This window comes from Scyliorhinus torazame, chromosome 6, assembly GCF_047496885.1.
Source record: "Scyliorhinus torazame isolate Kashiwa2021f chromosome 6, sScyTor2.1, whole genome shotgun sequence".
NCBI lineage: Eukaryota > Metazoa > Chordata > Chondrichthyes > Carcharhiniformes > Scyliorhinidae > Scyliorhinus > Scyliorhinus torazame.
The window spans coordinates 120,134,793-121,288,225 of record NC_092712.1 but is presented as its reverse complement, the minus strand read 5'-3'; the positions used below and the strand labels follow the sequence as shown (position 1 = coordinate 121,288,225).

General features: G+C 49.2%; 1 protein-coding gene and 1 long non-coding RNA gene across 2 annotated transcripts; one reads left to right on the top strand and one right to left on the bottom strand.

Annotated features, from left to right (window-relative positions):
- The first annotated feature begins 244,430 nt into the window (after nt 1-244,430).
- kcnh8 (potassium voltage-gated channel, subfamily H (eag-related), member 8) lies at nt 244,431-919,150 on the top strand. The gene is made up of 16 exons (XM_072508746.1): nt 244,431-244,651; nt 428,206-428,439; nt 535,792-535,923; nt 581,611-581,738; nt 605,516-605,759; nt 613,502-613,659; nt 680,869-681,076; nt 732,251-732,448; nt 747,779-747,978; nt 752,523-752,772; nt 828,721-828,935; nt 860,499-860,540; nt 865,324-865,661; nt 883,067-883,173; nt 884,670-884,749; nt 917,447-919,150. The coding sequence occupies exons 1-16, from the start codon at nt 244,576-244,578 to the stop codon at nt 918,152-918,154; spliced, it is 3,318 nt and encodes a 1,105-aa protein (XP_072364847.1). The 5' UTR covers nt 244,431-244,575; the 3' UTR covers nt 918,155-919,150.
- On the bottom strand, nt 274,665-314,785 carry LOC140425736 (uncharacterized). The gene is made up of 3 exons (XR_011947961.1): nt 314,716-314,785; nt 314,523-314,605; nt 274,665-274,741 (listed from the first exon to the last, which is right to left on the bottom strand). It is a non-coding gene; the product is annotated as an uncharacterized lncRNA (long non-coding RNA).
- Nucleotides 919,151-1,153,433: the final 234,283 nt, after the last annotated feature.

The window sequence follows — 1,153,433 nt, the reverse complement described above, 5'->3', positions numbered from 1 at the left end:
AGCAGTGTGTTTAGAAAGTGAGTTTAGCGTCTAAAAAGAAAACAACAATCACGCCGCTACACAGATCTTGGAGACAGCACCAAGCTACTGACTGTAAGATGGAAGGTCGGAAAAAGCCAGAACGACTGGTAAACAAAGTCTAAACTGAAAAAATTTGAAACAGCAATTTTCTTCTTTTTATAGTGTTTGGTAAAAATGAAGAGCGATTGCGAGAAAGATTACTAAGAAGACTAATTTTGCTGTTAGAAGAAGCCGTAATCTTTGCAAGGCCAGTGAGCAAGCCACAAACGAATATGCAGAGTTCAGGGCTAAAACAAAAGGTGTAAACTCGGGAAACATGGTCGATGCCATTAACTCTGTGGTGCAGTTCAAAAGACAGCGCGCCGCTGATGGTGGCCATTTCGAAAGTGACATCACCAGCATGATGACGTGCACATGCCATTCCAACTATAGAAAAAATTGTCCTGCAGCAAGTACAATCATTTTGCCTCACATTGCCGTTTTACTTCAGCGATATTGGCAAACAACCCTAAAAAAAAATCATTCCATAGATATAAAAAAGCTCAGAGTATACAAAATGAAGGACATGAAGAAAAAATGTTAACTTCAAATCTTAGATTATCCTGATGTTAGATTAGGATAAATGGTCAGCACAACATCGTAGGCCGAAGGGCCTGTACTGTGCTATACTGTTCTATGTTCTAAATAATGATTCCTCTAAGTTTACTCTGCAGGATAACTTCATGGTAGAAGTGATAACCAGAGTTAATGCACTGGACACTGATGACAGAACAATATTGAACAAGTGCCGGAAGGTGGCGACTAGGGGCTTTTCACAGTAACTTCATACTTGTGACAATAAAGGATTATTATTATTATATTTTAACTCTCCTATTTGATTAAAGATTGGACTGCAACACTTAATATTAATGGGTCTGATGTTCCATTCAAACTGGATATGGGCGCACATGCAAATTTAATCACAGAGGCAGATCTGAGACAAGTGAACAAGATTTCAAGAATTAAAAAATCAAACTGTAGATTGAAATGAAAATGAAAATGAAAATCGCTTATTGTCACAAGTAGGCTTCAAATGAAGTTACTGTGAAAAGCCCCGAGTCGCCACATTCCGGCTCCTGTTCGGGGAGGCTGTTACTGGAATATAACCATGCTGCTGGCCTGCCTTCAAAGCCAGCGATTTAGCCCTGTGCTAAACAGCCCCTAATAGTTAGCCCATAATAGACAGGAAAGGGTCCAAACAGGCGGCGGAGTTCTGGACATCAGAGTCCTCACCCCCTATGAGGAACAGGCCCTGGAGATAGCGGATTGGCCGAGGAGAGAGCAGTCAGCAATCGCAAGATTGGCCTGTGCTGCAGAGGTGAGGATAAACTGCCCCAGCGTTGTCAGATTCAACTGCTCACTCAGTGATAAGAGTGGTGAAGTCTGTATTTGCTCGACAAGGAATTCCAGTAAAAGTCATGCCGGATAATGGACTCTATTTCGGTAGTTGGGAATGGTTATCGTTTGCAGAAGGATACTTTCAACATGTCACCTCAAGTCCGTTATATCCCCAATCCAATGGGAAAGTCGAGAAAGGAGTCAGAATAGTAAAACAACTGTTCAAAAAGGCATTTGATGATAAAAAGATGTTAAGCTATAGAGTTACTCTTTTGTCGTCAGGATTGTCGCTTGCCCAAATGTTCATGTGAAGAAAGATTCGTACAACATTGCCTGCTATAATAAATCCAAACATGGATGAGCAGTTAATACATGAAAAAATAAATCAACAGCAATGCAAGCAAAATGTATACTATGACAATTACCGCCAATGAAAGAAGAAGATGTCGTCAGGATACGAAATTCAGATGGTGGTTGGTTGGACATTGCAAAGGTGTTAAATGAGGTTGCACCATAATCGTATGTGGAACAAACTGCAGCTGGACTGAAGTTTTGTAGAAATTGCCAAGCATTGTAAAAAGTAAATACTTCATTGCAGTTTAGAGAGCCAACTATAGCAAACCCAGACATAATGGTCGGGATTTTCCGACCCCCCGCCGAGTCGGAGAATCCCTGGGGGGAGGCGCGAAGCCCACCACGCCGCCCCAACGCCGCTGCCCTATTCTCCAACGCCATTTTTGGCGGCGTCGGGATTCCCGCCACGCTGGTCAGGGGGCCATTGACAGCGCCTCCCCTGGCGATTCTCCGGGCCCCGATGGGCCGAGCGGCCGTCCATTTTTGGCCAGTCCCGCCGGCGTGAAGTACTCACCACACGCACGGCAGGGCCTGGCAGGTGAGTGTGCAGGGGCGGTCCTCGGGGGTGCACAGGGGCATCGGGGGGGCTCCCCACGGTGGCCTGGCCCGTGATCGGGGCCTACCGATCTGCGGGCGGGCTTGTTCCGTGGGGGGCATTTTTTCCTCTGCGCCGGGCCCCTGTCGGGCTCTGCCATATTGCCCGGGGGCCTGTGTGGAACAGAGAACCCCCGCGCATGAGTGGAAATATGCTGGCCATTCCGCACATGCGCGAACCCACGCCAGACCTTCAGCGCCGGCTGGAGCAGCGGGGACGACTCCGGTGGCCCCCTAGAAAGGTGAGAATCCCTCACCTTGGGGGGCCGTTGACGCTGGAGTCATTGGCGCCGGTTTTCCCGCCAGCGTGGAGACATAGCCACATTTTCAGAGAATCCCGCCCAATGTTTTGTAACATTGACTCACCAACAGCGTTGTTATCGAATAGACATAAGGGATCAACAAGAGACAATTCCAATGACACTGCAAGTGCATTGAGGTCAAAAGGGACAAGAAAACCACCTAATCGTCTTAACTAGTAAAACACTAAGGACTGCAACGATCTAATTACAATTATGATAGGTTTAGCACAGGGTTAAATCACTGGCTTTGAAAGCAGACCAAGGCAGGCCAGCAGTATGGTTCAATTCCCATACCAGCCTCCCCGAACAGGCCCCGGAATGTGGCGACTAGGGGTTTCACAGTAACTTCATTTGAAGCCTATTTGTGACAATAAGCGATTTTCATTCATTCATGATATGTAAAATAACATTATGCATGAACTAAATGAACGCATTCTCGACAATGTCTGTAGAAAAAATGTTAGAAACAATTTTGAACATATTTCAAAAAGAAAGGGGGATGTGACATTCTGTGAAATGTTCAGAATACAAAGGGTTAATGTCATATCATAATTAACCACTAGATGGAGCTGGATGCAGAACTATATAAAGCACTGACTCACAGGCTGGAGAGGAGCAGTGAGAGAGTGTAGAGTACAGTTATAGATAAAGTGTGGAGATTAGTGTAAATAGAGAGTAGACTGTAGATTACTAGATTATTGTTCATTATAGGTAGAGCTTTAATAAGTAGTGTAAATAAAGGTTAGTTTTGTTAATTAACTTAGCTTCTGTTGTCTTTGTGAACACTACAACATCCATCCTGATAACTGAACCGCAAAGAACACCATAATATGGAAAGGCCATATTTGGTCAACACGATAAGATTAATGGGGTTAATTCACAATCCAAGTTGGGGATATCTGCAAATAATAAGGGTCAGTGAAATTCAATTCTTATTTACACTTGTGACAGCTTTAGACCACTGAAAACTATGAATGCTTTAAAATCTGATTGAAGAAAAGTCTATGGAGAGGACCTGCCTCAGATCAGTGAGATTTCATGATGTAAAAGTAATTTTCAACATATTTTTGTTGGACTGTTTACAAAAGCAAACAACATTTCTCAGCAAAATAAATTATAGTTGTAGGTTGTAGGTTAGGTGGATTGGCCATGCTAAGTTGTCCCTTAGTGTCCAAAGATGTGCAGGTTAGGTGGGGTTGTGGGAATAGTGTGGGGGTATGGGCCTTGTTAGGGTACTCTTTAGGAGGGACGGTGCAGACCTAATGGGCCGAAGGCCTCCTTCTGCACTGTAGGGGTTCTATGTTAAATCTATTGTATTTAACAACTTCACAAAGGAACTATGTCTGAAATGCATTTTTAATGTCAAGATTATTTTTTTAAATTGAGCCCTTTGTGTTAATCGCGTTCACTTTTTAAGTCCTTAAAATTGTTTTTAAATGTCCTGGTTGTTACAATTTTCTTTATTTTTGTGTTTTTTTTTTAACTGCAGGTGATCTACATATAACTACTTAGCATAATTTCTTTGTCTGATCATTTCTTATGACCTACATAACGCTGCTTTATTTCAGTGCCAAATAGGAGAAGCAATACTCATTTGTATGACATATGCTACAGACTATACAGTACTGTCATTATTGCTCATCTTCAAACAATACACACGTGTGAAACACCGGACCGCACGATGATATCTAGATGCTCTATGTTCCGGGACCACAATTTACATTCCCTCGGATGCAAAGGTTCAAACCGTTGCTCGTACTTCGGCAGCCCACATAAACCCACACCGTTTACCAAGCGTACAAAAACCATACAAAGTACATAGCTTGCCTTCCATAAATACATTTACCAAGATCAGCAGCAAAGCCTTGCATAGGTCTCTGAGCGTGTCGGGTAGAAGGCTACATTAGCTGCACTGATTTATTGTAGATAACCATCACGCTACCTAGACTCACACAGGTTAAAAGTAACTACTTTCCCTTTTCTAGTTAGATATCTAGAGAAATGTATAACTAGAACGATATTCAAAACTCCTGTCTACCCGATCAAACATTCAGCAGTCCCAAGCACAATTATACACTTCCTGCAAAGGCTCATAATATCTATGTACACCTACACAACCAACAAAGACCTACATTGATGCACCAGCAACAAGAGCTGCTGCAAATGACAACTCTTGCAAACATGCTTTCAAATATTTTTATAGATGCTTACTTTCAAAGTTAATCTCAATGTCTCAGAAAGTGTTCAAATAAGAATGTATAAAATTCAAATAAATAAATTATGCATTTTCATTATTTATTTCTGTAAGTGATCATTCTTCACATTCTCACATAATATTCAGTATATAATCAGGACAAGTTACATTTATATGGCAGTAAATTTGAGCAACAGCTGTGTGTGGTAGTATTCTTCTCGAAATTGATCTTCCCAAATTCCCTTGTAATAGTGCTATTGTTGCTGGACTAGTAATCCAGATGCACAGGGCGCGATTTTTAGGCCAGGAACCAAACAGCTTGCTATTCTTCCAACCCGCTCCCACTGGCTTGATCAGGATCTCACCCAGAAAGGACGAGAACCTCATTTGCATTCATTTTAATCTTATTAGAGAGATTAAAGCCAAATGCAGCGGACTGCTGAGAACCACCCGCCTGCCCCAACGAGAAGTCATGTGGGTGTTATTTAGTACGCCTCGACAAAAGCAGGGACCAAGCGCCATGGAAACTGCGAGGGAGTGAGGAGCTGAGTACTCCCTTCCATTTACCTGCGTGCAGCTCAAGGGCACCACCAGTGCTGTGGGGTTAGGGGGTGACGGGCCTTCAAGGGGTCGGGGGTGTTTGGGGTGCTGGGGGGGGGTGGGCGGGATGATTCCTCCTTGACCGGAGAGTGGGGGGAGTGGGGGGTTTGCATATTGTGGAGACCACAGCGGCAGCCTGTCTGTCCTACAAACTCTCCCAGGACAGGGCCCTGCTGCAGCTTCTCTTCGGAAAGTCCGTTTCACACCTTTGAGGTTCCAATAGGCTCTGTGGTTTGAATGTTGCAGTCTGCCTTCTTTTCTACCTTTGTACTTGGGTGTTCACATTCTATTTCACACCCCATTGACTGTGAGCGGCCTCTAGCTTACAGCTGAAGATTAGTTGTGATAGCACTTCATAGTCGCTGAATTCTGAAGTGCTCCCTCAAAAGATTATGCGTCCTGTCTGAGGGGATGATTTGTGGACTGAATGTTCTGCCATCTTTGCTGCCTGAACAGTGAGCTTGTACTCGAGGAACAGCAGCACCACAGAGGCAGCTGCCAACAATCAAACGCCAAAGAGCAGGGCTTCACCAACGGGGATCCTTGCAAAGCCAGCTGAGCAGATGACAGCTGAGCACAAACTCCCGAATGTTGCTGGCAGAGGTCTGGGGTCTCGGGGCTCCTGATGTGGCTGGGGGTGAGTGTGCGGAGAGAAGGTGGCCAGCACAACTGGCTTGCAGGATGGCACTTTGAGAGAAGGCAGGACAGTCATAATAAGGGTAGGGGAGTGTTGCACCACCAACACCCTGTGGGGCTCAAAGGCACAGTGCAAGTTCAGGCAGCCCAGGTGCTTTCAGTGAAATAGCATGACAGCAATAAGATCTCTGGGATCCAGGGCTGGGTATCGATCAGGCATGGATGTTTTTTCCGTCATTGACTCTATGAGTCTTGTGCCCCTTCACAGTCCAGTGAGCCATCCACTGCAACCACGTGACTATCATCATTATGCCTCAGCACTCTCAGCTGCATCACTGTACATGTCAGGGCCGGGGGAAGACTCCCTCAGATGCAAGGGCTGAGGGCCGTGGTCCAGGCAACATGAATGGTTGCCAAGGGCACCAGGCTCAGTGATCTGAGGGTCCCAGGATGGAAGTCCTAACTGATTGCCAGTCTCTCCTTCTCCAAATCTTTCAAGATTCAAAGGTGACTGTTGTTACAACTGAGGCAGGCAGACATCACTGAAGGCTAATGCAGGCTGCAGCTTGCACCACATCTGCACATGCGGAAGACCCAGCCACCCATCAGGTGCAGGAGAGGGCCAGAAGGAGAGACCAACAACGTGCGAGCATGTACAGGATTCAAAGGTCCTACAATGAGCTGACGGACAACATGTGCCGCAGAAGACTGCGTCTCAGCAGGGAGAGAGTCTCGCACCTGTGCCACATCCTTGTGGATATGGTGCCCCATGGAGGGGGAGGACACGCACTCACAGTCGCCACAAAGGTCATGGCACCCCTTACATTTTACGCCACTGGGTCATTCCAAGGCTTAAGTGGGGACTCGTGTAGCATCTTGCAATCATCAGCCCATGGGTGCATCCGGGAGGTGATGGATGCTCTGTATGCCCGGGCATGTGACTATATCACCTTCGACTTAGACCAGGCCCCCCGAGATGCCCAGGCTGGAGGATTCGCCACAATTGCTGGGATTCCCCAGGTCCAGGGGGCCATCGATGACACTCTTGTCACCCTGTGAGCACCAGGGCATCAGGGAGTGCACTATATTAACAGGAATGGCTTCCACTCCCTGAATGTTCAGATCATGTGCAACCACCACCTCAGGATCATGCACATGTGTGCATGCTATCATGGGACCGTGCATGACAGCTGCATCTTGGGCACTCAAAGATCCCCGGTGTCTTCGAGTACCACCCCAGGATGACAGGTTGGCTCGTGGGGGACAAGGGATATCCGCTGAAATCATAGCTGATGACGCCAGTGCAAACACCTGAGACCTAGGTGGAGACCCGTTACAATGTGGCCCATGTTGCCACCCGTTTTGTCATTAAGTGGTGCATTAGACTGCTCAAAATGTGGTTCCGCTGCCTGGACTTCTCTGGTGGTGTGTTGCAATACATCCGTCAGAGGGTCTCCCACTTTGTGGTAGGCTGTTATGCCCTCCAAAACCTGGTACAGCAGCGAGGCAACATGCTGGACGAGGAGGAGGGGGAGGAGGAACATGTGGTCTCATCTGAGGAGGATCAGGTCGGGCTGGAGGGTGGGTCCAAGGGGGACCTGGAGGATGGAAGCCAGGCGGCGGGCAGCAAGGGTCCGCATGACCAGGAGGGCCAGGGAAGCCGTCATAGTCTCCAGATTCGCATAAAATAAGGCTGTGTGTTCATCGGCTCTATACCCATCACCCCTCCATCACACTGCCTCTTCCCCAATCTCCCTGATCCCGTTCCCATATCTCCCGTCCCCCCCCCTCTCTCTCCAAGTATCTGTGGTACACGCACCAGGGTGATGGGCCTGTAGTGGCATGGTCAGCGGATCACTATTCAAGGCAGTAGAGTGAGTGAACATGTTAATGTAACAGTTATCCATTCCCTCGGCTATGAGTACTGAACTCACCAATGTGCATTCAGTGCTCCAAAATCATCTTGATCCTCCATGGTATGGTGCTTTGTCGTGGTGTGCCCCCAGGATGTAGATCAGAGGTGGAGGCAGCTTGCTGCTTTCCAAGCCCTGAGGCCTTTGGTGGACATCCTCTGGAAGGCCTGGAACCGGAGGGCCCAGGCCGACTTATCTCGTTCTACCCGCTGCCCTTGAGATGTGCTAGTGTCAGGAGGGAGTGCTTCAGGAGGGCTGGAGGCGATATATTTCCATTTCAGGGTGGTGAGTGACTTGGAGGGGAACCTCCTAGTTGTGAGGTTCCCATGTACCTGCTGCTCTTGTCCTTCTAGACGGTAATGGTCGTGCGTTTGGAAGGTCTTGTCCAAGGAACCTTGTTGAGTTTCTGCAGTGCATCTTGTAGATGATACACACGGCTGCCACTGTTTGTCAGTGATGGAGGGTTTGAATGTTTATGGAAGGGAGAGCAATCAAGCAGGCTGCATTGTCCTAGATGGTGCCGAGCTTCTTGAGTGTTGTTGGAACTGCACTCATACAGGCACGTGGAGAGTATTCCATTGCACTCCTGACTTGTAGCTGGTGAACAGGCTTTGGGGGGCCAGGAGGTGAGTTACCCACCATCGGATTCCTAGCCTTTGACCTGCCCTGGTAGCCACAGTATTAGCATGGCTTCTCCAGTTCAGTATCTGATCAATGGTAACCCCCAGGATGTTGTTAGTGGAGAATTCAGCGATGGTAATGCCACTGAATGTCAAGGAGCGGTGGTTAGGTTGTCTCTTCTGGAGATGGTCATTGCCTGGCACGTGTGTGACACAAATGTAACTTGCCGCTTGTCAGCCGAAGCCTGGATATTGTCCAGGTCTTGCTGCATTTGGACATGGACTGCTTCATTCTCTGAGGAGTCGCGAATGGTGCTGAACATTGTGCAGTCATCCGCAAACATCCCCACTGCTGTGCTTATGATGGAAGGGAGATCATTGATGAAGCAGCTGAAGATGGTTGGGCCTAGGACACCAAACAGAGGAGCTCCTGCAGTAATGTCCTGGAGCTGAGATGATTGACCTCTAACCACCACAGCCATCTCCCTTTATGCCAGGTATGACTCCAACCAGCAGAGAGTTTTTCCGCTGAATCCCATTGACTCCAGTTTAGCTAGGGCTCTTTGATGCCATATTCAGTCAAATGCTGCCTTGATAGCAAGGGCAGTCACCCTCATCTCAATTCTGGAATTCAGCTCTTTTGTCCATGTTTGAACCAAGGCTGTAATGAGGTCAGGAGTTGAGTGACCCTGGCGGAACCCAAACTGAGCATCCGTGAACAGGTTATTGCTCAGTAAGTGCCGCTTGATAGCACTGTTGATGACTCCTTGCATTACTTGTCTGATGATGGAGAGTAGACTGATAGGACGGTAATTGGCTGGGTTGATTTGTCTGTTTCTTGTCTACAGGACACACCTGGGCAATTTTCCACATTACCGGGTAGATGCCAGTGTTGTACCTACGAAACAGCTTGTCTAGGGGTGTGGTAAGTTTTGGATCACAAGTCTTCGGTACTATTGCCAGGATATTGTCAGAGCCCATTACCTTTGCAGTATCCGGTGCCTTAAGCCGTTTCTTGATATCATGTGGAGTGAATCGTATTAGCTGAAGACTGACATCTGTGATGCTGGGGACCTCTGGAGGCGATCGAGATGGATCATCCACTCGGCACTTCTGGCTGAAGAATGTTACAAATGCCTCAGCCTTGTCTTTGCACATATGTGCTGGGTTCCCCATCATTGAGGATGGGGATATTTGTGGAGCTTCCTCCTCCAGTGAGTTGTTTAATTGTCCACCACCATTCACGGCTGGATATGGTCAGACTGCATAGCTTAGATCTGATGCGTTCATTGCACAATCACTTAGCTCTGCTTATTACTTACTGCTATGCTGTTTGGCACACAAGTAGTCCTGTGTTGTAGCTTCGCTAGGCTGACGCCTCATTTTTCAATATGCCTACTGTTGCTCCTGGCATGCTCGCCTGCACTCTTCATTGAGCCAGGGTTTGTCCCTGTCTCGGTGGTAATGGTAGAGTGGGGGATATGCCGGGCCATGAGGTTGCAGGTATTAGTTGAATACAATTGTGCTGCTGCTGATGGCCCACAGCGGCTCATGGATGCCCCGTCTTGAGTTGCTGGATCTGTTCGAAGTCTATCCCATTGAGCACGGTGGTAGTGTCACACAACACGATGGAGGATATCCTCAATGTGAAGATGGACTTTGTCTCTGCAAGGACTGTGTGGTTGTCACTTCTACCGATACTGCCATGGACAGATGTACCTGCGGCAGGCAGATTGGTGAGGATGATGTCAAGTATGCTTCTCCCTCTTGTTGGATCCCTCACCACCTGCTGCAATCCCAGTCTATCAGCTATGTCCTTTAGGACCCGGCCAGCTCGGTCTGCAGTGGTACTACCAAGCCACTCTTGGTGTCAGACATTGAGGTTCCCCACCCAGAGCATATTCCGTGCCCTTGCCACCCTCAGTGCTTCCTCCAAGTGGTGTTCAACATGGAGGAGTATTGATTCGTCAGCTGATGGTGGCCGGTACGTGGAAATCAACAGGAGGCTTCCTTGCCCATGTTTAACCTGAAGCCATGAGACATCATGTGGTCCAGAATCGATGTTGAGGACTCCCAGGGCAATGTCCATCTGTGTCTGGGACCAGGGGCGTGATTCCACCGGGTCGGAGAATCGCCGGGGCCGGCATGAATCCCGCCCCCGCCGTGTACCAAATTCTCCGCCATCAGAGATTCGGCGGGGGCGGGAATCGCGCAAGCCGGTCGGCGGAATTCCCCCGGTCCGTGATGGGCCGAAGTCCCGCCGCTGTCAACCCATGCCAGCCGGCGTGGATTGAGCCACCTTTCGAACAGCGGGACAAGGCAGCGCGGGCGGGCTCCGGGGTCCTGGGGCGATATGGCCCACCGATCCGCAGGCGGGCCTGTGCCGTGGGGGCACTCTTTTCCTTCCGCCTTCGCCATGGTCTCCACTATGGCGGAGGCGGAAGAGACACCCTCCACTGCGCATGCGCGGGGATGCCGTGAGCGGCCGCTGACGCTCCCGCGCATGCGCCGCCTGGCAAAGTCATTTCCGCGCCAGCTGGCGGGGCACCAAAGGCCTTTCCTGGCGGGGCGGAAATCAGTCTAGCGTGGGCCTAGCCCCTCAGGGTGAGGGCTCGGCCCCTCAAGATGCGGAGAATTCCGCACCTTTGGGGCGGCGCGATGCCTGACTGATTCACGTCGTTTTTGGCGCCGGTCGGCGGACATCGCGCCGATTGTGGAGAATCCCGCCCATGATGTCAGACCCTCAGCTGTGGTCATCACAACTGAGTCAGACCTTGGACATCAAAACTCATGGTTTGGACTTAATGCTCCAGGTTTTCCACTGTGGTCGCCACCCTATCAGTGTTGGCCTCGGTCAAAGCAATGCCAGCACCATCTCCTGTGCTTAAAGTCTTTGGGACTATTCCAATCGGCCTTGCAGTCGCAGGAATGTCGCTGACACCCCTGACCAGAATGTCATGGCTCTGACTTATCATATCTCTCGCAGCTCAAGGGGACCCTCGTCCAGAGGTTCGGCAACAGGTTGGAGCCCAACTGAGTTCTGGGATCCAGCAGACCACCATCTGCGGTCTTCCTTTGATAGTCCTGCCTCCACCTGATGTGCATAGCAGCTGTGTGGTGCTCACCCGTTGAGGTGTGTCTCTGCGCTGGTGGAAGGTGAGGGTGCCAGCTGTGACGCCTCGTTGGTGTTTTCCTTGGAGCTCTCCTCAGAGCTGTTCTTTTGGGTGCCGGGGTCCGGGCCATTGGGGGTGGTTAGGACTCACAATTCCAGGAATTCAGGAATTCCACCCCTTATCTTCTCCTGTTCCCTCTCATTATGGGCTACCTACTCCTGTGGTGACAAAGAGGGGGCATTGTGAGCCTCACGCTTGATGGGTTAGTGGGTGGTATGTGTGGGCACCGCACCTGGACATGAAGGGGCTGTGATAGAACATAGAACATACAGTGCCGTAGGAGGTCATTCAGCCCATCATGTCTGCACCGACCCCCTTAAGCCCTCACTTCCACCCTATCCCCATAACCCAATAACCCCGCTAACCGTTTTGGTTACCAAGGGCAATTTATCATGGCCAATCCACCTAACCTGCACGTCTTTGGACTGTGGGAGGAAACCGGAGCACCCGGAGGAAACCCACGCAGACACGAGGAGAACGTGCAGACTCCACACAGTCAGTGACCCAGCAGGGAATCGAACCTTGGACCCTGGCGCAGGGAAGCCACAGTGATACCCAGTTGTGCTGATGGTGAGTGCCAGTGTGTTCTGAGGAATGAGTGTAATGCTCTGGGGACCCAGGTTCAATGACGGTGAAATTTGAATTCAATAAAAATCTGCAATTAAAAGTCTAATAATGACCACAAAACCATTGTTGCAAAAACCCATTTAGTTCACTAATATCCTTTAACAATGAAATCTATCATCCTTACCTGCTCTGATCGACAGATCGACAGATCGACAGCAATGCTGCCTGTCCATGGCATGGGCAATAAATACTGGGCCAGCCTGTGATGCCCACAAATAAAAAAACACAATCCCACTCGTGGGAAAAGAAGCAAATTATGTTCGAGCTTCCTGGGTGATTAAAGAGTAACATAAAAATAAAAAGGAACCTTATTTTTATCATAGATCACAGTGTATACATTAACCTGGAGGATAAGGCTATTTTATTGACTACAAAAATCATCGGTCGGATTCGCCATTCCTGAGACTAAGTGTTGACGCTGATGCAGGATTCGAGGAGTTCTATGACAGCAAAACTGGCGCTGCACCTGGACCGATTAAACAACTGTTAAGGGGTTAGCACCGGCACCACATGGAACACAATCGATTCCAATGGGAAACAGTGCCGGATTCGCCTGGTTCGGGATTGACACTCAGGAGGCTGACAATCAAACCACCTATTTAACGGCGTCAACCAGTCGTGACGGTTGACGCCGGCAGGCGAGCAGGTAGGACTCGGCGTTGGGCAGCTGCAGGAGAAGTCATGGCACGGCCGCAGTTGGGGGGCGGGGGGCGGGGGGGGGGGGGGGTGTCGCAGGAGCCGTTGGAGTGTGTGTGCCGGTGGGGTGTGGGCTTTGGGACCGAGTTTTGTGGGGGTGGTTGGGGAGGGTGGGGGAGTGTTGGGGGGCGTGTGCCATGGAGGGGGGGGGCCGAGTGCTTGGGAGGAGAGGGCGAGTGCCGGGGAGGAGTGGGCGAGTGCCGGGGAGGGAGGCGGGCGAGTGCCGGGGAGGAGTGGGCGAGTGCCGGGGAGGGAGGCGGGCGAGTGCCGGGGAGGGAGGCGGGCGAGTGCCGGGGAGGGTGGGGGGGGGCGAGTGCCGGGGAGGAGAAGGCGCATGCTGGAGAGGAAAGGGTGAGTGCCGGGGAGGGAGGCGGGCGAGTGCCGGGGAGGGTGGGGGGGCAAGTGCCGGGGAGGAGAAGGCGCATGCTGGAGAGGAAAGGGCGAGTGCTGGGGAGGGAGGCGGGCAAGTGCCGGGGAGAAGAGGGTGAGTGCCGGGGAGGAGAGGGCGGGTGCCGGGGAGGGAGGCGGGCGAGTGCCGGGGAGAAGAGGGTGAGTGCCGGGGAGGAGAGGGCGGGTGCCGGGGATGGAGGCGGGCGAGTGCCGGGGTGGGAGGCGGGCGAGTGCCGGGGAGGCTGGGGGGCGAGTGCCGGGGAGGGAGGCGGGCGAGTGCCGTGGAGGAGAGGGTGAGTGCCGGGGAGGAGAGGGTGAGTGCCGGGGAGGAGAGGGCGGGTGCCGGGGAGGGAGGCGGGCGAGTGCCGGGGAGGGAGGCGGGCGAGTGCCGGGGAGGGAGGCGGGCGAGTGCCGTGGAGGAGAGGGTGAGTGCCGGGGAGGAGAGGGCGGGTGCCGGGGAGGAGAGGGCGAGTGCCGGGGAGGGAGGCGGGCGAGTGCCGTGGAGGAGAGGGTGAGTGCCGGGGAGGAGAGGGCGGGTGCCGGGGAGGAGAGGGCGAGTGCCGGGGAGTGAGGCGGGCGAGTGCTGGGGAGGGAGGCGGGCGAGTGCCGGGGAGGAGAAGGCCGGGGAGGAGAGGGGAGGGCGCATGCTGGGGAGGAGAGGGCAAGTGCCAGGGAGGGGAGAGGGCGAGTGCCGGGGAGGGGAGAGGGCGAACGCCGGGGAGGGGAGAGGGCGAACGCCAGGGAGGGGAGAGGGCGAGTGCCGGGGAGGGGAGAGGGCGAATGCCGGGGAGGGGAGAGGGCGAATGCTGGGGACGGCGAATGCCGGGGAGGGCGGATGGCGAATGCCGGGGAGGAGAGGGTGAGTGCCGGGGAGGAGTGGGCGAGTGCCGGGGAGGAGAGGGTGAGTGCCGGGGAGGAGAGGGTAAGTGCCGGGGAGGAGAGGGTGAGTGCCGGGGAGGAGAGGGCGAGTGCCGGGGAGGAGAGGGTGAGTGCCGGGGAGGAGAGGGCGGGTGCCGGGGAGGGAGGCGGGCGAGTGCCGGGGAGAAGAGGGTGAGTGCCGGGGAGGAGAGGGCGGGTGCCGGGGATGGAGGCGGGCGAGTGCCGGGGAGGGAGGCGGGCGAGTGCCGGGGAGGCTGGGGGGCGAGTGCCGGGGAGGGAGGCGGGCGAGTGCCGTGGAGGAGAGGGTGAGTGCCGGGGAGGAGAGGGTGAGTGCCGGGGAGGAGAGGGCGGGTGCCGGGGAGGGAGGCGGGCGAGTGCCGGGGAGGGAGGCGGGCGAGTGCCGGGGAGGGAGGCGGGCGAGTGCCGTGGAGGAGAGGGTGAGTGCCGGGGAGGAGAGGGCGGGTGCCGGGGAGGAGAGGGCGAGTGCCGGGGAGGGAGGCGGGCGAGTGCCGTGGAGGAGAGGGTGAGTGCCGGGGAGGAGAGGGCGGGTGCCGGGGAGGAGAGGGCGAGTGCCGGGGAGTGAGGCGGGCGAGTGCTGGGGAGGGAGGCGGGCGAGTGCCGGGGAGGAGAAGGCCGGGGAGGAGAGGGGAGGGCGCATGCTGGGGAGGAGAGGGCAAGTGCCAGGGAGGGGAGAGGGCGAGTGCCGGGGAGGGGAGAGGGCGAACGCCGGGGAGGGGAGAGGGCGAACGCCAGGGAGGGGAGAGGGCGAGTGCCGGGGAGGGGAGAGGGCGAATGCCGGGGAGGGGAGAGGGCGAATGCTGGGGACGGCGAATGCCGGGGAGGGCGGATGGCGAATGCCGGGGAGGAGAGGGTGAGTGCCGGGGAGGAGTGGGCGAGTGCCGGGGAGGAGAGGGTGAGTGCCGGGGAGGAGAGGGTAAGTGCCGGGGAGGAGAGGGTGAGTGCCGGGGAGGAGAGGGCGAGTGCCGGGGAGGAGAGGGTGAGTGCCGGGGAGGAGTGGGCGAGTGCCGGGGAGGAGTGGGTAAGTGCCGGGGAGGAGAGGGTGAGTGCTGGGAGGAGAGGGCGAGTGCCGTGGACGGGGGCGGCCTGTACCGGGGAGGAGGGGGCGAGTGCCGGGGAGGAGAGGGCGAGTGCCAGGGAGGAGTGGGCGAGTGCCGGGGAGGAGAGGGTGAGTGCCGGGGAGGAGTGGGCGAGTGCCGGGGAGGAGAGGGTGAGTGCCGGGGAGGAGAGGGTGAGTGCCGGGGAGGAGAGGGCAAGTGCCGTGGACGGGGGCGGCCTGTACCGGGGAGGAGGGGGCGAGTGCCGGGGAGGGGAGAGGCCGAACGCCGGGGAGGGGAGAGGGCGAATGCCGGGGAGGGGAGAGGGCGAATGCTGGGGACGGCGAAGGCCGGGGAGGGCCGTGGCGAATGCCGGGGAGGGGGAGGGCGAGTGCCGTGGAGGAGAGGGTGAGTGCCGGGGAGGAGTGGGCGAGTGCCGGGGAGGAGAGGGTGAGTGCCGGGGAGGAGAGGGCGAGTGCCGGGGACGGGGGCGGCCTGTACCGGGGAGGAGGGGGCGAGTGCCGGGGAGGAGGGGGCGAGTGCCGGGGAGGAGAGGGGAAATGCCGGGGAGGAGAGGGCGCGTGCCAGGGAGGAGAGTGCGTGTGCCGGGGAGGGGAGAGGGCGAATGCTGGGGACGGCGAATGCCGGGGAGGAGAGGGTGAGTGCCGGGGAGGAGTGGGCGAGTGCCGGGGAGGAGGGGGCGAGTGCCGGGGAGGAGAGGGCGAGTGCCAGGGAGGAGTGGGCGAGTGCCGGGAAGGAGAGGACGAGTGCAGGGGAGGAGAGAGCGCATGCCCGGTGGGGGGGGCATGCCGGGGAGGGGAGAGGGCGAATGCCGGGGAGGGGAGAGGGCGAATGCTGGGGACGGCGAATGCCGGGGAGGGCGGATGGCGAATGCCGGGGAGGGGGGAGGGCGAATGCCGTGGAGGAGAGGGTGAGTGCCGGGGAGGAGTGGGTGAGTGCCGGGGAGGAGAGGGTGAGTGCCGGGGAGGAGAGGGCGAGTGCCGTGGACGGGGGCGGCCTGTACCGGGGAGGAGGGGGCCAGTGCCGGGGAGGAGTGGGCGAGTGCCGGGGAGGAGAGGGCGAGTGCCGGGGAGGGGAGAGGGCGAACGCCGGGGAGGGGAGAGGGCGAATGCCGGGGAGGGGAGGATGGCGAGTGCGGTGGAGGAGAGGGTGAGTGCCGGGGAGGAGTGGGCGAGTGCCGGGGAGGAGAGGGTGAGTGCCGGGGAGGAGAGGGCGAGTGCCGGGGACGGGGGCGGCCTGTACCGGGGAGGAGGGGGCGAGTGCCGGGGAGGAGGGGGCGAGTGCCGGGGAGGAGAGGGCGAGTGCCGGGGAGAAGTGGGCGAGTGCCGGGGAGGAGAGGGCGAGTGCCGGGGACGGGGGCGGCCTGTACCGGGGAGGAGGGGGCGAGTGCCGGGGAGGAGAGTGCAAGTGCCGGGGAGGAGAGGACGAGTGCAGGGGAGGAGAGAGCGCATGCCCGGTGGGGGGGGGGCGGCCATGCCGGGAGGGCGGATGGTGAATGCCGGGGAGGGGGGGAGGGCGAGTACCGTGGAGGAGAGGGTGAGTGCCGGGGAGGAGAGGGCGCGTGCCAGGGAGGAGAGTGCGAGTGCCGGGGAGGATAGGGTGAGTGCCGGGGAGGAGAGGGCGAGTGCCGTGGACGGGGGCGGCCTGTACCGTGGAGGAGGGGGCCAGTGCCGGGGAGGAGAGGGCGAGTGCCGGGGAGGAGTGGGCGAGTGCCGGGGAGGAGAGGGCGAGTGCCGGGGAGGAGAGTGCGAGTGCCATGGAGGAGAGTGCGAGTGCCGGGGAGGAGAGGGCGAGTGCCGGGGAGGGGAGAGGGCGAACGCCGGGGCGGGGAGAGGGCGAATGCCGGGGAGAGGAGAGGGCGAATGCTGGGGACGGCCAATGCCGGGGAGGGCGGATGGCGAATGCCAGGGAGGGGGGGAGGGCGAGTGCGGTGGAGGAGAGAGTGAGTGCCGGGGAGGAGTGGGCGAGTGCCGGGGAGGAGAGGGCGAGTGCCGGGAAGGAGAGGGTGAGTGCCGGGGAGGAGAGGGCGAGTGCCGGGGACGGGGGCGGCCTGTACCGGGGAAGAGGGGGCGAGTGCCGGGGAGGAGGGGGCGAGTGCCGGGGAGGAGAGGGCGAGTGCCGGGGAGAAGTGGGCGAGTGCCGGGGAGGAGAGGGCGAGTGCCGGGGAGGGGGGGCGGCCTGTACCGGGGAGGAGGGGGCGAGTGCCGGGGAGGAGAGTGCAAGTGCCGCGGAGGAGAGGACGAGTGCAGGGGAGGAGAGAGCGCATGCCCGGTGGGGGGGGGGTGGGGGGGTGGGGGGCCATGCCGGGGAGGGCGGATGGCAAATGCCGGGGAGGGGGGGAGGGCGAGTGCCGTGGAGGAGAGGGTGAATGCCGGGGAGGAATGGGCGAGTGCCGGGGAGGAGAGGGCGAGTGCCGGGGAGGAGAGGGTGAGTGCCGGGGAGGAGAGGGCGAGTGCCGGGGACGGGGGCGGCCTGTACCGGGGAAGAGGGGGCGAGTGCCGGGGAGGAGGGGGCGAGTGCCGGGGAGGAGAGGGCGAGTGCTGGGGAGGGGAGACGGCGAACGCCGGGGAGGGGAGAGGGCGAATGCCGGGGAGGGGAGAGGGCGAATGCTGGGGAGGGCGGATGGCGAATGCCGGGGAGGGGGGGAGGGCGAGTGCCGTGGAGGAGAGGGTGAGTGCCGGGGAGGAGTGGGCGAGTGCCGGGGAGGAGAGGGCGAGTGCCGGGGAGGAGAGGGTGAGTGCCGGGGAGGAGAGGGCGAGTGCCGGGGACGGGGGCGGCCTGTACCGGGGAAGAGGGGGCGAGTGCCGGGGAGGAGGGGGCGTGTGCCGGGGAGGAGAGGGCGAGTGCCGGGGAGGAGTGGGCGAGTGCCGGGGAGGAGAGGGCAAGTGCAGGGGAGGAGAGGGCGAGTCCCGGGGAGGGGAGAGGGCGAATGCCGGGGAGGGGAGAGGGCGAATGCTTGGGACGGCGAATGCCGGGGAGGGGGGGAGGGCGAGTGCCGTGGAGGAGAGGGTGAGTGCCGGGGAGGAGTGGGCGAGTGCCGGGGAGGAGAGGGCGAGTGCCGGGGACGAGAGGACGAGTGCCGGGGAGGAGAGGGCGAGTCCCGGGGAGGAGAGGGCGAATGCCGGGGAGGGGAGAGGGCGAATGCTGGGGACGGCGAATGCCGGGGAGGGGGGGAGGGCGAGTGCCGTGGAGGAGAGGGTGAGTGCCGGGGAGGAGTGGGCGAGTGCCGGGGAGGAGAGGGCGAGTGCCGGGGACGAGAGGACGAGTGCCGGGGAGGAGAGGACGAGTGCCGGGGAGGAGAGGGCGCGTGCCGGAGAGCAGAGAGCGCGTTCCGGGAAGGAGAGGGCACGTTCCGGGGAGGAGAGAGCGCGTGCCTGGGAGGAGAGAGCGAAATGCCGGGGAGGAGATGGCGTGTGCCGTGGAGGCGAGAGCGCATGCTGAGGAGGGGGGGGGGGGGGGGGGGGGGGCGCATGCCGGGAAGGGGGGCGAGTGCTGGGGAGGGGAGGGCGCCTGCCGGGGAGGAGGGTGGGGGCAAGTGCTGGGGCGGGGAGGGCACGTGCCGGGGAGGGGAGAGCGAGTGCCGGGGAGGAGAGGGCGCGTGCTGAGGAAGGGGTGGCGCATGCCGGGGAGGGGGGGGGAGTGCTGGGGCGGGGAGGGTGCCACTCACCCCACCCTACGCCCACCCCACCCACGCACCACCAACCACCCTCACCCTACCCACCCACCAACCCAGAACCCTCACCCCACCCACCCACCAGCCTACCACCCTTACCCCAGCCACCCACCACCAACCACCCTCACCCCACCCACCCACCACCCAACCACCCTTACCCCGCCCACCCACCACCCTCACCCTACCCACCCACCAGCCTACCACCCTCACCCCACTCACCCACCAGCCTACCACCCTCACCCCACCCACCCACCACCTACCACCCTCACTCTACCCACCCACCAGCCTACCACCCTCACCCCACCCACCCACCAGCCTGCCACCCTCACCCCACCCACCCACCACCCAACCACCCTTTCCCCGCCCACCCACCACCAACCACCCTCACCCCACCCACCCACCAGCCTGCCACCCTTACTCCACACACCCACCACCAACCACCCTCACCCCACCCACCCACCAACCTACCACCCTCACCCCACTCACCCACCAGCCTACCACCCTCACCCCACCCACCCACCACCTACCACCCTCATCCTACCCACCCACCAGCCTACCACCCTCACCCCACCCACCCACCAGCCTGCCACCCTCACCCCATCCACCCACCACGTACCACCCTCATCCCACCCACCCACCAGCCTACCACCCTCACCCCATCCACCCACCAGCCTACCACCCTCACCCCACCCACCCACCACCAACCACCCTCACCCCAGCCACATGCACACCACCCCTCCACTGCACATCCATCTGCGGCACAAGTGGCCGGGCTCCCACGGTCGCCGGTTGAAGCGTGTCTATTGGAGGCCATGGAGGATGATGACAACCCGCCCTGCGATGAGCTCGGGACTCTACGTCATTGGACAATATCTGACCCATGGCCACAGTACCGCCGTCCACCCGGATGTTCCCTGCATGCGGCCGTGACACTGCAGCGCACGGTCCCGTCGTCAGCCCAGAGGGATGGCAAGGGCAACCCGTGGGGAGGGTGGGCACACTCACCTGAGGCCGACGTTCTATCACCCCTCACACACACACTGGCGCTCACCTCACTCCACACCACCGCACACATCGGACAGAGCACAAAGACAGCTTCTGTAGGTGTGAAAGTGAGTTTAATAACAAACAGTTCATATATGTGCCCTAGCCCCTATAACTAATCTGTACCCTGCACCCGTGCCAACTTACTCAGAGCCTAATTTTCTGGCCTGACGGGCCATATGACTACGTTTAGGTGGTTCCCCAGACGGTACAGCAGAACTGGAAGTGGACTCCTGTGATTCCTGCCATGTGACTAGGGACCCCTTTGGCGGCCGTATCCTGGGGCGGCACGGCCTAGATGGTCCAGGCTGCGGCTTGGGCGACTGGGGTGGTGAGCTGCCAGCCTCTCCTGCCCGTTGCCCACCAGATGCACCTGGGACAGAAGGGGAGGGAGTCCGAGGTGTCAGAGTGTTCCAGGGCCTCCCCTACAGGGGGACCCGGAACGGGCCCCATAACCTCCTCCTCCCTCAGAGTGCCCGATGGCCCCCGGGCCTCTACATGGGTCGGGGATGCGAACGGACTGAGTATCCGACGCCCCCCCGACACCTGGCGCTGCCAGTCCTGGAGGCCCGCCCTGGTATCAACAAGGGTCTGCAAGTTTGCAGCCATGGAGCTCAGGGGGTTGGCCATCCTTGTCTGTGTCTGGGCGACGCCGGCCAGCACCTGGGCAATGGCGCTGATGCTTTCCGCGATGGCCTGCAGAGTCTGGGCCATTGCCTGCTGAGACTGGGCCACGGCGTTGAGCACCTCTGCGATCTGCTGCTGGGTCTGGCTCATGGCTGCCTGTGAGAGGGCAGCCATGTCCTGGGCCATGTCGCCGCCCGCTCAGAACCCCAGGCCTTACATACTGCGACCCATGTCTGACACCGTAGGTGTGTCCTGGGTAAGTGTGTCCTAGTCCTAGGTAGGTGTGTCCTGGGTCGGCTGCGACGGGGGCCTGTTCCTGTGGCTGACCCCCTCGTCGCTGAGTCTGGCCCACCGGCGTCGCCGCACTCGCACTAGATGGGGGCGTCATCTCCCTGGTGTTCTGGGTCTGTCCCTGGCCCGTGGCCGCCCTGGGTCATCCTGCGGGCGTTGTATGCCTGATGGGCCGGTCTGCCCCTGGCCCGTGGCCGCCCTGGATCGTCCTGGGGCGGTCGCCATCTGCGGGGACGGGTGGGTCGACGGTTGGTCCTGCAATACACAATATAGCATGCATGGTTAGACACGCAGACGGGGTGGGGTTAGGGGGGATATGGGGGATATGGGTGAAGGGGGATATGGGGGACGGGGGATATGGGAGGGATAAAGAGGATGTGGGGGATATGGGAGATGGGGGATATGGGGGGTATGGGGGATATGGGGGGGATAAGGGGGATGTGGGGGATATGGGGGATATGGGGGGGCGGGGGATATGGGAGGGATAAGGAGGATGTGGGGGATATGGGGGATGGGGAATATGGGGGGGATAAGGAAGATGTGGGGGATATGGGGTATGGGGGATATGGGGGGGATAAGCAGGATGTGGGGGATATGGGGGAAGGGGGATATGGGGGAAGAGGGAAAGGGGGGATATGGGGGATGGGGGAAGGGGGAAAGGGGGGCAGGCAGTGGGGGTCTCACTTGGTGGTGCGCCCCCGACCTCTGAATCCGCAACCTCCCGGTCCTCGGGTCCGGCTGCAAGTTCCAGGGCCCTCTCTTCATGAATGGTGAGTGGTCGCAGTTCGGGTGGATCCCCTCCGGTCCTCTCACGCTCCCTGTTGTTGTGAGCGCGCTTCTCCTGTGAGGGGCGGGAGGGTGGCAGGGTTTAAAGGGCAACAGTGTTAGGCGACATATACATGCGGACCAGCGGTTGTGTGTAGATTGGCAGAGGTTCACAACCCATCCTGCCAATGCAGCCTGCATGGGTGGGTGCAGCCATGTCGGATGCACCTAGGGCTGTGCCGCCCATCGGAGGTGGGCGGGGGGGATATTCACCCTGGCTGCCCTGACAAGGTCATTGACCTTCTTGTGGCACTGGACGCCTGTCCTTGCTGTTATGGCCATGGCACTGACGGCCTCTGCCATCTCCTTCCACAGGCGCTGCGCCGTGTCCGGGGTAGAGGGCCTCCCCCCTCTGCTCCACTGCGTCCAGGAGCGCCTCGATGTCCCGCTCCTGGAACTTAGGCGCTGCGCGGCGGGCGGCCATTTTGACGGTTCTCCGAAGTTTGCTGACGATACGACCATAGTGGGCCGGATCTCGAATAACGATGAGTCCGAATACAGGAGGGAGATAGAGAACCTAGTGGAGTGGTGTAGCGACAACAATCTCTCCCTCAATGCCAGCAAAACTAAAGAGCTGATAATTGACTTCCGGAAGCAAAGTACTGTCCACACACCTGTCAGCATCAACGGGGCCGAGGTGGAGATGGTTAGCAGTTTCAAATTCCTCGGGGTGCACATCTCCAAAAATCTGTCCTGGTCCACCCACGTCGACGCTACCACCAAGAAAGCACAACAGCGCCTACACTTCCTCAGGAAACTAAGGAAATTTGGCATGTCCACATTGACTCTTACCAACTTTTACAGATGCACCATAGAAAGCATCCTATCAGGCTGCACCACAGCCTGGTATGGCAACTGCTCGGCCCAGGACTGCAAGAAACTTCAGAGAGTCGTGAACACCGCCCAGTCCATCACACAAACCTGCCTCCCATCCATTGACTCCATCTACACCTCCCACTGCCTGGGGAAAGCAGGCAGTATAATCAAAGATCCCTCCCACCCGGCTTACTCACTCTTCCAACTTCTTCCATCGGGCAGGAGATACAGAAGTCTGAGAACACGCACGAACAGACTCAAAAACAGCTTCTTCCCCTCTGTCACCAGACTCCTAAATGACCCTCTTATGGACTGACCTCATTAACACTACACCCTGTATGCTTCATCCGATGCCAGTGCTTATGTAGTTACCTTGTATATGTTGTGTTGCCCTATTATGTATCTTCTTTTATTCCCTTTTCTTCTCATGTACTTAATGATCTGTTGAGCTGCTCGCAGAAAAATACTTTTCACTGTACCTCGGTACACGTGACAATAAACAAATCCAATCCAATCCAATCCAGGGGCCGTCTTTTGTGCTGAGACATGGGGGAGGGGGTCTTTTGTGCTGCGACGCGGGTGGAAGGTGTCTTTTGTGCTGCGATGCCGCACGGTGTCACTGATGGCGCGCGCGTCCATGACGGGTGACACCATCGCGAATGGCGTCACGCCGCTGCTAGCCCATTCCGAGCCGGAGAATTCGCGACGTATCGGGGGGCCATTTTTGGCGCCAGGTTCGGGCCATCGCGCCGATTCACGGAGAATCCCACCCCATGATTTTCAAAACCCACCCACACCAGGTTGAGCCCCCATGGCCACCTGAAAGTTCCAGTCATGGTTTGACCTGGCAGGAAATAGCCCGCAGCCAGAACAAGAGTGGCCTTTCCTGAGAGGAATGTTTTATACTGATTTAGCTTGGTGTGAAAGCTTTCGTTTCCCTGCTCAGGCCACAATTAGAATGTAATTGGGGTCCATTGCCATAATAGGTCCATAATTGTAATGCATGAGGCCCTACCCGCTTTAGGCAGGCACCTCATTTGCCTGCAGAATCGTGCAGGTTAAAAATGTGAAATGCCATGAAAAGGTTAGGTCCTGAGCAGGTCAGTAGCCTCTCCAATTTTAACTGTCCATCCATATTGCCGCCATGCTACAAAGCAAGCTGAAAATTCTCCTGTCAGCTGCACATAAATTGTCCTCTTTAAGAGTGCGTGTGTGCTTGCACTCAAAATTTTTTAAAGAGGCCACGCATTTTAAAAACCCGCTGCGCACGGGAATCATAGAATGGTTACAACACAGGTGGCCATTCAGCCATGATGCGTCGGAAAATAATACACAGGATACATTGTTGCACACCGGTTTAACTTCTGCAGGGCCCACCAGGTTGAAATAATCAAAAGATCCATCCATTTCTCCAGTTCTGCCTCTGCTAATCGCCAACAAGAAATTTTGCCAGATGATTTTCTTTCAGCTGTGACATGATAAATTTTTTAAAAAAGAGAAGTATTTAAACCTGTGAAGGAAATTCTGGCTCTGAATTTTAATCATGAGACACTGTAGCATTTTCTGTTGTGACATAAATCTTATTCTCTCAGCAGGCACTCAACAAATACCAAAATGTAATTTATTTTTCATTACATAAAGACTCTAACACTAACAACATTGAAGGCTGCTCTCTGGGTTAAGTGACAAAATGCACAGTTGGGCCAATTCATAATAAAAATAACAAATATGTGTGCTTAGGCAGGTGCTCAGGACCAAGCACCATATCAGAGTCATATCCTCTCTACCATTTTGAAATGCTTCAAGTGTTCGTGCCAACCTCTCTGCAGCAGGACCACCTGCGTTCTTGTGGTAAAGTCATGGAAATACTCGGTAGTGTTAGATCTGTAAACTTTGTACATCACTGCTTGCTGAGACGGATTTTTTAAAATGCTGCACTGGTGCAAAATGTCTTTTGTGACATTTGTTCCATACCGAAAAATGTTTTAAACCATGCTAGATGTCAGCAAAATAAATACCTTTAGAGTGCCTGAAGGTCTGGGGTCAGCTCTGAAGTGCAGACCCTGGAAAGTCAACTTTTTATTTGATTTCAAAACTGCCGCAGCAAGACAATATTATTTCTTGAAATCTTGTCATACAAAGCATGAATGACAATAGTTGATGAAGAAGAAACATACTCAGTAAAATAGGATATATAGTATAATATATATAATATAACAAGTAAGAAGGACCTACTTCTCTTGGCAGAGGGACCAGTAACAGGTGGGCACAGATTCAACTGAATTGGCAGAAAGATTCAACAGGGGCCGAGCAGACCTTTTTTAAAAAAGGGTGTTAGAAATCAGAAAGTATGGGCAGAAACCCTCATGGCAGTTCAAAAAGACTTAGACTTGTTTTTCCAATTAAGGGGCAGTTTAGAATGGCCAATCCACCTACCCTGCACATCTTTGACAAAGAGTCAACCAGACTCGAAACGTTAGCTCCCTTCTCTCTCCACAGATGCTGCCAGACTTGCTGAGATTGTCCAGTATTTTCTGCTTTTGTTTCAGCATCCGCAGTAATTTGCTTTTATTACCCTGCACATCTTTTGGGTGTGGGGGTGAGACACATGCAGACACGGGGAGGATGTGCAAACTCCACACGGACAGTGACCTGGATCGCACCCGATCTTCAGCGCCTTGAGGCAGCAGTGCTAACCACTGCCCCACCGTGCAGCCTCACAAAGACTTTGCTACACACTTGACATGCTGCAATCCTCAAGGCGACTGACCAAGCGTGGGAAAGTGGAATTAGTCTGGATAGTTCATGTTTGGCTGTTACAGGCATGTTGGGCAGAATTACCTCCTTCTGTGCTATAAATTTCTATGATTCTGTTGAAGTATTGGGGACAGGGATGGTAGTACAGTGGCTAGCACAGTTGCTTCACAGCTCCAGGGTCCCAGGTTTGATTCCTGGCTTGGGTCATTGTCTGTGCGGAGTCTGCACGTTCTCCCTGTGTGTGCGTGGGTTTCCTCCCACAGTCCAAAGATGTGCAGGCTAGGTGGATTAGCCATGATAAATTGTCCTTAGTGACACAAAGGTGAGGTGGGGTTACTGGGTTACGGGGATAGGGTGGAGGCATGTGCTTAAGTAGGGTGCTCTTTCCAAGAGCCGGTGCAGACTCGATGGGCCAAATGGCCCCCTTCTGCACTGTAAATTCTATGAAGGAAGAGTAGACAGTAACATGATACTCAACTGAAAAATCTTTCTGCATGGTTACTAGTTACTGGTCTCATAAATAGTTGGGTAACATATGAATCACATTGTGGATGTTTTTGTTGTCTTTTCAGTTTTTGAGAATGTCATTTAAAGGATCTTCATGCTTGTGTTTAAATGACAGTCTTTTAAAATGTGTTTCCTAGCACACAATGCAATAATGCAAAGCAAGTTCAAACGCAGAAATGAGCAAAGCATTATTGTCACACAAATACTATTCTGGTCTCGCTGAAAACAACAACAACCATTTCCAACAACTTACACTAAGCACTTATAAGGTGCTTCACAGGAACATTACAAAGTTAAATTACATACTGATCTACATAAGGCAATATTTTGGGCTGATGGATAAAGTTTCACAAAAGAGGTTTGTTTTAATGAGTATCTTAAGGAAAGAAAGAGAGGTAAAGAGTCACATAACTTCATTGCAGTGTTAATGTAAGCCTACTTGTGACACTAATGAAGATTATTATTACAGAATTGTTACGATACAGAAGGAGGCCATTTGGCCCATCCTCTCTGCACCAGATCTCCACCGAGCATCGTGACTTAGTGCCATTCTCCTGCCTTTCCCCCTGTACCCTTGCACATTGCTTCTATTCAAGTAATTATCGAATGCCCTCTTGAATGCCTCCATAGAACCTGCCTCCACCACACTTCCAGGCAGTGCATTTCAGACCCAAACCACTTATTGTGTGGAAAAGTGTTTTTCTCACATCACATTTGCTTCTTTTGCAAATCACTTTAAATTTGAGCCCTCTCGTTCTTGATTCTTTTACGAGTGAGAACAGATTCTCCCTATCTACTCTGTCCAGCCCCTGAATCATTTTGAACATCTCTATCAAGTCTCCTCTTAGCCTTTATCTCTCCAAGGTGAACAGTCCCAACCTCTCTAATCTACCCTTGTAACTGAAGTTCCTCATCCCTGGAACCATTCTTGTAAACCTCTCCTGCACTCTCTCCAATGCATTCACATCCTTCCTATAGTATGGTACCCAGAACTGTACACAATACACCTGTTGAGGTCTAACTAGTGTCTTGTATGAGTTCAGCGTAACCTCTGTGCTCTTGCTTGATGGGGAGCCAATGTGGGTCAGTGAGCTCAGGAGTTACAGGTGAACGGGGTTTGGTGCAATAAGTGCACTGGCAACAGATTAAACAGAGGTCTGAACTTTTGTGGGGGATGGAATGCAGAGAATCTCCAGCTTTGCTAAAATGATGCCTGCACCCCAATTTTGGAAGTCCAGCCTCAAAACCCACATTAAGCTCAGTGGAACTGTCAAGTTGTCAAGGCACTTAAATATCCTGCCATTTAATTTATTTTAAAGGTCTGCAGTTTTTTTTAAAAAATGAATGATTGTGATTTCACTTTGGCTGTTGACATAAGCCGGACAGTATTCATTATAGAATATTGTGACTCATTTCACAATATATCGTTATCACAGTGGGGTGCCTGCCGGTTCACAGTTTGAATGACAGCTCCAAGTGGTTCTAACGTTTTTAATATAGGACTATGACTAAAACTGATTGTTTTTATAAAAGGTTCTTCAGTTGAAGGAATGTAAATGTAGTGAATGGGTTTTTTATCAATGAGAGTGTTTTTTTAGACAGGGTAAAGAAGTAATCAATAGACAGATTGAGCACAATTTAACCAAAAGATTTCTAAGTTTGGTAGCGAGCTTTCTGACTCTCGGCGGCTGTCACGGCTATAAAATGTTAATTGATCCACTTAATGAGTCCCCACGAGCTTCACTCAGAAGATAATGGTCCCGCAGGCTGAGTTGTTGGGACCACGCATGCCAGCCCCCTGCTAACAAGGATGAGCAGCACTTAAACCACCCCTGCATAGCCAACCCCACTTAGCTTGCAGCCATGCCACCGAGGAGTCCAGCTCCACGATTCGGGGATGCAGACCTGGGCAGAGTTTTGGACGCGATAGAGGCCAGACGTGTTGCCCTGTTCTCCTGAGGGTCTCGGAGGGTCAGCCAAAGGGTAGCCCGTGCCGTCTGGGAGGAAGTGGCAGTGGCCATCAAATTGGGAGTGTGACCAGGAGAATCGGCACCCAGTGCCATAAGAAGGTCAATGATTTCCACTGGTCCGCACGGGTGGGTTGGCATTGGACCCCCCTCCCCCACCCTGAAAATGCGGCAGCACCGCCCAGCACTCTTCCGTGCCACGGCACACCCAGGTCCAGCAGGGATGCCCCACTCTGCCCCAGCCTGATACCCCCGTACTCACCATTCCTCCATCCTCCCCATCCCCCAGCACCCCATCACCCCATCCCCCATACACCTCCCCACTGCTTAAGCCGCATCTCCCCCCCCCCCACCCAAAATCGACCCCACATCACCACGCTGAACGGCGCGCGCAGCTCACAATGCACACTCTGTGTCCCTGCAGGAGAAGTTGGCCCACAACACACGGGAGAGGGCCCAGAGACCTCACCCCCGATGTGAAAGGGGCCTGGAGTTTGCGGGGGGAGCAGAGGACAGATCTTCACTGATGTTGAGGTTGGCGTATGGTGCAGAGGTGAGGATCCACCCATCTGGTCCCTACCCTGAAGACCTGTCGCACATGAGTTGTTAATGCATACAGAATGACCCAGCCCTCCTGCTTATCACCTTTCCATTCACCCTCAGGATCATCATCCAATGGTGCCGGCCTATCCTGGGTGGTCCCCCCTCCCATGAGAACACACCGGAGGGGAGCTCCGAGGATATCACCATATTCGCGGCACAGCTGATGTCCCCATCCTCCACCAGCGCAGACACACAACTCGGTGGGCGACAGCAGTGGTCAGGCTTCTGGGGCACATTCTGGTGAGCACCATACAGTTGCTGATGCACATGAGGCGGAGGCAGGAACACCCAGGCGAGACAGCAGTTGTAGGTTTGCTGGATTCCAGGACCCAGCTGGGCCCCAGTCAGATGCTGAGCCTCTAGACTGGGTTTACCCGGAGCTGATGCAGACACTAGGTTGCGGCCAAGGGATTCAGCAGAGGGTGTCAGTGACCCTCCAGCATGCCCATAGCCGATTGGAGGAGTCCCTGAGGATACGGCGCAGGAGATGGCGGCGGCAATGCGTGGCACCGAGGCAAATACTGCTGGGATGGCGAATGCAGTGGAGAGTCTGGTGCACGACGGTAGCATAGTGGTTAGCACTGTGATTTCACAGTGCCTGGGTCCCAGGTTCAATTCCCTGCTGGTTCACTGTCTGTGCGGAGTTGGCACGTTCTCCCCATGTCTGCGTGGGTTTCCAAAGCCATGAAGGTTAGGTGGATTGGCCGTGCTAAATTGCCCTCAGTGTCCAAAAACGTTAGATGGGGTTATTGGGTGAGGGGGATAGGGTGGAAGTGAGGGCTTAAGTGGGTAAGTGCAGACTCGATGGGCCGAATGGCCTCCTTCTGCACTGTTGGTTCTATTGTCTAACACAGCATTGGCGGCATAAGTGGAGGTGTCCAAGGCGTAGGTCAGTCAGTGACGGCCATTGCTGAATGCCTCGGCAGTGTGTCCTAGTCGCTGGAGAACGTGACCATGTACCAGGTGGACCTTGATGAGGCGCTGAGGGGCATGTCCCAGTTTCAGGTGGGCATCGCCGAGGCCCTCCAGAGTACATCTCGGTCACTGGGGCAGGTCTCACAGTCTCAGGTGGGCATAGCCGAGATGCTGCGGAACATATCCCAGTGTCAGATGGGCATAGCTGATGCCCTGCGGAGCTTGTCCCTGTCATAGGTGGGCATTGCCGGAGCACTTCAGAGCATGTCTCAGTCATTGAGGAGCATCGTTGAGGGCGTCGGCGTTGTGTTGCAGACACTGGGGAGCCATCAGGGCTGGCAGAGCCAGATGATGTAGGTGCCCTTCACCCCGAGGTGAACCCCAGGGGGGAAGGGGGGGAATGATGGACTTAGCCACATCCTATGTGGAGCGGGCAAGAATGAGGGCCTCCCTGGCCCTCCGGGCTTGTCAGATCCTGAGGCCTAGTGTTTCAGGGCTGTGGTGACATTGACGGCCACTGAGGGTGACACAGTGACGCAATGGTTAGCACAGGGTTTGATACAGGTCCCGGGTCACTGTCCGTGTGGAGTTTGCACATTCTCCTTATGTCTGCATGAGTCTCACCCCCACAACCCAAAGGGATGTGCAGTGTAGGTAGATTGGCCACACTAAATTGCTCCTTAATTGGGAAAAAAAAGAATTGGGTACTGTAAATTAAGAAAAAATAAAAAAAAGACCTTGATGGCTACCAGGAGTGGGTATCCTCCCATCCACGTGGTGCCAAGTCCGCAAGGACATGGCACAGGTACCGCACCATCCCCTTGTTGAGGTAGAACCTCCGAATAATAATAACCTTTTATTGTCACAAGTATGAAGTTACTGTGAAAAGCCCCTAGTCGCCACATTCCGGCGCCTGTTCGGGTAAGCTGGTCCGGGAATTGAACCAACTCTGCTGGCCTTGTTCTGCATCACAAACCAGCTGGCTAGCCCACTGATCTAAACCGTCCTGCTGCACACGCTGTCCGTCATCTGTTCGAAAGACCAGCGATGCCTGTATACCTTGGGCCATCACCGGCCCCTCACTGTGGGTCCCTCCCTGGCATGATCGCCGGCCGGGTCCTCAGGTTGTGGGCTGCCGCCTCGAGTCTCTGTCGACGCTGCTGCCGCTGCCCCTCCAACATCTGGCCACCTGGTCTACCAGCAGCACTACAACGGCAGCTTCCGCGAGGTCCAAGATCCATTGCTTGTAATATCTGTAAGGAATTGGGAGAGGATGAGAGACTAACAACCAGTGGTGTCCCCTACCCAGGGACCATCCATTCCCCCATTTCCCCACTGCATCCCCCTCCCCCCATTGCTCCCCCTATTGCTCCCCCTTCACCTCATTCCCCCATTGCTCCAAAACCTCGCAATGGCAGCCCACCCCATTGCTCCAAAACCTGCAATGGCAGCCCACCCCGACCGAGGATGTCTCCCAGGGGCTCCCCCACACCATTCCAACCACGGAAGCAGCAACCCCAGTTGCCTCCATGCTCATTGCCTGGGAGCAAAGATGGCTACTCACCTCCTTGAGTCCCCACAGCAGCCCTTCTGCCAACTTCACATTCTTAAAAAGTAGCACTAATCGGCGTCCACGTGACCACTTGCTGAGGCGGCCGTTAGATCACGGGAGGCCATTACATAGGGGGTTGCTCCTGTTAATTGTATGGAAAGTGGTGATTATTGGTTTCTTGCCACGCTACGATAGGATCCTGATTTTGCCAATGGGGGGCGGACCGGCTAGATCGCAAACAGATCGGCACACAACGCGGTTCTCGATTTTGGCCTCTCCACAATCTAACAGCCTTGCTGCACTCTCGCTTAAGCACAATGTGGCCATTAAATTGTGCCCGTTATTTTTTAATTTACTTTATTTCATCTCAACATGGATCCTGAAGTCTGCCCATGGTGAATGCCGGGTGAGTTGGTATGGAGGATTTGAGTGCAAAGGGTGATTGATGGCAGGAATGGGTTGGCATGAGTTTGCACTAATTTGAAATAGGTGTAATAAAGGGGTGAGGGGTAGCAGGCTGTCTTTTGTTTTATTATTATTCTGACAAGCCCCAGAGCACCGAGGCTGGCCTTTCACGCAGCCCACTTCTGCGCTCAGGATCCCCTGTGATTCCCTCTGCATTGTTTCTGGACGCCCGAACGCACCAACCCCAGAACAAAATTTGAACATCTGGGGCATTTTCATCTTGAGTTGAGTTTGCAGAGTCAGGAATTTCCCAGGCTGCACTCTTGAATTGGGAGCATAAATTCTGATCAGGGACAAAATTTTGGAACTTCATTTTAAGAGAATATTACTAATTTTAAAAATACCTGATGCATTTAAAACAGCTCAATCACCAGTATAACCTGCACTATGCAATTGTGTTATGGAGAAGTTCAGCTTATAAGTCCATGATTTTTGTCTCATTCCTCATCTTTCTTGGAGACTTTTTATTCCCCAGTCAAGCCAAATCCAGGAGGGATACACTATTCAAAATGTAGGGCTGTTAGAACCAATCAGTTTGAACAGTCTGACCAACCTGAGACCATTTTAATATTTATAATGAGACAAACAGGATAAAGGAGACAAAATGTCAGCAGACAATGTGGTGTGTTATGACAATATTGCAAGCTGATTTTCATCATGAACTCACCTAGTTTAGATTTAAAAAATAAAGGGCATACACTGGAGGGAACCTGGGAACAGTGCAGGTCTTATTCAATAACCAATATATCATTTGTGGCTCATCCTTCTCAGAATTTTACACCAACGCTGAACTTTATACGGGAACTCCACTGAAAATGTAATCTGTGTGGGCTGTAAGACCACAGCATTTGTCGCTGTTTGCGTTTGACTGACTAATACTCTTGATTATGCTGGCTAGTTTTGAGTGGTGACGTACGTCCTTGCGGCAGATGGAAATTCTCCTGGCCATTACCAGGTTTCGGATGTCAGGCAAGTGTCCAACAAAAGTTCTGCTCTTCAGGCCACTCATTTTTGGTGTTGGAAGTGCATTAAACCACAGAGAATGGCATAGAAAGTATAGCATAGAAACAGGATATTCAATCCATGCCGATGTTTCTGCTCCATGTCTAAAGACTAAAGACTAAAGTCTAAAGACATGCAGGTTAGGTGGATTGGCCATGATGAATTGCCCTTAGTGACCAGAAAGGTTAGGAGGGGTTATTGGGTTACAGTTAGAAGTGAGGGCTTAAGTGTGTCGGTGGAGACTTGATGGGCCGAATGGCCTCCTTCTGCACTCTATGTTCTATGTTATATGTGAGTCTGCTCTTGCCCTATATCATCAAACCTATCAGTGTATTATTTTATTCATTTTCTAGACGTGAGCAATGCTGGCTCAGCCAGCATTTATTGCCCATCACTAATTGCCCTTGAGAACCATGATGTCGAGGTGCCGGCATTGGATTGGGATGGGCACAGTAAGAACTCCTGCAACACCAGGTTAAAGTCCAACAGGTTTGTTTGGAATCACTAGCTTTCGGAGCATAGCTCCTTCCTCAGGTGACTCAACTGCTGATGAAGGAGCTCCGCTCTGAAAGCTCGTGATTCCAAATAAAGCTGTTGGACTTTAACCTGGTGTTGTAAGACTTCTTACTATGCACTTAAGATGGTGGTGGTGAAGGTGCCTTCTTGAATCTTCTAGTCCTTTCTCTCTCATGTGTTTACCTAGCTTCCCGTGAATGGATTTGTGCTGTTTGCCTCCAATAATTATTGTTTGACATTCTGAACAGCAGCCAAGAAAAAGCAAGGTGGCAATGAGTCTGGATTTAGTGGCAAATACAAGTCATAAATTGAATATCATTTTGGGGGAAATTTTAACTTTGCATTAGTTTTAAATCAGGGTTAAATGCTTTTTCTCAGCAGTCTGATTCAAGGTCTTCAATAAATTTAAGAAACTTGTGATTCAGATCATAAAACCTGAGAGCTCTGGCTACTAATGACAAAAAATGAATTGCCACATGGGTCAGTGGCCCTCAAACAACACTTGCGCAAAGATGAAATAGGAAAAGTGGCACATCTACCTGTAAAACTCTGGTCCTTGGTCTTTTGGATCTTGGAGCCATATTCCATTTCTGTATTTCACTGGAGCCCATCTACAATATCACCCATATTGAATTGAATTACAATCTATACCACAGAAACATGCCATTCGCCCCAATGGTGAGTGACAGGTTATGAACCGCACAAGACTCCTTTCACTCTTCTTCACCTAACTCTAACACACTCCATGTATTCCATCAGAAACTCAGGCATGATGGCATACGTTTGTGACCTGATATGGCCATTGAAAATTCACAGTTTGAATCACAAAGGCTGAAAAATCAAGATGTTTAAGGCCCTTGACATCTGGTGGCGGCCACCAGCTGAGCAGTCACATGAAAGGTGGCTCTCTCTTGAGAACTTCATACCAGGCCCTTTAACCCATCAAACGGAGGCAGAAAACGTAGCAAAACATCCCCAGGCTCACCCTCAACTATCAGCCAACCGATGAAAACGCCGCAGAGCTGGAAAAATAGTAAAAGCCGGGAAAGGAAGATCCCAACCTCAGAACAAGGGAACACGTGGGGCAGAACAGAGCATGGCGGACCGAGCAGGGTCGCCATCACAACAGGTCCACCCATCGATGGAGCAGTTATGGAGCTTCTCTCAATAGAAATGAAGAAACACAGGGACTCAATTAAAGAGGACCTTATGTGCGCCATGAGGTCAGCTATAGAAACCGCACTGGCTGCCTTAAAGGAGGTGATAGAAAAAAACGGAGCAGAGACGGTGCATGAGCTGGAGAAAGCGGCTACCGACCAGGTTGAGTAAATCGCCTCACTCGAGGCTGAGGTATCAAGGTTGGTAACAACCCAGAAAGAGCTCAAGGGAAAAGTTGATGATCAGGAGAAGTGGTCCTGTTTACAGAACCTGAGAATTGACGGGCTCCCAGAGGGCGCAGAAGGCAGGAACCGACAGAAAAGGTCACCAGGATGCTTGGGAAACTGATTGGAGAGGATGGCTTTGCCAAATGCCCAAACGTACTACAGACCCATAGGTCCATCTGGCCAAGCGCCGGGCGAGGTTTAACGGGACAAAGTGGCTTTATTTATAAATACGGTGCGATTTGGAATGTGCCGGAGGAAGTGAATGAGTTCATCCAAAAGAATGGACTTGGAAGGCAACAATAAGAGACAATCAGGAATGTTTAACCTTAACGTGGCGCACGAGGGGGCAAAGATAAGGAGGGGAGGAGGGGAGGCAAATGAGTCTGGGGAAAGGGGGGGCTGCAACGGTAGGTGAGTTGGGGAGGTCAGGGATAAGGTGGGGGAAGGGGGGCTAGCATGTTGGTTACAACCATTCGCACATGGAGATGGCTGGAAAGAGGAAGTTAATGGGGGTCATCTTGGATGGCCCAAGAACAAAGGGAAACCCTGGCGTGCAGGGGCACATCCACGAGGTAAGTATGGCTCACCCCACAGGAGGGGGAGGGTGCTGAAACCCCAATGTGGTAGTATGTATCGGGGGTCATGTGGGACTGGAAGCCCTAATGTCATTGGCTGACAGATCCCGGGTCCTGGTTGGCCGTTGACCTCAAGCTCTGCCTTCAAGAAGCCGGAGTCTTCCCCGCAGGCCAGTTTACTATCGAGCTGCGGGGGAACAGACACGCTTAATAAAGCCTCATCGACTTCACTCTATTCGTCTCACGGAGTCTTTGTGCGCTACACCCCCCTCAGAATAGTCAACTGGAATGTGAGGACACCTAGCAGCCTGATGAAAAATCCAGAGTCTTTGCCCATCTAAGAAGCCTGAGGACCGACATAGTCTTCCTCCAAGAGACACACCTGCAGAAGAAGGACCGACTGAGGGTAAGGGAAAGCTGGATAGGACAGACTGATCAGGTGTGCTTTGACAGATGGACGAGGGGGTGGCCATACTGTTTAGCAAGAGGACAGCATTTGCAGTGACAAGTACGGTGACAGACCCAAGGACACGGTACGTGATGGTTAACGGTATACTGGAAGGGACACTGGTGGTGCTTGTAAATATATACGCCCTAACTGGGACGATGTCGACTTCATTAAAAAAACAATGATGGTGATCCCTGACATCGACTCTCAGTAAATCATCGTGTGGGGAGACTTCAACTATGTATAGGACCCAACGACGGGCAAATCCAGCCCCAGATCAGGGAAAAAGTCAGGAAAGGCAAAGGAACTGAACACCTTTATGGGGCAGATGGTGGGGTAGACCCATGGAGGTTCAACCATCTGAGGGAGAAGGAGTAATTCTTCTTCTCCCACGTTAACAAAGTCTATTCCCGCATTGATTTCTTTGTAATTGGTAAATCGGTGTTTCCAGGGGTGGTAGGGGCGGAATACTCCACAATAGTAATCTCAAACCATGCGCCACACTACACGGACATGAGGTTAGAGGCGGGCTGGGCCCAACGTTCCCCATGGATACTGGACACAGCCCTCCTCGCCAACAAGGCATTCTGTGAGAGAATGGCGCAAGCCATTGATGGATATGTAACCTGCAACCAGAATGGGGAGGTCTCGCCCTCCACATTCTGGGAGGCACTGAAGGCGGTGATAAAAGGGGAAGTAATAGCTTACAGAGCTCTCAAAGGCAGGAAGGCAAAGGCAGCTAGGCAACAGCTGATCGACTCCCTAATGGAGGTGGATCGACGGTACTTCACAGCCCCAACCGGGGAGCTGCTGGCAGAGAGAAGAAAACGACAAACGAAATGTGACCTGCTTTCCACTGGGAAAGCAGTGAACCAGGGTCCAACAGACACGAGGAACCCTTCATGAACATGGAGACAAGGCCAGCCATCTACTGGCTCACCAGCTGAGAAAGCAGACAGCCACAAGGGAGATAGCGCAGGTGAGGGATGAGAATGGCAGGCTAGTCACAGGGACAGATAAAATCAATGAGGCCTTTGCGACCTTCAACCGGGGATTGGACACTTCTTACCCCCAGAGGGCGACTCAGAGACGAAATGGTTTTTCGACAGGCTGGACAAACCGATTGTGGGAGAGGGAAAGAAACAGGGGCTGGAAGCACAGCTGGGACTGGGGAGAAAATGGAGAGCATCAGCTCCATGCATTCGGGGAAGGCACTGACTCCAGAGGGTTTCCAGGTGGTCTTCTGCAAATATTTTGTGGCAGCACTGGCCCCATACCTGCAGGAAATGTTCAATGATTGCTGTCGTGAGGGACCCTGCCGCCCACACTGGCACAGGCCTTGATATCGCTGATCTCGAAAAAAGACAACGATCCAATGGAGCGTGGGTCATACAGACCCATCTCATTCCTGAACACTGACACTGAAGGCCTGGCGAAGGCCTGGCATAGCAACTGGAGAGTTGCGTGCCAGAGGTAGTCCCGGAAGATCAGACTGGGTTTGTCAAGGCAGATAGCTAACGGCAAACATCAGTCACCTGCTGAACGTGATCATGACCCCACCTGGGGAGGAGATACCAGAAGTGATAATCTCCCTGGACTCTGAGAAGGCCTTTGACAGAGTCGAATGCAGGTACATCATAGAGGTACTGGAACGGTTTGGGTTTGGGCCAGGGTTCGCCTCGTAGGTGAAACTACTGTGCAGCACTCCCATGGCGTCTATATGGACAAACACCACCAGCTCTGAATACTTCCTGCTGCACAGAGCATGAGGCAGGGCAGTGCATTGTCCCCACTGCTATTTGCCCTGGCAATCGAGTGATGCACGATCAATGACTACTAAAGCGAGGTTGTAGTCCAACTGAAGGGGTGAATATTATTTGTATGTCATTGGGTATTTCCATCGTGCCTCAGCAGATAGATGCAGGTACAGGTGTGACATAAAGCCATTGCTTACCAAGTAATCTCATGTATCTGGACCTGTCCTGAATTCTCAACTTAGCAAGACACCAAGGTGTGCGAAGGGCTTCAGCTTCTTAACAATTTTGCAAGGGACCTTCTCCCTCCTAATCATTACCCAGTGGGCTCTGCTTGAAGTATATGATCAATATGCATGATGATTTGATTTAGAACAAAGGACAAAGGACAAAGGAAAAAGAACAAAGAACAAAGAAAATTACTGCACAGGAACAGGCCCTTCGGCCCTCCAAGCCTGCACCAACCATGCTGCCCGTCTGAATAAAACCACCTGCCCTTCCCGGGGGCCATATCCCTCTCTTCCCTATTCATGTATTTGTCAAGACACCCCTTAACAGTCACTATTGTATCTGCTTCCACTACCTCCCCCAGCAGCGAGTTCCAGGCTCCCGTCACCCTCTGTGTAAAAAGTGCCTCGTAAATCTCCTTTAAACTTTGCCCCTCACACCTTAAACCTATGCCCCCAAGTATTGAATCTTCCACCCTGGGAAAAAGCTTCTGACTATCCACTCTGTCCATGACCCTCATAATCTTGTAGACATCTAACAGGTCGCCCCTCAACCACTGTCGTTCCAGTGAGAACAAACCAAGTTGACCCAACCTCTCCTCATAGCTAATGCCGCCCGTTCCAGGCAACATCATGGTAAATCTTTCCTGTACCCTTTCCAAAGCCTCCACATCCTTCTGGTAGTGTGGCAACCAGAATTGAACACTATATTCCAAGTGCGGCCTAACCATGTTTCTACAATGTGGAGATGCCGGCGTTGGACTGGGGTGGGCACAATAAGAAGTCTGACAACATCTGATTCACCTGAGGAAGAGCTGCGCTCCGAAAGCTAGTGATTCAAAACAAACCTGTTGGACTTTAACTTGGTGTTGTAAGACTTCTTACTATGGTTCTATAAAGCTGTGATTGGCACATTGATCAAGTAGTCCTTTGGCAATCATTGTCCAGAGTCACAGAATGATACCAGAAATTTGCTACCATACATTTTTAAAAATAAATTTAAAGTGCCCAATTCATTTTTTCCAATTAAGAGCTAATTTAGCGTGGCCAATTTAAAAATATATATTTTTAAAATTTAGCGTGGCCAATCCACCTACCCTATACATCTTTTGGGTTGTCGGGACGAAACCCACGCAAACACGGGGAGAATATGCAAACTCCACACGGGCAGAGACCCAGGGCCAGGATCAAACCTGTGACCCCGGTGCCGTGAGATAGCAGTGCTAACCACTGCGCCACTGTGCTGCCTTTTGCTACCATACATTGATATGTCTACCAGCATGCCTGATTATCTTCTAAAGAAGTGAAACGAGGAGCAAATTAGAGGAGCAATTGTAAACTATCATAATCCTTTGTAACAGATTAACATTTGCAAAGTGCTGATGATGAGATTCTGCACTTAAGCAAAAAGATGAGAGAGTAGATCTTCCGTAGAGTTCTTCCCATTTCTCTCCCTAACGTCAGTATTGGATCAATGGGAACCCTGCAGAAACATAGAAGTGACCACTTATGCTATTTGTCTGGGCATCCAGCAGATTTTCCAGAAAGGTTGTTGGAGAAATTCTACCCCAAGATAAACGTAATTCATTTTCATATTTTTTGTGTCGATCTTTTTATTTGTTGAATATGTGATTCTTGTATGTTTTTTCAGATTTATTTAATTTTTGAATAGCTGTTAAAAATGATTTGGCAGCATAATAATTACTTGCTGTAAAGTAATTCATTGTGTGAAGTGCTTCAACCCGAGAGGGTATCAGCATAACATTGTCACCAAAGAGTGTGTGAAAGGAGATTAGGAGAAATGTCTTTATGCAGAGGGTTGTTGGAGCCTGGAACACTTTACCACAGGAAGTGCTTGAGGAAAAGATTATTGTACTTTTAAGGAAAATGAGAACAAGCATGGGAAAGAGAAAAATATCAATCTTTGGGGAGTGAATCGGGCAGTGGGATTCAATTTGAATTGCTCTAGCAACACAGAAGCATAAACATAATGCGCGGAGTAATCTCTGTCAGTGCTATAATTTTTATAATACTGATATTCTGATGATGAGATGGGAGGGGACAGCAGTTGATTTTTATGGAGGCAACGGAGTGGGGGCTGGAGGGGGGGGTCTCACCTCCTGGCTGGAGAGCCAGCGAGAGACCAATGTTGCCTCCTCCCGCCAGTCAAAAGTGCTTCTCGGGTAATTTTGTGACCAGCAGCCAAGGATCAAGGACCCCAAGGGCGGAAATCCTGCCCATTAAGAGTTGCCAATCTCTTTTGCTCGGCAGCGCTACTGGGGAGGCAGTGGTTGCTGCCGTAATGACAGCCATTGGGAGTCCCAGAATCGAAGAGGGATGCAGGCAGCTGGTAAATAATGTCACAAGAGATTTCACGAGGTGGGGGTCACAGGGTAGCGGATTCAATAGTAAAGGCGGTGGAGTGGCTCTCAGTGACCCGATGTGGGGTCCCTTGCACAGGCATTGGGTGACTTTGAACAAGGAATCCCTGCCCACAGGAGACCACAAACAGCCAACATAGGGTTGCTTCTCAAGTACCTTGAGTGACGACAGGTTTATACTAGCGGTCAATAATTTTCCACTTAAAAGCTTCAATTGGTGACAGGAAGGGATGTCCCAGTCTGGACTTAATTTTGGTGGAGGTGGGGCAACAGCAGGGTGCTTACATGCCATGCTCGTGCCTGGCTATGTGGCCGCCCCACCCCAACTCCTGACAAAAACGGGCATAAAATTCAACACAACATGTACAAAATACAGATATTTTGTGCATTATATTTAATTCTTAACTATTAGAGGGTGAGCTGCTTCCTATTGTTACGATACCCTTGGCATGTGCGTGGTCAACTCTAGCCTCTCACAAGTCCTGAAAGACGTGCTTGTTAGGTAAATTGGACATGCTTGATGTGCTTGTTCGGTGAATTGGCGCCAGAGTGTGGCGACTTAGTGTCACAAGTCGGCTTATGTTAACACTGCAATGAAGTTACTGTGAAAATCCCCTAATTGCCACATTCCAGCGCCTGTTCGGGTACACAGAGGGGGAATTCAGAATGTCCAATTCAACTAATGAGCACGTCTTTTGGGACTGGTGGGAGGGTATCGGAGCACCTGGAGGAAACCCACGCAGACATGGGGAAACATGCAGACTCTGAACAGACAGTGACCCAAGCGAGAATTGAACCCGGGACCCTGCCACTGTGCTGCCATGCCACCCTGTGGATACTGCAGGCTGCTCCAAATGTAAACAAAACCTAAGGGCTACGGTCCCACAGGGATTTCCGTTCCCCACTTTAAAATTCTAGATCCCAAATTGTTCATGAACAGGAAAGTTAATCAGATTTCACATGGATCCAATGGAAATTTACTCCACCATCTCCATACAAGTCCTTACCTGATTTGCGTAAAAATGCAAGCTTAAAAAAGAATATTCTTAGTGTAACGTTTCGGAAAAACGTCTCTATTCCGAAAAATAACTGTTAGGAATGATGACCGGACGGTGATGCAGCAAATTGTTCAACATAGCCAAATGTGATAACATTATAGAAAAGGGAGTCAAGATCAGAAAGTTCATCTCCTTATGGTGCTTGTTTGTTTCATTTATTGAAAAAAATGTTTTTCTCAGTTGTCAACAAAGGCTGGGGTGAGGCATCAGGCAGGGGCGAGGTGTGAGGAGAGAATTTGTGCTCATCTAGGTAATGTGACATTTGAGAGAAATGGTATATTATCCAGAATGGCAATGATAAGCACTTCAGGAGAAAATCCATCCCATAATCTCTCACTTTAACATAAGCTTCCAAATAATGCTGTCCACTGTTTGTCCATTTGTCGCTGCATTTATTGTAATTCCGGGGGCAAAATAGACAACTATTAGAGAACTTTGGGGAATTGTTGTCTTGTAGAGTGTGCCAGAAGCACAGGATCAAGATTTCCTTTTTTGCCTTAGCTCCTTCTGCCTGGGTTGATCCATACTCTTGGTTCCTGAGCTGCAAGGGTAGTAGTGTATTGTGCTGAAAACCACTGTGCCAAGTTGTCCTGCAGGAGCATTCATGTTTCTGTACACTTGTATAAAATCTATAAGAATGTGAGGAGTCTGTCTGTGTGCACAAGCAATTATCCCTAAAGTTTACCAGAAACTGAGCTACAGAACACAGTAAAAAATGAAAATTCTGAGTACGGATTTGCAATTGCGATGGAAATGGAACATGCTTTTTGCAGCAATCGGTTGTACTTTGAAAGGACTTAGACAATTGAAACCAAAAATTAGCCTGAAAAGCCTAATTGCATTGGCAATAGATACAGGAATCAGGAACAACACCAAACAACTGTTTCCTTGCTTTGCAGAACCCAGCATTATGAGTGCTGTGACGAGTTTAATAACTCCACTTTGTCAGAACCATCTCCAATAAAACCACCAAAATGCTAAAATCCTGAATAATGCAATAATTGTATCCATCAGATACCTTACAAGAAGCATCTCAATGTTAATTTTTGTTATGATTTTTTAGATGGTATCAAAATAATTTCCCGTTGAATCCTCTCTCATGGACTGCCTAACTGGATAAAGTCCGGGAAAATATGTGGTGTGATCAGGGTAGCCATTAGTCCTGAGTTTTGGTCAATTTCAATGAGCCCTTTTAAAATGGTTAAAGTGAGGATTTGTTGACTAATTGGGAATGCCATTGTTGTCCGCACTGTGGGTATGTTGGAATAGGTATTATTGCCTGCAGCATACAACACAGATGTTCATCCCTTGTGTGAAGCTCTTACTGTCAACACATACCACTCTGAGACTTCGATATTCATCTTAGTAAACACCTTATTAGTAAACCAGTACTCCATTTGATTGGCGCAACTAGACATTTGTGTGTCTGGATTTTTGATTTAATAAAGATGACGCTTTAAAAAAGAAATCAAAGTAGAATATGCTATTTAACCATCCCCTTGGCTATCGCCTGCCTTTGGCTTGTTTCTTATCTCCACATATATATGCACTGACAACACTGCTTCCATCTATTTTCTATTACCAACAAAGAGAATCCTCAATTTGAATTCATCAGTAAACAATAAACATAATGAAATATGCGAGGATTTTTTTGTCGAGAATACAACCCACGTTTAGAAGTACATATGAGTAACCGTAATTACACGTGACACCAATTACTCTGTTACATTGTATTAAATTTTAATGGAAAATTCCACAAGAGAATTGATGCCTAATTGCATCTTAATTTGCATAATTTTGCATATTAATTACCTCTCAGTTGAATAATAAATTTCAGCACTTTTTTTAATTTATGCACAGACACAAAGGAAGTTAAAAATTTAGTAAATTCAGGAAAGAATCAGGGCCATATGGAAGCATATTTTACTAATAAAGGTATCATGCCACGGGTAGAACCATAGTGTTTATTTATATCTAAGGTACAACTTTGCATATTAACAATAACTGCACCGCAATGAGGTGATTTTGCAGTCTGAATATTTCTAGGTTGCACCAAAAGAAGCACACACTTAGCATGAGTATTTTGATTTTGACAAGGCACTGCAAAATTAGCGAAAGCTTGTAATATTTTCCATTTCATTCCTGGAAAAGGTGATCTTGTTTCAATGAAGCATCATGCACCTCTCCAGTACACCGCTTACAAGTAATCTGGGCCACAGCTTATTTCACTTACATATGACGTAACAATTTATATTAATGCTACTCATGATAATAGCTTTGATTGTTTATTCAAAAGGGGTTACTTTTCTGGGCTCTTGTATTTCATAAAGGCCATCGCCACCTGCAAGTTCCCCTTCAAGCCACACGGCATCCTGAAACGGAAATACATCGCCATTCGTTCACTGTTGCAGGGTCAAATTCCTGGAACTCCCTTCCTAACAGCACTGTGGGTGTACCTACACCACAGACTACAGCAGTTCAAGAAGGTGCCTCACCACCAGCTTCTCAAATAATTAGGGATGGGCAAGAAATGCTGGCCTAGCCAGAAAATACATTCTGTGAATGAATAACAAGGAACAAAGGGGCAAGCTCCAATAATTGCCTCTCAGAAAATTCTGAAAAGGCACCCTGCTTTCCACTTCTCATCTCACTCAACGGTTTCATCATTGTGTTCCTAAGTGCTTTCCTTATCATCTCCCTCTCCAATTTCATAGCAGTCTCAATCTCTTTCCCTCCCCTGTCCAATTCTCTCACTTCACATTGCTCTCTTTATCAGGGTACCCCATTGTTTCATTGCCTCTGCTTCTTACTCTGCACGGTGAATACCTCCACACGGCCCTCAACTCCTCTTGAGCCTTCTTCACCTTATTTATTGCCAATACATCTCTAACAACCATTATTTAAATTCTCCTTCTGACCCATGTTATCATTTTGGTCCTGCTCTCCATCCTGTACCTGGTATTGGCCTACAACAAATTGATTCCACTAAACTATTCTACTTAAACCATAAAGACGCCTTGTGTCAACTTATGTCAGAAGGAGAACTTCCACTAACCAATAGCAGGGTTATTACTGGACTAAAAACGCAATGGTCTGGGCTAATAATCCAAAGGATATGAATTCAAGTCCCCCCACAGTAGCTTGAAAATTTGAATTAAGTTTTAAATAAATAATGGAATTACAAAAGCTAATGAAATATCAGTAAAAGTGACCTTTTTCCCTTCTTCTTTGGCGATCTCATCACTAACGAGTATGATTGCCCATCGAGAAAACCATCTATGGCTTCTGTGGGTTCTTGCGTGGCTGATGAGTCCGATCCTAGAGTCGCATCTTCAACCGCACACTTGGCAGGTATTTCACTGCTAAATTGTATAAACGAGCTCACTAGTGCCCTTTATGAAAGTGAATCTGCTGTACTAATGCAGTTTGGTCCATGTGCGACTCCAATCCGACACCAATGTAATAAAAACAGAAAATGCTGGAAAACCCAGCAGGTCTGGCAGCACATATGGAGAGAGAGAAACAGAGTTAACATTTCGAGTCTGTTTCACTCTTCTTCATACCAATCTGGCTGATTCTTAACTGATCTCTGAAGTGACCTGAAAAGCCACTCAGTTATAACAATCAGGGATAAGCAATAAATGGCACACCCTGAGAATAATCTAAATTGAGAATTTCTTTCCTGCCTTATGTATATCTTATAATAATAATAATCTTTATTGTCACAAGTAGGCTTACATTAACACTGCAATGAAGGTACAGTGAAAATCCCTTACTTGCCACACTCTGGAGTCTGTTCGGGTTTACTGAGGGAGAATTCAGAATGTCCAATTCACCTAACAAACACGTCGTTTGGGACTCGTGGGAGGAAACTGGAGCACCCGGAGGAAACCCATGCAGACACGGGGAGAACATTCCACAAGACAGTGACTCAAGCCGGGAATCAAACCCGGGTCCCTGGCGCTGTGAAGCAACAGTGCTAACATAGTATCAATCATTACAATATATTTCAGAAACTTTGGCTTTGTCAATTCTACAATTCAATGTCATTCATTGATTGCTCATGCAGAAAACCAACAAGCATAATTGCTTTGTCATAACTCATCGTTTTGTAGGTGGTGGTCCTGTGGTGCTGCGATAGCGTCCCTATCTCTGGCTCCAGTCCCACTTCAGGACTTGATGATCACGAAATGTGCATTCATATGTGGCCACGTGTGTTAATTATCAGACTGTAAATGCTCCCAATATTGCAGGCAGTAAGATTGGAAGAGTTTCCTGGTCAGCCATACTAGAAAATGCAACAGCAAACCACTGCAGTATTTTGTCAAGCATGATCATGGGCCAATCCAATCAGCATCCTGGCCCACCAATGGCTTCTTGGAGCATGATACCTGGAGGAGGAAGAATCATTTTGTAAATAGATGAGATTTGTAGGAGGTTTTGAAGTAAAGATTGTAATTATGAGAATCTTGTAGCACCATCAATATGACGCGAGGCAGGTTGAGGTAATGTCAATTGAAGGCTTTATTAAGCAGAACTTTATCCCCAGCAGCGTGGTTACAGAATGCAACTGCTGAGGGAAATGGAGGGAAAAACTGGGTTCTTATACCGGCATTTCTGGGTGGAGTCCAGTAGGTGGCAGATCCAGGACCTGGCATCCCTCCACCAATAGCCTGTCGACACGTGGCGTACCGTATTACCCCTAATACATACCAACACATTCACCCCTTGTTGAAAAAAAAACCCGGCGGGATGGTGGTTCGCATGGTGGTAGGGGTTTACAGAGTCGGTACGGTGCTGTAACTTTGAACAAAACACAAAATTATCGCTTCAACTGGGCCAAACAGGGTCGGCATGATGCCATAACTATAACAAGACACAATAACTGAAAACATTGAGAGTTAAAGTGATTCGATGAGCCGGATGGGCGCCTGGTCGTCCTTTCTGATCGTCTCGGGCGTGGTGGTGATGGCGCTGGCTCGAGTCCCGTCGACTCTGGGAGCGTAGCGCTGTCCCCTATGTCCTTGCTCCTGGGCGGGTCTGGGAGGAGAACCGAACCCCCCGGGAAGGGGGTGGCTGCGGGATGAACCGGCGGGAGTGAGGAGGTGGTGATTGGCGTTGGGGGGGGGTGGGTAGCTCCAGCGGGCGCCAGATCTCGCAGGGAGACCGTGTCCTGTCGCCCATCGGGGTACTCCACATAGGCGTATTGCGGGTTGGCGTGAAGGAGATGCACCCGTTCCACCAACGGATCTGACTTGTGCGCCCGCACATGTTTCCAGAGCAGAATGGGCCCCGGAGCTGCTAGCCAGGTCGGAAGTGGCGTTCCAGAGGAGGACTTCCTAGGAAAGAGGAGGAGGCGCTCGTGAGGCGTTTGATTCATGGTGGTGCACAGCAGGGACCGGATAGAGTGAAGGGCATCCGGAAGGACTTCCTGCCAGCGGGAAACTGGGAGGCTCCTAGACCGGGGGGCCAGCAGGACGGCCTTCCAGACCGTTCCATTCTCCCTTTCTACCTGCCCGTTCCCCCGGGGGTTGTAACTGGTCGTCCTGCTCGAGGCTATGCCCCTGCTGAGCAGGAATTGATGCAGTTCGTCGCTCATAAAGGAGGACCTCCTGTCGCTCTGGATATAGTCGGGGAAACCGAACAGTGTAAAAATGGTACCGAGGGCTTTAATGACCGTGGACGCTGTCATTTCGGGGCAGGGGATGGCGAAAGGGAAACGGGAGTATTCGTCAACGACAAACAAGAACAAAGAAATGTACAGCACAGGAACAGGCCCTTCGGCCCTCCAAGCCCGTGCCGACCATGCTGCCCGACTAAACTACAATCTTCTACACTTCCTGGGTCCGTATCCCTCTATTCCCATCCTATTCATGTATTTGTCAAGATGCCCCTTAAATGTCACTATCGTCCCTGCTTCCACCACCTCCTCCGGTAGCGAGTCTCAGGCACCCACTACCCTCTGCGTAAAAAACTTGCCTCGTACATCTACTCTAAACCTTGCCCCTCTCACCTTAAACCTATGCCCCCTAGTAATTGACCCCTCTACCCTGGGGAAAAGCCTCTGACTATCCACTCTGTCTATGCCCCTCATAATTTTGTAGACCTCTATCAGGTCTCCCCTCAACCTCCTTCGTTCCAGTGAGAACAAACCGAGTTTATTCAACCGCTCCTCATAGCTAATGCCCTTCATACCAGGCAACATTCTGGTAAATCTCTTCTGCACCCTCCCTAAAGCCTCCACATCCTTCTGGTAGTGTGGCGACCAGAATTGAACACTATACTCCAAGTGTGGCCTAACTAAGGTTCTATACAGCTGCAACATGACTTGCCAATTCTTATACTCAATGCCCCGGCCAATGAAGGCAAGCATGCCGTATGCCTTCTTGACTACCTTCTCCACCTGTGTTGCCCCTTTCAATGACCTGTGGACCTGTACTCCTAGATCTCTTTGACTTTCAATACTCTTGAGGGTTCTACCATTCACTGTATATTCCCTACCTGCATTAGACCTTCAGACGTTCAGGAAGTACGCGTTGCGATCGGTGGAGGGGAGGGGGCCTTTGAACTCCAAACTGAGGCGTTCAAAGGGTCGAAAGGCTTTAACCAGGTGCACTCTATCTGGCCTGAAAAAGTGCGGTTTGCACTCAGCGCAGATCTGGCAGTTTCTGGTGACTGTTCGGACGTCCTCGACGGAGTAAGGGAGGTTGCGGGCCTTAAGGAAGTGGTAGAAACGAGTGACCCCCGGGTGGCAGAGGTCCTCGTGGAGGGCTTGTAGACGGTCCACTTGTACATTGGCACATGTGCCGCGAGATAGGGCATCGGATGGTTCGTTCAGCTTTCCGGGACGATACAAGATCTCATAATTGAAGGTGGAGAGTTCGATCCTCCACCGCAAGATCTTGTTGTTCTTGATCTTGCCCCGCTGTGCATTATCGAACATGAAGGCAACCGACCGTTGGTCAGTGAGGAGAGTGAATCTCCTACCGGCCAGGTAATGCCTCCAGTGTCGCACAGCTTCCACTATTGCTTGTGCCTCCTTTTCCACTGAGGAGTGGCGGATTTCTGAAGCGTGGAGGGTTCGAGAGAAGAAGGCCACGGGTCTGCCTGCTTGGTTGAGGGTGGCCGCCAGAGCTACATCCGATGCGTCGCTCTCGACCTGGAAGGGGAGGGACTCATTGATTGCGCGCATCATGGCCTTTGCGATATCCGTTTTGATGCGGCTAAAGGCCTGGCATGCCTCTGTCGTCAGGGGAAAAGTAGTGGACTGGATTAGTGCACGGGCCTTGTCTGCGTACTGGGGGACCCACTGGGCGTAATAAGAAAAGAAGCCCAGGCAACGTTTCAGGACTTTGGCACAGTGGGGGAGAGGGAACTCCATGAGGGGGCACATGCGTTCAGGGTCGGGGCCTATCACTCCATTACGCACTACGTAGCCCAGGATGGCTAGACGATCGGTGCGGAACACGCATTTTTCTTTGTTGTAAGTGAGGTTCAGGGCGTGAGCGGTCTGGAGGTATTTTTGGAGGTAGGCGTCGTGGTCCTGCTGGTCGTGGCCGCAGATGGTGACGTTGTCGAGATACGGGAACGTGGCCCGTAAACCGTGCTGGTCAACCATTCGGTCCATCTCTCGTTGGAAGACCGAGACTCCGTTCGTGACGCCGAATGGAACCCTTAAAAAGTGGTATAACCGCCCGTCTGCTTCAAAGGCAGTATAGTTGCGGTCACCGGGACGGATGGGGAGCTGGTGGTAGGCGGACTTGAGGTCCACGGTGGAAAAGACCTTGTACTGTGAAATCCGATTGACCATGTCGGATATGCGGGGGAGTGGGTACTCATCTAGCTGAGTGTACCTGTTGATGGTCTGACTATAGTCGATGACCATCCTCTGTTTCTCCCCGGTCTTAACAACTACCACCTGGGCTCTCCAGGGACTGTTGCTAGCCTGGATGATGCCTTCCTTCAGCAGCCTCTGGACTTCGGACCGGATAAAAGCTCGGTCCTGGGCGCTTTACCGTCTGCTCCTTGTGGTGACGGGTTTGCAATCCGGTGTGAGGTTCGCAAACAAGGAAGGCGGTTCAACCTTGAGGGTCGCGATGCCGCAGACAGTCAGTGGGGGTATAGAGCCGCCAAATTTAAATGTTAAACTCTGGAGGTTGCATTGGAAGTCCAACCCTAGGAGTGTGGGCGCACAGAGATGGGGGAGGACATACAGCCGGTAATTTCGGAACTCCCTCCCCTGCACCGTTAGGTTAGCGATGCAGAACCCCGTGATCTGAACGGAGTGGGATCCCGCCGCCAGGAAAATTTTCTGGGTGCTTGGCCGAATTACGACGGAACAGCGCCTTACCGTGTCCGGATGAATGAAGCTCTCCGTGCTCCCAGAGTCGATAAGACACGGCGTCTCGTAGCCATTCACTCGGACTGTAGTGGTTGCAGTCTGGAGCGTCCGGGGTCGCGACTGGTCGAGGGTCGTCGAAGCCAGACGTGGTTTTTGAAGTTGAGCATCGTAATCAGGCAGTATGTGGCTGTCTGTGTCGGAGTCCTTCAGCCAAGATGGCGGCGTCCACGGATCGAGCGCGGTCGGGGGTGGACAAAATGGCGGCGCCCATCTCTCCCTCGTGGCGTCCGGGGTTCAAAATGGCGGCGTCCATTGGTCACACGTGGATCGCTGGGGGGGCTGGGTCTGTGGTCCCGTTTCTTCCCCGGAGATAGCGGCGACCCCGCGGGACTTGCACACCGTCGCATAGTGGCCCTTCTTCCCGCAGCTTTTGCAGGTAGCCGCGCGGGCCGTGCATCGCTGCCAAGGGTGTTTCAGCTGGCCGCAAAAATAGCAGCGGTGTCCCCCCGGTTGGTCTGGTGTTTTGGCCGCGCAGGTTTGCGGGGGTGGGGGGGGTGTCGGAGAGTCGACCGCAGCGGGGGTCCACGCAGCCCAAGGGGCTGTAGTGCGGTCGGGGGCGTAGGCGCGGGCATTACACAAGGCCACATCAAGGGATGCCGCCAGGGCCCGAGCTTCTGTAAGTCCCAATGATTCTTTCTCCAGAAGCCTCTGGCGGATCTGGGAAAAGGCCAAACCTGCCACATACGCATCGCGGACCAGGAGCTCTGTGTGTTCACTCACTGTTTGTGGTAGTATGTATTGGGGGTCATGAGGCTTTATTAAGCGTGTCTGTTCCCCCGCAGCTCGATAGTAAACTGGCCTGCGGGGGAAGACTCCGGCTTCTTATACTCCGCCTTCAGGGCGGAGCTTGAGGTCAACGGCCAACCAGGACTCGGGATCTGTCAGCCAATGACATTAGGGCTTCCAGTCCCACATGACCCCCAATACATACTACCACACTGCCCAAAAGCCCTGAAACGCTGCCTGGGGTTCTTTTCATACTACGCCCAGTGGGTCCCCCAGTACGCAGACAAGGCCCGCCCCCTAATACAGACCACGACCTTCCCTCTGTCGACAGAGGCTTGCCAGGCCTTCAGCCGCATCAAAGCAGATATCGCAAAGGCCACGATGCGCGCCATCGACGAGTCCCTCCCCTTCCAGGTCGAGAGCGACGCCTCCGACGTAGCTCTAGCGGCCACCCTTAACCAAGCGGGCAGACCCGTGGTCTTTTTCTCCCGGACCCTCCACGCCTCAGAAATCCGCCACTCTTCACTAGAAAAGGAAGCCCAAGCCATAGTGGAAGCTGTGCGACATTGGAGGCATTACCTGCCGGCAGGAGATTCACTCTCCTCACTGGCCAACGCTCGGTAGCCTTCATGTTCGATAATGCACAGTGGGGCAAAATCAAAAACGACAAGGTCTTAAGGTGGAGGATCGAGCTCTCCACCTTCAACTATGAGATTTTGTATCGTCCCAGAAAACTGAACGAGCCGTCCGATGCCCTATCCCGCGGCACATGTGCCAACGCACAAATTAACCGCCTCCAAACCCTCCACGAGGACCTCTGCCACCCGGGGGTCACTCGGTTTTACCACTTCATCAAGTCCCGCAATCTCCCAAACTCTTTAGAGGAGGTCCGTACAGTCACAAGGGACTGCCACATCTGCGCGGAATGCAAGCCGCATTTTTTCAGGCCGGATGGAGCGCACCTGATTAAGGCTTCCCGCCCCTTTGAACGCCTCAGTCTCGATTTCAAAGGGCCCCTCCCCTCCACCGACCGCAACGCATATTTTCTTAATGTGGTGGACGAATACTCCCGCTTCCCTTTTGCCATTCCCTGTTCTGACATGACCGCGGCCACAGTCATTAAAGCCCTGAACAGCATCTTCACACTGTTCGGTTACCCCGCATACGTCCACAGCGACAGGGGGTCCTCTTTCATGAGTGACGAGCTGCGCCAGTTCCTGCTCAGCAAGGGCATAGCCTCAAGCAGGACGACCAGCTACAACCCCCGGGGGAACGGGCAAGTAGAAAGGGAGAACGGCACGGTCTGGAAGGCCGTCCTACTGGCCCTACGGTCCAGGGATCTCCCAGTTTCACGGTGGCAGGAGGTCCTCCCGGACGCTCTCCATTCCATCCGGTCGTTATTATGTACAAGCACTAATCAAACGCCCCACGAGCGTCTCCTTGTTTTCCCTAGGAGGTCCTCCTCTGGAACGTCGCTGCCGACCTGGCTGGCGGCCCCAGGACCCATCCTGCTCCGAAAGCATGTGCGGGCACATAAGGCGGACCCGTTGGTTGAAAGGGTTCACCTCCTCCACGCGAACCCCCAGTACGCCTACGTGGAGTACCCCGACGGCCGACAGGACACGGTCTCCCTGCGGGATCTGGTGCCCGCCGGCAACACGCACACCCCCCCGACACCATCAACCCAACCCCCCCCCTTCCTGCCACCGCCGCACCCCGCGACCGCCCCCTTCCCAGGAGGATCGGTTCCCCTCCCCTCAGCACCGACCAAGAATAAAGCCCAAGCTGAAACCGTAAGGCTCCTGGAGGCGACAACACCGGTACAAGCACCACCACCACCGGGGCCGAGGCGATCGACACGGACGACCAGACCACCCGACCGACTCGTGGCGTCGATCTAAAACTAAATATGGACTTTTCACAAGAACATTTTGCTTTTCTTCCTATACCCTCTGTAAATAGTTGCAACAGGACAAAATTGTACAATACTGTATTGCCATGTGAATGTTTTTTTTCCTCCCAGGACCAGCCCTGTAAACCCTTACCACCATATGAAGCATCACCCCGCCGGGTTCATTTTTGACAAGGGGTGAATGTGGTAGTATGTATTGGGGGTCATGTGGGACTGGAAGCCCTAATGTCATTGGCTGACAGATCCCGGGTCTTGGTTGGCCGTTGACCTCTAGCTCCGCCCTGAAGGCGGAGTATGAGAAGCCGGAGTCTTCCCCCGCAGGCCAGTTTACTATCGAGCTGCGGAGGAACAGACACGCTTGATAAAGCCTCATCGACTTCACTCTATTCGTCTCACAGTGTCTTTGTGCGCTACACTGTTACCGCCGGGCAGTTGCAGTTTCGACCCAGGATCTGCAGGGCGTTATAAAACATGTCCAGCGATTCCCCCGGAAATTGCCGTCGTGTGGCGAACTGGTAGCGAACAAAAACTAGGTTGGCGGGCCGGATGTAGATATCCTTGAGCGCGGCGATGGCACCGGTGAAACCGTCCTCGTCCTCGATAAGGGAGTAGACGTCAGGACTCACCCTGGAATAGAGGACCTGCATCTTTTGTTCGTCAGTCGGTGTGCCGGGGGCCGTTCGGAGCTAGCCCTCAAAGCATGCCATCCTGTGTTTGAAGATAGAGGCCGAGTTAGCTGCTTGGGGTGCGATGCGCAGGCACCGGAATCCGGGGTGATTCGGAGCTCCATGTTCCCACGTCGTTTTCTTCAATTTAAATTCTGCTTAATAAATTGTAGCACCGTCAATATGATGCGAGGCAGGTTGAGGTAATGTCAATTGAAGGCTTTATTAAGCAGAACTTTATCCCCAGCAGCGTGGTTACAGAATGCAACTGCTGAGGGAAATGGAGGGAAAAACTGGGTTCTTATACCGGCATTTCTGGGTGGAGTCCAGTAGGTGGCAGATCCTATCAGGACCTGGCATCCCTCCACCAATAGCCTGTCGACACGTGGTGTACCGTATTACCCCTAATACATACCACCACAAATCTCAACTAGTGATTTGTTTGAACTGTCAGTAGATTTGGATAAGAACTAACAAAGGGAATTTGTCTTTCATGTTCTTGCTCACAATAAGGTAATAAGGTGGGATCACTGTGGTGACTCGGGAAATATGGATCTATCACTGCCCATGACAGGTGTTTCTTCACTTTTCCCCCATGGGACCTACCGCAATGTTCCCTTACATTGCCATCAAATGTGAGTGGGAGTGGGGAGAGGGTGGCGGGGGGAGATCCCCAAGCGAAACACCCCCATCTTCCCCAGTTCTGGGGCCATGTGACAGGTGACACTAGGCATGAGATTGAAGTGTAAAAGTGTTGACAGTCTGCTTGGCAGAGAAAGTGGCCGTCAGGCCCCCGGGTTCGTCTAAACGCTTGCCCGCTGATGGTAGATCATCAAACCACCTCTGTTACTTTATAGTCACTCATTTCCTCTTCTGGTTCACTTAGCAGTGTCTCTGCTGCAGTTTTTCCTGGGTATTTTTGTGCTCTTGGAGCATGCTGTACATACAAGATGACCTCTGATCCAGGAAAACTGATCAAGGCAATGTAGGTCCAGAGTGACAGGTGAAATTACTGAAACTGTTGCAACTCGTCCACAAAGAGGAAAATTCTACTAAATTTGTCAAAATGGAGAGCAGCATTTTCAATAGTATGCAGCATTAGGCGGTGTGATGAATGTGGTATAAAGAAAAATTGAGTACTAGATAGAGTATTGGTTAATGAAGTAATTGGACCAGACAGGAAAACACTTTGCGAGGAGATAAGTTACAAGAGATGTGAAAGATGCTGTGTTTTGGGAGAGGTAGGGGCTAAATGCAGATTAATTATTTGGAAAACATGGCAGATCTATCTGAGGATCAGTAGTTAGGGATATTTGAATACAAGATATGTAATATAATGCTATATATGGCATGCAGATATAGGGCTATATTTTACGGTGAGACAATGGACGTGTCCAGGGCAAGCAAACCTCTGATAGCCTTGGAAGCCATGATTGGTATTTACGGTTGTCATGCAGTTAATTGCCTAAAGTCATGGCTGACAGTCCCATATGGGGGTTGGCCCACCTCCAACCAAGAGCTGCTAGCCAATCAGATGGCCAGCATCTCTTTAGTTGCAGCAGCACCACGAGGTATGGTGTCCCTGCTAGGACTGCAGTTGCTCCCCAATGAGGAAGTCAGATTGAAAGGTAAGTGGGGGGCTTCACTGGGGCCTGGACGGTGGGGGTTCAAGCCAGGGGGTGGGGTTTCTTTGCTGGGGAAGCCTCTGTTGGGCATAGGATGCCCAAGAGGGACACCTTGCCCCCTTATGGGAGCCAGCTACTAGGTTTTACCTAGTGGCTCGTCATGTGGTGTTGTTATGAATGTAAATTTTATAAGATTGTTATGTTTTAAACTCTTTTTAATTCCAGGTAAATTAGAATAGTGAATAGCGTCAAATGATTTGTTACAAATTCTACCTAGCAATATACCAGGTGACTTGGTTACTATGGGAGCAGGGAGGCCCAGGGTGAGTGTGACTGGGAGTGTAAAATGTTCACAGCTGAAAACAAAGTCAAGAGCAGCTGTGCTGACTACGAATAGTTCAGTCTCCAAGTTCTTGTGCAGTAATGGAGAGGGAGAGAGACAGAAGACTGCAGCTGGTGTGGACAACAGAGAGAAGAAGGCTGCAAGTTCCCTGTGAGCACAAGCTCAGGCAGGGTTTTGCTAAGAGACAAACCTTCTGGCAATGTAGACTCTGGAAAATTTGCCCTTGCAAGGTTGGGGGGGAGAAGTTGTCGAGTAAAAGGTGCGTAATTAATGTTATTATTCTTTGTTTGCTACAGTAAAGGTCTGAAATATTGAATTCTTGTGTGACCATTTCAGTCAGTCACTGAGTATTCAAATCCCTTGTCTAAAGTTATTGGTTTCAATGAGGATCATAGCAATGTGGGCACCTCTGCCACTGGTAAAATACGAGTGGCTGTAGGAAAAGGCCCTTGGCCACTCAAGGGCCTCAAAGGTGGCAGCCTTCCCAACAGCTGGTGCCAGCAGAGGCAGATAGTCAAGAGGCACAGAAGCCTCTTCCATCCCAGCCAATGTTTCATGAACTCTCAGTTATGTGAGAGGTAAAATTCCAGCCAAAGAGTATTTTTTTCCTGTTCATTCATGGGATGTGGGCATCACTAGCTGGGTCAGTATTTATTTGCCCTTGAACTTAGAGCAATTCAGAGGGCATTGCTGTGAATCTGGAGTCACATGTAGGTCAGACCAGATAAGGGCGGCAGAGTTTCTTTCCCTAAAGGACATTTATGAATCAGGTGGGTTTATACAACAATTGTTTCATAGTCATCATTAGACTTTCAATTCCAGATTTTAATTGAAGTCAAATTTCACCACCTGCCATGCTGGAGTCGAACCCAGGTCCCCAGAGCATTACTCTGGGTCTCTGAATTACTCGTCTAGCGACAACACCACTGTACCACCATCTCCCCTTAGAATGCACAGGATATAATATACAGATATATAATGTACAGGTTAAATACAGTTCAATTCGGAGTGCAACCAACTGCACTTCATGCTCTGGAGCTCCCTCCAAAGATACATTTACCTTTCCAACTCCCTCTCCTCCTTTAAGATCATACTTAAAAATCCACTTCTGTGACCAAGCATTTGGTCTTCTTTAGCGACACATCCACTTTTTCCTTTCACATCTTTGTGAATCACTCTGGAACAGTTTTGTACATTAAAGGTGCTGTCTGAAAGCATATAGATATTGTTGTTGCAAAGCGAATGCAGGGGAGGAGGTTCGTGGATAAATGAATAGACAGCAGCAGGAATGAAGCAATTGGCAAAAATGGGGAGATAGGCTAATAATAATTATAAAAGGCATATAAAAGAAAGTTAAAATAGAACTTACATAGAATGTGAAGAAATGTGAAAGTATAACAGCAGACAGTAAAGGAGAAACAGCATGATAAATTGTGAAAGAAGGATGTGTCTACTTAGAGATAAAATAAACCATGTTGTGGCTTAGAGTGAGAAAATGGTGCTGAAGCTTAATAAACATTGTACTTCAGTTTTTATAGCGTCAAATTAAGGTGGAGAGTGTCTAAACAAAGTGTTGGAAGATACACTATGGAGATGAAAATTAAAAAGGAAACTATTAAAAAAGTTAATGGGTCTAAAAAAGGTAAATTCACCAGGCACAAATAAATGGTCTACTTCCCGGAATACTGAAGGAAGTTGGGGGAAACATTGTCAGAGGAATTGTGCATCAGGAATGGAAGCTGGAGGGCAGCACGGTGGCGCAGTGGATAGCACTGCTGCCTCATGGCGCCGAGGTCCCAGGTTCGATTCAGGCTCTGGGTCACTGTCCGTGTGGAGTTTGCACATTCTCCCCGTGTTTTCGTGGATTTTACCCCCACAATCTAAAGATGTGCATGGTAGGTGAATTGACCACACTAAATTGCCCCTTAATTGAAAAAAAAAAATGAATTGGGTACTCGAAAAAGAAAGGAATGGAAGCTGGATAACTGAGATCTTCCGGCTGTTCCCAGCTTTCCCAGCGCATAGTGTGGATTCAATGGGAAATCCCATTGACAGCGGTGGGACCAGAAGATCCTACTGCTGGCCAACAGCAGGCCGTCTCCTGCCACTGAGAAACACGCTGTGGGGAGGCCACAGAGCCTCACTCATTGTATTTCTGCTTGAAAGGGATGGAAAAGGATAATCCAGGTCATTTTACCTGTTATTACATCTGAGGGCCTATTTTCTATATCTGCACTACTGGGGTGGTGCTTTATGTGCTGCACATCAGGAATTCAAGTAAAGAGGTCTGGAAACCGAGAAGATTCTCCATCTTTTAATTTTAATGTTTTCACCAGGGCAGCACGGTGGCACAGTGGTTCGCACTGCTGCCTCACAGCACCAGGGTCCCGGGTTCAATTCCGCCCTCGGATGCAGTCTGTGTGGAGTTTGCACTTTTTCTGCATGGGTTTAATCCAATCCAAAGATGTGCGGGTTAGGTGGATCGAAATTGCTAAATTGCCCGAGTGTCCAAAGGTTAGAAGGGGTTATGGGGTTACAGGGATGGGTTGGGGAGTGGCCCTGGTTGGGGTGCTCTTTCGGATGGTCGGAGTAGACTCAATGGGCTGAATGGCCTCTTTCCACACTGTAAGGATTCTATTCTATTCACTTAACTCTACACCTAAACTCTTTGATTTGAATTTCCTTTGTGTGAGCACTGCATGAGCTAATTCATAAACTGTACCCTGTAGAATCAATAAGACAGGGTGAGGTTCATGACTTAGATATGGTCAAAATGGACTGATCGTGCTTGACTATATAATTTTATTGAGGAAATTAGAAGCAAATGGGATGAAGTACAGTTAGGCACAACTGGTTTCAATGATAGAACAGGTATGAGGGCTTTTAGGGCATACTCCTGTCCTGTGGAATCACATGATGTATAGTTAACAGGAATGTGGTGAAAGTTCTGCAAATGGATTTTCAGAAGGTGTTTAATAAGGTGATGTAATATCCCGCACGGGACCTACGGGGTGGGAATGCTTGTCTTCCCCGTGCTCCTTGCAGAGTATGAGCTCCTGCGCTAGGGGTGGGATATCTCAATTAACCCATGTACATCAGCTCGGCCAGTAGTGCACTAACCAGAGAGGAACCTGGCAGGGATCTATTGGGTAGTGTACCTAGCGAGGAATGCAGCTGATTCGATCGAAGTATATGTCGGGAATAGGAGTAGAGTAGAACGCTAACTAGATGTTTTTATGTTCAGTGTAATAGTTTGTGATGTGGCCCAGGAATCAATTCTGAGACCTCAATTACTTTCCCTTTATGTGAATGATTCGGAGACGGGTAAAACGGCAATGCTGATTAAAATTGGTTGAAGCCGGTGTATTAAAGGCTCTGGCAATTTGTGAGGAAATTGTGGCAGACACAGTTCAATTGAAAGAATGTGAAATTTCACATATTGGGTGACTGGAACGCCTCAAGGAAATATTCCCTATAAGACAAGAATTTGAAGAGAATGAAGGGACATAGAGAGCTAAGGATATGAAGACATATGTTTATGGTGGCAGTGCAAGTTGGAAGGATCAATTTCCATACATGAGGCACTTTGTTGAGGAAACAAATAATGTTGCTGCGAATCAGCTGCCTGGTAAACACCCCACCTGACCTTCCTTTTTATTACCTGTTATGGAAACTAGATAGGTAAGTAGATGGCTTCCAATTCATCCCTGCCCATTCTGTTCTCCTACCAAAGGGGATATTCACCCTATTTGAAATTTTATAGTGTGGAAATGCTGTTGAATTTGAACAAGATATGGGCTGGGTCACAACTGGATACCGTTTTGGACACCCTATTATAGGCAGAATGTGAGACCGCCAGAAAGTTTAAAAATGACAGCAGAAATGAATAAATTCTATGATTCTAGTCAAGAATCCAAGAAGCGGGGCTCTCCTCCTGGAAATAAAGACATTTAAGGGCGGTTCAGATAAAGTTTTTAAAATTTTGAAAGGCTTTGGGAGGGTGAACAGTGAAAGATTATTTCCATTGGTTGGTAAATTAGTAACACGGATTACCACACAAAGAATGAAGGTGAGGGTGAGGAGAATTTTCTTTTCACAAAGGCCTCAATTGTTTATTGATATATCAGCCTGAACGTGATTTAAAAGGAAATTGAATAAGTATTTGAAAAGGAGGACTGTAAAAAGGTACAGGTAACGGGCAAGGGAATAAAATTAAAATAATTAGCATCAGTTGAAAAGCTTTCACCAGCAACAGACATATAGGGTCTTTGTGAGACCATGGCCGGGATTCTCCAATCCCGCGGCCAAGTTAAACAGCTGGCTTGCAATGCAGAACAAGGCCAGCAGCGCGGTTTCAATTCCCGTACCAGCCTCCCCGAACAGGTGCCGGAATGTGGCGACCAGGGGCTTTTCACAGTAACTTCATTGAAGCCTACTTGTGACAATAAGCGATTATTATTATTAAGTTCTGACTCCGGCATCAACGGTCCCCGATAATGAGGAATGCTCCCCTTCCTAGGGGGCTAGGTCGGCGCCGGAGTGGTCCCCGCAGCTCAAGCCGGTGAGTGACGGCCGGCGCGGGTTCGCGCATGCCGCTGCGGCCGGCGTATTCCACACTCGCGCGTGAGTTCCTGTCTCCACGAAGGCCCCCAGGCAATATGGCAGAGCCCTACAGAAGCCCGTCGCGGAGGAACATAGGCCCCCACGGAACCAACCCGCCCGCTGATGGATAGGCCCCGATCGCGGGCCAGGCCACCATGGAGGTCCCCCTCCGGGGTCGGTTCCCCCTGCCCCCCCCCTCCAGGATGGCCTCCGCAGACACATCTTCCAGGTCCCGACGTGTGGGACCTGAGTAACCCACGCCGGCGGGACTCAGCCGAACCCGGCGGCCACTCGGCCCCCCGGTGCCCGGAGAATCGCCAGGGGGGGACGCTTTCAATGGTCCCCGACCGGCGCGGCGCCAATCTCTTGGGTGCCCGAGAATCAGCGCCGGAGACTAGATAAGCAGGCGTCGGGGCGGCGAGGCACGATTCTCGGATCCCCCCCGGGGATTTTCCGACCCGGCGCGGGGTCGGAGAATCCCGGCCCACATCAGCTGTATTGTTTCCAGTTTTGGTCTCCTTATTTGAGGGAGGATATGGTGGCATTGGAGGCATTTTGGAAGAGGTTCGGAAGATTGATTCCGGGAACGTATGAGGAAAGATTGAACAGTTTGGGCTTATGTTCGCTGGAGTTTCAAAGAATGAGAGGGAATCTGGTTGAGGTATATAAAATACTAAGAGGGATTGATAAAGTAAACGTAGACCAAAAGTTCCCCCTTGTGGGGCAATCTAGAACGAGAGGTCACAGATGCAATGTTAGCAGTCATGTCGAGAGGCCTAGAGTACAAGAGCAAGGATGTACTTCTGAGGCTTTATAAAGCTCTGGTCAGACCCCATTTGGAATAGTGAGTGGTTTTGCGTCCCATATGTAAGGAAGGTTGAGCTGGCCTTGGAGAGGGTCCAGAGGAGGTTCACAAGAATGATGCCGGGAATGAAGGGCTTGTCATATGAGGAATGGTTGAGGACTCTGGGTCTGTACTCAATGGAGTTTGGAAGGATGAGGGGGGATCTTATTGAAACTTACAGACTATTGAGAGGCCTGGATAGAGTGGATGTGGAGAGGATGTTTCCACTTGTAGGAAAAACTAGAACCCAAAGGCACAGCCTCAGACTGAAGGGATGATCCTTTAAAACTGAGATGAGGAGGAATTCCTTCAGCCAGAGGGTGGTGAATCGGTGGAACTCTTAGGCGCAGAAGACTGTGGAGGCCAAATCATTATTGTCATTCCGACAGAGAGGCTAGGTTCTTGATTAATAAGAGGATCAGGGGATATGGGGGGAAGGCAGGAGAATGGGGATGAGAAACATATCAGCCATGATTGAATGGTGGTGCAGGCCCAATGGGCCGAATGGCCTAATTCTGCTCCTCTATCTTTCGGTCTTACATAGGTTGAGAGGCGGTAGATTTAAAATTGAGCTAAGGAGGAACTACATCTCGCAGAGGGTGGTGAATGTGTGGAACTCACTGCCCCGTAGTGCAGTGGTGTCTGAATTATTAAATAGTGTCAAGAAGGAGTTAGATATATTTCTGATACAAAATGGGATAGGTAGGCGGATTTTACACCAGGAAGAGATCAGCCTGATCTGATTGAATGGCGGAGCAGGCTCGAATTGACTACTTCTGCTCCTAATTCCTATGTCCCAATGACATGTTAGGCTGAATGGTTTCCTCAGTGCTATAATTTCTATGATTTTATGATAAATACTCAGTTGGCAACTTGATAAAAAAAAACCATTTCACAAAATGAAGAAATAACTAATGATTATGAATTGATTATCAAGATGTACTTGGCCTGTAGTTAACTTTGGACAAGTGTATGCAAGTTTCAAATAAAATCAGCACCGCATGTATCTTAATATTTGTCACTTCACATATCGAGCGTTCTTCCTTTCACTTACCTAGTTTGAAGAGTATTTGATGTCACATGACGCAGGTAAGAAGTGAGAGACAAAAGATTTGCTGACGAGTTTTCATCTGAAATGTTAGCCCGGTTTCCCACCTTCCAGATGTTACAGCACCGCTGTATGCCTTCTTTCTCTTTCAGCTTTGTAGGTGGTGGTTTGTAACTGAGAAAAGTGGTGAAGATTTGAAGTAAATTTATACTTGTGTCACAGCAGGTCAAATATAACGCCACATAATATTAACAATAAGTTTGCAGACTTTATACTATAACATTCGCATGGCCCACTGTATAAATTTCTGTGAAAACAAATTCTTGCCTAGTCTACAGCGCTGAAGAGATCCGACTCTCAACTCAGGAGTCTTCAAGTTTCAATCCCAGCCGTCATTAGCATTTAGTCTCTCTGCAAATTCACCATTGGATGAATTGACCTATTTCCCATACAAGCCAACAGATATAGCCGAACCTGCCGGCATGGTTGCACAGTGGTTAGCACTGCTGCCTCACAGCTCCAGGGTCCCAAGTTCAATTCCGGCCTCGGGTGACTGTCTGTATGGAGGTTGCACTTTCTCCCCTTGTCTGCGTGGGTTTCCTCCGGGTGCTCTGGTTTCCTTCCACAGTCCAGAGATGTGCAGGTTACGTGGATTGGCCATGATGAATTGCCCTTAGTGTTCAAAGGTTAGGTGGGGTGACAGGGATAGGGTGGGGAATTGGGCCTAGGTAGGGTGCTCTTTTGGAGGGTCGGTGCAGACCCGATGGGCAGAATGGCCTCCTTCTGCACTGTAGGGATTCTATGACAAGAATTAACAACAAATTCTTGGTAGTGGTTGCTGGCAGGGGAGCAGTCAGACAGAGCCATACTGCATTTTTTAATCTTCTGTTCAACTTGAGGTAAACTAACAAAAACTGTGCACTGGCACTCCTGGTCGAAGGAGGAAACATGATAATTACCAATATCACAGAGGAGAACCTAAAGGTGTAGCATCTCTTTTTAATTAAAATCGTGTGTCATTGAAAGATTGTTTGAAAGGAACAGCACACCTTGTCAGCAAGGTTGTCTGGCTACTGTTGCTTTTGATGCCTAAATAAGTTGTTGATACTAAAAAATATATACAGTCGCACAGAAACAGAAGCACCACCTGTGTAAGGTGAACCACTTAGCAATCCCATTAATTTTCATTTCTCTGCTGACCTGGGTTATTTTCTGTTATTGGTAAACATAAACGATAACAGAAATAATAATTTAACAAGCACATTCAAGCTAAACTATCTAAGATGTCTGGCAAAATTTGTCTGACAAAATCCAACTCTTTGAAAAGTCTTAATTGCAGGGGTTAGAAAAGGCAGACTTAAACTGTCTGATTTTTGAGGTCCTGGAATTAAAGTTACAAGTATATACTTGTGCAGTAAAGTCTGACTCCTGGCAAATCAGACATATTACACTTCTTTTAAATATGGATGTGGAGATCCCGGCGATGGACTGGGGTGAGCACAGTAAGAAGTCTTACAACACCAGGTTAAAGTCCAACAGGTTTGTTTCGATGTCACTAGCTTTCGGAGCGCTGCTCCTTCCTCAGGTGATATGGCGACAAGGAAAGCACCACACAATAATAACTTTTATTCTGTATGAAAGATACAGAACACTAATAATTGTTCCAGTGTGTATAAAATAATTAAAGTATTTTACGAACATGAGATACAGAGAAGGACGGAGTGTTGGTTAAATAGCGCAGTGAAATAAATGTGAACAATAGCCTCATCTAGTGGTCATATCTGGACATAGCCTTCAGTGTTGTAAATGTCCATCCACAAAAATGTTTAACTTCCTTCATTATTTATTTGTTTTTTTCAAGTTATTTTATTGTTTCGGTCCTTTTATTTCTGCAGCTGAAGGAATTTATGTTGCATCGAATTTCCAGCTGGCCGTACAAATGCTGCACGGTGTTTTACCAAATGTTTGAGCTTAACTTTAAAATATTTTGTCCTCCTGTGTGCTTATCAGAAGCTAAAGGGCAAGGTCATCCCGCTGTTCACGCCTGCGGCATTGTTTGGTCCCGCTGACCCACACATCTGCCGTGGGTTTCCCAGAGGCATGCGGTGGATCCAATGGGAAATGCCACGTTCATCCAGATGACCAATCTCAAGTGAGTTCTGTGTAGTCCAAACACTTGACCAGGTCATGTATTAGAACCATGTTCCTTGCCTTGCTGTAACATCAACGTATCTACCAACAGTATATCACCACCCACCCTTGACACTACCTCGGAGGAAATCTCAGAGGACAACAAAGATTGAAGTCTCACAACTATCAAGCACACCATCCACCATCACAGAGACACACAACTCGATGGGTGTACTTAGCAGGCAGGCTTCTGGGCCACTATCTAGTGAACACCACACAGCTTCTGATGCACATCCCTTTGATGCAGGAGCGATCCAGGGATTACACAATTGGAGGTCTTCGGGATCCGAAGACTCAGCTGTGTCCCACCAGGCGCCGTGTCACTGGACACGTTCGTCCCTCAGCTGCTAGAGATCATAGAATCATCATAGAATTTACAGTGCAGAAGGAGGCCATTCGGTCCATCGCGTCTGCACTGGCCCTTGCAAAAACCAACCTACCTAAGCCCACACCTCCACCCTATCCCCGTAACCCAGTAACCCCACCCAACCTTTTTGGACACCAAGGGTCAATTTATCATGGCCAATCCACCTAACCTGCACGTCTTTGGACTGTAGGAGGAAACAGGGGCACCCGGAGGAAACCCACGCTGACACGGGGAGAACGTGCAGACTCCGCACAGGCAGTGACCCAAGCCGGGAATCGAACCTGGGACCCTGGAGCTGTGAAGCAACAGTGCTAACCACTGTGCTATCATTCCCCCCTGCAAAAGCAGAGCCAGGTATACCATTCCTGCGACAGCAAGGCCGAATGGAGAAGTCCCAATTCTGTCGTAGAAGATATCGCCAGTGATGCGTGGCACCCAGGCCAACACTGTAAGGGTGTGTGTCACGCTGGAAAGCCTGGGGCAAGGGGTCAGATCCAAGAAGCATGGCTCAGCCCTGAGGATCATGGCTGAGGGCTTTAACTACCCAGAGGGGTCACGCATTCTGGAGGAAGGTGGGGGGGGGGGGGGGGGTGTAGTGGGGGATTGCTGGTATGGGGGAGGGGGGTGGAGGCAGTGTTGCACTTTCTGACAACATGCTGGTCATTCTCCATAGAGTGGGAGGTGATGAGAGCATCCCTATTCCCCTATGTATGTGACCCTTGCCCCCCCCTGGCCTACATCATCTGGATCCTCAGCGTCCTCCTCCTCAACTTCCTCCTGAACGTCCTCCTCAACGAGGACAAGTACCACGTTTCCTGGCATTCCTCATGAAGGTGCCCCACTGCAGAGCCAGATTACCTAGGTCACAGCAAACCACCACAATGCGGAAAATGCTCTGGGGCTGTATGGCCCCACCGGACCTCTCGTGGCAGCGGAAGTACATATTCAGGAGGCCAATGCACCTCTCTATCACAGATCAGGTGGCACCGTGAGCGTTGTTGTACTGGACAACTTCTGCAATCACTGGCCTCCACATTGGAGTCATCAGCCAAAACCACAGGGGACAACCCTTGTCTCCTACAAGCCATCCCTACAGCCTGGAGTGACCCTTGAAAATGCCAGGGATTTGCGATTGCCTGAGGATGTAAGTATCATGCACGCTCTCTGGAAAACGTGCACATGCGTGCATGAATCGCATGTGGTGTACATTGAGGGAGTGAAATCCCTTCCTGTTTATGAAGTGGACTCCCTGATGCCACGGGGCGTGTAGAGCCATATGAGTGCAATGGATCGCCCCTTCCTGAATCCTGTAGCTCTCTCATCCTGCTGGAGCTGGTCCAGGTCAAAATAAAATGAAGTCCAAAGCCTTTGCATAGAGTGCATCCGTGGCCATATCGGCAGATGGTTGCAGTTTGCCGCACGGGTTACCCTTGGAGCCCTGGAATGACTCCATTATGCAAATGTTGGGGGCTGCCATGACCTTCACAGCCATGGGGACTGGGTGTCCTCCGCTGCCACGTGGCGCCAAGTCGGCAAGGATAGAGCACAGGTACTGCACAGTCTCCTTGGTGAGGCAGAGTCTCCTATGACACATGTTGTCCGACTGCTCCATGAGGGACACTTGGGTCCTGTACATACCAATCTCCTTCTGCGCCTTTGTGCCCCTGTACAGATGGTCCTGGAAGCAGCCAGTCCTACACGTTATCTGGCAATACCACTCACTCACAGCTCAGGTGCCATCGCATCTCAATTGCATAACCAGCTCCAGCCTACCTCGCCCAATCAGAGTCGGCTTTGGCCTCCCATCTGATTCTCCCCTCCCTTATTCTCCATATCACTGGGGGTTCTAACAGGAGGTTTACATGTTCGCACATTAACGGTACTATAATAGATACAATGGGATTGGAGTGTATGTAATCTTTGCCAATCATTCGCTAATGAGTATGATTGTCCACCTAAGAAACTCTGTGTTACGGGTCATGGGTTCTATGTGTCTTTGCGTGACTGATGAGCCCGATCCTATAGCCACATCTTTGACCGCACACTTGGCAGCTGTTTCCAGAAGGTGGGATTGGTCATTGGACTCCAGATCGCTGGTATTCCTTTCTCAGGCTCCTTTTCTGGGCCTCCACTTGCCATCGAGTGCCCTCGAAGAATTGTGTCCCTTCAATCAGGAGGTTCCCCCAAGTAGGTCTCTTCTGAGCAAGGGCCTCCCAAACATTGACGTCTATGTTGCATTTCTTGAGCTAAGCCTTGTGGGCAGCATGGTAGCACAGTGGTTAGCACAGTTGCTTCGCCGTTCGATTGCCGGCTTGGGTCACTGTCTGTGTGGAGTCTGCACGTTCTCCCTGTGTGTGTGTGAGTTTCCTCCGGGTGCACCGGTTTCCTCCCACAGTCCAAAGGGGTTAGGTGGGAGAATTCAGCTAAGAGGGTCATGCAGTGCTAGTCCAAGGAAACAGAAGAACTCCTCCGAAATTGCTTGGAGACAGTGGACTGGTCTATATTTAAGAACTCAGCGACCAAGATTGTTGTCTTGTGTTGCGCATTGTACAACGTTGCCATTCAGCGTGGACAGAACATTTGCCCGGAAGAAATCTTGCGACCAGAAATGGAGGAGCTGAATGGAGGTAATATGGAGCCTGATGCAGGCATACATCCTGGTGTAGGTGTGCAAGCCCAGGCTCCAGGTGACTCATTGCCTGGCTGCTGTTGTTTTCAGACGTTGATCTTGCAAAGTTAACAATTAATCTTGTTATTAATTAATGAGTATGATTGTCCACCTAAGAAACTCTGTGTTACGGATCATCATCTCACTCCCTCAATCCCCTCCCCTTGCCCCTCTTCCATCCGCCTCTCTACCCTCCCTCCCTCCCTCCTTGTAAAAGTTGAGGTAGTTATTAAACAAAATGTCATTGTTCAGCTGATAAAGTTAAACGTTAAGTTAAATGTTAACTGATTTCAAAGTTTGGCATGTATAAAATTAGTTTTGTTAATAAATGTTTTCCATTAATCTTTACAATCTTCTACAATTTTTTTATTCAAGCGTCAAAGCACATTATTTAAATATCAGAAAATTTAAATTTAGTAACATAGTTCAGGTAGACAAAGCAGAAAAGTAATAATGGTAAACACAAGTCAAGAAAAAATTCAGATGTTACAAGATGTTACAGCTAACAGCACAAAACCCAGGGGGAAACTTTTTAAATCATATGACCAGGTCAGAACCATCTTGTAACAGCATTTTATAAGGGAGCGGTACGGTGGTTAGCATTACTACCTCACGACACCGAAGACCCAGGTTCGATCCTGGCCCCGGGTCACTGTCTGTGTGGAGTTTGCACATTCTCCCCAGTGTCAGCGTGGGTTTCACCCCCACAACCCAAAGATGTGCAGGGTAGGTGGATTGGCCATGATAAATTGCCCCTTAATTGGAAAAAATGAATTGGATACTTTAAATGTATTAATTAAATAAATAAATAAAAAATAAGTAACAGCATATTATAACCATTTCTGCAGGTCTGTAAGGAGATGGTGTTACTTACATTTTGTCCGGCTTCAAGAATCTCCATTGTTTGGGGTCCGAGAATTTCTGACTTTTCTTCTTCCCAATTAAATTTTGAGTTGTCAAAATCTAAATTAAAACATATGTACACTTTTAAGCATGTCTGCCACACGTAAATAATAACATAATAGTGCATATTTAAATAGTTTCACAGATTTTTAAAAAAATAACAAAACCTATGTTCACTTACTAAATAATAATCACCTTTAAATATAAATAAAATAAAAATTACTTTAAAAAATTCAATAACAATAGCAATGCCTGTATAAAAATAAAGAGCAAAAAAGACTGTTTAAAAACTTCAACATACTTTAAAACATTTGTAAAAGCTGTTGCCTATTTTCTTCAATATAAATCTGCAGTTTAAATGCCGAACCTCAATGGGCGTTCCTGTAGATCGTCCACTGTGGCTTCCCACCGATACTCAGAATTACAGGAAACAGGGGCGACATTCTCCGACCCCCCGCCGGGTCGGAGAATCGCCGGGGGCGGGATTCGCGCCGCGCCGGTTGGCGGGCCCCCCCGCTCGATTCTCCGGCCCGGATGGGCCGAAGCCCCGCTGATAAATTGCCTGTCCCGCTGGCGTAAATTAAATCACCTACCTTACCAGCGGGACAAGGCGGCGTAGGCGGGCTCCGGGGTCCTGGGGGGGGCGGGGCGATCTGGCCTCGGGGGGAGCCCCCACGGTGGCCTGGCCCGCGATCGGGGCCCACCGATCCGCGGGCGGGCCTGTGCCGTGGGGGCACTCTTTCCCTTCCACCTCCGCCACGGTCTCCACCATGGTGGAGGTGGAAGAAACTCCCTCTACTGCGCATGCGTGGGAAACTGTCAGCGGCCGCTGACGCTTCCGCCCATGCGCCGCCTGGAGATGTCATTTCCGCGCCAGCTGGCGGGCCAACAAAGGCCGTTTCCGCCAGCTGGCGGGGCGGAAATTCCTCCGGCGTCGGCCTAGCCCCTCAATGTTGGGGCTCGGCCCCCAAATGTGCGGAGCATTCCGCACCTTTGGGGCGGCGCGATGCCCGTCTGATTGGCGCCGCTTTGGGCGCCAGTCGGCGGACATCGCAGGGCAGCACTGTAGCACAATGGGTTTGCACTGTTGCTTCACAGCGCCAGGGTCCAAGGTTCGATTCCTGGCTGGGTCACTGTCTGTGCCGAATTTGCACGTTCTCCCCGTGTCTGCATGGGTTTCCTCTGGGCGTTCCGGTTTCCTCCCACAAGTCCCGAAAGACGTGCTTGTTAGGTGAATTGGACATTCTGAATTCTCCCTCTGTGTACCCGAACATGCGCCGGAATGTGACGACTAGGGGATTTTCACAGTAACTTCATTGCAGTGTTGATGTAAACCTACTTGTGTCAATAATAAAGATTATTATTTTAGAACAGGCAGCAGCGCGGGTTCAATTCCCGTACCAGCCTCCCCGAACAGGCGCTGGAATGTGGCGAATAGGGGCTTTTCACAGTAACTTCATTGAAACCTACTTGTGACAATAAGCAATTATTATGGGGCAGCATGGTAGCATTGTGGATAGCACAATTGCTTCACAGCTCCAGAGTCCCAGGTTCGATTCCGGCTTGGGTCACTGTCTGTGCGGAGGCTGCACATCCTCCCCGTGTGTGCGTGGGTTTCCTCCGGGTGCTCCGGTTTCCTCCCACAGTCCAAAGATGTGCGGGTTAGGTGGATTGGTCATGATAAATTGCCCTTAGTGTCCAAAATTGCCCTTAGTGTTGGGTCGGGTTACTGGGTTATGGGGATAGGGTGGAGGTGCTGAACTTGGGTAGGGTGCTCTTTCCAAGAGCCGGTGCAGACTCGATGGGCCGAATGGCCTCCTTCTGCACTGTAAATTCTATGATAATCTATGATAATCGCGCCGCTTCCGGAGAATTTCACCCCAGGTTTTTTGATTAGTTACATTGGGATTCTCTGATCCTGAGGCTAAGTGTTGACGCCGTCGTAAACGCCGTCGCGTTTTACAACGGGGTCAACAGGACCCCCAGGAGCAGTGATTCTGAGCCCGACAGGAGGCCAGCAGGGTACTGGAGCGACCCATGCCGCTCCAGCTGCCGATACCGGCCTCAAATGTGTGCTGCGGGTCTGTGCGTGCACGCTGCGACCGGCGCGAATGCGCACATTCTCTGCGCTGGCCCCGACGCAACATGGTGTATGGCTACAGGGGCCGGCACGGAGCAAAAGAGGCCCCCAGCCCGAGAGGCCGGCCCGTCGATTGGTAGGCCTCGATCGCGGGCCAGGCCACAGCAGAGGTCCCTCCCCGGGGTCGGACCCCCCTCCCCCCAACAAGGCCGCTCCCGAAAGGATGCACGCCCAGGTCCTGCTGGGTAAGACCACATGTGGACGGCGCCGGCCGGACTCGGATTTTCTTTGTGGCCACTCGGCCCACCCTGGGTGGAAAATCACCGGGGAGGGCCACGCAGAGCGCCCCCCTGCCGGCGCCATTTGCGACGATTCTCCGCTCACCGGAGAATCGCCGGGCGCAAATCGCATGACGCCGCCCTGACGATTCTCTGGCCTGGCGTGGGCTGAGAGACTCCCGCCCAGTATTTACTGCCCACTGATGTTTCACAACTTCCAAGCTGTAACCATGACTTCCTCATAGGAATGTTTGGCAAATGATATATGGGCAAACCAGAGCAACTGGGAGTGAAGCAGATGTGGTTTGATATTTGGTCGGTGATTTCCCTCTCGATGCTCAGCGCTCCCAGGGATTACCCATACTTGTTTGTTCAATTCCTGGACAATTAAAGCATTGGCTTTTCGGCAAGATTTCCCAATGACCGTTTAAATCTGTGAGTTCCCATGAATTGTTCTGCTTCCTGTATCTCACTTTCCCCTGGTTCGATAATTTGTTTAACACATTCAATGTCCATTACCATCCAGTTCTGATGAAAGATCAACACCCAGAAACATTTACTCTACTCTTTTTCCATGCACAGATGATGCTTGTTCTTATGAGTATCTACAGCATTGGCTGATCTAGTTTTTAACAGAGTTATACAGGATTACGAACATTCTTTTCCTCCAATTATTTGGCAAGAATATTAATGGGTTTGTTTACTGAGACTGGTTTGGAGTTTCAGCCAACAACATTATGGGCTGGATTCTCCAATCCTGCAGCTATGTCCGCAGGATCCGTCTGGTCTAACGACCAGAAGGTTGGTGCCGCACCCGCACTGATCCTCCGTCTGAACGGCCGGGTCTGTGGCCGCGTATGCGCACAATACTCCTCCAAATGTGGTCTCACTACTGCTCAGTACAAGTGAAGCACACCTTTGAATTCAGTTCCCTTCACAATAAACTACAACATTCTATTAGCTTTCCTAATTACTTGCTGTACCTGTATACAAGTCTTTTGTGATTCATGTACTGGGACACCCAGGTCCCTCTACATCTCAGTGATCTGCAATCTCTCACCAGTTAAATATGCTTCTTTTTTATTCTTCCTGCCAAAATGGGCAATTTCACATTTTCCCACATTATACTCCATTTGCCATTTGCCCACTCACTTATCCTATCTATATCTTTTTGTAGCCTCCTTATGTCCTCTTCACAAATTACTTTCCTACTTATCTTCGTGTCGTCAGCAAGTTTTTCAACCATCACTTCATTCCGTTTGTGCACACCACTTGTACTTCTTGCCAACATTTATGCCTACTCTCTGCTTCCTGTTAGCTAGCCAATCTCCTATCCATGCCAATATGTTACCTTCTACACCATGAACATTTTGTTCTGCAACAACCTTTGCTGTGGCACTTTATCGAATGCCTTCTGGAAATCCACAGCACATGTTACTTCCTCAAAGAACTCTGATAAGTTGGATAAACACGATTTTTCAAAAAATTAATTCATGTGATGCAGGCGTCGCAGCTGTAGCAGCATTCATTGCCTATCCCTAATTGAGGGGGCAGCTAAGAGTCAAACACATTGCTGTGGGTCTGGAGTCACATGTAGGCCAGACCAGGTATGGATGGCAGATTTCCTTCCTTAAAAGACATGAGTGAACCATGCGGGTCTTTACAATAATCGACAATGGTTTCATGGTTATCTTTAGACTTTTAATTCCAGATTTTTATTGAATTCAGTGACGGGAGTTAAACCTGGGTCCACAGAGCATTATCTGGGTCTCTGGTTTACTAGTGCAGTGACAATAACACTGCGCCACCAGCTCCCCATACACAAAGCCATATTGCGCAAAACCATATTGCACAAAATCAAATTGACTCTGCCTCATTACCTTGGGTTATCCAAGTGCCCTGCTATAAATTATTTAATAATAGCTCCAAAATTTCCCCTACAACAGATGTTAAACTGACTGGCGCGTAGTTTCCTGCTTTCTGTCTTTGAATAATGGAGTTATATTTGCTACCTTCCAAATTAATGGGACCCTCCCAAAATCTAGGGAGTTTTGAAAAATTAAAACCAATACATCAACTATCTCACTAGACACTTTTTTTGAGACTCTAGGATGGAGTCCATCAGGACCTGGGCTCTTGTCAGCCACAGCTCCAACAATTTACCCAGTACTACTTCTCTGGTGATTGTAACTTTCCTGAGTCCCTCCTTCCCTTCCATTTCCTGTTTTTTATCCAACAGTCTACCATAGTCAGTGCAGTTGCTCCTGCCATTGTCTACAGGTGTGAACGTCTTGCATCTTCTGTCCAGCAAAAAAAAACGAGGACCCCCTTTAACCTTTAAAAACCAAGCCCCCAATCCTGTTGTTGTACAGGTTTCAGAGTAGGTCACATAATATAATAACAATCGCTTATTGTCACAAGTAGGCTTCAATGAAGTTACTGTGAAAAAACCCTAGTTGCCACATTCCTGCGCCTGTTCGGCTGGTATGGTTGTCCCCTTCATTCCTCATTTTATATTAAACTGAACAGATAGTTCCTAAACATAACAATTGTATAAACTTCAGTTTGTAACAACAGGTTGACAATTATGCACAGGAGTAGCTCTGGAGTTCAACCAGCTACAACAGTGCAGCTGATGAGCACAGGACACTGGTGGGCCTCGTGTTGCTGGGAGCATCCACTCCATTAAGGCACTGGCTTATAGAATGCTGAATGAAAAGTATTTTAATTGCCAGCGACAGGTATGTCCCTCCAGATCCAATTAACAATGCAGACTAGTCAATTAATCAACTATCCCTAACATAGCACACACTTGTCTGCTTGAGGTGTCAGGTTACAAAGTTCACCATAGAGTGTTCATTCAAATCTTTCATTACCAGATGGGTCACACTGGAGCCACTCTTTCCCAGAGGCCTTACATCCCCAAAAGAATTGATACTTGTTAGTTATTAATAATAATAATCTTTAGTGTCACAAGTAGGCTTACATTAACACTGTAATGAAGTTACTGTGAAAATCCCCCAGTCGCCACACTCCGGTGCCTGTTCGGGTAGACTGAGAGAGAATTCAGAATGTCCAATTCACCACACAAGCAGGTCTGAAAAGTGCAAGTTTGAGTCCTTGCAAGAAAACAAGCAGATTTTTTGTTTAAAATTCATTTTTATGGGATGCAGGCTTGGCTGGCTAGGCCAGCGTTTGTTGCCCATCCCTAATTGCCCTTGAGAGATTGGTGAGCTGCCTTCTTGAATCTCAGCAGTCCATGTGATTCAGGTACACCCACTGTGCTATTCGGATCGGTGATATATTTCCAAGTCAGGATGGCTAGTGCCTTGGAGTGGAACTTCCAGGTTGTGGGGTTCGCAGATATCTGCTGCTCTTGTCCTTCTAGATGGACAAGTGGTTGTGGGTTTGGAAGGTATTCGAAGGAACCTTGGTGAGTTACTGCAGTGCATCTTGCAGCTGGTACATGTAATGTTCTTGTTGGATGGCCTGATTTATATTACAAGAACACTTGTAGCTAAAGGTTTAAACAATTTATTAATAATAATATAATAATCTTTTTTATTGTCACAGCTAAGCTTACATTAACACTGCAATGAAGTTACTGTGAAAACATTAACTGTGGGTCAAATACATACAAAACAACAGATGAATTACAGGATGAACATGCACAAGCAATCTCTCTCCCAGCTCCCGAGTCAGTCTGAGGTCACCTGATTCCAACATTCACTTATATACTAATGAGACTCCTAGTGGTCAGTTGGTGAATTACAACACAACCATGATATCACTGCAGTACACACGGCTGCTATTGTGCACTGGTGGTGAAGGGAGTGAATATTTGTGGAAGAGGTGCCAATCAAGTGGGCTGCTTTGACTTGGATGGTATCAAACTTCTTGATTGTTGTTGGAGCTGCACTCATCCAGGCAGGTGGGGAGTCTCCTGACTTGTGCCTTGTAGGTGGTGGACAGACTTTGAGGAACCAGGAGATGAGTTACCCGCCACATGATTTCTAGCCTCTGTCCTGCTCTTGTAACCAGAGTATGTAAATAGCTAGTCCAGTTCAGTTTCTTGTCAATGGTAACCCCAGGATGTTGATAGTGGAGGATTCAGTGATGGTACTGCCATTGAATGTCAAGGAACGATCATTTGATCCTTTCTTATTGGAGATGATCATTGCCTGGCACTTGTGTATTGCGAATGTTACTTGCCACTTGTCAACCCAAACCTGGATATTGTCTAAGTCTTGCTGCATTTACATGTGGACTGCTTCAGTGTCTGAGCAGTCACAAATGATCCGGTTTCTTTCCTTTTAGACATTGTGCCAGTTGTGCCACGTGAGTGTACCTTTAAGACACGTTTTCTTTGATCACATGGCTTTTAGCACGGCTTCAGTGATGTTATTTGTTGGTGGAGCTGGGCTGTGGCTGTCAGGTGAGAGGGGTTTTAGTGTTTGGGTTTCAGTTTCAGTTGTTGCTTTGGACTGCAGAAGAGAAGCAGTGGGCGAAATTCTCCCCCAACGGCGCGATGTCCGCCGACTGGTGCCAAAAACGGCACCAATCAGACGGGCATCGTGCCGGCCCAAAGGTGCGGAATGCTCCGCATCTTTGGGGGCCGAGCCCCAACATTGAGGGGCTAGGCCAACGCCGGAGGGCTTTCCGCCTCGCCAGCTGGCGGAAATGGCGTTTGTTGCCCCGCCAGCTGGCGCGGAAATGCGGCGCATGCGCGGGAGCATCAGCGGCCACTGACAGTTTCCCGGCACATGCGCGGGAGCGTCAGCGGCCGCTGACAGTTTCCCGCACATGCGCAGTGGGGAGAGTCACTTCCGCCTCCGCCATGGTGGAGGCCATGGCGGAGGTGGAAGGGAAAGAGTACCCCCACGGCACTGGCCCGCCCGTGGATCGGTGGGCCCCGATCGCGGGCCAGGCCACCGTGGGGGCACCCCCCGGGGTCAGATCGCCCCGCGCCCCCCCCCCAGGACCCCGGAGCCCGCCCACGCCGCCCCGATGGGCTGAGCGGCTGCCCATTTCCGGCCAGTCCTGCCGGTGTGAAATGGACATGGGCCATCCCGGCGGGACCTGGCTTGTCAGCCGTCTAGCGGGATCCTGGGTGGGGCACGGGGATCCGATCCCGGGGGGGGGGGGGGGTGGGGGGGGGGTGGCCACGGTAGTCTGGTCTGCGATCAGGGCCCACCGATCTGCGGGCGGGCCTGTGACGTTGGGGCACTCTTTCCCTCTGCTCCGGCCACTGTAAGGCTCCGCCATGGCCGGCGCGGAGTAGAAAGCCCCTGCGCATTCACAGGAAACACGGTGGAGGTTCTGCGCATGTGCCAGAACACATCAGCAGTCCTGCGCATGCGCCAGCTCATGCCGGCCGGCCCTTTGGCACCGGTTGGCATGGCACAAACCCCTCCAGAGCCGGCCGAGCCCCCGAAAGTGCAGAGGATTCCACAACTTCCGGGCGGCCCGACGCCGGAGTGATTCGCGCTGCTCTTGGCGCCGGTACGGGCCGCCCCGCAATTGGGGGGGAATCCCGCCCAGAATTGCATTCCAGAAGGAGTTTTGCATCTGCTGGTTGGAGGCTGGATCTCAGGGAAAGGACCAATCCCATACAAGTGAGATTACAGTGTACTGGGCCATGCCCTTGAAAGGGGTTTTAGTTTATTGGATTGTGTATTGAATTGGAACAGTTGCTAAGGAGAATTCATTAAGAGTTATATACATAGATTACTGCAACTGTTGTGTGTTTGTTCATGCTTGTAATTGAGAACAAATTCTTGATAAGTGTTTCATATGTGTTAACTACATTCTTATAATAAACTTTGTTTTGATAAAAGTGCCTAGGAAGTCTGATGAATCACACTTGGGGCAGCATGGTTGCATAGTGGTTAGCACAATTGCTTTACAGCTTCAGGGTCCCAGGTTCGATTCCCGGTTTGGGTCACTATCTGTGCGGAGTCTGCACGATCTCCCCATGCGTGCGTGGGTTTCCTCCGGGTGCTCCGGTTTCCTCCCACAGTCCAAAGATGTGCAGGTTAGGTGGATTGGCCATGATAAATTGCCCTTAGTGTCCAAAATTGCTCTTAGTTTTGGGTGGGATTACTGGGTTATGGGGATAGGGTGGAGGTGTGGCCTTGGGGAGGATGCTCTTTCAAAGAACCGGTGCAGACTCGATGGGCCAAATGGCCTCCTTCTGCACTGTAAATTCTATGATTCTATGAAGTGAAGGCTCTTGTGCTCATCCGAGCCAAATTCAACGTAAAAGCTATAGGTCAGGTGAGCTTCATAATACATTTTGGAGTTTCTAAGCCCTGGCCCATAACAGTTGGTACAATTGAGTTGTTTGCTAGGCCATTTCGGAGGGCATTTATGAGTCTATCACATTGCTGTGGATCTGGAGTCACATGTAGACCAGACCAGGCAGGATGGCAGATTTCCTTCCCTGAAGGACATTAATGAACAAGCTGGAGTTTTTTACGGCAACCGACTATGATTTCATGGTCATCATTAGCCTTTTAATTCCAGATGTCAGCAACTCTTTTAGGAGAGAGAGCTAATTCAATGTTTCAGCCTTGAATGTGACTTCTTTGCCTGCTCCTCCTGATACACATGAGTAAACTTTACCCACACAAGTAAATTCTTTAAATACATCTGGCACCTTCTTAACAATTACTTCTTGAACAGGCTGTATAATTGTTTGCACCTCCTTCGCGTCACTTGGGCTTTCCTTTACCACTTTAACAAATCCCACTGTGTTATCCTGTTTTACCACATCAGCCTTCCCAGTGCTTTTCTTCAACCACCAACAATGTGACTTTACATGGCCTAGTTTATTACAGTGAAAACATCTGAAACTTTTCATTTCTTTTCCACCCTCCTGGATTTCTTTTTTAATCTGAGGTACACTCTCTTTATTGTCTCCCATCAGATCACCTTTACCTTTACCACTTGAGTATTTCTCATGTCCCCAGTTTCTATCCCTCACCGGCTGAAACTGATGTCGGAAATCAATCCTTGATTTATGAACTAATTCATAATCATCTGCTATTTCCGCTGCTAATCTCGCAGTTTTAACCCTCTGTTCTTCCACATGAGTTCTCACTACATCAGGAATTGAATTTTTAAACTCCTCCAGAAGTATAATTTCTCTGAGAGCTTCATACATTTGGTCTATTTTCAAAGCCCTTATCCAACTATCAAAATTACTCTGTTTGAGCCTTTCAAACTCCATGTATGTTTGACCAAATTCTTTCCTTAAATTTCTAAATCTTTGTCTGTAAGCTTCAGGCACTAGCTCATATGCACTTAAGATGGATTTCTTCACCTCCTCATACGTTCCAGATACCTCCTCCAGTAGTGATGCAACACTTCAGTAGCTCTACCTACCAGCTTTGTTTGAATCAGTAATATCCACATGTCCTGTGGCCATTTCATTTGTTTAGATACCTTCTCAAATGAAATGAAAAAAGCTTCCACATATTTAAATAGATTCCCACCAAGCCTTCGACTATGACGCTTTTTCTCACTATCCTCCTCACTATTATCCAACTGTACGTTTCCTTTTACGTCTGCCAATTTTAACTGATTGTCATGTTTCATGGCCATTTTCTGAAGTTCAAACTCCCTCTCTTTATCTTTTTCCCTGATCTGTATCTCTTTTTCTTTTTGTTCTGCTAGGGCTATTCTTTCTTTTCTCCTTTCTTTTCTCTCCTTTTCTTTTTCCTCTCTCTCTCTTTCTCTTTCTTTTTCCTCTCTCTCACTCTCATATTCCAGCCGCTTTAATTCTTTCTGATGTTCCATTTGTTTAATTTGCAACTGAATTTTTGCCATTTCCAATGAGTCAAAATCTATCTCAGGCAACTTTAAATGCTTAACCACCGCCATAATTACCTAATTTGTTCGCATTTTGTCAGGTAATGTTAACTGCAATGTTTTTGCAAAATCTAACAGTCTGCTTTTCGTTCTGTCTGTAAAATACTTTGTGTGACATTCTCCACCCCCAAAAACTTCTGAGCCTCTGAAAGAGCCATTGTTCACAACACTCTCCCCACTTAAACTAAAATACCACACCGGAAAGCAACAATCCTTCACTGTTTTTAAATTCACAAAAGCCAATCCAATAGATAGACTTTTATCCCCCTCGAGCCCCCAATTGCTATGGGCGAGGCGTTTTCAGAACCCCAAAATGTATCATAGAGTTCAAGCAACCTCACCCTTTAATGGATTTGTTGCTTTTCCGAGCACACGGCTTGTTCCCCAGGTGTGGTATATCAATTATGGACACGTGGGTTTTTAAACACAAAACATCTTAAATAAACACTGGATCTCTTAACACCCCTTACTTCAAAGATAACTCAGAAAATATTACAACAGTAAATAACTCCTTAAACTGTTCCTTCAAACTTCCAAGAGACTTAACACCTTTAAACAAAATTACATCAGGTTAAAGGATATATATATTTTCTGTAGAATAGCAGAGATATATTAGCTTGGGTGATTTCAGCTCCAGCACCTTGTAAAACCAGCCAGGCACCTTTTAGGTGCTCTCAGCAAAATCAGCCAGGCACTTTTCAAACTGCTTTTTAAACTGAAACTAAAAACCTGCAAAATGGCTGACCTAAAGCCCAGCCCCATCCACTCTCTGACATCACTGTTTTCTTAAAGGTACATTGCTTACACATCCATTTCTTAAAGGCACTCTTGCATGATAGAAGCATTACTTGTGAATGATGGAATGTTCAGAGTGTTGGCCTCAATGCCCAGTTAACAGATCTGGTGAAATGGGGAACAAAGAGGGTGAATTTCCTCAGAACCTCCCGAGCTCCAATGCCATAACTTCTCTGGAAGTAAACTGGGTTTCTACTGGAATAATAATAGTGGAAGAGGAGAATCTCTGAGGCACTTCCTTTCCAAAGAAAACAAAACAACTCTTTGACAAAGTTCCTTTTATCAGTTGCTCCAATTCACTTTCTCTCCTTGTCTGCGTGGGTTTCCTCTGGGTGCGTTTCCTCCCACAGTCCAGAGATGTGCAGGTTAGGTCGACTGGCCATGATAAATTTCTCCTTAGTGTCCAAAGATGCGCAGGCCCAATGGATTGGCCCAGTGCAACATTATAGGAATGCGGCGGGGTAGACTGCTCTTTCCGAGGGTTGGTGCAGACTCTATGCCGAATGGTCTCCTTCTGCACTGTAGGAATTCTATGTTTTCTCATGAAAGCAAGAGTGACATAATTGCAATTAATGTTTCAACAATAAGCCCCATCTTATTGTACTTCATAAATTTTTCATGTTTTCAAATATCTTGAGACACAAACTTACTCAATCTTCTGCATGGCACGAAAAATGGTCAACACACTAGGAACTGAGTTGAAACAGATCTGGGTGAAGGTGAAAAAGACATCTTAGCCAACTGAGGATCAGTGGACTGGATTCTCCCAAAATGGGACTATGTCCCCACGCTGGCGTAAAAATGCTGGAGTTTTACTCCAGAGTTTCCTGGAAAAAAGATCAGCCAATTCACTCACCCTCAGGGGGCTAGCAGGGACCCGGAGTGAATCTCGCAGCTTTAGCTGCAGATACAGACCCCCGCACTTCTAGTTTGGAGTCCGCACATGCGCATGGCGGCGGCCTCCAGCAGCCGCGCCGAGCTCCATGGCGGACTTGGACCGCAGAGGCAGTCAGAATAACTAGACCCCCCAGATCGGCCACGCGCCCGATCATCTAACCGCACGGATCTAACCCCTGGCCGCCTATAAGCCCCCCATCTCCCCTCCCCCGGTGTCGGATCCCCCCGCCCCCCACCAGGGCGGCCGCGGACTGAGTGCGCAGCCGCCACGCGAGCATCCCTGGCAATAGCAGGTTAGTTCCACGCCGTCTGAACTCGGCCGATTGGGAGTGGTGGATCGCTGGGCTGGCCTCTGTCAATAGACTCCCAGCCACGCGGCGTACTCCGCGATCACGCCGATTCTCGGGTCCCAGAGAATCGCTTGACCGGCCCCGGGCCCAATTTTGGCGAGGAAGTGGATTCACCGCCCCGCGCCGATCTCCATTTCGGCGCGGGGCTGCGGATAATCCAGCCCAATGTGTCCAGCCAATAGGGAGAAGCATTGGAACAATCAACAAAGCCAATCAAATGTTGAACTACAGATGCAAAGTCGTAGATGACAAGTCAGGGAAAGTCGAAGTTTACTGCGCACCAGTTACCTCACACATTGGAAATGATCAGTTAGACACAGGGAAAGATCCAAGCATTGGAGGGAGTGCAGAGAAGAACCTGGGGCGTCATTCTCCGCCGGCGGGAGTCTCCGTTTTGCCGGCGCCTGGGGATTTCCCGACGGCGTGGGGCTGCCCCACAATGGGAAACTCCATTGACCGGCCGGTGTTACGGAGACTCCCGCCGGCCGGTCGGGGCAGAAATGTGGCGGGGCGGGTAGGAGAATTTCGCCCTGATTCTTCTTATAAACTTTCAGGTTAGTCGATGATGGAAAGGTTGCTTTTATTCCAGATACTTTAAAACAGATTCTCAAGATGTGACTTTCAGTATTAGGAGTTCAGTGCAGAGAAATGTGAGGTGATTTTTTTCCGTACCAAGAACATGGAAAGAGAAGATAAAATCAAGGGCACAATCTTAAAGTGGTTGCAGGAGCAGAGGGATATGGGTGTATATGTGCATAAGTCATTGAAGGTGGCAGGACAGGTTGAGCAAGCAATTAATAAAGCACATCGTATCTAAGGCTTTAATTGTAAGTGTCACCATAGCCCCTGAGGATGTTCTCCCCTTTGAGAGCTGACTGGTGGTGATTTTACCTGAGGGTCACCACACATCTGGCAAGAGGCAAATTTGAGAAGATGGGACCTTCATGAACAACCTCAGCCAGCACAGAAATTGAACCAATGCTGTTGATGTTGCTCCACATCATAAATCAGCCATCCAAACAACTGAGCTAACCAACCCCTTTAATAATAGCTTTAATAATAGCGGCATAGAGTACAGAGACTAGGAGATTATGCTGAACTTGTGTAAGACACAAGCTCAGACGCAGCTGGAGTATTGCGTTCTGGGAGCCACTCTTTAGGAAGGATGTAAGGCATGAGAGAGGGGGCAGAAAAGATTCACGAGAATGGTCCCAGGGATGAGGAGCTTCAGTTGTGAAGTTAGATTGGAGGAGTTAGGACTGTTTTTCTTGGAGTAAATGAGGCTGAGAGGATATTTGATAGAAGTATTCAAAATCATGAGAGGTCAGGACAGAGCAGAGGGGGAGAAACTCTTCCTACTCCTGACAGGATTGAGGAAGAGAGGGCATAGATTTAAAGTAATTGGCAAAGGAAACAAAAGCAACAAGAAGAATATATTTTTCTCACAGACAGTGATTAAGGTTTGGAACGTACTTCCTTTTAGTGTGGCGGAGGCAGGTTCAATGCAAGTATTCAAAGGAAATTAGACAATATCCAGAAAGGAAGAACTTGCGGGGTTATGGGGAGCAGGCAGGAGATTGGTACTAAGTGAATTTCAGGAAGCAAAGTATCGTACACACCCCTGTCTCATCAATGGGGCCGAGGTGGAGATGGTTGACAGCGTCAAATTCCTCGGTGTGCACATCACCAACAATCTGTCCTGGTCCACCCACGTCGACGCTACCACCAAGAAAGCACAACTGCGCCTATACTTCCTCAGGAAACTAAGGAAATTTGGCATGTCCATATTGACTCTGACCAACTTTTACAGGTGCCCATTAAATACATCCTATCTGGCTGCATCACAGCCTGGTATGGCAACTGCTAGGCCCAAGACCGCAAGAAACTTCAGAGAGTCGTGAACACAGCCCAGTCCATCACACAAACCTGCCTCCCATCCATTGACTCTGTCTACACCTCCCGCTGCCTTGGGAATGTGGGCAGCATAATCAAAGACCCCTCCCACCCAGGTTATTCTCTCTTCCTACTTCTTCCATCGGTCAGGAGATACAAAGGTCTGGGAACACGCACCATCAGGTTCAACAGCAGCTTCTTCCCTGCTGTTACCAGATTCCTGAATCACCCTCTTAGTGACTGAACTGCTCTCTTCACATTCTCTACTGAGTAGAACTACTCTCTGTATGCTTCACCCAATGTCTGTGTCTATGTATTTACATTGTGAATTTTTGTATGTCCTATGTTTTTTCATGTATGGAACGATCTGTCTGGATCATTATATTACTGTTAAATAATAAAAGGTTAGTTGTGTGTTAAAGTTACAAACCTGGTGACTGCAGTTTATTGGGCTCAGCCAAGGTCCTCAGGTATTTTAAAATAACATCTAATTTTACTTGTGTTGCAACTCTGGGTTAAGTGGGCTGGAATTGCCCACTCACTAACCCAGAGAGGAGGGCGTGACACAACCAAATAACTGGTAAAAAAAGACCCTCTACCTCAAGCCCGCAACAAACAAAAAAATTTTGTGTAAACTGGGCTTCCAAAACGATCAGTGAGATGACAAAATACATTTATGTAAATTTGCCTTTTTGGCGACCATGCTAAACTCACTGACTCTAGCAGATGTGTTATCATTTCAGGTGGCCCCACTACCGCTCTCCTTATTCTGACTTAGAAGGGTTTAGGACCCACACAAAAGACGCAAGCACCAAACCCAAGATGACACTTAAGTGCAGTAAGAGGGAAGGCTGCATTATTGAAGGTGGCATTTTTCAGAGATGTTAAATCAAGGACCTATGTTCAATCTCAGGTGGGCCTAAAAGATCCCATGGCCACTATTTCAAAGAAGAGCAGGGGAGTTCTCTGGTGTTCTGGCTAATATTTATCCCTCAATCATTAACAGTAAAACATATTACCTGGTCATTATCACATTGCTATTTGTTGGAGCTGGTGTGCAGATCAGCTGCTATGTCTCCTGCATTGACCACACTTCAAAGTTACTTCATTAGCTGTAGGAGTGCCTGGGGACATGCTGTGGTTGTGAAAGATGCCACATAAATCCAGGCCCTTTCTTTCTACTGTATGAATCAGTTTCACTGCGTGTCGGGGTAGTAATTCCCATACAAATCTTCACATTGATGCGGATTGTCAGTTTAGTTCTGAAGGCCTTCTTCTGTTTATGGATAGTAGAATGTTTTAATGCAGCAAGCATTCTGATGCAAAAGGTGCCAGTATGGTCATGCTGCTTGAATTATTGTGACCACTGTTGCGGTCCTATCCCCTGGAAATGAGATTTATGGAAGTCGACTCTGGAGGCACTGAGCACTCTTGTTGCTTTTCGATTAGCTGAGAGATTGAGGGATTGCCGATAGGAAAAAACCTTGCCAGTGACATAAAAGATCGTCCTAAGTGGAATCTTTTCTGTATTTCACAACTTGCTGTCAAGTGCACTGTTTATAAAACACCTTTCTGTAATCAACACCGAAAATGAAATCTCAAACAAATTATGTAAAGGACACCATGGTGATTAATTTATGTTAACATGCATATGTGTGATATATTTATCACTTCATCTGTAGCTTTACACATATTGCATAATTGAAGCTAATCCAAACTGTGCCGAAGCAGCTTTTAGCAGCGAAGTGTTTAAATGTAGAATGATTGTTACAGTTATTGCTGTCCAGCACAAGCATCAGATGATTTGAAGAAACACAAGAGACTATTATTGAAACTAAGGAGGACAAAAGTATTGAGCCGTAACTTCCTGGCTGCCTGCGTCGATTTGAGGGCGCACTGGGGAATCCGTCTTGTAAGTTCACATGTAAGGGTATCCCATTGTCCACAAGGGATAACTTTCCTTGGACAATGGTACTGATTTAAGTCACTAACTTCAGATGGTTCGCTAGTTTTACGCTCAGGGTTACACTGAAAGAGTTTGAAGGAACAAAAGCACTTCTAACTCCAAAGTAACTATTTTAAAGACATTGGGCGGGATTCTCCGACCCCTCGCGGGGTCAGAGAACCGGCGGGGGGCGGCGTGAATCCCGCCCCTGCCGGCCGCCGAATTCTCCGGCTCCGTAAATTCGGCGGGGGCGGGAATCGCGCCGGTCGGCGGGCCCCCGCCAGCGATTCTCCGTCCCGCGATAGGCCGAAGCCCCGCTGCTGTCATACCAGTCCCGCCGTCGTGAATCAAACCACCTACCTTACCGGCGGGACTAGCGGCGCGGGCGGGCTCCGGGGTCCTGGATGGGGCGCGGGGCGATCTGGCCCCGGGTGGTGTTCCCACGGTGGCCTGGCCCGCGATCATGGCCCACCGATCCGCAGGCAGGCCTGTGCCGTGGGGGCATTCTTTTCCTTCCGCCTCGGCCATAGCCTCCTCGATGGCGAGGTGAAAGTGAGCACCCCCCCCCGCACATGCGCTGGGATGACGTCAGCAGCCGCAGACACTCCTGCGCATGCGCGGACTTCCGCCGACCGGCGGAGTCCCTTCGGCCCCGACTGGCGTGGCGCCAAAGGCCTTTCCCGCCGGCCAGCGGTGCGCCAACCACACAGGCGCGGACCTAGCCCCTCAAGGTGAGGGCTTGGCACCTAAAAGTGGGGAGAAAATTGGGGCGGCCCGACGCTGGAGTGGTTCACGTCACTCCCTCCACCGGGCCCCCCCGCCCCGCCGGGTAGGGGAGAATCCTGACCATAGACTGAGCTCCATATGGGACACCCCACACACCCAATCCCCCACACCATCCCAGCTCCCAGAGGATCATCCCCCCTTCCACAACAAGCAAGTAACCCCCCGGCCTGACCACGAACCACCATCCCCCCAACCTCAACCCCCCTGATCTGACCCTCAACTGCCGATCTCTGAAACCCCCACACCCATTCACCGATCTTTAAAATTTACCTTCTCCTTTTGAATGATCCCTTTAAACACAACGGGCCGAATTCTCCGACCCCCCGCCGGGTCGGAGAATCGTCGGGGGGGGGGCAGCGTGAATCCCGCCCCTGCAGGCTGCCGAATTCTCCGGCGCCAGGGATTTGGCGGGGGTGGGAATTGCGCCGGGCGGTGGCCGCTGGCAGCGCCCCCCCGGCGATTCTCCAGCCCGCGATGGGTCGAGTGGCCGCCTGTTTTCGGCCAGTCCCGCCGGTGTAAATTGGAGTAGGTACTTACCGGTGGGACCTGGCTGTGCGGGTAGCCTCCGGGGTCCTCGGGGGGGCGCGGGGGATCTGGCCCCGGGAGGTGCCCCCATGGTGACCTGGCCCGCGATCGTGGCCCACCGATCCACGGGCGGGCCTGTGCCGTGGGGGCACTCTATTCTTCCGTATCTGCTGCTTTGGTCCTCCGCCATGGCCGACGCGGAGATGAACACCCCTGCGCATGTGCTGGCGTGACGCATGGCGGGCCGGATAATCTCCGGGGGGGGAGCCCGCCAACCGGCGCGCTGCGATATCTGCCCCCGCCGAATATCCGGTGCTGGAGAATTCGGCAACCGGCGGGGGCGGGATTCACGCCAGCCCCCGGCGATTCTCCGACCCGGCAGGGGATCGGAGAATCCCGCCCCTTGTTAGTGTTGCCCTCTAGTGATCATCTGACTGTACTGACTACACATTAACCCTTCATGTATTTACATATACAGAGATCACTACAGTTTTCTCCTCTGACTGGTCATGGAGAGCTCTACATTTGTACAATTATATTGTGAATAAGTTATTATTGGCAGCCATTCTCATTGTTCTGTTCAAATCTCTTCATGTGCTTATCGTTCCATATCCTTACCTTCTTCGACACGACAACCAAAGAACAAAGAACAATACAGCACAGGAACAGGCCCTTCGGCCCTCCAAGCCTGCGCCGATCATGGTACCTACCTTCAGAGAACTCTGCGATCCTCCAATTGTGACCACTTTCTTGTCCCACCATTGCCAACCAGCTGGTTCTTTGATCAACCTGTCCTAATATCAAGGCAAAATACTGTGGATGCCACAGATCAGACATGAAAAGAGAAAATGCTGGAAAAACTTGGCAGGTCTGCAGCATCTGTGGAGAGTCAAATAAAGTTAACGTTTTGTGTCCGCATAAATCTTCTTTGAAATTCCGAAGCTCCAGAGTTCCAAAGAAGAGTCAGAATGGACTCAAAACGTTAACACTGTTTCTCTGTCCTAATATCTCCACCTTTGGCCTCGGTGCCAACTTTTGTAATTTTGCTACATTAAAGATGCTATGTAGATAAAAGTTGTTGTTATTGTTAGGATGCTGATTTCTTGAAAGATACAATGCTGGCCTCCTATTTGGTGCCACCATTTTTGAGATTTGCAGCAGGAGGTGACACAAAACATACAGTGAGCTTGCCCGTATATTCGAGGTCACTTCATAATGCGATGGGAATGTTGAAAATGCACCATCTGATGTATTTTGTGCTATATGAAACAATGGTGCACGGATGCATCCATGTCCTGGGTTGCAAAACAAAAGCTTAATGCAATCAACGAAAGAAGCTTGAGACAACACTTCTGAAAAAGCTCAAATTTGTTTGGCTACATTAGAAGGCAACAAGGAGACAACCGGCTGCACCGCACTTAGAGTGGGTGTCTCTGATGGTTATCAGAGTCGATTTCCTTCTCTCGGTATTGACTCTGTGAGCGAAGCCAGCCTGGTAAATGAGAATAGTGCTGGGACACTCAACTGGTCCAAGTTCAATTGCATATTTTTTGGCTTCAGAGGTCGTCCTTTCCGGCATTCCATTGGGATTCCTCAGGAGCAAAAAGTGCTGGTTTTCGTCTCTTACCAGCTGGGCTGTTGCAGCATGCGCAAAACACTATCCCGAAAATTGTCAGACCTCATTGGCTCATATATTCCGTTCCCTAAATTGTCAGGCACTAGACGTATCCCCACCCCCTCCCCACATCTAACTCCCCGAGATGTGCTTTGGGACCCCTATAAGGTCCTGGGATGTCCTGACTCCTTGGGGAATTGCGTGAGAAGTTTGAACTTCCGATGGTCAATTCCCCTGGAACCTCCAGATTAGAGTCCAACTCTGAGTTAGAGTCAGCGATTGTGGACAGTTCAGATTTACTTATCTGAATAGTTACCCAGGAAATGTTAGACAGGAAAATCCTAATCCAACACCTGGGCAACTATAAAAGTAACCTCTCCTTGATCACCTGACTGCCACCCACTCCCCGACTCGCCCTGCAACCCCAATTAACCCCCTGACCTAATCTGACTATTCCCAACACCCAGATACCCGCCCCGCCGGGGACGCGGGAAATTCCCGCCACGCCGCTCCAACGCTGGGACGCGATTCTCCACGACCGGAGAATCAGCGCCAATCGCGCCCATGCGGTCACCGCGGCCCCAGTCGGGGGCCGCTGAAAGAGGCCGTGCAGGGCCGCCTTTCGGTACCGGAGCAGCGCGCCGCACTCCTGCGCCGTGCTGGCCCCCTGGAGACGGCTGAATCGCTGAGCCAGGAGGCCCGTTGACGCCGGCGTACACCACTCCGGTGTTTACGCCGGTGTCAGCACTTGGCCAGGATTTCGGAGAATCCCGGCCAGGATGTCTGGTATCATCTGTGGAGAGAGGAACTGGGTTAATGTTTCAAGTCCAATATGATTCTTCTTTGGGCGCAGCTGCCACCCTACCCAGCAGTCACCCTACCCTCTTACCCACTTACTTCATCCAAACTACCCAGAGACATACCTACAACTTTACCCATTCGATCATCTAAACATTCATACACTCATTTACGAACACATTGAGGAGCTTAGGAATTTTTTAAACTCTTATGAACGAACATATGGCAGTTAGTGTCATAAAAAGGACTTCTGTGCGAATTCTCTGCTCCTCCCTTCAATGTTTTTGCACTGGGTGAGATTCGCAGGAGGATTGGCAAGAAAAATCGGAGAAAGGTAGGCTTTTTGTCTGATCAGGATGGAAACAAGGGTCCTGACCCTGATTGGAAGATTTGGCTATTGTATCCAGCATAATTTTGCCCTGCAAAAAGGCTGACATACAGAAAACCCCAGTGGTGGAAGAAAAGATACAACCAGGTTGGCACAGGAGAGAAGAGAAATAAAGAACATGCCACAGCATGACAAGGGAGGTGGTGGCATAGTGGTATTGTTACTGCAGTAGTAATCCAGGGCCCAGGGTAATGGTCTGTTGACCTGGGTTTGAATCCCACTGCAAAAAAATCATCGAATCCCACCATAAACCATCACTAATCCCCTTCAGAGAAGGAAATCTGCCATCCTTTCCTAGTCTCCAGACACATAGCAACATGATTGACTTTTAAATGCTATCTGAAATGGCCTAGCAAGACATTCAGTTCAGGGGCAATGGGGGATCGGCAGCGACATCCACATCTTACAAAAGCAGCAAGTCCTGAATCTTTTTCAGGGCTCATATGCACTCGAAACCGTAACTCTATTTTTCTCTCCACAGAAACCTCCAGGCTTGCTGAATTTTCCCAGCATTCAAATTTTATTTCAAATTTCCAGTGCCTGCGGAATTTTGCTTTTATTGTATCAAAGGTAGGAGCAGCAGTCGGCCATTTGCCACCTTGAGCCTGCTGCACCATCCACTAAGATCATGATCGATCAGATGTGGCCTTAACTCCACTTTCCCGCCTCTCCCCCATAACACTTGTAGATCAAACATCTGTTCAAATTAGCTTTAAATATATTCAATAACCCAGCTTTCACTGCTCACTGGGGGGAAAAATTCCAAACACTAAGAAATTCCTCCTCATCTCCATCTCACATGGAATATATTGCTGATGAAATGTAATGCCTTGGCCAGCACTATACCAATCAGTTGACTCTAGGCTTTTCGGTGGTCAGCATCTACACTTCCAGCCCGTGTATTCCAGATCTGAACATTGTGTGAAAATGTTTTTTCTCACATCACATTTGCTTCTTTTGCAAATCACTTTAAATCAGTGCCCTCTCATTCTTGATCCTTTCACGAGCAAGAGCAATTTCTCCCTATTTACTCATGATTTTGAACATCTCCATCAAATCTCCTCTTAGCCTCATTTCCTCCAAGGTGAACAGTCCCAACCTCTCTAATCTTTCCTCAAAACTGAAGATTCTCATCCCTGGAACCATTCTTGTAAACCTCTTCTGCACTCTCTCCAATGCGTTCACATCCTTCCTATTGTCTGGTGCCCAAACTGTACACAATACTCCTGGTGAGCTCAAATTGTATTCATGCCATTGGTTACATGCCTTGCAGATCACTCGCTATGGTATGACAGCGGTCAGTAACAGTGACATGGCTGGAGTGTGCATGGATGATAGTGATATCCAGCACATCTGGAGCCTTTCCTTGTTCCCTCCAATGGCTTCACCATATATCAACTCACTGTACCTCTGTTGCCTATATAGTTTTCCACAAAAAATCCAGTCTGTTACCATGGCCAAAATTCTACCACCCCCCCCCCCCCACCCCCCCCCCCCCCACCCCCACCCCCACCCCCAGCAACCCGCCCCTGCCTTTCCCCTGAGAGCCTGATCACCTCCCTTGCAAACCCCCAGACATTACCTACCCTCTCCACCCTAGGACCCCTGCCACATACCTGTCTTTCGGATCCCGAGCCTTAGTTCCAGGCAATTCCCTGCAGTACCTCTTCTTGCTGCTGGAGGGACTGGAGAACAGTCAACCAATCTGAATGGTCGGCAGCTCTCCACGGTGGGACTTAACTCCCGAAGGAGGGTCAGTAGTCCCACCTTATGCCGATCAGTGATGGTTAGAGCGTTATAAATTGGAGCCGGTGAGGATGTGCTCCTCGCTGACTCTCTAGATGGCCGGGGGGGCGGGGGGGGGGGCGAGGAGACTGGCCCCAGCCATCCTCCAAATTCAGGCCTATGCCTTTCCATTCTCAATCGGCACTCACACATCAAATTTTAAATCTATCATCCTCACCTGGATGACCTCGCTCTACCTTACCTCTGCAATCTTCTCCAGTTCTATGCACGAACTGTCAGCCTCTACTCTTTTAACTTTGCTTTGCAAACCATATCCTCAACTGCTCCTCTAATAGAGCCTTCAGCTCCCATGCCAATAAACTCTGGAAATTTCTTCCCAAGCTGTTTGACCTCAGTGCTGCTCTCCTCATCTTGACAAGTCCTTGGCAATGGTTTTCAGCCAGTGTTTTTCACTTCTTTGTACTTGTTCTTCAGAGACTGCCGCTCCAAAACGGAATCTCCAGAGCAAGAGCAAAATACTGACGTTGCTGGAAATCTGAAATAAAAACAGAAGCTACTGGAATACTCAGCAAGTTCTGAAGAAGTCATATTCAAACTAAAATATTTACTCAACTCTATTTCTCTCTCCACAGATGCTGTCAGACTCGCTGATCATTTACAGCACTTTCTGCTTTTATTCCACCATCTTAAAATTTGAATTGTCCAAAGGTGCTATATCAATAAAGTTGATGTTGAGAGAATAATAATAATCTTTATTAGTGTCACATGTAGGCTTCCATTAACACTGCAATGAAGTCACTGTGAAAATTCCCTAGTCGCCACACTCCGGCGCCTGTTCGGATACACTGATGGAGAATTCAGAATGTCCAATTCACCTAACAGCACGTCGGGAGGAAACCGGAGCACCCGGAGGAAACCCATGCAGACACGGGGAGAACGTGCAGACTCTGCACAGACAGTGACCCAAGCCGGGGATTGAACCTGGGTCCCTGGCACTGTGAAGCCACAGTGCAAGAGTAGGAAGGCAGTGCAGGTTTCCCCTGCAGTCATCTCCCTGCAAACCAGATATACCGCTTTGGATACTGTTGACGGAGATGGCTCACCAGGGGAAGGCAGCAGCAGCCAGGTTCATGGCACCATGGCTGGCTCTGCTGCTCAGCTGGACAGGAAGGTGAATGGCAGGGCTATAGTGATAGGGGACTCAATCGTAAGGGGAATAGACAGGCGGTTCTGTGGACGCAATTGAGACTCCAGGATGGTATGTTGCCTCCCTGGTGGGGACATTCTGGGGGGGGAGGGTGACCAGCCAGCTGTCGTGGTGCACATAGGCAGCAACGATATAGGTAAAAAACAGGACGAGGTCCTACAAGCTGAATTCAGGGAGTTAGGAGTTAAACTAAAAAGTAGGACCTCAAAGGATCTCAGGATTGCTACCAGTGCCACGAGCTAGTCAGAGTAGGAATGTCAGGATAGATAGGATGAATGCGTGGCTCGAGAGATGGTGCAAGAGGGAGGGATTCTAATTCCTGGGGCATTGGAACCGGTTCTGGGGGAGGTGGGACAGTACAAACCGGATGGTCTGCACTTGGGTAGGACTGGAACCGATGTCCTAGGGGGCTGTTTGCTAGAGCTGTTGGGGTGGGTTTAAACTAATGTGGCAGGGGGATGGGAACCGATGCAGGAAGTTGGAAGGTAGTAAAACAGGGACAGAAACAAAAGGCAGTAAGGGGGAAAGTGTAAGGCAGAGAAGCCATAGTCAAAAATCAAAAAGGGCAACAGTACAAGGTACAGTGACTGAGGGGAGCTCAGTGAATAGGACCACGAATACTAAAAGGAATAAAACGGGAAGAAAAAACATTAATGGTAAGCGACGCGGCAGGTTGTTACATGAAGATATGGGTTCAACGACAAGGAAAATTAGGAGAAAGGTTAAGAGGAAATATAACTTAGGAGAGATTACTGATCGAGGTGTTAAGATTTAAAAAACAGAGGTAAAAAAAGCCAACATAAGTGTACTTTACCTGAATGCTCGTAGTATTCGGAATAAGGTAAATGAGTTGATGTCGCAAATCATCGTGAATGACTATGATTTAGTGGCCATTACTGAAACATGGTTAAAGGATGGTCACGACTGGGAGTTAAATATCCAAGGGTATCAAACTATACAGAAGGACAGAGTGGATGGTAAGGGATGTGGTGTAGCTCTGTTATTTAAGGATGACATCCGGGCAATAGTAAGGGATGACATCGGTTCTATGCGAGGATAAGGTTGAATCGATTTGGGTGGAAATCAGGAATAGTAAGGTGAAAAGGTCACTGATAGGAGTAGTCTATAGGCCACCAAATAGTAACATTATGGCGGGGCAGGCAATAAACAAAGAAATAACGTATGCATGTAGAAATGGTACAGCAGTTATCATGGGGGATTTTAATCTACATGTCGATTGGTTTAACCAGGTCGGTCAAGGCAGCCTTGAGGAGGAGTTTATAAAATGTATCCGCGATAGTTTCCTCAAACAGTATGTATTGGAACCTACGAGGGAACAAGCGGTCCTAGATCTGGTCCTGTGTAATGAGACAGGGTTGATTCATGATCTCATACTTAGGGATCCTCTCGGAAGGAACGATCACAATATGGTGGAATTTAAAATTCAGATGGAGGGTGAGAAGGTAAAATCAAACACTATTGTTTTGTGCTTAAACAAAGCAGATTACAATCGGATGAGAGAAGAACTAGCTAAGGTAGGCTGGGAGCAAAGACTTTATGGTGAAACAGTTGAGGAACAGTGGAGAACCTTCCAAGCGATTTTTCACAGTGCTCAGCAAAGGTTTATACCAACAAAAAGGAAGGACGGTAGAAAGACGGAAAATTGACAGTGGATATCTAAGGAAATATGGGAGAGTATCAAATTGAAGGAAAAAGCATACAAAGTGGCAAATATTTGTGGGAATCGAGAGGACTGGGAAATCTTTAGGGGGCAACAGAAAGCTACTAAAAAAGCTAGAAAGAAGAGTAAGATAGATTATGAGAGTAAACTTGCTCAGAATATAAAAACAGACAGTAAAAGTTTCTACAAATATATAAAACAAAAAAGAGTGGTTAAGGTAAATATTGGTCCTTTAGAGGATGAGAAGGGAGATTTAATAATGGGAGATGAGGAAATGGCTGAGGAACTGAACAGGTTTTTTGGGTCGGTCTTCACAGTGGAAGACACAAATAACATACCAGTGACTGATGGAAATGAGGCTATGACAGGTGAGGACCTTGAGAGGATTGTTATCACTAAGGAGGTAGTGATGGGCAAGCTAATGGGGCTAAAGGTAGACAAGTCTCTTGGCCCTGATGGAATGCATCCCAGAGTGCTAAAAGAGATGGCTAGGGAAATTGCAAATGCACTAGTGACTAGTGATAATTTACCAAAATTCACTAGACTCTGGGGTGGTCCTGGCGGATTGGAAATTAACAAATGTGGCACCACTGTTTAAAAAAGGAGGTAGCAGAAAGCGGGTAATTATAGGCCAGTGAGCTTAACTTCGGTAGTAGGGAAGATGCTGGAGTCTATCATCAAGGAAGAAATAGCGAGGCATCTGGATGGAAATTGTCCCATTGGGCAGATGCAGCATGGGTTCATAAAGGGCAGGTCGTGCCTAACTAATTTAGTGGAATTTTTTGAGGACATTACCAGTGCAGTAGATAACGGGGAGCCAATGGATGTGGTATATCTGGATTTCCAGAAAGCCTTTGACAAGGTGCCACACAAAAGGTTGCTGCATAAGATAAAGATGCATGGCATTAAGGGGAAAGTAGTAGCATGGATAGAGGATTGGTTAATTAATCGAAAGCAAAGAGTGGGGATTAATGGGTGTTTCTCTGGTTTGCAATCAGTAGCTAGTGGTGTCCCTCAGGGATCAGTGTTGGGCCCACAATTGTTCACAATTTACATAGATGATTTGGAGTTGGGGACCAAGGGCAATGTGTCCAAGTTTGCAGACGACACTAAGATGAGTGGTAAAGCAAAAAGTGCAGAGGATACTGGAAGTCTGCAGAGGGATTTGGATAGGCTAAGTGAATGGGCTAGGGTCTGGCAGATAGAATACAATGTTGACAAATATGACGTTATCCATTTTGGTAGGAATAACAGCAAAAGGGATTATTATTTAAATTATAAAATATTAAAACATGCTGCTGTGCAGAGAGACCTGGGTGTGCGAGTGCATGAGTCACAAAAAGTTGGTTTGCAGGTGCAACAGATGATTAAGAAGGCAAATGGAATTTTGTCCTTCATTGCTAGAGGGATGGAGTTTAATACTAGGGAGGTTATGCTGCAATTGTATAAGGTGTTAGTGAGGCCACACTTGGAGTATTGTGTTCAGTTTTGGTCTCCTTACTTGAGAAAGGACGTACTGGCACTGGAGGGTGTGCAGAGCAGATTCACTAGGTTAATCACAGAGCTGAAGGGGTTGGATTATGAGGAGAGGTTGAGTAGACTGGGACTGTACTCATTGCAATTTAGAAGGATGAGGGGGGATCTTATAGAAACATATAATATTATGAAGGCAATAGATAGGATAGATGCGGCAGGTTGTTTCCACTGGCGGGTGAAAGCAGAACTAGGGGGCATAGCCTCAAAATAAGGGGAAGTAGATTTAGGACTGAGTTTAGGAGGAACTTCTTCAACCAAAGGGTTGTGAATCTATGGAATTCCTTGCCCAGTGAAGCAGTTGAGGCTCCTTCATTAAATGTTTTTAAGATAAAGATAGATAGTTTTTTGAAGAATAAAGTGATTAAGGGTTATGGTGTTCGGGCCGGAAAGTGGAGCTGAGTCCACAAAAGATCAGCCATGATCTCATTGAATGGCGGAGCAGGCTCGAGAGGCCAGATGGCCTACTCCTGCTCCTAGTTCTTATGTTCTTATGTTCACTGTGCTACCATGCCGCCCTACTAGATGTATGGACACATGAGCCTTGATGATCAAATACCTTTCTCATCCATGTTCTTTATTGTGTTCTGACATTGCTGTTTACTTTCTTTGGATGCCTCAGATCCCAGAATTATAGCTCCCTATAGCAGAACATGTTTGAAAAAATTTACATTGTTAAGTTATTGACTGTCAAAGACACTGGGTGGCAGTAGAGCCACAATCAAACTATACTTCATAGATTAGATTTTAAATGAACAAGTGTAAAGTGTACTTTTCCTAGACTCTGCATCACAGTCAAACCTCACAGGCAAATGCATTTCCAACTGAAGGTTGTGGCCAACAAACCTACTATTTTCTGTTGAGCAGCCACATTTTGAGAGATCCCAACATCTGTAGTGAACTTCAGCTGCGGTTGGGACAAATCTTCTGAGGGAATCTTTGCCACCACAGAACCAATCCATTGGCACAATTTTCACACTCAAAGGGCAATGGAACCAAAGCCTGCACACAGGCCACTAGCTGCCCACTCCTTGTGCTGCCCACGTCTGACTGCCTCACATTGTGCATTTTCTTCTCTCCCTCCCCCCCCCTACCCAGGAGAAGGTGATGCACAAGAGAGAGAGAGAGCAGACTGGAGGGGGCCCTCCAGATCTGCAGCCCCTCACCGCTGCGGAGCGGTGGGCCTTGAGCCTGGTCGATGGACCCGGAGAACGGCAGTCGCTGAGGCGAGGTCTGCATCAAGGAACCAAGTGAGCCCCCGCTGAGTTGCGCTGTCCCTATGGCACACTTGACACCACCCACCAATCCCACACCACCCTCCGACCCCCACCCAGCTCAGCACCCACCACCTCCACACCACCCCTCCACCTCCCCATCGCATCACCCCACCACCTCCACAACACACCTTCAGAATCCCACCCCATCACCCCAGCTCCTCCACACCACCCCTCCACCACGCCACCCCAGCGCCCCACCACCTCCAAACCACCGCTCCACCACCACGACCCCAGCACCTCCACACCACCCCTCCATTACCCCACCCCAGTACCCACCGCCTCCACAACACACCTTCAGAATCCCACTCCAGCACCCCACCACCTCATCCCAGTGCCCCACCACCTCCAAACCACCGCTCCACCACCACGACCCCAGCACCTCCACACCACCCCTCCATTACCCCACCCCAGCACCCACCACCTCCACAACACACTTTCAGAATCCCACTCCAGCGCCCTATCACCTCCACACCACCCTTCCAATAACACAACCCACCACCCCACCACCTTCACACCACCCCTCCACCACCCCACCCCACACCCACGACCTCCACCCCACCCCCCCACCGCCCCCACCCGCGATCCGACCATGCGATCACCTGCCAATGAGGCGGGCCCTTCTGATGCCCCCAACCCCAGCCATAATGCCAGGACACATCGAGAAATGTGACAGGACCGGATAGCTATGCAAATCCCGGGGATGACACCAACTCTCCGTCACAGCTGTCTCCATCACCCTTCACCATCCCAGAGACCGTCAGCTCGGTTGGGTGTTATAGTGAATAGGCTCCTGGGGCACTATCTGGGATACACCACATAGTGGTACATCAGGTAGAGATAGGAACCCCCGAGGGGTGGACGGTCGAAGGGTGGCCCAAACCCAAGGACTAGCTGCCCTCCAGATGGGTTTCGGGCTTCTGGAAAGGGCATTCCCATTAATGCTGGAGATACAGACACAGAGCCGGGACTACATGAGAGGTTGTCAGCAACCATCCAGTGGCTGCGGGGGTCAGGGGGTGATGCTGTCCATGCATGCCACCCAGGCCAACACTGGACAGGTGGTGCCCATGGTGGAGGCCTTGGAGGTGAGGGTCACAGCCATGGTTCAAGATGTCCAAGGCCTGGGGCACTCTCTGCAAGCGGTAGCTGAGGCATAGGAGAGGGCTGCCCTGTCACAGGCAACATGTACCAGGCCACCTGGACATTGTAGCGGTGCTCCAGAGCTTGGACCAGTCACAACGGGTCATGTTGCGGGCATTAAAGGCATTGCCCAGGTGCTGGCTGAACTGAGCCAGTCACAGAGGTACGTGGCACAGTCCCAGAGAGAGGTGGCACAGTCCCTGTGCTCCATGACAGCGAGCATTGAGACCATAGTCGAGATGAGAGCGGGCCTCTAGGACTGGCAGCGCCACCCAGGCCAACATTGGAGTAGCTCGGGGGCAATCAAGCGTGCAGAGGGAGGAGGAGGTGATGGGGCCTATGCCGGTGACACCCACAGGGGAGGAGCCAAAATACCGCAATGCCTCCGACTCCCCTATCCTATCCCTGGCACATCCAATCGGCAGCGGGCAGAACAGCATAGCACCACGCCACCTAGGACACCCGCCAGACTGCCAGGCCTGTCCAGGCCCGGTCGCTCCAGGGGACGGCCGCCAAATGGGACCCAGGCCAACTTCACTTCTGATGCACCGCCTGGGAAATGCCTAGATCGTTAGTGCACATTAGGCCAGAAATTTAGACACCAGTTAAGTTGGCACAAGTGCAGCACACAGGATAATATTAGGGACTAGGGCACATATCTGTAGAAATATCTTCAGCTGTTCACAATAAACACCTGTTCACAAACATTCCAACCTACCTTGGTGCTCTGTCAGAAGGGTGCGAGGGATGGGCTGGGTTGGCTGCAAAAGTGGGGGGGGCAATGGAACTGGGCATGGGCCAGGGCTCCCAGGCCAGCCACTGCACACTGCCCTGGTACCCGGCCCTGCCCCCTCCCTCGCTCCCTCCCTCCACCCCAGACCCCACATCCACCTCCACCACTAAAAGTGTTTGAATGGACCGTGTGAAGGAAGCTTGCATGCAGGTCGCATCTAGGCAGACGGTGGAAAGTGCTACTGTGGGCAGGATTCAGACTTTGAACAATGCGGAACACCGGAGCTCATCGCAGAGTGTGGTGTCATCACTTTCCATCCCTTGGACCAGACCCGATGGTACTGCCAACCCAGAGCCCACACCCCGAGTAGTGAGGCAGGTAGGATCAACGAAGGGGCGTGCAGGTGCAGGTGAGAGATGCTAATGGTGTGGGGTGGGGTGGTGGGGCACCCATACAGCAGTTGTCGCTGTGCACAACCATGGGCCATGGTGGGCAGTCAGTGAGGTGTGCAGCAAGGTGGCTGCCTTGCAGGCAGTGATGTTCCGTGCCTGGACACTCCAGCCCCAGGGTGACAACACAACCCCACGGCCCATCATCCCCGCTACCCCCCCGGCCCTGGCAGATGCCCCCCCAGAGCCAGCCCGGCCAGCGGCAGGACCGGCAGTCCAAGGTCGCGCCTCTTAGACGCTGTCCTACCTCCTCTCTCCCCCTCAGCTACGGTGCCTGTTTCCAGATTTTAAATACCACAATTGAACCTTGCCATCAGTTATTCCTCCTGGCAGAGGCATCGCGGAAGGCCAAGAGAATACCGGGGCAGGCCTCAACGATATGCCAATGTCGGTTACTGTGCAATTTGCCTGCCCAAGCCGGCATGCGGCGTAGAACGCATTCACACCGCTGTCAAGGCACCGGAGCGTGGCATTCCATTTGGTGCCCAATGGCAGCTTTGATTTTCAGCGCATGCACAATTCTCCACCCAATCACATTTTGCGATTCCGGCATCTTTGGACAGAGAATCCTGCCCTTTGTCTTTTGAGCGAGGGTTCCATTCTGGGATCTTCCCGTCCAGTTATAATACCAACTGAGATCGTAACAATCAGCAAAAGCAATTGCTGGAAAAGGGAAGATTTGGTGAAGACTAATTACAGCTATCTAGGCTCTTCATGCCTGGGAATGCCTTTTAAGTACAATCAGAATTAGATCTAGGGTGTGTTTGACAGTGATTAAGCCATCCAGGAACTTCCAAACGTTTATTAACTATTTACAACTAGGTATAGATAAGCACAAGGCTCCATCCAGAGACATCTCTCCCTGAGTTCTAGAGACATACGATCAGACACCACCAATGATGTATGTTAGCTACTACTATCATAGCTATTAACTCTTTATATCATAGATGATGCAGTAGTAATGACCTAAAATTAGCACACTGCATGAGTGTTCAATGTGTTTGTGACTTTAACTGCATCAGGTAGGCTTAACCCTGTGCTGGGTGTTGTCTGCAGCTCAATTTTCAATATATGCACAATACGGCAACTTTCGCCTTGCTCAGTTGAAGACAGCAAAAACCAACCTCATCCAGTATGTGCCAGTAATTAGTTTCTGGGTTGTACATGGCAATCCCTTGGCCACCTGTGGGTGAAAGCCTATCTGTCTCTCTTCTCTCCTCAGGGATTCCGCTGCCTCCTCCAATCCCAACACTTATTGGAATTGCAGCAGGAATGCTGCTGTGGGAGTCTAGCACCAAGTGAGTGCTGAATGGAAGGAAACCAGCAGGAAGTGGCTGAGACCTCTCACACAGATGATAATGTTCAATTACCCACAGCAGAAGTGAGAAGTATGATATAAAGAGTTAATAGCTATGATAGTAGCTTCTGCCAGATTTAGTTTCCCAAAATATGTGGGGCTTCATTGAAGGTATCTAACAGTACAAAGAACCCTGAGCCATGAATGAATGAAAGAGGATTTAATTCCATAAACAACCACAAATGAAGAACCTGCAGGGGCCTCTTTCTGTGATTCTAATATAAACTGTTCTCTGCCATGCCAAGACAGCTGCTTGCTGTGATTCCCACCAATGAAATAGCCCCAATCTTCTCCCCATAGCTTTCTTCAATGCCAAGCTGGTTGTGGCCTCCGGGCCCTATGATTTTGATCTTCCGAAAGCCAATCAAAGAAGAACATAGAACAATATAGCACAGGAAAAGGACCTACGACCCTCCAAACCCATACCAGTCATGATACCACCCTTGGCCAAAACCCTCAGCACTTCCTTGTGCCGCATCCCTCTATACCCACCCTATCCATGTATTTGTCAAGATGACTTTTGAATACCGTTAATGTATGTGCTTCACAACCTCCTCTGGCAATGCATTCCAGGTACTCTCCACCCTCTGTGTAAAATAGCTGCCTCACACATGTCCTCTAAACTTTTCCCCACGGACTTGAAACCGATGTCCAATGGTGACTGACCCCTCCACCCTGGGAAAGAGCGCCTGCCCATCCCTCTATTCATGCCATCATAATCTTGTAGACCTCTATCAGGTCACCCCTCAACCTCCGTCGTTCGAATGAAAACAGTCCGAGTCTATTCAGCCTCTCCGCATTGATAACACCCTCCAGACCAGGAAACATCCTGGTAAACCTCATCTGCACCCTCTCCAAAGCCTCCACATCCTTATGGCAGTGTGGCGACCAGAATAGAGCGGCTTTACCAAGGTTCTATACAACTGTAGCATGACTTGCCAGTTTTTATACGCGATGCCCCGTCCATTGAAGGCAAGCATTCCGTATGCTTGCTTGACTACCTTATCCACTTGCGTTGCCACTTTCAAAGATCTGGTGGACCTGTACGGCTAAATCTCTCTGACTTTCTATATTCCTAAGAGTTGTCCCTTTATGCATATTTCAGACAAGTATTTGGCTGATGGATGCAAATGAGGCCGTTGAGTAAAACCAGCCCAATTGTTGCACCTCAATGGCTGATTAGCACTCCTTTCACCTTGTATCTCTTCAAACTTTTGGCTGACAAAAATCTATCAATCTCAGTTTTAAAATTAACAATTGATCAAACATCGATTGCTGTTTGTGGAGTTTCAAACTTCTACCATTCTTTGACTGAAGAAGAGTTTCAACCCTAGTCGCCGGGTTATTTAATAATAATAATAAGCGCTTATTGTCACAAGGAGGCTTCAATGAGGTTACTGTGAAAAGCCCCTAGTCGCCACATTTTGGTGCCTATTCGGGGAGGCTGGTACGGGAATTGAACCCCCGCTGCTGGCCTTGTTCTGCATTACAAGCCAGCTCTTTAGCCCATTGTGCTAAAACAGCCCCAAACTAATTGAAATATTCTTCCCAATCTACGCTTCACGTTTGCTTTAATATCTTGATCAAATCAACCCTTAATTTTCTAACCTCCAGGGAATACAATCGTAGTGTGTTCAATCCCAGCTCATAGCTTAACGCCGGGGGTTCGGGAATTAATTCAGTAAATCCACGCATTACTCCCTCCAAGATCAATACATCCTTTTGAAGGCATGGTGCCCAAAATTGCTCACAGTAGTCTAACCAGGAATTTGGAGAACTGAAGCATGACTTTTTTAATATATATTCTAGTCGTCTAATTTTAAATTCCAGCATTCCATTAGCCTTCCTGTTACCTTCTGTACCTGCTCTGGATACTGTAATGAACTGTGTGCCTGGATCCCCCAATCTCTTCGGATATGCCCTGTTTCTAGCTCTTCACAATTTATAAAGTGGCCTGTTCTACCCTTTTTATGTCATGAGTACATGAGCTCACATTTCCTTACATTGAAATACATTGCTCATATTTTAGCCCATTCACTCAATCACTATCTGTTTGTAATGTTACACTTCCACCTGCGCTACATCAATGTGATCAGGAAATTTGAACAGTAAATGCAGGGTAGTCGATTGTTGAGGCCCCACCACAAATCCTTGTGCGACATTACTAGTCACAGCCTACCAATTAGTGTATGTGCCTGTTATCCCAACTCTGTGTCCTTGTGCTCAGCTGACATCCTAACTAGATCAATAATGTGCCTTCAATTCCATGAATTTCAACTTTAGCTTACAGTCTCTTACAAAGGACCTCTGGAAGTCCACATGAATAACATCCATATACATTACTGTTCATTATTTTAGCCATTGCTCCAAAAAGATTCAATCAGATTTATGAGTCATGGCCTATACCTTTTGCAAATTACATCTGGTGGTTTTGATGCTCACCCTACCCAATTCAGCTGTCCAAAACTGCCCTGTTAAACCTGTGGCTTTAATGAGTCTCTGACTATTTCCTGCTCCAGTGTTAAATGCTCCCTTATTCCTTTTACTGCTTCTCCTTCTCTTCCTGCTGCATTTTAATGTTCCTGCCAATGTCACTACATCCATGCTCCAACTCTGCTCAACTTTTAATCTTTCATTTCATCCTGGTGCACATTTCATATTTGCTTTTTCTTGAGCTATATGGTTTGCGCCATGTCCCTAAATGTTCCTGTTTGGTGATTTTGTGAGGAAGAGCCAAGATAAAATGTTAAATTCTTTGTTTGTGGCATTTAGATGAGGCTGCAGTGGTGCCCAACTCTTGCCTTAGCGGTGCTGTGTGCACCTGGATGATGGCCGCCATGGAAAATGTTGTCTTGGCTGAGGATCTTGGCTCTGCAGTGCAGATCGATAGAGCTCACTTTGAAGAATTGTGGGCTGCCTTTAGAAGAACGATGGAAGCACATGAGAAGATTTTTGGACTCGAAAGAGCACTGTCCCTGGTTAGGGGCCATCTTCATGTCTTTGCGATCCTGCTTGCATTGTCTATCCTGGTGAGTTCAGGAGATGGAGGCCGGGTGGGGTGTGCCCCTGAGCCTGGCTCCTGGTGTGAGGTGGGAGGCAATTTCCCAATTGAGTTTGAAAATTGGCTGTCATTCCTTGGTAATCTTGATTTAGAGACTGGGTGCATCAGATTCGATGGAGCACAACGTACCCTGTCTTCGAAGCCAGGAATCAGTTGTGCCCATCGATCACTAGTCCTATATTGTCCTGTTCTCGATGCATGTCGTGAGGGATTGGAGGTGGCTGAGTGGATCGAGTCATTCCCCGCAGCCGGGGCCTAGGCTGTGGACCACCTGGAAGTCAGAGACGGCATGGTGGAAGTGATGGTGTCTCGAGCTTTGATCGCTGGAATCCTTGAGAGACCCTGAAGAATGCTCTTTGATTCTATTTACCCTTTGCCTTCTCGTGCAACATGGAAGATGCCTTTATCCTGCAATTAACACTGTGGTTCTTCTATAATCCTGAACATTACTCCCTGTTGACCATGTTGTTGATTATTTGTTGCTGTCATTTTTCCTGCAGGGGAGTGCGAAATGTGAGCATGATGGTGGTGTTATTGATCATGCTGTTCAAGCAAAATCATATTGAGTCAATTATGGGAAATGTGTTTTGTGCACAGTTTTACTCCTTATGGTTTTTTTGTTTTATAATTCTTGTGGTTGGAGGAGGGGGGTGTTTTTTCTTATCACCCTCTAAGGTCCCGATCCTTTGTTGTCAGGTCATAGAATCACAGAATCATAGAATTTATAGTGCAGAAGGATGCCATTCGGCCCATCAAGACTGCAGCAACCCTTGGAAAGAACACCCTACTTGCCTATATCTCCATAACCCAGTAACCACACCAACCTTTTTGGACACTAAGGGCAATTTTGCATGGCCAATCCACCTATCCTGCACATCTTTGGACTGTGGGATGAACCGGAGCACCCAGAGGAAACTCACATAGACAGGGGGAGAACATGCAGACTCCACACAGACAGTCACCCAAGCTGGGAATCGAAACCCAGGTCCCTGCCATTGGGAAGCAACAATGCTAACCATGGTGCTACCATGCCACCGCAGGTGGGTTAGCCCTGAAGGTTTTACATCTAGTGGGATAGTTTGAGTAGTTTTAGCTCTTCTATTATTTGTTATTTCCCTTGGGAAGCCCTGCAGGCTTGACCATAATCCGAACACTTTGTAGTTGCTGGTCTTCTCTTCACAATTGTCTGGAATGATTTTGGTTCTGCCCTGGGCCTGGTTTGGGGTTTAGTTCGGTTGTGCGGCAAGCATCTACCTGCCCTTAGAACTGGGGTATGTGTGTGTTTTCTCTTGTTTTTGTAAGGGTGGGCATGACAAATCCGTTCTTGGCTCCTACATGGGGGCAGATGGGTCTGATATCTGGAAAGAGGAGGCTGTGACGGGCTGTTGATGCTGTTGAAGCTGCTGGGGTTGAGGGGGGTGCAGTTTGGTGCTCACCCTATCATGGAGTAAGACGTTTACCCTGATTTCTCGTGATGATTGCGGGCTTGTGCGGCATGGGATGGTGGGGATCCCGGCACCGTTTTGACATGTTTTCATGATCATATCCTGTTTCTCCCTCGGTCTCTATTGGGGCTGTCTGCATATCTAGTCTTGCCTAATGATTGCATCAAGCCGATTGTGATGTCGTTCTCCTGTTCCATCCTGTTCTTGTGCATGTTAAGCCGTTTTTTTTCCTTCCTTCTTATGGCGACGTACTTTTTTGTAACTTTGTTGCATTATTCTCATTTTAGGAAGGATGTGGAAGCTCTGGAAAAGGTGCAAAGAAGATTTACCAGGATGTTGCCTGGAATGGAGAGTAGGTCTTACGAGGAAAGGTTGAGGGTGCTAGGCCTTTTCTCATTAGAGCAGAGAAGGATGAGGGGCGACTTGATAGAGGTTTATAAGATGATCAGGGGAATAGATAGAGTAGACAGTCAGAGACTTTTTCCCCAGGTGGAACACACCATTACAAGGGGACATAAATTTAAGGTGAAAGGTGGAAGATATAGGAGGGATATCAGAGGTAGGTTCTTTACCCAGAGAGTAGTGGGGGCATGGAATGCACTGCCTGTGGAAGTAGTTGAGTCGGAAACATTAGGGACCTTCAAGCAGCTGTTGGATAGGTACATGGATTACGGGAAAATGATATAGTGTAGATTTATTTGTTCTTAAGGGCAGCACGGTAGCATTGTGGATAGCACAATTGCTTCACAGGTCCATGGTCCCAGGTTCGATTCCGGCTTGGGTCATTGTCTGTGCGGAGTCTGCACGTCCTCCCCGTGTCTGCGTGGGTTTCCTCCGGGTGCTCCGGTTTCCTCCCACAGTCCAAAGATGTGCGGGTTAGGTGAATTGGCCAATGATAAATTGCCCTTAATGTCCAAATTGCCCTTGGTGTTGGGTGGAGGTGTTGAGTTTGGGTAGGGTGCTCTTTCCAAGAGCTGGTGCAGACTCAAAGGGCCGAATGGCCTCCTTCTGCACTGTAAATTCAATGATAATCTATGATTAATCTAGGACAAAGGTTCGGCACAACATCGTGGGCTGAAGGGCCTGTTCTGTGCTGTATTTTCTATGTTCTATGTTCTATTCTCTGTAATGTAAAATCTCAATAAATAAACATTTCTTCAAAAAAAAATGCTGTGTGTCCTTCAGTTCTGTGCTACTAACCATAAACGCAGCTCACAAACTTGAGGTATAACCTGGGATAAAATTCTTACATTGTGATTTGATTCTGCAGTTTTGGGATGCAACACAAAGCTTCTTATCAATGAGTTTAACAAGGCCAGAAAAAATAAAAAGTGATTTTCTCATAACTTTTCACAAATCTGTCTTTGGAGTGTTAAGGATTTTCAGGGCTGTATTAAAAATGGATGAATTGTCCATTAGCACTCTCTATTTGTGTTGGAAACTGTCTATATTCATCTACTCTTTCCATTAAAAATTGCAAACAAATTAATTTTCTGCCCTGCTTGGGCTGAATTGATTCTCTTCAGTTTACTTCATTTTGCTTTTAGAATCCATCTATTCTGGGAAAAATAATCAGTACCCGTGGTAATTAAAATCTTTTTCACTCTATTAATTAAAAATAATTTGTATGTTGCAATTATGCTTATTTCAGCTGACTGAATTTCAGAGTTCTTAAACAATGAAATGGATCATGCCTATTTTAACTGAAAAGTAATCCTTTTTCTTGTTACCGTGGAGACTACGGGTGGAATTTAATGAGTGCGATTGGGTCTCGGCCACTGTCTGGGAAACCAATGGGATCCCCACATCGCTTCCCTATGGGAAGCCTGTGCAATTGCCAGGTAATTAGGCATAGGTAGGAAAAGGGATAGGGATGTAAGGCAGGAATTCAGGGAGCTAGGGTGGAAACTTTGATCTAGGACAAACAGAGTTATTATCTCTGGGTTGTTACCCGTGCCACGTGCTAGCGAGACGAGGAATAGGGAGCGAGAGGAGTTGAACACGTGGCTACAGGGATGGTGCAGGAGGGAGGGTTTTAGATTTCTGGATAATTGGGGCTCATTCTGGGGTCAGTGGGACCTCTACAAACGGGATGGTCTACACCTGGACCAGAGGGGTACCAATATCCTGGGGGGGGGATTTGCTAATGCTCTTCAGGAGGGTTTAAACTAGATCAGCAGGGGATTGGGAACCTGAATTGTAGCTCCAGTATACAGGAGGTTGAGAGTAGTGAGGTCATGAGTAAGGTTTTGAAGTTGCAGGAGTGTACCGGCAGGCAGGAAGGTGGTTTAAAGTGTGTCTACTTCAATGCCAGGAGCATCCAGAATAAGGTGGGTGAACTTGCGGCATGGGTTGGTACCTGGGACTTCGATGTTGTGGCCATTTCGGAGACATGGATAGAGCAGGGACAGTAATGGTTGTTGCAGGTGCTGGGGTTTAGATATTTCAGTAAGCTCAGGGAAGGTGGTAAAAGAGGTGAAGAGGTGGCATTGTTAGTCAAAGACAGTATTACGGTGGCAGAAAGGACGTTTGATGAGGACTCGTCTACTGAGGTAGTATGGGCTGAGGTTGGAAACAGGAAAGGAGAGGCCACCCTGTTAGGAGTTTTCTATAGGCCTCCAAAAAGTTCCAGAGATGTAGAGGAAAGGATTGCAAAGATGATTCTGGATAGGAGCGAAAGCAACAGGGTAGTTGTTATGGGGGACTTTAACTTTCCAAATATTGACTGGAAACGCTATAGTTCGAGTACTTTAGATGGGTCAATTTTTGTCCAATGTGTGCAGGAGGGTTTCCTGACACAGTATGTGGATAGGCCAATGAGAGGCGAGGCCATATTGGATTTGGTACTGGGTAATCATAGATTACCATAGAATTTACAATGCAGAAGGAGGCCATTCCGCCCATCGAGTCTGCACCGGCTCTTGGAAAGAGCACCCTACCCAAGGTCAACACCTCCACCCTATCCCCATAACCCAGTAACCCCACCCAACACTAAGGGCAATTTTGGACACTAAGGGCAATTTAGCATGGCCAATCCACCTAACCTGCACATCTTTGGACTGTGGGAGGGAACTGGAGCACCCGGGAGGAAACCCACGCACACACGGGGAGGATGTGCACAGACAGTGACCCAAGCCGGAATCGAACCTGGGACCCTGGAGTTGTGTAGCAATTGTGCTATCCACAATGCTACCGTGCTGCCCCAAATGAAATGAAAATCACTTATTGTCACAAGTAGGCTTCAAATGAAGTTACTGTAAAAAGCCCCTAGTCGCCACATTCCGGCGCCTGTTCGTGTAGGCTGGTACGTGAATTGAACTGTGCTGCTGGCCTACCTTGGTCTGCTTTCAAAGCCAGCGATTTAGCCCTGTGCTAAATCAGCCCCTAGAATTTAAATCCCATGGGGGTATTTGAACCCATGCCCCCAAAGCACTTGTCTGGATCTCTGGATGACGAGTCCACTAACATTACTACCATGCCACCGCCTCTCTCAACTAATGAACCAGGACAGGTGTTAGATTTGGAGGTAGGTGAGCACTTTGGTGATAGTGACCACAATTCGATTACGTTTACTTTAGTGATGGAAAGTGATAGGTATATACCGCAGGGCAAGAGTTATATCTGGGGAAAGGCAATTATGATGCGATGAGGCAAGATTTAGGATGCATCGGATGGAGAGGAAAACTGCAGGGGATGGGCACAATGGAAATGTGGAGCTTGTTCAAGGAACAGCTACTGCATGTCCTTGATAAGTATGTACCTGTCAGGCAGGGAGGAAGTGGTCGAGCGAGGGAACCGTGGTTTACTAAAGCAGTCGAAACACTTGTCAAGAGGAAGAAGGAGGCTTATGTAAAGATAAGACATGGTGGTTCAGTTAGGGCGCTCGAGGGTTACAAGTTAGCTAGGAAGAACCTAAAGAGAGAGCTAAGAAGAGCCAGGAGGGGACATGAGACGTCTTTGGCAAGTAGGATCAAGGATAACCCTAAAGCTTTCTATAGATATGTCAGGAATAAAGGAATGACTAGGGTAAGAGTAGGACCAGTTAAGGACAGTGGTGGGAAGTTGTGCATGGAGTCCGAGGAGATAGGAGAGGTGCTAAATGAATATTTTTCGTCAGTATTCACACAGGAAAAAGACAGTGTTGTCGAGGAGAATACTGAGATTCAGGCTACTAGACTTGAAGGGCTTGTGGTTCATAAGGAGGAGGTGTTAGTAATTCTGGAAAGTGTGAAAATAGATAAGTCCACTGGGCCGGATGGGATTTATCCTAAGATTCTCTGGGAAGCTAGGGAGGAGATTTCTGAGCCTTTGGTTTTGATCTTTAAGTCATCTTTGTCTGCAGGAATAGTGCCAGAAGACTGGAGGATAGCAAATGTTGTCCCCTTGTTCAAGAAGGGGAGTAGAGACAGCCCCGATAACTATAGACCAGTGAGCCTTACTTCTGTTGTGGGCAAAGTCTTGGAAAGTTTTATAAGAGAGAGGATGTATATCCATCTGGAAAGGAATAATTTGATTAGAGATAGTCAACATGGTTTTGTGAAGGGTAGGTCGTGCCTCACAAACCTTATTGAGTTCTTTGAGAAGGTGGATGAGGATAAAGTAGTTGATGTGGTGTATATGGATTCCAGTGAAGCATTTGATAAGGTTCCCCACAGTAGGCTACTGCAGAAAAGACGGAGGCATGGGATTCAGAGAGATTTAGCAGTTTGGATCAGAAATTGGCTAGCTGGAAGAAGACAAAGGGAGGTGGTTGATGGGAAATGTCCAGACTGGAGTCCAGTTACTAGTGGTGTACCACAAGGATCTGTTTTGGGGCCACTGCTGTTTGTCATGTTTATAAATGACCTGGAGGAGGGCGTAGAAGGATGGGTGAGTAAATTTGCAGATGACACTAAAGTCGGTGGAGTTGTGGACAGTGCGGAAGGATGTTACAAGTTACAGAGGGACATAGATAAGCGGCAGCACTGGGCTGAGAGGTGGCAAATGGAGTTTAATGCAGAAAAGTGTGAGGTGATTCATTTTGGAAGGAATAACAGGAAGACAGAGTACTGGGCTAATGGTAAGATTCTTGGCAGTGTGGATGAGCAGAGAGATCTCGGTGTCCATGTACATAGATCCCTGAAAGTTGCCACCCAGGTTGAGAGGGTTGTTAAGAAGGCATACGGTGTGTTAGCTTTTATTGGTAGAGGGATTGAGTTTCGGAGCGATGAGGTCATGTTACAGCTGTACAAAACTCTGGTGTGGCTGCGTTTGGAGTATTGCGTGCAATTCTGGTCACTGCATTTTAGGAAGGATGTGGGAGCATTGGAAAGGGTGCAGAGGAGATTTACCAGAATGTTGCGTGGTATGGAGGGAAGATCTTATGAGGAAAGGCCGAGGGACTTGAGGCTGTTTGCGTTAGAGAGAAGAAGGATAAGAGGTGATTTAATTGAGGCATACAAGATGATTAGAGGATTAGATAGGGTGGACAGTGAGAGCCATTTTCCTCGGATGGTGATGTCTAGCACGAGGGGACATAGCTTTAAATTGAGGGGAGATATATATAGGACAGACGTCAGAGGTAGGTTCTTTACTGAGAGAGTAGTAAGGGCATGGAATGCCCTGCCTGCAACAGTAGTGGACTCGCCAACACTAAGGGCATTCAAATGGTCATTGGATAGACATATGGATGTTAAGAGAATAGTGTAGATGGGCTTTAGAGTGGTTTCACGGGTCGGCGCAACATCGAGGGCCGAAGGGCCTGTACTGCGCTGTAGTGCTGTATGTTCTCTATGTACCTGGACAGTCCTGGGCCTCCCACTCAATTACGGTAAGTTGGAAATCCCTCTAAAATAGGTTCAAGTGACAGCAGATGACTGTGTCCGTTAACTGGAGAACTTTGCTTTCTGATGTTGTTTAAACTAAACAGGAAAAATTAATACGCATTTTTGTTCCAATTTGTCTGTACACTTTATTATTGCTCTTGTATTATTTATAATTAAGACCACTTTTGCACAAAACGCTTGTTGTTTGAATATTTAGAAGCAGTGAATAATTTGGTCAGACATCACTTTTTATTATTTCACAGGATGTATCATTGGCTAAACCATCATTTATTGCCCATACTCAAATGCCTGTAAGAAGGTGGTGGTGAGCCGCCATCTTGAACCACTGTGATCCGTCTGGTGTACATACACATAAAGCACTGTCAGTGAGGGAGGTCCAAGATTTTGACTCAGAGTCAATGAAAGAAAGATGATATAGTTCTAAGGTAGGATGGTGTGTGACTTGGAAGCGAATTTGCTGGTGTTGGTGTTCCAATGCTACCTACTCCCCTCGGTGGTAGAAGTCATTGGTGTTATATATGTGGGTTACTGTAATTGTGTGCAATGTCTCTTTAAAAACAGAGTCACATGACACATGTGACATCATTGGCTGCTTCACAGGCTTTTGGGGGAGTCCAGTGCCAAACCTTGTACAGTGAAGGCCAATTCAATAAACCTCTGTTGATCTTACATAAAACCCACATGCTCAGGCAACTCATTAATTTTGTACTGTCTAAAGATACAACAGTTAACAAAATTAAAACTGGCGTTGAAATCCAGATCAGAAGAAGAAAGAAAATCTGTTTTGAGAAAAGTCTCCGGTGTTGAGCCGCTTTGACAGATCTATTGATCTGCAGATTAACAGAAGGTCCGAAAATCATACCTAGATTAGAACCAGTAAGGGTGCAGGGCAAAAATGTCAAAGGAAGGAGCACACTGGATTTAAACCGGCAATCTGAGGAGTCAGACTGCGGGGCTTGCCACGTGCAGTATAGTAAGGCATGGAGGTAGAGTAGGGCTAGGAACAAAGATATTCATAGCTTACAAATTAAGTAAAGCTGTTTTGAGTTGGTGATCCATCTTTATCGAACCAGAGTACTGAATTAAGCAAAGTGTCAAGTTCTCTGATTTTCCGATACCATGAAAATTGGCAGGAAACTTTGATGCAATGGGCTCTTTTGATGAGGATTCAGAGAACTGTAAATCTTAGTACGAAGTCTTACAACACCAGGTTAAAGTCCAACAGGTTTGTTTCGATGTCACTAGCTTTCGGAGCGCTGCTCCTTCCTCAGGTGAATGAAGAGGTCTGATCCAGAAACACATATATAGACAAATTCAAAGATGCCAAACAATGCTAGGAATGCTCGCATTCCTAGCATTGTTTGGCATCTTTGAATTTGTCTATATATGTGTTTCTGGATCAGACCTCTTCATTCACCTGAGGAAGGAGCAGCGCTCCGAAAGCTAGTGACATCGAAACAAACCTGTTGGACTTTAACCTGGTGTTGTAAGACTTCGTACTGTGCTCACCCCAGTCCAACGCCGGCATCTCCACATCATGTAAATCTTATGCAGAGTTTCCATTATTATTTAGCTAACTGTTCAGTGTGTGGGTTAAAGAATAAAGCCATTCAAAGAAAGTTACTAACAGAGCGTGAATTAAGTCTGAAAACTGTGTTAGGTATTGCGGTTGCATTGGAGCTTGCAGCTCAAGAGGCTTCTCAGCTCGGAGTCAGCATGAGGATCTATAAACTGGCTACTGCCCAGAAGAAGTCTACCCAGCAACAGTCATTGCTGTTCAAAAAACGGGCCATTCACTGGCTGATTGCTGGGGCAAGAACAGCCCATGTAAAAATTGTGGCAGAACTGGTCACACAGTAAGAGCTTGCTGGAGTAAAGTGAATTCTTCAAAGAAGAACGCTCAAAGGAAGACACTGAATTAATTTAAAGGAAGAAACAAAACAAATTCAACAAAGAAAATGCATAATGTGGAAGAAAGGAATAACAAGCACAATGAAACTAAAACATTCTGATGAAGAATTGAAGTTGAACATGCTCTCAGTCCAGGGTGAGTGACACTGTTTTTGGGTAGTGACAAAACTAAATGGTCAACCTATTAAAATGGGGGTCAACACTGGCGGCTAGCATCTCCCTAATTCCTGAGACCATCTATGAACGGAAACTGAACCACTTGCCTTTGAAGCCAATAGATGTGATCTTGAGGATGTACACTGAAGAGATAGTGCCACTGCAAGGTTACATCACAGTCAAGGTTGAGCTAAGTGGACGAACCGCAGAGAGACCGCTCCATGTGGTGCGAGGAGGTTTTCCAGCTCTCTTTGGCTGGAAAGGATTTAACTGAACCGGAACACTGTCAACAGTTTAGTGGATTCAAAGTCCAATTTACAGACTTTAATGGAAAAATGCAGCAGTGTTTTTGAAGGGACACTGGGGTCTATGAAAGATGTACAAATGTTTCTGAAGTTTAAAGGAAAATAGCCAACCCAAATTCCTAAAGGCTAGAGCTGTGCCCTACGCACTACGCCCGAAGGTAGAAACTCAGATACTGAGGCTTGTGGAAGCAGGAGTCTTAGAACCCGTCACTACTACTGACTTGGCAACCTCAATTGTAGCTATTATGAAACATGATGGTACAATTCGTATCTGCGGCGATTTTAAAATGACAATCAATCATGTTCTTTGTGCAGATCAACACCCGCTACCATTGATTGAAGATTTTTTCGCAGGCCGAGAATGAGGACAGAAATTCAGCAAGATTGACTATCACAGACCTCCCTGCAAATTAATGTGGCTGTTGAATCCCAACACCTGCTCAATATCATCACCCACAAAAGCCAATTCCGTCACAAGAGATTGCCTTTTGGAATAACTTTGACTCTGGCTCTATTTTAATGTTCAAAGAACCAGATCCTAAGTGGTTTATCAGGGTCCTGTGTTAGTTAGCTGATATATTGAAAACGAACACAAGTGACCAAGAACATTTAAATCACTTTGAAGCTACATTGAAAATTTCAAACACATGTGTTGCACGTCAGGAAAGACAAATGTGATGTCTTGGACATGTAATTGACAGTAAGGGTCTACATAAAGCACCTCGAAAAATTGAAGGTACAATGAAGGTGCCATGACCAACGAATGTCACTCAACATAGGTCATTCCTAGGGTTAATCTATGGGAAATTCGTCCAGAACTTGGCAACCCTATTGAGACTGTTACATACTTTATTGTGCACAAAACAGTCATGGCAATGGATACCAGAATGCAAAAAACATACCAATCAGCAAAAGAAGCCCTAAAAAACTCAGATGTGTTGGTATATTTCAACCCAAAGTTACCATTACACCTTGCCTGTGGCCGCAAATGAGGCTCCAGGGTGGTATGTTGCTTCCCTGGTGCTAGGGTCAAGGATGTTTTGGAGAGGTTACAGGACATTCTGGAGACGGAGGGTGAATAGCCAGTGGCCGTGATTCACATCGGTACCAACAACATAGGTAAGAAAGGGATGAGGTCCTGAAAGCAGAATATAGGGAATTAGGAAGAAAGTTGTGAAGTCGGATCTCAAAGGTAACAATCTCAGGATTATTGCCAGTGCCACGTGCTTGTCAAAGGAGAAACAGTAGGATGTATCAGATGAATACATGGCTGCAGAGATGGTGTGAGAAGGTAGGTTTCAGATTCTTGGGGCATTGGGACCGGTTCTGAGGGTGGTGCGTCCTGTACAAACTGGATGGGTTACAGCTGGGCAGGACCAGAACTGATGTCCTTGGGGGGGAGATACTTTCTTCAGCGGTTAAGGAGGGTTTAAACTAATACGGCAGGGGGATGGGACCTATGTAAGAATTCAGAGCAGGGGGAATCAAGAACAAGAGGAAAAAGGCAAATAAGAAATTAAGGAAAGTGATAGGCAAAGAAATCAAGGGCCTGTATCAGATAATAACACTGTAAAAAATATCCGGGATGGGACAAAGTACATTAAAAGGACTAGCCTTAAGGTTTTGTACCTGAACCCGGGGAGCATTCAAAATAAAATGGATGAATTAGTTGTGCAGATAGATGTAAAGGGATATGATATAGTTGGGGTTACAGAGACATGGCTCCTTGGTGACCAAGGATGGGAACTAAACTTGAGGGCTAATCAGTTCTTAGGAAGGACAGACAGAAAGGAAAAGGTGGCGGAGTTGCACTGTTGATTAAAGAAGATATTGATAAAAGGTTGAGGATAGATATCAGTACAGATGATGTGGAACCTGTCTGGGTCGAGTTAAGAAACATCAAGGGCAAAAAACATTTGTAGGGGTGGTATTTAAACCACCAAACTGTAATGATAATGTTGGGAATAGCATTAGACAGGACATCAGAGATGATGTGATAAAGAAACATCTGTGATTCTGGGTGACTTTAATCTGCATATAGATTGGGTGAGTCAAATTAGTCACAGTACAATAGAGGAGGAATTTCTGGAGTGTGTACGGGATGGTTTTCTGGACCAGTATGTTGAGGAACCAACAAGGGAACAGGCCATGTTGGACTGGGTGTTATGCAATGAGAAAGGATTAGTTGGCAATCTAGTTGTGAGAGAATCCTTGGGATGAGTGACCATAATAGGATGGAATTCTTTATCAAGGTGAATAGTGAGGTAGTTGATTCCAAGACCAAGGTCCTGAACCTAAATAAAGGTAACTATGATGGTATGAGGCATGAGGTATGATGGACTGGGAAACATTACTGAAAGGAAGGCCAGCGGACAGGCAATGGCAGGCATTCAAGGAACAAATAGGTGAACTCCAAAAATTGCTTATTCCTATTTGGCGCAAGAGTAGAAAGGGAAGTGCGGCCAAACCATGGCTTGCAAGGGAAACTAGAGATAGTATTAGGTTCAAAGAAGAGGCATACAAATTAGGTAGAAAAAGCAATAGGCCTGAGGATTGGGAACAGTTTATAATTCAGCAAAGGCAGACCAAGGGATTGATTAAGAAGGGGGATTTGAAAGTAAGCTAGCGTAGAACATAAAAACTGACTGTAAAAGTTTATATGGTTCTGTAAAGATAAAAAGATTAATAAAAATTAATGTAGGCCCCTTACAGCCAGAAACAGGGGAGTTCATAACGGGCACCAAAGAAATGGCTGAGAAACTAGATTCGTAATTCGTTTCTGTCTTCACAAAGGAAGACATGGATAATGTACTAGAAGTTCTGAGAAGCACAAGTTTTAGTGAGGAGCTGAAGGAAATTAGTATAAGTAATGAAATGGTTTGGGGAAATTAATGGGATTGAAGGTGGACAACTCTCCAGGGCCTGATAATCTTCATTCCAGTGTACTTAAGGAAGTGGCCCTCGGAATAGTAGATCCATTGGTGGTCATTTTCTAAAATTCTTTGGACTCTGGAATGGCTCCTACAGATTGGAGGGTAGCGAATGCAACCGCACTATTCAAAAAGGGAGGTGGAGAGAAAGCAGGGAACCTAATGCATGTGAGCCTAATGTCAGTCATAGGGAAGTTGCTGGAGTCCATTATCAAGGGTTTCATAGCACAGCATTTGGAAAGCAGTGGTGTAAACAGAAAAAATCAGCATGGATTTACGAAAGGAAAATCATGCTTGACAAATCTACTAGAATTTTTTGAAGGTGTGACAAGTCGAGTTGACCAGGGAGAACTGGTGGATGTGGTTTATTTTAGAAGGCTTTCGACAAGGCCTTACAAAGCAGATTAATATGTAAAGTTAAAGCGCATGGGATTATGGGTAGTTTCTTGAGATGGATAGACAGCTGGTTAGCAGACAGGGAGCAAACAGTTGGAATAAATGAGTCTTTTACTGATTGACAGGCAGTGAGTAATGGGGTACCGCAGGGATCTGTGCTAGGACCCCAACTGTTCACATTATATATTAATGATTTGGACGAGGAAACTAAATACATTATTTCCAAATTGATACAAAGTTGGGTGGGAGGGTGAGCTGTGAGGAGGATTCAGGAATGCTTCAGCGGGATTTGGACAGGCTGAATGAGTGGGCACATGCATGGCAGATGCAATGTAATGTGGATAAATGTGAGGTTATCCATTTTGGTAGAAAAAATAGGAAAGCAGATTATTATTTGAATGGGTGTAAATTTTGAGAGCTGCATACTAAGCGAGACCATGGTGTCCTTGTGCATTAGTCACTGAAAGTACACGCACAGGTACGGGAGGCAGTAAAGAAGGCAAATGGTATGTTGGCCTTCATAGCCAGAGGATTTGTATATGGAATAGAGATGTTTTACTGCAATTGTATGGGGCATTGGTGAGGCCACACCTGGAGTATTGTGTGTAGTTTTGGTGTCCTTATCTGAAGAAGGATGTTCTTGCTACGGAGGGAGTGCAGCAAAGGTTTACCAGGCTAATTCCTGGGATGGCGGGACTGTCATATGAGGAGAGACTAAATCAGTTAGGATTATATTCATTGGAGTTTAGATGAGTGAGAGGGGATCTGATAGAAACGTACAACATTCTAACAGGATTAGACAGGGTAGATTCGGAAAGAATGTTCCCAATAGTGAGGTGTCCAGAACGAAGTATCATAGTTTAAGGAAAAGGGATAAATCTTTCAGGACTGAGGTGACAAGACATTTCTTCAGCCAGAGAGTGGTGAATCTGTGGAATTTGCTAACACAGAAAGTAGTTGAGGCCAAAACATTGTGTAATTTCAAGAAGGAATTAGATAAATTCCTTGGGGCTAAAGGGATCAAGGGATATGGGGGGAAGGCGGGATCAGGGTATTGAACTTGATGAACATCCACGATCATAATGAATGCGGATAAGGCTCCTGCTTCTATTTTCTATGTTTCTGTGTGATGCTTCACCGTATGGTGTTGGAGCAGTGGGGGTCACATATATTACCTCAGGGGAAGAAAGACCAATAGCTTTTGCATCTGGTACATTAATAAGTGCAGAATCAGGAGGTGGCACTGAATATTATATTTGGTGTATGGAAATTCCACCAGTACCTGTTTGGTCATCACTTCACATTGCTGATACCACAGACCCTTAACAGCTATTTTTGGGCCACATAAAGAAAAAGATACCCCTTTGTTGGGTGAAAGTAGACTCCACCAATGGTCATAAATCTTACCAACACTTTATTATGAGATTACGTACTATCAGTTTGAAGATCATGGAAATGAGGGTACATTATCATGCTTACCTTTACCGGTTGGCCAAAAAACACCTAGTCATGATAATATTTTCTACTGTTCACAGTTTGAGCATTTTTCAGTAACTGAAGTACAACATCATACCAGAAATGATCCTTTGATGGGGAAGGTACTGGAAATGGTATTAAAGGGGAGGATAGCAGGAAAACACCCAGATTTAAAACCATACATTTCCAGGAGACTCGAGCTAACAGCACAGGGCGGGGGGATGAGAGTAACTAATCATTCAATTTTGCATGGGTGTATTTTTTTTCATTACTCATTCATGGGATGTGGGCGTCACTGGCTGTGCCAGCATTTATTGCCCATCCCTAATTGCCCTTGAAGGGGGGAGTTCAGAGTCAACCCCATTGCTGTGGGTCTGGAGTCACCTGTAGGCCAGACCAGGTAAGGATGTCAGATTTCCTTCCCTAAAGGACATTAGTGAACCAGATCGATTTTTACGACAATAGCAATGGTTTCATGGTCATCATTAGAATTTTAATTCCAGATTTCTATTGAATTCAAATTTCACCATCTGCAGTGGCGGAATTCGAATCCGGGTCCCCAGAGCATTACCCTGGGTTTCTGGTTTACTAGTTCAGTGACAACACCAGTACGTCACTGCCTCTCCACATTGCTATTGGTCACCCAGGCATAATTCAAATGAAAGAATTCGCTCAGAGCTATTTCTGGTGGCCAGGAATGGACCCCCAAATAGAAGAAAAACCTGAACTATGCCAGTCATGTGTGCTGGTAAAGAAAAGACTACAGTTGTCCCCATTGTGTCTATGGAAGTGTCCTAAAATGCCCTAGCAACGTCTACACATTGCCTTTGCTGGTCCATTCGAAGGACATTGTAGATGCACACTCAAAGTGGCCTGAGTTGGTCTTGGTGCAGTCAACCACTGAAGAAAAAAACAGCGAGAAACTCCACAAAATCTTTGCGAGATTCAGAAAACCTGGGCAGATTGTGAGCGATAATGAGTCCGTTTACAATTCAAGATTTTGAAGATTATTTCAAGATGTGCGGAGTTCAACACATTAAGTCAACACCTTACCATCCATTCATGAATGGTTTGGCTGAAAGACTTGTCCAGTCCTTGAAACACGCACTGAAGGCTTTGAAACACCAAGGCTCACTTCATCGTCGTGTGAACACATTTCTTGCAACTTATCATAATACAATGCATGAAACTATGCAAAGTTTAACTGCTTTGTTATTGTTGAAAAGGAAACTGAAGACTACCTTTGATTTACCTTTGTCAGAGGAAACATCTGACATAGTAGAGCGGAATAAACAGTCACAAATACTGAGATGAGAAAGTAACTCCAAGAACACCACTAGTGAGACATGGGTCCCTGCATTGGCTCAGACTGGTCCAATATCCTACACGGTCCATATGACAGACGACCTTGTGTGGAGACGCCATGTAGATCAGTTATTGTCAGCACGCGCCAATGCGTCAAGAGATAACTGTCTCTGTTCCATCTGACTGTGTAACTTCTCACTCATCTACAGCAAAAAGGAATGCATAAAAAGTACCTGCTTGTCTTCCCTCAGGAAAAGAGACAGTAATGTCTTCCCACATAGAGACATCTACTGGAGAACCTGAAAGTACTTCTTTTAAAAAAAAATATTTTTATTGAAGTATTTGCAAAAGTTTTATAACTGTAAGGTTTTCGGGCAATTCGGCCCTTTTGGAGAAACTCAGAGACTGTAAACTGACTTTCCAGCCAAGGGAACAGAACCAGTTTTCCCAGCAGGCTTGGCCCGCTGAGCTGAGTGGGGACATAAGCACATAAATATTTACAAACACCCCCCTAGGAGCTACAAGGAAGAAGGAGCCAGACAACAAGATAACATCAAGACACAGACAAAGGGGCACGGGAATACACAGGAGGCTTGCATGCAAGCAGGACAATGGGATGGTCATAGCCCCATGCAAATGTAAATGACCTGGCCTCCACCAGAGCAGAATCCAATCAACACCCCATCAACATAGCAGCATCTCCGGAGCAGATGGAAGTCTTTGAAAATCTTCAAGGGAGCTCAACCTCGTTATCTCAAAAAACAGACTGGAGGCGGACCTAGGGGAGGTACTCCCATCTCGACAGCTCTGACCGGCTCAAAGGGGGCGGGACCAGCGGGAACTTTAAAACTTACCTTTTCAATGCAAAAGGGGCTGGCCGATCACAGAACAAAGCCAGGTAAAGCAATATAAAAGGGGCTGTGTTTTCAATTGGGGCGCTCTTCGTTCCTGGCTCGACCTCTGCACCCCTGACTTGACCTCTGCAGCCTGTGACCGTAAGTAACCCGCAGCAGCTTGCGAAACTCCCTTGATTTTAATAGTGGTTGAGGCTTTGGGGAAGGGAACTTGTTTTGTGCCTTGTGATTTTGCTAAAACCTGTGTAACCGTAAGAATTTTCGTTGTGTCCGCTATATTACCTTTTGAATAGACTTAGTTGTATTAGAGCATAAGATTTTATTGTGTTTCTTCTGTTGATGATTTTGACCTGGGTTTTACAATAAATCTTGATTTGATGCTAATTGGAGTCGTTTAAATTCTTCAATCCTTCACCAGCGATCTCTGACCAAGTCATTGTTAAAAATACTCCTCACCTTAATTCCGGGTTCAAGAATCGAGGGTCATCTTGAGCGATTCACTCAGGACAGACTGCTGGTTAGGAAATAAACAGCAGTGTCCTATTCTCTCTCTTGGGAAAGCTACTCTAGTGGAGTAGGAACCGGGTGGGTGTTGTACCACCGGCAAGAGAGAGAATCACCTGGGTATTGGTAGGGGTCTGGAGATCTGTGTGATATAAGTCTCAGGCTGTCGGTTAGGAATAAACGGCAGGCCTGAATCAGTGCTCTCTTCAGTGGAAGTGTCCCAGTGCGACATCCCCTGGCCTCTGAAGTTTCAGTGCCGGCTGGAGAGAGACACACACAGATATTCGAACCCCAGATATCGGCCCAGTAGTGGAGTAGCGGAGATGGCACCCTCTACAAACAATAACAAAAGCAATAATAATAACATAAACATCAACATGGTAAAATAGACCTTTCCCACCCAACCCCTTCTGTACATCCCTCATCCATATTGCACCTACTCGCCCTCCCCCACTTTGGAATGCTGCTTCTGCCGACATTTTAATTTTCCCCAAGAAAGTCGACGACGGTTGCCACCTAAGGTCGAGAATGTCAAAGTCTCGGAAGTGCGCAGACAATCAGTGAGAAATAGACGCCCACCTGATTGTCTATCTCATTGACTGTGTGACTACACTGTAATCATATGCCTGTACTTATATATAGATGCAAATGACTGTTAAATTACTAGTTCTTAGTTGTGATGGACCTAAGAAGTGAAGGGGGAGAGATTTTATATATGTAGCTTATTGTAGTTGTGTGCAACGTCATTGGCTGCTTCACGGGCTATTAGAAGAGTCTAGTGTCAATACGTGTACAGTGAAGGTTATTCAATAAACCTCTGCTGATCTTATATTAATAAACCCAAGTGCTTGGGAAACTCATTAATGTTGTACTGTTAGTCTAAAGGTACAACAGTGGGTTTGGAAGATACTGTCTATGGAGTCTTGGTGAGTTGCTGCAGTGCATCTTGTAGATGGTACATACAGCTGCAATTGTTTGTCGATGATGGTCAGGGTCAATGTTATAGGTGGTAGATAGCTTGCTAATCTAGTCTGCTGCCTTGCTCGGGATGGTGGCAAGTTCCTTGAGTGTTATTGGAGATGCACTCATCCTTTCGTATTCCATCACACTACTGATTTGTACCTTGTAGATGTTGAACAGGCTTTATGGAGTCAGGAAGTGAGTTACTCACTGCAAGATTTCTAGCCTTTAATCTGATCTTGTAGGCTCAGTATTTATGTGACTGGTCCAGTTCAGTTTCTGGTCAATGGTAAACGCTAGGATATTGATAGTGAGGATTCAGTGAAAGTGATGCTATTATGTTAAGGGGTGATGATTAGATTGTTTCTTGTTGGAGATGGTCATTGCCTGGCACTTGTGTTGCTTACCACATATCAGCCCAAGCCTGAATATTGTTCAGGGCTTGCTGCTTTTGGATATGGACTGTATCAGCATCTGAGGAGTCATGAATTATGCTGAACATTGTGCAATCATCAGTGAATATCCCCACATCTGACCTTATGTTGGAAGGAAGATTATTGATGAAGCAGCTGAATATGGACCAAGGACACCCTGAGGAACTCCTGCAGTGATGTCCTGGGATTGAGATGATTCACCTCCAACAATCTCAACCATCTTCCTTTGTGTCAGGTATGACTCCAATTCCAGTGGAGAATATTTCCCCTGATTTCCACTGACTTCAGTCTTGCTTGACGTGATATTCAGTTAAACATTGCCTTGATGTGAAGGGCAGTCACTTCTCTCCTCCCGAGCTCAACTCTTTTGACCATGTTTGATCTAAGGCTGTAATTAGATCAGGAACTTATACAGCTATGATATAATATTTTTAAAATGTTTATGGAGTGTGGATATGCTGCCCAAATGGGCATTATTGCTTATCCTAATTGCACTTGAGAAGATGATGGCAAGCCACCTTCTTGAATGGTTAGATTCTCTCTTGTGGGAAATTATCATTACCTGGCTGTCCATCTAGTGTAGGTATACCCAAAGTGCTGCTGGCGAGGGAGTTCCATGGCTTTGACCTGGCGGTAGTGAAAGAACAGTGATACAGTTCCAAGTTAGGTCAGCTTGCAGCTTGGAGAGGAACCTGCTGATATTTCCATGCGTCTGCTGCCCTGGTCATTCTTGACGACAATGCTCCCATGTCTGCGTGGGTTTCAACCCCACAACCCAAAGGTGTGCAGGTTAGGTGGATTGGCCATGCTAAATTGCCCCTTAATTGGAAAAAAAATAATAATAATTGGGTACTCTAAATTTATTAGTATTTTTAAAAAGTTCTTAATGCTAGTGGCCTTGTGTTTGGAGGATGCTATCAAAGAGGCCCTGGTGAGTTGCAGCATGCATTTTCTAGATGACACACACATTTGCCACTCTCTGTCGGCAATGGTGGGAGTGAATTTTTTAAAATTTTATATTTAGAGTACCCAATTCATTTTTTCTAATTAAGGGGCAATTTATGTCTTGCTTTATGTAGACAGGCTAAAGCTGGGAAGTTTTTCACATTTTCAGGTAGATAGCAGTGATTTAGTTGCACTGGACTAGAGATGCAGATAGTTTTGTAACAACATTATATAACACGATAACACCAAAAGAACATAAAAAATGGGAGCAAAAATAGGTCAAATGGTCCATTCCAGTCTGCTGCGCCTTTCAATAAGATCATGGAAGATCTGATCATAGCCTCAACTCCATTTTATTGCCTGTTCTCCACAAAAACCTTGACTCCCCTGTAGATCAAACAATCCGTTTAACGCAGCCTTGAATATATTCATAGACCCAGCCTCCACTGCTCTCTGCAATAGGGAATTCCAAAAGTTAAAAACCCTCGAAGGGAATAAATTCCTCCTCATGTCCATCTTAATTTATAAACTGCACCCCCTAGTTCTGGATATGTCCGTGAGGGGAAACATCATGTTCAGGCTTCAAAGTTTGATTGACGTGTGATGCAATAATTATCATGTGGAGATGCCGGCGTTGGACTGGGGTGAGCACAGTATGAAGTCTTACAACACCAGGTTAAAGTCCAACAGGTTTGTTTCGATGTCACTAGCTTTCGGAGCGCTGCTCCTTCCTCAGGTGAATGAAGAGGTCTGTTCCAGAAACACACATATAGATAAATTCAAAGATGCCAAACAATGCTTGGAATGCGAGCATTAGCAGGTGAGTAAATCTTTACAGATCCAGAGATGGGGTAACCCCAGGTTAAAGAGGTGTTGAATTGCATCAAGCCAGGACAGTTGGTAGGATTTTGCAGGCCAGATGGTGGGGGATGAATGTAATGTGACATGAATCCCAGGTCCCGGTTGAGGCCGCACTCATGTGTGCGGAACTTGGCTATAAATTTCTGCTCGGCATTTCTGCGTTGTTGCGCGTCCTGAAGGCCGCCTTGGAGAACGCTTCATTCAGCCTCTGATCTCCGGGTAAGCGTTCTCCAAGGCGGCCTTCAGGACGCGCAACAACGCAGAATCGCCGAGCAGAAACTTATAGCCAAGTTCCGCACACATGAGTGCGGCCTCAACCGGGACCTGGGATTCATGTCACATTACATTCATCCCCCACCATCTGGCCTGCGAAATCCTACCAACTGTCCTGGCTTGATGCAATTCACACCTCTTTAACCTGGGGTTACCCCATCTCTGGATCTGTAAAGATTTAATCACCTGCTAATGGTCGCATTCCAAGCATTGATTGCCATCTTTGAATTTGTCTATATGTGTGTTTCTGGAACAGACCTCTTCATTCACCTGAGGAAGGAGCAGCGCTCCGAAAGCTAGTGACATCGAAACAAACCTGTTGGACTTTAACCTGGTGTTGTAAGACTTCGTACTGTGCAATAATTATCGTCTGAGACATGGCTCTTGTGTACCCATGAGAATGCACTTGAGAATATTTTGTTTTTTAAACCGTCAACAATACCTTTACACAGAAAGATGAACACAGACTACTTAACAGTCCATATATCACACTAACCATTAACCAACAAGGAAAAGGCTCTGTGCATGGGCACACGAGTACCTTTTTGCGACGGAATATCAGTACAACACAACACTACAAAGTTCAATTATACAAAGAAAGCCAAATAAACAGTCAACAGTACAATAAAGTCATGAGAAATCTGCAAAAATGTTTCTTCAACACCTTCATCAAGTTGCTCATTCAGAGCAAGTCACCACTCTCGCCCCCTCCTCCAGCTCCCAGCAGTAGACTCTCAACAGTGGAAAGTCACACCGGAAAATCGCACCGCGCAGAGCATGCCAGAAGAGAGAAAGCACCATTTGTGAATCTTCAGACACTGAAGCAGTCCATGTCCAATGCAGCATGACTTGGATAATATCCAAGCTTGTGTTGACAAGTGACAAGTAACATTCGCGCCACACAAGTGCCAGGCAATGACCATCTCCTCCAAGAGAGGATCTAACCATCACCCCTTGACATTCAATGGCATCACCATCACGTATCCCCCACAATCAACGTCCTGGGGGTTCCCATTGATCAGAAACTGAACTGGACTAGCCACATTAATATTGTGGTGACCACGGTAGGTCAAAGACTAGGAATCCTATGGTGAGTAACTCATCTCCTGACCCCCCCCAAAGCCTGACTACCATCTACAAGGCACAAGTCAGGAGTGTAATGGAATACTCTCCACTTGCCTGGATGAGTGCCGCTCCAACAACACTCAAGAAGCTCGACACCAGCCAGGCCAAAGCAGCCCGCTTGATTGATACGCCTTCCACAAACATTCAATCCCTCCGCCAATGACAAACAGTGGCAGCCATGTCTACCCAGGCACCAGGTGAGCATTCATGCAATGAGATGTATTCAAAAACCTGCAATAGTATTGGGATCCCGAAACAAATATTTAAATACCTTGTCCCGTCAGGAGAGCCATGTCCAGCAGTGCTTAGTTGAGAGGATGTCCAGAATGCTAGTGATTTGTAGCATTCTCCACAGTCTGGCACTCATGACCAAACAGCTGTTACCACCAGCAATTGTGCCAGAGGTTTACCTTCCGGGTCCACAAGAGACGAAGCAGGAGGAAGAGGAAGAAGAAAAGAGGGACCAGGCGAGCAACAGAGGCTGCCATGTAGATGGGGTGCACCTGACGTGGATACTTGCAATCATTTACTTGAAGAGAGCCTTTTGTGGCACACCATCAGCTTCTCAAGCGCAATTCGAGATGCAAAACAAATGCTGGGCTTGCCTGCAACACTCAATTCAAGGAAATAATGAATAAAGACATTCTCCATTAGGCTCTCATGTTGGCACAGGATTTAACTAGCCACGCGACATCCATCTGAACTAAATCCCCTCAACCCTTTCTCAATGGAGATCACCAATTCCATCACCACCCAATTAGAAACATCATCATTACTGTTTGTATACTTCAAAACCAATATCAATAATGCACAGCACTTACAAATATTAAACTAATCACCCTTGTGCTTACCCTTCGTGCCTATCAATAAGTGTTGTTTTGTAATTTAGCACTTCTATTAATTGCAACCGCTCTGGCAAGCAGCAGACAAGATAAATTGTTGTTAAGAATTTGAAGAGAGAATTTCAGACACCCTTGAGAGACTATGAGCCATGATAGCTCTGCTTCAGACGGCACCATCTCAGCATGGTTTCAGCAGTCTGGCTGATAGGCAATGTCAAGGGCAATGGTAAAGTCTGCGAGAGTGAGGGTAATGCTGGCATCTGAAGACAGTAAATTCCTGCTCCATTAAATCCACACAACTGGCCTCTATTCAGCCAGCCCTGTTAGAATCATAAATCACAGCACAGAAGGAAACCAATTGTCCCATCATGTCTGTGCCAGTTCTCTGCAGATGTTCCTCAGCTGGTACCACTCCCTCACATTTTCCCCTTAAATCGGTGACCTCGGCTTCCTGACCTATTCCCCCAATGGGAACAGTTTCTCTGTATCGACTCTGTCCTGAATCCTCATGGTTTTGAATATCTACATCAATTAGCCTTGCAACCTACTCTTCTCAAAACAGAACAGTCCCAGCCTCTCCAATCTATCTATATAACTGAAGTCCCTCAACTCTGGGACCATTCTCCTGATTCTTTTCTGCATTCTCTCTAATGCCTTCACATCCATCCTAATGTGTAGCTCCTAGAATTGGATAGAATGCCCCTGTTGAGTCTGAAGCTGTCTTTTATATCGGTTCACCAAAACTTGTTTGCTTTTGCAATCTATGTGTGGAACAAAGAACAATACAGCACAGGAACAGGCCCTGCGGCCCTCCAAGCTTGCACCGACCATGGTACCTACCTAAACATCTGGGGCGAAATTCTCCCCCAACGGCGCGATGTCCGCCGACTGGAGCCAATCAGACGGGCATCGCGTCGGCCCAAAGGTGCGGAATGCTCATTCCGCACCTTTGGGGGCCGAGCCCCAACATTGAGGGGCTAGGCCGGCGCCGGAGGGATTTCCGCCCCGCCAGCTGGCGGAAATGGCGTTTGTTGCCCCGCCAGCTGGCGCGGAAATGCGGCGCATGCGCGGGAGCATCAGCGGCCGCCGACAGTTTCCCGCGCATGCGCAGTGGGGAGAGTCTCTTCCGCCTCCGCCAAGGTGGAGGCCGTGGCGGAGGCGGAAGGGAAAGAGTGCCCCCACGGCACAGGCCCGCCCGCGGATCGGTGGGCCCCGATCGCGGGCCAGGCCACCATGGGGGCACCCCCTGGGGTCAGATCGCCCCGCGCCCCCCCCCCAGGACCCCGGAGCCCGCCCACGCCACCTGGTCCCGCCGGTAAATACCAGCATTGATTTACGCCGGTGGGACAGGCAATTTCTGGGCGGGACTTCGGCCCATCCGGGCCAGAGAATTGAGTGGGGGGTCCCGCCATCCGGCGCGGCCCGATTCCCGCCCCCACCCAATCTCCGGTAGCGGAGACTTCGGCGGGGGCAGGATTCACGGCGGCCAACGGCCATTCTCCGACACGGAGACTTCTGCACCCACTCCAAAGCATCCACATCCTTCTGGTAGTGTGGGGACCAGAATTGTACACAATATTCCAAATGAAATTAATTGCTCTCTCTTGAGGTGAATTTGCTGATGGTCAGGCATTTAAGCAGGATGGTGGGTGGACCCCCGCCACCTCCCACTTCCGTGCTGATTAAGTCCACGATGGGTAGGCTCATGATTGGCCTTCCCACTCCACTACCGATTGAAATGTCCATTTAGGGGCCTCATCCCCTGCCACTGATATTCATTCAATGGAGGACAGGGGGTCATCATGCACAAAGACTAAAAAGAAAACACTCTCAGGGTTACTTTCGGGTTTCCAGGGGATCAGTCATTCAAAAACACTCATGGACCCAAGAACAGGCCCTTGCTGTTAATCCGCCTTGCCAATGACCCCCATCCCACCATCACATACCTATGACCTGAGTCTCTCGCCAATCCCGGGCCTTGGGTGGGTGCATTACTGCCACCACTCTCCTGGGTCTGCTGCTGAGCAATGCACAGCTGCCAACCTCTGATTGGCTTGCAGCACTTGGGAGTGGGATTTGTACCCGGGGTTCTTGATCTTGGGAGGCCTGCTTCTGCCCAGGCACTTATTGCAGAGGGCTTGCGAGAATAAGGAGACAAAGCATTCTGGTGTCACCTACCTCTAGGTAATATGCTGCTTGCTTTACCTTTGGCCAAGGGTTTCTCATAACCCTCTGGATAACAGCCAGCACTAATTTCCTCAAGGGATTGATGATTGCCAATAAGTATGCTGACAGGTGTACTTATGTGTGGTTGAAGAGTTGCGAGACGTGTCTGAAGAGTGAGTGGTGCCTGTGGAAGATGAAAAGTGTGTAAATATCAAATGCTATGTTAGGTGGAGAATGTTGTGATGCTGCTGGTGGTGCTGAAGCTCTTGAGGAGTGTGTTTGTGAGATGGGATCTTATCTTGAATACTCCTGTCAAGTCATTACATTTCTTGCAACATTGTAACCATGTACTGAGGTGAGGGCCTGTGACTGTTGTGGTGTTGGGTACTCTGGTGCACAGATGAGCCAACACAGTTGTATGTGGTACAACTCTATTTTATTATAACTCTTATAATACAGTTCGTTCTGGATACTCTGCACGTGCTGTCTCCCTGAGTGTGTTTGGTAACAGATGTGTCCTGGTTCTCCTCTGCAGCTAATACTGACCACCGGGGGTCGTGTCTGTGCTTTTATATCTTTCTGTCATTGGTTGTGGTGTTGTGTGTTCTGATTTGTCTGTTGGTGTGTCTATCATGATGTGTGTGTTTGAATATCATGACATCCCCCCTTTTTACAAAGATATGTGCCTACGTGGTTATAAATATAATTGTGTCGTGAGTGCATCGAAGAGTGTGTGCGTGTGTTATGTACAGCGTGTGTATATGACGTAACTATTTACATGGGGCGATGTTGGGTGCGTCACACTAACAAGGTTGTACCATAACAAAACTTGGATGCGAGAGAAAAAAAAAAAACTTGAACATTGGTCTGGTCAGACGATATCTGGAACAATAAACAACAACAGGTTATAATACAGAAGTGTTTGACTTTTTGAACGTATGAACAGCGTTATAAGTCCAGTCTAATGGGTGACCGCCTCAAGAATGGGCTGGTCCTCAAGCCGGTTCAGCTGTGGAGATTTGGGGTCACACTGGTTCACCTTGGACTGTTGGAGGTGATGCTGTTGCCGAAGTCTCTACTTTACCATTTGTTGTACTTCGTGCAGTGCTTGGTTTTTTTCATTCGTGCAAATATAACATTCAACATCTTTGTTAGTGGTGCCTTGGCTGTGGTTTGGTTCTGGTGGCGATGGAAGGGGCATGATCCGTGGCATCTCCACGAAGTCATCCTTGGGAACCAGTGGAGGATCCGGCGTGTGCGTACGGTTCAGTTGCGAGCGTGGAAGGCGGCGCAAAGCTCGCTGATTGCGCCTACGCACCAATCCATCCGCCCTGCATGCCAGGAACAAGGTGGAGTCTTTTTCTTTTTATGTTTGTGGTGGACGGCATCTTGTAGCCGATGGGTCGTTGCCATCGAAGTGGCACCATCACTAATATCATGCAAGGCGATGACTGTGCCAGATGTGGAAGTTGGCCGAGACCGTGTACGCTGGTTCCGGCCACCTGCTGTGCCGGAAGGGCGACTCCGCAGAGAAACGTCGAAGCATGTCGCCTTGGAGAGAGAATTGTTGCTCGCATCAACGTCTGGCGATGGCGCGAATTGGTGTGTCCATCTTGGACCGCCGGTGCTGGTTGCCACTGCCGACCCAGTGGGACTGCCACGCGATCCATTCCCTGTCGCCGTGGCATCCGCCGTCACCCTGAGCGTGCCATCACCGAGGCCGCGACACCGCCCGTCCGGAACAAGGTCTGGCGTGCGCGAATCAGAGTCGGCGCTTGGCTGCTCCCCATCTGGAGTCCGGTCTGCCTTCCGTCGATGCCCCCCGTCCGGAGTCCCAACAGGTTCACTGGAGGCAGCCGAGATTCCCTGAAGCTGCACTTCTGGAGTCGGAACATGCAGGAATGCACCAACCAGTGGAGAGGGTCGAGCCATCGAGGGTGGAAGCGGTGCGCTGCCACCGCAGTCGTCAGTGGTCCCACCGTGATCGTCGAGTGCCTCGGTACGCACTAGGCGAGGTCTGTCACCTTGCACCTTTTGCATGGGAAGTGGGATGCTGTCGTCACTCGTCTCACATCCCGTGGATAGATCCTCATTAGCAGCTTGCTGTTCACTAGGGTTGGGTAAATTGTCAGAGTTTTCATCTGGTGGTGCACACCATGTCGGTGGACTGTCATTGTCTTGCCGTTGTCCTTCATTTGGGCTTTTCTTCTTTGGAATTTTAAATCTTCCCCCAGACATTGCAGAACCTTGTTTATTACCCCCAAATTCTCCCATAGGTATGGTCTCGAATATAGGATCCAATGTTTCTATCGACATTGTACTATTTTCCAAAGAACATTCCGTTTCACTTTTCTTCTCAGGTGCCTCATATGTATCTTTGTCTAATGTACATGCCTTCATGGTCTCTGGGTCTGATTTTGCTGGGACTGGCATGGTCACAGTCTCTCTTTTACTGTTCTCAATTGCCCACATTATACTCCCCATACATAACTGCTTAATCACTGGGGTTAGTGTGGTACAATGGATAATCGGGTCGACCTTATCTGCATCTTCACCATTAGTGGAAAGCACACTTGGTTCACTTGAAACTGCTGTGGGTTTTAAATTCGTTATCTGGCTACTCGATGTCGGTGTCCTCAGGATTCTTGCTCCAATGTTCTGCTCAATAATCAGTGGAGCGTGTATAGGTTCAATGCAATTAATGTTCCCCTCAAGGTCTAAAGAGTCATTACTGACTAACTGCTGGTCTCCGAAGTTGGGATTTTGCGGTGTTGTGTTGAAGGGAGACATTTGTCCCTGCTGTAGATATGATTCAGGTTGTGTTATTTCCATTACCTGAGGATCAATGTCTTGTCCATTTTTTTTGATCCGTACTAAAACACTGGCAATTCTCAGTCTGCTCCTTGCAAGTTAAACATTCAATTAATTTCGTTAGCAAATCCTCAGCATCCTTCTGTGGCCGTGCAGCATTATTAATCTCTGTTCGGCTATAATGATCCTGAAGGTCAGCGCATAAACCTTTTTTCTTTGGGCTTGGACGAGGCGATTCCTTTGGCTTGTCTTCAGTTGGGCTTGAACAGTCTTCAGCGCTGTGCCCTTCATTGTAGCATGAGAGACCGTCATGTTCATGCTGCTGTGTAGTGGAGCATGGTAGGCTGTTATAGCCTTCTTGCTGTTCACGTGAGCATGGCAGACTTGCATCGTCTGCCGCTGGTTGGTCAGGAGAGGTTGCTAGACCCTCATGGTCTTGTTCCTGCAAGGACTGCGCTCTGGAGTCTTGCGTTCCTTCCATCGTGGAGTCCGTCCACGAGCTCTCTGTGGAGGCTTGTGACACTGGAGTCACTTCTTGTTCGTGCAAGGACTGCGCTCTGGAGTCTTTCGTTGCTTCTATCGTGGAGGCTGTCCACGAGCTCTCTGTGGAGGCTTGTGACACTGGAGTCACTTCTTGTTCGTGCAAGGACTGCGCTCTGGAGTCTTGCGTTGCTTCTATCGTGGAGGCTGTCCACGAGCTCTCTGTGGAGGCTTGTGACACTGGAGTCACTTCTTGTCCGTGCAAGGACTGCGCTCTGGAGTCTTGCATTTCTGCAATTGTGGAGTCTGTCCACGAGCTTGCTGTGGAAGCTTGTGACACTGGAGTCACTTCTGGTTCATGCGAGGACTGCACTCTGGAGTCTTGCATGTCTTCTTTCATAGAGTCGGGAACGTTGAGCGGGACGTGGACCACGCTCTGTGTGGCAGCAGGGCACTCTCCGTGTGCTTGCACCGCTCCCTGTCTGTTAATGTCAGGCTGCAGCATCATCCGGTACTGATAAGTTGGAACGTCATATCTGCTGGATTGAAGATCCTCAAATCCGAAAAATGAATCCGCATCTGCGTCGGATTCAATGTGGGGGCCGCCAATGTGCAACACGAAAGGTTCGTCCGAGTCATAGTCATATAGGACCACGGAGCTATCATTGGGCTCGCGAGGTCCGGAAACACTGTAAAGATCGTCATCGAAGTATTCAAGGTCGGAATCATCGGCTTGTGCGTAGGTAACTGCTTGTCGGAGGGTTCTTCGGAGGTCAAATTCATCTCCTGGGTCAATTTGCGGCACTGTGCTGTCATTCCAGGTGAGGGAAGGTTGTTTTACAGCTTTAACAGATTTTTGTTTTTTTGATTTGGGACGTTTCCCTTTTAAATTGGATTTGGGACATTTCCCTTTTAAATTGGTGCAGTCTGGGGCTTCTGACATCCTGACGCTCGGTATGTAGCACGTAGGAAGCGACTGCGCATGCTCAGATCGCTGTTCCTTTACCGATGGCCGTTTTCTTGACTGCGCATGCGCGGCATCTCGCGCATGCGCAAACGAAACTTCCGGTTCTGCGCACTGCTAGCGCAACTGTGCTAGCGTTATACCTTTAGCAAGATGGCCGCCGACCTCGACCCAGCCTTCTCTCAGGCCCGGGATTTTGGCTTCTGGGAATTCGGGCTCCGGGATCCCAGCCACGAGGTGAGTACTGCAGCTTTTCTTACCTTTATTTGCCGATTGGATTGCGTTTTCTTCACAGTACTTGGAGAATTTGTCCAGGACTGCCTGGTAATCGTACCTTTGCTGCCTCCTGAAGAACCTGAACCTTGTGAATATTTCTCTTGCCCTTGCACCGGCGATGGTGAGGAGAAATTCAATTTTTTCGCTATCATCCAGGTCTTGGAGTTCAGCTGCCACCAGGAACAATTCGAACATTTGCCGGAATCGCCGCCAGTTTTCGCGGAGATCGCCGTAGCACTGGAGCGCCTGCGGAACCGGGAGCTCTATCATTTTGCCTGGGCACTGCTGGTTGTCTGTGTACACTGAGGTATGCCGGCAGGTATCGATCCACTCCTGTACCATGTGGTGTTGGGTGCTCTGGTGCACAGATGAGCCAACACAGTTGTATGTGGTACAACTCTATTTTATTATAACTCTTATAATACAGTTCGTTCTGGATACTCTGCACGTGCTGTCTCCCTGAGTGTGTTTGGTAACAGATGTGTCCTGGTTCTCCTCTGCAGCTAATACTGACCACCGGGGGTCGTGTCTGTGCTTTTATATCTTTCTGTCATTGGTTGTGGTGTTGTGTGTTCTGATTTGTCTGTTGGTGTGTCTATCATGATGTGTGTGTTTGAATATCATGACAACTGTGACCTCCCAGGCAATCTTCTCCCACATATACCACATAAGCTGAATCTGTGACCTTCTTCATTCACTGCTGCAGATAGAAGACATCCCCATTGCTCTCTACCTCTTCCACCAGGACCTCCAGTGGTGCAATGAGGAATTTCGCTGCTTTCTCTCCAGTTCCTTGCAAGATAGTTCCACTCCCAAACAAAGCACTCTGCACCCTTCATAGAAGTGGATGATGCAGTCTACACTTACAGCTGCTGAAACATTTCATGTAATTGATGCTTAAATATTAGAACATAGAACATTACAGCGCAGTACAGGCCCTTCGGCCCTCGATGTTGCGCCGACCTGTGAAACCACTCTAAAGCCCATCTACACTATTTCCTTATCGTCCATATGTCTATCCAATGACCATTTGAATGCCCTTAGTGTTGGCAAGTCCACTACTGTTGCAGGCAGGGCATTCCACGCCCTTACTACTCTCTCAGTAAAGAACCTACCTCTGACATCTGTCCTATATCTATCTCCCCTCAATTTAAAGCTATGTCCCCTCGTGCTAGACATCACCATCCGAGGAAAAAGGCTCTCACTGTCCACCCTATCCAATCCTCTGATCATCTTGTATGCCTCAATTAAGTCACCTGTTAACCTTCTTCTCTCTAACGAAAACAGCCGCAAGTCCCTCAGCCTTTCCTCATAAGATCTTCCATCCATACCAGGCAACATTCTGGTAAATCTCCTCTGCACCCTTTCCAATGCTTCCACATCCTTCCTATAATGCGGCGACCAGAATTGCACGCAATACTCCAAATGCGGCCGCACCAGAGTTTTGAACAGCTGCAACATGACCTCATGGCTCCGAAACTCAATCCTTCTACCAATAAAAGCTAACACACCGTACGCCTTCTTAACAACCCTCTCAACCTGGGTGGCAACTTTCAGGGATCTATGTACATGGACACCGAGATCTCTCTGCTCATCCACATTGCCAAGAATCTTACCATTAGCCCAGTACTCTGTCTTCCTGTCATTCCTTCCAAAATGAATCACCTCACACTTTTCTGCATTAAACTTCATTTGCCACCTCTCAGCCCAGCGCTGAAGCTTATCTATGTCCCTCTGTAACTTGTAACATCCTTCTGCACTGTCCACAACTCCACCGACTTTAGTGTCATCTGCAAATTTACTCACCCATCCTTCTACGCCCGCCTCCAGGTCATTTATAAAAATGATAAACAGCAGTGGCCCCAAAACAGATCCTTGTGGTACACCACTAGTAACTGGACTCCAGTCTGAACACTTCCCATCAACCACCACCCTTTGTCTTCTTCCAGCTAGCCAATTTCTGATCCAAACTGCTAAATCTCTCTGAATCCTACCATGGGGAACCTTATCAAACGCTTTACTGAAATCCATATACACCACATCAACTGCTCTACCCTCATCCACCTGAATTGCCCAGGAGAATGGGGAGGAGGAACAGATCAGCCATGATCGAATGGCAGAGTAGACTCGATGGGCCAAATGGCCTAATTCTGCTCCTGTATCTTCTGGTCAGTTAAAAAAAAAGTAGTGGTCCAAGAAAGCCGAATCAGACTTGCGAGTTGAAGTCCAGAGGCATTAATTAGGTGAGTTGATTGGTTATTGGGGAGTTTTAAAGTTTTTTCTCTCTCTCACTCTCTAAACGAATACAGCAGCTTTAACTGGTATTGGGGAGATGTAAGTAGTGCATTAGATTTATAGCATCAAATTTTGTAATATGACGACAGAAAATCATTGAATAATATTTCTAAACATGAAACCTAATTAGTTAAATAAAGCAAAATAAAGTTGAAGGGCAATTGATGGGTTGCTTCTGTGACAGCATGCCACATAGTGACAAGTTTTGCTCAAATATTTGAGACACCTTACCCTTCCAGGGTAACCTGAGTGACATGAGCACTTAGGCGTGTTCATGAATTTGCATGATATACACCCAGTGATAACCTGATTAGGGTAGTCATTACCTCACAAGATGGTGTTGCTGCCCCTATTTTAACATCAAGCTTGCACGGTGAGCAGATGGAGCCAGCCCTATTTACAAGGTTGCTGATAAAGCCAACCTTATGGCACCTTTGGAACTACAGCAATCCCAACACGTGAAGGTAGGCTTCCGATAGATAGTATTAGAAATTCCATTGGCAGATTTATCAATCGGTACCTCAAAGAAAGGGATCTTGGTTGACTGCTCCATGTCAAAGGTGTATTTGAGTGCAGGTTGAGCCCCATTAAGGTGTACAATAAAATTCTTATATGCAGATGCAGATTCAAAGATGGCAAATATATCACCTCCATATTAGAACTATATAAGGAGTAGGAAGTTATTTGTCATTCCATTGGAAATACATTTCTCGTGGAAACCAATGAAGGTCTTTACAAGATCTGGCCCAAAAGAGGATCCCTTGGCAACACTATCCATCCGAGCATACATGCAGTCATTAAATTTGAACCAATTTTAATAAGTTTCTGGATTGCTGGCTGCTGGATACTGCTACCATGCAGTAGCAATACAAATACTGGGTGGGATTCTCTGATCCTGAGGGTAAGTTGACATGTCGGAAAGGCCATCGCATTTCCTGACGGCGTCAACACGGCCCCAGGATCAGCAATTCTGGCCCCTACAGGGGACCAGCACGGCACTGGAGCGGTTCACGAAGCTCCAGCTGCTGATCTGGCTGTGGAATGGGTGCCGGGAGGTGCGCGCATGCGTTGTGGGTCCGGCACGAACCCGCGCATGTGCAGTCCCACCGGCGGGATTTCCGCGCATGCGCGGTGTCTCCCTTGTCCGCACAGGCCCCGACCCAACATGGCACAGTAGTACAGGCGCCGGCGCAGAAGACAGGACGCCGGGAGACAGTGAGGCCGGCCCTCCGATCAGTGGGTCCCGATCGCGGGCCAGGTCAGATCGGAGGCCTTCCACCGGGGTCGGACCTCCCCTCGCCCCCCCACAGGCCACCCCCGGACCCTCCAACGCCAAGGTCCAGCCGGCTCAGAGTAGGTTAGAACGGTCCTGGCGGGTCTCGTTTTTTAAAAATGGCTGCTCAGCCCATTCGGGCTGGGGAATCACATGGGGGGGGGGCCGCATAGAGCAGCCCCCGACCGGTACTGCGTAACCACGCCGGCCCCAATGACGCCGACGTCCCGGCGGCGTTGCGTGATTCGCGCGGCCCGCTGGCGATTCTCCGACCCGGCGCAGGATCGGAGAATCCCGTCCAGTATTCTTCACTAATAGGGGCGTCATTCTCCGCCGGCGGGAGTCTCCGTTTTGCCGGCGCCGGGGGGGTTTCCCGACGGCGTGGGGCTGCCCCACAATGGGAAACCCCATTGAGCGGCCGGTGTTACGGAGACTCCCGCCGGCCGGTCGGGGCAGAAATGTGGCGGGGCGGGTAGGAGAATTTCGCCCAGGATGTTGCCATCAAGCAGAAAAGACTTTCTGCCTTTCATCTAAATTAATTTCAGTACCGGTATGAAGCCAGGTATGTAGGCCGTATGTACCAATTATTGGTGGGTTGTATTAAGCAGCACATCGCATCAACGGTTCGCAAAAGGCAAAATACTGACATGACCCAACCAACCCATGCTTGAAAATCTCCAACATAGTGTCCAACATTAGATGTAATTCCACAACTGGCACCAATTGTGAAACAATCCTGACTGTACTAAGAATTACACTGAAAACCAATTAAAGATTATCAGTGGGCTTGACGTATGACTGACTTACGTATGCTGAAATTCACATATATTCACACACATAGCTATGTTCTTTGTAGACAAAAGAAACATGTCCTTTTGTCCCTTTTTCAACTAAACAGAAGCTTAGGGAATAATCATTACCTGGTTCATTCCCCAGGGCAATGCCTTGACCAATCACAGTCAACCTGTGCAGTTTGAATTTCAACAAAGCTAGGAAGCTAACTGATTCATGCTGCATTCTCCATGGCAATGCCTTCACCAACCAGAGTCAACATGCCAAATAATCAGCGCTCTCTTCTCATGCAGTATAAATTGTTGCTGCCCAGTTACGGTTGGGGAATTCTTGAGTGCTGTCCTGATGAGTGCAAAACAAAAAGCTTTGAAAGCATGTCTCTTTTTTCAGAAATACTTGAGAATCAGAGTGTGAGAAGTAGGGACAGAGTAAACAAATATAAGAATGCACCAGCAACTAAGGTCGGTGTAGGAAAAAGTGGCAAAAATGCACGCAACATTTGTAAGAAGATGAATGAATTGTTAGTACAAATATAAATAAATAAGTATAATATAATAGCCATTAATGAGACGTTGGGCAGAATTCTCCCATGCCCGCATCCGTGGGTTCAATGGTGGGTGGGGGAGGAGAAGTCGGTGGGGTAGGCTCAAATACTGGTTTTACGCGGGTGTAAATTTCACATGGAGTCTTCCCCTGGTGTCCTCAATGGTGCCGAGGGGGAATGGTAAAGCTGGGAGTGGGTGGGTGATGAACGTGTCGGGGGTGAAATTAGGAGTGGGGGCTGAAGGTGTCTGGGGTGAATCTGGGAGTGGGGAGGGATGAATATGTCAGTGGGTGAAGTTGCGAGTGGATATGAAAGTATTGGAGGGGAACTAGGGAATAGTGGATGAAAGTGTCGAGGACGGGTGAAGTTGGAAGTGGGGGATGAAGGTGTTGGCGGGTTAATCTGGGGGATAAAAGTGTTGGGGTGTGAAGGTATCTGGGGTGGTGGGTGAAGGTGTTGGGGCGAAGAAGAGATAGCAAGGGAAAAGGATGCAACTGTGGGGGTTGGTGTTCGGGGGACAGAAGGAGAAAGGGAGGATGTTTGGAAAGATGAAGGAGTCAGGGTCGAGATAGGTCATGGGAAGAAGAAGTTGGAGAGGGAGCTCAGAGGAGTGAAGGTGTCCTTGGGGAGTAAGGAGTAAGGGAAGGATTAAGCAGCTGTGAATATTTAAGGGCGTGGAAGGAGTAAGGGGGCAAGAAGGATTAATGGGGGTGGAAGGAATATGGGAGGGATGGTGGAATGTCCAGATGAATGTGCACAGCAGGGGTTTGTGGAGTCAGTGACTGCTTGCTGGGGTGTAAATAAGAATGGGCATGGAACGAAGGAACGGTGAGTGGGAGAGGGGGCAAGAAGGGCCCTGTAGGGTGTGAGGGTGAGGATGCTTTGGTATCAGTAGAAGAGGTGGTGATGGTGGTTGGTGGGGACACAAAGGCAGATACTGATTTTCGGGGCAGGAAGGAGGAGGCCGTGGAGGTCAATGTGGATGTGGGTGAGGTGTTCAGGAAAGTACGAAGCATGCACGTTCATTTGGACATTGCTGAAAGAGAAGGGTTGGGGCTGAAGGGTTATGAACGGGAGGTTGGAGGTGATGCCAGGAGTTCTGGTGATGGAATGAGTTTATGGACATGGGTGATGGGGGTAAGGGGAAAGACAAGGGAGCTGATGAAGAACATTATGATGCTCATCTTTCCAAACACAAAAGTAATATGTCAGTGGGTGAACAGTGCCCTTGTTCAAAAAAGGGAATAGGGATAACCTGGGAATTACAGACCAGTTAGTCTTACTTCGGTGGTAGGCAAAGTCATGGAAAGGGTACTGAAGGATAGGATTTCTGAGCATCTGGAAAGACATTGCTTGATTAGCGATAGTCAGCACGGATTTTTGAGGGTTAGGTCTTGCCTTACAAGTCTTATTGAATTCTTTGAGGAGGTGACCAAGCATGTGGATGAAGGTAAAGCAGTGGATGTAGTGTACATGGATTTTAGTAAGGCATTTGATATGGTAGGCTTCTGCAGAAAGTAAGGAGGCATGGGATAGTGGGAAATTTGGCCAGTTGGATAACAAACTGGCTAACCGATAGAAGTCAGAGAGTGGTGGTGGATGGCAAATATTCAGCCTGGATCCCAGTTACCAGTGGCGTACCGCAAGGATCAGTTCTAGGTCCTCTGCTGTTTGTGATTTTCATTAATGACTTGGATGAGGGAGTTGAAGGGTGGGTCAGTAAATTTGCAGATGATACGAAGATTGGTGGAGTTGTGGATAGTGAGGAGGGCTGTTGTCGGCTGCAAAGAGACATAGATAGGATGCAGAGTTGGGCTGAGAAGTGGCAGATGGAGTTTAACCCTGAAAAGTGTGAGGTTGTCCATTTTGGAAGGACAAATATGAATGCGGAATACAGGGTTAACGGTAGAGTTCTTGGCAATGTGGAGGAGCAGAAAGATCTTGGGGTCTATGTTCATACATCTTTGAAAGTTGCCACTCAAGTGGATAGAGCTGTGAAGAAGGCCTATGGTGTGCTAGCGTTCATTAACAGAGGGATTGAATTTAAGAGCCGTGAGGTGATGATGCAGCTGTACAAAACTTTGGTAAGGCCACATTTGGAGTACTGTGTACAGTTCTGGCCGCCTCATTTTAGGAAGGACGTGGAAGCTTTGGAAAAGGTGCAAAGGAGATTTACCAGGATGTTGCCTGGAATGGAGAGTAGGTCTTACGAGGAAAGGTTGAGGGTGCTAGGCTTTTTCTCATTAGAACGGAGAAGGATGAGGGGCGACTTGATAGAGGTTTATAAGATGATCAGGGGAATAGATAGAGTAGACAGACAGAGACTTTTTCCCCGGGTAGAACAAACCATTACAAGGGGACATAAATTTAAGGTGAATGGTGGAAGATATAGGGGGGGGATGTCAGAGGTTGGTTCTTTACCCAGAGAGTAGTGGGGCATGGAATGCACTGCCTGTGGAAGTAGTTGAGTCGGAAACATTAGGGACCTTCAAGCAGCTATTGGATAGGTACATGGATTACGGTAAAATGATATAGTGTAGATTTATTTGTTCTTCAGGACAGCACGGTAGCATTGTGGATGGCACAATTTCTTCACAGCTCCAGGGTCCCAGCTTGGGTCACTGTCTGTGCGGAGTCTGCACATCCTCCCCGTGTCTGCGTGCGTTTCCTCCGGGTGCTCCGGTTTCCTCCCACAGTCCAAAGATGTGCAGGTTAGGTGGATTGGCCATGATAAATTGCCCTTAGTGTCCAAAATTGCCCTTAGTGTTGGGTGGAGGTGTTGACTTTGGGTAGGGTGCTCTTTCCACGAGCCGGTGCAGACTCAATGGGCCGAATGGCCTCCTTCTGCACTGTAAATTCTATGATAATCTATGATTAATCTAGGACAAAGGTTCGGCACAACATCGTGGACCGAAGGGCCTGTTCTGTGCTGTATTTTTCTATGTTCTAATGGCAGTCACATGCTGGGCGTACACAGTTGCTGCCTGTGAGTGGGTGGTGAAGACGCTGGTCAGCTCAGGTGGACACCTGAAAGAGAGCCTCAGCAGGCAGCATTGTAAAAACCCGGGACAGTTGGATGAGTGTGATCGTTGGTGTATCCACGTGCACGGTGGTGTGCTTACACGAGGCTGTGAAAGGCTGTGACACAGACACCTCTCCCTCCAGAATCACTCTTGGTGCAGCTGCGAGCAGCTGAACTGTGGGTTTGTGGGGGGGAATAGTTTGTGTCGGAGAGAGGCCTCACAATGTCTCTATAATGACGTGAAAGACAACAGTAGACATATTATTGAGTGACAAGTGCAAATATATTTACATATAATACACTGACAGTGTCCATCCAGATAACCACTTGTGATCAAAATCGCATCATAATTCTCAGCCTACTACATCTTCTCAATGCTGCCCTGACACCCGCAGCAGGGGTGGAAGCGGCCTGTGGAGTTGTTCACCCTGTTGCCTTTGATGACTTTGGCAGCCTTCCTCTGGAGAGCTGAGGCCTGGAGGACCCCAGCTGCCTTTAGCTTCCGACCGATGGACCAGCTGCTCCCTCTGCTGTGACAGAGAACGAGGCTGAATGAGTCACAGGTCGAGAGGATTTGGGGAAGGGGCGGAAGCAGACAATATCTGAGAGTCCTGAGTGGATGATCCCGGGTGTCCAGCTGCTGCTTCTCCTCTCTTTGGGTGTCCGAGGGTCCCGTCCGGACTCTTTGAGGGGAAGGGGCACCGGGCGGCACCATCAAAGTGTCTCATTCACCTCTCACTTTGCCACTGTGTGAACTCACCAATGCCGACGTTGATGGAGTGCAGGTCTGTGCACATCTCCGGAAGAAAATGAGTGTTCTGCTGGACCAGGGCCTCCATGGTGTCTGTCACCATGGAGACTTTGAGGTGCATACATGTGGGCACCACTTCATCTGTCAAGCACTGCCAGATTGGCATTGGCAGGGAGCGGAGCCTCTCGGAAATCCCATGGTGGTTTGGGGGGTGGGGATGTGAGAGAGAGTTTGCACTATGTGGGGATATTGTTGGGGGGAGGGGGGGGGGGGCGTGCACTGAGGTCCCGATGCTGCCAATATTGGATACTGTGGGGGGGGGGTGCACTGATGTCACAAAGCCGGCGATATTGGTGAGGGGAGGAAGGCTTTATTTTCACTTTGAGATCAAGAGGGCTCCCTGATCTCTGCAGAGCCTGGCTTGCTGGCTCTATGAGGACCTGTCCTGCCAGAGTGATGGCAAGGAACATACCCACCTGCTCTACGGTGAGAACCTGACACTTTACCATTTTGGGGGGAAATTCCACCCATGATTTTAGAACAAATTAACTGTCATCAGTCTTCTACTCAGATTTTATCCAGTCCTTAACTAAAATCCAACAATAGCTTTCTGTTCTGTTGCCCAAACTGATCCACAATTTTATTACCAAATTGCTCGTATAATTGGCTGCATTTCTTATTTTCTTTTGACATTAACTATTCCATAAGTCCTTGAGCCTGGTGACTAACAAATTAACTTTTCTGGATCCAAAATCTTTAAGATTTGATTCAAATACAGCTGGAAATTCTCCCAAAGAGTCTTTCCTCAATGCAGATCTCTTTCAAACATCAAAAATAGAGCATGAGTAAACCATACCACACCTCAAGCCCACTGCGCCATTCAATACAATTGTGGCTGATCCTCAGATTCAATCCACTTTCCTAACCCTGCCCATGTGCCTTGATTCCTTCATAGATCAAAAATCCGTGGATTTCAGCTTTAGTACATTCAACGATGGAGCATCCTTAACACTCTGCGGTAGAGAAATGAAAATGAAAATGAAAATCACTTATTTTCACAAGTCGGCTTCAATGAAGTTACTGTGAAAAGCCCCTAGTCGCCACATTCCGGCGCCTGGTACGGGAATTGAACCGTGCTGCTGGCCTGCATGGTCTGCTTTAAAAGCCAGCAATTTAGCCCAGTGTGCTAAACCAGCAATTCCAAAGATTCACAACCTTTTGAGTGAAGAAAGTTCCCCTAATCCTAAAAGATTAGCCCCTTATCCTGAGACTGTGTCTCTGTGTTTTCTATTCCCCGACCAATGGAATCAATCTCTCAGAGTCCACCCCATCAAGCCCCACCTTTTGAGTCGAAGAATTTCTTCTTGTCTCAGTCCTAAATGATTCGACAGGATTGGATTTAGATTTGATTTATTGTCACGTATACTGAGGTACAGTGAAACGTATTGTTCTGTGTACAGTCAAGACAGATCGTTCCATACATGAAAAAACATAGGACACACACAAATACACAAAGTAAATACATAGACGCGGGAATTGGATGAAGCATACGAAGTGTAGTACTACTCAGTCACGAAGATGTGTGAAGAGATCAGTTCAGTCCACAAGAGGGTCATTTAGGAGTCTGGTAACAGCGGGGAAGAAGTTTTTTTTTTTAACTTGTTAGTGCGTGTTCTCAGACTTTTGTATCTCCTGCCTGATGGAAGAAGTTGGAAGAGAGAATAACCTGGGTGGAAGGACTGTGGCCCTGTGTTTCAGATGCCTCCACCCGGGAAACAAACTTTCAGAAACCAAAATTTTTCAATGACATCACCTTTCATTCTTCTAAACTTCAGAGAGAGCCCAATTTACTCAGGCTCTCATCACAGAACAACCCTGTCATCACGTGAACCAATTAAATGAGCCTTCACTATACCGCCTCCAATACAAGTATTTCCTTCCGTAACTGTGGAGACCAAAACTATACACAGTATTCCAGGAGTGCTCTCAACAAAGCCCTGTACAATTGCAGCAAGACATACTTATTCTTGTGCTCCAATCTTGCAAGAAAGGCCAATGTGCCATTTTCTTTCTTAACTGCTTGCGGTACCTGCACGCTGACTTTCTGTGTTCCTTGTACAAGTAAACTTAATTCTCTCTCAACATCAACATTTACAAATTTCATGCCTTTTCAAAAAATATTCTGCTTTTCTATTCTTACAACCAAAGTGAAAAACATCACACTTTCCCACATTATGCTCCATTTTCCTAAAGAGATGTGGGGGCAGAGGGACCTGGCTCTATTTGTGCATAGATCATTAAAAGTGGCAGGACAGGTGGAGAGAGAAGTTAGTAAAGCATATAGAATCCTGGGCTTTATTAATAGTGGCATAGAGTACATCAGCAAGGAGGTTATGCTGAACTTATATAAGATACTATTCAGAACTCAGCTGGAATATTGTACAGTTCTGGGCACCACACTATGGGAAGGATGTGAACACATTGGAGAGAGTTCAGAAGCGGTTTACAAGAATAGGTCCAGGGATGAGTAACCTTAGTTATGAGGATAGATTGGAGAGGCTGGGATTTTTCTCCTTTGAAAAAAGACGACTAAGAGGAGATTTGATAGAGATGTTCAAAATCACGAGGGGGCTGGACAGAATAGATAGGGGAAAACTGTTCTCACTGGTAAAAAGACCAAGAACAAGAGGGTACAAATTTAAGGGGATTTATAAGACAAGCAACTGATGTGCGAAACGCGAGTGGTTAGGGTCTGAAATGCACAGCCTTGAAGTGTGATGGAGGCAGGTTCAATCGAGGCATTCAAGAAGGCATTCGATGATTACTTGAATATAAACAATGTGCAGGGGTACGGTGAAAAGGCAGAGGAAGGGAATTAAGTCATGATGCCCATTTGAAGAGCTGGTGCAGACACGATGGGCCAAAAGGTTTCCTTCTGCGCTGTAACAATTCTCTGTTACTGTGATTCATTGCACACTTATTTAATCTATTTATATCTCTATGTAGCCTCTTTTTATATCTTTCACAGCTTAAATTCCTACCTAACTTTGTATCATCTGCAACCATAAATACATTACTCTAGATCTCTTCATCAAATTCATGAATATAGATTGTAAAAAGCTGAGGCCCCGGCACTACACTCCATTAGTCACAGCCTGTCAACTTGACAATGCCCCATTTATCCCCGCTCTTTGCTTCCTGACTGTTAACCAATCCATGCTTCTACGTAACTTCCAACTTCATGAGTCCTTATCTTTCCTGTGTAAGGAAACTCCAATGGATTTTGAATGCCTTAGTTCAGGATGGCACGTTGGCACAGTGCCTCACATCACCAGGAACCCGAGTTCGATTCTGAACTTGGGTGACTGTCTATGTGGAGTTTGCACATTCTCCCTGTGTTTGCATGGGCTTCCCCAGGGTGCTCCGCTTTCCTCACACAGTTCAAAAGATGTACAGGTTAGGTGGATTGGCCATGCTAAATTGCCTCTGAGTGTCCAAAGGTTAGGTGGGGTTACAGGGATGCGGCGGTGGCGTGGGCTTCAGTATGGCGCTCTTTCAGAGTCTTGGTGGAGCCTTGATGGGCTGACTGGCTCATTCTGCCCTGTATGGATTCTATGGTTCAGGGATCAACCTTGTAATCCTCCTTTTCAGTCCCTCCAATAATTTTACATCTTTCTGCAAGTTCAATGCCACTTTCTGATATGCAAAAGCCAGACTTTAAATTATACACCTTGACATATTATTTGTTTTCTTCACTGCCTGTGACTACTGAACCAGCTGAATTCTAGATGCTCCTTGGGTTGAACAGGAAAAATTCACTTTGAGTGCGCAGCTCCTGACTAGGCCAAGTTGACGCGGTGGTAGGGAAGCAGGGAAATCTGCTCGTATATGATTCTTGTATGACATCAGACAGGATCATCTGGCCATAGTAACCTTAAATATCATCTGAACCTTTAATTTGTATGCATCCATCTCGCTCCAGGTTAGTACCAGGGATAGCTGAGGTTTTGGCCAGTTTGCCATTCTCAGACAGAGCAAAGGGGTCACAGATACATTCTTCACGAGGAACAGTGGCCTCATTACTTTTTCCCTCACCAACAAAAGGAATGTGAGAGGTGAGCACAAATCAAAACATGAAGAAAAAACACGAAAAATTGCAAAAACAATATAATCACACAATGTTATACTCTATGAACCAGAAGGGATTTTATTCTCTCAATATCAAATTTGCTTGCAACCATGAGCAGAGGAATACAGAGGAATACATACACCCTGGAAGCTCTTATAATGCCATCAAATTAAAGGTAATCATTCTTGGGAACGGAGTGGATAAAGTTATTTGGAAAGATTTTCTCACATAGACTTGTCGGGCTGAGTGGACTGTTTCCACAAATTAACTTCCTTGTATTTCTAGGCCACCTTTATCTGAAGAAGAAAGAAAAGTTAAAGGGTGGTCTTGGGAGACCAAAACCACTCTGTGCCAATACAGCTCACAGAATCACAGGTTTGTTCGGGTGCAAAAGGAGGCCATTCGGCCCATCATCTCTGCATCATCATTCTCCAAATGAGCATTTTGACTTAGTGCCGTTCCCCTGCCTTTTCCTCATACCTCTGCACATTGTTTCTATTCACATATTAATCTAATGCCCTCTTGAATGCTTCGATTGAACCTGCCTCCACCACACTTCCAGGAGTGCATTCCAGACCTGAATCACTTGTTATGTGAAAAAGCTTTTCTCACATCACATTTGCTTCTTTTTCAGTTCACTTTAAATCTGTGCCTACTAGTTCTTCATCCTTTTATGAGTGGGAGCAGTTTTCCCCATCTACTCTGTCCAGCCTCCTCATGATTTTGAATATCTCTATCAAATCTCTTAGCCTTCTCTCCAAGGTGAGCAGTCCCAAACTCTCCGATCTAACCTTATAACTGAATCATCTCTGGCTCTGGGATTATTATTGTAAATCTCTTCTACACTCTCTCCAATGCGATCACATCCTTCCTATATTGTGGTGCCCAGAAATGTACACAATATTCCAGCTGAGTTCGAACTAGTGTCTTGTATAAGTTTAGCATGACCTCCTTGCTCATGTACTCTATGCCTCTATGCTCGCCTTAAAGGAAGAGCTTTAGGGAGAGATTTCCAAAGCAGGAGACCAAGGTGACTTAAAACATATTGACAATGATGAAGGAATCCAAAGTAATGGAGAGTTCAGTAGGTACTTCAGCAGTGAAAAAGGTTACAGAGATGAGGAAGGGAGAGGCCATGAGGGAATTAAATTATGGATAAGAATTTTGAACTTGAGGCATTGGAGGATGAGAACTCCAGCTTTGATAGGAATGATGGCCAGTGGTATTTGGTGGAGTATAGGATACATGTTGTGGAGGATTAGCCTTAATTTGTGGAAGGCTAAGGATATGAGGACGGCCAAGCAAGAATTGGAGTCCGCCGGTGATATAGGCATGAATGAGGTGTTAGATGGGCTGAGGTAGAAGTGGAGGGGCGGGTTAATGTCATGGAGGCCAGGTTAAATGTATTTTTTGGATAGAGCGGATATTGGATTGTAGATCCACTTAGGTTCACAAAGGACCCTTAAAGTATTCTCATTCAACGTGGTGAGTGTTGTGGGTTATTGTGATAATGCCAGTATTATCATGGAGTTAATGATGGATACCGAAGACAATGGGCTGGATTCTCCGTCCAGCGCCGCCGGAATCACAAATAACGATCGGGTGGAGTACGTGCAGCAACCGAAAATCGAGGTCAGCGCCAGGTTCCCAATGGAATGCCATGCTCCGGCGCCTTGATAACAGCATGAATGGAGTGACGCTGAGCTCCGATGTGGGCATGAATATTGTGCTGTACCGGCCATTAGCATATCATAACGGTCCCGATCTGGTATTAGACCATAAGACCATAAGACATAGGAGCGGAAGTAAGGCCATTCGGCCCATCGAGTCCACTCCACCATTCAATCATGGTTGATTTCAACTCCATTTACCCGCTCTCTCTCCATAGCCCTTAATTCCTCGAGAAATCAAGAAATCAAGAAATATTCTCCAGCCTCCGGTGATTCTCCGCCTTGTGGTATTTAAAATCGGGAAACAGGCATCATTCCCAATGAGGGAGAGAGAGGAGGTAAGCCAAGTCACCAAAGGCGCAACGTTGGCTTCCAGCTGTGCCACTGGGCTGGTGGCGTCTGCCAGGGCGGGGGGTGTGGCGGCGAGCAGCCAGGAAATGGGCCATGGGGTCGGGGTGTCCCCCTGGGACCGGGGTGTCCAGGCACGCACCACCATCTGGCTGCGCATGCTACTAACTTCAAACTGTGGCCCGCAGATGTGCAGAGCACATATGGTTGAGTGTGCCCCATGGCTCCCCAGCTGCTCCTGCTGTGGGCAGCACCTAGGGTGGGTACGCAGAGGTGTGCCAATACCTGGTGGGCACCCAACCAGCGGCCTCATGTACTGTGGCCGTCGGCACCCATCCTGGCACACTGCCCCTCAGAGGGCAGATGTTCTGCCAATGACAACCTCTGCTAGCCCACCCCGCATGACCACCGGCTGCCACCAAGTGCTGCCTGCCCACTGCGCCACCATCCCCATCCTTCCTGCCCCCAGACAAGTAGGCACAACCGGTATACTGCACAAGGGACCCATAGCACACTGCGGGTATTTTCCCAATTGGTAGTCAAACCCCGGCTGAGCCCCACCTATGGGCCCAGCCCGCATGCATACCACCAAGCATGGCGCCAATGGTGGCGCACAATCTGGCACCATCTTGCTGGTGGGGTATCACACGGACCATACAAGGAGGACCCCCACAGTAGACACCATGGGAGGGCGCAGGACAGGGGCATACCGCTGGCATGGGTATCACCAGCCACTGGTACCCATGCCGAGAGGAACGGGTGGCAGGGTTAGAGGCCCCCAGTACCAAGCACCGGGGGCCAGGGTTGCAATGCGGAGGGCAAAGTGTCAGGAAGAATGGCCGGGTCTGGGAATACGAGACGGGAGGGGGGGCGGGGGGGGGGGGGGGGGGGGGGGGGGGGCGGGGGGTGTTGAACATGGTGGTGGCAGGGGCTGTAGTATAGCCCATCGGACCTGGAATACTCACCATGCTAACATATCTGATCTTTACCCCCTGCAGAGAATAGATATTGGTCTCACACCAGGAGTGGTTGGCATCTGCATGGCAGCGGCAGCCCTGGCGGATGGACTGAGGCTGCATGAGCAGGAGCTGCTCGGGGAGGACACTGCAGACCAGGAACCTGCCCCAGAGGAGCAGGGGGCAGCTGGTGACAATGGAGAATCAGCTACCTAACAGGCCGAAGAGGAGGTGGGATGGAAGTGCCACATCAGGTCCTGTGTGTATCGACAGCACCTGAAGTACAAGGAACCAGCCTGACCGAGTGTGCCGCCAATGACTGCAGTTGAGTAGGGAGGGCACGAGACATCTGTGCTGGGTCATCGCACATCTGGAGTCATGGGGGACTGTGGGGGGGGACCCGCTCCTCGTGGTCGTCAAGGTTACGGTCGCTTTGAACTATTTTGCAATGGGGTCCTTACAGGCGCCAAGTGGGGACCTGTTTGGGATCTACAAGACCTCTGTGCACAGGTTACATCCACGCCGTTACAGAAGCCCTAAATGCCCAGGTGGAGCAATACCTCCATCTGGACATGGGCTGAACCCACCAGGTTGACCGGGCAGCAGGATTCGCCGCCATTGCTGGGATGCCCCAGGTCCAGGGGGTTATCAACGGGATGCTTATCCCCCTACGAGCACTGCCGCTTGAGGAAGTGCCCTTCACAAACTGAAATGTGCAGTTGGTGTGTGACCACCAGCTGCTCATCATGCATGTCTGCGCCCGATAGCTGGGCAGCGTGCACGACGCCTTCATCCTGGCACACGCAACGTGCCCTACACTTTCAAGGCGCTCCTTCAGGTGAGCAGTTGGCTCCTGGGTGACAGGAATTATCTACTACGGTCGTGAAGACGCCTATCCAGAGGCCACAGACCAATCTGGAGGACCACTATAATGAAGCCTTTGCTGCGATGATCAACTGTGTCCCGCCATGTCCAGGCCAATGCCCTTGACACCTGCAGCCATGCTCCGCTGTGACTGGGACAAGTTCTGGAGCGCCACTGCAATGTCCATGTTGCTCTGGTACAAGACTGCCTGCGACATGGCCGCCCTGTCCTGTGCCTTGGCCACCGCCCACACAGAGTGCCCAGGCCTTGGACATCTTGTCCCATGGCCGATACCTTCGCACTCAAGGCCTTCACCGTGGACACCGACTGTGGGGTGTTGGCCTGCATACCACGCATGACCGCACCGTCCCCTGCCGCTGCAGGCCGTTGAACTTCTCCAACTTCATCTACAGGTGCTGAAGGGTTTGCTGACACCCCCTCAAATAGTTTCTGGCTCTGTGCCTGCATCTCCAGCATTGATGGTGAAGGTGGGTGTCCTGAGATGAGACCCCTTAAAACTGGATAGATAAGATAACAGTAGAATAGTTTTACATAAGTTAGTTTATTGAGGGTTGAGACAAATCATATAAAGTATATCCAGTAATCATTATAGAATTTACATTGCAGAAGGAGGCCATTCGGCCCATCAAGTCTGCACCAGCCCTTTGGAAAGGGAACCCTACGTAAGCCCACACCTCCACCTTATCCCTGTAACCCAGTAACCCCACCTACCCTTTTTTGACACTAAGGGCAATTTATCATGGCCAATCCACCTAACCTGCACATCTTTGGACTGTGGGAGGAAACTGGAGCACCCGGAGGAAACCCACGCACACACGGGGAGAACGTGCAGACTCCGCACAGACAGTGACGCAAGCCAGGAATCAAACTTGGGGACCTGGCACTGTAAAGCAACAGTGCTAATCACTGTGCTACTGTGCCGCCTAACGATTAATCATTAAACATGTATTTTTAGAATATAGCAGTAACACGCATTTAAACTCTTGCTAATAGCAGTGGCTGCAATGCTTGATGGGATTTAAGCTAGCTAACTTGCCCATGTTCTTAAGAAAAAAAGAATCAGACAGAAATAACATGGTCAGCAATAACACAGTCAGCTCAGTAAGCAGTTCTTATCAGTGGCCCCAACATCCTGGCCGGGATTCTCCGAGCCACCGCGCCACAATCGCGCTAGACCTGCCGAGGTCCCGCCGGCGTGGTTCACGTATGGTTCCACCCGGCGGCAGCTCCGCATCGCAGTTGCGGTGGCTGTCCTGGTGGAGGGTGGGGAGATCAGTTTCTGGGGGCGGGCCTCCACAATGGCCAGGCCTGCGATCGGGGGCGCGCGATCTGGGGGGGGGGGGGGGGGGGCTACCTCCTTCCGCGCCAGCTTGCTGTGTGGATCTGACATGTTGTGCGGGGCCGCCACCAAAGGCGGCTGCCGCGCGCATGCGCGGACCCGCGGCCGGAAGCTCAGGACCCCGTATCGGCAGCAGGAACTGCACGGTGCATTCCGGGACCCTGCAAGCCCCCTTAATAAAGGAGAATCACCCCGGACTTGGTAGAAAAAAGTCCGGAATGATTCGCGCTCGTTTTCTGGCGGGCGTGTGGACATAGCCCCATTATTGGAGAATCCCAGCCCCTGTCTCAGACAATCCATGGTACAAAAAAGAATCAGCTTCAACATCCTGCACCCAGACAAACAATGAGATAGGCAGGAACTGGCTGAGATAAAAAAAAACATGGGAATAGGACAAAAACAAGACATAACAGATACAAGAGTCCTGTAAAAACGACAGGTGGCAGGATGGGGTCAAATCATGAGCTGATCACAGCCATCATGCTGCCTAAAGTAAACTTCATTGGTCAAGATGAAATTGACAGCTCCAAGGATTGGATCAAATCCAACTGTGGTGGGCTTTTGATTTTTGGAAAATTGTATAACAGTTACACCTGAACCCGTGCAAAGTAAAGTGGTTTTGGCATTTATCCAAATCACTCTACATGTACATTGACCAAGCTGAGAAATAAAGCCGTCTTAACCAGAGTTGATGTGCCCACAGGTCTTTGTGCTCACCTGAGCTGTAACTAAGAGGGAGAAACCCCACGTAAAGGACAGCTCAAGACTCAGTCCTTGAAACCGCTCTGACAGATGGGACCGCCCTTTCCAGAAGCCCGAGACCCATTTGGACGGCAGCTAGTCCCTGGGAATGGGCTGCCCTCCGACCATCCACCCCCTCGGGGATTCCTACCTCTACCTGATGTACCACAGCATTTGTGTGGTTTGCAACAGATAGTGCCCCAGGAGCCTCTTAAAGTGCTCAACTGAGGCGAGTGTCTCTGAGATGGTGAACAGTGCCGGTGACAGCTGTGACAAAAAGTGGGTGTTATCCACAGCCAATGTGCTCTGGGGTGTTACAGAGTTGCACGTTATCAGCAAGCCTGGCCTCGTCACCAGGTGATCCTGCAAGACTAAAGACAAGACACAGGGTAAGATCATGGGTGGACTTGGTGTGGGGGGAATGGTGCCACATGTGCCAGAGGGATATCGCAATTGTGCGGGGCTCCTTGCATCTCTTATGCCACTCTCTGCCTTAAGGATTGCCCGCTCTCCAACCCCATCGACCAGGTCCAATGCCCTGTGCTCTATGACAGTAAGGGGCCGCAGATCAAGCAGGCTCGCTCCGGTCTTTTCTCTCTCACTGCGGTTGTTGCCAAGATAGATAATGCACAGTGTGAGAAGGAATTGCATGAAATATCTCCAAATTTGCAGACTACACTAAGCTATGTGGCAGTGTGTGCTGTGAGGAGGATGCAAAGAGGCTGCAGGGTGACTTGGGCAGATTGGCTGATTGGGCAAATACTTGGCAAATGCAATATAATGTGAGGTTATCCACTTTGGTGGCGAAAACAGAACAGTGATGCACGATCAATTGCACAAAGACTTGAGTTGGTTACAACTGAGGCTTTATTGCTCTAAGATGTGTGGCCTCCCACAGCAGCTGGCAAAATGGCTGCAGCATGGAGGACACACATATTTATACTCCGCCTACTGGGCAGAGCCAGCAGTCAGGGGCTACCAATGTACATCCGCCAACTTAACAGACTGATCAAGAGCTTGGATCCAGATCTTCAGAGCACCCTACGTGCTCTCATCCCACGTACTCCCCGCATTGGAGATCTCCACTGCCTCCCGAAAATACATAAGGCCAACACACCAGGCCGCCCTATCGTTTCAGGCAATGGGACCCTGTGTGAGAACCTCTCTGGCTACATCGAGGGCATCTTGAAACCCATCGTACAAGGTACACCCAGCTTCTGTCGCGACATGACGGACTTCCTACAGAAACTCAGCACCCATGGACCAGTTGAACCAGGAACATTCTTCGTCACAATGGACGTCTCGGCACTCTACACCAGCATCCCCCATGACGACGGCATTGCTGCAACAGCCTCAGTACTCAACACCGACAACTGCCAATCTCCAGACGCAATTCTGCAACTCATCCGCTTCATTCTGGATCACACGTCTTCACCTTCGACAACAAGTTCTTCATCCAGACGCACGGAACAGCCATGGGGACCAAATTCACATCCCAATACGCCAACATCTTCATGCACAAGTTTGAACAGGACCTACTCACCGCACAGGACCTTCAACCGATGTTATACACCAGATACATCGATGACATTTTTTTCCTTTGGACCCACGGCGAAGAATCACTGAAACGACTGCACGATGACATTAATAAGTTCCATCCAACCATCAGACTCACCATGGATTACTCTCTAAAATCAGTTGCATTCTTGGACACACTCGTCTCCATCAAGGACGGTCACCTCAGCACTTCGCTTTACCGCAAACCTACGGATAACCACATGATGCTCCACTTCTCCAGCTTCCACCCTAAACACATTAAAGAAGCCATCCCCTATGGACAAGCGCTCCGTATACACAGGATCTGCTCAGATGAGGAGGAGCGTAACAGACATCTACAGACATTGAAAGATGCCCTCGTACGAACGGGATATGGCACTCGACTCATCGATCGACAGTTCCAACGCGCCACAGCGAAAAACCGGACCAACCTCCTCAGAAGGCAAACATGGGACACAACCGACAGAATACCCTTCGTCGTCCAGTACTTCACCGGAGCGGAGAAACTACGTCATCTTCTTCACAGCCTTCAACACGTCATTGATGACGATGAACATCTTGCCAAGGTCATCCCCACACCCCCACTACTTGCCTTCAAACAACCGCGCAACCTCAAACGAACCATTGTTTGCAGCAAACTACCCAGTCTTCAGAACAGTGACCACGACACCACACAACCCTGTCATGGCAATCTCTGCAAGACGTGCCAGATCATCGACATGGATACCACTATTACACGTGAGAACACCACCCACCAGGTACGCGGTACATATTCGTGCGACTCGGCCAACGTTGTCTACCTCATACGCTGCAGGAAAGGATGTCCCGAAGCGTGGTACATTGGCGAGACCATGCAGACGCTGCAACAACGAATGAACGGACATCGCGCAACAATCACCAGGCAGGAATGTTCCCTTCCAGTCGGGGAACACTTCAGCAGTCAAGGGCATTCAGCCTCTGATCTCCGGGTAAGCGTTCTCCAAGGCGGCCTTCAGGACCCGCGACAACGCAGAATCGCCGAGCAGAAACTTATAGCCAAGTTCCGCACACATGAGTGCGGCCTCAACCGGGACCTGGGATTCATGTCGCATTACATTCATCCCCCACCATCTGGCCTGCAAAATCCTACCAACTGTCCTGGCTTGGTACAATTCACACCTCTTTAACCTGGGGTTACCCCATCTCTGGATCTGTAAAGATTTAATCACCTGCTAATGCTCGCATTCCAAGCATTGTTTGGCATCTTTGAATTTGTCTATATATGTGTTTCTGGAACAGACCTCTTCATTCACCTGAGGAAGGAGCAGCGCTCCGAAAGCTAGTGACATCGAAACAAACCTGTTGGACTTTAACCTGGTGTTGTAAGACTTCGTACAATGTACATGTAGTACAGGTCCTACCATACATCGCCTAATAGAGGTGCAACAGTGATTTACCACATTCACCCCCAGTTAAAATTGAGTCCGGCGGGTTGGTGGAGAACTATATACAACAAATGGTTTCCTTTTTACATTTACATTTACATTGACATTTGATAGAGAGAAAAAAAATGTCTTTTGAAGTCCAGTGGACCAGTTAGAGGTTTAACCGGTCTGGGGCCTTGATGTGCCGCTGGGAGCGACGTAGTGGTGGCGGCGATGCCGATGCTGGTCTGATGTCCGGAGCCTCCGGGAGCGTGCCAAAATCCTCTTCATCCTCAGGCGTGGACAGGGGGAGGACGGATGGTCCTGGGGGGGTTGCTGCTGGGAGTGCCGGGGGAGGAGAGGGTGGTGCCGGGCCGGGTGTGCGTGTGTGTGTGTGACCTGCTGGTGCCAGGTCCCTGAGGGAGACAGTATCCTCATGGCCGTCGGGTACACCATGTAGGCATACTGGGGGTTTGCATGGAGCAATTGCACCCTTTCCACCAACGAGTCCGCCTTGTGGAGGCGGACATGCCTACGGAGCAGGATGGGTCCTGGAGCTGCGAGCCAGGTCAGGAGCGACACCCCGGATGTGGACTTCCTGGGGAAGGCAAAAAGGCGTTCATGGGGTGTGTTGTTAGTGGCGGTGCACAGTAGTGACCGAATGGAGTGTAGTGCATCAGGGAGTACCTCCTGCCAGCGGGAGGCCGGGAGGTTCCTGGACCGTAGGGCCAGTTGGAAGGCCCTCCATACCGTCCCATTCTCCCTCTCTACTTGTCCGTTTCCCCGGGGGTTGTAGCTTGTCATTCTGCTGGAGGCGATGCCCTTGTTGAGCAGGAACTGACGCAGCTCATCACTCATGAAAGAGGATCCCTGATCGTTGTGGATGTAGGTGGGGAAACCGTAAAGAGTGAAGATGCTGTGCAGGGCTTTAATTACCGTGGCAAAAATCATATCGGGGCATGGGATGGCGAAGGGGAATCTGGAGTACTCATCAACCACACTGAGAAAATACGTGTTACGGTCGGTGGAGGGGGGGTGCCCTTTGAAATCCAAGCTGAGGCATTCAAAGGGGTGGGAGGCCTTCACCAGGTGCGCACGGTCTGGCCGGTAGAAGTGCAGCTTGCACTCCGCACAGAGCTGGCAGTCCCTGGTGATTGTCCGTACTTCCTCGACGGAGTAGGGCAGATTGCGGGACTTTATGAAATGGTACAACCGTGTGACTCCCGGGTGACAAAGACTGTCGTGCAGGGTCCGGAGTCGGTCTACCTGTGCACTGCCCATGTACCTCGGGATAGGACGTCTGGGGGCCCGTTGAGCTTACCGGGGCGATACAAAATCTCGTAATTGTAGGTGGAGAGCTCCAACCTCCACCTCAAGATCTTATCATTCTTGATCTTGGCCCGCTGTGTGTTATTGAACATGAAGGCTACCGACCGTTGGTCAGTGAGGAGAGTGAATCTCCTGCTGGCCATGTAATGCCTCCAATGCCGCACAGCTTCATCGATAGCTTGGGTTTCTTTTTCGACGGGTGAGTGCCAAATATCTGAGGCATGAAGGGTGCGGGAAAAGAATGCCACGGGTCTGCCTGCCTGATTGAGGGTGGCAGTGTCTCGTCTACTGCGTGCATCCCGGCCTTGGCGATATCGGCTCTGATACGGGCGAAGGCCTGTTGTGCCTCGGCCGTCAGGGGAAAATGGGGTGACTGCATGAGTTGGCGGACCTTGTCCGCATAGTTTGGGACCCACTGGGCGTAGTACGAAAAGAACCCCAGGCAGCGTTCGAGGGCCTTGTGGCAGTGGGGGAGGGGGAGCTACATGAGGGGGCGCATGCAGTCGGGATTGGGCCCCAGAACTCCGTTCTGAACCACATAGCGACGGTGGCTAAGCGGGTCGTGCTGAACACGCACTTCTCCTTGTTGTAGGTGAGGTTTAGGAGAGTGGCGGTGTGGAGAAATTTGGCAAGGTTGGCATCGTGGTCCTGTTGGTCATGGCCGCAGATGGTGACATTGCTGGCAAAATGGCTGCAGCATGGAGGACACACATATTTATACTCCGCCTACTGGGCGGAGCCAGCAGGCAGGGACTACCAACGTACCTGTAGTACAGGTCCTACCATACATCACCTAATAGCGGTGCAACAGTGGTTTATCACAAACAGGAAAGCAGATTATAATCTGAATGGTGGCAGTTTGCGAAAAGGGGAAGTGCAACGAGACCTGGTTGTCATGGTAGAACAGTCGATGATGGTTGGGATGTAGGTACAGCAGGTAGTGAGGAAAGCTAATGGTACGCTGGCTTTCATAGCAAGAGGATTTGAGTGTAGGAATAGGGATGCCTTTTTGCAGTTATACAGGGCCTTGGTGAGGCCACACCTTGTGGAACTTGTGGAATTCTCTCCCACAGAAAGCTGTTGGGGCCAGTTTGTTGGATATATTCAAGAGGGAGCTGGATGTGGCACTTGCGGCTAAAGGGATCAAGGGGTATGGAGACACTGGCCAGGCTGGCTTGTTTGGGAGGGGGTGACGGGGAGAACAGGCCGAGCGGCCGGGGTGATGCCCCACAGGACTGAGGCGGGATACAGGCACTGGCCGTTATTATCGTGGCCATCATGCTGCGCACCCACTGACCACCCATCTTGGCCGCTGGTTCAGCAGAATGGCAACGGCCGTATGGGTGCCCCCATCCCTCCACCCCTGCACCCATCCTTCGCCACACAGACCCCCTCACCCGACCGCCACCCACCGCCGGCCCACGCAGGACAATACCCACAGTAGCCCATTTGGGGGATGCGGTGCATACCCCTGGCGGGGCGTAGTGCCAGCCGATTGTACCCCTGGCATCAGGGATGGGCGCCAGACGGGGACAGGGGTGTGGGGATGGGGAGGCAGGGGGAGGGACTTACGGGTGCAGAGCCCGCAGTGGCAACCGGGGCCACCATGTAGCCGTTGGACCTGGTTGGGCACAGGGTACGCACCATGTTAACATTTTGGCCTTTCACACCCTGCAGACAATGGATATTGGAATTCAACCAGCAATGGTGACCTCCCTGCTCGTCGCCGCAGCCCTGGGGGATGCCCTGTGGCTGTACGAGCTGGAGCTGCTCGAAGAGGAGGAGGAAGCTGCAGCAGCGGAGTGTGCTGAAGAGGGACAGGTGGCAGCTGTTCAGGATGGAAAGCAAGCTACCCAACAGGCCAAGGAGGAGGAGGCGCCGCATGAGGCCTCGTGTGTACCGGCACCATCTGACATTCGAGGACCTGCCAGACTGGGCATGCCGTCGAAGACTCCGGCTGAGCAGGGGGACAGTGTGCCATAACTGCCAAATCATGGCACACCTGGCACCGTGGGGGTATGGGGGAGAACACCCACTCCTGGTGGCCCTGAACATTTACGCCACGGGATCCTTCCAGGTGCCGAGTAGGGACCTGTCTGGGATCTCACAGACCTTGGGGCACAGGTGCATCCAGGCCGTCACAGAAGCCCTAGATGCCCAAGTGCCACAATATATCCACTTTAACAGACATCTTTAGTGCATTCAAAGGATCTACACAAGGTCACTTGTTTTGTCCCAACTTGCCTTGATGTTTTAGATATAAGAATCCAGTGCTGTGGAACAGACTTATTCACTATTGGTTAATCTGGGTCTTCAGAAGATTCAAGGCCTCCTATGCTGGATTATTCAATGGTTCTATAATTCAACAGAAAGTGAAAACTCCCGCCAGGAAACTTAATGACATGTGCTGCAGTCAGTATTTACAATTCTTCTAGTTCCCATCTGAGATCTTGGGCAAAATTCTCCATAATCGGCGCGATGTCCGCCGACCGGCGCCAAAAACGGCGCAAATCAGTCCGGCATCGCGCCGCCCCAAAGGTGCGGAATCCTCCGCATCTTGAGCGGCCGAGCCCTAACCTTGAGGGGCTAGGCCCGCGCTGGACTGATTTCCGCCCCGCCAGCTGGCGGGAAAGGACTTTGGTACCCCGTCAGCTGGCGCGGAAATGACATTGCCGGGCGGCGCATGCGCGGGAGCGTTAGCGGCCGCTCACGGCATCCCCGCGCATGCGCAGTGGAGGGGGTCTCTTCCGCCTCCTCCATGGTGGAGACCATGGCGAAAGTGGAAGGAAAAGAGTGCCCCCACGGCACAGGCCCGCCCGCGGATCGGTGTGCCCTGATCGCGGGCCAGGCCACCGTGGGGGCACCCCCCGGCGCCCACCGCGCAGGACCCCGGAGCCCGCCCGCGCCGCCTTGTCCCGCCGGTAAGAGAGGTGGTTTAATCCACGCCAGTGGGACAGGCATTCTAGCAGCGGGACTTCGGCCCATCCGTGCCGGAGAATCGCCGGGGGGGGGGGGGCCCGCCAACCGGCACGGCGCGATTCACGCCCCCGCCGAATCTCCGGTGCCAGGGAATTCGGCAACCGGCGGGGGCGAGATTCACGCCAGCCCCCGGCGATTCTCCGACCCGGCGGGGGGTTGGAGAATCTCGCCCCTAATCTCCTTTTTTGTTTTGACTTGGAAGATCCTGGGCGCAATTCTCCCATCGGGAGACTAAGTCCCGACGCCGGAGTGAAAGCCGGAGTGTTTCACTCCGGCGTCGGAGGCCGTTCCCAGACCCCTAGGGCGCGATTCTCCACTCCCGCGCCGGTTGGGAGAATCGCTTGGGTCGCCAGATTTTCCAGCGACGCTGGTCCAACACCCTCCCCTCTCCCAAACGGCGAGAACAGCCCCGTCGAGTTCCGCACGGCGCAGGCCGGACAATCGCCCGAGACACCCAAAATGGCGATTCTCCGGCACCCCTGCTATTCTCAGGCCCGGATGCGCCGAAGTACCGATGGCGTGACCCCAGTTCACGCCGTCGCCGTTCACACCTGCTATTTAAAGTCGTCAGCCAGTCGTGCTGGCTGACGCTGACCAGTGAGGAGGTGAGCGGACTGTTCCGCAGCTCCTGGAGACCAGGCCGGCTTCCCCGAGAAGGCTGTGGCCAGCGGGGGGATGAGAGAGAATGTGCAGGTGGGAGGGGGGATGAGGGAGAGTGTGCAGGTGGGAGGGGGGATGAGGGAGAGTGTGCAGGTGGGAGGGGGATGAGGGAGAGTGTGCAGGTGGGAGGGAGGGTGAGGGAGAGTGTGCAGGTGGGAGGGGGGATGAGGGAGAGTGTGCAGGTGGGAGGGGGGGTGAGGGAGAGTGTGCAGGTGGGAGGGGGGGTGAGGGAGAGTGTGCAGGTGGGAGGGGGGATGAGGGAGAGTGTGCAGGTGGGAGGGGGGGTGAGGGAGAGTGTGCAGGTGGGAGGGGGGGTGAGGGAGAGTGCGCAGGTGGGAGGGGGGGTGAGGGAGAGTGTGCAGGTGGGAGGGGGGGTGAGGGAGAGTGTGCAGGTGGGAGCAGGGGTGAGGGAGAGTGTGCAGGTGGGAGGGGGTGTGTGAGAGAGGGTGCAGGTGGGAGGGGGGATGAGGGACAGTGCAGGTGGGAGGGGAGATGAGGGAGAGTGTGCAGGTAGGAGGGGGGATGAGGGAGAGTGTGCAGGTGGGAGGGTTCTGAGGGAGAGTGCGCAGGTGGGAGGGGGGATGAGGGAGAGTGTGCAGGTGGGAGGGGGGATGAGGGAGAGTGTGCAGGTGGGAGGGGGGATGAGGGACAGTGTGCAGGTGGGAGGGGGGATGAGGGACAGTGTGCAGGTGGGAGGGGGAATGAGGGACAGTGTGCAGGTGGGAGGGGAGATGAGGGAGAATGTGCAGGTAGGAGGGGGGATGAGGGAGAGTGTGCAGGTGGGAGGGGGAATGAGGGAGAGTGTGCAGGTGGGAGGGGGATGAGGGAGAGTGTGGATGGTGTCATCCATCCGCGGATGCAACATGTCTGCCGCCCCTATATGGCAGGACGGTGACGAGGACACGGCCGCAGGTTGTCGTGTGGCTGATGGGCACAGGCGACTAGCACACTGGGAGGAGTATGGTGTGAACTGACCGTTGGACGCTGACAGTGACCAGGTGTTAGGCTGGCTGCATATCTGCAGCGTGACCATCCCACCGGGGCACGCAGGCATCCCATGCAACCCGGCTGGCGAGGTGCGGAAGAACCTCCGTGTAACATGTCATTTCTCTACCCCCCACCACCCTCCTGCAGGTCACCATTGTAGCACCGTCAATATGACGCGAGGCAGGTTGCGGTTATGTCAATTGAAGGCTTTATTAAGCAGAACTTTATCCCCAGCAGCGTGGTTACAGAATGCAGCTGCTGAGGGAAATGGAGGGAAAAACTGGGTTCTTAGACCGGCATTTCTGGGTGGAGTCCAGTAGGTGGCAGATCCTATCAGGACCTGGCATCTCTCCACCAATAGCCTGTCGACACGTGGTGTTCCGTATTACCCCTAATACATACCACCACATTCACCCCTTGTTGAAAAGAAACCCGGCGGGATGGTGGTTCGCATGGTGGTAGGGGTTTACAGAGTCGGTGCTGTGCCGTAACTTTGAACAAAACACAAAATTATCGCTTCAACTGGGCCAACGGGCCAAACAGGGTCGGCATGATGCCATAACTATAACAAGACACAATAACTGAAAACGTTGAGAGTTAAAGTGATTCGATGAGCCGGATGGGCGCCCTGGTCGTCCTTTCCGATCGTCTCGGGCGTGGTGATGATGGCGCTGGCTCGAGTCCCGTCGACTCTGGGAGCGGAGCGCTGTCCCCTGTGTCCTTACTCCTGGACGGGTCTGGGAGGAGAACCGAACCCCCCGGGAAGGGGGTGGCTGCAGGATGAACCGGCGGGAGTGAGGAGGTGGTGATTGGTGTTGGGGGGGTGTGGGTAGCTCCGGCGGGCGCCAGATCTCGCAGGGAGACCGTGCCCTGTCGGCCATCGGGGTACTCCACATAGGCGTATTGCGGGTTGGCGTGAAGGAGATGCACCAGTTCCACCAACGGATCTGACTTGTGCGCCCACACATGTTTCCAGAGCAGAATGGGTCCCGGAGCTGCTAGCCAGGTCGGAAGTGGCTTTCCAGAGGAGGACTTCCTAGGAAAGAGGAGGAGGCTCTCGTGAGGCGTTTGATTCGTGGTGGTGCACAGCAGGGACCGGATAGAGTGAAGGGCATCCGGGAGGACTTCCTGCCAGCGGGAAACTGGGAGGCTCCTAGACCGGACGGCCAGCAGGACGGCCTTCCAGACCGTTCCATTCTCCCTTTCTACCTGCCCGTTCCCCCGGGGTTGTAACTGGTCGTCCTGCTCGAGGCTATGCCCCTGGAAAGCAGGAATTGACGCAGTTCGTCACTCATAAAGGAGGACCCCCTGTCGCTGTGGATATAGTCGGGGAAACCGAACAGTGTAAAAATGGTACCGAGGGCTTTAATGACCGTGGATGCTGTCAGGTCAGGGCAGGGGATGGCGAAAGGGAAACGGGAGTATTCATCAACGACGTTCAGGAAGTACGCGTTGCGATCGGTGGAGGGGAGGGGGCCTTTGAAATCCAAACTGAGGCGTTCAAAGGGTCGAGAGGCCTTAACCAGGTGCGCTCTATCTGGCCTGAAAAAGTGCGGTTTGCAGTCTCTGGTGACTGTTCGGACGTCCTCGACGGGGTAAGGGAGGTTGCGGGCCTTAAGGAAGTGGTAGAAACGAGTGACCCCCGGGTGGCAGAGGTCCTCGTGGAGGGTTTGTAGACGGTCCACTTGTACATTGGCACATGTGCCGCGAGATAGGGCATCAGATGGCTCGTTCAGCTTTCCGGGACGATACAAGATCTCATAATTGAAGGTGGAGAGTTCGATCCTCCACCGCAAGATCTTGTCGTTCTTGATCTTGCCCCGCTGTGCATTATCGAACATGAAGGCAACCGACCGTTGGTCAGTGAGGAGAGTGAATCTCCTACCGGCCAGGTAATGCCTCCAGTATCGCACAGCTTCCACTATTGCTTGTGCCTCCTTTTCCACTGAGGAGTGGCGGATTTCTGAAGTGTGGAGGGTTCGGGAGAAGAAGGCCACGGGCCTGCCTGCTTGGTTGAGGGTGGCCACCAGAGCTACATCCGATGCGTCGCTCTCGACCTGGAAGAGGAGGGACTCGTCGATGGCGCGCATCGTGGCCTTTGCGATATCCGTTTTGATGCGGCTAAAGGCCGGGCATGCCTCTGTCGTCAGGGGAAAAATAGTGGACTGGATTAGTGCACGGGCCTTGTCTGCGTACTGGGGGACCCACTGGGCGTAATAAGAAAAGAAGCCCAGGCAACGTTTCAGGGCTTTGGCACAGTGGGGGAGAGGGAACTCCATGAGGGGCGCATGCGTTCGGGGTCGGGGCCTATCACTCCATTACGCAATACGTAGCCCAGGATGGCTAGACGATCGGTGTGGAACACGCATCTTTCTTTGTTGTAAGTGAGGTTCAGGGCGTGAGCGGTCTGGAGGAATTTTTGGAGATTGGCGTCATGGTCCTGCTGGTCGTGGCCGCAGATGGTGACATTGTCGAGATATGGGAACGTGGCCCGTAAACCGTGCTGGTCAACCATTCGGTCCATCTCTCGTTGGAAGACCGAGACTCCGTTTGTGATGCCGAATGGAACCCTTAAAAAGTGGTATAACCGCCCGTCTGCTTCGAAGGCAGTATAGTTGCGGTCACCGGGACGGATGGGGAGCTGGTGGTAGGCGGACTTGAGGTCCACGGTGGAAAAGACCTTGTACTGTGCAATCCGATTGACCATGTCGGATATGCGGGGGAGAGGGTACGCATCTAGCTGCGTGTACCTGTTGATGGTCTGACTATAGTCGATGACCATCCTCTGTTTCTCCCCGGTCTTAACAACTACCACCTGGGCTCTCCAGGGACTGTTGCTAGCCTGGATGATGCCTTCCTTCAGCAGCCTCTGGACTTCGGACCGGTTAAATGCTCGGTCCTGGGCGCTGTACCGTCTGCTGCTTGTGGCGACGGGTTTGCAATCCGGGCTGAGGTTCACAAACAAGGAAGGCGGTTCAGCCTTGAGGGTCGCGAGGCCGCAGACAGTCAGTGGGGGTATAGGGCCGCCAAATTTAAATGTTAAATTCTGGAGGTTGCATTGGAAGTCCAACCCTAGGAGTGTGGGTGCACAGAGATGGGGGAGGACATACAGCCGGTAATTTCGGAACTCCCTCCCCTGCACCGTTAGGTTAGCGAGGCAGAACCCCGTGATCTGAACGGAGTGGGATCCCGCCGCCAGGAAAATTTTCTGGGTGCTTGGCCAAATTACGAGGGAACAGCGCCTTACCGTGTCCGGATGAATGAAGCTCTCCGTGCTCCCAGAGTCGATAAGACACGGCGTCTCATAGCCATTCACTAGGATTCTAGTGGTTGCAGTCTGGAGCAGTCGGGGGTCGCGACTGGTCGAGGGTCGTCGAAGCCAGACGTGGTTGTTGAAGTTGAGCATCGTAATCAGGCAGTATGTGGCCATCTGTTTAAATTCTGCTTAATAAATTGTAGCACCATCAATATGACGCGAGGCAGGTTGAGGTAATGTCAATTGAAGGCTTTATTAAGCAGAACTTTATCCCCAGCAGCGTGGTTACAGAATGCAGCCGCTGAGGGAAATGGAGGGAAAAACTGGGTTCTTATACCGGCATTTCTGGGTGGAGTCCAGTAGGTGGCAGATCCTATCAGGACCTGGCATCCCTCCACCAATAGTCTGTCGACACGTGGTGTACCGTATTACCCCTAATACATACCACCACAACCATGTATGCCAAACAGACAGCGATGTTTACTGCCGTGGTTGGAGCAGCAGCTCTGGAGTTTGCCATCCGGCAGCATAGAGTCAGCCAGCCCACAGTGGCTGCACATGCAGCGGTTACCGGTGCAGCAGAGGGGATGGCCGCGGAGTGGCCCGTTGTCGCCGTGCAGGGCGCAGGCGCTCAGGACCCGAATGTACAGGGGGATGCCGAGGGGAACATTGACCCCCTGGCGGCGAGGAATGCAGAGGAATTGCTTGGGGCGGAGCAGGAGGAGGAGGAGGAGGATCAGGAGGATCCACTGATGGTGGTGCCAGGGCGCCACAGGCGTCCAGCAAGGCCGAGGGTGCACCATGACAGAATGTCGTTCAAGGCCGTACCGGTCATCACATGCAGGAGGAGACTACGGTTCAGCAGGGAGACGGTCGTACATATATACCACCTCGTGGCGCACCTCGCACCACTGGTGGAGGACACGCTATACCAATCTCTGTCAAGGTGACGGTGGCCCTAAACCTTTATGCGACCGGTTCCTTCCAGGCGCCGAGCGGGGACCTCTCCAGGATATCACAGGCATCGGTCCACAGGTGCATCAGGGCCGACGGCTTGTACGCCATCGCGGACAGGTACATAAAATTCCCCGAGGACCGAGCACAGCAGGAAGCACGGGCACATGGATTCGCCAAGGTGGCCAGGGTACCGATGGTCCGGGGTGTCATCGATGGTGTGCACGTCCCCATGTGCCCACCTGCAGACAACAGGGAAGTGTTCATAAACAAAAAGGGCGCATACACCATGAACATTCAGGTGGTGTGTGACCCCCACATGAAGATCGTGCACGTGTGTGCAAAGTACCCCGGGAGTGTGCATGACGCCTATATTCTGGCACAGTCATTCATCCCCGCAATGTTCGATGGATGCCCCCCCCGGCTGAGGGGCTGGTTGCTGGGCAACAAGGGCTATCCGTTAAGGTCATGGCTGATGACGCCAATACGGAGGCCTCACACCAACGCGGAGAGCCTATACAACGAGGCCCACGCAGCAACCAGGGGTGTGGTGGAGCGTTGCTTCGGCCTGCTGAAGATACGCTTCAGATGCCTGGACCACTCCGGAGGGGCCCTGCAGTACCGGCCCGGCAGGGTTGGTTGCATAGTTGTGGTCTGCTGTGCGATGCACAACATAGCCATGCAGAGGGGAGATGACCTGGTGGAGGAGTCGGAGGGAGGACCCGACGGCAATGGAGCTAACGCAAACGAAGAGGAGGAAGAGGAGGAGGATGGCGTGCATCAGGGTGGGGGGAGGGGCGCAGGACACAGACACTGCCGGGTGCTAGTAACATCCAGGAGGCTGCATGACGGCACCGCCGCGGACAGCGGGCACGCGACGCGTTGGTGGCCGCACGGTTCACGCACGGTGGGGGTGGGATTCGCTGAACACTGCCACTTGCACCGTCACTCCTGCACACGGGCACCACACAGCGCCCACCACCCCCCCCTCCCCCCCTGCCCCCCCGCACCACGTTCACGGCACCAATTCCACATCACCTTACCATTGCGGCACTACGGGATTGCACAACAGTGATGATTGGGTAAGCGGGTGTGTTCAGTGCCATGTTGAATGATGCCAGCTCGCTCTGCGATGAGCTGTGTGCTCAGATTCGCCAGCCGAGGTCTGACTCATGGCTATAGCTGAACTATGCACTCAGGTGGTCAGAGCCTTCGTGACGGATATTTCACCACATGCCCGTGTGGGGTGGCTGGCGTCGGTGTGCCGGTGTCCGATTATGGGAGGCAGGGGGGAAACGGTCAGCACATCCAGAACAGACCTTGAACCGCTCGTTTACCACTACGCCACTCGGTCACCCTCACGAGCCCCCTGGCACCGGACATTGCACAGAGTCGTACAAGTCAAATTCAACAGTGAGTTTATTTGTGTGATTAACATAGGTGCCCTACCCCCTATAACTAAACTGTGCCCTGCAGCCGTGCCAACTTCTTACGTGCCTAACTTCTTTGCCTTACGGGCCCTACCACTACGTCTAGGTGTGTTCCCAGATGGTACAGCAGGAGTGAAGGCGGACTGCTGAGAATCACGTCCTTCGACATGGCTCCCCTTCGGCACGCGTTTCCTGGGGCGGCCCGGCTTCGATGGGCCAGGCTGCTCAGCGAGCGTGCTGGATGGCGTTGTGCCACCCTGACCTGCCCGCTGCCCACCAGATGCGCCAGGGACGGAACGGGGGGAGGCCGAGTGTCCCGGGACATCCCTTGATGGAGCTACCGGGACGGGCCCCAGAACCTCCTCCACCCTCGGGGAGCCCGGTGGCCCCCGGGCCTCACTGTGGGACAGAGATGCGATCGGAGACATGCCCCGTCGCAACACCGACACCTGGTTCTGCCAGTCCTGGAGGCCTGCAGCGGGATCGACCACGGTCCGAATGTTCTCCGAGATGGAGCCCAGGGAGTGCAACATTCCTGCCAAGGACTGTGCGATCTCAACCTGTGAGTGCGCCATGTCGTGCTGACCTCCAGGTGATTCCACCGAGTGTGTGGCCGTGATGTCTGCCCTGTGCCCCTCACTATTGTCTCTCTCAGTGGTGTGAGCGTCCCGGTCCTGCGTCCCATACTGAAAGGTTTGCCATCCTGTCCGACCGACTGCCAAGCTCTGGCGTGCGACCCTGGGTGCACTTGTGGTTGGCGATGTTCCGCTGTCTCTTGGCCAAGACGTCCCTGGACGTTCGGCGGCTGGCCCTGGGGAACATAAAGATTCGGGGTTCGTTAGACACTGTGGCCCGGGTGCATGGTGGTGGTAGGTGCACAGTGTGAGGGGGGGAGGGGATCGAGGCTGCAGTGAGCAATGTGTGAGGGAGACGATGACGGGTTGGGGGGGGGGGGGGGTGGTGAGGACATGCAGGGTTGTCTCACTTGCTTCTGCGCCTCCGAGCTGGCATGTCGCAACCTCCTGGGTGGCGGATCCCCCAGTGAGGTCCAGGGCCCTCTGCTCGTAAATGTTCAGGGGGTGCAGCATAGGAGAACCCCCTCCGGTTCTCATACACTCACGCTGGTTGTGAGCTGTTTTGTCCTGGGGGTGGGGGGGGGGAGAAAGCATCACAATTAGGCGGGTATCATCAGGGCGTGCAGATATAAACTACATTTTTGCTGGTTCACGAGACAGCACGCCATGGCATCGCTCCGGGCGGGGTCCCGGGGCTCATGTGGGTCGAGTAAATCGTTGGGCACCCTGACCCCCCCAAACCCCCCCTGATGCCCCAATGCCCCCCTGACCCCCCAAACCCCCCCTGATGCCCCAATGTCCCCCTCACCCCCCCAACCCCCCTTGATCCCCCACCACCCCGCTTCCCCCCCTCGTGCCGGGGGGTGGGGTGGGGGGGGGGTGGGGGAGGCTGGGGGCACCCTCATGGCACTTACCCTCGCAGCCCGAGTGAGGTCGTGCAGCTTCTTACGACACTGCTCCCCCTTCCGGGGGGTCAGCCCCACAGCACTGACAGCGGTGCCAACCTCACGCCAACCGCGCCTCACCGCGCTGGATGGCTGGCGATGCCCACGTCTTGGGCAGAGGGTGTCCCTTCTCTGCTCGACCTCATCCAGCAGGGTGTCCAGGTCCGTGTCCCTGAACCTCGGTGCGGCTCGTCGGGGCTCAGCCATCTCTTTCTCTTTCTTCTCCTCCGGGTCCTCTGTGCGCGGATCGCGCTATTTATGATGCACCGCCGCGTCATTCGGGCATCACGTGGTGGCGACGCGGCTTCCGCGACACCCCCCACCCCCGAGGTTCTCGCGGCCCCGATCCTAGCCCATTTTCGGGCCCTGAATCGGTCGGGGTCGGGGCCGTTTCGCGCCGTCGTGAACCTCGACGGCGTTCACGGCGGCGTGGCCACTTCGGAGCGGGAGCGGAGAATCGCGCCCCATGTCTCCCGTCCCCGGGGGGCCAGGAGCGGCACCGCATCATTTACGCACGCCGGGCCTTGGCTCTGCATAAACGTGGTGCTGCGTAAATGACGCGACCGGCGCCGCATAAATGACGTCACCCGCGCATGCGCGGTTGCCGTCCTCCCCGCGGCCGCCCCGCAAGAAGATGGCGGATCGATCTTGAAGGGCAGCGGACGAAAGGAGGTCCTCCTTCAGAGAGGCCAGCCCGCCGATCGGTGGGCACCGATCGCAGGCCAGACCCATTTTGAGCCCCCCCCCCTTCCTGCTGCAGGAATCCCCCTCACCCCCCCCCCCCAGCGTTCCCGCGCTGTTCCCACCGGCAGCGACCAGGTGTGGATGGCGCCGGCGGGAACCTGACATGTTGGGCAGGCCGCTCGGCCCATCTGGGCAGGAGAATCGGCGCTCGCCCATTACCAACAGCAAGGGGCGATTCTCCCAGCGGCCAGCCGTAATTCGCGCCGCGCCGGTTTGGGGGGGGGGGGGGGGGAGAATCGCGTGCGGGCGTCGGGGCGGCGTGGCGGGACCCGAGTGCTGCGCCCGGGCGATTCTCCCACCCTGCGTGGGCGGGGAGAATTCCGCCCCCTATTGTTACAGGACTCCACTAAGGCTCCTTTAAGAACATAAGAACATAAGAACTAGGAGCAGGAGTAGGCCATCTGGCCCCTCGAGACTGCTCCACCATTCAATGAGATCATGGCTGATCTTTTGTGGACTCAGCTCCACTTTCCGGCCCGAACACCGTAACCCTTAATCCCTTTATTCTTCAAAAAACTATCTATCTTTATCTTAAAAACATTTAATGAAGGAGCCTCTACTGCTTCACTGGGCAATGAATTCCATAGATTCACAGCCCTTTGGGTGAAGAAGTTCCTCCTAAACTCAGTCCTAAATCTACTTCCCCTTATTTTGAGGCTATGCCCCCTAGTTCTGCTTTCACCCACCAGTGGAAACAACCTGCCCTCATCTATCCTGTCTATTCCCTTCATAATCTTATATGTTTCTATAAGATCCCCCCTCATCCTTCTAAATTCCAACGAGTACAGTCCCAGTCGACTCAACCTTTTCTCGTAATCCAACCCCTTCAGCTCTGGGATTAACCTAGTGAATCTCCTCTGCACACCCTCCAGTGCCAGTACGTCCTTTCTCAAGTAAGGAGACCAAAACTGAACACAATACTCCAGGTGAGGCCTCACTAACACCTTATACAATTGCAGCATAACCTCCCTAGTCTTAAACTCCATCCCTCTAGCAATGAAGGACAAAAGTCCATTTGTCTTCTTAATCACCTGTTGCACCTGTAAACCAACTTTTTGTGACTCATGCACTATCACACCCAGGTCTCTCTGCACAGCAGCATGTTTTAATATTTTATCATTTAAATATTAATCCCTTTTGCTGTTATTCCTACCAAAATGGATAACCTCACATTTGTCAACATTGTATTCCATCTGCCAGACCCTAGCCCATTCACTTAGCCTATCCAAATCCCTCTGCAGACTTCCAGTATCCTCTGCACTTTTTGCTTTACCACTTATCTTAGTGTCGTCTGCAAACTTGGACACATTGCCCAATGGTCCCCAACTCCAAATCATCTATGTAAATTGTGAACAGTTGTGGGCCCAACATTGATGCCTGAGGGACACCACTAGCTACTGATTGCCAACCAGAGAAACACCCATTAATCCACACTCTTTGCTTTTGATTAATTAACCAATCCTCTATCCATGCTACTACTTTCCCCTTAATGTCATGCATCTTTATCTGATGCAGCAACCTTTTGTGTGGCGCCTTGTCAAAGGGCTTTCTGGAAATCCAGATATACCACATCCATTGGCTCCCCGTTATCTACCGCACTGGTAATGTCCTCAAACAATTCCACTAAATTACTGAGGCATGACCTGCCCTTTATGAACCCATGCTGCGTCTGCTCAATGGGGCAATTTCCATCCAGATACCTCGCTATTTCTTAATTGATGATAAATTCCAGCATCTTCCCTACTACCGAAGTTAAGTTCACTGGCCTATAATCACCCGCTTTCTGCCTACCACCTTTTTTAAACAGTGGTGTCACGTTTGCTAATTTCCAATCCGCCGGGACCACCCCAGAGTCTAGTGAATTTTGGTAAATTATCACTGGTGCATTTGCAATTTCCCTAGCCATCTCTTTTAGCACTCTGGGATGCATTCCATCAGGGCCAGGAGACTTGTCTACCTTTAGTCCCATTAGCTTGCCCATCATTACCTCCTTGGTGATAACAATCCTCTCAAGGTCCTCAGCTGTCATAGCCTCATTTCCATCAGTCACTGGCATGTTATTTGTGTCTTCCACTGCGAAGACCGACCCAAAAAACCTGTTCAGTTCCTCAGCCATTTCCTCATCTCCCATTATTAAATCTCCCTTCTCATCCTCTAAAGGACCAATATTTACCTTAGCCACTCTTTTTTGTTTTATATATTTGTAGAAACTTTTACTGTCTGTTTTTATAGTCTGAGCGAGTTTACTCTCATAATCGATCTTACTCTTCTTTAAGCTTATTTAGTAGCTTTCTGTTGCCCCCTAAAGTTTTCCCAGTCCTCTAGTCTCCCAGTAATCTTTGCTACTTTGTATGCTTTTTCCTTCAATCTGATACTCTCCCTTATCTCCTTAGATATCCACGGTCGATTTTCCCTCTTTCTACCGTCCTTCCTTTTTGTTGGTATAAACCTTTGCTGAGCACTGTGAAAAATCGCTTGGAAGGTTCTCCACTGTTCCTCAACTGTTTCACCATAAAGTCTTTGCTCCCAGTCTACCTTAGCTAGTTCTTCTCTCATCCCATTGTAATCCCCTTTGTTTAAGCACAAAACATAGTGCTTGATTTTACCTTCTCACCCTCCATCTGTATTTTAAATTCCACCATATTGTGATCGCACCTTCCGAGAGGATCCCTAACTATGAGATCCTGAATCAATCCTGACTCATTACACAGGACCAGATCTAGGACCGCTTGTTCCCTCGTAGGTTCCATTACATACTGTTCTAGGAAACTATCGCGAATACATTCTATAAACTCCTCCTCAAGGCTGCCTTGACCGTCCTGGTTAAACCAATCGACATGTAGATTAAAATCCCCCATGATAACTGCTGTACCATTTCTACATGCATCAGTTATTTCTTTGTTTATTGCCTGCCCCACCATAATGTTACTATTTGGTGGCCAATAGACTACTCCTATCAGTGACTTTTTCGCCTTACTATTCCTGATTTCCACCCAAATGGATTCAACCTTATCCTCCATAGCACCGATGTCATCCCTTACTGTTGCCCGGATATCATCCTTAAATAACAGAGCTACACCACATCCCTTACCATCCACTCTGTCCTTCCGAATAGTTTGATACCCTTGGATATTTATCTCCCAGTCATGACCATCCTTTAACCATGTTTCAGTAATGGCCACTAAATCATAGTCATTCACGATGATTTGCGCCATCAACTCATTTACCTTATTCCGAATACTACGAGCATTCAGGTAAAGTACACTTATGTTGGCTTTTTTACCTCTGTTCTGGGGCGAAATTCTCCCCCAACGGCGGGATGCCCGCCGACTGGCGCCAAAGCCGGCGCAAATCAGACGGGCATCGCGCCGGCAAAAAGGTGCGGAAGTCTCCGCATCTTTGGCGGCCTAGCCCCAACATTGAGGGGCTAGGCCGACGCCGGAGGGATTTCCGCCCCGCCAGCTGGCGGAAATGGCGTTTGTTGCCCCGCCAGCTGGCGCGGAAATGCGGCGCATGCGCGGGAGCGTCAGCGGCCGCTGTCAGTTTCCCCGCGCATGCGCGGGAGCGTCAGCGGCCGCCGAAAGTTTCCCGCGCATGCGCAGTGGGGAGAGTCTCTTCCGCCTCCGCCATGGTGGAGACCGTGGCGGAGGCGGAAGGGAAAGAGTGCCCCCACGGCACAGGCCCGCCCGCGGATCGGTGGGCCCCGATCGCGGGCCAGGCCACCGTGGGGGCACCCCCCGGGGTCAGATCGCCCCGCGCCCCCCCCCAGGACCCCGGAGCCCGCCCACGCTGCCTGGTCCCGCCGGTAAATACCAGGTTTGATTTACGCCGGCGGGACAGGCAGTTTCTGGGCGGGACTTCGGCCCATCCGGGCCGGAGAATCCAGCGGGGGGTCCCGCCAACCGGCGCGGCTGGATTCCCGCCCCCGCCCAATCTCCGGGAGCGGAGACTTCGGCGGGGGCGGGGGCGGGATTCACGGCGGCCAACGGCCATTCTCCGACCCGGCGGGGGGTCGGAGAATGACGCCCCTGAATCTTAACATCTCGATCAGTAACCTCTCCTAAGTTATATTTCCTCTTAACTTTTCTCCTAATTTTCCTTGTCGTTGAACCCATATCTTCATGTAACAACCTGCCGCGTCGCTTACCATTAATGTTTTCACTTCCCGTTTTATTCCTTTTAGTATTCCTGGTCCTATTCACTGATCTCCCCTCAGTCACTGTACCTTGTACTGTCGCCCTTTTTGATTTTTGACTATGGCTTCTCTGCCTTACACTTTCCCCCTTACTGCCTTTTGTTTCTGTCCCTGTTTTACTACCTTCCAACTTCCTGCATCGGTTCCCATCCCCCTGCCACATTAGTTTAAACTCTCCCCAACAGCTCTAGCAAACACCCCCTTTGTGTGCACTAAATTTCTAAACGTAGTTTACAAGAATGGGCACACTGCTTTTGATGGATTTCAGTTCAAGGTAGCTGGAATGTTGTGTCCAAAAATAAATCTTGGCATTTAACAAGCAATCTCACACGTCCTTTGAATGAGACAATAGAAAGCTTCAGCTTCTGCTGCATGTTGGTGCTTATCCATTTCCTGCTTGTGTAGGTCAGAGAGCAAAAAAAAACTCGGCTTTTCTCGTCAGTTGGTCGACTGCTTCAACTTATTCCAGGTGAGTATCAATTGGTTGCTTTATTTTGCTGGAACTGAAATCATTGATATGATGGGATTTGTGTGCGTGATAAAGTAGAGAATGTTTCATCTTCCTAAAATAGTTAGAGTCCACCCACACAACTTACCCATCACCACTTTGAAGAGCTTGATCAAGTTCGACAGTTTTTATTTTAATATTGTTAAATACAAATGAAAGAGTGACCTATAATAACCTGAAGTGTTCAATTTTTTTCTCATGTCATCTCACATTATTAAAATTTTCAAAATACATTCAGGAAATAGAGGCCAGTATTTAATGGGATCTGTAAGGGCAGGAAATCGGTAGATCAGCAGTACTTAATTAGGCAGAAGCCAAAATCTTGGCTTCCTGTTGGCAGGTTGAAATGCAGAGATGTTGCACCAGTGCATCAGGTCTCACATTGTCATGTTATTACAATTCTTGAGCTTATTTGCTGTATAAGACACAAGGTATTAATTGCTCATAAGGGATTGGGTAAGGACATTGTGGATTCATTTATTAAAATTGGTGTATGAGAACAGTTTTACATTGGTATAAAGCTTGAAAATGTCAGAGCTGTCTGTATATGTGCTCTGCTCAAAGCTAAAGTGAAACTAAGAGTGGATAACATGACACATTTCTCTTCTAGTGATGGCATGCTGATATCCCTTAAGGGCATATTATAACATTCCCATTCCTTTTTAAAGGTGCTATCATCCTACAATGAAGTACAACTATTTCCAATAAATGTTCACTTTTCGGTACCATTACATAAGTGCATATAACTCTCCACAATTTTCCACTTAGATGGGTGAGGCCTAGCTCAACCCATCCGCTCTTTCCCAAATGAAGGCCTTAGGTGGTCATTCATTGACAATTACCAGCTTCGAGACTTCACCTACCCCCATTAAATGACTGTGGTGCTGGCAGTATCAGCAAGGGGTGTTCTCCACCAACTCCATCAACTCTGCAGATGGCGAGAAGGGAAACACTGACATCCTCAACATCTTGGCTCATGAGTCTCTAAAGCGCCCTGGTCCATGAGTCTCTTCTTGTACACCTAGACAGACCTTGTAATGGTAACCTTGTCTGGAGGGTTTCTTTCTTTTCCATTCTTACATGGGATGTGACCATCGCTGGCTGGGCCATTATTTATTGAACATCCCTAACTGCTTCCTTGGCCACTTAGAGGCTATTGTAAGAGTCACCAACATTACTGTGGATCTGGAGTCACATGTCGGCCAGACCAGGTAAGGATGGCAGATGCTTCCTTAAAGGACATTAATGAACCAGATGTTTTTTTTATGACAATTGACAATAGTTTCATTAGACTATTAATTCCAGATTTATATTGAATTTGAATTTCATCATCTGCCATGGGAGGATTTGAACCCAGGTCCCCAGAGTATTGGTTCTGAACAAATCACGGCAACTCAGCTGGTTACCGTGTAGCTTCTGTGGGATCTTGGGTGTGAACTTGTTATCCCAATTGTAAACCTGGCAAATGGGTACTTGCATTTTTATCATGCACGTTGGTCATCTACTCTTGTGGTTTTAAAAGTTTCTTTCTAGTTTCTGAGAGAGTCTTATGGGGAAGAGTCAGTAAATTGGTACACACTGGTCTGCCAAACATGAGTTCTGCCAGTGATGGAATATTTGCACTTTAAGGCAGTGCTCTCAGATGTAACATTGCAATGTGGAGATCTTGCTTGTTCTGTCTATCTTTGAGAATTATGGATTTCCCCATGCGAATCATTAGCTCAGCTAGGTTGTTAGATCTAGGGTAATGAGCAGAAGTGATTGATGTTCCAATTCTCATACATATCCTGAAATGACTTACCATTAAATTGCAGGGCATTATCCGTAATGATCTCTCCAGACGTACCAAATAAACTGAAAATAGAACTTAGAGTGTTTGCGGTTGTTGTGCTTGGTGTATTGTGCAATTGTTGAATAATGGGGTACTTGGTAAAGTAGTCGACGATGAAGTCAGTAGGTCAGATACAATTTGGGAACTAAGGATAGGATTGGATTGGATTTGTTTATTGTCACGTGTACCGAGGTACAGTGAAAAGTATTTTTCTGCGAGCAGCTCAACAGATTATTAAGTACATGAGAAGAAAAGGGAATAAAAGAAAATACATAATAGGGCAACACAACATATACAATGTAACTACATAAGCACTGGCATCGGATGAAGCATACAGGGTGTAGTGTTAATGAAATCAGTCCATAAGAGGGTCATTTAGGAGTCTGGTGACAGTGGGGAAGAAGCTGTTTTTGAGTCTGTTCATGCATGTTCTCAGACTTCTGTATCTCCTGCCCGATGGAAGAAGTTGGAAGAGTGAGTCAGCCGGGTGGGAGGGATCTTTGATTATACTGCCCGCTTTCCCCAGGCAGCGGGAGGTGTAGATGGAGTCAATGGATGGGAGGCAGGTTTGTGTGATGGACTGGGCGGTGTTCATGACTCTCTGAAGTTTCTTGCGGTCCTGGGCCGAGCAGTTGCCATATCAGGCTGTGATGCAGCCTGATAGGATGCTTTCTATGGTGCATCTGTAAAAGTTGGTAAGAGTCAATGTGGACATGCCGAATTTCCTTAGTTTCCTGAGGAAGTACAGGCGCTGTTGTTCTTCCTTGGTGGTAGCTTCGACGTGGGTGGACCAGGATAGATTTTTGGAGATGTGCACCCCTAGGAATTTGACACTGCTAACCATCTCCACCTCGGCCCCGTTGATGCTGACAGGGGTGTGTACAGTACTTTGCTTCCTGAAGTCAATTACCAGCTCTTTAGTTTTGCTGGCATTGAGGGAGAGATTGTTGTCGCTACAACACTCCACTAGGTTCTCTATCTCCCTCCTGTATTCGGACTCATCGTTATTCGAGATCCGGCCCACTATGGTCGTATCGTCAGCAAACCTGTAGATGGAGTTGGAACCAAGTTTTGCCACGCAGTCGTGTGTGTACAGGGAGTAGAGTAGGGGGCTAAGTACGCAGCCTTGCGGGGTGCCGGTGTTGAGGACTATTGTGGAGGAGGTGTTGTTGTTCATTCTTACTGATTGTGGTCTGTTGGTCAGAAAATCGAGGATCCAGCTGCAGAGTGCGGAGCCAAGTCCTAGGTTTTGGAGCTTTGATATGAGCTTGGCTGGGATTATGATGTTGAAGGCGGAGCAGTAGTCCTTGTTTTCGAGATGCTCTAGGGATGAGTGCAGGGCCAGGGAAATGGTGTCTGTTGTGGACCGGTTGCAGCGGTATGCGAATTGCAGTGGATCAAGGCGTTCTGGGAGTATGGAGGTGATGCGCTTCATGATCAACCTCTCAAACACTTCATTACGACTGAAGTCAGGGCCATTGGTCGGTATTCATTGAGGCACGTAACCTGGTTCTTCTTTGGTACCGGTATGATGGTGGTCTTCTTGAAGCAGGTGGGGACCTCGGAGTGGAGTAGGGACAGGTTAAAGATGTCCGTGGATACCTCTGCCAGCTGGTCCGCGCAGGCTCTGAGTGCACGACCAGGGATCCCATCTGGGCCCGTCGCCTTCCGAGGGTTCACTTTCAGGAAGGCCAATCTGACTTCGGAAGCTGTGATGAAATGAAATGAATTGAAATGAAATGAAATGAAAATCGCTTATTGTCACAAGTAGGCTTCAATGAAGTTACTGTGAAAAGCCACATTCCGGCGCCTGTTCGGGGAGGCTGGTACGGGAATTGAACCGTGCTGCTGGCCTGCCTTGGTCTGCTTTAAAAGCCAGCTATTTAGCCCAGTGAGCTAAACCAGCCCCTGATAGTGGGTATGGGTGAATTATGGGCTGCTGGGGCACTCGCCAGCGGATTGTTGGTTACCTGCTCGAACCGAGCATAGAATGCATTCAGTTCATCGGGGATGGATGCGCTGCTGCTGGAGATACTGCTCGGCTTCGCTTTGTAGCCAGTTATGTTGTTTAGTCCTTGCCACAACCGCCGAGAGTCTGTCTGTGACTCTAGCTTGGTTTGATATTCTCTCTTGGCATTCCGGATGGCTTTGCGGAGGTCGTACCTGGATTTCTTGTATAGGTCAGGGTCGTCTGCCTTGAACGCCTCAGATCTGTCCTTCAGTAGGGAGTCAATCTCGCGATTGAGCCATGGTTTCCGGTTGGGGAACGCACGTACTGCTTTCTTTGGCACGCAGTCGTCCACACATTTGCTGACGAAGTCTGTGATGGTGGTGGCATACTCATTTAAGTTGGTCGCTGAGTTCTTAAATATAGACCAGTCCACTGTCTCTAAGCAGTCACGTAAGAGCTCTTCTGTCTCCTCGGACCAGCACTGCACAACCTTCTTAGCTGGATTCTCCCGCTTGAGTTTCTGCTTGTATGCCAGGAGAAGGAGCACCGTCTTATGGTCTGATTTCCCAAAGTGCGGTCGGGGGATGGAACGGTAGGCGCCCTTGATTTTTGAGTAGCAGTGGTCAAGAGTGTTGTCGCCCCTGGTCGGACAGGAGATGTGCTGGTGGAATTTTGGCAGTACACTCTTGATGTTGGCCTTGTTGAAGTCTCCGGCCACGATGAACAAGGCCTCCGGGTGAAGGTAGGAACTTCATATGGATTCAATGGTTCTATATGCTGACTTGGCATATATGCTCTTAACATTTGCACCTTTTGACAATGACTTTAATGTTGTTGTTCATCACAGGCCAAATAGACTTTGTCTCTTGCAGGGCATCTCACTCGATCTATGCCTGTGTGTGAGCGATGAGGTTGCTGAGGAGCATGTGTGGAATCAACAACATGGCCACACAAAGGAAGCTGTGGCGGAGCCCACGTTGGATTTGAAAAGTGCCATTGAGTTAGTACTGTCCTGTGAAAACGCAGAGAAAGGTGTTCAGAAACTCCAAGGTTCCACGGACTATGGTGTCGTCCATACTGGACTTCAGCGGCATCCTAGGACAGTGTCTGTATGGTCAGGCCACCTCCAAAGTGACAACCAAAGATTCATCACTGGAGTCAGGCTCAATATTCGGGAGCAAGGGCAGCACGGTGGCGCAGTGGTTAGCACTGTTGCCCCACGGCGCTGAGGTCCCAGGTTCGATCCGGGCTCTGGGTCACTGTCCGTGTGGAGTTTGCACATTCGCCCCGTGTTTGCGTGGGTTTTGCCCCCACAACCCAAAGATGTGCAGACCAGGTGGATTGGCCACGCTAAATTACCCCTTAATTGGAAAAAATTAATTGGGTACTCTTAAAAAAAAAAAATTTTAATGAAAAAAAAAATATTCGGGAGCTGCTGCAGACCTGCGGGACACCTCCCCTGAGGGCGCGGGGACATTTTGACAGCATTGCCAGGCATGTGGGCACAGAACACATGGTAATCAGGGCCTCCAGAATTTGGCTCAGTACGTTCTTCCCTGGACATACAATGAGGTCGCCCTGAGCCAGGGCTTTGCATGTGGTCCCACCTGAGGAGGACAACATGGACGCAGGGGCTGCCATTTCCAACGTTGGCCAGAAGACCTTCTGCCGACTCCTCACAGGAATGAAGTCCTCAATAGATATCCAGAAGTATTGCAGGAGGCCCTGGACAAGATAAAGAGAGTCAAAGCATGCATCTATATGGGGCCAGGTACTTCAGGGCACAACCTGTTCCTTACGCCTTGCTCGCCAAGGTAGACGTTGAATTGCTGCATCTGGAAAGCTTGGGCAACATATGCCCATTCGATTTGCAGAGTGGGCTGTGTGGTGAACCATTATATTATGGGATGTAAGGTAGGACCTGCACTACAGGTTCGCCGGTAGCCCCTGCCGGCTGGCTCCGCCCACCCACTAAGATCTGTATAAATATGCGTGACCTCCATTGCTCTGCCATTTCGCCAGCTGCAGCAGGAGGCCACGCATCTGACTGTAATAAAGCCACAGTTGTACCCAACTTTAGTCTTTGTGCAATTGATCGTGCATCAATTTATTACAGTCAGATTTTCCACAGAATGGATGTCAGAATCAAACCAGATCGCCTGCAGCTGGATCCGCACTCGCCCGACGCCAGGAAAGACTTTACTCACTGGCTAGCCTGTTTTGGGGCCTACATCAACTCTGCGAACCCCGCGCCAACGGAGGCTCAGAAGATAAACGTCCTGTACTCCAGACTGAGCTCCAGCGTGTTCCCGTTGATCCAAGACACTTTGAATTACGCAAAAGCAATGGCATTCCTTAAAGAACACTATGCTCAAAAGACGAACATGCTCTTCACCAGGCATGTACTCGCCACCCGCTCGCAACTACCTGGTGAGTCCATCGAAGACTTCTGGCGCGCCCTAATTCCACTCCTCCGGGACTGTGACTGTCAGGCCGTTGCGGCCGCTGAACACGCTATTCTCCTCATGCGTGATGCTTTCGTGATGGGGATTGTGTTGGTCCGCATCCGAGAATGATTACTGGAATGGGCCACGCTCGAACTAGCGGAGACGAAAACCTTGGCGCTCTCCATGACAGTCGCATCCCGTAATGTACAGTCTTACCGCTCCCGCCGCGCTGCCCACCCTTCTATCCCTTCCTACCCCTCCTAGACCCCGCTGACGACCTCCTCAGCTGGGGCCCTGCCTTCCCAATACACCTGCGTCGCACGCCGATCCGCGCACCCCGGATGTCCCCGCTGCTACATCTGCAGTCAGCAGAAGCACCCCCGCCAACACTGCCTGGCCCGCACTGCCATTTGTAAATCCTGCAGTAAGAAGGGCCACTTCGCGGCTGTGTGCCAGGCCCACGCAGTCGCTGCGAGCATGCCCGATATCGACCCCTCCCCATGCCAAACGCACAATGGAAGCCGCCATCTTCTCCTCCCGGGGCCATGTGCGACCAATGGGCACCGCCATCTTGGCCCTCTTCGGCCACGTGCGCCCCATGGGCGCCGATATCTTGTCCCAACCCCGGAAGGTGCGCACCATGGGTGCCGCCATTTTGTTCCCCACAGGGTCTCCGGACATCCCGTGATCGAAACCGCACACGCTCGCCATCCGAAGCATCCGACGACTACATGCAGCTCGCTTCGATGACGCTGGATGAATTTCGCCCGCACAAACTGCCCACAGCGTCGATGACGGTGAAAATCAATGGCCACGTGACCTCGTGCCTGCTGGACTCCAGGAGCACCGAAAGCTTCATACACCCAGATACGGTAAGGCGCTGCTCCTTCGCGGTGCATCCTGCCGATGAAAGGATCTCCCTAGTCTCCGGATCCCACTCCGTCCCGATCCAAGCCTTCTGTACAGTCACCTTCACTGTCCAGGGCGTAGAATTTAGTAACTTCCGCCTCTATGTCCTTCCTAATCTCTGTGCTACACACTTGTTGGGCCTGGACCTCCAGTGCAATCTCCAGAGCCTCACCCTCAAATTCGGCGGGCCCCTACCCCCCCCGCCCCCCCCCCCTTAGCGTTTGCGGCTTCGCGACCCCCAAGGTCGACCCCCCCCCCCTCCATCTTTGCCAATCTAACTGCGGATTGCAAGCCCATCGCCACCAGGAGCAGACGGTACAGCACCCAGGACAAGACCTTCATCAGGTCCGAAGTCCAACGGCTGTTTAAGGAGGGTATTATCGAGGCCAGCAACAGCCCCTGGAGAGCGCAAGTGGTAGTGGTTAAAACTGGGAAGAAACACAGGATGGTCGTGGACTACAGCCAGACCATCAATCAGTACACGCAGCTCGACGCGTACCCACTCCCTCGCATATCTGATATGGGCAATCAGATTGCGCAGTACCGGGTCTTCTCAACAATTAACCTACAATCCGCCTACCACCAGCTCCCCATCCAGAGGTCGGACCGTCCATACACTGCCCTCAAGGTGGTCGGTCGGCTCTATCACTTCCTCAGGGTCCCTTCCGGCGTCACAAACAGGGTCTTGGTCTTCCAAAGGGAAATGGACCGAATGGTCGACCAGTACGGTTTGCGATAATTAGATAATGGCACCATCTGCGGTCATGACCAGCAGGACCACGATGCCAACCTCGATAAATTCCTCCGCACTTCCACTCTTCTCAACCTGACCTTTAACAAAGAGAAGTGTGTGTTCAGCACGACCCTGTTAGCCATTCTCGGCTATATAGTCCAAAACAGACTTTGCGGGCCCGACCCCGACCGCATGTGCCCCCTCATGGATCTCCCCCTCCCCCACTGCCCCAAGGCCCTCAAACGCTGCCTGGGGTTCTTTTCCTACTACGCCCAGTGGGTCCCAAACTATGCGGACAAGGCCGGCCCACTCATTCAGTCCACCCAATTCCCTCTCGCGGCCGAGGCACAACACGCTTTCGCCCGCATCAGAGCAGACATCTCCAAGGCCGGAATGCACGCAGTGGACGAGTCACTGCCTTTTCAAGTAGAAAGCGACGCTTCAGATGTCGCCTTTGCCGCCACGCTAACCAGGCAGGCAGACCCATGGCATTCTTTTCCCGCACCCTTCATGCCTCTGAAACTCGACACTCATCCGTCGAAAAGGAGGCCCAAGCTATTGTTGAAGCTGGGCAGCATTGGAGGCATTACCTGGCTGGTAAGAGAGTTACTCTCCTCACTGACCAACAATCGGTAGCCTTCATGTTCAATAACACGCAGCGGGGCAAGATAAAAAATGATAAAATCTTGCAGTGGAGAATCGAGCTCTCCACCTATAATTACGAGATTTTGTATCGTCCCGGTAAACTCAACGAGCCCCCAGACGCCCTCTCCCGAGGTACATGTGCCAGCGCACAAGTGGACCAACTCCGGGCCCTACACGACAGCCTTTGTCACCCGGGGGTCACTCGATTGTACCATCTGGTCAAAGCTCGCAATCTGCCCTACTCCGTCGAGGAAGTCAGGACAGTCACCAGGGACTGCCAGGTCTGTGCGGAGTGCAAACCGCACTTCTACCGGCCAGACCGTGCGCGCCTGGTGAAGGCTTCCCGCCCCTTTGAACGCCTCAGTGTGGATTTCAAAGGGCCCCTCCCCTCCACCGACCATAACATGTACATTCTCAGTGTGGTCGATGAGTACTCCAGATTCCCCTTCGCCATCCCATGCCCCGATATGACATCTGCCACCGTCATCAACCCCTCCCCTGATTTTTTAAAATTAGTGTTTGTAGAACCACTGCAGTGCAGAAGGAGGCTATTCAGCCATAATGTCTCCACTGACACTCCAAAAGAGTACCATACCCAAGCCCCTGCCCTATCCCCATAACCCACCAAACCGTTGGACACTAAGGGGCAATTTAGCAAGGCTATTCCACCTCACCTGCACATCTTTGGCCTGTAGGAGGAACGGGTACACCCGGCACAGTGGCACAATGGTTAGCATGGCTGTCTCACAGCACCAAAGACCAGGGTTCAATTCCAGCTTTGGGTGACTGTCTGTGTGGAGTTTGCACTTTCTCCCCGTGTCTGCGTGGGTTTCTTCCTGGCGCTCTGGTTTCCTCTCACAGCCCAAAGATGCACAGGTTAGGTGGCTATGTTAAATTGCCCTTCGTGTCCAGGGATGTATATGTCAGGTTTTGGTGATCGGGCGAACAACTGGAACCAGGTAGGGTACTCCTTTAGAGGGTCAGTGCAGACTTGATGGGCTGAATGGCCTCCTTTTGCACTGCAGGAATCTATGATTCTAGGAAACCGCAGACATGGGGAGAATGTACAAACACCAAACAGTCACCCAAGGTCTGAATTGAACACGGATCCATGGTGTTGTGAGGCAGCAGTGCTAATCAGTGTGCCATCGTATTAAATATATTTTTGCCTTGTTTACTTCAATTATCTTATAAAATCATAGAATGTACAATGTAGAAGGAGGCCATTCAGCCCATCAAGTCTGCACCGGCCCTTGGAAAGAGCACTCTACCCAAGCCCATGCCTCCACCCTATTCCCGTAACACCATCTAACCGTTTTGGACACTAAGGGCAATTTGTCATGGCCAATCCAACTAACCTGCACATCTTTGGACTGTGGGAGGAAACTGGAGCATCCGGCGAAAACCCATGCAGGCACGTGCAGACTCCGCATAGACAGTGGCCCAAGCCGGGAATCAAACCTGGAACCCTGGAGCTGTGAAGCAACTGTGCTAACCACTGTGCTATCATGCTGCCAGAGCACATTCATTTATAATTATTTCAATCGACTGTTGTGTTCTGATGTTTCAGTAAGACATTTGTAGAAGCTTGTAAAGTTTAATGTAAAACATTTATTAACAAAAATAATTTTAGAAATACAAAATATTAAAACCAGTTAACATTTAACTAAAAGTTTAACTTTATCAGCTGAACAATGACATAAAACTGCCTCAATTTTTACAAATTTCTTAAACAATGGTCCTTTCTATTTGTAAAGGGAGGGAGGGAAGGAGGGGAAGGGAATGGGGTTGACAAGCTCAATATCGGAAAGCAGCAGCTGCTGAAGTGCAGTGTCCTGGCACACATCTCCTCTGACATCATATCGGGATGTCCTTTGACCGTACACTCCTAAGGGTGGGTGATTGATTCGCTGCAATCCCTGTTAGACAGATATTTCACATTAGTTCGCAGGAGGCTTGCATATATCAACTAAGGCATTAAACTTTGTTAAAGCATTTGAAGAAATCACTAAGGCTTCTAAGGCTAAGACTTGTAAACAACTCAGCTTAAGATACATTGCAAAATCCAAATGTCCTTTAGCTCTGAATCAGCCGGGGGGACAGACATGCTAACATTTATGTCTGACAAAGAGTCAATGGCTCCAGTATCGAGGCCATGATCATCCAAAACCAACTCCGCTGGGCCGTCCACATGCTTACGATGTCCCAACTACCAAAGCAAATCTTCTTCACCGAGCTCAAAAAAAGATCCCGAACAAGAGGAGGACAAAGGAAGCTCTCCGAAGATATCTCGTAGGCTTACCTCAAGAAATGGAGCATAGATGTCAATGCCTGGGAGACCTTTGCTCAGAAGAAACCGACTTGGAGAAACCTCCTGATTGAAGGGTCACAATTCTTCGAGAACACCCGTTGGAAAGAGGAGGTCAGGAAAAGTAGCCTGAGAAAGGAATGCTGTGACTTAGTGTCCAAGGACCGCCACCTTTTGAAAACTCCTGCCAAATGAGTGTTTGAAGATTCAGTTCTAGGATCGGGCTCATCAGCTTCGCAAGGACCCACAGAACCCATGATCAGGAACGCAGAGTATCTGAGGTAGACAATTATACCTAATGGCAAGTGATGACTGCATTCTATCCATTATAGTTCCTTTAATGGAATTAACATCCTCGTCAAATCAAAGTTTTCCTTCTGAGAATTCAAACTCACTTTCCAGTAAAGTACCCCATTAATGGAATTAACAACCTCATGACAAATCAAAGATCAAAAAACATATATCTTCCTTTCATTTTATTTGCATTTTAAACATATTTATAAACGCTAAGCACTAATAATATAAAACTTTAACCTACCAAAACAATTTCTCCCGATGTCTCCTATCTCTGCTAAACTGAACGTTTTCCGTGTGAATAAAAAGGTGTAAAAACTCACCAAATATCTGGGTAAGTGGCCCAAGTAAGCGCAGCAGCTGAACGCTTCCTTCAGCAGTGCAGAGTTCCAAGCTGTCAGAACAAAATCGGCTGAGAGTTTAAACGTCGCATGCTTTTAGCGTGCATTCCTGGACGCCCGCACTTCCAAGTCGCGAACCCGCCAGGAAGTTAGAATCATAGAATTTATAGTGCAGAAGGAGTTCATTCGGCCCATCGAGTCTGCACTGGCCCTTGGAAAGAGCACCCTACCTAAGCCCACACTTCCACCCTATCCCCATAACCCAGTAACCCCACCCAACCTTTTTGAAAACGAAGAGCAATTTAGCATGGTCAACCCACCTAACCTGCACATCTTTGGACTGTGGGAGGAAACCGGAGAACTCGAAGGAAACCCACGCAGACACGAGGAGAAAGTGCAAATTCCACACAGGCAGTGACCCAAGCCGGGAATTGAACCTGGGACCTTGGAGCTGTGAAACAACTGTGCTATCCACTGTGCTACTGTGCTGCCTGGTCATTAAAGTTTTCAACACTTGTTCTGTCACTGGCCATTGTTCAAAACTTACAATGAAGCTGGCAAGAGCCTGAGTCCAAGTAGGTGTAGGCCATTAGAGGGTTGGGAGAAGTTTTTGCTGTGGTCCAGGAGAGGATTTTCAAATCTCATTGGTCAGAAAGTGTAAGGACAAAGGCCATGAGCACAGAAGTGCTTATATCATCACCTGCCTTCTTCACATAGTTAACAAGGTGGATTCTCTATGAGGCTGATATGTCCAATATTCTTGCAAACTTTAGATCAGGAGGAAAGGATGTGGCAAAAGAGGTTTTCACCAGACAATAACAAAGGACCAGCAGCAAGCAGCAAAGGAAGGAGAGTATGGTCAGGAGGCCAGGATCCAGGAAGGTATTGTTGAAGATGACCACTGGCACATCACCATTCCTTCATGAAGAGAACAAAATACATTCAAATGTAGGGGAGCAATGCCAAAGGTGACTGAAACTGTCCTGGGAAGTGGTAACAGAGATATGTGAGATGCTACAGGAATGCCTGCAGCCACGTTCATTTGGTAGGAACCCCATGTCAGTGGCCCCCAAGGTGACTGCAGCGAGCGTCATGGTAGCACAGTGGTTAGCACCACAGCACCAAGGACCCGGCTTGGGTCACTGTAAGTGCAGAGTCTGCACATTCTACATGTCTGCATGGGTTTCCTCCGGGTGCTCCAGTTTCCTCCCACAAGTCCTGAAAGACATGCTGTTAGATAAATTGGACATTCTGAATTCTCGCTCTGTGTACCCGAACAGGCGCCAGAGCGTGGCGACTGGGGGATTTTCACAGTAACTGCAGTGTTGATGTAAGTCTACTTGTGACACTAAGAAAGAATATAATTACTATTAATATTTTCACGAGCCACCGCAAAACACCCTGTTAAACATGTGCCAAAACCGGACATAGATTTTTTTCCAGTTGAATCGCACCCATGGACTTTGCTCTCCGGTTTAAAGAATACGGGCTAATATAAAATGAAAGAATTTGGGGTATTCCCAGAAAGTGAGCATCAACTTGCGTGATGAAGTAGGTAATTGGATATTCAATAGCCAATCCTTTCTTATTGATCGGCACAATGACATTGATCAAATTAGCATCTTTGGCCATATGGGTCCAATGTGACTCCTCGGACATGGGACAATTATGTTCGCCTGTAAAATTGCAATTTTGTGTCATGTTGCCAAGTAACGTCCAGGATAAGTGAACAAAATGGCTTAATCCAACGCAATAGTTCTGAATTTTACTTTATGCATCTGTACACAGCGGATTGGTTATAATGGATGATGCCATTAATGGTAACCTGAAATTATCATGTATCAAAGAGGTTTAGAGTAGCTGTTGTCTTCACAGCCACTGCTCGTGCACTGCCAATGGCGGAGGTTGGTGTACATGTCGAACCGCAGTAGTTGACATAGCTCATTGCTGGTTTTCTATTAAAGTTCAGATGACAAAGAAACACCATCACTCCATCTTACATGTGCAGCCACCAATTCAGAAATGGATATTGCTGTGTATACCAGAGCAGGGTTTTACAAAATGCAGGTTGTGACCTGCTGGCAGGCATCAGAAGGGTCGCGGTGTTGCCATCAGCCACTAATACAGAGTTTCCCACCAGCAGCATGGTGAAGCCTGCAAGGAACCCCCCGCCTAAAATGTCAATTCATCTGACACTGGGGATGCACTGCGTGTAAATAAGAAGAGCTGAGAGATGCAGACCCGTCTGCTCTTCCACGCGTAGTTAAGGCGAGTGTGCAGCAACCTCCCTGGTGTTTCCAGTGTGATCTCCTGCTGTCTGGGATCTCGGAAGCTGCAGACCCGCAGTGTTGTGCAAGTGGACAGCTTTTCGACAGAGCTGTTGTGGAGGAGAAGGAAAAAGCGAGTCAGGAGCATAAACTCTTCATTGAAACCTTAATTAGGAGGAAATAAAAAGGCGTTGGAAATTGGAAAGAAATGGTTGGTAAATAATAAGCTGATTCTCCAAGTATCTGCAACGCAAAAGGGACGTCCTGGTGAGTGTGTGTGTGTGTGTGGAGAAACAAGAAGTTGAGTGAGGCAGTGTCTGTTATTATTTCACATTGTCCACCCATATCAAGCAAATCTAAAGTCCCGGGTTGGTAATTGAATTGAGATTTTAAAGTGTAATGTTAGTTCTTTTGTGCTTTCAGACAAGTAAAACTTCAAGCAGACTTTTCAAGCTGATGTATAAATGCAAGTTGCTGATGTATTATGGAACAAGAGAAGCTCCTGCAAACACTGACCCACTCTCTCTCTCTCTCTCTCCTCCCACCATGTCGCATCTCGGCATCTGTGAGACAATGGGGGAGTTGTAACTGAAAAGAATGCAGTGCAGAGTAACCAACCTAACTGGCTAGGGAATTACCAGATACAAAAATGAAATGCGCTTTTAAATATCCACGAGATCTCCACTGAATCTGTCCCCCATCTTGTAATTTACAGACCGTGGCTGGGATAAGGGCAGACAGGGGGGGTGGGTACGATTGTCAGATATGGGGTTGGGGACTGATTAAGGGTAGATACTGAGACTAAATCAGGCAGGATTTGAAGAGCGGCTGTTCAGAAATTGTCGTTTGGCCTGAAGCACTTCAGCTCTTGGCTGGAAATCAGTCTCCATGAAGTGAAAGCAATGGCATGTCTTCTAGTTGGGGAGATATGAGCACATCGCAATGCCACAATTGAATGTCTGAGAAAATAATTAATATCTGAGAAAACTTTGTTCAATGTCCATTTTTTTCTGATTAATGACAACCAGAACAGTTAGTTTGTCAGTTGTCAATGACACAGTTTTAGTGTTGTCAGCATTCATCAAATTGCTGAACTTGAGCTGGATTTTTCACCATACCGGGAACTCCATTGCCTTCAAATTATTAGACTGCTCATCTGGCATTCAGTAATGGATGAGTAGGAATTTCTTGAATAAAACGTTGGGAAGACGTTGGGCAGGATTCTCCGTTGGCCGACGCCAGAATCGAGAAACGCGATTTTGGGTGGAGAATTGGTTTTGACGCAATAATTGTGGTGGGCGCCGGGTTCACGCCAAATCGCAATTCCCCAGTTCCTCGACAGTGGCATCAATGCATTCCACTCCGCACGTACAGTAAACGCGGTTGACATACCATTCACGGCCTGAACCAGTATTCTCTGGCGCTTCCGCAATTCATCGCCTCCACTGGGGGAATTCCCGGTGGCGCGGTTCACTTATGCTTTTCAAAATTGAGAAATAGGCTCTGTGGCTGATGAGGGAGAGAGACGAGGTGGGACACGGAGAGGTGCAATCGTGGGCTGCCGGGCTGGACACCGGCCGGGCTGGGAGGTTGAGGAGGGGGGGCCTGCCAGGGCTGGAGAGGGGTGACCAGGGGATGGGCCGTGGGGCTGGGGTGACCCTCCACAGGACTGGGGCAGTGTCCAGGCACAGATCCCCATTACCGCGGCCAGCAAAGCAGCCATGTTGCTGCGCACCCTACTGATCAGCCACCGTGGACACTGGTTCTGCAGAGTGGCACCAGCTGTTTGGGTACTCCCACTCCTGCACCCCAGCCCCCACTCTCCCACACTACCATCCCATCCTCCACCATACTAGCCGCCACCTGTCGGCGAGGGATCACGCGGCCCATCCAAGGGCTTGTCCACATTAGCCCCTACAGGGGGTGCCGGACAGGGACCATGGAGCATACCGCTGGCATGGGCAGCGCCAGATGACTGTACCCCTGGCAGCAGAGATGGACGCTAGGGCCAGAGGCCCCAAAGGTGCTGGGCACCAACAGGGCCAGGCGTACAGGGATGGGGACGGGGTGGAATATGCAAGACATGCATCTCCAGTTCTCCACCCCATTTCCTCTTTTAAGACACTCCGTAAAAATTATATCCTTGCCCAAGCTTTTGGTCATCCGCTCTTGATGGCACGGTAGCGCAGTGGTTAGCACTGTTGCTTCACAGTGCCCGGCACCCAGGTTCAATTCCCGGCTTGGGCTACTGTCAGCAGAGTGGCCCCATGCCTTTGTGGGTTTCCTCCAGGTGCTCCAGTTTCCTCCTGCAAGTCACGAAAGACGACCTTGTTAGGTGATTTGGAAGCCTCATTATGAATGCTTGGCTGACCTTCAAAACTCACTAATGGATTAGCTCAGCAGATTATCTGTTCACACAGGCTTGTGGAGTGTTATCTTTCATTTTTCATATTTATGAGGTTATAACAATTTATTCTTTCTTTGATTTTTTTTCAATATCCTCATGTTTATTCAGACAAGATTAAGAGGTGTGGTTGAGGTAAAGCTTCTAATATTGAAACTGTTAATATATCTGTGCAATTACGATTTCGTAAGATTGTAAGAGTAGCATTTTATAGAAGATTTTTGAATGGATGTTTCAAGTGCAATTCAAGACTTGCCACTGTTATGTAGTTAATTGGTTTTATAAATGAACACTGGGTAAGTGGGCATGGCGGATGTGGGACCATGGAAGAGGTAGGGGAAACATGGAGGTGGCAGGGGCATGGAGGTTGCATGGAGAGTGGGTGGTGTGTGAGAGGGTGAGGGTGAGTGGGTCTAGCAACCTTTAATATAATTGGGTGAAGACCCAGAGAACTGAGACAGGCCTTCTAACCCTTCGCCTTGGCATGCACCCACCTCCATGACCGCATCCCAACTGCTTCTGTGAACAGTTACCCTTTGCACAGTTACATATTTGCTCCAGTCCGTGACTCCAATTTACCCAGGCAAGATCACTCCTCAATTCGCTGAAATGAATTTCCCTCTTGCCTTGTACTTTATTATTTGAAATTACTCCAGTTTTTCCGGTATTAATCTGACAAGAGTCGCTCAACATCTTCGACTCGGATATTCTTCTGTTCTCCACTTTTGGATCAGTTGGGCAATTTTAAAGCAGTTTGTTTGCATCAAGCCAATCATCAGTCTAAGCAATTGGCTGTATGGGCGAAGTTCTCCGGTATCGGCGCGATGTCCGCCGACTGGCGCCCAAAATGGCGCAAATCAGTCGGGCATCGCGCCGCCCCAAAGGTGCGGAATGCTCCGCATCTTTGGGGGCCGAGCCCCAACCTTAAGGGGCTAGGCCCGCGCCGGACGAATTTCCGCCCCGCCAGCTGGCGGAAAAGGCCTTTGGTGCCCCGCCAGCTGGCGGGGAAATGACACCTCCGGGCGGCGCATGCGCGGGAGCGTTAGCGGCCGCTGACAGCATTCCCGAGCATGCGCAGTGGAGGGAGTCTCTTCCGCCTCCGCCATGGTGGAGACCGTGGCGAAGGCGGAAGGGAAAGAGTGCCCCCACGGCACAGGCCCGCCCGCGGATCGGTGGACCCCGATCGCGGGCCAGGCCACCGTGGGGGCACCCCCTGGGGCCAGATCACCCTGCGCCCCCCCCCAGGACCCTGGAGCCTGCTCGCGCCGCCTTGTCCCGCCGGTAAGGTAGGTGGTTTAATCTACGCCGGCGGGACAGGCATTTTAGCGGCGGGACATCGGCCCATCCGGGCCGGAGAATCGCGGGTGGGGGGCCCGCCAACCGTCGGGGCGCGATTCCCGCCCCCGCCGAATCTCCGGTGCCGGAGAATTCGGCAACCGGCGGGGGCGAGATTCACGCCAGCCCCCGGCGATTCTCCGACCCGGCGGGGGGGGTCGGAGAATCTCGCCCCAGGTTGTTAAATGGCAATTTTCACATCTTCCTTTCGTGTTGTACGAGTACAATACCTATTTGCTACTTAAATATGAGGTCACAATTTATGACCTATAAAATAAGCCATTATTTTCCCTCCAGAGGTTCTGAACATAGTCATCACTGCTTACCATTTGGTCAAATGTACACATTTTCTGGATTAATAAAGAAGGATTTGCCCTTAGTAAATGGTAATGTCTACAATAACGCAGTGAATGATTCCAACACTTTAACACTGGAAATCACATTGCGCTACACAGTTAGAAGCAGACTCAAAGTGATTCGCCAATGCTGCATGTGTTCTGCTTCTCGCTGCCTCTGTACACGCTTTCCAGTAGTCAGAGCAAGCAGCAAGTTTAGGTAACAGGGATGACTGTCGGTGTAACAATGGGATGGCCATCTCCTCAGAGTGGAATCCACCAAATATAACAGAACACAACAATCATGTTGCTCTCTCCTTCCTGGATCTGGCCAAGTGTTTGTCTTGTTCGTGCCAATCCTGAGCTGGACTTTGCGATGACATGTGTTTTTCAAGCTTCCGCTCCTCTCCCTCTGATTCAGCTGCGCGTGACATCCCCACTCCCCCTCCTTTTCATCTTAGAACATAGAACATTACAGCGCAGTACAGGCCCTTCGGCCCGCGATGTTGCGCCGACCTGTGAAACCACTCTAAAGCCCATCTACACTATTCCCTTATCGTCCATATGTCTATCCAATGACCATTTGAATGCCCTTAGTGTTGGCGAGTCCACTACTGTTGCAGGCAGGGCATTCCACGCCCTCACTACTCTCTGAGTAAAGAACCTACCTCTGACATCTGTCTTATATCTATCTCCCTTCAATTTAAAGCTATGTACCCTCGTGCTAGACATCACCATCTGAGGAAGAAGGCTCTCACTGTCCACCCTATCCAATCCTCTGATCATCTTGTCTGCCTCAATTAAGTCACCTCTTAACCTTCTTCTCTCCAACGAAAACAGCCTCAAGTCCCTCAGCCTTTCCTCACAAGATCTTCCCTCCTTACCAGGCAACATTCTGGTAAATCTCCTCTGCACCCTTTCCAATGCTTCCACATCCTTCTGTAGCCACCTAAATTGGCCAGCTCCCGATTCTCCTCACAAAGCAAAGCCTGACTCCCTGGCGCCAGCAGGAGCCAACACAAAGGAGGTGAACGAGCACCTCAAGACCGCGCATCGATCAGGGAACCGCTCCAGTATTGGAGAAATCGAACCAAGCGATTGGGACAAAGTCCAATCACTTGGGATCAGGTACAGGGTCCGCCCCGAAAGGCGGGAAGCCCCTGGGGACTATAAGAGTTAAGCCCCAAGTTCAACTCGCTCTCTTCACCTCTTCGTCCTGCCCGGGTCACCCAGCAACACAAACCAACATTGACCGTGACCGGTGCAGTGACCGCCGACAGAAGTAAGTCTTAATTCAACGCTTGCTACGAGATAGGCGCTCCTAGCTACCAATCCGTACCAACTTCGAATCCCGCAGACTCAGAACCCGAACGAAAGGCCATTTGTTCCCCTGACCTGGTGGGCCAGTCCGAAGCTAAGTATAGGCCTGTTAGTTGTAGAAGTAGCTAAGACGTAGAATTTGTGAATGAGTAGCGATTACTGTGTATAATAAATGTGCTTTGATTTGAATCTCACTAATCGGTGTATTGGGTTATTGATCATTACTTGGACTTGAACCTCGTAGCGGTATCATAAAGATACCTGGCGACTCGAGAGCAAAGGTAATAAAACAGAGCAATTGAACCAACGGAAAGTTAGCAACATTATTTGACGAGTCCGCCGGGACCCGATCTAGAAGTGGCATAACAACTCCGGCAGAACCCAAAAAAAAATTTGAATTAGAGATCCAATTGGGAACAGAAAACCACAAGTGTTCAAGCAGTTCTGATCAATACTCATAATTCGGAAGTGTATGTATGCATGCGTAACTAACAGGGCGATAAGGTGAAACTGATAGCTTTTATGTTGCGACAAAATTGTCGGGAGTTTGTATTTTGGAAAGTAGCGCAAGCCGTACCCGTATTTACAGCACCGCCTTAATACCCCTGTCCCAAATTTGAAGAGCAGCATTCGGATAGGAAAGATGGCAATGCAGGCAATGCAACGCCTCGTGAACCCAGAGGAATTTGCGGTCGCAGCGACCAGCAGCAGTAGAGTGGGACAATGTCCCATTTGGGAGGAAGAAATCAGGAAATATCGCAAAGGGAAAGGATGGCCCCTTTGGAGTGAATTCTGTAACAACGAGGAAACAGGTCCCGGGAGTATAGGGCATACTTGGTGGGAGAACCTGAGCGAGATCCACAAGAAGAGCTTAGGGAAAGTGCTCAAGCCGATGGCAATTGTGTCCTGCTTGGCACAGTTGCGAGGCACAGAGGAGGTCGCTAGAACGCTCCGGAAAGAAGTAGAAGGCATACATCGAATGAGTAAGGTCGATGTAAGCGAGGTAGAAAGAGAGAACTTAGAATTGAGAAGGAAGTTGGCAGCAAAAGACGGAGAGGTGGAGGATGCCAAAAGGGCACACCAGTCTTGTCTGGCGCACTTAAGCCGCTTCCAGTCCCAGTACGAAAAGGCCTATCACGACATGCAACGTGCAGTCCTGGTACGTGAAGAAACAGAGAAGCAGGTAGAAGCATTGCAGAGACAGTGTGGTGACCTGAAGGCAGTGTTAAGAGCACTCCATGCTGTCACCATGGAGCAAAGACAAAGCTCACTAGACCACGCAAAGTGCCGGAAGCAGATTGCAGATCTGAAATCTCTGCTTTCAGTTCAAAAAGGATTCAAGGACATCTTTGGAGCAAAATTAGATGAGGAAGTCGGCCTTGATTGGGAAGAGTTAAATGAGACAGCGCAGAGATATGTTCAGGGAACATGTGCGCAGGGAAAGCCACAAAAGAGAAAAGCGCCCCAACCCCCCACAGAGCAGATAGTTCAGGCTCCAATGAACAATGAACAGCCATATTGGACGATACGGAATTTCTATACTACACCCCCTTAACAGTGACCCAATTACGGGACACATGCGAGAAGATCACACCATTCCTCCCCACCTCAGACCCCCACCATTTCTTTGCCAGAGTAAAGCAGCAGGCGACCATGTATGGCCTGGATGAGCGAGAGCATGTAAAGCTCACAGTTTTAAGTTTAGATCCTTCAGTAGCAGCAGCCCTTCCCGATGCACAGAATGTAGGAGGAGGCACCCTTGCAGAAATGCATACCGCGGTCCTGGATGCGATCAGGTATAACCGGGGTGACCCCGTAGGTGGCCTCAACAAATGCAGGCAAAAGAAAGCCGAGCACCCCACAGCGCTTGCTGGACGCCTGTGGATCCACTTTGCAGCAGTCTTTGGAGACGTAGACCGTGCCCATTTGTCCCCAGACAACATGGCCAAATGGACCCGCACCCTTATCTCCCATGCCACAGAAACAGGACAGAAAGCGTGCGCCAATTATGATCCCTCAGAGGAGGCTCATAACGAGAAGTGGGTAGTAAAAAGATTGTCCCGCGCCTGGGCGCAGTCTATACAAAGTAAACCCGCAGTTAAGTATCCCGAGGAAAAGCAGGCTGACGCAGATATACAGGCAGTTACAACACACCAGAACCCCGCATGGGTGAATGAAGGAAAGAACAGCCCCCCACCCAAGTCACAGGAGTGTTACAACTGTGGACAGTTGGGACACTTCGCAAGAGAATGCAATGCCCCTAGAAAACCACAGAGAGCCCAGGAGACGGGTACTCTGAGTAAGAAGAAGACAGAGCCGATTCATAGCGTTAGCACCCGTTCATATCAGACGGACCTGACCGGAACGGACTGACGGTGTTCGGGCTCCCCCAGTTGGGTCTGTGACACCCTTTGGGATAGGTCCGGACGACCATTAGTTGCAGCGAAAATTCGGGGACAGCCCATCGAATTTCTCTGGGACACAGGAGGGTCCCGCACCACAATAAATTCCTCCACCATCTTCCAAAAGGACACGTGGCCCACTACAGTCACCATCACCCTCAGCGGTTTCACAGGCCACTCACAGCAGGTACACATCACAGGCCCTGTACCCATTCAAATCGGTACCATCACCACCAAGCACCCCGTAGTTTTAGTCGATTTGCCCCACACAGCAGAACACATTCTGGGAATCGATTTTATGAATTCCCACAACTTATCATTTGATCCAGTCAACCAGTGTGTCTGGAAAATGGCAAAATCCGCAAGAGCCTCCGCAACGCTCAACATAGGAGAATACGCGAACAAAATTAGCGCAGTAGACGAATTTTGGTTCAGCCCGACCACACTTAGCACGGACAAGCAGGTTAGGGCAGTTTTGTAAAAGAACAGGACAGCATTCGCGACCCACAAACATGACTGTGGCCGGATGACTGGCTCCGTACAGATCACAGGGCCTGACCCTAGACCCCAAAAACAGTATGGATTTCCCCAAGAGGCAGAGGGAGAAATCGCAAAGGTAATAGATAGCTTATTAGAGCAGGGCGTACTTAGATCAGTAGCCTCCACTAATAATGCCCCGATTTGGCCAGTGAGAAAGTCCGATGGATCATGGCGACTGACCATCGATTACCGGGAACTCAATAAAATCACCCCCTCAGCAGCCCCCACAGTAGCAACAAGTCCGGAGGCCATGCTCACGCAGGGACTCAATTCCCGATTCTTTACGGTTTTGGACATCAGTAATGGATTCTGGTCCATTCCATTGGCAGAGGCGTGCCAATACAAATTTGCCTTCACTTTTAAAAATCAGCAATACACATGGACATGCCTTCCACAAGGATTCCACAACTCCCCTCCATTTTCCACGGACAACTGGCAAATGGTTTAGCCAAATTCTCTCGCCCCGAATGTCTGGTCCAGTACGTAGACAACCTACTACTGCAGACAGACACCAAGGAAGAGCACATCGAGCTTCTGTCCGAACTCCTGGAACTTTTACATTCAATTGGGTGTAAAGTTAACCCCTAAAAGGCCCAGATTTTGGAAGACAAGGTGATATATTTGGGAACAATTATCACACATGGTAAACGCGAGATCGAAAGGATTGACTCGATTGCTAAATTGCCCCTTCCCCAGAACGTTTCAGCCCTCCGGTCGTTTTTAGGACTGGTTGGCTACTGCCGAAACCACATTGACGGTTTCGCCAGCAAGGCAGCACCCCTCTCAGACCTCCTAAAGAAAGGAGCCCCCTGGGAATGGCTTCCGCAGCATATGGATGCTGTGGATGTGTTGAAGCAATCACTCATAGCAGCCCCCGCACTACAAGTTCCAGACCCACTTTCCCCTTACCCATAGAGGTAGCAAGCACAGACCGCACCCTTTCGGCCGTGCTCCTCCAGGAACGGCACGAACAGTTAAGGCCCGTAGCTTATGCCTCCAGAATTTTAGATGCTGTGGAGCAGGGATTTTCAGCCTGTGAGAGGCACCTGCTCGCGGTATTTTGGGCAGTCCAGTATTTTTCGTACATTACCGGACTGAACCCCATCACAATCCTCACAGAACACACCCCCACCCAACTTTTACTGGACGGACGACTCAAGGACGGTACAGTCAGTCAAATAAGAGCAGCTAGATGGACCCTTCTCTTGCAGGGACGGGACATCACTGTGAAACGGACAACAGACACTTTTTTAACCGACAACCTACAGTACCCCGGAACCCCCCATGAATGTGAAATTATCTCTCCAGACCACAACACAGGCCCCTTTATTGCTAAAACACCCCCCAGAAAGATAGGTAGTTCAACCCAGAGCCCCCAGCACACAGACACGTGTGAGCCCATAAGGATAAATGTGGATGGATCCTCCACAGTATTGGATGGGAAGCGCATAACAGATTGCGGTATTTATGCCGTGGACGCGCAGGGACGCGTCCTAGAAGAAATAGCAATAAAACTTCCAGGATACTTAGGCACGCAGGCAGCAGAGCTTGCGGCCATCGCATATATAGTGGAACACCCAGATTCCTTCCCCAGCCCAGCAGACATATACTCAGACAGCCTCTATGTCTGCAATAGCCTTACGGAATTCCTGCCCCTGTGGAAAGCAAGAGGATTTGTTTCCGCAGACGGAAAACCCCTCCCCTCAGCCCCATTGCTCCGTCACATTTTAGAGAGAGCACAGAACAGGACTTTTGGTATAGTCAAAGTTCGAAGTCACCATTGTTCCTCCCCCCCTGGAAATGTAAAATCCGACGCACTGGCTAAGGCAGGTTCCAGGCATGGATATTTTTGGACACCCCCCGAAAGCGCACCAGTGAATGCAGTTCAGGTCTCACAGACTGGGATCGAGGATCTAGTGGAGGCCCAGAAGCAGGATAGCAATCTCAGGGAGATTTTAAAAGGAAACTATCCAGCACCCGATGAGAGATTTAAAAATGCTCTGACCACACATGACGGTGTGGTGTTAAAAGACACCCTTTTTGTGGTTCGTGAACAGGACAGGAATCAACTGATTTGTTTATTCCATGACGGTCATGGACATCAGGGAATCGATCCCACTACAGCCCACCTCAAGCAGCTTTGTTGGTGGCCGAATTTAAAGGATTATGTAAATCACTACATCGAGAATTGTCTTATCTGTGCCCAGAATAATCCGGACAGATATGCCATAAAGGCTGAGCTTAGTCACACCCGACCCGTTAATGGCCCCTGGACTAACTTCCAGATTGATTTTATGGGACCATTGCCCCCTTGCAGGAATGGTTACAAATATGTACTCGTGGTGATAGACACGTTTACAAAATGGGTGGAAGCATTCTCATCCAGAACTAACACGGCAAAGACTACAGCCAAGATTTTGACCCACCACATCTTTACAAGATGGGGATTCCCCCGCAGCATTGAATCCGACCAAGGTTCCCGTTTTACGGGACGTGTCATGAAGAACGTCCTCACGATATTTGGCATCACCCAAAAATTCCACATTGCATACCACCCACAGTCGAGTGGTATCGTGGAGCGCATGAATCGGACCCTAAAATCCACCCTCAGAAAAATAGTCCAGCAAAACACCACCACTTGGGACTCAGTCCTCCCTTTTGCGCTGACGTTTTTGCGAAATACAGTTTCAACTTCCACAGGTGACACCCCACACACCCTCATGACCGGACGCCCCATGAAAGGCACAGAATTTTTATTAGGTTTAGACTTGACCAGCCCCGAGGTGACGGCCCTCACACACGAGAAAGCAATTAGTGAATAATGTTAAAACGGTTCAGCTAGCAGCCGCAGTAAAATTGGGCACAAGAAAGAAACAGAACAGGGCTTGTTTTGACAAGACAGTGCATGCGACTGAGTACAGTATACGACAGCAAGTCATGCTCTCCGTATACAACCCCAGCACATTCCTGTCACCAAAGTACTCGGGTCCGTACTCCATTGCGGACAAAGTCAGCCCTTCCGTCTACAAGATAAAGTATCCCAACGGTAAGACTGCGTGGTTCCATTTCAACCAGCTGAAGGCATATGGAACACAGTCTAACAACTCACACCACATCATCTCGATGCAGCACACAACACCCCGCCCACAGCCAACGTAAACCTACCCTCCCCCATCACGTCTAGCCCAGCCACGGACTCGACCTCGACTCCACCCCCGAAATATACACTCCGCCCCGGAACGCCCACAGACTGCAGCAGCAGAGACAGCGACTGTGACTCGGACGATAGCCACAGCACGTCACCCTACTATCCCCATGCAACAGGACCCATACCCAGCGAATCTGACCACGATTCGAGTGATCCCTTCATGATCACTTTCCTAAACAACCCCCACCACCGACCACCGACCCACAATGACGACCCCGATTCCGTCCCCACACAACGAGACACCACCTATTGGCACAGAGACAACTCGTTCAGACTCGTCCGGAATGACGAGAGGGATCCAAAATCATACCATGCAGCCCTATCAGCCCTGATACACTCGAGAGTTTGGCATACGGGAGAAGATGACGACCTTGAGTCTGACTCCCAAAACAAGAACCCCATTGCGACCCTGTTCGCAACCGATAACTGAGGTGTCCAGATGATGTTTTAAAGGAACCGCTTGGGAGAAACGGTGTCCTTTCTGATGGAACCTGCAGCATGTTTTATGTTGTTTGTAAGTTTTGTTAAATATTGTTTGTCAGACCAGAAATGTTTTTCACGGCCCCTTTCGGCCGAAACCTCTGAGGACTTGCCCACAGAGACTTGCAATTGGCCAGACGCTAGTTCAGAGGAACTAGTTTGTCTGCAGAGACTTGTTAAGGTCCCAGATGCCAGTTCAGCGGAACTCGTCTGTCGACAGATACCACACACCTGTTCATAACTGCCCTTCTAGTTCGAAGGAAGAACCACTACGGCAGCCCCACCACGATGACTACATTTCTTGCCCATTCTTGTCGGTTGCTCAGGCAGTGGAGAAACGGTTTGGGACCCGCCCTGCCTGGCAACGCCCCCCTCTGGTCAACTACGCTCGTATAGGGGAGACACGGCATTGGTCGCCGTCCTACCCGGGGCTCCATCCAACTCTTACACATCGCGGCCCATACGCACCTCATTTTGGAAAGTTTTAGTTCAAAAAGTTTTGTTTTGTTTCGGGTAACCCTTAGGTTGCCAACCACATGCTATTTACATCCTGAAACATTTGGATGGTAAACCGCACAGTCTGCGAGACGGCTCGCACTGGTTCATTATTTGAAAGTGTGTCTTGTCCTAAAATTCGGATTTTGAAAAAAAAATGAGGGAGTCACACATAGTGACCAATTATAAAGGGAGTAATTGGCACTAAAGGACAGACAGGCTATCATACGAGATGTTAAACCAAGATAGTTACAGACACTATGCTTGTTTCCACAGAACTCCAGGAGCTCCAGGACCGGAGAAGAGAAGAGAAGAGACGAGAAGCGAAGAGAAGAGAAGTGAAAGAAGAAGAACCATGAGGACATCCTCCGCGTGGTTCACCATTACAATGGACATTTGGTTGCGCGCGAACGCGAACCCCATGACCTCAAGCCCCCCAGCCGTTAATGATTCACTTCCCCACAGTACCCAGAGCCCAGTCACAAGTGACACCACACCACCTTGGTGTGCCAGGTTTATAACCTGGTACTCTCTGTCCTACTTGATAGAATCCCGATTGGTATTGGCGATACTCTGCTGCATCGTGCAGACTATGCGTCTGAGAAAATGGAGAAGGAGAGCCTACCGCGCTCGCACCCCGGTATATAGGATCAGATCCCCTATTTTCGGATACGTCCAGACCCCCAACTCCATGATCTATAATAAAGAGCATTCATTTGCGTTTTTGTTGTAAATAAAGATATGTTCATGAGCAATTGTACGATCCTGATCTTGACTGCCAAGCCAGGAAAAATGTGTATAAGCTGCTATGATTTTGTTTGTATGGTTGAGGAAGTTACAGTGATGAAATGTTTAAGTGAGGGTAGTGTATTAAGGATAGTTAGAGGTTCCCATTTTCTTGTTTTGTAATGCATGTCCCTGTTTGACATAGCGCCCCTTAGAATTGTCAGTAAAAAAAATGTTTGCATAGTTATGGTCAGTGTAGAGGCCATGAAAGAAGTGCTCACCAGGTCAGGAAATGAAAGCAACGTAGTTATGTGATGCTTCACGCTTCGCGTTAGGATCACAAGGAGGAAATGTAGCCACCTAAATTGGCCAGCTCCCGATTTAAAATGGCGAACGGCAAAGGCTAATGGGAAAGTCAGCCTACATAGACAGAAACCAGCAGGTGCAGTTTTGCTGTGTATTTAACTCTGCAAAAGGCCAGACAACATCGATACCAGCGACCATCAGCACAACAATGTAGCAGCCATCTACATACTGATGAGCAATCCCCGGGAACAATAATTAACATTTTGAACACACAAAGCAAAGCCAGACTCCCCAGCGCCAGCAGGAGCCAACACAAAGGAGGTGAATGAGCACCTCAAGACCGCCCATCGATCAGGGATCCGCTCCAGTATTGGAGAAATCGAACCAAGCGATTGGGACAAAGTCCAATCACTGGGGACCAGGTACAGAGTCCGCAGCGAAAGGCGGGAAGCCCCTGGGGACTATAAGAGTTAAGCCACAAGTTCAACTCGCTCTCTTCACCTCTTCATCCTGCCCGGGTCACCGAGCAACACAAACCAACATTGACTGTGACCGGTGCAGTGACCACCGACTGAAGTAAGTCTTAATTCAACGCTCGCTACGAGATAAGTGCTCCTAGCTACCAGTCCGTACCAACTTTGAATCCCGCAGACTCAGAACCCGAACGAAAGGTCATTTGTTCCCCTGACCTGGTGGGCCAATCCGAAGTTAAGTATAGGCCTGTTAGTTGTAGAAGTAGCTTAGATGTAGAATTTGTGCATGAGTAGCGATTACTGTGTATAATAAATGTGCTTTGATTTGAATCTTACTAATTGGTGTATTGGGTCATTGATCATTACTTGGACTTGAACCTCGTGGCGGTATCATAAAGATACCTGGCAATTCGAGAGCAAAGGTAATAAAACAGAGCAATTGAACCAATGGAAAGTTAGCAACACTTCCTATACTGCGGCGACCAGAATTGTACCCATTACTCCAAATGCGGCCGCACCAGTGTTTTGTACAGCTGCAACATGACCTCATGGCTCCGAAACTCAATCCCTCTACCAATAAAAGCTGACACACCATACGCCTTCTTAACAACCCTCTCAACCTGAGTGGCAACTTTAAGGGATCTATGTACATGGACACCGAGATCTCTCTGCTCATCCACACTGCCAAGAATCTTACCATTAGCCCAGTACTCTGTCTTCCTGTTATTCCTTCCAAAATGAATCACCTCACACTTTTCTGCATTAAACTCCATTTTCCATCTCTCAGCCCAGCGCTGTAGCTTATCTATGTCCCTCTGTAACTTGTAACATCCTACTGCACTGTCCACAACTCCACCGACTTTAGTGTCATCTGCAAATTTACTCACCCATCCTTCTATGGCCTCCTCCAGGTCATTAATAAAAATGACAAACAGCAGTGGCCCCAAAACATATCCTTGTGGTACACCACTAGTAACTGGACTCCAGTCTGAACATTTCCCATCAACCACCACCCTTTGTCTTCTTCCTGCTAGCCAATTTCTGATCCAAACTGCTAAATCACCTTGAATCCCATGCCTCCGTATTTTCTGCAGTAGCCTACCGTGGGGAACCTTATCAATGCTTTACTGAAATCCATATACACCACATCAACTGCTTTACCCTCATCCACCTGTTTGGTCACCTTCTCAAAGAACTCAATCAGGTTTGTGAGGCATGACCTACCCTTCAAACAACCGTGTTGACTATCTCTAATCAAATTATTCCTTTCCAGATGATTATACATCCTATCTCTTATAAACCTTTCCAAGATTTTGCCCACAACAGAAGTAAGGCTCACTGGTCTATAGTTACCTGGGTTGTCTCTACTCCCCTTCTTGAACAAGGGGACAACATTTGCTATCCTCCAGTCTTCTGGCACTATTCCTGCAGACAAAGATGACTTAAAGATCAAAGCCAAAGGCTCAGCAATCTCCTCCCTAGCTTCCCAGAGAATCCTAGGATAAATCCCATCTGGCCCAGGGGACTTATCTATTTTCACACTTTCCAGAATTGCTAACACCTCCTCCTTATGAACCTCAAGCCCTTCTAGTCGAGTAGCCTGAATCTCAGTATTCCCCTCGACAACATTGTCTTTTTCCTGTGTGAATACTGACGAAAAATATTCATTTAGCACCTCTCCTATCTTCCCTCTATCTTTCCCTTTCTCCACACCTCAGTCGCTCTCTCTGATGGGTGTTGGCCTCTCTCCGCTCTTCTCCATTTCCAGATCTTCCAATTTGGAGTGGAAGGTGCTGCCAGTCTTCACTATCCTGTCTTCAACTGTGTGAATGAGTGTGAGTGAGTGTGTGTGTGACTGAGTGTGAGTGAGTGTGTGTGAATGAGTGTGAGTGAGTGTGTGTGTGAATGAGTGTGAGTGAGTGATTGTGTGGGTGAGTGAGCGTGTGTGAATGAGTGTGCCAGTGAGGGAGAGTGTGGGTGAGTGAGTGTGTGTGAGTGAGTGTGTGTGTGAGAGTATGTGTGTGAGTGTCTGTGTGTGTGTGAGTGTGTGTGTGTGAGTGTGTGTGTGAGAGTATGTGTGTGAGTGTGTGTGTGTGAGTGTGAGTGAGTGTCTGTGTGTGTGTGAGTGTGTGTGTGAGAGAGGGGTGGAAAGTGCTGCAAGTCCTCTCCATCCTGTCTTCAATTGTGTGTGTAAGTGCTTGTGTGTGTGAATGAGTGTGTGAATGAGTGAGTGTGTGGGTGAGTTAGTGTGAGTGAAAGAGTGTGCGAGTGAGGGAGAATGTGGGTGAGTGAGTGTGAGTGAGTGTGTGTGAGTATGAGTGAGTGTCTGTGTGAGTGTGTGTCTGAGTGTGTGTGTGAGAGAGGGAGTGGAAATTGTTGCGAGTCCTCTCCATCCTGCCTCCAATTGTGTGTGTAAGTGCGTGTGTGTGTGAATGAGTGTGTGAGTGAGTGAGTGTCTGGGTGAGTTAGTGTGAGTGAGTGTGTGGGTGAGTGTGTGTGAGTGTGAGTGAGTGACTGTGTGTGTTTTTGAGTGTGTGTGTGAATGAGTGTGAGTGAGTGAGTGTGTGGGTGAGTTAGTGTGAGTGAGTGTGTGAATGTGTGTGGGTGAGTGAGTGTGAGTGGAAGGTGCTGCAAGTCCTCTACATCGTGTCTCCATCTGTGTGTGTGTGAGTGTGTGTGAGTCTGAGTGTGTGTGTGAGTGTATGTGTGTGAGTGTGTGTGTGTGAGTGTGTGACTGCATGAGTGTGTGTGTGAATGAATGTGTGAGTGAATGAGTGTGTGGGGGAGTTAGTGTGAGTGAGTGTCTGTGAGAGTGAGTGTGTGTGAGAGTGTGTGTGAATGAGTGTGTGTGTGAGTGAGTGTGTGGGTGATTTGTGTGAGTGAGTGTCTGTGAGAGTGAGTGTGTGTGAGTGTGTGAGTGTGTGTGGGGACTGAGTGTGAGTGAGTGGAAGGTGCTGCAAGTCCTCTCCATTGTGTCTCCATCTGTGCATGTGAGTGTGTGAGTGTGGATGTGTGTGTGAGAGTGAGTGAGTATGTGTGAGTGAGAGAGTGTTTGGGTGAGTGAGTGCGAGTGAGTGTGTGTGAATGAGTGTGTGAGTGAGTGAGTGTGTGTGAGTGAGTATGTGGGTGAGAGAGGGAGTGGAAGTGCTGCTAGTCCTCTCCATCCTATCTTCAACTGTGTGTGTGAGTGAGTGAGTGTGTGGGTGAGTGAGTGTGTGTGAAAGAGTGTGCAAGTGAGGGAGAATGTGGGTGAGTGAGTGTGTGTGTGTGTATGAGTGAGTATCTGTGTGAGTGTGTGTCTGAGTGTGTGTGTGAGAGAGGGAGTGGAAATTGTTGCTAGTCCTCTCCATCCTGCCTCCAATTGTGTGTGTGAGTGAGTGTGTGGGTGAGTGAGTGTGAGTGTGTGAGTGAGGGAGAATGTGGGTGAATGAGTGTGAGTGAGTGTGTGTGAGTATGAGTGAGTGTCTGTATGAGTGTGTGTGAGAGAGGGAGTGGAAATTGTTGCTAGTCCTCTCCATCCTGCCTCAAATTGTGTGTGTAAGTGCGTGTGTGTGTGAATGAGTGTGTGAGTGAGTGAGTGTCTGGGTGAGTTAGTGTGAGTGAGTGTGTGGGTGAGTGTGTGTGAGTGAGTGACTGTGTGTGTTTCTGAGTGTGTGTGTGAATGAGTGTGTGAGTGAGTGAGTGTGTGGGGGAGTTAGTGTGAGTGACTGTGTGTGTTTCTGAGTGTGTGTGTGAATGAGTGTGTGAGTGAGTGAGTGTGTGGGGGAGTTAGTGTGAGTGAGTGTCTGTGAGAGTGAGTGTGTGTGAGAGTGTGTGTGAATGAGTGTGTGTGTGAGTGAGTGTGTGGGTGATTTGTGTGAGCGAGTGTCTGTGAGAGTGAGTGTGTGTGAGTGTGTGAGTGTGTGTGGGGACTGAGTGTGAGTGAGTGGACGGTGCTGCAAGTCCTCTCCATTGTGTCTCCATCTGTGCATGTGAGTGTGTGAGTGTGGATGTGTGTGTGAGAGTGAGTGAGTATGTGTGAGTGAGAGAGTGTTTGGGTGAGTGAGTGCGAGTGTGTGTGAGTGAGTGTGTGTCTGAGTGAGTGTGTGGGTGAGTGTGTGTGAATGAGTGTGTGAGAGTGTGTGTATGTGAGTGAGTGTCTGTGTGTGTGAGTGTGTGTGTGAGAGAGAGAGTGGAAAGTGCTGCTAGTCCTCTCCATCCTGTCTTCAACTGTGTGTGTGTGTGTGTGAGAATGAGTGCGAGTGAGTGAGTGTGTGGGTGAGTGTGTGTGAATGAGTGTGTGTGAGTGAGTATGTGGGTGAGTGAGTGTGAGTGAGTGTGAGTGTGTGTATATGAGTGAGTGAGTGTCTGTGTGTGTGTGAGTGTGTGTGTGAGAGAGGGAGTGGAAAGTGCTGCTAGTCCTCTCCATCCTGTCTTCAACTGTGTGTGTGAGTGAGTGAGTGTGTGGGTGAGTGAGTGTGTGTGAAAGAGTGTGCAAGTGAGGGAGAATGTGGGTGAGTGAGTGTGTGTGTGTGTATGAGTGAGTATCTGTGTGAGTGTGTGTCTGAGTGTGTGTGTGAGAGAGGGAGTGGAAATTGTTGCTAGTCCTCTCCATCCTGCCTCCAATTGTGTGTGTGAGTGAGTGTGTGTGTGTGAATGAGTGTGTGAGTGAGGGAGAATGTGGGTGAATGAGTGTGAGTGTGTGTGTGTGAGTGTGAGTGAGTGACTGTGTGCGTATGTGAGTGTGTGTGTGAATGGGTGTGTCAGTGAGTGAGTGTGTGGGTGAGTTAGTGTGAGTGAGTGTCTGTGAGAGTGAGTGTGTGTGAGTGTGTGTGGGGACTGAGTGTGAGTGAGTGGAAGGTGCTGCAAGTCCTCTCCATTGTGTCTCCATCTGTGCATGTGAGTGTGTGTGAGTGTGCATGTGTGTGTGAGAGTGAGTGAGTGTGTTTGAGTGAGAGAGTGAGTGGAAGGTGCTGATAGTCCTCCCTCTCCTGCCTCCAGTGTAAGTGTGTTTGTGTGAGTGAGTGAGTGTGTGGGTGAGTGAGTGTGAGTGAGTGTGTGTGAATGAGTGTGTGAGTGAGTGAGTGTGTGTCTGAGTGAGTGTGTGGGCGAGTGTGTGTGAATGAGTATGTGTGAGTGAGTATGTGGGTGAGTGAGTGTGAGTCAGTGTGTGTGAGCGTGTGAATGAGTGTGAGTGAGTGAGTGTGCGGGTGAGTGAGTGTGTGTGAAAGAGTGTGCGAGTGTGGGAGAATGAGGGTGAGTGAGTGTGCATGTGTGTGAGTATGAGTTAGTGTCTGTGTGAGTGTGTGTCTGAGTGTGTGTGTGAGAGAGGGAGTGGAAATTGTTGCTAGTCCTCTCCATCCTGCCTCCAATTGTGTGTGTGAGTGAGTGCGTGTGTGGGTGAGTTAGTGTGAGTGAGTGAGAGAGTGAGTGGAAGGTGCTGCTCGTCCTCCCTCTCCTGCCTCCAGTGTACGTGTGTTTGTGTGAGTGAGTGAGTGTGTGGGTGAGTGAGAGTGAGTGAGAGTGAGTGAGTGTGTGTGAATGAGTGTGTGAGTGAGTGAGTGTGTGTCTGAGTGAGTGTGTGGGTGAGTGTGTGTGAATGAGTGTGTGTGAGTGAGTATGTGGGTGAGTGAGTGTGTGTGAGGGTGTGTATATGAGTGTGAGTGAGTGTCTGTGTGTGTGTGAGTGTGTGTGTGAGAGAGTGAGTGGAAAGTGCTGCTAGTCGTCTCCATCCTGTCTTCAACTCTGTGTGTGTGTGTGAATGAGTGTGAATGAGTGAGTGTGCGGGTGAGTGAGTGTGTGTGAAAGAGTGTGTGAGTGTGGGAGAATGTGGGTGAGTGAGTGTGAGTGAGTGTGAGTATGAGTGAGTGTCTGTGTGAGTGTGTCTGAGTATGTGTGTGAAAGAGGGAGTGCAAATTGTTGCTAGTCCTCTCCATCCTGCCTCCAATTGTGTGTGTGAGTGAGTGTGTGTGTGGGTGAGTTAGTGTGAGTGAGTGTGTGTGAGTGCTAGTGTGTGTGAGTGTGTGAATGTGTGTGGGTGAGTTAGTGTGTGTGTGAGTGTGTGTGTGAATGAGTGTGTGAGTGAGTGAGTGTGTGGGTGAGTTAGTGTGAGTGAGTGTGTGTGAGAGTGAGTGTGTGTGAGTGTGTGAATGAGTGTGGGTGAGTGAGTGTGAGTGGAAGGTGCTGCAAGTCCTCTACATCGTGTCTCCATCTGTGTGTGTGTGAGTGTGTGTCTGTGTGTGTGTGTGAGTGTGTGTGGGTGAGTGAGTGTGAGTGAGTGTGTGTGAATGAGTGAGTGAGTGTGTGGGGGAGTTAGTGTGAGTGAGTGTCTGTGAGAGTGAGTGTGTGTGAGAGTGTGTGTGAATGAGTGTGTGAGTGAGTGAGTGTGGGTGTGAGTTAGTGTGAGTGAGTGGAAGGTGCTGCAAGTCCTCTTCATGTGTCTCCATCTGTGCATGTGTGTGTGAGTGTGGATGTGTGTGTGAGAGTGAGTGAGTGTGTGTGAGTGAGAGAGTGGGTGGAAGGTGCTGCTAGTCCTCCCTCTCCTGCCTCCAGTGTAATTGTGTTTGTGTGAGTGAGTGAGTGTGTGGGTGAGTGAGTGTGAGTGAGTGTGTGTGAATGAGGGTGTGAGTGAGTGAGTGTGTGTCTGAGTGAGTGTGGGTGAGTTTGTGTGAATGAGTGTGTGTGAGTGAGTATGTGGGTGAGTGAGTGTGAGTGAGTGTGTGTGAGTGAGCGTATGTCTGTGAGTGTGTGCGAGTGTGTGTTGGTGAGTGAGTGTGAGTGGAAGGTGCTGAAAGTCCTCTCCATCGTGTCTCCATCTGTGTGTGTGTGAGTGTGTGCGAGTGTGAGTCTGTGTGAGTGTGTGTGTGTGAGCATATGTCTGTGAGTGTGTGTGAGTGTGTGTGGGTGAGTGAGTGTGAGTGAGTGAGTGTGAATGAGTGTGTGAGTGAGGGAGAATGTGGGTGAGTTAGTGTGAGTGAGTGGCTGTGAGAGTGAGTGTGTGTGAGTGTGAGTGTGTGTGTGAATGAGGGTGTGAGTGAGTGTGTGGGTGAGTTAGTGTGAGTGAGTGTCTGTGAGAGTGAGTGTGTGTGGGGAGTGAGTGTGAGTGAGTGGTAGGTGCTGCAAGTCCTGTACATCATGTCTCCATCTGTGCATGTGAGTGTGTGTGAGTGTGCATGTGTGTGTGAGACTGAGTGAGTGTGTGTGAGTGAGAGAGTGGGTGGAAGGTGCTGCTAGTCCTCCCTCTCCTGCCTCCAGTGTAAGTGTGTTTGTGTGAGTGAGTGAGTGTGTTGGTGAGTGAGTGTGAGTGTGTGTGAGTGAGTGTGTGTGAATGAGTGTGTGAGTGAGTGAGTGGGTGTCTGAGTGAGTGTGTGGGTAAGTGTGTGTGAATGAGTGTGCGTGAGTGAGTATGTGGGTGAGTGTGAGTGTGAGTGAGAGTGTGAGAGTGAGTGGACGATGCTGCTTGTCCTCTCCACCCTGTCTCCAACTGTGTGAGTGTGTGTGTGTGTGTGTGTGAGTGTCTGTGAGTGTGTGTGCGTGAGTGTGTGTGTGAGTGTGTGTGTGAGTGTGTAAGTTTGTGTGAGTGTGTGTGTGAGTGTGTTTGTGAGTGAGTGTGTGTGTGCGTGAGAGTGAGTGTGTGATTGTGTGTGTGTGAGAGATTGAGTGTGTGAGAGTGAGGATGTGAGAGTGAGGGTGTGAGAGTGAGGGTGTGAGAGTGAGTGTGTGTGAGTGTGAGTATGTGAGCGTGAGTGTGTGAGATTGAGTGTGTGTGTGAGGGTAAGGGTGTGAGATTGAGTGTGTGAGTGTGAGAGAGAGGGTGTGAGCGTGAGGGTGTGTGTGTGTGTGGGTGTGAGTGTGAGTATGTGTGTGTGAGTGTGTGTGAGAGTCAGTATGTGTGTGTGTGTGCGAGAGTGAGTATGTGTGTGTGTGTGAGAGTGAGTATGTGTGTGTGTGTGTGTGTGAGAGAGTGAGTGTGTGTGTGTGGGTGTGAGTGAGTGAGTGTGTGTGAGTGTGTGAGTGTGTGTGGGGAGTGAGTGTGAGTGAGTGGAAGGTGCTGCAAGTCCTCTTCCTGTGTCTCCATCTGTGCATGTGTGTGTGTGAGTGTGGATGTGTGTGTGAGAGTGAGTGAGTGTGTGTGAGTGAGAGAGTGAGAGGAAGGTGCTGCTAGTCCTCCCTCTCCTGCCTCCAGTGTAAGTGTGTTTGTGGGAGTGTGTGGGTGAGTGAGTGTGAGTGAGTGTGTGTGAGTGAGCGTATGTCTGTGAGTGTGTGTGAGTGTGTGTGGGTGAGTGAGTGTGAGTGAGTGTGTGTGAATGAGTGTGTGAGTGAGGGAGAATGTGGGTGAGTTAGTGTGAGTGAGTGGCTGTGAGAGTGAGTGTGTGTGTGAATGAGTGTGTGAGTGAGTGTGTGGGTGAGTTAGTGTGAGTGAGTGTCTGTGAGAGTGAGTGTGTGTGGGGAGCGAGTGTGAGTGAGTGGAAGGTGCTGCAAGTCCTGTCCATCGTGTCTCCATCTGTGTGCGTGTGAGTGTGTGCGAGTGTGAGTCTGTGTGTGTGTGAGTGTGTGTGTGTGAGTGAGTGTGAGTGAGTGTGTGTGAATGAGTGTGTGAGTGAGGGAGAATGTGGGTGAGTTAGTGTGAGTGAGTGGCTGTGAGAGTGAGTGTGTGTGTGTGAGTATGTGTGTGAGTGAGTGTGTGGGTGAGTTAGTGTGAGTGAGTGTCTGTGAGACTGAGTGTGTGTGAGTGTGTGTGGGGAGTGAGTGTGTGAGTGGAAGGTGCTGCAAGTCCTGTCCATCGTGTCTCCATCTGTGTGTGTGAGTGTGTGTGTGTGCATGTGTGTGTGAGACTGAATGAGTGTGTGTGAGTGAGAGAGAAGTTGGAAGGTGCTGCTAGTCCTCCCTCTCCTGCCTCCAGTGTAAGTGTGTTTGTGTGAGTGAGTGAGTGTGTGGGTGAGTGAGTGTGAGTGAGTGTGTGTGAATGAGTGTGTGAGTGAGTGAGTGTGTCTCTCAGTGAGTGTGTGGGTGAGTGTGTGTGAATGAGTGTGCATGAGTGAGTATGTGGGTGAGTGTGAGAGTGAGAGTGTGAGAGTGAGTGGGCGATGCTGCTTGTCCTCTCCATCCTGTCTCCAACTGTGTGAGTGTGTGTGTGTGAGTGTGTGTGAGTGTGTGTGTGTGTGTGAGTGTGTGTGTGTGAGTGTGTAAGTTTGTGTGAGTGTGAGTATGTGTGAGAGTGTGTGTGAGTGTGTTTGTGAGTGAGTGTGTGTGTGTGAGAGAGTGAGTGTGTGATTGTGTGTGTGTGAGAGAATGAGAGTGAGGGTGTGAGAGTGAGGGTGTGAGAGTGAGTGTGTGTGTGTGAGTGTGTGTATGTGAGAGTGAGGGTGTGAGATTGAGTGTGTGTGTGAGAGTTAGGGTGTGAGATTGTGTGTGTGTGAGTGTGTGTGTGAGAATGTGAGTGTGTGTGTGTGTGTGAGATTGAGTGTGTGAGTGTGAGAGTGAGGGTGTGAGAGTGAGGGTGTGTGTGTGGGTGTGAGTGTGAGTATGTGTGTGTGAGTGTGGGTGTGAGAGTGAGTATGTGTGTGTGTGCAAGAGTGAGTATGCGTGTGTGAGAGTATGTGTGTGTGTGTGAGAGAGAGTGAGTATGCGTGTGTGTGGGTGTGAGTGAGTGTGTGTGTGAGTGTGTGTGTGAGAGTGAGTGTGTGTGAGTGTTTGTGTGAGAGTGAGTGTGTGTGTGTGAGATTGAGTGTGTGAGATTGAGTGTGTTGAGTGTCTGTGTGAGAGTGAGTGTGAGTATGTGTGTGTGAGATTGAGTGTGTGTGAGATCGTGTGTGTGTGAGATTGAGTGTGTGTGAGAGAGAGTGTGAGTGTGTGTATGTGTGAGATTGAGTGTGTGCGAGATTGAGTGTGTGTGAGTGTGTTTGTGTGAGAGCGAGTGTGAGTGTGAGTATGTGAGAGTGAGGTTGTGAGATTGAGTGTGTGAGTGTGAGAGTGAGGGTGTGAGAGTGAGGGTGTGAGAGTGAGTGTGTGTGTGAGTGTGAGTATATGAGAGTGAGTGTGTGAGATTGAGTGTGAGAGTGAGGGTGTGAGAGTGAGGGTGTGAGAGTGAGCGTGTGTGTGTGAGTGTGTGAGAGTGAGGTTGTGAGATTGAGTGTGTGAGTGTGTGTGTGTGAGATTGAGTGTGTGTGTGTGAGAGTGAGTGTGAGTGTGTGTGTGTGAGAGTTAGAGTGAGGGTGTGTGTGTGTGTGAGTGTGAGTATGTGAGAGTGAGGGTGTGAGATTGAGTGTGTGAGTGTGAGAGTGAGGGTGTGAGAGTGAGGGTGTGAGAGTGAGTGTGTGTGTGTGAGTGTGAGTATGTGAGAGTGAGGGTGTGAGATTGAGTGTGTGAGAGTTAGGGTGTGAGAGTGAGTGTGTGTGAGTGTGAGTATGTGAGAGAGGGTGTGAGATTGAGTGTGTGAGTGTGTATGTGTGAGATTGTGTGTGTGTGTGTGAGTGTGTGAGTGAGTGAGTGTGCATGAGTGAGTGTGAGTGTGAGAGTGAGAGTGTGAGTGTGAGTGGACGGTGCTGCTTGTCCTCTCCATCCTGTCTCCAACTGTGTGAGTGTGTGTGTGTGTGAGTGTGTGTGAGTGTGTGTGTGTGAGTGTGTGTGTGTGTGTGTAAGTTTGTGTGAGTGTGAGTATGTGTGAGAGTGTGTGTGTGTGTGTGAGTGTGTTTGTGAGTGAGTGTGTGTGTGTGAGAGAGTGAGTGTGTGATTGTGTGTGTGTGAGAGAATGAGAGTGAGGGTGTGAGAGTGAGGGTGTGAGAGTGAGTGTGAGTGTGTGTATGTGAGAGTGAGGGTGTGAGATTGAGTGTGCGTGTGAGAGTTAGGGTGTGAGATTGTGTGTGTGTGAGTGTGTGTGTGAGAATGTGAGTGTGTGTGTGTGTGAGATTGAGTGTGTGAGTGTGAGAGTGAGGGTGTGAGAGTGAGGGTGTGTGTGTGGGTGTGAGTGTGAGTATGTGTGCGTGAGTTTGTGTGTGAGAGTGAGTATGTGTGTGTGTGCAAGAGTGAGTATGCGTGTGTGAGAGTATGTGTGTGTGTGAGAGAGAGTGAGTATGCGTGTGTGTGGGTGTGAGTGAGTGTGTGTGTGAGTGTGGGTGTGAGAGTGAGTGTGTGTGAGTGTGTGTGTGAGAGTGAGTGTGAGTGTGTGAGATTGAGTGTGTGTGAGTGTCTGTGTGAGAGTGAGTGTGAGTATGTGTGTGTGTGTGAGAGTTAGAGTGAGGGTGTGTGTGTGTGTGAGTGTGAGTATGTGAGAGTGAGGGTGTGAGATTGAGTGTGTGAGTGTGAGCGTGTGTGTGTGAGATTGAGTGTGTGTGTGTGAGAGTGAGTGTGAGTGTGTGTGTGTGTGTGAGAGTTAGAGTGAGGGTGTGTGTGTGTGAGTGTGAGTATGTGAGAGTGAGGGTGTGAGATTGAGTGTGTGAGTGTGAGAGTGAGGGTGTGAGAGTGAGGGTGTGAGAGTGAGTGTGTGTGTGTGAGTGTGAGTATGTGAGAGTGAGGGTGTGAGATTGAGTGTGTGAGAGTTAGGGTGTGAGAGTGAGTGTGTGTGAGTGTGAGTATGTGAGAGAGGGCGTGAGATTGAGTGTGTGAGTGTGTATGTGTGAGATTGTGTGTGTGTGTGTGAGTGTGTGTGTGAGAGTGAGTGTGAGTGTGCGTGTGTGTGAGATTGAGTGTGTGAGTGTGAGCGTGAGGGTGTGAGAGTGAGGGTGTGTGGGTGTGGGTGGGTGTTAGAGTGAGTATATGTGTGTGAGGGTGTGTGTGAGAGTGAGTGTGAGTGTGGGTGTGTGTGAGATTGAGTGTGTGTGAGATTGAGTGTGTGTGAGTGTGTATAAGCGGAAGGTGCTGCTGGTCCTCTCCATCCTGCCTCCCGCTCTGTGTGAGTGTGAGGGTGTGAGTGAGGGTGTGTGTGTGAATGAGTGTGTGAGTGAGTGAGTGTGTGGGTGAGTTAGTGTGAGTGAGTGACTGTGAGAGTGAGTGTGTGTGAGTGTGAGTGTGTGTGTGAATGCGTGTGTGAGTGAGTGTGTCGGTGAGTTAGTGTGAGTGAGTGTCTGTGAGAGGGAGTGTGTGTGAATGTGTGTGGGGAGTGAGTGTGAGTGAGTGGAAGGTGCTGCAAGTCCTGTCCATCATGTCTCCATCTGTGCGTGTGAGTGTGTGTGAGTGTGCATGTGTGTGTGGGACTGAGTGAGTGTGTGTGAGTGAGAGAGTGGGTGGAAGGTGCTGCTAGTCCTCCCTCTCCTGCCTCCAGTGTAAGTGTGTTGTGTGAGTGAGTGAGTGTGTGGGTGAGTGAGTGTGAGTGCGTGAGTGTGTGTGAATGAGTGCGTGAGTGAGTGAGTGTGTGTCTGAGTGAATGTGTAGGTGAGTGTGTGTGAATGAGTGTGCGTGAGTGAGTAAGTGGGTGAGTGTGAGAGTGAGAGTGAGAGTGTGAGAGTGGACGATGCTGCTTGTCCTCTCCATCCTGTCTCCAACTGTGTGAGTGTGTGTGTGTGTGAGTGTGTGTGTGTGAGTGTGTGAGATTGAGTGTGTGTGAGATTGTGTGTGTGTGAGATTGAGTGTGTGTGTGAGAGAGAGTGTGAGTGTGTGTATGTGTGAGATTGAGTGTGTGTGAGTGTGTGTGTGAGAGTGAATGTGAGTGTGTGTGTGTGTGAGAGTGAGGGTGTGTGTGTGTGAGTGTGAGTATGTGAGAGTGAGGGTGTGAGATTGAGTGCGTGAGTGAGATTGAGTGTGTGTGAGTGTGTGTGTGAGAGTGAGTGTGAGTGTCTGTGTGTGAGAGTGAGTGTGAGTATGTGAGAGTGAGGGTGTGAGATTGAGTGTGTGAGTCTGAGAGTGAGGGTGTGAGAGTGAGGGTGTGAGAGTGAGCGTGTGTGTGTGAGTGTGAGTATGTGAGAGTGAGGGTGTGAGATTGAGTGTGTGAGTGTGTATGTGTGGGATTGAGTGTGTGTGAGTGTGTGTGTGAGAGTGAGTGTGTGTGTGAGAGTTAGAGTGAGGGTGTGTGTGTGTGAGTGTGAGTATGTGAGAGTGAGGGTGTGAGATTGAGTGTGTGAGTGAGGGTGTGAGAGTGAGTGTGTGTGAGTGTGAGTATGTGAGAGAGAGGGTGTGAGATTGAGTGTGTGAGCGTGTGTGTGTGAGATTGTGTGTGTGTGAGTGAATGTGTGTGTGTGAGAGTGAGTATGTGTGTGTGAGAGTGAGTTTGTGAGTGTGTGAGAGTGGGTGTGAGTGTGTGTGTGAGAGTAAGGGTGTGAGTGTGTGAGAGTGAGGGTGTGAGTGTGTGAGATTGAGTGTGTGTGAGAGAGTGAGGGTGTGAGTGTGTGAGAGTGACGGTGTCAGGGTGAGTGTGTGTGAGTGTGTGTGAGTGTCTGTGTGAGAGTGAGTGTGAGTATGTGTGTGTGAGATTGAGTGTGTGTGAGATCGTGTGTGGGTGTGAGATTGAGTGTGTGTGAGAGAGTGTGAGTGTGTGTATGTGTGAGATTGAGTGTGTGTGAGATTGAGTTTGTGTGTGAGAGTGAGTGTGAGTGTGTGTGTGAGATTGAGTGTGTGTGAGATTGAGTGTGTGTGAGTGTGTTTGTGTGAGAGCGAGTGTGAGTGTGAGTATGTGAGAGTGAGGTTTTCAGATTTAGTGTGTGAGGGTGTGAGAGTGAGGGTGTGAGAGTGAGCGTGTGTGTGTGTGAGTGTGAGTATGTGAGAGTGAGTGTGTGAGATTGAGTGTGTGAGTGTGAGAGTGAGGGTGTGAGAGTGAGGGTGTGAGAGTGAGCGTGTGTGTGTGAGTGTGTGAGAGTGAGGTTGTGAGATTGAGTGTGTGAGTGTGTGTGTGTGAGATTGAGTGTGTGTGTGTGAGAGTGAGTGTGAGTGTGTGTGTGTGTGTGAGAGTTAGAGTGAGGGTGTGTGTGTGTGTGAGTGTGAGTATGTGAGAGTGAGGGTGTGAGATTGAGTGTGTGAGTGTGAGAGTGAGGGTGTGAGAGTGAGAGTGTGAGAGTGAGTGTGTGTGTGTCAGTGTGAGTATGTGAGAGTGAGGGTGTGAGATTGAGTGTGTGAGAGTTAGGGTGTGAGAGTGAGTGTGTGTGAGTGTGAGTATGTGAGAAATGGTGTGAGATTGAGTGTGTGTGTGTGTGAGAGTGAGTGTGTGTGAGTGTGTGTGAGTGTGTATGTGTGAGATTGTGTGTGTGTGTGTGAGTGTGTGTGTGAGAGTGAGTGTGAGTGTGTGTGTGTGTGAGATTGAGTGTGTGAGTGTGAGCGTGAGGGTGTGAGAGTGAGGGTGTGTGGGTGTGGGTGGGTGTTAGAGTGAGTATGTGTGTGTGAGGGTGTGTGTGAGAGTGAGTGTGAGTGTGGGTGTGTGTGAGATTGAGTGTGTGTGAGATTGAGTGTGTGTGAGTGTGTGTGTGAGAGAGAGTGTGTGTGTGTGAGTGTGTATAAGCGGAAGGTGCTGCTGGTCCTCTCCATCCTGCCTCCCGCTCTGTGTGAGTGTGAGGGTGTGAGTGAGGGTGTGTGAGTGTGTGTGTGTGAATGAGTGTGTGAGTGAGTGAGTGTGTGGGTGAGTTAGTGTGAGTGAGTGACTGTGAGAGTGAGTGTGTGTGAGTGTGAGTGTGTGTGTGAATGAGTGTGTGAGTGAGTGTGTCAGTGAGTTAGTGTGAGTGAGTGTCTGTGAGAGGGAGTGTGTGTGAATGTGTGTGGGGAGTGAGTGTGAGTGAGTGGAAGGTGCTGCAAGTCCTGTCCATCATGTCTCCATCTGTGCGTGTGAGTGTGTGTGAGTGTGCATGTGTGTGTGGGACTGAGTGAGTGTGTGGGAGTGAGAGAGTGGGTGGAATTGCTGCTAGTCCTCCCTCTCCTGCCTCCAGTGTAAGTGTGTTGTGTGAGTGAGTGAGTGTGTGGGTGAGTGTGTGTGAATGAGTGTGTGAGTGAGTGAGTGTGTGTCTGAGTGAATGTGTAGGTGAGTGTGTGTGAATGAGTGTGCGTGAGTGAGTAAGTGGGTGAGTGTGAGTGTGAGAGTGAGAGTGTGAGAGTGGACGATGCTGCTTGTCCTCTCCATCCTGTCTCCAACTGTGTGAGTGTGTGTGTGTGTGAGTGTGTGTGTGTGAGTGTGTGAGATTGAGTGTGTGTGAGATTGTGTGTGTGTGAGTGTGTGAGTGAGTGAGTGTGTCTCTCAGTGAGTGTGTGGGTGAGTGTGTGTGAATGTGTGTGCATGAGTGAGTATGTGGGTGAGTGTGAGTGTGAGAGTGAGAGTGTGAGAGTGAGTGGACGATGCTGCTTGTCCTCTCCATCCTGTCTCCAACTGTGTGAGTGTGTGTGTGTGTGAGTGTGTGTGAGTGTGTGTGTGTGAGTGTGTGTGTGTGTAAGTTTGTGTGAGTGTGAGTATGTGTGAGAGTGTGTGTGTGTGAGTGTGTTTGTGAGTGAGTGAGTGTGTGTGTGAGAGAGTGAGTGTGTGATTGTGTGTGTGTGAGAGAATGAGAGTGAGGGTGTGAGAGTGAGGGTGTGAGAGTGAGTGTGTGTGTGTGAGTGTGTGTATGTGAGAGTGAGGGTGTGAGATTGAGTGTGTGTGTGAGAGTTAGGGTGTGAGATTGTGTGTGTGTTAGTGTGTGTGTGAGAATGTGAGTGTGTGTGTGTGTGAGATTGAGTGTGTGAGTGTGAGAGTGAGGGTGTGAGAGTGAGGGTGTGTGTGTGGGTGTGAGTGTGAGTATGTGTGCGTGAGTTTGTGTGTGAGAGTGAGTATGTGTGTGTGTGCAAGAGTGAGTATGCGTGTGTGAGAGTATGTGTGTGTGTGTGAGAGAGAGTGAGTATGCGTGTGTGTGGGTGTGAGTGAGTGTGTGTGTGAGTGTGTGTGTGAGAGTGAGTGTGTGTGAGTGTGTGTGTGAGAGTGAGTGTGTGTGTGTGAGATTGAGTGTGTGAGATTGAGTGTGTGTGAGTGTCTGTGTGAGAGTGAGTGTGAGTATGTGTGTGTGAGATTGAGTGTGTGTGAGATCGTGTGTGGGTGTGAGATTGAGTGTGTGTGAGCGAGTGTGAGTGTGTGTATGTGTGAGATTGAGTGTGTGTGAGATTGAGTGTGTGTGTGAGAGCGAGTGTGAGTGTGTGTGTGTGAGATTGAGTGTGTGTGAGATTGAGTGTGTGTGAGTGTGTTTGTGTGAGAGCGAGTGTGAGTGTGAGTATGTGAGAGTGAGGTTGTGAGATTGAGTGTGTGAGTGTGAGAGTGAGGGTGTGAGAGTGAGGGTGTGAGAGTGAGTGTGTGTGTGTGTGAGTGTGAGTATGTGAGAGTGAGTGTGTGAGAGTGAGGGTGTGAGAGTGAGGGTGTGAGAGTGAGCGTGTGTGTGTGAGTGTGTGAGAGTGAGGTTGTGAGATTGAGTGTGTGAGTGTGTGTGTGTGAGATTGAGTGTGTGTGTGTGAGAGTGAGTGTGAGTGTGTGTGTGTGTGTGAGAGTTAGAGTGAGGGTGTGTGTGTGTGTGAGTGTGAGTATGTGAGAGTGAGGGTGTGAGATTGAGTGTGTGAGTGTGAGAGTGAGGGTGTGAGAGTGAGGGTGTGAGAGTGAGTGTGTGTGTGTGAGTGTGATTATGTGAGAGTGAGGGTGTGAGATTGAGTGTGTGAGAGTTAGGGTGTGAGAGTGAGTGTGTGTGAGTGTGAGTATGTGAGAGAGGGCGTGAGATTGAGTGTGTGAGTGTGTATGTGTGAGATTGTGTGTGTGTGTGTGTGAGTGTGTGTGTGAGAGTGAGTGTGAGTGTGCGTGTGTGTGAGATTGAGTGTGTGAGTGTGAGCGTGAGGGTGTGAGAGTGAGGGTGTGTGGGTGTGGGTGGGTGTTAGAGTGAGTATATGTGTGTGAGGGTGTGTGTGAGAGTGAGTGTGAGTGTGGGTGTGTGTGAGATTGAGTGTGTGTGAGATTGAGTGTGTGTGAGTGTGTATAAGCGGAAGGTGCTGCTGGTCCTCTCCATCCTGCCTCCCGCTCTGTGTGAGTGTGAGGGTGTGAGTGAGGGTGTGAGTGTGTGTGTGTGAATGAGTGTGTGAGTGAGTGAGTGTGTGGGTGAGTTAGTGTGAGTGAGTGACTGTGAGAGTGAGTGTGTGTGAGTGTGAGTGTGTGTGTGAATGCGTGTGTGAGTGAGTGTGTCGGTGAGTTAGTGTGAGTGAGTGTCTGTGAGAGGGAGTGTGTGTGAATGTGTGTGGGGAGTGAGTGTTAGTGAGTGGAAGGTGCTGCAAGTCCTGTCCATCATGTCTCCATCTGTGCGTGTGAGTGTGTGTGAGTGTGCATGTGTGTGTGGGACTGAGTGAGTGTGTGTGAGTGAGAGAGTGGGTGGAAGGTGCTGCTAGTCCTCCCTCTCCTGCCTCCAGTGTAAGTGTGTTGTGTGAGTGAGTGAGTGTGTGGGTGAGTGAGTGTGAGTGCGTGAGTGTGTGTGAATGAGTGTGTGAGTGAGTGAGTGTGTGTCTGAGTGAATGTGTAGGTGAGTGTGTGTGAATGAGTGTGCGTGAGTGAGTAAGTGGGTGAGTGTGAGAGTGAGAGTGAGAGTGTGAGAGTGGACGATGCTGCTTGTCCTCTCCATCCTGTCTCCAACTGTGTGAGTGTGTGTGTGTGTGAGTGTGTGTGTGTGAGTGTGTGAGATTGAGTGTGTGTGAGATTGTGTGTGTGTGAGATTGAGTGTGTGTGTGAGAGAGAGTGTGAGTGTGTGTATGTGTGAGATTGAGTGTGTGTGAGTGTGTGTGTGAGAGTGAATGTGAGTGTGTGTGTGTGTGAGAGTGAGGGTGTGTGTGTGTGAGTGTGAGTATGTGAGAGTGAGGGTGTGAGATTGAGTGCGTGAGTGAGATTGAGTGTGTGTGAGTGTGTGTGTGAGAGTGAGTGTGAGTGTCTGTGTGTGAGAGTGAGTGTGAGTATGTGAGAGTGAGGGTGTGAGATTGAGTGTGTGAGTCTGAGAGTGAGGGTGTGAGAGTGAGGGTGTGAGAGTGAGCGTGTGTGTGTGAGTGTGAGTATGTGAGAGTGAGGGTGTGAGATTGAGTGTGTGAGTGTGTATGTGTGGGATTGAGTGTGTGTGAGTGTGTGTGTGAGAGTGAGTGTGTGTGTGAGAGTTAGAGTGAGGGTGTGTGTGTGTGAGTGTGAGTATGTGAGAGTGAGGGTGTGAGATTGAGTGTGTGAGTGAGGGTGTGAGAGTGAGTGTGTGTGAGTGTGAGTATGTGAGAGAGAGGGTGTGAGATTGAGTGTGTGAGCGTGTGTGTGTGAGATTGAGTGTGTGTGTGTGAGAGTGAGTGTGAGTGTGTGTGTGTGTGTGAGAGTTAGAGTGAGGGTGTGTGTGTGTGTGAGTGTGAGTATGTGAGAGTGAGGGTGTGAGATTGAGTGTGTGAGTGTGAGAGTGAGGGTGTGAGAGTGAGGGTGTGAGAGTGAGTGTGTGTGTGTGAGTGTGAGTATGTGAGAGTGAGGGTGTGAGATTGAGTGTGTGAGAGTTAGGGTGTGAGAGTGAGTGTGTGTGAGTGTGAGTATGTGAGAGAGGGCGTGAGATTGAGTGTGTGAGTGTGTATGTGTGAGATTGTGTGTGTGTGTGTGAGTGTGTGTGTGAGAGTGAGTGTGAGTGTGCGTGTGTGTGAGATTGAGTGTGTGAGTGTGAGCGTGAGGGTGTGAGAGTGAGGGTGTGTGGGTGTGGGTGGGTGTTAGAGTGAGTATATGTGTGTGAGGGTGTGTGTGAGAGTGAGTGTGAGTGTGGGTGTGTGTGAGATTGAGTGTGTGTGAGATTGAGTGTGTTAGTGTGTATAAGCGGAAGGTGCTGCTGGTCCTCTCCATCCTGCCTCCCGCTCTGTGTGAGTGTGAGGGTGTGAGTGAGGGTGTGAGTGTGTGTGTGTGAATGAGTGTGTGAGTGAGTGAGTGTGTGGGTGAGTTAGTGTGAGTGAGTGACTGTGAGAGTGAGTGTGTGTGAGTGTGAGTGTGTGTGTGAATGCGTGTGTGAGTGAGTGTGTCGGTGAGTTAGTGTGAGTGAGTGTCTGTGAGAGGGAGTGTGTGTGAATGTGTGTGGGGAGTGAGTGTTAGTGAGTGGAAGGTGCTGCAAGTCCTGTCCATCATGTCTCCATCTGTGCGTGTGAGTGTGTGTGAGTGTGCATGTGTGTGTGGGACTGAGTGAGTGTGTGTGAGTGAGAGAGTGGGTGGAAGGTGCTGCTAGTCCTCCCTCTCCTGCCTCCAGTGTAAGTGTGTTGTGTGAGTGAGTGAGTGTGTGGGTGAGTGAGTGTGAGTGCGTGAGTGTGTGTGAATGAGTGTGTGAGTGAGTGAGTGTGTGTCTGAGTGAATGTGTAGGTGAGTGTGTGTGAATGAGTGTGCGTGAGTGAGTAAGTGGGTGAGTGTGAGCGTGAGAGTGAGAGTGTGAGAGTGGACGATGCTGCTTGTCCTCTCCATCCTGTCTCCAACTGTGTGAGTGTGTGTGTGTGTGAGTGTGTGTGTGTGAGTGTGTGAGATTGAGTGTGTGTGAGATTGTGTGTGTGTGAGATTGAGTGTGTGTGTGAGAGAGAGTGTGAGTGTGTGTATGTGTGAGATTGAGTGTGTGTGAGTGTGTGTGTGAGAGTGAATGTGAGTGTGTGTGTGTGTGAGAGTGAGGGTGTGTGTGTGTGAGTGTGAGTATGTGAGAGTGAGGGTGTGAGATTGAGTGCGTGAGTGAGATTGAGTGTGTGTGAGTGTGTGTGTGAGAGTGAGTGTGAGTGTCTGTGTGTGAGAGTGAGTGTGAGTATGTGAGAGTGAGGGTGTGAGATTGAGTGTGTGAGTCTGAGAGTGAGGGTGTGAGAGTGAGGGTGTGAGAGTGAGCGTGTGTGTGTGAGTGTGAGTATGTGAGAGTGAGGGTGTGAGATTGAGTGTGTGAGTGTGTATGTGTGGGATTGAGTGTGTGTGAGTGTGTGTGTGAGAGTGAGTGTGTGTGTGAGAGTTAGAGTGAGGGTGTGTGTGTGTGAGTGTGAGTATGTGAGAGTGAGGGTGTGAGATTGAGTGTGTGAGTGAGGGTGTGAGAGTGAGTGTGTGTGAGTGTGAGTATGTGAGAGAGAGGGTGTGAGATTGAGTGTGTGAGCGTGTGTGTGTGAGATTGAGTGTGTGTGTGTGAGAGTGAGTGTGAGTGTGTGTGTGTGTGTGAGAGTTAGAGTGAGGGTGTGTGTGTGTGTGAGTGTGAGTATGTGAGAGTGAGGGTGTGAGATTGAGTGTGTGAGTGTGAGAGTGAGGGTGTGAGAGTGAGGGTGTGAGAGTGAGTGTGTGTGTGTGAGTGTGAGTATGTGAGAGTGAGGGTGTGAGATTGAGTGTGTGAGAGTTAGGGTGTGAGAGTGAGTGTGTGTGAGTGTGAGTATGTGAGAGAGGGCGTGAGATTGAGTGTGTGAGTGTGTATGTGTGAGATTGTGTGTGTGTGTGTGAGTGTGTGTGTGAGAGTGAGTGTGAGTGTGCGTGTGTGTGAGATTGAGTGTGTGAGTGTGAGCGTGAGGGTGTGAGAGTGAGGGTGTGTGGGTGTGGGTGGGTGTTAGAGTGAGTATATGTGTGTGAGGGTGTGTGTGAGAGTGAGTGTGAGTGTGGGTGTGTGTGAGATTGAGTGTGTGTGAGATTGAGTGTGTGTGAGTGTGTATAAGCGGAAGGTGCTGCTGGTCCTCTCCATCCTGCCTCCCGCTCTGTGTGAGTGTGAGGGTGTGAGTGAGGGTGTGTGTGTGAATGAGTGTGTGAGTGAGTGAGTGTGTGGGTGAGTTAGTGTGAGTGAGTGACTGTGAGAGTGAGTGTGTGTGAGTGTGAGTGTGTGTGTCAATGCGTGTGTGAGTGAGTGTGTCGGTGAGTTAGTGTGAGTGAGTGTCTGTGAGAGGGAGTGTGTGTGAATGTGTGTGGGGAGTGAGTGTGAGTGAGTGGAAGGTGCTGCAAGTCCTGTCCATCATGTCTCCATCTGTGCGTGTGAGTGTGTGTGAGTGTGCATGTGTGTGTGGGACTGAGTGAGTGTGTGTGAGTGAGAGAGTGGGTGGAAGGTGCTGCTAGTCCTCCCTCTCCTGCCTCCAGTGTAAGTGTGTTGTGTGAGTGAGTGAGTGTGTGGGTGAGTGAGTGTGAGTGCGTGAGTGTGTGTGAATGAGTGCGTGAGTGAGTGAGTGTGTGTCTGAGTGAATGTGTAGGTGAGTGTGTGTGAATGAGTGTGCGTGAGTGAGTAAGTGGGTGAGTGTGAGAGTGAGAGTGAGAGTGTGAGAGTGGACGATGCTGCTTGTCCTCTCCATCCTGTCTCCAACTGTGTGAGTGTGTGTGTGTGTGAGTGTGTGTGTGTGAGTGTGTGAGATTGAGTGTGTGTGAGATTGTGTGTGTGTGAGATTGAGTGTGTGTGTGAGAGAGAGTGTGAGTGTGTGTATGTGTGAGATTGAGTGTGTGTGAGTGTGTGTGTGAGAGTGAATGTGAGTGTGTGTGTGTGTGAGAGTGAGGGTGTGTGTGTGTGAGTGTGAGTATGTGAGAGTGAGGGTGTGAGATTGAGTGCGTGAGTGAGATTGAGTGTGTGTGAGTGTGTGTGTGAGAGTGAGTGTGAGTGTCTGTGTGTGAGAGTGAGTGTGAGTATGTGAGAGTGAGGGTGTGAGATTGAGTGTGTGAGTCTGAGAGTGAGGGTGTGAGAGTGAGGGTGTGAGAGTGAGCGTGTGTGTGTGAGTGTGAGTATGTGAGAGTGAGGGTGTGAGATTGAGTGTGTGAGTGTGTATGTGTGGGATTGAGTGTGTGTGAGTGTGTGTGTGAGAGTGAGTGTGTGTGTGAGAGTTAGAGTGAGGGTGTGTGTGTGTGAGTGTGAGTATGTGAGAGTGAGGGTGTGAGATTGAGTGTGTGAGTGAGGGTGTGAGAGTGAGTGTGTGTGAGTGTGAGTATGTGAGAGAGAGGGTGTGAGATTGAGTGTGTGAGCGTGTGTGTGTGAGATTGTGTGTGTGTGAGTGAATGTGTGTGTGTGAGAGTGAGTATGTGTGTGTGAGAGTGAGTTTGTGAGTGTGTGAGAGTGGGTGTGAGTGTGTGTGTGAGAGTAAGGGTGTGAGTGTGTGAGAGTGAGGGTGTGAGTGTGTTAGATTGAGTGTGTGTGAGAGAGTGAGGGTGTGAGTGTGTGAGAGTGACGGTGTCAGGGTGAGTGTGTGTGAGTGAGTGTGTGTGTGTGTGAGAGAGTGAGTGTGTGTGTGTGAGAGTGAGGGTGCGAGTGTGTGAGAGTGAGGGTGTGAGTGAGTGTGTGTGAGTGTGTGTGAGAGTGAGAGTGTGAGTGTGTGAGAGTGAGGGAGTGAGTGAGTGTGTGTGTGTAAGTGGAAGGTGCTGCTGGTCCTCTCCATCCTGTCTCCTGCTCTGTGTGAGAGTGAGGGTGTGAGTGTGTGAGAGTGAGCGTGTGAGTGTGTGAGATTGAATGTGATTCAGTGTGTGTGTGAGAATGAGAGTGCGTGTGTGTGTGTGAGAGTGAGGGTGTGAGTGTGTGAGATTGAGTGTGTGTGTGAGTGTGGGTGTGAGATTGTGTGTGTGTGAGTGTGTGTGTGTGAGTGTGTGTGTGAGAGTGAGTATGTGTGTGTGTGTTAGAGTGAGTATGTGAGGATGTGAGATTGAGTGTGTGAGTGTGAGAGTGATGGTGTGAGAGTGAGGGTGTGTGAGTGAGTGTGTGAGATTGAGTGTGTGAGTGTGAGAGTGAGGGTGTGAGAGTGAGGGTGTGAGAGTGAGATGGTGTGTGAGTGTGAGTATGTGAGAGTGAGTGTGTGAGATTGAGTGTGTGAGTGTGAGAGTGAGGGTGTGAGAGTGAGCGTGTGAGAGTGAGTGTGTGAGTGTGAGTATGTGAGACTGAGGGTGTGCGATTGAGTGTGTGTGTGTGAGATTGAGTGTGTGTGAGTGTGTGTGAGAGAGTGAGTGTGAGTGTGTGTGTGTGAGAGAGTGAGGGTGCGTCTGTGTGTGTGTGTGAGTACGTGAAAGTGAGGGTGTGGGATTGAATGTGTGAGTGTGAGAGTGAGGGTGTGAGAGTGTGGGTGTGAGAGTGAGTGTGTGTGAGTGTGAGTATGTGAGAGTGAGTGTGTGTGTGAGTGTGAGTATGTGTGTGTGTGAGAGTGAGTATGCGTGTGTGTGTGTGGGTGTGAGTGAGTGTGTGAGTGTGTGTGTGAGAGTGAGGGTGTGTGAGTGTGTGTGTGTGAGATTGAGTGTGTGTGAGATTGAGTGTGTGTGAGTGTGTGTGTGAGAGTGAGTGTCTGTGTGTGTGAGATTGAGTGTGTGTGAGATTGTGTGTGTGTGAGAGTGAGTGTGAGTGTGTGTATGTGTGAGATTGAGTGTGTGTGAGATTGAGTGTGAGTGTGAGAGTGAGTGTGTGAGTGAGATTGAGTGTGTGTGAGATTAAGTGTGTGTGAGTGTGTGTGTGAGTGAGTGTGAGTATGTGGGAGTGAGGGTGTGAGATTGAGTGTGTGAGTGAGATTGAGTGTGTGTGTGAGAGTGAGTGCGAGTTTGTGTGTGTGAGAGTGAGTGTGTGAGGTTGAGTGTGTGAGTGTGAGAGTGAGGGTGTGAGAGTCAGCGTGTGAGAGTGAGTGTGTGTGTGAGTGTGAGTATGTGAGAGTGAGGGTGTGAGATTGAGTGTGTGAGTGTGTGTGTGAGATTGAGTGTGTGAGTGTGAGAGTGAGGGTGTGAGAGTGACGGTGTGTGTATGAGTGTGAGTATATGTGTGTGAGTGTGTGTGTGAGTGTGAGTATGTGTGTGAGTGAGAGTGAGTACGTGTGTGTGTGTGAGAGTGAGTATGCGTGTGTGTGTGTGGGTGTGAGTGAGTGTGTGTGTGTGAGATTGAGTGTGTGTGAGATTGAGTGTTTGTGAGTGTGTGTGTGAGAGTGAGTTTCTGTGTGTGTGAGATTGAGTGTGTGTGAGATTGTGTGTGTGTGAGATTGAGTGTGTGTGTGAGAGTGGGTGTGAGTGTGTGTATGCATGAGATTGAGTGTGTTTGAGATTGAGTGTGTGTGTGAGTGAGTGTGTGTGAGTGTGTGTGTGAGAGTGAGTGCGAGTGTGTGTGTGTGAGAGTGAGTGTGAGCGTGCGTATATGAGAGTGAGGGTGTGAGATTGAGTGTGTGAGTGTGAGAGTGAGGGTGCGAGAGTGAGGGTGTGAGAGTGAGATGGTGTGTGAGTGTGAGTATGTGAGAGTGAGTGTGTGAGATTGAGTGTGTGAGTGTGAGAGTGAGGGTGTGAGAGTGAGCGTGTGAGAGTGAGTGTGTGTGTGTGAGTGTGAGTATGTGAGAGTGAGGGTATGAGATTGAGCGTGTGTGTGTGTGTGAGAGTGAGTATGCGTGTGTGTGTGTGGGTGTGAGTGAGTGTGTGTGTGTGAGAGTGAGTGTGTGTGTGTGAGATTGAGTGTGTGTAAGATTGAGTGTGTGTGAGTGTGTGTGAGAGTGAGTGTCTGTGTGTGTGAGATTGAGTGTGTGTGAGATTGTGTGTGTGTGAGATTGAGTGTGTGTGTGAGAGTGGGTGTGAGTGTGTGTATGCATGAGATTGAGTGTGTGTGAGATTGAGTGTGTGTGTGAGAGTGAGTGTGTGTGAGTGTGTGTGTGAGAGTGAGTGCGAGTGTGTGTGTTTGAGAGTGAGTGTGAGCGTGCGTATATGAGAGTGAGGGTGTGAGATTGAGTGTGCGAGTGTGAGAGTGAGGGTGTGAGAGTGAGGGTGTGAGAGTGAGATGGTGTGTGAGTGTGAGTATGTGAGAGTGAGTGTGTGAGATTGAGTGCGTGGGTGTGAGAGTGAGGGTGTGAGAGTGAGTGTGTGTGTGTGAGTGTGAGTATGTGAGAGTGAGGGTGTGAGATTGAGTGTGTGTGTGAGATTGAGTGTGTGTGAGTGTGGTGTGAGAGTGAGTGTGTGTGTGTGTGAGAGTGAGGGTGTGTGTGTGTGAGTGTGAGTATGTGAGAGTGACGGTGGGAGATTGAGTGTGTGAGTGTGAGAGTGAGGGTGTGAGAGTGAGGGTGTGAGAGTGAGTGTGTGTGTGTGAGTGTGAGTATGTGAGAGTGAGGGTGTGAGATTGAGTGTGTGAGAGTTAGGGTGTGAGAGTGAGTGTGTGTGAGTGTGAGTATGTGAGAGAGGGCGTGAGATTGAGTGTGTGAGTGTGTATGTGTGAGATTGTGTGTGTGTGTGTGAGTGTGTGTGTGAGAGTGAGTGTGAGTGTGCGTGTGTGTGAGATTGAGTGTGTGAGTGTGAGCGTGAGGGTGTGAGAGTGAGGGGGTGTGGGTGTGGGTGGGTGTTAGAGTGAGTATATGTGTGTGAGGGTGTGTGTGAGAGTGAGTGTGAGTGTGGGTGTGTGTGAGATTGAGTGTGTGTGAGATTGAGTGTGTGTGAGTGTGTATAAGCGGAAGGTGCTGCTGGTCCTCTCCATCCTGCCTCCCGCTCTGTGTGAGTGTGAGGGTGTGAGTGAGGGTGTGAGTGTGTGTGTGTGAATGAGTGTGTGAGTGAGTGAGTGTGTGGGTGAGTTAGTGTGAGTGAGTGACTGTGAGAGTGAGTGTGTGTGAGTGTGAGTGTGTGTGTGAATGCGTGTGTGAGTGAGTGTGTCGGTGAGTTAGTGTGAGTGAGTGTCTGTGAGAGGGAGTGTGTGTGAATGTGTGTGGGGAGTGAGTGTGAGTGAGTGGAAGGTGCTGCAAGTCCTGTCCATCATGTCTCCATCTGTGCGTGTGAGTGTGTGTGAGTGTGCATGTGTGTGTGGGACTGAGTGAGTGTGTGTGAGTGAGAGAGTGGGTGGAAGGTGCTGCTAGTCCTCCCTCTCCTGCCTCCAGTGTAAGTGTGTTGTGTGAGTGAGTGAGTGTGTGGGTGAGTGAGTGTGAGTGCGTGAGTGTGTGTGAATGAGTGCGTGAGTGAGTGAGTGTGTGTCTGAGTGAATGTGTAGGTGAGTGTGTGTGAATGAGTGTGCGTGAGTGAGTAAGTGGGTGAGTGTGAGAGTGAGAGTGAGAGTGTGAGAGTGGACGATGCTGCTTGTCCTCTCCATCCTGTCTCCAACTGTGTGAGTGTGTGTGTGTGTGAGTGTGTGTGTGTGAGTGTGTGAGATTGAGTGTGTGTGAGATTGTGTGTGTGTGAGATTGAGTGCGTGTGTGAGAGAGAGTGTGAGTGTGTGTATGTGTGAGATTGAGTGTGTGTGAGTGTGTGTGTGAGAGTGAATGTGAGTGTGTGTGTGTGTGAGAGTGAGGGTGTGTGTGTGTGAGTGTGAGTATGTGAGAGTGAGGGTGTGAGATTGAGTGCGTGAGTGAGATTGAGTGTGTGTGAGTGTGTGTGTGAGAGTGAGTGTGAGTGTCTGTGTGTGAGAGTGAGTGTGAGTATGTGAGAGTGAGGGTGTGAGATTGAGTGTGTGAGTCTGAGAGTGAGGGTGTGAGAGTGAGGGTGTGAGAGTGAGCGTGTGTGTGTGAGTGTGAGTATGTGAGAGTGAGGGTGTGAGATTGAGTGTGTGAGTGTGTATGTGTGGGATTGAGTGTGTGTGAGTGTGTGTGTGAGAGTGAGTGTGTGTGTGAGAGTTAGAGTGAGGGTGTGTGTGTGTGAGTGTGAGTATGTGAGAGTGAGGGTGTGAGATTGAGTGTGTGAGTGAGGGTGTGAGAGTGAGTGTGTGTGAGTGTGAGTATGTGAGAGAGAGGGTGTGAGATTGAGTGTGTGAGCGTGTGTGTGTGAGATTGTGTGTGTGTGAGTGAATGTGTGTGTGTGAGAGTGAGTATGTGTGTGTGAGAGTGAGTTTGTGAGTGTGTGAGAGTGGGTGTGAGTGTGTGTGTGAGAGTAAGGGTGTGAGTGTGTGAGAGTGAGGGTGTGAGTGTGTTAGATTGAGTGTGTGTGAGAGAGTGAGGGTGTGAGTGTGTGAGAGTGACGGTGTCAGGGTGAGTGTGTGTGAGTGAGTGTGTGTGTGTGTGAGAGAGTGAGTGTGTGTGTGTGAGAGTGAGGGTGCGAGTGTGTGAGAGTGAGGGTGTGAGTGAGTGTGTGTGAGTGTGTGTGTGAGTGAGAGTGTGAGTGTGTGAGAGTGAGGGAGTGAGTGAGTGTGTGTGTGTAAGTGGAAGGTGCTGCTGGTCCTCTCCATCCTGTCTCCTGCTCTGTGTGAGAGTGAGGGTGTGAGTGTGTGAGAGTGAGCGTGTGAGTGTGTGAGATTGAATGTGATTCAGTGTGTGTGTGAGAATGAGAGTGCGTGTGTGTGTGTGAGAGTGAGGGTGTGAGTGTGTGAGATTGAGTGTGTGTGTGAGTGTGGGTGTGAGATTGTGTGTGTGTGAGTGTGTGTGTGTGAGTGTGTGTGTGAGAGTGAGTATGTGTGTGTGTGTTAGAGTGAGTATGTGAGGATGTGAGATTGAGTGTGTGAGTGTGAGAGTGATGGTGTGAGAGTGAGGGTGTGTGAGTGAGTGTGTGAGATTGAGTGTGTGAGTGTGAGAGTGAGGGTGTGAGAGTGAGGGTGTGAGAGTGAGATGGTGTGTGAGTGTGAGTATGTGAGAGTGAGTGTGTGAGATTGAGTGTGTGAGCGTGAGAGTGAGGGTGTGAGAGTGAGCGTGTGAGAGTGAGTGTGTGAGTGTGAGTATGTGAGACTGAGGGTGTGCGATTGAGTGTGTGTGTGTGAGATTGAGTGTGTGTGAGTGTGTGTGAGAGAGTGAGTGTGAGTGTGTGTGTGTGAGAGAGTGAGGGTGCGTCTGTGTGTGTGTGTGAGTACGTGAAAGTGAGGGTGTGGGATTGAATGTGTGAGTGTGAGAGTGAGGGTGTGAGAGTGTGGGTGTGAGAGTGAGTGTGTGTGAGTGTGAGTATGTGAGAGTGAGTGTGTGTGTGAGTGTGAGTATGTGTGTGTGTGAGAGTGAGTATGCGTGTGTGTGTGTGGGTGTGAGTGAGTGTGTGAGTGTGTGTGTGAGAGTGAGGGTGTGTGAGTGTGTGTGTGTGAGATTGAGTGTGTGTGAGATTGAGTGTGTGTGAGTGTGTGTGTGAGAGTGAGTGTCTGTGTGTGTGAGATTGAGTGTGTGTGAGATTGTGTGTGTGTGAGAGTGAGTGTGAGTGTGTGTATGTGTGAGATTGAGTGTGTGTGAGATTGAGTGTGAGTGTGAGAGTGAGTGTGTGAGTGAGATTGAGTGTGTGTGAGATTAAGTGTGTGTGAGTGTGTGTGTGAGTGAGTGTGAGTATGTGGGAGTGAGGGTGTGAGATTGAGTGTGTGAGTGAGATTGAGTGTGTGTGTGAGAGTGAGTGCGAGTTTGTGTGTGTGAGAGTGAGTGTGTGAGGTTGAGTGTGTGAGTGTGAGAGTGAGGGTGTGAGAGTCAGCGTGTGAGAGTGAGTGTGTGTGTGAGTGTGAGTATGTGAGAGTGAGGGTGTGAGATTGAGTGTGTGAGTGTGTGTGTGAGATTGAGTGTGTGAGTGTGAGAGTGAGGGTGTGAGAGTGACGGTGTGTGTATGAGTGTGAGTATATGTGTGTGAGTGTGTGTGTGAGTGTGAGTATGTGTGTGAGTGAGAGTGAGTACGTGTGTGTGTGTGAGAGTGAGTATGCGTGTGTGTGTGTGGGTGTGAGTGAGTGTGTGTGTGTGAGATTGAGTGTGTGTGAGATTGAGTGTTTGTGAGTGTGTGTGTGAGAGTGAGTTTCTGTGTGTGTGAGATTGAGTGTGTGTGAGATTGTGTGTGTGTGAGATTGAGTGTGTGTGTGAGAGTGGGTGTGAGTGTGTGTATGCATGAGATTGAGTGTGTTTGAGATTGAGTGTGTGTGTGAGTGAGTGTGTGTGAGTGTGTGTGTGAGAGTGAGTGCGAGTGTGTGTGTGTGAGAGTGAGTGTGAGCGTGCGTATATGAGAGTGAGGGTGTGAGATTGAGTGTGTGAGTGTGAGAGTGAGGGTGCGAGAGTGAGGGTGTGAGAGTGAGATGGTGTGTGAGTGTGAGTATGTGAGAGTGAGTGTGTGAGATTGAGTGTGTGAGTGTGAGAGTGAGGGTGTGAGAGTGAGCGTGTGAGAGTGAGTGTGTGTGTGTGAGTGTGAGTATGTGAGAGTGAGGGTATGAGATTGAGCGTGTGTGTGTGTGTGAGAGTGAGTATGCGTGTGTGTGTGTGGGTGTGAGTGAGTGTGTGTGTGTGAGAGTGAGTGTGTGTGTGTGAGATTGAGTGTGTGTAAGATTGAGTGTGTGTGAGTGTGTGTGAGAGTGAGTGTCTGTGTGTGTGAGATTGAGTGTGTGTGAGATTGTGTGTGTGTGAGATTGAGTGTGTGTGTGAGAGTGGGTGTGAGTGTGTGTATGCATGAGATTGAGTGTGTGTGAGATTGAGTGTGTGTGTGAGAGTGAGTGTGTGTGAGTGTGTGTGTGAGAGTGAGTGCGAGTGTGTGTGTTTGAGAGTGAGTGTGAGCGTGCGTATATGAGAGTGAGGGTGTGAGATTGAGTGTGCGAGTGTGAGAGTGAGGGTGTGAGAGTGAGGGTGTGAGAGTGAGATGGTGTGTGAGTGTGAGTATGTGAGAGTGAGTGTGTGAGATTGAGTGCGTGGGTGTGAGAGTGAGGGTGTGAGAGTGAGTGTGTGTGTGTGAGTGTGAGTATGTGAGAGTGAGGGTGTGAGATTGAGTGTGTGTGTGAGATTGAGTGTGTGTGAGTGTGGTGTGAGAGTGAGTGTGTGTGTGTGTGAGAGTGAGGGTGTGTGTGTGTGAGTGTGAGTATGTGAGAGTGACGGTGGGAGATTGAGTGTGTGAGTGTGAGAGTGAAGGTGTGAGAGTGAGTGTGTGAGAGAGTGTGTGTGTGTGAGTGTGAGTATGTGAAAGTGAGGGTGTGAGTTTGAGTGTGTGAGTGTGAGAGTGAGGGTGTGAGAGTGAGGGTGTGTGAGTGAGTGTGTGTGAGTGTGAGTATGTGAGAGTGAGGGTGTGAGATTGAGTGTGTGTGTGAGAGTGAGTGTGTGTGAGTGAGAGTGAGTGTGAGTGTGAGTGTGTGAGAGTGGAAGGTGCTGCTGGTCCTCTCCATCCTGCCTCCCGCTCTGTGTGAGTGTGAGGGTGTGTATGAGTGAGTGTGTGTGAGTGAGGGTGGGTGTGTGTGTGTGTGAGTGTGAGTATGTGTGTGTGTGAGAGTGAGTGTGTGTGTTAGAGTGAGTATGTGTGTGTGAGTATGAGTATGTGAGAGTGAGGGTGTGAGATTGAGTGTGTGAGTGTGAGAGTGCGGGTGTGAGAGTGAGGGTGTGAGAGTGAGTGTGTGTGAGTGAGAGTGAGTATGTGAGAGTGAGGGTGTGAGATTGAGTGTGTGAGTGTGTGTGTGAGAGTGAGTGTGAGTGTGTGTGTGTGAGAGTGAGGGTGTGTGTATGTGTGAGTGTGAGTATGTGAGAGTGAGGGTGTGAGATTGAGTGTGTGAGTGTGAGAGTCAGGGTGTGAGAGTGAGGGTGTGAGAGTGAGTGTGTGTGTGAGTGTGAGTATGTGAGAGTGTGAGATTGAGTGTGTGTGTGAGAGTGAGGGTGTGAGATTGTGTGTGTGTAAGTATGTATGTGAGAATGTGAGTGTGTGTGTGTGTGAGATTGAGTGTGTGAGTCTGAGAGTGAGGGTGTGAGAGTGAGGGTGTGTGTGTGTGGGTGTGGGTGTGTGAGTGTGAGTATGTGTGTGTGAGTGTGTGTGTGAGAGTGAGTATGTGTGTGTGAGAGTGAGTATGTGTGTGTGAGAGAGTGAGTATGTGTGTGTGTGAGAGTGAGTGTGCGTGTGTGTGGGGGGGTGTGAGTGAGTGTGTGTGAGAGTGAGTGTGTGTGTGAGTGTGTGTGTGTGAGATTGAGTGTGTGTGAGATTGAGTGTGTGTGAGAGAATGAGTGTGAGTGCGTGTGTGTGAGATTGAGTGTGTGTGAGATTGAGTGCGTGTGTGAGTGTGAGTGTGTGTATGTGTGAGATTGAGTGTGTATGAGATTGAGTGTGTGTGTGAGAGTGAGTGTGTGTGTGTGTGTGTGAGAGAGATTGAGTGTGTGTGAGATTGAGTGTGTGTGAGTGTGTGTGTGAGAGTGAGTGTGAGAGTGTGTGTGAGAGTGAGGGTGTGTGAGTGTGAGTATTTGAGAGTGAGGGTGTGAGATTGAGTGTGTGTGAGTGTGTGTGTGAGTGAATGTGAGTGTGTGTGAGTGAGTGTGAGTATTTGAGAGTGAGGGTGTGAGATTGAGTGTGTGAGTGTGAGAGTGAGGGTGTGAGAGTGTGTGTGTGGGTGAGTGTGAGTGAGTGTGTGAGATTGAGTGTGTGAGTGTGAGAGTGAGGGTGTGAGGGTGTGAGAGTGAGTGTGTGTGTGTGAGTGTGAGTATGTGAGAGTGAGGGTGTGATTGAGTGTGTGTGTGTGAGATTGAGTGTGCGTGAGAGTGAGAGTGAGTGTGAGTGTGTGAGAGTGAGGGTGTGAGATTGAGTGTGTGAGAGTGAGGGTGTGAGAGTGAGGGTGTGAGAGTGATTGTGTGTGAGTGTGAGTATGTGAGAGTGAGGGTGTGAGATTGAGTGTGTGTGTAAGTGAGGGTGTGAGATTGTGTGTGTGTGAGTGTGTGTGAGAGTGAGTGTGAGTGTGCGTGTGTGTGAGATTGAGTGTGTGAGTGTGAGAGTGAGGGTGTGAGAGTGAGGGTGTGTGTGTGGGTGTGTGTGAGAGTGAGAATGTGTGTGCGAGTGTGTGTGTGAGAATGAGTATGTGTGTGTGAGAGAGAGTGAGTATGTGTGTGTGTGAGTGGGTGTGAGTGTGTGTGAGAGTGAGTGTGTGTGAGTGTGTGTGTGAGAGTGAGTGTGTGTGTGTGATTGAGTCTGTGTGAGATTAAGTGTGTGTGTGAGAGTGAGTGTGTGTGTGTGTGAGATTGATTGTGTGTGTGATTGAGTGTGTGTGAGTGTGTGTGTGAGTGTGTGTGTGAGAGTGAGTGTGTGAGAGTGAGTGTGTATAAGCGGAAGGTGCTGCTGGTCCTCTCCAACCTGCCTCCCGCTCTGTGTGAGTGTGTGTGTGAGTGTGAGTATGTGAGAGTGAGGGTGTGAGATTGAGTGTGTGAGTGTGTGAGAGTGAGTGTGTGTGAGTGTGTGTGTGTGAGGGTGTGTGAGAGTGAGTGTGAGTTTGTGTGTGTGTGAGTGAGGGTGTGTGTGTGAGTATGTGAGAGTGTGAGATTGAGGGTGTGTGTGTGAGAGTGAGTGTGTGTGTGAGTGAGTGTGTGAGAGTGAGTGAGTGTGTGAGTGTGAGTTTGTGAGAGTGAGGGTGTGAGATTGAGGGTATGTGTGTGAGAGTGAGTGGTGTGTGTGAGAGTGAGTGTGTGAGAGTGAGTGTGTGTGTGAGTGTGAGTATGTGAGTGTGAGGGTGTGAGATTGAGGGTGTCTGTGTGAGAGTGAGTGTGTGAGAGTGAGGGTGTGAGTGTTTGTGTGAGATTGAGTGTGTGTGAGTGTGTGTGAGAGTCAGTGTGAGTATGTGAGCGTGAGGGTGTGAGATTGAGGGTGTGTGTGTGAGTGAGTGTGTGAGAGTGAGTGTGTGTGTGAGTGTGAGTATGTGAGAGTGAGGGTGTGAGATTGAGTGCGTGTGTGTGAGATTGAGTGTGTGTGAGTGTGTGAGAGTGAGTGTGTGAGAGTGAGGGTGTGAGATTGAGTGTGTGAGAGTGAGGGTGTGAGAGTGAGGGTGTGAGAGTGATTGTGTGTGAGTGTGAGTATGTGAGAGTGAGGGTGTGACATTGAGTGTGTGTGTGAGTGAGGGTGTGAGATTGTGTGTGTGTGAGTGTGTGTGAGAGTGAGCGTGTGTGTGTGTGAGATTGAGTGTGTGAGTGTGAGAGTGAGGGTGTGAGAGTGAGGGTGTGTGTGGGTGTGTGTGAGAGTGAGTATGTGTGTGTGAGTGTGTGTGTGAGAGTGAGTATGTGTGTGTGAGAGAGAGTGAGTATGTGTGTGTGTGAGTGGGTGTGAGTGTGTGTGAGAGTGAGTGTGTGTGAGTGTGTGTGTGAGAGTGAGTGTGTGTGTGTGTGATTGAGTCTGTTTGAGATTAAGTGTGTGTATGAGAGTGAGTGTGGGTGTGTGTGAGATTGATTGTGTGTGTGATTGAGTGTGTGTGAGTGTGTGTGTGTGAGTGTGTGTGTGAGAGTGAGTGTGTGAGAGTGAGTGTGTATAAGCGGAAGGTGCTGCTGGTCCTCTCCATCCTGCCTCCCGCTCTGTGTGAGTGTGTGTGTGAGTGTGAGTATGTGAGAGTGAGGGTGTGAGATTGAGTGTGTGTGTGTGAGAGTGAGTGTGTGTGAGTGTGTGTGTGTGTGAGTGTGTGTGAGAGTGAGTGTGAGTTTGTGTGTGTGTGAGTGAGGGTGTGTGTATGAGTATGTGAGAGAGTGAGTGTGAGTTTGTGTGTGTGAGAGTGAGTGTGTGTGTGTGAGTGAGTATGTGAGAGTGAGCGAGTGTATGAGTGTGAGTTTGTGAGAGTGAGGGTGTGAGATTGAGGGTATGTGTGTGAGAGTGAGTGTGTGTGTGAGAGTGAGCGTGTGAGAGTGAGTGTGTGTGTGTGAGTGTGAGTATGTGAGTGTGAGGGTGTGAGATTGAGGGTGTGTTTGTGAGAGTGAGTGTGTGAGAGTGAGGGTGTGAGTGTTTGTGTGAAATTGAGTGTGTGTGAGTGTGTGTGAGAGTGAGTGTGAGTATGTGAGCGTGAGGGTGTGAGATTGAGGGTGTGTGTGTGTGAGTGAGTGTGTGAGAGTGAGTGTGTGTGTGAATGTGAGTATGTGAGAGTGAGGGTGTGAGATAGAGGGTGTGTGTGTTGGAGTGAGTGTGTGAGGGTGAGGGTGTGTGTGTGAGAGTGAGTGTGAGAGTGAGTGTGTATAAGCGGAAGGTGCTGCTGGTCCTCTCCATCCTGTCTCCCGCTCTGTGTGAGAGTGAGGGTGTGAGTGAGTGTGCGTGTGTGAGGGTGTGAGAGTGAGGGTGTGAGGGTGTGAGAGTGAGTGTGTGTGTGTGAGTGTGAGTATGTGAGAGTGAGGGTGTGAGATTGAGTGTGTGTGTGTGAGATTGAGTGTGTGTGAATGTGTGAGAGTGAGTGTGAGTGTGTGAGAGTGAGGGTGTGAGATTGAGTGTGTGAGAGTGAGGGTGTGAGAGTGAGGGTGTGAGAGTGATTGTGTGTGAGTGTGAGTATGTGAGAGTGAGGGTGTGAGATTGAGTGTGTGTGTGAGTGAGGGTGTGAGATTGTGTGTGTGTGGGTGTGTGTGAGAGTGAGTATGTGTGTGTGAGTGTGTGTGTGAGAGTGAGTATGTGTGTGTGTGAGTGGGTGTGTGTGAGTGTGTGTGAGAGTGAGTGTGTGTGAGTGTGTGTGTGAGAGTGAGTGTGTGTGCGTGTGATTGAGTCTGTGTGGGATTAAGTGTGTGTGTGTGAGAGTGAGTGTGTATAAGCGGAAAGTGCTGCTGGTCCTCTCCATCCTGCCTCCCGCTCTGTGTGAGTGTGTGTGTGAGTGTGAGTATGTGAGAGTGAGAGTGTGAGATTGAGTGTGTGAGTGTGTGAGAGTGAGTGTGTGTGGGTGTGTGTGTGTGAGTGTGTGTAAGAGTGAGTGTGAGTTTGTGTGTGTGTGAGTGAGGGTGTGTGTGTGAGTGTGAGTATTTGAGAGTGTGAGATTGAGGGTGTGTGTGTGAGAGTGAGGGTGTGTGTGTGAGAGTGAGTGTGTGAGAGTGAGTGAGTGTGTGAGTGTGAGTTTGTGAGAGTGAGGGTGTGAGATTGAGGGTATGTGTGTGAGAGTGAGTGTGTGTGTGAGAGTGAGTGTGTGAGAGTGAGTGTGTGTGTGAGTGTGAGTATGTGAGTGTGAGGGTGTGAGATTGAGGGTGTGTGTGTGAGAGTGAGTGTGTGAGAGTGAGGGTGTGAGTGTTTGTGTGAGATTGAGTGTGTGTGAGTGTGTGTGTGAGAGTGAGTGTGAGTATGTGAGCGTGAGGGTGTGAGATTGAGGGTGTGTGCGTGAGAGTGAGTGTGTGAGAGTGAGTGTGTGTGTGAGTATGAGTATGTTAGAGTGAGGGTGTGAGATTGAGGGTGTGTGTGTGAGAGTGAGTGTGTGAGAGTGAGGGTGTGTGTGTGAGAGTGAGTGTGTGAGAGTGAGTGTGTATCAGCGGAAGGTGCTGCTGGTCCTCTCCATCCTGTCTCCCGCTCTGTGTGAGTGTGTGTGTGAGTGTGAGTATGTGAGAGTGAGGGTGTGAGATTGAGTGTGTGAGAGTGAGTGTGTGTATGTGAGAGTGAGTGTGTGTGTGAGTGAGTGTGTGTGTGTGTGATTGAGTCTGTGTGAGATTAAGTGTGTGTGTGAGAGTGAGTGTGAGTGTGGGTGTGTGTGAGATTGATTGTGTGTGTTATTGAGTGTTTGTGAGTGTGTGTGTGAGTGTGTGTGTGAGAGTGAGTGTGTGAGAGTGAGTGTGTATAAGCGGAAGGTGCTGCTGGTCCTCTCCATCCTGCCTCCTGCTCTGTGTGAGTGTGTGTGTGAGTGTGAGTATGTGAGAGTGAGGGTGTGATATTGAGTGTGTGAGAGTGAGTGTGTGTGAGTGTGTGTAAGAGTGAGTGTGAGTTTGTGTCTGTGTGAGTGAGGGTGTGTGTGTGAGTGTGAGTATGTGAGAGTGTGAGATTGAGGGTGTGTGTGTGAGAGTGAGGGTGTGTGTGTGAGTGAGTGTGTGAGAGTGAGTGAGTGAGAGTTTGTGAGAGTGAGGGTGTGAGATTGAGGGTATGTGTGTGAGTGTGTGTGTGTGTGTGTGAGAGTGAGAGTGTGAGAGTGAGTGTGTGTGTGAGTGTGAGTATGTGAGTGTGAGGGTGTGAGATTGAGGGTGTGTGTGTGAGAGTGAGTGTGTGAGAGTGTGAGTGTTTGTGTGAGATTGAGTGTGTGTGAGTGGTGTGTGAGAGTGAGTGTGTGAGCGTGTGAGATTGAGGGTATGTGTGTGAGAGTGAGTGTGTGAGAGTGAGTGTGTGTGTGAGTGTGAGTATGTGATAGTGAGGGTGTGAGATTGAGGGTGTGTGTGTGAGAGTGAGTGTGTGAGAGTGAGGGTGTGAGTGTATGTGTGAGATTGAGTGTGTGTGAGTGTGTGTGAGAGTGAGCATGTGTGTGTGTGTGTGTGTGAGAGTGAGTATGTGTGTGTGTGAGTGGGTGTGTGTGAGTGTGTGTGAGAGTGAGTGTGTGTAAGCGGAAGGTGCTGCTGGTCCTCTCCATACTGTCTCCCGCTCTGTGTGAGTGTGTGTGTGAGTGTGAGTATGTGAGAGTGAGGGTGTGAGATTGAGTGTGTGAGTGTGTGAGAGTGAGTGTGTGTATGTGAGAGTGAGTGTGTGTGTGAGATTGAGTGTGTGTGTGTGTGATTGAGTCTGTGTGAGATTAAGTGTGTGTGTGAGAGTGAGTGTGAGTGTGGGTGTGTGTGAGATTGATTGTGTGTGTGATTGAGTGTGTGTGAGTGTGTGTGTGTGTGAGTGTGTGTGTGAGAGTGAGTGTGCGAGAGTGAGTGTGTATAAGCGGAAGGTGCTGCTGGTCCTCTCCATCCTGCCTCCCGCTCTGTGTGAGTGTGAGTATGTGAGAGTGAGGGTGTGAGATTGAGTGTGTGAGTGTGTGAGAGTGAGTGTGTGTGAGTGTGTGTGAGTGTGTGTAAGAGTGAGTGTGAGTTTGTGTGTGTGTGAGTGAGGGTGTGTGTGTGAGTATGTGAGAGTGTGAGATTGAGGGTGTGTGTGTGAGAGTGAGGGTGTGTGTGTGAGTGAGTGTGTGAGAGTGAGTGAGTGAGATTGAGGGTATGTGTGTGAGTGTGTGTGTGTGTGTGTGAGAGTGAGTGTGTGAGAGTGAGTGTGTGTGTGAGTGTGAGTATGTGAGTGTGAGGGTGTGAGATTGAGGGTGTGTGAGTGAGAGTGAGTGTGTGAGAGTGTGAGTGTTTGTGTGAGATTGAGTGTGTGTGTGAGAGTGAATGTGTGAGCGTGTGAGATTGAGGGTGTGTGTGTGAGAGTGAGTGTGTGAGAGTGAGGGCGTGAGTGTTTGTGTGAGATTGAGCGTGTGAGTGTGTGTGTGAGAGTGAGCATGTGTGTGTGAGTGTGTGTGTGAGAGTGAGTATGTGTGTGTGTGAGTGAGTGTGTGTGAGTGTGTGTGAGAGTGAGTGTGTGTGAGTGTGTGTGTGAGAGTGAGTGTGTGTGCGTGTGATTGAGTCTGTGTGAGATTAAGTGTGTGTGTGTGAGAGTGAGTGTGTGTAAGCGGAAGGTGCTTCTGGTCCTCTCCATCCTGTCTCCCGCTCTGTGTGAGTGTGTGTGTGAGTGTGAGTATGTGAGAGTGAGGGTGTGAGATTGAGTGTGTGAGAGTGAGTGTGTGTGATTGAGTCTGTGTGAGATTAAGTGTGTGTGTGAGAGTGAGTGTGAGTGTGGGTGTGTGTGAGATTGATTGTGTGTGAGATTAAGTGTGTGTGTGAGAGAGTGAGTGTGTATAAGCGGAAGGTGCTGCTGGTCCTCTCCATCCTGTCTCCCGCTCTGTGTGAGTGTGTGTGTGAGTGTGAGTGTGTGAGAGTGAGGGTGTGAGATTGAGTGTGTGAGTGTGTGAGAGTGAGTGTGTGTATGTGAGAGTGAGTGTGTGTGTGAGAGTGAGTGTGTGTGTGTGTGATTGAGTCTGTGTGAGATTAAGTGTGTGTGTGAGAGTGAGTGTGAGTGTGGGTGTGTGTGATTGAGTGTGTGTGAGTGTGTGTGTGTGAGTGTGTGTGTGAGAGTGAGTGTGTGAGAGTGAGCGTGTATAAGCGGAAGGTGCTGCTGGTCCTCTCCATCCTGCCTCCCGCACTGTGTGAGTGTGTGTGTGAGTGTGAGTATGTGAGAGTGAGGGTGTGAGATTGAGTGTGTGAGTGTGTGAGAGTGAGTGTGTGTGAGTGTGTGTAAGAGTGAGTGTGAGTTTGTGTGTGTGTGAGTGAGGGTGTGTGTGTGAGTGTGAGTATGTGAGATTGAGGGTGTGTGTGTGAGTGAGGGTGTGTGTGTGAGTGAGTGTGTGAGAGTGAGTGAGTGAGTGAGTGTGAGTTTGTGAGAGTGAGGGTGTGAGATTGAGGGTATGTGTGTGAGTGTGTGTGTGTGTGTGAGAGTGAGTGTGTGAGAGCGAGTGTGTGTGTGAGTGTGAGTATGTGAGTGTGAGGGTGTGAGATTGAGGGTGTGTGTGTGAGAGTGAGTGTGTGAGAGTGTGAGTGTTTGTGTGAGATTGAGTGTGTGTGAGTGTGTGTGAGAGTGAGTGTGTGAGCGTGTGAGATTGAGGGTGTGTGTGTGAGAGTGAGTATGCGTGTGTGTGTGTGGGTGTGAGTGAGTGTGTGAGTGTGTGTGTGAGAGTGAGGGTGTGTGAGTGTGTGTGTGTGAGATTGAGTGTGTGTGAGATTGAGTGTGTGTGAGTGTGTGTGTGAGAGTGAGTGTCTGTGTGTGTGAGATTGAGTGTGTGTGAGATTGTGTGTGTGTGAGAGTGAGTGTGAGTGTGTGTATGTGTGAGATTGAGTGTGTGTGAGATTGAGTGTGAGTGTGAGAGTGAGTGTGTGAGTGAGATTGAGTGTGTGTGAGATTAAGTGTGTGTGAGTGTGTGTGTGAGTGAGTGTGAGTATGTGGGAGTGAGGGTGTGAGATTGAGTGTGTGAGTGAGATTGAGTGTGTGTGTGAGAGTGAGTGCGAGTTTGTGTGTGTGAGAGTGAGTGTGTGAGGTTGAGTGTGTGAGTGTGAGAGTGAGGGTGTGAGAGTCAGCGTGTGAGAGTGAGTGTGTGTGTGAGTGTGAGTATGTGAGAGTGAGGGTGTGAGATTGAGTGTGTGAGTGTGTGTGTGAGATTGAGTGTGTGAGTGTGAGAGTGAGGGTGTGAGAGTGACGGTGTGTGTATGAGTGTGAGTATATGTGTGTGAGTGTGTGTGTGAGTGTGAGTATGTGTGTGAGTGAGAGTGAGTACGTGTGTGTGTGTGAGAGTGAGTATGCGTGTGTGTGTGTGGGTGTGAGTGAGTGTGTGTGTGTGAGATTGAGTGTGTGTGAGATTGAGTGTTTGTGAGTGTGTGTGTGAGAGTGAGTTTCTGTGTGTGTGAGATTGAGTGTGTGTGAGATTGTGTGTGTGTGAGATTGAGTGTGTGTGTGAGAGTGGGTGTGAGTGTGTGTATGCATGAGATTGAGTGTGTTTGAGATTGAGTGTGTGTGTGAGTGAGTGTGTGTGAGTGTGTGTGTGAGAGTGAGTGCGAGTGTGTGTGTGTGAGAGTGAGTGTGAGCGTGCGTATATGAGAGTGAGGGTGTGAGATTGAGTGTGTGAGTGTGAGAGTGAGGGTGCGAGAGTGAGGGTGTGAGAGTGAGATGGTGTGTGAGTGTGAGTATGTGAGAGTGAGTGTGTGAGATTGAGTGTGTGAGTGTGAGAGTGAGGGTGTGAGAGTGAGCGTGTGAGAGTGAGTGTGTGTGTGTGAGTGTGAGTATGTGAGAGTGAGGGTATGAGATTGAGCGTGTGTGTGTGTGTGAGAGTGAGTATGCGTGTGTGTGTGTGGGTGTGAGTGAGTGTGTGTGTGTGAGAGTGAGTGTGTGTGTGTGAGATTGAGTGTGTGTAAGATTGAGTGTGTGTGAGTGTGTGTGAGAGTGAGTGTCTGTGTGTGTGAGATTGAGTGTGTGTGAGATTGTGTGTGTGTGAGATTGAGTGTGTGTGTGAGAGTGGGTGTGAGTGTGTGTATGCATGAGATTGAGTGTGTGTGAGATTGAGTGTGTGTGTGAGAGTGAGTGTGTGTGAGTGTGTGTGTGAGAGTGAGTGCGAGTGTGTGTGTTTGAGAGTGAGTGTGAGCGTGCGTATATGAGAGTGAGGGTGTGAGATTGAGTGTGCGAGTGTGAGAGTGAGGGTGTGAGAGTGAGGGTGTGAGAGTGAGATGGTGTGTGAGTGTGAGTATGTGAGAGTGAGTGTGTGAGATTGAGTGCGTGGGTGTGAGAGTGAGGGTGTGAGAGTGAGTGTGTGTGTGTGAGTGTGAGTATGTGAGAGTGAGGGTGTGAGATTGAGTGTGTGTGTGAGATTGAGTGTGTGTGAGTGTGGTGTGAGAGTGAGTGTGTGTGTGTGTGAGAGTGAGGGTGTGTGTGTGTGAGTGTGAGTATGTGAGAGTGACGGTGGGAGATTGAGTGTGTGAGTGTGAGAGTGAAGGTGTGAGAGTGAGTGTGTGAGAGAGTGTGTGTGTGTGAGTGTGAGTATGTGAAAGTGAGGGTGTGAGTTTGAGTGTGTGAGTGTGAGAGTGAGGGTGTGAGAGTGAGGGTGTGTGAGTGAGTGTGTGTGAGTGTGAGTATGTGAGAGTGAGGGTGTGAGATTGAGTGTGTGTGTGAGAGTGAGTGTGTGTGAGTGAGAGTGAGTGTGAGTGTGAGTGTGTGAGAGTGGAAGGTGCGGCTGGTCCTCTCCATCCTGCCTCCCGCTCTGTGTGAGTGTGAGGGTGTGTATGAGTGAGTGTGTGTGAGTGAGGGTGGGTGTGTGTGTGTGTGAGTGTGAGTATGTGTGTGTGTGAGAGTGAGTGTGTGTGTTAGAGTGAGTATGTGTGTGTGAGTATGAGTATGTGAGAGTGAGGGTGTGAGATTGAGTGTGTGAGTGTGAGAGTGCGGGTGTGAGAGTGAGGGTGTGAGAGTGAGTGTGTGTGAGTGAGAGTGAGTATGTGAGAGTGAGGGTGTGAGATTGAGTGTGTGAGTGTGTGTGTGAGAGTGAGTGTGAGTGTGTGTGTGTGAGAGTGAGGGTGTGTGTATGTGTGAGTGTGAGTATGTGAGAGTGAGGGTGTGAGATTGAGTGTGTGAGTGTGAGAGTCAGGGTGTGAGAGTGAGGGTGTGAGAGTGAGTGTGTGTGTGAGTGTGAGTATGTGAGAGTGTGAGATTGAGTGTGTGTGTGAGAGTGAGGGTGTGAGATTGTGTGTGTGTAAGTATGTATGTGAGAATGTGAGTGTGTGTGTGTGTGAGATTGAGTGTGTGAGTCTGAGAGTGAGGGTGTGAGAGTGAGGGTGTGTGTGTGTGGGTGTGGGTGTGTGAGTGTGAGTATGTGTGTGTGAGTGTGTGTGTGAGAGTGAGTATGTGTGTGTGAGAGTGAGTATGTGTGTGTGAGAGAGTGAGTATGTGTGTGTGTGAGAGTGAGTGTGCGTGTGTGTGGGGGGGTGTGAGTGAGTGTGTGTGAGAGTGAGTGTGTGTGTGAGTGTGTGTGTGTGAGATTGAGTGTGTGTGAGATTGAGTGTGTGTGAGAGAATGAGTGTGAGTGCGTGTGTGTGAGATTGAGTGTGTGTGAGATTGAGTGCGTGTGTGAGTGTGAGTGTGTGTATGTGTGAGATTGAGTGTGTATGAGATTGAGTGTGTGTGTGAGAGTGAGTGTGTGTGTGTGTGTGTGAGAGAGATTGAGTGTGTGTGAGATTGAGTGTGTGTGAGTGTGTGTGTGAGAGTGAGTGTGAGAGTGTGTGTGAGAGTGAGGGTGTGTGAGTGTGAGTATTTGAGAGTGAGGGTGTGAGATTGAGTGTGTGTGAGTGTGTGTGTGAGTGAATGTGAGTGTGTGTGAGTGAGTGTGAGTATTTGAGAGTGAGGGTGTGAGATTGAGTGTGTGAGTGTGAGAGTGAGGGTGTGAGAGTGTGTGTGTGGGTGAGTGTGAGTGAGTGTGTGAGATTGAGTGTGTGAGTGTGAGAGTGAGGGTGTGAGGGTGTGAGAGTGAGTGTGTGTGTGTGAGTGTGAGTATGTGAGAGTGAGGGTGTGATTGAGTGTGTGTGTGTGAGATTGAGTGTGCGTGAGAGTGAGAGTGAGTGTGAGTGTGTGAGAGTGAGGGTGTGAGATTGAGTGTGTGAGAGTGAGGGTGTGAGAGTGAGGGTGTGAGAGTGATTGTGTGTGAGTGTGAGTATGTGAGAGTGAGGGTGTGAGATTGAGTGTGTGTGTAAGTGAGGGTGTGAGATTGTGTGTGTGTGAGTGTGTGTGAGAGTGAGTGTGAGTGTGCGTGTGTGTGAGATTGAGTGTGTGAGTGTGAGAGTGAGGGTGTGAGAGTGAGGGTGTGTGTGTGGGTGTGTGTGAGAGTGAGAATGTGTGTGCGAGTGTGTGTGTGAGAATGAGTATGTGTGTGTGAGAGAGAGTGAGTATGTGTGTGTGTGAGTGGGTGTGAGTGTGTGTGAGAGTGAGTGTGTGTGAGTGTGTGTGTGAGAGTGAGTGTGTGTGTGTGATTGAGTCTGTGTGAGATTAAGTGTGTGTGTGAGAGTGAGTGTGTGTGTGTGTGAGATTGATTGTGTGTGTGATTGAGTGTGTGTGAGTGTGTGTGTGAGTGTGTGTGTGAGAGTGAGTGTGTGAGAGTGAGTGTGTATAAGCGGAAGGTGCTGCTGGTCCTCTCCAACCTGCCTCCCGCTCTGTGTGAGTGTGTGTGTGAGTGTGAGTATGTGAGAGTGAGGGTGTGAGATTGAGTGTGTGAGTGTGTGAGAGTGAGTGTGTGTGAGTGTGTGTGTGTGAGGGTGTGTGAGAGTGAGTGTGAGTTTGTGTGTGTGTGAGTGAGGGTGTGTGTGTGAGTATGTGAGAGTGTGAGATTGAGGGTGTGTGTGTGAGAGTGAGTGTGTGTGTGAGTGAGTGTGTGAGAGTGAGTGAGTGTGTGAGTGTGAGTTTGTGAGAGTGAGGGTGTGAGATTGAGGGTATGTGTGTGAGAGTGAGTGGTGTGTGTGAGAGTGAGTGTGTGAGAGTGAGTGTGTGTGTGAGTGTGAGTATGTGAGTGTGAGGGTGTGAGATTGAGGGTGTCTGTGTGAGAGTGAGTGTGTGAGAGTGAGGGTGTGAGTGTTTGTGTGAGATTGAGTGTGTGTGAGTGTGTGTGAGAGTCAGTGTGAGTATGTGAGCGTGAGGGTGTGAGATTGAGGGTGTGTGTGTGAGTGAGTGTGTGAGAGTGAGTGTGTGTGTGAGTGTGAGTATGTGAGAGTGAGGGTGTGAGATTGAGTGCGTGTGTGTGAGATTGAGTGTGTGTGAGTGTGTGAGAGTGAGTGTGTGAGAGTGAGGGTGTGAGATTGAGTGTGTGAGAGTGAGGGTGTGAGAGTGAGGGTGTGAGAGTGATTGTGTGTGAGTGTGAGTATGTGAGAGTGAGGGTGTGACATTGAGTGTGTGTGTGAGTGAGGGTGTGAGATTGTGTGTGTGTGAGTGTGTGTGAGAGTGAGCGTGTGTGTGTGTGAGATTGAGTGTGTGAGTGTGAGAGTGAGGGTGTGAGAGTGAGGGTGTGTGTGGGTGTGTGTGAGAGTGAGTATGTGTGTGTGAGTGTGTGTGTGAGAGTGAGTATGTGTGTGTGAGAGAGAGTGAGTATGTGTGTGTGTGAGTGGGTGTGAGTGTGTGTGAGAGTGAGTGTGTGTGAGTGTGTGTGTGAGAGTGAGTGTGTGTGTGTGTGATTGAGTCTGTTTGAGATTAAGTGTGTGTATGAGAGTGAGTGTGGGTGTGTGTGAGATTGATTGTGTGTGTGATTGAGTGTGTGTGAGTGTGTGTGTGTGAGTGTGTGTGTGAGAGTGAGTGTGTGAGAGTGAGTGTGTATAAGCGGAAGGTGCTGCTGGTCCTCTCCATCCTGCCTCCCGCTCTGTGTGAGTGTGTGTGTGAGTGTGAGTATGTGAGAGTGAGGGTGTGAGATTGAGTGTGTGTGTGTGAGAGTGAGTGTGTGTGAGTGTGTGTGTGTGTGAGTGTGTGTGAGAGTGAGTGTGAGTTTGTGTGTGTGTGAGTGAGGGTGTGTGTATGAGTATGTGAGAGAGTGAGTGTGAGTTTGTGTGTGTGAGAGTGAGTGTGTGTGTGTGAGTGAGTATGTGAGAGTGAGCGAGTGTATGAGTGTGAGTTTGTGAGAGTGAGGGTGTGAGATTGAGGGTATGTGTGTGAGAGTGAGTGTGTGTGTGAGAGTGAGCGTGTGAGAGTGAGTGTGTGTGTGTGAGTGTGAGTATGTGAGTGTGAGGGTGTGAGATTGAGGGTGTGTTTGTGAGAGTGAGTGTGTGAGAGTGAGGGTGTGAGTGTTTGTGTGAAATTGAGTGTGTGTGAGTGTGTGTGAGAGTGAGTGTGAGTATGTGAGCGTGAGGGTGTGAGATTGAGGGTGTGTGTGTGTGAGTGAGTGTGTGAGAGTGAGTGTGTGTGTGAATGTGAGTATGTGAGAGTGAGGGTGTGAGATAGAGGGTGTGTGTGTTGGAGTGAGTGTGTGAGGGTGAGGGTGTGTGTGTGAGAGTGAGTGTGAGAGTGAGTGTGTATAAGCGGAAGGTGCTGCTGGTCCTCTCCATCCTGTCTCCCGCTCTGTGTGAGAGTGAGGGTGTGAGTGAGTGTGCGTGTGTGAGGGTGTGAGAGTGAGGGTGTGAGGGTGTGAGAGTGAGTGTGTGTGTGTGAGTGTGAGTATGTGAGAGTGAGGGTGTGAGATTGAGTGTGTGTGTGTGAGATTGAGTGTGTGTGAATGTGTGAGAGTGAGTGTGAGTGTGTGAGAGTGAGGGTGTGAGATTGAGTGTGTGAGAGTGAGGGTGTGAGAGTGAGGGTGTGAGAGTGATTGTGTGTGAGTGTGAGTATGTGAGAGTGAGGGTGTGAGATTGAGTGTGTGTGTGAGTGAGGGTGTGAGATTGTGTGTGTGTGGGTGTGTGTGAGAGTGAGTATGTGTGTGTGAGTGTGTGTGTGAGAGTGAGTATGTGTGTGTGTGAGTGGGTGTGTGTGAGTGTGTGTGAGAGTGAGTGTGTGTGAGTGTGTGTGTGAGAGTGAGTGTGTGTGCGTGTGATTGAGTCTGTGTGGGATTAAGTGTGTGTGTGTGAGAGTGAGTGTGTATAAGCGGAAAGTGCTGCTGGTCCTCTCCATCCTGCCTCCCGCTCTGTGTGAGTGTGTGTGTGAGTGTGAGTATGTGAGAGTGAGAGTGTGAGATTGAGTGTGTGAGTGTGTGAGAGTGAGTGTGTGTGGGTGTGTGTGTGTGAGTGTGTGTAAGAGTGAGTGTGAGTTTGTGTGTGTGTGAGTGAGGGTGTGTGTGTGAGTGTGAGTATTTGAGAGTGTGAGATTGAGGGTGTGTGTGTGAGAGTGAGGGTGTGTGTGTGAGAGTGAGTGTGTGAGAGTGAGTGAGTGTGTGAGTGTGAGTTTGTGAGAGTGAGGGTGTGAGATTGAGGGTATGTGTGTGAGAGTGAGTGTGTGTGTGAGAGTGAGTGTGTGAGAGTGAGTGTGTGTGTGAGTGTGAGTATGTGAGTGTGAGGGTGTGAGATTGAGGGTGTGTGTGTGAGAGTGAGTGTGTGAGAGTGAGGGTGTGAGTGTTTGTGTGAGATTGAGTGTGTGTGAGTGTGTGTGTGAGAGTGAGTGTGAGTATGTGAGCGTGAGGGTGTGAGATTGAGGGTGTGTGCGTGAGAGTGAGTGTGTGAGAGTGAGTGTGTGTGTGAGTATGAGTATGTTAGAGTGAGGGTGTGAGATTGAGGGTGTGTGTGTGAGAGTGAGTGTGTGAGAGTGAGGGTGTGTGTGTGAGAGTGAGTGTGTGAGAGTGAGTGTGTATCAGCGGAAGGTGCTGCTGGTCCTCTCCATCCTGTCTCCCGCTCTGTGTGAGTGTGTGTGTGAGTGTGAGTATGTGAGAGTGAGGGTGTGAGATTGAGTGTGTGAGAGTGAGTGTGTGTATGTGAGAGTGAGTGTGTGTGTGAGTGAGTGTGTGTGTGTGTGATTGAGTCTGTGTGAGATTAAGTGTGTGTGTGAGAGTGAGTGTGAGTGTGGGTGTGTGTGAGATTGATTGTGTGTGTTATTGAGTGTTTGTGAGTGTGTGTGTGTGTGTGTGAGAGTGAGTGTGTGTGTGAGTGGAAGGTGCTGCTGGTCCTCTCCATCCTTTCTCCCGCTCTGTGTGAGTGTGTGAGAGTGAGTGTGTGTGTGTGAGTGTGTATATGTGTGTGAGAGTGAGTGTGAGAGTGAGTGGAAGGCGCTGCTCTCTCCCCTCCTCCCCTTTAGCTCCAGCTCTCCGTGTGGCTGGCTGTGAGGGGAAGGCGCTGTGAATGAGCTGGGAGGGGAAGGCGCTGTGAATGAGCTGGAAGCACACTGCCCCTGCCTCCCTCCCTCCCTCCCTTTCTCGCTCACTCGCTCAGTCCACTCCACACAGCCGCGCAAGTTTGATGGGGAATTTCACACCGCTCGGGAAAAATGCCTGTTATGAAAGGATTATTAGCGCCACAAAACACTTTCTTGGATACCATAGCAACGCGCTTCGATGGGACACGTAAGTTTGTTTTAAATAAAACATTTTCTGGCTTGCGGGTGTGAAGAGTTTGGAAGGCGAAGCGCTGGAGTTGGGATACCCAAACACGGTGCTGAGGGGTTTGCAGAGAAGTTAGTCAGTCTGGAGACTCAGCCAGATCAGAATGGCTCTCATCTGCATCTGAAGATGCCTTTCAATAGCTCGCACCTTCATCCCTGTGCGACTGGCAAAGCTTCTCACCCGCGGTGCCAGTAGATTTTCTTTCAATTAACCTGCAAGCGTTTCATTGACTAAAACCAAACGGGTTCCGCGACGCCACTGTGTGAAGTTTGTTGGTTGAAATTAAACGTGCAGCGTATTTTTCGCTGGGGCTGTGGTCAGTTCACCGTCCTGGGTCCAGGAGTTGCTCTTTTCGGCACAAGTATTGACCAAGGTTTTAGTGTCACAAGCGCTGACTCGGTTTGTGCATTGCTGCTGCTTGACTGGAGAGGAGCGAGAGAGCCTTTGATCAGACAGGAGGGGGTTGACAATGTTACCAATGAGCTGAACTGCAGTTTGGGGTTGCTTTGGAGAATTGGAAGAGCTGGTTGTGCCCCATCGCACTTATCAGAATCTTCTGGATTCTTTTTGTTATTATTGTCGGACTTATTAATTGTCCTTTCTAAATATATTCTTTTTTTTTTACATGATGCAACATTCTGCCGCAGTTTTGTTCAATGTATAAGTTCTGTTTAGGGATGAACTCTATCGCCGGCTGGCTTCTAAAATTAGCCTCGAATACTCAAGAGATGGTCCATTGGCTACTCTGCTGAATTTCAGCCAGCTGATCGATGGTCTTTGTCGCTGAAAGGTCCAGGAGAAGTTGTTTAGTTTGATATCGCGTTGTGTGTGTGTGTGCTCGCCCCCTCAGCTCTGCTAAAGATGGGAGAGAAGTTTCAGCTCCAAGTAAATCGGTACAAATCGGGATTCAGCAAATTGTCCATTAAAGTGAAATCGTCCATTGGAAACCTCGTGTTCTTTTCATGCAGTTCAATGTTCTTTTAAAAATGAAATACACAATCAGCTCTTTCTCACATCGAATTTCCTTTATCATAATCGCTTAGATTGGATTGTCATAGTTGGGTTTAAATTTATATATAAAAAAGCACGACCATGGACGAGATTAACCCAATCAATAGTTCTGTGCGTTCAGTTAATTTAAATCTTTGATAACTGATGAACTTTGCAAACCCCATTCAGATTTTGATCAATGCATTTGTCATGAGGTTGTTTTAAAGATAACCTATACTCAGGGTTGCAAAGCAGTCGATTCGAAAGTTCAGGTGTTTTGTGAGAAAAGGAATGAATTTAACATGATCTATTTATACAAAAAGTCTCGCATCGAGTACTCATCCACCGCACCTCAGAGATCACACTTCAATGTCTAAAAGCAGAAGAAACAATAACTTCACGATGGACTCTTTTAACCAGGGACTGGGAATTCATAAGGACATTTAATCCGCAAATCTCCCTCACAAATAACAATGAACCTCTAACTTGCCGCAGGATGCACCAGTTTACTGCAAATACATGAGGTAATCTTAAATAAACTGACCAAATTAAACATTACTACATCTTTCCCAACAAAATGAGACACGATGCACCAAGTGATTTAACACACCCAGGTGCATAAAATACTGCACATTCCAATGTGCCGCACGAAATATGTAAGTAACATTTAAAAAGCAGCATAAGAGTAAAACAAATCAGGAAATATCAAAGGACGTAACAATATTACAAAAGAAACTCAAAGTTCACCAACTTTAAAATCCCTTTACATCCGAACTTTTGCTTCACTGATATGGAAATTATTTATCAATGTATTAATACAAGATATTAAACCTTTTGTTTCATACTGCAGGAGTGATCTATTTGGTTAGAAGAAATTAATTAAGTCTGTCACCGCTGGAAAATGCTGGCATGAAAACCTAAAGCTTTCTTTAACCAGTTGGCAGAGGGAGGGTTAGGACAGAGGGCTGATTTTCCGAATATGCGCCTTCCGACACAAGCTTACTTGCTGGGAGCACATATCAAAAAATCAGAGTTAAAAAGTTCCACAATACTTAGTCATTTCATTTTAAAGTCATGAGTGAATATTTCATATTTCTTGATCTACTGTCTGGTAGGAAAGAGTCTGTGATGGTGGCATTTATTTGGATAATAATCCCTTTCACAGATGAGTCAAACAATAGTCTGGCAGAATCATACTCATACAAAGCACTGGAGGTGGGAGGGGAATACTTTTGGAGTTGTGAATATTGACTCTAGACCCCATGAAGCCTCTCTCCTTCGGGTCAAATACAGGGGAGGAAAGTTCCTGCTGGTTACCACTTACCACCCAACTTCAGCTTAGGTTTAATAAGTTGAACACCAATTGAAGGAAGCTGATGGAAGCAAGGACACAGAATGCACTTGACCTTATTCCCATCAATCTGTCACAGATGCGTCTGGCTATGGTAGAGTTGGTTGTCATTGAATAGCGTTTTCACAACGATCATTCCCATTATATCATGTGGCGTGAGCACCATCCTGAGTGGGATAGATTAAGAACAACTCTATCAGCTCAAAACTAGTATCCAGGACCTGCTGTGGGCCATTGACAGCAGTGCAGTCTATAATGACATATTATATCAACATGATTGACATATTTCTCAGAACTCCCCCTCAAGCTATTCTAGTTCATTAAATGTAGGAAATTGTGCCTGAAGCTTGACCAGGTGTATTTGAAAATTAGTCCCCAACCTGGTGAAGTGACAGCACAGGACAGCATGCATGCTAAACAGTGAAAGCAGCATTCGATAGACTGAACTAAGTGGTCACACAACCAGAGTTCCCTGCCATCACAGATGCCACTCATCAGCCAATTCAATTCACATCAGGCGACATCAAGAGCTGGCTATGGAAAGGCTACAGGCCCCAACAACATCCCAGCTGTGGTGCTGAATAACTGTGCTCCAGAACTAGTTGCATCCCAGCCAAGCTGTCCCAGTGTAGCTACAACGCTGGCATCTATCCAACAATGTGGAAAGAGAATGCTAAAATGGCTATAGTACAGAGGAAAGCTCTATGGCCCATCATGTTCATGCCGTCTCTCTGCTATAACTACTCAAGCTAATACCACTCACCTGCCTTTACCCATTGCCCTGCAAATATTTTTCTCTTCCAAATGCTTATTGAATTCAGTTTTGAAAGTCCCGAATTAATCAACCTTCACCAAAACATCAGGCACAGCATTCCACATCATGACCACTTACCACATAAAATAGTTCAAAACAAATTCCCAAACACAAGATAAATGATATCCTGCCAATTGTTGTCCTTTTGTCCTACTCCCTATCATCAGCAGAACGCTCAACTAAATTTGCAACAGTGCTATCAAGGCAACACTTACTCACCACTAACCTGCTCAGTTTGGGATCTGTCAAAAGTGGTTTGAATATAGACCAAATTAAAGCCTTGGTTCAAAAATGGACACCGAGCTGGTGTGACAGTGACTGCCCTGAGATTAAAGCAACATTCAAAAGACTGGAGAAAACTGGCAGAAGTTACACCTGGCAGAAAGGAAGATGTGGTTGTTTGAGACCAAACACATCAAGTTGTGAATAGCATCCTAGGCCCAACTATCTTCTTCTGCTTTGTCAATGACCTACCTTCATTAACTAGCCTCAAAGTGTGAGGCTAATTGCTGATGATTGCACAATGTTCAGTTCAATTTGCAATTTCTCAGATAATGAAATAATACATGCACAGGAAGCAAGCTTGGATAATATCAAGGATTGGTCACCCAAGAGTCATGCAATGATTGCTTCCAACTTGAGACAGCTTAACCAGGTCACCTTGACAGTCAATGAGGTTACCATCTTGATTCATCGAAGCTCTCCATCATCCAGAAAATACAAGTGTGTTGAAATAGTCCGTAAGAATTTTAGGCTTTTGTAGGGCTTTGTGAAAGGCTTTGAAAGTCCAAATAAAGAGTTTCACCATATATATTTATCTGTAAAATCATCAAAGAAGTCAGCAAAGTTTGTCAGATTGGGGTTTTATTATCTCAATCCATGTAAGCTGTTTTTAGTCTTCTCAGAAAATAGTTTCTATTAATTTATCTCTCAATTAATGTTGAAGCAATTCGGACGGCATGGTGGCAAAGTGGTTAGCACTGCTGCTTCACAGTGCCAGGGACCCAGGTTCGATTCGGACACCTTGGGTGACTGTTTGTGTGGAGTTTGTACATTCTCCCTGTGTCTCCCTGGGTTTATTTTCGGTGCTCTGGTTTCCTCCCACATTCCAAAGATGTGCAGGTTAGGTGGATTTTAGGTAAATTGACCCTTAGTTTTCAAAGGTGTGATGGGGTTACAGGGATAGGGTGGGGAATGGGCCTAGATGAGGTGCTCTTTCAGAGGGTTGGTGCAAACTTGATGGGCCAAATGGCCTCTTTCTGCACTGTAGGAATTATATAACCTGTAATTGGCTCGGGCACAATGATATCCATTTTTTAATGCAGTACGATATTGGTTTTGTTCCAGTCCTACGCAAACTCAACAATGCCCAAGGATCCCTTCAGAGTTATAATACGTGATCCACAAATTTCCATTGCGTCTCCTTCAACATCCTGAGATGTATGTTTGGCTAAGGGGGTTGATAGTTTTAGTAACATTAATTTATGAAGTAATTTTTCACATTGATTTCAATAACCCTTAGGATATAGCTTTTTAAATTTTCAGCATATCTGCGCGCAACTGGCAAGACCAGTTCTTCTTACCCTTCCTAATTGCCATGAGATGGTAGCAATGTCTCCTCTCTTTGAACCGCCACAGTGTATATGGTAAAGATGATCCCACAATGCTCTTGGATAGGGTGCTTCAGAATTTTGACTCAACAGTGTTGAAGGACTAGTGAGAGATGTCCTAGTCAGGATCATGTGTGTCTTGGAGCAGGATATGGAGGTGACAGTGTTTTCCACCATCTGCTATTCAGGTGGCGGAGGTAGGAGATTTGGGAGGATCAGCCAAAGATGACTTGGCATGTTTCTCCAGCACACCGTACACAGAAATGTGTAAACATTAGTTAAGAATAGGAAAAATGAAAATACTCATGTGAGGTGAAGTGAATTCCAAAGGTGTCCCTCTTGATTCTAATCTCCATTAATACTCTAGATGCTAAAATCAAATGAAAACCGGTAAACATTTCTGACAAAAGAAAGAGACCATACAATTAAAATTGTAGGAGAGTTTTAGATCAATTGAAATGAAAATCGCTTATTGTCACAAGTAGGCTTCAATGAAGTTACTGTGAAAAGCCCCTAGTCGCCACATTCCAGCGCCTGTTCGGGGAGGCTGGTATGGGAATTGAACCGTGCTACTGGCCTGCCTTGGTCTGCTTTAAAAGCCAGCGATTTAGCCCTGTGCTAAACCAGCCTCATCTTGGGCAGACAAACTATAAGGTAAATTCAACACTGATAAAGGTAACGGCTTGCTTACTGGCGGAAAGATTGTGAATCACAAGTCATCTTGCATGGAATAATATAAAACTAAATCAACACAGCGAGATTAAGAAATGAATTGAGAATGATAAGAAATTAATCACTTTTAATGCATGAAAAATATAATACAGTAATTATTAAAGGGTGGTCAAACACTGGAATATATAAGTAGAACAGTAGAGTACAAATCTGCAGAAATTCTATGAAGGCTTTACGAAGAATGTATTGGGCTACACTTGGAACACAGACAGTAAAAACATGTCTTGGGCAGAATTGCGTTAGCTGCCTGCTGGAACATAGATACAGGAATAGACCATTCAACTTCTCAACTTGTTTCGTCATTCAAATTTGGTCATGCTGATCTGTATCTCAAATCCCTCCATCTGCCTTGATTCTGTTACACCTCACCCATTGACTTCAATAGAACTGAATACTGGACAGAGTATTTTGTAAGCTACCAAGAGATGGTATATGTTTTGCAATACTGCCCAAGATGAATTTCTATCCCATTATGCTCAATGCTTGTCACAGGATCACAAACAGGATATTAAATTTAACCTCTTTTAAGTAAAATGTTGGAAGACACAGGTATGTTAATTGAATGGGAGTTTGGATAAATTAACTTCATCACACAACAATCATGTGAAACACTCAGAAAGAACTCTTTTGCCACAGTTATAGCTTTCACCATACAAAGATGCAAAACCAATAGGATATTGGGCAGAATCTTACCTCTGAATGGTCTGACAGAATTAGGAGCTTGCCCAAATATCCTTAAGTGGATGGTGGTTCTGCAGGCAGCCAATTTTGGGGTCACCTATGCTAAAATGCTTCCAGCAGATATGGACTCACTTGGGACCCACTTTTTGCCCTTTGTTAGGCCCACGGTAAATTTCAGCCCAATGAGTCAAGATAGTGCATACAGGCACTTTGAAATGGATTGGCTATTGTAGCACATGAACTAAAGTTGGGAGCTGAAGTCCAGAGTTTGGATTTTGTGAAGTTGGGACATGTCACCACTTCTTCTTCCTTATGTAGATCAATGGCTAGCCTTGTGTAGTTTTCTGATCTGATAGTGTGTGGTACTTGAGTCACAGTGTAGCTGAAATCAGAGCTATCATCTGTGAAATTGACAAGAATGGTAACTATAAAAGAGGCACTGTGTAGGTTGTTAAACTGAATCTTTTAATTACCTGTTGATGGGCAGCAACAGGGGGTCAGTGGAGGATCTATCAACCCCCCTGTAGGTAACCATCAACAGGTAATTAAAGAGCTGGCATTTAGCAATCTACACAACCACCACTGGACAGATTCCATTTTTGTCAATTTCACAGATGGTAGCTCTGAATTTTGTTACACAGAGTCAACTACTGTACTTTCCCTCATTATAGCAGAAAACTATTTAGAGGTTTTGTTTTACGACAAGTTACTGATCGGCAGGGTCTAAAATGGATAAACAGGATTTGGTGACTGAGATATTAACTGGGAAAATGGGGATTCCTTCATTGCGTTATGATCGCAGTTGATGTTATAACTGTAAGGGAAAATTCCAGGATGGAACCCTGGCTCAAAAGATCGTAAATTTTACTTTTCTTTTAGAAAACATGGAGAAACAAGTCACAGGGTGGCTAATTAGTTTTAACAACAGGAGAAAAAAAGACTAAACATGACAAAATTGGATTATGGTACAATACACCTTTACTCCTCCTTTAGTTTAACAGTTACACAGAGGTTTTAAGATTAACATGGATTATGATATCCACGGTAGCATTGTGGATAGCACAATTGCTTCACAGCTCCAGGGTCCCAGGTTAGATTCCGGCTTGGGTCACTGTCTGTGCGGAGTCTGCACATCCTCCCCGTGTGTGCGTGGGTTTCCTCCGGGTGCTCCGGTTTCTTCCCACAGTCCAAAGATGTGCAGGTTAGGTGGATTGGCCATGATAAATTGCCCTTCGTGTCCAAAATTGCCCTTAGTGTTGGGTGGGGTTACTGGGGTATGGGGATAGGGTGGAGGTGTTGACCTTTGGTAGGGTGCTCTTTCCAAGAGCCAGTACAGACCCGATGGGCCGAATGGCCTCCTTCTGCACTGTAAATTCTATGATCTATGATCTTAATCTACAATGGTCTCATTAACACAAAGTCCTTTTTGAACACACAAAATGCCTGTGTTCAAATACCCACACTCTGAACCTAAGTTAGTGTCTGTGGTTTTCTTCTCAGAATCTCCCCAGATGATTGTCATGTGGGAATTTCCAAACTCCATTCCCAAAAACACACTTTAAAATCTTCTTATAATAATGCTTTCCCTTAGCGGTTGGGATTCTGAAATCCTGTCCAGGTTTTCGAAATGAGTCTTTTAAACAAAGCTCCTGCTCCACCTTTAACAGATAATTCAGTGCAGGATTTACACCAACTCCTTTAGGATTTCTTTGTCTTGACAACTGTAAAGAATGTTCACAATTGCTTTAATCTTAATTCCCAAACTGCATTAAAATGGCATCAGTCGTTTGATTTCCGTTTGAAGTCTGCGGTCCCACTTTAAATCTGGTTACTGCAATTGTCTCTTTAACTCAGAACCGTTGTGTACTCTTCCTTGAATTCTTCTGAAAAATACCTTGACCTCTGTTTTCTTAACTCTAACCATCTTAGACATTCTTTCTGTCCCAATTCCCTGGTTATCGGGACTGTAACTTGTTCATTTGGAAGTTTGCATCATTGCAACTCCCTTGTCCTTCTCATCTTCTCCTGACAGGGTTGAGAGATGTTCACACCCCAGTGTCCTGCCTCCAATTGCAATGTATCAAGTTAAAACTAAACTTATAACTTGATGGGAATATTCCAGGATGGAACCCTGGCTCAAAAGACTGGGATTCTCCATCCCGCCAATAGCGGGATCCTCCGTCCCGGCAGTCGGCCAATGGGGTTTCCCATTGTGGGTACCCCAACACCGTCGGGAAATCCATGAGTGTGAGTGCGCTGCCCGCGAAGTGGAGGATTCCGCCGACGGGGAATCCGGCCCCATAACTTTTATTTTTTTTTAGAAAACATGGAGAAACAGAGTGAACTTTAACAAAATAATTTTCCCTTAAAAAGGCCTCCAGTTGCTAAGTAGCGACTGCTACTTCTGTTTACGCTTCGAGCCATACCCCTCTCTAAGTATAATAGAAACACAGTTTGAGCCTGACCAACCCCAGACGTACATACACATTTGTCTAGCATGAATCTAACTATAGGTTTCACCTTTCCAGGCACAGAAACTTTAAACTGAATTGACTTAAAATTATACCTTATTCTTAATGTTTACCAATACAAAATGAATCCCTTAAAACTGCCTTTGTTTTCCTAATAACTGAGAGTTTCATTTCTTCTGTAATTATGGTGAATTATTTTTTATTCTGCATACGAAGCAAAATATTGCAGAACAAAAACAGAATATGTTGGAAATACTCAGCATTTCTGGAGAGAGAAACAGAGTTCATGTTTCAGGCCAGTGAACTTTCATCAGAATTGAGCAAGCGAAAGGACGGGAGAGGGAAGAAGAACTAAAAGGAAAGTCTATGATACGGTGAAGGTAGTGATTAAATAACAAAAGATTCCATGAAATGTTGCTTTTGCAAAACATTGTGCACACTGGAAATCTGAAGTACAAACAGCAACCAATCAGCATTTCTGGTAAAACTATAGAGAGAAACAATCTTTTGGTCAGGACAGGAAGATGCTTTACTCTGCGTACGTTGGAAAGAGAGCAACGAATAGTAATAAACCTCATCCCTCATGACTCTTTCCAAGTTTAAGGGAGAGTGAATTACAAATACAGTTGGGGCATGTTTTGTAGTCTACAAAGAAAGTGGTTGAGGTCTGGGGAGCCCCTAGAGTTATATTAAATATTAAATGGTACTAGCTGCCTCGAGTGGTGTTACTCTGGAAAAGCAAAAGAAAAAAACACGTTAACGCTTTGTGTAATTGCCTCTCTGCTTGTCCCCCACTCTGTCATTCTTCTTACCTCCCTCTTGTTGTTTGTCTTTCTCTCTATGATTCTCATGTGATTTCTCTTTCCGTAATGTCTTTATCGCTTCATCTCTACTTCCCAGATCAGTGTTGTTATGGCAACAGATGTGAGCATTGTTGTAAAAGCATATCGACCAATATGCACACAGAACCACAAATGTTACATTTCTAATAATAACATTGAAACAGTTTCAGGCAGGCGAAGACCTTCAGTCCAACTAGTCCAACTGTCACAGTATTCCCTTGGTACATTTCTAATAGCAGTGAATCCCATATGTTGTCAAGATATTGCCTAGTTGTTTCTTGAACTCCATTAAGGCTTATTTTTCCATGATCCATGTCAGGAATTTGTTCCATTAATGACCCACCCTTTTGGTAAAAAGTTCTTCCTGCATTTGCTGATAGCAACATTACAAGGGTTCGATTGAAGATCTGTTCACCTTGATTTAAGTCCTGAAAGTTTTCCTATCAGTATTTGGGATGCTCACGACCAACTGAGCCTTCAGAGAGTTTGAAAACACCTTTTATTTATTTCCTTTTCCATGGGAAATTAATGTGTTCAGCCATGGTCTAAAGGCCAAGATTTGCTTGTGCAATTTAGTGAGATAAAGAGGTTGATTTTCACTGTTTTACCTCGCGTTAACAGAACACTCGCCACGATATTGGAATGGTCATTGCACAATGGCTACATTTTGCAAGAGGCTTACCACAGGGTGTTCAAAGCACCCATCTGGCTTCGATAATAGGTTGCTCATTTAGCACCCAGAGTTTGCCCGTCAAATTTTCATGAGCCAAAAACCCTTTGCTGCCAGAAATGGTGATCGATAAGTACATTCCACTGATCAGTCGCTCAAAAGTCAGAATCGACTCCTAAACTTTCAGACCAGCATTTATCCCATGCCTCATTACCTGTCAGAAATACCATCAACACTCTCAAGCAAATAACACATTTTTTTTCTTACTCTATTTTTATGATTTTATCAATTTTATACCAAAATATTTAAACAATTTAAAATATTTCAAATGGTCTCTATCACTATCACATCGTTCCTTTTCAACCACTGAACTCTCTTTTTGTAATATATCCAGGATGTCACGTGACTGACAGAGCATGTTGCTGTGATTTCATAGTCTCTTATTATTGAATCTGTGCTACTACATGTGGTAGGCTATATTAGGGGTATCGCGGTACCTAGGTGGGATGTACCTTATACTGTAGTATGAGTGGTAGAACCTGCCTGCTGGTTCATCCCAGCAGGCGGAGCATAAGAGTTTGTGTTTCACCCACAGCAGTCATTCTGTACCGGAGCTGCTGGGGTAATTACTTGTTCATTAAAGCCTTCAACTGGACTACAATCTCGCTTCAGTAGTGATTGATCGTGCATCAATACATTAGTAAAGTAATGCACTGTCATGGTGTCACAGAGAAGTGGGAGATTGGACAATAATCCCTTGGCAACATCCAAAAGCACAACTAAAAAAAACTGATTGAAATCATTGATTTTCAAGAACATTTAACTATAGTATTGCACCTAGCTTAGCTTTAGACATATATCTTTGCAAAATGACTGTTAGTTGAAAACATCCTTAAACCAGCCCTGAGTACTGTGTATCACATACATATTTGTTTTGTGTCATTTAAGACACTAATTTTTAAAAGTAACAGGGAGATGCAAACCTTGTGCATTGCTTTAGAGTAAGTCAGTGTTATTCCATTCATTCTTGTATGCTGAAGGTTGTGGTGCATTGTGTAATTGAAGACATTTGATACCTAGGCTGAGTTAACCAGCAGAAATATGTATTTTAGAATTGGAAACTATCAGAATATCTCAAATTGGTCCTAAATGTTAATCCCTGAGATTATACAACCTTATACACTATGCTCGGAATAATTCATTTATTACCAACCTCGAGATTAAATGCTTTAATTTGCACATAGTGTCTGTTGTGTGGTATTAAGACAACTTTAATCCCTAACTACACCCTCAACTCTGTGTTACGAAACTTTCACTGTGCAATCCTACCTCAGTTCCTTGCCACAGGACAGTTAGGAAAGTTGGAAGAAAATTTTATGCAATTATTAAGTTTAAAATAATAGCTGAAGGAAAGCACTGTCATCTGATTTTTGGGTGGAGACCTAGTGCAGAATTCTCCCAAGCCCCTGCCAGTGTGTTCGATCGTGGGCACATACGGAGAACATGACGGGAGGGCCAGAAATCATTTTACAGTGGGATCTTCCGCTGGTGCATGCCATGCTGGGCCAGGAAATCCGCAGCGGGTAAACATCATTTGCATCCCATTAATGGAATGTAGATGAAGGCCCAAACCCCCATACCAGATTCTCTGTGATGCCCGGCAGGAAGATACGGCAATGTGAACACATTCGTACAACGTGGCATTCAGGTGTCGGGACTCATCTGATAAAAGCCTGAGGCTGTCTCCTGAGTTCAGGATGGCGGCTGTCTATAACCCTGGATCATGGAACACTACAACAGTGGGTCGGGAGAGCATCTGCAAGTGGAATTTCCAGATTAGGTGTCCTGGTTGGCTCAATCTTTCAGCCTCCGAATGTTCCTGGAGATCCATCTGAGGATGTCCATCTTTCAGTTTCAGAGTGCTCCCAGATATCTATCTCCATTTTCAGGAGGTCCACCCTCATTTTTCAACAGTGGGTGAGTGACGTTGGGTACCTTTTCAATGCAGCACCCTGACACAATGGCAGATTACGCCTCATCCAGGCTTACCCCGCCACTCTATATGACATGAAACACCTGGCTATATCATTAATGATTCGGGGCCAGAGGATTTGGCTTGTTTTCTTGCCAGCCTCCGCAGCAGGAAACATTCACACCCCCGCCATGGCACTTGGTCTCAACATTGGGAGAATTCCATCCCTATTTTCAGAGTTTCTAGTCACAACTTCTCCAAGGAGGTTTAAAACTGCAATTCAACTTTAAGGTCCTATTAATGCTCATATGTGAACTGAATTACAACTCTCAAACTCAATCTCAATCACTGTATATAATATCCTCTTCATGTGCCTATTCCATGAATTTAATCAGAGTGTGACGAGTATTTTGTATATACATTGTTGGAAGAGTGTAGTGATTTGCTTGTCTTGGCTCGACTGTTTACTGGTACATGTGTTGAATGAATGAAATATCATTGAGAGTACTAACAAACTACAACACAATATCCTCTGTGGTGGAATCATATTGCACAGTTTTTCTTGTTATGTATCACTGTGATCTCATTAACATTCATTAGTGGTGCAATAGACAATTCTGAACTGATAACATAAAAGGACAAGGAATTCTAAGAAAGAAAAAAAATCTCGTTATTTTTTTTAAAATCTGAGCTCTCCGATATGCACATACAATTATTTCACACTTGTGGAAAGGGTGCTTGTCAGAATGGTGAAATGCTAAGTTTTAGATTTTTGTCCTTTGACTACTTTTGCTCTTAATTTTCTTTTTTTAACAATTCTGCAACAAGTAATAAATAGTACATTTAAATAATTTTTGGAATTTAATCTTCCGAGAGACAAAAGCCGCAAGTGGAAATTCCAAGAAGAATAATCTGAACATACTCCTGACGGTAACTAAATTTGGCTGAGTTTAGGAGCAGACCCCTGGAAGCTGGGAGCATGAGTTGAAGATTCAGGATGTAATCCTGCCGCTATGTTATATTTTTGCCCCTGATTCATATTTTGGGAGCATAACATCACTGAATTTGCCATAATATTTCAAGGTGCCATCAAAGCAAAATCTATTTTGTTTGACTATGCATTGCTGCAAATTTCAAGTGCAACAAAGAACAAAGAACAAAGAAATGTACAGCACAGGAACAGGCCCTTCGGCCCTCCAAGCCCGTGCCGACCATACTGCCCGACTAAACTACAATCTTCTACACTTCCTGGGTCCGTATCCTTCTATTCCCATCCTATTCATATATTTGTCAAGATGCCCCTTAAATGTCCCTATTGGCCCTGCTTCCACTACCTCCTCCGGTAGTGAGTTCCAGGCACCCACTACCCTCTGCGTAAAAAACTTGCCTCGTACATCTACTCTAAACCTTGCCCCTCTCACCTTAAACCTATGCCCCCTAGTAATTGACCCCTCTACCCTGGGGAAAAGCCTCTGACTATCCACTCTGTCTATGCCCCTCATAATTTTGTATACCTCTATCCGGTCTCCCCTCAACCTCCTTCGTTCCAGTGAGAACAAACCGAGTTTATTCAATCGCTCCTCATAGCTTATGCCCTCCATACCAGGCAACATTCTGGTAAATCTCTTCTGCACCCTCTCTAAAGCCTCCACATCCTTCTGGTAGTGTGGCGACCAGAATTGAACACTATACTCCAAGTGTGGCCTAACTAAGGTTCTATACAGCTGCAACATGACTTGCCAATTCTTATACTCAATGCCCCGGCCAATGAAGGCAAGCATGCCGTATGCCTTCTTGACTACCTTCTCCACCTGTGTTGCCCCTTTCAATGACCTGTGGACCTGTACTCCTAGATCTCTTTGACTTTCAATACTCTTGAGGGTTCTACCATTCACTGTATATTCCCTACCTGCATTAGCCCTTCCAAAATGCATTACCTCACATTTGTCCGGATTAAACTCCATCTGCCACCTCTCCGCCCAAGTCTCCAGACAATCTAAATCCTGCTGTATCCTCAGACAGTCCTCATCGCTATCCGGAATTCCACCAACCTTTGTGTCGTCTGCAAACTTACTAATCAGACCAGTTACATTTTCCTCCAAATCATTTATATATACTACAAAGAGCAAAGGTCCCAGCACTGATCCCTGTGGAACACCACTGGTCACAGCCCTCCAATTAGAAAAGCATCCCTCCATTGCTACCCTCTGCCTTCTATGGCCTAGCCAGTTCTGTATCCACCTTGCCAGTTCACCCCTGATCCCGTGTGACTTCACCTTTTGTACTAGTCTACCATGAGGGACCTTGTCAAAGGCCTTACTGAAGTCCATATAGACAACATCTACTGCCCTACCTGCATCAATCATCTTCGTGACCTCCTCGAAAAACTCTATCAAGTTAGTGAGACACGACCTCCCCTTCACAAAACCGTGCTGCCTCTCACTAATACGTCCATTTGCTTCCAAATGGGAGTAGATCCTGTCTCGAAGAATTCTCTCCAGTAATTTCCCTACCACTGAAGTAAGGCTCACCGGCCTGTAGTTCCCGGGATTATCCTTGCTACCCTTCTTAAACAGAGGAACAACATTGGCTATTCTCCAGTCCTCCGGGACATCCCCTGAAGACAGCGAGGATCCAAAGATTTCTGTCAAGGCCTCAGCAATTTCCTCTCCAGCCTCCTTCAGTATTCTGGGGTAGATCCCATCAGGCCCTGGGGACCTATCTACCTTAATATTTTTTAAGACACCCAACACCTCGTCTTTTTGGATCACAATGTGACCCAGGCTATCTACACCCCCTTCTCCAGACTCAACATCTACCAATTCCTTCTCTTTGGTGAATACTGATGCAAAGTATTCATTTAATACCTCGCCCATTTCCTCTGGCTCCACACATAGATTCCCTTGCCTATCTTTCAGTGGGCCAACCCTTTCCCTGGCTACCCTCTTGCTTTTTATGTACGTGTAAAAAGCCTTGGGATTTTCCTTAACCCTATTTGCCAATGACTTTTCATGATCCCTTCTAGCCCTCCTGACTCCTTGCTTAAGTTCCTTCCTACTTTCCTTATATGCCACACAGGCTTCGTCTGTTCCCAGCCTTTTAGCCCTGACAAATGCCTCCTTTTTCTTTTTGACGAGGCCTACAATATCACTCGTCATCCAAGGTTCCCGAAAATTGCCGTATTTATCTTTCTTCCTCACAGGAACATGCCTGTCCTGTATTCCTTTCAACTGACACTTGAAAGCCTCCCACATGTCAGATGTTGATTTGCCCTCAAACATCCGCCCCCAATCTATGTTCTTCAGTTCCCGCCTAATATTGTTAGAATTAGCCTTCCCCCAATTTAGCACATTCATCCTCGGACCACTCTTATCCTTGTCCACCAGTACTTTAAAACTTACTGAATTGTGGTCACTGTTACCGAAATGCTCCCCGACTGAAACATCTACCACCTGGCCGGGCTCATTCCCCAATACCAGGTCCAGTACTGCCCCTTCCCTAGTTGGACTGTTTACATATTGTTTTAAGAAGCCCTCCTGGATGCTCCTTACAAACTCCGCCCCGTCTAAGCCCCTGGCACTAAGTGAGTCCCAGTCAATATTGGGGAAGTTGAAGTCTCCCATCACCACAACCCTGTTGTTTTTACTCTTTTCCAAAATCTGTCTACCTATCTGCTCCTCTATCTCCCGCTGGCTGTTGGGAGGCCTGTAGTATACCCCCAACATTGTGACTGCACCCTTCTTATTCCTGATCTCTACCCATATAGCCTCACTGCCCTCTGAGGTGTCCTCTCGCAGTATAGCTGTGATATTCTCCCGAACAAGTAGCGCAACTCCGCCTCCCCTTTTACATCCCCCTCTATCCCGCCTGAAACATCTAAATCCTGGAACGTTTAGCTGCCAATCCTGCCCTTCCCTCAACCAGGTCTCTGTAATGGCAACAACATCATAGTTCCAAGTAGTAATCCAAGCTCTAAGTTCATCTGCCTTACCCGTAATGCTCCTTGCATTAAAACATATGCACTTCAGGCCACCAGACCCGCTGTGTTCAGCAACTTTTCCCCGTCTGCTCTGCCTCAGAGCCACACTGTCCCTATTCCCTAGTTCTCCCTCAATGCTCTCACCTTCTGACCTATTGCTCCCGTGCCCACCCCCCTGCCATACTAGTTTAAACCCTCCCGTGTGACACTAGCAAACCTCGCGGCCAGGATATTTATGCCTCTCCGGTTTAGATGCAACCCGTCCATCTTATACAGGTCACACCTGCCCCGGAAGAGCTCCCAGTGGTCCAGAAAACGGAAACCCTCCCTCCTACACCAGCTGTTTAGCCACGTGTTTGTCTGCTCTATCTTCCTATTTCTAGCCTCACTGGCACGTGGCACAGGGAGTAATCCCGAGATTACAACCCTCGAGGTCCTGTCTTTTAACTTTCTGCCTCGCTCCCTGAACTCCTGCTGCAGGACCTCATGCCCCTTCCTGCCTATGTCGTTAGTACCAATATGTACAACGACCTCTGCCTGTTTGCCATCCCCCTTCAGGATTCCCTCTACCCGTTCGGAGACATCCTGGACCCTGGCACCAGGGAGGCAACATACCATCCTGGAGTCTCTTTCACGTCCACAGAAGCGCCTATCTGTGCCCCTGACTATAGAGTCCCCTATTACTATTACAAAGTTTAGTTTCATTGTGGCAATAACAACAGCAACTTGCATTTATATAGCCTTACTAATATTGTAAAACATCTCCGGTGCTTATCAGGACAAAATCAGATAAAACCTGATGCCGAGTCAAATAGGAATTGGGACAGATGAACAAAAGCTTAGTTTTTAAAATATGTTTTATAAATTTAGAGTACCCAATTCATTTTTTCCAATTAAGGGGCAATTCAGCATGGCCAATCCACCTACACTGCATATCTTTAGGTTGTGGGGGCGAAACTCACACAAATACGGGGACAATGTGCAAACTCCACACGGACAGTGACCCAGAGCTGTGATTGAACCTGGGACCTCAGCGGCGTGAGGCAGCAATGCTAACCACTGCGCCACCGTGAAGCCCTTCCAATAGCTTAGGTGATGAAGTAGATTTTAAATAGGGTCTTAAAGGAGGTGAGGGAGGTTGAGAAGCAAAGAGGTTTGGGGAAAGATTTCCAGAGCTTCCAGCTGAGATAGCTGAAGGTATAGATGCTATTTTGGAACTGTAGAATGCTTGATAATTTACACATTGTCCACATTCCAAAGGCCTATTTTAGAACCTCAGATATTTATCTAGTTGCTTTTTAAAGAGTTTGGTATGCATTATTTCTTACTGGGTAGAAAATAACCTTTAAATTTCTGGTCTTGCTTGAATTTTATTGATTTTGGTCTCGTCTTCCGATGGTTAAAGTTAAAATTTATGTCTCAGTACTTTAAATGGCTGCATTATTTTTTATTGATTTTTTTTCCCCCAAACAGGGAGCCAAGTTCTATGAATCAATATATAGAATAGTGTTTAGAATATGAGAATCATTCTCACTATTCTCTTCCAAACTTTACCAAACGGCACTATATTGGCCGTTATTCTCCGGTTGTTGGGATTCACTTTTCCCGCTGGAAGCACACCCCCGCCAGTGCGTTTTGTGGCAGCATGGAGTCGTTTCATTGGGAAATCCCATTGACAAGCGGTGGGAGGATAGAATTCCGCCACCAGCGAATGGCGCACGACCGAGAAACAAGCGGCTGGGGGATGGGAGAATCCTGCCCATTGTAAAGGTAAATTTATTGCTGAGTTATATGAGATTGAAATGATATTTATACCGACAAGAAGATATTCTCAGAATGCATTCCAGTACTTGGTTCACTGGGACAGGTGTGAATTGCATTTCAAATTTTAACCAGAGGTATCTATTACAGCATAAAGAATGCTGAAATATATTTATGCGCCTATAAATATTGTTTGAAGAAGTTGGTTTTTGACTAAGCATTAAAACTGCCAAAACAGCCAATCAGCTAATTTGTTGCCTTTGATCTGTCTAATAATAGGCTAATGCATGTTTAATATTAGACTAATTCAGGCCCTATAAACACTCTGAAACACATGAGTATCTTGAGATCCACTTTTAACATCAATTACATTGCCTGTTACCATTTTTTTTTGTCATAACCAAGATTCTATCTGAAATATTTAAACACATTAATGCACATTGTATATTAATGCCAGTCAATTTAACACTCCAGTTTTAATTTCACATTTAAACTTGCAATTTAATATTCAAATAGCCTGAACACAAAGCAATTAGCATGGCTCCGGTAATTAAAGAGCTGGACGGGGGTTGTAGTATTAATCACAACTCATATTTTATTCTTGATATGAAATTGTTCGTGTATCTTTCAATCAGGTTTCTAATTCTCTTTCCTGATTTTATTCATCGTATTGAGGTCACCAGAACTTGTAACAAATCACATGCAATGTAGAAAAGAAATCAATAGCTTTGACGTTAAGTAAGTATGAATGTGAACTTTCACTGCATTTTCTACTTGAATAAAATACAAAATTGTACAAATAGCTTACTGTAACATGAAGATAATGCACACGTGCACACTCGTCCCAGGGAGTATGCACGACAGCTACATCCTGGAGCAGTCAAACATCCCCTGCCTCTTTGAGGATCACCCCAGGATGGGCAGCTGGCTCTTGGGGGATAAGGAGTACCTGCAGAGGACTTGGCTAATGACGCCACACGGAGGACGTAGAACGAAATGGAGACCCGGTACAACGAGGCCCATGTAGCCACACAGTCTGCCATTGAGCAGTGCATCGGACTGCTCAAAATATGGTTCCGAGGCCTCGACCGCTCAGGTGGTGCCCTCCAGTACACCAACCAGAGCGTCACCTGCGTTGCGGTGGTCTGTTGTGTCCTCCACAACCTGGCATAGCAGTGGGACAATGTGCTGGAGGTTGGTGATGAGGAACATGTGCCCACCACCGAGGAGGAGGACGAGGATGATGAGGAGGTGCTGGACCATCAGGGGCTGGAGGACCATCCTGGGGAGGAACCAAAGGATCAGCCAGAGGCTGCAAGTTAGGCAGCAGCTGCGAGGATCCGGCAAGTCTGGAGAACCAGGGGGGCCCTCATACTCGGCCGCTTCACATAGGACGTGGCTGGTCCATCATCGATACCTTACCCACTCTCCACCTTCATTTCCCCCCCTCCCAGGGTGTGTGTCACATCACTCCAAGGTGCTGGGACTGTGTCGGTACTGTCAGCAGGTACTGTTGAGGGCAGGGGGTGATGATAACCCGCAGAGAGCTGGGCGCTGGTGCTCCTGGATCAATGCCAGTCTGACCCCTGCCTGCCTGCTGAGTGCTCGCTCACACCCATCACCTGCATGTGGTGTGCATCGGGAGGGCGAGATGCATGGAGAGATGGGCCAAAGGTTCGGAGGTCAGGCCGCATTGCGCAAGAAAGTGGCAGAGACGTCATACTGTTTCTGGTCAAGGACCTTTACTGTGTCACAGATGTCCAACAATTCTCCACTCCCCTGATGGTGCCACCCCACTCTCCCCACAACCCCCTAACCCCCCTCACCTCCTACCTACTGCCCCGCCCTTCCCCCCCCCTTCCCCGGTGCCCTCAGTGATCCTCAACGTGCTTAACCTTCCTCGCTCTACCGCTATGTCTTGGTGTGTATCCAGGATGTACATCTGAGGAGGCAGCCAGCTGCTTACCTCATCCTGTGACCTTCAGTGCCCCTGACCGGCATCCTCTGGGGGCTCTGGGGGCCGGAGGGTCTCGGCTCACTTGTCGGCCACACATGCACAACCATACCGCCCTGTCCCGTGTGCTGACTGTGAGACGCAGCCTCATCAGAGGGGTGGAACTCAGGAGAGCTGGTGGCCACCATTGCCACTCCATGGGATGGATCCGGGTTGGCACCTGGCACTCTCTCCTCCCGTTCGGAGTCCATATGGCCTCAGGGTTCACTTTGGGATGGAAGGGCAGCTGGTATGAGCCCCACCTGCCCCTGCGTCATCTGGCTCTGTAGCCCTGGCAGATCCCCAATGTCTGCACCATCGTGTCGATGACCTTAGCGATGCTCCTCACTGACTGGGCCATAATCTGCAATGTCTGGGAATGCCCATCTGTGACTGGGACTGGCTCCGTAGCGCTTCGTCCATTCCTATATGAGAGCGGGACATGTCCCACAGCATGTCATCAAGATCAGCCTGGTGCTGGGTCACATAATAATAATAATAATCGCTTATTGTCACAAGTAGGCTTCAATGAAGTTACTGTGAAATACCCCTAGTCACCACATTCTGGCGCCTGTTCGGGAAGGCCGGTATGGGAATTGAACCTGCGCTGCTGGCCTTGTTCTTCATTACAAGCCAGCTGTTTAACCCACTGTGCTAAACCAGCCCCTAGTGAGTCGGACATTCTGCCGAGTCCCTCAGTCATGGCCATCACCAACTGTGCTATGCCTTGGATACCTCCACTACTCGTGCCAGCATTGTGCACAAGGATCTCCACTGCGGTCGCCACCCTAGCATTGCCGGAGACATCTCCTGCGCCCGTAGCCGCTGGGACTCCAATCGGCTATGGATCTGCTGGAGTGTTGTTGACATCTCCATCCAAATGTCCCGGCCGCTCCATCATGTCTCCATCAGCTTCTTCCCCGCTGTTACCAGACTCCTAAATTTCCTTAGTTTCCTGAGGAAGTATAGGTGCTGTTGTGCTTTCTTGGTGGTAGCATCGACGTGGGTGGACCAGGACAGATTTTTGGAGATGTGCACCCCTAGGAATTTGAAACTGCTAACCATCTCCACCTCGGCTCCATTGATGCTGACAGGGGTGTGTACAGTACTTTGCTTCCTGAAGTCAATGACCAGCTCTTTAGTTTTGCTGGCAGTGAGGGAGAGATTGTTGTCGCTACACCACTCCACTAGGTTCTCTATCTCCCTCCTGTATTCTCACTCGTCGTTATTCGAGATCCGGCCCACTATGGTCGTATCGTCAGCAAACTTGTAGATGGCGTTGGAACCAAATTTTGCCACGCAGTCGTGTGTGTACAGGGAGTGGAGTAGGGGGCTAAGTACGTAGCCTTGCGGGGCCCCGGTTTTGAGGACTATTGTGGAGGAGGTGTTGTTGTTCATTCTTACTGATGGTGGTCTGTGGGTCAGAAAGTCGAGGATCCAGTTGCAGAGTGGGGAGCCAAGTCCTAGGTTTGGAGCTTTGGTATGAACTTGGCTGGGATTATGGAGTTGAAGGAGAAACTGTAGTCAATAAATAGGCGTCTGATGTGGGAGTCCTTGTTGTCGAGATACTCTAGGGATGAGTGTAGGGCCAGGGAAGTGGCGACTGCTGTGGACCGGTTGCAGCGGTATGCGAATTGCAGTGGATCAAGGTGTTCTGGGAGTATGAAGGTGATTTGCTTCATGACCAACCTCTCGAAGCACTTCATTACGACTGAAATCAGGGCCACCGGACGGTAGTCATTGAGGCACATTGCCTGGTTCTTCTTTGGCACCGGTATGATGGTGGTCTCCTTGAAGCAGGTGGGGACCTCGGAGTGGAGTAGGGACAGGTTAAAGATGTCCGCGAACACCTTTGCCAGCTGGACCGCGCAGGCTCTGAGTGCACGACCAGGAATCCCATCCGGGCCTGTCGCCTTCCGAGGGTTCACTTTCAGGAAGGCCGATCTGACTTCGGAAGCTGTGATGGTGGGTATGGGTGAATTATGGGCTGCTGGGGCAGTCGACAGCGGATTGTTGGTTACCTGCTCGAACCGAGCATAGAATGCATTCAGTTCATCGGGGAGGGGTGCGCTGCTGCTGGAGATACTGCTCGGCTTCGCTTTGTAGCCCGTTATGTTGTTTAGTCCTTGCCACAACCGCCGAGAGTCTGCCTGTGACTCTAGCTTGGTTTGATATTCTCTCTTGGCATCTCGGGTGGCTTTGCGGAGGTCGTACCTGGATTTCTTGTATAGGTCAGGGTGGTCTGACTTGAACGCCTCAGATCTGTCCTTCAGTAGGGAGTCAATCTCGCGATTGAGCCATGGTTTCCGGTTGGGGAATGTACGTACTGCTTTCTTTGGCACGCAGTCGTCCACACATTTGCTGATGAAGTCTGTGACGGTGGTGGCATACTCATTTAAGTTGATCACTGAGTTCTTAAATATGGACCAGTCCACTGTCTCTAAGCAGTCACATAAGAGCTCTTCTGTTTCCTCGGACCAGCACTGCATGACCTTCTTAGCTGGATTCTCCCGCTTGAGTTTCTGCTTGTATGCCGGGAGAAGGAGCACCGTCTTATGGTCTGATTTCCCAAATTGTGGTCGGGGGATGGATCGTTAGGCGCCCTTGATTTTTGAGTAGCAGTGGTCAAGAGTGTTGTCGCCCCTGATGGGACAGGAGATGTGCTGGTGGAATTTTGGCAGTACACTCCCAAAAGGTCTCTGGCCATGATGAACAAGGCCTCTTCTTGGCTGAAATGAGCGTGTGTGGGGAGTGTAGTGCTTCAAAGCGGCTGCAGTCTCTCGAGTGCAAATCCCGAGCCTGGCGAATCGGCCACCGATTTGCACTGGAATTGCACTAGTTCCATGTGCCATCGATGCTTGTCTAGTAACGGATCTGAACACTCTGGGTGCGGCGCCGCTTTCGTGGCCGTAGAACACCGGGTTCAAAACAGGTTCAAAAACAGCTTCTTCCCCACTGTTACCAGACTGCTGAATGACCTTCTTATGGATTGAACTGATATCTTCTCGCATCTTCTCTACTGAGTAGTACTACACTCCGTATGCTTCACCTGATGCCTATGTATTTATGTATACCCTATGTTTTCTCATGTTTGGAACAATCTGTCTAGACTGTACGGAGAACAATACTTTTTACTGTACCTAGGTACAAGTGACAATAAATCAAATCAAATCCAGTCGCACAGTGGTCGACATTGTTGCTTCACAGCGCCAGAGACCCAGGTTCGATTCCTGGTTTGGGTCACTGTCTGTGCAGTCTGCACATTCTCCCTGTGTCTGCGTGGGTTTCCTCCCACATGTCCAGAAAGATGTACTGTTCAGTGAATTGGACATTCTGAATTCTCCCTCTGTGTATCCGAACAGGCACCGGAATGTGGCGACTGAGGGATTTTCACAGTAACTTCATTGCAGTGTTAATGTAAGCCTACTTGTGCCACGAGTAAAGATTATTATTGTTATTATTATTCTAAATCCACCAATTCAATCCTGGCATCAGCACATCGTCTCTGAGACAGACTCCTGACAGTCGCTCTGCAACGTGATTGGTTTAAGATAACATTTTGATTTATAAGTTAGAAGGATTACAGCTACCCCTGAGTGTATCAAGTGAAACAGGAATGCCATCTGAACAATATATATTCGGGTTGAAGAATGCAATGCAGTGCTAAGGTGGTTAGACACTTTAGTCCTCATATATAAATACAAAAGTCTGAAAGTTATCATGCCTAAACTTTCTATCACATTGTATTTTAGAATACAGAATGATATTTTCCATCACTGGAAATGAGCATTCGAAAAAAAATGGCTTTGTTGTTATTTGCAATTATATATAATGTACTGAGGTTTTCAGCTCCTGTTATGCCCCATAAATGTCGACAACCAGGGCATAACGGTTAAAAAAATGGCATAAATCTGTTACTTGATCTCTTCCTTTAGTGCACATGACATGTATTTCTGGCATGTCAAGTCACTAGTGCAGAAATCTCCAGATGGAGAGAGGTGGGAAATTCATTAAATATAAAATTGAAATTTCAGATGACACCATATAGATGTCTCCTTCAGCTTTTGGCTACTGCACCAGATCTGGAGTCATTCATCAATAATTTCATACAACAGCATTACTAATAGGCAATTGTAAGTGCTTGAAGGACCAGAGGAAGACAAAGTAATAATAATCTTTATTAGTGTCACAAGTAGGCTGACATTACACTGCAATGAAGTTGCTGTGAAAAGCCCCCAGTCGCCACACTCTGGCGCCTGTTCGGGTACAATGAGGGAGAATTCAGAATGTCCAATTCACCTAACAGCACGTCTTTCGGGGCTTGTGGGAGGAAACCGGAGCACCCGGAGGAAACCCATGCAGTCACGGGGAGAACGTGCAAACTCTGCACAGACAGTGACCCAAGCTGGGAATCGAACCTGGGACCCGAGCGCTACGAAGCAACAGTGCTAACCACTGTGCTACTGTGCCATACAGGTTTTGACGGTGGCTCTGTAAGTGTTTTTGCATATTTATTCTTGTATGTTAGTTATTGAAAAGGTTCCTGGACACACCGGGCGGGATTCTCTCAGGCCACGCCGGGCCAGAGAATCGCCGGGCCAGGCATAAATTGCACAATACCGCCCCGCGATTCTCTGGCGAGCAGAAAATCGGCACCATTGGCACCGGTGATTCTCCGCCTGGGATGGGATGAGAGGCCACAAAAAAAATCCGAGTCCCACCGGCGCCGTCCACGTGTGGTGTTACTCGGCGGGATCTCGCCGTGCATCCTTTCGGGGCAGCCTGGTGGCGGAGGGGGTGGGGGGGGGGAAGAGGGGGGGTCTGACCCCCCGGGGCGGGGGGGGGGGGGCCTCCGCCGTGGCCTGGCCAGTGATTGGGGCATACCGATCAGCGGGCGGGCCTCTTGGGCTGCGGGCCTCTTTTGCTCCCCGCTGGCCCGTGTTGCCCTATGCCATGATGCGTCGGGGCTGACGCGGAGAAGGAAGCCACCGCGCATGTGCGCAATCGCACTGGTTGTAGTGCGCATGTGCGCATTCGCGCCGGTCACAGCGCGCATGCGCACACCCATACCGCACATTTGAGGCCGGTATCGGCAGCTGGAGCGGCGTGGGTCGCTCCAGTGCCATGCTGCTTCCTGAAGGGCTCGGAATCGCTGCTCCTGGGGGCCCGTTGGCGCCATCGTGAAATGCGACGCCGTTTACGACAGTGTCACACTTAGCCTCAGGATCACAGAATCCTGCCCGCCATATTCTTTGGGATCCCTGTGGGAATCCAACAATTGTCATGTTTTTGAGAGGAAGGAAAAGAATATCTTAGACGTTTGCCATGTAGGTGAGGTTGCATGTCCAGAAACCTTCTCAATAACTAACATACAAGATAGATACAAAAACACTTCCCGAGCCACCATCAAAACCTATATGGTTCAGAATTGGACATTCTGAATTCTCCCTTACATGACCTTCCTTCCCACAAACACAGGCAGGTGAGCTGACCTGGATTGCTCTGAAGAATTCTGGGTTAATAATAATCTCCTCGTAAACATGGAGCCAATGACAGAATGGTGCTTAATACTTAATTACAGGTAGGTACAGCACGGCCAGTGATTGTGAAGGTAATTTCGCCCCTTTTCATTTCTGTATCAAGTTTACTGCAAGCATGTAGCGAGGATCCAAGAAGGCCAAAGAGGACAAACCTTCTCATGCTGCATAATACTTATTTCATCAAGCATAAAATTGAAGCGGTGCTGGAGGACTGCCATTTTGTCACTCACCACAGACTCCACATAATTCTTCCATATTGTTTTCCTTTCTGTGTAAAATTAACTACCTTTTTGAACCTTTCAAACCACCCCCAATTCAGCCAGTTTCCGTTAGCCTCTTTCTTTAAAATCTCCAATTTTCTCCATGAAGTTAGCTGCGATGAGAGCTGCAAAATAATTATGGAAATTAGCTGACCCAGAAAAATATGCAGTCAGCACACTATGATTCAGTTTAGATTTGCACACTGGAACTTAATCATTTTGGACGGATTTTTTTCCAGGCCTGAGAATCTACTTATCTGAGGCAATTTTCTTTCTCTCATAACGAAGAATCTATTTAAAATCAGAATTGATTTTAAATGCTTTAGTTACTTCAAAATTTAAAAATACATTTCTGAATAAGGTGGCAGAACTTTAAGGAAGAGATTCTGGGTCCCCAAAAGGGGCTTCGAATCACTAGCAAGTTTAATTGGTCAGGAATCCCCGTTAGTGGTTAGCACCGCTGCCTCACAGCGCCAAGGTCAGAATCACAGAAAAATACAGTGCAGAAAAGGCCCTTGGGTCATTGAGTCTGCACCGCAGCATGAAAGGCACCTGGGGCAAAATTCTCCTACCCGCCCCGCCACATTTCTGCCCCGACCGGCCGGCGGGAGTCTCCGTAACACCGGCCGGTCAATGGGGTTTCCCATTGTGGGGCAGCCCCATGCCGTCGGGAAACCCCCGGGCGCCGGCAAAACGGAGACTCCCGCCGGCGGAGAATGACGCCCATGATCTGCCAATCCTAATCCTATTTGCCAGCCCTTGGCCCATAGCCTCGAACGTTAAGACGTGCCAAGTGCTCATCCAGGTACTTTTTAAAGGATGTGAGTTGACCCGCCTCTATCACCCTCCCAGGCAGTGGGTTCCAGGTCGTCACCACCCACTGGGTAAAACGTTTTTGCTCAAATCCCCACTGAACCTTTCACCTGGGACCTGGGTTCGATTCCGATATCGGGTCACTCTCTGTATGGAGTTTGTACATTCACCCCGTGTCTGCGTGAGTTTCCTCCGGCTACTCCGGTTCCCCCCCACATTTCAAAGATGTGCAGGTTAGGTGGATTAGCCATGCTAAATTGCCCCTTAGTGTCTAGGCATGCGCACGTTATGTGGGGCTACTGGGATAGGATAGAGGAGTGAGCCCAGGTAGGGTGCTCTTTCAGAGAGTCGGTGCAGACTGAATGGCCTCTTTCTGTACTGTAGGAATTCTATGTTCTAATTATATGAAATGACCTGGCTGCCAAAGCTAGTCCCACTGCTGATTGGCAGCTCGCCGAATTTGGGGCTTGAGTGCAGTTCATTCTTTCTCTTGGTCTGGTTGGACTTGCTCTGCCACATAATTATTTTCAAGTCCATTGCATAAATTAATCATTTCTATTATTTTGGAATCTGTGCCCCTTTTCCTACTTGTACGTTTCTCCGATTCTCAACTTAATTCAAACTAATTTTCCAGTTACTTTTTCCATACTTCCCACAGCATTTGCTATTTTATATTGTTCGAAAAGATACTTTAAAAGTAAGTCCAAAATGATTCCTCAGAACTCATATCCTTTATCAAAAGATCAATCTTCTGCTTTTTCTCTGCATTTGAACATCTCCTTTGTTTTTGGATATAGTGAGTGAGTATAGACTGACTGGAGCACCTTACAGTTTAATCTCCTCTACCTTATATTTTACTGCTAGCCGATATAAAGTAATAAAATAACAAATAATCTTTATTGTCACAAGTAGGCTTACATTAACACTGCAAAATAAATAGGAGCAGGATTGGACCATGTGGCCTGTCAAGCTGTGTGTCCATTAAATATGATTCTGGCTGATCTTGCACATCAACTCCACTTTTTTACCTACTCCCCATACCTCTTGATTCCCTGAGAGATCGAAATTTGTGCCTATCTCAGTCTTAGATATATTCAATGATGGCACATCCACAACCCTCGTGGGGAAAATATTCCAAAGATTCACAACCCATTAAGTGGAGACATTTCTCTTCATCTGAGTCCTTTCTGATTGCCACCTTATCCTGGACTCTGTCCCGATGTTTTAGACTCCCCAGCCAGGAGAAACAACATCTCAGTATCTACCTTGCCAAGTCCCTTCCAAATCATGAACTTTTCAATGCGATCACCTCTCATTCTTCCCAGAGAACATTTCCAATGACTCAGCCTCTCATCACAGACCAACCCTCTCAGCTCAGAGGTCAATCTAGTGAACCTTCACTGTACAGTTTCAAATGCAAGTATATCCTTCCTTAAATATTGAGACCTAAATTGCACCCAGTATTCCAGATGTGGTAGCACCAAAGCACTGTACAGTCCTGGTAAGACTGCTTTATTCTTGTACTCTAATCCCCATGCAGAAAAGGCCAAAGTGCCATTTGCTTTTCTATTGCATGTTGATGTTTTGTTTTCCTTGTGTGAGTACATCCAAGTCTTTCTGAACACCAAGATTTACAGGTGTGATGCCTTTTAAAAATATTCTGCTTTTCTATTCTTGTAACCAAAGTGAATAACCTCACATGTACCCACATTATGCCCCATCTGCGTAGGTGCCCACAACGGCACCGAGACTGCAGTGGTTCAAGTAGGCAGCTCACCACCACCTACTTAAGGGCAATTAGCAATGGGCAATAAATGTTCGCCTAGCCAGCAATGCCCACCTCCCATGAAAATTCCCTTTGCTGCCTCTTTGTGCCTTCCTCACAGTTTATATTCCCACCTAGTTTTGTATCATCAGAAAATTTAGATACATTATTCTGTCTCTTCATCTGAATCATTAATATAGAATGTAAATAGCTGAGGCCCCAATACTGATCCTTGTGGTGGTCCAAGCCTACCAACTTGAAAGTCCCCATTTATCCCTACTCTCTGCTTCCGGTCTGTTCCTAATCCTCTATCCATGCTAATATATCAACTCATCTCCAACTGTCCTTATCCTGTGTATTCACCTTAGTGTGGCAACTTATCGAATGCCTTTTCAAAACCTACATATCCTACATTTACTTGTTCCCTATATCTACCCTCCTAATTACATCCTCAAAACCTTGATTAAATTTGTCAAACAGAATTTCCCTCTCATAAAATCATGTTGACTTTTTCTAATCACGCTCTGCTTTTCTAAGTGCAACGTTAAGACTTCCTTAATATTAGATTCCGGTACTTTTCTGATGATTGATGTCAAGATAAAAGGTCTATAGTTTCTCATTTACCCTCTCCCTCCTTTCCTGAAATGTGGTGTTGCGTTTGGTAACTTCTAATCTGCTGGAACCATTACAGAGTCTAGGGCATTTTGGAAAATCGTAACCAGGGCATCCACTTTCTTCACAAACATCTCTTTTAGAATCCTAGGATGTAGGCCATCATATCATGGGGTTTTTAGACCTTTGCGCTTCTCCAGTAGTTCAACATTGTGTCGGCTCTTTTGACTACTACTCTTCATTGGTTGGACAAGTAATTCATCAATTCTACTTAAATCCTTACACCTGAAATATTTGTGTGATGGGGTCTCGACCCTTGTCATCTGGAGAGTTGGTGCAGAACACATGCCCACTGACTCCAGAAGGCCTGCTGCCCTTTCATGTTTAAATGAGCATTGATTGGCAGCAGGCAGGACTTGGATTCGCACTTGGCAGGAAGTCCTGGCTTGAAGAGCTGTCGGCCAATCAGATTGGCTGACAGTCCCCCTCACCTTCCAGGCACAGTGCTACAATGGCTGGAAGAGATTGTGCCTGGGATTAAGTGTGGGGACCAGGTGTGAAGTTAAGTGACAGGGGTACTTGGGAGGAGGGTGTAGGGGATGGCCGGGGAGGATTGCAAGGGGGTGGGGGGTGAATGCATATTGGCGGATAGGCCGGGGTGGTCCGGAGGTATCCGGTCTCTGAGGGGAGGGTGTCCCCGATTAAGAGGGAGCTTCTGAAGGAGTCGCCCCCCCATTCCCACCCGAGATCAAGGTTCTCACCTTTTTCTATTTCCCATCCTGAAATAACTGGCACCCGCCAGCCTGATAATTGAGGTTGAACTCAAAAAGACCCTGAAGTGGTCATTAAGTGGCCAGAAGGGCCTTAATGGGGGCATGGGCAGGCTTCCAATCCGAGGCCCAACCCGTCCCACCTTAAAATCGCACCTGTGACGAGGTGGATGAGATACCAGAGGGAATTCCACCCATGCAATTTCACACTACCTCTCCATCTCAAAACCCACCGGGGAGATGGCAAAATTCAGGCCCTAGTTCTTTTTAACTTCATTCTTCATCAGTTCACCATATTTGTGGACCATGTGACTTTAAGGATTTACATATCTTTAATCTATTGTACATTTTTCACAATTACTTATGTTTGAATTGTATCTGCAGCTCTCAATCCAGCATCGATATTTCCATGAAAGTTGAATAATCTAGGCAGAGAGAGATTTGCAATTTAAAATCCTGCAAATAAAAATTACCCCAAATTAGAGGAATTAGATTTCAGTTCACACTGTCCACATTGCATTTAACTGTTAGATCTTAAGCAATGTATTCTATATTGTGTTTTGTGCCTTGTAAATTATTAGTTTGGGTGTAAAAATTTCTGAATCTGTGCAATACTTTAATATGGTTTATCTACAAATATATAAGTAGATCACTTTTGCAAAAAAAACATTTGACAGTCTTGTGATTCACAGTTTTGCTGCACAGTTGTGATTTAGTCTTTTTCTGAATAAGCAATGTTATTTTAACTTAATTCACAGACCATTAACTCAGCTCTAATATTATTTACAAATGTCTACTCAGTATTTAAACTGAAACACACAATAATGGCTCCTCAAGCTACTGGTGAAGTATCGTACCATAGAATTATGGAATCCCTACCGTGCAGAAGGAGACCATTCAGCCCATCGATTGTGCACCAACCCTCCAAAAGAACATCCTACCTAGGACCACTCCCCCGTCCCATCCCATAACCCTGTTACCCCACCTAACCTTTGGAAAATTAGGGTAAATTTAGTATGGCCAAGCCACCTAACCAGCACATCTTTGGACTGTTGGAGGAAACCGGAGCACCCGGAGGAAACCCACGCAGACACGGGGAGAATGAACAGACTCCACACAGACATCACCCGAGGCTGTAATTGAACCTAAGTCCCTGACGCAGTGAGGCAGCAGTGCTAACCACTGTGCCACTGTAACTTTCCATGCCCTTGTTTACAGGGAATAGATGGCACCAAGTGGCTGGTTCATGTATGCACATAATAGGCTGAATTTTGTTCGGGTGGTGGTGGCCCCAAAAAAGGCCCAGAAATAAAGAGACATTTGGGATTATTTGACTATTTGGGGGATCTCCAACCCGATTCTATGACAATCCAGTAGCTAATAAGCTGTTGTTGTGGTTCCTGTCCCTTTAAGGGATGAAAGCCCACCTCCAAGAGCTGCAGGCCAATGGGAGGACCAGCAGCACTTTAGTCCCAGCAGCACCATCAGGAGTGTTGGCCTCTGCTGGAACTGCATTCCACAACGAGGCCCAGTGATGGACGGCAGCGTCGCAGCAAGATAAATGGGGTTGAGAGTTCGCCGGGCCAGTTATGCATGCCCCAGCAGGGAGTTTGTTTGCGGAAGGAAGAAGTGGACAGGGCCTCCTCTGTGGGCCGCAGAGTGCCCGAATTTGGAGGGCTCCCTCCCCATTGTCCTCTCGGTGGGAAGTGCATTCTCCACCTTCTCTGCACTGACTGACAATCATGACAGCGGGGAGGCAATGTGCACTCCACACCCTGCAATCCATCTGCCATTTTTCAACTTCTCTGCCAACTGCCCACCTCACACCACCTCCTTTCTCACTCTTGTAGATTCCATACTGTTGATCCCAATGTTACAAAAATGGAGGGTCAGTTTCACAGAAACTCGACTACAAAATCTGTAAACTCAGGCAGTGTAGTACCCTCAATAACGACACGAGAGTGTGGAATGGTAAATGAAGGCTTTAATAAGCAGAGAACTAGCCAGTTACTGAGACGTGTGCTTACTGAGTGCCGCCTACAGGGCGCCACCCTATACACGGCTCCCTGGTGGGCGGACTCGGAGGCGGAGTCCCCCAGGGTTCCAAACCTGGTCTTAAAGTGGCATCACCTACACGGTGTTCAGGGTACAGTAACCATTCATCACTGGCAGCATATGTAATTTAGTCAATGAATAAGAATTATTACTATAAAAGCTAGACTGAATTCACTCATGAGCACAGTTGAGGTGGCAGCAGAGTGGTATACAGTCAGGAGGGGGTTGCCCTGGGGATCCTCCGCATTGACTCCAGACCAAAATCCTATGACACCAGGTCAAGAATGCGTAAGGAGACTTCCGGTGGCAGCAATGTTCTCAGCGAACGCACACCCAGGTGGCTCTCCTCCCAAACAAACCTAACAGAGGCAATTTATCGAGAATTTCAATTTAAAAAGCCCACCAAAACTCAGCCAAAGGCGAAAGGCACATGAAAGGAATATGCCTGGAAATAATAATAAATCAAGGGGACGGTGAGATGTAAGGAGCAGCAGCGAAGGCGAAGGAAAAGGGCAGGAGCTGCCGGCGCACAGGTAGGCGGTCCCATGAGGCGGGACGGAGATTCATGCGAACCAGGAAGGGGAAAAGCTGACGAACCGAACAGCGGAGCAGGAACAGGTCGCGGCGACCGCCCGCCCACCCAGCACAGGGGGAAGAATGGAGAAGCATGCTGAAAAGGGAGATAAACGCCATGAAGGAGGCGATCAGGACGGAGCTCCACATGATGATGAAGGAGGTATTGTCGGAGGTGACAAACAAAATGCAACGAACCGTCGAAGGCCTGGGATGGAAGGTGGAGGCGCAGGAGAAAACAATGCTGGAGTTGGAGAAGGCCGCCTCGGACCTGAGCGACAGGATTGTAGCCCTGGAAACCGACGTGAGAAGGTTGCTAATGACCCAGGAGAGCCTAAGAGGGAAAGTGGAAGACCAGGAAAACAGGTCCAGACGGTAGAACGTTAGAATAGTGGGTATGCCAGAGGGCATAGAGGGCAGAGATTCAACGGGCTACATCGCCCAAATGCTGGACAAGCCACTGGAGAGGGAGGGCTTTCCAAAACCCCCAGAAATGGACAGGGCGCACAGGTCGCTTCATCCCAGGCCCAAAGCTGGGGAGCAGCCCAGAGCGATTATCGTGAAGCTGCACCGGTTCCAGGACCGGGAAAGAATCCTAAGGTGGGCCCGGCATGCGGGAAGGGAAGAATATAAGGGCGTACCAAGACATTGGGGCGGACCTGCAAAAAAGTGGGCCAAGTTCAACAGAGCAAAATCAGCACTTTACAAACGTGGGGTGCGATTTGGGATGTTATTCCCGGCCAGACTCTGGGTAACATTCAAGGGAAAGGAACAGTACTTCAACATCCCAGCGGAGGCTGACAAGTTCATTAAATCAAACAAATTGTGGGAGGAACAGCAGCAACAACAATGAAAGCTGCAGGGGCGGGGAAAAAAGAATCGGAACAAAGAGCGGAGGACAGACCGCAAACAAAGACAATAATATCATGAACTGTACGCATTTGTTTTCTGCTTCACGCGGGACTGATGTGTCGTTTTCGGGCTGGTCTCTTCTCCCAAAGCGATTTGGGGGAGCAGAGCAAGGGGAGCGAGAGTGAGAAAAGCAGACAGGAGGGCGAGAGAAGGGGTGGAAGGAGGAGGGCAAAGCAGGGCCAGAGCTGGGCAAGTACTGGGAGGGGAGGCACCGAAATAGCAAGGAGGGCCAACACGGCAAGGTAGAGAGAAAGGAGGGCTGCAACACACCTCTCAGGGGAGAGTGAGCACATGGCACAAAGGTGATGGGGCAGAATGGGGGGAAGAACACGGGGGTGGTGGTGGGGGGGGGGGGGGAAGAGGGACAGGAGCTGGGGAGGGAGAGGGGTCGGGGAGAGCGCAGAACAATAAAGAAGCAAAGAGAAGGTTGAGGTAGAGAAACAGATGGACACAGGCCTCGGCAGGCATGGAACAGGGCGAGGAACCAAGATGGCGCTGCAAACAGCCACTCGGGAGGGCATCAGGGTGAAGGGAGACCCCGGATTGCAGGGGTGCATCCACGTGGCGTATACATGGTTGGCAGCCATGTTGGGTGCCCCCTGGACAAAGGGAAACCCCGGAGGGCAGGCGCACGTCCACCAGGTAAGTATGGGTGATCCCGCAGGACCGGGGGGTCAGAAACCCCTCACCAGGATTGTTACCTGGAACGTAAGGGGACCTAATGGCCCAGTGAAAAGATCCAGAGTCTTCGCCCACCTAAGAAGCCTAAAAGCAGACATAATGTACTTAGAAAAGACGCACCTGAGGGAGAAGGACCGACTGCTGGTAAGGAAGGACTGGGTGGGACAGGCATACCACTCATGTTACAGGATGAGGGCTAGGGGAGTAGCAATACTAATTAACAAGAGGACGAGGTTTACGGAAACCAAGACAGTTACGGACCCAGGGGAATGGTACATCATGGTCAGCGGTGTCTGGAAGGGGCACCGGTCGAACTGGTAAATGTGTATGCTCCCAACTGGGACGACACAGAATTTATAAAGAAGACCATGGCAGAAATCCCCGACCTTGACACACAACGACAGATTATGGGGGGTGACTTTAACCGTGTGCTGGACCAACTGACCGACCGATCAAACCCCAGAACAGGAAAAAAGTCTGGCATGGCTAGGGAGCTAGGAGCCTTTATGGAGCAGATGTGGGCGGTGGACCCATAGAGGTTCCTGCATCCGGGAGAAAAGGAATTCTCATACTTTTCACAAGTACACAAGGTGTACACCCGTATTGACTTCTTTGCAGTGGGAAATCGGTGCTTCCAGGGATCACGGGAGCGGAATACTCTGCGATCGTCATCTCCGGCCATGCTCCACACTACATGGATGGGAGGTTGGAGACAGGTCGCACCTAGCGCCCCACATGGAGGCTGGACACAGGCCTCCTGGCTGACAAGGCCTTCTGCCAAAAAACATCGCAGGCTTGAGGCGATTATGTTAGTAACAACCAAAACAGGGAGGTCTCAGCCTCCATGTTCTGGGAGGCACTGAAGGCCATGATTAGAGGAGAGATCATAGCCTACAAGGCAAGTAGAGATAGGGAAGAGAGGGTGGCCAGGCAGTGACTCGTGGACTCCATTCTGAAAGTGGACATAAAATACTCCGAGGCCCCGACCGTAGAGCTGTTGGCGGAGAGGAAGAAGCTGCAAATGGACTTTAACCTGCTATCCACTAGGAAAGCAGTGTACCAACTCCGTCAGACACAAAGCACCTTCTACAAACATGGTGTCAAGGCTGGCCGCCTATTGGCTCACCAGCTGAGAAAGCAGGCAGCCACGAGGGAAATAGCGCAGGTAAAGGATAGCAGAGGCAGACTGGTAACAGAACCAAAGGAGGTCAATCGGGCATTTGAGACCTTTTACCGGGGACTGTACACCTCCGAGCCTCCCAATGGGAAAGCGGGGATGAAACTGTTCCTAGACGGACTGGAACTACCGGTTGTGGGGGAAGACAGACAGGGGAGCTGGAAGCACCTATAAATCTGGGCAAAATCATGGAGAGCATCAGCTCCATGCAGGCGGGGAAGGCACCGGGACCCGGCGGACTTCTGCAAAAACGTTGCACCAGTCCTGGCCGCACACCTAAGAGACATGTTCGCGGACTCACTGGTAAGGGGCACCCTGCCCCCTACGCTAGCGTAGGCCACAATTTCACTGATACCCAAAAAAGATATAGACCCGACGGAATGTGGATCATACAGACCCATTTCACTGCTGGACGTGGATACGAAAATACTCGCAAAGATCCTGGCCAAAAGGCTGGAGGGCTGTGTACCAGAGGTGGTCGCAGAGGACCAAACCGGCTTTGTCAAGGGGAGGCAGCTCACAGCGAACATCAGGCGGCTGCTGAACGCAATAATGACCGCCCCTGGGGAGAGAACACCAGAGGTGATCATCTCCCTGGACGCAGAAAAGGCCTTCGACAGAGTTGAATGGAAATACCTCCTCGGGGTACTGGAACGGTTTGGTCTAGGAACGGGGTTCACCGCCTGGGTGAGGCTCCTGTACTACGCTCCCAAAGCGAGCATCCAAACTAACACCACCAGCTCTGAATACTTCCAGCTACAGAGAGGAACAAGACAGGGCTGCCCCCTGTCCCCACTCTTGTTCGCACTAGCAATCAAACCCCTGGCGATAGCCCTGCGGGACTCGAAAAGCTGGAATGGAATCCAGAGAGGAGACAGAGAGCACAGAGTCTCACACTATGCAGATGACCTGCTCCGCTATGTCTCGAAGCCACAGGAGGGACTGAAGGCAATACTGCGGATTCTGAAGGAGTTTGGAACCTTTTCAGGCTACAAACTTAACCTGGGCAAAAAGGAGGCATTCCCAGTGAACCCAAATGGGCGGGGGGGACAGAGCTGGAGGGGCTCCCGTTCAAAACGGCCTGTAGTAAACCACTGTGTTCTGATATTAGAGGTTGTACGGTAGAACCTGCACTACAGGTTCACCTGTGGCCCCTGCATGCTAGCTCCGCCTAGGAGGCGGGGTATAAATATGCGTGGCCTCCAGCTCGCAGCCATTTTGCCAGCTGCTGTGGGAGGCCACACATCTGATACTCAGTTTGGATTCAACTTCCTCTCCAGTCAAATTGATCGTGCCTCAATTTATTAGTATCAGATTCAGAAGATGGACCTCTGGATTAAACCAGATCGACTGCAGCTGGATCTACACACAAGCGACGCCAGAAAGGACTTCCAGCACTGGCTAGCTTGTTTTGAAGTGTATATCAACGCGGCGCCGACCCCTGTTCCAGAGGCTCAGAAGATTCAAATGTTGTATTTCAGACTCAGCTCCAAAGTATTCCCGCTGATCCAGGATGCGCCCAATTACACTGATGCCATGACTCGACTCAAAGAAAATTATGAACAGAAGACGAACACGCTCTTCGCCAGACACGCGCTCGCAATGCGTGCTCAACTACCTGGTGAGTCAATCGAGGATTTCTGGAGGGCCCTGATCCCACTAGTTCGGGACTGTGACTGCCAGGACGTTACAGCTAAGGAGCACCCAGATCTCCTGATGCGGGACACTTTTGTGACTGGGATTGGGTCTGATGTTATCAGGCAGCGGCTCCTAGAAGGGGCCACGCGTGACCTCGCAGAGACTAAAACACTAGCGCTCTCCATGACGGTCGCCCTGCGCAATGTCCAGTCCTACGCCCCCAACCGCGTGGGCCACTCCTCCTACGCTTCATGGGCCCCACACACAGCCGCCCCAGAGGGGGCGCTACCCACCCAATACGCCTGCGCTACGTGCCAGCCAGTGATCTCCAGGGGGCCCCGATGCTATTTTTGCGGTCAGCAAAAACACCCCCGCCAATGCTGCCCGGCCCACGCTGCCCTTTATAAGGCCTGCGGGAAGAAGGGCCACTTCCCTGCAGTGTGCCAGGCCCGTTCAGCGGCCGCGGTCGCCCCCACCCCACCCCCGGTCACGGACAATGGGCGCCGCCATCCTCCTTTCCTCCCCAGGCCATGTGCGACCAATAGGTGCCGCCATCTTCTCCCCCGCACAATACATGTGCTTCATGGGCGCCGCCATCTTGCTTCACCCCCACAACGTGCGTTCCACGGGCGCCGCATTTTGTAATCCCCAGGACCTCCGGGCACCGCCACCTTGTCCACCCCGCAGCACATGGACACCAACGGCGTTCCAGGACCTCAACTCAATGGCTGCCTCACTACCCGACGATCAACCACGGCTCACCTCCATGTCAATCGACCACATAATCTGACCAACGCATCCACCAGCGTGAAAGTCAACGGCCATGTGACCTCCTGCCTACTGGACTCCGGGAGCACCGAGAGCTTTGTACACCCAAATACGGTAAGGCACTGCTCCCTTAAGGTACACCCTACCAATCAAAGTTTCTCCCTGGCCTCCGGATCCCATCGCGTAGCGATCCGGGTGTACTGCACGGTCACGCTCACAGTCCAAGGCGTAGAGTTCAACGGCTTTCACCTCTACGTCCTCCCTAACCTCTGCACTGCACTTATCCTCGGCCTGGACTTCCAGTGCAACATCTAGAGCCTGACCCTTAAATTCAGCGGACCCTTACCACCCTTCACTGTGTGCGGCCTCGCGACCCTAAAGGTCGATCCTCCTTCCCTCTTTGCCAATCTAACTCCAGATTGCAAACCCGTTGCCACTAGGAGCAGACGGTACAGCAGACAGGATAAGGTCTTCATCAGGTCCGAGGTCCAGCGGTTGCTTCGGGAAGGCTTCATCAAGGCCAGCAACAGCCCCTGGAGTGCTCAAGTGGTAGTGGTTAAGTCTGTGGGGAAAAACCGAATGGTCGTGGACTACAGCCAGACCATCAACAGGTACATGCAGCTCAATGCGTACCTCCTCCCATGCATATCTGAAATGGTTAATCAGATTGCACAGTACTGGGTCTTCTCAACGGTGGACCTCAAATCCGCTTACCACCAGCTCCCCATCCGCAAATTGGACCGTCCATACACCGCCTTCGAGGCAGACGGCCGTCTACATCACTTCCTTAGGGTCCCCTTCGGCGTCACCAACGGGGTTCGGTCTTCCAAAGGGAGATGGACCGAATGGTCGACCGGTACGGTTTGCGGGCCATGTTTCCGTACCTAGACAATGTGACCATCTGCGGTCCTGACCTGCAGGACCATGACGCTAACCTCCCTAAATTTCTCCACACCGCCACTCTCCTCAACCTCACGTATAACAAGGAGAAGTGTGTGTTCCGCACAAACCGCTTAGCCGTCCTCGGCTACGTGGTCCAGAACGGAGTTCTGGGGCCCGATCCCGACCGCATGTGCCCCCTCATGGAGTTCCCCCTCCCCCACTGCCCCAAGGCCCTCAAAGGTTGCCTGGGGTTCTTCTCATATTACGCGCAGTGGGTCCCAAACTATGCGGACAAGGCCCACCCACTCATTTCCCCCTGATGGCCAAGGCCCAACAGGCTTTCACCCGGATCAGAGCTGATATTTCCAAAGCTGGAATGCACACTGTAGACAAAACACTTCCTTTCCAAGTAGAAACCGACACATCGGTCGTCGCCCTTGCCGCCACCCTCAACCAGGCAGGCAGGCCCGTGGCATTATTTTCCCGCTCCCTCCATGCCTCTGAAATTCGGCACTCATCCGTCGAAAAAGGGGCCCAGGCTGTCGTTGAGGCTGTGCGACATTGGAGGCGTTACCTGGCCGGCAGGAGATTCACTCTCCTCACTGACCAACGGTAGCCTTCATGTTCGACAACACACAGCGGGTCAAGATCAAAAATGATAAAATCTTGCGGTGGAGAATCGAGCTCTCCACCTATAATTACGAGATTAAGTATCGCCCTGGCAAACTCAACGAGCCTCCAGTCGCCCTATCCCGAGGTACATGTGCCAGCGCACAAGCAGACCGACTCCGGACGAACTGTCGAGGAAGTGGAAACTAGCAAAAGAGCAGGTAATGAGACACTCTCAATAAAACACTTCCTCTGCAAAGAGACAGTACGGTACCCCAGGGCCCCAGAAAACACACTACTAGAGGACCTGATAGCCACAGGCAGCAAGGAGAGGGGGCTATGTGGGAAAATATAAGGACAGCTACTGGACAGAGCTCGAACACCACTCAATGAGACCAGACAAAAATGGGAGGATGAACTGGGAACCGTGGTAGGGTGGGGATTCTGGAGTGAAGCACTGAGCAGGGCTAACTCCACCTCCTCCTACACAAGGCTCAGCCTAATGCAGCTCAAAGTGGTGCACAGAGCGCACCTGACCAGAACCCGAATGAGCAGGTTCTTCCCGGAGGTGGAGGACAAATGTGAACGGTGCCAGAGGGGCCCGGCCAACCACACCCACATGTTTTGGGCTTGCCCCAAGCTTGCTGGGTTCTGGACAGCCTTCTCCGAGGCAATGTCCAAGGTTGTGGAGGTGAGAGTGAAGCCATGCCCAATAGTAGCAATCTTCGGGGTATCGGAGCAGCCAGAGCTACACATGGGGAAGAAGGCCAACGCCCTTGCTTTCGCTCCCTAATCGCACGCCGGAGAATCCTGCTCGGCTGGCGATCGGCAGCACCACCCACAGCTGCAGTCTGGCTCGCTGACCTTTTGGAGTTTCTCCACCTGGAGAAGATTAAGTGCGCCATCCTAGGGTCAGAGGAAGGCTTCCTAGATACTTGGGGGCAGTCTGTCGGCCTGTTCCAAAACCTGTTCGAGACCAGCAACGAGGCGTTAGGAACAAAAAACCAAGATAGATGAGGAACCAAAGGACTGCGCAATCCCGGGGGACGGGGGATGGAAGAAAGGTGGAGAAACCACAAAAGAAGAGAAGGGGGGGGGATAAACCCCCCCTAAAATAAAAGCAGAGCACAGCTGAAACAAACGGGGGGAGGGGGGGAAGGGACAGGGGGAGTACCCAGGGGAGGGGGGGAGGTTTGCGAGGGGGGAGGAACCATAGACTGATCCAGACGACGGCCAAATGTATATAGGACCAATTAAAAGAAAGACAAAATAAACCTTTCTGTACAATAAAGTAAATTAACGCGGGTAAGAAAAATGTGATGCATATATACAAATGTTTATAAGTATGAGAAATGCCAAAAAAAAGATTTTTTAAAAAACAATGGGGAAGGAAAGCTGTTGATTACCATCTCTTGCTCTCCCTCGCCGAACAATCTGTACTCCTCCATGTTGAGTAGGCACTAGAAGTAGCAAGGAAAGCACTGATGGTTGGATTGGCAATTAGGAATTACTCTGGGTGGGGGACTTTGATGTCCACAACCAAGAATGTCACTACTGACTGAGTTGCCCAAGTCATGAAGGACATATCTGGCAGATCAATCTATGGTAGGTGGTGAGTGAGTCAACAAGAGAGAAAGACTATTTGGTCTCATTCTCACCAATCTACAGATGCATTTGTCCATGACATTATTTGTAGGAGTGACCACCTCACAGTCCTTGTGGAGATTAAGTTCCACCATCGCTGAGGCCACCTTCCATTGAGTTGTGTGGCATCACCACCATCATGATAGCCTCAGGAGCACAACACTGGTCATCCATGATGTAAAGGTGCACTTTCACAGACTTCATTAGTGAACACAAAAGGTATAGTACAGCAACCACGTGGGCTGTAGCTAGCTCCCAAAATGCCTTTGCCTAGGAGCCTTTCTCACCATGGGGTGATTTGACACTTTGAGTTCCGATTGATCACCCAGACCAGGTGATTGTTAATCTGCTGTGTTGCCCTTAAAGGGACAATCCCCATATCCCTCCTCTTTTAACTCCTTCATACAATCTCCAATAACTAATTCACTCAGTCCTATTAACTGAACATTGTGTACATGAATTGGACAATTATAAATTGAGTTAAAAAAAATTTTTTAAGAGTACCCAATTCATTTTTTCCATTTAAGGGGCAATTTAGCGTGTTCAATCCACCGACCCTGCACATGTTTGGGTTGTGGGGGTGAAACCCACGCAAACACGGGGAGAATATAAATTGAGTCTTTGATGGAGTTTTCCATTTCTTTTGAGCGAAGTAATTCTGTTGTCTGAGATGCTTCCACAGGAGCGACTATACAGGAACTGCAATAACTGGTATCTCTTCTGGCACAAGCAATTCATCACTATTTTCTCCAACAGATATATCAGTTATGTTGAGAACAAGTCAAGGTGCTCCAGTTTCCTCCCACAAGTCCTGAAAGACGTGCTGTTAGGTGATTTGGCCATTTTGAAATTTTCCCTCAGTGTATCCGAACAGGCGCAGTAGTGTGGTCTGAGTTCCACAATGCTCAGGAGAATTTCTTTGCATTTCACCTCCTTCCCTATTTAATTTGTTTGGAAATAATACACAAGGCAAGAACAAATAAAGAACAAAGAAATGTACAGCACAGGAACAGGCCCTTCGGCCCTCCAAGCCCGTGCCGACCATGCTGCCTGACTAAACTACAATCTTCTACACTTCCTGGGTCCGTATCCCTCTATTCCCATCCTATTCATGTATTTGTCAAGATGCCCCTTAAATGTCACTATCGTCCCTGCTTCCACCACCTCCTCCGGTAGCGAGTTCCAGGCACCCACTACCCTCTGCGTAAAAAACCTGCCTCGTACATCTACTCTAAACCTTGCCCCTCTCACCTTAAACCTATGCCCCCTAGTAATTGACCCCTCTACCCTGGGGAAAAGCCTCTGACTATCCACTCTGTCTATGCCCCTCATAATTTTGTATACCTCTATCTGGTCTCCCCTCAACCTCCTTCGTTCCAGTGAGAACAAACCGAGTTTATTCAACCGCTCCTCATAGCTAATGCCCTCCATACCAGGCAACATTCTGGTAAATCTCTTCTGCACCCTCTCTAAAGCCTCCACATTCTTCTGGTAGTGTGGCGACCAGAATTGAACACTATACTCCAAGTGTGGCCTAACTAAGGTTCTATACAGCTGCAACATGACTTGCCAATTCTTATACTCAATGCCCCGGCCAATGAAGGCAAGCATGCCGTATGCCTTCTTGACTACCTTCTCCACCTGTGTTGCCCCTTTCAATGACCTGTGGACCTGTACTCCTAGATCTCTTTGACTTTCAATACTCTTGAGGGTTCTACCATTCACTGTATATTCCCTACCTGCATTAGACCTTCCAAAATGCATTACCTCACATTTGTCCGGATTAAACTCCAGCTGCCATCTCTTCGCCCAAGTCTCCAGACAATCTAAATCCTGCTGTATCCTCCGACAGTCCTCATCGTTATCCGCAATTCCACCAACCTTTGTGTCGTCTGCAAACTTACTAATCAGACCAGTTACATTTTCCTCCATATCATTTATATATACTACAAAGAGCAAAGGTCCCAGCACTGATCCCTGTGGAACACCACTGGTCACAGCCCTCCAATTAGAAAAGCATCCTTCCATTGCTACTCTCTGCCTTCTATGGCCTAGCCAGTTCTGTATCCACCTTGCCAGCTCACCCCTGATCCCGTGTGACTTCACCTTTTGTACTAGTCTACCATGAGGGACCTTGTCATTCGATGAATTGTGTCCAGTCCTCTGTGGACAACTCAAATGGATCTGTTAGGCCAAAGAGGCATTATGGTGAGTGTTTTTTTTTTACTTCGATTAAAACAGGATTCTCAGAGATGTCAGGATAATTTATTCTTGTCACCAGATGTGAAGGTGCACTTTCGCAAACGTCATTAGTGAACTCAAACGATATTTATTAATAATAATTGTATAGCAGTGCATGGCTGTAACTTGCTCCCAAAATGTCTCTGCCAAGGAGCCTTTCTCACCTTGGGATGGTTCCACACTCTGAGTCCCAATTAGGATAGCATGCTGGCACAGTGGTTAACACTGCTGCCTCACAGCAACAGGGAGCCTGGTTCATTCCGGCCTCTGGTGACTGTCTGTGTGGAGTTTGCACTTTCTCCCAGTGTTTGCATGGGTTTCCACCGGGTGCTCCAGTTTCCTCCCACAGTCTAAAGATGTGCAGGTTTGGTGGATTGGCTGTAGTGTGGCGGCTAGGGGATTTTCACAGTAACTTATTTGCGGTGTTGTGACAAGAATAAAGATTATTATTATCATTAAAGGTCTCATAACACCGCCACTGACATTAATCCTGTGGTGGGCGGTGGGGGGTGGGTGGGGTGCTCACTATGCAGGGAGCATGATGAGCAGACCCTGTTGGGTTGCATGTGTGCTTCTAGGACAGATCCCTTGTTCAAACGTGCTCAGTGTCTGATGGAGGGATCCAGCATTCTGGAAGGAGACCCACTGAGAGCCCTTGCTGCCAAACTCTCCCCCACAATCCCCACTTTGTGACACCAGCTCTGTGTGCCAGGGTGCCCAGGTACTAGGGAGGGTGCCACCCTGCCCTGACCCCGACATCCGTTCCTGTGGACTAATACTAAAGGCACCTTGACCGAGGTCTCCCAGCCACAGCCGGTAAGCCCTGGGCGCTGGGTGAATCTGGCATCTGGGTATTTAAATGAGCCTTAAGGCAGATCTGAATCACAACCATTATGAGATTATGCTACTTTAAATATTCGTGGGTAGTTTTCCAAATTCCTGCTGTTGGAGAGCCTCAAACGTCAAAAGCATATATTGAAAACTCATATGTAGGGTGCTTACAATTTATTGACCATTACTTGAAATGATTGGACTTCATTTGCACTGGCCATGAAATCCAATCCTGACTCTTAGAAAGTGGGATATGCCATTCAGAGCATTGAGTGATCAAATTACCTCTTCAGTCTATTCTCTAACCAGTAAATATAGTTGAAAATAGGCTGATCGTGTTACGTATCGATTGCAAATCTCACCCAAATATGAAAATGAAATGAAATGAAAATCGCTTATTGTCACAAGTAAGCTTCAAATGAAGTTACTGAGAAAAGCCCCGAGAATGGATTCACTTCAGCTTATTTTGTTATTGACTGCTCATTGAATTATAAATCACTATGAATCGCTGGTTAGGTCCCAGATGGAAAGATGGACGAAACTCAAACAAAGATGTCAAGGCCTTGGTGGCTGCAGAGGAGGTTTACTAGAAAAGTACCATGAGTGCAGGAACTTCAGTTCCATGGAGAAAGTAAGGAAATTGGGATTGATCTCTTTGGAGCAGAGGAAATTAAAGGGACATTTGATCGAGATATCATCATCATTAAGGGTTTTAATAGGGTAAGTAAGGAGAATTTATTACAATGGCAGACCTGTCAGTATCGAGAGAACTCTGACTTAGTGTAATTGGCAAAAGAGCTAGAGGTGATATGAGGGAAATCTTTTGCGCAGCTAATTGTTTTGATCTGGAATACACTGCCTGAAAGGATGGTGGAAGCAGATTCTTTTCAAAAATAAATTTAGAGTACTCAATTCTTTTTTTTCCAATTAAGGGGCAATTTAGCGTGGCCAATCCACCTACCCTGCACATCTTTTTGGGTTGTGGGGGTGAGGCCCACGTGGACACGGGGAGAACGTGCAAACTCCACACGGACAGTGACCCGGGGTCAGGATCGAACCTGGGTTCTAGACACCGTGAAATGGTAGTGCTACCACTGCGCCACCCCGCAGGTTCAACAATAACTTTCAAATAGGAGATAGACAAATACTTGAAGGGGAAAAATATGCCGGGGAATGGTCAGTGGAGTGGAACTAATTTTATAGCTCTTCCAATGTATGTGTCCAACTAATGTTTAGCATTGGCTGAATGGCCTCCTTCTGTGCTGTATCAGTCTATGATTCTCTAATTAGAAAAGAAAGGAAGGCACAAGTTGCTATCTGAAAGCAGTCATGCACTTTGATAGTGATTGCTAATAAAATGCCCAGGACCAGGGTAGATGTTCTCAAACCTTTTGCTTCTTGTGTTATAAACAGTCCCTGCTCTCCCCCACCCCGTAATACAAGGCAAGAACATTTTCTGCATAAAAATGAGTTATGCTATTTCAATAACAGGAACGTTACTTGAGGTTGTATATTTCATGCCCAATATTTTAATGTATCTATAATTTTGGGGGTTTCAAAGATTCACTGGACAGTATTTGTGCACAGACCACACACTACAGTTGAGGCGTATCTCCAATTCCAGTACAAATAAAACTAAAATGGAAGTAGCTATCTTCACATTTTCTTAATTTGGCGGAGCTAATGGCAGCTTTGTGTTTTTTGCTCACACCTTCATCACCTCAGTGTTTTCAACCCTTACAGTTGAACTTGACGAAAGATGTTCTGCATCATCAAGCTGAGGTTTTTGTTATTTTGAAGCTGATGGCTGAATGAAATATGGCAGGACCGTTTCGATACATTGGCGGACCCTATGAGAACCCTTGGGCGAGAAAGGTCCTCAAAGCTGCTTTCGGTCCACTGGTAATACTTTGTCGCTGAAACCCTGACCAAGATGAAACACAGAGGTACCGGTACTAGCTGGCATGACAGGGGCAGGCCATGATTTTGTTGAATGTGGAGCAGGCTTGAGGGGGAAAATAGCCTACTTCTGCTCCTATTGCGTATGTTTTTGTGTGTTCGGAAGCAACACAATGCTATTTTACAAGCCTCAGACAGTTCAATGCCTGAGCTCGTGGTTTCTGTCCCCCCTGAGGCAGGTTGCCCTGCCTTCAAGAGCTGTCGGCCAATCAGAGGGAGTGGTGGCCACTGGTGGGACACTACCAGTCCTGGTCCGAGACAGCAATGGACATGGAGAAGCAGATGAGTGTAATGGGCTCATCCGGGCCTTGTCAGGCTATCAGTGACCAGCAGGGGTGTCATCAAGCAGAGATATCCCTCCCAAACCCGCAGACAGGCCGGCAGGGTATAACTGACATCCTCACCATGTGGCATAGTCCCAGGTTGCTGTTATTTTACCAGCAGTGGTAGGATGAGGCCATTAAGTGTCCATTAACTGGCCACTTAATTGCTTGAATTGTGGATGGGCAGATGGGCTGCCCAACACCTACCCCACAGTTGGTATAATACAGCAGAGGCAGGAGCGCAACGAGTTCAGTGCCCCTGCCATCCCATTCTCATTCTCACAATGATTATAAAATTCCGGTCCCAGTTCACACTCCCAAACAGAGCTTTCACTAGAACTTTGCCAAATTGCCAAATTTTTCATGTTCAATATCTTGTTGCTGTGAAAATGTGAGCCAAACACAATTATTCAACACTTAAAGAGCTTCACCACCATACAGTGGAAGGCACCATATAAGATGGAAAGATTGAGACAAAGAAAAGAATTGAAACACATTAACAATCAGGGTGACACGGTAACACAGTGGTTAGCACTGATGCCTCACAGCGTCAGGGACCCGGTTCAATTCCAGCAATGTGACACTCTGTGTAGAGTTTGCACTTTCTCCCTGTGTCTGCATCGGTTTCCTCCAGGTGCTCCGGTTTCCTCCTACAGTCCAAAGATGTACAGGTTAGGTGGATTGGCCGCGCTAAATTGCCCTTAGTGTCCAGGGATGTGCAGATTAGGTTATAGGCTAACGGGGATAGAACGGAGTGGACGGGGGAGTAGATATGGGTAGAGTGCTCTTTTGAAGGGTCGGTGCAGACTCGATGGGCCAAATGGCTTCCTTCTGCACTGTAGGGATTCTATGCTTCTATGAATTGCAAGCTAATGCCAAGTGATTCTACCAGGGACAAACTATACTTTCATCACTAAATAATCCCCCTTTAATCATCGTTAGTATTATTATTAATGAACACAATACACTACAGGCTTATCAGTCAAGAAACACTCATTCCGCGTTACTTTACATGATACATTGGAACATGCACAGTTGATTTTTCAGAATAAGTGATTGTAATGCTGATTGATTATCAGTGTTAGGCTGCAACCTATTTCCTTGTGACCCTAAACGCTAATTGATGTTTTTTGCCATTTCAAAATTAGGCATTCATTGTGTTTTAATCATCATATTGTCAGGATCAACAAATGGACCAGATTGAATAAGTTTTTTTTTGAACAGCCTCACATCTTCAGTTTTCAACACATTTCCTTTGGTTGCGAGCATTGTAAATGCTAGCATTATACGGGTTTTCTTTGTTCTGCCTACACAAGCTGAATAAGAGCTGTCAGGTTTCACACAGGCATGAGAAAGATGAATGCTTCATGGAGTTGCAAATCATCACCTCTATTGGATTGGGTTGGATTTGTTTATTGTCACATGTACCGAGGTACAGTGAAAAGTATTTTTCTGCAAGCAGCTCAACAGATCATTAAATACATGGGAAGAAAAGGGAAGAAAATACATAATAGGGCAACACAAGGTATACAATGTAACTACATAAGCACCGGCATTGGATGAAGCATACAGGGTGTAGTGTTAATGAGGTCAGTCCGTGTTTTTGAGTCTGTTCGTGCGTGTTCTCAGACTACTGTATCTCCTGCCTGGTGGAAGAAGTTGGAAGAGTGAGTAAGCCGGGTGGGAGGGGTCTTTGATTATGCTACCCGCTTTGCCCAGGCTTTCCCCAGGCAGCAGGAGGTGTAGATGGAGTCAATGGATGGGAGGCAGGTTTGTGTGATGGACTGGGCTGTGTTCACGACTCTCTGAAGTTTTTTGCGGTCCTGGCCGAGCAGTTGCCTTACCAGGCTGTGATGCAGCCCGATAGGATGCTTTCTATGGTGCATCTGTAAAGTTGGCAAGGGTTAATGTGGACATGCCGAATTTCCTTCGTTTCCTGAGGAAGTGTAGGCGCTGTTGTACTTTCTTGGTGGTAGCGTCGACGTGGGTGGACCAGGACAGATTTTTGGAGATGTGCACCCCTTGGAATTTGAAACTGCTAACCATCTCCACCTCGGCTCCGTTGATGCTGACGGGGTATGTACAGTACTTTGCTTCCTGAAGTCAATGACCAGCTCTTTAGTTTTGCTGGCATTGAGGGAGAGATTGTTGTCGCTGCACCACTCCATTAGATTCTCTATTTCCCTCCTGTATTCTGACTCGTCGTTATTCGAGATCCGGCCCACTATGGTCGTATCGTCATCAAACTTGTCGATGGAGTTGGAACCAAATTTTGTCACGCAATCGTGTGTGTACAGGGAGTAGAGTAGGAGGCTAAGTACGCAGCCTTGCAGGGCCCCGGTGTTGAGGACTATTGTGGAGAAGGTGTTGTTGTTCATTCTTATTGATTGTGGTCTGTTGGTCAGAAAATCGAGGATCCAGTTGCAGAGTGGGGAGCCAAGTCCTAGGTTTTGGAGCTGGGATTATGGTGTTGAAGGCAGAGCTGTAGTCAATAAATACGAGTCTGATGTAGGAGTCCTTGTTGTCGAGATTGCTCCAATTGCTTTTGGACAGCTCTTATTTTTATTTAATAAATGAGGTTGTCTGCAGTTCTTGCGATCTATTTAAATACACTTCCAAAATGTAGTTCCAGTCCTGGCTGTTGTCAATGTGCACAATCATGGACAGAGGGAATACTCTTGTATGTTTTGCCCACCGTCCTTCCACACTTGAATATTTGCATTTTAAAGTTGTAGCTTTCAACATTTCTTTTAAATCAACAAAGATGCCCTGATTTGCATTTTCGATCAGCTATGATCAATCTAAATACTGATGTGGGCAGCAAATAATTTTTGCTTCAATCACTTGATGTGATTTCTATTTAAAATATTACTGGAGAAATTCAGGGAGATTGATCTGACCTGGTAAAGCAGGAAATGAGCAATTGGATTGTTAAAAGCACATTGCTTTCCTGATTGCAGTCCACGTGCACAGGTTTTGCAGGAGGATTTGTGGATAGTCAATAGATACAGGGGCAAGAATTGGTACAGAATTCATTCATTATTCAGCCATGAAAGAGAAGCAATGTATATGAGGCTTGCACCAGTAGAAATGGTGAATGATTTTTAGCTCCCTCTTGGGGAATGGAAGTTGACTGGGACATTCATTGTTCCCTGGCTGATATCAACCGGATTAAAGCTGTTTTTTCCCCCACATCTATAAGGCATCATTCAATAGTCTGAGCTTTGCTCCAGTGAAACCACATAGCATTATAATTTCATCTTCCAAAGACAGCTGTTATCGGTCAAGAGGTTTGGCTGGTGAAAGAGTCCAAATAAATACATGGGAGGAAATTTCACTTCTCTGGGAATGGGATCATTTCACTAATTGGGAAGAAGCAGATCCCCGCACTGCAGCCGGTCAATCCTGGGTGACAAGAGGGGCATGGGAGTTGGAGTTGGCGGGCGTTGGTGGTGCAGGACCTGAATCAGGCAAAAGGTAAAAGAAAGAATCTTTGTCCATTTTTTGTTGGAGTGGTATACTGTAGAAATGATAATGGATCCTATGGGGTGGATTCCCATTTGTTGCTGGAACTTCAAGTTTCACATTTAGACCAAACTTCTGTCCTGAACTTATGTCCAATTCTGTCTATCAGGGGTGCTTAAGGCAAAATTAATGGAACTATTCCAAAATTGCCTTCAAAGGGCTGGAGCAGTATAAATGGGGTTGTGAGGCAGCGGTGGCAGAATAAATGCTAGGTCTTTCTGGAAATTTATGAATGAGATGGATCTCAATTCTGCCTGAAGTTATCGCCTCTCTGCAATTTGTTGGCTGGTGTTGCACTCCTGGGATTCCTGCAGTTTATGAGTGACAATATTTTACTCCCAGACATCTTGGTTCAGAGTATGGGGCCACTGCATTCTTTTGAGACGAGAGATGAGAAAGCAAAGCTAATTTTTGTTAAAAACACCTTTTGCAATCCCTAGAGGTCATGGGTAGTTATAAATGCAAGTTTATGCTCACATTTCTAGCCAAGGGGCAAACAAGTCCAATTTTAGGGCATTGCTGCCTCTCCCATTCCTTACTGTAACATTGTTTATGATCAAATAATGGCACAAATCATGCAAAATAATGCAAGCTTCCCATTCTGTATTGTGAGCACTGCACCAGGCTATTTAAACATTACAGGAGTAGGCAGTAGTCTTTCCTTGTGCTGCAACCACAATATGTAAGGAACCAAAATTCCAGTCAACCTACTGTGTTGGTGTAGGTGCAGCAGAGACTAGAGTTAAGATCACTGGTTTACGATAATGCACACTCACTCCCTAATTGTGTAGATGGTGTCAGCATAGTTAAGGTTGGCCACTGCCTTCTGGAAGAGAACTTCACTTTGTCCACTCTGCTGCAGCACCAATCAGCAGCCTAACCCTTTGCTGTTCTGCCATAGGTCCCCGATTATGCCTTTTGCAAAGTGACAAAGCAGCCAACCAAAAAGGTCTTTGGCTCTGAAGTGAGTTATTTGTAATTAGAGGGAAGATAATTGATGCCTTACAGAGCCTTTCCAGCAGCCTTAACCTTCCAAATATGGCAGGACTCGGAAGAGCCATTCAAACCTAACAGGCATATGGGGGTGACATTGAAAGAATATCTTTGGTAGCCTTGGAACTCCCAAATCGTAATTGTTAATCATGCAGAGGGGGATGAAAGGAAGACCCCCTGAAAAATAAATGAATGCACAAATACGTTTCTGCCATATTGTGTGATTCCTGGTCTGGAGATCGAACAGCTCGGATTACAATTTTGGGACTGTAGACTTTATTTTAAACACTCCTAATGGGCATTTTGCTATGGTCTTGCATTGGACACTAGTAGGTTCTGACTTGAAATTAATGTGTTAATACATTCAGCATGGGCAGCTTGTCAGATAAAGCAAGTGAGATACAGCCTCATCTGGTGTCCTGCACAATCTTCCAGTCAGAATGTTACAGCTAATTGCATTGTTCAATAAACATATTTAACTTTAACTGCTGGTACTGGATCAATGACCAAGTTCCAAAGCATTGTGAAGGATTTTGAGTGCAGAGGGAAGATCCGGCTCTTAAGTTCAATTTAAAACTCCAGCGCCTTTTATTCTCTTGCTGGGCTGATTTATTTATTCCAAGTTACTGTGGCAATGGGAGGAAAGACGCCCCATGGGAGCCAGAATGGATTTATTGTTTTCTGTATTTTAGGTGGACATAAAAGATCCCAAGGCAATCTTTGAAGAAGAACAAGGGTCTCTTGGCCAACATTTATTCACTCAACCAATATCATACAAACAGTCATTTATTCTGGTCATTTATTTCACTGCTGTTTGTGGGACTGTGCACAAATTAGATGCTGCTCTATTACAGCAGTGACTACACTTCAAAAGTACTTAATTGGCTGTAAAGTGCTTTGGGAAGTCTTAAGGTTGTGAAAGATGCTGTATTATTGCAAGCTCACTCTGACTTTACTTTAAACAACCCTTAACCTCAGGCAGCTCAGAAGGTTGGTGGTCGACTTCCACAGGAAAGGTCAGTCGTCATAGTAACCGGCTGGATTGGCTAGCTATGCCTCACCTGTCAAAAAGGGCAGCAGCCACCAATGGCAAGGAACTCTTGCTTCGTGCACTAAAGTCATTTCATTTTTGTTTCAGTAATTCATTTTAAGATGTCACCTGAGCATTTCTGTTGCTTGACTCACGGTTCCAGAAGCTGACAGATCAGCTTTTACATCCTCATTACGTTCAGTTGGCACAGAGGACGTTTAAAAAAAAAATCAATGTTCTTGTACACTAGAGGTCACTGTTGCAACCAAACAGCAAACAATTATTTTAACACTGTTGCATGTACAGAACTGCTTTCTTTACAATTGGTCTTGGCAGTTACTTGTCCACAGCAGTAATTCTTCATAGATCATAGATAGAATTTACAGTGCAAACGGAGGCCATTTGGCCAACCGAATCTGCACCGGCCCCAAGAAAGAGTACCTTACTTGAGCCCACACCTCCACCCCATCCCTGCAATCTATACCCCCACCTAACCTTTTGGACACATAAGGGGCAATTTAACATGGCCAATCCACCTAACCTGCACATCTTTGGACTGTAGGAGGAAACCGGAGCACCTGGAGGAAACCCACGCAGACACGGTGAGGAAGTGCGAACTCCACGCAGATAGTCACCCGAGGCCAGAATTGAATTTAGGTCCCTGGAGCTGTGAGGCAGCCCTGCTAACCACAGTGTCGCCCTAAAGTGTCTTTATGGGTTGAAATTTCCCTCTTCACTATTAACATTAAACATGTTTTCTGTTTTAACAAAAGGTCATAGAGTCATAGAGGTCTACAGCACAGAAAACCCCTTCGGCCCATCGCGTCTGTGCTGGTCAAAAACAACTACCTAAGTATTCTAATCCCATTTTCCAGCCCATTGCCTTGTATGCCATGGCATAAAAACACTCCTTAAATTTTATGAGGGCCTCTGCCTCCACCATCCTTTCAGGCAATGAGATCCAAACTCCCACCATCCTCTGGGTGAAAGTGTTTTTCCTCACATCCCCTCAAAACCTCCTGCCCCTTACCTTAAATCTATGCCCCCTGGTCACTGGTCCTTCCACCAAGGGGAAACATTTCTTCCTGCCTACTCTATCTATACCCCTCATAATTTTATACAGCTCAATCAGGTCGTCCCCCCCAACCCTCAGTCTCTTCTGTTCCAAGGAAAGCAACTCCAGTCTATTCAATCTCTCTTCATAGCTAAACCTCCCCAGCCCGAGCAACATCCTGGAAAATCTCTGCATCCTTTCCAGTGCTATCACATCCCTCGCATAATGTGGATTCCAGAACTGCACACAATGCTCGAGCCATATTTTAACCAATGTTTTATACAGTTCCAGCACAACCTCCCTGCTCTTAAACTCTATGCCTCAGCTAATAAATGCATGTATACCATATACATTCTCAACCACTGTATTCACCTGCTCTGCTACCTTAAGGGTCAGGGTACATGCAAACCAAAGTCCCCCTGATCCTGCCATTTATCATGTATTCACTTGCCTTGTTTGTCCTGCCCAAGTGCATCACCTCACACTTATCCGGATTGAATTCCATTTGCCGCTGATTAGCCCATCTGATCAGCTCGTCCAGGCAGTAAGGACCATGTGACCAGACTTGGGCTAAATTACATGAGGGACGGAGAGAGGAGAAGATAAATAAAACGTGAATGCTGACCTCACATTCTATTAATCAAATGGAGATTTCAAAATATCACCGGAATGATGAGAAAGGTAAATATTAAAGATGAGTTTTCAGCACTCTTGTCACTGATGTAGCAGACATGGTCAGGTGTCTCTTTGCACAGCAGGTGTACAGGGCAGCTTAGGAGTACAATGCAATTGGCAAGTATGATGCACAGAACAAGCTCTTTGTCACTAGTGCACCCACATACACTCTGGCTGTGATTGGCAGCAGCAAAGGCAATGAAACATCCTATAACTCTTTCAAGAATGATTGGCTAGTTCCTCAGTGATAGAGGATATGCAGCGTACCAGAGTATTGATTATATTATTGCACAATCCTTCGACTCCAGCAAGGTCACAGTATGAAGGGAGAACCAGGACTCTTGCTAAGTAGATGTTGGGCTGCCTCAGCAACACCTCAGATGTTGATCTGATCAGTGATGTCTTACAACATGCCACAGAAAACCAGTGCAAATTTCCTCAGTGGTTCTCCCAATTAACTATTGTAACTATGGTGCAAGATTGGCAGAAACCCCACTTATATCTCTAAGGTCTCTGTCAATCTTCCACTAAAATAATGGTGGACAATCAAGGGAATCCCTGAAAATATTCATAATGAATGCAAATTATAATTGCTGCAATAATATATTGTAGATAATCATAATCTTTATTAGTGTCACAAGTAGGCTAATATTAACACCGCAATGAAGCTACTGTGAAAATCCGCTCGTCGCCACATTCCAGTACACAGTGGGAGAATTCAGAGTGAAATGAAAATCGCTTATTGTCACAAGTAGGCTTCAATGAAGTTACTGTGAAAAGCCCCTGGTCGCCACATTCCGGCGCCTGTTCGGGAAGGCTGGTACGGGAATTGAACCGCGCTGCTGGCCTGCCTTGGTTGTCTTCAAAAGCCAACGATTTAGCCCAGTGTGCTAAACCAGCCTCTTAAATGAAGTGCCGTAGTGTCCAATTCACCAAACAAGCACGTCCTTCGGGACATGTGGGAGGAAACCGGAGCACCCGGAGGAAACCCACACAGACACGGGGAGAACGTGCAGACTCCACGCAGACAGTGACTCAAGCGCGGATCGAACCAAGGTCCCCGGTGCTGTGAAACAATGGTGCTAACCACCGTGCTACTGTGCCACTAGTGTTGTTGATATTATACAGTTTTCTACTGAGTTAATTTACATTTTGTTACTTCTTTCATTCTTTTTCAGCAAATGTTTCCTGCTTTTTCATTCTATTGTATTATCAGATTCTTTCATGGATTTCCTTGCAAATTCTTTTGTTGAATTTTATATTATTCTTTCAGTTTAAAAAAAAATGCGTCTGTAATGTATAATTTGTGAACTTCAAGCAGATATGAACCAGGTATGTTTTATTTTACAATTGATCCTCAGATCTAAGTATATTGTCCACGCAATGTGTGACAGTGAGTAATTATTTATTGTGTAATGCTCGTACAGTGTAGGAAATACCCTGAGCAGCATATTTGTTTACAGTTAACGAAAATACATCGAAATTCTTATTATTCAAAACAAGCCTCAAATCAGGTGACTCAGGTGAGGTAACTTGTTTTGACACATTCACCTACCGGAACTGTTATTTAATTACCTTATCGTATCATTTTGGCTTGTTTGAATCATGTAAACAATTCCCAGAAAGTTGATATGTCATTCTAATGATTCATTAAGGCTGAACTACAATAAAATACAAAATCACGTTCGGCGATCGGCCGGAGAATACCCGTTTCCGTCCAACACGGGGGTGGAAATGCTTTCACGATGCTCCGCCCCTTCCAAATTGCGTACTCTGCGAGTACGCCGCGTGCCGTACCCACGGCCTCAGGACATTGCCTGAGGCCCACCCCCGATGCTCCGCCCCCCACCGGCTGAGTTCCCGATGGCGTGGGTCTCTCATAGTCTCACTCGTTGAGAACTCGGCATGGCAGCTGCAGACTCAGTCCAGCGCCGCCACAGTCGGGGGAGGGCCGGCCCGCGGGCAGGGAGGACTTTGCCAGGGACTGAGGGCACTGTTGGGAGGTGGTCCGGAGCTCGCAAGCCAGGCCAAAGGGTGGGGACTATTTGGCAGGCCGTGTCCACGTGCGGCCGGCGCCACGTTGCATGCACGGCCACAGACCCAGCAATTCTCCGGGCCGTATCGGCACCTAGAGCTGGGTGCTCTATGCTGCTCAGCTGCTAGCCCCCAGCCAAACGGAGGATCGGTGGCCGTTCTACGCTGAATTTTCAATGTAAAACGCCACCGTTCCCATGCCAGTGCCAGGACATAGCCTCAACTCGGAGAATGCAGCCTCTTGTTATTGGATTTAAATAAGTGTTTCCAAATGATTCTCAGTTAACTAATATGATTTTCATTGAGATACTCCCAAGTACTTAAATGATAGAGGATTATTGGACCCAATGTTATATAGGGATGTTTAATAAATACACATAGAGAAAAGCATTGAAAAGGAATTATAGAATTCTTGCTTGAGTAAAATACGAGAAAATCGTGAAGCCAGTTAGAAATAAAGGGCGGGATTCTCCGTTTGCCAACGTCAAAATCGTGAAACGTGATTGGCCGGAATATTGGTTCTGATGCCCAAATCACGGCAGGTGTTGATTTGACACCAAATCGCTATTCCCCGTCACCTCGACAGCGGCGTGATTGCATACCGGAACGCACAAACAGTAAACACCGTTTGTATATCATCAGTGGGCCGACCCGGTATTCCACGAGGCCTCCGCGATTCTCCTCCTCCGATGGGCCGAGTTCCTGACGGCGCGGTTCACTTGTGCTTTTAAAAATCGTGAAACCGGCGTCGTGGTTGATGAAGGAGAGAGAGGAGATAGGACACAGAGAGGATTGGCCGGATACTGGCCAGGCTGGCTGGAGTGGGGGAGATGGGGGGGCAGGGCCGGGGAGGGGTTAGCTCCCGGGCGACGGGTTATCCATTGGGCTTGTGGCTGATGACACCTACCCGGAGATCACAGACGTACGCTGAGACCCGCTACAATGACGCCCATGCAGTGACCAGGAGTGTGATCAAGCAGTGCTTTGGCCTCCTGAAGATGCTATTCAGGTGCTTGGACTGTTCTGGAGTGGCCCTGAGTATGTTGCTGGTAGGATCGCCCGCATCGTGTGCCTGCTGCGCCTTCCACAACATCGAACCGCAGAGAGGCAATGTGCTGGAGGACGAGGAGGAATGGCAGGCCTCGTCTGACGAGGAGGATGTGGGGGAGGGGGAGGATGGACAGGACAAGGGGCCCAGGCAGGCTTACGAGGCCGCACGAAGTGTGCACCTGGGCCAACATGCATGGGTCGCTATGGTTGCCCCCAGGCCCATCGATTGGTTGGGGGGGGGGAGACGGGGGGGGGGGGAGGCTGGCAGAGAGGAGGGAGGGTATTGGCTAGGAGTACTGACACCGCATCTTCCAACCCCAACCCCCACTGGCCTGCAACCCCCTCTGTGATACATACCTGCCGCATTACAGGGTGGGGGCCCTGGGTTGGCAGTACACTGTGTCTGGTCCATGGGATGGAGGATGATGACAATCCGCTCTGCGATGAGCTCTGGTGCTCCACAACGTTTGGCAATGTCTGACTCCTGCCACGGTAGCACTTTCCACCGTCCATCTGGGTGGTCCCTGCATGTGAGCTGGCCATTCTATCACACGGTCCCATCAAATCCCTGGGGTGCCCGAGTCTCATGTGGTCGGCAGCTATTTCCTCTGGTTGACCTGCCCTCTGGATCGTATGTCCCCTCGGGAGTTCCTACCTCCACCTGCAGTACCGGGTCAGCTGTGTGGTGCACACCAGAGAGGAGCCCAGGAGCCTCTTCACTAACATGCCCAATCGAGGTGCATGTCTCTGGAATGGTGCAGGGTGTTGGAGGCAGCTGTGACAGAAAATCACTGTCGTCCTCTGACCCAAGCTCCGGGGTCTCCTGAGTCACAAGACAAGACGCATAATTAGACTGCTGGGCAGCGGGGGTGGGCATGTGGGTGGGGGTGGTGTAGGGTGAGGGCGGTGTGGGTCCCCTGTGAGGGGATTTTCACAGAAACGTCATTGCCATTCGGCCCATCGAGTCTACACCGACCCTTGAATGAGCGCCCTACACCTTGAATGAGCCCCACACATCCACCCTATTCCCGTAACCAGTAGCCCAACCTAACCTTTCGACACTAGGAGGCAATTTAGCATGGCCAATCCACCTAACCTGCACATCTTTGGACTGTGGGAGGAAACCGGAGCAACCCAACCGGAAAAAACCCACGCAGACACGAGGAGAACGTACAGACTCCGCACAAGCAAACCCAGGTCCCTGGCACTGTGAAGCGACAGTGCTAACTGTGCTACCATGGCTGCCGTGGTGTAGGGGTGAGGGTGGTGTTGCGGGGGGTGGGGGTTAACACACATGTCACGTGGATCGACAACTAAGCAGGGTCTCACTTCCTTGCCCACGGCCGAGTTCCACTCCGGCAACCTCGACATAAGTGTTGTCTAACGATGCGGAGCACCGGAGTTCATCGTCGAGCGGGTTGTCATCATTATCCACCCCATGGATTAGAGCGGGGGGGGCGAGATGGGGAGGAGGTGCAGGGATGGTTTTCATGGGAGAGGATGGTCGGCCTGTGGTGGTGGGGGTGGGGGCATGGGATGTTTGGGGGTAAGCCAGGCCCCTAGTCAGTGACCCTGGTGGTGATTAGAGCGTCCCTTGCCCGCTGGCCCTGGCACACACATTGTGTGGCCTCCTGTGCCTGCCCTGACCCCATGCCCAGCCCATTTTGGCCCTCCTCCGCATCCTCCTCGTCGGAAGAGGAATGGCATTCGTCCCCCTTCTCCAGCACCTCACCCCTCTGCTGCACAATGTTGTGGAAGACACAGCAGGCCACCATGTGGGAGACTCTCCTGGGGCTATACTGGACCACCCTTACAAAGCGGTTCAGGTAGCTGAATCACATCTTCAGGATGCCGATGCACTGCCCGATCATTCCATTGCACCCATTGTAGCGGGTCTCCGCGTTGGGCTCTGGCCTCCGATTGTGCGTCATCAGCCACCGCTGCAGCGGATAACCCCTGTTGCCTAAGAGCCAACCTCTCTCCCAGGATGTGCCTTGAAGGTGTCAGAGTGTGCCAGGATGAATGTGTTGTGCACACTGCCCAGGTATTGGGTGCAGATGTGCATGATATGCAGCTGATGTCACATCGAGTGGAACCCCTTTAGGTTTGTGAAGACCGGCCCGTCTTGGAGGCTCGTAGGTGGACATGCATCCCATCTATCTGGACATGGGGCATCCTGGCGATGGCAGTGAACCCCCACTGCCCTGGCATCCTAGGGACTCTGTCTACATTAAATTTGGTATATTGAGCCAACGGAGCATCCAGGACCTCCGTGGCGGTGGGGATGCACCTGTGCACCAAGGTCTGTGAGACCCCTGACAGGTCCCCCTCGTCGCCTGGAACAACCCCGTGGCATAAATGTTCAGGGTGACCGTCACCTTGGCAGCCATCAGAGCGGGTATCCTCCCCCATACCCCTGCGGTTCCAGGTGCGCCATGACCTGGAAGATAAGCCATACAGTCTCCCTGCTCAGCCGGAGTCTTCAGGGACATGCCCAGTCCGGCAGGTCCTCAAATGACAGGCACTGCCGGTACACACTAGGCCTTATGCGGCACCTCCTTCCCAGCTCCTCCTCACGCAATTGGGCGGCCAGCTCTTCCCCTGCCTCCTGTTCCTCTGGGGCCAGTTCTGCTGCTGCAAGGTCCTCCCTAAATAGCTCCAACTCGAACAGCCTCAGTGCAGTCCCAAGGCTGCCACGACTAGGATAAAGGCCACCATTCCTGGTTGGATTTTGAAGTCCATTGCAGGGGGTGAAAGGCAGACATTTGAGCATGGAGCGGACCTTCGTGCCCAGGTCCACTGGGTACACAGTGACCCCGGCCTGCACTGCAGCCCCTGCCCCCGCAGGACTCCTTCCCTTCCCGCCCTCCTACCCCATCCATAAACACATCCGTGGCTATTCCCCCTTCTCTCTGCCTTGAGCACCGCGCCTCTGGCCCCGTCGGTACCTGGCATAGCGGGGGGCCTCTGGCCGCAGCACCACCTTTGCCGGCAGTGGTATTGGTGACTGGGCCTATCCATGTCAGGGGTATGCTCTGCGCCCTTCCCAGCACCCTCATGTAGGGGCTACGGTGGGCGACGACCTTGGGCATTCGGTTGTGGGTTGTGGGGGGGTTGCTGCGCTGATGGGGGGTAGAGTGCAGGGGTGGTAGTGTGGGGCAGTTAGTGGGGTGTGCAGCAAGGTTGCAGAAATAGCGGCCCATGCCTGGACACCCCAGTCCCAGCTGGATCACCTGATCCCATGGCTCATCCCCTAGTTGGCCCCCGCTACTCTCCATGCCCACAACCCAACCCTGGAAGACGCCCTTCCCCAGCCAGCCCTGCTAGCGGCAGGACCGGCAGCCCATAGTCACGCCCCTGGGAACATGTCCTACCTCCTCTCTCTCCCACAGCAGCCAAGGCGCCTGTGACCCGATTTTTAAAACCACCACGTCGGTAATTCCTCCTGGTGGAGCATCACGGGAGCTTTGGAGAATACTGGGTCGGGCCTGTTAATGAAATGCCAACGGCGATTCCTGTAAGTGTAGAGTAGATTATATTCATGCCGCTGTCGAGGCATGCATGGCATTCCGCTGGGCGCCTGGCATGGCCACGATTTTCGGTGCACGTGCGATTCTCCGCCCAATCGTGTTGCGCAATTTCAGTGTCGCTGGATGGAGAAGCCTGCCCTCGACACCGACATTGAGAAGGTGGCCCAAAACTGCTCCATTTGTCAGGAGCAGCAGAAGCTTCCGCCGGCCGCGCCCCCACATCACTGGAAATGGCCAGGGCAGCCTTGGGCGCGCTTGCATGCGGATTTCGCCGGCCCTTTTCAAGGATCCATGTTCCTTTTATTAATCGACGCCCAGTCTAAATGGCTAGAGGTGCATAGGATGCGAGGCACAACGTCCTGCCAAACAATTGAGAAGATGCGTTTGTCTTTTAGTACACGTGGCCTCCCCGAGGTGCTGGTCACGGATAACGGCACTCCATTCACCAGTGAGGAGTTTGCGAGGTTCATGAAGATGAATGGCATACGCCATATCCGCACTGCCCTTTACCACCCGGCTTCAAATGGGTTGGCGGAGCGCGCAGTGCAGACATTCAAACAAGACCTAAAGAAGCAGTCTTCCGGGTCAATGGACACGAGACTGGCTCGCTTTTTATTTTCGTATAGGACCACCCCCCATGCGGTGACTGGGGTAGCTCCCGCAGAACTACTAATGGGCCGGAGACTTCGCATCCGCCTTAGTATGGTTTTCCCGGACATTGGCGCAAAAGTAAGCCGCACACAAGAACGGCAGGGACAGGGATTTTCTCGGCATCGGCCGATTCGGCAGTTTGCGCCCGGTGACCCAGTGTTCGTTCGCAATTTTGTTGGTGGTACCCAGAGGGTCCCTGGCGTAATCTTTCGCCAAACGGGCCCTATATCTTACCAGGTGCAAGCCCAGGGTCGTCTGCAGCGCAAACATGTAGACCACGTTCGGTCCCGAAGACTATCCTTTCCAAAGATTCCCCACCCCTGGAGCTCATTTCTACAGCTGCAGAGACCAGAGACAATGGAAAGTAGCCCTCACAATCTTCCTCTGGTGCCTCACTCAAGCCTGCGCAAGCCGTTACAGGACCGTGCGGAGATGGAGACGCCGAGATGACAGAGGCAGCAGACTCTGACTCCGAGATGGAGACACAGGACGCATCAGAGGGGGAATCCACGGGCCCACAGGTCGTGGATGTACAACCGTTACGCCGTTCATCACGGAAGGGCCCGTTTCCGTCTCATTACACGCCTCCCGAACCAGCGCCTCGTGCAAATGGTGTCCGGCCTGCGGCAAAACGAGTCCGACGCCCTCCTTCACCAGGGTCTTCGGTGGATTCCTTGGACTTTGCGGGGGCAGGGATGTTATAACCTGCCTGCTTACTATTGGCTGGGGACTAATGACAATCCCACAATCCTGTGGGAGTATGAGCTTCCCCAATGAGGGGGGCGGAGAAATCATTAGCAGACTCCCTGTATAAATAAAGCTGGCCAGTTTGGAACCAGCAGGAAGGAGTGAGCAGCAAGCGAAGTTGCTGCTGCTGTTGTATATATATGTTATTGTAAATAAATGTTATTTCTTTGTATCCTTGAAACTCGTGCTGGATTCTTCGTGGCTCTCACAAAATGCAGGCTTGTGGAAAATAAATTGTGATAGAAAGACTATGCAAAGCGTGTCTAGGCAGCACATTCAAAGACAAACCTCAGTCCTCAGACAACCTTTTAAATTTTGATTCAGCCCGCACAGTTCATCCCACCCTGGATCAAGGTTGCAACTAAAACGTAAAGGCCACCTGGCCAATCGGCCCTCCTGCCAACTGCAAAAGCAGATGAGCCAAATAAAATTGCATTCAATTGGCCCCTTGATGGGATAAATTGCCTGCTTGATTTTCGACAGGCATGCTTTTGACCATCGCATGTGCTGGCCGGCTGAAATATTGCGCGGGTGCAAGATGACGTGAGGCAGTGTGCCTGATAACTTCTCGCATGATTCCATGCACTTCTGGGTGGGGCGTTTCATAGTTTTATCCAAAATGCTTTATTCTGTATTATACAACAAATGTATTCAACATCTTACCTACTCAACCGTCACGTCCTATGAGCCATTTTGGAGGAGAAAAGATGGGGGGGACAATTGGAGGTTATTGACCGAAAACTGCTTGAGTTCTTTGTGGATGTAACCAGCAAGGTGAATAATGGGGAACCCGTGGATATGGTATATCTAGACTTCCAGAAGGCATTTGACAAGGTGCTGCATAAAAGACTGATCCAGAAAGTGAGATCCCAGGAGATTAGGGGTAGAGTACTAGATTGGACTGAGAATTAGCCGACTGACAGAAAGCAGAGGGTTAGGATAAATGGGTCCTTCTCTAGCTGGCTAACTGAAACTATGGGGGTGACACAGGGGTCAATAAATGATCTGCAAGCAGGAACAGAGTGTAACATAGCAAAATTTGCAGACGATACTAAAATAGGTGGGAAAGCAGGCAGTGAAGAGGAGATAATGATTTTATAGATCGGCTAGGCGATTGGGCCAAAATTTGGCAGATCGAGTTTAATGTGGATAAGGGTGAGATTATCCATCATCGGCCGAAAAAATAAGGCAAATTGTAATTAAATGGAAAGCAGATTCAAGATGCATCTGGGCAGAGGGACCTGGGTGTATTTGTTCATGTATTACAGAACGTTGGTATGCAGGTACAGCATGTAATAAAAAAAGACAAATGGAATGTTAGCGTTTATTGCAAAAGGACTGGAGTATAGAAATAGTGAAGTGTTGTGCAATTGTATAGGGTGTTGGTGAGACCACATCTGGAGTATTGTGTCCAGATTTGGTCTCCTTATTTGAGGAAGGCATTGCTTCATCACACAGGAATGCGGGTGGGATCTCACACTTGAATTGGAAAGATCCAATCAATGCACCCCTGGACAGCTCACCAGCAGTCAGACAGAGCGTTTCATGCTGAGGAGGCCGCTTCAGTGTTTAAAAAGTCAGTCCAGGAGGCTGCTGCTGAGCAGGGGGCTTCCTAAGATCACCGTGCCACGGTTGATCTTCAGGTTTCCCAGGGTTGGAAGTGGCTCTCCAGACATGGGACCCCCAACCTGGGGGAGGGTCCTGGGCCAAGTCCTCACCCATAGCCCAAGCTCACCCAACCTATGGGGCCCTTGGAGAATCCCCCCCCCCACTACGGCCTGGCAACAGCAGAGGAGCACGTTACCAATGGGATGACCCTCTTGACCCCTCCCCCTTGGGGACAATCATGACAGGTTAGGGTGTCACTGCTGGGGTGTCAGTGCCGGGGGCTGTGCACCATTGGCAATGGCAAGGGATGGGAACTGAAGGGTGTTGGCTGACGGGGTGTCTGAGACAGGGGCTGAAGAGAATTGCTGGAGTGCGGGGGGGGGGGGGGGGGGGTGCTGAAGGGAAAGGTTTAGAGGGGACTTGAGGGGGTTATTGGGTCACCTTACGTATGCGAGGTGTGGGGGAGGTTTCCTGTTATTTCCATGGTGGGTGAGGAGGATGTCCCTCCTTGATGAGGGGTTGGGGTTGCTCGCTATGTCAGCGGTGGGGGTCAACAATTGTCCTGTGGTGGGAGGGTGGGGGGAGAGCGGCTTACTGCTGGACTTTGGGATCGGGGTGCTGGTTATGAATTGTGTCCGAGCCGGAGAGTAATGGGAATCCAAAGCACTTGCCGCTCTGCATATATTTGCATACCAAAGAACTACCATAGATTATCATAGATTATCATAGAATTTACAGTGCGGAAGGAGGCCATTCGGCCCATCGAGTCTGCACCGGCTCTTGGAAAGAGCACCCTACCCAAGGTCAACACCTCCGCCCTATCCCCATAACCCAGTAACCCCACCCAACACTAAGGGCAATTTTGGACACTAAGGGCAATTTATCATGGCCAATCCACCTAACCCGCACATCTTTGGACTGTGGGAGGAAACCGGAGCACCCGGAGGAAACCCACGCACACACGGGGAGGATGTGCAGACTCCGCACAGACAGTGACCCAAGCCGGAATCGAACCTGGGTCCCTGGAGCTGTGAAGCAATTGTGCTATCCACAAGGCTACCGTGCTGGTATGACTCGCACTTGGGCGCCATTCCTGGTACCATCAGGGACCAGTCCTATTCTCCACTGGCCGGAGCACTTAGGTTCTGGAATGGAGAATCCTGCCCAATATTAGCAGACTGTGTGCTAACAGTGGGTAGTGTAGGAGTCCCCAAAGTCCCAGCAAAGTGGTGAAAATGTAGAGTTGTAAATAGTTGTGCTTTAACTCTCCATTTACTTCCAGGGTAAAAGAGAGTTGGGGTCTCAAGGATAGCTAATCAGCATTTCTGGATTCAAGGTCCTTGTGATACAGGTTGCCAGGGAGATGGACCTTGAGAGGGGAAGAGTCGAAGGTTGCCCTAAAAACTGACAGACACAGGTCATCTGCTGGGATTCAGGAAAGCAGTTACGGACTGCAAGGCACTGCTTCACCACACAGGAATGCGGGTGAGATCTGACACTTGGATTGGAAAGATCCAATTAATGAACAATTAAAAGGGGGTTGGAATGTTTTCCTCGTTTGCGCTGGAGGAAGAATTTCCATTGGAAAATCTCACTTTGTAGGACAGATCTGAGATTAAAAGTTCACAGACTGAAAGGGAAAAGAACAGAAGTGAACCCTTGGGAGTGAAGAATTACCTTGCAATGTTTCCGGGAGAATTGAATGTCTACAGAAAGGGCAGTATAAAGGATATCTGTAAAACCTGTTGTTGGCTTTGCTAAAAGGAAAAGGGGAATATTCTGTTTTGTGATTTAGGGCACAAATTGCCATTAGATATAACATTGAGTCACGAGTGCTTTTGTCACAGTAACAGTTAAGAGTTTTGGTCTGCTTATTTAAGAAAGGATATAAATGTGTTTAATAATGATAATCACTTATTGTCACAAGTAGGCTTCAATGAAGTTACTGTGAAAAGTCACCACATTCCGGCGCCTGTTCGGGGAGGCCGGTACGGGAATTGAACCACGCTCCTGGCCTTGTTCTGCATCACAAGCCAGCTGTTTAGCCCACTGTGCTAAACCAGCCCCTATTTGAGCGAGTTCAGGAGATGTTTACTTGTTGATACCTGAGTTGGGGGGTTATCTTAGGCGGAATATTTGGACAGGCTGGGTCAGTACCATTGGAGTTTAGAAGATTGAGAAGTGATCTTATTGAAACACATAAGACCCTAAGGGGACTTGACAGGGTGGATGCGGAGAGGATGTTTCCCCTTGTGGGAGAGGCTAAACTAGAGGGCACAGTTTAAAAATAAGGACCAGGGGCGAAATTCTCCAGAAACGGCGCGATGTCCGCCGACTGGCGTCCAAAACGGAGCAAATCAGACGGGCATCGCGCCGCCCCAAAGGTGCGGAATGCTCCGCATCTTTGGGGGCCGAGCCCCAACCTTAAGGGGCTAGGTCGGCGCCGAACGAATTTCCACCCCGCCAGCTGGCGGAAAAGGCCTTTGGTGCCCCGCCAGCTGGCGCGGAAATGACATCTCCGGGCGGCGCATGCGCGGGAGCGTTAGCGGCCGCTGACAGCATTCCCGCGCATGCGCAGTGGAGGGAGTCTCTTTCACCTCCGCCATGGTGGAGACCGTGGCGGAGGCGGAAGGGAAAGAGTGCCCCCACGGCACAGGCGCGCCCGCGGATCGGTGGGCCCCGATCGCGGGCCAGGCCACCGTGGGGGCACCCCCCAGGGCCAGATCGCCCCGCGCCCCCCCCAGGACCCCGGAGCCCGCCCGCGCTGCCTTGTCCCGCCGGTAAGGTAGGTGGTTTAATTTACGCCGGCGGGACAGGCATTTTAGCGGTGGGACTTTGGCCCATCCGGGCCGGAGAATCGCGCGGGGGGGCCCGCCAACCGGCGCAGCGCGATTCCCGCCCCCGCCGAATCTCCGGTGCCGGAGACTTCGGCAACTGGCGGGGGCGGGATTCACGCCAGCCCCCGGCAATTCTCCGACCCGGCGGGGAGTCGGAGAATCTCGCCCCAGAATTCTCCGTTTCAGAGATGCCGGGATTGAATCACATGAGTTCAATGGCCCCGAAAGCGGCGCCAGTCCGGACCGATTCCGGGCATCTGATTGGGCTAGCACAGGTACTACGTGGAACTAGTGTAATTCCAAGAATTCAGGCATGTGATTTGCTGGGACGGGATTGGCACTGGAGAGCCTGACGAGCAGGAGCTGCATGTCGGTACTCCACTTCACTTACATCCTAATCCCAGCCAAGACGATGGCACTGTTGTGCTGGAGCACACCCATACTATTGATGGGTCTGCTGGGGCCAGAGGGTACCAAAGGAGGTGGTCTGGGGAGGCACCCATACGACCGTGGCGCTATGTTTACAGTGGGCAGTCAGCGGCGTGAGGAGCTACATGGCTGCCTTGTTGGCTGTGGCAATGGTATTCCGTGCCCATCCAACCCGACCCCAAGGCCCGCCGCCTGGCCACCCCCCACTACTCCCCCCAGCCCTAGCAGAAGCCCCAGCCAGCGGCACACTATAGCAATGTTGTACACTAATCGTACCTCCTCTCTCTCCCTCAGGAGCCACGGCACCCGTTTCTCGATTTAAAGTACCACAAGTCAAACTCGCCATTGGTAATTCCTCCTGGCAGAGGTGGAGCATCGCGGGGGGCCTGGAAATTGCCGACTCGGGCCCGTTAATGATATGCCAACAGCATTTACTGTACAATTTGCATGCCAGCGTGGAACACATTCACGCCGCTGTTGAGGCACCGAAGCATGGCATTCCGTCTGACGCCTGGCGCCGGCTTCCATTTTCGGCCCGATCGCTTTTCCCAAATCAGCATCGCTGAATGGAGAATCCCTTCCAAGGAGTCTCCCATAAAACAGAAATGAGAATAAGTTTTTCACTCAGAGGGTCACGAATCTTTGGCATTTTCTTCTCCAGGCACTGGTGGAAGCAGACTCTGTCGGCATCTTTAAGTCAGAGGTAGAGAGATTCTTGACTGATAATGGAGTCAGGGGGTTGGCAGAATCAGGAGTTGAGGCCACAATCAGATCAGTCGCAATCTTGTTGAATGGTGGAGCAGACCGAAGGGGGTCAATGGCCTGTACCTGCAGCTAATTCACATGTTTGTAACAACCTTTTGTTACGGTAAACATCGAAACATAGAAGATAGGAGCATACATAGGTACATACATAGAAGATAGGAGCAGGAGGAGGCCTTTTGGCCCTTCAAGCCTGCTCCGCAATTCACCACGATCATGGCTGATCATCCAACTCAATAGCCCAATCCTGCTTTCTCCCCATAGCCTTTGATCCCATTCTCCCCAAGTGCTATATCTCGCTGACTCTTGAATATATTGAAAGTTTTGACATCGGAGCAGGACTAAGCCATCTGGCCCTTCGAGGCTGCTCTGCCATTCACTATGATCATGGCTGACCCTCTATCTCAACACAATACTCCCGTTCTCTCCCCATAACCCTTGACGCCTTTGGTGTTGAGAAATTTATCAAAGTCCTTAAATATATTCAGTGACTTGGCCTCCACAGCTTTCTGTGGCAGTGAATTCAACAAGTTCACCTACCTCTTGAGTGGAGAAATTTCTCCTCATCTCAAGCCTTAATGACCTACCCCACGTCTTAAGACTGTGATCCTTTGTTATAGACCCCCAGCCAGAAGAAACATCAATCCTACGACGAGTCTGTCCAGCCTTGTCAGAATGTTTCAATTAGGTCCCTTCTCATTCTTCTAATGAATTCTAGTGAATATAGGCCCAGTCGACCCAAACTTTCTGCATATGACAATCCTGCCATCATAGCAATCAGTCTGGTGACCCTTTGTTGCACTCCCGCCATGGCAATTATATCCATTGTTAGGTAAGGAGACCAAAACGGCACACAATGCTCCAGGTATGGTCTCACCAAGGCCCTGTACAGATGTAGTAAGACATCCTTGCTCCTGCACTCAAATCCTCTTGCAAGCAAGATCAAGTCTTAAAACATGAAATTTTGTTGTGTCAACCTTTCAGCTATTTTCTGGAAATGCAAATTTATTTTTAAAGGTTATTGGTCTCTATGGAGATTGTAAAAAAAATTATTCAGTCGCAGTGGTTGAACTTGACTTGAGATTTCATTTGAATTAGTTCCACAGCAGGTTTAGTGGCTTTTTCCACTCCCTCTCTGATGCTGTTGTTCACCATAACAGACAGGCGTCAGGATGTCTTAGGCCGAGAGTTTCTGGCCCCTCTCTGCTGTGGTTTTTCCCATGGTAGATCCGGTGAGCCATTGGGATCTTTCAGGCCTGCTGAAGTCTGGGCTTTTTCGTGGCTCACTCGCCCTACTGCCGGGGTACCTTCCACAAGGAGATGACTTTGGCAGAACCGTCAGATCCCATCGGCAGGAAAGGCCAGAAAATCTATTATTTTCTCATGAGTGGATAGCCCTTTTTAATTGTGCTCAAGTACTTTCCTCTTCGACCTCCTTGTGGTGACATGCATATGCAAAGCACTGTATATAGTTGGATGTACAACCTTCGACCAACTGGTGGGCATGGTGATTCACCATGTGACTCCACAGATCGGCAGTTGGTAGTAAGTCATACTAGAGGTCAGTCGCATTAGACATAGTTCCAGGAGAATTATAGTTTGTTAGTTCTCTTTCCACGTGTTCATTTTGTTGATAAACTATCTTACTAGTCAAAGAACTAGATGTTATGTGCATCTTTACCATGGCCACAACACAGAACATAACATGGTAACAAGAGTGTAGAACAATTGAAGATAACTACGGCGAAGACGGGGCGAAACAGACCGAAGAAATTAAAAAGAAAATTCTTCCACCTACCTGGTAAACTGCTGGCAACTGGAACTCAACTCACGGAAAGACTTTGAAGTTAGAGATGGAAGGTCTGAAGACACCTCACCAACTTCAAGTCACCAATAATGTAGAAGAGAATTGGCGTGTTTTTAGGCAGCAATTAAAACTCTATATTTCTTGGCCTGCAGGCACAGCCTGATGAGAGACTTATTGCATTGCTCACGGTAGCAGGTCCTCAAGCTATTGAAATTTACAATACCTTTGCGTTCAACAGCGAAGCAGAAAAAGCAAAACCTTCAATGATGTGATAAAATACTTTGATCGACATTGCTCCCCGAAAAGAAATGAAACGTTCGAGCGGTATATCTTCCTCAGTGGTTAGCACTTCTGCCTACGGCGCTGAGGACCCGGTTCAATCCCGGCCCTTGTGGAGTTTGCACATCCTCCCCGTGTCTGCGTGGGTTTCACCCCCACAACCCAATGATGTGCAGGTTAGGTGGATTGGCAATGCTAAAATTGCCCCTTAATTGGAAAAAAATAATTGGGCACACTAAATTTAAAAAAAATGTTACCATTGAAGACAGATGGACAAGTGCTGAATAGCACTTTAATTAAATGCAGGCTCGGCACGGGAGTGAGGGCCAACCTTCTCAATTTGTCAGATTTGAACAGGCTGAGAGTCAAACCGACAGTCGTCAATCAAACAAGCCTGCTGTGACTCTACAATGGGAGGGAGATTGCGGCATTAGGAGCATGTGAGCTTGAATCATGTCTACACAACAGAAGTCACATCATAACATTTTCCATTGTGGACACGGAACGGGATTCCATCATAGGAGCAGAAGCGTGTGAGGCACTGAACCTAGTTGAGCGGTTGTACATTCCAGACAGTGCTGCAGCAGAGGATCATTGCAAATGGCAATGAGATGAAGTAGAGCAGTTATCCAATGATATACAAGCAAAAGTCAAGGTGCAGGAAGATAAACCAGATGAAGAGAGGGAGGAGCCAAAAGAAATTCCAGAATTCTGGTTGACAGTCTTCAAGAATGTGGATTTGCTCAGTGACATGATACAGGAGCCTGATGAGCCCATCCTAAAGCATGTACAAGATTTATAGGTGAAATTTTCAGATCCTGGACAGCCAATGTGTTATTACTCTGGAGTTTAAGTTTGAACCAAATGAGTATTTCACAAATGAAGTAGTGACAAAAACATACCAGATGGAGTCGCAGCCTGATGAGACAGACTTTGTCTTCATTGATGAACCAGAAATTATAGAATGCACAGGATGCCAGATCGACTGGAAGAAAGGAAAAAAACATCACAATGAAGACCATTAAAATGATGCAGATGCATAAGGGTCGGCGCACTGGTAGGGCAGTTACGAAAACTGTACCAACTGACTCTTACTTCAATTTTTTTTAGCCCTCCTGTAGTTCCAGAGGATGGGGAACTGGATGAAGGTTCTGTTGACTTTGAAATTGGTCATATCTTGCATGAACACGTAATTCACAAGCAGTGTTATACTTCATAGGAGAAGTTATTGCTGACGATGATGGTGATTACAATGATGATGATTACAATGATGATTATGATGATGATGATTACGATGATGATGATGATGACGATGATGATGATTACGATGATGATGATGACGATGAGGAAAGTGAAGAACCGAATGATGAGCCAGAAGAGGAAGATATTAAAGTTTATTTAGTTTATTTGACATTAGTAAAGAGGTGATAAAAGAAGCATCCAATCTATGCAGGAGAATGATGAGCGTGAAAGCTCTAAGATGGAGTGTGCAGAGCTTGAAAATGAGCAACAGCAGACAAATTAACTGAGAGCAAATCAACTGTGAACAGCCAACTGGTAACTGAAGAAATTGGCCCCAGAGAAACACGCTGATTTATCCTGTGCCCATGGAATAGTTCCTGCAGTGGATTCTCAAGTACTCGAGGCCAGTCCATCACTTGCCGCAAGAACAGATGGATACATTTTCGTGCAGTTCCAAAACAACAGACAAAGCATGTATCGTTATATCAGATGAGGATCCTAATATTGAGGACATTGATCCAGCTAAGAGGCCGGAATGCAAGGGTTTGCAAATCATTCCTGAAGTCGCAAACTTGCCTGCAACTGCGAAGGTGTCCAAAGGTATGTCAACATTGGATGCGTCATCAGTTGATGGGCATGCAGCACAGCGTTCGAGCGCAAGCACCATAGATCAACAAAATGTCCCCACTCCAGCAAATGCTTCAGGATCAGCTATTGTGACTCAAGAGCCACAAACAGCTATTACAGCAGACGATCCAGAAACAGCTATTACAACAGCAGATCCAGAAAAAGCTATTACAGCAGAAGAGTCAGAAACAGCAATTACAACAGCAGATCCAAAAGCAGCTACTACAGCAGATGATCCAAAGGATCAACACAGTAGCACAGTGGTTAGCACTGTTGCTTCACATCACCAGGGTCCCAGGTTCGATTCCCAGCTTGGGTCACTGACTGTGTGGAGTCTGCATGTTCTCAATGAGTCTGCGTGGGTTTCCTCCGGGTGCTCCGGTTTCCTCCCAACAGTTCCGAAAGACATGCTGTTAGGTGAATTGGCCAATCTGAATTCTCCCTCTGTGTGCCAGAACAAGCGCCGGAGTGTGGCGACTAAGGAATTTTCACAGTAACTTTCTTGTGGTGTTAATGTAAGCCTACTTGTGACAATAATAAAGATTATTATTAAAAAAGCTATTGCAGCAAAAGATCCAGAGGCAGCTATTACAGCAGCAGATCCACAAACAGCTATTACAGCAGCAGATCCACACACAGCTATTACAGCAGCAGATCCACAAACAGCTATTACAACAGCAGATCCAAAGACAGCTATTACAACAGCAGATCCACACACAGCTATTACAGCAGCAGATCCACAAACAGCTATTACAACAGCAGATCCAAAGACAGCTATTACAGCAGCAGATCCACAAACAGCTATTACAGCAGCAGATCCAGAAACAGCTATTACAGCAGCAGATCCACAAACAGCTATTACAGCAGCAGATCCACAAACAGCTATTACAGCAGCAGATCCAAAGACAGCTATTACAGCAGCAGATCCACAAACAGCTATTACAGCAGCAGATCCACAAACAGCTATTACAGTAGCAGATCCAAAGACAGCTATTACAGCAGCAGATCCACACACAGCTATTACAGCAGCAGATCCAAAGACAGCTATTACAGCAGCAGATCCACAAACAGCTATGACAACAGCAGATCCAGAAACAGCTATTACAGCAGCAGATCCACAAACAGCTATTACAGCAGCAGATCCAGAAACAGCTATTACAGCAGCAGATCCAGAAACAGCTATTACAGCAGCAGATCCACAAACAGCTATTACAGCAGCAGATCCAGAAACAGCTATTACAGCAGCAGATCCACAAACAGCTATTACAGCAGCAGATCCAAAGACAGCTATTACAGCAGCAGATCCACACACAGCCATTACAGCAGCAGATCCACAAACAGCTATTACAGCAGCAGATCCAGAAACAGCTATTACAGCAGCAGATCCACACACAGCTATTACAACAGCAGATCCAGAAACAGCTATTACAGCAGCAGATCCACAAACAGCTATTACAACAGCAGATCCAGAAACAGCTATTACAGCAGCAGATCCACACACAGCTATTACAACAGCAGATCCAGAAACAGCTATTACAGCAGCAGATCCACAAACAGCTATTACAGCAGCAGATCCACAAACAGCTATTACAACAGCAGATCCACAAACAGCTATTACAGCAGCAGATCCACAAACAGCTATTACAGCAGCAGATCCACAAACAGCTATTACAGCAGCAGATCCACAAACAGCTATTACAGCAGCAGATCCACACACAGCTATTACAACAGCAGATCCAGAAACAGCTATTACAGCAGCAGATCCACAAACAGCTATTACAGCAGCAGATCCACAAACAGCTATTACAACAGCAGATCCACAAACAGCTATTACAGCAGCAGATCCACAAACAGCTATTACAGCAGCAGATCCACAAACAGCTATTACAACAGCAGATCCAGAAACAGCTATTACAGCAGCAGATCCACACACAGCTATTACAGCAGCAGATCCACAAACAGCTATTACAGCAGCAGATCCACAAACAGCTATTACAGCAGCAGATCCAAAGACAGCTATTACAGCAGCAGATCCACAAACAGCTATTACAGTAGCAGATCCAAAGACAGCTATTACAGCAGCAGATCCACAAACAGCTATTACAACAGCAGATCCAGAAACAGCTATTACAGCAGCAGATCCACAAACAGCTATTACAGCAGCAGGTCCAAAGACAGCTATTACAGCAGCAGATCCACAAACAGCTATTACAGTAGCAGATCCACACACAGCTATTACAGCAGCAGATCCACACACAGCCATTACAGCAGCAGATCCAAAGACAGCTATTACAGCAGCAGATCCATAAACAGCTATTACAACAGCAGATCCAGAAACAGCTATTACAGCAGCAGGTCCAAAGACAGCTATTACAGCAGCAGATCCACACACAGCCATTACAGCAGCAGATCCAAAGACAGCTATTACAGCAGCAGATCCACAAACAGCTATTACAGCAGCAGGTCCAAAGACAGCTATTACAGCAGCAGATCCACAAACAGCTATTACAGTAGCAGATCCACACACAGCTATTACAGCAGCAGATCCACACACAGCCATTATAGCAGCAGATCCAAAGACAGCTATTACAGCAGCAGATCCATAAACAGCTATTACAACAGCAGATCCAGAAACAGCTATTACAGCAGCAGATCCACAAACAGCTATTACAGCAGCAGGTCCAAAGACAGCTATTACAGCAGCAGATCCAAAGACAGCTATTACAGCAGCAGATCCACAAACAGCTATTACAACAGCAGATCCAGAAACAGCTATTACAGCAGCAGATCCACAAACAGCTATTACAGCAGCAGATCGACAAACAGCTATTACAGCAGCAGATCCACAAACAGCTATTACAACAGCAGATCCAGAAACAGCTATTACAGCAGCAGATCCACACACAGCTATTACAGCAGCAGATCCACAAACAGCTATTACAACAGCAGATCCAGAAACAGCTATTACAGCAGCAGATCCACAAACAGCTATTACAACAGCAGATCCAGAAACAGATATTACAGCAGCAGATCCACACGCAGCTATTACAGCAGCAGATCCACAAACAGCTATTACAACAGCAGATCCAGAAACAGCTATTACAGCAGCAGATCCACACACAGCTATTACAGCAGCAGATCCACAAACAGCTATTACAGTAGCAGATCCAAAGACAGCTATTACAGCAGCAGATCCAAAGACAGCTATTACAGCAGCAGATCCACAAACAGCTATTACAGCAGCAGATCCAGAAACAGCTATTACAGTAGCAGATCCAAAGACAGCTATTACAGCAGCAGATCCAAAGACAGCTATTACAGCAGCAGATCCACAAACAGCTATTACAGTAGCAGATCCAAAGACAGCTATTACAGCAGCAGATCCAGAAACAGCTATTACAGCAGCAGATCCACAAACAGCTATTACAGCAGCAGATCCAGAAACAGCTATTACAGTAGCAGATCCAAAGACAGCTATTACAGCAGCAGATCCACAAACAGCGACTGCAGCAAACAATCCAGAAGCAGCCATTGCAGCAATGGATCCAGAAATAGCTAACCTCTTGGCTGTGACCAGTAGTAAGAATGATGCTCTAGGCACACGGGCAGATGTGAGTGTGAACCACACCAACTTCATGGATGATGCCACTGAAGCTAAGAAGAAAAGGAGAAGAAAAAAGCTGATTATAAAAAAGAGAAGGAAGGGTAAGAGAAGAGTCGAGGACACAGTTGGTCCACCGGGTAGCAGCCACTATAGCAAAGACACAAGCATCGGCAATAAGGCCAATGTACAAGAACACACACAGAGTAGGAAGCATCACTTCAAAAGGCTGAAAGAATTGGTGACCAGCCAGAAAACGGTTTTTCAAAAGGTGAAACAAGATCACTTATTCGGTCGAGGTTCAGGGAGACCAACAATAAGTTGTCGTTAACCTGAAAGACTGAACGTGTAATGAACTGTGTACAAGGGACACATTTGAAATTGTTATGCATGTCATGTTTTGTAAAGCGCAGTTATATTTGTTAAACATTCACAATACCAATGGAAGCGAGATGTGGTGATATGCATACGCATAGCAATGTATATAGTTGGATGTACGATTCCGACCAGCAGGTGGGGATGGGAATCCACCATGTGACTCCACAGATCAGCAGTTGGTAGTATGTCATATTGGAGGACAGTCGCATTCGAACTAGCTCCAGGAGAATTCACGTATTCGTAACAGTTTGTATTATAATGTGTGTTATCTTACCATGTATTCATTTTGTTAATAAACTATCTTTATTAAAAAAAATGTTTTATTCATTTACGGGATGTGGTTGTCGCTGGTTAGGCCAGCATTTATTGCCCATCCCTAGTTGCCCTTCAGAAGGTGGTGGTGAGTTGCCTTCTTGAACCGCTGCAGTCCCTGAGGTGTATTGTTGGAAGGGAGTTCCAGGATATTGCCCCAGCGACTATGAAGGAACGGCGATATATTTCCAAGTCAGGGTGGTGAGTGACTTGGAGGGGAACCTCCAGGTGGTGGGGTTCCCTGGTATTTGCTGCTCTTGTCCTTCTAGATGGTAATGGTCGTGCATTTGGAAGGTGCTGTCTCAGGAACCTTGGTGAGTTACTGCAGTGCATCTTATAGATGGTATACATGGCTACCATTGTTCATCGGTGGTGGAGGGTTTGAATGTTTGTGGAAGAGGGAGCAATCAAGTGGGCTGCTTTGTCCTGGGTGGTGTCTTGAGTGCTGTTTGAGCATCCAGGCAAGTGGAGAGTATTCCATTACACTCCTGACTTGTGCCTTGTAGATGGTGGTTACTTACCATAGGACTCTAGTCTTTGACATGCCCTGGTAGCCACAATATTATTGTGGCTAGTCCAGTTCAGTTTCTGATCAGTGATAACCCCAGGATGTTGATAGTGGCTGATTCAGTGATGATAATGCCATTGAATGTCAAGGAGCGGTGGTTAGGAGATGGTCATTGCTTGGCACATGTGTGGTGCGAATGTAACTTGCCACTTGTCAGTCCAAGCCTGGATATTGTCCTGTTCTTGTTGCATTTGGACATGGACTGCTTCATCATCTGAGGAGTCGCGAACGGTGCTGAACATTGTACAGTCATCCGCAAACATCCCCACTTCTGACCTCATGATGGAAGGGAGGTCATTGATGAAGCAGCTGAAGATGGTTGGGCCTAGGACATTACCCTGAGGAACTCCTGCAGTGATGTCCTGGTGTTGAGGTGATTGAGCTCCAACCACCACAACCATCTTCCTTTGTGTCAGGTATGACTCCAACCAGCGGAGAGTTTCCCCCTGTTTCTTACTCGGCAAAGAACTAGATGTTCTGTGTGCATCTTTACCATGGCCACAACACAGAACATAACACTCCCCTCTCCCTTTAAACCTCAGGAGCAACCAGAGGGCCCCGATACCAGTGGCATGAAACACAGGAGCAAGTCTTTTGGGTCTGCAGCAGTGCACTGGTTCTAAGCAGTGCTAGGGTCAACCAATTGATGTCCCTGTGCTCACAGTATGACCAAGTGATGTTCATAGACTGAGATAGGAAATTTGAGTGTACTGCCCCTCTGACAGGCGCAACACACCACAAATGCATTTTGTCTATCAATGGTTCAATAAGGAGCAGCAGGAGAAAATCTGCCTTCTGTTCTCAGGCCTTGCGTGCACTTGAGACAGATCTGAACCACTATTATCTCTTGTCAGAGAGGATGCATTATCAACCTCTCGGACAGAACTTTACCAGCCCCAGGTGATGTGTGGTTGCTAAAATGGCAAGACAACATGTTGGAGGGGAAGCCTGAGATGTTCCCATCACCATTGCATCTTCCCAGAGTTAGTTAGGCTGCGGGATTAAGAGTGCGCATTGTGGTTGCTGGTGGGCAATTGGGAATGTGAACAAAACAATTCCTTGAAATTTTAAAGAAACATTTTAAATTTTATTGGGAAGCTCAAGACCTTCAGAGTCTGGTCAAGTATATGAAGTGAGAATTCAGCAGAAACTCAGTGTTGACTGGAGTTGCTGTATGTTAAATGCAGTATTGTAACTCAAGGAGGGTGAGAAGCAGCGAACCATGACACTGAAACACTGGAGGCTTTGCAAAGTGGCCACACACGTCCGAGATAGAACACTGGAAGGGGCTGTCTGATGTGCTTAGTCACTCAGAGTTAGAAGTTGTTCGGTCTTGAACTTCAATTAACAATTTCAAATCTTCCAGTGAGTAGGAGAATGGGAGACGTGGATAGGTGTAGCCAAAGGGATTGGGGCTGCAACACCCAGAGGAGCAGTAGGTTCATGAGGGTGAAATGGGATGTGGAAGGAGAGCTTAGAGGGCATGCAAGTGCACTCATAGTTGCAGAAAATGCTGCCTATCTGAAAACGTTTACTAACAAAGTCAGAGTCTCAGTGTCGCGACAATGATGTCTGTCTAAGGAGGTGGTCACAGAGCTGTGTGCTATACGCAAAGAGGATCTGAGCTTGGTATTGGTAGCCTCCCATTGCTCTTGGTGGTGAAGGTCACTGTGGTGTTTAACCTTCAGGACATACTCCGGGGTTTCCCTGATGACATCCATATCCTAGTGTGGCCAATGCTGTATCAAGTTAGTCACAAATGCTATGCAGAAGAGGACCAGACAATATATACAATTGTACACTGTCCAGCCAGGGTCAGAGAGATGTGGGATTCAGGGTCTGTGCTGGATTCCCTTCGGTACAGTGGGTAATCAACCGGACATTTGTGGTTGTCATGGCTCCCACACAGCAGCCTGACTCCTCTATCAAGAGGCAGGGTTTGATTTGATTTGATTTGATTTATTATTGTCACATGTATTAGTATACAGTGAAAAGTATTGTTTCTTGCATGCTGTACAAACAATGCATATCATACATAGACAAGGAAGGAGAGAGGAAGGTGTCCATTTACTCAATGTATAGCTATTTGTGAACAATGCAAACAGATGCTTCAATTGTGTACAGGGTTTCTGGAAAGCTGCCTTACATTCTGAGTCAGTAGCAGGTGCCTGACCCTTTCAGGCTGCCTCTGTGCCTTTATGGATTAATACATAATAATACAGGATGACAATGGTTATGTAATGAAGACATGGCTCCTTCTGACTGTGAGGAACCGCAGCACAGAGGCAGAAGACACCTACATCCACTGCCACGAGACTAAAAGGACAACCAGGTCTTAGGGCTGAAAATGTGGTTCAGATGCCTGGTCAGATCTAGGGGAACCAAACAGTAGCCTCAGCAATGGTCTCATGTATTGTGGTGGTGTCCTCTGCTCTGAGTCCTAGTGCTCCTGAGAGGTGACATTTTGGAGAGTGGGGACTGCCTTGAACATGCTGCCACCTCTGAGGAACAGGAAGGTTCAGAGGGACCTGCAGACCAGGCAGGAAATGATAATTAACCAGAAGGGCCGAGTACTGACACATATGCCAGCAAGGTACATGAATTACCCATGCAGATACATTTCTCCTGAGCCTCTCTGAAACGCCCATGGAAATGATTCCATTTTCACCCTCATTTAACCTTGTTGGTCTTTCCTTGAGTGCACTTACCAAGTCAGTCAGCTCGTCATTATGCCAGGCCAAGGCATACATTCCACATTGACTCTACACAGTCCAGACCATCGCACAACCTCCGTCTCATGGGGTCATGAGCTGGAATCAGCCAATAGAGCACAAATGAATATGGAGGCCTTTTTTGACGTAATACATCACTTTGCATCGCCAAATTCAACCAAAGCTTAAACGTAACACAGGAAACTGTCATAAGTAAAACCCAAGTGAAATCAGGTGAATTCACATAGTGTTTGTGGGTGCTCCTACATTGTGCACCGTGCTGGATGTCCTCTGGTTACCTGAAGCCTCAAGGGTTTCAGTACATGGTGGCGTTGGGTTCATGCCTTTGTAGCTTCATTTATGTCACCATCAAAGCAGTGAAGGGCCTGCCATCCATTCCAAGAAAGGTGTATGTGCATTTGTGGAAAGCTCACTGGAATAATGTGACATTGTCTCCTCAGATGGTGGCTCCTGCCCTGGGGTCTCATTTTGGCTGCCATTGATCATGCCTCATCTTTAACTCGATCCACAAAAGAGAGGATTGATGTGAGGGCATTACATTTATGAATAATCTCCTTCTGTGCTGCCAAATGCTGTGATTCTATGATCATTTGTTCATCCATCAACCATGAGAATTAGAGGACAAATTTTGCATCAACTGTCTTGAGGTGATGGTTTATAGTAGTTGCAAGCCATTGCTCCTATTTTTAGTTTATACCCAAATTGTTTTGGCTAGCTTCTCTACTGCGCTTTTGAAAATGTTGAGAGGTGGAGTAGCGGGGGGGGCGGGGGAGGGGGGTGGGGGGGGGGGGGGGGGGAGCGGGATTTTCCATGCCATGTGTTTCTGGTCCTGCCGCTGTCAATGGGATTTCTCATTGAATCCACCTTGCCGGTGCCAGAAAACCCGCAGTGGGAGTTCGCCATCAGGAAAATCCTGCTGGCAAGATGATTGGAAAATTCCCCTTGTTGTGTCTTCTTAAGAAATCATATTGTGTTACACCAACCTTTACCAGCATGTTGTAAAATATAATTTATGCTCATGATTCTCATGAAGCCAATTCTTTTACTAATTATGTATTCCTGTGATTTTAATAAGATATGACTGAAGTCTCCCATAGCAGTTCAGAACCATTTAAACTCATCTTTAATCATTGTCTTATCCTCATTTCAATCTTCGGTCATGTTTAAAATTTCATTATTGCATTATTCCCTTTTAATTTTTGGTTAATGACCAGTTTCACAGCTGTTTCAGTTGTTTCCCTCGATATTAACAGCCCATTCCGTTCTCCCAATAATGCTGGTCATGTTCTTACCTCAACCTGTACCACCTCAAGACAAATGAACTGGTCTTCTGTCTCACTACTCTTCGTGGCACAAAATGGCTGGCATTTGTTTCTACATGAGAGATAATAATAAGAATCTTTATTGTCACAAGTATGCTTACATTAACACTGCAATTAAGTTACTGTGAAATGCCCGAGTCGTCACATTCCGGCGCCTGTTCAGGTTCGCAGAGAGAGAATTCAGATTGTCCAAATTACCTAACAGCATGTCTTTCGGGTCTTGTGGGAGGAAACCGGAGCACCCGGAGGAAACTCGCGCAGACACAGGAAGAACGTGCAGACTCCGCACAGACAGTAACCCAAGCTGGGAATCGAACCTTGGACCCTGGTGCTGTGAAGCCATAGTGCTAGCCACTATGCCCCCATTAGAAAGTCCATAGACCATCTGAGAGTGCAGCAGGCATGGGATATTTATTCTGACTCAGAATAAAACTATCCTGGGAGGTGATTCACCAGAAAAAATGCTGCTTTAAAGACTGTAGGGCATAACTCAGTCACTGCACTGCAAAAGGCAATGGGCGGGATCCTCTGTCCCGGCAGCTTGCCAATGGGGTTGCCCATTGTGGCCAACCTCACACCCTGAGGAAATCCAAGTGCCTGACTGCGCTGCCAGCGCAGCGGAGGATCCTGCCGATGGAGAATCCCGCCCAATGTTCTTGCAACTTAGTTTTGTTTTATGGACATGAAAGATATGCCAAGTATTGTTATTTCCACCTGGAGCTCTGGAAGCAGTAAATGATGTGATCACTCAATGTTTGCAATGATAGGGGAATTATAGGCACCCATCAGATTTAGTTGCATGAAGGAATTTAGCTGAATCTTTTATTCAGTATACTGAACACAACTAACACAATTTCGAGAATTATTCACTTTCCCAACACTTTCTTAATAATATACATACAAACACAAAAGACAGGTCAAGACCAACTGATCCACTGAATCTGTCCCATTCTATCACCCGCATACAGTCACCCTCATTAATTGTCTTTAGTTCTGTTTGATTGCTATGTTGCTAAGAATAAAATTGTATCATAGCTTTCAAATCTAGAGGGGGAAAAAAGTACATTAGGTTACTTATGGAAAATACTTCAATCAGTACTCTTGTTTGTTACCTTCCCTCCATGTTTGTGTATAAGCCTGAGTATAAATGGATACAATTATAAGGTGATATTATTACTGCACTGTACTCTCTGGAATGGAACTATTTTAATGTTTCCTTCTTTAGAGTGTATCACATAACGAAATCCAAAAGTGCAACTGGCAATTTTTAACATTATACTAAAATATCCTTATTTATTTCTGTGTCTCACACCCTGTGAATAGATTAAATGAATGGATTAAAAATTTCCCCTCATTAATATTACCCATGGCATTTGTGGATACCCAAGTGTTTAAATATTCACACTAAATTACATTTCTCATGAATAATAGTTCAGAAATGAAATTGAAATTCTATCAGTATTCGAGCCTTATACCACAGATATCATATTTTGTTTAACATTTTATAATTATCCATTTTTGCGGATGTCTTCCAAGCAGGATACCGATTAACTGAACATTATATTTAGCCTTTAACACCTTTTTTTTTAACACATCTCAAAAATGGATTACAGCTCTGTGAAACGGAACAATTTTGCAGTTTATAACCCAGTCAGTACTGAGCACTCCCACGTCATGTACATGATGGACTATATGTAACGTAAAACTGCCTTTATTCTACCCCAGCTTCGGAGAAGCAATCCTTACTGCTGTTGTGTACATTATCTATTGCTCACACCATTTGCCTCTGTTATCATTCTAAATGAGATTGACAAACCATCTCCAGTCCCAAATGATGGAACTATGCTGTACTATGGGCTCACACATACCATTACCTGATTGCATTTATTCCAATGGTACAGATTTTCCTCCAAGAGCCCAATTTTAATTTTGCTCAAGTGGGTGGGTTTTGAATCAGTTAAAATCTCACCCCATTTCTCAGATGTGAAAGGATAATGTTGTAACCCGCCGATGCATCCAATAATTTTTACATCATAATTTCTTGTTATTGCCTGCTACCAGATGGTTAGAGAATCTGAGGTCTCAGATGTCCCACTGAAGTTTTCTTATGCAGAGATCAAGAATTAAACAAGGCAGGTTGAATCTGTGAGTGACACTGACGATTAGTGCTCAGCGCCTAGCCATCTTGACAAAGGGTTTATCAATAATCCAAGCCTGATGTTATACTGCAGTCACTAATCTCACATATATTTGTGAATTGTGGTATTCAGCCAGTGTTGGGAATATTTACTTTCTCATAAAAATAAAAATATTCCACGCAAAGCTTTCGAAGTTTCTAGCAATCTAGTAAATCATGCAAGCATCTTAATCACATATTGGGAGCAAAGAAGACAGATTATAAATTGAAAATGGTTGAATTTCCAGAGCATGCTTTGCTGGAACTCAATGGGTGGGGGTGGGTGAGAGCTTGCACTGTCTGCTCAGTTAGGATATCAGGCATGAACAGGATCCCCAAATGCAGATATTGGTGCAAAGTGTAGAGGGTTGTCATGTATAACTTAACATTAACATAACCTTTCCGGGAGCGGGAGAGAGAGAGGGAGGTGGAGCGCAGAGAGTGCAGCTTGGGATTCAGGTAGGTGTTTAAACTTGCCCTCAGGTTCCAGGGGCCTTCATTTCCGGGAGTGGGAGAGAGAGAGGGAGCCCGAGTGCAGCTTGGGATTCAGGTAGGTGTTTAAACTTGCCCCCAGTTTCCAGAGGCCTTCATTTCTGGGAGCGGGAGAGAGAGAGAGAGAGGGAGCCGGAGTGCAGCGAGTGCAGCTTGGGATTCAGGTCGGTGTTTAAACTTGCCCCCAGGTTCCAGAGGCCTTCATTTCCGGGAGCGGGGGAGAGAGAGGGAGCCGGAGTCCTGCTTTGGAATCAGGTAGGTGTTTAAGTGTTTGATTTTTACCTCTATTTAAGTTGGGCGGTTGCTAAACCTGAGACACTACACTTGTAATGTCTCCCACCCTTCCACCTCCTCTAACCTAAGGGGGTGAGTGAATATCAGGTAAGCTCTCTCTTTTCTTTTTTCTTTATCCGCAAGTATTGCTTCAGATTTTCGGCGGGCGCAGTGGCCAGGGGTCTGTCAGGAAGGTAAGTTTACCCTTTAAAAACTTACCTTGCAGGAGAAGCGGCCTTCAGATTTTCGGCGGGAGCAGTGGCCAGGGGTTTGTTGGGAAGGTAAGTAGCTGGGAGAAATGTAATTCTTCGTGGGTTGGTAAGTATTGTGATTGGTAAGTAAAATCCTTATTCCTTTCACTTATTCATTATTTGATATTATATTTGTAATCAGTTAAGGTAAAGTGTAAAAATGGCAGGCGATCCCAGACCCGTGTTATGCTCCTCGTGCTCAATGTGGGAGTTCAGGGACGCGGCCGATGCCCCTGACTCCTTCATGTGTGGGAAGTGTGTCCAGCTGCAGCTCCTGTTAGACCGCATGACGGCTCTGGAGCTGCGGATGGACTCACTTTGAAGCATCCGCGATGCTGAGGAGGTCGTGGATAGCACGTTCAGTGAGTTGGTCACACCGCAGATTAAGATTGGTGAGGGAGACAGGGAATGGGTGACAAAAGGCAGAGAAAGAGCAGGAAGGCAGTGCAGATGTCCCCTGCGGTCATCTCCCTCCAAAACAGGTGTACCATTTTGGATACTGTTGGGGGAGATGACTCACCAGGGGAAGGCAGTAGTAGCCAGGCTCATGGCACCGTGGCTGGCTCTGCTGCACAGAAGGGCGGGAAAAAATCTGGCAAGGCTATAGTCATAGGGGATTCAATCGTAAGGGGAGTAGATATGCATTTCTGTGGTCGAAAACGAGACTTCCGAATGGTATGTTGCCTCCCGGGTGCACGAGTCAGGGATGTCTCAGATCGGCTGCAGGACATACTGAAGGGGGAGGGTGAACAGCCAGTTGTCTTGGTGCATATAGGCACCAACGGCATAGGTATAAAATGGGATGAGGTCCTACAATCAGAATTTAAGGAGTTAGGAGATAAGTTAAAAAGTAGGACCTCAAAGGTAGTAATCTCAGGATTGCTACCAATGCCACGAGACAGTCAGAGTTGAAATTCAAGAATAGTCAAAATGAATGCCTGGCTTGAGAGATGGTGCAGGAGGGAGGGGGTTCAGATTATTGGGACATTGGAACTGGTTCTGGGGCGGTGGGACCATTACAAATCGGATGGTCTACACCTGGGCAGGACTGGATCCAATGTCCTAGGGAGTGCTTTTGCTAACACTGTTGGGGAGGTTTTAAACTAATGTGGCACGGGGATGGGAACCTGGGGCGAGATTCTCCGACCCCCTGCCGGGTGGGATGGGCTGAGGTCCCGCCGCTAAAACGGGACTCGTAAGGTTGGGGCTCGGCCCCCCAAGATGCGGAGCATTCCGCACCTTTGGGGCGGCACGATGCCCGACTGATTTGCGCCGTTTTGGGTGCCAGTCGGCGGACATCGTGCCGATACCGGAGAATTTCGCCCCAGATTAGGAAGTTAGAGGTCAGTAATGAGGCAGCAACTAAAGCCAGTAAGGTACTAGATAATAAACTTAATGTGACTAAGGGGAAGAGTAGACAGGGAAGAGATGATGAACGCAAAGGGACAGGTGGTCTGAGGTGCATTTGTTTTAATGCAAGAAGTGTAGCAGGTAAGGCAGATGAACTTAGGGCTTGGATTAGTACCTGGGAATATGATGTTATTGGTATTACGGAGACTTGGTTGAGGGAAGGGCAAGATTGGCAACTAAATATCCCAGGGTATAGATGCTTCAGCAGGGATAGAGAGGGAGGTAAAAGGGGTGGAGGTGTTGCATTATTGGTCAGAGATGATACCACAGCTGTGATTAAGGAGGGCACGATGGAGGATTCGAGCACTGAGGCAATATGGGTAGAGCTAAGAAATAGGAAGGGTGCAGGAACATTGTTGGGACTTTACTACAGGCTTCCCAAAAGCGAGCGTGAAGTAGAGGTACAAATATGTAGACAGATTATAGAAAAATGTAGGAGCAATAGGGTGGTCGTGATGGGAGATTTTAACTTCCCCAACATTGAATGGGACTCATGTAGTGTTGGAGGCGTAGATGGAGTAGAATTTGTAAGGAGCATCCAGGAGAGTTTTTTAGAGCAGTATGTAAATAGTCCGACTCGGGAAGGGGCCATACTGGACCTGGTATTGGGGAATGATCCCGACCAGGTGGTTAAAGTTTCAGTCGGTGATTACTTTGGGAATAGCGATCACATTTCCGTAAGTTTTAGAATACACATGAACAAGGACGAGAGTGGTCCTAAAGGAAGAGTGCTAAATTGGGGAAAGACCAAGTGTAACAAAACTCGCCAGGAGCTAGGGAATGTGGATTGGGAGCAGTTCCTTAAGGGTAAATCCACATTTGAAATGTGGGAATCTTTTAAGGAAAGGTTGATTAGCGTGCAGGACAGGCATGTCCCTGTGAAAATGAGGGATAGAAATGGCAAGATTAGGGAATCATGGATGATGGGTGGAATTGTGAGACTAGATAAGATGAAAAAGGAAGCATACGTAAGATCTAGGCGACTTAAATCTAATGAAGCTTTGGAGGAATATCGGGAAAGTAGGACAAATCTCAAACGTGCAATCACGAGGGCTAAAAGGGGTCGTGAAATATCTTTGGCTGACAGGGTTAAGGAAAATCCCAAAGCCTTTTATTCGTATATAAGGAGCAAGAGGGTAACTAGAGAAAGGATTGGCCCACTCAAAGACAAAAGAGGGAAATTATGCGTTGAGTCAGAGGAAATGGGTGAGATTCTTAATGAGTACTTTGCATTGGTATTCACCAAGGAGAGGGACATGACGGATGTTGAGGCTAAGGATGGATGTTTAAACACTCTAGGTCAAGTCGGCATAAGGAAGGGGGAAGTTTTGGGTATTCTAAAAGGCATTATGGTGGACAAGTCCCCAGATCCGGATGGGATCTATCCCAGGTTACTGAGGGAAGTGAGGAACAAAATAGCTGGGGCCTTAACAGATATCTTTGCAGCATCCTTGAGCACGGGTGAGGTCCTGGAGGACTGGAGAATTGCTAATGTTGTCCCTTTGTTTAAGAAGGATAGCAGGGATAATCCAGGGAATGATAGACCTGTGAGCTTGACGTCAGTGGTAGGCAAACTGTTGGAGAAGATACTGAGGGATAGGGTCTATTCACATTTGGAAGAAAATAGACTTATCAGTGATAGGCAGCATGGTTTTGTGCAGGGAACGTCGTGTCTTACAAACCTAATAGAATTCTTTGAGGAAGTGACAATGTTAATTGATGAGGGAAGGGCTGTAGATGTCATATACATGGACTTCAGTGAGGCGTTTGATAAAGTTTCCCATGGCAGGTTGATGGAAAAAGTGAAGTCGTATGGGGTTCAGGGTGTATTAGCTAGATGGGTAAAGAACTGGCTGCGCAACAGGAGACAGAGAGTAGTGTGGAAGGGAGTGTCTCAAAATGGAGCAAGGTGACTAGTGGTGTTCCACAGGGATCCGTGCTCGGACCACTGTTGTTTGTGATATACATAAATGATCTGGACAAAGGTATAGGTGGTCTGATTAGCAAGTTTGCAGATGATACTAAGATTGGTGGAGTTGCAGATAGCGAGGAGGACTGTCAGAGAATACAGCAAAATATAAATAGATTGGAGAGTTGGGCTGAGAAATGGCAGATGGAGTTCAATCCAGCAAATGCGAGGTGATGCATTTTGGAAGATCTAATTCAAGAGCGGACTATACGGTCAATGGAAGAGTCCTGGGGAAAATTGATGTACAGAGAGATCTGGGAGTTCAGGTCCATTGTACCCTGAAGGTGGCAAGACAGGTCGATAGAGTGGTCAAGAAGGCATACAGCATACTTGCCTTCATCGGACGGGGTATTGAGTACAAGAGTCGACAGGTCATGTTACAGTTGTATAGGACTTTGGTTAGGCCACATTTGCAATACTGCATGCAGTTCTGGTCGCCACATTACCAGAAGGATGTGGATGCTTTAGAGAGGGTGCAGAGGAGGTTCACCAGGATGTTGCCTGGTATGGAGGGTGCTAGCTATGAAGAAAGGTTGAGTAGATTAGGATTGTTTTCGTTGGAAAGACGGAGGTTGAGGGGGGACCTGATTGAGGTCTACAAAATTATGAGAGGTATGGACAGGGTGGATAGCAACAAGCTTTTTCCAAGAGTGGGGGTGTCAATTACAAGGGGTCACGATTTGAAGGTGAGAGGGGGAAAGTTTAAGGGAGATGTGCGTGGAAAGTTTTTTACGCAGAGGGTGGTGGGTGCCCAGAACACTTTGCCAGTGGAGGTGGTAGAGGTGGGCATAGTAGCATCATTTAAGATGCATCTAGACAGATATATGAACAGGCAGGGAACAGAGGGAAGTAGATCCTTGGAAAATAGGTGACAGATTTAGATAAAGGATCTGGATCGGCGCAGGCTGGGAGGGCTGAAGGGCCTGTTCCTGTGCTGTAATTTTCTTTGTTCTATATAAGAGGCAGAATCTTCTTATAATCAATCCATCAATATGGAGATTATAAAATTCATATGGGTATAATGTGTAGTACTTTTGGAGGTTGCCATTAAAGGCACATTATTGAAGTAGAACAAAGACATTTATACTGTATTTTGTGGTCTGTTCATGTAATACTACTGATTTCCTGGGATCAATGTTCTCTCCCTTGCCCAGCAAAAAAAACAGGGAATAGGGCTGTTAAAATGTCCTGATTTGGTCCTCATTAAGGATGCATATTGGGCTCCAGTCATTCGGTCGAGGCCTGATGTGTTGTGTTAACCTAAGGCCAGAATGGGGAGCAGTGATCGTTTCCCGTTCTGACCTGTCAGGAGTGCGGATGGCACCAAGTTGGGTGGGAGGGTGAGCTGCAAGAAGGATGCAGAAATCAAAATTGTGATTTGGATAAGTTAAGAGAGTGGGCAAATGAATGGCAGATTCAATATCATTTGGAGAAATGTGAGGTTACTACTGCAGATATTTTTCTGTCCTCTCACAATCCAATGCCATTTTAACACTCTGTGACTTTACTGTACAGTAATTTGTTCTGGTTCCCAGTTTCCTCTGTTCCATTTACTTCAGGCTTCTTGGAAACATCTTTTCATTTCTCTAGTTTCCTTAACTAGCTAGACTTTAGATTTCTGCCATCTGTTTTCTGAAACATTATTCCATAGTGTGGCTTTTATTTTAGCAAGGCTGAGAGAGATGTTCCCTCTTTAGCCTTCTAAATTCAACTGCTTCTAGCAGCGCTGTGAGAGTTACCTTCTACCTATCTCCAACTGCAATCAAATGAGCTAAACTTAAAGATAAAGGTTTCTCTACATTATAAGGTCCCAGTTGCTAAGCAACGACTGCTGGTTTATTTACTCTTCACATCATAGCCCCCTCTAAGCACAATAGAATCACAGTTGGAATTGAAACCAACCCCACACATACAAACACCTTTGCCAGCATGAATCTAACTATAGGTTTTACCATTCCAGGCATAGAAACATTAAATTGAACCCACTTAAAACTATAAAACTATGGTTGAATTCTCATGTCCTCCAGCTGCGTGTTTCTCATCGGTCCACCATTCACAGGCAGTGGGATTCTATACTCCCACAGCTTGTCAATGGGATTTCCCATTGAAGCCACTCCAAACCATCGGGAAACTCAGGGGCGGGGGTGCGCTACCGGTGGGAAAAGTGAATTGCGGCCCTTATTTCTAATATTTACCAATACAAATATAAATCCCTTAAAACTACCTTTGTTTTCCTCGCAATAGGTTAGTACCTTGACAAACAAGCAGACAAATGAACGCAGAACCTGATATTTCATAAAATAGATCTTTGTAAGTTTATCATAGCATCTCCACAGTACTTACTTCCACTAGATCAGTGGTGGGCAACCTGCAGCCCAGAGGTCACAAGCAGCCCATCTGGGTTCTGAGTGTGGCCTATGAGACATTTTGTTGACCACGCGCAGGGTTGATACATTCCACTGATTTCCATCCACAGAGTTTTTTTCCTACTGCTTTGACTGAAGTCAAAGGGCAGCACGGTAGCACGGTTAGGGCAGCATGGCAGCACAGTGGTTAGCACAGTTGCTTCACAGCTCCAGGTTCCCTGGTTCGAATCCCGGCTTGGGTCACTGTCTGTGCAGAGTCTGCACGTTCACCCGTGTCTGCGTGGGTTTCCATTGGGTGCTCCGGTTTCCTCCCACAGTCCAAAGACGTTGCAGGTTAGGTGGATTGACCATGATAAATTGTCCTTCGTGTCCAGAAAAGGTTAGGTGGGGTTACAGGGATGGATAGGCTTAAGTGGGATGCTCTTGCCAAGGTCCGATACAGACGCGATGGGCTAAAGAGCCTCCTTCTGCACTGTAAATTCAATGATTCTATGAAGTGATACACATGTAGATCAAGTGCACATGAAATGAAGCACACGCTAATTGCACACAACGCTGATTCTGAGAGCCATGCACACCAAAGTGCAATATTTCTTTTGTTTTTACCATTTGAAGTTGGTGATAGTTCTATTAATATATAAATAATAAAGCATTTTCTGTAACTTGTTATGAAATATTCGGCATGTATTAAATGCATTTAATCGTATTCAAGGGTTATAGTTAGTGAACAATCCTGATTTCAATCTTGTGGCCAACTGAGATGAAAGAGGGTCACTCATGCAGCCCACTTACTAATCTGGATTTCCCATCACTGCATAAGATTAAAACATTGCCACAAGATATGTTTCAATTGCATTTTAATATGTACTTAAAGCCACGAGTATATTGAAATTGGTATTGAGGTATTCTTATTAAGGCGAAACATTTTTGCATCACATAATCCTCAATTAATTTGCTGCGCAGTGACAAACAATAAAGGCGAAAGATTGAACTGAGAACCTTTATACAAAAGTGCAATGCCTCTTTGAGTATTGTTCAATGTTTTATTCATTTATGGGAAGTGGGAGTACTTGGGTAGGCCACCATTTATTGCCCATCATTAATTGTATTTGAAAAGATAGTGGTGAGCCGCCTTCTTGAACCGTTGCAGTTCATGCCATAGGTACATCCACAGTGCTGTTAGGCATGATGTGGAGATGCCGGCGTTGGACTGGGGTGAGCACAGTAAGAAGTCTTACAACACCAGGTTAAAGTCCAACAGGTTTGTTTTGATGTCACTAGCTTTCGGAGCGCTCCGAAAGCTAGTGACATCAAAACAAACCTGTTGGACTTTAACCTGGTGTTGTAAGACTTCTTACAGTGCTGTTAGGGTGAGAGTTCCAGGATTTTGACCAACAACATGGAAGGAACAGGAATATATTTCCAAGTCAGGAAGATGTACGATATTGAGGGGAATCTGCAGGTGATGTGCCGCCATGCATCTCCCGCCCTTGTTCTTCTAGCTGGTAGTGGTTAAGAGTTTGGAAGGTGCTGAGGAAGCCGAGGCGAGGTACAAGGAGGCATCTTGCAGATGGTACACTCTGTTGCTACCGTGTGCCGGAGGAAGTGAATATTTAAGATGGTGGATTGGATGCTGATAAAGCAGTCTGGTTTGATTTAGTCCAGGCAGGAAAACATGAGTACAGTTATAATGTTGAGTACGTCCAGTGCTGGGACTCTGAGAAGTACTCTATTGTTAAAAACATTTATTTAACTTTTCCATTTACGAATTACAGCAGTACATATTACTACATCAATCATTGAAATTTGGTACATAGTTATTGGACATTAATACCCTGACTTCAGCATTAGGTAAGACTACACATCTAGAAATTCTAACTGTTTGCCATAGCTACACATAAAGTTTTCTGTGCCTTTAATGGAACAGAAACAGAAATAAAATGACAAAAGCACACAGATAGTTCATTTAGCCCAAGTCTGTTCTGCCCTCACTGACATCATGGCTGAACTCTGTCCGTTTGTCTTGGAGCCACATCGTGTTATACCTTGTTTAACAAAAAAACTGTTGATTTCAAATTTAACATTGGCCTGAATATTCGGGATGGCAAACGTTCAGCGGCTATCATCCAGAGAGTCGGCGGATAACGTATCCCTGCCAACTCCAACAGGCCTGCTGCCATTTCACGCTCTAATGAGAGTTGACTGGCAGCGGGCAAGGCTTATGTCCACGCTTGGGAGGAAGATCCAGTCACAGTTCAGTAGTGGCCAGAAGAGGTAGTGCAGTTCCCTGACTAAGACTATGTCCTCGGGACTACATTGCTGGAAAGTACCTTGGGTTTTGGCGGGAGGTGGGGAGGGGGGAGGTAGGGATGCCCTGAGGGGTCACAAGGAGGGCAATCGCGCTGCCGTGGAGTACATCCGGGGGCATGGCAGGGCCAGAGGTCTCCAGACAGTGTTGGGAGGGCACTCCCAGTCTGAAGGGATCTTCTGATGGAGGCGTCCCTCTCTCCCTCTCTTCCTGTCCGAAGTCAAGATTGAGAACCTTTTCTTTTTCCCACGCTTTGTAATCAGGCACCTGCTAACCTAAAAATTGAGACTGGGTGGAAAAAGGACCTAAAGTGACCATTAGTTGGCCATTTGAGGGCATTAATTGGGGGATGGTCAGACTTTCCGTCAGAAACCCTGTCTACCCTATAGAAAAATCCCATTGGATTGAGGTGGCAGGAATCCAAAGGGAATTCCATCCATACTATTTTACGTTCCCCGCCGCCTCAGAATCTGGCGGGAAGGAGTATAAAATTCTGGTCATTATTATTTGAACTAGCATTTACTGCCTTTTGTGGGGTAAGGTTGCATATTGTATGAAGAAGCCTTTCTGAATTTTTTTCCTGAACATTTGTAATAATTCCCACAAGGCCCACAGGGATACACTAATTGGTCTTCCAGTGGGACTTGTGGAATATGAGCTTCCCCACTAGTGGGCGGAGGCCCGTCCAGCTGGAGCTCATTACCAGGCTATGTAAAAGCCAGCCGGACAGGGACCGACATTCTGGTAGTCCCAATGGGGACTTATTATGTGTATGCCACCGTGCAGGCCATTTTCTATGACTACAGCGAACTCACATTTATTCACCTACAAGGCGACGAGGTAAAAACAGCAATTGCAATTCTGGAAGTCTCAACTGCAGCGGAATATTGCCATGCAGGAACGAGATTGGGGAAGTTTTGAAAATGCTGCTCTTCGAGAAATTAGAGAAATTTGATGCAGGCCTAGAAGAATGGGCTCAATATGCCGAGTGAATGCTGTATTTCTTCCAGGTGAATGGCATTAATGGAGAGGACCGTCGGAAGGTAATTCCTCCTGACCTCCTGCAGAGCCTCAAACTTTAGCATAATCAAGAGCCTCACCCGGCAGCCCCGGACTCAAAGTCCTTTGATGACTAGTGGAGGTGGTGGCGAATCATTACAACCCAAAACCGTCCATGATAAATCAACGGTATTGATTTATCATGGCTGTGCAGACTCTGTTGGGGGGGGGGGGAGTCGGTAACGGACTTTCTGACGCGACTCTGAAGGCTGGCAGAATGTTGTGCATTTGAACCAACCCTCTCCGAGATGTTAAGGGTCTGTTTGGTGTGCGGGTTTAGCAACGTGGCAACTCAGAGGAAGTTGTTGGCAGAACCAACATTGGACCTGAGAAGAGCCACTGAAATAGCCCTGTCACGTGAGAATACCAAGAAGGGGGTTCAGGATCTCCAGGTTTCCGTTGGCTACAACGTCCATAGCGTTGGACGATCCCCGTACATCAGTGCGATGCCCTCTCAGGGCAGTAATCTTGCGACTAGATTACCACCAAAGCAGCAACTAAGTGCATAACGTCACTTCTGGACTCAATGGTTAAGGGTCACCATAGACCAACATAACACCTCCCTGGAGGATGATGGGGAGTACCAACGGCATAGCCATGCTTGCGGTTGCAGAACACACGGCAGCCAAGGCCGCCAGAATCACAAAGAACACGCCGTCCTGTGCAGACAAGATGGTTGCCTGAGCCAGGGCCTTGCATGTGGCCCAGCCTGAGAAGTATGACCTGATGCAGCTGAATTTCACCACGGCCCCTTAAGTGGCACTGATTCGGATTAGACTTCAAATCAATGGTCACCTCCTGATAATGGAGATCGACAAGGGAGTTGCTGTCTCCACCATTGGTCAACAAACCTTCTGTCAGCTTTGCAAGTGGATCCTACTCTTTGGCTTGCACGATATCAAGGCTGGCAACATATACCAGGGAGCCTTTGAACATGATAGGGACCACCGTGACCTCAGTCACCCATGGGCAGCAGAGAGTTAGGCTTCCACTAATAGTGGTACAGGGGCAGGGTTCAACCTGTTGGGCTGTGATTGGCTGAAACACTCCGCATGGACTGGCAACAAATCTTCCGGATGGGCACTGGCAGCCTGAATGAGGAACTCGGGAAATATCCACAGGTTTTCCAGGAGGGTCTAGGAAAATAAAATGGGTCAGGGCAAGAAGTTACATCAACCTGGAGGCTCAGCCCAAATACTTCAGAGCACAACAAGTCCCCTATGCCTTGCTCGCAAAGGTCGAAACTGAATTACAGTGTCCTACGCCTGGTCCAATTTGCAGAGTAGGCTGCACTGGTGGTCCCAGTGTTGAAACCAGATAATTTGGTTCGTCTCTGCAGGGTTATAAATTGACAGTGAACAGGACCTCCCTACTGGAGCAATAGCCCATGCCGCGTGCAGAGAATCTGTACGCAAAGCTAGCCAGTTGCCGCTCATTTACGAAACTAGAAATGGGCCATGCGTATCTCCAACTAGAGCTATATGCAACATCATGGAAGTACGTGAACATCAATGCCCACAGGGGTCTGTACGAGTATACTCGCCTCCCCTTCATGGTCTCATCCGCATGTGCGATATTCCAAAGGGTAATGAAAGGCATCCTCCAGGGGCTGCTCAAAGTAACGGTATACCTGGACGATGTCCTCATTTTGGGGGCCACCGAGAAGAAACACTTGGACAGCTTGGAAGAGGTCCTCAGGCGGTTGTCTCAAGCGGGTGTCTGCCTGAAGAAAGGCAAGCGTTCGTTTCAGGTGAAGGCGGTCATGTACCTGCAATATCATGTGGACAAGGATGACTTGCAGCCAGTAGAAGAAAATGCCGAGGCCATAAAGGGAGCCCCGACACCAGAAAATAAGACTGAACTGAGGTCATTTTTGAGGCTCATGAACTATTCTGGGAAATTTATCGCAAACTTGGCCACTCTGTTGGCATCCCTGCACACTGCTGAAGAAGAACCAAAGATGGGCATGTGGTGTGCCACAAGAGGGAGCGTTTACAAGCATAAAGAGGTAGCTACTATCTTTCAAGGCCGCTCATCTTGATAAGCAAGGAGGTTAAGGATTATCGGGACTAGGCAGGAATGTGGAGTTGTGACTACAGTCGGAGCAGCCATGATCTTACTGAATGGGTGGACCAGACTCGAAGTGCCAAGTGGCCTATTCCTGCTCCTAAATCGTATGTTTGTGCATATGTCCATATGAGTGGGGAGCTTTTGGATTTGGGGATTGGTGCCATTCTGTCTAAGGTGCCTGTTCTTCACAGAACTCTAGGTCTATGTCCAGTTGCCAGTGTTCTGAATAAATAAAGAGGCTAAAATCAATGCAAATTTGAAGAGGAAAATGATGTAAATAAGAGAGAATATAAGAGGTTAAGGGAGCAATAAATAAAGCAAGGAAGAAATACGCAGAGAGAATCACCAACATTATCAAGAAGGAAAGTAATGTATTCTATACCAGTGAAAAAAAAGAATTGTTCAATGTGAGATGGGACCTCTGAGAAGGTAGGTGGGATTTGTGATTGGAAATTCTTGCCTAAAGTCAATGGACTTTTGGATTGGCTTTCTATATTGTCATGTGTACCAGTGAAATGTATTGTTCTGCGTACAGTCTAGACAGATCATTCTATACATGAAAAAAATGGGACATACATAAATACATAATGTAAATACATTGGGTGAAGCATACTCAATGGAGAAGATGTGTCAAGAGATCAGATCAGTCCATAAAAGAGTTATTCAGGAGTCTGGTAACAGCGGGGAAGAAGCTGTTTTTGAATCTGTTAGTTCGTATCCTTTGTATCTCTTGCCTGATGGAAGAGATTGGAAGAGCATAAACCCAGGTGGTAGGGGTCTTTGATTATGCTGCCCGTTTTCCATAGGCAACGGGAGGTGTAGACGGAGTCAGTGGATGGGACTGGTTCACGTGATGGGCTGGGTTGTGTTCACGACTCTGTAGTTTGTTGCGGTCTTAGACCAAGCAGTTGCCATATCAGGCTGTGATGCGGCCAGATAGGATGCTTTCTGTGGTTCATCTGTAAAAATTGGTAAGAGTCAATGTGGACATGCCGAATTTCTTAGTTTCCTGAGGAACTTTAGACGCTGTTGTGTTTTCTTGATCATCGCGTCGACGTGGGTGGACTAGGACAGATTGCATCTAGGAATTTGAGACTGTCAACCATCTCCACCTCGGCCCCATTGATGCAGACGGGGTTGTGTACGATACTCCACTTTCTGAAGTGAATGACCAGCTCCTTAGTTTTGCTGACATCGAGGGAGAGATTGTTCTCATTACACAACTCCACTAGGTTCCCTATCTCCCTCTTGTACTCTGACTCATCATTGTTTGACTTCTCTTCAAATTTTTCGGTCCTACCCAAGACGATTCCCATTGCCGGAGGAACTGGAAAATCTAGGCCGATGTTACTGAGGTGATAGAGGATAACTGGAGATTGGTGGGGACACTTCACGTAGAAGTTACAACGTGCAAACAGGTCATTGGCCCAACATTCCATGCAAGAGCTCATTTTGCACATAAACAGTTCTAATCACATATAGCCACACAATTTCTATCCATTCAAAACCTTTTCCTTCATCAACCTATTTAATCCAATCATGGGGCGTCATTCTCCGCCGGCGGGAGTCTCCGTTTTGCCGGCACCCCGGGGTTTCCCGACGGCGTGGGGCTGCCCCACAATGGGAAACCCCATTGACCGGCCGGTGTTACGGAGACTCCCGCCGGCCGGTCGGGGCAGAAATGTGGCGGGACGGGTAGGAGAATTTCGCACATGAACATTGACATTATGGGTTGGATTCTCCGTTCTAAGTGCTTCCACCAGAGTAGAATTGCTTCTGGTTGCCACTGGCACTGAAAGCAGCACCCAGGAGCAATTCACTCACTTTTACCATGTAAATTTATGCATGGCGGAATCCCAGTCTCAGGTCGCCATTTTGAGCAGGCAGCCTGATATCTAGGTCTGGCAACTGTCCTCTGTCCCTCCCACAATGTAAATCCTGTGCCCCTCCCCGCTGACAGGTAGGGGCATCATCCCGCCCACCACCACCTTAGGAATAATGGGTCAGCCCCACAGTACATATGCATAAGTGTAACCCGATCCTCCCCACCCACCCCCCCATCAGACCACCTCAACAGAAACTCCATCAGACCCTCCCAACAGAGACCGCTGCCTTAAAGCTGAAGAGCTTTCAAAACACTTTCTGCTATGAAAAAGTGGAAGTCAAAGCACTTAGCTGCTTGTGATGTGGTGCGGACCTGTCAATCATTGCAAGAGTGTTTATAAACATTGTGGTTTGCATTAAAGCAGGTTAATGGAGATTTATTCAAGCATGAAGGGAAAGAGAGAGCAACAATCCAACAAGCAGCTATCTCCAAATTAATAAATCTTTCGATCATTGGCTAATGCAACGTATTGCTGTGTGAAATTGAATGGAAGATCTGCACTTCAAAGATTGTTGTTATAACCCATGAGGGCCTTAGGGGTTAGGAACAATTAACTTCCCTGTGAGCCTTGCACAATAAGAGTTCCCCCGTTAGGGGGTGGGGGATCCTTACACAATGTATAGTTGTATGGTGTATAAAGCCGGCCAGTTTGACATCGGCAAGGCCGACCCAGTTGGGATCTACCGTGAGATGCATATAATAGTTATTGTAAATAAACTTAAGTTTCTTTAAACTGCTCAGTGTGGACTCCTTCGTGGCCTTCTAAAAGTTGCGAAGGGATTTCAAGCCCTTTGAAGTGTCTTGGACTTTCCAGGAAGCCTCTGACACTTGTAACAGCTGCTGCATTGAACTCTTTTGACTGAGGCATCAGATGTTAGGAAAGGCGAAGTGAAAATGCAGTGATTTTGCACCCTACTGCCTGGACTGCTCTTCTGTTTTCAGGCAGGGGACTCTGATGGGATGCTCCGATGGGAGAATCTCTGATGACGGGTACCTGATGGGGGTCTCTGTTGAGGGTGTCTTATGGGGGGGGCCCCAATTGAGGGTCACTGTTGGGGATCAGATTGGGGTGCCTGTTGAGGGGTCTGTGGGGGGGGGTCTGTTGGAGGGAGTCTCTGTTGGGAGACTCTGTTGACAGTGTCTGATGGGGGTCTCTGATGGAGTGGGCTGAGGGTGTCAGATGGGGGGGCTGGGGGGTTTGATGGGGTTTGGGGGGCAGTCGGGTAGGTGAGGCAGGATTTGCATTGTGGGGGAGGGGGCCTTCTGATGAACTTTGGGGGGCACCTCCTTGACTGTGCCTCTTGACCCACCACAGAGTATTACAGGGGCTTGGAGAATCGGGCTTCTAGCCCATTAATCGATGCAAGTGGGTGCAAATGATCCACTTGCATCCTGCCACTGTCACGGGGCGTGTAGCTCACTGCCGCCGCTGGAAGGCGACCAGAGTATTGGAACAGGATTGGCGCCCGTCTTTAGGCCGACGTTTGATTCTCCGTCAAATTGGGAAACTCACTGCCAGTGGTGGGCAGCAGAGAACCCACCCCTATATCTGTCTCAATCGCTAACACTGGAACTGAACTCTCGATGAAAAGATGTTTCTTCTGTCCTCTGGTTTAATTTTTTAACAATTCGCATGCAGAGTGACTCACTCTTAACCGCTTAACTACTGTAAACATCAACTTCTATCTCGCCTTCACCATCCATTGTTAATTTAAATAATCCTTTCCTGTTGCCCTGTAATCTGAATTAATCTAATGCAAAACCAAGCAATTTCTCTCTATATTTTGCTTCAGTGATTAAAAATGAGAAGGATATTGGGGAAGAGGTCAATTCTGAATTTTAAAATAAAATAAAGATAGGGAAAATATAATAAATAGAATTGCGTTGGAAAAAATTAATTACAAAGATAAAAATGCCCTCCAACTAGCAGTGGTCATTAATTTTCTTTGTGAAGCCCAACAGGACAAATACTGTAATAGGATATATTTAATGAATCCTTGGGAAACCGAGAATGAAATAACATAGACCTCGGAAGTTGTACGTCAGAGTTCTGTTGAGAGTGGATCTGTGCTGGAGAAATGGAAAATGGTGTCATGCCGAGAAGGCATGAAGAGAAAAAAAATGTCTTTCTCTTCCATATTCTCATATTTAAATTCCGGGTGGGATGTTCGGGCTGGCCGAAGGCAAACCCTTGTTCTCTGGCGATGGGATGGGCGAGCCATGCAAAATGTCATAGACATTGGTGGGACTGGACAATCCCACCTTGGCCAATGGTGAAACCCCTTCACTGCTGGAAAACATGCCGTGCAGGATGGGGGTGGGGGGTGCGGGGGGGGTGGGGGGGTTTGGTGACGGAAAATCCCACCCTCTTTTTTAAAAATGGACAATATTGCTGACTGATAAGACGGCCGCAGCTGATCGTATGATGGTAGTTTTAGAAGATTTTGAATAGTTCCAATGGACAAAGGCTATCTCATCATCTTCCTGGAATGTGACACCCCTTTGCATTGTATGAACATTCCAGCCAAGCCAACACAAAGGACCAGTCGATAAGATGTCTGCACCAGGATGTCCGGTGACGGTTTGTAGGAGAAGGCCGCACATAAGGTAGCTCCCGCCAAAGTCCTTGTTTTTTGGTCTTTATTGCCCAGTTCCCGGAGGAATTTGGTCGACAAACGTGACCCATCTAATTGTATTTGACGAAAAGATGTTGAAAGCCATGAAAAAGACTGTTGGAAAGAAGGGTACAAATGATAGCCCTTTAATGGAGCCAGATGGTGGAGGCGACCTCAGTGGGCGTGGATATTCCTATCATAGAGGAAACGCTGACTGAAATAATAGCACACAAATTTGAAAAGCAATTTGCAAAGGCCCGGATTCTTCCGCCCCGCCCACCGCAAGACCGCCACAGGCAAGATGTGGACCATGTAAATGTCCATTGACCTCGGGCGGGAATTTCCAGTCGTTGGGCTGGCGCGTCCAGAGAATCCTGCCCAAACACTTCGATAGGCAAGGAAAGGAGATGATGGAGACCCTCAAAACATCTATTGAGGAGGCACTCGGCTTGATAAGGGAGAAGTTGGAATGGACTTCGGGAGGCCGTGAAACAGCATGGAGAGTTGCTGAACGAGGTAGAAGGGATTTTGTCATGACATAGCGACCAGATTGCCTCGCTGTAAGCCAAGATGATGATGGTTGAGAAGAGGAATAAGGCCCTGAGTACAAAAGACGAAGATCTGGAGAAGAGGTTGAGGAGGCAGAACCTCAGAATCGTAGGGTTGCTGGAGAGGGTGGAGGGCCCGAGGCAGACCGAGTGCTTCCCAGATGTTTGCAAAGTTGTTGGGGTGTGATGAATAGATGTTCCCTCCTGAGTTGGATAGGAACCACCAGACACTCTGGCAGAGTTCATTATCACAGCTTCCAGAAGGAGTAGGCCCTGAAATGGGACAAAGAGAACCGGGACGTGAGGTGGGAAGGAAACGACATTTGAATTTGTCTCACTAGCAGTTAGGTTTTAGATAGTGAACGGGAGTGAGATGGGAACTTGGAGTAAGGATGTGATAATTCCTCGCGGTGGAAATGGCTGACGTGAGAGGGAGTGGGAGTGGGAGACCCCCAATCAGACGAGTCACTAGGAATGCTAGGGGTCTGGGGGGGCCCAGTGAAATGATCAAGAGTTTTCTTTCTGAAGAATTTAAGGGCTGATGTGGCACGATGTGGGCCCAGGGGTTGATTTGATTTTTTGATCACATGTACCGAAGTACAATGAAAAGTATTTTTCTGCTGCCGAGGAACGTACACAGTACGTACATAGTAGACACAAGAATAATCAACAGAGAACATTGACAAATGGTGCATCGACAAAACAGTGATTGGTTACAGTGCGGAACAAGGGGCCAAACAACACAAACAAAGCAAATACATGAGCAAGAGCAGCAAGAGCAAGAGTGGCAATCTTAATTAACAAAAGAGTCAGTTTTCTGGCGGGAAGGGCTGTAGCGAATCAGGGAAGTAGGTATGTGACAGTCTCTGGGACGCTGGGAGATAGGTTGGTGGTGCTGGTGATTGGGATGATGTAACTTTCGTGAGGAGGTTGTTGGCTGCAATACCGGATTTGGACACGCATCAGTTGATTTTGGGGGGAATTTTGAATTGTGTTTTGAACCAGAAACTGGACCGGTGTCGAAGCCAACGTTGTTGGTCCCTTTGGTGGCAAAGGCATTGTTGGCATTTATGGAGGAGACAGGGTGGGGGGGTTCCATGGTGGTTTATGCACCCTGGGGGTCAGGAATTTTCATTTTTGTCCACAGCACATAAAGTGTATTCTAGGATAGAATTTTTACCTGATGGGAAGGTCTCTTCTTCCTGGGATTGGGAAAGCTAAGTACTCGGCGATTGTCATCTCAGATCATGCTCTACATTTAGTGGATTTGGTATTCGCGATAGTTTCGGCTCAATGCCCGTCATATGGAGGCTGGATGTGGAGTTATTAACGGACATGGGATTCTGTGGATGGATATCGAATGCTATGGACGTCTAAAGACTCTAGCACGGGGTTCTTGCTTGTGGCATTGATGCAGGCATGGATTTCACTTCTATTGAAAAAGGACAAGGACCCCGTGGATCATTACTTAAAGTGGAGGCCAAGATATTGGCCAGAGTGCTAGCGTGGTGATTGGAACCATGGGCGAAATTCTCCGGTATCGGCGCGATGTCCGCCGACTGGCACCCAAAACAGTCGGGCATCGCGCCGCCCCAAAGGTGCGGAATGCTCCGCACCTTGGGGGGCCGAGCCCCAACATTAAGGGGCTAGGCCCGCGCCGGACGAATTTCCGCCCCGCCAGCTGGCAGGAAAGGCCTTTGGTGCCCTGCCAGCAGGCGCGAAAATGACATCTCTGGGCGGCGCATGCGCGGGAGCGTTAGCGGCCGCTGACGGCATTCCCGCGCATGCGCAGTGGAGGGAGTCTGTTCCGCCTCCGCCATGGTGGAGACCGTGGCGAAGGCGGAAGGGAAAGAGTGCCCCCACGGCACAGGCCCGCCCGCGGGTCGGTGGGCCCCGATCGCGGGCCAGGCCACCGTGGGGGCACTCCCCAGGGCCAGATCGCCCCGCGCCCCCCCCAGGACCCCAGAGTCTGCTCGCGCCGCCTTGTCCCGCCAGTAAGGTAGGTGGTTTAACCTATGCCGATGGGACAGGCATTTTAGCGGTGGGGAATCGCGGGGTGGGCCCGCCAACGGGCGCGGCGCGATTCCCGCCCCCGCCGAATATCTGGTGCCGGAGAATTCGGCAACCGGCAGGGGCGGGATTCACGCCAGCTCCCGGCGATTCTCCGACCTGGCGGGGGGTCGGAGAATCTCGCCCCATGTCTTCTTCAGGTGATTGGGGAAGATAAGACAGGATTTGTCAAAGGTCGGCAATTGTCACCAATGTGTGGCGATTGCTGAATGTGGTGGTTTATCTGTCTGAGGTGCCCGACCCAGAGATATTCATTTCATTAGATGCTGAAAAGGTATTTGAAGGGCAGCACAGTGCTGCAGTGGGCTAGCCCTGATACCTCACGCGCCGATCCCGGCTCTGGGTCACTGTCCGTGTGGAGTTTGCACATTCTCCCCGTGTTTGCATGGGTTGAGCTCCCACAACCCAAAGATGTGCAGGGTAGGTGGATTGCCCATGTTAAATTGCCCCTTAATTGGAAAAAATGAATTGGGTACTCTAAATTTATTTAAAAAAAAGAAAAGGTATTTGATATTGTAGAATGAGGGTTTTTTTGTGGTTTTGGAAAGGTTCGGGTTGAGGCCCATGTTTCTGTCCCGGATATACCTGTTGTACAAGGTTTCCTCGGCTAGTGTCCACACCGATACCATGAGCTCGAGGTACTTTCAATTAAATATGGGAACAAGACAGGGGTGCCCTATGTCCCCTCCTGTTTGCATTGGGCGATGGAGCCTTTGGCCATGGCTTTGAGGGCTTTGGGTAAGTGGAGAGGGTTAGTAAGGGGATGGAAAATAGGGTGTCCCTGTATGCTGATGACCTTTTACTTTACGTGACGGACCCAGTCCCCACCATGGATGATATAATGGCAACATTAAAGTGCTTTGGCTCCTTTTCAGGATACAAGTTAAACTTGGAAAAGAGTGAGTGTTTTCTGGTGAACCCCCCTGAAGGGAGCCAATCTAGCGTGCTACCATTCTGCATGGCTGGTTCCAGCTTTAGATATCTGGTGGTCCAAGTGGCTCGAGATTGGGCCCAACTTTGTAAACTGAATTATACTAGTCTGGTAGGTACAGTCAAGGCCAACCTGCAAAGGTGGGATAATTTTCACCTGTCCTTGGCGGGCAGGGTCCAGTTGATTTAAGATGAACATTTTGCCACAATTTTGTTTTTGTTCTAGTGTCTGCCAGTTTGCCTTCCTAAATCTTTTTTAGGGTTGATCGAGAAGTTGATATTATCCTTTGTATTGGTTGGGAAAGACCTCGAGGACAGTAACGCAGTCGTTCAAAGGGTTAGACAGTCAGGGGGTTGCCAAACCTGATATTTTATTACTGGGCAGCTAATGCAGAGATGTGGGTCTTGTGCAGTGATCCGGGAACTATGTGGATGCAGATAGAATCGAGGTCATGTGGGAGGCCTGGGGCGGGATTCTCCGTGAATCCCGCCCCCGCTGGCTGCCGAATTCTCCGGCACGGGATTTTGGCGGGGGCGGAAATCACGGCACGCCGGTCGGCGGCTGCTGACGGCGGCCCCCCCGCCGATTCTCCGGCCCGCGATGGGCCAAGTGGCCGCCTGTTTCCGGCCGGTCCCGCCGGCGTATATCACAACAGGTCCTTACCGGTGGGACCTGGCTCCATGGGCGGCCTGCAGAGTCCTCGGGGGGGCGCGGGGAGATCTGGCCCCAGGGGGGTGCCCCCACGGTGGCCTGGCCTGTGATTGGGGCCCACCGATCCGCGGGCGGGCCTGTGCCGGGGGGCACTCTTTCCCTTCGCACCGGCCGCTGTCAACCTCCGCCATGGCCTGTGCGGAGAAGAACCCCCCTGTGCAAGCGCTGGGATGCACCAGCACACACTGGTGCTCCCGCGTATGCGCCAACCCACGCCGGCCGGCGGAGGCCCTTCGGTGCCGGTTGGCCTGGCGCCAAGCCCTTCCACGCCGACTGGCGCGGTGCCAAACACTCCAGAGCCGGTCTAGCCCCTGAAGGTGCGGAGGATTCCGCACCTTCGGGGCAGCCTGAAGTCGGAGTGGTTCACGCCACTTCTCGGTGCCTGGGGGCATTAGAGACCGCCTCACTCCCATTCCCACTGACAAAGTATTTGACAAATCCAGTGGTTGTTTCCACTTTGAAGATATGGAGACAATTTTGACAACAGTTTAAATTGGGCTCAGTGTCGAAGTTGGCTCTCATCTGTGTTCAAGCCGGCGAGATTAGTTGCCACATTCAGGGGTGGGAATGGAAGGGGCTGGAGAGAGTGGGCAATTTGCTCCTGGGCGGGTGGTTTGCCAGTCTAGAAGAATTGAAAGAAAAGTTTGGGCTCCTGGGTTTAGACTTACTCAGATACCTTCGAAAGTTCGCAACTTTGCAAAGCAAATTTTCACGACATTTCCCGTGGCGCCGCCAACATCGCTAATGGAGAGGGTTCTTTTACTCGCAGGGTCGGAGGAAGGGAGCACTTTCGATATTTATGGACTGATTTTGCCAGAAGATTGTGAAAGGTGTTAAGTCTGGGTGGGAGGGGGGTGGGGCGGCATGTGGCGCAGTGGTTAGCACTGGGACTGTGGCGCTGAGGACCCGGGTTCGAATCCCGGCCCTGGGTCACTGTCCGTGCAGAGTTTGTACATTCTCCCCATGACTGCATGGGTTTCACCCCCACAACCCAAAGACGTGCAGGTTAGGTGGATTGGCCACGCTAAATTGCCCCTTAATTGGAAAAAAATAATTGGGTCCTCTAAATTAATAAAAAAGAAAGTTTAGGTGGGAGGAAGAGTTTGGGCCCATATTAGATGACAAGGTGTGGAGTGAGGCCCTTCGTAGGGTGAACTCCATGTCTTCCTGCGTGATGCTTGGTTTGATCCAACTTAAGGTAGTTTTTAGGGCACACCCGACCAAGTCCAGAATGAGTCCTTTCTTTTCAGGAATGGAGGACAGGTGTAAGCACTGTTCGGGAGCTCCGACTAACCATGCACACATGATCTTGTCCCAAGCTTGTGGGTATTTGGGTCTCCTTCTTTAGCACCATGCCGGCGATTTTGAAGATTGGGTTTGAACCAGTGTGGATGGGGGACCTGATGGAGTTCCTATACCTTGGGAAAGCTAAGTACACTGGTTGAATCCCAAATTTCTTTCCTCTGTCAGTCTGGCCTCAATAAAAGTCGAGATGGATTTGCAAGTAAAAAGAAGTTATTTTATTCAGCTTGCAAGCTACCTAGTCCACAGTGATACAGATAACATGTTGCTGTCTGCAGCCCCGGGAACTAAGTGTAGGTCCCAGACAAAGAGATCAGTACTCATACATTCAAATGGCATCAAGTTTCACATACTCGACACCCATAGGTCATCCTATGTCCCTCCTGACTTGTTTGATCTATTCTGATTGGCTCACTTCCAATCCCTTTCTCCGGCCCCTATCAATGCAGCATCACTCTCATAGACACACCTCTTCCTGCTCTTTCCATGCGGTCTAAAATCCTTTGTCTCTACCTGCCAGAATCAAAGTGGCTTATTTCTACATTACATTAACTAATATCTCTAAAGTAACTATTTTATATCACATTCGTCACACTGTGAGGGGAGCAATCAAGAGTTTCTATTGGAGATGGCAGCCTTTTTTTATTTATTTCAAGGAATTGGTCACCGTTAGTTGTTAAGCGTGGAGAGGGAAGAAGGGAAATGGGGGTTTGGGTTTGTGTTATAACCTGCCTGCTTACCATTGGCTGGGGACTAATGACAATCCCACAATCCTGTGGGAGTATGAGCCGCCCCAATGAGGGGGGTGGAGAAATCATTAGCAGACTCCCTGTATAAATAAAGCTGGCCAGTTTGGAACCAGCAGGAAGCAGGAAGCGAAGTTGCTGCTACTGTTGTATATATATGTTATTGTAAATAAATGTTATTTCTTTGTATCCTTGAAACTCGTGCTGGATTCTTCGTGGCCCTCACAAAAGTTTGTGAGGGGTTATTTTATGTATGCAACTGTGTCTCCTCTTTTTTGTTATTTTGTATTGTATTTTATGAAGTGAAGTATGTGAATTAAAATAATTGTAAGAGTATATCTGCACCAATCAGTTCTGGACAAAAGATGAGCTATTGTGACTCCTCACTTTCTTTTTTTAAATAAATTTAGACTATCCAATTAATTTTTTCCAATTAAGGGGCAATTTAGCGTGGCCAATTCACCTACCCTGCACATGTTTGGGTTGTGGGGGCGAAAACCACACAAACACGGGGAGAATGTGCAAATTCCACACAGACAGTGACCCAGAGACGGGATCGGACCTGGGACCTCGGCGCCGTGAGACAGCAGTGCTATCACTGCGCCACCCTGCTGCCCTGACTCCCCACTTTCAATATTGCATTAATGGTCCTCCAGTTGTCTGCTCAAAATACAGTGGGCTTTAATAAGGGTCCTTAAAGCACATAATTAGCTGAAAAGCTCAACCCAAAACAGCCTCTCACCTGGCTGAGACTTGAAGTATTTGAATTGTTTTAATTTTACATCTTTAACTGTCTTCATTTTCTGCATAACCTCAGAAGAGAAAACCGGCTCCAGGCTCGCAGCCTGTCTCTGACCTCCATTTCTCTCAAAGTCGGAGTTCCAGAAAAAATCCTAGGCGGCATTCTCCGATTGCCGATGCCAAAATCGCATTCGGCGATTGGGCAGAAAATCCCTCTTGACGGCGAAATTGGGGGCGGAGCCTGTTTTTGGATGCACCACCCCCTCCAAAATGGTGTCAGCGGTGAGTACACAGCACACTGTTGGGAGGGCTTCGGACATCACCTGAAGGCCCTCCCCCGATGCTCCCCCCTCCGGGTGGCCCAACTTCCCAACAGCGTGGATCACTTGTGGTCTGAGGTTTCGTCAACCTCGCGTGGTGGCTGCAGACTATGCCCAGCGCTGCCACAGTCGGTGCGGCCGGGGGGGGGGGGGGGGGGGGGGGGCGGGAGAGCCATTCCGCTGACAAGGGGGGCTTCAGCGGGGGCTAGGGAGACTGGGCGGGAATGGTGAGAGGGGTTACAGGGGGGCACTATCTGGCAGGCCGGGTTTCTGCGCGGCCAGCACCATGTTGTATGGCACGACCGCCGACTTCTCTCCTGCCATTTCTGTCGGGAACGCCGGGGGGGGGGGTTACGTGGCACAGCTGCTAGCCCCCGCCGGGCGGAGCATGGGTGTGGGGGCGGCGCCAACTTTTTATCGCAAGGCTAGACACATGCTCCGAACATAGCCTCAAAATTGGAGTATCCAGCCCGCTGTATTTCACCTACAGAGTGAACTAATTCCCAGAATGCAAGAATATTTTGCTGCATCTTCGCAACCACCTCAACCAAGTTCCGAGGACAAAAGACCAAGAATTTTGCCAGACAAAACCAACTGAAAGAACCTTCATTGGATATCAAATTATTGGACTCTACCCAGAGAAACATAGAAATTTAGAAAATAGAAGCAGGGTTAGGCCATTTTGCCCTTTGAGCTTGCTCTGCCATTCAACATGATCATGGATGATCCTTTATCTCAATGCCATATTCTGCTTCCTCCTTAAGCCCTTGATGCCATTAAAATCTAAAAAAAGCATGATCTATTTCTTGAATATATTCAGTAACTTGGCTTCCACAGCCTTCTATGGTAGAGAATTCCACAGGTTCATTACTCTTTCAATGAAGAATGTATCACCATCTCAGTCCTAAATGGACTACCCTGTATCCTGAGACTGTGTCCCCTGGTTCTAGATTCCCCAACCAGGGAAAGCATCCTCTCTGTATCTAGTCTGTTTAGCCTTGTTAGAATTTTATACATTTTAATCAGATCCCTCTCTCATCTTTCTAAACTCCAGTGAATAAAGGCCCAATCGCACCAATCTTTCCTTGGACAGTTCTGCCAACCCTGTTACAGCCTAGTGAACCTCTGCTGTACTCACTCTATTGCAAATATATTCTTTCTCAGGAATGGAGACCAAAAATTTATGTAATACTCCAGATGTGATCTCACCAAGGCCCTGTAAAACTGCAGTATGACATCTTTACTTATAAACTCTAATCCTCTTGGAATGCAGGCCAATATACCATTTGACTTCTTAATTGCTTGTTGACCTGCCTCTCCACTTTCATTGGTGTACAAGGACACCCAGATCCCTTTGTACATCCACACTTCCCATTAGAGCACCATTTAAATAATAAGAACATAAGAACTAGGAGCAGGAATAGGCCATCTGGCCCCTCAAGCCTGCTCCACCATTTAATGAGATATTGGCTGATCTTTTATGGACTTAGCTCCACTTTCCGTCCCGAACACCATAACCCTTAATCCCTTTATTCTTCAAAAAACTATCTATCTTTATCTTAAAAACATTTAATGAAGGAGCCTCAAGTGCTTCACTGAGCAAGGAATTCCATAGATTCACAACCCTTTGGGTGAAGAAGTTCCTCCTAAACTCAGTCCTAAATCTACTTCCCCTTATTTTGAGGCTATGCCCCCTAGTTCTGCTTTCACCCACTAGTGGAAACAACCTGCCCGCATCTATCCTATCTATTCCCTTCATAATTTTATGGGCGCTATTCTCCCTCCCACGCCAGGTGGGAGAATCGCCGGGGCGCCACGCGAATTGCACCACGCCGCCCCGACCCCCGCACATGATTCTCCCACCCCCCAGAAACCAGCGGTGCGCGATTCGCACCGGGCCGCTCGGAGAACCGGCGAGCGCCGATTCTCCGGCCGGATGGGCCGAGCGGCCGCTACGATACGACAGATTCCCGCTGGTGCCGTCTACCCCTGGTCGCTGCCGGCGGGAACTCTGCGGGAACGCTGGTAGGGGCGGCCTGTGGGGGAGGGCGGGGGGCTCCTTCACCAGGGTGGCCTCCGATGGGGTATGGCCCGTGATCGGGGCCCACCGATCGGCGGGCCGGCCTCTCCCCCCCCAGTGCCTACCTCCTTCTGCACGCGGCCCCAGAACACCGGCCCCATGTTGGTGAGGGGCCGGCGTGCGGAAGACGTTCACCGCGCATGAGCAGGATGGCGCGGCCCAACTGCGCATGTGCAGGTTTGGGCTGCCCCCAACTGCGCATGCGCGGGTTGGCGCGGCGCCCATTTGGCACCCCGTAAGGATGCTGGAGTGGCGTGAACCGCTCCAGCGCCGTGCTGGCTCCCTGTGGGGACCAGAATAGGTCATGCCCGGGCCCTGTTTGTGCCGTCATGAAACGCGAAGGCGTTCACGATGGCGCGAACACTTGGCCTCAATATCGGAGAATCGCCCCCAATATGTTTCCATAAGATCCCCCCGCATCCTTCTAAATTCCAACGAGTACAGTCCCAGGCTACTCATCCTCTCCTCGTAAGCCAACCTCCTCAACTCTTAACCTAGTGAATCTCCTCTGCACACCCTCCAGCGCCAGTACGTCCTTTCTCAGGTAAGGAGACCAAAACTGAACACAATAATCCAGGTGTGGCCTCACTAACACCTTATACAATTGCAGCATAACCTCCCTAGTCTTAAACTCCATCCCTCTAGCAATGAAGGACAAAACTCCATTTGCCTTCTTAATCACCTGTTGCACCTGTAAACCAACTTTTTGCGACTCATGCACTAGCACACCCAGGTCTCTCTGCACAACAGCATGTTTTAATATTTTATCATTTAAATAATAATCCCTTTTGCTGTTATTCCTCCCAAAATGGATAACCTCACATTTGTCAACATTGTATTCCATCTGCCAGACCCGAGCCCATTCACTTAACCTATCCAAATCCCTCTGCAGACTTCCGGTATCCTCCACACTATTTGCTTTACCACTCATCTTAGTGTCTGCAAACTTGGACACATTGCACTTGGTCCCCAACTCCAAATCATCTATGTAAATTGTGAACAATTGTGGGCCCAACACTGACCCCTGAGGAATATCACTAGCTACTGATTGCCAACCAGAGAAACACCCATTAATCCCCACTCTTTGCTTTTTATTAATTAACCAATCCTCTATCCACACTACTGCTTTACTCTTAATGCCATGCATCTTTATCTTATGCTGCAACCTTTTGTGTGGCACCTTGTCAAAAGATTTCTGGAAATCCAGATATACCACATCCATTGGCTCTCCGTTATCTACCGCACTGATAATGTCCTCAAAAAATTCCACTAAATTAGTTAGGCACGGCCTGCCCTTTATGAACCCATGCTGCGCCTGCCCAATGGGACAATTTCCATCCAGATGCCTCGTTATTTCTTCCTTGATGATAGATTCCAGCATCTTCCCTACTGCCGAAGTTAAGCTAACTGGCCTATAATTACCTGCTTTCTGCCTACCTCCTTTTTTAAACAGTGGTGTCACGTTTGCTAATTTCCACCCCAGAGTCTAGTGCTAGTGAATTTTGGTAAATTATCACTAGTGCCTTTTCAATTTCAATTTCCCTACCCATCTCTTTTAGCACTCTGGGATGCATTCCATAAGGGCCAGGAGACTTGTCTACCTTCAGCCCCATCAGCTTGCCCATCACTACCTCCTTCGTGATAACAATCATCTCAAGGTCCTCATCTGTCATAGCTTCATTTCCATCAGTCACTGGCATGTTATTTGTGTCTTCCACTGTGAAGACCGACCCAAAAAACCTGTTCAGTTCCTCAGCCATTTCCTCATCTCCCATTATTAAATCTCCCTTCTCATCCTCTAAAGGACCAATATTTACCTTAGCCACTCTTTTTTGTTTTATGCATTTGTAGAAACTTTTACTATCTGTTTTTATATTCTGAGCAAGTTTACTCTCATGATGTCCCTTACTCTTCTTTATAGCTTTTTTAGTAGCTTTCTGTTGCCCCCTAAAGATTTCCCAGTCCTCTCGTCTCCCACTAATTTTTGACACTTTGTATGCTTTTTCCTTCAATTTGATACTCTCCCTTATTTCCTTAGATACCCACGGTCGATTTTCCCTCTTTCTACTGTCCTTCATTTTTGTCGGTATAAACCTTTGCTGAGCACTGTGAAAAATCGCTTGGAAGGTTCTCCACTATTCCTCAACTGTTTCACCATAAAGTCTTTGCTCCCAGTCTACCATAGCTAGCTCTTCACTCATCCCATTGTAATCTCCTTTGTTTAAGCACAAAACACTAGTGTTTGATTTTACCTTCTTACCCTCCATCTGCATTTTAAATTCCACCATATTGTGATCACTCCTTCCGAGAGGATCCCTAACTATGAGACCATTAATCAATCCTGTCTCATTACACAGGACCAGATCTGGACCGCTTGTTCCCTCATAGGTTCCATTACATACTGTTCTAGGAAATTATCGCGGGTGCATTCTATAAACTCCTCCTCAAGCCTACCTTGACTGACCTAGTTAAACCAATCGACATGTAGATTAACATCCCCCATGATAACTGCTGTACCATTTCAACATGCATCCGTTATTTCTTTCTTTATTGCCTGCCCCGCCATAATGTTACTATTTGGTGGCATCTCGACTACTCCTATCAGTGACTTTTTCGCCTTACTATTCCTGATTTCCACCCAAATCGATTCAACCTTATCCTCCTAAGCACCGATGTCATCCCTTACTATTGCCCGGATGTCATTCTTAAATAACAGAGCTACACCACCTCCCTTACCATCCACTCTGTCCTTCTGTATAGTTTGATAACCTTGGATATTTAACTCTCAGTCGTGACCATCCTTTAACCATGTTTCAGTAATGGCCATTAAATCATAGTCATTCACGATGATTAGCGCCATCAACTCATTTACCTTATTCCGAATACTACGAGCATTCAGGTAAAGTACACTTATGTTGGCTTTTATACCTCTGTTTTGAATCTTAACACCTTGATCAGTAACCTCTCGTAAGTTATTTTTCCTCTTAACTTTTCTCTTAATTTCTCCTAATTGTAGCTCCAGTATCCAGGAGGTTGAGAGTAGTGAGGTCATGAGTAAGGTTTTAAAGTTGCAGGAGTGTACCGGCAGGCAGGAAGGTGGTTTAAAGTGTGTCTTCTTCAATGCCAGGAGCATCCGGAATAAGGTGGGTGAACTTGTTGGTACCTAGGACTTCGATGTTGTGGCCATTTCGGAGACATGGATAGAGCAGGGACAGGAATGGTTGTTGCAGGTGCCGTTTATTTAGATATTACAGTAAGCTCAGGGAAGGTGGTAAAAGAGGGGGAGGGGTGGAATTGTTAGTCAAGGACAGTATTACGATGGCAGAAAGGACATTTGATGAGGACTCATCTACTGAGGTAGTATGGGCTGAGGTTAGAAACAGGAAAGGAGAGGTCACCCTGTTAGGGGTTTTCTATAGGCCTCCAAAAAGTTCCAGAGATGTAGAGGAATGGATTGCAAAGATGATTCTGGATAGGAGCAAAAGCAACAGGGTAGTTGTTGTGGGGGACTTTAACTTTCCAAATATTGACTGGAAACGCTATAGTTCGAGTACTTTAGATGGGTCCGTTTTTGTCCAATGTGTGCAGGAGGGTATCCTGACACAGTATGTAAATAGGCCAACGAGAGGCGAGGCCATATTGGATTTGGTACTGGGTAATGAACCAGGACAGGTGTTAGATTTGGAGATAGGTGAGCACTTTGGTGATAGTGATCACAATTCGATTACGTTTACTTTAGTGATGGAAAGGGATAGGTATATACCGCAGGGCAAGTGTTATATCTGGGGGAAAGGCAATTATGATGCGATAAGGCAAATCTTAGGATGCATAGGGTGGAGAGGAAAACTGCAGGGGATGGGCACAATGGAAATGTGGAGCTTGTTCAAGGAACAGCTACTGCATGTCCTTGATAAGTATGTACCTGTCAGGCAGGGAGGAAGTGGTCGAGCGAGGGAACCGTGGTTTACTAAAGCACTCAAAACACTTGTCAAGAGGAAGAAGGAGGCTTATGTAAAGATGAGACATGAAGGTTCAGTAAGGGCGCTCGAGAGTTACAAGTTAGCTAGGAAGGACCTAAAGAGAGAGCTAAGAAGAGCCAGGAGGGGACATGAGAAGTCTTTGGCAGGTAGGATCAAGGATAACCCTAAAGCTTTCTATAGATGTGTCAGGAATAAAAGAATGACTAGGGTAAGAGTAAGGCCAGTCAAGGACAGTAGTGGGAAGTTGTGCTTGGAGTCCGAGGAGATAGGAGAGGTGCTGAATGAATATTTTTTGTCAGTATTCACACAGGAAAAAGACAATGTTGTCGAGGAGAATACTGAGATTCAGGCTACTAGACTAGAAGGGCTTGAGGTTCATAAGGAGGAGGTGTTAACAATTCTGGAAAGGGTGAAAATAGATAAGCCCCCTGGGCCGAATGGGATTTATCCTAGGATTCTTTGGGAAGCTAGGGAGGAGATTGCTGAGCCTTTGGCTTTGATCTTTAAGTCATCTTTGTCAACAGGAATAGTGCCAGAAGACTGGAGGATAGCTAATGTTGTCCCCTTGTTCAAGAAGGGGAGTAGAGACAACCCCGTTAACTATAGACCAGTGAGCCTTACTTCTGTTGTGGGCAAAATCTTGGAAAGGTTTATAAGAGATAGGGTGTATAATCATCTGGAAAGGAATAATTTGATTAGACATAGTCAACACGGTTTTGTGAAGGGTAGGTTGTGCCTCACAAACCTTATTGAGGTCTTTGAGAAGGTGACCAAACAGGTGGATGAGGGTAAAGCAGTTGATGTGGTGTATATGGATTTCTGTAAAGTGTTTGATAAGGTTCCCCATGGTAGGCTACTGCAGAAAATACGGAAGCATGTGATTCAGGGAGATTTAGCAGTTTGGATCAGAAATTGGCTAGCTGGAAGAAGACAAAGGGTGGTGGTTGATGGGAAGTGTTGAGACTGGAGTCCAGTTACTAGTGGTGTACCACAAGGATCTGTTTTGGGGCCACTGCTGTTTGTCATTTTTATAAATGACCTGGAGGAGGGAGTAGAAGGATGGGTGAGTAAATTTGCAGATGACACTAAAGTCGGTGGAGTTGTGGACAGTGCGAAAGGATGTTACAAGTTACAGAGGGACATAGATAAGCTGCAGCACTGGGCTGAGAGGTGGCAAATGGAGTTTAATGCAGAAAAGTGTGAGGTGATTCATTTTGGAAGGAATAACAGGAAGACAGAGTACTGGGCTAATGGTAAGATTCTTGGCAGTGTGGATGAGCAGAGAGATCTTGGTGTCCATGTACATAGATCCCTGAAAGTTGCCACTCAGGTTGAGAGGGTTGTTAAGAGGGAGTAAGGTGTGTTAGCTTTTATTGGTAGAGGGATTGAGTTTCGGAGCCATGAGGTCATGTTGCAGCTGTTCAAAACTCTGGTGCGGCCGCATTTGGAGTATTGCGTGCAATTCTGGTCACCGCATTATAGGAAGGATGTGGAAGCATTGGAAAGGGTGCACAGGAGATTTACCAGAATGTTGCCTGGTATGGAGGGAAGATCTTATGAGGAAAGGCTGAGGGACTTGAGGCTGTTTTCGTTAGAGAGAAGAAGGTTAAGAGGTGACTTAATTGAGGCATACAAGATGACCAGAGGATTGGATAGGGTGGACAGTGAGAGCCTTTTTCCTCGGATGGTGATGTCTAGCACGAGGGGACATAGCTTTAAATTGAGGGGAGATAGATATAAGACAGACGTCAGAGGTAGGTTCTTTACTCAGAGAGTAGTAAGGGTGTGGAATGCCCTGCCTGCAACAGTAGTGGACTCGCCAACACTAAGGGTATTCAAATGGTCATTGGATAGACGTATGGACGATAAGGGAATAGTGTAATTGGGCTTTAGAGTGGTGTCACAGGTCGGCGCAACATCGAGGGCCGAAGGGCCTGTACTGCGCTGTAATGTTCTATGTTCTATGTTCTATGTTCTAATTCTCCTAGTCGTTGAACCCATATCTTCATGTAACAACCTGCTGCGTCACTTTCCATTTGTGCTTCTACTTCCCGTTTTATTCCTTTTATTATTACTGGGCCTATTCACTGAGCTCCCCTCAGTCACTGTACCTGTACTGTTGCCCTTTTCGATTTTTGACTATGGTCTCTCACTTTCCCCCTTACTGCCTTTTGTTTCTGTCCCTGTTTTACTACCTTCCGACTTCCTGCATCGGTTCCCATCCCCCTGCCACATTAATTTAAACGCTCCGCAATTGCCCTAGCAAATAGCACCCCCCCCCCGATTCATCCTATATATCCTGTCATTTCTTCTCTGACTAGCACATGGCACCGGTAGTAATCCTGAGATCACTACCTTCGAGGTCCGATTTCTTAACTTCCTTCCTAGCTCCCTGTATTCTGCTTTTAGGACCTCATCCCTGTTTTTACTTGTGTCGTTTAATAATACTCTTCCTTTATGTTATTCACATACAAGTGACATATAACTTCACATTTAGCCTGTTGTACTGCGTCTGCCTTGTGTTCGCCCACTCACTCAACTAGTCTAAATCACCTTGAAGCCTCCTTCCGTCCAGTTTTAGGTCGTCAGCAAACTAGAATGTTACATTTTGTTCCCCCATCCAGATCATTAATATATTTATATTGTTAACAGCTGGAGCCCAAACATTGATCCCTCTGGTACCCCATTCATCAGTACCTGACATTTGGAAAAAGATATGTTTATTCCCACTCTCTGTTTCCTGTCAACCAATTCTTGATCCATGCCAATACATTACCCCCATCCCATGTATTTTAATTTTGCTCACTAATCTCTTATGAGGAACCTTATCAAAAGCCTTCTGAAAGTCCAAATATACTCCATTCACTGATTTTCCCTTATCCACGAGTTATATCCTCAAAAATCTCCAGTAGATATAATTTGCCATTTGTAAATCCATGCTGGTTTTTTCCAATCCCATTAATGCTTTCTCAATGTTCTGTTATCATGTCTTTTATAATAGACTCTAGCATCTTCCCCACTACTGGTGTCAGACTAACTGGTCTGTAATTCTGCCTTTTTTCTCTCCCTCCCTATATGGGCGGCACGGTAGCACAATGGTTAGCACTGTCGCATCACAGCGCCAGGGTCCCAGGTTTGATTCCCAGCTTGGGTCACTGTCTGTGCGGAGTCTGCACGTTCTCCCTGTGTCTGCGTGGGTTTCCTCCGGGTGCTCCGTTTTCCTCCCACGAGTCCGGAAAGATGTGCTGTTAGGTAATTTGGACATTCTGAATTCTCCCTCTGTGTACCCGAACAGGTGCCGGAATGTGGTGACGAGGTTGTTTTCACAGTAACATCATTGCAGTATTAATGTAAGCCTACTTGTGGCAATAATGATATTATTATTTAAATAGTGGGGTTACATTTGCCACCCTCCAATTTATAGGAACTGCTCCAGATTCTATAGAATTTTGGAAGATGACCACCAATGCATCCAATATTTCCAGGGCCACTTCCTTTCCTCTGGGATGTAGATTTCCAATCCCTCGTAATTTGTCAGCCTTCAATCCCATTAATTTCCCCAGCATCATTTTCTTACTAATACTGATGTCCTTCAATTCCAGCCTCTCACTGGACCCTTGGTTCGCTAACATTTTGGGCAGGTTATTTGTGCCCTCTTTTGTGAAGACAGAACCAAAGTATGTGTTCTCTCATGTGAATTAATACGAATACCTTTTTTGTAACTCACAATTTGCAATTTCTTTCCCTTGCTTTCTCTGCCTTTCTGTCTTGTATGCTGGTGAGTGTGAATGTGTCACAATTCGTCCCACATGTTTTGAACGTGTTACTAAACCCTAGTTTTGTTCCACCACAAATAATTTGCTGTGGGGTTAATTTTAACATTGGACCTCATTAACTGGGGTTTGGCAAACGCACCATGGCACATTTCAACAAGGGAAGATGCTCAGGGGAACAAATTAAATTAGACCTTGAACTACAGGCAGAAGTAGGAACAGTAATAATAATCCAACTCACCTCATCTTCTTATCCATAACAGTGGTCAATTTAATATCAATTTTTAAATGAGGAAAGAGGGACGTCCATCCTTGATATGCCATCAATTAAGATGGAAAACGCAGAGTGAATTAACTATGGCCTTAATTGACTTACAACAGAGCTGGCAGCGTGCCCCAGAATGAGGCAGTGTGAGAGGTCGGCAGCTTATATACCCAGGCCCTAGGGGGAGGAGCCACGGGAAGAGCCAAAAACCGTACAACATGTAATATAGTGGCAATACTGTATAACACGTAATACTGTGGCAGCACAATACAACGCAGTGCTTTCACCACATTCACCCCCTGTTTAATAAAAAACGTCCGGGGGGGGGGGGGGGGGGGGGTGGTGGGGTGAAGTGAACAAGTTGCGTCAGAGATTGAGTCTGACGGGGGCTTTGATTGTCCGCCATGACCGCCTCAGTTCCGGCTGTGGTATGGGTATCGTAGTCGGCTGAAACGTTGAGGCCTGCATGTCTGGGAGCAAGACAGCTTCTGTGTTCTCAGGCGGGTGGGCAGCAATGGGGGAAGGGAGTAAAGGGTCGGGACGAGTAGTAGTGGAGAGGGGAGGAATAGAGTCGGGAGCGCCGGTGACAGTCGCTGGGGAACCTGCGGGTGCCAAATCCCAAAGAGAGACTGTGTCCTCCCGCCCGTCATGGTGAGCCACATAGGCGTACTGGGGATTCGCATGGAGGAGAAGCACCCTCTCTACCAGAGGATCTGACTTATGAGTCCTCACATGTTGTCGGAGGAGGACGGGCCCTGGAACCGTCAGCCAAGTCGGGAGCAAGACCCCTGGGATGGACCTTCTGGGGAAGGCAAACATCCTCTCGTGGGGGGGTCACATTAGTAGCGATGCAGAGAAGCGACCGGATGGATTGGAGCACATTGGGAAGGACCTCCTGGCCAGCGGGAGACTGGGAGACCTCTAGACCGTAGGGCAAGAAGGACGGCCTTCCAGACCTCTCCACCTGTCCGTTCCCCCGGAGATTGTAGCTGGTAGTCCTGCTTGAGGCGATGCCCTTGCTAAGCAGGAACTGACACAGCTCATTACTCATGAAGGAGAAACCCCGATCACTATGGATGTAGGTGGGGAAACCGAACAAGGTGAAGACGCTGCTCAGAGCCTTGATGACTGTGGCAGAGGTCATGTCTGGGCATGGTATGGCGAAAGGGAACCGTGAGTACTCGTCAAGAATGCTGAGGAAGTACACGTTACGGTCAGTGGAGGGGAGGGGCCCTTTGAAATCAATGCTGAGGCGTTCAAAGGGGCGTGAGGCCTTGACCAGGCGCGCTCTGTCTGGCCGATGGAAGTGTGGTTTGCACTCCGTGCAGACCTGGCGGTCCCTGGTCATGGTCCTGACCTCTTCGATGGAGTAAGGCAGATTGCAGGCCTTGATATAATGGAAAAGCCGGGTGACAGAGGTCATTGTGGAGGGCCCGCAGTCGGTCTATTTGTGCGCTGGCACAAGTGCCGCGGGAAAGAGCATCTGGGGCTCATTAAGCTTCCCAGGACGATACTGGATATCATAGTTGTAGGTGGAGAGTTCGATCCCCCACCTCAATATCTTATCGTTCTTGATCTTTCCCCGCTGTGTGTCACTGAACATGAAGGCAACCGACCGTTGGTCAATGAGGAGAGTGAATCGCCTGCCGGCCAGGTAATGCCTCCAATATCGCACAGCTTCCACAATGGGTTGGGCTTCCTTTTCGATGGAGGCGTGCCGAATTTTGAGAGCCTGGAGGGTACGGGAGAAGAAAGCCACGGGCCTTCCTGCCTGGTTGACGGTAGCGGCCAGGGCAAAGTCAGACACATCGCACTCTACCTGGAATGGGATGGATTCGTCCACAGTGTGCATGTGGCCTTGGCAATATTTGCCTTGATGCGGTCGTAGGCCAGGCGGGCCTCAGCCGTCAGGGGAAAAACGATGGATTTGATGAGTGGGCGGGCCTTGTCCGCATAATTGGGGACCCACTGGGCATAGTACGAAAAGAACTACAGGCATCTCTTCAGGGCCTTGGGGCAGTGGGAGGTGGGGGGGGGTTGGAGTTGCAGGAGGGGGCGCATGCGGTCGGGGTCGGGCCCTAGGACTCCGTTTTCCACGACGTAGCCAAGGTTGGCGAGTCGGGCTGTGCGTAAAACGCATTTCTCCTTATTATATGTTGCTGGGCAGCGTGGAGGAATTTCTTGAGATTCGCGTCGTGGTCCTGCTGATCATGGCCGCAGATGGTGACATTATCTAGATACGGGAACTGGTCAACCATTCGGTCCATCGCTCGCTGGAAGACCGAGACCCCACTGGTGATGCCGAAGGGAACCCGGGGGAAGTGGTAGAGGCGGCCAGCTGCCTCGAAGGCAGTGTACTGGCGGTCCTCCGGGCAGATAGGGAGCTGGTGGTTCGCGGACTTCAGGTCCACGTTGGAAAAGACCCGGTACTGTGCAATCTGATTGACCATGTCAGATATGCGTGGGAGGGGGTACGCATCGGGCTGCACGCATCGGTTGATGGTCTGACTGTAGTCGATGACCATCCGATGCCTCTCCCCAGTCTTGACGACCACCACTTCAGCTCTCCAGGGGCTGTTACTGGCCTCTATGATCCCTTCCCGCAGGAGCCGCTGAACCTCCGACCTGATGAAGGTCATGTCCCGAGCACTGTATCATCTGCTCTTAGTGGCGACGGGCTTACAGTTTTGGGTGAGCTTGGCGAAGAGCGAGGTAGGGGTGACCTTAAGGGTTGAGAGGCTACAGAGGCTACAGACGGTGAGTGGGGGCAGGGGTCCATCGAACTTCAGGGTGATACTCTGGAGGTTGCACTGGAAGTCGAGATCCAGAAGAACCTCCGCGCAGAGGTGTGGGAGGACGTAGAGCCTAAAAGTTTTGAAATCTACGCTCCGTATTGTGAGAGTCACGACATAGTACCCATGGATTTGCATGGTATGCGACCCAGAGGCCAGGCTGATTCTCTGGGCTGCGGGTAAAACGGGAAGGGAGTAGCGCCCTAGCGTGTCCGGGTGTATGAAGCTGTCTGTCCTCCCGGAGTCAAAAAGGCAGGCCGTCTCATGGCCGTTGATCTGGACACCCATCATAGATTTTGCGAGGTGACGAGGCCGAGACTGGTCTAGGGTGATGGAGGCGGCCATGGGACAGCGGGCTGGCTTCGGACGGTGGGAGGGCGGGCTTCGGACAGCGGGCGGGCCGGTCGAGAGTAGCAGAGGCCAGCTGACGGACGGGCGAGCCGGGTTCCGGGAGGCGGTGGTGGACTTCGAAAATGGCATCGGAGATGCAGAGGTGGACTTCAAAAATGGCGTCGGAGATCCGGCGGTGGACTTCAAAAATGGCGTCGGTGATGACATCCACGAGGATGCCGCATAGTCGGAGGCATAGGCACCCATGTTACGGCAGGCCACCTCCAGTGATTTAGCAAACTGCACCGTTTCCCGGAGGTCAAGTGTCTCCCTCTCTAGCAGGTGCTGGCGAACGCAGTGTGAGTCAATGCCGGCAACATAGGCGTCTCGGATCAGAAGTTTGGTGTGCTTAGTAGCCGACACCGCCTTGCAGTTGCAGGCCCCGATGAGCATCCGCAAAACCCGCAGAAATTCTGCCAGCGACTCTCCAGGGTGCTGACGCCGTGTGGCAAGGAGGTGTCTGGCGAACAGTCCGTTAACCCATTTCACATACCGTCTTTTCAAGAGATTAATGGCTTCATCAAACGAGGCCACGTCACGGAAGATGAGAAAAATTTGCGGGCTCACCTGAGAGATAAGGACTCACAACTTGTGCTCCTCGGTGATGGCGGCAGAATTGATGAAAGATTCTAGACAGCGTAGCCAGTGTGCTAAGGTGACATCGGTGTCGGCTGATTGGGGATCTATCTGCAGGAGGTCCGGTTTGAGGCCCAGATCCATGTTAAACAACTCTTTAATTTAATGTAAGTCAATTAAATTGATATGCCATCAATTAAGACAGAGAACGCAGAGTGAATTAACTATGGCTTTAATTGACTTACAACAGAGCTGGCAACGTGCCCCAGAATGAGGCAGTGTGAGAGGTCGGCAGCTTATATACCCAGGCCCTAGGGGGAGGAGCCACGAGCAGAACCAAAACCGCACAACATGTAATATAGTGGCAATACTGTACAACACGTAATACTATGGCAGCACAATACAACACAGTGGTTTCACGACAATCCTATTCCCTATTTTTGTCTAAAAGATCTCCAACTAGAATTGGAGTGCTCTGGCCAATATTATATTGCCTGTCACGTCAGTGACTGCCTCTCCTTTAAAAGCTGCTTTGGGTGGTAGAAAGTCTCCCTTGTATCTGTCCAAAATGACAACTGAAAATAAGCAGTGAAATTAACTCTGGCAGCTTGCTTGTTCTAGTTTAATGAGGTTTCCCATCCATGTTATCAGGCGGGCAAATGGACCACTGGTCTGCTGTTTACCTGATCTGGACGCCATGGGCGGGATTCTCTGCTTGCCGACACCGATTTCGTAATCTCCGATTGGGCGGAGAATCCCTGTTTACGACCAAACCGGGGGCGGCGCCTGTTTTTGAATGCTCCGCAGCAGGGTAGTACAGTGGTTTGCACTGTGGCTTCACAGCACCAGGGTCCCAGGTTCGATTCCTGGCTGGGTCACTGTCTGTGCGGAGTCTGCACGTTCTCCCCATGACTGCGTGGATTTCCTCTGGGTGTTCCGGTTGCCTCCCACTAATCCCGAAAGAAGTGCTGTTAGGTAATTTGGACACTCTGAATTCTCCCCCTGTGTACCCAAACAGGCACTGGAATGTGGCGACTAGGGGCTTTTCACAGTAACTTCATTGCAATGTAAGCCTACTTCGCTGGCTTTTAAAGCAGACCAAGGCAGGCCAGCAGCATGGTTCAATTCCTGTACCAGCCTCCCCGAACAGGCGCCGGAATGTGGCGACTAGGGGCTTTTCACAGCAACTTCATTTGAAGCCTACTTGTGACAATAAGCGATTTTCATTTTTCATTTCATTTCACTTGTGACAATAAAGATTATTAAATTATTAAAAACGGCATAATCGGGGAGTAGGCCGCACTCTGTTGTGACGGCCTCAGGGCGTAACCTGAAGGTAACCTCTCTCGATGCTCGGCCTGATGGGCCGAGTTCACGACGGCGCGGTTCACTTGTGCTCTCAGTTTTCGTGGACCATGCGTGTCGGCTGCGGACTGTGTCCAGCGCTGCTCCAGTTGGAGGGAGCCGTGCCGCTGGCCAGGGGGGCTTCGGCGAGGGTGGGGGGGGACTAGTGGGGGGTGGTCCGGGGGTGGTGAGGGGGGGGGGGCCAGGGGGGCACTATCTGGCAGGTCGGGTCTGTGCGTGGCCGGCGCCATGTTATATTGCGCAGCTTCTGCAGGTCGTCGCCGTGCGCATGCGCGGTCATGGACCCGGCCATTTTTGGCACGGGAGCCGGGAGTTCTACCCGACGCCGCTGCTAGCCCCTCACCGGCCCCGCAATCGGGGGTGGTTCGCCGCCGATGTTGGCATCATAAAATGCCACAGTTCCCACCCCGGCATCGGCACTTAGCCGCTGAATAGGAGAATCCAGCCCTGTATTAGCAACTCCATGGTCCATCCGCCTCTGATCTTGGATATGCTTACCTCTATGTTTTACTGCTGAGCTGAGTTGAGTGTATCATTTATTAACTTTTCTTTGTCCTACATATATTCTACGCTTTCTGGAAAGTAATTAATCCATTAGTTTCTTCACTTCCATTTACACCTAGTTCGAACTGTGCAACTGTGGTGGAAACAGATTCCCTGAAGCATTCAAAAGGGAATCAGACTGTTCTTCACAGAGGAACAATGCGCAGGGTGACAAGGAGAGGGTGGGAGAATGGCACTAAGTGAATTGCTCATTCGGAGAGACAGTGTAGACACAATGGGCCATATGGATACCTCTGCACTGTAACATTTCAGTGAATTCAAAAATTTGTACATGTCGAAAAAATAGTATTTACTCTTAAACATTTTTAGCCATTTCACACCAACTAGTCAGTTTGCTAATATACAACCACACTCTTCTCAACAGTGCCGTGGTCAGCAAGTTGTATGTTGCTGGATATCTTGAAGTGTGCCTGTCCTCTGGGAACTATTTAAGGTCTGCAGAATTTGTTCCTATAACTTAATTAGTAGTAGAAGAGGCTGAATGGAATAAAGAGAAGTGACAGAAATACACATTCAGGTAAAAAAATAACAAGACAAGCAACTCTGTTATCCAATTAGCATTATACATATGTCTCTTTATTTTTCTACTGCATGTTCCAATCACCATAGAGACCGATAACTTTAAAAAAAAGAAAGTTAAACTTTCAGGTGATAGTTGAAAGGATGTCATGACAACATTTCACGTTTTGAGACTTTTACTGTAACAACCAGACTAAAAACACTTTTGACTAAATACTATTTTTATGGGCAACTTATACTTAAAACTACAGAACTGAATGCTCCTCCTTTAACTTTAAGACAATTAAAAGCCCCACTTCACAGGTATATTTTGGATTGTCCATTAAGTAGTCATTCAATTTTCCTGTGCCTAGTTCAAAGTGATTCTGAGTTCCCTTGGGTTTACTTCCTTTTCCAGAAAATCAGTCTGTTTGATAGGATTGGTTTCTACTCAGGCAGAGGTTGCAGGAAAGGAGCCTGCAGCATTTAGTGAAAATATGGCATTGCCCTAAAGGTGCTTTGATCCTTGGTGAGGATCTTTGAATGAAGGGCATCAAAAAAAGGGACGCCAAACGCTAGGGAAGGAACTAAGTTTTGGGATGCTGGAAAGAAGCTCTGCTTCTTATAGCTCACAAACGGTACTGTAACGGCACCTTTTCCCCAAAGCTGTCCTTGCAACCCATTAGCTGGTCGGTTTTCCAAGCCTGTAAAGCATGGCTCACCAAGGCTAAACCTATAAAGTATTTCAAGTGTGGCCTCACTAATGTCTTGAACAACTCCAGCAATACGTTCCAACTCCTGTACTCAATATTCTGACGAGTGAAACCAAGCATGCCGATTGCCATCTTCACCACCCTGTCCACCTGTGACTCCCCTTTCAAGGAGCTATGAACCTGTACTCCTAGAACTCTTTGTTCTATAACTCTCCCCAACTTCCTACAATTAACTGAGTCTTGCCTTCCCCGATTTGATCTACCAAAATGCAACACCTCACATTTATCTAAATTAATCTCCATCTACCATTCATCGGCCTAATTGATCAAGATCCCATTGTAATTTCCACTGTCCACTATGCCACCAATCTTGGTGTCATCTGCAAACTTCTGCATGCCTCCTAAATTCCCATCCAAACCATTAATATAAATAACAAATAACAGTAGACCCAGCACTGATCCCTGAGGCACACCTTTTACAACCACCATTTGTCTTCTGCCGTCCAGCCAATTTTGTATCCAATTGGCTGCCTCATCCTGGATCCCATGAGATTTAACCTTATGCAACAACCTACCATGATGTATCTTGTCAAAGGCCTTGTTAAAGTCCATGTAGATAACATCGACTGCACTGCCCTCATCTACCTTCTTGGTTACCGCTTCAAAAAACGTAATCAAATTTGTGAGGCATGATTTTCCACTCACAAAGCCATGCTGACTGTCCCTAATCAGTCCTCACCTCTCAAACTGCCTGTAGATCCTATCTCTCAGAATACCTTCTAACAACTTACCCACCATAGACGTTAGGCTTACTGGTCTGTAGTTCCCAGGCTTTTCCCTTTAATAAGAGAAATAGCCATTCCTTTAAATCCCATCAAAATTGCCTGGCCAGAGGAACAGAAATCAATTAGCTTGCGGGATTGGAAAGATAATAGTTGTGTTTGATTCTTTTTGGAACATGCATTGGAGAACATAGAATTAGCAGCAAAAGTGAAGGCCCGAAGAAAGTGTTTGAGGTTATGCGCTGGATTCTCCAATTGGCGACACCGAAATCGAATTCGATGATTGGCCAGAGAATCCGTTTCTACGCCGAAATCGGGGGCGGTGCCGTTTTCCGGATGCTCCATCCCCTCAAAAACAGCATAATCGCTGTGCACGCTGTACGCTATTGGGACGGCCTCAGGACCTGAGGCCCTCCCCGATGCTCCACCCCTGCTGAGCCGACTTCCCGACTACGTCAGTCACGTGTCCTCTCAGTTTTCGGCGACCTCGCGTGGCGGCTGCGGACTGTGTCCAGCGCCGCCTCAGTCGTGGGAGGAGCCATTCCACTGGCAGGGTGGGCTTCAACGGGGGCTGGGGGGACTGGTGGGGGTTGGTCCAGGGTTGGCGAGGGGGGTTACAGGGGAACACTATCTGGCAGGCCAGGTCTGCACGCGGCCGATGCCATGTTGTACGACGGGTCCGCTACAGGTCGTCACCATGCGCATGCACGGTCACAGACCCGGCCGTTCTCCGTCCATATCTGCAGGCAAAGCCGGGGGGTTTACGTGGCGCGGCTGCTAGCCCCCACCGGGCGGAGCACCGGCGCAGGGTCAGCGGCGACTTTTTGGTCGTAAGACCAGACGCTTCCTTCCGGACATAGCCGCAAAATCGGGAGAATCCAGCCTTGTGTGTAAGTTACTGAGCTATAAATTAAGCTAGTTGCGGCTGACTGTTTTCAGAATCACTGAACTGTGGGGCAAGTGTGGCAGGAAATTGCTGAACTGTTAAGAAATTGTTTTAATCACAGAATTGTTGAATGTGTCACTGATTGAATGGCTCTTAAACCCGGAAAAAGAGTGGAAGGAAAATTGGCTTTCTATTGTTACCAATGGATACTCAGTAGTTAAAATAGTCTGTCAAAAATGAATAATTTATACTTTTATTCATGACTCCAGTTATTAGTCTTTTAAGTAAAGAATGTCCTTAACAGATTTTATGATGGTTGCCACTGCAAAATTTAGTGGGTAAATGAATACGGAATGATCAAATCTTTCATTTGCTTTTTTAGGTAATAAAGTTTGACATTTGCACCTTATGCAATTCAGTTGACTGTAATTATCAGGATATTTATTGTAATGGGGGTGCATAAAATTCTTTTGAATACTGGAAAGGCAATTTTTCAACCGATCTCATATTAATCCAAGATCGCCAGCATTTCTGTCTTCAGGGCAGCATGGTTAGCACTGCTGACTACGGCATTGAGGACCCGGGTTCGATCCCGGCCCTGGATCACTGTCTGTGTGGAGTTTGCACATTCTCCCAGTGTCTGCGTGTGTTTCACTCCCACAACCCAAAGATGTGCAGGATAGGTGGATTGGCCACGCTAAATTGCCCCTTAATTGGAAAAAAGAATTGGGTACTCTAAATTTTTTTTTTACAAACATTACTGTCTTCCCATTACAGCATCCGGTTGTTTCCGGAATAAGTCCATTGCCTTGATCACTACCACTCTTCCTAGAGATTTATTAAGCAATTATTGATCACCGTCTGTGCAGATTTATATTTCCTGTCGGCTTACATTTGTCCTTCACAATCCTGAATATGCCTTCCTTCTTGTGGTTCCTGCCTGGAGTACCTGAAAATATCCAAAATCCAAAGATGTGAGGGTTAGGTGGATTGACCACATTACATTTCCCCATAGTGTCCAAAGGTTGGGTGGGGTTACTGGGTTACGGGGATAGGATTAGTAGACTGGGGCTGCTTTAGCACAGTGGGCTAAATCGCTGGCTTTTAAAGCAGACCAAGGCAGGCCAGCAGCACGGTTCAATTCCCGTACTAGTCTTCCCGAACAGACGCTGGAATGTGGCGACTAGGGGCTTTTCACAATAACTTCATTTGAAGCCTACTTGTGACAATAAGCAATTTTCATTTCATTTTTCATTTCAGGCTGGCGGTGTGGGCTTAAGTAGGGTTATAAATATTTCCCACTATTTCCCACTTTTTCTATCTGTTAGCTTTGACAAAGAGTCATCGGACTCGAAACGTTCGCTCTTTTCACTCCCTACAGATGCTGCCAGACCTGCTGAGATTTTCCAGCATTTTCTCTTTTGATTCAGATTCCAGCATTCGCAGTAATTTGCTTTTATGGCTTAAGTCGGGTGCTCTTTCAAGGTCCGGTGTAGACTTGATGGGCCGTATGGCCTCCTTCTACACTGTAAATTCTATAATATCTATTCGGCCTCATTTTCTTTAGCACATTGATTATCTTTTTTACTTTGCTGAAGTCCCAGCTTAAAAGTCTTCCCACGGCTAAAGAGACACAGCCTCGCAGGTCATAGCTGATCTCTTTTATTTTGAGAACTAGCCTCACTTTTTTTTAGCGCAGCTTCTGGGACCTGCATAACTTGCTCATAACAATGTGCTAGTACCCCAGGGGCAATTGAACAATGTGCTATTACCCCAGGGGCAATTGAACAATGTGCTAGTGCCCCAGGTGCAATTGAATCAGCTCACTGGCCAACTCAAGGAATTTGAGTTGAGCTGATTCAGGAAAATAGCCAAACATCCCTATTCTTTTGGTCGTTGCTGCATCAAACTGCTTCAGGAGTACATTCATTGCACTCATTTCATGTCTATAAGCCGGTGTAAGAGAGAAAAAAGATAGTGCTTTAGGCAGCGCACTTCCACTGGAAATTTTTAAAACACAGCCTTATCAGTTAAGAGAATGGTTTTGAGAGTTGGTATGAGAAAGATCAAGGTATGGGAGAGGAAAGAAAGGGGAATTATAAATAAATAGAGAAGGACACTAAGATCTCGGTGGAATTGGCAGAGAGGAAAACCAAGTACACATGAAAAAAGACATTGAAAGTCAAGATTAGAAATAGAAGCCAGATTTTCCAAACATTTTCTCTTCCACTGGTTAACAAGCATAAAATGAGTGCAATGAAGTACGGTCCTACCCCTGAAGCAGTTTGATGCAGCAGCGATCAAAAGAACAGGGATGTTTGGCTATTTTCCTGAATCAGCTGATGGAGAAATAAATTGAAAGTCAAGTTTAGAAACAGAAGCCAGATTTTCCGATTAGTCTGATTGGACAATGCATTATTATTTGTGGAGAGAACGTGCATGTGGTGAACCACTGTACATCTGTCTGAGGTGATGTAAGGTAGGACCTGTACTACAGGTTCGCTGGGAGCCCCAGCCGGCTGGCTCCACCCAGTAGGAGGAGTATAAATATGCGTGTCCTGTATTCAGCTGCCATTTCGCCTGCTGCAGCAGGTGGCCACGCATCTGACTGCAATAAAGCCACAGTTGTACCCAACCTTAGTCTTTGTGCAATTGATCATGCATCAGTGCATCGAGGTACTGACACTGGACTAGTAAGCCAGAGACCCAGAGTAATGCTCTGGGGACCCAGGTTCAAATCCTGCCACTGCAGATGGTGAAATTTGAATTCAATAAAAATAATCTGGAATTAAAAGTCTAATGATGACCATGAAGCCATTGCCGATTGTCATGAAAACCCATCCGGATTCTTCAGGGAAGGAAAAGCTGCCGCCTTTATCTGCTCTGGCCTACATGTGACTACAGATCCACAGCAACATGATCATAGATCATAGATCATAGAATTTACAGTGCAGAAGGAGGCCATTCGGCCATCGAGTCTGCACCGGCTCTTGGAAAGAGCACCCTACCCAAGGTCAACACTTCCACCCTATCCCCATAACCCAGAAACCCCATCCAACACTAAGGGCAATTTTGGACACTAAGGGCAATTTATCATGGCCAATCCACCTAACCCGCACATCTTTGGACTGTGGGAGGAAACCGGAGCACCCGGAGGAAACCCACGCACACACGGGGAGGATGTGCAGACACCGCACAGACAGTGACCCAAGCCGGAATTGAACCTGGGACCCTGGAGCTCTGAAGCAATTGTGCCCTTCAAGGACGATTGGGAATGAGCAATAAATGGTGGTTCAGCCTGCGATGTCCACGAATGAATTTAAAAAAAACATCCACTTGTTTGCTAATATGTTGAATCTGCCTGGGGCTGCCTTAATTTAAATAATATAGTCAAGCTCCTGGCTTACATAGAGCCAGGTATCAACAGCTTGACAGAGAGTGTCACAGAATCAACTGCCATCAATTCTTAAATAGCTTTTTATGAGGAGTGCTGGGTAAATTAAAAAGATGCAGTCATTGTGTGATAAGTGACCATGTATGGGAGCAAAAATATTGGCAGACTTTACAAAGTAGACCATTATGCTCAATATATTTTACAGCAGTTGCAAACATAGTTTGCATGAAAATAAATGGCATGTAAAACCATTGGCTGCACAATAATTGTAAATTAGATCAAAACGGGAAATGCTGCAATGTTGCACAAGAATTTCAGTGCTGGTTTGTGTGGTACATGGAATATAGATTTTGAAATTGCTGCAAAGATTAATACCAACAGTAATTCAGAGCAATGGGACAGTAAAATTGAGAGTATGGTGTTATAAGCATTGTTTTATATCAGAAAATGTCTTTGTTTATTGAGTGGGCTAAAACAACATTTTCAAAAAAAGACTCGTGAGCCTCAAAATGGCCGAACATTTATATAACGACTCCTGGCAATTTACACAAATATGAGAATGGGGCCAAACTGTCTGGGAATTGCCAGTCAGGACAGAAAGCTTAAAGGAGTGTGAAGTGCAATCTCCTGAACTACTCCAAAGGCATTCAGACATAATCTAATTATTTAGGTGGATGATGAAAAGGCATTAAACTCAATTATTTTGGACAATGGACCCCAGCAGAGGAGGCCCTCTTTGAATGCCTTGATCTAATCACTTGAAACATTTGACCTGAAGTGAACTTGTTATGACCATGTATGGCAGCTGGATAGTTTGTGAAGGATTATCATAGAATTTACAGTGCAGAAGGAGGCCATTCGGCCCATTGAGTCTGCACCAGCTCTTGGAAAGAGCACCCTACCCAAGGTCAACACCTCCACCCTATCCCCATAACCCCAGTAACCCACACCCAACACTAAGGGCAATTTTGGACACTAAGGGCAATTTATCATGGCCAATCCACCTAACCTGCACATCTTTGGACTGTGGGAGGAAACCGGAGCACCCGGAGGAAACCCACGCACACACGGGGAGGATGTGCAGACTCCGCACAGTCAGTGACCCAAGCCGGAATTGAACCTGGGACCCTGGAGCTGTGAAGCAATTGTGCTATCCACAACATTACCATGCTGCCCATGGTCATGTAACAACAAGCTCAGCGTTTTGTGAAAAAACTTGGGGAGGAAGACCATGGGTGGAATATCTTTCACTCTGAAGTCGAAGTTTGGTAGCGGACGTGAGAGTAATTCCCACCCGGGGGGGGTGAGCTAGGGAGTGGGGGGGGGGTGGTGCAGGGGGGAGTGGGGGGGTGCAGGGGGGAGTGGGGGGGTGCGGGGGTGGAAGTGGGGGGATGTGGGGGTGGGAGTGCGGGGGTGGGAGTGCGGGGGTGCGGGGGTGGGAGTGGAGGAGTGTGGGGGGGAGTGGGAGAGTGGGGGAGGAGTGGGAGGGTGTGGGGGGGAGTGGGGGTTGCGGGGGTGGAAGTGGGGGGATGCGGGGGTGGGAGTGTGGGGGTGCGGGGGTGGGAGTGCGGGGGTGCGAGTGTGGGAGTGTGGGGGGGGAGTGGGAGAGTGAGGGGGAGTGGGGGGTGCGGGGGGAGTGGGGGGTGCGGGGGGAGCGGGGGGGTGTGGGGGAGAGTGAGGGGTGCGGGGGGGAGTTGGGGGGTGCGGGGGGAGGAAGTGGGGGGTGCGGGGAGGGAGACGGTGGTTGTGCTCAATCTTGTATTGTTCAGCTTATCACTTCCATCCATAAGGAGCACACTGAGTAGCAGGAAGTCTCCCTCCCCGCCACTACATTATTGTGTTGTATGTTTAGGCCCCTTAGCCTCCGCTCCATCCTTCCACTTTACGCTGCCCCTTCCAGCCTTTACTCAGCTTGAGGTACCGGGACATGATATAAGTGAAGTTATGAATGATGCCCAAGAAGGTGAAAGCAGCATCTAGAGACCTCAAAGTTATTAAAGAAATTAAGCTCGTCAGATACTTGTTTGCAGTTGTAAAATTGAATGCTCTAATTTCTTACTGGTGGAGAACTTAATTCAGCTGAGGAACTTAATTCCGGCAAGGTGGTCTTTTAATGAGCATGCATGACATGCAAATGCATGCAAAAGGACGTGCTGATATTGTTCATTGGGAAGGTTGGTCCACCTTTAATTTGCCCTTAAAGTCCTGAGAACAGAATTCTGACAGTTCATGCTGACATTGGGAAATTGATTTTTGACCTCATGTCAAATTACATTCCAATCAAGTGTTGGCACAACTGCAAGATTCCCTCTCATGTGTAGGTAACACAAGTAAGTTTTGCAGCCCCCTTTCTTTCTCTCACTCTCCAGCCACTGTCTTTATTGTTACGCCACCCTGGGAAAGTATGTGGTCAATTCCAGCCCCACGTGCCCTGGAATCACAACACTAGTCATTTAGCAAATAATTCCTGCAAAAATTCCTGAAGTCTTTGGCTCATGACTACCCAATAATTACAGTCAACAGGTTTGTAAGTTGAAACACAATTATTGCTTATTTATACCAAGAACTATCATGAAATATGCAGTATATATAACTGGATAATGACAAGTTAATGCCTTCTACCCCTCTTTAACCGCCCACCCTCTACCCACACACTGAAGACAGACAAACACAGAGGGGTGGAAAGGGATAAGAATAGTACAGATGAAGGTCAAAAGATGAGTCTTTGCTTCAAATGGTGGTTCCTTTTTTTATATAAATGTTTTTTATTGGGGTTTTGAACACAGTATGTTTATTTACAGTTAGGTACACAGATTGAAATATATATAAAAGAAAGAAAACTGGTAGGATATTGTACACCAGCTCAAAAACAACAACTCTGTACAGTTAACAATATTATGTTTAACAAATAAGTAAGCACATGTTTGTGGGGGTGGGGGGGATGGGGGGTGGGGGGGAACTGGGGAGGTATATATACATTTGGGTGCCAGAGAAACAATTACAGTAGTTAGGTCCAATAAGAGAATTGATCTGGTGTTGGTGTTGTTACTTGCTTCTACCGGATGGTTTTCGCTCTGTTGTTGTTGCACGTTCACCTTCGCTTCGGCCGTTCGTCCCGTCTTTCGCCTGTATTTTCCTGCTCTCTGTTACTGTACGACGGCTTCCACAGATCGTGGGAGTCATTCACCCAACTGTTCCGGGACCTGGTTGTGGCCAATGAACAAGCAGAAGAATAGTCAAGTAACCAAGAATCAGGGGAAAGTAGCCAACGCATTGTCATGATATTCAGATAAACATCATGGTGCAAACATACATACACACTGATGGACAGATCAACGGACCAATCAATACACACACAACATCACAGCCAATCACAGGCAAGAGCATACACACTATAAAATGGGAAACACGACACTTCCGGGGCATTCCAGCAGGAGACAGCTCAGGGCACAGAGCTCACAGCACGCCACTCAGACACCCACCATGTGCTGAGTACTTCTCCAAGATAGTGTTAGGGCTAGGTCCACAGGTTAGAGGGTAATGAACGAACCACAGTAGCCAGTTTACCGATGTTGTTATTGTTAGTAATAAAACTGAGTTGTACCATCTGCAACCGTGTTGGTTCGTCTGTGTAGCAGAGCACCCAACACGACGTAGTACCAGGGTTGGAATCCAGTAACTGTGAGACCTACCTGCACATCTTCAGGAATCCGCCACCCTGCGCCATGGACACCATCAGCCCGCCGCAGCTGCTCCAAATCGCTGGAAACCTCGGCGTCAACTGGAAGCTGTTTAAACAGCGCTTCCAGTTCTTCCTAGAAGCCACAGACAGGGAGAATGATTCGGACACCAAGAAAATCGCCCTCATCCTCTCCACGGCAGGGCAACACGCCATCCACATCTACAACACCCTGGTGGTCGCGGAAGGTGAGGACAAGACGAAGTACAAGATGGTCTTATCAAACTCGAGCAACACTTCAGCGTCGAGGTGAATGAGAGCTTCGAGAGGTACCTCTTCCAGCAGCGCCTGCAGGGTAAGGATGAGTCCTTTCAATCTTTCCTAACACACCTCCGTATCCTCGCGCAGTCCTGCGGTTACGAGGCCACCTCCGATTCCATGATTTGGGACCAGATTGTTTTTGGGGTCACCTCGGGAACCCTACGCCAGCAGCTCCTCAAAATTAAAAGCCTCACCCTAGCCTCCGCTATCGAAACCTGCGTCCTCCATGAAAACGCAACCAGCCGCTACTCCCAATTCCAGGCGGCTGAATCGGCACGGCAGTTTCCTACACGGCCGAATCGGCAAGGCAGGGGTCCTACGAGAGCGAGCGGGTCCAGGCGATCGAGTTCCTCCCGGCCCGCGGCCCGGACGAGGGCTGCCATTTCGCGCGCTTTCCGCGGCCTCCCGCGCTTATATGCGCCAAAAGAGACGTCGACGCAGAGGGACGGGACGCGCAGGCGCGCTCGACGCAGGACCGAACTGCGCATGCGTGATGGCGCAACGAACGCCATGATGTCACGACGTGCGGCAACTGTGGATCCGCACATTTAAAGCGGCAATGTCCGGCAAAGAACCGACAATGCCTCCGCTGTGGCAAGATGGGCCACTACGCTGCCTGCTGTCGAGCAGCTCAACCTGCCAACGCTCCCCAATTCCGACAACCTCGCAGGGATGTGAGGACCATTCAGCCTCTGTACTCCAAGTCTTACCCGGACGATATGCAGACCGGTGATACAGATGACCGGATGTCTCCAAGCAGGACCCACCAGCCGATGCCAGTGAACAGTGTCAATCCGGGTGATGAATGGTGTGCCACCCTAACGGTCAACTGATCACCAATCACATTCCGTTTGGACACTGGAGCCTCCGCCAACCTAATAGCATGGTCAGCCTTCTACGTCTTGAAGGTCAGACCACCAATTCGGCCATCCCATTGTAAGATGGTCGACTACAACGGAAACGTTATCCTGCCAGCTCCAGGTGACACACAATACATACACGGCCACACTGTCCTTTGAGATAGTTGGATCATCGAAGGACTCCCTGCTAGACGCACAGGCATGCAAGGTTCTCCACCTCGTTCAACGGGTACACGCTCTGTCTCCACAAGGCACATCAGACTTCCCGGATGCAGAATTTAGGGCACAGCTCAACTCGCTCCTTGCCCACAACCAGGAGGCATTCGAGGGCATGGGCATACTGCCATATACTTACAGAATACGGCTCAAACCGGATGCCACCCCGGTCATTCACGCACCTCGCAGAGTCCCAGCACCACTCAAAGACCACCTCAAGCAGCAGCTGCAGGATCTCCAGGACCAAGGGGTGCTATCCCGGGTCACGGAGCCCACGCCATGGGTCAGCTCCATGGTGTGTGTTAAGAAGCCCTCCGGCGAACTCCGGATCTGCATCGACCCGAAAGACCTGAACAACAACATCATGAGGGAACACTACCCCATATCCAAACGGGAAGAGATCACGAGCGAAATGGCCCAGGCTAAAATTTTCACAAAGCTTGATGCCTCGAAGGGTTTTTGGCAGATTCAACTGGATCAGTCCAGCAGGAAGCTGTGCACTTTCAACACTCCTTTCGGCAGGTTCTGCTATAACAGAATACAATTTGGCATCATTTCGGCATCCAAGGTATTTCACAGAATCATGGAGCAGATGATGGAGGGCATCGAAGGGGTGCGCGTCTATGTTGACGATGCATCATCTGGTCCACTACGCCACAGGAACACATCAGTCGTCTCCAGCATGTCTTTGCGCGGATATGGGAACACGGCCTGCGCCTTAACCGAGTCAAGTGTTCTTTTGGCCAAACTGAGCTAAAGTTTCTGGGGGACCACATATCCCGGTCAGGAGTGCGCCTGGATGCAGACAAAGTGAGCGCCATTACAGCCATGCCGCAGCCGGCAGACAAGAAAGCAGTGCTACGCTTTCTAGGCATGGTCAACTTCCTGGGGAAGTTCATTCCCAACCTTGCCTCCCACACAACGGCTCTTCGCCACCTAGTAAAGAAGTCCCCGGAGTTTCAGTGGCTGCCCGCACACCAGAAGGAATGGGAGGATCTCAAAATTAAGCTCACCACCGCCCCGGTTTTGGCATTCTTCGACACCTCTCGTGATACAAAGATCTCGACTGATGCCAGCCAGTCCGGCATTGGGGCGGTACTCCTGCAACGGGATGACACTGCATCAAGGGCCCCAGTCGCCTATGCCTCGTGGGCCATGACCCCCACAGAACTGCGCTATGCGCAGATCGAGAAGGAGTGCCTGGGTTTGTTAACCGGCATAGACAAGTTCCACAACTTCGTGTATGGTCTCCCCCAGTTCACCGTGGAAACCGACCATCGCCCCCTCGTCAGCATCATACATAAGGACCTGAACGAAATGACCCCTTGCCTCCAGCGCATCCTACTCAAACTCAGGAGATACGACTTCCAACTGGTCTACACCCCGGGAAAGGACCTTATCATTGCGGATGCCCTATCTAGAGCAGTGAGCACACCGCCCGACTTGGAGGGGTTCGTCTGTCAGGTCGAGGCGCAGGTGGCCTTCACATCGGCAAATCTGCCAGCTGACGACTCCAGTCTGGCCCGTATTCGCACGGACACTGCGGCTGACCCCCTTCTACAACGTGTGATGCGCCACATGACGGGAAAGCTGGACCGGATTGTGATTCCACACAGCATGCAGAAGCTGGTCCTCGACCAAATACATGATGGCCATCTGGGGGTTGAGAAGTGCAGATGGAGGGCCCGAGAAGCCGTATACTGGCCAGGCATCAGCGATGACATTGCCAACATGGTGCTCAACTGCCCCACCTGCCAAAGGTTTCAGCCAGCGCAACCCCCTGAGAAGCTTCAGCCCCATGAGTTGGTGACGTCCCCCTGGGCGAAGGTGGGTGTGGACCTTTTTCATGGGCTTGGCAGGGACTACGTCATCATCATAGATTACTTTTTGAATTATCCAGAGGTCATATGCCTGCACGATTTGACATCGTCCGCTGTCATCAGGGCATGCAAAGACACCTTCGCTCGCCATGGCATTCCGCTTACTGTCATGTCGGACAATGGGCCCTGTTTTGCAAGCCAAGAATGGTCTTCTTTTGCTGCTTCGTATGGCTTCACACACGTGACGTCCAACCCTCTGCATCCCCAGTCAAATGGCAAGGCGGAAAAGGGCATTCACATCGTCAAGCGGCTCCTCTGCAAGGCTGCTGATGCCGGATCGGATTTCTGCTTGCCCTGCTGGCCTATCGCTCGGCCCCACTAGCCACTGGCCTCTCACCAGCCCAGCTGTTGATGGGTCGTGCCCTCAGGACCACTGTGCCATCCATTCTGGTCCCTACACCCAACTATGCTCCAGTACTGCAAAGGATGCGACAGCAGCGCGCTCAGCAGAAGGCGGCACATGACACTCGGGCAACTGATCTTCCTGCCCTGGAGCCTGGAGACAACGTCCGCATCCACCTACCAGAGGGTGGCTGGTCGGCAACTGCCAAAGTTCTCTGACGCGTGGTTCCCCGCTCGTTCCTGGTTCGCATGCCTGATGGCTCCATTCGCAGGCGCAATCGCCGGGCTCTTCGACTGCTTCCACGCTCGCTACATGATCATACGCCGGTGCCACGCCCTCCTGTTGTTCCTGATGTCGACTTCGTGGAGCTTCCTGCCACCATGCCCATTCCTCTGTCGCCTGTGGCCAGGCCCATTTCTCCGCCGGTGGATCCTGACCCACCCTTGAGGCGGTCAACCGGAATTCATCACCCACCTACTAGGCTGGACTTATGAGCCTGTTTGAACATTGGACTCACTGAAGTATTATGCCATTATGTTAATATGTTTCTCTTTTGTCGTTACAGGAGTTTGTTTTGATGCTTGATGTTTACACTTGTTTTGTTTATGGTACAACCTCGTTGTTGCACCTGACACCTACCTATGTATATAGTTTAGCCTCATGTACATGTTATAGATATTGCACACACACATTCAGCTGCACTCAGTACATATCTATATTTATTACCACATAGGCACATATTCTTGTAAACAGGGGGGGGATGTCATGATATTCAGATAAACATCATGGTGCAAACATATATACACACTGTTGGACAGATCAATGGACCAATCAGTACACACACAACATCACAGCCAATCACATGCATACACACTATAAAACGGGGAACACGATACTTCCGGGGCATTCCAGCAGGCGACAGCTCAGGGCACAGAGCTCACAGCACGCCACTCAGACATTCACCATGTGCTGAGTGCTTCTCCAAGATAGTGTTAGGGCTAGGTCCACAGGTTAGAGGGTAATGAACGAACCACAGTAACCAGTTTACCGATGTTGTTATTGTTAGTAATAAAACTGAGTTGTACCATCCGCAACCATGTTGGTTCGTCTGTGTAGCAGAGCACCCAACACGACAGGCATGAGACGGAGGGAAAGACCCGGGGGGGTGGGGGGGAAGGGGGAGGGGACAGCTAAACCTCAGAGAAAAGAAAAATGAACCACAGGAGAAGGGGGTGAGGGGGGCAGAAGGGGCGGAAGAGGGAAAAAGGAGGAGACAGGGAACAATAGAGAAGAACCAGAGAGGGAGGGGAGGCGAGGGAATGAAAGCCAGAAGGAGAGCACGGGAGAAACGACAACAAACTCGGCTAATACAGTAAATGGTGGTTCTTTAACATGCTTTCCCCACAGTACGCTTACTGATTTAAGTCTCTGGTTTACAGCTGGTAATGGTTTTCTTTGCAGAATCATTCATTCACAGTCCCCGCAGGCTAGAAAATTCAGTACGAAGTCTTACAGCACCAGGTTAAAGTCCAACAGGTTTGTTTCGATGTCACTAGCTTTCGGAGCGCTGCTCCTTCCTCAGGTGAATGAAGAGGTATGTTCCAGAAACACATATATAGACAAATTCAAAGATGCCAAACAATGCTTGGAATGCGAGCATTAGCAGGTGATTAAATCTTTACAGATCCAGAGATGGGGTAACCCTGGGTTAAAGAGGTGTGAATTGCATCAAGCCAGGACAGTTGGCAGGATTTTGCAGGCCAGATGGTGGGGGATGAATGTAATGTGACATGAATCCCAGGTCCCGGTTGAGGCCGCACTCATGTGTGCGGAACTTGGCTATAAGTTTCTGCTCGGCGATTCCGCGTTGTCGCGCGTCCTGAAGGCCGCCTTGGAGAACGCTTACCCGGAGATAAGAGGCTGAATGCCCTTGACTGCTGAAGTGTTCTCCGACTGGAAGGGAACATTCCTGCCTGGTGATTGTTGCGCGATGTCCGTTCATTCGTTGTCGCAGCGTCTGCATGGTCTCGCTAATGTACCACGTCTGATCTGCTCAGACGAGGAGGAGCGTAACAGACATCTACAGACGTTGAAAGATGCCCTCGTACGAACGGGATATGGCACTCGACTCATCGATCGACAGTTCCAACGCGCCACAGCGAAAAACCGCACCGACCTCCTCAGAAGACAAACATGGGACACAACCGACAGAATACCCTTCGTCGTCCAGTACTTCCCCGGAGCGGAGAAACTACGTCATCTTCTTCACAGCCTTCAACACGTCATTGATGACGATGAACATCTTGCCAAGGTCATCCCCACACCCCCACTACTTGCCTTCAAACAACCGCGCAACCTCAAACGAACCATTGTTTGCAGCAAACTACACAGTCTTCAGAACAGTGACCACGACACCACACAACCCTGCCATGGCAATCTCTGCAAGACGTGCCAGATCATCGACATGGATACCACTATTACACGTGAGAACACCACCCACCAGGTACGTGGTACATACTCGTGCGACTCGGCCAACGTTGTCTACCTCATACGCTGCAGGAAAGGATGTCCCGAAGCGTGGTACATTGGCGAGACCATGCAGACGCTGCGACAACGAATGAACGGACATCGCGCAACAATCACCAGGCAGGAATGTTCCCTTCCAGTCGGAGAACACTTCAGCAGTCAAGGGCATTCAGCCTCTGATCTCCGGGTAAGCGTTCTCCAAGGCGGCCTTCAGGACGCGCGACAACGCAGAATCGCCGAGCAGAAACTTATAGCCAAGTTCCGCACACATGAGTGCGGCCTCAACCGGGACCTGGGATTCATGTCACATTACATTCATCCCCCACCATCTGGCCTGCAAAATCCTACCAACTGTCCTGGCTTGATGCAATTCACACCTCTTTAACCTGGGGTTACCCCATCTCTGGATCTGTAAAGATTTAATCACCTGCTAATGGTCGCATTCCAAGCATTGTTTGGCATCTTTGAATTTGTCTATATATATGTTTCTGGAACATACCTCTTCAGTCACCTGAGGAAGGAGCAGCGCTCCGAAAGCTAGTGACATCGAAACAAACCTGTTGGACTTTAACCTGGTGTTGTAAGACTTCGTACTGTGCTCACCCCAGTCCAACGCCGGCATCTCCACATCATAGAAAATTCAGTACTCATAGGCAGTAGGCTTTCTGGAAAGACACTTTATTTCTTATCAAACTGGACCTTCAGCTTGAGGTTCACCTTCAGACCCATATCTTTCTGTGGAGACTCTTTATTTCACATTAAACCTTGCTTTCGACTAGGAGTTTGAGAGAGAGTCAGCCCTTACAGTGGCCTTCTTTAGAGGTTTAATTAGATCTTTTTTGGAGAGAGTTAGTTAGATCACTGCATCCCAGGCTGCAGATTCAAAAGTGAAACCAAACTGGAACCTCATGGGTGGGATTCTCGGGTCTCCGTCGCCGGAATCGGGGCGGAGAATCCCTGTTGGTGCCGAAGTCGGGGGCAGGTTCGCTGTTTTGATGCTCCACCCCCTCCAAAATGCCGTACGCGCAGAGTATGCCGCATGCCATCGGGATGGCCTCAGGATGACACCTGAGGCCCTCCCCTGATACTCCGCCCCCAATGGGCCGCACTCCCGCCGCTGTGGGACACGTGTCCTATTTGTTTCCGGGAACCCGGTGTGGCGGCTGCGGACTGAGTCTAGCACACCTCAATCGGGGGGGGGAGCTGTTCCACAGCTGTGCTCCAGCCAGGTGCCATTGCTCTGGACACATCCGTCCCTCACCTTCTTGAGATGAAAAGACAGAGCCAGGAATACCAGGAGGAATTGTGAGCATCACTTCGAGACTGCAAGGACAAATGGAAGAGTCCCAAAGTGTTCTGTCACAGGAGATGTTGCCGGTGATGAGTGTCATCCAGGCCAACTCTGCAAAGATGGCAGTCATAGTGGAATGTCTGGGGCAGATCCATGACTGCTGAACTCTGAGGTATGGCTCAGTCTCTGAGGACCATGGCTGAGGAATTCAACACCATAATCCAGACAATGGTGGGCCTCCAGGACTGGCAGCGCCAGATGATGTTGAGGCTTCTAGAGCTCACTCCAGCTGCCGCTCCATTCCATGAAGTGACGCAGGCGCTCATGAGTGCCGGAGGGAGGAGAGACCATTGACGCACCTCCCAGGGCCTGCTACCCAGGAGAGCCTGGGAGTGATGAGGCCATCTGAATATCCCCTTCCTGACACTGGCATTTCTCAAGGCCAATGGACTAAACAGGGTGTTACAGGAACATTAGTGCCATCCGAGAGTAGATCGGGGTCCTCAACATCCCAACTCTTCAGAGGTCACCCGTCAAGTGATCTCAGCAAACAAGGCGTGGAAGACAGCAGGCCACCTCAACTTCTGATGCGGATCCTGGGAGTAAACCTAGACGTAGTGGGAAGGTTTGCAAGGGGTTGTAGGGGCACAAAGTGGGCACGGGTGAAGTTAGGCACAGATAACTGCAGGTCTTTACCAAATGTTACAAATGCACATGTTACCACATTAAAAACTTAAGGTCTCACTTAAGCTTCTCACTTCCACACCCGTCCAAAACCATTGAACCTCCCTCCACCCCCCACACTGGAGCTGGGCCAGCGGGCTCTGTCCCCTTGGACTCCCTGGGGCTTACCTCCTTCCTCCCTCTTGGAGATAATGGAGCCTGGTTCCCATTTTTTAAAATCCGTAGCAATTCATTCAACTTCAATGTCACTAAATATATTTTAATGCATTCAAATGAATGCAAATAAAGCTTGCTCCCTTCCTGGTCTTGACAATCAAGTAATTGGGGAAGGCTCGGAAACATCGTGGCCAGAAATCTTGCTGGTACAAATCCCATTTCTGGCCTCTTGCAATATTTTGTGGCCATGGCGGGATTTACGGCCATGGCTAATTGGCTGGCCAAATCCTACTCATCATTTCCTTTTCTTTTAAAACTTACAAGAACCTGGCCGTGGCTGCTTTGTATAGGTATAGCACTTAAACCCACTGAATTGTGAAGTAAATTCCCTTTTAAAACAACCTGTTGCAGTCAACCGAGAGGCGGAAAGAAAGGGGAGTCATTCCTTACCCAATGGCCTTGATGTTTACACAATGGCTTCAATTAGGTCATGGCTGATCTACATCCCCACCACTAAACACCCTTAGTTCCAATACCCTTGCCCAATAAAACATTGTCAATTTGACTTCTGACGTTTTAAGTTAACCCTTCAGCTCAACAAGTTTTGGTGGAGAGTATTCTAGATTTCCACTTTCCTTTGTACGAAGAAGTGTTTCCAGGCATCATCCCTGAACAGTCTAGCTTTAGTTAACATTTTGGGTCATAACAAAAAAAGAAAAACAGAAAAGACCTGAAATGTTGTCCATAGATGCTCTCTGATCTGCTGAGTGTTGTCAGCTCTTTTGTTTTTTGTTTGAGATTTCCAGCACCCACAGTATTTTGCTTTAGTCTGTGTAGGATGGGCTGAGCAACCGTGTTCTGTTTCTCAGAGTTTCCAGCCATCAATGCTCTGTATATATCATCAAATGGGGATTATCTTCAATGCTCCCCTTGCGCTCAACTTAGCTCAGGAACATCCGTGGAGCAGGAATGATTGACAGAGATATAAGTGGGTGCCAAAGCATTATTGTTTGGTCCTGTTGCTGCAGTGATCATTGTAAACACAGCTCCAGGTACAGCAACTACCTACAATTGATTGAAGAGCAGTATCTTAGGTGTCTAAGGTTCTGCAGGGAGGCCTTGACAGACTGGTGACATCTCCTATAAAAAGACATCCAGACAACACTTGCGTTATGGACATCATTGCCAGTTCTTTTCAAGGTCGTTCGCGTCTACAATATTATTATTCTTGTCCCTCCCAAGCTGTTACCTAATTTAGTGTGCAAAGATGCTTCAGCGAGATGACTGATACAGTAATCAGCAAGGCCAACACATTGAGAATATTTGTCACTTCATGAAAGGACTGTGCAATTCTATCATACTGCTGGCTCTCCCCGAGTAGAAAGGGTAATCGATTGCATTCATGTAGCTATTCGAGTTCCTGTCTGTTATTGTGTTCAATAGAAAGTGATTATTACTCTCTCTCTGTCCAGCTGGTTTGTCACCACCAGAATGGAAGCACATATGTCAATGCCCATTCTCTTGACGTTTCCATCATGTATTACTCACTGGCTCCTAATTTACTTAAAGTGGAAGCAAGAATGGAATGGTGAATCCTGGGAGACCGAGGCTAGCCTTTTCAGCCCTGGTTTGTGCTACTGCTGTGAGGGATGATTAGAACTGAACATTGATACAACTGGACCATTGTGTGCTTTTCCTTGGCCCCTTACAGTTTAGTCTCTGACCTGCAAGATTAAGTTCCCTCACTCTGCAATGTTCAGTAATATTGCTGAGCAAACACTTGACTTCGCCTTGATAGAGCTGCTTCAGCGCTTAATTGCTCTTAATTGGAGTCCAGTAACAACAACTTGCATTTGTTTCGTACTTATAACATAGCAAAACATCCTAAAGTGCTTCAAACAGAAGTATTTCAATGACTGTGCTTACCCAGTCAAAATAAATTGGTTAATGTCTTCAATCAAATAGCGGCCAGAGGAATGACAAATTGACGGATAATCGTGACCCACCTAGAGCAGGTGAAGGATTAAAAGTGGATAACTGGGCAATCTGACTCCAATTCACCTGCAACCTACCCAATTCCACTACTAAAGGGAGTGAATAAGGGGCAGACAATACTGTTCTCAACAGATGGACAGTCATTAAACTATTTGAAGCAGGCAGCATTATGCCTCTAGCTTAGCTTTCAGTTTGAAATCCCACAGCCCAGGACTTGGGAAACCAATGACAGAACCACAGAATAATACAGTGGAGAAGAGGCCCTTTGGTTCATCAAGTCTGCACCAACGCCTAAAAGACATCTGACCTGCCTACCTAATCACATTTGCCAACACTTGGCCCATAGCCTTGAAGTACTCATTCAGGTATTTTTAAAGGATGTGAGGCAACCCGCCTCTACCACCCTTTCAGGCAGTGCAATCCAGTGTCTTGAGTCACAGAAGGAGGAGGCAATGGTATTGTCACTGAACTAATAATCCCGAGACCCAGGTTCAAATCCCACCAGGGCAGATAGTGGAATTTGAATTCAATAAAAATCTGCAATTAGAAGTTCAATGACGACCATGAAACCATTCTCGATTGTCATAAAAATCCATCGGGTTCACTAATGTCCTTTCGGGAAAAAAGTCTGTCCTCCTTGTCTGGCCTACATGTGACTCCAGACCCACACCAATGTGGTTGACTCTTAAAAGCCCAGGGATGGGCAATAAATGCTGACCCAGTCAGCAACGCCCACACCCCATGAACGAATAAAGAAAATAAAAGAGAGACACAGGATGGTCAAATGGGCAGAAAGGTGGCAGATGGAATTTAACCCTGAAAAATGTGCAGTGATACACTTTGCAAGGAGTAATTTGACAAGGAAGTATTCAATGAATGCCTGACACTGGGAAGTTCTGAGGAAAAAGGGACCTTGGCGTGTTTGTCCATAGATCTCTGAAAGCAGAAGGGCAGGTTAGTAGGGTGGTGAAAAAGGCAAATGGGACACTTGCCTTTATCAATCGTGGCATAGATTACAAAAGCAGGGAGATAATATTGGAGTTGTATAGAACGTCACCATACTCTGGGTAAAAAAGCTTTTCCTCAAATCCCCTTCCTCCTGCCCCTTACCTTGAACTTGTCTCCTCGCAACTGACCCTTCAATTAAGGGGAACAGCTGCTCCCTATCCACCCTGTCCATACCCCTCATAACCTTGTACACCTTGATCATGCTGCCTCTCAGACTTCTCTGCTCCAACGAAAACAACCCAAGCCTATCCAACCTCTATTCGTAACTTAAATGTTCGATCCTAGCCAACATCCTGGTGAATCACCTCTGCACTCCCTCAAGTGCAATCACATCCTTCCTATAATGTGGTGACCAGAATTGCACACAGTACTCCAGCTGTGGCCTCACCAACATGAACTCCCCATTAAAACAGAGCAGGGTTTCCCCTTAACAAGAGGGAACCTCACAGTATAAAAACCCCAACCTGGGTGGAGGTTGAGGAGGGTGATGCTTCGGGGTGAGGAGAGTTAGCTGTTTTAGTTGTGTGTACCTAAATAAACCTGAGTTCATTTTATTCTATCGTTGGTTCCTCTGTCTCTTTGTTGGATTTTACACTGGCGACAAGGCTGAAGTGGAGCTGCCACAGGCATCGTATACTGTACAGCCGAACCACTTTGTCTAGGCCCAAGGAGTACTCTGCTCCAGACATAGAGATGGTGCACATCGAGAAACTTCAACATTTCAATGTGAGTAGTGATGACTGGAACCAGTATGTTGAGAGGGTGGAATATTTATTTCGCTCAAATGCCATAGTTGGGGATGAGTGGCAAACTGTGATATTACTGACCGCAGTGGGTGGGCTGACCTACACGCTGATAAAGAGCCTCACTCACCCGGACAGGCCAGACTCCAAGGGCTGGATTCTCTGTTCCACCAGCCGTGTTTTCCAGGGCGGTGTGTCCTCACTGGCAGTGGGGTTCTCCGTTCCTGCCACCATTGTGGCTACCCCATGCCACTGGGAAACCCGCGGGCGTGGGTACAATGCTGGCGCAACGGAGAATCCCGAAAGCAAATAATCCAACCCCAAGTCTTTTGCTGCGTTGGTAGCTTTAGTTGAGGCGCGTCTGAACCCGAAACCCCCGATTATGGGCCACAGGTTTCGATTCCACACGGCCTCGAAGGCCCAGGGAGAGTCCATTGGAGACTTCTTGGTGCGCTTGAGGATACTCACCACCACTTATCAGTTGAAAGCTACCTAACAGCCCACGTTGACCAAGTCCCTATCAGACTGTTTCGTTGTGGGCTCCACGCGATGCTGACACCCAACAAATGTTACTGAAAGAAACCCACTTGACCCTCCAGCGGGCGATTGATATCGCTGTCTCCCAGAAGAGATTCAGGGCATGGCAATCCTGAACCTCGGGCGTCAGAGAAACCGCAGGGCAGCCAGGACAGGACCCAAAAGATACGACTCCCACATGGTGGGGCCTGCCGCAAGAACAGAGGCCATCGTCATGGAGCACCGCGGATCAACCAGGACAATTTCCCCATGTCGGAATTCCAAGATGGCGGCTGCATACAGCAGGCCGGATGCCGGGCCCAGGACCCCAGGCCGCTCCCTGCCAGCCTCCAAAACATTACCGCCCCCTTAGAGGCCAGTCTTACTACGCCGAAGACCAAGAGGACTTCACCAAAAGCTTCATTGCGTGATGGCTCCCAGAGTTGCACCCATCAGGATAGCGCTGCAAGTCAATGGACACCCCATTGAAATAGAGCGCGACACTGGAGCGGCAGTCTCGGTCATCAGTCATTGGCTGTTTACCATGATCCAGTCCAGTCTCCAGACCTTGGCCCTCCACGGTGGAACCCCAGTTTGTTGGGCCATGATTGGCTGCGCCATTTGAAGTTGGACTGGCAGCAAGTCTGCCGCAGGTACCCCCATGACCCGGGAGGGGACCTGGCAAGTTCCCAGGGGTTTCCGATGACGGTCTTAGCACCATCAAAGGAGCAGTGGCAAAATCAGAGTGGACCCATATGCATAACCCCATTATTTCCGTGCCCAGCTGGTATCACATGCACTGCGTCCCAAGGTCATCGGCAAGTTGGATCTCCTGGAGCACCTGGGCATCATCCGCCCTATCCACTTCGCTGACTGGGTTGCACCAGTAGTACCGCTGTTTAACCCAATAGATCCGTGCAGTTGTGAGGGGACTATAAGATGACGGTGATTCGGGTTTGCCGTCTCGACCATTACCCGGTCCCGCTAATCGAGGACCTATACGCCAAGCTCACCTGCGGCAAGACATTTACCAAAGTTGACATGAGCCATGTGTACCTACAATTGATTCTGGATCCTGGCTTCTGGTGGTTCGTCACCATCAATCCCCACGGGGAGACGTACAAATACACCCGTTTGCCTTTCGGGGTTACCTCGGCCTGTGCAATATTCCAGTGGGCTATAGAGAACAAGCTGAGAGATTTGTCCAGAGTAACCGTATACCTGGATGCTACCCTCATCACTGGGACCTTGGACAGGACTTGAACAACCTGGCTGAAGGCCTCAGGCGGTTTGAGCAGGCCGGCATCCACATCCAGAGGGAGAAGTGCATTTCCAATGGCCCCAAAGTCACTGTTTGGGGTATCAGGTGGGCTGACATGGCCTACAACCAGTGGAAGACAAGGTGAGCGCCATCCAGTAGGCACGGTCAAACTGCTCTTTTTTAGGGCTCATCAATGGGAAATGTGTAACCAATTTGGCAACACTGCTCTGCCTGCTCCAGCAACTGTTGAATAAGGGGTGCCAGTGGGAATTAGGTCCCATATCTGAAGACATTCCAGGAGGTGAAACAATGGTTGTCCTCTGAAAAGCTGCTCACATTTTTTGACCCTGCCATAAGACCATAAGACCATAAGACATAGGAGTGGAAGTAAGGCCATTCAGCCCATCGAGTCCACTCCACCATTCAATCATGGCTGATTTCAACTCCATTTACCCGCTCTCTCTCCATAGCCCTCAATTCCTTGAGAAATCAAGAATTGATCAACTTCTGTCTTAAAGACACTCAACGTCCCGGCCTCCACCGCCCTCTGTGGCAATGAATTCCACAGACCCACCACTCTCTGGCTGAAGAAATTTCTCCTCATCTCTGTTCTAAAGTGACTCCCTTTTATTCTAAGGCTGTGCCCCCGGGTCCTAGTCTCCCCTGCTAATGGAAACAACTTCCCTACATTCACCCTATCTAAGCCATTCATTATCTTGTAAGTTTCTATTTGATCTCCCCTCAACCTCCTAAACTCCAATGAATATAATCCCAGGATCCTCAGACGTTCATCGTATGTTAGGCCTACCATTCCTGGGATCATCCGTGTGAATCTCCGCTGGACCCGCTCCAGTGCCAGTATGTCCTTCCTGAGGTGTGGGGCCCAAAATTGCTCACAGTATTCTAAATGGGGCCTAACCAATGCTTTATAAAGCTTCAGAAGTACATCCCTGCTTTTATATTCCAAGCCTCTTGAGATGAATGACAACATTGCATTTGCTTTCTTAATTACGGACTCAACCTGCAAGTTTACCTTTAGAGAATCCTGGACTAGGACTCCCAAGTCCCTTTGCACTTCAGCATTATGAATTTTGTCACCGTTTAGAAAATAGTCCATGCCTCTATTCTTTTTTCCAAAGTGCAAGACCTCGCACTTGCCCACGTTGAATTTCATCAGCCATTTCTTGGACCACTCTCCTAAACTGTCTAAATCTTTCTGCAGCCTCCCCACCTCCTCCATACTACCTGCCCCTCCACCAAGCCGCTTCTCCTCACGTGCAACGCTTCCCCTTACGGTGTGGGGCCCATTCTCACACATTGAATGCCCAACGGATCGCAAAGGCCGATCACTTTTGTATCCCGCAGAATCGCTGACGCAGAGCGTAACTACGCACAAATCGAGAAGGAGGTACTGGTTGTCGTTTTCGGAGTTTGCAAATTCCACCAATATGTCGACGGCCACATGTTTACGGCTTACTCTGACCTCAAACCCCTGCTCGGACTGTTCATCAGCTAAAGTCCAGCAATAGGATTTGCTCTTGTCCACATAGAAATATACGTTGGAACACCATCCAAGCATGCTGATCCCGCTCGCCAACGCATTGAGCTGCCTACCCCTTTCCACGAGGCCACGGAAATCATCGCGGCCTTCCATTTCATGGACTTTCTGCCTGTCATGACAGCACGCCTCAAGAGTGAACCCAGATGGATCTGCAGTTATCCCGGGTCTGACACATAGTTCAGTATGAAGCCCAGCACCGGGCCTTGCCCGACGACTTAAAGCCTCACTACGAAGCTCCCGGAGCTTAGCGCGGAGGACGGTGTCTTACTGTGGGGGATGTGGGTTGTCATCCCGTAACGTGGCTGCGCGCCACTGCTGCAGGGCCTCCACAGTGGACACATAGAGGTGTCGAAAATGAAGATGCTCACCCGGAGTTATGTCTGCTGGCCCGGAATCGATCCCGACATTGAGGTGATGGCCCATCTCAGACATGGACTCCGACATGAATGTTTGCCAGCCCGACATTGTCGCACAGCCAGCGCTTAAACCGGCACCCATACAGGCTACAGCACTCCCGCCCTGCCGCTCCGCGCACAAATGTTAGTCACCGGTGCGATACGTTCACAACGGCAAAATGCCGTCTGCTCCCCAAACAGGCAATAGGGCTCCGCCATGGCTGGTGGACATCTCTCTGGTTTTGGCGGGGTGGGGGACGCTGTTATAACTTCCTCAGAGGCAATGGACTACGCACCATTTGGTTCCCCATGACAACCACTGGCCGACCTGGTTAATTGAGATACCTCGCCCCTAACGGGGGAGCTCGTACTCCACAAGGAGCACGGGGAACATAAGCATTCCCACCTCATAGGTTCCATGCAGGAATTTTACACTGTTCTTATTAGATGTGGCCACATTAGGCAAATCCGTCAGGCATTGGACATAATTACGACAGTAAGTTGGAGTCACTAAGATGGAAACATTTGCACCTGTATCGTAGGTGTGTTTTTCTGTTTTGTAGTTAAGACACATGTCTGAGGAGATAACAATGGGAAGCTTTGCTCAGTGTCTGGCTATGCAGTACCTGAGCAGGATAAGCTCAGTACTGACACTAGGGAGAATTTCAAGGCTCCACTCCTCAGCAGCCCTCATTCACAAAAGGTGTCGCCAGGTGAAAGAATATCACAATTAAAGTGGAAACCCCAACGTGGGGAGTCCTTTTAAGGGTATTTTATTCACCTCTGTGCTGAAAATACAGCTGTGCTGCCAGGAGATGCACCTGTAAAGAATCCGTGTTGTGAGAGTGCTGGATTGCAGGGAAACATGACTGGGTGTTACAGCACAAGAGCTTCTGCATAATCAGGTGAACAGTAATGGTCCAATACCAGTTCCAGTGACTGTGCACTCCAAAATACTTGTCCCCAAATTATCCCTCTAAGAAATACACGCTGCATAGACCAAAGGACCAGAAGGCATTGGAGCAGAAGTTGGTCATTCAGCCCATCGCGTCTGCTCCGCCATTCAACGAGATTATGACTGATCGGATATGATAATCCTCAACTCCACTTTCCTGCCTTATCCCCAAAACCCTTACATCCTTCCTTTCAGCTAGTTTGAAGGGCCTGACTAACTATTCTGCTGGATGATTCTTTGGAAGTATTCCAATCACAGCATGTTATGTTTTATGCAGCAAGCCAGGCTGATCAAGATCGAGGATTTATGGTATAAATGTTTATTCTAAATCTCAGTCTGTCCAGGACAACCTGAGGCAAATTGGAGATCACAAGGCATTTGGACTGATGATGCGTGATGACGATTTGAAGTAAATTCTTTTGATTTGTAAGTTGCTTTAGAAGACGTAAGGATGAGACAAGATAATCAAATCCTGAGACCTTGTTCTGATGAAAGATCACGCTGAAAGATTAACCTGCCTTTCAACTCTTTAAATGCTGACCAACCTGTGGCACACTTCAAACATTTTCTACATTAAACCATTGAGGAAAGAAAAACTTCCATTTCTGTTGCACTTTTCATGACCTAAGGGTGTCCCTCAAGCTACTTTACAGCCATTGGAGTGTTTTTTCAGTGCACCAGCCAATTTTCACACAACAAACTCCCACCAACAGCAGTGTGATCATTTCCAGACAGTCTTTTTTTTTGTCGTGTTGGCAGGATGGATATTGGTCAGAAAACTGGTGATAACTCCCTCACTCATCTTTGAACGAGTACCATGGGACCTTTGACAGCTATCTGAGATGACGGGCAGGGCCCAGGTTTAACAGCTCATTTGAAATAATGAAGATTAGAATATCGCTGAAACGAGAGACATATGGCAGCACAATAGTGCCGTGGTTAGCACTGCTGCCTCACAGCACAGAGGACCCAGGTTCGATCCCGGGTCACTGTGTGGGGTCTTCACATTCTCCCCGTGTTGCGCGGGACTCGCAGAACACAAAAAGATGTGCAAGGTAGATGAATTAGTCAGGCTAATTTGTTCAATAATTAAAAAATTAATTGGGTACTCTAAATTTATTTCAAAAAAAGAAAAGAGAGACATGGGGCGGGATTCTCCGAACCCCCGCCGGGACGGAGAACCACCGGGGGGGATGGCGTGAATCACGCCCCCGCCGGCTGCCGAATCCTCCGGCGCCAGGGTTCTGGCAGGGGCAGGAATCCCGCCGCGCCGGTCGCCGACCGCTGGCAGCATCCCCCCGGCATCGCGGGCCGGCGGCCGCCCGTTTTAGACCGGTCCTGCCGGCGTAAATTAGACCTGGTAGTCCCACTTACCGGTGGGACCTGGCTCTGCGGGCGGCCTCGTCAAGGTCCTCGGGGGGGCGCAGGGGGTTCTGGCCCTGGGGGTGTCCCCACGGTGGCCTGGCCCGCGATCGAGGCCCACCGATCCGTGGGCGGGCCTGTGCCGTGGGGGCACTCTTTCCCTCCGCACCGGCTGCTGTTGACCTCTGCCATGGCCGGTGCGGAGAGAAACCCCCCTGCGCATGCGCTGGGATGATGCCAGCACATGCTGGCACTCCCGCGCATGCAGCAACTTGCGCCTGCCGGCGGAGGCCCTTTGGCGCCGGTTGGCATGGCACCAAGCCCCTTCCGCGCCGGTTGGCACAGTGCCAACCCCGCTGGCACCGGCCTAGCCCCTGAAGGTGCGGAGGATTCCGCACCTTCCGGGCGGCTCGATGCCGGAGTGGTTCACGCCACTCCTCGGAGCCGGGACAGCACACCCTGCCGGGTAGGGGAGAATCCCGGCCATGTTACCGAAGTCTTTCAGCTTGCACTCATCAGGACGAAAGCTAGAATGCCAAATTTCAAAGAACCACAGTAATTTATAATGCAGGAGAAAATTATACTGATTGTTGACATGTCAACTCTGATTGGCTGAGGCATTGCCATGAGTTGACTTGCCAACCAATCTGCACCGTTTTCTCCCATAGCATAAATCATTGTGGTCATTTGAAATTTGACATTCTTGCATTTGTCCTGATCATCGAATCATAGAATTTACAGTGCAGAAGGAGGCCATTCGGCCCATCGAGTCTGCACCAGTCCCTTTGGAAAGGAGCACCCTACCTAAGACCAAACCCCCCACCCTACCCCGTAACCCAGTAACCCACTCAACCATTTGGGGGACTCAGGGCAATTTAGCATGGCCAATACACCTAACCTGCTCATCTTTGGACTCAATTAAACTATCTTTGGACTTGTGGGAGGAAACCACAGCACCCAGAGGAAACCCATGCAGACACGGGGAGAACGTGCAGACTCCGCACAGACAGTGACCCAAGCCGGGAATCGAACCTGGGACCATGGAGCTGTGAAGCAACTGTGCTAACCACTGTGCTACCGTGAGAGTAAAGGTTTTGGCAACATGTCTCTCTTTTCAGCAATGTTCAAGTTCAGGACTGAAAGATAAGAATGCATGAGACTACAAGGCACATGTTGATGATAGTTTAATTGAGTCATATAAAATTCCCAAGTCCATTCTTTCGATTAAGTATCAGCATAGTAGCATATTTAAAATAAGTGAATGAACATTTCTATTAAAATAGGTTCTTTAACTGCTTAGTGTCAGCTTAAAATGCTGACAAATTTAGAACAGCCTGCCTTTTATTTTAATTGCCCTCAATTAATACCCAGTTTAGAAATTCACATCAGCAATGCTAGACCCAGTACGCATTTTATCTGTATTGGAGTCTCACCTTCACGGCTTGTCACCGCATATCTGAATTAGAATTTTCACAATCCGTGCCTTCACTTAATAAAGATTTCAAAACAAATTCACTTTATTTATAAAACATTTAAAGGTGTAACAAGTATGCTGATAAACTTGAGCGTATAATTCAGGATTTTCTAAACACAGCCAGACTCCATGAATTAAGAATGAGAAAGAAACACTTTGCATTTATATGATTCCTTTCACAACCTCAGAATACCCCAAAGGGCTTAATGCCAATGAAGCATTTTTGAAATGTAGTTATTATTGTAATTTTGGAAACACGGCAGTCAGTTTTGTGCCTAGCAAGGTCCCACAAACAGCAATTTAACTTTATAGGAGCAGTGAATGGAATGTAACACTCATAAATGAATTATGTCCAGGCCAAATGTGGATTGTCCATCATAAGTTCTTGGCTGTGGGAAGATACCAAGGGCAGCATTTAATGCCACCTGCCAGCTGGAGGTGAGTTCAGAGGTTGGGGGAGCTTGTGTGCTCAGGCAGGAGGGTTATGCCACCACCTTCCCATTCCCCTCCTATTAAATGCCAGCTGGGACAGCTGGTAGACAGCTTCCATCTTGGAAACCAATTGAGGCCCTAAGGGCCACTTAAAGTCTCATACTGCAGCCGCAGGTATTCAATCAATGGGGAGGCCACCCACCAAACCCTGGTCCCTATGTTGGGCGGTAACCCATCCCTGAGAACCTCATCCCATGCTAATTATCTGATTCGGAGCAAACTTCTGCATAGACCCCAGTGGACTACCAACAGTGGCCACTTTTAGAACATACAGTGCAGAAGGAGGCCATTCGGCACACCAAATCTGCACAGACCCACTTAAGCACTCACTCCCACCCTATCCCCATAACCCAATAACCCCTCCTAGCCTTTTGGGTCACTAAGGACAATTTATCATGGCCAATCCATCTAACCTGCATGTTTTTGGACTGTGGGAGGAAACCGGAGCACCCGGAGGAAACCCACGCAGACACGGGGAGAAAGTGCAGACTCCGCACAGAATTTTGAATTCTGAATTCTCCCTCTGTGTACCCGAAAAGGCGCCGGAATGTGGCGACCAGAGGATTTTCGCAGTAACTTCATTGCAGTGTTAATGTAAGCCTACTTGTGACAGTAAAGATTATTATTATAGTTTTCTACTTTCATTATTTCTGTAGCATCTAGCCTTATCTGCTGATTAATTGTTAGATGTGTACTCCCTGTCCCTCCCCATCGAGGTCTGCATTTCATTTCCCATATTAGTACCATTCTGTCTTGCCTTGTCCCTACTCTTTGGTTTACCACATCTGCCCAAATTTGATACCTTGACCCGACTATCCAGTTTAAAACCCTCCCTAGTGATGTGGCTCGCCAGGACATTAGCCCCAGCACAGTTCAGATATAAACCGCCCCAACGATCCCACATTTGACAATACTGGTGCCAGGGCCCCATGAATTGGAACCCACTTCTCCCACATCAGTCGCTGAGCCTCGTATTCGTTTCATGCCATAAAAAGCTCAGCAGGTCTATTCGGAGAGAAAGCAGAGTTAACATTTCTTTGAGTCTTCGATGAAGACTCTTCCAGACCCACCTATGTTAATGGACGTTTGGCTGTCTCGCTGCATATGCCGCGAAATGACTGGAATATCCCGGCCAGACCTGAGTACTTCCAGCATGTTTTATTTTTTAAATGAGTTATCCCTGGTATCCTGGCCAATATTTATCCCTGAATCAGGATGACAGAAACAGATTGCCTGGAGATTGTCACATTCTTGTTTGTGGGAGATTCCCGTGCACAAATTAATTGCTGCCTTTTCCACACTACAACTGTGAATCCACTTCAAAATTACTTCACTGACTCCAAAGTGCCTTGGGAAGTTAGTGGTCATGAAAAGCGCTATATAAATGCAAATCTTTAGACCACCATAGCATACAGTTTTGGAAGCCTTCTGATCCTTCTTCAGATTCCCTTACTCGGGCTGTTATGTCAGTATACATCTTAACTGACTGGCACTTCTACCTTGGAGAAGGGAGTTAGTAATTGAATTAGTCTGAGCAGAGAACTGGATATCAACTAAAATATTTATAGTTTAAAGAGGCTGCCAAACTCTCAATCAAGCTGGCTTCCAAGACATGAGCATCTTCAAAATGGAACAAATGGCACAACTTGAATGATTGTTGGTTCACAGTTTGATCATGGCTCCTATATCTATTTTCTTTCTTCTTATACTCGTTCATGGGATGTTGGGTGTCATTGACAAGGACAGCATTTATTGCCCAATCCTAACTTGAAAAGGTGTCGGTGACCCATTTTCTTAAACCACTGCAGTCCATATGGTTTAGGTACACCCACAGTCCTGTTAGAAAGGAACCTCTCCCAGGAATAACATTTGGTGTTAGACTTACCTGCAAACAAAAAGATTTGCTCTGTGTCCTACAGCGGAGGTGCAGAATAGGTAAGTTGGGCGGGGTGTGTGGAGGGGGGGGGGGGGGGGGGTGACGTGGTGTCATGACCAGTTAAATAACAGCTTGACACAGTCATCCACACAGAATCATGCATGACAGACAATATCTCAGACAATTCCTGGGTATGTCCTGTCCCACCAGCAGGACAGACCCAGCAGAGGTGGCGGCGCAGTGGTATACTGTCAGGAGGGAGTTGCCCTGGGAGTCCTCAACATCGATTCTGGACCCCCTGAAGTGTCATAGCTTCAGGATAAACATGGGCAGGGAAACCTCCTGCTGATTACCACGTACCAGCCACCATCAGCTGATGAATCAGTACTCCTCCATTTTAAACACCACTTGGAGGAAGCACTGAGGGTGGCAAGAGGGCAGAATGTACTCTTGGTGGAGGACTTCAATGTCCATCACCAAGAGTGGCTGGGTACTATCACCACAGACCGAGCTGGATCCTGTGCCCCAGCATCACAAATGTTAGCTCCTAAAGGACATAGCTGATAGACTGGGACTGCAGCAGGTGATGAGGGAACCAACAAGAGGGAAAAACATACTTGACCTCCTCCTCACCAATCTGCCTGCTGCAGATGCATCTGTCCATGGCAGTATCGGTAGAAGTGACGATCGCACGGTCCTAATGGAGACAAAGTCCCGTCTTCACATTGAAGATACCCTCCATTGTATTGTGGAGAACTACCACCATGCTAAATGGGATAGACTTCAAACAGATCTAACAACTCAAGACTGGACATCCATGAGGCGCTGTGCAACCATCAGAAGATGCAGAATTGTATTCAACCACAAACTGCAACCTCATGGCCCGGCATATCTTCCACTCTACCATTACCACCAAGCCAGGGGATCAACCCTGGTTCAATGTGTGCAGGAAAGCATGCCAGGAGCAACATCAGGCATACCAAAAAAATGAGCTGTCGACCTGGTGAAGCTACAACACAGCACTATTTGGGTGACAAACAGCATAAGCAGCAAGTAATAGACAGAGCTAAACGATTCCACAATGAACGCATTGGATCTAAGCTCCGCAGTCCTGCCACATCCTGCCATGAATGCTGGTGGACGATTAAACAACTCACTGGAGGAGGAGGCTCCACAAATATCCCCATCCTCAATAATGGAGGAGTCCAGCACATATGTGCAAATGATGTGGAGATGCTGCTGTTAGACTGGGGTGGGCACAGTAAGCAGTTTTACACCAGGTTAAAGTCCAACAGTTTTCTTTGGAATCGCTGGCTTTCGTAACCTGATGAACACTAACCTGATGAAGGCGCGACACTTTGAAAGCGAGTGATTCCAAAGAAACCTATTGGACTTTAACCTGGTGTTGTAAGACTCACTACATATGTGCAGAAGACAAGGATGAGGTATTCGCAACAATCTTCAGCCAGAATTGCTGAGTGGATAATCCATCTTGGTCTCCTCCAAAGGTCTCCAGTATCACAAATGTTAGTCTTCAGCCAATTCACTCCATGTGATATCAAGAAATGTCTGAAGGCACTGGAAACTACAAAGGCTATAGGTCCTGATAATATTCCGTCAATAATACTGAAAACTTGTGCTCAGAACTTGCTGCACCCCTACCCAAGCTGTTCCAGTCTGTTCCAGTACAGCTACAACACTGACATCTACCCTGCAATGTGGAAAATTGCCCAGATTTGTCCTGTACACAAGAAACAGAACAAATACAACCCAGCCAATTACCGCCCTATCAGTCTCCTCTCCACCATTAGCAAAGTGTTGGTGTTATGGGCCAGGGTTTAGAGAACCCCAAAGTGTATCATGAAGTTCACCTGACCCACACCTTTTAATAGATAGTGGTATGGGGAGCACACGGCCCACTCTACAGGTGTGGTACAGCAGAAATGGAAAAGTATTTTTTAAAGCAAAACAATGTTTATTCTGTGAACTCAAGTTAACCTTTTTGAAACATAAGAGTGAACATCTTAGCAACCATTAATTCAAATACAACCCCCAAAGAATACAACACTAAGTAATCCTTAATAACTTCCCAAACGCCATCCAGAAGATAAAATAAATACTTTTTAACAGAAGCACATCAGGTTTACATTCACTACTGAAAACATTTATAATTCTGAATTCACCAAATGATCAAGAGATAGTCTTTTCATAGCAGAGAGAACAGCAGTACATCTGCTTTGTCTGGCTTCAGCTCCAGCACTGAAAACAAAACCAAAACACACCCTGCAGCAAACAGCCTAAAACGAAAATAAAAAGCTGACAGACAGCCCAGCTCCACCCACACTCTGACATCACTAATAAACATCCATTTCTTAAAGGTACATTTATTAAACACCCATTTCTTAAAGGTACTCTCATATGACACCACCCCCCAAGAAAAAAAAGTAAACCATCAACTTCAAGATGGTTTCATTTCTCACCTTTTCACTATCCTTTAAGAAATGCACACAGTAAATATACTTTTTCGTTCCAAAAAACAACACACACACACAGGTATAATAATATAGTCCATTTTGTTTTGTTCATCTTCCTCCAACTGGAATCCTTCTCGATTGACAGTCTCTTTGAACAAGAAGGTCTCTGCACCATCCATCCATTTCTCTATGCCTTGGTATGTCTCTTTAAAGTCAGATACTTTAGTTCAATCTGATCACAGAGCCCCTTGTAATTCTCCAACACATGAGCATTGTTTATCACAGCTTTCAGGCAGTCAAATGCCTGTTGAAACTCCGCTGTCCATTGAAATTTTTGACATTTCTTCAGCAAGTCCATCAGTGGAGCAATCATGCGACAAACGTTTGCACATATGTTCAATCAAGTCCACTCATGCCAAGAAATCGCATTATTTCCCTTCGTCTTGAGGGTATCGGAAACTCCTCAAGGAAAGTGACTTGGGCTTTTCCAAATTCACTTTTGGCTAGGTTTACCACCAAACCCGCCTCCTGAAGTCGATCAAATAACTCCATCAGATGTTTTAAATGTTCTTTCCATGTCTGGCTGAAAATTACCAGATCGTCGATGTATACCGCACAATTAGGTAATCCTGAAACGACTTTGTTAGTTAACCGTTGAAATGTGGCTGGGGCGTTTTTCATGCCAAATGGCATAACTTTGAATTGGTATATACCACCTGGAGTCACAAAAGCTGAAATCTCCTTCGACATTCCAGATAAAGGTACCTGCCAGTAAACTTTAAGTAAATCCAGTTTGGAAATAAAAGCCGATTGTCCCACTTTCTCAATGCAATCCTCCAAACGTGGGATAGGATAAGAGTCCGTTCTTGTCACTGCTTTAACCTTTCTATAGTCCACACTCAACCGTTGGGTACCGTCTGGTTTAGGTACCATCACTATGGGTGAGCTCCATTGGCTGCAACCCACTCAATTATGTCATTTTTAAGCATACTCTCAATCTCTTTGTTAACCTGTGCCAATTTTAAAGGGTTAAGTCTCTATGGATGTTGTTTGATTGGGACAGCATCTCCCACATCTACATCATGTACAGCCATTTTAGTACTTCCCAATTTATCTCTACAAACTTGCCCATGTGATATCAATAACTCTTTCAGGTCAGTCCGTTTTTCCTCTGGAAGGTAACTCAACAATTTATCCCAATTTTTAAGAACATCCTCAATTTCCAATTTAATTTGAGGTATGTCAAATTCCAAGTCATCTGGATTTGATTCTTCACTTTGAGTTAGAATCGTTAAAACCTCCTGCTTTTTCTCTCCTTCCCTTTCAAAATACCTTTTAAGCATATTCACATGACACACTCGGTGAGTCTTCCTTCTATCTGGTGTTTTTACCACATAATTCACCTCACTTAATTTCCTTTCAATCTGATGCTTTTAAACGTTCACCTACTATTGGTAACAACACTAAAACTTCACCTCCACTGGCAAAACTACGAACTTTGGATTTCTTGTCCGCGACGTGTTTCATCACATTTTGTGCAGCTTTCAAATGTTGTATAGCCAATTCACCTGCTCTATTTAATCGTTCCCTAACATTTGACACGTAATCCAATAATGTAATTTCCGATTTCTTAGTCACCAATGTTTCCTTAATCAATTTAAGTGGTCCTCTGACCACATGACCAAAAATTAGTTCAAAAGGACTGAATTTGGTTGACTCATTAGGTGCATCTCTAATTGCAAACAGTACGAATGGAATTCCTTTATCCCAATCCTCTGGATAATCGTGACAATAAGCCCTCAACATTGTCTTTGATGTCTGATGCCCCTTTCTAACGCTTCCTGCGATTCTGGACGGTACGCAGTTGATTTAAATTGTTATATTCCTAAGCTATCCATAACTTCTTTGAATATCCTTGAGGTATAATTTGTTCCTTGATCCGATTGTATTTCTGTGGGTAGTCCATATCTAGTAAAGAATTTAAGTAGCTCCCCCAAAATCTTTACAGCTGTAACATTATGTACAGGAATGTCCTCTGGAAACCTAGTAGACAAATTCATTATAGTCAAAAGATATTGATTCCCACTTTTCGTTTGAGGAAGCGGTCCTATGCAATCAATGAGGACCCTTGTAAAAGGTTCCTCAAATACTGGAATGGATATTAAGGGCGCCGGTTTTATCACTGCTTGAGATTTCCCTATCACTTGACATGTGTGACATGATCGACAAAATTTAACCATATTTTTATGTAGTCCAGGCCAATAAAAATGTTTTTGGATATTAGCTTGAGTTTTTCCTTACTCCAAAATGACCTCCCACTGGTACCTCGTGTGCAACTCACAACACCTTCTTTCTATACCCTATCGGCAATACTACTTGATGAACGTCTGCCCACTTTTCATCCCCCTGCATATGTAAAGGTCTCCATTTCCTCATGAAGACATCACTTTTACGGTAATAACACTCTGGTATACACTCAGTTTCCTCTTCCCTATATGCTTTCTGATGCATCTGTTTTATTTCTATATCCTTTTGTTGTAACTCTGCCAATTTTCCTGAACTAAAAATATGCACCTCATCCTCCACCTGTTCTTGTTCTTTTTCAACCATCTGATCAAAAATTGTTTCTGATAATTGCACTTCAACTTCATCTTCACTCTTTGATTTCTCCTTTGTCTTAACCTGTGACTTTGCGACCTTGTTACGACACAGTCCGGAAAAGTCCCAGGATATTCGTCCTTCAACCCTTCAGTTGTCTGATTTTCCACTGGCTTATCAACCACAATAGGCATCACCTCCACCTGCGATCCAGCTATATCATTACCCAAGATAAACTGTATTCCTGGACAAGATAGTTTCTCTGTTACTCCTACTACCACTTCACCACTCTTCACTGGACTTTCCAATCTTACCTTCTATAATTGAACACTCCTCCTCTCATCCTGAATTCCACATATTACCACCTTTTCTGGTAACATTCTTCCCAAACTACATAACTCCTCATCTCTTACCATTAAAGATTGACTCGCTCCCGTATCTCTTAAAATTGTGACTTCTTTACCTGCTCTTCCTGATACACAAGAGTAAACTTTACCCACACAAGTAAATTTTTTTAAGAGATCTGGTACCTTCTTATCAATCACCTCTTGATCAGGCTGTACAATCTTTTGCACCTCCTTCGCTTCACTTGGGCTTTCCTTTACCACTTTAAAAAAAAACACTGTCTTATCCTGTTTTACCACATCAGCCTTCCCAGTGCTTTTCTTCAACCACCAATTCGCCTTTTATTCGCACTTTAATTCGCCTAGTTTATTACAGTGAAAACATTTGAAACTTTTCATTTCTTTTCCACCGTCCTGGATTTCGTTTTTAGTCTGAGGTACACTCTCCTTATTATCTCCCATCAGATCACTTGAGTATTTCTCATGTCCACAGTTTCTATCCCTCACAGGCTGAAACTGATGTCAGAAACCAAGCTTTGATTTATGAACTAATTCATAATCATCTGCCATTTCTGCTGCTAATCCCACAGTTTTAACCCTCTGTTCTTCGACATGAGTTCTCACTACATCAGGAATTGAATTTTTTAACTCCTCCAAAAGTATAATTTCGTGGAGAGCTTCATACGTTTGGTCTATTTTCAAAGCCCTAATCCATCTATCAAAATTACTCTGTTTGAGCCTTTCAAATTCCATGTATGTTTGACCAAATTCTTTCCTTAAATGTCTAAACCTTTGTCTGTAGGCTTCAGACACTAGTTCATATACACCTAAGATGGATTTTTTCACCTCCTTATACGTCCCAGATACCTCCTCCGGTAGTGATGCAAACACATCACAATCCTACCTACCAGCTTTGTTTGAATCTATAATACCCACATGTCCTGTGGCCATTTCATTTATTTAGCTACTTTCTCAAATGAAATGAAAAGGCTTCCACCTCCTTCTCGTCAAACCTTGGCAATGCTTGGACATATTTAAATAGATCCCCACCAAGCCTTCGACTATGGCGCTCTTTCTCACTATCCTCATCACTATCATCCAACTGTACGTTTCCCTTTACGTCTGCCAATTTTAACTGACTGTCATGTTTCAAGGTAATTTTCTGAAGTTCATACTCTCTCTCTTTATCTTTTTCCCTGATCTGTATCTCCCTTTCTCTTTCTTTTTTTTCTGCTAGCGCTGTTCTTTGTTTTCTCCTTTCTTCTCTCTCTCTTTTTCCGCTCTATCTCTTTCGTATTCATGCTGCTTTAATTCTGTCTCATTTTCCATTTGTTTAAGTTGTAACTGAATTTTTGTCATTTCTAATGAGTCAAACTGTATTTCAGGCAACTTTAAATGCTTAGCCACCGCCATAATTACCCCACCTTTTCGCATTTTGTCAGGTAATGTTAACTACAATGTGTTTGCCAAATCTAACATTCTGTTTTTAGTCTCTGTCCGTAAGGTACTGTGTGTGACCGTCTCCACCCCCAAAAACTTCAGAGCCTCTGAAAGAGCCATTGGCCACAACACACTCCCCACTTAAAGTAGAATACCACACCTGAAAAGCAACCACAATATGCTCACCCCTCACAGTCTTTAAGTTCACTAAGCCAATCCAATAGATAGACTTTTATCCCAGACGAGCCCCCAGTTTGTTATGGGCCAGGGTTTAGAGAATCCCAAAGTGTATCATGGAGTTCACCTGACCCACAACTTTTAATAGATTGTGGTATGGAGAGCACACGGCCCACTCTACAGGTGTGGTACAGCAGAAATGGAAAAGTATTTTTTAAAGCAAAACAATGTTTATTCGATGAACTCAAGTTAACCTTTTTAAAACATACAGTGAACATCTTAGCAACCATTAATTCAAATACAACCCCCAAGGAATACAATATTAAGTAATCCTTAATAACTTCCCAAACACCATCCAGAAGATAAAAGAAACACCTTTTAACAGAAGCACATCAGGTTTACATTCACTACTGAAAACATTTATAATTCTGAACTCACCAAATGATCAAGAGATAGGGCGAGATTCTCCGACCCCCCGCCGGGTCGGAGAATCGCTGGGGGGGGGGGTGTGAATCCCCCCCCCCCCCCCCCCCCCCCCCCGCCGGCTGCCGAATTTTCCGGCACCGGGGTTTTAGCGGGGGCGGGAATCGCGGCGTGCTGGTCGGCAGCTGCTGGCAGCAGTCCCCCCGGTGATTCTCCGGCCCGCAATGGGTTGAGTGGACGCCAGTTTTCGGTGGGTCCCGCCGGCGGAAATCACAACAGGTCCTTACCAGCGGGACCAGGCTCCACGGCAGCCTGCAGAGTCATCGGGGGTCGTAGGGGGATCTGGCCCGTGATCGGCGTCCACCGATCCACGGGCGGGCCTGTGCCGTGTGCGCAGTCTTTCCCTCAGCACCGGCTGCTGTCAACCTCCGCCATGACCGGTGCGGAGAGGAAACCCCCTTCGCGTGCACTGTGATGGCGTCAGCACACACTGGTACTCCCGCGCATGCGCCAACTCGTGTCGGCCGGCGGAGGCCCTTCGGAGCCGGTTGGCATGGCGCCAAGCCCTTCCCCGCCGGCTGGCATGGCGCCAAACACTCCGGCGCCAGCCTAGCCCCTGAAGGTGCGGAGGATTCCGCACCTTCGGGGAGGCCCGACGCCGGATTGGTTCATGTCACTGCGCAGCGCCAGAGTGGCCCGCCCCGCCGGTTCACGGAGAATCCCGCCCATAGTCTTTTCATGACAGTGAGAACAGCAGTACACCTGCTTTGTCTGGCTTCAGCTCCAACACTGAAAACAAAACCAAAACACACCCTGCAGCAAACAGCCTAAAACAAAAGTAAAAAGCTGACAGACAGCCCAGCTCCACCCACACTCTGACATCACTGATAAACACCCATTTCTTAAAGGTACTCTCACATGACAATGGAAAGAGTCATCAACAGTGCTATCAAGCGGCACTTGACATGTAATCGGCAATAACGAGGGGCGGCACGGTAGCACAGTGGTTAGCACTGTTGCTTCACAGCGCCAGGGTCCTGTGTTTGATTCTGGCTTTGGTCACTGCCTGTGCGGAGTCTGCACTTTCTCCCTGTGTCTGCGTGAGTTTCCTTCGGGTCCTCCGGTTTCCTCCCACAAGTCCCGAAAGACGTGCTGTTAGGTAATTTGGACATTCTGAATTCTCTCTCAGTGTACCCGAACAGGTGCCGGAATGTGGTGACTAGAGGCTTTTCACAGTAACCTCATTGCAGTGTTAATGTAAGCCTGCTTATGACAATGAAGATTATTATTATTATAATCTGCTCACTGGTACTCAGTTTGGGTTCCGCCAGGGTCACTCAGTCCATGACCTCATTACAGCCTTGGTTCAAACATGGGCAAAAGAGCTGAATGTCAGAGGTGAGGTGAGAGTGACTGCCCTTGAAATCAAGGCAGCATTTTACAAGTATGGCATCAAGGAGCCCTAGCTAAACTGGAGTCAAAGGGAATCAGGGAAAAACTCTCCTCTGGGAATCAGGGAAAAACTCTCCTCTGGTTGGAGTCATTCCTGGCACAAAGAAAAATGGGTGTGGTAGTTGGAGGTCAATCATCTCAACACCAGGACATCACTGCAGACGTTCCTTAGAGTAGTGTCCTAGCATCTTCAGCTGCTTCATCATTGAGCTCCCTTCCATCATAAGGTCAGAAGTGGGGATGTTTGTGAATGACTGCATAATGTTCATCACCATTTGCGACTCCTCAGAGAATGAAGCAGTCCATGTCCAAATGCAGCAAGACCTGGACAATCTCCAGGCTTGGGCTGACAACTGCCAAGTTGCCACACAAGAGCCAGGCAATGACCATCTCCTACAAGGGAGGATCTAACCATCACCCCTTGACATTCAATGACACTATTATATTACCATGATTGGTAATATGTTGTATTCTTTGCCCTTTCTTCCAGAATGACCCAATGTAGTGATGACAAAGAATATACCAATCAAAAGATTGAAACAAAACTCATTTATTATTACACTATTAATTAAATGAAGTTCAAACACTCAACTGAGCTACAGATAATAATTAAATGATATTGAATCTGTCTTACAGTACTCAATGTTATATTTAGTCACCAACTACACTATGATCTAACCTCGTGCTATCTCTATCTACTCCAAGCTTCTTCTTGTGCTTTCACCATGCTTCTCCTTATGCTATTCCCAGAATTCCCTGAGAGGCTGTCTTAAATACAGAGAAGTAGTAACGCCCTCTAGTGTTTGATTTACACAGGGATGTAATTATTAACCCTTCACTAACATGACTATATACATATCATTACAGGCATTACTATCGCTGAATCCCCCACAATCAACATCATGGGATTACCATTGATCAGAAACTGAACTGGACTAGCCATATTGATACTCTGGCTACCAGGCAGGTCAAAGGCTAGGAATCCTACGGCGAGTTACTCACCTCCTGACCCCTGAAAGCCTGTCCACCGTCTACAATGCACAATCAGGAGAGTAATGGAATACTCAATAACTTGATTCCTCCTCCTTCCACAAATATTCAAACCCTCCACCACTGCCGAACAGTGGCAGCCGTGTGAACCATCTATAAGATGCACTGCAGTAACTCACCAAGGTTCCTTAGACAACATCTTTCAAAACCACGACCACTGCCATCTAGAAGGACAAGAGCAGCAGATACCTGGGAACCCCATCACCTGGAGGTTCCTCTCCAATCACCCAGACAGTCTGACTTGGAAATATGTCGCCGCTCCTTCCCTGTCGCTGGGTCAAAATCCTAAAACTCCCTCACAGCACAGTGGGTGTATCTACACCTCAAAGTCTGCAGTGGTTCAAGAAGGCAACTCACCACCACCTTCTGAAGGGAAACTAGGGATGGGCAAGAAATGCTTGCTTAATCAACGATGCCCAAATCTCATAAATGAATTTTTAAAAAGATTGTATGAGAGGGAACGAGAAGTCGTGGAGATGAGGGTTTCAAGTAGAAGGCTGCACATGATGCAAGTGTGAGATGAGAGCTAAAATTCTGCATTGCTTGTCCTCTCTGCTCCTCAAAGTAAACAAGGTATCTCTTCTCATTTCAAGCCCTTGAACAAGGCTCTCCAAATCTGCACCAGAAACTATGGGCAACTGTCTGCTTTTCTTTGAGCCATGCTGCCCAATAATAAGCAACCTCCTGCTGCTGACAGCCACAATGTTGTCCTCCTCTCAAGTAGGTTCACAATCTGTATGCCCAGTCAATAATGCTGGCAGCTCACTGGTCTTTGTGCAATGAGGTGGCAGCAGGAATTTTCATGACCGCATGTTTATTCCCTTATTTCCCCTTTCTTTTATTTTACTGTTTTTATTTTGATCCATGGATGATTATTGGACATGTCACTTTAAGGCAAGCAGCCTGGACCTTTCAGGCAAGCGGAAAACTCCAGAAGTTACAGGAGTGCAGGTTTAAACTAGAGATGCAGACTTTTGAGCACGAGTGAGAGAGTTGGAGTTGGGACTCAGTTTGATTGATTGGCTGATGGTCAAATGAACTGGCCCAAGAAGCTGTGCTCTGCCCGGTAACAGGAAGTGTTTGGCTCCCATCCCACGAGATGCTTTTCAGAATTCCAAGGTTTCAGTTTTGATTCGGGCAGCAAGAATATGATCCTGATATGGTCGACCTCATGGTGGGCCAAGAGGATAACTCCTTAAGGTAGTTGTCCCAAAGTCCAATGGGGCCCACTCTCCCTGCCGCACAATGCTCCCCTGACCACCCCTCCCCTACCAGACTGCCCCCACACACTGCCCAAGAAATCCCCTAAAAGGGGAGCTCCCCAAGGACCCATTCACTCGGGAAACTCTCCTCCCGGGGTCCCCCTAGCTAAAGGGCGCCTCCACAGAGACCCCTTAACTAGAGGGACCCTCCAGAGACCATCTAAATGGGGAGACCCCACAGGGACTCTCAACTAAAGGGACCCCACAGAGACCCAGTAACTAGAGGGACTCTCTGAGACCGCCTAAATATGGAGACATCCAAGGGATCCCCTACTAAAGGGACACACCCAGAGAAACCCCCTGATCAGAGGGACACCTGCCCAGAGATCCCATAAATAGGGGGATCCCCTCCCCAAGGGACCTCTAACAGTTCGAACACTCACAGGGACCCTGTAATTAGAGGAACCCCTCAGAGACCCCCTAAATAGGGAGACCCCCTACAGGGACCATGTAACTAAAGGAACCGCTACAAGGACCCCCTAATCAGAGATCCCCCCCAGAGACCCCCACAGTAGGGAGACCCGCCACAAGGACCCCCCTAACTAAAGGAACCCCTCAGTGGGACCCCCTAATAGGAGAGACAAGCCCCCCCCCCAGAAAAGAGACCCCTGTCTGGAAGCGAACGAGCAGTCCAGACATGGCCAGTGAAAAGAATTATAGCTGGAGCACTCACCTGGAAGCATCATGGGCAGGGTTCTCCGACCCCCCCGCCGGGTCGGAGAATCGGCGGGGGCTGGCGTGAATCCCGCCCCCGCCGGTTGCCAAATTCTCCAGCACCGGATATTCGGCGGGGGTGGGAATCGCGCTGCGCTGGTTGGCGCCCCCCCCCCCTGCCGATTCTCCGGCCCGCGATGGGCCGAAGTCCCGCTGCTGGAATGCCTGTCCTGCCGGCGAGAATCAAACCACCTCTCTTACCGGTGGGACAAGGCGGCGCGGGCGGGCTCCGGGGTCCTGGGGGGGTGGGGGGCGGGGCGATCTGGCCCTGAGGGGTGTCCCCACGGTGGCCTGGCCTGCGATCGGGGCCCACCGATCCGTGGGTGGGCCTGTGCCGTGGGGGCACTCTTTTCCTTCCGCCTTCGCCATGGTCTCCATGGATGGCGGAGGCGGAAGAGACCCCCTCCACTGCACGGGGATGCCGTGAGCGGCCGCTGACGCTCCCGCGCATGCACCGCACGGCAAAGTCATTTCCGCGCCAGCTGGCGGGGCACCAAAGGCCTTTCCCGCCAGCTGGCGGGGCAGAAATCAGTCCGGCGCGGGTTAGCCCCTCAAGGTGAGGGCTCGGCCCCTCAAGATGCGGAGGATTCCGCACCTTTGGGGCGGCGCGATGCCGGACTGATTCGCGCCGTTTTTTGCGCCGGTCGGCGGACATCGCGTCGATTGCAGAGAATCCTGCCCCATGTGTCCATTCCTGTGAAGACAACAGCTGTGACCTGTGTTCAAACCCCTCAGATCCATTTGCTGCAAGCCATTCATTCATTCATTTCTGGTAGTTGGTTATGATTGACAGCTTCCACAAACCAGTTGTGAGCCTTGCTTCATTCGTCTTCTTCATGGATGAGTAAGTCGAAGTGCTGTAACCACATCAAAGAGAGTTAAGTGCATTCTAAGCGCCTCTTCAGAATGCTTGAGTGAGTTTGAAGCGCTGAGCTAGAAATTGACAGCACTAAATCTCTTTGATGTATTGATGTTGGTCAACATTGTGATTTCAACAGTAATTTTTTTCAGTGCCCCTATCTGGACTGCTCTCTAGCTTCCAGACAGGGAGCAGGATTCTCTCAGCCCGGGGCTGGGCTGAAGAAGCTCCGCGACCGGCGCGAATCGCGCCACGCCGCCCCGGCGCCGGGATGCGATTCTCCCCAGAGCGGAGAATCGGCATCATTGGTGCCGGCACGGTCGACGCCGCACCGGCCGGGGGCCGCTCTACGGGGCCCTCCGTGATTCTCAGCCCGGGATGGGCCAAACGGCCATGTCTTAAAACCTGAGTCCTGCTGGCGCCGTTCACACCTGCTGACAGCTGGCGGGAACTCAGCGTGGAAGGGTCGGGGGGGCGCCCTGTGGAGGGGGGGAGGAGGGGGGTCCGCCCCAGGGGGGGTCTCCGATGTGGCCTGGCCCACGATCGGGGCCAACCGATCAGCGGGCCGGCTTCTCAGGCTGGGGACCTCCTTTCTTCCGCGCTGGCCCCTGTAGTCCTGCATCATGTTGCGTCGGGGCTGGCGTGGAGAAGGGAGGCACCGCGCAAGCGCGCGTTAGCGCCGGTGCCACTGCGCTTGCGCGCGTTAGCGCCGGTGCCACTGCGTTTGCGCGGACCCCGCAGTACCCAATTAACGCTGGGATCAGCAGCTGGAGCGGCATGGGCCGCTCCAGTGCCATGCTGGCCCCCTGTAGGGGCCAGAATTGCTGATCCTGAGGCCGTGTTGACGGCGTCGTGAAATGCGATGGCGTTTCTGACGGCGTCAACACTTAGCCTCAGGATCAGAGAATCCCGCCCATGGTCTCTTTTCTGGGGGAGGGGTTTGTGTGCGTGTGTGGCCGGGGCATCCTTCTAGTTAAAGCCTCTGTGTGTAATGATATGTAGATTATCATTTGTGTATAATTTAACTGTAAGTAAAGGTAGGTGCGGTATGCATAGGCTGAGATTCCTTTTTTTAAAAATGTAAAATTAATTTAGAGTACCCAATTCATTTTTTTCCAATTAACGGGCAATTTAGCGTGTTCAATCCACCTACCCGGCACATCTTTGGGTTGTGGGGGCGAAACCCACTCAAACACAGGGAGAATGTGCAAACTCCACACAGACAGTGACCCAGAGCTGGGATTGAACCTGGGACCCTGAGGCAACAGGGCTAACCCACTGCGCCACCGTGCTGCCCTTAGGCTGAGATTCTAGCATCCGACCACAGGTGGCGTAGTGACAGAAGTAGGTTACTGGAAGAGAGGCCGCATGGAAATAGGAGGTAATCTCCTGGACAGCACACAGAGAAAGAATCTGGACAACAAGAACAGAGTACAGTCGCATATCGAACAGATCCTGAGTCAACAGTTTTAATAAAAGTTAACCATAGTTGTTTGTATTTGGCCTTAATATCTAACTGTAATCTTACATTATAAAAACCCTTTAATGTTTTAGTTAATTGATAAACTGTTTTGTTCATTTACAAAGCCGTATGTTCTCTGATCACTTCAACTACAAAGACCTCGCCATCCGTGCATACAGAGAACATTACACTGTGGAGGGTGCCTTTAGTTAGGGGGTCTGTGTGGGGGGTTCCTCTAGTTAGGGTGTCCCTGTGGGGTGTCTCCCTATTTAGAGGGTCCATGGGGACAGGCGGGGTCAGGGGGAAGTGGGAGCACCCTGAATATCTGGGGTTGGAGTGCTAATTTGTGGTGTAGGGGAATGGCAGGCCATGGGACATCACCATATGGCCACCCACTCAAAATGGCGGCCCCATAGTGGTATTCCCGCGGTAATTCCTCCTATTCAAAGAACAAGGAAAAAAGAACAATATAGCACAGGAACAGGCTCTTCAGCCCTCCAAGCCTGTACCGGTCATGATACTGACCTTGGCCAAAACACTCAGCACTTCCTTGTGCCGTATCCCTCTATACTCATCCAATCCGTGTGTTTGTCAAGATGCCTTTTGAACGCCGTTAGTGTATCTGCTTCCACAACCTTCCCTGGCAATGCGTTCCAGGCACTCACCACCCTCTGTGTAAAAAACCTGCCTTGCCCATCTCCTCTAAACTTTACCCAACAGACCTTAAACCTCTGCCCCCTGCTTACTGACCTCTCCCCCTGGGAAAGAGTGCCTGCCCATCCAGTCTATCCATGCTCCTCATAATCTTGTAGACCTCTATCAGGTCACCCCTCAACCTCCGTCTTTCTAATGAAAACAGTCCGAGTCTATTCAGCCTCTCCACATAGCTAACACCCTCCAGACCAGGCAGCATCCTGGTAAACCTCCTCTGCACCCTCTTCAAAGCCTCCACATCCTTCTGGTATTGTGGTGACCAGAATTGTGCGCAATATTCCAAGTGCGGCCTTACCAAAGTTCTATAAAACTGTAGCATGACTTACCAGTTTTTATACTCGATGCCCCATCCAATGAAGGCAAGCTTTCCGTATGCTTTCTTGACTACTTGTCCAATTGTGTTGCCACCTTCAAAGATCTGTGGACTTGCATGCCCAGATATCTCTGATTTTCTATATCCCTAAGAGTTTGGCCATTTACTGTATATTTCCCCTCTATGTTAGACCTACCAAAATGCATTACCTCACATTTGTCCGGATTGAACTCCATTTGCCATTTCTCTGTCCAAGTCTCCAACCTATCTATGTCCTGCTGTATCTTCTGACAATCCTCAACACTATCTGCTACTCCTCCAACCTTGGTGTCATCAGCGAACTTACTAATCAGACCGGCTACATTTTCCTCCAAATCGTTTATGTACACCACAAACAACAGAGGCCCAAGCACCGATCCCTGTGGAGCACCACTAGTCACAACTTTCCATTCAGAAAAACACCCTTCTACTGCTATGCTTTGCCTTCTGTGACCGAGCCTGTTACCATCTTACCATCTCACCTCTGATCCCTTGTGACTTCACCTTTCGTACCAGTCTGCCATGAGGCACCTTGTCAAAAGCTTTGCTGAAGTCCATGTCAACAACATCCACCTTCCTCCCCTCATCAATCATCTTTGCCACCTCCTCAAAAAACTCGATTAAATTAGTGAGGCACGACCTTCCCTTCATAAAACCATGCTTATGAGTCCATTTGTTTCCAAATGGGTATAAATCCTGTCCCTGAGAATTCTCTCCAATAATTTACTTACACCGAGGGGAGGCTCACAGGCCTATGATGTCCAGGATTGTCCCTGCTACCTTTCTTAAACAGCGGTACCACATTGGCTATTCTCCAGTCCTCTGGGATCTCACCTGTAGCCAATGAGGTTACAAATATGTCAGTCAAGGCCCCAGCCATTTCCTCCCTTGCTTCCCTCCGTATCTGGGATAAATCCCATCTGGCCCAGGAGACTTATCTACCTTAATATCTTTTAAAACACCAAATACCTCCTCCTTGACGATGTTAATTCCTCGCCATGCATAAATGCTCATAGCAAAGAATACTGAATTGGTCTGTGATTTGCATTCCCAGCAGGGTGCAATGCACATGCACGTCAGCTCTGGTGGAAGAATCTCCCAAATAGAGAATTTCGCCCCTCATTTCAGGTTTCTCCTCTCCATAGAAAACTGTCCCAACTTCTGCAATCTATCTTCATAACTAAAATTTCTCTTCCTTGGAACCATTCTTGTGAATCGTTCTGCACTCTCTCCAGTGCCTTCACATCTTTCCTGATGTGTGGTACCCAGAATTGAATGCAATACTCCAGCTGAGGCTGAACTAGTGTCTTATACAGGTTCAGAATAACCTCTAAGCTTTTGTACTCTCTGCTTCCATTAACAAAGGCCAGGATAATGTATACTTAATTTACTGTGCTCTCAGTAATTGGACCAAGTGCTGGGAAGTGGAATTAGTGTGGATTAGATTAGGTTTTTTGTCGGCACAGGCTTGACGTGCCAAAGGTCCTCTTCTGTACTGTATGGTTTGATGATTCTAATTAACCAAGATTTTCTCTTAACAAATCTGAGCTGGCTTTCTTTAAATAACCTTGCATTTTTCCATATGATTATCAATTTTGTCCTGAATTATTGTTTGTTGAAGTGTCATTGTCTTCACATTGAGGATACCCTCCATCGTGTTGTGTGACACTAGCACCCTGCTAAATAGGATAGATTTCAAACAGATCTTGCAAATCAACACTGGGCATCCATGAGGCACTGTGGTTCACCAGCAGCATCAGAATTGTATTCAACCACAGTCTGTAATCTCATGGCTCAGTATATATCCCATCCTTCCATGAGCACCAAACCAGGGGATCAACCCTGGTTCAATGGAGAATACAGGAGGGCATGCCAGGAGCAGTGCCAGCAATACCTAAACAATAAGTGTCAACCTGGTGAAGCTACAACACAGGACTACTTGCATTCCAAACAGCATAAGCAGCAAGCGAGAGACAGAGCTAAGCAATTCCACAACTAATGGATTAGATCTAGGCTCTGCAGTCCTGCCACATCCAGTTGTGAATGGTGGTGGACATTTAAACAATGCACAGGAAGAGGAGGCTTCACAAATATTCCCATCCTCAATGATGGGGGAGCCCAGCATATCAGTGTAAAAGATAAAGCATTTTCACACCCCATGAACGAATAAAAACAATCTTCATCCAGAAATGCCAATTGGACCAATCATCTCATCCTCTTCCTGAGGTCCCTAGAGACATGGATTTCAGTCTTCAACCAATTTGGATAATTCCAAATAATACCTAGAACCAGCTAAAGGCACTGAATACTGCAAAGACTCTGGGCCCTATCGATATTTCAGCAATATAGTACTGAAGACTTGTGCCTCCAGAACTAGTTGCGCCCCTAGCCAAATTGTTTCGGAACAGTTACAACACTGGAATCTACTGTTGTCTGTAAATTATCAGACACTTCGACCAGTTTATTAGGAAAACGTTTTACCCGGTGCCTTTATTTGTGAGATGAGCAAAGGACAAACACAGCTTCATGATTCAACCCAAATTTATTCACAATCAAAATAAAACAGTTATTCTCCCATATATTATCAGCCCAAGGTTCCGATACCACCCGTGCTGATGAACATAATCGAGCTGTGGGTCCAATACTCTGAGCCTCAATCGTCTCAGGGCCTTCTTCTGCGAAGGTGGGTCTCATACATTACTTCCGTCCATTCTCTGGTGTGCCGCTTGGTCTTCTCCATTATCTCCATGTCGCCATGTCGAGTCTTTGCTGAGGAGGGCCTCTGTGTGCCTCTGCGTACCCCCTCTTTGAGCCCTTCCAGAGGTTTCTCTGGCTCTCAGCCAATGAGGTCACTGGGCAAGGGTTGCAACAGCCAATTGAGTTGCCGATTGCAACTCTGCAGGACAGCAGGAACTCCCTGAGTGGTCCATCCTCAGGTTCATTGTCCGCAAATAGCCGTACCCCATATAAGGTAACGGTAGGAAATCAATTTGCCAGAAAGCCTGACTGCATCTGGGCAATTCACAATAATCGATCTGTCTGAATGGAACTGATTATCTCTGATCTCCTGTTTACAGGACAGGCCCAGACTTGCCTTGGCTCGTGTGTCTCTGTCACACTTGGCTGTTTGAGTGATTTCTGACTGTGGTTTTAATTTAAAGCGTCTAATTAAAAATATATCGGGCCTAAGTTTCAGGCTATTGGTCATTTTGTCACAATCCCCAGCAATGTAGAAAATTACCCAGGTGTGTCCTGTACACAAAAAGCAGGAGAAATCCAACCCAGCCAATTACCACCCTAACAGTCTACCCTCAATCATCAGTAAAGTGATGGAAGGGGTCATCAACAGTGCTATCAAACAGCACTTACTCAGCAATAACCTGCTCATTGATGTTCATTTGGATTCCACCAGGATCACTTAACTCCTGTAGTCATTACAGCCTTGGTTAAACTCCAGAGGAGAGGTGAGAGTGGCTGTCCTTGACATCAAGCAGCATTTGACCAAATATGGCATCAAGGAACCCTAGTAAAAATGGAGTCAATTGGAATCAGGGATAAGGCACTCATCACCTTGTTTTGGGCAACTAGGCATGTACATTAAATGCGGGCCTAACCAGCAACGCCCACATCCCGTAAATGAATAAAAACATTTTTTTTTTAAAAATCTAGCAGCGAGAAACTCACGTCCTGATGCCGAAAGCCTGTTCACCATCTACAAGCCACAATTCAGGAGTGTGATAGAATACTCTCCACTTGCCTGGATGAGTGTAACTCCTACAATACTCAAGAAGCTCAACACCACCCAGGGTAAAGCAGCCCGTGTGTTTGGCATCCCGTCCACAAACATTCACTCCCTCCACTGACGCACAATAACAGCAGTATGTACCATTTACAAGATGTGCTGCAGGAACTCTCCAAGGTTCCTTAGGCAGCACCTTCCAAACCTTTGGCTTCTACCATTTAGGAGGACAAAAGTAGCAGATACACGGGAACACCACCACCTGGAATTTCCCCTTCATGCCGCTCACCACCCTGACTTGGAAATATACCGCCGTTGCTTCACTGTTGAAGGCTGCAAAATCCTGGCAATCTCTCCCTAACAGCACTGTGCATGTACCTACACCACATGAACAGCAGCGGTTCAAGAAGACAACTTAGCACCACCTTCTCAAGAACAATTCAGATGGGCAATGAATGCTGGCCAAGTCAGCAATGCCCACATCCCATAAATGAATTTTAAACACCTTTGCCTTATCAATATTAGTTCCTTCTGCCATATTATTTACCGCCCCTTTCACCATGGTCCCGGTAGCATCTCTTCGGTGGTGAAGATATTTTAAACTGTTGTTCTAATATTTAGTAGTTTGCTTTTGCTGTTCTCATTTTGGTGGTCTCACACTAAAATGTCATTGTTGTTTTGCTGCAATGGGCTAATAAACGGGTGAGTAATGGTGGGATGTTTAAATTTTAAAATCTAAAACCAACCACCACCCATCTTCAACCTGCTCATTTCTGGTTGAACCGAAACAGAACCAATAGGTGTCACAAACCCACTCCCAAAAGGTAGGTTGTCTATTTATTCATTTTATTGAGGTTGCATACCTCATATTAAACTCATCTTCAATGTTCAACCACAGACAGCCTCAGGAAACCAGAGAGCTAAAGGGAGGTGAGGGCTACTTTGGGGTTTAGTTGTTACAGAACAGTCTGGAAAGGAGAGTGAAACAAACAGTTCATACCGAAAGTAAAGCATTTACAAGTAACAGTCCCAGTCGAGAGTACTCTGCAGCTTGGCTCCTACTTGGGCCGGCTTTTAAGGTCCTGAGTTAACTGTCCCGCTCAGGGGTCCTCAGTGGGGGAGCAGGTAATTCACAAGGCTTACTCGTGGATTCTGTTCCAGATTTTTTTATTTTGGCTCACGACATCAAATCATAGCCTGTGCCTGTTCTTCAGCTCCAGCAAGGTTAATACTTGAGTTGGGCTATTAATAAATACATTTAGTACATCCTTCAACAATAGTCTTGCCATGAAAGCAAAAGCCAGCATAGAACTATTAGTCAAGTGAAAACCACCGTACCCACTAACTAGAATCCCCACAGTGCCGAAGGAGTCCATTCAGCTCATTGAGTCTGCGCCGATGTTCTGAAAGAGCACCCTACCTAGGCCCAATCCTCATAACCTAACCTAATCTGCACATCTCTGGACACGAAGGGGCAATTTTATTAATGCCAATCCATCAAGCTTGTACATCTTTGGACTGTGGGAGAAAACCGGAGCACCTGGAGGAAATGCTCTCACAGGGAGATGGGGCAAATGTCACACAGTCACCCAAAGCTGGAATTGAACCCGGATCCCTAGCGCTGTGAGGCAACAGCGCTAACCATTCTGCCACCGTGCTGCCCCTATGCCAGCATGCCACTAGTACTAACACAACATCACATTTTGATGTATTAGACCTAACACCCAAAATAAACATAATATTTTGTTTGGGGTTTGACCTTTTCTTTAATTCTGATAGTTTTAGAAGACGTTTCTGCTAGCTTTCGAAGAAGACCGCGGCCAGCATTTTTACTCCTATATGTTCATAGGATGTGGGTGATGTTGGCAAGGCCACACATTATTACACACCCTTAGTTGCCTTGAGAAAGCTAGGCCACTTTAAAGGGAATTAAAGGTGAGTCTGGAGTCACATGTGGGTGACACTGGGTAGGAATGGCAGATTCCCTTCCAAGAATCCAAGGGGCTTCACAGTCATTTTTCTTTCTGTTATGAACCCACATGAGTGCAGCTTTTATACATTGCAATTTCCAAAATGGGATTTCAACATATGGCTTTTAAGTTTCTAGCCCATGTGTTTTCTCATTGTTTAATAATAATAACAATAATAATAAAATAATAACCTTTTATTGTCACAAGTATGAAGTTACTGTGAAAAGCCCCTAGTCGCCGCATTCCGGCACCTGTTCGGGTAACCTGGTATGGGAATCACAAACCAGCTGTCTAGCCCACTGGGCTAAACCAGCCCTGGCGCCATGGGCGGGATTCTCCGGTCGCCGATGGTGAAACCGTGTTCGGCGATCGGCCAGAGAATCCCCGTTTGTGCCAAAATCGGGTGCTCCGCCCCCTCAGGACATCACCTGAGGCCCTCCCCCGATGCTCCGCCCCCGACGAGCCAAGTTCCCAAAGGCGTGGGTCACTCATGGTATTTCTTTCGAGTCGAACGCCGCCATAATCAGGGGGGAGCCGTCCCGCGGGCAGGGGGGGCTTTGGTGGGAGCTGGGGACACTGGGGGGGGGTGGGGGGAGGGGGTGTGGGGGGGGGGCGTTTAGGGGTGGCGAGGGGGATTACTGGGGGACAGTTTTTGACAGTTAGTGTCTGCACGCGGCTGGCTCCATGTTGCACAGCGCGGCCGCCGCAGGCCACCGCCATGCGCTTGTGCGGCCACGGACCCGCCAATTCTCCTGCCGTATCCGCAGGTAAAGCTGGGGCCTTTACGCTGCATGGCTGCTATCCCCCCACCAAGCGGAGGAGTGGTGCAGCTGTTGCTCTGTTTTTTCTGGCACAAAACACCACTGTTCCCAAGCCAGCATCAGCACTTAGTCTGCAAATCGGAGAATCCAGCTCCTCATGTACACATGGTGGCGGGAACATTGTCTGTTGGCTGTGCAGATCGGACGTTCACTTGCAAGTTCCAACCAGGCAACATGTACTCAATAAAGTGCTCAACATCCCCTTCCTATGTACTATTTGTACTTTTCAAACAGCCCGTTGCCTAAAGGTATTGCAGAAGAACACAAAAGAAGATGGCTGTGGTTGTTGGAGGTCAGTTATCTCAGTCCCATAACATTACTGCAGGAATTCCTCAAGGTAGTATCCTAGGCCCAAGCATCTTCAGCTGCTTCATCAATGAATTTCCTTCCAACAGAAGGTCAGAATTGAGGATGTTCGCTGCTCATTGCACAATATTCAGCACCATTTGTGGCTGTCCATTGTTCTAGAGGGAATGCAGCAAAGGTTTCCGGACTGATTCCTGGGATGGTGGGTCTGACGTATGAGGAGAGATTGAATTGGTTAAGATTGTATTGACTGCGGTTCTGAAGAATGAGGGGGAATCTGATAGGACCTATAAAATTCTAACAGGGCTAGACAGGGTAGATGCAAAAAGGATGTTCCTGATAGTGGATGTGTCCAGAACCAGGGGTCACAGTCTGAACATAGGGTAGACCATTTAGGACAGAGATGACGAGAAATTTCTTCACCAAGAGAGTGGTTAGCCTATGGAATTTGTTACCACAGGAAGTAGTTGAGGCCAAAACATTGTATGTTTTCAAGAAGCAGTTAATTATAGAACTTAAGGCGAAGAGAATCAAAGGATTTGGGGGGAAAGCAGTATTAGGCTATTGAGTTGGATGATCAGCCATGATCATAATGAATGGTGGAGCAGGCTCGAAGGGCCAGATGGCCTCCTCCAGCTCCTATTTTCTATGTTTTCATGTCCAAATACAGCAAGACCTGAACAACATCCAGGTGTGGGGTGACATGTGGCAAATATCATCAGGGAAACACAAGTGTCAGGCATTGTCATCCCTAACAAGGGAGAATTTAACCATCACCCCATGATATTCAATGGCATTACTGTCATTGAATCCCCACAATCAACATCCTGGGGGTTACCATTGACCAGAACTGAAATGGACAAGCTATATAAATACTGTGGCCACAAGAGTATGTCAGAAGCTGGGAACCATGCAGCGATTATCTCACCGCCTGAGTTCCCATAGTACGTCCACCATCTACATGGCACAAGTCAGGAGTGTAATGGAATTCTCTCCGCTTGCCTGAATGAATACAGCACCAACACCACTCAAGAGGCTCAAACACCATCCGAAACAAAGCAAACAAACAACCACACCCATCTTCTTTTCACAAACATTCACTCCCTCCACCACTGATACATAGTGGCCGCTGTGTGTATCATCCACAAGATGCACTGCAGGAACTCACTAAGGCTCCTTAGACACATCTTCCAAACCCACGACCACTACCATCTAGAAGGACAAGGGCAGCAGATACCTGGGAACCCCACAACCTGGGAGTTCCCCTCCAAGCCGCACACCATCCTGACTTGGAAATATTTTGCCGCTCCTTCACTGGCGCTGGGGCGAAATCCTGGAATTCCCTTCCTAAATGCACTGTGGGTGTACCTACACCACATGGACTGTAGCGGTTCAAGGAAGCAGCTCACCATCACCTTCAGAAGGGCAATTAGAGATAGACAATAAATGCTGGCCTAGCTAGCTAGCGCAGACTCCACAAATGAAAAAGAACATGCATGGGTGAATTCTTTTCTTGTTAATGGCCCAGATCTTGCGGCCGTAATAACAGCAGCAAAATTGTAAACATTTGGCATTATTACTCCTCAGAAACTGACAGCAATTTTCTGAGTCCACTCATGCACGCTAGACATGTCCCCATCCTCACAGCCATGTACTCTCCTTGGTCAGCCAAAGAAAATACCAACAAAGGAAAAATGTTCCAAACAATTCCCATCTGACCCCCTCAGGTGATCGAAAACAGTCCAGAAGATCACATGGACCAAGTGTTATTGATAAAGGCACTTGCCATTTACTCTTATTAATTAATAACAGATGATGGTAACAGTTTCTTTTGACTTTGTTTTCTCTTTCCCTCTCTCACCAGCCTTCTCCATTCCCCTCCTGAAGGCACTCATGTTAGACTGAAATTACATGACTGCCAGTTTCCCTCCAGTTCCTCAGCCAATTCATGTCTTGCTAATGAGTATTGATGTAATATAATAATAATCACTTATTGTCACAAGTAGGCTTCAATGAAGTTACTGTGAAAAGCCCCTAGTCACATTCCGGCGCCTGTTCGGGGCGGCCGGTACGGGAATTGAACCCTCGATGCTGGCCTTGTTCTGCGTTACAAGCTAGCTGTTTAGCCAACTGTGCTAAACCAGCCCCTAATATAGCACAGTCAAGCCCGATGCTATCCTCGTCCAGCACTTCCAATATTGGTTTGTGCACTCAGAAGTGGGAATTGTCACTAGTAATCCCTAATTCAGCAGCCGGTGAAAGACTGAGACTAAAATGGTTGTCACCTTTCTGAGAACCAGGAATTCAGCAAAGATGAAATTTGTAACCGAGGACATTTCTAATCTGTTTGGTTCATCTTTCTCATTGGATAATCTCACTGAAACAAGTGGACATTTATTAGATATTTACAGATACTGCCTGCTGACTGACTGGACAGGATCTCATCGCTATTGGCTGGGACTTTGCACTCCGTTCGCTTCAGGCGTGAATGGCAATGGGAGCGCGAAATCTCACAAGGCCCAAATCTCATTATATTATTTGTCAGCGGGAGGTCCCGTTGTGATCGACCCCACCCACCGCCAGTAACATAACGGGATTCCAGACGATCAACGTCAGACTAGCCCTCCCACCCCCAATTATATTATCCATTCACGTCAATGTGCGGGCACGCTGGTGTGAGTCTCCCACGGTGTGCACCTGGTGGGCAGACGTGCTGGAGGAACTCAGGTGAATGCATCGCTCAGTGAGGGAGAGGGTCATGCCAGGGCACAGTGCGGGAGGAGTTGGGGAGGCGACAGTGTGTGTGTAGGGGGTGTTGCTTGCGGGGCTGGGGGGGGGGGGGTAGGGTGGGAGGGTGGTTGAGTTATATTTTTGCTTTTGTGCCTTCGGGGTGGCCATTAAAAATGGTGCCCAATGTTAAAAGGTTCTGCTGTTGGTGGGGCAGTCTCAATCGGAGCCCGTCCTGCCAATGTGATGTCAAAGGATCCGGTCCTTGGATTTTGTTTCCTAAACTGCAAGCAATATGACGTAAAAACCAGCAGCTTCAATGTCACTTTCCCACCTGCTGCGACAGTCTGCCTAAAAAAGGGAAAATTCCACCCATTGTTTTTAACTGCTGCCCAGGACTATTTCTGGCTCCCCAAGCTAAATGGTGTCTGAAGTCTTTCCACGTGTACAATCATACCAGGTTCGGCCAAGTAACAGGCTGCTTTTGTGTTTGCCATCTAACTTTTTATTTTTTTCAAATAAATTTAGTGTACCCAATTCATTTTCTTCCAATTAAGGGGCAATTTAGCATGTTCAATCCACCTACCCTGCACATCTTTGGGCTGTGGGGGCGAAACCCACTCAAGCACGGGGAGAATGTGCAAACTCCACACAGACAGTGACCCAGAGCCGGGATCGAACCTGGGATCTCGGCGCCATGAGGCAGCAGGGCGAACCCACTGCGCCACCCTGCTGCCCTTGTTTACCATCTAATTAAGGACAGTGGGCACAGGCAGGATGGCCAATGGAGTTACCCAAATCTCAGGGCAGTCAGATTGCCCACTGGCAAGCTGGACCCTGCTGATGTAGTTGGGAACCATGAGGAATCCTCAAGTTGGAGATGCTTCCTGAAGACATTTTCATCAAAAAAACATTAGGAGACCCCACCCAGGCAACTGCTGGGCTTTGGCCTCAGCAGGTTCCCATTCACCGTTTGGAAGATCCCGGAGGCTTCATCAATTTGCTGCCAAATGGGCATTTATTTGATCCTAATTGTCTAACTACAGCTGGATGTTTAGCCAGTGCCAGTCTGAATTGACCTCCCTCATGATTACTTTGGGGTGGGAAGCTTTTGGCAGACAACCGATGCGCAACTTTCAGAAATTCCCTGATTTCTGGCCTTCATGCGGCTGATAAGATTCCATCCAATATGTTTTCAATTTCGGATGGCATTAAACACTGAATCATTAAATATTGCGATTCATTGCAGGAAGGTTTTGAAATCTAATTTGCCGAGGAATTCTGTGACAGTTTCGAATTTGTTTCTTTTCTTCTCTGAGCATTGCGCAGAATGGTAACTATCCTAAGAAATGAAGAATATCCTTCATCAAATCTGTGATCACAAAATTCTCAATTCTTTCCTGAATTACTGAGGCTGAAAACTAGAACCAGGAAAATGCGCAGTCTTTGCTCAAATATTGTGTGAGGTTTCCTGCAGCTGCAGCGAATTGTTGGTCAGAGATCAAGATATATTCTTCAAAATGAAACTCAATTTATGTGGCATTACTCATCTGCTTTGGTTAAATATGTTGTATTTAATAGGAATATGACAAAGCTGGGATTAATAAAGATGTAATTGTTACTACACTGCACATTCGGGAAAGGGACTTTTTTGTAAATCAAGCATTTCCCAAGGTGTTTGCTGCAAGACACCAGGAATTTTGCTTGACTTTCCCTCTTTGAAATTGCTCCCACAGAGGCATAACCATTACCTTGACCTTGGCAGAGTACTGAAAGAATTCAGCAGAGAAGGTATTGGAGGGAAAATGAATGGTTGTGCAAGTAAGATGTTTCAGGAATGTGTCACTGAGCAGTAGGAATCCACACCAAACTCCCTCTTTGTTTTTACAGCTTCTGCTTTCAAAGTGAAAAACAAAAATTATGTAATCATTATGGTAGCAATATTTGTACTCAGAAAAATTGATAATTGCTAGTGGATTGCAGTACATTTGCACACACATGGTAAATGTGATTTAATTACGTAATACAATTTCTTTCAGAAAATAATATTTTGTGTGAGTACATTAGTAATTTGAGGCACGATGGGTGGAATCTAATACTCCCCCCACAGTGGTGGGAAGCATTTACTCTAGGAGGGGAACCAGCCACTCCCCCGTCACGGTCCTGACAAAGTCCCTGGTGGGAAGGTGCCAAAGGCATGGGGCTGGAATCTCCGATACTGCGGCTAAGTCTGGTGGGGGGGCTAGCAGCCCGACAGCGTAAAGCCCCCAGCTTTACCTGCGGATATGGCCGGAGAATGGGTGGGTCCCTGGCCACGCATGCGCACGGTAGTGGGCTGCGGCAGCCACGCCGTGCAACAGGGCGCCGGCCGCAGGCGGGCCTGGCCTGCCAAAAACTGCCCCCCTGTAACCAGCCTCTGCACCCCCAGACCAATCCCCACCAGTCCCCCCAGCTCCCGGCGAAGGCCCCCCTGTCAGCGGAAAGGCTCCCCCCCTGACTGTGGCGGCGCTGGACTCAGTCCACAGCCGCCACACGAGGTTCCCGAATGGTGTGAGCACATGCCAGCGACACCGTCGAGGACTTGGCCCATCAGGGGTGGATCATCGGGGGAGGGCCTCAGGTGACGTCCTGAGGCCGTCCATATGGCGTGTGGCGTATTCTTCGAGTACGCCGTTTTGAGGGGGCGAAGCATCGCAAAAAACAGCATCGCCCCCGATGCTGGCGTAAACGGGGATTCTATGGCCAATTGCCGAACACGATTTTGACGTCAATGATCAGAGAATCTCGCCAGGGTCTTTCTGCACCACCATCAATGAGACCCTTAAGTGTGAAGTTAATGCCCATTCAAGGGCCTCATCCCACCACCATTAGTATGCACCCAGGAGAAGGAGGGGCCTTCTATGTGGGATGCCTGAAAAGCAAACCCTGGCATATTTACCAGTGGGCAGCTATGTGGGAGAGGGAGGTGGTAGCTTGTTGTTAGACATTGTGCCTGTTTGAGAGACCAGGCATCGGGAATGTGGTGGACGGATCTGGGTTAGAGCATTGAAAACCACCTCTTTCCCTTGCTGCTGACTCTCCCCCCATTCCTCCACAACCCCCACACCACAGCAACCCTCCCACCATCAAACACCTATGCCTGAGACCCTGGTGATTCGTCACCTCCATTAAATATCACCCACATGTGGTAAGCATATCATTCTTGGGAGGAACAGTTTTGACGAGTGATTCCAAAATCTCTCCACTATTGAGGATTTCCTTGCCTTGTAATGGGTTCCATTGTAAACTAATTGGTATAGATTTATCGCTATCATTAGTCAACAATTCTATTATCATTGGCCATACAACTGCCAGCATTATAGGGTGTGATCGATGGAACATGACCCGCCGGAATAGGAACGCATCACGGCTGGCAGATCTCGGAGAGGCCTCTTTCGAGATTTACCCGGCTGGCTACACATCCCAAGATCTAATGAGATCTCGTGAGACATCGTGATCTGGATCCCACAATGGGTGGAACCTAGATCTGGCTAATCTGTATATTAAAGTGTTGCAGTCAGGAACTCTTCAATATGCACTCGCCGGAGTTACCCATGCACAGCATCTAACCCTCTCGCTTTGGAGACCCCGAGTGAGCACCAGCTTGTACGGGTCTCCATAACGGGGACAACTTGGGGGGTCTCCCAGGGCATCGGGGGCCCCTGGTGGCTGGGCTCTGAGCAGGATGGTACCCTGGCTCCCCAACTACTTGGGCACCCTGGCAGTGCCACCTGAGTGCCACCATGACACTGCCAGGATGCCCAGGTGGAACTGTTAGGCTGGCAGTGCCAAGGTGCCACACTGGCACTTTGTCCACGCCGAGGATTGGCCTGCGTGTGCCCTACCCTTATTAGTTGGGGGCTCGAAGACCCCCTTAAAGGTGAGTTGGGAGAGTCGGGAGTCTCGAGATCGGGGCGCCATTTTTAATGGCGCCCCGATCTCTTCCGGCAGTGGCGAGCGGAGCTCCTCAGTGCAGGAAATTAGACTACGTACGGCCTCGATGGGGTGTTCCCAACTGAGACCCCGAAATAAAAGAGAGTCTCGTCAGATAGCGAGGACTTTCTCGGCACTGCGAGAGCCGGGAAACACCCGGCTAAACACGTTCGACACGAGACTCTGTTTCATTTCCATTAGATCGAGCCCGTAGAAGACAAACTAGTTGGAACCTGGGGCGGGATTCTCCGCAATCGGCGCGATGTCCGCCGACCGGCGCCAAAAACAGCGCGAATCATTCCGGCATCGCGCCGCCCCAATTGTGCGGAATTCTCCGGATCTTGAGGGGCCGAGCCCTCACCTTGAGGGGCTAGGCTTGCGCCGGACTGATTTCCGCCCCGCCAGCTGGCGGGAAATGACTTTGCCGCGCGGCGAATGCGCGGGAGCGTCAGTGGCCGCTCACGGCATCCCCGCGCATGCGCAGTGGAGGGGGTCTCTTCCGCCTCCGCCATAGTGGAGACCATGGCGAAGGCGGAAGGAAAAGAGTGCCCCCACGGCATAGGCCCGCCCGCGGATCGGTGGGTCCCGATCGCGGGCCAGGCCACCGTGGGGGCACCCCCCGGGGCCAGATCGCCCGCGCACCCCCCCCCAGGACGCCGGAGCCTGCCCGCGCCGCCTTGTCCCGCCGGTAAGAGAGGTGGTTTGATTCTCGCCGGCTGGACAGGCATTCCAGCAGAGGGACTTCGGCCCATCGCGGGCCGGAGAATCGCCGGGGCGGGGCCACGCCAACCGGCGCGGCGCGATTCCCACCCCCGCCGAATATCCGGTGCCTGAGAATTCGGCAACCGGCGGGGGCGGGATTCACGCCAGCCCCCGGCGATTCTCCAACCCGGCGGGGGGTCGGAGAATCCCGCCCCTGATCTTTTTCCGTCTAACAGTGCCTGCATTTCCAATATTATGGTGCTCGTGTTTGAATTCACAAGTTGTTAAATAAGCAGAAGCTAAATCAATCAGACCTTCTAATCAATTTTCTTTTCTGTGTTCTTTTATAGACAGTAATTTTATCCTTGCAAACGCACAGGTGGCAAAGGGATTCCCGATAGTTTATTGCTCAGATGGCTTCTGTGAACTCACTGGATTTGCCCGCACTGAAGTCATGCAGAAGAGCTGTAGCTGTAAGTTTTTATACGGTGCTGAGACAAATGAACAGATAACACTACAAATCGAGAAAGGTTTGGACGAAAAGACAGAATTCAAAGGAGATATCATGTTTTACAGGAAGAACGGTAAGCAATCTGATTCTTCCATTTTTTAAATCCATAGAACCTGTACTGCTCTAGCAGTCCATGATGACTCTTCCTGTTACTGCTGAGAAAAGTTGAAAGTCAATAAAGCATAGTGCCAGCAATTCTGCTTCAAGCTACATTCTTCTCACTTCCCAAAATCAACCAAGTGAAAGATCCTGCTGATTGTGCATTTCCTACTCTGCAGAATTACAAGATAGTATTTTGATAAATTTGTAAATTTATACAGTTCTTGCCATTTATTGGCCTGTTTAGAATTTCTGCTTATCTACTAATAACCATTGCTTGACTTATTTTCGGTCCCTTTGTGCTAAAGTATGCAGTATTACACCCACTGTATAATCAGAATGTATATTGTGCAAAATAAATCACTCCTGTCATGTCACTCAAAAGTAAGTTGTGAATTGGGCATTTTATTTTGCACGAATCCAGTTTAAGATTTCAAAGCTGTATTCTAAGTGGGATTATGAATAGAACACATCTCGGCGAGTTATGGTAAACCTCTGGACACCAAACCTCTTTGCCATGAGAGGACAGAAAGGAGGTAATTAAAAACCTAATTAACCTAGGACCCTGCTTCAATTCATCTGATACTTTGGGGTAAATGTTCATGCCATGGAAAAGGCAGTGGCCATGGAGGAGGGTCATATTGTAAAAGCACAGGAAACTCCCCCAACCCGCTGCAAATCTGCCAACCTTTGGTTTAACCGGAGTGGGTCAGGGGTTGGGTGAGTAACTCACTCTCAAGAATTGGGGCTGTGGGCGGCATGTGGTGCAGTGGATAGCACTGAGACTGTGGCACCATTGCTTGTGGGCTCAGAGGAGCTGAAGTGACCACACTAGACCACCCCCACTGTGAGAGGAAGGGGATTGTGAGACACACACTGAGAGGAACGGGATTGTGAGACACACACTGTGCGAGGAAGGGGATTGTGAGACACACACTGTGAGAGGAAGGGGATTGTGAGACACACACTGTGAGAGGAAGGGGATTATGAGACACACACTTTGAGAGGAAGGGAATTGTGAGACACACACTGTGAGGGGAAGGGGATTGTGAGACACACACTGTGAGAGGAAGGGGATTGTGAGACACACACTGTGAGAGGAAGGGGATTATGAGACACACACTGTGATAGGAAGGGAATTGTGAGACACACACTGCGAGGAAGGGGATTGTGAGACTGTGGTAGTCACCACTGTTGTATTATATTGTCTATACTGCTCTGCATACGAGGGTATTACGGTAAGGCTCCTGTACTACAGGTACGGGGGTAGATCCCTGCCTGCTGGCTCCGCCCAGTGGGCGGAGTATAAATGTGTGAGCTCTCCGAACTGCAGCCATTTCGGCAGCAGCTGTAGGAAGCCACACATCTCTGTGTAATAAAGCCTCGATTACTCTCTACTCTCATCTCGTCGTAATTGATAGTGCATCAATTTATTACGCAGAGATTTTACAAAGATGGATCTCCGCATCAAGCCGGATCGCCAGCAGCTGCATCCTCAAGCAGACAACGCCAAAAAGGACTTTGCACATTGGCTAGCCTGTTTTGAAGCATACATCGGATCTGCGACAGACCCAATCCCAGAAGCACAGAAGCTCCAGATTCTGTACACGCGGCTGAGCTCCGATGTCTTTCCCCTCATCCAGGACTCGCCTACTTACGCAGAGGTCATGGCGCTACTGAAGGAGAACTACGCTCAGCAGACCAACAAGATCTATGCCAGGCACCTCCTTTCCACGCGGCACCAACTTCCTGGTGTCTGTGGAAGATTCCTGGTGTGCCCTGCTCGCCCTGGTGAGAGACTGTGATTGCCAGGCCGTTTCAGCCGCTGAACATAGGGTCGGATACATCCGCCAGCACCTCTTAGAAGGGGCTACGCTTGACCTCGCGGCGACCAGTAAACTAGCGCTCTCGCTCACAGTCGCCTCATGCAACGTACAGGTGTATGCCACCGACTGCACGGCCCACCCCTCCTGGGCATTGTGGACCCGGCCAGCGGCCACCCCATCGTGGAGCCCATCAGCGACCGCCCCCAGCCAACCCCACACCTGCGCCGTGCGGCAGCAAACCAACCCCGGGGGACCCAAGTGCTACTTCTGCGGACAGACAAAACACCCCCGGCAGTGCTGCCTGGCGCGGAGCGGCTCTGCAAGGCCTGCAGCAAGAAAGGACATTTTGCTGCAGTGTGCCAGGCCTGCTCAATCGCCGCTATTGTCCCTGCACCTCCCGCCTGCAGCCAGTGGGCGCCGCCATCTTCCTCGCCTCAGACCACTTGCGGCCCGTGGGCGCCGCCATCTTGCTCGCCTCAGACCACGTGCGGCCCGTGGATGCCGCCATCTTGCTTGCCTCACAACCAATGGGCAGAGCCATCATGCCTGCCCCAGGACACGTGCGGCCCAAGGGCGCCGCCATCTTGCCTGCCTCAGGACACGTGCGGCCCGTGGGCGCCACCATCTTCCCCGCCTCAGGACCGATGCCCGTCGGGCACCTCATCGGGCCGCTCATCGCCTGCAACTGCTGACGACCAGCCGTGTCTCGCCTCCATCACGATCGACCAGTCCCGACCGCACAACCTCGCGACTGCATCGACAAAGGTGAAGGTCGACGGGCATGAGATATCCCGCCTTCTGGACTCCGGGAGCACTGAGAGCTTCATCCACCCCGATACGGTAAGGCACTGTTCCCTCGCGGTACACCCCATTAACCAAAGAATCTCCCTGGCCTCCAGATCCCACTCTGTGGCGATCCGGGGGTACTGCATCGCCACCCTCACCATCCAGGGTGTAGAGTTCAGCGGCTTCCGGTTCTACGTCCTCCCCAACCTCTGCGCTGCCTTGCTACTCTGCCTGGACTTCCAGTGCAACCTCCAGAGCCTAACCCTGAAATTTGGCGGGCCCCTACCACCCCTTACTATATGCGGCCTCACGACCCTTAAGGTCGACCCGCCTTCTCTGTTTGTAAACCTCACCCCAGATTGCAAACCCATCGCCACCAGGAACAGACAGTACAGCGCCCAGGACAGGACCTTCATCAGATCTGAGGCCCAGCGGCTGCTGCGGGAAGGTATCATCGAGGCCAGCAACAGCCCCTGGAGAGCCAAGTGGTAGTGGTGAAAACGGGTGAGAAAAACAGGATGGACGTTGACTACAGTCAGACCACTAATCGGTACACGCAGCTCGACGCGTACCCCCTCCCACGCATATCTGATACGGTCAATCAGATTGCATGGTACCAGGTCTTCTCGACAGTGGACCTGAAATCTGCCGACCACCAGCTCCCCATCCATAAAGCGGACCGCCCATACACCGCGTTTGAAGCGAACGGCCGCCTTTACCATTTTCTTAGGGTTCCCTTCGGCATCACAAACGGGGTCTCGGTCTTACAATGGGAGATGGACCGAATGGTTGACCGGTACGGACTGCGGGCCACATTCCCATACCTGGATAACGTCACCATTAGCGGCCACGACCAGCAGAACCACGACGCTAACCTTTCCAAATTTCTCCACACCGCCAAACTCCTTAACCTAACCTACAACAAGGAGAAGTGTGTGTTCAGCACGAACCGATTAGCCATCCTCGGCTATGTGGTTCAGAACGGAGTTCTAGGGCCCGACCCCGATCGCATGCTCCCCCTCATGGATCTCTCCCTTCCCCACCGCCCCAAGGCCCTCAAACGATGCCTGGGGTTCTTTTCATACTACGCCCAGTGGGTCCCTAACTATGCGGACAAGGCCCGCCCACTCATCCACTCCACCAGTTTCCCACTGACGGCCAAGGCTCACCAGGCTTTCAACCGTAGCAAGGCCGACATCGCCAAGGCCGCGATGCACGCGGTCGATGAGACGCTCCCTTTCCAAGTCAAGAGCGATGCATCAGACGTCGCTCTGGCCGCCACCCTCAGCCAGGCAGGGAGGCAGGTCCGTGGCATTCTTTTCCCGCACCCTCCATGCCTCTGAAATTCGGCACTCCTCCGTCGAAAAGGAGGCCCAAGCTACCGTTGAAGCTGTGCGGCACTGGAGGCATTACCTGGCCGGCAGGAGATTCACTCTCCTCACAGACCAACGGTTGGTTGCCTTCATGTTTAACAACACACAGCGGGGTAAGATCAAAAATGATAAGATCTTGTGGTGGAGGATCGAGCTCTCCACCTTTAATTACGAGATTTTGTATCGCCCCGGTAAGCTCAACCAGCCCCCCGATGCCCTGTCCCGCGGTACATGTGCCAGCGCACAAGTGGACCGACTCCGGACCCTGCACGACGATCTGTCACCCAGGGGTCACCTGCTTTAATTACTTCATTGAGGCCCGCAATCTGCCCTACTCCATCGAGGAAGTCAGGGCTGTCACCAGAGACTGCCAGGTCTGCGCGGAGTGTAAACCGCACTTCTACCGGCCAGACTGTGCACGCCTGGTGAATGCCTCCCGCCCCTTTGAACGCCTCAGCGTGGACTTCAAAGGGCCCCTCCCGTCCACTGACTGCAACACATATTTTCTCAATGTAGTCGAAGAATATTCCAGATTCCCCTTCGCCATGCCATGCCCCGATATGACGTCTGCCACCGCCATCAAAGCCCTCAACACCATCTTCGCTCTGTTTGGTTTCCCCGCCTACGTCCACAGCGACCGGGGATCCGCATTTATGAGCGATGAGCTGCGCCAGTACCTGCTCAACAGGGGCATTGCCCCGAGCAGGACTACCAGCTACAACCCCTGGGGAAACGGGCAGGTGGAGCGGGAGAATGGGACGGTCTGGAAGGCCGTCCAACTGGCCCTACGTCCAGAAATCTCCTGGCCTCCCACTGGCAGGAGGTCCTCTCCGATGCACTTCACTCCATTTGGTCGCTCCTGTGCACGGCGACTAACGAAACCCCCCATGAACGTCTCTTTGCCTTCTCCAGGAAGTCCACCTCCGGTGTTTCTCTCCCAACGTGGCTGACAGCTCCAGGACCCGTTCTCCTCCGCAAGCGCGTGCGGCTCCACAAGGCGGACCCGTTGGTTGAGAGGGTACAGCTACTCCACGCAAACCCGAAGTACGCCTAGGTAGCGTACCCCGACGGCCGCCAAGACACAGTCTCCCTCTGGGACCTGGCACCAGCTGGGTCCCCACACCACCCCCCCCCTCTACCCTGGCGCCACCCTCACTTCCCCCAGCACACCCCACCACAGCCCCCGCTCCAGGACAATCCGTTCTCCCTTTGGTCCCACCCGGGGATGAAGAGGATGTCGACACGCTCCCGGAGTCACCGACGACCGAGCCGACGCCTGACTCGCCACCAGCGCTGCGGCGCTCTCAACGACGGATCAAGGCGCCCAAACGTCTAAACTGGTAAACTTCTCTGAAATTTTAATGACAACCTGTATGTAAATAGTTTCCCACCACTCCCGCTGGACTCATTTTTAACAGGGGGTGAATGTGGTAGTCACCACTGTTGTATGATATTGTATATACTGCACTGCATACGAGGGTATTACGGTAAGGCCCCTATACTACAGGTACGGGGGTAGATCCCTGCCTGCTGGCTCCGCCCAGTAGGCGGAGTATAAATGTGTGTGCTCCCCGAACTGCAGCCATTTCGGCAGCAGCTGTAGGAGGCCACACAGCTCTGTGTAATAAAGCCTCGATTACTCTCTACTCTCGTCTCGTCGTAATTGATAGTGCATCAGAGACACACACTGTGAGAGGAAGGGGATTGTGAGACACACACTGAGAGGAAGGGGATTATGAGACACACACTGTGAGAGGAAGGGGATTGTGAAACACACACTGTGAGAGGAAGGGGATTGTGAGACACACACTGTGAGAGGAAGGGGATTGTGAGACACACACTGTGAGAGGAAGGGGGTTGTGAGACACACACTGAGAGGAAGGGGATTATGAGACACACACTGTGAGAGGAAGGGGATTGTGAAACACACACTGTGAGAGGAAGGGGATTGTGAGACACACACTGTGAGAGGAAGGGGATTGTGAGACACACACTGTGAGAGGAAGGGGGTTGTGAGACACACACTGTGAGAGGAAGGGGATTGTGAGACACACACTGTGAGAGGAAGGGGATTGTGAGACACGCGCTGGCAAAATCAGGAACTCATTGTAGCATGGTGAGAAACCAATAATCACCACTTAAGGCCAATCCTGTGTTCACATTCCAGGGACAAACCCAGCCCCTGCCAAATTCCCACTGACCATGGAGGCACCTGGGTGTGTGGCTGGAAGCTATTGCTAATTGCGAATGAACTAATTGGTAGTTAAGTGAGCACTTCACGGCTCCCAAATGGATTCCCATGGGTAGGCATGTGTGCCATGTATAATGTGTGAGCTTTTGCCTAGCATCCCAATCAGACCGCGATGCCTGTACACTGTGCCTGAACACCGCGGGAGGCAATACCATAGATGCAGTGGCCACTATCCGTCTGGCAACTCTCCCGTCTATTGTGGGCCAACTTCTCCTGTGGGGACACAGAGGGGGCATCATGAGCTACAGGCATTGTTCACCGTGGGTGTGAGGGGGCTGGATGTTTTGGTCGGGGGGAGATGGGATGTATGGGGAGTAATGGGGGATGGGGAGTTTGAGGGCAATGGGGCATGTGGGGCTAGGGTGGGGAGTATGGGGGATGGGGAGTTTGCAGGGGTAATGGGGAATATTTTGGTGGCGAGGTGGCATGAGCGGTGTGGGCGGTTCTGCTGGACATGGATAGGGTGGGGCAGGAATGCTGGGCAGGGGCGGTGCCAGGCACATGCTCATGGGGCGGCATTGGTGGCGGTGGGGGCAGTGCCAGGGGGGCAGTGCCAACCTACCCACGCAGCCCTGCGGAAGCAGATGACCTTTTTAGGGCACTGGGTTCCAGTCCCACTGGTGACGCTCCCCCAGCTGATGCCACTGCCACTTCCTCCCAGGCGGCACTGACTGCCCTGTGTCCCTTTGATACCCTCGGGGGAACAGGGCATCTCGTCTGATCTCATTTCCGAGTTGTGGGGCTGGTCTCCTCGGGGGCATGGCTGCGAGCTGTGTGGCGTTGGCTGTGCAGGAGCGGTTTAAGCACTGTTGCCCCTTGCGAGCAAGGGGTTGGCAAGCGTGGTCCTGACGAATCAGCCGGCGGGACAGTCATTTGCGGCATGAAACCCATGGGGCCTCATTAAGTGGTCCAATTAACATTTTATAGCGGTGAAAGCCTCGCCAGGCTGAGCATCGGGAAGATCACGGTCATTCTGGCTCACTACCACACTTCAAAACTTTTCCATTAAATCGTACCCTTAGGGGCAATTTAGCATGGCCAGTCCACCTAACCTGCACATCTTTGGACTGTGGGAGGAAACTGGAGCACCCGGAGGAAACCCACGCACACACGGGGAGAACGTACAAACGACACACTGTCACCCAAGGTCAAAATTGGACCTGCGTCCCTGGTGCTGTGAGGCAGCAGTGCTAACCACTGTGCCACCGTGCTGATGTTAAAACCAGTCCGAGTGCCTTCTTTGTAGATTGTAAATATGATTTGCTAGTTTTCCAAAGTGACCATATTATTGTGAATCTAAGACATCATTACCCATGCAATCTTCCATCTGTCCACCATTTCCCTGCTGAATTATCCCCATCTGTTTCCTTTGATGATAATCAATTAGGAGAGGGGATAGGGATGATATCTTCAGATTTTGATGACGAAATTTGCCTGAGGAGGTCCTGCGGCACAGTGTTCAACACCCCTAACTCCGAGCCAGAAGCTTTGGGTTCGGGTTGGACTCCAGGATTTGATAGCATATGTCAGAACCCTTACGAGATCCAGGGGGACACCCAAATTGATATCACTTTGGGACATGAGGAATAAGCTAAACTGGGGCTCATAAATCTGAATTTAAAAAGCCGATCCAGACTGGAACCGTTGTGATCGATAGTCCCGGTTCGGACCTCTGCGGCTTTTACTTTGTGTTGGTTTATTACATTTTTTTAAAATTAATTCACGGGATGTGGGCATTGCTGGTTAGGCCAGCATTTATTGCCCATCCCTAGTTGCCCTTCAGAAGGTGGTGGAGTTGCCTCCTTGAACCGCTTCAACCCTTGAGGTGCAGGTACACCCACTGTGCTGTGAGGGAGGGCGGCCCAGATTTTTGCCCCAGCGATAGTGAAGGAACGGTGATATGTTTCCAGGTCAGGGTGATGAACGACTTGGAGGAAACATCCAAGTAGTGCAGTTCCCAGGTAACTGCTGCTCTTGTCCTTCTAGGTGGTAGTGGTTGTAGGTTTGGAAGGTGCTGTGTAAGAAACCTTGGTGAGTTACTGCAGTGCATCTTGGAGATGGTACACACGGCTGCCACTGTTCGTCGGTAGTGGAGGGTTTGAATGTGTGTGGAAGGAGGAGCAATCAAGCGGACTGCTTTGTCCTGGATGGTGTTGAACATCTTGAGTGTTGTTGGAGCTGCACTCAGCCAGGCAAGTGGAGAGTATTCCATTACACCCCTGACTTGTGCCTTGTAGATGGTTGCCAGGCTTTGGGGGGCAAGGAGGTGAGTTACTCGCTGTAGGATTCTTACCCTTTAACATTCCCTGGTAGCCACAGTATTAATATGGCTTGTCCAGTTGAGTTTCTGATCAATGGTAACCCGGAGGATGTCGATTGTGGGGGACTCAGCGATGGTATGCCATTGAATGTCATGGGGGGAGTGGTTAGAAATCTCTTGTAGGAGATCGTCATTGCCTGGAACTGGTGTTGCGCAAATGGAACTTGCCATTTGTCAGTCCGAGCCTGGATATTGTCCAGGTCTTGCTGCATTTGGACATGGACTGCTTCATTATCTGAGGAGTTGCGAATGGTGCTGAACATTGTGCAGTCATCCACAAACATCCCCACTTCTAACCTTATGATAGAAGGGAGGTCATTGATGAAGCAGCTGAAGATGGTTGGACCTCGGACACCACCCTGAGGATCCCTGGCAGTGATGTTCTGGAGCTAAGGTGATTGATCTTCAACCACCCCAACCATTTTCCTGTGTGCCAGGTATGACTCCAACCAGCGGAGAGTTTCCCCCCGATTCTCATTGACTCCAGTTTAGCCAGGGCTCCTTGATGCCATACTCAGTCAAGTAAGAAGTCTTACAACACCAGGTTAAAGTCCAAAAGGTTTGTTTCAAATCACTAGCTTTCGGAGCACTGCACCTTCCTCAGGTTCACCTGAGGAAGGAACTGCGCTCTGAAAGCTAGTGATTTGAAACAAACCTGTTGGACTATAACCTGATGTTGTAAGACTTCTTACTGTGCTCACCCCAGTCCAACGCCGGCATCTCCACATCATATTCAGTCAAATGCTTCCTTGATATCAAGTGCAGTCACTCTCACCTCACTGTTTAACTTATCTTCTCAGGCCTTCTGAGCTTTTATAGCGTAATATGACTAAACATGTTGATTATCAATGTATAAAGCCTTGGAATGAGCTTATGCTCAGTGGGAAGGGTGGGAGAGTCTGCTGGCCAGCCGGAAACTGTAGAAGGCAATGATAAACCACTGAAGAACCTTGCCAGGCATAACCATGAACCAACACATGTAAGTCCATGGTCCAATGCCCCCCAAGTGCCTGGCACCTAAAGGCATTTACTTGGCAATAGTTTATGAAAATATCTCAAGATAACAATTTGTTTGATAGATTAGGAAGGATTTCTTCCTTTAAATTTGTAAATTCTTCAGAGTTCACATTTAGGGAAAGAAATCTGCCATCCTTACCTGATCTGGCCTACATGTGACTCCAGACCCACAGCAATGTGGTTGACTTTTAACGGCCCCCCTCAAGGGTAATTAAGGATGGGCAATAAACGCTGGCCCAACCAGCCCTGCCCACGTCCAAAGAACAAACAAAGAACAAAGAAATGTACAGCACAGGAACAGGCCCTTCGGCCCTCCAAGCCCGTGCCGACCATACTGCCCGACTAAACTACAATCTTCTACACTTCCTGGGTCCGTATCCTTCTATTCCCATCCTATTCATATATTTGTCAAGATGCCCCTTAAATGTCCCTATCGTCCCTGCCTCCACTACCTCCTCCAGTAGTGAGTTCCAGGCACCCACTACCCTCTGCGTAAAAAACTTGCCTCGTACATCTACTCTAAACTTTGCCCCTCTCACCTTAAACCTATGCCCCCTAGTAATTGACCCCTCTACCCTGGGGAAAAGCCTCTGACTATCCACTCTGTCTATGCCCCTCATAATTTTGTATACCTCTATCAGGTCGCCCCTCAACCTCCTTCGTTCCAGTGAGAACAAACCGAGTTTATTCAATCGCTCCTCATAGCTTATGCCCTCCATACCAGGCAACATTCTGGTAAATCTCTTCTGCACCCTCTCTAAAGCCTCCACATCCTTCTGGTAGTGTGGCGACCAGAATTGAACACTATACTCCAAGTGTGGCCTAACTAAGGTTCTATACAGCTGCAACATGACTTGCCAATTCTTATACTCAATGCCCCGGCCAATGAAGGCAAGCATGCCGTATGCCTTCTTGACTACCTTCTCCACCTGTGTAGCCCCTTTCAATGACCTGTGGACCTGTACTCCTAGATCTCTTTGACTTTCAATACTCTTGAGGGTTCTACCATTCACTGTATAAATGGTATCCCATGAATGAATTTTAAAAAGATGTGTCTTTGAACCATCTCAGTTTCAGGTATTTGAATTTGAATGATGCAGATGTTACCTTATCCAGGAAAATGTCATGGGTTGAAACGGAAAATACAAAATGAACAATTGGTGAATGAATTAAGAGCCATCGCGGGGGGGGGGAGAAAGAAAAATAATTAGCGGTGGCCCTACTTCTGAAGTGCACACATGTGCATATTTGACATGAAAGGACTAGGTTCTCCTGTGATTTGTCCTGGATCAAATTGCTACTGCACTTCCTGTCAAGACTCATGTATAAAGAATAACCATGTTGGTGAGGTAAAAAGTATCAAATATAAAACTGCTTCCAAGCAAAAAAGGTAGAATTAAAAAAAGAACACAGCATGCTTCATCATAATGTTGTGGCTTTAATATCAAAATATATTTGTGAAATTATAATCCTATATTTACAAACCAGAGAGAGTACATTTGAAAGAATCTTGAAATTATTGGAATATTGTTTATCTCTGGACTGGTGCCTCTGATCCCCAGTACTGAAGGGATAATTTAATGATGTATAGTTCCCCATGGAGTTACTTATCTCCTATCTGCTTTAGTACTGAACATATTTTCCATTTCAGCAAGTACATTTCAACTCCAGCTGTCTAGCTCTACACACAACTCAAATGCTGAGGCCCAATGATTCAGTAGCGGGTGCTTGATGTGTTGAAGCACAACATAATGGGAATTTTAACAGTGGGTCATAACGTAAAGTGGGCAATATTGATTTGACTGATTATAACACATTCCGACTCATTTTCCCTTTTGTTGATGACATAGAGGACTTGTCCCAGTCGGTGCTCGCCCTCCATGTTGCCAGGAGCCCAAGGTCTACAATATGCCTGAGGTGCCCATCATATCCCTCTGCAGCTCTCCAGCCAGTGCTAATCAGAGACTCAAATTGTGTGCAGGGCTCCTCTGATGCCCCCGCACAAATATTTAAGTTCTCATAATGTAATGGGAGGGAGTGCCTGGGCAACAGCCCAGCTGCTGAATTATTTCAGTGAACTGCCATGTGTTATTATGTCTGGTTAGTTCATTTTAGTTGAAGAAAATACAGTCCGTAGTGAGCCACTCTCCTGGTAACATTCGAACGAGACTGCATGATCAGCTCCAGAAACTACTTGGAAATGAAACCAGATACATAGGCCTAAGTCTGCTCAAGTGTAACTCCATCCTGATGCACTGAGTCTAGTCAGATCATCAAACCACTGCCAATAAATCTTCTGTGGGCTTGATGTTTAAGTCCCGCTGACCCTGGCATAAGATGGGCATCACTGGCCGATGTGCCGGCTTGCTCGCTCCATCCCGCCGCCTACAGGTTATTTTTCCAGAGGCAGGGTGGGGGTGATGTGATGGGGGGGTTGTGGCAGGACTCACTCCCACTGGATAGCCAATGCAGCTTGATAAGGGCCACCTAAGGGCAATTAAAGGTGGCTGCGTGGGTTTTCCAGTCAGCCCACAGTCTGATCCCATGCAGACGATAACAATCACTTTAACTGCCTGCGGGTGATCTCTCAGTGACTTGCACTCGTTGGCCCTCCCTGCCTGACTGCTCCAGCTGAAAGTCACCCTGTATCCACCTTTATGAAGCCCCCTCTCCCTTACTTATCTGTCATTATAGCCTGCAGCTCCTTTTAAGCTGGAAGGTTTCTGATTGGCACTTCAGTTTTAAGAGTCATAATTTATAGAATCCCCATTTGGCCCATTGAGTCTGCACCGACCCCATCCTATCTCAAGAACCCCTTAACGTAAACTACACATCTTTGGACACTAAGGGGCAATTTATCATGGCCAATCCGCTTAATTTGCACATCTTTGGGCTGTGGGAGGAAACCGGAGCACCTGGAGGAAACCCACGCACACATGGAGAGAAAATGCAAACTCCACACACCCAGTGACCCAAGGCCAGAATTGAACCCCGGGTCCCTGGCGCTGTGAGGCAGCAGTGTTATGCACTGTGCCATCGTGTCACCTTCCACTGTGCCACCGTGCTGCCCTGTAACACCAACCATCTTTAATTAGACAATGAACCTGCCCTCTAGCTATTAATTGACCTCCCCAAGGGAAGTGACACATGGAACTGGTGGCCACTGCTGGGACTACAGGCCAAGGAGCCTGGACTGACAAGGAATTCTATGATCTTGTCCTGGCCAAGTTGGCAGGCTCTGGCAAAGCGGATAGAGGGGTGGAGTGGCGGATTCAAGAGGCCAGGTGGGGAGGGTTAAAGGGGGGGGATGACCTTGAAAGGTTGCCTCCATTGGGCTTGGTGGACCCACAAAGGAGGTTCCCCTCCCTTGTTCAACCAACATGTGCAGATAAAGGTGCTATGAATGGGAAACATAAGAGCCTCAGTAGATACAAGTCTAGGCAGGACCTCAATAGCTTCACAGAGTTCCACTTAACTGAGATTGGGAGCACAGTATTTTCCATGTCCCCCTGCCTTCAAACCCACCAATGGGGGAGTGCATAATCCATCCCACAGTGTGGGCTTCTGACCCCAATTTCAGCGAGACGGTAGAGTTCAGAAGCCCACAGGGAAAGTCCTACCCGATGGCAAGAATTTTATGCTCTCATGCGGCGGGTTTTCAGATGGGGGGGGGAGAGGGCTGGGGAGTGTGAAGCTGCATGGATGGGATTTTCTCTGGGGTCGCACCTTCGCCTAACTGGAATCAAGTTTACAGTGGGGCGGGCAGGGCCTCAGGAGGGAATCTTGCCCGCCCTTGCCCTGATTAAGGCCACTTTATAACCTTATCCCAACCAGCCTCAATTTTTAGGCAAACAGGTGGATGATAGATCCGGGGGAAAGGGAAGAAAAATGACCAGATCTACATCTCAGGCAGGAAGGGGTTAGGGGGTGTGTAGGGGGGGTGAGCAGTATGGAGGACTGGAAATACCCCCCTCACAGCCCCTCAGACATCCTCTAACATCCCCTCCCGGGAGCCCTACCACTTACCTTCATGCCAGCTTCCTGCACTTAGTTCCAGGCACACTGCTGCAGTGCCTCATCTGGCCACTGCCAAACAGATTAGCCGGCACCTTTCCAAGGTGGGACTTCTGCCCAAGTGGGGACGGGAGTCCCACTTTCTGCCAATCAATGCTCAGTGGGGCGTAAAATGGAAGTGGGCCTGTTGGAGTCGGTAGGGATGCCAACTCTCCGGTTCGTGGAGGCCGATCTCCTGCCAACCTAAATATTCAGGCCTAAGTCTTCTACCCACCATTCTTACCTAGAAATGCAAGCCAGCTCATTTTAAACAGCACACACATTTATCCAAAACTTTTATCCAACAGTTACTGTCACAATGGGCTGGATTCTCTGCAGCCGACGCCGAAATCGCGTTTGGCGACGGGGCGGAGAATCCAGTTTCCCGCATGAAATCGGGACCGGCGCCGGTTCTACGATTCTCCGCCCCCCGAAAAGCGGCGTACTCTCGTACTAACTGCCTGCTAGACCCCTGCAAGGCTGTGAATCTGTGGCCTTTTGACACCAGTTTTCCTGGCATAAAAAAACACAGTTTTCACGACGGCGTGGGAACATATTCCTGAAAACGGAGAATCCAGCCCAGTATCTTTCAACTGAAAGAGCAAACCGTGAATACCCACTCTTCAGCGGAACAGCAGCTACCATCAGCCAAACAAGTCAGCTTCATATTTAGATTATATGTATCTTTGGTATTAAGAGAATAACATCCACTGTCCCCTCAATACCACCCACCACACCCTTCCTCTCCCATATGCCTGCTATATCTTGACCATATTTTTGAAGAAAACAAGTTTAGCGACAGAACATGGAGCAGCAACAGTAAGGCACAGGTCAGCAAATTGGTGGAAGCACCAATTCATACTCTCGTACATGGAATTGCAGGTAGAGTCATTTCCTACCGAACACCTCTGCACCTCCAAATGTGATCTGTCTATTCTATTTTAAATCTCAGAGGCCACCACAACCGTTTGTACCATTGCACAGCTCCCTGCAAAAAGGCCAGAGTAATTATTTCTCAATCAGTGAGCACATTGCAATTACATAATTCTCTTGACAGTCGGAAGCTGAACTGGCAGGGTGATGACAGAAAGGCTTACTAAGCTATTTCTCTCACTGTTGTGGATTGAATCTACAAACTTGCAGCTTTTTCTGCTGCATCAGTTTTAATCTGTTAAAGTAAATAGGACACAGTGAAAATCTGTATTTTCTTTTTATTGGATTTTTTATTAAAGAATAACTAAGCCACAATCCCTCGTAGTTCAGAAGTTGTTTCCAATTCGATTGGTTCAACATATTATAGAGAACGGTGGTGTGTGGCAGAAAGAAATACCTCTTGATTTGATCAGAACATAGGGGTTTTCCAAATTACCATCCTATGCTGCCCAGTGGTGGCTTCAGAATCAGAAGTTTTATTTTAATAATTAACTATCTTTTTTATGACCTGAATTGCTTCCTGCTTTATTTCCCTCCCAAGTTGAAGTGGGAGTGTTATAAATGGAAAAGAAGGAAGGACTCATTATTTTATTCATCCTTTATTCGCCCTCTGGTCATTTTCACTGGTGCTAAAGTTTTCAAGAAGAAATGTATAGTGCAGGTACAACAGCAGTAGAGGAATGTTTTTCACTCTCAAGCTGATTTGACCAGTTTGAAGTATTTAAATCTTAAATTGCCTCCTTTTTAGGGTGCACTTATTCTTGTGTCGTTTTGTCTCCTCACTATTGTGGTGTTCTTTGTGATTCTTGTTATCAGGATGGATGTCGTAGTGTTCACAAAGACCACAGAAAAGTTCATTAAAAAAATCTAGCATTTATTTACACTACTTATTAAAGCTCGACCACTTACTTCTATAATAAACAATAATCTAGTCATCTACAATCTACACTAGTCTCTACACTCTATAACTGTACTGTCCTCTCTATCACTGCTCTCTCTAGCTCTCGTCCAGCTCTCTCCAGGTTTCGCTCAGAAGCCTGTGAGTCAGTGCTTTATATAGTTCTGCATCTAGTTGCATCTAGTGGTTAATTATGATATGATATTAACCCTTTGTATTCTGAACATTCCCATGTCACATCCCCATTTCTTTGAGAAAACAAAATGGTTGAAATCCTTTTTTTTACATACATATTTGAGAATGCTTTCATACGGTTCATGCTTTCGTTATTTTACATATAATAATTTCACTTTCAGAATTACAGTCCTTAGTATTTTTACAAATTCAGTCTATTAGGTGGTTTCCTTGTTCTTTTTGATCTTCTCAATGGCCTTTCAGTGTCATTGGAGTTTTCTGTTGTTTGCTCCGTTTGTGTAGTCGATAAGTCAATGCTGATAATGCTGATAAGTCAATGTCAGAAAACATGGTGTCTGGGCATGTTATATTTGGCTCCTGAAACTGCAGCAAATTCTTAACTTTGAGTAATGCTCTGCGAAACATCAGTACAGCCACAGTTTGTTCCACATACGATTGTGGTGCAACCTCATTTAACACCTTCACAACTTCTGACCAACCACCATTTGGATTTCTTATCCTGACAATGTCACCTTCTTTGAGTGGTTGCAATTGTTTTGCATGTCTATCATCGTATGATTTTTGCTTGCATTGCTTTTGCTTGAAGCATTCATGAATTAACTGTTCATCCATGTTTGTAACTGTGATGGCAGGCAATGGTGTATGAATCCTCCTTCCCATGAGCATCTGGGCAGGTGACAATCCTGACAATAAAGGTGTAGCTTAATAGCGCAAGTGATAAATCCTTTTTGTCGTCAAACGCCTTCTTAAAGAGTTGCTTTACTATCCTGACTCCTTTCTCGGCCTTTCCATTAGACTGGGGATATAATGGGCTACAGGTAACGTGTTGTAAGTTGTATCTGTTATAACCTGCCTACTTACCATTGGCTGGGGACTAATGACAATCCCACAATCCTGTGGGAGTATGAGCTTCCCCAATGAGGGGGGGCGGAGAAACCATTAGTAAACTCCAAGTATAAATAAAGCTGGCCAGTTTGGAAACAGCAGGAAGGAGTGTGCAGCAAGGGAAGTTGCTGCTGCTGTTATATATATATGTTATTGTAAATAAATGTTATTACTTTGTATCCTTAAAACTCGTGCTGGATTCTTCGTGGCCCTCACAAAACTGGCGACGAAGGTTAAAGTGAATAGCTGTCTACACTGCTGAAGCCACCTCCCTAGATTTTTGTTGGATACAGGTTGGAAGTTGTTTTCTATTATACCATGCCTCTGTACGGACATTTGGATGTTTTTGATGCTGTGCTGGAAAGCTGGAACCAGTACACACAACGGATGCGTTACTATTTCCGGGCAAACAATATCACCGAAAACAAGCGCCAGGTGGTCATATTGCTCACCGCCTGCGGCCCGCATACGTTTGGGGTGATTAGGAGCCTTACGTACCCAGCTGTGCCGGACACCAAAACGTTTGATGAACTTGTGAATATAGTGGGGCAACATTTTAACCCAACCCCATCCACGATAGTCCAGCATTACCGGTTTAATACCGCTGAGAGGACCCCTGGAGAATCCCTTGCTGATTTTCTATCCAGGCTACGCAGGATTGCAGAGTACTGTGACTATGGTGTGACCAAAATGAAAATGTTGGCCCGGAGTTATGTCTGGTGGCCAGGCCTTGACACCGACATTGAGAAGGTGGCCCAAAACTGCTCCATTTGCCAGGAGCATCAGAAGCTTCTGCTGGCTGCGCCCCTACATCATTGGGAATGGCCAGGGCGGCCTTGGGCATGATTGCATGCAGACTTCGCAGGCCCTTTTCAAGGATCCATGTTCCTTCTATTAATTGACGCCCAGTCTAAATGGCTAGAGGTGCATAAGATGCAGGGGACAACGTCCTGCGCAACAATTGAAAAGATGCATTTGTCGTTTAGTACGCATGGCCTCCCCGAGGTGCTGGTCACAGATAACGGCACTCCATTCACGAGTGAGGAGTTTGCGAGGTTCACGAAGATGAACGGCATACGCCATATCCGCACTGCCCCTTACCACCCGGCTTCAAATGGGTTGGCAGAGCGCGCAGTGCAGACATTCAAATGAGGCCTAAAGAAGCAGTCTTCCGGATCAATGGACACGAGACTGGCTCGCTTTTTGTTTACGTATAGGGCCACCCCCCCATGCGGTGACTGGGGTAGCTCCCGCAGAACTCCTAATGGGCTGGAGACTTCGCACCCGCCTTAGTATGGTTTTCCCGGACATTGGCGCAAAAGTACGCCGCACACAAGAACGGCAGGGACAGGGATTTTCTCGGCATCGGCCGATTCGGCAGTTTGCGCCCGGTGACCCAGTGTTCGTTCGGAATTTTGCTGGTGGTGCCCAGTGGGTTCCTGGTGTAATCTTTCGCCAAACGGGCCCAAGATCTTACCAGGTGCAAGCCCAGGGTCATCTCCAGCGCAAACATGCAGACCACGTTCGGTCCAGAAGACTATCCCCTCAAACGATTCCCCGCCCCCGGAGCTCATTTCTACAGCCGCAGAGACCAGAGACAAGGGAAGGTAGTCCTCACAATCTTCCACTGGTGCCTCACTCGAAGCCTGCGCAGGTCGTTACAGAACCGAATGGAGATAGAGACGCTGACATGACGGAGGCAGCAGACTCTGACTCCGAGATGGAGACACAGGATGCATCAGAGGGGGAATCCTCGGGTCCACGGACCGTCGATGTACAACCGTTGCGCCGTTCATCACGGAAGCGCCGGTCTCCATCTCGTTACACGCCACCTGATCCAGCGCCGCGTGCAAATGGTGTCCGGCCTGCGGCAAAACGGGTCCGACGCCCTCCTTCACCAGGGTCTTCGGTGGATTCCTTGGACTTTGGGGGGGAGGGATGTTATAACCTGCCTACATACCATTGGCTGGGGACTAATGACAATCCCACAATCCTGTGGGAGTATGAGCTTCCCCAATGAGGGGGGGCGGAGAAACCATTAGTAAACTCCAAGTATAAAGAAAGCTGGCCAGTTTGGAAACAGCAGGAAGGAGTGTGCAGCAAGGGAAGTTGCTGCTGCTGTTATATATATATGTTATTGTAAATAAATGTTATTACTTTGTATCCTTAAAACTCGTGCTGGATTCTTCGTGGCCCTCACAAAAGTATCCTTCTGCAAAAGACAACCATTCCCAACTACTGAAACTGGGTCCATTATCCTGCATGACTTTTACTGGAATTCCTTGTCGAGCAAATACAGACTTCACCACTCTTATCACTGAGTGAGCAGTTGAATCTGACAACGTTATGACTTCGGGATAATTGGAATAGTAATCAATAATGATTAAATAATCATTCCCTCTGAAATGGAACAGGTCCATCCTGACCTTTGACCATGGGTTTGTGATGATCTCATTTGCTTCATAGGTTTCTTTACACTGGGATGGTTGATGTATTTGACAGATACTACACTCTTGCACGTAGTTGTCAACATCTCTATTGATGCCCGGCCAGTTCACTGACCTGTCTGGCATGTCTGCGACACTTCTCTATCCCTTGATGCCCTTCATGTATCTTTTCCAGAATACTTCTTCTTAGGTAGGAGGGTATTACAATTCTGCCTCCTTTCAACAGGTATCCGTTTAACACGGTTAGGTCATCCTTGATGCTTTGAAAACTGCTAAAACTGCCATTAGGCCATCCTTCTCTGAGGTTTTTGATCACCCATTGAAGTATTGTACCTTTTTCCGTTTCATGCTGTATCAACTTTAGCTTTGCGTCAGACAAAGGTAGCATGTCTGCGACACATGCAGCATGTGCTTCCACATTGAATACTACTTCTGATGCTTTCTCATTGTTGTAGCTTGTGGCTCTTGACAATACATCTGCAACAACTAGTTCTTTGTCCTCAGCTTCAGGCTGGGATGTTTTTGTCGTCTGAATTCTTTTCACCAATTTTAATTTAATGCATGCCTCTGCCCCAATTAGTGATGACTTCGTATCATTCACAATTTCAAAGTCTACTAGCATGCAGATGTCACCATTCTGCACCGTGAGGCAGCAAGAACCTTGTGTCAGTATTGTGTTCCCATTGTAGTCTGTCAACCTACAGTTTGATTTTCTTATTATTGGAATTTTGTGCACTTGTTTCAGATCTGCTTCTGTGATTAAATTTGCATGTGCACCTGTGCCCTGGTTGAATGGAACACCCAGATCCATTTATATTTAATGTTACAGTCCAATCAAATTGGAGATTTTCAAAATTTATTTATCTTCAGTGTCCAGTGCATTAACTCTGGTTATCATTTCTGTCATGAAGTCATCCTGCGGAGTAAAGTTAGAGGACTTATTATGTGAAGTTAAAATGTCTTCTTCATGTCCTTCACTTTGTTCTTTTTATTTGTATGGAACGATTTTTTAGAGCTGTTTGCCAGTATCGCTGAAGTCAAACAGCATTGTGAGGCAAAATGATTGAACTTGTTGCATCGCGAGCATTTTGTTTCTTTCACCAGAAAAGTTTTTCTCTAGTGGGCGTGGCCACAACGTGTGCACATCATCATGCTCTTGTCGTCATGTGCAAACTTGTCTGCATGCACAGAACGGTTGACTTCCGGAGTGTGCTTTCTTCCCAAGCGCACCTGCACAAAATGGCCGCCTTCTGCAGCACGTTGTTTTTCTAGCTGCGCCACAAATTCAATGGCGTCAACGACGATGTGCACTTTTGCGCCACTTTCACGAGATATTTTTCTTTAGCCCTGAACTCTGCACATTTGTTAGTGGATTTCTCACTGGCTTTGCACAGGTTTACGGCTTCTTCTAGAGACAAAATCGGTCTTCTTAATAATCTTTCTCGCAATCGCTCATCATATATACCAAACACTATTTGATCCTGCAACATCAAACCCACAACGGAGCAAAAATTACAGTTCCGCGCTCTCAGCCTCAAATCAATAATAAACAAATCTACCAATTGTCCTTTAAGCTGCAGCCTTTTTCTGAACATGCATCATTCGTATGTTTCATTGACTTGCGCTTTGCAATGCACATCAAATTTCTCTTCTCACCATTCAAATTTATTTTTATCCCCACTGTCTATGAATTCAAATGAATTAAACATTCTAATGCCTGTGGTCCAGCCAAATGGAGCGCAATTTATTTATGATCAGGTGCTGATTCTAACGCGGAGGCAGATAAAAGAACTTCAAATTGCTGTTTGAAATTTTTCCAGTTTAGATCTAGTTTACCGGTCGTCCTGAAGTGTTCTGGCGTTTTCAGACCTTCCATCTTACGATCAGTAACTTGGTGCTGTCTTTGAGATCTGTGTAGCGGCTTGATTGTTCTTCTTTTCTTTCTAGAAGCTAAACTCACTTTCTAAACTCACTGCTAACTTTTAGGTACACCTCTTAGTACCATGTGGTGTTCTTTGTGATTCTTGTTATCAGGATGGATGTTGTAGTGTTCACAAAGACCAGAGAAGCTAAGTTCATTAACAAAGTAACATTTATTTACACTACTTATTAAAGCTCAACCACTTACTCCCATAGTAAACAATAATTTAGTAATCTACACTCTACTAACACTAGTCTCTTCACTCTATCTATAACTGTTCTGACCTCTCTATCACTGCTCTCTCTAGCTCTCCTCCAGCTCTCTCCAGCCTTCTCTCAGAAGTCTGTGGAGTCAGTGCTTTATATAGTTCTGCATCTGGCTCCATCTAATGGTTAATTATGATATGGCATTAACTCTTTGTATTCTGAATATTCCCATAATGTCACAATTATTTCTCCATTTTCCTTCCATGCCTTTATCTGAATGTTTCTCAGTTCTATTTTCCTTATATTTCCGTACATAGATATCCTTCTGTTTATATGAGTGATTAATTGGATAGAAATTGATTGACATTGTATCCATTTTTGGTGTAATACACATGCGTAAAAGATGTGATCTAGTGGCTAACCCCGATGCTTCTTGTGTGTGAGGTTACCCCAATGCATGTGGGTGGGGGATGGAGGGGGCAGGATGGAGGGGAAGTTTGTTTTTACTGCAGATTGGGGTGCCCTTTAAAGATGATGTCCCAATCTCTGTAGAGCTGGCCTTCCGGCTCTATCAGTTCCTGCCCCAGCAGCGTAATGCCGCAAACTACACCCCCGGATTTTCTGTGCACAGAATGTCAAATACAGGCCGGTTTTCAGTCGGAACCTGACACTCTGCCAGATTTTGGGAGAGTTCATTCCAAAATATCAATTTTACACTGAAATGGCTTGCACCCAATCTCTGCGGGGTTGGTCCCAATTGCTAAACCTGGGGGCCCCATTCTTTTGACATCCTGGGTACCTGTTTAAAAGAGGAATTTTCACCCTGAATACCTTAATGTAGGGCAGTAGTGCCTATTGAACGATCCCTTCACAAAATTAGTTACCACCATTCCTCATTGTTCCATGTGACCACTGACATTATAAATATTTAAAACTAAACTTTGTGTGGACCCAGGTGAAAAGACATATTCTCCTCAGTGCGAACAATTGAAGCCACTTTTTGTTGTCAGTTCCAAGCCCCGGTGAAAATGTACCTGAGGTAGGTGATCTGAAATTTAATGCTCCAGAGGGGGAGCCAGTACATTAAGGTTAAGGTTAGGGTGGAGGCACACCAGACAGCAAAAGTTCACCCTTAATATTTAGATGAGGCATAAGGCTTAATTTTCAGGCAGCCCTGTTATTGGATTGTAGGCCTGAAAACAAACACAGAATAATTTCTACCCTGTGATGTGTTGGGTGCTTGGGATCCATGGAACACATAGAGGCCACCAACACTTAAAATCGCGCAACACTATTTTATTAAGTCAGAAACTGTTGAACATACTTTCACTGTGGGTTAACACGATATTAGATTGAACTAAAGACCTATGCCTTGTCCTAACCAGTCTATGCACTCAGCACATGGTGAAGATCTGTGCTGCAGGCTGTAAGCTCTGTCCTACGAGGAGGCTTCATCTCGAATGAGCGGGAACTCTGATGCCCCCTGTCTTTATAGTGCGTGTGCTCTAACTGGTGATTGTCTGCGGTGTTGTGTGTGTTGATTGGTCCCGCTGTGTGTCCATCAGTGTGTGTGTATCTGCACCATGATATACTGGTGTATATTATGACACCCTGTAGCTTCCTAGCTCCCCGGCCATGGATTTGGGGAGTTCCCCAAATATTGTTTTTTAAATTTAGAGTACCCAATTCTTTTTTCCAATTAAGGGGCAATTTAACCTGCACATCTTTGGATTGTGGGGGTGAGACCCACGCAAACATGGGGAGAATGTGCAGACTCTACATGGACAGTGACCTAGAGCTGGGATCGGACCCGGTCCTCAGCATCGTTAGGCAGCAGTGCTAACTACTGCGCCACCGCCCCCCCCCAACCCCAAAGATGCATAAGGAATCTCTCTCAGAACTTCCCAGGTGGGCATTTCCACCGCAATTGTCCAGAAGCTCTATCTTCTCCTGGACAATTGTGTTGCTCTGGGAACCATCCGACAAAGCAATTTAAATTGCGAACTTCAGATTGTTCTGCCTGGGTTTCGATAATGGGAACATAAAAAGTTAGAAGACATAAAACCTCTTCTAACTTCTGCGTAACTAATTTAACTAACCAGACTGATCCCTGCACAGGACGCCCCCCCCCCCCCCCCACTCCCTCAACCACACACACACACACACCCTAATCACTCGAAGGGACTCTTATGCTTTAGGTTAGCTAATGCAATAAAAAAGAGGCACCATCAACTTGAACCCAACACTGCTGGACTATGCTCGACCTGTGGGAACTCTTTAAATGCAGGCCCCAAGCAGCTCTGGCTGTTGGAAGTCTCAAGCAGTTTTCAAGAGCAGGTAAGTGCATTTTCATAGAATCCCTAAGATACAGAAAGAGGCCATTCAGCCCATCCAGTCTGCACCAACCCTCCTCCGAAAGAGGACCCACTCCCCAGCCCTATCCCTGAAACCCCACCTCACCTTTTGGACACTAAGAGGCAATTTAGCATGGCCAATCCACCTAAACTGCACATCTTTGGACTGTGGGAGGAAACCGGGACACCCGGCAGAAACCCGTGCTGACACGAGGAGAATGTGCAGACTCCGCACAGACAGTAACTCAAGTTTGGAACCAAACCCCGGTTCTTGGTGCTGTGAGGCAGCAATGTTAACCGCTATGCCACCATGCCGCCCTTGTAATTCCAGCAGGCCATCGCTTTCTGATACTCGTTGGAAGTTATGGTCCAGTGTTACAGAGCCCTCCATTTGTAAACTCAGGAAATTTTCATTGTTGCTTTCTTTCAAACATCCCCAAACCTTTGTATCATTTATAATAAACTTGTGTGATTATCTCAGTTGCAGAGTGGCTTAATTAATGTCTGAAATTTATCTGATAAATACTTTGAAAGAAATATATTTATTTTGAGTGTGCTAATAGCTATACTAACAACCAAAATAAGAGAATCAGTCAAGTTTGTAACTTGGCTCATTTACATTTGCTAAAAGTGACAGACATTCATATGCAGGGACGTGTCCCCTGCAAACAAAAGGAATATGTTCAAGCTTTGTGCCTTTTTTGAATTACTCAGGAATTTGGGAGCGACAGTTCCCCAATGCTTTCTCCATGGCTAATCAGTCCCGGCAACCAATCAACATCCTTTTCTCCTTTAATATAAATTGTTGTGATTGATTCATTCAATGATGTTGTGATGCATTCTTGCATTTGGCCTGGTGACTGCAAAATGAAAAGCTCCGGCAATATGTCTCTCTTTGCAGCAATATTCAAATATATTGGGCACAATTTAACGGAAACAATACTAAGTGTCATTTTGGGCACGATTGGTGGGGTGTTCCTTGATAGCCGGGTTGGCAAGATCACAGCCCATGTTTAACAGCATTTAGTGCCGGAAATTAGCCCCGATTAACTTCTTGCCATTACTGGCTGGCTCGCCTGATTCGCCAGCCTCACTACTAACAAAGGGGGAGCTATTTTTAAATGCTCCCTCAACGCTCCCAGTCAACTCATAAGCATGCCGGCATGGAAACGTGCTCTTCGCTTTGGCGATGCTGACCTAACCAGGCTTCTTGATGTTGTTGATGTTAGATGTAAAATCCTGTTTTCCTGAGGAGGTCGGAGGACCAGCGGCAGGGTCAGCAATGCCACCTGGAAGGCAGTGGCAGCGGCTGTCAGTGCGGGCAGCATGACCAGGAGGACCGTCATCCAATGTTGGAAGAAGACCAACGACCCCCACTGAGCTTCAAGGGTAAATTACCACTTCTCTCCGGGCATCAGTTCCATCTGCCATGCTACAAGTCCCAGACCCCCCCCCCCCCCACCACCAGCAGAAATCACTGGCTGGCACCTCGCACCCTCCCCATATCCGATCTTCGTGCTTATTCCTCAGAACCCCATGGCACCCACCAGCACAATGCCTTCATATCCAGGTGCAGTGCCGACACATATCACTTGCTCAAGACCCCCCGACCCATCAAGCATGCGGCTCACAATGTCCTCTCTTTGTCCCTGCAGGAGCAGACAGCCCATAATATGCAGGAAAGGGCCAAGACAGGGGCAGAGTCCCAGACACTGGGTCCTCACCCCCTATGAGGAGCGGGCCCGGAAATCACGGGTTGACCCAGGAGAGAGCAGTCACTCCTTGAGGCTGGCCTGCACTCAAGCGGTGAGCATCCACTGCCCCTTCAGTCAGATGACCTATCTCAAGTGAGTTGCTCATGTCAGACAAAATGATCCTTTGCTCTCATAACCACATGTCCATTGTTTTGCATGTTCTCCATCTGATGGGACCAGGCCTCCCGGAGTCGCTCCCCTCTCTGCCAACCAAGAGACCACCTCGGAGAAGAGCTTTGAGGAGGCCATCATTGCGGCGTCACCGCTGCCACTCCCACCTTCTACCAGCGCAGAGACACACACCCAGCTGGGTGAAATTAATGGACTGGCTTCTGGGGCACAATCTGTTGAGCACCACAAAGTTGCTGATGCACATCAGGTGGAGGCAGGAAAATCCAGGGGAGACAGCAGTTGGAGGTCTGCTGGATCTGAGGACTCAGTTGAGTCCAGTCGAGCCTCTGGCTGATGCAGATGATGGGACACAGGAATGACATTCAGGAGGGGATGTCAGTGACATTCCAGTGAGTGCATAGCCAATTTGAGGAGTCCCAAAGGCTACGGGCACAGAACCGTTGCCGGCAATGCATGGCATCGAGGCCAACACTGCTAGGATTGCAACTGCAATGGAAAGCCTGGAGCATGATGTCCGCATCTTGAGTGGTAGTGCCCAAGGCATGGTTCAGTCTATGTAAACCATGACTGAAGGTCTCAACTTCATGCCCCAGTCACTGAGAGGCATGTCCCATATGCAGGTGCACATTGCGAGGTACTCCACAGTGTGGTCCAGTCACTGAGGAGCATCGCTGAGGACAGCAACACCATGGTACAGAAAATGAGGAGCCGCCAGAACTGGCAGCGCTAGATGACTCAGAGGTTTTTGGAGCTCACTCCAGTTGCCTCTCCATCTCATTGAGACCCCCAGGGCCTTACGGCACCATCAGAGAGGAGGAAGTGCTAGAGGCCCACCAGGGGTCGGCCACCAAGGAGTCTATGGCGGCCACCAGTTCTTCCCAATCCCTCCATTCTGATACCGGCGCATCTCAAGGGCTGCGGGCAGAATAGCGTGGCGCGGCGATGCCAGCGGCACTGCTACCTTGGCTGGTACCCTCCCACTTGAGGATCTCCAGAGGGCATACCCCAAGGGCATCAAAGGCCACAGGGCACAGAAAGCACAAGGCTGCCTCCACGGAATGAGGGAAAAGTGGGTGGGAGGGATTAGGGAGGAGGAGGGGGAAGGAGAGAAATGGGGGCGGGGGAATGGAGAGGGGGAATGATGGAAATGGGGGAGGGGGAATTTGGAGGAAGGGGGAATCGGGGGAAGGAAGGAAATGGGGGAGGGGGGAATGCAGGTTGGGTGGGGATGGGGCAACAGGATTGGAAGGGGAAGGAGGGATTGGCGGAAGCGAGAGAAATTGGGAGAGTGGTAAGCTGACAGACACAGCCTCGTCCTATCAGAACCTGGTGAAGCTGAAGGTCTCCCTGGTCCTCCGGGCATGTTGGACCATTGCCGTCGCCTATCTCCAGCCTCTGGCTCCTCCTACGGCTCCTCCCCGACCTTGTCCTCCAGTCCCTCAGAGTCCCTCTCCTTCTCCTCCTCACACGAGGCTGCATGTCTCTCCTTCCCCTCCACCACGTCACCCACTGCTGTGCCAGATTGTGGAGGGTACAGCAGACCACCACAAAGCAGGAAACCCTCTTGGGATGTACAGGAGGGACCCACGAGAGTGGTCCAGGCATCGGAACCGCATTTCCTGCAGTCTGATGCACTGCTTAAGACAGCATGGAGGCAGCGTGGACTTCATTATCCAACTTGGAATCCAGCATCCGCGCTGGTGTCGTCAACCAGGATCTCAACTGGTACCACTTGCCCCCCAAGAGCCAACCTGTCATCCTGGGGTGGTTGTCGAACTCACCATGGAACGCCAAGTGCCCCAGAATGTAGCTGTTATACATGGTCCCCGGGGAGCATGTTCCTGAGGCGGTGGTGGCACATAATCTGAACTTTAAGGGAGTGCAACCTGTTAAAGGCTAATAAAGGCCCTGAGGCCCCTGTGTGCGCAAGGTGACAAGTGGGCCGTCGATTGCGGCATCTGGTCCTGGGGCATCCCTGTGATGGCTGAGAATCCTGCAGCCAGGCATCTTAGTGGGCCTGGTCAAGCTTATTTTTTAAAAATAATCTTTATTGTCACAAGTAGGCTTACATTGACACTGCAATGAAGTTACTATGAAAGCTCCTAGTCGTCACATTCCAGCGCCTGTTCGGGTACACAGAGGGAGAATTCAGAATATTCAATTCACCTGACAGCATGTCCTTCGGGACTTGTGGGAGGAAACCGGAGCACCCGGAGTAAACCCGCGCAGACACAGGGAGAATGTGCAGATTCCACCCAAGCGGGAATCAAAACCTGGGACCCTGGAACTGTGATGCAACAGTGCTAACCACTGTGCTTGTGCTACCGTGCTGGTCAAAGGTGATGTAGTTAGATGTCCTGGCATACAGAGAATCCATGACCTCCCATATGCACCTGTGGGCTGTAGCTTGTGCAAAAGTCTCACAGGTCCTCGTTCGAGCCCTGGAATGAGCCAGTTGCGTTAAAGTTCAGGGCTGTGGTGATCTTCATGGCCATCAGGAGCAGGTGTCTTCCTGCTCCACGGGGTCCCAAGTCTGCGAGGACTTGGCACAGGTCCTGCACTGTCTCTCTGTTGTGATGGAGTCTCCTGCGGTACATGCTCTCGGCATCTCAACGGTATACCTTGGACTGTCGCTGGCGTCCCTCTCTGGGTTCCTCCTCTGCCTGATGGATGGCCATGTATTCAGGGTGTGTAGTGGCTCCCTGCACATGGGTGCCGCCTCCAGCCTGCATCATCACACTGCCACTTTCTCCGCCATCTGGCCGCCTGGGCTTCCACCAGCACCATGATAGCAGCTGCTGCGGAATCAACACTAACAACTATTTTGGTATCTGTAAGGAATTGGCAAAGATAGACCGACAATCAGTTAGGTCTTCCATCCCGGGACTGTCAAATCCCTCAAACATCACCCACCCTTATGTGTCCCTCCTTCTCTCAGAGTGCCATCCAGTGAACCATTTTTGCTGGCAAACCTTCTCCACACACTCACCCTGGGCACATCTGGAGCCTCTAGACCCCAGACCTCTGCCGGGAACATTAGGGAGGCCGTACTCAGGTGCCCTCCCTGATCCATGCACTCACCCTTTGGCCGTAAGAGGATCCACAGTGCTGAAGCTCTGCTCCTTAGTGTTTTATTGTTGGCAGCTGCCTCTATGGTGCTGACACTCCTAGAGTTCAGGCACACTGTCCAGGCTTCAATGTTTGCTTGCAATGCAATGCACTATTCATCCTCTGAGGCATGGCATGTGTGCCGTCAAGGAGGCACTTGAGAGTTGAGGAGTGTGAAGTGCTCTCACAACTAACAAGGCCAATTCCTCATTAACAATAGCATTCAGCTGTGAAGCTAGAGGCTGCTCATAGTCAAAGGGTTTAAAGTAACTTTCAGCATAGAACCAAGAGCAGGGCTCTGTCCTGGAAGTGTTTGGTAGGTCAGACAGGCTACAGCTGTGGGTGCCCCTGTTATGAGTCTCCACAATATTTATAGACGGCTTGAAGGCCTTTCAGATGCACAGCCACTCAACCGCCCCTCCCCCCCATGGCCCAGAGGCAACCCCTGACTTAGAACGTTTCAGCCCCCTGACCAAGTTCAAACCCCTTGAGGGCCCCCCTCCCCAAGCACTGTGTCAGCAGCTCTAGTGTCCTTGAGCTGCATGCCAGAAAATGGAAATGGCTACTCTCCTCACTTCCCCTCAGTTGCCATTGCGCCAGCTTCACATTTTAAAAAATGAGTAGTAAATGAGACCTGCGGGATATTTCACTGGGGAGTAGATTAATTCCCGGGAGGCCACTGCATTCGATTTCAATCTCGCAAATGAGGGTTAATGATATGTTCGTCATTTTGGGGCAGAATCTAGAACTCGCCATCAGGAGCGGGCAGGGTAAATTGCAAACTGGTTCGCGCCTTGCGCCAATCTCAATTTGGACCTTTCCCGCTATTTACCCGGCGTGCCTAGAACCGCCGCTGGGCGCAACACGGTGGTTATATCATGTCCACTGGTTGCTAAGCACAACTTAAAGATAAAAACAATTTACTGCAGATGCTGGAATCTGAAACAAAAACAGAAAATACTGGACAATCTCAGCAGGTCGGCCAGCATCTGTGGAGAGAGAAGGGAGCTATGTTTCAAGTCTGGATGATTCTTTCTCAAAGTCATAAGAACTTAAAGCTAGGTTTATTTATCACAGCTTTAGATGTGAGGGAAAAGATTTTCATTTGCTGATAGTTAAAAATCAGGTTAAATCTCACAGTCTGACTGTTACATGGCTTAGTCATTATTTATTTAGTTTGACATTTTGTGTTTTGCTTTTATTCAAGCATAATATTTTGGCTTATGATTCTGAATTATCTGATATATATATTATAGATGATTTTCCCCTAGAGTTTCTGCTACAGTGGTGCTCGATTTTATTACCAGCTGCATTAATGCTTTGGAACAAATTGAGTAGATGCAATCTATTCTGTATTATAAAGAAATCAACATTTTATCTTTATAAACCATAGGGCTAGCATACATGCCGAGCTGTAATTGTCTAAAGACGCGTTTCAAAGCTATTTTAAATCAAGTATGGTGATGTTTGCTAGTGTTGTTGGGGAGGGTTTGAACTAGAATGGCAGGGGGATGGGAATCTAAGCAGGAAGAAAGAGGAGGAAGAAATAAGGATGGAGACAAACGACGGAAGTGTAAGAAGCAAAAGTGGATGGCAGAAAAAACAAGTGCAAAAAACAAATGGGGCCGGAATACAAGATAAAGCTAAGATGGCAAATTAGGTTAAAAAGACAAGTTTACAGACACATGGCTGCAGGGTAACTGAACATCCAGGAATCCATTATTTAGGAAAGACAGACAAAAAGGGAAAGGAGGTGGGGTAGCATTGTTAGTAAAGGAAGAGATCAATACAATAGTAAGGAAGGATATCAGCTTAGAAAATCATGATGTGGAATCTGTATAGGTGGAGTTAAGAAACATTAAGGGGCAGAAAGTGTTGCTGGGGGTTGTCTGTAGGCACACAAACAGTCGTGGAGTTATGATGGAAGGTGCTAAACAGGAAACCAGAGATGCAGACAATAAAGATACAACTGTAATCATGGGTGACTTTAATTTACACATAGATTTGACAAACCAAACGAGCAATGGTATAGGATGAGGAATAGTTCCTGGAGTATGTACATGATGGTTTTTTAGACCAATACATTGAGAAACCAACCAGAAAACAAACTATTCTAGATTGGTACTGTGCAATGAGAAAGGATTAATTCATGATCTTGTGCAAAATAGCTTGGGAAAGTGCAACCATGAAAGTGCTCTGGCACCAATGCACCCCTCCCCGATGAACTCAATGCATTCTATGCTCGGTTCGAGCAGGTAACCAACAATCCGCTGTCGAGTGCCCCAGCAGCCCATAATTCACCCATACCCACCATCACAGCTTCCGAAGTCAGATCGGCCTTCCTGAAAGTGAACCCTCGGAAGGCGACGGGCCCGGACGGGATCCCTGGTCGGGCACTCAGAGCCTGCGCGGACCAGCTGGCAGAGGTATTCGTGGACATCTTTAACCTGTCCCTCTCCACTCCGAGGTCCCCACCTGCTTCAAGAAGACCACCATCATACCAGTACCAAAGAAGAACCAGGTAACGTGTCTCAATGACTACCGTCCGGTGGCCCTGACTTCAGTCGTAATGAAGTGCTGCGAGAGGTTGATCATGAAGCACATCACCTCCATACTCCCAGAACGCATTGATCCACTGCAATTCGCATACCGTTGCAACCGGTCCCTATCAGACGCCATTTCCCTTGCCCTACACTCATCCCTAGAGCATCTCGAAAACAAGGACTCCTACATCAGACTCCTATTTATTGACTACAGCTCCGCCTTCAACAGCATAATCCCAGCCAAGCTCATATCAAAGCTCCAAAACCTAGGACTTGGCTCCCCACTCTGCAACTGGATCCTCGATTTTCTGACCAACAGACCACAATCAGTAAGAATGAACAGCAACCTTCTCCACAATAGTCCTCAACACCGGGGCCCCGCAAGGCTGCGTACGTAGCCCCCTACTCTACTCCCTGTACACACACGACTGCATGGCAAAACCTGGTTCCAACTCCATCTACAAGTTTGCTGACGATACGACCATAGTGGGCCGGATCTCGAATAACGACGAGTCAGAATACAGGCGGGAGATAGAGAACTTAGTGGAGTGGTGTAGCGACAACAATCTCTCCCTCAATGCCAGCAAAACTAAAGAGCTGGTAATTGACTTCAGGAAGCAAAGTACTGTACACACCCCTGTCAGCATCAACGGGGCCGAGGTGGAGATGGTTAGCAGTTTCAAATTTCTAGGGGTGCACATCTCCAAAAATCTGTCCTGGTCCATCCACGTCGACGCTACTACCAAGAAAGCACAACAGCACCTATACTTCCTCAGGAAACTAAGGAAATTCGGCATGTCCACATTAACCCTTACCAACTTCTACAGATGCACCATAGAAAGCATCCTATCTGGCTGCATCACAGCCTGGTATGCCAACTGCTCGGCCCAGGACCGCAAGAAACTTCAGAGAGTCGTGAACACCGCCCAGTCCATCACACAAACCTGCCTCCCCATCCATTGACTCAAACTACACCTCCCGCTGCCTGGGGAAAGCGGGCAGCATAATCCCACCCGGCTTACTCACTCTTCCAACTTTTTCCATCGGGCAGGAGATACAGAAGTCTGAGAACACGCGCGAACAGACTCAAAAACAGCTTCTTCCCCACTGTCACCAGACTCCTAAATGACCCTCTTATGGGCTGACCTCATTAACACTGCACCCCTGTAAGCTTCATCCGATGCCAGTGCTTATATAGTTACGTTGTATATGTTGTGTTGCCCTATTATGTATTTTCTTTTATTCCCTTTTCTTCCCATGTACTCAATGATCTGTTGAGCTGTTCGCAGAAAAATACTTTTCACTGTACCTCGGTACACGTGACAATAAACAAAATCCAATCCAATTCAATCCAATCCATAATATGACAGAATTCTTCACGCAGGAGGAGAGTGAAGTAGTTGAATCCGAAACTAGGGTCCTGAATCTAAATAAGCGGAACAATGAGGGTATGAGACGTGTGACTGGGCAGGAATAGATTGGGGAGACTTACTAAAGAAGGTGACGGTCAAAAGGCAATGGTCATATTTAGCCAGTTTGTCCATGAATGACAACAATAATTCATTCCTGTCTGGCACAGGAATAAAAGAGAAAAGGTGGCTCACCTATGGCTTACAAAAAGAATTAGGGATATTGTTAAATACAGGGAGGAGACGCATAAAATTGCCAGAAAAAGCAGCAAACCTGAGAATTGGGAGAAATTTAGAATTCAACAGAAGAGAACACAAACTTGATCAAGAGGCGGTATGGTAGCACAGTGGGTAGCACTGTTGCTTCACAGCGCTAGGGTCCCAGGTTAGATTCCCAGCTTGGGCTACTGTCTGTGCGGAGTCTGCAGGTTATCCCTGTGTCTGTGTGGGTTTCCTCCGGGTGCTCCGGTTTCCTCCCACAAGTCCCGAAAGACGTGGTGTTAGGTAATTTGGGCATTCTGAATTCTCCCTCTGCATACCCAAACAGGTGCCGGAATGTGGCGACTAGGGGGTTTTCACAGTAACTTCATTGCAGTGTTAATGTAAGCCTACTTGTGACAATTAAGATGATAATATTATTATGAAAATAGAGTATGAGAGTAAAATATAAATGTTGCCAAAGTCCAAGAGGACTATAGCAATGTTTTTCAAACTTTTTTTCCGGGGACCCATTTTTACCAACTGGCCAACCTTCCGGACCCATGCCAGTCGACTTTCGCAACCCACGCCGCCCAAACTTCATGACCCACCATTTTGACTTACCTTTAATACGACAGGTGAGCCTGCTTGGTCCTCATGATCTCAATTGCGTTGACATTCAATGCTACATTTCTGTATGGGTTAGGCAGGATTGTCCATTCGCTGATGCCAAAATCGTAAAATTCAACTTGGCGGAGAATAGGTTCCGACGGCAAAATTGCAGTGGGCGCCGATTTGACGGCAAATCGCAATTCTCCGTCACCTCGACAGTGGTGTCAACACGGTTTGGTAAACACCGTTTGCATGTCATTAGCGGGCCCGACCTGGTATTTTCTGGGGTCTCAACAATTCTCCGCCTCCGATGGCCGAGTTCACAATGGCGCAGTTCACTTGTGCTTTTAAAAATTGGGAAACCAGTGTTGTGGCTGTTGGTGGAGAGAGAAGATATAGGACGCAGTGAGGCACGACTGTGGGCTACCAGGCCGGACACTGGCCGGGCTGGCTGGCATGGGGGGGAGGGAGCCGTGCCAGGGCCCAGTGGGGGTGATGGGGAATGGGCCGTGTGGCCAGGGAGACCCCCCCACATGACTCAGTGGTGTCCAGCCACGGATCGCCATTCCGCGGCCCCAAGGCTGCCATCTGAAAATGAAAAATGAAAATCGCTTATTGTCACAAGTTGGCTTCAAATGAAGTCACTGTGAAAAGCCCCTAGTCGCCACATTCCGGTGCCTGTTCGGGGAGGCTGGTACTGGCCTGCCTTGGTCTGCTTTAAAAGCCAGCTATTTAGCCCTGTGCTAAACCATCTCCTGTTGCTGCACACCCCACTGCCCACCCACTTTGGCCCCTGGTTCTGCAGTGACACTGGCTGTATGGGTGCCCGCACTCCTTCATGGTCGCACCCCAATCACTGCCATACCCCTGCAACCCGACCGACACCCGCTGGTGGCCCACCCAAGGGCAATGCCCACTGTAGCCCCTGCGGGGACTCCGGGCGGGGTCGTGGAGCGTACCCGTACCAAGGGCAACGCCAGCTGATGATACACCTGGCATCAGGGACGGGCGACATGGCCAAAGGCCCCCATCATGCCGGGCACCGACGGGGCCAGAGGCGCAGAGATGGAGGGGGATCATGCAGGAGCAGAGACCGCAGTGCCAATTGAGGCCAACATGTAGCACAGTGGATCTGGTTGGGCATGGGGATACGCACCATGCTACCCCGTGCAGACAATGTATTTTGGAATTTAACCTGCAATGGTGGCCTTCCTGTTAGTCACCGCAGCCCTGGGGGATGCCCTGCGGCTGTACGAGCTGGAGCTGCTCGAGGAGGAGGAAGCTGCAGCAGCGAAGCATGCAGCAGCAGAGTGGGCAGCAGCGGAGTGGGCAGCAGCGGAGTGGGCAGCAGCGGAGTGGGCAGCAGCGGAGTGGGCAGCAGCGGAGCATGCAGCAGCAGAGCATGCAGCGCACCTGGCACCGTGGGGGTATGGGGGAGGATACCCGCCCCCAGTGACCGTCAATGTGGCGGTCGCCCTGAACCTCTATGCGACGGGGTCGTCCCAGTCGCCGAGTGGGGACCTGACCAGGATCTCACAGACCTCAGTGAGCAGGTGCATCCGTGCCGTCACGGAGGCCCTATATGCCCAGGCGGCTCATTACATCCATTTCCATGTGGACCAAGCCCACCAGGATGCCTGGGCAGTGGGTCCCGCCACCATCGCCGACATGCCCCGAGTCCAGGGGGTGATCGACCGGATGCATGTCCCCTTATGAGCACCTGCAAATGACAGGCCGCTCTACACCAACTTAAAGCGGTTCCACTCCATGCACGTGCAGCTTATATGTGACCATCAGATGCGCATCATGCACGTCTGCGCCAAATACGTGGGCAGTGTGCATGACGCCTTAATCCTGGCATAGTTGCCGATTCATGACATATTCCAGATGCCCTCCCCCCTGGCTATGGGACTGGCTCCTGGGTGACAGGAGTTATCCATTGCAGTCGTGGCTGATGAGGCAACAGACCGATGGCGAGACCCGCTACAACGAAATCCATGCAGCGACCAGGGGTGTGAACGAGCAGTGCTTCGGCCTCCCGAAGATGCATTCAGGTGTCTGGACTGCTCGGGAGGGTCCTCCACCGTGATGTTGAGAGGGTCGCCCGCATTGTGGCGGGCTGCTACACCCTTCACACATCGCACAGAAGAGCGGCGATGTGCTGGAGGAGGAGGAACACCAGTCCTCGTTCATCGAGGAAGATGTGGGGATGAGGGATGATCATAGATTATCATAGAATTTAAAGTGCAGAAGGAGGCCATTCGGCCCATCGAGTCTGCACCTGCTCTTGGAAAGAGCACCCTAACCAAGGTCAACACCTCCACCCTATCCCCATAACCCAGTAACCCCACCCAACACTGAGGGCAATTTTGGACACTGAGGGCAATTTATCATGGCCAATCCACCTAACCTGCACATCTTTGGACTGTGGGAAGAAACCGGAGCACCCGGAGGAAACCCACGCACACACGGGGAGGATGTGCAGACTCCGCACAGACAGTGATCCAAGCTAGAATCGAACCTGGGACCCTGGAGCTGTGAAGCAATTGTGCTATCCACAATGCTACCGTGCTGCCCTAAATGATGGGTAGGACATGGGGCCCAGGCAGGCATGGGGGGGGGGGGGGCCACACGACATGTGCGCCAGGGCCAACGGGCATCGGACACTCTGATCGCCTCCAGATTCACCAACTGGGGGGAGGGGGGTGAGTCTGGCCAGGGGCACGGACAGCTTCGGCCTACTCCATTGGACGGGGCTGCGAGCGGAGCTATCCCCTGAGGCTCCCCCGCCACCTAGCACTGCCAGTCCTGGATGCCCGCTCTAGTCTCAACCAGCGCCTGCACACTTGCGGCCATGGAGCACAGGGAGTGGATCATCTCCATCTGGGACTGCGCCACATCACCCATTGACTACGCCATCTCCCTGTTGGACTGGGCCACCTCCAGTGTTTGGGACTTAGCAGCTGACTGAACTCCTTCTGTAAGTTTCTATGGTTTGAATTCAGTTAACTTCCCCCTTCCCGAATAACAATCCTGCCTTCTCTTTTCCAGCTTTTATTCATCTCATAGGTATATCCAGTTTCAGAGCCTCTCCTACCCTTGGAGTGCAGGTTGGCAATATTTTGTAGTTAAAATAGGCTAATCTTGAAGATGGATTGTATTTGGGTGGAGGAAATGAGTGGGGGGAGAGGAAGGGGTGTCAAGCAGGGTTTAGATGATTGACATTTGTATTGCCCTGTAATAAAATGACTTTTTTAAAGTTGAAAGTCATGAATGACTTTTTAATGAAACATTTTTTCCACATACTATTGTCACTATAATATTAATTGGTTATAGGAGTAAGATGGGTATAGAGAAATATGGGCAAAATGCAGGCAAGCGAGATGAGCTTCGGGGTAAAAACTGGACGGCATGGACAAGTTGGGCCGAAGGGCCTGTTTCCACGCTGTAAACCTCTATGACTCTGTTAGCAGTCCATCTATGTTCTGTACTTTGGAGCGGATAGCAGGGAAATTGTGTCTGCCCAAAACTGAATGGCATGGAGATGGAGATTTTGCCAACTTAAAATCTAAAATGAGTGATGCAGCGCATGTTGTACCAGCCTGAATGAACGCACAATCTAAATTATGTGCATCACACGTGGATGTCACACTGCAGCTGTCAGGGCCTTGGCTGCCAAAAATGCAAGAAGCTGCAAGGGCACAGGATTGACCTGTTAGGAACTGGGCTCAATAAGCACCTTGCAAAAGGAATTGCAACTCGTCATGCAGGTAAGCCAATGTGTGCTACAGTAAACTTCTGCCCTTTGTGAGGAGATGCCCCTGTCATATAAGTTTCCCAATTATCTCGCAGGTTTGTGACAGTAAACTGGTAGGGGCCAACCCAGTGTGTTTTCAGTGTGGGAAGCCTGGACACCTGAGGGCCAACAGGGGCAGTCAAGACAGTGTCTGGGCCATGAACGTCATAAGCCTATCTTCCAACGGAGCAGAGGGTCAATACTTCCCAGAAATTTTGATTAAAGGAAGATGGCCCCTAGTGTTTCTAAAATGACAGGAAAGGAGATGACATTCTCAGGGATGCTGCTTGGTGGAAAATATGCTCATGGCAGAAGATTTTCCACCAGAGAATAGAAAAAATGTCAATGTGCTGATTAAGGGACTAACGGGAAAATGTATGGAGGCCTCTTTAACAAAGATATACCTGCAGAGTGAGCTAATTATTGGGCTAGTCATGCTGGATTCTAAGCTTATCCATGCAGGATAATGTGATTTAGCGAGTTGTAAGGTGCTATCTGCAGAGAAGTCCATGTCAAAGTCAATATTTTCCCGCTTCTGTGGTAGAAAAATTCAACACACTCGTTAAGACAGAATAACAAGCTTTATTTTCGAAAACAACTGCTTGCAGTAATGGCTGAAACTTGAAGTCAGAGGGCAGTCAAAAAAACTGCTCAGTCTGTCATAAGTTCCGCGCTTTCGCCAAGAATTAAATCAATATTTATACATTATCTTTATCAAGATTATGTGACAACAGTATGGTCAGGAGTTTGATCGGAAATACAAACGGAAGCAAAGACCAGACCATGTTTGGTCATATCACTCATACCATTATTTAGTCCTCGGAGGGAACATGGAAAGGTCAGAATAGACTTGTTTCTTCCTGAACTTATCTTTGTTTTAAATTCCTACGGCCCTGGGTTATGACGCGTTAGTTTTATCAGGAGTTGTCGAGGTCCGGTGTTTTGGAATGGCTCGACCTTCGCTGATCTTTTCAGACATCAAGTTATGCAGAGTTGGCCTACGGCCATACTAGTCTGAAAATAGTTAGGACAGCATTCTTTACCTGGGTCTGGGGAGCTGGAATGAGTAGTTTCAGCCTGGTATTGTATCAAACCTTTTGACCAGTCTTCCCATTGACCAGTTTTCCCATCATGCCATTACTTAATTCATACCATATCACATCCATGGAGATGGGAGAAATTGAGGGGAGCAAACAAAATTCTGCTCGGGTGCAGGTGGCTGAGGGAGTCTCAAGGAACCCACAGGAGGCAATGATCCCTTTTGCTATTATTCCGACCAAAATGGTTACGTTTTGGTTAAGGAGGTTAAAGGATAGGCAATAGAACTTGCCAACTAGACTGATGGAAATGAGGCTATGACAGGTGAGCATCTTGAGATGATTGTTATCACTAAGGAGGTAGTGATGGGCAAGCTAATGGGGCTAAAGGTAAACAAGTCTCCTGGACCTGATGGAATGCATCCCAGAGTGCTAAAAGAGATGGGTAGGGAAATTGATAATGCACTAGTGGTAATTTACCAAAATTTACTAGACTCTGGGGTGGTCCCGGCAGTTTGGAAATTAGCAAACGTGACACCACTGTTTAAAAAAGGAGGTAGGAAGAAAGCGGGTAATTATAGGCCAGTTAGCTTAACTTCGGTAGTAGGGAAGATGCTGGAATCTATCATCAAGGAAGAAATAGCGAGGCATCTGGATGGAAATTATCCCATTGGGCAGATGCAGCATGGGTTCATAAAAGGCAGGTCGTGCCTAACTAATTTAGTGGAATTTTTTGAGGACATTACCGTGCGGTAGATAATGGGGAGCCAAACGATGTGGTATATCTGGATTTCCAGAAAACTTTTGACAAGGTGCCACACAAAAGGTGGCTGCATAAGATAAAGATGCATGGCATTAAGGGTAAAGTAGGAGCATGGATAGAGGATTAATAGAAAGCAAAGAATGGGGATTAATGGGTGTTTCTCTGGTTGGCAATCAGTAGTGGTGTCCCTCAGGGATCAGTGTTGGGCCCACAATTGTTCCCAATTTACAGAGATGATTTGGTGTTGGGGACCAAGTGCAATGTGTCCAAGTTTGCAGACGACACTAACATGAGTGGTAAAGCAAAAAGTGCAGAGGATACCGGAAGTCTGCAGAGGGATTTGGATAGGTTAAGTGAATGGGCTAGGGTCTGGCAGATGGAATACAATGTTGACAAATGTGAGGTTATCCATTTTGGTCGGAATAATAGCAAAAGGGATTATTATTTAAATGATAAAATATTAAAACATGCTGCTGTGCAGAGAGACCTGGGTGTGCCCGTGCATGAGTCGCAGAAAGTTGGTTTTCAGGTGCAACAGGTGATTAAGAAGGCAAATGGAATTTTGTCCTTCATTGCTAGAGGGATGGAGTTTAAGACTAGGGAGGCTATGCTGCAATTGTATAAGGTGTTAGTGAGGCCACATCTGGAGTATTGTGTTCAGTTTTGGTCTCCTTACCTGAGAAAGGACGTACTGGCACTGGAGGGTGTGCAGAGGAGATTCATTAGGTTAATCCCAGAGCTGAAGGGGTTGGATTATGAGGAGTGGTTGAGTAGAATGGGACTGTACTCATTGGAATTTAGAAGGATGAGGGGGGATCTTATAGAATCATATAAAATTATGAAGGGAATAGATAGGACAGATGCGGGCAGGTTGTTTCCACTGGCGGGTGAAAGCAGAACTAGGGGGCATAGCCTCAAAATAAGTGGAAGTAGATTTAGGACTGAGCTTAGGAGGAACTTCTTCACCCAAAAGGTTGTGAATCTATGGAATTCCTTGCCCAGTGAAGCAGTTGAGGCTCCTTCATTAAATGGTTTTAAGATAAAGATAGATAGTTTTTTGAAGAATAAAGGGATTAAGGGTTATGGTGTTCGGGCTGGAAAGTGGAGCTGAGTCCACAAAAGATCAACCATGATCTCATTGAATGGCGTAGCAGGCTCGAGGGGCCAGATGGCCTACTCCTGCTCCTAGTTCTTATGTTCTTATGTTCTAACTTAAAGGGGCCAGAATCGAGCCTATGGAATTTAGAAGTGAGAATAGAACAGAAAAGCAAAAGTGCAGGGTCAGAGACAGCAGAGGCTGAAGGAGATGCCCCACCATAGGGAATGAAATGCTACTATGTTAGAAATTCATTACACAGTTGTTCTAATGTGATGCAGAAGGACGGTTAGCAGAGACCTTCTTCCAATATTTAAAAAGGGATCAGGAAAGTTCCCAAAGGGACAAAGAGAAAGTGAGGGTTATGTTTTACCAAGTTAATGTGCCACAATGGAGTGCAGCAGAAGCTGGACAGCCACCTGCAGGCAATAGTGCCCCAAACTCTGCAATCTTGTCTTGCACTTGCCCCCTCCCTATGCAGCTGGATCCTTGACTTCCTCATCAATAGACCGCAATCTGTCAGGATAGGCAACAGCACCTCCTCCACAATAGTCCTCAACACCGGGGCCCCGCAAGGATGTGTACTCAGTTCTCTACTGCACTCCCTGTACACACACGACTGTGTGGCAAGATTTAACTCCAACTCGATCTATAAGTTGCGGATGATATGACTGTGGTGGGTTGTATCTCAAACAACGACGAATCAGACTACAGAAGAGAGATCGATCACTTGGTTGCATGGTGTACCGAAAACAACCTTTCACTAAATGTTGGAAAGACCAAGGAACTGATCATCAACTTCAGGAAGCGTAGTACAACACACACTCCCGTCTGCATCAATGGCTCTGAAGTGGAGATGCTCAATAGCTTTAAGTGCCTGGGGGTCACCACCACCAACCGTGTGACCGTGTGTCCTGGTCCACTCATGTTGGTGCAACAGTCAAGAAAGCCCAAGAGCGTCTCTACTTCCTACAGAAGCTAAAGAAATTTGGCATGTCTTCATCGACTCTCACAAACTTCTACCATATGTGCCACAGAGATCATCCTATCCGGCTGCATCACAGCTTGGTATGGCAACTGCTCGGCCCAAGATCGCAAGAAACTGCAGTGTGGTGAACTCAGCCCAACGCATCACACATGCTTGCCACCTTCCCATTGGTTCTGTCTACACCACCCCCCCCCCCCCCCGCTCCGCTGCCTCAGAAGGCAGACAGCATTGTCAGAGACCCCTCACCCCCAGGCTTTGCCCTCTTCCAGACTCTTCCATCAGGTAGAAGACACAGAAGTCTGAAAACCCGCACATCCAGACATAGGAACAGCTTCTTCCCCACAGCTACAAGACTCCTCAACGAGTCCCCCTCGGACTGGTCTGTTCCCTGTAAGAACACTATTCATGATGCCCTATGCTGCTCTTGCTCATGCATTTACTTTGTTTTGCCCTTGTTCCGCACTGTAATCAGTCACTATTTGTCGATGTACTTTGTTGATTAATCTTTTTGTCTACTGTGTACACACTGTGCATGTACCGTTGCCTGTAGAAAAATACTTTTCACTGTACTTCGGTACATGTGACAATAAATCAATCAATCAATCAATAAATCAAAAGACATGGGGCAGATTGGGGGGAAAACCATTCCTGAGCTAAAGAAAAAAGGGAACATACACCCTAAGACAAATAGCACTTGTGAAAATCGCAAGGGAAATACAAATGAAATCAATGTAAAATTACCCACTGGAGAATCAAATGGTCGGGTTCTAAATATAGATCTAATTTTATCTAGAAATTCAGCTTCAGAAACCATTAAAGTCAAAGCGCGGGAACAGAACACAGATGCCTCACACAGGCTGAAAAACAGATTATCACCAATGGTCACTCTGGAAATATCATTTTAACAGATGCACAACTATTGAACCCATGAGTTGTGGACACAGCAATTATAGCGTTAAGGAATGTACAGGCTGTGCAGCTATGCATTCACAAGGATTTACAAATAGAAACCTAGGAGCTAAAAAGATTCGCCTCACAGCAATCTCTGAAATTCGACCACCTCAAAAACTCAAGTAATGAACTTGAGCTTCTACTAAATTCATAACTCACAAAAAGCTGTATGGCTGTTCCCATTGAAATACCCAGAGCCCTACCAGTAGATATTAGTCAAAACTCAAAGATGACACTTAACAGAGATTGAGAAAGATAAAGGATAGAAGGTACTAGGTTTCAGAAACAACACCTTCCAACACCAAGATGTGCCTCATTCAAAGAGGGTAATTTGAGATTCAAACTTAAACAGAGCATAGCCCGAGCAGTGTAAGATTGATAAATGACTGTTTGGGTACAAATGTGTGTTTGTGGGGGGGTTTTATGCAATTCTAACACAGCAGCATTTCATTCCACATGGTGTGAAACCATGTTTTATGAAAAAAATAATTTTATGAATTTACTGGTTGGAAATCTCACTTTGAATTTTCATAAAAGTCGAAGGCCAAATGCCAATCATTTGAAATCACAGTCAAAGATGGCTGAACATTTGCATCACTTTAACATACTGCCAAAGCCATTGAAATTGAGACAGCCTGTCTGTAAAGCCTCATCAGGAAGCTTTACCTTGAAGGAGTATAAATAGAGGCCATCTCCTAACCCATTAGCAAAGTATTCTGACAAACACCTGGATACTCAACAGGGTGGGGACAAACCATTCACCTGAGGAAGGAGCAGTGCTCCGAAAGCTAGTGTTTGAAACAAACCTGTTGGACTTTAACCTGGTGCTGTAAGACTTCTTACTGTGCTCACCCCAGTCCAACGTGGCATCTCCACATCATGACAAGCCATTAGGCATAATCACTTGGACAATTGGACCCTGGCTATGATATAAATTATCCCATGGGGTGCAACCTACTATCTGCATCCCGCCAAAATCTGGGTGTGGGGGGTGTGGAGGAGGGGGGAAACATGCCCAATAGATCCCGGGAGATGCCCCTGCTCCGGGATTCCCGACAGCCGTCGCGATCTGACCAGATCTCGCGAGCTGTTGCGATCTGGATCATGTCCATAATAGGCGGGACCCAGCCTCACACAGCTAAGTGAGTTAAAGGATCCACTTAAAGGGACTAGATTTTAATTCAACAATATAATAACCTTATGCTTCTGGTGGGAGAGTCCTGGCAGCTCACCACCACCTTCTGAATGGCAACTCGGGATGGGCAATAAATGCTGGCCCAGCCAGCGATGCCCACATCCCATAAATGAATAAAAAGAAAAATTTGCAGCAGAAATTCAGGGTGCGCCTTGCATCATTTTCTGATTCAATTGTGTGGATGCCTTCCAGCCATTTCATTTTTAACTCATCCCCGACGCATTGTGCTGACCACAGCACAGCTGAATCAGCAAAGACAGGAAGTGTATCGCCTGCTATTTATCCACCATTAAAATACACCCGCTCAAATCTTCCAGGTATTGAACACCTGGCATCATGTCAATTGAAAATGCTAAAAGGGCGAGCGCTAGTGGGCATGGAGCAGAGCTGCACTCAAGAAATTTCTCAATACATTACACTCGATTTATGACAGCTTTCTTGATAGTTCAGGCAGAAAGCTGCAGCTTTTTAATACAAAATTAAAGGATGAGTTTATAGCAAATCTGCCTGCACAATAAATGCTTGCAAAAATAGAAATTGAGTTGATTAAGAATGCCTTCACAGAAGAATTGCTCTAGTTGACCTCAAATCTGTTCATGGATGTCTGCTCTGGTTCGTATTTCTAAGAGAATTCTGTAATCTTTCTGAGCTCACTGCATGTTCAGTCAGTATGAAATTTGCTTAGAAAGCATTCTTAAGTGAACATTTTTGAAGTAATAAAGATTCAAAAAAATCTTAATGCCACATGTTAACATGCATTAACTCACATAGAAACCTGTCTGTGTGCGCTCTTCAAAATGTCTCATACAGCAAGTTACATTTCTTTGCCATAGCCCCATGTGCAATTGTTACAAATTCAGTCTACCCATCAGCGTCCAACCATAATAGCATTGGCCAATTAGATCGCTGTGAATAAAAGGCAGTGATCCGGAAGATTTAAAAATGTCTGTCCAGAAATTGCCGACACAAATCGCAATGGCAGATTTCCTACCCCATTTGTGTATACACGGCCTGATAATGTGTTATGTAGTACCCATAATGAAGCTGCGCATTGGCTACTAGCATCAGCATTATAGAATGCTGAGGCTTGCTTAGCTCCAGGGTGCATATTGCACTGTAATGTGTTCTGGATGCACATGTAGCAGCAGCTGTTTTGCATTAGGATCATTAAGCACCGCTGCTCCCCCCACCTCACCCCCCGCGCCCCAAAGCATGCAATTTCTAGTTTGGCGCAGAAGATAAAAAGTTCAAACCCAATGCCAGTATTTGGATGAAAAGTCGAGGTTGACACTTCAATAAACTATTTATGGAGAGTGATGGATGTGGCAGATCTTTCAGCTGCCTTTATAACTGTTCAATTGACTGTAAATTATCTTATGGTATATTTTTCAGGAATTACATAAAATTCAGCAAAGAAATGCAAGGGGGGCAGCACGGTGGCGCAGTGGGTTAGCCCTGCTGCCTCACGGCGCTGAGGTCCCAGGTTCGATCCCGGCTCTGGGTCACTGTCCGTGTGGAGTTTCTCCCCGTGTCTGCGTGGGTTTCGCCCCCACAACCCAAAAGATGTGCAGGTTAGGCGGATTGGCCACTCTAAATTGCCCCTTAATTGGGAAAAATTAATTGGATACTCTAAATTTATAAAAGAAGAAAAAAAAATGCAAGGAGCTCAATGGCTTCTTTGTCACTAAGCTTGAGACTAATCAATTAGGTGTCTCTGCCATTTTTCTCCCCTTCCACTAGCCCACCCTGCTAAACTCTCTCTCAACTCCCCCTGCTGCAGCCCGGTACTTGCATCTTTCTCTAGTTTCTCTCCTATTTCCCTTCACTCCCTTTCCAAGCTGATCCTTTCCATGAAACTTGCCTCCTGCTCCCTTGACCCTGTTCTCATTAAACTGCTGACCACCCAACCTGCCTTCCTGGTCTCCATGTTAATGATTCTATTTCTCCAGGTGTTGTCCCTCTCTCCTTTAAATCTGCCATCATCTCCCTAACCTCAACAAAGCAACGCTTGGGCCCCAACATATGTGCAAATTACTGCTCCTTCATCAAACTCCCTTCTCTCTCCAAAGTTATTGAACGTGCTGTTGCCTCCTAGGTTCATCCTTATCTTCCTGGAACTCCATATCTGAAGCCCTCCAATCATGTTTCTGCCCTTCCACAAGACTGAAACGGGTCCTGTCCAAGTTACAAGTGGCGACTGTGCTAAAAGTAAACTGACCCTCCTCATCTTGTTCCAACTGTCTGCATCTTGTGATTCGGTTGACTGCATCGTCTTCCAATGACACCTCTTGACTGTCATGCCGCTGGGTGGGGCTGTTTTCTTTTGGTTCTAATCATAGCTAGAGTATCACTTGCAATAGCTTTTCTTCCTGTTCCCACATCATTATCTCCGGTCTATCCGCGGACCCTTCCTATTTCTCAACTAATTCTGTCCCTCCGTGACATTATCAGAAAGCACAGCAATGCTTTCACAAGAATGCGGATGATATTCATCTCTTTCAACTCCTCCATTACAGCTAAACTGTCAGTCTGTTTATCCAACTTCCAATACTAGATGAGTCAACATCTAGGAATATAGTTGTAGTAGGGAAGAGTCCAGTTGTGTTATAACCTGCCTGCTTACCATTGGCTGGGGACTAATGGCAATCCCACAATCCTTAAGGAGTATGAGCTTCCCCAATGAGGGGGGGTGGAGAAATCATTAGCAGAGTCCCTGCATAAATAGAGTTGGCCAGTATGGAACCAGCTAGAGAGAGGAGTGACAGCAAGAGAGTGCTGCTGCTGCTGCTGCCTCTGCACATATATATGTAATTGGAAATAAATGTTATGTCTTTCTATTCTACAACTCGTGCTGGATTCTTTGTGGCCCTCACAAAACTGGCGACGAGGGTTAAAGTGGATAGGCTGCTGAAGCCACCTCCCTGGATTTTTGTTGGATACAGGTTGGAAGATTTTTTTTCTGTTACACCATGCCTCTGTACAGACGTTTGGATGTCTTTGATGCTGCGCTGGAAAGTTGGAACCAGTACGCACAATGGATGCGTTACTATTTCCGGGCAAATAACATCGCCGAAAAAGAGCGCAAGGTGGTCATTTTGCTCACCGCCTGCAGCCCACATACGTTGGGGTGATTAGGAGCCTTACGTACCCAGCTTCGCCGCACACCAAGGCGTTTGATGAACTTGTTGATGTGTTACGCAGGTAGGTTCGATGTGGACTGCACTCGATGCAGGAAAGCTAGAAACAGATGTCTAACACTGGAGAAGATCCAACACTGTTTTATTCAACGATAGAACTGATATACATAGTCAGCTGTGGGTTGACTCTATACTGAACTGACTGGAGACCTTTTAGTAGCCTGACCAGACTTACTGCATGGTGTTTGGACTTGCTAGCTCGTGGACTCTGATTGTCTCAGTGGCTGGGTCCTGAGAGAGCGGGAAACCTAGTGCACTCTGGCTTTATAGTGGTAGTGTCCTGTCTGGTGATTGGCTGTGCTGTGTTGTATGCTTACTGGGTCATCCTGTGTGTCAATCACTGCCTGTCTGCATCTCATTATATACATGAGTGGATATTATGACATCTCCCTTTTTTTTAGATAAAAGAATACTAAGGTGTGCATGTGTATATATATATATATATATGCCTGACTATATACAAAAGGTGTCTAAATGAACGTATATACATAGGAAGGTGTCGATAGTGCAGATACATGGCAAACAAAACAATATTTACAGAGGTTAAATCGATGAAGTCACAAAATGTACAAACATTCAGTCTACAGATTCAGTCTTTGTGGTGGGCGATGAATTCTTGTCGATCGCCGCAGAGGTGGATCAGGAGCCGCCTGCACGTGGATAGGCGGGATTGCTGCCATCGCGGTGGTCGCATGGGCCGGCAGGATTGCTGGTAGATCGGTGGCCTCGTGGCAGGGTACGTCTGGAGGAAGCATCGTAGGCGGCGGGGCACTTCGGTCAGGTCGTGGGCAAGGAACTCTTCGCAGTGCCCGTCTGTTGCGCCGTAGCCGGGAGCCATCAGCCATGTGGACAAGGAACGATCTTGGAGCCACTTGTTTGACAACAACAGCTGTGGCTGACCAGCCGCCCTCAGGCAACTGGGCACGAACATGATCAGTTGGGGCCAGCTCGGGTAGATCCGTGGCATGAGCATCGTATGTGGCCTTCTGTTGGCCCCGCGACTACTGCATTTTCTGTAAGACCGTGAGATGGTCAAGGTCTGGAACATGGATGGCTGGAACTGTGGTCCTCAGAATGCGATTCATGAGCATCTGCGCTGGAGACAACCCAGTGGACAGTGGGGTTGCCCTGTATGCCAGCATCGCCAGGTTGAAGTCGGAGCCTGAGTCTGCAGCTTTGGACAGCAACCGCTTTACAATAGGGACTCCTTTCTCGGCCTTCCCGTTTGACTACAGGTAGTGAGACTGGAGGTTACGTGACGGAAGTTGTAGGACTGTACATAATCAGACCATTCCTGGCTGTAAAAGCAAGGACCGTTGTCGCTCATGACCGTGAGCGGAATCCCATGCCTGGCGAACGTTTCTTTGCAGGCTTTGATTACCGCCTTCGACGTGAGGTCGGACAGTTTCACCACTTCTGGGTAACTGGAGAAGTAGTCGACCAGGAGTACGTAGTCACGCCCCTTGGCGTGGAAAAGGTCTACACCTACATTGGATCACGGAGGTCACAATCTCGTGCTGTTGCAGTGTTTCCTTGGGTTGAGCTGGTTGAAACTTCTGACAGGTAGGGCAGTTGAGGACTGTGTCGGCAATGTCCTGGCTGATGCCCGGCCAATCGACCACCTCCCGAGCTCTGCGTCGGCATTTCTCGACCCCAAGATGACACTCATGGAGTTGGCCCAGCACCATAGCCCGCATGCTCTGAGAAATTACGATCCTGTCGAGTTTCAGAAGGATTCCCTCCACCACCGTCAGATCGTCTTTTACGTTATAGAACTGGGGACATTGTTCCTTCTGCCAGCCATTGGTAAGGTGCTGCATCACACGCTGCAGCAGAGGATCCTTGGCCATCTCCTCACGAATTTGGACCACCCGTTCGTCAGAGGCCGGAAGGTTGGTGGCACACAACTGCACTTGCGCTTCTATGTGGCAGATGAAGTCACTTTGTTCACACGGTGTGGTAATGGACCTGGATAGGGCCTCTGCAACGATCAGCTCTTTGCCTGGCATGTAGACAAGTTTGAAGTCGTAGCGGCGTAGCTTAAGAAAAATTCACTGTAACCGAGGTGTCATGTCATTTAAATCATTTTGAATTATATGGACTAGAGGCCTGTGGTCCGTTTCTACTTGAATTTTGGCAGACCGTAAACGTAGTCGTGAAACTTGACTATCCCTGTCAGGAGGCCCAGGCACTCCTTCTCAATCTGAGCGTACCGTTGCTCAGTGGGTGTCATGGCCCTGGAGGCATACGTCACTGGAGCCCAGGACGAGTAGTCATCTCGCTGGAGGAGCACCGCCCCAATGCCGTCCTGGCTTGCATCAGTCGATATCTTGGTTTCCTTGGTTGGGTCGAAGAACGCTAGAACCGGGGCTGTGGTGAGCTTTGCTTTCAGCTCACGCCATTCCTCTTCATGCGTGGGCAGCCACTGCAATTCTGTCGACTTCTTGACGAGATGGCGGAGGGCCGTGGTGTGGGATACCATATTGGGAATGAATTTCCAGAGGAAGTTGACCATCCCGAAGAAGCGGAGGACCGCCTTCTTGTCCTCCGAGGTCTTCATGGCCATGATTGCCGAGACATTGTCGGCATCTGGCCTCACGCCCTGCTGAGAGATGTGGTCACCCAGGAACTTAATATCCGATTGACCAAATGAGCACTTGGTCCTGTTGAGCTGGAGACCATGTTCATGAATTCTCTGGAATACCTTCTTGAGGCGAGTGATGTATTCCTGGGGCGTTGTGGACCAGATAATTACGTCGTCAACGTACACTCGCACCCCCTCGATGCCCTCCATCATCTGCTCCATGATGCGGTGAAATACTTCGGAGGCAGATATGATCCCAAAAGGCACCTGGTTTTAGCAGTAGCGACCGAACGGGGTGTTGAACATGCACAGCTTGCGACTGGACGTGCCCAGCTGTATTTGCCAAAAACCCTTGGAGGCGTCCAGCTTAGTAAAGAATTTGGCACGAGCCAGCTCACTGGTCAACTCTTCACGTTTTGGTATCGGGTAATGCTCCCTCATGATGTTTCGGTTTAGATCCTTCGGGCCAATGCAAATGCGAAGCTCCCCTGACGGCTTCTTTACGCAGCCATGGAGCTGACCCAGTCTGTTGGCTCTGTGACCTTCGATATGATGCCCTGGTCTTGGAGGTCCTGTAATTGCTTCTTCAGATGATCCTTGAGGGGTGCCGGCACCCAGCGTGGTGCATGAATTACAGGGGTGGCGTTCGGCTTGACCAGGATATTATATCGGTATGGGAGCGTGCCCATTCAATCGAATACGCTGTGGTGCAGCGTGATAATGTCATCTATGTTGGATTGCATGTTTCCATCAGGCGAGGCCGTCGCCGGTGATGACATGGTGTGGACTCGCTGAACCAGGTTCAGGAGCTTGCAGGCTCGAGCACCGAGCAGGGACGCTCTGTCAGGCCCGACAATTTCAAACCGCAGTGTTGCCTTGATCGCCTTGTTGGATATCCCCAGTTGACACGAGCCACTGGCAGCCATGGCATTGCCATTGTAGTCAAGGAGCTGGCAGGCCGGTGGAAGAATGCTTGGTCTGGCGCAGATGGTGTCGAGGTCGGATTTTGAGATGAAGTTCGCTGATGTGCCGGTGTCCAGTTTAAATCGGATGCGAGCCTTGTTAACTGTGAGGACAGCACACCACTCGTCGTCGGGATCCACACTGAGGATCGAGAGGCGTTTCGCCATTGTGGTGGAAGGCAGCGCATGTGTAGTTATGATGCCCACCCGGTATGGGGACTTGAGGCACTCAGCATCAGGGTCTGTTGGGCTGTCAGGATCGGAATCTGGCATGCCTTGTTGTATTGAGCGGACACTTCTGCGCCGCAGCTGGGATCGCTGGCTGCTGAGCGATGGAGCAGATTTGCAAAGGGCTGTGTAGTGGCCAAGCTTGCCACACTGTAGACACCGGCGTCCTTTTGCTGGACATTGCCGCTTTAAATGGGCGGAGCCACAATTCGGACACGTCATGACGCCGACGTCAGCGCGTTCTGTGCGCCATCGCGCATGCGCAGTGCGGTCGGTTGACGTGCGCACCTGCGCAGTCGGGTTGCCGGGCTCGTCGTCCACTCGGTCATGGCGCGCATGCGCAGGGACCCGGGAAAAGCACGCGAAACGGCCACTCTCCTCGATGCTCAGGCCCTGCATTAGTGCAATGGTCTGCACCCGTTCCGCCTCGTGGGGGGCCAGCTTTGCAGTTTCTGCCGCCCTGATGTGGGTGTAACTATTCTTAGCATGCTCATGGACAACGCATGTCTCGATAGCGACAGAGAGGGTCAACTGTTTCACTTTCAGGAGCTGCTGCCAAAGGGAGTCGGAGTGAACCCCAAAAACGATCTGATCCCGGATCATAGAATCAGCCGTTGAGTTATAGTTACATGACTGCACTAGGATGCGGAGATGGGTCAAGAAGGACTGAAAAGGTTCATCCTTACCCTGAAGCCTCTGCTGGAAAACGTACCGTTCAAAGCTCTCATTCACCTCAATGTCGCAGTGGCTGTCAAACTTCAGCAGGACTGTTTTGAATTTCGTTTTGTCTTTGCCGTCAGCGAACGTAAGGGAGTTGTAGATGTGGATGGCGTGGTCCCCCGCGGTGGAGAGAAATAGCGTGATCTTCTTGGCATCCGATGCTGCTTCGAGGTCGGAGGCCTCGATGTACAAGAGGAACTTTTGCTTGAAGATTTTTCAATTGGTGCCGAGGTTGCCGGAGATGCGGAGGAGGCTGGATGTTTTTCATTTCACCGGATGGCTGCTTGCTGGTCAATGTTGGTTCACTCGAGGTAGGTCCGTCAAGATCAGTATCACTCCGGTACCATGATGTGTTAGGTAGGTAGGTTCGATGTGGACTGCACTCGATGCAGGGAAGCTAGATACAGACGTCTAACACTGGAGAAGATCCAACACTGTTTTTGTTCAACGATAGAACTGATATACATATTCAGCTGTGGGTCGACACTACACTGAACTGACTGGCGATCTTGTAGTAGCCTGACCAGACTTACTAGCTACCGCATGGTGTTTGCACTTGCTAGCTCGTGAACTCTGATTGTCTCAGTGGCTGGATCCCGAGAGAGCGGGAAACCTAGTGCCCTCTGGCTTTATAGTGGTGGTGTCCTGTCTGGTGATTGGCTGCACTGTGCTGTGTGCTTACTGGTCATCCTGTGTGTCAATCACTGCCTGTCTGCATCTCATTATATACACGAGTGGATATTATGACACATGTGACCTTAGTGGGGCAACATTTTAACCCAACCCCATCCACGATAGTCCAGCGTTACTGATTTAATACCGCTGAGAGGACCCCAGGAGAATCCCTCGCAGAGTTTCTATCCAGGCTACGCAGGATTGCGGAGTACTGTGACTATAGTGAGACCTTGTCAGAAATGTTACGCGACCGTTTGGTTTGCGGTATTAACAACGCGAAGCTTGCAGGCGGACTCTCGTTCACGAAATTAGATATGAGTCACGCCTACCTAAAGTTGGAGCTGAACCCTGCCTCCCGGCCATATGTAACTATTATGGGGTTGGTATAGCACACTGGGCTAAAGAGCTGGCTTTTAAAGGAGACCAAGGCAGGTCAGCAGCACGGTTCAATTCCCGTACCAGCCTCCCCGAACAGACGCCGGAATGTGGCGACTAGGGGCTTTTCACAGTAACTTCATTTGAAGCCTACTTGTGACAATAAGCAATTTTCATTTTCATTTTCATTAATACACACCGGGGCCTGTATAAATATACATGGTTGCCCTTTGGGGTATCCTCTGCCTGTGCTATCTTTCAACACGTCATGGAGGGCATCTTGAGAGGTTTACTGTGTGTCGTTGTCTGCTTAGACGACATTTTGATTACAGGGACGTAGGTGCAGGAACATTTGGAAAATCTGGAGGCTGTCCTTAGATGCTTTTCAGAGGCTGGAGTCCGTTAACGTTGTACAAAATGCGTCTTTCAGGCGAAGGAAGTAGTCTACCTGGGTTATCGGGTGGACCGCGAAGGTTTGCATCCCATCACAGAGAAGGTGCGCGCAATTCAACAGGCCCCCGCCCCGACTGACACTTCGCGCCTTCGTTCTTTTCTCGGCCTCGTAAACTATTACGGGAAGTTCCTCCCCAATCTGGCAACTACGCTGGCCCAGTTGCATCTTCTGCTAAAGAAGAATCACACCTGTGTTTGGGGTCAGCCGCAAGAAACCTCTTTCCAGCGGGTAAAACAGCAATTGTCGTCGTCTGGGTTACTAACCCACTATGATCCTGGAAAGCCTTTGCTTATCACGTGTGATGCATCCCGTATGGTATTGGGGCCTCCTGTCCCACAAGATGGAGAACGGGGATGAGCGGCCGATAGCTTTCGCCTCCCGCACATTGACTGCAGCGGAAAGAGGTACGTTCAGATCCAGAAGGAGGACCTGGCGGTGAAACGCTTCCACAGTATGTGTATGGCCGCCACATCACTATCGTAACTGATCATAAGCCTCTGCTGGGACTTTTCCGCATGGATCCAGCGCTGGGCTTTGTTGCTCAGTGCCTACGAGTATTCTCTGAAGCATAAACCAGGGACCCAGCTAGCGAATGCCGAATCACTGAGCCGATTGCCTTTGTCGACCGACCCCATGTCGACCCCCACGACCGGTGAGGTGGTTGCAATCCTAAATTTTATGGACACCTTGCCTGTCCCGGCATCACAGATCCGTGAGTAGACCCAGACGGAGCCAGTCCTGTCAAAGGTTCGGCACATAGTCCTGTATGGTGGGCAGCATAGACAGCTCCCAGGCAAGTTGTGGGCATTTTCCTCCAAGCTGTCAGAATTTAGCGTGGAAGACAGTATCCTCTTGTGGGGGACGTGTGTGATTGTCCCAGAAAAAGGCCAGGAGCTGATACTAAGGGACTTGCACAATGGGCATCCAGGTGTCACCAAAATAAAAATGTTGGCCCGGAGTTATGTCTGGTGGCCAGGCCTCGACACCGACATTGAGAAGGTGGCCCAAAACTGCTCTATTTGCCAGGAGCATCAGTAGCTTCCCCCGGCCGCGCCCCTACACCACTGGGAATGGCCAGGGCGGCCTTGCATGTGGATTTCGCAGGCCCTTTTCAAGGATCCATGTTCCTTCTATTAATCGATGCCCAGTCTAAACGGTTAGGGGTGCATAAGATGGCAGGCACAACTTCCTGCGCAACAATCGAGAAGATGCGTTTGTCTTTCAGTACGCATGGCCTCCCCGAGGTGCTGGTCATGGACAACGGCACTCCGTTCACAAGTGAGGAGTTTGCAAGGTTCATGAAGATGAACGACACATGCCATATCCGCACCGCTCCATACCACCCGGCTTCCAATGGATTGGCGGAGCGCGCAGTGCAGACATTCAAACGGGGACAAAAGGAGCAGTCTTCCGGGTCTATGGATACGAGACTGGCTCGTTTTTTGTTTTCATACAGGACCACCCCACATGCGGTGACTGGGGTAGCTCCCGCAGAACTCCTAATGGGCCGGAGACTTCGCACCCGCCTTAGCATGGTTTTCCCGGACATTGGCGCAAAAGTATGCCCCACTCAAGAATGGCAGGGACGTGGCCTTTCTCGGCATTGGTCGATTCAGCAGTTTGTGCCTGGTGACCCAGTGTTCGTTCAAAATTCTGCTGGTGGTGCCCAGTGGGTCCCTGACGTTATCTTTCACCGAACGGGCCCTATATCTTACCAGGTGCAAGCCCAGGGTCGTCTCCAGCGCAAGCATGTAGACCACGTTCGGTCCAGAAGACCATTTGTTCCAAAGATTCCCCGCCCCCCAGAGCTAATTTCTACAGCCACAGAGACCAGACACAGTGGAGAGTATTCCTCACAATCTTCCTCTGGTGCTGCACTCAAAGCCTGCACAAGTCCTTGCAGAACCGCATGGAGATAGGGATGCCGGGATGACAGAGGCAGTGGACTCCGACTCCGAGATGGAGACACAGGACGCCTCAGAGGGTGAGTCCTCGGGCCCACGGGCCGTGGATGTACAACCGTTACGCCGTTCATCACGGATGCGCCGTTCTCCATCTCGTTACATGCCGCCCAATCCAGTGCCTCGTGCAAATGGTCTCCGGCCTGCGACAAAATAAGTCCGATGCCCTCCTTCGCCAGGGCCTTTGGTGGATTCTTTGGACTTTGCGGGGAGGTATGCTATAACCTGCCTGCTTACCATTGGCTGGGGACTAGTGGCAATCCCACAATCCTTAGGGAGTATGAGCTTCCCCAATTGGGGGGGGGGGGAGGAGGAGAAATCATTAGCAGAGTCCCTGTATAAATAGAGCTGCCCAGTATGGAACCAGCTAGGGAGAGGAGTGAGCAGCAAGAGAGTGCTGCTGCTGTATACATATATATATATATATATATGTAATTGTAAATAAATGTTATTTCTTTCTATTCTACAACTCGTGCTGGATTCTTCGTGGCCCTCACAAAAGGTTGGAGGATAAAGACTGTTCCCTGAAGCTGGGAGTGTGATTTTCAGAGGCTGTGTTGCCTGCACAAAGCCAAGATTAAGGACATCTGGGCTGGAATTTTCGAGGGTCTCTAGCTTAGCCAAAATGATGCTGGAGCCCTGATTTCAGATGTTCCATTCCTAAACCCAGCACCCACCATTTTTGCCAATTTTCGTCAGTGGCATGTCCAAAATATGAATCATAGGCTTTAGACATTTGAGGAAAGGGGCCTAAAGTCGCTGGAGTTATTTGGAGAGGTAGTGCACCCATTTCCATTGGTCCAAAGTATCCCTTTTGGAGAGGCAAGGTGCCTTTTGGGAGCGATTAGATGCTCCTTGGAAGGGGTCAAGTGCCCTTTGGGATTGTTCAAAGCAGACATGAATGTGCATTAAAAGTGGATAAACACTTTTGGAACTGCCAAACAGTCAAGGTACATTTAAAATAAAAATATTTGCTGTTTGAAAAAAAATCAGTGCGTGGTACTTCACTCTGTTGACATAAGACTGAGTGTTATTATTATAGATTTTGTTCTGTATGACTGACCCATCATTATCACAGTAAGATGTCTGTTCATTCATAGTTTGATTGACAGCTCCAAGTAGTTATAAAGGATGGGATTTTCCAGCCTCACCCACTGCTGAGACCATCCATCCAGTCGAAAGTCAATGGACCTTTGGCTGGGCCATTGAATCGCCTACAGCGGGTTCAACCACAACAGAACAAGCAAGGCCAACCAAAGTTGTTAATTTGGGGCTTTGAATGAAACTGTTTGATTTTCTATGGGATGAGTGAAATGTTTGCTTTTATAAGAGATAAAGTAGTTGAAGAAATTTCAATGTAATTAATGGTATTTTATGAATAAGAGTATAACGAAAAATGAAGTTTGCAATCGACACTTATTTCATCTCAGCATGGCTCCTGAGGCTCTGGGGGATACCGGTGGAGTTGGCATTGAGGGTATAAGGGTAAATATTGATCGTGGGAGACATCGGTTGGCATGAGTTAGCACTAAGTTGACATAAGGGCTATAAATGGGCCATGGTGTGAGCAAAGGGGCTTATATGGTAAGAAGGGCATGGGGGAGGGGATGGTAGGTAGCATTGGGTGGCACAAGGTTCCCCAGGCATATTAAGTTACCTCTCAGTATTTACCCTTCACAGTCTTAAAACTAAAGTAAAATGCTGCAGGCAATGGAAATCTAAAATAGATTCCCCACCTGGAATAGAATCATCATATGATCCCTGCAGTGCAGAAGGAGGCCATTCAGCCCATCGAGTCTGCACCAATTTTCCAAAAGGGCACCCCACTAAGCCCACACACCTACCCCATCCCCAACTAACCTTTTAGACTTTAAGGGGCAATTCAGCACGGGCAATCCACCTAACCTGCACATCGTTGGATTGTGGAAGGAAACCACAGCATCTGGAGAAAGCCCACACAGACACAGGGAGAATGTGCGAACCCCACACAGCCAGTTACCAAGGCTGGAATTGCACCTTGGCCCCTGGCGTTGTGAGGCTGCAGTGCTAACCACTGTGCTACCGTGCTGCCCAGTATTGTACAGTTTTGTTCCTTTGATATAAGGCAAGATATACTGGCATTGGAGGCAGTCCAGAGAAGGTTCATTATGTTGATCTCGGGTTTGGAGGGATATTCTTATGAGGAAAGGTTGAATAAACTGGGGGAGCCTAGGACCAGAGGGCATAATCTCAGAGTGAAGGTCACCCATTTAAGACAGAGCTGAGGAGGAATTTCTCTTCTCAGAGGTTAGTGATTCTGTGGAACTCTTTGCCACAGAGAGCTGAAGAGCCTTGGACATTAAAGATGCCAGATTCTAATGCACTATGCACCAGGAGTGTCAAGATTTTCTGCATATTAACAGACTTGACATTATAGGTCATCAATAGTGCCTGAAGAGAAGCAGTCCCATTGTCACTGCCACTATGCCAGTCAAAATGTAGATGTATGCAGCTGTACAAATAATTACTTATTACAGATAAGAATTGTAACCTCGGGTTATAATGGACTGTGCTTCATCAGACACAATTATGTTTGTTTGCACCAGGAATTCACTTACCTCATCTTTCCACTTAAGCTGTAGATAGTTGAATTGATGTGAACTGAATCATCAATAAAAAGGAAGAAAACTGTGCAGTTTGCAATCTTAATCACAATAAGCAATCCCATCCAGGAGAAATTTTAAACCCATCAAAGAAAATCACCACTGGATTTCACATGGCCACAGCTGCAGAATTCGATGCTACTTCAGCAGAAAGAACATATAAAATTGCAACCTGAGTCCAAATCCATTAACCCAAGGGTTCATTCTTTATTAAGCAATATCAAATTCAAATAGTTTAGAAATTCATTCAATTTTTCTGCTGCTGTAAGGAGCAAAACAGGATTGTCATTCACCAATGGTTCAATACATCTGGGGTTGAAAGTAACACTTTCTCATTTGGTGGTTCAAGTTCCCTGAACTGATCACTTCTGGTTCAAGTTTGAAAAGCAACCACTTGGGTGAGATATCGGACTGGATTCTCTGGTCCCCCAGACGTGTGTTTCTCGGCTGCATGCATTCGCTCGTGGAGGGATTCTACCTTCCCACCACTTGTCAATGGGATTTCCCATTGGGGCAGCACGGTAGCATAGCGGTTAGCGCAATTGCTTCACAGCTCCAGGGTCCCAGGTTCGATTCCCGGCTGGGTCACTGTCTGAGCGGAGTCTGCACGTTCTCCCCGTGTGTGCGTGGGTTTCCTCTGGGTGCTCCGGTTTCCTCCCACAGTCCAAAGATGTGCAGGTTAGGTGGATTGGCCATGCTAAATTGCCCTTAGTGTCCAAAATTGCCCTTAGTGTTGGTTGAGTGGGGTTACTGGGTTATGGGGATAGGGTGGTGTGGGATTGGGTGGGGTGCTCTTTCCAAGAGCCGGTGCAGACTCGATGGGCCGAATGGCCTCCTTCTGCACTGTAAATTCTATGAAATTCTATGAAATTGTAAGCACCCAACGCCACTGATAAACCTGAGGGCAGGGTGCGCTGCTAGCGGGAAAAGTGAATCGCAATGACCGGAGAATTACAGCAATTGTCTGTGTGGGTTTCCTCCGGGTGCTCCAGTTTCCTCTCACAATCCAAAGATGTGCAGGTTAGGTGGATTGGCCATGCTAAATTGTCCTTAGTATCCAAAATTGCCCTTAGTGTTGGGTGGGGTTACTGGGTTATGGGGATAGGGTGGAGGTGTGGATCTTGGGTAGGGTGCTCTTTCCAAGAGTCGGTGCAGACTCGATGGGCTGAATGGCCTCCATCTGCACTGTAAATTCTATGAAATCAGGCCCGTAACCTTGGCACGACAGGAGTGGGAAATTAAGGCTGGCCGAAAAATCATATTGTCAGCTAATCTTTTTCTTCCTTATCCCCTACCTAGTCTTTTTGCATTTGAATACACCTCAATACATTGAAATGTCACCTCATGACAAAATCTCACCTTGGAGCAAATGTGCTGTCAATGCACAGGAGAAAATGACAGTTTATTACATTTCTTGCAAGCTCTACTTTCATGGGGTAGTTGGATCCCAGGAAGAGTGGGGAATGAAAAGGTCTTTACACCTTTACATCCAACATTGCAAATTGCTGTGTTCAGTTCCCCAAACAGGCTGCCCTCAATTTGCTGACCGCAGTGATTCATTAAGGGATGTTTTCATTAATCTTGGGGAGTCAATGGTTTCTTGTCGCCAGTACATCAAGAATGTTGGCAAGACGCTGTCAAGGATTTATTTCCCTTTTCAGAGGGTGACCTCCGGAGTACGTCATAAGAATGCATCTTCCCAAAGACAAAATTCAAATAATGCAAGCAATTCATCTTTAGAAATAGTATTGAATTTAACCACCATAATTTGCCAAATGAGGACTGAAGTAGAATCCATTCAATATTATAATACATTTTTTAAGCTACATAAACATAATGCTGGGGAGGTAATCCTGTGTCATGCACTGTCACTTCCTCAAGCGATCTCACAAATGTGGTGACATATAGGTTCTGATTTGCTGTTTGTGTTTATATTGACTTACCTTATGCCAAATAAATTGTTCAGTGATAAAGCACATTGAGGTAGCACAGAATCTGTCTAGTTTATATCCTCAGTTCCCAATGTTGACCATATTATTGTAGGAAAACTTCAAATAGAAACAGAATGCTTTCCAACAGGGACGCAAAAGGATTTGGCGGGAGAATTGCTGAGTTGCTGTCAAATGCAATCTTGTACTGTTAGTGGTCCTGGGAGACCATTTTGGGAATAATACATAAGGCGAATTGAATAAGGTTGTATTACCATCACAAGTAAGTGCATCGTATGTTTGTGTCACATTTATTATTGTCTTTTGTAATCCTAGCTAGTTCAGAAAAATGTCAAATATCTTATAAAGCCTAATGCTCAATGGAATAAAATTAGTGTTAGCAAACATGAGGTGTTTTCATTTTTATCGCACCAGTAGAAATATTTGACAAGAGAAAATAAAGTTTTTCACTGGAATTGGTTACAAGTATAAACCAATCATATAAGTCTGAATACTCAACAGAAGACTGTCAGAACCAGTCAGATCAGTTAACAGGTTTAACCAAAGGCTGATCATTGACTTTGTTGACCTAGTGGTAATGTGGCAGAGCGGATTGCCACTCATGGAAGAACCCGCCAACCTTTGTTCCATCAGTTTGCACATAGGCAGCTGTGTGATCAAAAAAAATGCTTCATTCATTCTTTACAATATTCCCCCAGACTTTCTCTCTCCTCAGTTTATATGTTAATTGGTGTCATCTTCGTCCCAGTCAGTTGACTCCCATGAATCTCCATCTCAGTGCAACCCGTGCTGCCCTTACACATTCCACTATATCCGTCATCCATTTTCTCCTCTGCTTCTCTCTCTTACATTTGCCATCTATCTTCCTTTCTATTAACTGTCTGCTCTAATGATGTAACCAAGGTGTTGTGGGCGTGATTCTCCATCCAGATGACGCTGGAATCGAGAGACATGATTGGGCAGAGAATTGTGCGTGAGGCGAAAATTGTAGCTGGCGACAGGCACCTGACTGAATGCCATGCTCCGGGCCTCGGCAGCAGCGTGAATGCATTCTACTCTGCACGTAAAGAACATTCCGTTGACATATTATTATATGGGACCCAGTATTTTCCGGGGCTCCCACGATGCTCCGCCTCCGCCAGGAGGAATTACCGATGGCGAATTTTACTTGTGGTTTTAAAAATCGGAAACAGGCACTGTGGCTGCTGAGGGAGAGAGAGGAGGTAGGACATGTTCCCAGAGGCATGAACGTGGGCTGCCGGTCCTGCCACTGGCAGGGCTGGTTGGGGGGGGGGCATGAGGGGGTGGGGTGCAGGGGGCATCAGCCAGGGCCGGGGAGAGTAACGGTAGCGGGGGGGGGGAGGTGATCAGGGGATGGGCCGTGAGGTCTGGGTGTCTCTCTGGGACCAAGGTGTCCAGGCATGGATCATCATTGCAACGGCCTGCAAGGCAGCCACCTTGCTGTGCAATCCACTGACTGGCCACAGTGGCCTGTGGTTGCACGAGTGACGCCAGCTGTATCGGTGCCCCCACCTCACCCCCACCCTCAACCACTCCCTTCACCCCACCTCCACACCACCAACCCACTCCCACAAACAGACGCCACCTGCCGGCGGGGCATCCCGCAGCCCGATGGGGGCCAGGGGTGCAGTGTGGAGAGCAGAATGTCGGGGGAACAGCCAGGCGACGGTGTGGGGATGGGGGAGAAGAGAGTAGGGAGTCATGCTTTGTGGGGGGGGGGGGTAGGAAGACATGCGGGGACAGGGGCTGTAGTGCAGGCCAGGGCCATCATATAGCCCGGTTGGGCATAGGGGCACGCGCCATGCTAACATGCCTGCCTTTCACCCCTTGCAGACAATGGTCTTCAAAATCGGACCAGTAATGGTGGCCTTCAAAGTGGCCACCACAGTACGAGACAGCAATGTTCCTCAATGTTCCTCCTGCAGGATGTTTGAGGTGAGGGATGCCGTTAGTGTCCCTGCTGATTTTACCTGCAGGAAGTGCTGCCATCTCCAGCTCCTCCAAGACCGAGTTAGGGAACTGGAGCTGGAGTTGGAAGAACTTCGGATCATTTGGGAGGCAGAGGGGGTCATGGATAGCAGCTTCAGGGAATTAGTTACACCAAAGATTGGAGATAGATGGGTAACTGTAAGAGGGACTGGGAAAAAGCAGTCAGTGCAGGGATTCCCTGCGGTCGTTCCCCTGAGAAACAAGTATACCGCTTTGGATACTTGTGGGGGGGGGGACTTACCAGGTGTAAGCCATGGGGTACGGGCCTCTGGCACGGAGTCTGTCCCTGTTGCTCAGAAGGGAAGGGGGGAGAGGAGCAGAGCATTAGTAATTGGGGACTCGATAGTCAGGGGCACAGATAGGAGATTTTGTGGGAGCGTGAGAGACTCACGTTTGGTATGTTGCCTCCCAGGTGCAAGGGTACGTGATGTCTCGGATCGTGTTTTCCGGGTCCTTAAGGGGGAGGGGGAGCAGCCCCAAGTCGTGGTCCACATTGGCACTAACGACATAGGTAGGAAAGGGGATAAGGATGTCAGGCAGGCTTTCAGGGAGCTAGGATGGAAGCTCAGAACTAGAACAAACAGTTGTTATCTCTGGGTTGTTGCCCGTGCCACGTGATAGTGAGATGAGGAATAGGGAGAGAGAGCATTTAAACACGTGGCTACAGGGATGGTGCAGGCGGGAGGGATTCAGATTTCTGGATAACTGGGGCTCTTTCTGGGGAAGGTGGGACCTCTACAGACAGGATGGTCTACATCAGAACCTGAGGGGCACAAATATCCTGGGGGGGAGATTTGTTAGTGCTCTTTGGGGGGGTTTAAACTAATGCAGCAGGGGCATGGGAACCTGGATTGTAGTTTTAGGGTAAGGGAGAATGAGAGTATAGAGTCAGGAGCACAGATTTGACGTCGCAGGAGGGGGCCAGTGTTCAGGTAGGTGGTTTGAAGTGTGTCTACTTCAATGCCAGGAGTATACGAAATAAGGTAGGGGAACTGGCAGCATGGGTTGGTACCTGGGACTTCGATGTTGTGGCCATTTCGGAGACATGGATAGAGCAGGGACAGGAATGGATGTTGCAGGTTCCGGGGTTTAGGAGTTTTAGTAAGCTCAGAGAAGGAGGCAAAAGAGGGGGAGGTGTGGCGCTGCTAATCAAGAGCAGTATTACGGTGGCGGAGAGGATGCTAGATGGGGACTCATCTTCCGAGGTAGTACGGGCTGAGGTTAGAAACATGAAAGGAGAGGTCACACTGTTGGGAGTCTTCTATAGGCCTCCAAATAGTTCTAGGGATGTAGAGGAAAGGATGGCGAGGATGATCCTGGATAAGAGCGAAAGTAACAGGGTAGTTATTATGGGAGACTTTAACTTTCCAAATATTGACTGGAAAAGATATAGTTCGAGTACATTAGATGGGTCGTTTTTTGTACAGTGTGTGCAGGAGGGTTTCCTGACACAGTTTGTTGACAGGCCAACAAGAGGCGAGGCCACATTGGATTTGGTTTTGGGTAATGAACCAGACCAGGTGTTGAATTTGGAGGTAGGTGAGCACTTTGGGGACAGTGACCACAATTCGGTGACGTTTACGTGAAGGATGGAAAGGGATAAGTATACACCGCAGGGCAAGAGTTATAGCTGGGGGAAGGGAAATTATGATGCCATTAGACGTGACTTAGGGGGGATAAGGTGGAGAAGTAGGCTGCAAGTGTTGGACACACTGGATAAGTAGAGCTTGTTCAAGGATCAGCTACTGCGTGTTCTTGATAAGTATGTACCGGTCAGGCAGGGAGGAAGGTGCCGAGCGAGGGAACCGTGGTTTCCCAAAGAAGTGGAATCTCTTGTTAAGAGGAAGAAGGAGGCCTATGTGAAGATGAGGTGTGAAGTTTCAGTTGGGGCGATGGATAGTTACAAGGTAGCGAGGAAGGATCTAAAGAGAGAGCTAAGACGAGCAAGGAGGGGACATGAGAAGTATTTGGCAGGAAGGATCAAGGAAAACCCAAAAGCTTTCTATAGGTATGTCAGGAATAAGTGAATGACTAGGGAAAGAGTAGGACCAGTCAAGGACAGGGATGGGAAGTTGTGTGTAGAGTCTGAAGAGATAGGCGAGATACTAAATGAATATTTTTCGTCAGTATTCACTCAGGAAAAAGACAATGTTGTGGAGGAGAATGCTGAGCTCCAGGTAAATAGATTAGATGGCATTGAGGTACGTAGGGAAGAGGTGTTGGCAATTCTGGACAGGCTGAAAATAGATAAGTCCCCGGGACCTGATGGGATTTATCCTAGGATTCTCTGGGAGGCCAGGGAAGAGATTGCTGGACCATTGGCTTTGATTTTTATGTCATCATTGGCTACAGGAATAGTGCCAGAGGACTGGAGGATAGCAAATGTGGTCCCTTTGTTCAAAAAGGGGAGCAGAGACAACCCCGGCAACTATAGACCGGTGAGCCTCACGTCTGTAGTGGGTAAAGTCTTGGAGGGGATTATAAGAGACAAGATTTATAATCATCTAGATAGGAATAATATGATCAAGGATAGTCAGCATGGCTTTGTGAAGGGTAGGTCATGCCTCACAAACCTTATCGAGTTCTTTGAGAAGGTGACTGAACAGGTAGACGAGGGTAGAGCAGTTGATGTGGTGTATATGGATTTCAGCAAAGCGTTTGATAAGGTTCCCCACGGTAGGCTATTGCAGAAAATACGGAGGCTGGGGATTGAGGGTGATTTAGAGATGTGGATCAGAAATTGGCTAGCTGAAAGAAGACAGAGAGTGGTGGTTGATGGGAAATGTTCAGAATGGAGTTCAGTCACAAGTGGAGTACCACAAGGATCTGTTCTGGGGCCGTTGCTGTTTGTCATTTTTATCAATGACCTAGAGGAAGGCGCAGAAGGGTGGGTGAGTAAATTTGCAGACGATACTAAAGTCGGTGGTGTTGTCGATAGTGTGGAAGGATGTAGCAGGTTACAGAGGGATATAGATAAGCTGCAGAGCTGGGCTGAGAGGTGGCAAATGGAGTTTAATGTAGAGAAGTGTGAGGTGATTCACTTTGGAAGGAATAACAGGAATGTGGAACATTTGGCGAATGGTAAAGTACTTGAAAGTGTGGATGAGCAGAGGGATCTAGGTGTCCATGTACATAGATCCCTGAAAGCTGCCACCCAGGTTGATAGGGTGGTGAAGAAGGCCTATGGAGTGTTGGCCTTTATTGGTAGAGGGATTGAGTTCCGGAGTCGGGAGGTCATGTTGCAGCTGTACAGAACTCTGGTACGGCCGCATTTGGAATATTGCGTGCAGTTCTGGTCACCGCATTATAGGAAGGACGTGGAGGCTTTGGAGCGGGTGCAGAGGAGATTTACCAGGATGTTGCCTGGTATGGAGGGAAAATCTTATGAGGAAAGGCTGATGGACTTGAGGTTGTTTTCGTTGGAGAGAAGAAGGTTAAAAGGAGACTTAATAGAGACATACAAAATGATCAGGGGGTTGGAGAGGGTGGACAGTGAGAGCCTTCTCCCGCGGATGGAAATGGCTGGCACGAGGGGACATAGCTTTAAACTGAGGGGTAATAGATATAGGACAGAGGTCAGAGGTAGGTTCTTTACGCAAAGAGTAGTGAGGCCGTGGAATGCCCTACCTGCTACAGTAGTGAACTCGCCAACATTGAGGGCATTTAAAAGTTTATTGGATAAACATATGGATGATAATGGTATAGTGTAGGTTAGATGGCTTTTGTTTCGGTGCAACATCGTGGGCCGAAGGGCCTGTACTGCGCTGTATTGTTCTATGTTCTATGTTCTATAGTACGATCAGGAGCTGCTCAGGAAGGAACCTGCAGCAGTGGAGCCTGCCCCAGCGAAACAGGAGCTAACTGGTGAGGAAGGAGAGCTGAGGAGGAGGTGGGAAGGAGACGCCTCATGGGGCCTCGTGTGTGCCGGCAGCGTCTGTCACTCGATGATCTGCCGCACTGGGCATGCCATCAAAGACTCCGGCTGAGCAGGAGGACGGTGCGACATATCTGCTGGATCAGGCGCACATGGCACCACGGTGGAATAGGGGAGGACACCCGCTCCCTGTGGCCGTCAAGGTGATGGTTATCTTGAACTTTTAAGCCACGGGGTCCTTCCAGGCACTGACTGGGGACCTGTCTGGGGTCTCGCAGATCTCGGTGCACAGGTGCACTCGCACTGTAATGGATGCCCTATATACCTGGCCAGCACAATATATCAAATTCAATGTGGACCAAGCCCACCAGGATGCCCGGGAAGCGAAGCTCGCCACCATCATTGAGATGCCCCAGGTCCAAGGGGTGATTGATGGTATACATGTCCCCCAACGAGCACCAGCCTATGATATGCCTATCTTCAGAAACCAAAAGGGGTTCCACTCGATGAATGTGCCGTTGGTGTGTGACCATCAGCTGCACATCATGCGCATGTGCGCCCAATACCCAGGTAGTGTGCACGACGCCTTTATCCTGGCACACTCAACGGTTCTTCGACTCTTTGAGGGCCCCCCGGCTGGGGGGGGGTGGCTTCTGGGAGGCAGGTTATCTACTGCGGTCGTGGCTGATGATGCCTATATGGAGGCCACAGGTGGAAGCAGAGATCTGCGACAACAATGCTTATGCCGTGACCAGGGGCATGGTCATGCAGTGCTTCGGCATCCTAAAGATGTGGTTCAGGTGCCTGGACGACTCTGGAGGGGCCCTCCAGTATAGCGCTCGGAGGGTCTGCCACATCGTGGTGGCTTGTTGCATCCTCCACAACATCTAGAAGCAGAGGTGCTGGTGGAGGGGGTTGAATTCAATGTGGACCAAGCCCACCAGGCCTTATCCAATGAGGAGAATGCGGAGGAGGGCCAGAATGGCAGGGCATGGGGCTCGGGCAGCACAGCAGGCCATACAATGTGGGATGTTCTAATCTCCTCCAAGTTCATTGACGAGGGGGTGTGGACAATGGCGCGGATGTCCCATCCCACCCCCAGCTCCCCTCCTCCCCCCTTCTCATGGCCATCTAACCTATACTGCCCCCCCACCCCCTCTGCCATCACTCCCCCCCTGCACCAACCCCCCACAACATCCTCTATGATTCCCACTTGCGGGTACGGACCCTGGGTTGGCAGTAACAGCGGGCCTGGTCCATGGGATGGAAGATGATGCCAACCCACTCCGCGATGGGCTCTGGTGCCCCAGGTCATTTGACATGTCTGACTCCTGCCCACAGTAGCACTTTCCACCGACCGCCTGGGCCAATCCATCACACGGTCCCATCATACAGGGTGGCGGGGTTGGAGAGGGAGGGGGCTGGAGCGGGTACTGGGGCAATGTACGGTGCCTGACCTGGAAGCACTGGCCCATCACCACCACCAATGGCTGTCCATCCCCCCCCCCTCCCCCAGCACTCCGTCCGCAGCCATCCCCGTCCAGTCCATCCCTCACACTCTGCTGACAGAGCACCAAGGCAGGTTGGAACGTTTGTGAACAGGTCTTTATTGTGCACAGGTCAACATGTTTCTACAAGTTTGTGCCCTAGCCCCTAATGCTATCCTATCTGCTGCACCCATGCTATGCTAACTGGTGGCTACCTTTCTGGTCGAGTACAGAAGCAAGGATGTGTTGTTGCAATTATACAGGGCTTGGTGAGGCCACACCTAGAATATTGTGTGCAGTTTTGGTCTCCTTTTCTGAGGAAGGATGTTTACCAGACTGATTCCGGGGATAGCCTGGAGAATCTCGCCCTTCATTTCTGAAATGGAGAACCCCACTGTGTATTTTTCTCTCTATTTTTTATAGCCAGGTGTTTTCCAGGCTATCCCTGGAATCAGTCTGGTAAACCGTCGCTGCACTCCGTCGAGAGCAAGAACATCCTTCCTCAGAAAACGAGACCAAAACTGCACACAATATTCTAGCTGTGGCCTCACCAAGGCCTTGTATATTTGCAACAACATATCCCTGCTTCTGTACTCGACCAGAAATGTAGCCACCAGTTAGCATGGCATGGGTGCAGCAGATAGGATAGCATTAGGGGATAATATCCTCACGTAGAAGTCCCGTTGGATACATTTTGCAGCAGAAGTTTGTCTGTATCCCAATCATTCAATGTTTTTAGGCATTCTATTGGTATATCATCGATTCCAGCTGCTTTTTATTTCTTGCATCGTTTTGTTCACTGCACTGACTCATAAGATTCACTTCTGCCTCAGTTATCCCAGATCTTTCACTTCTCTGATGTGCTAATTCACTTGTTTTCATCATCATATAGCTCTCTGATGTGCACCACCAAACGTTTCTCTACACTTTTTTCAAATAAACATTCTCCTTCCTTGATCCTTATACAGCGAGTATTTGTAATCATTCCTTTCTTCCTATCTGTCAGTGCCTTAACTTTCTTCAGGATGACTCCCTTTTATTCCCAGTTTTCCTATTTTCTTGCAGCAGTCTTCATCCCGCTTTTCCTGGGCTTTTCTTTTCTGTTTTCTCTAGTTTGTTATATTTGCCTTCATTGGTCTTCTATCTTCTTTTCCCCATGATATCCAGTATTTCATCAGTCATCCGCTCTTGATGTTACCTCTTCTCTTTCTTAGGGAGCGCCTCAGTTACTGTATCTTTCATGTTCTGTTTCAACCTTTCTCAATGCCCTCTGTCATTTTCTCCTCACTAAGATTTTGATCTGTCACTTCCTGAAGAAAAGCTTCGTACTTGTTAGTAACTCCGCAGCACACTTCTTTATATCTTCCTCTCTCACTCAGCCTGGGTCTTTCATGGGATTTCTTTTCCAGATTTTCCGCTTGATCTTCCTCTTCATAACAAGCAGGCAGTGCTGTCTGTGCCTGGATGAAGGCAATTTTGATGTTGTTCTTGTACCTCTTACTGATCATCAGATAATCTGTTTGATTTCTGTGAACATCTCTTGGGCTCCTGCAGGAGTACAGTGTTCTTGGATGTTGTTTGAGGAGTGTACTTAAGATGACCACGCTGTTTTTCTCACAGAACTACATCAGGCAAAAATATTCCACAACAGCTATCTTGAAAGCAGACACAATGTGAGAGGCAAGCGTGTACAAATTTGCATTTTTCCCTTAGTAATCAGGGGGAAAATGTTACTATCAGTTCCCTACATTAACATGCACTAAATCAGCTCAATCCCCAGAAGGGAACTTAGAAGAGTGGGGGAGGGGAATGGCACTCCAATAAATTTCGACATGTTTGTGTAAAATTAACAAATATGTTAGCTCTAATGCTCAGAGGAATTTCCACGGATAATATTATAATGATAATATATTTGACATGTTTTCTAAATCAGAGAACATCTGTAGAAGAAAGAACTTGGATTTATATGGTGCCTTTCACAACCGCAGGATGTCCCAAATTGGCTTTTGGCAATACTTTGGAATTACGTCACTGTTGTAATACATAAAGCAAAATAAATACAGAGATTTTGTGAATAACACAATTTGATAAGGTTTCTCATGGCAGGTTGATGGAAAAAGTGAAGTCGTATGGGGTTCAGGGTGTACTAGCTAGATGTATAAAGAACTGGCTGAGCAACAGGAGACAGAGTAGTGGTAGAAGGGAGTGTCACAAAATGGAGAAGGTTGACTAGTGGTGTTCCACAGGGATCCGTGCTCGGACCACTGTTGTTTGTGATATACATAAATGATCTGGACGAAGGTACAGGTGGTCTGATTAGCAAGTTTGCAGATGATACTAAGATTGGTGGAGTTGCAGATAGCGAGGAGGACTGTCAGAGAATACAGCAAAATATAAATAGATTGGAGAGTTGGGCAGAGAAATGGCAGATGGAGTTCAATCCAGGCAAGTGCGAGGTGATACATTTTGGAAGATCTAATTCAAGAGCGGACTATACGGTCAATGGAAGAGTCCTGGGGAAAATTGATGTAAAGAGAGATCTGGGAGTTCAGGTCCATTGTACCCTGAACATGACAACGCAGGTCGATAGAGTGGTCAAGAAGGCAAACAGCATGCTTGCCTTCATCGGACGGGATATTGAGTACAAGAGTCGGCAGGTCATGTTACAGTTGTATAGGACTTTGGTTAGGCCACATTTGGAATACTGCGTGCAGTTCTGGTCGCTACATTACCAGAAGAATGTGGATGCTTTAGAGAGGGTGCAGAGGAGGTTCACCAGGATGTTGCCTGGTATGGAGGGTGCTAGCTATGAAGAAAGGTTGAGTAGATTAGGATTGTTTTCGTTGGAAAGACGGAGGTTGAGGGGGGACCTGATTGAGGTCTACAAAATTATGAGAGGTATGGACAGGGTGGATAGCAACAAGCTTTTTCCAAGAGTGGGGGTGTCAGTTACAAGGGGTCACGACTTCAAGGTGAGAGGGGGAAAGTTTAAGGGAGATGTGCGTGGAAAGTTTTTTACGCAGAGGGTGGTGGGTGCCTGGAACGCTTTGCCAGCGGAGGTGGTAGAGGCGGGCACGATAGCATCATTTAAGATGCATCTAGACAAATATATGAACGGCCGGGGAACAGAGGGAAGTAGATCCTTGGAAAATAGGTGACAGGTTTAGATAAAGGATCTGGATCGGCGCAGGCTGGGAGGGCCGAAGGGCCTGTTCCTGTGCTGTAATTTTCTTTGTTCTTTTGTTTAACAAGACAGTATCCTTACCTATAGCTGTGACTTGCATTGTGCACGATCAGAGTACAAAATATAGACACAAAATCACTGTTTAAGCAGTAGTTAAATGCATGATGAATTGTGGAATATATATGGGGGTGAAACTGGTCTTCGTCAGTGGCACAAAACTGGCCAATAGCACATTAGCAGAGCAAAAATCAGATGAGGTGTAAAAATTAACAATTTGCCATTAACCTATTTTGTGCGACTTCACCGATAAATGTTAACCCGATGTTAAATACCAGAAGCAGATTAATATTCAAGCATAAAAAGCAGCCAGGCTTTTCAACGATTTTGGCACCTTTGACCTTACACCAGTTTACATTTCAATTGTTGGTCCTTTAAAGGACAGTTTTGATTGCATGCTAACTTCCTTTCCCACCACTTCTCCAAGGCAACCTTTCAAATTGTAGCCCACTGTCAGATTATGTCAATGAGCTGACCTGACCTTGTACGATGACCTCTAAGTCTTTTTGTAAAGAAAAAGACCCCAGTCGGTTCAACCTTTCCCAATGGCTGTAATCTCTCAGTTCTGGTAGCATCCTTATAACTCAATTTTGCATTTTTTCAGTATTTCTATGTCCCCTTTCTACTATGGGGACCTGAATTGTGCAACAGGTGCGGTCTGTACCCTGTATGTTGTCCAGGTCCTGCTGCATTTGGGTATGGACTGATTCAAAATCTGAGGAGTTGCAGATAGTACTGAACATTGTACAGTCATTTGCAAACATCCCACTTCTGACCTTACGATGGAGGGAATAAATCTATTCAAGTGAAAACCACCAGCAAGCGGTTCGAATTAGAGGAGTGCAGATACTTTGGAGGGTTGTGGGACTACAGAAGATTACTGAGATAAAGGGGTGAGGCCATGGAGGAATGTGAAATGAGGATGAGAATTTTAAAATCATGAGATTGCTTAACCAGCAACTAATGAAGATAAGCAAGCGCAGGGGTGGGGAGTGAACACGATGTTATGAAATTTAGGACATAGCCAGTAGAGTTTTGGATGGCTTCAAGTTTAATTAAGGTTGAATGTGGCCAGGAGTATGCTGAAAGTCAGGTCAAGAAGAACCAACGGCATTAATGAGGGTCTCAGAAGTGATTGAGGCAAGTGTAGCCAAGCAATGTAGTGAAGGTGATAATAGGTGTTTTTTGTGATGGGAGATATGTGGTCAAACCTCATCTCAGGGTCAAACATGACACCAATGTTGCAAACGATCTGGTTCAGCCTGAGGCGGCGGCACAGTGGCACAGTGCTTAGTTAGCACTGCCGCCTCACAGTGCCAAGCAGCCAGGTTCAATCCAGCCTTGGGTCAGTGTGGAGTTTGCACATTCTCCCCGTGTCTGCGTGGGTTTCCTCCGGGTTCTCCGGTTTCTTCCTACAGTTCAAAGATGTGCAGGTTAGGTGGATTGGCCCTGCTAAATTGGCCCTCAGTGTCCAAAGATGTGCAGGTTAGATAGGGTTATTGGGATATGGCAGGGGAGTGAGCCTAGGTAGGATGCTCTTTCAGAGTTTTGGTGCAGACTTGATGGGCCGCATGGCCTCCAACTGCACTGTAGGATTCTATGAGGCATTTCCTTGGAAGAGAGATTGAGTTGATAACTTGGTAAAGTGGACTGAAGACAATGTTTGGGATTTAATATGGATGACGGATTGGTGGGAGCCCTGCATTGCATTGCTCTGGGAGACCTGACACTATTCCAAGTAATCAGACAAAGGGAACCAATCAAGGGTCAGGTGTCAGCCATTCTCTAGACACACATCCATGGGGATTGCCATCTATACAAACCTTCAGTCTTCCCAATGTTTATTTGGAGGAAATTTTGCTCGTCCGTTCCTGGATGTCAAACCAGGGTCGGGATTATACCGGGCCTCAGAGTGAGTGCTTGGAGCTGGGGGGGTTGTGGGGTGGGGGGGGGGGGGAGGTGGGGGTTTGGGGCGGGGGGGGCTGAGCAAATGTTCAGGCAAGTGGGCAGAGGTCACACAGGTATCGCTTTCCCACTGCTGCAGTGGTGGGAAGGAGGTGGTCAGTTAAAGACCTTTTTCCACTCCCTGTGGCTGTTATTTTAACTTTTGCCTGTTAGAGAGACCACCAGAGACACCTTGGTAGCCTCCTTGTGAGCATGCTCCCCCGGACTGGGCACCCTGTGTACTACAGACAGTCCCACCTTCTCTCCCCACCCCTCTCCCCCATCCCGCCCCTCAGCAGAAAGGGCCATGCTCCCAGGAACACTCCCCTTTCCTTCACTAATATCCACTCCCAAACCGCTCACAGGAATCTGCCTGACTAATCCCAGTAAGCCTGACCCCACTTACCTGAGTTCTGGCACCTGATCAACTCTGCTACTCCTGGCTGGTTGCAGCCCCAGTTGTGGCCACTGCTCCTAGTGGCACTGCTGAGACTGAAGAGCTGTCAGCCCTCTGATTGGCTGACAACACTTGGAGAAGGGATTTCCACTCTTAAAAGGCAAGAGCTCCAAGGCTAGTCATTTAATTGCCTGATGCATGTAAAATTGGATTGGGACAGGGTTGCCCTGACATACTGGCTGGTGGAGAGGGCCATCAACATTTGTAAAATTCTGGCTAAGCAGTCTGACAAGTTAGACAAATTAGAACAGACCTCTTCATTCACCTGAGGAAGGAGCAGCGCTCCGAAAGCTAGTGACATCGAAACAAACCTGTTGGACTTTAACCTGGTGTTGTAAGACTTCGTACTGTGACAAGTTAGAGACAGTGAAGGGATTGAGCGAGACGGTGGTGAGGTTAAATCATCAGTGTACACATGAAAATTAAATCAGTGTTTCCAGATGATGTTGCCAAGCGACAACTTATAGATGAGAATTAGGAGGAGCCAAGGATAGATCTTTGAAGGCCTATGAGAGTTAATGGTGCTGGAGTGGCAAGAAAAACCATTGTACGTGATTCTCTGGCTACAATTAGATCAGTACGAAGTCTTACAACACCAGGTTAAAGTCCAACAGGTTTGTTTCGATGTCACTAGCTTTCGGAGCGCTGCTCCTTCCTCAGGTGATTCACCTGAGGAAGGAGCAGCGCTCCGAAAGCTAGTGACATCGAAACAAACCTGTTGGACTTTAACCTGGTGTTGTAAGACTTCGCACTGTGCTCACCCCAGTCCAACGCCGGCATCTCCACATCATGGCTACAATTAGATCAGAATGGAACCAGGGGAGTGAAGTCCCGCCAAGTTGGATGGTGATGAAAAGGTGCTGGAGGTGGATGATATGGTTAACATTGTCAAAAGCTGCAGGCAGGTCATAAATATCGAGGAGGGTCCTTGTATCTTTGTCACAGTCATATAGGATGTCATTTCTGACTGCAAGACGTGCCAGATCATCGACATGGATACCACCATTACACGTGAGAACACCACCCACCAGGTACGTGGTACATACTCGTGCGACTCGGCCAACGTTGTCTACCTCATACGCTGCAGGAAAGGATGTCCCGAAGCGTGGTACATTGGTGAGACCATGCAGACACTGCGACAACGAATGAATGGACATCGCGCGACAATCACCAGGCAGGAATGTTCCCTTCCAGTCGGGGAACACTTCAGGATTCAAGGGCATTCAGCCTCTGATCTCCGGGTAAGCGTTCTCCAAGGCGGCCTTCAGGACGCGCAACAACGCAGAATCGCCAAGCAGAAGCTTATAGCCAAGTTCCGCACACATGAGTGCGGCCTCAACCGGGACCTGGGATTCATGTTGCATTACATTCACCCCCCACCAGCTGGCCTGCGAAATCCTACCAACTGTCCTGGCTTGACACAATTCACACCTCTTTAACCTGGGGTTACCCCATCTCTGGATCTGAAAAGATTTAATCACCTGCTAATGCTCGCATTCCAAGCATTGTCTGGCATCTTTGAATCTGTCTATATATATGTTTCTGGAACATACCTCTTCATTCACCTGAGGAAGGAGCAGCGCTCCGAAAGCTAGTGACAGCGAAACAAACCTGTTGGACTTTAACCAGGTGTTGTAAGACTTCTTACTGTGCTCACCCCAGTCCAACGCTGACATCTCCACATCATTTCTGACTTGGTAAGAGGTGCTTTGGTATTATGACAAGGAAGGACAGAAATATGGTGCTGGATTCTCCATTCTGGAGACTAGGTGCTCCCATTGGAGTAGATTTGTTCCTGGTCTCTGCTGGTGGTAGAAGCGGTGCCCAAGAGCAATTCATGCCCCCTCTCATGGAGGGGAGCTTATGGAATTCTATTGGAATCCTGGTATCGGGCTGCCATTTTGAACGGGCAGACCAACATCGAGGTCCAGCAGCTGGCCCCCTTCCCCCACAATGCAAATTCTGCCCCCCACCCATTGACAAGTAGGGACACTCTCCCCCTTACCACTAACATGAGAATTATGGGACCCCTCCCCACAGCATGCACGCATGAGGGTGGACCAATCTCTTCCACTGAACCCACAGCCTCCTCATCAGACTCCTCCATTAAAATCTCCAAAAGACACCTCCCCATCAGACCTCCCAACCGGAGACACCCCACCAGAGATACCCCAATGGGAAACTCTATGAAAATCCCATAAGACCCACAACAGAGAGCCACATCAAACCCCAACCGAGACCGCCATCTAACTCCCAACAGAGACCCCCATCCGATCTCACCCAGCCTTCCATCAGACCCCCCATCTGGCTCCCCCATCAGACTCCAACAGAGACCCCCCATAAGACACCCTCCAGCCCCCCATCAGACCCCTCCAATAGGGACACCCCCCATCAGACCCCCAACACAGACCCCATCAGACCCCCCCATTAGGCTTCCCAATGAGGAACCTCATCAGACCCCCAACAGAGATCCCCCAACAGAGATCCCTCAACAGCGACCCCCATCAGACCCCCAACAGAGATCCCTCAACAGAGATACCTCAGCAACGACCCCCATCAGACCCCCAACAGAGATCCCTCAACAGATATCCCTCAACAGCGACCCCCATCAGACCCCCCAACAGATCTCCCTTAGGACCCCAACAGAGACCCTCCATCAGACCCCACCCAGCCCCCCATCAGACCCCTCAAATAGGGACTCCCATCAGACCCCAACACAGACCCCATCAGACCCCCCATTAGGCTTCTCAATGAGGTACCTCATCAGACCCCCAACAGAGATCCCCCAACAGAGATCCCTCAACAGCGACCCCCATTAGACCCCCAACAGAGATCCCTCAACAGAGATCCTTCAACAGCGACCCCCATCAGACCCCCAACAGAGATCCCTCAACAGCGACCCCCATCAGACCCTCCAACTGATCTTCCTTAGGACCCCAACAGAGACCCTCCATCAGACCCCACCCAGCCCATGATCAGACCCCCCATTAGAGGCCCCCATCAGACCCTCCCATCAGACCCTCCCATTAGACCCCACCATTAGACCCTCCATCAGACACCCCAACGGAGATGGCCAACAGAGATCTTCTGTAAGACACTTCCAGACCCTCCATCAAACTCCCCCTTCGTGACCCCCATCAGAGCCCCCTGCCTGAAAGCTGAAGAGCAGTCCAATCAGTAGATTGAAAATTCGCTGCATTTTCACTTACCCTTTCCTCACACAGAGGTGTTGAAAACAGCAGCTGTTACAAATGTCAGAGGCTTCCTCAAAAGTGTGAACACCTCAAGGGGTTTGAACTCCCTTGGCAGCCTTTGAAATGCAGATCTTCCATTCAATTTCACGCAGCAATACATTGCATTAGCCAGTGATTGACAGATTTATTACTCCAGAAATGGGTGCTTTGTGGATTGTTCATTAATCTTTCCATTTGCGCTTGAATGCATCTCCATTACCCTGCTTTAATGCTAACCACAATGTTTATCAGCACTCTTGCTTTGATTAACAGGACCTGACCACATCAAAAGCAGCTAAGTGTTTTGACTTCCTCTTTTTCCGAAGTGTTCTGGGGGTAGGGGGGCCTTCTGAAGGACTTTGTGGGGCACCTACATTAAACACTTACCCCTTTGGCACACAGCAGTGTCCACTGCATCAGTGGCATGCTTGAAAATACCTCCGCCAATCCACGCCCATGTGAATCAAAGCTGAGAGATCTGGAGCATTATGGGGCCTGGAGAATCGGGCTTCCAGCCCGTTAATCGATGCAAAGGACCCATTTGCATCCTCCCGCTGGTGCAGGTGTGTAGCATACTGTCGGCGGCAGTGGGGGAACTTAGCCCGATGCTTGATTCTTCGTAACATCAGGAACCCTGGGCAGGATACTCTCAGCCCGAGGCCGGGCCGGAGAATCGCCGCCACCAGCGTGAATCGTGCCACACCGCCCCGACGCCGGGACCGGTGGGCCGGCCTCTCGGGCTGGGAGCCTCCTTTGTTCCGCGCCGGCCCCTGTAGCCCTACGCCATGTTGCGTCGGGGCCGGCGCGGAGAAGGGAGACACCGCGCATGCGCGCAAAACATGCCAGTCCCACTGCATATGCGCAGACCCGCAACGCCCATCTGACACCGGGATCGGCAGCTGGAGAGGCGTGAACCGCTCCAGTGCCATGCTGGCCCCCTGTAGGGGCCAGAATTGCTGATCCTGAGGCCACGTTGACGCCATCGGGAAACGCGGCGCCGTTTACGACGGCGTCAACGCTTAGCCTCAGGATCAGAGAATCCCGCCCCCTGCTCCCAGTGGCAGGCAGAGGAGCATCCATCCCGTGGAGCCCTACGAAACATGGGCATTGTTCTGAGAGGTGACAACTCATCCGAGGATTTTGGAGAGAAAGGGAGTTTGGAGATCGAGCTGAAGTATGCACGGGCAGAGGGGTCATAGGTTACCTTTTTCAGGAGATGTGTAGAGATGGAAGATTTGTGGGAGATGGGGACATTGTATCTGATACCAAACTGTACCAAACATTGCACACTCAAGAATGTTTACCGACAATACACCGTAAGATGCTTACTAGATGTTTTCTAGACCCTGCTTTCAGATTGTAATGGTGATCTGCAGTGATTTGACCTACTTTCATTTGTGTGCACCGTTATGAAGTTTGCATAAAGGTCTTTTGTTTGCAGTTGTGTTTTGTTGAAGAAAGGGGAAAGTTATTGATGGAATAAATAATATGGAAGGTCAGAGGCACTCAGACACAGAGAAATATCAGGATTGTGAGGGCTGTCAATTAGAAATATTAATGCAGCTCATTTAAGATTATGCTCATTGTTTCCAAGAGCTAACTAATAAAATTAAAGGTTTTCTTATTAATAAATCTCAAGACTAAACAGGACAAATGCGGTGCACGATCACAGACTTATGGAATGATACAGAAAAGACCGCTCAGTCCATCGTGCCTGTTCCAAGGGCGGGATTCTCCCCTACCCGGCGGGGCGGGGGGTCCCAGCGGGACCACTCCGGAGTCGGGCCGCCCCGAAGGTGCGGATTTCTCCGCACCTTTAGGGTTCTTGAGAGGCGAGGCCCACGCCGGAGTGGTTTCCGCTCCCCGGCTGGCGTGGAAGGCCTTTGGCGCCACGCCAGCCGGGGCCAAAAGGACTCTGCCGGCCGGCGCGAGTCCGCGCATGCGCGGGAGCATCAGCGGCTGCTGACGTCATCCCCGCGCATGCATGGGGGGGGTCTCAGCTATGGTAAATGCTGTGGCCGAGGCGGAGGGAAAAGAGTGCCCCCACGGCACAGGCCCGCCCGCGGATCGGTGGGCCCCAATCGCGGGCCACGCCACCGTGGGGGGACCCCCTGGGGCCAGATCGCCCCGCGCCCCCCCCAGGACCCCGGAGCCCGCCCGCGCCACCAGGTCCCACCGGTAAGAGAGGTGGTTTGATCCTTGCTGGCGGGACAGGCATTCCAGCAGTGGGACTTCCGCCCATCGCGGGCCGGAGAATCGCCGGGGGGGGGGGGGGCGCCGACCGGCGCGGCGCGATTCCCGCCCCTGCTGAATATCCGGTGCCGGAGCATTCGGCAACCAGCGGGGGCGGGATTCACGGCAGCCCCCGGCAATTCTCCGACCCGGCGGGGGGCCAGAGAATCCCGCCCCAGATCTTTACAGGGTAGCTGCAGGAAGGATGTTCCCGATGGTGGCTGTGCCCAGAACCAGGCGTCACAGTCCGAGTATATGGGGTAGACCATTTAGGACAGAGGTGAGGAGAAATTTTTTCACCCAGAGAGTGATGAGCCTGTGGAATTTGTTACCACAGGAAGTAGTTGAGGCCAAAACATTGCATACTTTCAAGATTGGTAAAAGAATCAGAGGCGACATGAGGAAATACAAAAACGTAGTGAGTTCTGATCCGGAATGCGCTGCGGGAAAGGGTGGTGCATGCATTTTCCATCATAATATTCAAAATGGAATTGAATAAATACTTGATCACAGGGAAAGAAGCAATTAGATATATCACTTAGGTCGAAGGGGATCAAAGGATATGGGGGAAAGCAGGATTAGGCTATTGAGTTGGATGATCAACCATGATCAGAATGAATGGTAGAGCAGGTTCAAAGGGCCGAATGGCCTCCTCCTCCTATTTTCTATGTTTCTATCTTTGGTAGAGCTCACCAATCAGTCCCACACTCCTGCTCTTTCCCTGTTATCAAGTAGTTATTCAATTCCTTTTCGAATATTACGATTGAAAATGCTTTCACCACCTTTTCAGACAGCACATTCCAGAGCAGAACTCACTATGTATTTATTTTTCCTCATGTCACCTCTCATTCTTTTACCAATCAACTTAAATGTGTGTCCACTGCTGACTTTTCTACGACTAGAAACAATTTCTCCTCATTCACTCTGTTAAAACCCTTCATGATTTTAAACACCTCTAACAATTCTCCTCTTAACCTCCTTTTCTCAAAAATGAACAATTTCAGCTTTGTGGCTCTCCACATAATTGTAGCCGCTCTTCCTTAGGTACCATGATACCATTCTATTGAATCTCTTCTGTGCTCTCTGTAAGGCGTTGACATCTTTCTTAGACTCTGGTGTCTAGAATTAACCATAGTATATCATCTGATGTTTAACCAGTGATTTATCAAAGTTTACCGTAAGTTCCTTGATTTTATGCTCTGCCTCTACTAATCAAGCCAAAGATCCCATATGTTTTTACAACAACCTTCTTAATTTATCCTGTCACCTTTAAATATATTTGTATGCACACTTCTGTTCCTGCACCCTTTTACAATTGTACCATTTAATTTATATTGCTAACTATGACTCCAACTGGAGTATCCCCTCTGATTCCCATTGACTTCAATTCCGCTTGGGTACCTTGATGCTTCAGTACTTTTGTAGGCCTGAGGTTGTCATGCCAGGTGTTGGTAAACATCTCCTGCACTAAGAACTGTATCCGCTGGCCTGGTTGAGATGCATTGCAAGTCGCTGTGAAGGACACCATGCTATCAATTCTTTTGTCTCTGGATCCTTCCAATGTGACCCCAGAGATATTTCAAGGGTCTCATTCTGCGCATCTAAGTGCCTAAGGTGACAGATGGATTGTAACCTGCCCTTACGATGACAATAGCCAGAATGAGTGATATTCAAACTCACCTCTCTGGTTAGATTCCCACAGATACAGGGAGCCATTTACTGCACACAAATGGAAACCCAAATAATCTCAAGTTAAAAAATTCCCACCCTCGTTTCCAAATTCCCCCAGAACCTCATCTTTCTGATTCTCTGCAATGTTCTTCAACCCAACAACCCTCCAAGGTATCTGCACTCCTCTAGTTCTGGCCTTTTATTAAATTATAGTACAGTCAGAAATTATTTTTTATATCTGAGTGTTTTATTTTCCTTTTTTTTTCTTTTTTTTTAAATTTAGAGTACCCAATTGATTTTTTCCAATTAAGGGGCAATTTAGCGTGGCCAATCCACCTACCCTGCACATCTTTGGGTTGTGGGGGTGAAACCCACGCAGACACGGAGAGAATGTGCATGTTTTATTTTCCTGCTTAAAGTGTGTAAACAGCTACCCAAGAGAAGCAACGTGCTCCATCTAATAGAAATGCAAGATTTAATTCACTATTACAGATTCTAGGTTTTCCAATGATAGAATATTTCTAGTTTGACAAAAGCTGAAGAAGAAATGACTTAAAAGAAATGTTGTGTGGCAAACTACTGCACATTCATGGGTGTATATGTTTACGGTGTTCTGATTACATGCCTTTACTATTTTCTGTTAATTTTATAGACACTTTAAAAAATCATTTTCGTTTCTACACTCAATGAAGGAATTCAAGCATTTTCTGAAGTACTTTTATTCCTTTTTGGAAAATGTCCAGTCAGTATCTTCTGTTGAAAGTATTTTATTTCTTGTCTGCTGTCTTATCCAGCAAATTTACTTCTCAATTAATCTGAGTCGTTTCCTTTTTATCTTATATTTAAGCTTGCTTTCTTTGAGTCAACTACCTTTGCCGTTCACTTCCCCGTATTGTTTTTGGTTTTTACTTTGAACCCAATTATGTTATGTCTTATTGTCGTCTGAGGTAATCTCTGTTATAACAAGGGAATTCAAGACTAATGGGTGGTTATCTGTTTTCTTTCACTCTGCTGAAAGCCATTAAAAAGCTCCCCTGTGATTTTCTATAGTCTTGGTTGATGAGTTAATTTGTCCTTAACGGGATTAGATGTGATGAAGACAGTTGATGCCATATGATAATTTAACTGTAAATGGCATCTATGGACTGTCAATTAATTGCATTGGTAATTAGGATTTAAACAGTTTTGCATTAATTGCATGAAATAGTGGCATACAGTTACAGAGAACCAAAATAGGTGTGGATGAGTTTGGAAAGAATAACCACAATAACTAACTATTATATAGTGCTGCTCATGTAAAGGAAGCGGATTCAACAATCAAGGCAGTGATGTACAAGTGTAAGTGGGCAATGTTTAGAGATGAAAAAAGGCAGTCTTGGCAATTGCCTGCAGAATGCTCGAAAGCTTAACTCAGTGTTGAAAAGGCTACACACGATCAGAATGAACCCGAGTGATCAGCCAGAGTTGTTTGCTGAGGAGTCCTCTGAGGTCGATAAATGTTGAGAAGAGCTGAACAAAATAGTTTCCATTTTGTAATGTTGAACAGCGGAGAATTATATTTAAATGGATTAACACTGCAGCAATAGTATTTATGTTAATGACTGTGGCTAGGATGTAGTGTGGATGTCATTGGCCACCTCAGTTACAAGTACATAACCTGGGCAACATCTTCAAATTCATACCACTATTTTACACAATTGATATAACATGTGCTCCCATCTTGACACAGAGGGTCACCTAATAACTTACACACTGAAGTGCAAGTTCACTCATGTAGCTAACAGCATCTTTATGCAATTGTGGGAACTCCTACCATATAAGAATTCCGTTTAGAAACAGGTGATGCTCAGGTAGATCCTAGGATGACCAGATCTTCACCATGCAGCCAGTGTCAATGTTCATAAGTAATGAACAAAATGAGCAATGGGGAAGGGGATTTCCCAGAAAATGGATGCAGGATCACAATGTAGGATCAACCCACATCTGTTTCTTCTGCTGCAGGCAGCACAATTTGATGCTGCCTGCTAATTTACAGAATTACAGCAAACACAAATCGCTGGTGATTCTCCCAAAAGGGGACAAAGTTCCCGGGCGAGCGTGTTTAGCCACGTGTTTCCCGTCACTCACAGTGCCAGAAAGCACATGGCTATTCAACACGACTCTCATTGTATAAGGGGCTTGAATGGGGAACGTGTGGCCGAGGCGGGGGACTCCCCAGTGTAGCGAGAGATCGGGACACCATTTAAGAATGGCGTCCCGATCTCCAAGGCCTCCGAAGCGATCCCCTACTCCCCCCCCCCCCCCCCCCCCCCCCCCCCCCCCCCCCCACCACCAGCCTGAACGCACTATGGGAGGCTGGTCCCCTCCAACACCCACGCAGGGCACTCCTGGCCTGATGGTTGCCAGTTTGGCACCTTGGCAGCGCCTATGCCAGATGGAAGTGCCACCTTGGCACCACCATGATGGCACCCAGGAGGCACTGCCAAGGTGCCAGACAGGCACTGCCAGTGGGCCCAGGTGGTACCAGCAATGCCAGGGCATCACCCTGCCCAAAGGGTATGTAACTGGGGGCCTTCGATCCCCTGGTCCCCTCCAGACAAACTCTAAGAAGGCAGTGGGCCAAGTTATCCATTGGAGTCAATACCAAGAGCCAAGCCTGTGGACAATTGATGCAGTGCTGCAAAATGTTTAATAGTGAAGGTCAGTTAATGCTTCTCCAAATACTGTATCCCACCAGTTGTACCAGTAGTCTCAGACCCTTCACAATAAACCCCACCCCAACATTCACCTAAAACATGTTTTTATTAATCAGGAACCATGCCAAACATTAATAGTGTCACCTCAATAATGAAATGTTGCAAACCTCACACCTACATCTCACAGCTTGCAAATAATACCAACTATTCAATCGTGACAGCCACATCACTCAAATAGATTGCACTGTACTCACTGTCAAATTTGCTTCTTTTTACTGGATGAGGTGGCTCACACTAGAGGTAGTGGGCGCTAACCAGTAGGTTCCAGGTGTGGTTGCATGTCCTCCTCATGGAGGAGATGATGCACACCATCATTGCTAAGACCATGGCCAGCCATGTGTTTTAAGAATGGAAGATGGTGGTAACCTCTTACCTGATCCTCCTTCACACATCCCACTTTGCCCTCATTCCACAATCTCTCCTGGTTTATAACTGCCGAAGGTGTAAGCATGCACTTCTTACTGCCTCTCCCTCTCAACCCTTAGGCCTTACTCCTTTCAGATAGATAAGAACTGCTGCCTGGTCAGGTAGCCATGGATGAGCAATGGATGGAAGAGCAGCGAGACAATGATGATAAAGAAACACCATCACTTGATCACACACCTCGTACCCTCTATCTCACATACTGACACTGCGTGCATGTTAGAGGAAAGGAAAGTGAGGGTAGTGGAGTGGTTGAAGAAGACAAGGAGAGGCAACATCGATGTTAATAATGACGTTAAACAGGGCAGTTTTGATACTTCAGATTAGACATCAGGTTTGGATGGATTGGAACAAAGAATGTGGTAGGGATTACCATGTATTTGGTTTGTAATGGTAAGTTGTGAGGAAAAGGCCTCAATTAGCATGGAATGAGTAGCAACTTGAATAATGTTTGAAAGAAAGTTCAATAATTTCAGCGAGCATGGAATCACATTGGAACAGTTAGGTGGTTAGCAGAATAAGTGATTGACTTAATGGAGAAAACTATACAGATGATGTTTGGATGGTGCAGTTGCAGAGTGTAGAAGCTGGAGTCTGGCTTGGTGAAGGAACTAGGAGGAATGGTGAACAGGAAAAGGCAGAGCAATTGGATGATCTTGATTTTAGAAAAGCAAAGTGGTGTCAGATGACTGTGTAGCAAAAGAACAGAGATATTTTGTTTCCTACAGGCCAATTATTTCTCACACGAGTATGATAGTTGCGTATCTAATCAAATGCTGCCGAAAACTACAGGTCAGAACCATAAGTGGATAACATCTCCCTGTAAACAAAGCAAAGAGAAATGACTGTAATCATTTATTTAACAGAGAAGTGGCCACTCAAAGCATGTGAAAACTGTTCATAACATTCCAGGATGATTGTCCACTTAGCAATGACCTATGGGAGAACCACTTCAGCTGTAACTGTGATGTTTTACATCACTGTACAAATTTGGATTCTGGCAGTTACTGACTTCCCAGCTGGATTTCACATTCACTGGTCAGTTCTGCTGCATCAAGGGTGGCACGTGGAGCAATGGTTAGCACTGGGACTGCGGCGCTGAGGACCCGGGTTTGAATCCTGGCCCTGGCTCACAGGGAGACAGTGCCACGCCTGTTCCATGTCCTTGTGGATATGGTATCCCATGGAGGAGGAGGACACTGGTGACAGTGAAGGTCACTGCAGCACTAAATTTCTATGCCACCGGGTCATTCCGCCGCTCGAGTGGTAACCTGTGTGATATATTATAATCTTCAGCTTACAGGTACATCCGGGAGGTGACGGACGCTCTGTAATCCTGGGCATCTGACTATATCATCTTTGACCTGGACCAGGTCCAGCAGGGTGTCCCAGGCCCAGAGGCCATCGATGGCACGCATGCCACCCTGCAAGCACCAGAGCTTATGGGAGTGCCCAATAGAAACAGGGAGGGTTCCACTCCTGAATGTTCAGATCGTTTACGACCACCACCTGAGGATCATTCACATGTATGCCTGGTACACTGGATGCATGCACGGCAGCTACATTCAGATCCTTAAGAAGGACAAGGACCCTCGGTAATGTGGACCATATCGACCTCTTTCACTTCTGAACAAGTTACTCGCAAAAATGCTGGCATTGGGGTTGGAGTCCTGCCTCTCTGAGTAGATCTCCAAAGACCGTCAGACTTCGTTAGGGCTCGGCAATTGTTGACCAATATACGTTGGTGTTAAGTTTTGTCCTCTTCCCCCCTCCTTAGTACCCGAACCGGAGTTGATTGTTTCTCTGGATGCGGAAAAGGCATTTGATAGGATGGAGTGGGGATATCTCTTGGAGATTCTTGGGAGGTTAGGATTTGGGCAAAAGTTTATATCCTGGATTTGTTTACTGTATAGGGCTCCCACTGCTAGTATTCACACAAATGCTTTGAACTTGTTCTACTTTGAATAGGGGCACAATGCAGGGATGTTCATTGTCTCCGCTCCTATTTGCTTCAGCAATAGAACTCTTTGTCATGGTGCAGAGGTCTTCCAGCAAGTGGAGGGCATAAATTAGGGAGGGGTGGAGCAAAGGGTGTCCTTGTACACATATGATCTGCTTCTTTATGTTACGGACCCAGTGTCCACTCTGGATGATGTGGAGATTCCGGCATTGGACTGGGGTGGGCACAGTAAGAAGTCTTACAACACCAGGTTAAGTCCAACAGGTTTGTTTCCAATCACTAACTTTCCGAGCGAAGATTCCTTTTTCATTTGGGTGGGTAAGACCCCAGGGATCCATAGGGTGTTCCATCCAGAGAGATAGACAGTCAGGTAGTTTAGCTTGACCTAATTTATTATTTTATTATTGGACAGCCAATTTTGAAAAAGTATTGGGGTGGTTTAGTGATCCGTCTTCTGTGTGGGTGCAAATGGAGGCATGTTCTTGTAAGAGTTCCAAGCCTCGGTGCATTAGTAAGAGCATTGTTGCTGTTCTCTCTGGCAAAAGTTGGGGCAGCACGGTAGCACAGTGGTTAGCACTGTTGCTTCACAGCGCCAGGATCCCAGGTCCCAGATTGCGGCTTAGGTCACTATCTGGTGCGGATTCTGCACGTTCTTCCCGTGTCTGCGTGGGTTTCCTCCCACAATCCCGAAAGATGTGCTGTTAGGTAAATTGGACATTCTGAATTCTCCCTCTGTGTACCCGAACAGGCGCCGGAATGTGTCGACTAGGGGCTTTTCACAGTAACTTCATTGCAGTGTTAATGTAAACCTACTTGTGACAATAAAGATTATTATTATTAAAAATTAAGATTTTCCTCAAATCCGGTAGGGATGTCCACCCTGAGAATCTGGAAACAGTTCAGACAGCATTTTAAATTTAGCTCCATGTCTTTGCTGGCCCTTATCTGCAGTAATCACCTCTTTTTGCCGGCAGGTTTAGACATAACTTTTCGGTCATGGGAGGGGAAGGGTTTGGTGTGGTTTGTGGGCTTGTTCATAGAGGGTAGGTTTGCCAGCTTTAAAGAGCTATCGGAAAAATTTCAACACCCTGGTTCCAATCTGTTCAGATATTTTCAGATTTGCAATTATTTGCATAAGCCTTTTCATTCCTTTTCCTTGGCACCACCCCCTTTCCTGGTGAAGAGGATTTGGACTTTGGGCGGGTGTGGTGGGAGGAGTGTTTTGTGTCTTTACGGCCAGATCCTATCAGCAGAGTCAGCTCCATTGGATGAGGTAGAGGTGAATTGGGAGAGTGAATTGGGCCCTATTCTGGATGATGAGGTGTGGAGCAAGGCTCTTTGCAGGGTCAACTCCACTTCCTCTTGCACTTGGCTTGGTCAGATCCAGTTTAAGGTGGTGTACAGGGCTCATTTGAGCACGGCGACGATGAGCAATTTTTTCTCTGGGGCGGAGAACAGGTATGAGCATTGTTCTCGGAGGACGGCTAACCACACTCATATGTTCTGGTCTTATCCAAATTAGTGAGCTTCTGGATCTCCTGCTTTCGCACCATGCCAGAGATACTTAGTGTGGATCTGGAGCCATGCCCGCTGGTGGCCATTTTCAGGGTATCAGATTCGCCGGTGCTGAAGGCGGGGGTGAAGGTAGATATCCTCATCTAACCCAGAAACGAGTCCTGCTTGGGTTGAGTAATATAACTGTTTTATATTATTTTGCTTGGGTGGAGATCTTCTGCTTCGCCCAGTACCTCGGCTTGTTTGGGTGACTTCATGTAATTCTTACATTTGGAGAAGGTCCAGTACACCATTAGGGGGTTGGTAGAAGTGTTCTACCTAAGATGGCAGACATTCCTTTCCTTTTTAAAAGAGTTAATCACTGTCGGTTGTTAAAGGGTTTCATTAAATGTTGGGGGGTTAAGTTAATTCGGGTTCTTGATGTGTACTAAGTTCTTTGTGCATTGGAACTTGAATGAACTGTTTTATATTATTTTGTTTACAATGAAAACATTTTTTTTAAAATGTTTTTATAAAGTTCCTGGAGATCTCTTTAAGTCAAGGCGAATGTCAAGGTTATGACCAAATTAGACAATTGGCAAAGTGTTCCTGTCTATTCGTGACCTAGGTATGATCCAGATGCACACCATCTGTTGGAAGATACCTCGTTTTCATGTTCAGATTGTTCTTTGTCATAGACAGACTCTTAGCAACCAAAGGAAGGCCTAGTGCTATTGAAAAAATAAAACACCATCAGATTTGTAAATTCAAAGGAATCTAGGCCCAGATCTTCTATGGGGTGGCAAGTAACAGTACACCAACTCAATACTTCTCCGTATTTCTTCTGGCTCCTTTCAAGCCTGGCTTTCCCAGAAGTGCAGAACATAGCATCTCTTGGAAGGCTCCATCAAAGTGGGTAGAGTCGAGAAAGACAGGACAATGCCCCATCACCGCACCCTCCCTCCCGCTGCCGCCATATTATGGCGCTAGCTGCTGTATGATAAGTTTATAGGTCCCATATGAATGTTCATGAATGGATGAATGAGCGAATAGGTAAGGTGGTAGAGTGGGTGGCTGGGTGAGGTGTAGGTGGGTGAGGTCATAGGCGGGTAAGGCCATATGTGGGTGAGGTGGCAGGTGGGTGAGGTGGGTGAAATAGGTGGATGAAGTGGCACATGTGTGTTGTGGCTGGTGGCTGAGGTGAGTGAGGTGGGTGAAATGGAAGGTATGTGAGATGGTAGTTGGGTGTAGGGGTTAGTTGAGTAGCCAGTGAATTTGTTGGGTCAGGTCAGGAGTGAAACAGTGTTTGGTTTTGTTGTGTTGTAGCCAGGTCTTTTCGGGTATGGAGAGGTAGTTGAGATGGGAGTTAGACAGGTGGTCAAGGGTTAGTCAAGTGGACAAGGCATAGTCGGGTGTTTGGGTGGTCGTCAGGTTTAGTCAGCTGGTCAAGAGTTTAGTCGGGCCGGATCAGAGGGGTAATTGGGGGTCAGTGTGAGTGATTGGGAGGGGGTCAGTTCTTTAGTTACCCAGGAGTTAGACTAAGTTTTAATCTGTCTAAGACTCAGGTAATTACTGCAGAGCTGTCGGATGTCTCCAACTCAAGCTCAGAGTTGGAGACATTTGTAGAGGGTCCTGGGGAGCAGGGGTTCAAGTTGAAACTTCCCATGCAGTTTCCACATAGAACAACACACCAAGACCCCCTTTGGGTCCCAATGCCTTGCCCAGTCATACATCCAGTCTCCAATGATCCAGAGACTGGAACATTGGGCCCTAATGTCAATTTGTATGACACAGCTGGGAAATTTCTAAATGATCAGTTAGCCTTAAATTCAGCAGACTTCTAGGTTCTAGACTGCAGCAGCTGAAAAGGAGCTAGAAAAAAGAAATTGTCCATGTGGTGATTGTCCCTTTAAGGGCAGCACAGTAGAGTAAGGGTCACATGGCCTGGGTGACCAATCAGGACTCAGAAAGTGAAGTCATCCCAAGGTGAGAAACGCTACTGGGCAGAGACATTTTGGGCGCTAGCTATAGCCATGAGACTGCTGTACAATTCTGATTAATAAACACCCCACCTTTTACGTTCACTAATGAAGTTTGTGAAAATGCATCTTTGCAGTAAACCTGGGAACATTGGAAGAAGAATAGGCTATTTGGCTCATCAAGTCAGCTCCCTCATTTTTAGCAGGTGAAACGTTTAAATTAAAACTTTGCAATTCTTCCTCTATTACGCAAACTTTCCAGGCATGTCTACCCTCGAATCAGAATTTTGTTCACTACACAAAAACAATCAAATTATTACATAATCATAGTATTTAAGAATAATTATCCATCGTTATGGCTTCTCCAATTTTGAGAAAGACTGCATTGATGCAATCAAATTAGATTCAGAGTGACTTATGATCTTCTGTATAAGTGATGACTTTATATTGTAGCTTATAACAAGGTTGCTTGTCCATGAACATCATTTATGACTAATTCATAGAACACATTCAATTACTGTTTGGCCAGTACTCCTAGTGGATTACTCAATATTTGGACTCATGTGAAGACATGTACGCTAAGATGTCAGAGAACAACTGCCAAATGAGAAAACAGGAAAGGGTGATGCTGAGAGTACTTTTTGGATGGATACTGGCTGATCTTAAAATTAATGTTGCACAGCATTAATAGAAACTTTTAAAGCTTGGGAATTCTTGGAATAGTTCCAAAACAAGGGGCGGGATTCTTTGCAGCCCGCGTTGAAATTGTGTTCAGCGATCGGGCGGAGAATGGACTCCGATGCAGAAATCAAGGCCGACGCCGGTTTGACGCCAGTCCGCCTTGCTCTGACCCTCCAAAATGGCATCATCGTGGTGGGCACCATACGCCATTTCAGCGCTGTTGGTGCATCATCGGCTGGCCAACCCGCGATGCTCCGGCCGAGTTCCCAACGGCATGGGACACGTGTGGCTGCGGACTGTGTCCAGCGTCGCCACACTTGGCCGGGGGACCATCTGCTACAGCTGGGGGGACAGGTGGAGGGTGGCCAGGATGTGTCCTGTGGGGTCACGGTTTGCAGGTTACGTTCTGCGCAAGGGCGGTGCCATGTTGTACGGTGCGACTGTTGCAGGTCGTCAGCTGTGTGCATGCACGGACCGGGAGCTAGCTATTCTCCGCCCATTTTCGGCTCGATCTGCGGGTGTTTCACACAGCGCCGGTGCGAGCCCCTCACTGATACCGGAATCGGTGAGGGGTTTGTGCCGGTTTGCCGGTCATGAAACACCACCAACAGGATTCTCCGACCCCCTGCCAGGTTGGAGAATCCCCGGGGGGGAGGCGCGAATCCCGCCCCGATGCCAGCTGCCCTATTCTCCGGCGCCATTTTTCGGGTGGCGTGGGATTCCCGCCACGCCGGTCGGGGGCCGTTGACTGCGGCCCTCCCGGCAATTCTCCGGGCCCCAATGGGATGTGTGGCTGTCCAGTTTTGGCCAGTCCGCCGATGTGTCTTACTCACCTCACGTACGGCGGGACCTGGCAGGTGAGTATGTGGGGGCAGTCCTGGGAGGGGTGCGGGGGGATCCGACCCCGGGGGGTGGGGGCACCCCCGGTGGCAGGGGGGGAAGGCCCCCACGGTGGCCTAGCCCACGATCGGGGCCTACCGTTCCTGCGGGCGGGCTGTTTCCGTGGGGGCCTTCTTTCCTCTGCGCCGGGCCCCTGTAGGGCTCCTCCATATTGCCCGGGGGCCAGCGCGGAGAAGAGAACCTCCGCACATGCGCAGAAATATGCCGGCCGTTCCGCACATGCATGAGATCACGCCGGGCGTTCCGCGCAAGCGCGAACTCGGGCCGGCACTTCGGCGCCGGCTGAGCAGCAGGGTCGACTCCGACGGCAACCTAGCCCCCTAGAAAGGTGAGAATTCCTCACCTTGGGGGGCCGTTTACGGCAGAGTCGTTGACGCCGGTTTTCCCGCCGGCGTGGGGACATAGCCACATTTTCAGAGAATCCAGCCCCACAGGTCCCATGCCGGCATTAGCACTTAGCCGCAGAAACGGAGAATTCCGCCCAAGGTTTGTGCTGTACTTCCACTGATAGATTTGAAGCAGCTTCAAGGAAATTTCCAGAATATTATCAGTGGAATTCTCCATCAGCAGGATCCTCCGGTCCGCCGGAAGCGTACTCACACCCGCGGGTTTTCTGGCGGCACGGAATGGCCGCAATGGGGAACCCCATTGCTGCCTGCGGGAACAGAGAATCCCGTTGCCGGCGTGGGCGCACCATGCCGAAAACACAGCTGGTGGACTGGAAAATCCCACCCTATATGTTTCAGATGGGACTCCAACACATTTCAAGTATGAATGTTGACTGAAGTAGAAAGCACCTTGAATTAGTTTAATGATTTTTTGAACAAAAATTCTAATTAAGGGGCAATTTAGTGTATAGAATCCACCTCCCCTGCACATCTTTGGGCTGTGGGGGTGAGACCCACGTGGACATGGGGAGAAAGTGCAAACTCCACAAGGACAGTGACCCGGGCCCAGGATCAGTTTAATGCTCAGTGGAAAGGTTTTTTCTCAACAATGTTCATGGACAAAAGCTCTGTTGGACAACTTCTTTAATAGAACACTGCTGCTCATATCCCACCCTTCCTATTATAATTGCATCATTTATCTTTCACCCATCACCCATGTGCTTGCTCACATGTACTGACCCCACAATGCCTAAGTTTTAAAATCTTCATAACTGGTTTTCAAAATCCTCCATGGCCTTGTTCCTCCCTTGCTTTGTAACTTGCTGCAACCCTACAAGTCTTTGAGATCTCTTTGTTCCTTTTATGCACCTCCAAGTTTGTCACTCTACCATTGGTGTGCTTTCAGCTGCTTTGGTCCTGAGCACTGAAATTCCCTCTCTACACTTTTCCATCTCTCTGCCTCTCTCTCTCTTGCTTTAAGATGCTCCTTAAAACCTAAATCTTTGACCAACTTTAGGTCAACTGTCTTGCGATCGCCTACCGTGGCTCAATGTCAAAACTAGTCTTATTGATATTATTCTTGTTAAGCAAGTGAGGACATTTGTTAACGTTTAATGCTTTATATAAATGTAAATTTGTTACTGATATGAGTTGCGGGGGTTGGGTGAGCAGAAGACGGGGTTTCGCTCTCAAGCCTCTCTGGTTAAAATAAGCCTGCAATGCAACTGTGCAGATTTACACATCAAGGACAAACACTTCGCAGAAGGCTCCTGTGGAGCCATGTCCTTCAGAGAACAGATTATTAGAGATAATCTGGAGAAATGTTTGAAAACAAAACAGGAGCAAATAAATCTGAGGTGATGGACATTTCTTGTAGGGCAGAAGTTCATCAAGTTATATTACTGATGAGGTTCCAAAAGAGAGGCATTTAGGAGTAAAGAAAAGTCAAGAGAAAATGCAAAAACATTTTTAATGGCCTGGACGGCATAAGGATGTACCATAGAACCCTTACAGTGCAGAAGGAGGACATACAGCGCATCGAGTTGGCACCAACTTTCTGAAAGAGCACCCTACCCAGGCCAACTTCCCCACCCTATCCCCGTAAGCCCATAAGCCAACCTAACCTGCACATTTTTGGATACTAAGGGGCAATTTCTAGCATAGACAATCCAGCTAACCTGCAAATAGGAACATAGAGATTAGGAGCAGAAGTAGGCAATGCAGCCCTTCGAGCCTGCTCCGCCATCAATCAGATCATGGCTAATCTCTTCCTGGTTTCAAATCCACCTCCCCACCTGTTGCCCATATCCCTTTAACCTGTTTTTTTTATCAGAAATATATCTATCTCCTTCTTATTCCACAAATTCACCACCCTCTGTGAGAAGTAATTCATCCTTAAATCTACCATTTCTCAATTTATATCTGTGAACTCTCATTCACATCTTTGGATGTGACTTTTGTCATGCATGCCATTCGTGTCAGGTGATAGAAAAATCTCAAGCAGTAATCCAACCAGCATATCCAGTTCAGCATTTGAGGAACATTTTATTAGGGTCCTATTTGATTGTGTGGGGCCCCTTCCTAAGCCAAAAATTAGAAATCCATATTTACTGACTACAATGAATGCATCTACTAGATGTTCAGAGGCCTTTCCATTACCAAATATTATGTCTAAGAGGATTGTAGTGTAGTTAATCAAATACGGACTCCCCAGAAAAATCCAATCACACTCACAGAGTGTGTCATATCCATATGTTCAAAACATAGGGAGGGAAAGCAGGAGGATGTGTTAGTAGTTATAACTCAGGGAGAAGAGATAAATCCAGGCATTCTAAATTGGACATTCCTCAAATTAGATTGGACAATGAGGAAGTTATAAGAAAGTGGGCTAAATTACTGAGTTACCTTCTAGAGGAAAATCAGAGTGACCTGAAAGTGATATTGCAATCACATGGAGCTATATGTGGGAACAAAGTAGGAAGTACAAGGGAAATTATATATGATGTAGATGTAGGAGACTCTATTCCAATTCAGCAACATCTATATAGACTGAATCCACTCAAGTTGGTAAGCTGTAAAAGGAGATTGAAAGTATGCTTAAGAATTATATCATTGAAGAAAGTTGCAGTGATTGGAGCTCACCTTCTGTGATAGCTCCAAAACCAGATAGAACATAACGGTTCTGTGTAGATTATTGGAAAGTGAATGCAGTAATGAAGTCGGATTTGTATCGTATTCCTTGTTTGGAAGACTCCATTGAAAAGGTGGACAAGTGTAATGAATGCAGAGATTGTTATATATTATATTTTATATTTGTGGCAGTAATGTTATTAAAAGTCTGGGTTAAGGTATACATTTGTTGCAGTAATATTATTAAAGAACCTAGGTTAAGGTATCTAAACTGTGTGACTGTTAACGTTGTAATTAAGGAGTTGTAAAAGGTGAGGTCATGATTGATTCCAACTACTTGGTCACAGATAAATGGCTAATGGGGTATTGCTATGATTGCTAGAGATTCCCTGGAGAGTAGATAATTTAGGAGGGGTTGTATTTAGTCGTAGGTAAGCAGGCCATGTGACATCTTAGTGGGATAAAGATCATGTAATTAATGTGAAGAGCCAGGTATAACTGTAGTTTTGCAGTTTGCCATTGATTTAGAATCTGACAAGACAGAAGGATTTTAAGTTGAACAGTAGTTTTGCCAAATGCTGTCAGGTTGAGCAGAAGTGCATTAAACCAGCTCTTGAAAGGAACTCTCTCCAAAGGTCTCTATACAGCTAAGCACATAAATCTGGTTTGTTAACTTAATTTATAAGTGGTATTTGAACTGTGTTGGATTGCTTACTTGGAGTCGTAGCAGGTATAGATTATAAATTTAAGTTTTTGCTTGTGTTTAAGAACTGTTTAACTGATAATTGTAAAGCTACTTCACTGATGTTAATGTGGTTAATTTTGTGTCTAAATTAGAACTTGTTTTAACTTAAAAGTTCCCTATTGGTCAGAGTCAGCATGCCTGGGATGAAGTATCCTTTCTTCACAGTTAGACAAATTTAAAAAAGGAAATTTTGCGGTTCTTAACTGGTATCCAAACAAATGTTGGGGTCTGGTCCGGTATCCTAACACAAGAAAATTTCATTACCAAAATTGACCTACTCAAGGATACTGGCAAGTAGCTTTATCGGAAATGGCAAAGGCAATTTCGGCTTTTGAAACACTAAATGGTCTGTATCCATTTAAAGTCATGCTGTTTGTGATGAAAAATGCAGCAGCAACATTCCAAAGACTAGCCAATAAGGTTATTTCTGGACAAAGGAATTAAGCAGTGCACATAGGAATTCTGGTGGTGTTCAGTCAAATATGGATTAGCATTTGGAACATTTGAACAAATTATTCAATCGCCTAAAATAATCTTTATTGTCATAAGTAGACTTACATTAACACTACACTGAAGTTACTGTGAAAAGTCCCGAGTCACCACATTCCGGCGCCTGTTCGGGTACATAGAGAGAGAATTCAGAATGTCCAAATTACCTATCAGCACGTCTTTCGGGACTTGTGGAAGGAAACTGGAGTATCTGGAGAAAGCCCATGCAGAAACGGAGAGAACGTGCAGACTCCACACAGATAGTGACCCAAGCTGGGAATCAAACCTGGGACCCTGGGGCTGTGAAGCAACAGTACTATCCACTGTGCTACCGTGCAAAGGCTGGCTTGGTGGTAAGCTTGACTAAAAGTGTTTTTGCGAAAGCCCAACTCACGTTCTCAGGCCATACTATTGGACATGGTCAGATGGCCTCATGGAACGTGAAAACAAAAGCTATTGGTGAGTTCCCCATACCGTCAATGAGAAGTGACGGTTTGAGATTTGTGGCATGAGCAATTTCTACAGAAAACTTGTGCCAAATTTTAACAGTGTGGTTGCGCCATTGGCAGAACGTTTGAAAAAGAACAGGAAATTTGAATGGATGTCAGAATGTCAGGAGGCATTTGATCATTTGAAAACTGTGTTGACCACAGCATCAGTTTTGGTGACACCAAATTATGACAAGCAATTTAAGGCAGGTTTTTTACGCAGAGGGTAGTGGGTGCCTGGAACTCGCTACCGGAGGAGGTGGTGGAAGCAGGGTCGATAGTGACATTTAAGGGGTATCTTGACAAATACATGAATAGGATGGGATTAGAGGGATACGGACCCAGGAAGTGTAGAAGATTGTAGTTTAGTCGGGCAGCATGGTCGGCACGGGCTTGGAGGGCCGAAGGGCCTGTTCCTGTGCTGTACATTTCTTTGTTCTTCTTTGTTCTTTGTGTCCATTGATGAGAGTGACATGGGCATTGGTGCTATGTTACTACAGGAGGATGAAGAAGGGATAGAAAAGCCTGTTAATTATTTTTTCAAGGGAAACTGAATTCACATCAAAAGAAGGGAAGAGCGAACCTTATTGCAAATGTTCTATCACAACTTTGAAATGGTAGAAGAATGGAATATCTAACATGGAAAATGAAGCATCTTTTGATACTACTAGTTCATTTATTTTAAGAGGAGGGTGTGGTGAATATAAGAAATTGTCACACTCATAGTTTGTATTTTTGCAGTAATATTATTAAAACCTATCTTAGAATGCTTACAGATGGCACGTCTGCTAGAGTTGCAACTAAAAGTGAGGTAATCAGTAATTTTTGCAGGGAAAGTGTTTTGATAATAGACATTAAAAGCCATTTTACCTGTTTAAAGGTAAAGAACTAATGTAATGTAACAGTTTGAGTCTGGCTAAACAAATCAAGGCACATCTTGTAACAAGAGAAAAAAGAATGCTGTGTATTTCGCACGCAGCAGTGTAGTTAACGGGAGGGGATAGGTTTGCCTGGACAAAGTAGTTGCTTCCAGGATTTTAAGATGAGCAGGAGGTTTTCAACCTTGGTCCTGAAAAATGGTTTATCTCCAAAGAATCTGCACCTAGGTAAGTAAGTAAAACCTGGTTGTCAACTTTCTGCATAAGTGACATTTGAAATAGTTGTGTTGCTTAATTGGAATGTAGAGTCAGGTTTCAGGAAGTAAATTAAGATGTTGTACCTGTTAACTTAAAACTCTTTCTTTGTTGCTAATGTGCTTAATTCTGTGTTCAAAGAAAAAATTGTTTTAATATAAAAGCTGTCTGCTGGTAGTGTTCTCACTCCTGTGGTGCGTTAACATTTCCTCACAGTTTTACCAAATGCAAATAGTTGGGTTCTAATCTGGGGTTATAACCAAAATTGGAGTTCTGGTCTGGACTCATAACACTGCAAACAGTCCAACACCACTGATTCATTATTTGAGGACAAAGGATGTGGGGGAGGGGGTAATCAGCAATAGGTTTTTTGCCTATGTTTGAACTGATGCCAGGAAACATCATGGGGTCCAGAGTTGATGTTGAGAACTCCTAGAGCAATTCCCTCCCAAATATATACCATCATGGCACCACCTCTTGTGCATCTGGACACAACCAAGAATGGTGATGGTGGTGCCCATTTCCTGCATAAGAATCATACTGCTGATGGTCTGGAGTCACATGTAGGCCAGTCCAGGTAAGGATAACAGATTTACTTCTCTGAAGGACATCAGTGAACCAGCTGGTTTTTTTTTAACAAACAATTTTATTGAGGTATTTTAGGCATATAGAAAAAAATGACATTTCACAGTACAAACAAAAAACGAAGTCAAGACACAAATTCCACATTAAACATAATGCAAACTACGGCTCTGTTCATGCATGGACCTGCCTCAATATACCCCTACTCTACTCTACTCTACCCTAGCCCCAATTCGCACCACCCCCCTCCCCTGCTGACACTTAATCCTCTGCGAAAAAGTCAATAAATGGCTGCAACCTTCAGGCGAACCCTAGTAGCGAACCTCTCAAGGCGAACTTGACTTTCTCTAGGCCAAGAAAGCTTGCCATGTCTGATAGCCATTCCTAAGCTCTCAGGGGCTTTGAGTCTCTCCATGCTAACAGTATTCGTCGCCGGGCTACCAGGGAAGCAAAGGCCAGAACATCGGCCTCCCTCTCTTCCTGGACGCCCGGATCCTCCAAAACCCCAAAGATTGCCACCTCCGGGCTCATTATCACCCCAGTTTTCAACACCCGGGACATGACATCTGTGCATCGCTGCCAATACCCCCCGAGTTTAGGGCACGACCAGAACATGTGTCCATGGTTAGCCGGCCCTCCAGCGCATCTAGCACACTTGTCCTCCAGCCCGAAGAATTTACACATCCATTGCCACCGTCATGTGGGCCCGGTGCACGACCTTAAACTGGATCAGGTTGAGCCTGGTGCATGTTGCGGTCGTGTTTACTCTGCTCAGGGCTTCTGCCCAAATACCGTCCTCCAGCTCCCTCCCGAGCTCCTCCTCCCACTTAAGCTTCAGGTTACTAGGTCTGCGTATCTTCAGCTCTCATTAGCTCCTTGTAGATGTCTGAAACTCTACCCTCTCCCACCTCTCCCCTAGAAACTACCCTGTCCTGCCTCCCCTTCGGCGGAAGACGTGGGAAGGACAGCACCAGTCTGCGTACAAAATCCCTCACCTGCAAGTATCGTCCCCTCTCGTCAGCCCAAACTTCTCCTCCAGCGCCCTCATGCTCAGAAAGCTCCCTTCCAGGAACAGATCCCCCATCCTCACAATCCCCACTCTCCTCCACAGTTGTTACGCCCTGTCCATGTTCCCCAGGGCAAATCGGTGGTTACCGCAGATTGAGGTCCACACCGATGCTCTTACCTCCCCTACATGCCTCCTCCACTGGCCCCAGATCCGAAGAGCCGCCACCACTATCGGGCTGGTGGAGTACCGTGCCGGCGAAAGTGGCAGAGGCGCCGTAACCAGGGCTGCTAAGCTAGTGGCCCTGCACGAAGCAGCCTCCATCCGCTCCCAAACCGACCCCGCACCCACCATCCATTTCCTTATCATCGCTATGTTGGCTGCCCAGTAATAGTTGCTGAAGTTCAGCAACACCAGCCCCCCTTCTCCTCTGTTCCTTTCAAGCATCACCCTCTTCACCCGAGGGGACTTCCCTGCCCATACAAATCCCAGAATAATTTTATTCAGCCTCTTAAAGAAGGACCGCGGGATAAAGATGGGGAGACACTGAAAAACAAACAAGAACCGCGGGAGAATCGTCATCTTAACAGTCTGCACCCTCCCCGCCAATGACAGCGGGAGTGCATCCCACCTCCGGACATCCTCCCTCACTCGTTCCACCAGTCGGGACAGGTTGAACTTGTGCAACCTGCCTGTAATAACCTGCACAGGACTCATCCACCTGGGGATGATTGTTTCCCGTATTCAATTGGACTGAGTTAACCCAGCACGAGCATAAAAGGCAGGCAGCTGTAGAGCCAGCTAAAAAGGAATGAGGACCAGCTGAAAGGGAACTGGGCCCTGTGTATGTATGATGCTGTTGCTGAAATAAAGGACGTTTCAGAAGCTAGTTGGACTCCTGTGGTGGTATGTATTAGGGGTCATGTGGGACTGTGAAGCCGTGATGCTATTGGCTGACAGATCCCGGGTCCTGGTTGGCTGCCGACTCCTGGCTCCGCCCTGAAGGCGGAGTATAAGAACCCGAACTTCTCCCCGCCGTTTCATTCTGTTGCTGAGCTGTTGGGGTTAAGTCTCGCTTAATAAAGCCTGAATCGACTTCATCACTTCTCGTCTCTCTCGTAAGTCATTGTGTGCTACAATTTATTAAGCGAGCTTAAAAGACTATGGAGCTCCGGATCGCCCCGGAATGCCTGCGGATCAGCCCCCACGCATCGAACTCGGCAGCAGTATTTAAACACTGGCAAGCATGTTTTGAAGGCTACCTCCGAACGGCCCCTGGTCGGATCACAGAAGACCAGAAAATGCAGGTCCTGCATTCGAGGGTAAGCCCGGAAATTTACCCTCTCATAGAAGACGCAGAGGATTTCCCGACGGCGCTCGCATTGCTGAAGGGCATCTACGTTCGGCCCGTTAACCAGGTCTACGCGTGCCACCAACTCGCGACGAGGCGGCAAAGTCCCGGAGAATCGCTAGAAGAATTCTACGCCGCGCTGCTAATTTTGGGACGGGGCTGCAGCTGCCCGCCGGTGAACGCGATCGAACACACGGACATGCTAATTCGCGATGCATTTGTGGCAGGTGTAAACTCTCCCCAAATCCGCCAAAGACTTTTAGAAAGAGAGTCGCTAGGACTCTCAGAGGCATGGGCCCTTGCAGCTTCCCTAGATGTGGCCTCGCAAAACGCCCGCGCCTACGGCCCCGACCGCGCGGAAGCCCTTTGGGCTCTGTGGACCCCCGTCGCGACAACCCCCTCCACCTCGCAAGCTTGCACGGTTAAAGCGCCAGACCATCCCGGGGGGGCCCGCTGCTATTTCTGCGGACAAGCGAAACACCCCCGGCAGCGCTGCCCGGCCCGCGCAGCTGTTTGTAAAACCTGCGGCAAGAAGGGCCATTACGCGGCAGTGTGCCGGTCCCGGGGGGTCGCCGCAATCCCCGGAGAAGAACGAGCCCAGCACATCTCAAACGCTCCCCAACCCCCCCAGCGCGACCCATGTGCGACCCGCGGGTGCCGCCATTTTGGGTCCCGGGCACCACGAGGGGAGGATGGGTGCCGCCATCTTGTGACCCCCCAGCCACGTGCGATTCATGGGGGTGGCCATTTTGTCCACCCCCGACCACGTGCGATCCATGGGGGCGGCCATTTTGTCCACCCCCGGCCGCGTGCGATTCATGGACGCCACCATCTTGGTTGACAACAAAGGACCCCAGCATCGACGGCTCCACGGGGTCCGAAGAAGACGCGGCGACACTACTACCACGACTGGCTTCGGTGACACTGGATCAATCGCGGTCCCGGACGCTCCAGACGATGACAACAACGGTGCTGGTCAACGGATACGAGACGCCATGCCTGATCGACTCCGGGAGCACTGAAAGTTTTATTCACCCAGACACGGTAAGACGCTGTTTTCTGACCATCCATCCAAGCACGCAAAAGATTTCCCTAGCTGCAGGATCCCACTCCGTAGAGATCAAAGGGTTCTGCATCGCGAACCTAACGGTGCAAGGGAGGGAGTTTAAGAACTACAGGCTCTACGTCCTTCCCCAACTCTGCGCGCCCACATTACTGGGATTAGATTTCCAGTGTAACCTGCAGAGCCTAACATTCCAATTCGGCGGCCCAATACCCCCACTCACTATCTGCGGCTTCGCAACTCTCAAGGTTGAACCACCGTCCTTGTTTGCAAACCTCACCCCGGATTGCAAACCCGTCGCCACTAGGAGCAGACGGTACAGCGCCCAGGACCGGATATTTATTCGGTCTGACGTCCAGCGGTTGCTGAAGGAAGGCATAATCCAGGCCAGCAATAGTCCCTGGAGAGCCCAGGTGGTAGTAGTAAAGACCGGGGAGAAGCAAAGGATGGTCGTAGACTATAGTCAGACCATCAACAGGTACACGCAGCTAGATGCGTACCCTCTCCCCCTCATATCCAACATGGTCAATCGGATTGCCCAGTATAAGTTCTTCTCCACCGTGGACCTCAAGTCCGCCTACCACCAGCTCCCCATCCGCCCAGGTGACCGCAAGTACACAGCCTTCGAGGCAGACGGGTGTCTATACCACTTCCTAAGGGTCCCATTTGGTGTCACAAACGTGGTCTCGGTCTTCCAATGGGAGATGGACCGAATGGTTGACCAGCACGGGTTGCAGGCCACGTTCCTGTATCTCGACAACGTAACCATCTGCGGCCACGATCAGCAGGACCACGACGCCAACCTCCAAAAGTTCCTCCAGACCGCTACCGCCCTGAACCTCACATACAACGAGGAAAAGGGCGTTTTTAGCACAAACCGGTTGGCCATCCTGGGATACGTAGTGCGCAATGGGATAATAGGCCCCGACCCTGAACGCATGCGCCTCCTTATGGAATTTCCCCTCCCCCACTGCTCCAAAGCCCTGAAACGTTGCCTGGGTTTCTTTTCATATTACGCCCAGTGGGTCCCCCAGTATGCAGACAAGGCCCGCCCGCTAATACAGTCCACTACCTTCCCCCTGTCGACAGAGGCTCGCAAGGCCTTCAGCCACATCAAAGCGGATATCGCAAAGGCCACGATGCGCGTCATCCAGGTCGAGAGCGACGCATCCGACGTAGCTCTGGCGGCCACCCTTAATCAAGCGGGCAGACCCGTGGCCTTTTTCTCCCAGACCCTCCACGCCTCAGAAATCCGCCACTCCTCAGTGGAAAAGGAAGCCCAAGCCATAGTGGAAGCTGTGCGACATTGGAGGCATTACCTGGCCGGCAGGAGATTCACTCTCCTCACCGACCAACGGTCGGTAGCCTTCATGTTCGATAATGCACAGCGGGGCAAAATGAAAAATGACAAGATCTTAAGGTGGAGGATCGAGCTCTCCACCTTCAACTATGAGATCTTGTACCGTCCCGGAAAGGTGAACGAGCCGTCCGATGCCCTATCCCGCAGCACATGTGCCAACGCACAAATAGACCGCCTCCAAGCCCTCCACGAGGACCTCTGCCACCCGGGGGTCACTCGATTCTACCATACTGTGGAGGAGATCCGTACAGTCACCAGGAACTGCCACATCTGCGCAGAGTGCAAACCGCACTTTTTCAGGCCGGATAGAGCGCACCTGATCAAGGCTTCCCGTCCCTTTGAACACCTCAGTTTGGATTTCAAAGGGCCCCTCCCCTCCACTGACCGCAACGCATACTTCCTGAACGTGGTGGACGAGTACTCTCGTTTCCCCTTCGCCATCCCCTGCCCCGACATGACAGCGGCCACAGTCATTAAAGCCCTTGGCACCATATTCACACTGTTAGGTTGCCCCGCGTATATCCATAGCGACAAGGGGTCCTCCTTCATGAGTGACGAGCTGCGCCAGTTCCTGCTCAGCAAGGGCATAGCCTCGAGCAGGACGACCAGCTACAACCCCCGGGGGAACAGGCAAGTAGAGAGGGAGAACGGCACGGTCTGGAAGACCGTCCTACTGGCCCAACGGTCCAGGGATCTCCTGGTTTCCCGGTGACAGGAGGTCCTCCCGGATGCTCTCCACTCCATCCGGTCGCTGCTGTGTACCACCACTAACCAAACGCCTCATGAGCGTCTCCTTGTCTTCCCCAGGAAGTCCTCCTCCGGAACGTCGCTGTCGACCTGGCTGGCGGCCCCAGGACCCATCTTGCTCCGGAAACATGTGCGGGCGCACAAATCGGACCCGTTGGTCTAGAGGGTTCACCTTCTCCATGCTAACCCGCAGTACGCCTACGTGGCGTACCCCGATGGCCGACAGGACACGGTCTCCCTGCGGGACCTGGCGCCCGCTGGCAACACACACACACCCCCGACACCGATCATCCACTCCCTGCCACCGGCGCACCCCGCGACCGCCCCCTTCCCGGGGGGATCGGTCCTCCTCCCATGCCCGCCCAGGAGTAAAACAGGAACAAACACCGAAACGCTCCCGGAGACGACAACGCCTGAACAAGCACCTGCACCACCACCGGGGCTGAGGCGATCGACGAGGAAGACCAGAACGCCCGCTCGACTCGTGGAATCCGCGTGACACCAAGAATGTTGTTGTAACAAAAAAAATTTTTTTGCTAATATTGTAAATAGTTTTCACAAACTTGTATATAGCCCAGTGTAGGGCTAAAACTGTAGTAACATGTCCGAAATTTTCCTTCCAGGGCTAGCCTGGTAAACCCCTACCATCATGCGAACCACCACCCCGCCAGGTTCCTTTTTAACAAGGGGTGAATGTGGTGGTATGTATTAGGGGTCATGTGGGACTGTGAAGCCGTGATGCTATTGGCTGACAGATCCCGGGTCCTGGTTGGCTGCCGACTCCTGGCTCCGCCCTGAAGGCGGAGTATAAGAACCCGAGCTTCTCCCCGCCGCTTCATTCTATTGCTGAGCTGCTGGGGACAAGTCTCGCTTAATAAAGCCTGAATCGACTTCATCACTTATCGTCTCTCTCGCAAGTCATTGTGCGCTACAACTCCCCTGGCTTTATCACATTGGCAACGATGATGAATTGGAGCTGTCGGCCTGCTGCTTGTTCGGCTGAGCTACCCCCCGGGAATTTCTTTTTAAAAAAGAGTGGACTACGGTATCGAGTTTGTTTCTGTGTTTTTTTTTTTAATAGCCTCTAATGTTCTGGAAGGCGAGAGCCGGGTCGAGTTTTTTTCTTCTGCCGGCTTGTGAAGTGTGTCCGCTGGGAGTGATCTGGAGTCTGATGTGTCCGGCAGTACCAGATGTGGTATCATTCTGGTGTGGGTCACGTAGCGTTTCGTCCATCTCTATCTGCTGTTGTTTCCTGATGCTGGCAGAGCGGTCCACAGGGAAGTCCGTTCTCGAGTTGCCGCCGCCGGTTTGGAACGCCATTCTGGTTGTGAGTGCAGCGTTGTGTTTGGAAGACTGTTCTGCGGCAGCTTGGACTGTGGGATTTGCAACAGTGATGTTTTGCCTGCGAGCTGACAGTTATTGTACGACTGCAGGTTTTGTGCCTGGAGACTCTGGTGTGGAGTTAACTGGACTTTCCATATGTGACTTCTGGTCCTGTGGAAGCTTGCACGGAACCCTGCTGTTTTTTTTAAATTTGCGCTGTGTGTTGATTTGCCTGTGTACTGTAAGAATGTCGGGGCGACAGCTCCCTGGGCATTTTGGTAGATGTTTTATTTTTTTGGGGTAGAATTTAGAGTGCCCAATATTAAAAATTATGGGGAGTTGCGGGACGTTGAGGTGGACGTTGTCTGATGTCCCCTTCCCTCTGTGGCTGGAAGGCATGACACACCGATTGGGCCATGGGCTGATGGGTCCGATGCTGTGGCGCGTGCCGTCCCCGGGTTCGGCTGTTGGCAGCTTCGCCCCGTGTGTGACTGGTGAGGGTGTTGGGCCGGACGTAATGCTTGGTGGAATACACGCCTGCCCATCCTGCTTCTCTGTTCGGTGGAGCCTTATCCAAACCAATTTTTTTTTTAGGTTTGTTGTCTGATCACTGTGGGGTTTGCACCCGTTTGGTCCTCTCCTATCCACTCCTCCTAAATGGCCATCCTTGTGAGGGGTTTCGGGCTTTGGGGGGGGAGGGGTGTAATAACCTGCACAGGACTCATCCACCTGGGGATGATTGTTCCCCGTGTTCAACTGGACTGAGTTAACCCAGCACTAGCATAAAGGGCAGGCAGCTGTAGAGCCAGCTAAAAAGGAATGAGGACCCGGTGAAAGGGAACCGGGCCCTGTGTATGTATGATGCTGTTGCTGAAATAAAGGACTTTTCAGAAGCTCGTTGGACTACCCTGGCTTTATCACACTGCCCCAGTCCCGAGCCACCTGAATCCCCAAATATCGGAAACTCTCCCCAACTAGCCTGAAAGGCAACCCCTTCAGCCTACTCTCCTGTCCCCTCGCCTGAATTACAAACAACTCGCTCTTAGCCATGTTCAGTTTGTATCCGGAGAACCGTCCAAATTCCCTCAGGATTGCCATAATACCGTCCATCCCCACCATTGGGTCCGATACATATAACAGCAGATCATCTGCGTATAACGAGACTCTATGTTCCACGCCCCTCCCGGACCAGCCCTTTCCAGCCCCTAGAAGCTCTCGGTGCAATTGCCAGTGGCTCTATGGCCAGCGCAAACAGCAGTGAGGAGCGAGGGCAGCCCTGCCTTGCCCCACAGTGCAGTCTAAAGTAGTCCGATGTCGTCCTGTTCGTCCTTACACTCGCCTCCGGGGCCTGATGCAATAGCCTAACCCAGTGGATGAACTCCGCCCCCCCGCGAACCTGAACCATCCTAGTACCTCCCACAGATAATCCCACTCGACCCGGTCAAAAGCCTTTTCAGCATCCATGGCTACCACTATCTCTACCTCCCTACTCTCCGGGGTCATCATAATCACGTTGAGCAGCCTTCTTATGTTGGCCACCAGCTGCCTCCCCTTTACAAACCCGGTTTGGTCCTCCACAATTACATCCGGTACACAGTCCTCAATTCTGATCGCCAAAATCTTGGCCAGTAACTTGACGTCTACGTTAATCAAAGAGATCGGCCTGTATGACCCACTGGCCTCTGGGTCCTTATCCCGTTTCAGAATAAGCGCGATGGTGGCCTGCGACATTGTCGGGGGTAAACTCCCTCTGTCTCTTGTCTCGTTAAAGACCCTGACCAGCACCGACCCCACTATCCCGGCAGATTTTTTGTAAAACTCCACTGGATACCCGTCCGGCCCCAGGGCTTTACCCGACTGCATGACCTTCAGGTCCCCCCAATACCTCTTTGATCCTGACCAGGGCCCCCAGTCCGTCCACCAACCCCCTCCCCACTCTTGGGAAGGTCAGTTTGTCCAAGAATCGCCTCATCTCCCCGGTCCCCCGGGTGGTTCCAAAGCGTGCAGCTTCCTATAAAAGTCCCTAAAGACCTTGTTCAGCCCTGCTGGATCACCCACTAGATTACCGTCCCCATCCACTACCCTCCCTATTTCCCTAGGCGCTTCCCTCTTCCTCAGTTGCTGCGCAAGCATTCTATTGGCCTTCTCCCCATGCTCATAAATCGTGCCTTTTTCCTTCCTAAGCTGCTCTACAGCCTTGCCTGCAGTCAGCACCCCAAATTCGGCCTGCAACCTCTGTCGTTTCCTGAGTAAATCTGGCCTCGGGGATTCCGCGTAACTCCTGTCCGTCTGTAGAATTTCCTTAATCAGCCGGTCCGTCTCTGCCCTATCTTTCCTGTCCTGTACGCCCGGATTGAAATCGGCTCCCCTCTCTCCAGTGCCTCTCAGAGCACCGCTGCCGAGACTTCTCCAGTATCGTTCACCTGCAGGTAATTCTGCATGCATTTCCTCAGCCTCTCGCACACCGCCTCGTCTGCGGGTAGTCCAACTTCCAGCTTCCATGGTGGGTGCTGAAAGCTGTCCTTACAAAACTGCAGGTCTACCCAGTGCGGAGCATGGTCCGATATGGCAATTGCCGAATATTCTGCCCCCACCATTCCGGCCAGCAGGTCCCTACTCACAACAAAGTAGTCAATTCGGGAATACACCTTGTGGACGTGGGAGTAGTATGAGAACTCCCTCACCGTCGGCCGGCTAAATCTCCAAGGATCTGGTGCCCCCATTTGCTCCATGAACCCTCTAAGTTCCTTTGCCATCGCTGGCAACCTGCCTGTTCTTGAACATGACCGGTCCAGGCTCGGGTCCAGGACCGTATTAAAGTCCCCGCCCATGACCAACTTCCGCGAGTCCAAGTCGGGGATCTTCCCTAGCATCCTCCTAATAAAATCCACATCATCCCAATTAGGGGCATACACACTGACCAGGACTACTCTCACCCCTTCGAGCTTACCCCTCACCATGACGAACCTGCCACCCCCATCCACGACGGTGCCCTCCGCCTCAAATTGTACCCTTTTATTAATCAGGATCGCAACCCCCCCTTGTCTTAGAATCAAGCCCCGAATGAAAGATCTGACTGACCCGGTCCTTCCTTAACCTAGCCTGGGGCGGGATTCTCCGACCCCCCGCCGGTTGCCGAATTCTCCGGCACCGGATATTCGGCGGGGTTGCGAATCATGCCGGTTGGCGCACCCCCCCCCCCACTCCCCCCGGTGATTCTCCAGCCCGCGATGGGCCAAAGTCCCGCTGCTGGAATGCCTGTGCCGCTGGCGAGAATCAAACCACCTCTTACCGGCGGGTCAAGGCGGCACGGGCGGGCTCCGGGGTCCTGGGGGGGTCGCGGGGCGATCTGGCCCCGGGGGGTGCCCCCACGGTGGCCTGGCCTGCAATCGGGGCCCACCGATCCGCGGGCGGGCCTGTGCCGTGGGGGCACTCTTCCTTCCGCCTTCGCCATGGTCTCCACTATGGCGGAGGCGGAAGAGACCCCCTCCACTGCCGTGCGCGGGGATGCAGTGAGCGGCCGCTGACGCTCCCGCGCATGCGCTATATGCCAAAGTCAGTTTCGCGCCAGCTGGCGGGGCACCAAAGGCCTGTCCCGCCAGCTGGCGGGGCGGAAATCAGTCCGGCGCGGGCCTAGCCCCTCAAGGTGAGGGCTCAGCCCCTCAAGATGCCTCCCCCTAACTTGGCAGTCTAACTCCGATAATGTCAATAAGGAGCAGCATATAAATGGAAATAAGGGGGTTATGCAGTTACAGATCCTTTACTGTGATTCCAAAAGGTGCCAGAGGGAAATCATTGCATTATATTCTCTGCCCCTGGCTGAATAGGTAAGAATGAAAGTAGGTGAAGGCAGTGTTATTCCGGACAACAGAGGCATTGGCGAAGAATGGTGAGGCCAACTGTGTCAAAGGGTGTCGACAGGTCACGAGGGATGAAAAGAGACAGCATGCTATAGCCGCAGTAGCAAAGAATGTTATTTGTGACTTTGATTAGGAGCATTTCAATGCTGCACAGGAGGTTTTCTTTTAATTCTATGGAATTAAAGACAGTCTGTGGGATAAAGTGATAATTGTAGAACCCGCACTCTATTTTCTTCTGCTCACATCTATCTATCTTAGGGAGTTTAACCAAATAGAACTTAAATGATGCAGTTTGACCACCGGTCCAATGCTTTTGTAGTAATTGTCCATGCCATGATTCTGAGAAGGTATTTTGGATGAGGGGAGAAATCTTTTTGAGCATTGATCATGGAACACTTTCCTTAGGTAGTAAGGATAGGTGACGGCTGCCATGTGAGGAACATATATACCTCCGTTTGTAGGGCAGCAAATAATGGGAGGCTGATTCTGAAGAGTGATAATAAGCACACTGTGAGGACTGAAATTACCTAAGTATTGATCATTCATGTGGGTGTCCTCGCTTGAGTTTATGTTATTCATTTGATTGAATTGTTTCCCTGCATCTTCAGGTAATTATAAGAAAAATATCTTCAATAAATTTGGCTAACTACAAAGTAAAGATTGGCCCTGCATTATCACCAATCTATATTGCAAATTAAGCCTCTTTGTTGTTAATATGGATTGTTTCAGATATCTCCTCATGGATGTTGGCTATCCACCCTACTGCCTTCTATCACTTAGACTCAGGAAGGTAAACGTGTCAGGGCAAAAATCAAATTCTATATTATTATATTATCAGTATAATTAATAAACATAAAACATACATTGCTTCAGCTGAAGGTTCGCTAAAATAAAATGCTATTTTCTATAATCTTTGTAAGTGTTAGTTTGCCCTCTGCAATTCTTTTGCAATTTGTGTGCAGTTGAAATTTAAAAATGCGACAGAAAGTAGCCGAAAATGATAAATGTTCTGATTAATCTTCACAGGTAATTCTTTCTGGTGCCTACTTGATGTTGTGCCAATTAAAAATGAGAAAGGCGATGTAGTTCTTTTTTTGGCATCCTTCAAAGACATCACCGTTACCAAAGTGAAGGTTGCCCAGGAGGATAAAAAGGAAGGTCAGTGTTTCATCATGAAACGTTCCCTAGTTATTGGAGGCAGTGGCACTTGGATCTTATTGCCACAGGTTCCATGTAAAATGCAATAATAAATTACTTCGCAGAAAAATAAAACTGGCAATGAATAATCTGCTCATGCTGTTTTGTTTATTTTCAGTTATAGCTATCCAAAGCATATACCACATACTGAAATTACGTCCAACCTCAGTTAATTGTCTTTAAAGCCTTCAGCCTCCTAACTCCTACACTGCGAATCAAGGCCCTGGCAACAGCCAGAATGGGGTCTGTTTGAACTCAGCACTGAGTTCAAAGGCCCTGCTGAGTTTGGATATCCCCTATCAGCAAAAGTTGAATTGTTGGAAATGTGGGTGGGACATCCTGCCATTTTTAAAGGTCCACTGAGCCTTTCCAACTCCACAAAAGTCCTGTGGCCATCTAAGAGCCCCCTGGCAGCAATTGCCACCCCTGCAGCGACACCCTATGTGCCTTCCCTGCCACGCCTTGGCCGACACTGTGACTGCTGGAAGATGTACAACTGCTCCTGAGGCATTTCAGGTTGACAGCAGGAGTTTGGATCTATCAAATGCTATGTAGTCTCACATTGCATTGGAATCTGCAATGTAACCATTTTCCATGGGCATTTCAATGTTAAAAATCAATTCCTACATGTGTGTGTTGCTAGTAATAGCACCGAGTGGCATTTTATGAGAATTCCACTGTTGCATTTGGAAGAAAATAATTTGTCAGCTACATATCATGCCAGATCCCAATCTGTGATGGGTTCACAATCTCAATGAGAATTTATGTGTGTTACGTCTTTAGATCTAGTGTGTTAAGGCATTGTGCACATAAACTTTACACAACCCAGGTAGTTTAATTGTTATATAACGAGACTTGTCTCGATCATCATTTCGAGTCCCACATTAGGTAATTTTTTTCATTTTAGTCAATTTTTAAAATTGATTTTTAGCAATAAAAATTATAATCTCCACATTGGAAGAACATTTCCTGATTATATATCTTCATCATTTATTGGATTATCAGAAACATGTTTTACAGAGGTAGAAATTGCTAACTGTTGGGTGGACCAAATACAAGAACTTGCAATTGATTAAGGACTGCACAGGCCTAATAATGATTATGTTGAACTTTATTGTTAGTCTGTGTCAAGTCAACTTATTTGTTTTAATGCTGCCAGTTGTAACGGAAAATCTAACACTGATACTGGCACTGAGACTGCAATTGTGCATTTGCAGGGAGAGCTCCCCCTATTGTTGCGGCACAATAAACACAAACAGAAAATTAGATCATCTCTTAAACTTCTAATCAATGGAATATGTACCACATCTATTCAATTTGTCTTCATCATTTAGCACTTTTTAGCCCTGGTGTCATTCTGGTGAATCTGCACGACATTCTCTCACATTCAGTACAGATGCCAAACTGAATACAGTTCTCGAAATGGGGTCTGACCAGAGCTCTGTACAACTGTGATATAATTTCTACCCTTTCATATTCCAGCCCTCTTGAGACAAAGGCTAACATTCCAATTGCCTTTTAAAATTATATTTTGCCCATGTCCACCAGCTCACCTGAGCTTCTAAACAATTGCTCATCCACAATTCATAACTTCTACCCACATAAAAAAAACTCTGATCTTAGGTCCAAAAGGTTTAAGATAACTTTACGCTTCCTACTTCAACTCCACCTTTCACAGTTTTTACCACTCATCTATCAATGTCCTTTTGTAACTTTCTGATCCCTTCTGCAGTACTTGCTGTGCCACCTAACATCGTGTTATCAGCAAACTTGGAGATAAGGCTTTCCATCCCTTTATTTTAGAATTACAAAATATAATGGAAAATGAAAATGTACAAAGAACAAAGAAAAGTACAGCACAGGAACAGGCCCTTCAGCCCTCCAAGCCCGTGCCGACCATGCTGCCCGACTAAACTACAATCTTCTATACTTCCTGGGTCCGTATCCCTCTATTCCCATCCGATTCATGTATCATGTAGTGATACAAATCCACCCCAAAGGATAACACATGTTATGTCCTGCCGATATAAGTCCAAGCACTATTTCTTACCACCTAACCAATTCCCATCCATGTCAATATGTTGTCTCCAGATCTATGTTCTCAAACCATTACGGCTAGATTTATCTTGATCAACAATTCCTTTTAGCAGCAAAAATAAATGTGTCCCTGCCAAGCTTCTTAAATTGAAATGTTTGTTTTTTAAAAAAACTTTAAATTGATCATTCATGACACGATATGGAAGTCTGTTTAAGTGACCTTTTTAAGACATTCAGTGTCATGAAATTGATTATATTCCAAAAATATATGACTTGCTCTTGGCCTTTCTTTCTGAGCAGGTGAAAATTATAGACTGTGGCTGGTGGAGAGTGCTGTGCTGCACAGTTTGAGAAAATAAATAATGCTGACAGTGATGGCAGGCTTTAGAGGATATCGAGCAAAGCTATTTCCTCTCCTGCAAAGTTAGAATGTGGAACAAAATAAATTGGCATCAATAGGACTGTGCTGCACTTCATGGAATTCCGGGATAACTGGTTAAACACTGAAAAGTGACCCTCTTGTATTGAATTTAGTTTGCCACCTACAAAATTCCCAGTGCCTTTTTTGCGCTATATAACACTTGCATGAGTAAGAAGCTTTATAGCATTGGTTTTGACAGAAACTATGACCAAGTCAGCAATTCCCATTGAAATTGAGAAATTTCAGTTGGAAACCGCACAAATCCGCAAATGCAAACAAAAATTATTTTAAATGCTTCAGGTTGGTGTTTAGTACCAGGGCGATTCTGCGCCCACACTCTCTGTCCGTGAGTAAAGTGATGTAGCCATCTCAGACCATGGGACCATGGGAAATATGGCTAACCCAGGACTCAGACACACTCAGAGCTTGTGTGTGTATTTGCAACCCAGATAGCTAGACTCAATCGAAACCCCCGCTCGTTTGCATTCTAATGGCCCATTTCCCCAGAACAAAAGGACTGTACTCGGGTAACCGATACAGATGCAGACTAACCGGCGCCACTCCCTTTGCTAAGAAAGCTCAAACAGCCAAGGCCAGTGACCACTCAGGACACGCCCAGCTATCAAGGCACCTGCCCCTTTATTGGCCAAAATCGAAGGCAGTGATCGAAGCTTGTCGAATTATTGGGTCCAAAGCTAAGGACCGCCCCAAAGAGCACAAAATCCCAGAGGGATAAAAAGAGACACAACCATGTGTTCAGTCTCTCTTGGCCCCGGCCTACGCCTAAAACTAAGTATAGCATTACGACCAGAAGACAAGTTCAAGACCAACGATCGCTACCAGACGGATGAGCCAAGCAGAAACAGAGCCACTTCTTCGACCCAGCCACGCAAGATCCGAACAAAGGCCTTGTTCATCTGCAAAGAGACGGTTGCCCTGAAGTTAAGTACAGGTTATTGTAGTTGTTAGGTGTGGTTTAACTTGTGTTTTATGTTGCATGTCAAAGTAATCCTTGTGTGGAAATAGTGGAAATAAACTATCTTTGAACTTGAACTGACTAACTGGTTGTTTGGTCCTTTGATCGATATCCGGTAAAGCCTTGTGGTGGTATCATTTGATACCTGGCGACTCTGAAAAGCAATATTATCATTAAAAACTGCCATATCTAGTTAATTTGGCAACATTTTTGGTGCCGATTGGCAACATTATTGGTGACTCCGGTGCCGAAAGAGCAACATTATTAGCGACACTAGTAGGATAGTATTCCATGCATTAAAAAGAGCAACATTATTGGCGAACTCTGACGGGACTCGGTTAGAAGTGATTTTGTCACTCCGAGAGACCCCACAAAACTTTGCATTAGAAATCCAATTGAGGAAAAGTGAAAGAAACCACAAGTGTAAGGCCCGTTTCAATCAAATCACCAAGATTCGGAAGTGTGTATTAATCTGCATGCGTACTAACAGGGATATAAGGTAAACTTATTAGATTTTGGGTAAAACTATCGGGAGTATAGAGAACCGGAAAATAGCCTAGGCCATACCCGCTGTTCAAATCACCGCCTTATTCCCCCTGTCCCAAATTGATGGTAGGAAAAGAGAAGTTAGAAGCAGAGGTTCTAACAGAGATTAACGGTAGGAAAACCGAGATAATAGTAGAAATGGCCACAAAAGCGATGGAACGCCTAATGAACCCGCAGGAACCCAAGGTCGCAGCGACCAACAGTGCCCCATATGGGAAGAAGAGTTGAGGAAATATTTGAAGGGGAAAGGATGGCTCCTTTGGTCCGAGTTTTGTCGATTGATGAGTCAGGTCCAGGAAGGATAGGACAAACCTGGTGGGACAACCTAACCGAGGTACATAAGAAGAATGCAGCGAAAGTTCCTAAGCCGAGGGCAATAATGTCCTGTTTGGCACAGTTGCGAGGCACAGAGGAGGTCGTGAGGATGCTCTGCAGACAGCTAGCTGAGAAAGAAGAGAAGAATGAGGGAAACTATAGTGAATGTGAAAAGATTAATGAGCAACTCCGGGAACAGTTGGCAGCTAAAGATAAGGAGGTGGCTGATGTCAAACGGGCACCCCAATCTTGTTTAGTTCACCTTAGCAGCTTTCAGACGCAGTACGATAAAGCCTAACAAGATACACAGCACGCAGCCTTGGTACGAGAAGAGACAGATCAGCAGGGAGCACAGTTAACAAGACAATGCGCAGATTTAAAGGCAGCTTTACGAGCGCTCCATAGCTCCACTACAGAACAAAGACCGAGCACAGTAGATCACGCGAAATGTAGATGACAAATAGAGAGGTTGCAGTCACTGCTGTCAGTGCAAAACAGATTCAGTGATACCTTTGGACAAGATTTAGATGAGGAAAATGGCCCCAATTGGCAAGAACTAACTGAAACCGCCCATAGATATGTGGAGAATACCGAAAATCACAATAGAGCCCCCCATGCCCTGAAAAGGAAAGCACCCGCACCACCGACTGCACAGGCAGCACACACATCCATGAATCCAGTCACCACACAGCGCAAGTCATCGGATCGGGATGAGCCTGATTTTGTTTACACCACCCCACTAACCATCACCCAATTGAGAGGTGTCTGCGCCAAAATTGAACCATTCGAACCCACCGCAGACCCACATAATTTCTTTGAGAGAATACGACAGCAAATGGTTATGTACAGTCTAGACGAAAGGGAGGAAGTTAAGCTTATAGTCATGAGCCTACAAGGGCAGCACGGTAGCATTGTGGATAGCACAATTGCTTCACAGCTCCAGGGTCTCAGGTTCGATTCTGGCTTGGGTCACTGTCTGTGCGGAGTCTGCACATCCTCCCCGTGTGTGCGTGGGTTTCCCCCGGGTGCTCCGGTTTCCTCCCACAGTCCAAAGATATGCAGGTTAGGTGGATTGGCCATGCTAAATTGCCCTTAGTGTCCAAAATTGCCCATAGTGTTGGTTGGGGCTGCTGGGTTATGGGGATAGGGTGGAGGTGTGGACCTTGGGTAGGTTACTCGTTCCAAAAGCCGGTGCAGGCTCGATGGGCCGAATGGCTTCCTTCTGCACTGTAAATTCTATGAAATCTATGAGCCTTGACCCATCCGTTAGCCCAGCTTTACCAGAACCCCAGAATGTAGGAGGAGGAAGCCCACAAGAAATGAAAACGGCTATTTTAGACGCAATTGGGTACAACAAGGGACACCCCGTAGAAGGTTTGAACCTTTGTAGGCAAAAGAAGGGAGAGCATCCGACTGCATTTGCAGGTCGCCTTTGGATCCATTTTAAAGCAGTATTTGGGGATTTGAACCGCGCACACTTAGATAACGATGACACAACTAAATGGGCCCGCACTATAATCTCCCACAGAAGCAGGTCAAAAGGCTTGTGTAAATTACGACCCCGCAGACGCCACATATAATGAGGTTTGGGTTTTAAAGCGACTCTCCAGAGCTTGGGAACAATCCCTACATAGGAAGGCAGATCAGGAAAAGACAAAGGCGAACATGCACCCAGTCAGGACTAATCAGGACCCAGCATGGGTAAATGAGGGCAGACATGAAGGACAGCACCTCAGAGCACAGGCACCATGAGGTTGCTATAATTGTGGACACATGGGACATTACGCCCGCGAATGCAGACAAAACCTCCCGAACCAGCAATGGCTCCAGCAATCGAACGCCCCACCTAGGAACAATGTTAGGCCCATACATAGCATTAGCGCCCAAACAGATAATGCAGTAATCAATACCACAAATTGACGGTGTTCGGACTCCCCAACTTAGGTCTGCGACACACTCTGGGACAAATCAGACAGACCAGTAGTCACAGGCACAGTCCGGGGACATCCAGTAGAGTTCCTTTGGGACTCCTCCACAATGTTTCAGCGCGACAAATGGCCCACCACAGACACCATCACCCTTAGTGGATTTACAGGACATGTACAGCAGGGATACATTACAGCCCCTGTCGATATTCAGACATGAACCATAAACACCAGGAACCCCGTTGTTTTAGTCGAATTCCCCCAAACAGCCGAGCACATTCTAGGAATCGCCTTTATGAGCTCCCATAACCTTTCCTTTGGCCCCGTGAATCGGTGTGTATGGAAAATGGCCAAAAAAGCGAGAGCCCCCGCTACGCTCACAGTAGGGGAATACAAACATAGGATTTGCTCAGCAGGAGACTATTGGTTTGATCCGCAAACAATTTGTACAGACCAGACAATTAGAGAGGTCCTCAGAAAACATAAAGCATCCTTCGCCCAACATAAACATGATTGTGGGAAGATCCCAGGCATGGTCACAATTTCAGGTCCCAATCCTAAGCCCCAGAAGCAATACGGCTTTCCCCAGCAAGCTGAGGGTGAAATCTTAAAAGTCATCAATAGCTTACTAGATCAAAGAGTAATTTGGCCCATAGCCTCAACAAACAATGCCCCAATTTGGCCCGTAAAGAAACCCAACGGTTCATGGAGATTAACCATTGACTACTGAGAGCTCAACAAGGTCACCCTATTAGCAGCCCCCACCGTTGCCACGAGTCCCAAAACCATGCTCAAGCAGGGAGTATGCACAAAGTACTTTACAGTGCTGGACATTAGCAATGGCTTCTGGTCCATTCCCTTAGATAAGGCCTGTCAATACAAGTTTGCATTCACATTTCAAGGGCAGCAGTATACGTGGACAGGCCTCCCGCAAGGTTTCCACAACTCTCCCTCCATTTTTCACCGACAATTGGCCAACGCACTTTCCAAATTTTCCCACCCCGAATGCCTTATTCAAGATGTGGACGACTTACTCCGACAGACGGACACAAAGGAAGAGCATGTTAAGCTTCTTTCAGAATTGCTAGGTCTCTTACAATCAATTGGATGCAAGGTTAACCCGAAAAAAGCCCAGATCCTAAAAGAAAAGGTTCTTTATTTAGGCACCATTATCATCCACAGGAAGAGAGAGATTGAACAGAAGCGAATTGAGTCAATAGTTAAATTGCCCCTGCCCCACAATGTCACTGCACTCCGGTCATTCTCAGGATTAGTTGGATATTGTAGGAACCATATAGATGGTTTTGCCACAAAAAGCAGCCCCAATCTCAGAGCTCCTTAAAAAGAACGCCCCATGGGAATGGCTTCTTCAGCACACAGACGCCATTGATGAATTAAAACGCGCTCTCGGCACAGCCCCCGCTTTGCAAGTTCCAGACCCACACTCTCCCTGTGCCATAGAAGTAGCAACCACCGACCGAACCCTATCAGCAGTACTCCTACAGGAAAGACATGGCCGATTAGGACCCATAGCCTATGCCTCACTTGTTCTGGATCCCGTAGAGCAAGGATTCTCAGCCTGCGAACGGCACTTGCTCGCAGTCTTTTGGACAGTGCAGTATTTTGCATATATCACAGGCCTCAACCCCGTAACGATTTTAACCGAGCACACCCCAACGCAGCTACTGCTAGATGGTAGATTAAAGGACGGTTCAGTCAGCCAGGTTAGAGCAGCTCGCTGGACACTGTTGTTACAAGGAAGGGACATTACAGTTAAACGTACAAAGACCCACACATTTTAGCAGACAACCTTCAGTATGCAGGAACTCCCCATGGGTGCCAGATCATTGCAGCCAAACACCACACAGGACACATTATTCCGAAGTCACTACACACACGAGCAGTCATCAGAACGCAGAATCCCCAGACCACGGACAACGCTTTAAAGATTTATGTAGACGGTTCCTCCACCATAGAAAATGGAAGGAGAATAACTGGTTGTGGAATTTATGTGGAAGACGCACAGGGACGCGCATTAGAGGAAATATCTTTAAAATTGCCCGGCCACCTAGGATCACAAGCAGCTGAATTAGCAGCTATAGCATATGTAGTGCAGTACCCAGATTCCTTTCAGACCCCAGCGGACATACATCCTGACAGTTTATATGTCTGCAATAGTTTGACAGAATTCCTGCCCCTGTGGGAATCTCGAGGATTCGTATCTGCTGATGGTACACCCCTACCCTCAGACCCATTGTTGAAGAATATCCTTCAGACAGCAAAAGACCGCACATATGGCATAATCAAAGTGAGAAGCCATCATCGTTCCTCCCCACCCGGTAACGTAAAGGCAGACGCCTTAGCCAAGTCAGGGTCACGCCACGGACACTTTTGGCAACCCCCGGAAAGTGAACTGATACATGCAGTCCAGGTTTCACAGACCAATATCGAAGATTTAGCCCAGGCCCAAAAGACAGACGACACTCTTCAGCAAGTTTTAGACGGTAACTTCCCAGCCCCCTACGACAAATTCAAGGACTCACTGACGGTACAGGACGGTATAGTTTTGAAAAATGGAATTTATGTGGTCCCCACCCAGGACAGGAACCAGGTAATTTATAGTTTCATGACGGACACGGACATCAGGGGATAGACAATACCATTGCCCATTTAAGACCTTTGTGCTGGTGCCCCGATTTAAAAGCAGATGTCACGCATTATGTTGAGAATTGTTTAATCTGTGCACAGAACAATCCTGAAAGGTAGCCGAAGAAAAGACAATTGAAACACATCCGACTTGTTAATGGCCCATGGACAAATTTACAGCTCGACTACATTGGTCCCCTCCCCCCTACAGAAATGGTTTTAAATATGTATTAGGAGTAATCAACACCTTTACAAAATGGGTGGAAGCATTTCCCTCCAGGATTAACACAGCAAAAGCCAAAGCTAAGATTTTGACCCAACAGATATTTATACGCTGGGGTCTTCCCCGCAGCATTGAGTCAGACAAATGTACCCATTTCACCGGCAGAGTCATGCAAAATGTCCGAACGATTTTTGGAATCAAGCAAAAATTTCACATAGCGTATCACCCCCAATCCAGCGGCATTGTTGAACAAATGAATCGCACCTTGAAAGCGACCATTAGAAAAATGGTGCAACAGCATAACACCACATGGGACACAGTCCTCCCATTTGCCCTTATGTTTATCCAGTTCCAGTTCCACAAGTTTCACCCCCCACACCCTCATGACCGGACGGCCCATGAAAGGAACTGAATATTTATTAGGTCTCAATTTGGCAAGCCCCACAGTCACCGCCCTCACCCATGAAAAAGCGGTCCAACAAGTCACGGAAAATATTAAAGCAGCACAGCTCGCTGCAGCTGCGCGACTAGGTGCTTGGAAAAAGCAGAGTAAGGCCTGCTTTGATAAAACAGACCATCCCGTAGAGTATACAGTCGGTCAGCAAGTGATGGTTTCCCTGTACAATCCCAGTTCGTTCCTCTCCCTTAAATTTGCATGACCCTACTCCATTTCGGACAAAGTGAGCCCCTCTGTGTACAAGATAACATACCCCAATGGTAAAACTGGTTGGTTCCACATCAACCAGCACAAGGTCTATGGAACCCAATGTAGCCACTCCCACCACATCTCCATGGCAATAGCAGACGATTCCGCCCTGCCCATCGACAACCTAGTCCAACTCTCCCCCAGCCATGACAGCACACCCACACCCACAGACCCGACCTTGTCTCCGCCCACAAGTATGACTTTCCACCTTGAGCTTGACTCCGACGACAGCGCCAGCCTCCCTGAATTGGCCACGATCACTGACCAATGGTACAGCCTCCCCGCCCCAGTCACTCCAGCCCCTGGAACCATGCCCAGGACATGTTTGGCCCCCAATATCCCCTTCCACAGCCAGTGCCACTGCCCGACGACAGTAATTTGCCCTTCACTGCGACCGCCCCTATGCTTCATGACAAGCGAACCCCTCTTTGGCACCGTGACAACTTTTGCAGACTGGTAAGACATGACGATTCAGATTCCACGACGGTCCACGCGGCCACGGCACAAAAACGGCAGACACAAGTCTGCAACCGGAAGATGGTGACGATTCTGAGTCTGACTCCCGTTACTGTAACCCTTTTACAATGCTTTTCAATACAGAACCCTGAGGTGTCCAGATGATGAGAAAAAGGGGCCGCATAAGAATTATGGTATCCTATTTACAGATGGAGTCTGCCTGCCTTCTTTCCTTCTTTCTTTTTTATTGCTACATGGTTTTAATTAATGTCAGCCTGACACCCAATTTCTTGATACAGTCATAGCTACTCTTCCGACGCCATTTACTGACCAATGGCCGTTAAAGGAACAATTGTTGGATCTCACATGTGTTACAAATTCTTTCCCCTCATTTCGGTCACCCAGGTAGGGAACAACGGCACTAATCCCCGCCCTACCTGAGGACCCCAAATGCATCCGGTCAGTTAAGCTCGGGTAGTGGAGCAACGGCACTGATCACCGCCCTACCCGGGAATCCCACCCATTCTTGCCCTGCCGCGGCCCACACACACCTCATGTTCCCGTCACTTTGAGTACTCCGGAATGGTTCTTTACACTTTTCACTGTCTTTGGCAGGTCTTAGTTTTTCATTCTCTGCTCTTATTGTGGTTTAAAGAATTCCCTTTGCCACAGTCTTTACACTCATCCCTTTACCTTCCGCGACCCTCTGGTCGTTCCCCATCTGCTATTTACATGTTTGACACACTTGGTTGCCACATATATGCTGCTATACGCGAACTAACTCTGGACCTTTGGACGAAGAAACTTTATAAAACCGGCCGCCCTAAAATTCGGCTGGTTAAGATAAGCCTCAACCTCCCATGGTTGTGATTTAAGAAAGACTGGTTGAATAAATTGTCCACCCACTCCAAGCATCGACCACAAGCTGCAAGCGTCTCTGTACTTTAAACATTTGCATTTCTTGTCTCTCCAAAATAGTATTTAAAAAAAAAAATGAGGGAGTTACATATGGTGATGATTCTAATGGGTAATTGAAGTTAAGGAAAGAAAGACAAACAAAACGAGATGTTAACCAACGATAATAACAGATATTATGCTTGCACCCCCAGGAATATACGAAGAACGAAGAACAGAAGACAAGATGAAGAGAGGACTGATGACCTCCATTGCGATCATCGCTGGACTCCTACAACTGTGCACTTACAAGCTATTGGACCCCACACCACGCCAGCCCTGAAAATGATCACACAACATGATACCCCTCGCCCACATACCACATATAGAGATAAACACTGATACCCCCACTTGGTGCGAAAATATGGTATTCCCTTTCATATACAGTAGAGGCCCTTCATCCAGACACTTAGGGCGGGATTTTCCCCTACCCGGCGGGACGGGGGGTCCCGGCGCCGAGGAGTGGCGTGAACCACTCCGGCGTTGGGCCGCCCCAAAGGTGCGGAATCCTCTGCACCTTCAGGGGCTAGGCCAGCCCCAGAGTGTTTTGCACTGCGCCGGCAGGCGGGGAAGGGGCCTGACGCCACGCCAACCGGCGCCGAAGGGCCTCTGCCAGACGGCGCGAGGTGCCGCATGCGCGGGAGCACCAGCGTGTTCTGGCGCCATCCCAGCGCATGCGCAGAGAGGTCGTCTCCGCACCGGCAATGGCGCACCCGTACAGGCGCCGGTGCGGAGGAATAGAGTGCGTCTACGGCACAGGCCCGCCCGCGGATCAGTGGGCCCCGATCGCGGGCCAGGCCACCGTGGGGACACCTCCCGGTGCCAGATCCCCCCGCGACCACCCGAGTACCCCGGAGGCCGCCCGCGCAGCCAGGTCCTGCCAGCAAATACCTGGTGTAACATACGCGGACGGGACTGGACGAAAACGGGCGGCCACTCATCCCATCGCAGGCCGGAGAATTACTGGTGGGCCACTGCCAGTGGCCGGCGAATGACGCGGCGCGGTTCCCGCCCCCACCAAATCCCCGGCGCCGGAGAATTCGGCAGCCGGCGGGGGGCAGGATTCACGCCGCCCCTCGGCAATTCTCCGAACCGGCGGGGGGTCGGAGAATCCCGCCCTTAGACTCCGCAACTGGCGAAAAAGAGCCTCTTGCTCCTCAACATATGCACTCCGAGCCCCCTTCTTCAGAATTCCCCCAACCCAACAAACAATGTAACCACCGATAAAAATAAGGATTGTACACCTCTGTAACGTTGATAAGTTAAGTAGAAATGTGATGCTGCCGTTGGTTTAAAAATGTTGTATTGTACATACGTTCCTTTTTATATTTGCCAGCAGCATGAGAGTAGCTTAGATAGTGATAGTTAGATAGCCCTTGTGCGAATAAGTTAAATGTGTAATAGTTGAATGTTTTGTAGTGACCCGTTAGAAATTAGTAATTTGTGATGTGTTAATAGAATTAGGTGAATGCCCCAAAATATAGGACAAAGTAGTGTAGAACCTGCCCTTGACCAAGGGTAACCAGCACACCAAGGACAGTTAAGGGATCAACAGTGTGATCCACCACGCTTCGTGATTAGGATCAAGAGGACGGGATGTAGCCATCTCAGATGGCCACCTGCAAAGGACCATGGGAATTATTGCCAGCCCAGGACTCAGACACACTCAGAGCTTGTGTGTGTATTTGCAACCCAGATAGCTAGACGCGATCGAAACCCCCGCTCGTTTGCATTCTAATGGCCCATTTCCCCAGAACAAAAGGACTGTACTCGGGTAACCGATACAGATGCAGGCTGACCGGCTCCACTCCCTTTGCTAAGAAAGCCCAAACAGCCAAGGCCAGTGACCGCTCAGGACACGCCCAGCCATCAAGACACCCGCCCCTTTATTGGGCAAAATCGAAGGCAGTGATCGAAGCCTGTCGAATTATTGGGTCCAAAGCAAAGGACCGCCCCAAAGAGCGCAAACTCCCAGAGGGATAAAAAGAGACACAGCCATGTGTTCGTTCTCTCTTGACCCCAGCCTATGCCAACCCAAGTGTAGCATTACGACCAGAAGACAAGTTCAAAACCAACGATCGCTACCAGCAGATGAGCCCAGCAGAAATGAAGCCACTTCTTCTACCCAGCCACGCAAGATCCAAACTAAGGCCTTGTTCATCTGCAAAGAGACGGTTGCCCTGACGTTAAGTATAGGTTATTGTAGTTGTTAGGTGTAGTTTAACTTGTAGTGTTTTATGTTGCATGTCAAAGTAATCCTTGTGTGTAAATAAACTACCTTTGAACTTGAACTGACTGACTGGTTGTTTGGTCCTTTGATCGATATCCGGTAAAGCCTTGTGGTGGTATCATTTGATACCTGGTGACTCTGAAAAGCAATATTATCATTAATAACTGCCATATCTAGTTAATTTGGCAACATTATTGGTGACTCAGGTGCCGAAAGAGCAACATTATTGGCGACGCTAGTGGGATAGTATTCCACTCATTAAAAAGAGCAACAGTGACGCTGACTCAAAATCCGGAGTGAATTGAAAGACACATTTCTCTCCAGCATGAAATGGGATTTGCAATTTTCATTCTCACCCCCCCCCCCCTCTGATGGAGTAGGGCGAATCGCACCAGACAAGCCTGGGAACCACATTGCGTTAAGGGTCTGGGGCTGGTATGCAAATATCATTTCCAGTGTCCTCCTTGCTGGGCTTGTGCTCAAATCACCGCTGAGGGAATGCCCGTCCTCAGTGGAAGCTGAAAAGTGAGTGGAAGGAGGTGAATACTGAGGGTCAGCACTGGTGCGACTGTGAGGTTCCGAGGTGGAGTCCCATGATAGTCCAGACTAAAAGGGCAGAGTAGTACTCTGGAATGGGTTACAACCCTGCCTCATGAGGAATAAAGAACCTCTCATGTGGGGAGGCACACTGAATTTTGAGTAGAACCCCGCACATTGAGGAGCAAGGGCAACAGGTTTATTGAATTTCTATGCCACTTGTCTGGGAAGGTTGTCTGTCAGGAATTAATGTGTAAGGCGGTGAAATTGGAGAATGAGGGTGCCCTCTAAGTTTGTACTTGTCATGCTAATTGCAGGCTTCACTCAAATCAGTTATGCCTCATCTGCTACAGGAGGCAATCATCTGCCTGATACGCTAGTTCACCCTTCATTGGCAAGTCAATTGTGCAAATGAAATCTGCAGTGTTAAAGTTTACTGTCTCTGGTTGGAGTTCCAGTCTCACCCGATGCAGAGAGGGGAGGGGAGTAAGGAGGACATCCTCGTGAACCTGCTCCTGGGATTGGCCATTCTTGCCATAAACAGGTCCAGGCAGCGGGCGACCGAGGGGATCGTCCGACCCAACTGTCTGCCCCTCTACCATGGCTACATTCGTAGGCTGTCCCTGGAGAGGGAGCGTGGTGAGGGCTCCCTCTGAGAATCTTGGAGCAGACCTTCTGGCTGACATTTCCTCAGTGGGATCTGGAACAAGTGCTGGTGAGGTGTTTATATGCAGCACCCCAGGGATTGCTATGATTAAGTTTTTCCAGGGGTAGCGAATCAGTGGGAGGCCGCCAAGAGGCCGCGGTGTGATTCACCTGGAGAAAAAACTTTTGTTGAAGAGGCAGAAACATCCGTGAAAAATCTCAACACATGACCTGACACTTTGCCAATTTTTGGTAAGATCGCCCTCGAAAGCTTGCAGACTCTTGTTGATGAAATTGATTTTGCACTGCTGCTCTCTTGGAACATCCTCCACATCTGGATTCCCAAATGTTTCAAAATTCTGGAGTAGTAAAGGGGTTTGTTAATTACTCCAGGGCAGAGGAAGATCATTCTCACAGGTGCGGAGCAATTGGCTTACATACTTTTATTATTGCTAATGAAGTCACTGCTTGGAAATTTGCAGTGTTTGGGATGCACATGCTCATTTCCGCCGGAGGACTGCTGATTTGTGCAGGTTCCTGTCATAGAGTCATAGACGTTTACAGCATGGAAACAGGCCCTTCAGCCCAGCTTGTCCATGCCGCTCAGCTTCTATCACTAAGCTAGTCCACTTGCCCACATTTGGCCCATATCCCTCTATACCTACCCTGCCCATGTAACTGTTTAACTGTTTTTTAAAGGAAAAAATTGTACCCGCCTCTACCACTGCCTCTGGCAGCCCGTTCCCATGCTCATCACCCTCTGTGTGAAATCATTTCCCCTCTGGTTCTAATTTTCCCTTCTTTGGGAATAGATGTTGACTATCTACCTTATCGATGCTCCTACTTATTTTATAGACCTCTATAAGATCACCCCTAAGTCTTCTACGCTCCTGGGAGAAAAGTCCCAGCCTATCCAGCTTCTCCTTATAAATCAGAGCATCAAGTCCTGGTAGCATCCTTGTAAATCTCTTCTGCACTCTTTCTTAACAATATCCTTCCTATAATAAGGTGACCAGAACTGAACACAGTATTCCATGTGTGTTCTTACCAATGTCTTGTACAACTTCAACAAGACGTCCCAACTCCTGTATTCAATATTCTGACCAATAAAACCTAGCATGCTGAATGCCTTCTTCACCACCCTGTCCACCTGCGACCCCACTTTCAAGGAGCTAAGAGCCTGTACCCCTAGACCTCTTTGTTCTGTAACTCTTCCCAACTCCTTAACATTAACTGAGTAGGTCCTGCCCTGATTTGATCGACCAAAATGCATCAACTCACATTTATCCAAATTAAACTCCATCTGCCATTCATCGGCCCACTTGCCCAATGGGTCAAGATCTTGTTGGAATCTTATATAACCTTCTTCACTATCCACTATGCCACCAATCTTGGTGACATCTGCAAATTTTCTAACCATGCATCCTACATTCTCATCCAACTCATTTATATATATATCACAAATAACAGTGACCCAGCACCAATCCCTGAGGCACACCGCTGGTCACAGGCCTCCAGTTTGAAAAACATCCCTCCACTACCATCCTTTGGCTTTGGTCGCCAAACCAATTTTGAATCCAATTGGCTACCTCACCCCGGATTCCGTGAGATTTAACGTTTTGCAACAACCTACCATGCGGTACCTTGTCAAAGGCCGTACTGTTGGCACCCAGGTCTGTTGCCTCATCCAATCAGCAGGTCCTTTGAATATACAAATAGGGGATCCTATTTGAGGTCCCCTTTGCAAAATAAATTTTCTGCAGTCAGTATTCTCAGGTGTATGGTAACCAAACACATCGGGCTGGATTTTCAGAGGCTGCTAGGAGGTGGGACTAATCCTGCGCTCGTGATCCCACTTCTGTTGTCAGTCTGCAGGAAACTGGATTTTCTCGGTGGAAAAGTTTGTGCAAGAGCTGGGTCTGCTGTCTCAGTCGAAAACCCAAGGTGGGAACCAAGGTGGACTGCCTCGGAGCAGGCCTGATGATATGGCCCACCCCACCTCTGAGAAAAGGCCTATCAAAATCGATGCCTGGTCAAAGTTTTGGCCTTCTTAAGGAGTTGTAAAGGTGCTTTGCAAAGTGGTAAAGATCATTAGAGAAGACAAAAGGTATTTATTATAGAGTCATAGATGTTTACAGCATGGAAATAGGACCTTTGGCCCAGCTTGTCCATGCCGCCCAGTTCCTATTACTAAGCTAGTCCCACTTGCCCGCACTTGGCCCATATCCCTTTATACCCACCCTGCCCATGTAACTGTCTAACTGTTTTTTAAAGGAAAGAATTGTACCCGCCTCTACCACTGTCTCTGGCAGCCCATTCCAGAGCCTCACTTATTAATTAATTAATTATTTAATTAATTAATTCTTATAATAAGAATTGTACAGCAATCTCATGTCTGCAGCTAGCTACAAAAATGTCTCTGGCTAGGAGCTTCTCTCACTATGAATCCTGATTGGTCACCCAGGTCATGCGATCCTTACTCTGTTGTGTTGTCCTTAAAGGAGAGGCGGTATTGCTGTGGTATTGTCACTGGACTAATAATGCAGTGACCCAGGGTGATGGTCTGGGCACCCAGCAGATGGTGGAATTTGAACAAATTCAATAGAACACCTGGGATTACAAGTCTAATGATAACCACAATACTATTGTCGAGTGTCGTCAGAACCCATCTGGTTTACTAATGTCCTTTAGGGAAGGGAACTTGTTGTCCTTACTTGGTCTGGCCTACATGTTACTCCAGACCCAGAGAAATGTGGTGGACTCTGACATGCCCTCTGAAATAACTTAGCAAGCTACTTAGCCCTAACCAATCGTTACAAAAGGAAATTAGCTGGGCAGACCAGCTGGCATCGGCCTAGGAACTAGAAATGATAACGGCAAACCCAGTCCTTTAGACCTACAAAGTCCTCCTTACTAACATCTGAGAGCTTGTGCCAAAATTGGGAGAACTGTCTCACAGAATAATGCCTTCCCAGACACCACCATCACCATTCCTGGGTATGTCCTGTCCCAGCGGCAGGACAGACCTATCAGAGAGAGGGAGTTGATCTTGGATTCCTCAACATCAACTCTGGGTTCCATGAAGTCTCATGGCACCAGGTCAAACAAGGTCAAGGAAACCTCCTGCTGATTACCATCCGTGCTCATCTGATGAACCAGTGTTCCTCCACGTTGAACACTGTAAAAGCCCTTCCTGTTGATTCCCTTATTTCATATTTATTTTACTTTGTCGTCATAGTTTCTGGTCTGTGGATCTTTAATGGATACATACCTTTAAATTGAGCAGATGAAGTGAGGAAGTCGCAAAATACTACACTGTGCTATGAAGATTTAGATTTTGAACAGAAGAATTCAGACTTTATGGCACCTGAGAGATTGGAGAGATTGCTTTGATCGGTTGGCTGGTTGCCAATGGATTGGCCAAGAACTGTATTCTGCCCGGCAACAGACAATGATTGGGTCCTGCCTGGTGGAGGTTTTCAGAAAACCTGAGAAAAAGCTATTGAATGCTGAGAGAATAGGTTGTATGTTGCTCTCGCTCCCTCTTTCTCCCAACCGTTTCCAAACGCTGGTTCTGAATCTGCAGACAAGTCTCGACACCCTGAAAAATCTACAGTGAAAATCATTACAGGCTGAAAGCAAAGACACCCAAAAAGAGGATTAGACTGAAAAAATTTCTAACTGGAAGGCATCAATCTGAAACAGAGCCTTTTATCCTTTTACTATTCTTTTTACACCCCGTTTTTCCCCTCTGTGTTTGTCTGTCTTGTGCGTGTGTAGAGGGTCAGGCGAGTTAAAGAAGGGGAGAGTTAGAAATTAGATAATAATTAACCAGTTGTATTTGTTGCCTATTTAATTACGGTTGCTGTTATTAATAAAAGTTAGGTGTGTTTAAATTTACAAACCTAGTGACTGTAGTTATTGGGAAGCCAAAGACCAAAGACTTTGGGTATTTTTATAAAATTAATTGTTTATTTCAAATGTCAATTTGCCTCAAATACCAACCTTAAACCCCTAAAAATCTGTGTCTTTAGGATAAAATGCAGGAATGAGGAGGGTCCTGTTCTGAATTCTGCTGGCAGTAAGCCTATGTGGCTTGGATATTAAAGATAAAAGTGGGGGAGGGGTGGGAGGGGCGGGAGTGCAGTTTGTTTTACTGTGTAGAAGGTGCAAGATATACATGCCTGTATACAATGACCAAAGCATCTGTGCTGATGGTGGGTAGACTGTTGGTCTCCGAAACAAGGTGTTAATGTCAGAATTTATAAAGGACTATACTTTAGACCATCTCGTTAGTTTCAAGATAGAATGAAGGATAGCTAATTAGCATTCTTATCTGGTACAGGGCCTGTGTGATTCATGTTGCCATGGAGATGGGCTTTGAGAGGGGGAAATGCAAAGGAAGCCATTGTAGGTTCAGCTTGCACTTTTCTTAAAATATTACTGTACCTCACAGACAGTGTCAGTCTGCAAGAATCATGAACATCTGTAACGATTACAAGTGATTGTTTATTCATTCAAGGGATGTGGGTGTGGCTGGCTAGCCCAAAATGTGTTGTCCACCCCTAACTGTCCTTATGGAGGTGATGGTGAGCTGCTTGCATGAACAGCTGCAGTCTGTGTGGTGTAGGTGCATCCACAGTGCTGTTAGTGGGGGAGGGAATTCCAGGATTTTGACCTAGTAACAGTGAAGGAATGGTGATATATTCCCAAGTCAGGATGGTGTGTAGCTTGGAGGGGAATGTCCAAAAGGGGGCATTCTCATGTGTCTGCTGGCCTTATCCTTCTGGATGATAGTGGTTGTGGGTTTGGAAGATGCTGCCTAAGGAGCCTTGGTGAGTTACTGCAGTGCATCTTGTAGATGATAGACACGGCTGCCAATTTGATTGGTAGTGGAGGGAGTGAATATTTGTGGATGGGATGCCAATCAAACAGGTTGGTTTCTTCTGGATGGCGTTGAGCTCCTTGAGTGCTATTGGAATTACACTCATCCAGGCAAATATGGTGTATTCCTTCACACACCTGACAAGTGCCTTGTAGATGATGGACGGGCTTTGGGATTGACTGATAAATGTCAGAAAGGGCCATGGTATTGATATCAATATTTAATTTTTCCATCAGTAATAAAATGCAGGGAGTTCTCTGGCTGGTCCATGTCGCCAAGATGCTTTGTGTAATTGACAACTACAGTTTAGGCTTAAGATGACCCCATAGAAACCAGTACATTTACTTTGAAGACTTTCTCATTTGACAACTTGAAATACTACATGATGTCAGAATTGGAAGTAACTATGACATTAGTGGACTGTGATTATGAGGCTAGTGGACTGTGATTGTGAGGCTAGTGGACTGTGATTGTGAGGCTAGTGGACTGTGATTGTGAGGCTAGTGGACTGTGATTGTGAGGCTAGTGGACTGTCAGTGTGAGACTAGTGGATTGTCAGTGTGAGGCTAGTGGATTGTCAGAGTGAGGCTAGTGAACTGTCAGTGTGAGGCTAGTGGATTGTCAGTGTGAGGCTAGTGGATTGTCAGTGTGAGGCTAGTGAACTGTCAGTGTCAGGCCCGTGGACTGTCAGTGTGAGGCTAGTGGACTGTCAGTGTGAGGCTAGTGGACTGTCAGTGTGAGGCTAGTGGACTGTGATTGTGAGGCTAGTGGACAGTCAGTGTGAGGCTAGTGGACTGTCAGTATGAGGCTAGTGGACTGTCAGTGTGAGGCTAGTGGACTGTCAGTGTGAGGCTAGTGGACTGTGATTGTGAGGCTAGTGGACAGTCAGTGTGAGGCTAGTGGACTGTCAGTGTGAGGCTAGTGGACTGTCAGTGTTAGGCTAGTGAACTGTCAGTGTGAGGCTATTATACTGCGATTGTGGGGCTAGTGGACTGTCAGTGTGAGGCTAGTGAACTGTCAGTGTCAGGCCAGTGGACTGTCAGTGTGAGGCTAGTGGACTGTCAGTATGAGGCTAGTGGACTGTCAGTGTGAGGCTAGTGGATTGTCAGTGTGAGGCTAGTGAACTGTCAGTGTCAGGCCCGTGGACTGTCAGTGTGAGGCTAGTGGACTGTCAGTGTGAGGCTAGTGGACTGTCAGTGTGAGGCTAGTGGACTGTGATTGTGAGGCTAGTGGACAGTCAGTGTGAGGCTAGTGGACTGTCAGTATGAGGCTAGTGGACTGTCAGTGTGAGGCTAGTGGACTGTCAGTGTGAGGCTAGTGGACTGTGATTGTGAGGCTAGTGGACAGTCAGTGTGAGGCTAGTGGACTGTCAGTGTGAGGCTAGTGGACTGTCAGTGTTAGGCTAGTGAACTGTCAGTGTGAGGCTATTATACTGCGATTGTGGGGCTAGTGGACTGTCAGTGTGAGGCTAGTGAACTGTCAGTGTCAGGCCAGTGGACTGTCAGTGTGAGGCTAGTGGACTGTCAGTATGAGGCTAGTGGACTGTCAGTGTGAGGCTAGTGGACTGTCAGTGTTAGGCTAGTGAACTGTCAGTGTGAGGCTATTATACTGCGATTGTGGGGCTAGTGGACTGTCAGTGTGAGGCTAGTGAACTGTCAGTGTGAGGCCAGTGGATTGTCAGTGTGAGGCTAGTGAACTGTCAGTGTCAGGCCCGTGGACTGTCAGTGTGAGGCTAGTGAACTGTCAGTGTCAGGCCAGTGGACTGTCAGTGTGAGGCCAGTGGATTGTCAGTGTGAGGCTAGTGAACTGTCAGTGTCAGGCCCGTGGACTGTCAGTGTGAGGCTAGTGAACTGTCAGTGTCAGGCCAGTGGACTGTCAGTGTGAGGCCAGTGGATTGTCAGTGTGAGGCTAGTGAACTGTCAGTGTCAGGCCCGTGGACTGTCAGTGTGAGGCTAGTGAACTGTCAGTGTGAGGTTCGTGGACTGTCAGTGTGAGGCTAGTGGACTGTCAGTGTGAGGCTAGTGGACTCTCAGTGTGAGGCTAATGGACTGTCAGTGTGTGGTTAGTGGACTCTCAGTGTGAGGCTAATGGACTGTCAGTATGAGGCTAGTGGACTGTCAGTGTGAGGCTAGTGGACTGTCAGTGTGTGGCTAGTGGACTGTCAGAGTGTGGCTAGTGGACTGTCAGTGTGTGGCTAGTGGACTGTCAGCGTATGGCTAGTGGACTGTCAGTGTGAGGCTAGTGGACTGTCAGTGTGTGGCTAGTGGACTGTCAGTTTGAGGCTAGTGGACTGTCAGTGTGAGGCTAGTGGACTGTCAGTGTGTGGCTAGTGGACTGTTAGTTTGAGGCTAGTGGACTGTCAGTGTGAGGCTAGTGGACTGTCAGTTTGAGGCTAGTGGCCTGTCAGTGTGAGGCTAGTGGACTGTCAGTGTTAGGCTAATGGACTGTCAGTGTGAGGCTAGTGGACTGTCAGTGTGAGGTTCGTGGACTGTCAGTGTGAGGCTAGTGGACTGTTAGTTTGAGGCTAGTGGACTGTCAGTGTTAGGCTAGTGAACTGTCAGTGTGAGGCAAGTGGACTGTCAGTGTGAGGCTAGTGGACTGTCAGTGTTAGGCTAGTGAACTGTCAGTGTGAGGCTATTATACTGCGATTGTGGGGCTAGTGGACTGTCAGTGTTCGGCTAGTGTATTGTCATTGTGAGGCTAGTGGACAGTCAGTGTGAGGCTAGTGGACTGTCAGTGTGAGGCTAGTGGACTGTCAGTGTTAGGCTAGTGAACTGTCAGTGTGAGGCTATTATACTGCGATTGTGGGGCGAGTGGACTGTCAGTTTTAGGCTAGTGTATTGTCATTGTGGGGCTAGTGAACTGTCAGTGTGAGGCTAGTGTACTGTCAGTGTGAGGCTAGTGGACAGTCAGTGTGAGGCTAGTGGACAGTCAGTGTGAGGCTAGTGGACTGTCAGTGTGAGGCTAGTGGACTGTCAGTGTGAGGCAAGTGGACTGTCAGTGTGAGGCTAGTGTATTGTCATTGTGAGGCGAGTGGACAGTCAGTGTGAGGCTAGTGGACTGTCAGTGTGAGGCTAGTGAACTGTCAGTGTTCGGCTAGTGTATTGTCATTGTGAGGCTAGTGGACAGTCAGTGTGAGGCTAGTGGACTGTCAGTGTGAGGCTAGTGGACTGTCAGTGTTCGGCTAGTGTATTGTCATTGTGAGGCTAGTGGACAGTCAGTGTGAGGCTAGTGGACTGTCAGTGTGAGGCTAGTGAACTGTCAGTGTTAGGCTAGTGGACTGTCAGTGTTAGGCTAGAGTATTGTCATTGTGAGGCTAGTGGACTGTCAGTGTGAGGCTAATGGACTGTCAGTGTGTGGCTAGTGGACTGTCAGTGTGAGGTTCGTGGACTGTCAGTGTGAGGCTAGTGGACTGTCAGTGTGTGGCTAGCGGACTGCCAGTGTGTGGCTAGTGGACTGTCAGTTTGAGGCTAGTGGACTGTCAGTGTGAGGCTAGTGGACTGTCAGTGTGTGGCTAGTGGACTGTCAGTGTGAGGCTAGAGGACTGTCAGTGTGAGGCAAGTGGACTGTCAGTGTGAGGCTAGTGGACTGTCAGTGTTAGGCTAGTTAACTGTCAGTGTGAGGCTATTATACTGCGATTGTGGGGCTAGTGGACTGTCAGTGTTAGGCTAGTGTATTGTCATTGTGGGGCTAGTGAACTGTCAGTGTGAGGCTAGTGTACTGTCAGTGTGAGGCTAGTGGACAGTCAGTGTGAGGCTAGTGGACAGTCAGTGTGAGGCTAGTGGACTGTCAGTGTGAGGCTAGTGGACTGTCAGTGAGTGGCTAGTGGTCTGTCAGTTTGAGGCTAGTGGACTGTCAGTGTGTGGCTAGTGGACTGTCAGTGTGAGGCTAGTGGACTGTCAGAGTGTGGCTAGTGGACTGTCAGTGTGTGGCTAGTGGACTGTCAGTATGTGGCTAGTGGACTGTCAGTGTGAGGCTAGTGGACTGTCAGTGTGTGGCTAGTGGACTGTCAGTTTGAGGCTAGTGGACTGTCAGTGTGAGGCTAGTGGACTGTCAGTGTGTGGCTAGTGGACTGTTAGTTTGAGGCTAGTGGACTGTCAGTGTGAGGCTAGTGGACTGTCAGTTTGAGGCTAGTGGACTGTCAGTGTGAGGCTAGTGGACTGTCAGTGTGAGGCTAATGGACTGTCAGTGTGAGGCTAGTGGACTGTCAGTGTGAGGCTAGTGGACTGTCAGTGTGAGGCTAGTGGACTGTCAGTGTGAGGCCAGTGGACTGTCAGTGTGAGGTTCGTGGACTGTCAGTGTGAGGCTAGTGGACTCTCAGTGTGAGGCTAGTGGACTCTCAGTGTGAGGCTAATGGACTGTCAGTGTGTGGCTAGTGGACTGTCAGTGTGAGGTTCGTGGACAGTCAGTGTGAGGCTAGTGGACTGTCAGTGTGAGGCTAGTGGACTGTCAGTGTGTGGCTAGCGGACTGTCAGTGTGTGGCTAGTGGGTGTCAGTTTGAGGCCAGTGGATTGTCAGTGTGATGCTAGTGGACTGTCAGTGTGTGGCTAGTGGACTGTCAGTGTGAGGCTAGTGGATTGTCAGTGTGAGGCAAGTGGACTGTCAGTGTGAGGCTCGTGGACTGTCAGTGTTAGGCTAGTGAACTGTCAGTGTGAGGCTATTATACTGCGATTGTGGGGCTAGTGGACTGTCAGTGTTAGGCTAGTGTATTGTCATTGTGGGGCTAGTGAACTGTCAGTGTGAGTCTAGTGTACTGTCAGTGTGAGGCTAGTGGACAGTCACTGTGAGGCTAGTGGACTGTCAGTGTGAGGCTAGTGGACTGTCAGTGTGAGGCAAGTGGACTGTCAGTGTGAGGCAAGTGGACTGTCAGTGTGAGGCTAGTGGACAGTCAGTGTGAGGCTAGTGGACAGTCAGTGTGAGGCTAGTGGACTGTTAGTATTTGGCTAGTGGACTGTCAGTGTGAGGTACGTGGACTGTCAGTGTGAGGCTAGTGGACTGTCAGTGTGAGGCTAGTGGACTGTCAGTGTGAGGCTCGTGGACTGTCAGTGTTCGGCTAGTGTATTGTCATTGTGAGGCTAGTGGACAGTCAGTGTGAGGCTAGTGGACTGTCAGTGTGTGGCTAGTGAACTGTCAGTGTGAGGCTAGTGGACTGTCAGTGTGAGGCAAGTGGACTGTCAGTGTGAGGCTCGTGGACTGTCAGTATTAGGCTAGTGAACTGTCAGTGTGAGGCTATTATACTGCGATTGTGGGGCGAGTGGACTGTCAGTGTTCGGCTGGTGTATTGTCATTGTGGGGCTAGTGGACAGTCAGTGTGAGGTTATTATACTGTGATTGTGGGGCTAGTGGACTGTCAGTGTTAGGCTAGTGTATTGTCATTGTGGGGCTAGTGAACTGTCAGTGTGAGGCTAGTGTACTGTCAGTGTGAGGCTAGTGGACAGTCACTGTGAGGCTAGTGGACTGTCAGTGTGAGGCTAGTGGACTGTCAGTGTGAGGCAAGTGGACTGTCAGTGTGAGGCAAGTGGACTGTCAGTGTGAGGCTAGTGGACAGTCAGTGTGAGGTTAGTGGACTGTCAGTGTGAGGCTAGTGGTCTGTCAGTGTGAGGCTAGTGGACTCTCAGTGTGAGGCTAATGGACTGTCAGTGTGTGGCTAGTGGACTCTCATTGTGAGGCTAATGGACTGTCAGTATGAGGCTAGTGGACTGTCAGTGTGAGGCTAGTGGACTGTCAGTGTGTGGCTAGTGGACTGTCAGTGTGAGGCTAGTGGACTGTCAGAGTGTGGCTAGTGGACTGTCAGTGTGGGGCTAGTGGACTGTCAGCGTATGGCTAGTGGACTGTCAGTGTGAGGCTAGTGGACTGTCAGTGTGTGGCTAGTGGACAGTCAGTTTGAGGCTAGTGGACTGTCAGTGTGAGGCTAGTGGACTGTCAGTGTGTGGCTAGTGGACTGTTAGTTTGAGGCTAGTGGACTGTCAGTGTGAGGCTAGTGGACTGTCAGTTTGAGGCTAGTGGACTGTCAGTGTGAGGCTAGTGGACTGTCAGTGTTAGGCTAATGGACTGTCAGTGTGAGGCTAGTGGACTGTCAGTGTGAGGTTCGTGGACTGTCAGTGTGAGGCTAGTGGACTGTTAGTTTGAGGCTAGTGGACTGTCAGTGTTAGGCTAGTGAACTGTCAGTGTGAGGCAAGTGGACTGTCAGTGTGAGGCTAGTGGACTGTCAGTGTTAGGCTAGTGAACTGTCAGTGTGAGGCTATTATACTGCGATTGTGGGGCTAGTGGACTGTCAGTGTTCGGCTAGTGTATTGTCATTGTGAGGCTAGTGGACAGTCAGTGTGAGGCTAGTGGACTGTCAGTGTGAGGCTAGTGGACTGTCAGTGTTAGGCTAGTGAACTGTCAGTGTGAGGCTATTATACTGCGATTGTGGGGCGAGTGGACTGTCAGTTTTAGGCTAGTGTATTGTCATTGTGGGGCTAGTGAACTGTCAGTGTGAGGCTAGTGTACTGTCAGTGTGAGGCTAGTGGACAGTCAGTGTGAGGCTAGTGGACAGTCAGTGTGAGGCTAGTGGACTGTCAGTGTGAGGCTAGTGGACTGTCAGTGTGAGACAAGTGGACTGTCAGTGTGAGGCTAGTGTATTGTCATTGTGAGGCGAGTGGACAGTCAGTGTGAGGCTAGTGGACTGTCAGTGTGAGGCTAGTGAACTGTCAGTGTTCGGCTAGTGTATTGTCATTGTGAGGCTAGTGGACAGTCAGTGTGAGGCTAGTGGACTGTCAGTGTGAGGCTAGTGGACTGTCAGTGTTCGGCTAGTGGACTGTCAGTGTTAGGCTAGAGTATTGTCATTGTGAGGCTAGTGGACTGTCAGTGTGAGGCTAATGGACTGTCAGTGTGTGGCTAGTGGACTGTCAGTGTGAGGTTCGTGGACTGTCAGTGTGAGGCTAATGGACTGTCAGTGTGAGGCTAATGGACTGTCACTGTGTGGCTAGTGGACTGTCAGTGTGAGGTTTGTGGACTGTCAGTGTGAGGCTAGTGGACTGTCAGTGTGTGGCTAGCGGACTGCCAGTGTGTGGCTAGTGGACTGTCAGTTTGAGGCTAGTGGACTGTCAGTGTGAGGCTAGTGGACTGTCAGTGTGTGGCTAGTGGACTGTCAGTGTGAGGTTCGTGGACTGTCAGTGTGAGGCTAGTGGACTCTCAGTGTGAGGCTAGTGGACTCTCAGTGTGAGGCTAATGGACTGTCAGTGTGTGGCTAGTGGACTGTCAGTGTGAGGTTCGTGGACAGTCAGTGTGAGGCTAGTGGACTGTCAGTGTGAGGCTAGTGGACTGTCAGTGTGTGGCTAGCGGACTGTCAGTGTGTGGCTAGTGGGTGTCAGTTTGAGGCCAGTGGATTGTCAGTGTGATGCTAGTGGACTGTCAGTGTGTGGCTAGTGGACTGTCAGTGTGAGGCTAGTGGATTGTCAGTGTGAGGCAAGTGGACTGTCAGTGTGAGGCTCGTGGACTGTCAGTGTTAGGCTAGTGAACTGTCAGTGTGAGGCTATTATACTGCGATTGTGGGGCTAGTGGACTGTCAGTGTTAGGCTAGTGTATTGTCATTGTGGGGCTAGTGAACTGTCAGTGTGAGTCTAGTGTACTGTCAGTGTGAGGCTAGTGGACAGTCACTGTGAGGCTAGTGGACTGTCAGTGTGAGGCTAGTGGACTGTCAGTGTGAGGCAAGTGGACTGTCAGTGTGAGGCAAGTGGACTGTCAGTGTGAGGCTAGTGGACAGTCAGTGTGAGGCTAGTGGACAGTCAGTGTGAGGCTAGTGGACTGTTAGTATTTGGCTAGTGGACTGTCAGTGTGAGGTACGTGGACTGTCAGTGTGAGGCTAGTGGACTGTCAGTGTGAGGCTAGTGGACTGTCAGTGTGAGGCTCGTGGACTGTCAGTGTTCGGCTAGTGTATTGTCATTGTGAGGCTAGTGGACAGTCAGTGTGAGGCTAGTGGACTGTCAGTGTGTGGCTAGTGAACTGTCAGTGTGAGGCTAGTGGACTGTCAGTGTGAGGCAAGTGGACTGTCAGTGTGAGGCTCGTGGACTGTCAGTATTAGGCTAGTGAACTGTCAGTGTGAGGCTATTATACTGCGATTGTGGGGCGAGTGGACTGTCAGTGTTCGGCTGGTGTATTGTCATTGTGGGGCTAGTGGACAGTCAGTGTGAGGTTATTATACTGTGATTGTGGGGCTAGTGGACTGTCAGTGTTAGGCTAGTGTATTGTCATTGTGGGGCTAGTGAACTGTCAGTGTGAGGCTAGTGTACTGTCAGTGTGAGGCTAGTGGACAGTCACTGTGAGGCTAGTGGACTGTCAGTGTGAGGCTAGTGGACTGTCAGTGTGAGGCAAGTGGACTGTCAGTGTGAGGCAAGTGGACTGTCAGTGTGAGGCTAGTGGACAGTCAGTGTGAGGTTAGTGGACTGTCAGTGTGAGGCTAGTGGTCTGTCAGTGTGAGGCTAGTGGACTCTCAGTGTGAGGCTAATGGACTGTCAGTGTGTGGCTAGTGGACTCTCATTGTGAGGCTAATGGACTGTCAGTATGAGGCTAGTGGACTGTCAGTGTGAGGCTAGTGGACTGTCAGTGTGTGGCTAGTGGACTGTCAGTGTGAGGCTAGTGGACTGTCAGAGTGTGGCTAGTGGACTGTCAGTGTGGGGCTAGTGGACTGTCAGCGTATGGCTAGTGGACTGTCAGTGTGAGGCTAGTGGACTGTCAGTGTGTGGCTAGTGGACAGTCAGTTTGAGGCTAGTGGACTGTCAGTGTGAGGCTAGTGGACTGTCAGTGTGTGGCTAGTGGACTGTTAGTTTGAGGCTAGTGGACTGTCAGTGTGAGGCTAGTGGACTGTCAGTTTGAGGCTAGTGGACTGTCAGTGTGAGGCTAGTGGACTGTCAGTGTTAGGCTAATGGACTGTCAGTGTGAGGCTAGTGGACTGTCAGTGTGAGGTTCGTGGACTGTCAGTGTGAGGCTAGTGGACTGTTAGTTTGAGGCTAGTGGACTGTCAGTGTTAGGCTAGTGAACTGTCAGTGTGAGGCAAGTGGACTGTCAGTGTGAGGCTAGTGGACTGTCAGTGTTAGGCTAGTGAACTGTCAGTGTGAGGCTATTATACTGCGATTGTGGGGCTAGTGGACTGTCAGTGTTCGGCTAGTGTATTGTCATTGTGAGGCTAGTGGACAGTCAGTGTGAGGCTAGTGGACTGTCAGTGTGAGGCTAGTGGACTGTCAGTGTTAGGCTAGTGAACTGTCAGTGTGAGGCTATTATACTGCGATTGTGGGGCGAGTGGACTGTCAGTTTTAGGCTAGTGTATTGTCATTGTGGGGCTAGTGAACTGTCAGTGTGAGGCTAGTGTACTGTCAGTGTGAGGCTAGTGGACAGTCAGTGTGAGGCTAGTGGACAGTCAGTGTGAGGCTAGTGGACTGTCAGTGTGAGGCTAGTGGACTGTCAGTGTGAGACAAGTGGACTGTCAGTGTGAGGCTAGTGTATTGTCATTGTGAGGCGAGTGGACAGTCAGTGTGAGGCTAGTGGACTGTCAGTGTGAGGCTAGTGAACTGTCAGTGTTCGGCTAGTGTATTGTCATTGTGAGGCTAGTGGACAGTCAGTGTGAGGCTAGTGGACTGTCAGTGTGAGGCTAGTGGACTGTCAGTGTTCGGCTAGTGGACTGTCAGTGTTAGGCTAGAGTATTGTCATTGTGAGGCTAGTGGACTGTCAGTGTGAGGCTAATGGACTGTCAGTGTGTGGCTAGTGGACTGTCAGTGTGAGGTTCGTGGACTGTCAGTGTGAGGCTAATGGACTGTCAGTGTGAGGCTAATGGACTGTCACTGTGTGGCTAGTGGACTGTCAGTGTGAGGTTTGTGGACTGTCAGTGTGAGGCTAGTGGACTGTCAGTGTGTGGCTAGCGGACTGCCAGTGTGTGGCTAGTGGACTGTCAGTTTGAGGCTAGTGGACTGTCAGTGTGAGGCTAGTGGACTGTCAGTGTGTGGCTAGTGGACTGTCAGTGTGAGGCTAGTGGACTGTCAGTGTGAGGCAAGTGGACTGTCAGTGTGAGGCTAGTGGACTGTCAGTGTTAGGCTAGTTAACTGTCAGTGTGAGGCTATTATACTGCGATTGTGGGGCTAGTGGACTGTCAGTGTTAGGCTAGTGTATTGTCATTGTGGGGCTAGTGAACTGTCAGTGTGAGGCTAGTGTACTGTCAGTGTGAGGCTAGTGGACAGTCAGTGTGAGGCTAGTGGACAGTCAGTGTGAGGCTAGTGGACTGTCAGTGTGAGGCTAGTGGACTGTCAGTGAGTGGCTAGTGGACTGTCAGTTTGAGGCTAGTGGACTGTCAGTGTGTGGCTAGTGGACTGTCAGTGTGAGGCTAGTGGACTGTCAGAGTGTGGCTAGTGGACTGTCAGTGTGTGGCTAGTGGACTGTCAGTATGTGGCTAGTGGACTGTCAGTGTGAGGCTAGTGGACTGTCAGTGTGTGGCTAGTGGACTGTCAGTTTGAGGCTAGTGGACTGTCAGTGTGAGGCTAGTGGACTGTCAGTGTGTGGCTAGTGGACTGTTAGATTGAGGCTAGTGGACTGTCAGTGTGAGGCTAGTGGACTGTCAGTTTGAGGCTAGTGGACTGTCAGTGTGAGGCTAGTGGACTGTCAGTGTGAGGCTAATGGACTGTCAGTGTGAGGCTAGTGGACTGTCAGTGTGAGGCTAGTGGACTGTCAGTGTGAGGCTAGTGGACTGTCAGTGTGAGGCCAGTGGACTGTCAGTGTGAGGTTCGTGGACTGTCAGTGTGAGGCTAGTGGACTCTCAGTGTGAGGCTAATGGACTGTCAGTGTGTGGCTAGTGGACTGTCAGTGTGAGGTTCGTGGACAGTCAGTGTGAGGCTAGTGGACTGTCAGTGTGAGGCTAGTGGACTGTCAGTGTGTGGCTCGCGGACTGTCAGTGTGTGGCTAGTGGGTGTCAGTTTGAGGCCAGTGGATTGTCAGTGTGAGGCTAGTGGACTGTCAGTGTGTGGCTAGTGGACTGTCAGTGTGAGGCTAGTGGACTGTCAGTGTGAGGCAAGTGGACTGTCAGTGTGAGGCAAGTGGACTGTCAGTGTTAGGCTAGTGAACTGTCAGTGTGAGGCTATTATACTGCGATTGTGGGGCTAGTGGACTGTCAGTGTTAGGCTAGTGTATTGTCATTGTGGGGCTAGTGAACTGTCAGTGTGAGGCTAGTGTACTGTCAGTGTGAGGCTAGTGGACAGTCACTGTGAGGCTAGTGGACTGTCAGTGTGAGGCTAGTGGACTGTCAGTGTGAGGCAAGTGGACTGTCAGTGTGAGGCAAGTGGACTGTCAGTGTGAGGCTAGTGGACAGTCAGTGTGAGGCTAGTGGACAGTCAGTGTGAGGCTAGTGGACTGTCAGTGTGAGGCTAGTGGACTGTCAGTGTGAGGCAAGTGGACTGTCAGTGTGAGGTACGTGGACTGTCAGTGTGAGGCTAGTGGACTGCCAGTGTGAGGCTAGTGGACTGTCAGTGTGAGGCTAGTGGACTGTCAGTGTTCGGCTAGTGTATTGTCATTGTGAGGCTAGTGGACAGTCAGTGTGAGGCTAGTGGACTGTCAGTGTGTGGCTAGTGAACTGTCAGTGTGAGGCTAGTGGACTGTCAGTATGAGGCAAGTGGACTGTCAGTGTGAGGCTCGTGGACTGTCAGTATTAGGCTAGTGAACTGTCAGTGTGAGGCTATTATACTGCGATTGTGGGGCTAGTGGACTGTCAGTGTTCGGCTGGTGTATTGTCATTGTGGGGCTAGTGGACAGTCAGTGTGAGGTTATTATACTGCGATTGTGGGGCTAGTGGACTGTCAGTGTTAGGCTAGTGTATTGTCATTGTGGGGCTAGTGAACTGTCAGTGTGAGGCTAGTGTACTGTCAGTGTGAGGCTAGTGGACAGTCACTGTGAGGCTAGTGGACTGTCAGTGTGAGGCTAGTGGACTGTCAGTGTGAGGCAAGTGGACTGTCAGTGTGAGGCAAGTGGACTGTCAGTGTGAGGCTAGTGGACAGTCAGTGTGAGGTTAGTGGACTGTCAGTGTGAGGCTAGTGGACTGTTAGTATTTGGCTAGTGGACTGTCAGTGTTAGGCTAGTGGACTGTCAGTGTGAGGTTCGTGGACTGTCAGTGTGAGGCTAGTGTATTGTCATTGTGAGGCTAGTGGACAGTCAGTGTGAGGCTAGTGGACTGTCAGTGTGAGGCTAGTGGACTGTCAGTGTTCGGCTAGTGTATTGTCATTGTGAGGCTAGTGGACAGTCAGTGTGAGGCTAGTGGACTGTCAGTGTGAGGCTAGTGAACTGTCAGTGTTAGGCTAGTGGACTGTCAGTGTTAGGCTAGTGTATTGTCATTGTGAGGCGAGTGGACTGTCAGTGTGAGGCTAGTGGACTGTCAGTGTTAGGCTAGTGAACTGTCAGTGTGAGGCTAGTGAACTGTCAGTGTTAGGCTAGTGGACTGTCAGTGTGAGGCTTGTGGACTGTCAGTGTGAGGCTAGTGAACTGTCAGTGTTAGGCTAGTGGACTGTCAGTGTTAGGCTAGTGTATTGTCATTGTGAGGCTAGTGGACTGTCAGTGTGAGGCTAGTGAACTGTTGGTGTGAGGCTAGTGGACTGCCAGTGTTAGGCTAGTGTACTGTCAGTGTGAGGCTAGTGGAATGTTAGTATGTGGCTAGTGGACTGTCAGTGTTAGGCTAGTGGACTGTCAGTGTGTGGCTAGTGCACTGTCAGTTTGAGGCTAGTGGACTGTCAGTGTGTGGCTAGAGGACTGTCAGTGTGAGGCTAGTGGACTGTCAGAGTGTGGCTAGTGGACTGTCAGTGTGTGGCTAGTGGACTGTCAGTGTGTGGCTAGTGGACTGTCAGTGTTAGGCTAGTGGACTGTCAGTGTGAGGCTTGTGGACTGTCAGTGTGAGGCTAGTGAACTGTCAGTGTTAGGCTAGTGGACTGTCAGTGTTAGGCTAGTGTATTGTCATTGTGAGGCTAGTGGACTGTCAGTGTGAGGCTAGTGAACTGTTGGTGTGAGGCTAGTGGACTGACAGTGTTAGGCTAGTGTACTGTCAGTGTGAGGCTAGTGGACTGTTAGTATGTGGCTAGTGGACTGTCAGTGTTAGGCTAGTGGACTGTCAGTGAGTGGCTAGTGCACTGTCAGTTTGAGGCTAGTGGACTGTCAGAGTGTGGCTAGTGGACTGTCAGTGTGTGGCTAGTGGACTGTCAGTGTGTGGCTAGTGGACTGTCAGTGTGAGGCTAGTGGACTGTCAATGTGTGGCTAGTGGACTGTCAGTTTGAGGCTAGTGGACTGTCAGTGTGAGGCTAGTAGACTGTCAGTGTGTGGCTAGTGGACTGTTAGTTTGAGGCTAATGGACTGTCAGTGTGAGGCTAGTGGACTGTCAGTTTGAGGCTAGTGGACTGTCAGTGTGAGGCTAGTGGACTGTCAGTGTGAGGCTAATGGACTGTCAGTGTGAGGCTAATGGACTGTCAGTGTGTGGCTAGTGGACTGTCAGTGTGAGGTTCGTGGACTGTCGGTGTGAGGCTAGTGGACTGTAAGTGTGAGGCTAGTGGACAGTCAGTGTGAGGCTAGTGGACTGTCAGTGTGTGGCTAGTGGACTGTCAGTGTGAGGTTAGTGGACTGTCAGTGTGAGGCTAGTGGACTGTCAGTGTGAGGCTAGTGGACTGTCAGTGTGAGGCTATTATACTGCGATTGTGGGGCGAGTGGACTGTCAGTTTTAGGCTAGTGTATTGTCATTGTGGGGCTAGTGAACTGTCAGTGTGAGGCTAGTGTACTGTCAGTGTGAGGCTAGTGGACAGTCAGTGTGAGGCTAGTGGACAGTCAGTGTGAGGCTAGTGGACTGTCAGTGTGAGGCTAGTGGACTGTCATTGTGAGGCAAGTGGACTGTCAGTGTGAGGCTAGTGTATTGTCATTGTGAGGCGAGTGGACAGTCAGCGTGAGGCTAGTGGACTGTCAGTGTGAGGCTAGTGAACTGTCAGTGTTCGGCTAGTGTATTGTCATTGTGAGGCTAGTGGACAGTCAGTGTGAGGCTAGTGGACTGTCAGTGTGAGGCTAGTGGACTGTCAGTGTTCGGCTAGTGTATTGTCATTGTGAGGCTAGTGGACAGTCAGTGTGAGGCTAGTGGACTATCAGTGTGAGGCTAGTGAACTGTCAGTGTTAGGCTAGTGGACTGTCAGTGTTAGGCTAGAGTATTGTCATTGTGAGGCTAGTGGACTGTCAGTGTGAGGCTAATGGACTGTCAGTGTGTGGCTAGTGGACTGTCAGTGTGAGGTTCGTGGACTGTCAGTGTGAGGCTAATGGACTGTCAGTGTGAGGCTAATGGACTGTCACTGTGTGGCTAGTGGACTGTCAGTGTGAGGTTCGTGGACTGTCAGTGTGAGGCTAGTGGACTGTCAGTGTGTGGCTAGCGGACTGCCAGTGTGTGGCTAGTGGACTGTCAGTTTGAGGCTAGTGGACTGTCAGTGTGAGGCTAGTGGACTGTCAGTGTGTGGCTAGTGGACTGTCAGTGTGAGGCTAGTGGACTGTCAGTGTGAGGCAAGTGGACTGTCAGTGTGAGGCTTGTGGACTGTCAGTGTTAGGCTAGTTAACTGTCAGTGTGAGACTATTATACTGCGATTGTGGGGCTAGTGGACTGTCAGTGTTAGGCTAGTGTATTGTCATTGTGGGGCTAGTGAACTGTCAGTGTGAGGCTAGTGTACTGTCAGTGTGAGGCTAGTGGACAGTCAGTGTGAGGCTAGTGGACAGTCAGTGTGAGGCTAGTGGACTGTCAGTGTGAGGCTAGTGGACTGTTAGTGAGTGGCTAGTGGACTGTCAGTTTGAGGCTAGTGGACTGTCAGTGTGTGGCTAGTGGACTGTCAGTGTGAGGCTAGTGGACTGTCAGAGTGTGGCTAGTGGACTGTCAGTGTGTGGCTGGTGGACTGTCAGTATGTGGCTAGTGGACTGTCAGTGTGAGGCTAGTGGACTGTCAGTGTGTGGCTAGTGGACTGTCAGTTTGAGGCTAGTGGACTGTCAGTGTGAGGCTAGTGGACTGTCAGTGTGTGGCTAGTGGACTGTTAGTTTGAGGCTAATGGACTGTCAGTGTGAGGCTAGTGGACTGTCAGTTTGAGGCTAGTGGACTGTCAGTGTGAGGCTAGTGGACTGTCAGTGTGAGGGTAATGGACTGTCAGTGTGAGGCTAGTGGACTGTCAGTGTGAGGCTAGTGGACTGTCAGTGTGAGGCTAGTGGACTGTCAGTGTGAGGCCAGTGGACTGTCAGTGTGAGGTTCGTGGACTGTCAGTGTGAGGCTAGTGGACTCTCAGTGTGAGGCTAATGGACTGTCAGTGTGTGGCTAGTGGACTGTCAGTGTGAGGTTCGTGGACAGTCAGTGTGAGGCTAGTGGACTGTCAGTGTGAGGCTAGTGGACTGTCAGTGTGTGGCTAGCGGACTGTCAGTGTGTGGCTAGTGGGTGTCAGTTTGAGGCCAGTGGATTGTCAGTGTGAGGCTAGTGGACTGTCAGTGTGTGGCTAGTGGACTGTCAGTGTGAGGCTAGTGGACTGTCAGTGTGAGGCAAGTGGACTGTCAGTGTGAGGCTCGTGGACTGTCAGTGTTAGGCTAGTGAACTGTCAGTGTGAGGCTATTATACTGCGATTGTGGGGCTAGTGGACTGTCAGTGTTAGGCTAGTGTATTGTCATTGTGGGGCTAGTGAACTGTCAGTGTGATGCTAGTGTACTGTCAGTGTGAGGCTAGTGGACAGTCACTGTGAGGCTAGTGGACTGTCAGTGTGAGGCTAGTGGACTGTCAGTGTGAGGCAAGTGGACTGTCAGTGTGAGGCAAGTGGACTGTCAGTGTGAGGCTAGTGGACAGTCAGTGTGAGGCTAGTGGACAGTCAGTGTGAGGCTAGTGGACTGTTAGTATTTGGCTAGTGGACTGTCAGTGTTAGGCTAGTGGACTGTCAGTGTGAGGTACGTGGACTGTCAGTGTGAGGCTAGTGGACTGTCAGTGTGAGGCTAGTGGACTGTCAGTGTGAGGCTAGTGGACTGTCAGTGTTCGGCTAGTGTATTGTCATTGTGAGGCTAGTGGACAGTCAGTGTGAGGCTAGTGGACTGTCAGTGTGTGGCTAGTGAACTGTCAGTGTGAGGCTAGTGGACTGTCAGTGTGAGGCAAGTGGACTGTCAGTGTGAGGCTCGTGAACTGTCAGTATTAGGCTAGTGAACTGTCAGTGTGAGGCTATTATACTGCGATTGTGGGGCTAGTGGACTGTCAGTGTTCGGCTGGTGTATTGTCATTGTGGGGCTAGTGAACTGTCAGTGTGAGGCTAGTGGACAGTCACTGTGAGGCTAGTGGACTGTCAGTGTGAGGCTAGTGGACTGTCAGTGTGAGGCAAGTGGACTGTCAGTGTGAGGCAAGTGGACTGTCAGTGTGAGGCTAGTGGACAGTCAGTGTGAGGTTAGTGGACTGTCAGTGTGAGGCTAGTGGACTGTTAGTATTTGGCTAGTGGACTGTCAGTGTTAGGCTAGTGGACTGTCAGTGTGAGGTTCGTGGACTGTCAGTGTGAGGCTAGTGTATTGTCATTGTGAGGCTAGTGGACAGTCAGTGTGAGGCTAGTGGACTGTCAGTGTGAGGCTAGTGGACTGTCAGTGTTCGGCTAGTGTATTGTCATTGTGAGGCTAGTGGACAGTCAGTGTGAGGCTAGTGGACTGTCAGTGTGAGGCTAGTGAACTGTCAGTGTTAGGCTAGTGGACTGTCAGTGTTAGGCTAGTGTATTGTCATTGTGAGGCGAGTGGACTGTCAGTGTGAGGCTAGTGGACTGTCAGTGTTAGTCTAGTGAACTGTCAGTGTGAGGCTAGTGAACTGTCAGTGTTAGGCTAGTGGACTGTCAGTGTGAAGCTTGTGGACTGTCAGTGTGAGGCTAGTGAACTGTCAGTGTTAGGCTAGTGGACTGTCAGTGTTAGGCTAGTGTATTGTCATTGTGAGGCTAGTGGACTGTCAGTGTTAGGCTAGTTAACTGTCAGTGTGAGACTATTATACTGCGATTGTGGGGCTAGTGGACTGTCAGTGTTAGGCTAGTGTATTGTCATTGTGGGGCTAGTGAACTGTCAGTGTGAGGCTAGTGTACTGTCAGTGTGAGGCTAGTGGACAGTCAGTGTGAGGCTAGTGGACAGTCAGTGTGAGGCTAGTGGACTGTCAGTGTGAGGCTAGTGGACTGTTAGTGAGTGGCTAGTGGACTGTCAGTTTGAGGCTAGTGGACTGTCAGTGTGTGGCTAGTGGACTGTCAGTGTGAGGCTAGTGGACTGTCAGAGTGTGGCTAGTGGACTGTCAGTGTGTGGCTGGTGGACTGTCAGTATGTGGCTAGTGGACTGTCAGTGTGAGGCTAGTGGACTGTCAGTGTGTGGCTAGTGGACTGTCAGTTTGAGGCTAGTGGACTGTCAGTGTGAGGCTAGTGGACTGTCAGTGTGTGGCTAGTGGACTGTTAGTTTGAGGCTAGTGGACTGTCAGTGTGAGGCTAGTGGACTGTCAGTTTGAGGCTAGTGGACTGTCAGTGTGAGGCTAGTGGACTGTCAGTGTGAGGGTAATGGACTGTCAGTGTGAGGCTAGTGGACTGTCAGTGTGAGGCTAGTGGACTGTCAGTGTGAGGCTAGTGGACTGTCAGTGTGAGGCCAGTGGACTGTCAGTGTGAGGTTCGTGGACTGTCAGTGTGAGGCTAGTGGACTCTCAGTGTGAGGCTAATGGACTGTCAGTGTGTGGCTAGTGGACTGTCAGTGTGAGGTTCGTGGACAGTCAGTGTGAGGCTAGTGGACTGTCAGTGTGAGGCTAGTGGACTGTCAGTGTGTGGCTAGCGGACTGTCAGTGTGTGGCTAGTGGGTGTCAGTTTGAGGCCAGTGGATTGTCAGTGTGAGGCTAGTGGATTGTCAGTGTGAGGCTAGTGGACTGTCAGTGTGTGGCTAGTGGACTGTCAGTGTGAGGCTAGTGGACTGTCAGTGTGAGGCAAGTGGACTGTCAGTGTGAGGCTCGTGGACTGTCAGTGTTAGGCTAGTGAACTGTCAGTGTGAGGCTATTATACTGCGATTGTGGGGCTAGTGGACTGTCAGTGTTAGGCTAGTGTATTGTCATTGTGGGGCTAGTGAACTGTCAGTGTGAGGCTAGTGTACTGTCAGTGTGAGGCTAGTGGACAGTCACTGTGAGGCTAGTGGACTGTCAGTGTGAGGCTAGTGGACTGTCAGTGTGAGGCAAGTGGACTGTCAGTGTGAGGCAAGTGGACTGTCAGTGTGAGGCTAGTGGACAGTCAGTGTGAGGCTAGTGGACAGTCAGTGTGAGGCTAGTGGACTGTTAGTATTTGGCTAGTGGACTGTCAGTGTTAGGCTAGTGGACTGTCAGTGTGAGGTACGTGGACTGTCAGTGTGAGGCTAGTGGACTGTCAGTGTGAGGCTAGTGGACTGTCAGTGTGAGGCTAGTGGACTGTCAGTGTTCGGCTAGTGTATTGTCATTGTGAGGCTAGTGGACAGTCAGTGTGAGGCTAGTGGACTGTCAGTGTGTGGCTAGTGAACTGTCAGTGTGAGGCTAGTGGACTGTCAGTGTGAGGCAAGTGGACTGTCAGTGTGAGGCTCGTGAACTGTCAGTATTAGGCTAGTGAACTGTCAGTGTGAGGCTATTATTCTGCGATTGTGGGGCTAGTGGACTGTCAGTGTTCGGCTGGTGTATTGTCATTGTGGGGCTAGTGAACTGTCAGTGTGAGGCTAGTGGACAGTCACTGTGAGGCTAGTGGACTGTCAGTGTGAGGCTAGTGGACTGTCAGTGTGAGGCAAGTGGACTGTCAGTGTGAGGCAAGTGGACTGTCAGTGTGAGGCTAGTGGACAGTCAGTGTGAGGTTAGTGGACTGTCAGTGTGAGGCTAGTGGACTGTTAGTATTTGGCTAGTGGACTGTCAGTGTTAGGCTAGTGGACTGTCAGTGTGAGGTTCGTGGACTGTCAGTGTGAGGCTAGTGTATTGTCATTGTGAGGCTAGTGGACAGTCAGTGTGAGGCTAGTGGACTGTCAGTGTGAGGCTAGTGGACTGTCAGTGTTCGGCTAGTGTATTGTCATTGTGAGGCTAGTGGACAGTCAGTGTGAGGCTAGTGGACTGTCAGTGTGAGGCTAGTGAACTGTCAGTGTTAGGCTAGTGGACTGTCAGTGTTAGGCTAGTGTATTGTCATTGTGAGGCGAGTGGACTGTCAGTGTGAGGCTAGTGGACTGTCAGTGTTAGTCTAGTGAACTGTCAGTGTGAGGCTAGTGAACTGTCAGTGTTAGGCTAGTGGACTGTCAGTGTGAGGCTTGTGGACTGTCAGTGTGAGGCTAGTGAACTGTCAGTGTTAGGCTAGTGGACTGTCAGTGTTAGGCTAGTGTATTGTCATTGTGAGGCTAGTGGACTGTCAGTGTGAGGCTAGTGAACTGTTGGTGTGAGGCTAGTGGACTGCCAGTGTTAGGCTAGTGTACTGTCAGTGTGAGGCTAGTGGACTGTTAGTATGTGGCTAGTGGACTGTCAGTGTTAGGCTAGTGGACTGTCAGTGTGTGGCTAGTGCACTGTCAGTTTGAGGCTAGTGGACTGTCAGTGTGTGGCTAGAGGACTGTCAGTGTGAGGCTAGTGGACTGTCAGAGTGTGGCTAGTGGACTGTCAGTGTGTGGCTAGTGGACTGTCAGTGTGTGGCTAGTGGACTGTCAGTGTTAGGCTAGTGGACTGTCAGTGTGAGGCTTGTGGACTGTCAGTGTGAGGCTAGTGAACTGTCAGTGTTAGGCTAGTGGACTGTCTATGTTAGGCTAGTGTATTGTCATTGTGAGGCTAGTGGACTGTCAGTGTGAGGCTAGTGAACTGTTGGTGTGAGGCTAGTGGACTGACAGTGTTAGGCTAGTGTACTGTCAGTGTGAGGCTAGTGGACTGTTAGTATGTGGCTAGTGGACTGTCAGTGTTAGGCTAGTGGACTGTCAATGAGTGGCTAGTGCACTGTCAGTTTGAGGCTAGTGGACTGTCAGAGTGTGGCTAGTGGACTGTCAGTGTGTGGCTAGTGGACTGTCAGTGTGTGGCTAGTGGACTGTCAGTGTGAGGCTAGTGGACTGTCAGTGTGTGGCTAGTGGACTGTCAGTTTGAGGCTAGTGGACTGTCAGTGTGAGGCTAGTAGACTGTCAGTGTGTGGCTAGTGGATTGTTAGTTTGAGGCTAATGGACTGTCAGTGTGAGGCTAGTGGACTGTCAGTTTGAGGCTAGTGGACTGTCAGTGTGAGGCTAGTGGACTGTCAGTGTGAGGCTAATGGACTGTCAGTGTGAGGCTAATGGACTGTCAGTGTGTGGCTAGTGGACTGTCAGTGTGAGGTTCGTGGACTGTCAGTGTGAGGCTAGTGGACTGTAAGTGTGAGGCTAGTGGACAGTCAGTGTGAGGCTAGTGGACTGTCAGTGTGTGGCTAGTGGACTGTCAGTGTGAGGTTAGTGGACTGTCAGTGTGAGGCTAGTGGACTGTCAGTGTGTGGCTAGCGGACTGTCAGTGTGTGGCTAGCGGACTGGTCAGTGTGAGGCTAGTGGACTGTCAGTGTGAGGCTAGTGGACTGTGATTGTATTGATGTTCATTGATGCTGGTTGAGTGCTGATGTTTACGGCCTTACAGGTTTTCATTTCTTCTGTTTTCCATTTCCAACAAAGCGAGCAGAAATGTACTGCTGAGACTGGCTGCCGTGTCCTTCTCAATGTTGCTCTGGACTAATGACTTTGTGCCTCTGGTGCCAAGTGTTGGATTCTGGCCCCTCACTTCCTTTGGGTGCCGGGATTGAACACTCTGTGTTGGTGTCAATTGGTCACTTGGGCTGCAATGTGAAGCTCTGTGGCTTTGGATATTAAATTGATTCATATTGTCTCTGCAGTGCAGACAGGAGGCCAGTGCTATACACCTTGAAAACGTCACATGGACCACTAGTTAAGAACCCCTGCTATAGTCATGCTCTTATTTAGTTAAGTTGACAGATAATATTTAGTGAGTCTCTAGCTGAGCATGATCTCACACTGGTGTGATCCGCTCTGTGAAATCAACTTTGTTTTATAAAGTCATTTGCAATTAAAAATGTCAACATTAGGTATCAAATTTACAACCACACCTTGGTCCTCTGAGCAGCTGCTTCAATTAAAGCATCGGAGGAAAAAGCTGGAAAGGATATGAAATGGATAGTTCCAGTGAAGTAATTTGTTGTGATGAAGTAAATAGCCTCTTTTTCAACTATAATTTTATTATTTATTTTATATTCACTATGCTCGGCAAAGCTAGAAATGGCAGACAATCAAGCATGAAATTACAGAAGCATTCAAATAATATGGAACAACTTTGATGTTGCGTCATATCTCAATTAGCAGTCAGAAAACAGGGCGGCATGGTGGTGCAGTGGTTAGCATTGCTGCTTCACCGCACCGAGGACCCGGATTTGATCCCGGCCCTGGGTCACTGTCCGTGTGGAGTTTGCACATTCTCCCCATGTCTGAGTGGGTCTCACCTCCACAACCCAAAGATGGGAAGTGTAGGTGAATTGGCCACGCTAAATTGTCCCTTAATTGGAAAAAGAAATTAATTGGATACTCTAAATTTTTTTTAAAAGGAGAAAAACATCTGGGGTGGGATTCTCCGTCGGCCGACGCCAAAATCGGGAAGTGGACTGGGTGAAGAATTGGTTTTGACGCCAAATCACGGCGGGCACCGGGTTCACGCCAAATCACAATTTCCTGGTGCCCCAATGCTTTCCACCCCTCGCGTACAGTAAACACCATTTACACATCATTAGCGGCCTGACCCGGTATTTTCTGGACCACCACGATTCGCTGCCTCCACTGGGGGGGAATTTCCGATGGCGAGGTTCACTTGTGCTTTTAAAAATCAAAAAACAAGCGCTGTGACTGATGAGAGAGAGAGAGGACGTAGGGCATACAGAGGCACGAATGTGGGCTCCCAGGCTGGCCGGGGTGGGGGGGGGAGGTGATGGGGGACAGGCCGTGGGGCCGGGGAGATCCCCCACAAGACTGGGGCTATGCCCAAGCACGGACCATCATGGTGGGGTACCAGAACGGTGAGCACCGTCTGAGCTGTGGAACCTGAGCCAAACCCACCCCCAAAGTCTGCCCATTCCCAACCCCAACCTGAACCTTCTCTCCAGCCCTCCCAGACCAGCCCACCCCTTACACCCTTCTGACAGGGCACCGAGGCAGGTTGTAACAGTGTGAACAGGTATTTAATGTGACAACATATATACAGATTGGTTCCCTGGCCCCTATCACTAAACTGTGCCCTGCAACCATACCAACTTAACTGGTGTCTACTTTTCTGGCCTCACGGGCCCCAACACTACATCTAGGCGGATCCCCAGACAGTTCATCAGGAGTGGAGCCGGCCTGCTGTGCTCCCTGCCCTGGGTCTCCTTTGGCGGCCGTCTTATGGGGCCACTCGACTTGGATGGGCCCGGCTGCTGCTCGGGTGTCCCAGATGGCATGGTGCTGCCCTGTTCTGCCCTCTGCCCATGTGATGCATCAGGGACAAGAGTGGTGGAGTGCTGCGGTGTTCCGGCACCTCCGCTGCGAGAGTCACCGGCACGGACCCCATCACCTCCTCCTCCCTCAGGGTGCCCATTGACCCCTGGGCTACTTTGTGGAACGGCGGTGCGAGTGGAGCTAACACCTGAGGCTCCCCGTCACCTGTCCTGGAAGCCCGCTCTGGTCTCGACCATGGTCTCAATGCTCATGACCATGGTGCACAGGAAGTGGACCATCTCCATCTGGAACTGCGCCACATCAAGTTGTGACTGTGCCACCACCTTCTGGATCTGTGCCACATCAGCCAGTGACTGCGCCAGCTCCCTATGGGACTGGGCCACCTCTCTCTGTGTCTAAGCCACATTGGCGAGCTCCTGGGCAATGCCGCTGACGCTCTCAGCCATGGCCGCTGTGACTGGGAGCGCCGCGGCAACGTCCAGGTGACAATGTGAGAGGGCAACCCTGCACTGGGCCTCGGCCAATGCCGACACAGGATGCCACAGGCCTTGGACATGCTGATCCATGGCCAAAACCCTCTCATCCAAAGCCTCCACAGTGGACGCCACACCTGCAGTGTTAGCTTGGGTGGCACACTTGATCGGCACCACCTCCTGCTCCTGCACACGGTTGGTCTCCTCCAACTGCTCCTGCAGGCACTGGATGCTCGCCGACAACCTCTCATGTAGTCCCTGGCTCTGTGACTGCATCTCCACGATTGATGGGTCTGTCCATTCCAGAAGCCCAAAACCCATCTGGACGGCAGCTAATCCCTGGGGTTGGGCCGCACTCCGACCGTCCGCCCCCTCGGGAGTTCCTACCGCCACCTGCTGTACTGGAGCATGTGTGTAGTGCACACCAGAGAGTATCCCAGGAGCCTCTTCAGTAAATTGCCCAACCAAGGTCAGTGTCTCTGGGATGGTGGAGGATGTTGGAGACAGCTGTGGTGGGAAATCTGTGTCTTGAGTTCTGGGGTGTCCTGGGATTCGGGTCAAGGGCTGCCGTACGTGTCGGTATCGTCCAGCTGCTGGTCGGCATCTGGGGTTCTGGCTGTGGCTGGGGTAGTGGGCTGGGGACAGCAGATGGGCCTGTCCCACCATCAGCAGCTCCTACAACACACAAGATAAGACGCATGATTGCATCATGGGCTGGGGTGTGTGTGTGGGGGGGGCGCGGGGCGGGGGGGGGGGGGGGGGGTGGAGCGGTGGTGTTTGGGTGGTATGAGGGTGGTGTGGGTGTAATGGTGGTGGTAGATTTGAGGGTGGTGTGGTGCCGACACACGTGTCATGGGGAACCACAGATCAGCAGGCTCTGTTGCGGTGAGGGGCCGCAGGCCCGGTGGTCCCCCTCCAGTCTTCTCCCGTTCCCGGCGGTTATAGGTAGCCTTCCCCTGGGGAGAGGGGGGATGCTTGGATACAGAACATGCACAATTTTAGTCAGTCCGATGCATGCTGCCAAGCGGTTGAGTAGCTGATGGCTTCAGTGGCCAGGGCACCTGACCATGGCGGCCGGTATGGGTGCTGGCATGTGGTGCAGGGTGGGGATCCTGCCTCCCTCTGGGTGTGGGGGTGTGGGAGGGTTTACGGATGTGTAGGACGGGGGCTGGTGCCTGGGCCACACTGCTGCCTACTCACCCAGGCCGCACTGAGGAAGCCGTGCAGTTTCTTCCTGCACTACTGGCCGATCCTAGCAATGTTGCCCACGGCGCTGACCACCTCTGCCACCTATATCCAGGCACGGTGAACAGCAGTGGCTGGCGGCCTCCTTCCTGGCCAGGGTACAGGGTCGCCCACCTCTCCTCCACGGGATCTAGCAAGGTGTCGTGCTCGGTGTCCGTGAAACAGGGTGCCGCTTTCCTCGCTGCCATCTTGTTGGCTGGGATGGTGTGTGTGGGATGGTGTATATGCGGCTACAGCTTGTCAGCCTCCTGCGTGTCATTCGCAAACCCTGCGAACCCCGCATCGTTTCCCATTGGAATCGATTATTCCACGTGGCGCTGGTTCTAGCCCCCTAAATGTCATTGAATTGGTCCAGGTGCAGCGCCAGTTATCTGTCGTGGAAGTCCATGGATCCTGCCCCGGCGTCATCACTGAGTCTCAGGAACAGTGAATTTGGCCCCAGACCTCTGCAAGGATTACCAGAATTGGCAGGAAAGGGTTGAGAATGCTGAGACAGTTGAAGATGTGACTGACGTTGATATCGCTCATACCGAGTGCAAGAATTCTGTGTACGGAAAACCAATGAAATCCATTAATGTTACATGTACAATAAGTCCCAGGTTGCATTTTATCAGCACGCACAGCTGTGTAGGGAAGAAATAGTGGCAGTGTCCAAGACTCAAAATACTCCAGAGATTTAAGAGAATATTAGTGAAAGATTATTCTGACTACTTAAAGAACCAGTTAAATAATACAGTAATGACCACTTCTCAACTTATGAATTATATGGCTTATGGACACTGATTGACTCCAACATGGCTTCGCAAGTGCTGTCAGTTAACCACGATTCACACTTAAAAGACTCCTCTCTGTTTCCAGCCAGGCCAATGGCTGCTAAATCACTGCCTAAATGTTGGGGATTGCTTCGTACTGATGGTTATCAGACGGTGTGCTCCCCCTGCTAAAACTCACCTGTGCTCTTACCCACCTACCCCATGCCCTTGCTGCTCTACTGTTTCAAAACACCAACAGATTTTGATGCTTTCGTGACACCATAGTTGAAAAAGTATTTAATCAAATGTAAAGCGTTTTGAGACATCCTGAGGTGTTAGATCAATGCGAGTTCTTTCCTTGACACACATCATCTGACAAACCTGCTTTTTGCCATGTTCCCAACTGCTTATCATGAAAACTGTCAGCTGCCTCTAGTATTAAACAATAACTTTCAATGAAAAGAATAATTTGGGAGTGAGTTAAATCCTGCTTTAAATCCTAAATTTGCATATTTCACATTTATAATGAATTGATTGTTAGGCAGCTAACAAGTATTAACAGGCCTGAAAAGTCACATAATGATGTCCAAGCACTATTTCGGGGTAAAATCAAAAGTTAAAAATCACTCCATGAGCATCAAGTCAAAAATTAACAACACCTTAAAAAACATCTAGGTCGTATACCTATTGAATCCCTTATTGTTTGTTTGACAAGAGTAGTTAAAGTTTAGCTGGTCAAAATGTCACCTCCTCAAAAGAATGGTCAACATGTCACCTGCCAAACTTAAAAGAGATTAGGTGATCTATGCCAAATGTTGGGCCCATGAAGTTTCCCGACAAACATTGCCTGATCACCGCAGGGCTTTTAAGCACAATGCAAACCGTTTAAAATCAGCAACAATTCCAAATTAGGGTTTTATGAGTTATATTTATTTTGAATGAGTTAACTTTTGTTCACACACAAGGATGACTTTTTTTTGAGATTTTGGAGATTTGGGCATTGACAGGGAGTCATCCAGACTCGAATCGTTAGCTCCCTTCTCTCTCCACAGATGCTGTCAGACCTGCTGAGATTGTCCAGCCTTTTCTGATTTTGTGTCAGATTCCAGCATCCACAGTCATTTGCTTTTATTTTGACTTTTTGTGGATTTAATTAAAAGAAGTTTTACATATAGGTCAGTCAACCAATGAAATGTTTGATTTCATAAATAGAAAAATACAAGGGAAGAGGGAAAGCAGGGACACACTTCAGCTCAGCTCGCCGGCGAAGTCGTGCCGTCCTTTATCACATCTCTGGCCACCTACAAAGACGAGAGAAGAGCAAGTTGAAGATAAATAATGTAAGTATATGAAGAATTTGAAAAAACTTGAAAGATATTTTATCACTGTTAAATCAAGCATATGTGCTATCCTTGCTATTGATACAATAATGTACCACAGTTCTAGCAACGAACCAATATATCATTGTTGCTGATCACTGCAAAGTTTAAGAACCAGAACATTTTCATGTTTATTCCGACTATACGTTTGACAGGAATGTCAAATTCTCTGCATTATTATGCTGCCTGTGGACCTAGACCTTTCTCCAAACAGTTTGCTCAGCAGCTGCTTGTATAGCTCAGCTATTAATAGCCAGATCCCAGTAGAAGCCTTTAATTCATTTTGAACATACAGACTTGGCAATTTATAAATTGAAGTGGCAGATTAGCTCTACTGATTTGAGCCGATCTAAGTATGGTTTTTTTTTTGTAGGGTCATATTTTGTCGACTACCTCAGGGGGTTTGCTGCAGCTTTGCTAACTTTGGCATTACCATGTACACCCGCAACTTGCAGAATGGTCAACAGGATATTTGTATTTTTCAGAAGATCAATAACCCATATATTCACAGGGGCAACAATTTATACAACCACCACACTGCTGTATCTCCCGAGGATCAACCTCTCCGCAGTTTCCATTGCAAGTTCAATTAACTTGTGGCAAAAATGACGACGTATTTGGGAATGATGATTTTGTAAATCCATTTTATTTGTAAAACCTGTTGCTAATGAGGGTTAAAATTAGCAAGGCATTATTTGATGACTCCACCTGCCTGGGTGGGCTGCAGAAAGTGACATTTGGCAGAGGTGCTTGGTGGTTTTAAATGAAGTACAGATTGAGACATCAGCTGGAATCTTCCATTCAGGGGCGGGATTCTCCGACCCCACGCCCGGTCGGAGAATCGCCGGGGGGTGGCGTAAATCCCGCCTCCGCTGTGTCCCAAAGTCTCCACCACCAGAGATTCGGCGGGTTCGGGAATCGCGCTGCACCGGTTGGCGGGCCCACCCCCGCCGATTCTCCGGCCCACGATGGGCCGAACTCGCGCTGCTGGAATGCCTGTCCCGCCATTAAACCACCTTTTGAACGTCAGGGCAAGGCGGCGCGGGCAGGCTCCGGGGTCCTGGGCGAGGCGATCTGGCCCCGGGAGGGTGCCCCCACGGTGGCCGGGCCCGCGATCAGGGCCCACCGATCCGTGGGCGGGCCTGTGCCGTGGGGGCACTCTTTTTCTTCCGCCTTCGCAATGGTCTTCACTATGGCAGAGGCAGAAGAGACCCCCTCCCCTGCGCATGCGCAGGGAAGACGTCAGCAGCCGCTGACGCTCCCGCGCATGCGTTGCCCGGCGAAGACCTTTCGGCCCCGGATGGCATGGCGCCAAAGGCCTTTCCCGCCTGCCGGCAGAGCGCAAACCACTCCGGCGTGGGCCTAGCCCCTCAAGGTGAGGGTTTGGCCCCTAAAGATGCAGATACTTCCGCACCTTTGGGGCGGCCCGACGCCGGAGTGGTTCCCGCCACTCCATTATGCCAGAACCCCCCGCCCCACTGGGTAGGGGAGAATCCCGCCCCTGGAGTCTAGGCTCAATGACGGGAGTAGAAGTCAGAGTGATTTCCATTGGGGGGGTGGGAGGGGGGGTTTCGGTGCAGCTGACAGCATCTGATCTTTGTGCTGCTCAGCTCATTATCTGTGCCTCTGTGTGGAGCATGGAAGGATTTGGGTTTATTGTCACGTGTACTGAGGTACAGTGAAAAGTATTGTTCTGTGTACAGTCCAGACAGATCGTTCCATACATAAAAATATAGACATACTATAGATACACAATGTAAATACATCAACATCAGTGTGGCATATCCCATGACAGGACCAGGCAAGGAGTCACCAACCCTGTCATTACCTTATAGGGTCAAATATCCGGGCGCCAATTTAAAGGGCACCCAGACAGCCTGCACTATCCCAATCACCTTTGCCTGACCACTGCTCAACCCTTCCCACTAATCCTTAAACTTTTCCTTGGTTACCATCCACACAACTTGCATTGCCACCACTTGTTCTTAAACATAGGCTGGCATTTACAGACATTCCCCAAAGAGGTCAATGTAGTGACAACTCACTGTTAATCACGGAAGAAGTCCACTCGCCAGGTGCATGCTCCTTACGCGCAGTCATAATAGTGAGCATTCTAATTTCTTGCTGGCGGAGAACTTAATTTGGAGGTGGACTTAATTTAGCTGGGGAACTTAATCCCAGTCAACTGGCCTTTTAATGGGCATGCGTGACACGTTAAGCATGCAAAAGGGCTTCCCGATATTATTTGTAGGGGGAAGCTCGACCTTCCTTTGAAGTCACAAAAACGGAATTGCAAACATTTATCCTGGCGTTGGGGAAACTGCCAAGCTTTCTGCTGTTGATGGGCCCAGAAGATTTTGTCCCTTGGGGGCAGATTTTGGCAGGCGTTAGCCGTCAAGAGAATGGCGAAGTAGGCAGAGAATCCCACAAGAATCGGAAAACACGATTCTCACTGGCGCAACCTCGTTTTCCGATTTTTCCACACCAGTGACATAACAAAGTTCATGTCCTGGGGGGGGGGCACTGATCCTAATTTTGCATGGTGTGGCATTGAAGTACATTTTATTATACTTACCGAGTACCCCCGCCACATGATCCCCCCCTCAATGAATATTCATACCAAGTATAGGCTGGCATTTACAGAAGCTGGCAGTGCCAACCTGTTCCAGGGAGCAGTGTCGGGGCAGACCCCCTGGGGAGCTCCATCGGGGGCAGAGTTCACATTATGTTTGTCGCAGGGAATGCTGAAGCTTGTGGTGGGGGTGCTGGGAGAGCCCTGATGCTGATGGTGGTTGGACAGGGGGAAAGCCCTGATGCTGCTGGTGGGGTGGAGGGCAGGGGGAAGAGAGCCCTGATGCTGATGCTTGTAGTGGGGGAGGCATGAGAACCCCGATGCTGACGGTGGTGGGCAGGATAGGAGAAAGCTCCAGTGCTGATGGGGGAGATCGTGGGGCGGGGTTATTCCAAGTGCTGATCAGGGTGCCATTTTTAAATGGCTACCTGACCTCTGCGGTGCCGGCCTTGCCTATCAGGACCCACCCCACCACAGTGACGCCTGAAAACAAGCCCGCTGCATTTTTTTTCAGAGATGCTCAAAATCTAGACTAAAAACTCGGCTGGAGAGCTACATGTCGGGTTTCAGTCAGAGCCTGACACTGAAAAAATATGGGGAAATTCTGCCCCTGATGTTACTTAGATATTGTCATGATTTGTGCATTCCTGCTTTCCCATGCTTAAAATCTAGAGTCCTGGGGTGAGCAGGGGGCACACTGATCCTAATTTTGCATGGTGTGGCATGCTGGAGATCAAATGCTATCAAGCATAATGAATTTACCAGAATGATAACTGGTACAATTTGAAGTGACTTTACCAAAGCTGTAACTTTCACGGGTGAAGGATTTTAAGTTCTGCACCTGACGCGCATCACAAGTGTCTGCCCTAAAATTCCACATGCCCAGCCTTCAGTTCTTTAAAGTAATTCAGGAGATTTTCTTTTCAAATAACTCGTTTTTGGGATGTGGGCATTGCTGGCAAGACCAACATTTTATTGTCCATTCCTATTTTTTTCAACCAGTGCTCTATGACATATCTCCCACAATGCTGCACATGATTGATACAACTTGAGTACCTCAATGGGTCACTTCACGTTGGTTTGGAACCAGAGTGATATATAGGCCGGGCATTCATGAATCAGTTGAGTTTTTATGATAAACCAACAGCTTCCTGGTTGCCTTTAATAACACGAGCATTTATTTACAAATATTTTCTAAATTGAGTTCAAACTTTCAAACGGGCAAGATGGAATTTGGGCTCTCAGCCTGTACATCATTAGTCTAGACTGCTGGAATACATGTCCAACACCATGACCACTAGACTATTATACCCTAATTGTGGCCTGGGCCAAGGAAATTTTATAGTGGATGCTCCTGATGTGTACTAGGAGTGAATGCAACAGGATTTCTCAACCCTTGTTTTTTAAATAATATATTACGTACCACTACCAAATATTGATACATATTCTCAACCCCCATCTCTCGGATGACATGGACCCAGCTCTTAGCTGGTGACTATTATTGATGAATATGGGGTGTGATTCTCCGGAAAGGTTTCTAAATGTGGTAGTGAGCAGTAACAGCCGCGAGCTTCCCAGGGCTCAACCCAGCGAGACCGGCAACACTTTTCAACATTTCTTGGTCCACTTAACAAGGCCCCACGGGCTATTCGCCGCAAATGAAGGCTCGCCAGTGATTCGCCGGGACAATGCCCGCCAGCCCCCCGATAACAAGGTCGAGCAGCACTTGCTCAGCCAATCCCAGTCAGCTCACAACAATTGCGACGAGGAGATCGGATCCAAGATTCGGCAATGCAGATCTGGGGAGGCTCCTAAATACAGTGGCGGCCAGGAGAGATGTCCTGTTCCCGCGAGGGTCCCTGAGGGTGAGCCACAGTGCAGCCAGTGCTGCCTGGCATGAGCTGACGGCGGCTGTAAGCTCTGCAAGTGTGACCAGGAAGACTGGCCTCCAGTGCCAAAAAAGTTTTAACAACCTACACTGGACAAGACGTCTGAGTAGACACCAACGCCCCCCCACCCCCAAGACCTTTCCACCCCCACACAAGCATCCACCCCCCCAACTCTCCATGTGGCCTCCAACTTCCCATTCACTGCCCCCTCTCCCTTTAATGCCCCCACCCTTCCTTCACACTCTCCTTCCCACCACTGTGAACCACGCGTGTGACTAACGATGCCCTCTCCCTGTCTCCTCGGGAAAAGCTCTCCCACAACCATTGGGAGAGGGCCCAGACTGGCGGAGGATTGCCCCTGGACAGAAGAGTCCTCAACTGCTACAAGGAGCGGGCTCTGAAGGTGACCGGGGTGGCCAAGGACAGGGCGGTCACCCACACGGAGGGTGGCAGATGCCGCAGAGGTGAGGAACCATCGGGCTCCACCTGGAGGACCTGTCAAACGTGAGTTGTTATTGCCTCACTGAGCAACCCATCCCTCCCACTGACCACTTGTCCATTCTCCCGCAGGTCCTGCAGCCGACGTCGCCAGCCCATCCCAGGTGGCCGCCTCTCCAGCTGTCACAGCTGTCATCCCCACCCTCCACCAGATACACACACCTCAGTGGGAAAAGTTAGTGGTCAGGCTTCTGGGGCACAATCTGGTGAGCACCACACTGCTGATGATGCACATCAGGTGGAGGCAGGAACCCACATGCGAGACAGCAGTCGGAGGGCTGCTAGATCCCAGGTCCCAGCTGGGTATCAGCCTGATGCTGATCGTCTGGTACAGGGTTACCCGGAGCTGATGGAGACGATACAGTGCAGTCAGGACATTCAGAAGGAGTTGTCAGTGACACTCAAGTAGGTCCATAGTTGATTGGAAGAAACCCAGAAGCCACAGGCGCTGCAGATGTTGCTGGCAATACATGGCCCTGAGGCCAACACTGCTAGTGTGGCGACCACGTGGAGACCCTGGTACACGACGTCAGCACCATGAGTAGAAGTGTCCAAGGCATTGCGCAGTTGGTGATGGCCATGGTTATTCTACTCGCTGGGGAATGCTACCCAGTACCAGGTTGACCTTGATGAGGTTCTGTGGGACATGTCTCGCTCTCAGATGGGAATGGCCGAGGCACTGCGGAGCATGTCCCAGTCGCAGTTGAGCATTGCCAAGGCGCTGCAGAGAATGGCCTCGTCACTGAGGAGCATCGCTGAGGGCGTTGACACGATTATGCAGGCATCAGCGAGCCGTAAGGGCTGGCAGAGCCAGATGATGCAGGGGCAGCCGGGGCGCGATCCAGTTGCCCCTATGTCCCGAGGTGAACCCAGGGCCCTATGGGCACCGAACGGGAGGAGGGGGCCCTGGGTGCCAACCCGGACCCATCCCATGGAGTGGGGATGATGGCCATCAGCTCCCCTGAGTTCCACCCCTCTGATGAGGCCGTGTCTCACAGTCAGCACACGGGACAGGGCGGCACGGCTGTGCATATGCTGCTGACAAGTGTGCCAGGGCCCTCTGGCCCCAGAGCCCCCAGAGGACGCACGGCAGGGGCATCAAAGGCCAAGGGATGAGGTAAGTAGCTGGCTGCCTCCACCTCAGATGTGCACCCTGGGGAGACACCTAGATGCAGCAGTAAAGCTGGAATTCCAGGCACGTTGAAGATCACTGAGGACACTGGGGGAGGGAGGAGGGGGGGTGGGTAGGGGGTGAGGGTGAGGGGGGTGCGGCAGCATCGGGAGAGTGGGGAATTGTATAATATATTAAACACCCTTGAGCACAACCAGTATGACGCCTCTGTCACTTTCTTCCGCAATGCGTGCCGACCTCCAAACCCTTGGTCCATCTCTCCAGGCATCTCCCCTTCCACCTCTGGGAACATTGCGTGCAGGTGATGGGTGTGAGCAAGCACTCAGCAGACAGGCAGTGATCAGACTATGGCATAGATTGAGGAGCACTGGTGCTCAGCTCCCTGTGGATTATCATCGCCTCCCTACCCTCGACAGTGACCCGCTGACGGTGCTGACACAGTCCCAGCACCCTGGAGTGATGTGACACACACCCTGGGTGTTCAGATGTTGGCTGCTGCGTGTGTGGTGTTGCCTCCTGCAGTTTTCAGATACAGTGGCCAGGCATCACTGTCTGACTAGGATGCTAGGCAATAAGCCCCACATGCTACATGGCCCGCCCACCCACGATAATCCACTTAGGATGTGTGAAGTGTTCACTTAACCACGATTGCCAATTCCCGATTAGCAATAGCCTTCAGCCAGAGGCCTTGGCATTCGGTGGCGGTTATGGGTGGTCTGGGAGGCAGGCGGGCAGGGAAAAGGGTTGCCCCCGGAATGGATACACTCAATCCAGGCACTGGCATGGTGGTGCCACATGCGGTTGGCATGTTGGCACCACGCGTGGTTGGCCGCCCCCCCCCCCACACTCCCAAGACGACCCACCCCTGCGGAAGGTATTCCGCCCGCAACCAAGGGTCTCCCACCCCCTACCGAGAACTGGGGTGGCAAGCCCAGTGCCCCGGACTCTTTGCCTGTGAGCAAAGATGGCTGCTCACCTCCTCAGCTCCAAAGAGAAGTCCTTCTGCCAGGTTCACGTTTTTCAAAAGGAGTATGAATCGACGCCAGAGTCAGCACTTGTTGGGGAGGCTGCTGGATATGAGGTGGCTCCCATCAATTGTATGGAAATAGGGCTTAAGTGATGATAATTGGATCCTCGCCACACTGCTGTGAGATCCCGATTTCACCGAGGGGAGTGGGCCGGTTGCATCACTAACTGTTTGGCACCTGGCGCGGTTCTCGTTTTGGGTCTCTCCTGCTATTCACCGGCCTCGGTTCGGTCGAGCGAGAGCGCAAGGAGGCCGGAGACTCGCACCCATTGTTTGTTTTGTAAAGATAGAAATGAGAACTAGAAAACTATTGTCTATCTTCTTAAGTCTTCTGCAAGCACGGTAGGGCAGCACGGTAGCATTGTGGATAGCACAATTGCTTCACAGCTCCAGGGTCCCAGGTTCAATTCCGGCTTGGGTCTCTGTCTGTGCGGAGTCTGCACATCCTCCCCGTGTGTGCGTGGGTTTCCTCCGGGTGCTCCGGTTTCCTCCCATAGTCCAAAGATGTACAAGTTAGGTGGGTTGGCCATGCTAAAATTGCCCTTAGTGTCCAAAATTGCCCTTAGTGGTGGGTGGGGTTACTGGGTTATGGGGATAGGGTGGAGGTGTTGACCTTGGGTAGGGTGCTCTTCCCAAGAGCCGGTGCAGACTCGATGGGCCGAATGGCCTCCTTCTGCACTGTAAATTCTATGTCTAAGCTGACTGACTATACTGGAGGAGTCCTATTTTCAAATTTAGTTATCGTCTGATGCCCTAACTCTTTTTTTAATGTTTCTCCCCTTTTGAAGTTATGGCATGGGAGTAATCTTTTACCGTTCAAAAGTCTTGAAAGCTTGTTTTCCATCATTTCACCTGAATTTTAATTACAATTTTTTATGTTTTACAACATTATATTGATTTGAAATGTGTTTTTTTTATTTGGGTGAATTATCCGAATGTCAGAAAGTCGCAATGTAAATTCCAATATCAGAAACATTCCCACGTTGTGATAAAGCACACATTACAATTGACCAGAAATTGAGAAGAACTTCCATGGGGGTTAAATGTAACTTTAGCAGAGGATTGGTGGAAATCGGAGAGGAATTACCATTTATATCGTTTCTTTCATTTCAGCTATCCTTAAACTGAAGTTATGGTAAATGATTGGGAGAAATCCGACCGCATTGTGTGTTAATATAAATCTCAGGGGTGAAATTCTCCGCCGATCGGCGCAAAAAACGGCGCAAATCCGACTTGCGTCACGTCGGAAAAATGGGTCGAAAGTCTCCGGCCCGAAATGGGCTAGCAGCGACGTGACGGGGTCCGCGCTTGCGCACGTGGTTCACGCCGTGCAGCGTCATACACGCCGCACGGCGTCACGGCTCATAAGGCCGCGCTGCTCTCCTCCACCCGACCGGAACACCCGACCGGATGGTAGGCCGCCGCCCAGCCCCGAGGTTCGAGTCACGGGATGTGGAGGCGCTCCAGGACGCAGTGGAGCAGAGGAGGGGCGCTCTGTATCCCGGGCACGGCCGCAGAGTTGCCCCACGCCACAGCCGGCGTCTGTGGAGCGAGGTGGCAGAGGTCGTCACCGCTGCGGCCCTGACACCACGGACAGGCACCCAGTGCCACAAGAAGGTGAACGACCTCGTCAGAGCAGGCAGGGTGAGCCTCCCCATATCCCCCCTCCCCCATATCCCCCCTCCCCATATCCCCCATATGCCCCCTTCCCCATATCCCCCCCATATCCCCCTCCCCCATATCCCCCCTCCCCATATCCCCCCTCCCCATATCCCCCCTCCCCATATCCCCCATATGCCCCCTCCCCCATATCCCCCCTCCCCATATCCCCCCTCCCCCATATCCCCCTCTCCATATCCCCCCTCCCCCATATCCCCCCTCCCCCATATCCCCTCCCCCATATCCCCCCTCCCCCATATCCCCTCCTCCCCCATATCCCCCCTCCCCCATATCCCCCATATCCCCCTCCCCCATATCCCCCTCCCCATATCCCCCCTCCCCCATATCCCCCTCCCCCATATCCCCAAGTGAATCCAGCCCTAACCTTAACCTCTGCAATGCACGCGCAACCGATGGTGTGCATTCATATACCTGCCTAACACTGTTGCCTTTTACCCCTGCCACCACCCCCACCCACCCCCCCGCCACAGGAGAAGCGCGCACACAACAATAGGGAGCATGTGAGGACTGGAGGAGGCCCCGCTGATGAGAGGCCACTGACCGTACACGAGGAAAGGGCCCTGGAACTGGCTGGCGGACCTGAGGACCGGGAGGTTGCTGATGCAGAGGTCGGGGGCGTACTAGCAAGTGAGCCACCGACAGCCTGTCCCCATATCCCCCCTCCCCCATAACCCCCCCTCCCCCATATCACCTGATCACTGCCTGCGTGTCTAACCATGCATGCTTCATTGTATATCGCAGGAGCAAACGTCGAGGCACCCATCCCCGCAGATGCAGACCGCCCGCAGGATGCCCCTCGGAGGCCATGGGAGACGGAGAGACCCGGACCCTCCGGCATGCGACGCCCGCAGGATGCCCCTCGGAGGCCACGGGAGACGGAGAGACCCGGACCCTCCGGCATGCGATGCCCGCAGGATGCCCCTCGGAGGCCACGGGAGACGGAGAGACCCGGACCCTCCAGCATGCGATGCCCGCAGGATGCCCCTCGCACACCACGGGAGACGGAGAGACCTGGAGCAACAGGGAGACGGCACCCCCGTCATGTGCGTGAGCGACGAGGCAGGCGTGTGCCACCCAGCGACGAGGGGGGCAGCCACAGGCCCCCGTCACATCCGAGCCAGGACACCACTACCCAGGACACCACTACCCAGGACAGCACTGCCCAGAACACCCCTACCCGGGACAGCACTACCCAGGAAGACGAAATACCGGACAGTGACTCAGAGTGGATGGGTGGAGACGAACCCCCACCCCAAAATGCCATGGACTCAGAGTGGGACGAAGAGCACGACACAACGCCACTGCTGTCACCAACACCCTCCACCATCGCAGAAACACTCACCTCGGTTGGGCACTTTAGTGATGAGGCGTCTGGTACACTCACTGGTGCGCATAACACAGCCGTCCCGGTACAGCAGGTGGAGGTAGGAGCAGCAGAGGGGCCGGGCGGTCGGAGGACAGCCCAGCCCAAGCGAACATCTGCTGCCCAGATGGATCCCGGGTTCCTGGAGTTTCCACACCCACACACAGATCCGATGCAACCACCGACCCGGAGACAGGCGAAGAGGGTGACGGCCGGCTTGCGGCGGCTGGAGTCGCAGGTGGAGGAGTCCACCCGCGTCCAGGAGCTGGAAGTGGTGCCGGTCATGCGTGCCACCCAGGCTGACACCGCACGGGTGGCGTCCGCGGTGGAGGCAATGGGTGCGACGGTGTCAGACATGGGGGGCGGTTTGCGAGGCCTGGGGCTTTCCGTGCAAGCGGCGTCTGTGGCCCAGGACATGGCTGCCCTCTCACAGGAGGCCATGAGCCAGTGCCAGCACCAGATGGCAGAGGCGCTCAACGCCATGGCCCTGTTTGAGCAGTCCCTAGCCCAGTCTCTGCAGGCCATGGCCCAGTCTCAGCAGGCCATGGCCGAGTCTCTGCAGGCCATCGCTGAGGGCATCGGCGCCAGTGGCCATGTGCGAGCCGGCGTCGCACTGTCACAGACAGGGTTTGCCAACCCCCTGGGCTCCATGGCTGCAAACCTGCAGACCCCTGTCAATACCAACACGGGCCCCCAGGACTGGCAGCGCCAGATGTCGGGGGGGCGTCGGATGGCCAGTCCATTCGCATCCCCCACCCATGTAGAGGCCTGGGGGCCATCGGGCACCCCGGGGGAGGAGGAGGTGGTGTGGTCCGTCCCGGCTCCCCGTGTAGGAGAGGTCCCGGAACAACGCGACACCTCGGACTCCCCCCCTTCCGTCCCAGGTGCATCGGGTGGACAACGGGCAGGACAGGCTGGCAGCTCGCCATCCCAGTCACCCGGGCCGCAGCCTGGCCCATCTAGGCCAGGACGCCCCAGGAAACGGCCGCCAAAGGAATCCAGTGTCAGAGGGCAGGAATCACAGGAGTCCACCTCCAGTTCTGCTGTACCATCTGGGGAACCACGTAGACGTAGTCAAAGGGCCCGTAAGGCCAAACAATTAGACACTGAATAAGTTGGCACGGGTGCAGGGCACAGATGAGTTTTAGGGGCTAGGGCACGTGCATGTACTCCTTTGGTCATTAAAGTCAATGTTACACCTACAGAAGCTGCCTTTGTGCTCTGTCCAAAGCGTAGGGGGTGTCATGTACATTGAGCGCAAGTGTGTGTGTGAGGGGTGGTCTTACCTCAGCCCCAGGTGAGTCTGCCCCCTTCCCCCTGGGCCGCCATCAACATCCCCCCGGGCAGAGGACGGGACCGTGTGCTGCAGTGTCACAGCCGCATGCAGGGATGGTCCGGGTGGATGGTGGTACTGTGGCCATGGGTCAGACATAGTCCAACGATGTGGAGCCAGGAGCTCACCGCAGGGCGGGTTGTCATCATCCTCCATGGCCTGCAATAGACACGCGTCCACCCGCAACTGTGTGAGCCCGGCCGTTGTGCCGCAGGTGGATCGGCAATGGCGGGGGGGTGATGTGCATGCGGGTGGGGTGGGTGGGGTTGGGGAGGGGAGTGAGAGTGCTGGGTGGGTGGATGGGTGGGGGGTGTGGGTGGTCAGCTGTTGCCATGGTGTGCGGTCTGTGGCCATACTACCCGATTCCCACGCCCATCTAGTCAGTGAAGCGGGCGGCTATCAGTCTGTCCCATGCCCGCTGGGCCAGCCGGTAACGGTGGACAGCCACCCGCCTGTGTCTAGCCCGTCTGCCCTGACCGTTGCCCCCATCCCCCTCATCTGGGGAGGACTGCGCCTCTTCCTGCTGCTCCTCCACTCCGCCCTCCTCTGCCTGCGGCACATCGCCCCTCTGTTGGGCTATGTTGTGCAGGACGCAGCACACCACAATGATGCGGCCGACCCTATCTGACCGATACTGGAGGGCGCCCCCAGAGAGGTCCAGGCACCTGAAACGCATCTTCAGCACGCCAAAGCACCTCTCTATCACTCCCCTTGTCGCTACATGGGCATCATTGTAGCGGTTCTCTGCCTTATTGCGTGGCCTCCGTACAGGCGTCATCAGCCACGATCGCAATGGGTAGCCCCTGTCGCCCAGCAACCAGCCCCTCAGCCGGGGATGGCGTCCCTCGTACATGCCGGGGATGGATGACCGCGACAACACGTATGAGTCGTGTACACTGCCTGGGTAACGGGCGCAGACGTGCAGGATCATCATGCGGTGGTCGCAGACCACCTGTATGTTCATCGAATAGGTCCCCTTCCTATTGGTGAACACGGCCCTGTTATCTGCAGGTGGCCGCACGGCGACGTGCATCCCATTGATCGCGCCCTGGACCATGGGGAACCCGGCCACGGCAGAGAACCCCACGGCCTGGGCATCTTGGCTGGCCCGGTCCACAGGGAAGCGGATGTAGCGGTGCACCATGGCATATAGGGCATCTGTCACTGCCCGGATGCACCGATGTCTGCGATATGCCGGACAGGTCCCCACTCGGTGCCTGGAATGACTCCGTTGCATAAAAGTTCAGGGCAACCGTAACCTTGACGGACACGGGGAGAGGGTGTCCCCTGCCAGTGCCACGCGGTGACAGGTGTGCCAGCAGGTGGCAGATGTGTGCCACGGTTTCCCGCCTCATCCGGAGTCTCCTCCTGCATTCCCGGTCCGTGAGGTCCTGGTATGACTGCCGGGGCCGGTACACACGGGGCGCTCTCGGGTGCCTCCGTTGCCGTGGGGCCGCGACGTCCTCCTCCCCCTCCTCGTCCTGTCGGTCAGGTGTCCCTCCAGCCTGGGCGGCTGCCGCCTGTCCCTCTGCGGCAGCCTGCGCCGCCTCTCTGGCACGCTCCTCCTCCTCCTCCTCCTCATCCAGGGCAACATGGACATTAGCGGCTGCCGCCACGGCGGCCAACATCGCTGGATGATCGGAAAACATGACGGCCTGGTGGGGGGGGGGGGAACGACGACATGTTATATGTCATTGCCCATATCTCCTCCTTCCCCCCAGCCAGGTGGCATGGACCGCATGGGTCCAACTGTTGGAGGCTGGCACCTGGCCAGGTGGACCAACTCACTTGCCCCCCCATTCTCCTCCCCGGCACAGACCCCCCATCCCTCTCCCCGGCACGGACCCCAACCTCCTCCCCGGCACGGACCCCCCATCCCCCTCCCCGGCAGGGACCCCCCATCCCCCTCCCCGGCACGGACCCCCCATCCCCCTCCCCGGCACGGACCCCCCATCCCCCTCCCCGGCACGGACCCCCCCATCCCCCTCCCCGGCACGGACCCCCCATCCCCCTCCCCGGCACGGACCCCCCATCCCCCTCCCCGGCACGGACCCACCCATCCCCCTCCCCGGCACGGACCCCAACCTCCCATCCGCCTCCCCGGCACGGACCCCCCATCCCCCTCCCCGGCAGGGACCCCCCATCCCCCTCCCCGGCACGGACCCCCCAGCCCCCTCCCCGGCACGGACCCCAACCTCCTCCCCGGCACGGACCCCCCACCCCCCTCCCCGGCACGGACCCCCCATCCCCCTCCCCGGCACGGACCCCCCATCCCCCTCCCCGGCACGGACCCCCCCATCCCCCTCCCCGGCACGGACCCCAACCTCCCATCCGCCTCCCCGGCACGGACCCCCCATCCCCCTCCCCGGCACGGACCCCCCCATCCCCCTCCCTGGCACGGACCCCAACCTCCCATCCCCCTCCCCGGCACGGACCCCAACCTCCTCCCCGGCACGGACCCCCCAACCTCCTCCCCGGCACGGACCCCCCATCCCCCTCCCCGGCACGGAGCCCCCATCCCCCTCCCCGCCACGGACCCCCCCATCCTCCTCCCCGGCACGGACCCCCCATTCCCCCTCCCCGGCACGGACCCCAACCTCCTCCCCGGCATGGACCCCCCATCCTCCTCCCCGGCACGGACCCCCCTCCCGGCACTCCCCCGGAGCCCAGCCCACTCTAACCACCCCCCCCCCTTCGCACACACACACACACAACCCGAGACACACCTCTCCCCACACATTCAGACTGCGGCCACGCCATCGCCTGCCCAGCGGCCAACCCCCCAGGCCGTCACTCACCTCCACGCTGGTCGGTGTGAACCTGGAGCACAGGTTCACGCCTATGAAAAGGAGGTTTGATTTACGTCGACGTGAACGGTCATCACGTCGACGGGACTTCGGCCCATCCGGAAGGGAGAATATCGGCAGGCCGAAAATCGGCTGCCTTGCGCAGACCCGTGCCATTCTCCGACGTCAGCGGCGCCATTAACTCCCCGCCGACTTTTCTCCCTTCGGAGACTTCGGCAACCGGCGGGGGCGGGATTCACGGCGGCCAACGGCCATTCTCCGACCCGCTGGGGGGTCGGAGAATGACGCCCCAGATCCCTCTTCTACACCAATATGATACTCAAAAGTTTTCACACCAACCATTACAAAATCCTTCTGAAGCCGCAGATTCAGTGCCAAATTACAGCTGATATGTATGCATCAGGAAGAGGAGTGCAATGGCGTAAACTTTTATATAATACAGAAACCGATGGGAAAACTCAGCAGACCTGGCAACATCTGTGAATAGAGAAATAGAGTTAATGCTTTAGTCAATATTTTTTCATCAGAACTAAACTCAAAGTCTAAACTTCAATTCAGTTTCACATGGGTTTCTTAACAGAAAGAGAAACCCATTTGTCTGGGCTATGGTGAAGACCTCAAAGTAGAGTGGTTTCCTGCTTGTGACTTCCTATTCTGAGCAGAAGGTTCTCCTACCTGGAGAACATGTCAGAAATTTGTACGGTTCCTGCTATGTATTCTTTTTGTCTTTTGGTTGTACCAGATTGTTGTTCTTGTTTCTCTTCCCACACTTAGTGGTGCACGAGGCAGGCTTTCATTCATTTTCGTAGTGAGTTTTACCTGGAACAGGTCGCTAACCTGTCACCAGAGGCTTACAGCTTGAGGGGCACAACTCCACATCAAGCATGGCCGTCCGGGAGTCTCCCTCATTCGTACTGCCTGCCATTGGCACGTTGGAAGGATTTTACAGAGTGATGCTCAACCTGTCTGGCCATGTTATGGACATACACAAAATCTTCAAATCATCCAACCATCTCATTTAAACACTCTGGGTACATTTGCACCAGATCGTCTTTGCTTCTGATTGGAGGGATCTTTTCAATGAGTGCACCTTCTTCAACCGTTGGGTCACAATTTTACTGCCGTTCCTGTTGGCAGGGTCTTCTTGTCCCGCAAATAGCAAACCCCCACCTCCCACTGTGAGTTCTCCGGAGGCACAGGGTGTGAACAACGGGAAAACTCATTGACAACAGCGGGAGGCAAAACACTCTATGGGGGGGGTGGGGAGCGGGGAGGGGCAGAAAATCCCATGTGTCGCCTCCTAGACCTGATGGTTTACTGAGATAATCTGCAGCTCTTCACATCTGCTGAGCCCCAGGATAGCAGGTCTATCTATTTCAATGAAGTAGAGCATGCAGTTAACATGTTTACTTTGTCCCTCTGATTTGAGTTGTTCTAGCTGTTGAATCTCAGTTACCCTATATGCTGTTAGTATGATATTTGCTCGGTTTCAGAACACCATTCTTTGGGTAACTATTTCCTTAAAATGTTCATCTTCCGGTATAGTCTGAGTGGGATAATGTGACTCTGCACTCCATCAGAATTCACCTACAGATTTATCCTTGTGGGATTTCCACTTCCCTCTTCCTGTTCTGATTGGTTGTGTAACTATATTTTCTCCGCAGACAGCTGCATCCAGCCATTTTGTGCAGTTGTATGGCTCCTAGGACTATTGTGTTCTCAGACTCACCATTCTCTTCCAGGGTATAGGTGTTTTGGTTTATTTTCCATTTACCTGTTTCTCTGGCTCTGGTGCCTCATCTACCACCTCTGTTCAGCACATAGTTTGCTAATGACTGGCCTTTCTACAAGCTCTGCAGTTCAATCCATATGAGGACCCTTTCTGTCTGTATGTGACTTCATTTGGTTATCGACATCTCCTGCACAATCTTCTCCCTGTTGTATATTCTTTAATTTCTGCTGCATTGCATCTACCCTGTTGTCTTTCACTTTGCTGATCTGAAAGCCAGCTGTTAGGGTAGCCAGTGTCTTCATCTGCCTGTTTGTGGCTTCATGAGTTCCGGCAGTGTAGACAGCCTGTGTTACTGTTATGCCATTCAACGGAACATAGTAATGGATCTGGGTTTTCGCTGGACCTGAGAGTGGTGGGGCCGAATCTCTCTGATAGGTCCCGGATCTCAGTATACTGTCCCTCTCTCCCCCCCCCCACCCCCCCCCCCCCCCCGCCCAACTGGATCACTGGAAAGCCAGCCACCCCCTTCAGCCCCCTTAACCACCCCTCTGTCCCCCCTGTATCACATTCAGTTCCCCCCTCAGTCACCCATTAACTTCTCCTCTGTCCCCCCTTCAGGCCCCTCGCCTTGGTAGTGCCAACCTGACACCTTGTACTCTGAGGGAGGTGGGAGAAGGGGGTAAGTTCTCTCCCTGCACTTGCCTCCAGGATGCCGAGGTAGGAAATGGGGGTTGAGAGAGGCTGGTGCTGGGCTGGAGGGGCTCATGTCGGGGGGCCTTCCTGGGATGGGGTCATTTCGTTTGTTGGTACTTGCTTGTACTTGATCTTACTGTTATTCATCTGTTATTTTGTATATAGTTTACCGACAGTTAATGTTAATAAATCGTTTATAGCTTTAGCTACAAGTGTTCTTGCAATATAAAGCAGGCCATCCGACAAGAACATTACATGATAGCAGGGCTGGATGGTATTAAACACTGAGAAAAAAAACAAGTCTACCACAAGGTCCACAGAGATTTGAAGATTTTGCAGACTGCAAGAATGAACCTTGAAGCCACCAATGAGTCTCAGATTCATGTTAATATGGACAGTAACTGGTGTGTGTTTAAACAACAATTTAATCTGTTTCTTACTGCAGTAAATTTAGAAGATCAATCAGATTTGCGTAAGGTAGCAATGCTCCAAACAGCAGCAGGGACCAAGCAATTGCTGTGTTTAACACGTTTAAATTTGCAAACAATGAAGATAGTAAAAAATGTAACAAAGTAATTCGAAGATTTGATGCACATTGCAGCCCCAGAAAAAATGAAATTTATGAACGCTATGTGTTTAGATCACTTTTACAGAAGACAGGGGAGTCCATAGATCATTTCATCACTGATTAAAAGTTAAAAGCTAATACCTGTATTTTTTCTGATTCGGGACCAGATTTCATAGACTTTCATAGAATTTACAGTGCAGAAGGAGGCCATTCGGCCCATCGAGTCTGCACCGGCTCTTAGAAAGAGCACCCTACCCAAGGTCAACACCGCCACCCTATCCCCATAACCCAGTAACCCCATAACCCAGTAACCCCACCCAACACTAAGGGCAATTTTGGACACTAAGGGCAATTTATCATTGCCAATCCACCTAACCTGCACATCTTTGGACTGTGGGAGGAAACCGGAGCACCCGGAGGAAACCCACGCACACACGGGGAGGATGTGCAGACTCCGCACAGACAGTGACCCAAGCTGGAATTGAACCTGGGACCCCGGAGCTGTGAAGCAATTGTGCTATCCACAAGGCTACCGTGCTGCCCCATAATAATAATAACCCTTTATTGTCAGAATTATGAAGTTACTGTGAAAAGCCCCTAGTCGCCACATTCCAGCGCCTGTTCGGGTAAGCTGGTACGGGAATTGAACCTGTGCTGCTGGCCTTGTTCTGCATTATAAACCACCTGTCTAGCCCACTGAGCTAAACCAGATTGTGCTTGGTGTGGATGAAAATAAGCTCAGGGAATGGTTGCTGAGGGAATCGGAGCTGTCCTTGGAACAAACAGTTAAGATTTGTCAGGCTCACAGCACAGCTTTCTAAAATGTTTCTCAGTAATGGCGGCATCTTCTTGGAGGAAAACACTCTGGTTGCCGCCCTTTTTCCAAAAAGGTGGGAAAGTTCCTGCAGCTTCTCGCACACCAACAAACACGTTAAAGGTCAGGACGAATATTTCTGTGTGAAAGATGTGGTCAAAGGCACAAATTACGGTAGCGTCCAGCGTTTGGCAAGTTTTGTTCCAGATGCAAAGGAAAAAATCACTTTGCTCAGACTTGTTACTCAACCCCAGACCAGTCAACACAGTCTCCAGTGATGAAACATCATTGTTTGTTGGAGTAATAACAGAGAAGAATATTTTTTTGGAGAAATCAAAAGATTCTCCAGCACTTAAGAAAATGCAAACTGTTACTCCATTTCAAATGAATGCGGTTGATGAGGACAAATAGCTGCTACCACTTGAAGTGAACGGTACAGTTGTCCAAATGAGGTTAGACACTGGTGCCAAAGCCAACTTAATCAGCATGACTGATATAAAAAATTAAACAGAATAGAAGAAACCACAAAATATCTCTGAGAGACTATAATGGTTCAAGCATGAAATGATATGGTGCTTGTGACCTGAGTGTGGTGGTGAAGAACACAGTTTATTCCGTTCCATTCTATATTGTATCGAGGGCTTGGATTCATCATTAGGTGATCAGTCCTGTGAAGAATTTGGTCTAATGCAGTTGATATATAGCATCCACAATGGATTGAGTCAACACTCCAATGATTCTGAGAATATTATCAGCAAATTCAGCGATGTGTTAACAGGTTTTGGTATGCTAATATTCACCTACAAGATACAACTCAAAGAGGATGCAAAAGCTGTGACACATGCACCAAGAGTACCTGCACCTCTTTGGGATCGCCTCAAAAAGGAGCTAGACAGAATGCAATATTAAATGTAATCAGAAAGATAGAAGAACATACCGACTGGTTTGTGTAAAGAAAAGAATGGCGACATTCGCATATGCATAGATCCTAAAGATCTTAACAAGAATATCAAAAGAGAATGTTACCAAATACCAAAACATGAGGAAATCACACCTGAGATGGCTGGTGCACAATTCTTTACGAAACCTGACGCATCTCAAGGTCTCTGGCAACTAACGTGTTATGAGCCAGGGTTTAGAAAACTCCAAAGTATATCATGGGGTTCACCTGACCTACAACTGTTTATAGATTTTAGTAATGAGGAGCACAAGCGCCTGCCTTTCAGATGTTATTCAACAGAGGCCTTAAACACTTTTAATCAAAAACAAAGTTTATTCTATGAATTTAGTTAACAGTTTTATAAACACACACAGTAAGCATTTTTATCAACTACAAACATAAATACCCCGCACAGCTACAGCACTCTATGTATAACCCTTAATAAATTTCCGCTTTAAGCTGTCCCAATTTAGTAACAAGATCCCATAAACCAGAAACCCTTTTTCAAAGGTGTGGCTCAGCACCCTTCTTGTTTCCTGTCCAAAACAGCAGGTTTCAATTCCTTCCAGAAAACAGGTATTACCTTTAAGTTATCACGTAATCTGGAGACAGCTTTTAAAATGCAGAGAGAGAGACTCCAAGATCTGAATACAGCAGCCAAATGTGAAAACGAAAGCAAAAATCTCAGAGCCACACAACAGCTCCCAGCTCAAAAACGAAAGTAGAACTCAGAGCCACAGTCCAGCCCCACCCACACAATGACATCACTGAAGCCATTTGATAAGACAAAACATTTCTTAAAGAGACACACCCATGACAAAAGATAGAGGAAGAAAGTACAAAATACTGCACTTTTCATACGGCATTTGGATGGTACTGCTTTCTGAGAATGCCGTTCGGCATAATTTTGGCATCAGAAATTTTTCACCGTGCCATGGAGCACATAATCGAAGGCATCGAAGATGTATGTGTGTACGTGGATGATATCATCGTTTGAGGCTCAACCATAGAAGAGCACAATACGAGGTTGCTTAAAGTTCTAATGAGCATCAGGAGAAATGGGCTGAAGTTCAGCAAGCAAATGTGGCAATTTGGAGTAACAGGTCACATTCCTAGGTGACAAGCTCTCATCATATGGCATTGAACCTGACAAATCCAAGCAATTGTCAACATGCCAAAGCCACACAACAAGAAACCCATCTGAAGAGTGATGGGTATGATCAATTTTATCGGGAAATTCATTCCAAACCTGTCAGCAAAAACAACTCATCGACGTGATCTCCTGCACAAGACGACGGATTTCACTTGGACTGAGCAACATGAACAAGAGGGGAAGAAGCTCAAGATTTCACTAACCACCACACCAGTTCTCACGTTCTTTGGCCCAACTAAGCAGATTAATGTGTCAACAGGTGGGTTGAAATATGGTCTGGGAACAGTTCTGCAAGTCGAGCATGATGATTGGAAACCAGTCGCGTATGCATCACAATCCATGACGAAAACAGAACAGAGGTACGCTCAAATCGAAAAAGAATGCCTGGGTTTAGTTGCAAGCTTGGAGAAATTCCACGACTACGTCTATGGCCTTCCAACTTTCACAGTTGAGACAGATCATCGTCCTTTGGTTAACATCATCAAAAAAAATCTCAACCAAATGTCTCCGCGCATTCAGAGATTGATGATGAAGTTACAACGCTATGACTTCAATCTCATCTACATGCCAGGCAAATATTTGTTCTTAGCAAATGCATTATCGAGAGAGCCGATACAAAGTATTAATAGTGAAATTGCTGAAGATCTGGATCTGCATGTCAATCTTATTTCCACACTACCACCAGTATCAGAAACAGAACTACATGAGATCTAAGAAGAGACCAAGAAGGATCAAACTCTTCAAGAGGTGATGAGGAACATCAACTCACACTGGTCCAGAGGTCAATGTATGGTGTTCTACAAAAATGATCTGAACTCAATATTATTAATGAAGTGGTGCTACATTTGAACACTATAGTCATACCTTAATCTCTTCGCAAAAATGTACTGAAGAGGCACGGTAGCACAGTGGGGGTGGCACGGAAGCACAGTGGTTATCATGGTTGCCTCACAGCTCCAGGGTCCCAGGTTCGATTCCTGGCTGGGTCACTGTGCGGTGTCTGCAGGTTCTCCCCGTGTCTGCGTGGGTTTCCTCCAGGTGCTCTGGTTTCCTCCTATGGTCCAAAGACGTGCAGGTTAGGTGGATTGGCCATGCTAAATTGCCCTTAGTGTCCAAAAATGTTGGGTGGGGTTACTGGGTTACGGGGATAGGGTGGAGATGTGGGCTTGAGTAGGGTGCTCTTTCCAAGGGCAATGGCCTCCTTCTGCACTGTAAATTCTATGAAATCTATGAAATCTAAAGAGGATACACGAAGGACATCTAGGGATTGAAAAATGTAAACGGAGAGCTTGTGACTCTGTTTACTGGCCAGGTATAAACCAGGATATTCACAGGATGGTCAGTTGTTGTGACATATGCCAGAAGCATCGTTGCAAACAAAGAAGAAAACCGATGCAAATATCTGATATTACCTACTGCACCATGACAGAAAGTAGCTATTGATCTCTTTCACCTACGAGGGAAAGATTATTTAATGATCATAGTTTGACAAATAGTCGAACTTGATATTGCTCTACTGTCAAGCATAACGGCAAGCAGTGTAATACTGCATACCAAGTCAATGTTTCCCAGAAACGGAATTCCGCAAGTTGTCATGAGCGACAATGGTCCTTGTTTAAGCTATAAAGAGTGGTAATACTTCGCAGTCATAGAACATAGAACATATAGTGTAGAAGGAGGCAATTCGGCCCAATGAGTCCGCACCGACCCACGTAAGCCCTCACTTCCACCCTATCCCCATAACCCAATAACCCCTCCTAACCAGATAGTTCAGCTGTTCCTGAGCATGAGAATGTCATGGGGAACATTGAATCTACAAGTTCTGAGCAGCAAGGCCAGACTTGGAGAAGATCAACCAGAGTCAGAAGAAAACCTGATCGACTCAATTTGTAGATTTGCACTATTTGTACATACTATGCTTGCTGTTCTTGTGTGTGTGTGTGCGTTTATATATGTGTTTATACATATATATATATATATATATATATAAAACCAGTTTTAAAAATTAAAAAATAATAATACTGTTAGACTCACAGGCTCATGATATCACATGTAAATATACTGATAATAATGTATTAATTTATTCCTTCAAATGAAAGGGGATGTAGTGATAGCACGGTTGTGTTGTAATTCATCGACTGACCACTAGGAGTCTCTTTAGCATATAAGTGAATGTTAGAGTCAGCTGGCCCCTCAGACTAGCTGGAGGAAGCTGATGAGAGAGGTTGCTTGTGCTTGATCTTACTGTTATTCATCTATTGTTTTATATATAGCTTACCCACAGTTAATGTTAATAAATCATTTATAGCTTTAGTTACAAGCGTTGTTGTAATATAAATCAGGCCATCCAACAAGAACATTACAACCATACTATGCATTCGTGTTGGATTTTGAATCCCAGATGTTGTAGGTAATCAAATGTTAAGCTTATTAAGATCAGAAACTCTTTAATTTTGCCATGTCCTCTGTTACAAAGAAGGACTGGATTGAACTGGTTCTCTACACATCATATCAGTCTCTAGTGCAGCTGTAAAATGTGCCCCCAGAAAACTTACACATAGCACATTAGGAATGAATTAGTCAAGGACTAGCTATTTACAGATGATATATAATAACCAACAATATATAACAGTTTCATTCCTGAAGATAATGCTTGATAAATCATGCACAGCGCATGTTAAATTTTGGATGTGTGGGTGAGATTTGCAACCAGATCTGAAGTCAGAAAATTACCTCTTCAGGGGTATCAAAATCTTTACTGTTGACTCAACAAAAATAGGCAAGGTCATCATTTAATTTGTGTATGAATTGTGTGTGCCGCAACATTAAGGACCCATCTCTGCACACGCTGGAATGTCTAGAAGATTACAGCAGTTCTGGGTGAGTTCTGCTTCCCCAACCACTCCTGGCATTTCTGTAACCAAGCCTATTTCATGCTGGAGTTATGGCAGATGTGCATGGGCCAAGATATTTTAGCCTCATAATGTCATAACTCACACTGTCACCTATTTCCTCCTACAACTGTATGTAATAACATTTGTTGATATGATAGTCATGCTTCCATCTGTCAAAGTTCAGAGAATTAGTCGGTGAACATGTGATAAATTATGATAAATTCCTTTTATGTATGTGAAGGGTCGATAATTGATGACATTGTTCTGTGGGGAGGAAGTACAAATAGTTATTTGTAGTAAATTGCAGTATGCTCAGTGCACTTTCTGAAATTTATATTTAACAAATGCTGAAATAAGAGACATGCTGTCCAAACTTTTGATCTTACACTCATCAGGACGGATCACAAGATCGCCAATGGTAAAGGCAACAACGATTTATACTGCATGGGAAGAGAGTGCTGATAGTTTATCAAGTCGGCTCAGATTGTTGAAGGCAATGTAGTATAAATTGTTGTTCCCTTTGCTTTTGGGTATTCCTGCGATCTGCCTTGATGGAAAGCTTGGGCAGTCTCTTCTTTTTCAGCTGTATTCAAGTTTCCTGTATGATCAAATGACTCAATGTAACTGTCTTATTTCTCTACAGAATGTGTTTAGGAACCAACCAGCACTACCAGAGTACAAAGTTGCAGATGCAAAAAAGTCAAAATTCATCCTTTTGCATTACAGCACTTTTAAAGCATTATGGGATTGGCTAATATTATTGGCAACGTTTTATGTTGCTGTGACTGTACCATATAATGTTTGTTTTATTGGAATTGATGAAGATTTGCCTTCAGCCAGAAGCACAACAGTTAGTGACATTTCAGTGGAAATTCTATTCATCATAGGTAAGCAGACACTTCTGTCATTGAGCTCTCATTCAGTTTGTAATCAACATTTATCTATGTATTGACTAGCTATGAATGAATGAAGAATTTATGATTAACCATAACCAAACAGGATCAATTAATAATAAGTATATCACAATATAATCGAGAACTGAATCTTTCCAATTAAACCAACAAGTATTTAATTACTGGTATTAGAATGTGAACTCCATTCATTATTTTTAACTCTTCATAATTCTAAGTGCACAGATTTTCCCGTTCTTGATTACATTAACTGTCCATTGACCTGTGGAGTTAACTTTGAAAGAACTCTGAATTTTTAGTCACAGTAAAGATTACCATGCATGTGTTTAGAGAAGAATACATCCCTGTGACTCACTGCAAGGCAGTGGTCTGATCACAAACTGAGAAACCAAAGTTCTAGTCATGCAAAACTACCCTCTGAATTGTAAACTTAAAATGTAGACTTGAAATCACATCGATTTCTGTAACATAAGCACCAAAATTGTGGTTTTCCATCTTGGATGAATTTATGTTATGCTCACGAAGGCCCTTGCCTTATTCACCTATTATAGTGCATATGAATGCTGTAGTAATTGTAGCACAATCACTGCAAAAACCACCGAAGGGATTTCATTCAAAAATAGACATGCCAGAAATCTTACAAAACTAACAAATCCCTTGTTGACTTCATGTCTTCCATCAATGCACTTAGCTAACTCGAACTGCAACCACATACACATCTTTATAATGCAATAAATGATGAGAAGTCATATTTTAGAAACCTCTGTTTAAATACTGAATTATCTCATGCACCATCACACATGACACATTTTCACCGTATTAGCCCTACGATCAGTTGTTGATACAAGAAAGTAACTAAGTTTTGACTCCAAACTAGCTTTCATCCACTTAAGCAGGCCAGAGTAACTTAGAACTGCTTGTTCAAATCAATGTCATGCTGTTGTGTGCAGCATGTTGAATGGGGTTGGCTTTAAATGTCTCTGGGTATTACCTTCTGCTGCATTGCGCTGGTTCACCCAAAATTGACCAAAACAGCAGAACAATTTGAGGAATTTCAAGCACAAGCTAGACCTAGCATCAATTGGGTTTCCACAATCTTTTGTGCTGGTGTAAGAAAATCACGCAGCCCCCAGATCGGATTTATCAGCATGACCTTCCTTCTTTTAAATGCAGGGGAAATAAAAAGCATCTTTTAAACGTTTTTCAGTAATAAGATTTAATTTACCAAGAATTTGATTAAACTAATAAACCGCAGTGTATAGTTTTATAACATCATTTTCGTTTGTTTAAAATTGGTTACTCACAATTTTTGGATCAGTCACATTTATTAACAATGCTTCTTTCCTGAGATTAATGCCATTTTCAGCTGTATTAAATACATTGCACCAGGTTACCACACTTAAGTACATCAACGAATATCTTTAATACAAGAGAAAGAGGAACAATTATGTTCTAAAACACTACTCATATGCAGTGCTTTATGGAAAATTTTATGTTTGTGGTTATGTAAATGCTTTTAAGCGAAGATTTGAAGCATAAATTCATGTCGGAAAGCTTACACAACTGGGCACAATTTGCATCCAGGTTGCATCCAACGTGGAAATTCTGTGGCAATCCATGCACGATTACAATATTACAATATCTCCCTTAATTCATGAGGAGTTGAAGCAAGTCAGAGTGGAGTCAGTGATTAATCTTGGTTTCTATTCAATTTCTACTTCTATCACCTGCAATTATCTACTAAATTGTTCTGCACCTTCATTGAAATAGGTATGTGGATTAATAGGGGTAAATTTTCCCTACCCGCACTGATGAGAGGTTACTTTACCCACTATCAATCTACATTAGAAAGCCATGAGCAATACACCCATGATTTTCTGATGCGCATTAGGGTAAGAGAAAGTAACAAGCTACCAGTGTGGGCGAGAATAATTAGGATAAAATTAGTTCCATTTGTAATTGCTAGATGAAGGGCAAGATTTTCCTGCCCCATCTGCTGGCGAGATTGTGTTGTCAAGAACAAAGAAGAAAGAACAATACAGCACAGGAACAGGCCCTTCGGCCCTCCAAGCCTGTACCGGTCATGATACCACCCTTGGCCAAAAACTCTCAGCACTTCCTTCTGCCTTATCCCTCTATACCCATCCTATCCATGGGTTTGGCAAGATGCTTTTGAATGCCGTTAATGTATCTGCTTCCACAACCTCCCCTGGCAACGCATTCCAGGCACTCACCACCATCTGCAAAAAATATCTGCCTCGCACATCTCATCTAAACTTTGCCCCACGGACCTTGAACCTATGCCCCCTGGTGACTGACCCTTCCACCCTGGGAAAGATGCCTGCCCATCCACTCTATCCATGCCCCATATAATTTTGTAGACCTCTATCAGGTCACCCCTCATCCTCTGTCTTTGTAATGAAAACAATCGAGTTTATTCAGCTTCTCCACATAGCTAACAGCCTGCAGACCAGGCAACATCCTGGTAAATCTCCTCTGCACCCTCTTCAAAGCCTCCACATCCTTCTATGAGTGTGGCAACCAGAATTGTACGCAATATTCCAAGTGCGGTCTGACCAAGGTTCTTTACAACTGTAGCATGACTTGCCAGTTTTTATACTCGCGACCCCGTCCAATGAAGGCAAGCATTCCATATGCTTTCTTGACTACCTTGTCAACTTCTGTTGCCACCATCAAAGATCTGTGGACATACACGCCCAGATCTCTCTGACTTTCTATATTCCTAAATGTTTTGCCATTTTCAGTATATTCCCCCTCTATGTTAGTTCTACCGAAATGCATTACCTCACTTTTGTCCTGCCGCCGAGATTGTGTTGTCCTGCCGTAAGCCATTAGACTTTAGGCTGGTCTGCCGAATTTCCTGCAATGGGGCCCACCACAACGGGGCTGGAAAATCTTGGCCTACGTGGTATTTATTAATTTTGTGACTCCAGTCTCAAGAATTCTGTCATTATGTACAAACGTTTGATTGTTCGCCTCACATCTTTTCATAACTCTTAATCTTTCCTCTTTCCCAAAGAGCAATTGGTCGCCTCAAATTGCAATAAGGACTTTTTTTTCTGTAAACTGGTTCTGACTGACTGACTTCTCTTTTGCTTTGAACTTTTTGAATTTTTAAAACAAAAACAGGTCAGGCAGCAACTATGTGAAAGGAAGAGAGTTAAAGTTCCAGGTCAATAGTCTTTTATCAAAACTGGAAGCTGTTAAAGATGAAGCACTTTTAAGCAAATACAGAGCCAAAACAAAAAAGAGGCCAGAGAAGGAACAAAAGGGAAAGACTCAAAGGTAGGGGTTATTAAACGATAACAGGGATGATGGTGCAAGGCAATAGCAGGTGAAAATTGAAGCAAAATAAAAACAAAAAGACTTGTGCAGAGGAGATGCGAAAGTGAATAAAAGACTAGGAGGGAAACCTGAAAAATTTCGGCAAAGTGGTGAGAGTTCCCATGTATCAGGAATGTGGTGGAAAAAAGGTAAGTAGATCACGGACAAACCTGCTGGTCATTTACCGAAAAGAAGTCCCCACTCATACCTCCTCCACTCTGAATGACTCTGGTACACCATCCTCCAATAACAACAACTTGTATTCATATACCACCATCTTTGAATGTAGTAAAAGGTCCCATAAATGCATTATAGCATAAAGTTTGAACCTGCACCACATAAGGAGATATTAGGGATGACCACAAACATGGTTAAAGAGGAAAGTTTGAAGGATCGTCTTAAAGGATTGGATTAGATTTTGTTTATTGTTTATTGTATTTTTCTGCGAGCAGCTCAACAGATCACTAAGAACATGAAAAGAAAAGGAAATAAAAGAAATTACATAATAGGGCAACACAAGATATGCAATGTAACGACATAACACCGGCATCGGGTGAAGCATACAGAAGTGTAGTGTTAATGAAGTCAGTCCATAAGAGGGTCGTTTAGGAGTCTTGTAACAGTGGGGACGAAGCTGTTTTTGAGTCTGTTTGTGCGTTTTCTCAGACTTTTGTAACTCCTGCCCAATGGAAGAAGTTGGAAGAGTGAGTAAGTCTGGTAATCAAAGGGGTCTTTGATTATGCTGCCCGCTTTCCCCAGGCACGGGAAGTGTAGATGGAGTCAATGGATGGGAGGCAGGTTTGTGTGATGACTGGGCTGTGTTCAAGACTCTCTGAAGTTTCTTGTGGTCTTGGGCCGAGCAGTTGCCATACCAGGCTGTGATTCAGCCAGATAGGATGCTTTCTGTGGTGCAACTGTAAAAGTTGGGAAGAGTTAATGTGGACATGCCAAATTTCCTTAGTTTCCTGAGGAATTATGTGCGCTGTCATGCTTTCTTGGTGGTAGCGTCGACGTGGGTGGACCAGGACAGATTTTTGGGGATGTGCAGCCCTAGGAATTTGAAAAAAAGCGAGGTGGAGAGATGTGAGGTTTCATAAGGAAAATCCGAGCTTGGGGTATTGGCAGCTGAAGGCACAGCATGCAATGATGGAGCAATTAAAATCAAAGATGCTCAAAGAGCCAGAATTGGAGGAGCGCAGAGATGCCAGAGTTTGGAGGAGATTACAGAGAAAGGGAGGATGAGACCATTAAGGAGTTTTGAAATGAGTGTGAGAAATTTAAAATTGAGGCATTGTTTAAAAGCAGAAGCCAATGATGGTCCACAAACACATGTATGAGTTAGAACATAGACAGCAAAGATTTTGGATGGCCTTGGTGTATAAAGGGTGGAATGTGGAAACCAGCCAGGACTGTGTTGGAATAGTCAAGTCTAGCGGTACCAAAGGTATGATGAAGATTTCGAGAGCAGATGAGCTAAAGCAGTGGCAGCGTTAGGAGGTGGAAACAGGCATTCATAGTGATGGCATGGGTGTGAGACAGGTTCTCAATTCAGATGAAGTATAACATCAAGATTGCAACCAGCCCTTTTCAGCATCAGACCATTACCATGGAGAGAAATGGGGTCAGTGGCTCAGGACGGGAGTTTGCAGCAGGGACCAAAGACAAAAGTTTTGGTCTTCCCAATATTTACTTGGAGGACATTTCTGTTCATCCATTACTGGATATTGGACAAGCAGTCTAATAATTCCACGCAAGGGAAGTGGTGGTGAGGTAGAGCTGGATATCATCAGCATGCATGTGAAAACTGACACTATTTTTAGATGATGTCACCTAGGCACAGCATATCAATAAGAATTAAAGGGCCATGATTGGATTCTGGATGCCCGAGGTAACATTGTGTGCTCGGGACGAGAAGCCTTTCTAAGTGATTCTCTGGATTTGATTAGACAAACATGGAACCAGGTAAGGGTTACGCAATGGTGGAGAAGCATTAGAAGAAGCTTTGTGTAAACTGGCCAAGGTGGACCATAAGGGAAAGTTTACCTTTTTCACAGCCACATAGAATGTGTTTGTGACTTTGATGAGAGATATTTAGGGACTGTGGCATGGGCAGAAACCACGGGCAGGATTCTCCGACCCCCTGCCGGGTCGGAGAATCGCCGGGGGCTGGCGTGAATCCTGCCCCCGCTGGTTGCCGGATTCTCCGGCACCGGACATTCGGCAGGGGCGGGAATCGCGCCGCACCGGTTGGCGCCCCCCCCCCCCCCCCCCCCCCCCCCGCCGATTCTCCGGCCCGGATGGGCCGACGTCCCGCTGCTGGAATGCCTGTCCCGCCGGCGAGAATCAAACCACCTATCTTACCGGCGGGACAAGACGGCACGGGCAGGCTCTGGGGTCCTGGGGGGGGCACGGGGCGATCTGGCCCTGGGGGGTGCCCCCACGGTGGCCTGGCCTGCGATCGGGGCCCACCGATCCGCAGGCGGGCCTGTGCCGTGGGGGCACTCTTTTCCTTCCGCCTTCGCCATGGTCTCCACTATGGCGGAGGCGGAAGAGACACCCTCCACTGCGCATGCGCGGGGATGCCGTGAGCGGCCGCTGATGCTCCCATGCATATGCCGCCCGGCAAAGTCAGTTTCGGGCCAGCTGGCGGGGCACCAAAGGCCTTTCCCGCCAGCTGGCGGGGCAGAAATCAGTCCGGCGCGGGCCTAGCCCCTCAAGATTAGGGCTCCGCCCCTCAAGATGCGGAGAGTTCCGCACCTTTTGGGCGGCACGATGCCGGACTGATTCGCGCCGTTTTTGGCGCCGGTGAGCGGACATCACGCCAATTGCGGAGAATCCCGCCCCACATTTCAAACATGGAATTCCAAGAAAGATAGGCATGGATTTGGGGGTGGGGGGTGGGGGGTGGGGGGGGGGGGGGGGCAGCACGGACAAAGATTCAGGAGAGGGAAGGTAGTTTTGGAGATGCAGCAGTAGTTTTCTCGAATGCAGAGGTCAAGGAGTGGGAAAAGGGACAGGGAGGTGGGTTGATAGGCAAGATGAGTTCCAAATGAGTATTGGGCGATAGGGTAGAAACTAGCCAAAGTTAAAGCTCAGAGTCAGGGCAGGGGGCTCAAGTAGAGGAAATTTCAGATGGCGGTCTGGGGCTGGGTACAGCATGTGTTGTCTGAGCAAAAATTGCATTTGTGGGTCAGATTTCTCCCCGTGTCTGCGCGGGTTTCCTCCGGGTGCTCCGGTTTCCTCCCACAAGTCCTGAAAGACAAGCTTGTTCGGTGAATTGGACATTCTGAATTCTCCCTCGGTGTACCCGAACAGGCGCTGGAGTGTGGCGACTAGGGGCTTTTCACAGTAACTTCATTGCAGTGTTAATGTAAGCCTACTTGAGACAATAATGAAGATTATTATCATTATTACGTAAAATCATTTTGTAGAGAGTTGAATTCTTTCCAGCAAAATCAATATTTTGATCTTGTTTAAGTCTTAAATCTTTAAAGTGCATCCTGAAATAAAATCCTGTTACATCCTTCAGCATTGACTACCTTGTAGATTGAACTTTGTTTCTGTGACGTGAGCAGTGATTCAAGATAATATCAAATTGAAGCCTTAAAAAATATTTCAACAATAGATTTCTAGCATACGAAACAATCTAAAGCATAATTTTTAACATCTCGTTCCAGGGAAGATTTTCCATTGACAAATTAAGGAATTTAATGATTATTGTCATGTCTGAGATGCACCATTAAAAATAACGTAACATAACCTTAGATAAAACAGTAATGAATGAAAAGTATTGGCCAAAAATTCCGAGTATTGTTTGAACATCGAGTGCTTTGCCTACTGCAGTTATTAGCAGAAGGCTACACACATTGATTGGAAGATCTCACACAACATTCTACATATTGTTATATTTGTCATTTATAGTTTCTTATCTATGACAGAGCTACTACAGAACTTAATAGGCCAAATAATGAAATACGAGAGTTGTTAGCATCTAGTTTTAGAGGTTAATTTCGAGGTTAATTTAGATGGTTAATTTATGACACTTTTTCTCAAACTATAAAACTTCCACAAAGAATCTGTTTCAAGCTTAACCATACATAGATGTAGTCAATTTGTTCATATCCGTGATAACCTTGTGAATACACTCCATAAGTAATAGCATATAAATGATGAATACATATTAATAGAGGTGGTAACCTACTTCAAATAAATATTTTTTTCTTCAGCTTTATTTATGCGGATTTTTACAGCAAATTATTTTGTTTACAAAAGGCAGTCAGAAAATCCTCCGTGCTTGTGTTGCATTTTCACATAAACCTAATTCAAATAGGTTTCAAATTCATTTACTAACTGTACTGCTTTATGTCAAACAGATATTGTTTTGAATTTTCGAACAACGTATGTCAGCAAGTCTGGTCAAGTTATTTTTGAAGCTCGATCTATTTGTATTCATTATGTAACGACATGGTTTATCATCGACTTAGTTGCTGCGCTTCCTTTTGATCTTCTCTATGCCTTTAATGTCAATGTGGTAAGTACAGCACTTGCATTTCTTTGAATATCTTTCACATCTTGGTTATTTTTCCTCTAAGTGTTCTCCCTGACACGAGATCAACCACGGCCATTGGCTATCCTTAATTCTCATATCTTTAAGATTATGTGGGGGTTATGAAATGTATTGTGACAGTGGAAATTTGTTATGTATGAACTGTATTTTGGTGTACAGGGATTTGGTGTCACTATTTGCCATCTCCTTGATGTTTAAAATATTTCAGTTGCTATTGGCAGAATTCTTTCTGCTTTATGAGACTTTATCACTGACAATATTAGTTTTCTGTAAATACACGTTGCGACAGGCGAATGTATAATTCAAACAATGCATGACCTGGCCATTGAAGTAATATACGATGAGAAATGATGATTTTGCATGATTTTTGAAATCTTGAGTTCTGCAGCAGCAGCATATTTTTGTTGGTTTTGGGACAAATGTTATACTACAAGTCCGACAATGAAAAGCGGGATTCATTGAGAAAATGAAGATGCTATATAAGGTATCAGATATGAGGTGAAATGGTTGATTACTGACATAATGAAAATAACATAGAATGTAAGAAAGTGTGAAACAAAAAATAAACAATTTTCCCATTGATCCCCTTCCCACAGCGCACCACATACAATTTATACTTCCATGAATTTTCTCGAATTTACCGAATCATACAGCTAGCTGTTCAAACTGCTTTTTAGACAAAACTTTTTCAAAGGCTGGGCAGACGGGAGTGTGGGGGTGGAACTATATTCTGGGGGGTGCTCATTGTGAACCAGGTCTCCTAAAATAGTAGCCTCTTTTCTTCCTGGTCCATTAAACACGCCCCTCGCACCCACTCCCTATATCTGCTACCCTTACCTGATCTGGCCTACATGTGACTCCAGACCCACAGCAATGTGGCTGACTCTTAACGGCCCTCTGAAATGGCCTGCAAGCAACTCAGTTGTACCAGACTTTTTAAAAAATTAATTCAAGGGGGGCTTCACTGGCTAGGCCAGAATATATTGCCCATCCCTAATTACCCTTGAAAAGGTGGTGATGGTGAGCTGCCTTCTTGAACCACTGCAGAAAGACTAGATTGGATTGGATTTGTTTATTGCCACATGTATCGAGGTACAGTGAAAAGTATTGTTCTGCACACAGTTGAGACACATCATTCCATACATGAAAAGAAAATAAGAAGTGTCTCACCTACTTGATGGTTATTAGGAATGGAACACTGACATCACTCATGGAAATTCAGTATGCGGATAACATCGCCATCTCCGCTCTCTCAAAAGCAAATCTCCAAGCCATGCTTGACACCTTCGCGGAAGCAAACTAAAGAATCCATCTCAACCTCAACCTCAAGAAGATTCAGGTCCTTTACCAACACACCCCAGGGCAAGATCCAGTCTCTCCCTCCATCAAGATCAATGGAGAAACCCTCCCAAATGTGGAACATTTCCCATACCTGGGGAGCCACCTCTCATCAAAGACTGACATCGGTGTGGAGATCCAACATCGTATCCAATCCGCGAGCGCCACCTTTGGACGGCCAACGATGAGAGGATTCGATGACAGCAACATCTGTGCTGATACCAAGATCCTTATGTATAAGGACGTCATCTTCCCAACTACGTACACGTGCCACCTCAAGGCCCTAGAGAGGTATATCGACACGGTGTGAGGCGGATTCTCTGCATCAGCTTGGAGAACAGGTATACTTAAAGTGGCATCTTTGAAAGAGCTAAGAACACCAGCATCGTGGCCGTGATCTTCCAAAACAAACTCTGCTGGGTCAGCCATGTTCTTATGATACCAGAGTCCCAACTGCCAAAGCAAATCTGCGCCAAGCTCCAGTCGGCCCCCGAACAAAAGGACAAAGGAAAAGCTTCAAAGACACCCTGAAGGTTTACCTCAAGAAGTGCAACATGGAAGTCATGCCTGGGAGACCCTTGCTCAGAAGAGACCTACTTGGAAGAACCTCTTGATTGAAGGGACACAATATTTCAGGACAGCAAGAGGAAATCTAGAAAAGGAGCCTGAAAATACCAATGATCTTGAGTCCAAAAGCCAACTCCACCTCCTGAAACACTTTCCAAGTGTGTAGTTGGAGATGCAGCTCTAGGGTCGGCCTCATCAGCCATGTAAGGACCCACCAAACCCATGACCAGTGACACAGAGTTTCTTAGGTGGACTATCATGCTCGTTAGCGAGTGATTGCTGAAATGGGCAACAAATATTGGCCCAACCAGTAATGCCCGCATCCCACAAAAGAATAAACCTTTCCTGTCTCTGAGCAGATTTGTCTTTCCATGGAGTACATTCTCCAAGAACATATCACATTCATGAGCTTGCCACAACCTTACTCACTAAGATGTAACATAGATGCATTTAGAAGGAAGATAGATAAGGTAAGAAAGGAATAGAAAGGTATGCTACCGTAGTTACAGTAGAATGGGAGGATGGTCATGTGGAACATAAAAACAGGTGTAGAGCAATTAGGCCAAATAGTCTTTATTTATGCTGTGAATTTTATGTAACTAATGTAATGTATCAAAAGGAGAAGACAAAATACATATTTTTAAAGTGCCATTAACATTGCAAATATGCTTTAAACCCTATGGCCTTGGATTCCTATTTCTCAGTCGAAGGCTGTGCTGAATTGTTCCTGCATCGGTGTAATGGGGTGATATGGAGGAGCACCTGTAATAGCTGGTTTATATTAGATGGTATAGCTCTGTAAGAATCATGTTGGTGTAGAATTTCTGGCAGTGTATTGTAGTTCAGCAACTGGAAACACCTTGACAACACAGTAGCTGTCAATGTCTGCCCACTCTCACATACTTCCTAAATCGTTTGGGGAGCCTGGCAGCAATGGGAGAATGTACAGTGTCCTTTTATAGAATGATTTAGCTCAGATGAGCTTTCTAGTGTGAAAATGGCCCACATTCTGCCTGAGCATTCTGCTGAAATATTGTCCAAATGATTTCCAAACAATCTTCCAAGTCTGTCTCATCCAACAAAAACCTCTCATGTAACTGAATATTCTCGGCCTTTTTGGTACCTGGAGTCAGAGTCTTCATGTGAGATGTATATTTGATGTATATTTCAGCACTTAGTACATTGTTAGGAGCCCCCTCAGATGGCTTTCAATAAACTAATCACTTCAGTCGCAATTTGCAATTGGGTAGATCTCTCCCATATGATTATATTTGTGTCAGAGGTGTAATGTTGCACATCCTCTAATAAATAGAAATCTTCTTCCTTGATTTATGGTGTAATGGCCTGCATTGGAAATACTTGTGTCCATAAATATTAATGAAAATAACAAAATAGTGTGTATTTGAACTGATTAAATCATTAAAGCCAAATATTAAATATCAAGGTATTCAAATATATGGCATTTCTATTAAAATCAGTTGCAATCAATAGATAGAAATCTGTACCCCCAACAATATTCCAGTGCTGCCATTTTAAACAGTAAAAGCTGCATCGACAGAAAGTGGTGCTCTGGTCTGATTCAATTTAGGTGGTCCTATGTGTGTAGAAATTCAGCAGCTCATATTGCTGCAAGAAAATGAAGTCTGGCTGCTGTCCAAGTGACAGCGCTGTCTCTTTATTACTATTTCTAAATGCATTACAGAAAGCGTCAGGTTTGCAGACTCTTTTCTGTGGTCTGGTCTGTGTTAGTCACTGCTGTAACAATGAAAAGACAGCATGAATAATAATTGTTTTTTGCAATACAATAACTTTGTTTGTGGCGTTCAAAAACTATCGTTTGTCCAGGATGGGAAAATAGCTTATTTATGGATTGGACAGCTGCGGAATACTTAGTTCTTGCATCCCAAATGATAACAATAATAAAATAAAAATGTTAAACTATAATTCATGCCACTATACCATCAATTGATAGAGAAGAATTCCACTTGATGGGGGATGTGTAACATAGTACCTCTGACACAAGTACCATCACATGGAAGAGATTTACTCAAATTGCAAATTGCGACTGGAGTGATTGGTATATTTAGTTTTTGATGACGGGAAGACTGTGCAAGGTACAGAATCTGACATTCTGAGGTGCTTTCAGATCTTAAATTCAGTTGGGAGACGGAAACATGGGGCAGAATCTGGTGAAGCTCCCAGGAGCAGGAAATTAGCGGGGAACTGTAGGGAGGCTAAAATGTCAGCTTTCCAGTTGGATGAAAGTTGGGAATTACGTTGGCAGCAGACTAAAGGTGGATCAGGGTTCCCGATGGCAAATGACAGGAACCTTTTTTAATGCAATAGCTCGTCACACATTCTTGAGTCATGCCTCATAAAGGCATAGGTACAGTCACATTCATAACTTTAAAAAACTAACTTTACTCAGTGTGGAACCTTTTGGAATGGACTTTTCTTTTAAAATGGACAATATGTGCTGAAAAAGATGGCCGCCAGAGATCAGATGATCTGATCTGTGTATCCAAGAACTGATTCCACATTTGGTTACACCCTAGAAACGGGTAGGTATTCCAAACTAAAAGGTATTAATTACACATATCCTAGGGCCCATTAGAATATGTTTCTGAATTGAATGGGTCTTTTTTAAACAAAGAAGATGATTGACTTAATCCTCTCAGGACACATATTGTTAAACGATAATCCAGTTGTGGCTAACCAACCCAAGATGACCACCATATTAGGAACAGGAACTGCAATTGTGAGGATTCACATCAAGTCAGCCATGTTCGTCCATTTTTAATCTTTAAAATGCTGACTGCAGAAAATAAGACATGGTGGTCGCAGCAGAAAAGACCTCTTCATTGAGCCCGCAGCATGTGTTTTCCAGAACAAGACAGTCGGGTTTTTTGCTTCTAACCTGTAAAAGTGCACTACCGCAACTGTACTTTCCTGGAGTGTTTTTGTGTATGTGTGAATGAGTGCCGTAGTGTTAAGATTTCAGGATGAGTAAATAAATCAACAATCCTCTTTCTTTAAAACCACTAAAACGCTGTGCTGCTGGTTATTTCAATCATCCACACATTCTGTGGTTTAAAAACAAACACTCACACTTCCCCTTAAAAGTCTACGGGCTGTGGACAGTTGGCCAAGGAATGGGATTTCAGCAGTTCCCTCTCGCCCTTTCCATTGCAGTCACCAGAATAAACGGTACCTTTGTGATTAAGTTGGCAGCAAATGAGGATCGTTTGGTATCAGATTCACAACTGGTTAAAGGTGACAGGCAGTAGGCGACATTGTCTTTCTAGTAGATTCGAATTAGGCAGGAGCTGCTGTTCTTGTATGAGCACCTTTGTTGGACTGGAGAGAGGAGGCTAAGCTTGATGGTAGCCGCCTAGGGGGATCAGGGCACAACTGTTCATGGAAGGGAGGATAGCAGCTGTCCACAAAGGTCAGGGCATGGTTGTCTGAGGAAGGGAGTTTGGGTTATGGGGGACAGGGGGAGGGAGCTGATGAGAGAGGGAGACTCAATATCTACCAAGACAGCTGAAGCATGAAACTGAAGCGATGAAGGGTTATTAAAAGCAGATCAATGGTGAGGTTAGGAGAGTCTGAGGTAACCGAGGGTAGCTCAAGTACGATAGAAGGAAGATTGAGGATGACAGTTGGCAGGTTCAGGTTGCTGGGGAGGGGGTACTTCAATGGCGAGAGAGTGCAGTTCTAGGTTGACAGTTAATCAAGGGTGATGCTGGGTGGCTCAATGGGCACAAAAGCAGGGTTCGGACATTGGAGAGAGGATTGTAGGCGATGGAAAAAAAAGTCAAAAGCCACTGTGGGACGGTGCAATTCCAATGTCAGAATGGGGGTATCCAGGAACATGGCAGTCATTGTAGTTTATGCCTGGAAGATATGCAGAGGTGATATATGTCTGCAAGAGGAGTTTTATTTACAATGCTCTAAAATATCTGCTCTCATGCTTGCATCAGCTCGCTTCAGTTCAATCTCCTTTTCCCTAAGTGGCCACATCTAGACTGAACCAAACAGTGAGGAGTTAATGGACACACAAATCAAACACTGAACTGCTGAACACTAATCCTTTTAAAACTGTAAGCCACTATTATAAATTAAACCATAATAAATAATAAATGTACACACATCGAGTCCTGTGGATATTGCTGACTGGACCAGCATTTATTTCGCATCCCTTATTGACCCTGAGGAGGTGGCAGTGACCTGCCTTCTTGAACTGCTGAAGTCCATGTGATGATAATACTGACAGTGCTATTAGGAAGGGTGTTCCAGGGGTTTGGCTCAGCGACAGTGAAGGAACGGCAGCAATATTTATAAGTCAGGTTGGGGTGTGGCATGGAGGGTAAATTCTAGATTGTAGTGTTCTCCCATGTATCCGCTGCTCTTGTCCTTCTAGAGAGTGGTGGTTGTGGGATTGGAAGGTGCTGCCTAACGAGACTTCTTGTGTTCCTGCAGTGCATCTTGTAGATGGTACACATTACTGCTACTGTGCCCTTAGCACAGGGCTAAATCGCTGGCTTTGAAAGCAGACCAAGGCAGGCCAGCAGCACGGTTCAATTCCCGTACCAGCCTCCCCGAACAGGCGCCGGAATGTGGCGACTAGGGGCTTTTCACAGTAACTTCATTTGAAGCCTACTTGTGACAGTAAGCGATTTTCATTTCATTTCAGTGGTGGAGGGAGTGAATGTTTGTGGATGGGATGCCAATCGAATGAGCTGCTTTATCCTGGATAGTGTCAAACTTTGAGTGTTGCTGGAGCTGCACTCATTCCGCTAAGTGGAGAGAATTCCGTCACACTCCTGACTTAGACACTGTTGATGGTGGATAGATTTGAGGAGTCAGAAGGTCAATTATTCGGTGCAGGATTCCTAACTTCTGACCTGTTCTTGTACACATTTATATGGCTAGTCCAGTTCTGTTTCTAGTCAATGGTAACCCCCAGGATATTGACAGTGGGGGATTTAGTGATAGTAATGCCATTGAATGTCCAAGGGACGATGGTTAGATTTTCTCCTGTTGGAAATGGTCATTGCCTGGCATTTGTGTGGTGCGAATGTTACTTTCCGCCTGTCAGCCCAAGTCAGTTTTTTTCTACATTTTGGCACGGACTGCTTCAATATCTGAGGCATTGTGAATGGTGTTCAACATTGTGCAGTCATCACCAAACATCCCGACTTCTGACGTTATGAAGAAGGCAAGATCATTGATGAAGCAGCTGAAGATTGTTGGGCCTTGGACACTAACTACCCTGAGGAACTCCTGCAGTTGTGGCCTGGAACGGAGATGATTGACCTCCAACTATCACAACCATCTTCCTTTGTGTCAGGTATGACTCCAACCAGTGGAGAGTTTTCCCCCTGATTCCCCTGGACTTCAGTTTCACTAGGGCTCCTTGATGCCATATTCGGTCAAATGCTGCCATGATGTCAAAAGCAGTCACTCTCACCTCACTTCTTGAATTCAGCTCTTGTGCCCATGGCTATAATGAGGTCAGGAGTTGAGTGACCCTGGTGGAACCCAAACTGAGCATCTGTGAGCAGGTTATTGCTGAGCAAGTGCCGCTTGATAGCACTGTTGATGATTCTGAAATTTCTTAGAGTTCAACTCATCTGTTTTCCCTCAGCACAGAAATTGTCTCTGAGAAAGGCAGGTGTTCAGGTGATGGTGCTGAGATCTACAAATTGGAGTTTGTGGTTCTGCATGATCAGCTCAATGATCAATACCTCAGACACTCATTGGAAAAGGAACTGTATCCTCATAATCACTGTCCTCAAAATATCCTGGTCTGCTCGCTATCAAACACCTCACATGCCATTCTGCATTGTCATCCAGCAGTTATGATGTGGAGATGCCGGCGTTGGACTGGGGTGAGCACAGTACGAAGTCTTACAACACCAGGTTAAAGTCCAACAGGTTTGTTTCGATGTCACTAGCTTTCGGAGCGCTGCTCCTTCCTCAGGTCATTCACCTGAGGAAGGAGCAGCGCTCCGAAAGCTAGTGACATCGAAACAAACCTGTTGGACTTTAACCTGGTGTTGTAAGACTTCGTACTATCCAGCAGTTAAGCATTGATTCTGAGCAACCATTTAATCTACTTTGGTCCTGAGTAGAGGCGATGTAAGTATGAGATCACCATTTGGTCATTTGTTGTGAACCCAATCTCCAATTTCAAATCTTGGTCCTTTTGCACCTCTTTGTTTACACTTGAGCTTTACATTGATGCTTTGTGAATTTTTCCTCTGCCTTTGCCTTTGCTCTGACATTCTCATTGGATATTGGTAATCACTTAAGATGGTCAGTGGCATGAGAAAGTTATGACCAATCATATGTTTGTCCAGTGTCTTTTCAATCAGAATGTGGGGGATGAATCAATATGTGCGAAGTAGGATATGAATGATTGTTCAAATGTTTTTTTCCCTCTGCCATACTCGCTCTCAGTCTGTTATTTATTACGTGTTGAATTGTTTGATTCCATCATTTGATTGTAGGTTGCATCATGATGTCAGATGGTGGTGAATTCCATAGCTGGCTACGAACTCCATGAACCTACTGGAAACAAATTGCGCTCCATTTTCTGTAGTGACTATCTCCAGTAAACCCCACTTTGTAAACAAGTTGTCTGAAATGTCAATGACCGAAGCGTTGGTTATAGAATTTATTGTAGCAACAAATCATGAACATCCATCAGGAAGCATTTGGTTGCATGAACCAATGAGATACTCTACCTCAAAGTTATACCAATGAAGATGATCTGACCATCTGCAGATGAATAGGGGTCAATAACCAGAGCCTGATCTACAGGCTAACACCATAGTCAACGCTTGGTGATCAATGAGCAAAGTAAACTTTCCACTCTAGAGGTACATGTGTCAACGGGGCGGCATGGTGGCACAGTGGTTAGCACTGTTCTTCACAGCACCAGGGTCCCAGGTTCAATTTCCGGTTTGGGTCATTGTCTGTGCGGAGTCTGCACATCCTCCCCGTGTCTGCGTGGGTTTCCTCGGGGTGCTCCGGTTTCCTCCCACAAGTCCCGAAAGACGTGCTGTTAGGTGATTTGGGCATTCTGAACACTCCCTCTGAACAGGCGACAGGGGATTTTCACAGCAACTTCATTGCAGTGTTAATGTAAGCCTACTTGTAACAATAATAAATATTATTATGTATAGGGGAGGTGGTGGCATAATGGTATTGTCACTGAATTCAACAAAATGAAATTTGAATTCAATGAAAGAAAATCTGGAATTATGTCCGATGACCATAAAACCATTGTCGATTGTTGTAAAAACCCATCTGGTTCACTAATGTCCTTTGGGGAAGAAAATCTGCCATCCTTACCCGTCTGGCTTACATGTGACTCTGAGATCCATAGCAATGTGGTTGACACTTAACTGCCTCCTCAAGGGCAATTAGGATGGGCAATAAATGCTTGCCCAGCCCACGATGCCCACGTCCCATGTTGATATGAGTAGATTCAGGCTGGTGCTTCTCCCTCTCCAGTGGAGTATGTGTGTTCAGTTTCCAACAATAGTTATGATGTGCAAGCAATTAGTCACTCGCTTCCTTCGACGTCCCTAGAGCTTGAATAGCATTTCTTGGCCTACCTGTTTATGGGTTGAGATGCTATCTTCACCTTTAATGGATCAAACGCTGTTTTCTGTGCAATTGTTCATTCCCATTGTGTCCTTTCCCATTATGTTTCTTTGTGCAATAGCTTTAAGAGGCTCTGCGACTTAGAACCTAATTCCTGATAAAAGTTGATAGTACCAAGGAAAGAAGCCAACTCTTTTGCATTAGACGGGATCTGAAGTCCATGAATGGCTGTGATATTATATGCACGCTTTGTTCCAGTTACTGTCTATCTATACCCTAGAAGGTCAAACTCGGATACTGCAAATGTACATTTGTTCCTGTTGAACATCAAATTGGGTTGTTCAAGTCAAGTGAGCATCACTGATAACTGATGATTGTGTTCTGCTTTATCCCTTCCATGGACAATGATATCATCAAGTAGGCTGAGTATCCCCTCAATGCCTGATAAGATTGAAGAGATGATCACTGAAATGCGCAAGGAACTTAATCAATAGGACATTCTGCAATACCGAAATACATCTTTGAGTGTAACAAAGGATACAAGGTACCGGCTTTGCTATACTAGTGGCGATAGCTCCGCCACATGTCAAGCTCTGAGAAGGCTGTTGAGTCATGAAAAGGTGGCAATAGTTTGTGGATCGTAGACAGTGCATGTTTGTTTGGGATGGTGGCTTTATTGACTGCCTTAAGGTGATCACATAGTGCCCGAAGTGTCATTTTGGGTGCAATTGGCAGGGTGTTTCTCAACGGCCACATTGGTGAGATCGTGGGTAATATTTAATGGCCATAAATGTGCCCCCATGAGCTATTCGCTATTACTGGCTGTCTCACTGTCTGATTAGTCTGACTCGTACCTCAGCGTCTCACCCCTAACAAGGGGGAGCTGCTTTAAAATGCTCCCTCACCACTCACTTCCAGTCAACACACGTGGCAGCGCAGACCTGCTCCTCACTTTGGGGATATCGACCTCACAAGGCTTCTTGACGCTGTCGACGTGAAACAGGACATCGTGTTCCTCCGATGGGATCAGTGGACTAGCAGCTGCATCACCAATACGGCCTGGGAGACAGCGGCAGAGGCAGTCAGTGAGGCCAGCATGACGAGGTGGACTGCCGTCCAATGTCGGAAGAAGACCAACGATCTCCACCGAACTGTGACGGTAAGTTACCACTTCTCTCCTGGCAACAGTTCCGCCTACCACCCCTCAAATTCACAACCTCCTCCCCCACACCTCACACACACACAAATCAGACTCAAGTCTGACACCTCACACTCTCCCCACACCCAAATTTGCATTGTAGCACAGTGGTTAGCACAGTTGCTTCACAGCACCAGAGTCCAAGGTTCAATTCCCGGCTTGGATCACTGTCTATGCGGAGTCTGCACGTTCTCCCTGTGTCTGCGTGGGTTTCCTCCGGGTGCTCCGGTTTCCTCCCACAAGTCCCGATACATGTCCCGAAAGATGTGCTGTTAGGTGAATTGGACATTCTGAATCCTCCCTCTGTGTGCCCGAACAGGCGCCGGAGTGGCGACCAGGAGATTTTCACAGTAACTTCATTACAGTTAATGTAAGCCTACTTGTGACAGTAGCAAAGATTATCCTATTAGTATTATAATAAACAGGAAATGGCCAAGACAGGGGAGCGAAGTACCAGAGATTCAGATCCTCACCTCCTGTGAGGAATGGGCACTCAAAATCATGGGGTTGTCTGAGAAGAGAGCAGTCACCGACAGTGAGTTTGGCCTACACCACAGAGATGAGGATCCACTGCCCCTTCACCCAGATGGCCTGTCGCAAGTGAATTGTTGACGTCAGGCAAAATGATCCTTCGCTTTCACTGACCACATGTCCATTGCCTTGCAGGATCACTATCTGATAGGGCCAGGCCATCCGGAATTTCCCCCCCCCCCACAACCCAAGGGACCATCTCTGCAGAGAGCTCAGAGGAGACCACCATCAAGGTGTCACAACTATCACACACACCTTCCACCAGCGCAGATACACAAACCTTGATGGACAGGCTTCTGGGGCACAATCTGGTTAGCACCACACAGTTGTTGATGCACATCAGGTGGAGGCAGGAACATCCGAGGGAGACGGCAGTCGGAGGTCTGATGGTTCCCAGGACTCGGTGGGGGCCCAGTTAGATGCCAAGCCCATGGACAAGGTTCTCCCAGAGCTGATGCAGATGCTGGGACACAGCCATGAGATTCAGGAGGGAATGTCAGCAATATTCCAGCGAGTGCATAGACAATTGGAGGAGTTCCAAAGCTGACGGGTGCAGGAGATGTTGCCGACAATGCGTGGCACCGAGGCCAACACTGCTAGGGTGGCGACTGCAGTGAAAAACCTGGAGCACGAGGTCAGCATCATGAGTGGCTGAGGGTCTCAATATCGTGAGCCAGTGCTGAGGGATAGTTTCCAGGTTGATATTGCCGAGGCACTGCAGAGCATGACCCAGTCACTGAGGACCGTCGCTGAGGGCGCCACACCATGATGAAGACAATGGGGTGCCGCTAGGACAGGCAGAACCAGATGACACAGAGGCCTCTGGAGCTCACTCCAGCTGCCCCTCCACCCCATGTTGACCCACAGGGCATGGCAACACGTGTGACACGGGTAAGTCAGCCAGGGCCTTCTGGCTCCAGGCTCTCTAGAGGGCATCCACCAAGGGTATCAAAGGCCTTAGGGCGCGGAAAGCAGCAGGCTGCCTCCAACTCTGATGTACATCCTGGGGACACACTGAGGCATAGCAGTAAACCACAAAAGATCAAGAGAGAGGATCACTGTGTGGGCACGGCGGGGTCACTATCTCGAACTAGTTCACTTTTAAAGCATGTTACATGTGATGCATGTGAAGCCTCTGTTATGTTAAGCTTCACAACGTGCATGCCTGCACCCCCACCTCCTGTTGCCCACTGCTCCCCTAACACCCCGTGCATAGTGGTCCAAGATCAAATGCACCCGATGCAGACCCCATTCAGAGGATGCATGTGAGCACACAGAAAGGCAGGAGTTGGTCTTTGGCATCAACTGAGGAGCACAAAAGCTAACTTCACAGCAACTTATCAATACTCTCCTGCCTTGTATATTGATCCGCTGGCATTGCCAACATCAGCCCGTCATCCTGGAATGATGTTACACAGACCCTTGGAGAGTGGAACAGTGTAGTTGGGGCGGAGAGGGTGGTGTGTGCAGGAGGGGCGAGGAATGTGGGAAGAGGGGAGGAATTTGGGGGGGGTGGTCAGCTGACAGACAACGCTTCATCCTATGAGGATCAGGTGATGATGAGGCCCTCCATGGTCTCCAGGCATTTTGCTGCCTGTCCTCCATCCTCCGGCTCCTTCTGGAGGTCCTCCTCAGGCTCGTCCTCCATCCTCTTCCGGTGAGCATCCCCCTTCTCCTCAGATGAGGCCAAATGTCCCTCCTCATCCTCCTCATGTCGCCCCACTGCTGTTCCAGGTTGTGGGGGGCACAGAAAACCGCCACTAAGCAGGAGACCCGCTGGGGGTATACCGCAAGGCATTACCAGAGCAGTCCAGTTATCGGAACTGCATTTTGAACAGTCCAATGAACCATTCAACGACAGTACAGGTGACAGCATGAGCCTCGTTATATTTGGTCTCACCCTCGGTCTCCGGCCTCCACAATGGCGTCATCAACCAGGACCTCAGAGGGTACTCCTTATCCCCCAAGAGCCTACCATCATCATGCGATGGTCATTGAAGATGCCAGGGATCTCCGAGTGTACCACGATGTAGCTGTAATGCAGATTCCCTGGGAAGCATGCACACAGGTGCATGATCTGGAGGTGTGGTCGCACACGAGTTGAACATTGAGGGAGTGGAACCTCTTCCTGTTCATGAAGGACACTCCCTGATACCTCGGTCTACATTAGGCGACATGCATGCCATGGATTACCCCTGGACCTGAGGCATCCTGGCAATGGCGGGGAATCCTGCCGTCCGGCCATCTTGGTCTCGTCCAGCTCAAAATTGATGAAGTCTAATGCCCGGGATACAGGGATCTGTGACCTTACAGATATACTTGTGGGTTGTAACTTGTGATATTCTCGAGCCCTGGAATGGTCCAGTTACATAGAGGTTCAGGGCTGTGAGGATGTAGCACAGATGCCACACTGTCTCTTTGCTGAGCCTGAGTCTCCTGCGGCACATGCTGCCCGTCATTTCCTCAAAAGACCAACAATGCCTGTACACCGTGGGCAGTCACTGGTGTCCCCTCTGGGTTGCTCCTCAGCCTCATGGGTGGCCAGGTCTTCTTCCTCTGCACATGGAATGCTGCCTCCAGCCTGTGTTGATGCTGCTGCCATCTCTAGTGTCTGGCCACCTGGGTTGTCACCAGTACCACGAGCCATATTGTTTTACCTGTAAGGAATTGGAGAAGGAGAGACCGACCATCAGTTAGAGCTTCCATTCCGGGACCCTCAAATCCCCCAAGCCTCCTCCACCCTTATGTGTCCCACCTTTGTTCTCTCGGAGTGCCATCCACCAAGCCAGTTGTTCTGGAGAAGCTCACTCTGCACACTCACCCCTGGCCACAGCAGGAGTCCCTGGACCGCAGACCTGCTCCGGCACCATTAGGGAGGCTATGCTCAGGTGACCGCCCCTGATCCACAAACTTACCCTTTGGTCGCGAGGATATCCCCAGTGCTGAAGCTCAGCTCTAGAATGTTTGATTGTTGGCTGCTGCCTCTGTGGTGCTGATGCTGCCAGAGTTCAGGCCAAGTGTTCAGGCTGCAAAGTTTGATTGAAATGCAACACAATAATCATCATCTGAGACACAGCACGTGCACCCACAGGAATCCACTTGAGAATATTTTGTTTATTAAACAGTCAACAGTAACAAAGATTTGAAAATCAACTACGTACCGTTCCACATATCACACTAACCATTAAACAATAAGGAAACATCACCGTTCCACATTAGTATCAATACAAAGCTATGTAATTTTCACAAAATAAATCAAACATACTGCGTCATTACTCACAGTTACCTCAACAGAAATGGGGGATAAAACAGAGAATATATTATCATGTCCAGAACTGTGTCATAGAAATGATCTGTCCATCAATGTGTGACTTGTTCCACGTATCAGAGCCTTTCTCTATCCAGGAGCCGCAGCTGTGCAGGCCCCCCCACACGGCCCAATCTCACCGCACCCAAATCCTGGCATCCACATATTCCACTGGTGCACAAGATGCAGTTAAACATCCTTGACTTCCAGTGTTTAACCCGTGGTGATGTGCCAGTTACAATCAGCACTCACCACACCAGCAACAAAAAAATTCGCAATCTACGAAAGCATTTCTTCAACGGCGTCATCTGGTGGACCATTTGGAACAATGTTAGTGCACCAGGTCCCGCAGCGTCTTCTTGCCTCAAACCGGATTGCCTTCGGGACTCATAGGTCCCCCTGAGCTTGCTGTTCCAGGACCCAAATTTGTGAGGAAAAAATTGTCCTTCTTTCATAGATTACATAGAATTTACAGTGCAGAAGGAGGCCATTCGGCCCATTGAGTCTTCTCTGGCCCTTCCACCCACACCTCCACCCTATCCCCGTAACACCACCCAACATGTTTGGACACTAAGGGCAATTTAGCATGGCCAATCCACCTAACCTGCACATCTTTGGACTGTGGGAAGAAACCGGAGCACCCGGAGGAAACCCACACCGACACAGGGAGAATGTGCGGACTTCACACAGACAATGGCCCAGCCGGGAATTGAACCTGGGACCCTGGAGCTGCGAAGCAACAGTGCTAACCACTGTGCTACCATGCCACCCAGAAAAGGAATAAAACAGCAACAGCAGCCTCCAAGCATTTGCAGCCACCAGCAGGAGCAAGCTACAAACACAACCTGCAAATATTTTAGATTATTGAAAGTATCATAAATGCAAAAGTCAATACAATGAGGACACCAATCACTTGCCGTTCCCGACCTACATCAGTGGAAAGGCAGACCAGCCCAGTTCACTGGAAAAGGCTGCTCCAACATGGAGCACGGTGAAGGAGCGAGAGAAAAACATTCCATCCCACCCAAGAGGGGCACAGTTCAGCTCAGAGCATCGCCGTACAGTGGTTAGCACAGTTGCTTCACAGCTCCAGGGTCCCAGGTTCGATTCCCGGCTTGGGTCACTGTCTGTGTGGAGTCTGCACTTTCTCCCCGTGTTTGCGTAGGTTTCCTCCGGGTGCTCAGGTTTCCTCCCACAGTCCAAAGATGTGTAGATTAGGTGGATTGGCCATGATAAATTGCCCTTAGTGTCCAAAAAGTTAGTGAAGTTACTGGGTTATGGGGTACGGGGATAGGGTAGAGGTATGGGCTTAGTACTCTTTCCAAGGGCCGGTACAGACACGATGGGCCAAAAGGCCTCCTTCTACACTGTAAATTCTATGATAACAGGTCAGGCACATTATAAACCAAACTAAATACAGAGCAACCACCCAGGCGAACACAAAGCAGGCAGGAAGAAAACAAAGTCTCCAGCCGTACACCAAGGACAAAAAACAAAGGAACAATGCCCCCAGCTGTCAACAGTAAGAAGTCTAAAAACACCAGGTTGAGGTCCAACAGGTTTGTTTCGAATCACTAGCTTTCGGAGCACTGCTCCTTCCTCAGGTGAATGAGAGGTAGGTTCCAGAAACATATATACACAAAGTCAAAAATGCAAGACGATACTTTGAATGCGAGAGGGATAATCAGAGGTTAAAGAGGTGTGAATTGTCTCAAGCCAGGACAGTTGGTAGGATTTCGCAAGCCCAGGCCAGATGGTGGGGGGGTGAATGTAATGCAACATGAATCCGAGGTCCCGGTTGAGGCTGTACTCATGTGTGTGGAACTTGGCTATAAGTTTCTGCTCGGCGATTCTGCGTTGTCACGCATCCTGAAGGCCGCCTTGGAGAACACTTACCCGAAGATCAGAGGTTGAATGCCCTTGACTGCTGAAGTGTTCCCCGACTGGAAGGGAATATTCCTGCCTGGCGATTGTTGCGTGATGTCCGTTCATCCATTCACGTAGCATCTGCATGGTCTCACCAATGTACCACGCTTCGGGACATCCTTTCTTGCAGCATATGAAGTAGCCAACGTTGACCGAGTCACACAAGTATGTACCACGTAACTGGTGGGTGGTGTTCTCACGTGTAATGGTGGTACCCATGTCGATGATCTGGCAAGTCTTGCAGAGATTGCCATGGCAGGGTTGTGTTGTGTCGTAGTTGCTGTTCTGAAGGCTGGGTAGCTTGCTGCAAACAATGGTCTGTTTGAGGTTGCACGGTTGTTTGAAGGCAAGTCGTGGGGGTGTGGGGATGACCTTGGCAAGATGTTCATCTTCATCGATAACGTGTTGAAGGCTGCGAAGAAGATGTCGTAGTTTCCCCGCTCCGGGGAAGTACTGGTTGACAAAAGGTACTCTGTCTGTTGTGAACAAAGAACAAAGAAAATTACAGCACAGGAACAGGCCCTTCGGCCCTCCCAGCCTGCGCCAATCCAGATCCTTTATCTAAACCTGTCACCTATTTTCCAAGGATCGACTTCCCTCTGTTCCCCGCCCATTCATATATCTGTCTAGATGCATCTTAAATGATGCTATTGTGCCCGCCTCTACCACCTCCGCTGGCAAAGCGTTCCAGGCACCCACCACCCTCTGTGTAAAAAACTTTCCACGCACATCTCCCTTAAACGTTCCCCCTCTCACCTTGAAATCGTGACCCCTTGTAATTGACATCCCCACTCTTGGAAAAAGCTTGTTGCTATCCACCCTGTCCATACCTCTCATAATTTTCTAGATCTCAATCAGGTCCCCCCTCAACCTCCGTCTTTCCAACAAAAACAATCCTAATCTACTCAACCTTTCTTCATAGCTAGCACCCTCCATACCAGGCAACATCCTGGTGAACCTCCTCTGCACCCTCTCTAAAGCAGCCACGTCCTTCTGGTAATGTGGCGACCAGAACTGCACGCAGTATTCCAAATGTGGCCTAACCAAAGTCCTATACAACTGTAACATGACTTGCCGACTCTTGTACTCAATACCCCGTCTGAATAAGGCAAGCATGCTCTATGCCCTCTTGACCACTCTATCGACCTGCGTTGCCACCTTCAGGGTACAATGGACCTGAACTACCAGATCTCTCTGTACATCAATTTTCCCCAGGACTCTTCCATTGACCGTATAGTCCACTCTTAAATTAGATCTTCCAAAATGCATCACCTCGCATTTGCCTGGATTGAACTCCATCTGCCATTTCTCTGCCCAACTCTCCAATCTATTTATATTTTGCTGTATTCTCTGACAGTTCTCCTCGCTATCTGCAACTCCACCAATCTTAGTATCATCTGCAAACTTGCTGATCAGACCACCTATACCTTCGTCCAGATCATTTATGTATATCACAAACAACAGTGGTCCGAGCACGGATCCCTGTGGAACACCACTAGTCACCTTTCTCCATTTGGAGACACTCCCTTCCACCACTACTCTCTGTCTCCTGTTGCCCAGCCAGTTCTTTATCCATCTAGCTAGTACACCCTGAACCCCATACGACTTCACTTTTTCCATCAACCTGCCATGGGAAAATGTATCAAACGCCTTACTGAAGTCCATGTATATGACATCTACAGCCCTTCCCTCATCAACTAACGTTGTCACTTCCTCAAAGAATTCTATTAGGTTTGTAAGACATGACCTTCCCTGCACAAAACCATGCTGCCTATCACTGATAAGTCTATTTTCTTCCAAATGTGAATAGATCCTATCCCTCAGTATCTTCTCCAACAGTTTGCCTACCACTGATGTCAAGCTCACAGGTCTATCATTCCCTGGATTATCCCTGCTACCATTCTTAAACAAAGGGACAACATTAGCAATTCTCCAGTTCTCCGGGACCTCACCTGTGCTCAAGGATGCTGCAAAGATATCTGTTAAGGCCCCAGCTATTTCTTCCCGCGCTTCCCTCAGTAACCGGGGATAGATCCCATCCGGACCTGGGGACTTGTCCACCTTAATGCCTTTTAGAATACCCAAAACTTCCCCCTTCCTTATGCTGACTTGACCTAGAGTATTTAAACATCCATCCTTAGCTTCAACATGCGTCATGTCCCTCTCCTTGGTGAATACCGATGCAAAGTACTCATTAAGAATCTCACCCATTTCCTCTGATTCCATGCATAAATTCCCTCTTTTGTCTTTGAGTGGGCCAATCCTTTCTCTAGTTACCCTCTTGCTTCTCATATACGAATCAAAGGCTTTGGGATTTTCCTTAACCCGGTCAGCCAAACATATTTCATGACCCCTTTTAGCCCTCTTTATTGCGCATTTGAGATTTGTCCTACTGTAACGATATTCCTTCAAAGCTTCATCAGATATAAGTCACCTAGATCTTATATATGCTTCCTTTTTCATCTTAGCTAGTCTCATAATTCCACCCGTCATCCACGGTTCCCTAATCTTGCCATTTCTATCCCTCATTTTCACAGGGACATGTCTGTCCTGCACTCTAATCAACCTTTCCTTAAAAGACTCCCACACTTCAAATGTGGATTTACCCTTAAAGAGCTGGTCCCAATCCACATTCCCTAGCTCCTGCCGAATTTTGTTATACTTGGCCTTTCCCCAATTTAGCACTCTTTCTTTAGGACCACTCTCGTCTTTGTCCATGAATATTCTAAAACTTACGGAATTGTGATCGCTATTCCCAAAGTAATCACCGACTGAAACTTTAACCACCTGGCCGGGATCATTCCCCAATACCAGGTCCAGTATGGCCCCTTCCCGAGTTGGACTATTTACATACTGCTCTAAAAAACTCTCCTGGATGCTTCTTACAAATTCTGCTCCATCTACACCTCCAACACTACATGAGTCCCATTCAATGTTGGGGAAGTTAAAATCTCCCATCACGACCACCCTATTGCTCCTCCATTTTTCTATAATCTGTCTACATATTTGTACCTCTACTTCACGGTCACTTTTGGGAGGCCTGTAGTAAAGTTCCAACAATGTTAGTGCACCCTTCCTATTTCTTAGCTCTACCCATATTGCCTCAGTGCTCGAATCCTCCATCGTGCCCTCCTTAATCATAGCTGTGATATCATCTCTGACCAGTAATGCAACTCCTCCACCCCTTTTACCTCCCTCTCTGTCCCTCCTGAAGCATCTATACCCTGGGATATTTAGTTGCCAGTCTTGCCCTCCCCTCAACCAAGTCTCCGTAATACCAATAACATCATATTCCCAGGTACTAATCTAAGCCCAAAGTTCATCTGCCTTATCTGCTACACTTCTCGCATTGAAACAATTGCACTTCAGACCACCTGTCCCTTTGCGTTCATCGTCTCTTCCCTGTCTACTCTTCCCCTTAGTCACATTGAGTTTATTATCTAGTACCTTACTGGCTTTAGTTGCTGCCTCTTTACTGACCTCTAACTTCCTAATCTGGTTCCCATCCCCCTGCCACATTAGTTTAAAACCTCCCCAACAGTGTTAGCAAAAGCTCCCCCTAAGACATTGGTTCCAGTCCTGCCCAGGTGTAGACCATCCGATTTGTAATGGTCCCACCGCCCTCAGAACCAGTTCCAATGTCCCAAAAATCTGAACCTCTCCCTCCTGCACCATCTCTCAAGCCACGTATTCATTCTGACTATTCTTGAATTTCTACTCTGACTGTCTCGTGGCACTGGTAGCAATCCTGAGATTACTACCTTTGAGGTCCTACTTTTTAAACTTATCTCCTAACTACCTAAATTATGATTGTAGGACCTCATCCCGTTTTTTACCTATATCGTTGGTGCCTATATGCAACACGACAACTGGCTGTTCACCCTCCCCCTGCAGCCGATCTGAGACATCCCTGACCCGTGCATCCGGGAGGCAACATACCATTCGGGAGTCTCGTTTTCGACCACAGAAATGCCTGTCTACTCCCCTTACAATTGAATCCCCTATGACTATAGCCCTGACAGACTTTTTCCCACCCTTTTGTGCAGCAGAGCCAGCCACGGTGCCATGAGCCTGGCTACTACTGCCTTCCCCTGGTGAGTCATCTCCCCCAACAGTATTCAAAACGGTCTCCCTGTTTTGGAGGAAGATGCCCTTAGGGGACACCTGCACTGCCTTCCTGCTCTTTTTCTGCCTTTTGGTCACCCATTCCCTGTCTCCTTCACCAATCCTAATCTGCGGTGTGACCAACTCACTGAACGTGCTATCCACGACCTCCTCAGCATCGCGGATGCTCCAAAGTGAGTCCACCCGCAGCTCCAGAGCCGTCATGCAGTCTCACAGGAGTTGCAGCTGGACATACTTCCCGCACATGAAGGAGTCAGGGGCATCAGCCGCGTCCCTGAACTCCCACATTGAGCACGAGGAGCTAACACAGGTCTGGGATCTCCTGCCATTTTTACACTTTACCTTAACTGATTACAAATATAATATCAAATAATGAATAAGTGAAAGGAATAAGGATTTTACGTACCAATCACAATACTTACCAACCCACGAAGAGTTAAATTTCTCCCAGCTACTTACCTTCCCGACAGACCACTGGCCACTGCTCCCGCCGAAAATCTGAAGGCCGCTTCTCCTGCAAGGTAAGTTTTTAAAGAGTAAACTTACCTTCCCGACAGACCCCTGGCCACTGCGCCCGCCAAAAATCTGAAGGTCGCTTCGCCTGCAAGGTAAGTTTTTAAAGAGTAAACTTACCTTCCCGACAGACCCCTGGCCACTGCGCCCGCCAAAAATCTGAAGCTATAACTTGCGGATAAAAGAAAAAGAAAAGAGAGAGCTTTACTGATATTCACTCACCCCCTTAGGTTAGAGGAGATGGAAGGGTGGGAGACACTACAAGTGTAGTGTCTCGGGTTTAGCAACCGCCCAACTTAAATAGAGGTAAAAAACAAACACTTAAGCACCTACCTGATTCCCAATCTGCGCTCCGGCTCCCTCTCTCCCGGAAATGAAGGCAAACACCTACCTGAATCCCAAGCCGCACTCGCTGCGCTCCGGCTCCCTCTCCCTCTCCCGAAAATGAAGGCCGCTGGAACCTGGGGGCAAATTTAAACACCTACCTGAATCCCAAGCTGCACTCGCTGCGCTCCGGCTCCCTCTCTCTCTCCCGCTCCCGGAAATGAAGGCCGCTGGAACCTGGGGGCAAGTTTAAACACCTACCTGAATCCCAAGCTGCACTCGCTGCGTTCCGGCTCCCTCGCTCTCTCCCGTCCCCGAAAATGAAGGCCGCTGGAACCTGGGGGCAAGTTTAAACACATACCTGAATCCCAAGCTGCACTCGCTGCGCTCCAGCTCCCGCTCTCTCCCCCGCTCCCAAAAATGAAGGCCGCTGGAACCTGGGGGCAAGTTTAAACACCTATCTGAATACCAAGCACAGACCACCGAAAAAGGTCAGACCAACATGGGGCACAGCAGAAAAAGGAGAGGGAACACCCGAGGGAACACACGAGGGAACCTCGCCTCCCCTCACCAGCATCGGTAGCGTGCACGGAAGGAAAACGCAAAACAGGAGGAATATATCAACGGCGCCAGCTGCACACCGAAGACAAAATTGAGACAAGGAACAAAAAGAACAATACCTCCAGCTGCCGAGTCAGTGCCAGTGCAATGGGAGCAGCAGATGGCCACTCAACATAGAAAGTCACCTGTCGTTCATTAAAGTGTCCTGACCCGACCTCTGGCTGTGCAGTTGAGCCAGGCCGCGCCACCCCTCCTCTCCTGCAGTATCGTCTGATCTTTCATCACCACCCTGTCCGAAGACCGGACCACAGGAACACAGGGGCATTCACAGGTGACCCACAAGTCCAGAACAGAATACACAGCCTATGCACAATACAGGCCTTTAAAAACATCCACAGACTTCACGAGCAATTCCTCCTACACCCTCAGCCCGGTAGTAGGCCTGCCAAAATCCTCCAGGTCTATAGCACAGGAAAGGTTCTTCGGCCCATCGTGTCTGCGCCAGTCAAAACAACCACCGAAGAATTCTAACCCCATTTTAGCACTAGGCCCATAGCTTCGTAATGCACATCTAAAGACTTTGTAAATGTTATTGGAGTCTCTGCCTCCACCACCCTTTAAGACAGCGAGTTCCACTGTGATGCTGACTGTGAAGACACCATTCCTAGACTGCTTCACTGCAATGCTGACTGCGAAGACACTGTTCCCAGACTGCTTTACTGCAATGCTGTGTGGTAGTCACCACTGTTGTATTATATTGTATATACTGCACTGCATATGAGGGTATTACGGTAAGGCCCCTGTACTACAGGTACGGGGGTAGATCCCTGCCTGCTGGCTCCGCCCAGTAAGCAGAGTATAAATGTGTGTGCTCTCCGAACGGCAGCCATTTCGGCAGCAGCTGTAGGAAGCCACACATCTCTGTGTAATAAAGCCTCGATTACTCTCTACTCTCTTCTCGTCGTAATTGATAGTGCATCATGCTGACTGTGAGGACATTGTTCCCAGGCCACTTCACTGTGATGCTGACTGTGAGGACAATGTTCCCAGACTGCTTCACTGCAACGCTGACTGCAAGGACATCATTCCCAGACCGCTTCACTGCAGCGCTGACTGTGAACCCCAAAATGTATCATGGAGTTCAACCAACCTCTCCCTTTAATGGATTTGTTGCTTTTCCGGGCACACGGCTTTTTCCCCAGGTGTGGGATTACAATTATGGACACGTGGGCTTTTAAACACAAAACACTGTTTATTCCATGAACTCTACTTAACATCTTAAATAAACATTGGATCTCTTAACACCCCTTATTCAAAGATAATTCAGAAAATATGGCAACAGTAAATAATTCCTTAAAATGTTCCTTCAAACTTCCAATAGACTTAACACCTTTGAACAGTATCACATCAGGTTAAAGGTTTTAATATTATGAGTTTAAATGACCCAAATGATCCAGAGTTGGTCTTTCAGGGCAGACATCACAGCAACTCCAGCTCACTGCAAAACACAGACAGTCCCCAAGCTCTTTTCAAACTGCAAAACAGCCAGGCACTTTTCAACTGCTCTCAGCAAAACAAGCCAGGCACTTTTTAAAACTGAAACTTCAAAATGGCTGAACTGAGCTGAGCTCCACCCACTCTCTGACATCACTGTTTTCTTAAAGGTACATTGCTTACACATACATTTCTTAAAGGGACTCTCACATGACAATTGTGATGCTGACTGTGAGCACACCATTCCCAGACTGCTTCACTGTGATGCTGACTGTGAGGATACCGTTCCCAGACTGCTTCACTGCAACGCTGACTGCGAGGACACCATTCCCAGACTGCTTCTCCACAATGCTGACTGTGAGGACACCGTTCCCAGACTGCTTCTCCGCAACGCTGACTGCGAGGACACCATTCCCAGACTGCTTCTCCGCAATGCTGACTGTGAGGACACCATTCCCAGACTGCTTCTCCGCAATGCTGACTGTGAGGACACAGTTCCCAGACCGCTTCACTGTGATGCTGACTGTGAGGATACCGTTCCCAGACTGCTTCTCCGCAATGCTGACTGTGAGGGCAGCATTCACAGACTACTTCACTGCAATGCTGACTGTGAGGACACTGTTCCCTGGCCGCTTCACTGAGATGCTGACTGCAAGGACACCATTCCCAGACTGCTTCTCTGCGATGCTGACTGTGAGGACACCATTCCCAGACTGCTTCTCTGCGATGCTGACTGTGAGGGCAGCATTCCCAGACTGCTTCATTGAAATGCTCTTCGTGAGGACACCATGGTCTGTGATCATCCACATCCTGTCCACCACAGCCACATGATTGATCGAGCCCCTCCCGCTCAGTAACTAATTGTCTGGCCGCCACATGATTATGCGGGCAGCACGGTAGCACAAGTGGATAGCACTGTGGCTTCACAGCGCCAGGGTCCTAGGTTCGATTCCCCGCTGGGTCACTCTCTGTGCAAAGTTTGCACATTCTCCCCGTATCCGCGTGGGTTTCCTCCGGGTGCTCCGGTTTCTTCCCACAGTCCAAAAATGTGCAGGTTAGGTGGATTGGCCATGCTAAATTGCCTGTAGTGTCCATAAGGGTTGGGTGGGGTTATTGGGTTGCGGGGATAGGGTGGAAGTGAGGGATTAATGTGGGTCGGTGCAGACTCAAAGAACAAAGAACAAAGAAATGTACAGCACAGGAACAGGCCCTTCGGCCCTCCAAGCCCGTGCCGACCATGCTGCCCAACTAAACTACAATCTTCTACACTTCCTGGGTCCGTATCCTTCTATTCCCATCCTATTCATATATTTGTCAAGATGCCCCTTAAATGTCCCTATCGTCCCTGCTTCCACTGCCTCCTCCGGTAGCGAGTTTCAGGCACCCACTACCCTCTGTGTAAAAAACTTGCCTCGTACATCTACTCTAAACCTTGCCCCTCTCACCTTAAACCTATGCCCCCTAGTAATTGACCCCTCTACCCTGGGGAAAAGCCTCTGACTATCCACTCTGTCTATGCCCCTCATAATTTTGTATACCTCTATCAGGTCTCCCCTCAACCTCCTTCGTTCCAGTGAGAACAAACCGAGTTTATTCAATCGCTCCTCATAGCTAATGCCCTCCATACCAGGCAACATTCTGGTAAATCTCTTCTGCACCCTCTCTAAAGCCTCCACATCCTTCTGGTAGTGTGGCGACCAGAATTGAACACTATACTCCAAGTGTGGCCTAACTAAGGTTCTTTCAGCTGCAACATGACTTGCCAATTTTTATACTCAATGCCCCGGCCAATGAAGGCAAGCATGCCGTATGCCTTCTTGACTACCTTCTCCACCTGTGTTGCCCCTTTCAATGACCTGTGGACCTGTACTCCTAGATCTCTTTGACTTTCAATACTCTTGAGGGTTCTACCATTCACTGTATATTCCCTACCTGCATTAGACCTTCCAAAATGCATTACCTCACATTTGTCCGGATTAAACTCCATCTGCCATCTCTCCGCCCAAGTCTCCAGACAATCTAAATCCTGCTGTATCCTCCGACAGTCCTCATCGCTATCCGCAATTCCACCAACCTTTGTGTCGTCTGCAAACTTACTAATCAGACCAGTTACATTTTCCTCCAAATCATTTATATATACTACAAAGAGCAAAGGTCCCAGCACTGATCCCTGTGGAACACCACTGGTCACAGCCCTCCAATTAGAAAAGCATCCCTCCATTGCTACTCTCTGCCTTCTATGGCCTAGCCAGTTCTGTATCCACCTTGCCAGCTCGATGGGCCGAATGGCCTCCTTCTGCACTGTATGTTCTATGTAATCTATGTAATCTATGTGTGGCTAGCTGTCCGGCCTCCGATCAGAAGTCTCGTTCACATCTGATCCAGCTATTGGGACAAGATTCCATGCAGCATATATTTAAGGCATTGTCATCAAGTGTTGAGCTCTAACTGCAAGTGACCGACCCTGTGTAGAAGTGGTAGCAGGGAAGCTGACTAACATGTTGTTTGTCAACCTCCCATCCTTAAAAAAAAAACAAGCTACTGGAAAACAGCTATCAAGCCACTAAAATTGGGTGGCCGAGGATGTTGCCGGGAATCGTGGAAATGGTTCACAATGAAGTATGTCAGACTGGTCTAGCAGGGGATTTAAAGTTAGCAAATGTCAGGAATGTCCAGTCAGGAGAAGCTGAGGCTTATTTCTAGAATCTGGAGGAGCAGCAACGTTCTACAAGAAACTTTTGAGATAATTTTAGGAAGTTTACCTTGCTGCACCTTTGCAGAAACGAACAGTTTGATGGCTGGTAATTCTCAGATCTCATGTAAAAATAATAATTGGGCCCTCATGATTTGGACATTTAATACAGGAACAGTGTGAATAAGTCACTTCTTCACCTCCCCAGACTCTGATGACTGGGGGAAATGAAAAGCAACCCATTCGGATTTTCTCCCCCTTGAGAATGAATGTGACCTTTTTTAAAACAAAAGTGGAGTTTGGAAATAGTGAAGTCTTGCTAAAACTATACAAGGCAATAGTTAGACAACACCTGGAATACTGAACCATTTTGGTCCCCTTATCAAATGAAAGATATACTGGAATTGGAGGCAGTCCAGGGAAGGTTCACTAGGTTGATCCCAGGTATGGAGACATTTTCTCATTGGGAGTAGGTTGGGCCTGTACTCATTGGAGTTTCGAAGAATGAGAGGCAACCAGACTGAGACATAGGGAGCTGGATTCTCCGCTCCCCGAGGCTGAAATCGTGTTCGGCGAGGGGGCGGAGAATCCCCGATGAAGACAAAATCGGCGGCGGTGCCACTTTCATGATGCTCTGCCCCCTGAAAAGCGGCGTACTCTAGAAATACATTGCGCCACATATCCACGGCCTCAGACCATTGCCCAAGGCCCACCCTGCGATGCTCCATCCACGACCGGCCAAGTACCCAACGGCGTGGGACACGTCGGGCGGGCTTCTCCGACACCCCGCCTGCCCTATTCTCCGGCGCCGGTTTTCGGGCGGGGGCGGGATTCACGCCACGCCAGTCGGGGGCCGTTGGCAGCGGCCAGCCCCGGCAATTCTCCTGGCCCTCAATCGGGGCCTACCGATCTGCGGGCGGTCCTGTGCCGTGGGGGCACTTCTTCCTTCCGCGCCGGCCCCTGTAGGGCTCCGCCATGGCCGGCGCGGAGAAGACACTCCCTGCGCATGCGCCAGAATACGCCGGCCGGTCTGTGCATGCGCGGAACCACACCAGCGGTTCTGCGCATGCGCTAACTCGCGCAGTCCCTTCGCCACCGGCTGACGCGACGCCAACCCCTCTGGCACCAGCCTAGCCCCCGGCAGTGCGGAGAATTCCGCTACTTCCGGTCGGCCCGACGCCAGAGTGGTTCGTGCTGTTTTTCCGGGCCATCGCACCGATCGCGGAGAATCCCGCCCGTGTGGTCTCACCCGTCGTTAACTCAGCGTGGCGACTGTGGACTCAGTCCGGCGCCGCCATAGTCGGGGGAGGGCCGATCCACGGGCAGTGGGCACTTCATTCGGCTGGGGTCACTGTGGTCGGGCGGTCCGAGGCGTGCAAACTGCCGAAGGGGTGTACCATTTTTGCAGCCTGCGTCCGCGGGCTGAGTCCCCATGAAGCGCGGCGGCTGCAGGCAGAAATGCTCAGGGCCGTATCGGCAGCTAGAACTGGGATCCCTACGCTGCCTCCCTGCTAGCCCACAGCAAAATGGTGAATCGGTGGCCGTTTTGCTCTAGTTTTCCTGGCGTAAAACACCACTCTATTCACACCAGCTTGGTGACTTAGTCTCCCAAAAGGAGAATCCAGCCCAGGATTCTCAGGGGGCTTGACAGGGTAGATGCTGAGACGTTATTTCCCCTTGTGGGTGAGCATAGGACCAGAGAACATAATCTCAGATTAAGGGGTCGCCCATTTAAGACAGAGATGATGAAGAATTTCTTCTCTGAGGGTAGTAAGTCTGTGGAATTCTTTACCGCAGAGAGCTGTGGAGGTTGTGGAGACAGAGTTTTAATCAGGAAGAGAATCAAGGGTTGTGGGGATGAGGCTGGAAAATGAAGTTTAGGATCATCATATCAGGTCAATCGTGATGTCATTGAATGTGGGAGGAGACTCGATGGGCAGAATGGTCTACTTCTCCTCTGATATCGTGTGGTCTTAATTCAAGATATTTCACAGGTCATCTGCTTTGTGGGATTTCTCCATTTAACAGCTTCCTTACAAATGCAAGGCTCCTTGTTATGTCTGTGATACAGTTGCAGTTGATCGTGGAACTACAGGAGATAGTCCAGCCTAAGAAAATCATGTATTTCTTCAGACTAAACCCAAGGGAAATTCTTTAAACTCTGGTCCCTATTGTGACTGATACAGTAATAGATACACCACAGAAACATCATATTAAACAACTGGAGTTTGCTGCACTCGACGACACAGAGTAAATATAGAAATGCTGACCAAGTGGAATAGTGCATAATTGAGTCATTGCAAATGGGCCAAGGTTTGTCCACGGCTGCGACCATGAAATGAAACACACTCACTACTGCAGTCTGCCAGCCTAGCTTGTACACGCTAAACTGTGATTATACCAGCCAAATGGACTGGCGGATGCAAATAGCAATGATTCATTTTAGGTTAGGCTCGATGCATACATGAGGGAGAAAGGTGTAGAGCAACATTGTGGGGTGGTGGCCAGAGGGTGTGGGTGTGCGGGGGGTGGATAACAGAGATGGGAAGAAATAACTAGAGTGGGAGGACGCTTGTGTGGAATATAAACCCGAGCAGTGCGACATTCCTTCTTCTGTCCAGATTTTGTGCTGAACGTGTTCAGGGATGCAGAAAATAATTTTATCAAATGTCTTGCTGCTAAGCGACCTCCCTATTTAATGTGTTCTACCCCATGGTGCAGTAATTAGTGTGATTGTGTGAAACAAGTCAGTGAGAGTTCTCTGAGGAATTTGCATTGGGAATCTGTCGACTGGGTTGTTGAATTCCAGGCGCTACCTTAAAATATCATTGTTAACAAGCAAGCTGAAGTAAAGTACTTCACCTCGAACCTCCTCATTATTAAGAAGGACTTTAATTTTGTTTGCCAGTCAACTTATAGTGAGGCAGAAAATAGTCAGGAATTCGGCATGACCTGGGGCGAGATTCTCTGTTTCTAGGACTAAGTGTTGACGCCAACGCAAATTCGTGGACTTTTATGACAGAAAAACTGGTGCCGCACCTGGACCAATTCTGCTACTGTTAAGGGGCTGGCATGGGTGCCACATGGAACACAATCAATTCCAATGAGAAACCGTGCCAGATTTGCCGATTCCACTCAGGAGGCTGACAAGCTGCAGCCGCATATACATCCCAGCCGACAAGATGGCAGCGAGGAGAGCAGCCCTGAGGTTTACCGATGCTGAGCTGGAAACCCTCTTGTACGCGGTGTAGGAGAGGTAACCCTGTACTCCGTGAGCCCAGGAAGGAGGCTGCCAGCCGCCGCCGCTCGCCATGTCTGGGCGCAGGTGGCAGAGGCCGTCGGCACCGTGGGTAACACCGCCCGACTGGCCAACAGTGCCATAATAAACTGCACAACCTCCTCAGGGCGGCCAGGGTGAGTAGGCAGCAGTGTGTCCATGGCACTAACCCCGTAATCCAACACCACTCCCCACCCACTACCCGAAGGTGACCGAACCCCCACCCTGCACCATATGTCAGCACTCATACCGAATGCCATGGCCGGGTACCCTGGTCACTGAGGCCACCAGCTACCCACCCCCGGGCTGTATGCGTCGGACTGTCTAATGCTGTTGTTTTCTGCTTGCCGCCCGGAGAAGGCCGCAAATAACCGCAGGGAGCGGGAGAAGACAGGAGAGGGACCGTCGGACCTGTGGCCCCTCAACGTGCCCGAGCAGAGGGCCCTGGATGTGGTCGGCAGCCCCGAGGAAAGGGAGGTAGCCGAGGTGGAGTTTGGCTGCGGGCGAGGAAGTGAGACCCCGCTTAGTTGCAGTTCCCCGTGACACGTGTTAAGCCCACCCCCCAAAGCCCACCCCCACACCACGCCCACTCCCACCACCCCCGCCCACGGTCTAATCATGCATCTTGTCCTGTGTCTGGCAGGAGCTTCTGGAGATAGATTATCATAGAATTTATAGTGCAGAAGCAGGCCATTCGGCCCATCAAGTCTGCACCGGCACTTGGAAAGAGCACCCTACCCAAGGTCAACACCTCCACCCTATCCCCATAACCCAGTAACCCCACCCAACACGAAGGGCAATTTTGGACACTGAGGGCAATTTATCATGGCCAATCCACCTAACCTGCACATCTTTGGACTGTGGGAGGAAACCGGAGCACCCGGAGGAAACCCACGCACACACGGGGAGGATGTGCAGACTCCGCACAGACAGTGACCCAAGCCGGAATTGAACCTGGGACCCTGGAGCTGTGGAGCAATTGTGCTATCCACAATGCTACCGGCGGGCCCATCCAGTCTCCCCACCTCCAGCCAGTGCCACAGCAGGAGCCCCCCTGTGAGCCGAGCAGCTCGGACATGAGCCCCCCGCCCGAGACCTGGGAGACCCCGGAACCCGAGTCGGAAGGGGACATGGATTTCCCATCACAGCTGTCTCCAACACCCTCCACCATCCCAGAGACACTCACCTCGATTGGGCAATTTAGGCTTCTCGGACACTCTCTGGTGCGCATCACACAGCTGCTCCTTGCTTCTCCCGGTGTGTGTGTACGCGAGAGACCGGTCCCGAGAATCCTCTTTACTCTCACTGCTGTATCCACTGATCTTGTCGGCGATTTTTTCTTTTGTCCAGCAATTCATTTTCTTGCCTCAATAAGCATCGGCAGTTTTCTCTTTTGTTATATCTTTTGAGTTTTCCTCAAAGAGAAAAGGTATGGCGGTGCCCACAGTCTGGATTCTTATAGATGCAATGAGAGGTTTTATCAGGGATGTTGCTCATATAATCTGAGATGGAGAACTGAAGACCGCACAAACTGCTGATGTCACTACATATCATGTGACGCTAATACATAACACCTTTGCTAATGCTCTTCGGGAGGGTTTAAACTAGTTCAGCAGGGGCTTGGGAACCTGAATTGTAGCTCCAGTATACAGGGGGTTGAGAGTAGTGAGGTCATGAATAAGGTTTCAAAGTTGCAGGAGTGTACCGGCAGGCAGGAAGGTGGTTTAAAGTGTGTCTTCTTCAATGCCAGGAGCATCCGGAATAAGTTGGGTGAACTTGCGGCATGGGTTGGTACCTGGGACTTCGATGTTGTGGCCATTTCGGAGACATGGATAGATCAGGGACAGGAATGGTTGTTGCAGGTGCCAGGGTTTACATATTTCAGTAAGCTCAGGGAAGGTGGTAAATGAGGGGGAGGGGTGGCATTGTTAGTCAAGGACAGTATTACGGTGGCAGAAAGGACGTTTGGTGAGGACTCGTCTACTGAGGTAGTATGGGCTGAGGTTAGAAACAGGAAAGGAGAGGTCACCCTGTTAGGAGTTTTCTATAGGCCTCCGAAAAGTTCCAGCGATGTAGATGAAAGGATTGCAAAGATGATTCTGGATAGGAGCGAAAGCAACAGGGTAGTTGTTATGGGGGACTTTAACTTTCCAAATATTGACTGGAAACGCTATAGTTCGAGTACTTTAGATGGGTCTGTTTTTGTCCAGTGTGTGCAGGAGGGTTTCCTGACACAGTATGTAGATAGGCCAATGAGAGGCGAGGCCATATTGGATTTGGTACTGGGTAATGAACCAGGACAGGTGTTAGATTTGGAGGTAGGTGAGCACTTTGGTGATAGTGACCACAATTCGATTACGTTTACTTTAGTGATGGAAAGGGATAGGTATATACCGCAGGGCAAGAGTTATATCTGGTGGAAAGGCAATAATGATGTGATGAGGCAAGACTTAGGATGCATCGGATGGAGAGGAAAACTGCAGGGGATGGGCACAATGGAAATGTGGAGCTTGTTCAAGGAACAGCTACTGCGTGTCCTTGATAAGTATGTACCTGTCAGGCAGGGAAGAAGTGGTCGAGTAAGGGAACTGTGGTTTACTAAAGCAGTCGAAACACTTGTCAAGAGGAAGAAGGAGGCTTATGTAAAGATGATGTGGAGATGCCGGCATTGGACTGGGGTGAGCACAGTACGAAGTCTTACAACACCGGGTTAAAGTCCAACAGGTTTGTTTCGATGTTACTAGCTTTCGGAGCACTGCTCCTTCCTCAGGTGAATGAAGAGGTATGTTCCAGAAACACATATATAGACAGATTGCAAGATGAGACATGAAGGTTCAGTTAGGGCGTTCAAGAGTTACAAGTTAGCTAGGAAGGACCTAAAGAGAGAGCTAAGAAGAGCCAGGAGGGGACATGAGAAGTCTTTGGCAGGTAGGATCAAGGATAATAGATATGTCAGGAATAAACAAATGACTAGGGTAAGAGTAGGGCCAGTCCAGGTCAGTAGTGGGAAGTTGTGCTTGGAGTCCGAGGACATTGGAGAGGTGCTAAATGAATATTTTTTGTCAGTATTCACACAGGAAAAAGACAATGTTGTCAAGGAGAATACTGAGATTCAGGCTACTAGACTAGAAGGGCTTGAGGTTCATAAGGAGGAGGTGTTAGCAATTCTGGAAAGTGTGAAAATAGCCAAGTCCCCTGGGCCGGATGGGATTTATCCTAGGATTCTCTGGGAAGCGAGGGAGGAGATTGCTGAGCCTTTGGCTTTGATCTTTAAGTCATCTTTGTCTACAGGAATAGTGCCAGAAGACTAGAGGATAGCAAATGTTGTCCCCTTGTTCAAGAAGGGGAGTAGAGACAACCCCGGTAACTATAGACCAGTGAGCCTTAGTTTTGTTGTGGGCAAAATCTTGGAAAGGTTTATAAGAGATAGGATGTATAATCATCTGGAAAGGAATAATTTGACTAGAGATAGTCAACACGGTTTTGTGAAGGGTAGGTCGTGCCTCACAAACCTTATTTAATTCTTTGAGAAGGTGACCAAACAGGTGGATGAGGGTAAAGCAGTTGATGTGGTGTATATGGATTTCAGTAAAGCGTTTGATAATGTTCCCCACGGTATGCTACTGCAGAAAATACGTAAGCATGGGATTCAGGGAGATTTAGCAGTTTGGATCAGAAATTGGCTAGCTGAAAGAAGACAAAGGGTGGTAGTTGATGGCAAATGTTCAGACTGGAGTCCAGTTGCTAGTGGTGTACCACAAGGATCCGTTTTGTGGCCACTGCTGTTTGTCATTTTTATAAATGACCTGGAGGAGGGTTTGGAAGGATAGGTGAGTAAATTTGCAGATGACACGAAAGTCGGTGGAGTTGTGGACAGTGCGGAAGGATGTTACAAGTTACAGAGGGACATAGATAAGCTGCAGCGCTGGACTGAGAGGTGGCAAATGGAGTTTATGCAGAAAAGTGTGAGGTGATTCATTTTGGAAGGAATAACAGGAAGACAGAGTACTGGGCTAATGGTAAGATTCTTGGCAGTGTGGATGAGCAGAGAGATCTCGGTGTCCATGTACATAGATCCCTGAAAGTTGCCACCCAGGTTGAGAGCATTGTTAAGAAGGCGTACGGTGTGTTAGCTTTTATTGGTAGAGGGATTGAGTTTCGGAGCCACGAGGTCATGTTGCAGCTGTACAAAACTCTGGTGCAGCCGCATTTGGAGTATTGCATGCAGTTCTGGTCGCCGCATTATAGGAAGGACGTGGAAGCATTGGAAAGGGTGCAGAGGAGATTTACCAGAATGTTGCCTGGTATCGAGGGAAGATCTTATGAGGAAAGGCTGAGGGACTTGAGGCTGTTTTTGTTAGAGAGAAGAAGGTTAAGAGGTGACTTAATTGAGGCATACAAGATGATCAGCGGATTGGATAGGGTGGATAGTGAGAGCCTTTTTCCTCGGATGGTGATGTCTAGCACGAGGGGACATAGCTTTAAATTGAGGGGAGATAGATATAAGACAGATGTCAGAGGTAGGTTCTTTACTCAGAGAGTAGTAAGGGCGTGGAATGCCCTGCCTGCAACAGTAGTGGACTCGCCAACACTAAGGGCATTCAAATGGTCATTGGATAGACATACGGACGATAAGGGAATAGTGTAGATGGCTTTAGAGTAGTTTCACAGGTCGGCGCAACATCGAGGGCCGAAGGGCCTGTACTGCACTGTAATGTTCTATGTTCTATGTTCGACAGGCTGGGGACCAGCTTAACTCACTTGGCTAGACAACTGGTTTGGTGCAGATCAAGGCCAACAGCGTGTGTTCAATTTCCAAACTGGCTGCGGTTATTCATGAAGGCCCTGCCTTCTCAGCCTTGCCACTAGCCTGAGGTGTGGTGATCCTCAGGTTAAATCACCACCAGTCAGCTCTCTCTAAGGGGAAAGCAGCCTATGGTCACATGGGACTATGGTGATTTTACTTCCCTATTTACAGGATGCAAATGAGGTATGTGACAGCCTCCAGTCGGTTTCCCAATCTGCTATGGCAGGCACTGGAGGAAGATCCCATGGGAAACTCATGCTGGCATAAAACTGGGGTTGGATTCTGCGTTAGGTGACGGCAAAATCACGAAACGGGATCGGCCGGAGAATCGGCACCGACGCCGAAATCGTGGCTGACGCAGTTTCACGCCGATTCAGCATTCTCCGGCCCCTCATAACTGATGAAACCGCGGCGCCTGCCGCGCAGCTCCAAACTACAGTAGGCATCTCATTGCTGATGCTCATGGCCGATTCTCCGGGGCCTCAGCGATTCAGGGCCTCGGATGGGCCAATTTCCCGACGGCATGTTTCTAATGTGGTATAAAAAAGCGTGAAGCTGGCGTGCTGGCTGAGGCGGCTGAGAGAGGAGATAGACGGGGGCGTGGGGGGACTGCGGGCTCCCGGCTCGGACACCGGGCATGCTTTCTGCGGGGGTAGGGGTGTCCTTCCAGGGCTGGAGGAGGCGGGGAAAGGGGCAGACAGTACGAGCAGCCAGGGAGCCCCCAACAAGACAGGGGCATTGCCCAGGCATGGACCTCCATTGCGACGGCCATCTTGCTGGCCACCCACCCCGGCCCCTGGTGTACGCCGTGACGACAGCCGTATGGGTGCCCCCCCCACCCAACACCCCACCCAAACGGCAGCACCCACTGGGGGACCACCCATGGCCACGCCAATGGCAGCCCCCAGAGAGGGCAGTGCCATCCAACGGGGCCCCTGGCAGCAGGGATGGGCGCCGGGACCGGGGGCACTGACAGGGCCGGGGTGTGGGGGGTGGAGGGCATGTGTGGCTGGGGTGCGCGATGATAACCAGGGCCAAGTAGCCCATGGCACCTGGTTGGGCACGGGTGTATGTACCATGATTTCATGTTTGTCTTTCACCCCCTGCCGAGAATTATGGCTTTGGGGCATCAACCTGCGATGTTGGCCGCTGTGGCGATGGCCTCTGCCCTGCATGCAGCCCTGTGGCAGCGTGAGCGGGGAGGCTCAGAGAGGAGGCGGAGGCTGCAGCAGAGGAGCGGGCTGTAGAGGGGAAGGTGGCAGCTGCTCAGGCTGTAGGGCTGGCCGCCCAACAGGACGAGGAGGTGCCAAGGAGGCGCCGGATGAGGCCACGCGTTTACCGCAACCTCATGTCCTTTGAGGGCCTTCCAGACTGGGCATGCAGAAGGAGCATGCAGATGAGCAGGGAGACAGTTCGACACATCTGCCAGATGATGGTACACCTGGCACCGCAGGGGTATGGGGGAGAACACCCTCTCCCCGTGGCCGTCAAGGTGACTGTCGCGCTGAACTTTTACGCGACGGGCTCGTTCCAGTCTCCGAGTGGGGACCTGTCTGGCACCTCACAGGCATCGGGGCACAGGTGCATCCATGCAGTCACCGACGCCCTGTATGTCCAGGCGGATCGGTACATACAGTATCCTGTGGACGGCGCCCACCAGGCTGCCCGGGCAGCGGACTTCGCTGCCATGGCCGGGATGCCCCGGGTGGAGGGGGTTATCGATGGGGTGCGTGTTGCCCTGCGGCCACCGGCGGATAACATGCCGTTATTCACCAACAGGAAGGGGTACCATTCGCTGAACATTCAGGTGGCCTGCGACCATCAGATGCGGATCCTGCACGTTGCGCCCGATTCCCGGGCAGTGCACATGACTCATTCATCTTGGTGCACTCGGTGATCCCTGACATGTTTGAAGGACACTTCCCCCCTCCTCCCCCGGACTGTGGGGCTGGTTGCTGGGCGACAGGGGTTACCCGTTGCAGTCATGGCTGATGAGCCTATCCGGAGGCCACTGACCGACGTGGAGAACCGCTACAATGATGCCCATGCAGCGACCAGGGGTGTGGTCAAGCGGTGCTTCGGGGTCCTGAAAATGCACTTCAGGTGCCTGGACATCTTTGGAGGGGCTCTCCAGTACGAGGCCAGGAGGGTCGCCCGCATCGTGGTGGTCTGCTGCATCCTCCACAATATAGCCCAGCAGAGGGGCGATGTGCTGGAGGAGGATGAGGAGGAAGGGCAGGCCTCGACAGACGAGGAGGATGGTGGGGAGGGGGACAGTGAGTGGGACATGGAACCTGGCCAGGCACAGGCGGCCACACAACGGCATCGCCAGGGCCAGGGAGCATGGGATATATTAGTCGACACGCGTTTCACAGACTAGGGGTTGGAGGGTCGCTGGCCAGGGGCCCAGACACCACCATACCACACCCCCTCACCACCGGACCACCCACACCACCGAACACCCTCACCTCCCACACCACCAAACCACCCGCATGCACATCCCCTCTGTTATATATATCTGCCACGCAACGAGCTGGGGGCACTGGGTTGGCAGTGATAGCAGGCCTGGTCCATGGGGTGGAGGATGATGACAACCCGCTCTGCGATGAGCTCCGTGCTCCGCATGGTATGACAATGTCTGACTCATGCCCACAGTAGCACCTTCCACCTGGGTGATCCCTGCATGCGAGCTGGCCAGTCCATCACATGGCCCTGTCGAATAGCTGGGGAGGGAGTGAAGAGGACGGTGGGGGGGTGGAGGGGGGGGCGCTCGCACCGTGCACCCACTGGGCCTCATCCGTCCCCCTCCCCCACTCCCAGTGGTCATCACTGACCGCCCCATCCCTACACCCATCGTGGCCCTGTCAAATAGCTGGGGAGGGGGTGCAGAGGACAGGGGGGGGGGGGGGGGGCGCTTGCACCGTGCGCCCACTGTGCCTCACCCGTCGCCCCCCGCCACTCCCAGTGGTCAGCACTGACTGCCCCACCCCCACCCCCATCAGCCAGAGCACAAGCAGGTTTGAATGGTGTGAACATGTTTTTATTGTGAACAAAATACAGTCTGTGCCCTAGCCTCTATAACTAAGCTGTGCCCTGCACCCATGCCAACTTAACTGGTGTCTAAATTTCTAGCCTTTTGGACCGTACCACTACGCCTTTGTGGTTCCCCAGACGGTGCAGCAGGAGTGGAGGTGGCCTGCTGTGACTCCTGCCCTGTGATGAGGGTCCCCGTTGGCGCACGTCTCCTGGGGCGGCCTGCCTTGGATGGGCCCAGCTGATCCTCGGGCGTCCGGGGTGGCGTGGTGCCGTCCTGTTCTGCCCGCTGCCCTCCAGATTCATCAGGGACAGGAGTCTGGGAGTCCGAGATGCTGCGGTGTTCCGGCACCTCCCCAGCACGGGTCCCATCACCTCCTCCTCCCTCGGGGTGTCCGATGGCCCCCGGGCTTCTCCATGGGATGGGGGTGTGAGTGGAGTCATCCCCCGAGGCCCCCCGCCACCGGCCGCTACCAGCCCTGGAGGCTCGCTCTGGTACTGACAAGGGTGTGAACATTAGCGCCCATGGAGCACAGGGAGTCCATCTGGGACTGCAACACTTCACTATGCGATTGTACCGCCACCCTGAAGGTGTGTGCCACATCAGCCAGTGAGTGGGCCACATCCCTCTGGGACTGGATCACCTCCTTCTGTGTCTGTGCAACGCTGGCCAGTGCCTGGGCAATGCCGCCGATGCTCTCAGCCAAGGCCTGCTGTGACTGGGCCACACTCAGGAGCGCTGCTCTCATCTCCAGCTGGCTCTGGCACATGGTTGCCTGTGAGTCGGCAACCCTGTTCTGGGCCATGGCCTCTGCCTGCACAGAATGCCCCAAGCCTTGCACACGCTGACCCATGTCCGACACCGTCGCCCCCATTGCCTCCACTGCGGATGCCACCCATGCGGTTTTGGCCTGGGTGGCATGCATGACCGGCACCACCCCCTGCTCCTGCACCCGGATGGACTCCTCCACCTGCCCCTGCAGGTGCCTGAAGCCGGCCGTCTTCCCTTCCTCTCGTCCCTGGTCTCTGACTGCACCTGAACTATGGGTGGGACTGGATGTTCCAGGAACTTTCAAGGTGGTTGTTGGATAGGCACATGGAGCACACCAGAATGACAGGGAGTGGGATAGCTTGATCTTGGTTTCGGACAAATCTCGGCACAACATCGAGGGCCAAAGGGCCTGTTGACCCCGGGACCCGCCTGGGCGGCAGCTGGTTCCTGGGGCGGACGATCGGAGGCTGTCCCTACCTCCACCTGCTGTACCGGACCGACTGTGTGGTACGCTGCACATAGTGTCACAGGTGCCTCTTCACTAGTTTGCCCAACGAGGTTGGGGTGGGATGAGGGAGGTAAGGGGCTGAGGGGTTTGGGGTGGGGAGGGGTTTGGGGTGGAGTGAGGGGGGTGAGGGTGGTGGGGGGGCACACATGTGTCATGAGGATCCACAACTAGGCAGGGGATCACACTCCGTCGCGCACCTCCGATTTCCGTTGGCGACTTCCCTCTCCTCCGGGCCGCCGACCACGTCCAGTGCCCTCTGGTCAGGCATGGTGAGGGGATGCAGGCCTGGCGGTCCCCCTCTGGTCTTCTCCTGCTCCCGGCGGTTGTGCACGGCCTTGTCCTGGGCGGGGGGGCAAACACAAACAACGACACTGTTAGACAGTCCGGAGCATGCAGCCCGGGGTTGGGTAGTGCTGCTCGATCAATAACTCCAGAAGCGAGATTGGAAGACAATTGAAGGCTTTATTGGTCTAGATGTTTCCTCCATCAGCGCAGGTACAGAATGCAGCTGCTAGGGTGACACAGGCTCTTATACTCCGCCTTACTGGGTGAAACCAGCAGGCAGGCTTCACCAATGATATTGCTGTCTCAGGTACCTCCCACACCAATGGTCTTCCAGCATCAACCTGGATACCGTAATACCCCTAATACCGACTACCACATTCACACCCTATTAAAAAAAAAAGTCCGGCGGGGGTGGTGGTCTCGCGTTATACAGTGGTAGAGGTTGAGGTTATGGTGGTACCCGGTATACATTAGTACAGTGTTTTGCCTCATTACATGTCGCAACTATTTACAGTATTTATTGACATTCAAAATGAAGCAATTAGTCGATGGGGGGCCCTGGTCATCCTCTGAGATCGATGCAGTTTCGGCGGTGATGCAGGCTCCGGCTCGGGCATCAATGGCTCAGGGAGCGTGGCTTCGGCTTCTTCGGCAGCTTCATCACCCCTAGACGGGACAGGTGGGAGGTTCGATCCATCCGGGAAGGGGGCGGCTGTGGGGTGCGCCGGTGGAAGGGAGGGTGGGGATTGTGGTGGGGATGTGGGTGGGGACCCAGCGGGCGGCAGGTCCCGTAGGGAGACCGTATCCTGTCGGCCGTCGGGGTACGCCACATAGGCGTGTTGAGGGTTAACGTGAAGGAGGTGGACCCTCTTGACCAATGGGTCCGACTTGTGCGCCCGCACCTGTTTGCAGAGCAGGATGGGCCCAGGAACTGCCAGCCAGGTTGGGAGCGAGGTCCCGGAGGAGGACTTCCTAGGGACGATGAGACGTTCGTGAGGTGTCTGGTTGGTCGTGGTACATAGCAGTGATCGGATGGAGTGGAGAGCATCTGGGAGGACCTCCTGCCAGCGGGAGACTGGGAGATTCCTGGACCGTAGGGCCAGTAGGACGGTCTTCCAGACCGTTCCGTTCTCCCTCTCTACCTGTCCGTTTCCCCGGGGGTTGTAACTGGTCGTCCTGCTCGAGGCAATGCCCTTGCTGAGCAGGAATTGACGCAGTTTGTCGCTCATAAAGGAGGACCCCCTATCGCTGTGTATGTAGGCGGGGAAGGTGAACAGTGTAAAGATACTGTGGAGGGCTTTTATGACGGTGGCTGCGGTCATGTCGGGGCAGGGGATGGCGAATGGGAACCGGGAGTGCTTGTCAATCACGTTCAGGAGTACGTGTTGCGGCCGGTGGAGAGGAGGGGGCCTTTTGAAGTCCATACTGAGGCGTTCAAAGGGACGGGAAGCCTTTATCAGGTGCGCTTTCTCTGGCCTGTAGAAGTGTGGCTTGCACTCCGCGCAGATTTGGCAGTTCCTGGTGGCGGTCCTGACCTCCTCGATGGAGTAGGGCAGGTTGCGGGTCTCAATGAAATGGAAAAATCGAGTGACCCTCGGGTGGCAGAGGTCCTCGTGGAGGGCCCGGAGTCAGTCCACTTGTGCGTTGGCACATGTGCCGCGGGATAGGGCATCAGGAGGCTCGTTTAGCTTCCCAGGACGATACAAGATCTCATAGTTGTAGGTGGAGAGCTCAATCCTCCACCGTAAGATCTTATCGTTCTTTATCTTGCCCCGCTGTGCATTACCGAACATGAATGCAACCAATGGTCAGTGAGGAGAGTGAATCTCCTGCCGGCCAGGTAATGCCTCCAGTGCCGCACAGTTTCTACTATGGCCTGGGCCTCCTTTTCAACTGAGGAATGGCGGATTTCTGAAGCGTGGAGGGTGCGTGAGAAGAAGGCCACGGGTCTGCCCGCTTGGTTGAGGGTGGCCGCCAGAGCTACGTCGGATGCGTCGCTCTCGACTTGGAAGGGAAGGGATTCATCGATTGCGTGCATCGTGGCCTTTGCAATGTCCGCTTTGATGCGGCTGAAGGCCTGGCGGGCCTCTGTCGACAGGGGAAAAACCGTGGATTGGATTAGTGGGCGGGCCTTGTCCGCATAGTTGGGGACCCACTGGGCATAATATGAAAAAAATCCCAGGCAGTGTTTCAGGGCGTTGGAGCAGTGGGGGAGGGGAAACTCTATGAGGGGGCGCATGCGTTCAGGATCTGGGCCTATAACTCCATCATGCACTACGTAGCCGAGGATGGCTAGACGGTCGGTGCTGAACATGCATTTGTCCTTGTTGTAGGTTAGATTAAGGATTTTTGGGGTCTGGAGGAATTTTCGGAGATTGGTGTCATGGTCCTGCTGGTCGTGGCTGCAGATGGTGACGTTATCGAGGTACGGAAACGTGGCCCGCAAACCGTACCGGTCAACCATTCGGTCCATCTCCCATTGGAAGACCGAGACTCCATTTGTGACACCGAAGGGAACCCTTAGGAAGTGGTAGAGCCGCCCATCTGCTTCGAATGCAGTGTATTTGCGGTCGCTAGCGCGGATGGGGAGCTGGTGGTAGGCGGATTTTAGATCCCCTGTGGAAAAGACCTCGTATTGTGCAATCTGATTGACCAGATCAGACATGTGGGGGAGAGGGTACGTGTCGAGCTGTGTATACCTGTTGATGGTCTGACTATAATCGATAGCCATCCTATGCTTCTCCCCGGTCTCTACAACCACTACTTGAGCTCTCCAGGGGCTGTTACTGGCCTCAATAATACCTTCCTTCAGTAACCGTTGGACCTCTGGCCTAATGAAGGTCCGGTCCTGGGCACTGTACCGTCTTCTCGGGTGGCGACGGCTTTGCAATCCGGGGTGAGGTTCGCAAAAAGAGAAGGCGGATCGACCTTAAGGGTCGCGAGGCTGCAGACAGTGAGGGGGGGTATAGGGCCGCCGAATTTAAAAGTTAAACTCTGGAGGTTACATTGGAAATCTAACCCTAGGAGCGTGGCAGCACAGAGGTGAGGGAGGACATAGAGACGGAATTTTTTTAATTCCCTTCCCTGGACCGTGAGGTTCGCTACGCAGAACCCTTTGATCTCTACAGAGTGAGACCCGGAGGCCAGGGAGATTTTTTGATTAACTGGGTGGATGGGAAGAGAACAGCACCTTACCGTGTTGGGGTGTATGAAGCTCTCTGTGCTCCCGGAGTCGATCAGGCAGGATGTTTCGTGCCCATTGATGGGCACGGTCGTCGTCGCGGTCGAGAGCGTTCGGGACCGAGACTGGTCCAGGGTCACCGAGGCAAGTCGTGGTAGAAGTTGGAGGTTTTCCTCAGATGGTGTATGGTCATCCGAACTGGGGTCCTGAAACTCCAGCCAAGTTGGCGACGCCCACTGGTCGCACATGGCTGGGGGTATGCAAGATGGCGGCGCCCATCCGTCGCATGTGGTCCCCGGGGAACAAGATGGCGGTGCCCGGGGCCCGCACATGGCTCTGGAACAGGGAGATGACGGCGCCCACTGGCCGCACGTGACTTGTGGAGAGCGTTGGGGTGGCGGTCCCGGTTTGCCCCCAGAGACCGCGGCGACCGCCCGGGCCTGGCATACTGCCATGAAATGGCCCTTTTTGCCGCACCCTTTGCAGGTGGAGGAGCAGGCCGGGCAGCACTGCCTGGGGTGCTTGGCTTGCCCGCAAAAATAGCAGCAGGGCCCCCCGGGGTTGCATGGTAGTCGCACAGCGCAAGCTTGTGGGGGGATGGGGGATGCATCGGAATCGGCCGCGGGGGGGGGTTCCACGCTGCCCAAGGGGCCGCCACGCGGTCGGGTATGTAAGCGCGGGCGTTTCGGGAGGCCACATCCAGGGAGCTAGCAAGGGCCCTTGCTACCTTGAGGCCTAGTGTCTCTTTTTCTAGCAGCCGCTGGCGGATTTGGGAGGACAGCATACCTGCAACGAAGGCGTCCCGTAACAAAAGTTCTGTGTTGTCGCTGGCTGAAACTTGCGGGCAGTCACAGTTCCTACCTAACACCAGGAGCACACTGTAGAATTCTTCCAGCGATTCCCCGGGGATTTGTCACCACATCGCTAGCAGGTGTCGAGCGTAGACTTGGTTTACTGGGCGAATATAGTGTCCTTTCAGCAGGGTCATTGCGGCCTCGAAATCGTCCGCATCCTCGATGAGGGTGTAGATCTCTGAGCTCACCCTCGAGTGGAGAACGTGCAGTTTCTGGTCCTCCGTAGGTTCAGTCGTGGCCATCCTGAGGTACCCTTTGAAGCATGCCAGACAGTGTTTGAAGGTTGCCACTGAGTTGGGGGCTGAGTTGCAGACACCAGGCTTGATTCGGAGCTCCATTCTTTAAAATCTAGTCCAATAAATTGATGCTCGATCAATAACTCCAGAAGCGAGATTGGAAGACAATTGAAGGCTTTATTGGACTAGATATTTCCCCCAGCAGCACAGGTACAGAATGCGGCTGCGAGGGAGACACAGGCTCTTATACTCCGCCTTACTGGGATGAACCAGCAGGCAGGCTTCACCAATGATATTGCTGTCTCAGGTATCTCCCACACCAATGGTCTTACAGCATCAACCTGGGTAGCGTAATACCCCTAATACCGATTACCACAGGTAGCTGATGGCATCAGTGGCCAGGGCACCCGGCAATTGCGGCTGACATGGATGCCGTCATGCGGGGCAGGGTGGGGGTCCTGCCGTCACCAGGGGGGTGGGGGGGACGGGGTCACATGTGTGTGGGGCGTTGGGGGGTAGTGAGGTTAGTGCCAGGGGCACTCACCCTGGCCGACCTGAGGAGGCCGTGCAGTTTTTTTCGACACTGGGGCCCAGTCCGGACGACTTCGCTGACGGCAGCTCCCACCTCTGCCCAGGCTCGGCAAGCGTCACCGCCTGAGGACCTTCCTCCTCGCCCGGGGCACAGCACCTGCCGCCTCTCCTCCACGGAGTCAAGGGAGGTCTCCAGTTCTGCATCCAGGAAGCGTGCCGCTGTTCTCTTTGCGGCCATGTTGGCTACAACGCTTGTGTGTGGGAGGGGGATAATCCCTTAAATGCGGCTGCAGCTGTGCGGCAATCATGGAACTGGTGAATCCACTGCCATTCCGCTTCCAAAGTGTGGCATTTCCCGTGATGCCCGTGCTAGCCCCTTTGGAGTGTCTGAAAACGTTAACCCGTGGCACCGTTTTTGCCGTCGTGAAACTCCATAGTTTTTCACGGCGGCGTCAACACATAGTCTCAGAAACGGAGAATCCAGCCCCTGACCTTTGGGCCTCCTGCCGGCGAGGGCATGGGAGAATTCCGATCTTTGTTCCTATTTTCACAAAGGAGGGAGGCAAAGCAGGAATTTAGTTATTGAGAGGAGTGTGCAATATTGTATAAGTTAAATATAATGAAGTAATAAGGAGTGTCGATGAGGGTAGCACATTTGATGCAGTCTACTTGGATTTTAGCAAGGATTTTACCAATGGAAGGCTGGACAGAAAATTAGTAGCTGGTAGAATCTAAAAGAAAGTGGCAAGTCCAAAATTGTCTCAGTGGCAGGAAGCAAATGGGACTGGTCAGCAGCTGTTTTTGAGGCCAGAAGACCATTTCTAGTGAGGTTCCAGTCCAAGACTCAGAATTGGGGCTCTTGCTGTTTGTGGTACATATTTCAATGATTTAAATTTAAATGTTGGGTACATGATGGAGTAGATTGTATAAATTGGCTGTGAGGTTGATAGTAAAAACGCTGTAGACTGCACGAAGATATCAGTGCACTGGGCGGATCGACACAATAATGGCAAATGGAATTCAGTCATGGAATCATAGAATTTACAGTGCAGAAGGAGGCCATTCGGCCCATCGAGTCTGCACCGGCTCTTGGAAAGAGCACCCTACCCAAGTCCGCACCACCCTATCTCCATAACCCAGTAACCCCATTCAACCAACACATAAGGGCAATTTTGGATATGAAGGGCAATTTTGTAGCATGGCCAATCCACCTAACCTACACATCTTTGGACTGTGGGAGGAAACCAGAGCACCTGGAGGAAACCCACGCACACACGGGGAGAACGTGCAGACTCCACACAGACAGTGACCCAGCCGGGAATCGAACCTGGGACCCTGTAGCTGTTGTGCTAACCACTATGCTACCGTGCTGCCAAAGAAGTGTGGGTAATGCCTTGGGGAGTGCAAACAAAACAAAGGAACACACAATAAATGGTAGGATTCTGAAAAGTGTAGAGAAAAAGAGGGACTGTGGAGCTCAAACCTTTTGGCAGGAATAGTAAACAAGGTGATTCAAGAGGATTCCAGGGCATTTTCCTTTATTGGCCAATGCATAGAGTGTAAGAACTGGGAGGTTACGCTAAAAATATATAGAGCGCTAAATAGATCACGTCTAAGAGTATTGCTTGCAGTCCAGCTCCCCACATTACAGGAATGATTTGATCTCTCTAGACAGGAGATTTATGAGGATGAATGGAGAACTGCAGCAATTGAGGAAAGGCCTAGGGCTGGATTCTCTGATACTGAGGCTATGTCCTCACACCGGCATGGGAACGGTGCTGTTTTACGAACGAAAATTTGGCGCAAAACGGCCACCGATCCTCCATTTGGCTGGGGCCTAGCATGCCGGCAGCATAGAGCATCGGCTCTAGCTGCCGATACGGCCCGGAGAATTGCCGGGTCCGTGGCCACGCCGTGCAACATGGTGCCAGTCGCGCGTGATCCTGGTTTGCAAAATAGTGCCTCGCCTTTGGCCGGCTTCCAAGCCCCGGATCACCCCCCAACAGTGCCCCCAGCCCCTGACGAAGTCACCCCCGCCCGCGGATCGGCCCTCCCCCGACTGTGACGGCACTGGACTGAGTCCGCAGCCGCCCCGTAGGGTTCTTGAAGGATGATAGCACACCTGACCAACGCCGTCGGGAACTCGGACGGTCGGGGGCGGAGCATTGAGGGGTGGGCCTCAGATAACGTCCTGAGGCCGTCTATATGGCGCAAGGCATACTCTGCAAGTCCGTTGCTTTGGAGCAAGCGGAGCATCGCGAAAGAGGCGCCGCCCCCAATTTGGTCAGAGATGGGTATTCTCCGGCCGATCGGCGAACGCGATTTCGGCATCGGCAACCAGAGAATCCCAACCCTAGTGTTTGTATTCAAAAGAGAAGGTTGAGAGAAATTTTAAATGAGCTGCATAAAATCCTGATCGAGTGGATAAGGACTTTTTCTATGAGCAGAAAGTTGAATAGACAGGGGCCATTGATTTGAAATAATTGGTAGAAGGATTAGACCAGGGTTGAGGAGTATTTATTTTCACCCAGAGGGTAGCATAGATCTGGAAAGGGTGGTAGAGGCAGGTACCCTCGTCACATTGAAACATTTGCATATGCACTTGTGTTACTGCAACCTATAGAGCTACCGACCAATCGGTGGGATCAGGCTGGATAGCTTTTTATTCTACCATATGCCGATTTTTGGCTGAATGCTCTCCTGGGTAGTAAAGGTTCCTGGGCGCAAGTCTCCCATCGGGAGACTAAATCCCGATGCCGGAGTGAAAACAGGAGTGCGCCGGGCCTTGGCGCCATGTAAAAGCGGCGCCACGTAAAAGAAGCGACCGGCGCCGCGTAAATGACGTCACCCGCACATGAGTGGGTTGGCCGGTGCCAACCCGCGCATGCACGGTTGCCATCCTCCCTGCGGCCGCCCCGCAAGAAGATGGCGGATCGATCTTGTGGGGCAGCGGAGGAAAGGAGGTCTCCTTCAGAGAGGCCGGCCCGCTGATCGGTGGGCACCGATCGCGGGCCAGACCCCTTTTGAGCCCCCCCCCGGTGCAGGAACCCCCTCGCCCCCCCACAGGCCACCCCCCCCCCCACCCACCCCCCCCCCCCCAGCGTTCCCACGCTGTTCACGCTGGCAGCAACCAGGTGTGGATGACGCCGGCGGGAACCTGTCGTGTTGGGCAGGCCGCTCGGCCCATCCGGGCCGGAGAATCGCCGCTCGCCAATTACCAACGGCAATCGGTGATTCTCCCAGCGGCCAGCCATGATTCGCGCCGCGCCGGTTTGGGGGGGGGGTGGGAGAATCGAGTGCGGGTGGCGGGATGGCATGGCGGGACTCGTGCGGCGCCCGGGCGATTCTCCCTCCCGGCGTGGGGGGGGGAGAATTCCGCCCCCTATGTTTCTATATTCCCAAAAACAAGTTTGCAATGTTCAACAACGAGCTTAATCTGATTGTAAATCAGCTTAATTTGTACAAACCAGAATGATTCTCAGGCTTTGGCATCTTGTCAAGGTGAAGGGCTTCTGTTTTTACACCAGTCTCCTGCAGTTAAATGTCACGTATTATGAGACTTGAGTGATTGTGATTGGTGGATGAGCTTTCCTCAACAATTCTCGACATATTCAATTTGCTTCTAATGTTCTGAATTACAAGATGTCATTGGCCTGAATTCAAAGACTTCTCTGTGGGGTTTTATCCTATTTTCAATAAGTGTAATTCTGGTAATAATAAGCAAAGCATCTTTTCCAAGTTCTCCCAGCTGTCTCTCTTTCGCAAAAGACAAACACATTGTTATTCAGTCATAGTATCCATTTTGTCATAGTTTTCCATTGGAGTCTGAAAATGGATATCAAATTGCTTTTATATACATGAAAGGCATTGTTAAGGTGATGCAGTTGTGAAAAATACCATTGGTTTAAAATAAAATGGAGAACAGTCATTTGGACAAAACACTTTGCTGAGAATTTTTGGGTTCTGATTTAAGAGGAAAGGGAAATGAGGATGATATGATTCAAGACTTTCAAACTTTAGGCACTGTGGATGAAGTAGATGGATATTGTTACTGCTCTGTTGTTCAGCTCTGTGGACATTCCCTCATTAGAGTTCCATTCCGAAAAATTTGTAACATTACAGTTCCAGCAATGGCATCTCTTCCTGCCCATCATGCTCACTTCTGTAATGCTACATAATGGAAGTAATTTTAACCGAAAAGAATGGAGAGGTTCGGGTCAGATCAGAGGTTGTAAAGTCCTAAGAAGCAATTTCCCTGACGTAAGCCGACTTACTCTCAGCTTTAACTGAGGCCAAAAAGTCAGTGCGTAGCCAACTTGCTCCAAGGAGGTAGGATTTAATACGTTAAATGGGATTATAAGGCTGAGCTTCCTTGTCATGCAGCTTTGTGACTTCAGCTCTAATCGGTTGGGCTTCACAAGTTTCCAGGATCCTGACAGCGACATCCAGGCAAGAATGGTGAATCCAGGAGGTGAATATATTTACACCTATGTCCTGAAACCAGCTATGTCCTTGAGCACTCCCATCCTCCAGGAGACCTCTATTTCGACCCCTTCTTCCCTATGCAGGGGTCTGACTTTTTTCCCCCTACCTGGCCCCTTAGCCTACCACAGCATATTCAATTCTCCTGCCCATTGACTCACTGCCAAGACTTCCAATTCAATTTCAACCCCACCTCGGTCCCAATCTTTCCTCCCAAGAGCCCATCCTTCCCCACCATGAAGCCTCTGACACCAAACGACCCAAGCCACCACCCAGACCTCCAATCCCACCCTTGATCTCCCTCACTGAGGCCTCATATTTCCCCTGTAACCATGCTACTGCCCGCCCCCTCTTCTGGGCCACCAGACTCTTCAGATCACATCTGAGTAACCCTGACTTCACCACATCACTCCACACAGCCCTCCCTTGACTGGACCCCAAACCTCTCAATTAGTCTTAACCTCTAGACAGGGAATAAATTGGCAAAGTGAAAATGTTACAGCATGTGTAGGAATAAGAACAAAGAACAAAGGAACTAAGAAAAGTACAGCACAGGAACAGGCCCTTCGGCCCTCCAAGCCCGTGCCGACCATGCTGCCTGACTAAACTACAATCCTCTACACTTCCTGGGTCCGTATCCCTCTATTCCCATCCTATTCATGTATTTGTCAAGATGCCCCTTAAATGTCACTATCGTCCCTGCTTCCACCACCTCCTCCGGTAGCGAGTTCCAGGCACCCACTACCCTCTGTGTAAAAAACTTGCCTCGTACATCTACTCTAAACCTTGCCCCTCGCACCTTAAACCTATGCCCCCTAGTAATTGACCCCTCTACCCTGGGGAAAAGCCTCTGACTATCCACTCTGTCTATGCCCCTCATAATTTTGTAGACCTCTGTCAGGTCGCCCCTCAACCACTCGCCGTTCCAGTGAGAACAAACTGAGTATATTCAACCGCTCCTCATAGCTAATGCCCTCCATACCAGGCAACATTCTGGTAAATCTCTTCTGCACCCTCTCTAAAGCCTCCACATCCTTCTGGTAGTGTGGCGACCAGAATTGAACACTATACTCCAAGTGTGGCCGAACTAAGGTTCTATACAGCTGCAACATGACTTGCCAATTCTTATACTCAATGCCCCGGTCAATGAAGGCAAGCATGCTGTATGCCTTCTTGACTACCTTCTCCACCTGTGTTGCCCCTTTCAGTGACCTGTGGACCTGTACACCGAGATCTCTCTGACTTTCAATACTCTTGAGGGTTCTACCATTCACTGTATATTCCCTACCTGCATTAGACCTTCCAAAATACATTACCTCACAATTGTCCGGATTAATCTCCATCTGCCATCTCTCCACCCAAGACTCCAAACAATCTAAATCCTACTGTATCCTCTGACAGTCCTCATCGCTATGCGTAATTCCACCAACCTGTGTGTCGTCTGCAAACTTACGAATCAGACCAGTTACATTTTCTTCCAAATCATTTATATATACTACAAACAGCAACGGTCCCAGCACTGATCCCTGCAGAACACCACTAGTCACAGCCCTCCAATTAGAAAAGCATTCCATTGCTACTCTCTGCCTTCTATGACCTAGCCAGTTCTGTATCCACCTTGCCAGCTCACCCCTGATCCCATGTGACTTCACCTTTTGTACTAGTCTACCATGAGGGACCTTGAAGTCCAGATAGACAACATCCACTGCCCTACCTGCATCAATCATCTTTGTGACCTCCTCGAAAAACTCTATCAAGTTAGTGAGACATGACCTCCCCTTCACAAAACCATGCTGCCTCTCACTAATACATCCATTTGCTTCCAAATGGGAGTAGATCCTGTCTCGAAGAATTCTCTCCAGTAATTTCCCTACCACTGACGTAAGGCTCACCGGCCTGTAGTTCCCTGGATTATCCTTGCTACCCTTCTTAAACAGAGGAACAACATTGGCTATTCTCCAGTCCTCCGGGACATCACCTGAAGACAGTGAGGATCCAAAGATTTCTGTCAAGGCCTCAGCAATTTCCTCTCTAGCCTCCTTCAGTATTCTGGGGTAGATCCCATCAGGCCCTGGGGACTTATCTACCTTAATATTTTTCAAGACGCCCAACACCTCGTCTTTTTGGATCTAAATGTGACCCAGGCTATCTACACACCCTTCTCCAGACTCAACATCTACCAATTCCTTCTCTTTGGTGAATACTGATGCAAAGTATTCATTTAGTACCTCGCCCATTTCCTCTGGCTCCACACATAGATTCCCTTGCCTATCCTTCAGTGGGCCAACCCTTTCCCTGGCTACCCTCTTGCTTTTTATGTACGTGTAGAAAGCCTTGGGATTTTCCTTAACCCTATTTGCCAATGACTTTTCGTGACCCCTTCTAGCCCTCCTGACTCCTTGCTTATCCTTATATTCCACACAGGCTTCGTCCGTTCCCAGCCTTTTAGCCCTGACAAATGCCTCCTTTTACTTTTTGACGAGGCCTACAATATCTCTCGTTATCCAAGGTTCCCGAAAATTGCTGTATTTATCTTTCTTCCTCACAGGAACGTGCCGGTCCTGAATTCCTTTCAACTGACACTTGAAAGCCTCCCACATGTCAGATGTTGATTTGCCCTCAAACATCCACCCCCAATCTAGGTTCTTCAGTTCCTGCCTAATATTGTTATAATTAGCCTTCCCCTAATTTAGCACATTCACCCTAGGACCATTCTTATCCTTGTCCACCAGCACTTTAAAACTTAGAATTGTGGTCACTGTTCCTGAAATGCTCCCCTACTGAAACTTCTACCACCTGGCTGGGCTCATTCCCCAATACCAGGTCCAGTACCGCCCCTTCCCTAGTTGGACTGTCTACATATTGTTTTAAGAAACCCTCCTGGATGCTTCTTACAAACTTTGCCCCGTCTAAGCCCCTGGCACTAAGTGAGTCCCAGTCAATATTGTTGAAGTTGAAGACTCCCATCACCACAACCCTGTTGTTTTTACTCTTTCCAAAATCTGTCTACCTATCTGCTCCTCTATCTCCCGCTGGCTGTTGGGAGGCCTGTAGTAAACCCCCAACATTGTGACTGCACCCTTCTTATTCCTGACCTCTACCCATATAGCCTCACTGCTCTCTGAGTTGTCCTCCCGTAGTACAGCTGTGATATCCTCCCTAACCAGTAGCGCAACTCCGCCACCCCTTTTACATCCCCCTCTATCCTGCCTGAAACATCTAAATCCTGGAACGTTTAGCTGCCAATCCTGCCCTTCCCTCAACCAGGTCTCTGTAATGGCAACAGCATCATAGTTCCAAGTACTAATGCAAGCTCTAAGTTCATCTACCTTACCCGTAATACTTCTTGCATTAAAACATATGCACTTCAGGCCACCAGACCCGCTGTGTTCAGCAACTTCACCCTGTCTGCTCTACCTCAGAGCCATACTGTCCCTATTCCCTAGTTCTCCCTCAATGCTCTCACCTTATGACCTATTGCTCCCGTGCCCACACCCCTGCCATACTAGTTTAAACCCTCCCATGTGACACTAGTAAATCTTGACTTCCAGGTTCCTTGGGGTGAGCCCTTCCTGACCTGCTCTCTTCAGGTGAGGTAAGTAAAGGTTCAGCCATATATTTTTGGTTTCTCACCCCTTCCCCGCTTTATCATAATTTCCTCATTCATAACTGGCCCCTTGGTATACAAGGATCAGTTTCCATACGTATGATAATGAAATCCATCTCTGCCTCTTCGCCATGTCCCTCAACGATCTCATTGTTTTCAACTACATTATAAATTCTGCCCTTTACACTGAATCCTTCTCCTTCCTTAACCACTGTCCAGCTGAAATAGGCCATGAGAAATCTGAACGCCTTTTTTGACAGAGTTGGAACCTCTCTCCCATCCCCTCACTGCATAATCCAATTTTGTTTTCAAATATTACATACTATTGTTAAGTAATGGGTTAAGAGACATTGCAATTGGTTGTCTCATTTATGTTAAGTATCCATTAATTGACACTGATATGTAAAGGAGCTTCAGGTGGCCTCTGTCAGGTGATGGATGGTTAGAGTTTTGTGCAAAGGCTGTTGGAATGAAATAAATGTGTGTTTGTGAAAAAGGAACAGAACTTTCGACTCTTCATATCACAGCAACTAAAACGTCTAACAATTGGTAGCAGAGGATGGTTGCTGTGTAAATGTGAAGGGTTGAAAGATACAACTTTTCCAGATCAAACCAAGGAGTGAGTGAGAAAAGAAAAAAAAAGGGATATATGGCTGAACCGAGGATAAAGATGGCTGGATATGACTGTCCTCCCTTATTTTCTGAAAGGGAATCGTACAACCAATGGAGAAGTGCAGTAGTTATGTGGACTAAGGTAACTGCTTTGGGAAAGAGAAAACAAGGTATGGCATTGGCTCTTTCTCTACCATATGGCAGTAAAATCCGAAACAAAGTGCTTTCTGAGCTGGAATTGGAAGAGTTAAACTCAGAAGACGGTCTGGAGACTTTATTACATTATATGGGTAAGATTTATAAGAAAGATGACTTGTTAAGTGCGTATGAAGCATGGTTGGATTTTGATAAGTTCCGGAAAATGGAGGATATCTCCATGGAAGACTATATAATGGAATTTGGCAGACTATATAAAAGGCTGCAGAAACACAAGCTGGAATTTCCACAGTCTGTGTTGGCCTTTAAATTACTTGACTGTGCTAGAGTGAGCAGCATGGATAGGCTCCTGGTTTTGACAGGAGTTCAGTTTACTGATAAGGATATTTTATTCGAACAGATGACAAAAGCTTTACAAACATTTCTGGGGAAACATTCAATTCCGATGGCTCTGATGACCCAAATAGGTCAGCCTGCAATAAGGCAGAATATGGAAGGTACACTACTAACAGGATGGTGAAATTGTATGGCTATGAACAGGGCTCAAGACTATCGAAGGAGACCGAGACTAGGAAATTATGAAGACAGAAACCTAGTTAGAACCTACAATAGGAAGATGAACCACAGAAATGCATGGGGCATGATAAATCGATGTTTTCGATGTGACTCTCAATACCATTATGCTTTCAACTGTCCAACTTGTTATGATAGAGTGTTTGAAGCGACACATGACACGGAAGAGTCAGAAGAGGAAAAAGATAGTCACCAGAAAGAAGGCATTGTCCTATTGGCAAGCAGTTTTACGCCGGTAATGAGGGTGTTTGTTGCAGAACCTTCAACTGTGCTGTATTGGACAGTGTCTGCACATCTACTGTGTGTGGAATTGACTGGTTAAAATGTTACCTGGACTCTTTGAATGCTGAAAATCGTAACAAGATTAAGGAATTTGAAAGTTCCACAAGTTTCAGGTTTGGGGATGATAATACTCTGAAGTCGCTGAAAAGAGTGGTGATTCCTTGCAATATTGCCGGAGTGAATCATTTCATTAGCACAGATGTTGTATCAAGTGAGATACCTTTGCTTCTGAGCAGACCGTCGATGAAGAAAGCACACATGAAACTGGATATGGAACAGGATAAGGCAACAGTTTTTGGAAAGAAGGTGGACTTACAATTTACACAGTCGGGACACTATTGTATTCCATTACTGACAAATAATATTTCAAGTAGAGTGGTTAAGGATGTGTTAATGGCAGTTGAAAATGAGACTTTAGCTGATAAAAAGCTTGTGGTATTAAAACTGCATAGGCAATTTGCACATCCACCTCCTCGGAGGCTGAAAAATGTATTAAAGGATGCAGGGGTAAGGGATGACGACTATACTAAACTGATAGAACAGGTTAGTGACCGCTGTGAAGTTTGTCGGAAGTGCAGAAGGTACACCAGCACGACAGATGGTAACCCTACCTTTGGCCAGGGATTTTAACGACTTTGTGGCCATGGACCTTAAGATCTGGGATAAAGCAAATAATATATTTATTTAGTATTTTATAGATTTAGCAACCAGATTTAGTCAATCAACGATTGTACGAAGTAAAGAAAAGAGAGTAATTCTGGATCAAATCGTGGAAAAATGGATAGGGACACGAATGGGGACAATGGGAGAGAATTTGCTAATCATGAGTTTAGGGATATGTGTGAAAACATGAATATCAGAGTTATGAATACAGCTGCAGAAAGCCCATTTAGTAATGGTGTCTGTGAAATAAATCATGCTGTCATCGATGACATGCTTCGGAAAATTTTGGCAGATCGACCAAATTGCAGGCTAAATTCAGCTTTAGCATGGGCAGTACATGCAAACAATTCATTGCAGATGGTTGGGGGCTATAGCCCTTATCAATTAGTGTTTGGTAGAAATCCTAAAATTCCGTCCATTTTAGATGACCAGCCTCCAGCTTGGGAGGGGACTACAATTAGCTCTGGTTTTGCTGAACATTTAAATGCATTACATAGCAGTAGAAAATCTGTTTTGGAAGCAGAAGTCTCTGAAAGAATTCACAGAGTTTTAAGACATAACGTATGGCCATAGGATTGTTGTTTTTCAGCAAGGAGGCATGGTATGCTATAAGAGAGACAATTCTAATGAATGGAAAGGCCCAGGGAAGATCATAGGCATAGATGGCAAAACAATCAAACTGTTAGGATACATTCATCAAGGATAATGGGTACAGATTACAAGTTTTCAAATTTGGACAGAGCAGACAGACATGACGAGGAACCAGAGTCATCTGGTACGCATGTGTTACAGAACTATGAGGACCAATTAACTGATAAAGACAGGGTTTCTGTGGAGGAACACAACACTGCTGATGAATTAGAACAGGCCATTTTTCCAAAAGGGCAACTGCCAAAAGTTGGTACAAAAGTGACATACTTACCTGAAGGGTCTAGTCAATTGAAGGATGCAACTGTTATTAGTAGAGCAGGGAAGGCCACTGGAAAGTATAAACATTGGTTGAATGTACAGCATTCAGGGGAAGGAGTCAAGACAATGGATTGGGAAACAAAGTTCAAAAATGGAGGGCACAGAAACGCAGTGCCAGTTCAGATAGTACATTGGATAGTGAACAGGTCCGCAGGAAAAGGTTGAGAACTATTGAAAGGACATCCCACAGCAGAAGGGAAAGATCAAGCAGTAGCAGTACAGAACGAGATACCAGGCGGGAGAGGGGACGTAGTTTGTCAAGATCTCGGAACATGAGTAAGACTACGAATACTAATAGGAGTAGAAGCCCACATGCACGTGAGATTTTGGTGGCTTCAAATAAATTAGATGAAAAAGTTATTAAAGAAGCTAATCAGCAAGAATTGCATAGTTGGAGTGAATTTGGGGTATACACAGAAGTACCGGATAGGGGACAAGTAGAAGTAGAAGTAGAAATCGCTTATTGTCACAAGTAGGCTTCAATGAAGTTACTGTGAAAAGCCCCTAGTCGTCACATTCCGGCGCCTGTTCGGGGAGGCTGGTACGGGAATTGAACCGTGCTGCTGGCCTGCCTTGGTCTGCTTTCAAAGCCTGCGATTTAGCCCTGTGCTAAACCAGCCCCAAGAGCTCTATCCCACAGATGGATTTGCACGGAAAAGGTTCTTCTGGATGGAACTTATAAGGCAAAGGCCAGGCTTGTGGTAAGAGGATTTGAAGAAAACTTAGAAGATCAGGATTTAAGGGTAGATTCACCTACAGCAGGAAAGGTTATTTTAAAGATCTTCTTGGCTCTATGAGCCACAAAGGCATGGAAATGCAAATCTATAGATATAAATGCTGCCTTTTTGCAGGGGCATCAGCTCCAGAGAGACATTTTTCTCCATCCTCCTAAAGAAGCAGCTAACACAGAAGGGGTACTCTGGAAGTTGAACAAATGTGTATATGGATTAAATGATGCATCTAGAGTCTGTTACTTTTCGATAAGGTCAGTTTTGTTGAAGTTAGGCTGTTGTCAGTTGAAAGCAGATCCTGCAATGTTTTACTGGCACTATAAAGGAAATTGTTCTGGCATTTTTATGACGCATGTCAATGATTTTTTGTGGGGTGGGACTAGTGATTTTGAAGCTATTGTAATCTCTGGTTTGAGGAAAGAATTCAGTGTTGGAAGTCAGACTTCCGGTGCATTTAAATATATTGGACTGGAAATTGGACAGACTAAGTTAGGGTCAACTTTACGTCAGCAATCTTATTTGGAAAGCATCACCCCAATAGCAATTAGTCGTGGCCGAGTTTCACAAAAAGACGCAATGGTTTCAAAGATAGAAAAAGAGCAGCTGCGAAGTTTAATTGGGCAACTGAACTGGTTAGGTAGACAGACTAGACCGGACGTGAGTTTTGATGTCTTAGAGTTGAGTACAAAAATGAATGATCCCAAAGTGGAAGACATAATAAGAGCAAATAAAGCATTGGCCAAACTAAAAATGCAGGAGTGTGTTTTGAAGTTCCTGGTTTTAGGTGACCTTAAGCACTTGAAACTCATAGTTTATAGCGATGCGTCCTACACAAATTTATTGATGGGGTTTCAAGCACAGGAGGTTTTATAATTTTCCTTTTGGGGAACAATGGTAAATGTTGCCCGCTTGTGTGGGAAACAAAGAAAATAAGGTGAGTGGTAAAAAGCACTTTGGCTGCTGAGACATTAAGCCTTGTAGAGGTGGTGGATATGTCCTTTTATATAAGTATGATATTGACAGAAATTTTGGGATTAGGGGATTTGGGTAATGTACCTATTGACTGTCACATTGACAATAAATCTCTGTGGGAAAATGTGCACTCTATAAAAAGTGTCAATGAAAAGAGGTTACGGTAGACATTGCAAGTTTGAAGCAGATGTTGGACAGAGGTGAAATAACAAAAATTAAATGGGTCGACAGGAGCTATCAACTGTCAGACTGTTTTACGAAAAGAGGGGCGAGTTCACAGAAACTTTTGGATATTGTTAATGAAGGGCGCTTGTTTCTGTGACTGTTTTTTTTTCTTTCTCGTCCAAACAAACAAAAACAAAAAAAGGGGGGGGGAAATCATGGGCGAAATTCTCCTACCCGCCCCGCCACATTTCTGCCCCGACCGGCCGGCGGGAGTCTCCGTAACACCAGCCGGTCAATGGGGTTTCCCATTGTGGGGCAGCCCCACGCCGTCGGGAAACCCCCGGGCGCCGGCAAAACGGAGACTCCCGCCGGCGGAGAATGACGCCCCTGGTGTGTGTTTTTGAGTTTCTTGAAATTTTGCTTTCACATAATTATTTTTTTCTCCAAGGAAGGGGAGACAGTTAAGTAATGGGTTAAGAGACATTGCAATTAGTTGTCTCATTTATGTTATGATGTGGAGATGCCGGCGTTGGACTGGGGTGAGCACAGTACGAAGTCTTACAACACCAGGTTAAAGTCCAACAGGTTTGTTTCGATGTCACTGGCTTTCGGAGCGCTGCTCCTTCCTCAGGTGAATGAAGAGGTCTGTTCCAGAAACACATACATAGACAAATTCAAAGATGCCAAACAATGCTTGGAATGTGAGCATTAGCAGGTGATTAAATCTTTACAGATCCAGAGATGGGGTAACCCCAGGTTAAAGAGGTGTGAATTGTGTCAAGCCAGGACAGTTGGTAGGATTTTGCAGGCCAGATGGTGGGGGATGAATGTAATGTGACATGAATCCCAGGTCCCGGTTGAGGCCGCACTCATGTGTGCGGAACTTGGCTATACGTTTCTGCTCGGCGATTCGGCAGGACCCGCGACAACGCAGAATCGCCGAGCAGAAACTTATAGCCAAGTTCCGCACACATGAGTGCGGCCTCAACCGGGACCTGGGATTCATGTCACATTACATTCATCCCCCACCATCTGGCCTGCGAAATCCTACCAACTGTCCTGGCTTGAGACAATTCACACCTCTTTAACCTGGGGTTACCCCATCTCTGGATCTGTAAAGATTTAATCACCTGCTAATGCTTGCATTCCTAGCATTGTTTGGCATCTTTGAATTTGTCTATATATGTGTTTCTGGAACAGACCTCTTCATTCACCTGCGGAAGGAGCAGCGCTCCGAAAGCCAGTGACATCGAAACAAACCTGTTGGACTTTAACCTGGTGTTGTAAGACTTCGTACTGTGCTCATTTATGTTAAGTATCCATTAATTGACACTGATATGTAAAGGGGCTTCAGGTGGCCTCTGTCAGGTGATGGATGGTTAGAGGTTTGTGCAAAGGCTGTTGGAATGAAATAAATGTGTCTTTGTGAAAAAGGAACAGAACTTTAGACGCTTCATATCACAGCAACTAAAACGTCTAACAACTATCCATCACCAAAAGTGCTTATTTCTATGTCTGCCTCAACACCCCTGAAACATTTATCACAACCTTTGTCAGCACAATCTTCAAATTATTCTTGCGTCTTTCTCATTGGCATGCTATCCTCTTCCCTCAACAAATGTTACCTGTTCAATGTCCCTGTGCCTTGTTCCACATTGGCCCCATAACTTCCAAGCTACCAGGAGTCTTAATTGGAGAGAACACCGAAGATACACTGGACAACTTACATTCCAAACCCACCTTCACTCTGGCCTCTGAAAATGGCTGAATATTCAAACTTGTCTGCTTTATGGCAGCAAGTGCTGTTTTTTAAAAAATGGACATGGCTTCCTTACCTCTGTCTTCTCCAGGCCTCAGGAGTTGCACAGTTCTGGCCTGGCCTGAATCGGAAGGTCAGGCGAAAGAAGCAGCTGGATTGCAAGTTAAGTAACTAGCATCAGAGTAGCAAGGCGACTCTGATTGCCATTCCACGGTGGTTCAGGCCCACATCCTGCTTGTGCATCATTGACCTTCTCGGTCTCCCTGTCTCCCAAAGCATTGAATTTAAAATTCAGGTATTCATATCCCTCCACAGCCCTGCTCTACCTATCACTGCAACTGACGTCCGGCATGTCACCCCCTTCAGCCCTCCACTCTAGCATTATTTACATCAGCTCCCCCCTCCCTTCACCTTATTATCAGTGGTGGCATATCTTAAGCCACCCTAGCTTTATTCTCTCAAATTTTCTCTCGAATCGAACTGCTTCCCCACCTTTGCAAAGATTTTGCTCGCTGCATCTAACTTGTGGTCCATGGCTGAATATCTGTTCCTTTGTATTTTATTTTTCCTCCCATTATAGGGAGTGGCATAAGCCTACATTTGATAGAAGGGTTTGACTCTCTGATGTGTAAAGAAAGGAGGAAGTGGGTGATACTGGACAAAAAAAGTGAATGTTCTCACCACAACTGAAAGACATGACGACATGGCAAAACCACCATTTCACAGCAAACAAAGAATTTGCACAAAAAAGAACTGCCAAGAAGAAGATCTGTGATTTTAGATGCCAGAGGAATGAAGCAATAGTGCCCAATCGTAGAACTCACATTCAAATCCGAGTCTCTCATACACATTCCCCTTTTTCTTTTTGTTGTGCAGTGCGAGTTAATTCCTGGAATTTGCAGTTAACGGTGAAGGAGCGGCACTCATCATTCACTATGCTGACATATGCCCACATAATGATGCACATGATTTTGAGCACCAACTTCCGGACTCTTCAAGTTTCCCATCTACAGCTCTTACCCGCTGCTTATGTAGCCCGCCCAGTAAATATTCAAGTGGCAGGGTCTAAACTAGCAGATATTAGAAAGTAATAATCAGGAAGTAGAAGTAGATCATGTATAGTAAGCAAAATAAAGAGGATGTAAGAAAGATGGGATTAAGAGGGGAGATAAAAGAGACAAAACAAATAATTAAATTCTAAAGTATTAACGCTTCACACTTGTAGAATAACATGTTCAGCACCAGGGAATAATTGTTTGGCAGTAATTACGATCTTTAAAAAGTCACTTGAATGAACTAACCCTAACAATTTCTACCTTGTTTAGTGGGTAAGTATAACAACTTCTATTGATAAATTGCCTATAATGTTGTTAAAACATGCAAAGGTGCTTCATAGGAGTATTATAAAACAAATTATGATACTGAGTCATATCAGGAGACATTAGGCTAGTTGACCAAAAGCTTAATCAAAGAGAAGGGTTTTAAGGAGTGCCTTAGAGGATGAAAGCAAGGCAGAGAGGCTGATATGTTTGGGGAGGATATTTCAGAGCTTGGTGCCTTGGCAACTGAAGACACAGCTGTCAATGGTGAAGCAGTTAAAACCAGGGTGCTCAAGAAGCCAGAATTAGGGAAGCAGAGATACCTCAGATCATCGTGGGGCTGGGGGAGGTCACCGAGATGGTGAGGGATGGCGAGGTCATGGAGGAACTTGAAACCCTGGATGAGAATTTTTAAATTGAGATATTGCTTTGCTGAGAGCCAATGTGAGTCAGCAAGCATAAAGGCGATAAGTGAATGGGACTTGGTCAAAGCTAAGAGAGAGCCAGCAGAGACCTCAGGTTTACAGAGGGTGGAATGCAGGAAGACCAGCCAGGAGTGCATTGAGATCGTCAGTCCGCTAGAGGTAACAAAGGAATGAAGAAAGGTTTTATCATCAGATGAACTGAGACCGGGCCGATGTTATAGAGAAGGAAATAGGCAATCCTTGTGATGGTGCAAATATGGTTCAGTAGGTTAGATAAAGAGAAATTGTCTCATCTCGTGAGACATACAGAACAAGAGGGATGATCTTAAATTAGATCCAGGCAATTCAAAAGTGAAATCCAGGAGCATGTTTTACACCAAGAAGGTTGTAGAAAGCCAGAACATTCTGTAAGATAGCTGTCGAATCTGAGCCAATTGAACCCTCGAAGACTGAGATTGATGGATTTTCATTGGTTAAGGCAATCCGGTTATATGAAGCAAAGCGATTAATAGAGTTAAGTTACAGATCACCCACAATCTAGATGAATGACTGAGCAGGCTTGCAGGGCTAATTGGCCTATTTTACTTATATTCCAATTCTGACTTAAACACAATTTGGTGTAATACTACAACAGCAGAATATTTATACTTTCTCCTTACATTCTAACATGTTTTACCAATATCTATTTCTGATTAAGATTAGCAAATAGCACAAGCATGATGAAGTTCCACTGATACAAGTTAACTGGAGGTTACATAATTCAGTAATAATTATGACTAGGCCAAGTATATCTCATACAAGTAGTTTGAACAAATAGGCTTCACACATTTATCAACACTTTAATATTCTTGTGCTAATGAATCATAATCCCAGTAGGTCAGAAATGATCTAACTTATATATTTAAAAAAACAATAATAATATCACCATCGGTATATAATTACATTTATGTATCTTGACTGTACCGCTATCGCAGATGTAATAAATGTGGTTCAACAAATGAAGTAGAATGATTTTTAAATGGCAATATACTTGTGAGAACTGAACAGCAGCTAAAAATTACTAAGATACAAAGAATTTGTTATGAATATAGTGAGTCTTCCGGTTGCGGCTATGCGGAGCTAAGCCGCACATTTGGCGGCTCTCGCTAAAACGGACTTTTGGGCTCTCCAGAGGAGCCCCAACGGCAATTTTTTCAATGACTTCCAGTGTGGGAAGGGGATAGCAAGGTCCCCCCCCCCCCATAGTATATGGAGTGGACCAGGAGTGGAGCGGTCAAAAAAGCATTTTTGGAGGAGCGAAAAGTGCGAGGGAGAAAAAACAAGATGGCGACGGGCGGAGATCAAGCCGCTTGGGTGCAGGAGCAGCAGGAGTTTCTCAAGCGCTGCTTTGAGGAGCTGAAGAAAGAGGTGCTGCCGCCAATGCTGACGGCGATCGAGGGGTTAGTGGAGACCCAGAAGGCCCAAGGGGCGGCGATCCGGGAGGTGCGGGAAAAAGCCTCGGACAACGAGGATGAGATCTTGGGCCTGACGGTGAAGATGGAGGCACACGAGGCGCTGCACAAGAGGTGGGCGGAAAGATTCGAGGACCTGGAGAACAGGTCGAGGAGGAAGAATCTTTGGATTCTGGGTCTCCCTGAAGGAGTGGAGGGGGCCGATGCCGGGGCATATGTGAGCACGATGCTCCATTCGCTGATGAGTGCGGAGGCCTCTCCGAGTCCCCTGGAACTAGATGGGGCTCATCGGGTCCTGGCGAGGAGACCCAAGGCCAACGAGCCGCCAAGGGCGGTAGTGGTGAGGTTTCACCGTTTTGTGGATAGAGAGTGTGTCTTGAGATGGGCCAAGAAAGAGCAGAGCAGCAGGTGGGAGAATACGGAGATCCGAATTTATCAGGACTGGAGTGCGGAGGTGGCCAAGAAAAGAGCTGGTTTTAATCGGGCCAAGGCGGCGCTCCATCGGAAGGTGGTGAGGTTCGGAATGCTGCAGCCAGCGCGATTGTGGGTCACGTTTCAGGATCGACACCATTACTTCGAAACGCCTGAGGAGGCTTGGACCTTTATACTAACTGAAAAGTTGGACTCAAACTGAGGGTTTGTGGTTGTGGGGTGTTGTCGGCTGTATACGGGGTTTTAACTATGCGTAGGGACTGTTCCACGGGTTGGGTGATGGATGGGGATGGGGGAAGTGACCTGATGGGGAGACTGTGAGAGAGTGTGGGCGCCGGGTCTGGGGGGAGGGGAGGCCCGGGGATGGGGGAATTGGGATAAGGCCGCAACAGGAGCGGCGCCAGAGGGGGCGGGGCTGGCTCAGGAAAGCGCGGGAGTTTTCCCGTGCTAGGGAAGGACGGAGGGGGGGGGGGGGGGCGGGGGGGGTAGAGGAGCACACACTGATTGATGGGGAGGAGGGGGAGGGGGGATTGCCACACGGGGGGGGGTCAATGGGGCGGCGGTGGAGGCCGGGGTCAGCAGGAGTCAGCTGACTTACGAGAGTGTTATGGGGGGAGCAAAAGAGCTAGATACGGATCTAGCGGGGGAAGGGGAGGGGGAGGGGGAGATAGGGTTGCTGCTGCATTGGCCGATGGGGAACTGGAAACAGAAGAGGTGGTCGGGGCGGGGGTCCCCCGTCTGGGGGACTGGAGAGTGCGGGAGGCGCGGGCACGGGACTGGCCTAGAAAAGGAGATGGCTAGTCAGCAGGGGGGTGGGGGTGGGAAGCCCCCCAATCTTGCTGGTAACTTGGAATGTGAGGGGCCTGAATGGGCCGGTTAAGAGGGCCCGAGTGTTCGCGCACTTAAAGGGACTGAAGGCAGGCGTGGTCATGCTTCAGGAGAATGTTGGGGCGGATTCCGGATCTGGAGGCAGGAAGCTTGATAATGGGGGGGGATTTCAACACGGTGTTGGACCCAGCATTAGATCGCTCCAGATCTAGGATGGGGAAGAGGCCGGCTGCGGCCAAGGTGCTCAGGGGGTTTATGGACCAGATGGGGGGAGTAGATCCGTGGAGATTTGCTAGTCCCCTGGCCAGGGAATTTTCTTTTTTTTCTCACGTACACAGAGCCTACTCCCGGATAGATTTTTTTGTTTTGAGTCGGGCGCTGATCCCGAAAGTGGAGGGAACAGAGTACTCGGCCATAGCCATCTCAGACCAAGCCCTGCACTGGGTGGAGCTGAAAGTTAGGAGAGGAGAGGGACCAGCGCCCGCTGTGGCATCTGGATGTGGGATTACTGGCGGATGAGGAGGTGTGCGGGAGGGTGCGGGGGTGCATTGAAAGGTATTTGGAGACCAACGACAATGGGGAGGTGCAGGTGGGGGTAGTATGGGAGGCGCTGAAGGCGGTGGTCAGGTGAGAGTTAATCTCCATCAGGGCTCACAGGGAGAAGAGAGAGGGTAGGGAAAGGGAGAGGTTTGTGGGGGAGATCCTAAAGGTAGACAGGAGATATGCAGAGGCTCCCGAGGAAGGACTACTTAGGGAGCGGCGGAGTCTCCAGACGGAATTCGACCTGTTGACCACAAGTAAGGCAGAGGCACAGTGGAGGAAAGCACAGGGGGCGACGTACGAGTATGGGGAGAAGGCGAGCCGGATGCTGGCACATCAGCTCCGTAAGAGAATGGCAGCGAGGGAGATAGGTGGAGTCAAGGATGGAAGGGGAACTACGGTGCGGAGTGCGGTGAAAGTAAATGATGCATTTAAGGACTTTTATGAGGAGCTGTACAGATCTCAGCCCCCAGCGGGGGAAGAGGGAATGCGACGATTTCTAGATCAACTGAGGTTCCCGAGGGTGGAGGAGCAGGAGGTGGCTGGTTTGGGGGCGCCAATTGGATTGGAGGAGCTGGTTAAAGGACTGGGGAGCATGCAGGCGGGGAAGGCCCCGGGACCAGATGGGTTCCCAGTTGAGTTTTACAGGAAGTATGTGGACCTGTTAGCCCCGTTGCTAGTGAGGACTTTCAATGAGGCAAGGGAGGGGGGGACCCTGCCCCTGACAATGTCTGGGGCGCTGATCTCTCTAATCCTGAAGCAGGACAAGGACCCACTGCAATGTGGGTCGTATAGACCGATCTCGCTCCTCAATGTGGATGCTAAGTTGCTGGCAAAAGTGCTGGCTACGAGAATTGAGGACTGTGTCCCGGGGGTGATTCATGAGGACCAGTCGGGATTTGTAAAGGGCAGGCAGCTAAACACCAATGTGCGGAGGCTCCTAAACGTGATAATGATGCCATCGGTGGAGGGAGAGGTGGAGATAGTGGCAGCTATGGACGCGGAGAAGGCCTTTGACCGGGTGGAGTGGGAGTATCTCTGGGAAGTGTTGCGGAGGTTTGGGTTTGGGGAGGGGTTTATCAGTTGGGTTAAGCTCCTATATAGAGCCCCGGTGGCGAGTGTGGCTATGAATCGGCGGAGTTCGGAGTATTTTCGGCTGTATCGAGGGACGAGGCAGGGGTGCCCCCTGTCCCCCCTGTTGTTTGCATTGGCAATTGAGCCTTTGGCCATGGCATTAAGGGAGTCCAGGAAATGGAGGGGGGTGGTCCAAGGGGGAGAGGAGCATCGGGTGTCGCTGTATGCGGACGACCTGTTGCTGTATGTGGCAGATCCAGTGGAGGGGATGGTGGAGGTCATGCGGATCCGAAGGGAGTTTGGGGACTTCTCGGGCTATAAGCTCAATGTAGGGAAAAATAAGCTCTTTGTGGTGCATCCAGGGGACCAGGGAAGGGGGATAGACGACCTACCGTTGAGGAGGGCGGAAAGGAGCTTTCGGTACTTGGGGATTGAGGTAGCCATGAGCTGGGGGGCACTGCACAAACTTAATTTGACGCAGCTGGTGGAGCAGATGGAGGAGGACTTTAAAAGATGGGATGTGTTGCCACTCTCGCTAGCGGGCAGGGTACAGTCGGTTAAAATGATGGTCCTCCCGAGGTTTCTCTTCGTGTTCCAGAGCCTTCCTATTAGGATTACCAAGGCCTTTTTTAAGCGGGTAGGTAGGAGCATCATGGGTTTTGTGTGGGCAAACAAGACCCCGAGGGTAAGGAGGGGGTTTCTGGAGCGTAGTAGGGTGGCTATTATTGGGCAGCCAACGTGCCGATGATCTGCAAGTGGGTAATAGAGGGAGAGGGGGCGGCATGGAAGAGGCTGGAGATGGCGTCCTGCAAAGGAACGAGCCTGAGGGCGCTGGTGACAGCACCGCTGCCGCTCTCGCCGACAAGGTACACCATGAGTCCGGTGGTGGCGGCAACACTAAAGATCTGGGGGCAGGGGTGAGATGGGAGCCTCGGTGTGGTCCTCGATCCGGGAGAACCATCGGTTCGTCCCAGGAAGGATGGACGGGGGGTTTCGGAGCTGGCATTGGGTAGGGATTAGAAGGATGGGGGACCTGTTTATGGATGGGACGTTTGTGAGCCTAGGGGCGCTGGAGGAGAAGTTTGGGTTACCCCCGGGAAATGCGTTCAGGTATATGCAAGTGAGGGCATTTGTGAGGCGGCAAGTGAGGGGATTCCCGTTGCTCCCGGCACAGGGGATTCAGGACAGGGTGATTTTGGGTGTATGGGTCGGAGAAGGAAAGGTTTCGGCGATATATCAGGAGATGAAAGAAGATGAGGAGACTTCGGTAGAGGAGCTGAAGAGCAAGTGGGAGGAGGAGTTGGGGGAGGAGATTGAAGAGGGTCTGTGGGCTGATGCCCTGAGTAGGGTTAATTCCTCTTCCCCATGTGCCAGGCTCAGCCTGATACAGTTTAAGGTTATTCACAGAGCGCATGTGACAGGGGCGAGGCTGAGTAGGTTCTTTGGGATGGAGGACAGATGTGGGAGGTGCTAGGGAAGCCCGGCGAATCACTCCCACATGTTCTGGTCGTGCCCGGCACTGGATGGGTTCTGGAGGGGTTTCGCGAAGACTATGTCCAAGGTGGTGAAAGTCCAGGTCAAGCCACGTTGGGGGCTGGCATTATTTGGGGTGGCGGACGAGCCGGGAGTGCAGGAGGCGAAAGAGGCCGGTATTCTGACATTTGCGTCCCTGGTAGCCTGGCGGAGGATCTTGCTCATGTGGAAGGACGTGAAGCTCCCCCCAGTGTGGAAGCCTGGATAAATGACATGGCAGGGTTCATTAAGCTGGAGAGGATAAAGTTTGCCTTACGAGGGTCTGCGCAGGGGTTCTTCAGGCGGTGGCAACCGTTCCTAGACTATCTCGCGGAGCGTTAGAAGGAGGTCGGTCAGCAGCAGCAGCAACCCAAGGATGGTGGGGGGGGGGGGGGGGGGGGGGGGGGTGGCGCGGAGGGGGGGGGGGGGTCTCTTTCGGGGGGGTGTATTTGGGCGGGCGGGGGGGGGGTGTTTCCAAGGGGATCTTGTAAAAAAAAATAAAGCATATGGGAGGGTTAATATGTGCGGGAGAAACCCATTGTATAAGTTCTGTATTATGTTTGATTGATATGTTTATGTTCTGTTCTGTTCTTTTCTCTTTTTCTTTTCTGTTATGGGGGGGGGGTTAATTGGTTGAAAATTTTTGTTGGAAAAACTTTGAATAAACATTTTTTTAAAAAATGAATATAGTGAGTCAGTGGAGGGGCCATGTATGTCAAAGAACAATATAATTTTAATGTTTTGGAGGTGGTGCACGATTTATGCAATTCGGTGTCTGTGGTTATGATAATTTTCATGGCTTAATTGAGATAAGTAAGGAAGCCTAATTTTCGCAGCATATGGATAATGTGCTTGTATTAGATCTACCTCACAGAATGTACCATTCTACACAGAATTCATCTGTACCCTCAATTATATTTGACCTTTTGCACTTTTGTCAACAGGTCTCAATTGTTCACCTTCTAAAAACAGTGCGCCTCTTACGTCTGCTGCGGCTATTACAAAAGCTGGATCGATATTCTCAGCACAGCACAATAGTCCTAACCCTGCTGATGTCCATGTTCGCATTGTTGGCTCACTGGATGGCATGCATCTGGTATGTTATTGGCAAAATTGAAATGGAGGGGAACGACCCACTTACATGGGACATTGGTAAGTCTACTCACATCTTGCAGCATTTTTATGTAATGATTTAAACCAGAATTTATTTCAAATTATTTATGCACTACATTAAGGAAATCTGTGTTTACATTTTGTTAAAGGGTAAATTAAGGAAATTGTGGCTTGAGTCACATTTGAAAGCAGCACAGGCCAGAGATAGAACGGCAAAATTGTACAACTTGTCTCCTTCCTTGCATGGCTCAATATGGGAACATGAGATCAGTTACTTTGCCCAATATTTTAACATCTGCTAGAAAAAATACAATACTATTCAACTGATGCTAACTGGGTCAATTTAAATATTTTTTATTGCTGTTAATAGTACTGTGAGCAGTGAGTATTGTAAAAAAAAACACTGATTGAATCCAGTTGTCTTTTATTTAATTTGTGTTTGGTGTTGTCATTTATTGTGCAGGCATTTTCAAGGAGAAATCATATTTTAACATGAATCTTGAAAACTGTAAAAACAGAATGATTAGTGATGTTGATGTCTTCTCAGTGGGCTTGGATAACAAATGACAATACGACCTTGAATATAAATAGCATTAACAAGCTGGTCGAGTGCTAGAAGTAAGGAAGCTTCACATGGTTGCGAAGCATGCTGATGTTTTTCTAATAAGTTCTGTTTTGAGATGCTTTACAATCAAATGACACTGAGTTGAAAGCTGCAATGAGTGGGAACAAATGCCAATGTAAAGCAGCTGCTATATTTGATGTAAATGCGTACACATATATCCAATACCTTGTAACAGATGCTCTGAAATATTAATATTTAGTTTACTCCTCAGACTGAAAGCTTATATGAGAATCAAGGTTGAATTTTATTCTAGTTAAATGCCACTATGCATTTTTTAAAGAGTATTCTTTCAAAGAACGTGGACATCATTGGCAAGGCCAGTGTTAGTTGTTCATTCCTGTGCTCTGCTTAACATCTTTGTCAATACAGTAGGCCTCGTATAAGTAAATACAACTCTTCCTTTACCCCTGAGTTACCCCATTTTTCCCTATTTCTTTAGTAAGTGTAGGATCTGCGGGTTTCAAGTTATAAAACTTTGAATAAAACTCTCTAAGTTCCTAATTCTTAATTTCTAACATTAGGGTACTCAGTTGTGCTTGACCTAATAAGGTACAAATAACTAATTAATTGAAATTATATTAAATAATCTTTATTGTCACAAGTAGACTTGCATTAACACTGCAATGAAGTTACTGTGAAAAGCCCCGAGTCGCCACATTCCGGCGCCTGTTCGGGTATACAGAGGGAGAATTCAGAATTCTCAGCTGTATGGGAATTGAACCCGCACTGCTGGCCTTGTTCTGCATCAATAGTTTTTATGAATCAAGTAGAATGTATTAAGCAAAACTTTACATATACGTAATAGAAAACCATGAAGAAAACATGGAAGGTTTACTAAGGCAGTCGAAACACTTGTCAAGAGGAAGAAGGAGGCTTATGTAAAGATGAGACATGAAGGTTCAGTAAGGGCGCTCGAGAGTTACAAGTTAGCTAGGAAGGACCTAAAGAGAGAGCTAAGAAGAGCCAGGAGGGGACATGAGAAGTCTTTGGCAGTTAGGATCAAGGATAACCCTAAAGCTTTCTATAGATATGTCAGGAATAAAAGAATGACTAGGGTAAGAGTAGGGCCAGTCAAGGACAGTAGTGGAAAGTTGTGCTTGGAGTCCGAGGAGATAGGAGAGGTGCTGAATGAATATTTTTCATCAGTACTCACACAGGAAAAAGACAATGTTGTTGAGGAGAATACTCAGATTCAGGCTAGTAGACTAGAAGGGCTTGAGGTTCAGAAAGGAGGAGGTGTTAACAATTCTGGAAAGGGTGAAAATAGATAAGTCCCCTGGGCCGGATGGGATTTATCCTAGGATTTTCTGGGAAGCTAGGGAGGAGATTACTGAGCCTTTGGCTTTGATCTTTAAGTCATCTTTGTCAACAGGAATAGTGCCAGAAGACTGGAGGATAGCAAATGTTGTCCCCTTGTTCAAGAAGGGGAGTAGAAGGGGAGTAGATACAGTAAAAACAAACGGGAGGCAAAAGTAGACATTGGGCCGCTCCAAAATGACGCTGGTAATCTAGTGATGGGAGACAAGGAAATAGCTGAGGAACTAAATAAGTACTTTGCGTCAGTCTTCACAGTAGAAGACATGAGTAATATCCCAACAATTCCGGAGAGTCAGGGGGCAGAGTTGAATATGGTAGCCATCACAAAGGAGAAAGTGCTAGAGAAACTAAGAGGGCTAAAAATTGATAAATCTCCGGGCCCAGATGGGCTACATCCTAGAGTTCTAAAGGAGATAGCTGAAGAAATAGTGGAGGTGATAGTTCTGATCTTTCAAAAGTCACTGGAGTCAGGGAAAGTCCCAGAGGATTGGAAAATCGCTGTTGTAACCCCCCTGTTCAAGAAGGGAACAAGGAAAAAGATGGAAAATTATAGGCCAATTAGCCTAACCTCGGTTGTTGGCAAGATTCTAGAATCCATTGTTAAGGATGAGATTTCTAAATTCTTGGAAGTGCAGGGTCGGATTAGGACAAGTCAGCATGGATTTAGTAACGGGAGGTCGTGCCTGATAAACCTGTTAGAGTTCTTTGAAGAGATAACAAATAGGTTAGACCAAGGAGAGCCAGTGGATGTTATCTATCTTGACTTCCAAAAGGCCTTTGATAAGGTGCCTCACGGGAGACTGCTGAGTAAAATAAGGGCCCATGGTATTCGAGGCAAGGTACTAACATGGATTGACGATTGGCTGTCAGGCAGAAGGCAGAGAGTTGGGATAAAAGGTTCTTTTTCGGAATGGCAACCGGTGACGAGTGGTGTCCCGCAGGGTTCAGTGTTGGGGCCACAGCTGTTCTCTTTATATATTAACAATCTAGATGACGGGACTGGGGGCATTCTGGCTAAGTTTGCCGATGATACAAAGATAGGTGGAGGGGCAGGTAGTATGGAGGAGGTGGGGAGGCTGCAGAAAGATTTAGACAGTTTCGGAGAGTGGTCCAAGAAATGGCTGATGAAATTCAACGTGGGCAAGTGCGAGGTCTTGCACTTTGGAAAAAAGAATAGAGGCATGGACTATTTTCTAAACGGTGACAAAATTCATAATGCTGAAGTGCAAAGGGACTTGGGAGTCCTAGTCCAGGATTCTCTAAAGGTAAACTTGCAGGTTGAGTCCGTAATTAAGAAAGCAAATGCAATGTTGTCATTTATCTCAAGAGGCTTGGAATATAAAAGCAGGGATGTACTTCTGAAGCTTTATAAAGCATTAGTTAGGCCCCATTTAGAATACTGTGAGCAATTTTGGGCCCCACACCTCAGGAAGGACATACTGGCACTGGAGTGGGTCCAGCGGAGATTCACACGGATGATCCCAGGAATGGTAGGCCTAACATACGATGAAAGTCTGAGGATCCTGGTATTATATTCATTGGAGTTTAGGAGGTTGAGGGGAGATCTAATAGAAACTTACAAGATAATGAATGGCTTAGATAGGGTGGACGTAGGGAAGTTGTTTCCATTAGCAGGGGAGACTAGGACCCGAGGGCACAGCCTTAGAATAAAAGGGAGTCACTTTAGAACAGAGATGAGGAGAAATTTCTTCAGCCAGAGAGTGGTGGGTCTGTGGAATTCATTGCCACAGAGGGCGGTGGAGGCCGGGATGTTGAGTGTCTTTAAGACAGAAGTTGATAAATTCTTGATTTCTCGAGGAATTAAGGGCTATGGAGAGAGAGTGGGTAAATGGAGTTGAAATCAGCCATGATTGAATGGTGGAGTGGACTCGATGGGCCGAATGACCTTACTTCTGCTCCTATGTCTTATGGTCTTATGGTCTTATAGAGACAAGCCCGGTAACTACAGACCAATGAGCCTTACTTTTGTTGTGGGCTAAATCTTGGAAAGGTTTATAAGAGATAGGGTGTATAATCATCTGGAAAGGAATAATTTGATTAGACATAGCCAACGTGGTTTCGTGAAGGGTAGGTCGTGCCTCACAAACCTTATTGAGTTCTTTGAAAAGGTGACCAAACAGGCGGATCAGGGTAAAGCAGTTGATGTGGTGTATATGGATTTCAGTAAAGCGTTTGAAAAGGTTCCCCACGGTAGGCTACTGCAGAAAATACGGAAGCATGGGATTCAGGGAGATTTAGCAGTTTGGATCAGAAATTGGCTAGCTGGAAGAAGACAAAGGGTGGTGGTTGATGGGAAGTGTTCAGACTTGAGTCCAGTTACTAGTGGTGTACCACAAGGATCTGTTTTGGGGCCACTGCTGTTTGTCATTTTTATAAATGACCTGGAGGAGGGCTTAGAAGGATGGGTGAGTAAATTTGCAGATGACACTAAAGTCGGTGGAGTTGTGGACAGTGCGGAAGGATGTTACAAGTTACAGAGGGACATAGATAAGCTGCAGCACTGGACTGAGAGGTGGCAAATGGAGTTTAATGGAGAAAAGTGTGAGGTGATTCATTTTGGAAGGAATAACAGGAAGACAGAGTACTGGGCTAATGGTAAGATTCTTGGCAGTGAGCAGAGAGATCTCGGTGTCCATGTACATAGATCCCTGAAAGTTGCCACTCAGGTTGAGAGGGTTGTTAAGAAGGCGTACGGTGTGTTAGCTTTTATTGGTAGAGGGATTGAGTTTCGGAGCCATGAGGTCATGTTGCAGCTGTACAAAACTCTGGTGCGGCCGCATTTGGAGTATTGCATGCAATTCTGGTCGCCGCATTATAGGAAGGATGTGGAAGCATTGGAAAGTGTACCAGGATGTTGCCTGGTATGGAGGGAAGATCTTATGAGGAAAGGCTGAGGGACTTGAGGCTGTTTTCGTTAGAGAGAAGAAGGTTAAGAGGTGACTTAATTGAGGCATACAAGATGATCAGAGGATTGGATAGGGTGGACAGTGAGAGCCTTTTTCCTCGGATGGTGATGTCTAGCATGAGGGGACATAGCTTTAAATTGAGGGGAGATAGATATAAGACAGATGTCAGAGGTAGGTTCTTTACTCAGAGAGTAGTAAGGGTGTGGAATGCCCTGCCTGCAACAGAGTGGACTCGCCAACACTAAGGGCATTCAAATGGTCATTGGATAGACATATGGACGATAAGGGAATAGTGTAGATGGGCTTTAGAGTGGTTTCACAGGTCGGCGCAACATCGAGGGCCGTAGGGCCTGTACTGCGCTGTTATGTTCTATGTTCATCCCTCAAGTTCCAAGGATTCCTTGAACATTGTCACCTTAGGCAATGGGAGTGATTCTCCCAAAAGGTAACAAAGACCCCTCGCGAGTGCATTTAGCCACATGTTTTCTTGCGCTCGCAATGCTGAGAAACACATGGCAATTCAACATAACTTGCGTCGAATAAGGGGCTGAACAGGGAACGCGCGCCTGCACATAGCCCCATTTTGTACAGTGGGCACCTCCGCTCGCTGTACTCCCCATTATAGTGAGAGATCTGGACAGCAGTTTTGGGAGTGCCAATTTAGCACCCTGGCAATGCCTATGCCAGCTGTCAGTGCCACCTGGCACTACCCAGATGCCAGGATGGCACTGCCAGGGTGCCCAGGTGACACCACCCTACCCAAAGGGCATGGAGCTGGGTCCTCCAATCTCCTGGGAGACCCCCATGAATGCCATTCCATCTGGTCCCCATTTGTTTTTCTTGTTTTAAAAAAAAATATATATACTTTATTCATAAAATCTATCATAAACATTACAGAACATTTTGAATTGTCTTGACTGTACATTTCCATCAGAGTTACACATTCCCTTGACTTTCTTCCATTCAATTTTGATAATATTACACACATATCGCTCTTTACGTTACAATTCCTTCTTAAACATTTACATTGTCATGTTTCTTTTATACATTGGAGTGTTAATGACCCAGACCGAGGGGGGTTTACACTGTTACCCGCCCCTCGGTTTACATTTGCTGGTAAGACCTTACACAGTGGTCCTTCCTCATTGCACCTTGGCCGCTGCTGCCCCAAGCTTGAGTGCGTCCCTCAGCACGTAGTCCTGGACCTTGGAATGTGCCAGTCTGCAACACTCGGTCGAGAACAGCTCTTTGCACTGGAAGATCAGCAAGTTTCTGGCAGACCAAACAGCGTCTTTCACTGAGTTGATGACCTTCCAGCAGCAGTTGATGTTTGGCTCGGTGTATGTCCCTGGTAACAGTCCGTAGAGCACAGAGTCCTGTGTCACAGAGCTGCTCGGGATGAACCTTGACAAATACCACTGCATCTCTCTCCAGACCTTCTTTGCAAAGGCACATTCCACAAGGAGGTGGGTGACCGTCTCATTTCCCCCACAGCCACTCCGAGGGCAGCATGCAATGGCGCTGAGCCTTCGGGTGTACATGAAGACTCTGACGGGGAGGGCCCTTCTCACCACCAGCCAAGCTAGGTCTTGGTGCTTGTTTGTAAGTTCTGGTGATGAGATGTTCTGCCAGATGACTCTGACAGTCTGCTCAGGGAACCGTCCAACGTCCTCCACAGTTTGCTTTTCCCTGAGGGCCTCAAGGACATTACGTGCTGACCACTGCTCCATTGCCTTGTGGTCAAAGGTGTTTTTCTTCAAAAACTTTTCCACGAGGGACAGGTGGTACGGCACGGTCCAACTACTTGGAGCGTTCCGCGGCAATGAGGCCAGGCCCATCCTTCGTAACACCGGGGACAGGTCTCTGAGATGAAGGGGTTGAATCCCAAAGTCTCAGGTACCTCAGGAATGTGCACATTAGAGTGAGGCCTACTACCTCTAATATGCAGATCTGCCAAAAAGTGATCCCTCCCATTGTGGGTGGGATTCACATTGCAACGTCTCACGAGATATGGTTGGATCTCGTGAGGCGTGGCGATCCTGGCTTTCAATGGCCGTGCTGCGCCACGGCGAGCTGTTTTTCGGCTGCAGTGTGGCCGTTTGATTGTGCCCAATGTCTTTCTCTTTGTCTCTGAAGTGATGTTGAACTGTGTCACAGAAGAATCATAGAACAGAAGCCATGGTTAAACTGTACCCCAAAAGATTCTAATTTATCAACTTTTCAACTTCGCTTTATTCCAGAGTGCTTTAAATTGGAAATAGTCCAAATTCATCTCTGCCATTGGCTGAGTATGCAAGCCAACTGGTGTCACCCCATCTCTAACTAGAATTTGGACTAAAGACAAATGTCCATCTCTTATCCCCTGGGCCCCCAGAGTTTACATTCCATTGTGAACAAATGCTGCAGCCTTTAGATATAGAGTTATTAAGAACAAATGTTACTAACCTTCCAACCAGAATGCCAAAACAGAAAGAAGGTTTTTTCCCCAATACAGATATTCTACCCTACAAAAATGGTTAATCAATTAAATCAATGCATGAGTTTTGTTTAAAAATAGTTTCATCCTCAGTTCAAGCTTCTTATTTAGCTATTTCTTCAAAATTGATTTATTAAAAACTCTAAATAGCACACAATGCAATTGAAACAAAACATGCAGCTGCTCAAACTCAGACTCTCAGGCAACTTACATACCATAAAATCATTAAGCGCAGTTTCTCACAAGAAACTGCCTCCTGTTTCCCAACGAGCAGAAATTCAAATTGAACAATTTAAAACGTGGTTAACATCCATGGATGTTTCATCAGAATAAAAATGAATCCTAAATATTAGTCGCGTTGTCAAAATCTTACATGAGGCAGCTTATATATTTCAGACAATCATGGGAATTGTCAGAGCACTGTTGCTTCACGGCGCCAGGGTCCCAGGTTCGATTCCAGGCTTGGATCACTGTCTGTGCGGAGTCTGCACGTTCTCCCCATGTCTGCGTGGGTTTCCTCCGGGTGCTCCGGTTTCCCCTCACCATTCCCGAAACACGTGCTTGTTAAGTGAATTGGACATTCCGAATTCTCCCTCCGTGTACCCGAACAGATGCCAGAGTGTGGCGACTCGGGAATTTTCACAGTAACTTCACTGCAGTGTTAATGTAAGCCTACTTGTGATAATAATAAAGATTATTATTATACATAACCCCCTTGACTGACTCAATAGCCTTCATATTAAACCCACAATGAAGCATGAGAGATGTTGGGTTAAAAATGTAAAATGGCAAACACTTTTCCCAAACAACTTGTGTAAATGCCAACCACCATTTTTTAAGGTGTTAGGCTTCTTGTTGTGCTATTTTATCAACATATTTAAATCAGGCTTAACCAGTTGCATTTTGGAATCCTGATTTAAATTTAACAATTGTCAGCTAAGGTTCCCAGGGCTTAGGAAACCCGGCAGTGAAAGAGGGATGGAAACTGTCTGCTCAGTAAGGAACACCCTTTTTATAGCTCTCCTTGCTGGCTGCTGTCTTTTCTCACCCGACCCTATTTCCCCCACACACATCAAATTGCTGGTGTAAGTTCGCAAGTTTCCTTGGCTGTGGGCTCTTGCCACGGGATTTCCCAGCTGGCAGCTAGCCAATCTGTCAATTTGGCTGGCTTCCCTTGTGAGTACAGAATAAAATAAGTGATAACAGGTCTCGGCCATTAAATTTGGCAGGGCCACTGTGTCCCCAAGGCCCAACAATGCACACTCTTTGCAATACCCTGGAAACACAAGGACCTTTGTATTAATGACATTTTTTAAAATAATGAACATTTAATATGGCTATATTACAACTCATATCAGGAAACGATGAGGGGGTAATTTTCACCAAACCCAACCATTAGGAAACTGATACAATGGAGAGGATTTTCCGGCCCTTCCCACCAGGGGGATCTTCCAGTCTCGCTAAAGTCGATCTCCTGTGGCAGGTACCCTGGCAGCTCAGCAGATGAGCCATGAAAAACCCCATAGACTTCAGCAGGACTGGCAGATCCCGTCCAATGAACACACCACTAGCTTTATTCCCCCAACCAACTTTTATATTGGCCAGCACATAAAAATGGCCTTCCAACTAATCCCACCTGGTAGATTCATAGAATCATAGAATTCCAACAGTGCAGAAAGAGGCCATTCGGCATTGAGTCTGCACCAACTCTCTGAAAGAGCACCCTACCCAGGCCCACTTCCCCACCCTATCCCGGTAACCACACATAAGCTGCACATCTTTGGACACTATGGGGCAGTTTTATCATGTCCAGTCCACCTAACCTGCACATCTTTGGACTGTGGGAGGAAACTGGAGCACCCGAGGAAACCCATGCAGACACGACACGAGGAGAATCTGCAAACGCCACACAGACAGTCACCCAAGACCGGAATTGAACCGGGGACCCTGGCAATGTTAGGGAGCAGTACTAACCACTGTGCCACCATGCCATCTTAAAATTACCTCCAATTATGTAGGAAATAATGAGTGGAAACTAATGTCCTCCAGCCTTATGGCACAGATTGTAGAGAAAACAATATAGGTACTTGATGCACGATCAATGACCACTAAAGCGAAGTTGTAGTCCAACTGAAGGCTTTAATAAGCTAGATGTTTCCCCCAGGAGCTCAGGTATAGAATGAAGGCTGCTGGGATGGCACAGGCTAAGCGGGGCTACCATACAGCTTGACCAATAGGAAACATACAATATCTACCAATACTAGGTGCCGTAATACCTCTACACAGACTACCACATTCACCCCCTGTTAAAAATGAGTCCGGCGGGGGTGGTGGCCTGATATTACAACATAGTAACGTGGTAGAAATTATAGTTATGGAGGTACCGTAATACCTCCATACAGCGTTTTGTAACTATTTATAATTCGATTTGCTATTTACAATTTATGATTAATAATTAACTATACACTTTAAAATGAAGCAATCAGTCGATCGGGGGCCCTGGTCGACCTCTGTGATCGTCGAAGCTTCGGTGGTGACTCCGGTGGAGGCTCGGGTGTCTGTGACTCCGGGAGCGTGGCCTCGATCTCTGTGGCAGCTTCGACACCCCTAGTGGGGAAAATGGTTGACCTGGGAAGGGAGCGTCTGCGGGGTGCGTCGGTGAGTGGGGGGGCCTAGACGGGGCCGGCGGAAGGACCAATCCTCCTGTAAGGTGCACTGGTGGGAGGGAGGGTGGGACTGGTGGCTGAGGTGTGCGTGGGGCTCCGGCGGGCGCCAGATCTCATAGAGAGACCGTATCTTGACGGCGGTCGGGGTATGCCACGTAGGCGTACTGGGAGTTAGCGTGGAGAAGGTGGACCCTCTCAACCAACGGGTCTGACTTGTGCGCCCGCACGTGTTTTCGGAGCAGGGTGGGTCTGGGAGCTGCCAGCCAGGTCGGGAGCGAGGTCCCAGAGGAGGACTTCCTGGGGAAGACAAGGAGACGTTCGTGAGGTGTTTGGTTGGTTGTGGTACAAAGCAGTGACCGGATGGAGTGGAGGGCAACCGGGAGGACTTCATGCCAGCCAGAGACTGGGAAATTCCTGGACCATAGGGCCAGTAGGACGGTCTTCCAGACCGTTCCGTTCTCCCTCTCTACCTGTCCGTTACCCCGGGGGTTGTAACTGGTCATCCTGCTCGAGGCGATGCCCTTGCTGAGCAGGAATTGACGCAGTTTGTTGCTCATAAAGGAGGACCCCCTATCACTATGTATGTAAGTGGGGAACCCGAACATTGCAAAGATGCTATGGAGGGCCTTGATGACAGTGGTTGCGGTCATGTCGGGGCAGGGGATGGCAAATGGGAACCGTGAGTACTCGTCAATCACGTTCAGGAAGTACGTGTTGCGGTCGGTGGAGGGGAGGGGGCCTTTGAAGTCCATGCTGAGGCGTTCAAAGGGACGGGAAGCCTTTATCAGGTGCGCATTCTCTGGCCGGTGGAAGTGTGGTTTGCACTCCGCGCAGATTTGGCAGTCCCTGGTGACTGTCCTGCCCTCCTCGATGGAGTAGGGCAGGTTGCGGGTCTTGATAAAGTGGAAAAAGCGAGTGACCCCCGGGTGGCAGAGGTCCTCGTGGAGGGCTCGGAGGCGGTCTACTTGTGCGTTGGCACATGTGTCGCGGGACAGGGCATCAAGAGGCTCGGTTAGCTTCCCGGGACGATACAAGGTCTCGTAGTTGTAGGTGGAGAGTTTGATCCTTCACCGCAAGATCTTATCGTTTTTTATCTTGCCCCGCTGTGCATTATCGAACATGAAAGCAACCGACCGTTGGTCAGTGAGGAGAGTGAATCTCCTGGTGGCCAGGTAATGCCTCCAATGTCGCACAGCTTCTACTATGGCCTTGGCCTGCTTTTCGATTTCGGAAGCATGGAGGGTACGTGAGAAGAAGGCCACGGGTCTGCCCGCTTGGTTGAAGGTGGCCGCCAGAGCTACGTCAGACGCGTCGCTCTCGACCTGGAAGGGGAGGGACTCATCAATGGCGTGCATTGTGGCCTTTGCAATGTCTGCTTTGATGCGGCTGAAGGCCTGGCGGGCCTCTATCGACAGGGGAAAAGCTGTGGATTGGATCAGGGGACGGGCCTTGTCCGCATAGTTGGGGACCCACTGGGCATAGTAAGAGAAAAACCCTAGGCAGCGCTTCAGGGCCTTGGAGCAGTGAGGGAGGGGGAACTCCATAAGGGGGCGCATGCGTTCAAGGTCGGGGCCTATAACTCCATTTCGCACTACGTAGCCGAGGATGGCTAGGCGGTCGGTGCTAAACACGCATTTATCCTTGTTATATGTAAGGTTAAGGATCTTTGCGGTCTGGAGGAATTTCCGGAGGTCGGTGTCGTGGTCCTGCTGGTCGTGGCCGCAGCTGGTGACATTATCGAGATACGGGAATGTTGCCGATAAACCGTACCGTCAACCATTCGGTCCATCTCGCGCTGGAAGACCGAGACCCCGTTGGTGACACCGAAGGGAACCCTTAAGAAGTGATAGAGCCGCCCATCTGCCTCGAAGGCAGTGTATTTGCGGTCACTAGTGCGGATGGGGAGCTGGTGGTAGGCGGATTTAAGATCCACCATGGAGAAGACCTTGTAATGCGCGATCCTGCTTACCAGGTCGGATATGCGGGGGAGAGGGTACGCGTCCAGCTGCATAAACCTGTTGATGGTCTGACTGTAGTCGATGACCATCCTATGCTTCTCCCCAGTCTTTACCACCACTACTTGAGCTCTCCAGGGACTGTTGCTAGCTTCAATGACTCCTCCCCTCAATAGCCTTTGGACCTCTGACCTAATAAAGATCCGATCCTGGGCACTGTACCGTCTGCTCCTGGTGGCGACGGGTTTGCAATCCGGGGTGAGGTTCGCAAGCAGGGAAGGCGGATCGACCTTGAGGGTCACGAGGCCGCAGACAGTGAGGGGGGTATAGGGCTGCCGAATTTGAAAGTTAGACTTTGGAAATTACACTGGAAGTCTAAACCTAGGAGGGTGGCCGCGCAGAGGTGGGGAAGGACGTAGAGCCGGTCATTTTTAAACTCCCTTCCCTGGACTGTGAGGTTTGCTACACAAAACCCCTTTATCTCTACTGAGTGGGAACTGGAGGCCAGGGAGATTTTTTGATTAACGGGGTGGACGAGGAGAGAACAGCGCCTTACCGTGTCGGGGTGTATGAAGCTCTCCGTGCTCCCAGAGTCGATTAAGCAAGACGTCTCGTGCCCATTGATTAGTACTGTTGTTGTAGCAGTTGAGAGTGTTCGAGGCCGGGACTGATCCAGGGTCACCGAGGCTAATCTCAGCAGTTGAGTGTTCTCTTCGGGCGGTGTGCGGTCAGCCGAGCTGGGGTCCTGGGAGTCCATCCAAGATGGCGGCTCCCATTGGTCGTGCATGGCTGCGGGTGCACAAAATGGTGGCACCCATCCATCGAACGTGGCGTCCGCGGGAAAAGATGGTGGAGCCCGGGGGCCGCATGTGGCCCTAGAGTAGGAAGATGGCGGTGCCCGCTGGCCGCACGGGGGCCATGGAGAGGTTTGTGGTGGCAGTCCGCATTCGCCGCCGGAGACCGCGGCGACCGCACAGGCCTGGCATACCACCACGAAGTGGCCCTTTTTACCGCATCCCTTGCACGTGGATGCGCAGGCCGGGCAGCGCTGCAGGGGGTGCTTGGCCTGCCCACAAAAGTAGCAGCGGGGCCACCCGGGGTTGCCAGGCCGCCTTACAGCACAAGCTTGTGGGGGGATGGGGGATGTCTCGGGGTCGGCTGCGGAGGGGTTCCACGCTGCTCAGGGGGCTGACACGCGGTCGGGAACGTAAGCGCGGGCGTTTCGGGAGGCCACATCCAGGGAGCCTGGAAGGGCCCGTGCCTCCTTGAGGCCTACGGTGTCTTTTTCCAGTAATCGCTGCCGGATTTGAGAGGACAGCATACCTGCCACGAAAGCGTCCCGGATCAAGAGTTCTGTGTGGTCGCTCGCCGAAACTTGCGGGCAGCTGCAGTTTCTCCCCAACACCAGGAGTGCACAGTAGAATTCTTCCAGCGATTTCCCCAGGGATTTGTCGCCTCGTTGCTAGCAGATGTCGGGCATAGACCGGTTTTCCGGGCGAATATAATGTCCTTTTAGCAGCTCTATTGCTGCATCGAAGTCTTCCGCGTCCTCGATGAGGGTGTAAATTTCCGGGCTCACTCTCTAATGCAGGACTTGCATTTTCTGTTCTCCCGTGGGTGTGATTTCGGCTGTTCCAAGATATTCTTTAAAGCACGCCAGCCAGTGCTTGAAGATTGCCGCTGGGTTCGGCGCGTGGGGGCTGAGTTGCAGACACCCCGGCTTGATTCGGAGCTCCATCCTTTTAAATCTAGCTTCTTAAATTGATGCATGATCAATGACCACTAAAGCGAGGTTGTAGTCCAACTGAAGGCTTTAATAAGCTAGATGTGTCCCCCAGCAGCTCAGGTACAGAATGAAGGCTGCTGGGGCAGCACGGGCTCTTATACCCCGCCTTTCCGGGCGGAGCTACCATACAACATGACCAATAGGAAACATACAAATATCTACCAATGGTGTTCTAGCATTACCAGGTACCGTAATACCTCTACACAGACTACCACAGTACCAAAAGGAAGAAATTGATTATGGCCCATTTTTGGGGAGCTTGAGGCATAACAGAAACCACACCCTGGACCTCATTGTAATAAAGTGTTGCTGGAGCCTATTTCAACTGTGGAGGAAGCTTGCCTGTTTTCCAGGACACGCAACTTGGGCAGGCTGCCTCACCACAGTGGTTCTTGGTTAAGTCCTGGTTGGGGAGGGAGCTGAGCATGGGACAGAGAATGTGAGGGAGCACAAATGCAGGCTTGTCGTACTGTGGGGCCAGATGAATCAAAGAAAGTATATGAGGCAAATCGCAAGGAGAGAATCTGTCTCCTCTTGGATCAGGAATAGTCAGCATGACTTTGTCAGAGGGAGGCCATGCCTAACAAATTTGATTGAATTTTTTGAGGAGGTGTCCAGGTGTGTAGATGAGGATAGTGCAGTTGATGTAGCTTACATGGATTTCAGCAAAGCCATTGACAAGTTCCCACATGGGATACTTGTAAAAAAGGCAAATGCACATGGGATACAAGGTAATTTGAGAACGTGCATTCAAAATTGGTCGAGTTGTAGGAGACAGAGGGTGATGACAGACAACTGCTTTCGTGACTGGAAGCCAGTGTCCAGTGGCATGGCACAGGGACCTGTGCTGGGTCCCCTATTGGTTGTCATTTTTTATAAACAACATAGATGACTATGTGGGGGATGGTGTTGCTAACTTTTGGTTGGCTCTTAATTCGTTGCCCATTGGGTCTTTACTGAATTTGCTCTGTTTCTATAACCTTTGCTCTAGAGTCGCCAGGTATCTTTGTGATACCGCCACGAGGTTCAAGTTCAAGTACTGATCAATAACTCAACACACCAATTAGTAAGATTCAAATCAAAACACATTTATTATACACAGTAAATCACTACTCATGCATAAACTCTACTTTCTAGACTATTCTCTATCACTAAAAGACCTATACTTAGCTTCGGAATTGGCCCACCAGGTCAGGGGAACAAAAGGCCTTTCGTTCGATCCGAGTCTGCAGGATTCAAAAGCTGGTATGGACAAGTAGCTAGGAGCGCCTATCTCGTAGCGAGCGTTGACTGGAGACTTACTTGGTTGATGCGGCAGCTTGGGCAGTTCACTCTCAAGGGTTGATTCGCTGCTGAGTGACCCTGCCAAGAAGGACGATTTGAACTTGGGGACTCTACTTTATAGTCCCCAGGGGCTTCCCGCCCTTCGGGGCGGACCCCGTACCTGGTTCCAAGTGATTGGACTGCGTTCCGATCACTTGGATCGATTTCTCCTATACTGGAGTGGTTCCCTGATCGCTGGGCGGTCCATAAGTGTCCGTTGGCCTTCCTTTGTCTTGGCTCCTGCTGGCGCCGAGGAGTCTGGCTTGGCCTTATTCACCTTAAGTGTTTCAATTGTGCCCGGGTATCGCTTATTGATATGCAGATAGCTACTGGTTTCAGTGCTGTCTGGGATTTTGCAAGTTCTAATACACAGGATTTCTGCACTTGCTAGTTTTTGCCTTGTTGGCTGAATTTCCCTGCAGCCTTTGTGGATCTCCATTTTAAGTCGGGAAGTGGCCAAACCAGGTGGCTACAATGGGATCAGTGAGTTTGCGGATGACACAAAGATTGGCCGGGTGGGTAACAGTGAGGTTGAGTCTCTTGGGTTACAGAAAGATATAGAAGAGATGGTCAAATGGGCAGAAAAGTGGCAGAATAAAGTTAACGCTGAAAAGTGTGAGGTGATACACTTTGGAAGGAGTAATTTGACAAGGAAGTATTCAATGAACGGCATGACACTAGAAAGTTCTGAGGAACAAAGGGACCTTGGCGTGTTTGTCCATAGATCTCTGAAGGCAGAAGGGCAGGTTAATAGGGTGGTGAAAAAGGCATATGAGACACTTGCCTTTATCAAGGCAAGTCAGCGTCCACCCTAAACACATTAAAGAAGCCATCCCCTTTAGACAAACCCTTCGTATGCACAGGATCTGCTCAGACGAGGAGGAGCGTAACAGACATCTACAGACGCTGAAAGATGCCCTCGCACGAACGGGATATGGCGCTCGACTCATCGATTGACAGTTCCAACGCGCCACAGCAAAAAAACGCACCAACCTCCTCAGAAGATAAACACGGGACACAACCGACAGAGTACCCTTTGTCGTCCAATACATCCCTGGAGCGGAGAAACTACAACATCTTCTGCGCAGACTTCAACACGTCATCGATGAAGATGAACATCTTGCCAAGGTCATCCCTACACCTCCACTACTTGCCTTCAAACAACCGCGCAACCTCAACCATTGTTTGCAGCAAACTACCCAGTCTTCAGAACAGCGACCACGACACCACACAATCCTGCCATGGCAATCTCTGCCAGATCAGCGACATGGGCACCACCATTACACGTGAGAACACCACCCACCAAGTATGCGGTACATACTCGTGCGACTCGGCCAACGTTGTCTACCTCATACACTGCAGGAAAGGATGTCCCGAAGCGTGGTACATTGGCGAGACCATGCAGACGCTGCGACAATGGATGAACGGACATCATGCGACAATCACCAGGCAGGAATGTTCCCTTCCAGTCGGGGAACACTTCAGCAGTCAAGGGCATTCAGACTCTGATCTCCGCGTAAGCATTCTCCAAGGCAGCCTTCAGGACGCGCGACAACGCAAAATCGCCGAGCAGAAACTTATAGCCAAGTTCCGCACACGTGAGTACGGCCTCAACCGGGACCTTGGATTCATGTTGCATTACATCCATCCTCCACCATCTGGCCTGGGCTTGCAAAATCCTACGAACTGTCCTGGCTTGAGACAATTCACACCTCTTTAACCTGGGGTTACCCCTATCTCTGGATCTGTAAAGACTAAATTACCTGCAAATGCTCACATTCTAAGCATTGTCTTGCATCTTTGACTTTGTCGACATATATGTTTCTGGAACATACCTCTTCATTCACCTGAGGAAGGAGCAGTGCTCCGAAAGCTAGTGTTTGAAACAAACCTGTTGGACTTCAACTTGGTGTTGTAAAACTTCTTACTGTGCTCACCCCAGTCCAACGCCAGCATCTCCACATCATGTTTATCAATCAAGACTTAGATTACAAAAGCAGGGAGGTCAAGATTGAGTTGTATGGAACTTTGGTGAAGCCACAGCTGGAGTACTGGGTGCAGTTCTAGTTGCCACATTATAGGAAGGATGTGATTGCACTGGAGGGGGTGCAGAGGTGATTCACCAGGATGTTGCCTGAAATGGAGCATTTAAGTTATGAAAAGAGGTTGGATAGGCTTGGGTTGTTTTTGGAGCAGAGAAGATTGACGGGCGACCTGACCCAGGTGTACAAGATTATGACGGGCATGGACCGGTTAGATAGGGAGCAGCTGTTCCCTTTAGTTGAAGGGTCAGTCACGAGGGGACAAAGTTCAAGGTGAGGGGCAGAAGATTTAGGGGGATTTGTAGGAAAATCCTTGCTACCCAGAGGATGGTGATGGTCTGAAATGCACTGCCTGCGGAGGGTGGTAGAGGCGGGTTGCCTCATGTCTTTTAAAAAGTAACTGATGAGCACTTGACACATCATAACATTCAAGGCTATGGACCAAGTGCTGGCAAATGGGATAAGGTAAGTAGTTCAGATGTTTTTCACGTGTCAGCGCAGACTCGATGAGCCGAAGGGCCTCTTCCGCACCTTGTGATTCAGTGATTTTGAATACCTTTAAGGGCCTATGGCTAGGCCGCATATAGAACAGGTAATGTTCAGCTGAGCAGGCCCAGCATTAAGTCCCATTAGACTCTATTTACATATGTAAGTTGCCTAATGTGCATTTTGATACTGATACCATGGTTGCCTGGGGAGCCACCTGCACCATTATGTGAGAGTGCAATGATTGAAAGTTTAATACAGACAGATAGTTTTTCTTTGCAAGGTCTTTCCATTTTCATCTGCTTTGTTGAAAAATGAAGTTGCCATAAATGATATTCCTGTAAGTAAGGATGGCTGCCTCTTTGCTCACTGCCATTGCTACAAATATCGGGTGGACTTTTCCAAAAAAATGGCTGTCATTTTCGGCGTGAAAGTTGGTACAATTCCTGCTGGCCCCGGTGACACAGTCAAGAGGGCAATCTTTTGGCATTTATAAAATAAACAAGTTCCCCACGTGAAGAATGCCAAGCTTGAGTCTCAAAGCATCTGATTCATCCACCCGAGGGTCAACTGAACACTTCGATTAGAGGATGCTGCATTTAATTGGTTCCACGGCACTTCATCCCATTCAAGCCAGGAGGATGGCAGCTGGAAGGCCAGCTCCAAGATTTTCGGAGGGGACCTCCACTTGAATACTGGATGCTGTGGAGGAGTTGTGGGCCACAATTTACTCAGGGGTTGGCAGCAGGCCCACCAGAATGGTCAGCAATTGAGTGACAGTGCAGCATTGATCAGTGCCAGCAGCCTGACCAAGAGGACGGGTGTTCAATGTAGGAAAAAAATGAATGGTTACTACGAACTGCAAGGGTAAGTGCCCACCGTCTCCCTTTGGCACTCCACTCTTCCTTCAACCCCGGAATGTCACCTTGATCACACATGTCGCCTCCTCGCAGGTTCCCAGAACCTGACCTCCCAGCATCATCCTCAAATGCCACCCCCCTGCACTCCTCATCAGAACCGTTCTCTGCTTAAGCGCATTGCTTAAACGTGCCAAATTTCCTCAACCTTTCTTCCCCCAGGCTTCTGGCTAACATTATTCCCTGTTGTGTCCTGTTGCTATAATAGTTTGGTTATAAATATGGTGGTCAATATGGTCACCTTTCTTAATCCTAATTATGTGTATACTTTCAGAGTCGCCAGGTATCTCTCGATACCGCCACAAGGTTCAACCCGAATACCGAACAAAGAGCCAATACACCAGTTAGTTAGTTCAAAGTCAATCCTATTTATCTACACACACAGTAAGATATACTCATGCACGATAATACTACAAACTAAACTATCTCTATCACTAACACCTATTCTTAACTTCGGGTGCGCACTTAGTCAGAGGAACAATAGTCGTTTTTCGGATCTGAGGCTGTTGGGTTCAAAGAGGTAACAGGAGTACAGCTAAGGTCGTCCATCTGGTAGCGAGCGTTGACCTTGAACTTACTTGCTCCGGATGATGCTGGTGGATGGGTCTCTCCACTTGAGAGCCGAATCCAAGAGAGCAAATCTCTCGTGGGGATTCCTTCTTATACTTGGAGGGGCTTCGCGCGCTTTTAGGCGGGCCTTAAACTTGGTCCCAATTAATTGGGCAGCTTCTCGATCATTGTTATCGATCTCATTCAATAAAGGGGTGGGTGCCCTGATGGCTGGGCGTGTCTTAGGTGGCCATTTGACTTGCTTTGTTTGTGTCTTTCGGCGCCGGGATGTCTGCGACAGTATGAACTACCTAAGTGCTAGTCCTTTGTTCCTCGGAGATGGGCCATCAATATGTTAATCGACCCAGAGTTTCGATTCCGTCTGGTAACTGCTTCCCAAATATATATTCAGGCTCTGTGCCTGCTTGTTGTCTAGTATTGTCCACATTTCCCTCCATTCTCTGTGAGCGCCCATTTTGTGTTCTGGATGTGGCCATCCCAGATGGCTACACCCCCTCCTTGTGATCCTCAACGTGAAGCGTGAATTATCATATCACTGAGTCTTCTTGAAAGGAATTCAGGACCGACATGTTCCTGTGAGGAAGAAGGATAAATACAGCAATTTTCGGGAACCTTGGATGACGAGAGATATTGTAGGCCTCGTCAAAAAGAAAAAGGAGGCATTTGTCAGGGCTAAAAGGCTGGGAACAGACGAAGCCTGCGTGGAATATAAGGAAAGTAGGAAGGAACTTAAGCAAGGAGTCAGGAGGGCTAGAAGGGGTCACGAAAAGTCATTGGCAAATAGGGTTAAGGAAAATCCCAAGGCTTTTTACACGTACATAAAAAGCAAGAGGGTAGCCAGGGAAAGGGTTGGCCCACTGAAGGATAGGCAAGGGAATCTATGTGCGGAGCCAGAGGAAATGGGCGAGGTACTAAATGAATACTTTGCATCAGTATTCACCAAAGAGAAGAAATTGGTAGATGTTGAGTCTGGAGAAGGGTGTGTAGATAGCCTGGGTCACATTGAGATCCAAAAAGACGAGGTGTTGGGTGTCTTAAAAAATATTAAGGTAGATAAGTCCCCAGGGCCTGATGGGATCTACCCCAGAATACTGAAGGAGGCTGGAGAGGAAATTGCTGAGGCTTTGATAGAAATCTTTGGATCCTCGCTGTCTTCAGGGGATGTCCCGGAGGACTGGAGAATAGCCAATGTTGTTCCTCTGTTTAAGAAGGGTAGCAAGGATAATCCCGGGAACTACAGGCCGGTGAGCCTTACTTCAGTGGTAGGGAAATTACTGGAGAGAATTCTTCGAGACAGGGTCTACTCCCATTTGGAAGCAAATGGACGTATTAGTGAGAGGCAGCACGGTTTTGTGAAGGGGAGTTCGTGTCTCACTAACTTGATAGAGTTTTTTGAGGAGGTCACTAAGATGATTGATGCAGGTAGGGCAGTGGATGTTGTCTATATGGACTTCAGTAAGGCCTTTGACAAGGTCCCTCATGGTAGACTCGTACAAAAGGTGAAGTCACACGGGATCAGGGGTGAGCTGGCAAGGTGGATACAGAACTGGCTAGGCCATAGAAGGCAGAGAGTAGCAATGGAAGGATGCTTTTCTAATTGGAGGGCTGTGACCAGTGGTGTTCCACAGGGATCAGTGCTGGGACCTTTGCTCTTTGTAGTATATATAAATGATTTGGAGGAAAATGTAACTGGTCTGATTAGTAAGTTTGCAGACGACACAAAGGTTGGTGGAATTGCGGATAGCGATGAGGACTGTCGGAGGATACAGCAGGATTTAGATTGTTTGGAGACTTGGGCGGAGAGATGGCAGATGGAGTTTAATCTGGACAAATGTGAGGTAATGCATTTTGGAAGGTCTAATGCAGGTAGGGAATATACAGTGAATGGTAGAACCCTCAAGAGTATTGAAAGTCAAAGAGATCTAGGAGTACAGGTCCACAGGTCATTGAAAGGGGCAACACAGGTGGAGAAGGTAGTCAAGAAGGCATACGGCATGCTTGCCTTCATTGGCCGGGGCATTGAGTATAAGAATTGGCAAGTCATGTTGCAGCTGTATAGAACCTTAGTTAGGCCACACTTGGAGTATAGTGTTCAATTCTGGTTGCCACACTACCAGAAGGATGTGGAGGCTTTAGAGAGGGTGCAGAAGAGATTTACCAGAATGTTGCCTGGTATGGAGGGCATTAGCTATGAGGAGCGGTTGAATAAACTCGGTTTGTTCTCACTGGAACGAAGGAGGTTGAGGGGAGACCTGATAGAGGTATACAAAATTATGAGGGGCATAGACAGAGTGGATAGTCAGAGGCTTTTCCCCAGGGTAGAGGGGTCAATTACTAGGGGGCATAGGTTTAAGGTGAGAGGGGCAAGGTTTAGAGTAGATGTACGAGGCAAGTTTTTTACGCAGAGGGTAGTGGGTGCCTGGAACTCGCTACCGGAGGAGGTGGTGGAAGCAGGGACGATAGTGACATTTAAGGGGCATCTTGACAAATACATGAATAGGATGGGAATAGAGGGATACGGTCCCAGGAAGTGTAGAAGATTGTAGTTTAGTCGGGCAGCATGGTCGGCATGGGCTTGGAGGGCCGAAGGGCCTGTTCCTGTGCTGTACATTTCTTTGTTCTTTGTTCTTTGTTCTTTGTTCTCTGCCTAAGTCGTGCACCCGCAATCAATGGCAGGCTCTACTCTTCTCTGTCCTATGGATTGGAACTTTACCTAAATTGTTTTATATACACACATTATTATAAAATCCTCTGGGGCGCTATAACATTCAGGCATGCATTACAATTAAAACACGGGAACCTCTAACTATTTTAATCTAAACTCTCCTTAGTCACTTAAAAGAATTTACAACAGTATAAACTATACAACAGCAGCAATACATGTCTCTGTATCGTGGCGGTCAAGTACAGAATTTTACAACTTTCTTTTATTAAAACAAACACAATACACATAAAGCGAGTGGGGGATTTGCTGAAGTCTGAAAATACGGGGTCTGAAGGTATATACCGGAGTGCGGAGGCTTTCCTTCGCCATTTCCTAAGTCTCCGTGTCTGGATGACACTGCAGAGTATTGCAATGACTAACAGTGCTTCTACAATGTAGGACAGGGAATACCAGGTGATAAATTTGTCACACCAGGTTGGTGTATCAGTGGGGCTGTCTCTGGGTGTGGGGTATAGCAGGGATGGGAAACATACAAGGCCTGTGGGGTAGGGGTCAGGGGGGTCGCGTCCACGTGCAACTGTAGGGATCCCGCGAAGATCCAAATGTAGACCATGATGTCTGTCTTCATGTTCTCTTCTTCCTTCTTGGTCTTCTTGTGCCTTCTGTGGTTCTGGGTTTCTGTGGACACAAGCATAATATCTGTTATTATCTTGCTTAAGATCTCGTATGTCTGCCTGTCTGTCCTTTTATTACCAATTGCCCATTAGAATTGTCACCATATGTGACTCCCTCATTTTTTTTTAAACCAAATATTTTGGGGACAAGACATCCGAGAAGAAAATATTGTCACAGCGCGAGCAGTCTCGCAGCCTGTGTGATCGATGCGGTGAGTGTACCATCCAAGTGTTTGAGGATGTAAATAGCATATGGGAGAGTGACCTAAGGGTCGCCGGAAAACAAACAAAAGAGTTTTGAACCAAAAGTTCCGAATGGGGTGGTATGGGCTGAGGCGGGGCAAGAATGGGTGGAATCCCCGGGTAGGACGGTGACCAGTGCTGTAAGTGCACTACCCGAGCGTAGCTGACCAGATGGGGGTCCTCAGGTAGGGCGGGGACCAGTGCCGTTACTCCACTGCCTGAGCGACCGGACAAGAACGGAAAGAATTTGTGTTCATCGTGGATACTGCCTCTTCTGATTACCTTCGAATCAGATGAGTAGTTATGATTGGGTGTCTGCCGACACACTAGTTCCTTTAACTACCAGTGGGCGTTAAGGGAGTGGTGGCGTGGGGCCATGAATAAACTTTAAGTGCACAAACAACATTCAACATTTAAAGTAACAAACATTTAAAGTAACAAACTAACTTAACAAAATCGGGCAGGCTCCATCAGAAGGACACCGTAAATCTCCATCGGTTCCTTTTTACCATCATCCTGACACCTCATTGCTCTATAGCAAACAGAGTCGCAAAGGGGCTCGTCTGGTGGGAGTCAGACTCTAAGTCATCGTCTCCCGGTTGCCATACTCAAGTAGTCATGCCAAAGCTGCCTGGGGCCAATTGGGGTCCATCTCATTCCGGATGAGTCTATAAGAATTGTCGCGGTGCCAACGTTTTGTGTCGAGGTTGGCGGTGGTAGGGGGCAATCCATAGTCGGCGTGCGGTGGGTCCGGATCAGGGGCTTTTATGTATGTGGTCTCAAAGGGATCGAACGAATCTTGTTCGGAGTCACTGAGAGTGGGGCCTGGTGCAGGAGTGTAATCATGAAGCGGTGCCATGGGGCTGTCGCTATCACTGTCGCTGTCGGTGCTGGATGAATGAAGGGAGAGGCGGAGCCGTGCCTCTAGGGGTGGAGTCGCAGTAGTGTCTGAGGATGGGCTGGACTGGTTGGGGGAGGGTAATAATAGGTCATCTGTGGGCGGGGCATGGTCATCTGCTGCTGCAAGTGAGATGTGGTGTGAGTGGTTGTTCTGTGTGCCATAACCTTCAGCTGCTTTATGTGAAACCATCCAGACTTGCCATTGGGATAGGTCATCTTATAAACGGACGGGCTAACTTTATCAGAAAAGGAGTAGGGTCCTGCAAATTTGGGAGAGAGGAATGAACTGGGGTTGTATAGGGATAGCATGACCTGCTGCCCGACTACAAATTCTGTGGTGTGTACTGTCTTGTCAAAGGAAACTTTACTTTGCTTCTTCCGTGTCCCAAGCCTAACAGCTGCGGCGAGCTGGGCTGCTTTTACATTATCGAGAATCTGCTGTACTGCTTTCTCATGGGTGAGGGCGGTGACTGTGGGGCTGACCAAATCAAGCCCTAACAAGTATTCTGTCCCCTTCATGGGTCATTCGGGCATGAGGGTGTGGGGGGTGTATCCTGTCGAAGCGGATGCCGTGTTCCTAATGAACATCAGTGCAAAGGGGAGAACTGTGTCCCATGTGGTATTGTGCTGTTGCACCATTTTCCTGAGGGTTGCCTTGAGAGTTCTATTAATTCTCTCTACAATTCCGCTTGATTGGGGGTGATATGCAATGTGAAATTTTTGGCGGATGCCGAAAATTGTGAGGACATTTTTCATGACGCGTCCTGTGAAATGTGTGCCTTGGTCTGACTCAATGCTATGGGGAAGTCCCCCATCTTGTGAAGATGTGCTGCGTTAGGATCTTGACTGTTGTTTTTGCCTTGTTAGTTCTGGATGGAAAATCTTCCACCCATTTCGTGAAGGTGTTGATGACCACCAACACATACTTAAAGCCATTCTTGCAGGGGGTAGGGGTCCTATGTAATCAATCTGTAAATTCGTCCAGGGGCCATTAACGGGGCGGGTGTGACTGAGCTGACCTTTTCTTGCAAATCTGTCCAGATTGTTCTGGGCGCAGATTAAACAGTTTTCAATGTAATGCGTTACATTGGGTTTAAAATCGGGCCACCGGCAGAGAGGTCTGAGGTGGGCAAGGGTTGCCTCTATGCCTTGATGTCCATAGCTGTCATGGAAACGGCAGATAATTTGGTTTCTGTCCTGGTGAGGACTACATAAATACCTTCTTTTAAAATTATACTGTCATGTGTCGTCAAAATGTTCTTGTATTTATCACAGTGGGCTGGGAAGTGACCTTTTAAATCTTCCCTGAGCTGTGCATCTTCCTTTTGGGCCTGAGCTAAATCTTGAATGTTGGTCTGTGAGACCTGGACCGCGTGTACTGGGGCACTCTCGGGGGGATTCCAAAAGTGACCATGTCTGGAACCTGCCTTTGCTAGGGCATCTGTCTTAACGTTACCAGAGGGGGAAGAACGATGATGGCTACGAAATTTAATAATACCATATTTCCGATCTTTAGCTGTCCTTAGAATATGCTGGAGTAATGGGGCTGAGGGTAGGGGTTTTCCATTTGCGGAAACAAAACCTCTAGATTCCCACAGGGGTAGGAATTCTGTTGAACTATTACAGACATATACACTGTCGGAATATATGTCGGCTGGGGTCGGGAACGAGTCGGGGTGCTGTGCAATATACGCTACGGCTGCTAGTTCTGCTGCCTGTGAGCCTAAATGTCCGGGCAATTTCAAGGATATCTCCTCTAACGCGCGCCCCTGCGCGTCCTCTACATATATGCCGCAACCGATAATCCTTTTACCGTTCAAAACTGTGGAGGAGCCATCCACTTAAATCTTTAAGGGTGCGCCTATGTCTGTGGGGTGGGGTCTCTGGGGTGTAGTGCCTGGTTTTGGGGGAGCTGACTTTGGTACAAAGGGTCCTGTGTTGTGCCTGGTGGTGATTATTTCACACTCATGTGGGGAGCCTGCGTAATGTAAATTGTCTGCGAGGAAAATGTGTGTCTTTGTCCTCTTTACTGAAATGTCCCATCCTTGTAAGAGAAGGGTCCATCGGGCAGCGTGAATTTGGCTGACTGTGCCATCCTTTAGTCTACCATCCAGGAGAAGTTGTGTTGGGGTGTGCTCTGTTAAAATGGTGATGGGGTTGAGTCCTGTTATGTAGGCGAAGTATTGAACTGCCTAAAAAACTGCGAGCAGGTGCCTTTCGCAGGCAGAAATTCCTTGCTCTACTGGATCAAGTACTCGTGAGGCGTATGCGACGGGGCCTAAACGATCGTGTCTTTCTTGGAGCAGCACGGCCGAAAGGGTTTGGTCGCTGGTTGCAACATCAATTGCGTATGGGGAGAGTGGATCTGGGACCTGTAATACGGGGGCTGTGCTGAGGGCTCATTGTAATGCACCCATGGCATCCGTGTGCTGTGGAAGCCATTCCCATGGGCTTGCTTTTTTCGGAGTTCGGAAAGAGGGGCTGCCTTTGTGGCAAAACCATCGATGTGGTCCCTGCAGTAGCCAACCAGTCCGAGAAATGAACGGAGGGCTGTAACATTATGGGGCAAGGGTAATTTGACAATGGAGTCGATGCGTTTCTGCTCGATCTCGCGTTTGCCATGGGTGATCACTGTTCCTAAGTAAATCACTTTTTCTTGTAGAGTTTGGGCCTTTTTGGGGTTCACTTTACATCCAATTTCTTAAAGAGTCCTAATAATTCAGTGAGAAGCGAAATGGGCTCTCCCTTAGTGTCAGTCTGTAGAAGTAAGTCATCTACATACTTGACAAGGCAATCGGGTCGGGAAAATTTGGCTAATCCATTCACCAGCTGTCGGTGGACAATGGAGGGGGAGTTGTGGAAGCCTTATGGTAGGCACCTGTAATGTTGACTAAACCTGCTATCTTGCCGCAGTCGTGCTTGTGCTGGGCAAAAGAAGCTTTGTGTAGCTGCAAAACGCCTCTAACGTCTTTGTCCTGACTAATGGCTCGAGGGTCGAACCAGAAGTCTCCGACTGCGCTAATTCTGTGTGCGTAGTCTCCAACTGTGAGCATGGCGGGGGCTCGTGCTGCCTTTGCCATTCTCCACACACATTTGTTTACGGGGTCGAACAAAAGATTGTGGGAGCTCATAAAGTCTATCCCCAAAATGTGTTCGGCTGTCTGGGGTAGATCGACTAGAACTACGGCGTGTTTGGTTTTAATGTTCCCTATCTGAATCGCTACAGGGGCTGTAATGTGTCCCTGCTGCAAGTGCCCTGTAAAACCACTGAGAGTAATGGTGTCTGTCGTGGGCCATGTGTCTCGTTGAAACTTTGTGGAGGAGTTGAGCGTGGTTCGGGCCCCTCCTGTGTGCCAAAGAAAATTGACGGAGTGTCTAATACAGGTCTTCCGGACTTGTCCCAAAGGATGTCGCAGACCCAAGTTGGGGAGTCCGAACACCGTCAATCGGTGCCGTTCATGTCTGCATTCTCGAAACGGGCGCAAATACTATGAATTGGCTTGGTCCTATTCTCATTCAGGGTGCCTGTCTGCTGGTTTTGCTGCTGTTTCTGGGGCAAATTGCACTCTCATGCATAGTTTCCTAATTGTGCGCAATTGTAACATTCTTGGGATTTAGGCTGCTGTGGGCTATTTCTTCCCTCATTTACTCATGTGATGTTCTGGTGCGTCCTAACTGGATGCATGTTAGCATCTGCCTGCTCTTCCTCTACTTTACCTTAGGCTGATTTTCCCTGAATGGACTGTTCCCAAGCTCGGGACAATCTCTTTAGTACCCATTTCTCATTGTGGGCCTCGTCTGAGGGGTCGTAATTTGCGCAAGCTCTCTGTCCTGCTTCAGTCACGTGAGAAACTAGGATTCAAGTCCATTTGGCCATATTGTCTGGGGTCAAATGGGCTCAAGCTAATTCCCCGAATACCGCTGTGAAATGAATCCACAGGCGTCCAGCAAACGCTGTTGGGTGCTCTGTCTTTTTCTGCCTACATTTGTTTAGGCCTTCTACGGGGTCTCCCTTATTGTAGCCGATCGCATCTAGGATCGCTGCATGCATTTCTTGGAGGGTGCCTCCTCCTACATTATGTGGGTCAGGAAGAGCTGCCACGACTGAGGGGTTGAGGCTCAAAACTGTGAGCATAACTTGCTCTTTTTCATCCAGGCCATACATGGTCGCCTGTTGTTTAACCTTTGCAAAATAATGGTGTGGGTGCGAACTGTGTTATCTTATCGCACGCGTCCCTTAATTGAGTGACGGTTAATGGGGTGGTGTACAGAAAATCTGGGTCTCCGTCTGTTGTGGCCCTGCACTGTGTGGTGACAGGGTTCATGGGGTTGTGTTCTGCCTGTGCAGTCGGGGGTGGGGGTGCTTTTCTTTTCGGAGGTTTGTCCTGAGTACATGTGCCATGTACATATCGATGGGCAGTTTCATTTAACAATTCATTTAACAATCAATTGATGATTGATGCAGGTAGGGCAGTAGATGTTGTCTATATGGACTTCAGTAAGGCCTTTGACAAGGTCCCTCATGGTAGACTAGTACAAAAGGTGAAGTCACACGGGATCAGGGGTGAACTGGCAAGGTGGATACAGAACTGGCTAGGCCATAGAAGGCAGAGGGTAGCAATGGAGGGATGCTTTTCTAATTGGAGGGCTGTGACCAGTGGTGTTCCACAGGGATCAGTGCTGGGACCTTTGCTCTTTGTAGTATATATAAATGATTTGGAGGAAAATGTAACTGGTCTGATTAGTAAGTTTGCAGACGACACAAAGGTTGGTGGAATTGCGGATAGCGATGAGGACTGTCTGAGGATACAGCAGGATTTAGATTGTCTGGAGACTTGGGCGGAGAGATGGCAGATGGAGTTTAACCTGGACAAATGTGAGGTAATGCATTTTGGAAGGGCTAATGCAGGTAGGGAATATACAGTGAATGGTAGAACCCTCAAGAGTATTGAAAGTCAAAGAGATCTAGGAGTACAGGTCCACAGATCACTGAAAGGGGCTACACAGGTGGAGAAGGTAGTCAAGAAGGCATACGGCATGCTTGCCTTCATTGGCCGGGGCATTGAGTATAAGAATTGGCAAGTCATGTTGCAGCTGTATAGAACCTTAGTTAGGCCACACTTGGAGTATAGTGTTCAATTCTGGTCGCCACACTACCAGAAGGATGTGGAGGCTTTAGAGAGGGTGCAGAAGAGATTTACCAGAATGTTGCCTGGTATGGAGGGCATAAGCTATGAGGAGCGATTGAATAAACTCGGTTTGTTCTCACTGGAACGAAGGAGGTTGAGGGGCGACCTGATAGAGGTATACAAAATTATGAGGGGCATAGACAGAGTGGATAGTCAGAGGCTTTTCCCCAGGGTAGAGGGGTCAATTACTAGGGGGCATAGGTTTAAGGTGAGAGGGGCAAAGTTTAGAGTAGATGTACGAGGCAAGTTTTTTACGCAGAGGGTAGTGGGTGCCTGGAACTCACTACCGGAGGAGGTAGTGGAGGCAGGGACGATAGGGACATTTAAGGGGCATCTTGACAAATATATGAATAGGATGGGAATAGAAGGATACGGACCCAGGAAGTGTAGAAGATTGTAGTTTAGTCGGGCAGTATGGTCGGCACGGGCTTGGAGGGCCGAAGGGCCTGTTCCTGTGCTGTACATTTCTTTGTTCTTTGTTCTTTGTTCCTGCCAATTGGGGCCATTTTCCTGATCTAACTGGGGTCCAAATGTATTCTGGAATCTATTTTGTACAGAGAGCAGGGAATGCAGGTCTGCAATTTGCTTTCGGCATTTGGCGTGGTCTACCAAACTCTGCCTTTGTTCCGTCGTGGAACTGTGGAGTGCTCGTAGGGCTGCTTTTAAATCGTTACATTGTTTCTATAATTGCTCGACTTGGTGTTCCGTTTCTTCTCGTACCAACACCGCACGTTGCGTGTCTTGGTAGGCCTTATCATATTGTGACTGAAAGCTGCTTAAGTGGGCGAGACAAGATTGGTGTGCCCGTTTGACATCAGCCATCTCCTTGTCCTTCACCGCTAACTGCTCTCTAAGTTGCCTGTTAACTTTTTCGCACTCGCTAACGTCTCCCTCACTATTCTTCTCTCTGTCCTGAATCTCTCTGCGGAGCATCTTAACGACCTCCTCTGTGCCTCGCAATTGTGCCAAGCAGGACACGATTGCCATCGGCTTACGAGCCTTCCCTAAGCTTTCCTTATGAATCTTCGTCAGGTTCTCCCACCAAGTATGCCCTATACTTCCGGGACCTGATTCGTCGTTTGCACAAAGTTCACTCCAAAGGGGCCATCCTTTCCCTTTGAGATATTTTCTAATTTCCTCTTCCCATTTGGGACACTGTCCTGCTCTACTGGTCACTGCGACCTCGAATTCCTGGGGGTTCATAAGGCGTTCCATTGCCTTCATTGCCATTTCTATCGCTATCTCTGGGTTTTTACCGAATTTGGAACGGGGGGAGTAAAATGGTGATGTAAACACGGGTACGGCTTACGCTATTTTCCGGTCTACAAAACTCCCGACAGTTTTACGCAACAAAACCTCTCAGGTTTACCTTATATCCCTTATTAGTATGTATGCAAATAATACACTTCCGAATCTTGGTGGTTTGATCGATATCGGTCTTACGCTTGTGGTTTTTACTTTTTCCAATTGGTTTTCTAATTCAAATGTGGGTTCTCTCGGAGTGACAAAGCCACTTCTAGGTCGAATCCCATCAGAGTCACCAGTAATGTTGCTATATTTATTTGGTTATAAATATGGCGGTCAATATGGTAGCCTTTCTTAATCTTAATTATGTTTATACTTTCAGAGTCGCCAGGCATCTCTCGATACCGCCACAAGGGGCTGGTTTAGCTCACTGGGCTAAATCGCTAGCTTTTAAAGCAGACCAAGGCAGGCCAGCAGCACGGTTCAATTCCCGTACCAGCCTCTCCGAACAGGCACCGGAATGTGGCGACTAGGGGCTTTTCACAGTAACTTCATTGAAGCCTACTCGTGAAAATAAGCGATTTTCATTTTCATTTTCAAGGTTCAACCCGAATACCGATCAAAGAGCCAATACACCAGTTAGTTAGTTCAAAGTCAATCCTATTTATCTACACACACAGTAAGATATACTCATGCACGATAATACTACAAACTAAACTATCTCTATCACTAACACCTATTCTTAACTTCGGGTGCGCACTTAGTCAGAGGAACAATAGTCGTTTTTCGGATCTGAGACTGTTGGGTTCGAAGAGGTAACAGGAGTACAGCTAAGGTCGTCCATCTGGTAGCGAACGTTGACCTTGAACTTACTTGCTTCTGGTGATGCAGGTGAATGGGTCTCTCCGCTTGAGAGCCGAATCCAAGAGAGCAAATCTCTCGTGGGGGCTTCGCACGCTTTTAGGTAGGCCTTAAACTTGGTCTCAATTAATTGGGCAGCTTCTTGATCATGTTATCAATCTTAACCAATAAAGGGGTGGGTGCCCTGATGGCTGGGCGTGTCTTAGGTGGCCATTGGCCTTGCTTTGTTTGTGTCTTTCGGTTGGGGTGCTGGCGCTGGAATGTCTGCGACAGTATGAACTACCTGAGTATTAGTCCTTTGTTCCTCGGAGATGGGCCATCAATATGTTAATCGAACCAGAGTTTCGATTCCGTCTGGTAACTGCTTCCCAAATATACATTCAGGCTCTGTGCCTGCTTGTTGTCTAGTATTGTCCACATTTCCCTACATTCTCTGTGAGCGTCCATTTTGAGTTCTGAAAGTGGCCATCCCAGATGGCTACAGCCCCTGTAGGTGAAAACTGCCCACAGCCACAGAAAGAATGCCCAAACTAAAGATCTTTTGCGGGATTTCCCGTGAATCGGCGCGATGGCCCCAACCTGGCGCCAAAAACGGCATGAATCATTCTCCGGCCGGGAATGGGCTAGTAGCGGCGTGACGCCATTCGCAACGGCGTCACTTGTCACGGACGCCATTGCACAAAAGACACCCACCTGCACCCCGGTGACCCGGCAGAATGGCCGCCCACCACGGAGCGCCAAGTGAGACCCCACTGCTTGCCTCTTTCCCCCTTCCCCCATCCACCCTTCCCCCATATCCCCCTTTCCCCCATATCCCCCCTTCCCCATACCCCCCTCCCCATATCCCCCTTCCCCCATATCCCCCATATCCCCTTCCCCCCTTCCCCCATAGCCTCCCTTCCCCCAGATCCCCCCATATCCCCCTTCCTCCATATCCCCCTTACCCCCCTACGCCATATCCCCCTTTCCCATATCCCCCTTCCCCCATATCCCCTTCCACCAAATTCCCCCATCCCCCATATCCCCTTCCCCCATATCCCCCACATCCTCCCTTCCCCCATATTCCCCTTCCCCCATATCCCCCTCCCCATATCCCCTTCCCCATATCCCCCATATCCCCTTCTCCCATATTCCCCTTCCCCCATATCCCCCTTCTCCATAACCCCCTTCCCCCATATCCCCCTTCCCACATATCCCCCCTTCTCCCATATCCCCCTTCCCCCATATCCCCCCTTCCCCATATCCCCCCTTCCCCCATATCCCACCTTCCCCCATATCCTCCATCTCCCATATCCTCCTTCCCCCATATGGGGGGATATGGAGGAAGGGGGATATGGGGGAAGGAGGACATGGGGGAAGGGGGAAATGGAGGCGGGGGGATATGGGGGAAGGGGGGATATGGTGGAAGGAGTCTATGGGGGAAGGGGGGATATGGGGGAAGGGGGACAGACCCGGCCCATCAGGCATACGACGTCCCAGGACTTTCCAGGGCAGCCACGAGCCAGGGACAGATCCGGAGCACCAGGCAGATGCCACCCATATTTAGTGGGTGTGCAGCTTCGCCGGCAAGCCACACCCAGCGACGAGGAGGGCAGCCACAGCAACAGGCCCCCGTCGCAGTCGACCCAGGACACTGACGCACAGGACACTGATGCACAGGACACTGACACACAGGACACCGACACACAGGACACTTACGCACAGGACACCGACACACAGGACCGTAACACACAGGACCCTAACACAGTGGACACTGACGCACAGGGCACTGATGCACAGGACACTGACGCACAGGACACTGATGCACAGGACACTGACACACAGGACACCTGTCGACACACAGGACACCGACACACAGGACACTTACGCACAGGACACCGACACACAGGACCGTAACACACAGGACCCTAACACAGTGGACACTGACACACAGGACACTGATGCACAGGACATCGATACACAGGGCCCTAACACACAGGAGCCTAACACACAGGACACCGACGCCCAGGACACTGATGCACACGACACCCACACACAGGACCCTAACACACAGGACCCTAACACACAGGACACTGACGCACACGACACCCACACACAGGGGACGGATGGACAGGAATCACCACTCCATGGGACCCCGGACTTCTGGTTGGATGAGGGACATGTCACTACGCCACTGCTATCTCCTACACCCTCCACCATCGCAGAGACACTCACCTCGGTTGGGCACTTTAACAATGAGGCATCTGGGACACTAACTAGTGCGCACAACACAGACGTCCCGGTACAACAGGTGGAGGCAGGAGCAGCCAAGAGACCGGGCGGCCGGCGCAGGCAACCAACTGCCGCCCAGACAGGTCCCGGGTTCCTGGAGTTACCACACCCACCCATAGACCCGATGCAGTCACGGACCAAGGGACGACCGAAGGAGGTGACGGCCGGCTTGCGGCAGCTGCAGATGCAGGTGGAGGAGGCCACCCGCGTCCTGGAGCAGGGAGTGATGCCGGTCTTGCGTGCAACCCAGGCCAAAACCGCACGGGTGACGTCTGCGGTGGAGGCAATGGGTGCGACGGTGTCATGCATGGGTCGCAGCATGCAAGTTGTGGGGCTTTCCGTGCAGGCGGCATCCGTGGCCCAGGACCTGGCTGCCCTCTCGCAGGAAGCCATGAGCCAGTGCGAGCAGCAGATCGCAGAGGCGCTCAATGCTGTGGCCCAGTCTCAGCATGCAATGGCCCAGTCTCTGCAGGCCATCGCTGAGGGTATCGGCGCCATTGCCCAGGTGCTGGCCAGCGTCGCCCAGACACAGACAAGGATGGCCAACTCCCTGAGCTCCATGGCTGCAAACTTGCAGACCATTGTTGATACCAGGGCGGGCCTCCAGGACTGGCAGCGGGTCGGGGGGGGGGGTGGGGGGGGCGTCGGGTGCTCGATCCGTTCACATCCCCGACCCATGTAGAGGCCCGGGGGCCATCGGGCATCCCGAGAGACGAGGAGGTGCTGGGACCCGTTCCGGGCCCCCCTGTAGGGGAGGTCCCGGAACACCGTGACACCTTGGACTCCTCCCCCCTTCCGTCCCAGGTGCATCTGGTGGGCAACGGGCAGGACAGGCTGGCAGCTCACCATCCCAGTCGCCCGATCCGCAGCCTGGCCCATCTAGGCCGTGCCGCCCCAGGAAACGGCCGCCAAAGGGGTCCCTAGTCACATGGCAGGAATCACAGGAGTCCACCTCCAGTTCTGCCGTACCATCTGGAGAACCACCTAGACGTAGTCATAGGGCCCGTAAGGCCAGAAAATTAGACACTAAGTAAGTTGGCACGGGTGCAGGGCACAGATTAGTTCTGGGGCTAGGGCACGTGAATGAACTGTTTGTTATTAAAATCACTTTCACACCTGCAGAAGCTGCCTCTGTGCTCTCTCCGATGCGTGTGGGGGTGTGGTGTGAGGTGAGTTCAAGTGTGTGTGTGAGGGGTGCTAGAACGTCGGCCTCAGGTGAGTGTGCCCCCCCTCCCCCGCTGCAGTGTCACGGCCGCATGCAGGCGCGGCCTGGGTGGAGGGTGGTACTGTGGCCATGGGTCAGACATTGTCCAACGATGTAGAGCCCAGAGCTCATCGCAGAGCGGGTTGTCATCATCCTCCATGGCCTCCAATAGACACGCTTCCACCGGCGACCGTGTGAGCCCGGCCCGTTGTGCCACAGGTGAATGTGCAATGGAGGGATGGTGTGCATAAGAACATAAGAATTAGGAACAGGAGTAGGCCATCTGGCCCCTCGAGCCTGCTCCGCCATTGAATGAGATCATGGGCACAGACCGCACACTACGGCACCAGCCTACCACCCTCACCCCACCCACCCAACACCAACCACCCTCACCTCACCCTCACCCTCACCCCACCCAACCACAACCACCCTCACCCCACCCGCCTGTACGGGCCGGAGAGTGGAGCTGAATCCACAATCTCATTCAATGATGAGGAGCACGACATTACGCCACTGCTATCTCCTACACCCTCCACCATCGCAGAGACACTCACCTCGGTTGGGCACTTTAACGATGAGGCATCTGGGACACTAACTGCCGCAAGCCGGCCGTCACCTCCTTCGGTCGTCCCTTGGTCCGTGACTGCATCGGGTCTATGGGTGGGTGTGGTAACTCCAGGAACCCGGGACCTGTCTGGGCGGCAGTTGGTTGCCTGCGCCGGCTGCCCGGTCTCTTGGCTGCTCCTGCCTCCACCTGTTGTACCGGGACGTCTGTGTTGTGCGCACCAGTTGTGTCTTCCTCATCTGGGGAGTTCTGTGCCTCGTCTTGCTGCTCCTCCCCTTCCCCCTCCTCTGCCTGCAGCACATCGCCCCTCTGCTGGGCCGTGTTGTGCAGGACGCAGCAGGCCACAACGATACGGCCGACCCTATCTGACGGGTACTGGAGGGCCTCTCCAGAGCGGTCCAGGCACCTGAAACGCATCTTCAGCAGCCCAATGCACCTCTCTATCACACCCCTGGTCGCTGCATGGGCATCCTTGTAGCGGTTCTCCACGTCAATCTGTGGCCTCCGTTTAGGCATCATCAGCCACGACCGCAACTGGTAACCCCTGTCGCCCAGCAACCAGCCGCTCAGCTGGAGGGGGGGGGGGTCTCGAACATGATGAGGATGAAAGATTGCGCCGATATGGATGAGTCACGTACACTGCCCGGGTACCGGGCGCAGATGTGCAGGATCCTCATGTGGTGGTCGCAGACCACCTGCACGTTCATGGAATAGGTCCCCTTCCTATTCATGAACACGGCCCTGTTATCCGCAGGTGGCCGCACGGCGACGTGCATCCTATCGATCGCCCCCTGGACCACGGGCATCCTGGCCACGGCAGTAAAGCCCGCTACCCGGGCATCCTGGCTGGCCTGGACCATAGGGACCTGGATGTAGCGGTCCGCAATGGCATACAGGGCGTCGGTGCACAGATGCACCGTTGCACCAACGCCTGCGAGATGCCGGACAGGTCCCCACTCGGCGCCTGGAATGACCCCTTGGCATAAAAGTTCAGGGTCACCATAACCTTGATGGCTACGGGGAGAAGGTTTCCTCCCCCAGTGCAACGCGGTGCCAGGTGTGCCATCAAGTGTCAGATGTGGGCGACGGTTTCCCAGCTCATCCGGAGTCCCCTCCTGCATGCCTGGTCCGTGAGGTCCTGGTACGACGAGCGGGGCCGGTACACATGGGGCCGCATCGGGCGTCTCCGTCGCCGTGGCACCACAAACACCTCCTCCTCATCCTGTCGTGCGACTCTCCAGCCTGGGTGGCTGCCACCTGCCTCCCTGCGGCATGCTCCTCTGCGGCAGCCTCCGCCGCCACCCTGGCACGCTCCTGCTCCAGCTCCCCCACGGCAACATGTAGAAGTGCGGCTCCCGCCACGGCGGCCAACATCACTGGGTGGTGACCAAACATAACGGCCTGCAGGGGTTGGGGGGGTGCGGGTGGGGGGGATAGACAACATGTCATCATTGCCCATACCCCCCCCCCCAGCCAGGTGCCATGGGCTGCATGGTCGCAACTGTTGCCAGCTGGCACATGGCCAGGCGAACACCCCCCACCCTCCCCGGCACGCACCGTCCCCAAACCACCCCCCTCTCCTCCCGGCACGCACCTTCCCCAAATCCCCCCTCTCCGCTCCGGCACGCACCTTCCCCATCACTCGCCCTCCGCGAACCCACCTTCCCCTCCCCGGCACGCACCCTCCCCAACCTTCCCTGCTCCTCCTCTCCCCCTCCCCCCTCCCCTCTCTCACCCCTCCCCCCCAGCTCCTCCCCCCCAGCTCCTCAACCCCCAGCTCCTCCCCCCCAGCTCCTCCCCCTCCCCCCCGGCCAGCTCATCCCCCGCCCCCCTCGGCCAGCTCATCCCCCCCCCCCCTCAGCCAGCTCCTCCCCCGCCCGGCACGCACACTGGAACGGCTCCTGCGATCCCCCCACTACCTGCGGCCGTGTCGTCACTTCTCCGGTGGCCACCCCACGCCGACTCCTACCTCCGCGCTGGCCGGCGTCACCCATCACGACTGGTTGACGCCGTTAAATAGGTGGTTTGATTTACGCCGACATTCTCCGAAGTGCACGGTGCGATTCACGTCGACGGAATTTGGGGGGGGCCGGAGAATATCGCGGGGCGGCCGGGCGGGATTTACGCCGCCCCACGGCGATTCTCCGACCCGCCAGGGGGTCGGAGAATCCCACCCCTTGACTCCTTTCGAGGAGAGGCCCATGGAGCTCACAGGGGAGGACTAGGAGTTAGCCTGCACAGACACCAAGATTGGCCTGCTACAGAAAACTGAGGAGCCATCACACCTTCCCCCAGGTGACCAGTCTCAAGTGAGTTGTTCAAACCCTTGACCAGGCCATGTACTAAAACCATGTCACTTGCCTTGAAGGAACATCAACTGAAGAGCCTCGTCATCAACCAGCTGTGCCCCCCCCCATCCACCCTTTACAGCAACTCAGAGGAGATCTCCAAGGAGGACATGGATGATGCATCACAGCTATCACCTGTACCATCCACCATCAGAGTCAAGCTCCTCGGTGGGAAACTTAGCAGACAGGCATCTTGGTCACTATCTGGTGAACAGCACACTGCTTCTGATGCATATCAGGTGGATAGAGGCGTATCCCAAGGATTGGACAGTCGGAGGTCTGCTGGATCCCCGGACTCAGCTTTGACCCAGCCTTGCTTATGGACACATTTTCCCTCAGCTGCTGGAGTTACAACGGCAGATCTGTTAATTCCAGGGGGGATTGTCAGCGACATTCCTGCAACTGCAAGGCCGAATGGAGGAGTCCCAAAGCCTTCAGTCACAGGAAATGCTGCCAACATTGCATAACACCTCGGCCAAAACTGCAAGGGTGGTGTCCATGGTTAAAGTAGAAAGCCTGGGGCAAGACATCAAAGCCATGACTGGAGAACTCCGAAGAATGGCTCAGTCCCTGAGGACCATGACTGAGGAGTTTGACACCACGGTACAGACACTGGCGGGCCTCCAAGTTAAGTGCCCCTCTAATGCGACGTGACAAAGCAATGTAGATCCGAACCTTCCTTGAACATGAGATAGCGAGTCAGCATGCAGGCAGCAGACAGACGGAGTCAGACATAAGCAAAGGTTGGCACTGCCAGGGGTTGGGCCCCGGTGGCCTTGACCATTAGAGGGGTGATGCGGGGTGGTTCCAGGTGTAGTGATATTCAGATATCAATATACATGATCAATGTGTGTAAATGTAGTACAGTCATTTCAACACTAGATGGCTCACAGTCAGATACTCTGGGCGGGATTCTCTGATCCTGAGGTGTTGACGCTGTCGTAAACGCCGTCGTGTTTTACGATAGCGTCAACAGGCCCCCAGGGTCAGCGATCCTGTGCCTCAAAGGGGGCCAACACAGCACTGGAGCGACTCATGCAGCTCCAGATGCCAATACCGGCATCAAACAGGCACGCGGTCTGCACATGCGCGCTAAGACCGGCGCGAATTCGCATATGCGCGATACGACCAGGGCGAACTCGTGCATGCGCGTTACTTTCCTTCTCCACGCTGGCCTCGACGCAACATGGTGGAGAGTTACAAGGGCCCAGCGCGGAGGAACATAGGCCCCCACCAGGAGAGTCCGGCCCGCCGATTGGTAGGCCCTGATCGCAGGCCAGGCCACGGTGGAGGTCCTCCCGGGGTCAGATCACCTCTTGCCCCCCACCAGGCCACCCCCCGCCAGATGAAAGCCGAGGTCCTGCCGGGTAGGACCACATGTGAACGTCGCCAGCGGGACTCGGCCTATCTCGGGGGTCACTCAGCCCATCGCGCGTAGAGAATCGCCGGGGGGGGGGGGCGCGTATGCTGGCCCCCTGTGGGGGACAGAGTCGGTCGTACCAGGGCCCGGTTCGGCCGTCGTGAAAAGCGACGGCGCGAACACTTGGGCTCCGTATTGGAGAATCGCCCCCCAAATCTAAACAGTCAGCTTTACAAAAATGCTTCTTACAAACCTAATTATTTCACTTAACATTCAGCAATCCTGTACATAACAAATCCTTAACTTTGTTAACCAGCCTGTGCTGTTACATAACTACAGAGATGATTTCTGATATTTGCGATGAATTAATGTTAACTCAATAGTTCTACAAAGACTTTGTGTCCTGTGAATTTGGACTGAGTCTGGCTTTATAATGTGAAGATTAGCAGGAGGCTACAAGGCAGGCTGCTGTTTATCTTAGAAAGTCAAAGCTGTCATAAGCAATTTGTGTAACTTTGATAGCATGCTTGGTTGGCTGTGTGTCAGCTCTTGTTATAGTAATTTTCCATTGAGCCACAGTGGAAGCAAAATCTGGAGTAAAAGCATAAAATTAACAAAACCATTTTCTTTTGCAGCCTTCCTTATTATTGAATACTAGGGGGAAATATAGGATACTGTGTCTGATATCAGACGGTCGGTTTTTAGGGATCATTGTGCAAGGAAGAACCAATGCTTTAAATATCGCTGCATTCTCTGCTGGGGATGTAGAGATATTTAGAAGAAGTCACTCTGAGGGAGAATTTGGAAAAGACAACAATATGTTCACAGACAACAGAAATACTGATTTAGCAATGCTGTACACTGCTGTGTGGATGGCATCTTTTTCAATCAAATTGTCAATACCTGATGAGTGAGACATTTGAAAAGACCATGTTCAGTGAGATTGCTTCTGTCAAAACTTACTAAGTATTGTTGATATGGAAGCATTTGTGACTTTTTCAGCAGTTGCTATTTATTCTGCAAAATATTAGAACTTAAGCATACTTTATTTTTATTCTTTCCTGGGAGTTGTTTGTCAATGGCAAGGTCAGCATTTGTTGTCCATTTGTTGAATTGGCTGGCTTACCAGGCCATTTCAAGAGTTTCTAATCAACCACATTGCTTTGGGTCTGATGCCACGGGCGGGATTCTCCGACCCCCCGCCGGGTTGGAGAATCTCGCCAGGGGCTGGCATGAATCCCGTCCCCGCCGTTTGCCGAATTCTCTGGCACCGGAGATTCGGCGGGGGTGGGAATCGCGCCGCGCCGGTTGGCGGGTCCCCCCCGGCGATTCTCCGGCCCGTGATGGGCCGAAGTCCCGCTGCTGGAATGCCTGTCCCACTGGCGAGAATCAAACCACCTCTCTTACCAGCGGGACAAGGCGGCGCGGGCGAGCTCCGGGGTCCTGGAGGTGGCCTCGCCCGCGATCGGGGCCCACCGATCCGCGGGCGGGCCTGTGCCGTGGGGGCACTCTTTTCCTTCTGCCTTCGCCATGGTCTCCACTATGGCAGAGGCGGAAGAGACCCCTCCACTGCGCATGCGCGGGGATGCCGTGAGCGGCCGCTGACACTCCCGCGCATGCGCTGCATGGCAAAGTCATTTCCGCGCCAGCTGGCGGGGCACCAAAGGCTTTTCCCGCCAGCTGGCGGGGCGGAAATCAGTCCGGCGTGGGCCTAGCCCCTCAAGGTGAGGGCTCGGCCCCTCAAGATACGGAGAATTCCGCACCTTCGGGGCGGCGCGATGCCGGAATTATTTGCGCCGTTTTTGGCGGCGGTCGGCGGACATCGCGCCGATTGCAGAGAATCCCGCCCCACATGTAGGACAGACTAGGTGGGAATGGCATATTTCCTTTCCTAATAGGACATCAGTGAACCAGGTGTGTGTTTAAGACAATTGTGACAATTGGTCACCGTTACTGAGACTAGTTTTTATTTTTAATTCCGAACCTATTAACTGAATTTAAATTCCAACAGCTGTCATGGAGGATTCAAACCCATGTCCTGAGCGCATTAGTCTGGGTGCTGAATTACCGGTGATTACTGATGGGTGACGGTTCTCATTCGTGCTACTCCAGGGCTATTGTTCCTGGTGCAGCTTTGCAGACAGATTATCTCCATTTCAATGGTTTTTGAAATGTAGAAAGTATAGTGATGCAAATGTACAGCCATCTTTGACTGTGATCCCAAATCACTGGAATGTTAAATATATTTGTGAAACATTTAATTAGGGGTTTCCCACCAGGAAATTCAAAAGTCATTTTTTGATATAAAACATGGTTTCGTGACAACTGGTTCCAGCGTAAAGTATTGAAGTGGGATTTTCGGTTGTGTTGCAAGTGAGAGCAGAAAGTTCTGTTTGGTAGTTTAAAATTTGTAAATGTTAACCCTAGTTTGCTTAGTACTGTAAAAGTCTTAAATGTGGAATCCTGTTATGTTATCTATTCAGTTATTAACTTGAAGATTGAATTTCTTTCTAAAGAGATTCTTTCTACAGAAACTTATAGCCAAGTTCCGCACACAAGTGCGGCCTCAACCGGGACCTGGGATTCATGTCACATTACATTCATCCCCCACCACTTGGCCTGCGAAATCCTACCAACTGTCCTGGCTTGACACAATTCACACCTCTTTAACCTGGGGTTACCCCATCTCTGGATCTGTAAAGATTTAATCACCTGCTAATGGTCGCATTCCAAGCATTGTCTGGCATCTTTGAATTTGTCTATATATATGTTTCTGGAACATACCTCTTCATTCACCTGAGGAAGGAGCAGCGCTCCGAAAGCTAACAAAGAACAAAGAACAAAGAAATGTACAGCACAGGAACAGGCCCTTCGGCCCTCCAAGCCCGTGCCGACCATGCTGCCCAACTAAACTACAATCTTCTACACTTCCTGGGACCGTATCCCTCTATTCCCATCCTATTCATGTATTTGTCAAGATGCCCCTAAAATGTCACTATCGTCCCTGCTTCCACCACCTCCTCCGGTAGCGAGTTCCAGGCACCCACTACCCTCTGCGTAAAAAACTTGCCTCGTACATCTACTCTAAACCTTGCCCCTCTCACCTTAAACCTATGCCCCCTAGTAATTGACCCCTCTACCCTGGGGAAAAGCCTCTGACTATCCACTCTGTCTATGCCCCTCATAATTTTGTATACCTCTATCAGGTCTCCCCTCAACCTCCTTCGTTCCAGTGAGAACAAACCGAGTTTATTCAACCGCTCCTCATAGCTAATGCCCTCCATACCAGGCAACATTCTGGTAAATCTCTTCTGCACCCTCTCTAAAGCCTCCACATCCTTCTGGTAGTGTGGCGACCAGAATTGAACACTATACTCCAAGTGTGGCCTAACTAAGGTTCTATACAGCTGCAACATGACTTGCCAATTCTTATACTCAATGCCCCGGCCAATGAAGGCAAGCATGCCGTATGCCTTCTTGACTACCTTCTCCACCTGTGTTGCCCCTTTCAATGACCTGTGGACCTGTACTCCTAGATCTCTTTGACTTTCTAGTGACATCGAAACAAACCTGTTGGACTTTAACCTGGTGTTGTAAGACTTCTTACCGTTCTTTCTAAAGGTTATTGGGCTCTACTGGGATTGCAAACCTAGGCAGGTTTTCATACCATGTTGAGGAGTAGAATACTCTCTTGGCCTTCTCAGATGGAGTGTCTGTGAAGGATGAATAGCTGAATACCTGTCCTGAGGGTGTGGCATTGCACTCAATTTGCGAAAATGACCACTTCCCACTCACCCCGCACCTCCGCCTTCCTGGAGGTGGAATCAAGACCTGGAGATGTCTGATTCCAACACTGGAAGGAAAAGATGTCCTTAGTTACTATTTAGTCCACAATGAAATGCTGTCATAATAAGAATGAAGGTCAGTGCAAACCTGATTTGTATCCCCACCAAAGGAAATATTTATCTTCAACACTTCCAGATAATTAAAACCAATCCAGCAGATCACATCAACCATCTTTATGTTAATTGCTAATTGACTTACCTTTTTTATATAAAAGCAAATTTCTGGGGATGCTGGAATCTGAAACCCCAATTTTGTTCACTGTACCTACATACAGTTTAACTCTTTCTTGCCCTTTGGGAGGCGACTGTTTGTTTGTTCACTGTTAACACTCAAGCCTTCTCCCACATTCTTTTCACTATTCCCCATCTTCTTTCTTTTGCCCTCACTGATACTTCTAAAACTAGGCCCATTAGTCAACCCAGCCCCCTGCCGTACAAGTTTGAATCCACTCCCACTACACTATTTTACTCTCTCCGCCAGGAGATTGGTTCCATTTCGGCTCAGATGAAGCCCATCTCATCTAAACAGCTTTCTCCTTTCCCAAAAGTGATCCCAATGTCACAAAAATCTAAACCCCTCCTTTCTACACTATCCCTCAAGACACATTTACCTCCCTGATCTGCCTTTGCCTAAATGGTGAAGCTCGTGGCACAGGTAGTATTTCTGAGATTACTAACCTGGAGGTCCTACATTTCAACCCACTCACTAACTCCTGAAACTGGCCCTGCAAGACCTCGAAACTGCCCCTCCCTATGTTGTTTGTTCCCACTGAACCATAACCTCTTGTTGTTCTCGCTCCCTTTCCAGAAGTTTGTCCAGCCGATCCGTTATGTCCCAAACCCGTAAACCCGGGAGGCAACAGACCATACGAGACTCACAATCTTAGCTGCAAACTAGACTGTCTATCCCTCAAATTATTGAGTCACTCACTCCTACCACCTTTCTTTTTTTAAAAAAATATATTTTATTCAAAATTTTGTGGCCAAACATAACAGTACATAGTTTTTCTTTTGAACAACAACAAAGCAATATAAATAACGTGGACAATTTTAAACAAATAAATAAATAATATATAAACAAAAACAAAAACAAAACTAAGTGGCAACTGCCTTGTCAAAAATAGTTACTCTCCAAAGATACAATCCAACAATCCAATATACATTACCTATAACAAGTGTCTATACATATACAATGACATCCCTGAGAGTCCGTCCGGTTCCTCCACCCCCCCCCCCCCCCCCCCCCCCCCCCCCGGGTTGCTGCTGTTGTCTTATTCTTTTCCATTCCCTCTATCTTTCTGTGAGGTAGTCGACGAACGGTTGCCACCGCCTGGTGAACCCTTGAGCCGAACCCCTTAATACGAACTTGATCCGTTCTAACTTTATAAACCCTGCCATGTCGTTTATGCAGGTCTCCACACCCGGGGGGTTGGCTTCCTTCCACATCAACAATATCCTGCGCCCGGCTACTAGGGACGCAAAGGCCAAAACATCAGCCTCTCTCGCCTCCTGCACTCCCGGCTCTTCTGCAACCCCGAATATAGCCAACCCCCAGCTTGGTTCGACCCGGACCCCCATCACCTTCGAAAGCACCTTTGCCACCCCCACCCAGAGCCCCTGTAGTGCCGGGCATGACCAGAACATGTGGGTGTGATCGCTGGGCTTCTCGAGCATCTCCCACACCTATCCTCTACCCCAAAACATTTACTGAGCCGAGCTCCAGTCATATGCGCCCTGTGTAGAACCTTGAATTGTATCAGGCTTAGCCTGGCACACGAGGACGATGAGTTTACCCTACGTAGGGTGTCAGCCCACAGCCCCTCCTCAATCTCCTCCACCAGCTCTTCTTCCCATTTCCCTTTCAGCTCATCTACCATGATCTCCCCCTCGTCCCTCATTTCCCTATATATGTCCGACACCTTACCATCCCCCACCCATGTCTCTGAGATCACTCTATCCTGCACCTCCTGCGTCGGGAGCTGCAGGAATTCCCTCAACTGTTGCCTCGCGAAAGCCCTCAGTTGCATATACCGGAATGCATTCCCTTGGGGCAACCCATATTTTTCCGTCAGCGCACCCAGACTCGCAAACGTCCCATCTACGAACAGATCTCGCAATTGTACTACCCCAGCTCTTTGCCATGCTCCAAATCCCCCATCCATTCTCCCTGGAACAAACCTATGGTTATTTCTTATCGGGGACCGCACCGAGGCTCCCGTCTTTCCCCTATGCCGTCTCCACTGCCCCCAAATTTTCAATGTAGCCACCACCACCGGGCTTGTGGTGTATTTCTTCGGTGAGAACGGGAATGGTGCCGTCACCATTGCTTGTAGGCTAGTCCCCCTGCAGGACGCCCTCTCCAATCTCTTCCACGCCGCTCCCTCCCCTTCTCCCATCCACTTACACACCATTGAAACATTGGCGGCCCAGTAATAGTCGTTTAGGCTCGATAGTGCCAACCCCCCCCCGTCCCTACTACGCTGCAAAAATCCCCTCCTCACTCTCGGGGTCTTCCCGGCCCACACAAAACTCATAATACTCTTCTCAATTCTCTTGAAAAAAGCCTTCGTGACCACCACCGGGAGGCACTGAAACACAAAAAGGAATCTCGGGAGGACCACCATTTTAACCGCCTGCACCCTACCTGCCAGTGACAGGGACACCATGTCCCATCTCTTAAAGTCCTCCTCCATCTGTTCCACCAACCGCATTAAATTAAGCCTGTGTAATGTACCCCAATTCTTGGCTATCTGGATCCCCAAGTACCGGAAGTCCCTTGTTACCTTCCTCAACGGTAAATCCTCTATTTCCCTGCTCTGCTCCCCTGGATGCACCACGAACAACTCACTTTTCCCCATGTTCAATTTATACCCTGAAAAATCCCCAAACTCCCCAAGTATCCGCATTATCTCTGGCATCCCCTCCGCCAGGTCCGCCACATACAACAACAAATCATCCGCATACAGAGATACCCGGTGTTCTTCTCCTCCCCTGAGTACTCCCCTCCACTTCCTGGAACCCCTCAATGCTATGGCCTGGGGCTCAATCGCCAGTGCAAACAATAACGGGGACAGAGGACATCCCTGCCTCGTCCCTCTATGGAGCCGAAAATAATCAGACCCCCGTCCATTCGTGACCACGCTCGCCATCGGGGCCCTATACAGCAACTGTACCCATCTGATATACCCATCTCCAAAGCCAAATCTCCTCAGCACCTCCCACAAATAATCCCACTCCACTCTATCAAATGCTTTCTCGGCATCCATCGCCACCACTATCTCCGCTTCCCCCTCTGGTGGGGGCATCATCATTACCCCTAGCAGCCTCCGTATATTTGTGTTCAGCTGTCTCCCCTTCACAAACCCAGTTTGGTCCTCATGAACCACCCCGGGACACAATCCTCTATCCTCGTTGCCATTACCTTGGCCAGAATCTTAGCATCCACATTCAGGAGGGAAATGGGCCTATAGGACCCGCATTGCAGCGGGTCTTTTTCCTTCTTTAGGAGGAGCGATATCGTTGCCTCTGACATAGTCGGGGGCAGCTGCCCCCTTTCCCTAGCCTCATTAAAGGTTCTCATCAGTAGCGGGGCCAGCAAGTCCACATATTTCCTATAGAATTCCACTGGGAATCCGTCTGGTCTCGGGGCCTTCCCCGCCTGCATGCTTCCAATCCCTTTCACTACTTCCTCCGTCTCAATCTGTGCTCCCAGTCCCGCCCTCTCCTGCTCCTCCACCTTAGGAAATTCCAGCTGATCCAGAAAGCACATCATTCTCTCCTTCCCTTCCAGGGGCTGAGCTTCATATAATCTTTCATAAAATGCCTTGAACACTCCATTCACTCTCTCCGCTCCCCGCTCCATCTCTCCCTCCTCATCTCTCACCCCCCCCTTTCTCCCTCGCTGCTCCCCTTTTCCTCAGTTGGTGGGCCAGCAACCTGCTCGCCTTCTCCCCATATTCGTACTGTACACCCTGTGCCTTCCTCCATTGTGCCTCTGCATTACCCGTAGTCAACAAGTCAAATTCTACATGTAGCCTTTGCCTTTCCCTGTACAGTCCCTCCTCCGGTGCCTCCGCATATTGTCTGTCCACCCTCAAAAGTTCTTTCAACAACCGCTCCCTTTCCCTACCCTCCTGCTTTCCTTTATGTGCCCTGATAGATATCAGCTCCCCTCTAACCACAGCCTTCAACGCCTCCCAGACCACTCCCACCTGAACCTCCCCATTGTCATTGAGTTCCAAGTACCTTTCAATACACCCCCTCACCCTTAAACACACCCCCTCATCTGCCAATAATCCCATGTCCATTCTCCAGGGTGGATGCTGTTCTTTTTCCTCCCCTATCTCCAGGTCCACCCAATGTGGAGCGTGGTCCGAAATAGCTATAGCCGTGTACTCCGTCCCCGTCACCTTCGGGATCAGTGCCCTTCCCAAAACAAAAAAGTCTATCCGTGAATAGACTTTGTGGACATAGGAGAAAAACGAAAACTCCTTACTCCTAGGTCTACTAAATCTCCAGGGGTCTACTCCTCCCACCTGCTCCATAAAGTCCTTGAGCACCCTAGCTGCAGCCGGCCTCCTTCCGGTCCTGGACCTCGATCTGTCCAGCCCTGGGTCCAGCACCGTATTAAAATCTCCACCCATTACCAACTTTCCCGCCTCTAGGTCCGGGATGCGTCCCAACATATGCCTCATAAAATTGGCATCATCCCAGTTTGGGGCATATACGTTCACTAAAACCACCGCCTCCCCTTGCAATCTGCCACTCACCATCACGTATCTGCCCCCACTATCCGCCACTACGGTCTTTGCCTCAAACATTACCCGTTTCCCCACTAATATAGCCACCCCCCTGTTTTTTGCGTCTAGCCCCGAATGAAACACCTGCCCCACCCATCCTTTGCGAAGTCTGACCTGGTCTATCAGTTTCAGATGCGTCTCCTGCAGCATAACCACATCTGCCTTAAGTTTTTTTAGGTGTGCGAGTACCCATGCCCTCTTAATCGGCCCGTTCAGCCCTCTCACATTCCACGTGATCAGCCGGGTTGGGGGGCTCTTTACCCCCCCCCCCTTGTCGACTAGCCATCTCCTTTTTCAATCCAGCTCCTCACCCGGTTCCCACGTAGCCGTATCTCCCCCCAACGGCGCCCTCCCGCCCCGACCACCCCAGCCCATACCAGCTCCCCCTTCTCCCCAGCAGCAGCAACCCAGTTAACCCCCCCCCCCTCCGCTAGATCCCTTTCTAGCGTAATTGCACCCCCCATGTTGCTCCCAGAAGTCAGCAAACTCTGGCCAACCTCGGCTTCCCCCCGTGACCTCGGCCCCCACTGTGCGAGGCCCCCTCCTTCCTGCTTCCCTGTTCCCGCCATGATTACCATAGCACGGGAACAAAGCCCGCGCTTCCCATTTGGCCCCGCCCCCAATGGCCGGCGCTCCCAGCTCCTCATCCTCCCTCCCCCCCACCCCCACGACATGGGGAAGGGAGAAAAGTTACAGGGTCGCAGGATTAACAACTTGGGAAATCATCTCTTCCCCCATTTCCCCCCCCCTTTACCCCACGTAATCACCCCACCACTTTGTCCCAAACGTTCTTTTTCTAGGCCGCTTATTCCAGTTTCTCCTCGACAATAAATGTCCACGCCTCTTCTGCCGTTTCAAAGTAGTGGTGTTTCCCTTGATGTGTGACCCACAGTCTTGCCAGCTGCAGCATTCCAAATTTAACCTTCCTTTTGTGCAGCACCGCCTTGGCCCGATTAAAGCTTGCCCTCCTTCTCGCCACCTCTGCACTCCAATCTTGATATCCGCGGATCACCGCGTTCTCCCACCTACTGCTCCGGGTTTTCTTTGCCCATCTGAGGACCATCTCTCTGTCCTTATATCGGAGAAATCTCACCACTATGGCTCGAGGAATTTCTCCAGCCCTCGGTCTTCGCGCCATAACTCGATAAGCTCCCTCCACCTCCAACGGGCCCGTCGGGGCCTCCAATCCCATTAACGAGCGAAGCATCGTGCTCACATATGCCCCGACGTCCGCCCCTTCTGCACCTTCGGGAAGACCAAGAATCCTTAAATTCTTCCTCCTCGCGTTATTCTCCAGCACCTCCAGCCTTTCCACACACCTTTTGTGTTGTGCCTCGTGCATCTCTGTCTTCACCACCAGGCCCTGTATTTCGTCCTCATTCTCAGCAGCCTTTGCCTTCACGACCCGAAGCTCCTGCTCTTGGGTCTTTTGCTCCTTTAGCCCTTCAATCGCCTGTAATATCGGGGCCAACAGCTCCTTCTTCATCTCCTTTTTAAGTTCTTCCACGCAGCGCCGCAGGAATTCTTGTTGGTCAGGGCCCCATACTAGACGGCCACCTTCCGACGCCATCTTGCTTTGAGCTTACCTTCCTGGCCGCTGCTCTAGAGGATCCACCACAATCCGGCCACTTTCCTCTCCTTTTTCCATCCGTGTCCAGGGGGGATCCCCTTCTGGATTACCGCACAGTGTTATTTGCCGTTAAAATTGCCGTTGGGGCTCCTATTAAGAGCCCAAAAGTCCGTTCCACCGGGAGCTGCCGAAACGTGCGACTTAGCTGGTCATCGCCGCACCCGGAAAACCCCCTACCACCTTTCTAATCTACCTACCAGCCTCCCTCTCTTTTCCCAGTGTGACCTCAGGCACCAGGGTACAATAGTTTTCCCTCGAGTTATCTACGCTTGGTTCAGTCATGTTGCTCACTTCATAGGCATCTAAAATTTCATATCTGTTAGACAGCTCCAAGGAGTCCTGGACCCACTGTCTCTTTTCCTTTTGACGAATGTTCACCAATGAAGAGAATCGCTGCACCAGATCAGCAAAATATTGTTCAACCCTCTGGCACTTCATGCAGGTGTGACAGTCCTGGATGTCTTGTGGATTTAAAACCTCCCAAATCTTGCATGCCACACACGACACAAGCTTTCCCAGAGACCCAGCCTTCTTTACTGATCAAGATGATGCACACTGCTGAGGCTCTGCTGTTTATAAACCACAATAATCTAACAGTCTCACTGTCTCTTTTTTTTTTGTTCATGGAGGAGAGGGAGGAGGGAAACACTACAGCAATGTAATGTTTGGGGTTTTACTGTTCATTGACACTGGGTCTTCAATGACCCCTTCTCAGTTGTACTGAGCAAGCTGACTTCTCCCAGAATCCTTCTCAGTCACTTCTCACTACTGCCTTCTGTTGGATGCTCCTTCCTGCTGTTGAGCACCGGGTCCTCCATGATCCCCTTCTCAGTGTGGTGAGTGAGTCGATTTCTCCAAGAATCCTTCTCAGTCAATTCTCACCGACTCCTGGCAATGCCAACCTGGCACCTGGGAACCCTGGCATTGCCAGCCTGGCACTCTTTGCAGTGCACCCTGGGCACCCTGGAAGTTCCAGGGTGGCATAGCCAAGCTGCCAGGCTAGTAGTGCCAGGGCATGCAGATACCAGGGGGGCATGCCAGGGCACTACCCTGCCCTGTCCCCGATCACCCAGGGATCTCCAATGGCCTGCAAGACCCCCCCCCCCCCAAGGTGCCATTATGCATGGTCCACGTTTGTGTGGACCAGTACTAAATGGTGCCCAGGCACAGCGTTGAGTCCCAGGCACCGGGTGAATCCAGAATCCAAGTATGAGCCATTAGGCGAGGGCAAGATCCAGATCGCGGCAGTCAGAGAAAGTCACGAGACCCACAATTTGGGACTCTCATGCGATTCACACATAGCGCCAGGATCTGCGTGGACACAAAGAGGTTGCTGAATCACGCACAAAGGCTCCATCATTAAGGCCCATGTCAGGGACATTCTTGGGGAAAGCCACGCAGCACAATTCTATCCATCACATGTTAGAAACATTCAGGTAAATATCATGCATGTGCGTGAATGAGGATTGCCTCAGGACCCCAAGTGCAGCAGCGGCAAACATCTCAACATTCACTGCTGTTACCATTGAAAGATCCATTCCCATCATTCCTCTGATTGCACTTTTATCCAAATCTGATCAAATTCAAGAGGCATGGACACAAAGCAGAAGCGAGTTGGTAGAAGTCAGACTTTTTTGTCACTCCTATATGTTTGTAAGAATAGTGTATTGCAGGACAATTTTGTGGAATGAAGCCCAATCAGATAAAGGGCCAGGTGATAAGTTTTAAAATAAAATCTTTACTGCGGATTCAGGAGCAGCAGAAGTGTTTCGGGACTCTACAGTTCCCAATTTGAAGCCCCCACCCTCCCTCACCCTATTGTCGGTCTATGTCACCCTGGGACTTTCCTTTGTGTGCACTGTCAACAAGGCAAGTGGCCTGATAATCATTTCTGCAATTGGATAAGCTACATATGTATCACAACATGGGTACTCGCAGCTTGTCCATTTTATACCAATGAGGCCCAAGGTTTAGTTTGTGGAAGGTTCTTCCTCCTGAGACGGGCACACATTGTGGCTACATCGCTGCCTCCATGTCTGAAACTGGGCGTCAATTAATTTATACTGAAAGAGTATAAATTAGCTCAAAGAGTTTACATCAAATGTATATTGATGTTATAAAATTTTTGTCAATTGAAATTTTCAATGCTGAGTTTGACAGATTTTCCAGTAAGGTTATCAATGAGCAAAAACAGGTGAAGTACCAAGTGATCAACAATGATGCAATTGAATGGTGCACAGGCTGAAGGGGCCAAATAGGCTACTTTTATGCATAAATCCTCGAGACATGTTCTGCTCATTTTAATTTTTACTCTTTGGTTAAAGGTTGGCTGCATGAATTGGGAAAACGTCTTGAAACTCCATATTATGGCAATAATACATTTGGAGGTCCTGGAATCAGAAGTGCCTACATTGCTGCCCTCTACTTCACCCTCAGCAGCCTGACCAGTGTCGGATTTGGAAATGTCTCAGCCAACACCGAGGCAGAGAAGATTTTTTCCATCTGCACAATGCTGATAGGGGGTATGTTCCGTTATATTTCTGTCATCAGTAGAGCTCATAGGCTGCCTGTCTGCATGAGATTTATTGGGTTGGAAGTTCATCTTGGAAATTCTACAGCACAAAGCAAGCTGTATCGCATCTGTCACCTGTTGTATTCCATCAAAGTCGATGTGAAGTGAGTATCTGGTGGGTCATATAATGGACTGTCAATGAAAAGGCAGCAAAAGCAAATTTCTACGACATTATGTGTTGAATCAATTATCATTCTTCCTGACTGGATCATGTAACATTTCATTTTCTTCATGATATCATTTTTTGTTTCCAAGTGTTAGGTTTCTCGAACAGTTTTAAAGTCAGAAAGGTTTTTGACCTTGAATCCAATCAAAGTGCTTTCTATGCACTTATGAATTTTGTAGAAATGAGTCATAATGCCGATTAGGTAATTCTCCAATCACCATTTCAGCGCTCAGTTGGTAGCTTATTTGTACGGTACTGCTCACTTAAAGTGACTTACAATTAATGATTATCTGTTGGCAAACCCAAAATGCTTCCAAAACATCTTTTAAATTCAAAATAGGATACAATTAAAAATGCACAACTCAGGGAATTTCTATTTCGAATAGAAATTTCATTAAGAAAATGTATTCCCACATTTAATGTTTGAAAGCACGTAAACCTTTCCTGGTTTAACATCAGCTCCAGTGATAAATAGTAGAAAAATGCATGTAAGAAAAATTTGTTCTTCTGCCTGCATTGTTGTGATCATCATAATTAATGGCAGTTTTCTAAAAAAATAAAATATCATACTTGACCTTAATGCTTGTGCCTCATTACCCTAATGCATCACATGGGAAATATTGGCCCAGATCTTCCAGTCTCCGATGGTCATATCCCGAAGGCAACCCGGAAAATGGGCTAGGGGGATCCCTCAAAGGTCCCAATGCAAGGAGTCCCCGGGAATCGCCTTTGACTGGAATCCTCTGCAAAAATATCCAACTCAGAGTTAGAGTTGGGGACTGCAGAGGTCAACTCACGTACCAGAATACTTACTCAGGAAATCTTAGACAGGAAAAGGCCATACCAAACTCCTGGGCAACTACATACTTATAGCCCCACATTCCCCTAACCTACGATCTTTCACCCCCCCCCCCCACCCCCCCCCCCCCCCCCGCCCCCGCAACCCTCCAACTCTCCCCTCCCCCGCAACCCTCCAACTCTCCCCCCCCCCCCCCGCCGCAACCCTCCAACTCTCCCCCTGATCCTCTAACTCTGTTGCTGGCCCTCTGATTCCTCAACTGACACCCTCCCCCAACCCACGAAGCACTCCCAGAACAGAGATGCTCCCCATACTGTAGAGGCCCAGTTCAGATGGCTGGGCCAGAAGTGCAGAGATTTCGGACTGTGTAAATAAAAAAATAGAAGTGGTATGGCAATTCCGTGGTGTTGTGGTATTGTCACTAGACTAATCATTCAGAGACCCAGGGTAATGCTCAGGGGACCCACAACAGATGGTGAAATTTGAATTCACTAAAAATATGGAGCACGATTCTCCATCGGCTGACGCTGAAATCGGGAATCGTGATTGGGTGGTGAATCGGTTCGACGCACATACAGTAAACGGCGTTTGCATATCATTAGTGGGCCCGACCCGATATTCTACGGGGCCGCCTCGATTCTCTGAATCTGACATGCTGAATTCCAGACGCGAGGTTCACTTGTGCTTTTAAAATGGTCGCTGATGAGCGAGAGAGAGGAGGTAGGACACAGAGAGGTGGGACTGTGGGCTACCGGGCCAGGCACTGGTCATGCTGAATGGGGTGGGGGGGGTCCTGCCAGGACTGGGCGGGGGGGGGGGTGAGGGGGAATGTGCCATGTGGCTGGGGCGATCCCTCATGGGACTGTGGTTGTGCCCAGGTCCTACACCCCCGCACCCCACTTTCTGCCATACCCCCCACCACCCAACTGGCCACCACCCAAACGGCCACCACCCACCGGCAGGGCATCAGGCTACCTACTCAAGGGCAATGCCCACTGTAGCCCCGACGGGGGCACCGGGTACGGGTCACACAGCGTACCACTGGCAAGGGCATCGCCAACAGGGACAGGCAGCATGGCTAGAGTCCCCATTGTGCCGGGCACTGATGGAGCCAGGGTTGCGGGGATGGGGGGGGGGGGGGGCATGTGGGGGCGGAGCCCAGAATACCAACCATGTAGCCCGGTGGACCTGGTTGGACAAAGGGTTACACACCATGCTACCATGTCAGCCTTTCACCCTCTGCAGACAATGGATATTTTAAAAATAAATTGAAATTACCCAATTCTTTTTTTTCCAATTAAGGGGGCAATTTAGCATGGCTAATCTACGTACCCTGCACATCTTTTGTTTGTGGAAGTGACACGAGGAGAATGTGCAAACTCAACACGGATAGTGACCCGGGGCCGGAATCGAATCCGGGACGCGAACGCCGTGAGGCAGCGGTGCTAACCACTGTGCCACCTTGCTGCCCAACAATGGATAATTGAATACAACCAGCAGTGGTGTAGTCGCCACAACCCTAGGGGATGCACTGCGGCTGTATGAGCTGGCGCTGCTCGAGGAGGCGGAGGCTACAGCATTGGAGCACGCAGCAGTGGAGCGTGCCCCTGAGGAACTGGAGGCAACTACCCAGGATGGCGAACCGGCTGCCCAACAGGCTGAGGAGGAGGTGCAAAGGAGGCACCGCATGAGGCCTTGTAAGTACCGGCAGCACCTGCTATTCGAGGTCGTGCCGGACCGGGCATGTCGCCGAAGACTCCAGCTGAGCAGAGAGTTAGAGCAACATATCTGCCAGATCATGGCGCACCTGGTACCGCGGGGGAATAGGGAAGGACACCATTCCCGGTGACCGTCAAATTTTACGCCATGGGATCCTTCCAGGTGCCGAGTGGGGACCTGTCCGGAGCTCGGTGTTGTGTTCTCTATTTTGCTTTACCTGGATGGCTTGGATGCGTAGTGTTAAATAAAGAACACAAAGCTTTGTTAACGAACAAAATAACACATTTATTACACTACAAACTAAGATCCGTTCACATTCCTAAAGTAGAAGGTTGCTATGTTAAACTATGCGATCTCTAACTACAGAACTTTCAAGTACAACTTCACCATCTTCTAACATCTTCTAACTCCTAACTCCCAGAATCCCTGAAGTCACAGGATATATATATGACTGTTCTGTGGTTCCCTCTAATGATAAGAAGTATTATTAGTAACTTGTTAACTCTTTACACCCTAGTCAATATACATATCATGACAGGGCAACACGGTGGCGCAGTGGTTAGCATTGCTGCCTCACGGCGCCGAGGTCCCAGGTTCGATCCCGGCTCTGGGTCGCTGTCAGTGAGGAGTTTGCACATTCTCTCCGCGTTTGCGTGGGATTGGCCACGCTAAAATTGTCCCTCAATTGAAAAAAATGAATTGGGTACTCTAAATTTATATTTAAAAAACTATACATATCATGACACTTGGTGCACAGTTGCATCCGTGCCGTCATAGAGGCCCAATATGCCCAGTTGGCATAATACACGATCTGCATGCTCGCGGCTATGGAGCACAGGGAGTGGACCATCGCCATCTGGGCCTGTGCCACAACATCACCCATTGACTGTGCCACCACCTTCTAGGTCAGTGTCACATCAGCCAGTGACTGTGCCATCTCCCTCTGTGTCTGCGCCACATTGGTCAACAGCTGGGCAATGCCGCCGACGTTCCCAGCCGTGGCCTGCCGTGACTGGGCCATGCTGAGGAGCGCCACTACAATTTCCAGGCGGCTCTCGTACATGGGCGCCTGTGAGGCAGCAATCCTGTCCTAGGCCTTGGCCAGCACCTGCACAGAATGCCACAGGCCTTGGACATGCTGATCCATCGCCAAAACCCTTGCCCCCAATGCCTCCACTGTGGATGTCACCCTTGCAGTGTTGGCCAGGGTGGCACGCATTGTTGGCACCACCTCCTGCTCCTGCATGTGGTTGGACTCCTCCAACTGTGCTGCAGGAACTGAATGCCCAACGACAACCCTTCATGTAGTCCCTGGCTCTCTGACTGCATCTCCACGATAGATGGGACCGTCTGTCCAGAAGCCCGAAACCCGTCTGGACGGCAACTCTTCTTGGGGTCGGCCCGCCCGCTACCCGTCCACCAGTAGTGTCCCAGGAGTCTCTTCACTAAAGTGCCTAACCGAAGTGTGTGTCTCTGGGATGGTGGAGGGTGTTGGAGACAGCTATGATAGGAAATCAGTATCAACATCGTACTCGAACTCCGGGGTGTCTTGGGTCACAGGAATATGGCTCCCGTCCGTGATGCTCTCCTCGTCGCTGCTCGGCACATGGTGGGGGCTCCAGCGGTGGCACTGGCTGGGGGCGGGGACACCAGATGGACCCATCATATTACCAGCAGGTCCTGCAAGACAGAAGAAAAGACGCATAAGTGGACCGCGGGCCGGGAGGGAGTGGGGGTGGTGAGGGTGAGGCTGGGGGGTGAGGATGAGGGTGATGTGAGGGTGAGGGTGGTGTGGGAGTGGTGTTGGGGGGCGTGTTGACACACGTGGAATGGGGAACCGCAACTCAGCAAGGTCTCACTTCCTTACTTGGGGCCGATCTCCACCCCGGCGACCTCCCCTTCTTCTGGGCCGCCGACAGCGTCCAGGGCCCTCTGCTCAGCCATGGTGAGGGGCCACAGGTCTGGCGGTCCCCCTCCAGTTTTCCTCCGGTCTCGACGGTTATGGGTTGGCTTCTCTTGGGGGAGGGGGAAACAGAAGGCGACAATGTTAGACAGTCCAATGCTTGCATCCCAGTGGGTGGGTAGCTGGTGACTTCGGTGGCCAGGGCATCTGGCCATGGCAGTCGGTATGGGTGCTGAAATGTGGTGCAGGGTGGGGATTTGGTCGCCCTACGGGTGGGGGGTGGGGTTACGGGTGTGTGGGACAGGATTAGTGCTAGAGGCACAGTGTTGCCTACTCACCCTGGCTGCCCTGAGAAGGTCATGCAGTTTGTTTTACGGCACTGCTGTCCGGTCCAGACGGTGTTGCTGGCGAATGGTGGCGGCTGGCAGCCTCCTTCCTGGGCCGGATTTAATCCATCTCTCCTCCACCACGTCCAGCATGGTTTCTAGCTAGGCGTCCGTGAATCTTGGTGCCGCTCTCCTCGCTACCATCTTGTTGGCTGGGATGGTGTGTGTGGAGAGTGCAGTGTGTATATGCAGCTGCAGCTTGTCAGCCTCCTGACTGTCAATCTCGGACTCGGAGAATCCCGCACCGTTTCTCATTGGAATGGATTGTGTTCCACGTGGTGCCGGGGCTAACCCCTCAACAGTAGCTGAATCGGTCCAGGTGCTGCTCCAGTTTTGCTGACGTGGAACTCCACGAATCCTGCGCCGATGTCAACATTAGGAACGGAGAAACCCGCCATTAGTCTCAGGAATGGAGAATCCTGCTCATGGAATTAAAAGTCTCATGAAAAGATTGTCGATTGTTGTAAAAGCCCAGGGGCGGGATTCTCCCGCAATCGGCAGGGCGGGTCGCACGGCGCCAAAGAGCGGCGTGAACCACTCCGGCGTCGGGCCGCCTGGAAGGTGCGGAATCCTCCGCACTTCAGGGGGCTAGGCCAGAGCTGGAGTGGTTAGCGCCGCGCCAACCGGCGCCGAAGGGCCTCCGCCGGCCAGCGCGAGTTGGCACATGCTCACGAGCACCAGCATGTTCTGGCGCATGCGCAGAACCGCTGGCGTGATTCCTGTGCATGCACAGGGGGTTTCTTCTCCGCGCCGGCCATCACAGAGCCTTACACAGGCCGGCGCGGAGGGAAAGAGTGCCCCCCATGGCACAGGCCCGCCCGCAGATCGGTGGGCCCCGATCGTGGGCCAGGTCACCGTGCCCCCCCCCCCGGGGCCGGATCGCCCCGCGCCCCCCCAAGGACTCCGCAAGCCGCCCTCAAAGCCAGGCCCCGCCAATATGAACCTTGTCTAATCCACGCCGGCAGGACTGGCCGTGAACGGGCAGCCGCTCGGCCCATCAGGGCCCGGTGAATCGCCGGGGGGCCACTGCCAATGGCCCCCGACCAGCACGGCGCGATCCCCGCCCCCGCCCAAAAACCGGCGCCGGAGAATTCGACAGCCGGCGTCGGAGCGACGGGGCAGGATTCACGCCGCCCCCCGGCGATTCTCCGACCCAGCGGGGGATCGGAGAATCCCACATCCATATGTTTCACTAATGTACTTTAGAAAAAGAAATCTGCCATCCTTACCTGGTCTGACCTACACGTGACTCCAGATCCACAGCAATGTGGCTGACTCTTAATTACCTCTGAAATGACCCAGCACACTGCTCAGTTCTAGGTCAATAAAGGCTGGCCCAGGCAGTAATGCCCACATCCCATGAATGAATATATTTTTAAAAATCCGATGTTTAGAGTCACTCCTTTGATGATTTGGCCCATTATTTTTCACATCCATGTTGTCAATTTCTGCAGCCCTTTTAAAATATGTGTTTTTCTGATGGTTTTTGCTGCAACACACAGTGGGAACAAGTAGTTAGGCCTCTCAGACCACTAATCAAACTGCAGGCAGGGTCCAATAACATAATTAGGCACCAAACCTCATACATAACTAGAGACTCTGATGACTTCAGGAAGGTGACTTGCTGTCTGCTTAGACAAGCAGGTTAAAATTGAAGACTGCGGGTAAGATAAAAATATTGGCAGGTAAGCCTGTCAACCAATTTCCAGTGGCCATCTGCCCAAGGCACACCTGCAGATAGGTTGAAAACACTTATTTGGATCCTACTGGACATTTTCCTGATGGGTCAACTGAGATTACAAATTGCATTAATGCACTGACCTTCCCCTTTTCACTTGTCCTATCTTTTGGGGTTTCATTCTACAATCGTGCAATTTTCAGTGGAGCCCAGCTCAGTTTACAGAATATTAACATCAATGAAAACAATTTAACTGAACCGAGGAAATCAATATTAATTTAGTTCACGTGTTGTTTCTTGTAATGTCTATATGCATGGATGATGTAGCGTTAAATCATCACTGGCACATGCAATTGGCCTTTTAGATGAATTGTTTATCCCTCCAATCTTCTCCCCTTTGTCCCTGAGGGTGTTGATTCAGGCAACATGGAGGTACCTTGCTCATTTGGTCATTCTTCATCTGTTGGGCCGAGACGTTAATTTACAGAGATCTCGTTCCTTCCATGAAGAAACCTGTTCCAGGAACCTCCTCAAAAGTAGCAGTGCAAGAGCAGATGAACTGTGGGATTTGAAGACACGGTTGTAGAGGGGACTTTAAGGAGACACTGGAAGAGCAGTAGCAAGGCAGGAAGCTTTAATGGGAAAATTCCATAGGGCAAGGTGTGATGACTGAATAATGAGTGCTGACGGTGCAGTGGAGAGAGAGGGATGCACAGCCGATCAAATTTGAAGAGATGTGAAATGAGGATGAAGATTTCAAAAAGCATGCAATATCTTTGTAGGTGTCAAGAGGTTCATGACGATGGGAGCATCAGAGTTAATACCCAACTTTCACACACTTCAAAGGATACTAGATAGCTGTAAAGGCAAGAACACTGGATGAATTCTTTTCCAATATACAATGGGCAAAAAGTTGACAAGGCCCATTTTCTGGTGTAGTGATCGCAACACAGGATTTTTGCCACATCCAGTCCCATTGAGAAAAAAGACATGTTAACTTCATGCCTCCCCACCGAAATGACTTCAGCCTGGAACATACTGCCGACTGGTCCAAAGCTCAACAACCAGAAATGTGCATGTTTAACATGATGCACAACTAGTCTGGATCTCTTGAAGCTGTCTCTCTTAAAGGGGAGCTACATTCACGCAAGAGGAGCAGCTATATTTGCTACTAGAGTGTTTTTTTATCTGGAAGGAAAAGCACAGAAAATGGGACAATAGGAAAGGGAGAGGGATCCCATGATTTCTGATGTGGAGGCAATAGCATTGGAAATGGGGTAAAAGGATAGATGCCATGACGCTACAGAAACTTAATGCACATTAAGAGAGGGAATTGGGTGGAGGTGACCACAGAAGTCAATTCCTGGAGTTTAGCCCCAAGGACCTAGCTGTAGCACTGGAAAAAGTTCAATGAACTCACACGAGTGGTTAAGGTAAGTGCATGCATCTTCACATGACATCTTGAATCCACTGCACCACCAACATCTCACACTGCTCAATGTACCACAGTCTCATCACTCATTAGACTCATGCTAACATTCAGATACTCCACCTCACCCTCATACACACACCAATGCTTCCAGCCTCTCGCATACCAATACTTTCAGCTTCACACCCACCTCTTGCTGCTTCCACAGACCTAAGCTATGGCTGGAACATCAGCCAAACAAATTGCAACACATGCACTATTATTCTGTCCCCTTTCTTGCAGGACAGTGCGAGACATAACCACAGGGGGCAGTATAGAGCTGGTGGGGAACAGACTGGCATCATTGATTGAGCCCTTTGGACAGCCGTTACTGAGGTCATTACATCTGTCATCGCTGAGAATATGGGGCGAAATTCTCCCGAAACGGCGCGATGTCCGCCGACTGGCGCCCAAGACGGCGCCAATCAGACGGGCATTGCGCCGCCCCAAAGGTGCGGAATGCTCCGCATCTTTGGGGGCCGACGCTGGAGGAATTTCCGCCCCGCCAGCTGGCGGAAACAGCCTTTGTTGCCCCGCCAGCTGGCGCGGAAATGACATCCCCGGGCGGCGAATGCGCGGGAGCGTCAGCGGCCGCTGACAGTTTCCCACGCATGCGCAGTGGAGGGAGTCTCTTCCGCCTCCGCCATGGTGGAGACCGTGGCGGATTGAAAGGGAAAGAGTGCCCCTACGGCACAGGCCCGCCTGCGGATCGGTGGGCCCCGATTGCGGGCCAGGCCACCGTGGGGGCACCCCCCGGGGCCAGATCGCCCCGTGCCCCCCCCCCGGGGAACCCGGAGCCCGCCCACGCCGCCTTGTCCCGCAGTTCAAAAGGTGGTTTAATCCACGCCGGCGGGACAGGCAATTTATTGGCGGGACTTCGGCCCATCCGGGCCGGAGAATTGAGCGGGGGGGCCGCCAACCGGCGCGGCACGATTCCCGCCCCCGCCAAATATCCGGTGCTGGAGACTTCGGAAACCGGTGGGGGGCGGGATTCGCGGCAGCCCCCGGCGATTCTCCAACCCGGCGGGGGATCGGAGAATGACGCCCATGATCTGTTCCTGCCCTATGCTCCTTCTCAAATCCCATTTCCAGCCAGTTCTTGGCATGAAGGGCGGGATTCTCCACCCCCATGCCGAAGTGGCCGCGCCGTCAAGGTTCACGACGGCGCGGAACGGCCCCGGTCCCGACAGATTCAGGCCCTGACAATGGGCCAGTATCGGCGCCGCGTCATCTACCCGCGCGAGGCCTTGTCGCCCGCGTAAAAGCGGCGCCGCATAGATGACGCGGCTGGCGGCGCATAACGGACGTCATCCGCGCATGCGTGGTTGCCGTCCTGTCCAAATCCGCCCCGCAAGAAGATGGGGGACGGATCTTGCGGGGCGGCGGTAGGAAGGAGGTCCTCCTTCAGAGGACCCCACATTTAAGGATCCCCCCTCGCCCCCCCACAGGCCGCCCCCCCCCAGCGTTCACGCACCGCCCATGACTGTAGCGACCAGGTGTGGACGGCGCCAGGGGGAACCCGCCGTTTTGGCCTGGCCGCTCGGGGGGGTGCCGGAGAATCGCCATTTTGGATGTCTCTGGCGATTCTCCGGCCTGTGGCCCGTGAAACTCGACCGGGCCGTTCCCGCCGCTTGGGAGAATCGCGGGAGGGCGTCGGACCGGCGTCCCCGGAAATTTCGGCGCCCCAGGCGATTCTCCCAACCGGCGTGGGAGTGGAGAATCGCGCCCGAAGTGCGGGCTGCATGTAGCTCTTGCTTTCCACCCCACCATTGTTACTCAATCCTAACCTTCCCTTCTACATTTCTGCCTTCTGCTAGCCAGGAATTGCTACAGGGCCAGCCAGTCCAAGGGTGAGTTCAACACCAAACGCATGAAGAAGTGTTCATCTGAAGTTTGTGGGGAAACCTTTCATGCTGGCACTGAGCAAATTTCAGGATCAGCACATGGTGAATCACAAGGCACAAGTGGGTCACAGCCAGATTCGGGAACAATGAGTTCTGCTGCTGAGGACTCGGATGAGGACTTTGATGGGTAGCTTATAGGAGATTGCCAATGGGCATACACAGAGATGCTGGTTGCATTGACACGCCTGTCAGAGAGCCTCTTGTCACTGTCTAGGAACATGATAGGCCAGATAATAAATGAATAAAGATAGTAGAGACTAAAGGCAGGATTCTCCACTTGCCAACGGTGAAATTTTGAAATGTGATTTGGTGGAGAAGAGCTTCTGACGCCAAAATTGGGGTAGGTGCCAGTTTGACGCCAAATCGGGATGCCCCGGCACCATGAAAATGGCGTAAATGCATTGCTCACCGCGCGGGGTTAAAGTACAGTAGGCATATCATTAAAGGGCCTGATACCCTATTCTCCAGGGCCTCCGAGATTCACCGCCCCCGATGGGCCGAGTTCCTGACGGCGTGGTTCCCACCTCCACTCCCCGCAGCCAACCCGGACCACACCCATCAGACAGAGCACCGAGGCAGGTTTTAACAGTGTTAACAGGTGTTTATTGTGCGGAAATATATACACAGTCTTTGCCCTAGCCCCTATAACTAAACTGTGCCCTGCACCCGTACCAGCTTAACTGGTGTCTAACCTTCTGGCCTTACGGGCCCTACCACTATGCCTAGGTGATTACCCAGACGGTACAGCAGGGGTGGAGGCGGCCTGCTGACTCCTGCCCTGTGACAAGGGTCCCTGTTGCCGCGCGTTTCCTGGGGTGACCCGGCCTGGATGGACCGGGCCGTTGCTCGTGTGTTCCATGTGGCGTGGTGCCGCTCAGTTCTGCCCGCTGCCAACCAGATGCACCAGGGACAGAAGCGGGTGGGGGGGGGGGGGGGGGGGAGTCCGAGGTGCTGAGGTGTTCCGGCACCTCCCCTGTGGGACTCACCGGCACGGGCTCCAGCTCCTCCTCCGCCCTCGGGGTGCCCGATGGCCCCCGGACGACTCCATTGGACGGGGGTGCGAACAATGCCATCCCCTGTGGCCCCACCCGCCACCTGACAGTGCCAGTCCTGGAGGCCCGCTCTGGTCTCGACCAAGGTCCGTGCGCTCACGGCCATGGAGCACAGGGATTGGACCATCTCCGTCTGGGACTGCACCACATCAGCCAGTGACTGGGCCACCTCCCTCTGGGACTGGGCCACCCTGCCCAGTGTCTGCGCAATGCCGGCCAGCGCCTCGGCAATGCCGCTGATGTTCCCAACCACGGCCTTCTGTGACTGGGCCATGCTGAGGAGCGCCGCTGCAATGTCCAGGTGGCTCTTGTACACGGCTGCCTGTGAGAGGGCAGCCATGTCCTGGGCCTCGGCCCCGCCTGCACAGAATGCCCCAGGCCTTGGACATGCTGATCCAAAGCCAAAACCGTCGTCCCCAATACCTCTACTGTGGACGCCACCTGTGCGGTGCAAGCCTGGGTGACAGGCTTTGGTGACCAGCACCAAACCCTGCTCCTGCACGTGAATAGACTCCTCCACCTGTACCTACAGGTGCTGGATGGCCGCCGTCATCCCCTCTTGTGGTCCCTAGGTCTCGGACTGCATCTGCACTGTAGCTGGGACTGGATGTTCCGGAAGCCCAGGACCAGTCTGAACAGCAGCTGGTTCCTGGGGCTGGCCTGCCCTCTGACCATCCGGTCCCTCGGCTGCTCCTACCTCCACCTGCTGTACTGGATGTGATGTGTGGTGCCCACCAGATAGTGTCCCAGTAGCCTCTTCACTAATGTGCCCAACCGAGGTGATAGTCTCTGGAATGGTGGAGGGTGTTGGAGACAGCTGTGACGGAAAGTCAGTGTCACCCTCCAACTCGACGCAAGCTCCGGGGTGTCCTGAGTCTCGGGCAGTGGGCTGGTGTCCGGACTGCTCCTCCCCGCCGTGCTCGGCCGCCTGGGGTGCACTGGCTCTAGCACTGGTTGGGGGCGGGGGGCTCCGGATGGACTGGCCCCATCTCCGGCAGGTCCTGTAAGACACAAGACGACATGTATGGTTAGACAGCGTGTCGGGGTGGGTGGGGGGGTGCATGGGGGGGTTGAGGGGGATGAGGGAGTGAGGGCATAGGGGGGTGAGGGTGAGGGGGGGTGGGCTGAGAGGAGTGAGGGGGTGTGGGTTCAGGGGGGGTGCAGCAATCACGGATCCGACAAATCCGGCACTGTTTTCCATGGAATTGATGGTGCTGGTGCTAGCCCATTTAATTAGATGAGTCGGTGCAGCTGTTGCTCCGTCTTTTCTGTCATAAAACGCCAGCGTCGACACTTAGTCTCAAAATGGAGAAGTCCAGCCCAAAAGATCTTATCAAGAAGTATAATCAGTTTGAGTGGAGCTAAGAAACAGCAAGAGGCAGGGAAAAAATGACAGAGTATTTACAGGCTCCCTAATGATAGTTGCAGTGTAGGGCAGAGCATAATCAGGAAAGTAGGGGTGCACCTTACAAGGATAATACAGCAGTCATAGGGTGGCATGTGGCGCAGTGGTTAGCACTGGGACTGTGGCATTGAGGACCTGGGTTCGAATCCCGGCCCTGGGTCACTGTCCATTGGAGTTTGCACATTCTCCCCAAGTCTGCGTGGGTTTCACCCCCACAACCCAAAGATGTGCTGGTTAGGTGGATTGGCCATGCTAAATTGGCCCTTAATTGGAAAATAAAAATAATTGGGTAATCTAAACTTATTTTTTAAAATACAGTAGTCATGGGGAATCTTAATCTTCTTATAAACTGGGCAAACCAAACTTGCAGTAATAGCATGAAGGAAAAGTTCATGGAATGTATACAAGATTCAAGACCAGTATGACAAGAAACCAATCCAGAAACAGGCTATTTTGGATCTACTATTATGCAATGAAAAAGGTTAATTAATAACCTGTAGTAAAGGGAAGAATGATCATAATATTATGGAATTTTATATTTAGTTGGAAATCGATTTTAATTAAGTCTAAAACTGGAGACCTAAATCTAAATAAAACAAACTATGTAGGTATGAGGAGTGAGTTGGCTAATATAGATTGGGAAATTAATTTAAAAGATATGGCAATAGACAAGGTTTACTAGAATTTTTTAAAATCTTTTTTGACTCTTTAATGGACTGACCTGATTAATACTACACGCCTGTGTGCTTCACCCGATGCCGGTGTCTATGTATTTACATTGTGTACCTTGTGTTGCCCTATTATGTATTTTATTTTTATTTTATTTTCATGTACTTAATGATCTGTTTGAGCTGCTTGCAGAAAAATACTTTTCACTGTACCTCGGTACACGTGACAATAAACAAATTCAATCCAATCTGTGCTAATACTGACCTGCCTATTCCTTGAGTCTCAATTTTGTTAACTAACCTTTTCTGTGATTCTTTGTCAAAAGCATGCATAGAATCGATATAAGCAACACCCATTGCTTTCTCTTCATCAATCCTCTCTGTTACTTCATCAAAAAATTCAATTAGATTAGTATGATCAGCCTTTTCTAAATCCATATTGGATCTCCTAAACTAACTCAAACCTCTCCACGGGCTTGTTATTTATTCCCGGTTTATTTTTTCTAAAACCTCACCCGCCACTGATGTTAAACTGGCCAGCCTGTAGTTACTTGGAATGTCGTTACACCCTTTCATAAATAAGAATGCCCCAATCAAACTCTCCAGTCTTCTGGCACATGCCTCCCCTGAATCTATTATCTAGGGAAGATTGCAAAATTATGACAAGCACTTTGGGTATCTCCACTCCAGCTTCCTTTAACAAACTGGGATGCAAATCATCCTGAGTTATCCACCCTTAAGTATAGCCAGTCTTTCTAATCCATCCTTTCTATCAATTTTCATTCCATCTATTACCGCCACCATCTCCACTTATATGATTTATTTTGTCATCTTCCTTCATGAATACCAGTACAAAATACTCATTATGTATTCTAGCCATGCCCTGCACCTCCAGTCATATAGCTATCAATGCTAAACTTTACCCATTACTATCTACTTATCTTTATCATACCATTAGAAGATTTTGGGATTTTCTTTTATGTTTATTGCCATTCTATTCTCTCATATTCTCTCTTCGTATGTTCCTCTTCACTTCCCTCCTCAACTTGTAATTGGCTTGGTTCTCGCTTGAAGATTTCACCTGACAGACATAATACACCATCTTTTGTCTTTCACCACATTCTCCATCTCCTTTGTCATCCAAGGTGTTTTGGCTTCAGTCCCCTAATTTTCACCCTTGTTGGAATGTACCTACTCTGTAGTGGAACCATTTTAAAGCCATATTTCTGTTATGGCCACTACATCATATTCCCATACGATCATTTGTGCTTGCAGCTCATCAATTTTATTCGCTGCACTTGGTCCATTTACATACCTATCTTGGTCTGTTTCTATCAAATATGGTATTAATTCCTTCTCAAATACTATCCAGCACTCTCTTCCTTTATAACCTTATTTTGCTTTTCAACTTCTATAATCTAGTACCTATTCCCCTGATATGGATTCCGGTGACACTGAAAGATTTGGATTGGAGAGACCACATTAGGAATGAAAGAAGAGGGGAGGCAGGGGATTGGCTGCAAATTGATAAGATAGTATTAGGCTCCTAGGTTATCATTTGAATGATGATACAACAGCATGTTTAGTACAGGCTGTGTGTGGGCTGAAAACAGCTTGAAGTCTTTATCTAATGATCTGATTGATCTGTGGTAATCAAATCATTAGCATCTCAAATCAATAACGTTGAAAGCTGACTACAAATTATGCAGTGCTGCGGATCCAACATTTTGATACTATTAATTATTGCGCAAAGCAATGCAATTTGTTCTAAAAGCATTTTTTGACTTTGTTGGATTGTGCCAGGTATTAGTTAGTTTATGAGCATTCGCCATGAAAAAATGGGAAACTTTCTGCTCAATTCTCTTATTAAAGGTGGCAAATTAGATTGTAATTTTTAACCCCAATTTCCTAGCCATCAACTGGATGACAACTCTGATATGCTTCTCATTTATGACTATGCTGGATTTACTTCTCCACAGGGATTGTGAACAGCAATGTGAAGAAGTTTTTAAACTGTTAGCCCATTCAGCCATGTAAATTTGTGCTTTTTAATCCCAGAAAGTAACCTATTTTACCCACATTGCTCATTGCTGTTCACAGTCTATTAACCATTTGTTTTTCTTTCCTCTCAGCATTGATGCATGCATTGGTCTTTGGGAATGTAACTGCAATCATTCAGCGCATGTACTCCAGGTGGTCTCTGTATCACCACAGAATTAAAGATCTAAAGGATTTCATTCGGGTCCATCATCTACCAAAGCAGCTAAAACAGCGAGTGCTTGAGTATTTCCAGACAACATGGTCTGTCAATAATGGAATTGATGCTAATGAGGTAATTTCCTTCTTATTTTAAATTCTCTGCAGTGAAATAATATTTTAACGTACTATTGAAAATTAATTTTAAACGATGAATATTTTAAACATAACTGCATCTTTCTCACTGCGTGATTCGTTCCTCATTTTCCCATTGTTCTGTCCCCTTTGACTGTCCGATAGTTGAGTTTTGGGCAGGAGTCGGAATGTGTTTGAATACCAATATGTCTCATTCATGGTGTCCGGCTGAGTATCATGTCAGAGGAAACAAAAAGCTGCAGAGCTGGTCAGGGTAAATTTCCACAATGGTTCTTATGCAGAAATTCAGCTCCATGTGCACTTTGTTTCACGCCATTATTGTATCTCCTGGTCCTTCGAGCAAACAGGGGCCGGTGCTGCATCTTGCTGAGGCCATCCTTCACTGATAGCTCTTTCTTTCCCACTCTTCCCAGATTGCCTGACACACTTGAAGATTATTTTCTTACCTTCCCTCCTCTCCTTTATTTAAATTAACCTGCGGTGCTGAATCAAGAGACTGTTTATTAATATGAGCCTGGACAGGACATGTCAGCAATCTATTCACCAGTGCTTACCCAAGAAGGGTAATGTGGTTGCCTTGTGTAGAACTTCACCTTCGGCAGAGAATGTAGTGGGTAACCTGGATTTGACCTCCATGTCTGAATTCCCAAAATGCATCATCTGCAGGTGAAGCGTCCTGTCATGAGTGTTAATTGGTTTTAAAAAAAGTCCCCTACGTCTCCTGAGAAGCCAAACGTCTGACCTTTTTGTCAAAAATATAAGAGTTTAGACACAAGAATTGTTGAAAATACAGGAGGAAGTATTGCTTGATATGCATGATCTTCATTCTGGGTTTGCAAACTATTTGGGAACACCAGCAGCAGTGTTGATGTAGGACAGTGCTTATGCTTGACGTGTAATATGACTGTGATCAAATCAGCTCAAAGCCACAGAGAAAGCTAAATTCTTTTGAAAAATGCTTCTTGCTCCATCTGCTGCTAGCTGCTCCATGTTGAAGTGAATTTTCGTCTCTGAATATTTAAGCATTGCTTTTTGTCATCTGTTTGGTGAATCGGTGCACAGGATGCTATCTTATTCTGGAAAATTAAGATAGTAACCTGGAACAAACCTATAATGAAGAAGTTCTAGCTTGTGATGATTTTCACAGGAATGTAATGGTGATGACAGAGCATGCCTCAAATTCTGGGATCATGAGGTTGCACATCTTTTTTGATAGCCACTTTCCTCCTTCCTCCATGTAATTATGCCCAATCTCACTCCTTGGGTTGAATTTAATGCAACCCTGAGGAGAGGTTGGGTGGTTGCGGTGAGGGGGGTGGGGTGTTTATCCTCGAACTGGAAAAGGAAAGCGGGGTCTGTAGTTCCTGTCAACTATCCAACGCAATGGAATTTTATCAGCAGTGGGGAAGGTAGGGGCGCCTTCCCACCAGAGACCAATTGAGCCCCTTAAGTGCCCAATTAAGGGTCACTTAAGGGCCTCTTCCCATCACCACTGGCATTTTGTACCAGTGGTAGGGGTCACTCTGCTGCGTTGGTATACCGTCAAGTAAAATAAAAACTTATAACCTCCCGTGGGCTGTTGGGGGTGACCTTTCCTAGTTGAGCATGTTGTGGGTCACAAAGATGCTTCCCCCACGGAAACCCCCCCACCCTCAACAACTCAAACTCCCACCTTGTCTGGGGCTGCCTGACTCCAAGGACCCTGACCTTTATACGGGTGGCATCCTTGCTGCTTCTTCTGACATGTTAGAGTCCCAACAATAGCCACTACCCCCATTGCACTGCTGGGACTTGTGAGTTGCCAGCTCTCTTATTAGGATCCCTAGTGGAAGCCCGTTAGCTGCCTGATTGGCACCCATTGGATCGGAGCGTCCTAAAACCGTCGTAGGAAGGCTTGCTCCCAATTTTCTGGCCCGCTGTGGGGACCACAATCCCTTTACTCAGATCCTTTCAGCCATAATGTTTGCACAATTTCAGTAAATCTAACAACTGCATCAAATGCATGAGTAAACCTTAATTTGTTTTTAACAAGCCACTTAACAACCTAAACACAACTCAAGCATGCAAGTTGTAGTTATGTGAAAGAGAGTAAAATTCAGTGGTGTACAGATAACATATAATTGTTATTTTAGGTTGAATGTGAAAAATTGCTCTGCATTAATGCTAAATCTGTCTCTGTGGTAACTTTAATACAATGAGCACTTTGAATTCCCACTTGTTTTCTTTACTCATGATGGACATATAACAGCAAATGCAGTTCCAACACAACAGTATATAAGAACTTGAAGATACAATATTTTAGTCCTGGTTCCTAGTTCTTTCCCCAATCCAGCACTTGTCCTGCTGTTAAGTGCAGCATAATTCAATTTCTCCTCTAATGTTATTTAAAGTAAATGGTTAAAGGGCAGTGCACCAGTGTTATAAATGAATTGAAAGCATGTCTACAACGTGATGCCAGAGTGAAGATTTAGTAACTCTTACACATTAGGATAAAATAGCAAAATTGTCCAGATTTACCAACTTAATTGTATAGTTTATTCCTATTAACAATCCCCAATTTTAACCTCCAGATCACAATTAATATAAAGAGTTTACTCTGAGAGTTTAACTCCAGCAGTCAATAGATAAGTGACCACATTTCAAAATAATTTGCACAGTCTTAGAAATAGTTGTAGGTGTACTGGATAATAAATGTTTCCGTTTTCTTTTCCAGCCCTGCTATATATATCATTTTTTCTAAGTGTTGATTCAGTTTTAGTCAATGTCACTATTTTTATCCATATCTTTTTCTTTCTGTGAGAATATATCTATGTATCATTAAAAAAAACTGTAGTTAGTTATCCGAATGCTTGGTAGACATGTAATGGTAGAGTTGTTTAAATATAGAGAGGGAAGAGTTGCAACCTAGTCAAACAAAGTGTCCAGTTTTAAAACATTGTCCATTTGTCACAGGAATGGAACATGGACGTGTTTCTTTCCTAGTGAAATCTCCTGTCTAATGTTGGAATCTCCCACTCCTCCCTGGCACAACATGGCACAGTCCAACCACAAAGCTAGCAGTACTAATTCTGGCAGCGGGGACATTGGTGTCACTTATGAAAGTTATGGATGCCATTGAAAAACTAAGAACAAAATAACATATTAAACATCGTCCATTTTTTAAAAAATGACTGCAAATCTGCGAATGTATTCAAGGATGTAACATATTATTCAGATTTGTTTGATTGAATAAACCACTTAAGCTTTTTTCTTGTGGTTTATGGCATTATTCACCAACTCTGCGTGTTATAACCTTGAAACACAATTTCAACCATCACTTATTATCTATTTTGAATAGTTTTAATTGGTGTACAGAGCACAGTTCTGCAGCATGAATGCATTGTCTGATTGTAAGAACTTCAATTGTGTTTTTGGCATTATCCCAAACTTTCTATATCACAGTGCCATGGCGCAACTTGCATTTAAAAACATATTCATAATGGTTTACGCATCTATGCTATACTATGATACGTGGTTATATTGGATCTCTGTTGTTAACACCACAGAGTTATTTTTGCCATCATAACAACAGTGACTGCACTTCAAAAGTAATTAATTAATTGTGAAATGCTTTGGAATTTCCCGAGGGCTGAGATGAGGCACAGTATAAATGTCGCTTTTTACTTCCTCTTCTCTGTCTTGCACAAATAAATGTATCTGTCACTGCTAATTTTATCAGTTGAAAGTGCCTACCTTCACAAGAAGGTGATGGTGCCCCTCAGGGCTATACATGCCAAAGGTACATTCCTCAAAATTAATTGTTTTCAGCACGGTGAGAAAATCAAAGAGAAAATTAAAAATGAAAAGGCTAACAATCACTGACAGTGGAGCAACTCTTTCTCATTCTGAGGGAACAGAGTTGCTGCTTTTAAAGGTGAAAAGATTACTGTATATTTGTGTTGTAGCTCAATAAGTACTTTTAATGCTCAGCTAATGGCTGTACTAATGGCTGATTAGATTCTCATCTATCTGGTTTATCTATTTAGTCTATGCACTCTATACATGTATGCGTTCAAAATGAATGCAATCTTCCTGAGAAGACCTTTTGATAAAGAAGCATGTGTTTGTTGATATTAAAGAAGCATTAACTGAATAGTTGTATACTGTCCTGTTAGAATTTATACCATACTGTTCATTGTTTTATCGAAGGATAAAAGTTGGATTCCATGAGGAGATTCTCTAATGCATCTCAGTTCATTTATCTTCCACCTAATTATTTCTTGCTGTCATTAATGGTTATCTTAGCCTTAAAATATTCTGAAAACTGTGAACATTGCTTCATACAATTAGCTAATTTCCATTAACTGACACTGCTGATGATAATGATTATTATAGATATCTGCTAGATTTTACTATTTGAATCATTTTAAATAATATTTGCAATTATTATTTCATGAGGAGTTTTCAGAACCTCCTTCCTGCTCTTCTCCAGTCAGCTCCATCATTAATTATTTCAACATGTATTAACTCTTATCATTTCCATAGCTTTTAAAGGATTTTCCAGATGAGCTGAGGTCAGACATCACTATGCACTTGAACAAGGAAATTCTACAACTTTCTCTGTTTGCCTCTGCCAGCCGTGGCTGCCTTAGGTCGCTCTCCCTGCACATCAAAACCTCTTTCTGTGCTCCAGGCGAGTACCTCCTTCGACAGGGAGATGCATTACAGGCCATCTATTTTGTCTGCTCAGGCTCCATGGAAGTGCTTAAAGGTACCATGGTGCTGGCAATACTTGGTAGGTTCTATAATTCTGCTTTAATTGCAAACAAAACTAAGGTTACTAAATTTAGCATTTTGTTTTCAGAGCAATGACAAGAAAGTAAATAACCCAACTATTATGACTGTTTGATTTATGAGAGCCAATCATGGTTTGTTAGCTGTGTTCCTCTAACTCTGATCTCTTGTACATCCTCCAATTTACAGCCCCACTCCCTCCCCCAGCCATTGGTAGCCAGGCCTTTAGCTGTCTAGGGTCTAAGCTCTGAAATTCCCTCCCTAAACTTTCAAACCTACCTCTCTGACCAAGCCTTTTATCACCTGCCTCAATATCTCTGATGGTTCAGTCAATTCTTTTGTCTAAGTGTTCTTGTGAAGCATTCTGCTTTAATGCACTAAGGCAACATATCAATGAGAGTTCTCGGTTTGTCACAAAATCTTTTGCAATAATCCAGTACAAAATATTACAGAAGACAAAATACAAACATGGGAGGCCAGAATGTGTCTGGATGCTCCATCTGGTGAGTTTAGAAGTGCCTGCTTGCGATTCTTTTTGATACTTGCAGGAAAATCATGAATGTTTTGTTTTAAAAATTTCAGCGAGGTTATTTATCTTTCGTTGACTTTAGGGTTATGTCACGAGTTTAACGTCCTCAAGCTTAGATGAATGTCGAACACACAGTTGTAGGGTCCAAAACCATTTATTATGTACAACATATAGTCCAACATGTAATTTTGTTCTCGGTATACATTTGTTTTACTCAGAAGTACAATCAAGGAGATCCGAAAACTCGGGGGGGGGGAACTTCCTGGCGCCTCATAGTTTCCTGGTGGCAAGGGGTGCATTCAACAGGAAACCCCATTCACCGACAGGACCAGAAGATCCTACTGCCGGCCTTTGACGAGCCACCTCTGCCGCTGTGAAACACACAATGGGTTGCGCGGAACTCCCACCCTCTGAAGTCTATAATTATTTTATGTAGAGCAATAGGAGCAGGCGCCAGTTTCAACTGAAGAATGAGGGCAGTTGCCAACCTGGCTGCGTCAATACCTACTGGACTGCATGTCATTGGGCTGACCCAGAGCTATATATAGTGAGCTGCATTGATGCCGTTTGGCACCAGCAGCCTATTGGCACCATGATAATGAAGTCTTGCACTCACAATGGACTCAATCAGCCACTAATACCATTGGGCAGTCAGCTGGTGAGCTGTACCATCACTCATTGGATACTTAAACTATCTCAATAACTTTGGAGCTTTCAAGGGACAGGAGAGGACGTTTCAAGTGAAGAGTGATCGGGATGATATTTATCAAAGTTTGTGGCAACCCGATGATGGGTATTGTACTAACAGTTTTTCTGGAGAATTACACAATATGAATTCATGTCCATGGAGAGGCAATGTAGTTCCCCACAAAGCGGGAAAGAAAATCAGGCCCTGGCTCATGGTGGCTGACCATAATGTGTCATTGCCAGAAAACTAGGGCTGGATTTAATGTTGTAATGGGAAACACCTCAAGCAGGCCTACTTAACCATGGGAGAGGACCCACATCAAGTCTCCTTGTGACAACTCAATAGGAGGGCAGAAGAGGCTGGCATGGGATTCCTTACTGCCGCAATTTCAATTAGGCTCAATTAATGAGCCAGTTGTCACCCACTTTCCTGAGAAGGCTGCAATTTAGCTATGGATTTGGGATTAAATGGAGCCAATATGGCTCTTCCATGTCCTTGGTAAGGCCGTTCAGCACACACTGTTAGATTTGCCAGTAGACTCCATGGGGAGTGGGGGGGAGGCGAGGAGCTGATTCCCCGTTGGTAGGTACTTGGTATCCAATTGAAGGGCCTGGCAGGTGGCTCCTGAAAGCTACCCTTTCCTCTTGCCTCTGACCACCAACCCCCATCCCCAGTACCCCTCCCATGACTATCACCCTGCATCCCCTATCCTGCCCTCGTTCACTTTTGGCTTGGGGATCCCTGATGATCCTTGGCGTCTGGTGAATGCATTGCCACCAGCAGCCACCACTTCTGCTGGCATTGGTGGCATGAGGAGCAACCAGCAGAGCAGCTCTCCACAGCAAGTTGTCCACTGCTGGGGACCTGAATTGCGGGGACGGCCCACCAGTGGCACTTTTTGGGCTGTCGGGCCTCCCCAGTTCTCTGCTAGATCCCTGACCGGTGGACGAGACCCTCATCAGCCTGAAAAATCACTGCCCTAGTTGTAACTTTCCAGTCCTAAAAATAGGAAGGAGAAAATTTAATAAAGCTTCTTCGCTTTATTAAACATTTGTACCTTAATATTTTACTATAATAATTACAATTTAGTTGCTGACATTTATTTGGTAGTGATGAATTTGCTATGATGAATTCTACCAACTAAACTCGATGCCAGAAAAATAAAGTTTTATACAACTGACATCGGTCTTTCGTCTGGCTTCAGATCCTTTCATAATACGAAGTGCAATCCGTCAGATTCAAGAAGCAAACCTCATTGGTGGTATCTGAATTGAAAAATCCATCAAGTCAAAAATATAATTTAATCCTTAATCTGCCTCTGATCCAGCAAACATTTCAAGTGTCTCAATGTTACAGAAGATTGTGAAATTAACGATTAAACGAACTAGCTACTGATTCACACTTCCATCAATGTTGGCTAGGATTTCTGATTTGGTGTATTGGCTACACAATGGATGGAAAGGTCTTGTGTGTTCATAATTCCAACAGTTTTCCCAGGAAGATATGTGAAATATCTTTGTTACAGTATCTAGCAGCCAAGGAAATTTGAGTAGCCTGTATATCTGACATGTTTGTTCAATTATCAAGTTATCCAATTTGTGTCCACACCTGTAACATAAAACCAGATGCTTTTAATTTAAATATGTTTTGTTGCAACAATAATTTATCTGATCAGCATCCTGCAGCATCAGTTGCCTGCTGTTCAACTCTGGGCCTAAATTAGTTGTCCATGAAGTGTTACTTTACTTTTATAAATTTATCTTCTGCCCATTGACCAAGCATGTCAGTCCAGTTGCAAATTGAACATCTTCATATCCAGTTACAAACTCTCTTTTTATCTTGCTGCTTGACATTTCATAGTTATCAAAATTAATCTTTTCAATTTGATCTTTTTCCAAATGGGACTCACTGAAATTTACTCTGTTCCATGTACACAGCCAATTTGATTCTCTTTGTAAACCTAACCCTTGTGAGAGGTGTTCATATTCACAAAGGCCTTATCCTTCCTTTGTGCTTATAATTATAATTAATTTAAGACAGTCAACTGAACTTTAACTAGTTGATGACTTTGAACTGATTTTTTAACCAAATTAAAAACCTTGGGCGAAATTCTCCAGAAGCGGCGTGATGTCCGCCAACTGGCGCCCAAAACGGCGCAAATCAGTCGGGCATCGCGCCGCCCGCATTTTTGGGGGCCAAGCCCCAACCTTAAGGGGGTAGGTCGGCGCTGGACGAATTTCCGCCCCGCCAGTTGGCGGAAAAATCCTTTGGTGCCCCGCCAGCTGGCGCGGAAATGACATCTCCGGGCGGCGCATGCGCGGGAGCGTTAGTGGCCGCTGACGGCATTCCCGCGCATGCACAGTGGAGAGAGCCTCTTCCGCCTCCGCCATGGTGGAGACCGTGGCGAAGGTGGAAGGGAAAGTGTGCCCCCACGGCACAGGCCCGCCCGCGATTCGGTGGGCCCCGATCGCGGGCCAGGCCATTGTGGGGGCACCCCCCGGGGCCAGATCGCCCCGCGCCCCCCCTAGGACCCCGGAGCCCGCCCGCGCCGCCTTGTCCCACCGGTAAGGTAGGTGGTTTAATTTACGCAGGCGGGACAGGCATTTTAGCAGCGGGACTTCGGCCCATCCGGGCCGGAGAATCGCGGGGGGTGGCCCGCCAACCGACGCGGCACGATTTCCGCCCCCGCCGAATATCCGGTGGTGGAGAATTCGGCAACCGGCGGAGGCGGGATTCATGCCAGGCCCCGGCGATTCTCCGACCCGGCAGGGGGGGTCGGAGAATCTCGCCCCATGTTAAAATAGTCAAAGAAATTCGACCTGAGAATATTAACAAATCGGCTGTTTATTGCAGAAAGGACTCTTCAGTCTAGAATCTTCTTTTACAATCATGGAAATTAATTTGTATTTTGTTGAAAAAAGAGAGGTGTCAATATAGTTTTTAATCTTACACCCATCAGAATAAATGCAAGAATGGCAAATTTCAAATGATCACAGCAATTTATATTACAGGAGAAAAGGGTGCTGATTGGCTGGAAGTTTGACTTGCATTGGCTGCAGCATTACCATGAGCAAAGCAACAGGGAATATGCTCCCCAAACGTTTTGGAAATTTAAAAGAGGAGTAGGTTTGAATAAAAGGTGTGAATCAAGTTCCTTAACCTGTTGTCCAAATTTGTGTGATATTTCGCCTTTCCAATGCAATTCACAGTAGACGAGGCACTTTCCGGGTCCAAAAGTGGCAGTTGTGATCATTTGAAATTTGAAATTCTTGCATTTGTTCTGATGCATGCAAGGCAAAAAACTTCAGCAACATGTTTCTCTTTTCAGCAGTATTCAAATTCTCTACTATCAAACAACAATTTACGTTTCGATACCCATTGGGCAATAGGATGGATTATTAAGATATTGAATTTGCGTCAATCACTATGTGAGTCACAGCACACATAGCTGACAGAACTTCCAAAGCCCAATGACACTCAATTGACTGGACACAACTCCATAGACAAGTATTATTCATTGCTTGCGTTTTAAGGATTTTGGCATGACAATTTCTTCTTTCAAAAGAGATCACTGGTGGAGGAAATAAAGTCACAGCACAGCCATGCTAGTGTGAATTTTGATTGTTTTATTTGTGTGAATTTAGAATATTTGGTACCTCTTATCATTCTGTGAACTAACATTTATACCAGTACACAAGAAATGTATAGAGATTATACATATCTTCTATTACACACAAATGCAATGCTCGCATGTATATAATATGTAGTTCATACCTTATTTGTCAATTATTGTGCCTATTGCACAATTGCTAAAATGTAGCAAGCACAGGACCTCTGTGAAAAGTTATATTGGTTTGATTTTCAAACGCCTGAAGGAATGAGGTTGGGTGTGGGTGCATTTTGAAAATGGTGTTGTCAGATGGCATGTCAATCTTCCAAAACCTCCAGAACACGCTGCTACTTTCAAAGCGATGGCGGGGTGCTGGACACCTGATCTCCTCCAAGCTCCCTTAAGAGTTTGTTAATGGGACGAAGAGAGCCAGAATGAGGTTTTTCAAGTAGAGACCAGAAAAACCAACAATCTGGTGCACATAAGTGCTCATCTATTGGAGAGCCACCGTGTGATGTGGCCATTGAATAAAAGTAATGAAAAAACAGGGGGCAGGATTCTCCATCCCACCGACCCTTTTTCTGGAGCGATGTGCCCCTGCCAGCAGCGGGATCCTCGCTCCCGGCAGCCGGCCAATGGGGATCCCCACACCGTTGGGAAATCCTCTGGAGTAAGTGCACTGCCGGATCTGAGGATCCCGCCGACGGAGAATCCCACCCAGGGTTTTTCGAACCAGGTGATCATTTAGCCACTCGCGTGCACCATGAGACTGCTGGCCTTCTGTCATTCTGCCTACTCCAATCTGAAAAACAACAGTTAGTCTGTCATTGGTGCCATCTGCCTGGCAATATTGCAATCTAGAGCCAGTTCCCACTGCCATGCGGTGCCTGGTGCCACTAATTGGGCACTGAGCTTATATCCAACCTAATTAGTAGATATGTATTTCAAAATAGCATTGTGCCAACAATGCAGACATGGCACAGGGTTGGGACTTGGACGTGACCCGTGCATCGAGTTCCTGATAAAGTATTGGAAAGAATTATTGTGAACTGCAGCAAGTTTTCTGAAATGGAAAGAAAGGAGTTGCCTCACAATGGCTGGAAATATCAATGAGACTGATAATACTGAGTGAAAAAGAAGGGGCACGATCTATCAGCCCCGTGCACCCAATTCGGGAAGGGTGCAGGCCGGTAAATCTCGCGAGAGGCTTCTCCCGAGATTAATTCCAGTCTCGGGTGACTATCTGTGTGGAGTTTGCACTATCTCCCCGTGTCTGAGTGGGTTTCTTCCGCGTGCTCTGGTTTCCTCCCATAGTCCAAAGATGTGCAGGTTAGGTGGATTGGCCATGCAAAATTGCCTCTTAGTGTCCAATGGATTAGGTGAGGTTACTGGGTTACGAGGATAAATGGAGGCATGGGCTTAAGGAGGGTGCTCTTTCCAAGAGCCAGGGGAGTCCCGATGGGCCAAATGGCCTCGTTCTGCACTGTAAATTCTATGATTCTATTAACCGGCCTCGAATCGCGACAATGCCAGGGTGCGCGAGTGGCACTGCAAGGTTGGCAGGGGCACTGCCAGTGTGCAAGGCTGGCAGTGCCAATGTGCCCAGGTGTCATCTCGCCCTTGCTGGGGATCTGGCCCGGGGATGCCCTGCCCTTATGAGGTGTGATGCAGGGGATTCGATGACTCCTTAATTGGTGAGCTGGGTGGGGGGGGAGGATGCAGAGGCTATGGTAGTGCAGAAAATGGGACTAAGTTTGGTCTTGGCAAGGCATTCCTCGCCAAGGCTGAGAACTGAAGCAGAGTCCCGTTTAATAGTGGGATCATTCTCAACACCACCAGTGCGAGGAAACACCTGGTTAAAGGTGCCCAACACGGGACTCTGTTTCATGTCTGTTAAATCGCGCCCAGAGATGCTCTAAATAATTCAGTTATGATAGTGTTCAATAGGTGCTTGTAGAGAAAGAGAAAGAAGCAATGAAATCTATTTGAAATATGTATTGAAGTTGCTGATATTTTGTGGATTTGGTGTAGAAATGTTTTAACAATACCCAAAATATTAGGCTTGATGCATCACATTTTTTCTTAGTGCAGAAGTAACTCAGGACATATGTTCTAGAAATGATAAGGTCAGCACTTTTGCTTTGCAGCATGTACAAAACTGTGCTTTCATTATTCCATTCAATTTAAAGAATAATATTAATCCATTGAGAGATATCTATGTTCTATCTGTTTTTACTCAAAATTGAGATATAGTCTGTCTCTTCGGCGATAAACCCTCTTCATTTTTCTCAATAATATTGTAAATTTGACCACCTTTTGTGCAGAAAATCTCATTCTTTTTCTTGAATTCTCTGACTCAAGGAAGGTCTTTGGCAATTATTTACCAAACCACAAAAAAGTGCCGTGATTTTCCAACTACAGGCAGGACAAGAAGGAAGGCCTTGAGTCTACCTGAGCTGAAGTGCAAGCTGAAACCCCTGCTATTGGCATTAGTATCTAGCCAACTGGGTTAACTGTTCCCCCGCCACCCCACCTCAGTCCTTGCAGAAATGTCCTCCTTCCAGAAAAAACGACAGTAGATTATATTAGATAAATTGCACCCTGTTAGAATTATAGAATTCATAAAATTTCTTCTCAATGATAATAACAGATATTACAAAACAACATAATCTGAATTTTGAATCACCATTGAAGTGCTTCACAAATCAGCCCTATGTTCACTGACCAATGGCGAGTGACCAGGACTGGAGAATACCAAGGTTAAAAATATTTTCACAGTCACAGGGACAATGAGGTTAGTATCATATACCTCGGAATTACTTCTTGACTTATGGTCTTGAGCTAACTTCACCTGTCATCGCCTCCTACCTACCTTCAACATTGAAGGCCATGGCCCTTCAACTTGGCTTCCTGATTTTAAAAATGTAATCATTCCTGATTGGTCGGAAGTGGTATTTCTGACATAGCTGACATGGTAATTGGTGTCTTGAGCGACTCCATGAAACATAAAAACAATATATTGCATTTAAAATAAATAATTAGGGGGAAATACCGAAAAAACACAAAGTTAATTACACTATGCTCATCAACCAATTAACAAGACACAGATTACAGGGCTGACATATCAGTAAACATTCAAATGTATTGCATCTAAGTATTTGACATTAATAGGTTATATTTGTGTTATCTTCAGCGCTAAAAATTCTAAGTGTTCGCCTCCAGACAAAGACATTTACAAAACAGTATGCTTTTTCTCATATACAGAGATTCTCTTTGGAGGCATAAGTAAGATGTTTCCAGAAGTCAAACAGGGAAGTCTGTTTAGGTGATTTATTGATAATTGGAGGGTTTGGAATGCATCCATATTGATGGTAAAAATAAAGGTTGTGAATTAAATTGTCATTAAATTGCTAGAATTGTAATCTAGCAATAGCCAGCTGAAATTTATGCAAAGGGACTTTCATGTTTGGTGACTTTTCAACAGTTTTTCTTGATGGATATGATTTGAGAATAAGCTATGTTTTAACGTTATGTTTTGAAACAAATTTATACAAACATTTTTTAAAAATGAACAAAAGCTGCAGGTATTGAAGGGATGATTTAAAGCCAGTCAAGAGACCCTGTGGAATATTGTGGCTCCTTATCTATTTCAAATGTAGAAAATCGGAGTAATTTTCCTTGAGATTTCTCCTGCTCCATGATGAAAGTTTGGCAGAGAGCCTGTATATGCACACCAGTGTTGGAGAAGAAGAAGCTCCCCTCCCACCCCACCAATAACGAGTTAACTCACTCCAGACTCATTGAGCCTCAATGGTCCACATTGGTTTTGACAGCAAGAGGAGGAGATGGTGACTTGAGACTGACACCCTGAGGGAAAGAGAGGTAGTTGGTTTGTTTAACAGGAATACCGGTAAGTTGCTGAAAAGTGACCGACCATATTCTGGTTAGGCTAAGCTATTAATGGAGTACAATATCCACTGCTTTTAATTGGTCCAATGGACAATTGCAGTGGAAATTTGAACAGTTTCAATTAACAACCAGAAATGAGTCACTTTGGCTCATTCAATGTGGCGCGCACAGGTGGATGATCAGAGTGATGTCGAATAAGATTGGATGCATATTGTGGTCAAGGAAGATGTGCAACTGAAAAAAGCATTTCTTAGCAACAGCAGTGATGACTGAGGTTAATTTGTTCCTTTGGGATTCTACCTGATTTGGGACACTCCAAGAACATAAAATGGAGCAGGAGAGTCCCCATCCCAAAAATCTGTCTATGCCACGGAGGGTGGACTTACCGACCATTACTTTCCCATCCCACTGCCTGTAAATGATTTAGAAGGGTATGGCTTAATTTATTATGGTCCTTTACAATCCTGGTCTGGTCACAAAATCCCTACAGTGCAGAGGAGGTCATTTGGCCCATCAAATTTGCACCAACTCTCTGAAAGAGCAACCAACCTAGGCCCCATAACTCCACCTAACCTACATATCTTTGGGCAGTAAGGGGCAATTTATCATCTTTGGACCGTGGGAGGAAACCGGAGCACCCAAGGAAACCCACGCAGACACGGGGACAAACTCCACACAGACAGTGACCCAAGGCTGGAATTGAACCCGGGACGCTGGCACTGTGAGGTAACAGTGCTAACCTCTGTGCCACCATGCCACCCAGTTGAAAATTACCGCCAATTATGTGGGGAATAATGAGTGGAAACTAATTCCCTCCAGCTTTATGGCGCAGAGTGTAGAGAAAATAACATACGTATGGAAAGGAAGAAATTAGTTATGGCCCATTTTTGCGAAGCTTGAGGCGTGTCAGAAACCGAGCCCTGGAACTTATTATAATAATGGGTTGCCTAATTTAACTCTGGTTGTGACAAATACAAACCTGGATCCAGTTCAAGCAAAAGTCCCACATCTTACCATCCCTCAGACTCGGACGATCAGAGCACTCTCTTGGTTAAATTCTTGAAATGAAACCCAACACAAAAAAATCATTGTGTATCAATTTTATCCAAAGGAAATCCAATATTCCAACAAAATTCAACTAATCACTACTTACTGCCTCTCTTACAATGTCCTTTGCCTGGTCTAGTGTCCCTACATCGCTCCAGTAGTTGCAGTATGGCTGGTGGGAGGCATGATTTTCACTTGGTAGAGACTGCAGCAAATCTTGCTGAGGAGGATCACAAACAGCTCGGGGGGCTTGAAGGCCTTGTTTTGGACAGAAAGACCTCGGCAAGCATGGCAAAATTCTGGGCTGACTAGCTAACTGACGGGCAACAGCAAGAGAAAGTGACAGTGGTGGGAAGACTAGTGATGTCACCCTTAAGAAGGGAGCGAATTTGGGCTTCATGAAGCCACTGCCATTTCCCTGAGGCAGCACCTCAGCAATCCTAGTGACGTGTTGGAGGACTGAAGACTAGACTGTGCTGTGAGACTCTGCAAAACCTCTCTGGACAACAAGTATCTGCAGCAGCCTGAACTTGCATAGCAGCACAATGTGGTATCATGAGCTCAGACTGTTGCAATGGATGCTGGGTTTTCAGACATTATTTCAGATCCACAGGTGTTCCATGAGTTGGTCACCACTCCCATACTGGAGAAGATGGACTCCAACATCTGTACAAAGCCCTGTGCCAAGTTGGAGCCAGACCACTCCGTGTTTCTTGATAATGGTAACAGGGTTTCTGTAAGCCAATATACCAAGCATCTATGTGTGTATCGTCCTTTTTCTGTCCTCATCTGAATCCACTGCAGCAGAATGCGGATGTGAGCTCACCCTCCATTGAGCTGGCATCTATGCAGACCTTTCTTGATGCCCTGGCTGCAGGTCGCTCGTGCCTGGTGTCTCACTGTGTCCAGATTCCTCCTCTATGACACTCTCTAAATTATAAACAATGCCAATGTCAGAACTAGTGGCTGTAATTGTCAGATCCAGTGACAGTGCATCTTCCTCATAAATCTCTTCTTCGTCTCGGACCTCAGCCTTTCACACCCTAGCAGGCCAGCCAGCACTTGTATATCTTAAAGCATTAAGGCACAATGGCGGGGTTGAGGAGAAGCAAGGAGGAGGAAAGCAAAAAGTGCACGGTTGCACCATCTGCAGATTGTGAATCATAACACATTGTGAGATAAGGATGATGTGAAAGTGGACGAGACAGGAACACACCATTTTCTTGGTTCCAGTCCCACCACCGGCAGTCACTCCATTGGTTTCAGGTACTTCATGGGCTGAGGACATTCAGCCTTGTCTGTCCATCACTGGTTAGCTGCCGCTGCCAATTAATGCAGGCCACCATGTCTGGCAAGGGAGAGAGAAGTGTGCCAGTGAGTGTGAATGCAATGTGTTTGGGCGATGTTGCTGCCACAGTTGAATAGCTAGTAATTAAATAAGCTGTGAGATATGTGACTGAGGCTTGCAACAGTGTAAAAGGTGTGAGGGTGAGGTGATGTTATGAATGTGAGATATATGAAGCCTGTTTAATAGAGATTCTTGATAGGTGAGTAATGAAGGTGTTTTGAATTGAGCAAGTATATGAGGTTAGTGATGCAGTTTGTAGGGTTATAACATTTCATAATGCATTCACTGGCCTTGACTGCTTGTATGAGATCATTGAATTTCTTCTTGCACTGCATTCCCTCGTGCCACCTGTTCTCATGTTTTTCCTAGATGTCCCATGAAGCCCAGAACTGCAGGAACTCTCCTCATGCTGCTCAAATGAGAAGGAACTAACATCGTCCTTGCCCATGGCAGTTGGCTCCCAGGATAATCCTGCTGGTGCCTGTGGTCTCTGGAGGCTGCTTTTGAGCAGCTGCATCACCTCACACATTCTATTGGCTGGTGCTCTGAGGGAGACGGCAGGTGGCCTGGCATGTGCTGATGTCCTAACAGTATCCTGCAGTGTAGCCACCCACATGACTTTGTCCTCCTCAGCTTCTTCCCATCATTATTTTAACTGTGTTATCCTTTGTTGTGGGGGCTTTGGAAAAAAGAAGCATTGAAGAGAGGGGTAAATGAGCATAAATCCTTTGAGATTATGGCAGCACAGAAAGGGAATGCAAGTTTGTGGGTATGTGGGTGCTGCATTGGGATACCAGGTGCTCGGTCAGTAAATGCTGCCAGCCTATCCTGTGACAAAAGCTGAATGCCGACCCACAGGTTACATAAAAACATAGAAAATAGGTGCAGGAGTAGGCCATTCAGCCCTTCGAGCCTGCACCACCATTCAATATGATCATGGCTGATCATGCAAATTCAGTATCCCACTCTCTCCCACCCCTTGATCCCTTTAGCCGCAAAGGCCATGTCCAGCTCCCTCTTGAATATATCCAACAAACTGGCCCCAACAGCTTCCTGTGGTGGAGAATTACACAAGTTCACAACTCTGTGAGAAAAGAAGTTCTTCCTCATCTCCGTCCTGAATGGCTTACCCCTTATTCTTAGGCTGTGATCCCTGGTTTTGGATGTCCCCAACATCAGGAACATTCTTCCCGCATCTAGTCCGTCCAGTTCCATCAGGATTTTATATGTTTCTATAAGATCCCCTCTCATTCTTCTGAACTCCAGTGAGTACAAGCCCAGTCGATCCAGTCTTTCTTCATTTGTCAGTCCTGTCATCCTGGGAATTAGTCTGGTGAACCTTCGCTGGACACTCCATAGCAAGAATGTCCTTCCTGAAACTCGGAGATCAAAACTGCATACAATACTCAAGCTGTGGCCTCATCAATGCCCTGTATAACTGAAGCAAGACATCCCTATTCCGATACTCAAATACCCTCGCTATGAAATCAGCATGCCATTAGCTTTCCTCACTGCCTGCTGTACCTACATGCCAACCTTCAGCGACTGTTCCATCATGACACCCAGGTCTCGTTGCACTTCCCATTTTCCTAAACTGCCACCATTCCGATAATGATCTGCCTTCCTGTTTTTGCCACCAAAGTGGATAACCTCACATTATATTGCATTTGCCAAGTATTTGCCCACTCCCCCACCCTGTCCAAATCACCCTGCAGCCTCTTTGCATCCTCCTCACTGCACACACTGCCACCCAGCTTAGTGTCGTCTGCAAATGTGGAGATATTGCATGCAATTCCTTCGTCCAAGTCATTAATGTATATTGTGAACAGCTGGGGTCCCAGCACTGAATCCTACAATACACCACTAGTCACTGCCTGCCACTCTGAAAAGGACCCATTTATTCCCACTCTCTGCTTCCTGTCTGCCAACCAGTTCTCTATCCACATCAATACATTACCCTCAATACCATGAGCTTTAATTTTGCTCACTAATTTCTTGTCAAAAGCCTTTTGAAAGTCTAGATGCACAGCATCCACTGGTTCACTTGTCCACGTTACTGGTCACATCCTCAAACATTTCCAGATTTGTCAAGCATGATTCCCCTTTAGTGAATCCATGCTGACTTGGACTGATCCTATGCTTTCCACTTTGCAAATGCTCAGTTATTTCATCCCTAATAATTGACTCCAGCAGTTTCTCCACCATCAATGTCAGGCGAACCGGTCTATAATTGCCCATTTTCTCTCTCCCTCCTTTTTTAAAGGTCCAACGGTGTCCAACGGCAGTATCTCCACATCCTTTTTAAAAATGTGGCGTTACATTAGCTACCCTCCAATTCATTGGAACTCGTCCAGAGTCTGTATAATGATGGAAAATTATCACCATTGTGTCCACTGTTTCTAGGGCCACTTCCTTAAGCACTCTGGGAGGCAGAACATCAGGCCCTGGGGACTTATCAGGTTTTAATCCTATCAATTTTCCCAGTATAATTTCCTGACTAAGAAGTATTTCCTTCAGTTCCTCCTTCATACTAGACCCTCTGTCCCCTAATATTTCCAGAAGGGCATTTGTGTCCTCCTTAGTGAAGACAGATTCAAAGTATTTGTTCAACTGGTCTGCCATCTCGTTGTTGCCCATTATGAATTCACCTGATTCTCACTGTAAGGGACCTACATTTGTCTTCACCAGTGTTTTTCTCTTCAAATATCTATAGAACATTTTGCAGTCAGTTTTTATGTTTTCTGTAAGCTTACTCTATTTTCTTTTCCCCTTCCGAATTAAATCCTTTGTTCTCCTCTGCTTCATAGAATCATAGAATTTACAGTGCAGAAGGAGACTATTCAGCCCATCGAGTCTGCACCTACTTAAGCCCACACCTCCACCCTATCCCTATAATCCAGTAACCCCACCTACCCTTTCTGGACACTAAGGGCAATTTAGCATGGCCAATCCACCTAACCTGCACAGCTTTGGACTGTGGGAGGAAACCAGAGCACCCAGAGGAAACGCACATAGACACAGGGAGAACATGCAGACTCCGCACAGACAGTGACCCAAGCCGGGAATCGAACCTGGGTCCATGGAGCTGTGAAGCAACTGTGCTAACCACTGTGCTACCGTGAGAGTAAAGGTTTTGGCAACATGTCTCTTCAGCAATGTTCAAGTTCAGGCCTGAAAGATAAGAATGCATGAGACTACAAGGCACATGTTGATGATAGTTTAATTGAGTCATATAAAATTCCCAAGTCCATTCTTTCGATTAAGTATCAGCATAGTAGCATATTTAAAATAAGTGAATGAACATTTCTATTAAAATAGGTTCTTTAACTGCTTAGTGTCAGCTTAAAATGCTGACAAATTTAGAACAGCCTGCCTTTTATTTTAATTGCCCTCAATTAATACCCAGTTTAGAAGTTCACATCAGCAATGCTAGACCCAGTACGCATTTTATCTGTATTGGAGTCTCACCTTCACGGCTTGTCACCGCATATCTGAATTAGAATTTTCACAATCCGTGCCTTCACTTAATATAGATTTCAAAACAAATTCACTTTATTTATAAAACATTTAAAGGTGTAACAAGTATGCTGATAAACTTGAGCGTATAATTCAGGATTTTCTAAACACAGCCAGACTCCATGAATTAAGAATGAGAAAGAAACACTTTGCATTTATATGATTCCTATCACAACCTCAGAATACCCCAAAGGGCTTAATGCCAATGAAGCATTTTTGAAATGTAGTTATTATTGTAATTTTGGAAACACGGCAGTCAGTTTTGTGCATAGCAAGGTCCCACAAACAGCAATTTAACTTTATAGGAGCAGTGAATGGAATGTAACACTCATAAATGAATTATGTCCAGGCCAAATGTGGATTGTCCATCATAAGTTCTTGGCTGTGGGAAGATACCAAGGGCAGCATTTAATGCCACCTGCCAGCTGGAGGTGAGTTCAGAGGTTGGGGGAGTTTGTGTGCTCAGGCAGGAGGGTGTGGGATGGAAATGCCACCACCTTCCCATTCCCCTCCTATTAAATGCCAGCTGGGACAGCTGGTAGACAGCTTCCATCTTGGAAACCAATTGAGGCCCTAAGGGCCACTTAAGGTCTCATACTGCAGCCGCAGGTATTCAATCAATGGGGAGGCCACCCACCAAACCCTGGTCCCTATGTCGGGCGGTAACCCATCCCTGAGAACCTCATCCCATGCTAATTATCTGATTCGGAGCAAACTTCTGCATAGACCCCAGAGGACTACCAACAGTGGCCACTTTTAGAACATTGAACCTAGGACCCTGGAGCTGTGAAGCAACAGTGCTAACCACTGTGCTACCGTACTGCCCATAATGTTGAATTTTAAATTTCTCCCAGTCCTCAGGCTTGCTGGCATTGCCATTGAGGGATTGAGATGTTTAATGGTGAGAAACCATTCCAGGTGATCTGCTTTTGACAGCTATTGTGTGCCAAATTCTCCTGCAAGGTGACAAGTAAATAAAAGTAAGGTTGGCAATTAAAGAATTTATGAAAATTGGCATGGGAGAAGCATGGTAACAGGTGGGGAGTGTGATTATGTTGAAGTGGAGGAAGAGGTTTCAGAGTTTTTTGAAGCGGTAGTGTTTTACTGGAGCTCTGTAACTGTGATCCAGCGTAGAGAACTGAATTACCCTGAGGCAGATATCATTCTGAAGGGTTGGTTGTGGAAGTGTAGTTTCAAGATGGTGATAAGTGTGGTGGTTTCCAAGAGGGGCAATCAAATCAAGGAACAGATGTGCCGTGTTGCCTTGCCTGCCCTGTTAAGAATGAAGAACATCTTGCAGCTCTGGAGTGAGAGAGTTGGCAGTCGCTGCCATGCTGCCTTCCTCCAGCTGGCATAAGTGACAACTCTGGGTGATTTGGTATTACTCACACTCAAGATTTGGTTTATACTTCCTTCAAAGTCCCCAAGAAGGGCTTGGAGCTCTTAATGAAGTTGCCATTTGATCTTAAGGCTTGTTGCCATTTCCTGCTGCCTTCTGAGCACAGATGGCACTTGAATATTCATAAATCTGTCCAACTATAATGTAATTATTAATAAGACATGCAGCAAGGTTGTTTGGGATGGGGTGGAAAGAGCCAAGAAATGCTGATAAATAGCAAGGACTGAACAGTGCAATTGGCAGGCTGTGTGGAATTTTCCTACTTGTTCAGCTGCTTGAACCAGATTTAAACCAGTTTTACATCAATGCTTGCACCAATGGCTGTGCAACTTATCAAAACCAGGAACATTTTGTGTTTCTCCTTCTAAAAGCCAGTGGCAGATGCGCCACTTTTTGAAGAAAGAATGCACACAGTGTAAATCACGTCAAGGAAATTCTGAGCCGATAGTGTTGCATCACTTAGTGCAATTTAGTTGGCCACAATTGGCAGATAATTAGCTCTGTCATTAATAGGCTGACATCGCTGGTAAGAAAGCAGCAACTGCTCTTCACCTCTGAGCTCCACCCAGCAAATATTCTGAAGTTCAGTTTTTAGCATTGCACCACATTCTGTGTGTGCTCTGTCACTTCCAAAGTAGGACCTCAAAACAAATCCTTCAAATAATGAAATCTGCCCAAGCCCAAGAAGTTTCTTTGTAATCTAAGGGATATATACTTTTACATTAAATGTATTAATTTCTTTCAAACTGTGCCTTTTATTGTCTGATGTTCTTGTTGTTTCATGCAGTAGTGAGCATATCCATGGTTTTACTTTTACATGTAAAGAAGCACATGTTAATTTAATTTGATTAGACCGAAAAATTAGTGCAGTGCAGCTCACTTAATTTCTTATCATTTTGAAATATACAATCTTATTTACATGTGAAATGTTATATCATTACTTTCCCAAACACTTCCTACTGAAATGTGCTTTCTTCCTGGTGTTCATATAGAATCAAAGAATGGAGACAGCTCCATGGAGGAGGCCATTCTCCGCATTGTATCTGTGCCAGCTCTCTGAGCAACTCATGAGTCTCACTCCCCTGCACTTGCCCTGCATTCCTGCAATTTTGTTCTTATTGCTAATGTGTGTGGAGTTTGCACGTTCTCCCCATGTCTGTGTGGGTTTCCTCCGGGTGCTCCGGTTTCCTCCCATAGTCCAAAGATGTGAGGGTTAGGTGGATTGGCCATGTTAAATTGTCCCTTAGTGTCCAAAGCTGTGTAGGTTAGGTGAGGTTATGGGGTTACAGGGACAGGGCGGGGAAATGGGCCTAGGTTACAGAGGGTCGGTACAGACTCAATGTGCCGAATAGCCTCCTTCTGCACTGTAGCAATTCTACGGTTCTATTCTATGACTTCCTCGTCAAACAAGGAGACGTTCCACTCTTCCAGGTCTTCATCAGTAAGGTTGTCGCCCTGCTGCTGAGCCAGGTTATGCAGGGCACAGCAGAACACCATGATACGAGAGACCCTCTGGGGACTATACTGATGGGCCTCAACAGATCTGTCAACGCAGCAGAAGAGCATCTTGAGGAGCCCAATGCACTGCTCCAGCACACACCAGGTGACACTGTGGGCCTCGTTGTAGCGGGCTTCTGCTTCAGCCTCAGGACTCTGCACTGGCGTCATCCCCAAGACATTTGTCCCCAACAACCTATTCCTGCAGCCTGGGTGTCCCTCGAAAATTCTATGAATTTGCAAAGGTGATGCTGTCATGCACGCTCCCTAGAAAACGTGCACAAATGTGCATGAACCTCATCTAGTGGTCACACACCAGCTGTGCATTAAGGGAGTGGAACCTCTTCCTGTTGAAGAACAGGACTTCTTGATGCCATGGGGCACGTAGAGTAACATGGGTCCAGTCAATCCCCGCTTGCACCAATGGCAGACCAGCTGTGGTGCTGTATCCCGCAACCCTCTCATCTTGCTGGGCCTGGTCCAGGTCAAAATGGATGAAGTCCAATGCCCTTGCATAGAGTGCACCCATAGAACCATAGAATACCTACAGTACAGAAGGAGGCCAATCAGCTCTTCGAGTCTGCACCGACCCTCTGAAACAGCACCCTACCTGGCCCACTCTGACACCCTATCACTGTAACCCCATAACCCTACCCAACCTGGAGATTCCTGGACACTAAGGAGCAATTTAGGATCACCAATCCACCTAACCTACACTTCTTTGGACTGTTGGAGGAAACCAGAGTACCCGGACGAAACCCATGCAGACACGGGGAGAAAGTGCAAACTACACACAGTCACCCAAGGCTGGAATTGAACCCGGGTCTCTGGCACCATGAGGCAGCAGTGCTAACAACTGAGCCACCGTGCTGCCCGTGAACCCACAAATGCACTTTCTGAGCACATGTCTGAAATGCCACACAGGTCACCCATGGAGCCCTGGAACAAAGCTGCCACATGGAAGTTGAGGGCTGCTATGAACTTCACGGGCAAAGGGAGCGGGTATCCTCCACTTCCACATGACACCAAGCTGGGGAGAATGTGGCACAGGTACCCCACTGTCTCCCTGGTGAGGTGGAGTCTCCTACGTCACATGCTGTTCGACAGCTCCATGAAGGACAGACGAGTCCTGTATAGCTTCGGTCTCCTTCGCCTTCAAACCCCCTGTTTGGCTGGTGAGGTCTCCGGCCCTTTAGCCTACCCTGCGGCTCCCTGGTTTTCAGCCGCTGGGTGTTACCTGGGTGCCACCGTTTGTTGATGCTGGAGTCTGTGCTGCTCCACTGCTGTAAAAAGAAGAATTGCCCGCTCCACTGGTTCCATTCTGATATCTCTCGGTAAGCTGCAAAGGATGAGACAGAGAGAGACAGGCAAGTTGGTGTCGCAGCCGCTTAACCTCAGTACCCCCCACACTCATTGGCCTCCTGGTATTGGAAGCAGCCAGTCCTACACTTTACCTGGTGGCTACCGCTCACACACATCTCAGATGTCGTTCGATCTCCATAGCATAACCGCCACACTCAATGCCCTCGCCCCCTTCAGAGTCGCTTCTGGCCGCCTGTCTGGTTGTCATCTTCCTTAGTCTCTTCGTAAATGAGGATTCTAACAGCGGGTTTCTATGGTTATCCCATCCCTCATGGGCAGGATCACCTGGAAGTTCTGCCCACCTTGGGGGCTAATGGGTCTTCTATGACAGGTGCTGGGGTCTGGCACTTATGCAGACATAGTCCCTCTCTATCCCATGCAGCCAAGAATTTATCCTTGAACCCTGTATGTTCACCCCTATCCTGGCATCTGGTGGGTGGGAAGATTCAATGAGACATAAAGATTCGACTTTAATCTCTACATTATAAGGCATTCAAATTTATACAAATCAGGTTTGCGGCCTTCCTTGGGGTGAATCGATCACATTATAAGGGAGGGCCCGGGAAGATCGCATTCTGAAATCTGGCCAACTCAAATCCTGTTTTTGCTATCTCATGATATTTTGCGGACATTATGTAATTTGCGCCATGCGGCAGAATTTTCTCATTTTGTGTTTCTGTGGTAGTCACCACTAAGTAGTATTACATGTATTATAGTACGGCCGTATAGTAGAGGGACATGGGTAAATCCCTGCCTGCTGGCTCCGCCCAGTAGGCGGCGTATAAATGTGTGTGCTCGCCGGTGCTGCAGCCATTCTGGTTCCAGCGACAGGAGGCACAACATCTTTGCTCAATAAAGCCTCGATTATTCCACTACTCTCGCCTTTGTGGTAATTGATAGTGCTTCAATTTATTGAGCAAAGGTTTTTAAAACAATGGGTCTCCGCATCAAGCCTGATCGCCTGCAGCTGAGCACTCAAGCAGCCAACGCTACGTCCGCCTTTGAGCACTGGCTAGCCTGCTTCAAAAGCTACCTCCGAACATCCGCTGAGGAACCCTCGGACTCGCACAAGCTCCAAGTCCTTTATTCACGGGTGAGCCCTGACATTTTTCCTCTCATCCGGGATGTGCCCACTTACTCCGAAGCGATGGAGCTCCTGAAGGGACATTACGTTCAACCAGTAAATCAGGCACCACCTGGCCACGAGACAGCAACTCTCCGGGGAGTCTCTGGACGATTTCTGGCGTGCCCTGCACATTCTAGGTAGGAACTGTGACTGCCAGGCAGTTTTGGCAGTCCAGCACATACAACTTTTAATTTGAGACGCTTTCAATATGGGCATAAGGTCTACGTACGTCTGCCAGCGGCTACTGGAAGGGGGTACGCTTGATCTTGCAGGAACTAGGCAGCTCGCTAACTCGATAGAAGTGGCCTCCCGTAACGTCCAGGCATACGCCCCCGACCGCGCGGCACCATCGTGGGCCCCACCAGCTGCCGACTCCAGCTCACCGCAGGCCTGCGCCGCGCGGCAGCCAGCCAACCCTGGCGGGCCCAAGTGCTATTTTTGCGGGCAGAACAAACACCCCAGGCAGCGCTGCCCGGCGCAGAGCGCGACCTGCAATGGATGCGGGAAGAAGGGGCACTTTGTTTCTGTTTGCTAGGCCCGGTCGGTCGCCGCTGTTTCCAGGCCTGGCATTCCTGCACCCCCCACGTGCGACCCAGGGGCGCCGCCATCTTCCTCATTGCCAGCCACGTGTAGCCCGTGGGCACTGCCATATTCTTCACTGCAAACCACGTGCAGCCCGTGGACGCCGCCATCTTTGATGCCTTCCGCCATGTGTGCCCCGTGGGGGCCGCCATCTTCGGCGCCATTTTGGGCGACGTCTCAGGACCCCTGCTCGTCTGGCCGTTCATCGCCTGCCGCTACCTCCACCACCGCTGACCAGCCCGGGGCCTCCCAGCATCTGCCGCAGCTCGCCTCGATCACTGGACCAGTCCCAGCTCCACAACCTCGCGACCGCAACAACAACAGTGAAGATCGATGAGCACGAGACAACATGCCTTTTTGACTCCGGGAGCACGGAGAGCCTCATCCACCCAACTACGGTAAGGCGCTGCTCCCTCCCAGTACACCCAGTCACCCAGAAAATCTCCCTGGCCTCCGGATCCCATTCCGTTGAAATCCGGGGGTACTGCATCGCGACCCTCACTGTCCAAGGCGTAGAGTTTAGCAGCTTCTGGCTCGACATCCTCCCCCACCTCTGCACTGCCCTGTTACTCGGCCTGGATTTTCAGTGCCATCTCCAAAGCTTAACCTTAAAATTCGGCGGACCCCTACCCCCCCTCACCGTATGCGGTCTCACCACCCTGAAGGCCAACCCACCTTCCCTGTTTGCAAACTTCACCCCGGATTGCAAACCCGTCGCCACCAGGAGCAGACAGTACAGTGCCCAGGACAGGACCTTCATCAGGTCAGAGATCCAACGGCTTCTGCGGGAAGGGGTCATTGAGGCCAGCAACAGCCCCTGGAGAGTTCAAATGATAGTAGTAAAGACTGGGGAGAAGCACAGGATGGTCATTGACTACAGTCAGATCTTCAATCGGTACACGCAGCTAGACGCGTACCCCCTCCCACGCATATCTGACATGGTCAATCAGATTGCGCAGTATCGGGTCTTTTCCACAGTGGACCTGAAGTCCGCCTACCACCAGCTCCCCATCCGCCCGGAGGACCGCCAATACACTGCGTTCAAAGCAGATGGCCGCCTCTATCACTTCCTTAGGGTTCCCTTTGGCGTCACTAATGGAGTCTCGGTCTTCCAGCGAGAGATTGACCGAATGGTTGACCGGTACGGACTGCGGGCCACCTTCCCGTACCTAGATAACGTCACCATCTGCAGCCACGATCAGCAGGACCACGACGCAAACCTCCAAAAATTCCTCCAGACCGCCAAACTCCTTAATCTCACGTACAATAAGGAGAAATGCGTGTTCCCCACCAACCGCTTAGCCATCCTTGGCTATGTCGTGGAAAATGGAGTTCTAGGGCCCGACCCCGACCGCATGCGCCCCCTCATGGAGCTCCCACTTTCCCACTACCCCAAGGCCCTGAGACAATGCCTGAGGTTTTTCTCCTACTATGCCCAGTGGGTCCCTAATTATGCAGACAAGGCCCGCCCACTCATTCAGTCCACAGATTTTTCCCTGACGGCTGAGGCCCGCCAGGCCTTCAACCGCATCAAGGCGGACATCGCCAAGGCCACGATGCACGCGGTCGTCGAGTCCCTCCCCTTTCAGATCGAGAGCGATGCATTGGACGTAGCTCTGGCCGCCACCCTCAACCAGGCGGGCAGGCCCGTGGCCTTCTTTTCCCGCACCCTCCATGCCTCCGAAATTCGGCACTCCTCTGTCGAAAAGGAGGCCCAAGCCACTGTGGAAGCTATGCGACATTGGAGGCATTACCTAGCCGGCAGGAGATTCACTCTCCTCACTGACCAACGATCGGTTGCCTTCATGTTCAATAACTCACAGCGGGGCAAGATCAAAAACCTTGAAGTGGAGGATCGAGCTCTCCACCTATAATTACGAGATTTTGTATCGCCCGGGGAAGCTCAACGAGCCCCCTGACGCCCTAACCCGCGGTACATGTGCCAGCGCACAAGTGGACCGACTCCGGGCTCTCCACTATGACCTCTGCCACCCGGGGGTCACCCGGTTCTTACATTTCGTCAAGGCCCGCAACCTGCCCTACTCCACTGAGGAGGTCAGGACCGTCACCAGAGACTGCCAGGTCTGCGCAGAGTGCAAGCCGCACTTCTACCGGCCAGATTGCGTGCACCTGATGAAGGACTCGCGCCCTTTTGAACGCCTCAGCGTGGACTTCAAAGGGCCCCTCCCCTCCACCGATCGCAACATGTACTTTCTGAACGTGATTGACGAGTACTCCCAGTTCCCTTTCGCCATCCCATGCCCCGATATGTCTTCTGCCACAGTAAGTAAAGCCTTCCACAGTATCTTCACTCTGTTCGGTTTCCCCACCTATATTTACAGTGATCGGGGATCCTCTTTTATGAGTGATGAGCTACGTCAGTTCCTGCTCAGCTAGGGCATCGCCTCAAGCAGGACGACCAGCTACAACCCCCGGCGAAACGGGCAGGCAGAGAGAGAGAACGGGACGGTCTGGAAGGCTGTCCTTCTGGCCCTGCGGTCTAAAAATCTCCTGGTCTCCCGCTGGCAGGAGGTCCTCCCCGACACGCTCCACTCCATCCGGTCGCTCCTCTGCACCGCAACTAACGAGACCCCTCACGAACGTGTGTTTGCCTTCCCCTGGAAGTACACCTCCGTGGTCTCGCTCCCAACAAGGCTGACAGTTCCTAGACCCGTCCTCCTTCGGAAGCACGTGCGGCCCCATAAGTCGGACCCCTTGGTTGAAAGAGTCCACCTCCTACACGCGAACCCGCAGTACGCCTACGTGGCTCACTCCGACGGGCGCCGAGACACAGTCTCCCTCCGGGACCTGGCACCCGCTGGATTCCCACCCCCCCACCCCCCCCCCCCGGCTGCCTCATTCAACCCTGCGCCACTCACTCTCCCTCCAGCAAACCTCACTGCTGCCCCTGCCCCAGTAGGATCCGTCCTCCACTGGTTCCACTCAGGGGTGACGAAGACGAGGACAACACGTTCCCGAGTCACAGGTGACCAAGTCGGCGCCCACATCACCATCAGGACTGAGGCGACCGCAGAAGAGGGTCAAGGCAACCAACAGACTGAACTTGTAAAGTTTTTCCACCACCCCCACCGGACTCTTTTTTTAACAGGGGGTGAATGTGGTAGTCACCACTAAGTAGTATTACATGTATTATGGTAAGGCCGTATAGTAGAGGTACATGGGTAAATCCCAGCCAGCTGGCTCCGCCCAGTAGGCGGCGTATAAATGTGTGCGCTCGCCGATGCTGCAGCCATTCTGGTTCCAGCTACAGGAGGCACAACATCTTTGCTCAATAAAGCCTTGATTATTCCACTACTCTGGTCTTTGTGGTAATTGATAGTGCATCAGTTTCTAAGTGTTGTCTCAGGCAGGAAAAGCAGAGATCAGCCTGACAGCAATCCTGCTGGGTTTCCCCACCATGTTTTCAAACACTTCAGAAAAAAAGAAGAAGAAACGGTCCCATGACAACACGCTGGCCCCGCCAGTATCCTCGGCTGCTGAGAGATTGGGGCGCCCTTTTAAAACAATAAAAGGACAAAGTCCTCACGGTCACAGGAACTCCCCGCATGGACATAGACCCACCCCAAATCATACCAACGGACACCTCCCACCCTGGCAGTGCCACTTCCAGGGTACTGCCTGGACATGATCACTCTGCCTGTCAGTTGTAATTACCTCTGCGCCCCCGTCAGCGACTCTTTGCCAAGTTCACATTAGTCCAGACTTTGTTGTAAACTCCAACAACGTCACGTCCTGTCAGCGGAGGGTGGGGGGGCGGGGTCAGTGAATACCTAATGTGGGGGAATAATATAGCAGAGAAGCCCGCAAGTGAAATGTAACCTTTCATGGCGGGAACCCCATTTCATTGTTGGCTGGGGAGTGGGGGGGGGGGGGGGGGGGGGTGTCTCTTGAATGGAAAATCCCAACAGCGTAAAAGCTGTTTGGGGACTCCTGTTGGATTCTCCACCTGCATCAGCTTTCCTGCCCGCCGAAATCCGAGGCGGAGAATCGCAGCCCATATTCCAGGTGTGACCTAACCAGAGTTTCATTAACATTGAACATAACATAGAACATAGAACATAGAACAATACAGCGCAGTACAGGCCCTTCGGCCCACGGTGTTGCACCAAAACAAAAGCCATCTAACCTACACTATGCCATTATCATCCATATGTTTATCCAATAAACTTTTAAATGCCCTCAATGTTGGCGAGTTCACTACTGTAGCAGGTAGGGCATTCCATGGCCTCACTACTCTTTGCGTAAAGAACCTACCTCTGACCTCTGTCCTATATCTATTACCCCTCAGTTTAAAGTTATGTCCCCTCGTGCCAGCCATTTCCATCCGCGGGAGAAGGCTCTCACTGTCCACCCTATCCAACCCCCTGATCATTTTGTATGCCTCTATTAAGTCTCCTCTTAACCTTCTTCTCTCCAACGAAAACAACCTCAAGTCCATCAGCCTTTCCTCATAAGATTTTCCCTCCATACCAGGCAACATCCTGGTAAATCTCCTCTGCACCCGCTCCAAAGCCTCCACGTCCTTCCTATAATGCGGTGACCAGAACTGTACGCAATACTCCAAATGCGGCCGTACCAGAGTTCTGTACAGCTGCAACATGACCTCCCGACTCCGGAACTCAATCCCTCTACCAATAAAGGCCAACACTCCATAGGCCTTCTTCACAACCCTATCAACCTGGGTGGCAACTTTCAGGGATCTATGTACATGGACACCTAGATCCCTCTGCTCATCCACACTTTCAAGAACTTTACCATTAGCCAAATATTCCGCATTCCTGTTATTCCTTCCAAAGTGAATCACCTCACACTTCTCTACATTAAACTCCATTTGCCACCTCTCAGCCCAGCTCTGCAGCTTATCTATATCCCTCTGTAACCTGCTACATCCTTCCACACTATCGACAACACCACCGACTTTAGTATCGTCTGCAAATTTACTCACCCACCCTTCTGCGCCTTCCTCTAGGTCATTGATAAAAATGACAAACAGCAATGGCCCCAGAACAGATCCTTGTGGTACTCCACTTGTGACTGAACTCCATTCTGAACATTTCCCATCAACCACCACCCTCTGTCTTCTTTCAGCTAGCCAATTTCTGATCCACATCTCTAAATCACCCTCAATCCCCAGCCTCCGTATTTTCTGCAATAGCCTACCGTGGGGAACCTTATCAAACGCTTTGCTGAAATCCATACACACCACATCAACTGCTCTACCCTCATCTACCTGTTCAGTCACCTTCTCAAAGAACTCAATAAAGTTTGTGAGGCATGACCTACCCTTCACAAAGCCATGCTGACTATCCCTGATCATATTATTCCTATCTAGATGATTATAAATCTTGTCTCTTATAATCCCCTCCAAGACTTTACCTACTACAGACGTGAGGCTCACCGGTCTATAGTTGCCGGGGTTGTCTCTGCTCCCCTTTTTGAACAAAGGGACCACATTTGCTGTCCTCCAGTCCTCTGGCACTATTCCTGTAGCCAATGATGACATAAAAATCAAAGCCAAAGGTCCAGCAATCTCTTCCCTGGCCTCCCAGAGAATCCTAGGATAAATCCCATCAGGTCCCGGGGACTTATCTATTTTCAGCCTGTCCAGAATTGCCAACACCTCTTCCCTACGTACCTCAATGCCATCTATTCTATTAGCCTGGGGCTCAGCATTCTCCTCCACAACATTATCTTTTTCCTGAGTGAATACTGATGAAAAATATTCATTTAGTATCTCGCCTATCTCTTCAGACTCCACACACAATTTCCCATCCCTGTCCTTGACTGGTCCTACTCTTTCCCTAGTCATTCGCTTATTCCTGACATACCTATAGAAAGCTTTTGGGTTTTCCTTGATCCTTCCTGCCAAATACTTCTCATGTCCCCTCCTTGCTCGTCTTAGCTCTCTCATTAGATCCTTCCTCGCTACCTTGTGACTATCCATCGCCCCATAACCTCCTTGCCTTTGCGCTCTCTGCCCCCATTTATAAAGCCTAGAATCCTGCGTGCCTTTTTCATCACTTTTCCAACCTGCTTTGCCATCTTCAATGACTTGTGTACATATACTCTCAGGTCTCTCTGTTCCTAAAGCCACTTCAGATTTGTGCCCTGTGTTTTATATTGTACATTTCACTTCACACTTCCTTATATTAAATTTGATCTGCCAAGTCTCCATACATTCCATCAGCCTGCCTATATCCTCTTGAATTCAATTGCTGTCCTCCTCACAGTTCACAATACTTCCAGTTTTGTGTCGTCTGCAAAGTTTAAAATGGTACCCAACTATAGGTCCTAAACTTACATCAGGAGCCCCGCTATGTACAGTTTAAAAATAGATCACTTGTTATTTTGTTCAAAATTGTTGAATAATAAAAACTACACAGGATCAAGCCAAAGCAATGCAACATGGCAGCAGGAGCATAACCACAGGAGTGGGCCTTTCAGCCTTACAAGCCTGTCCCACCATTCAGTGAGATCATGGCTGACCTGTGGCCTAACTCCATGTACTGCCTTTGGCCGCGATCCCTTAATATCTTTGCTTAACAAAAATCTATCTATCTCAGATTTAAAATGAACAACTGTTCTAGCTTCAACTGTTGCTTGTGGGAGAGAGTTGCAAACCTCTACCACCCTTTGCTTGAAGAAGTGCTTCCTAACATCTCTCCTGAAAGGTCTAGCCCTATTTTTTAGACTATGACCATAGTTTTACAATCTCCAGCCAGTGGAAATAGTTTATCTTTATCTACCCTGTCTTTCCTTGTTAATATCTTGAATACTTCGATCAGATCACCCCTTCATCTTCTAAATTCTAGTGAAAATAGGCCTAATTTGTGTAATCTCTCTTGGTAACTTAACCCCTGTAGTCCAGGTATCAATTTTATAAACCTACGATGCACTCCTTCCAAAGCTAATGTATCCTTCCTAAGGTGTGATACCCAGAACTGCTCACAGTACTTCAAGTGGGTCTAACCAGGATTTTGTATAGCTGCAGCATAACTTCCATGTCTTTATACTCCAGTCTCTAGATATAAAGGTTAGCAATCCAGTAGCCTTTTTGATTATTTTCTGCACTTGTTCGTGGCATTTTAAAGATCTATGCACCTGAACCCTAAGTTTATTTGGACATCCACTGCCATAGAATCCCTACAGTGCAGAAGGAGGCCATTTGGTCCATTGGGTCTGCACCGACTCTCTGAATGAGCACCCTACCTAGGCCCAATCCCCCACCCTATTCCCACCCAGGGACAATTTAACATAGCCAATCCACCTCACCTGCACACCTCAGGTGACTGTCTGTGTGGAGTTTGTTCGTTCTCTCTGCCTGGGTTTCCTGCGGGTTCTTCGGTTTCCTCCCACAGTCCAAAGATGTACAGGTTAGGTGGATTGGCCATGCTAAATTGCCCCTGAGTGTCCAAAGTGTTCGGTGGGGTTGCTGGGTTGCGGGGATGGGGTGCCGTGGGCTTAAGTAAGGTGTTCTTTCCAAGAGCTGGTGCAGACCCGATGGGCCGAATGGCCTCCTTCTGCACTGTAAATCCTATGACTATGATCTTTGGACTGTGGGAGGAAACCAGAGCACCCGGAGGAAATCCATGCAGACATGGGAAGAATGTGCAAACTCCACAGTCACCCGAGGTCGGAATCAAACCCAGGTCTTTGGCGCTGTGAGGCAGCAGTGCTAACTAACCACAATGGCACCATGCCGCCACATTACTTAACCACTTCCCATTCAGAAAGTATCCTGCTCTATCCTTTTTTGGTCCAAAATGGATAAGCTCACACTTGCTTACATTGAATTCCAGCTGCCACAATTTTGTCCATTCACCTAGTCTGTCAATATCTCTTTGCAATTTTATGCTATCATCCAGACTGTCTACAATGCCGTCTAACTTTGAATCATCAGCAAATTTGGATATATGACTTTCTCTGCTATCGTCCAAGTTGTTAATGAATAATGTGAATGATTGAGCTACCAACACAGATCCCTGCTAATTAGAGTACTTAACCATTATCCCTGTCACCTGCCACTCAACCAATTTCTTAACCATGTCAATAATTTGCCGTCAACTATGTGGGCTTCCACTTTAGTTAACAGTCGGCCTTTTGACTAGGATGAGCATGAGGTCAGGTGTAATGCCTGGATCTGGTATGTCTCTCTTTTGGGGACCATGAATTGGATTCAATTTGAATTGGGTTTTGGAGCAGGCGAGGAGCTGGATTAGGGGTTTGCCCCTGTCCACATTCTGAGCTCTGGTTTTGTAACTCTGATAAAGTACTAATTTTAAAAAGCAGTCTCTTATGTGGGACATTATCAATTGCCTTCTGGAACTTCATATAAATAACATCCTTAGACATTCCCCTGTCCACTACCTTAGTCACTTCGTCAAAAACTTCAGTGAGATTTGTCAGGCATAGAATCATAGAATTTACAGTGCAGAAGGAGGACATTCAGCCCATCGAGTCTGCACCAGCTATTTGAAAGAGCACCCTACCCACGCCTACACTCCCACCCTATCCCCATAACCCAGTAACCCCACCCAACCTTTTTGGACACTAAGGGCAATTTATCATGGCCAATCCACCTAACCTGCACATCTTTGGACTGTGGGAGGAAACCGGAGCACCCGGCGGAAACCCACGCACACACGGGGAGAACGTGCAGACTCCACACAGACAGTGACCCAAGCCGGGAATCGAACCTGGGACCCTGGAGCTGTGAAGCAATTGTGCTATCCACTTCCTTGCTGACCTTCCTTTCATGAATCCATGCTGGCTCTCCCTGATCGATCAAACTTTTTCAAGGTATTCAGTTACCCTATTCCTGATCATAGACTCCAGCAATCTCCCCACCACAGATGTTAGGTTAACAGATCTGTAATCCCCTGGTTTTCCCGTTTCACCCTTCTTAAAAACTGGAGTGACGTGCAATTTTCCAATCCAAAGGAACTAGTCCTAAATCTAGGGAACTCTGAAAGATTATGGTGTGGATGCTTATTCAAAGTATCGTGTTGCATCTTTGACTTTGTCTACGTATATGCTTCTGGAACCCACCTCTTCATTCACCTGAGGAAGGAGCAGTGCTCCGAAAGCTAGTGATTCAAAACAAACCTGTTGGACTTTAACCTGGTGTTGTAAGACTGCTTACTGAAAGACTATAGTTAGAGTCTAAATTCCTTTTCCTTGGAATTTTCATTACAGCAATATTTTTGAATTATTTTACAGTACTGATATTAATCTCGATATTAATGTTTAACATTGGCTTTGGCAACATTGGCCTATAATATCTGGTAGTAATAACACCAAGGCTGTCAGAGCCTGCCATGATTACAAGGTAAAACTGACAGGCACGTCTGTTTTCCCATTATATTTTTATTCATTCATGGGATGTGGGCGTCAGTGACTGCCAGCATTTATTGGCCATCATTGATTACCCTTGAATTGAGTGGCTTACAAGGACATTTCAGAGGACATTCAAATGTCAACCACATTGCTGTGGATCTAGAACCACACATATGCCAGACCAGGTAAGATGGCAGATTTCCTTTTGGGCATTAGTGAACCAGATGGGTTTTTGTGACAATCGGCAATGGTTTCATGGTCAACATTTGACATTTGATTCCAGATTTTCAGTGAATTCAAATCTCGCCATCCGCCAGAGAGCATTACCCTGGGTTTCTAGTGAAAATACGACGCGCACATGTGCACATCTTTCACTGTTCACAGTCCAGGATTTCACAAAGATAGTAATGGCCCCCAAACGGATGAAGCAGGTGCCCCAAACTTCAGTGGCAATGCACTGGACATGGTAAAGGCATCCTGGGATGTGTTTTGCCCCAGTCATGGGAAAAGGAGGTCAACTAACCTCACCACCCTGACTTGGGAAGAGACGGCCAGTTTGGTCAGCATCAACTCAGCACATAAATGGTTCACTGTCCAGTGTAGAAAAAAGATGAATTATCTCATCCGTACAGCCAGGATAAAACAACCACCTCCTCACTCTTAACTTTCAATCTCACAAGCCGATCAGGCATTTGCAGTGTCACATTCTGTCGGAGTCTTGCACACTTCCAGCACGAAGGGCATCACCAGATATCTCACACACAGTTTGATATATTTATCTCGTCTCACATCCTGTGCAGCTCGCACCCTCAACCCTTACACAAGTCCACTCAGCATACACAGAGGCAGGCATCCTTACCTGCCTTAGCATCCGCACTGCTCCCAGTCTCTCCATCTATCTTTATGCAGGAGAAGTTCACCCATAACAAAAGGAAGAGATCCCAGACTAGGGGAGGTTTGCCTGAGCTCAGGCTCCTCACTCAGTTTGAAGAGCCTGCAGCAAAGCTGGCTGGTGAGGACTGGGACCATGCCTGCACCAAGCAAGTGAGAACACATCATCAGCTCATCATTCACCTAATGATGAGTGAATGATGTGAGTGCTTTGTAATGTTGTTGACTATGCAGTAAATCACTAATTATCACTTCTCTCTTTGACAGGCAGAAAATGTGAGCCAGTACCTCAGTCCCAGCCCCCAGACCACCTGGAATGAGAATCCTGAGGACCCACTAGATGTAGGGTCATCATAGCATTACACCAGCGGAGAGACACACATCTCAGTGGGACCGAGTTCTACAGCAGGCTCGGTGTCAGAATCTGGTCAGCACAGCACAGATTCTGGTGCATAGCAGTTGGAGGCCGGGACATCAAAGGTCACTGACACTGAGAGGACTACTGGAGGCAAGGATTCTGCGGAGTCTCCCTCAGATTACAAGCCTCTGGACTTGGCGTTAACGCAGATGTTGGAGCTGCAATGACAGACACAGGTGTATCAGACAGGGTTGTCAAATGCAATCAACAGATTGCAACTGATGACGGAGGAGTCCATCTGCATTCAGTCTGAGGTCACAGCACTGACATGCCAGTGCACCGAGGCCAATAGTGGTAGAATGGTGGCTGCCATAGAGAACCTGATCCAGGATAACGGGCCTGCTGTGCTCTAGGAGTTGCACTCCATCATTGCAGACATAGGAGGGATCTATCAGTGGCTAAGCGAGTGGAGGCACCTCAGCCTCATTCCAGATGAGCATCAGCGGCTAGGCACCCCCGGGGGGCCATCCAACCAGGTGACTCAGAGAGCGACTAGCTGTAGCGGTAAGGTTAGAAAAGTTAAGAAATACTGGCAGTACAAAGGTTGCACACATGCTCACACTCTGTATGAATTTTGCACAAATGGAAATAGATTTTCACTTCTCATGTTGTGCATACCTCTTCTATCTGATAATATTTCTTATGGCTATCCAAGTGTTTACAGATTTCCTCCCCACGCCTCTTTGCTGATGTCCCATCAAGTGCCTCAGCTGTTACGGTGTGTAGAACCTTCTCATAACAGTCTTTGTCCATACTCTGCTCAGACCCAACATGAGTCAAGTGACAGCCTCAGAGAACTTTCTGCTTGGCCAAGGCATCTCTGAGATCTGCATCAGGGTTTCATCTGATGTTGATTCATAAGTGTAGAACCTGGAAGCTGCTTCAGTCCCCCAATACTTCTGGATCTTAGAGCACTCAATGTGTATCTGAGATGATCAAATGTGGATGCAAACAGAAACAGGGCCTCTTTCATCATCCTGCATGTATTTTCTGTCACCTTGAGTGTGCTTTACTTCCAATACTAAATTCTGAGCTCTTACGTGCTCTTGTTTGCCTGCAGCATTATCTCATTTCCGGGTGTACATCTGAGCAGCACCCCAACTTTAATTCCCACCTTCCCACCTCCATGTTTTGCAGCTTTAGAAACTTGATACATGTTAGTCCTTGAATTTCCTGCTAAATGGTTAAAAATGTGCGACGTAGGAATTGAGTGCAGAGACCCCATGTAGCTGATGTGGTCATGGGAGTATGAAGCACTGGTCCATAAAGTCTGGCGAGCATCTCCTGATATTAACCCTCGTCCAGAAGGTCAGTCAAAAGCGGTATGTGCAACTAGCAATGGCACTGGTGAGCCTGGTTTCCATGTGTCAGACTGTTCAGATGAATATGTGTAGTCCTGAAATGGAATCAGAGGGAGGCTGCAATGTATCTGATGTTTGATCAATATTTTTTGAGTCCTTAAGAGCTACATTGTAACCAAGGGCTGGTTTAGCACACTGGGCTAAATCGCTGGCTTTTAAAGCAGACCAAGCAGGCCAGCAGCACGGTTCAATTCCCGTACCAGCCTCCCCGAACAGGCGCCGTCATGTGGCGACTAGGGGCTTTTCACAGTAACTTCATTGAAGCCTACTTGTGACGATAAGCGATTTTCATTTCATTTTCATACATGGAGTGTGAGCATTTTGGGGAGCTCAGTTTCTGCGGCTAGGCATCAGGAAATTGGGAGATTCCAAATGGAAGCACGGTCATGAGTGGCAGGCAGATTTCAGAATATGCTGCTCATGAGGTTTTCCAATGAAAGATGAGATGGACTGTAGCCTTACATCCTTCACCGAGAGTTACAGCTGACTGTGTCCTACGGATGTATGTGAAGCTGAGGACTGAATATGATGAAGAGGCACCAATACTTGTGTTGCATGAGCAATAGGCTATGTGGAAAAACTGACATGTGGAATCAGAGTCGACCTCACAATGAAGGCGATATCCACTGAATGAAGATTTACCTCCATGAGGAGCCTTGACACAATAAAATACACTCTGCAATACAATACAATCTGTAACCTTGTGGCCGGCATATCCCCCACCAAGCCAGGGTATCACAACCTGACTCAATGAAGAGTACAGAAGGGCATGCCAGGAGCAACATGAGGCATATCGAAAAATGAGGTGTCAACCTGGTGAAGCTACAACACAGGACTAATTGGGTGCCATAAAGCATAAGTAGCAAGTAATAGACAGAGCTGAGCAATTCCACAACAAACACATCAGATTTAAGCTCTGGACTCCTGCCACATCCAGCCTGAAGGAGGAGGCTCCACAAATATCCCTATCCTCAATGATGGAGGAGCCCAGCACATGTGTGGAAAAGAAAAAGCTGAGGCATTCGCAACGATCTTCAGCCAGAAGTGCCGAGTGGATGATCCATCTCGGTCTCCTCCAGAGGTCTCCAACATCTGAAATATAAGTCTTCAGCCAATACGATTCACACCACGTGATATCAAGAAATGGCTGCAAGTACCGGATACAGCAAAAGCTATGGGCCTTGACGATATTCCAGCGATACTAGATTTCATAGATTTCATAACATTTACAGTGCAGAAGGAGGCCATTCAGCCCATCGAGTCTGCACCGGCTCTTGGAAAGAGTACTCTACTTAAGCCTACAGCTTCACCTATTCCCATAACCCAGTTACCCCACCAAACCTTTCTGGACACTAAGGGCAATTTAGCATAGCCAATCAATCTAACCTGCATATCTTTGGACTGTGGGAGGAAACCGGAGCACCCGGAGGAAACCCACACAGACACAGGGCGAACGTGCAGACTCCGCATAGGCAGTGACCCAAAACGGAAATCGAACCTGGGACCTGGAGCTGTCAAGGCTTGTCCACCATCTACAACGCACAAGTCAGGAATGTAATGGAATACTCTCCACTTGCCTGAATGAGTGCAGCTCCAACAACATTTTAGAAACTCAACATCATCCAGGGCAACGTATCCCGCTTGATTACTCCCCCTTCCACAAACATTCCACTACCGATGAACAGTGGCAGCCACGTGTTTCATCTACAAGATGCACTGCAGTAACTCACCAAGGTTCCTTTGACAGCACCTCCCAAACCCATGACTACTACCATCTAGAAGGACAAGAGCAGTAGATACATGTGGTCCCCACCACCTAGAGGTTCCCCTCCAAGTCACTCACCACCCTGATTTGTAAATAGATGGCCATTCCTTCTCTGTCGGTGGGACAACATCCTGGAATTGCCTCCAAAACAGCATAGTGGGTGTACCTACACCTCAAGGACTGCAGCGGTTCAAGATGGCAACTCACCACCACCTTCTGAAGGGCGACTAGAGATGGGCAATGAATGCTGGCCTAACCATCGATGCCCACATCCTGTAAATTAATAAAGAAAATACAGGTGTACTGCCACGAATGCCCGAGGGTAGCAGTGCTCCTCCAGTCCCTTTTCGGCTGCTGCAGGCAGTGGAATGTTGGCGGGATGCATGAAAAGACTGCACCATCTCAACTGTGTTCACAAAATGCCCTGTTGCCGTAATTATCACAATACACAAAGGCCACATGCTCCTGAGGCTGCTGTATCTTCCAAAGATGAGGACATTGTGACACTACAGAAAACCTACAAATTGAAGTGATTCAACTGAAGAAATTGAAGTGGTGCATTGTGATGAGAAGGATAGCAACAAAGGTGGTAAGGTGGACCCAGCATGGCAGGTGCTGGTGAAAGAGAATTGTCATAGCTAGTCATCATCATTCTCCTGGAACCTAGGTTATTGGTGTCTCACATGCACACCTACCTCCTCTGGCCCATACTACGGCCTCTTCCTGTGGATCCTCATCTCCCTCGCCATCATTGCTGTCCGCACTCTTTTCACCCTCTTCATCAGAGGACATGTGCAGCTTCTCCATTTCAGTATCTAGCAAGATATCCCCCTTTGAAGCGATAGGTTGTGTAGGGCACAGCAAGCTATTGTTGCTAACTTTTGGTTGGCTCTTAAATGTTGCTCATTGCGTCTTTACTTAATTTGCTCTGTTTCTATAACCTTTGCTCTAGTGTCGCCAGGTATCTTTATGATACCGTCACGAGGTTCAAGTTCAAGTACTGATCAATAACTCAATACACCAGTTAGTAAGTTTCAAATCAAAACACATTTATTATACACAGTCAATCACTACTCATGCATAAAAATCTACTTTCTAGACTATCTCTAACACTATAGGCCTATACTTAGCTTTGGACTGGCCCACCAGGTCAGGGGAACAAATGGCCTTTCGTTCTGAATCTGCAGGCTTCAAAGCTGGTACGGACTAGTAGCTAGGAGTGCCTATCTCGTAGCGTGTGTTGGCTGGAGACTTACTTGGTTGGTGCAGCAACTTAGGCAGTTCACTGTCATGGGTTGGTTTGATCTGCTGAGTGACCCTGCCAAGAAGGACGATTTGAACTTGAGGACTCTACTTTATAGTCCCCAGGGGCTTCCTGCCCCTTCGGGGCGGACCCTGTACCTGGTTCCAAGTGATTGGACTGCGTTCCGATCACTTGGATCGATTTCTCCAATACTGGAGCCGTTCCCTGATTGCTGGGCGGTCCCTGAGTGTCCGTTGACTTTCCTTTGTCTTGGCTCCTGCTGGCGCCGAGGAGTCTGGCTTGCCTTATTCACCTTAAATGTTTCAATTGTTCCCGGGGATCGCTCATTAATATGCAGATGGCTGCTGGTTTCAGTGCTGTCTGGGTTTCTGCAAAGTCTAATACACAGGAAACTTTGCACCTGCTAGTTTTTGCCTGTGTTGGCTGAATTTCCCTGCAGTCTTTGCGGGTCACCATTTTAAGTCGGGAAGTGGCGAACCCAGGTGGCTACACTATGATAATGCGAGACACTTTGGAGAGTGTACTGGAGAGTGCTACTGACCTGTCAAGAGATCAGAAACGCACCATCAAAATGTCAATGGTCTGTGTTACAATCCCAGTAGATGTTATAAATGGACTGGAAGATCCCAGAATAGAACCCTGGCTCAAAAGGCCAGTGAACTGTATTTTTTTATAAAACTGTATTTTTAAATAAAACACAGAGGAACCGCTAATTAGATTAAACAACAAAGAAAAAGCATTTATTAAACATGAAAAAATTGGATTATGATACAATATGACTTCACTCCCCCCTTAGCTGAACAATTGTACATAGGTTTTAGGATTAACACAGATTACAAAGTACACATAATTTTACAATGGTCTCATTAATACAAATTCCCTTTTAAGCACACACGATGACTGTGGGCAAATGCATTCTCCACTCTGAACCCAAAGTAAATGTTTGTCGAAGTCTCCTCAGAATCTCCCCAGATGATTATCATGTGAGAGTTTCTAAACTCCATTCTCAAAAACAATTTAAAATCTTCTCTCGTAAGTCTGATTTCCTTTCACAATTTGCATTCCAAAACCCCGACCAGATTTTCCAAATGGCACTTTTAAACAAAATGTCCACTCCACTTTTAACAGCTAATGCAGTCCAGGATTTTACACCAACTCCTTTAGGATTTGTTTGTCATAGTTGCTGTGCAAATTACTCGCAATTGGTTTAATTCTTGATTCCTAGATTATATAAAATTACATCAAACCATTCTATTTACCTCTGAGATCTGCCGTCCCACTTTAAATTTAGATACTGCAACTGGTTTTTTTAATTCAGAACACTTTTTTTTACTCTTCCATGAATTCAACTGAACAATACATTGGTCTCTTAGGACGCGTCCTTCAAGACGCGCGACAATGCAGAATCGCCGAGCAGAAATTTATAGCCAAGTTCCGCACACATGAGTGCGGCCTCAACCGGGACCTGGGATTCATGTAGCATTACATTCATCCCCCACCATCTGGCCTGCGAAATCCTACCAACTGTCCTGGCTTGACACAATTCACACCTCTTTAACCTGTGGTTACCCCATCTCTGGATCTGTAAAAATTTAATCACCTGCTAATGGTCGCATTCCAAGCATTGTCTGGCATCTTTGAATTTGTCTATATATATGTTTCTGGAACATACCTCTTCATTCACCTGAGGAAGGAGCAGCGCTCCGAAAGCTAGTGACATCGAAACAAACCTGTTGGACTTTAACCTGGTGTTGTAAGACTTCATACTGTGCTCTTAACTTCAGTCATCTTAAGTAATTATTTTTGTCCCAATTCCCTGGATTATATCTTGTTCCTTCGGAAGTCTGAATCTTTGCAACTCCTTGTCCTGTCCAGCTTTTCCTGACAAAGTTGAGAGCTCTTTACTCCCCAGTGTCCTGTCTCCAATTGCCCTCAAATTAGCTGAATTCAATTTTAAAGCTTCCCTTCCTTACAAGACCCCAGTTGCTAAACAACAACTTATCCTTCTCTGGGCTTTTATTTACACTTCACCCTGCAACTCTCTACAAGCATATTCGAATCATAGTTTGAACTTATCGAACCCCACATATTGCAAACACCATTGTCCAGCATGAATCTAACGAGAGGTTTAACCCTTCCTGCCACAGAAACATTAAATTAAACATACTTAAAATTATACCTCATTTCTAATTTTTACCAATACAAATATAAATCCCTTAAAACTGCCTTAGTTTTTCTAACATCTGCTCTACCAATGAGCGTGTTGCAGAAGAGCAGGAACATTTTCCCGGATTCCACCGAATAGGCATTATCAGCCATGTGTTGTGGGTAGCCTTTGTCACTGAGGAACCAATCCTGGATATGGCGAGGACCCTCAGATTTGGGGCACCTGCGGCTGACTTCAGATGTATGAGTCTTGGCAGTTTCCAGGTATCTGGTACATGCCTGCGTAATCTGCTTCTTGTGGTTGCAGACCAGTTCTACATTGAGAGAACAAAAGTCTTTCCTGATAATGAATTGTACTGGATACTGCCAGGGAGCTCTTAAAGCCACATGACTGCAGTCAACTTCATTGCAGTGTTGACGTAAGCCTACTTGTGACAATAAAGATGATTATTATTAATAGCACCCTGCACCTGTGGGAGTCTGGTGATAGCATAAAAACTCACAGCTCAGGCAGCCTGGCTGGCATCATCCAGGGATAACTGGACATAATTGTAAGACTTGCTAAATAGGGTGTCAGTGAACTCAAAGAACAAAGAACAAAGAACAAAGAAATGTACAGCACAGGAACAGGCCCTTCGGCCCTCCAAGCCCGTGCCGACCATACTGCCCGACTAAACTACAATCTTCTACACTTCCTGGGTCCGTATCCTTCTATTCCCATCCTATTCATATATTTGTCAAGATGCCCCTTAAATGTCCCTATCGTCCCTGCCTCCACTACCTCCTCCGGTAGTGAGTTCCAGGCACCCACTACCCTCTGCGTAAAAAACTTGCCTCGTACATCTACTCTAAACTTTGCCCCTCTCACCTTAAACCTATGCCCCCTAGTAATTGACCCCTCTACCCTGGAGAAAAGCCTCTGACTATCCACTCTGTCTATGCCCCTCATAATTTTGTATACCTCTATCAGGTCTCCCCTCAACCTCCTTCGTTCCAGTGAGAACAAACCGAGTTTATTCAATCGCTCCTCATAGCTTATGCCCTCCATACCAGGCAACATTCTGGTAAATCTCTTCTGCACCCTCTCTAAAGCCTCCACATCCTTCTGGTAGTGTGGCGACCAGAATTGAACACTATACTCCAAGTGTGGCCTAACTAAGGTTCTATACAGCTGCAACATGACTTGCCAATTCTTATACTCAATGCCCCGGCCAATGAAGGCAAGCATGCCGTATGCCTTCTTGACTACCTTCTCCACCTGTGTAGCCCCTTTCAGTGATCTGTGGACCTGTACTCCTAGATCTCTTTGACTTTCAATACTCTTGAGGGTTCTACCATTCACTGTATATTCCCTACCTGCATTAGCCCTTCCAAAATGCATTACCTCACATTTGTCCAGGTTAAACTCCATCTGCCATCTCTCCGCCCAAGTCTCCAGACAATCTAAATCCTGCTGTATCCTCAGACAGTCCTCATCGCTATCCGCAATTCCACCAACCTTTGTGTCGTCTGCAAACTTACTAATCAGACCAGTTACATTTTCCTCCAAATCATTTATATATACTACAAAGAGCAAAGGTCCCAGCACTGATCCCTGTGGAACACCACTGGTCACAGCCCTCCAATTAGAAAAGCATCCCTCCATTGCTACCCTCTGCCTTCTATGGCCTAGCCAGTTCTGTATCCACCTTGCCAGTTCACCCCTGATCCCGTGTGACTTCACCTTTTGTACTAGTCTACCATGAGGGACCTTGTCAAAGGCCTTACTGAAGTCCATATAGACAACATCTACTGCCCTACCTGCATCAATCATCTTAGTGACCTCCTCGAAAAACTCTATCAAGTTAGTGAGACACGACCTCCCCTTCACAAAACCGTGCTGCCTCTCACTAATACGTCCATTTGCTTCCAAATGGGAGTAGATCCTGTCTCGAAGAATTCTCTCCAGTAATTTCCCTACCACTGAAGTAAGGCTCACCGGCCTGTAGTTCCCGGGATTATCCCTGCCACCCTTCTTAAACAGAGGAACAACATTGGCTATTCTCCAGTCCTCCGGGACATCCCCTGAAGACAGCGAGGATCCAAAGATTTCTGTCAAGGCCTCAGCAATTTCCTCTCCAGCCTCCTTCAGTATTCTGGGGTAGATCCCATCCGGCCCTGGGGACTTATCTACCTTAATATTTTTTAAGACACCCAACACCTCGTCTTTTTGGATCACAATGTGACCCAGGCTATCTACACCCCCTTCTCCAGACTCAACATCTACCAATTCCTTCTCTTTGGTGAATACTGATGCAAAGTATTCATTTAGTACCTCGCCCATTTCCTCTGGCTCCACACATAGATTCCCTTGCCTATCCTTCAGTGGGCCAACCCTTTCCCTGGCTACCCTCTTGCTTTTTATGTAAGTGTAAAAAGCCTTGGGATTTTCCTTAACCCTATTTGCCAATGACTTTTCATGACCCCTTCTAGCCCTCCTGACTCCTTGCTTAAGTTCCTTCCTACTTTCCTTATATGCCACACAGGCTTCGTCTGTTCCCAGCCTTTTAGCCCTGACAAATGCCTCCTTTTTCTTTTTGACGAGGCCTACAATATCACTCGTCATCCAAGGTTCCCGAAAATTGCCGTATTTATCTTTCTTCCTCACAGGAACATGCCTGTCCTGTATTCCTTTCAACTGACACTTGAAAGCCTCCCACATGTCAGATGTTGATTTGCCCTCAAACATCCGCCCCCAATCTATGTTCTTCAGTTCCCGCCTAATATTGTTATAATTAGCCTTCCCCCAATTTAGCACATTCATCCTCGGACCACTCTTATCCTTGTCCACCAGTACTTTAAAACTTACTGAATTGTGGTCACTGTTACCGAAATGCTCCCCTACTGAAACATCTACCACCTGGCCGGGCTCATTCCCCAATACCAGGTCCAGTACCGCCCCTTCCCTAGTTGGACTGTTTACATATTGTTTTAAGAAGCCCTCCTGGATGCTCCTTACAAACTCTGCCCCGTCTAAGCCCCTGGCACTAAGTGAGTCCCAGTCAATATTGGGGAAGTTGAAGTCTCCCATCACCACAACCCTGTTGTTTTTACTCTTTTCCAAAATCTGTCTACCTATCTGCTCCTCTATCTCCCGCTGGCTGTTGGGAGGCCTGTAGTATACCCCCAACATTGTGACTGCACCCTTCTTATTCCTGATCTCTACCCATATAGCCTCACTGCCCTCTGAGGTGTCCTCTCGCTGTATAGCTGTGATACTCTCCTGAACAAGTAGCGCAACTCCGCCTCCCCTTTTACATCCCCCTCTATCCCGCCTGAAACATCTAAATCCTGGAACGTTTAGCTGCCAATCCTGCCCTTCCCTCAACCAGGTCTCTGTAATGGCAACAACATCATAGTTCCAAGTAGTAATCCAAGCTCTAAGTTCATCTGCCTTACCCGTAATGCTCCTTGCATTAAAACATATGCACTTCAGGCCACCAGACCCGCTGTGTTCAGCAACTTCTCCCCGTCTGCGCTGCCTCAGAGCCACACTGTCCCTATTCCCTAGTTCTCCCTCAATGCTCTCACCTTCTGACCTATTGCTCCCGTGCCCACCCCCCTGCCATACTAGTTTAAACCCTCCCGTGTGACACTAGCAAACCTCGCGGCCAGGATATTTATGCCTCTCCGGTTTAGATGCAACCCGTCCATCTTATACAGGTCACACCTGCCCCGGAAGAGCTCCCAGTGGTCCAGATAACAGAAACCCTCCCTCCTACACCAGCTGTTTAGCCACGTGTTTGTCTGCTCTATCTTCCTATTTCTAGCCTCACTGGCACGTGGCACAGGGAGTAATCCCGAGATTACAACCCTCGAGGTCCTGTCTTTTAACTTTCTGCCTAGCTCCCTGAACTCCTGCTGCAGGACCTCATGCCCCTTCCTGCCTATGTCGTTAGTACCAATATGTACAACGACCTCTGCCTGTTTGCCCTCCCCCTTCAGGATTCCCTCTACCCGTTCGGAGACATCCTGGACCCTGGCACCAGGGAGGCAACATACCATCCTGGAGTCTCTTTCACGTCCACAGAAGCGCCTATCTGTGCCCCTGACTATAGAGTCCCCTATAACTATTACTCTTCTGCGCTTTGACCCTCCCTTCTGAACATCAGAGCCAGCCGTGGTGCCACTGCTCTGGCTGCTGCTGTTTTCCCCTGATAGGCTATCCCCCCCGACAGTATCCAAAGGGGTATATCTGTTCGAGAGGGGGACAACCACAGGGGATTCCTGCACTGACTGCCTGCCCTTTCTGGTGGTCACCCATTTCTCTGCCTGCACCTTGGGTGTGACCACACTTACATAACTGCGATCTATGACGCTTTCCGCCACCTGCATGCTCCTAAGTGCATCCAATTGCTGCTCCAACCGAACCATGCGGTCTGTGAGGAGCTGCAGTTGGGTGCACTTTCTGCAGATGAAGCCATCCGGGACGCTGGAAGCCTCCCGGACCTGCCACATCTCACAGTCAGAGCACAGCACCCCTCTAACTGACATTGCGTCAATTAATTAAAATTAAAATTTGTCTTTTTTTTTTTTAATACTTTTTTTAAATTTCAAAGTTACTGTCAACTCCTGTATACATTTGGGAGTAGATGCTTGAGAAATCCCACAGAGGTACGCAGTGGAGTCCTGCAATGAGCTACTCACTCAGAGCAGCAGTGACTTTGAGAACCATTGGCAATGGGTGGCCTCCCACTCTCTGCAGCATCAACCCCTCCTGGAGAATGTGGCAGATGTGAGACACCACATCCGGAGATATGCAAATGCATTGATGGCACTATTTCTTACTCACCTGGAGTTATGAGTAGCATCCTCTGTACACTCTTGGTCTTGCCAGACACCTCTGCTCAATTGTTCTGCCAGCCTTAACTTCTGGGTGTTGAGCAGGCCCTTGTTCCTCAGGGTGAGGCTCTTCCCTTTGCCCAGTCTGGTGATGACAGGCCCTTCTCCTTTTTAGTTTCTGATTGTCAGGATGAAGGCAATATTGGCTGCTTCATTCATGTTTTCCTCTGGCGAAACATTGAACAGAGACATGGTTAAGCATAAGCCTGCAATGGTCACCTTCTTGTTCCTTAAAAGGGAGTGACTTTGCTGCAAATGGGTTAATTGCATCACCTCTAAGTCCCTTGGCAGCACTAGTGCAGACTTCGGAATCACCTGAAGCACACCGACCACCCCAACAATGAGAGCCCTCATCAACAACCGCAGTTTCCATATCAGTGCTTTGACACGGGTTTGGATCTGAAAGAATCATAAAATCATAGAGTATAGAATAGGTCCTTCGGTCCATCAAGCCTGTACTGACAGAAATCTACGCTAAATCTAATCCACAGCCCAGCATTTGGCCCATAGCCTTGAATGTTGTGACATTTCAAATGTTCATCCAAGTACCATTTAAAGATTGTGAGGTTTCCTGCCTCAACTACCCTCCCAGGCAGTACATTCCAGATTCCCAGCACCCTCTGGGTGAAATGACTACTTTACCTCAAATCCTCTATGAACCTTCTTCATTTCACTTTAAAATGATGCCCCCTTGTTCTTGACCCTTCAACTAAGGGGAACAGCTGCTTTCTATCCACCCTGTCTATGCCCCTCATAACCTTATACACCTCAATCAGGTTCCCTCTCAGCCTTCTCTCCTCCAAGGAAAACAACCCCAACCTACCCAGTCTCTTTTCATAGCTGAAATGCACCATCCCAGGCAACATCCTGGTGAATCTTCTCTGCACCATCTCTAGTGCACTCACTTCATTCTGCCAGGTCCTAAACGCCTCAGGCAGGGCACCCTGATGATGTCTCCTTTATTTTACACAGCTTGCAGTGGTGGAATGAGTTTGCTGGAGGCAGGTGGCATGTCCCCATATCTGAGTCTGCCAGCTGCAAGGTTAACCAAACTGCATTTTGTTCCACGGCCCCGTTTCCATTGGTTCCTTCTGATATTCGGGATTTTCCACATGAATGAGTCAACGGGTCTTTGCAAGGCCACAATCAGAATTATACACTGACATGAAAGCGCAGTAAGAGTAAAGGTACCAAATTCCCTATACTGGCATTTGACTGGTCCTAACATGGCTCAGCTGTGCCTTCCTCGCCACTAGGAAAATCGGAATTGATTAGGATGCCCCTTCAATTGGCCCACAAGAGCAGTGGTCAATTCTTCCCCTGAGAGCCCTCCCCTGGCAAATTTTTAATACTTTCTTTTTCAACTGCCTCATTAATTCAGCTTGGAAAATGTTGGTGCTGAGGTTCTACTACCAGACTAGCTTCAGCCCTCCCCCTGTAACTGCAGAAATCCCCCCCATTGTACTGGAGGAGAATCATGTTCAGGTTTCTGTCCCTCCAGTAGCACTCCTTCCTGATCCTCTAATCCTTGATCTCATTGTGATAGTCATGGCTATGTCTGTCTTATCCCCTGAACCCTTTAATCTTGATATCCCAATGCCCCATGTATGACCTCACCCTTCACCATCTTTAGGACCATTGCATTGTAACCCACAGAAACCTACTCCATCCCCCTCATGAAACAATCGAGTACCTGCTCTTCCTTAACCTCATTCCCATCTACAGGCTTCCCCTGGCTGACTGTGCCATCTGCAGCCCAATATGAACGCAGAAACCCTCAGGGCCGACATGTGGGAGGGACTGACCATGCCCTGCATACACTGTGCTGATAACAACTGACACAGGACTGACAGGCCCCACAATCACGTGTCTGTGTGCATCCTTCCCAGTCTCTAATGCTCCCACCACCCAGTGAAGTCATTGCCTTCCAGCCCCTTCCCTGGTCTCTATCTTGTCTCACATCACCCACAATGAAGCCTTGTCCCTCCAGCCCCTTCCACCACCACCACCACCGGACCCCACCTAATCACTGGTCTGGAATGGAGAACAATGGGCGAGATTCTCCACTCCCGCGCCGGTTGGGAGAATCGCCTGGGCCGCCAAAATTTCCCAGGACGCCGGTCCGACGCCCTCCCAAGCGGCGGGAACGGCCTGGTCGAGTTCCGCGGGCCGCAGGCCGGAGAATCGCCGGAGACACCCAAAATGGCGATTCTCCGGGACCCCCGCTATTCTCAGGCCCGGATGAGCCGAGCGGCCAGGCCAAAACGGCGGGTTCGCCCCGGCGCCGTCTGCACCTGGTCGCTGCCATCGGGAACAGCGTGCGAACGCTGGAGGGGCGGCCTGCGGGGGGGCGAGGGGGGATCCTGCACCGGGGGGTACCTCAAATGTGGGGTGGCCCGCGATCAGTGCCCACCGATCGTCGGGCCGTCCTCTCTGAAGGAGAACCTCCTTCCTTCCGCGGCCCCGCAAGATCCGTCCGCCAACTTCTTGCGGGGCAGACTTAGGGAGGACGGCAACCACGCATCACGGGTGACGGCAGTTATGCGGCCCCGGCCGCATCATCTATGCGGCGCCACCTTTAAGCAGCGACAAGGCCTGGCGCGTGTACCCCGATCCTAGCCCATTGTCGGGGCCTGAATCGTTCGGGATCGGGGCTGTTTCGCACCGTCGTGAACCTCGACGGCGTGGGCATTTCGGCACGGGAGTGGAGAATCCCGCCCCTTGACTCTGAACCGCTGAACCTCATTGAACTCCTTTTGGTCTGCTTGCGCAGCCTCGCACAGAGCTGAAGCAGCCATGAGTACAGCGCTTAGAGGAGAACCTCAAGGTAACAAGTGAAGTGCAGTTTGTCAGGTGGACATCATTTATACTGTTTGTGAATCACGTCGGACTAATGAGATGCCGACATGTGGCTTTTTGATTTGGGGTGGGGGTGTGATTATGGTAAGCTAGCTTTATAATGAGTATTAATGACATGTTAACACATGCAAACGCAGATCCCAACATGATGCAGCAGCCGACCCGACCAGCGTTGAAAATTGAGAGCGGACAATCGTGGCCTATTTTTACGTCAGCGGGAAACTGATTTTTATGTGACTGATAAATCTTGGCTTGCCGCTGGTGATACTGGATAATTCCACCCATGGGGCGAAATTCTCCCATCCTGCTCGCAGCAGGTTTTGTGCCGGACAGGAATGGAGAATCTAGCGGGAACTAAAAAGTCGGAATCCCACCAGCGTACAATTGTGATGTGCTTCTCCCAATGGTGGGTCAATGGCAGGTTGATCTTCCCGCTGAGTGGTGGGGTGAATACTATTTGCATTCATGAATGCTCATTAAGAGATTTTGAGGTGAGGGCAACAAAACCTTTCTGCCCTAGTGCTGCGCTGCTCCTGCTGTGCTGTTCAACCCTCTGCCGCGGCTAACCAGTTCCTGCCCGCCATCTCCATACTGAGCTGGTCGTTATAGAGAGCACTGTGCTGCTGAACTCATGGACTTTCCTGTGTCACCATCTTGGACCTGGGGGAGGGGTCTCTTTCCCCTGGTACCACACACCAGTGTCGATCTGAACAACAGTGTGCTGCTGGACTCAAACAGCCATCATAACAAAGGTCGGATGTTCGAAAGGGGGTGAAATGTGAGGTGAGGCTAAAGACTGGGGTAAGAGAAGGAGATATTGTGGAAGGGGAGGGGGGGGGAAGGGGCAGAGAGCCAAGGAAGTAGATGAAGAAGATGGAAAGTGGCAGAGGGAAGTCCGACAGGAGGGAAGCTGGACTCCAACGAGGCTGCATGAAAAGCTCATAAACAAGGGGTCAAAGGGTATTCACATTGTTTACTGGAAGGGGGTGCACCAAGACTCTAGGTGTGGTGGGTAGGGATCCAGGTGGTGCCTCGCAGGTGATGGGCCTGGGGAGAGGATGGTTGAATCGAGAACAGGCTTTTTCTTCAGGCTGCCAGCCCTTTTTCTCTGGTTTGCTGGCATCCTGCACAGTCTGGTAAAGACAGGTGGGCATGTGTATGCTGGACTGGTCTGGTATCTAAATATGGTGCAAGGACCTTTGAACCTACCAGGTGACGGCAGGTGGGCAAATCAGCTGCCTGTCCGCCTAGTGATTTGGAGGGGATTGCAGCTTTGCATAATTAATGAGGCTCCAAGCGCAGGAATCGGTGCGGAATCCCAACCTCTGGCCAGTGGGAAAGGTGTCACAGAATACTATAGTGCAGAAGACGCCTATGAGTCTGCACTGACGCATGAAAGGCCGTGACCTGCCCATTTAATCCCACTTGCCAGCATTTGGTCCATAGCCTTGAATATTATGGCGTGCCCAGTACTCATCCATGTATTTTTTAAAGGATGTGAGGTAACCCACCTCCACCACCCTCCCAGGCAGTGCATTCCAGGCTGTCACCACTCTCTGGGTAAAAAGGTTTTTCCTCAAATCCCCCCTAAACCTTCCACCCTTCACTTTGAACTTGTGTCCCCTTGTAACTGACCTTTTGATTTCTCCTTTCCCATGTGTTCCTATGCCTTCATAATTTTATCTGTTTTAATGAGAAAAAGCCCAGTTTTTTCTCCTTATTAGTAATTCCTCATATCCTAATGGATTTGATTTGCACCCTTTCTAATCCTCAGTATTGCCTTCTTATAGTGTGGATCTGATATCTTATAAAGATTTATTCTTGGATAAAGAATTTTGATGCGGAAATGCGACTGCAATTCTCAAAAGGCTGAAGAACAGAATTAACAAATCATTACGATATTTAGTTATCCAGGGAAGGAAAGAGCATAATTGAATAATCGTGGGATTTGACTTATTCCAAATTGTTACATTATTAATTCTCCTCTTCCGAACAGGTTACACTTTCTGTCCTCTATTAGCATACCGAGCATTAATTACACTGAGTTGAAAACTGATTGTGTTCCAGAACATTCAGAGAAAAAAAAATCTAATTTCATTGGAATTTATTCTGCGTGGAACAAAACAAACTTGATTTTAATTAATACAGAATAATCTCCTGAGCCCAACAAAAATAGAACGCGAGTTCCAAACAAGAGACCATGCTTGACTTAATCATGTAATAATAACTTAAAATTAAATTAGGATGTCTGTTTTAATTTTGTTTTAATCCAGTGACTAAAGCATGGGGTTCACCGTGCTAATTTAATTTGTCAACCACCGCTTTTACAGCAGATTTCAATGGCCTCGGATTTCTAGTTTATTATTTCATCACCCAGCTTATGTATAAGTTGGTTTTGATTAAGTAATTGTGGATATTTTACCTAGCAATCGTCCCTTTTTTGGGGGCTGACCACCATTTAGGCCTCCAATCCTGCTGACCAACCTTCACAGCAAAAGGTATATGACAGGTTGAGTAATTACTCTGTCCTGCTGCTGGAAGCGAGAGTTGGAAATAGCAAGGAGAGTGCTCCCAAGACAAATTAGTGTGCACTACCTTTGTACAGCAGAACCATTTTCTTCATCAATCTTACCGAGAAGAATAGGGAAAGAATTCATGTAAATGAGTCAGTTAATGTGATTTGCCAAAAATGGACCTCGACGGCCGAACTGATTTTGCAGTTGGCAGAGATCCTATTTCGGTGAAGGTGTCCCTTTGACCTGCATCCAATGGTGTCTGGCAGCTGGTACTGAGTTCTCCTAGATAACCTCTTCCTGCTTGCTTCCCCTGTGACCCCACCCTATCTGCCTAACACACAGGAACATCGCGAATAGAACACTATTATGAACTGCACGTCATTGCTAAAAGTCCAAAATGAACGGTAGCATTGTGGTTCGCACAGTTGCTTCACAGCTACAGGGTCCCAGGTTCGATTCCCGGCTGGGTCACTGCTTGTACGGAGTCTGCACGTTCTCCCCGTGTCTGTGTGGGTTTCCTCCGGGTGCTCCAGTTTCCTCCCACAGTCCAAAGATGTGCGGGTTAGGTGGATTGGCCACGCTAAATTGCACTTAGTGTCCAAAAATTGTTAAGTAGGGGTTACTGGGTTACGTGGGCTTCAGTAGGGTGCGGTGCAGACTCGATGGGCCGAATATAAATTCTATGATTCTAGAATTCTATGAACATCCCAGTAGCAGTGCAAAGTTACCAGCAAATAGAAAAAAACCCTAAAATAATTCTTCAGCAGCAAAGACTCGTCCAGTTCAAGCTATCCTAATAGAGTGATCTTTGATGGTTAATACCACCTAGTAACAACATCACCTTACATTTATGTACATACAAACATACGAATTAGAAGCATGAGTAGGACACTCGGCCCCTCGAGCTTGCTCAGCCAGTTAATCTCCCTTTCTGGCAGCCGGCAAGAACCCAACTTGGGGCTAGCATGCGATTCACCCGTTGCGCCCAAATCCGTGCTTGGTGCAATGAGGTCGCTGAATCGCACCCCAAGTAAACTGAAGGACACATTAAAGGGACAGTCCCTTAAAAGGAAACTGCCGACTTCTGGTGGCGGCTATGAAGGAGTAGGGCGCACATTTGGTGGCTCCCGCTCGGGTCCGACATTTGGACCTTTCCCCCCGATTATTTACCTGATTTGATTTGGAAAATTGATGGTAGAGGCAATTGTTGATTGAATTCCCACAGAGGCGGACTAGAAGTGCTCGCAAAGGAAGAAACAGACGAACAGAGAAGGCTTGGGCTGAAGCTACAGCGGGGGAAAGCATGGCGGATGACCGGAGTCCTGGCTTGTCGACCCAGCGGTCAACGGAGCAGCTGATGCAATTTATCCAGGAGGGCTTCGCCAAGCAGAAACAGGAATGCTTGGACCCGATTAAAGAATCAATTGCGTGGCTGGAGCTCAGATTGGATGCCCAAGATCGGGCGATCCAGAAAGTAGAGAAGGAGCTGGCTGAGCAGGAGGAACATCAAACTGCGGTGGAGTTCGAGGTGGGGATGCTGAGAGACCAGCAGAGGCTCCTGGAGAAGGTGGAGGACCTAGAGAATAGATCCCGCCAGCAGAACCTGAGAATGGTCGGTCTCCCGGAGGGGTTGGATCCATGGAGATTTGGGCAGCCAAGAGTGAAGGAGTTTTCCTTCTACTCACATGTGCATAAAGTGTACTCCCAGATTGATTTTTTTATTTTGAGCAGGGCTCAACTGACAGGTGTGGTGGACACGGGGTACTCGGCGATCACAATCTCAGACCGTGTCCCGCACTGGGTTGACCTAAAATTATCAATAAGAGTAGCCAGCGCCCGCACTGGACGTGGGACTTTTAGTTGACGAAGAGGTGTGCGGGCGGATGAGGAAATGTATTCAGAACTACCTGGAAGTCAATGACACGGGTGAAGTTTCAGCAGCGGTGGTCTGGGAGGCATTGAAGGCGGTGGTTAGTGGGGAGCTGATCTCGATACGGGCCCACAGGGAGAAGGTAGACAGAGCAGAGATGGACCGACTGATAAAGGAGATATCGCAGATCGACAGGAGGTATGCGGAGACCCCAGAGGCAGGGCTTTTGACGGAGGCTACAGGTGGAGTTTGGCTTGTTAACCACAGGGAGGGCGGTAGAGCAGCTGAGGAAGGCGAGGGGGCGATTTATGAGCATGGGGAGAAGGCCAGCAGAATGCTTGCACAGCAGCTTAGAAAGAGGGAGGCAGCCAGGGAGATAGGGAAAGTAAAGGATGGGGACGGGAGCCTGGTTGGAGACGCAGCAGGGGTGAATAAGGCGTTCAAGGAGTTTTACAGTAGGCTTTATGGGTCAGAACCCCCAGCGGGGCCGGAGGAGATGAGGTACTTCTTAGGGCGGCTGAATTTCCCTAAGGTGGACGGGGGGGGTTGGTAGAAGGGCTGGGGGCCCTGATCGGGTTGGAGGAAATAGCGGAGGGTCTGAAGGCCATGCAGTCGGGTAAAGCCCCAGGTCCGGACGGCTACCCAGTGGAGTTCTATAAAAAGTTCTCTGGGATATTGGGATCGCTGTTAATGAGGACATTTAATGAGGCAAGGGTGCGTGGGGTGGTTCCCCCGACGATCTCACAGGCCACGATCTCATTGATCCTGAAGCGGGACAAGGACCAGGAGCTGTGTGGGTCCTATAGGCCAATATCCCTATGGAATGTGGACGCCAAACTACTGGCCAAAATCTTGTCCTCTAGGATTGAGGATTGTATTCCAGATGTTATTGGGGAGGACCAGACGGGATTTGTTACGGGAAGGCAATTGGTGGCCAATGTAAGAAGGTTGGTAAATGTGATCATGATGACCCCGGAAGGTAGGGAGGTGGAAGTAGTGGTCGTAATGGATGCAGAGAAGGTTTTTGATTGGGTAGAATGGGAATATCTGTGGGAGGTACTGGGACGGTTCGGATTTGGGCGGGGCTTTATTGACTAGGTCAGGTTGTTGTGTCAGGCTCCTGTTGCGAGCGTACGGACGAATAGGACATCTGACTATTTTAGGCTGCATCAGGGGACGAGACGGGGATGCCCGCTCTCTCCACTGTTGTTCACGTTAGCCATAGAGCCGCTGGCAATTGCGCTGAGAGCCTTAAGGGGCTGGTCCGGGGGGGAGTGGAACACAGAGTCTCGCTTTATGCAGAGCACCTGCTCCTCTATGTATCGGACCCATTAGACGGGATGGAAGAAATTATGAGGATTCTGGAGGAATTCGGCCGGTTTTTAGAGTATAGACTAAATATGGGGAAAGTGAAATGTTTGCGGTCCAGACAAGGGGGCAGGAGAGGCGACTGGGGGAACTGCCGTTTAGAATGGTAGGGGGAAGCTTTCGGTATCTAGGCAACCAGGTGGCACGGGAATGGGAATGGCTGCACAAACTAAATCTGGCCCGACTAGTAGACCAAATGAAGGACGATTTTCGGAGATGGGACGCGCTCCCATTGTCACTAGCTGGGAGGGTGCAGACAGTGAAAATGACGATCCTCCCGAGATTCCTGTTTGTGTTTCTGTGTCTCCCCACTTTATTCCGCTGTCCTTTTTTAAACGGGTCATTAAGGTAATCACTGGCTTTGTATGGGCGGGCAAGACCCCGCGAGTTAAAAAGGGGATGTTTGAGCGGAGCCGGGGGAGGGCGGGCTGGCGCTGCTGAACTTCAGTAATTACTATTGGGCGGCGAACATAGCCATGATCAGGAAGTGGGTGGTGGGGGGAGGGACAGTATGGGAGCGTGTGGAGGCGGCTTCATGTAAGGGCACCAGCTTGGGGGCATTGATAACAGTGCCTCTGCCATTCCCGCCGGCACTCCACCAGCCCCATGGTGGTGGCGGCCCTGAGGGTCTGGGGGCAATGGAGGAGGCACGTGGGGGCGAAGGGAGCATCGGTGTGGTCTCCAATCTGTAATAATCACCGGTTTGCCCCGGGAAGGATGGATGGGGGGTTTCGGAGATGGCAGAGAGCAGGGATTGAGAGGATGGGGGATATGTTTATAGAGGGGAGCTTTCCTAGCTTGAGGGAGCTGGAGGAGAAATTTGGATTGGCGAGGGGAAATTAATTTAGGTAACTGCAGGTGCGGGACTTCCTATGTAGGCAGGTTTCAACCTTCCAGCTCCTACCACCAAGGGGGATACAGGACAGGGTAGTTTCTAGAGTGTGGGTGGGAGAAGGGAGGGTCTCTGACATTTACAAGGAGCTCATGGGGTCAGAGGAGACGCAGACCAAGGAGCAGAAACACAAATGGGAGGAGGAGTTGGGAGGAGAAATAGAGGATGGTCTGTGGGCGGACGGGTTGAGTAGAGTCAACACGTCCACAACATGTGCCAGGCTCAGCCTGGTACAATTCAAGGTTGTTCACCGGGCTCACATGACAGTGGCCCGGATGAGCAGGTTCTTTGGGGTAGAAGATAGGTGCACAAGGTGTGCGGGAGGGCCCAAAGCTGAGGGGATTCTGGCAGGGGTTTGGGGATATCTTGTCCACGGTGTTAAAAACAAGAGTGGCACCGAGTCCAGAGGTGGCGATTTTCAGAGTGTCGGAAGATCTGGGAATCCAGGAGGAGAAAGAGGCAGACGTTCTGGCCTTTGCTTCCCTGGTAGCCCTGAGACAAATATTATTAGTTTGGAGGGACCCAAAGCCCCCGAAGTCGGAGATCTGGCTACCGGACATGGCTAGCTTTCTCTGCTTGGAGAAAATCAAGTTCGCCTTGAGAGGGTCAGTGTTAGGGTTCGCCCGGCGGTGGCAACCATTCGTCAACTTCTTTGCGGAAAATTAACTGTCAGCAGAAGGGAGGGGTGGGGGGTTTGCTGGGGGTTAGCTTAGTTTAGAGTAGGGGGTTAGTAAAGGTGGGACCTGTAAGGGAGGAAGACGGCTTTTGCACTATGTTTATAAATTCATGTACATTGTTTATTTTGTTGTTGTTGTAAAACTATAAATACCTCAATAAAATGTTTATTAAAAAAAAGGAATCTGCCTTAGACAAAAAGCGAATCACAAATGAAGCTTGAAAACATCAAACGAAAATGAGATTAAAGTGGCCAATAAGGCACCCCAGCCCCTGGGGCACCCAACGGTCAGGCGAGATCCCGAGGGTGCCCGTGGATATGGTGTGTTCCCTCTCCAGGTACACCCGGCCACGAATGTAGCTGAGGTGGAGAGGTAGGCAGTTGGGTCGGAGGACCCCTTCGATTGCCCGCTGCCGGGACCTGCTGATGGTAAGTTTGGCCAGGTCCAGGAGCAGGTTCACAAGGAGGTCCTCCTCCTTCTCCGCCCCTCTCTGCGTGGGGCTGAAGTGCAAACAAAACAGCAAAAGGTTTTTTAAGTAACTGAAAAGGGGGTGCAATCTAAAGCAATTTATATAAGCATTGTCCACAGATTCCACAAAGCCGCAACTATCATGCAAGTCTGTGATCCGATGCATCCGACAGCTGTATGTGGCTGCTGCAGTCAACGCCTTGCAACCTAGGTCCCCAATGTTAAGATGGAGGATTCCTCCGCAGAGGGATCTCCACTGGGGACCTTCACCACTGGACGCCAACAAGGCATGTCCAGGCGATGGACAAGGCAAGGAAGTGAAGAGTGTGCAGCAACAGCCCATAAAGGAAATCCCTCCGCACAGTGTGAAACGGCAAAGAGGGCATTTCCGTGAGGCGGCTAGGATTGTGGGGTTCCAGCTTCCAAGGGGGGGGTGGGGGGGTTCAGTGTTTGGAGCTAATCAGAAATTCCATCTAAGCAGGGATACGATCAGACGAGAGGCCACAGCAGACCTGCGACACCACGCGACCATGAGTGTCGCCGGGTCTGGGCACAGCCGTTTTGAGGTCACAGATTGCATTGGTCGCAAGCCGGACACTCACCACTGTGCATTGTGCAACTTGTGGGGTGTCATCCAGCCCACTCCTCCGCCACCCAACAAGTCCCCGATCCTGGTCACCCAGGCAGCACAACCCGTCCCTCTGCCAACTACCGTGACCCAACACAAAGAACTAAGTAAACAAACTCAAATAAACTGAGGGACGCATTAAAGGGACAGTCCTTAAAGGAAAACTGCCTTAAACAAAATGCAAATCACAAATGAATCTTAAGACATTAAACTAAAATGTGATGAACAGAATCAACAAGACATCCCAGCCCTGTGGTGCCTGACGGGTATGGAAGGTCTCAAGGGTGCCCGTGGACACGGCATGCTCCCTCTCCAGGGACACCTGGTCGCGAACATAGCCGGGGAGGAGAGGCAGATATCCGGATCAGAAAAACCCCTCCATCGTCCGCTGCCTGGACCTGTTGACGGCAAGCTTTACTCAACCCAGGAGCAGATTCACAAGGAGGCCCTCCTCCTTACCCACTCCTCTCAGCACCGGGTGTCCTTATATCAGGAACGTGGGGCTGCAGTGCAACAAAACTACAACAAAAGATTTTTAAAATAACTGAACAGCAGCCTATAGAAACCGGTATAAACGTGATCTACTCTCTCCAGAAGACCACAAAAAGGGCAGGTATCTTGGGAGTCTGTGAACTGATGTAATCTAAGGTTGTATGACACTATTGCAGGCATCACCCTCCACTCCAGGTCCCCCATGTTAAGGGGGAGGATTCCGCCGTAGAGGGACCTCCACTGGGGACCTCCGCCGCCGGACAGGTATCAAGGCTCGCCAAGGCATGTCCGGGCGATGGATAAGGGCAAAGAAGTGAAGGGTGTGCAGCAGCAGCCCATACCGGAAACTCCTCCATGCAGTATGAAAGGGCACAGAGGAAATTTCCCTGAGGCGGCTCAGGCTGTGGATCCCGAGGAGAGGGTCAGGCCTTGGGGCCAATGTAAAATTCCCTCTGAGCAGGGGTACCCTCAGAGGGAAGTCCACCGCACACCTGTGCCTCCTCAAGACTACGAGTGCCGTCGGGTCCGAGCTCGGCCGTTTTAAGCTCGAGGATGACATTATTTGTGAGTCGGACGTTCACTGCCGCGCGTTACGCCAATTTATTGGGTGTCATCCAGCCCACTCCTCCACCATCCAGTACGTGCCCGATCCTGGTCACCCCAGCAGCCAAAGCCCATCCCTCCGCCAACCACCATAAACCAAAGGGTTAAAAATTGGGCGCCTATCAGTGGCACATTCAAGCATTGCAATGCTCGTTAAATTGGCACAATTGACTTGTAAAGGAAGGGTCAGTGAACTGATTGGTTACTGTCTTCCCCTTGTGACAAGTGAGACACACCTGATTCATGTGAAAATTGAAATTGGTATGTCAACTTTATCCTTAGAGGGCAGCATCACTCCCCCTGCTCTCATGGGCTCCAGATTAAACAAACCTTCCAACTACCCACCCATACATACTCCCTGACAGCCTGGCCTCCATAACCAGTGGCCTTGAACGTCCATACATCTCATGCCTTTTGGCTTCAGAGTGCTGTCTGAGTGTGGGAATTAATTCTCACTGCAGTCATCCTCCCCCTGTGTGAGGGTCTTCAGGCCCCATGAGGCTGGAAAATACGTCCCCCCTCTGCCCATGCAGCATGGCCCCTCATGGGACCCCATTCATGAACCTCACAGTCTCCCCCAGTGCTGACCCCATGGATTTACCTCTCCCCACCCAGTTTGCAGCTTCACTCTGGATATCACCACAGACCAAGCAAGGAGGGCACGGGAAGCAGTGCTTGTAAACTAAACACCAAACCTCTTTCTCACAGGGGAGACTGACCAATTAAGTTTATTACACAGACATCCTTACAGATTAGATCTTCCTGAAGTCACCGCGTAGGATTTTCCACCCCCCCCCCCCCCCCCCCCCCCCGCCCACCTCTCTCCCCATGTTTCCTGGCATGGAGGTGGCCCATCATTGGCCGGTGGCAAGATCTTCCAATCCTGCTGATGTCTGCAGGATTTTGCATAGCTCACACCCGCTGCCAGGGAAACCGCTGCAGGAAGTTGCCATCGGCGGGACCGGACGTTCCCGCTGGCGGGAAGGGCTGTAAAATTTCAGCCAATGTCTACATATTTACAGACTGTGCACAGTGGGCTAGATCTCTTTCAGCCATTATCCAGCAGAAATCAGGTGAGGTAACAACTGGAAATGATGTAAATTCAGCTGGCAAGTCCCACTCCAGCCTCCCCGTACTAACACAAAATGCTGCTGGTGCTGCAAATCTAAAGCAAAAACGGAGAATGCCAGATTTGTCCCTTTTTAGTGATTAGAACACACTTTGGCAATTTTCCACATAACCACCACTGTTCCAGCTGCACTGGAGCAGCTAGTCTAGAGGCATGGCTATTTTGGGATCACAGAACTTCAGTGCTACACGTTGTCAGACTTCATAACTTTTGCTGTACCCAATATGGCAGTCAGCCGTTTATTACTGTCACGTGGAATCAATCAAATTGCCTGAAGATAGGCATCTGTGATTCTGAGGGCTCCAGGCAGAAATGTTCTTCAGAGCTCGGTCAGTTTGATAAATAATGGTGTTACCAAGCTTCTCTTCTTGACAGACATTGAAATCACCCACCCATCAGCAAATGTGTGGACGACTGCGTGCCAAAGAAAGCAGTACGTGCGTTCCCCAACAGGAGACCATGGCTCAATCGTGAGATTGACTCCCTACTGAAGGACAGATCTGAGGCGTTCAAGGCAGACGACCCTGACCTATACAAGAAATCCAGGTACGACCTCCGCAAAGCCATTCGGAATGCCAAGAGAGAATATCAAACCAAGCTAGAGTCACAGACAGACTCTCGGCGGTTGTGGCAAGGACTAAACAACATAACGGGCTACAAAGCGAAGCCGAACAGTATCTCTGGCAGCAGCGCACCCCTCCCCGATGAACTCAATGCATTCTACGCTCGGTTCGAGCAGGTAACCAACAATCCGCTGGAGAGTGCCCCAGCAGCCCATAATTCACCCATACCCACCATCACAGCTTCCGAAGTCAGATTGGCCTTCCTGAAAGTGAACCCTCGGAAGGCGACGGGCCCAGACAGGATCCCTGGTCGTGCACTCAGAGCCTGCGCGGACCAGCTGGCAGAGGTATTCACGGACATCTTTAACCTGTCCCTACTCCACTCCGAGGTCTCCACCTGCTTCAAGAAGACCACCATCATACCGGTACCAAAGAAGAACCAGGCAACGTGCCTCAATGACTACCAACCAGTGGCCCTGACTTCAGTCGTAATGAAGTGCTTCGAGAGGTTGATCATGAAGCGCATCACCTCCATACTCCCAGAACGCCTTGATCCACTGCAATTCGCATACCGCTGCAACCGGTCCACATCAGACACCATTTCCCTGGCCCTACACTCATCCCGAGAGCATCTCGAAAACAAGGACTCCTACATTAGACTCCTATTTATTGACTACAGCTTCGCCTTCAACACCATAATCCCAGCCAAGCTCATATCAAAGCTCCAAAACCTAGGACTTGGCTCCCCACTCTGCAACTGGATCCTCGATTTTCTGACCAACAGACCACAATCAGCAAGAATGAACAACAACACCTCTTCCACAATAGTCCTCAACACCGGCGCCCCACAAGGCTGCATACTTAGCCCCCTACTCTACTCCCTGTACACACATGACTGCGTGGCAAAACTTGGTTCCAACTCCATCTACAAGTTTGCTGATGATACGACCATAGTGGGCCGGATCTCGAATAACGATGAGTCCGAATACAGGAGAGAGATAGAGAACCTAGTGGAGTGGTACAGCAACAAGAATCTATCCCTCAATGCCAGCAAAACTAAAGAGCTGGTAATTGACTTCAGGAAGCAAAGTACTGTACACACCCCTGTCAGCATCAACGGGGCCGAGGTGGAGATGGTTAGCAGTTTCAAATTCCTAGGGGTGCACATCTCCAAAATTCTGTCCTGGTCCACCCACGTCGACGCTACCACCAAGAAATCACAACAGCGCCTATATTTCCTCAGGAAACTAAGGAAATTCGGCATGTCTACATTGACTCTTACCAACTTTTACAGATGCACCATAGAAAGCATCCTATCGGGCTGCATCACAGCCTGGTATGGCAACTGCTCGGCCCAGGACCGCACAAAACTTCAGAGAGTCGTGAACACCGCCCAGTCCATCACACAAACCTGCCTCCCATCCATTGACTCCATCTACACCTCCCGCTGCCTGGGGAAAGCGGGCAGTATAATCAAAGATTCCCTCCCACCCGGCTTACTCACTCTTCCAACTTCTTCCATCGGGCAGGAGATACAGAAGTCTGAGAACACGCACGAACAGACTCAAAAACAGCTTCTTCACCACTGTCACTAGATTCCTAAATGACCCTCTTATGGACTGACTTCATTAACACTACACCCTGTATGCTTCATCCGATGCCAGTACTTATGTTACATTTTATATGTTGTGTTGCCCTATTATGTATTTTCTTTTATTCCCTTTTCTTCTCATGTACTTAATGATCTGTTGAGCTGCTCGCAGAAAAATACTTTTCACTGTACCTCGGTACACGTGACAATTAACAAATCCAATCCAATCCAAGTAAATTCTGTGTCTTTGCTCCCCTCAGTGCTTCTTCCCAGTGGGGTTCACCATGAAGGAGCACTAATTCATTAGCTGAGGGAGAGTGAAATCAGCAGATTTCCTTGCCTGTGTTTGACCTGATGCAGTGAGATGCCATGGGGCCAAGAGTCAGTGTTGAGGTCTCCTGGGGACACTCTATCCTGTTGTATATACTATTTGTCACCACCTTGGGTGGATCTGTCATGTCAGTGGGGCAGGACATGCCCAGGGATGATGAGGGATGTGTCTGGGACATTGCCTGATAGTATATTACTAGTCAGTGGATCAACTCTCCAGTTGTTGCACAAGTCCGCAGATGTTAGCACTGAGGACTTTGTAGGGTCTGCTGGGCTGGACATACCTTTGTTCACTTTGAATATGATGGCCAAGTTGAAGCCAAATGGTCCTTTCAGTTTTATTCTGACCTTTCTTTTGCTCGAATTAATCTTCAAATTTATTTCAAAATTATTTAGACAGCATTAGAATTTCCAGTGCCCCGATTTTAACTGGCCATCTATTCTTTTTGAGTTAATTCTACTTTTGTTTAGATTATAACTGGACTGATAAGCAATGCATTCATGTACAACATGTGAAACTGAAGGAAAAACGCAGTAGATGTTGAAAAACTGAAATGTAAAAATGCTAGAATACTCAGCTGGTTAAGCAACATCTGTTCTCACCACAGACGGTACCTGACCTGCAATTTCTCTAACCCATCACCATGGTCGGAAAATGTTTAATAGATCTGTATTTCCTGTAACCCTTGTTGAATTATTCCAGCCTGCTATTTTAGATTCTATAAGTTAACTAACTCTAAAGCAATAACTAATTCTGCAAGAGGTTGAATCTAGGATAGGTAATTTCTATTCAGTGTTACATTATATTTGATATTTTTTCCAGTTGGACTTCTTGCCATCTTACATCCCAGTCAGACAATTGAATCATTTTGGTCCTTTGAACCGACCAATGTCACTTCCACTATACTCAGATGAAAACATGTGATGTTGTAACATCAGTGATTCCACATAAATAGGCCACCTTGTATTCAGTATTAGGACACAGGCATTCTTTCAGACACCCTCATGGTGACCCAGTAACTACGTAAATGAGTATCCTCGTGTAGCAGTTATGTTATTGGGCTGAGAATCAAAAGGATGTGAAGTCAGTGCAGAACACTTGCGATGATAAAAGGAAAATGTTGACATATATCATGGTAATTAATAACAAGTTCTGTTTAAAGAAAAATCAGAAAATTCTAACAAATCTTGTATCTCAGCAAAAATGACAATGAAATTATCAGATTGCTGTAAAAACCCAAATGATTCACTAATGTATTTTTCAAAAAGAGACCTGCTGTCCTTACCTGGCGTCCTATATGTGGCATCAGTCTCCCACCAATATTGTTTATTCTTAGCTGTCCTCTGATCTGACCTACAAATCTACTCAGTTCTTTCAAAATGCTTTCAAGGTGAAGACCTACCACCGCTTCCTCAGGACAATTAAGCTTGGGCAATAAAACTCTAGAGATGTCACACCCTGAAAATGAATTTAAAAAAACACAACACAATTAGGATGATACAAGCTGGGGGGGGGCGGCACGGTGGCCCAGTGGTTAGCACTGTTGCCTCACAGCACTGAGACCCCGGATTCAATCCCGACCCCGGGTCACTGTCCGTGTGGATTTTGCGCATTCTCCCCGTGTCTGCAGGGTAGATGGATTGGCTACGCTAAATTGCCCCTTAATTGGGAAAAAAAAGGAATTGGGCACTTTAAATTTATTTTTTTAAAAAGGATGATGCAAGCTAAGTGTTGATATACATTAGTAAAGACAAAAACCCCATCAGCATTAATATTCCAATTAATACCATGTTTCACTGAGTATAGCCTTCTCTAGAATAATAACACATCTCCACCACTTAAAACATCCATGTTTAAATCAGCCAGACACGTATATCAGCTAAAAGTCGGATACCATTACCATTTACATTAACGTTAATTTCAAAGTTGTCAGTTATGGTGCCTTAAATGTTCAATTTATTTCAGACAAGCAGTTGTGCTTACTCACCTGTCACAATATGTGGATATTGTAAAGTGAAGTCTAGTCAGCAGTACTGCTCTTCCAGTTTCCTGATGACTATAGCTATAGTGAGATTGCCACGACGGAGTTCTGGAACCTTAGTCAGACCTCGTGTCAGGGCTAGGGTATGGCTGCAGGGAGGCTCATTCATCATGTGTGGCTGCACATCACAGTTGCCTTCTAACAAATATTTTATCAAGGCCAAAGCTGCAACTAAAATGGAGAAGCCAGTGGTTAGCCCTAAACAGTGAATTTCTGTGACAGTACAGCTCTTCACCAGTAAGTTCCGAAAGACGTGCTGTTAGGTAATTTAGACATTCTGAATTCTGAATTCTCCCTCCGTGTACTCGAACAGGCACCGGAATGTGGCGACTAGGGGCTTTTCACAGTAACTTCATTGCAGTGTTAATGTAAGCCAACTTGTGACAATAATAAAGATTATTATTATTGTACAATAAAGATTATTATAAAAGTTGACTGTTTCATTCAGCTGATTATGGTACATCTCCAAACGAGCAAAATTGTTGGAGTTTTGTTCCTTGGAATTTGTTAAAATAGCAAACTGGATGTTGCCAAGCAACTCATCCAGTTGTTAGGGGCAGAAAACTTGACGCAGGCAAACATCTTTAATGAAACGTCTCTCCCAGAAGGATACCTGTAGTGAGAGTAATATATTATGTCAAGATCAGCATACAGCAGATAAATAATGTCCACACAAACAAGCCTACTGTAAACAGCAGGGACTATACTTTGATAAGCTAAGGTGAGAATATGGGCACAACATCATTTGCCAATTTACTGTGCTTACATTTGCCAAAATCTATAAAAGATTTTTATTTGCTCAGCTCATTAAAGAAGGCATGTTGTCATAGTTTTTAAGGTGGGCAACTTGAGTTGTTTTGAAATGTTATCAATATGTAGTACGGTAGCAATAGAGCTGATTCTCCTGGGTTTAGTTTCCCAGGAACACTTGAACAGGAACTGCAAGCTTGGCATCTACGGATTGAGACCCATAATGGCAGATCACTGTTCCCATTGCACTACCACTAACTTCCCAGTCTCAGCTGAGAAATGTTTGCAGTGATACAACTGATGGTGCGTGGGAGGGCTGGTGGATTGTAAATTACGGACGGGATTCTCCCATTCGGCGGCAGAGTGTCCACGTCGTTGGAAACGCCATCGCGTTTCACGATGGCGTGAACGGGCCGCTGGGAATACCGATTCTGGCCCGTACAGGGGGCCGCAACGGTGCTGGAGTGGTTCACGCCACTCCAGCCTCCCATCCTGGTGTGAACTGTGTGTCGCGGGATCCGCGCATGTGCAGTGGCGCCAGCACCAACCCGCGCATGCGCGGTGGCCTCTCTCAACGCGCCGGCCCCGACGCAACATGGCGCGGGAGTTCAGGGGCCAGCGCGGAAGAAAATAGTCCAGGGGAGCGAGAGGCCGACCCGCCGATTGGTTGGCCCCGATCGCGGGCAGGCCCGATCGGAGGCCCCCCCGGGGTTGGAGCCTCCCCCCCACAGGCCACCCCCGACCCTGCGGGCAGAGTTCCCGCCGGCTGCGACCAAGTGTGGACGGCGCCGGTGGCACTCTGCCTTTTTAGAGCGGCCGCTCGGCCCATCCGGGCCTGCGAATCGGCGGCCCTGCCACGTACAGCGGCCCGCAACCGGCGCCGCGCCAAACGCGCCGGCGTCGGGGCGGCATGGCCGATTGCTGGGAATCTCCGGCCCGGCCCCGGGATGGGAGAATCCAACCCTCCATCTTTATGACGTTCAAATGACTTGCATTGGTCAAAAGACAACGATTAGATGTCTCTGTAGCAAGAGTTTTGAGTCTGGCAATTCTGAGTCAGCAAGAATTGTGAGGTACAATAACACAAAAGATAATTAGTTTGGTAGAGACAGGTGTCTTTTGGGCCGCCTCTCCAGAACCTCTCTGTAGTTGTGTTACAGGAAAAGGAGCAGGAGATTGTTTTGGATGGAAGCACAAAGGGTGAAAAAAAGGAGGAAAGCACTGACTGAGACGTGTTGCAAATCTTGATGGACATTTCTGGCCCTTATTGAGGAATACTGCCACTGCAGTTTCTGGTTTATCATAAAGGTCATCATTACCTGTAGGAAGAGATCCTAAGATCATGGTCTTGAGCCTCTTCTGCCTTGCCTGTGGCAGTGAAGATTGCTGTTACATTCAACTGTAAAGTAATTCAGGGAGCCACTAAGATGTGTATTGCAGTGTTTTTCAAACCTTTTTGCCCGGGATCCATTTTTGTCAACCGGCCATCCGTCGGGACCCTCACCGACCGACCTTCGCTACTCATGCTGGCCGACCTTCGCAAACTCATGTCGCCCAAACCTTGTAAACTACCATTTTCACTTACCTTTAATGTGACAGATGAGCCTGCTTGGTCCTCATGATCTCACTTGCTTTGTCATTGAATGTTACATTTCTGCTGAGGACTTCAGCTCATGATTTAAGATCCCACTGCATCCGTTGAAAAAAATCAAGAGGTTTGTCCTCCAACTCGCCATGCTTAGTCTTCAAATGCTTTTGAAGTTTTGATGGTTTTAATCTTTCATTTGCCAGTACTTCCCTGCATATACAACACATGGGCTTTGTATCCTGATCTGCATTGGCATAATTAATAAACCCATACTTTCAGAAAATGTCTTTATACTGCTTTGTTCCTATTTTCAGCTTCTTCAAAATGGGTTGTTCACCAAACGCCCTGGAGTTCACACCAGCACTGTTGGGCATCTACAAAATGGAGGAATCTCTCTTGCGCCTGATGCATGTGACGTCAGTGTACAGGACACGTGACCTCCTTCGTGCTACTGCTTCTGGAGAGAAGACTCCATTGATTTTCAAAAAGAATCTGATCCTGGGTCAGCGCACTGACGTCGGGATAAGACGGTCTGCCTCACTGGGTTCTGGGCCTGGGCACTGTTGCAGGAGCATGCATGTGGTCACAACCATTGGGCACTTCTTTCCGTGATCGGGAATGCTACGATCAATGGTCCCGCGAGCCTCCAGACACCAGCCTGCGACCCACCTGTCGGTCGTGACCCTGAATTTGAAAATGACTGGTGTATTGCATAGCGAGTTGGCAGTGCTTATTGCAACAAACAGGTCAAGGTTTGCCATTGGAAATTAACATATTGTGTTTTCCATGGAAGCCAGACAGCACACAGCATGTGCCCTTGGCTTGAACTAACTCACCGGCCTCTCAGGGGTACAGGGGTATAATTGAAGAGGAAAGCTTTATATTTGAATGAAAAGAACATTCTTCCATTAATGTGCTGCATATGTGCCATCACCAGAATAAAATTCAGCAAGTGTGTGCAAGTTTTCCTGGAAGCTCGCATAATTCCTTCATCTATAGGTAGCCCATTATTCCAACTTGTTTGTAGACGAGCAAGAATTGCAGGTAGTCTTGCCTGCTTTTATTGCTATAAAAATGGAGTATCTTTGTGGGCTTCATCTCTTGATGCAGGGTAGTGATATAATGAACCCCATCTTTCCAATAAAGTTGCTACAGAGAAGACCACTTGAATTGTGAAACAGATTCTGCCTGGATTGTTCTGTGAGTATCCCAGGGAAAATATCCAAGATCATAGTTACATTCTGCATTCTCTGCAATTTAGCCTTGATCGGGGCATCCACTTGCATGACGGGGCCGTACGGGAATTGACTGATACCGGTGGAATTGGAGCCTTCTGGCGATAGAGAGCATACCCACAGACTGTTTGAGCTTTCCCCCTTCTCTTGGCCTGTTTACCATTCTCCCCATAGGTCTTACAGCTACCAGCCCCATCGGAAGTTTATTGCACATTGTGGACTCCATTTCCCAATTTGTTCTGAGTTACCTCTTCGATGTGCCTATCTGTGGGGGCTGCCACAGAACAAATGTGTGACTATATTACAACAATATGGGATTCAAAAGAGAACCGCAGACTATCAAAAAAGTGTGAACTGTGAGAAGTTACTTCACAAAAGGTCCTGCAGCTGCCACAAGACTGTCTGCATGTTCCTATGCGATGTATTAGTACTTCACACATGCAGAATATGAATTCCATCACATGTTTGACCACGGCGTAGAGGAATAAATCTCCGTGAGATTTGGATCCTCAGTGTAGGAGAGCTGTGCCAGGCTGGGACCGGGTGCCACTGCCAGGGTGGCACTGATAGGGTGCCAAGCTTTCGGTGCCAAGGTGCTTGGCACGAGCAATGTCAGCGTACCACCCTGCCTGGAGGCCGACCACCCAGGAGACCCCTCTAAGTGCCGTTCCGCCTGGTCCCCGTTTGTGGGGACCAGTGCTGAACAGCGCTTGGCTGGGGTCTCCTCAATGAGGCAGTTAGATGCGGGTGGCTGTTCGGTCCGGCACAAACGTAGTTAGAAGTGCTTTTAAGCTCTTTTAACTATGCAAGTCTTCATCCCGCCCTTTGCGCATAGGATCCAGATCGCAACGTCTAACCAGATCTCATGAGGCGTAAGGACCACCGGGAATCCTGGGAGGGGCCTCTCCCAGGATCTACCTGCCGCGTCCCGATCCGATTCCAGCAGGACGTGGCCGGTAGACCACACCCATTGAACCTGTGAGCTTTGGTTATTGATCTATTTGCCAAGTGAGTAGTCTTTCTCCCTCTACTCTATCAAAACCACTCATCTTGAAAATCTCGATTACATCACCTTTTAACATTCCCTGTTCCAACAGTCTTAACTTTTCCACTGTATTCTCATTAATGAAGTTTCTCATCCCAGGTTACACTCTGGTCATACCTGGTTACACTCTAGTTACACCCAGATTACACTCTGGTTACATTCTGGTTACACCCGGGTTTCACTCAGGTTACATCCGGGTTACACTCTGGTTACACCCTGATTACACCCAGGTACATCCGGGGTACACTCTGGTTACATTCTGGTTACACCCAGGTTACGCTTTAGGCTGTATCTTTTCCATGGCCTCTGTATTTATTCTGAAACGCAGTTATATGGGCGGCAGGGTAGCACAGTGGTTAGCACTGTTGCTTCAGAGCAATAGGACCCAGGTTCGATTCCCGGCTCGGGTCACTGTCTGTGCGGAGTCTGCACGTTCTCCCTGTGTCTGCATGGGTTTCCTCCAGATGCTCTTGTTTCCTCCGTGGTTTACGAAAGCAGTTGAAACACTTGTCAAGAGGAAGAAGGAGGCTTATGTAAAGATGAGACATGAAGGTTCAGTAAGGGCGCTCGAGAGTTACAAGTTAGCTAGGAAGGACCTAAAGAGAGAGCTAAGAAGAGCCAGGAGGGGACATGAGAAGTCTTTGGCAGGTAGGATCAAGGATAACCCTAAAGCTTTCTATTGATATGTCAGGAATAAAAGAATGACTAGGGTAAGAGTAGGACCAGTCAAGGATAGTAGTGGGAAGTTGTGCGTGGAGTCCGAGGAGATAGGAGAGGTGTTAAATGAATATTTTTCGTCAGTACTCACACAGGAAAAAGACAATGTTGTCGAGGAGAATACTGAGATTCAGGCTACTAGATTAAAAGGGCTTGAGGTTCATAAGGAGGAGGTGTTAGCAATTCTGGAAAGTGTGAAAATAGATAAGTCCCCTGGGCTGGATGGGATTTATCCTAGGATTCTCTGGGAAGCTAGGGAGGAGATTGCTGAGCCTTTGGCTTTGATCTTTAAGTCATCTTTGTATAGGAATAGTGCCAGAAGACTGGAGGATGGCAAATGTTGTCCCCTTGTTCAAGAAGGGGAGTAGAGACAACACGAGTAACTATAGACCAGTGAGCCTTACTTCTGTTGTGGGCAAAGTCTTGGAAAGGTTTATAAGAGATAGGATGTATAATCATCTGGAATGGAATAATTTGATTAGAGATAGTCAACACGGTTTTGTGAAAGGTAGGTCTTGCCTCACAAACCTTATTGAGTTCTTTGAGAAGGTGACCAAACAGGTGGATGAGGGTAAAGTAGTTGATGTGGTGTATATGGATTTCAGTAAAGCGTTTGATAAGGTTCCCCACGGTAGGCTACTACAGAAAATACAGAGGCATGGGATTCTGGGTGATTTAGCAGTTTGGATCAGAAATTGGCTAGCTGGAAGAAGACAAAGGGTGGTGGTTGATGGGAAATGTTCAGACTGGAGTCCAGTTACTAGTGGTGTACCACAAGGATCTGTTTTGTGGCCACTGCTATTTGTCATTTTTATAAATGACCTGGAGGAGGGCGTAGAAGGATGGGTGAGTAAATTTGCTGATGACACTAAAGTCGGTGGAGTTGTGGACAGTGCAGAAGGATGTTACAAGTTACAAAGGGACATAGATAAGCTGCAGCGCTGGGCTGAGAGGTGGCAAATGGAGTTTAATGCAGAAAAGTGTGAGGTGATTCATTTTGGAAGGAATAACAGGAAGACGGAGTACTGGGCTAATGGTAAGATTCTTGGCAGTGTGGATGAGCAGAGAGATCTCGGTGTCCATGTACATAGATCCCTGAAAGTTGCCACCCCGGTTGAGAGGGTTGTTAAGAAGGCATACGGTGTTTTACCTTTTATTGGTAGAGGGATTGAGTTTCGGAGCCATGAGGTCATGTTGCAGCTGTACAAAACTCTGGTGCGGCCGCATTTGGAGTATTGCGTGCAATTCTGGTCGCCGCATTATAGGAAGGATGTGGAAGCATTGGAAAGGGTGCAGAGGAGATTTACCAGAATGTTGCCTGGTATGGAGGGAAGATCTTATGAGGAAAGGCTGAGGGACTTGAGGCTGTTTTCGTTAGAGAGAAGAAGGTTGAGAGGTAACTTAATTGAGGCATACAAGATGATCAGAGGATTGGATAGGGTGGACAGTGAGAGCCTTTTTCCTCGGTTGGTGATGTCCAGCACGAGGGGACATAGCTTTAAATTGAGGGGAGATAGATATAGGACAGATGTCAGAGGTAGGTTCTTTACTGAGAGAGTAGTAAGGGCGTGGAATGCCCTGCCTGCAACAGTAGTGGACTCGCCAACACTAAGGGCATTCAAATAGTCATTGGATAGACATATGGACGATAAGGGAATAGTGTAGATGGGCTTTAGAGTGGTTTCACAGGTCGGCACAACATCGAGGGCCGAAGGGCCTGTACTGCGCTGTAATGTTCTATGTTCTATGTTCTAAGTCCCGAAAGACGTGCTGTTAGATTAATTGGACATTCTGAATTCTCTGTCAGTGGACTCGAACAGGCGCTGGAGTGTGGCGACTAGGGGATTTTCACAGTAACTTCATTGCAGTGTTAATGTAAGCCTACTCATGACACTAATATAGATTATTATATACTTATAGAAGCTTTTGGTATCAGTGTTTATGTTTTCTGCTAGTTTCCTTTCATAATATAAAGAGGATGATTATAGCTGAAGTAAATGTTGGCCCTCTAGAGGACGATACTGGTGAGATAATAATGGGGAAAACAGAGATGGCGAAAACACTGAACCAATATTTTGTCTCTGCCTTCACGGTGGAGGATAATAAAAAATTTCCAAAAACTGCAGTTAATACAGAGGAACTTGATGATTTAGCCATCACCAGGGTGAAAATATTGAATAAACTAACAGGATTAAAGGCAGATTAGTCTCCAGGGCCTGATCACCTGCAACCTAGGGCATTAAAGGAGGTGGTAGTAGAGATAGTGGATACATTAGTTATGAAATTTTAAAATTCCCTGGATTCTGGAAAGGACCCGGTAGATTTGAAACACTCTAACCTGATGCCCCTACTCAAAAAGGGAGAGAGGCCAAAAAGTCGGAAACTGTCGACTAATTAGCTTGACCTCTGTGGTGGGGATGTTGCTAGAATCAATCATTAAGGAGGAGATGACTGAACATTTGGAAAGACGAAGCTCAATCCACCATTGTATGCATGGTTTTAAGAAAGCTAAATCATGCTTGATAAACTTGCTTGAGTTCTTTGAGGATGTAACCAGCTAGGTGGATAATGGAGAACTGTGGATGTGATATATCTAGACTTCCAGAAGGCATTTGACAAGACGTCGCATAACAGACTGATCCAGAAGGTGAGATCACAGTGCATTGGGGGTAGAGTACTGTAGCGCACAAAGACTCCGAGAGACGAATAGAGTGAAGTCGATGAGGCTTTATTAAGCATGACTGTTTCCACCGCAGTTCAGTAGTAGACTACCTGCGGGGGAGGGCTCCAGGTACTTATACTCCGCCTTCAGGGCGGAGCTAGAGGTCAACGTCCAACCACTACCCGGGATCTGTCAGCCAATGACATCATGGCTTCACAGTCCCACATGACCCCTAATGCATACTACCACATTCACCCCTTGTTAAAAATGAACCCGGCGGGGTGATGCTTCGCATGGTGGTAAGGGTTTACAAGGCTGGTCCTGGGAGGAAAACTTTCACATGTTATAACAGTATGTACAAGGTTTTTTTTTTTGTTTCAAACTATTTACAGTACTCGTCAGGAAAAGACAAAATGTTCTCGTTAAAAGTCCACACTGTACTGTTAGATCGACGCCACGAGTCGGTCGGGCGGTCTGGTCGTCCGTGTCGATCGTCTCGGCCCCGGTGGTGGTGGTGCTTGTTCCGGTGTTGTCTTCTCCGGGAGCCTTACGGTTTCAGCTTGGGCTTTATTCCTGGTCGGGCCTGGGAGGAGGACTGATCCTCCTGGGAAGGGGGCGGTCGCGGGGTGCGGCGGTGGCAGGAAGGGGGGGGGGGGTTGGGTGATTGATGTCGGGGGGGTGTGTGTGTTGCCGGCGGGCGCCAGATCTCGCAGAGGGACCGTGTCCTGTCGGCCGTCGGGGTACTCCACGTAGGCGTACTGCGGGTTCGCGTGAAGGAGGTGATCCCTTTCGACCAACGGGTCCGACTTGTGCGCCCGCACGTGCTTTCGGAGCAAGATGGGTCCTGGGGCCGCCAGCCAGGTCGGCAGCGACGTTCCAGAGGAGGACTTCCTGGGGAAGACAAGGAGGCGCTCATGAGGCGTTTGATTAGTGCTAGTACACAGTAGTGACCGGATGGAGTGGAGGGCGTCCGGAAGGACCTCCTGCCACCGGGAAACTGGGAGGCCCCTGGACCGTAGGGCCAGTAGGACGGTCTTCCAGACCGTGCCGTTCTCCCTCTCTACTTGCCCGTTCCCCCGGGGGTTGTAGCTGGTCATCCTGCTCGAGGCTATCCCGTTGCTGAGCAGGAACTGGCGCAGCTCGTCACTCATGAAAGAGGACCCCCTGTCGCTGTGGACGTATGCGGGGCAACCGAACAGTGTGAATATGGTGTTCAGGGCTTTAATGACTGTGGCCGCGGTCATGTCAGAACAGGGGATGGCGAATGGGAAGTGGGAGTACTCGTCCCCCACATTAAGGAAGTATATGTTGCGGTCGGTGGAGGGGAGGGGTCCTTTGAAATCCAGACTAAGGCGTTCAAAGGGGCGGGAAGCCTTAATCAGGTGCGCACCATCCGGCCTGAAAAAATGCGGTTTGCACTCTGCGCAGATGTGGCAGTTCCTTGTGACTGTACGGACCTCCTCTAAGGAGTATGGGCGGTTGCGGGACTTGATAAAGTGGAAAAACCGAGTGACCCCCGGGTGGCAGAGGTCCTCGTGGAGGGTTTGGATGCGGTTAATTTGTGCGTTGGCACATGTGCCGCGGGATAGGGCATCGGACGGCTCGTTCAGCTTTCCGGGACGATACAAGATCTCGTAGTTGAAGGTGGAGAGCTCGATCCTCCACCTTAAGATCTTGTCGTTTTTGATTTTGCCCCGCTGTGCATTATCGAACATGAAGGCTACCGACCGTTGGTCGGTGAGGAGAGTGAATCTTCTGCCGGCCAGGTAATGCCTCCAATGTCGCACAGCTTCCACTATGGCTTGGGCTTCCTTTTCCACTGAGGAGTGGCGGATTTCTGAAGCGTGGAGGGTTCGGGAGAAAAAGGCCACGGGTCTGCCCGCTTGGTTAAGGGTGGCCGCTAGAGCTACGTCGGAGGCGTCGCTCTCGACCTGGAATGGGAGGGACTCGTCGATGGCGCGCATCGTGGCCTTTGCGATATCCGCTTTGATGCGGCTGAAGGCCTGGCAAGCCTCTGTCGACAGAGGGAAGGTCGTGGTCTGTATTAGAGGGCGGGCCTTGTCTGCGTACTGGGGGACCCACTGGGCGTAGTATGAAAAGAACCCCAGGCAGCGTTTCAGGGCTTTTGAGTAGTGCGGGAGGGGAAATTCCATGAGGGCGCGCATACGTTCGGGATCGGGGCCTATTATCCCATTGCGCACTACGTAGCCCAGGATGGCTAGCCGGTTGGTGCTAAAAACGCACTTGTCCTCGTTGTACGTGAGGTTCAAGGCTTTAGCGGTCTGGAGGAATTTTTGGAGGTTGGCGTCGTGGTCCTGCTGGTCGTGGCCGCAGATGGTTACATTGTCGAGATACGGGAACGTGGCCCGCCACCCGTGTTGGTCAACCATTCGGTCCATCTCTCGTTGGAAGACCGAGACCCCGTTTGTGACGCCAAATGGGACCCTTAGGAAATGGTATTATCGCCCGTCTGCCTCGAAGGCTGTGTACTTGCGGTCACTTGGGCAGATGGGGAGCTGATGGTAGGCGGACTTGAGGTCCACGGTGGAGAAGACTTTATATTGGGCAATCCATGTCGGATATGCGGGGGAGAGGGTACGCGTCTAGTTGTGTGTACCTGTTGATGGTCTGGCTATAGTCTATGACCATCCTTTGCTTCTCCCCTGTCTTCACTACTACCACCTGCGCTCTCCAGGGACTATTGCTGGCCTGGATTATGCCTTCCTTTAGTAGCCGCTGGACTTTGGACCGAATGAAGGTCCGGTCCTGGGCGCTGTACCGTCTGCTCCTAGTGGCGACGGGTTTGCAATCCGGGGTGAGGTTCGCAAACAAGGACGGGGGTTGCACCTTGAGGGTTGCGAGGCCGCAGATAGTGAGTGGGGGTATTGGGCCGCCGAATTTGAAGGTAAGGCTCTGTAGATTGCACTGGAAGTCTAATCCCAGTAATGTGGGGGCGCAGAGTTGGGGAAGGACGTGGAGCCTGTAGTTTTTGAACTCCCTCCCCTGCACCGTTAGGGTAACTATGCAGAAACCTTTGATCTGTACGGAGTGGGATCCTGCAGCTAGGGAAATCTTTTGTGCGCTGGGATGGGTGGTCAAAGAACAGCGTCTTACCGTGTCGGGGTGGATAAAGCTCTCCGTGCTCCCGGAGTCGACTAGGCATGGTGTCTCGTGCCCGTTTATCAGCACCGTTGTCGTCGTCGTCTGGAGTGTCCGGGGTCGAGCTTGATCCAGCGTTATTGAAGCGAGACGTGGTTGTAGTAGTTGAGCGTCTTCTGCGAACCCCGTGAGCCGTCGACACTGGGGTCCGTTGTTGCCGTCCAAGATGGCGTCGGGGATGAACAAAATGGCTGCCCCATGCATCGCACATGGCTGGGGGATCACAAGATGGCGGCGGGGGTGGACAAAATGGCCGCCCCCATGCGTCGTACAGGTCTGGGGTGGTCCAAGATGGCGGCGCCCTTCCTCCCCTCGTGGTGGCCGGAACCCAAAATGGCGGCGTCTGCGGGTCGCACATAGGGCGCTGGGGGGGTTGGGGAGCGTTAGGAACGCGCGGGGCTCCCTCATCTCTGGGGACAGCGGTGGTCGGGACCCAAATTGGTAGCGCCGGCGGGTCATACGTGGGGCGCGGGGGGGGGTTTGTGGGGCGTTAGAGACGCGCAGAACTCCCTCTTCTCCGGGGAGAGCAGTGGTCGGGACCCAAAGTGGTAGCGCCGGCGGGTCATACATGGGGCGCGGGGGGGTGTTGGGGAGCGTAAGCGGCGTGCAGGGCTCCCTGTTCTCCCGGGACCACGGTGGTCGGGACCCAGAGTGGCTGCGCCTGCGGGTCGTACATGGGGCGCTGGGGGGGTTGGGGAGCGTAAGCGGCGTGCAGGGCTCCCTGTTCTCCCGGGACAGCGGCGACCTCGCGGGACCGGCACACAACCGCGAAATGGCCCTTTTTCCCGCAGCTCTTGCAGATCGCTGCGCGGGCCGGGCAGCACTGCCGGGGGTGTTTCGCCTGGCCGCAGAAATAGCAGCGGGCGCCCCCGGTGTGACTTGGCGTTTGGACCGCGCAAGCCTGTGGGGTGTCCGGGGGGGGTTGGGTTTGTCGCGATGGGTACGTACGGAGCCCAATGGGCTGCCGCGCGGTCGGGGCCGTAGGCGCGGGTATTTCGCGCGGCCACGTCTAGGGAGGCTGCTAGGGCCCGTGCCTCTGAGAGTCCTAGCGACTCTTTTTCTAGAAGTCTTTGGCGGATTTGGGAGGAGTTCATACCTGCCACAAAAGCATCGCGCATTAACATGTCCGTGTGTTCAATTGCGTTCACCGACGGGCAGCTGCAGGCTCGTCCCAAAATTAGTAGTGCAGCGTAGAATTCATCTATCGATTCTCCGGGACTTTGCTGTCTCGTTGTGAGTTGATAGCGAGCGTAGATCTGGTTTACTGGGCGGACATAGAGACTTTTCAGTGCTGCGAACGCCATCTGGAAATCCTCTGCGTCTTCGATGAAAGAGAAAATCTCCGTGCTTAACCTCGAGTGCAGGACCTGTAGTTTTTGGTCTTCTGTGACCCGGACGGTGGGCGTTCTGAGGTAGGCCTCGAAACAAGTCTGCCAATGCTTGAAAGCTGCTGCCGCGTTCACTGCGTGGGGGCTGATCCTCAGGCATTCCGGGATGATCCTGAGCTCAATAGTCCTTTTTAGGCACGCTTAATAAATTGTAGCGCACAAAGACTCCGAGAGACGAATAGAGTGAAGTCGATGAGGCTTTATTAAGCGTGACTGTTTCCCCCGCAGTTCAGTAGTAGACTACCTGCGGGGGAGGGCTCCAGGTACTTATACTCCGCCTTCAGGGCGGAGCTAGAGGTCAACGTCCAACCAGGACCCGGGATCTGTCAGCCAATGACATCATGGCTTCACAGTCCCACATGACCCCTAATGCATACTACCACAAGTACTAGATTGGATTGAGGATTAACTGACTGACAGAAAGCAGAGGGTCAGGATAAATGGGTCCTTCTCTAGCTGACAAACTGTAACTAGGGGGATGGCGCAGGGGTCAGTCCTCGGACCTCAACTGTTTACAATCTATATAAATGATCTGCAAGCAGGGACAGAGTGTAGCATAGAAAAATGGGTGGATGGTACTAAAATAGGTGGGAAAGCTGGCAGTGAAGAGGAGATAAAAAGTTTACATACAGATTTAGATAGGCCAGGAGGATTGGCCAAAATTTGGTAGATGGAGTTTAATTTCAAGAAGTATGAGGTTATCCATTTTGGCCGAAAAATATAAAGGCAAATTATTATCTAAATGGAATGCAGATTCAAAAAGCATCTGGGCAGACGGATCTGAGTGTCTGTTTAAAAATCGCAGAAAGTCGGTATGCAGGTACAGTATGTAATAAAAGAAGCAAATGGAATCTTAGCATTTATTGCAAAAGGACTGGAGTATAAAAGTTGAGAAGTGTTGTTACAATTGTATAGGGTGTTGGTAAGACCACATCTGGAGTATTGTGTCCAGTTTTGGTCTCCTTATTTGAGGAAGGATGTGGTGGCATTGAAGACAGTTCAGAGGAGGTTCACCAGATTGATTCCGGGGATGAAAGGATTGGTGTATGTGGAGAGATTGAACAGATTGGGCTTCTCCTCGCTGGAGTTCAGAATAATGAGAGGGGATCTTATGAAGGTATATAAAATACTAAGAGGGATTGATAAAGTAAACGTAGACCAAATGTTTCCCCTTATGGGGCAATCTAGAACGAGAGGTCACAGATTGTAGGTTGAGAGGCAGTAGATTTAAAACTGAGATGAGGAGGAACTACTTCTCGTAGAGGTTGGTGAATTTGTGGAACTCGCTGCACCATAGTGCGGTGGAGTCTGAATCATTAAATGGTTTCAAGAAGGAGACAGATATATTACTGATTTTAAAAATGGGTTAAAGGGGTATGGGGAGCAGAATGGTGGATTTGAGACCAGGAAGAGATCAGCCATGATCTGATTAAATGGCGGAGCAGGCTCGAAGGGCTGAATTGCCTATTTCTACCCCTAATTCCTGTGTTCCTATATTCCTATGGCACTCATTAAAATTGGAAAGAATAATAGATCCAAAACAGACCTTAAAGGAACATCACTTCCAATTACCCTTCAATCTGAAAAACATCCAAATACTCTTTGCTTCTGAGATGACAAGCTGACCTTCTCCTTTTCCTATTGCATTACATATTAGCACAGATTAAGTGTATTGTGTGTTGGATTGCTGCTATTTCCTGCATTACATCCTTACTTTGGCTGAGGGAGAACGTCTGTGGCTCATCATCAGGAAGTCTTTCCAAAGTGAGCATAAGAGTGTATCATGTTTTAGAACAAAGTAAAAAACAGTGAGTAACAGGAATCACTGGGTTGTTGCCATAGGGCAAACAATCATGTGCAAGTTTGCACTTACTTCCGTCTTCCTCATGATGTCTTTGGCACAGTTATAAATACAAGCATCGCAGCCACCTTCAGGCGCAGACGGGATTCGAACCCACTGTTTTTTTGGCTTACGAGGCCAATGCCTTCCCACTTGGCCACCATGCCTCTTCTCTTTGGCACAGTTATACACTGCTGATGGCCTTAGCCATCTCTGATCATGCCCTGTGCACCATGGCCTTTAAGATCTTTGTTCCGTGTGAAACTGTGCATACATCCCCCCCCCCCCCCCCAACTCCCACTTCCTGCAGCAGCTGCTCAAAGCAGGGTGCCTTTATACAGGCCTAGCTTGTATTCTGAATGCTTTGACGCTTGCCTTATCCAATTCTGCCATAGCATTCTCCCCCTTAGTACTGCCAATTGTAAAATGATTCACTGGCAGAAGGCAGATTACAGAAGCACTCCAAGATCTTCTTCAACATCTTTGGGCTCAAACCGTCTCAGACTTCACTGTTATCGATACATTCTTCCAAGCTCACAAGATAAACCTGGCCCTTGCTTGCAAACTCTTTGCCATCATTGCAACACCTGTTGGGCCACCTTGGCACTCACTCACATAGATCCAGGTATGTAGGTTAGGCCCAGATGTAACTCGGTAGTATTGATCAGCATCAGAGGTTATTTTTTGCGAGCTGCCCATGCATTTTACTCATTTCCACGAGACCCAAGAAGATCAGCCTTAGTTTATCATATTGATGTTTTGAACCTCAGTTCTTCAATCCTTGTAATATGTTTTGTTGATCTCTCTTGCTTGTTTTACAGGTAAAGCTGACCTGATTGGTGCAAATCTTGCAAATAAAGATCAAGTTATCAAAGCCAATTCAGATGTCAAAGCTCTAACCTACTGCGATCTGCAATGTATTAATCTGAAAGGTCTATATGAGGTGCTGGACCTCTACCCAGAATATTCCCATAAATTCAAGGAGGACATTCATCACAATCTCACTTATAACCTCAGAGAGGGTCATGAAAGTGATGTAAGTACTTATTCTATTTATCGTCACATTATGAAGAACATGAAAATTAAGAGCTGTTTAAATTACTGCCACTGTTTCAAAACATTAAACTGATTTTCAGCTTGCAGCTGTAGCTTCAGGTGATTTTCCTCATGTGAACTAAAGCTACTATTTCCACTAGTGTTACAATGCTTGACTGCCCAACAAACTCTGATCTTTCCAAACTATCACTGCTCTGACAGATTTTAAACTTGTGTTCTTATTTGTTTTCGATTTAGATTTCTTGTCACATGTACCGAGGTATATTGAAAGGTATTGTTCTGCGTACAGTCCAGGCAGATCGCTCCATACATGAAAAGAATATAGGGCATACGACAGATACACAATGTAAATACATAGACACAGACATTAGGTGCAGCATACGGAATATAGTGGTAACATGTAGAAAGATCAGTTCAGTCCATAAAAGGGCCATTCAGGAGTCTGGTATCAGCGAGGTAGAAGCTGTTTTTGAAACTGTTGGTGCGTGTTCTAAAACATTTGTATCTTCCTGATGGAAGAAGTTGGAAGAGTGAGTAAGCCAGGTGGGAGCGGCCTTTGATTACGCTACCCGCTTTCCCAAGGCAGCGGGAGGTGTAGACAGTCAATGGATGGGAGGTGGGCTTGCGTTATTGACTGGGCTGTGTTTACAACTCTGTAGTTTCTTACGATCTTGGGCTGAGCAGTTGCCATACCAGGCTGTGGTGTAGCCAGATAGGATGTTTTCTATTGTGCATTTGTAAAAAATGATAAGAGTCAATGTGAACATGCTGAATTTCCTTAATTTCCTGAGGAAGTATAGATTCTTGGGTTAAAATGTTAGGTTGGGTTACGGGGATAAAGGGGATAGGGTGGAGGCGTGGGGCTTAAGTAGGATGCTCTTTCCAAGGGTTGGTGCAGACTTGATAGGCTGAATGGCCTCCTTCTGCACTGTACATTCTATGAAATCTATGAAATCACCCACTCTACCAATCTATCTATATCGTTTTGGAGATTATAGCAATCCTCTACACTGCCCACCACGCGGCCAAACTTTGTGTCGTCTTCAAATTTCCCAATCATGCTCCCCACGTTCACGTCCATATTGTTAATATATAACACAAACAGTAACGATACCAGCACCGAGCTCTGTGGAACACCACTTGAAACAACTCTCCATTTGCAGCCAACTCAGCCATCAGCCATCACCCTTTGTTTCCTATTACTAAGCCAGTTTGCCACATTGCCCTGTATCCCAAGGTCTTTCAATTTCTTGACCAATCTGCCACGTGGCACATTGTCAAGCACCTTGCTGAAATCCATGCACACCACATCCACTGCATTACCTTTGCCAACCTTATTGTCACTTCCTCAAAGAATTCCATCAAATTTGTGAAGCAAGACCCTCCTTTAACAAATCCAGGGTAACTATCCCTGACTAGTCCATGCCTTTCGATGTGACAGTTAATCCTATCTCTCAGGATTGATTCTACTAATTTTCCCACCACTGACATAAAACTAACTGGCCTATAATTGTTTGGCATTTTCTTTGATCACTTTTTAAACAATGGAAACACATCTGCATTTCTCCAGTCACCCAATACCTCCCCTGCATCTAGTGAGGGTTGAAAAATCATCCTCGGAGCATCTGCTATCTCCTCCCTGACTTCCTTCAGTAGCCTCGGAAACAATCCATCTGGCCCTGGTGACTTATCAACTTTCAAGGATTTCAATCCTTCGAGTACTTCCTCTTTCTTTATGATTATCTCATCCAATATCTCACAATGTTTTTCCTGGACTATTATATTTGCATCATCCATTTCCTTTGCAAACATGGAGACAAAATACTTATTTAAAACCCTTTCCACAGCCTCTGCATCTATATACACGTTCCCTTCTTCATCTCCGATAGGTCCCACTTTTTCCTGAACTAACTTTTTACCATTAATATGTTGGTAAAACATCTTTGGGTTTTCTTTAACTTTACTTGCTTTTTAAAAATAAATTTAAAGTACGCAATTATTTTGTTTTCCAATTAAGGGGCAATTTAGCATGGCCATCTTTGGGATGTCGGGGTGAAACCAACGCAGACATGGGAAGAATGTGCAAACTCCACACGGGCGGTGACCCAGGGTCGGGATCGAACCCGGGTCCTCAGCGGCGTAGGCAGCAGTGCTAACCATTGCACCACCTTAATTTTACTTGCTAATTTTTTTTCATGCCCTCTTTTTGATTTCTTTATTTTCTGTTTGACTTTGTCCCTGCACTTCCTGTATTCTTCCAGGCTATCTGCAGTGAACAAAGAACAAAGAAAAGTACAGCACAGGAACAGGGCCTTCGGCCCTGCAAGCCTGTGCCGACCATGCTGCCCATCTAAACTAATATCTTCTACACTTCCGGGGCCCATTTCCCTCTATTCCCATCCTATTCATGTATTTGTCAAGGTGCCCCTTAAACGTCACTATCGTCCCTGCTTCCACCACCTCCTCCGGCAGCGAGTTCCAGGCACCCACTACTCTCTGTGTAAAAAAACTTGCCTCGTACATTTCCTCTAAACCTTGCCCCTTTTGACATAAACCTATGCCCCCAGTAATTGACCCCTCTACCCTGGGAAAAAGTCTCTGACTATCCAATGTATCTATGCCCCTCATAATTTTGTAGACCTCTATCAGGTCGCCCCTCAACCTCCTTCGTTACAGTGAGAACAAACCAAGTTTATTCAACCTCCCCTCCATACCAGGCAAAATCCTGGTAAATCTCTTCTGCACCCTCTCGAAAGCCTCCACATCCTTCTGATAGCGTGGCGACCAGAATTGAACACTATATTCCAAGTGTGGCCTAACTAAGGTTCTATACAGCTGCAACATGACTTGCCTCTTTCTATACTCAATGCCCCGGCCAATGAAAGCAAGCATGCCGTATGCCTTCTTAACTACCTTCTCCACCTGTGTTGTCCCTTTCAGTGACCTGTGGCCCTGTACACCTAGATCTCTCTGACTGTCAATACTCTTGAGGGTTCCACTATTCACTGTACTTAGTGCGTTGTGGCTGTTGTATGCTTTCTTATTCTGTTTGATTTTCCCCCTGTATCCCTAAACAACCTGAGGTGTCTAGATTTGTCTGCACCACTCTTATTTTGAGAGGGAACATATCCACTTTGTACATTTAGGATCTCTCCTTTTAGTGCTTTCCACTGGTTTTCCACTGATTTATGCTCTAGCAATGCTGACCAGTCCACCTCAGCCAAGTCCCTTCTCATTTCTACAAAATGTGCCTTCCCCCAGTTCAACTCCTGCTTTACCTCTGTCCTTTTCCATTGTAATACCAAATCTAACTAAAATGTGATCACTATTTCTGATATGGTCACCAACTGTCAGTTCATCCACCTGCCCTTCTTTGTTCCCCATGACTAGGTCTAGAATTGCATCTCCTCTCATTGGGGTTGATACTAATTGGTTGAAAATAAATTCCTGGACACAGTGCATGATTTTTCTTCTCCCTCAGTTCCCCTTATATTGTTTGATTTCCAGTTGACATTGGGATAGTTAAAGTCTCCTACTACTTTTTCCCCTCTTGAACTTACAGGCAGAGATTTGCCTACATATTTGCTCTTCTACTCCCTTTCACTATTTGGGGGTCTGTAGTTTACTCAGTCTGTCGTGTGACTGCCCCTTTTTATCTCTAAGTTCTACCCACAAAGCCTCATTTGTTGACCCATTTAGTATATCATCCCTTCTCACAACTGGAATTGATTCTTTAACCAATAGTGCTACTCCCCTCCTTTTTTTATCTCCCCCTCTATCCTGCCTGAAAACTCTGTATCCAGGGATATTGCGCTGCCAATTTTGCCTCTCCTTTAGCCAGGTTTTCATTATAGCAATGGCATCCTGCTGCCATGTGTCTACCTGTGCTCTTACCTCATCTATCTTATCTGTAATATTTCTTGTATTGAAGTACAAACAGTTCAATCCCACCATTTTCCCTTGCTGGACACATTTTAAACTTTGCTTCTCCTGTAATTCTAAGTCTATCTCTACATCTTCTGCTAATAATGATAACCTTTTATTGTTACAAATATGAAGTTACTGTGAAAAGCCCCTAGTCGCCACATTCCGGCGCCTGTTCGGGTAAGCTGGTACGGGAACTGAACCTGCGCGGCTGGCCTTGTTCTGCAGTACAAACCAGCTATCTAGCCCACTGAGCTAAACCTCAACATCATTAGCTAATGTTCTACCTCCGTTTTCCTGATCTGAATTTGACCTATCTGATCCTACTCCTGGGATACCACCCCCCGCCACACTAGTTTAAATATTCCCCAACAGAACTAGCAAAAGCCTCCGCAAGGGCATTGGTCCCTGCTTTGCCTTGGTGCAACCTGTCCAGTTTGTATAGGTCCTACCTGGCCCAGAACCGGTCCCTGTGCCTGAAGAATCTGAATCGCTCCCAACTACACCATCTCTCCAGCCATGCATTCATCTGATCTACCCTCCTATTCTTGCACTCTCTAGTGCGTGGAAATGGGAGTAACCCTGAGATTACTACATTTGAGGTCCTGGATTTTAGTTTATCTCCTAACTTCCTGTACTGGGCTTGCAAGTTCTCGTCCTTTAGTTTACCTATGTCATTGGTACCGATGTGTACCACAACCATTGACTGTTCACCTTCCCTCCCCAGAATGCCCTGCAGCTGCTCTGTGATGTCCCAGACCCTGGCACCAGGGAGGCAACATACAATCCTTGATTGATGTTTGTGACCACAGAAGCATCTGTCTGTGCCCCTAACCATTGAATCTCCTCTCACTATAGCCCTGCCATTTGTTTTTCTCCCACCAATCTGAGCAGCAGAGCCACCCGTGGTGCAGTGAATCTGGCTGTTGCTGCTTTCCCCTGAGAGGCCATTCCCAAAATAGTATCCAAAGTGGTATATCTGATTGAGAGCGAGATGACCACAGGGGACTCCTGCACTACCTTCATGAGTCTTTTATTGTTCCTGATGGTCACCCATTCCCTTTCTGCCTGTGCCAGTCTTACCTGTGATGTGACCACCTCCCTAAACGTGCTATCCATGACTTCCTCAGCATTGTACATGCACCACAGTGAGTTCACCCACACCTTCAACCCCGAAATCATGTTCGCTAGAAGCTGCATTTGGACACCTTCTGCGCACATACCTGGGAGGCTGGAAGTGTCCTTCATTTCCCACATTGTGCAGGAGTAGCATACCACAGCACCAGGCAGGGGTATGTATGATACTTCGCTTCCTGAAGTCGATGATCAACTCTTTAGTTTAAGTGCCATTAGTCGAACAGAATATTTATGTCATCCATGTACATATTTATCCTGGGAAATTCCATTGTCATTTCTATTTCCTCAATTTTCTTGCTATCCTTCCCCTCCTGAAATAAATGATATATGTATTGATAAATGAATTTGATGTTGGTAATACTCAGATGTAGATTTACAGTTGTTTGTAAACTGTGAGTCAAAACAATGGATGAAGTAAATTATGTGGTGTAGTGGTATTATTGCTGGACTAGTAATTTAGAGACCCAGGTAATGCTTATGGGGACCTAGGTTTGAATCTCACTATGGCAGGTGGTGAAATTTGAATTCAATAAAAATATGGAATTAAAATTGAAACTATTGTTAATTGTCATAAAAACCTACTGATTCACTAATATCCTTACCTGATCTGGCCTATATGTCACTCCAGATCAGCGGCAATAGGGAATGGGCATTAAGTGCAGGCCCAGCCTGAACGAATATTAAAAAACCCAACCAATTTGCCGATTGTGATTGTTCCCTTTCAGAAAACAATAATTGCAAGATCTAGGAGCAGAGAATTCTTGCAGTGCAGAAAGAGGCCATTAAGTCCATCGAGTCTGTGCTGACCCTCTGAACGAGGCCCACTCCTCTATCCCCATAGACCCATCTAACCTGGACACCAAGAGAAAATTTAGCATGCCCAATCCACCTAAGCTGCATACCTTTGGACTGAGGGAGGAAACCAGAGGGCCAGAGGAAATTCATGCAGACACTGGGAGGACATACAAACTCCACAGACAGTAACCCATGGCCAAAATTGAACCCGGGCCCCTGGCTCTGTGAGAAAGCAGTGTTAACCACTGTGCCAACCATGCCATCCTAGCTTCCTATCGACTGGAATTATCCCTAATTTTCTTGAACTATTGAAGATATTGCCATGGGGCGAACAGACTTCGGCTGCGACTTAACGGCACAGAAATGGAGTCTCATTTTGGGCGTGTTTAGCGGAGTGTTTCTCGGCGCCTGCAATGCCGGAAATGACACTGCTATTTAATGGCACTCTGCTCCTTTTTTGGCCTCAGCGAGGAGTGATTTTTTGACCCCCCCCTCAGCATCCCCGCTGTGGCCTCCGCACCCCCTCCCCCTGTGCACGCAACCTACCTTTTATGGGGTCATCAAACTACCCTCACCCCACCTCTTAAGGGCTAGGCACCCAAGGCCCGATCCCTGGAATGGGTGACCTGGCACCTGGGCACCTTGGCACTTCCATCCTGGTGTCCTGGCAGTGCCATTGCCAGCCTAGTAGTGCCAACCAGGCACCCTGACAGTGCAAGGATGGCACTACCAGGGTACCAAGGTGGCACTTCCAAGGTGCCAGGCTGGCAGTGCCAAGGTGCCCAGCTGCCAGAGGGAGAGCCAGGGTACCACCCTGCCCAAAGTCCGAACGCCCAGGGTATCTAATGACCTGGGAGGACCCCCCCAAGGTGCCGTTATACCTGGTTCACGTTTGTGGAAACCAGTGCTAAAAGGCACCCTGGCGAGATCCCTCAGGCGAGGCCGTTCGTTCCCAGGCCCTGGGAGAATCCATCATTGGATTGGATTGGATTGGATTTGTTTATTGTCACGTGTACCGAGGTACAGTGAAAAGTATTTTTCTGCAAGCAGCTCAACAGATCATTAAGTACATGAGAAGAAAAGGGAAGAAAAGAAAATACATAATAGGGCAACACAACATATACAATGTAACTACAAAAGCACTGGCATCGGATGAAGCATACAGGATGTAGTGTTAATGAAATCAGTCCATAAGAGGGTCATTTAGGAGTCTGGTGACAGTGGGGATGAAGCTGTTTTTGAGTCTGTTCGTGCGTGTTCTCAGACTTCTGTATCTCCTGCCCGATGGAAGAAGTTGGAAGAGTGAGTAAGCCGGGTGGGAGGGAATCTTTCATTATACTGCCCGCTTTCCCCAGGCAGCGGGAGGTATAGATGGAGTCAATGGATGGGAGGCAGGTTCGTGTGATGGACTGGGCGGTGTTCACGGCTCTCTGAAGTTTTGTGCGGTCCTGGGCCGAGCAGTTGCCATACCAGGCTGTGATGCAGCCCGATAGGATGCTTTCTATGGTGCATCTGTAAAAGTTGGTAAGAGTCAATGTAGACATGCCGAATTTCCTTAGTTTCCTGAGGAAGTATAGGCGCTGTTGTGCTTTCTTGGTGGTAGCGTCGACGTGGGTGGACCAGGACAGAATTTTGGAGATGTGCACCCCTAGGAATTTGAAACTGCTAACCATCTCCACCTCGGCTCCGTTGATGCTGACAGGTGTATGTACAGTACTTTGCTTCCTGAAGTCAATTACCAGCTCTTTAGTTTTGCTGGCATTGAGGGAGAGATTGTTGTCGCTACACCACTCCACTAGGTTCTCTATCTCCCTCCTGTATTCGGACTCATCGTTATTCGAGATCCGGCCCACTATGGTCGTATCGTCAGCAAACTTGTAGATGGAGTTGGAACCACGTTTTACCACGCAGTCGTGTGTGTACAGGGAGTAGAGTAGGGGGCTAAGTACGCAGCCTTGCGGGGCGCCGGTGTTGAGGACTATTGTGGAGGAGGTGTTGTTGTTCATTCTTACTGATTCTGGTCTGTTGGTCAGAAAATCGAGGATCCAGTTGCAGAGTGGGGAGCCAAGTCCTAGGTTTTGGAGCTTTGATATGAGCTTGGCTGGGACTATGGTGTTGAAGGCGAAGCTGTAGTCAATAAATAGGAGTCGAATGTAGGAGTCCTTGTTTTCGAGATGCTTTAGGGATGAGTGTAGGGCCAGGGAAATGGTGTCTGATGTGGACCGGTTGCAGCGGTATGCGAATTGCAGTGGATCAAGGCGTTCTGGGAGTATGGAGGTGATGCACTTCATGATCAACCTCTCGAAGCACTTCATTACGACTGAAGTCAGGGCCACTGGTCGTTAGTCATTGAGGCATGTTGCCTGGTTCTTCTTTGGTACCGCGGTGTATGATGGTGGTCTTCTTGAAGCAGGTGGGGACCTCGGAGTGGAGTAGGGACAGGTTAAAGATGTCCGTGAATACCTCTGCCAGCTGGTCCGCGCAGGCTCTGAGTGCACGACCAGGGATCCCGTCTGGGCCCGTCGCCTTCCGAGGGTTCACTTTCAGGAAGGCCAATCTGACTTTGGAAGCTGTGATGGTGGGTATGGGTGAATTATGGGCTGCTGGGGCACTCGCCAGCGGATTGTTGGTTACCTGCTCGAACCGAGCATAGAATGCATTGAGTTCATCGGGGAGTGGTGCGCTGCTGCCAGAGACACTGTTCGGCTTCGCTTTGTAGCCCGTTATGTTGTTTAGTCCTTGCCACAACCGCCGAGAGTCTGTCTGTGACTCTAGCTTGGTTTGATATTCTCTCTTGGCATTCCAGTTGGCTTTGCGGAGGTCGTACCTGGATTTCTTGTATAGGTCAGGGTCATCTGCCTTGAACGCCTCAGATCTGTCCTTCAGTAGGGAGTCAATCTCGCAATTGAGCCATGGTTTCCGGTTGGGGAACGCACGTACTGCTTTCTTTGGCACGCAGCCGTCCACACATTTGCTGATGGAGCATCGTCTTATGGTCTGATTTCCCAAAGTGCGGTCGGGGGATGGAACGGTAGGTGCCCTTGATTTTTGAGTAGCAGTGGTCAAGATTGTTGTCGCCCCTGGTCGGACAGGAGATGTGCTGGTGGAATTTCACTTGAATATGTTAATATGGATCTTGTGTGGTGCTTCAAATGTCAGGAATCTCATCATGAGATTCAATGGCCAAGGCGGCACGATGAGGCCATTGAATCGTACCCTACCTGTCCGATAGCTTTAATCGCACCGTACATGGATATTATCTGAGCCAGGAACCTATCGAGTTTGTGCTTGTCTAATCGATCCAAGATGTCATTACCTGTACCATCTATTTCAATATTAATAAGGCTATTCAATACTGAGTACCCCTCGTCATGAATATAAACATAATTTCCAGGAGTGTAGACTACTCTGCAATAACCTGAGAATCAGTCTGAATTTTCCCTGCAGTAACATTCTGTGGCCTATATAGTCCTTTATGGTCACATGGCATCTAACATTGTTGAAAAAACCTTTGCTATTGCTGCCACAAGCATAGAGCAGATGAGGAGAGTCAAATAGTGGAGGCAGAAAAGCAGATCCTTGATGCTCAAAAGGCTGATATTCAAGGCATACAGTGTTGTGACGTTTATGGGCAGCACGGTAGCATTGTGAATAGCACAATTGCTTCACAGCTCCAGGGTTCCAGGTTCAATTCCGGCTTGGGTCACTGTCTGTGCGGAGTCTGCATATCCTCCCCGTGTGTGCGTGGGTTTCCTCCGGGTGCTCCGGTTTCCTCCCACAGTCCAAAGATGTGCAGGTTAGGTGGATTGGCCATGATAAATTGCCCTTAGTGTCCAAAATTGCCCTTAGTGTTGGGTGGGGTTACTGGGTTATGGGGATCGGGTGGAGGTGTTGACCTTGGGTAGGGTGCTCTTTCCAAGAGCCGGTGCAGACTCGATGGGCCGAATGGCCTCCTTCTGCACTGTAAATTCTATGAATTCTATGAGTTCAACTATTATACCCTGCTCCTGGAAGGATGCGAGGCAGAGAAGTTGAAGGACAAATTTACGCATGCTGCTCTTGATAGTCTCATCTTTATGGTGCAGGCTGACTGCAGCAGATAACACAGATGACTGAGAACCTGTTGAGACCGTTTCTCGAGATCATTGCTGGGTGGGTGTGCCAGTCATGTTTGATGGCAAACTGGCATGGCCAGGCAGTCAAGCTATGGGGGCTTACTGATTTCCACGGCATGACTTATTTCAACTGAGATCATTTCAAACACAAAAAATGTAATTTGGGTTACTTTAAAACCAAATTCCATCATTAATTGCACCTTGACATTACAAAATCAAAGAGATCCTTCAGCTCCCGATTAGTTATCTCGCCATTCCAAACCTTCCATGGAAGTTTGTATTTTAAGAGTCATTTAAAATCTTTGTCCTACTAAAATCTTACAATTGCTTCAATAATGGGCATCTTTCTGATGCTTTCATTTGTAAATCTGCCATTAATCATAGAGAGAGAAATTAAATTGAAGAGCACTTTTGCCAAAGCCCAGCACTAAAACATGATTGAAAATTTAAAATAACTCTGAAGAATATAGCACCCTATTTTCTTCATGGCCACAATTTTATGTTGCCCAGGTGAACGCGTGCCAGACCCAAAAGCAAATGTAAAATCACACAAGAAGACGTTGGGCACGATTTCCAATACCACTGCATCGGTGAGGTGGCAAAGTGGCACAATGGCAAGCACTGCTGCCTTACAACGCCAGGGACCCTGGTTCAATTCCGGCCTTGGGTGACTGTGTGGAGTTTGTAGGTTCTCCTCATGTCTGCATAGATTTCCTCCGGGTGCTCCAATTTCTTCCCATAATCTAAAGATGTGCAGGTTAGGTGGATTGGCCATAATAAATTGCCCCTTCGTGTCCAAAGATGTGTAGGTTAGGAGGGGTTACAGAGATAGGGCAGGGGAATGGGCGTAGTTATGGCGCTTTTTCAGAGGGTTGGTGCAGACCCGATGGACCTCCTTCTGCACTGTTGGAATTTTATGGTTCCATGGCTCATTGCGCCCATGTGCGATATTTCGGTTCGCAAGTAAACGAGTCGTGAATGCGCCTGCCGAAAATCAAGAAGCCGATTTAAATTAATTAAACCATAATTGGCTGTGATTGGCAAGGCGGACTTTACGTTTAAGCTTGATCCAGAGTGAGATGAAAGTTAGTGCTCAAAAAAATTGATAAATGTGTCTGGGGATTGAGGTTTGTGTATGATTGTGCTGCCTCGCCATTTGTGGCATAGTTTGTCCGCTGATGTTTATCTTTTTAAGGTTCGCAGACTCCGCAATGGCTTCCCCTTTGAGGGAGCACATCAGAAGTGCCAGTCTGCAAGCTCCAGTTTCTCAGCCCCTGTCCTCCTCTCCAGCATTGCTCAGCTTTTCACAGAACCCGTTTCACACAAGCTGGTCACTAATTGCTCAGCGGCATAAAATTGCATTAATAATGCGATCTCGGGTGAGACTGGGTTTCACATCTGCTGCCGCCTACACCAGCTTTGGGCACACCTTGAAAATAAAATTCAGGCCCATGTGTGGTGGACCCCTTTCACCTGTTCCTGATTCAATTTCTCACGCCTTCTGAAATATGTGTTCTGTGTTGGTAGGGTTGGAAAATTTCACTTTTGTCACAGATACCATTCTGCAAAGCTGCCACGCATTTACTAAACTATAGAAATTCAAAAATACAAGCAGAAACAAATGCATTCAGAAACTTAATCTGACCCAGAACATCTGAAAAATACTAATTAAAAAAGGCAAAGCAAAGCTTTGAGGACAGAAACTATGGGCGGTGATTTCTGGCCCTTCCCACTGGCAGGATCTCCAGGTCGAGCCGAAGGCGATTGCCACAGTAGGTTCCCTGGTCTGGGATGGGCAAGCCACACAAAATGCCATAGACAACGGCGGGACTGTAAAATCCTGCAGTGGCCAATGATGAGCTGCCTCCGCCGCTGGAAAACATCTTGCGTGGGGGCAGATGATCTCACCCTTTATTTATCAGGGTGTTTTGTTATACTTGCAAGCTATTCACAATTTTACCTTTTTATACCTTTTTTATGCATGTAAATAGTTTGGGGCTTTCCAGACATGTTTGTTGCAGGCATGTTATAAATAGAATACAATTATGCCACCGGCGGCATAGTGGCACAGTGGCTAGCACTGCTGCACCACAGTGTCAGGGGCCTCCATTCAATTCCAACCTTGGGAAGGGCGGAGCTGTGTTAGGGTGCTCATTCAGAGGGTCGGTGTAGACTTCTGCACTGTAAGGATTCTATGATTCCATGAATTACAATTCACTGTAATTTTCCAGGAGCAGTGGTACTGGGATTTTGATGAGGAATTCAGAGTTAAGTTAATTACCCTCGGGAATTATTGGGAACAAGGGTTCTTAAACAGGATTCTGTCATAAATAACTCCCAGTCAGATTTAAAATGAAAAAATGACAGTGTCAGGAAACATGGGGCATCATTCTCCGACCCCCCGCCGGGTCGGAGAATGGCCGTTGGCCGCCGTGAATCACGCCCCCGCCCCCGCCGAAGTCTCCGGTACCGGAGATTGGGCGGGGGCGGGAATCGGGCCGCGCCGGTTGGCGGACCCCCCGCTGGATTCGGATGGGCCGAAACCCCGCCCAGAAATTGCCTGTCCCGCTGGCGTAAATCAAACCTGGTATTTACCGGCGGGACCAGGCGGCGTGGGCGGGCTCCGCGCCCCGCGGGGCGATCTGACCCCGGGGGGTGCCCCCACGGTGGCCTGGCCCGCGATCGGGGCCCACCGATCCGCGGGCGGGCCTGTGCTGTGGGGGCACTCTTTCCCTTCCGCCTCCGCCACGCCTCCACCATGGCGGAGGCGGAAGAGACTCTCCCCACTGCGCATGCGCGGGAAACTGACAGCGGCCGCTGACGCTCCCGCGCATGCGCCGGGAAACTGACAGCGGCCGCTGACGCTCCCGCGCATGCGCCGCAATTCCGCGCCAGCTGGCGGGGCAACAAACGCCATTTCCGCCAGCTGGCGGGGCGGAAATCCCTCCGGCGTCGGCCTAGCCCCTCAATGTTGGGGCTAGGCCGCCAAAGATGCGGAGCATTCCGCACCTTTGGGCCGGCGCGATGCCCGTCTGATTGGCGCCGTCTTTGGCGCCAGTCGGCGGACATCGCGCCGTTGGGCGAGAATTTTGCCCATGGAATCAGGGGCGAAATTCTCCGGTATCGGCGCGATGTCCACCGACTGGTGCCCAAAACGTCGCAAATCAGTCGGGCATCGCGCCGCCCCAACTCCGCATCTTTGGGAGCCGAGCCCCAACCTTAAGGGGCTGAGCCCTCGCCGGACGAATTTCCGCCCCGCCAGCTGGCGGAAAAGGCCTTTGGTGCCCCGCCAGCTGGCGCGGAAATGACATCTCCGGGCGGCGCATGCACGGGAGCGTTAGCGGCCGCTGACGGCATTCCCGCGCATGCGCAGTGGAGGGAATCTCTTCCACCTCCGCCATGGTGGAGACCGTGGCGAAGGCGGAAGGAAAAGAGTGCCCCCACGGCAGAGGCCCACCCACGGATCGGTGGGCCCTGATTGCGGGCCAGGCCACTGTTGGGGCACCCCCTGGGGCCAGATCGCCCTGCACCCCCCCCCCAGAACCCCGGAGCCCGCCCGCGCCGCCTTGTCCCGCTGGTAAGAGAGGTGGCTTAATCTACGCCAGCGGGACAGGCATTTTAGCGCGGCACTTCGGCCCATCCGGGCCAGAGAATCGCGGGGGGGGGGGCCGCCAACCGGCGCAGCGCATTCCCGCCCCCACTGAATCTCCGGTGCCGGAGAATTCGGCAACCGGCGAGTGCGGGATTCACGCCAGCCCCCGGCGATTCTCCGACCCGGCGGGGGGTCGGAGAATCTCGCCCCAGATCTCCGGCTATGCTGAATGTCTGCAATGACGGCAGAATCTGCAGCTGAGCCCAGGTCCTCGCTTGCTGAGTAACGAGAGAGATGGAGGATATCGAGCGCAGCTCCACTAGTCTTACACTCTCCTCTTGCCAAATCCCATTGCCTATTTCAAAACACCCCCCCCCCCCCCCCGCTCTACGTTCCCCACCACCACCCCCTCAGCCACATTTTGTCTTAATATCATGCTGTATGGATTGATATATTCCCTTCCCCGAGGCTGATTGAGACAGTTGCTCTACGACTTCCACTTTTCACTTCTAAATTCTCCCAGTGTCATCTGTCAACACCAGCAGTTGTAACCCATTCAGTTCACAAGTCCCTGGACTGTTAAAGTCAGACTGTGTGAGTTCTGCTTGGATGTGTCTTAAAGCACAAAGCTGTTAGTCTGGGTCTGCAGCAGGTTGTGAGGGAACTAACAAGAGGGGGAAACCTTTTTGACTTCATCCTCACCAATATACCTGTCAGGGGTGCACCTGTTTGTGACAGTATTGGTCCTTGTGGAGATAAAGGGCACGTTTTATCAGCCTCTTCATGTCCAACTTAGTGTCGCGACGAGGCCGTTGAATCTCAGGAGAGGCTTCTCGTGGGATCCGCAACCGTGGAGACATCGGGGAAAATTAACTGACCCTCACAAGACATCATGAGGCTATTTAAATATGAATGCACCGTATTCTCCAGGGACCAGTAAGTAACAGCCTCCCCAGCAAGGCCTCGACCAGGAGCCATTTAGTGCTGGTCCAGACAAACGTGAACCAGGCATGAAGGCACCAGGAGGCTCTCACAGGCCATTGTAGATCCCTGGTTGGTTAGGGACAGGGCAGGCTGGCACCCTGGCTCTCCCTTTCCCAGCCATCTTGGCATTGCCAGCCTCCCACCTTGGCACTGCCACCCAGGCACCCTGGCTCTCCCTTTCCTAGGCACTGCCAGCCAGGTAGTACCAAAGTGCCCAGGTGGCACTGTCAAGGTTTCAGAATGACAATGCTGGGGTGCCTTGGTGCGACAGGGGCACTGCCAAGCACCGGGACCTGAGGGCACCATGCCCATGAAAAGGGGGGTTGGTAGGCCTGAAAAGGGGTGGCCCTCAACTCCCCCACAGCAGGGTGTCCTCACTTAGGAGGGTGGGGATAATGCCCATGTGTGCAAGGAGTGACATTGTCTGTGGGTGGGAGGTGTGGGGAGACCCATAAGCTCACTTAGAGATCGGAGCCCCCTTTCAAAATAGCAGCCTGATCCCTGAGGAGCTGGTCTCACCAGCCGAGTTCAGATCCCCATTGTTGAAAAAATGTCTATGTGTTAGATTGACCGGTGAGAAACTCTCCTAGCCCCAGAAACATGGCTAAGGATTGTAGCATCGGGAAAGTTTTTTTCTTGGGCCTCAAGAGGCCCGAAGCTGCACTTAGCATCATTTCCTGCGCTGAAGAGCTTCAACGAGCGGTGCTCCAATGAGCGGAGCTCCTCAGTGCAGTAAGAGATCGGGATGGCGCCCCAATATCTTGACCCGCGAAGCGTCCCCCGGACCCCTCAATGCCCCAACTCACCTATAAGGAGGCAAAGGGGTCTCGAGCCCCCCTGCACCCCACGTCATGCAGGCAGGACACCTCCGGGCCCAATCCCCAGTGCAGCATAATGTCACCTGTGCACCTTGACACTACCAACCTGGCACCCTGGTAGTGCCCAAATCACCCTGGCAGTGCCACCTGGCCACCTTGCCCAGAGGCTGACCACTCGGGGGACTACTATCACCTGGGAGACCCTGGCCCAAAGTGCTGTCCCGCCTGGGCCCCATTTGTGGGGACCAGTGCTGAATGGCCCCCAGCTGGGTTCTCCTCGGGGAGGCCAGTAGATCCCGGGAACCGGTTCAACCTGGCGTCAGCAGAATTAATTGAGCTTTTATACTCACTTAACTCTGCAAGTCTAGGTCCTGCCCATTGTGGGCAGGATCCAGTTTGCAAGGTCTTGTGAGATCATGTTAGATCTTGCGAGGCGTAACAACCATGGGGAATTGCCTCTCCCGGGATTTACCCGATTCCAGCGGGCCGCGGCCGATTAATCGCGTTCACATTGTGGCTGAAATACCCCACCAAACATGCTCAAAATTACACTTTTGGGTGAATTTCACTCAAAATCCCGCTTTCCCATTGAGGATAACCTCCTTGGGTCTTGTGACATCTACCATTGTGCTATATGGGACAGGTTCTGAAAAGTCAGACGGACTCAGAAAATTAACTCTGCTTATCTCTCTATAGATGCTGAGTTTTTGCAGGTTTTTCTGTTTTTTTTCACATTTCCAGTGTTTGCAGTTTTCAGCTTTTATTTTATATTTTATATTTCAAATTGATCTGGCAAAAGCTGGGCATCCATTGAGAAAGAAAGACTTGAGGACATGGATGCTTCTATCATTTCCTTGTCTGCCAAATTAATTCTCCAGTCTCACCCTCTCAGGGTCAACACTCAGTTTAGTTACCTTTTGCCTTTTATATACTTGAAGAATCTCTTATTAATTTTTTTTAAATTTAAGCTAACGTATTCACATGCTCTAACTTACCTCTCCTCATTTTTTAATAATTCTTTGCTGCTTTCTAAAATCTGTCAGTTTTCTGACCTACCATTGCACTTCACAATATTGTACTCCTTTCGTTTCAACTTGATACTATCTTTAACTTTCTTCAACAGCCATGGGTGGTGCACCTATCCAAAGGTTTCCCCACCACTGAGGTTAGACTGTCTGGCCTGAAGTTTCCTGGTTTATCCCTTCCTCCCTTCTTAAATAATGGTACCACAGTGGCTATCCTCCAGTCCTCCAGCGCCTCTCCTGTGGCCTGAAAGGAACTGAAAATTATTGCCAGCGTCCCTGCTATTTCCTCCCTTGCCTCACTCAACAACCTGGGATACATTTCATCTGGCGCTGAAGATTCATCTACTTTTAAGTCTGCCAGACCACTCAGAGCTTCCTCTCTGCCTGAACATTGTGCAATCATCAACAAACATCCCTGCTTCTTACCTTTTCCGGGAGGGAAGGTCATTGATGAAGCAACTGAAAATGATTGGACCTAGAACACTATCCTGGGAGTGAGCTGATTGACCTCAAACAACATAACCATCTTCCTTTATGGTTGGCATGGCTCCAACCAGTGGAACATTTCCACCCTGATTCCCAGTGACTCCAGTTTTGCGAGGGTGCCTTGATGGCATACTCGGTAAAATGCTGCCTTGATGTCAAGGGCAGTCACTTTCGCCCCACCTCTTGAGTTCAGCTCTTTTTTCCACGTTTGAATCGAGACTGTAATGAAGTCAGGAGCTGAGTGGACGTCAGTGAACAGGTTATTGCTGAGTAACTGCTGCTGGATAGCTGCGTCGACAACACCTTTACTGAAGGGCAAATCTAACACTGAGTAACATCACAAACTGCTCATTCTACAAAGAAAGGTGGGTGATGCCCATGCCCTTACAAGAATGGCATGCTGAGGAGGTCGTTCCCGAAGGCCGGAAGGAATTCAGCCACCATCTTTGAATGTCGGTGCTTCCAATGCGTTGACATCTGCAGCACTACAGTGCTATATTTTTCAGTTACAGTCATAGGGAATGCAATTTGTGACATTGATAAGGGCAGTTTCACTGCTGTGACAGGGATCTCTCTTAGTAAATCCCAAGTGCTTTTTGAAAATTTCTATCAACTTGGACTGCTACTTTCAAAGATTTGTGTATGAGACCCTCCAAGTCTCTCCACTGTACCTCATGTGAAGTTTTGCCATTTAGCTCATGTAGTCTCTTTCTGCTGTGCAAAATGTGTCACTTTACTTTTCTGCATCAAATGTCACCTGACGCATGATTGTGCATTTCGCCAGTCCATCTAGGTCCTTCTGAATTCTGTTATTTTCTTTAAAATTAACTATGTCTCAAATTTTTATCATCCGCAAATGTTGAAATTGTGCCGCTTGAACTCAACTCATAGAATAGAATCATAGAATGACAACAGTGCAGAAGGAGGCCATTCGGCCCATCATGTCTGCACAAACCTCTGAAATAGCATCCTACCTGGGTCCATGCCCCCCCCCCCCCCTATCCCCGTGAACCAAGTAACCTTTTGGACATTAAAGGGCAATTTAAAGTGGCCAGTCCACCTAACCTGCATATCTTTGGACTGTGGGGGGAAACCGGGGCCAACACGGGGAGAACGTGCAAACTCCACACAGACAGTCACCCAAAGCTGGAATTGAACCTGCGTCCCTGGCACTGTGAGGCAGCAACGCTAACCATTGTGCCGCCCCCATATACATTAAAATAACAGAGGTCCAAATACTGATCCTTGGGACACACCACTGTATGCTTCCCCTGAATCCCTTCAGTATTGCTCTCTGCTTTCTGCCTTTGAGTCAATTTAAATTCCACATGACCAGTGCCCCTATAACCCCATGGGCTCCAATTTTTGCTTTTCTATTTAACATCTACAGCTTGTATTCATTTCCAGAATCATTTTGCCTCCCTGCAACCCATTCTGATTTGATTCTGAAGGTAATTGTATTCATCCCAATGTGCCTCTCTACCTTTGTCTCTGCAGGATTTGCTGAGCTAGTTTTTACTCCTTTTATTAGTTCACATTGTTTTGTTGATCCGATTGTGGTCAAGGTTATTTCATCTATGCTTCTTAACTCTGGGTGTGCAGTTATCTTACCTCCTTAACAATCTGCTTTTGAAGCTACAATATCCAATTTGGTGTTCATGATGTGGAGATGCCGGCGTTGGACTGGGGTGAGCACAGTACGAAGTCTTACAACACCAGGTTAAAGTCCAACAGGTTTGTTTCAATGTCACTAGCTTTCGGAGCGCTGCTCCTTCCTCAGGTGAATGAAGAGGTCTGTTCCAGAAACACATATATAGACAGATTCAAAGATGCCAAACAATGCTTGGAATGCGAGCACTTATTCTGTAAAGATTTAATCACCTGCTAATGCTCGCATTCCAAGCATTGTTTGGCATCTTTGAATCTGTCTATATATGTGTTTCTGGAACAGACCTCTTCATTCACCTGAGGAAGGAGCAGCGCTCCGAAAGCTAGTGACATCGAAACAAACCTGTTGGACTTTAACCTGGTGTTGTAAGACTTCGTAATTTGGTGTTAGATGAGATGTTATTGAAAATTAGGCCACAGTCAATTTCTCCCCTTGTTCCCTTGATTTCCTTTGATAAGCTGGCTGCAAGACTTTTCTGAGACAAGAATCATTGCAGAGAATGACTGCAACGAAGGCAGCACAGTAGCATAGTGGTTAGCACAGTTGCTTCACATGCTCCAGGGTCCCAGGTTCAATTCCCAGCTTGGGTCACTGTCTGTGCGGAGTCTGCACGTTCTCCCCACGTGTGCGTAGGTTTCCTCCGGGTGCTCCGGTTTCCTCCCACAGTCTAAAGATGTGCAGGTTAGGTGGATTGGCCATGATAAATTCCCCTTAGTGTCTCAAAAAGTTAGGTGGGGTTACTGGGTTACAGGAATAGGGTGGAAGTTTGGGCTTAAGTGGGGTGCTCTTTCCAAGGGCAGGTACAGACTCAATGGGCTGAATGGCTTCCTTCTGCACTGTAAACTTTGATTACTATGATTCTATGGATTGAATCCTCAGACAAAGAAAGTTCTGACTAACACCAACATATAGTTTTTATAGATTAACTTTTCACTTGAAAAAGAAGAGCTGTTTCAGAATTTTCCTCAACAAAACTATCCCTATTTTGTCTCCCAAAACAAAGAATAAATGAACGAGCTGCAATATCAGTTACATCTGCCACCTCAAATTGCAGGATCATTTTTTCAAAATCTGTTTCTTCAACAATTTTGGAATCTGCGCAGCATATACATTTGTTAATTGTCTTACCCTGAAGATCATGTCATTAGAATCTTACCAGTTTTGCAAGAAAACTGTTCTTAAAACAAATTATAATGTTGGATGGTGCTTGTGTTAACAGTTACATTTTTCTTATTTGAAGGTTAGTTCCTTTATTAAGTGTTGCAAACATTAACAAGTGATGAAGTGAATAAGTGCATTAAATTACAGTGCAAACTCTGCCTTCTTATTGAGCTTCCAGGCTGGAAGCTTTGTAAGTAGCTGTTAGCCTAGATATGTTTTAAGCCATGTCTTCTTTACCTGTGTATGAACAGGGAGTCACAAGTGTCAAAACATTGGCAGTTGTCCCACTATGCAATCTTTCGGAAAGGAGAAAAGACAGTGAGAAATAAAAGAAAATATATTCCTTCCCTCTGCTTTCCAAGTTCAATGAGCATTAATTTTAGCAGCAATACTCACAGTGATAGAGCTAGCACTGTCAAGAATGATGATGGGGTGGAATTTGGAGACATTGCAGACTGCACAAGATATTGTGCTGGATAATGCCCGTTAATGAACAGACCAGACGTTTCTGTAATCATTCCTGTTCTTACAGTGTTTCCATCAGCCACAGCAAATTTGGAACTTCTATAGCCCGAATTTCACACTCCCCTGTCAGCGGAATTTAGGGTGGGGGACAATTATGGACAATTATTGACCACTTAAAGGTCGTTTCCCACCTAGTCTCAATTTGTCTAGGATTTATCTAGCGTGGGGGAAGTCCAAAAATGAATCGGCTTCAGGCAGGAAGGTAGGGGATGAGGCATGTCTATCAGCAGCCCCCCCATCTGACTTTGGGTGACACCCCTTAACATCTGGTGGCCACTGGACATCCCTCCCCGCCCCATTCTAACCTTTTCTCCAACACCTCAATCGCCCTCTTTCCAAACCCAAGGCCTTTCCTTCCGATCTCCCCTGGAACCCCCAAAATTTACTTTGCCATCCAATCATGGGATGTAGGTTCTGGCACATTGACGTTCTTCCTCTTCTATCCACTGTAGCTCCTGTCACTGCAGAGACTGGAGAACTGCCAGCCAATCAGATTGGTCATCAGCTCTCTTAGGGGGGACTTCCTCCAGGGTGAGGGGCTGAAGTCCTGCCTACAGCCAATTGATACTCATTTGATCATGAAATGGCAGCGGGGCAGTCAAAGTCGGCGGGGATGTTCGAAGAGAGGAAGTGTGAAATTAGAAATTGGGGATGTTCGCTGATGATTGCAATGTTAAGCACATTTACAACTCTTCAGATACTGAAGCAAGCTATGTCCATATGTAGCATCTTGGGTTGATAAGTGGCAAATAACATTTGTGCTGCAAAAGTACCAGGCAATGACAATCTCATACAAGAGAAAATCTAGCCATCTCCACATGACAGTTAAAATGGAATTATTATTGCTGAATCCCCCAACAGGAACATCCTAGGAATTAATATTAACCAGAAATCGAATTGGGTCAGGAATATAAAAATTGTGGCTACAATTCAGAAGTTATGAATCCTGCGGCGAGTAGCTCATCCCCTGACTCCCCAAAGTCTATCCATCATCTACAAGGCACAGGTCAGGCGTGTGATGGGATACTCTCCATTTGCCTGGATGAGTGTAGGTCCAATAACACTCAAGAAACATGATACCATCCAGGACAAAGCCGCCCGCTTCATCAACAGCACGTTAAACTTCATTCACTCCCTCCACCACCGGCGCAATGTGACAGTCGTGTGTACAATGTTCAAAATGCAGTGCAGCAACTCGCCAATATACCTTTGACAGCACCCCCTAAACCACAATCTCTAACAACTAGAAGGACAAGGACACCAGGTACAAGTGAACACCACCGCCTGCAAGTCTCACTCCAAGCCCCACACTTACTTGGGACTACATTTCCATTCCTTCACTGTTGCTGGGTCAAAATTGTGGATCTCAGGGCAGCACGGTGGCACAGTGCTTAGCACTGCTGCCTCAAGGCGCTGAGGTCCCAGGTTCGATCCCTGCTCTGGGTCACTGTCTGTGTGGAGTTTGCACATTCTCCCCGTGTTTGCGTGGGTTTTGTCCCCACAGCCCAAAGATGTGTAGGGTAGGTGGATTGGCCACACTAAATTGCCCCTTAATTGGAAAAAATGAATTGGGTACTCTAAATTTATTTTTTGTTAAATTGTGGATCTCCCTTCCTAACAGGTGTACCATGTGGACTGTAACAGTTCAAGAAAGTAACTCGCCACCACCATCCCCAGGGCAAGTAGGGATGGACAATGAATACTGGCCTCACCAGCAGCACTCTCATCCCATGCAAGAGTAAATAAAAGGCTGTATTGTAGGAAATTACTATTAAGAAAGTGATCAGTAACACTGAATGGAATATTAAGCATGAATTCTAAAATAAAACAGTGATGTAGGCTCTGAAAGTAATGAAGCAGCAAAGTTGCAAATCCAATGTTGAACTTTCCTTTGTGTTCTGTAGTTGCAAAGAATTTTCTTTCTGCCATAATTCACAATATGCAGAGACTGACGCCCTGGGCAGAATTCTCCTATTCTATGGGCAAGAGTGAGGAATCTAGTGGGAGCCAAATAGTCGGAAACTCACCGGCATAAAATCGCATAGCACATTTTCCCAGTGGCATGTGAATGGCAGGTCAGTCACTAGCTGGTGACGTGAATTTCATTTGCATACATTTGCATCTCATGAATGCTAATTAGAACAGATGCCCCCCCCCCCCCCCACTCCTCCAGCATCCCTTCAGATCTTCCAATCTTGCATCACGCCAGAGTGAAATTAAGTCAGCCCAGTCTAAACCCCAACTGCTAAAGAGTGGCATGAAAAGGTGGTCCTCCATTTGCAAGAGACTTCAGGGAGAGTACAACATTGCCATACCGTTGCACTGCTCCTGATGCACTATTCATCACTCTGTGAGGGGAGGGTTCTTGCCCTCCATCTCCATGCCAAGCTGGTCTTCATGGACAGGACCGAGTTGCTGTACCCATGGACCCTCCTGTGCCACTGTCATGGATTAGCACTGCACCTGGGGTTGGGAACTGTGGGGGTCACCTTGTGTTTATCTGGAGAGGACTGTGCTGCAGGACTCATGTGTCCAAAGTCCCACTGCGGGTGAAGTGCAAGGTGAGGCCAGGGGGAGGAGGGTGATCTGACGAAGACAAGGTGGGGGCAATGTGGAAGGAAAGCTGTGTTAGGAGGTAGATGAAGAAGATGATTAATGGAAGGCAGAGAGAAGACTGAGGGGAGGGAAGCTGTACTCCGACAAGGCTGCATGAAAAGCTCACAAACAAAGGAGTCAAAATGGTACCATATCCTTTACTGGAAGGGGATTCACAAAGACTCCAGACGTATTGGATAGAGGTCCAAGTGGGGCATGGGCAGGTGATGGGTTCGGAGGGAGGATGTTTTAATCGAGGAACAGAATTCTTCATGAGGCTGCTAGCCTTTTTCCTCTGGGTTGTTGACACCCTGCACCGTCTGGTGAAGACAGGTGGGCTGGAGAGAGTAAGACAAGTGTGCTAGACTGGTATTTAAATATGGCGGCAGGAACTTCGCACCCTCCAGCTGATGGCAGGCAGACAAATCATCTGCCGTCCAGCAGGCGACGCAGAGTGGAACACGCCAGTACATAATTAATGAAGTTCTGAGCAGAGAATCTGGTGCGGGATCCCACCATTACACAACACAGTACCCGTTGAGACAACCAGCATGTCGGTCATTGCACAGGCCGGTTTTTGTGCTCGGTTTTACGACCCAAGCTGAGTGGGCCTCCACATCCGGGGAAGCTCGTACTCCATTAACCCCATGCGGAGATCGATAATGGTTTCCCGTGGGCCTCGTGGGGATTATGACAAGGAGCAAAGAGGGAGTATGCGAAGAGATTGGCAGCTAACATAAATGGGAATCCAGAAGTCTTTTACGGGAATGTAAATATAAAAAGATTGGTAGGAGTAATGAGGCTAACTATGGATCAAAAAGGGGATTTATGTATGGCAGCAAGGGGCATAGCTGAGGTATAAAATGCATACTTTGCATCTATCTTTACCAAGAAAGAAGATATTGCCCATGTCTTTGAGAAAGAGGAGGTAATTAAGACATGAGGATAGTTTAAAATTGATAAGTAGCTGCTATTGGATAGACTGTCGATACTTAAAATTGATAACGCACCAGGGCCACATGAGATGTGTCCAAGGATACTGAGGCAAGCGGGACTGGAAATTGTGGGAAAATTGGCCTTACTTTTCCCAACTTCCAGAAAATCGGGTCGTGCCAGAGGATTGGAAAATTGCGAATGTTATACACTGGTGGCTTGGTTAGCACTGTTGCTTCACAGAGCCATGGTCCCAAGTTCGATTCCAGGCTTGAGTCATTGTCTGTGCGGAATCTGCACATTCTTCCCTTGTCTGCTTGGGTTTCCTCCGGGTGCTCCGGTTTCCTCCCATAGTCAAAAGACGTGCTGGTAGGTGAATTGGACATTCTGAATTCTCCCTCAGTGTTTCTGAACAGGCGACTAGGGGATTTTCACAGTAACTTCTTTGCGGTGTTAATGTAAACCTACATGTGACAATAATAAAGATATCCTGGCCAGAAGTAAAGGCCTCACCAGAAAGCCTGCCACCACTCTTCGTCTCAAAAATGGAGCATTCTGTCCTAAAACTTGTGCCAAACCAAGAAATAACAGAAAACATCAGGGGCGAAATTCTCCGTTATCGGCGGAAAGTCCACCGATCGGCGCAAAAAACGGCGCAAATCCGACTTGCGTCACGTCAGAAAAATGGGTCGAAAGTCTCCGGCCCGAAATGGGCTAGCAGCGACATAACGGGATCCGCGCTTGCGCAGTGGTTCACGCCGTGCAGCGTCATACGCGCCGCACGGCGTGACGGCTCATAAGGCTGCGCTGCTCCCCCCCACCAGACCGGAACACCCGACTGCAACACCCGACTGGATGGCTAGCCGCCGCTCAGCCCCGAGGTTCGAGTCACGGGATGTGGAGGCGCTCCTTGACGCGGTGGAGCAGAGGAGGGATGCCCTGTATCCCGGGCACGGCCGCAGAGTTGCCCCACGCCACAGCCGGCGTCTGTGGAGGGAAGTGGCAGAGGCCGTCACCGCTGCGGGCCTGACACCGCGGACAGGCACCCAGTGCCACAAGAAGGTGAACGACCTCGTCAGCGCAGGCAGGGTGAGCCTCCCCCATATCCCCCCTCCCCCATATCCCCCATATCCCCCCTCCCCCATATCCCCCATATCCCCCCTCCCCCATATCCCCCCTCCCCCATATCCCCCATATCCCCCCTCCCCCATATCCCCCCTCCCCCATATCCCCCCTCCCCCATATCCCCCTCCCAGCGACGAAGGGGGCAGCCACAGGCCCCCGTCACATCTGAGCCAGGACACCACTACCCAGGACACCACTACCCAGGACACCACTACCCAGGACACCACTACCCGGGACACGACTACCCGGGACAGCGCTGCCCAGGAAGACGAAATACCGAACAGTGACTCAGAGTGGATGGGTGGAGACAAACCCCCACCCCAAAGTGCCATGGACTCAGAGTGGGACGAAGAGCACGACACAACGCCACTGCTGTCACCAACACCCTCCACCATCGCAGAAACACTCACCTCGGTTGGGCACTTTAGTGATGAGGCGTCTGGTACACTCACTGGTGCGCACAACACAGCCGTCCCGGTACAGCAGGTGGAGGTAGGAGCAGCAGAGGGGCCGGGCGGTCGGAGGGCAGCCCAGCCCAAGCGAACATCTGCCGCCCAGATGGATCCCGGGTTCCTGCAGTTACCACACCCACACATAGATCCGATGCAACCACCGACCCGGAGACGAGCGAAGAGGGTGACGGGCGGCTTGCGGCGGCTGCAGTCGCAGGTGGAGGAGTCCACCCGCGTCCAGGAGCTGGGAGTGGTGCCGGTCATGCGTGCCACCCAGCTGACACCGCACAGGTGGCGTCCGCGGTGGAGGCAATGGGTGCGACGGTGTCAGACATGGGGAACGGTTTGCGAGGCCTGGGGCTTTCCGTGCAGGCGGCGTCTGTGGCCCAGGAAATGGCTGCCCTCTCACAGGAGGCCATGAGTCAGTGCCAGCGCCAGATGGCAGAGGCGCTCAACGCCATAGCCCAGTCTCTGCAGGCCATGGCCCAGTCTCAGCAGGCCATGGCCCAGTCTCTGCAGGCCATCGCTGAGGGCATCGGCGCCAGTGGCCATGTACGAGCCGGCGTCGCACTGTCACAGACAGGGTTTGCCAACCCCCTGGGCTCCATGGCTGCAAACCTGCAGACCCCTGTCGATACCAGCACGGGCCTCCAGGACTGGCAGCGCCAGATGTCGGGAGGGCGTCGGATGGCCAGTCCATTCGCATCCCCCATCCATGTAGAGGCCTGGGGGCCATCGGGCACCCCGAGGTAGGAGGAGGTGGTGTGGTCCGTCCCGGCTCCCCCTGTAGGGGAGGTCCCGGTACACCGCGACACCTCGGACTCCCCCCCTTCCGTCCCAGGTGCATCGGGTGGGCATCGGGCAGGACAGGCTGGCAGTTCGCCATCCCAGTCGCCCGGGCCGCAGCCTGGCCCATCTAGGCCAGGGCGCCCCAGGAAACGGCCGCCAAAGGGATCCAGTGTCAGAGGGCAGGAATCACAGGATTCCACCTCCAGTTCTGCTGTACCGTCTGGGGAACCACGTAGACGTAGTCAAAGGGCCCGTAAGGCCAAACAATTAGACACTGAGTAAGTTGGCATGGGTGCAGGGCACAGATGAGTTTTAGGGGCTAGGGCACGTGAATGAACTTCTTTGGTTATTAAAGTCAATGTTACACCTACAGAAGTTGCCTTTGTGCTCTGTCCAAAGCATACGGGGGTGTCATGTACGTTGAGCGCAAGTGTGTGTGTGAGGGGTGGTCTTACCTCAGCCCCAGGTGAGTCTGCCCCCTTCCCCCGAGGCCGCTATCAACATCCCCCGGGCAGAGGACGGGACCGTGCGCTGCAGTGTCACAGCCGCATGCAGGGATGGTCCGGGTGGATGGTGGTACTGTGGCCATGGGTCAGACATAGTCCAACGATGTGGAGCCAGGAGCTCACCGCAGGGCGGGTTATCATCATCCTCCATGGCCTGCAATAGACACGCGTCCACCCGCAACTGTGTGAGCCCGGCCCGTTGTGCCGCAGGTGGATCGGCAATGGGGGGGGTGGTGTGCATGCGGGTGGGGTGGGTGGGGTTGGGGAGGGGGGTGAGGGTGCTGGGTGGGTGGATAGGTGGGGGGTGTGGGTGGTCAGCTGTTGCCATGGTGTGCGGTCTGTGGCCATACTACCCGATTCCCACGCCCATCTAGTCAGTGAAGCGGGCGTCTATCAGTCTGTCCCGTGCCCTCTGGGCCAGCCGGTAACGGTGGACAGCCACCCGCCTGTGTCTACCCCGTCTGCCCTGACCATTACCCCCATCCCCCTCATCTGGGGAGGACTGCGCCTCTTCCTGCTGCTCCTCCACTCCGCCCTCCTCTGCCTGCGGCACATCGCCCCTCTGCTGGGCTATGTTGTGCAGGACGCAGCACACCACAATGATGCGGCCGACCCTATCTGACCGATACTGGAGGGCGCCCCCAGAGAGGTCCAGGCACCTGAAACGCATCTTCAGCACGCAAAAGCACCTCTCTATCACACCCCTTGTCGCTACATGGGCATCATTGTAGCGGTTCTCCGCCTCATTGCGTGGCCTCCGTATAGGCGTTATCAGCCACGATCGCAATGGGTAGCCCCTGTCGCCCAGCAACCAGCCCCTAAGCCGGGGATGGCGTCCCTCGTACATGCCGGGGATGGATGACCGCGACAACACGTATGAGTTGTGTACACTGCCTGGGTAACGGGCGCAGACGTGCAGGATCATCATGCGGTGGTCACAGACCACCTGTATGTTCATCGAATAGGTCCCCTTCCTATTGGTGAACACGGCCCTGTTATCTGCAGGTGCCGCACGGCGACGTGCATCCCATCGATCGCGCCCTGGACCATGGGGAATCCGGCCACGGCAGAGAAGCCCACGGCCCGGGCATCTTGGCTGGCCCGGTCCACGGGGAAGCGGATGTAGCGGTGCGCCATGGCATATAGGGCATCTGCCACTGCCCGGATGCACCGATGCACCGATGTCTGCGATATGCCGGACAGGTCCCCACTCGGTGCCTGGAATGACCCCGTTGCATAAAGGTTCAGGGCCACCGTAACCTTGACGGACACGGGGAGAGGGTGTCCCCCGCCAGTGCCACGCGGTGACAGGTGTGCCAGCAGGTGGCAGATGTGTGCCACGGTTTCCCGCCTCATCCGGAGTCTCCTCCTGCATTCCCGGTCCGTGAGTTCCTGGTATGACTGCCGGGGCCGGTACACACGGGGCGCCCTCGGGTGCCTCCGTTGCCGTGGGGCCGCGGCGTCCTCCTCCCCCTCCTCGTCCTGTCGGTCAGGTGTCCCTCCAGCCTGGGCGGCTGCCGCCTGTTCCTCTGCGGCAGCCTGCGCCGCCTCTCTGGCACGCTCCTCCTCCTCCTCCTCCTCCTCCTCCTCATCCAGGGCAACATTGACATGAGCGGCTGCCGCCACGGCGGCCAACATCGCTGGATGATCGGAAAACATGACGGCCTGGTGGGGGGGGAGGGGAACGAACACATGTCATCATTGCCCATATCCCCTCCTCCCCCCAGCCAGGTGGCATGGACCGCATAGGTCCAACTGTTGGAGGCTGGCACCTGGCCAGGTGGACCAACTCACTTGCCCTCGGGTCCCCCTCCCCGGCACGGACCCCCCATCCCCCTCCCCGGCACGGACACCCCATCCCCCTCCCCGGCACGGACCCCCAATCCCCCTCCCCGGCACGGACCCCCCCCAACCTCCACCCCCGGCACGGACCCCCCCCCCCCAACCTCCACCCCGGCACGGACCCCCCATCCCCCTCCCCGGCACGGACCCCCCCCCCAACCTCCACCCCGGCACGGACCACCCCCAACCTCCACCCCGGCACGGACCCCCCCCATCCCCCTCCCCGGCACGGACCCCCCCCAACCTCCACCCCGGCACGGACCCCCCCCCAACCTCCACCCCGGCACGGACCCCCCCCCCAACTTCCACCCCGGCATGGACCCCCCATCCCCCTCCCCAGCACGGACCCCCCATCCCCCTTCCCGGCACGGACCCCCCCCAACCTCCACCCCGGCACGGAACCCCCCCCAACCTCCACCCCGGCACGGACCCCCCATCCCGCTCCCCGGCACGGACCCCCACCCAACCTCCACCCTGGCACGGACCCCCCCCATTCCCCTCCCTGGCACGGACCCCCCATCCCCCTCCCCGGCACGGACCCCCCATCCCCCTCCCCGGCACGGACCCCCCCCCAACCTCCACCCCGGCACGGACCCCCCATTCCCCTCCCCGGCACGGACCCCCCCCAACCTCCACCCCGGCACAGACCCCCCACAACCTCCAACCCGGCACGGACCCCCCCCATCCCCCTCCCCGGCACGGACCACCCCCCCAACCTCCACCCCGGCACGGACCCCCCCCCAACCTCCACCCCGGCACGGACCCCCCCATCCCCCTCCCCGGCACAGACCCCCCCCCAACCTCCACCCCGGCATGGAACCCCCCCAACCTCCACCCCGGCACGGACACCCCCCCCAACCTCCACCCTGGCACGGACCCCCCATCCCCCTCCCCGGCACGGACCCCCCATCCCCCTCCCCGGCACGGACCCCCCCCCCAAACTCCACCCCGGCACGGACCCCCCCCCAACCTCCACCCCGGCACGGACCCCCCCCATCTCCCTCCACGGCACGGAGCCCCCATCCTCCTCCCCGGCACGGACCCCCCATCCCCCTCCTCGGCACGGACCCCCCCTCCAACCTCCACCCCAGCACGGACCCCCCCCCAACCTCCACCCCGGCACGGACCCCCCATCCCCCTCCCCAGCACGGACCCCCCCCAACCTCCACCCCGGCATGGACCCCCCCCCCCAACCTCCACACCGGCACGGACCCCCCCCCCCATCCCCCTCCCCGCCACGGACCCCCCCCCAACCTCCACACCGGCACGGATCCCCCCCAACCTCCACCCCGGCACGGACCCCCCATCCCCCTCCCCGGCACGGACCCCCCCCCCCAAACTCCACCCCGGCACGGACCCCCCCCCAACCTCCACCCCGGCACGGACCCCCCCCATCTCCCTCCACGGCACGGACCCCCCATCCTCCTCCCCGGCACGGACCCCCCATCCCCCTCCTCGGCACGGACCCCCCCTCCAACCTCCACCCCAGCACGGACCCCCCCCCAACCTCCACCCCGGCACGGACCCCCCATCCCCCTCCCCAGCACGGACCCCCCCCAACCTCCACCCCGGCATGGGCCCCCCCCCCCAACCTCCACACCGGCACGGACCCCACCCGCATCCCCCTCCCCGGCACGGACCCCCCCCAACCTCCACACCGGCACGGATCCCCCCCAACCTCCACCCCGGCATGGACCCCCCATCCCCCTCCCCGGCACGACCCCCCCCCCCAACCTCCACCCCGGCACGGACCACCCCCAACCTCCACCCCGGCACGGACCCGCCCCCCCCCATCCCCCTCCCCAGCACAGACCCCCTCCCGGCACTCCCCCAGAGCCCAGCCTATTCTAACCCCCCCCCCCCCGCCGCACGCACACACACACAACCCGAGACACACCTCTCCTCACGCATTCAGACTGCGGCCACGCCATTGCCTGCCCAGAGCCAACCCCCCAGGCCGTCACTCACCTCCACGCTGGTCGGCGTGAGCCTGGAGCACCGGGTCACGCCGATGAAAAGGAGGTTTGATTCACGTCGACGTGAACGGTCATCACGTCGACGGGACTTCGGCCCATCCGGAAGGGAGAATATCGGCAGGCCGAAAATCGGCTGCCTTGCGCAGACCCGTGACATTCTCCGACGGCAGCGGCGACATTAACGCCCCGCCGACTTTTCTCCCTTCGGAGACTTCGGCAACCGGCGGGGGCGGGATTCACGGCGGCCAACGGCCATTCTCCGACCCTCTGGGGGGTCGGAGAATGACGCCCCAGATTTATACCACTAAGCATCTTTCATTAACTTAAATGTTTCACTTGATGTCCTTTTAATTACCAGGCTACCTTTTGCTGATTAATAATAAGATGACTAGCTTGCATTGTGCTCACCTGCTGAGCTGGACTTATTTCAAAAGAGACCAGTCAAGATGATGAAGTAGCACCAACACCCACACAATGAACAGAGGCACTGCATGTAAAAAAGGCGGAGAACATACTGTTAGTAGGCTGTGCAAATACTGGAACTGTCTTGATGTTTGTTTCCTCAGTCAGTCACCATTATTAGTCAAATGCAACCAAATTAGTACCATATCACCCTTAGAGCAACCACATTCTAGCTTTCTAAAGAAATAAGGCATTAGTTATAGTGCTGGAGGATTGGGGTAGAACACTTGCTGACAACGATAGTTGGTAGGAATATACTCTGTTCTGTTCTATTTATATATGTAATGATAGTTACGTGAGCTAACCAAAAGCATATATTGCTCACTTTCGACAAACTGTTGAGGTGAAGAAATGAATAATTGTAATATTTCTGGGCAAGATTTGTGCAGATATTTGCGTCTTTTATTTATTCAAAAATTCCCTTCTAATGTGAGAGGTGAAAATCTGTTAAAATAAACAAATCAACACACTAGTTTCTAAAAGTATCCCCACCAGTTCTGTGTTTCTCACAAGCATTTATTACTAAATTAATCGTACTTTTTCATAGAATCATTGAATCTTACATTTTAGACCTTAACAACTCTCTCTGCAAAAAAACCCTCTGTTTCACATAGATGTTTTTATTTTGACAGGGGATTTCAAGACTGTCCAACAAAACGCAGACAATTTCACAGGTATGCCGCAGCTTTTTGAATTATTCCACTCATTAAAAAGTAGCTAAATGCCGAAACAATTGTGATTTAATAGGACATTGCTTTGTGTTCTTAATCTTTTCATTTAAATAAATTCGGGTTAAAGTAAGAGTTAAAATAAATTGTTTCCAGAATGGTAGTACTTACACTGTGACATTTAACTGATATTTAACATTTTCTGAACAAATCATGAGATTGCGATCTTAAACATGGTTAGGCATTGTCTTGTATGTTCCTGAACACAAGCTGCAGTAGGCAATTCATTTTAATCAAGGCATTGTCTTATATATTCCTGAACACAAGCTGCAGTAAGCAATTCATACAGCACTCACAGTGTTGCACTATCAGAAGCACCATAGGAACATACAAGCAATGTCCGGCAGGGAAAACCTTTTCAGTCTGTCCCGTACAATTGTGGAAACTTTACAGTTCTCCGGCCATTGCAATTCACTTTTCCCACTCGCAGCGAACCTCCACCTATGGGTTTCCCGGCGAGTGGGATGGCTTCAAATGGAAATCCCGTTTGCAAACGGCAGGAAGATAGAATCCCGCTCCAGTGAACGGTGCACTGCCGAGAAACATACAGCTGGGGAACCAGAGAACCTCGCCCACAGTCTCCATCCCATCCTGAGATAGGCAAAAAAAACTAGCCAACTTGGGAGGAAAGAAATTGTTAAAATTCCGCCTCCCTTAAATGATCAAAATGAGTGCAAGAGACCATAGGCATGATTCTCCATTCCTGAGACTAAGTGTTGTCGCCAACGCAGAATTCGTGGACTTTCACGACAGCAAAACTGGTGCCACACCTGGACCGATTCCGCCACTGTTAAGGGGTTAGCACCAGTGCCGCGTGGAACACAATCGATTCAAATGAAAAACGGTGTGGGATTTGCCGGGTCCCTGATTGACACTCGGGAGGCTGACAACCTGCAGCCGCATGTACACATTACAATCCCCACACACACTCATCCCAGCCAACAACATGGCACTGGTTGTACTGGGGTGCGCCCGTACAGCTGATGGGTTGGCTGGGGCCAGAGGGCACCCAAGAGGGTGGCCTGGAGAGACACCTGTATGATCCGTGGCACTAATTTCACAGTGGGCTGTTAGGAGCATGCTGCAATGGGGTTCTGTGCCCATCCACCCTGACTCCACAGCCCACCTCCTGGCACCCCCCGCTACTCCCCGCCAACTCTGGCAGAAACCCACCGGCCAGCGGCACAAATGTCAGCAAACTATGGTGATATTGGTCACTTTCCATACTCCCTCTCTCCCACAGAGTGAACTGTGCCGTCTGGACTTCATCCCATCAGAGGCAAAGAATCGCGGAGGCCCCAGAGAATACCCCGTCGGGCCCCCTAATGATATGCAAATTGTTTTTACTGTACATGCATTTCGGAACGCATTGCTGCCGCTGTCAAAGTGATGGAGAATTCCAATTTGTCATCAAATCGGCGCCCGCCGCGATTTTGACATTGGAACCCATTTGGCCAACGGTTTCATGATAATTCCTTCAATTCCTTGCATTATGTATCTTTCAGTAGAGGTGAGCTCTCCACCCTCCCAGAAACAGGACCTGCTCTCACTTGAAGGAATTCAGTGATTTCTTGGCCAGTGCATTGCCAACAGCCTGTTCAAGTGGTGCAGTGTTCTCGATGAAAAGAGTTAACTTCTGACACCCAACACATATACTTTAAAATTGTGAGCCATGCTTCTCACTAATCTATTCAACTGGAACAAATTGCCCATTCAAGCACAATCCATTCCCTTCATTATCCTGTGAAACCCAATTTGTTCACCCTAAGTCTACACTTTCCTAAGTGTAAAGGCATGGGGAACATTTTGAGCCTGCACTTTCCGCCTGTGGAAAACTCAGCTGGGACTCAAAATCCAGAAATAATCAAAAAAAACGTGATTATCTTGGCGTGATTGGGCTTTGGAATTGTCACCAGCCCCCACCCTCCGGTGGGATAGTGCAAATTGCCTGTGGGAGCCTGGGAACCTCATTTTAATACATTAGCATGTCACTAGTGAGCACTCTCTCCAGATCCCCCCCCCCCCTCCCCCCCACCTCACAGAATATTCACCGGGCCCTGGCATGACGTCACGCCACCGTCATTTACAACAGGTTTGGTCAGGCATCTGGCAGTTGAAGGTATCCCTCCGTGGGCCAGAGGTAAGTGTAGCCCCCAGGTGATCTACCCATGGCAGTGCCCTGGCAGTGCCAACTGTGCCGAGGACAGTTCCAGGTGGGGAACCTAGTGGGAACCCCATGTGTAGTGTGTGGAGGAGAGAACGGACATGGTGGGGGGGGGATATCTTTGGAGGTGGGGGGGAGGTGGGGGGAATATCTTTGGGGGTGTGGGGGGGAATGCCAGCTAGGAATATTGGGTGGGGGAGAGGGAGCGCCCCTGAGACCTCCGTGACGTGGGCTGGGGGTCGTTAGACTGCATCGTCATGGGGTGCTCTTTAAAGATGGTGCCCCAATCTGATTGGAGCCTTTACCCGCCTCTAAGAGGCCTCGCTCCACCAGAGTGATGGCATAAACCAAGCTCACTTTTTTTTAGCAAAATTTTTTCTGTTCAAAATTCTGTGAGAAATCCCACTGACCACATGATGGAAATGGCACTGTTTTTCCCACCAGAGCTGACACTGCCGTTTTTTCATAAAATGTGCCCCATTGTTCTTTTAGTCTATCTTGATAGCCAAGTCGGGTTGAACTGAGAATTATTCTAATGACTGTTCTCTAAGTCTTTTCCAAAGCCAGTATCATCCACCATCTGAGGAACACAAAACTGAAAATAACATTCAAAGGTCAGACTGAGATCTTGAACAGAAAAACAATTAATATGCTTTACATTATGACCAGTAGTCCTACAAATGCACCTCAACTGCCTTTTTGCTTTACCTATCACTGCGTATTGTTCATGATCTTTTCGGGATCTATGCATTATAAAGGTCAGATTTCTTTCTTTCTCCAATTTTATTTATGTTTTTGCATGTTGAGCATTCATCCTGGCCACATGCGTAATACTGCACTTTTCTGATGGCACTTTTCCAAATGAAATACTGGGTGGAATCTTTCAGGTTCAATGGAAGCAGGTTAGGAGGCAGGACTTAGAGAAAACTTAGGAATTTGCGTGTCGGGTCAGTTCCCAGACACCTTTCCGTCCCTGAGCAACCTTTCCAGACGTCCAGTCAAAGTTGTCCACCAGGCAGCAGCTGGGAGCTAAATAGGCCCATTGCGGGACCAACTGGGGCATAGTTATGGTGCCATCAGGATCTCCAGAGTCTGACAGGTAAATGGAAGAGGCCTGTTGGCACCTCCGAATTGTCACCCAATACAGACCTTGTAGGATGAGAGGGCCGCAGCTGTCATCTTGTGGAGGGCTCTCTGAGTGAATTTAAACAGTTTTTAGGAAGCTGCAGAGAGTGTCTCCATATTTCCATATTGTGGAGCCCTTGTTTTCTCCTGCCTGCCTCAGCAGTGCCCACCTCCCATCGGGGGAACCAGTCAACCAGAGCTTGGCCCTCCCACGTCGGAAACCAGCCCACCATCGTTGCTTGGACAGCAGTTGGCCATCTCCTGTAAGATCTCATCACCCTGCAACCAGCCAAAAATAAGATTGTCACAACGTGCATTTGTTCCCAGGTGCATAAAACTTTCAACGGTGATTAGATTCAGTCTATCATTTGCCAGTCAAAATTCCAATCCCCCAACAACTTAGATTTGCCTGAAGCAATTGCATTTTCTACAATCCTGCCACTCAAACAGATCTTAATATCATCTGCAAATTTGCAGATCGTACCCACAATACCAACATCTAAATCGTTAATGAAGTAGTAAAGAGCAACTGTCCCAACACAGTTATCTATGTTACACCATGGTGACAAATCCTTCCATAACTACCTTTTGCCTACCTCCTCCCTGCCAATTCTCACACTAGCTCAACATGATACCGGTATATCGGAGGCTTTGAGCTTGTAGAGAAATCTCTTGCGAAGTGCTTTGGCAAAAACGTTTTGGAAGTCTCAGTAGAAAATTTCAACCAGGCTTTCCTCATCCACCATCCTTATTTATATTGAAGCCATTTTGGGTCCTAAATATCCCCCATAAATCCAAACAATCATACAGTGCATCCTTAATGATACATTCAAACATCTTTCCTAATTACTAGTGTAAAACTAATTAGCCTATATTTAGAAGGGTTCATCTTGCCTCCTTTTTTGAGATGGATCTGTATTAGTCTCTGTCCAGCCTGGGAATGGTCACAGAGCGCTATGAGCGATTAGAAATACAGGCAAGGACATCACAGCACATTTTATATTCACATCATCATTTAATTTGAGTATTGCTTCAAGAGTGCAAGGTACTCAATTAGCATTTCCACCAGACCCATCTCTCAGATGAGACATTAAAATGCTGTCTCGGGTTGACATAAAAGCTTCCCAGTGTCCTGACCAATATTTATCCCTCAGGCAATATCACTAAAACAGATTATCTGGTTATTTATTTCATTGCTTTTTGTGGTACCCTGCTGTGTGCAAATTGCCTGTTGCGTTTCCCTACATTACAACAGTAACTTCAGTGGTTGTAAAGCACTTTGGGATATCCCGAGGTTGTGAAAGACACTCAAGTGCTTTCCTACTCATCATGTCATTTTTAATCGTCATTTATCTTACTAGGTTCCTTGCCAGTTAAAAGTGAACTGTTTAGTTCCTGACACTTCTGTACTGACTGTTTTTTGTCCCCATTTGCACATAGTCAGATTCCAATGGAAATGGGAACCTAAACCAGAAACTCGATTCTATTGTAGAAGATGAAGAGGAAGTGGAGGAAGTGGACGAGACTACACCATTGTCACGTATTTCTACCAGTGATCGATCCTTGAATTTTAACAAAGCTATGAATACCAGCAGTTTCCTAGGAGCTAATCAACAGCTCCTGACAAGCTCTATCGGCTTCAGATCTCCCACCAGAGGCTGCAGTGCAATGATCAGGAGCAGACAAGATTATGAATCTGTTAATGCAAGGAGCGGAAAAGATAAGAATCTAAAACTGCACCTCTCTGCATTGAACACTCCTCCTGATCTCAGTCCAAGGTACAACGTTTTAAATTTCAGTTTTTCTTATATTCTTTCTATTTTCTTTAAGGCTACTGATTCAAGGAATCTCAATGCAGGAAATGGAACATGTTTCTACCTGGGCAACCACTACATCAAGCTGTATAAGATTCAAAATTACAGATGGTTATATTAATGTATAAACACTTAATTTATTTGCATGACCACCCCGTGTCTCCTGTTTTAGCAGAGCTTTTAACCTATTTTATTTAAATGAGTTAACCACTCCACAAAATAGTGAACAGAGGAAAGTCATGTGAACATGTTACCTATTTATGCACTGGGACAAAAGCGCGACCATGTCGCCAACAATAATTTCTAACATTTCAGATTGGATTTTGTGAGCACATTGTGTAAACTAAACGGACATAAAATGAGGGCCTGCCAATCTTTTCTTTGTGAGATGTTAATGTCACTGGCTATGCCAGCATTTGTTGCCCATCTCTAAATGCCCTTGAGAAGGTGGTGACGTGCCGCCTTCTTCAACCGCTGCAGTCTGTCTGGTAGAAGGAGAATTCTGTAGAAATCTGACATAGCTTCTGTTTCAAAATACTTTTCATCAATTGATTGTGGTTTTAATTTAGAATATTTCCAAAGGTTTACTATTGGGATCCATAAATTGATAACACAGCTATAAAATAAGATCATAAAAAATGTGAACAGGGGTAGGCCATTCTGCCCCTCGCACCTGCTCCGCCTTTCATAAGATAAGATCCTGGCTGATCAAACACTCGCTAAGTCCACTTTCCTGCCTTCTCTCCGTAACCCATAATTCCCCTTCTGAAACCGCTCGCGAGATTTGTGACACTCAAAATGTCTCGCCATATTGAACGGAGTCTCACAAGATGTCGCGATCTGGACCTCGCTCTCGCTGGGTGAGATCCAGATATGCATATTTAAATGCTCCATTAGGCTCATTTAAATATGCATCCTCCGGTTTCTCCCAGTGCTCAGGACTCACCAGCTGCACCTGGAAGACGTCACCACGGCTCCATTTAGTACTGGTGCACACAAAGGTGAAGCAATCATAACAGCACCTGGGGAAGGGAGGGAGGGGGGGGGGTCTGGCAAGCCATTGGAGACTCCCAGGCAGTCAGGAATTGGCAGGGTGGTACCTTGGCATCTGGGTACCTTGGCACTGTCACCTGGGCATTCTATGACTGCCACACTGGCACTGACAAGGTGCCCAGGTGACACTGCTGAGCTGGCAGTGGCACCGCGAGGGTGCTAGGTTGGCAGTGCCAAGGTACCATGCGTGCCTTGCCCATAAGAAGCGGGGTGAGGGGCTTGACGACCTCAGATGAGGTACGTTGGGTGCAATGGGAGGGACCGTAGTCCATGGTGGAGTCGCTGAGGAGGTCAAGAGATCCACCCCAATCCACAAATAATCTTCCTGTACATGGCAAAACTGCGCCTTCAACGGGACGCTCTTCCTGAGGCCAAAGAAACGGCAAAATGACGTTGAATAGCTGGACCTTTCCAGCGTTGCAGGTGCCAAGAAACACCCCACTAAATTGGACATAGGGCGCAATTCAATCAAAACATTTCTATGTCCACTGGTCTTACACTCTCCCATGAATGGAATCATCCTCACAACATTTACCCTAAGAATCCTATATGTTTCAATCATATCACCTCTCATTTCTTCTGAACTCCAAACCTGTTCAATCTTTCCTCATATGGCAGTCCCTCCATATCTGGGATCACCTGAGTAAACCTGTCTGTACTGCCTCCATGATATATCTTTCCTTATATAAGGGGGCCAAAACTGTACACGGTATTTTAAATGTGGCCTCACTAGTAGGATGTACAGTTGCAATAACACCTCTTTACTTTCATAATCCAGCCACCTTGAAATAAAAGCCAGCATGCCATTTGCCTTCCCTACAGTGATACGGGATTCGATTGTAAGGGTAGTAGACGGGCGTTTCTGTGGACTCAAACAAGACTCCAGGAAGATATGTTGCCTCCCGGGTGCAAGGGTCCTGGATGTCTCAGAGCAGCTGCAGGACATTCTAAAGGGGGAGGGTGAACAGCCAGCTGCTGTGGTGCATAAAGGTACAAACAATATAGGTAAAAAACAGGATGAGGTCCTACATGCTGAATTTAGGGAGTTAGGAGATAAACTAAAAACTAGGACCTCAAAGGTAGTAATCTCGGGATTGCTACCAGTGCCACGTGCTAGTCAGAGTAGGAATGACAGGATAGACAGGATGAATGCATGGCTTGAGAGATATGTGCAGGAGGGAGGGATTCAGATTTTTGGGACATTGGAACCGGTTCTGGGGAGGTGAGACCATTACAAATCGGATGGTCTGCACCTGGGCAGGACTGGAACCAATGTCCTGGGGGGGGTTGTTTGCTAGCGCTGTTGTGGAGGGTTTAAACTAATGTGACAGGGGGATGGGAACCAATGCAGGAAATTGGAGGGTAGTAAAGAGAGGATAGAAACAAAAACCAGTAAGGAGAAAAGTGGAAGGCAGAGAAGCAGATTGAACTGCATTTATTTCAATACAAGAGGCTTAACGGGCAAGGCATTTGAACTCATGGATAGGTACATGGGACTGGGATATTATAGCTATTACTGAAACCTGGCTAAAGGAGGGTCAGGACTGGTAGCTCAATGTTCTGGGGTACAGATGCTATAGGAAAGATATAACAGGAGGTAAGAGAGGAGGGGGAGTTCCGCATTTGATTAGGGACAACATCACGGCAGTACAGAGAGAGGATATATCCGAGGGTTCGCCTACTGAGTCTTTATGGGTAGAACTGAAAAATAATAAGGGTGAGATCACTTTGATAGGACTGTATTATAGGCCCCTAAATAGTCAGCGGGATAGTGAGGAGCAAATATGTAAAGAGATTACAGATAACTGCCGGAAAAATAAGGTGGTAATAGTTGGGAACTTTAACTTTCCCAACATTAACTGGGACAGCCATTTTTTATTATTTTTTAAAATATATTTATTAAAGTTTTTTAACACAACTTTTCTCCCTTAAAAACAATAACCCCTCGTAACAAAAAAAACGAGAAACCGCACAGAGCAAGATATATACATGGCAAAATGATATATTTACACAGCTTTGTACACTGGCCCTCACCCGTACGTGCCAGTTTCCCCAATCCTTCATGTTATCTCTTGCTCATCCACCCTCCCAGGCGGTCCCGTCCCCCCCCCAGGACGTGTCCCCCCCCCCCCCCCCCAAGGTTGCTGCTGCTGCTGACCGACCTTCCTCTAACGCTCCACGTGATAGTCTAGGAACGGTTGCCAACGCCTGTAGAGCCCCTGCGCAGACCCTCTCAAGGCGAACTTAATCCTCTCCAACTTTATGAACCCAGCCATATCATTTATCCAGGCCTCCAGGCTGGGGGGCTTCGCCTCCTTCCACATTAGCAAGATCCTTCGCCGGGCTACTAGGGACGCAAAGGCCAGAATGCCGGCCTCTTTCGCCTCCTGCACTCCCGGTTCGTCCACTACTCCAAATATTGCTAGCCCCCAGCTTGGCTTGACCCGGGCTTTCACCACCTGAGATATTGCTCCCGCCACTCCTCTCCAGAACCCCTCCAGTGCCTGGCATGACCAAAACATATGGACATAGTTCGCCGGGCTCCCTGAGCACCTTCCACATCTGTCCTCTACCCCAAAGAACCTACTCAACCTCGCCCCCGTCAAGTGCGCTCTGTGGGCCATCAGGTTGAGCCTGGCACACGAGGAGGAGGAATTAACCCTACCTAGGGCATCAGCCCACAGACCTTCCTCGATCTCCTCCCCCAGCTCCTCCTCCCATTTACCCTTCAACTCTTCTACCAGTGCTTCCCCCTCTTCTTTCAACTCCTGGTGTATTTCCGACACCTTGCCCTCCCCGACCCATACACCCGAGATCACCCTACCTTGAACTTCTTGTGCTGGGAGCAACAGGAATTCCCTCACCTGTCGCCTCACAAAAGCCCTGACCTGCATATATCTAACGGCATTTCCCGGGGGTAACTCGAACTCCTCCAGTGCCCCTCGGCTCGCAAACATCCCATCGATGAACAGGTCCCCTATTCTTCCAATTCCCGCCCGATGCCAGCTCTGGAACCCCCCGTCCATCTTCCCCGGGACAAACCGGTGGTTACCCCTGATCGGGGACCACACCGATGCTCCCATTGCATCCCGGTGCCGTCTCCACTGGCCCCAGATCCTTAACGTTGCCGCCACCACCGGGCTCGTCGTATACTTTGTCGGCGAGAGTGGCAGCGGTGCCGTCACCAACGCCCCCAGGCTCGTTCCTTTACAGGACGCCATCTCCATCCTCTTCCATGCCGCCCCCTCTCCCTCCATAACCCACTTGCGGATCATCGTCACATTTGCTGCCCAGTAGTAGCTCCCCAGGTTTGGCAGCGCCAACCTTCCTCGGTTCCTACTGCGTTCCAGGAACCCTCTCCTTACTCTCGGGGTCTTATTCGCCCACACAAACCCCATGATACTCCTACCTACTCTCTTAAAAATGGCCTTAGTGATCACGATGGGAAGGCACTGAAACACAAACAGAAACCTCGGAAGGACCACCATTTAACTGGGGCAGCCAAAGCACTAGGGGTTTGGATGGAGAGAAATTTGTCGAGTGTATTCGGGAAGAATTCCTCATTCAATATGTGGTTGGCCTGACCAGAGAGGGAGCAAAACCTGACCTCCTCTTGGGGAATAAGGAAGGGCAGGTGACAGAAGTGTTAGTGAGGGATCATTTTGGGACCAGTGACCATAATTCCATTAGTTTTAAGATAGCTATGGAGAATGATAGTTCTGCCCCAAAAGTTAAAATTTTAAATTGGGGCAAGGCCAATTTCCAGGGTATTAGGTGGGAACTTTCAAAAGTTGATTGGGGGTGCCTATTTGCAGACAAGGGGACTGCTGGTAAGTTGGAGTGTTAACTGGGTTCACGGTGAGCACATTCCTCTTAGAGTGAAGGGTAAGGCTGGTAGAAGGAGGAAACCCTGGATGACTCGGGATACTAAGGCCATGGTCAAAAGGAAGAAGGAGGCATATGACATGCATAGGCAGCTGGGATTAAATGGATCCCTTGAAGAGTATAGCGCTTGTCGGAGTAGAGTTAAGAGAGAAATCAGGAGGACAAAAAGGGGACATAAGATTGTCTTGGCAGATAAGGCAAAGGAAAATCCAAAGAGCTTTTACAGATACAGAAAGGGTAAAAAGGTGACTAGGGAGAGGGTAGGGCCTCTTAAGGATAAACAAGGCCATCTATGTGCGGAGCCACAAGGGATGGGTGAGATCCTAAATGAATATTTCTCGTCAGTATTTACTGTTGAGAAAGGCACAAATGTTAGGGAAATTGGGGAAATAAAAAGTGATGGCTTGAAGAGTGTACATATTACAGAGAAGGAAGTGCTGGAGGTATTGAAACGCATCAAGGTAAATAAATCCTTGGGACCTGATGAAATGTATCCCAGGACATTGTGGGAGGCTAATGAGGAAATTGCCATCCCCCTAGCTGAGATATTTGAATCTTAGACAGCCACAGGAGAGGTGCCTGAATATTGGAGGGTAGCAAATGTTGTGCCCTTGTTTAAGAAGGGCTGTAGGGATAAGCCTGGGAACTACAAACTGGTTAGCCTTACTTCTGTAGTGGGTAAATTGTGAGAAGGTATTCTGAGGGACAGGATCTACAGGCATTTAGACAGGCAAGGGCTAATTAGGGGAAGTCAGCATGGCTTTGTAAGGGAAAAATGTCTCACCAATTTGATTGAGATTTTTGAAGGGGTAACCAAGAAGGTAGATTGGGGCAGTGTGGTCGACGTTGTCTACATGGACTTTAGCAAGGCCTTTGACAAGGTACCGCATGGTAGGTTGTTGCAAAAGGTTAAATCTCATGGAATCCAGGGTGACATAGCCAATTGGTTACAGAATTGGTTTGGCGACCAAAGCCAAAGAGTGGTTGTGGAGGGTGGTTTTTCAAACTGGAGGCCTGTGACCAGCGGTGTGCCTCAGGTATCGGTACTGGGTCCACTGTTATTTGTTATATATATATTAATGTTTTGGATGAGAATGTAGGAGGCATGTTAATAGTTTTGCAGATGACACCAAGATTGGTGGCATAGTGGATAGTGAAGAAGGTTATATAAGATTGCAACAGGATCTTGACCCATTGGGCCAGTGGACCGATGAATGGCAGATGGAGTTTAATTTGGATAAATGTGAGGTGATGCATTTTGGTAGATCAAATCAGGGCAGGACCTACTTAGTTAAAGGTTCGGCATTGGGGAGAGTTACAGAACAAAGAGGTCTAGGGGTACAGGCTCTTAGCTCCTTGAAGGTGGAGTCGCAGGTGGACAGGGTGGTGAAGAAGGCATTCAGCATGCTAGGTTTTATTGGTCAGACTATTGAATACAGTAGTTGGAACGTCTTGTTGAAGTTGTACAAGACCACACATGGAATACTGTGTTCAGTTCTGGTCACCCTATTATAGGAAGGATATTGTTAAATTAGAAAGAGTGCAGAAGAGATTTACAAGGATGCTACCAGGACTTGATGGTCTGAGCTATAAGGAAAGGCTGGGTAGGCTGGGACTTCTTTCCCTGGACTGTAGGAGGCTTCGGGGTGATCTTATCGAGGTTTATAAAATAATGAGGGGCATAGATAAGGTAGACAGTCAACATCTTTTCCCAAAGGTAGAGGAGTCTAGAACTAGAGGGCATAGGTTTAAGGTGAGAGGGGAGAGATACAAAAAAGACCAGAGGGGAAATTTCTTCACACGAGGGTGGTGAGCATCTGGAATGAGCTGCCAGAGGCAGTGGTAGAGGCGGGTACAATTTTTTCCTTTAAAAATCAGTTCGACAGTTACATGGGCAGAGTGGGAATAGAGGGATATGAACCAAATGCGGTGGGCAAGTGGGACTAGCTTAGTGATAGAAACTGGGCGGCATGGACCAGCTGGGGGAAGGGCCTGTTTCCATGCTGTAAACATTAATGACTCTATGACTCTATTACCTTCTGAATCTGTATGCTAGCTTTCTGGGTTTCATAAACAAGGACCCCCAAGTCCTTTTGCGCTACAGTTTTCTGCAGTGTCCATCTATTTAAATAATAATCCGCCTTCTCATTCTTTCTTCCAAAATGAACAATCTCACATTTTCCCACATTGAATACCTTTTGCCAATTATCTGCCCATTCATTTAACCTGTCAATATCTCTCTGAAAACTATTTATATCCACCTTATAATCTGCCTTCCCGACTACCTTTACATCATCTACAAATTTGACCACAGTACACTCTGTTCCTCCATCCAGATCATTAATATATATTGTGAAGAGCTGTGGTCCCAGCACTGATCCCTGTGGCACTCCACTGGTTATTGCCCTCCAACCTGTGAAAGCCCCTTATCACTACTCACTGCTTCCTGTTAGTCAATCCTCTATCGATGCTTGAATATTACCTCCAACACCATGAGCTCCTATCTTGCATAGTAATCTTTTGTGTGGCACCTTATGAAATGCATTTTGAAAATCTAAATATGCAACATTGACTGGTTCTCCTCGACCTACTCTGGCTGATGTCTCCTCAAAGAGCTGGAGTAAAGTTGTCAGACATGATTTTCCTTTCATGAAACCATGCTGACTGTTCTTGATCAGACTATGGGCGTGATCTGATGGCCACGTCGTACCCGGCACAGGTCTGTGCGAGCCGATTCGATCGCGCGATAGGGTGAAATCAGGAGCCGGGCCAGGCACCAATCGGTTTCCAATCTAACCGGCCCGCTCCCGTTGGCGGGTTCCGGATCCCGCCTGATGTGGCAAGGTACCAATTAATACCAATTGAGGGCAATCACCATCTCATTAATGAGAGGGATGCCCGATCTAATGACCTCCCGGGATATAGCCGGTTCCCTAGCGAGAAGTCACGCTGGTGCCCTTTAGAAAACCTACTTAAAAATGGGAACCAAATGCAATGGCTGCTGTGGGATTGGAGGAAGTGAGTAGCCATTTTAACAATCGAACATACAGCCCAGGGGCACCTGAGCTGCTATCCCAGTGCTCGGGGGTGAGGGAGGGTGGTGCCCTGCCCTGCACCTGGGGAGGGGGGACAGGCCTGGTCAGGGGGCTGGACGCCTTCGGTGGGAGTTCATCCCTGGGCCGGGGAGGGTGAGGGGCTCATTGCCCGTGGGTCCTACAGGCCTTCCCTCAGATTGTGTATACCCATAACAGTAGCAACAACAGCTGCTGCCCGTGTCCCACCAAACACCTTCAGGGCAGAAGTGGAAAAGTGGTGCAGGTTACTTAAACTCCCTCTGACTGTGAGCAGCCTCTGGCTGCACAGATGAAGGTTATTGTTAACAGGGAATTGGCAATGTTCGTTATGTGAGCACTTCACAGCTGCAGGTTGTGTTTGCTGTGCTCCTGCTGGTGGCTGCAGGTGCCTGGAGGCTTCTGTTGCTGTTTCCTTCCTTTTCTGTAGCCAGAAAGAAGGACAATTTTTCCTAAGAAAGCTGGGTCCTGGAACATCTGGCTTAGGGGGACATATGAATCCAGAAAGCAATTTGATTTGAAGTAAGAAGATCCTGCGGGACCTTGTGCGCAACATTGTTCCAAATGTGCCACCTGCTAAGGCTGTTGAAGAAATGCTTTCACAGATTGCTGATGCCTTTGTTGCTGGTGTGGCGAGTGCTACTTGTAACTGGCACGTCACCGCGGGTTAAACGTTGGATGTCAGGGGTGCTCAACTGCACTTTGAGCGCCAGTGGAATATGTGAATGCTAGGATTTGGCCGTGTGGGAGGGCCTGCCCATCTGCGGCTCCTGGACTGGGAGAATGGCACTGATACGTGGAACAAGTAACTCATTGATGGGCAGATCATTTCAAGGCAAAACTCTGGACATAACACATTCTCAGGCTTGTCTCCCATTTCTGTTGAGGAACCTGGGAGGGGTGAGGGTGCGTGTTTTTTCTTGTGAAAATGAGCCACTATAACTTTGTATTGGTACCAATGTGGAACGGTGATGTTTCCTTGTTGTTTAATGGTTAGTGTGATATGTGGAATGTTACGGGAATAGGCATCCTCTTCCTCCATAGGGTGCATCTGTGAGGTCACGGATGCCCAGTTTGCCTGGGCAGCAGACTATATAAACTTTGAGCTGGATCAGGCCCATCAAGCTGCCCGGCAGTCGGGTTCTCTGCCATCGCTGGGATGCCCCAGGGGTGGAAGATGTCGGCAAGGACATGGCACAGGTACCGAGTGTCCTGCGGCACATGTCGCACTGATTTTCACATCTTTATTACTGTTGACCGTTTAATAAACAAAATATTCTCAAGTGGATTCTCATCGATAAACATGCCGTGTCTCAGATAAGTGTTATTGCCTCGCATGCCAGTCGAACTGTGAGGCCTGGACACTCTGCCTGGACCCTGGAGGCATCAGCACCACAGAGGCAGCAGCCAACAATCAAATACTCTAGAGCTGGGCTTCAGCACTGGGGATTTCCCTGCTACCCCAGGGTGAGTGTGTGGACCAGGGGAGGGTGCCCCGAATGTTCACAGCTGGGGTCTGGGGTCCCGGGGTCTAGCGGCCCCTGCAGTGGCCAGGGGTACGTGTGCAGGGCGGGGTTGCGCCATCACAACTGGCTTGGTGGATGGCACGATGAGAGACGGTGGAACACATAAGGGTGGGGGAAGCTTGGGGGCTTTGAGGGTCCAGGAGTGGAAGCCATAACTGATTGTCAGTCTCTCACCTTCTACAACTCCTTAAAGATATAACAATGTGGATGGTATTATCGACCCCGCAACGGTAACTCTCGCAATGCTGGTGGCAGCCAGGTGACCAGACGCGGGAGAAGATGGCAGCATCAACGCAGGCTTGAGGCGGCACCCCATGTAAAGGGGGCCAACGCACACCCTGCATACCTGGCCACCCATTAGGCCGGGGATAGACCCAAGAGGGAGGTCAGAAATGGCCCAAGGTGTACCAATGTTGATGGTCGTTTGAGGAGATGTCGGACAGTGGGACATGTGCCGCAGGACGCTCGGTCTCAACAAGGGGACGGTGCATACCTGTGCCATGTCCTTGCCGACAATTTCCACCCCTGGGGCATCCCGGCGAAGGCAGAGAACCCGACTGCCGGGCAGCTTGATGGGCCTGACCCAGCTCAAAGTTTATATAGTCTGCTGCCCAGGCAAACTGGGCATCCGTGACCTCAAAGATGCACCCCAAGGAGGAAGAGGATGCCTATTCCCGGTGACCGTGAAGGTCACCACAGCCCTGAACCTTTATGCCACCAGTTTATTTCATGGTTTGAGTGGATACTTGTGTGATATTTTGCAACCTATAGCTGACAAGCGCATCTGTGAGGTCACAGATGCCCTGTTTGCCTGGGCAGCAGACTATATAAACTTTGACCTGGATCAGGCCCATCCCAGGCAGCGGGATTCTCTGCCATCGTCGGGATGCCCCAGTCCCGGAGATAATTGATAGGACGCATGTCACCTTGCGCACACCAGTGCATCAGGGAGCACCTTTCCTTCACAGGAAGGGGTTCCACTCATTGAATGTTCAACTCATGTGTGACCGCCACTTCAGACCATGCATGTGTGTGCATGCTTCCAAGGGAGTGTGCACGACAGCTGCATCTTGGGACACTTGGAGATCTCCGGCATCTTTGAGGACCACCTCAGGATGATGGGTTGGCTCTTGGGGGATAAGGGGTACCTGCTGAGGTCCTGGCTGATGACGGCAGTCCGGAGGCCAGAGACGGATGCAGAGACCTGCTATAACAAGGCCCGTGTTACCACCCATGCTATTATTGAGTGGAGCATCAGACTGCTGAAAATGAGGTTCCAATGCCTGGACCACTCTAATGGTGCCCTACAGTACATCTGCCAGAGGGTCTCCCGCTTTGTGGTGGTCTGCTGTTCCCGCCACAATCTGACACAGCAGCAGGGTGATCTGCTGGAGGTGGAGGAGGAGGGACAGGTTGCCTCATCTGAGGAGGAAGACAAGGAGGGGCTGGAGGACGAGCCCGGGGAGGACCCGTGGGACCAGCCAGGGCAAAGAAGACTGGTGACGGTGACGACAAGGTGCCAGCAGGCCCAGAGAGCGAGCAGGCCCTCATCCTCGCCGACTATTCATAGGACAGGGCATCATCCATCACATCACCCCCTTCCCCCACCGCCCCCCCCCCCCCCCCCGCCCGTCCCCGTCAAGTCCCCCTGATCACCTCCCTTCCCCCATTGGTGACCCCCACACCGGCCCCTCCTTCGCCACCCGACTACCCTGTTCCACCCATATAGGGTCTGTGTAACATCACTCCTGGGTGATGGACCTGTGTTGACTGTCAGCGGCTTATTATGATAACGTGCTGTGAGGTAAGCTCCTCCATCTCTGCCATAGTCTGACTCCTGTTTTTCTGCTGATAGCACGTGCACACCCATCACCTGCACATGGTGCGCATCTGAGGCTCCTGATCTTGGACCATTGTACATGGGATTGGGAGACCAGAGAGTAACAGGTGGTGGGGGTGCAGGCCAGCGCGTTATGTGGAATAATGTGACAGAGGGTTCACATGTATCAGGTGTAGAAAGTTTTAATTGTGCCCTTCTGAAACCCTACCTGTCCCAAGCTAACAATGGTATTCCCCGGCCCCCCACACCCCCTCCCCAGTGCCCACTTAGTGATCTTCTTAAGTTTCCATGCTCCGCCACTAGGTCCAGTTGTGTCCCAGGATGCGGATTAGAGGTGGAGACAGCCTGCTGCTTCATATGCCCTGTGGCCTTTGATGCCTCTGGAGGGCCTGGGGCCAAAGATCACTGGCTGCCTTACTGGAGACACTGACATCGCCATGCCACCCTGTTCTGCAGACTGCCCTTGAGGCACGCTGGGATGAGGAGGCGGGGACTCGGGAGAGTTGGAGATTCATTGTCTCCCTGGTGGAAGGCCCCAGGTTGGCCTCCAGTGCTCCCTCCTCCCAGACGGTGCCCATGGAGCCTTGGGCGATTCCATGGGGTGGAGTGGCAGCTGAAGTGACTTCAGACTTAAACTCATTAATGGAAATAATGTTCAGCCAGGTGATTCACTCAAGATCCATTGTCCTCCGGGACACTCTAATGTTACCAGCCAAAATCCCATTCCAGAGTATGATGGCCTCTTTTGTCTGTAACTTGGAGGTTAATTGTATAAACGTAGCATGGCCCTGTTCTTTCGTGTAAATGGGAGTGGGCAATCAAAAGCCCAGATAGCGGAGTTTGTCTGCAGTCCAGGACAGAACCTGAGGGGCTCAGCAGAGCTCAGAGAGAAAAAGAATCCTGTTCAAACAGGTGGGACCAGATGGATTTGGAAAACCACCTGGAGAGGTCATGAAAAGCTGCCACAGAGACAGGCTTTCGAAAAGGAGTCTGAAGCAGCTTCAGTAACCGCAGGAAAATATTCTGTAAATGCAAGCCATCGTTTTTGCCTGCCTGCCAAGTGGAGTTGAGAGCTGTATGTTCATTTTATGTGGTGTTCAATGGGAAATAGTATGTTCGGGTTAAGAGATACATGTAAGCTGTTCATGTTAGGTTTGAAGTTTAAAAGTTTAAATATTGTTTTTCATTTGTTTTAATAAAGTTTTGTCTGTAAAAATAACCAAGCCCTGTTTCTTATGCAATCACCCCTGGAGCGAATCAATCTGTCCACACAGTCTTAAAAATAAAAATAACGTTGCGGTTCTGGTCCAGCATCTTAGCTACTGTTGGGATCTGGTCTGGCGTCGGTATCACTCGCCACACTCTTTTAAGGTAATTCAGGGACACAACTTTAATACAACCTTATAGTTTACTGTGAGAGTGAATAGCAAACAATACATTCATTCACTAACATTACCCAAGGTTTTCTTAGAAATAGATGCGAGGACCTTGGAGACCTTGGGCAAGCAAGGTCTCCAAGGGGCAGCACGGTGGCACAGTGGGTTAGCACTGCTGCCTCACGGCACTGAGGTCCCAGGTTCGATCCCGGCTCTGGGTCACTGTCTGTGTGGAGTTTGCACATTCTCTCCTTGTTTGCGTGGGTTTCACCCCACAACCCAAAGATGTGCATGGTAGGTGGATTGGCCACACTAAATTGCCCCTTAATTGGAAAAAAAAATTGGGTACTCTAAATTAAAAAAAAAAAGAAATAGGCGCAATGTGCATAAGTTCACATTTTGGGGAGCTAAGTTTTAAATATGAAAGGCTTTTATTAGTGTCACATTTTTTGATCTCTAATTATAGTTCAAGTATACATAAGCAAACAGAACAATATTTCTTAAAGCAAATCTAAAGCAGAAACTTAATATTCTGCAATCTCATGGTTCCTCAGATTCCAAGGCCCAACCATCTTCAACTGCTTAATCAATGACCTTTCTTCCATTATAAGGTCAGAAGTGGGGATGTTTGCTGATGACTGCACAATGTTCAGCACCATTCATGACTCATCAAATACTGAAGAGTCCATGTCCAAATACAACAGGACCTGGACAATATCCAGGGAAATAACATTTATGCCACACAAGTGACGAACAATGACCATCTCCAACAAGAAAGATTCTAACCATCATCCTTTGACATTCAATGGCATTACCATCACTGAAGCCCCACCATCAACGTTCTGAAGGTTACTATTGACCAGAAACTGGACCAACCATATAAATACTGTGGCTACAAGAGGAGGTCAGAGGATAGAAATTCTGTGGCAAGTAACTCATCCCCTGACTCCCTAAAGCCTGTTCGCCATCTATAAGGCACATGTCAGGAGTGTAATGGAATACTTTCCAATTTCCTGGATGAGTGCAACTCCAAAAGCACTCAAGAGGCTCAACACCATCAGAGCAAAGCAACTTGTTTTATTGGCACCCCTTCCACAAACATTCACTCCCTCCAACACTGATGCATAATGGCAGCTGTGTGGACCATCTACAAGATCCACTGCAGGAACTCACCAAGGTTCCCTCGGCAGCATCTTCCAAACTCACTGCTGCTACTATCTAGAAGGACAAGGCCAGCAGGTACATGGGAACACCACCACCTAGACGTTACCGTTGAAGTAACTCACCATCCTGGCTTGGAAACATATCACCATTCCTTCAATATTGCTGGGTGAAGATCCTGGAGCTCCCTCCCTAGCAGTACGGTGGGTGCACCTACACCACAGGGACTGCAACAATTGAAGAAGATAGCTCATAGCCACCTTCTCAAGAGCAACTGGGGATGGGCAATACTTGCTGACCTAGCCAGTGATACCCACATCCTCTAAATAAGTTTGATAAAGATCCAAAAGAAGTACTAAACCTGTGTACTTGAGGTAGTCCACACACAGTCAGTTAAATAGGGTCCCACTGAATTAACATGTATGTGTTTATATGCATGTGTGCAGCAATCTTAAAGGAAATGTGCTGTGCACCAATGGACCATGCAAAACAAAGAGAAAGTAGAAGAAAAACTGATATTGAGGCACCTATCCATCCCACTTCCTCCCTTGACCAACATCACTAAAATAGATAAATTGTTTATTCACCTCATTGCTGTTTATTTAGCACAGGGCTAAATCGCTGGCTTTGAAAGCAGCCCAAGGCAGGCCAGCAGCACGGTTTGATTCCCGTACCAGCCTCCCCGAACAGGCGCCGGAATGTGGTGACTAAGGGCTTTTCACAGTAACTTCATTTGAAGCCTACTTGTGCCAATAAGCGATTTTCATTTCATTTTTTATGGTGGGTTGGGTCACCCTCATGCGTGCACACTGTGGGGTGGGGGGAGGATGCCTTACTTGTCAGCGGGGATGGGCGGTCGGGGCAAGATTTGCATTGTAGGAGGAGAGAAACTTGCTATCAGGTCACCCGCTCAAAATGGCAGCCTGGTAGTGGGATTCATGACAGGAATCTTTCACAATCTGTGCCATGAATAAATTTGCATGACAAGGGTGAGTGAATTGCTTGTGGGCGTTGCTCCTAGTGCCATGTGAACCACAAGCAATTCAAGTCTGACGGGAAAACATAGGGCGCGATTCTCCACCCCACGCCGAAGTGGCCGCGCCGTCGTGAACGCTGTCGAGGTTCACGACGGCGCGGAACGGCCCCGGTCGCGACCGATTCAGGCCCTGACAATGGGCCAGTATCGGGACCGCGTCATCTACCCGCGCGAGGCCTTGTCGCCCGCGTAAAAGCGGCGCCGATTAGACGACGCGGCCGGCGCCGCATAACGGACATCATCCGCGCATGCGTGGTTGCCGTCCTGTCCATATCCGCCCCGCAAGAAGATGGGGGACGGATCTTGCGGGGCGGCGGAAGGAAGGAGGTCCTCCTTCAGAGAGGACGGCCCGACGATCGGTGGGCACCGATCGCGGGCCACCCCACATTTAAGGAACCCCCCGGTGCAGGATCCCCCCTCACCCCCCTACAGGCCGCCCCCCCAGCGTTCACGAACAGCCCACGACTGTAGCGACCACGTGTGGACGGCGCTGGGGGGAACCCGCCGTTTTGGCCTGGCCGCTCGGCCCATCCGGGCCTCAGAATCGCGGGGGTGCCGGAGAATCGCCACTTTGGGTATCTCCGGCGATTCTCCGGCCTGCGGCCTGCGAAACTCGACTGGCCCGTTCCCGCCGCTCGGGAGAATCGCGGGAGGGCGTCGGACCAGCGGCCCCGGAAATTTTGGCGGCCCAGGCGATTCTCCCAACCGGCGTGGGAGTGGAGAATCGCGCCCATAGTCTCCCAAACAGAGAATCAAACCCCATAAGTTCAATGAATACTAATTCACACAATTACTGTGAGTCTAAATTGCCATGATATCCTGCTGCAGTGCAATTGTCAATGATGTTATTGAGTAGTGTATTGGTGAATAGGCTGGAAATGTCAAATGAGTACATAGACTTGGCATCACTACCTTGGGTAACTCCTGCGTAAACATATCTAAGTGAGCTTAACTCTATATTTAAACATGCATTGAGCGTGGGATCCAGATCGGGGGACTTTGTGAGACCTTGTTAGATCTCGCGAGGCTGAACGAGCGTCGTCAATCTCACAAGAGGATTCGTGAGATTTACCTGCCCAATTGCGTCCCGGGTCGGGTGGTATGAGACGGTTGGATCACATCAGTTAACTCTGTTTCTCTATGGGCTGCATGGTGGCGCAGTGGTAAGCACTGCTGCCTCACAGCGCCGAGGTCCCCGATTCGACCCCGGCTCTGGGTCACTGTCCGCGTGGAGTTTGCATATTCTCCCCGTGTTTGCGTGGATTTTGCCCCCCACGACCCAAAGATGTGCAGTGTAGGTGGATTGGCTATGGTAAATTGCACCTTAATTGGAAAAATGAATTGAGTACTCTAAATTTACATTAAAAACTCTGTTTCTCTATTCACAGGTGCTGCCTGAGCTGCCGAATGTTTCCAGCATTTCCTGTTTTTTTTGTTTCTGATTTTGACCTTACACAATATTTTGCTTGTGTATGACCAGTCTTGTTGCATGGCTCATCTGTGTGACAACTCTCTCAATTTTAACACAGGTCCCCGATGTCAGTGAGAGGATTTTGTAGGATCGATTGGGCCTTTCTCCTTTCCAATGCCTAGGTCAAGGCCTCATGGTCCATCCAGTTTTATTCTTATTCAATTTTTCTATCGCTGTTTAATACAGCCTAGTGGCTTGCACGGCCACTTCAGAGAGCAGAGAGAATCAACCACATTGCTGTGGACCTGGAGTCACATGTTGGTCAAGTTAGGATTTCTTTCCTTGAAAGAAATGAATGAACCCAATGGGTTTGTGCAGCAATCCAGTAGCTTCACAATTCCATTCTCATTCACTTTTTATTCCGGATTAATTAGTTGAATTTGAATTCATGTTCAGTGAACAGGAGTGTTAGTCCAGATCTCTGGATCATTAGTCGATTAACATTATCACTATGCTACCATTCCTGGTTGGAACCTTCTTCCACTAGAAAGAGAGCACAGTTCAGAAGTTCAAGCCTAAAACATTCAACTTCACAAGAACAAAATGTATTCAATAGGCCTCCAGCACACACTCTAAAGGTGAATGAAAGTTAGAATATGGATATCATTGGATATCATTGTGCACTGTGGCCTAAATGCATTGTGAAGCTGTAGATGCTGAACACTGTTACCAGCCACTTTCACCAGAAACACTGATGACAATTTGAAGTAATTGGTTTTCTTGGCTAATTTAAGCAGATAATGTTGATGCAGTTTAGTAGTTAAATATCACTTAGTCTAAACGAACAGTAACTATGTGAATCACTGAACTTTATTGTTGATTTACAAGAATTGTAGCCAGATCTTTAAGCATTACTTTTTGCACTAGAAATGGATCATTCAAATTTGACATTTTACATTTACACAACTGTTTCATTTACACAACTGTTACACAAGTGTTTCATTTTGTAGAATTGTTGATGGCATTGAAGATGAGAAAAGTTCAACAGGGAACCAAAGATTTGAGTTCTGCACTGAAAATATGGGACAAGAATCACTCAAACTTCCAACTGCAAAAGGTAATGTATATCATGTTCATACTTGAACCAATAGAAATGTATTCCTCCATTCTATCCAAATACTATTTAAAATTGGACCTCTGGCATGTACTTCTTCCCCTTCACTCCTGAACATTTTATGCCAATCCAACATTTACAATGGAAATGGACTAAGTTAAATTAATAGCAGAGAAACCCTGCCTAACGGTGTTAAAACTTTATAATGGGAAAGCTCCATGTAAACATTTCACTGTCACAATTTATGAATGAACTTGTTGAATTACTTAATATCTTTTTTGGAGTAAAATGTTATTGGGCTTTCGTTCTCAGTAACTGAAATATCCACAATCTAAAGAAAATGGGAGATGAGAGCTAATGGACGAACAATCCGACACTGCAATGTTCTGCTTCCAGCAAATTGAAAGCTGACCCATGTACTTCCATGATTCGAACCATAGTCAGCCGAGAAATGTTGATTCTTTTTCTAATGTGTTACCTTGCTAAATTTTCTCTGCCCTTCTCTTCTGTGATGTGGTTCCACAGGCGCTGAGCACAATGGTGTGCCTTGCACAAGAGGCCATTTACTCATCCTACAGTGGGTATTCCCACGCTTTGAAAAACAGAACATCCTGATGCTGCTCTCACCTGAGATCCGCATCTGCACACTGTCATTAATTATTGGGTCATTGTTGAACTCTTGATGACAGGTAGAGTCAGGAAAGCCCCCAATTAAAGGGGAACATTTGAACCCGTGAAGCTGGTGTAGGTGGGTGTCACCAGAGACCGTCAAAAATATTCCATTAAGCTAAGCCAGGCTCAAGATGTACAATTTGACAGACTCAGAATGAATATTAGATGTCCTGCCCTCCAGCCGCATGTTTGGCAGGGCTGCTGCCAGAGGGTTAACCCGAGCCAGTGTGTCTACTGCTGCTGAAAGAAATCAACATCAGATCAGTCTGTTTAGTTACACAGTGGGTATTTTAACTGGGATCAGGATTCAGGTGAGGGAAGTTGGGGGGGGGCAAGAAAGCAAGAAACACACCAGACATCATCAGCATGGTTGCCAGCTCATTTTAATTACCGGCCATTATCTGCATTATCTGCAGTCAGCTGCCTGTCTGAAATGAGTAGAAACCAAATCAACGTCTGGCAAACGGCTTGAACTGAAGTCTAGACATCATCAGTAGTAGGCTGTCAGCCGGCCGCCAACCCGAGGACAGTTCACCAGTAAAAGGATGCGTCAAGTATGATTTATAACAGGGTCCGTGGGTGGGAGGTATGGGGGAGTGCAGGGAAGCAGGAATACAAACTTACCATTTGAGAGGTGGACGTGTACTCCTGATCTGCCTACCACCCCAGGGAAAGCAAAAAACATCCAATAAATTGTGACTCAATCTGCATATATGCTAGCATTTTCCAGTAATTCAAATTGCTGCAGTAAATGCAATTGTTAGTACATAGTGCCAATGAATTGGAGGACAGCAGAGGGTTTGTAAATTATTGCTTCATGTTTGCAGACTTTGATCAAGTTACTCCTGCCATGTTGGCTGCTAAAGCTGAAGAGACAAAGCAGCAGGTCAAAAGGCTGAATGATGAGGTACAAACAATTGTCAATTCAAACTGTAACATTTTAAAAAAGCATGATTCAGCATGCAATACCAAAAAAAATCCCTCACAGACAGGATTCCAATTGAAAATATTTTACATGTCACAGACCAAGCGATCACTCCTGAATTTACAAAAGATTATTCTGCATGCAGTTGTACATATATTGATGCTCATTCATTTTACTTTAGTCAAGGTGTTTGATATGTGTGGAAACTGTTAGTGTTTCACGAGAGCGCTGATCTATTGCCCCCCCCCCCCCCCCCCCCCCCCCCCGCCCCCACCACCACCACTCCTCCCCTGCACTGTGAAGCCCAAACAGGGACAGCTCTTAGTTGTCCAATATGGAGGGCATATTTTGTCTCCATAGGGACGTTTTACTAAGTCTGGAAAGCTAAGCATGGGTTGGCAATAGTCAAGCATTAGGAACTGCCAAAATTTACCGAATACATTCACCCATTGTTACTTTGTAGGAGAGAAATGCAACTTACATTTTGAAATAACAGGAAAAGTACAATTTTTTCTCCAAATCACATGAGGTTCCTGCTTTTCCCAGCATATCCCTGTCTACCACTTCTCTCCCCAAGCCATTCATATCAACATGTTTTCGAGCATCCTACCACTATCTTCCCATGTCCTATTCAATGTTTTGTATTCTCCTTGGATTTTTATTCAGTTTATGACCAAACAAAATGCCAAAAATTTCCAGCAACATTTGTTGCCAGTTTACAACTGAATCCAGTTGCCACTGTTACCCACTGTTACCAGACTCCTAAACAACCCTCTTTTGGACTGACCTGATTAACACTATACGACTGTATGCTTCAACTGATACCGGTGTTATGTAGTTACATTGTGTACCCTGTGTTGCACTATTATGTATTTTCTTTTATTTCCTTTTCTTTTCATGTACTTAATGATCTGTTGAGCTGCTCGCAGAAAAATACTTTTCACTGTATCTTGGTACACGTGACAATAAACAAAAAACAAACAAAAATAAACAAAATGAAACTGACATAAACTGCAACCTTTATAGATTTAAGTTAATTGATTGTACACGTAAAAACATTTAAATCAGAACTTCACAGTACACTGTGTATATTTTCATCATTTATTTGCACTATGTTATATTGAATGTGCCAAAATGATGATCTGCTCAAGGGTCAAAGATAATTGGAGGGATTTTGTGCTCGCGTTCGCTGAGAGCACAAATGGCGACATAGGCGCAAAATCCCACAAGAGTCAGGAAATGAGATACTCGGCAGTGAGATCATGGGCTCGATTCTCCGCCACCCGCTGCTGATAGCAGATTTCCCGATGTTGCGGAGAATCCAGAGTCAGGCAAAAAACTGGAATTGGCACCTTCCGATGCTTTGGTTCCCCACTTTGCATCGGCAAGAGAATGCAAATGGGCCTGGGACCTTAGTCGTCAAGCCCGTGTAAATCTCTGGTCGTCTGAGCTGGGATTCACACGGACAAGAATTGGTGCAGGTAATTACAAGCGTGACACTGACGCGGTGGACCTCATGGTGTGCCAAGGGGGTAGGTAACTCTTTAAGTAAGTTGCCCCCAAAGTCCATCAGACGCCCCCCGCCCCCCCCCCCCCCCCCCCCAATAACACAATCTGGAAGCAGTGGCATTATCACAGGACTAGTAATCCAGAGACCCAGAGTCTGGGGACCCGGGTTCCAATCCCGCCAAGGCAGAGGGTGAAATTTGAATTCAATAAAAATCTGGAATTATAAGTCTAAAAAATGTGACCATGAAACCATTGCCGATTGTTATAAAACCACATCTGGTTCACCAATGTCCTTTAGGCAAGGAAATCTGTCATCTTTACCTGGTCTGGTCTACATGTGGCTCCAGACCCACAGTAATGTGGTTGGACCTTAAAGTGCTCAGGGCTGGGCAACAAATGCTGGCCCATCCATCAAAGTCCACATCACGGGAATGAATAATAAAGACATTCCTGCCCACCACCCCACCCCCACCTGTTCCCTCCATAGGAAAGACTCCCACCAGAACCCCCATTACAGAGACCCCCACCAGAAACCCCCATAAGAGGGACCCCGGCCTGGAAGCTAGAGAGGAGCTCAGAGAGAGACAGTGAAAAAACTCACTGCTTTAAAACGCGCCTGTGCAATACACCTGCTGGCTCAAGCAGCTGAAGTTGCACCTGTAAATTCCTGGAAAGAGAAAACCAGTCAGTTGGGCTTAAAACCCTTCCGTACTTTGATCTGTAATCCTTTCATTCATATCTCTGTGAAATTAATTTTACTAGGCTGCGTTTGACAGCTTCCACACACACACAGCTGTATGCATTGTTTATTTAATCTCCCTTCACGTTTGAGAAAGACAATAAGACCATAAGACATAGGAGCAGAATTAGGCCACTCGGCCCATCGAGTTTGCTCCGCCATTCAATCATGGCTGATATTTTTCTCATCCCCATTCTCCAGCCTTCTCTCCATAGCCCCTGATTCCCTTATCAAGAACCTATCTATCTCTGTCATAAAGACACTCAGTGATTTGCCCTCCACAGCCTTCTGCGGCAAAGAGTTCCACAGATTCACCACCCTCTGGCTAAAGAAATTCCTCCTAATCCATGTTTTAAAGGATCATCCCTTTAGTCTGAGATTGTGCCCTCTGGTCCAAGCTTTTCCTCCAAATGGAAACATCCTTTCCACGTACACTCTATCCAGGACTCGCAGTATCCTGTACGTTTCAGTAAGATCCCCCCTCATCCTTCTAAACTCCAACACATAAAGACCCTGAGTCCTCGACCGTTCCTCGTATGACAAGCTCTTCATTCCAGGGATCATTCTTGTGAACCTCCTCTGGACCCTTTCCAAGGCCAACACATCCTTCCGTAGATACGGGGCCCATAATTGGGTAGATTTCAAGTCATCAGTTGTGAAACTAAACGCAATGTTTATGAACAGACAGCTATGATTGGCAGCTCCTGGAGCACATCAAAGACAGTTACGTGCTCTCACTTCTTCTGCCGAAAGTCCATCATAGCTCGATGTTTGTAAACATAGCAGCTAATTTGTAGTCTCTCTTATTGGTCTCTGGTCGGCGGGGGGGGCTGGGTCGGATCACCCGCATACTGTGCAGGGGGTGGTGACCCAAGAAATCCTGTGGGGTGGGGGGGGGAGGAACGGAATTGTTTTGCGGGGCAGGATAGGGGCTCAGCCGCCCAACTTTGCTCTCATGCCGCTCAGAATGGTAGCCCGAAAGAGGGATTCTCAAGGAAATCCTTTGCAATTCCAGCCATGCATAAATCTGCATGGCAAGGGATTATGAATCACCTCTGGGTTTGAGCTCCCAGCGCAAGTGCAAATATATGGAGATTCATCTCTGGCAGGAGAACATATTCTCCAAATGGAGAATTCTGCCCCTCATTTCCTGATTTTCCCCACCCCTCGCCAGTGATAGGTGGGAACCGCGATACTTGTGTGGTGGTGGGCGGCAGGGTCACCTGATGCTTGTGGGGGGACCTCCATGTCCGATTGGGAGGGGTTGAAAGGAGGTATAATTTAAATGCATATCAGGACGCCCTTTATAAATGGTGCCCTGATTTCTGTGAAGGCAGCCTTGTTGGCTCTATCATGCCCTGCCTCAGCAAAGTGACGATGTAAACCACACCCCCAGATTTTCTGTGCACTGAATGCCAGAAAATCTGGACTGAAAACTTATCTGTGCATCTAGAGAGAAACACGGCAGTTTTCAGTCAGAGCCTCATACTCTGACATATTTTGGGAAAATTATACCCATTAATGGCACTTGTCCCTGTTGAGTTTGAGCCCATACTGCTTGATCCGGAACATGACTTGACATAGTCGCTCATTGTGTTCTGCTAAGTTTGATGCCCAGATGATAATGTCATCGACATACACCCAAACTCTAAGTAGGTTTTCTACTATCTGCTCCGTGGCTCAGTGGAAGATGTCAGATGCTGAGATGATACCAAACGACATTCTTAGGAAACAGTACCACCCAAACATTGTGTTGAAAGTGGACAGACGTGTGCTGCCAGAATCCTTTTGATGCATACAATTTGTTGAATACTGGTGATCTCCTCACTTTTGGGGATCTGATAGCTTTCGCATTTTATATTTTCGTTTAAGTCCTTCGGATCGATGCAGATGGGCAACTCTCCGTCATGCACACCACAGAGCTCACCCAGTCAGTTGGCTCTTCTACTTTCTCAATGATGTCTAGCCTCAGCATCTTGTCCAGTTGGGTCTTGAGGCATTCTCGAAGCGGCGCACGCACTCGTCTCGGCAGGTGGATCACTGGTAGCGCATCGTGCTTCAGCTGAGTTTTGTATTGTGATGACAGCATCCCAATTCCCTGGAATACCTGCAGAAATTGACTGAGCATTTAGTCGATTGCAGTGTCAGGCAGTTGCTCCATTATGCTGTGGACACGCCACACTAGCTGTGGCTATTCGCAGGCCACTGTGCCCAGTAGCGACGTTCTTGCCGACTGCGTTATTATGAACCCGATCATGTGTTCTTTGCCTTTAACTGTTACCTTCAGGTGACACGCACCCAGAGTCACTATGCGTTGTCCGCTATAGTCACACAGGATGCAATTCATTTTTTGGGTGATTGGTTTTATGCTCAACTTTAGGAAATTGGCTTTGTTAATTAGGTTTGTTTGATCCCCTGTGTCAAGCTTTACCTGTATCATTGTGCTGTTGATATTGAGCGGTGTGGTCCACTCATCTGCAGTCTTCACTATATTAATTCTAGGTGTTCCTGTAGGTGCAGCATGTCGGCTTACTACGTCGACACACTTGAGCTGCTGGCTTGTTTCAGTGAGCATACATCGGCGCACAAAGTGACTTCTTCTGGCACATCGGTTGTAGGTTTTACCAAGTGCAGGGTATTTACTCGGATTGTGTGTTCTGCCGCACCTGGGTCACACAGTAGCGTGCTCCGATGGTCTTCTAAAATGACGGTCCCCATGCTGACCACACTGGTAGTTTTGCTGCGACACAGCAAGGATGGCATCGGTCTCGCTTTCTCGTTTCGCATCACTTCCCTGTGCTTGAATTTCAGTGGTTTATTGCAAAGTAACTTCGCTGGCCTTGCATATCCGTATTGCATCAGATAGAGTCACATCACGTTCGCACAGCAATCGTTCGCGTAACGTGTCACTTATAAGTCCATAAACACTTTGGTCCTTGATTAAAGAATCCTGCAGGCCTGCAAAATTGCAGGTTTGTGCTTTAAGATGCAAGTCTGTTCCAAAAGAGTCGAATGCTTCGCCTGATTTTTGTGACCGCATACGAAAGCCATATCGCTCAAACGTTACATTTTTCTTTGGGTGGCAGTCGACGTCAAAGCCTCCAATTATTTTATTGTAGCTTTTCCTGTCGTCCTCCGAGGCAAACTGGAATATGTTATATAAGGTAATTGCCTGAGGACCAGCTACAGTCATCAGTAGGGCTATTTTCCTCTGATCTGAGGCCTCCTAGAGACCCTGGACCTCCACGTAAAAAGTAAATTGTTGTTTAAAAGCACAAAAGTTGGCATCTACGTTACCAGTCATGAGTGGGCCGGGATTCTTGAGTGCTTCCATCTCGCTTCACCTGGTCGTCTCAGGTTTCGCAGCCAATCTCTTTCTTGTCGAGCCTCCGATTGTCCTTTTCGGATTTTTTTTTGCTGTGTCTAGTTTTTCCTAATTGCACCCATTTGACATTAACTCCGTGGTACCATGTAATGTTCTCTGTATGCACGGATGGCGAAGACTTTGTGATTGAAGTGACCAGAGAACATATGGCTTTGTAAATGAACAAAACTGTTTGTTAATTAACTAGAACACTAAACGGTTTCTATGATGTCTATTAAGATTACAGTTGGATATGACGACTAAATACAAACAACTCTGATTAACTATTATCAATTACTGTTGACTCAGGAGTTGCTTGATCTGTGTCTGAACTCTGTGCATGCTGTCCAGGTTCTGTGTCCCACATGTGGGTGTCCTCCAGTAACGTTCTCCTGTAGCCACGCCACCTGTGGTCGGATGCTAGAATTGTAATCGATGCATACACGCACTAAGGTTTATATACAGTCTGGTTATTATGTTATATACACAAATGATATTCTACATATCATTACAAAAAGTGCATTGAAATATGTTCTAATTGAGTGATTAACATATGGTAATTACCAATTTGTCTCTCCCAAATGGGTTGTGTGTCACAGCCTAAAACACTGGAGGGAAATGGTGAAGTCAGTAGGTTGAAGTTAGCTTCCCAATATAACGTCGGTTTTCCTGGTTTTAATCCCCCACCCCAAATATACCCAATCAGTAGGTTGAAGATAGCTTCCCAATATAACGTCAGTTTTCCTGGTTTTAACCCCCCACCCCAAATATACCCAAACCACGTGCTCTTGCTGGTGATAATTCGGCCCCAAAATGTCTTGAAAGATATGTTGTGACCTTGAACTGAATCGCTGCTATATTTTGAGTAACTGCAACAGATACTACTCCAGCAAAGTTCCACGAGAATCAGACCCTGCTCACTTCACAAATGTGCCTTTTCGTAAAGCTCATTGCAGCACATATTTGCTGGGCTGTGCCTAAATCTACCCTAACCCTGACTATTGCTGCTGTGAATCTCACTTTCTTAGCCATAGCTTTTGTTAATCTATCTACAATGATCAGATCAGCTGTTTGTTCCAACGGGCAACAATAGCAGAGCAATAACTTCATGGTGTCGGCGCAACATCGAGGGCCGAAGGGCCTGTACTGCGCTGTAATGTTCTACGTAATGTTCATAGATACAGTTCGCTGAGATCTGAGACAGCACTGAAAATATTCAGAGCATAGTCTTGCATTTAATTTAGTCACACTAAAAATACATTTCTGTTATTGCCAACAAGGGGAATAAAATTGCCTTATGTAATAACATAACCAGTGGACCATAAGTCTCTTCATTAAAGTCTTCAATGGCAAGTGCAGTTTCAAATGTCTCAATAGGTTCTGTTGTGAAGGTGACATCTGAAAATGAGAGTACCCTTGGAAACAAAGCAGTAATTATTGGAAACATTTGTAGGTCCGCGGTGTACAACAAATGCATTAAAAAAGAAATGTGACATCATTTGAACAAGGTTTTTTGTCAATGTTCATGAGTGGCATTTTTAATTTCTGTGGCATTCATTTAAACTTCGAGTCTAAGTTCTAAGCAGTGATGATCCCTCACTCAAAAAACAAATGACAGAGATTCATCAGTACAATGAAAAGATGTAGGGGGCGATTCTCCGATATTGAGGCCAAGTGTTCACGCCGTCGTGAACACCGTCGGAGAACCGGCGAGCGGCGATTCTACGGCCGGATGGACTGAGAGGCCGCTACGACGCAAAATGTTCCCGCCGGTGCCGCCCACCCCTGGTCGCTGCCGGCGGGAACTCTGTGGGAGTTCTGTGGAACTCCTTCACCGGGGTGGCCTCCGATGGGGTCTAGCCCACGATCGGGGCCCACCGATCGGCGGGCCAGCCTCTCCCCCCCCCCGGGCCTATCTCCTTCCGCGTGCGGCCCCAGAACACCGGCTCCATGTTGGTGACGGGCCGGCGTGCATAAGACGTTCCCCGCACATGCGCGGGTTGGCTCGGCGCCCATTTGGCGCCGCTGGTTTCCGGGGGGGTGGGAGAATCGCGTGCGGGGTGGCGTGGCGCAATTCGCGCGGCTCCCTGGCGATTCTCCCACCCGGCGTGTGGGGGGGGGGAGAACAGCTCCCAACATCCCTCCAGTCATCCAACCTAACCTGACTGACAAATGCCCAAAAGCATAGGAAACAGAAATTTGTCTTTGGGGAACTGAATATCAGTTAGGGTGTATAATCCAGGGTCCAGCCAATATCATCCATTTCGGGCAGCCAACCAACAGTAAGTTCTACCTCAGAGATGAAATATGGAAAGTTAGAAGTGCTGTAAGAAAATATCTGGAAAGATTTCTAATCAGCATTAATGGCAATAAAAAAGGAAAGAACATAAGCACATTAAAAACAAGGAGTGAGCTAAAGAAGTGATGAAAGCAAGAACTCTAGAAAGCAATCCTGTAGGTAGAGAATAAAAGAATGGAAGCAACACTCAGGAGGTATTTTCACCTCTGTACTAACAAATGGGGTTGGCACTGTAGTTTGATTCCTGGCTTGGGTCACTGTCTGTGCAGAGTCTGCATGTTCTCCCCGTGTGTGCGTGGGTTTCCTCCGGGTGCTCTGGTATCCTCCCGCAGTCCAAAGATGTGCAGATTAGGTGGATTGGCCATGCTAAATTGTCCTGAGTGTCCAAAAAAGGTTGGTGGGGTTACTGAGTTATGGTGATAGGGTGGAGGTGCGGGCTTAATTAGGGTGCCCTTTCCAAGGGCCAGTGCAGACTCAATGGGCCGAATGGCCTCCTTCTACGCTGTAAATACTGGGCGGGATTCTCCACTCCCGCGCTGAAGTGCCCATGCCATCATGAATGCCGTTGAGGTTCACGACGGCGCGAAACGGCCCCTATCCCGACCGATGCAGGGCCCGATAATGGGCTAGGAGCGGGGCCGCGTCATTTACACGCGCCAGGCCTTGTCACCACGTAAAGGCGGCGCCGCATCCATGACGCGGCCGGTGCCGCAAAACTGGTGTCACCCGCGCATGCGCGGGTTGGCCGGCGCCAACCCGCGCATGCGTGGTTGCCGTCCTCTCCGAGTCCGCCCTGCAAGAAGATGTCAGATGGATCTTGCAGGGCTGCGGAAGAAAGGAGGTCCTCCTTCAGAGAGGACGTCCCGACGATCGGTGGGCACCGATCGCGGGCCAGACCCCATTTGAGGCCCCACCCCGGTGCAGGACCCGCCCCCCCGCAGGCCCCCCCCCCCCCCCAGCGTTCCCACACTGTTCCTGCTGGCAGCGACGTGGGGCGAAATTCTCCCCCAACGGCGGGATGCCCGCCGACTGGCGCCAAAGCTGGCGCAAATCAGACGGGCATCGCGCCGGCAAAAAGGTGCGGAAGTCTCCGCATCTTTGGCGGCCTAGCCCCAACATTGAGGGGCTAGGCCGACGCCGGAGGGATTTCCGCCCCGCCAGCTGGCGGAAATGGCGTTTGTTGCCCCGCCAGCTGGCGCGGAAATGCGGCGCATGCGCGGGAGCGTCAGCGGCCGCTGTCAGTTTCTCCGCGCATGCGCGGGAGCGTCAGCGGCCGCCGAAAGTTTCCCGCGCATGCGCAGTGGGGAGAGTCTCTTCCGCCTCCGCCATGGTGGAGGCCGTAGCGGAGGCGGAAGGGAAAGAGTGCCCCCACGGCACAGGCCCGCCCGCGGATCGGTGGGCCCCGATCGCGGGCCAGGCCACCGTGGGGGCACCCCCCGGGGTCAGATCGCCCCGCGCCCCCCCCCAGGACCCCGGAGCCCGCCCACGCCGCCTGGTCCCGCCGGTAAATACCAGGTTTGATTTACGCCGGCGGGACAGGCAGTTTCTGGGCGGGACTTCGGCCCATCCGGGCCGGAGAATCCAGCGGGGGGTCCCGCCAACCGGCGCGGCTGGATTCCCGCCCCCGCCCAATCTCCGGGAGCGGAGACTTCGGCGGGGGCGGGGGCGGGATTCACGGCGGCCAACGGCCATTCTCCGACCCGGCGGGGGGTCGGAGAATGACGCCCCAGGTGTGGACGGCGCCGGGGGTAACCCGGCGTTTTGGCCTGGCCGCTCGGCCCATCCGGGCCTGAGAATAGCAGGGGTGCCGGAGAATCGCCATTTTGGGTGTCTCGGGCGATTCTCCGGCCTGCGCCGCGGGGAACTCGGTGGGGCTGTTCTCGCCGCTTGGGAGAATCGCGGGAGGGTGTCGGACCGGCGTCGCGGGACAATTCGGCGACCCAGGCGATTCTCCCAACCGGCGCGGGAGTGGAGAATCCCGCCCATTATATCTACATCCACGAGGCATGAAGAGCAATAAGGATTACCAATGTAGAATGTGGAGATATCTCAAATAAATATTTCTAAAATTTAGGAAGAAAACAGTACTGCCAAATGGGTACTTGGTTGATTTCCTTCTCTCCACCCCCAACTACATATCTGTCACCTGACGACTAGACAGGCAGATTGCTTTTGAAATAATTCTGGGTGCAAGTGCTTTACATTGTCTAGAAACACCGTAGGCCCATTCCCTGGTCCGAGTGGCCTGTAGCTGCTGTAATTGATCTCTGACTGCAAGGTCTTCTGATTGCTGTTTGAAAACAGTGGCTGGAAAGGCTTTTCTTTGTGAACCTGCTGAAGAGGGAGATTACCTTCTACATAGCTCCAACAGTAGCAGCCAGGCGAAGTAATTCCTTCAATCTGAGTTATTTTGAGCATTCCTCCAAATGGTTACCTGTCCAGCATTCTGACAGCAAACTGGGGTGGGCTGACACTTTACATTCATCTCAACTTATGTACAGGATTTCTGTGGGTGTAAGGATTCCATTAGATTTGTATCCATAAGTCATCAAGTCTGAAGCAGTTTACAGTATAGAATACTGAAGGATTTTAATGATAAAGCAGATTTGCCATCCAAAATTCTTCAACAAAGAGAGATGTGATAAAGTAGGTCATAGGAGAACATTCATGATAGTAACAGATAATTTATTTTTACAGATTATAATATAAAATAACATTAATGAACACTTAGAAAGGTATAGGTTAATCGGGAACAGTCAATCTGGGTTCACAAAAGGCAAGTCGTGCTTGATTAATTTAATCAAATCCTTCAATGAACTGATTGAACACAGCAAAAGCAAATGAAGTGAATGCAATATACTTGACTTTTAGAAAGCCTTTGAAAAGTCCCAAAGAGGAGATTTCTTTCTTAATGCCCATGGCATTCAAAATACACTGACATGTTAGTGTTTTTTCCCATCAATGTTGGTGCGAAAATATCTAATTTGAGCGACAAACTCTCCCATCTGTATTTTTCACTTCTTTCTCTCATTCCTGCGACAAACGCAATTCAAGCTTACAATGACTATTATTACAATTTTGGGGACAATTACAATTCCAGTATGCTTTCTGCCAACCTGGACAGGTTCACCTTCATTGTAGCTATGAGGGTAATACCCTTTCAATAGGCTTGGATTCAAACGTGACGACTTCTGGAGCACAGATTAATGTGATCGATGATGCAGATTATATATGCGGATATTAAGATCGTAAGATGTAGGAGCAGAAGTAGGCCACTTGGCCCATCGAGTCTGCTCTGCCATTCAAGGAATTCATGGATGATCTGATATGATAATCCTGAACTCCACTTTCCCACCTTGTATGCATAATCATTGATTCCCGAATTGATCAGAAATCTGTCTATCTCAGCCTTGAGCATACTTAATGACCCAGTCTCTACAGCACTTTGCGATAAAGAATTCCACAGATTCACTAGCCTCTGAGAGAAGCAATTCTTCATCATCTCAGTCTTAAATGGGTGGCCCCCGAGATTATGCTCTCTGGTCCTAGATTCTCCCACAATGGGAAACAACCTCTCAGCATTTATAGGCAACACGGTGGCATAGTGGTTAGTACTGCTGCCTCACAGCGCCAAGGACCTGGGTTTGATTCTGGCCTTAGGTGTCTGCGTGGGTTTCTTCATGGTTCTCTGGTTGCCACCCACAATCGAAAGATGTGCATGTTAGTTTGGGTTATGGGGATTGGGCGATAAGTGCGCCAGGGTTGAGCGTTCTTTCGGAGGGTCGATGCAGACACGATGGACCGAATGGCCTCCTTCTGCACTGTAGATATTCTATGAAATTCTGTGGATTCTACCCTGTCAAGCCCCTGAGAATCCTATGTGTCTCAGTAAGATTGACCCGCATTCTTCTAACTCCAGTAAGTACAGGCCAAACCTATTCTTCCTTATCTGTTAGATTTTGGGAGATTAAGGGGTACTTGTCATGCTCCTCATGTCAACAAATTAATTCCAGTAGGTCCAGAATATTTGAGATGGTTACTGTTTGTAACCCATGACAAAGTATCTTGCAAACTGAAATTACTATTTTGGCTCCGTATGACATGAAAATAAATCCAAAACTTTATTCTTTTGCTTCAAAAAATAATAATAATAATCTTTACCAGTGTCACAAATAGGCTTACATTAACACTGCAATGAAGTTACTGTGAAAATCCCCTAGTCGCCACATATGCATCAGGTACACAGAGGGAGAATTCAGAATGTCCAATTCACCTAACAGCATATCTTTCGGGACTTGTGGGAGGAAACTGGAGCACCCGGGGAAATACATGCAGACACAGGGAGAATATGCAGACTCCACACAGATAGTGACCCAAGCCAGGAATCAAACCCGGGTCCCTGGCGCCGTGAAGCAACAGTGCTAACCACTGTGCTGCCGTGCCGCCCTTGAACCTTCGGCTGAACCAAAATAATGGCTGCTACAAGTCATATGACCACAGGATTTTCATTTTGTTCTGGGAGCTACCAACAGGAGTTTCAGACATTCTTCTCTCCGGCTGTGGAATCTCACACCTCATTGTAAAGACTTATTGTAATTAACAAAAGCAGAGGAATTTCAGACAAACTGGCCCCCCAATCTAAACTACTACAAAAGTGAGATTGAAACCCCTTAAAGGAGCAGAGATGTTAATAGCCATCTTGTCTCTCTCAAGGAAAAACTATGGATACTGGCCAGAAGCACAGAAACTGATTGTTTAGCTGCAATTAACCCATTAATGGGCCATGCCACTTGACCCAAGGCTCTGGCTTTTTGGACATTTTTAACATTACAACCTTAGCATGTCTGCTCAGAAAATCCTACCAGTGAACACCAAGAAGCAGAACTCCACACTGAACAACAGACCCTCTGAGGAAGATTTTCTACAATTACCTGGAAAACTGACTCAGTCACTGTGTAGCTATTTTATCTCGCAGTATCTGCAGCAACAGTAAAGGAAATTCCACAAATTCGGTATTCAGCCAGATGAACTCAAGCTTCTACTTAAAATAACTCCATTGGACTCTGACTCTGGACTCTGGAAATCATATCAACTAATATGTATGTCTGTCATTCTTGTATTGTTACTATCCATAGTTGTAATACTCCTTTTTCTATTCCCTACTTACCGTGTGTGTGTAATCGAGTGGAAAGTTGCAAACATTGCTACCCCAGATTTTTTAATGTGAAATAACTGAACTTTCTGAGTTAATCATAATTCAAGTTTTCTGTGAGTTATTAGTAAACTGACTGCTGGACCGACCAATTCGCCTAATTCAGTTATAATCTCCATCAACCTGTGCCAAAAATGGCAGAAGCAGCAGAAGTGCTGCCACAGGAAGATCATGCCGATGGACTCAAGTACTCCTCAAAGAAAGACCTACTCAGACAGCGCCTCACAAGCAACCTGACAATGCTCAACAGACAGGAACCATTGAATGTCCACAGTGCCTGGTCTGCCTGTGAATCTACTGTGATCAGCATCTGCAAGGGTACTCCTAGTTTCTCCACCAGGAATCATCAAGACTGGTTTGACGTGAATGACTAGGAGATCCAGGAGCTCTAAATCGCAGGTTCAAAGTGTTCTTGAACTGGAACCTCACCAAATTCAAGGGAAAGAAAGCAGGTCTACAGACAAATGAAGACTGTAGTCCAACAAAAAAACTGTAACCCAAAGAACAGATGGTGGGGGGGAAAGAGCGCAGGAAATAAGCAACTCATTGACAACCACAACATATATGGATTCTTTGGTACGGTCAAGACTGTTGATGGTGCACGCACCTAAGGACCTACCCCACTGAGATCTAAGAACAGAGTGGCACTGCTCAAGGATAGAGAGGCAATCGGCACACATTGAAAGCAGCACTTCAAGGGTCTCCTCAACCGAGACCCAGTCCTTGACATGAACACCCTTGACCATATCCCAGCATGCTACCCAACATCACCTCAGCACAATTCAGCCCAACTTGAGGTCAAAAAGGCATTTGGACAGCTAACAACCAACAAGGCCACTGGTGCAGATGGAATCCCGATTGAAATAATAAAATATGACCGAGAAGAACTCTTGAATTGAATAAATGACCTTAACTGAAAGGAAGATAGCCTGCCAGGAGATCTCCGAGATGCCATAATTGAATTGTGACCATTTTCAAAAAAGGAGATAAGACCGATTGCGGTAACTATAGAAGGGTATCTCTGCTGTCCTCCTCAGGGAAGATCATTGCAAGAGTCCTTCTCAAATGCCTTCTCTCAATGGCTAAAGATCTCTCACCAGTTGCAATGCGGATTCATCCATCAGGAGGCACAGTGGACATGATCTTAACAGCAAGATGAGTACAACAAAGTGCAGCGAGCAGCAGCAACCTATATTCATTGCCTTTCTTGACCTCAAATAGGTCTTTGACTCTATCAATTGGGAGGGAATCAGGAGTGTCCTCCGCAAATTTGGCTGCCCACAGAAATTTGGCAACATCCTCCTACTGCTGCATGATGACATGGAAGCCATGAGCCTTACCGACAGATCTGCCACACACCCAATACGAGTGCAAACTGGGGTCAAGCAAGACTGTGTCTTTGCAGCAATGTTCCTATCCATCTTCCTCGCCGCAAACTCAATCCCATCTCCATGAAGCTCCCCACTGCAGAGGGCCTAATCTACACGATAAAAGGGAAACTACTCAACCTATGACCCCTCCATTCCTCAACCAAGATCACCCCAATGTCTATCATTGAACTATAGTATGCTGTTGATGTTTAGATATGTTCACACTCAAGAGGCCGAGCTCCAGATGAAGTGGCCTGCCCATCATAGCTGATCAACCATAACCATAACAAGTGCCTCATACTGGGTAAATTGGCCTGAGAGAGGACACTGATATTAGAGTGCCTATCCTGCCATTGAATTTGCAGGATTTTGTGGGGGCATCGTGGTGTTATTTCTCCAGGGATTTAAGGTGAATCATCTATGTTGGGGAGGCCACACCGTCTGCATGCCTGACACAAAACTCCCAAAATAAGCTCCCTACTCCAAGCTTTGTTATTACAAGTGGTTATCAGGAGGGCAGAGGAAATTAGTCAGGGTCATCCTCAAAGCCTAGCAAAATCCAGCACCCCCACCAATTTGTGGGAATCTCTTATTCAAAATCACCCAAACTGGAGAAAAAGCATCCACAAAGGTGACCATTTTGAAACCATTTTGAACATCCCCAGCAGGCCCAGTTGGATGCCAAGTGCATACAGTATTAGAGCTTCCTCCCCATCTTCTCATCAAACACTACCTGCCCCAACTGTGACAGAGTGTAGGTGCCAGTCACTTCAGGACCCACAATGCCAAAGTGGAAGAAAATCATCCGTGGTCCCGAGGGACTACCTAAGAAGAAGGAGGATCACACAAGCTGAAGGATTGGGAAAACATACCACAGCGTACTTTAAAAATAATTCAAAGCACCTTTTGATCATGGATAATTAGGGAGCGGTAAGCAGTATAATTTACATGCCTCTCTTCTGTCTATAACAACGAGAAGCAGATATGTTGAGGGAACACTTTGAACCTGCGATTTAGAGCTCCTGGATCTCCTAGTCATTCCAAAATGCATTACCTCACATTTGTCTGGATTAAACTCCATCTGCCATCTCTCCGCCCAAGTCTCCAAACGATCTAAATCTCACTGTATCCTCTGACAGTCCTCATCGTTATCCGCAATTCCACCAACCTTTGTGTCGTCTGCAAACTTACTAATCAGACCAGTTACATTTTCCTCCAAATCATTTATATATACTACGAACAGCAAAGGTCCCAGCACTGATACCTGCGGAACACCACTAGTCACAGCCCTCCAATCAGAAAAGCACCCTTCCATTGCTACTCTCTGCCTTCTATGACCTAGCCAGTTCTGTATCCACCTTGCCAGCTCACCCCTGATGCCGTGTGACTTCACCTTTTGTACCAGTCTGCCATGAGGGACCTTGTCAAAGGCCTTGCTGAAGTCCATATAGACAACATCCATGTCCTACCTGCATCAATCATCTTTGTGACCTCCTCAGAAAACTCTATCAAGTTAGTGAGACACGACCTCCCCTTCACAAAACCGTGCTGCCTCTCGCTCATACATCCATTTGCTTCCAAATGGGAGTAGATCCTGTCTCGAAGAATTATCCCCAGTAATTTCCCTACCACTGACGTAAGGCTCACCGGCCTGTAGTTCCCTGGATTATTCTTGCTACCCTTCTTAAACAAAGAAACAACAGTGGCTATTCTCCAGTCCTCCGGGACATACAACAGAAGCATGGCCAAAGCAAGATCCTTACAAGGAGCCACTAATCTGTGACTCATTCAAAATCAAGACACCAGAGTAAAAACAAAATGAGCTCTCTCACTACACGACTTAGAACCCAAGCAAATGTGCTAGCCTTCATATTTTTACAAATTGGCTAGCATTTTCGCCGTTTGGGTTATCTATCAGCGGTTGTATGATGCACTCATAAGAACAGTAACTTGCATGGTGAATTCTGTTTCACATGCTAACAGCAAAACAAAAATGTGAAGAGTGATGGCTGTGTAGTTTACATTGTTATATAAGTCGGCAACATTATCTGAAGCAGAAGTTGCTCCACAGGGCTCCTTGCTACAGCTGTACACTTAACAGATGGAAATCAAAGGGCATATTTCCAAAGTATTTGCAAAGCTGCATGACCAATTCAAGTCATTTGTCTTTTACATGTCTTTTTATAATTTTTCATCTGCCACTATTTTGTAATTGCTTTTCTGTGAAGATATAAAGGATTTAAAATATTGATGTCGAAGGTGATGGAAATGGGTTCATGTGTTTCAAACGGTTCAGTACATTGCAGGCAAAAATCAAAAAAGAACAAAAATATCAATCTTCTTAGCTTTTCACTGTAAGAATCCCTTGAGAACTTGATTCGACTTTTGCTTACACAGGCATTTCAAATTATTTGAAGGATATCAGGTCAGGAAGTTACAGCTTATGCTGGGCTGTGTTCTGTTTTATGCCTCAGTGATAGTCTGAGTTGACACACTCCAGGTTAAATGTCTGAACAGGAGTTTTGGTCAGAGATTTAAAATGTCAGCTCTCGTGCTTCCAGAAGCTGGCCGGAGTTTAGTTTCTCCTTCTTGGTCGCCATGTCCAGTCTTAACTAATCACACACAGTGAACAGTCAACAGACATGCATAATCAAACTACTGAAAAATCGAATACTACAGACTGAGAAAAAAACACTCAGATCTGTGGTGGGCACTAGTAGTGAATGAAGTGCCAGTTTACTGTGATGTTCATCATCACTATTTAGATTACAATATTATGACCCGGATATACCACGGCACCTCTCTGAACTTCCCATCATAGCTTACGTGGAGCGTTGATTTTCATCTCTGCCGTTAGTTACGTAATTTCTCCAGGGGGTAGGAAGGTGAATTTCTTCAGAGCATCATCTGCACTGCAACTATTTCAAAAAGATTCTGCGAAAATCCCATTTAAGGTGTAACCAGACTTAATGTCAAACCTCAGCTGAAGTTACAGCAGCGGAGTTAGGGAATCTCCAAGGGAGTTCACCCCTTTGTGATCGGAAAACTTGCTCCAAGACACCCCACAGAGTTAATGATATTGGGTGCTCCAACCACCCAACTGTGCTCTGCAGTGGGAACAACATATGACGCCAACGCTGCAAAGGCCTGTCAGCATGATGAGGTAGACGACACTGATGACAAGAAGAGTGACGAGGCACTGCCCAGGGCAACTGTCCAGCTTCCTCCCACAAGTCCCGAAGGACGTGCTTGTTAGATGATTTGGAAATTCTGAATTCTCCCTCAGTGTACCCGAACAGGCGCTGTAGTGTGGTGACTAGGGGATTTTCACAGTAACTTCATTGCAGTGTTAATGTAAGCCTACTTGTGACTCTAATAAAGATTACTAAAAAAAAAGACGGTTAAACAGGGGCTTAAGAAACAGACGTCTGGCTCAATGGACACCAGACTGGCAAGATTTTTATTTTCATACCAAACCATGTCACACATAGTAACTGGAGTAGACCTCACTGCGATGTTAATGGGTCACAAGCTTCGCACACGGCTGAGTTTGATTATACCATATATCGGGGCAAAGAGATGCAAGGGCGTTGCTCAGTTCGACGTCGACCTCTTCGACACTTCGCAACTGACGATGCCGTGTTCATTCATAATTTCAATGACGATGCTCGCTGGCTCTCTGGGATTGTTGTCCGTCGAACGGGACCAGTTTTGTACCAAGTTCAGGTCTGATGGCAACTAATGAGATGGCACCTGGATCACCTTCGCTCGCGGACGTTGTTCCCTCAGGAAGTGCCTCAAAAGAAGCCTGTCCTAGGTCTTGCCGAACCAGTCTGCTGTGACGTTTCCAGTCTCTCTCGCCACCGATATGTCCGACATCGTGTCTTCTACCTGGAAGCACAGACCTCTGAGAGCTTGGCTGCCGACTCCGTAGTTCAGCCGCCTCCAGACAGTCATCCGCCACGACATTCCTGCTGCAGATGATATTTGCCAGCATGGTATACGCTGACTGATCCAGCACATCAGCTCCATGAAGACTTGCCGGTGCTGAAGAGACTCCAACGTCCTCCGCCTGCCCACCTTCTCTGCCCCATCACTCATCGAAGGGGGTCTTCGGACTTTGGGGGGAAGAATGTAATATCCCACATGGGACCTATGGGGTGGGAATACTTGTCTTCCCCATGCTCCTCGCGGAGTACGAGCTCACCTGCTAGGGGTGGGGGGAGGGGGGGTGTATCTGGTCATTCACTGTACAAAGGTTGTCAAGTAAGGCACCGATCAGAGGAGAACCCGGTCGGGATCGCTCAGGTAGCGTTCATATCCTTCTTGTAAATAAACTCGGTGTAGTCTCCCCACATACTTACTAAAATTTGTATGTGCCCTGTTAAAGGGTTGCGAAAATAGATGAGGCAGTTTAATGTAGCATGCATACTGCTAGGATTAAGTAACAGAAGGAAGAAATTCTCAATGTTGAGATTGTCGGCTGGGTTATATGTTGAGGACAGGGGGCGTCATTCTCCGACCCCCCGCCGGGTCGGAGAATGGCCGTTGGCCGCCGTGAATCCCGCCCCCGCCCCCGCCGAAGTCTCCGCTCCCGGAGATTGGGCGGGGGCGGGAATCCAGCCGCGCCGGTTGGCGGGACCCCCCGCTGGATTCTCCGGCCCGGATGGGCCGAAGTCCCGCCCAGGAATTGCCTGTCCCGCCGACGTAAATCAAACCTGGTATTTACCGGCGGGACCAGGCAGCGTGGGCGGGCTCCGGGGTCCTGGGGGGGGGCGCGGGGCGATCTGACCCCGGGGGGTGCCCCCACGGTGGCCTGGCCCGCGATCGGGGCCCACCGATCCGCGGGCGGGCCTGTGCCGTGGGGGCACTCTTTCCCTTCCGCCTCCGCTACGGCCTCCACCATGGCGGAGGCGGAAGAGACTCTCCCCACTGCGCATGCGCGGGAAACTTTCAGCGGCCGCTGACGCTCCCGCGCATGCGCGGGGAAACTGACAGCGGCCGCTGACGCTCCCGCGCATGCGCCGCATTTCCGCGCCAGCTGGCGGGGCAACAAACGCCATTTCCGCCAGCTGGCGGGGCGGAAATCCCTCCGGCGTCGGCCTAGCCCCTCAATGTTGGGGCTAGGCCGCCAAAGATGCGGAGACTTCCGCACCTTTTTGCCGGCGCGATGCCCGTCTGATTTGCGCCGGCTTTGGCGCCAGTCGGCGGGCATCCCGCCGTTGGGGGAGAATTTCGCCCAGGATCTCCATGCCTCAGCATAAATCTTGGGGACGAACCCGCCTTCTCTTGGCAAGCTCGCCTTACTTAATTTTTCAGTAGCTGCCTGTTAAATAAGTGTGACACGGGACCTCTGTCCATCTAAAACCTTATGCGCTGTGGCCAGGGGGATGTCAGAGTCCCCTCCACCTGAGTCCGTGGCTGAACACAGAGCCTGGCACCCATCATCTCCAGCGTGTAGAGACTGGTCAATTCCAGTCTGAGGAGTCCAGCTGAGCTCATAGCTCCAACATGTTCATTGCTCCCTCGATGGAACAGTAAACTGTCACAATGGAATTTCAAGTACATGCCATGATGGCTTTGGCTTGTTCAGATAAAAGGCTATCTGCGATACCCGCATATCTACCCTCCCTTCTTATTACTGGGTGGGCTGAACAGGGGCCTAAGATAGCGGTGTGGGAATCACAGAACAGTAATCCACTGGCCTTTCCAGATGATGCCACTGTTTCTCTCTACCCCACCGTTCCACCAGTGTCCTTGCTTTTACCCGTGAGTGTGACCAGATTCTGGAGTCCATGGTGAGGTGATACAGTCTGAGGGGGAGCTCTCATGTCCCACAACATTTTAAGGGTGAAAGCAGCATTCAACTTACTTGCTGCCACTTAAGTTGCACTTTGGAGAAGTACTAAATTATGAAACAAAACTAACAGATAGTCATTAAGGGCAAGCACCAAAATGAATTGTTTAACGTTTGTAAGTGCTGTCTCATGTTTACGTTGTATTTGATGTAGTAAACAGTAATGATGGTAATTGGGTAATAGTGAATTGTAATCTTCAGAGGAAAGGGGTTGAAAGGATTGAGTGCAGATGATGGACTGCCTGGTGGTTTGTGAGCCATGGAAAGTACATTATATTCCAACAATGCTTCAGAGTTCAAAGGTGGAGCATTGAGACTCTGGTCAAAAAGAAGAAGGAGGCATATGACGTACATAAACAACTGGGATCAAGTGGATCCCTTAAAGAGTATAGAGATTGTCTAAATAGAGTTAAGAGGGAAATCAGGAGGGCAAAAAGGGGACATGAAATTGCTTTGGCAAATAATGCAAAGGAGAATCCAAAGAGCTTCTACAGATACATAAAGGGAAAAAGAGTAACTAGGGACAGAGTAGGGTCTATTAAGGATCAACAAGGACATCTATGTGCAGAGCCACAAGAGTTGGGTGAGATCCTGAATGAATATTTCTCATCGGTATTCACGGTGGAGAAAGGCATGGATGTTAGAAAACTAAGGGAAATAAATAGTGATGTCTTGAGAAGTGTGCATATTACAGAGGAGGAGGTGCTGGAAGTCTTAAAGCGCATCAAGGTAGATAAATCCCCGGGACCTGATGAAATGTATCCCAGGATGTTGTGGGAGGCTAGGGAGGAAATTGCGGGTCCCCTAACAGAGATATTTGAATCATCGGCAGCCACAGGTGAGGTGCCTGAAGATTGGAGAGTAGCGAATGTTGTGCCCTTGTTTAAGAAGGGCAGCAGGGAAAAGCCTGGGAATGACAGACCGGTGAGCCTAACGTCTGTAGTAGGTAAGTTGCTAGAAGGTATTCTGAGAGACAGGATCTACAAGCATTTAGAGAGGCAAGGACTGATTCGGGGCAGTCAGCATGGCTTTGTGCGTGGAAAATCGTGTCTCACAAATTTGATTGAGTTTTTTGAGGGGGTGACCAAGAAGGTAGATGAGGGCAGTGCAGTAGACGTTGTCTACATGGACTTTAGCAAAGCCTTTGACAAGGTACCGCATGGTAGGTTGTTGCAGAAGGTTAAAGCTCACGGGATCCAGGGTGAGGTTGCCAATTGGATTCAAAATTGGCTGGACGACAGAAGACAGAGGGTGGTTGTAGAGGGTTGTTTTTCAAACTGGAGGCCTGTGACCAGTGGTGTGCCTCAGGGATCGGTGCTGGGTCCACTGTTATTTGTATTTATATTAATGATTTGGATGAGAATTTAGGAGGCATGGTTAGTAAGTTTGCAGATGACACCAAGATTGGTGGCACAGTGGATAGTGAAGAAGGTTATCTAGGATTGCAACGGGATCTTGATCAATTAGGCCAGTGGGCCGACGAATGGCAGATGGAGTTTAATTTAGATAAATGTGAGGTGATGCATTTTGGCAGATCGAATCAGGCCAGGACCTACTCAGTTAATGGTATGGCGTTGGGGAGAGTTATAGAACAAAGAGATCTAGGAGTACAGGTTCATAGCTCCTTGAAGGTGGAGTCGCAGATGGACAGGGTGGTGAAGAAGGCATTCGGCATGCTTGGTTTCATTGGTCAGAACATTGAATACAGGAGTTGGGACGTCTTGTTGTAGTTGTACAAGACATTGGTACGGCCACACTTGGAATACTGTGTGCAGTTCTGGTCACCCTATTATGGAAAGGATATTATTAAACTAGAAAGAGTGCAGAAAAGATTTACTAGGATGTTACCGGGACTTGATGGTTTGAGTTATAAAGAGAGGCTGGATAGACTGGGACTTTTTTCCCTGGAGCGTAGGAGGCTTAGGGGTGACCTTATAGAGGTCTATAAAATAATGAGGGGCATAGATAAGGTAGATAGTCAACATCTTTTCCCAAAGGTAGGGGAGTCTAAAACTAGAGGGCATAGGTTTAAGGTGAGAGGGGAGAGATTCAGAAGGGCCCAGAGGGGCAATTTCTTCACTCAGAGGGTAGTGAGTGTCTGGAATGTGCTGCCAGAGGTAGTAGTAGAGGCGGGTACAATTGTGTCTTTTAAAAAGCATTTAGATAGTTACATGGGTAAGATGGGTATAGAGGGTTATGGGCCAAGTGCGGGCAACTGGGACTAGCTTAATGGTAAAAACTGGGCGGCATGGACTGGTTGGGCCGAAGGGCCTGTTTCCATGCTGTAAACTTCTATGATTCTATGTCTCTCAAATGTGTTCTTAAACTGGACAACAATGGGTAGTCCTTTCAGATGCAGATTCTCAACCTAAAGGTTTCTGATTCTCGATCTGGTGCTGCTCCTCTTTTTCCTATGCCTCCACCTCCTCCTCTTTACCTTCTTCCCTCTTCTGCTGTGCAAATCTGCTGGTGGTAATGGCTGACCCTTCACAATTGCCAGATTGTGGAGCATGGAACAAATCACCATGTAGATGGACATATTCTCAGTTTAGATTCACTGAGAATATATTACATGTGGCAGTCTAGAAGACTTCAGGAGCATACAAATTTAATATCCCTGTAACCTGAATTGCCACAATGAGGCCATGGCTATCCTGCAACATCCGAGTCTTCACTCGATAAGGTTTTGGATCTCTGATGATTTCACTGGTAAAGTTCAGCCTTTTCATGAACTGCTCTTCGGACATGTGCAAGTCAGAGTACTGGGGTGGGATTCGCACCACCCCCCGGGGATTCTCCAACCTGGCGGGGGGTCGGAGAATCCCGGCCCTGTTCTCTGAAGACCCGAGGTGGATGGAGCCTCCTACTGAGAGCCCATCCCAACACTTGTTCCTCACACACTCCTCTCCTGCAGCAGCTGTTGTTCCTCCGGCCACATCTCGTCTTCCAGCTCCTCATGCTAAATAAGGGGCGGGATTCTGCGGGAATCGGCGGGGCGGGCAACTCTGGCATGAAGGAGTGGCGTGAACCACTCCGACATCGGGCCGCCCCGAAGGTGCGAAATCCTCTGCACCTTCAAGGGCTAGGGCGGCACACAAGTGGTTTGCGCCGCGCCAGCCGGCGCGGAAGGGGCTTGGCGCCACGCCAACCGGCGGCGAAGGGCTTCCGCTGGCCGGCTCAAGTTGGCACATGCGCGGGAGCGCCAGCATGTGCTGGCGTCATCCCAGCGCATGCGCAAGGGGGGTTCATCTCCGCGTCGGCCATCGCGGAGTTCCACAGCAGCCAACGTGGAGGAATAGAGTGCGCCCGCGGCACAGGCCCGCCCACGGATCTGTGGGCCCCCGATCGCGGGCCAGGCCACCGTGGGGGCACCACCTGGGGCCAGATTCCCCCGCGCCTCCCCGAGGATCCGGGAGGCCGCCCGCGCAGTCAGGTCCCGCCGGCGGGACTGGCCTAAAACGGACGGCCACTAGGCCCATCGCGGGCTGGAGAATCGTCGGGCGGGGGGCACTGCTAGCAGCCGCCGACTGGCGCGGTGCGATTCCCGCCCCCGCCAAATCCCCGCCGCCGGAGAATTCGGCAGCCGGTGGGGGCGGGATTCACGCCGCTCCCCGGCGATTCTCCGACCCAGCGGGGGGTGGGAGAATCCCGCCCAAGGTGTTCCCCAACAAGACGCCCACGGCCAAACACTCATTTTCTGCTGGTGATTCCTATAAGCTGTCCAACATGGTAGACCAGCAGCAATCACTCATTTTAGATGAAGTCCTGAGAAAATAAAAAGAGCAATCTTAAATTATAAAAGAAAACTAACTAATTATGAAAGAAAAGTATTAAAAAAAAGGATAGCAGAAGCTTCTCTAAGTATATAAAAGGGAATATAGAACATAGAACATAGAACGATACAGTGCAGTACAGGCCCTTCGGCCCACAATGTTGCACCGACATGGGAAGTCAAAAAACAAAAGCCATCTAACCTACACTATGCCATTATCATCCATATGCTTATCCAAGAAACTTTTAAATGCCCTCAATATTGGCGAGTTCACTACTGTTGCAGGTAGGGCATTCCACGGCCTCACCACTCTTTGCGTAAAGAACCTACCTCTGACCTCTGTCCTATATCTATTACCCCTCAGTTTAAGGCTATGTCCCCTCGTGCTAGGCATTTCCATCCGCGGGAGAAGGCTCTCACTGTCCACCCTATCTAACCCCCTGATCATTTTGTATGCCTCTATTAAGTCTCCTCTTAACCTTCTTCTCTCTAACGAAAACAACCTCAAGTCCATCAGCCTTTCCTCATAAGATTTTCCCTCCATACCAGGCAACATCCTGGTAAATCTCCTCTGCACCCGCTCCAAAGCTTCCACGTCCTTCCTACAATGCGGTGACCAGAACTGTACACAATACTCCAAATGCGGCCGTACCAGAGTTTTGTACAGCTGCAACATGACCTCATGACTCCGGAACTCAATCCCTCTACCAATAAAGGCCAACACTCCATAGGCCTTCTTCACAACCCTATCAACCTGGGTGGCAACTTTCAGGGATCTATGTACATGGACACCTAGATCCCTCTGCTCATCCACACTTCCAAGAACTTTACCATTAGCCAAATATTCCGCATTCCTGTTATTCCTTCCAAAGTGAATCACCTCACACTTTTCTACATTAAACTCCATTTGGCCCCTCTCAGCCCAGCTCTGCAGCTTATCTATGTCCCTCTGTAACCTGCTACATCCTTCCACACTGTCGACAACACCACCGACTTTAGTGTCGTCTGCAAATTTACTCAACCACCCTTCTGCGCCTTTCTCTAGGTCATTGATAAAAATGACAAACAGCAATGGCCCCAGAACAGATCCTTGTGGTACGCCACTTGTAACTGAACTCCATTCTGAACATTTCCCATCAACCACCACCCTCTGTCTTCTTTCAGCTAGCCAATTTCTGATCCAAATCTCTAAATCACCCTCAATCCCCAGAGAATAGAGTAGCTACAGTGAAGGTTGGTCCCTTGGAGGATGAGACTGGGTAGTTAATAGTGGGGTACACCGAAATGGCCGAGACACTAAATTAATGGGCTGGATCCTCCGTTTTGGAGACTAAGTCCCCACACCGGCATGGAAACGGTGGTCTTTTATGCCAGAAAACTGGCATCAAAAGGCCACCGATTCACCGTTTTGCTGGGGACTAGCAGGGAGGCAGTGTAGAGCTCACAGCTCTAGCTGCCGTGACGGCCCCCATAACTTCCAGTTCTGAGGTCGCACATGCACCCGGCGGCGGCCTGCAGCAGCCGCGCCGTGCTCCATGGCAGACTCCGCCCGCGGACCTGGACCGCTAAAGTAGTGCCCCCATTCAGCCGCTCGCGTGCCCGGTCCGCCCACCCACAGTGCCCCTAGCCCGAAATGAAGCCCCCACCTGCCCACCAATCGGCCCTCCCCCGACTGTGGCGGCCCCGGACTGAGTCCGCAGCCGCCACGCGAGGCACCCGGACGGTGTGACCACGCGTAACCCATGCCGTCGGGAGCTCGGCCGGTCGGGGACAGAGCATTGCGGGGGGGACTCAGGCAATGGCCTGTGTCCGTGGATAATTGGCGAGGCGTACTCCTAGAATACGCTACTTTTCAGGGGGCGGAGAATCCGAAAACCAGCACTGCTCCCGATATGGGCGTCAAAACGGAGAATCAAGCCCAATATTTTGCCTCCGTTTTCACAGTGGAGGACAGTAGTACCATCCCAATAGCAACAGGTAGAGGTAATGCAAAGATAATAGAAAGGGAGGAACTTCGAACAATCATCAGCAATAGGGCAAAGTACAAAATAAACTGTTGGGATTGAAGGCGGACAGGTCTCCAAGGACTGATAGCCTACATCCTAGCAGAGATAGTGGATCCATTGGTTATGACATTCCAAAATTCCCTGGATGCGGGAAAGGTTCCAGTGGATTGGAAAGATGCTTATGTAACGGAATTATTCAAAAAGGGAGAGAGGCAGAAAGTAGGAAACTGTAGATGAATTAGTCTGTCATTGGGAAATTGTTAGAATCCATTATTAAGGAAGTAATAACAGGATATTTAGAAAGTTAAAACACAATCCATCAGAGTCAGCATAGTTTATGAAGGGCAAATCCATGACAAATTTGCTAGAGTTTTTCAAAGATGTAGCAAGCCAAGTGGATAATGAAGATCCTCAATATGTAGATCTTTTCATGTACAGAATGATCTGTCTGGACTGTACACAGAACAATACTTTTCACTGTACCTCAGTACACGTGACAATAAAACAAATCCAATCCGATGTAGTATATCTGATCTTCTGCAAGGCATTTGATAAGGTGCTGCGCAAACGTTTAATACACAAGGTAAGATCACATACGGTTAGGGGTAATTTATTAGCTACAACAGGGCAGAATTCTCCATTTGGGAGACTATGGTCTGGATTTTCCGCAGCCCCGCGCCGAACGCGGACAATCCACTTTGACGCCAAATTTGGGTCCGCCGATTCTCCGGGACCCGAAAATTGACATGATCGCGGAGTGCGCCGCGCGGCTGGGGCCCATTGCCAGAGGCCCGCCCAGCGATCCTCCGCTCCCGACCGGCTGAGTTCCCGACGGTGTGGAACTAACCTGCTATCGACGGTTGGGATGATCGCATGGCGGCTTCGGGCTCAGCCCGTAGCCGCCCTGGTGGGGGTTGGGGATCAGAAACTGGGGGGAGGGGGGGGCGGTCCTTATAGGCAGCGGGGAGGGGGGGGCTCGATCCACGCGATTAGATGCTCGGGTGCACGGCCAATCAGGGGTGTCTAATTTTGGGGTCTGGCTCCGCGGTCTGAGTCCGCCATGGAGCTTGGCGCAGCCGCTGGAAGCTGCCGCCGTGTGCATGCGTGGACTACAAACCGGAAGTGTGGGGGCCCACATCCGCAGCTAAAGCTGCGAGATTCACTCTGGGTCCCTGCTAGCCCCCTGCAAGGCATTGAATTAACTCCACTTTTTTACAGGAATCTCTGAAGTAAAACTACAGCGTTTTTACGCCGACGTGGGGAAATAGTCCCATTTTAGGAGAATCCTGCCCTGTTGGATTGGATTGGATTTGTTTCTTGTCACGTGTACCGAGGTACAGTGAAAAGTATTTTTCTGCGAGCAGCTCAACAGATCATTAAGTACATGGGAAGAAAAGGGAATAAAAGAAAATACATAATAGGGCAACACAAGGTACACAATGTAACTACATAATACCAGCATTGGGTGAAGCATACAGGGTTGTAGTGTTAATGAGGTCAGTCTATAAGAGGGTCATTTAGGAGTCTGGTGACAGCGGGGAAGAAGCTGTTTTTGAGTCTGTTCGTGCGTGTTCTCAGACTCCTGCCCGATGGAAGAAGTTGGAAGAGCGAGTAAGCCGGGTGGGAGGGGTCTTTGATTATGCTGCCCGCTTTCCCCAGGCAGCGGGAGGTGTAAATGGAGTCAATGGATGGGAGGCAGGTTTGTGTGATGGACTGGGCGGTGTTCACGACTCTCTGATGTTTCTTGCGGTCCTGGGCCGAGCAGTTACCATACCAGGCTGTGATGCAGCCAGATAGGATGCTTTCTATGGTGCATCTGTAAAAGTTGGTAAGGGTTAATGTGGACATGCCGAATTTCCTTAGTTTCCTGAGGAAGTATAGGCGCTGTTGTGCTTTCTTGGTGGTAGCGTCGACGTGGGTGGACCAGGACAGATTTTTGGAGAAGTGCACCCCGAGGAATTTGAACTGCTAACCATCTCCACCTTGGCCCCGTTGATGCTGACAGGGGTGTGCTCAGTACTTTGCTTCCTGAAGACAATGACCAGCTCTTTAGTTTTGCTGGCATTGAGGGAGAGATTGTTGTCGCTGCATCACTCCACTAGGTTCTCTATCTCCCTCCTGTATTCTGACTCGTCGTTATTCGAGATCCAGCCCACTATGGTCGTATCGTCAACAAACTTGTCGATGGAGTTGGAACCAAATTTTGCCACGCAGTCGTGTGAGTACAGCGAGTAGAGTAGGGGGCTAAGTACGCAGCCTTGCGGGGCCCCGGTTTTGAGGACTATTGTGGAGGAGGTGTTGTTGTTCATTCTTACTGATTGGGGTCTGTCGGTCAGAAAATCGAGGATCCAGTTGCAGAGTAGGGAGACAAGTCCTAGGTTTTGGAGCTTTGATATGAGCTTGGCTGGGATTATGGTGTTGAAGGCAGAGCTGTAGTCAATAAATAGGAGTCTGATGTAGGAGTCCTTGTTGTCGAGATGCTCTAGGGATGAGTGTAGGGCCAGGGAAATGGCGTTTGCTGTGGACCGGTTGCAACGGTATGCGAATTGCAGTGGATCAAGGTGTTCTGGGAGTATGGAGGTGATGCGCTTCATGATCAACCTCTCGAAGCACTTCATTACGACTGACGTCAGGGCCACCGGATGGTAGTCATTGAGACACGTTGCCTGGTTCTTCTTTGGCACCGGTATAATGGTGGTCTTCTTCAAGCAGGTGGGGACCTCGGAGTGGAGTAGGGACAGGTTAAAGATGTCCGGAAATACCCCTGTGCAGGCTCTGAGTGCACGACCAGGGATCCCGTCCGGGACCGTCGCCTTCCGAGGGTTCACTTTCAGGAAGGCCGATCTGACATTGGAAGCTGTGATGGTGGGTATGGGTGAATTATGAGCTGCTGAGGCACTCAACAGTGGATTGTTGGTTACCTGCTCGAACCGAGCATAGAATGCATTCAGTTCATCGGGGAGGGGTGCGCTGCTGCCGGAGATACTGCTCGACTTCGCTTTGTAGCCCGTTATGTTGTTTAGTCCTTGCCACAATCGCCGAGAGTCTGTGACTCGAGCTTGGTTTGATATTCTCTCTTGGCATCTCGGATGGCTTTGCGGAGGTCGTACCTGGATTTCTTGTACAGGTCAGGATCGGCTGACTTGAACGCCTCAGACCTGTCCTTCAGTAGGGAGTCAATCTCGTGATTGAGCCATGGTTTCCGGTTGGGGAACGCACGTACTGCTTTCTTTGGCACGCAGTCGTCCACACATTTGCTGATGAAGTCTGTGATGGTGGTGGCATATTCATTTAAGTTGGTCGCTGAGTTCTTAAATATGGACCAGTCCACTGTCTCTAAGCAGTCACATAAGCACTCTTCTGTTCCCTCAGACCAGCACTGCACAACCTTCTTAGCTGGATTCTCCCGCTTGAGTTTCTTCTTGTATGCCGGGAGAAGGAGCACCGTCTTATGGTCTGATTTCCCAAAGTGCGGTCGGGGGATGGAACGGTATGCACCCTTGATTTTTGAGTAGCAGTGGTCAAGAGTGTTGTCGCCCCTGGTCGGACAGGAGATGTGCTGGTTGAATTTTGGCAGTACACTCTTGAGGTTGGCCTTGTTGAAGTCTCCGGCCACAATGAACAAGGCCTCCGGATGTTCTGTTTCATAGTTGTTTATAACTGTGTACTGTTGTCCAGGGCCTTCCTTACTTCTGCCTAGGGTGGGATGTAGACCGCTGTGATAATGGCTGAAGTGAACTCACGTGGAAGATAGTATGGGCGGCACTTCACGGTCAGGTATTCCAGGTCCGGGGAGCAGTAGGTCGCCACATCCAAGCACCAGGAGAAGTTGATGAGGAGGCAAACCCCTCCACCCCTTGCTTTGCCTGATGACGTGGTGCAGTCCGCCCGGTGAATTGAGAAGCCTTCCGATGAATTGAGAAGTCCTATGTTCTCCTGCAAAGCTGAGTTGCACCTAATTTGAGCTCCTGCTGGGAGCACAAATCAGGAAGGGTTTTCCAATCCTTAGCCATGCAAATACAGCTGGTCCATGTTAAGGGAGGTGATTAAGTGAAGTATTACTGACCAAAACAATGTGCAGCTTGCTTCTCTAATGAGCACTAGCCTGCAACTGTCATATCAGATCCTTCATGGTCTCCCAGGCAACCATTCCTAACACATGCTTAAACTCTTTTATCAAGATGGTGCCTTGAGCTGCACATAGGCTCGACCAGAGTTTCAGCTTGAGATCCAATCTTGACCATTTTGTTACCACTTCTGCACCTAAAGGGCACGAACGTCCGGCATTGTTACATTCGTGCTCAACCGTAACGAGGGCTGTGAATAGCGGGAGAGGCTGAAGACGAGATCCACGCCGGGTGCCAAACAGTTTGTGATGAAACCGGCCCGCTCCCATAGGCAAAATCAGGATCTCGCCTACACGTGGAGAGAAACCAATTGTCACGACTTAAGCCCCATTTCCATACAATCAAAGAGAGCGACCCCATATCCAACGGCCTCCCGTCATTCATTGGCCTGCCCAGCAAGTGCTTACTCTAGCGCCAATTAGTACTCCTTTTGAAAAACGTGAACCTAGCAGAATAGGAGCCGAGGAGGGGAGTATCAATCTTTGCTCACACGCAAAGAGCCCAGGCGTGCTGGGCTTGCCACCCCAGTGCTCCGCGGGGGGTGAAGGCCCCTCTGCAGGGGTGGGCCGCCATGGGAGAGTGTGGGGGCAATCGCTTGCGGCACCACCATGCCAACGACTGGATTCCAACCACATTCCGGGAGCAACCCTTGTCCCTGCCTGTCTGCCCCACCATTCACCCAGAATCCCAACCGACTGCTGAGGACTCTGGCTGCGTGGCTGTAGGTTATCGATAACAGGGAATTGGCAATCGTGGTTAAGTGAGCACTTGACACATGCCAAGTGGATTCCTGTGGGTAGGCGGGCCATGTAGCATGTGGGAGCCATTGCTTAGCATTCCAATCAAACCTTGATGCTTGAACACTGTGGGAGGCAACACCACACACGCAGCAGCCAACATCCGAACACCCAGGGGATGGGACACAGCTCCGGGGACATGGCCACGGCTGGAGGGTGGGTGGGTGCCACGGGGAGTGGGGGTTGCCTCTCGGGATGGGCAAAGGGTCCAGGGGTCATCCTGCATGGCGGAAGAAAGTGACAGAGGCATCATAATGGATGTGCAAAAGTTGTTTAATGTGCTGTACAATACCCCATTCCTGACAGAATGCCCTCTCAACTGCCCCAGCCCTTACCCCCCCCCCTACCTACCCCCTGCTCTCCCCCCCCCTCCCCTCCCCCCACCTCTCACTCCCTCCTCCGGTGCCCTCAGTGATGCTCAACATGCTTGACCCTCCCAGCTCTACCACTACATCTAGGTATTTCCTCAAGACGCACATCTGAGGTGGAGGCTGCCAGCTGCTTACCTCGTCCTGTGGCCTTTGATGCCCCTGGCGGGCATCCTCTGGGGTTCTGGGGCTGGAGGGCTCACTTGTCAGCTGCACATGTACAGCTGTGTGTACATGTTCCATCATGCAGACTAAGTCCACTGGATCAGTTTGTAATCAGCTGCTTGAAAATAGGATACCCCTCAAAAAATTTGAGAGTCATCAATGTTTACAGCATGGAAACAGGCCCTTCAGCTTGTCCATGCCGCCCAGTTTCTATCACTAAGCTAGTCCCACCTGCCTGCATTTGGCCCATATCCCTCTATACCCACCCTGCCCATGTAACTGTTTAACTGCTTTTTAAAGGAAAAAATTGTACCCGCCTCTACATTGCCTCTGGCAGCCCTATCCAGATGTTCACCACCCTCTGTGTGAAAAAAATTCCCCTCTGGTCTCTTTTGTATGGAAAGATTTATGAAAGAAAGGAAAAGAGAAATAATGTTAAATATGCTGGGATTGGCTTTCAGGCTGCAAAGCTATTTTGTGTGAGGTGACATGTTGCAATCCATACTGTGGGATGTCCCGTGGTCATGAAAGGTGCTATATAAATACAAATTTCTCTATTTTTCAGTAAGATCATAGCTGATCTGTACGTCAACACCATTCACGTGCATTTGATTTACACTCCGTGGTACCCTTACCTAAAAAAACCTGTCAAGATAATCTATCGAGGAATGCTACACCAGCACTATCAGAACCAGAGATTACAGCTGCCCGTCCTGTTTTCAGCATTTATATGGCTTTCTCAGTCATTGCTCTAAGAGCGAGAATGGGTTAAAGTTAGTGCACGACTTACCAAAGATGCCACATAGCATATAGTTACAATGCAGATAGATGATAGGCGAGTACACGTTTTACAGTACCTTTATGTACAGAACTGTAATTAACCACAAGGGTATATGTGCTCCCAGCATTCCCAGAATGCATAGAAAGTGTGGTCAAATTTATTAAAAAGAGCACAGACAACACTTGCATTTGCATGTTCGAACACAAAAAAGGTACTGTCAGTGTGTTCATGTGAGTAAATTATTACCTATATTTCTCAGTTTGATTGGCACTATGTAAACAAAATCAGTAACAAAATACTTTTTTTTAAACAGATGGGTAATCTAACTCAAGAAGTGTCTCAATTGGGCAAAGACCTACACAATGTAATGCATCTTTTGGAAAACCTTTTGACAGCGCAGAAAAACACACCATTCTGGCCTGTTCATGGTGCTCACATGGCCCCTTCAGTGGACAACTCGAAACCAAGAATGGCTTGGCCATCACATCAGCCTTGTTTTCACATGCAGGGAGGGACAGTCTCTTGCACGACAACAAAGCCATCGCAAAACTCAACAGCGGGGGGAATGTGGCCTTTGGATCCAGCTGTTCAATATGGTAACCCTCAAGGTGTTGGAGTGATTTCACAAAGGCCAATGGATAGTGATCATTACCATGCCGTGTCCACGCCAGTCCATTCTCAGCATTCTCAGTCTCCTCGAGGCGATTGCTTGCCACTTGTTAGGTGCGTATCTTCGCATTCTGACACCACATTAACCCCTCTTCAGTCCATGTCAGTAACCCTTTCATCTTCAGCAAGTTCATCGCCAGAGCGGTCCAACCCACCGGTGTTTCCCTGCAAATCCGAGGAGAGTAGCAGCTCCAACCTGGGCCCAGTCAGCTCGTCGGACCTTGGAAATTCGCCAGATTCCTGGGAACTGGAAGGGATGTCAGGCATCTCTTTATCAAACATGGCGGCTTCATCTGTCGAGGTTGTGACAGGTACAGGGAAATTCAAGAATGACGCCGCCATTAACTTATAGTGATAATGATGAAGTAATAACAAAAGACTGAGAAGCATGGCGCGCAGCTGTCAGTCCTAAATATATTAATGTTGCGTAAGTGCAATATTCCTCTGAATTCCACTGATATTGCAGATGTAAGAGTCGTAGAAAATGACTTCAGGGGACCACTGGCAATTGAACTTTATTTGAAATAAAGTGGTAAATATAAAACAGATTAATCTTCAGTGGAGAAAGAGTCATAGAACAGTTTTCAGGAGCATGCTTATGAATCTATAACTATTTGAGCACAAAACTAGTTTGCTTGTCTGGCCTGCAAACTCCCAGGGCGGTCCCAAGACCCTTGCAGCCTCAGGACAACTGGAAATCAAGGGCAACATAATTAAAATGGCTTTTTGTCGCAGACGTCATTCTTCCCAAAAGCAAACATTTTTTGTTAAGTCTCTGCTGAAATATCCCAGATGGGTATGAATTGGGCAGTTTTCTCTGAGTGGTCGGGATGTCGTGCTGAGTCGGTTCTCTTCACTGACAAGGCACAGGGACAATTATCGCTGCATGCTGTCTCCTAGACAATCAGTCAACTACAGCTGGTAGCAGAAGGTTAGTTGCTGCACATTGTATCATGTAAATCAATTTGTTCAATTATTTATCAGAAATGACTATTTTTATACATTTGTTATGGAAACTGTATTTAAGTCACATGTTTATAATGAAACCTTTTTGTGGCAAAGCTTGAAAGAAAAACTCAAATGCATTACAAAAATCCTATTTATGATGTTAGTTCAGAAATAATTGGAAAAAAGGTTATCCAAGGCACTGTGGTTAAAAAGGTATGTAAAGAATTAGATTACTTAGAATCGGTTGCATGCTACCTATGAATGTACCTGCAGTGATCCAATTATAACAACTAAAAGTAATAGAGAATGATACTTATTTATTGCTTATATTTCAATAACACATCGTAGGGAATGTCAAAAAATCATGGGTAATCCCACAAATAGGTACAAATATAGAAAATCTCACTAACATTAAAAAGTATTTCATGTTCTTTTGGATTCTTACCATTTAATAAAAAGAACTTGATAACTTTGTATGAAGTGTTTTCTAGTTGGTTTTTGTTTTGTATAGATTGTGCTCCCAGTGCAAATTAGTTTTGATATGCTCAAAAGTAATACCTTAGTAGGTTTTTTTTAACAGCATATCGAAATCCCATTCAGAGTGATGAGGAGAAACCTTAGCCTCTTTCACTGTCACTGATTGTTACCAACAATTCCCAATGTGGGTTGTTAGACATCTCTGTGGCACAGAGTTCCTGAACAGGCAAAGTGCAAAGAAACAAGTCTCAGACCCACATCTCCAGCCAACCGAAAATAAGGCTGACAAATTTGATGATCCTTTGAAGTGGATGTGCAGGAATCAGGCTAGTGTTATATGCAAACTTGGTGCTGACTTCATATTATCAGGGGAGTAACTGGTGCTACCCACTCCGAATGTTGACTAAGTGACTGTTGAAAATGAAAATGAAATGAAATGAAAATCGCTTATTGTCACAAGTAGGCTTCAATGAAGTTACTGTGAAAAGCCCCTAGTCGCCACATTCCGGCGCCTGTTCGGGGAGGCTGTTACAGGCTGTTTTGATTGCAGAGGGCAATGATGTTAATTTAATCAAGCACCTCTGACTATACTTAAAGGGAAGATGCACTATGGTTGCAGACATCAGCATGAAAATTCATTAAGGCTGTGATGAACGGTCACTGCCTTATCATCATGTAAGGTGATGTCCTCTTTAAGACCAGGCTTGGAACCCTGGGGACTCCGCCTCTGGCTCCGCCCATCTGGGAGCCATACATAAAGGCCTGCCTCATGGTCTGTATAGCAGTCAGCTCTCGTCCAAATCTGTAGCATAGTTATTAGCCGAATAAAGCCTCCTTTACAGTTTAATCTCTAAGCATCATTATTGAGGGTACCTCAATTTATTAGGCTAAACTAGATTCAGGATGGACGCAGGCCTAAAACCAGAGAAGCTCAATCTGGAAGCACGAACGCCAGGCAAAGGAAATTTTTAAATACTGGCTGCGGTGCTTCGAGGCCTACCTGGACTCCGCAGAGACTCCCATCCTGGGGCCACGCAAGCTGCGTCTACTCCACGCCCGGGTGAGTCACAGAATCTCCGCCACGCTCGAAAAGGCGACGAGTTATGAGGAAGCGATTGCGTTGCTCCGCAAGCGGTTTGTCAAACCCGTCAATGAGGTGCACGCCCGGCATCTGCTCTCTACCTGCCGGCAGCGCTCGGGGGAATCGCTCGACGAGTTTATTGAGAAACTCACCGCGCTGGCCAGGGACTGTGACCATCAGGATGTGACAGGGGAAGTCCATATGAACCTGCACATCAGAGATTCTTTCGTGTCCGGCATCTGCTCAACCTACATCCGGCAGCGACTGCTCGAAAACGGGGCAAAAGACCTCCAGGAGACGCTAACGCTCGCCTCCTCGCTGGAGGTGGCCCGACATAACTTGGGTACGTACCCCGCGGACTCTGCCAGCCCCCGCCGGACTTCCTCAGACTCGCCCGTATTACAGGCCTGCGCCACGCGGCGACCCGCTCACCATGGGGGCACACCTTGCTACTTCTGCGTGCAGGGCCAGCACCCACGCCCACGCTGCTCAGCCCGCTCCGCGATCTGCAGAGACAGCGGGAAGAAAGGGCACTTTGCGAGGGTCTGCCTGGCCAGACCCAGGGGCCAGAAAAACAAAGAACAGCCAGCCCGAAAATCAGGCTCTCAGGCCCGCAGGCCTCGCAATGCTGCTGCGCACCGACCCGACACGTCCTCTTCTGACGCGTCATCAGCCTCGTGCGAATCATGGGAGCGGCCATCTGGTCGGCGGCCATCTTCTCGACCCGACACGTGCGACCAACGGCAGCGGCCATTTTACGACTCCAACTACCCGCGACTGGGTGCGATCACCCTCGATCAAACTCGGCCAAAACACCTGCAGAACTCCATGATGCAGGTCCAGGTCAACGGGCACGACACTGCATGCCTCTTCGACTCCGGGAGCACGGAGAGCTTTATCCACCCTGGAACGGTAAGGCGCTGCTCCCTACGCACCCATCCCCATCCCAAACCATAGCCCTCGCATCTGGGTCCCACTCGGTACAAATCACGGGGTACTGTATTGCGGATCTCTCGATCCAGGGTGCCAAATACACCCGTTTCAAATTTTATATCCTCCCTCACCTCTGTGCCCCCCTGCTGCTCGGACAGGATTTCCAGTGCAGCCACCGAAGCCTGACACTGAAGTTCGGCGGACCCTTGCCCCCCCTCACGGTGTGCTGCCTTGCGACACTGAAAGTCGCACCCCCTTCGCTATTCGCTAACCTCACTCCCGACTGTAAGCCCGTCGCCACCAGGAGCCGGCGCTACAGTGCCCAAGATATGGCTTTTATCAAGTCAGAGGTCCAGCGTTTACTGGGAGAGGGGGTCATCGAGGCTAGCAACAGCCCTTGGAGAGCGCAAGTGGTGGTAGTCCGGTCCGGGGAGAAGAAACGGATGGTCGTGGATTATAGCCAGACCATAAACCGATTCACGCAGCTTGATGCGTACCCCCTTACTTGCATCGCGGAAATGGTAAATCGGATCGCCCAATACCGAGTCTTTTCCACGGTCGACCTCAAATCTGCCTACCACCAGCTCCCCATCCGACCAAAAGACCGCCTCTATACTGCCTTCGAAGCAGCCGGCCGGCTCTTCCACTTCCTCAGGGTCCCCTTTGGTGTCACAAATGGGGTCTCCGTCTTTCAAAGGGCGATGGACCAAATGGTGGACCAGTACAGTTTGCGGGCTACATACCCATACTTGGACAATGTCACCATCTGCGGCCATGATCAGCAGGACCATGACGCTAACCTCAAAAAGTTCCTCCAGACCGCCCGAGCCCTTAACCTGACCTATAACGAGGGCAAATGCGTTTTCCACACCACCTGGCTGGCCATCCTCGGCTATGTCGTGGAAGACGGGGTCCTAGGTCCCGACCCCGACCGCATGCGCCCCCTTAAGGAACTCCCTCTCCCCCGCAGCCTCAAGGCCCTCAAACGGTGCTTGGGGCTTTTCTCCTATTACGCCCAGTGGGTCCCCAAGTATGCGGACAAAGCCCGCCCACTCCTAAAGACCACCACTTTTCCCCTCTCGGCTGAGGCTCAATTGGCCTTCAACCGCATCAAGGCCGACATCATCAAGGCCGCCATGCACGCGGTGGACGAAACCATCCCTTTCCAGGTAGAGAGCGATGCATCAGACATCGCCCTGGCTGCTACCCTCAATCAAGGAGGCAGACCAGTAGCGTTCTTCTCCCGAACCCTCACCGCCTCAGAGATTCGACACTCTGCAGTCGAAAAGGAGGCACAAGCCATTGTGGAGGCTGTGCGGTGCTGGAGGCACTACCTCGCCGGTAGGAGGTTTACCCTCGTCACCGACCAACGGTCGGTCGCCTATATGTTCGATAACACGCAACGGGGCAAAATAAAAAACGATAAGATTTTGAGGTGGAGGATCGAACTCTCCACCTACTCGTACGATATCAAGTATCGTCCAGGGGAGCTCAACGAGCCCCCAGATGCCCTGTCCCACGGCACATGCGCCAACGCGCAGGAGGACCGCCTGCAAGCCATCCACAATGACCTCTGCCACCAGGGGGTTACCCGGCTCGTCCATTTCATCAAGTCCCGCAACCTACCTTACTCAACCAAGGAGGTCAAGGCCATGGTCAGGGCCTGCCAGGTCTGTGCGGAGTGCAAACCGCACTTCTATCGGCCAGACAAGGTTCGGCTCGTGAAGGCCTCGGGCCCCTTTGAGCGACTGAGCATGGACTTCAAGGGGCCCCTCCCGTCCACCAACCGTTATGCCTATTTCCTCACCGTGATCGATGAGTTCTCCCGTTTCCCATTCGCCATTCCCTGCACCGACATGACCTCAGACACGGTGATTAAGGCACTGCACAGCATCTTCACCCTGTTCGGTTTCCCTGCTTATATCCACAGCGACCGGGGTACATCGTTCATGAGCGATGAACTGCGTCAGTATCTGCTCAGCAAAGGCATCGCCTCGAGCAGAACGACCAGCTATAACCCACGGGGAAACGGGCAGGTGGAGAGGGAGAACGCGACCGTGTGGAAGGCTGTCCTTCTGGCCCTGCGGTCGAGAAATCTCCCAACCACCCGCTGGCAGGAGGCCCTACCCAATGCCCTACACTCCATTAGGTCACTCCTCTGCACGGCCACAAATGAGACCCCTCATGAGCGATTGTTTCTCTTCCCCAGGAAGTCTACCTCCGGGGTCTCGCTTCCACCTTGGCTGACGGCTCCGGGACCTGTTCTTCTCCGGAGGCACGCAAGGAGCCATAAAACGGACCCCCTAGTTGAAAAGGTCCGACTGCTCCACGCCAACCCCAGTTACGCCTACGTGGAGTACTCCGACGGCAGGCAAGATACGGTTTCCCTCCGGGATCTGGCGCCCACTGGATCCTCCACCACAGATGCCCCTTCCCGCGCCGCTCCCCTGCAGGACCCGTCGCCCCCTACAACACACCCCGCCGGCGCCGGCTCCGCTACCCCCGGCCCTGCCTAGTTCCTCTGCCCCGACCCGGACCGAAGCTCCGACCGCTGTGCTCCCGGATGTGCCCTCAACCGGGACGTCCGTGCCCGCCGCACCACCGCCCGAACTGAGGAGATCGAGGAGGACAATCCGGCCGCCGAGACGGATGGACCTATGATGGCACTTCACCCCCGCCGGACTCCTTTTTAAACAGGGGGTGAATGTGATGAACGGTTACTGCCTTATCATCATGTAAGGTGATGTCCCCTTTAAGACCAGGCTTGGAACCCTGGGGACTCCGCCTCTGGCTCCGCCCATCTGGGAGCCATACATAAAGGCCTGCCTCATGGTCTGTATACAGTCAGCTCTCGTCCAAATCTGTAGCATAGTTATTAGCCTAATAAAGCCTTCTTTACAGTTTAATCTCTAAGCATCATTATTGAGGGTACCTCAAAGGCACCATGTTATTTGATGCAGTTTTGAAAGCCTTGGAAAGGCAGTGGACAAGAAGAAGGAGATCCTGTTTCCTCCAGCAGGCAGAAAGTCCTCCAACAACACCCAACTCGCAGTGGGAAGAGATGCAGAGGTGATTAGTACTAGGAACTTAACTTCAATGGCGTGGCTTCTGGAATCATAGAATTCCTACAGTGAGGAAGAAGGTGATTTGGTGCATCGAGTCTGCACCCTGACAGAGCACTTTACCTAGGCCCACTCCCTCCATCCTATCCCCATAACCCCACATAACCTGCACAGCTTTCATCTGTGGGATAAACAGGAGCACCTGGAGGAGTCACATGCAGACACGAGGAGAAAGTGCAAACTCCACACAGACAATGACCCAAGGCAGAATTGAACCTGGGTCCCTGGTGCTGTGAGCCAGCATTGCTAACCACTGTGACACTGTGCTACCCCAAAATTTACATGAACCAGGTAGGAATCAAATCTACAATCGCCTGATCGGTAGTTAGGCGCATTATCCGTTGCACCAATGGCCCAACACTGGCTTCAGTGCTGTAAAAATGTTTAATCCAAAAGCAAAATACCGCGGGTGCTGGAAATATGAAATAAAAAGAGGAGGTGCTGTTTGTGAAGCTTACGCTGAGCCTCACAGGAACAATGCAGTAGGGTGAGGGAAGATATGTCAACATGACAGTGGCGAGCTATACAATTAAAAAGAGAGACCACCAGGAGTTTGGGGTTGTGCTTGTGAACAGAACGGAAGTGTTCCGCAAAGCGATCATTTAATCTGCATTTGGTCTCCCCAACATGGAGGAGACCACATTGTGAGCAGTAAAGACAGTGGAGAAGATTGAAAGTAAATCTCTGCTTCACCTGTCATTGTAATTCTGCACTGTTCCCCTGAAGCCCATTGTAAGCTTTAGGGAGAACACCTCTTTCCATTCGGTACTTCACAACCTTCAGGATTCAACACTGAGTTCAACAATTTCTGATCGTGAACTCTGCCTCCATTTGGTTTTCTTTACTTTCCTTGTCTCGTCTTCCTTTCAGCCAGGAGGACACTTGCTCTTGGCACACCTTTTGTCTCTTTGTTTCTTTTCATGTCCCATCCCCACCCCCTTTGCCCCTGGACTATTTCTGTCCTTCACTGCTGATCTGTTCCAGTGGGGCTCAGTGTAAGCTGTCAGAAATAGCAGCTTGTCTTTGGCCCTAGAGGACAAGTTTTTCTGTCAGATAGCTTTCTTCTGTTTTGTGAAATTCGATGATTCTCACCTGGAAATTGAATATCATCTCAGGAATACTGCCATTGAACAAATACGTTAATTCCCAACATATTGAGTAAGGATGGAATTCTTTCCTGTACCCTCAACTAGCTTTCTCCTGCAATACTATCTATTGAATAAAGTAACACACCCTAATTTCTAACCAATTACCATCACTTCATAAAATACATTGCTCATTTTTAAGTATTGCAATTATGCTTCAAATTGGATAAATTAAGTATTGTGGAAACTTCTGGGGTTAAAGAAACCTCTATATTCTTGGTGAATTTGACTTTACGTGATCAAAGTCTTGATCTTTATAAAATATTTATTAGGTTGGGAAGCCGAAAGAGGCCACAGTCCTGGTGTTGAGATTCTATAATAGAGGCCATTGCCTTGATTCGATCCTGCTTACGAAAACACAAAGGAAGAATGGACATTAATCAAAAAGCAGAATACTTTGTTCTTTCTGAGAGAATGCAGGCATAAAGTGGACTGACTTGGCCTTGCCTCAGTACAAGGGTGAGGGACTTACCTGCAGAATGTGCTTCTCACTCCTGGTGAGCTGGTGGTGCACACCTGTGTGCCACATCCTAACGCGATGGCGGCTGCCCCTTGAACTCTTACTGTGGCCAAACCACATCACAATGCCAGGGGGCACCGCCACTGCTAGAGGCTGCTGTCAGGTTCAGCTCGATGCCTGAATATAAACGAGTCACACACACACATACATTCAGTGTTTTCCTACTGGGTTACGGGGGGTGAAGGAGGGAGGGATGGGGTGAGGGATGGGATGAGGGATGGGGTTGGGGATGAAGAACGGGGGATGGGGGTGAGGGAGAGGTTGGAGATGAAGGAGGGGGTTGTGAGTGAGGGAGAGGGTTGTGGGTGAAGAGGAGATGAGGTGAGGGAGGGGGTTGGTGGGTGAGAGGGGTATGGAGGTAAGGGATAGGCATGTGAAGGTGGGGTGGGGGTGAGGTGGGGGATGGGGTGAGGGATGAGGGAAGGGGGATGGGAGTGAGGGAGGGTCGGGGGTGAAGTATGGGGTGTGAAATAGGTGGGATGAAGGAGGGGTGGGGTAAAGGCATTCAGCAACTGCAATCCTAGTTCCTGCTGCCCAAGGCTGGGATTTCCAGGTGCACACCTCCAATTCCAGCCCCGCCTATGTAACAGCCACTTGGGCTCGTGCTTTCTCAGACTCAAACTCCTGAATGCCAACCGCCACTGCACACCACAGAACCACAACTCCCATCAGGCACCGTCAACTGAGTCTCCCCTGATTCCATACTGCTGCTTCTCACCGCGCAGGCATTGTGCCACAAGCCCTATGGGTAATGGAGTTCTGACCTGTGATTGTGTTAGGAAAGAACTAATCCTCCTCTGTGATTGACTCAACAGTGTGATTTAATGGAAACGTTTTAAGTGTGGTAGTGAGCGGGAACTGCCGGGAGCTTCCCGATGCTCGACCCGGCAAAGCCGTCAGCGGTATCAAACGTTAATTGGTCCACTAATGAGGCTTCACGGCACAAATGGCGGTCCCACTGGCTGATTCACTGGGACCGTGCCCGCCAGCTCCCCGCCAACAAGAGGAAGCAGCATTTAATCCGATCCCGCAGATCAAACCCCACACAGCCATGCCACCGAGGAGACCAGCCCCACGATTCGGGGAGGCCGACTTGGCCAGATTGTTGGAAGTGGTAGAGTCCAGACGGAGATGCCCTGTTCCCACGAGGGGCCCGGAGTGCCAGCCACAGGGCAGCTAGTGTTGCCTGGAAGGAAGTGGGCATAGTTCGGGGTTCATCACCAGGAGGATCGGCACCCAGTGCCATAAGAAGATCAAGAACCTCCACCGGGCCGCACAGATGGGTTGGCACTGGCTGCGTCCGCCACCACCCCAAATACCATGTGACTGGCACTGCCCTTGCCCTGCATCATACCGTGTCCAGGCCCACCCATGCAGTGCTGCCCCTGCCTTCCCCCCCATCCCCTCTCCCTCTGCAATGAACCAAGCATGCAGCCCACAATGCCCTCTCTGTGTCTCCGCAGAAGAAGTTGACCCACAAACAGACGGGAGAGGGCCCAAACAGGCGGCAGGGTGCCGGACATCAGAGTCCTCACCCCCTACAAGGACGGGCCCTGGAGGTGATGGGGATGGCCTAGGACAGATCGGTCATCGACATAGAGATTAGCGTCTAATGCAGATGTGATGATCCACTGGTCGCCACCCAGATGACTTGTCGCACGTGAGTTGTTAATGCCATACAGAATGATCTGTCCCTCCCATTGACACATGCCCATTCTCCTGCAGGATCTCCACCGATGGCACCGGCCCATCCGGGGTGGTTCCCCTCCCCACCACCAGATTTACCCAGAGTTGATGCAGTCAATAGGGTGCGGCTGTGTTATTCAGAGGGGGATGTCAGCGACACTCCAGCAGGTCCATAGCCAATTGGAGAAGTCCCAGAGGCTCTGGGGGCAGAAGATAGTGCTGGCAATGCGTGGCACCGAAGACAACACTGCTAGAGTGGCGGCCGTAGTGGAGAACGTCAGCAGCATGAGTGGTCGTGTCAAAGGCATGGCTCAGTTAGTGAAGACCATGGCTGAGAGTCTCAGTAGCATGACCGACTCGCTGGAGGATGTGTCCCAGTCCCAGATGGACCTTTCTAAGGTGCTGTGGAGCATGTCCCAATCACAGGTGGGCATTGTCGAGGTGCTGCGGAGCATGTCCCAGTCACTGAAGAGCATCGTTGAGGACATCAACATCATGGTGCAGACATTGGGGAACCACCATGGCTGGCAGAGCCAGATGACGCAGGGGCAGCGGGAGCTCAATCCAGCTGCACCTCCATCCCGAGGTGATCCTCAAGGCCCTACGGGCACCAACCGGGAGGAGGGAGCGTTGGGTGCCAAACCGGAGGCACCCTATAGAGTGGCGATGGAGGCCACTAGCTCTCTCTCGAGCTCCACATCTATCCCGCCTCCCACAAATAACAAAATCAGCCCCCGGAACAGGGTGGCCCTCCGGCCCTTGGGCCTCCAGAGGAGGCCCGCCAGGGGCTTTGATGGACACAGGACGTGGTAAGCAGCTGGCTGCCTCCACCTCTGATGTGCATCCTGGGGCACACCTAGATGCAGGGGTAGACTACTGAAGGCTAAGCAGGTCAAGGATCACTAAGGGGGGGAAGGGGGTGAGGGGGGAAGGGGGTAGGGTGGGCTGAGGGGCTGAAGAGGTGGGGAGAAGGGTTGGGACGGGTGGGGAATGGGGGGCGGCACCATTGGGGGTGAGGGTCAGTTGGGGATAGATATGTACAGCATTAGAAAATGTTGCACCCGAGAAATATGACGCCTCTGGCACATTCTTCCGCAATGCAGGCCTTTCTCCAATCCACCCGGGAATGGTGGATGGTGGTCCTGGATGTCCACCCCCCGCCAGCACGCCACGTGCCGGTGATGGGTGTGAGCGAGCACTCAGCGGACAGGCAGAAGTCAGACTATCAGACTATGGCATAGATTGAGGAACACCAGCGCTCAGTTCTCAACATGTTATCATCACCAATCTGCTTTCAACAATGACCCGTTAACAGCGCCGACACAGTCCCATCACCCTGGGATGTTGTCACACAGACCCTCAGAGGGTGGAACAGGTTGGTGTGGGGTGGGGGGGAGAGGAGGGGGATGAGGGGAGCGGGGAGGAGATGACGGACGAAGCCACATCCTATGTGAAGCAGGTGAGGATGTGGGCCTCCTTGGGGTATGCTGGACCCTGGCCGCTGCCGCCTGCCCTCCATCCTCCAGCTCCTCCTGTTCCACCTCCTTGTCCTCCCCTCCACCTCCAGCACATCGCCCGCTGCTGTGCCAGGTTGTGGAGGGAACAGCAGTCCACCACAAGCGGACAACCCTCTGGGGGTGTATTGAGCCTCCGCATCAGTCACCGTCCTCCGTATGGGCGTCATCAACCAGGTTCTCAGCGCATACCTCTTATTCCCCACAAGCCAACCAGGCATCCTGCGGTGGTCCTTGAAAAGGTCGGGGATGTCCGACTGCCCCAGGATGTAGGTGTTGTGCACACCCCCTGGAAACGTGTACACGTGCAATATCTTCATGTTGAGGTCACACCACGCTGGACGTTCAGGGAGTGGAACCCCTTCCTGTTGATGTAGAGAACTCCCTGCCACATATTACCCTCTCAACCTGGGGCATCCCATTGATGGTGGAGGATCCTGCTGCCCGGGCATCTTGTTGGGCTTGGTCCATGTCAAAGTTTATATAGTTAGAATTCCCGGATGCACTTCCTGGCAATGGGCCCTGTGGTTGGTTGCTGCCCCAGTGCTCGGGGTGGGGTGGGGGGGAGAGTCCCCATGCGGGGTGGCCTCGCTTGGTGGGGGAGATGGGCTGCCATCGGCGGGGGAGGGTCATCCCTGGGCTGGGTGGGTGGGTGTCTCAGCGCCTGCTGGTCCACCATGCCAGGCTCTGAATCGTGTATACCCATAACGGAGGAACCCCCGGCCCCTGCTTGCCTGTCTCACTGACCACCCACAGCATCCACTGGCCATGCGGTTAAAGGCTATTGTTAATTGGGAATTGGCAATCATTGTTAAGTGAGCACTTCACACCTCCCAAATGGATACCTGTGGGTGGGCATGCCATGCATCGTGTGGGAGATATTGCCTAGTATCCCAATTAGACCGTGATGCCTGGGCATTACCTGGGCACAGCAGGAAGCAACATCACGGATGCAGCAGCCAATATCCAAACACCCAGGGGCTTAGCCCCAGCACCGAGGAAATTTCCTCGACCAGAGTGTGGGTGTGTGCATGTGGAGGGGATCAACGTCCAGCCCAGGTAACATTACATGTGGGTGTCTGGGGTACAGGGTCTGGGGTCCAGTGGACAGGGCGTGTTGGAGGGCAGGTGTTGTGGGGGGGAGGAGGAGAAGTGGGAAGCAATGAGGGAATGGAGGGCTCTAGAGTGGAAGTCACCGCTGGTCACCAGTCTCTCAAACTCTCCAATTCCTTACAGATATTACAAGGGATAGATGATATCTTGGACCCCACGGAGGCTGCCCTCGCAGTGCTACTGGCTGGCTAAACAGCCAGACGCTGGAAAAGGTGGCAGCAGCAGCGTCGACAGAGGCTCAAGGTGGCGGACCATGTGCAGGGCACCTCCCCACACCCAGAGGACCCAGCCGCCCATCAGGCCAGTGAGAGACCCAGAGTGGGAGGTTGGCGACGGCCCTAGGTGTACAGGCATCACTGGTCTTTTGAATAGATGGCGGTCATCGTGAGCCACAGGTGGCTCCGCCTCAACAAGGAGCTGGTCTGGCATCTGTGCCATGTCCTTGCGGGCTTGGCACCACGTGGAGAAGGAGGACACCCAGTCCCAGTAGCCGTCAAGGTCACCGCAGCCCTGAACCTTACGCCTCAGGATCATTCCAGGGTTTGAGCGGGGACTTGTGTGGAATTGATTTCAAACTCCTCTCTCCCTGGTTGGCTGGGATGGAACATTTTTGCGCCCCATTTGTAGGTCCTGTGCCAAGTTACAGTGTGTTTCATTGTCAATCTGCCTTTGCTGGTGTGGACACAGTGGGCAGGATTCTCCGACCCCGCGCTGGGTTGGAGAATCGGCGGGAGGGGGGGTGCGATTCATGGTCACCGGAGAATCAGCGCCATTGGTGACGGCACGGTCGGTGCGGCGCCGGTTGGGGGCCGCTCAACGCGCCCCACCCCGGCGATTCTCCCCGCACGATTCGTGAGTTCCCGCCAAGTGCGGCCGGCGCCGTTCTCGTATGGTCCTACCCGGCGGGACCTCGGCGTTCATGTTGCAGCGAGCGGGCTAGTGGGAGAGGGATCCGACCCCGGGGGGTGCCTCCACGGTGGCCTGGCCCGCAATCGGGGCCTACCGATCGGCGGGCGGGCTTTTCCTGGTGGGGGCCTATGTTCCTCCTGTTATGGGAGACTTAACATCTTTAAACTTAAACACATCAGGTTGAAGGCTTTACTATTATGAGTTTAAATCACCCAAATGATCCAGAGATAGTCTTTCATGGCAGAGATCACAGCAGATCCAGCTCACTGCAAACACAGACACACACCAAGCCCTTTTCAAACTTAGCTTTCTTCTTTCAAGCAGCACACAGCCACTCCCAGCTTTCTCCTCAAACTGGCTTTTTCCTTTCAAGCATCTCACAGAAACCCAGCCAGGCACCTTTTAGCTGCTCTCTCCCAAAACTGAAACTAAAAAACTGAAAAATGGCTGATCTAAAGCCCAGCTCCACTCACACTCTGACATCACTGCATTTCTTAAAGGTACATTGCTTAAACATCCATTTCTTAAAGGCATTCTCACATGACACCTCCCCCCAAGAAAAAAAATAAACCATCAACTTCAAGGTGGTTTTATTTTTCAGTTTTGCACCATCCACTAAGAAATGTACACAGTAAAAATACTTTTTCATTTAAAGAAAAACAACACACGCAAACAGGTATAATAATATAGTCCATTTTTCTTTGTTCTTCCTCCAACCAAAATCCTTCTCGATTGATAGTCTCTTTGAACAAAGTCTCTGCACGATCCATCCATTCCTCTACTCCTCGGCATTTCTCTTTAGAATCAGATACTTTAGTTCAATCTGACCACAGAGTCCCTTGCAATTCTCCAATTCAGGAGCATTGGTGATCACAGCTTTCAGGCATTCAAATGCCTGTTGAAAGTCTGCTGTCCATTGAACTTTTTTACGTTTCTTCAGCAATTACATCAGTGGAGTAATCATGCCACAAAACGTTTGCACAACTGTTCGATCAAATCCACTCATGCTAAGAAATCGCATTATTTCCCTTCGTCTTGAGGGTATCGGAAACTTCGCAAGGAAAGTGATTCGGGCTTCTCCAAATTCACTTTCGGCTAGGTTCATCACCAAAACCGCCACCTGAAGTTGATCGAAGAACTCCATACGATGTTTTAAATGTACTTTCCATGTCCGGAAGTTGTAAATAAAAGCAGATTGTCCCAATTTCTCAATGCAATCCTTCAAACACGGGATAGGATAAGAGTCCGTGCTTGTAACTGCATTCACCTTTCGATAGTCCACACACAACCGTTGGGTACCGTCTGGTTTAGGTAGCATCACTATGGGTGAGCTCCATTGGCTACAACCCACTTCAATTATGCCATTCTTCAGCAAACTCTCAATCTCTCTGTTAACCTGTGCCAATGTTAAAGGATTAAGTCCACATGGATGTTGCTTGATAGGAACAGCATTTCCCACATCTACATCATGTATAGCCATTTTAGTACTTCCCAATTTATCTCTACAAACTTGCCCATGTGATATCAATAACTCTTTCAGGTCAGTTCGTTTTTCCTCTGGAAGGTTAACTTAACAATTCATCCCAATTTTTAAGAACATCCTCATTTTCCAATTTAATTTGAGGTATGTCAAATTCACAGTCATCTGGATTTAGTTCGTCACTTTGAGTTAGAATCATTAAAACCTCCTTTTTCTCTTCTTCCCTTTCAAAGTACCTTTTAAGCATATCAACATGACACACTCAATGAGTCTTCCTTCTATCTGGTGTTTTTACCACTTAATTCACCTCACTTAATTTCCTTTCAATCTGATATGGTCCACAAAACCTAGCTTTTAAAGGCTCACCTAACACTGGTAACAACTTTATCCCCACTGGCAAAACTACGAGCTTTGGATTTCTTGTCCACTACCCGTTTCATCACATTTTGTGCAACTTTCAAATGACGTCTAGCCAATTCACCTGCTCTATTTAATTGTTCCCTAAAATTTGACACGTAATCCAATAGTGTAATTTCTGATTTCTCACCCACCAATTTTTCCTTAATCAATTAAGTGGTCCTCTTACCTCATGACCAAAACTTAGTTCAAAAGGACTAAATTTGGTGGACTCATTAGGTGCATCCCTAATTGCAAACAATACGAATGGGATTCCTTTATCCCAATCTTCTGGATAATCTTGACAATACACCCCCAACATTGTCTTTAATGTCTGATGCCATCTTTCTAACGCTCCCTGCGATTCTGGATGGTACGCAGTTGATTTAAATTGTTCTATTCCTAAGCTATCCATAATTTCTTTGAATAACTTTGAAGTAAAATTTGATCCTTGATCCGATTGAATTTCTGTGGGTAGTCCATATCTAGTAAAGAATTTAAGTAACTCCTCCACAATCCTTTTAGCTGTAATATTACGTACTGGAATGGCCTCTGGAAACCTAGTAGACACATCCATTATAGTCAAAAGTTATTGATTCCCACTTTTTGTTTAAGGAAGCGGTCCTACACAATCAATTAGGACCCTTGTAACAGGTTCCTCAAATGCTGGAATGGGTATTAAGGGTGCTGGTTTTATCACTGCTTGAAGTTTCCCTATCACTTGACATGTGTGACATGATTGACAAAATTTAACTACATCTTTATGTAGTCCAGGCCAATAAAAATATTTCTGGATTTTAGTTTGAGTTTTCCTTATTCCCAAGTGACCTCCCATTGGTACCTCATGTGCAACTCGCAACACCTCCTTTCTATACCCTACCGGCAATACTACTTGATGAACTTCTGCCCACTTTTCATCCGCCTGCATATGTACAGGTCTCCTGTTCTTGTTCTTTTTCAACCATCTGATCAAAAATCGTTTCTGATAATTGCACTTCAACTTCATCTTCACTCTTTGATTTCTCCTCTTGTCTTAACTTAAAGGACTTTGCGACCTTGTTACTACACAATCTGGAAAAATCCCAAATTTGTCCTCCAACCCTTCAGTTGTCTGATTTTCCACTGGCTTATCAACCACAGTAAGCATCACTCTCACCTGCGATCCAAGATAAACTGTATTCCTGGACAAGATAGTTTCTCTATTACTCCTACTACCACTTCACCACTCTTCACTGGAATTTCCAACCTTACCTTATATAATGGAACGCTACTCCTCTCACCCTGAATTCCACATATCACCACCTTTTCTGGCAACATTCTTCCCAAACTACATAATTCCTCATCTCTTACCATTAAAGATTGACTAGCCCCTGTATCTCTTAAAATTGTGACTTCTTTACCTGCTCCTCCTGATACACATGAGTAAACTTTACCCACACAAGTAAATTCTTTAAAGACATCTGGCACCTTCTTAACAGTTACTTCTTGAACAGGCTGTACAATCATTTGCACCTCCTTCGCATCCCTTGGGCTTTCCTTTACCACTCTAACAAATCCCACTGTTTTACCACATCAGCCTTCCCAGTGCTTTTCTTCAACCACCAACAATGTGACTTTACATGGCCTAGTTTATTACAGTGAAAACATTTGAAGCTTTTCATTTCTTTTCCATCCTCCTGGATTTCTTTTTTAATCTGAAGTACAGTCTCTTTATTGTCTCCCATCAGATCACCTTTACCTTTTCCACTTGAGTATTTCTCATGTCCCCAGTTTCAATCCCTCACCGGCTGAAACTTTGATTTATGAACTAATTCATAATCATCTGCCATTTCTGCTGCTAATCTCGCAGTTTTACCCCTATGTTCTTCCACATGAGTTCTCACTACATCAGGAATTGAAGTTTTAAACTTCTCCAAAAGTATAATTTCTCTGAGAGCTTCAAACGTTTGGTCTATTTTCAAAGCCCTTATCCATCTATCAAAATTACTCTGTTTGAGCCTTTCAAACACCATGTATGTTTGACCAAATTCTTTCCTTAAATCTCTAAACCTTTGTCTGTAAGCTTCAGGCACTAGCTCATATGCACTTAAGGTGGATTTCTTCACCTCCTCATACGTTCCAGATACCTCCTCCGGTAGTGATGCAAACACTTCACTAGCTCTACCTACCAGCTTTGTTTGAATCAGTAATACCCACAAGTCCTGTGGCCATTTCATTTGTTTAGCTACCTTCTCAAATGAAATGAAAAAGACTTCCACTTCCTTCTCGTCAAACCTTGGCCATGCTTGGCACTCTCACATGACACTCTGCGCCGAGCCCCTGTAGTTCTCTGCCATGTTGCGACGGGGCCGGCGTGGAGAAGGCAACTCACGCGCATGCGCGAACTCATGCCGGCCGCATGCGTGGACCCGAGGCGCCCATGCTGACGCCCATATCGGCAGCTGAAGCAGTGTGAGGCTCTCCAGTGCCATGCTGGCCCCCTGTGCGGCGCAGGATCGCTGATCCTAGGGGCCAGATGGCGTTGTCGTAAAACGCTCCAGCATTTACGACGGCGTCAACACTTAGCCCCAGGATCAGAGAATCCCGCCCAATGTCATATTTTCTTCTCTTTTATCCACTTTTTTCCTTCTTCTACCCAGCAATCTCACATGACAAACTGCAGTTGCTTTCGCCAGCCACTTCTTCTTCTGCTCTCCCTTCCTGTTAAAAGTTGACTCTTTTTCTTTCATTTGGGGTGCTGAAGGTGTTGAGGCCCCTAGGTTACTTCATGAAGCAGAGGGCAGGTCCCAGAAAATGAAGTGTCACTGACTATAACAAACACCAGCTTAGAAACTGGTGCCTCTAATTGAGAGGGAGCATGAATGAAGGGTGATTCACATGGTGAATCACCGACCACAATTATGTTGGAGCTAGGACAATGGGATAGGATATCAAAGGTCTTCAATGGCTCAGGTTGCAAAGGAGGCGGATATACACCCACTAGGATAAAGCTAAGTGGACTGGCTAACGTTCGGGCAAACCTGTGCACAGTGGCTTCTCTAACTGTGTCAATGCTTCAGACAAAGCTTGAGGATCATTCTTTCTAACATGGAACGAGTGGTCAGCTTTATGAGTAGGGCACTGGCACCTCACTCTATCCTCGTAAACTTCCAAGTTTATTTCTCTTGGAGAGTGGCCTTTTCACCATCAGAGAGACACCTCCTGCCTCCTTCAAGATGATAGTATGCCTGCTCCTTGCCAATCACTCTTCCAGCGTCCTTGATGGTGCCAGACAGCAGCATCTGCCAGACTGTCCCAGCCCACACCGAGATGATGCAGTCTGTAGCCTCAAGATCAGAGGTATCTGTAGTCAACCACCACAGCTATAGAAACTCAGCAGCCTTCCACATTGCAAACTGAGGCATTGGGGCTCTACTCCAAAGCAGCACTAGGAAATGTAACAAGACAGCCACTAGGAATTTTCACAAGAACAATCTTTAATTATTCCTGTTTAATAATTATACATGTGTGGAATATAGGTGTTGGATGTTTTGTTTTGTTCCGGGTTGGTATTAATATTTGTAGTCAACTCAGGTCCAGAGCCATTGGGGTGGTTTTAAGCCTGCGTTGGGATCACGAGAGGGGTGCCGCGGACGGAAAATTTGCCGGGAATCGGAAAACTCGATGCTCGCCGCTGAGACAGCGTTTTCCAATTTTCCAGGCCCCTCACCCATGGCGTAAAAAAAATAGGTCACAGAAGACTGGAAACCTCACTTTAATACTTTATAATATCATTAGCGAGCCCTCCCGTGGGACTTCCTCCCTCAATGAATATTCACCGGTTGCCAGAGTGACGTCATGCCGATGTGATTTATAACAGCTGTATAAAAGCGAGAACCTGGAGATCTCACCTCGGAAGGGGTTTTCAGAGGTGGAGGCTCAGGTCGCTGTTACCATCCAGGGTGCCAGTCGCAGAGGGGGCAGTGAAGAGGCCCAGATAAGTTTAACTCAGAGCCAGGTTTCAGTATCGGCATCCTAGGGGGTGGGGTCGCTCGCAGACGCTAGCGGCCCTTCATGTCTGTCTGCCTCTCGGTTTAATGGGGTCTGAAGTCTGTTATAGAATCATAGAATCCCTACAGTGCAGAAAGAGGCCATTCAGCCCATCGAGCCTCACCAACCCTTCAAATGAGCAATCTATCCATACCCACTTCCCCCCTATTCCCTTCACCCCATAACCTAAGCTGCACATCTATGGACACTAAGGGACAATCATGGCTAATCCACCTGACCTGCACATTTTTGGACTGTGGGAGGAAGCCACACAGACACGCTAACGAACATACAAACTCCACACAGACAGTGACCCAAACCGGAATTGAAACCGGGTTCCTGGCGCTGTGAGGTAGCAATACTAACCACTGTGCCATGGTGCCGCCCAGAGAGCACTTCCAGTGTCCTGTCTGATGGGCTTGTGGCAATATAACCACTGGGGAATTGCCCTTCCAGAGTGGCAGCTGAAGTTAGGTTGGAGCAAGTAAGTCCATAGGGTCAGCACAGGGGGCAACTGTGAGGTTCTTGAGTGGGGACCCATCAGAGGCCAGGCTGCATGGGCAGAGTGGGGGGTCAGACAAAGGGGGCGCAATTCTCCCATCGGGAGACTATGTCCCGACATCGGAGTGAAAACCGGAGTGTTTCACTCCGGCATCGGAGGCCGTTCCCAGCCCCCTATTCTCCCGCCCCCAGGGGGCTAGGAGCTGCGCCGCGTCATTTACGCGCGCCGGGCCTTGCCGCCGCGTAAAAGCAGCGCCGCGTAAATGATGCGACTGGCGCCACGTAAATGACATCACCCGTGCATGCGCGGTTGCCGTCCTCCCCGTGGCCGCCCCGCAAGAAGATGGCGGATCGATCTTGCGGGGCAGTGGAGGAAAGGAGGTCCTTCTTCAGAGTGGCCGGCCCTCCGATTGGGGGCCAGACCCCTTTTGAGCCCCCCCCCCCCGCAGTGCAGGAACCCCCCTCGCCCCCCCCCCCCCACAGGCCGCCACCCCCCAGTGTTCCCGCACTGTTCCCGCCGGCAGCGACCAGGTGTGGATGGCGCCGGTGGGTACCTGTCGTGTTGGGCAGGCCGCTCGGCCCATCCGGGCCAGAGAATCACCGCTCGCCCATTACCAACGGCAAGCGGCGATTCTCCCAGCGACCAGCGGTGATTCGCGCGGCGCCGGTTTGCGGGGGTGTGGGAGAATCGCGTGCGGGCGTCGGGTCGGCATGGCGGGACTCGAGCAGCGCCCGGGCGATTCTCCCACCCGGCGTGGGGGGGGGGGGGAGAATTCCGCCCAGTGTGTTTTCCAGCTTCATAAGGCCTGGAGACCTTCACACAGGGGGAGGACGACTGATGTGAGAATGAACTCCCACACTCATAACATAAGAACTAGGAGCAGTTGTAGACCATCTGGCCCCTCGAGCCTGCTCCACCATTCAATGAGATCATGGCTAATCTTTTGTGGACTCAGCTCCACTTTCTGGCCCGAACACCATAACCCTTAATCCCTTTATTCTTCAAAAAACTATCTATCTTTATCTTAAAAACATTTAATGAAGGAGCCTCTACTGCCTCACTGGGCAAGGAATTCCATAGATTCACAACCCTTTGGGTGAAGAGGTTCCTCCTAAACTCAGTCCTAAATCTACTTCCCCTTATTTTGAGGCTATGCCCCCTAGTTCTGCTTTCACCCGCCAATGGAAACAACCTGCCCGCATCTATCCTATCTATTCCCTTCATAATCTTATATGTTTATATAAGATCCCCCCTCATCCTTCTAAATTCCAACGAGTACAGTCCCAGTCTACTTCTAAATTCCAACGAGTACAGTCCCAGTCTACTCAACCTCTCCTCATAATCCAACCCCTTCAGCTCTGGGATTAACCGAGTGAATCTCCTCTGCACACCCTCCAGTGCCAGTACGTCCTTTCTCAAGTAAGGAGAGCAAAACTGAACACAATACTCCAGGTGTGGCCTCACTAACACCTTATACAATTGCAGCAGAACCTCCCTAGTCTTAAACTCCATCCCTCTAGCAATGAAGGACAACATTCCATTTGCCTTCTTAATCACCTGTTGCACCTGTAAACCAACTTTTTGCGACTCATGCACTAGCACACCCAGGTCTCTCAGCACAGCAGCATGTTTTAATATTTTATCATTTAAATAATAATCCCTTTTGCTGTTATTCCTACCAAAATGGATAACCTCACATTTGTCAACATTGTATTCCATCTGCCAGACCCTAGCCCATTCACTTAGCCTATCCAAATCCCTCTGCAGACTTCCAGTATCCTCTGCACTTTTTGCTTTACCACTTATCTTAGTGTCGTCTGTGAACTTGGACACATTGCCCTTGGTCCCCAACTCCAAATCATCTATGTAAATTGTGAACAGTTGTGGGCCCAACACTGATCCCTGAGGGACACCACTAGCTACTGATTGCCAACCAGAGACACACCCATTAATCCCCACTCTTTACTTTCTATTAATTAACCAATCCTCTATCCATGCTACTACTTTCCACTTAATGCCATGCATCTTTATCTTATGCAACAACCTTTTGTGTGGCACCTTGTCAAAGGCTTTCTGGAAATCCAGATATACCACATCCATTGGCTCCCCGTTATCTACCGCACTGTTAATGTCCTCAATAAATTCCACTAAATTAGTTAGGCACGACCTGCCCTTTATGAACCCATGCTGCGTCTGCCCAATGGGACAATTTCCATCCAGATGCCTCGCTATTTCTTCCTTGATGATAGATTCCAGCATCTTCCCTACTACCGAAGTTAAGCTCACTGGCCTATAATTACCCGCTTTCTGCCTACCTCCTTTTTTAAACAGTGGTGTCACGTTTGCTAATTTCCAATCCGCCGGGACCACCCCAGAGTCTAGTGAATTTTGGTAAATTATCACTAGTGCATTTGCAATTTCCCTAGCCATCACTTTTAGCACTCTGGGATGCATTCCATCAGGTCCAGGAGACTTGTTTACCTTTAGCCCCATTAGCTTGCCCATCACTACCTCCTTGGTGATAACAATCCTCTCAAGGTCCTCACCTGTCATAGCCTCATTTCCATCAGTCACTGGCATGCTATTTGTGTCTTCCACTGTGAAGACCGACCCAAAAGACCTGTTCAGTTCCTCAGCCATTTCCTCATCTCCCATTATTAAATCTCCCTTCTCATCCTCTAAAGGACCAAGGCAGCACTGTGAAGCCAGAGGGCAAGAGCTGTATGGAAATTCAAGGCCACTTGTTATGGAGGCCAGGCTGTCAGGGATTCATGTCTAGGTGATAGGGTGATTTAGTAGTTTGGATCAGAAATTGGCTAGCTGGAAGAAGACAAAGGGTGGTGGTTGATGGGAAATGTTCAGACTGGAGTCCAGTTACTAGTGGTGTACCACAAGGATCTGTTTTGGGGCCACTGCTGTTTGTCATTTTTATAAATGACCTGGAGGAGGGCATAGAAGGCTGGGTGAGTAAATTTGCAGATGACACTAAAGTCGGTGGCGTTGTGGACAGTGCGGAAGGATGTTCCAAGTTACAGAGGGACATAGATAAGCTGCAGCGCTGGGCTGAGAGGTGGCAATGGAGTTTTATGCAGAAAAGTGTGAGGTGATTTATTTTGAAAGGAATAACAGGAAGACTGAGTACTGGGCTAATGGTAAGATTCTTGGTAGTGTGGATGAGCAGAGAGAGCTCGGTGTCCATGTACATAGATCCCTGAAAGTTGCCACCCAGGTTGAGAGGGTTGTTAAGAAGGCGTACGGTGTGTTAGCTTTTATTGGTAGAGGGATTGAGTTTAGGTGCCATGAGGTCATGTTGCAGCTATACAACACTCTGGTGCGGCCGCATTTGGAGTATTGTGTGCAATTCTGGTCGCCGCATTATGGGAAGGATGTGGAAGCATTGGAAAGGATGCAGAGGAGATTTACCAGAATGTTGCATGGTATGGAGGGAAGATCTTATGAGGAAAGGCTGAGGGACTTGAGGCTGTTTTCGTTAGAGAGAAGAAGGTTAAGAGGTGACTTAATTGAGGCATACAAGATGATCAGAGGATTGGATAGGGTGGACAGTGAGAGCCTTTTTCCTCGGATGGTGATGTCTAGCATGAAGGGACATACCTTTAAATTGAGGGGAGATAGATATAAGACAGATGTCAGAGGTAGGTTCCTTACTCAGAGAGTAGTAAGGGCGTGGAATGCCCTGCCTGCAACAGTAGTGGACTCGCCAACACTAAGGACATTCAAATGGTCATTGGATAGACATATGGACAATAAGGGAATAGTGTAGATGGGCTTTAGAGTGGTTTCACAGGTCAGCGCAACATTGAGGGCCGAAGGGCCTGTACCGCGCTGTAATGTTCTATTCCATTCTAGGTGCTTGGCTGTTCGCTGGGGGAACGAAGGTGCTCTCTAAGGATGAACTTGAGATGCTAATTTCAGTCTTCACATGTATCAGGTGTGCCTTGCCTTCACATGCATCAGGGGAAGCCACATGCCTAATCAGCTCCCTAATCGTTTCTTGATGAGTCAATTGTGCAAATATAGTCAGCAGAGCAATGCATGAGTGTGCCACTGATTGCACCCAATTTTTAACCCTTTGGAAGTCTTGGAAACCTCAACCCCAAGCATTAAACACCCAGGCTCATTCTCAATGGTGAGATTCTCTGGTCTCCCCATGGTGTGTTTCTCAGCAGCAGAAGGCGGCCTGCTATTGGCCGGCAGGAGGATTTCCAATTGAATCTACACTGCCAGTGGGTTAGGAAGAAACCACTGGCATGAACCGCTGGAAGATCTCATCCCACATCTACATAACAGAGAGGTGCCACAGATAATAATAATCTTTATTATTGTCACAAGTAGGCTTACATTGACACTGCAATGAAGTTACTGTGAAAATCCCCTAGTTGCCACACTCCGGCGCCTGTTCGGATGCACTGAGGGAGAATTCAGAATGTCCAATTTACCTAAAATCACATCTTTGGGGACTTGTGGGAGGAAACCCACAGGAACAACCAGCACCCGGAGGAAACCCACGCAGACACGGGGAGAACGTGCAGATTCCACACAGACAGTGACCCAAGCCAGGAATCGAACCTGGGACCCTTCGCTGTGAAGCAACAGCGCTAGCCACTGTGCTACCGTGGCACCCATAAGAAGAGGTGTTCAACGTGTTGCAAGGCACTATGGTGAAATCGCTCATCAGTCACCCATTTCAAGGGATGACAGTTGGTTGCATCCTATACCACTGTGAGGTTAGAATGCAGATCCATTGAATGCATTCAACTGCCCTCACTCCTCACCCTTGGGAAAGTTACACAGTCTGCTGAGAATCTCAAGAGTCGAATGGTTCATTCAGCTGAAGTTGAGAGGTCAACTGCGAGGAGGTGGCTATTATGAGAAAAGGGAGGGAATGAGGCTCATTGGAAAGGCACTCACATAAGAGGATGCCCATGGATGCATGTCCCAAACCCTGTAAGTGCTGTGACATTGACAGAACTCCTCATTGCTTACTTTGTTGTCTCTTCCTTTCAGTTTTTAATTCTGGTGAACCATGGAGCCAGTTGAGTTCGCAATTCTTTTGATTGTGATCAATCTGCAACAGCGACATCGACATGCTGCATGTGGCCCGGAACAGCGCCCTACAGAGGAGGGGTTGGCCTCTGGGTCACTGTCCGTGTGGAGTTTGCACATTCTCCCCCTGTTTGCATGGGTTTCACCCCCACAACCTAAAGACGTGCAGGGTAGGTGGATTGGCCACGCTAAATTGCCCCTTAATCGGAAAAAAATGAATTGGGTACTCAAAATTTATTTTTTAAAAGAAAAAAATAAATAAAACCTCCTAGCACCAGTGTCAGAGGTCCAGTGCCGGCAAAGACTGCGTCCATCCCAGGGGATGGTGGACCACCTGTGCAAGGTGATTCAAGAGTTGCCACCACATGGAGTGGGAGGTCACCCATTACTGCCGTTTTCAATTTCTATGCCAGTGGCTCATTTCATGGCTGAAAGTATGGTTTGTGCAGCATACTGCAGTCAGCAGCACACAAGTGCAGAAAGGAGGTCACATATTTGTGAGGGCCCACATGTATATCTACTTGAACCAGGACCAGGTGCGCCAGGATGCCAGGGCCATGGGCTTTGCCTGCAATGCTGGCATGTCCCAGGTACAGGGGGTCATCAAATGCAGCCATAAGATCATAAGAAATAGGAACAGGAGTGGGCCATTCTACTCCTCCATCCAATAGGATCATGGCTGATCGGACATTCCTCACATCCATTTTCCTGCCCTTTCCCTATAACCCTTAATGGTCAAGAATCTACCTATCTCAGCCTTAAGTATACTCAAGGACTCAGTCCCCACAGCTCTCTGTGACAAGGAGTTTCAAAGACTCACAATCCACTAAGAGAATGCATTTCTCCTCATCTCAGTCTTAAATTGACATCCCTTTATTCTGAGACTATGTCCTCTGGCCCTAGACTCTCCATGAGGGTGAACATCTTCTCAGCATTTACCTGTCAAGCCCCTTAAGAATCTTATATGTTTCAATGAGATCACCCCTCATTTTTCTGAATTGCAATGAGTAACGCCCCAACATGTTTAACCTTTGCTCATAAGACAATCCCTCCATACTAGGGATCATCCGAGTGAACCTTCACTGAACCGCCTCTAATGAAATAATGGCCACGATTCAGCCACCGCATTGCACCCAGCGCAGAGCTGGGCGCAATTGGTGAATCCAACGAGAGCCCCAAATTAGGCTCCGCACCGGGCGCCCATGCTAGTAGCGGCACATCTTTAACGTGTGTGTGGTGATACACCACTGTACTTCCCTAGCATTGTACATAGTTATATAATAGTTGTGTGTAACGTGGCCCTGTAATCCTGTGTATGGTACTGTGTATTGTACTGTAGCTCTGTAGAGGTTCGGTCACCTGTATGTAACCTGACCTGGCCACGGAGAGCTCCGCCTTGGCCACTCCCCCGGGAGTTAAGTATAAGACCCAGCTTCTGAGACCGGACCCATTTTGTCTGGGGTCATCTGTGTCGGGTAAGCTTCCTATGTAGTGTATTAAAGCCTTGGTTAAAGTCTCACATGTCTTTGTGGTTCTTGACGCTTAGTGCATCAGTGTGTCGATGTGGGAGGGGGGGAAAAACATAGCACTGCCATTCTCACATTCCACAGGGATGAAGCACCGATCATGTGTGAGGGTTTGTGGAGCATGACACCATGACATGACAGGGGGCAGGGTCTGCTGGTGAACAAAGTGATGTTTAATACAAGAGCTATATTACTGTGGTGACCTATTTCTACGAGTGCCTAGGTTTGCCCGTGTCCACTAGACAGCCTGCTGACTTCCACCCACTGTTGCCTGAAATTACCTTGGTGGTCGTCCCCTGGGGGTCTGGACCTTGCGGATCCGGGCCTAGTTTCGGGTTACATGCAGTGCTGCCCTCCTCTGTGCGTGGGGCTGGATGGTGTGTCGCTCACAGGGTGGGGGGTGAATGATAGGCTGGACACCCCCAGGATCTCCCGGCTGAAATACCCTGGGCTGCGCTCCTGTCAATCTTCTTCCCATTGGCAGCCTAGGGGGCCCTGGGCTCCTCCATGTAACAGATGAGCAGGTGGAGTAAGATGCAGAAGACCCACTATCGCCTGGCGCTGACACTTATGGGTTCCCACTAGTGCCCGCACCATGCAGTTGAAGCTCTACATCATTGTGCTCATGCCCTCAGCCATGGAGGTCATGAGCTAAACTAGAGAGTGAATATCCCCCACTTCCTGTCTCCACTACAGACTCCACCATCGCAGTGTTGGTGTGTTGGAGAGATTGCACCATCTCCTCGGACAGAAGGTGATGGGTCTCCTCCAGTCGGTTTGCAATCCCAGGATGGATGTCATCCCTTCCTGATGCTCATGACTCAATCTTTCTCGCTCCAGCAGCTGGGATGACCAGGCCCAGGAGCACGTCAGGGGTTCAGCAGAGCCCTGGGGTCCGGCAATCCTCTGAGTGCCGGGTCCCTGGGATGTTCCTTCCACCACCTGTTGTGGATCTTCAGTTTTGAGGTGCTCACAGTGAGTGACCCAGCAGCCCGACTACTAGTTAATCCCACTGAGGTGTGAGTATCTGTGCTGGTGGAGGGTGCAGGTGACAGTTGTGATGCCTCCTCATTGCTTGTCCCCGAGATGTGTCCCTCGGAGCTGCTCTGGCCTAAGGGCTCCAAAGGGCATGAGCATGGTCTGGCCTGGTTGACAGATTAACATGCAAGGGGTCCGAGATGGCATTAGTGCATCACAGGGGCAGACTGATGGGAGAAAGTTATCTCACTTGAGGCTTGCGTCATGGCTGGATGTATTGAGGGTTCTCAGTTTTGTCTCTTGCTCCCATCTCGCCCTCTGCACAGGTGCAGTCCTGTTCCTCACCTGCCAGCTCAAGGACTCTCTCCTCCTAGGGCATGACTTCTCAGCTTGGGCATGACTCCAGCAGGTTGTGCTTGCTCATGCTGGTTGTGCTCGCATTTATCCTGCAATGAGACAGATGGGGAGAGTGTAGGCGGGTGTATTGCCAGGTCAGACAGATGGTCATTGTGGTAGTATGCATTAGGGGTCATGTGGGACTGTGAAGCCATGATGTCATTGGCTGACAGATCCCGGGTCCTGGTTGGACGTTGACCTCTAGCTCCGCCCTGAAGGCGGAGTATAAGTACCTGGAGTCCTCCCCCGCAGGCAGTCTACTACTGAACTGCGGGGGAACAGTCACGCTTAATAAAGCCTCATCGACTTCACTCTATTCGTCTCTCGGAGTCTTTGTGCGCTACAATTTATTAAGCATGACTAAAGGACTATGGAGCTCAGGATCATCCCGGAATGCCTGAGGATCAGCCCCCACGCAGTGAACGCGGCAGCAGCTTTCAAGCACTGGCAGACTTGTTTTGAGGCCTACCTCAGAACGGCCACCGGCCGGGTCACAGAAGACCAAAAACTACAGGTCCTGCACTCGAGGTTAAGCACAGAGATTTTCTCTCTCATCGAAGACGCAGAGGATTTCCAGACGGCGTTTGCAGCACTAAAAAGTCTCTATGTCCGCCCAGTAAACCAGATCTACGCTCGCTATCAACTCGCAACGAGACGGCAACGTCCCGGAGAATCGATAGATGAATTCTACGCCGCTCTACTAATTTTGGGACATGCCTGCAGCTGCCCGTCGGTGAACGCAAATGAATACACGGACATGTTGATGCGCGATGCTTTTGTGGCAGGTATGAACTCCTCCCAAATCCGCCAAAGACTTCTAGAAAAAGAGTCGCTAGGACTCTCAGAGGCACGGGCCCTAGCAGCCTCCCTAGACGTGGCCGCGCGAAATGTCCGCGCCTACGGCCCCGACCACGCGGCAGCCCATTGGGCTCCGTACGTACCCGTCGCGACAAACCCACCCCCCCCCCCAGACACCCCACAGGCTTGCGCGGTCCAAACGCCAAGTCGCACCGGGGGCGCCCGCTGCTATTTCTGCGGCCAGGCGAAACACCCCCGGCAGCGCTGCCCGGCCCGCGCAGCGATCTGTAAGAGCTGCGGGGAAAAGGGCCATTTCGCGGCTGTGTGCCGGTCCCGCGAGGTCGCCGCTGTCCCGGGAGAACAGGGAGCCCTGTACGCCGTTTACGCTCCCCAACCCCCCCAGTGCCCCATGTACGACCCACAGGCGCAGCCACTCTGGGTCCCGACCACCGCTGTCCCGGGAGAACAGGGAGCCCTGTACGCCGCTTACGCTCCCCAACCCACCCCCCCCGCGCCCCATGTATGACCCGTCGGCGCTACCACTTTGGGTCCCGACCACCGCTCTCCCCGGAGAAGAGGGAGTTCTGCGCGTCTCTAACGCCCCCCAAACCGCCCCCCCCCCCCCGCGCCCCACGTATGACCCGCCGGCGCTACCAATTTGGGTCCCGACCACCACTGTCCCCAGAGAAGAGGGAGCCCCGCGCGTTCCTAACGCTCCCCAAACCCCCCAGCACCCCATGTGCGACCCGCAGACGCCGCCATTTTGGGTCCCGGCCACCATGTGGGGAGGAAGGGTGCCGCCATCTTGGACCATCCCAGACCTGTACGACGCATGGGGGCGGCCATTTTGTCCACCCCCGCCGCCATCTTGTGACCCCCCCAGCCATGTGCGATGCATGGGGGCAGCCATCTTGTTCACCCCCGACGCCATCTTGGACGGCAACAACGGACCCCAGTGTCGACGGCTCCACGGGGTTCGAAGAAGACGGGCAACTACTACAACCACGTCTCGCTTCAATGACGCTGGACCAAGCTCGGCCCCGGACACTCCAGACGACGACGACAACGGTGCTGATAAACGGGCACGAGACACCATGCCTAGTCGACTCCGGGAGCACGGAGAGCTTTATCCACCCCGACACGGTAAGACGCTGTTCTTTGACCACCCATCCCAGCGCACAAAAGATTTCCCTTGCTGCAGGATCCCACTCCGTACAGATCAAAGGCTTCTGCATAGTTACCCTAACGGTGCAAGGGAGGGAGTTCAAAAACTACAGGCTCTACGTCCTTCCCCAACTCTGCGCCCCCACATTACTGGGATTAGACTTCCAGTGCAATCTACAGAGCCTAACCTTCAAATTCGGCGGCCCAATACCCCCACTCACTATCTGCGGCCTCGCGTCCCTCAAGGTGCAACCCCCGTCCTTGTTTGCAAACCTCACCCCGGATTGCAAACCCGTCGCCACTAGGAGCAGACGGTACAGCGCCCAGGACCGGACCTTCATTCGGTCCGAAGTCCAGCGGCTACTAAAGGAAGGCATAATCCAGGCCAGCAATAGTCCCTGGAGAGCACAGGTGGTAGTAGTAAAGACAGGGAAGAAGCAAAGGATGGTCATAGACTATAGCCAGACCATCAACAGGTACACACAACTAGACGCGTACCCTCTCCCCCGCATATCCGACATGGTCAATCGGATTGCCCAATATAAGGTCTTCTCCACCGTGGACCTCAAGTCCGCCTACCATCAGCTCCCCATCCGCCCAAGTGACCGCAAGTACACAGCCTTTGAGGCAGACGGGCGATTATACCATTTCCTAAGGGTCCCATTTGGCGTCACAAACGGGGTCTCGGTCTTCCAACGAGAGATGGACCGAATGGTTGATCAACACGGGTTGCGGGCCACGTTCCCGTATCTCGACAATGTAACCATCTGCGGCCACGATCAGCAGGACCACGACGCCAACCTCCAAAAATTCCTCCAGACCGCTAAAGCCTTGAACCTCACGTACAACGAGGACAAGTGCGTTTTTAGCACCAACCGGCTAGCCATCCTGGGCTACGTAGTGCGCAATGGGATAATAGGCCCCGACCCCGAACGTATGCGCGCCCTCATGGAATTTCCCCTCCCGCACTGCTCAAAAGCCCTAAAACGCTGCCTGGGGTTCTTTTCATGCTACGCCCAGTGGATCCCCCAGTACACAGACAAGGCCCGCCCCCTGATACAGACCACGACCTTCCCTCTGTCGACAGAGGCTTGCCAGGCCTTCAGCCGCATCAAAGCGGATATCGCAAAGGCCACGATGCGCGCCATCGACGAGTCCCTCCCCTTCCAGGTCGAGAGCGACGCCTCCGACGTAGCTCTAGCGGCCACCCTTAACCAAGCGGGCAGACCCGTGGCCTTTTTCTCCCGAACCCTCCACGCTTCAGAAATCCGCCATTCCTCAGTGGAAAAGGAAGCCCAAGCCATAGTGGAAGCTGTGCGACATTGGAGGCATTACCTGGCCGGCAGGAGATTCACTCTCCTCACGGACCAACGGTCGGTAGCCTTCATGTTCGATAATGCACAGCGGGGCAAAATCAAAAACGACAAGATCTTAAGGTGGAGGATCGAGCTCTCCACCTTCAACTACGAGATCTTGTATCGTCCCAGAAAGCTGAACGAGCCGTCCGATGCCCTATCCCGCGGCACATGTGCCAACGCACAAATTAACCGCCTCCAAACCCTCCACGAGGACCTCTGCCACCCGGGGGTCACTCGGTTTTACCACTTTATCAAGTCCCGCAACCTCCCATACTCTTTCGAGGAGGTCCGTACAGTCACAAGGAATTGCCACATCTGCGCAGAGTGCAAACCGCATTTTTTCAGGCCGGATGGTGCGCACCTGATTAAGGCTTCCCGCCCCTTTGAACGCCTTAGTCTGGATTTCAAAGGACCCCTCCCCTCCACCGACCGCAACATATACTTCCTTAATGTGGTGGACGAGTACTCCCGCTTCCCATTCGCCATCCCCTGTTCTGACATGACCGCGGCCACAGTCATTAAAGCCCTGAACACCATATTCACACAGTTCGGTTGCCCCGCATACGTCCACAGCGACAGGGGGTCCTCCTTCATGAGTGACGAGCTGCGCCAGTTCCTGCTCAGCAACGGTATAGCCTCGAGCAGGACGACCAGCTACAACCCCCGGGGGAACGGGCAAGTAGAGAGGGAGAACGGCACGGTCTGGAAGACCGTCCTACTGGCCCTACGGTCCAGGGACCTCCCAGTTTCACGGTGGCAGGAGGTCCTCCCGGACGCCCTCCACTCCATCCGGTCGCTACTGTGTACTAGCACTAACCAAACGCCTCATGAGCGCCTCCTTGTCTTCCCCAGGAAGTCCTCCTCTGGAACGTCGCTGCCGACCTGGCTGGCGGCCCCAGGACCCATCTTGCTCCGAAAGCATGTGCGGGCGCACAAGTCGGACCCGTTGGTCGAAAGGGTTCACCTCCTCCACGCAAACCCGCAGTACGCTTACATGGAGTACCCCGACGGCCGACAGGACACGGTCTCCCTGCGAGATCTGGCGCCCGCCGGCAACACACACACCCCCCCGACACCAATCACCCAACCCCCCCCCCCTTCCTGTCACTGCCGCACCCCGCGACCGCCCCCTTCCCAGGAGGATCAGTCCTCCTCCCAGGCCCGACCAGGAATGAAGCCCAAGCTGAAACCGTAAGGCTCCCGGAGACGACAACACCGGAACAAGCACCACCACCACCACCGGGGCCGAGGCGATCGACACGGACGACCAGACCGCCCGACCGACTCGTGGCGTCGATCTAACAGTACAATATGTGGACTTTTAACGAGAACATTTTGTCTTTTCCTGACGATTACTGTAAATAGTTTGAAACAAAAAAACCTTGTACATATTGTAATCACATCCAAAAGTTTTCCTCCCAGGACCAGCCTTGTAAACCCTTACCACCATGCGAAGCATCACCCCGCCGGGTTCATTTTTAACAAGGGGTGAATGTGGTAGTATGCATTAGGGGTCATGTGGGACTGTGAAGCCATGATGTCATTGGCTGACAGATCCCGGGTCCTGGTTGGACGTTGACCTCTAGCTCCGCCCTGAAGGCGGAGTATAAGTACCTGGAGTCCTCCCCCGCAGGCAGTCTACTACTGAACTGCGGGGGAACAGTCACGCTTAATAAAGCCTCATCAACGTCACTCTATTCGTCTCTCGGAGTCTTTGTGCGCTACAGTCATGAAGGCTGGTAGCTGTGGGGTGTTATTGGGAGCGGGTATGTGAGGAGCAGGTTATCTGCTTGGGGGACGATGGGGAGTGGAAGAAGAAGGGGGGCCGGCATGACAAATCTTGGGACCCCGTGAGGTGGCTGGGAAAGAAATCACCTCGGAGATGTGATGGGTGTGTTAAAGGTGCAATGGGAGACATGGGGATGCACATCCTGGCTGCACGAAGAACGTCAATTATCTTCTTTCGGCATTGTCACGGCCACCGCCTCCCAGGCAGGGTTGTTGACCGTGACTGCTGCACACCTGCCCGATCATGGGTAGAGGATGTCACACCTCTGCTCCACACCATTCAGGAGTTCGATGAGGGCTCCCTCCATGAATTGTGTCTTCTTGGCAGCCACTGTCCCTTGGAACTTGGAACACATGCTGGGGAGGCGTTTAAAAGGAGAACACCATTGATTGCAGAAATTGTTTTCCCCGAGCGTGTTGGATTTGGATTTGTTTATTGTCACGTGTACTGAGGTACAGTGGAAAGTATTTTTCTGCGAGCAGCTCAACAGATCATTAAGTACATGGGAAGATAAGGGAATAAAAGAAAATACATAATAGGGCAACACAAGGTACATAATGTAACTACATAACACCGGCATCGGGTGAAGCACCAGGGGTATAGTGTTAATGAGGTCAGTCCATAAGAGTGTCGTTTAGGAGTCTGGTAGCAGCGGGGAAGAAGCTGTTTTTGAGTCTGTTCGTGCGTGTTCTCAGATTTTTGTATCTCCTGCCCGATGGAAGAAGTTGGAAGAGTGAGTAGGCCGGGTGGGAGGGGTCTTTGATTATGCTGCCTGCTTTCCCCAGGCAGCGGGAGGTGTAGATGGAGTCAATGGATGGGAGGCAGGTTTTTGTGATGGACTGGGCGGTGTTCACGACTCTCTGAAGTTTCTTGCGGTCCTGGGCCGAGCAGTTTCCATACCAGGCTGTGATGCAGCCCGATAGGATGCTTTCTGTGGTGCATCTGTAAAAGTTGGTAAGAGGTCATGTGGGCATACCGAATTTCCTTAATTTCCTGAGGAAGTATATGCGCTGTTGTGCTTTCTTGGTGGTAATGTCGACATGGGTGGACCAAGACAGATTTTTGGAGATGTGTACCCTAGGTATTTGAAACTACTAACCATTTCCACCTCGGCCCCATTGATGCTGACAGGGATGTGTACAGTACTTTGCTTCCTGAAGTCAATGACCAGCTCTTTAGTTTTGCTGGCATTGAGGGATAGATTGCTGTCGCTGCACCACTCCACTAGGTTCTCTATCTCCCTCCTGTATTCTGACTCGTCATTATTCGAGATCCGAACCACTATGGTCGTGACGTCAGCAAACGTTGTCAATAAAAATCGTCAACAAAATAGTCAGAGGCAAGCTGCCACGAGTGCGTCATTAACCAAATGGGGAAAAAACTTCTTTTAAAGATTTTGGATATTTTAGGGCAGCACAGTGGTGCAGTGGGTTAGCACTGCTGCCTCATGGCGCTGAGGTCCCAGGTTAGATCCCAGCTCAGGGTCACTGTCCGTATGGAGTTTGCACATTCTCCCATGCCTGCGTGGGTTTCGCCCCCACAACCCAAAAGATGTGCAGGGTAGGTGGATTGGCCACGCTAATTTGCCCCTTAATTGGGAAAAAAAAAATGAATTGGGTACTCTAAATTTATAAAATGTAGATGTTGAATATTCAGTGAGGTTTCTTGGTTTTCTCACCAGAACCGACACTTTGAAAAAATACGGCAAGCTTATTAGTTTGGATTGCAGTGTTAAAATTGGATACTGTTAGTGAAGATGGTGGTGAAAAAGATGACAGAACTGTCAGTGTATGGTGATGGGAGGGAGGTTTCACATGAAGTGCTGCTTGAGAATCTACTATCAGGCAACTAGGGGTACTGGTGGTTCGTGCCAGGACTGCTCTATCTCCTCTTTGTTGCTGCATGATTTTACCATTCTGAGGAATTAAAGACTGGATTCTCCATCGGTGGGATCCTCCACTTCGCCGGCAGCGCACTCACATTTGCAGATTTCCCCACAGCGTGGGGATGAATTGAAAACCCCATTGACCAGCTGCCAGGTCGGAGGATCCCGCTACCGGCGGGTGCGCGCTGTGCCAGAAAACAGATGTGGCGGGAAGGAGAACCACGCCCCAGCTCTTCACACCAATTGGGCATCAGGAAATGGAAGATGAAGAGGAGAAAGAGAACATAGAACATAGAACATACAGTGCACAAGGAGGCCATTAGGTCCATCGAGTCTGCATCGACCCATTTAAGCCCTCACTTCCGCCCTATCCCCATCACCCAATAACCCCTCCTAACCTTTTTGGACACTAAGGGCAATTTAGCATGGCCAATCCACCTAACCTGCATGTCTTTGGAAAGCAGCATGAAAAGGAGAAAGAGCAGGACCAATATCGACCACCAATGCTCCTATCTTTCTGAGCTCTTTGATCGCATGTAAACATCTAATTTGACACTACTTTTCTTGGAAAAAACATTGGAAACTTTAGTGTTTTCGCCTCTACTATCTCCGTCTTAGCAGCTTTCAGTATTCTGGGATGCGTTCCATTCAGATCTAATAATTCTTCAACATTTAGCTCCAATTTTGTTATGCCAGGGGGTGGGATTCTCTCAGCCCAGGCCGGTCCGGAGAATCACCGGGACAGGCGTGAGTCGCGTGACGCTGCCCCGACGCCGGTCTGCCAATTCTCCGCGGAGCGGAGAACCGCCGCCATTGGCGCCGGCGCGGTCGGCGTGGCGCCGGTCGAGCGGCCCCCCGCCGATTCTCCACCCGGGATGGGCCGAGCGGCCACGCAAAAAATCCGAGTCCCGCCGGCGCCGTTCACATCTGGTCTTACCTGCCAGGACCTCGGCATGCATGCATCCGGGGCCAGCCTGGTGGGGGGGGTAGGGAGGTCCGACCCGTGGGGGGATCTCTGCTATGGCGGCCCGCAGTCGGGGCCTACCGATTGGCGGGCTGGCCTCTCGGGCTGGGGGCCTCTTTTGTTCCGCACCGGCCCCGAAGCAACATGGCCTAGGGCTATAGGGGCCGGCACAAAGAAGGGAGCCACTGTGCATGCGCGCATTGGCGCCGGTCCCACTGCACATGCGCAGACCTGCAGCGTCCATCTGATGCCGGGATCGGCAGCTGCAGCGGCGTGGGTCGCTCCAGTGCCATGCTGGCCCCCTGTAGGGGTCAGAATCGCTGCTCCTGAGGCCATGTTGACGCCGTCGAGAAACGCAACGGCGTTTACGATGGCATCAACACTTAGCCTCCGGATTGGAGAATCCCGCCCTGGATCTTTTTGAATATTTATCTTCAATAACATCCCTATTATATCCTTCTCAGATTGTCAACTAATGCTGCTTTCTAATTTCCTGTGAACTCTGAGCTTTTTGCGCACATGGGGTGGGATTCTCCGATTGCGATGCAGAGATCACCATGTTTGGCGTTCGGCCGGAGAATCCCCATTTACGCTGGAACCGCACGCCGTATGGACGGCCTCAGGATGTCAGCTGAGGCCCTCCCCCGATGCTCTGCCCCCGATGGGCTGAGTCCCTGACGGCGTGGGACACGTGTGCTCACACCGTTCGGGGATCTCACGTGGCAGCTGCGGACTGAGTTCAGTGCCGCCACAGTCATGGGGGAGTGGTTCCACTGGCAGGGGGGATTTGGGGGCGGGGGGGGGGGGGCTGTGGGCACTGGTGGGGGGTGATCCGGGGATGGTGAGGCTGGCTACAGGGGGGCAGTTTTTGGCAGGCCGGGTTCGTGCCACCTGACGCCCCAAGCGCATGCGCAGCCATGGACCCGGCCATTCTGCGGCCCTATCCGCTTCGCGGCTGCTAGGCCCTACCGGTCGGAGAATCGGTGCGGCGATGGCGTCAACTTTCTGATCGTAAGACCAGACAGATCCTGCAGACATAGCCGCAGGATCAGAGAATCCAGCCCCAATGGGCAGGATTCTCCAATCCCCAATGCCTAAATCGCTTTCGGCGACGGGGCAGAGAATCCCCGATGACGACGAAATCGGGGCGCCGCCGCTTTCGTGATGCTCCGCACTCTGAAAAGCGGCGTACTCTAGGAGTACGGCGCATGCCGTATCCACGGTCTCAGGCCATTGCCTGAGGCCCAGCCTGCGATGCTCCGTGCCCGACCGGCCGAGTTCCTGACTGTGTGGGAAGTGCTTGGTCTCTTCCGTCAGGAACTTAGCGTGGCGGCTGCGGACTCAGTCCAGCGCTGCCACAGTCAGGGGAGGGCCAATCCGCGGGAAGGAGGGGCATTATTTGGGGCTGGGGGCACTGCAGGGGACGGTCCGGGGCACGCGAGCTGGTCGAAGGGTGGGGGGCGGACTATTTTTGCAGACCGGGTCGTGGGCTGCGTCCGCCATGAAGCACGGCGTGGCTGCTGCAGTCTGCCGCCATTCACATCCGCGGCCACGGACCCATCAATGCTGGCAGCTCCATGTTGCCTGATTGCTAGACCCCCCCGGAGCAGGGAATCGATGGCCATTTTGCGCCAGTGTTCAAAATACCACCGTTTTCACACCGGCAAGGGGACTTTGTCTCCCAATTGGAGAATCCCGCCCAATAAAGCTATGGGCGGGATTCTCCATCGGCTGACGTCGGAATCGGGAAATGCAATTGGGCAGAGAATTGTTTTTGATGCCAAAATCGTAGCTGCCAACGGTTTCACGCCACATCTCAATTCTCCAGTGCCTCGACAGCAGTGTCAATGTTTTCTACTCTGTATTGTCATGTGAGAGTACCTTTAAGAAATGGATGTGTAAGCAATGTACCTTTAAGAAAACAGTGATGTCAGAGAGTGGGTGGAGCTGAGCTCAGTTCAGGCATTTTGAAGTTTCAGTTTGAAAAAGAGCTTGGGTGTGTGAATGTATTTTGCAGTGAGCTGGATCTGCTGTGATCTCTGCCATGAAATACTATCTCTGGATCATTTGGGTGATTTAAACACATAATAGTAAAGCCTTTAACTTGATGTGTTTCTGTTTAAAGGTGTTAAGTCTTGGAGGTTGAAAGGAATAACTGAAGGATTATTTAGTGTTGCAATATTGTCGGGGTTATCTTTGAAGTAAGGGCTGTTAAGAGATCCAATGTTTATTGAAAAGGTTAAGTTGAGAATAAACATTGTTTTGTGTTTAAAAACCCACATGTCCATAATTGTAATATCACACCTGGAGAACAAGCCATGTGCTCGGAAAAGCAGCAAATAGCATTAAAGGGGGAGGTTGGTTGAACTCCATGATACATTTTGGGGTTCTGAAAATGCCTCGCCCATAACAGTATGTACAGTAAACACCCTTGGCATATCATTAGCGGGCCTGACTCCACCGGGGCACATTACCGACAGTGAGGTTCACTTGTTCTTTTCAAAATGGGGAATCCGGCGCCATGGCTGCTGAAGGAGAGAGAGGGGGTACGAAAGTATCCAACATCGCCATAGTTTGCTGACAGTTGTGCCGCTGGCCGGGCGGCTCCTGCCAGAGTCAGGGGGAGCAACAGAGAGTGGCCAGGTGGTGGACTGTGGGATCGGGTTGGACGGATACAGAACACCATTGCTGCGGCCTGCAAGACAGCCATGCAGCTGTGCACGCCGCTGACAGCCCACTGTGAACTTAAGACCACAGGTTGAATGGGTGTCTCCCCAGGCCAGCCCCCTAGGTGCTCTCTGGCCCAAGCTGACCCATCAGCTGTATGGGTGCACTCCAGAACAACCAGTGACATCTTGTTGGCTGAGATGGTGTGTGTGGGGAGTGAAGTGTGTATATGTGGCTGCAGATTGTCAGCCTCCTGAATGTCAATTGTGAATCCGGTGAATCCCGCACCGTTTCTCAGTGGAATTGATTGTGTTCCACGCGGCGCTGGTGCTAGCCCTTCAACAGTTGTTGAATCGGTCCAGGTGTGGTACCAGTTTTGCTGTCGCGGATGTCCGCAAATCCTGTCCCGGCGTCAATACTTAGGGCTGGATTCTCTGATCGCCAAAATCGCGTTTGGTGATCGGCCGGAGAATCAATTTTTATGCCGGAATCGGGGGCGGCGTCATTTTTCCGATGCTCCACCCCTCAAAAACGGCATACTCAAGGAGTGCGGTGCACGCCGCCGGAGCGGCCTCAGGACGTCATCGGAGGCCCTCCCCCAATGCTCCGCCCCCGATTCCGCCATCATACTTCATAGAACTACTTTGAACTATTTTAAGTTCAACAAATTAAACTAAATCAAACAAACTGAGGGGCAAATTAAAAGGTACACTGCTTAAAACAAAAACAAAGAACAAATGAAATTTAAAAACATCAAATCAAAAGGTGATTAAAAGGGTCATCAAAGCACCTCAGTTCCTGCGGTGCCCACTGGGCATGGAAGGCCTCAATGGCGAGCATGCACACCACATGCTCCCTCTCCAGGGACACACGGCCATGAATGAAGCTGCGGACGAGGAGCAGACAGTTATATTGGAAAAACCTCATCGGTCGCCCACTGCTTGGAACTGTTGATGGTAAGTTTTGCCAGGCCCATGAGCAGGTTCATGAGGAAGTCTTCCTCCTTCCTCGCCCCTCTCTGCACCGGGTGCCTGTAGATTAGGAGTGTGGGGCTGAAGTGCAAACAAAACTGTAATGGAAAGTTTATCCAAAATCTGAAAAGGGGGTGAAGCCTAAAACATTTAACATAGACATGGTACATGGACTCCACAAAGCCACAAAATAGGCTGGCATCTTGGGAGTCCGTGAACCGTTGCATTCGACAGTTGTATGAGACTGCTCTCTGCAGCACCCTCCATCCCAGGTCCCTAAGATTAAGGGGGAGAACACCTCCATAGAGGGACCTCCAGTGGGGTCCTCCGCCGCTGGACAGCCACAAGGCATGCCATGGGATGCCTGGGTGACAGGTGAGGGCAAATAAGAGAAGGGAGTGCAGCAGCTGCCTATGCCTGAAATCCCTCTGTGCAGTGCGAAAGGACACTAGAACCACCTAGAAGTCTTGGTAATTCAATATCCATCTCTGTGGAATCATTGAGTGATTTGGCTAAATTATCTCCATTTCAGTCCATGGCTCTTAGATGGTTTCAGTGTGGGCAGAACTTTAAAAACAAGGCAGTAACATACCATGCTGCACTTTACTCCGACCAAAGACCATTACCCCCAGAAGTGGCATTAATGGCTGGAGGTGCTGCTTAAATGCCAGCAGCTATTTTCACAGTGAATTTGAGTGCTGCAATGATGTCACCAATCAGGTCCCCTGATACTGCTGCCTGGGGACCACCCATTGATAAGAACGTCAGTAGAAAGACACCTTTGAGAGTTTCTAAATTGCTGCCAACATATCAAAGTGCATTGGGTAACTTGACAGGATTTTTATATCACTGAGTGTTTGTAGCTCAGCAATTGCTCGGGGAATTGTTTTATTTATTTCTGTTCATCAAAATCTTAATACTGGGTTCAACTTTCTTCCTTAGCCTCTTGGGTTCCCTTTTTTTTAAACCTGATGACATTCAATGGAGTAACAAATGGCAGATTGTTTGAAATCCCTGTCCAATTGCTTTATTTAGAGAAAGAACAGAAGGAGAAATAGGAGAAATGGAGGGAAATCAAGCTCAGCATGCACCACAGGAAGCATCTGACACCCAGCGCAAAATACTCTCACACCAACATCCATAGACCGAGATGTTTCTCTTGTCACCTGAGCATCACACAGGCTGTGTTTCATTTAAGAGTCTGTGCCTTAGGCTGGTCCTGCAAATGGTATGAAGTGGAAGGCAACCCCACCAAAGGCACAGCAGTCCGAGGTGTACAAAAGAAGGAAAGAACTTGCCTTTTATGTTCTCATAGAATCCATAGAATCGATACAGTGCAGAAGGAGGCCATTTGGCCCATCCAGGGGCTGGTTTAGCTCACTGGGCTAATCGCTGGCTTTTAAAGCAGACCAAGGCAGGCCAGCAGCACGGTTCAATTCCCACACCAGCCTCCCCGAACAGGCGCCGGAATGTGGCGATTAGGGGCTTTTCACAGTAACTTCATTGAAGCCTACTCGTGACAATAAGCGATTTTCATTTCATTTCACGTCTGCACTGGCCCTTGTAAAGAGCACCCTACTTAAATCCACACCCCCAACCTATCCCTGTATCCCAGTAACCCTACCTAATCTATTTGGATCAAAGGGGCAATTTAGCATGGCCAATCCACCTAACCTGCACATCTTTGGACTAGCACACAGACAGGCACCCGAAGCCGGAATTGAACCCGGGTCCCTGGCACTGTGAGGCAGCAGTGCTAACCACTGTGCCACCTTGCCACCCTGAACGTCTCAGGACTTTCTGAAGTGCTTCATCCCGAAAAATTGTTTTTGAAGCTTAGTTACTCAGATTAAGTAAGCAAATCAAGCAGCCCATTTGAAAGCAGCAAGGCCCCATATGTAATGAAAGAGGTAAGTCTATGTTGGTGGTGTTGGTTGAGGGATACATGTTGCTAACCTACGGGAGAATTCATTATGATGGCATTGTTATTTTGCTCATAGTTAAAATGCTGAACACAGGGATTCTGCAGAATTCTCTCAACTCACCCAGTAGGCTCACCATCAAATGTGACTTGGCTGCTGTACATGGAGATATCACTCTTTAACATGTGAAAGCCCTTATTGCAGATCACAGAGATGCTATTTGTTATTGCAATTCACACTTGGGGTTGGGTTACAGAGTTATGGGGATGGGGGGGGGGGGGGGGGGGAGTGGGCCTAGGTGGGGTGCTCTTTCAGAGTGTCGGTGCAGACTCGATCGGCCGAATGGCCTCCTTCTGCACTGTCGAGGTTCTATGATAAGTGCACATATGTAGAAAATGGAAATTTATGAAAGATATGACGTATGTTGCACAGCTGGTCATGGAGCAAAAGCCAAGACCCCGGTTTTAATTCTGCTACGCCCTGGGAAGGAATGGATCAGGGGCAGAAAATCCAGAGGTAAGTGCAGCTCATCTGTGACTTTTTCAGTCAATCATCACTTATCATTTTGCTTCACAGGCTCCCACCTGAACAGCGTAGTGGGCTTAACATGGACCTCCCACCACCCACAACATAATCACAACTTCAGTATTTACAGGGACCAACTTGGAGTTGGGAGCAATTGAGAAAGAAATAGCAGAATGGAGTCCAGCTGGATAAAGTCTGCACTTCACTTCAGTGACACTTGCCTGGGCACTATGAAGAGTAGGAGAGCAATATTCCTCCCTAGCAGCGGGAGGGAGAAGCCTTGTTAAGTCTACTCCAGTACATCACTCCTCATACCAGCTTGTAGATGCACACACTCAATTGCTGGCAACTTTATTACATTCCCATCTATCCATTCACCCTCCCACTCACCCTCACCTTTATGCAATGCACAGCTTTCACTTGTGATCACCCTCGCCAAATGCGCGTCAATCTTCAGATTTTTTTCTTTCTCCCTGTAAAGGTACAGAACACTACCGAGAGGAATAACACCAAACATCTCAAAGTTGACAAGCATAGAGGAGGAGGCACTGCGCTACAAGATAAGCATTTACTTGACAGCATGGAAAATTGCCCAGGTATGTTCTGTTCACAAAAGGCAGGACAAATCCAACCCAACCAATTGCCACACAATCAGCTGACTTTCAAACACCGGGGGCTGGATTCTCCGATTCTGAGGCTGTGCCCCCACTCCGGCGTGTGAACGGTGGCATTTTACGACAGAAAGAATGTCATAAAATGGTCACCCATCCTCCGTTTGGCCAGGAACTAGCATGCCGGCAGTGACGAGCACCCGGCTCTAGCTGCTGATAAGGCCCCTAGAATTGACGGGTCTGCGGTTGCACGGCGGCGGCCTGCAGCGGTCGTGTCGTGCAACTTGGCGGTGGCCGCTCGCGGATCCGGCCCGCGAAAAAGTCCCCCCATTCGGCCGGCCTGGACCACCCCCCCACAGTGCCCCCAGCACCTGATAAAGTCCACCCCTGCCCATGGATTGGCCCTCCCCCGACTGTGGCAGCGCTAGACTGTGTCCGCAGCCTCCATGCTGAGTTCCCAACGGATGAGACCATGGAGATCCACGCCGTCGGGAACTCAGCAGGTCGGGGTCGGAGCATCAGGGGGGGTGGGCCTCAGGCAATGTCCTCAGGCCGTTGATACGTGGTACGGCGTAGTCGGAGACTACGCCGTTTTGGAGGGGGCGGAGCATCGCAAAAGCATCGCCGTCCCTGATTTGGGCGGGAACTTTGATTTCGCCGTCGGCGACAGGAGAATCCAGCTCCAGATATTGATGGAAGCCATGGTTGACAGTATTATTATGACCAATAACCTGCTCACGTCTGCTCAGTTTGGGTACTGCCAGACCACTGCGTCCCTGATCTTGTTACATCCTTGGTACAAAGATAGGCAAAAGAGCTGAACTCGAAAGGTGAGAGTGATCTTCCTTGACAGCACAACAGAATTTGACTGAGTGTGACATCATGGAGCCCTAGCAAAACTGGAGCCAATGGGAATAAGGAGGAAAACCTTGCACTGGTTGAAGTGATACCTAGCACAAAGGAAGATAATTGTGGTTGTTGGGGGTCAATCATCTCAGTCCCAGGACATCACTACAGGAGTTCCTCAGGGTAGTGTCCTCGGCTCCATCATCTTCAGCTGCTTCATCAATGGCCTTTCCTCTATCATAAGGTCATAAGTGGGGCTGTTCGCTGATAATTGTACAATGTTCAGCTCCATTCACGACTCCTCAGATACTGAAGCAGTGCGTGCCCATTTGCAGCAAGACCTGGACAACATTAAGGCTTGGGTCGGTAAGTGGCAAATAACATTCGTGCCACACAAATGTCAGGCAACGACCCTCTCCAACAAGAGAGAATTCAGCCACTCCAATGGCATTACCATCGCTGAATACCCTCTCAACATCCTGAGGATTATCATTGACCAGCAACAAAAGCAGCTTGAAAGCCAAGACCCCATGTCGACTTAAGGGGGGAACAGCTAGAAAGGTAAGATCATAAAACAACAGGTGGAATTACTTAGCTGGAGAATTGGACGTGCAGTGTCTACACTGCTTGAAAAGAAATGCAGCCCAGAGAGTTGTTTTATTTTGGGAGTTAGAGCTACAAGTAATGTAAAAGTGTTTAGTGAGCCCTGGAGGACTATGCTGTCATGGAGATTTACAGGGCTACAGGGAAAAGGCACTGGGGTGGGATCAGTCGGGTTTCTCTCATGGAAATCAGTATGGACACAATCGCCCAAATGGCCTCTTTCTGTGCTGTTATGACTCTATGATTCTACAGTCGTTGATGCCCAGACTTTGTTTTTTCTCAAAATATTTGTTTGATTCATTTAATTGTCTCAGTTGTTGAATAGAAGAAATAAGCTGTGTCATACTTCCTTCACAATGATCAAAACAGGCTTCACAGCAAATCCTTTTTGGAGATGCACAGATAAGTAAGAATGTTTCTCAATGGCATTTAAACACAAATGCACCACTCTCTGACAGTGAGGTATATATATTTTTTTTAAATATGTAGCAACATTCAAACAGTGGAAAGAAGGTCAGCTCAGCAGGCTTATGAAAGCATCTGCCATCCTGGATACCTGAGGGAAGGGAAACATAAAGGAAACAAAATCTAAGGAGCATTGTTAAGGCTTTTCCTATCACTACGCTACACAGAGCAAGACACAATAATTAAAAATAGTGAGAAAGAATAGCTGAAACCAATCAAGTTGGTAACCATCCTTTTTTTATTATTTATTATTGCTTTTAAGTTGGTAATCACTGGAAACAGCTACGATAGAAACACGTGGCACAGAAGGATGCCATTCGGCCATTGTGTCCGTGCCAGCTGAAACAGTTATCTAATCTATTTCAACCTTCCAGATCTTCATCCAAAGCCTTGTAGGCTAGGGCATCTCAAGTGTTTTCTTTAATGCACTGAGGATTTCAGCCTCTACCACTTTCAAGCAGTGAGTTCAACAACTTCTGGAGGAAAATAATTACACCTCAACTTCCCTCTAATGATTCTATCTACTTTAAATATATGCCCCCTGGTTATTGAACTCTGTGTGAATGGAAATTGGTCCTATTTCTATCCATTCCACCTCGTTCCCTCATCATTTTATACGTCTCAGTTAAATCTTTCTTCAGCCTCTTCTGTTCCAAAGGAAACACTCCCAGCCCATCCAATCTTCCCTCAAAGCTAAAATTCTCCATTCCTCATAACATCTTCATGAATCTCCTCTGTATCCTTTCCAGCACAAACACATCCTGCTGGTAATGCAGCAACCAAAATTATACACAGTACCTATAACTAGCATTCCATACGGCTCTAGCATATCCTCCTGTTCGTATAGTCTATGACTTGACTAATAAAGGAGATGTGGGCTATGTCTTCTTAACCATCTTATCTACCTGCTACCTTTAGGGATCTGTTGACATGTGTTCCAAGGTCCCTCTGTTTCTCTACATTTCTCTGTGCCCTACCATTTATTGTGTAATCCTTTGCCTTCTTTTCCGTCTTCAAATACATTACAGCACACGTCTCAGGGTTAAATTCTATTTGCCATTTTTCTGCCGACTTGAAGAGTCTATTGATATTTTCCTGCAGGCTACAGCTTTCTTCTGCACTATCAACCACATCATTAATGTTTCTATAGTCTGCTCACTTCTTAATTATGCCCCACAATGTTTAAATCTAAATCATTGTTATATAATACAAACAGCAAGAGCTCAGTCCACTGGAACCCCACTAGAAACAATCTACAAGTCACAAAGTACTAGCTGAGCTAATTGTGGATCCAACTTGCCACTTTCCCTTGAATCCCACAAGCTTTTAAATTTTTGACCAGTCTGCCATGTGGGACCTAATGAAAAACCTTGCTAAAATCTACTCACCAAGACTTCTTTGACAGCACCTTCTGAACCTCCACCACCTAAGACTGGGGCTTTGGAACACCATCATCTGCAAGGTCCCGTCCAAACCACACACCTTCCTGGCTTGGAACTATATTGCTGTTCCTTCACTATCACTCGGTCAAATTCATGGAACTCCCTTCTTAACAGCACCATGGGTATATCTACACCACATGTACTGCAGCGGTTCGCTCAGTTGGCTGGACAGCTGGTTCATAATGCAGTGCGAGGCTAACAGCATGGGTTCAATCCCTGTACCAGCTGAGGTTATTCATGACGGCCCCGCCTTCTCAAGCTTCTCCTTTGCCTGAGGTGTGGTGATTCTCAGGTTAAATAACCATCAGTCAGCTCTCCCCCTCAAAGGGGAAAGCAGCCCATGATCATATGGGACGATGGCGAATTTACTTCTTGATAAAAATTCTTTTGCGTTTTCCTTTATTTTACTTGCCAATGTTTTATCATAGCCTCTCTTTACTTTCCGAATTTCCCTTTTAATTTCACCTCTGCACTTAATAACTCATGAGAGGCGGAGAAAGCTCCACAGATAACCCCATCCTCAACGATGGCAAAACTCAACACACCAGTGCAAACAACAAGGTTGAAGTACTTACAACCATCTTCAGATAGAAGTGCTGCCCTTGACATCAAGGCAGAATTTAACCAAGTGTGGCATCAAGGCCCCCTAGCAAATTTGAAGTCAATTGGAATCAAGGTAAAAACTCTCCATTGGTTGGAGTCATACCAAGCACAAAGGTAGATGGATGTGGTTATTGGAGGTCAATCATCTCAGTTCCAGAACATCACTGCAGGAGTTACTCAGGATAGTGTCCCAAGCCAATCATGTTTAGCAGAAAGGAAGATAGTTGTGGTTTAATGCAAAAAACGTTTTTGTCCCAACAGGGCCTCCCCCACAGGGCCATCTGTCACTTGTTGTTTAGTTTTGCTTTCTCTGAGCAATGACCTTTGCTCTCCTATTAACGTATTCTGCTGTCTTACCTTTATGCCACCATCAGTGCCTTATATAGTCCTGAACACTCCATTAAAATTTCCTTTCTTTTGTGCTCTAAACACTTTTGTGCAATCTCTCCTAGTTCACACCTATCAATGACCTTCTATTTTGCTCTACCTGCTTCACCACCTTTTAAACAGTATAATATCCATCACATTTCTCCCTTGCTTTAACTCTGAAGAAGAGTCATATAGTTTTAAAGTGTTAATTCTAATGGTCAATATTGCAACTCCTCCTTCTTTATCTCCCTTTTCATGTTGTCTGAACCATGTTCCTGCAGTAGCTCTGATATCAAACTTCCAAGTGCCTATTCTGTGCCCTCAACTCATCTACTTTATTCACCCAACTTCTGCTTGAACGTATATACCACTAATCACTGAATAACTCCTTTGTTGTCTATTCTGTAGCCTTTGTTTCTGCCTTCCATTTCCAGCTTTGCTAATCTTTCTTCTAAATCTACACCCAAATTCCCACCCTGCCAAGAAGCTTAAACTATTCACAACAGCACTCGCACCCATCCATCATTGACACCAATATGGGTCATGACCTTTGACTGTTCACCCTTCTCCTTCAGAATGTCCTGCACTCATTGGCATCCTCGACTCTAACATCAGGAAGGCGATATACCAAATAAAGTCATGTCTGCAACTACAGAAATGACTGTCCTGCCTGTTCATCTAATTATTGAATCCCATTTGACCAGCACTTTCCTGACCTTACTGTTCTCACCCTGCTCAGCTGAATCACCTCTGGTACTCTGGACTTGGCTTTGGTTGTTTTCCCCGATGAACCATTGCCCTCACCAATGTTCAGAATTGAATTTCAATTGTAGAGCGAGATACATTCAAGGGACCCCTGTACAACTTGTCTCGTCGTGCTTGGCTGTTAGGCAGTCACCCATTCCCTCTCTGTCTGCACACCTTTAAACAGCAGCATGACCACCTCTAGAAATATGCTACCCAACATCTATATCACCCTTGTGGCTGAACTGGGCCTATCCAGCCTCTCTTCCTAGCTGAAACGCTCCAGCCGAGGCAACACCCTGATGAATCTCGTCTGCACCCTTTCTGGAGCAATCAGATCCTTCCTCTAGTTTTATGGAGCGAGATATTATGACTTCAAATGTCTAATCTGGAATGGTGGAAGCTGGTGCAATAGTAAGTTTCGAAAGGCTATTAGATAAATACTCTGCAAACTGCACACCATCCTGATTTTGAACTATATCAGCGTCCCTTCACCGTAGCTCCCTCCTTACCAGCACTATACATGTACCTGCACCACATGGACTCGCCACCACCTTTTCAAGGGCAATTAGGGGTGGACAACAAATGCTGGCCTCACCAGTGACACCTACCTCCCATGAACAAATATTTAAAAACTTGAACAGGAGAAATTCTGGGCTAAGGAGCTAGTGCAAGGCATGGATAAAATGGATTGCTGTTTCAAAGATCTGACACAGGCGTGATGGACCAAATAACCTCCTCCTGTGGTGTAAGATTTAATTAGTTAAGAGTCATTGTTGTGGATCTGGAATCACATGTAGGCCAGACCAAGTAAGGGCAGCAGATTTCCTTCCCCAAAGTGATCCAGGTTGGTTTTTACAACAATCGGCAATGGTTTCATGGTCATCATTCGACTTTTAATTCCAGATTTTTATTGAATTCAAATTTCACAATCTGCAGTGGTGGGATTTGAACCTGGGTCCCCAAAGCACGACTCTAGGTCGCTGGTTTACTAGTCCAGTGACAACACCACTATGCCACCGCCTCCCCTAAGGATCTATTTAAAATTATTGTATCGGATCAGCCTGGTATTATTTAATGACAAATCAAGTGACCACAAATGTCACCCTAACAATGTAGTTTGACAGCTGCTTCACAAACAAGGCACCTGCTCCTTTGTTGGACATTCACTCACCAATGCAAAGCCACCTCCATCACTACAATAATTGCACTGGGTTCCTGGAAACATTGTAGCATCAGCCAAAAAGCTTCTGACCTTATTGTGACAACTTGATTCACTCAACATGAGCAGTGACTTATTCCAAAACAGACAGCTGGTTTCCAATGTGAAGAGAATAAAGTGAGACCTGTGTCTACACACAGTAGAAAGGATATGATTTGATAACTCAGCATTGTGACTTATAAGCAGAATCAAATGAAGTTTACATTCATGGAGCCCACAAATGGAAAGCCACGTAATAGCTTCATAGGTGCCACAAACAAATGAATAGCATTTCGGCTCTGGAGAATATACTTTACTTTGTGGCATGGAGCATGGTACAGCTTTTTTAATATATAAAATACAAGAGGTGGAATTCTCCTTTCCTGAGACTAAGGGGCAGGATTCGAGGAGTTCTACAACAGTAAAATTGCCGCCACACCTGGACCAATTCAACCACTGTTAAGGGGCGGGCACCAGAACCACGTTGAACACAATCGATTTCAATGAGAAATGGTATGGGATTCGCTGGTTTCGCAATTGACACTCAGGAGGCTGACAAGCTGCAGCCGTATATACACACTTCACTCCCCACACACACCATCCCAGCCAACAAAATGGCAGCAAGGACAGTGGCACCGCATTTTAAGGACGGTGAGCTTAAGACCCTGCTGCATGCCATGGAGGAGAGGTGGGTGGCCCTGTACCCAGGCCCGGGAAGGCGGCTGCCAGCTGCTGCCATTCGATGTGCCTGGGCGCAAGTGGCAGAGGCTATAAGTGCCAGCAACAATGTCCGGACCGGCCTGCAGTGCAGTAAGAAACTGCACGACATACTCAGGGTGGCCAGGGCCCTTCATCACGGCAGAGCAGAGGGCACTGGACGTGGTCGGCAGGCCAGGGGAAAGGGCAGTCACCGGAGTGGAGGTCGGCATCAGACAAGGAAGTGAGATCCCGCTGAGTTGCGGTTCCCCGTGACATGTGTGTCTGCCCCCCAAACACCACCCTCACCCCCACAGTACCTTCACACCACCTCCACACCAACCCCACTCTCCCCCCCCCTCCCCCGCCCACAGTCTTATCTTGCATCTTGTCTTGTGTCCTGCAGGACCTGCTGGTGATGGGCAGGCCCTTCTGGTGTCCCACGGCCCCAGCCAGTGCCACGGCCAGAGCCGCAGGTGCTGACCAGCTATGACGACATCGGCACGGACGCGAGCCATAGACCTGAGACCCAGGGCACCCTGGAGCTCGAGTCCAAGGATGGTACAGATTTCCCATCACAGCTATCTCCAACACCCTCTACCATCCCAGAGGCACTCACCTAGGCTGGGCACTTTGATGAAGAGGCTCCTGGGACACCCTCGGGTGGAGATAGGGGCCAGGATTCTCCGAGCCTCCGCGCCGCACAGCAGGCCGCCTCCACTCCGGATGTACCATCTTGGGATCCACCTAAATGTAGAGTTAGGGCCTCTGTGGCCAGAAAAGTAGACAATAGTTAAGTTGACATGGGTGCAGGGCACAGTTTAGCGATAGGGGCTGGGGCACAAATCTGTATATATGTTTTCATATTTAACACCTATGCACAATGTTAGAACCTGCCTCGGTGGTCTGTCAGAAGCATGTGAGGGGTGTGCTGGTCTGGGCTGGCTGCAGAAGGGCTGCGGGGGTGGGGGGCAGTGGGAAAGGGTCGATGTTAGGGATGGGCTTGGCCCGGGGACCGCGGAGCAGCCAGCACTCACTGCTCTGGTGTCCACCCCTATCCCAACACCCCTCACCCCTTCACCGCAAGACACCCCCCCCCCCCCCCCGCAACCATCCCCACTTCTGCAACCCCAGGGAATCAATGGTACCATGTGATGGAACGGCCAGCTCACATGCAGTGATCATCCAGGTGATCGCAGAGCGGGTTGTCATTGTCCTCCATTCCATGGACCAGACCTGGTGTTACTGCCAACCTAGGGCCCGCATCCCATAATGCGGTGGGTGTGTATCATGGATGGGGTTGTAGCCGGGGGATGAGGATGATTGGCGGATGGCCGAGGGGTGGGTTGAGATGCGGTGTCTTTGCCCCTGGCCAGTCTCGCCCCCTAGTCGGTGAACGTGGAGGCGATCAGAGCATCTCATGTGGCCTCCCATTGTGCGGCCTCCCATGGCCAGCCTGGGCCTCATGTCCTGTCCATCCTCGCCCTCCCCCGCATCTTCCTTGTCGGACGAGACCTGACGTTCAGCCTCCTCCTCCAGCATGTCGCCCGTCTGCTGCGCGATGTTGAGGAGAATGCAGCAGGCCGCCACGATACAGATGAACCTCCCAGCACTATACAGGAGGTTCTCCGTATCTTCAGTGTGCCAAAGTACTGCTCGATCACGCCACTGGTCGCTGTATGGGCGTCATTGTACTTTTTCAACTAAATTTAGCGTATCCAGTTCTTTTCTTTTCCAATTAAGGGGCAATTTAGCGTACCCAATTCACCTACCTTGCACATCTTTCGGTTGTAGGGGTGAGACCCATGCAAACACAGAGAGAATGTGCAAACTCCACTGTCCATGACGGACAGTGACCCAGTCCTCAGCACCATGAAGCAGCAGTGCTAACCGCTGTGCCAATGTGCCGCCCATGGCCGTCATTGTGGCGGATCTCTGCTTTGGTCTGAGGCCTCCGGATAGGCATCATCAGCCACGACTGCAGCAGATAACACTTGTCGCCCATGAGCCAATCCCTCAGCCGGGGTGCACCTCAAAGTGGCTGGAAATCGGCGAGTATGTCAGGATGAAGGCATCATGCACACTGCCCGGGAATCGACACAGATCTGCATCTGATCGTCACATATCAGCTGTACGTTCATCGAGTGGAACGCCTTTCAGTTTGTGAAAGTGGCCTGTTATCTGCAGGAGTTCATAGGGCGACATGGATCCCGTTGATCACCCCCTGGACCAGGGCATCTCGGCGATGGTAGCGAACCCCACTGCCTCAGCATCCTGATGGGCTTGGTCTACATTGAAATGGATATATTTTGCCGACTCAGCATAAAGGGCCTTTGTGACAACGCAGGTAAACTTGTGCATCGAGGCCTGTGCGATCCCGGACAGATATCCACTTTGTGCCTGGCAGGAGCCCGTGGTGTAAAGATCCACAGCGACCATCACCTTGACGGCCACTAGGACCGGATATCCTCCCCCATCCCCTCCCGGTGCCAGGCGCGCCATGATCTGGCAGATATGTTGCACTGTCTCCCTGCTCAGCCGGAGTCTTTGACGGCATGCCCGGTCCGGCAGGTCCTCGATTGACAGGTATTGTCGGTACATGTGAGGCACCCATATGGCCGGTGTCACTCTGCAGAACCAGGTGCCAAGGTGGGTGGTCAGTGGGGTGTGCAGTAAGATGGCTGCCCCAGTCCCATGGGGCGTCATCGCATTCACGACACTGTCGAGGCACAGGAGAATTGCAACTTGGCATGAAACCAGTGCCCGTCACGATTTTGGCATCAGAACTGGTTTTCCGTCCAATCGCGTTTCCCAATTCCGGCATCAGCCGACGGAGAATCTCCCTCAACAGAATCACTGTGATCCTGATGAAGTATACAAAGAACAAGGAACAATACAGCACAGTAACAGCCCTTCAGCCCTCAAAGTCTGTACCGGTCATGATGCCACCCTTGGCCAAAACCCTCAGCACTTCCTTGTGCCGTATCCTTCTATACCCATCCGATCCATGTATTTGTTGAGATACATTAAGGTATCTGCTTCCACAACCTGCCCTGGCAGCGCGTCCCAGGCACTCACCACTCTATGTAAAAACCTGCCTCGCACGTCTCCTCTAAACTTTGCCCCATGGACCTTAAACCTATGCCATAAGATCATAAGACATAGGAGCAGGATTAGGCCACTCGACCCATTGAGTCTGCTCCGCCATACAATCATGGCTGATAATTTCTCATCCCCATTCTCTTGCCTTCTCCCCATAACCCCTGATCCCTTATTAATCCTGACTGATCCCTCCACCCTGGGAATGAGTGCCTGCCCATCCACTCTATCCATGCCCCTCACAATCTTGTAGACCTCTATCAGGTCACCCCTCAACCCTCCGTATATCAATAGAAATATCGCAGAATGGAAGATTTCCTTCCAAAAACTGCATTTTGGATATAATAATGTTACAAAATATGAATGTTTCTTCAGACTATTAAAGTAATTTCCACTAGCCAGCTCTTCATTGAATCAGTGTCAAGTAAAAACAAAGGATTTGCAATTGGGGGAAAATGGGTAGTTACCATCTGAAAGATGGAGTAATTTTGTGCATTAACAAAACCATTATTGCCCTCACTCGTAAAATTCATAGAATCATAGAATCTCCACAGTGCAGAAGGAGGCCTTTTGGCCGATTAAGTCTGTACTGACGATTGAAGAGAGTACCCTGCTCACACCGTGACCCTATCCCTGGAATCCTACCTAACCTTTTGGACACTAATGGTTAATTTAACATGGCCAATCCACCTAACATGTACTGTGGACTGTGGGGAGGAAAACTTAGCACCCGGAGGAAGCCCACGCAGAAAGCGCAGACCCAAGGCTGGAATCGCACGTGACAAAGCTATCTCACGCTGACGGAAACATACTGTGTGAAAAGACTCTAGGGTAGAGTTTACACCTTGGGTGTAATTTCTGATTCCAGCACAATTTGAGCCCATTATGAAAATTGCTTATCTTCCGCAAATTTCCACTCAAACCGATTTGTTCATTGATGAATGAAAAATCTGCAATGGACCAGCATAATCAAGCAGCTTGATAAATCATTATTTTACAAATTTTTCTTTCATATATTTAAGAATGACAACTTGATGAACTTTAATTAGAACAGATATTTGTCACAAAAAATATGAACTTTTTAGCCATCGTGTCATCCACGATTTCTGAATAACTCAATTTAAAATGACTGAACTTCACTTTCAGTTATGTTTAGTTATATTGGGGTATATTCGTCAGATTTTTAGTAAATGTAAACATGAAGTGTTTTAAAGCAGACCTGCCAGCTTCCTTACACCCAAAAGATCCATCTTAATATTTGGAGCCATCTCGAAGACCAGTAACCAGGTATTAATTAGCAAAAATTTCCAATGGTGATTAATTCAACCAGGGTGGAAATTTAGTGGACGGGACCTATTTCCAGCAAGTTGCAGTTCAAAGTAGCTCAAAATGTTGTGGGAACTCTGCACTGAGTGCAAACTGTGTTTAAAATTTCACAACTTCTAGCACCAGTTTTTGATTGTAGCATTAAAGTTCATACAAGGAAAGAGAAACTCCAAGCGTCTGCTTGATCAAAGAGGTATTGACGAATTGTACCAACTCCTGCAGTCGAGACTTACAGCCAAGGAATCTATATCAAGAGGTGACTTGGCAAGAAACCTTCAATTTGCAGTTTACTACTAAATAAACAAGATCACAGCTGCCCAGTTTTTGCAAGCTGTGGGCTATCATTAGTCACCAAGCGATTGGTGCAGCAGCAGGATAGGCATCTAAGATTTTTTTGAAAGATACTGGCACTCCCTGGGTAGAAGGTGCCATCTGCTGTATTAAAATGCCCATTCAAGCACTTGTGCAATATTTCATGATGTTCAATAACAAGAAAGTATATTACTCCGTGAACTTTTAATTACCGTCTGACTGTCCCCAACACTTTTGTACATTACTGTGTGCCTTCCAGGACTATCCCGATGTACTCATCTTAAGGTGACCATTGATCCTCAATTATTCCAGAGTGACAACTTAATATGTTAACTCCTCAGAGCTGTGGGTTAACCATTCAAAATGAGATTCATACCACTGAGAACTTGCTTTACCATTCTGCAAAGCATTCATTATGAAGCACACCAAGAGGCAGGAACCTCATCAAGCAGACCACTAGTATGGTGAACTAATAATTCCAATTGTTTGGGTGCTCCAGAGTATTGTCCAGAAAACATCAGCAGAATGGTGCAGAATGGTAGTGGTTGACTGCATGCTGCACAACATTGCTCTGAAAAGTCACACTGCTTTTTGGTGAATGTGGAGCAGTAAAGAAATCAGGCAATCAAGGCAATCAGTATATATTGTGGCTTGTGGCTGTGTAATATTTAATGCTGTCATTGGGTAGCTAGAAGACCCCAGCTCTCCATTTCCGAAACCAGGCTTATCGCAAGTGCTCCCTCCTCTGTAGCTTTCAGAATGGAGATGGTTCTTTGTCTCTCATGGTTATTTTGCGTCCTCTTCTCATGCAAAGAGGGAAATAAGAGACTGCTAAGTGAGAGTAATGGAATGTGTTATGTGGATAGATGGATGAAGTGGTGCTATGCTCATTAATTTCTCTCTGATTGGCTCTCTGGGACGATGGAAGAGATGGCAGCATCATTGCTCCAGAATGACAAAGAGTCAGCAAAAGAAACCTGCATTTTTTTTCTTTATTCTTTCATGTGTGGACATCACTGGCAAAGGCACCACTTGTTGCCCATCCATAATTGCCCTTGAACCGAATGTTTCAGAGGACAGTTAAGAGTCAACTATATTGCTGAGAGTCTGCTGGCACATGTAGACCAGGTGAGGTAAGGATGGTGGATTTCATACCCTCAGGATATTAGTTAACCAGATGGGTCTTCACGACAATCGATGATGGTTTCATGGTCACCATGAGTGAGAATAGCTTTATATTAGAAATTTATTAATTGAATTTACATTCCATCAGTTGCCATGGTGAAATTTAAACCCTTGAACCCAGCCTAGTAGCCTGGGCCTCCGGATTACTAGTCCAGTAACATCTTATTGTCTCCCCAGTAGTACCTTTAACATACAAAGAGGGGATGCACAGTGGCGCAGTGGTTAGCATCGCTGCCTCACGCGCCGAGGTAACAGGTTCGATCCCGGCTCTGGGTCACTGTCTGTGTGGAGTTTGCACATTCTCCACGTGTTTGCGTGTGTTTTGTTGTGTTATGTAATTTGGAATAACACAAGCTGCCACTTGATGCAGTTTTGAGTAAAAGATGCTCCAGACTTTAAAGTGAGTTCAATGTATTTTATTGAACTATTTGCACAGTTCTCAATGAGTTAGACTATCTGCTAATCTAAATGTAGTAACTCAGTCTAACTGAACCAGCCTTGCTCTAAGCCACGTGTTGGGGTGTGATGCTGAGGATACACCCTGTCTCACTCTGTAGATGTTGGTATTGGAAAGAGGCGGGGTGGAGTGCCTCATCCCTTTGATAGTGAGATACGACCCCTGAGTATCCTGACGGCTCATTGGTTGTGTCCTATTCTATGTGTTCATTAGCTGCATGTTTGCATATCACAACATCTCCCCTTTTTTAAAATGTTTTGTCGGCGTATGTGAATGTATTTACATGTGAATGAGTCTGTCTCATGTTACTGACGGAGGACAACAGAACAGAGCAAACAAAACAAACGTTCACAAGTTCAGCCTCTGAGGCTTGCGTCTGATCCTGGTCAACCGCCGGAGAGGTGGCAGAGGGGACAATGGCGCCTTGACAGGCGGGATGGAAGCCTGACTGGTGGCCTCGTGGTGCGAGGTATCAGGAGGTGGCAATTCAACAGATGGAAATGGAGGAGAAAGTGGTTGCGGGAAGGCAACTTTGCGCAGTGCCCGTCGATTCCTTCGCACGATGGAGCCATCGGCCATACGTACAACATAAGAGTGGGGCGCAGGCTGTCGAACAACGACAGCCGGGGCAGACCATCCACCATCCGGTATCTTGATCCTGACAGTGTCTGCCGAGGATAGCACGGCCAGATCGGTGGCATGGGCATCATAGCCCTGCTTTTGATAGTCTCTGAGCTGCTGCATCTTCTGCAGCACCAGGAGGTGATCCAGGTTGGGCAGGTGGATGACTAGAAGCATCGTCCGCAAGTCCCTGTTCATCAGGAGTTGAGCCGGCGACATGCCAGTGGACAATGGAGTCACCCTGTACACGAGCAGTGCAAGGTGTATGTCGGAAGCAGAGTCCGTGGCCTTGCAGATGAGCTGTTTCACAATGTGCACCCCTTTCTCGACTTTTCCATTGGACTGCAGATAGTGTACGATGTCATGTGAGAGTACCTTTAAGACATGGATGTTTAAGCAATGTACCTTTAAGAAAACAGTGATGTCAGAGCGTGGGTGGAGCTGAGCTCAGGTCAGCCATTTTGAAGTGTCAGTTTGGAGGAAAAGAGCTTGGGGAGTGTCTGTGTTTGCAGTGAGCTGGATGTGCTGTGATCTCTGCCATGAAAGACTATCTCTGGATCATTTGGGTGATTTAAACTCATAATAGTAAAGCCTTTAACCTGATGTAATTCTGTTTAAAGGTGTTAAGTCTCTTGGAAGTTTGAAGGAACATTTTGAGGGATTATTTACTGTTGTAATATTTTCAGAGTTATCTTTGAAGTAAGGGGCGTGAAGAGATCCAATGTTTATTTAAGATGTTAAGTTGAGTTCATGGAATAAACATTGTTTTGTGTTTAAAAACCCACGTGTCCATAATTGTAATCCCACACCTAGGGAACAAACCGTGTGCTCGGAAAAGCAACAAACACATTACAGGGGAGGTTGGTTGAACTCCATGATACATTTTGGGGTTCTGAAAATGCCTCACCCAGAACAATTGGGGGCTCGTCCGGGATAAAAGTCTATCTATTGGATTGGCTTTTGTGAACTTAAAGACAGTGAAGGATTGTTGCTTTTCCGGTGTGGTATTTTAGTTTAAGTGGGGAGTGTGTTGTGGACAATGGCTCTTTCAGAGGCTCAGAGGTTTTTGGGGGTGGAGACGGTCACACGCAGTACTTTACGGACAGAGACTAAATGCAGATTGTTGGGTCTGGCAAAAACATTGCAGTTAACATTACCTGACAAAATGCGAAAAGATGAGGTAATTATGGCAGTGGTTAAGCATTTAAAGTTGCCTGAGATAGAGTTTGACTCATGGGAAATGGCAAAAATTCAGTTGCAAATTAAACAAATGGAACATGAGAAAGAATTAAAGCGGCTTGAATACGAAAGAGAGAGCGGAAAAAGAAAGAGAAAGAGATAGAGAGGAAAAAGAAAAGGAGAGAGAAGAAAGAAACAAAGAGATAGAGAGAAAAGGGAAAAAGAGAGAGAGTTTAACGTCGGAAAATGGCTCTGAAACATGAAAATCAGTTAAAATTGGCAGACGCAAAGGGACACGTACAGTTGGAGGAGATGGATGAGGTTAATGAGACAGAGCGTCATAGTCGAAGACGTGGTGGGGATCTATTTAAATATGTCCAAGCATTGCCAAGGTTTGACGAGAAGGAGGTAGAAGCCTTTTTCATTTCATTTGAGAAGGTAGCTAAACAAATGCAATGGCCACAGGACATGTGGGTATTACTGATTCAAACAAAGCTGGTAGGTAGAGCTAGTGAAGTGTTTGCATCACTACCGGAGGAGGTATCTGGAACGTATGAGGAGGTGAAGAAATCCATCTTAAGTGCATATGAGTTAGTGCCTGAAGCTTACAGACAAAGGTTTAGAGATTTAAGGAAAGAATTTGGTCAAACATACATGGAGTTTGAAAGGCTCAAACAGAGTAATTTTGATAGGTGGATAAGGGCTTTGAAAATAGACCAAACGTTTGATGCTCTCAGAGAAATTATACTTCTGGAGGAGTTTAAAAATTCAATTCCTGATGTAGTGAGAACTCATGTGGAAGAACAGAGGGTTAAAACTGCGAGATTAGCAGCGGAAATGGCAGATGATTATGAATTAGTTCATAAATCAAAGATTGGTTTCCGACATTAGTTTCAGCCGGTGAGGGATAGAAACTGGGGACATGAGAAATACTCAAGTGGTAAAGGTAAAGGTGATCTGATGGGAGACAATAACGAGAGTGTACCTCAGATTAAAAAATAAATCCAGGAGGGTGGAAAAGAAATGAAAAGTTTCAGATGTTTTCACTGTAATAAACAAGGCCATGTAAAGTCACAGTGTTGGTGGTTGAAGAAAAGCACTGGGAAGGCTGATGTGGTAAAACAGGATAAGACAGTGGGATTTGTTAGAGTGGTAAAGGAAAGCCCAAAGGAAGCGAAGGAGATGCAAAAGATTGTACAGCCTGTTCAAGAAGTAATTGTTAAGAAGGTGCCAGATGTATTTAAAGAATTTACTTGTGTGGGTAAAGTTTACTCATGTGTATCAGGAGGAGCAGGTAAAGAAGTTACAATTTTAAGAGCTCCAGGGGCTAGTCAATCTTTAATGGTAAGAGATGAGGAATTATGTAGTTTGGGAAGAATGTTGCCAGAAAAGGTGGTGATATGTGGAATTCAGGGTGAGAGGAGTAGCGTTCCATTATATAAGGAAAGGTTGGAAAGTCCAGTGAAGAGTGGTGAAGTGGCAGTAGGAGTAATAGAGAAACTATCTTGTCCAGGAATACAGTTTATCTTGGGTAATGATATAGCTGGATCGCAGGTGGGAGTGATGCCTACTGTGATTGATAAGCCAGTGGAAAATCAGACAACTGAAGCTTTAAGGACGAATATCCTGGGGTTTTGGTGTATTGTGTAGTAACAAGGTCGCAAAGTCACAGGTTAAGACAAGAAAAGAAATCAAAGAGTGAAGATGAAGTTGAAGTGCAATTATCAGAAACGATTTTTGATCAGATGGTTGAAAAAGAAGAACAGGTGGAGGATGCGGCGGATATTTTTAGTTCAGGAAAATTGGCAGAGTTACAACAGAAAGATGTAGAAATAAAATGGATATATCAGAAAGCATATACAGAAGAGGAATCTGAGAGTATACCAGAGTGTTAGTACCGTAAAAATGATGTCTTGATGAGAAAATGGAGACCTGTACATATGCAGGCGGATGAAAAGTGGGCAGAAGTTCATTAAGTAGTATTGCTGGTAGGGTATAGAAAGGAGGTGTTGCGAGTTTCACATGAGATACCAGTGGGAGGTCATTTGGGAATAAGGAAAACTCAAGCTAAAATCCAGGAACATTTTTATTGGCCTGGACTACCAAAGATGTAGTTAAATTTTGTCAATCATGTCACACATGTCAAGTGATAGGGAAACCTCAAGCAGTGATAAAACCAGTGCCCTGAATACCCTTTCCAGCATTTGAGGAATCTTTTACGAGGGTCATAATTGATTGTGTAGGACCACTTCCTAAAACGAAAAGTGGGAATCAATATCTTTTGACTATAATGGATGGGTCTACTAGGTTTCCAGAGACCATTCCAGTACTTAATATTACAGCTAAAAGGATTGTGGAGGAGTTACTTAAATTCTTTACTAGATATGGACTACCCACAGAAATTCAATCGGATCACGGATCAAATTTTACTTCTAAGTTATTCAAAGAAGTTATGGATAGCTTCGGAATAAAACAATTTAAATCAACTGCGTACCATCCAGAATCTCAGGGAGCATTAGAAAGGTGGCATCAGACATTAAAGACAATGTTGAGGGTGTATTGTCAGGATTATCCAGAGGATTGGGATAAAGGAATTCCATTCGTATTGTTTGAAATTAGTGATGCACCTAATGAGTCTACCAAATTTTGTCCTTTTGAATTAATTTTTGGCCATGAGGTAAGAGGACCACTTAAATTGATTAGGAAAAATTGGTGGGTGAGAAATCAGAAGTTACACTATTGGATTACGTGTCAAATTTTAGGGAACGATTAAATAGAGCAGGTGAATTGGCTAGACAACATTTAAAATGTTCCACAAAATGTGGTGAAACGGGTAGTGGACAAGAAATCCAAAGTTCGTAGTTTTGCCAGTGGGGATAAAGTTTCAGTGTTGTTACCAGTGGTAGGTGAGCCTTTAAAAGCTAGGTTTTGTGGACTGTATCAGATTGAAAGGAAATTAAGTGAGGTGAATTATGTGGTAAAAACACCAGATAGAAGGAAGACTCACCTAGTGTATCATGTGAATATGCTTAAAAGGTATTTTGAAAGGGAAGGAGAGAAAAAGGAGGTTACAACGATTCTAACTCAAAATGACGAACCAAATCCAGATGACTGTGAATTTGACATACCTCAAATTAAATTGGAAATGAGGATGTTCTTAAAAATTGGGATGAATTGTTAAGTTACCTTCCAGAGGAAAACAAACTGACCTGAAAGAGTTATTGATATCACATGGGCAAGTTTATAGAGATAAATTGGGAAGTACTAAAATGGCTATATCTGATGTAGATGTGGGAAATGCTGTTCCTTTCAAACAACATCCATTTGGACTTAATCCTTTAAATTGGCATAGGTTAACAGAGAGATTGAGAGTATGCTGAAGAATGGCATAATTGAAGTGGGCTGCAGCCAATGGCGCTCACCCATAGTGATAGTAACTAAACCCGACGGTACCCAACGGTTTTGTGTGGACTATCAAAAGATGAATGCATTTACAAGCACGGAATCTTATCCTATCCCATGTTTGGAGGATTGCATTGAGAAAGTGGGACAATCTGCTTTTATTTTCAACTTCCAGACATGGAAAGAACATTTTAAACATCGTATGGAGTACTTTGATCGACTTCAGGCGGCGGGTTTGGTGATGAACCGAGCCGAAAGTGAATTTGGAGAAGCCCGAATCACTTTCCTTGCGGAGTTTCCGATACCCTCAAGACGAAGGGAAATAATGCGATTTCTTAGCATGAGTGGATTTGATCAAACATTTGTGCAAACGTTTTGTGGCGTGGTTACTCCACTGATGGACTTGCTAAAGAAATGTCAAAAATTTCAAGGGATAGCGGACTTTCAACAGGCATTTGACTGCCTGAAAGCTGTGATCACCAATGCTCCTGTATTGGAGAATTACAAGGGGCTCTGTGGTCAGATTGAACTAAAGTATCTGATCCTAAAGAGAAATGCTGAGGAGTAGAGGAATGGATGGATCGTGCAGAGACTTTGTTCAAAGTGACTGTCAATCGAGAAGGGTTTCGATTGGAGGAAGAAGAACAAAGAAAAATGAACTATATTATTATACCTGTTTGCGTGTGTTGTTTTTTTTTTAAATGAAAAAGTATATTTACTGTGTACATTTCTTAGCGGATGGTGCAAAAGTGAAAAAAGAAACCATCTTGAAGTTGATGGTTTATTTTATTTTCTAGGGGTGAGGTGTCATGTGAGAGTACCTTTAAGACATGGATGTTTAAGCAATGTACCTTTAAGAAAACAGTGATATCAGAGAATGGGTGGAGCTGAGCTCAGGTCAGCCATTTTGAAGTTTCAGTTTGGATCAAAAGAGCTTGGGGAGTGTCTGTGTTTGCAGTGAGCTGGATTTGATGTGATCTCTGCAATGAAAGACTATCTCTGGATCATTTGGGTGATTTAAACTCATAATAGTAAAGCCTTTAACCTGATGTGATTCTGTTTAAAGGTGTTAAGTCTCTTGGAAGTTTGAAGGAACATTTTGAGGGATTATTTACTGTTGTAATATTTTCAGAGTTATCTTTGAAGTAAGGGGTGTTAAGAGATCCAATGTTTATTTAAGATGTTAAGTTGAGTTCATGGAATAAACATTGTTTTGTTTTTAAAAACCCACATGTCCATAATTGTAATCCCACACCTAGGGAACATGCCGTGTGCTCGGAAAAGCAACAAATACATTAAAGGGGAGGTTGGTTGAGCTCCATGATACATTTTGGGGCTCTGAAAACGCCTCGCCCATAACAATGACCTGACAAACGTGGACCATTCTCGAATGCTAAAACACGGGCCATTGTCGCTCATGGCGGTGATTGGGATGCCATGCCTTGAGAACGCCTCCTTATAGGCTTTGATGACGGTCCGACAGGTGAGGTCCGGGAGCTTCAGCACCTCAGGGTAATTCGAGAAATAGTCGATGATCAATACGTAGTCGCGACCATTCGCATGAAAGAGGTCGATGCCAAACTTGGACCACGGAGAGGTCACGATGTCATGCTGTTGGAGTGTCTCCTTGCTCTGCGCTGGCTGGAACCACTGACAGGTAGCATGTTCAGGACCATGTTCGTGATGTCCTGGCTGATGCCGGGCCAGTAGACAGCTTGCCGGGGTCTGCGTCTGCACTTCTCGCCGCCCAGATGTCCCTCATGAATCTGGCGCAGCACCAAGCTCTGGAGACTGAGCGGAATGACAATCCTGTCCAGCTTGAGGAGGATACCATCAATCACCGTCAGGTCATCCTTCACATTGTAAAATTGTGGACACTGCCCTTTCTGCCAGCTATTGGTGAGGTTGTGGATGACGCCCTGCAAGTGGGGGGTCTTTGGCTGTCTCATCACGGATGAGAACTACCTTCTCACCTGTCACCGGGAGAGTGCTAGCACACAGCTGCACCTGCAATTCGATGTGCGGGATGATCTCCAGCGGCTCACTGGGTGAGGTGACGGAGCGAGACAATGTATCAGCGATGATGAGCTCCTTGCTAGGTGTGTACACCAAGTTGAAGTCATACCTCCTAAGTTTAAGCAGAATTCTCTGCAACCAAGGCGTCATGTCGTTCAGGTCCTTGTGGATGATGTGGACCAGAGGCTTATGATCCGTCTCAACAGTGAATGTCGGCAGGCCATAGACATAATCATGAAATTTGAGGATGACGGTGAGAAGACCCAAGCAGTCTTTCTCAATCTGTGCATATCTGGTTTCAGTGGGCATCATCGCCCTTAATGCATAGGCTACTGGTGCCCAGGATGATGTGTCATCTCGTTGAAGCAACACCTCACCGATGCCATCCTGACTCACATCTGTGGATATCTTTGTCTCCCAGTCCGGGTCGAAGAATGCCAGAACTGGTGCAGTGGAGAGCTTCGCTTTCAGCTCCAGCCACTCTGTCTGGTGTGCCGCCTTCCACTCAAAGGCAGTTGACTTTTTCACCAGGTTGCGTAGGTCCGTGGTGTGTGTGGCCATGTTTGGAATGAACTTGCCCAGAAGATTGACCATACCCAAGAAGCGCAGCACCGCCTTTTTGTTCTCAGGGACCTTCATCGCCTCGATGGCCTTGATTTTGTCTGTGTCCGGACGCACATCATGCTGTGAGATCTGGTCGCCTAGGAACTTGAGCGTCGATGTGCCAAAACAACATTTGGACCTGTTTAACTTTAGGCCGTTGGCATGTACACGGCGGAATACCTTCTGGAGATGGGAAACATGTGGACCATATGATGATTTTGTCCACGTACACACAAACCGCTTCAATGCCTTCCATCATCTGCTCCATGATGCGATGGAACATCTCTGATGCCGAGATGATGCCAAATGCCATGCGATTGTAGCAGTATCTTCCAAAAGGCATGTTGAAGGTGCAGAGCCTTCCGCTGGACTCTTCCAGCTGGATTTGCCAAAATCCCTGTGATGCATCCAATTTGGTGAAGAAACGCACGTGTGCCATCTCACTCGTGAGTTCCTCCTGCTTCGGGATGGGATAGTGTTCCTACATGATATTCTTATTGAGATCCTTGGGATCAATGCAGATGCGCAGGTCCCCCGAAGGCCTCTTTACGCACACCATCGAGCTGACCCAGTCAGTCGGTTCGGTGACCTTGGATATGATGCCTTTTTGCTGAAGATCCTTGAGCTGTGCCTTCAGGCGCTCTCTCAGTGGAGCAGGGACTCATCGTGGTGCATGGACCACTGGCTTGGCATCAGGTCGTAGCAGAATCTTGTGTCGATACGGCAGCATGCCCATCCCGTTGAACACATCTGGATATTGGGCGAGGATGTCGTCGATGCCGCCTGAAGATCCACATGGGAGGATGTTGCGGTGTAAACGCTTTGAATGAGGTTCAGCTGCTTGCAGGCGTGCGCACCTAGTAGGGATGCCCTGTCAGGCTTGACAATTTCAAAGCGTAACCGTGCTCGTGTGTGTCGGTTGGATACGTGCAGATGGCAGCAGCCCAGTGCCGTGATGGCATTCCCATTGTAACCCAGGAGCTTGCAGGCAGCTGGAAGGACTGTGGGGTGCTTCTTAATGCGTCTGAAGACTGCCTGTGAGAGGAGTTTGGCAGAGGCACCTGTGTCCAGCTTGAACTGGATGGGGCAGTGGTTGACCTTCATCACTGCTCGCCATTCGTCCTCGGAATCCACAGCTAGGATTGATTGGACTTGCGATGTGTCTGGTGTGGCATATACACACGTTGTAATAATGCCCACATAGAACATTGAACATAGAAAAATACAGCACAGAACAGGCCCTTCGGCCCACGATGTTGTGCCGAACCTTTGTCCTAGATTAATCATAGATTATCATTGCATTTACAGTGCAGAAGGAGGCCATTCAGCCCATTGAGTCTGCACCGGCTCTTGGAAAGAGCACCCTACCCAAAGTCAACACCTCTCCCCAACACTAAGGGCAATTTTGGACATTAAGGGCAATTTAAGGACATGGTAGGCGTTGTCCAGGCATTCATCATCTGAATCCATTGCACTGCCGGGATCAGAATCCTGTAAGCGTTGTTGCACACACCGGATGCGCCGTCGGAATTGGGAGCGCTGGCTCCTGACTGGTGGTGCTGATCTGCACAGGGCTTCTCACAGTTTAAACAGCGCCTGCCTCTTTCAGGGCAGTGTTTCTTTAAATGGGCGGTGCCACAGTTCGAACACGTCATGACGTCGGCGGCCTGACGTTCCGTGCGTCGTTTCACATGCGCAGTGCGGTTCTCAGACGTCTGCACCTGCGCAGTGCGGGTTTCGGCCGCTTCGTTATCCCGTTCACATCGCGCATGCGTCGGGTCACGGAAAGTGCGCACGAAATGGCCGCTTTCATTAATGGTGAGGCGCTGCATCCGGGAGATGGCCTGCACACTCTCCACCTCGTGGGAGGCTAGTCTATCATTTTTTGCCGTTTTGTTCTGGGAATAGCAATTTTTAGAGTGCTCATGCACTGTGCATGTTTCAATCGCGACTGGCAGGGTCATATGCTTGATCTTCAGTAACTGCTCTCTCAGAGGATCAGAGTGAACTCCAAAAATGATTTGGTCTCTGATCATGGAGTCAGTGATATCACCGAAGTTGCAGGAGTGCGCTAGCAGTCTAAGGTTAGTTAAATATAAAGGATTCATCTTTACCTTGCAATTGCTGCTTGAATATGTAGCGCTCGAAGATTTCGATGGTGTCCACCTCACAGTGGCTGTCAAACTTGTCCAGGAAATGAAATTAAATGAAATGAAAAATAAAAATGAAATGAAAATCGCTTATTGTCACAAGTAGGCTTCAAATGAAGTTACTGCGAAAAGCCCCTAGTCGCCACATTCCGATGCCTGTTCGGGGAGGCTGGTACGGGAATTGAACCGTGCTGCAGGCCTGCCTTGGTCTGCTTTCAAAGCCAGCGATTTAGCCCTGTGCTAAACTAGCCCCAGGGTAGTCTGAAACTTTGTCTTGTCCTGGTCTTCGGCGAAGTGAAAGGAGTTGAATATTTCCAAGGCGTGATCACCCACTGTGGTGAGGAAAAGAGCTATCTTCTGTGCATCAGACACACCATTGAGGTCTGATGCTTCGACGTAAAGCTGAAATTTCTGCTTGAATGTCCGCCAGTTGGCACTGAGATTGCCGGAGGTGCTGAGCTGGTGAGGAGCCTGAATCTTCTCCATTGTGCCAGTATACATTCGCTGGTCGTCACGGATCTTGCTGGGTTGAACTAACTAGATTGAACAGACTCCTGGTATCATGTTGTGTTATGCAATTTGGAATAACACAAGCTGCCACTTGATGCAGTTTTGAGTAAAAGTTGCTCCAGGCTTTGAAGTGAGTTCAATGTGTTTCATTGAACTATCAGCACAGTTCTCAATGAGTTTGACTCTCTGTTAATCTAAATGTAGTAACTCAGTCTAACTGAACCAGCCTTGCTCTAAGCCACGTGCTGGGGTGTGATGCTGAGGATACACCCTGTCTCACTCTGTAGATGTTGGTCTGTGGAAAGAGGCGGGGTGAGATACCACCCTGAGTGTCCTGACTGCTCATTGGTCGTGTCCTAGTCTATGTGTTCATTAGCTGCATGTTTGCATATCATGACAGGTTTCACCCCAACAACCAAATTTAGCCACGCTAAATTGCCACTTAATTAGAAAAAATGAATTGGGTACTCCAAATTTATAAAAGAAAAACATACAAAGATAAGTGAACATATTTGTCAATCTGGAATGAATTAATGAAGGAGGTATGGGGTGAGATTCTCCGGTCGCCGATGCCGAAATCGCGTTCGCCGATTGGCCAAAGAATCCCCGTTTATGCCGGAATCGGGGGCGGTGCCATTTTTGCGATGCTCCACCCCCTCAAAAATGGCATACTCAGGGAGTATGTCACACGCTGTACGGACGGCCTCAAGACGACACCTGAGGCCCTCCCCCATTGCTCCACCCCCGATGGGCCAAGTCCCTGACGGTGTCGCTCACGTGTCCTCACACTGTTTGGGGACCGCCATGTTGCAAGGCGCATCCGCAGCCACGGACCCGGCCATTCTCCAGCCATATCCACAGGTAAAGCTGCTAGCCCTCCACCGGGCGGAGGATCGGTGCGGACATAGCCGCAGGATCCGAGAATCCATGAAATGTACTTGTTGATTATACCATATTAGCATTGCGAAGTCTACATGACATGAAGGGAATCATTTTTAGACTGTATTCTCAAGGCACAGGGTGTCACTCACCAGACATCACTGGTGCGCTACATCTGGGGCGAAATTCTCCTACCCGCCCCGCCACATTTCTGCCCCGACCGGCTGGTGGGAGTCTCCGTAACACCGGCCGGTCAATGGGGTTTCCCATTGTGGGGCAGCCCCACGCCGTCGGGAAACCCCTGGGCGCCGGCAAAACGGAGACTCCCACCGGCGGAGAATGACGCCCGTGATTTTCCAGCCATATGATTCACGGTGTGTGCTCCCTGTCTGTGAGGCTATGCACCAATGGCATGCATTTGAAAAAATGACCTTAACAAATCATGTTGTATTCAGAAATTTATTTGCACATGATTATCATAGAATTTACAGTGCAGAAGGAGGCCATTCGGCCCATCGAGTCTGCACCGGCTCTTGGAAAGAGCACCCTACGCAAGGTCAACACCTCCACCCTATCCCCATAACCCAGTAACCCCACCCAACACCAAGGGCAATTTTGGACACTAAGGGCAATTTATCATGGCCAATCCACCTAACCTGCACATCTTTGGACTGTGGGAGGAAACCGGAGCACCCGGAGGAAACCCATGCACACACAGGGAGGATGTGCAGACTCCGCACAGTGACCCAAGCCAGAATCGAACCTGGGACCCTGGAGCTGTGAAGCAATTGTGCTATCCACAATGCTACCATGCTGCCCATCGCTTATTGTCACAAGTAGGCTTCAAATGAAGTTACTGTGAAAAGCCCCTAGTCGCCACATTCCGGCACCTGTTCAGGGAGGTTGGTACGGGAATTGAACCGTGCTGCAGGCCTGCCTTGGTCTGCTTTCAAAGCCAGTGATTTAGCCCCGTGCTAAACCAGCCCAATTGTTTACTTAATATAAAGCTCCCAACTGGTGCTTCCTTGTAATACCACATGGGTAAGTAATAAATATACAACAGTGTGTGGAATATGGACATGCAGATGTCAATTAGAACAAACAATATAGCACAGCTTACAATCTGTACACTAGACTTTGTGAGACAACAGTGAGATGGGCTGCAAATGCATAGAAATAAACTAAACTTTCAAGAGCGAGTAAAGCATTTAAAAGTTTGAACCCAACATGATTGATCACACTCAAAGGAAATTACACTTATATAATCACAAACAGTTGCCGAAAATAAACAAGAAATTACATAACATTGAAAATAAAAGAAACTCTATTCAACCTCAATGGAACTAAGAATCAGTAGTTGTAGAAATCCATTTCAATGTATAGATTTATATTTGAAGAGAAGGTAGTAATAGCATTGCAGTTTAACCAATTTTAATGCCAATGATGTTTTGATGTGTGTTGTTCCCTGCACATAATTTTAACACACCAGAAAGAACCGGGGGCACGGAGAATCGAAGTTCGTGACCGAATCGCGCCCGACGCCGCTCCGGCAATTCTCCGAGGCCCGGAGATTCGCGCATCTGCGAATTACGCCACGCGAGTGGGGGGTCATTGCCAGAGGCTCTCCCAGCGATACTCCGTTCCCGACGTGGGATCACCGTGGTATCGCCGGTCGGGACTCTCGTGCAACGGCTGTGGACTCAGTCCGCTGCTGCCCTGGTGGGGGGCAGGGGGATCAAGCACCTTGGGGGGGGGGGGGGAGAGAGCCTTATGGGCGGCCGGGCAGCGATCGGGTCAGTCCGACGCAGCGGTGCACGGCCGATCGGTGGGGGGGCCTTGTATTTTGGTGTTGGTCCGCGGTCCGGGTCCACCATGGCGCTCGGTGCAGCCGCTGGAGGCCGCCGCCATGCACATGTCCAGACTTGGAACCAGACATGTGGGGACTCGTATCCGCTGCCAAAGCTGCGTGAAGCTCCCCGGGTTCCTGCTAGCCCCCAGAAGGTAAGTGAATCGCCTCTTATTTTTTGCAGGAAACTGGAGAGTGCACCGCCAGCGTTTTTACGCCAGCGTGGGGACATTTTGGGAGAATCCAGCCACATAGTTTTAGAACTGTTGCTCTTTCTAGCTTTCATCTATTTGCTCTGTTTAGGTCATCTTTGCTGCTTTTCCCAGCAGTCTTTCGGGTTAGCCGTTTTAAACTGGGTTTTGGCCAGATTAATCGGAACGCAGCCATTTTACATGACTACAGAACTCATTATCATACCAGTGAAACATGCTGAAATTCTTTACAAGTAATTAATTACTTTTGAAGTGTAGTCGCATGGCACCAATTTGCACAGGGTGACGTCTATTAAGAACAACTGAGATAAATAATCAGTTATTTTCTTTGGTGGGAACTTTGAGAGATTGCAACAAAGATGTGTTGGTCATGAGACCGAGGAAGCCTTAATGGCTAGATAAGGCACCAGTAGTTTCATAAAGAGCAGCCTATCCAAGCCCATGCCTCCACCTTATCCCCGTTACCCAGTAACACCACCCTACCTTTTTGGACACTAAGGACAATTTAGCATGGCCAATCCACCTAACCTGCACATCTTTGGACTGTGAGCGGAAATCGAAGCACCCGGAGGAAACCCACGCAGAAATGGGGAGAACATGCAGACTCCGGACAGACAGTGACCCAAGCCGGGAATCGAACTTGAGATCCTGGAGCTATAAAGCAGCTGTGCTAACCACTGTGCTACAGTACTGCTGTGCTTAAAGAAGTGTATGATCACAGGGGGATGCCTGAGGCAATGGGTTCCCACAGTTAAGACACTGGAATACAATAGCTAATTCATTCTGTGAAACAAAATCTGGATTCTCACAGTTGAGACACTTTTAATAATTTTACCTCTCAGCTAACTGCATTCAAGTAGAACCTAAAACTATGAAAGCAACGCAGAATCCTGCTGGTGGAGAATTCACCCTTGAGTGTTAATAAATGATTGCTTGATATTTCATACTGTCTGCTGATATAAGCCTTAGGTCTACCATTTCTGGATTAGTGCTGTATGACTGATTTCAAAATTTAACAGTAGGGTGCCTGCCATTTCACAATGTTATTGATAAATTCAAGTTGTTATGGGCATTTTAAAGTGGGAGTATGAATTCCAATGTTTGCTTTTATACAAAATAATTCAATTGAATGAAATGTCTGTTGCTATAAGGGACAATGTAATTGAAGGAGTGTCAATGTAGTAAAGGTTTTTTTTATGAATGAGTAATTTTTAATAAAGTCTGCAATAGACATGCGGAACTTTATTTTGTTTAATCTCACCGTAGATCCAGAGTTCTTCTCATGGTGGATACTAGGTGAATTGACATGGCAGATCCAATAGCAAAATGTAGTGGGTGGGGCGCATAGGTTGGTATTAGATGACATTAAGTTGGCATAGGCAGCATAAAGACCTGTGGCAAAATGGACAGCTGTTTGAATTTAATCCCAATAAATCGGACTCTTTAAATTAATAATTGGACATTTTAAATCAAATCACAGTCAGCTCCAGGACAGGCCTGATTGGAATTTGAACTTAACTAAGTTCGAATCCACTGAACACAAACAAACTTCCAGGACATGTCTGGACCTGCCCTGTCAATCACACATCAGGAGATAATCGGTCCTATTCGTACGGATTGATTGTTGTGGATTGCCCAGATAAAGCTAGACTTTCTGGCACCCAGTTACCATACATGGAGTAAGATTACATGTGAACAATACACCTAGAGTTGCATCCCTGGGGGTGGGCTCCTGGTGTTCTTGCAGAATTACAATCGGCAATTCCACTAGCTATGATGGCCCCGTCCGGAGACCTCATTGGCTGGGAGCCAGAGAACTTTTTGGCAAAACGAGAAGAGGGGTATAAAGATCGACCACCAGGACCCTCCCCAGCGAAAACTTGCAGAGATAGCAGAGACGATTGGACGGCCGATCGCGATGGAAGGAAACAGTGTGCGAGACCCACCTTCGTGGACAAAGGCCCTGAGGAATCGAGAATCGGACACACAACTCGACTGAGTTCATCAGCTCGGGTAGTATTAAGAATCTTGGGATCATTTAGTATTGTTTAAATTGATAATTTATGAAGGGTAACTGTTTTTACTGTTGGATAAATAAATTTGGTTGAATCATACGTTGTTTTTGAACTTTGTTCATCTCACAAAGAAAGGCACCTGGGTAAAACATTTGAGTAATAAACTGGTTGGAGTGTCTGAGGTTTAACAGACAACAGGCCCATGGGGGTGGGCAGAGGTGGGTAGGGGCCATCGGTTGGCATGCAGAGTATGAGGGACCATAGGAGTGGTAAGAGGGTATCTGGTAGATTGGATGGAGCACAGGGGGGGTATGTGGGATGTGAGGAGATTGGAGAACTTATTATATGTTTTTCAGATTTTTCATCAAACTTCCACTCAGTGTCCATGTACCAAGACGGGCCTTCTGGCCAGCCCATCTCAATACCCAGCTTCCTCCACACTCATTCTAAGGTCACCTGGCCCAATTCCCAGGTCACCCCGTCCGACTTTGGGGCCACCTCTTCCTGGGGCGGAAAATGTCCCAACTCTGAGCTCCTTTTTATAATCTTTATTGTCACAAGCTTACATTAACACTGCAAAGAACTTACTGTGAAAAGCCCCCAGTTGCCACATTCCGGCGCCTGTTCGGGTACACAGAAGGAGAATTCTGAATGTCCAAATGACCTGACAGCACATCTTTTGGGACCAGTGGGAGCAAACCGTAGCACCTGGACGAAACCCACTCAGACACGGGGAGAACGTGCAGATTCCGCACAGACAGTGACCCAGCCAGGAATCGGACCTGGGACCCTGCTGCTGTGAAGCCACAGTGCTAACCACTGTGCTACCGTGCTGACTGGGAGCAAAAATCCAGACCACTACAACAACATTATTATGTCAGTTCAGTTGTCAATTAAGAAATATACAAAGACTCACCAATATTTCTCAATATTATAAAAGTAAATAACTGTACCCTTAATAAAAATACAAGTTTGTTAGATACTTCTTGCTGCTGTGTCAAACTCGTGGTTAGACAAAGATATCAGCAAACATTTGTGGCTGAAACCTGAGGGACAGGAGCACCCACCTCAGAGAAAAAATATTGGCCGTGCCAAGGTCAAGGGGTCAGGGAAAAGTAATATGTCATACAGGTAGATAATGCACATCTAACCCACCAGCAATATATCCGAGCTTTGACAAAGGGTCACCTGGACTCGAAACGTGAGCTCTTTTCTCTCCCTACAGATGCTGCCAGACCTGCTGAGATTATCCAGCTTTTTCTTTTTCGGTTCAGATTCCAGCATCCGCAGTAATTTTCTTTTATTTAACATAGCCGAGGACTTCACCAGAATAAGAATGGCCAGCTATGAGGGACAAAGGCTGGGGTGGTGCAACATCTTATCTACGCCATCTTCACACTGCTTCTATCATTTGTAAACAAATGGCCAGATTTTATATATATTTTAATCCAGTTTTTCTTTGCAGGTTTATTCTGAAACCACACTCCTTGGTTGAGTAAGGATAAATCTCCCCTGCCTACACCCAAAAAGCAGTTATATAAGAATCCCCTGTCTTGGCCTAATTTATGACCTTTCTGGCTCCGAGCGAAGTTACAGTGTGGCATGACGAAGCAGCAGATTGTCATCCAGAAATCATTAGTACTTTGTACAGAGCTGTTGCACTTGATGAGATGGCACACCATACCCCATTCTAACATGGATGCTAATGCCACAGTCACAGAAAATCTTTAGAAAACAAAATTGTCTCCAATCAACAGATTAATAAGGCGTGACTGGTATAAACACTCAGCATGGACAGATGTCACTCTTTGTAATATTTAGACGTTAGGGAACAATTTAGTGGAATAGAGCACCCCTTTTGTTAACAGATTCTGCAGTGCATTTATTTTGTAGAAACCTTTAGCTGCAGACATTATTAGTAGCCACCTCAATGGGATTAGGAGCTCAAGCGTAATACACTGGTGTTTATTACTGATGTTCACCACTCTGCAATTAGATTTTTAAAATTCAACAGATTGTAAAAAATGTCTGAGTGGCTGCGATTCGTGGCAGCCTTAACAAATTTGCCATTTTGCATTCCTGCCTTGGCTCCTCTTGAGTTCAATCCCTCAGTCATTTTCTGTGGTGCGTCAATTGTGCAATTCCTTGTGGTCAGAGTTACTCAAACACTGAGAACACGACTGACCAAGTGTATAAAAAGGTCAACCAATGAGAAACTGATCCAATCAGTGTTCGGAGAATTAAACATTAATAAGTAGGATTTCCTTGGGGGCTCTTCGCACATTTGCTATCAATTCGGCAAAAGATTAGTGGACACTCAGATATAATCAACACTGTCAGCAAACTAAATGGAAAAATGTTAGATATTTAGGAATATGATTTGCCTTTCAATAAAAACATTTACTATATATAAGAACTTCCTACCAAAATGCATCTTCAGAATTGGTGCAGTGCAAAGCCTCTCATTACTGCAATTTTGTTAATTTGTCATTAATTAGGGATAGAACAGGGATCGAAACATCCTTTCTTACAGAGAAAATTACCTCTATGAGAGGAAATTATTGAGTTGCTAAAAACAAAAGCAAATTGACATAACCAACCTGCAATACGCCCACAGCTCTTTTCTATAGTACAAATAATAAATTGGATTATATAAAATGAAAATCTAAAAGCAGTTTGTCATATTACGTATGGGCACAGTAGCATAATGGAGCAGCTAACATCATAGTGGAATAGCTACTGAACTAATAATCCAGAGGCCTGGACTATTCAAAGACATAACTTCAAATCCTGCTGAAGTAACTGGGGGAAATGAAATTAAATAAGTCTGGAAATTTAAATTTAACTGGAATGGTGACCTCTCTTTCACTTGGGCAGTCCCTCAGGGTCAAGGATGGCTTGCTTCCACTCCGGGGAGGGGGTTCTGTGGTGGCTGAAAAGTCCAATCCTGGATCCGCAGACTTGGTGAGGTGGGTGGGACGCTCTGGATTCTGCGCTCTCCTACCGCTGTTTAAACTTGGCCTCCGCATGCTCCACCTGACGATGTTCGAGGTGATTGGCACCTTCGCGGATTCTTTTTCTCTAGTTTGTGCGTTCTAAGACAAGCGATTCCCATATGTCAGCGGAGATGTTGTATTTATCTAGGGAGGCTCTCAGAGTGTCCTTGTAGTGCTTCCTCTCCCCTCCTAGTGATGTCTCATGTGATTCATTACTGCCTTTCAGGGAAGGAAATTTGCCATCCTTGTCTGGTCTGAATGACATGTAGCTTCAGACCCACAACAATATGATTGATTGTTTATTCTCTGAAATGATGCAGCAAACAAGTCTAATAAGACTCGGGCAGCACGGTAGCACAGTGGTTAGCACAATTGCTTCACAGCTCCAGGGTCCCAGGTTCGATTCCCGACTTGGGTCACTGTCTGTGCGGAGTCTGCACATTCTCCCCGTGTGTGCGTGGGTTTCCTCCGGGTGCTCCGGTTTCCTCCCACAGTCCAAAGATGATCAGGTTAAGTGGATTGGCCATTCTAAATTGCCCTCAGTGTCCAAAAAGGTTAGGTTGGGTTATGGGGATAAAGGGGATAGGGTGGAGGCATGGGACTTAAGTAGGGTGCTCTTTCCAAGGGCCGGTGCAGACTCGATGGGCTGAATGGCCTCCTTCTGCACTGTATATTCTATGATTCTATGAATATAACTAGACTGATATGACAAAAGCAAATCTTGCCCCATCAACTGTGCAAAGTCTTCTTGCTAAATGTGGGGACTTGATCCAAAATTGGGAGAAGTGACACAGAAACTAGACAAGCAACAGCTTGATGGCCATACTCACCAATTCATGAAATTCCTCCTTCACCATCCTTGGATATGTCCCTCAAACAGGGCAGGCAAACAACAGGTTACAGCGCAGAGGTATACAGTTGGTAGGGAGGAAGACAGTTCACAAACAAACATACACTCAGTGATGGGGGAGCACAGCTCATCAGTGTGCAAAAGACAAGGCTGAAGCATTTGCACCCATCTTCAGCCAGAAGTGCCAAATGGATGATCCATCTAGGTTTTTTCCTGAGGTCCACAGTCTCACAGCATCAGCCAATTTGACTTGTTCCATGTAATATCATGAAACAGCTGAGCGTAATGGTTACAGCAAAGGTTATGGGTCGCAACAACATTCCAACTGTAGTGCTGAAGAATTAGCCGCTCCCCTAGCCAAGCTGTTCCAGTACAGCCACAACACTGGTATCTACCTGAAACTGCAAAATTGCCCAGGTCGGTTCTGTCTACAAAAACAGGACAAATCCAATCTGACCAATTACCACCTTGTTGGCCTACTTTCAATGATCATCAAAGTGATACAAAGTGATGTTGACAGGACTATCAAATGACACTCACTTAACAATAATCTGCTCACTGATGCTTAGTTGGGTTCTATCAGGACCACTCAGTTCTTGTCTCAATACAGCCTTGGTCTAAACATGGTCAATAATGCCTTGATGTCAAGAGCAATTGCTCTCACCTCACCTCTTGAATTCAGCTCTTTTGTCTAAGCGTGGCATCAAGGAACCCTCGTTATCATGATAATTGAAGTCAATGGGAATCGGAAGGAAAACTCTGCATTGGTTGGAGTCACCTCTAACACAAAGGAAGATATTATGACTTTTGGAAGCCAATCATTTCAGCCTTAGGATGTCACTGCTAGCTATGTTCTCCTGGAAAGTGTTCTAGGCCCAACCATCTTCAGCTCCAATATCCTTCCCTCCATCAGAAGGTCAGAAATGGGAATGTTGGCTGATGATGACACAGTGTTTAGTTCCATGAAAGACTCCTCAGGCACTGAAGACGTCTGTGCCCACAGACAGCAACTTTCAGGCTTGAGCTATTAAGAACCATTCGCACCTCACAAGTTCCAGACAATGACTATCTCCAACAAGAGAGGATCTAACTATCTCCCATCCACGTTCAACGTCATTACCATCACTGAACCTCCCAAATCAACATCCTAGGAGTTACTATTTACCAGAAACTTAACCGGACCTGCCACATAAATATTTTGGCCAGAAGAATGGATCAGAGGCTCGGAATTCTGCAGTGATTAACTCATTTCTTAACACCCCAAAGCCTGTCAATCACCTACAGGCACAAGTCAAGAGTATGATGGAATACTTTCCACTTGCCCAGATGAATGGACCTCCATAATTTTAGAAGAAGGTCAACACCATGCTGGATAAAACAGCCCACTTAATTGACATCACATTCGCCACCTTAAACATTTAATCCCACCACCACCTGCACATAGGGGTAGCAGTGTATATCTACAGGATGGACAACTTGCCAAGGCTGCTGCAACAGCATCTCCCCAATTTAGAAGAACAAAGGTAGCAGATGCAAGAGAATACCACCACAAGTTCTCCTCAAAGTCACCCAGCTTCTTAACTTCGAAATATATTGTTCCTTATCTAGGATAAGTCAAAATCCTGGAACACCCTCTGCAAGAGTACCACAAGGTCTGCAGGGGTTCAAAAAAATGGCTCACCATGATCTTTCCAACCGTAATTAGGGTAAATAGGAACTTAAGGGCCTCATCCAGCAGCCACTGGAATTGTGCCAGCAACAGGTAAGTAATGTTTCATTCAGGAGAACCCCACTGAAAACCTAGTTGGTGGGGGGAGGGTGGGGCTCATTCTCCGGCACCCTGTGCTCAATCAGGGCTTCAGGTAGGAGGTCTCAGTGGGAAGACACTGCAGCCCTTACTCTCTATTCCCATGCTGGTGCCCTGATCCCTGGGACCATCATTCCGCTCCATTTACCTTTCCAGGAATTCATTGGCAGTCTTGAGTGAAGGCCACAGTGTAGTACCGGCAGGGGCCACTTCCAGTGGTGCTGCCAGTACGAGAGGGTTGCTAGTGTCTGATTGGCCAGCAGGGGTGGGATTTCTGTCATGCTCTTTGTTTAATTCAATGGGAGGTTCGACGTAAGACCACAAGACATTGGAGCAGAATTAGGCCACTCGGCCCATCGAGTCTGCTCCGCCATTCAATCATGGCTGATATTTTTCTCATTCCCTTTCTCCTGCCTTCTCCCCATAACCCCTGATCCCCTTATTAATCAAGACCCTATCTATCTCTGTCTTAAAGACACTCAGTGATTTGGCCTCCACAGCCTTCAGCGGCAAAGAGTTCCACAGATACACCACCCTCTGGCTGAAGAAAGTCCTCCTCATCTCAGTTTTAAAAGATCGTCCCTTTAGTCTCAGATTGTGTCCTCTGGTTCTAGTTCCTCCTCCAAGTGGAAGCATCCTCTCCATGTCCACTCTATCCAGGCCTCACAGTATCCTGTAAGTTTCTATAAGATCCCCCCTCATCCTTCTAAACTCTAATGAGTACAGACCCAGAGTCTTCGACGGTTCCTCATACATCAAGCTCTACATTCAATGGCCACCGAGGGGAAGTGAGGAGGTGAGCAGCCCTTGCCATTCACTGGCAGTCCATGGCACCAGAGCTGCTGCCTCCGTGCTCAGGGGGAGAACACCCTTCAGGGGGTTGGGGTTGTTTGGATTGCTGGAGCGGTAGCCCCTTTTTCCTCCCATTTCCCTCCATCCTTCACCCCATTTCCCACCAACCCCATTCCCCCCCTCCCTTCCCCCCACCAAGTCGACTCCCCTAATATTCCACCTACCTTCCCCCTCATCTCCCACCCCATTCCCTATTTCTCCTCAAACCCCATTTCCCCCCTATCCCTACACCCATTTCTCCCCACCTTTCCACCCCTTATTCCTCCCCCGTCGGGGCGGCACTGTGGTACAGTGGTTAGCAATGCTGCCTCACAATGCCAGGGACCGGGTTCAATTCCGGCTGCGGGTGACTGGCTGTGTGACTGTCCTCCCGTGTCTGCGTGGGTTTCCTCCGGGTGCTCCGGTTTCCTCCCACAGTTCAAAGATGTGCAGGTTCAATATTCTATGATTCTATGATCACATCACCCCCTCCCCAACCACCAAGTTCCCCCTTGCAAGGGTCTGCATAACATCACTCCAGGGTGATCGGCCTGTGTCGGCACTGTCAGCGGTCACTATACAAGGCAGGAGAGTGATGGTCACTCACTGTGAGGATAGCTGTGGTGCTCCACAGGATCTGATAAAATCTGACTCCAGCCTTTCTGCTTCCAGCACGCTCACACCCATCCTCTGAATGGGGCCTGCAACGGGGGCTTTGGATCTTAGACCACTGTGCCTGGGGGGGGGGGGGAGCGGACATGGGGTGGGAAGCTCGCAGTGAAGATTAATGTGAAAGAGGCTTCATATGTTTCAGGTTGTTTAATGATGAAACGTTTACTCTGACAGATTTCCATATCTCCCAGCTACAGACAGTGACCTCACCAGTTTTCTCTCAGTGCTCTTCACTCTTTTTGATCTTCCGTGATCTTGTGCTACATCTAGGTGTGTCTCCATAATGCAGCCTCTGCGTTCCACCCATGTGGCCTTTGATGCCCTTGGTGTATGCCCTTCAGAAGGCCTGGAGCTGGAGGGTCCCGGCCAACTTATCGGTGTCACAGGCATCGCCATGTTACTATTCTATCCGCTGCCCTTGAAATGTGTCGTGTCAGGAGGGGGGAATCAGAAGAACTGGAGACCGCCATAGTCTCCTTGGTGGCAGGTCCAAGATTGGGCTCCAACAGTCCCTCCTCCCTGAGGGCCTGGGTGACTCCATGTGATGGGAAGGCAGCTGGAATGAACTCCAGAAGCCTCTGAGTTATGTGGCTCTACACGTCTTGGTGCCTCCCCATTATCTGCATCATGGTGTGGACACCCTCAGCGTTGGTCCTCAGTGACTGCACCATGCTTAGGAGTGACTTGGCATTGTCCATTTGCATCTGGGACATGTCCCTCATCGACTGGGACATGATGTCAAGGCTATCAGCCATGGTTGTCACATACTGAGCCATGCCTTGGACACCACCACTCAATAAGAAGTCTAACACCAGATTAAAGTCCAACAGGTTTGTTTTGAATCACTAGCTTTCGGAGCACTGCTCCTTCCTCGGGTGAATGAAGAGGTGGGTTCCAGAAACATATGGTGGTGGGTGAATGTAACGTGACATGAATCCAAGGTCCCGGTTAAGGCCGTACCCATGTGTGCGGAACTTGGCTATAAGTTTCTGTTCGGCGATTCTGCGTTGTCGCGCATCCTGAAGGCCGCCTTGGAGAACGCTTACCCGGAGATCAGAGGCTGAATGCCCTTGACTGCTGAAGTGTTCCCCGACTGGAAGGGCACATTCCTGCCTGGCGATTGTTGCGCGACGTCCGTTCATCCGTTGTCGCAGCATCTGCATGGTCTCGCCAATGTACCACGCTTTGGGACATCCTTTCCTGCAGCGTATGAGGTAGACAACATTGGCCGAGTTGCATAAGTATGTACCACATACCCGGTGGGTGGTGTTCTCACGTGTAATAGTGGTATCCATGTCAATGATCTGGCACGTCTTGCAGAGATTGCCATGGCAGGGTTGTGTGGTGTCGTGGTCGCTGTTCTGAAGGCTGGGTAGTTTGCTGCAAACAATAGTTTGTTTGAGGTTGCACAGTTGTTTGAAGGCACGTAGTGGGGGTGTGGGGATGATCTTGGCAAGATGTTCGTCTTCATCGATGATGTGTTGAAGGCTGCAAAGAAGATGTCGTAGTTTCTCCGCTCCTGGGAAGTACTGGACGACGAAGGGTACTCTGTCGGTTGTGTCCTGTGTTTGTCTTCTGAGGAGGTCAGTGCGGTTTTTTGCTGTGGCGCGTTGGAACTGTCGCTCGATGAGCGAGCGCCATATCCCGTTCGTACGAGGGCATCTTTCAGCATCTGTAGATGTCTGTTACTGTAGATCTCTTTAACCTGCTCCATCTGGACCTGTAAAGACTTAATTACCTGCAAACACTCGCATTCAAAGCATCGTCTTGCATCTTTGCCTTTGTCTGTATCAATGTTTCTGGAAGCCACCTCTTCATTCACCTGAGGAAGGAGCAGTGCTCCGAAAGCTAGTGATTTAAAACAAACCTGTTGGACTTTAACCTGGTGTTGTAACACTCCTTACTGTGCTCACCCCAGTCCAACGCCGGCATCTCCACATCAGGAGTGGAGGCGACCTACTGCGGTTCACGCCTTGTGACCTGGGTCCTCTTTGACAGCCGTCTTCTGGGGTCTCGACTTGGGTCTGCATGCTAATGGCCTACGGAGCACAAGGAGTGGACCACCTCAGTCTGGGGCCATGCCACATCATGTTGTGACTGTGCTCAGGCGTTGTGTGGGGCAGGGTGTGTGTGGGGAGGGTGGAGGGGGGCTTGTGGTGGACAGTGGGTGTGGGGGTGGTGGCGGGGTGGTGGTAGGTGTGCCATGGGAAAATGCAACTCAGTGGGGTCTCACTTCCTTGCCCAATGCCGACCTCTGCCTCAGTGACTACCCATTCTTTGGGTCCACCGACCATGTCCCGTGCCCTCTGTTTCGCTGCGGCGAGGGGCTGCAGGTCCGGTGGTCCTTCTCCAATCTTGTCCGTCTCTTGGCGATTGTGAGTGATCTTCTTCTTGGGGAGGTGTGGAACAGAGACGCAGTGTTAGACAGTCTGACGCATGCACCCACCCCCCCCACCGCCCCCCAACTCGGAGAGCAGCCGAACCCCCACGTGCACCATATGCCGGTACCCATACCAACCACCGTGACCAAGCACCTTGGCCACTGAAGCCATCAGCTACCCACTCCCTGGGCTGCATGCGTCAGACTGTCTAACACTGCGTCTCTGTTCCACACCTCCCCAAGAAGAAGATCACTCACAATCGCCAAGAGACGGACAAGATTGGAGAAGGACCACCGGACCTGCAGCCCCTCGCCGCAGCGAAACAGAGGGCACGGGACATGGTCGGTGGACCCAAAGAATGGGTAGTCACTGAGGCAGAGGTCGGCATTGGGCAAGGAAGTGAGACCCCACTGAGTTGCATTTTCCCATGGCACACCTACCACCACCCCGCCACCACCCCCACACCCACTGTCCACCACAAGCCCCCCTCCACCCTCCCCACACACACCCTGCCCCACACAACGCCTGAGCACAGTCACAACATGATGTGGCATGGCCCCAGACTGAGGTGGTCCACTCCTTGTGCTCCGTAGGCCATTAGCATGCAGACCCAAGTCGAGACCCCAGAAGACGGCTGTCAAAGAGGACCCAGGTCACAAGGCGTGAACCGCAGTAGGTCGCCTCCACTCCTGATGTACCGCTGGGGTCCGTAAGGACAGAAAGATAGAGACCAGATAGAATGGCATGGGTGCAGCACATACGATAGCGATAGGGGCTAGGCCACAACCCTGTATACGTATATGTTCATAGTAAACATCTGTGCACAATGTTACAACCTGCCTCGTTACTCTGCCAGAAAGGGTGTGAGGGATGGGCTGGTGCCTGCCCAGGTCCCTGTCCGTCCTTGCTCTACTCTGTGTCCTCCTCGTCGGACGAGGACTGGCGTTCGCCACTCTCCTCCAGCACATCACCCCTCTGCTGCGCAGTGTTGTGGAGAATGCAGCAGGCTGCCACGATGTGGGAGACCTTCCTAGTGCTATACTGGAGGAGCCCCTCCAGATCGGTCCAGATACCTGATCTGCATCTCCAGGAGGCCAAAGCACTGATCGATCACACCTCTGGTCGCTACATGGGCATCGTTGTAGCGGGTCTCCATGTCAGGCTGTGGGCTCCAGATCGGTGATATCAACCATGGCCACAGTGAATAACCCCTGTCGCCCAGGAGCCACTGCCTGGTGGGTTCAGTCCACATTGAATTTGATGTATTGTGCCGACCGGGCATCTAGGGCCTCCATGACGGCGCAGATGCACTGTGCACCAAGTTTATTTGAGATCCCAGACAGGTCCCCCCTCAGCTCCTGGAAGGTCCCCTTTGCATAGACGTTCAGAATGACTGTCACCTTGACGGCCACTGGGTGAGAGTGTCCTCCCCCTTCCCCCACAGTGCCAGGTGCGCCATAATCTGGCAGATATGTTGCACTGTCCCCCTGTTCAGCCAGGAGTCTTTGATGGCATGCCCGTTCCAGCAGGTCATAGATTTTAGTCATCGGCATAGAATTTACAGTGCAAAAGGAGACCATTTGGCCCATTGAGTCTGCACCGGCCCTTGGAAAGAGCACCCTCCACCTCCACCTCCACCTATCCCCATAACCCAGTAACCCCACCCAAAATGTTTGGACACTAAGGGCAATTTATCATGGCCAATCCACCTAACCTGCACATCTTTGGACTGTGGGAGGAAACCGGAGCACCCGGAGGAAACCCACGCAGACACGGGGAGAACATGCAGACTCCGCACAGACAGTGACCCAAGCCGGGAATCGTACCTTAGACCCTGGAGCTGTGAAGCAACTGTGCAAACCACTGTGCTACCGTGCTGTGCTAAGGACCCAGAATGACAGGTGCTGCCGGTACACACGAGGCCTCATGCTGCACGTCCTTTGCGTCTCCTCCTCCTAGGCCTGTTGGGCGGTCGGTTTTCCATCCTTACTAGCTGCCTTCTGTTTCTCCATGGCAGGCCACTGCCCATGCCAGGGGTGGGTTCCTTGGCCCTCGTTCGACACCTCTCTCTGAGGGCTACTGTGGGCATTGCCCTTGGGTGGGCCGCATGTTGCCCCGCCAGCGGGTAAGAGCTCTGCTGCGGGGGGTGTTGGGTAGGGGGGGGGGAATGCAGGGGTGGTGGGGTGAAGGGTGGGCACCCATATGGCCAATGTCACAGGCAGAACCACGGACCTCGGAGGTCGGTCAGTGTGATGCGCAGCAAGATGGTTGCCTTGCAGGCTGTGGCAATGACGGTCTGTGCCTGGTCACTCTGGTCCCATGCGGGATCACCCCAGCCCCACAGCCCATCCCCTGGTGTGTTCCTCCACCGCCCAGCCCTGGCGGGTACCCCCCCCCCCCCCCAACCAGCCCAGCCAGTGCCAGGACTAGCAGCCCACGTCTGCACCCCTCCATGTCCTGTCTCCTATCTCTCCCTCATCAGCCATAGCACCTGTTTCCCAATTTTTATAAGCACACGTGAACCTTGCCCCACCAGCGGAGGCAGTGGATTGTGGAGGCCCCGGAGAATATCGGGTCAGGCCCGCTAATGATATGCAAACGCCGTCCAATGTACGTGCGGAGTGGAACGCATTGGCACCGCTGTCGAGGCACCAGAGATTGTGATTTGGCGTGAACCTGGCACCCGCCACGATTTTGGCATCCAGACCGATTCTCTGCCCAATCGCCTTTCCCAATGTCTGCGTCGGCCGACCAAAAATCCCGCCCGAGGGATTCGGAAAAGAGATTGTACATTTTAAGTCAATATTCTCTCAAGTTCAGAGGAATGAGAGGGCATCTAATTGAGATATATAACATGATGAAAAGCTTTGAAAAAGTAGACACAGAGCGGATGCTTCCTCTTGTCGGGCAATCTAGAATGGGAGGTCATAGTTTTACGATAAGGGATAGCAGATTTAAAGTAGATATGAGGAGAAATTATTTCTCTGAAAAGTTGTGAATCTGTGGAATTCACTACCCCAGTGTGCAGAGGATGCTGGGACATTGAGTAAATCTAAGGAGGATGTAGACAGATTTTTAATTAGTAATGGGTTGAAGGGTTATGGAGAAGGGGCAGAAAAGTGGAGTTGAGGCCGAGATTAAATCAGTCACGGTCGTATTGAATGGCAGAGCAGGCTCGAAAGATTGAATTGCCTAATTCTGTTCCTCGTTCTTTCATGAACTATAGCTGGGTAAATAGAGGTGAGGCAGACTTTTAGACAGAGGAAGATAGGTTCTTGATTAATAAGGGGATCAGTGGTTATGGGGAGAAGGCAGGAGAATGGGGATGAGAAAGGCATCAGCCATGATTGAATAGCGTAGCAGACTTGATGGGCCGAGTGGCCAAATTCTGCTCCTATGTCTTATGGTCTTATGGAAATGTTACAAACGAACTGGTAAAGCAGTTTACTCCTGTTCCTAATTCCTATTTTCCTCGAATATTATTCACTCGGCACCGGACATTCAATAAATAAAAATAATTAGGATAGATGTTACAATGACCTCTGCAAAACAGGCCAATACCAATATAAAAACCTCCAGCCTAAACATAAATCTCAATTTAGCTCCTCATGTAATTGGAGAAATAATGAATTAAATGTTCACCTGAATAAGCAATAATGATAATTCGGAACAAATGGAAATAGTGGATTGGAACCAAATGCAACTTATTGCATCCCGCGACATGGTCCATTCTCATTAATGTGTGGATCGTGCTGTTGTTGCAGTTAACAGAACGGCAAGCCCGTCATGCTTATCTCAGGAATTTAGTGCACAGCCTCTAGTGGGTTCAAGGTTCTGCACAATTCTGAACTGCTGACTTGGAGCTTTGCAAAGAGAATTTGCTGCTTCATGATTTTCTGAAATATTGTTTGTCAAATTTTTTTCTGATCCTTTGGGTGTGGAGGACTGACACTGCAGTCCTCTGACTGCACCGACCAGTATAATTAAGTGTCACCTTAATGTATTTTATAATGGAGACGTAATTGATTGAGTTCTGCAGTTACAGCTCAATATTAATTCCCTGAAACTGAATCAAGGAAGCTGAAGAAAACCTGACCATGACCTCAGTTTTGTGTCCAGCAAATAGTTCTGCTCCATTCACAATTGCTTCACAGCACCAGGGTCCCAGGTTCGATTCCGGCTTGGGTCACTGTCTGTGCGGAGTCTGCACATCCTCCCCGTGTGTGCGTGGGTTTCCTCCGGGTGCTCCGGTTTCCTCCCACAGTCCAAAGACGTGCAGGTTAGGTGGATTGGCCATGATAAATTGCCCTTAGTGTCCAAAATTGCCCTTAGTGTTGGGTGGGGTTACTGGGTTATGGGGTTATGGGGATAGGGTAGAGGTGTTAACCTTGGGTAGGGTGCTCTTTCCAAGAGCTGGTGCAGACTCGATGGGCCGAATGGCCTCCTTCTGCACTGTAAATTCTATGATGATGATGATTTCATTGTTACGGTATTACAACATTGTGTCAAGCCTATCTTTCATGCCCACATGTCACAACTAGGAGTTACGTTAACTTATAAAGTTATAAATATTGAACAGTTTACGTACAATTTAGTCCTCCCAGCACCAGATAGTGCTACTGGTCCTTCTTCTCTCAGATTTCATACTCAACATGACACTGCAGCTACGTTTTACCTTACATTTAACATTTATCTATTTTTCCCAAATAAAGTTTTAATTTTATAATTGAATATCTTCATTTTACCTCGCCTTTTTTTGAATCTTATTCAAATTTTAATTTAATTCAAATTAAATGGGGGCGGCACGCTGGCCCACCTGTTAGCACTGCTGCCTCACAGCGCCAGGAACCCGGGTTCAATTCCGGCCTGGGGTGACTGTCTGTGTGGAGTCTGCACGTTCTCCCTGTGTCTGCGTGGGTTTCCTCCGGGTGCTCCAGTTTCCTCCCACAGTCCAAAGATGTGCCGATTAGGTGGATTGGCCATGATAAATTGTCCCTTATTGTCCAAAGATGTGTAGGCTAGGTGGGGTTGCAGGGATAGGGTGGGGGAGTGGACCTAGATGAGTTGCTCTTTCGGAGGGTCGGTGCAGACTTGATAAGCCAAATGGCCTCTTTCTGCGCTGTAGGAATTCTACGATTCTAATGTAATTTATCACAGACTCTGTGGTCAATTTTACCACAAGTCTATATCCTTCCTTGCTATCATTGGACTCATGAGATTCAGACCAATTGGGTACCGCATTGTACCTAAATGAACAGTCACTCGGAGAACTGTAAATATTTAAGGAAATTCAGCACAGATTTGTTAAGGGCAAGTGATGTTGAAGTGACTTGTTTTAGTTTTTGATAAGTAACAGGGAGGGTGGATGATATTGTATATATGGACGTACAAAAGGAAATTGATAAAGTGTCACTTTTTTTAAAAATGTATTAATTTACGGGATGTGGGCATCGTTGGTTACACCAACATTTATTGCCCATCCCTAGTTGCCCTTCATAAGGTGGTGGTCTGTTGCCTTCTTGAGCCTCTGCAGTCCTTGAGGTGTAGGTACATCCACTGTGCTGTTAGGGAGGGAGTTCCAGGGTTTTGCCCCAGCAACAGTGAAGGAAGGCGATATATTTCCAAGTTAGGGTGGTGAGTGACTTGGAGGAGAATCTCAAGGTGGTGGGACTCCCAGGTATCTGCTGCTCTTGTCCTTCTGGATGGTAGTGGTTGTGGGTTTGGAAAGTGCTGTCTAAGGAACCTTGGTGAGTTACTGCAGGGCATCTTGGAGATGGTACACACGGCTGCAACTGTTTGTCGGTGGTGGAGGGTTTGAATGTATGTGGAAGGCGGAGCAATCAAGCGGGCTGCTTTGTCCTGGATGGTGTCAAGCTTCTTCAGTGTTGTTAGAGATGCACTCATCCAGGAAAGTGGGAGTACTGCATCACACTCCTGACTTGTGCCTTGTAGATGGTGGACAGGCTTTGTGGGGTCAGGCGGTGAGTAACTCGCCATAGAATTCCTAGCCTTTGACCTGCCCTGGTAACCACAGTATCCGTTTCTGGTAACCCCCAGGATGTTGATTGTGGGGGATTCAGTGATGGTAATGCCGAAGGGGAAATGGTTAGACCCTCTCTTACATTGCCTGGCACATGTGTGGCATGAATGTTACTTGCCACTAGTCAGCCCAAGGCTGCATATTGTACAGGTCTTGTACATTTGGACATGGACTGCTTCATTATCTGAGGAGTCGTGAATGGTGCTGAACATTGTACAGTCATTCGCAAACATAATAGGCTTGTGAACGAAGTTGTAGCTATGTTATTAAGTCTGAATAAAGATTGTAGACTTACAGTTAACACAAATACTTTATTCAGAGGGTTTGTTCTGCTTCCAGAGCTCAACTACATGTAAAACAGTCAAGCGGTATCACCAGTGAAACTAAGGTAATCTGCATATGCCGAGCTGTCTCTGTGTGCTGCTGCTCACTAGCTCTGTGCTTCTAAAAGAGGCGGATCCTCCCTTGGGCTCGACCCTTTATACCCGTCTCTGATGCTGCCCTCTAGTGATGCTGTGGCTGTTATATCTGTGCTGCAGTTCCTAATGTATGTGCAGATGTATGTACAGATGTACAGATCACTACAGTAGCTCATGGAATAAAAATGTCTGTGGCTGCATGGATATAAAATTGGTTGAGTGGCAGGAAACAGAGAAACATACATAGAAAGTAGAAGCAGGAAGAGGCCCTTCGAGCCTGCTCCACCATTCATTATGATCATCAAGTTCAATACCCTGATCTCTCTTTACCCCATATCCCTTGATAAACTTAACCCCAAAATTACACAACATTTTGGCCTCAACTACTTTCTGTGGTCGTGAATTTCACAGATTCACCACTCCAGGTGAAAAAGTTTCTTCCCACCTCAGTCCTAAAAGGTTTACCCCTCATCCTCAAACTATGACCCCTAGTTCTGGACTTCCCCCACCATAAATAATAACATAGAGTACAAAAGCAAGGAAGTTCTGATGAACCTGCAAAAAGCACTGATTCAACCTCAACTGAAGTATTTCATCCAATTCGTGGCACCACACATTAGGAATGATGGGAAGGCATTAGAGAGGGTGCTGAAAAGATTCACGGGAATGATTTCTGGAATGAGGAACTTCAGTTATGTGGATAGACTGGAGAAGTTGAGGCTGTCTTCTTGGAGAACAGAAGGTTAAGAGGAGATCTGGGTATTCAAAACCATGGGCGGGATCCTCCGTTTCTGAGACAAAGTGTTGATGCCGATGCAGAATTTGTGGACTTTCACGACAGTAAAAGTGCCGCCAAACCTGGATCGATTCAGCAACTGTGGAGGGGCTACCACTGGCGCCACGTGGAACACAATCAATTCCAATATAAAATGGTGCAGGATTCGCCAGGTCTGTGATTAACACTTGGGAGGCTGACAAGCTGCAGCCGCATGTACACACTTCACTCCCCACACAAACTCACACCAGTTCAAAAGATGGCTCTGGTTGTGCTGGAGCGTGCCATGCAGCTGATGGGTCAGCTGGGGCCAGGTGGCACCCAGGGGGGTGGCCTGGGGGAACGCCTATGCAACCCGTTGACCTAAGTTCACAGTGGGCAGGCAGCGACGCGTGCAGCTGCCTGGCTGCGGCAATGGTGTTCCGTGCCTGGCCACCCTGACCCCACAGCCCACCTCCTCGCCATCCCCCGCTACTCCCCCCAGCCCTGACAGAAGCCTCCAGGCCAGCGGCACAGCTGTCAGCAAAATATGGCGATGTCGGACACTTTCCATACTTCCTCTCTCCCTCAGCAGCCATGTTTCACGATTTTTAAAAGTGAACCACGCTGTCGGGAACTTGGCCCATCGGAGGCAACGCGGAGGCCTTGGAGAATACCGGTCAGGCCCGCTAATGATACGCAAATGGTGATTACTGTATGTTCCGGACTGCATTGATGCCGCTTTCAAGGTGATGGAGAATTGCAATTTGGCGTCAAATCGGCGCCCGCTGCGATTTTGGCGTCGGAACCTATTCTCCACCCAATCGCATTTCATGATATCGGCGTCAGCCAACGGAGAATTTCGCCCTTGTATTATAATCCTAGACCAGACCCCAACAGTGGCTAGGATACTGGACAGAAACCCCAATATTTTGTTTAAATTTTGTAAGGCTGTGAGAAAAGGATACCTCGCTCCAGGAGTGATTTCATGAAGAAATAGCGATATGGTATATTAAAACAAACGTTATTTCTAGCACAGTATTAAAATATCAGTAACATCACACTAGAAAATAGCTTACAATTACCCCTAAAATGATGCTAATCACTACAGTGAATATAGCAACCCTTAACTGCTAGCTTTATTCCCACTCAAACAACAAAAATCCATCTCCGCTCTCAATCCACTGTTAAGTACATTTAGCACTCAGGAATACTTGAGATGTCTGGATACTCTACTTTGTGACAAATAGATCTTTAGACACTGCTTTAAAGAAACAACCTGAATCCTGTCAGAATTATGCAGAAACTCTGGCTGCACCCCTTCAGAAACCTCTTTCAGCTTTCCTTCTACTCACACTCTCCTGAACCGCTTGGAAAGAAACTGTTAATCTCACTGCAGACATATCTTTTAACTGAACTGAGATGCTTGACTTCTGCTGACATTTTCAGCTAACGCACAATTAAAACTCTGCTTTCCTATAAAATGTCTGATAACCTGGCTCCTCCCAGTAATGACATAATCTCACCCTGTTGAAATCTAATTAACTCCACAGGGAACCCCCTTAATCCAAGCAACCTTCTATTACCCCAAGCTTTTTACGATGGTTTAATTGCAGCTCTGCCTCCCAATCCTAATTGTCTTTCAAACTAGGATTTATTTTAAAAACATGACTACAGTCACATACAAACTCACCAGACTTTTAACCCTTACTGCACTAAATATCTATAATATAATAAAACTGAAATTCCTACATTCCTCACACACAGGGGACCTGGACAGAGTACATAAGGAGAATCTATTCCCATTGGAGGAAAAATCAAGAACCAGAGGACACCAGAAGTGGCTAGCATCTAGAATGCACTCTCTGAGTGTGGTGGAGACAGATTCAAGCCTAACTTGCAATAGCGATGGATCATTATCTGAAGAGAGAAAATTGCAGAGCTCCGGGGCAAAGGTGGGGGAGTGGGACAGGGTGAATCGCTCTTACAGAGAGTCAGCATGGATACAACTTGCTGAATGAGCTTCTCTGCTATAACCATTCTATGATTTATGAAACTATGGCCGTAATTCTCTGGGGAGTGTTGCCACCAGGACTGAATAGCATGCGATTCCCATTCCCATTGGGGTGCTATTCAATAAGGGGGTCAGGCCATGTAAATGGGCCAGCACCCTACCAGTGTGAACTGAGAGAAATTCCTGGCCCAGCGGGCATTTTAAAGGCTGGGGCTGGCGTTAACGCTAAAAAGACTGACAGCTGGAAATGTTTTTAACCATTCCACTTACCACACACTCACTGCAGTCATGAAGGTGGCTCACAGAAGACCTGTCCCCCTAAATTCGGGTATCCGAAGTGGACACACTGCTCTACGCCAGTGAGGAGAGGAGGGACACCCTCTTCCCCAGGGTGGGCCGCAGACTCAAGCCCGCCCTCCTGAACACTGCCAGGGAAGTGGTGGCAGAGGCAATCAGTGCTGCCAGCCTCACCAGCAGGAGACATGCGTTACTGGTGAGGCCTCTGGCCTGAGAGGGGCAGAGAACGAGGGAGAATTTGAAAGGCCATGGTGCAGGTATCCTCTGGTTGGGGTGAACTCTGCTAAACCTCTGCTTCTTCTGCAGTAGAGCAGTGTTTCTGAGTAGTGCCAACATCTGGTGGGCCACTGATGGAGCTTGGCCATGCCCATCCCCTTGATGACACAGCTAGGGTATGAGGGTGTCCAGTTGGGAGGCCTGGGTGGGCTCCCAGATGGTCAAAGGCCTTCTGAGCATTCAGTGGACACAGGGAGCACTCAGCAGTGTGAACAGGATTCTCCCGTACCAGGCGGGGTGGGGGGTCCCGGCGGGACGGAGTGGCATGAACCACTCCAGCGTCGGACCGCCCCAAAGGTGCGGAATTCTCCGCACCTTCAGGGGCTAGGCCCATCCCGGAGTGGTTGGCGCCCCGCCGGCTGGCGGGATAGGGGCTTGGCGCCATGCCAAGCGGCGCCAAAGGGCCTCCACCGGCCGGCGCAAGTCGGCACATGCGCAGGAGCGCCAGCGCCTGCTAGCGTCATCCCCGCGCATGCGCGGGAGGGTTTGTCTCCGCATCGGCCATCGCGGAGGACCACAACAGCCGATGCGGAGTAATAGAGTGCCCCCACGGCACAGGCCCGCCCGCGGATCGGTGGGCCCCGACTGCGGGCCAGACCACCGTGGGGGCACCTCCCTGTGCAAGATCCCCCCGCGACCCCCCAGGAACCTCGGAGCCCGCCCGCGCCGCCAGGTCCCGCCGGTAAGGGACCAACTCTAATTTATGCCGGCGGGACCGGCATAGAACAGGCGGGACTGGCATAGCGCCGGACCCTGCCATTCTCCGAGGCGGGTGGCGCAACTCACACCGGGCCGGTTTTTTTGGGGCGGGAGAGTTAGGAGGACGGCGGGGGCGGGATTCACGCTGACCCCCGGCGATTCTCCATCCCGGCGGGGGGTCAGAGAATCCCGCCCCAGGATCTATAAATAGCACCAAAGGGGTGTGTTTAAAACACATACTGCAGCAATGGCGGTCTGAGCCGGGCCACCCTGATCCAGAGGGGGACACTCCCAGTTCATGGATTTGGCGCAAACTCATTCCCCACTACTCCCCCAGCCCAGACAGCCACCCCCAGCAAGCCCGACAATTTGTGAGGCTTTTTAAGAGTTTTTTTTAATTTCCCACTCCCACTCCGTAGCTATGGTATCCAGGCCTGGTTTGTAAATACTTGCACTAATTTGCACCTGCGGGACTTTCACCTAAGAGGGGCGGAGAATCAAGTAAGAGTGGGGCATGAAGTGTCCAAGCTGTTTATGACGTTGAAATCCATGCAAATGACAGTTTTACATGGATCCGCCGGCAAGCATCGATTTCACTACCAGCGAGGGACCTGAACCTGGCGTCGGAATCGACATCGGGCACAGAGATCAATTTTTCAATTTTGCATCATTCTTCGCCCGATCACGATTTGTGATTCCCATGTCGCAAAGCAGAGAATCCAGCACTATATCTGCCCCAAAGTACCTTTTGCAAAATGGAACATAGGAAGTAACACCAGGAGTAGGCCATTCAGCCCATCAAGACTGCTGTACCATTCAATTAAATCTTGTACGAAGTCTTACAACACCAGGTTAAAGTCCAACAGGTTTGTTTCGATGTCACTAGCTTTCGGAGCGCTGCTCCTTCCTCAGGTGAATGAAGAGGTCTGTTCCAGAAACACATATATAGACAAATTCAAAGATGCCAAACAATGCTTGGAATGCGAGCATTAGCAGGTGATTAAATCTTTACAGATCCAGAGATGGGGTAACCCCAGGTTAAAGAGGTGTGAATTGTACCAAGCCAGGACAGTTGGTAGGATTTCGCAGGCCAGATGGTGGGGGATGAATGTAATGCGACATGAATCCCAGGTCCCGGTTGAGGCCGCACTCATGTGTGCGGAACTTGGCTATAAGTTTCTGCTCGGCGATTCTGCGTTGTCGCGGGTCCTGAAGGCCGCCTTGGAGAACGCTTACCCGGAGATCAGAGGCTGAATGCCCTTGACTGCTGAAGTGTTCCCCGACTGGAAGGGAATATTCCTGCCTGGTGATTATTGCGCGATGTCCGTTCATTCGTTGTCGCAGCGTCTGCATGGTCTCGCCAATGTACCACGCTTCGGGACATCCTTTCCTGCAGCGTATGAGGTAGACAACGTTGGCCGAGTCGCACGAGTACGTACCGCGTACCTGGTGGGTGGTGTTCTCACGTGTAATAGTGGTATCCATGTCGATGATCTGGCACGTCTTGCAGAGATTGCCATGACAGGGTTGTGTGGTGTCGTGGTCACTGTTCTGAAGACTGGGTAGTTTGCTGCAAACAATGGTTCGTTTGAGGTTGCGCGGTTGTTTGAAGGCAAGTAGTGGGGGTGTGGGGATGACCTTGGCAAGATGTTCATTGTCATCAATGACGTGTTGAAGGCTGTGAAGAAGATGACGTAGTTTCTCCGCTCCGGGGAAGTACTGGACGACGAAGGGTATTCTGTCGGTTGTGTCCCATGTTTGTCTTCTGAGGAGGTCGGTCCGGTTTTTCGCTGTGGCGCGTTGGAACTGTCGATCGATGAGTCGAGTGCCATATCCCGTTCGTACGAGGGCATCTTTCAACGTCTGTAGATGTCTGTTACGCTCCTCCTCGTCTGAGCAGATCCTGTGTATACGGAGCGCTTGTCCATAGGGGATGGCTTCTTTAATGTGTTTAGGGTGGAAGCTGGAGAAGTGGAGCATCATGAGGTTATCCTAGGTTTGCGGATTTTGTAAGGGCCCCGAAGAATCCAGCACGAGTTTTAAGGATACAAAATAATAACGTTTATTCACTATAACAATATATACATAGCCATAGCAGTAACTTCCCTTGCTACCTTCTCCTTCCTCCTGGTTCCTGGACTGGCCAGCTTATTTATAGTAGGAGTTTCTCCGCCCCCCTCATTGGGGAAGTTCATACTCCCATAGGATTGTGGGATAATCATTAGTCCCCAGCCAATCGTCAGTAGGCAGGTTATAACATCCCTCCCCCCCAAAGTCCAAGGAATCCACCGTAGGCCCTGGCAAAGGGAGGCGTCGAACTCGTTTGGCCGCAGGCCGGACGCCATTTGCACGCGGCGCTGGATCAGGCGGCGTATAACGAGACGGAGACCGGCGCTTCCGTGATGAACGGCGCGGTTGTACATCCACGGCCTGTGGACCCGAGGATTCCCCCTCTGATGCATCCTGTGTCTCCATCTCGGAGTCAGAGTCTGCTGCCTCCGTCATGTCAGCGTCTCTGTCCGCATTCGGTCCCGTCATGACCTGCGCAGGCTTTGAGTGAGGCACCAGTGGAAGATTTGGTGGACTACCTTCCCTTGTTTCTGGTCTTTGCCGCTGTTGAACTGAGCTCCGGGGGCGGGGAATCTTTTGCGGGGATGATCTTCTGGACCGGACGTGGTCTACATGTTTTCGCTGGAGACGACCCTGGGCTTGCACTTGGTACGATATAGGGCCCGTTTGGCGAAAGATTACCCCAGGAACCCATTGGGCACCACCAGCAAAATTCCGCACGAATACTGGGTCACCGGGCGCAAACTGCCGAATCGGACGATGCTGAGACAATCCCGGTCCCTGCCGTTCTTGTGTGCGGCGTACTTTTGCGCCAATGTCCGGGAAGACCATACTAAGGCGGGTGCGAAGTCTCCGGCCCATTAGGAGTTCTGCGGGAGCTACCCCAGTCACTGTATGGGGGGTGGTCCTGTACGTAAACAAAAACCGAGCCAGTCTCGTGTCCATTGATCCGGAAGACTGCTTCTTTAGGCCTCTTTTGAATGTTTGCACTGCACGCTCTGCCAACCCATTTGAAGCCGGGTGGTAAGGGGCAGTGCGGATATGGCGGATGCCGTTCATCTTTGTAAACCTAGCAAACTCCTCACTCGTGAATGGAGTGCCATTATCCGTGACCAGCACCTCGGGGAGGCCATGCGTGTTAAATGATAAACGCATTTTTTCAATTGTTGCACAGGACGTTGTCCCCTGCATCTTATGCACCTCCAGCCATTTGGACTGGGCGTCAATTAGTAGAAGGAACATGGATCCCTGAAAAGGGCCTGCGAAATCTGCATGTAAGCGTGCCCAAGGCCGCCCTGGCCATTCCCAGTGATGTAGGGGCGCGGCCGGCGGAAGCTTCTGATGCTCCTGGCAAATGGAGCAGTTTTGGGCCACCTTCTCAATGTCGGTGTCGAGGCCTGGCCACCAGACATAACTCCGGGCCAACATTTTCATCTTGGTCACGCCCGGATGCCCATTGTGCAAGTCTGATAATATCAGCTCCTGGCCTTTTTCCGGGACAACCACACGCGTCCCCCACAAGAGGATGCCGTCTTCCACGCTGAACTCTGACAGCTTGGAGGAAAATGCCCGTAACTCGCCTGGGAGCTGTCTATGCTGCCCACCATACAGGACTATGTGCCGATCCTTTGACAGGACTGGCTCCGTCTGGGTCCACTCACGGATCTGTGATGCCGTGACAGGCAAGGTGTCCATAAAATTTAGGGTTGCTACCACCTCACCGGTCGTGGGGGTCGACATGGGGCCGGTCGATAAAGGCAATCGGCTCAGTGCGTCGGCATTTGCTATCTGCGTTCCTGGTTTGTTCTCCAGAGAATACTCATCTGCAGCAAGCAACAAAGCCCAGCGCTGGATCCGTGCAGAAGCAATGGGCGGTATCGGCTTATCCTCTCTGAAGAGTCCCAGCAGGGGCTTATGATCAGTCACGATAGTGAAATGGCGGCCGTACACATACTGGTGGAAGCGTTTCACCGCGAAAACCACTGCCAGGCCCTCCTTCTCGATCTGCGCGTACTTCTTCTCCGCTGCAGTCAATGTGCGGGAGGCGAAAGCTATCAGTCGCTCGGCCCCGTTCTCCATCTTGTGGGACAGGACAGCCCCAATACCATACGGGGATGCATCACATGTGACGAGCAAAGGCTTACCCGGATCATAGTGGGTTAGTAACCCAGACGACGACAATTGTTGCTTTACCCGCCGGAAAGCGGTTTCTTGCGGCTGACCCCAAACCCAGGTGTGATTTTTCTTTAGCAGCAGGTGTAAGGGGGCCAGCGTAGTTGCCAGATTGGGGAGGAACTTCCCGTAATAGTTTACGAGACCGAGAAAAGAACGAAGATGCGAAGTGTCAGTCGGGGTGGAGGCATGTTGAATTGCACGCACCTTCTCTGCGACGGGGTGCAGACCCTCGCGGTCCACCCGATAACCTAGGTAGACTACTTCTTTTGCCTGAAATACGCACTTTGTGTGACGTAAACGGACTCCAGCCTCCGAAAGGCGTTTAAGGACAGCCTCCAGATTTTCCAAATGCTCTTGCTCTGACGTCCCTGTAATCAACACGTCATCTAGGTAGACAGCCACACGTGGTAAACCTCTCAAAATGGCCTCCATAACACGTTGAAAAATTGCGCAGGCAGAGGATAGTCCAAAGGGCAACCGTGTATATTCATACAGGCCCCGGTGTGTGTTAATTGTTACATATGGTCGGGAGGCAGGGTCCAGCTCCAAATGCAGGTAGGCGTGACTCATATCTAATTTTGTGAATGAGAGTCCGCCTGCAAGTTTCGCGTAGAGATCCTCTATGCGAGGCATTGGGTATCGGTCGAGTCGGGAAACTGTATTCACTGTAAGTTTATAGTCGCCACACAAGCGAACTGTGGCATCTGGCTTCATTACTGGCACAATTGGTGCTGCCCAGTCAGCAAAACGGACAGGCCTGATAATACCCAAACTCTCCAAACGAGTGAGCTCCCCTTCTACCTTCTCGAGCAAAGCGTAAGGCACTGGGCGCGCCCGGAAATAGCGCGGTGTGGCTCCTGGTTCAACTTGGATACGGGCTACGGCCCCTTTTATTTTCCCCAGACCAGGCTGGAATACCTCTGGGTATCGTCCTAGCACCTCAGTCAACCCTCCAGAAACTGTTTGGAGGATGTGCTGCCATTGCAACCGCAAATGGCGCAACCAGTCCCGACCCAACAGGCTGGGCCCATGGCCACGCACTACGATAAGTGGGAAACACCCCTCCTGGCGTCCATAGACAACAGGGGTCATTGTAGTTCCTGCAATGTCCAGTGGTTCCCCCGTGTAGGTGGCCAACCTGGCCTGTGAGTCAGTTAGTGTAAGGGTCTGTATACCCTGCTTGATGCGGTCGAATGTCCTCTGGGCGATCACGGAGACCGCTGCGCCAGTATCCAACTCCATCTCCAGCGGGTGGCCATTGACCCGTACTGTCACCTTAATGGGGGCCACACGGGGAGCTGCCACACAATGCAGCTGCAGGCAGTCGTCCTCCGTCTCCACGTCCTCAGGAGTGGTCGCCGCAGGTTCATCCACATGGAAGGTACGGCCTCTGGGCTGGTCCCAGTTACGGCCCCTGGGCTGGTCCCAGTTTCGGTCGGAACGACGGCGCCTCTGGCGTCCCCAGGACCGCCGTCCGCGACGGGGTCGGCGCCTACAAGTCTGACACGGACATGGCTCCTCATCCATTGGCTCTGGAGAAGGCTCCCTTCGGGGAGGAATGTCCGATGGCCACTGGCGTCGGTCTGGTCGTTGCCTCGCCCAAGGTACCGCAGGAGTGCGGGGGGACGTTTTTGGGCGGAAAGGGTTTCGCCCCAAGGCATGCACTTCCATTCCCTGTAGCTCCTGTACTCCTCGCTCTGCGCTCTCTCGGGACAAGACTATTTGTATTGCCTGTTGAAAAGTCAATGTTGGCTCCGCTAACAACTTTCTCTGGGTGGCCGCATTGTTAATACCGCAAACCAAACGGTCGCGTAACATTTCTGACAAGGTCTCACCATAGTCACAGTATTCCGCAATCCCGCGTAGCCTGGATAAAAAATCGGCAATGGATTCTCCAGGGGTCCTCTCAGCGGTATTAAACCGGTAACGCTGGACTATCGTGGACGGGGTTGGGTTAAAGTGTTGCCCCACTATATTCACAAGTTCGTCAAACGTTTTGGTGTCCGGCGCAGCTGGGTACGTAAGGCTCCTAATCACCCCAAACGTATGCGGTCCGCAGGCGATGAGCAATATGACCACCTGGCGCTCGTTTTCAGTGATATTGTTTGCCCGGAAATAGTAACGCATCCGTTGCGTCTACTGGTTCCAGCTTTCCAGCGCAGCATCAAAAACATCCAAACGTCCGTACAGAGGCATGGTATAATAGAAAACAACTTCCAACCTGTATCCAACAAAAATCCAGGGAGGTGGCTTCAGCAGTGTAGACAGCCATTCACTTTTACCTTCGTCGCCAGTTTTGTAAGGGCCCCGAAGAATCCAGCACGAGTTTTAAGGATACAAAATAATAACGTTTATTCACTATAACAATATATACATAGCCATAGCAGTAACTTCCCTTGCTACCTTCTCCTTCCTCCTGTTCCTGGACTGGCCAGCTTATTTATAGTAGGAGTTTCTCCGCCCCCCTCATTGGGGATGTTCATACTCCCATAGGATTGTGGGATAGTCATTAGTCCCCAGCCAATCGTCAGTAGGCAGGTTATAACAGCGGATTAAATCTTGACTTGGCTTCGACCTCAATGCCGTTTCTTGCACTATCCCATATCTTCACTGTCTATGTATCTTCAATATATAGAAAATACCCTTGCAAACACAGGGGAGGGCGGAATTCTCCAGTCGCCAACGCTGAAATCGCTTTTGGGATTGGCTGGAGAAACAAAGTTCCTGACCAAATCGGGAACGGCGCCGCTTTCGCGACCCTCCGCCCCCTCAGAGAGTACGCTGTGCAGCGTATCGCCGGCCTCAGGATATTTCCTGAGACCTACCCCCCTGGTGCTCCGCCCCCGACCAGCCGAGTTCCCGGCGTTGTGGGTCTCTCATGGTCTCGCCCATCTGGATCGGCGTGACAGTCGGGGGAGGACTGGTCCGCAGGCAGGGGGGACTTTACCAGGGGCTGGGGGCACTGTGGGGTGTGGTCCGGGGCGCGCGAGCCGGCCAAAGGGGGTCACTTTTTCGCAGGCCGGGTCCGCGAGCGGCCGGCGCCATGTTACACGGTACGGCCGCTGCAGGCCGCCACCATGCGCATGCGCGGCCACGGACCCAGCAATTCTCCGGGCCGTATTTGTAGCTACAGGTGGGTGCTCTACGCTGCTGGCATGCTAGTCCCCAGCTACACCAAAAGACCGAAGGATCATAAGACAGAGAAGCAGAATTAGGCCACTCGGCTCTTCGGGTCTGGTCCGCTATTCAATCATGGCTGATATTTTTCTCATCCGCATTCTCCTGTCTTCTCCCCATAACCCCTGATCCCCTTATTAATCAAGAACCTATCTATCTCTTTCTTAAAGACACTCAGTGATTTGGCCTCCACAGCCTTCTGCAGCAAAGAGTTCCACAGATTCACTACCCTCTGGCTGAAGAAATTCCTCCTCACCTCTGTTTTAAAGGATCGTCCCTTTAGTCTGAGATTGTGTCTTCTGCTTCTAGTTTTTCCTACAAGTGGAAACATCCTCTCCACGTCCACTCTAACCAGGCCTCACAGTATCTTGTAAGTTTCAATAACATCCCCCCTCATCCTTCTAAACTCCAACGAGTACAGACCCAGAGTCCTCAACCGTGCCTCATACAACAAGCTGTTCATTCCAAGACTCATTCTTGTGAATCTTCTCTGGACCCTTTCCAAGGTCAGCACATCTTTCCTGAGATACGGGGCCCAAAACTGCTCACAATACTACAAATGGGGTCTGACCAGAGCCTTATACAGCCTCAGAAGTACATCCCTGCTCTTGTATTCTAGCCCCCTCGACATGAATGCTAACATTGCATTTGCCTTCCTAACTGCCGACTGAACCTGCACGTTAACATTAAGAGAATCGTGAACAAGGACTCCCAAGTCCCTTTGTGCTTCTGATTTCCTAAGCATTTCCCCATTTAGAAAATAGTCTATGCCTAAATTCCTCCTTCCAAAGTGGATAACCTCACACTTTTCCATATTGTATTTCATCTGCCACTTCATTGCCCACTCTCTTAGCTTGCCCAAATCCTTCTGCAGCCCCCTTGCTTCCTCAATACTACCTGTCCCTCTACAGATCTTTGTATCTGCAAACTTAGCAACAGTGCCTTCAGTTCCTTCTTCCAGATCATTAATATATACTGTGAAATGTTATGGTCCCAGCACAGACCCCTGAGGCACACCACTAGTCACCAGCTGCCATCCTGAAAAAGACCCCTTTATCCCCATTTTCATGCCTTCTGCCAGTCAGCCAATCCTCTATCCATGCCAGGATCTTACCTTTAAAACCGTGGGCTCTTAACTTATTTAACAATCTCCTATGCGGCACTTTGTCAAAGGCCTTCTAGAAATCTAAATAAATCCCATCCACTGGTTCTCCTTTGTCTAACTTCCTTGTTACCTCCTCAAAGAACTCTAACAGATTTGTCAGGCACGACCTCCCTTTGACAAAGCCGTGCTGACTCAGTCCTATTTTATCATGCATTTCCAAGTACTCCGCGATCTCATCTTTAATAACGGACTCTAAAATCTTACCAATGACCGAAGTCAGGCTAACCGGCCTATAATTTCCCGTCTTCTGCCTCTCTCCCTTCTTAAACTGTGGTGTTACATTAGCCACTTTCCAGTCCTCTGGGACACGGAGGATCAATGGTCGTTTTGTGCCGGCGTGAGGACATAGCCTCACGATCAGAGAATCCAGCCCAATAAGACAAATAGTCCGTGACTCGAGGATGAAATCTCTACCGATACATGTTGTTATGGGGAGGGGGTTTCATGGTACTGATTTGATTTTATTGTCGGGGGTGCTATGTATTCTAATCAGTTGGGCCTCTGGCGCAGAGGACCCGGCTCGATCCTGGCCCCGGGTCACTGTCCGTGTGGAGTTTGCACATTCTCCCCGTGTCTGCGTGGGTCTCACCCCCACAACCCAAAGATGTGCAGGATAGGTGGATTGGCCATGCTAAATTGCTCCTTAATTAGAAAATTTTTTTTTTTAAATGTTGGGCCACGGGGACAACTCCTTATCCGTTCCTAGTCAACAACAGTGTGCACAAAACACATCAAACCATACCAAACCAATCAGAAAGTTCAGCAATCGGCCTATTTATAAAGTAGCAAGACAGAAAATGAATGATGAAAGATATGCACCAGACAATATATTTCCTGGTAAGGTTAACATGCCAACTGCTTGCTTTTTCATTGTTCCAGCTTGGTTTTGAGATTGTTGCTGATTGACTGTATAACCAGCGAGACAGTTGCTTTAACTTACAATATACACAGTTAATATACTGTTAGTTAAAACTACCAACTGGAAACAATTTCAAAATTCAACTGAGCGAATGAAAATACTGCAGGTTACTTCCCGGGAGACCTGGTGTAATTATATTAAAGTCATTCATTCCTGTATGAATGTCACCTTACATCAGGCCCATAAAGCATTTGGACAATTAGTTTAGCACTTCCACAGTCACCGCTGCACATAACCGAGGAACTCTGAAGTTATGTATTATAAATAAGATACAAAGGAATGATCTGAAGTCCGTACAGTGTCCAGAAAGTGGGATTGGAAAGGGCACCTGGGTGTTCTCGGGCTGGCATGGACACGATGGGCCGAATGGCGTCCTTCTGAGCTAGATTTCCTATTTGTGTACACAGTTATGTTTTATAATTGCATTTTGCGATATTTTGTAAAATGTCTGCAGTTATCTCCTTATGCTGAAAGTTTCCTAGTACAGGCTCGATTGGCGAAAAATTCTGCTTATGTCCAGCAACTTCTCTGATTCAAACTGGTTCATTCAGTCTTTGACCTGCATAGCATGATCCACCAACCTTTCTAATCTCCATGCCGATGGTGACTCATTCAAATGTGAGGATATTCAAGCACTTTTCCTACATGTCAGCCATTGTCAGTACTTCGAATGAAAAATATAAGATGTCATTTGATTTTAGTGCCTGTAATATAAACATCCCAGGACACTTCAAACACAATTTGACACCAAGCCACAAAAGGAGATATTATAACTCCCTCAGAGTAGTAATCACTGGCAGATTGGGGCTGGTTTAGCACAGTGGGCTAAACAATGCAGAACAAGGCCAGCAGCGCGGGTTCAATTCCCGTACCGGCCTCCCCGAACAGGCGCCGGAATGTGACGACTAGGGGCTTTTCACAGTAACTTCATTGAAGCCTACTTGTGACAATAAGCGATTATTATTATTATTGCCAATCCATAGGGACTAAGCTTTGCTGGAATTGTAAAGCTCGTGTCTCGCCCAACCTTCCTCACTCAGGCCGGGTAAGGAAGGAACTGTGAAGCGCACCCATGGCTGCAGTAGTGTGGTGTAAATGAAGACCAGTGAAGGGGGGCACATCACCTTTTTGCACCATATAAAGAAACAGGAGATTAAGGAAGCATTACCATGGCTGCAAATGGTGGAGTAATGGAAATCAGGATGCAGAAGAAGTCAAAATTATAGTAGTGCAGAGTTCCCAGATGGTTGTGGGCTGGAGGAGATTGCAGAGATAGGGAGAAATGAGGCCATGTAGGACTTTGAAAACAACAGAAGGTCCGTTCATAATGTGGCCAAATAGGTTAATTATCAACCTATAAATCCTTCCAATATACTGATGGCGGGTGGTAAGATCGGGAGAGTCTCTAGAACAGCCACACTTGGTGTGGTGCCCCTCAAGCTGTAGCCCCTCTGGCAAATGTTGAAAAATGTCTGTGAGTCTGTAAGTCAGCTACAAAGGTTTGGGGACTGCAGTGGTTTAAGAAGGCAACTCACCACCACCTTCTGAAAGGCAACTAGGGATGGACAATAAATGCTGCCCTAACCAGCAACGTTCACATCCAGTAAGTGAATTTTTTTTAAAGCTGGGTACTGGCAGCACTTAACTATCTTTGAAGTAGTTGATGTTTAGAAACATAGTGGTCAGAGCACTTCAGATTTACTGAAGGGAGATGAATTAAACAAGGTTGACAGTTGTGTGTGTGTGTGGAAGCTGTCCATCACAGCCTAGTAAGGGAAATGAGTGAATAGTTTGCAGTTCAAGGATCTGAGGGGTTTAAACAAAGCTGACTGGTTTCTCTTTCCAGGAATTGACACGTGGTGCCTCCTGTGCCTGAGTCAGCAGGTTTATTGTCCAGATGAGTATTACAACAGTAATTTTTTTTGCTGCCTCTGTCTGGACAGCTCTCGAGCTTCCAGGCAGGGGTCTCTTTTCTTGTGGGGTCTCTTTATTTCGGGGTCTCTGGAGGTCCCCTTATTCAGGGGGTTTCTGGGGGGGGGCCTTTATTTAGGGGGTCTCTGGGGAGAGAAGTGGATCAGGTCACCCCCCGCTCCCATACCTAGGGGAAAATGGGACACAGATAATCTGGGGGTGGGAATTTAGCACTTCAAAATCAAAGTGGGGGTGATTGGAATGCACTTAACTCGGGGGGGGGGGGGTGGTCTCTTAATTTAGTGGGTCTCTGAGGGGGTCTCTTTCTTTAGGGGGCCTCTAGGTCTTCCAATAGCCAGCCTTCTGCATGTGACCCGAAACTGATGTTCCCTGTTCCCACTGGCTCTTGCCAGAGGACTTTTGCTGCGTGTGTACAATCCTGCCTGTCAGCCAGATTGTCCATTTGGCCGGTTGTCAGATATGAGGCAAATCCTACAATACATTGAATGCATTGTTGCTTCACAGCACCATGGACCCGGGTTCGATTCCCTGTAGTGTGCGGAGTCTGAACGTTCTCCATGTGTCTGCGTGGGATTCCTCCGGGTGCTCCAGTTTCCTCCCACAAGTCCCGAAAGACGTGCTGTTAGATAAATTGGACATTCTGAATTCTCCCTCTGTGTACCCGAACAGGCACCAGAGTATGGCGACTAGGGGCTTTTCACAGTAACTTCATTGCAGTGTAAATGTAAGCCTACTTGTGACAATAAAGAATATTATTTTTTTTTAATTAAATATTTTATTGAAAGTGTTTGGTCAACCAACACAGTACATTGTGCATCCTTTACACAATATTATAACAACACAAATAACAATGACCTATTTTATAAACAAAAAATGAATAAATAATAAATAACAAAAATGAAAACTAGCCCTAATTGGCAACTGCCTTGTCACAAGTAACACTCTCCAAAAATATAATTTAACAGTCCAATATATAATTATCTGTAGCAACGACCTATACATACTATACAGTATATATTAACAACCCTGAGAGTCCTTCTGGTTCCTCCTACCCCCCCCCCCACCCCCCCCCCCCCCCCCACCCCGATCCTGGGCTGCTGCTGCTGCCTTCTTTTTCCCATTCCGTCTATCTTTCTGCGAGGTATTCGACGAACGGTTGCCACCGCCTGGTGAACCCTTGAGCCGACCCCCTTAGGACGAACTTAATCCGCGCTAGCTTTATAAACCCTGCCATGTCATTTATCCAGGTCTCCACCCCCGGGGGCTTGGCTTCTTTCCACATAAGCAATATCCTGCGCCGGGCTACTAGGGACGCAAAGGCCAAAACATCGGCCTCTCCCGCCTCCTGCACTCCCGGCTCTTGTGCAACCCCAAATATAGCTAACCCCCAGCTTGGTTCGACCCGGACTCCTACTACTTTTGAAAGCACCTTTGTCACCCCCATCCAAAACCCCTGTAGTGCCGGGCATGACCAAAACATATGGGTATGATTCGCTGGGCTTCTCGAGCACCTCGCACACCTATCCTCCACCCCAAAAAATTTACTGAGCCGTGCTCCAGTCATATGTGCCCTGTGTAATACCTTAAACTGAATCAGGCTTAGCCTGGCACACGAGGACGACGAGTTTACCCTGCTTAGGGCATCCGCCCACAGCCCCTCCTCGATCTCCTCCCCCAGCTCTTCTTCCCATTTCCCTTTTAGTTCATCCACCATAGTCTCCCCTTCGTCCCTCATTTCCCTATATATATCTGACACCTTACCATCCCCCACCCATGTCTTTGAGATCACTCTGTCCTGCACCTCTTGTGTCGGGAGCTGCGGGAATTCCCTCACCTGTTGCCTCGCAAAAGCCCTCAGTTGCATATACCTGAATGCATTCCCTTGGGGCAACCCATATTTCTCGGTCAGCGCTCCCAGACTCGCGAACGTCCCATCCACAAACAGATCTTTCAGTTGCGTTATTCCTGCTCTTTGCCACATTCCATATCCCCCATCCATTCCCCCCGGGGCAAACCTATGGTTGTTTCTTATCGGGGACCCCCCAAGGCTCCAGTCTTTCCCCTATGCCGTCTCCACTGTCCCCAAATCTTCAGTGTAGCCACCACCACCGGGCTTGTGGTGTAGTTCCTCGGTGAGAACGGCAATGGGGCTGTCACCATAGCCTGTAGGCTAGTCCCCCTACAGGACGCCCTCTCTAATCTCTTCCACGCCGCTCCCTCCTCCTCTCCCATCCACTTACTCACCATTGAAATATTAGCGGCCCAATAATACTCACTTAGGCTCGGTAGTGCCAGCCCCCCCCTATCCCTGCTACGCTGTAAGAATCCCTTCCTCACTCTCGGGGTCTTCCCGGCCCACACAAAACCCATGATGCTCTTTTCAATCCTTTTAAAAAAAGCCTTCGTGATCACCACCGGGAGGCACTGAAACACAAAGAGGAATCTCGGGAGGACCACCATCTTAACTGCCTGCACCCTCCCTGCCATTGACAGGGATACCATATCCCATCTCTTGAAATCCTCCTCCATCTGTTCCACCAACCGCGTTAAGTTTAACCCATGCAATGTGCCCCAATTCTTAGCTATCTGGATCCCCAGGTAACGAAAGTCCCTTGTTACCTTCCTCAACGGTAGGTCCTCTATTTCTCTACTCTGCTCCCCTGGATGCACCACAAACAACTCACTTTTCCCCATGTTCAATTTATACCCTGAAAAATCCCCAAACTCCCCAAGTATCCGCATTATTTCTGGCATCCCCTCCGTCGGGTCCGCCACGTATAGTAGCAAATCGTCCGCATACAAAGATACCCGGTGCTCTTCTCCTCCCCTAAGTACTCCCCTCCACTTCTTGGAACCCCTCAACGCTATCGCCAGGGGCTCAATCGCCAGTGCAAACAATAATGGGGACAGAGGGCATCCCTGCCTTGTCCCTCTATGGAGCTGAAAATATGCAGATCCCCGTCCATTCGTGACCACGCTCGCCACTGGGGCCCTATACAACTGCTGCACCCATCTAACATACCCCTCTCCAAAACCAAATCTCCTCAACACCTCCCACAAATAATCCCACTCCACTCTATCAAATGCTTTCTCGGCATCCATCGCCACTACTATCTCCGTTTCTCCCTCTGGTGGGGCCATCATCATTACCCCTAACAACCTCCGTATATTCGTGTTCAGCTGTCTCCCCTTCACAAACCCAGTTTGGTCCTCGTGGACCACCCCCGGGACACATTCCTCTATTCTCATTGCCATTACCTTGGCCAGGACCTTGGCATCTACATTTAGGAGGGAAATAGGTCTATAGGACCCGCATTGTAGCGGGTCCTTTTCCTTCTTTAAGAGAAGCGATATCGTTGCTTCAGACATAGTCGGGGGCAGTTGTCCCCTTTCCTTTGCCTCATTAAAGGCCCTCGTCAGTACCGGGGCGAGCAAGTCCACATATTTTCTATAGAATTCGACTGGGAATCCATCCGGTCCCGGGGCCTTTCCCGCCTGCATGCTCCTAATTCCTTTCACCACTTCTTCTACCTCGATCTGTGCTCCCAGTCCCACCCTTTCCTGCTCTTCCACCTTGGGAAATTCCAGCCGATCCAAGAAGCCCATCATTCTCTCCCTCCCATCCGGGGGTTGAGCTTCATATAATCTTTTATAAAATGTCTTGAACACTCCATTCACTCTCTCCGCTCCCCGCTCCATCTCTCCTTCCTCATCCCTCACTCCCCCTATTTCCCCTGCTGCTCCCCTTTTCCTCAATTGGTGTGCCAGCAACCTGCTCGCCTTCTCCCCATATTCATACTGTACACCCTGTGCCTTCCTCCATTGTGCCTCTGCAGTGCCTGTAGTCAGCAAGTCAAATTCTACATGTAGCCTTTGCCTTTCCCTGTACAGTCCCTCCTCCGGTGCTTCCGCATATTGTCTGTCCACCCTCAAAAGTTCTTGCAGCAACCGCTCCCGTTCCTTACTCTCCTGCTTCCCTTTATGTGCCCTTATTGATATCAGCTCCCCTCTAACCACCGCCTTCAACGCCTCCCAGACCACTCCCACCTGGACCTCCCCATTATCATTGAGTTCCAAGTACTTTTCAATGCACCCCCTCACCCTTAGACACACACCCTCATCTGCCATTAGTCCCATGTCCATTCTCCAGGGTGGGCGCCCTCCTGTTTCCTCCCCTATCTCCAGGTCTACCCAGTGTGGAGCGTGATCCGAAATGGCTATAGCCGTATACTCCGTTCCCCTCACCTTCGGGGTCAAAGCCCTTCCCAGCACAAAAAAGTCTCTTCGCGAGTAGACTTTATGGACATAGGAGAAAAACGAGAACCCCTTACTCCTAGTTCTGCTAAATCTCCACGGGTCTACACCTCCCATCTGCTCCATAAAATCTTTAAGTACCTTGGCTGCTGCCGGCCTCCTTCCAGTCCTGGACTTCGACCTATCCAGCCCTGGTTCCAACACCGTATTAAAATCTCCCCCCATTATCAGCTTTCCCATCTCTAGGTCCGGAATGCGTCCTAGCATCCGCCTCATAAAATTGGCATCATCCCAGTTCGGGACATATACGTTTACCAAAACCACCGTCTCCCCCTGTAGTTTGCCACTCACCATCACGTATCTGCCCCCGTTATCCGCCACTATAGTCTTTGCCTCGAACATTACCCGCTTCCCCACTAATATAGCCACCCCCCTGTTTTTCGCATCTAGCCCCGAATGGAACACCTGCCCCACCCATCCTTTGCGTAGCCTAACCTGGTCTATCAGTTTCAGGTGCGTTTCCTGTAACATAACCACATCTGCCTTAAGATTCTTAAGGTGTGCGAGTACCCGTGCCCTCTTTATCGGCCCGTTCAGCCCTCTCACGTTCCACGTGATCAGCCGAGTTGGGGGGCTTCCTACCCCCCCCCCCTTGTCGATTAGCCATCACCTTTTTCCAGCTCCTCACCCGGTTCCCACGCAGCTGTATCTCCCCTAGGCGGTGCCCCCCCGCCCATCCTCTCCCATACCAGCTCCCCCCTCTCCCCAGCAGCAGCAACCCAGTAATTCCCCCCTCCCACCCCCCCCCCCCCCCGCTAGATCCCCCGCTAGCGTAATTACTCCCCCCATGTTGCTCCCAGAAGTCAGCAAACTCTGGCTGACCTCGGCTTCCCCCCGTGACCTCGGCTCGCACCGTGCGACGCCCCCTCCTTCCTGCTTCTCTATTCCCGCCATGATTATCATAGCGCGGGAACCAAGCCCGCGCTTCTCCCTTGGCCCCGCCCCCAATGGCCAACGCCCCATCTCCTCCACCTCCCCTCCTCCCCCCATCACCACCTGTGGGAGAGAGAAAAGTTACCACATCGCAGGATTAGTACATAAAACCCCTCTTTGCCCCCCACATTCGCCCCACCACTTTGTTCGAACGTTCTTTTTAATAACCCGCTCATTCCAGTTTTTCTTCCACAATAAAAGTCCACGCTTCATCCGCCGTCTCAAAGTAGTGGTGCCTCCCTCGATATGTGACCCACAGTCTTGCCGGTTGCAGCATTCCAAATTTTATCTTCTTTTTATGAAGCACCGCCTTGGCCCGATTAAAGCTCGCCCTCCTTCTCGCCACCTCCGCACTCCAGTCTTGATAAACGCGGATCACCGCGTTCTCCCATTTACTGCTCCGAGTTTTCTTCGCCCATCTAAGGACCATTTCTCTATCCTTAAAACGGAGGAATCTCACCACTATGGCTCTGGGAATTTCTCCTGCTCTCGGTCCTCGCGCCATCACTCGGTATGCTCCCTCCACCTCCAACGGACCCGCCGGGGCCTCCGCTCCCATTAACGAGTGCAGCATCGTGCTCACATATGCCCCGACATCCGCTCCCTCCACACCTTCAGGAAGACCAAGAATCCTCAGGTTGTTCCTCCTTGCGTTGTTTTCCAGTGCCTCCAACCTTTCCACACATCGTTTCTGATGTGCCTCCTGCGTCTCCGTCTTCACCACCAGGCCCTGTATATCGTCCTCATTCTCGGCTGCCTTTGCCTTCACGACCCGAAGCTCCCGCTCCTGGGTCTTTTGTTCCTCCTTTAGCCCTTCGATCGCCTGTAGTATCGGGGCCAACAGCTCTTTCTTCATTTCCTTTTTTATCTCTTCCACACAGCATTTCAAGAACTCTTGTTGTTCAGGGCCCCATGTTAAACTGCCACCTTCCGACGCCATCTTGGTTTTTGCTTGCCTTCCTTGCCGCTGTTCTAAAGGATCCACTGCAATCTGGCCACTCTCTCCTCCTTTTTCCATCCGTATCCAGGGGGGATTCCCTTCTGGTTTACCGCACAGTGTTTTTAGCCGTCAAAATTGCCGTTGGGGCTCCTATCAAGAGCCCAAAAGTCCGTTTCACAGGGAGCTGCCGAAACGTGCGACTCAGCTGGTCATCGCCGCACCCGGAAGTCCAATAAAGAATATTATTATTAGAAAACTTTTCAGCCAATCAATTGCCAGGCATTATCATAGAATCATAGAATTTACAGTGCAGAAGGAGGCCATTCGGCCCATCGAGTATGCACCGGCCCTAGGAAAAAGCACCCTATCTAAGCCCTCACCTCCACCCTCTCCCCGTAACCCAGTAACCCCACCCAACCTGTTCTTTGGACACTGAGAGCAATATAGCATGGCCAATCCACCGAACCGGCACATCTTTGGACTGTGGGAGGAAATCAGAACACCCGGAGGAAACCCACGCAGACACGGGGAGAACATGCAGACTCCGGACAGACAGTGACCTAGCAGGGAATCGAACCTGGGACCCTGGAGCTATGAAACAACTGTGCTAACCATTGTATTACCGTGCTGTTCCAAATTATCTTTCAGTGGGAGTCAATGGTGACAATACATTTGGGGAAAAAAAGGAAGAAACTATTTGTTCTTACCCTAAATTTACATATCCACATTTGTTAATATCTCAATGACATTACAGCTATAAAATTATCCAAAGAACATGTGTGATATGATACAGCAGCTAAGATCGCTGTTGTCTCCAGTGATAATACAATGACCTGCTTTCAAATACAATGCCTTATTTAAACACCTGCTGAACTATTTGACTTTGGGTAATTGTGTTTGAAATCTATTGACTCTTAGATAATTTAAAAAAGGTTAATGAAGGCTCCGTGCTTGTTCTTGCTGGCCATGAAAGAAAATTTACAAACAAATGCTTTGAATGGCAGGTCTGATCGTTTGCATGCACGATTAACAGCTATATTAGCCCAAATGTGTTTACAATGTCATTAATTGCCTTCTAATTCCAGATCTAAAGCTATAATGTTATTTTATGGGTTTACATTTATTTGAAAATAAGGCCGAAGCCTGGTTGTTCCAATTACATCACAGTTTGCTTGGCATCTGAGGTAAGATTTTAACTCACTCAAAACCCATTCACTTTACACAGAGTTAAAATCAGGCTGTAAAATCAGAAAAATACTGGAATTCATTATCCAACAAAGGTATTTCCAATGTATGTAGGAGTAATTCCAAGGCAATAGCGATTTGGAAATGTTCAACAAATGTATTGAAATTCTATGAAAAGGTAACAGAACATGGAACTTATAGATCCTCTGCGGGATTCTATGTTCCTGAGAGTGTTGACGCTGGGGCAGGATTTGTGGACTTCCATATCAGCAAACCTGGCACCGCACCTGTACCAGTTCAACGACTGTTGAGGCGCTAGCACCAGCGCCACGTGGAACACAATGAGGTTCCAATGAGGTATGTTGCGGGATTCGCCGTTTTCCCGATTCACACTCAGGAGGCTGACAAGTTACAGCCGCATATACACACTTCACTCCCCACACACCCCATCCTAGCCAACAAGATGGCAGCAAGGAGAATGCAGCGCACAGATTCACTGATGCCGAGCTTGAGACCCTCCTGGGTGTGGTGGAGGAGAGGCAGGCCACCCTGTACCCCGGTACAGGAAGGAGGCTGCCAGCTGCCGCCATTCGCCATACCTGGGCGCAGGTGGCAGAGGCAGTCAGCGCCACAAGCAACACCGTCCGGACTGGCCTGCATTGCCAGAAGAAACTGCACAACCTCCTCAGGGCGATCAGTGTGAGTAGGCAGCACTGCGCTCCTGGCACTAACCCCGTCCCACACACCCGTAACCAGAACCCCCCGCCCCCACCAGGAGAGCAGACAAACCCCCACCATGCACCACATGCTGGGACCAATAGTGGCCGCCATGGCCAGGTGCCCTGGCCAGTGAGGCCACCAGTTAACCATCCCCTGGCTGCATGTGTCGGACTGTCTAACACTGTCGTTTTCTGTCCCCCCATCCCCCCCCCCCCACCCCCACCCCCCTCCCCCCCAAGGAGGAGGCCACCCATAACTGCCAGGAGCAGGAATAAACTGGAAGGTGACCGCCGGACCTGTGGCTGTGACTAATCAGAGGGCCCTGGATGTGGTCGGCAGACCAGAGGAAAAGGAAGTTGCCGGGATGAAAATCAGCCGCAGGAGAGGAAATGAGACTCCGCTTAGTTGCGGTTCCCCATGCCACGCATGTCAACCCCCCCCAACACCAGCCCCACACCAGCCTCACCCTCACCCATTACTCACCCCCACCCTCACCCTCACCCCCACCTTCACCCTCACCCCCCACGAACCCCTCACCCTCAATTCCCGCTTCCATGCAGATAAATTCCCTGTGTCTTCCTGACCCCATTTTTGTGTGACCTGAGGTCAGACGACCCACTATGAAGACCACAGGAAAATTGTAGTGGCTCCTGCTTACTATTTTTGTGTTCTACTGCAGGGTTTGGAAGCCCACAATCCTGCTGAGGAGGAGCGAACATTCTGACAGCTAAACCTAAAATGTTTTGACGCCTTCAAATGTCACTATTAAATGCTGAAATTTAAATGTGTAGTTAATACAGTGGTTCACCATAGAGTTCTGTGTCTTTGATGAATGCTTGGCTGGTTTCCAGAATCTGAAATGACCTGAGCATTGTATATGACCTATCGATATAGCTGTTCAGGGCAATGATTGACAGTTTCTAGAGACTAATAACATATTATGCCTTTAATATGGTTTCTGCGTACTTGGATGTTTGTTTACACAGCTTAATGGTCATTTAAGGGATTTAGCTTTTTTATAGGAGTAGCGATTCTTCCTCCCTTGACAAATTTCAGAATGAGAGTTTTATAGATTGTCACAAGTTTAAATGCTTACATTTGCATTTAACATAATTCCTGTTGCCCTTGCTTGGATCCTAAGGACAGTAAATAGTGTATACTGTGTTAGTGGCTATGGAGGTTTCATGGTGAGGATATGGGGTGGCATGGGAGATCTGAGGGTGCATAGAGGTGACAGGGAATGGGAATGGCAGGGTGTGTGGGGTGTGTGAGGGATGAGATTTGTGAAGCATTTAAACTATTTGGGAGCTGGGCTGCTCTCTCCAAATACCGAAGTTTGTCTTCTAACAAGCCCACCTCCATATCTGCTCTCCTCCTACACTCCATTGCAGCTCCCAAACTGAACTGTGAACTCAATCCTGTTTGAACAGGCAATGTCAGTCATGAGTCAGGTGTGCATATTGGAAGTCATAAACGGGCTCGACTTGTGTTTCACACACACACCATGAAAATTCAACTCTTAGAGTCCAGCAATTTCTATTAATCCAAATCGATACCAGCTTTTAATTTTATTTTCAGGTGTTCGGTATAACTGAATTCAAGTTCTCAAGCTGTCATGATGGGATTATGAACAAGTATTCCCTTGATCATTCGGCCAGTAACATAATCACAACGGTACTATATCACGACTATGTACAAATAGATTCCTAAAATGTAAATGAAGGGACCAACATGATGCACAATAAAACATTAGTAAGACTATGCAAAAGTCTACACCCAGTTTTAATCACTGTATGTATAATGATACATTGCACATATACAGATATTTATGCCAATCAAAAATGGAAGAGTGCAAAAGTAGGATATATTTTTCTGATGCTACACAGCTAGTGGAGAACCTCACTTCTGGGACTGCATGGTGTAAATTCAAGGGCATACTTCAGGCAATTTTCCAGCCCAAAGCTGAATTTCGGTTATGCATTCCCAGTGGCTGAATCTCCACATTGACATTGTAAAGTTGAGAAATTACCTCCATGTGTTAATTTAGGGAAAGTCTTTTCCACATTTAAAGGTGGCTTGTGGAATCAACTGGCACCTCATGTAGAGAATCATTCCAAAGAGAATTGCATTCGAAACATATTCCAAATATCAGCTGCAAAGTCTTAACCCAGTTCATCCACATCCTCCATTGCCAGCGGAAGTAACAGGCAAAATTATTGAGTGCAAGACCACATGAATACGTGTGGGTTGAATACAATTATAGTATGTTACACAATCTGCCCGAACATCAAAATTACATTTATTATTTGACTGATACATATTTGGAAGTATTATAGAAATGGGACAAACTAACACATTCATGGCATTATTCATGGCCAAAATTACTAAATCAAAATAAAGAAAGGGAGAAAGAAAATGAATACAATCTAGCAAAAACCATAAGAACGGACTGTAAAGGCTTCTATGTAAATAAGAAGCATTTGGCTAAGGCAAATGTGGGTCCAGTACAGGCAGTGTCAAAAGAATTCATGATGGGGGATAAAGGAAAGGTAGATAAGCTAAATTATCTTTGTGTCTGTCTTCACTAAAGATGATACAGGAAATCTCCCAGGTGTAGAGATCCAAGAGACTAAGGAGAATGCGGAGTTGAAGGAAATTAGTATCAGTAAGAAGGCTTAATTGGAGAAAATTGATAAATCCCCGGGACCTGATTTTATGTATCCCAGAGTGTTGAAAGAGCTGCTTTAGAGATAGTGAATGCACTGGTGATCATCTTCCAAAATTCTACAGATTCTGGAATGGTTCCTGAAGATGGAGGGTAGAACGTGTCACCCTATTTTTTGAGAAGGGAGGGAGAGAGAAATCAGGGAACAACAGATCTGTGGCCTTACAGTAATCATAGGGAAAATGCTAGAATTTATTATAAAGGATGTCATAAATGGACACGTGGACAACCATGATCTGATTGGGCACAGTCAAATGGGAAATCATGTTTGACCAACATGCTTGGGTTGTTTGACGATGTTACCAACAAAATTGATTAAGGAGAGCCAATGGGCATAGTCAAAAGGCTTTTGATCAAGTCCCCCACAGAAGGTGGATTAGAAAAGTAAAAGCACACGGAATAGGAAGCATGGATTCAGGATTGACTAACATGCAGAAAACAGAGTAAGAATAAAAAGCTCATCCTCACATTGGCAGGCTGTGACTATTGGGCTACTGCAAGGATCAGTACTTGGGGCCCCAGGTGTTCACAATATATATCAATGATTTGGATGTGGAGATCAAATGTAATCTTTCCAAGTTCACGGATTATACAAAGCTAAGCAGGAATGTGTGTTGTGAGGAAGATGTAAAGCAGCTACAGGAGGATTTGGATAGACCTAATGAGTCAGCAAGAGTACGACAGATGGAATATAATGTGGAAAAATGTGAAGTCATCCATTTTGGGAGAAGGAGCAGATGTGCAGAGTATTTCATAAATGGTAAGAAATTAGAAAGTGTTGATAAACTCAACTTGTACATAAGTCACTGCAGGCTAACATGCAGGTGCAGCAAACTATTAGGAAAGCTAATGGAATGTTGTCCTTTATTACAAGAGGATTTCAGTACAGGAGTAGTGAAGTCTTACTTCAATTGTGGTTAGACCGCACCTGGAGTACTGTGTGCAGTTTTTATCCCCTTACCTCAGAAAGGATATTATTGCCATCGAGGGAGTGCAACAAAGGTTCACCAGACTTGTTCCAGATATTGTGGGACTGTCTTATGAAGAGTGATTGTCAAACGCAACCTCTATTTGTTAGAGTTTCGAAGAATAAGAGATGGTCCCATTGAAACCTCCAAAATACTTAAAGGAATAGACAGAGTAGATGCAGGTAAGGTATTTTCCTTCATGGGGGGTCTGGAACCAGGGGCACAGTTCCAAAATAAAGTGAATGCCGCCTATGACCGAGATGAGGAGCTATAATAGTTATTTTCAATCACAAATCTGAAAAAGTATTCTACCTAGTCCCGCTCCCCTGCCTTATCCCCGTACCCTTGCAAATTCTTATTTTCAGAGAGCAATCCAATACCCCTTTGAATACCTTGATCAAGCCTGTCTCCATCAGTCTTCCCGGAAGTTAGTTCAAGACTCCAGCCACCCTCTGGGAGAATGTTTTTCTTCTCACATCATTTTTATTCCTTTTGCTAATTATTTTGAATCTGTGCCCTTTAGTTCTTAATTCTCTCTTGAGTGGGGACAGTTTCTCACTATTTATATTTATCCATTTCCTCAGGATCTTGAATACCTCTATCAAATCTCCTATTGACATTTTTTCCAAATAAAACAGTCCCTATCTCTCCAATCCATTCTCACAGTTACAGTTCCTTTTTCCTGGAACCATTCTTGTGAATCTCCTATGTACTCTCCTCCCGTACCAGCCTCCCCGAACAGGCGCCGGAATGTGGGGTACTAGGGGCTTTTCACAGTAACTTCATTTGAAGACTACTTGTGACAATAAGCGATTTTCTTTTTCTTTCTTTTCTTCGCTCTTCCTCAAGTATGGTACCCATAACTGGGTGCAGTACTCTAGATGAGGCTTAAATAGTGCCTTATACAAGTTCAATATGACCTTCTTGCTCTTGTGCTTATTGCCACATAAATAAAGCCTAAGATACTGTATGCTTTATTAACTGCTCTTTCAACATGCACTGCCATCTTCAATAACTAATGTACATATACATCAAAGTCCTTCAGCTCCTTAATCTCCTTTAGAATTTCTCCCATTATTTTACTCTTCGCCAAGGGCAGAACGGTGGCGCAGTGGGTTAGCCCTGCAGCCTCACAGCGCCGAGGTCCTAAGTTCGATTCTGGGTCACTGTCTGTGTGGAGTTTACACATTTTCCCTGTGTTTGCGTGGGTTTGACCCCCACAACCCAAAGATGTGCAGGCTATGTGGATTGGCCAAGCTACATTGCCCCTTAATTGGAAAAAATGAATTGGGTACACTAAATTTTAATTTAAAAAAAAATTTACTCTGCTCCATATTTTTCCTGTCAAAATGAATCACCTCACTCTTCACTGGATTCAATTTCATCTGCTACTTGCCTGCCCAATCCACCAATATATTCTTTTGAAGTACAAGCTCATTATAATTGATAATATTTACAGTCTTCGTATCATCAACAATTTTGAAATAATGCCCTGAACACCACAGTCTAGGTCATTAATATAAATCAACTTAATAATAATAATAATAATCTTTATTATCACAAGTCGGCTTACATTAACACTGCAATGAAGTTACTGTGAAAATCCCCTAGTCGCCACATTCCAGCGCCTACACAAGGACACTGGTAATGTGAGCAAAAATATTTATTTTAACTTGTGCTATGGTTATAACAGTTCAGAACAGAGGCATGTTGTTTACAAATCCCAAAATAGTCGAAGGATTGGAAGAAACCAAAATGTTGCATCATTTGATTGTAGAAACCTGAAAGGTAAAGGTAGCTACTCAAACTGGGCAAAGATGGGGAGTGGTAGTTCCACTGAAATTGGAGCTGGGACCACTGTTATTTCCAATTCATTTGGAATCAGAAGCACAATTTTAAAATTAGCAGACCAAACACAAAGGAAGAATGCAACATATTAGAGAAGACATTAATAAAAAACAGCAGAATGGGCAGACACTGGCAAATGAATTTAATGGCGATAAGTATTAAGGTGCATTCTGATGGGAAGAACAAAAAGCAAAGAACAATACAGCGCAAGAACAGGCCCTTCGGCGCTCTAAGCCTGCACCGACCATGATGCCTGTCTAACTAAATCCTTCTGAAATTCTGGGGTCCGTTCCCTCTATTCCCATCCTATTCATGTCTTTGTCAAGGTGCCTCATAAACGTCACTATCATATCTGCTTCCTCCACTTCCCCTGGCAGTGCGTTCCAGACACTCACCACCCCCTGTAAAAACCTTCCCTCGCACATCTCCTCTAAACTTTCCCCCTCGCACCTTAAACCTATGTTCCCTTGTAATTCACTTTTCCACCCTGGAAAAAAGGATCTGACTATGCTACTCACAATTTTCCTCTTTCAGGTTGCCCCCTCAACCTCTGTCATTCCAGTGAAAACAATTTGAGTTTATCCAACCTCTCCTCACAGCTAATACCCTCCAGAACAGGCAACATCCTGGTAAACCTCTTATGTACCTTCTCCAAAGCATCTACATCCTTCTGGTAGTGTGGCAACCAGAATTGTACGCAATATTCCAAATGTGGTTTAACCACATTAGCTACAGCATGACTTGCCAATTTTTATACTTAATGCCCCAATCGATGAAGGCTAGCATGCCGTACGCTTTCTTAACTGCCTTATCCACCTGTGTTGTCACTTTCAGTGATCTGGGGACCTGAATGCCCAGATTTCTCTGCCTGTCAATGCACCTTAGGGTTTCGCCATTTACTGTATAATTCCCACCTGCATTAGACCTTCCAAAATGCATTACCTCACATTTGTCCAGATTGAACTCCATCTGTCATTTCTCTGCCCAAGTCTCCAATCGATCTATAACCTGCTGTATTCACTGATAACACTCTTCACTGTCCCCAACTCCACCAATCTTTATGTTGCCCACATACTTACTAATCAGACTAGCTACAAAACCCTCCAAATCATTATATATACAATGAACAACAAAGGTCTCAGTACTGATTTCTGAGGAACACCACTAGTCCCAGCCTTCCATTCAGAAAAGCACCCTTCTACCGCCATCCTCTGTCTTCCATGACCGAGCCAGTTCTGTATCCATCTTGCCAGCTCACGTCTGATCCCGTGTGACTTTACCTTCTGTATAAGTCTGCCATGAGGGACCTTGCCAAAGGTCTTACTGAAGCCCATGTAAACAACATCCACTGCCTTCCTTCATCAATCATCTTCTTCATTTCCTCAAAAAACCCGATCAAGTTAGTGAGACACGACTTCCCCATCACAAAACCATGCTGCTTCTCGCTAATAAGTCCACTTGTTTCCAAATGTGAGTAAATCCTATCCTTAAGAATCTTTTCCAATAATTTCCCTATAACTAACATAAGGCTCACTGGCCTATAATTTCCTGGATTATCTCTTCTACCCTTCTTAAACAGATGAACAACATTGTCTATTATCCAGTCCACTGGGGCCTCACTGTAGCCAGTGAGGATACAAAGATTTCTGTCAAGTCCCTAGCAATTTCCTCCCTTGCCTCCCTCAGTATTCTGGGATAGATCACAACAGACCCTGGGGACTAATCCACCTTAATGCTTTTTAAGACAGTCAACACCTCCTCCTTTTTGATACTAACATGACCCAGAATATCTACACACCCTTCGCTAGACTCATCATACACCAAGTCCTTCTCTTTGGTGAATATTGATGCAGAGTACTCATTTAGTGCCTCGCCTATTTCCTCTGGCTCCACACATAGATTCCCTCCTCTGTCCTTGAGTGCGCCAACCCTTTTCCTGGCTACCCTCTTGCTCTTTATATGCATATAAAATTCCTTGAGATTTCCGTTAATCCTGTTTGCCAAGGACTTTTCATTACCCCTTTTAGCCCTCCTAACTTCTTGATTAAATTCCTTCCTACTTTCTTTATATTCTTCATGGGCTTTGTCTGTTCCCAGCCTTCAAGCCTTTACAGATGCTTCCTTTTTCTTTTTGACTGGGCTCACACTTACATCGTTATCCAAGGTTCCCGAAACATGCCACATTTATCATTCATCTTCACAGGAACATGCCATTCCTAACTCCTGATCAACTGACATTTGAAAGATTCTCACATGCGAGATGTTGATTTAACCTCAAACAGCCACCGCCAATCTAAGTTCTTCAGTTCCTGCCTAATATTGTTGTAATTAGCCTTCCACCAATTTATCACCTTCACCGGGGGTCTTGTCCTTATCCGAGAGTATACTGCCTGGATAATAAAAGCCTGAAGGGGATAGAGGAACAAAGAGATCCAGGATGCACAATCACAAATGTCTAAACGTAGTGACAAAAGGTTGGTAAGACCATTAAGAAAAAACAATCTCTGGGGTTCATTTGTGGATCAAATTGAAAAGTAGAAAAATTATGTTAAATTTGTATCAAATCTTGGGAGTACTGTACACAATTCCAAAAAGGGCACATAGTCTAGATTCCCTTTAGGGGATACTAGATGCGCACATGGAAGAATGAAACAGACGATTATACTGATTGGGTTAGATGAAGGGCAGCACGGTAGCATTGTGGATAGCACAATTGCTTCACAGCTCCAGGGTCCCAGGTTCGATTCCGGCTTGGGTCACTGTCTGTGCGGAGTCTGCACATCCTCCCCGTGTGTGCGTGGGTTTCCTCCGGGTGCTCCGGTTTCCTCCCACAGTCCAAAGATGTGCAGGTTAGGTGGATTGGCCATGATAAATTGCCCTTTGTGTCTAAAATTGCCCTTAGTGTTGGGTGGGGTTACTGGGTTATGGGGATAGGGTGGAGGTGTTGACCTTGGGTAGGGTGCTCTTTCCAAGAGCCGGTGCATACTTGATGGGCTGAATGGCCTCCTTCTGCACTGTAAATTCTATGATAAGTGGGGTGGGGTGAGGTTTTAGAGGGACATATACATCCACATGGATCATTTGAGTTAAATTCCCATTTCTGTACCATAGACATCATCAATATACAGATTAAAGGCTGAAATAATGCCAAATACTCATTTAAACCTTTGCCTGGAATTTTCTTCAGACATGAACTGAAGCTACGCCTGAAATTATGCCCATTTGTGTAGCTATTTCGCAAATGCCATGTTTCTGCCAATCACATTAACATATACATGGATGTAAAATTGGGAATAAGTCAGCATAACTATTCAGCATTGTCAGAACATAACCAGTGGGGAATCAATATGGTAAGATGGAGCACTATAAGACTGGGCAGCAGGTTAGCATGGTGGTTAGCACAATTGCTTCATAGCTCCAGGGTCCCAAGTTCGATTCCCGCTTGGGTCACTGTCTGTGCGGAGTCTGCACGTTCTCCCCGTGTGTGCGTGGGTTTCCTCCGGGTGCGCCGGTTTCCTCCCACAGTCCAAAGATGTGTGGGTTAGGTGGATTGGCCATGATAAATTGCCCTTAGTGTCTAAAATTGCCCTTAGTGTTGGGTGGGGTTACTGGGTTATGGAGATAGGGTGGAGGTGTGCGGTTGGGTAGGGTGCTCTTTCAGAGAGCCGGTGCAGACTCGATGGGCTGAATGGCCTCCTTCTGCACTGTAAATTTTATGATAAAAAAAGACTCCTTCACAGTGAGACCAGGTAAGTGAGAAGTGCAAGGTAAGGGGCAGAAATTGGTCATAAAGATTTTTCATTACTTCATTTAAATTGCTCAATGCAATAATGGAAACCTGATGCTGATTAATGGGGATGGCTGTCAGGAAGAAGGCTTTCATGTCTGGTGGTGTGACCCAGATGAAGACATGGCATCAAAGCACTCGGGTGGCTGCGCCACTGCAGTCAGAGGTGACGCTGAGGTGAGGAGGGGAAGGTGTCATGAAGGGGAAAGAATGCTGAGCCAGATGAGTACCTACTATTTGCTATGTCCCAATGCTCCAACACACGGGCCCAGCCTTTCCCTAGAAGATCACATCCCCACCGTGGAACATCTCAGCACGGGCATAGCACCCTTTCTGATTTTCTTCTCGCTCTTCATTCATGCTGCTGGAAGGCAGCCATGGTGGAGGAAGGTTGGAGAGGAGCAGAAGAGAAGGTGGAAGAAAGGGCAAGGGGGTTGGAGCAGCTGCCAGAGAAGCTGGTAAGGCTGACCCTGGCTTTATTATGCAGCTTGCCCCAGTGAAAATGAAAATCACTTATTGTCACAAGTAGGCTTCAAATGAAGTTACTGTGAAAAGCCCCTAGTCACCACATACCGGCGCCTGTTCGGGGAGGCTGGTACGGGAATTGAACCGCGCTGCTGGCCTGCCTTGGTCTGCTTTCAAAGCCAGCGATTTAGCCCTGTGCCAAACCAACCCCCAAGTGAGCTGCCAGATGCACTGGTGATCCAAAGCCAATGCTGCACACCTCCCATCTTTCTTAGTATTTCATCCTACCACCCAAGTCGACCCCTATCTTTGGGGCACCTTGAAGCAGAGGCAGAATATGTTACTGTACCCTCTTTAAACGATTAATGATTCCCCTGAGCAGCTATATTAACAGACCACCTGCTAAACTCAGGTCATTTTCAGATTTAGGAACTCAACCAAACATTCATAATAGCCACAGCTTTCAAAACAAACAGTTACTGCTACAAGACCTTGAAATTGAAGGAGCAGATGATATTTCATTTCCATTTCAAAGCAGATTGCCTGTCAGTCAAGGAAGAGGTGCGGGTACTTTGATTTTCTTAATCTTTAATAGTGCAATTATCTCAAAGTCAAATAGGGCTGCGCATTTAAATAATAGAACCAAAGAGAGACAGTCTGGAGGGGTGAATTAATGGAGTTTAAGGTGACTGGTTTAGGATCAAAATGGCACAACAACTCTGAAATGCTTCAACAGTAGCATAGAGCTTCTTGAAGGCATGGCCTCTGAGCCCACTGCAAGGTTGAGCAGCAAAATCACAGGCTGTGTGTGTAGCGTGACCACTTTAAGGGGCAAACCCTCGCAATCCTATCATACAAGAGATCACGTGGCTCCCAACCAATTGGGGAAAAGGCGACGGGCCCTGAGAACAGGTGCCCAGGCAGTGTGAACCCAGGAATCAGAGAGTGAAAATCTGTTGAAAGACTATGTGCCTGTATACAGTTAACCTTTTCCTTGTTAACAATAAATCCTTGTTTGGATATGTTTGGATGCCTCCACAGTATTGCCTCAAGCCATCACACTGTGTGAATAACACAGCAGGCAGCTGATGTGTTATGTGCAGTCAGGCCTTTCACCCTAGCAGAAGTTCAGACCCTGCTCTTGACAATTTGAGTGACAAGCTAGAGGCTGCCATGCACTGAGGCATCCAGTCTCTTACTGAAGTGTTGCAGGATCTGAAAACTACTTCATGTCAGTCATCATCAGACTGATTACTAGAGCTAAAGAACAAGAATGTAGTAGAACAGTAGAAGGCGTGGACCCAAGTGGTTACTGTTGGTACTTCTCTGGGTGGCAGAATCAGACAGCAGACATGGTACCATATTACTATTCAAAGAAGAGGAGGGGAGCTCTCCTGGCAGCTTGGTCAACATTTACCTCTCAATAAATATTACAAAAAAAGATTATCTGACCATTTATCTCATTGCTATTTGTGGAGTCTTGCTGTGCGCATATTGGCTGTTGTGTTTCCTACATCACAACAGTAACTGCATATCAAAAGTTATTCATTGGCCGAAAAGTGCTTTGGGATGTCCTGAGGTTATAAAAGATGCTATATAAATGCAAGCCTTTATTTATTTTCTTTCCTTAAGACAAAGACATATGTAATAACATGATACCATAGACTTATTAGGTTGAATGGATTCGTCTAGGGCCGAATCCCTGTCTCCTCATCGATCTCAAGGTGTAGAAGGTGTTTGTTTTTGCAGGAAATACTATGCCTGTGCCTTCCTCACACCACACCATTGGGCCTTTTCATTGGTCAGGAAGGCTTTGGGTCCAAAATGCATACTTGTCGCTTTTAAGGTTGGGGTCACCATGTGAGAACAACTGGGAAAATGTATTCCCTCCTGCAGACTAATTTCATATGCTAGTTTGGGTGTTGGAAGTCCCAAAAAGTTGCATCTCCTTGGAAAGTTTTGCTTTTGTAGTAATCGCAGATTTCTGAATTAAAGTTTTATTAGATTCTCACATGGCTCCTGAGGACTGTGCGGGGGCTCTACGCGCGTGATGGGCCGATTTCCCACCAAGTTTGGCCGAGTCCTGTCGGCGCCGTTCACATGTGGTCCTACCTGGCAGGACCTCGTCCTTCATGTTGCGGGGGGGCAGCCTGGTGGGAGGGAGGGGGGGATCCGACCCCGGGGGGGCCTCCATGGTGGCCTGGCCCGCGATCGGGGCCTACCGATCGGCGGGCGGGCTTATCCTGGTGGAGGTCTATGTTCCTCCGCGCCGGGCCCCTGTAGGTCTCAGCCATGTTGCGTCGGGGCCGGCGGGGAGAAGGCAACCCATGCGCATGCACAAACTCGCAGACCCGCGGCGCCCGTCCTGACGCCCAGATCAGCAGGGTGAAGCGCTCCAGTGCTGTGCTGGCCCCCTGTGCAGCGCAGGATCGCTGATCCTTGGGACCAGATGACGCCGGCATTTACAACGGCGTCAACACTTAGCCCCAGGATCAGAGAATCCCGCCCGTGGCCTTTCACACACAAAAATTCAATCCCTGGTGTCCTAATGGGCCTTCCACAATTGATGGAATTTTTCTTCCTATTGTTTTTATATTATTGGAGCTAATTTGCAATTTTAGCACCTGGCAAGTCTGCCCCTCATATTACCTGGTGCATTCGATAGATAGGAGTGAATCTGCCAATCAGCTCAAATTGATCCACACAGTATTCACTTCCTCTTTCTATTTTAATTGCTGCAGACATGTATGCAAATGATAAATTTTTAAACTACTATTCATAATCTTTAAATTATAAATAATTCAACTACAAATAATTTTCAAGCTGACATTGCAGAGTCTGAAGAGTAATTTAAAAAAAATAAAAAATTTAGAGGACCCAATTCATTTTTTCCAATTATGGGGCAATTTTAGTGTGGCCAATCCACCTACCTCGCACATTTTTGGATAGTGAGGGCGATACCCATGCAAACACGGAGAGAATGTGCAAGCTCCACACGGACAGTGACCCAGAGCTGGGATCGAACCTGGGACCTCGGTGCCGTGAGGCAGCAATGCTAACCACTGCACCACCGTGCTGCCCGTCTGAAGAGTAATTGACGGCACCTACTCAATATGCCATCTTCCCTATTGCCAAGGGTGCTCCTTGTGGAACTCAGTTGAGCCCCACTGTTGTAAACAATAGTGACATTGCCTCCTCTTTCTGTCTTGCTCTGCTTATTTGTCTTTTTACCTCTCCCTCTATCATCTTCCACCTCTCAATATCCACATGCCTCTGCTTATCTTCTGTGCCACCTCATTAACAGCCCAGACTGTCAGCAACCTGCTGAACTTCTGCTTTAATTGGAACCGTGTGCCAAAACAGGTTGTCGCTCCAGGCCCTGGCTAATTTAAAGGAACTCAGATAAATTCACACATGCGCCATCTCATCAGTTCATTTCATTTCAATAACCTATGTGCAAAGATTTAACATCCTTACTCAGCCTTTGCTTTTCTAAATTGATTTCTTTTAATTGCTCTTTGATAAAACATGGTGGGCGGGATTCTCCGTCAGCAGGATCTTCCGCTTCGCCAGCAGCATGCCCGCGCCTGCGGATTTCCTGATGGTATGTGTTGGCCACAACGGGAAATCCCATTGGCCAGCTGCCGGGACGGAGGATCCTGTTGCCGGCGGGGGCGCGCCGCGCCTGAAAACGCGTCTGGCGGGATGGAGTTCAATATAATAATGAAAGCATTCTTTTCTTTAAGAGTTTCCTTGTCAGTTTATTTTTCCATGTTTGAAGACGTTTATTAGATTAAAGTAGTGCTAGGACGTTGTGCAATGATCTGGAACTGTCATTCCTAATGATTCATTGTAAATACATTTTTTTAAAACACAAACATACGAATTAGGAACAGGAGTAGACGACTTGGCCCCTCGTGCCTGATCTGTCATTCAATAAAACCATGGCTGACCTGATTTTAACCTCAACTTCACATTCCCCCTTACCCCCGAAAACCTTTCATCTCCTTACTAACCAATAATCTATTATCTCTTCCTTAAAAATATTCAAAGGCCTTGTTTCCAACTCTTTTTGGGGAAGAGAGTTCCAAAGACTCACAACCCTTAAAGAGAAAAACATTCTCCTTATTTCTGTCTTAAATGGGTGACCCCTTATTTTTAATGTGGAGATGCCGGCGTTGGACTGGGGTGAGCACAGTAAGAAGTCTTACAACACCAGGTTAAAGTCCAGCCGGTTTGTTTCAAACACTAGCTTCCGGAGCACTGCTCTTTCCTCAGGTGAATGAATGTTCCTCATTCACCTGAAGAAGGGGCAGCGCTCCGAAAGCTAGTGTTTGAAACAAACCTGTTGGACTTTAACCTGGTGTTGTAAGACTTCTTACTGCCCTTATTTTTAAACATTGACCCCGAGGTCTAGTTCCCCAAAAAAGGAAACATCTTTCCACACCCACACTGTCAAGATCTCTCAGGTTCTTATATATTTCAATCATGTCACCTCTTACTCTTCTAAACTCCAACAGATACAAACCTAGCCTGTCCAACCTTTCCTCATAAAACAACCCACCCATTCCAGTTGTTAGTCCAGATTAGTCTCTGAACTGCTTCCACTCCATTTACAACCTTTCACAAATAAGGAGACCAGTACTGAGGCCAAATCTTAGGCCTGGAACATCCTGACTAAATCCATACATCAGGCAGCACAGGGGTAGCAAAAAAGGAAAAATAATTTCTTCGGATTACTGTGACTGTAGCTGTCTGCCTTCAGCCCACCTCATCACATGTAAATGAAGGTAGCGGTGTGGATACTTTTGGAACCGCCTGTCTAATGAACATGGCCTGCTCAAAAATACCCTTCTGATGCAATAATTCATCTTAACGATTTCCTCTATAATTGCAGCTTAGTCGTTGAGCTATCATCACTCTGGCACAAAGGAGAAGGAGGAATAAATGGCTAATTTACTCCCAGAGTACAATCAAACACCAAGCAAAAACACAGGTGCAGGAAGAGGGGTGGATGCCTCTCAGCAGTGTAAGGTGGTGTAACGGAGGAGATTGGGAAGACGTTGCTCCTGTCCAACAGGTATAAAGTACTCTTTAGTGCTCATGAGCATAAAAATAAAAGTAGGAAGGATAGCTAGAATGCCAATCAAGGCACCATGCAGAAAATAGCTGTCCATGGGAAAGAGATGCAGGGTAGAAATGTGGTAATCATAAGGGATTCTATAGTTAGGAAACAGTATTCATTTTTTAGTCAAGACAAATGGTGCCAAAGGCATATTAACGACCCAGTGGCAGGATAATGGATATCCCCAAATAACTGGAAAATAATCTGGAAAGTGGGGTTGCTTTGAGGAAGAATCCAGGCCGGGATTCTCCGAGCCGAAATCGCGCTCGGCGCGGGTCGGAGAATGGGGTCTCCGCTGACATAGCCCGATTTTTGGAGAATCCCGGCCCCAGTTTTTGTGCCCCCATAACAAAAAAAAACAATGAGGGATAAGGAAGCATCAGGAGTTAAGAGCTAAATTAAAAAGCATTACCCCATTGGTAATAATCACAAAAATCAAGCTCAAAGTGACATGGAGACAAACAAATTGGGCGGAATTCTCTGACCCCCCGCTGGCTGCCGAATTCTCCGGTGCCGGAGGCGGGAATCACGCCTCGCCAGTCGCCGGCCGCTGGCAGCGGCACCCCCGGCGATTCTCAGGCCCGCGATGGGCCGAGTGGCCACCCGTTTTTTTGCCGGTCCCGCCGGCGTAAATTAGAGCAGGGCCTTACCGGCGGGACCTGGCGGCGCGGGCGGCCTCCAGGGTTCTTGGGTGGGGGGCGCACGGGTATCTGGCCCTGGGAGTTGCCCCCACGGTGGCCTGGCCTGCGATCGTGGTCCACCGATCCGCGGGCGGACCTGTGCCGTGGGGGCACTCTATTCTTCCGCACCGGCGGCTGTAGCGGTCCGCCTTGGCCGGTGCGGAGACGAAGCCCTCTGCGCATGCGCTGGGATGACGCCAGCATATGCTGGCGCTCCCGCGCATGCACCAACTCGCGCCGGCCGGCGGAGGCCCTTTGGCGCGGTTTATGTGGCGCCAAGCCCCTTCACCACCGGCCGGTGCGGCGCAAACCACTCTGCGGCCGGCCTAGCCCCTGAAGGTGCGGAGGATTCCGCACCTTTGGGGCGGCCCGACGCCAGAGTGGTTCACGCCACCCCTTCCCGCCGAAGTTGCCCGCCCCGCCGATTATGGCAGAATCCCGCCCATTATCTTTTCCTTTGGGTTCAATTTTCCCTTTAGTTTTCTGTTCACCCATAAAGCTCTATGATTAGCTTATGTTGCTTTTATGGCTTTTAGTGGAATGCATTTTATTGAATACTACTGATTGCCTTTTAAAGAGTCCCCATGTTCTTCTGTTCCGTTTTTTCAACATTTTCTCCGCGTTTACCTTGTCTACTTCCATCCTCATAGATTGGAACAGAGCAACTTATCATCTTAGCCTTTGTCTTACTTATGTAACTCGATCCTAATCTTCTTTTTTGATAAATTTAGAGTACCCAATTAATTTTTCCAACTAAGGGGCAATTTAACGGGTTCAATCCACCTAGCTTGCACATTTTTGGGTTGTGGGGGCGAAACCCATGCAAACACGGGGAGAATGTGCAAACCCCACATGGACAGTGACCCAGAGCCGGGATTGAACCTGGGACCTCGGCGCCATGAGGCCGCAGTGCTAACCCACTGCACCACCGTGCTGCCCTAACTCGGTCCTAATCTAGTACCTTACAATGTACGACTGCTAATATCTAACCTCCACTCTTACTTCTCCTGTCTGTGCTGGGTCGTTGCTCCTTACATAGTCCAACAGTGGTTTTTCTCTGGTTGGATACCTTGCATAATGAATGAGAAGGGAATCCCGTAAAACGTCATTCCCTTTTCCCATGTCGGCACTTTACCCTGCCAGTTTGTTGGTAGTTGAAATCGCCCCGATTATTATTCCATGCCTGCCCCTCACCTCTGGATTTGCTTATATATTCCTTCCTTCAGTTCACTTTCACCACTGGTGGTCCAAAGGATATCCTTTCCTTTTAACTGACGCTGCAGGTTCTGTATCTACCTTCCTGCTAGCTATATCCTTTTCTTCTACTACAAAAATGTTACCTTTAACTGGTACGGTTACTCTGCCACTGCTTCTTCTCCATTCCTAACTTGAGTTTACAGAATGTAAAGTATTTAGGAATCACTCCTGAACTGGATGGAGCCATGTTTCAATCAACCCTACTCTACCCAGAACCTCTCTCATTATTGCCTCCGGGGTGGCAGGGTGGCTCAGTGGTTAGCACTGCTGCCTCACGGCGCCGAGAACCGGGTTCAATTCCAGCCCCGGATCACTGTCCGTGTGGAGTTTGCACATTCTCCACGTGTCTGCGTGGGTCTCACCCCCACAACCCAAAGATGTTCAAGGTAGGTGGATTGGCCACACTAAATTGCCCCTGAATTGGAAAAATCAAAAAAATGTATTGCCTTCAGTTCGTCCATTTTGTTTTGTAAACCACGTTTAGTGCTGGACCAACAATATCAGTTGTATTTATTTATTATTCCTCTTTGTATGTAATAGCAGCAAACCCTTGTGCTCCAAGGCACAATCCAGTCTCTGACTTTTTGTGTTATCCTGATTCTTTCCTATATTTTGCACTTTTTCTCTTTTTCCTGATTCTTTTATAATTAGATTTCTGTCAGTTGTAGCCGTTTCCTAACCCCCCCCCCCCCCCCCCCCCCCCCCCACACACACACAACACCCCCAATTTTGTTAGTTTAAACTAAAGTATTAATCACAGCCCCGGTTAACACTTCTGTTACATTGATCCCAAGCCAATTCTGAAGTAGCCCGTGCTGTCCCAGTACCGGTGCAAGTACTCCAAAATCGGAATCCCAGTCATCCACATCACTCCATTAGGTAATATCACGACTTACGTAAACCTGTTTGTCTCCATGTCACTTTGCGCTTGGCTTTAGTGTGTTTCTTACCTGTGGGGGAATGCTTTTTAATTTGTCTACTGATGCTTCCTTAGCTGGATCCCACAATAATATTTTTCTGATCTTTTCTGTGAATTGAGCTCAAAAATTGGGCTCTTCCTCAGGCATATTTTCCAGTTATTTAGGGATATCCAACTTTACTGTCTCTTTTCCAGTTCTCCCAACTCCTCCAAATTCCATCTCTGAATTAAAAAACAGCTGAGTTGAGGTTACATCATATGGGTGCTCATCGCAACCACTGACGTACATTGGAGATACAAAACACAGAACTTAAAGGAAAATTGGGTGTCACTACCCTACCCCCACTAACCGTCAGCCGCTTGCTCTGATACAGCCTCTGCGTTGGTAGCAGTTCCCAGCTATTAGATTTGGGAAATTATGCATATTAATAAATAAGTGTAAAAATGTAAGGAATAATAATAACAAAATGATTTTGGTTCTGCAGTTTCATTTTCCCTCAAACGTTTATGTGCAGAATGTATATACTCACCTTTCCTCTTCAGGTGATAATATTTTCAGCAGTGATTGCTTATATTTACTTAATGAAATATTAATTCCAGCAGTGCCAGAGGGCGTCAGTACAAATTATTTCTGGCAAAATAAGAAAAAGTATCGAACAAGCAGATGATAGAACAGGTAGCCTGATTACTGAATCTTATAGAGTTACAGTTAGTTTGAAAGCACACTCCTACAGGGTCATTGTACTCTGAAATTTCCTCCTTTTGTATAGCAGAGAGGTTGTTATGTCTTTGTTGTTATAAAAAATGAACATTTTGTGGAGTGAGGCATAAAAAATTCAGCAGGTGGCTTTTCTTCTGTGACATTTCTGCCAATGTCACCAAAATAGCCCTGACAACATAAGGCAGAGAAAGTGTTATTTTTGCACTAATCTCTGTATCAAAATGCTTTGGACAAACAGGACCTCAGAGGCTTTCAAATCATATAAATCTTATTTAATGATCTATATTAAATATTAATGGTGCATCAGGGAACACTTCATAATTATGGTTGTATCTCCTGACACTGTAGTCTCCATTTCAACACACCTGATGTGCAAAGATATAATATGCTGATATCACCACTGTTCAAGCTAGATGATCTCAATTTGTGCTGCAAATGGGCACCTATGTTTACTGAGCTCGACAACCACAATATTGACGGGAGACATTTGAAACCTACCACATCAAAATCCAATTTACTCTATTGACAACACTGTGGCTTTCGAGCCTTTGCCTGCATTGACACAGGAACAAACCTATTCGGAGAACTTAAAGTGGGACAGGAAATAGATACTTTGTTACAATGCACGCTATAAACAATCATGAAGTTTCATTATTTCCAAAATAACTTTGTGACATGCCACTTGCAAATATATTAATAAATCTGGATCACAAATTTTTATTTTAAAAAGTATTAGTTGTTTTGCAAAGGTGATACAGATTCTGTGTCATAGGATGTTTATAATCGATTTCTGATTTTAACAATGAATGAAGCACCCTTCAAAATCAGGTGGGGGCCTCATGCACAAATGCTAATCGGGGATACATGATGTCGATAGGACCTCAATGGCATTTTAACCATGGTTAGAGCTGCCAAGCTGCCATGGCTCCCACCACCTTTGCAACTTGCCCTATATAACTGTAACAATTCCCTCTGGGAGACTTGGGGGAACACTCTTGCTTCTCGAAGTGCGCAAAGAAAGCCACGGCCTCTCCTGCCTTTGGGCTTCTCCCTCCCCAACCACAAGTCAATGCCAGCAGAAATGCCCACGACTTAGCTGGTGCTGGTGACTCTTCCCTTGGAGCCAGCAAAATCCACATTTCCTGCCACGTCCGCCAACCTTTTCATGGGATATGGGCGTCACTGGCAAGGCCAGCCTTTATTGCCCGTGATCTGTGTAGCTTGCTAGGGCATTTCAGAGCGCAGTTTAAGAGTCAACCAGATTTATGGGAGGGCGTGGAGTCACATGTAGGTGAGACCAGATAGGTTCCGCTGATTTCCTTCCCAAAAGGACATAAGTGAAGGCAGATGGGTTGTTAATGATAAAGGATGACAGCTTCACTGTTATTGAGATTAGCTTTATATTCCAGATTTATTCCTTGAATTTAAATTCCACCCTCACAATGAGGGTGGAATGGAACCAGTGTGTTCTGAGCATTCGCCTGAGCCTTTGGTTTACTAATCCAGTAACAGTTCCACTATTTCACCATCTCCCTCTACCTCGTCTTCACTTTCTGCCCAAGAATTAAACTAACACATTCATCCAAATTCCTTCTCAAGATTAAAATCCATCCCACTTTAACCTTATTCAAAAGGCAGCCAAATAGGGGCACGTGGCTCTTCGTCAGTGGGTTACATTTCTTACCTGTCCTACCAACGAAAATGTGATTTTAAGATTCAGGATTAAGGATAGCTGTTCCTTTAAAAGAAATGGATGCAGTCTTTCCCCTATGAAAACAATGAGGGTTTCTCTGTTTAACAACAGAATACTGCAGTGATACTGCAGTGATTGCTGAAGATAGATGTCACTTCTTCCTTGAAAATTGGGCAACTTTTCTTTTTACTGCATTGAGAAACCTCCATTAGGTTCTAGCTATGAACTGAGATTTTGTTGCAGTCTCATTGAAGCTGAATGTTGTGCACCTGTTAAAGGTCAACTTAACAAATCTATGTTTGTCTGCCCTACACTTTGCCCCAGTGGATTAGGTTAAATTAAGTGAAGAAGAGACTTGGTATTTGGATAGACCTTGGAGACTTGGGGCTAGATCAGTGTTTTTCAAACTTTTTTCCCAGGGACCCATTTTTACCAACCGGCCAACCTTCGGGACACAACCCGGCCAACCTTAGCAACCCACGCCGGCCAACCTTCGCAACCCATGCCGGCCGTCCTTCGTGATCCACGCCGGCCGACCTGCGTGACCCACCATTTTATCTTACTTTGTTTGTTGCTGACAAAAATGGAGGAAATGGTTTTGGGTCCCTTTGGCCCCAATGGTCCCTTTATCCCTTTGGTCCCTGTGGCCCCCCGAAATTGTAAAAAAAGGGCTGCGACCATATAAAAAAAAATGTGGCCGCACTGCACATGTGTGCCCGATGATCGGGCACGCATGCGAAGTGCGGCCAAATTTTTTTTATCCGTTCCTGGCCATTATTAAAAGCCGGCTGCTGCGGCTGTTGCGCGTGGATTTGCGCAATCGGGAGCGCCACGACAGACGGCTCCGCGACCCTCCCGACACCCGCCCGCGACCTACCCGCAGGTCGCGCCCCCGAGTTTAACAATGCCTGGGCTAGAGTTCCCCATTAGAGGTACAATAGGTCACTGCATGCTGAATCACAAATGGCAAAGGTCGCGGAGAGGTCGCAAATCACAATTCTGGTACCCAAAACCGGATCCAGACAGATTTCTAACTCAAAACAGCTCAATAAACCAGTTTTAAGGGGCGAAATTCTCCCCCAACGGCGCAATGTCCGCCGACTGGCGCCAAAGACGGCGCCAATCAGACGGGCATCGCGCCGGCCCAAAGGTTGAGGGGCTAGGCCGACGCCGGAGGGATTTCCGTCCCGCCAGCTGGCGGAAATGAAGTTTGTTGCCCCGCCAGCTGGCGCGGAAATGCGGTGCATGCGCGGGAGCGTCAGCGGCCGCTGACTGTTTCCCGGCGCATGCGCGGGAGCGTCAGCGGCCGCTGAAAGTTTCCCGCGCATGCGCAGTGGGGTGCGTCTCTTCCGCCTCCGCCATGGTGGAGGCCGTAGCGGAGGCGGAAGGGAAAGAGTGCCCCCACGGCACAGGCCCGCCCGCGGATCGGTGGGCCCCGATCGCGGGCCAGGCCACCGTGGGGGCACCCCCCGGGGTCAGATAGCCCCGCGCCCCCCCCCAGGAACCCGGAGCCCACCTACGCCGCCTGGTCCCGCCGGTAAATACCAGGTTTGATTTACGCCGGCGGCACAGGCAATTTCTGGGCGGGACTTCGGCCCATCCGGGCCGGAGAATTGAACGGGGGGTCCCGCCAACCGGCGCGGCCCGATTCCCGCCCCCGCCCAATCTCCGGTACTGGAGACTTCGGCGGGGGCGGGGGCGGGATTCACGGCGGCCAACGGCCATTCTCCGACCCGGCGGGGGGTCGGAGAATGACACCCAAGACTGCTGCGCATAGCTGGATTGTTATTCTCAAACATTCATTCTGCATTTACACTTTTGAGAGGCCTAAATAATCTCTGATGAAGGACTGGATCCCAAACTTCTCTGTACACATCTTAAAACTGTTTCATGATAATTTGACATGTCATAATAAGTCAACTTAAATCACAAGAAATAATGCAGCTCCATTAAAAATATGAGGCACGGGGCAGCGTGAGAAATCAGAATTCTTTTAGTGAGATAATGTGATATGAAGATTAATACAACAATGAACAGCTTTGAAAGATTTGTTTAAATGTTGGGTGGACTTGATGTGCTATTCCTTTATCTAACTTCATTAACAGCTCAGGAAATCAGCAACCAGGAAACCCCACGCTGTGTTATTTACAATTAAAGTATCATGCATGTCAGTTTAAGATTACGTGTCCGGACTACAAAAAAACCTTTCATTCGGAAGGTCTATTGCATCTGCACGTTTCACAGAAAAGATTTCATTTGAAACAAAAAGATTTGAAAAACCTACTATTCTATTCAAAGAGATAAAACCATTACAAGCCTGTAATTTCCTCACGATCATGAATTTGAGTTACAAATTTCATAGACGGTCTCTAGTTCACTATGCCATGTTGTGTGAACATGGTGAGGCAGTTCCAAGCAAAGGCGTATGGTTCATTGAAACAATTTAATGTCAAATTCTTATTTATAATACCCATAAGACATTATTTGCCATGTCAATAGCTGTATTTGAAGATTTGTCTTTGATTCTGAGTGGAATTTTCCCATTTTTTTTCCAGTCAGGCTATGACTAAACCCCAACGTGTAACTCTCCAGCTGCACAACCGGGATTTGAGTCCAAATGTTGAGCCTTTCTGAAAAAATTAATTTCAGGGCGCGGTTTACACCATCGTTGTGGTGGAGTGGGGTCTGATAGAGTGGCAAGGCCAGTTCCACAGGATGCAAGGTGCTCTTTAAAAGGGTGCCCCGATCAGCACAGATAATAAACCCACCCCAGCCCCCACCCCCATGGACCCATCCCCCCTCCACAAACATCAGGGGACCCCCTACCACCACCACCAACAGCATCAGGGCTCCCCCCCCCCACCCACCACCACCACCAACAGCATCAGGGCACCCCCCCCCCCCCCACCCACCCATCCCTACCACCACAAGCATCAGCATCGGGGGCCCCCCCTGAAAAAAAAACGTGAAACCCACCCTCCCATAGGACTCCGCATTGCATCTACCCTATGACACTTCCCCAGCACAGGCTAGCACCGCTAATGTGGCATGCAGTGCCAACCTGTGCCAAGGCAGTGCCATGGAGCAGTGCTAGGATACTGCCAATGCATGTCCTTCTCCTCCTTCCCCCCCCCCCCCAACTCCTCCGTGGAGCTATCCTTACATTTATGGCCACATGGAGATCCCCTCAATCTTCACGCGATTTAGCGTAACACCCAACAGACACATGGGTGCAAAATCGCCTCCTCTGTTTATTCTCTCATCTTTATAGTGTTCTCTTGCCCAGCTTCCGTTAACAAGGCAAACAATCTGTTCCCAGGATTTAAGCCACATCATTCTAAAATTAGTTCCTGGGTTTTATTCAGTTTAAGGTATCCAGGAGTGTAATGGGCCAGGATTCTATGGCTTCTCTCACCCAGTGGGATAATTGGGTACCACCAAATTAAACAGCAATTTAAGTGGCAGGCCGCTTTGCCGGCGTTGGGGCGGGTGTGGGGGTGAGACACCCTCCTGCCTTGGTAAATTGAGAATTTAAATCTAATTTCAAACCTGATAATAAAATAAACCTGTTATCAGTGAATATGAAAAGGAAACGTATTGTCCTTACCAATCTGGCCTTTACGTGACTTTAATTCCACGGGTGGACTTTACTCGTGATTTGTCAGAGTGCCAGGTTCTGACAGAAAACCGGCATCAGATGCACAGCCGAGTTCTTACACCACCCTGACAAAGAAAATTGGGGGTGGCTTATGTCGTCAGTCTGTTGGGGTGGGGCATGATAGAGCCGGCAAGGCTGGCTCCACAGATTTCGGGGTGGCCCCAATCAGCACCAAATATAAACTCCCCCCGTCGCCACATGGCTTGGAGAACCCCCCCCCCCCACCCCCGCCCCCGCGAAGCATCGGGCTGACCATCCCCCACAATAACTGCAGTGTTGGGGCCAATCTTCCTCCCTCACAGGCACCAGCCCTCCCAAACACACGTAAGGGAACCTCTCCCATGGGGCTTCCCAGAAGGCCAACACCATAGCAGCGCCCTCGGCACAGATTAGCAGTGCCAGGTTAGCGGTGCCAATCTGTAGCAACCTGGCAGTACATACCTGTACCAACGTGGCAGTGCCAATCTGTGTCAGATGATAGTGCCTGGGTGCAGTGCCAGGGGAGGGCCCGTACTTCCCAGGGTTTACTTACCTTTGTGCCCCGGCGGGTTTCCATCGAATGCCTCATGTTTTTAATTAGCTGTTGTGAACCTTGCTGATGTGATGTCATGTCGGTGAGGAATGAATGCTCAGTGATGGGGGATCATGTGGCTAGGAAATCCCTCAATCATATTTAAATTTAGTGAAATATATTTAAATGAGGTTCCCACCTTGAAGGTTACGTCACCAGCAAGGTGGGGGGGGGGGGGGAAATAGGGAAACAAGATCTCGCCAGCGAAAATCTGGTTTCCTGACTCTCGTGGCATATTGCGCTCACGTTGCCATTCTCGCTGATGGTAAACGCAGATCCAAAATGACCCAACACATCAATGTGCTAAACTCGTAACTGTCCTCTGAGAAATCTAGCAAACCACTCAGGTGTATCACACAGCTGCTAAATACAATTACAGTTCAAGGAGAACACCCATCAACACTAGGGGTCGGAGAATGGCCATTGGCCGCCGTGAATCCCGCCCCCGCCGGTTGCCGAAGTCTCCGAAGGGAGACAAGTCGGCGGGACGTTAATGTCGCCGCTGCCGTCGGAGAATGGCACGGGTCTGCGCAAGGCAGCCCGATTTTCGGCCTGCCGATATTCCCCCTTCCGGATGGCCGAAGTCCCGTCGACGTGATGACCGTTCACGTCGACGTAAAATAAACCTCCTTTTCATCGGCGTGACCCTGTGCTCCAGGTTCACACCGACCAGCGTGGAGGTGAGTGACGGCCTGGGGGGTTGGCCGCTGGGCAGGCGATGGCGTGGCCGCAGTCTGAATGTGTGAGGAGAGGTGTGTCTCGGGTTGTGTGTGTGTGTGTGCGGCGGGGGGGGGGGGGGGGGGGGGGGGGAGGGGGGGCTGGGGGGTCCGTGCGGGGAGGAGGTTGGGGGGGGTCCGTGCCGGGGAGGGGGATGGTGGGGGGTCCGTGCCGGGGAGGAGGTTGGGGGGGGTCCGTGCCGGGGAGGGGGATGGGGATCGTGCCGGGGAGGAGGTTGGGGGGGGGGTCCGTGCCAGGGAGGGGGATGGGGGGTCAGTGCAGGGAGGAGGTTGGGGTCTGTGCCGGGGTGGAGGTTGGGGGGGCGCCCGTGCCGGGGAGGGGGATGGGGGGTCCGTGCCGGGGAGGGGATGGGGGGGTCCGTGCCGGGGAGGAGGTTGGGGGGGGTCCGTGCCGGGGAGGGGGATGGGGGATCGTGCCGGGGAGGAGGTTGGGGGGGGGGGGTCCGTGCCAGGGAGGGGATGGGGGGGTCCGTGCCGGGGAGGAGGTTGGGGTCCGTGCCGTGGTGGAGGTGGGGGGGGGTCCGTGCCGGGAGGGGGATGGGGGGTCCGTGCCGGGGAGGAGGTTGGGGTCCGTGCGGGGTGGAGGTTGGGGGGGGGGGTCCGTGCCGGGGAGGGGGATGGGGGGGTCCGTGCCGGGGAGGAGGTTGGGGGGGGGGTCCGTGCCGGGGAGGGGGATGGGGGGTCAGTGCCGGGGAGGAGGTTGGGGGGTCTGTGCCGGGGTGGAGGTTGGGGGGCGCCCGTGCCGGGGAGGGGGATGGGGGGGGTCCGTGCCGGGGAGGGGGATGGGGGTCCGTGCCGGGGAGGAGGTTGGGGTCCGTGCCAGGGTGGAGGTTGGGGGCGGGGTCCGTGCCGGGGAGGGGATGGCGGGTCTGTCCGGGGAGGAGGTTGGGGTCTGTGCCGGGGAGGAGGTTGGGGGGTCCGTGCCGGGGAGGGGGGATGGGGGGGGGGGTCCGTGCCGGGGAGGGGGATGGGGTGGTCCGTGCCGGGGTGGAGGTTGGGGGGTGGTCCGTGCCGGGGTGGAGGTTGGGGGGGGTCCGTGCCGGGGAGGGGGATGGGGGGTCCGTGCCGGGGAGGGGGATGCGAGGGCAAGTGAGTTGGTCTACATGGCCAGGTGCCAGCCTCCAACAGTTGGACCCATGCGGTCCATGCCACCTGGCTGGGGGGAGGAGGGGATATGGGCAATGATGACATGTCGTCGTTCCCCTCCCCCCCACCAGGCCGTCATGTTTTCCGATCATCCAGCGATGTTGGCCGCCGTGGCGGCAGCCGCTAATGTTTATATTGCCCTGGATGAGGAGGAGGAGGAGGAGCGTGCCAGAGAGGCGGCGCAGGCTGCCGCAGAGGGACAGGCGGCAGCCGCCCAGGCTGGAGGGACACCTGACCGACAGGACGAGGAGGGGGAGGAGGACGTCGCGGCCCCCACGGCAACGGAGGCACCCGAGGGCGCCCCGTGTGTACCGGCCCCGGCAGTCATACCAGGACCTCATGGACCGGGAATGCAGGAGGAGACTCCGGATGAGGCGGGAAACCGTGGCACACATCTGCCACCTGCTGGCACACCTGTCACCGCGTGGCACTGGCGGGGGACACCCTCTCCCCGTGTCCGTCAAGGTTACGGTGGCCCTGAACCTTTATGCAACGGGGTCATCCCAGGCACCGAGTGGGGACCTGTCCGGCATATCGCAGACATCGGTGCATCGGTGCATCCGGGCAGTGACAGATGCCCTATATGCCATGGCGCACCGCTACATCCGCTTCCCCGTGGACCGGGCCAGCCAAGATGCCCGGGCCGTGGGCTTCTCTGCCGTGGCCGGGTTCCCCATGGTCCAGGGCGCGATCGATGGGATGCACGTCGCCGTGCGGCCACCTGCAGATAACAGGGCCGTGTTCACCAATAGGAAGGGGACCTATTCGATGAACATACAGGTGGTCTGCGACCACCGCATGATGATCCTGCACGTCTGCGCCCGTTACCCAGGCAGTGTACATGACTCATACGTGGTGTCGCGGTCATCCATCCCCGGCATGTACGAGGGACGCCATCCCCGGCTGAGGGGCTGGTTGCTGGGCGACAGGGGCTACCCATTGCGATCGTGGCTGATGACGCCTATACGGATGCCACGCAATGAGGCGGAGAACCGCTACAATGATGCCCATGTAGCGACAAGGGGAGTGATAGAGAGGTGCTTTGGTGTGCTGAAGATGCGTTTCAGGTGCCTGGAACTCTCTGGGGGCGCCCTCCAGTATCGGTCAGATAGGGTCGGCCGCATCATTGTGGTGTGCTGCGTCCTGCACAACATAGCCCAGCAGAGGGGCGATGTGCCGCAGGCAGAGGAGGGCGGAGTGGAGGAGCAGCAGGAAGAGGCACAGTCCTCCCCAGATGAGGGGGATGGGGGTAATGGTCAGGGCAGACGGGGTAGACAAAGGCGGGTGGCTGTCCACCGTTACCGGCTGGCCCAGCGGGCACGGGACAGACTGATAGCCGCCCGCTTCACTGACTAGATGGGCGTGGGAATCGGGTAGTATGGCCATAGACCGCACACCATGACAACAGCCGACCACCCACACCCCCCACCCATCCACCCACCCAGCACCCTCACCCCCCTCCCCAACCCCACCCACCCCACCCGCATGCACACCACACCCCCCCCATTGCCGATCCACCTGCGGCACAACGGGCCGGGCTCACACAGTTGCGGGTGGACACGTGTCTATTGCAGGCCATGGAGGATGATGACAACCCGCCCTGCGGTGAGCTCCTGGCTCTACATCGTTGGACTATGTCTGACCCATGGCCACAGTACCACCATCCACCCGGACCATCCCTGCATGCGGCTGTGACACTGCAGCGCACGGTCCCGTCCTCAGCCCGGGGGATGTTGATGGCGGCCCAGGGGGAAGGGGGCAGACTCACCTGGGGCTGAGGTAAGACCACCCCTCACACACACACTTGCGCTCAACGTACATGACACCCCCGCACGCTTTGGACAGAGCACAAAGGCAGCTTCTGTAGGTGTAACATTGACTTTAATAACCAAACGAGTTCATGCACGTGCCCTAGCCCCTAAAACTCATCTGCGCCCTGCACCCGTGCCAACTTACTCAGTGTCTAATTGTTTGGCCTTACGGGCCCTTTGACTACGTCTACGTGGTTCCCCAGACGGTACAGCAGAACTGGAGGTGGACTCCTGTGATTCCTGCCCTCTGACACTGGATCCCTTTGGCGGCCGTTTCCTGGGGCGTCCTGGCCTAGATGGGCCAGGCTGCGGCCCGGGCGACTGGGATGGCGAGCTGCCAGCCTGTCCTGCCCGTTGCCCACCCGATGCACCTGGGACGAAAGGGGGGGAGTCCGAGGTGTTGTGGTGTACCGGGACCTCCCCTACAGGGGGAGCCGGGACGGACCACACCAACTCCTCCTCCCTCGGGGTGCCCGATGGCCCCCAGGCCTCTACATGGGTGGGGATGCGAACGGACTGGCCATCCGACGCCCCCCCGACATCTGGCGCTGCCAGTCCTGGAGGCCCATGCTGGTATCGACAGGGTTCTGCAGGTTTGCAGCCATGGAGCCCAGGGGGTTGGCAAACCCTGTCTGTGACAGTGCGACGACGGCTCGCACATGGCCACTGGCGCCCATGCCCTCAGCGATGGCCTGCAGAGACTGGGCCGTGGCCTGCTGAGACTGGGCCATGGCCTGCTGAGACTGGGCCATGGCCTGCAGAGACTAGGCTATGGCGTTGAACGCCCCTGCCATCTGGCGCTGGCACTGGCTCATGGCCTCCTGTGAGAGGGCAGCCATGTCCTGGGCCACAGACGCCGCCTGCACGGAAAGCCCCAGGCCTCGCAAACCGTTCCCCATGTCTGACACCGTCGCACCCATTGCCTCCACCGCGGGCGCCACCCGTGCAGTGTCAGCCTGGGTGGCACGCATGACCGACACCACTCCCAGCTCCTGGACGCGGGTGGACTCCTCCACCTGCGACTGCAGCCGCCGCAAGCCGGCCGTCACCCTCTTCGCTCGTCTCCGGGTCGGTGGTTGCATCGGATCTATGTGTGGGTGTGGTAACTCCAGGAACCCGGGATCCATCTGCGCGGCAGATGTTCGCTTGGGCTGGGCTGCCCTCCGACCGCCCGGCCCCTCTGCTGCTCCTACCTCCACCTGCTGTACCGGGACGGCTGTGTTGTGCGCACCAGTGAGTGTAGCAGACGCCTCATCACTAAAGTGCCCAACCGAGGTGAGTGTTTCTGCGATGGTGGAGGGTGTTGGTGACAGCAGTGGTGTTGTGTCGTGCTCTTCGTCCCACTCTGTGTCCATGGCACTTTAGGGTGGGGGTTCGTCTTCACCCATCCACTCTGAGTCACTGTCTGGTATTTCGTCTTCCTGGGTAGTGCTGTCCCGGGTAGGGGTGTCCTGGGCAGTGCTGTCCCGGGTAGTGGTGTCCCGGGTAGTGGTGTCCTGGGTAGTGGTGTCCTGGGTAGTGGTGTCCTGGGTAGTGGTGTCCTGGGTAGTGGTGTCCTGGCTCGGATGTGACGGGGGCCTGTGGCTGCCCCCCTCGTGGCTGGGTGGTCGCTCCCGCACGTGACGGGGGTGTCGTCTCCCTGTTGCTCCAGGTCTCTCCGTCTCCCGTGGTGTGCGAGGGGCATCCTGCGGGTGTCGCATGCTGGAGGGTCCGGGTCTCTCCGTCTCCCGTGGCCTCCGAGGGGCATCCTGCGGGCGTCGCATGCTGGAGGGTCCGTGTCTCTCCGTCTCCCGTGGTGTGCGATGGGCATCCTGCGGGCGTCGCATGCTGGAGGGCCCGTGTCTCTCCGTCTCCCGTGGTGTGCGAGGGGCATCCTGCGGGCATCGCATGCTGGAGGGTCCGTGTCTCTCCGTCTCCCGTGGCCTCCGAGGGGCATCCTGCGGGCGGTCTGCATCTGCGGGGATGGGTGCCTGGACGTTTGGTCCTGCGATACACAATGAAGCATGCATGGTTAGACATCAGGCAGTGATCAGGTGATATGGGGGAGGGGGATATAGGGGAGGGGGGATATGGGGACGGGCTGTCGGTGGCTCACTTGCTAGTACGCCCCCGACCTCTGCATCAGCAACCTCCCGGTCATCAGGTCCGCCAGCCAGTTCCACGGCCCTTTCCTCTTGTTCGGTCAGTGGCCTCTCATCAGCGGGGCCTCCTCCAGTCCTCACATGCTCCCTATTGTTGTGTGCGTGCTTCTCCTGTGGGGGGGGGGGGGTGGAAGGGTAAAAGGCCACACTGTTAGGCAGGTATATGAATGCACGCCATCGGTTGCGCGTGCATTGCAGAGGTTAAGGTTAGGGCTGGATTCACTTGGGGATATGGGGGATATGGGGGAGGGGGGATATGGGGGAAGGGGGGATATGGGGGAGGGGGGATATGGGGGAAGGGGGGATATGGGGGAGGGGGGATATGGGGGAGGGGGGATATGGGGGAGGGGGGATATGGGGGAGGGGGGATATGGGGGAGGGGGTATATGGGGGATATGGTGGATATGGGGGAGGGGGGATATGGGGGAGGGGGGATATGGGGGAGGGGGGATATGGGGGAAGGGGGGATATGGGGAGGGGAGGATATGGGGAAGGGGGGATATGGGGGAGGGGGGAAATGGGGGATATGGGGAGGGGGGATATGGGGGAGGGGGATATGGGGAGGGGGGTATGGGGGAGGGGGGATATGGGGGAAGGGGGGATATGGTGGAGGGGGGATATGGGGGAGGGGGATATGGGGGAGGGGGGATATGGGGGAGGGGGGATATGGGGGAGGGGGGATATGGGGGAGGGGGGATATGGGGAGGCTCACCCTGCCTGCTCTGACGAGGTCGTTCGCCTTCTTGTGGCACTGGGTGCCTGTCCGTGGTGTCAGGGCCACAGCGGTGACGGCCTCTGCCACTTCCCTCCACAGACGTCAGCTGTGGCGTGGGGCAACTCTGCGGCCGTGCGCGGGATACAGGGCGTCCATCCTCTGCTCCACCGCGTCCAGGAGCGCCTCCACATCCCGTGACTCGAACCTCGTGGCTGAGCGGCGGCCAGCCATCCAGTCGGGTGTTCCGGTCGGGTGTTCCGGTCGGGTGGGGGGGAGCAGCGCGGCCTTATGAGCCATCACGCCGTGCGGCGAATATGACGCTGCACGGCGTGAACCACTGCGCAAGCGCGGATCCCGTTACGTCGCTGCTAGCCCATTTCGGGCCGGGGACTTTCGACCCATTTTTCCGACGTGACGCAAGTCGGATTGCGCCGTTTTTTGCGCCAATCGGCGGACTTTCCGCCGATAACGGAGAATTTCGCCCAAGATGTGGATAGAAAAGAATAACTATGGGAAGCAGTGATTCCCACATTACAAAAATGATTAAAAACTCTTTCGTAAATAGATATTGTAAATAGTATACAAACTGGTGGAAAGTTGATAAAATATATAATAGTACAATATAAATATATGAATAATATAAATAAGTAATTAATTAAAACACATTAAGGATGGCAGGACATGTGATGTTTCAATGCTGCAGCAGGTGGGATCTCCTGGATGCCATTGTGGCTCGAGGAGGTTCGGCTCAGCGTCATTGATTTGGAGGCTGAGCTGCAGACACTGCGACATACTTAGTGAGGGGGGGATCAAAAGGCCAGGAAGCCCTTTAATCATATTTAAATTTAGTGAAATATATTAAAATGAGGTTCCCACCTTTCTGGGCGGGAACCTCATTATGTCATCGGCAAGGGGCAGGGAAAATAGGCAAACAGGATCTCGCCAGCAAGAACCTCGTTTTCTGACTCTTGTGGTGTCATAGATCATAGAATTTGCAGTGCAGAAGGAGGCCATTTGGCCCATCGAGTCTGCACCGGCTCTTGGAAAGAGCACCCTACCCAAGGTCAACACCTCCACCCTATTCCCATAACCCAGTAACCCCACCCAACACTAAGGGCAATTTTGGACACTAAGGGCAATTTTATCATGGCCAATCCACCTAACCTGCACATCTTTGGACTGTGGGAGGAAACCGGAGCACCCGGAGGAAACCCACGCACACACGAGGAGGATGTGCAGACTCCGCACAGACAGTGACCCAAGCCAGAATCGAACCTGGGACCCTGGAGCTGTGAAGCAATTGTGCTATCCACAATGCTACCGTGCTGCCCGTAATTGTGTATCAAGGTGTATTGAGCTTGTGTTGCCATTCTCGGTGATGGCAAACGTGATGCAAATTCACCCCACACATCCATGTGATAAACCTTTACCTGTCAGGGAGGGGGTAGGTTACCTGGATGCTTTGCACCAGGTGGCAGTCACACCACTTAGGATAGGTTCTGCTGATTTGGTCAGTGGTCAGGGACAGGAGGGTGTCATTGCCAGTGAGCAGATAAATGGGCCCAGAAGACAGGAGTGCAGAGCGTCAGCCTCTGCAATTGTCCAGTAAGTTTAAGATTTTCTCAGCTTATTTGGATGAGAGTGGGGCTGGCAGGTTGGATGAGAAAACTGACCATGGCTTCATGGTACAGGAAGCCATTCAAGTGGAGGGAGCAAAAAGGAATGTAATGGTAGTAGGGGACAGTATAGGAGAGGAAACAACACTGTTCTCAGCAGCAAAGCCCAGATGGCTGTGTTGCCCGCCTGGTGTCAGGGTTTGGGACATCTGTTCCAGGCTGAAGGGGAACTTGCAGTGGGAGAGGGTGGATCCAATTGTCATGGTCCATGTAGGTACCAAGGACTCGGTAGAACTAGTAACGAGGTTCTGCATAGAGAGCATGAGGCATTAGGCACTAATTTGAAAGCAGAACCTCAAAGGTCATGGCCAGGATTCTCTGAGCCTCCGTGCCACAATCGCGCCGGGCGTGGGGGCAGAGAATGGGGCGTCGGACCCGCAACACCTTCGTGCGATTCTCCGCTGACCGGAGAATCGCCGCCAGTCACTCGTGCGCGGTCGACACGGCGCCGGTTGGGGGCCGTTGAAAGAGGCCCCCGCGGCGATTCTCTCCGGACGACCGGCCGGGTTCCGCCGGCGTGGTTCTAACATGGTTCCACCCGGCGGAAGTTGCGGCTGCGGTGGCTGTCCTGGTGGGGAGCGGGGGGATCCGTCACCGGTGGGGGGGGGGGGGGGCCTCCACGACGGCCAGGCCCGTAATATGGGCCGCAGATCAGCGGGCACGTGCAATCTGGGGAGAGGGGGGCTACTTCTTCGGCGCCAGCCCGCCTTGTGGGTCCGCCATGTCGCGCGGGGCCGGCACTGCAGGCGGCCGCCAGATGCGCAGGGTCCCGTATCAGCAGCAGGAGCTGCCTGGACTACTCCAGGGCACTGCAATCCCCCTTCAAAATGGAGAATCACGCCAGACTATTTAGAAAAAATTCCGGAGTGATTTGCGCCCATTTTCTCGTAGGCATTGGGACATAGCCTCAGTATTGGAGAATCCCCACCTATATCCCTATACCTGTATTATTACCTGACCCACATGCAAATTCACATAGGGTACATAAAATCAAAAGAGATGACGATGTGGCTCAAAGACATTCCAATGAGAAAGAAACATTTCAAGGGGAGGACCCACCATCCATAGTAAATTTAAAAAATTAAGAATGCTACCAAACTTAAAATAAAACTATAAAATTGCACAAGGATTGGTGGCAGGGCAGAAGATTGGGCAGAATATAAAAGCAGCAAAGAATAATAGATTAAGAAGGAGTAAAATAGGAACAGGAGTAGGCCATTCAGCCCCGTGAATTAGATGCTGGCTGATCCGTGACCTAACTCCATATACCTGCCTTTGGCCCATATCCCTCAATATCTTTGCTTAACAAAAATCTGTCTATCTCAGATTTAAAACGAACAACTGTTCCAGCTTCAACTGCTGTTTGTGGGAGAGAGTACCAAACCTCTACCACCCTTTGAGTGAAGACGTTCTTCCTAACATCTCTCCCGAACGGTCTAGCCCTAATATTTCAGTCAATATCCCTAGTTTTAGAATCTCTGACCAATGGAAATATTTTACCTTTATCTACCCTGCCTTTCTTTGTTAATATCTTAAATACTTTGATCAGACCACCCCTTAACCTTCTAAATTCTAGCAAAAACAGGCCTAATTTGTGTAATTTCTCCTGGTAACTTAACCCCTGTAGTCCGGTATCATTTTTGTAAACCTGTGTTGCATTCCCTCCTAGGCCAAAATATCTATCCTAAGGTGTGGTGCCCAGAACTGCTCACAGCACTCCAAATGGGGTCTAAACAGGGTTTAGTATAGCTGCAGCATAGCTTCCGTGTCTTTGTACTCCAGTCTCTAGATATAAAGGCTAGCATTCCTTAGTGTTTTTGATTATTTTCTGCAATTGTTCGTGGCATTTTAAGGATCTATGCACCTGAACCCTAAGTCTCTTTGGACATCCACTGTACCTAACCTCTTTCAATTTAGAAAGTACTCTGCTCTATTCTTTTTGATTCAAAGTGGATAACCTCACATTTGCTTACATTGAATTCCATCTGCCACAATTTTGCCCATTCACCTAGTCTGTTAATATCTCCCTGCAACTTTATGCTATCATCTAGGCTGTCTGTAATACCACTTAACTTTGTATCATCAGCAATTTGGATATATGACTTTCTATGCCATCATCCCAAGTCATATTAGAGCATGAAAGAATAGAAGGACAGGTGGAAAGAGTTTTGATAGATATTTTAAAAAGAAGAAAGTTAACAAAGTGAGCATTGAGCCTATAGAAAGGGAATCTGGGAAGTTAATAGTGGAAAATAAGGAGATGACAGGTATTTTGCAGCAGTCTTTGTCATAATATACACTAGTATATCATGGTGCAGACACACACACTGATGGACACACAGCAAGACCAATCAAGACACACAACACCGCAGCCAATCACCAGTTAGAGCACAGTCACTATATAGACAGAGGGCATCAGAGTTCCCGCTCATTTGGGATGCAGCCTCTCAGAAGGACAGAGCTTACAGCACAGATCTTCACCATGTGCTGAGTGCATAGACTGGTTAGGACAAGGCATAGATCTTTAGTTTAATCTAACATCGTGTTAACCCACAGTGAGAGTATGTTCAACAGTTTCTAGCTTAATAAAATAGTGTTGTACTATTTTAAGTGTTGGTGGCCTGTATGTGTTCCACGGATCCAGAGCACCCAACACATCATGGTACCGGTAGTTGAGGGATGTTAGAACTTCTTAGACCTACCTGCAAGTGATCTGCCTTCCACCGGCATACAGCCATCCTGCAAAATGGACAGCTCCGCCCGCCGCTGCTGCTCCGCATCACCGGTAACCTAGGGGCCAACTGGAAGATATTCAAACAACGCTTCCAGCTCTACCTTGAAGCCACAGACCGGGAAGCTGCCTCAGATACCGGGAAGATCGCTCTCTTCCTATCCACGGCCAAGGAACATGCCATCCACATTTTCAATTCTCTCACCTTTGCTGATGGTGAAGATAAATCAAAATTCAAGACCATAAGACCATAAGACATAGGAGCGGAAGTAAGGCCATTCGGCCCATCGAGTCCACTCCACCATTCAATCATGGCTGATTTCAACTCCATTTACCCGCTCTCTCTCCATAGCCCTTAATTCCTCGAGAAATCAAGAATTTATCAACTTCTGTCTTAAAGACACTCAACGTCCCGGCCTCCACCGCCCTCTGTGGCAATGAATTCCACAACCCACCACTCTCTGGCTGAAGAAATTTCTCCTCATCTCTGTTCTAAAGTGACTCCCTTTTATTCTAAGGCTGTGCCCCCAGGTCCTAGTCTCCCCTGCTAATGGAAACAACTTCCCTACGTCCACCCTATCTAAGCCATTCATTATCTTGTAAGTTTCTATTAGATCTCCCCTCAACCTCCTAAACTCCAATGAATATAATCCCAGGATCCTCCTAAAGTCCTCCTTAAGTTTGACAGTCACGGCGACATCGAGGTGAATGAAAGTTTCGAGCGCTATGTATTCCAACAGCGTTTGCAGGGTAAGGATGAACCTTTCCAGTCCTTTCTCACCCGCCTCCGCATCCTTGCGCAGTCCTGTAATTACGGGCCCTCCTCCGACTCCATGATATGTGACCAGATCGTTTTCGGTGTTCAGTCGGACCCCCTACGCCAGCAGCTCCTCAAAGTAAAGCAGCTCACCCTAGCGATTGCCATCGAGACCTGCGTGCTACATGAACACGCCACTAGTCGGTATTCCCACATCCAAGCGGCTGAAACGGTGCGGCAAGGTCCCCACTAGGCAGAACGGGTCCAAGCAATCGAGCAACTCCAGGGCCTCAGCCATTTCACGCGATTTCACGGACTCCCGCGCTTGTGCGCACCGAACGAGGGGACGGCGACGTCGACGAACGTACTGTGCAGGCGCGCACCACGTACGACCGCACCACTCATGCGCGGTGATGCAGCGAACGTACTGACGCTACAATGTGCGGCAACTGTGGCTCCGCCAACTTAAAGCGGCAATGTCCTGCCAAATCCCGACGAGACGATGCCTGCGATGTGGCAAACTTGGCCACTATGCTGCTTTATGCAGATCAGCTCAGCCTGCCAACTCTTGTCGCTCCAGCCAGCCCCGCAGGAATGTCCGGGCCATTCAACCCACGGTCACCGAGCCCGATTCGGACCTGCTACCCGATATTGACACCGAGGACCCAAAGGCGCCTTTTCGAGTTGGTATCATTACAAAAAACAGGGTGTCCCCGAAGCAAAGAATCCAGCCTCTATCGGTATACAGCATCGATCCAGACGATGAGTGGTGTGCCACCATTACGGTCGACCGGTCCGAAATACGATTCCGCCTGGACACTGGTGCCTCCGCCAATCTCATTGCGCGGTCTGACCTCCAAAGCCTTCGTGTCAAACCAGCCATCCTCCCAACATCCTCCCAGCTATTAGATTATAATGGCAATGCCATTGCTGCCAATGGCTCATGCCAACTTTAAGTGACGCACAGGTCATGCAAAGCCATCCTTCCCTTTGAAAGCTCCTCGAAAGCCTCCCTGCTTGGTGCGCAGGTATGCAAGCTGTTGAACCTAGTTCAGAGAGTTCACTCTCTCTCTCCTGCTGACGCGTCTGCCTTTCAGGACACTGACTTCAGGGCGCAGCTCGACGCCATTATCAACCAGCACCACGCCGTCTTCGAGGGCATGGGCACGCTCCCGTACTCCTACAAGATTTTATTAAAACCGAATGCCACACCTGTGGTGCACGCACCTCGCAGGGTCCCAGCACCCCTTATGGACCGCCTCAAGCAGCAGCTGCAGGATCTCCAGAACCAAGGAGTGATTTCCAAAGTCATGGAACCAACCGACTGGGTCAGTTCCATGGTATGTGTAAAAAAGCCTTCTGGCGAATTGAGAATTTTCATCGATCCCAAGGATCTAAATTGCAATATTATGAGAGAGCATTATCCAATTTCCAAGCGCAAAGAGCTCACATTATCATCCAGCACCACGACGTCTTCGAGGGCATGGGCACGCTCCCGTACTCCTACAAGATTTTATTAAAACCGAATGCCACACCTAAGGGCAGCACGGTAGCATTGTGGATAGCACAATTGCTTTACAGCTCCAGGGTCCCAGGTTCGATTCCGGCTTGGGTCACTGTCTGTGCGGAGTCTGCACATCCTCCCCGTGTGTGCGTGGGTTTCCTCCGGGTGCTCCTGTTTCCTCCCACAGTCCAAAGATGTGCAGGTTAGGTGGCTGGCCATAATAAATTGCCCTTAGTGTCCATAATTGCCCTTAGTGTTGGGTGGAGGTGTTGACCTTAGGTAGGGTGCTCTTTCCAAGAGCCGGTGCAGACTCGATGGGCCGAGTGGCCTCCTTCTGCACTTTAAAAAATTCTATGATGTGAGATGGCTCGCGCCAAGCTCTTTACCAAACTCGACGCCTCAAAAGGATTCTGGCAAATCCAGCTCGATAAATCCAGCAGGAAACTCTGCACATTTAACACCACCTTTGGAAGATATTGTTACAACAGGATGCCGTTTGGGATCATCTCTGCATCAGAAGTGTTCCATAGGATTATGGAACAAATGATGGAAGGTATTGAAGGTGTTCGCGTCTATGTCGATGACATAATCATTTGGTCCACCACCCCGCAGGAGCATGTTAGTCGCCTCCAGCACGTATTCAGACGTACACATGAGCATGGCCTCCGCCTCAACAGGGCCAAATGCTCTTTTGGTCACACAGAACTTAAGTTCCTCGGGGGCCACATCTCCCAATTGAGTGTGCAGCCGGATGCGGACAAGGTAGCTGCCATCACATCACACCAGAGGCCAAGAAGGCGGTCCTCCGATTTCTGGGCATGGTCAATTTTTTAGGGAAATTTATCCCTAACCTCGCCTCTCATATCATGGCTCTCAGGAACCTGGCCAGGAAGACGACAGACTTCCAATGGCTCCCTGCCCACGAGCGTGAATGGAGAGAACTCAAGGCAAAACTGACCACGGCCCCGGTCTTGGCTTTCTTTGATCCAGCAAAGGAGACCAAAATTTCGACCGATACCAGTCAATCCGGCATTGGGGCAGTGCTCCTTCAACGTGGTGAGGCCTCATCATGGGCCCCCGTTGCATATGTGTCATGTGCGATGACCCCCACGGATCAGGGCTACGCGCAGATAGAAAAGGAGTGCCTGGGCCTTCTGACCGGTGTTGTTAAGTTTCACGATTATGTCTACGGACTTCCTCAATTCACCGTCGAGATCGACCATCCCCCGCTGGTCAATATAATACAGAAAGACTTGAACAACATGACGCCTTGCCTCCAGCGTATTCTTCTCAAGCTCCAGCGATACGACTTCCAGCTGGTATACACCTCAGGCAAGGACCTCATCATTGCTGACGCTCTCTCCAGGGCAGTCAACACTCCATGTGACCCAGCGGGATTTGTCTGCCAGGTTGACGCCCATGTGGCATTCGCGGCCTCCAATCTACCTGCCTCGGATGAACGCCTCGTCCAAATTCGCGGCGAGACGGCGGCTGACCCCTTGATACAGCATGTCATGCGCCACCTAACGGACGGGTGGCTCAAGGGCCAATGCCCTCAATTCTATAATGTCAGAGATGATCTGGCGGTAGTAGACGTCATTGTCATCCCGCATAACATGCGCCAGCTTGTCCTGGAACAACTACACGAGGGCCATCGTGGCGTGGAAAAGTGCCGCCGACGGGCCCGAGAGGCAGTGTACTGGCCCGGCATTAATGAGGACATAGCCAACACAGTGCTCAACTGCCCCACTTGTCAGCACTTCCAGCAGGCCCAACCACGTGAGACCCTGCAGCCCCATGAGTTGGTCACATCACCATGGACCAAGGTGGGCATCAATCTGTTCCACGCGCTGGGTAGAGACTATGTCCTGATCGTGGACTCGTTTTCGAATTACCCGGAGGTGATACGGTTGCACGACCTCACCTCGTCTGCAGTCATTTGTGCATGTAAAGGAACCTTTGTTTGACACGGCATCCCGCTCATGGTTATGTCGGACAATGGCCCCTGCTTCGCCAGCCAAGAGTGGTCCAACTTTGCCAGGCGGTACAATTTTGCCCATGTGACATCCAGTCCCCTGTACCCCCAATCCAACGGCAAAGCAAAGAAGGGAGTACATATCGTCAAACGGCTCCTATGCAAGGCTGCCGATGCTGGGTCTGCTTTCTACCTTGCCTTGCTGGCCTATCGCTGTGCCTCACTGTCCACTGGCCTGTCGCCAGCCCAGTTATTCATGAGTCGCACCCTGAGGACGGCGGTGCCGTCCATCTATGTCCCAGACCTCGACCACGTTCTGGCCCTTCGCCGGATGCAGCTGTCTCGTGCACAGCACAAGGCGGCTCATGACTCCCGTGCAGCTGATCGCCCTGCTCTGGCTCCAGATGACAACGTCCACGTCCATCTTCCGGATGGTGGCTGGTCTTCAACCGCTGTTGTCCTTTGACAGGTGGCTTCGTTCCTGGTTCATCTACCGGATGGCTCTATTCTGTGCCGCAATCGACGCGCCCTTCGTCTCGTTCCACGCTCGCCATGTGATCCTCCAGTGTCCGTGCCTGTCACTCTGCCTCCCCCTGACTTTGACGCAGTCCTGCCCGCTCCTGAACCGGCGGCTCTCGACCCACCCTTGAGGCGGTCAACCAGAATTCGTCGCCCACCTCAGAGACTACATTAATGAACTTTTCGAATTTATAGACTCTCTGAATTGTTTTGTTGCTTTGTTTGATCGTTTCCCTGGTTTGTATCTCGTGTTGATCTTGTTACTCTTGTTGCATACTGCTTCTCTGCATCAGGCACCTTCCCATGTAAATAGCTTAGTTCTCATGTACGTAGACCTGTAAATATGTCTTCGCACCCCACACGTAGTTAGGAACATTCTCACCACACAATATTTATTGCCACACACATACATTTTTGTATAAAATGGGGGATGTCATAATATACACCAGTATATCATGGTGCAGACACACACACTGATGGACACACAGCAAGACCAATCAACACACACAACAGCCAATCACCAGTTAGAGCACACTCACTATATAGACAGAGGGCATCAGAACAAAGAACAAAGAACAAAGAAATGTACAGCACAGGAACAGGCCCTTCGGCCCTCCAAGCCCGTGCCGACCATACTGCCCGACTAAACTACAATCTTCTACACTTCCTGGGTCCGTATCCTTCTATTCCCATCCTATTCATATATTTGTCAAGATGCCCCTTAAATGTCCCTATCGTCCCTGCTTCCACTACCTCCTCCGGTAGTGAGTTCCAGGCACCCACTACCCTCTGCGTAAAAAACTTGCCTCGTACATCTACTCTAAACCTTGCCCCTCTCACCTTAAACCTATGCCCCCTAGTAATTGACCCCTCTACCCTGGGGAAAAGCCTCTGACTATCCACTCTGTCTATGCCCCTCATAATTTTGTATACCTCTATCAGGTCGCCCCTCAACCTCCTTCGTTCCAGTGAGAACAAACTGAGTTTATTCAATCGCTCCTCATAGCTTATGCCCTCCATACCAGGCAACATTCTGGTAAATCTCTTCTGCACCCTCTCTAAAGCCTCCACATCCTTCTGGTAGTGTGGCGACCAGAATTGAACACTATACTCCAAGTGTGGCCTAACTAAGGTTCTATACAGCTGCAACATGACTTGCCAATTCTTATACTCAATGCCCCGGCCAATGAAGGCAAGCATGCCGTATGCCTTCTTGACTACCTTCTCCACCTGTGTTGCCCCTTTCAATGACCTGTGGACCTGTACTCCTAGATCTCTTTGACTTTCAATACTCTTGAGGGTTCTACCATTCACTGTATATTCCCTACCTGCATTAGCCCTTCCAAAATGCATTACCTCACATTTGTCCGGATTAAACTCCATCTGCCATCTCTCCGCCCAAGTCTCCAGACAATCTAAATCCTGCTGTATCCTCAGACAGTCCTCATCGCTATCCGCAATTCCACCAACCTTTGTGTCGTCTGCAAACTTACTAATCAGACCAGTTACATTTTCCTCCAAATCATTTATATATACTACAAACAGCAAAGGTCCCAACACTGATCCCTGTGGAACACCACTGGTCACAGCCCTCCAATTAGAAAAGCATCCCTCCATTGCTACCCTCTGCCTTCTATAGCCTAGCCAGTTCTGTATCCACCTTGCCAGTTCACCCCTGATCCCGTGTGACTTCACCTTTTGTACTAGTCTACCATGAGGGACCTTGTCAAAGGCCTTACTGAAGTCCATATAGACAACATCTACTGCCCTACCTGCATCAATCATCTTAGTGACCTCCTCGAAAAACTCTATCAAGTTAGTGAGACACGACCTCCCCTTCACAAAACCGTGCTGCCTCTCACTAATACGTCCATTTGCTTCCAAATGGGAGTAGATCCTGTCTCGAAGAATTCTCTCCAGTAATTTCCCTACCACTGAAGTAAGGCTCACCGGCCTGTAGTTCCCGGGATTATCCTTGCTACCCTTCTTAAACAGAGGAACAACATTGGCTATTCTCCAGTCCTCCGGGACATCCCCTGAAGACAGCGAGGATCCAAAGATTTCTGTCAAGGCCTCAGCAATTTCCTCTCCAGCCTCCTTCAGTACTCTGGGGTAGATCCCATCCGGCCCTGGGGACTTCTCTACCTTAATATTTTTTAAGACACCCAACACCTCGTCTTTTTGGATCACAATGTGACCCAGGCTATCTACACCCCCTTCTCCAGACTCAACATCTGCCAATTCCTTCTCTTTGGTGAATACTGATGCAAAGTATTCATTTAGTACCTCGCCCATTTCCTCTGGCTCCACACATTGATTCCCTTGCCTATCCTTCAGTGGGCCAACCCTTTCCCTGGCTACCCTCTTGCTTTTTATGTACGTGTAAAAAGCCTTGGGATTTTCCTTAACCCTATTTGCCAATGACTTTTCATGACCCCTTCTAGCCCTCCTGACTCCTTGCTTAAGTTCCTTCCTACTTTCCTTATATGCTACACAGGCTTCGTCTGTTCCCAGCCTTTTAGCCCTGACAAATGCCTCCTTTTTCTTTTTGACGAGGCCTACAATATCACTCGTCATCCAAGGTTCCCGAAAATTGCCGTATTTATCTTTCTTCCTCACAGGAACATGCCTGTCCTGTATTCCTTTCAACTGACACTTGAAAGCCTCCCACATGTCAGATGTTGATTTGCCCTCAAACATCCGCCCCCAATCTATGTTCTTCAGTTCCCGCCTAATATTGTTATAATTAGCCTTCCCCCAATTTAGCACATTCATCCTCGGACCACTCTTATCCTTGTCCACCAGTACTTTAAAACTTACTGAATTGTGGTCACTGTTACCGAAATGCTCCCCTACTGAAACATCTACCACCTGGCCGGGCTCATTCCCCAATACCAGGTCCAGTACCGCCCCTTCCCTAGTTGGACTGTTTACACATTGTTTTAAGAAGCCCTCCTGGATGCTCCTTACAAACTCCGCCCCGTCTAAGCCCCTGGCACTAAGTGAGTCCCAGTCAATATTGGGGAAGTTGAAGTCTCCCATCACCACAACCCTGTTGTTTTTACTCTTTTCCAAAATCTGTCTACCTATCTGCTCCTCTATCTCCCGCTGGCTGTTGGGAGGCCTGTAGTATACCCCCAACATTGTGACTGCACCCTTCTTATTCCTGATCTCTACCCATATAGCCTCACTGCCCTCTGAGGTGTCCTCTCGCAGTATAGCTGTGATATTCTCCCGAACAAGTAGCGCAACTCCGCCTCCCCTTTTACATCCCCCTCTATCCCGCCTGAAACATCTAAATCCTGGAACGTTTAGCTGCCAATCCTGCCCTTCCCTCAACCAGGTCTCTGTAATGGCAACAACATCATAGTTCCAAGTACTAATCCAAGCTCTAAGTTCATCTGCCTTACCCGTAATGCTCCTTGCATTAAAACATATGCACTTCAGGCCACCAGACCCGCTGTGTTCAGCAACTTCTCCCCGTCTGCTCTGCCTCAGAGCCACACTGTCCCTATTCCCTAGTTCTCCCTCAATGCTCTCACCTTCTGACCTATTGCTCCCGTGCCCACCCCCCTGCCATACTAGTTTAAACCCTCCCGTGTGACACTAGCAAACCTCGCGGCCAGGATATTTATGCCTCTCCGGTTTAGATGCAACCCGTCCATCTTATACAGGTCACACCTGCCCCGGAAGAGCTCCCAGTGGTCCAGATAACGGAAACCCTCCCTCCTACACCAGCTGTTTAGCCACGTGTTTGTCTGCTCTATCTTCCTATTTCTAGCCTCACTGGCACGTGGCACAGGGAGTAATCCCGAGATTACAACCCTCGAGGTCCTGTCTTTTAACTTTCTGCCTAGCTCCCTGAACTCCTGCTGCAGGACCTCATGCCCCTTCCTGCCTATGTCGTTAGTACCAATATGTACAACGACCTCTGCCTGTTTGCCCTCCCCCTTCAGGATTCCCTCTACCCGTTCGGAGACATCCTGGACCCTGGCACCAGGGAGGCAACATACCATCCTGGAGTCTCTTTCACGTCCACAGAAGCGCCTATCTGTGCCCCTGACTATAGAGTCCCCTATTACTATTACTCTTCTGCGCTTTGACCCTCCCTTCTGAACATCAGAGCCAGCCGTGGTGCCACTGCTCTGGCTGCTGCTGTTTTCCCCTGATAGGCTATCCCCCCCGACAGTATCCAAAGGGGTATATCTGTTCGAGAGGGGGACAACCACAGGGGATTCCTGCACTGACTGCCTGCCCTTTCTGGTGGTCACCCATTTCTCTGCCTGCACCTTGGGTGTGACCACATTTACATAACTGCGATCTATGACGCTTTCCGCCACCTGCATGCTCCTAAGTGCATCCAATTGCTGCTCCAACCGAACCATGCGGTCTGTGAGGAGCTGCAGTTGGGTGCACTTTCTGCAGATGAAGCCATCCGGGACGCTGGAAGCCTCCCGGACCTGCCACATCTCACAGTCAGAGCACAGCACCCCTCTAACTGACATTGCGTCAATTAATTAAAATTAAAATTTGTCTTTTTTTTTTTAAATACTTTTTTTTTTAAATTGCAAAGTTACTGTCAACTATCTGTTTCCTAGCACTAGATTTCTAATAGAAATGCGATAGCTAACTATAATACTCTCCGATCTCTGGCTTAGATATCCTCTAAATTATAATTAAGTTATGATGTTTAATTAGTTCCCAAATACTCAAATTTTTTTTTTAAGTTTAGGTTAGAATCCCAACCAGCCACTCTGGCCACAGCTTTTCTGTGATGTCACTTCAGTTTCCCCCCGACACACACAATTTGAAAAAAGGTATAAAAGTAAAAATAAGTAAAAATCACTTACTTACCTTCTTACCTTCTGAGTGTCTGAGATGTTCTCAGGTTCTCTCGCTGACAGAGACTGCTCCTCCACCTCCGAACCTTGACCTGCACAATGCTAATAATATAATAATAATATAATATGGCACTTATTAAAAGAAGAACAGACACGGGACCAGGCAAGGCTTTTTAAATACACTACTCACCTCCCAGAAGGCCCCTGCGCACCGCTGCCGCCGAAATCCAAAGGGCTGCTCCTGTAAAGGTAAGGTTTTTAAATACACTACTCACCTCCCAGAAGGCCCCTGCGCACCGCTGCCGCCGAAATCCAAAGGGCTGCTCCTGTAAAGGTAAGGTTTTTAAATACACTACTCACCTCCCAGAAGGCCCCTGCGCACCGCTGCCGCCGAAATCCAAAGGGCTGCTCCTGTAAAGGTAAGGTTTTTAAATACACTACTCACCTCCCAGAAGGCCCCTGCGCACCGCTGCCGCCGAAATCCAAAGGGCTGCTCCTGTAAAGGTAAGGTTTTTAAATACACTACTCACCTCCCAGAAGGCCCCTGCGCACCGCTGCTGCCGAAATCCAAAGGGCTGCTCCTGTAAAGGTAAGGTTTTTAAATACACTACTCACCTCCCAGAAGGCCCCTGCGCACCGCTGCCGCCGAAATCCAAAGGGCTGCTCCTGTAAAGGTAAGGTTTTTAAATACACTACTCACCTCCCAGAAGGCCCCTGCGCACCGCTGCCGCCGAAATCCAAAGGGCTGCTCCTGTAAAGGTAAGGTTTTTAAATACACTACTCACCTCCCAGAAGGCCCCTGCGCACCGCTGCCGCCGAAATCCAAAAGGCTTGAAATCCAGAGTTCCCGCTCATTCAGGATGCAGCCTCTCAGAAGGACAGAGCTTACAGCACAGATCTTCACCATGTGCTGAGTGCATAGGCTGGTTAGGACAGGCATAGGTCTTTAGTTTAATCTAACATCGTGTTAACCCACAGTGAAAGTATGTTCAACAGTTTCTAACTTAATAAAATAGTGTTGCACTATTTTAAGTGTTGGTGGCCTGTATGTGTTCCACGGATCCAGAGCACCCAACACATCAGTCTTCACTAAAGAAGATGCAAGTAACAACCCTGAAATGGCTGTAAGTCGGGGAAGGAGGAACTCAAGATAAGTACAATCACCAAGGAAGTGATACTTAATAATTAGTTGGAACCGTGGACTGACAAGTCCCCAGTTCCTGATGGGTTTCATCCTCGGACCTTAAAAGAAGTAGCTAGTGAGATAGTTGATGCATCGGTTTTAGTTTGCCAAAATTCACCAGACCTGAGAAAGATTCCATTCGATTGGAAAATAACTCACGTAACTCTTTTATTCAGGAAGGGAGGGAGACAGAAAGCAGGAAACAAAGGCCAGTTAGCTAACATCTGTCACAGTAAAAAATTTAGAATCTATTATCAAAGACATTCTGACTAGGCACTTAGATTAATTCAAGGTAATCAAGTAGAGTCAACATGGTTTTGTGAAGGAAAAATCATGTTCAGCAAATGGCTTTGAAGGGGTAAGAGGTGCTGTGGATAAAGGGGGACTGTTGGATGAACTGTACTTTTCATAAGAATTTGATAAGGTGCCTCATTAAAAATGAGTTGGCATAAATGGATTATATTCTGGTTGGCAAGATGTAATGAGTTATGAACCACAGGGATCATTACTGCGGCCTCAACTCTCAATTTATATAAATGATTTGAATGAAAGGACCAATGGTAAAGTTGCTAAATTTGCTGATTACATAAACATTGGTAGGAACGTAAGTTTTGAAGAGGACATAGGAGGCTACAAAAGAGTGAGGTTGTCCATTTTGGTAAATGAATTAAAAAGAAACATTTTATCTAAATGGTAAGAAATCGCAGAGCTCTGAGATGCAGAGGAATCTGGGTGTCCGAGTGCATGAATCACGAAAGGTTAGTATGCATGTGCAACAAGTAATTAATAAAGCTAATAGAATTCTATCGCTTACTGCAAGAAGAATTGAGTACACGATTAGGGAGGAACCGCTTCTGTCATGCAGGGCATTGGTGAGACCACATCTGGAGTACTGTGTACATTCTTGGACTGGATAGGATTTGTTTATTGTCACGTGTACCGAGGTACAGTGAAAAGTATTTTTCTGCGAGCAGCTCAACAGATCATTTCGTACATGAAAAGAAAATACGTAATAGGGCAACACAAGGTACACAATGTAAATACATAGACACCGGCATCGGGGGAGCGTACAGGAGTGCAGTATTAATCAGGTCAGTCCATAAGAGGGTCGTTTAAGAGGTCTTATTTAAGGAAAGATGTAAATGGATTGGAAGCAATTCAGAGATGATTTAGTGGATTAATACGTGGATAGGTGGGTTGTCTTATGTGGAACGTTGGCCAGGCTAAAGAGTTTAGAAGAATAAGAGATGACTTGATTCAAACAGACAAGATCCTGAGGGGGCTTGGCAGAGTGGATGTGGAGAGTGTGTTTTAATTCATACGAGAATCTAGAACTGGTGGCCACTGTTTATAAATAAGGGTGTGGAGATGCCGGCGTTGGACTGGGGTGAGCACAGTATGAAGTCTTACAACACCAGGTTAAAGTCCAACAGGTTTGTTTCGATGTCACTAGCTTTCGGAGAGCTGCTCCTTCCTCAGGTGAATGAAGAGGAGCATTCACCTGAGGAAGGAGCAGCGCTCCGAAAGCTAGTGACATCGAAACAAACCTGTTGGACTTTAACCTGGTGTTGTAAGACTTCGTACTATAAATAAGGGGTCACACATCTAAGACAGAGATGAGAAAAGAAAATACTTTGAGGGTTGTGAGACTTTAGAATTCTCTTCCTCAAAAGGTGGTTGAGGCAGTCTGTGTATATCCTTACGACATATTTTGGTAACTTCAGAAGCAAGCGGATGAAAGGTTATCAAGTCTAGGCAGGAATTTAAGATTAAAACTAGATGAGACACGGGGCACGATTCTACCACTGTGTTGGAGCCGGGCGAGATGGGTGAATCATGGGAAAGACCAAATTGGGCTTCCCACCAGGCGAGAAACCTCGCCCAAGTCACCCGACTCGCAGCACCCGATGCTACTGGATCAGGGCCCCGCTGGGCATGATGCAGAATGGCTCACTTATATATGCACGACCAATTTGAGGTCACACTCACCCAGCCCCAGGAATCACCTGTTGCGACGGCGAGGCCTCAACCAGGCACCAATTAGTACGGGTCTCCACAAGTGGAGGCTGGGCATGGTGGCCACTCGGGTCTCAGAGGCCCCCTGGTGGTCAGGGACAGAGCAGGGTAGTATACCAGTACTTCCCCTGGCTTCTGGGCACCCTGGCAGAGCCAACCTGGCATTGCCAGGGTGCCCAGTTGGCACTGCCAGAGTACCAGGGCACAGTCTATGTGCCAGACTGGCAGTGAAAGGGTGCCCAGGTGTCAGGTTGACATTGCCAAGGGAGGCCACGCCCATGAAAGGGGGTTATGAAGGGTGCGGCGGTCCACCAGCCTGGTATTGAGGCAGGGCAGGAAAAGGCCCTTAAACGACTATAGAGTAGCAATTTAATGGGATTCTCACCCATGCAATTTTATGCTCCTTACCCACCCCCCCCAACCCCACCTCAGAACATGCCTGGGGGAAGCCTAATGTTTGGCCCCATAAATGACCTATTTAGAAGGTAATATACATGCTCAAAAGATGGCGAAACACAATCTTATACATGCAAATGAATAATGTAATACTAAATCTATCATTCTCCCTTTAATTTTTTTTAAATAGAAATTCCTGGAAAAGACATCAAAGTTGATGGGAGATGTAGAAAGACTGTAACATCCGTAGATATGTATTTCCATAGTTCCTTCTACCAATCTCCCTTTAGGTATTTGAGGTTTTAATGCTTAAACTAGAATGCCATTTCAGAATCACCCAAGGTTTGATGATTTTACAGTTATTATATAACGAAGTCATAATTCCTGAAAACAAGTAACTCATCCCTGACATGTAAACCCTTCTGACTTCTCAATTTTAATAAGGAAAGGCCATATCCTCTTTATTCAACAGTACTATATTTTAAAATCAATTTTAGAAGAGTGAACATTGTCTTTCCAACTGAGCATATGAGGTTGAATTCTGCTTTGCCAAGTGAGATCTAGGATTCCTTCACAATAATTCCTCAATGAATAACTGCAACATAGCACTTCACGGGAATTGAATATATTCCACACAGAGAGGAAACTAGCCAATATGTTGGATACTGCCTTGTGCATTTCAGACAAATGAAAATGTTACATATTTAAGGACCTTACCAGTATTGTTGACAGGGATTTGTTTAATTTGTCCCTAAAATGTTCCATTAAATAAGAATCTATGATTCTAAGAACATAATAGTCAAAGATGAGAAAGAACATTGGGCACATTGGAAATTTCCTTTTTGCATTTCAGCTCGAACAGTCCATCATCTAATTGCAGCTGGAGCTCCCTGGTATCTCTGATCCCAATACCTTGCCTGGTAGATCATTCCAATTGTCTTATTATAATTTTGAGTGAAAAAAATAAGATCTGCTTTAAACTTGTTCATTATTCACTTTGTTACGGGCATGAGGGTGAGGTGAATTGAGTTACGAATCACTGTTCTCCCCTTCTGCCAGTGACAGCGGCAATTTAAAGTTCTAATTTAATTTGTTTCCCATGACATCCTTTCCCTTGTTAAAATGGGCCAAAGTGTATTTCCCAAAGACTATTTGTGCGGTCCAATTTAAAAATTAACCCCACAGCAAATGTTTGGAGATGAAACAAAACTAGGATTTATTAATACATCAAAGCCCAAGGGATGGATCACAATTCTCATTCACCAGCATACAAGGTAGAAATGCAGAGAAAGAAAGGGAAAGAAGTTACAAAATGAGAGTTACTTACAAAAATTTTGTAATGGCTTAATTCACATGAATAGAGTCCAGTGATTCGGTGTCCAGTTAAAGTTCTTTCAGTTGGCTTTGTCTGTCAGAAATCCTGGGGCTGGATTCTCCATTTCTGAGACTAAGTGTTGATGCCGGGACAGGATTTGTGGACTTCCATGACAGCAAAACGGGCGCCACAACTGGACCGATTCAGCTACTGTTAAGGGGCTAGCTCCGGCGCCACATGGAACACAATCGATTCCAATGAGAAACGATGCCGGATTCGTCAATTTCACAATTGAGACTCAGGAGGCTGACAAACTGCAGCTGCATATACCCACACACACCATTATAGACCATAGATCATAGAATTTACAGTGCAGAAGGAGAACATTTGACCCACCGAATACGGCCTTTGGAAAGAGCACCCTACTTAAGCCCCATCCCCGTATCCCAGTAACACAACCTGACCATTTTTGGGCACTAAGGGGCAATTTAGCATATTCAATCCACCTATCTGCACATCTTTGGACTGTGGGAAGAAACCGGATGACCGGGAGGAAACCCCCGCCGACATGGGGAGAAAGTGTGAACTCCACACAGTCACCTGAGGCCGGATTTGAACCCAGGACACTGGAGCTATGAGGCGACAGTAACTAACCACTGTGCCACCCACCAAGCTGGCAGCAAGGAGAGCAGCTCCGCGCTTCACCGACGCCGAGCTGGAGACCCTCCTGGAGAAGCGGATGACCCTGTACCCCGGACCGGAAGGAGGGTGCCAGCTGCTGCCATTTGTCGTACCTGGGCGCAGGTGGCAGAGACGGTCAGCCCAGCAGCCCACAGCCGCGCCTCTCTATGTTCTACCTCCTCTCCCTCCCATATCAGCCACGACGCCGGTTTCACAAGTTTTAGAAGTACAAGTGAACCGCACCATCGGGAACTCGGCCCATTGGAGGGAAAGAATCCAAAAGTTGTATAATTAAAGCAAGTCGAACAGCTCACATCTTGGTCATTTGACAGGGTGGTTTCAAGTCAAGCCATTCGGCTTATGATGTACTTTAAGGACCCTCATTAAAAACCATTGTATTTTGATCAGATAACTGTGGAACAATTAGCACAATTTAGGAGATAAAGAGTCCAAATCTTTGTCCAGAGCTGGCTGGTCTAGACATCCTTACCGCTGGTCCTTTGTGTTGGCTTGGCTGGAATGTTCATACAATGAAAAGGATGTCACTTTCCAGGAGAACGATTAAGGTTTGTCCATTTTAAAAATACAGAATTTAAACAAGAGAAACACAATTCTAGATTTTTTTCCTTCATGCCTTCTCATCTTCACAACTTCAATGTATGCTCTATTCTGACAAGGTAAGTTTATGGTTTCATCTTATCTATGTTACTTAATATTTTAAATCTGAGAACACTCATTAACCACATTCTCTTTGGATTGTAAAATGTAAGTATCTTGGGGGATGGTTCTCGAGAGGTGATATGTAAACTTACAAACACAAGGTTATGGCAGCATTACAAGGCAACTATTGAGGTAATGATATCCAGAGTGTGACAGGAAGGGACAGGGTGTATAAACATTAAAATAAGCAACAAATAGGGTAAAAGAGAGAAAAAATGGTAACAAAATGAATGGCTCTTTACGTAAATGCACATAATATTCAGCACAAAATGAATGAACTAACAGCACAAATTAAAGTTAATGAGGTTAGCACTATTGCTTCACATCGCCAGGGACCCGGGTTCGATTCCCAACTTGGGTCACTCTCTGTGCGGAGTCTGCACGTTCTCCCTGTGTCTGCGTCGGTTTCCTCCGGGTGCTCCGGTTTCCTCCCACAAGTCTCGAAAGGCGTGCCTGATAGGTGAATTGGATAATCTGAATTCTCAATCAGTGTACCCGAACAGGCGCCGGAGTGTGGCGACTTGAGGATTTTCACAGCAACTTCATTATAGTGTTAATGTAAGTCTACTTGTAACACTAATAAAGATTATTAGACTATTATTATTATTTTCTTTGATATTAATGTGGTTGATTCTGTGTTTAAGTTAGTTTGCTTTAACATAAAAGATACCTATTGGTCGGAGCCATCACTCCTGGGGTGAAGCATCCTTTCCTCACAGAATCAAACCTGGGACCCTGGCACAGTGAAGTCACAGTGCTGTGCTATTGTGCTGCCCCTAACTTTACATATTTTTGTTTTCTTTTTTAAAATAAATTTAGAGTAGCCAATCCATTTTTTTCCAATTAAGAGGCAATTTAGCATGGCCAATCCACCTATCCTGCACATCTTTGGGCTGTGGGGGCGAAATCCACGCAAACCCGGGGAGAATGTGCAAACTCCACACGGACAGTGACCCAAAGCCGGGATCGAACCTGGGACCTCAGCGTCGTGAGGCAGCAGTGCTAATCATTGTGCCAGCGTGATGCCCTTTAACTTTACATATTAACCTGCTATGTGAGACCTTGCCGAAAGTCTTCTGAAAGTGTAAATAAACCACATCCACTGGTTCTCCCTGGTCAACTCTACTAGTTCTATTCTCAAAGAATTCCAGTGGATGTGTCAAGTATGATTTTCCTTTTGTAAATCCATGCTGACTTTGTCTCATTATACCACTTTTTCGAAATGTTATACTATGTAAACCTTGATAATGGACTCTGGTAACAAAGTTAAACTCACTGGTCTATAGTTCCCTGTTTTCTCTCTACTCCCCTTTTTAAATAGCGGGCTTATATTAGCTACTCCCCAATCTGTTGGAATCATTCCAGAGTCCAAAGAATTTTGGAAAATGATTGCTAATGAATCTTTTATTTCTAGGGCCACGTCCTTAAGCACTCTGGGATGAAGATTATCAGGCCCTGGAGATTTATCCATCTTCAATCCCATTAATTTCCCCAAAACCAATTCTCTACTAATACTGATTTCCTTCAGCTCCTCACTAAAACTTGTGGATATCCTTTAGCCCCGTCTGCAGCACCGGCGAGACCGAATCCCTGAAAATGGCCACCACTCAATATCAAGAATCCCTGACATGCTGTTAAAGAAGGAGACCCAGAGGTTTAACAGCTTGGGACACGACCAGAACATGTGAGCATGATTCGCCGGCCCCCGTAAACAACATTCACACCTATCCACGCCGAGAAAGAAACACTTGTCCTCGACTTGGTCAGATGTGGCCTGTGCCCCACCTTGAACAGAATCAAGCAGAGCCCAGCACATGAGGAAGTAGAGTTGACTCTGTGAAGAGTCTCAATCCACAACCCCGCTCATAAAAAAAAAAGAAACCCAGTTCACCCTCCCATTTCTTCCTCACCTAATCTAATGGAGCCTGCTCCGCAAACAGGACGAGGCCAGAACTGACCAAAATCCTCCCCTCACCAAACTCGACCAGAGATGAGATCCTACTCAAGAGGGAGGGCGAAGGTGCCAACAGAAAAGAAGAAAACTCCTTACACAAGAAATCGCGAACCTGGAAATACCTGAATAAATTAGTCCCAGGGAGTTGGGATTTGTCCAACAGCTCCTCAAAACCAACAAACGTACCCTCTACAAACAGGTCCCCAAATCTTTCCAGACCCTCCTTCCCCCAAGACCTGAACTTTGAATCCAAACCCGCTGGTACAAAGAGATGATTTCTATAAATAGGGGCGAACAACGGCAGCCGAGCTTAAAATGTAGTCTAAACTCAGCATGGACACCACTACTGGACTGGAGGTAAATTTTCTAGGGGAAAATGGAAGCGAGGCAGTTACCAAGGCCCCCAAACTAGAACAACTGCAAGAGTTCGCCTCCATCTGCCCCCATATGGAATTTGGATCCTTGAGCCACCCCAGTATCTTTCCGCAATGAGCTGTCCAGTAATAAAATAACAAATTTGGTAAAGCTGAGCAACCCAAATGCCTCTCTCTCTGAAGAAATGCCCTACGAATCCAAAGATGTGCAGGTTAGGTGGATTGGCCATGATAAATTGCCCTTGGTGTCCAAAATTGCCCTTAATGTTGGGTGGGGTTACAGGGTTATGGGGATAAGGTGGAGGTGTTAACCTTGGGTAGGGTGCTCTTTCCAAGAGCCAGTGCAGACTCGATGGGCCGAATGGCCTCCTTCTGCACTGTAAATTCTATGATAATCTATGATGAATCCTTGGGGTCTTGCCAGCCCAAAATAAGGAAATGATCACTTTGTTGACTCTAGCAAAGAAAGATTTGGGGAGGAATATAGGGAGACAATGAAAGTAAAAATCTCAAGAGGGCATTCATTTTAATAGTCTCAACCCTGCCCGCCAAGGACAGAAGGAGTTTAGCCCACTTCTGCAAGTCAGATTTTACCCCATTCACTGGAATAGCATAATTTAATTTACGGAGCAAAGCCCAAGCATGGGCTATCCGGACACACAGATAAAAAAAGGTAGATCTGGTTACGCGAAAAGGCAATACTTCCAGATCGGCGCCCTTCCCCGGGGAATTCACCGGAAAGCATTCCCTCTTCTCCAAATTCAACTTATACCCCAAGAAAGAGTCAAAACAAGGCAGCACGGTGGCGCAGTGCGTTAGCCCTGCTGCCTCAAGGCGCCGAGGACCCAGGTTCGATCCTGGCTCTGGGTCACTGTCCGTGTGGAGTTTGCATATTCTCCCCGTGTTTGTGTGGGTTTCGCCCCCACAAACCAAAACTGTGCAGGGTAGGTCGATTGGTCACGCTAAATTGCCCCTTAATTGGAAAAGAAAATGAATTGGGTACTCTAAAAAAAATTTTTTTAAAGAGTCAACTCTTAAGTCGCCCCATTATCGTATCCATGGTGAAAACTGGGTCCGTGATCTAAAGAACCAGATCATCTGCATACAAGGACATCCTCTGCTCCCTCCCTCACTGCCTTAACCCCCTCCACACAGCTTAATGCTATGACCAGCGGCTCAATTGCCAAACCAAACAAAAGAGAAGTCATTAGACAAGCTTTCCTCGTACCCCTATGCAACTGAATGTAATCCAAGCTCAAGTTATTTGCACAAACACTTACAGTGGGAGCCCTATATAGAAGACAAACCCAAGATATAAACTTAGGCTCCAAATGAAATCTCCCAAGAATCTCAAATAGATACCCCCACTCGACTCGATCAACTGCTTTTCGGTATCCATTGAAACAATCCCCTCTGGTTCGGGCCCTGGAGAGGGGATAAGAGTGATGTTTGATAATCACCAAATATTGGGCGCCAACTGACAATCCATGATAAAACCTGTCTGTTCCTCCGAGATTACCCCTGGAAGGCAGGGCTCCAACCGCATTGCCAGCACTTTAGCCAGCAATTTAGCAACTGCATTCAACGACGGGATAGGCCGATATGACCCACATTCTGTAGGGTCCTTACCTTCTTCAAAACCAGGTAAATCGAGGCCAGCGTCAGTGTAACAGGCAGTACCCCCAGGATGAGGAATCATAAAACATGTCCAATATCAGTGGGATCAACTGCCCCGAAATTTTCTTATAGAACGTGATCGGGAATTCATTTGGGCCTGGGGCTTTACCCGACTGAATTAAGCCAATACATTTCATCACCTCAGAGCCCAGCCGGGATTCCAACTCTTCCCTTCTCTCCCTCTCCACCATCGGAAAGACAACCATCCAAAAACTGCATTATGGGCAAAGCATCCTCCTGGGCTCCGATCTATAAAGATTTTGATAAAAGTCTTCAAATGCAGCATTAACCTTCGATGGCATTGAAACCAACCTGCCACCTGAGTCTCTTACCCGCACAATCTCACAGGGGCAGCCTGCCGCCTCAACTGGTGCGTTACAAGGCGATTGACTTTCTCCGCATGTTCATAGAATGTCCCCTCTAAGCATCGCAGCTGACTCGCTGCCTTACCTGTTGAGAGTAGCTCAAATTCTGTCTGCAACATTTTCGGAATTAACCCGAACATTGATCCTCTCAGGACGAACTTAATTTTCTCAAGCCTGAGAAACCCAGCCATGTCGCTAAACCATACCCCCGATTTCAGAGGCTCTGAGTCCCTCCACGCTAATGAGATCTGTCTCCGGGCTACCAAGGAGGCAAAGGCCAAAACGTCAGTCTCTCTCGGCCCCTGGACTCCCGGGTCTTCCGACACTCCAAAGATCGCCACCTCTGGACTCGGCGCCACCCGCATTTTTAGCACCATGGACATGACATCCGTAAATCCCTGCCAGAATCCCCTAAGCTACGCACATGCCCAAAACATGCGGACATAATTTGCGGGCCCTCCTGCACACCTCACACACCTGTCCTCCCCCCCCGAAAAACCTGCTGATCCAGGCCACTGTGATGTGTGCCCAGTGAACCACCTTGAATTGTATCAGGTTGAGCCTGGCACATAATGAGGACATGTTGACTCTGCTCAGAGCATCCTCCCATAGACCCACCTCTACCACCCCTCCCAACTCATCTTCCCATTTACGCTTTAGTTCACCTATCTGGGTTTAGTCCCACTCCATAAACTCCTTACAGATTTCCGATACCTTCCCCTCTCCCACTCCTGTTTTTGAAACTATCTTGTCCTGTATCCCCTGTGGCGGTAGAAGAGGAAAGGTCAAAGCCTGCCTTTGCACAAAATCCCTCACCTACAGATAACGAAACCCATTCCCAATCAGCAATTCAAACTCCTCTTCCAGATCCTCCAACAGGAAAATCTTCCATCAATAAACAGATCCCCCAACCTCTCTGCTATCTCGAAACCCCCCATCTTTCCTCCCCGGCACAAACCGGTGATTACCACAAATTGGAGCCCACACCGATGCTCCCTCCACTCCCATATGCATCCGCCACTGCCCCCAAACTCTCAGGGCCGCCACTACCACTGGGCTTGTGGAGTATCGGATCGGTGAGAAGGGCAGAGGAGCCATTACCAATGCCCCCAAATTTGTGTCCTTACATGAGGCTGCCTCTACCCGCTCGCACACCGACCCCTCCTCTGCTACCCACTTCCTAATCATGGCTCTATTTCCTGCCCAGTAGTAGTTCCTAAAGTTCGGCAGCGCCAACCCTCCCCCCCCTCGGCTCCGCTCCAGCAGCACTTTCCTTAATCGCGGGGTTTTACCCACCTACACAAACCCAGAGATCACCGCATTCACCCTCTTAAAAAAGGCCTTTGGTATAAAAATAGGGAGACACTGGAAAACAAACAAAAATCTCGGGAGAACCCTCATCTTTACAGTCTGTGCCCTCCCTGCCAGTGACAACGGGAGCATGTCCCACCTCCGGAAGTCCTCCTTCATTTGCTCAACTAACCGGGCCAAAGTTAATTTATGTAATTGCTCCCATCCCCTTGCCACCTGAATTCCCAAGTATCGAAAACTCCCTCCCAATCACCTTAAACGGCAACTCCCCCAGTCTCCTCTCCTGCCCCCTTGCCTGGATCACAAAAACCTCGCTCTTACCCATGTTTAATTTATACCCCGGAAACCGGCCAAATTCCCCTAAGATCCACATAATCGCTCCCCCCACTTTTTGTTTTTTTCATTTTTCATGAGTCAAAAATATACAGGAGTAGATCGTCTGCATACGAGATCCTGGGCGAGATTCTCCGACCCCCCGCCGGGTCGGAGAATCGACGGGGGCTTGCGTGTATCCCGCCCACGCCGGTTGCCGAAGTATCCTGCACCGGAGATTCGGCGGGGGCGGGAATCGCGCCGCACCGGTTGGCGGCCCCGCGGGATTCTCCGGCCCGGATGGGCCGAAGTCCCACCGCTAAAATGCCTGTCCCGCATGCGTAAATTAAACCACCTACCTTACCGGCGGGACAAGGCGACGCGGGCGGGCTCCAGGGTCCTGGGGGGGGGGCCGATCTGACCCCGGGGGAGTGCCCCCACGGTGGCCTGGCCCGCCATCGGGGCCCACCGATCCGGGTTTCGAGATAGCAGAGAGGTTGGGGGATCTGTTTATTGATGGAAGCTTTCCCTTCCGCCTCCGCCACGGTCTCAACCATGGCGGAGGTGAAAGAGACTCCCTCCACTGCGCATGCGCGGGAATGCTGTCAGCGGCCGCTAACGCTCCCGCGCATGCACCACCCGGAGATGTCATTTCCGCACCAGCTGGTGGGGCACCAAAGGCCTTTCCGCCAGCTGGCGGGGCGGAAATTTGTCCGCCGCCGACCTAGCCCCTTAAGGTTGGGGCTCGGCCCCCAAAGATGTGGAGCATTCCGCACCTTTGGGGCGGTGCAATGCCCATCTGATTTGCGCCGTTTTGGGCGCCAGTCGGCAGACATCGCGCCGTTTCCGGAGAATTTCGCCCCCTGTGTTACACCCCCCCCTCCGGACTAGCCCCTTCCAGTCCTTTGATGCTCTCAGCGACATCGCCAATGGCTCCATAGCCAAGGCAAACAACAGTGGGGAGAGGGGACATCCCTGCCTTGTTCCCCGGTGCAGTTTAAAGTAGTCCGAACTCACCCGTTTCGTCCGAACACTCGCCACTGGTGCCTGGTACAGCAACCGGACCCACTCAACAAAGCCCTGCCCAAACCCAAACCGTCCCAGGACCTCCCACAGATAATTCCACTCCACCCGATCAAAGGCCTTCTCCGTGTCCATAGCAACCACTATCTCCACCTCCCTCCCCTCGGAGGGCATCATGATTACATTCAAGAGCCTTCTAACGTTGGCTGCTAACTGCCTGCCTTTGACAAACCCCGTCTGGTCTTCCCCTATCAGCCGCGGGACACAGTCCTCTATTCTCGAGGCCAAAATCCTTGCCAACAATTTGGCATCAACATTCAGTCGGGAGTTTGGTCTGTATGACCCACATTGCTCTGAGTCCTTCTCCCACTTCAGGATCAATGGGATCGAAGCCTGTGACATTGTTGGGAGAAGAACACCCCGCTCCCTTGCCTCATTAAATGCCCTCACCAGCGACGGGCCCAGTATCCCAGAGAACGTCTTGTAAAATTCCACTGGGTAGCCGTCCGGTACAGGGGCCTTACCCGACTACATAGAGTTCACCCCCGCTGGATCCAAGACCATGTTCCCCCTTCTATCCTTCACTCTTCCTATCTCCCTGGCCGCCTCCCTTTTCCTGAGCTAGTGTGCTATCATCCTACTGGCCTTCTCACCATACTCATATATTGCTCCTCTCGCTTTCCTCAACTGCCCCACCGTCTTCCTTGGAGATATCAGACCATACTTCATCTGCAGCTTCTGCCGCTCCTTCAACAGCCCCGCCTGCAGGGCTTCAGAGTACCTTCTGTCCATCTGGAGTATCTCCCGAACCAACCTATCCATCTCTGCCCGCTCCACCTTCTCCCTATGAGCCCGTATCAAAATCAGCTCCCCCCTACCTACTGCCTTCAGCGCCTCTGGATGGCCTCCCTCACCCACCCGCACACCTCCTCATCCGCTAACAGTCCTACATACAATCTCCATTGCAGGTGCTGACCCCCCTCCTTGCTCACCCGTAAATCCACCCAGTATGTGGCATGGTCCGACCGACACAATAATTGTCGAATACTCGGCATCTACCACCCCAGCCCTGTTCAAAATGAAAAAAATCAATCCCAGAGTACACTTTGTGAACATGGGAGAAAAAAGAAACTTCCTTCGTTCTTCCACGTCCGAACCTCCACGGATCTACCCCTCCCATCTGCTCCATAAACCCTTTTAGTTCCTTTGCCGCGGCTGGCACGCTCCCTGTCCTTGAACTCGACCGATCCAACTCGGATCAATGATTGTATATCCACCCGGTTTATCCCCATCTTAATCGGGTCCAGGAACTCTTGTTTTTGCTTGGCAAAGCTCTCCTGGAGGAAGTCCACCAGCTGTTCCGTTGACCACTGGCAATCCCAGTCCCTGAGCCTCCACCATATTCTCCTGTGCTGCAGACTCCACTACCTCCTTTGACCAACCATCTCTCCTTTTCAGACCACTTCTGGCCCACGAATCCATACACTGGTGGGGAATCCTACTCCTCTACCTCACCAATCTCCTATTTTGCCGATCAAATCCTCCATAAGTCGGGGGAAAAGGTCTCAAAGGTCCACCACGAGTGGGAGCTGCAAATAAGTGACCATTCACTCCATGGCCGCCACCAGAAATCTCAAGGGATTAATTAATGACCTCATAGTTAAGGATCCACTGGGAGTAATGACCTGAGTTGGTAGAATTCAAGGTTGAGTTTGGGGCGAGAAAGTGGAGTCCCACACTAGCTTTCTAGAATTAAACAAAGGAAATTACATAGGCATGAGGACAGATTTGGCCCGAGTAGAGAGGGCAGGAAGGCTAAAAGGTAGGAGAGCTGATGAGCAATGGCAGTTGTTTAAGGAGATGCTCAATTACTCACAGCTAAAATATATCCCAGTGAGGAAGAAAGATGGTAAGAGGGGTAAAAAACCTCCATTGCTAAACAAGGAGGTCAAAGGCAATGTAAGGACAAAACTAAGGTATATCATATTGCAAAGGCCAGTGGCAGGCTGGAAGATTGGGAAACTTTCAAACATAAATGAAGAGTTACGAAAAAAGTAATAAAAAGAGCTAAAGTAAATTACGAAAAAACTAACGCAGAATATCAAAAAGGATAATAAAAGCTGCTAAAAGTACATAAAAGGGAAGAGAGTTGCTAAGGTTAAGGTTGGTCCCTTGGAAGATGAAACTGGTGAGTTAATAGTGGGGGACACAGAAATGGCAGAGGGATGCGAAATCAATACTTTGCCTCAGTTTTCACGGTAGAGACACTAGTACCATTCCTATAGTAACGGGCAATTCAGAGCGAATAAAAAGGGTAGAACTTGGTACAATCAGCATGAATAGGGAAACAATACTCAACAAACTCTCGGGATTGAGGGCAGACAAGCAGACAAGTCCCCAAGGTCTAATGGCCTATGTCTTGGGGTGTTCAAGGAAGTGGTAGCAGAGATAGTGGATCCATTGGTTATAATGTTCCAAAATTTCCTGGACACGGGAAAGATTCCAGTAGATTGGAAAAACGTTAACGTCACGCCCTTATTCAAAAAGGGAGGGAGGCAGAATGTGGGAAATTCCAGACCAGTTAATTTAAAATTTATTGTTGGAAAATTGTTAGAATCAATTATTAAGGACATAATATCAGAACATTTGGAAAACCAAAGCGCTATCCATCAGCGTCAGCATGGTTTTATGAAGGGCAAATCATATTTGACTTATTTCGGGGCAGCACGGTAGCATTGTGGATAGCACAATTGCTTCACAGCTCCAGGGTCCCAGGTTCGATTCCGGCTTGGGTCACTGTCTGTGTGGAGTCTGCACATCCTCCCCGTGTGTGCGTGGGTTTCCTCCGGGTGCTCCGGTTTCCTCCCACAGTCCAAAGATGTGCAGGTTAGGTGGATTGGCCATGATAAATTGCCCTTTGTGTCCAAAATTGCCCTTAGTGTTGGGTGAGGTTACTGGGTTATGGAGATAGGGTGGACTGGAGGTGTTGACCTTGGGTAGGGTGCTCTTTCCAAGAGCCGGTGCAGACTCGATGGGCCGAATGGCCTCCTTCTGCACTGTAATTTCTATGATTATTTGCTAGAATTCTTCGAAGATGTAACAAGCAAAGTGGATAATGGGGATCCTATAGATGTAGTATATCTGGACTTCCGGAAGGCGTTTGATAAGGTGCCGCACAGAAGGTTAATACACAAGGTGAGATCAAATGGGATTAGCGGTAATTCATGAGCTTGGAAAGAAGACAGGCTAATGGACAGAAGACAAAGAGTCAGGATAAATGTGTCTTTTTCTGGATGGGAAAATGGAATTAGTGGGGTGCCACAGGGTTTGGCCCTTGGGCCCCAGCTATTTACAATCTTATGAACAACTTGGATACAGGGATAGAAGGTTCTATAGCCAAATTCGCAGATGACACAAATATAGGTGGGACAGTAAGTTGCAATGAGGAAATATGAACCTTACAAATGGAAATAGATAGGTTAGGAGGGTGGGCCAAAATGTGGTAGATGAAGTTTAACATGGATAAGTGTGTGGTCATGCATTTTGGTCGAAAAAATGGAAATGCATCTTATTATCTAAATGGGGAGAGACTTCGGGGTGCCCCGATGCAGAGGGATCTGGGTGTTCTCATGCATGAGTCACAGAAAATGCAGGTGCAGCAGATAATAAGGAAAGTAAATGGAATGTTTGCATTTATAGCAAAAGGAATCGAGTATAAAGGTAAGGAAGTGTTGTTGCAACTGTTCAAGGCATTGGTGAGACCGCACCTGGAGTTGTGGTCCCCTTATTTGAGGAAAGATGTTGTGGCATTGGAGGCAGTTCAGAGGAGGTTCACTAGGTTGATTCCAGAGATGAGGGTTTTGGCATACGAGGAGAGATTGAACAGTTTAGGCCGATACGCTCCAGAGTTTAGAAGAATGAGGGGAGATCTAATTGAGGTATACAAGATGCTAAAAGGTATGGATAAAGTAGACTTGGAGCTGATGCTTCCTCTTGTGGGGCATTCTAAAACGAGAGTTCATAACCTTAGAATAAGACGTAACAAATTTAAAACAGATTTGAGGCAAAACTATTTCTTCCAAAGGGTTGTGATTCTGTGGAATTCGCTACCCCAGAGTGCGATGGATGCTGGGACAGTGAATTAATTTAAGGAGGAGTTAGACAGATTTGTATTTGGTGATGGGTTGAAGGGTTATGGAGAACAGGCAGTACAGTGGAGTTGAGGCCAGGCTAGGATCAACCATGATCACATTGACGGTGTTTAGGCTAGGGAGGCTAAATTGCCTAGGGAGGAGATGCTCTGGCTGATTTTGCAATCTTGGTCAATAGTACTGTAGGGAACAGATGAGGGACACATCAGCCATGATAGAATGACAGAGCAGACTCAATGGGCCTAATGGGGTGGCCCTCCCATTTATAGTCCCGATGATCCTTCACCTGCCACAGGACTCGTTCCTTCTCCTGAAATGTACTTCTCCTGAAAGCTTTGGAACCCAACAATGATTGCCTGCAGTTGTTAACCAGAACGGAGCATCTGCCTAAGTGACTGGTGGGCTTGATCCAGCTCGGCAAGAGATATCAATCCACCCTCCCCCACCATCTTCCCAAACATCTTCGAGATGTAGTCAGTTGGATTTGGGCCTTCCATTCCCTCTGGCAATCCTATGATTCTAAGGTTCTGTCTCCTGGAGCGATTATCCAGATCATCCACCTTAGCCCTCAGTGCTTCATTAACACTGGCCATTATTGTCACTCGGCCTCCAAGGAGACAATCTGACCACTCTGCCTCGATGGAGCTGCCTCCACACCCTGTATCGTCATGCCATGCGCCTTTACCATTGTCAGTCTTTGCCTAAGTCAACCAAATCGGAGCTCGGGCCCCTTCTATTGACTCGTGGGAGTCCTCGGAGACAGCCCACCACTGTTTCTGGAATTCCAGAACAATACAGTGGCCAGAGTCACGGTAGCAGACTCCACCGCCATTTTCTCAATGGATAAGCCTCGATAAGCCTCTGAGTCCGTCGACGATTCTTTATTTGCTAGCTTCCTTGATCTGGGCTTTCTGGGCATTATCTTGTGTGGGAACTTTAACCCATCGAATTAGTGAAATTTTAACACAAACATCCCCCAAACATCGGACGAAAAGGGCTAAAAACTAAGTACCCAGGCAGGAGACTCCTCGTGTGTGACTACTCCCTACATGCCGCCACCGGGAAGTCCCTGCAGGACTTTTTATGTACAAGTCTGAAGAAAATGTCAGCCAGCCATAGGCTGAATTATCCTCCTATTTAATTTTATCTTTAAATTTGTTCCATTGAATCATTGTTTCAGTGTACTTCTGCATGAGATGTAAGGTCAATATTGCTTCCTGAGATGCCTTATTGACCTTGTTAAAGTCACATTGATGATAAATCAAAAACACTTGACACTTCTTAGTCAGTCTGTGTAATATTCAAATTTCTTTTCATGTTCCCATTCAGCACAAAATTTTACAATTCTTCTCTTGTAAGAATGATTGCTTTGTCATTCTGAAGTTTTAATTTATGTTCAAGAACACAGATCCTTCCTCATAGCTCCATGGTATCTGCATTAATTATGACTAACAGAATTGCTCAGTTTTAAAGCAGAATTTTCCTTTGTTCCATCATCAGCTTTAAGTGTTGCTGCTGTTTGTTTTGACACCTGTTGCTCAGTTTCTGCCTGCAGGGTTAATTCAGATAGTTTTAATTCATTTACAGCTGCTACTGACTTCTTTGTCAATATGATGCCCCAGTCTCTTTAACCTCAGCAGTCTGAGCTTTTGCCTCTTTGAATACATTTTTAGTTGAAACAATCATTTCTATTGCAGGTGTACAGATAGTACCTGGGGCGAAATTCTCCGGAAACAGCGCAATGTCCGCCGACTGGTGCCCAAAACGGCGCAAATCAGTCGGGCATCGCGCCGCCCCAAAGGTGCGGAATGCTCCGCACCTTAGGGGGCCGAGCCCCAACCTTAAGGGGCTAGGCCGGCGCCGGACGAACTTCCGCCCCACCAGCTGGCGGAAAAGGCCTTTGGTGCCCCGCCAACTGGCGCGGAAATGACATCTCCGGGCGGCGCATGCGTGGGAGCGTTAGCGGCCGCTGACAGCATTCCCGCGCATGCGCAGTGGAGAGATTCTCTTCCGCCTCCGCCATGGTGGAGACCGTGGCGAAGGCGGAAGGGAAAGAGTGCCCCCACGGCACAGGCCCGCCCGCGGATCGGTGGGCCCCGATCGCGGGCCAGACCACTGTGGGGGCACCCCCGGGGCCAGATCACCCCGCGCCCCCCCCAGGACCCCGGAGCCTGCCCGTGCCGCCTTGTCCCGCCGGTAAGGTCGGTGGTTTAATCTACGCCGGCGAGACAGGCATTTTAGCGGCGGGACTTCGGCCCATCCGGGCCGGAGAATCGCGGGGGGGGGCAAGCCAACCGGCGCGGCGCGATTCCCGCCCCGCGAATATCCGGTGGTGGAGAATTCGGCAACCGGCGGGGGCGGGATTCACGCCAGCCCCCGGCGATTCTCCGACCCGGCGGGTGGTCGGAGAATGTCGACCCAGATTTCTGCATGACACTTGATTTATTCTGCACATTTTAAATTTTTCCAACACTTTGACTCGAAATGTTATCATGGTTTATTTCTCCACAGACACTGCTGGACCCGAGTATTTCCAGCACATTTTGCTTATCTGTCACTGGACTTGTCTGACATCACTGGAGATGGCAGTACCTTATTTCCAGCATTGTTAATTTCTAGTATTAAAACAACACCGTTAACAATCTTGAGTGGGAGATCTGAAACAGATTCCTTTAAAATGTGAACGTGGTGATGCACGTCTGTGTGATAGCCCCTATATACTTACAGGGCTGGATTCTCCATTTAGGAGAAAGTAGGCTGAATTCTCTGCACCCTGACGCCAAAATTGCGTTCAACGACGGGCGGAGAATTCAGTTTCCTGCATGAAATCGGGACTGGCGCCGGTTCCGCGATTCTCCGCCCCTCGAAAAGCGCCGTACTCGGGGAGTACGCCACGCCGATTATCCACAGCCTCAGGCCATTGCCTGAGGCCCGCCCCGCTATTCTCCGTCCCTGACCGGTCAAATTCCCGACGCCGTGGACCATGGTCCCACTGTCCAAGATACCTGCGTGGCGGCTGCGGGGGAGGGCCGATCGGAGGGCAGGGTTTTTAAAAAATATTTTCCTGCTGACCCCCCCTTCAGGGTGAGAGTCAGTTCTGTTCTTAAAAGCTTGTCTTGTCAGACAAAACCACGGGTTTTGTAAGTGTGGTTTTGTTCAACTTCTTAGAAATGTATTAAGAAATTGATAGGAGATACTTTAAGATTTTCCATGTTTCAGATATCTCATTCTATTGAGAGAAGTTAGTGTATTAACAGATAATTAAAGACTGTTATTTGATTTATATTTTTAACTCTGCAATTCTGTATCTATCGGGAGTATTTTTTATAATAAAAATACTTTGATTAAAATTATACTGTGTAGACTCACTCTCAAAGTCTAAACTCCTAGACACACATTTAGGAAGCCTTAAGTGACTAAGGACCCACGACGTTAGAGGTAAAGATTTAGTTATGAGTGACGAATCTGGGGCGTCATTCTCCGACCCCCTGCCAGGTCGGAGAATGGCCGTTGGCCGCCGTGAATCCCGCCCCCGCCCCCGCCGAAGTCTCCGCTCCCGGAGATTGTGCGGGGGCGGGAATCGGGCCGCGCCGGTTGGCGGGACCCCCCGCTGGATTCTCCGGCCCGGATGGGCCGAAGTCCCGCCCAGGAATTGCCTGTCCCGCCGGCGTAAATCAAACCTGGTATTTACCGGCGGGACCAGGCGGCGTGGGCGGGCTCCAGGGTCCTGGGGGGGGCCGCGGGGCGATCTGACCCCAGGGGGTGCCCCCACGGTGGCCTGGCCCGCGATCGGGGCCCACCGATCCGCGGGCGGGCCTGTGCCGTGGGGGCACTCTTTCCCTTCCGCCTCCGCTACGGCCTCCACCATGGCGGGGGCGGAAGAGACTCTCCCCACTGCGCATGCGCGGGAAACTGACAGCGGCCGCTGATGCTCCCGCGCATGCGCTGGGAAACTGACAGCGGCCGCTTACGCTCCCGCGCATGTGCCGCATTTCCGCGCCAGCTGGCGGGGAAACAAACGCCATTTCCGCCAGCTGGCGGGGCGGAAATCCCTCCGGCGTCAGCCTAGCCCCTCAATGTTGGGGCTAGGCCGCCAAAGATGCGGAGCCTTCCGCACCTTTGGGCCGGCGCGATGCCCGTCTGATTGGCGCCAGCTTTGGCGCCAGTCGGCGGACATCCCGCCATTGGGGGAGAATTTCGCCCCTGAACTTTTCCCATAAAAAGTAACTGAGATCCTGTTTAACTGTCTGAGACCCAGAAAAGAATTCTCCCTTCGTGAGATCGATTCTAAGTCTCAGCAGAGAAACAGATTTCCCTCTTTTGTGGGTTAACCTAGAGCATAGGTTATTAATAAAATATTATCAGGTCCGGAATAACCAAAATCCTTCACATGGGATTTTGACCACAATGACCTCCACAATTTAAAGAAGTCCGAGTGTTCAGAGCAGTTGTTGTCACCATGCTCCTGAAGTGCATCGAGACCTGGATTGTGTATCATTGGCATTTATGAGTGTTAGAGAAATTCTATCGGCAATGCCCCCACCACATCATCCAGATTCAACAGGAGGATCATCAAACAAATGATAGTGTCCTTCAAGAAGTCAGATCCATAATCATTTGGGGACAACGCCTGCAAAATCAACTTGGAGGACTGGACCCTGTGTCGAAATGGTCAAAAATCTCCAAATTTCCCACCCGCCCAGTCCTGTTTTCTCAACTCTCAACTCCCAAAGGGGAGTACAAAGAAAACGCTTCAAAGGCAGTCTGAATCTCTCCTTAAACTGTAGCAGCATTGACATTAATGACTTGGAGATACTTGTACCATTCATTTGAAATGATGACTATTGTCCATCAAGCTGCATCATGCTTTAAATCACAGTGTCTTAATGATGAGGCAGAGCAACAGCAGAGAAGGATAGAGGAAAAAGCAAATCCTGCACTCCGGATCCCACTCCCTCAAGGGACACTCTGCCCCACATACCAAAGGGTATGCAGGTCAAGAATTGGCCTGTTGGTCACGTGAAGACCCTTGGCAGAAACTCACGATAGATGTCAAGTTTGAATTGAGGGACAGCTAACATCAATGACAATGGGGTTGGGAATGGGGCGGGTGTGATTTGATTTTATAATGTTAAAAAGTTTCAGGAGCTTGGTGGGGGCCTTACACCGGACCTTGCACTTAACCTTTCATTTGATCATATGGCAACATTTGTGCTTGGTGAGGCTGCAGGCCTGCAGAGAGGTGGCATGCTCTCTTCAACAAGGCAGCAATAGGTGTTCACTGCCTTGCTGCTCACACCTGGGGCAAAATTCTCCGTTATCGGCGGAAAGTCCGCCGATCGGCGCAAAAAACGGCGCAAATCCGACTTGCGTCACGTCGGAAAAATGGGTCGAAGGTCTCCGGCCCGAAATGGGCTAGCAGCGACGTAACGGGATCCGCGCTTGCGCAGTGGTTCACGCCGTGCAGCGTCATACGCGCCGCACGGCGTGACGGCTCATAAGGCCGCGCTGCTCCCCCCCACCCGACCGGAACACCCGACCGCAACACCCGACTGGATGGCTGGCCGCCGCTCAGCCCCGAGGTTCGAGTCACGGGATGTGGAGGCGCTCATGGACGCGGTGGAGCAGAGGAGGGACGCCCTGTATCCCGGGCACGGCCGCAGAGTTGCCCCACGCCACAGCCGGCGTCTGTGGAGGGAAGTGGCAGAGGCTGTCACCGCTGCGGCCCTGACACAACGGACAGGCACCCAGTGCCACAAGAAGGTGAACGACCTCGTCAGAGCAGGCAGGGTGAGCCTCCCCATATCCCCCTCCCCCATATCCCCCCCTCCCCCATATCCCCCCTCCCCCATATCCCCCCTCCCCCATATCCCCCCTCCCCCATATCCCCCTCCCCCATATCCCCCCTCCCCCATATCCCCCTCCCCATATCCCCCTCCCCCATATCCCCCCTCCCTCATATCCCCCATATCCCCCCTCTCCAATATCCCCCATATCCCCCCTCCCCCATATCCCCCACATCCCCCCCTCCCCCATATCCCCCATATCCCCCCTGCCCCATATCCCCCATATCCCCCCTCCCCCATATACCCCCTCCCCCATATCCCCCTCCCCCATATCCCCCTCCCCACATCCCCCCTCCCCATATCCCCCTCCCCATATCCCCCCTCCCTCATATCCCCCATATCCCCCCTCCCCCATATCCCTCATATCCCCCCTCCCCCATATCCCCCATATCCCCCCTCCCCATATCCCCCCCATATCCCACATATCCCCCCTCCCCCATATCCCCCCTCCCCCATATCCCCCATATCCCCAAGTGAATCCAGCCCTAACCTTAACCTCTGCAATGCACGCGCAACCGATGGCGTGCATTCATATACCTGCCTAACACTGTTGCCTTTTACCCCTGCCACCACCACCCCCCCCCACAGGAGAAGCGCGCACACAACAATAGGGAGCATGTGAGGACTGGAGGAGGCCCCGCTGATGAGAGGCCACTGACCGTACACGAGGAAAGGGCCCTGGAACTGGCTGGCGGACCTGAGGACCGGGAGGTTGCTGATGCAGATGTCGGGGGCCCACGAGCAAGTGAGCCATCAACAGCCCGTCCCCATATCCCCCCTCCCCTATATCCCCCTTCCCCGTATCACCTGATCACTGCCTGATGTCTAACCATGCATGCTTCATTGTGTATCGCAGGACCAAACGTCCAGGCACCCATCCCCGCAGATGCACACCGCCCGCAGGATGCCCCTCGGAGACCACAGGAGACGGCGAGACCCGCACCCTCCAGCATGCGACGCCCGCAGGATGCCCCTCGCACACCACGGGAGACGGAGAGACCCGGACCCTCCAGCATGCGACGCCCGCAGGATGCCCCTCGGAGACCACAGGAGACGGAGAGACCCGCACCCTCCAGCATGCGACGCCCGCAGGATGCCCCTCGCAAACCACGGGAGACGGAGAGACCTGGAGCAACAGGGAGACGACACCCCCGTCACGTGCGGGAGCGACCACCCAGCGATGAGGGGGGCAGCCACAGGCCCCCGTCACATCCGAGCCAGGACACCACTACCCAGGACACCACTATCCAGGACACCCCTACCCGGGACACCACTACCCAGGACACCCCTACCCGGGACACCACTACCCAGGACACCCCTACCCGGGACACCACTACCCAGGACACCCCTACCCGGGACAGCACTACCCAGGACACCCCTACCCGGGAAGACGAAATACCGGACAGTGACTCAGAGTGGATGGGTGGAGACGAACCCCCACCCCAAAGTGCCATGGAGTCAGAGTGGGACGAAGAGCACGACACAACGCCACTGCTGTCACCAACACCCTCCACCATCGCAGAAACACTCACCACGGTTGGGCACTTTAGTGATGAGGCGTCTGGTACACTCACTGGTGCGCACAACACAGCCGTCCCGGTACAGCAGGTGGAGGTAGGAGCAGCAGAGGGACCGGGTGGTCGGAGGGCAGCCCAGGCCAAGCGAACATCTGCCGCCCAGATGGATCCCGGGTTCCTGCAGTTACCACACCCACACATAGATCCGATGCAACCACCGACACGGAGACGAGCGAATAGGGTGACGGGTGGCTTGCGGCGGCTGCGGTCGCAGGTGGAGGAGTCCACCCGCGTCCAGGAGCTGGGAGTGGTCCCGGTCATGCGTGCCACCCAGGCTGACACCGCACGGGTGGCGTCCGCGGTGGAGGCAATGGGTGCGACGGTGTCAGACATGGGGAACGGTTTGCGAGGCCTGGGGCCTTCCGTGCAGGCGGCGTCTGTGGCCCAGGAAATGGCTGCCCTCTCACAGGAGGCCATGAGCCAGTGCCAGCGCCAGATGGCAGAGGCGCTCAACGCCTTAGCCCAGTCTCAGCAGGCCATGGCCCAGTCTCAGCAAGCCATAGCCCAGTCTCTGCAGGCCATGGCCCAGTCTCTGCAGGCCATGGCCCAGTCTCTGCAGGCCATCGCTGAGGGCATCGGCGCCAGTGGCCATGTGCGAGCCGGCGTCGCACTGTCACAGACAGGGTTTGCCAACCCCCTGGGCTCCATGGCTGCAAACCTGCAGACCCCTGTCGATACCAGCACGGGCCTCCAGGACTGGCAGCGCCAGATGTCGGGGGGGCGTCGGATGGCCAGTCCGTTCGCATCCCCCACCCATGTAGAGGCCTGGGGGCCATCGGGCACCCCGAGGGAGGAGGAGGTGGTGTGGTCCGTCCCGGCTCCCCCTGTAGGGGAGGTCCCGGTACACCGCGACACCTCGGACTCCCCCCATTTCGTCCCAGGTGCATCGGATGGGCAACGGGCAGGACAGGCTGGCAGCTCGCCATCCCAGTCGCCCGGGCCGCAGCCTGGCCCATCTAGGCCAGGACGCCCCAGGAAACGGCCGCCAAAGGGATCCAGTGTCAGAGGGCAGGAATCACAGGAGTCCACCTCCAGTTCTGCTGTACCGTCTGGGGAACCACGTAGATGTGGTCAAAGGGCCCGTAAGGCCAAACAATTAGACACTGAGTAAGTTGGCACGGGTGCAGGGCACAGATGAGTTTTAGGGGCTAGGGCACGTGCATGAACTCCTTTGGTTATTAAAGTCAATGCTACACCTACAGAAGCTGCCTTTGTGCTCTGTCCAAAGCGTGCGGGGGTGTCATGTACGTTGAGCGCAAGTGTGTGTGTGAGGGGTGGTCTTACCTCAGCCCCAAGTGAGTCTGCCCCGTTCCCCCTGGGCCGCCATCAACAGCCCCCCGGGCAGAGGACGGGACCGTGCGCTGCAGTGTCACAGCCGCATGCAGGGATGGTCCGGGTGGATGGTGGTACTGTGGCCATGGGTCAGACATAGTCCAACGATGTAGAGCCAGGAGCTCACTGCAGGGCGGGTTGTCATCATCCTCCATGGCCTGCGATAGACACGCGTCCGCCGGCAACTGTGTGAGCCCAGCCGTTGTGCCGCAGGTGGATCGGCAATGGGGGGGGGTGGCGTGCATGCGGGTGGGGTGGGTGGGGTTGGGGAGGGGGGTGAGGGTGCTGGGTGGGTGGATGGGTGTGGGGTGTGGGTGATCGGGTGTTGCCATGGTGTGCGGTCTGTGGCCATATTACCCGATTCCCACGCCCATCTAGTCAGTGAAGCGGGCGGCTATCAGTCTGTCCCGTGCCCGCTGGGCCAGCCGGTAACGGTGGACAGCCACCCGCCTGTGTCTACCCCGTCTGCCCTGACCATTACCCCCATCCCCCTCATCTGGGGAGGACTGTGCCTCTTCCTGCTGCTCCTCCACTCCGCCCTACTCTGCCTGCGGCACATCGCCCCTCTGCTGGGCTATGTTGTGCAGGACGCAGCACACCACAATGATGCGGCCGACCCTATCTGACCGATACTGGAGGGCGCCCCCAGAGAGGTCCAGGCACCTGAAACGCATCTTCAGCACGCCAAAGCACCTCTCTATCACTCCCCTTGTCGCTACATGGGCATCATTGTAGCGGTTCTCTGCCTCATTGCGTGGCCTCCGTATAGGCGTCATCAGCCACGATCGCAATGGGTAGCCCCTGTCGCCCAGCAACCAGCCCCTCAGCCGGGGATGGCGTCCCTCGTACATGCCGGGGATGGATGACCGCGACAACACGTATGAGTCGTGTACACTGCCTGGGTAACGGGCGCAGACGTGCAGGATCATCATGCGGTCGCAGACCACCTGTATGTTCATCGAATAGGTCCCCTTCCTATTGGTGAACACGGCCCTGTTATCTGCAGGTGGCCGCACGGCGACGTGCATCCCATCGATCGCGCCCTGGACCATGGGAAACCCGGCCACGGCAGAGAAGCCCACGGCCCGGGCATCTTGGCTGGCCCGGTCCACAGGGAAGCGGATGTAGCGGTGCGCCATGGCATATAGGGCATCTGTCACTGCCCGGATGCACCGATGCACCGATGTCTGCGATATGCCGGACAGGTCCCCACTCGGTGCCTGGAATGACCCCGTTGCATAAAAGTTCAGGGCCACCGTAACCTTGACGGACACAGGGAGAGGGTGTCCCCCGCCAGTGCCACGCGGTGACAGGTGTGCCAGCAGGTGGCAGATATGTGCCACGGTTTCCCGCCTCATCCGGAGTCTCCTGCATTCCCGGTCCGTGAGGTCCTGGTATGACTGCCGGGGCCGGTACACACGGGGCGCCCTCGGGTGCCTCCGTTGCCGTGGGGCCGCGACGTCCTCCTCCCCCTCCTCGTCCTGTCGGTCAGGTGTCCCTCCAGCCTGGGCGGCTGCCGCCTGTCCCTCTGCGGCAGCCTGCGCCGCCTCTCTGGCACACTCCTCCTCCTCCTCCTCCTCCTCCTCATCCAGGGCAACATAGACATGAGCAGCTGCCGCCACGGCGGCCAACATCGCTGGATGATCGGAAAACATGACGGCCCGGTGGGGGAACGACGACATGTCATCATTGCCCATATCCCCTCCTCCCCCCAGCCAGGTGGCATGGACCGCATGGGTCCAACTGTTGGAGGCTGGCACCTGGCCAGGTGGACCAACTCACTTGCCCTCGCATCCCCCTCCCCGGCACGGACCCCCCCCCCCCCCCCCAACCTCCACTCCGGCACGGACCCACCATCCCCCTCCCCGGCACGGACCCCCCCCCCCAACCTCCACCCCGGCACGGACCCCCCCCCCCAACCTCCACCCCGGCACGGACCCCCCCCCCCCAACCTCCACCCCGGCACGGACCCCCTCCCGGCACTCCCCCGGAGCCTAGCCTACTCTAACCACCCCCCCCTCCCCCCCGCCGCACACACACACAACCCGAGACACACCTCTCCTCACGCATTCAGACTGTGGCCACGCCATCGCCTGCCCAGGCGCAACCCCCCAGGCCGTCACTCACCTCCACGCTGGTCGGCGTGAACCTGGAGCACAGGGTCACGCCGATGAAAAGGAGGTTTAATTTACGTCGACGTGAACGGTCATCACGTCGACGGGACTTCGGCCCATCCGGAAGGGAGAATATCGGCAGGCCGAAAATCGGCTGCCTTGCGCAGACCCGTGACATTCTCCGACGGCAGCGGCGCCATTAACGCCCCGCCGACTTTTCTCCCCTCGGAGACTTCGGCAACCGGAGGGGGCGAGATTCACGGCGGCCAACGGCCATTCTCCGACCCTCTGGGGGGTCGGAGAATGACGCCCCTTGTGTGAATGAAATAACACAGTTTCAGCACTGAGTTGGGACAAAGAAATTACCAGGCTAATTCCTGATTTGAAAATCATCCTAGTCACCTCTTTCCTCTTGTCCATTGCTTTTATTGTAATTTTGTTTCCCTTCTCCTTTAAGTATCTCTGGGTAATGGAGGTAATTTTTACTGGCCGGTGATAAATGAAAAGTAAACACTGAACGAGGTGTAAAAGGGGCAATAAAAGCAAGCATGTTGGAAATATTCAGCAGGTCATACAACATCTGTGGAGCGAGAAGCAGCTTTAGCACTTCAGGTTGTTGATAACCATCCATCAGATTTCTGTCATAGCGTAGCAGTGGTTCCCCTGCTGAGAAGGCAGCGGTTGTATCGCTTCTGTGCCTCAGTTAGCGAGGGTGACAACACATCGGCCAAGTAGCACACCATGCTGTCGAGTGAATTTGCCAGCTCGCTCACCTTCTAACCCACCTCTACTTCTATGGCAAAATCCAGCCCCTTGTCTGCAGAAGTAATTAATACATCCTGAAGTCTGAGTTCTGTTGCGTAAATCTATCATAGTTAATACTTAATTAAATTTTTCTTCATTTATCATGAAAACATGAATTAACATTCTCTCAAGGGTTACAACACCACTATATGCTATTTTAGGTGATCTCTTGGTAATAAAACATGTTGTACATCCTTTTAGTGCTTTCTATAATAAGCATGCTTAGCTTATGTCATAAATCATTTTGGTGACAGCACTGCAGTAAATTGGTTTTTCTGCTGTTCTCTGGGAAAAACCATACAATTGGGAACAGGCTGTGTCTACTCATCTTCCCATCTTAATAAGACCTCAGTGGGAATAGAGGAGAGAATAAAAATAGGACATTATCATATTCTGCGAAATCTTACGAGTGGAGATTTGCAATGCAGCTGTACGGTAAAGGTAACCTTAGTTACATCCTCAACATCAAAAGTCCTATGTGCTTTCAAAAATTCCTTTAAAAATTAATTTGAGCATCAAAGTGAATTAGTGCATGTCGGAAGTACAAATTATTCTGAATTTAATGCATTCCATCAAAGGCCAGAGCAAGAGGGGAGTTCCCACTTACGTGTGTAAGATTTAATATGAGCCCCATTCACACGAGAGAGCAAACCCAATTCAGTGCTCAGTAATGACGTTGATTGTTAGGGTAAATGCCTTAAGTGCCTCATTGTGTACTGCATCAACAGCAAATTATAAGTATAAGTATATGTGGAATTCTGACTATTTATAAATGTAGTATGAAATGTCCCAAACAAGTTATCCAGGACCTTAAATTGACATGTTAATTTAAACAAAATGAGAAAATATCTGTTCTTCTCAATACTGAACAATTTGATAATGAAATTGGATTCTTAGAACCACATACTTCTAAGTTTTTCTTTTGTGTTAATTAAAGAAAATTAAGAATTTTGGCCTCTGATGAATTATTATTTCATAGTGCACAGTTCACAATGGTTAGCATTGATTGTTTCTTTAAACTACAGTAAATGCCTGTTCCAGAATGACTGAGATATATGCCTCAGCACAGGACAGAAATGTGACTGAATTCAGGAAGTTCTTATATGAAATGTCTGGATCAGTGTTATCTTTGTCTTTACACAGGGGTCTGTTCAAAAGTTCAGTTTAAAGTGTTTGGAACTGATCAATTGATCAAACTATTTCATTCAAATGATAAACATCCTGTGTGTTTACAATGCATTTTTAAAATTAATTACAGGATGTGGGTATCGCAAACTAGGCTAGCCTAGCTGTTTTTGCCCATCCCTATTTACCCATGAGAAATTTACACCAGGCAGGAATGTTCCCTTCCAGTCGGGGAACACTTCAGCAGTCAAGGGCATTCAGCCTCTGATCTCCGGGTAAGCGTCCTCCAAGGCGGCCTTCAGGACCCGCGACAACGCAGAATCGCCGAGCAGAAACTTATAGCCAAGTTCCGCACACATGAGTGCGGCCTCAACCGGGACCTGGGATTCATGTCACATTATATTCATCCCCCACCATCTGGCCTGCAAAATCCTACCAACTGTCCTGGCTTGAGACAATTCACACCTCTTTAACCTGGGGTTACCCCATCTCTGGATCTGTAAAGATTTAATCACCTGCTAATGCTCGCATTCCTAGCATTGTTTGGCATCTTTGAATTTGTCTATATATATGTTTCTGGAACTTACCTCTTCATTCACCTGAGGAAGGAGCAGCGCTCCAAAAGCTAGTGACATCGAAACAAACCTGTTGGACTTTAACCTGGTGTTGTAAGACTTTGTACTGTACCCATGAGAAGGTGGTGGTGAACTGCATTTTTTAACCACTGCAGTCCCTGCTCTGCGAGTGCACCCACAGTTCTGCCCCACAGCACCAGGGACCCGGAATCGATTCCAGCCTTGAGTGACTGTCTGTGTGGCGTTTGCACATTGTCCCCTTGTCTGCGGGGGATTCCTCCGGGTGCTCCAGTTTCCCGCCACAGTCCAAAGATGCGCAGGTTAGGTGGGTTTGTCATGCTAAATTGCCCCTTAGTGACCAGGGGTGTGGAAGTTAGGTTATGGGGATAGGGTGGGGTGGACAGGGGGTTGGAACTGGATACAGTGCTCTTTCAGAGTGTTGGATTTGATGGGCCGAATCTATGATTCTGTTCATGAGGAAGCTCTAGGATTTTGGCCCAGTGAAAGAACAATGATATATTTCCAAGTAAGGATGGTGAATGACTTGGAGGGAACTCCCAGGTGGTGGGATTCCCAGGTACCTGCAGCCCTTGTCTTTTTAATGGTAGAGGTCATGGGTTTGGAAGGTTAAGGAGCCTTTGTGAGTTGCTGCCGTGCATCTTATAGATGGCACATGCTGCTGCCACTGTTTTTTGTCGGAGGTGGAGGGAGTGAATGTTTGTGGAAGGGGTGAAATCAAGTGAGCTGCTTTGTCCTGGATGGTGTTGAGCCTCTTGAGTTTTGCTGGAACTGCACTAACCCAGGCAAGTGGAGAGTATCCCATCACACTCCTGGGGCGGGATTCTCCCCTAACCGGCAGGGCGGGCCGTACTGGTGCCGAGGAGTGGCGTGAACCTCCGCACCTTAAGGGACTAGGCCGGCGGCAGCGGGGTTGGCACCGCGCCAGCCAGCGGTGAAGGGCTTGGCGCTGCGCCAACTGGCGCCGAAGGGCCTCCGCCGGTCGGCGCGAGTTGGCGCTTGCACGGGAGCATGTACTGGTGTCATGCCAGCGCATGCGCAGGGTGGGTTCTTCTCCGCGCCGGCCATGGCGTTACAGCGGCCGGCGCAGCGGGAAAGAGTGCCCCCATGGCACAGCCCCGCACGTGGATTGGTGGGCCCCGATCGCAGTTGGTGGGCCCCGATCGCAGGCCATGCCACTGTGGGCACCCCCCCCCCCCCCCCGGGGCAAGATCCCCCCACGCCCCCCCCCCCGAGGACTTCACAGGCCGCCCGCACGTCAGGTCCCGCCGGTATGGACCTGGTTTGATTTACCCCAGCAGGACCGGCCTAAAACGGGTAGCCACTCGGCCCAGCGCGGGGCGGAGAATCGCCAGGGGGGGCCGCTGCCAACGGCCCCCGACCGGCGCAACGCGAGTTTCGCCCCCGCTGAAAAACCGGCGCCGGAGAATCCGGTAGCCGGCGGCGGGGCGGCGGGGCGGGATTTACGCTACCCCCGGCGATTCCCCCGCCCCTGTTTTCTGCCTTGTAGGTGGTGGACAAACTTTGGGGAATCAGGAGGTATGTTACTCGCCGCAGGATTCCTAGCCTCTGACCTGTTCTTACAGCCAGAGTATTTATAAGCCGGTCCAGTTGAGTTTCTGTTCAATGGTAACCCCCCGGATTTTGATAGTGGGAGATTCAGCGATGGTGAGACAATTGAATATCAAGGGCATTTATTAGATTCTCTCTTGTTGGTGACGATCATTGCCTGACACTTGATGCTGCAAATGTTACTTGCCTTTTGTCAGTTCAAGCCTGAATATTGACAAATCTTAAAGAATTTGGATATGGACTGCATGTTTGTTTCAGAACTGTATTTTAGTAAACAAATATTATTGTGAATCCTATGCATTGTTGGCCATCTAATATATAATTTTTTAAGAAAATATTTTTATTCTCCTCTGTTTTCACGTTTTCTCCCAAATTTACACCCACCAACAAAACAATAAGCAGTAACAAATACAGTGTCAATCCCCATATCAACAACAGCAATCCCATCCTCCCACCAACCCCCAAACAGCAGCCCGCATGTTAACATAAACAAATAACAAAAAGGAATCAGGGGCGAGATTCTCCGACCCCCCGCCGGTTTGGAGAATCGCCGGGGGCTGGCGTGAATCCCGCCCCCGCCGGTTGCCGAATTCTCTGGCACCGGATATTCGGCGGGGGCGGGAATCGCGCCGCGCCGGTTGGCGGGCCCGCCCACGCGATTCTCCGGCCCGGATGGGCCGAAGTCCCGCTGCTAGAATGCCTGTCCTGCCGGCGTAGATTAAACCACCTACCTTACCGGCGGGACAAGGCGGCGCGGGTGGGCTCCGGGGTCCTGGGGCGGGGCGATCTGGCCCCGGGGGGTGCCCCCACGGTTGCCTGGCCCATGATCGGGGCCCACCGATCCGCGGGAGGGCCTGTGCCGTGGGGGCACTCTTTTCCTTCCGCCTTCGCCACGGTCTCCACCATGGCGGAGGCGGAAGAGACTCCCTCCACAGCACATGCGCGGGGATGCCGTGAGCGGCCGCTAACGCTCCCGCGCATGTGCCGCCCGGAGATGTCATTTCCGCGCCAGCTGGCGGGGCACCAAAGGCCTTTCCGGCCAGCTGGCGGGGCGGAAATCAGTCCGGCACGGGCCTAGCCCCTCAAGGTTAGGGCGGCGCGATGCCCGCCTGATTTGCGCCGTTTTGGGTGCCGGTCGGCGGACATCGCACCGATACCGGAGAATTTTGCCCCATGTATCTAAACATTTCCCCCTGCTCCAGCCCATACTTCGATCCCAGCTCCTTCAATCCCGCAAACCGAGCCCCAAGAAACAAATCTTTTAGTGTCTTAACCCCCTTCTCTTTCCATCTCCGAAAATTTCCGTCCCACTTCCCTGGCTCAAATCTGTGCTTCCCCCAAATCGGCATTTCCCTTGACCCTGCCCACAACCCAAAGTGTTGGCAAAACTGCCTCTAAATTCTCAATGAAGCTATTATTCCCAAACTCCCTGAGTACTTCCCCGGGGCTATCGGGAGCGGCGCTGTTGCTAGTGCTTTCAATCCCGACCCCAGTACACAAACTCGCCGCTATTCTGACCCACTGGGAATCAACCCCTCTGACCCAGCTCCGCACCTTTTCCATATTCACCGCCCAGTAGTAATACATCAGGTTCGGAAGACCCAAACCCCCTGCCTGTCTTCCCCTCTGTAGCAGCACCTTTCTAACTCTGGCCACCTTCCCTCCCCATATGAATGAAGTAATCATTCCTTCAATCTCCCTGAAAAATGCCTTTGGCAGGAAAATCGGCAGGCATTGGAAAATAAACAGAAATCGCGGCAACACGTTCATTTTAACCACCTTTACCCAACCCGCCAGTGACAGAGGGAGACTGTCCCACATTGCCAGATCAGCTTTCACTCTTCCCACCAAACTAGAAATGTAGTACCTACGGAACCCCCTCCAATCCCGAGCAACCTGCAACCCTAGGTATTTAAAGTGAGTCCCTGCCCTACGGAATGACAGCAACCCCCCCCCCCCCCCCCCGCCCACTCCCGACCGAGACAACACAAAATACTCACTCTTGTCTAGATTGAGTTTGTACCCCGAGAAGGACCCAAACACCCGAAGCAGCTCCAATATTCTCCCTATTGACACACTCGGTTCCGACACCCTATGCTCAAAACCACCCCCCCCCCGCCCCCCCCCCCCCCCCCCCGCCCGCACTATTCCTTTCCATACTCCGGAGCTTCTTAACTCGATGGTCAACAGCTCAATCGCGAGTGCAAACAGAAGGTTTGCGGGGGGGCCCCGCAAATCACGCTCATATGTTTTGGTCCTGTCCAAAGTTGGAGGATTACTGGAAGGAGGTTTTTAGGGTAATCTCTAAACATCCCTGCCTAGTCCCACGGTAGAGAGAAAAGTATATCCAGCTGACACTCAGTATTTCTGCGGACACTCACCCTCGGCTGCTTATACAGTAGCTTTACCCAGTCCACAAATCGTGGACCAATCCCAAACTGCTCCAGAACTGCCTTCAAGTACCCCCATTCTACCCGGTCAAACGCTTTCTCGGTGTCCAAAGCCACAATCACCTCTGTTTCCTTCCCCTCTGCCGGTGCCATAACCACGTTCAATACCCTGCTAACATTTGAAAAGAGCTGCCTCCGTCTCACAAACCCCATCTGATCTTCACCTATCACCTTCGGGACGCACTCCTCCAGCCTACCTGCCAATATCTTTGCGTCCACGTTTAAAAGTGATATGGGCCTATACGACCCACAGTCCGTCGGATCCTTATGTTTTTTAAGCAACAGGGAAATTGATGCCTCAAACATCCCCGCCATCAGGGGTGTCAGCTTTCCCTTGAATTTTTTGTAATATTCCACTGGAAACCCAACCGGCCCTGCCACCTTCCCCGACTGCATCCTCCCAATCGCATCTTTTATCTCCTTCTTGTAAGGTTTTCGGGCAATTCGGCCCTTTTTGGACTGCCCAAGAATAAAACCCAGAGACTGTAAACTGGACATTTGTCAGCCAAAAGAACGTAACCAGATTTCCCAGCAGGCTTGGTCCGCTGAGCTGAGTAGGGGCATAGGTATTTACAAACCCCCCCCAGGAGCTACAAGGAAGAAGGAGCCAGACAACTAGATAAGATTAAACACAGAGACAAAGGGGCATGGTAATGCTGTAAGGGGCCTGCCTGCAAGCAGGACAATGGGATGGTCATAGCCCCATGCAGATGTAAATGACTTTGCCTCCACCAGAGCAGTATCCAATCAACACCCCATCAACATAGCAGCGATCTCCAGAGCAGATGGAAGACTTTGAACTTCTTCACAAGGGAGCTCAACCTCGTTATCTCAAAAAGCAGACTGGAGGCGGACCTAGGGGAGGTACTCCTATCTTGACAGGTCTGACAGGCTCAACGGGGGCAGGACCAGCGGGAACTTTAAACCTTATGGATTCAATGCAAAAGGGGCTGGCCGAACACAGGAAAAAGCCAGGTAAAACGGATATAAAAGGGGCTGTGTTTCGATTGAGGGTCTCTTGGCTCGACCTCTCCACCTTTGACTTGACCTCTGCAGCCTGTGACCGTAAGTACCCTGCAGCAGCTTGCGAAGCTCCCTTGACTTTGATAGTGGTTGAGGCTTTGGGGAAGGGGACTTGATTTGTGTTCTGTGTCATTGCTAAAACTGTGTAACAATAAGATTTTCGTTGTGTCCGTTATAGTACTTTCTGAATAGACTTAGTTTGTGTTAGAGTTTAAGATTTTATTATAATTTCTTCTGTTTGATGATTTTGACCTGGGTTTTGCAATAAACCTTGATTTGCTGATAATTGGAGTCGTTTAAATTCTTCAATCTCTCACCAGCGATCTCTGACCAAGTCATTGTTAAAATATTCCTCACCTTAATTCCGGGTTCAAGAATCTAGGGTCATCTTGAGCGATTCACTCAGGACAGGCTGCTGGTTAGGTAATAAACAGCAGTGTCCTATTCTCTCTCTTGGGAAAGCTACTCCAGCGAAGTAGGAACCGGGTGGGTGTTGCACCACCGGCAAGAGAGAGAATCACCTGGGCATTGGTGGGGGTCTGGATATCTGTGTGATATAAGCCTCAGGCTTCCGGTTAGGGATAAACGGCAGGCTTGATCCAGTGCTCTCTCCCGTGGAGGTGTCCCAGTGCGGCATCCCCTGGCCTCTGAAGTTTCAGTGCCAGCTGGAGAGAGACACACACAGATACTCAAACCCCAGATATCGGCCCAGTAGTGGAGTAGCAGAGATGGCACCCTCTACATTCTCCACTATCGCCCCTTCTAATGTAGCCCTGTCCCCCTCCCCTAGCCTCGGGTACTCCAGCCCATCTAGAAATTCCTGCAACTCCCGGTCTCCCCCAGGTGGCTCTGACCTGTACAACCTTTCATAGAATTCCTCAAAGACCTTGTTTATCAGATCCGGATTAACCAACCACCAACTTCCATGCCTTGTCCCGCACCTGAACAATTTCCCTTGCCGCCCTCCCTCCGAAGCTGACCCGGTAACATACGCCCCGCCTTCTCTCCATGCTTGTAAACTGCACCCCTTGCTTGCCTCAGTTGGCACACAGCCTTCCTGGTAGATGGTCGGTCAAAGCTCGCTTGTAGTTCCTTCCTCTTTTCCAACTTCGCTGGGTCCCCATCTTCTGCATAACTCCTATGTACCTCCAGCATCTCATCTATTAGCCACTGCCACTCCAACCTCCCCTCTTTGTCCACCCTGGCCTTAAACGAGATCACCTCACCCCTCACCACCGCCTTTAGAGCCTTCCAGACAACTGCCTTCGACACCTCATCCGTACAGTTGAAACCTACATATTCCTCAATTACTTTTTCAATTTTGTCACAGAACCCTCGGTCCCCCAACAGTACTACATCTAATTTCCCCCCGCACCTCAGTACAACCCCCTTCTCCAGTACCATATCCACCCAATGTGGAGTATGAGCTGACACTGCAATTGCCGAGTACTCCGACCCTTAACCCCAGCCAGCAAAGCCTTCCCCACTGCAAGAAAGTCGATCCGCGAGTACACCCGATGGACCACCGAGAAAAACAAGTACTCCCGCTCCCTGGGGTGCAGAAACCTCCAAGGGTCCACCCCTCCCATTTCCACCATTAGTCCAGCCAATGCCTTTGCCCCCCCCCCCTGAAGGGATCAGCAACGCGGCCTTGACCTGTCCAACCTTGGCCCATATCATCCCAATTGGGACCATATACACTTACCAGCGCCACTAACTTCCCCTCCAGCGCCCCTGTCACAATCACACAGCACATAACTACCCCCCTGATCTGCAACCACATTCTCCATCTGGAACCGTGCTCTTTTGCTGACCATTACCGCTACCCCTCGAGCCCTTCCATCAAATTAAGTCTCAGCTGGTCTTTCACCCTCAAGTGAGTCTCCTGCAGCATTGCTACATCAGCTTTCAAACTTTTAAGATGCGCAAGCACCTTGACCTCTTGACTGCACCTCCTATCGCCCTCTATCCTAACTGGGGGTCTCTCACCCCCCCCCCCTTCTTATCCACCATCATCATACCACCGGGCCCTACCCCATGAGCCTGACCTGCCCCTATCCATTATTAACATCGAACTCCCTCCCAGAATCCCTCCCTGCACCTCCTCTCGAAAAATCTTCTCCCAGTATCGATCTCTTCTCCACCCTCTTGCTCGCCTCGTAGGCCCATCGAAACCTGCTAACCAGGCTCCAATGTCCGCAGCCTTCCTCTCACCTCACCTCCGTTCACTAGCCAGCTTTAGTTAGCTAGTACAGGTGACCCCCCCCCACCTCCGCCCCAAAGGCATACTGTACCCCCCACCCAGTCCCGGAAGAAAAAGAAAAAGAATCTAACCATACAATTCAATAAAATAACATATAACCATTGCAACAAAAAAAAGGGAACAAAAATGCCAATCAAACCAAACAAAATAAACTCTACAACAATTGAAGTCAAGTAAATTACAATGCAGGTCAATGAAAAGAAAGTTAAAGCATTTATACATTTTCCAGCTCCCCAATCACAGTCCACAGTCTCTCTTCCAGCTCCGCTCCTCACGTCTGTCCCAAGCCTTGTGCCTTCACGAACGCCTCGGCCGCCTCAACTGTTTCGAAATAAAAATCTTTGGTGTTATACGTTATCCTCAGCTTCGCCGGGTCTACCATACCAAATCGCAACCCCTTGCTGTACAGTGTTGCCTTTACTCGGCCGAGCACCGCTCATCTCTTCACCAACTGCACAGTCACGTCCTGGTAAATCCGAACTCTAGCACCATCCCACTGCTTTTGCTTCATCCAGCTTAACACCTTCTCCTTCATGGGGTATTTATAGAAGCAGATCATTACTGCTCTTGGCGGCTCATTTACTTTGGGCTTTGGCCTTAACGACCGATGAACTTGGTCCAGCTCATACCGGGAAGGGCACTCGCCCTCCCCCATCAACTCCGCCAGCATCTTAGCGAAGTTCTCTATTGGCCTTGAGCCAATTTTTAATCAGACAAATAAATAGGGAATCCAAATTATCTGCCCAACCAGCAGTGCAATGTAAATGTCAATGGAGGTGAAATCGCTCAGTGCCAATAGTGTAAAATGCGCTGATCATGAATCGATAACCCATTTTACACTACATTCGCTATATAAATGCAACCTGTTATTGTTTAGGGGAAACAACCTAGAAGTTCAGAGGAGTAGCTGTCAGAATACCGTACACAAACTAAAGAAAGAAAGTAAAGTCGTGAGGGAGAGACTGAGAGCTGGTATTTCAGGTCACAATATCACTAGCTGGGCAGGTGCAAGGATCAGTCTCCCACTGTTAGTGCATTCATGCGAAGCAGCAGGAGAGAGAAGTTGTTGTGGTACCTTGCTGTATTGTTGTGTGGCTGACAGTGCCAGCTCAACTTTATTTTTTTTAATTTAAATGTTTTACATTTCTGCTCTATCCATAGCATTCAATTGCACCAGGCAAACATCGTAACTTAACCCGGCCCATTACAACACCAGCTGCCAGATTTACTTAGACCCATTGCCAATTTATATTGTTGAGATGTCAATAATATAAAATAAATCATACAATCCCATTCAGTCAACAGCATCTGATTATAATATGCTTGTTCTTATTTGGATGGATGTATTATACACCCATCACTGAGGGAAATGGTATCAGGTGCCCGGGAGGTGACTCCCCACCTGCACCAGTTACATCCAAAATGGTGAGGAGATTGTGCTCTGTGAAACTAATACTGATAATATTTGAGGAGGTGCTCTTTTATTTATCTTCATTTCCCCATGACCCTTTCCTATCGCATGGGAACAATTATAGAAGCTGATTCCAGATCTCTTCGTGAACTTCAACAAGTTACCTCAAAGCATGTGGACTTCTTGGAGATTAAAGCTCCTTTTAATCATTCCTTTCCCCCTGTAGATAAAGAATTCATTTTACAAATGCCTGCTGAGAGTCAGATTTCACTGTAGAGCAGATTACAAAGGAGAACCAGGCCAAAAGCAGTGGCATAATGTACAAATTGATCACTCAGGGAATAATGATTGTTAAACATTATTTAATCATTTTCTATTACACTGTAGGCTTTAATTAAACTTTAATGCAACTGAAAATATGTACAATATGTTTCATTTTCCATTTGCCTTTGTTTTGCTATTACTGTACATTGTGTCATTCATCAATGTTGACTTGACCTAAATAATTAATACATGTTGATGTTCAGACTAGCACTGGGACTTAGAACGTTTATGACAGTCAATAGTGGTCATTGCATTAACTGCATAACTAGGTCAGTGGAAGAAATCAGCAGCACTTCTCAGGTCTGCATCCTGAATCAAGTTAATATTATGTAGATATAAAAAGACCTTAATTGCCCTCAAACAAATTTTTAAAAATCAACTTGTTTTTTTATCCAATGCATCAGAGGGGTGAATTGCGTTGTTGACTTGTGGTTCAGTAAAATATTCCATCTATACCTGCACAGCAGAGATTTGTGTACTGACCTACCAAGAGATATAATTAGACAGGAGCCAAATTTTGATATGTAATCAAAAGTGGAGCAGTCCCTTTTTTTAACTGATTGATAAATAATTGTTGAAACAGAAGATGGGGAAGAGAACTAGCTCCTTGCCTGAAAACCGAGCAATCATATTGGCTCTCCCATTAATGCTCCATGCCCACACAATTAAGTTGTTAGGTGTTCCTGAAAATGGGCAAGAAGACTTGAAACATTAGCTCCCTTCTCTCTGCACAGATGCTGTCCGACCTGCTGAGATTGTCCAGTATTTTCTGTTTTTGTTTCAGATTCCAGCATCTGCAGTAATTTGCTTTTAAGCTAGTGGTCTGTTAGCCTATATTACAAAGGGACTGGAGTCTTGCTACAATTGTGTAGGGCTTTATTTAATCATTGGGCAGCATGGTTGCACAAGTAGATAGCACTGTGGCTTCACAGCGCCAGGGTCCCACGTTCGATTCCCCGCTGGGTCACTGTGCGGAGTCTGCACATTCTCCCCATGTGTGCGTGGGTTTCCTCCGGGTGCTCTGGTTTCCTCCCACAGTCCAAAGACATGCAGGTTAGGTGGATTGGCCATGATAAATTGCCCTTAGTGTCCAAAAACGGTTAGGAGGGGTTATTGGGTTACAGGGATAGGTTGGAAGTGAGGGCGAAAATGGGTCGGTGCAGACCTGATGGGCCGAATGGCCTCCTTCTGCACTGTATGTTCTATGTTCAATGTTTATTTGACTATAGATTGAGTACTATGTACAGTTTTGGTCTCCATAAATAAGAAAGGACATACTTGTCTTAGAAGGAGTGCAACAAAGATTTTACAGACTGATTCCTGGGATAAATTGATTCTCCTATCTGGAGAGCTTGAGTAGATTAGGTCCACTTCCTTAGAGTTTGGAAGAATGAGAGTTGACGGGAGGTTTAACTTCAGTAGTAGGGAAGCTTTTGGAAATTATGATTTGGAACAAAATTAATAGTTACTTGGGCAAATCCAGTATGGATTCATTAAGGGCAAATCATGTGTAACTAACTTGCTTGAATTATTTGAAAAATTAAGACAAAGGATTGATGAGAATAATCCATTGATGTGGTGTGGTAAGAATTTGGGATCAGATATCTAAAACAGGCAGTTGACTATTTTGAGATAAGTTTATTAAGAAGCAACAGTTTAGATATGATTGATTAATGAATTAATTAGACAGAAAAGGCATGTGACTGTGACAGTTGAGAGCGGTTTACTGATTCCAGAGGACAGACAAACGGTTGGCACAGAGTGTGTTGATCACAGTACCTTGTGACAGCATCTGTCTGCTCTCTAATTGAAATGTTAGGGAACTCTTACCTTGGTCTTACTCCTCCTCCTCCTCCTCAATATGAAGAAGACGGCAGCTGACGAACACTGCTGCCTCACCAGTTCCGTGCCGCTGATCCTGGGCATTTACTAATATACCTTTTTTTGGAGGGCTGGTAGCTCATCAGGTGTTGAACAGTTATCCAATCACGTCTGACCAATGGATACAAGATAGGTACAGTTATGATGGCCACAAAGGTTACGGGAGATTGTCAACAGAAATATCTGAATTTAATATTTAACGAGCAATAGCTCGTCCAATTGGATATCGACAGCGGGAGCTTAATGGTTGCTGCTCCAACACGGGCCGGTATCCGTAGGTCCCTGCACTTGAATTAGAGTGCTGGAAGCTGCAGCGGCAGTCTTTTTCATTCAAGGGTTTGGTGCTAAAATGATGTGGAGATACTGGCATTGGACTGGGTGAGCACAGTAAGAAGTCTTACAACACCAGGTTAAAGTCCAACAGGTTTGTTTCAAATCACTAGCTTTCGGAGCGCTGCTCCTTGAAGGAGCAGTGCTCCAAAGTTAGTGATTCGAAACAAACCTGTTGGACTTTAACCTGGTGTTGTAAGACTTTTGGTGCTGGAAGACTGGCCTTGGCGAAATTATTACATTGACAATGAGGAGTAATCACATTTATTTTTGAGAAATGCAAACGGCTTCTCCAGTAAGAAAAAAATGCGCTCTTCATTAAAATTGAATCCTATTATGTTAACGGAGAAGACTGGGTCAATACATAGGGCGCATGCGCTACTTCTTCTCGGCTTACAACATTGTGGGAGATAAGAAGCAGAAATAGTCCTGCTGACAGAATGTGGGGCCCTGACATTCAGTATGATAAACGCCTGACCTACCAGACCCCTGACTGAAACTTTTGACAAGCTAATAGACCTAGTGTGAAATCACAATGACCCAAATCCCCCTATCATCCTCCAAAGATACCGCTTTAACATGGCAGGGAGAACCACATGGGAACCTGTCACCGAATTTTTGACCAGATTGCGGAAATTGCCAGAATATTGCAAATTCAGGCCATCCTTGACCGGAATGTTGCGAGACAGATTGGTGTGCGCAATAAACAATGTGGCAACATTGAAATAGCCCTATCACTGGAACATGAAAAGAAATGGGCTCAGGATCTACAAGGGGCATCAGGCAGCAATGTCCTCCAGTTAGGGGGAGGGGCCTCATGTAAAAATGACCATTCTTCAACTGAAGACGCCTGTGAAAATAGTCCATTAGAAAATCAGAGCTCAGCTCGGGTTCCCCAGTAATCAAGGAAATATTGCGACAATCCTAAAGGTGCTGTGGAACTTGCTCCGGAAGGTTGCAGATGTCAGACGATGTTGTAAGTACTGTAAAAGGGCACAGCCAAGGCAAAATACAGGAATCGACACATGCTACTCAGGGAAGAAGCCAAATCTAGTACTGGCTCACCCCACTCCAGAAACAGAGGCAATGAAACTAAACCATATAATCTCAACCAAGGTCCCCCCCAATAATGATAGCACTGCTGTAAATGGTCATCCATTGAAAATGGAGGTGGACATGGAAACTGTGGTCTCTGTCATTGGGCCACAGACATTTGATCATCTCCAAACTGGCATCCATTCCTTGAGAAGACACTAAGGCCAGACGAGTCACCTACATGGGAGAACCTTGGTGGATTAAAGTCACCACAAGGACCTCGGTGACCTATAGGCAGCAATCAGTCCGACATTCACTCATCGTTGTGCGAGGACAGGGATCAAGTCTTATGGGGAGAAATTGGCTCCAGCGGATCAGGCTCCAGCGGTTCAGGTTGAACTGGCTAGAGATATTTAACTCGGTGTGGGAGGACTGTAAAAAGTGATCAGCAAATACCCTGAAGTCTTCCAGGAGGGTCTTGGAAAAGTAAAGGGAGCCAAAGCTAAAATTTATGTCAACCTCAATGCTATGCCTAAATGTTTTAGTGTGGAGATGCCGGCGTTGGACTGGGGTGAGCACAGTACGAAGTCTTACAACACCAGGTTAAAGTCCAACAGGTTTGTTTCGATGTCACTAGCTTTCGGAGCGCTGCTCCTTCCTCAGGTGAATGAAGAGGTCTGTTCCAGAAACACATATATAGACAAATTCAAAGCATTCCAAACATTGTCTGGCATCTTTGAATTTGTCTATATATGTGTTTCTGGAACAGACCTCTTCATTCACCTGAGGAAGGAGCAGCGCTCCGAAAGCTAGTGACATCGAAACAAACCTGTTGGACTTTAACCTGGTGTTGTAAGACTTCGTAAATGTTTTAGAGCAAGGCCGGTTTCATATTTCATGTTGGAAAAGGTAGAGACCGAACTTGGGTGCCTGGAAAATCGAGGTATAATAAGACCCGTACAATCCGCAGAGTGCGCCTCTCCTGTCATCCCATCCTTTCAAGGGACGAATTGGTCCAACTCTGTGGAGATTATAAACTAACAATCAGGTTCCCAAGCTGGATAAATACCCCATGCCTGGAATCGAAGACCTGTACACCAAGCTTGCAGGTTTCCAGATGTTCACTCAGTTAGATATGAGCCATACGTACCTTCAACTTGAATTAGACAAGCTTTCCCGCAAGTATGTTACAATTAACAAACACTAGGGCCTGTAAAGTACACTCATTTGCCCTTAGGGGTCACCTCAGCGTGCACCATATTCCAATAGATCATGGAGAACATACTCCAAGGGTTATCTAAATCGGCAATTAACTTAGATGACGTTCTGGTCACGTGGACCTCAGAGCACGTGGGAAACCTAGATAAGGTCTTGTGGTGATTTTCGAAAGTCAGGGTACTTCTGAAAAGGAAATAATCTGTTTTCCAAGTGAGCAAAGTGACCTATTTGGGCTATTAGGTGGATAAAAAGGATCTACATCCAATAGAGGACAAGGTGAAAGCCATCAGGGAAGGACTAACTCTAAGAAACACCATGTAGTTGAAATTCTTGCTGGGATCAGTAAATTATTATGGAAAGCTTATCCTGAATGTGACCTCCCTACTGCCCCCCCCCCCCCCTGCCCCCCCCCCCCCCCCCCCCACCCTCCGACACACACTACTGTGAAAGTACCAAAATTGGTTGGGAGGAGCCGCAGGCGGTGGCCTTTGAGGAAGTAAAACAACAGCTGCTGTCGTCCAACTTATTGGCCCATATCGACCCCAAAAAGGAACTCATCCTGACATGTGATGCTTCCTCTTCTGGGGTTGGGACGGTACTTTCGCACCACTGGAAAGACAGAACAAGAAAGGCCCATCATGTACGCTTCCAGGACTCTTTTGAATGCTGAGCAGAGGTACTCTCAAATCAAGAAGGAGAGCTTGGTGGTCGTGTTTGATGTAACAAAGTTTCACTAGTACGTCTATGGTAGGCGTTTCATAACAGTGACTGACCACAGGCCTGAGTGGGACATCTGTTAGTGCACAGCCCTGGAACACTGCTACCTTGAGTCACCTTCCACTGCCTACAAGCCTGGCTCCCTTGCCAGTATTGGAAGAAGTTGTGATGACCCTAAATATTTTAGAGGCATTACCAGTGTCTGCAAGGCAAATCAAGGCCTGGACACAAAGAATCCAAGAGACAAAATTGAAGCTTTTAATCTTGAACGGCGGAGTCCAAGGACAACCCTCAAAAGAAATTAAGCCTCATCTGACCAAGAAGGTTGAACTCAGTGTTGAGGACAGTATAATTCTTCACCCAGGGTAGTGGACATTACTAATGGAACTACATGAATGAAATGAATTGAAAATCGCTTATTGTCACGAGTAGGCTTCAATGAAGTTACTGTGAAAAGCCCCTAGTCGCCACATTCCGGCGCCTGTTCGGGGAGTCTGGTACGGGAATGTCCACTCTGGGGTACCTATAATGTAAATGCTCTTTAGGATCTCCCTCTGGTGGCCCAGTCTCAACTTGGACATCACTGTTAAGGGTGGCACGGTAGCATAGTGGTTAGCACTGTTGCTTCACAGCGTCAGGGACCCGGGTTCGATTCCTGGCTTGGGTCACTGTCTGTGTGGAGTTTGCATTTTCCCCTCATGTCTGCATGGGTTTCCTCCGGGTGCTCCCACAGTCCAAAGATGTACGGGTTAGGTGGATTGGTCATGCTAAATTGCCCTGTAGTGTCCAAAAGTTAGATGGGGTTGCTAGGTTCCGGGGATAGAGTGGAGGTGTGGGTTCAGGTAGGATGCTCTTTCAGGGGCTGGTGTAGACACGATGGGCTGAATGGCCTCCTTCTGCACTGTAAATTCTATATGATTCTATATAACTTTGTGAAGTAAATACTGGCATGAAGAAATAACCAACGACATCCATAGAGACCAAATTGGCATGGTTTACATTCGATTACAGGATCACTCCTCAAACAACAGCAGGAATTAACCCAGCAGAACTGTTAAAGAGGCAACAGCTTCGTACGAGACTAAGGGCGCAATTCTCCGGAAAGATTTCTAAGAGTGGTAGCGAGCAGGAACTAATGCAAGTTTCCCGGCGCTCAGCCCAGCGAGGTCAGCAACGCTATTCAACGTTAATTGGTCCACTTAACGAGGCCTCACGGGCTTCTCGCCACAAATGAAGGTTCGCCAGCTGATTCGCCGGGACTGCGCTCGCCAGCCCCCCCCCTAACAAGGTCGAGCAGCACTTAAGAGCACTTGCTCAGCCAACCCCAGCCAGCTCGCAACGATGACTCCCATGAGACCGGCCCTATGATTCAAGGACGCAGACCTGGGGAGGCTGTTAGATGCTGTGGAGGCCAGGAGGGATATCTTGTTCCCCCAAGGGTCCAGGAGGGTCAGCCATAGGGCAGTCAGTGCTGCCTGCATGAGGTGGCAGCAGCTGTGAGCGCAGGGAGTGTGACCAGGAGGACTGGCCTCCAGTACAGGAAAAAGGTCAATGACCTACACCAGAAAGCACAAGTGAGTAGATATCAACCTGTCAAACATGAGTTGTTAGTGCCTTACTGACTAACCCATCCCTCCCACTGACCACATGTCCATTCTCCAGCAGGTCCTCCAGCCGATGGCTCTGGTCCATCCCGGATGGCACCCTCTCCAGTCTCCCATGAGATTGCCGGAGGAGAGCTCCAGGAATGCAATCGTTATAGTCGCGGAACAGCTATCATCCCCACCCTCCACCAGCGCGGATAAAGACCTCGGTTGGGAAATGTTACTGATCAGGCTTCTGGGGCATATTCTGATGAGCACCACACTGCTGCTGATGTACATCAGGTGGAGGCAGGAACCCCCAGGCGAGACAGCAGTCAGAGGTCTGTTGGATCCCAGGACCCAGCTGGGTTCCAGTCAGATGCTGAGCCTGTAGAAGAGATTACCCCGGAACTGATGGAGACGTTAGGGTGCGGCCAAGACCTTCAAGTGGGATGCCAGCACCACTCCAGCAGATCCATAGCCATTTGGAGGAGTCCCAAAGTCTAAGGGCGCAGGAGATGCCACCGGTAATGCCAAGGCCAACACTGCTAGGGTGGCGACCGCAGTGGAGAGCCTGGTGCAAGACGTCGGCACCATCAGTGAAGGTATCCAAGGCATTGCACTGTAGGTGACGGCCATGGCTGAGGGTCTCGGCCGAATGTCCGACTCGCTGGGGGATATGACCCAGTACCAGGCTGACCTTGATGAGGTGCTGTGGGACATGTCCCACTCTCAGATGGGAGTGCCCAAGGCGCTGCGGAGCTTGTCACAGGTGGGCATTGCCAAAGCACTGAAGAGCATGGCACAATCACAGAAGAGCATCGCCGAGGGCGTCAACATAATGGTGCAGACCATGTGAACCGCCAAGGCTGGCAGAGCCGGATGATGCAGCGGCAGCCGGAGCAGTAGGTAGGTAGGGGGTGAGGGAGCTGGGGGAGGGAGTAGCACCGTCAGGTGTTGGAGAATTGTAAAACACAATAAACACCTTTGGCCTCTGTCACTTTCTTCCATAATCCGTGACGACCTCCAAACCCTCGGCCCAGCTCTCCAGGCATCCTGCCTCTCCCCGTGGCACTCATCCACCCTCTGGCCATTGACATGTCCCCAGAGTTGTGTTCCATCCCCAGGGTGTCTGGATGTTGGATGTTGAGTTTGTGGTGTTGCCTCACGCAATGTTCAGGCACAGTGTCCAGGCATCAAGGTGTGATTGGGATGCTAGGCAATGACTTCCACATGCTACATGTCCCGCCTACCTACAGGGATTCACTTGGGTTGTGTGAAGTGCTCACTTAACCATGATTGCCAATTCCCTATTAACAATAGCCTTCAGCCGCATGGCCAGAGGCCTCGACAATTGGTGGGTGTTATGGGTGGTCAGTAGGGCAGACGGGCAGGGACAGGAGTTGCCCAGGAATGGGTACACATGATCCATGTGGTGGTGGTGCCAGGCGCGGTTGCCCCCCTCTGTTGCCCCCCCAGCGCCTCACCCTCCCATGGTGGTCCACCCCTGCGGAGGGTCCCCCTGCCGAGCACCAGGGTGGCAAGTCCAATGTCCCCGGGTTCTTTGCCTGTGACCAAAGATTGCTACTCAACTCCTCGGCTCCCCAAAGAAGCCCTTCCACCAGGTTGACATTTTTCAAAAGGAATACTAATTGGTGTCAGTGTGACCACTTGCTGGGGAGGCCGATGAATGATGGAAGGCTGCTGAATAAGGGGTGGCTCCCATTGATTGTATGGAAATGGGGCTTAAGTGATGATACTTGGTTTCCCGACACGCTACAGCAAGATCTCAATTTCGCCTACGGGAGCAGGCCAGTTGCATCGCAAACTGTTTGCCGCCTGGCACAGTTCTCGTTTTCGGCCTCTCCCGCTATTCGCTATTCACCAGCCTTGTTTCGCTTGAGCGAGAGCGTGACAAAGCCGGAGAATCGCGCCCTTAGTCTACTATTCACAAACTGGCGGGAGCGTGGAGTCCCAATAAGAGAACCAGAAAAGAAACTGTAGATCTGTGTGAACCGAAAGAATATTCAAGACACGTGATCTGGTTTATGTGAGATGGTTCCACCTGGGACCCTGAAACCATAATGGAGAAAACGGGACCAATATCCTCCAGAGTGAATATCCGGGATAAGGTTATGAGGACCATCTCAGAAGTAGGGAATCTGTCCACGAATTAGCCTAATTACCGGCCGTAGAGGTGACCACCACCAGTATGGGGCTACAGCCCAAAGCAAACCTTGTGTCCGTCTCCCCTAATAACGAGGGCACGGACCAGAGCCTTGAACTGGAAACGTAGTCTCAGTAATTGTGCATGGAATGACAATCGATGCTGATTGTCACTCTGAGGCAGTTCTGACCAATCGAAAGTAAAGATTACAGGGCGGCATGTGGCGCAGTGGTTAGCACTGGGACTGCGGCGCTGAGGACCTGGTTCAAATCCCAGTCCTACGTCACGGTATACCTGTTTTGGAGGGAGATGACCGCAGGGGACACCTGCACTGCCTTCCTGCTCTTTCTCTGCCTTTTGGTCACCCATTCCCCGTCTCCCTCATCAACCCTAATCTGCGGTGTGACCAACTCACTGAACGTGCTATCCACGACCTCCTCAGCATCACGAATGCTCCAAAGTGAATCCATCCGCAGCTCCAGAGCCGTCATGCGGTCTAACAGGGGCTGCAGCTGGACACACTTCCCGCACATGAAGGAGTCAGGGGCATCGGCCGCATCCCTGAACTCCCACATTGAGCACGAGGAGCTAACACGGGTCTGGGATCTCCTGCCATTTTTACACTTTACCTTAACTGATTACAAATATAATATCAAATAATGAATAAGTGAAAACAATAAGGATTTTACTTACCAATCACAATACTTACCAACCCACGAAGAGTTAAATTTCGCCCAGCCACTTACCTTCCCGACAGACCACTGGCCACTGCTCCCGCCGAAAATCTGAAGCTATAACTTGCGGAAAAAAAGAAAAAGAAAAGAGAGCTTACCTGATATTCACTCACCTCCTTAGGTTAGAGGAGGTGGAAGGGTGGGAGACACTACAAGTGTAGCGTCTCGGGTTTAGCAACCGCCCAACTTGAATAGAGGTAAAAATCAAACACTTGAGCACCTACCTGATTCCCAAGCTGCACTCCTGTTCCCTCTCTCTCTCCCGCTCCCGGAAATGAAGGTCGCTGGAACCTGGGGACAAGTTTAAACACCTACCTGAATCCCAAGCTGTACTCGCTGCACTCCGGCTCCCTCTCTCTCTCTCCCGCTCCCGGAAATGAAGGTCGCTGGAACCTGGGGACAAGTTTAAACACCTACCTGAATCCCAACTGTACTCGCTGCGCTCTGGCTCCCACTCTCTCTCCCGCTCACGGAAATGAAGGCCGCTGGAACCTGGAGGCAAGTTTAAACACCTACCTGAACCCCAAGCTGCACTCACTGCGCTCCGGCTCCTTCTCCCGCTAAATTTATTTTTTTTAAAGAAAAGAAAGATTACAATTCTAGAGGGAAGTTCAGGAGCAGAGGGACCTGGGGGCATATGTGCATAAATCAGGTAGGACAGGTTGGGAGTGTGGTTCATAAAGCGAACATGATCCTGGGCTTTATAAATAGTGGAACAGAGAATAAAACAAAGAAATTATGATATATGTCCATAACACATCTGTTTGGTCTCATCTGGACTGTCATGGGCAACTGGGCAACACATTTTAAGAATGATGTGAAGTCATTTGGAAGTGTAGAAAAGATTCACACGAATTGTTCGGGGATAAGAAACCCCAGTTAGGGTAGACAGATTGGAGAAAATGGGACCATTCTCCTTGGAGAAGAGAAGGTTCAGAGGTGATTTGAGAGAGGTTAACAAAATCATGGGTCTGGACAGAGTAGATTGAGAGAAAGCCTTCTCATCAGTGGAAAGACGGAGAACATTCTAGGATTGATGGCACAAATTTAATGGAACTGACAAAGTATGCAATGGCAACATGAGGGAAATCATTTTTTCGTTAGGATCTGGGATGAATTGCCTGAGAGTGTGGAGGAGGCAGGTTAAGTATGGCACCTAGCAGGGAATTTGGATCATTATCTGAAAATGAAGACTTTGAGGGCTACAGGGAATAGGCGGAGGAGTGGCACTCATTGAGTTTCCCTTCAGGGAGCCAGCACAGACTTGAGGGGCGAAATTGCCTGCCTGTGTGCTGAAATCTCCCTGCCATTCTGTGAACTCATTGAAGCACATACAATTCTCAAGGGTCTTGAACGGTTAGATGCTGGGAGAATGTTTCCCCTAGCTGGGAAATCCAGAACACAGGGTCACAGTCTCAGAAGAAGGGATTGAGATGAAGAGAAATTTCTTCACTCAGACGGTTGTGAATCTTTGAACTGATCTTCCCAAAGAGCTGTGGATGTAAGCTGTTGAGTGTATATAAGTCAGTGGTAGGTACATTTATGTGTAAAGGAACCAAGAGATATAAGGATAATGTGGGAAGCTGTAGCTGAAGTATAAAATCTTATTGAATGATGGAGCAAGCTCTGGGGTCTGATCAACCTACTCCTAGTGGTATTGTCACTGGACTAGTAAACCAGAAACCCAGGATAATGCTCTGGGGACCATTGTTCGAATCCCGCCACTGCAAATGGTGAAATTTGAAATCAATAAAAATCTGGAATTAAATGTCTAATGATGACCATGAAATCATTGCCGATTGTCATTAAAAACCCACCTGGCTTGCTAATGTCCTTCGGGAAAGGAAATCTGCCACCTTTACCTGGTCTGGCCTATATGTGACTCCAGACCCACAGCAATGTGGTTGACTCTTAACTGCCTCCTCAACAGCAATTAGAGATGGGCAATGAATACTGGCACAGCCAGCGACACCCACGTCCCATGACCAAACATTCGGAAAGATGACAGGATCTCCACCCTACACCCACCCACCCGCTCACACGGCCCCCACCCCAATCTCCACATCTGACCTCACTTGGGGTTATTCAATCCCACCTTTACTTTCACCTGGTATTGTATGGATGTACATCTATGCCAGAAAGATAAAATGTATCCAATGATTGAAATGACTGAAGGTTGAAAACCAGAGGGATCATTGGCAAAAGATCACAATGCAATGAGTGGTTAGGATTTAGAACGCATTGCCTGATAGATTGTGGAAACAGGTTCAATTGTAGCTTTCAAAAAGCATTCAGTAAATGAATGCTTGAATGAGAAAAATTGCAGGCATCAATTGCAGGCATCAGGCAGAGAAAGAGCTGAGGAATGGGGATAATTAAATTGCTTTTATGAAAGAACGCCACCCATTGCAGATCGGAAGTGCCAAATGATTTGGTGATATTTCAGTTCCAATTTCTGAGTAGATTTGCTGGGATCAGTAATGTAGCTACTGTAACTGAAGATGATATCAGAGAACAGAATATGTGATTAAAGGAACCAAAAATCATTTATCCATTATAAGTGTGTGCAACAATAATCCAAATGATATATGTTCCCTACACGAATGTTTCCTGCACAAAATGTGGTCGATAAATCCCATACATTAAGCACAATTTATATGTGATATGCACCATTGTCACTTTTTAGACTAAACACATAACACTTTGAATTTGTGACCTTTGATCCATGAAAGAAATGAGCCTTAAGTCTGTAAGCAGTATGTCATTTGTTATAGATATCGAAAAATGGCTTTTCTATTTGAGGAAGATTTCACCTGTTGGGAAATCTTTCATGAGCAACACTGCTTTCCCCATGGAGTCTGAGTCTAGCATCTTTGTACGACAACAAAGCAATTTACAAAAGCAAAATACTATAGTTGTTGAAATATCGGAAATGAAAACAAAAACTGCTGGAGATACTCAGCAGGTCAGGCAACGTCTGTGAGAGAGACACAGGAAGTTCACATTTCAATTTGGTGACCTTTCATCAGGATTGGAAAGAGGTTTTAAGCAAGGACAGAGCTCAGGAAAGGCGGAGGGGGGAAGTGGGGAAACAAAGTGGAATGTCTGCGATAGGGTGGAAAGCAGGGAAGTTTAAATGACAAAATGGGATGATGATGCAAGGCAAAAGGAGATGGTAATGGGACAAGCAAAATATGAGTCGAGAGGAGGTGGAAATGGGAATAATAAAGAATAATTTTCAACCGCTGCTGTTCAATACAGTGGGGTGAATTCTCCACCTCCCCAGGCACATGTTCCTCAGCGACGTGCCATCACGGCAGCGAGATTCTCCATTCCCGCTGTTGTCCAATACAATGGGGTGAATTCTCCACCTCCCCAGGCACATGTTCCTCAGTAACGTGCCATCACGGCAGCGGGATTCTCCATTCCCGCTGTTGTCCAATACAATGGGGTGAATTCTCCACCTCCCCAGGCACATGTTCCTCAGCGACGCGCCGTCACGGCAGCAGGATTCTCCATTCCCGCTGTTGTCCAATACAGTGGGATGAATTCTCCACCTCCCAGGCACATGTTCCTCAGCGACACGTCGTCACGGCAGCAGGATTCTCCATTCCCGCTGTTGTCCAATACAATGGGGTGAATTCTCCACCTCCCCAGGCACATGTTCCTCAGCGGCATGCCATCATGGCAGCGGGATTCTCCATTCCCGCTGTTGTCCAATACAGTGGGGTGAATTCTCCACCTCCCAGGCACATGTTCCTCAGCGACGTGCCGTCATGGCAGCGGGATTCTCCATTCCCGCTGTTGTACAATACAGTGGGGTGAATTCTCCACCTCCCAGGCACATGTTCCTCAGCGACGCGCCATCATGGCAGTGGGATTCTCCATTCCCGCTGTTGTCCAATACAGTGGGGTGAATTCTCCACCTCCCAGGCACATGTTCCTCAGCGACGTGCCATCATGGCAGCGGGATTCTCCATTCCCGCTGTTGTCCAATACAGTGGGGTGAATTCTCCACCTCCCCAGCCGCGTGTTACTCAGCGGCGTGCAGTCACGGCAGCGGGATTCTCCATTCCCGCCGCCGGCCAATGGGATTCCCAATTGTGGCCACCTCACGCCACTGGGAAACCCACTGCGTTGGTATGCTGCCACCAGAACAGAGAATCCTGCTGGTGGAGAATTCACCCCAGTGGATTCAAAGGATCTGAAATTGCTGAAATTGCTGTTAAATCGGTCTTCCCGGTGAGCAGCGAATAGTTTCCACATTGGAAGAGGTATGCTGAATACAGAGGAAATAGCAGTGAATAATCTATTGAAAATTCAGGCTGGCAATAGAGGAATAATAAGAGTTCTGACGAAAGGTCATTGACCTGAAACATCAATTCTGTTCCTTTCTCCAGGAATTTACCAGACAAAGAGCTGATGAAAGTGGATAAGATGGGGGGGGGGGGTTAAATATATATATAAAGAAAGACAAGAAAGAATAAATGAAATAGGATGAAAACAAATGGGTCGAGGTGGGGTAGAGCTAATCATCTGAATTTGTTGAATTCGATGTTGAGACCAGAAGGCTGTAGCGTGCCTAACCGAAAGATCGGGGGCGAAATTCTCCCCCAACGGCGCGATGTCCGCCGACTGGCGCCAAAGACGGCGCCAATCAGACGGGCATCGCGCCGGCCCAAAGGTGCGGAATGCTCAGCATCTTTGGCGGCCTAGCCCCAACATTGAGGGGCTAGGCCGACGGCGGAGGGATTTCCACCCCGCCAGCTGGCGGAAATGGCGTTTGTTTCCCCGCCAGCTGGCGCGGAAATGCGGCACATGTGCGGGAGCGTCAGCGGCCGCTGACAGTTTCCCGCGCATGCGCAGTGTGGAGAGTCTCTTCCGCCTCCGCCATGGTGGAGGCCGTAGCGGAGGCGGAAGGGAAAGAGTGCCCCCACGGCACAGGCCCGCCCGCGGATCGGTGGGCCCCGATCGCGGGCCAGGCCACCGTGGGGGCATCCCCCGGGGTCAAATCGCCCCGTGCCCCCACCCCCCCAGGACCCCGGAGCCCACCCACGTCGCCTGGTCCCGCCGGTAAATACCAGGTTTGATTTACGCCGGCGGGACAGGCAATTTCTGGGCGGGACTTCGGGCCATCCGGGCCGGAGAATTGAACGGGGGGTCCCGCCAACCGGCGCGGCCCGATTCCCGCCCCCGCCCAATCTCCAGTACCGGAGACTTCGGCGGGGGGTCGGAGAATGACGCCCGAGATGTCCTCCAGTTTGCGATGAGCTTCACTGGAATATCGTAGATCTGTGACGCTCCCAGCGTTCCGGTCGATTACATCTGCAGCAAGTGTAACCAATGGCAGCTCCTCACAGACTGCGTGATTCGGTTGGAGCAGCAATTGGATGCACTTAGGAGCATGCAGGTGGCGTAAAGCGTCATAGATAGGAGTTATAGAGATGTGGTCACACCCAAGGTGCAGGCAGAGAGATGGGTGACCACCAGAAGGGGCAGGCAGTCAGTGCAGGAAACCCCTGTGGTTGTCCCCCTCTCTAACAGGTATATCTTTGGATACTGTTGGGGGGAATAGCCTATCAGGGGAAAACAGCAGCAACCAGAGCAGAGGCACCACGGCTGGCTCTGATGTTCAGCAGGGAGGGTCAAAGCGCAGAAGAGCAATAGTCATAGGGGACTCTATAGTCAGAGGCACAGATAAGCGCTTCTGTGGACGTGAAAGAGACTCCAGGATCGTATGTCGCCTCCCTGGTGCCAGTGTCCAGGATGTCTCCGAAGGTGCAGCGGGCATCCTGAAAGGGGAGGGCAAACAGTCAGAGGTTGTTGTACATATTGGTGCTAACAACATAGGCAGCAAGGTGCACGAGGTCCTGCAGCAGGAGTTCAGGGAGCTAGGCAGAAAGTTAAAAGACAGGACCTCTAGGGTTGTAATCTTGGGATTACTCCCTGTGCCACTTGCCAGTGAGGCTAGAAATAGGAAGATAGAGCAGCTAAACACGTGGCTAAACAGCTGGTGTAGGAGGGAGGGTTTCCGTTATCTGGACCACTGGGAGCTCTTCTGGGGCAGATGTGACCTGTATAAGGAGGACGGGTTGCATCTAAACTGGAGAGGCATAAGTATCCTGGCCGCGAGGTTTGCTAGTGTCACACGGGAAGGTTTAAACTAGTATGGCAGGGGGGTCGGTACCGGAGCAGGAGGTCAGAAGGTGAAAAAATTGAGGGAGAACTAGGGAATAGGGCCAGTATGGCTCTCAGGAAGAGCAGAAAGGGAGATGTTGCTGAAAACAGCGGGACTGGTGGCCTGAAGTGCATATGTTTTAATGCAAGAAGTATAACAGGTAAAGCAGATGAACTTAGAGCTTGGATTAGTACTTGGAACTATGATGTTGTTGCCATTACAGAGACCTGGTTGAGGGAAGGACAGGATCGGCAGCTAAACGTTCCAGGATTTAGATGTTTCAGGCAGGATAGAGGGGGATGTAAAAGGGGTGGAGGAGTTGCGCGACTGGTTATGGGAATATCACAGCTGTACTGCGGCAGGACACCTCAGAGGGCAGACAGGCTATATGTGTAGAGATCAGGAATAAGAAGGGTGCAGTCACAATGTTGGGGCTTTGCTACAGGCCACCCAACAGCCAGCGGGAGATAGAGGAGCAGATAGGTAGACAGATTTTGGAAAGGAGTAAAAGCAACAGGGTTGTTGTGATGGGAGACTTTAACTTCCCCAATATTGACTGGGACTCACTTAGTGCTAGGGGCTTGGACGGGGCAGAGTTTGTAAGGAGCATCCAGAAGGGCTTCTTGAAACAATATGTAGACAGTCCAACTAGGAAAGGGGCTATACTGGACCTGGTATTGGTAAATGAGCCCGGCCAGGTGATAGAAGTTTCAGTAGGGGAGCATTTCGGGAACAGTGACCACAATTCAGTAAGTTTTAAAGTGCTGGTGGATAAGGATAAGAGTGGTCCTAGGGTGAATGTGCTAAATTGGGGGAAGGCTAATTATAACAATATTAGGCAGGAACTGAAGAACCTAGGGCGAAATTCTCCCCCAACGGCGGGATGTCCGCCGACTGGTGCCAAAGCCGGCGCCAATCAGACGGGCATCGCGCCGGCCCAAAGGTGCGGAAGGTTCCGCATCTTTGGCGGCCTAGCCCCAACATTGAGGGGCTAGGTTGACGCCGGAGGGATTTCCGCCCCGCCAGCTCGCGGAAATGGCGTTTGTTGCCCCGCCAGCTGGCGCGGAAATGCGGCGCATGCGCGGGAGCGTCAGCGGCCGCTGTCAGTTTCCCGCGCATGCGCAGTGGGGAGAGTCTCTTCCGCCTCCGCCATGGTGGAGGCCGTAGCGGAGGCGGAAGGGAAAGAGTGCCCCCACGGCACAAGCCCGCCCGCGGATCGGTGGGCCCCGATCGCGGGCCAGGCCACCGTGGGGGCACCCCCCGGGGTCAGATCGCCCCGCGCCCCCCCCCAGGACCCCGGAGCCCGCCCAAGCCGCCTGGTCCCGCCGGAAAATACCAGGTTTGATTTACTTCGGCGGGACAGGCAATTCCTGGGCGGGACTTCGGCCCATTCCGGCCGGAGAATCCAGCAGGGGGTCCCGCCAACCGGCGCGGCCGGATTCCCGCCCCCGCCCAATCTCCGGGAGCGGAGACTTCGGCGGGGGCGGGATTCACGGCGGGCAACGGCCATTCTCCGACCCGGCGGGGGGTCGGAGAATGACGCCCCTAGATTGGGGAAGGATGTTTGAGAGTAAATCACCATCTGACATGTGGGAGGCTTTCAAATGTCAGTTGAAAGGAATTCAGGACCAGCATGTTCCTGTGCAGAAGAGGGATAAATACGGCAAATTTCGGGAACCTTGGATAACAAGAGATATTGTAGGCCTCGTCAAAAAGAAAAAGGAGGCATTTGTCAAGGCTAGAAGGCTGGGAACAGACAAAGCCTTTGTGGAATATAAGGAAAGTAGGAAGGGACTTAAGCAAGGAGTCAGGAGGGCTAAAAGCAGTCACGAAAAGTCATTGGCAAATAGGGTTAAGGAAAATCCCAAGGCTTTTTATACGTACATAAAAAACAAGAGGGTAGCCAGGGAAAGGATAGGCTTACTGATGGACAGGTGAGGGAATCTATGTGTGGAGCCAGAGGAAATGGGCGAGGTATATTGAGTCTGGAGAAGGGTGTGTAGATAGCCTGGGTCACATTGAGATCCAAAAAGACGAGGTGTTGGGCGTCTTGAAAAATATTAAGGTAGATAAATCCCCAAGGCCTGATGGGATCTACCCAGAATACTGAAGGAGGCTAGAGAGGAAATGGCTGAGGCCTTAACAGAAATCTTTGGATCCTCACTGTCTTCAGGTGATGTCCCAGAGGACTGGAGAACAGCCAATGTTGTTCCTTTGTTTAAGAAGGGTAGCAAGGATAATCCAGGGAACTACAGGCCGGTGAGCCTTACGTCAGTGGTAGGGAAATTACTGGAGAGAATTCTTCGAGACAGGATCTACTCCCATTTGGAAGCAAATAGACGTATTAGCGAGAGGCAGCACGGTTTTGTGAAGGGGAGGTTGTGTCTCACTAACTTGATAGAGTTTTTTGAGGAGGTCACAAAGATGATTGATGCAGGTAGGGCAGTGGATGTTGTCTATATGGACTTCAGTAAGGCCTTTGACAAGGTCCCTCATGGCAGACTGGTAAAAAAGGTGAAGTCACACAGGATCAGGGGTGAGCTGGCAAGATGGATACAGAACTGGCTAGGTCATAGAAGGCAGAGAGTAGCAATGGAAGGGTGCTTTTCTGATTGCAGGGCTGTGACTAGTGTGTTCCACAGGAATCAGTGCTGGGACCTTTGCTGTTTGTAGTATATATAAATGAATTGGAGGAAAATGTAACTGGTCTGATTAGTAAGTTTGCAGACGACACAAAGGTTGGTGGAATTGCGGATAGCGATGAGGACTGTCAGAGGATACAGCAGGATTTAGATCGTTTGGAGACTTGGGCGGAGAGATGGCAGATGGAGTTTAATCCGGACAAATGTGAGGTAATGCATTTTGGAAGGTCCAATGCAGGTAGGGAATATACAGTGAATGGTAGAACCCTCAAGAGTATTGACAGTCAGAGAGATCAAGGTGTACAGGTCCACAGGTCACTGAAAGGGGCAACACAGGTGGAGAAGGTAGTCAAGAAGGCATACGGCATGCTTGCCTTCATTGGCCGGGGCAGTATAAAAATTGGCAAGTCATGTTGCAGCTGTATAGAACCTTAGTTAGGCCACACTTGGAGTATAGCGTTCAATTCTGCTTGCCACATTACCAGAAGGCTGTGGAGGCTTTAGAGAGGGTGCAGAAGAGATTTACCAGGATGTTGCCTGGTATGGAGTACATTAGCTATGAGGAGAGGGTGAATAAACTCGGTTTGTTCTGACTGGAACGATGGAGGTTGAGGGGCGGCCTGATAGTGGTCTACAAAATTATGAGGGGCATAGACAGAGTGGATAGTCAGAGGCTTTTTCCCAGGGTAGAGGGGTCAATTACTAGGGGGCATAGGTTTAAGGTGAGAGGGGCAAGGTTTAGAGGAGATGTACAATGCAATTTTTTTACACGGAGGGTCGTGGGTGCCTGGAACTCACTGCTGGAGGAGGTGGTGGAAGCAGGGACGATAGTGACGTTTAAGGGGCATCTTGACAAATACATGAATAGGATGGGAATAGAGGGATACGGACCCTGGAAGTGAAGAAGATTTTAGTTTAGATGGGCAGCATGGTCGGCACAGGCTTGGAGGGCCGAAGGGCCTGTTCCTGTGCTGTACTTTTCTTTGTTCTTTGCTCTTTGTTCTTTTGCAGCAGGCCAAGGACAGACATGTGGGCATGGGAGCAGGGTGTTATGTTAACATGGCAAGCAACGGGATGGTCAGGGTCCTGAATGCGCATCTTTTCTGCCCCAACCCGCCGGCGGGATTCTCCGTTACGCCGGCTGGTCAATGGGGTTTCCCATTGTGGGGCAGCCCCATGCCGTCGGGAAACCCCGGGCACCGGCAAAAGGGAGACTCCCGCCGGCGGAGAATCCCGGCCCAGATTGGAGACCGGAGCAGCAGCAGACAAGGACACCCTCAAATTTGAAAAGGAAAAAGATCAAACAGTGACATCACAGTTGATAACTGGTTTCTTTGTTTCCCTTTCTCCAAGGCAAGGGAGATAACCTTAGCAGCTGGGAAATTAAAATTTTCCTTTTGAGGGAATAACAGTTCAGCGAAACATTTCGGTGAACTTCCTGGGCGGGATTCTCCATCGGCTGACGCCAAAATTGCGAAACGCTGGAGAATCGGTTATGATGCCAAAATCACAGCCGAAGCCGATTTGACGCCAAATCGCTATTGCCCGTCTGTGATGCTCCGCCTCCGATGGGCCGAGTTCCCAATGGTGCGCTTCACTTGTGCTTTCAAAAATCGTGAAACTGGCGCCATGGCTGCTGAAGGAATGAGAAGAGGTAGGACATGGAGAGGCGCAACTGCGGGCTGCCAGGCCGATCACTGGCCAGCTGGTTGGGGTGGGGAGTCCCTGCCAGAGCTGGGAGGGTGTGTGGGAGGTGGGGGGAAGAACAGGCCATGTGGCTGGGGTGACTCGCCACGGGACCTTGGCAGTGTCCAGTCACAGACCGTCATTACCGTGACCTGCAAGGCAGCCATCTTGCTGCGCACCCCAGTAACCACCAACCTTGATCCATGGTTCTGCTGAGTGACACCGGCCATATGGATGCCCCAGAGGGACAGGAGGCAGCGGCCCAGGATGGAGAGCCGGCCGCCCAACAGGCCGAGGAGGAGGAGGCACTAAGGAGGCGCCACATGAGTCCTTGTGTGTACCGGCAGCGTCTGTCATTCGAGGACATGCCGGACCGGGCATGCCATCGAAGAATCCAGCTGAGCCGGGAGACAACGTAACATACCTGCCAAATCATGGCACACCTGGAACCACGGCGGAATGGGGGAGGACACCCGCTCCCGGTGGCCATTAAGGTGATGGTCACCCTGAACGTTTACGCCTTGGGGGCTTTCCAGGCGCGGAATGGGGACCTGTCCAGGATCACACAGACCTCGGTGCATCTGCACCGTCTTGGAGGCCCTATATGCCCAGTCGGCTCAATACAGCCATCTCAATGTAGACTGTGCCCACCAGGATGCCCGGGCAACGGGTTCGCCGTCATCAACGGGATGCCTCGGGTCCAGGGGGTGATCGGCGGGCTGCATGACCCCTATGAACATCTGCAGATGACAGGCAGCTACACAAAACCAAAATGGGTTTCACTCGATGAACATGCAGTTGATATGTGACCATCAGATGCACATCATGCACGTCTGTGGCCGATACCTGAGCAGTGTGCACGATGCCTTCATCCTGGCATACTCGACGGTTCCTGGCCTCTTTGAGGTGCTTCCCAGCTGGGGGGTTAGCTCCTCAGTGACAAGGGTTATCAGCTGCAGTTGTGGCTGATGCCACCTATCCGTAGGCTACAGACCTGCGCGGAAACCTGCTACAATGACACCCATGCAACGACCAGGTCCATGATCGAGCGATGCTTCGGCATCCTGAAGATATGATTCAGGTGCCTGGACCGCTCTGGAGGGGTCCTCCAGGATGATGCTAAGTGTGTCGCCCGCATCATGGTGGCCTGCTGCTTCCTCACAGCATCGCGCAGCAGAGGGGCAACATGCTGAAGGATGAATGGCAGACCTCGTCCGACGAGGAGTATGCGAGACAGGGAAGGATGGGCAGGACATGGGGCCGAGGCAAGCACAGGAAGCCGCACGATATGTTTGCCAGGGCCAACGTGCAGGGGACACTCTGATCGGCTTCAGGTCACCGACTGGGCGGGGAGGGACTGGCCTGGGGCACGGACACTGCATCCCACTCCCACACTCCCTCACTACACCCCTGGGCCCCCCTCTCTGGCCATCCAGACCAGCCCACCCTTCACATCCATCTGACAGAGCACCGAGGCTGGTTGTAGCATTGGTAACAGGCGTTTAATGTAACAATGTTTATACAGAAACGTGACCTAGGCCCTATAAATAAACTGCCTTGCACCCATGCCAACTGGTTTCTAACTTTCTGGCATAATGGCCCTAACACTAGATCTAGGTGGATCCCCAGACGGTACAGCAGGAGTGGAGGCGGCCTGCTGTGATTCCTGCCCTGTGACCTGGGTCCCTGTTGGCAGTTGTCTTCTGGGGCAACCGGGCCTGGATAGGCCAGACTGCTGCTTGGATGTGCCAGGTGGTGTGGTGCCACCCTGTTCTGCCCGTTGCTCACCTGTTGTGCCAGGGACAGGAGGAGGGGAGTCCGAGGTGCTGGGGTGTTCCAACACTTCCCCTGCAGGAGTCATTGGGACGGATCCCATCACCTCCTCCTCCTCCAGGATGCCCGATGACCACTGAGATACTCCATGGGAATGGGGATGCGAGTGGAGCTATCTCCTGAGACTCTCCGGGGAGTGGTGCGGGGTGAGCCTGTGTGTGGGGGTAGGGGGGCGGTGATGGAGGGGATGATGTAGGGTGAGTGTGGTGTGGGGCTGGGGGTGAGGGTGGTGTGGTGGTTAGGGTGGGGTGAGTGTGGTGTAGGGATGGGGGTGAGGGTGGGGAATCACAACTAAGTGGGGGTCTCACTTCCTCGCCCACGGCCGAACTCTGCCCCGGCGACCTTCGCCCTCCAAGCCTGCGCCGATCCAGATCCTCTATCTAAAACTGTCGCCTATTTTCTAAGGACCTGTATCCCTCTGCTCCCTGCCCATTCACGTAACTGTCTAGATACATCTTAAATGACGCTATCGTGCCCGCTTCTACTACCTCCGCCGGCAATGCATTCCAGGCATCCACCACCCTCGGCGTAAAGCATTTTCCACGCATATCTCCCTTAAACTTTTCCCCTCTCACCTTGAACTCGTGACCCCTAGTAATTGAGTCCCCCACTCTGGGAAAAAGCTTCTTGCTATCCACCCTGTCTATACCTCTCATGATTTTGTAGACCTCAATGAGGTACCCCCTCAACCTCCATCTTTCTAATGAAAATAATCCTAATCTACTCAACCTCTCTTCATAGCTAGCACCCTCCATACCAGGCAACATCCTGGTGAACCTCCTCTGCATCTTCTCCAAAGCATCCACATCCTTTTGGTAATGTGGCGACCAGAACTGTACGCAGTATTCCAAATGTGGCCGAACCAAAGTCTTTCCAACTGCAACATGACCTGCCGACTCTTGTACTCAATACCCCGTCCGATGAAGGCAAGCATGCCGTATGCCTTCTTGACCACTCTATCGACCTGCGTTGCCACCTTCAGGGTACAATGGACCTGAACACCCAGATCTCTCTGTAAATCAATTTTCCCCAGGGCTTTTTCATTTACCGCATTGTTCGCTCTTAAATTGGATCTTCCAAAATGCATCACCTCGCATTTGCCCGGATTGAACTCCATCTGCCATTTCTCCACCCAACTCTCCAATCTATCTATATTCTGCTATATTCTCTGACAGTCCCCTTCACTATCTGCTACTCCACCAATCTTAGTGTCATCTGCAAACTTGCTAATCAGACCACCTATACCTTCCTCCAGATCATTTATGTATATCACAAACAACAGTGATCCCAACACGGATCCCTGTGGAACACCACTGGTCACAGTTCTCCATTTTGAGAAACTTCCTTCCACCACTACTCTCTGTCTCCTGTTGCCCAGCCAGTTCTTTATCCATCTAGCTAGTACACCCCGAACCCCATGAGACTTCACTTTCTCCATCAGCCTACCATGGGGAACATTATCAAATCCCTTACTGAAGTCCATGTATGTGACATCTACAGCCCTTCCCTCATCAATCAACTTTGTCATTTCCTCACCTTCCTTTCCTCCGGGCCGTCAACCACGTCCAGTGCCCTCTGCTGTGCCATGGTTCGGGGCCGCAGGTCATGCAGTCCACCTCCTGTCTTCTCCTGTTCCCGGTGGTTGTGGGTGGCCTTCTCTTGGGGGTTGTGGGGGGGGGGGGTTGCAGGGGAGGGGGGAAACAGAAACGGACAGCGTTAGGCAGACCGATCCATGCAGCACAGGGGGTGGGTAGCTGGTGGCCTCAGTGGCCATGCCACCTTGCCATGTTGGCCGGTATAGGTACTGGCATGTGGTGCTGGGTGAATGTTCGGCCGCCCTCCGGAAGGGGCGGAAAGGTGTCGGGTTATGAGTGTGTGGGACGGGGTTTGGTCCCAGGGGCACAGTGCTGCCTACTCAACCTGGCCGCCCTGAGGAGGTTGTGCTTTTTTTTGGACCCGCTGGCCAGTCCGAACGGTTTTTCACATGCCCTCTGCCATCCGCGTCCCAGGCACGGCGAATTGTGGCGGCTGGCAGCCTCCTTCTTGGGCCAGGGTACAGGGTCATCAGCCTCCCCTCCATGGCGTCGAGGAGGGTCTCAATCTGTTCATCCGCGAAACGTGGGGCTGCGCATCTTGCTGCCATCTTGTTGGCTGGGATGGTGTGTGTGGGGAGTGAGGTGTGTATATGCGGCTGCAGCTTGTCAGCCTCCTGAGTGTCAATCGCGAAACCGGCGAATTCCGCACCGTTTCTCATTGGAATCGATTGTGTTCCACGTGGCGCCAGTGCTAGTCCCTTAATAGTAGCTGAATCACTCCAGATGCAGCACCAGTTTTGCTGTCATGGAACTCCACGAATTCTGCATCAGCGTCAACACAGTTTCATGAACAGAGAATCCCGCTCCCTATATTTAACCAATGTCAGCAGCAGGGAAGAGAGTAGCTGGTAAGGCTTTCTTTTTAAGTATTTACTTTTCTTATCTAATAGAAAGAGGAATGGTAGGGCAGCTCTGGTCTTTAGAGAGCACATCCATGTGGGAACTCCAGGATAATTCCCGTGTCCTCGGCACTGTGCCTTGTGGGAACTATTTGTGCAGGAGGTGTCAACAGTCGCAGCCATTCCAGCTCTGTGCTTTGGAGCTTGAGCAGCAGCTGGTGTCACTGGGACACATCTGTGAGGTTGAGAGCTTTATGGATTGCATGTTTATCGGTGTGGTCACCCCGCAGATTAAGAGCATGCAGGGAGAGAGGGGATGGATGATGAGAAGCACGCACGTAGTTCAGAGTCTCTTGAGTGCGTCTCACTCTTGAACCAGCATTCACTTTTGAATACTGATGGAAATGATGGTTCATCTGGGTGGGCAACCAGAATCAATTCTACGGCACCATGGATAGTTCCCACAAGGTACAGTGTCGAGGACACGGTAATTTTATCCTGGAGTTCCCACATGCACAGGATGTGCCCTCTAAAGATCAGTGCTGCCCTACCATTCCTCTTTCTATTAGATAAGAAAAGTAAATACACAAAAAAAGCCTTACTAGCTACTACAAGGGGCCACAAAGAAGGCTGAGAGAGAAATAGAAATAGGTGACTTGATAGTTTGGAGAGCAGACAGATGTTTCTACAGCTGCAGACATGACTCCAGGATGGTGCGTTGCCTTCCTGGTGCTAGGTTCAATGATGTCACTTAACAATTGACAATTACCCTGATTTACATCAGTATCAACAATATAGGTAGAAAGAGGGATTGGTTCTACTGTCCGAATTTAGAGAGTTAGGTGGGATATCAGCAGACAGGAAGTAGTAATCTTTGTAGTATTCCAGGTACTATATACGTGTGAGCATAGAAATAGGAAGAAAAGCACACAAATGTGTGACTGGAAAAATAGTTCAGGAGGGAGGTCTTTAGATTTCTGGGACATTGGGACCAGTACTGAGGGAAAAGGGACTTGTGCAGGTCTGACAGGTTGCACCTAAACAACGTTTGGACCAATTTTCGTATGTATGTCTATTTCAGACAGGCAGTGATGAAATAATGAAAGTTTGCATAGCTATCAAGAAGACATATATTTATGCAATTTGGATTTGAAATATCCTCTAAAGCTCGAAAGTTACAGTTGGTGGTATTCGTGAATGAATATTTTATGCATTTGTATGGCGCTCAAATTGGTTAATGATTCAGTTGAAATAGCAAACAAAAAAAGTCAAATTCATTAAACAGTCAACAGAAAATCGTTGCCGACAGCGACAGCTGCCCCTCAACTCAAGGATGATGTCTACTCAGCATTCTGAGTTCCTGCCGTGGGTCTTCATGTGACTAAATAGGTCAATTCTCTACCTCCATGGGCTGGATTCTCCGATTTTGAGGCTATGTCCGGAGGAAGTGTCTAGATTTACGATGAAAAAGTCGCCGCGCCACCGCACCGATGCTCCGCCCAGTGGGGGGCTAGCAGCCATGCCACGTAAAACCCCAAGCGTTCCTGACAGAAAAGGCCGGAGAATTGCCGGGTCCGTGGCCATGCATCTTCTAGGTGTCGTGTTCCCGAACTCAAAATGAAAATTTGGCCCTTATTCCTTTCTTGCTCTGCACTCCATGTACAGTGTACAGCCATTTAAAAGTATGCAGTAAAGAACATTAAAATGAAGATGTACCTTGTACAAATGTTGGACATGATTTTCCAGAAAAAACTTTGTTTCAGTGTAGAATCGTTCACCCAGAGGTTCTAGGTAGGCAACACACAAAGCATAAATGTCTCAGAGCAGAATATTAAAGGCCTTCAATGCAAACAGTGAGGGGAAAATAGTTAACAAAACAGGTTTAATAAAACATCAAAAGTAAATCTTCAAATCTAGGAATGAATCATTGAGACAGAAGCTGAAATAATTGCTACTATGTGACACAGACTGACACATCCCAAAACTGTGACCTTGCCCAAGCAAAAAGAGCCCGTTTACAAAAGGTGGATGAAAATAAACAATTTTTACTGCATATTGTCCATATTTGAGTCAGTATAGTATTTTCACAACTTATTTAGCAACTGAGTTATAACTATATATGGTTTAGCTGATATACACCAATTAGCTATTTGCACTGGTAACCTCTCCTCACACTATGTACAATATTTTCATATTACATGAAAATGTATGGGCTGTGTTAACTAAATCCCTGCCAATACATTCAAGGAAATATTCATATTTTAACTCAAATCGATCACTACCAGACCTATTTACGACTTTGATCTATACAGACTATTATTTTTCACAGATTGGGCGGCATGGTGGCACAGTGGTTAGCACTGCTGCCTCACGGCGCTGAGGACCTTCTGCACTTAGGGATGCTATGATTCGGCCGATAATCTTCCCGGCGATGGAGAGCAGGGAGATTCTGTTCCCGCAGTCCACTTTTTCTCCTTTCTCGAAGATGGTGGTGATGACGGCATCCCTGAGGCCGGTAGGAATTTCTTCTCTGTCTCAGTTTCAGGAACATCTGATTGAGATGACAAGTGATTGCTTCTCCACCAAGTTTGAAAACCTCCGCTGGGATCCCGTCCACTCCTGTGGCTTTTCCATTCTTCATGGGTTTAATGGTGACTTTGGTTTTGTCCCCGCTTAGTGGCAGTCCAAGATCATCTTTGATAGGGAGTTGGAGGATTTCCTCAAACGTGTCCTATGATTGTATCACAGTTTAGGTGTTCTTTGAAGTGTTCTCTCCATCGGAGGCTGCTCTCAAGAAAGTTCCATCCTTTTTCCACAACGGTTTGAGAGCTAGGTTGCTGGGTCCTTATATTGCCTTGATGGCACTGAAGAAGCCCCGGGTGTCATGCATGTTGGTGAGGAGCTGCAGCTCCTTAGCTTTCTCAGTTTATCATTGGTTCTTGTTTTCCCTAGTTCTTATTTGTACCTCTGCCTTGGCTGATTGATGAGCTCTCCTCTTTGCCTTGCTGCTTATGTCATTTTGCCAGGCGTGGAGCTTTCCTCTTCTTGTCGATGAGGTCTTGGATGGTGTGATCAATCTCTTCAAGCCAGCCTGGGTGTTTCCCGGTCTTGTAGCCGATGGTTTCTTCGCAGTTTGAGATAATGGCTGTCTTCAGCTCTTTCCAGTTTCCTCCACTCCATTAGAATGGACAAGTTGGAGATTTTTGGAAGTTCTCTTGAAGTTGCTCAACGGCGATCTTTTTTCTGAACTGTTTCTTCATCTTTTGCTGCTTTTGGTGGAGTTTGATGAACATAGAGGAGCGGATGAGCTGGTGGTCTGTCGAGCAGACTGCACCGGTCATTGCTTTGATGATGAGGGCATTCTTTTCATGTCGGGATTGGATGTTTTACATTCATTGCTCATTTTCAGAAATCGCACAAATCTTTTCTTTATCCAAAGTGCAGTAGCTTATGTTTTCCCCCATTGAATTTCGTCTGTGATTTTTATCCCAAGTACTTTATTTGTTCATCTCAATTTCACCACTTTCAATTTTCCCCAGACTTGTTACCAATCTGGTTATCAGAGCTAAAGGAGCTCTGAAGAAGGGTCATATGGTCAAAACATTAACTCTGTCTCTCTCTCGCCACAGGTGTTGCCAGACCTGCTGAATCTTCCTCGAATTTTCCATTTTTATTTCAGATTTCCAGCATCCGCAGTATTTTGCTTTTTCTACAGTTTCCTGAATGCTTTAGGCAGGACTTTAACAAATACTCCTAAAGTAATCATATTCACAGTTTGTTCAGGGATCATTCCTAGATCGTATTAAAGGAGAAAATCCAATGATTTCCATTAAGCTGGTACATAATCTAGAAATATGCAAAACTGTCATCCATTATAATTTAGTCATCCATCATTGTCAGTTCTCATCATTATAAACATCTCCAAATTAAATATTTTAAAAAATAAAGTACTTAACATTCCCCACAGTAGTCTGATTAGTAATACCGTCTGTTGTTAATATATTGCCTGCTTAATATTTGATTTAATTGATTAAATTGAAACCAAAAAGGACTTTAAAGGTATGAAGAAATTTGTTTGAATTAATGAAACCTGGATCTTTTCTTCTTCATGTTCAAAAGCCTGCGATTTGAAGAGTTTAAATAATAATGTATATTGAAGACCAATTAATCGTAAACGTCGCATTTTCCTGTAGCCAGCTGTAAATTATTCCTCAGTATCAGAAGGAGCATAATAAATAACATTAATAAATAATACATAAATAACATAATAACAGAAATATTATCAACTGCATGGAACATACAGGGTGCGACTACATGCATAAGATGGGTTCAATAGTGAATGAATTAATAAGTTCTGTTCAATTATTGTCCAGAGTTACGAAAATGTCCATGCATAAGATGGGTTCAATAGTGAATGAATTAATAAGTTCTGTTCAATTATTGTCCAGAGTTACGAAAATGTCCAAGTTAAAATAAATACTAAGATAAAGGAACCAAAAACAGAACATGCTCGAGATCCACAGCTGATCAGGCACGATTTGCAAAGGCTAAAGACAAGCTAATGTTATGGGTATAACCTCTGTCAGAACCCAAGAGGAAAGAAGATTAGAACGTGCTTTAACACCTCTCAGTTAGATTCATTTATACAGTACCTTCATGTGTTTTGGCATCGTTTAAAATAGTTCACAAGAGTTTTAGTTTGAAATGGGCTCAATTTGTTTCGTTTTTCCACACTTTCCGTAAGATGGATTTTTTAAAAAAGGAATCCAACCCAAATTTATGACTGTTACAGATTCATACATTATTAGTTGCATCTTAATGGGATCACTCAGGCTCATTGGGTTCTGGCAGTGAGTAACTGAGTCATGCAGATCTGGCAGAGCTCAGGTTTAATGTACACTTTGTGTTGAGTTATCTGATCTTACACAGGCTAATGGTAGGAGAAGTGACCTAATTTAAGAAGGAAAATAATCAGTCAGGATTCTCTGACTCTTGATTATTAATCAGTTACCCTCAGGTGGCAGTGTGCCTTTGTGGACTTTAGGTGAGTGCCTGATAAATAGCTTGTCGATAGTCATAGGTTAAACTCACTAAAAAAGGATTACATATTTGAGATACAGGAGTATTCCTTGCCCCTGAGACCATCAAACAGTCAAAACTTTCAGGAAAGAAAGGGAAAAAAGATGAAGAAGAACACACTGTACATATCTTTAAAAAATAGACATTCTGAAGGAGCTTCAAATTATAGTCCACCTTTGGATTTAAATATGACACCATTTGGAAGTATTTGAACCACATCCATTCTGTAACCATGTTTCAAGTATAACTTAATTTAAAAACAAAATGAGCTTGATGAAATTGTGCATTGCGAATCAGGTTAAAATGTTTAGTTAAATTATGCATGAATAGTTCAATTGAGCATGGGCGGCTTAGTAGCACAGTGCTGCTTCACAGCACCAGGGTCCCAGGTTCAATTCCCGGCTTGGGTCACTGTCTGTGCGGAGCCTGTACATTCTCCCTGTGTCTGCGTGGGTTTCCTCCGGGTGCCTGAAAGACGCGCTGTTAGGTCATTTGGGCATTCTGAATTCTCTCTCAGTGCACCTGAACAGGCTCCAGAGTGTGGGGACTAGGGGATTTTCACAGTAACTTCATTGCAATGTTAATGTAAGCCTAGTTGTGCTAATAAAGATTATTTTAAAAATTAAGCAGGGAATCTCGGGTCATATCCAGGTTTTTCTGCCAGACTTTTCCAGACATTCCCACCACCTTCATTTCAAAGGTACCCTGCCAGTTTGTTATTGGGTGTGTGAGCTGATAATAATAGTGCAGTGATTAGGGACCAAAAGGGTATTTTATGCATGGAGGCAGAGAGAATGGCTGAGGTATTAAATGAACACTTTGCACATGTCATTACCAAGGAATAAGACTTCCGGGTGCGGCTATGCAGAGCGAGGTCGCATATTCGGCAGCTCCCGCTTGGAACGGACTTTTGGGCTCTTTTACAGGGCCCCCACGGCATTTGTTTGACATTTCCCGGTGTGGCAGGAAGACTGCAGCATTCCCCTGACAGTGTCCCCCAGGAGTGTTGTGTCTTTTGGCTGCCAGGCCCGGCAGAAACAGTGAAAGATTTGGCTTGAGCTGCAGCAGTAGACGAGGGCCTCTTCCAGCATGCAGGCGGGGGAAGGGCAAGCTTAAAGCTGCAATCTGACTTGACTCTATCAAAGGTGAATTCTAGCAGCAGAGGGAACAACTGTGAAAAGATCTACCAGGCCATTGAAGAAGCAGGGACGAGGCTTCCGGTGGCGGCCATGGAGAAGTAGGTCGCGCATTCGGCAGCTCCCGTCTGGAGCCGACTCTCAGACCTTTTTCAGGAGTTTCCATAGACTTTTTGGGGCAGACTGGTGAAGCAAACACTGCCAACTTCTATGAAACGGACCAGGGGCGTCATTCTCCGACCCCCCAGCGGGTCGGAGAATGGCCGTTGGCCGCCGTGAATCCCGCCCCCGCCGGTTGCCGAAGTCTCCAAAGGGAGAAAAGTAGGCGGGGCGTTAATGGCGCCGCAGACGTCGGAGAATGGCACGGGTGGGCGCAAGGCAGCCGATTTTCGGCCTGCCGATATTCTCCCTTCCGGATGGGCCGAAGTCCCGTCGACGTGATGACGGGTCACGTCGACGTAAATCAAACCTCCTTTTAATCGGCGTTAACCTGCGCTCCAGGTTCACGCCGACCAGCGTGGAGGTGAGTGACGGCCTGGGGGGTTGGCTCTGGGCAGGCGATGGCGTGGCCGCAGTCTGAATGTGTGGGGAGAGGTGTGTCTAGGGTTGTGTGTGTGTGTGTGTGCGGCGGGGGGGGGGGGGTGGTTAGAGTGGGCTGGGCTCCGGGGGAGTGCCAGGAGGGGGGGGTCAGTGCCGGGGAGAGGATGGGGGGCCCATGCCGGGGAGGAGGATGGGGGGCCCGTGCCGGGGAGGAGGATGGGGGGGTCCGTGCCAGGGAGGGGGATGGGGGGGGGGGTCCGTGCCGGGGAGGAGGATGGGGTCCGTGCCGGGGAGGAGGATGAGGGGCCCGTGCCGGGGAGGAGGATGGTGTCCGTGCCAGGGAGGACGATGAGGGGTCCGTGCCGGGGAGGGCGGATGGGGGGGTCCATGCCGGGGAGGAGGATGGGGGGCCCGTGCCGGGGAGGAGGATGGGGGGCCCGTGCCGGGGAGGGGGATGGGGGGGGTCCGTGCCGGGGAGGGGGATGGGGGGGGGGTCCGTGCCGGGGAGGAGGATGGGGTCCGTGCCGGGGAAGAGGATGGGGTCCGTGCCGGGGACGAGGATAGAGTCCGTGCCGGGGAGGAGGATGGGGGGTCCGTGTCGGGGAGGGGGGAATTGGGGGGTCCGTGCCGGGGAGGAGGATAGGGGCCCGTGCCGGGGAGGAGGATGGGGGGGTCCGTGCCGGGGACGGGGTATGGGGGGTCTGTGCCGGGGAGGAGGATGGGGGGCCCGTGCCGGGGAGGAGGATGGGGGGGTCCGTGCCGGGGACGGGGGATGGGGGGTCTGTGCCGGGTAGGAGGATGGAGGGCCCGTGCCGGGGAGGAGGATGGGGGGTCCGTGCCGGGAAGGTGGTTGGGGGGGTCCGTGCCGGGAGGAGGATGGGATCCGTGCCGGGGAGGAGGATGGGGGGTCCGTGCTGGGGAGGGGGGATGGGGGGTCCGTGCCGGGGAGGAGGATGGGGTCCATGCCGGGGAGGGGGATGGGGGGGTCCGTGCCGGGGAGGAGGATGGGGTGCCCGTTCTGGGGAGGAGGATGGGGGGGTCCATGCCAGTGAGGGGGATGGGGGGGGGGTCCGTGCCGGGGAGGAGGATGGTGTCCGTGCCGGGGGGGGGGGGGTCCGTGCCGGGGAGGGGGATGGGGTCCGTGCCTGGGAGGGGGATGGGGGGGGGGGTCCGTGCCGGGGAGGAGGATGGGGTCCGTGCCGGGGAGGAGGATGGGGGGTACGTGCCAGGGAGGATGGGGGGGTCCGTGCCTGGGAGGACGATGGGGGGGGTCCGTGCCGGGGAGGAGGATGGGGGGTCCGTGCCGGGGAGGGGGGATGGGGGTGTCCGTGCCGGGGAGGAGGATGGGGGGGTCCGTGCCGGGGAGGAGGATGGAGGGGTCCGTGCCGGGGAGGAGGATGGGGGGGTCCGTGCCGGGGAGGAGGATGGGGGGTCCGTGCCGGGGAGGGGGGATGGGGGTGTCCGTGCCAGGGAGGAGGATGGGGGTGTCCGTGCCGGGGTGGAGGATGGGGGGCCCGTGCTGGGGAGGAGGATGTGGGGTCCGTGACGGGGAGGAGGATGGGGTCCGTGCCGGGAGGAGGATGGGGGGTCCGTGCCGGGGTGGAGGATGGGGGGCCCGTGCCGGGGAGGAGGATGTGGGGTCCGTGACGGGGAGGAGGATGGGGGGCCCGTGTCGGGGAGGAGGATGGGGGGGAGGGGGGGTCTGTGCCGGGGAAGAGGATGGGGGGCTCCATGCCGGGGAGGAGGATGGGGGGGTCCGTGCTGGGGAGGAGGATGGGGGGCCCGTGCTGGGGAGGGGGGATGGGGGGTCCGTGCCGGGGAGGAGGATGGGGTCCATGCCGGGGAGGGGGATGGGGGGGTCCGTGCCGGGGAGGAGGATGGGGTGCCCGTTCTGGGGAGGAGGATGGGGGGGTCCATGCCAGTGAGGGGGATGGGGGGGGGGGTCCGTGCCGGGGAGGAGGATGGTGTCCGTGCCGGGGGGGGGGGGGGTCCGTGCCGGGGAGGGGGATGGGGTCCGTGCCTGGGAGGGGGATGGGGGGGGGTCCGTGCCGGGGAGGAGGATGGGGTCCGTGCCGGGGAGGAGGATGGGGGGTACGTGCCAGGGAGGATGGGGGGGTCCGTGCCTGGGAGGACGATGGGGGGGGTCCGTGCCGGGGAGGAGGATGGGGGGTCCGTGCCGGGGAGGGGGGATGGGGGTGTCCGTGCCGGGGAGGAGGATGGGGGGGTCCGTGCCGGGGAGGAGGATGGAGGGGTCCGTGCCGGGGAGGAGGATGGGGGTGTCCGTGCCGGGGAGGAGGATGGGGGGTCCGTGCCGGGGAGGGGGGATGGGGGTGTCCGTGCCGGGGAGGAGGATGGGGGTGTCCGTGCCGGGGTGGAGGATGGGGGGCCCGTGCTGGGGAGGAGGATGTGGGGTCCGTGACGGGGAGGAGGATGGGGGGTCCGTGCCGGGGAGGAGGATGGGGGGGTCCGTGCCGGGGAGGAGGATGGAGGGGTCCGTGCCGGGGAGGAGGATGGGGGTGTCCGTGCCGGGGAGGAGGATGGGGGGTCCGTGCCGGGGAGGGGGGATGGGGGTGTCCGTGCCGGGGAGGAGGATGGGGGTGTCCGTGCCGGGGTGGAGGATGGGGGGCCCGTGCTGGGGAGGAGGATGTGGGGTCCGTGACGGGGAGGAGGATGGGGTCCGTGCCGGGAGGAGGATGGGGGGTCCGTGCCGGGGTGGAGGATGGGGGGCCCGTGCCGGGGAGGAGGATGTGGGGTCCGTGACGGGGAGGAGGATGGGGGGCCCGTGTCGGGGAGGAGGATGGGGGGGAGGGGGGTCTGTGCCGGGGAAGAGGATGGGGGGCTCCATGCCGGGGAGGAGGATGGGGGGGTCCGTGCTGGGGAGGAGGATGGGGGGCCCGTGCCGGGGAGGGGGGGTGCGAGGGCAAGTGAGTTGGTCCACCTGGCCAGGTGCCAGCCCCCAACAGTTGGACCCATGCGGTCCATGCCACCTGGCTGGGGGGAGGAGGGGGTATGGGCAATGATGACATGTCATCGTTCCCCTCCCCCCCACCAGGCCGTCATGGTTTCCGATCATCCAGCGATGTTGGCCGCCGTGGCGGCAGCCGCTGATGTCTATGTTGCCCAGGATGAGGAGGAGGAGGAGGAGGAGGAGGAGGAGCGTGCCAGAGAGGTGGCGCAGGCTGCCGCAGAGGGGCAGGCGGCAGCCGCCCAGGCTGGAGGGACACCTGACCGACAGGACGAGGAGGGGGAGGAGGACATCGCGGCCCCACAGCAGCGGAGGCACCCGAGGGCGCCCCGTGTGTACCGGCCCCGGCAGTCATACGAGGACCTCACGGACCAGGAATGCAGGAGGAGACTCCGGATGAGGCGGGAAACCGTGGCACACGTCTGCCACCTGCTGGCACACCTGTCACCGCGTGGCACTGGCGGGGGATACCCTCTCCCCGTGTCCATCAAGGTTACGGTGGCCCTGAACCTTTATGCAACGGGGTCATTCCAGGCACCGAGTGGGGACCTGTCCGGCATATCGCAGACATCGGTGCACCGGTGCATCCGGGCAGTGACAGACGCCCTATATGCCATGGCGCACCGCTACATCCGCTTCCCTGTGGACCGGGCCAGCCAAGATGCCCGGGACGTGGGCTTCTCTGCCGTGGCCAGGTTCCCCATGGTCCAGGGCGCGATTGATGGGATGCACGTCGCCGTGTGGCCACCTGCAGATAACTTGGCCGTGTTCACCAATAGGAAGGGGACCTATTCGATGAACATACAGGTCGTCTGCGACCACCGCATGATGATCCTGCACGTCTGCGCCCGTTACCCGGGCAGTGTACATGACTCATACGTGCTGTCACAGTCATCCATCACCGGCAGGTACGAGGGACGCCATCCCCGGCTGAGGGGCTGGTTGCTGGGCGACAGGGACTACCCATTGCGATCGTGGCTGATGACGCCTATACGGAGGCCACGCAATGAGGCGGAGAACCGCTACAATGATGCCCATGTAGCGACAAGGGGAGTGATGAAGAGGTGCTTTGGCATGCTGAAGATGCGTTTCAGGTGCCTGGCCCTCTCTGGGGGCGCTCTCCAGTATCGGTCAGATAGGGTCGACCGCATCATTGTGGTGTGCTGCGTCCTGCACAACATAGCCCAGCAGAGGGGCGATGTGCCGCAGGCAGAGGAGGGCGGAGTGGAGGAGCAGCAGGAAGAGGCGCAGTCCTCCCCAGATGAGGGGGATGGGGGCAATGGTCAGGGCAGATGGGCTAGACACAGGTGGGTGGCTGTCCACCATTACCGGCTGGCCCAGCGGGCACGGGGCAGGCTGATAGCCGCGCGCTTCACTGACTAAATGGGCGTGCGAATCGGGTAGCATGGCCACAGACCGCACACCATGGCAACAGCCGACCACCCACACCCCCCACCCATCCACCCACCCAGCACCCTCACCCCCCTCCCCAACCCCACCCACCCCACCCACATGCACACCACCCCCCCCATTGCCGATCCACCTGCAGCATAACGGCCGGGCTCACACAGTTGCCGGTGGAAGCGTGTCTATTGCAGGCCATGGAGGATGATGACAACCCGCCCTGCGGTGAGCTCCTGGCTCTACATCGTTGGACTATGTCTGACCCATGGCCACAGTACCACCATCCACCCGGACCATCCCTGCATGCGGCTGTGACACTGCAGCGCACGGTCCCGTCCTCTGCCCGGGGGGATGTTGATGGCAGCCCAGGGGGAAGGGGCAGACTCACCTGGGGCTGAGGTAAGACCACCCCTCACACACACACACTTGCGCTCAACATACATGACACCCCCGCACGCTTTGGACAGAGCACAAAGGCAGCTTCTGTAGGTGTAACATTGACTTTAATAACCAAAGGAGTTCATGCACGCGCCCTAGCCCCTAAAACCCATCTGTGCCCTGCACCCGTGCCAACTTACTCAGTGTCTAATTGTTTGGCCTTATGGGCCCTTTGACTACGTCTACGTGGTTCCCCAGACGGTACAGCAGAACTCGAGGTGGACTCCTGTGATTCCTGCCCTCTGACACGGGATCCCTTTGGCGGCCGTTTCCTGGGGCGTCCTGGCCTAGATGGGCCAGGCTGCGGCCCGGGCGACTGGGATGGCGAGCTGCCAGCCTGTCCTGCCCGTTGCCCACCCGATGCACCTGGGACGGAAGGGGGGGAGTCCGAGGTGTCGCGGTGTACCGGGGCCTCCCCTACAGGGGGAGCCGGGACGGACCACAGCACCTCCTCCTCCCTCGGGGTGCCCGATGGCCCCCAGGCCTCTACATGGGTGGGGGATGCGAACGGACTGGCCATCCGACGCCCCCCCGACATCTGGCGCTGCCAGTCCTGGAGGCCCGTGCTGGTATCGACAGGGGTCTGCAGGTTTGCAGCCATGGAGCCCAGGGGATTGGCAAACCCTGTCTGTGACTGTGCGACGCCGGCTCGCACATGGCCAATGGCGCCGATGCCCTCAGCGATGGCCTGCTGAGCCTGGGCTATGGCCAGCTGAGACTGGGCCATGGCCTGCTGAGACTGGGCCATGGCCTGCTGAGACTGGGCCATGGCGTTGAGCGCCTCTGCCATCTGGCGCTGGCACTGGCTCATGGCCTCCTGTGAGAGGGCAGCCATGTCCTGGGCCACAGACGCCGCCTGCACGGAAAGCCCCAGGCCTCGCAAACCGTTCCCCATGTCTGACACCGTCGCACCCATTGCCTCCACCGCGGACGCCACCCGTGCGGTGTCGGCCTGGGTGGCACGTATGACCGGCACCACTCCCAGCTCCTGGACGCGGGTGGACTCCTCCACCTGCGACTGCAGCCGCCGCAAGCCGGCCGTCACCCTCTTCGCTCGTCTCCGGTTCGGTGGTTGCATCGGATCTATGGGTGGGTGTGGTAACTCCAGGAACCCGGGATCCATCTGGGCGGCAGATGGTCGCTTGGGCTGGGCTGCCCTCCGACCGCCCGGCCCCTCTGCTGCTCCTACCTCCACATGCTGTCCTGGGACGGCTGTGTTGTGCGCACCAGTGAGTGTACCAGACGCCTCATCACTAAAGTGCCCAACCGAGGTGAGTGTTTCTGCGATGGTGGAGGGTGTTGGTGACAGCAGTGGCGTTGTGTCGTGCTCTTCGTCCCACTCTGAGTCCATGGCACTTTGGGGTGGGGGTTCGTCTCCACCCATCCACTCTTTATCACTGTCCGGTATTTCGTCTTCCTGGGTAGTGCTGTCCCGGGTAGGGGTGTCCTGGGTAGTGGTGTCCTGGGTAGTGGTGTCCTGCTCGGCTGTGACGGGGGCCTGTGACTGCCCCTCTCGTCGTTGGGTAGCACACGCCTGCGTCGTCGCACCCGCACGAGACGGGGGCGGCGTCTCCCTGTTGCTCCAAGTCTCTCCGTCTCCCGTGGTCTCCAAGGGACATCCTGCGGGCGTCGCATGCCAGAGTGTCCGGGTCTCTCCGTCTCCCGTGGTGTGCGAGGGGCACCCTGCGGGCGTCGCATGCCGGAGGGTCCGGGTCTCTCCGTCTCCCGTGGTGTGCGAGGGGCATCCTGCGGGCGTCGCATGCCGGAGGGTCCGGGTCTCTCCGTCTCCCGTGGCCTCCGAGGGGCATCCTGCGGGCGGTCTGCATTTGCGGGGATAGGTGCCTCGACGTTTGCTCCTGCGATACACAATGAAGCATGCATGGTTAGACACGCAGGCAGTGATCAGGTGATATGGGGGAGGGGGGATATGGGGACGGGCTGTCGGTGGCTCTTTTGCTAGTACGCCCCCGACCTCTGCATCAACAACCTCCCGGTCCTCAGGTCCGCCAGCCAGTTCCAGGGCCCTTTCCTCGTGTTCGGTCAGTGGCCTCTCATCAGCGGGGCCTCCTCCAGTCCTCACATGCTCCCTGGTGTTGTGCGCGCGTTTCTCCTGTGGCCGGGCGGGGGGGGGGGGGGGGGAGGTTGACAGGGGTAAAAGGCAACAGTGTTAGACGGGTATATGAATGCACGCCATCGGTTGCGCGTGTATTGCAGAGGTTAAGGTTGGGGCTGGATTCACTTGGGGATATGGGGGATATGGGGGAGGGGCGGATATGGGGAGGGGGATATGGGGGAGTGGGGATATGGGGGAGGGGGGATATGGGGAGGGGGGATATGGGGGATATGGGGGAGGGGGGATATGGTGGAGGGGGGATATGGGGGATATGGGGGAGGGGGGATATGGGGGAGGGGGGATATGGGGAGGGGGGATATGGGGGAGGGGGGTTATGGGGCATAAGGGGATATGGGGAGGGGGATATGGTGGATATGGGGAGGGTGGATATGGGGGAGGGGGTATATGGGGAGGGGGGATATGGGGGAGGGGGATATGGGGGGGATATGGGGGAGGGGGGATATGGGGAGGGGGGATATGGGGGAGGGGGGATATGGGGGATATGGATATCGGGCAGGGGGGGGAGGCTCACCCTGCCTGCTCTGACGAGGTCGTTCACCTTCTTGTGGCACTGGGTGCCTGTCCGTGGTGTCAGGGCCGCAGCGGTGACGGCCTCTGCCACCTCCCTCCACAGACGCCGGCTGTGGCGTGGGGCAACTCTGCGGCCGTACCCGGGATACAGGGCGTCCCTCCTCTGCTCCACCGCGTCCAGGAGCGCCTCCACATCCCGTGACTGGAACCTCGGGGCTGAGCGGTGGCCGGCCATCCGGTCGGGTGTTCCAGTCGGGTGGGGGGGAGCAGCGCGTCCTTATGAGCCGTCACGCCGTGCGGCGTGTATGACGCTGCACGACGTGAACCACGTGAGCAAGCGCGGATCCCGTCACGTCGCTGCTAGCCCATTTCGGGCCGGAGACTTCGCGACGATTTTTGCGGCGTGACGCAGGTCGGATTTGCGCCGTTCTTTGCTCCGATCGGCGGACTTTGCGCTGATAACGGAGAATTTCGCCCCAGAAGTGTAACGGCCAAAGGAGCGGCACTGGAGCAACGGGAGAAGCGAGGGAAAGAAAACAAAATGGCGGCGGCCAGGGACAAAGAGGACCGGCAGGAGTTCATCAAGCGCTGCTTCGAGGAGCAGCGCGAGGAGATGCGCAAAGAGATGTTGGCGCCTATGCTTTCGGCAATTGAAGGACTCGGGATCACGCAGAAGGCCCACGAAGCTAAGATCCAGGAGTTACAGAAAAGAGTCAGTCAGAACGAGGACGAGCTAGTGGGCCTGGCGGTGAGAGTGGAGCAGAACGAGGCGCTACACAAGAGGTAGGCTGGAAGACTCAAAGACCTGGAGAACAGGTCGAGGAGAAAGAATCTGCGAATCCTGGGTCTCCCTGAGGGAGTGGAGGGGGCTGATGCCGGGGCATATGCGAGCACGATGCTCGAGTCGATGATGGGCACGAAGGCCCCTTCGAGGCTGCTGGAGTTGGACGGGGCACATCGGGTGCTGGCGAAGAAGCCCCAGGCAAATGAGCCGCCAAGAGCGATGGTGGTGAGGTTCCACTGGTTCACGGACAGAGAGTGGGTCCTGAGATGGGCCAAGAAGGAGCGGAGCAGTAAGTGGGACAATGCAGGGATCCGAATATACCCGGACTGGAGCACGGAGGTTGCAAAGCGGAGAGCGGGTTTCAACCGGGCCAAAGCGGCGTTGTACCGGAAAGAAGTGAAATTCGGAATGCTGCAGCCAGCGCGACTGTGGGTCACATACAAGGGCCAACACTATTACTTCGAAACGCCTGAAGAGGTGTGGACCTTTGTACAAGCCGAA

What these genes read in the sequence shown, in the direction of transcription:
- kcnh8 (XM_072508746.1), top strand. Translation starts at nt 244,576, where the DNA reads ATGCCTGTTATGAAAGGATTATTAGCGCCACAAAACACTTTCTTGGAT. An exon ending in GGAAATTCTATTCATCATAG is followed by an intron (nt 605,760 to 613,501) that starts GTAAGCAGACAC and finishes TATGTCAAACAG; the next exon opens with ATATTGTTTTGAATTTTCGA. An exon ending in CCTCCTGATCTCAGTCCAAG is followed by an intron (nt 865,662 to 883,066) that starts GTACAACGTTTT and finishes TTCATTTTGTAG; the next exon opens with AATTGTTGATGGCATTGAAG.